Source organism: Myotis myotis, unplaced genomic scaffold (genome assembly GCF_014108235.1).
Source record: "Myotis myotis isolate mMyoMyo1 unplaced genomic scaffold, mMyoMyo1.p scaffold_m19_p_8, whole genome shotgun sequence".
NCBI classification, from domain to species: domain Eukaryota; kingdom Metazoa; phylum Chordata; class Mammalia; order Chiroptera; family Vespertilionidae; genus Myotis; species Myotis myotis.
This window is the reverse complement of record NW_023416390.1, coordinates 21,392,029-22,407,033: the sequence shown is the minus strand read 5'-3', so window position 1 is coordinate 22,407,033 and position 1,015,005 is coordinate 21,392,029. Positions and strand designations below refer to the sequence as shown.

The 1,015,005-nt window shown below is 48.3% G+C and overlaps 31 protein-coding genes, 2 long non-coding RNA genes, 1 other non-coding gene and 1 pseudogene across 118 annotated transcripts; 14 read left to right on the top strand and 21 right to left on the bottom strand.

The window, feature by feature from the left end:
* Positions 1–11,639: 11,639 nt before the first annotated feature.
* Positions 11,640–42,447, top strand: CFAP65 (cilia and flagella associated protein 65; the record flags this gene model as incomplete). The annotated part of the gene is made up of 33 exons (XM_036319587.1): positions 11,640–11,760; positions 12,189–12,340; positions 14,970–15,154; positions 15,554–15,656; positions 16,156–16,322; positions 16,495–16,694; positions 16,987–17,126; positions 17,648–17,870; positions 18,244–18,509; positions 18,807–19,007; positions 19,223–19,582; positions 21,224–21,361; positions 22,070–22,315; positions 22,821–23,045; positions 23,911–24,069; positions 24,272–24,422; positions 24,859–24,987; positions 26,079–26,292; positions 26,576–26,704; positions 30,904–31,080; positions 31,404–31,470; positions 31,617–31,727; positions 34,147–34,338; positions 34,440–34,598; positions 35,763–35,906; positions 36,097–36,210; positions 36,364–36,471; positions 37,938–37,982; positions 38,175–38,377; positions 38,806–38,934; positions 39,474–39,986; positions 40,652–40,783; positions 42,096–42,447. Coding segments are annotated over 33 exons (5,955 nt in total), but the record flags the coding sequence as incomplete, so codon positions are not given.
* Positions 42,448–42,757: 310 nt separating this feature from the next.
* On the top strand, positions 42,758–53,563 carry CRYBA2 (crystallin beta A2). The gene is given in 5 exon segments (XM_036319586.1): positions 42,758–42,793; positions 50,651–50,814; positions 51,568–51,712; positions 52,814–52,956; positions 53,416–53,563. Coding segments are annotated over 5 exon segments (636 nt in total).
* Positions 53,564–57,202: 3,639 nt separating this feature from the next.
* FEV (FEV transcription factor, ETS family member) lies at positions 57,203–61,170 on the top strand. The gene is given in 4 exon segments (XM_036319585.1): positions 57,203–57,274; positions 57,652–57,895; positions 58,620–58,694; positions 60,584–61,170. Coding segments are annotated over 4 exon segments (978 nt in total).
* Positions 61,171–75,804: 14,634 nt separating this feature from the next.
* CDK5R2 (cyclin dependent kinase 5 regulatory subunit 2) lies at positions 75,805–80,202 on the bottom strand. The gene has a single exon (XM_036320824.1). It carries the CDS (start codon positions 79,990–79,992, stop codon positions 78,883–78,885), a length of 1,110 nt encoding a protein of 369 aa, XP_036176717.1. The 5' UTR covers positions 79,993–80,202; the 3' UTR covers positions 75,805–78,882.
* Positions 80,203–91,496: 11,294 nt separating this feature from the next.
* Positions 91,497–101,517, bottom strand: LOC118662198. Its single transcript, XR_004969620.1, has 4 exons — positions 101,455–101,517; positions 99,591–99,699; positions 94,093–94,197; positions 91,497–91,671 (listed from the first exon to the last, which is right to left on the bottom strand). It is a non-coding gene; the product is annotated as an uncharacterized LOC118662198 (long non-coding RNA).
* Positions 101,518–115,628: 14,111 nt separating this feature from the next.
* Positions 115,629–128,384, bottom strand: WNT10A (Wnt family member 10A). 2 transcript variants are annotated; one of them, XM_036320516.1, is made up of 4 exons: positions 127,844–128,384; positions 126,623–126,885; positions 119,232–119,408; positions 115,629–116,685 (listed from the first exon to the last, which is right to left on the bottom strand). In XM_036320516.1, exons 1-4 carry the CDS (start codon positions 127,957–127,959, stop codon positions 116,228–116,230), a joined length of 1,014 nt encoding a protein of 337 aa, XP_036176409.1. In that variant the 5' UTR covers positions 127,960–128,384; the 3' UTR covers positions 115,629–116,227. The 2 variants fall into 2 exon arrangements, with proteins under 2 accessions (XP_036176409.1, XP_036176408.1); XM_036320515.1 differs by having other exon boundaries at positions 119,029–119,408; positions 127,844–128,382.
* A 4,959-nt stretch (positions 128,385–133,343) lies between these two features.
* Positions 133,344–148,045, bottom strand: WNT6 (Wnt family member 6). Its single transcript, XM_036320837.1, has 4 exons — positions 147,759–148,045; positions 137,811–138,031; positions 137,277–137,611; positions 133,344–135,833 (listed from the first exon to the last, which is right to left on the bottom strand). The coding sequence occupies exons 1-4, from the start codon at positions 147,836–147,838 to the stop codon at positions 135,372–135,374; spliced, it is 1,098 nt and encodes a 365-aa protein (XP_036176730.1). The 5' UTR covers positions 147,839–148,045; the 3' UTR covers positions 133,344–135,371.
* A 22,252-nt stretch (positions 148,046–170,297) lies between these two features.
* Positions 170,298–180,179, top strand: PRKAG3 (protein kinase AMP-activated non-catalytic subunit gamma 3). Of its 3 annotated transcripts, XM_036320552.1 has the most exons (14): positions 170,298–170,399; positions 170,799–170,838; positions 171,234–171,389; positions 171,753–172,105; positions 173,066–173,147; positions 173,579–173,637; positions 173,756–173,801; positions 174,012–174,066; positions 174,257–174,383; positions 174,480–174,645; positions 176,383–176,420; positions 176,603–176,749; positions 177,093–177,320; positions 178,148–180,179. In XM_036320552.1, exons 1-13 carry the CDS (start codon positions 170,367–170,369, stop codon positions 177,207–177,209), a joined length of 1,419 nt encoding a protein of 472 aa, XP_036176445.1. In that variant the 5' UTR covers positions 170,298–170,366; the 3' UTR covers positions 177,210–177,320; positions 178,148–180,179. The 3 variants fall into 3 exon arrangements, with proteins under 3 accessions (XP_036176445.1, XP_036176446.1, XP_036176444.1); XM_036320553.1 differs by lacking the exon at positions 170,799–170,838; XM_036320551.1 differs by lacking the exon at positions 170,298–170,399 and having other exon boundaries at positions 170,624–170,838.
* A 5,361-nt stretch (positions 180,180–185,540) lies between these two features.
* Positions 185,541–217,277, bottom strand: LOC118661548 (sterol 26-hydroxylase, mitochondrial). 4 transcript variants are annotated; one of them, XM_036319658.1, is made up of 10 exons: positions 216,736–216,858; positions 190,987–191,092; positions 189,057–189,418; positions 188,086–188,285; positions 187,761–187,958; positions 187,423–187,595; positions 186,664–186,830; positions 186,376–186,457; positions 186,083–186,295; positions 185,541–185,928 (listed from the first exon to the last, which is right to left on the bottom strand). In XM_036319658.1, exons 3-10 carry the CDS (start codon positions 189,218–189,220, stop codon positions 185,809–185,811), a joined length of 1,317 nt encoding a protein of 438 aa, XP_036175551.1. In that variant the 5' UTR covers positions 189,221–189,418; positions 190,987–191,092; positions 216,736–216,858; the 3' UTR covers positions 185,541–185,808. The 4 variants fall into 4 exon arrangements, with proteins under 4 accessions (XP_036175551.1, XP_036175553.1, XP_036175550.1 ...); XM_036319660.1 differs by having other exon boundaries at positions 189,057–189,247; XM_036319657.1 differs by lacking the exon at positions 190,987–191,092 and having other exon boundaries at positions 189,057–189,247; positions 216,736–217,277.
* Positions 217,278–225,030: 7,753 nt separating this feature from the next.
* TTLL4 (tubulin tyrosine ligase like 4) lies at positions 225,031–257,957 on the bottom strand. The gene is given in 21 exon segments (XM_036319805.1): positions 225,031–229,680; positions 230,364–230,449; positions 230,831–230,901; positions 231,049–231,259; positions 231,892–231,994; positions 233,554–233,685; positions 234,355–234,489; positions 234,782–234,880; positions 235,176–235,298; positions 236,782–236,910; positions 237,142–237,224; positions 237,325–237,516; positions 238,258–238,334; positions 238,664–238,774; positions 239,201–239,322; positions 242,870–242,933; positions 243,293–243,402; positions 244,285–245,642; positions 245,644–245,861; positions 255,454–255,522; positions 257,714–257,957. Coding segments are annotated over 19 exon segments (3,492 nt in total). The 5' UTR covers positions 245,767–245,861; positions 255,454–255,522; positions 257,714–257,957; the 3' UTR covers positions 225,031–229,517.
* Positions 257,958–260,027: 2,070 nt separating this feature from the next.
* Positions 260,028–261,725, top strand: LOC118661487 (annotated as a pseudogene).
* Positions 261,726–263,800: 2,075 nt separating this feature from the next.
* Positions 263,801–288,537, bottom strand: STK36 (serine/threonine kinase 36). 11 transcript variants are annotated; one of them, XM_036320259.1, is made up of 27 exons: positions 288,407–288,537; positions 287,958–288,130; positions 287,120–287,260; positions 286,933–287,010; positions 285,496–285,626; positions 285,007–285,256; positions 283,051–283,144; positions 282,580–282,776; positions 282,290–282,465; positions 281,769–281,874; positions 279,358–279,501; positions 276,000–276,179; positions 274,760–274,857; positions 273,979–274,084; positions 272,613–272,763; positions 272,297–272,424; positions 271,705–271,809; positions 271,066–271,164; positions 270,891–270,979; positions 270,568–270,631; positions 270,287–270,397; positions 268,208–268,282; positions 267,621–267,801; positions 267,252–267,399; positions 266,883–267,030; positions 265,602–266,348; positions 263,801–264,551 (listed from the first exon to the last, which is right to left on the bottom strand). In XM_036320259.1, exons 2-27 carry the CDS (start codon positions 288,039–288,041, stop codon positions 264,408–264,410), a joined length of 3,975 nt encoding a protein of 1,324 aa, XP_036176152.1. In that variant the 5' UTR covers positions 288,042–288,130; positions 288,407–288,537; the 3' UTR covers positions 263,801–264,407. The 11 variants fall into 11 exon arrangements, with proteins under 11 accessions (XP_036176152.1, XP_036176153.1, XP_036176147.1 ...); XM_036320260.1 differs by having other exon boundaries at positions 288,034–288,130; positions 288,407–288,531; XM_036320254.1 differs by lacking the exon at positions 288,407–288,537 and having other exon boundaries at positions 287,958–288,315.
* A 244-nt stretch (positions 288,538–288,781) lies between these two features.
* On the top strand, positions 288,782–294,909 carry RNF25 (ring finger protein 25). Of its 11 annotated transcripts, none has more exons than XM_036318994.1 (10): positions 288,782–288,919; positions 291,182–291,256; positions 291,505–291,607; positions 291,696–291,763; positions 291,861–291,930; positions 293,022–293,093; positions 293,190–293,333; positions 293,573–293,662; positions 293,940–294,074; positions 294,269–294,909. In XM_036318994.1, the coding sequence occupies exons 1-10, from the start codon at positions 288,879–288,881 to the stop codon at positions 294,845–294,847; spliced, it is 1,377 nt and encodes a 458-aa protein (XP_036174887.1). In that variant the 5' UTR covers positions 288,782–288,878; the 3' UTR covers positions 294,848–294,909. The 11 variants fall into 11 exon arrangements, with proteins under 11 accessions (XP_036174887.1, XP_036174886.1, XP_036174889.1 ...); XM_036318993.1 differs by having other exon boundaries at positions 288,783–288,919; positions 293,570–293,662; XM_036318992.1 differs by having other exon boundaries at positions 288,800–289,563.
* A 564-nt stretch (positions 294,910–295,473) lies between these two features.
* LOC118661226 (mitochondrial chaperone BCS1) lies at positions 295,474–299,614 on the bottom strand. 4 transcript variants are annotated; one of them, XM_036319004.1, is made up of 8 exons: positions 299,593–299,614; positions 297,850–298,218; positions 297,619–297,758; positions 297,233–297,427; positions 296,904–296,967; positions 296,508–296,677; positions 295,931–296,048; positions 295,474–295,781 (listed from the first exon to the last, which is right to left on the bottom strand). In XM_036319004.1, the coding sequence occupies exons 2-8, from the start codon at positions 298,167–298,169 to the stop codon at positions 295,532–295,534; spliced, it is 1,257 nt and encodes a 418-aa protein (XP_036174897.1). In that variant the 5' UTR covers positions 298,170–298,218; positions 299,593–299,614; the 3' UTR covers positions 295,474–295,531. The 4 variants fall into 4 exon arrangements, with proteins under 4 accessions (XP_036174897.1, XP_036174895.1, XP_036174896.1 ...); XM_036319002.1 differs by lacking the exon at positions 299,593–299,614 and adding an exon at positions 299,346–299,480; XM_036319003.1 differs by lacking the exon at positions 299,593–299,614 and adding an exon at positions 299,289–299,402.
* Positions 299,524–316,835, top strand: ZNF142 (zinc finger protein 142). 4 transcript variants are annotated; one of them, XM_036318987.1, is made up of 9 exons: positions 299,524–299,681; positions 301,090–301,403; positions 304,717–305,316; positions 306,346–306,477; positions 307,610–308,434; positions 310,154–310,331; positions 311,623–314,518; positions 315,139–315,244; positions 316,174–316,835. In XM_036318987.1, exons 2-9 carry the CDS (start codon positions 301,124–301,126, stop codon positions 316,641–316,643), a joined length of 5,487 nt encoding a protein of 1,828 aa, XP_036174880.1. In that variant the 5' UTR covers positions 299,524–299,681; positions 301,090–301,123; the 3' UTR covers positions 316,644–316,835. The 4 variants fall into 4 exon arrangements, with proteins under 4 accessions (XP_036174880.1, XP_036174883.1, XP_036174882.1 ...); XM_036318990.1 differs by lacking the exon at positions 304,717–305,316 and having other exon boundaries at positions 316,174–316,358; positions 316,460–316,655; XM_036318988.1 differs by lacking the exon at positions 299,524–299,681 and adding an exon at positions 299,692–300,344.
* Positions 316,836–316,957: 122 nt separating this feature from the next.
* Positions 316,958–348,152, bottom strand: PLCD4 (phospholipase C delta 4). The gene is made up of 16 exons (XM_036319006.1): positions 346,210–348,152; positions 340,381–340,436; positions 340,088–340,246; positions 338,684–338,912; positions 337,428–337,557; positions 336,636–336,867; positions 331,302–331,503; positions 330,119–330,263; positions 327,055–327,207; positions 322,767–322,943; positions 320,898–321,054; positions 320,520–320,636; positions 320,116–320,288; positions 319,193–319,328; positions 318,680–318,829; positions 316,958–318,602 (listed from the first exon to the last, which is right to left on the bottom strand). The coding sequence occupies exons 2-16, from the start codon at positions 340,400–340,402 to the stop codon at positions 318,496–318,498; spliced, it is 2,289 nt and encodes a 762-aa protein (XP_036174899.1). The 5' UTR covers positions 340,403–340,436; positions 346,210–348,152; the 3' UTR covers positions 316,958–318,495.
* A 5,578-nt stretch (positions 348,153–353,730) lies between these two features.
* Positions 353,731–377,957, bottom strand: CNOT9 (CCR4-NOT transcription complex subunit 9). Of its 3 annotated transcripts, none has more exons than XM_036320811.1 (8): positions 377,555–377,957; positions 366,472–366,651; positions 365,251–365,366; positions 363,755–363,864; positions 359,791–359,900; positions 357,862–357,960; positions 357,571–357,662; positions 353,731–356,022 (listed from the first exon to the last, which is right to left on the bottom strand). In XM_036320811.1, exons 1-8 carry the CDS (start codon positions 377,576–377,578, stop codon positions 355,848–355,850), a joined length of 906 nt encoding a protein of 301 aa, XP_036176704.1. In that variant the 5' UTR covers positions 377,579–377,957; the 3' UTR covers positions 353,731–355,847. The 3 variants fall into 3 exon arrangements, with proteins under 3 accessions (XP_036176704.1, XP_036176705.1, XP_036176706.1); XM_036320812.1 differs by having other exon boundaries at positions 353,731–356,016; positions 377,555–377,955; XM_036320813.1 differs by lacking the exon at positions 353,731–356,022 and adding an exon at positions 356,549–356,679 and having other exon boundaries at positions 377,555–377,954.
* Positions 372,076–372,210, top strand: LOC118662346. The gene has a single exon (XR_004969726.1). It is a non-coding gene; the product is annotated as a small nucleolar RNA SNORA79 (small nucleolar RNA).
* A 170-nt stretch (positions 377,958–378,127) lies between the features above and the next one.
* On the top strand, positions 378,128–458,415 carry USP37 (ubiquitin specific peptidase 37). Of its 8 annotated transcripts, none has more exons than XM_036320805.1 (25): positions 378,128–378,302; positions 382,213–382,374; positions 387,971–388,150; positions 393,160–393,331; positions 395,038–395,138; positions 399,416–399,594; positions 399,948–400,022; positions 408,310–408,407; positions 409,972–410,056; positions 418,088–418,246; positions 420,620–420,751; positions 420,914–421,037; positions 421,546–421,736; positions 427,568–427,685; positions 428,960–429,039; positions 432,140–432,304; positions 434,724–434,789; positions 437,517–437,658; positions 442,214–442,469; positions 443,340–443,506; positions 447,743–447,803; positions 451,068–451,183; positions 452,871–452,940; positions 453,254–453,392; positions 453,921–458,415. In XM_036320805.1, exons 3-25 carry the CDS (start codon positions 387,995–387,997, stop codon positions 454,006–454,008), a joined length of 2,940 nt encoding a protein of 979 aa, XP_036176698.1. In that variant the 5' UTR covers positions 378,128–378,302; positions 382,213–382,374; positions 387,971–387,994; the 3' UTR covers positions 454,009–458,415. The 8 variants fall into 8 exon arrangements, with proteins under 8 accessions (XP_036176698.1, XP_036176700.1, XP_036176696.1 ...); XM_036320803.1 differs by having other exon boundaries at positions 378,129–378,302; positions 382,234–382,329; positions 387,927–388,150; XM_036320802.1 differs by having other exon boundaries at positions 378,129–378,302; positions 382,234–382,374; positions 387,927–388,150.
* Positions 458,416–458,511: 96 nt separating this feature from the next.
* VIL1 (villin 1) lies at positions 458,512–487,520 on the bottom strand. Of its 2 annotated transcripts, none has more exons than XM_036320809.1 (20): positions 486,998–487,520; positions 478,438–478,522; positions 478,071–478,145; positions 476,822–477,018; positions 475,231–475,339; positions 474,957–475,067; positions 473,242–473,444; positions 473,057–473,135; positions 472,738–472,836; positions 471,953–472,106; positions 471,306–471,406; positions 471,080–471,217; positions 470,310–470,468; positions 469,057–469,236; positions 468,404–468,549; positions 467,589–467,733; positions 466,990–467,178; positions 465,652–465,720; positions 464,409–464,549; positions 458,512–460,130 (listed from the first exon to the last, which is right to left on the bottom strand). In XM_036320809.1, exons 2-20 carry the CDS (start codon positions 478,510–478,512, stop codon positions 460,017–460,019), a joined length of 2,484 nt encoding a protein of 827 aa, XP_036176702.1. In that variant the 5' UTR covers positions 478,513–478,522; positions 486,998–487,520; the 3' UTR covers positions 458,512–460,016. The 2 variants fall into 2 exon arrangements, with proteins under 2 accessions (XP_036176702.1, XP_036176703.1); XM_036320810.1 differs by lacking the exon at positions 486,998–487,520 and adding an exon at positions 482,250–482,762.
* Positions 487,521–491,311: 3,791 nt separating this feature from the next.
* Positions 491,312–496,675, bottom strand: CTDSP1 (CTD small phosphatase 1). 5 transcript variants are annotated; one of them, XM_036319649.1, is made up of 7 exons: positions 496,456–496,675; positions 495,062–495,225; positions 494,582–494,683; positions 494,411–494,467; positions 493,718–493,810; positions 493,420–493,605; positions 491,312–492,901 (listed from the first exon to the last, which is right to left on the bottom strand). In XM_036319649.1, exons 1-7 carry the CDS (start codon positions 496,520–496,522, stop codon positions 492,773–492,775), a joined length of 798 nt encoding a protein of 265 aa, XP_036175542.1. In that variant the 5' UTR covers positions 496,523–496,675; the 3' UTR covers positions 491,312–492,772. The 5 variants fall into 5 exon arrangements, with proteins under 5 accessions (XP_036175542.1, XP_036175541.1, XP_036175543.1 ...); XM_036319648.1 differs by having other exon boundaries at positions 494,582–494,686; positions 496,456–496,660; XM_036319650.1 differs by having other exon boundaries at positions 494,582–494,686; positions 495,077–495,225; positions 496,456–496,658.
* Positions 496,676–500,238: 3,563 nt separating this feature from the next.
* Positions 500,239–512,495, bottom strand: SLC11A1 (solute carrier family 11 member 1). Of its 6 annotated transcripts, none has more exons than XM_036320199.1 (15): positions 512,254–512,488; positions 511,592–511,725; positions 510,598–510,720; positions 510,148–510,267; positions 509,329–509,435; positions 508,833–508,903; positions 508,437–508,504; positions 508,139–508,294; positions 507,446–507,604; positions 502,890–502,979; positions 502,662–502,781; positions 502,136–502,285; positions 501,638–501,711; positions 501,087–501,240; positions 500,239–500,919 (listed from the first exon to the last, which is right to left on the bottom strand). In XM_036320199.1, exons 1-15 carry the CDS (start codon positions 512,258–512,260, stop codon positions 500,809–500,811), a joined length of 1,644 nt encoding a protein of 547 aa, XP_036176092.1. In that variant the 5' UTR covers positions 512,261–512,488; the 3' UTR covers positions 500,239–500,808. The 6 variants fall into 6 exon arrangements, 5 of the variants coding, with proteins under 5 accessions (XP_036176092.1, XP_036176095.1, XP_036176094.1 ...); XM_036320200.1 differs by having other exon boundaries at positions 500,782–500,919; positions 501,069–501,240; positions 512,254–512,494; XM_036320202.1 differs by lacking the exon at positions 501,087–501,240 and having other exon boundaries at positions 512,254–512,495.
* A 6,421-nt stretch (positions 512,496–518,916) lies between these two features.
* On the bottom strand, positions 518,917–524,417 carry LOC118662238 (ciliogenesis associated TTC17 interacting protein). Of its 3 annotated transcripts, XM_036320870.1 has the most exons (10): positions 524,215–524,417; positions 523,967–524,059; positions 523,387–523,587; positions 523,037–523,092; positions 522,268–522,354; positions 521,924–522,091; positions 520,762–520,886; positions 519,860–519,936; positions 519,469–519,557; positions 518,917–519,238 (listed from the first exon to the last, which is right to left on the bottom strand). In XM_036320870.1, exons 1-10 carry the CDS (start codon positions 524,288–524,290, stop codon positions 518,936–518,938), a joined length of 1,275 nt encoding a protein of 424 aa, XP_036176763.1. In that variant the 5' UTR covers positions 524,291–524,417; the 3' UTR covers positions 518,917–518,935. The 3 variants fall into 3 exon arrangements, with proteins under 3 accessions (XP_036176763.1, XP_036176764.1, XP_036176765.1); XM_036320871.1 differs by lacking the exon at positions 522,268–522,354; XM_036320872.1 differs by lacking the exon at positions 523,387–523,587.
* A 5,490-nt stretch (positions 524,418–529,907) lies between these two features.
* PNKD (PNKD metallo-beta-lactamase domain containing) lies at positions 529,908–600,352 on the bottom strand. Of its 3 annotated transcripts, XM_036320503.1 has the most exons (10): positions 600,122–600,352; positions 599,197–599,365; positions 536,060–536,175; positions 535,823–535,935; positions 535,145–535,203; positions 534,343–534,435; positions 533,842–534,005; positions 533,104–533,190; positions 531,995–532,110; positions 529,908–531,820 (listed from the first exon to the last, which is right to left on the bottom strand). In XM_036320503.1, the coding sequence occupies exons 1-10, from the start codon at positions 600,186–600,188 to the stop codon at positions 531,647–531,649; spliced, it is 1,158 nt and encodes a 385-aa protein (XP_036176396.1). In that variant the 5' UTR covers positions 600,189–600,352; the 3' UTR covers positions 529,908–531,646. The 3 variants fall into 3 exon arrangements, with proteins under 3 accessions (XP_036176396.1, XP_036176397.1, XP_036176398.1); XM_036320504.1 differs by lacking the exons at positions 599,197–599,365; positions 600,122–600,352 and adding an exon at positions 549,262–549,438; XM_036320505.1 differs by lacking the exons at positions 529,908–531,820; positions 531,995–532,110; positions 533,104–533,190; ... (3 more) ...; positions 535,823–535,935; positions 536,060–536,175 and adding an exon at positions 597,296–597,723 and having other exon boundaries at positions 600,122–600,254.
* TMBIM1 (transmembrane BAX inhibitor motif containing 1) lies at positions 576,738–596,120 on the top strand. 4 transcript variants are annotated; one of them, XM_036320509.1, is made up of 12 exons: positions 576,738–576,867; positions 587,255–587,490; positions 589,033–589,127; positions 589,859–589,923; positions 590,094–590,147; positions 590,600–590,650; positions 591,394–591,433; positions 591,634–591,671; positions 591,827–591,914; positions 592,449–592,544; positions 594,254–594,307; positions 594,696–594,842. In XM_036320509.1, the coding sequence occupies exons 2-12, from the start codon at positions 587,295–587,297 to the stop codon at positions 594,840–594,842; spliced, it is 924 nt and encodes a 307-aa protein (XP_036176402.1). In that variant the 5' UTR covers positions 576,738–576,867; positions 587,255–587,294. The 4 variants fall into 4 exon arrangements, with proteins under 4 accessions (XP_036176402.1, XP_036176405.1, XP_036176403.1 ...); XM_036320510.1 differs by lacking the exon at positions 576,738–576,867 and adding an exon at positions 577,189–577,325; XM_036320512.1 differs by lacking the exon at positions 587,255–587,490 and having other exon boundaries at positions 576,835–576,867.
* Positions 600,353–600,548: 196 nt separating the features above from the next.
* Positions 600,549–605,483, top strand: LOC118661950 (angio associated migratory cell protein). Its single transcript, XM_036320502.1, has 11 exons — positions 600,549–600,754; positions 601,182–601,337; positions 602,005–602,124; positions 602,606–602,745; positions 602,998–603,142; positions 603,423–603,506; positions 603,621–603,736; positions 603,889–603,992; positions 604,144–604,234; positions 604,394–604,548; positions 605,003–605,483. Exons 1-11 carry the CDS (start codon positions 600,634–600,636, stop codon positions 605,076–605,078), a joined length of 1,308 nt encoding a protein of 435 aa, XP_036176395.1. The 5' UTR covers positions 600,549–600,633; the 3' UTR covers positions 605,079–605,483.
* A 246-nt stretch (positions 605,484–605,729) lies between these two features.
* Positions 605,730–610,393, bottom strand: GPBAR1 (G protein-coupled bile acid receptor 1). Of its 3 annotated transcripts, none has more exons than XM_036320507.1 (2): positions 608,456–610,393; positions 605,730–607,993 (listed from the first exon to the last, which is right to left on the bottom strand). In XM_036320507.1, exon 2 carries the CDS (start codon positions 606,852–606,854, stop codon positions 605,862–605,864), a length of 993 nt encoding a protein of 330 aa, XP_036176400.1. In that variant the 5' UTR covers positions 606,855–607,993; positions 608,456–610,393; the 3' UTR covers positions 605,730–605,861. The 3 variants fall into 3 exon arrangements, with proteins under 3 accessions (XP_036176400.1, XP_036176399.1, XP_036176401.1); XM_036320506.1 differs by having other exon boundaries at positions 605,730–607,400; XM_036320508.1 differs by having other exon boundaries at positions 605,730–606,899.
* Positions 610,394–617,177: 6,784 nt separating this feature from the next.
* Positions 617,178–646,604, bottom strand: ARPC2 (actin related protein 2/3 complex subunit 2). Its single transcript, XM_036320908.1, has 11 exons — positions 646,462–646,604; positions 646,178–646,259; positions 639,110–639,144; positions 636,718–636,830; positions 633,096–633,141; positions 629,770–629,956; positions 629,022–629,115; positions 622,507–622,633; positions 620,626–620,726; positions 620,200–620,300; positions 617,178–617,629 (listed from the first exon to the last, which is right to left on the bottom strand). Exons 2-11 carry the CDS (start codon positions 646,249–646,251, stop codon positions 617,605–617,607), a joined length of 903 nt encoding a protein of 300 aa, XP_036176801.1. The 5' UTR covers positions 646,252–646,259; positions 646,462–646,604; the 3' UTR covers positions 617,178–617,604.
* Positions 646,605–652,607: 6,003 nt separating this feature from the next.
* On the bottom strand, positions 652,608–653,107 carry LOC118661486 (60S ribosomal protein L21-like; the record flags this gene model as incomplete). The annotated part of the gene is made up of 1 exon (XM_036319584.1): positions 652,608–653,107. A coding segment is annotated over one exon (492 nt), but the record flags the coding sequence as incomplete, so codon positions are not given.
* Positions 653,108–667,624: 14,517 nt separating this feature from the next.
* Positions 667,625–668,800, top strand: LOC118661794 (C-X-C chemokine receptor type 2-like). The gene is given in 1 exon segment (XM_036320204.1): positions 667,625–668,800. A coding segment is annotated over 1 exon segment (876 nt). The 5' UTR covers positions 667,625–667,912; the 3' UTR covers positions 668,789–668,800.
* A 12,001-nt stretch (positions 668,801–680,801) lies between these two features.
* LOC118662166 (putative E3 ubiquitin-protein ligase UBR7) lies at positions 680,802–682,179 on the top strand. The gene is given in 2 exon segments (XM_036320783.1): positions 680,802–681,398; positions 681,400–682,179. Coding segments are annotated over 2 exon segments (1,347 nt in total). The 5' UTR covers positions 680,802–680,816; the 3' UTR covers positions 682,165–682,179.
* An 11,839-nt stretch (positions 682,180–694,018) lies between these two features.
* Positions 694,019–705,245, bottom strand: CXCR2 (C-X-C motif chemokine receptor 2). The gene is made up of 3 exons (XM_036320155.1): positions 705,207–705,245; positions 704,923–705,005; positions 694,019–697,315 (listed from the first exon to the last, which is right to left on the bottom strand). The coding sequence occupies exon 3, from the start codon at positions 697,304–697,306 to the stop codon at positions 696,236–696,238; it is 1,071 nt and encodes a 356-aa protein (XP_036176048.1). The 5' UTR covers positions 697,307–697,315; positions 704,923–705,005; positions 705,207–705,245; the 3' UTR covers positions 694,019–696,235.
* Positions 705,246–711,511: 6,266 nt separating this feature from the next.
* Positions 711,512–737,497, bottom strand: RUFY4 (RUN and FYVE domain containing 4). Of its 6 annotated transcripts, XM_036320668.1 has the most exons (13): positions 737,082–737,497; positions 736,652–736,820; positions 735,131–735,281; positions 734,909–735,012; positions 733,534–733,659; positions 733,118–733,224; positions 732,652–732,795; positions 732,136–732,202; positions 730,306–730,950; positions 729,485–729,627; positions 719,105–719,251; positions 713,774–713,884; positions 711,512–713,228 (listed from the first exon to the last, which is right to left on the bottom strand). In XM_036320668.1, exons 3-13 carry the CDS (start codon positions 735,174–735,176, stop codon positions 713,126–713,128), a joined length of 1,743 nt encoding a protein of 580 aa, XP_036176561.1. In that variant the 5' UTR covers positions 735,177–735,281; positions 736,652–736,820; positions 737,082–737,497; the 3' UTR covers positions 711,512–713,125. The 6 variants fall into 6 exon arrangements, 5 of the variants coding, with proteins under 5 accessions (XP_036176561.1, XP_036176563.1, XP_036176562.1 ...); XM_036320670.1 differs by having other exon boundaries at positions 729,485–729,591; positions 736,652–737,497; XM_036320669.1 differs by lacking the exons at positions 736,652–736,820; positions 737,082–737,497 and adding an exon at positions 735,922–736,043.
* Positions 737,498–737,674: 177 nt separating this feature from the next.
* Positions 737,675–960,177, top strand: TNS1 (tensin 1). 20 transcript variants are annotated; one of them, XM_036319699.1, is made up of 38 exons: positions 737,675–738,011; positions 770,961–771,029; positions 783,184–783,298; positions 794,640–794,677; positions 853,219–853,260; positions 864,198–864,239; positions 864,874–864,924; positions 870,984–871,033; positions 873,071–873,251; positions 875,175–875,225; positions 876,341–876,463; positions 876,873–876,937; positions 878,416–878,499; positions 882,116–882,228; positions 882,614–882,674; positions 882,950–883,025; positions 883,629–883,758; positions 885,533–885,598; positions 886,718–886,834; positions 913,660–914,264; positions 914,604–915,237; positions 921,392–921,478; positions 926,384–926,580; positions 927,550–927,625; positions 930,971–931,063; positions 931,636–931,767; positions 932,179–932,217; positions 939,320–939,518; positions 942,322–943,463; positions 946,565–946,651; positions 947,415–947,546; positions 947,905–947,997; positions 948,867–948,944; positions 950,673–950,744; positions 950,965–951,133; positions 951,832–951,900; positions 952,343–952,375; positions 955,624–960,177. In XM_036319699.1, exons 1-38 carry the CDS (start codon positions 737,844–737,846, stop codon positions 955,766–955,768), a joined length of 5,724 nt encoding a protein of 1,907 aa, XP_036175592.1. In that variant the 5' UTR covers positions 737,675–737,843; the 3' UTR covers positions 955,769–960,177. The 20 variants fall into 20 exon arrangements, with proteins under 20 accessions (XP_036175592.1, XP_036175581.1, XP_036175599.1 ...); XM_036319706.1 differs by having other exon boundaries at positions 737,676–738,011; positions 915,000–915,237; XM_036319688.1 differs by lacking the exon at positions 770,961–771,029 and having other exon boundaries at positions 913,660–915,237.
* On the bottom strand, positions 855,751–857,836 carry LOC118661571. The gene is made up of 2 exons (XR_004969370.1): positions 857,694–857,836; positions 855,751–856,465 (listed from the first exon to the last, which is right to left on the bottom strand). It is a non-coding gene; the product is annotated as an uncharacterized LOC118661571 (long non-coding RNA).
* Positions 960,178–1,015,005: the final 54,828 nt, after the last annotated feature.

Below are 1,015,005 nucleotides of genomic sequence, written 5' to 3'. Positions count from 1 at the left end.
TCGGGGTGAAGGTGGGGCCCTGTGCTCACTACAGGTTAGCTGATTCCCAGGCTCAATAGTACAATTATTAGATTTTCAGGAACTTCATGAGCCAGTTGATATAGACCATGGTAGGACTATTTATACCATGGAAATTTGTGTATGCTACAAATTGGGTTCCTCACACTGTGGAGAGCTGGTTGTTAGAGCAAACCACTGCCAAGGTTCTAACCTCCTACAGAGATTACTGTGCTGGGGTGACTGCTCAGATTTTTATCTTACCAATCCCCATCTCCATGGAAGAAAACTCCAGAGAAAACTTCATTCCCCTGGGGAACTGTGTCATCTGGGGGAATAGGCCCCCACAAGGCTATAATGAATAAAAGCTGCTATCATTTAATGAAGATTCCCCATTGCCAGGCTTTGTTTTAAGTGCTTTACAGGAAGCACCCATTTAATTTTCATAACAGCCTACTGTGGTATATACTATAATATTACCATTTTTCCAAATGAGAACACAGAAGCACAGGGAGGTTAGTAACTTGCTCAAGATGTTACAACAAGTGATAAGCAGGATTTGAATCTATGCAACTTGGGGTGAAGGTGGAGACCTGCAGCTTTTCTGGGAATCCTGGACTCAGGTGTGAGGAAACTGCGTGAGCAGGGAGACCAGGAGAAACAACCTAAAAAGTCACCCTCCACCTCTGCAGTGTGATGGCCCCTAATCCCTCCCTCCAGAACCCAGCTTGCCCCAACCGCTGTACGATGCCAAGGCCCAGCAGAAGGTCAACCATAGAACCTAGGCCCAAGCAGCTTCTGATCCAAAACGTGGCTCATGCTCAGCCCTTGGTCAAGGCTGCTGCATCCACAGTTGTGACCTTCATTCAGAGTTGTAGCCTTTGGTCATTGTTTACTGGACACCATGTGTCAGGCACTGTGCCAGAGCGAGGGAAAGAGGCAGTCCCTGCGCTCAGTGAACTGGATGGCAGGGAGCAGCACAGGAAGAGGGATGCCCATGCCACGTGCTGAGTGCTGTGCCTGACATCCTCACAGGGGCCACTGAGTGCCACAGAGAGGCTGGAACTAGGAAAATGTCCTGGAGATGAGGACCATGCAGGAAGGGCAAGGTGTTTGCATGGCAGGTGAGTAAAGGAAGGGGTCCAGGCTGAGGACACAGTAAGTGCAAAGGCTTTCAGGCTTGAGTGAGGCTGGGGGGGGGTTGAAGGAATCACCACCAGGTCAGCATTGCAAAGCTGTTCAGTGCCAGTGGATTTGGCAAAGCTGCGGTAGACAGGTGGGCAACTGTTAGGGTATACCGAGCCTTGTGTTCCATGCCTTTGGACTTCATCCTGAGGGCTTGGTGAACGCCTGTAGGGGTTGAAGTTGGGAGAACTTGCAACTAGATGGTTTCAGAAAGCTCACCCGGTTGCAGTGTGGAGGACAGACCAGAGAAGGCAGCTATGGAAGCAGGAGTCTATACATTTGGTAAAGAAGTTCACTAACTTCTGGACTGAAGAGGTGGCTGTGGGGGTCAGAAAAAGGCAATGGATTGTAGACATTTTGGCAGGAAAATGGCCAGGACTTGAAACCCATTTGGATGAGCAGTAAGGGTGAGTAAAGGGCCCAAGTCAACTTCAGGTTTTTAAGCCTGAGATCCCACCTTGGCTATGAGGCCTCTGGAGCAGCCTGGGCAGACTACCTCCACGTAGAGGCCGCTGCACCCTGGCTCTTTGACTTGTCTGTGCAGAGGCCTCTCCTCAGATCCCCATCCCCACGTTGTCTTTACATGCTCCTCTCTTGTGTTTGGAAAGACCCAATCACCTTGGCCATGGCTCTCTGAAGCCACGTGGGCCTGCGCTCCCCTTTCTCCCCCAACATAGCCTGAAGGTGCTGCCTGCCCGAAGATGGCATCAGACAGGAAAGGCTGAGCCCAATGCACCAATCCTTTAGGCAACCGGGCCTGCTGCTAACACAGCAGCTCAGGTGTGGGAACTGGAAATAGGCACCTCTCCATTTAAAAACGTCCCCTGAGGAGATCTAACTAGAGAAGGCAACTCTTCTGGCCTGGCACCAGGAGACCCTTGCACATGGGGCATGCGAGGGTATGTAGCATGTCTGGATTTCCTGGTGGCAGCTCCCCCAACCCTGCTCTGCCTTCTGGGTGGGATGCACCTCCCGGGGCTTGGCCCCACATCCCATACCCCAGCTTGGTTCTCAAAGCCTCTTTGTTCTACTGGGACAAGCTGTGGCCAGCCCAGACCTGATAAGGCTGAGTCAGGCCGATAGTATCCCCAAACCACACCCAGGCTGCCTTGTATACACACGGAACTCCCCTCAGATTGGCATAAATGCAGGATGCTTCCTGCCCAGGTTTGGGTCTGGAAGCCTTAACCTCTGTGCTGACCCTCCCTTTGTTCATTTAAGACCTCTCATCTGGATGGGGAAGCAGGCTAAGGGGATTACCCCCATAAGTCTCCAAGAGGAAAAATGACTCACCCGTTGTTATTTATTCCACAATCAGGAGCATCAATTGTGCTAGGTCTGCTATTTACAGCATCTTTTAAAATCCTAACTGCCTGCAAAGTGAGATTGTTCCTAATTCCTACTTTGCAGAAAGGTAAAGTCCAGAAGCCCAGAGTGGTGAAGTCACGTTCCCATGACGGCACAGTAGTGGAAACCAGAACCCAAGTCCTCTGCAGCAGCAATGGAGGGAGGTAGGAACTGATGAGTCAGCATCCCACAAAGATGGGAGGACGTCACTCCCACCATTAGCCTAAAAGATCTGATGAAGCTGGGGGTGGCCAAGAACCTGTGAGGGAAAGCGGTCTTGGAAGAATAATGTTCTAGACACCATGAGAAAATCTCATTTTGGTGGGAGTGGCAATGGTTAAAATAAGTCCTCAGTTATTTGAGCCTCCTCTCCCCTTGAATCTGGGCTGAGGCTAGGAAAGGCCATGTAGCTTCTTCCTGGTTCTACCCTGAGATTGTCAAGCTGAAGCAACTATAGATTGGCGTTCCCATCCACAGCCTAGTGAGTGCCCAGCTGATGGCCGGCACAAACTCTCAGCCATGTGAGGGCACCATCTTGGATGACCAGCCCCATGGAGCTTTTGGATGGCTGCAGCCTTGCCAATATCTGAATGCAACTGTATGAGAGACTCCAAGTGAGAGCTGCCTGGCCACACCCTTCCTAAATTCCTGACCCACAAATGCATAAGCAAAATAATGATTGTTTGGAACCTTGAAGTTTGGAATCATTTCTTATACAGCAATAGTAAACAGAACAAAGGGCAAAGAAGGAATAGGAACTGATGAAGGCATCTTCTAAGGCTTTCCAGGGCCTTTAATACACTTTTACACAAAAGCTTTTTAAAACGGAGCCTGCATGAGGGTGGAGGAGGTGTAGTGCCTCTTCATCTTCTAAAGGGGAAGCATGAGAAGGCACACTGACTAAACTTGGCGCAGACAGAGATGGAGACAAAGGGAAGAGTTGATAAGCACATCTCTTCACACTCAACTTATTGAAAAATGTTGTTTATGTATCTGTTCTGGTGGCAGGATCTTTCATGATAGCAAACTCTTGAAGGAATGAAGAGCTTTCTGGAAGGAAGGAAGCTCATGTATTTGGGCCAGTGGCCAGCAAGAACTTATACATGGCCAAGTAGGAGAAAATGTTATTAGAGATTTTTTTTTTAAAACCCAGTGTTAGAAGCTGAAGAAAGGGCTCAGAGATCAGGGACATGGAAAAGAGCTGGATATTCCTGTGGACGGTTGCTGGCCACATTTTCCCAGAGTACCCCCTGTCAACAGAAACTTGCAGGACCTGGACAAAAATGTCCATGAAAACAAACTAGAAGCACCCTGCTGCCCTATTAAACTCCAGGTGTATCTGCATCTGGCTTCTGTGCACACCTCCAAATGCCCAACTTAAGTAAATTCAGAGGAAAGTGATCAGGCATATAATGGGACATGGGTGTGGCTCTGGGGAGTAATTGGGGAGTGTAAGGGTGGAATGAAAGATTTCTTGGTTTTGAACCCATAATCCCAAAGAATCACAAAATGGGAATGATCAAAATCTAATAAAGATGGGGGAAATGCACATTTACAGTAGAGAATCCTGGCAGACACCACTTTAGCCAAGTGATCAAAGTTAACATCACCAATAAAACATATTGACATCATGTACTCTCTAATACAATGTACTGAGAAGGGCATATCACCTCTCTGTTATGCTTCTCAATAATGGACACCTCACTCTATTATAAGAAACTAGAGGCCCGGTGCATGAAATTCGTGCATGGGTAGGGTACCTAGGCCTGGCCAGTGATCAGGGCCAATCTGTGGAGTGACCGGCAGGGAGATTGGGGGGGGGGGGAGCCCCCTGCTGTCACCTGCCTTGGCCGGCCTAGTGCCGCCCACTCACCAGCCATGCTGCCCACTGCTGCCGGTTGCCTCCCTCTGCCGGGTGGGGTGAAGGGGTGGGGGTGCTGGCACCCACCTTGGCTGGCTTGGGGCCTGCGGGCTGGGGGCAGCTCCTGCATTGAACATCTGCCCCCTGGTGGTCAGTGTGCATCATAGCAACCCGTCATTCTGCCGTTTGGTCAATTTGCATATTAGTCTTTTATTATATAGGATAAACCCAAATTGAGGAAAATTCTACCAATAATGCACAATACTCTTCAAAAAAGTCAAGGTCATGAAAGACTAGGAAAACTCAGGAAATGCACAGGTGGAATCCCTGATTAGATACCAAAACAGGAAAAGAACGTTAGTGGACAAACTTGTGAAATCTAATAAATTCTATACTTTCATTAACAGTATTTATTGTATCAAGGTTAACTTCTTAGTTTTGAGAAATAATCTATGATCATGTAAGATGTTAACCTCAGGGAAAGTTGGGTGAAGGGTTTATGAGACTCCCTGTACTATTTTTGTAACCCTTCTGTATATTTAAAATTAACTCACAATTTTTAAAGCATCTAAAAGATAGAATCTCATAGACCAGTCAAAGATGGTCTCCTTTAGCATACAGGAAGTTCAAGCCAACTTCCATACTCAAAGGAAGCCAGTGGTCATGACTCCTTTACTTGAGAGAAGACCCTGATCAGAAATGGATTAGAAAAGGGTTTGAGGAATTAGATAGAATGGAAAGTAACAAAATAATGGTGTTCTTCATTCATTCAGAGCCTGTCATGAGCCAGGCACTGTGCTAAGTTCTTTGGATATTTTATTCCACTTAAATTTCACAACCTTTTAGCTGTTAAAGTTTTCCCTGCTATGGAAAGAACAAGATCATAGCTGAAAGCTGGTGCAGTTGGGATTCAAATCCAATCTGCTTTACTCCAGAGTTTGTTCTCAGTCACTCCACTGTACTGTCTTCTCAGAGATGTCCCTCATTTAGTTCCTACCCCAAGGTTTCTGCACTGTGGGCGGGGAAAGAGGAGATAGAAGGCAGAGGAAGTGGATGGGCTGGTCATCAGGAGCTGTCCATGGTGCTGGTCAGAGAGACTTGGAGCTAGAGGGCCAGCAGGAGATGGTGTAGGGAAGACAGCTGGGAGGTCTCACACAGAGAAGGAGCACTGCTCAGAGTAGAAGGAAAGAGCGGTTAGATGTGGTAACGGGTCCTTCACCAATGCGGAGGAATTAGAGGGGGAAGAAGCCAGTGAGGCAGGATTTGTTTTTGGGTCTAAATTGCAACTAATAGTATTCCGTATAGCTCTACTGATTATTGAAATCTGGAAATACTTTGGTGCTATTTGGTAAATAGTCACTGACTGAGTCCTTCACTGCTGTGGTGGCTACTCTCTCAGTCCCTCCCTGTGCTCCCAGGTTCCCCCACGGCCCAGCAACTGAAGGGTTAAGGCCTGGCACAATGTGGGCTCCCAGAACTCTGCTCCAGTTCCAAGGCCCCTTCTCATAGGTCATGCCCACACCTTACCAATTGTTAAATATTTTACCCCTGTTTATCCCCATTTTACAGATGTGAAAAGTAAGGTTCTAGAATGTTGAACAATTTGCTTGAAATTGCTCAGCTACTAAATGCTAGAATCAGGACTTGAAATCAAGTCTTCTGGATCAAACCTGAGGTCCTTTTCCCTTCATCTCCCTACCATTGGCCTGCATGTCTATCTACTTTTTGTGGGGATAAAGAATAGTAGGAGAAGGTTATCTAGGGGGCTTAGGTTGGCACAGGAGACTCAGAACACCCTTTGGGGGCCCCAGGCAGAATAAAACTCTTTTCTTTGAATTCTCTTGCCATATGGCAGCCTACCCCAAACTCCTACTAATTTTGTGCCATGGTAACTTTTTCAGGCTGGAGGTGTCATCAGCCTCTTAATGCTCTCCCCACCCCCTGCTGCTCTAGGGGAACATGACACTCTAATGCAAACAGTGCTCCATGCCTGCTCCTTGATCAGTCCTGACCCAATCCCATGGCCCTTTTGGCTGCAGTCTTCTCTCACTCTCCACCCCTTGGGCTGAGCTTAGAAGATTTATCCCACTAATTTCACCTCTTTATCTCATTCCCGTAAATTAAATATGCCTTGGATGAAGACCTGATTTCCAAACTAACACTCCAAATGGAGTCAGTCACAGGGAGAGAGTTTTACAAGTGCTAGAGCTGGGTTGCCTTGCCATCTGGACTGCAGATTACTCTGGCATCTCCTTTTGTCTTTCTCCACCCTGGAGCAGCAAGGCAGCCTCCTTCTTGGAGAAACAAGAGGAGGATGTGGAGAGGAGAGAAACTTCTCACCTCTCCAGTGTGCAGCAGAGAGGCTGGGAGGTGGTAAGAGAGGAGGGTGCACAGGCCAAGTGGTTTATTTATAGGGACCTCCTATTCAATCAGTGACTGTGTGTGTGTGTGTGTGTGTGTGTGTGTGTGTGTGTGTGTGTCTAACTTTGTTGTCTAGCATGTGTCAAGTACTTTACACATTCATGATTACTCAGTCCTTACACCAGCCTTTTGATAATTATCACCAGCCTTTTGATAATTAACAGATGAGAAAAGTGAGGCTCAGAGAGGTCATGTGACTTGTCTAAAGCCACAGCCAGTAAAAGGCAGAGTCAGGATTAATATCAGAACTGCCTGATTTCTCAGACCAGAGTCTTCTCTGTTCCATAGTCATGGGAGTTGGAGGTAGCGAGTTATGGGTGGTGTGGATGTGTGTGGAAAAAATGCTTAGAAAAATACTTTTGTGTGTGTGCACTGGAGCCCAAATCACTGAGTGTGCTTTATCTATATTACCCCCACACCCAGCTTTTTACTGGAAGGATTTGAGTTCATCTCCTACTCATCCTCCTTCCTCCTGTTCTCCTACATCCTGGTCTTTGTCAATTTCCTGAATTATCACTCACCTTTGTTTGGAACTTTGAACCAAATAACACCACCCCCATTGTCTTTTTTAGATCCATGAAGGATATAGTCACTAGGACCCAGCACCCATTATCTCCTACTAGAGGCCCGGTGCATGGATTTGTGCATTGGTGAGGTCCCTCAGCCTGGCCTGCACCCTCTCACAATTCGGGACCCCTCGAGGGATGTAGGACTGCTGGTTTTGGCCCGATCCCTGCAGGCCAGGCTGAGGGACCCCGCCGGTGCACAAATCCATGCACCGTGCCTCTAGTATGCATATAAGATCTTTGGTTAATCTCTTCCCCACTCCCCACTTCTCTCTGCAATTCATCAGTCTGTTCCATGTTTCCATGCCTGTGCATTGAGCATCTGCCCCCTGGTGGTTAGTGCACGTCATAGCTACTGGCCAAATGGTCGAATGGTTGAACAATTGCTTAGGCTTTTATATATATATATTCTGGAATTCTGAAAAGGGGGGCTTCTAAAGAAAACCTCAATTAAAGTCATGACTGTGGGGACATCCTCTCCCACCCTCAGGCTCAACTCCTTGCCACGCTCTTTTCTATGCTGTTCACCTCCTGGGGCAAAGTCCAGATTGGGTCTCTTTTTGCATCTAAGATATACCTTAGAAATGTCAGAGTAATCTCCTTTCCCAGACCCCTCAAGGCACAATCCCCACACCAGAGCATGAGACCACAGAACCCCTCATTGTTATCTTGTTCCCTCAATACCATCTCTATGTGCTGTACATGTTAATTACTAGCTATGATGCACTCACCAATGTAAAAGAAGTATGCATCTCTCTGTTTTACTTTTTATTCCGTCCCAGAGATTTCCTTACCTTGCTTTCTCCTGCTCCCTTAATTTACCATCTACGGATTTTATGTAACCCTCCTCATGTCTCCTCCTTTTATTCTAATGTATAAACTAAGCTGCAAAGCTGCCACTCTGCAGAGCTTTTTCTCAGTCCGTTGAGAGTTTGCTTTCTGCCAGTTTGGCTCAGATAAATTCATAAAAAACATTTGGACGTTTCTTATGTCAGCACTACTAAGAATTCCCAAGTCCAGAATCCACCAAGGTTTGGGCAGGTCTCTGGAGGGACAGTCCCCCAGGGAAGAGGCACAAGGATGTGTGGCTCCTAGCATGACCTTTTCCTCCTACTTTTTAAGAAATTTGACTTCAGAGAGGAAGGGGAGTAAGAAAGAGTCAGAAACATCAATGATGAGAGAGAATCATCAATTGGCTGCCTCCTGCATGCCCCATACTGGAGATCAAGCCCACAACCCCAGCCCACAGCCCTGGGAATGTGCCCTTGACTGGAATCGAACCGGGGATCTTTCAGTCTGCAGGCTGACGCTCTATCCACTGAGCCAAACTGGCCAGGGCTCTGCTTGTGGTTTTGTCTCTGGGATTGCTGAGGCCACCACCAAGCCTTGCCCCAGAGTCACTTCTCCCTATTTCTTTTTGACCTAAAAATGAACAAACAGGTCTCATCATTCCAGCTGAGTCAGGCTGACCATTTCAAAAGAGCATAGGGGAAAACAAAAATGAAATCATTACAGAAACTATAAACAGCATAAAAGTTATCATGTCCAAACTTCAGGTCTCAGATTTGAGAATAACATTAAAACCAGTTCAAAGCTCACTGAGTTCTGCACTCCTTGATCCCAAGTAAACTCCTAACCTCACTGTGCTTGCATAACCAAATGGGCCCTTGGCCTGTTCCTTCCCTCCAGTCCAGCCAGCATCTGGCCATGTGATCTCCCAGGCCAACTCAGTCCACTTTGTCAACAAAATCTATCTTTAACCTTTCACGAGTAAACCCCAACTGTCCCAAAATGAGAATTTCTTTTCTGGATTCACCCCGAGACTCATTAAGGTTTCTCCCCTTAACACCAATCCCCATCACTGTCCTGGGGAGTGAAACATCTTTATTGTCCATGAATGAACTTTGAGACTTTTGGCTTCACCCATCAAAGGCATCTTCACCAAATGAGACCCTTCCCCACAATACATCCAGACGAATGAACAAAGGGTCCAGAAATCCATAGTATATATAACAATGCCTTCTTCATACATCAACCTTCAGATCCCTTCAGAGAGTTAACTTTGTGCTGGTCAGGAGATAAGGACACATCTTCTCCAACCAGCAAAAGGAAGCCATTTGCAAAGCAATGTGCAAATGAGAAATGCTACGGGCTGCTTTTCAATTAACAATTGCAATCACAGAATGAAGTTCCGCTTGAGATTCTGACCCTGTGTCACCAACTCGTTGGGAAAGAACAGGAACGACTCCCACTCAGGTGATGTGTCCACGGAATAGCTTCCTACGAATTTGGTCGTCAATTAAATCACGATTGCGGGGAGGTCACGACAAACAAGGGACTATACATACCATGTTGCAACTGGTAGAAGCCCAGTTACTATTTGCAAGGAAAGTCGTAAAATCAACAAACAGGGTAGGACTTAAAAGTTGGGCAGCGCTTTCGCCTTCTCTGAGCCATGACTCATTTGGGCTGCCGTAGTTGCCCTAGGATACCAGGAATCGACGCTTCCTGTATCTATGGAGACGACAACAAGGCGGCGGTGTGAGTTTTGAGCGTTGATCTCAGGGACTCAGGAGCTGCGCGAGTGGCCAGGAAGGTATCTGCCCCAGAGGTCGCCTCCTCCGGAAAGTGGCCCGGGGTCCCCTCCTTGCCCTTCAGAGAGTCCCGTGGAACTGAGACTTGGGCGAGATCAATCAGACTGGGATCCTGAAGAGAAAAGAGGCACAGCTATAAGTAAATTTTGTCCCTTCATTTTACCTATTTCTTCCTCCCCCAACTCTACACAACGACCTGCCACTTTTCTCACTGGTCATTTAGGAATTTTCAGGTTGGAAATTAGAAAATTAAGCAAACTGACAATATATTTTTAAAGTTCTTAGAATTAGAAAATTTGATTGAAAAACACCACCTCCTTGCATAATGATTGCAGATGTGTGTCTTTTGGAAGACCGGTGCAGGCCAATGTGGAGGTTATGGTTGTTAATTATAGTAACATAAGTTTCTCTAGGGCTTTTTCAAATCCTTTATTTCCTTTGAGCTTAGCATGAACTTTGTGAAATAGGTAGCATAACCCTCACTTTACAGGTGGGGAGACTGAGGCTCGGGGATTTGGAGAAACTTTCCCACCTCAAATGAATCTAAGCAGATACCAGAACCCAGTTTTCTTTTTTCCAGGATCAGCTCACTCTCCTAAGCCCTAAACTCTGACCTGGACCAGCTTTCTACCTCATCCTCTCTCATTTCCTCTACACTCACTGGGATGTTCCATGTGCTGACTGGAGACTTTTTCAGAGCCCTGAAGTCACAGGCATTAATGAATCAGGGTAGAACTACAAAGCCATCTAGTAGCAGCAAAGTAAGGGACCCTCTTCTCTGTTTCCTCAGCTTGCATTTCTTTGATTCCATTTGAACGTGCACTTCGCAATTGAAGGTAGGGGCTTACCTTTCTTGTCCAGCGCCTAACAGGCACCCAGTAAATGCTTTGTGAGGGAATGAATGAAGGGATGAATCTAATCAGAGGTTTTGGAGATGTTGCCAATTAGGAAACGAACAGATTCTGAATGAACAGAATCTTTTGCTGTGGGTGGGTGGTGGGTAGGGGATGGGAGAGTGTCTGATGGAAGTATGTAAATTTCTAAAGGGTGACCATAACATTGTCTACTAAAGCATAATATGTTATAATAAGGAGCTGACCCCCAAGCCTAAAAAGAGATAATTTTAGGCCAAATAAAAGACAAACCACATCTACTCATAAACTGTTTTAAGAATTAAAGTACATGCGAGGCCTTACAGCACTGCCTGGCAAGTTCTCAGTAAATGTCAGTAGAAGGTTTTATTAATTTTGTTATTGTTATTCAAAGAGGTGGGGAAGGATACTGAGTTGTCTGCAAAATATACATATGTTCAAAAAAGGAATTAGATTGATGCTGTCCAATATGATAGCCACACATGGGTGTGTGTGCTGAAGGGAGTCTGCTGAAGGAAGAGGGTATTTGAGGAGATGGAGCCACAGCCAGTTTGGGACCCTTGTCTGTTCCCCTAGAGGAGGGCCAAGCATCGTTTTGAGTATTTGGTGAAAGCTGTGGACGCTCTCTCTGGAAAAGGTCACATTCCCATACACATGATATTTTGCATATAATTTGCCTATATATTTGCATATAACTTATAGCTCTAGTCCACCCATAGATTCCTTTGCTTTAAAAGTTGATTCATTTATCCTTGGAAGGAGTCATTTCAGTGAGTGCTTACTTTAAACCTGGACTACAGGTTGCATACTGGTAGAGAAAACCCAGAAGACTGAGAGCCCTCCAGTCTCATTAGCCTCTTTGCTCCTTATTCTTCTCCTCACAGGATCAAGACACATTCAGAGGAAAGATACGGAGAGTAAAAGTCAGACAAAGGTAATGCATATGCTTCAGTAAGTCTCACTGGGGGCTTTCTAGGACATGCCAAGTATGGCTATGGAGAGCAGGGTTCCTCTTCCAGGTGCCTTTGCTGAATGCTGAGTCTTTAGGTTCCCAGACAAAGCCCTGGATCTCATTCATGCTCATTCCTCATGGTGCCAGCTCACATCTGTTGCCAGAGCTGGGAACCAGGCACTCTTCCGTGATAATGATGGCCATGGGGAGTCTACTCCATTGGCTTCTCTTTTTCATGTCCCTCCTGTCTCTCCTCTGGTCTCTTCCCAGCTCCAAACTGGCAGGAACATCCGGCTTAGCCAGGAGCTCTCTTTTCCTTCAGAAGGCTCTTCTTGTCATGACCCCTAGGACTTTGTGCTTTGTCAATATGTAGATGTTGATTACTTTTTGTAGCCCCAAGCCCCATCACAGGAACGAGAGACAGCAGGGATTATACCATGACTTCCACATCATACCTGAGTACCAGCACAACGGCCATTCCCACTGTCACTGGCAGCAGTATTGCCATGAGTGTCTGCAGCAGCAGTAGCAATATCAGTGCCCGTGTGAGCCCACATCCGGGGCAGGTGAGGCAGGGTACAACAGGGCTAGGGCTGACAGAGGGGTAGCAGGGGAGGGGAGGGGAGGAATCTGAAAGGACCTGACTCTCATGTCTAAACCCAGATCTAGACCCTGTACAGAGGGAGCACCAAGCTGGCTGGTATGATGGTAGCAGTGAGTGACCGTGGTGGGAGGGCTCTAGGACGATGTGAGTTGGAGACTGATAGAGTAGCCAGGAGCTCCCTTTTCCTTCAGAAGGCTCTTCTTGTCATGACCCCTAAGACTTTGTTTTTGACCAATACATAGATGTCGATTACTTTTTGCAGCTCATAGGGTTCTCTCTATGTGATAGCGCAGGAGTGGGGAGTGGTGGTCTAACGGTGGGACTACAGGGTATGGCTTTGTCTTTGAGGCAGTGTGTGCCTGTGTTTGTGAATCCTTAGATGTGGTGGTGGTTGCACTTGCCTCCCTGTGGACCAGGGGTCTTCTCACCCCTCCATCTTTGCCATTCCAGGCCTGTTTGCCCTAAGATTCACTTACTACCCTTCCTTGCTCTACTCTGAGCTGGCAGGAGATTGGAAGGTGGGAAGAGGGGAGAAGCCAGAGTATTTCTCTTCTGCCCTCTCCACCCTCTCCATCTCCAATAGCAGTTGCATCTCCCTGTGACTCCAATCCACTCCGGACAGGCCTGTGGTCTCAGAGAACCTCACCACCTCATCTAACATAGGTGTGGTTGCAAAATATATATATTTGTGGTTGCAAAATATATAAAGGCTAGCCATACACACACACACACACACACACACACACACACACACACACACACACACACTAGAGGCCTGGTGCACGAAATTTGTGCATGGGTACAGGCTATAGGCCTGGCCTGCGATCAGGGCCATCTTCCCCAGCTGCCCGCAGCTGGCCCTGCCCCCCGCCACCACCCAGGCCTGGTTCCTGGTTCACTATCGGGCGATCGGAGCCTGCCAGCCGGGGAAAAAGACCAAGAGGTGGTCAGTGCACCTCATAGTGACTGGTCCAGTGGTCATTCTGGTCATTCTGCCATTGGAGTCAATTTGCATATTACCCTTTTATTATATAGGGTTTTAAAAATTGATTTCAGAGAGGAAGGGAGAGGGAGAGAGAGATAGAAACATCAATGATGAGAGAGAATCATTGATTGGCTGCCTCCTGCATGCCCCCTACTGGGGATCGAGCCCACAACCCAGGTATGTGCCCTTGACCAGAATCATACCAGGGACCCTTCAGTCCCCAGACTGATGTTCTATCCACTGAGCCAAACCAGCTAGGGCTGGTTGCAGCTTCTTGATGATTCTAACTTTGGGTTACTTCATTATCTACTGGTTGTACATTCAATTCCTTATTTTAAATATCCAGAGTGGCTTCTGTTTTCCTGGTTGATTGATGCACCAACTGATATTTATAATAAATTACCCTTGCTCACCCATGTAACCTTTTCTCCATGGAAAAATTGGGAAAGAAAATACGATGTTGGCCAGCTGAACTCTGCAAATATTGACATTGAGAGTATAACCTCCAAGAGAGGAGGGATTTGCCAGTCATGTTCACTATTGCTGTCCTGGCACCTAGCTCAGTATCTGGCTCATAATAGGTAGTCAACAAATATTTGTTGAACAGATGAATATTCCTTAAGCTATATCCTATATAATAAAAGCATAGTATGCAAATTGCACCCTTGACTGGGAGTTGTCCGGGAGTTTGACCAGGGTGCGGGGCTGGCCAGGGGAAGGGAGGGAGGCCCTGGCTAGTGGCAGCAGCAGCAGCAGGCAGTTGGGGGAAGGGAGGAAGTTCCCGGCCAGCAGCCAGCAGCTGCTAGGGACCCTACCAGTGCTTGAATTTCATGCACTGGGCCTCTAGTAACAATATAAGAGTGATCCTTGGTCAAAGATAAAATGGCAATGCGTTGAGCCTTCATAGCAATGACTGTGGTAGGAAGAAGCACCTGGTTCATCCTCCTTCCACCTTGCCCCCCAGGGGGTTTCCCATCCCCCTCCCTCCTCAAATAGATAGGAATTGCAGATGGGAAGTATTGGCACATGGCACCTCTAGTGTCATCAGGAGTAGTGCTCGGAGTGGCCCCAAAGTTAGGGCATGGGGTTGCAGGCAAATTGGCTCCTTCCTCTACTCCACCAGCCAGTTGAGGGAGGAGGGGGAATGGAGGAGTATCACTGTGGTCTGGATAGTGCCTGTGATATACCACTCCAGCTGGCAGAGACTTCTGTAGTAAAGGGTAGGATGGGGAGGAAGGAGGAGGAGGCAGCATCTGAGAGGCGTGGTGTCTAAGGGTGCATTGAGGCACACAAAAGGCTAGCTAAGACCGCTAAGAGTGCCGATGCAAGGACCAGATGAGATGGCCTACAGGAGGCTTTATGGGCAGGATTGCCAGGAATCTAGTTGGAAAACCATTCTGGTTATCTCGGTAGAGATAATATCTGATTCCAGGGTCTGCCTGCCCCTCACCTTCTCTCTCCAGCCCATCCCTCAGGGCTGGAGTGTGATTCATTACTTTCTGGAGGTGGAGAGATCTTTGCCTGTACTCTGGATCTTGGATTCCTGCTCCAATAATTCGTCCTTCTGTCTCTGGCAACTGAACAGCCAACCAGCTCCAGGGACACTCAGGTGTGCTTCTCAAAGAAGAAGGACAAAGTGAAGAAGAAGGTCATCTGGGGCATTGAGGTGGCTGAGGAGCTGCTATGGAAAGGCTGGGAACTAGGGAAGGAGATCACCAAGAACCTGGCTCTGAGAAATCTATCCTTGAAAATCCAGAAGATGAAGTACAGGTACGAGTGTGAGTGGTCAGAGACCCAGCCCCTGATCCCTCAAACCCCCAAAGCAGGCACTCTTTAAAAAAAAACTTTTAAAATGTTACATGAATTCAGAAGAGTGTATAAAACATGTGCAGTTTGAAGAATTATCGAAAGTGGAACCCAAGTGACCAGATTAAGTAATGGAATAAGTGTCCAAAGTTCCTTCCATTACGTGTCCCTCCCTATTGGAACACTAACCCTACCTATAAAGTTCTGTAAGAAGAATAGTAAAATGAGGGAGACAGGTCCTCCTGTGACAGGGCCCTGGGTTTTCCCCTTTATGGTCTCAAGGACTCGAGCCTGCTTAGCTTTCCAGGGTCTTATCACTCTGCCCTGACCCTGAAGTGCGTGTCTTCTGGTTCTCTCCTGCAGGCCCCCCAAGACCAAGTTCTTCTTCACGGCCATGCCTCAGACCATCTTCCTGAGCCCGGGCATAACCTTCACACTCCCCATCATCTTCCGGCCTCTGGAGGAGGTAAGGCTCACCATGGTGAGCAGAGGGCAATGAGAGACACATGCACAATGACCTTGGAACTGACAGAGCAACACAGAGGCCCCTCCCCCACCACCACCATGCACACCCTTGCCAACTGCAGCAAAACTCCAGCTGGGAAAGCCCTGGAAAGCTTAGACCCTAACTTCATTAGAGCCTAAACTCATTCCAGTTGGATGCGGCTGTGTTACTATACTGGTCATTAGAAAGCCCCAGGTTCCTTGGCCTCTTCCTGCTCTCAGGATGTTCCCCCTAAATATGTTGTTCCCCACAAAAGGGGCCCCATATCTTTGAGACCAAGACAATCGTAGAGCACAGGTAACCAAACCTCTCCTCAGAGACTGAGATGGAAAGCCATAGCCTAGCCCACCCCTCAGTGGTTTGGGGGGATAGCCATGGGCTGGGGTGGAATGTAAGGTCCCTGAGTACTACCCAGGTATGACTGATCAGGGACCGCCTCTGCCCCACCCCCACACTGCAGAAGGAGTACACGGACCAGCTGTGGTTTGAGAAAGAAGAGGGGAAGTTCTTTGTGGACCTGAGGGCCACCCTGCCTTGCCACAGTCTGATCTGCCCACCGTCCCTGCAGTTGCCCATGTGTGCCATGGGGGACATGGCTGAGGCCTGGTTCTGCCTGGACAATGTAGGGTAAGGGGCTCAGAGGTGGGGAAGCAAGAGTGTACCTGGGAGAAGAGAGACTGGCCCATCTGGTGGGGAAAAGGTAGGGGGAGTAAAGAGTGCTGCCCAGTGCCTCTACCTGTCTAAAGCAGGGGCAGTGAGCATAAGGAGCCCAGTGGCTCTGACTTGCCCCACCCTCCAGGGACCTGCCTACCTTCTTCACCTGGGAGTTCTCAAGCCCATTCCAGATGCTGCCCAGCACGGGCCTGCTGCAGCCAGGTCAGGCTTGCCAGATCAAGGTGACCTTTCAGCCCCTTATGGCTATCATCTATGAAGTCCAGGCCACGTGCTGGTATGGGGAGGGCAGCAAGCAGAAGAGCAGCATCCAGCTGCAGGCTGCAGGTGAGGCTCAGCCTCTCACCTGTCCCCAGAGCCCACCTGCTGCACTGCCCTGGGTCTTAAAGCCTCCATGTGCCCCCCGACCCCACCTTCTGCCCTGGCCTGGCCCCCACGGGACCTCCACCAGCTTCTTGCCAACCCCCAGCCCTGCAAGCTTTGCTTTTTCTTTGCCTTCCTTGGTGTCATAGACCAGTGTTTCTCTGGGTTCACCTACCTTCTTTAGGGGGCTGTTCAGCTGGGGCCACAAAGGCCCTGGTCAGTTTTTCCCCAAGACTCTCCCCCAATTCTGCCTCAGGCAAATGCGCCCAGCTGCTAGTGAGCATAAAGGGACCAGAGGACCAGGATGTCGAGGGCTTCCAGAAAGTGCTGCACTTCGGCTCCGTGGCTGTGGGCTGCACCGCCGAGAGGCAAATCAAGCTGTATAATCCATCAGTGGTACATCCTGTGCAGGGGGGGGGGGGTGTGGGGGCAGGACTCAGGGCCACAGGGCTGGGTGCTCCTGACACCCACCCCTGTACAGAGTGTCCCCCTTTCTCTCCACACCTTTGGCTCCAAGCCTCACATAACCCATGTCTATTGATACATATACAGTATGTGTCCACATGTGTCCTCCTCTCTTCTCAGCTGGGGGACTGGGCTTCGGTATTCCCTGATCCTCCAGATCAGTCCCCAGATCAGCCCCAGGACTGTCCTGACCCCAGAGCCACAGCTAGCCTTTATGGTACCTTTGGCGGGGGAGGTACCCTTCTGGTCAGTCCCAGTACAGAGCAAGGAACCTGCCCCACCTTACTGCAGGGCCCCCTTCCTTGCTCCTGGTGGAAGTAGGGTCACCAAAGTTGACAAGTGAGGCACAGGCTGGATGCCAGCTGCCCTGACCCCCTTGGCTAGGCACCTTGGTAATGACAGACTGCCCCACCCTGTGACCTGACCCCTCCTGTCCTCACCTGGCCCCACAGGTGAGTGCCCCCTTCAGGATTGAAGTGGCTCAAGACATGCTGCCCAAAGACCAGGCCTTCTCATGCCCCACGGCCTGTGGCATCGTGCCTCCAGGAAAGAAGAAATATGTATCGGTGTTTTTCCACCCCAAGACCTTGGACGTCAAAACTATGGACTACGTGACTGTTATGCCCTCTGGCTGTGCCTCCCAAACCCTGGTCAAAGTCGTTGGTTTCTGTAGAGGTACTGGCAATCCCAGGACGCTGCAATTCTCTGGGGACAGGAGCAGCCCATGCTTAGGATTGGGAAATGCTGCTTGCCTGCTAAGAGCCGGCTGCCTCCTTGCCCTTCAGCCTCTGTGTCTGCTGCCCCCTGGTGGACTCAGTGAGGAATCAGTTGAGGACACCTGGAGATCATGTGCCTGCCCTCACTCCTGGGGACCTGGAGGTCTTCTCTGGCTGCTGGGCTCCCAGCCTTTCCAGCCTGGCCGCCTGTCTCCAGGCAGCACCGCCTCCCATCAGTGGGACCCTTTCTGAGACACCCTTGGGGAGGCTGATAGTTCAGCCCCACCCAGGCGGCAGGGCCCACTCACAGGGACCCCATCTCCTATGCCCAGGTCCTGATGTGTCCCTGCAGCACTACTGCATCAATTTCAGCTGGATCCACCTCGGAGAGCGCTCAGAGCAGTCCCTGTGGATTGAGAACAAATCGGACTGCACGGCCCACTTCCAGTTTGCCATTGACTGCCAGGAGAGTGTCTTCAGCATCAGGCCCACCTTCGGGACCCTGGTGGGCAAGGCTCGCATGACCCTGCTCTGTGCCTTCCAGCCCACTCACCCCATCATCTACTTTCGGCGGGTGGCCTGTCTCATCCACCACCAGGTGAGTGGGGAGGGAGGGGTCAAGGAGGGACTTCCCTGGGAGCTGGAGGGGCCAACTTGAGGCCCCATCATAAAGACAATGCTTGTTGCTCACCTCTGTTGTCTCGAACTTCTGAGGCTGTCTGCCTGGATCGTCTCCTCCAGAGCCCCAGCTTGGCTTTGGAGCCACAGTGTGGCCGGAGGCACCTGAAGTGAGCACCCCGACCCACACCCCTGGGCAAGCTCATTCAAACTGTGCCCTGACCAGCTGATGGTGAGTGGGGGCTGAAATCCAGCTTCACATGGACAAATGTCACAGGACCCACTGTTCCTGGACCTGATCGGGACCTGCCACTCAGACAGCACCAAGCCGGCCATTCTGAAGCCTCAGCACCTCGTTTGGTACCGCACACACCTGGCTCGGGGCCTGACGCTCTACCCCCCTGACATCCTGGGCCAGATGCTGAGCGAGAAGAAGCTGGAACAGGATAAGAATGGAGCCCTCATGATTCCCATGGAGGTTCGATGGACCCCACTGGGCCCTGGGGGCAGGCTACCCTCCCCCCCCCAGATTCATGCCCCCTCTTTAGCAATTCTTGGGCAGCCCTGTGCCTCCATAGCATGGTGGGGTGACTTGTGCAGAGTTCTGGCAGCTTTGTCCAGAAAGAATCATACAGGTGAGGGCCATGCTGGAGGAATGCAGCTGGGCCTCCACCGGCTTGTCTCTCCCACCAGGACCTGGAGGATGTGCCGGCGCCGCAGTATCCCATCATCCCCCCCATGACTGAGTACTTCTACGATGGCACCAAGGACTTGGCCATCTTCCCCCCGCCCGTCAGCCTGGAGCCTGTTGAGGTGGATTTTGGTGCCTGCACCGGACCTGAGGATCCCAACCCTGTCCCACTGTGCCTGGTGAACCACACCAAGGGCAGGATCATTGTGGTCTGGACACACAGGTCTAACTGCCCCTTCTGGGTGACCCCAGAAACCTGTGATGTGCCCCCGCTCAAGTCCACGGCCATGCGCCTACACTTCCACCCGCCTCACCCAAACTCTCTCTATGTGGTGGAGCTCGAAGCCTTCGCCATCTATAAGGTGTGTGCAGATACACAGGATGGGGAAGGCGGGTTCTCTGGCCCAGAGCCTGAATGGCAGGACGGGGTCTGAGGGGGTGACAGAGGGATCCTATAGGATCTATCCTCTTTTCTCCTTGCCAGGCTCTTCTCCTTGGCTTCTTGGCTGGGAAGTAGCCTTACTGGTTTGTGTTCTCCCAGGCTCAGGGCCTGCCTTGGCTGAGGGCCTTCTTGTCTTGTGTGATTATGTCTCAGTCACGTGTGGCTTCCCACCCCCTCAGAGGGAGATCTCAGCTGGGTCCAGCCCAGGGGGAATTCTGGTGTAGGAAGAGTTGCTCCTGGCTTCTCTTCTAGTCCTTGAAGTAGGAAGTAGTCCCTCTAAAGGAGCTGGGGACAGGAACCAGGGCCTGGGGACAAAGGCGCCAGGTAAGTAGGTGTGTGTGGGGGCGAGGGGGGTGGGCTTACAGCACAGCACAGCTTCCCTTGGCCAGGAAACTCCATGCACAGGCTGACCCCAGCCCAGCCTCAGTCCCAGGCGCATATGGCTCCCTCCTCATCTCCAGTTGGTCCTGCCCTTTCTCTCCCTTCCCCTCTCAGCTCTGCCCACCTCACTGTCTCCTCACTGTCTTTCCCGGTGGCCTGGGTGGTGGGGCCCAGAGAAGACCTGAGCAGTGCAGCAAGATTAGAGTCCTTTACCAGCCACGTGACCCTGGGCAAGTGCCTTGATGTCTCTGAGCCCTGGTCTTTTCATCTGTAAACGAGGTCACATCCAAACTTTTGAGAAATCTTTCTAAAACTGAGTCTTTAATTGTCTCCATTCTAATACCTTGGCAGTGGAATGTGGAAGTCTGTAGGAATGAGGCTGTGGACACCTGCCTTGGCCGAGGCTGAGCCTGTCAGATATTTTCCCCCCTTTATTGATTTTTAGAGAGAGAGGAAGGGAGAGGGAGAGAGAGAGAAACATCAATGATGAGAGGAAATCATTGACTGGTTGCCTCCTGCACACCCCCTACTGGGGATTGAACCTGCAAGCCAGGCATGTACCCTGACTGGGAATCAAACCAGTGACCTCTTGGTTCCCAGGTTGACACTCAACTGCTGAGCACACCAGCCAGGCAGCATGTCAGATTTTTAGGTTGCATGCCTAGCCCTGTGCTGCCCAATACAGCAGCCACCAGCCACAGGGAGCCACCAAGCACTTGAAATGTGGCCAGTCCAAGATGAGATGTGCTTTAAGGGTAGAAGACATTCTAGATTTCAAAGACTTAGCATGAAAAGAATGTAAAATACTTCACAAATCACATATACTGATTATATGTTGAAATAAGATTTTATTGGGTTAAATAAAACAATCGAAATTAATTTCATGTGTTTCACTTTATTAATGTGGTTCTTAGAACCTTTAAAATTATGTCTGTGGCTCACATTTGTGGCTCTCATATTTCTATTGGCCAGTGTCTCTCTAAGCACATTTCTCCAGGATGTCCTAGGGCTGGTGTGAGGACTGAAGGGCGGTTGCTGAGTGCTCAGTGTGGGGAGCCAGGCTTGCAGCGGGAGGGGCCTGATGAGGACTCCTGCAGTGCAGGGGGGCAAGCTGAGGTGCCACACAGGGTCGGACACAGGACTCTGAGCTTGTCTGTGGATCCGCCCCCACCCCTTGCAGGTCCTGCAGAGCTTCAATAATATTGAGGAGGACTGCACTGTGTGCCCCTCCTGGTGCCTGACACTTCGGGCACAAGGCCACAGCTACTGTGCTGGCTTGGAGCACCACATCCCCCAGTATTCCCTGGACGCCCCCCAGGTGAGCATGGCCCAGCAGCAGTGGGCAGTAGACAGAGAGCCTGGCTTCTGCCATGGCCTGCAAATCCCTCTCCCTTTTCTGATCGTCTGAGAAACTCGTCCCAGCACCCTCTCTGGCTGTCCCAACCTCCTCACCGTCAGTCCCTGGGGACTTTCTCCCGGGCCATGGCCCTGGAACTGAGGAGAGCCTGGGGCTTGGACAGCTGGTCCCTGCCTGCTCCATCTGAAATACAGCCCTGTCCTCTCACTTGGGTTTAAAATGCTCCAGCTCCTTCGTTTGTCTGTGCCCCATTTACTGAGCACCTGTCAGGGGTAGGACACCACAGAATGAGCCCTTGCTAGGATTTCTGGGACTTTCACTTTCTCAAAGTGGGGTTCCCCTCAGCTTCCTGCAGGAGAATCATCTAGAAGGAACTGCTCATCCCAGAGCTCCTGAATCAGGACCTCTGAAAGCGGGTTCTTCCAAAAGATGGTTTGAGGGTGCCCTAAAATGAAAGAACTCTTCCTTATCCTTGAGGAGAGGTCTTGGAGGCCTGTTTCCTGGGGCTAGTTCCTATGGTCACTCCATCTCCCTGTCTGGAGGTCTCTGGAGGACTGGAGCATTTTTTGGTGCCAAGCTGTGGCCTCTCTCCATTCCCTGAGTGTGTGTGTGTCAGGGGTGGGAGGGCCTGTAGATCTGAGCATGGGTCCCTCTTCTCTCGCAACCCAGCTGTTTCCTGCAGTGTCTCCCAGTGAGGCCTCCTACCGCAGCCTGCTTCTCACCAACAAAGGCTCCCTGCTGCTGACCTTCAACCTGGCCCCCAAGAGCAGCCCAGATATCTCCCTGCGACCCAGCTCGGGCCTCCTGGTCCCTGGGGCCCACCAGATCTTCCTCATCTGTACCTACCCCAAGGGCAACACCTGGAAACAGCACATTTTTTACTTCCAGTTCAATTTTTGCCCCCAGTATCTCAAGGTAGGAGTCAGGAGTAGGGGCCTGGGTCCTTGGGAGTGAGCCGTAGTCTGGAGTTGCTCCCTTTTCAAAGCCACATGCTGGGATTGGCCTCTAAAGCCACTTAAAGTAGCCAAGAGACTGCTACTCATTCAGGAAGTGCATGGCAGGGAGGTGAGCAGCTCTCTCACCGCTCCAGGCCCCTTATGGGGTCTGGGTCAAGAAAAGGGATTCAGAGTTTCAACAGGAAGGAGCAAGGCAACACAAGACTCCTATCTCCAGGTGGTAGAAAGGGCCAGGCCAGAGAAAGGGTCTGGGGTGGTGGAACCATCGGTCCCTGAGCTCTTTCCAAGAATCATCTGGGTCAGTCCCAATCTATTCTGCCTTCGACAGAAGCTGCACGGGCCCAGGGTGGTGGTGGGGCCTTTTTCGGCCCCTTGGAGCTACCTACCCATGGCTTCCTGGACATTCAGGGGATCCAGGGCTGCAGGGTGAAGTCAGGGCACTGACCTCCCTCCTCTGGCTCCAGGAGGTGAGCCTACAGAGCCGGGAGGAGCCATTGCAGCTGAAGCTGGACACCTCCAAAAGCATCTTCTTCAAGCCCACCCGGGTGGGCTGCTCCTCCACCAGCCTCTTCACCTTCCACAACCCCTCGCGTCTGCCCCTGGAGTTTGAGTGGAGGGTCTCCCAGCAGTACCGAAAGATGCTGACCGCCCAGCCCGCCAGGGGGCTTATCCAACCCAATGAGAGCCTCGTGAGTTCCCTGCCCCACTGCCCAAGGCCATCCTCACCTCAACCATCATCTCTTACTCATGCCTCTCAAGGGCCAGGCTTACTATGTGCACTTCCCACTGGATCCATAGTCACCTCCTATTCAATCCATAGTCACCTCCCCCAGTCTTACAAGTAGATGTGATTGTTACCATTATCATCACTCCCCATTTTGTAAAGAAGAATTAAGACTTAAAGAAGAAAATCCATTCACTAAGATGATAAATTAGGAGGTGCAGAGCTGGGACTTAAACCAGGGTTTCTGATGCCACTGCCCAGGGGTGAGTCCACCCTCCACCCATGGTCACCCCAAACTGTGAGATCACCGGGAGGTGGTTTGGAGCAGCTGGATTTGGGCCAGGAGTGAGGAAAGGGACTCCTAGAGGTCCCAGTGGCTGTCTGGAGGGGAGCACAGGCTGGGACCCAAGCTAGCATCCTAGTCTAGGGCCTTATAGACTAGTTGGGAGGCCAAAACAGGCCACAAACCACTAACACGTGGTAGGGGTAGTAATCGGCCAGGCAAGAGACAGACTCTGGAGTCAGCCTTGAGAGTTCACATCCAGCTCCCATCAAGCACCCTCACCACTGTGTGACTTTGGGCAAGTTACCCCAATTCTCTGAATCTCCAGCTTCTCATCAGAAAACGAGGCACTAAAATAATACCACTTCCCTGGTGGGGACAAAGGATTGAGAGGCTTTGGAAAGTAACACGATATATAGTGTGTGTGTAAGATAAACACTCAGGAAGGGTTACCATCGCTTGATTCCTGCAATGGGACTTCAGATAGCCTGCGTGGAGGGGGGGGGGTCCCGAAGACCCTACACAGGGAGAATCTCTGTGACAGCAGACGCTGACGTGGACCTTCAGTCCCCTGGAGGAGACCAAGTACCTGTTCCGAGTGGGGGTGTGGGTCTGGGAAGCCGGCCTGCCCTCAAACGCTAAGCCCCCCACCACCACCCACTACATTATCCGGCTGGTGGGCATGGGCATCACCAGCACCATCTCTGTGAGTGGGAGAATCCCGGTGGGTTGGGGTGGGTGCTGGGGGTCAGTGTACCCCAGGGGACCCAACACTGAGAGGGCAGGTGATGGGAGCCCTCTGGCCCCTGGCCCATACCCTTGGAACTGCCCTTCCTTGGGGAATCAGGGGGGGGGAAAGCCAGAGCTGGGGGAGCCCCCTACCCTGGCTGGCTGACTCTGGCCCTCAGGCAAAGGAGAAGGAGCTGGACTTTGGGAACGTGGTGGTGAACAACCAGCAGTCCAGGTTTCTGGTGCTCCAGAACGAAGGCACCTGCACCCTCGATTATCGCCTGTTCCTGGAGCAGCACAGCCCTGAGAGTATCAGCAACGACCCCCTTGGTACTGGCCTGGGCTAGGGCTGGGGCCAAGGCGGCGGGCACTGGCTAAGACTGGTTAATCAGACCACGGTTTGTGGGCAGGCAAAGCAGAGCTTAAACCTTGGTGCTTCTACTTTCTAGATGCATGGCATTGGGCTGGCCCTCTCTGAGCCTCAGCTTCCTCATCTGTAAAGCGGGGCTAATGGCAGCACCTACCTCATAGGCTGTTAGGTGGATCAAAGTGTTTAGCAAGATGCCAATGACACAAAGACAGATGCCCTCTGTCTTGGTCTGGGAGGAGGGACTCTGCTCCCCATTTTCTGGCTCAGAGCCTACTCTGCAGCCAGTGCTCTGCCAGCCCCGGGGGGATATCTGGAGTGGAGCAGGAGAGGCAGAGCCTCTCTGACCTGCACTGAGGGCCCTCTGCCCTTGACCTCACCTGGGTCATCCCTGAGCAGCTCTTCAGCTGGACCACACAGAGGGGAGCATGCCACCCTGGTCCCAAGACACCATCTGCCTGACTGCCTGTCCCAACCACCGGGCCCAGTTCTTCTGGACCATCAGTTACTCTCTCCTCTCGCACAGAGGTACCTGGGCCGCCTGACACGGATTCAGGGCTTGGAGGAAAGGGCGAGGGCCATGTGAGCAGGACTTGGGTGGGGAGATGCGGAGGGTCCGGGCAGAGCTAGCTGCCTAAGTGTGAGTGTCCTGGGGTGCACCTGAGGGTGTCTGGTGTGTGCCTCTCATACCAACTACCTCTGTGTGGGTGCCCGTGTATGCGACACCTGAGCCGTGGAGGTTCAGCGAGGAGGTTAGAGCTGTGCTGATTTACTGTGGGATCTCAGGCAAACCCTCAGCTGCCCTGGGCCTCAGCCACCTCCTTGGTGGAATGGAGTTGTTCCCAGCCTGCTCGGGGGCAAGGGACAGCATCCAGGGCAGCAAGAAGAGTGGCTCAGAGTGTGGAATTGAGCCAGACTGCCTGGGACTGGATCTGGCCCCTGCACTTATTAGCTACGTAATCTTAGCAGGTTGTTTAACCTCCCTGTGCCTCATTTTCCACATCCGTAAAATGGGGATAATAACAGTGCACAGGCAAGAAAAAGGAAATCAGTACTGACTCAGGTTACCACATGGAAGAACCTTGAAAACATGTCGAGTAAAAGAATTCACTCACAAAAAGCCACAGAGTATATGGTTCCATGTATGTGAAACACCCGGAATGGGCAAATCTATAGAAACAGAGCAGATTAGGGGTCATCAGAGGTGGAGGGAGGGGAGAATGGGAATGACAGCTACTGGGTTTCTTTTTGGGGTGATGGAAATGTTCTAAAATTAGATAGTGGGGGTGGTTGCACAGGTCTGAATATACGAGAGAACACTGAATTGTATGCGTTAAAGGGTTAATTTTATGGCATATAAATTATGTCCAATAAAACTGATAGTAAGAATTAGTTTGAACACAAATGCGCTGCACATTAAACACAGTGGTGTGTGTGAAGCACTTCGGACCGTGCCTGGTACGTGCAAGCATCAGACAAGGGCTGGCTGTCGTTGGAAACGTCCCATAGCCTGGGGGACATCTGCTGCTCCTAACCAGGGCCCCAGGGGTCCCACACGCCCCGCCCCAGGGGAGCCGGGAGGGGAGCCCACTCCTCTCATCCACATCCCTCTCCCCCAGATAACAACATTGGGGAGAAGCGGGAGCTGTGCCGCGTCTTCCTGACGGCCGTGTACCCCTTACTCTCTGTCCTGGATGTCTGCTCCTTGGGCAGTGCTGGGGGCATCACCCCCAGGCACCTGTGGTACCTCTTCTCCCTGGACTTGCTCAACAGTTACCTGGAGCGTGACCCCACCCCCGGGGAGCTCCTGTACAAGGTGCCCACCAGGCACAGGTGAGCCGAACCTGGGAGGGGGTCAGGGCCTGTTGGGGATATTCTTGGCGCTTTCTGTCCACACCTTCAACACCAGGCCCTGTCCAAGAAGTGGCTCCCTAACTCCCCCCAAATCCTTGCCCATCCCTCGCGGGGCCTGGAGAAGGCAGGGATCGGCTTGGCATCCTAAGTACTGCCCAAGTCCCAAGTCCCTAATTCCACCTGTAGGGCGATGAGTGCCAAGCCCCTGGGAGGTCCCCCTCTTCTTATTCCTGTCTCTGAGCCATTTCTCTGCTCCACGCAGCACAAGTCCAATCGCACCCGTCTACACCCCTCTGAAGCTTGACTTCAATTTTGGGGTAGCGACCATAGAGGCCCCACCCTCCGTGGTGCTCCTGGCCCTGAAGAACAGCGGAGTGGTGCCCCTGGACTGGTAGGGCTGGAGTAGGGGGTAGCTAGGTGCCTGGGGGCAGAGGGGGGTAGGTGCTGGAGGCCCTCACTTGCTGCTGGTAGACCTGGCTGCCTGGCATCTGTGAAAGCGGGCACCCCATCGATGGGCTGTGGCGGCCAGGGTGGGACTGTGGCTGCCCAGCAGGACGCAGGGCCTGTCACTGTCTGGGAAATGACCACGGGCTGGGAAGTAGTGGCATCACCTGCTGGAGACGGCACCATCATCTCAATATTTAATGAATGACAAGCGTCCACTGAGCATCTGCTTCATGCCAGGCTCTGCTTCACAAGCCTTTTTCCTCCAAGCCTCACGCCAGCCATGTGGGAAGTCCTCCTTTGCTGACTGGTTCACAGACGGGAGGCTAAGCACTCAGCACAGCCAGGTTTAACCTCAGATTTGTCCACTCTAGGGCCCCTGTCCGCACTCCTTAGTCAGCAATGCTTAGAACAGCTCTTGTGTACCAGGCACTGTGCTGGGCGCTGGGGCACCCCTGACAGAGCCCAGTCCAGTGAGGACAGGCCAGCATGGGGGTGAGTAGAGGGTCTCAGGTGGGGAGAGGGCCGGGGAGAGAAAGACAGGGATCTGCTGCTGCCAGGGGGTCAGGGAGGAAGTTGTGACTGAGTGAAGCCCCGTGGAGCTGCGGGAGGGTGGAGGCTGGCCCGGGCAGGCTGCACTTCTCTAGTCACCCGGGGCCCAGGCCGGAGACCCAAGCCACACGCTTGGCCCTTCCTGTGCTTGACTTTCCTCCCACTGGGGCCCGAGCTTGTGCCCAGTAAACATCCCGTTTCCACGCCAGGGCTTTTTCTTGTTCTTCCTCCCTGTCTCTGCCACGCGCCTTGATTTCCTAGTAAACTTCCTTTTGATGACTTCCAACTTTCCTTGGCTAAATGGAGGTGAGAGAGAAGTGTCCCATCTGGGTCAGGCCGGGGAGAGAGCCAGGAGTCCAGCCTGGGCGTGACAGTGGGTGGATGAGGTGGAAAATACGCAGGCAGGGCATCTGGGAGCTCAGGAACCTTCCTGCCTGAGCAGAGTCTTGGGGGTGCGATGCCCCTTATTCTGGCTTATCCTGCCCCTCCCTGTGGAGGTTTCTGGGGACACTGGCTCCCCAGGCGGCTCCTGCTGAGAAGGACTGGATTCTGAGTAGGGAGGGCTCTGGCCCTGAATGACTAAGGAAGCTTGGCAGGCAGGGCTGCTGGCCGATGGGGAAGGCCTAGGGCCCATTTTGAATGGATCTGCCATTCACTGGCTCTTTAGTGGCCAGGAGCCAGGTCCAACAGGGCTGAGGGGGGGAGGGGGGGAGGAGATGGGGGGGCAGGAAAAATGGCACTGGCCTGTGTCCTGGCATGGAGCAGGGTATTTTGGTGGATTGTGTGTGCATGTGTGTTTGTGTAGGAGCAAGCCAGCTCCCACTCTCTGTGGAGAGGGTCCAGGTTGCTGGAAACCGAGGCGAGAGGAAACCCAGGCAGAGTGCCCACGCGCGGGGCCCGTCCGTCGGGAGATCACTGGAGGTTCAGGAAGCAGTCTATGCTTCTTCCAGGAGCCCAGGCACGGGGAACCTTCCTTGGATGGCTGGACTCTCCTAGGTTTTTTGTGTGTTGTGCTTCCCTTCCCTTCCTTAAAAGGCTATTTTTGAAAATTCTAGCTGGTCTCGGCTGAGTTTATAAAGAACAAACCGAAGGTTTTATTCTTGCCAAGACCAGCAAGAAACGGGAGTGTGGACTTGGCCTGGGGCGGCAGCCGGCAGGACAGATGGAGTAAGAATCCCAAGGATGAGGAGAGCATGGGGGGCACAGGGAGCCACACCATTGCCCACTCCCTTTGAGCCTTCTCCCCTGACGCCTCTGCCCTGGGTGCAGCGAATACTAGGGGCCTAGTGTTTAAGGGGAGATTCCTTACAGGGGTCGGCTAACCTGCTAACCTCGTTTCTTTCCTGGTGCACTCGGTGGGTCATTGGCTAAATTTCCCTGGGGCTTCCTAGGCACAGGGTCCAGGCTGGCTCTCAGATAGAAATGCAGGAGAGCCCAGGCCCTGCAGCAAGGCTCTCTGGGCAGACAAGCCTGTGGTGCAGGGTGATATGTGCAGCACAGGAGGCCACCTCACTCCGTTTTGGACGTGAGAAAGGCTTTTCGGGGGAAGCTACAACTAAGCTAGGCCTGCAGCTTCCGGAGAAGCGCAGGGAGAGGCACAGAACCTTCCAACAGAGCACCTGGCTTGTACGTGGGTAAGAGGAAAGGGCCCAGCATGACTGGAGCATTGATGGGGAGGGAGGGGAGGGCCTCAGATGTGGTGGGGCGGGGGGGGGGGGGGGGGGGTTGTGCGGGGGATGGATCCAGCAGGGGCCAAGGTCTAGGCCAGGGGTGGGCAAACTTTTTGACTCGAGGGCCACAATGGGTTCTTAAACTGGACCGGAGGGCCGGAACAAAAGCATGGATGGAGTGTTTGTGTGAACTAATATAAATTCAAAGTAAACATCATTACATAAAAGGGTACGGTCTTTTTTTTTTTTAGTTTTATTCATTTCAAACGGGGCCGGATCCGGCCCGCGGGCCGTAGTTTGTTTGCCCACAGCTGGTCTAGGCCTTAGAATCCTTCTCCTTCCGAGAGTTTGGACTTCTTCCCAAGAGCATCCATGGGATGTAAACTGGGACGAAGGGCAAAGACATCATCTACTTACCAGGCCTGTCACTCTGGTCTGGGTTTAGGAGAGAGAAACGGATTAGCAGTTTGAGGCAGGGGGACAGGTGGGGAGGCTGCTGCAGCCCCCAGATGGGGGAGCCCACACTAGAGGGTCAGCAGGGAAAAGGGGCTTGGGATTATTTTGAGGGAGACTGGGTGAAGGCGGTGAGGGAAACGGAAGTATTGAAACTATTTAGATGACCCCAAAAATGACAAGATCTCCACTGGTCAATATCCCCCAGATAAAAATGACAAAAGCTGTTTATTCACCTGTAACAAGTCAACCGACACAAGGTGATGGGAGAAAAGTAAGAACTTCCCCTGCTCCCCTTCAAGTCCGCCCTGCTGAGGTGATGAGAGCTTCCTCCCTCAGCACTTGTACAACATACAGACCCAGCGAAAACTACAGGGTTATTCTGTTTCTCTCTCTCTCTCTCTCTCAGTAATAGCACATTTTACATACTACTTTCTGCTCAGCATTATATTAATAACATTCCCTTTAGATAAATACAGATCAATACATAGATCTAGCTCATTCTTTTTAGTAGTTGCATAATATCCCATTACATGGCCATAAATTATGAAACCACTCCTCTATTGGATGACATTAGTTGTTCTCAGTGCTTTATATTTTTCCACTACAAAGGAGGTTGAATAGATATCTTTGTGTGTGTGCACGTGGTTACTTTCCCAAAATATAATTTCTGTGTCAGAGCGCATATACATTTTTCATTCCAAATTCCTACCAAAAAAGGTGGCAGCAGCTTCTTCTCTCCCTACCTACTTTTGAGGGCATCTCTTCTCCCTAGACATAACAGCACTGGATGTAACTCTTCACACTTCTGATGTGAAAATATTTCAGATCAACTGGAGGAAGTTTTGATTTGCTTTTTCCAACTCCCATTGAGCCTTTTCAGATTTGTTGCCCATTTTCTTTTCCCCTCTGACTTCTCCCTGTTCATAGCCTCTGCCAGTTTAGGGCCATCTCTGTGCCAGACCTCAGGTTGTGGTCTTGGCCTCCTTTGTCACTTGTTTTGTCAGCAAGTGCAGTGTCTACTTTACTACAGCACCAGGCATTTCAGAGGCATTAATCTAGGCCCATCTTTCTTCAGATTCCAGAACGCAAGTCCTGCTGGGACCTCTGTTCTCTGCCCTGTGCCCAAGCTGGACACCGTCCCTCTCGGGGCCCGGGTTGGTACTGCTGGCATTCTCAGGAGCCTCAAATGGAGTTTTGTCACAGAAAACCCTCCAGGGTTAATGGGCAACCTCCTTGAGCCCCCAAACCCACAGTGGGAGCCCGCCCAGCCTTCAATGCCTGTTTAGTCCTTGTGCAATGACATTCTACAGCAGCCACATTTGCCCAGCCATGCATGGGGCAGCTTGCCAGGTGGGACGAAGCAGGGAGGCATGGAGGAGGCTGCCCCCCTCCCTCCTGGGGCTCAGAGCTCCCGCCTCTCTATTCTGACTAAGAGACGTCACCCCTCCTGCTTTGTACCCCCTCCCAGGGCCTTTCTCTTTCCAAGTGACCTGCAGATCGACCTGGAGCTATGGGCAGAGCAGACAGAGTTTGACAGCACCGAGCTGCACCACATGCGTGTGCAGGACAATTGCATATTCTCTATCAGCCCCAAGACTGGGAGCCTGAGTCCTGGGCAGGAGCAGGTGGTGGAGCTCAAATACAGGTGCTTCTCCCTGCCGCCCCCCTCCCTGCACTGCCCACCCTGCACTTCCAGTCCTGAAGATCCCTCCTTTCCCCTGGCTCCTGGAGAATCCTGGTCTTGCACTGTGTGATTCCAGGGTACCCTGAGCAGCCACCACCCTGGGAGGACTCTCCCTTCCCACCTACAGGGGAGGTTTAATTCCCCTCTTGTCCCTTCCCAACTCGGGGGCTTCCACATGCTCCCAGGGCAAGCCAACTCAAAGCCACTGGTGTGCTGTGATCGTTTGTTCTCCCACTGGTACCAAAGCTCCCTAACTCATCCTGGACTTGTGCCCTCCCTTCCAGCCACCTGTTCATCAGCACTGATCGCCTCCCAGTGCTCTTCAAGGTGTCCCATGGCCGAGAGATCCTGGTGAGGCCCCAGCCCTGATCCTGTCATTGGACAGCCAAGAGAGGAGGAGGGACTTATACCCCCAAGGAGCTGGGGTCTGGATCTCTCTGCTGGGAGCTTTACTTCCTCCCTGGGATGAATGCTACTCATGATCTGTCTATCTCCAGATAAATTTCATAGGTGTGACAGTGAACCTGGAGCAGAAGTACGTGCACTTCACCTCCACCGTCCACCAGTTCATCCCTGTCCGTATCGGTGACACACTGCCCCCGCGCCAGGTCAGTGGTCTACATTGTCCTGCTCACCAAGAGGCCTACTTGTTGATCTATGTGTATCTGCAAAAGTTCTTGACAGGGTGACAAAGACACTGCCTTCCAGAAGCCCTCACTCTAAGAGGTGGGCCTGCAGGTTGGGCCCCGAGAGACCCAAGGCAAGAGGCTTCAGCTTCCTGGTGCCCAGTGCCCAACCCTCTGCCAGGCCTCATTCCCATTCAAAAGAAAGGTTATTATATTTGTTCCTCTAGCACAGGATTCTTCAAACCACACTGATAACCCACCCCAGATCACAAATCAATACATACATGCAAAGTGCTCTGATGGTTTGTTTTATTATATTCTGTTACTTTTTTAAAAAATGCTGGACATAACCCACTAAATTGGTTTCATGACCTGTTCACTAATAGGTCTCAGCCACATTTAAAAATCACTGCTTTGAGAGGGATATCTTTCTGCATCGTGAATTCACCCGAAGCTATAAGGTTTTCTTTATTAATTGGAGGGAATCGGGTTCCTTTGCTGTGAAAACATACATTGAAAATCTCCAAGAGGGAGGCATAGTATTTTCCTAAGTATTTTATAGCTCTGAAATTTCCAACTGTTTAGAAGCCCTTGTGTTTCTGGGCAGGGGCCTCTGGCCATTTAGCCTAGAGTAGTGGTTCTCAACCTTCCTAATGCCTTTAATACAGTTCCTCATGTTGTGGTGACCCCCAATTTCATTGTTACAAATTGAACATAATTAAAGCATAGTGATTAATCACAAAAACAATATGTAATTATATATGTGTTTTCCAATGGTCTTAGGCGACCCCTGTAAAAGGGTCGTTTGACCCCCAAAGGGGTCGCGACCCACAGGTTGAGAACCCCTGGCCTAGAGGAAGAGAAATGACAACCTGAGATGGGGTCACCAGCAGCAAGCTCTGTTCACTTCCCTTCATCACCCTCTACTTCACTGGCTTCCCAGAAGCCCCACCTGAGGCTGGGCATGCCCAAGCTTGCAGAGGTCCAGAATCTCAAAAAGGAAGTCAAAGGCTCATGTGCCCCAGGAGAGCTTTCAGAGCGACCAGACCACTCTCCTGTGGCCTTGAATGCAAACAATGGAAAATGCCCTCAGACAAGGAGCCAGCAGACCCAGTTGTGCCTCCAACCAAACCCCACAACTATGGGCGAGCTTCCTCTTTCGTTCATGATGACAGATGATGGCCTGGACTTGCAAGAGGGCAGTGGAAAGAGAGAGAAGTGAACAGATTTAATTTACATTTTGGAGGTAGAATCATTGGGACTTGTTGGGGATTGGATCTGGGAAGTGAAAAAGGGAGGGAGCCTGGCTGGTGTGGCTCAGTGGCTGAGTATCAAACCTATGAACCAGGAGGTCACAGTTCAATTCCCAGTCAGGGACCAGGCCCAGGTTGCAGGCTCAATCCCCAGTGTGGGGTGGGCAGGAAGAGCTGATTAATAATTCTCTCTCATCATTGATGTTTCTCTCAATGATGAAAGTGAGTGTGGACACTCTCTCTCTCCCGACCTCTCTGAAATCAGTAAAAAAAAATTTTTTTTTTAAAGAGAGAGAGAGAAAGTGGGGGGAGGGTGCATTGGCCTCCTAGTTTGAGCTACTGGGAGTATGTAGTGCCATTTACTAAAAGGAGATACACTGCAGGGAGGAACAGGTTTTAGAGTGAAGAGGTTGGTTTTGGCCAAATTTGAGATGCTTGTGAGACAACCAAGAGGGGTTATCCAGTAGAAGTTGGTACAGGTCTGATGCTCAGAGGATGGTCCAGGCTAGAGAAATAAAGTCAGCATATTCAGGAGTGGGTGCTAAACAAGATGAGAGGACTGGGCCTCAGTCCAGATGAACACTTAATTCTCTCTGGCTTCTGTTTGCTCATCTCTAAAATGACTGATTGGACCAGAAGATCTCTGGTTTCTTCCAGGACGTTCTGTGATTCCCAAACTTTGAAGTTAGTCCTGGGGGACCGCATGCCTTCCTTCTGCTCTCCCTTGTCTGCCTTTAAGCAGGAAGGCCTCTGATAGCAGATGTGGAAAGTGGCAGTTGCACAGGTGACTAGAACCAGAGCCTGGAAAATGATGAAGAGTCAGGATGGTGCTTGCTTGGACAATTTCCCTAAATGCCAATACTAAGGATATGAGCTAGGTGTCCCCTTATACCTTGACAAAGGTAAGTTCAGAGCAAATAAAATGAAGATTACAGATTATCTTAAAATATCACAGCCTGCAAATACAGTTATATACTTCTTGGATGATGAAGCCAGAAGGGAAATCAGAGGTACTTAGGGGAGCTCTGGGACTGTAAGTGTGACTTATGGAGATCAACCTGCCCTCCCGCAGTGGACACAGAATCCCAGGCTCTCTGCATTGCAGCCCTGAGCCTGTATGGAGGCTTCCTTATCTCCACCCCCTGCAGATATATGAGCTGTACAACGGTGGCTCGGTGCCTGTGACATATGAGGTTCAGACCGACATCCTGTTGCACGTTCAGGCAAAAAATTTTGACCACCCCATCTTCTGCTGCCTCAACCCTGAAGGGGAGATCCAGCCAGGCACCACTGCTCAGATCTTGTGGATCTTCTCACCAATTGAGGCCAAGACCTACACAGTGCGTAGCAGCCTGGGCTAACATGGGACGGGGCTTGAAATTGGCCTCCTCAGCAGGCCTTGCTCTGACTAGTCCTTTCCCCCACCCTCCTAACTTCCCAGGTGGAGGTGCCCATCCACATCCTGGGATGGCACTCGGCCAAAATCCAATTCCAGGGAGTGGGCTATGACCCCCATGCCTTGGGGGATACAGCGCCTTTCCACAATATCTCCTCATGGGACAACAGCTCCACACATTCAAGGCTGATGGCTCCTGGACAGGTAGGGGGAAGGGAGCTGGGGAGGTCTGAGGGCTAGGAGGAGCCTGAGGGCCCAGGGTGGCAAGTGCATGGGAATAGGAAGGCTGGGAAGGAAATTGTATGATGTGGAGAATGGAGAGATACAGATGTGAAGTCTGGAACCAGACTTCCTCCAGATTTAGGAGGCAGCACCAGCTCCATGGGAGGCTTACCCTGCCACCTAGTGACCACAGGTGTTCCTGCTCAAGCCAGTCCACCCTCTTCTCTGGGCATTAGGGTGAGGTTACTAGAAGGCGTAGAAAGAAGGGGTAGATAATACCTAGGGCTCTAAGGTATTTTCAAACAGAACAGCCCACCCCTGGACCTAGATGGATTTGCTGAAAGATATCTAGAGCCACTAACACTACCTTTAGTTCACATACTCCTCACAGTTGGGAGGTCTGACCCATTCATCCATCTACCCATCTATCCATCTCCTCACTGACCTGTATGCCAGTTTACTCATCCATGTATCCATCCATCCATGCAGTTCTCCATCCATCCTTCCAGGCACCATCTAATCATTACCCGCTCTTATATCTATCTGCCTGTCCACCCTTCCACCACTACCCTTTTGGACTCTTACTGCAGGATAAGCACTTTGGAGGCCATGGGGACACAGAGAAGAGTCCGACAAAGTCCAAGCCCTGGAAGCACTCAGTCTGGACAGAGAAAGTGTTCCTTTCATGTGGCCTCAAGTCTTCCCAGACACCCCTATAACACAGCTCCTGTTCTGTGCCCAGTGACAATAACAACAGCTGGTCTCCCATTAATTTATAACCATCCTTCAGGGCCTCAAACAATTTCTTTATTTCTGTCTTCTTTAAGCAAATTCTGATTTCTCAGCCTTTCCAAGCCCATTTTAATGGTCAAAATCATAGGATTCAGAGTAAAGCTAGGTTTACCCAAGCTTCACCTGTGAGAGACCTTTGGAGAAAATATTTATGCTGTCTGAACCTTAGCAGCATATCTGTAAAATGGGAATAGCAGTAGAACCTGTATCATAGGGCTATTGGGAGGATCAAATGCATGTAAATTGCTTACCATGGTACCTGGACTGTTGAAAGCACTCAGTAATCGGTAGTGGTTGCTCTGATTATTATTTTTTCACATCCCAAAGTTGCTGTTGTGTTGTCTCCACCCATAGGATGTCTTCCTGTCCCAGTCTCACGTCTCCCTGGGAAATATTCCTGTGCAGAGCAAGTGCAGCCGCCTGCTGTTCCTTAACAACAGCTCCAAAAATGAGACAATTGTCTTTGCCTGGCAACTGAAGCCTCTAGACTTCGGGGAGGTGAGAGCCGCTTGTGTCCACAGATTCTGAACCTCCAGCAGAGTTCCAGACCTACCCCCTTGTCCCATCTCATCCCACCCTATCCTATTCCCTCCCATCCATACATCCCATCCCACTTCATCCCATACCATCTCATCTTGTCCCATTCCATCTCTGTGAAGCTCTAGAGACTCCTTCCCCAAACCAACAGGTGTCCGTGAGCCCCATGAAAGGGAAGGTGGCTCCGGAAGAAACGATCCCATTTGTGGTAACTCTGAAGGCCTCAGTGCATGCCAGTTTCTACAGCATGGACCTGGTATGCAAGGTAGGATCAGCCCCAGAAAGAAGCTGAGTTAGAGCACAGCTCCCAGCCCTATTAGATCCCAGATCCCCAGGGTGAACCAGCTCCTGGAAGGACAGGGGGCCCACAGCAAGCTGCCCAGACCTTAGTCTTCTCTTTCCTTGTCCTGTGCCACAGGTGTACCGGCAGGACCTCCTGAAGGAGTTCCAAAAGGAACTGCAGGAGTGGCAGGACGAGAAGGTGCGGCAGGAAGTGGAGTTCACTATCACAGATAGGAAAGTGAAGGTGAGGAGGGCAGAGTGGGCCTTGAACACCATAGATATTTCTGATTGGCCTTACCAGAGATGACAGAAGTAATGATCTGAGGGGGTCTTACATGCAAAACTGGCCAGCCTGCCTTAAGAGAGTAGATTTCTTTCATTAAACTAATCATAATATCTCCTCAAGAGACTCTTTGGATACAGAAGGCTGGCTGACCATCCTGCTTCATGTAGCTAGTACTTAACAGGTGCCTTTGAAGTGCTGGGTACTAGGGACCAGAGGAAACAAGGTAGAGCTCACCTTCTGATGGAGAACAGTGCAGCACGGTGGGTTCAGGTGTAGACTCTGGGAACAGGTTGCCCGGTTTGGATAATTTCTAGCTCTGTGATCTTGATCGAATTATTTAACCTCTCAGTTCCCTCAACTGTAAACTGGGGCTGGGGGGGGGGGGTGTAATATGGCATCTGGGATTGGCGTCAAGATAATTCAGAGGTGGGGTAGAGATGAGACAAGATTGGCTGTGAGTTGCTAATGATTGAAGCTGGGTGGTGGGTAATGGAAGATTCTTTGTATACAAATTTATATATGTCTGAAATTTCCCAAGGTTAAAAATGAAAGTTTTCAAAATATTTTAAGTGTGAGTAAAATATCTGCTTTGAGCGGTCTTTGGGGGATCAAATGAGTTAATACATATAAAGTGCCCCCCCCCCAGTAAGCATTCATTAAACATGCTATGAGCATTTGTCGGGGGAGACCAATGATAAACATAAGACAAAATGTATCTTGGTTCCTCCTCCAATCTCATAGCTTTCCCATGGTAGTATTCATGTTCCTTGATCGCCTTTGTGTCCACCACATAGATTCCAAGGAGGGACTGCTCCCCTCTAAAGCTCTGACCCGCCCTAATTGGTTTGGCTCAGTGGATAGAATGTCGGCCTGTGGACTCAAGGGTCCTGGGTTCGATTCCAGTCAAGGGCATATACCTTGGTTGCGGGCACATACCCAGTAGGGAGTGTTCAGGAGGCAGCTGATCGATGTTTCTCTCTCATCGATGTTTCTAACTCTCTATCCCTCTCCCTTCCTCTCTGTAAAAAATCAATAAAATATATTTTAAAAAAAATAAAGCTCTGATCCAACCGTGGAGGCAAATCATATCTTGAGGCCACAGAAGAAGGGATTTCTGCATTAAACCTTTTTTTCTGAATTAATTCTTAATAAGAGAGGCTGTTTCCTTATCACACCAAACCACAAAGCTCTAGGGCACAAAGACAAGCCTTTCGGGGCACCATACACATATTTGGTGGCACCTCCTCTTTACTTCAGTTGGATAACTAGATTTTCCTTGTCTTTAGGTTGCACTTTCCTAAGGAAGGTTCTGGAAGAAGGTGTTTCTAGAACTTGGGCAAGTTCAAGAGGGCAGCAGGTCCTGGCATTGGCTTCAGGCCTCTAGGCCTCTTGTATCCTAAGCAGGGGTCTCTTTGCTTTCACAGAAAAGGGCGTATTATGAAGCCTATGAGCCTGTGAGGAGGTACAAGGTAAAGCAATAAGCCCCAGGACCATCTCCTTGGATAACTTGAGAGGGTCTTTGCTCGCTCTCAAAGATACCTCCAACCCCTGGTCCAGCCTCCTAGAAGGGTAGAGTCAAACCCCTGCACGGCCCAAAAGACCATTGGTGATGGGATTACAGTCCTGAAGCCCCTGCCATCATTGCCTCCCTCTTCCCAAAGACGCTGCCCCCCATCAAGAAACAGCAGTCTTTCGACCCACCCACCAGCTGGAATCTTAGGATCCCAAAGGAGGAGACGTCCTGGCCATGTCCCCAGCCACCCTCGCCAGCCATGCTCTACTTGGGCCTCACTGCCCGCGCCCATGCCATCGACTACTTCCTGGACAACTTCTTCTCTGACTTTCCCCGACACTTCTTGTACCGGTGAACTCTCAGGGAGTGAGGGGTCTCCTTCCTCTACTTTCTACCCTTCTCCCTCTCCAGAACAGGGGCTGCCCAGACCCAACCCTTACTGAGGGCTGGAACAGGTGCAGTGGCGGGGGGGGGGGGGGAGACTGGGGCTAACATGGCATTGTTGGGCCCAAGATGCCCCCATTACTGCTAACGCCCACGTGCAGAGGAGGCAAAGAGCCAGAGGCCTCTAGGGACCCCACCTAGGCTTCCCCATCCCGCCTTCCTTCCTTTCCAACTGGGAGCCTCTCCAGGTCCTGCATCAACTCTGAGGGTTGGGTTTAGTTCCCCAAATGCAGTAGCACTATGTCCTCTTGACTGGGAGGCCACCACCACTGCTTGTGCCCCCAGTCCCTGCATGGTGGCTTGTCCAGGCCACTCAATGTCATGGCTCACCCCAGGATGCTGCCAAAGAGGACGTGTGTCAGGGAGGAGTCAGAGGCTTCTGAGAAAGAATCCACTGACACGTGGGCCCCTGTCTCCAAGCAGAAGAAGCAGCTTTTGGTTGACTGTCTCACCACCATCATCAGGTGACTGTCCACCCTGTGGACCCTAACCCTCATTTCTCCAGCCCATTCAGTCAATTCTGAGTCCACTCAACAGCCGCTGAAGTCCTAGCCCTTCCTTTCCTGAAAAATAAAATTTCCTCACAAGATCCTTCCATTGATGGCCCCAGGCTCTCTAGGATGGTACAGCTCCAGTAGAGCTGGATGGAGGGATCATCAAGGCTGGGTCCCAAGTTCTGCCCCTGTCCATGGCTGGTAGATGATGTCTAGAGCCAGTTCACATTCTCCTCAGGGTTCCTGTCCCTCATGTATGTAACTCAGACTTCCTGGCTCTGTCTCTACCATATAATGTTCACCTCTAAGACTCCATGGGGTCCAGAGATACCTTCCTCTAAAGAAGGATAGGGGTAGCAGCAATGGACCAAGGGCTTCCCTCCCCCACTTAGTTCCTGTTTGTGGACACAGTAGGCGAGAACCACTACTTGGGGAACACTGAAACCAAAGCCTCACAGGGGGCCACAAGGCCTCTCAATGAGAACCTTCTCTTCCTCCCTGCCATCCAGGGGCCTGCTGGAAGATAAGACCTTCTATGAAGCCATGGACCAAAGCCTAGTGGAGCAGATTCCTTACTTTTGCCAGTTCTGGAGTGAGCAGTCAGCCAGGTTCATGGCCCAGTCCAGCAGCCTGCACATAGGCCCAGGCCTGTTTCTGTCCTCCAGCAGCTTGGGCGACAAGGAAGGCAAGGAGCAGGAGGAGGACAAATGGGAGCTGGGGGAGGGAGATGGGGAAGAGGAGAAGGAAGAAGAGGAAGAGGAAGAGGAAGAGGAGGAAGAGGAAGAGGAAGAAGAGGAAGAAGAAGAGGAGAAAGAGAAGAAAGAGGAGGAAGAGAGCAGCAAAGAGAAGCCTGTGGAGGATGAAGAGATGATGAAGGAGAAGGAAGAGAAGTCGACCTGGACAGAGACCGAAACCACACAGCAGCCTTCGTCCCAGGAGTCCCTGAAATGGTGGTGGCAGCAGCAGCTGAAGATCATAATGAAGGAGGAGCGAGAGCAGGATGAGAAGATGGCCATCAGCAGGTGAGCAGCCAGACCCAGGTGAGGGTTTGGAGGAGGGCTGTGTGCAGAAGGATCCTTCCTGCAAGACAGTGGTATACTGGGGTGGCCTCCTGTGCACATGTCTTCCAACTGAGTGTTCAACGGTTGGAAGAATAAGGCCTGGGTGGGAGTATTTGCAGAACGGCAGTCTGAGCTTTAATTTTTTCTCCAAGACCTGCCTATTAACATTCACCATCATACCACTTCAAGGAGAGCAGTTATAGTCTTCAAGATCTCTTAAACGGGTTTCTAGAACCAGGAGAGAAGTTCCACCTCCTCTTGTACCACTTTCCCTGGGACTGCTCCGTGGTTGCTTTCTTTTGGGGTTGGGATTCCCTAGGCCCCATGTAGTCCCTTCTGTACATTCTCATTGTTGGATGCCTTTCCCCAAACGTGGCCGAGAGATGCGGACTACAATTGCCTGGGTTCGAATCACACTACTGTGCCAGCAACGTAACACTTGACAACTTGGGCTCTGTAAGTGTCCGGTAAACTTGGAACGAGGATGCCGCCTAGTGTTGGGAGGGTGGGGAGGTCAATGAGAATCCAGGTAGAGCACGTGGCACACGGTACAGCACCGAGGAGGCCAGCAGAGAATGTGATTGTGGTGGTGACAGCGCTGACACCTACTCTCTGGTTCCCCGCAGGCTCCCGGCTTTCGCCAGCCTGCAGGAGGCGCTGCTGGAGAACATAATCCAGAACATCCTAGTGGAGGCGAGCAGAGGGGAGGTGGTGCTCACCTCGCGGCCGCGCGTCATCGCTCTGCCGCCGCTCGGCAGGTGGGGGCACCCCGGCCAGCGCCGCGTGGACGGCAACGGAGGGGTGTAAAGGGTGGTAGGGACGGGCAGGTTTGGTCCCAAATCTCGCCCTCGCTCCTACCTGGGGCTTTCTGTCTTCCAGGATTCCGACTCTAGACCTGCAGGGGGCGCCCCAAACAGCGGTGCCTCGGCCGGTGCCGCCGCTCCCTGCCGACACTCTGCGGGCGCCAGCGCCCAGCCCCTTCGATTTGCTTCGATAGGTTCTAACCGGTCCCCTCTCCACCGCCCCACCAGTAAAGCATCTAGCTTTTTAATTTTTATTTGTTTCTTTCTACATCTGTTTTTATTTCCCCAACGCGGGAGCAACTCGCTCTGGGTTTGCTACGAGGCAGATGGTGGGAGCGGCTGTGGAGAGCCACAGCTCTTCGGAGACCTAGGGGCCGGCTGGGAGACTGCCCTCTCCACTCCACAGCGAGGCTCGGCGCTGGATCTGGTCAGCCAGGGGAGGGCGCTTTGGTTGGGGTCCGACCGGCCTTAAACACAGTGTAGCCAGGTGGACAGAAACTGAGCGCCAGGCCTGGTCAGTGCAGCAGGTGGCCTCGGGTCGAGGCGACCTCTCCGAGGCCTGGCCACTCCGCCCTTAGCCAGCTGCGGGGCTCCTGGGGCTCTGCTAATAGACTGAAAAGGGAAACCGAAGCGCTTCGAGGAGGACCAAGTTACTAGACACTGGGGCGCCGGTGTAGGCCTCTATTAGACAGAGGGCCACAGTCTCCACCAGCGACTCGCGTCATAACTCTGAGCCCCTGACCAGGGTCCCGCCTTCCCTGAGATGCCCACCTCCGCTCCCCACCTCCGCCGGGCAGCCTGTGTCCTTTGCTCTTCGGCTCTTCGGCTCCTCCCATCCTCTCTCCCCACCCCCCGCTAGAGGCAAGTGGGTGGAAAGTGACATCTGGTGTTGTTCCAGAGGCGCCCAGGTCCCCAACACTCCCCCCGCCCCCCGCCCCCCGCCGCCAAGGCCTGGAGGAGCTCTGGCCCTGGAGCCCAGCCGGGGCGGGGAGGGGGTTGGGGCGCTCCGCCTCCTCTGAGTCAATATTTGCCCCGAGCAAACGAGGCCCGGACAGGTGTGAGTGTGCGTGTGTGTATGTGTGTCTAGGGGCGGGGACTGAAGAGGCCGTATAAGAGGGCGCCGAGCCCGGGCTTTGGCACAAGCTCCGAGGTGTGCGCTGGGGACTTAGCCAAACGGCCCGAGAGGGTGGAGAGTGGCCAGGAAGGGAGGGGCAGGCCAGGTGCGCACCTGCGGTGGCCTCCCTGGCCGCCGACGTGTCAGCCGCAGATGCGCGCAGGCGAGGCGGCGGCTGGCGGAGTGCAGTGCGGCGCTGCGCTCGCTCGCGGAAGACCAGGACCGGATCACCAAGGGCCACAGCCAGGCCCCGGGCCCTCCGCTCCCGCCCCGCGACGAGCCCCTCGCACAAACCGGACCTGAGCGTTTTGTTCGTTCGGCTCGCGTGAGGCAGGGGCGGCCTGTCAGCATCCGCCCGGAGGCCCAGCCCCACCGCCACGCAGGCACCTGCCGCCGCCGCCGCTGCCACACGGGTCGGAGAGGCTGTGCGCCGCTCCAGGCGAGATCCGGCTCCCATCCGGCCCCACCCGCTTTGCCTTGTCCTGCCCTGGCCCGAAACCCCTAGGCTGCCGGGCTCTACTGGGGTAACCAGGCCACAGGGCAGGCTCCAACGGATGGCATAGAGGGCTGTGACCCAGAACAGGAGCCTTTCGGAGGTAGAAACCCAGTTTCTGGTCCGACTCTGTCCCAGCGACTTCTGTGGCCTTGGGCAAGTCGTTCTCGGCCTCTCGTGGGGATTTCACATTTGCAAAATGAGGATGATGGTCTGGCCTCCCGTGAGTCTTCATATCCTGGTTCCTGGGAAAGTTGGAGGCCCACAAAGGGATTGAAGCAGTAGTGGTGAGATGTGAAGCCGGATGGGGTGGGCTAGAACCATGATGGAGATCAAGTCTCTCCTCCAAATCCCTATGGTACTGCCAGCTTGAAGGTTCACTCACTGCCATCTCTCTGGCCTCTCTTTCAGTCTTCCCATGTCCGGTCCCAAGGCACAGCAGCTCACTACCTTCCCCAAACTTCATAGTTCCACAACCTCTTGTTTCAGGATGGGGGTGGGGTCTGTGTGGCCCCCAGCATAGCTGAGAGTCCATGAGTCATTAGCTATAATCCAAACCTGGGACAGACCATCTCCCTTTCCAGGGACTCAAAGTGCTAAGATCTGACCTAGAGGAGGGGAACAGAGATTGCTCAAGACCCTGGCCTCCTGCTAAGAGACCTTAGAACTGAGGGCTCCACACCAGGCCTTTGGTCAGTCTGAGCCCCTAGCTGAGTCTGTCCTTGACTCCAGGTGTCCTCCATTCCCCTTTCCAAAATTGATGGTGATGATGAGCCAGCCCTGATGGAGGGGCTAGTTGTAGATCAGAGGTGAAAGTAAGGCTCCTTGGACAGCAATATGGAGCCCCAGTTCCCCCTTAGGGTGAGGAAACCTCATGGGGAGGGAATGTATCGCCACACACCCAGGCCTAGGCAGCCCGCAGGGATATGAGAACAAGGGTCAGGAGTCACTGGTCCCTTCCAGCTCTAATCTGGCTGTTAATGGAGGTGCTTGCTGGCTTGTCCCCCTCTCTCACCGCCCCCCCCACTCCACTGCCACACTTCACACGACCACCCTCAGGCCCCATGGGGATCTGCTGTGTCCTTGTTGCAGAGAAAGAAAGAAGGAGTGGGGATGAGATGGCTCTGACAGATCCCAGGCAGGTCTGGGGAGAGGGGGGCATTAACAGATGGGATCTGTGGGCACAGCAGCCGTGTATGGGAAGGAGGGATGCATGGGTCCCAGGCTGGGGTGTGTGCGGTCCCCATTCTGACCTCACTGACCAGGCTTCTGTCCTGGGCTTAGCCCTCTGCTCCTTGCCTGGCACTGAATGATGTGCCTCTTAGGGATTAGGCCTGGTGCTGGCAAGTCCTCCCTGTGTCTTGGAGGGCTTCCTCTCCCCTCCCCCAATCACAGAGGGGGTGCTAGAGCTCCTCCCCTCTGGCTGGGACTCTAGATCCTGGGGCTGCACAACAAAGGTCTCCCTAGAATGATCCCTAAGACACACACAGAGCAGTCCTTTGAGGGGGGCGGGTGTTGTGAAAATGAGGCTACCAGTGGTCTGGGACATGCCCTTATTCCTCTTCCCCCCAGAGCCTAATTTCCCTGGGCCTCTACCCCCCACTCATCATGAAGACCTGCATATCCTGGCCCTGGCCAGGGATCTGTCTCCTCATCCAGGTCCCTCCTCCCCTGCCTGGTCAGGGGCGGAGTCTCTAGGCGCCAGGCAGGCCTGCAGGTGCCAGGCTGCCTGCATAAGGGGGGGTGCTCAGCAGCTGGTGTTTGAGGGGGCCCATCCCCCCTCGCCTGTCCAGCTCCCAGCCAGAGCCTGCTTCCTGTCTTCCCTGTCAGCACCCTGGGCAGGGGAGGGAGCAGGAAAAGGGACTGAGCTTGGAGTTCAGGCAGTGGTGGGACTGGGAAACTGCCGACTGGAAATGACATTGGGAAGAAGGATGAGATGAGGGCCAAGAACACAGCCAGAAGACAGACAGACAGACAGACAGAGGGTGCTGCCCAAAGGTGTGTGAGAACCATAAGGGAAATTTCAAGGCCCAAGAGACTGCAGACACCCCCCCCCACACACACACACACACATACACCCACAATGAAAGCAAAAGCTAGAGAGAGACCTGAGAGAGAGGCAGAGACCACCTGAGAGAACCCAAAGAGGGACAGAGACAATGTGAGATAACAGAAATGTACACTTAAAAGAGATGGAGGGATTTAGAGATGGTCAGAGGTCAGGTAACCAGAGGTGGAAGGCACAGTATATGTAGAAGGAGGGGGAGGTGATGTGGAAACAGCCTTCACCCCATCCCACATTGGTGAGGGGAAATTGCCTCAGAAGAGGAGAAAGTGTGGGCTGCAAATGGGACAGCCAGGGCTGGAGGTGGGAGTGACACCCTCTTTGGGGGGACCAGTCTCTCCCCATTACGAAGCAGAAGCCAAAGAGGGGCAAGACTCAGGCCATGAGTGGGGCATGATCTGACTCCATCTCTCCCCCTTTCTCTCTTGGCCACAGCTGGACTGAAAGACAGACAACTGGCAGCTGCCCTGCCTCCACTGTCCACCTGCTGATTCTGGCCCAGCCTTGGAGCCTCTGGGTGTGGAAGCTGCCCAGGGTCTATAAAGAGTGGGGGACCTGGGCTTGGAAGCAAGGGGGGGCGTTCATACCCAGGTACTAATCCCCATCAGGCCAAGGCAGAAGCGGAGGCTCAATGACCTTCTTAGAGATTAGTCCCCATGGTGACAGCAGGCAACTCGCCCCCTCACACTGGCTAGGTCTGAGGGGGGTGGGGGGAAGCTGGGTAGGAAGAGCGGGGAACCTTCCTGAGGCATCACGGGATCACAGAAATCATGGCTGGGAGGCCCCTCCGGGATCAGCAGTTAGCTTAGTTTACAGGTACAAAACTGAGGGCCCCAAGAGGGGAAGTGCCCTGCTTAAGACCACATATAGAGCCAGAAAAGGTGTGGGGACCAGAAGTCAGATCTCCAGTTTCACTCCCAAGCATTCTTTCCAGAATAGCAGAGGCCTGAACAAGAACAAAGGATTGGGATACTCCCCTCTGACCTTCCCAGTCCTCCCAAACAGGTCACAGCAGAGTGACAGGAATGGGGTGAGGCAGAAAGGCTCCTCATCCTGAGTGCTAGCCTGGCTTCCACAGGCAAGTGTGGGAAGGGGGATGCAGATCCCAGACTTATGCTTGCTGCCCTGGCTCCTCTCTTCTCCCCACCACAGCCCCAGGGGGTGGGCAGAACCATGCAGCAAAGCCAGTTATAAACACAACAGGAACAGCTAACATTTATTGGGTGCATACAGCAGGCTGTGTTTTACATGGATTTAAATCTTCACAGCAGTTTTTAAGACTATTATTCCCATTTTACAGAGGGGAAAGCTGAGAAATAGAGTACAAGTTCATCTAACTTATAAGCAGTGGAGCTTGGATTTGAACCCAGGCAGCAGTGTAACTCCAGAGCCCATCTTCAGTGTATGATGATGGGTGGGTGGCTGAGATGACCTTCTCTAGGTGACCATGAGAGGACATGTGCATGTGAAGGTACATACTCGGGCGTCACTCCAACACTCAGCACAGTGCCTAGCACATAGTACATCTTACTAAATATTTGAGAAATGAATGAGCAATGTCAGTGCATCAATGAGTGTGACTTTGAGGTGTTTATTAAATGCTAGGATGTTTACCTGTGGTGCATGTGGGACCCATCCATGTGCCTGTACTGTGTGAACATGTGTATGCGTGCACACACTTCCGGTTGCCCTGTGCCAGCCTGTGCCTTTGTGTCTGGGTGAGTGGGTAGTGGTAAAAGCTGCCTTCCATCTCCCTGGATGGTGGCCAGCTCTCTATCCCTACTGAGGGGCTCTGTTTATAGCAGGATAAGACAATGGGTCTGTGTGGGTGGGGCTCCCACCCCCTCAAGACCCACCTCTTTGAGGCCCAGCTGTTGGACCCCGCTGGGGCTGAGCTGGTCTCTCACTGTTATCTCTGTCTCCCAGGAGACCAGGCCTCACAGCCCCAGGGAAAGTGCTCATCTGCCTGTTCCTGGCTCCAGACCTGGGGTGGGGGCAGGGAGTGGAGGAGCAGAGCTGCAAAGGAGGGGCTGGTGATGGTACAAGGGTGCAAGAGGGCACCATTCACAGAATTTGCATCTTCAGTCACCAAAGCCCTGGCTGATTTCCCAGTGAAATGAGGGGTAAGGGTGAGAGCAGGCTGATTTGATAGGACAAGGGCCACCAGGCACTTCTCAGCTGCCCAACAGGACTGAGAAGTTGGGCCTTTTATGGGATGGGGCTCTATATGAAGGAGACATCACTTCTCTGGGGATTCTCAGGGCCTTTAACTGGGATGGGGACCTGGGTGAAAGGCCAGGATTGGGTCTGAGGGTTTCTTTGTTGGATCTACATGTCCCCATATAGGATGGGGGTATGAGTGGGATCTACAGGAAACAGAACTGGGTCTAAGGCTTTCTCTGTGAGATCTTAGGGTGCCTTATGAGATGGGTGTTTGGGTAGAATCATAAGTGGGGGAATGTCCTGAGGATTTCTCTGTGGAACTTTGGTCCCCATAAGAGATGAAGAGCCCTAACCGGTTTGGCTCAGTGGATAGAGCATCGGCCTGCTGACTAAACAGTCCCACGTTCGATTCCAGTCAAGGGCATATACCTTGGTTGCGGGCACATCTCCAGTAGGGGGTGTGCAGGAGGCAGCTGATCGATGTTTCTCTCTCATCGATGTTTCTAACTCTCTATCCCTCTCCCTTCCTCTCTGTAAAAAATCAATAAAATATATATATATATATATATATATATATATATATATATATATATATTTTAAAAATGAACTGGATGGGTTCTCTGAGGTGATGAGACCTCTATGAGATCTTGAGGTCTCTTGAAAGTGTGGATGTGGGGACACTTTTTTGTTTGTTTGTTTTGTCTTCCTAACTCTCCCTCTCCACACCTAAAGGCCAAGGCTGTGGCTGTGGAGGAGGCAGCAATGAGGGTGCTGAGCTGGCAAACAAAGCCACCTGTGCATCCACCCTCAGGAAGCTCTGGGCAAAACTGATCTGGGAAAACAAACAGGGCCAGCTGCTGGGGGGTTGGGAGGGGGGCTAGGAGGGGGTTGGATGAAGGGAGACTGGAGGACTGGAGCTGGACCAACCTAATGGACAAAGAAAGGAAGCTGGGAGGGGGTCCATAGTACAGGAAAGGGACAGAAACCCAGAGTCCCATTCTGGCACACCAGGTAGGGACCCCTGACAGCCCCTTTCTTGCTCCTTTCCCTCAGTGGTTCATTCTTTCCTTTCTCCCTCAACTTTGAGGCCCAGAGTCAGGGAGGGGACCCTGACTGGGGAGATCTTGAGAGAAGTCTAGAGGTCTTCTGGGCAACTAGCTATTGGCAGTGTTTGGTGGGTATGCAGACAGCTAGAATGAAAAGCTGTGGACTGTAGGGTGGGGCAGTGGTACCTATACACCATCTTCCTGATGAGGAAGCTGAGGTACAGGGGAGGGGAGAGGCTGGCTAGTGCCCCACAGCTTCATAGTGCAAGCCAAGATGGGAACTTAGGACTAGAAGAGGAGCCGTGGCCCTGCTCACCCCACACACAGGGTCCCCACCCCAAATCTCAGCCGGACTCCTAATTCTAATTGGATCTCAGCTGTACTACTACCACCACTTCCCCCACGTCTTTGAAACACACACACACACACACACACACACACACACACACACACACACACACTCCTGCGGAATACAGTCTTCTGATCTGACCAACACCTGGACTGGAAACAGCCTGCCCAGGTGGAGCCCCAACTTCAGGGGCATGCCCAGACCCTGGGCCCCAGCTCCTGTAAACACAGCGTCCAGTCTGACAGACACCCCGCAGCCTCGGATCTAACACCCGGGCTCGCGTCACCGACCGGGCGAAGACGCACAGCCTGACGCACTCGCAATGAGCGCCTGCCACCCCTCCCAACTTCAACCTCCTTCCAGCTGCCTCTTCCACCAGCCCGGCGGCTTCAGCTTCCCTCCCAAAGCGGCCCGTCCGCGCCTCCTGGTGGCTGAATCCAGAGTTCTACAATAGAGATAGGGGAGAAAGGCAGAAGGGAGGGAAAGAGAAATTGGGTTCCTCACCTCGCACTGCTGCCATAGTCCCGATTTGGGAAGCCAAGGCAAAAGGCCAGGACACCGAGTCCAGGATTGGTTCTTGCCTCCCTTGATAGTTTGTATTTCTCCCTTATGGTTTTGGGGAAATTATGGTCTCTTTGTGTCTCTCCAAACCTCCTCGAGGGCAGGGAGTCAGGGGACTGGCCATGGTCTGACCCATCCCCAATCAAACCTGGCCATGGTTCCCTGCTCTGACTTAAACCCTCCTAACTTGGACTTTATTCTCCATGTTGTAGGACATTCACCTTCACATACACTGTGATCCTCAAGCGCAATTCCTTGCCAGTAAGAGAGAGACACAGGGGAGGGGAGACTTTGGCTGCCCTCAGCACCTGTTGTTGGCACTCCAGAACTTCAGGGTGGGGAACTTGGTAGGATGGGCAAACCATTACTCCTGCACTCTCATTGTAGAATTTCCTCTACACCCCATCCCCGTTGGACATTTGACCCAACCTGACCACCTTATTCACTCATTCAAGATTTACTCAGCGCCTACTTTGTGTCCAGCATGGTGCTAAGGTTTGAAAATAACAAAACTGACACAGCCTGCTTAAAAGGAGCTTACATTTGGTCTAAAAGAAGACACTCAGCACACCCATAAACACTCATAAACAAAAAAAATGAAAAAGATTTACAGTGACAAATGATACAAAGAAAACAGGGTGATGTGATGGACATGTCAGAAACAGGGTCACCCATGCCAAGATCGTGTGCCTGGGACACTCGAGGGAATGAATGGGGAACAGCAGATGCAAGGGCACAGAGGTGGTTAGAAATCCTGCTGCAAGTTGTGAGGAAACGTCTTCCCTGGGGCCTCCCTTAGGGCCCCACCTTTCACCTCCTTCCCTCACCCCAGCTGGCCCAGGATTGGGGGCGAGGGCCTAGTTAAAACCGAAACCCAGGTTCACATCTCAGCTGGGACACCTCCTCCACCAGCTTCCGCAGGACCGTCCTAAGCTGCCGCTTCTTCTGTGAAGTGCAGGGCACGAACAGCTCCTACCTCTCGGATATGGTGTGAGAATTAGCTGAGCAGAGCGCCTGGCCTGAACTAGGCGATCAGTGATCAGCTGCTGGCTCTCAGGTAGGCGTGGGGACCCCAGCCCAGTCCCTGGAGCTGTCGGGCGGCTGGTAACTACTTTAGCCACTTCCTTAGTTACTATTATTCTAGGTGCTTTGTAAATCCGAGCCCTCCCTCGGGCGGTTCAAATTTCCTGCGCTCAGCACTGCCTTGCGTCCCTCCGCTCAAGAAAATCCAGGAATACAGCGCGGATCTGGGAACTCAATTTGGGAGGAAAGAGGCTGCAATGGAGCCATCTTACAGGGAAGAGAAGACTGAAGGGTGTGAGGAAAGTCGCTTTCGGGGAGCCTGTCTATCTCTACCCTAGAGTCGCCCAAAAGAGAGGCCTCGACCTAGGGCTGAAGAAAAGGTAGACTTTAGACATTGGGGAGAACTTTCGTGCCTCCAGTCGGAAATGCGCAGTTTCAGTGAGGCCTCTGGGTAGCCTGGTACCTCTAGTCCCGAGGGTCTGGGCCAGGGAGGGCGTGTTCTGCTCCAAGTCGCGTGCGCCTTGCCTGGCTATGGCCGCCCCAAAAGAAAAAGCTGAGTCACCCTTGGTTGCAGGGTGCGCGGGACATGTGTCTCAGCACTTTCTAGAGTAATCTCCGAGGACAGGGGCCAGATCCGCGGCTGCGGGAAAGGCCTCGGCTCCTCAGGGGACAGCAGAGCTGACCGCAGCCTGCCCGCTGACTCAGCTCCCCCCAGCCCAGCGGGAGAGGGCGTTCGGAGGGAGGCGAGGCCGATTATAAAGCCCCGCACGCCCGGCCCCTGCGCAGCCTCTCCATTTCCGTCAGTACCACGCTCACCCGCCTGGTGAATAGTCCGTGCTGGGGCAGGGTCTTTTCAGGGCGGGGGAGGGCGAGATGACGGAAAGCCGCTAGCAACCCGGGTCCAGGCCCCGGGGCCTTCTCCCTCAACCCGGGTTGGATGGGCCTGGGCCTGGCTCCGGAGGGGGTTCGCGAGATGCTGAGCACTTGGTCCTGTCCTTCTTGCCACAGTGGCATGAGCTGCGCCCTCCGCGCCGGCCGGCCAGAGTCTGCCTGCCTCACACTCCGAGAGAAAGAGGACTCCAGGGCCGCCGCGGTCGACTGTTGAGTGACTGCACGAACACCTGCGAGCGCGGAGGCCTGCGAAGGGTGCGCTCATCAAGGTGGAATGCAGTGTGTGAGTGATCGCCCAGGTGCGGCTGGGCTGCGCGGCTCTGGGCTCCCCTAGCCCAAGTTCCGAGCCTGAGACATCATCTCTCAGCCCTCCGTTCCCCAGTCTGTAAGCCCTGCCTGATAAAGACCCACCAACAGAGGAAACCCTCTGGCCTCCCCCAAATCCCCAGCTGCCTCAAGACCAGTCATACGATAGAGTGCGAGCTAAAAGCATAAAGGCGAAAAGGGAACCTTTGCTGCAGAGGCGGGGGAGCTGTGGGGCCAGCTTGAACAATGAAGAGGTTTCCAGTTTAATCTCCTCTCCAAAGTTAGATGGCTCTGCGCTTCATTTAACAAAAGAAGCCAAATCTCTTCCACTGGATCCACCTTGGTCTCCTAGAGCCTGGGCCCTCGGGAGAGCTGACTGTTGTATCATAGGCTGCTACGCAGGTTGGGGTGCAGTAGGGTTCCTACACCTACTTTTGCAGGCATCTAAATTCTTGATGTAGAAGCACTTGGTTGGGTGATCTTTGTAAGCTGGAAAATTCTTTCCACCCTAAGGGCACTGAGCTGGAAGTCTGGACCCCTCAAACCCTGTTCAGGGTGTTTAGCCCTAGAGGAGCTGGTCTGCCATGCAGTGGATGCGTCAGGGAAAGGGCCTGGGATTAGAGGAAAGGATCGGGTTTCTCAATCTTTTCAATCACAGCAACAAGGGGGAGGAGGAGGAAATAGTGCTGCTGGGCAGATGCTTCCCAGCTCCCCTTACCTTTCCCCAGCTGGATGGCCTATGAGTACCCCAATTTCCAGGGACAGCAAATCATTCTGGAGAAGGGTGACCATTCTTGCTGGAACACCTGGAATGACAGTGGTGGCCACCACAGCAGCAACCAGCTGCTCTCTTTCCGGCCTGTGTTCTGCCGGGTGAGCACAGCTCTCCCCCTCTTCTTCTCCCTCCTAACTCCTGGATCCAGGCCCTGGTCCCACCGTGCTGCCTCCAAAAGGACATCCACTGACTGGGGGTGCGTAAAAAAATCTTTCTTAGATGGGTGGTAGTGGCATTACTTCCCAGAACTAGAGGGCTGTCCATAAGATTGGATTGTGGGCCTAAGCCAGATGTTGAAGATCAGCACCACGGACAGCGCTGAGTTGGTCTTGAGAGGCATGGGATTTCTCACATCCAGTTGTGGGCAAGAGTGAGAGAGTGCCTCTGTCATCACACAGCCCTATGAGGTCTGGGTGGCTGCTATTAGCCCCATACACTAGTGTGGAAATGGGGATCAGATGAGACTTAGAACTCAATCCAGGAATCAAGGCTTAGAAAGGTCAGTGTGAGTGTGTGTGTGTGTGTGTGTGTGTGTGTGTGTGTGTGTGTGTTGTGGTGAAAGGGTTGGTAATAAATCAAATATACTAAAGGGGAGGATCTCACTTCCTGTTTGTGCTGACTTAGGTACCCTGCTGGTGAGGCCAGGAATTGGGAGGTGGAGGGCAGAGAGCGAACTTCTCCATTCCAGGAGACCAAGGAGCCTTTCAGGGGGAAGAACCTGGTCCTGTGGAAGCCCAGACCAAACCAACACTGATGTCCTGGCCTATCTGTTCTGACTCTGCCATCCAACCCATTAGTTGGGCTGCCCAGGGTTCTGGGCAGGGGACTGGGTTAGTCAATGAGGCCCTTAGGGAAACTGTCTTCATTAATGGACCAGATCTCTCAAGACTTCTAATTTTCCTCATGAAAAACAGGTCAATGTCACAAGATACTTTCCAGCCCTGACCTGGAAAGGTCTCTGGGACACCCCCTTCAGTCTAACCACCTGAATCCAAAGCCATAGAAGAGACCAGACTTGGAATCTCTGAGCACCCCAGCTTTTCAGGCTGCTAGGAAGCTAATGGAATAACTGCTAGGAGTGTTTGTGGAGCCTAATTATCTGCACGACCTGTGTTGGCAGTGAAGTGGGGGGAGTGATGCTGAGAATGTACCCATTAACACCTCTTTGGAGGGCTGACCCCTACCTTTCTGTGCCTCAGAACCACAGTGACAGCCCTGTGACACTATTTGAGGGGGACAACTTCCAGGGTTGCAGGTTTGAACACAGTGATGACTACCCATCCCTGCCCTCCATAGGTTGGGCCAGTAGGGATGTGGGTTCCCTTAAAGTCAGCTCTGAAGCGTGAGTCCTGGGACTGGAATAAGGGAGATGAGAAGAACAGAGAGGAGAGTGAGGAAAGGTAATGGGCATGCTAAAAGACATAGTAAGAGAGATGTTGGAGACTGGAGGACAGAGGGAAGAGAGGTGATGGGAGACTTGGAGGGAAGCAGAAGAAAGTGAAATGGTGGAGATTGTCTGGGAGGGAGGGGCAGGTCATAGGAGTCAGGGGAACAATATAGGGATGGGGAAAATATTAAAAACTTGGATGAGGAGGCAGTGGAGGGCAGGAATAGGGGACATGGTCAGGAAGGTGATAGGAAGATATGGACCAGTGAGCAGGGCAGGAAGAGATCTATGTAGGAAAGCAATGGTGTTGGAGCTGAGGGTTGGGAACTGTGAAAGGAGGACTACTACTAATGGAGGACATTGATGGGGCAGGGGCAGAGCCTACTTACCACCCTTTTGCCCTCGCTGGTCTAGGTGGGTGGCCTACCAATACCCAGGCTACCAGGGTTACCAGTATGTATAGGAGCAGGACTAGCATGGCAGGGAGCTCCATACCTACAGCGAATTTGGCACACAGGTCCATACTGGGCAGCTGCAGTCCATTCGAAGAGTACAGCAATAGGCCACAGGGCCCCAACACCTCTCCTGAGGACCCTCAATAAAGCCTCCTGAACCTGCCTGCCCTCTTGCCTCTTTTTTTGTGTCTTGCTTTCTGATTTCCATCCTCATCTTTCTGAGGGTCCTTCCCTGCCAACCTGACTCTCCCTTCAGGCTTCAGGACCTTTGATTATGGAGCATAACTGAATTAGAGTGTGGCTAGACTCATGGGGCTGAGAGGAAACTGCTGGGAAGAGTCTTGGCTATCCTGTTAACTACAACTAGTCCCACACCACTCCTCGGTAAAGGCCCATCAGCTTGGGATGGACACTGTGGCCACATGGCACTGTTGCCATCCCCTGGTTGGAGTGCACACAGCTCCACAGCAGGATTTAATGCTGCATTTCAGTCCTGGGACAGGCACCATCATGCAGGGCAGGGCCTCTGTGCAGGAGCTCTGTTGGGTTCAACTTTAACCCCAACGGCATTTCCAGTCTTTATTGTCACCTCCCTCCCTTTTTGGCTAGAGAAGCCTGCATCCTTTTCCCAGCCTTATAAAATCTCTGCCTTACAGAAAAGCAAGAGTGTGAGAGGAGGAATTAGTGGGAGGTTTCACTGTCTACCAGGACCTTCGAAGGGGGAGACTTCCTCTCTCTGAACAGAGCTTCCAGACCCTTTGTCTGAATAATAATGATCCCTCACATTGTTTGAACTCCAGCATTTCATACCCCTCCTCCCTACTGTTCCAAACAACTCACTCTTCATTCTTCCTCTTCCTTTCCACTCTTAGGAGAACTGGTGAGCTGGAGAGGCAACCCCTCAGCCACTGACTACAGTGAGCCTGGGTTATGGAGCAGGTAGCAGAAGCCCACAGACATGGCAGGACTGAGTGCGGCAGCAGCCACCAGAGCCCCTGCCACCAATGTAGTTTCTTCCTAGTTTCCTCTTTTGTCCAGGTAATAACACCCTCAGTCCCAGAGGCTCTGGGGACTCCTCTCATCATGTCCCTCCCTCAGGAATGCTTGTGTTTTCCAGACCCTAGTGGGCTTATCAATGCGGAGGGGTGGCTCAGATCATTGCCCCAACTGAGGGGAGGCAGGGTGATGTTGAAAACAGTCAGGCTTGGACCTGGCAGTCCCCGCGGGCCCAGCTGTGCAGTCGGGCATCTGCTCCCTGGGGGAAGAGCCCTGAACTAGAAGTCAGAACACCAGAAGTCAGACCCAATCACATACCACCCCTGAGCTTCGATTCCCTCTTTTGTAAACTGGGGCTAGTGATCCCTGCCTTATCTGTGTCACAGGGATGTTTGGAGGATTCATTGAGAACCCCCTGAAAATGCTTGTGGTGTTATGGAAAAGCACTGGGGCAGTCAATTAGGACCCTCCTTTCCTTCCCCTGTCTCCCCCCCCCCCCCCATGGATCCCAGAGTTAGGTCCAGAAACCAAGGGACAGCGTTCTAGGTGGGGTCTATTGCAGATGACTCTCCTAACACTCCATGCTTCGTCCATTTCACCAATAAAAAAAAAACTGGACCTCCTCTGAGAGGGAGAAGTCTCAGTGAGGCTACCCACTTAATTGGTGACTTGAACAAGGGCTCTTGACCCCAATCCATGCGAAGTGGAGGCTCACCTAAGCTGTGGCTTAAAGCCTCAGGCCTCAGAAAAGCTCCAAACTTTTCTGGGCCCCAAAGGAGCCTGGGATTCCTGCCTAGTCACAGGCTCCTAACTGTCTCTTTGGGGGATAGTAGCAGTAACAATAGCTAAATGCTTAGAGAGAGCCTTGTCTGAGCAGTCAGCCTGTGTTGTATAAGCCTTATAACCCTGTGTAATAGGTAGTATAATCCCCATTTTACAGATGAAGGTGGAGAGGTTATGTAACTTTTCCAAAAGTCACACTAGGAAATGAGACCCAGAGTTGAACCCAGACAAACTGGCCTCAGAGCCCAGCAGGCCATCTCCCCACTCTGTTTTGGGAAGCAGACAATGGGCAAAGGGAGATCTGGTCTCTACCATCAGCTGAGCTGTTCTCTCTCTGGGGGGGTCTGTGGCTGCTGGAAAGAGCAAGATGGTTTCAGAAACTGGCGGTGTGACCCTGAACAGGGCATTATCTGTCTCTAAGTATCAGTGTCCTCACCTGTACAGCAAGGGAGTTGGGGAAGCTAATATTTGTAACAACTTTTGTTTTCCCAGACCTGGGGGTCAGACTCTGCTCCCCACACTGACAACAAAGGTGTTGGGGCTGCAGAGGCCCATTCCAGGCAGACTGGTGGCTTGCAGAACCCTGTGGGACCTGTACCCTGCCTGGAACTTGCTCATTGGCTGCACTCAGCCAAAGGCCAAAGCGGGTAGAGGAAGACAATTCCTTACCGATTTAGCCAAGATCCAGATGGGGTTAATTAAAGGACAACTCTCATCTGCCACCCCCACATACCTGCCCATCCCCTACCCTCCCACTTACCCCCCATCCCACACCCGCACAAATTCTTCCTGGAGCCCACCTACCCCTTTAACACCTGAGTCCTCAGTGAGGCAGGGGCTCAGGACCTGAGATGCTGACCCATCACCAGTTGAGAGTGGGGATATCTGGATAGACTGCTCTCTCTGGGAAGCCTCTCCGATGAGAGCATTAAGTGACTGAACCATGGTGTCTCCAGGCTCTGGTCACCTGCTCCTTCCTTTCTGTCTGGGGAAGTGCTAAGAAAACACCCTCCACCAGTAAGACAAACACTGGCAGTGACAGCAAGAACCCACCACGTTAGACTTTCCAGCCATTCTCAGTCAGGCACCCCAAACCAGGATCCTACAGAAAACTTGCCCATTCTAATCCATGTGCCCTGGAGTTCCAGGCCTCATCACCTCCTGGGCTCAAGTAGTGGGAGAAAAAGGCCTGAAGAGTACCAATTCCAACAGTAGCCACCAGGCGCTTCATGGCTGCAGGTGGCTCCTGGCCCAGAGCCTTTAGCCAGCACCCCTCCTTGGCAGCCTATCCAGAGTTAGGAAGACCCACAAGTGCCCAGAGCCTCCAAGCCACCTAGGAAGCACATCAGCTTGGCTAATACACAATCAGCATCTTTGCCACTTTTTCAGAGTGGATTTCAGCCTCCACTCCCCCTGAGTTGGGGGCCTTGTACAGTACACAACCCTGTATTAGCCCCTTTACTCTTGTAAGAGTAAGGTGCCAATTCCCAAGTGATTTAGGTATAGCCAGGATGGCAGCAGTTGTGAGGGTGGATGTAGGCTGGGATGACATGGAATGGGAAGGCTGGGAGAGTGGTCATTGTGGTGGAAGGGGAAGGGGGCTCATGAGCTTACTGTATGCCACAAATTAATGGGGAACAAATGAATGAGAAAAGGAGGAGAGAGACAGGAGGGAGAGAAAGGGTGGAGGCAGGAGGAGAGACTAAACGGAAGAGACCCAGAAAGGGGGGAGGGGCAACCCACTGCAGTTGTGGGGAAGACGCCCACCGCTGGCCCAGAGGCCTGGGAGCCCTGGAAAGGCAGACAGGGAAGGAGATCGGGTCTCCAGGGAAGAGCAGAGAGTGGGAGAGGAGTTGGAGGGAGAAGGCTTGGGGAGGAGGGGTGCGGAGATAAAGGGAGCCACGGCTGCCCGGCCCGGGAGCGCAGCGACAGGAGAGAGGGAGGGAAGCGGAAATTTAAAAGTGAAGATGCAGATAACGCAGCCTGGAGACGGGAACCCGGGTGGGGGTGGGAGGAAGAAGGGGGAGGAGAGTGAAGCGGTGAGGGGGGCGGGAATGGTCGGGTAGCAGGAACTGTGGCCCCGAAGGTCCGAGGTGGGGCCGCGTACTCCACCCCACCAATGTTTGCTAAGACTCAGGGAGGCGGAAAAGAAACGCGCTCCTGACCCCTGTCAGAGCGCGAGGCCCAGGCCCATCCCCCGCGCGTCTCCCGGCTGCGGGGCGCGGGGGGCTGCCGGGTGCGCTTGGCTGCAGCACGGCGTGTTGGAGACTTTATTGCGATGGGGCGATAAGAGGGGCGGGGGCGGGGTCCCGGGGCCGAGGCGACAGCGCTTTAATTAAAACGGAAATTGCGGCCCCTGCCCGCGCCGGGGGCCGCAGGGTTCCAAGCTGCCTGGTAGCTGGGAGCGTGGCTCCAGGACCCCCTCCATCCCCGCTTCACCCGGCCAGCCCCCTCCCTCCAGGCCCTGCCGGACCTGGCGCTGTCTTCATCTCCCAAGTACCCGCGGTCGCATCGGGCGGGGATCAGTACCCCAGAGCGCAAAGCCTGACGCGTCCCCCCTCTTTCACCCCTCCCCCCCCAACCTCCCACCACCCAGCCTCGGGCGGCGATGAGACAGAGCGGCGCCTCCCAGCCCCTGCTGATCAACATGTACCTGCCAGGTACCAGGGACCAGCTGGGGGCTGGAGGCACCGGGACCCGGGGCTGGAAGTCTAACCTGGGGCGTGGGAAAGGGATTGTTGGGGTCCAAGGGAAGGGGTGCAGTCCAGAGATTCGGATCGTTGAAGGACTGAGCCATCTGGGGGCATTGGAGGACGGCAAAGACAGATGGAGAGCTGTGGGGCTTTCATGTGAGGTCTAGAAGGCTCGAAGTGAGCAGATTGGGAGACTGGGAGGCCGAGGGCGCCAGCTCAGGGGCTGAAAGAGCCTGAGGGGGAACAGCGGTCTTCGATGTGGTGGGGACTCGGTGCGCGTGCAGCGCTGGGAGGTTGTAGTCGGCCGGGCGCCGCCCCTGCACCCTCGTGGCTCCTCACCTCCGTGCTCCCAGTGTTCCCACCGGCCCAGCCTTCCAGGCGCCCTCCTCTTCTCTCCGATGGGCTCCCCGCGCTCCGGCTCGACAGACGCAGCCCCGGCTCGGCTTTATAAGGCTCCCGCCGGCCCGTTCGGAAAGCGGATTTCCTTTTTCCTGGACGCGTTTCCTGACTTGGGCGTTATGGAGGGGCTCAGCGCGGCGCGCGCCCGCCCGGGCCAGGCTCCGGGAGGAGGAGCCGGGTAGCTCGGGCCCCCAGCCTCACGCCCCTTCTGGAGCCTTGGCCCCAGGGCCCTTTGGGTCAAGCCCGCAACCTCCGCCTAGGTCCCTCTGACTGTTTTCTTCTGCTGCCACAGATCCGGTCGGAGAAGGTCTCTTCAAGGAGGGGAAGAGCCCGGGGTGGGGGCCGCTGAGCCCTGCGGTACAAAAAGGTGAGCTGGCTGGTGGACTGGGTAGTCGGGGGCGAAGATAGAGGACGGGAGCCAGGGCATCCACCCAAGGACAGGCGGCACCGCTACCAGAACAGAGGGTGGAAGGGGTGTGCACTGCAGGGCTTTAGGAATCGGAGGGTCCGGGAATAATTGTGGGAAGGAAGGGGGGGAGGGGGGGACGCATTCACTTGGCCTGAGCTCCTGCATCTTCCAAGTCTCAAGGCTGCGGGAGAGGATCATGGCCCCCACTCACTCTTTTGGGGACAGGGCTGAGGCACTTGGCATCCTTTCCTTGCTGGCAACAGGAGCACAAGGCCCTGGCACCACTGGGCAAAGAGACCAGAAGATTTACTCCCTGACCACTAGCACCACTGGCACCTACCTGACTCACTGACCCGCAGTGGCCAGGCTTTTCCCGCCAAGTCCCCTGGGTCATTGCTGTGGATTCTAATGTTCAAGGCCAGCTCTCCACGGGTGGCTGCATTACCTTCTGCTTTGCCTCGCTGGTGGGGCTTGACTGGCTTTGCAGGCAAAGCCTCCCTACAGCTCCCCATCCAGTCGGCACCTAAATTTCATGGTTGCAGTTAATCATAAAAACAAGGCTGGCAACAGTTTTATTCAAAAGGGAACAGGACTTCCATCAGGAATGCGTTTCCAGGCCTCCGATGGCACTCTGCATCTGTACCAGCTGCACATTTTTACCCAAACCCTCCTTTGCTTCTGACCTCAAACCCAACGCGCCCTACCTGGAGCCAGGCAGCTCCTCTCTGGGCTCTTGTGGAGGGATTGGGGTTGAAACTATGGGGGGCAGCATCTGAGTTCTGAGCGAGTCATTGAAAAAGAAAGAGAGGTTCCCCAGGCTCGACTGGATGAAATCAGACTTTGAGGAAAATCCATTTTATTCTAAAAGGGTGTGGGGGGTGGGTGTATATCAAGATTTGTCTCTGCTTGGCTCATTGAGGCTCCAATACAGGGGAGTGGGCATTTGACTCTCCTCACACTAATATCTGGGGAAACCTTCTTGTCACTTCCAACAACCCCAGAACAGGGAGAGGGCAGAAGAGCCTGGAGGTGAACCAAAGATGGGAGAAGACAGGGAGCTAAGTGTGTCGGTTTCCCAGTCTCAGCCCCTCTCCTCAGAGCTGTGCATCTTCCGGGGAAGTATGGCAACTTTGCAGGCCAGGAATCCCGCCTGTTCCGAAAAAGAAGCCCAACCAATTCAGCACCAGACCCTGGGAGGAGTGTGCAGGGTGGGGGGGCGGGGGGAGTGGAGGGGTATAAGAGGGTAGAGACCCTTCAGAAGCTGCCCTTCCTCTTATGCCTGGGGGTCCCTGTCCCCATTCCTGTCTGAGTTGTGTGGCAAAGAAACCAGCCGCCATCTCATCCCCAGCTTAGGTGGCCAGCGGACTGACTGTATGCCTTTAGGGGCTGGGCGTTGTCCAGTGGCCAGGGTGGTCCTGTTGCACGGTGGTCTCCTTTCTCTGGTTCTTGGAATGTGGTCCAGCTGGGATGTGGCAGTTTAAACACCTGGACAGGCTACCCCCATGGTTGTGCCGGCTCTGCTCCAATTAGGACTCAGGCCCAAGTGGCCGCAGGGGCTGATATCCTGTCCCTGCTCACCTTAGGGAGCCCAGTGTCTTGCTGCAAGGCTGCCTCCTTGCAGAGGAGGTGATGCTTCGCCCTTGCTCCCAGTTCTCACAAAGCCAGGCGCTGGCAGGCCTTGGTCCTCCTAACTGGAGGCTGTGTTTCTATTGTGGAAAAGCGTGGTCACGACTAGGACAGCTTTGCTGATCAGCCCCTCCAGCTGGGTCGGTCTCCCGTCTCCTCTCACCCCTTTCCCCACCTCCAGCCCCCCATCCCGCCCGTGGCTGACGACCTCCTCCCTACAGGCAGTGGGCAGATCCAGCTGTGGCAGTTTTTGCTGGAGCTGCTGGCGGACCGTGCCAACGCAGGCTGCATCGCGTGGGAGGGTGGCCACGGCGAGTTCAAGCTCACGGACCCCGATGAGGTGGCGCGGCGCTGGGGCGAGCGCAAGAGCAAGCCCAACATGAACTACGACAAGCTGAGCCGCGCGCTGCGCTACTACTACGACAAAAACATCATGAGCAAGGTGCACGGCAAGCGCTACGCTTACCGCTTCGATTTCCAGGGCTTAGCGCAGGCCTGCCAGCCGCCCCCGACGCACGCCCAGGCCGCCGCCGCCGCGGCTGCAGCGGCTGCCGCAGCCCAGGACGGCGCACTCTACAAGCTGCCGGCCGGCCTGGCCCCGCTGCCCTTCCCCGGCCTCTCCAAACTCAACCTCATGGCCGCCTCTGCCGGCGTCGCGCCCACCGGCTTCTCCTACTGGCCGGGTCCTGGCCCTGCCGCCACCGCCGCCGCCACCGCTGCGCTCTACCCCAGCCCGGGTTTGCAGCCCCCGCCCGGGCCCTTCGGCGCGGTAGCCGCCGCCTCGCACTTGGGGGGCCATTACCACTAGACCGGCGGCGAGGTGGTGCGAGGCCTCTCCCAGACGCCCAGGTCTGCGCTCAGTCCCATCTACGTCCTGGGGAGGAGTCCCCACGCCTCCCCACCGTTCCTTTGACTTCAGATTTGACTCCATTCGCCGCACCCAGCCCCGGGGGAAAGGATCTGAAACCGTCTCAATCTTCCTTTAACGGCTGATTCCCCTCACCCACCTCCCAACCCCTAGGGGAGGGTCACCGTGTCCCCCCACTTCCTCTAACTTCCATCTTCTTCTAGACCTCAGATCCCTGACGGGAGGTTTTCGGCTTTCCCTGTTGTTCCCTCTCATCCACCTGTGCTTAGGCCTGGCTCGGGCAAGCCCCCTCCGTTAAGACCCCTCTCTTGAATTCCAAGTCTTTTCTCATGTTTTCTCTTCCCCATGGAGCTGCCCCGACCCCAGTAGGGTGGAGGCCTCACAGTCCACCTTCTCCTCCTGGGCACTTCAGCAGGCTTGGTCAGGGCCACTGCCCCTATGACTTACCTACGTGCTTTGGGGCCCCTCCCTCCCACCTCTATTCTCTCGGCTGGACAGGCCTGGTGTGTTTCTATTCCCTCCCAGACCCATTAAAGCTCCCAAGTTCTCTGCTGCCTCCTCTCTCAATTCCTTGCTTCACCAGAACCTTGTTTCAGGGAGGAAAGAAGTGAGATGCCCAGCGTAGGCCTGAGCAGAAAGGCCTGCCAAAGAAGAGCTGGAGAGAGCGAGGGCAAAGAGGCTGGGGTGCTTGCTACTGGAGGGGAGGGAGGAGCCCATGACGATGGGCCCAGCCAAGAGGGAGGTGCCATGTTCCAGATACACCCCCCCCACACACACACACTCACCTTGCAGCCGACCTCAGTCTGCCTCACCCTGCCTTCCACCCACACCTTCACCCTACTTTATGCCAATCTCATCCCAACACACATGGTCATCTCACCGTTTCCCAACTCACCCATCCTTCACCTGCCCCTCATCTCATCCTAACCTCCATCCTACTTCGTCTCATCTCCACACAACACAAACTCAACCTTTCCTCAGTCTCCCATTTCATCCACATCTAACCCTCACTCAGACATTCTCTCACCCTCACTCACAAGCCGCCGCCCTGACCAAACATCTCCATCGTTCTCTCTGGATCTGCCGCCTCATTTTCAGGAGGGACCCCTCCGCCTTCCTCGCCTGGCCACTTCCAGCCAGGGCTTGTTGTGTACCCGCCTTCTCGCGAGTGGCGCGCGCCCTCTGCTGGTTGGAGGAGGGTAAGTCCGGGCTAGGTTTTGCAGCTAAACCTTGGAAGGCTATGCTGGGGCGAGGTGTGTTGGAGCCTCAGGTGTGTCGTGTCCCGCCCACCCCCCCACCCCACCCCACCCCCCGCACCGAGGGCTGGAGGACACCGAGACTTTAGAAAGGAGGGAGAAAAGAGGGAACCCCAGCCCTGCACTCCAGGTTCGACCTCAGGAATGTGGAAGCCTCAGAAGTGAGTCAAGTGTTTCCTTCTTCTGGCTGGGTCCTCTCCCTCACCATCTAGAGGCCCTTCTGAATGCTGCTCCCAAGGGGACCACGGCTCTTACGTTCTCTCGGCGCCTTTTACAAAACGTATTGGCAGGAAAACTGCCTTAAACATGTCCCCATATATGGAAACAACACCGGGGAAGGTACCTGAAGTGATAGCTGGGACCTCGAGCTGCACAACTAGGCAATCTCCTCGCTCCTCCTTCCTCTTTGGTTCTGGTGTTTCTTTCCCAGGGCGCATCTCTTCCTGGACCAAAGGCTCCTCGCTGGTTAGTGGGAGAATGCCTGGGCTCCCACAGGCAGTTAAGGAGATTTCCCTAAGGCCTGTGGGAAGGAAGGAGAAATGCAGGTGAAAGGCTGGACAGTTGGTGCAGCCAGAGCCTGAATGCCCCTTCCCAGAGGGCTGATGAAACCAGCCAGGTCCACTAGGGAGAGAGTCTTGCTTTCATTTCATTTTATTGTCCCGACTTTCCAAATAACACACACTCAGCATAGAAAAGTTGGAAAACACACACATAAGGCCCCCATTAAACATTAGTTGATGAGAGTGTAATGAAGAATGGGAAAAAGTCACCTACAGTCCCATCATACAGAGGCTATTATTCATATCTTTTTGTCATAATTTCCTGCCTTTTAGAATGTAATGGTAGCCTGCTCTAGTTGCCTAGCATTTGGGGTGGTATGTTCCACGTCATGTAGACATCATGGGTGGGAGGGTGGGCTCATGTATTCCAGGGAGCAGATGAGCCAGGAAGGAGTCCTTAGTGACTTGCTCTGATTGGTTTCTCCATAGTCCTCAGTGGCCCTTGGTAACCTTGCTTATAACGTCAAACCCTCTCCCAACCCCTAGGATTACACAAACCCGTGCCTCCTCCTGTAATGCGTGCTCCATTCAGCCAAGCTCCACTTGCCTCCATGTGCAGATGGAATCAAAAGCCTAACTGTCCTTAGCTGGTTTGGCTCAGTGGATAGAGAGTCAGCCTGCTGACTGAAGGGTCCCAGGTTTGATTCTGGTCAAGGGCATATGCCCGGGTTGCAGGCTCAATCCCTAGTAGGGGGTGTGCAGGAGGCAGCCAATCAATGATTTTCTCTCATCATTGATGTTTCTATCTCTCCCTCCCTCTCCCTTCCTCTCTGAAATCAATAAAAATATATATTTTAAAAAGCCCAAGTAGCACACAGTGTGTGGATGTCCATGCCCACACTGCCTGAGACCTGCACAATCACAGAGCAATGCTGCCACCTAGGGCAGTGAGGCTTGCAGAACACTTTCACATCCGTTAGCTCCTGTGGCCATAGGCAGACATAAAATGGCTGCTGTGATGGACTTTTCTTAGGGCCTTCTGCTTCTCTGGCCTTTATCTCTCCTTCAGTGTGTCTTTAAAATGCACTTGACTTCTGCTTGTTTCCCACCCTGTTTATAATTCATAACAAGTAGCGCCGCTAATAATAACACTGTGCCCTGCCACTTACTGACCCTGACTCGTGCCAGGCTCTGCCTGTGTTATTGCTTTCCAGTGGCATCTCCTTTATCTGGCCACAGCCTTGCCAGATGGAGGTGGCTACCTCTGTTTTCAGATGAGGAAACTGAGGCTTGGAGAAGTTAAGTGACTAGCCAAGCCTGTCACCCCGGAGCTCAAGTCCTCACCGCCACACCAGACCCCCTCCTGCTGGGCCTTCTTGGAGCACTTCTTTCGCATGTAAATGTGACCCGCTGCTTGGCTATTGCAGGTGTACTTGGTCTAACTGTCTAATCATAGCAGAAATGGTTGATTATAATGAATGAGGTGATGGCTTGTTTTATGAGGGTCCTTAGTTAGGGCCCTCAGCTGATGAAGAACAAAGCAGAGGCTGTTTTGTTGCCCATTGTCTTTTGCAAGCCTTCACTTTCCCAATTGTGTTCCTACAAGCTCAGAGTGGATCACTGGACTCTGGTGTGGAGCTGGGAATCTGAATGCACCTTGATTTTGGTGGCAATTCCTACCTAGTTTGGTCAGAGGGATTTCTCCCTGACTCTCCTCTGTCCTGGGATGGTGGGTCTCATGTCCACAGGAAAGGATGTCCTGAATATAGGAGGCAGAGCCATGCCATGGTGGCTATAACCAGTGAAGAGGGTGATTCTTGGTGAAGCTTGCCAGTTGGGCCCAGGACAAGGTCTGGATTGGCTAGGAAACATTCGTGTAACCACTCAAGTTTCTTCCCAGGGTACATACATGGTGAGCATCTGATTGGGACTAGTGGGGAAGAGGCAGGTGTTGCTTTGTTTGGGATTTTGTTTGTTTGTCTAATAATAGAAAACCAGGGATGGTGGGTCCCAATGTCCCATTGACTGTGACTTTTTCTGACAATTCTCTCCCACTGGATCCTGTTTGCTATTTCCTTCTTTACGTTCATTGTAAACAAAAGGCAACATAGCAAGGGCTCTGGGGCTGGATTTCCTGGATTTGAGCACTAGTTCTGTCACTTACTAGCTGTGTGACCTCAAGTTACTTATTTGAGCCACAATTAGCCCATCTGTAAAATGAATATGATACTAACAGAACCTACCTGATAGGGTTTAAATGATTATATAAATACTTTGGTTTTCTATTATTAGACAAACAAACAAACAAAATCCCAAACAAAGCAACACCTGCCTCTTCCCCACTAGTCCCAATCAGATGCTCACCATGTATGTACCCTGGGAAGAAACTTGAGTGGTTACATCAATGTTTCCTAGCCAATCCAGACCTTGTCCTGGGCCCAACTGGCAAGCTTCACCAAGAACCACCCTCTTCACTGGTTATAGCCACCATGGCATGGCTCTGCCTCCTATATTCAGGACATCCTTCATTTCTTTATGGAGTAACAAGAGAATGTACTGAATTTAGAATTTATAGGATTTCAGCCAATTACCAGATGTGTGAGTTTGGGAATATGTCTACATTGTTAGAGGACTTAGTTTTCTCCTACAAAATGTGGATAATAGTAGCACTTACATCCATGGTTATTGTATGGATTAAATAAAAATATTAGCAATAACACTTAACATAATTCTCACATTTAATAATACCCAAATAATATCCTAATATTATTTCTCTCAATGTGGCGGACACAGCTAGCTCTCCCCTTGAGTTGCATGCTCCTCATTTCATATGGTAGAGTTGCCACTGAGAAGTGATTGTCCACACAGAGTCTAACATCCCAGTCCTCCTTATTTTGTTTTGTTTTCAGAGAGGAAGGGAGAGTGAGAGAGAGAAACAATGATGAGAAAGAATCATTGGTCAGCTGCCTCCTGCGTGCCCCACACTTGGGATTAAGCCTGCAACTCGGGCATGTGCCCTGACTGGGAATTTGAACCGTGACCACCTGGTTCATAGGTCAATGCTCAACCACTGAGCTAGGCTGGCTGGGCCCAGCCCTCCTTGTTTTTGCTAATGGAATATGAATGAAACAGTAAGTGTTGCTCCCAGACCAAAGCATTTAGAATTGGATTTGCCTTCTCCATACTCATATTTCCTTTCTGCCACTTGGATTCAGAGGAAGACTAGTTCCTAAGAGATGACAGAGATACAATAAACTAGTAGAAGGATCCTGGTCCCTAGGACATCATATGGATAGAAGTCACCTATCAAAATGCATTGGATGATGACAGGAAATCTGGAGGATTTCTTGTTATAGCAACTAACATTGCGATAACTAACACCAACATCACATTTAATCTTTACAACAATCTTCTGAAGCAGACATTACGGTTTTCCCCATTTTATAGATGAGAAAACTGAGGCATGGAGGGCTTAAGTCTAAAGTCACATGTGAGAAAGGGCAGAGCAGAATCTAAGCCCCATCTGATTTCAGAGGCAGTGAGTTATCTTACCCAGTAAGGATGTGAAATAGCTTTTGAAGTAATATAATAAGTACTAATAATTATTGAACACATATGTGCCAGACACGATTTAAAGAACTTTACATTCATTTACTCCTGAAAACCCTCTAGAGTCGGTTCTGGTATTATTCCCATCCTATAGATCATCTCTCATGGAGGAATGAGCAGATTCTGGAGATTCTCAGATATGCAGGAAGTGGCAGGACTATCTTCCCATAACCTAGCTTAAACAGTGACCAGTTCCCAATTCCAACACTCACTATGGGTTCCAGACAAATAATAGAGCCAGAAATGCATTTTAGAAGACTTGTGGCCAACTGTGAGGCTTGCATTTATTCCAAATGACATGGTGGAGAAGAAGGAGCCCAGATGGACATGGATCCAAACCCAACCTCTGCCTACTCCCTATGGGACTGAGAAAGCTACTCTCTCTCTCTGAACCCCAGTGGCTTCATCTATAAAAAGGAGATGTCAGCCCTATCTGGTTTGGCTCAGTGGATAGAGTGTCAGCCTGTGGACTGAAGGGTCCCCGGTTTGATTCTGGTCAAGGGCATATGCCCTGGTTAACGGCTTGATCCCTAGTAGGGGTCATGCAGGAGTCAGCCAATCAATGATTCTCTCTCATTATTCATTTTTATCTCTCTCACCCTCTTCCTTCCTCTCTGAAATCAATAATAACAACAACAACAATAATAATAATAAACATGCTGATTATACCCACCTCATTTGGTTTGGTTTGCTGCAAGGGCACAGCATGTGCCTAAAGAATCCATCATGAAAGGCTGCTCCATAATTGTCATTCCCCCCAGCATCCACCAGCCCAGAACAGATACCTGCCCTGTGAGCGCAAACCATCTCCCATCAGTCTAATCCTCCAACTCTGCACCCCAGTTCTCCTTCCATGAGTCAGAGAAATTCCTTGAGTTTCTGTGATATTGGGGGAGAGGAAAGTAGGTAAAAGCTAAAAAGCCAGACCCTGAACATTGGATTCCTCTTTCTGGAAGAGAAGGCCAAGTTGCTTAGCAACACAGCAGGAATTTGTCAGGGAGGCTCTAGGCAGTTCTGTCCTTTTGCATCCTGCTGCAGGGAGAGATCTGGGGTGACACTAAGTGAGGAAATGAATGGGAAAAGTGGGGAAGGGTCACAGGCTCTGATGGTAACCTTTGGGTCTCATCCTCCATTCCTGTGATCACCTTCCCAACCCCCTCACTCTTTCACTTTGGTTTTCTACCCTTGACACACAGAAGCAGAGAGGCAAATTCTAGGGTCCGTCTTGCACACACATCTGTGCAATGGTCACACCTGTGACCAAGTACCTAAGGGCCAGACTCAGGACCACCTTATAATGTGTACTGTGCTTTAGAGTGGACAAAGCACATCCATATGATTTCACCTGATACTGACAACAGCCTCTTTAATTCTATGTGATAGTGAGGGGGAAAGCCTCAAGGTTCCACAGTGAGGGAATAGCAGGATCCAGATTTCTACAAAGCTCAGCATATTTCCATTACATGTTGTAGCATGGATCTTAGTCCAGGCATTAGTACACACATGTGTACACACTTTTTCATGTGCTCTCAGTTTGAAGTTATTTCATGCCTAGTGTCCCCAGATGCCCCAGGGTTCACCCCTCTATCCCTTCCCTCCCACCAGTCACAAAGCAGGTATGTTGTGATGGCAGAGATCAGCTGTTCTTCCCTGCTGGCCCCAACCAGCCTGGGGCAGGAGGATCCCTGGAATGGAGAGTCCCAAGAGGGATCTGGCCTTCTCAGGAATGTTGCTGTGCTAGGCCAGGCTGGCACAAATATCTACACACTAGCAGCTGAAGCAAGTCTCCTGGCTGGCATTCCAGAGAGAGGCATGTGGGTCCTACTGGGACCAAGTCCTGGCAGCAAGGAATAAACATAAGTCACCCAGTCACAGATAGCTCATGGGAGGCCCAAACCTCCATGGCTCTGAGCTGCCTCAGAGGCCAGCAGAGCTGGTCAGAGCAGCCCCAGGCTTCATTCTGGACTCTGTAGTGGTCCCTTAATCCTTCTGTCAATATTTATTAAAAGTGCTGACTATCATAGCAATGGTTGTTACCCTAGCAACAGTTATATTGTCATTCCTATCATAGCCATTTGATAGCCACAACAAATCTGATATCCTTGTTTCCATCTGATAGATGAGAAAATGAAATTCAGAGAGGTTGGATAACTGTCCTAGGTCAACAGTTAGTAAATGATAGAGTAAGGACTCAAACCTCTGACTCATAATCTTTTGTTCATCACATCACAATATCTTTACATGTCAGAGGGGAGGAAGGAGTCCCAGGGAGACATTCAGCCACCCTGTCCTCTATTCCTGAATTACACACACCAAGAGCATCTAGGTCAGCATAGCTCAGTTGGTGTTCTACACTGAACAGCCAATTTGAGTATTTTGATCAAAGTTTTATTGACATCCAAAAAATGGTCTTGTGTATATATAGCAAGATACACAAAACAGAATATTCCGTTTTAAAAGAAATAAAAAAGCAGCTGGTGAAATATGAGAAGCATTTTCATAAGTCATGAACAAGGCAAGGATGTCCTTTTTACCCCTTCTGACCTGTCATTATTGCTACTGCTAAACACTCTACTAGAGTAATAAGACAAGAAAAGATATATGCTGTATGCACATATTGGAAAGGAAGATATTAAAGTAGACTTCTTGCAGACAATATGATTGCCTACCTAGGCAATCCAAGAAATTCAACTGGAAAACAATTAAGAACGAATGAAATGAGTACATCCAGTAAGACATAAGATTAACGTAATTTAAACTTAAGGTTCTCCTATAACTCTGTAAAAATAATGGGAAAAATGGATTTACAACAACAATTAAAAATACACTCTCAGATGAACATAATGAAAAACATGGAAAACATTTAAATGAAAAAGCTATAAATCTTAACAATGGAATGTAAAAGAAGACCTGAATAAATGGAATAATTAGCATGTTCCTGGGTGGAATGATTAAGTATTGCAAAATGTCAAATCTGTTCAAATTGATCTATGAAAGTGATACAGTCCCAAAGAAATTTTATGGAAATTGACAGGCTTGGTTCTAAAGTTCTTCTGGGCTACATTTAAGAATAGCCAAGCCAATTTTAGCAAAAGAATAATGAGTACACTGCAAAACTACAGTTATTAAAGGTGTGGTTTGGCAGAAATAGTTAAGTAGACCAATGGCGCCAAGGAACAGATCCATGTATATGTGGGAATTTCATTAAAAAAATGAAGATGGCATTCACTGGGGGAACAGGAAAGCTGTTCAAAGGTTGGTAGTACTTATTATCCATTTCTTGCTGCATACAAAAATAAATTCCAAAATAGATTAAAGAATAAAATAAAGATACTATAAAAGTGGCAGAATAAAATTAAAAAACAAAAACAAAACCTAACCTCCAAATCCAGCAAAAAACAAAACAAAACAGAACATTCAAAAAGAGAAGAGAAATATCAAGCATCTAAGACAGGGGTGGGCAAACTTTTTGACTCGAGGGCCACAATGGGTTCTTAAACTGGACCGGAGGGCCGGAACAAAAGCATGGATGGAGTGTTTGTGTGAACTAATATAAATTCAAAGTAAACATCATTACATAAAAGGGTACGGTCTTTTTTTTTTTTAGTTTTATTCATTTCAAACGGGCCGGATCCAGCCCACAGGCCGTAGTTTGCCCACGGCTGATCTAGGATGAGTTAGTTATCACATTTGTGTCCAAAAGATATTTACACACATATTTGTTGTGTATTTATTGGCAACCAAAGATAAGCATAGAAACTGTTATCACTTACCGATTTCATATTTCTGAGACCCTACTACATTGCCAGGCAGTGTGCTCATTGTTTAAATAAAGAATGTGAGTAAGTTAATGTGAAGAGAAAAATTTATTATTTGAATAAGGAACAATGGGGCTTATATGGCAGTTACGTGTTCTTTGAATGGTCTTGTATGGATCCTTGTAAGTGTGTGTACATGTGTGTGTCCATTTTCTGTGTATGTGCATGCACCATACCTGTGCTGTGTGTGTACATACACATGCTTGCTGGGCTAAATAAGTGTCCAACTGCTCTTGTCCAGCAAGGGAAATTCATAAATCTGAGGAATTTGGTGACGGCTTGGGGTGGTGGTGGAAGGGAGTGAAGAGACTTTGGAAATGTGTGAGAGAGGAGTGGGGCAGGGCTCCTTTTTTTTTTTTTTTTTTTAAATCCTCACCCAAGGATATTTTTCCATTGATATTCAGAGAGAGTGGAAGAGAGAGGGAAAGACAGAGAGAAACATCAATGTGAGAGAGACACATTGATTGGTTGCCTCCTGCATGAGCCCAGACCAGAGCCTGGGCCGGGGAGGAGCTAACAACCAAGGTATGTGCCCTTGACTGGAATCGAACCCAGGACCCTTCGGTCCCCAGGCCGATGTTCTATCCATTGAGCCAAACCGGCTAGGGCTGTCTTTCTCCTTTTCCAGACACTGCTCAGCCTCTTATTTTTCTTCTTTCTTTCCTCCTTCCTTCCTCCCTCCCTCTCTCCCTTCCTTCCTTCCTTCTTTCTCCCTTCCTTCTTTCCTTCCTTCTTTCCTGTCTTTTTCTTTCTTTCATTCTTTTAAAAAATATTTTTATTGATTTCAGAGAGGAAAGGAGAGGGAGAGAGAGATAGAAACATCAATGAAGAGAGAGAATTATTGATCGGCTGCCTCATGCACACCTCCTACTGGGGATCGAGCCTACACCCCGGGCATGTGCCTTCAACTGGAATCGAACCTGGGACCCTTCAGCCCGCAGGCCGACACTCTATCCACTGAGCCAAACCAGCTAGGGCTCTTTTTCTTTCTTTATGATTTTTCTTTTCTTTTTTTTTTTTTTAGGTCATCATCATCATCTTCTTCTTCATCATCATTATCATCATTACCAACTAGAAAACTCAGGAAAGTCCTAAGGGAGTAAAACTGGTCATTTACAATCCCAACATATAGAAAGTTGGGGGAGGTAAAAGAGGATAAAGTGGGTCAAATATATGGTGACAGAAGCAGACTTAATTTTGGGTGGTGAACACACAATGCAATATACAGATGAAGTATTATAGAACTGTACACTCAAAACTTATATAAACTTATTAACCAATGTTACCTCAATACAATTAATTTAAAAATTTTAAGTTAAAATAAAATTCCACCACTTAGAGAGAACTATTAATATTTTAATCAACATCCTAAAAGTTCCCACCTGTGCACACATGCACACATACAATCTGTAATATATCTATTGACTGCCTACTGTGTGTCCAGCACTTTGCTAGGTACAAGGACTCTAGCAGTGAACAAGATAGAATTTTATCAGGTGGTGACAAATGCTATGAAGAAAAATCAGGGCCGAAACCGGTTTGGCTCAGTGGATAGAGCGTCGGCCTGCGGACTGAAGGGTCCCGGGTTCGATTCCGGTCAAGGGCATGTACCTGGGTTGCGGGCACATCCCCAGTAGGAGATGTGCAGGAGGCAGCTGATCGATGTTTCTCTCTCATCGATGTTTCTAACTCTCTATCTCTCTCCCTTCCTCTCTGTGGAAAATCAATAAAATATATTAAAAAAAAAAAAGAAAGAAAAATCAGGAGTATGTGATGGAGGGTGACTGTGGGGCAGGCTGAGATGAATTCATCAGGAAGAGGAACTATTAAGTAGAGATTTGAATGACAAGAAGAGGACAGCTATTTAAAGGTGTCTCTCTCATATTATTTTTAACCTGCTATTTTCACTTTGTCATGGTCATTTTTCATACCAATAAATATAGACTGATGCATAATTTTTAATGGTCCATAATATCCCAATGAATATTGATTTATCACAATTTACTTAATCTCCTATTGATGTATCCATTTTTTATCATTATAAATAATGTTATGGCCCTAGCTGGTTTAGCTCAGTGGATAGAGCATTGGCCCACAGACTGAAGGGTCCCAGGTTCCATTCTGGTCAAGGGCACGTACCTCAGTTGCAGGCTTAATCCCCTGCCCTGGTTGAGGTGTGAGTCGGAGGCAACCAATCGATCTCTCTCCCCAACATTGATGCTTCTCTTTCTGTCTCACCCCCTCCCTTCCACTTTCTCTATAATCAATGGAAAAATATCCTCGGGTGAGGATTAAAAATAAATAAATAAAGGAAGTTATGATAAGCATCCTTGTATCAGGTTTTTCCCTGCTTACCTTCTTAGGGTAAATTTCTGAAAATGTGGTAGCTGGGTCAAATAGCCAAGTTGCTCTCCAAAAAGACTAAACAAACATGTATGTCTACAAGCATGGTGAGGAAGTGTACATTTCCCTCAGTTTTTTCGTGGTTTCAAATGTTCCATTTTTATAACCTTTGTCAGTATAAGAGATTCAATACCCCATTACTGTTTTGATTTGAACTTCTTAGGATGGTCAATAATGAAGTTAAATATATTTTTATGTATTTATTGATTATTTACATTTTTGTGTGACTTACCTCTTTATGGTTTTAACTATACATTGAAAATATATTGTGTTGTAAATATGTACTCTCGGCTTGTCATTTGTCTTTCAATCTTGCTTTGGTTGTTATTTTTCTTTCTCTATTTCTCTTACTTACATTCAAAAGCTCAAATGGAGTCAGATGAATCAATCTTCTCCTTTAAGGTCTCTCTATCTAAAAAAGATGTTCTCCATCCAACCCAAGATGCAATAATAACAATACCATAAATAACTCATATTTTATCCAAGTATTTTTATTTAATATTTGACTATATAGTCATATATTAACTACTATTTTCTAATTATGAAAACAACATATTCATGCATTTTTATTTTTAAAAATTAAACTCCTCATAGTGCCCCCATGTCAGAGCAAACTGTGGCCTTGACCCATTGTCTGGTCTCTGCCCATAGGCTGCAGGCATTGAAGTGAGTTACACAGTGGGAAAAAAAATTAAACTCCACAGATAAGGTGAAAGTCCTCTAGACATTTATCCCAGTTCATTCCCAGAAGTCACTTTTTAAGAATGATGTACATCTTTCTCAAGCTTCTATTTTGAATACACACACACACACACACACACACACACACAGAAATTATAGTTTAGTTTGATTTGTTTGCTTTTGCATAAATGGTATTGTACTGTATGTATTGTCATGCAACTATTCATAATACAATATGCTTTGGAGATCTTTCACATCAGTACATACAGTGCAACCCACTCTTTTTAAATGAATACTACGGTCAGTAATTTGGATGTCTCAAAATTTATTTGACCCCTAACCTATGGGCAGATATTTAGGTTGATTCCAAGTTGTCTCCCTCCAAACAATAATGCAATGTTAAAAATATCTGTTATGTCTCCTTGTGCACATGTTTAAATATTTCTCTAGGGTCAATACTAGAAATTGGAATTCCTGAGTAAAAATGTATGTGCATTTGAATTTTAATAGATACTTTGAAATTTCTCCTCTTCTAAGGCTTTTATGGCTTTTTACTTAATTTTAAAAATCAATTTGAAATTTATTTTGGGGTAAAAAATGAGGAAGAACTGACCTTTTCCTTCATAAAAATGACTACTCAGTTGTAGCAAAACCATTTACTAACTAATTCATCTTTTTCCAATGGATTTGAAGTGGTGCCTTTATCATATATTAAATTACCACAATTGTTGAAGTTTAACTTTGGGTTATGCCTTCTGTTCTATGGATTTATCTATTCCTGTATAAGTGCCATATATTTTAGCTACTTAGGTCTATAATACATTTTAATAGCTGGTAGGACAAGTTCTCCATCATTATACTTCCTTTTTGGGCTTTTCTCCATAGTCTGTGTTTTTTCTGGGATAACATAAATTATTTTTTTAAAGGAGTAAAAATGTAAAAGATTGTAAAGAAGTACCTCTTTTCCTATTTATATTGTTTACTAGAGGCCCAATGCACGAAATTCGTGCAAGGGGCTCAGCCCTCGCAGCCCCAGCCAGCCCTCACAGCCCTGGCTTCATCCAGAAGGTCATCCGGAAGGACATCTGCAAGGTCTAATTAGCATATTAGCTCTTTATTATATAGGATTATTACCCTTCCTTCCTTCCTTCTAGGTTGTCACATACAAGAATGTACTCAGAGAGACTAATTGTATGATTTATGGGCTTAAAGCTAAACATTAATCACAGGAGACTATAACCAAGGGGTGGGCTATATCTCCAAGTAGATAGAGAATTTGGGAGCAGCTAATTGCTGAAGAAATAATGGGAAAAAAATCTAGGGGGAAAATCATGAAAGCCCAAACTGAATTGGGAGCATTTTAAGCCAGAAACTAAGAGGTTAAACCTGAATACTGAGAAAGGAGGGGGGGGGGGGGGTTGGCCACTGGAGTGAAAAGTCAGCTAGCTAGTCTGCAAGTGCATCAGAGAAATTGACTCTGAAAACCTCATCTATGTATTAATCTGCTCAAAGGAACTTGAATCCTAAGATTGTGCCCTGTGGTCTATTTTGTACCCAATCTTTTACCACACTGAACTAAAACCATTTTTTCTACATCTCATTTACATATCTAGCCTGTGTAGGTATAGTTGATCTTCTTGTAGGGTGTCTGGCAAGGTGCTGAGAGGCAAGGTAATGGTCTTAATAATGGTATTTAAATTGTTGAGCTCTGTGCTATCTTGAGGTCACTCTCGGCAAATACCATGTATGATGTATAAAGGGGTCAACAGTACCACTTAAAGTAGGGCACATGATGAAGGTCAGGCCCCACACCTAGCTGCCAAACCAGCCCTTATTGTAAAAATCTTCTGGAAATGCCTATTTGAATGCCTGAGGCAGCGTCCTCAGGTGGATAGAGGCCACAGGATGTCCCCTTGGATACTGCCAGATGCTCTGGTTGCTGGGCATCCTGCCTGGCAAGCAAGGCAGTTACCATGACAACACCCCCCCCCCCAACTCTGCAATTTTTTGTTTCTCCTTTCCCATTAAGTATCAAGGTATTCTAAGGGCAGGCAAGCATAACTCTCAGAACAGGATGTCCTCTGCTCCAGGAAGTGGGGCAGGGAAGGTGGGAGTGGAGATGTGTATGTTACAATTGAAAAAATCTTCATCAGTATAAATGCATATGTACCTACTTCTGGGTTAAAATGTGTGCCTTTTGTTGTATATCAATGCATGTATTATGCAAATGGTCGCCCATTTGCTGTCTTGCTCCCCTCCCCTCTCTCCTGCCCCTGTACTGGGAGAGTCCCCCTCTCCTCCCTCTCCCCTCCACCCCCCCAAAACCAGGAGAAGTGCTGAGTCATGGTTCCAGCTGGGTTTCTGTCTCCTACATCTCCATTTTTTCCTCAGTCCGCTCCTCACCCCCTGCTGGGCTCTCTCTAGAGCTCTGGGCCCTCTTCAAAACCTCCTTCCAGAGCCTGGACTCATTTTCCCAAGGGCCACTTCTTGGCAGTGAAAAGGAGGCACTTCGCTGTTTCTAAACTTACTTGCTTCTCACCTTGCCTTCTCAGAAGACAGTTCTGAGCTCTTCACCTTACAACTGCCTTCTCTCCCAGAAAACAGGAGTCTGATCAAGTTGACCCAGAAGGCTATTTCTTCCATGCATTCATGCTGATCCTCCTCCCGTCCTTCACCCCTAATCGGATTATGTCAAAGCCTCATGCCTTGGGGCACGGCAAAGAAAGTGAGATTTAATTTGACTCCACACACAGACTTTTACTCATTCTAGGTCTCCAAGTGCCAAACCACAGGTTCCTGGAGGTGTGTGTATGTGTGTGTGTGTGTGTGTGTGTGTGTGTGTGTGTGTGTGTAATACAGGGAGGGTGCTCCGTCAATGGGTTCAAGGGCAATACCTAACGCAGTAACTCCAATCAAGTAGTCTTGATAACTAGTTCCAAATAAGGAAGATTAGGGCTGTTTCCCCCGCTAGAAGACGAGAGGAGAGAGAGGGGGCCCCGCCCGGCCCGTCCGCTCAGTCTGGTTACTATGGCGACAGCCGCGGGGTGACCCAAGTGCTCCTCCCTCCCTCCTTCCAAACTGAGATGACGGCACCGCGCTGACTGCGCCAAATTCCAGCCAATGGGCGGCTGCTCCCGCCTTCCCTTCCGCCAGTTCTCTCCCCCTCCCCCCGGGAACTCGATTCACAAATCTGGACTGGGGATTTCCGGCTCCAGGCCGGTCCAAGGGTGCTTGGCAGAGCCTGGGGGAGAGTCGAAGTCTGTCCTCTTAGGAGGGCAAGTGGAAGCGGCATTCCTGTGTTTGGGGCCAGACTCCTGTAACTCGCCAACAGAATAGATCACACACCACTTCCAAAGACCTAGTTGAGACCCAATCCGCAACTCCTCTTGCCCCTACAGGTCCCTACCCGGCTCTTCCTGCCCCTGCGCGCCGGTCAGCACCACGGACAGCGAGCCTCGTTCTTGAGGATCTCGCCCAGTTGTCCCTCAGGATTCTCCCGGCGACTAGGGTCAGAGACGCCAGCGCTTTTACTAGAGACAGGCTTCCTTGGACCAATGAAACAGTGAATGGAGCGCTTAGCCATGTGGCTAAGAAGGCAAGGGAGACCAAACAGGGATCTCAGGCTAAATATGTTATTTCTCTTTCCAATCAATGGCTCCCGTCTCCCAGGTTGCCTGTGTCCTAGCCTCCCTGGAGATAAAGAGCCAGGTCTGAATCTCAAGCAGGGATGGTCCTCCCAAGTCTGCTCCGGGTAGGCGTGTGGCCGAAGCAGCCTTGAAGCAGTCCAGTGGGTGAAGGGAAGCGTGTGAGGCTGCGTGTGGAGTCAGGCCCCACCTGAGTGGTGAACACAGACTTAAATCAGGTCTGCCTGGACTCCTGACGGGATATATGGCGGGGAGAGATGAAGGCAGAGAAAAGTAGCCACAATAATTAGCTATTTCTGCCTCAATGGACCACTCTGTAAAAGGGGGACAACTTCTGCTGTCCTCATCATTTAATCCAGAAATGGGTCGGCCATTAATGAGGAGCTAGGTCAGACAAAATGGAGGTGGGGGTGGGGATAGCAGTACATGGGACCAAAGAGTAACAGTTCTCAGGGACCAGACCTTCCTCACTAGGCCCCTGGGGGCCTCCTGTCCTGCTTGTGGCAGCTCCACTCCTGCTCCTGCTCCTGCTCCCTCCCTCCCGGGGCCCAAAGAAAGGCCGGCTCAAAACCATCTGCAGGCGCTTCAAGCGCTTTATAATTATCTTCCGGACAGACGGACAGATAGACAGTGCGGCCCGCGCCGTCGGCCCGCATCATTGGCACCTTGGATCCGCACCAGGCTCAACCCAGTCAGTCCCTGGTACCCTCCCGAGAGGATTCCAGTCCGGCCTCAGATCAGCACCTCAGACAGCTCCCTGCCCAACCCTCCCTCCCCCCACCCTCCAGAAACAACCGAATAAATTAAAAGAGGGGGAAACAAAAACCACCTAAGGGTAAGGAAGAGGGTGCCCCTCCCCCTAAGTAAGAAGAGTTTCTGTCTCTTCCCATCCTTCCGCTGAGGCACCGCTGCCGCCGGGGTGGCCTCCTGGGTTGAGTTTGCTCCCAAAGGTCCGCCTCTTGTCGTCGGCATCCCTCTCCCCCCAACTCCCAGCATGCAACACGTTGAAAAGGTAGAGAGAGGCGGTGGGGGTGGGGTGAAGGACCATACTGGTGGTTGTCTGAACCTCTGGGAATGCAGTTTCTCGCCACACCTCAGTCCATCCAAATTAAGGACTAGTGTTCCTTTTGGTTTGGGGAGGGAGGAATCGGGGCTCCTTCGGGGGAATGAATGCAAGCTGACACAGGCAGGGTGGGGGAGGCAGACAGGAAGGAAGGTGGTGACACATGCCAAGAGCGAGGAAAAAGAGAACAAGATGGGCGGTGGGGACACAGGTGCAGAAAGAGAAATGGGGGCAAAGAGAAATAGGTATGGGGTGAGATGGAGACGGAAATACACACCCAAGGAACGTAAAATGGAAAGGCAGATAAGAGGAAAGATGAAGATACCGGAAGGAAGTGAGAAAACGGACAAAACCGAGGAAGATGGGCTTGTAGACGCGCACACACAGAGAAGGGGAAGGGGAGACCTGGGCAGAGTTGGAAAGATGAGGACGCAGACAGAAAGGTTGAGGTAGGGGGGTCCCCTTCCCGCGTTCATCCCTCAGCCCCACCCTACGCCCAGCAAATCCAGACGCCGCGGCCTCTGGCTTCCTGGCCTCCACCTTCCCCGGCGGGGCAGGGGCGGCTCCTCCTCCGGCCGGGGCGGGAACGGCGGTCACAGAGGCGGCAGCTTGACGGTTCCAGGGCTCCGAGTGTGTGTCAGGGGCTGGCGCGGGGGCAGGAGCGGCCGTCGGGTATCCCTAGCGGTCCAGGTTCATAGTCCAGTGCTTGGCTCCGGTCGCGCAGCTGTCCCTGGCGGCCGAGGAGGAGACGGGGGTCGCGGGCGCACCCCCACTGGGTGGACCCCCGGCGCCAGCGGCGGCCTCGCCCTCATTCTTGAGGTCTTGAAAGACCTGCGTGAAGAAGTGGGGGTCGGCGTTGAGCCGCAGCATCTGCGGGCTGAGCCGCTGGATGAGGCGCAGGCAGCGTTGCCAGAAGCGCTCCTTGTCGGGCTCCACGAGGAAGGGCTTGAGCGGATAGGAGATCTCGTTGCCCATGTAGGAGTAGGCGAGGTAGAGGCAAGTGAGGAAGGCAGCCTGCAGCTCGGCGGCCGACGCCAGCTCATCCCCGCGCAGCGACTCGCGGCACAGCAGGTACACGAACACCAGGTTGGCAGGCGTAATGAAGGCCTGGTCTTGCCAGCCCTGCAGCAACAGCGAGCGGTCCACTCCGCGGAACCAGCCCACCAGCTCGCCAGGGCTCAGCTCCTTGAGGCGGTAGCAGCGTCGGCACACGAAGTCGCCCAGGCAGCGCAGCAGCTCGCCGGTTGACGCCTGCACTATGACCCGCCGTGGCGAGCCGCCCGGCACCGGTGGCGCCGCCTGAGGGGCTGGGGGTGGCGGCGGCGGCTTTCCCCCGCCCGAGCCTGGCGGCGGGGCGGCCCCGCTGCCCCCCGACGGCGGCTCGCAGGTGGCGGCGGCCGCGGGCACTGTGGGCACAGGCACGGCCAGGGGCTTGGTGGCGCCGCCGCCGTCGGGGGGATCCCGGCCCTTGCGGAGTAGGTTCTCGCGGTTGCGTTGCTGGACCAAGGGGTCCGGGCCAGTGGACGCTGGCTTGGGCGTCACCTTCTTGCTGCCTTTCTTCTTCTTGGCAGACGCGGCCACCAGGCGCTTCCAGGTGAGCGCCGAAATGAGCACGGATGGCCGTTTGAGCCGGCTCTCGCCTTTGCCGCCCTTGCCTACTGGCGGCGCTCCGTAGCCCCCCAGCGTCTCGTCCCCCGCGGGCGGTGCCTTCTTCTTCTCCTCGGGCAGCCCGCCGGGCCTCCGGCCCTTGGCCGAGGAGGCGGGGGAAAGAGACAGCACCGTGCCCATCCTGCAGAGAGGGGCCGGCGCCCGGGCCCCAGCGGGAACCACGGGCGGCGCCGCTGCCGCCGCCGCTGCTGCCGCAGCCCCCGGGGACCCGGCGGCGGGGGGCCTAGCCCCGACCGGGGCGCGGGAACGGGCGGGGAAAGCCGGTTGCTTTGCTGCTCGGCGACTGCTGCTCGGAGTCTGAGCTGCGCCAGCTGCAGCGTCAGCCCCACCCCTAGGGCCTCTTCTTTCGCTGCGCCGCGCCCCGCTTCACGCTGCCAATCCTCGCCCGAGCTGCCCTCCTAATCGGCAGCTCTTTTGACCAATAGAATCTCACATGCCAATTACAAGTCCCGCCCACCGCCACCCTCTCTTGCTGGTCCTTTCCCTACACCAGCAAGGGGTATGGAGGAGGATGCGGCGGTCGTTTGAGGACCCCCGTAGGGTCTGAGCTGGGGAGGAAGAGTGGCCGCTCCCACCTCCCTATACAGGTCTTAGAGACATGGGTCAGCTTGTTTTGATGCACTGAATCGAGGTAGAAGAGAAGCCATGGGAACAGCCTCCCCTTTTGATGGTGTGTCGGTGGCAGCATAGGTAGCCAGTGCCGTCAACAGGGCGCTCTGGCTTTGGCGGGGTCTTACTGCACTGGCTCCTTCAATTGGGCTGTCTGACCTATTCCCTCTTAGATCTTCTCCCCTAACTTACCTCCTCACGAGGCCACCACAGAGAGCTGCAGTAGGCACATTTTTGCTCTGCCTGTGATGGGGTGCTGGCAGGGCCTGGATTTTCCTGAAGGTCACAATTCTCCTTGGGGGCCCTTGCTATAGGAACCACAAGACCCTCATATATGTCCCTGAGGCCGAGTTCTCTGGCCTGATTCTCTGTAGTTGAGTTCTGTGGGGAGAGGTCCTGGGGTTCTGGTCTCTGGATGGCTTTTCTTGTGCTCTTCATCCTCACCAACACACCCTGACCCCACACTTGGGTGGGTGACAGATGGTTGGTCCATGGGGCAATGCTGGAAATTGAATAGGTTGGTCTCTGCAGGTTTGGGCAGCAGACAGGGCCTTCTGAGTGGAGGGAGGCCCAAAAGGGTTGGCACAACCTCCAGCCCAGTCTCAGGTTCAGGTTGAGGTGGGTTTTCATTGTTAAATGCTTCCTGCCATTCTATCCCCATTCCCAGCTGCAAGCTATTAGGCTGAGTCCTGCCTCTTTCTTCCTTCCTTTCTCTTCCTTCCTTTCTCTTTCTTTCTTCTTTCTTTCTTTCTTTCTTTCTTTCTTTCTTTCTTTCTTTCTTCCTTTCTTCCTTTCTTCCTTTCTTCCTTTCTCTCCTTGGTGCCCACAAAGATTTTGTCCTGTATTTCAGACTCTCCAGGGCTTACTGCAGGTAATGATCCCAGCTGGTTCTGGGCTGTATGTACCTTGTACGATAGTGTCCATCCTTATCCAGGCCTGCTCACTGGCTCCCCAACACAGGAGTCTTCAGCTTCTTCTTTTTAAAAAACTTATTTTTATTGTTGAAAATATTACAGATGTCCCCCTGAGCCCCCCACCGATCTCCTCCACCCCTCAACACCCCCCCCCCCTTCCAGGCCTTCACCACACTATATTGGCTGTGTCCATGGGTTATGCATATATACATATAAGTTCTCTGGTTAATCTCTTCCTGCTCCCCATTCCCCCAAGTCTTCATCTTCTTTTTGTTTGTTTGTTTTTGTTTTTTGTTAATCCTCCCCCGAGGATATTTTTTCCATTGATTTTTTTAGGGAGAGTGGAAGAGAGAGGGAAAGACAGAGAGAAACATCGATGTGAAAGAAACACATCAATTGGTTGTCTCCCGCATGAGCCCCGACCAAGGCCTGGGCTGGGGAGGAGCCTGCAACCAAGGTACGTGCCCTTGACCTGAATCAAACCCTGGGACCCTTTGGTCTGCAGGCCGACGCTCTACCCACTGAGCCAAACTGGCTAGGGCCCAAGTCTTTAGCTTCTTCTTTTTTTTTTAAAGAATACATTCTTTTTTTTTAAAATATTTTATTGAGTTTTTACAGGGAGGAAAGGAGAGAGATAGAGAGTTAGAAACATCGATGAGAGAGAAACATCGATCAGCTGCCTCCTGCACACTACCCCCCACTGGGGATGTGCCCGCAACCAAGGTACATGCCCTTGACCGGAATCGAACCCGGGACCCTTCAGTCCGCAGGCCGATGCTCTATCCACTGAGCCAAACCGGTTTCGGCAAGTCTTTAGCTTCTTAAGTGGGTCTTGATGGTGGGTATGTTGGCAAGAGAAGCCCCTACCTATGAATTCAGCCAAATCTTCAGAATTGTCTCTGGAGTCACCTCCATGCTCCTCACAGACCACCAACACAGCTCCAAACATCCACTGGTGTCAGGGTTGGTATGTATGCACATGAGCGTGTGGTTCATTCCAGATAGGCTGTTCCAGAATCCCCTTAGGCTGCAGCTCCTGCCACCAGCTTTTCTCAGCTGTCTTACAATCCCGGCTTACTCACACCTGGAGGCCTGTGGTCTGCCTGTCTTGATTCCCTATCTGATTCCACTGTACACATGCAGACTTATACCCCTCCCTGGCTCAGCACCCATGAGCATGGTCTCATCAGGGTCTCTTTTGCTCCCTTAGATCTGATCTTTATTCTCTCACAGCCCAAGCTGACCTGCTCAATTTCCCCATTCTCCCTTTTTCAGCTCCTAGAACTGGTCCCACTTTTTCCTACAAAGCCTTCTGAGTCAGCCTTTATCAGGCCCCACAGAGACTGAGTTGCACTGGCAGAAACACCAGACATATGGATCTGAATGGCACGTGGGTCCTCCCAGCTCTGCTCCCCAGAGTCCTTCCTTGACGTAAACCTACTGCTGGTGTCGTTTAGGACAAGAGCTTCTATGCAGTACCCACAGATGTCACCACCATGGTACCCTCACTACAGGCCCAGCAGTGACCTCCTGTTGTCCTCTGGGTCAGAATCGAGTCTCTTCCTCTGCATCAGGGTCCCCAGATCAAGTATCTTAAAAGGTCACACTTCCCTTTCTCATTCTTCACCTTACCCTGCCTCATACCCACTCTCTGGCTCACCCACTTTCCACCTAGTGTGATTATCTCTATTGAATCTCAAATTCTGGGCCAGACACCCTCAAAAATAAACATTACTTTGCCTTCTCCAGTCAATCCCTTGAAATTCTACCTCCTCCAAGAAGCCTTTTTTCGACTAATTGGAAGGGACCTAAAGCTCTTTCCGACATCAGTCTTTTTAACCTCTTCTCCTGAGCAGCAGCTGCTACATAACAACGTGGTTAAGGGCTGGGCTCTGAGTCCCCAGTCCAAGATGTGCAGGATGGATATGGGTGACATTTTTTTTAAAAAAGCAGACAAAATAATCAAAACTAATCCTTAAAGAGCGACAGCATTTCTGTTATTAAAAAGTTAGAGATATTAAGGGAGGAGAGAGGGAGATTATGCCTCTATACAGGGTGGAGGCCTAGAGGGCTAAGCGTAGTGAAACCAGAAAGACTTGATGAGAAGGCAGGCTTTACAGAAGGACAATGACGTCCCCTCCACAACCATAAGTGTACTTTTCTTGTTGGGTTACATTTCAGGTCTATATTCTGTAACTGATGCATTTATCTGTATGTCGGTTCTGGTCTGTCCATTTCCCATGGACCTACACCAAACATGTCAAACTTGCGGCCCACAAGGAATATATTTGCGGCCCAGCCAATGTAACAGTATGTAAGAAACATTTTAATAAAAATTTTGTAACTTAATTTTTCAATATCCTGCTATATATAATTATTAATAATGAACTACAACATTCGCTAATGGCTGATTACTATAATTGTGTTGCATTTATTTCCCTTACGTGCCTTATGCACAGGTGCACCATTTCTTTCCACTAATACTAGCAGCGAATATTTTAGCAGCCTACTGCCATGTCATTAGTTTTGTACTGACTTGTTTGGTGTGCACAACAGGAAATATTTTGCTTTCAGAGAACAAGAAAAATAGGTTTATTTGCCTTATGCTTATTAATTTGTGGTTATTCAGTGGCCGGTAAGTTAATGTTCAAGAAAAAATATTATTATTAAAATGTTCTATTATTTTATGTTAACAATTACTCACTTATTTCAGCCCTTTGTATTCAGCATGTCTCTATTGAAATAAACCTACATTTCTATGAAAATTGAAGCTTTTGTTTTTTTTGCAGCCCACACAAACTTAAACCTTGTTTATTTGGTCTCTGTTAGCCTTTGAGTTTTGACATGCTTGACGTACACACTCCTCTGGGACAGTGCTGGCTGGATTAGACTCCTTTAGATGAGAAACCCCTTGTCTGTCTCCATCACTTTGGAGAACAATGCCCTGTCCAGATACGCAGTTATTCCTGAAGGCTCTTTAAGACCAGAATTGTAGGCCTAGATCAAGTAATGGAGGACCTAGGTCAAGGTTTTAGCCTGTGTAGGAACATGGCCTTATTGGAGAATTGCACTTTCACTGTAGAGATGAGTCTTTCACTGACTCCTCCCACCCCCATCTCTGGGAAGATGAACCCCACCTTTAAGGGAATATCTCCAGGCAATGCAGCTCAAACTCTTATGCCCTTTGGCTGTTTTCATCTCCCTCTCTGAGAGTCCACACATAGTCTAGGAGGCAGAAGTTCTAGTCCATGGCTTATAAACGGTATGACTTGGGGAAGTCATTTCAGCTCTCTGGCCTCCCTTTCTTCACATTAAAATGTAGAAACTATATATTTTACTTTTATTATCAGATAAAAATTAATACTGAAGGAATAAGATAACATCTTGGGAACTGAACTTAAAATGATACCTAAAGTCTCTTCTAATCCACGAATCTGTGCTGTGAGTCTGTTTCCCTCTCTAGCTCCAACCTGTCTGGTTCTCCCTGGTGTGTTTCTGCCTGATGGACTCAGTCTCTGTGTGCACAGCATCCGTGTGAGGCCTGCATTTCTGCAGTTCAGCCCAGGAGACAAACGGGAGGGGTACTCAGGCTCTCAGCAATGCTTCAGAGGGGCCCCTGAAAGATGGCGAGGCAAAGGACAGGATGCCAAGATGGCTGAGGTCCAGGGTCTCCCCAGTAAACATGAAGACCAGAGATCCCAGAACCCAAAGTCATTGCACCTCCATTTCTCCAATGGATCCCTCCAAAGAGGCTGATGACAATGCTAGAGTTCTTGAAGGTCCCAAGGGTCGCCCAGAGCAGAGTTTTCAGAATTCATTGGGGCTAGGCCACCGCAGAGGGTACCCCCTATGCCTGGGCATAGGGGTGAGAAAGCAGGACTCATGGAGGGTCTATGCTCACAGAGTGGAATTGAGACAGAGGAGGACATGGGGACAGGGAGAGGGACAAAGAACTAGAGGAAGACCCAGTCACAGCAGCAGCCTCCCTGCAGCCAACTGCCTGGTTGAGATGGAAACGCTGATTCCAGCTCCAGCCTCCAGACAGGCTAAGAATATCTCAGAAAAGCAACAGCCACCACCCCCACCCTTTTTGATCTCCTCCTACATCTGGAGTGCTATGTAGGGTGCCAGCAAGGGCGGGGAAGAGAAGGTGTACGTGTGTGTGTGTGTGTGTGTGTGTGTGTGTGTGTGTTGCTTGGGATGGGGGGGGGGGTGAAAGGGAGGAGGCAAAAAAGGGGCTTGGCGGGAGAAGAAGTTGAACTGAGAAATAAAGCTACTGGAGAGTGCTCGAAGAATTGGGCAGAAAAAACTGTTCTCAGGGGGCAACAAAGGGAGGTGAAGGCAGGAGCCAAGGGTTGGGAATAGAAGATCCAGGGGTGAGGATGAGGGAAGGCTGACCTGATGGGGAGACCAAGGCTTTATTAAGGAAGGAAGGAGAGCTTATGGCAAGGAAAAGGAGCCCCAGCTCACCCATACCCTCCCCTGATCCTTTATCCTGGGCCCTGCAGCATCTCAGGATTGGTCCCTTCTCTTCCTGCCCCAGAGAAACTTTTCCTCATCTATGCTTATCAACTCTATTCTCTGCTTTTAAAAACCTACATTTGGGCTCCTCAATTAAGTCCTTCTAGCAAGGGGCCTGCTGGAATGGGAAAGGCATTGAGAAGGTGGGGGTCTTTCTCCTGGCAGCCAGCAGCATCTCCTTGGTCAGATTCATCTCTTCTCTCTGTCCACCCCCTTCCCTCACTCCCCACTATTGCCTGGGGCAGGGTCCTGCTCCAGGGCCTTACTGCTCCCCACCCCAGCTCTCCTAGGGTAGAGTCCTCAGGAGAGGGGGGAGAGCTAGGCTGGTGCATATGCTCTCCCTTTGCACACCTAAGGAGCTGGATCCATACACAGCCTTCATCTCTGTGCCCCTAAGCTCACTTTCATCTGGCCCCCAAGAAACCCTCCATCATACCTGGTCCCTAGACACTAGCCATGACCATGAGAGCTTTCTTGTCTTGACTTTCAGGAATCATTCAGGGTCCCTGGAGTTCCAGGAGCCTACTCCTGAGAGAGGCTGAGCCCTGGGGTCCAGTTCTTCTTTGGGATTGAACAAGGAACTCATGGCCCAGATTTTTTGTTAATAAAGGGAGGGGCCAGAAAGAGATCTGACTCATTCACAAATAGCATAGAGAACATTTGTCTTTTTAAGAGAAAGACAGTATGGGAGTTCCTATGTGGATTCTGGAGTTGCAGGTCTGGGTTCAAATCCAACTCCTCCACTCATGAGCTGGGAGACTTGAGGCAAGTTTCTTAATTCTTCTGAGGTCTATCAAAGTGGACCATCGCAGGGCTATTATAAGATTTTATTTAATCTCTCAATGCTTATATATTATATGTTTATGGTGCTTGTGTTTAAAAAATGTGAGTTATTACAAATTATATGTCATCATTATTTTTACAGAGCAAGGAAGGTTTGCTTGATCTGTACCATTAACATGCTTTTTCATTTTTTTGTTTTTGTTCTTACTAGAATATTCTTCATTAATGAGCCAAGGTACTATTAAAATTTCTTTTGGTTTGGTTTTTGAGTCCGGAATTTATAGCTGTCTTTTCTTCTTGGCTGTTGTGCTGATGGCAATTGTTACTCAGACTGTTCCTAGGGGATTGCTGGATTTGATTCCTGAGGTCATAAAGACCTAACAGCGTGTCAGGCACCGTGCTCTTCTCTGGCCCACCACATGCCTCATTAATTTTATGAATCTCTGTGTACTTGCTACGTGCCAGGCACCATGCTGGCCACCCCACCCTCACCCCTTCTGACTGTGCTTTTCAGGGGGTGTGCTCTGGCTACTCATCACACACCTGCTATCTCTCCAATGCTCCAGAGGCTTCACGTAGGGTTAGCTCTATTTTTCAAGGGCTTTGAGAAATTGTTCTGCAAAATTTAAAAATCAATTTTAGCAAATACTACTCAAGAAACTGTGGCCTACAAGGTACTGGGCTAGACTCTGGGAACATGAAATGCTGTGAAGTAGGGCTCCCTGTACAAGGAAGGTATAGCAGAGATGACAGAGATATGAAAAATAACAATAAATAGTAGCAAATTGATCAGTGTCCTCTGATTAGGTATAGAGAATGCGATAGGATGATTTGGCTAATCCTGCCCATCCCCCTGCACCTTCCACCTTTGCAGCTAATCCATCTCCTTTGTCCTGAGTTCTCACTGGTAAGCAAACACTGACAGGAAGTTAAAATCAATTTTTAACTGAGGTCCAGTTCCTCTAGCTGGTATTATGTCCTCTCCAGTCCATAGCCTTCCCTGCCTGACTCCAAGCTGTGATGAAAACCACCTTTCCCAAGGCAGAGCCAGGCCTCAGCAACTCCTTGTTCACAGCGACAGATTCCTGCCCTGTGAGCATGAGGGTTAATGAGTAACTGTTTGTATGAAGAACCCCAGTGGGCCTGCTTACTGGCCCAGCATCTTAGTTGGATAGGAGCCTCTTCTGTTTATCTGCTGTTTGTCCAGGATTAGGGGCAAGTGGGGGATAGGCTTTGAAACAGTGCCATTAATTTAGACTTTCCTCTCCCTAATCTCAAAATATAAAGCTAATTCTTTTTCCCTCCTTTCAGTTAAAAAAAGGAAATTCTACTTATATAAGCTAGAGTCGCACATATACTCACTTTTGATGTTGAGTAGGGAGTAGAGAAGAATTAAGAAGGTTGTCTACTACATTAATTAGTAGTTCCTACACTACTCTGCCCAGCAGAACCACCTGGGGAAATTTAGTAAAAATGCCATTTCTGGGCTCTATCTCAGACCTATGGAGTTATCATTTCTTCAGGTGGGATCACTATCAGAAAATGTTAAGGGGGAGCCCTAGCAGATTTGGCTCAGTGGATAGAGCATCAGCCTGCAGACTGAAGTGTCCTGGGTTCAATTCTGATCAAGGGCACATACCTAGGTTGCAGGCTCAATCCCTGGCCTTAGTCAGGGCACGTGTGGGAGGCAACCAATTGACAGTCTCTCTCTTTCACTTCCACTCTCTAAAAATCAATGGAAAAATATCCTCAGGTGTGGATTAACCTCCCCCACCCCCCCTCAAAAAAAGGGAAAAGAAAATGTTAAGAGGGAGAAGAAAAATCTGGAAGGTGGCTAGATCCCATTTGTTCTTTCTGTTGCACACCATTGTCGTTGCTATAGCTGAGCATCCAGCCTCCCTGTGGTAAGAACCAAATTTGCCATTGGGAAATCACTTCTCCCACATTACAAATCCATGTGATATGCATGGGCCCAATCCCTCTCTAGATCCAAGGGGTGGGTATACGAACACGGGCCTGATCAGCTACCATCATAGTCACAATGGATCAGGGCTTGGCTGGTGACCCAAATCAATCCAATTAACACTCAATTCTTGGAGTTTTACTAGAACTAGAGAAAGATGCTTTCCTTCCTCTAAGGTTTGCTAAGCTGGTAGGATGAAAGTCTTAAGATCCTGGTGACTCTCTTGCTCCCACTTCTGTTTATCTGCTGTTTGTCCAGGATTAGGGGCAGGTGGGGGATAGGCTTTGAAACAGGGTCATTAATTTAGACCACATGGACAGAGGTCATCTGAACCAACACATGGGAAAACAGAATCAACAGTTGGAAAGAGAGATTCCTGATTTAATTTTAGCTCCTGGATCCAGCTGGGCCTGATGACGGTCCATGAGCCAATTAACATCCCTCCTCCCCACTTTTTTTTCTAATCATAAGGTAATTTGAGTTGCAACTCTAATATTTGCAAGCAAAAATTTCTAATAGAACTTCATGCCTAAAATTTTTTCTTCTGAAAATGGGTCCATAACTTTAAAGAAGTAAATGTTTGGTCTTAGTGACTAAGGAGGGTGGTCTCTTACATTCGATTGTCAGCTAAGGACTGATTCTGAAAGAGACACTATTGACCAATAACCTGGGTTCTGAACCCAAGGCCAGTTTCCTGTTGGATTCCTCAAACCTGTGTGTCCAAACCATAGCTAGTGATAAGAGTTTTTTTTCAGGTCCCATGACCCTTCCTCAGAGTAAAAAGCCTTGGGATAAAAAAGCCATTTCCCTACAGCCTGCACAATTCTCAAATCTTCTTTCTGGGTTGCTGCCAGGTTGCATTCCTTAGGTATCAGCTTCCTGCTCAAATAAGAAATTTGATGCTTCGCCCTCCATTATGCTTCTGAATCAAGTTTGCCCCCAACCAGTGTAAAAGGCAGCTGTGGCCACACAGACCATTTGTTATTATCAGGGCCATTAGCACAGTGTCTCTGGGGGCAGGGTTGGAGGTGGGTTTAAGCTTTAAGCTGCTCCAGAGTTCTTGTCCAGGACTCCAGAACTCCTAATCTAGCCTTCCTTTGGGGAGCTCTCTCAGGGGAGTGGCTGAAACTCCAATCAAACCAAAATTTACAACATGGTTCACATCTTTTTTTTTTTTAAATAAACTCCAAGACTGTTTACTTTCAAATAGTTTGTGGGTTATTCTACAATGGAACAATATTTTCCTTTCCCACTCTGTTGTCCAGATATACAATCTTTTTTTTTTAATATATATTTTATTGATTTTTTTACAGAGAAGAAGGAAGAGGGATAGAGTTAGAAACATCGATGAGAGAGATCGATCAGCTGCCTCCTGCACGCCCCCTACTGGGGATGTGCCCGCAACCAAGGTACATGCCCTTGACCGGAATCGAACCTGGGACCCTTCAGTCCGCAGGCCGACGCTCTATCCACTGAGCCAAACCGGTTTGGCCAGATATACAATCTTGATGATGATTCTATGGGTACTTGGGCATCCATTCATAATTCATCTTTCTAGTCATTCAGTCATTCATTTATTCACTCCACAAATTTGAGTATAAAGGAAATTTTCTTTCTTTCTTTTTGTTTGTTAAATTAAATCTGACTTCTAGCCCAATCCTATTGGAGTGGAAGGAAATTCCATCTTAGTTTTGTTGTTTTTTAAAAGATATATATTTTATTGATTATTTTACAGAGAGGAAGGGAGAGGGATAGAGAGTTAGAAACATCGATAAGAGAGAAGCATCAATTAGTTGCCTCCTGCACACCCCCTACTGGGGATGTGCCCGCAACCAAGGTACATGCCCTTGACTGGAATCGAACCTGGGACTCTTCAGTCCACAGGCCGACACTCTATCCACTGAGCGAAACCGGTTAGGGCCAATCTTAGTTTTTAATGGGAACTCTATCTTCCTTCCAAAGGTTATATTATATTTCCAGAAAGTGAAAAGTCTCTAGCACAGTCCTTTGGGGGGAACTCATTGTCCCCTCAAAGTCTGGCAGTTCTACTGTTTCTAGTCTGTGATTGAGGATCAAGAATCTTTTAAATTGTTGTGCAACATGTGAAACATAGAAAAAGGTATAAAAATAATATATCCACTACCTAGTTTAAATAATACTGCCTTACACACTTTAATCCTCTTATCTTCTCCTCCCTAATAGTCTCCTCTTCCTATCAACAACCGCCCCCCAACAGAATGACCAATATTCTAAATTTGGTATTTATCCTTGCTATATATTTATTCTTACTACACATGTAGATGCTGATTAAGCAAATATGTGTGTGCTTTACTGCTATCATAACAATTACCATAAATTTATGTTATGGCAGAAGTCAGGTCGGTGGGAAGCGACAAACCAAACACACTCGGAGGTTCAGGAAAGGACTGTTTATTTGCACCGGTGCTGGCCCAGTGGAGTCCCCTCCTGAGGCTGAGTGCCAAACGTGGCGGGGTTTTGCCTTATATACATCCCCAGGTTGTCTCCCATATATGGCATTCATACACATTCGAGACTTCTTTCTAAATTACATGCTAAACTTCCGGATATTCGTGGGCTTTCCACACCCGTTGCTGTTCACGCTAAAGGCAGTCCCCAGACTGCGGGCAGAGAGTGCCGCATGGACGCAAGCAGACCTCCCCTGCTTCTCACAATCAATCCGCCAAGAAGCGAGCAAGCGAGATTACAGAAGCCACGGATGTGGTTATGGTGGTGCAGACCAAGGGGGGAGGGGGGCCTTATATGCTTTTGACTTGCTTTCTCACACATTTAGAGGCTTAAACAGCATTCATTTATTAGCTCACCTCTATAGGTCATAAGTCCAGACAGCTTGGCTTGGTTCTCTTAGAATGTCACAGGCCAAAATCAAGGGCAGGGCTCTTATTTGGAAGATTTGAGGAAATATCTGCTTCCAGGCTCATTTAGGTTCTCCTTTCCTTGCAGACTGTCAGCAGGGGTTGCTCTCAGCTCCTAGAGACCACACATCAGTAATTGTGCATGAAATCCTTCACACACTAGGAATGTCTCTTATTTCCACTTCTGTGATCAACTGGAGAAAACTTCCTGCTTTTAAAGAGTTCATGTTAGTAGATTAGTTAGGCTCACCCAGATAATCTCCCCATTTTAAAGTAAACTGGTTAGTAACTTCAATTACATCTGCAAAAATCCCCTTTGCCACATAACATTACATAATCATGGGAGTAACACGGGAAAGAGGGACCAAGAAGGCTAGCTCAGAATTCCCTTCCTTCCTTCCTTCCTTCCTTCCTTCCTTCCTTCCTTCCTTCCTTCCTTTCCTTCATCTTCCTGTAGAAAGAAACTGTCCCTCTATTGAGAGACATTTGTTCATATTCTAACTTTATGTAAGTAAAGCTATACTATATTAATCTGAAACTTACTTATTGATGTTCTGGGGCCAGGCAAGAATGATAAAAAGAATAAAAATTATAAAAATCAATCAGAAAAAAGACAGACAACTCAATTTTTAAAACAGGTAAAATAGGCAAGTTTTTTAAATAAAGGGACATTCAACTTTTGAAAAGATGCTAACCTTCATTAGATACCACAAAAACATAAATTAAAATTACAATGAGATTTCACTACAAACCATCAAAATAGCTAAAATTAAAAAGACAGAAATATCAAATATTGGTAAGATTATAAGTAAATAGAACTTTTTTTTTAAAATATATTTTATTGATTTTTTACAGAGAGGAAGGGAAAGAGATAGAGAGTCAGAAACATCGATGAGAGAGAAACATAGACCAGCTGCCTCCTGCACACCTCCTACTGGGGATATGCCCGCAACCAAGGTACATGCCCTTGACCGGAATCGAACCTGGGACCTTTCAGTCCGCAGGCCGACGCTCTATCCACTGAGCCAAACCGGTTTCGGCATGTAACAAGAACTCTTACACACTGCTGGTTAGAGTGTAAATTGATATAAGCACTATGGAAAACACCAAATAACTTTTTAATACCTACTAATGCTGGATGTATGTGTATACTATGACCCAGCTTTTTCCCTTCTAGGTTCATACCCCACAGAAACGCATATATATTCACCATAAAACACACGTTAGGATGTACACAACAGAGTTATTTGAAATAGTCCCATACTCAAAGCTACCTTAATGCCCATTACATTAGTTACCTATTGCTGCATTAAAAAAATGACTCTAAAACTTAGTGGCTTAAAATAATAAACATTTATTATCTCACAGCCTCTGAGATCAGGAGTTTGCGAGTAGCTTGGCTGGATAGTTCTGGTTCAGGGTCTCCCATGCGGTCACAATGAAGGTAACAAAGAGAGGACTTCAGTCATTTGGAGATTTAACTGGGGCTAGAAGACCCACACAAGTGTTTTCTGTTGCTCTCACAAAAATACTTTATACGCCTCTTGGCTTTGACTTGCCAGGCTCCAACCTCACCCTTCGGCACAAACCCCTCAGTCTCTGCCCTCCAATTACATTCTCCTTCTTCCAGTTCCATGCTCCCTCCACCCCCTACCCCAGTGTTCCATGCTCCCTCCACCCCCCACCCCAGGGCCTTTGCAGGAACTATTTCTTTTGCATAGAATGCTCTTCTCCCACAATCATCCAGTTAACTCCCACTCATTCTTTAGATGTCAGCTCAAATATCATTTCCTCAGGCAGACTTTCCTGATTCCATTCAAAAATAGGTATTTTCTTAACTGCTCTTTTCCACCATGAGCCCTTCCTCTATAACCCTTAACTGGGTTATAATTGTACACCTATTTGATAATTATTCAACTAACTGCCATCTCCTCCTCTAGACTGTAAGTTAATATTACGGCAAGGCCGTTTCAGTTCTGCTCACTTGTATTCCTAACATGTCACAGAGTGCAGTGGATAAATTCACTTGTATTCCTAGCATGTCACAGAGTGCAGGGGACAAATATTTGTTTTTCTTTAATGAATGGACAAGTGAGTCATGAAAGTCCTTAAAATTGTCTGGATGATACCAACAGGACAATTTTAGTTATGTGGATGAGTTCTCAGACCACATGGCTTGATTTAGAGTTCTCAGCTTTGCAGTCACTATAGCAAGTGTGGATTCTTTCCGTCCTCCAGTGGGCAGAGTGGGTTGTTTGAATTCCATATTCTAAGGCTTGATTCTAGCATCTAGTGCATTGTCCTCTTTCCCGTATTTCAGAACTTAGACAGCATCTATAACCTGGTCATTCTACCCACAAATGACTAGATGTCTTTTCTATCCCTCTCCACCTGGCCATCTCCTAGTCCTCCCTCAGAACCACTTGAAATGTCTCCTCCTCCATCAAACATTATCTGACACCCCCAGTCAGAATTAGTCACTCTTCTCTGCTCTATAGGATATTGTTATTCACACCTTCATCATAGCACAAATCACCTGTAAAATAATTATCCACTTATCTGTCTATCTCCCATATTGTACTTCTCAAGGATAGAAACCTCCTCTTCTCCATCTTTGGGCCAGCATCTCCACATGTGGCACCTGGCACATAAAGGGTTCACAATGAAGACTTGCTGAAATGAAACTAGGCGAGGGCAGTTTCATAGTACCCGGTGGAAAATATAACAGTGCTTTTCTTTTTCCTTTTCTGATGGTGTTGATCAGAGGTTCAAAACTACAGACACTTCTGAATATTTCTTTTTAATAATTTTTTTTATTGATTTTTTTACAGAGAGGAAGGGAGAGATAGAGAGTTAGAAACATCGATGAGAGAGAAACATCGATCAGCTGCCTCCTGCCCATCTCCCACTGGGGATATGCCCGCAACCCAGGTACATGCCCCTGACCGGAATCGAACCCGGGACCCCTCAGTCTGCAGGCCGACACTCTATCCACTGAGCCAAACCGGTTTCGGCTTAATAATTTTTATTTCTTGAAGAATTACAAATAGTATTACATATGTCTCCTTTTTCCCCCCCTTGACACTCCCCCGACCCCCACCCCCCCAGTGTCTTGTATCCACCGGTTATTCCTATATGCATGCATATAAGTCCTTCGGTTGATCTCTTAACCCACCCCCCCAAACCCGCCCCCGGCTTCCCACTGTACTTTGACAGTCTGTTCAATGCTGCTCTGCCTCTGCATCTACCCCTGTTAATCAGTCTATACTGGTCCCCATTATCTGTCCCAACCTCACTGGAGCCGGCCCAACCTCACCAGGGCCCAACCTCACCAGGGCCGTCTCGACCTCACCAGGGCTGTTTCAACCTCACCAGGGCCGTCCCGTCCTCACTGGGGCCCTCTCGGCATCACTGGGGCTGTTTCAACCTCACCGGGGCCATTCCGACTTCACCGGGTCCGTCCCAGCCTCACCGGGGCCGTCCCGACCTCACTGGGGCTGTCCCAACCTCACTGGGGCCGTTTCAACCTCACCGGGCCATCCCGGCCTCACCGGGGCCGTTTCAACCTCACTGGGGCCATCCCGACCCTGGATATTTCTTTTTAATGTTTCTGGACTCTCTCCTTCTGCTTGAATCTGTTCTGTTCTCTGCTATATCCTAAATGCCTAGAACAGTGCCTGGGAGACAACAACCATTTCACAAATAAATTTTGAATGAATGGATATCTTTGATCAGAAGGAACATCTACAGTGCAGCTGGGATATTTTATTTTATTTTTTGCCTGTTTGCTGTGAAGATAAGCAACATTATTAACCAACTTGACCTATAGAACACTTCTCTCAACAACACCAAAATACACATTCTTTTCAGATGGACATGCAGGACTGCAGTTTAGGAGAGCCATCTATGTAGGAAACAGACTTGAAAGTCATTAGTTTTACAATGATAATTAAAGGCTTGGGAGTGAAGGCAAAGAGTGTGCAGGATGAGAAGAGAGGAGGGGCCTATGCCTGAAGTATGGTAAAGGAAGAGGAATCAGCAGAGCAGCCTGAGGAATAGAATGAGTGTGGGTGTTATCAAGACCCTGTGCTTGAAACACAGGGAATGGTCCATGGAGTCAAGCCTGCATTTATTCATGCGACAACTCGGAGCACCTTGTACATAGCAGGTACTATGCAGGAGGCTGGGGATACAATGGGAAAAGAAAAAGCAAATTTCTACTCTACTCTCCTGGAGTTTACAGTCTACAGGGAAAGACAATCAAATAAATTTGTAATTATAAAGATGGTTTGGTGAGAGCATATATCACAGGAAAGCTATCTTCCCTGAGGAAGTGACATTTGAGCTAAATCAAGACAGAAGGGCACCAGATAAAACACCAAAAGTACAAACAACAAAAGAAAAAAACAGATAAATTGGACTTCATCAAAATAAAAAACTTTTGTGCTTCAAAGGACACCATCAAGAAAGTGAAAAAAGACAACCTGAGCACAGAAAATATTTGCAAAACATATATCTAATAAGGGACTTCCACTTAGAATATATTAAGAACTCCTAAAACTCAATAATAAAAATACAAATAACCAAACTAAAAAATGAACAGAGGATCTGAATAGACACTTATCTAAATAAGATATTTAAATGGTTAATAAGTGTGTGAAAGTATGTTCAAAATCATTCGCATTAAGGAAATGCAAATAAAAAAAACAAAATGAGGTATCACTTGACACCCAAAATTATTGTTAAAATAATACTTTTAAAATGGAAAATAACAAGTGTTTGTGAGTGTATTTGTTTGCTAAAACTGCCATAGTAATGGTCTCACAGTTTTGGATGTGTTAAAAGATAAAATGAGGCATATTAAAAAAAATTTTTAATATATTTTTATTGATTTCAGAAAGGAAGGGAGAGGGAGATAGGGATAGAAACATCAATGATGAGAGAAAATCATTGATCAGCTGCTTCCTGCAAATCTCACACTGGGGATCAAGCCGGCAACCTGGGCATGTGCCCTGACTGGGAATCAAACCTGTGACCTGTTCATAGTCGATGCTCAACCACTGAGCCATGCCAGCAGGGTGCATATTAAAATTTTTTCAAGTTTCTTTGAGCAAACATTGATCTGAATTGGGCAGCATTCAATCTAGCAGATAGCGAGGAGTTGTATAAAATGAAACACCTTGCCTGGCTGGCTTGGCTTAGTGGTTGAGCGTCGACCTATGAACCAGGAGGTCATGGTTCAATATCTGGTCAGGGCACATGCCCTGGATGTGGGCTCGATCCCCAGTGTAGGGCATGCAGGAGGCAGCTGATAAATGATTCTCTGTCATCATTGATGTTTCTATCTCTCTCTCCCTCTCCCTTCCTCTCTGAAATAAATAAAAACATTTAAAATAATTAAAATGAAACACCTTTAGAGGCAGAAGGAAGCAGGAATGAGAATGTTATTCTAAGCAAAAAGGCAGGTTGGTTACTGCAAGGTTACTTTTCTTTAGGGATGCATGGCAGGAGTCTATCAGGCAGATTAACTAACTAGTGCTGATCAGTGATTCCTGATTGACTGGTTTAAGATTCCATTTCTGGGAGAGCCAAAACTAATTAAGTCTTCATTTGGTGACATGGGGCTTAGCATAAGTGACTCCATTTTGAGTCTGTTATATTGTTTTTAAAAGAGGCCAGAGTCTGAGATCAAAGTGTCAGTAGGGCCATGCTCCCTCCATAGGTGCTGGGATGTGAATCTGTTCCAGGCCTCTCTCCCAGGTTCTGGTAGTTCCTCGGCTTGTGACAGCATAACTCCAATTTCACATGGTATTCTCTCTGAGTGTGGGTCTCTGTGTCTAGATTTCCCCTTTTTATAAAGGACACCAGTCATACTAAATTAAGGGCCCGACCTACTCCAATATGACCTCATCTTAACTAATTCTATCTGCAATGACCTTAATTCCAAATAAGTTTACATTATGAGGCACTTGGGATTAGGACTTCAACATGAATTTTGGAGGGACACAACTCAACCCATAACAGCAAGGATGTGAAGAAATTGGGACCTTCATACAGTGCTGGTGGGAATGTAAAGTGGTACAGCCACTTTGAAAACACAGTCGGGCAGTTTCTCAAAATGTTAAACATGGATCTACCATGTGATCTGGCAATTCTACTCCTAGGTATATAACCAAGAAAAGAAAAACATTTATTCATACAAAAAATTATACACAACTATTCATAGCAGCATTATTTACAGTAGTCAAAAGGTGGAAATTGCCCTAACCGGTTTGGCTCAGTGGATAGAGCGTCGGCCTGCGGACTGAGGGGTCCCGGGTTCGATTCCGGCCGAGGGCATGCACCTTGGTTGCGGGCACATCCCCAGTGGGAGGCAGCTGATCGATGTTTCTCTCTCATCGATGTTTCTAACTCTCTATCCTTCTCCCTTCCTCTCTGTAAAAAAATCAATAAAATATATTTAAAAAAAAAAAAGGTGGAAATTACCCAGATGTCCTGCAATTTACATATAAACAAAATGTGATATAGAATACCATGGAATATTATTTCACAATAAAAAGAAATAAAGTACTTAAACTTATACAATGTTATATGCCAATTATATCTCAATTTAAAAAAAAGAAGGAAGTACTGATACATGCCTCAGCATGACAGCATGGAGGAATCTTGAAAATGTTATGCTAAGTGAGAGAAGCCAGTCACAAAAGATCACATAATGGCCAGGGCCGGTTTGGCTCAGCGGATAGAGCGTCGGCCTGTGGACTGAGGGGTCCCAGGTTCGATTCCGGTCAAGGGCATGTACCTGGGTTGCGGGCACTTCCCCAGTGGGGGATGTGCAGGAGGCAGCTGATCGATGTTTCTCTCTCATGGATGTTTCTGACTCTCTCTCTCTCTCCCTTCCTCTCTGTAAAAAATCAATAAAATATATTAAAAAAAAAAAAAAAAAAAAAAAGATCACATAATGTATGGTTCCATTTATAAGAAATGTCCAGAATTTTCCAATTTATAGAAATGGAAAGTAGATTGGTTACTCAGGGCTGGGGAGATTTGCAAGGGGGAAGGGGAGCGACTACTAATGAGTATAAAATTTATTTCTGTGGTGACAAAGATGTTCTAAAATTATTTCTTTCTGGGGTGATGAAAATGTTCTAAAATTGCTGCAATGGTTGCACAACTCTGCATATACTAAATTGAATTGTACACTTTAAATGGATAAATTTTATGATACATGAAAAAAATAAAAAGAGGGAAGGGGACGAGCATTCCAGCAAAAAACAATCACCAGAAGGTGAGTTCCAGAACAGCAACAATGTTTGCCTGCTTTGTTTGCTGTTGTATCCCAGCACCAAAACAATGCCTGGAAAATAATAGGTATAAGAAAAATAGTATACATATATGTAGGTACAAATAAAATAGTATACATGTGTACATACATACACACATACTGGTGCCAAAATACAAGCATATATACGTTAGTATAAATAAAATAGTATATACACACACACACACACACACACATATATTTCATATATATTTATATGCAATGGGTGAAGGAAGAGAATATGGCTCATTAGAGAAACGAAAGATCAGTGGTGTGTGACTGAGCCGACCTGGAGAAGGCTGGATCTGATCAGGCAGCTCAGATTTGGATCTCAATTCTAAAAGCAATGTGGAGCTATTGAGGGATTCAAAATGAAGATGGATCAGATTTACATTTAAAAAGAATACCTGTAGCAGGGAAGAGTCAGTTAAGATAAGGACTGAAAAGTTGGATTTAACAACTAAGTTTTGTGACCTTGGACAAAATCAGTCTAGATGAAGAGATGGGATGACTAATTTTGGGAACTGGAAAGGAAGCAGAGCTGGCAAAATTAAACTACACTTGGTAAGGCCTCTCCATATTCTCAAGTCTCCAGGGAAACCGACCAAAAATATACTTGGCTTGAAAAATAACAAAAGACATGTTTGCATGCATATTCACATATAGTCAGTTCACCAGTTGATTCTGTTTCTATTCCAGGATTCCACACTTACCCTGACACAGAGGGAGGACCTATGGCTGCAGTTCTTCGGCCATTCTCTCCACCAGATGCTGTCCTTCTTTCATCACTAGCAGGGAGGACACAGAGAAGGCTGCCATCATCTGAGATTTGGGGGCAGTTCAGAAACACAATTTGTTTCTTTTTAGCTTTACTGGGCCTCTCATCTGGACTATTTACAATACAAACCCCAGAGGCAGACCAAATAGATACACATTCAAGCCCCACTCACTAAAAGGTGAAAAGTTTTAGAATAGGGCACCTGCCCCTGGAGTGAGAATCAAAAGGGCTAGGTTCTAATTCTAGTTCTACCAGTCACAGTAGCAAAACCTTGGGAAAGTAACTTAACACCTCTGGGTTTCCATCACCTCATCTCAAAAATTAAAGGAATAAACACATGTCCTGCCCTGATCAGAGTGGTTAGGATGAACAAACAGCCATGTAAGGATATCTAGATTTTGTGGGGCCTGAAGTTTATATCATTTCATGGGACCCTTTTAAGAAAAATATACAATTATAAACACAATTACAAAAACAAAATTAGGTACAAATGTGAACATGTATTTATAATGAGAAATTACATCAAGCTAGAATTTTTTAAGTTAACAAATACCCCCCAAAATCACACAAAAATTAATATATTTGTTAAGTTAACTTCTTGGTCTATACACTTTTGCCCCCACTACTTTTGGCTGCATATTCTTTAATGGCCTCAAAGGTAACAATTTTGTAATGCTTTCTGTGGAGAGAACAGGAAGATAAATCAGTCTTTTCTCTCTTGTGGTTGATCAAGATTTATTCTTTATTATTGCTAGTTTAGAAAAGCTTCTTACAGCTTCCCAATTCATTATTTTAGGCTGATTGTCAACTTGGGCAAAAATCAAGATTTAGAGATTTCACGATTCTTTTCTTTGTGAGCTATAAGATTTCTAGGATTTTCACATTTCTTGTGCAGTGATATTTTATATCTCCTCATTCTTCTGCTGCTTGACCTCTGGCACCTTCAGGTCACCATGCTTGTAATTCAAGCATGGAGTATTCCTAGAAGCCACCCCTTCACCGGGAAGGCTGGCAATAAGGTATTCAGGAACCTTAGGTAGGTAGGTAGATAAGTAGGTAAATCCCACTTAAATTAAGAATATACCCTTGCCCTAACTGGTTTGGCTCAGTGGATAGAGCGTCAGCCTGCGGACTCAAGGGTCCCAGGTTCGATTCCGGTCAGGGGCATGTACCTTGGTTGCGGGAACATCCCCAGTAAGGTGTGTGCAGGAGGCAGCTGATCGATGTTTCTCTCTCATCGATGTTTCTAACTCTCTATCCCTCTCCCTTCCTCTCTGTAAAAAATAAATAAATAAATGAATAAATAAAATATATTTAAAAAAAAAAGAATATACCCTACTCCAAAATGCCTACAAGCAGCCACTTCAATGCCCCCGGATAGGGAAGTCTCAGGGGAAAGACAAAAGCTAAAATATTTCAGTTTGGCTAATTTTATAAAAAGATGATCGTAAGGCCTCTTTCCATGCCATAGAGGGGGCCGGGCAAGAGAGGGCCCTGAAGGTGAAGTTTCATTAGCGTCAGGCAAACCACCTCTGCGACCACAAGACTCATTCCAAGGCTCAACCAACGTGGGGAATGTTACTCATGTTGGGAGGAAGGCGCAGCGGCCCCGGCTGTGCGCTGGGGAAGCAGAGATGACCTCTCCGACCTGGTTCACAGCGCGTGGCCGGCCCGTGGGAGCTGCCCAGGGAATTAAGCTGTGGCCGCTGCAGCGCAACCTTCCGTAGAAGACTCCGCTGAGCCAACTTCTCCCGGCTGCGGCCTCCCCTCTAGTCCCTGAAGGTACAAAACACTCCAACCTGCCCTTCTCCTCTGCAGACCCGCGTCTCCGGTTTCAAAAGGGGCGCGCTCCCTCACTCCCGCCCCTCACTTCCGGCCCGGAAGCCCATTGGTCCCGCCAGGTCTCGCGACATCGCGACTTCTCGCCTGCCCGAGCCGCCCGTGGACCGCCCCCCCCCGCGGAGGTGCAGGGGCTGATTGCTCCCGGGGGTGATGGGGACGGAGCTCTTAGCCCAACCCGTTTCCTAGCAGCGTGGACGGGGCTATGCAGGCCCCCGGGGCCCTAAAGGTTCAGATCTGAAGCCGAAGGGCAGGGAACCGCCTTCCACGCCGTGTGCCGCCGGACCCCGGCCGGGTGGAGTTCTGCCGCGTATGGGGGGGTGGGGGGGTGATAGGCACTCAGATACGAATGACTGACTGCCTGTTCTAGGCGCTCACAGGGTGCCAGACACCCGGCTCTACCCCCGTCCATCGAATCGAATCCCCACAGTAACCCCGAGAGAAAGGTGTGTTTTTAGACTCTCATTATACAGAGCGGGGCACTGAGGCTCAAAAGGGAAGGAGCCTGAGGAGGACCACAGAAAGGAAGCAACCAACATTCAAACCTAGACAGCCCTGACCCCAGCTCTGAGGCCTCATTGCTGTGGTGGGGCAGTTTGTTAGCATATCCCGCCACACCCTATTCTTAGTGAAATGCGTCCCAGTTTTGGACTCACACAGAATAAGGTTGGAATGAAAATCCAGACACTTTTTATGTTGTGTGACCTTGAGCAACTTCCTTAACTTTTCTGAGACCCTTCAACAGACAGATGGGAATAATAATACTTCCTGGGATCATTGTGAGTGCTGGGTGTCTGTTCAGTACTCCAAAATAAACACCCAAATGAATGGAAGCGACTGCTAATCTTTTTATCCCCTTACATGTGGTACAGTGTTCGATGTGTAGGAGCTGCTGTTATAAACCATAAATGAATGAGTGAATGAATGAATGGAGGGAGAAATGAAATCCGACCTGGCAGAGTAGGGTATCATGATGCTGAGCCACAGGATGGTCATACTCAGCCTCACACCATTCCAGATAACACTCCTCTCTCTGCTCTGTGTTGTGTACCCCTTCCTCTTTCATGAAGAACTTTCTCACTCAGGGTGATGAACTCTTAGGGCCTCTGCTGTTCCTCCCTGCAGTTTGGCATCGACCACAGTCCCCTGGCCCACTAGACTTGTCTGTTCATGCCTGAACCCCAATTGTGGGCATGGTTTTCATTCTCTTCCAAAGGATTCCTGATGCCATGCAGGTTTAAGGGTTCTGGGCATTCTGCCTCGAGGGGGCAGTGTTACCTACAATCATGAGACAACCCAGCCCATAGCCCAGTTAAGAAGCCCCATTACAGCCAAAACCGGTTTGGCTCAGTGGATAGAGCCTCGGCCTGCAGACTGAAAGGTCCCAGGTTCGATTCTGGTCAAGGGCATGTACCTGGGTTGCGGGCACATCCCCAGTGGAAGATGTGCAGGAGGCAGCTGATCGATGTTTCTCTCTCATCAATGTTTCTGACTATCTCTCTCCCTTCCTCTCTGTAAAAAATCAATAAAATATATTTAAAAAAAAAAAGAAGCCCCATTACAAAGATAGCATCAAACTCATGCTACATATGAGGAGGGTAAGGCTCAGATGTTTAAGGGCTTTGTCCAAAAACAGATAGTTCATAAGTGTTAAGAATTAGACCTTGGAGTGCCATTTAATGCAGGTCTAGAAGGCTGGGTATATCTTAAAGAGACTGAAGTGGACCAGATGCATAGATATTTTACATATCGACTCCTCAAAACCACACCAGGAGATAAGTGTTTTATTTCCATATGGAAAATGCAGAAACTGAATTCTGGAGAAATTATGTTGCCCAAGGTTACAAGGATAGTGAGAGACTAAACTAGGATTCAACCTCTTCCATCCCACAGCCTGACCCCAAAGCCTTTCTCTTTCCTCTGCCCTGTGCCACCCTAAGCAGAGGGATCTTGACAAGTGCAAATATGAATGGGCATGTGGGTAGGATAGGACTGGGGGGAACATTTCAGAGAGAGCAAAACATGTACCACAAAGGGGCTGTATCGGTTTTCTGTGTAACAAACCACTCTAAATTTTAGTCACTTAAAATAACAATTTATTATTATCTCTCATACTCCTATGGTTGACTATACTCAGCTTGGCAGTTCTCACTTAGGATCATATGGAGCTGGAGTCATCTAAAGGCCAACTGGGCTGAATGTCCACGATGACTTTTAAAATCACATGTTTGGCACCTCATCTGAATGGGCTGGAACAGATGGGGATTGGCCAGGCATTTTTCTCTCCACACAATCTTTCCATGTGACTTGCTTAGGCTTCCTGATAGCATGAGACTACCTCGTGCTTAGGTGGTCTCAGAGTAGATAGACCTCATTCATGGTGTCTGCCTTCCCCCAAAGTAAACATTCTAAGAGGCTGAGGCAGAAGCTGCAAGACTTCTTCTTTTTTTTTTTTTTTTTTTCAATCCTCACCCGAAGATATTTTCCCATTAATCTTTTAGAGCGAGTGGAAGAGAGAGGGAAAGACAGAGAGAAACATCGATGTGAGAGAAACACATTGATTGGTTGCCTCCTGCACGCACCCGGACCAGAGTGTGGCCTGGGGAGGAGCCTGCAACCAAAGTATTTGCCCTTGACCAGAATCAAACACAGGACCCTTTGGTCCACAGGCCGACACTCTATCCACTGAGCCAACCCGGCTAGGGCTGCAAGACTTCTTATGACCTCTCTTTGGAAGTCATGCTGCACCACTTTCACAGCATAAGTGAAAATGAATCACAGGCCCAGCCAGATTCAAGGAGAATGGATGATACATGGGTATGAATACCAGGAAGTTTGGTTCAATGATCTTTGGAGATAAGCTGCTACAAGAGGCTGAGGCAAGAAGGATCAACTGAGGGGACTGCATATAGTCCTGTTTTAGTGCAGCATGGTGTGCAAGGGAAAAATCTGGAAGTGGTCATTTGTGGAAGATGGTGAAGGGCTTCAATGACATGCCCAGGAACCTGTATGTGGGTACATACTGGGGTCATCAGCTGCCCAGCATCTGAGTCTCCTTCCTTTGTTGGAGGGTCCTCTTTAATGGAAATCTTTAATGGGAAGTCAGATACTTGCTCCCTTGACCCCTGACAAGAAGGCCACAGAACTGTGCCTTCAAAAGTGTGCCAAATCATTGATCCCACTCAGGACTATGAATCTTCAGTAAGTGACCCAGGGAAACAGAGAATTGTTTGTAATTCATCCTAAAGGCAGCAACAGCCAGATCTCAGGGTGGTGATGGCTGTGTGAGAGACGGCCCCCAGAGCCCAGGGCAGCAGCCCCCTTATCAGGCTGCTCCTGGGGCAAGACCTTTCTGAGGTTCTGGCTGCTTAGCTTCTCTTGGTTCCTGTCTATTTCCTGATCCTGATTCTTGAGGCTACCCATCAATTCTGCAATTATCTGATATCATTCCAGTAAATTCCTCTTCTACTTAAGTGAAGCAGAGTCCATTTATGTTGTTTGCAATTAAGAACCCTGATTGGTACAAAGACCCACTGAATGCTTCAGCCAGAGGAAATAACATGATCAGAGCACTTTATGGGAGAGAAAAATAGAAAAAATCTGATAGAGGTGAATTAAAGAGGAAAAAACAGGAATGGCAGAAGTCAGTTAGGAGGCTGTTGTGACATTTGAGGTGTGTGATGAACTACAATATTGACAGTGCTGATGAAATAGGAAAATGGGCAGTTTTGGCCACTGATTGAATAGAAAGAAGAGAAGGGAAAGTCCAAGTTGGCAGGAGTTTTGAGCCTTAGAAACTAGGAAAATGATGGTATTACAAAGAGAAACAAGCAAGTCAGGGAGAACTAGTTTGGAGAAGGAAACCATTCATTTATTCAACAAATATTAAATGCCTGCTCTATGCCAGCAACTGTTCTAGGCAGCGAAAAGAAATAGTAACATAACAAAGTTTCAGTCCTTAAATTAACAAATACATACATGAGATAATGAAACTGCCTTATTAAAGCTTTAGTTTGTGGAGCCACAGACACACAGCAAAGCATGTCTAGCTGGCAGCCGGAACTTTAAGAAAGATCATAGGGCCCTAGCTGGTGTGGCTCAGTGGATAGAGCGCTGGCCTGCGGACTGAAGGGTCCAGGGTTGGATTCCAGTCAAGGGCACATGCCTGGGTGTGGGCTCGATCCCCAGTAGGGGGCGTGCAGGAGGCCGCCAATCAATGACTCTCATCATTGATGTTTCCATCTCTCTCTCCCTCTCCCTTCCTCTCTGAAATCAATAAAAATATATTTTAAAATAAAAATAAAAGAAAGATCATAGGAAGAAAGGCTGGTCCTAAGTACAGATTGGTAGTCATTCCCAAGGACATTCATTCACTCACTCACTTATATTTATTGAGTACTTACTTATGTAGGCAGTACCCTTCTTGCTATAGAAATACAGCAAAGAGAGAGAGAGAGAGAGAGAGAGAGAGAGAGAGAGAGAGAGAGAGAGAGAGAGAGAGGAGCTCCGCTTTCATGGAGTTGCCATTATAGAGTGTGTAGGAGATGGTAAACAAATACACAAATATATCAAAGATGTGATGTGTACTGTGAAGAAAAATAAAGCAAGTTAAGAGTAGGAGGTGGTTTGCTATTTTACATAGGACGAGCATGAAGGCCTCTCCTGTGAGGAGATATTTCAGTGAAGTCCTGAATGAAGAGAGACAACATCCATGTGGTTATCTGAGACAAACCTATTTCAAGCAGAGAGAATAATGAGTGCAAAGGCCCTGAGGCAGGATAATTTGGTTTGTTCAAAGAACTGCCAGGAGGCCAATGTGTTGAAGCAAAATGGATGAGGGCGAGAGTAGGAGGAGGCGAGGTGAATGTGGTCAAGGGAGCCAGATCTTGTAAAGCCTTGTGAGGCATTGTAAGTAATTTGGCTCTTGTTTTGAGTGAGAAAGGAAGGCTTTAGAGTTTTGAGCAGAGGAGGCACACTATATGACTAACACTTTAAAAGGATCACTCTGGCTGCTGTGTACAGAATAGATGACAATGGGGGTGGGGGGACAAGGGCAGAAGCAGAGACTTACTCAGAGACAACTGCTGTCATTCAAAACAAAGGAGGTATGGACCAGGATGGTAATGATGGAGGAGATGACATATGAGTAGACTCCAGATAGAAACTGAAGGAGGACCACCAGGATCTGCTGATGGTTTGGATATGAGGTGTCAGAAATATAAAGGAGTCCAGTGACTCCAAAGTTTTCAACAAGAATAGCTGAAAGAGCAGTTGCCATTTACTGAATAGAGAGGATGAGAATTATATCTAAAGTTTCAAGAGAGAGTAAAATTGTTGCTAACCTTCCTTCCTACCTGCCTTTCTGAATAATTTAGCTCAAAAGCCATGATGTGGACCAAGCAAAGCAACACATCTATGTGGGGGCAGAGGAAATATTGACTGACATAGGTTACCAAGGCCAAGATGGGAGAAGATGACATCTGCAAGGGAGTTGAAGGGGGTAGCAGCAGTGGTGGAGAATAGGTTAATTACAAAGGAATTAATCCAACCAGGAGGGAGAAAGAAGCTACACAAATAGGGAGAAAACTAGAATAAATCCTGTGGTACTGGATTGGAATTGAAGGTATGTGAACTCATGATTTTCTACATAGAAAAATTGATAAATGATAAATAGATATAAATGTGTGATCAATCATGCTTTTATTTCCTAGCACTGTCCACTGAGAGACAATGAGCACCCTTAGCACCCAGATCTTGACTTCTAACGATTATTCTCCATTAAAAGAAACAAAGGTCCCCTGGGAAAAAATGGCTGCTTGCAGGGCTGGAGCAGAGAAGGTAGAAGATGAGCCCGGAACATCTGGTGCCAGAAAGTAAGGAAGTGCTCAAAGAATTATGGTGACAGGCGCCAGCTTGGCAGCTGGCCAATTCTGGGAGATTTTGAGCATGAATATAAATAATGAGGCAATAAGTAAAATACTCACATCTGTAATATTGCTGCCAAAGATACATAACCCCAATCTAATCGTGAGGAAACAACAGATAAACCACAATTGAGGGACATTCTTCTTGCACTAGGTCTGTAGTCTTCTAAACTGTCCTAACCATAGAAGCAAAGGAAGCCTTAGAAATTGTCTCAGACTGAAGCAGTGAATAACTCGGGACTGGATCCTATCATCATAAGCCAACTGATGAAAGTCCAATAAGGTCTGGGGGTTAGAGAGTATTAATGTATCGATGTTAAGTTCCTGATTGTGAGCATTGTATTGGGTTATGTAAGAGAATGTTGTTATTTGTAAGAAATATACACTACAGTATTAGGGGTGATGGGGTATCCTGTAGGCAACCTACCATCAAGTGGCTTCAGGGAGGGGAAAGTTCTTTGTCCTATTTAACTTTCTGTTACAACAAAAGAAAAAAGACAAAGAAAGAGTGAATGGAACCCTTGAGGCAGTAGAGAATGAGAGGAGAGCCAGGCAGTATAACATCAAATACCTGGTATGTGCACTAAAAGGTTGAATATGTCAAAGCAGAGGACAGTTAAGAATGTGCAGTGTTGCAAAGACATCAAAGAGGATCAAGACTGGGGAAAGGTGCCCTGACCAGTTTCACTCAGTGGGCAGAGTGTAGGGCCTTGGACTGAGGGGTCCCAGGTTCGACTCCAGTTGCAGGAGGCAGCTGATCGATGTTTCTAACTCTCTTTCTCTCTCCCTTCCTCTCTATAAAAAGTAAAAAAAAAAAAAAAAAAGGACTGGGAAAAGGCATTAAAACGTAATTTTTTTATATTGGGAATTATGGCAGCATCTTTATACATTTGCAGTACAATGGAAAATAAATCAGCTAGTCCATTCACAGCAATACTGATGTATATATGGATTTGAGGACCCTTCTAACAATTTCTTGGGTTTTCTGAGCCCTGAGATTCAAAGGTTGGAAACCTGCTTTCATTGCAATCAGTATGATTTTAAGAAGAAAATCCCAGTGACATAATCATATTAGCTCTTTCCAGGCTGTCAGGTTTCTCTAACACCTAGTTTTAAAAATAGTCTTTCTTAAATTTGGTATATTATAATGATGTAATTTGATGCTCACAATTTGGGCAAAAATATCCTGGATGTGGAATTATTATTGTACCCAAGTAATATATGTTCATTATGGACAAATGAATAATGTAGATTAAAAGGAGACAATTTTATTTATTTATTTTTTATTTTTTTTATTAATAAAATCAATATATATATAATCCAACTCAGAACCTTTCTTCCCAAGCTGTTCATCCACCCTATTTCTGTTAAGAGAACCCCATATTCTCAGAATCTAAGGGCTGACTTTTTCACAAGGACATAATGTCACCTTCCTCTCCCTTTCAACATGATTTCCCTTCCCTACTGGCAGGTCTAAGCAGTCTTCTCCCTCCCACCCCACCGTCAGTGTTTCATAAAGTCTTAGTAGATGAGCATTTCAGAAGGGAAGCTCATTCTTACAGGTGAGAGAAGATCCCAGTCCCTTCTAATTCAACCAGTCACACTGGAGTTGCAAAAGGTGGGTCATTCCAAAAAGAGAAAGGGAAAAGAACAAGAGAAAGAACCATTCTTTTAAGGTTTTGTTTCTCCAATTGCTACCCATTCGCACTGAACCCTCTACCATCCATCTACCCTGTTGTTTGTCTTTGACCATCCCTAGAGACTCCATCTAGTAGGGGAGGGGGCATTGCACTCTTTATTTCTATTAGTTACACTGTGCTTTTAACACATGACAGTCCCTGTAGAGTGGGTGCAGTCCATGGTGAAGTAAAGGGGCAGGGAAAACTTCAGAGAAAAGCACAGCAAAATACTAGTGTTCTGGAAGAACTGCAATAATAAAATAGAGATTAGGATGAGATAAGAAGTAGTCAATATACCCATAACTCTCCCAATATTCTCTCTTGATGTTCTCACCATCTTTTAATCTAGATAAACATGTACACATGGTTATGCTAGGGTGAGGTAAGGGTAGTATACAGGTGTGAAAACTCATCCAAGAGGTTTTTGAGCCTGAGTCTGAGATACAACTGTTCAACTTGCTTTGCGGAGAAGAAATCTAAGAGGATGAGGTCAGAGGAATGGGATGGAAAACATACACATGGTGCAACTTCTTCACTAAGTTAGGCAACCTGCTCTCTGGAAAGGGACTATTAAGCCAAGACTTTCTTCCAGACCGAGGCTGACCAGAGATGCCTTTTAGTCCACAGGGAGTTATCCTGTGATTCTTTCAGAGTTTGAGAAGGCTTCTCAGGAGCTAGGCACACATAACCTTATTCCCTGTCTCTTCTTGCCAATTTTCTCAGGGGAATATTTCTGAATGTTAGAGACATGGAAAAAAATGACATAGTCTCCTTTTCTCTCTCCTCCTGTAGGGATTTCACAATTGAACTGCAGGGGCCCTATAGAATTCTTTCTCTGTCAGTGATCAACAAGAGGCAAATGTGAGTGCCTCAGCTCTCTCACCTCAACAAGTGGTCCTAGTTGAATCTACCAGAAAAAAGAAGGTGATTGAAACCCTCTACTTTAGGCCCTAAAAAAAAGAGAGGAGAAGAGTGGAGATTGGTTTGGCTCAGTGGAGATTGGTTTGGCTCAGTGGATAGAGCTTCGGCCCGGGGATTGAAGGGCCTGAGGTTTGAATGCAGCCAAGGACGAGAGAGAGAGAGAGAGAGAGAGAGAGAGAGAGAGAGAGAGAGAGAGAGAGAGAGAGAGAGAGAGCCGCTGGGGAGGAGGCGCTCCCCCCAAAGGAGACAATTTTAAACCACCTATAATCCTATCATCCAAAAATAATTTCTGTTAGCATTTTGCTGCCTATTTTAGACTGTGTTTCTCAATGCAAAAACACATCTACAATTTTTTGTTGCAATAAAGGAAGGATCCTGCCCTGTGCTATTTTATATCTTGCATCCACACCCCAAATAGAGCAAACATTGTCTCAGTCACTAAATATACTGCAACCACCTCATTTTTAAGGACGATGTGAGGAATTCCATTGAGCAGATAGGCGGTGATTTATGTAATCGTGTTCCTATTTGCAGACTTTTATCGTGGGCTCCTAGAGATCGCGCTGCAGCACGTGCCCTCGAAGCCAGGAGGACTAGAAAAGATGGGAGATTGGGGAATGGTTAAGTCACCGGGCAAGATTTTAAGCACGCAGAGAAGGGGGAAAGAAGGTCAGCGAGGGTGCGGCCGGCGGAATGCATAGGGCCTAAAGGAGTCGATTTGGGAACGGTGGGCGGCAGAGGGTGGGTGGTACCCAAGAGCTCGCGGCGCGGAAAGGTGGAGCCCCAACCCCACCCCAGGCAGGCTGCGACAGCGGGCGGTCCGGGCTCAAAAGCTGGTGCGCCGCCGTTCCTCACCAACAGAGGGCGCTGGGTCCGCAGTAGTTCTCAGTGGGCGGGTTCCAGCTGCCCGCCAGATGTGGACTGCTGGACCGCGGGAGAAATGAGCTCTACCCCAGCCGTTGCAGACCCGCAGGCGGGGCGAGAGCGAAGAAGGGATGGCAGGGGATAAGGGGAGTGGCAGAGTTCCCCACTGTCTGTGCTCTGCAGGCTCCCAGATTGCCTTCACTTGTGTATCAGAAGAGGGTAGCCTCCCGCCCAGAGGGGGCGCCGTTTTCTGATTCCCACAGAAGTGCGGTATGAACTGGCAGGGGACCTGGGGTTGGCTCAGCAAGACCGAGCCGGGTCCATCGAGTGGGCCCCGGGCCAAGAGAGATCCACGCGACCGTCTGCAGCGGGAAAGAGAACCGGCCTCGAGGGCTTTGAGCTTCTTGAATACCCAACCCTCGACTTCAGACGCTCCAACTCTCACACACACGCACACAGATCCTCCTGGCGCTTTCTGTCCTGGGTGCGGTGTGCATTCCAGGAGAGAGAAACTGAGGCACAGCAGGACGGAATCCTCTGCATATTGTCTGGTGCAGAGAAGTTGGGCTAAGAAGGCCTCAGCCCCAAGCTCCAATTAAGGACGCTGGGCAGGGGACAACCCCAGGGAACCGCCCTTTTGACCTGCCTGCTGTCCCCACCCCCGGCGGCTTCCCGGACTCGGGAGTAATCAGCTGCTGCGCGCTGTTGTAATTGGCGGTGCAGGCCCTACCTAGCGGAGGACCGGCGGGCAGCCGAGGGGCTAATTGCAGGGCTTTCGGGTCGGTAGTTGGGGATCCCTTCCCCGGAAACTCGGAGTTGGGGGCTTAAACCCCAGAGAGAATGCAAGAGGAGGAGCGGAACGCCCTGAGAGCTGGGGGGGGGGGGGGGGGGGAGGGGAGGGGACGGGGTGCGGGGAGCAGATTCCAAACTCCCCACTCCAACCCCAGAAGTCCTGGTTAGTCTTGTCCGAGTCTCCTCCCTCGTCCTGACCACCCCCCCTCCTCTTTCTGCCACCCCCGTCACCTCCCCCCCTTCTCGTATCCCTAGGGCGCTCCCACCCTGGGGAAGAATGTGCCCTACTAGCGCACCCTTGCCATGGTAACGGCACACCCCCACCCCCGCGCACCGCAGCAGCCCGGCCTGGCCCGAAGGGCGGCGAGAAGAGGCGGGGGGCGCCTCCCAGCCCTGCGGACACACCTCGACTGCCCTGGTTGCCACAGCAACCGGGGGCGTTTCGAAGTGCGCAGCCGCGAAGTGGCAAAGGGCTCTGCTCTGCTCACGATCCCTCACCCCTCTAATTCACCAGCAGAGGACCCTGGTTCCTCAGGAGACTGCCCTCCCCCAACTTCCAGGACAAAGTCCAGAGAGGGATCATGGGGTGTTACAGCTTCCACACACTGCAAGCCTAGGGAGCAAAAGCAGCTGGAGAGCCCCAGAGAGCCTGGAACCTAAAAAGGAATCCCCCCTGTCCCCACCCGTCCTCCTCTCCCAGCAGAGCCCGAAGGGGGCGCTGGCAGCAGGAAGCTGGGGTAGGGCCCGGAGGCGCGCAGGCCCAACAGCCGAGCAGTGATTACAGGGACCTGTCCCTCCCGCCCCCGGCTCCCACTCTCATTAAGTCATTTTTTCCCCTGTTGGAAAGTCCCCGCGCCTTGAGCGCAGGGGTTGGGGCGACCGCAGGCAGCTGCCGGCAACCACATAAGAAGTGGGAGTGGGAGGGGAGGAGGGGGACCGCGACTAGGGCCTGGCCAAACTCCAGTGTGGAAGGCCCCCTGCCGGGGGCTAGCTGGGGGCACCTTAATTCGGGGGAAGGAGGGGTATGGTGAGGATGCCCCTGACCTTGCTTCTCACCCACCAGGGCCCTCCGACAGCTACCAAAGTCTACCTTTGCCTCTCTCCTCTTCTTTTTTCCAACCCTGGGACCTTGGGCGACTGTAAAGCAAGATGATTGGGTTCTGATCCCCACACTAATCTGGCTGCTTCTCCCTGACCTTGAACCCACCACTGCCTGCTGATCTGTCCACCACCCTCATTCTCTATTCCTCCCCATCCTCCCGTTGGGACCTTCCAGGTTCCATTAGACCAGTGGTTCTCAACCTTGGCTGCACATTAGAATCACCTGGGAATCTTTTTTTAAAATCCTGATTTCTGGGCCTCATCCTCCGGAAATTCTGTTTCTTTGTTATGGGGTGAGGCCACAACATTAGTAACAAAGAAACAGAATTTCCGGAGGATGAGGCCCAGAAATCAGGATTTTAAAAAGATTCCCAGGTGATTCTAATGTGCAGCCAAGTTTGAGAACCACTGCACTAGACCAAACTATGTTTTCCTTCTGCAAGATGACTCAGCGTCCATCAAGGTGAAAGGTGTTGAGGGCGGAGATGGTCCCCTTCTCCTCTGAATGTTCTCTGGTCCCCCTTCTGTTCTCATTTCCAAATCTCAGCCCTGGTCCTCTCTGAGCTGTTGGAAAGTTCTTCCTCCCATCCTCCTCCACTGTCCCACTGTATTTCAGCCCCTTTCCCCTATTTGCAATCAGTACATTGATTCCTGCCTCGCCCTTCAGCCGGTATACATAAGCCCAGTGCCTCTTGGGCCCCATTTTCCCTGCCCTTCATCATCTCCACATCTCCCTTCAGGCCCTTACCAAATTCCACACACCCTTGCCTGTTCAGTTATGGGATCCAGCTTTGGTCTCAGGACTCTAGTCAGCTTCTGGCCCAGAGGGAGGATGGGGGTGGGCAACACCCTATTTGTTCCTTCCCCAACTTGTCCTGTCTTCCTTTACATGTCAGACTAGCATATGTTAGATCACCATGACTCAACTGGTCTGGTGTCCAGCCCCCTGCCACACCTCACCGCCCACCCTTCCTTCTAGAGGCAGCATGCTCTCCAGAGTTACACCTCCTGCCTCCAAATTCCAACCCTGATCCTATGTCCCCCATTTCCAGCCTCTCCTCCCCCAGGTGTCTTCCTTAAGCAAGGAAGGCAGAGGAGGAGGAGGACAAAGCTTATGCTGTAGTGGACACTGCTGGGGGGAGGAAGTGCCCACCCCCTATTCCTCCATTCCCCACGTGCCACCATTCCACCCCCCCCCTCCCTCCTCCTCCTCAGGATGGTATGGCAGGGAACCCAGCCCCCACAGCTCTCCTGGGTGAACAAGAGGAAAGGAATGAGGCAGGTGTGTCTGGCTGCTCCTGCTTACCCCTCCTCCCTGGGGACTCTTACCGGCCTGCCTGCCTGTGGGGCTGTCTTTTGGGGGATGGGGAGAGAAACCCTGTATTCCATAGAGGCAGGAAAGCTGAGCATGTGAAAGGAAGACCATGCTGCCGTAGGCATGTCTGGGAGCTGCTGGGATGCAGGCATTGGAGGGGAGGGAGCTGAAGACAAGCTAGTGAGGTCAAATCTCCCAGCTGGTGGGCCTACAGGGGTGTATCCTTTCCTTCTTACCCTTCCCCAGGGGTAGGGAGGCATGGGACAGGGCTAGGGAAATATGGGGGATTTTTGTAGGCTGGCAACTGGGGAGAGGAATAAGACTCTGTCCTTGTCCAGTTGATCATGAAGGGTGGCACTCTGGGGTGAACTGAGGCAAGCAGCAGGATCCCCAGCTGTGAGCAGCAGGAGGCCTGGATGAAGAGGTGAAGTGTTCTCTCCCTAAGATCCTGATCCCACCTTCCTCTCCACTCCCACCTCCTCTCTGAGGATCTGTTCCAGAAAACATCAGATCTGAGAGCCAAGGAGAGTGTGACACTGAACCAGCTCAGCAGTGTTTTCATGGGGGCATGAGGATGGGGATGTGCTTGCTGACCCAAGGGCACCCTGAGTTGGGGATCTGGGGGCACAAGAGGTCCAGGAAGGATGCCTCCTCCCCCACTCCAGCCTTATATACCCCACCTCCCCTGCCTGGACTCAGAGAGACCAGAATCCAGACAGTGAGTCTCCTGGCCCTCCCCCGCCACCCTTCTCCCAGCCGCACCTCCTAACCCCACCTGCTCCCTGGGGCACTGGGCTGGGTTGAGCTGGGTCTTGCCCAGGATTACTCTTCTCAGAGTGCCTCCTGTCTCTGCTGACGGGTGCTGCTGGGCACAGCCACTCGTCCTGGCTTGTGGCAGAAGGTTCAGATACAAGCTGGACTGCTAGAGCTCTGGCATCAAGGGCTCTTGAGCCAGCCCCTTGTCAACATCCCCTGCCTCCACTCCATCTAGTCTGGGCCCCATCTCTGGGTTGGAAGACAGCTATAGTCTCCTAACTGGCTCCCCTGCTGTCAACTTGTCCTCCTTCAGCCAGTTCCCCATGCAGTAATCAGGTGGGAATCAGACCATGACACTTGCCTGTGCCTGCTTAAGACCCTGTGAAGGTTTCCATTCCTCTTCAATAAAATCCCAACTCCTTACCTTGACCTAGGACGCATGATATGACCCTTCCCCTGCACTCAGCTCCTCTCTGCTAATCTATCCCTTGATTTCTTCACTCCAATCACACTGGCCTCTTCGCTATTCCTCATCAGAGCGTCTGCATTCACATGGCTTCTGCCTGGGAAGCCCTTACCCTCAATCTGGGCATGGCTCTCCTTCTCATGGGGCCCCCAGCAACAGTATCACAACTCCAGAGGCCTTCCTGGACCAATCAATGGCTTTATCTAAAGGAGCCCCACTCCCCCCAAATTACTCTACATCCAGCACTCTGTTTTATTTTCTTCATCGCACATAGCATTGCAATGTTTTGAAATGAGCATTGTCTGAAATGAACTTGTTTATGTATTTACTTGTTTATTGTCCATCTCCCCCAGCCAGAATGTAAACTCCAAGAGGGCAGGTGCTGTCTCTCTTATTCACATCTGTATTCCCAGCACCCCTCATCCCCTGAAGAGTACCAGGCCACAAAGAGTGCAAAATAAATATGTGTTAATTGAATGATGAGGGAGGGTGCTGGGAGGGTGTCTGGGCCTCTCTAGGATCTCTGCCGCTCCATTTCTTCTTTTCAATCCTCTTCCCGCTGCCCACCAGCTTCCATTCATTCCCTCCCACTCCAGGGGAAGGGAGGAAGGATGAAAGGAACCAGGCATGGGGTTGGTGGCACTTGCCCCAGGATGTGGGGCAATTCCCAGCCCAACTGAGCAGCTGGAGCTTGGAGCCCACAGAAGTGCGTACGGAGGTCTAGACTTTCCCGTGATTACAAACTTGAGGACCCTCAGAACTGGAAGGTTCCTATAAGATCATGTGATTCAACCTCCTCTCCCAGGAGCCAAGGCGACTCTGTCAAGGTCTCAAGCAGCAGGGAAAAGGCCAGTCTCAGGGAGGGGAGCCCTCTGCTACTTGCAGACGCTGACCCACTCGGTGATGCGGCACTCCTCACAGACCACGAAGCAGCACCAGTGGAAGCGGCAGTGGCAGCGCTCGCTGCGTGTCTGGCGCAGGATGTTGTGGCCCCGACCACAGCACATGCTGCCGCAGCCGTCGGGGCCCGCGCTGCTCTTGTTGCACAGGCGGCCCACGGTGCCCGCCGAGTCCAGGCGCGGCTCGCGCTCGCAGAAGTCGGGCGACTTCTCGAAATAGACCAGGTCTGCAGGGCTGGCCCGGCGGCGTGGTCCGGGAACGCCCGGGGCCGGAGAGGGAGCCCCGCCTGGGCCCAGCTCCAGCTGGCCGCTGTTGCGGTTGTGCGGCCTGATGAGTGTGGCGCGGTGGAAGCGGTTGCGCAGCAGCGCCCCCACAGCGCGGAACTCCGGTGTCACCTGCCAGCAGGTCTTGAGCTGGCAGCTGCCTGAGGTGCCGTGGCACTTGCACTTCCGCCGCATGTTCTCCATCACGGCCTGCAGAGGGAGGCACGGTGAGAAGTGACCCAGGCCACCCCACTGCCCTCCTGCCAACACAAGACACTGGTCTGAGAGAGTCAGAGGCTTTTGAAACCAACGCCCATTGAACTGAGGCCCGAAGTGGGGTTGGAGGGTGGGGGTAGCACAGCCCCTGAGCCAGGCTGTGCAGAAGAGAAATCTGCCTGCTCTTCTGCTGCTCTCGCACCCACCTCCCACCAGGCCAGGCCTTGGGGGAATTCCCTCTTTCCTGCTCCCCCCTCCCCCTGCCCGCCTTTCCCAGCACCTGCAGGGGGCCCTTGGGGCTGGAGGCTCTTGCTTCCTGAGGGGGGATCCCAGATCCTCAGGGAAATTCCCTCTCCTTCCATCCCTCAGGTGGGGGCCAGAAGCAGGGGTGTGCTGGCCCCACTACATCCCAGCCCCAAAGCCTCTGGCCTTGCTCCAGGCTGTGAGTGGGGGCTTTGGGGAGTCTGAAAAAGCCCCTTTCCTCCTCTGGGCCCTGAAGCCCTTTGCTGGGAACCTAGGCGGGGGAGGGGATGGAGAGACGGCCCTCCCCCCAGCAGACTGCCTGGGGCTTATTCTGCCCAATGCGGAGTACATAGTTCCTCCTAGGAAACAACACCAACAGGGCTCCAAGGCTTTACCTGAATGCAGAATGGGAACAGAGCCCAAAGAGCAGACCCGCCAACCCAATGAAAGTGGAGAGAGGTCGCAGACCTCCAAAGGAGGTGGTTAGGGAACAGAACCTACCCACGCCCTGCTCTTCTCTGGAGTCTCCTCCCAAAGAAGCCCTTGGCATTATCCTCACCAGAGGACCAAGAGGGAGTTGACCACATCCTCCCCCCCCCCCCCCCCCCCGCTCCCCGTTCCATGTCAAAAATACACCCTCAGACAGGGAGGGCAATGATCAGGGGCTCTCAACCTGGGCAAGAGGGCCATAGACAGACACCCCGCTCATCCATGTTTTAAAGGGCTCCTCAGCCTGTATGTGCAGCCTGTGGTGTCAGCACCACATGGGAACCAGCCCAAAGCCTTCCCTGGCCAACAGCTCCAGAACATCTGCTTCCCACAGGCAGCAGCCATTAATTAGCCAGTTTAACGATGAGGAGGAGGCACTGCTGGTATGGGCTGGGATAGTACTGAAGCTTGGGAAAAGAGCTGCATGGACAGGGCAGGACTGGGTGGGAGCTAGACTTGACCTGAGTGTGGATATGCCTCAGTTTACTTCACCCCTAAGGCAGAATGGGAAGAGCTAAATCAGCTTGGAGATTTTTTTGGAAGGAGAGGGTGAGCCAGCCTGACTGAGGGGCCAGGAGAAAGGGGAGTGAGATGGAGAAGGTGCCAGCCAGAGTGAAGGGAAGCCAGGACCAAGGCCTGAGTAGGCCTGGCAGGACAAGAGAAGGGGCAGGGTAGGGGTGGAATCGCCAGGAAAGAAGAGTGCGGAGTTACCATGAGGCTAAGGAGGCACCTTAGTGTAGGTGTGCACCTAGAGTAGACTATGCTGTAAGCAAAAGAGCAGGGCCCCAGAGCTCAACTGCCCAGAGATGAATCCTGCTTCTACCCCTTTCCCACTGGTTACATCACCTTCAGTCAGTTTAGTTTCTCTGTGCCTCAGTTTCCATATCTTAACCTGAGGTTCATAATAGTGCCCTCAATAGGTAGTTGTATGGATTAAGTAGGCTAATACGTAGTAAAGTGCTCCAAACAGTACCTAACATATAGTAAGCACTCAATAAATCCAGTTTATTATTACTTTCATCTCTCTCTCTCTCTGTCTCTCTCTTCAATTGAATGAGACATTTGAGGTAGCATGACCATTTGAGGGTAGGGGAGACTGGGACACAGTTCTATAGAGGTTCCTAGGAACCTCACTTTGAGGAATTCCCCATTCTTCACAGAAAGGTTGGGAGAGAAGAAGGTTGCAGCAGAGGATATCACAGAATCATGGAACACTAGAGCGATGGCCTTATAGATGATCCAGTTCAAATTTCCCACTTCATAGGGGAGGAGAGAGGGCGGCAGAGCCAGGCCTAGACCCCTGAAGTCTGACTACAACCCTGTCTCTCACCATTGTTCCCAGAGGAAATGGGCAGAGCAGGCTGCTCAGCAGAGGGTGAGTTAATTTGGGCAGGGGTTGTTTCTGCCCTCTATCCCCAGGCCTAATCAAGTGCCTGGCACACAGTAGATATTCAATCCATGCTTGTTGACTGAATTAGGAGGGGGCAATGAGAAAGTTGCTGAGTTAGGGGGAGCCATGTGGTTCCCAGAGGAGAGGCAAGCTGGGGAAGGGGAGAGGTTGTGGCAGAGGGAGTAGAGTGAGGGGTTGGGAAGGGTAGTTCTTACCTGCCTCCCAACTCGGTTGTTGTGGAGTCTCATGCGTGCGTGGATGTCTCTATGAGGCTCCCGGGAGTCCAGAAAGTCTTTAGAGAAGCGCTCCCCAAAGCCCACGTCAGGGCTACAGCCGCCCCACTCCCAGGAGTCCTGCAGGCCAGGGCTGGCAGGGGGCAGGGCTGGGTGCTCGGGAACCCCGTGGCTCAGGCCCTTACCCCGCTGCAGCGCATCCAGCTGTAGGCGGTGCAGCTTCCTAAGGAAGGCCTCCTCATCCCCACGCCGGGATGCATCACAGCCGCACGCCCTCAGTTTGCCCAGGGCACAGGCATTGGAAACCGCGTGCACTACGCCGGCTGCAGCAATGGCATACGCGAAGGCACTCTCTCGGAAACCTGCAGGTAGAGATCCAGGAAACGTAGGCTCTGAGCAGCCTTGACATCCCATTCCTCTGCCTTCTCTACCCAAGCTTCTCACCATACAGAGGGGAAACTGAAGCCCAGTGTTGGGAGAAGGCCTGTTATAGAGCACAGAGTCAAAGGGGGTGATAAATCACACCACAAGTTCTGCCCAGAGGATGCAGGTGGTGGGAGTCTCCCTCATAACCCTCCTTTTTGGCACTTATTTCTCTGTTTCATTAACATCACCCTTAACAAGCTCAGAATTTGTATCTACATCTCTCCTTTTGGACAGAAGGTATCTGGTAGTAAACATTCTTTTTAAAATCAGGGACTTGCCCTAGCTGGTTTGGCTCAGTGGATAGAGTGTCCACCTGCAAACTGAAGTGTCCCAGGTTTGATTCCTGGTCAGGGCACATGCCTGGGTTGTGGGCTCGATATATATTTAAAATAAAATAAAATCAGGGATTTGATCTACTACCTCTCTTATAATATTTGCATTGTAAAAATAAGCCTGCAGAAAGAAGGCAAATTAGGTAACCTAAACAGTAAATCACCAGTGATGGAATTCCAGGTTGCAGGAAATGTTAATGGGCAGATGGGTAAGTCAGAGGAGCTGGTATCCTCCTAAAGCTCCTGGCCCCAAGATTGCCTGCCTGGTGCCCCCCCCCCCCCCCCCCCCCCCCCGCCCTCCAGGTCCACCATAGAACCTCTCTGGGGCCAGAATTGAGAGGCAGGGAAATCAATTGGCAGAGTTTCCCCTTTTCCTCTCCACAGGACATTCCTGAACATCTGCTCAGAGAAGGGCTACCTGTGGTGAGTCTAGGTCAGCTGAAGGTTGTTTGAGGGATGCTAGAGGTGAGCCCTGTGCCTTGCATGGGGTCAAGCATAATAGTGTTGAAAACTGAGAGGGAAGCGCGATCTAACACAGACACTTTCCCTGAGATGCTGGTGTTGGTAGGTGAGGGTGGGGGGCACAAAGACTCCCTCATGAGCCACTCTCAGGGGCTCAGGGCTGGGCCAGCCTGGCCACTGACTTGTCTACACTGCTTTCCTCCTTGGTGTTCCCAGAGCTTTTCTCTGGGACATCCCTGGTAGGTCTGGGCCTGTGGCAGGGGAGGCCTACTTGCAGAAGAGTATCTGGCTCCCAGACCCACAGCTGCTTCTTGCTTATTCTGCATCTGAGAAAGGACCAGCTATGAGCAGGTTCTGGGACAAGTTTCTGACCAGTCTCTGAACCTGTGTGGGCAATGAAAGAAGCTAAAAGTAATAATAGTCCTCATACAAAGAGGAGAATCTACCTGTGCCATGGGCCTCTGCTGAGGAAGCCCAAAACTAGCCAGAGGCTGAAGGCCTTGGGGGAGGCCCGAGGTTCAGAGGAAAAACTGGGGCCTTCCATTCAGCATCAAAGAATGGAAGGGCATGCTCTCAGAGGACTTACAGCTCCAGAGAGCCAACCAAGACTGGACAGAGACCCTAGCCCAACCTCACCATGTGCACCACAGGCCCCTGTCCTTCTCTTCCTGCCCAACCAACTCAAACAAAAAACCCAAGATATATAGTAGTAGTTAAGATTATGAACTTAAAATCAGATTGCCTGGGTTCAAATCTAGGCTCTTCCACTTACTAGATGTCAATAGCTATATGACCTTGGCCAAGTGACTTGACTTCTCTGTGCCTCACTTTTCGCGTCTGTAAAACAGGGTTATTATTATCTGCCTCACTGTTGTTCCAAGGATTAAATGAGTTAGTAAATTTAAAGTACTTAGAATAATACCTTACTCATAGTAAGTACTATGTAAACATTAGCTATTAAGTTCTTCCTGCTGTCTGACCTCACTCACTATTTCTATAGTTTCAGGCCATTGCTTTTTGTTTCCCTGATCAGGGACAGAGCCCAGAAGCTCATCTACAATAAATTACTTAGGTCACCAGAAGCCCATACAGCAGACTGTCCCTCTCTATTTTCTCTTTCCAGCTTGTGGTATCTTTGGGACCTTTCATAAGAAGCCAGCTATGAACAGACAAGAAGAGATGGATATTAGACTGGAACCTTCAAAGGGTATACTGGGAATTGGTGGCAGCTGCAGAGGAGTAGGCACTGCTCTGGGAGGTGGGGACCAAGAGAAAGGAGGACAGATTCACGCTAAGGAGCACAGCCTGTGTTTATCCATTGCGTTTTGTCTATGGCGGTGGTCGGCAAACTCATTAGTCAACAGAGCCAAATAGCAACAGTACAACAATTGAAATTTCTTTTGAGAGCCAAATTTTTTAAACTTAAACTATGTAGGTAGGTACATTGTTATTAACTTAATTAGGGTACTCCTAAAGCTTAGGAAGAGCCACACTCAAGGGGCCAAAGAGCCACATGTGGCTCGCGAGCCGCAGTTTGCCGACCACTGGTCTATGGAACTCTGAAGCACTTTTCTTATTGCTGAGGGAGTCATCAGTCTGCTCTTTAGACAAATGGCAATATTCAGATCTCGAGAGAAAGCCCACACCTCAGAAATCTCCTCCCCAGAACACACACACACACACACACAGTGAAAGGGAGATGCCCAAAGTCATGGGGGTTATGGAGCTGGATCCAGCCCCAGCTCTCCCAGTTTCCAGGCCTGACAACTTTTTGCTAAAGATTTTGACAGGGAAGACTTGCTGCTGAGTAAGAAACCAGGTAGCCCAGTTCCCAGTTTCCATGGCACTGACTATGGATGGCACCAGGAAAGAGCAAGAGGCTGGTCCAGGGGGATGTGCTAAGCCAACCATCATATTCTAGGCTCTGTTACATTCAAGGATAGGCTGGAAGAAACTGGAGAAATGTAGTCCACAGCCTGCAATGACCACCCATACCTACCACAGGCAGCAAAAGAAACCATTCCATGGTTTCTAGTAGCTGTCACAGCCCCATGTAGGTGTGACCAGGCGGAGTTTCTGTGGCCACCCTCTGTTCTAAGTATCCAGGCCTCGAGAAGTCCAGCCCACTGGGTCTGCCTCCAGTTCCCATTCAGGGCCCCAGTTTCGGTCCTGGCCCCGACTGTCTGGAGCAGACGCAGGCACTGTGCCATCTGGCCAGCTGGAGGGGGAGAGGGGTGGGGCCATGGCCAGCTGGGCTGCCGGGAGCATTGGTTGGGGTGGGGGTGGGGGGCTCGTTAAGACACACAATTAGCCTCTCTGCCTTTGATCTGGGACAGGGACTGCCAGCATCTAAGTGGAGTCAGCTGCTGCTACAGGCTGAAGCCAACGGCCAGGAAAGGGCTGGGGGAGGAGATTCGGAGGGTAGGGGAGTGTGGAGGAGAGAGGATTCAGGAGCCAGTGGGAACCTGGAGAGGGTAAAGAAGCTTGAGCCCTGCCCATTTGAATCAGACAGAAAAGGGGAAAGGTCTGGTCCCCATTCTCTCTGTGCAAACAATCTGTGCGTGCTCATGTGCCTGGGCTGAGAGGGAGAGAGTTGTGTGCATATGGGAACACTTAGGGATGACACTGAATGTGGCTACATGCTTGCACAAACATGGGTAGGAGTGTGTGTGCATGTCAGTTTCATTTCTTGGACTACTCTTACATGGCACAGTTCACCTCTGGGCACAGAGATCATGGTGGCCTTTTAGCTTGGGAGGCAGTATGGCAGGAGTTGAGTGGAATCTCTAAAGTTAGCTGGCCTGCACTTGAGTCCTGGTTCTACAGCTCACTTACAAGCTGTGTGACTAAAGGCAAGTTACCTAACCTCTCTTAGCTTCATCTGTAAAATGAGGATAATAGTAGGACCTCCCGAATGGAGATTGTTTGAGGACCCTGAAGCACAGATAAAGTGCTTTAGAAGAGTGCTTGGCACACAGCAAGTACTTACTATGTGTTGTCTGACTTACTAGAGTAATGGGACCTTAAGTGACCTTGGCATATGATTGCCTGTGCCTGTGTCCCCATCTGAGTTCGGCCACATACCCCAAGCCTGGAGACCTAGGCATGAAACCAAGACTCTCTGAGGATGAATGTGAAAAGGAGGTGGGAGAAGAAAGAACCAAAACCTTGGAGAACAGAGGCTGGACTCTAACTTGCTGGCTTCTCCTGCACTAGGAGCCTGGCTTGCTGTGGGGCCTCCTGTGCCTTCTATCCAATCGGCCTGGGCCTTAGGGAGGGCAGTACCTACACTGTGTGGGAGCTCCAGGACCTGCTGTGTGAATCTATTGCAGTCTCCTCCATCAAGCTTCTCCCTGTCCTCTGAGCCCTGCTCACGCCAGGGTCCAAGTCCAGACTGAAGTAGCCCCTTCCTCAAATCTCCCTCTGGTCCCTGAGTGAGAGATGGGTTCTCTAGTTCTCACAAGGAAGAGCTCCCCTCTAGCTGGTCTTCTGCCAATACTCCACCCACCCAGGCACTAACCCTCTGGGTCCTAGAACTAAAAGCTGGGAATACCAGTGCCCTTGACACTTAGGTCACAGCTGCCCCTGGGCTGGGTAAAGCAGCCAGCATGGACTGGGAGCCCTCTCACAGCTTTTTTTTTTTCTTTTTTTTTTTTTTCTGACTCTAGCTTCCTAGAGACCCTTCTCCTTGGCTGGGTAACGCCCTGTTATATGCCCTGCCTTCCCAAGAACACCTCCTTTCCTTCTCTCTCCTACACTAGAACCCCATCCCTCAGCCCAACCCATCTCAGGAAAGGTGCCAGGACAATTAGATGACAGTAACAGCATTAAAATGGAAGGCCCAAGGGACCACCTCTTCCTAGCAGTTCCTGTATTTTAAACATGGCAGGATGCACCTTCAAGAAACCCCATTGGCAGCCTGGGTCAGGAGAGGGCTCAGCACCTTGATATTCCATGTGGCAGAACTAAGGTCACCTGGCCCCACAATGGACAGCCCAGAGCTTAAAATGAAGTGAAACTGTGGAAAGGGCTTATACCAGAGGCTGGCTGCCACCAAAAGTGGTCCCATGGGATTTAAACTCAGCTAGTCCTTCAGGTCCATGGGCCAGGGCAGACCAGGAAATGACCCCATGACTGTGAACTGAGAGGTGGAGATGAGAGAGGTCCTTTGAGGGGGGAGTGGCAATTCCTTTCCAGAAGCCCAGAGTCCCCTCCTCAAGGGAGAGGCACAAATGAGGTGTCGCAATGCCGCAATGCCGGGAGCAGAAGCCGCAGAGGTGTGCGACGGTGTTCTGAGGCCAAAGGAAGGAACCCAGCCTCCTTGCCAAGCCCAGGAGTCGCTGTCCCGCCCCCTCCCCGCTTTGGGCGCCGCCCCGCCCCGGCTAGCCCTGGCAAGTCTCCCCCTCCACCCCTAACCTCTCCCCCTACCGTCCCCCTAGCTCACCTCCCGCTTATTAAACTGCAGGTGAACCCGGGAGCGCCTGGCGCCGCGCCAAGCCCGCTCGGTAGGTTCTACCGCTCGGAACTCGCCCCCAGTGTCCAAGACCCTGCGTCCTCCCCTGGGCGCACGGGCCTCGCCAGGCGCAGCCACCGGGACGCCTGGCTCACTCTGTCTAGAAGGGACAGGAGGACCAGAAGGAAGAGGGGCGCCGAGGCCAGGAGGGGTAAAGAGCTAGCGTTGCCTCGCCCCTTCGGAAGCGGCGGGGCTGAGAAGCTCAGCGCCCGCCTGAGTCCCGGGGAGCGGAACCGAAGCAAAGTGCTACGGTGTCCTCACTGCGCGGCGCGAGCGCTGGAGGGAGATCGTGACTTCGGGGAACTCGGGTGACCCAGAGACCCACCCGGAGTGGGAGCGGGCGCGCGGCGGCGGCCAGCGCCGGCCTGGCCCGGCCGGGGCGTGACAGATGCGGAGGCCTGTCACTTCGCGTCGGCCGGCTCCCGGCGGGGCAGGGCGGGGCGGGCGCCGGTGGGCCGGCTAGCCGGGGTCCGGGCCCGCCGCCCTCCAGTGGCTGGAGAGGCTCGAGAGCAGCGGGGCGGGCGGGGCGGGAGCGCAGGGCCGGGCGGGGGGCGCCCTCTCCGAGCGGCGCGGCTGGGCCCGGGAGCCGTCTGCTGCGGCCCGCGGGGATTAGTTCGCGGCTGCATGCCGCCACACGCGTCGGGCTGGGCTCCGCCAGGGAGAAACAGCGCCCCGGGCTCGCGGGGGAGGCAGGAGGGAGAGCGCGCGGGGGCGGGGCGGGCGGCCTGGGGCTGGGCTGGGGGAGACTGGGAATGCTCCGAGGGGTCCTGGTGAAAAGGGGAAGACCCTGGCTTTCTAAGTTCTCTCTGAAGTTGGGGTCCATTGGAGCCTTATTCTTCCAGAAGCTTCAGGCTCCTAGGCCAAAGGGTATAGGAGTACCCCTCCTTCCTCCTTCACCGTCAACCGAGAATTGGACAAGTCCCCAGGAGCGAGGTCCTCGCACTGTCCCACACGGGTCCCCACATAGCCTCACCCAAGCAGCTGAGTAGGAGAGATAGGTATCCAGCCAGGCCCGCCCAGGAGGCAGGACCCCCATCTTCCCCACAGCGCCTGAGTCAAGGCCTAAGATACCAACCCAGGAGGTAGGTGTGAGCAGAAATGAGTGACAAACCCTTCCTAGATCTCCAGCCCAAGCCATTCTAGGGACTGCCCAGGTGAGACCTGGATGACCTAGCAGTGAGGAGGGAGGGCAGGAGTCTTAAGTTTCTCTGTGTTGTGAGGGAAAAAGAAATTGGCAGGGCCTCCAGGCTTACTAGGCTGGAGGCACACACACCCAGTGCCTCTGATTCAGAGAGAGCTTTCCAGAGAGGTGAGGATGACACAGAGGCTGGTGGCATACCCTGCTGGGAAGAGCTTCTTCGGAAGTACAGACCTTTTACCTGCCCAGGCTTCCCTCACCTACGCCATTTGGCAAACGTCCCCCATGCCTCTTCATGCTGATTCTGGGTACTTTATCACAGGCTCTCTGACCCCAATGCTGTTTGCTAGGTGGTGGGTAAGTGAGGCAGGCCACAGACATAGATAGTTCCTGGGCCTGAGATAATGCATTGCAATCACAGGGCAGGATAACCCAGGAGTCCCCTTCTCAGGCATGGAACCTGCCACCCTGGACCCACACAGCCCAGCCTCTAGCCAACTCTTCCCCATTTGTGTGCCCCTTCCCCCACTCACTGTGTGTGCGTGGGGGCATTTCTGAGACCAGATAAAGGTAGCATGGCTGGCAAATGGGCACCTGAGGCGGTTGCCGGCTTGAGGGAGTGGGTTGGGGATGGCTGGCAGATATAGGTTTTGAGGTGGAGGTACTGGATGGGGCAGGCAGAGGGGCAAGAAGAGGGGCAGCTACCTCTGCTGAAGATGGGACTCTCGTAGGGGATCTTATTTCGAGTCTCGAGACTAGAGCAGTTCCAGCGCTGGTCCCGGAACTGGTGCTGACATTCGTGGATGGCAATCTGGATGCCCTGGATGGCCGAGGCAGCCACATCAGGGTGGCGCACACACACCTCCATCTGCCGCTTACTCAGGCCGGGCAATGTCAGGCACACGGTGTTGGCGTCGAGCACGGGCTCCGGGGGAAGGCGGAGGCCCAGAATGTCGTTGGGTGCAGACCTGCAGAGTGGGATGGGGGTGGGTGAGTGTTTGGGGAACTAGGAGGACCCCATCTAACAGTACACAGTCTGTCCCAAAGGCTATAATCCCCTGGCCTTTGACTTTGGGCCCATCAGTGTACCCCTAAAGCATTCTCTTTTCCTTGACCTTCTCACCAGCATCAACTCCAACAAAACCCACCCAGCTACACACCCACACAGGTAAACATGTGCAAATGCACACATCTGGAATGCCTGAACACACAGTATTTTATAAGTGCATCTGCAGACATAGATGCTTACACACAGCATTCCCCAGAAGACCACTCTTTAAGACATGTTTCAGACAGTCATATTCCTGAAGACACACTTCTGCACATTGAGGTGAACACCCAGACCCACCAGACATAGTTACACACACAGACACACAAGTATACACATGTGTTCATCTTAACATCTAGGAGCTCTCACATTCACATACATGTGAATACAGACTGCTATTTACATAACACAGCTTGCTGGGCTCACACACACACACACACACACACACACACACACCCCTTCCATCTTCAGTACCTCACTGGCCCCACCTGGGCTACACCCTTCCAACCCCCAACCCTGTCCCTGCCTGTGAGCCATCTCCAAGGTGAAGCAAGGCAGTTTGAACTTACTCCTCAGGTGGGGGTGCATGGCCCCAGCACAGCACTGACTCCAACTTGGTACTTGCTACACACACACAAACACACACACACACCTCACCTTCCCTTCTAGTAGCCATCACTCTCCTGGGCACTGCCCTGTCTCCCTGGACTGCCCATATTCTGTCACCAGTTCTACACCCTCCTATGAGGACACTGTCTTTCATTGGGCAGCAGGACTTTCCTGCGACACTGTCCCTCCCTCCTTCCAGGGTCCCCAGAGGCCTCTGTGGCTGGGGGTCCCAGCTCTCTAGGAGGGCGGAGCATAAGGTGAGGGCTCACCTGGGCAGGGCGGCAGCCAGCAGCAGTAGGAAGAACAGGAGCGCGCAGAGCGCGGGCCGCGGCTGGGGCCCAGGTCGGAGAAGCCGCAGCCAGGGGCAAGGGTGGGTGCTGCCCATGGCGCGCGGGCCGTGATGGGCGGGGAGTAGGGGGCTCACAGTCCGGCAGGACCCGCGAGCCAGGGGCGACGGCGCATGATCCGCGGGGGTCGGGGTGGCTGCGACACAGAGCTCCGACCTGGGTCACGGCTCCGGGAGCAGACGGCGCCCGCCTCCCCGCTCCATGGGGCAGCGCCCCCGGGCACCGCCCCCGGGGGGGGGGTAGCGGGCGGGCGCACCGGGCACCTCCTGGCACAGGGGTCCAGGGAATTTCCCGAGCCCCCCCTGCGACAACTCCTGGTGCCTCTTGAGGGTAAGGGGGGCCCGGAGGTGCTGCGGGCTGGGGACGAGAGGCTGGGGTGCCGGGCAGCCCCCCAGCGCTGTCCCGCCGAGCCTTCGCTTCCGAGGGCGTGTGGGGCGAGCCGGGGTGGGGGGTGTGGGGGGGCGGCGCTGTCTGTGCTTGGCCTCGCCGCCCAGAGAGTGAGTGACTGTCCCAGCTCAGGGAGCGCCGCCGCCTCCCCACCCCCCCAGCGTGTCTCAGGGCTCTACCCCACGTGACGTCATGACGGGGTGGAGGAGTGGAGGCGTGTACGCCGTCCTGAGGCCACTGCGTCCGCTCAGGACTCTGGGTGGGAGCGGACACGCGGGGGGTAGGGGAGGAGGGGGCTGGGGTCTGTGCGCGTAGGCACGGGGAGGTGCCAGTATTCCGGACGTGCTGGTTTGTGTTGTAAGGTGTGTGTTACTGGGAGGTGTGGGTGCCTGGCTGAGACACAGCTGCTGGGGAGCGGTCCCCCCCAATACACACACCTGCAAGGGCTGGAAGGGGAAGGGCTGGCCCCTCTGCTGCCTCCCCCACTTCAGGGGGGACTTCCCAGGCTTGGCTGTCGAGGCAGGTGTAGGATTCTGCAAAGAGGGGTTTGGCAGCTTCTGGATCTTGCTCTCCTTCGCCGTGTGACCTTAAACAGGTGCCTGCTGCTAACTGAGGCACCCTTTGCTCCTTTGTGAAATGAGGTTAATGAGGCCCCCCTCATCTAGTCACCTCCTCCAGCCAATGAAGATAAAATTGCTGGGACTCCAGTAGTAAATGCTTGTCTGGGCGCAGAGCACCCAGGAGTGGCACACCCTGGGAGGGGTGGGGTTAGAGAGCCTTTTAATCCTAAAGGTGTGCTTCAAGGGCACCTTATTTCACCCTCTTTTATTCACAAGAAGATATTTAGGTTCAGAGAGTGTCGTGACTTACTCAAGGCCACACAGCAAGGAGGTGGAAGAGTTGGAACTAACACCAGTTTGCTTGATCCTGAGCACAGCAGCAACTGCCCCAACACTGAGTACTGCTTGCCCTGGCCCTGCACCTGTAGGTCCTCTGGGAGCTCCCCAACACCAGCTTCCTGCCTCAGGCCCACTCCTCTCTGGGGTCCCTTCCTGTCCTCTCTCTGTAGCTGAACACTGGGCTCACCTCAATATAGGCAAGCGCCAGAGAGCCAGAGGGTTGGGATAGAGGCTTCAGCGTCTGATTCTGGTTCTAATCCAGCCGTGGGCAAACTACGGCCCGCGGGCCAGATCCGGCCCATTTGAAATGAATAAAACTAAAAAAAAAAAAAAAAGACCATACCCTTTTATGTAATGATGTTTACTTTGAATTTATATTAGTTCACACAAACACTCCATCCATGCTTTTGTTCCAGCCCTCCGGTCCAGTTTAAGAACCCATTGTGGCCCTCGACTCAAAAAGTTTGCCCACCCCTGTCTAATCTGTGCCCTGATAGTGAATCCTACTCCCGCTGAGGCCTTAGCATCCTCCTTTCTAAAATGGGCACAAGCCTCCCACTCTATATACACACCTCCCTGCCAACCTCACTGCCCTCTCTCTCTGAAGAGAGCCCCTACTGGTTTAAGGACAAACTACCGAACCTCTGGCCTCAGAGACAAAAGGGGCCCTTTCCTGGAATTGGCCCACCCTGGGGAATTGGCTGAGAGGGGTGGGGCCTTCTCTGTCCCTATGCTGTCAGGTGGCTGAGGCAGCCTGAGCAACAGCAGGCTGATGGCCTACTCCCCCCTTCTTCCCCCCATCTCTGCCTGCAGCCACCGCAGCTGTCAGGAATTAAGGACTTGAGGCTGTGGGGGATGGGGGTGGCAAGGAGGAGGGGGAGAAGATTGGCTGGACAGCACAAAAACAGCTGGGGCGGGGCGGGGGGGGGGGGGAGAGGAAGCAGTCTGTGTCAGCCAGAGACTTGTTTGACCCCAGCTGCCCTCTGCCCCCCACCATGTTGCAGGCACCATGCTACAGGCACAGGAAATTTGGGACTAGACTTTGGGAAGGGTATAGAGAGGGACAAGGCAACACCAGGCTCAACACAGGAAGGAGGCATGAACCCAGGGTGAGGGCAGGGGCAAGCCAGGCTGGGAGGTCATGCTCCCATTGGCTGCTAGAGAAACTGAGGCCCAGAAAGGAACATGCTCAATTAGGAATGGGTTCCTAATCCTTACTCCCTGCCTAGTGCTCACACTAGCATTTCCCAGTACCCATGCATCATACGTATCCCCTGGGGTGGGCCATTGTGGGAAATACTGCTTCCAGTCCCAAGCAGCTGAACCATCCTTTCCAGGGGCAAGGCCTGGACATCTGCTTTTCTAACTGGCATCCCAAGTGATTTTTGTGAGGACCACATTTGGGAAACACCACTGATCTGCTTGAGTGGCTGATTTTTTCCTTCGGCCTCCATCTAATGAGGGAGGGTCTCTTTGCTCTCCCACCCTCTACTGTTCAAGAACCATAGACATGTAGAGGAGAGGGAGAATGCCTTTTCTTCGAAACCCCCAGGAGACAAATAATGTTGCCCAACCCTGCTTGCACTAGGGCGTGGTTCTGGCCCGATGTCAAGAGGGTTTAGAAGCACCAAGCCTGGGGCACCTCTCCACAGTTTGGGGAGGAGAGGGCATATGTAGGGTTTTGGTCTACGTGCAGATGAAGCCCAGAAAGAGTGCCCGCCCCAGCCTCATATGACCCACACCATGGGCAGCCCCTAGGCCCCACCCTGGCCCTGCCCTGGGCTCTGGCCCTTAGCCCAGCCCCAGCCCCCGCAGCAGCCTCAGTGCAGCCTGAGACCACAATTACAGGGGCCACTGGGGGTGGGGGAGCACCATGGCTGAAAGGCAGCTCTGAGAATGGTTCCAGCTGTGGCAGCTCTGGAGGAGGTTGCAGGGAAGGGAGTGCTGGGAAGGCACCAGGGTGAGAACAGGTGGGACCCTCAGTCCTGAAGCTCTGCCAGAGAAGTTTGTCTTGGTGAAGAAGAGAGGGAAGGAGTCCCGGACTGATACGGGAGCTTTCTGTCCACTTGTCTAGGTCTCAGGGGCCACTACCCCTCAGCAAGGTAAGGGAGCATAGCTTGCTGCTTCAGCCTCCCAAACACCTAATTTGTTTCGTCATTGAAGGGAAGGGGAAATGTTTCTTGAGCTCTCAGCCTCCAGCTGATCCTGGCCCTTCCTGACATGGTCACTCGCACATCTGGAGCATCTCAGGACTCTTCCCCCATCGCTTTGATTCCACATGTCCTCCATCCCTCAGCTTTGGTGGCTCAGATTGTGCCTGGGGCTGAGCAATTGGGTCAGCAACGGGAGGTGTGTGTGGGGGGCAGTGTATGATGGGATATTTTTGAGTTCTGCTTCCAGCCTCCTCCCCAGGCAGCAGTGCAAGAGCACAGAGCCCTCTCTCATCTTAAAGAGGACCAGGATAATGGTTAAAATGGTGCCTATCGGGCCATTACTCTCACCCTTCACAGATAGCTGTTCCCAGACTCCTGCTAGGCTCCGTCACAGAGGATGGACCCCTAACAAGTGACTAGCACTTTAAAGATTGCAGTGCACTTTTACATGTACTGATAAGCTACCAGGCACCACCCCCCCCCCCCGCCCCCATTTAATGATGGGAAAACTGAGGCTCAGAGAGATTAACTGATTTGATCAAGGTCGAGCTAGCAAACTAGGCCTTTCGTTCACTGTATCATGCTACTTCCTCTGAATTCCTTTTAACATGCTTGGGTTGGTATCAGTTCATGCCACTGCCTCAGTTTCCTTCTCTGGCATCATGGAGAAGAATGTCCACTATCACCCACCCCATACACTCTCTACTCCCCCACTCCCCTGGACCTGGAAGTAAAGATGGGGAGGCAGGCATCCCAGACAATCTGGAACCCTAGCAGCTTAACCTAAACTGTCTCTGGGTCTCCTTGCTTCCTTTCATCCTTTCTCCTGCCTACCATTCTGAGTTCCCTAAACGTCCTGCAGGTTCTGTTGTCCCTTTTAATAGGGAAACTGGGCTCTGTGCACCCTCTGGTGGTCTCTGAAAGAAGTTCAGGATATTATTTTTTAAAGTATTGTACCCATCAAAGAGCTCTGGGGAAGGCAGAGATGTGAATAAAAACCCTATCTGTAGGAAGCTTCATTTCACCTCCACATGGCCCACAACACCAGTTCCACTCTCTTCCCTTTGTAAGTTATTCAAGTCCGCTTGTACAAGAAGTTCTAAGTCCAAATTCTCCATGACACCTCCCTGAAGCCCAGGCATTTGACCCAAGGGAGCCAGGAGAAGCAGGAAGGAAAACCCAGATGCTCCTTCCTTCCCACAGCAGCCTATACCCCCTTTCCATACATGCCACATGCTGGGGCCCAACCTGATCCTTGAGGTCTGAACCAGGCTAGGTCATAGATGAGGATGGAGGGGCATTGAGGGGCAGAGGGGACAAATGCACTAGAAGCCATGGTTAGGGTCTGGCACGTCCAGGATAAGTTCCCTTTCCTTCTGTTTCATTGAAAGAACTCTGCCATCCTCCCTGTGCCCCTATTCCCTGTGGTCTTAGTGGGGCTGTCAATCCCAGTCAAAGTAGTTCATCTCCCTGGACATTGTTATTGCTTCAGGAATAGGCAAGGAACCCAAGCTGACCCAGTCAGGGTCTTCCTCAGGACTTCTGCTTAGAAGGCCATTCCTTTTCATATCACTAGCTCTAGGAATGTAGGCTGTCATTTAGAGAAAGTCAATCGGCAGTAGGCGAGAATGAGGATAGCATGAAAAGAGAGGCAGAGGTAAGCAGAAACAATAGATGTGGGGTGGAGGTGGGAAAAGAGACGTATGACCCTTTGGGCCCCTGGGTTCACTGTGCCTGAATTCACTTTTACCCCTGGACTTCCAAGGTATAAGACCCATTCATTAACTTTCTTTGGACCAAGCTCATTTAAAAAAAAATATGTCTTTATTGAGTTTTATAGAGAAAAGAGGGAGGGAGAGAGATAGAAACATCGATGAGATGAGAGAGAAGCATCATTGATCAGCTGCCTTCTGCATGACCCCTACTGGGGATCAAGCCCAAAACCCAGGCATGTGCCTTGACCAGGAATAGAACCTGTGGCCTCTTGGTTCCTGGGTCAAAGCTCAACCACTGAGCCACACGGGCCAGGCTGGACCAAGCTAGTTTGAGTTGGGTATCGTTATTTTTAATCAGGGTCTGCCTAATACCTACAAACAACAACAACAACAACAACCCAGCTGCTTTCTATTCCCATTCTTACAGTAACTACCATTTATTAAGCATACATTTCACATAAATTATTCTGTGCTGAGTGCTCTCCATAGTCCAAAGATGTCCTCCCCACAATTCTATGAGGATGTGGGATGGATTATAATGGTTGCAAATTCTTCGCCACGTTCCCATGGAGAGGTGGAGTCTATTTCTCCTCCCCTTGAATTTTGGCTGATTCTATGACTAGTGCCGACCAATAGAGAGATGCTGTGCAACTTCCAAAGCTGGAACTAAAAGAAGAGACCGGCAGCTTCTGCCTCCCAGTTTGGCACAGTCTATTTCAAACGTCAGCCTATGTAAGAAGTCCCACTACACCGAGGCCACCATGCTCTGAGGAAGCCCAAGCTAGACACATGGAGAGGAAGGCCACTGGAGAAGCTCTGAGGCACTAGACATATGAGTGAAACCTCTTTGAGTGTCCAGCCCAGCCCAGCCACCAGTGGAGTACAGCCAAGTGAATGACTACAGTCAATAAAGAGCAGAACAACCAAGCTGAGCTTTGACAAATTCCTGACCCAAAGGATCGTGAGAAGTAGTTTTGTTGGGGTTGTTTGTTATGCAGCAATGGATAACTGAAACAGGATAGTCCCATTATATAAGTAAAGAAACTGAGACTCACATGATCTGTACTGTAAACTTCTAAGCAGCAGCACCAGCTTCAGACCCAAAGCTCTTGCTTTGCCCTACATACCTTGAAGGGGGCATGTACAGTATTTGGACTATGACAATATTGGGAGCTTTGAATCCTAGCCTTTTGGCTATTCCCTCCCCCATTCTCTCTGGAGGACGATGGGGGCATGAAGTTCAGCTCTGGAGAGCCCAGATCTCCCAAACCTTTCCTCTCTTCCCTCCACACTAACCGTCAGCTTCCTGAGAAAGAGCTAGAAGGGAGGAAATGTAGTTGGGTGCCAGGAAAAACCTTGGAACAACTTTTCTTTGTCTCCCTCTAGGTGTAATTAGAAATGCTGTTCTGAGCAGTCTTTTCAGTGTTAATGGGGGTAAAGTTAGTTTCAAATGTTTAGTCTGATGTTAGTAATAACATATTTCATCACATTCTATAGTTCATAAAGTGCTTTAATCCTATGGGCTTGGGTGGTCCTAAAAGTCTACCCACAAATCCCCCAGGGATCACAGAAACAGAAGGGCAGATGAGGGTATCACACTCCCCTAGAATGTTGATGAGAGCTGAGTATACCAGTAGAGGCTTCCCGTCTGCTTTCCCCAAACCCTCTCAGAGTCTGTTCCTTTAAAGAGGGATTGCTACTTCTTCCCCGGCTTGTAGATCCAGGCCCTAGATGTGTGACAAGAGTGAACAAGAAGAATGCCAAGGGGAGATTTGGCACTCTTCACCATGGTTGCCAGGAGAGCCCAGACCCATGGGGGGGGGGGGGGGGAGAGGGACCCAGTTCTATCAAAACCATCTCCCTTTAGACACTCCTTCCAGAGCCTGGTCCCATGTCAACCCGCAGGAGACCAGCCCCCCTCCCAAACTGTGGTCCCAGTCCTATTGGTTTAAATATCTTTATTGATACTAAACTCACCCACCCAGCACATGGCCAGCAGTTCTGAGGACCCCGCATCCAGAGGCCCAGATAAGTTTCCATCTGGGACCAAAAGAGGGAAACCGCGGAGCTCCCTGCAGCGTACAGTCTCCCCAGAACCGTTAAAGCACCTCTGGGGATCCCTCCGCCGCACTGGGCCGTCCTGGGCACGCGAATATCTCCAACCTCAGTTTCCAGAGGCTTGAGAGATGGACTTTTGCCAGGGTAAACTGGGCCACGGCAGCGCCTCCTGCTGGAGCCCAGAGGTCACACAGGTAGAGAGGCAGCGCTGCGCGCCTTGGGAGAGGCCGGCGACAGGTCAGAGGCAGAGGCTGAGCTCCTTGCGCACGAGGCACTGGTGGCACTGCACTACGCAGCACCAGTGGAAGCGGCACAGGCAGTTCTCCTCGAGCTGCACGCTCTCCTCGCGGTGCCCGCGGCCGCAGCACAGCAGGTCGCAGCCGCTGAGGTCCAAGGCGCTGCTGTTGCAGGCGCGGCCGCGCGTGCCTGGAGAGCCTGTGCGCCGGTTGGGGGCGCAGAAGTCGGGCGAGTCGGCGACATACAGTAGGTCAGCGCGACTCGGCGGCTTGAGATTGCGGACCGCGGGCAGCAGAGCCTTGCCATCGTTGGTGCCCATGACACGCGAGGCGCCGTGGAAGCGCTCGAGCAGCTCCGCGCCCACCTCTCGGAACGGGGGCAGCTTCTGCCAGCAGGTGCGCAGAGCGCATGAGCCCGACAGCCCGTGGCACTTGCATTCAGTGCGCGTATGGCTCCTCACTGCCTGCAGGGAGCAGAGAGCAGGCGGATGGAGACAAATGTGGGGTGCGGGTCGCGGAAAGGGCCAGAGGACCCACAGACAGAAAATAAGCGGGGCGGGTGGGGTGGGAGGGGGGAATGGAAGAGAGGAAAGAGCAGACCAAACAAAAAAAAGAGTGCAAGGTGAGGAGGAGGAAATCAAGGGTGGAGGGTAAGATGACAATGATGGAGAGGTAGAAGTGGGGAGTGGGGGAAAGAATGCAGCGCAGGGATTCTGGGATCCAAAGCCAGAGGATGGGGAGAAAGTAGAATGGACTGCGCAGGTGAGAATCTCCCTGGAGCAGGGGAGGTGGTGGTGGTAGCTGTCGCACCTTCTCCCTCCTGCCAACCCTCAAGGCACCAGGCAGGGCTGAGCAGAGGCGCAGAGCCCGCCCCTTAGGCGTCTGTCTCCACCATCCCTCCCCATCCCTCTCTGACAGGTATGTGGGCCTGTCAGGACATACCTCTCTGGGCCCCTTCTTACCCCCTGCCCATGCCTCACTCAGCCCCAAACTCTAGAAAATACAGGATATGTGTGGGGATGCCCCTAGAGCACCCTAGAACTGAGGCAGGGGCCCACTGTGGACGCACTACTGAGAACTGGAACCTAGGCGTCCTGCCCTCTATTTGCTGTTTATGTCTAAGAGTCACAACCCCACTAGAGATTTATGGGGCCAAAAGCCCCAGGAAGATCATCTCTGGAATCTCAGAGTCTAGGGACCAATCTGATTATAGACATTTGTGTCCCTCCCCCTCCCAGGTTCTGTCCTTCCCCTTGGAGACATCTGGCCCAGATAGCTTTCTTGTCCCTAAACAAGCTCCTGGGCCTCCTCCTTGCAGAGGGAAGGGGAGAGGCTGCCCGAGTCTGGGCAGGGCCTGGTCTAGGGTTGCTGGGAGGCCAGCTGACAAGAGCCCAGATTCAGTCACAGCTTCCTGGCCTCTGCCTGACCCCCTCCTGCCTCCACCAGGATCCAGCCCATTGCCCCTTGGTCTAGCCCCTTTCCAGGCCTCCCTCACACCTCCTGGTTCCCCTACCTCAAGACCTTTGTCTCCATCCTCTTGTCCCTGCCCTGGCAGCCACATCTCTAACCACCCTAAGCTTTACCCCACCTGTCCTGTTTCAGAGGAATGCCCTCTCTACCTGGGGTCCCTAAAAGCCTCAATTTAGTCCTCTTCCCTGGGTGACAACCTGCCCCAGGCTCTCCCAGCCCCCCAACCAATCTTCCCAAGTGGCCCCCCACCACCACACTAGCTCCCACACATGTTAACACACTCCTGCACATACAAACCCTCTCTCACACCCTCACTTCTCACACACTTCCACAAATGCTCCTACACATTCACCACACTGTCCCACATCCACTGACACAAGCACACGTTCCCACATTTGTGCGCGCACACCCTCTCACACAGCCCTGCCCATACTCACCAGCCGGCCCGCCTCATTGTTGTGAAGTTGCACCAACGCTCGGATGTCTCCACTTCCCCGCTTATGCCTCGCGTCCATAAAGAGCCTGGACTTCTCGTCCCCGAAGTCCACATCGTCCCCACAGCCTCCCCACTCCCAGGCTGCACTGCCCTCTGGGGAGCCCACAAGGCCAGGGGGCCCAAGGGTGCCTGGCAGGCCAGGGGGCCGCGGTGGGGCCCGCCTGCGGGGTGCCTGGCAGCCACACTGCAGCAGCTCGCCCATGGAGCAGGCCTGCGTGACTGCATGGCTGGCGCCCGCCGCCGTGATGGCAAAGACGAAGGCGGTCTCCCGGATGTCTGTGGGGACAGGGAGGAGCAGTCAGCACAGCATCAAAGCTGAGTCCTAGGGGACTGCGGTGGGCGGGGCAGTGAGGTGGGGCTGGAAGACAGGGTCAGGGCAGGGTGCCCAAAGATTTGTGGGAGAGGTGGGGCTCCGGCAGCCTCCCCAAACTTCCACCCTCTCCTCTGAGCCCGGAGGTTCCCTCCTCACACTGACCCTGCTGCAGGATGCGCCCAAAGGCCTTGCTGTGGCTCGAGCAGTTCCAGCGGCGGAAACGGAACTGGAACTGGCACTCTCGAACCCCAAGCCGGGCACCCCGCGCCAGCTCAGCCACCACTTCCGGCTCCTCCTGGCACAACTCAGCCTGCCGCCCTGCCAGCCTCCGTGCTTTCCTGCAGATACTGGTGGGGTCCATGACCAAGGGGCTGCCCACTGCCCTGGGAAGCAAAACACAGCAAGTCAGGGGTGTAACTCCAAGGGTTGGGGGTGACAGAGATGGAGACCAACACCACCACCCCCCCCCCCCCCCCCCCCCCGCCCTCAGCCCACAGCCCAGGAGCCGGGATACGCCTCCCACCACCACCAACTAACATTGAGATTCTCCTATCTGGTTCCCCTGCCATTCCATCCATATCTGTGTTCCCTTTTAACTAGAGTAGACTGAAATCACTGTAGAGCAAGAATTCAATCTTGTCCTTCTATGCACATTTTTACTAATAAATCCTTATATAATTTGACTCAAGGTGAAGGCAGCTGGCAGCAGATAGGCCAAGACTAAAATTCAACAGGCCTTGCCCAAAGGGAGACAAGGAAGAAATTAACAGAAGGAAGATCAAGAAGGTTGTCAAAGAAAAGAAAAAGATTTTAGAAAAAGATCAGAAAAGAACTGGTCTTAGTGGACCACAAGCTGGCTATGTGTCAGCTGAACAGTCCTGATGCTAGAAAGGCATGGGCAATTCCAAGGACTATAGAAAGCCATCTGATGTTAGAATGGCTGGGGAATGGAGCCTCTGAGGGAAGTCACACTCCCTCTCCAGCCCAAGTTTCTCATTCTGTACAATGGGAAGGATGGGCTTTGGTCTCTAAGGTGGGCCCTCCCACCCTGAGATCCTCTGTTTCCCTGAATTGGAGAGCAGGAAGAAGGAGCTGGGGGCTGAGTCTCTGAAGCACTGAGAAGCAGGTGACAGCGACCCGTCTCCTACTCCAGGAACTGTGGCCTTTGCAGAGCAGCAGGGCAGCAAGCCAAGCCCTGTGCACTGGGGTGACATAACTGATTGGAGAAGGGGGACCCTGAGAGGTGGGGAAAGACCTCATGGGAAGCTCCACACACTTTCAGAAATCCCTCCATTCCCACCACCATGCTGGCTCCCACACACATTCCCAGCCTTCATTCTACCATGTGGTCTCCATACCAGGCCCGTGAAGGTTAACTTGGCTGGGTATTCACACCTGGGTGAAAGGGCTTTCATCAGATTGCTCTTATTTGAATGCTTAACTGGTATGCCTGTCTTGTAGGAATGAGTGAGTCGAGCACTTGGGAGCTGAGGGTAATTTGAGACCACTCAAAAACCCTTCACAGAGGGCAGAAAAAGGCTCTCTGGGCGGGGAGAGAAAGTGGCATCAGGAAATAGGAAATGTAGAGGAAAATGGTGGTAGATAGGTGCCAAAGGTCAAGGTGGCTTCTTTTCAGTTTAGCTTCAGTGTACTCCACCCCCCACTGTCCCCATTTGCTCCACAAGTACAGGCTTCCCAGGCATGTTCTGGCCCAACAACAATGAAATGTAATGGGCTTAAATAGCAGCAAGAGGAATTTAGGTCTTAAGATAGAACTTAACACTAAGGAGTGAGATGCTTGAAGAAGAGGTGGTTGCAGGAAGATGTGTAAGTCCTTTAAAGTCACACACACACACAAACACACACACACACACACACACACACACATACACACACCACCCGACAGATCATTGTTATCATCCTTTTCCAAGAAGTCCAGGAGCCAGCGTTCTCTCCTCAGTGGAGAGACTTATAGTCCAGACCAGCGATTTTTCAACCTGTGTGCCGTAAGAATTTTTAAAACATGCAATACCTGACTATTAGTAAAAATGTGCATAGCACTGACCTCTTTTCCCTTAGATTATTAAACAAAAAAAATGACAACAGCCAACACAACAATAGTTGTCTGGTGTGAATAAATCAAAATTATACCTAATTTTTGGGGTCAGATTGACACATTTTTGGTGTGCTGCAGAACTTTAGTAATCAGTTTCTGTGTGCCATGAGATGAAAAAGGTTGAAAATCGCTGGTCCAGACCTTCCCTCCTCCATGCTTAGGACCTGCCCATCACTGCATTCCAACTGTAGCCTGGGGAGGCCCCAACCCTTTCCCAACCCTAGAGAAGTGATGGATGGAGCAGGCCAAGGGTAGGGCAGCCAAGCGGGCTCCCAGTGGCTCAGTGACCTTCAAGAATTTTAGGTGCTTCAAGAATTGATTTCTACTGCCCAGTGTGGCTCAGTGGTTGAGTGTTGACCCATGAACCAGGAGGTCACAGTTTGATTCCTGATCAGGGCACATGCCTGGGTTGTAGGCTCGAATCCCCAGTGTGAGGCGTGTTTCTATCTCTCTCTTCCTTCATCTCTGAAATCCATAAAAACATTTTTTTTAATTTTAAAAAGAGTTGACCTCTATCTATTTATCTATCTATCCTCACCTCCAGCCACTTATTTCACCTCATTACAAAAAGAATTTGAGGCAGCTTCCAGTAAGGTCATATAGGGTCAGCAGATAAGACTATAAGCACCTTGAGAGCTAGAAGTGTCATTTTCTTTTGTCTCCTAGGCAGATTTTAAGGTGCTTAATTCATATTTCCCCTCGATTTTAATGAAAATTTTGCATATTATGAACAATTATTATAATAATATAATGAAAACCATTTAATACATGTTTTTGAATGAATAAATGAGCCATCTAAGGAGAAAAATCCTTACTTGAGCCCAGCCCCTGTCCACATGTCACTTTATGACTCCTAATTGCTTTCCGGAAACATTTTATTTCTCCCACTGGATTCAAAGGCAGGGAAGCAGGCCTTCCCAGGCTGTCCAGGTCCTCTCCTGCCACCACATGTCCAGGCCTCCACCTAGGAGTCTGGGGCTCTACACACTCAACACTCCCCCCTGCTACTAAGTTCTCCAGTTCTCCTCCCCAACCCTGTCCTCTAACTCCCTACTTTCCCAAGGTCGACTGGCCTTATCTTCCCAAGGTTACTCTGCCCCATCCCTCACTTCTCCCTCCTCCTGTCCCAGGGGATGGAGGGGGTATGCAGGGGAGAAAGGCAGAAATCTCTTGACCTTATCTGTTTCCCAGGGGCTAGAGATAGAAGACTCAGAAGGATTCCTGGCTGCCTGGGAACTAGACTTGTTTACAAGCTGGTCAGGAGAAGGGATGGGCAGTAGTAGCAGCCAGAATCCCAAGGGACCCATTTGCTCCCTGCCCTCCTGTTCTTGCTCCCATCCTAAAGTCACAGGAAAGGGAACTCCAGAAAATGAGTGGCAGGGCAGCATTGGGCAAAACACTGAGCCTGGCTTCAATACCCTGGTCTCTGTCAGCTCTGGGTGAGCTGAGCCACTCTGGGCAAGTCGGTTCCCTCTCTGGGTTTCAGAAACATGAGGAGCTAGCATGAAAGGCTCGCATACCCCCTCTAACTTTAACACTTGACTCCACATCAAAAAATAACTCCCCCATCTCTCCTCTTCCTTTACCCTCCTTCCTTCCCTTCTGCTTCCTTAGGGAATGAACTCTGTTATTCATGCTCTGAGTCAGCATTGTCCTGGGATCAGCCCACAGAAGCTGTGCCCGTTTGGGAACATCTGCATGTTTTGGGGGCTGGAACACAAGGTGGTAAGAAATATGTAATATAGAATATGTAGGGTCTGTGATCCTAATCAAGTAGACATTCCTGGGCATAGAAACAATGAGGCTAGTTTTAAAAGAAATCAGTATGCAGACAAGAAGGGACAAGCCTAGGGTTAGCCATTCTAACTGGCTTGGCCTGCGCCAAAATCTTCCTCCCAGGGCACAACATCTGTAGATCCCACTCTAGGGGCCCGGGGTCCTGGCCTGCTCTACCTTTCCTTTCCCAGATTCACAGGGCCTAAGAGAATGCCCAAGGCCATGCAGTCCAGCTCCACCAACCTGACCTCCATTATACAGATGCACAATCTGAGAAGGGAGGTGACCAACACTGACCACTCAGTGTGTGTGTGTGTGTGTGGGGGGGGGGGGTCTCATTGCAAGAAACTTAGGTAAATATTTTAAAAACCAAAGGGCCAGAGGGAAATGGCCACCAAAGGTATCAGAAGACATTAGGTAGCCTCACATGCCAGCCTCCATACAGCCCTTACTCCTAGCAGGATTGGGTAACTCTGCAGCCATCCCAGATTCTACTGCTAAATTTCTGGACTCAGAGCCAGCCCCTCCGTACCCCCTAAGTCATGAAAATCTTCCCCAACATCTCTCCAAGCTCACCTTAGATACCACTGGCCCTAAGGTGCCTCCTCTGAGCCCCATGCCTCCCTCTACATCATTCTGCCTGTCACTCATTTGGGGGAGAAGGGCAGGTGCTTGTAATCCTGCCAGTGGCATAATTATTTTGTCCTGTATTCTTGTCTATTTCTCCAATTAGATAGGAAACTCATTAAAGACAAAGATCTCATGAGGAAGCATAATATCAGTAGCAGAGTACATGCAGGGCTTTGGGGATCCAGCAGACATGGGGTTGGATCTGGGCTCTGCTGCTTGCTTATTCTGTGACGTGGAGCAAATCCCTAGCATGTGAAGTTGGCATTTAGTATTTGCTGAATGACTGCTGAGACTTAACCTTCTGAGCCGGTTTCTGCATCTGTGAAATGGAAGCAAATAGTAACACCTGCCCACTTCCCAGGTGACCTGTGAAAAGAGACTGTCCAGAGAGTGGGCTTCCACAAGTGATTTTTGTCTTGCCATTCACACCCTTATTTATCTCTTGGCCTGCTCAGTGCAGGGCAAACAGTAGGAGAGCAGGCGGTGTCTGTGGATTCCTGAGAACTCTCTCTTCTCCAACTTACACTTCTCAGCCTGTGTCTCCTCCCCTACCAGCCCTGCCCATGGACCAGAGGACCCTCCAGGACTCCCACCCCCCTTCCCTGATGAGCACTCCTGGGTGGATTTTTGAGGCCAAGGGGATCACAGACCCTTTTGATGCCCAGCCTCCTCTGAAAGGTCTCACAGCCAGCTCTCTATTTTCTCTACCCGCCCCCCGACCCCCCCCCCCCCCCCGGGGTCCCTCATCTGACCCTCACCTCCAGGAGCCAGCAGAGGGAGCCCTGAACCCTGGGGCTGTGGGTGGGGGTTGCACGGGGGTGGGGGAGGTGGGTGGTGGAGAAGGGGCAGAAAAATGTTGCCTGACGGCTGCGGAGGCGGCTGGGCCCGGGCCTGTGCCCGCCCGCCTGTCCTGTCCTGCTCTGTCTAACTCCCTAATTACTGCTCCCCCTCCCCCAGTCCCTACTCCCACCCCAACCACCACATCAAAGCCAGTGATGCCCCAGTTCCATTAACCCATGCCTCCCCACCACCCACCAGCCACCCTATTCCACCACCCCTCCCCACCCCACCCTACCCCAATTCGGTTCCCTGTGCCCTGTCCTGGACATTGCCCTTCCCACCTCCTCACACTTCTCTCCTTCCCATTCCTCTTGTATGGACTTCACCATACAAGAGAGCTTCCTATTGATCAGGGCTGTGGGAGGCCAAAGAGTAGACACATTGAACCTCCTACTGGATCCCCTGAGTTCAATCTGTGCCTTCTGCTCTCCCATATTTAGGTGGGGGCAGAGATGGGGGAAACTCAGTACCCCTTTCCTGACTCCCACCCCCAATGGCACCCAGGGTGAGATCCTCAGCAGGAGGTAGGCTCCTGGCTCCCACCCTCAGCAGCCTACATTCTGTGTGGCCTCTGGCCATCTCCTATCCCTGGACTTTGCTGGACTTCTTACTGTAAGTGACAAGATGGGGCCAGATGATCTCTAAGTCCTGTCTTGGTCTAATTTCTGAAGTAAATGGAGGGTTCAGAGCTGGAGGAACCAGCCTAAGAGGCCAGGTGGAAAACGGGAGAACCCTCCCAGCAACCTTTCCCTTCCTCAGGCAGTCCAGGCAGCACCTAAGGTCTCCTCCCATCCCATTGCAGGCAGGAAGGAGGGCGGCTAGAGGACTCTTACCCAGTCCCCAGGGACAGGCTTCTGTTCCCCGAGTGCCTCCTGCTCTGGCTGGCTGGGTGCCCTGCTGCCAGCCTGACCCAGGCCTGGCTGCCTGCCCCGCCCTGGCCTCATCCCCTCCACAGCTGCATTTCTTCATCAAAGTACACATTTGAATCCCCCTCGCTGAGCCCTGGTGATCAAGCCTCCCACTGACCTCCCCCCACCAACTCCTGGCTTCTGATGAGAGCTGGGCAGGAGAGGGCTGGCACCTCCCAGGAAGTGTCACAGTGCCAGGACTCTGGTGGGCTCAGGGCATGCTCTGGCCCAGATTGAGCCAGCCTCCTTTTGCCCCTGCCCTTTTCTGCTCACAGCACCATTGTCTTCCTCCAGGGAAGCTGCCAAGGCAGGAGGCCTGGAGGGTGGGACTGGATGACCACCCCACCCCCATCCCCACCGCGCCCTGAGCTTGGCAGGGACCAGCAACAGGACTGCCCACAAAGGGTGAGGGCCCCAGATAAAGATGGGATGGGAAAGGGTGGCCAGGCCCAGCTTGGGGTGGGGGTCACAGCTGGAAAACCCGGGTTTCAGGAAGGAGCCTTGTCTTTTCCCTGTCTCCCTGTGGGGCCAGATATGAGGCTATCTTAGGCCCATGGTTCCTGTTTCTATAAAGAAGGGGGTGGTGGTGAAAGGCAAGATGAGATGGGGGGACGGGGTGGGATTGGGTGGTGCTTTTCCCAGTGGAATAAGGGGAGGGTTAGTTTCTTTCATAGGAAATATAAAACAGAAAGAGGAAAGAGGAAGAGAGAAAAGGGGAGATTAATTTGGCTATTCTGTGAAAGTGAGCTATTTTCTACATCCACTAATTAAAGGATAAATATAGATGGGTCAGACTTAAGAAGAACTTTCAGGGTGGGACTGTCGGGGAACAGGTAGAAGGGAACTGGTGCCCTGGAAGCTATAGCCTCTCCCTCTCTCTGACTCATTCCCAAAATAGGACCTGTCAGGGTCAGCGCACTGGCTGGACAAGACAGCCTGGTCAGTGTCCTCGGATTCTGCAATGCACAAGGATATAGTTACAGATGTGAGAGAGGCAGGCAAAGAGGCTGGGGCAGAGTTTAGAAAGCATCAGTTCCATCAAGGGAACAAGGGGGAGAGGGACGGAAGTGAGAGAAACCTTTGGAACCAGGAGCCAGGTCCCTGAGCCTATTCCAGGGCCAGGGCCACTCCACTCCAGGAAGGACCCTCCTCTCCTATCCAGGACAGCCCTGTCATTCAGAGTTCCTGGGGTCTGCTCTGCTCCCAGTCTGGCCACTGCTGGAATGTCCGAGTGGACTGCAGTGGGCTGCTGCCGGTCACTGCTTCCTCCTCCACCACTGGAGCCCTAACCTGAGAAGTAGGGAGAAGAGGGCCAGCAAGTAGGTCCTAGGCCTCAGAGAACAGCCTGGAAGTTCCTGGCCTGGAAAAGCTCCTGGCCAAAGTGAAGCTGGAGGGTGAGGGTGAAAAAGAATGGCAGGAGCCTCAGGCCACTTGGGCTGCTGGGTCTGGCCATCAGCCCATGCCTGATCTTGGAGGGCAATGATGGGTGTGGTGGGAACAGGAGTGAAAGCAACTAGAGTCAAAGGTCCTGAGAAAGGGAATCTGGGCTCCGACCAAAAGAAAGAAGTATCAGAAACAGACAGAGGAGTGCGAAGGGCCAAGGCGGGCAGGAGAGGCAGGTTCTATCTGGGAAGCATCTGAGCGAGGCAGTCTCTGGACATCTTATCAGCCCAGCCCCTCACTCTGCACCCTGCTTGCCCTGCAGCTGTGGCCATGAAGGCCTCTGTGTTCTCCCACACCTGCCCTCCTCACCTCCTCCCCCACTCCTTGCTTCCCAGCTTCAGGGTCAGTCTCCAAAGGATCAGGTCTCCCTCCCTCTGGTTTGGCTCTTACCCAGCAACCCTTCCTGAACAAAGGTCCCCCCACAGATACAAATCCCAGAAGGAGAATCAACCAACCAGTAACACTCCGTAAAACTGTCCCCAGCGCTTTTAGCCTCCAGGACCCCAAAAGCCAAGGCTCTGGTTTCCAAGGCCAGGGGAGAGAGACACAAGAGGAGATGGTTGTCAAAATGCAGTAACTGGCGTAGTTGCTCAATGCATGGGATGGTGCATTGGGAGCACAGAGAAGGCAAAGGGAGAGAAGACAGAGGGACAGCTTCCTGGAGGAAGTGTCATTTTAATCGGAAGGATGAGGACAATTTGGACAAATGGAGAGGGAAGGGAGGTAAGGCAACAACTATCAGGGAGAAACCCCTGTCCCACCCTGAGAAAGGGCAAAGTTAAGAAAGGTTTTGGAGAGCACAAGAGAGACCCCTTTACGAAGTTTTGCTTGGGACCCTGGACTTTAAACTTAAACAAATATCCCTTTACACCCAGGAGGTCTCTGGCTAGGAGAACCTGGGGTGTGGAGGAGGGAACTACATTTAAGGAGTACCTCCCAATGTCAGATAACTTTGCAAATTATCCCACCTAATGCTCTGACTAAGCCTGCCAGGTAGAAGGATTGTTTCCCTGTTTTATGGTTGAGACGTTGCTGGGGGGGTGTGGGGGGGGCGGGGGGCGGGCAGCAAAAAAGTGACCTGCCCAAGGGTCGCAGATTTAACAAAAGGAGCAGGTTAGATCTCAGGTCTATTTCAAAGCTGCTACTGGATTATGCTAAGACAGGAGCAAAGGACACATGTTGCCTAGCCGGAACCTGGGTCGTCCTCAATTTGCCCCCTCGCTGACACCCCGAGGGATGCTCTCCCGCCAGCAACTCCCTGTGTGGGCATCCTCCTCTCCATCTCCCTAGAAGAGGCAGACCTGCCTGCTCCACCCCGCCTTCCAAATCCTGGGATGGGGGAGGAGTGGAGTGTAGAGCATCCAGCCAATGACGTGGCGATATGCAAATAGGCAAGACCCTGCCTCCTTAGGATTGGCTGATGCCTCAGCGATGTTGTCCAAGTCCCTCCTCTCTCAACACTAAAGCTATTCCGGGATGGTTTTTGCGGCTCTGGAGACTGGAAAGGAAAAAGTCCGCGGGACCCAGATATCCGAATGGTCCTGACTTGGCACCCACCTTCCCAGTCCTTACTCCAGCCCCAAGACTCAAAGTTGCTGCACCCTTCGCTGCCTAGGTGTCTGCTCTAGCTAAGGCCAGTTCCGGAAAGATGTCCTCATTTCTTGGTTGACCAAGCCTCCCTCCCTTCCACCGGACCTTCTCCGGTTCCTGAGCTGCACATTTACTTGATCCTTGATCCCATATCCGCAAGGTCCAGGCGCCTGGGTCCCTCTCCTGCCTTTCCTCCTCTGCTCGGGGAGGAGGACATAGAGAAAGCCAAGGTCCTGACTCAGTTTCCCCTTTCCGTCCTTTTCCTGCCACTCCCGCTCACACTGAAGGAGCTCAGAGAGAAGTAGGTAGATGTGTGGGCAAAGTGGGGCGGGGAAAAGGCAGCCGTTTGACCCTGCTTATGACTTCCTACCTTGTCCCTCTCTTTTTCCCAAATCCGGTCCAACTCCCCTAAATCCAGAGCCCTCCTCGCGTGTTCTTTTCTTCGGATCTCTAACTACAGATCTTCCCCCCTGTCTCCCCGGTAGCGTTTTCCTATCCACCCACCAGTTCCTTGGTGACCTGGATTGAGCGCATAACCTGGGAGGGAGCTGGAGTGCAGGACACGGGAGGAGGAAATGCAATAGAATGTGCGGGGGTTTGGAGTAGATTGGAGCCGCCTGAGCGGTGGTGGAGAAGTGCCTCGGGTGGAGGCCGGCAGGAGAGCGGTACGCACCTCCCCCGCACCGCCCCAGCGCGCAGGTAGAGCCGGGCGGCAGCAGGACCGCGGTTCGGAGCAATCCGTCACGAGGTCCCCACCCTCGAGCGAGCGTCGGGAGCCGCACCGGGACAGCGCGCTGCAGCACTCACCACCACAGTCCGCCGACGTGCGCGGGACACAGCAGCAGCAGCAGCAGCAGCCCGAGGCGGGAGGGCAAGGGCGGCAGCATCGTGACCGCTCTACCGCCCGCCGGTGCGGGCAGCGGGGCGAGGCTGCAGGGCCAGTCGGTGCACGCGGGGCCCGGGCTTCAGGGCGAGTGCGGCTCTGGCGGCGGCCGGGAGGCGACGGCTCCGGCGGCGGCGGGGGGGCCCATCCCGGGCGACCAGGGCGCGGCGGAGGCGGAGAGCGGACGGGGCAGCCAGCGCCTGAGTCTCCTGCCGAGCTCGCTCGGGAGAAGAAATCAGAGCCGGGGGCGGGGGTGGGAGGGGAGCGGGGCCCGGGCGGGGGCGGGGGCCGGGAGGCTGTTGGGGTGGCAGTTGCGACAGTCAGGCGGCGGGACTCTCGGGAGGGAGCGGGGAGCCCCGGGGCGGCAGGCGCAGCGCCGCGGAGGGCGGGAGCGAGGGTCCGGGGCGGGGCCGCGCGCTCGTGGCTGCCCGACCCGCCGGCCTCGCCCCCTCACCACGCCTCTCGCGGAATGGGAGCCCCCCGCCGTCGCGGGAGTCGGGGGCAAGGAGGGCGGGGAAACAGGGTGGAGCGGGGTGAGGGGGGGAGAAGAGGCGCTGAGGAATGGGGGACGGGCTGGAAGGGAGACGTTTGACAGGTTTGTTGACTGTAAAGAGAGAAAACTTCCCAGGAATGAGGGAGTTTGGGTGGGTGGGGGGGGAGGGCGGTGCGGAGGGCGCTGCTTGAGCGAGGGGGGGAGCAGAAGAGGAAGTCCGCCTGGGGCTCTGGGTGCTCCTGGGCGGGGTGTCTATCGAACTAGAGGGTAGGGACGGGCGGACTCAGGAGGGGGTCACCCCTTACCGGGGCCCGCCTCCGCGCCCCATGCCCCCTTCTCAGCCTTTCCTGGAGGAAAGGAGGAAGCCCTAGGCCTCCACTCTCGCTCCCCAGCCACCCCGCCTCTCCCAGCCCGCGTTCCGGGGAGGGCGGTGCGGAGGGGAGACTAGACAGCAAGGGGAACCTCTTGATGGTCTGCGCTCCAGCGCTCCGACTCGGACCGAGAGAGCCGAGGGTGCAGCCGAGCAGGAGACTGAGGGGTCAGAACTGCAGCCGGGCCTCGCGTATCCGCGGGTTCCTGCCTCACGTTGCTTCCCCAACTTAGCGAGGCCAGAAGGGGTAGGAGAGCCAGCTGCAGGTGAGATGGCATTTATTCGATTCTCTAATGCTACAAAAATGTCTTTGATGCCCCTGGCCCCCTCCCCACGCGGGGAGATCAAAGGCTCCGTGGGAAGGAGGGACAGCTCCATTCATCACGGCCTTCGGGCTCACAACGGCTGCAGCCCCTGCTCCTCCCCTCCGGCCCCACATGCCCCAGGGGTGCTGAGGGACAGGTGGTGCGGACATTCCACAGCAAGGGCCTGTCTCCAAACCACCATCCTCTATCTAGAGTGGCCATCAACCTTTAGGAAGGTATTGGGGTGGGGAGGGCAGGTCTCGGACTTCAAGCCCGAGGTGCAGACACCTCAGGCGCCCACAGCAAGACGCCTGGTGGTTTGAGTGGGGGGAGCCCCTGAACTTGGAGGGTTAAGCCACTTCCAAGAAAAACACCCGTGGTGAACAGAGAAGGCAAGATTCTGAGTTCCTCAGAGAGCAGAGACAAGTGGGTCAAGATGAGAGTGGGGGGCAAGGGGTGTGACAGAAGACCACAGGTGCCCACCCACAGGAGGAGGCAGATGTGGGCAAGGAAAGGATGGGTGAGAAGTGGGGAAAGGAAAAGGAGAAATGTTCACCGAGGCACATAGGGATGCCTCTGAGTTTGCTGGGAGCTCCACCCCAGGGCCCTGGTGTCTGGGCTGTGCTGGTCTAATTCCTGGGTACAGAGAGTTCTGGTGCGGGGCTGGGCTACTCCAGAGAAGGGGAGGGGGCCCTGCAGGAGGAGCTGTGGCTGAGGGAGTTAATGAGGAGGACATGGTCTAGTGCTGCCCTCTCCCATTTTAACCCCCGCCCCCCCCCCCCAGCATCCAGATGCCATGCATAGCCCTGCACCTATTAATCCTGCACACAGTTGCTGTTTCTGCAAGGCAATGCCAACTCTGGGCACTGCACACTCAAAGACATGCCCAGGTTAGGCACACATTCAGGCTAGATGGTGCTGAACAGACTGTTGGGGGCTCTGTGGGGGTCCCTGGAGGCTGCAGGTGGCCAATGATCAGCCCCCCCTCCCATCCACTGCCTGGGTTCTGAACCCCCTGCCCCCACCCTGCTACTGTTATTGCAGATTATGAAATGCTCTCCCTATCCTGCATTCTTCTTGGAGGCAAGAATTTTAATGTATTTGTCTTTGTCATCAGGGGACCAGGGCTCTGGGACCGCCCTGCCTCTGCCTAAGGAGGGAGCGCCCCAAATCTGGTCCCAGCTGCCTCCAGACCCCAGCCTCTCTCCATTACCACCCCCTCATGCCCTAGCCCTGCCCCTCGCCTCCCCCTTCTAAGACACAGTCTCTCTGTGGGGTGGATAAAAATGATGTTATTGAAACAACAGAATTGGGAGCAGTGGCAGGGAGCAGGGATCAGCTCAGAAAACTGGGGTGTTTGCCAAGAAGCCTTCTCCCCCGCAGGCGGCCTTTCTGCCCCCACCCCCCACCTTTCCTACAAACACACACAGATAGCCCCACCCCTCCTGCAGTACTCTGGTCAGATCTTGCAGAATAGTTGGCCATCCCTGGACTCCCCAATTCCTTGTCCTCTCCTCCCACCCCAGAGTCCCATTCCAGAACCAATTGGCTCAGTGGTGCTTGCACTGGGGCAGTGCAGGTGTGGGCTGTAGTCTGTGATGGACAGGCTCCCAAAGCCTCAATTACCAGGGCCTGGGTTTCAAGGGAAATCTTGCCTCTGTTCATTTCCTTTTACTTTCTCTGCATTCTCATCTAGGAGTTGGCTGGCACCTGGGCAGAGCCAGAGCAATGATTTCTGCCCTTACACCCTCCAAACCTTCATGTAGATGAATTCAGAAGTTACCAAGACTTCAAGCCATCACTATCACCCTGGAAGGCTTTCCATAGAGAAGGACCAGGAGTTAGAGACAGAGGCACACAAAGACAGATCAAGATGCATGCACATTTCTCTCTCTCTCTCTCTCTCTCTCTCTCTCTCTCTCTCTCTCTCTCTCTCTCTCTCTCACACACACACACACACACACACACACACACACATACCACCTCTGCACAGACATGCATGTAGAGAAAGGGTCACAAGAGATTGGAATGGGAACACAGCAGCCCAGACGTGGGCAGCATGAATGGAATGGTGCCCCTCTAATCCCCCGCTCTCTGTTCTTTGAGCACTGGGCACCCTCTCCTCACCCCCCCCCCCCCCACTGCTCTGCCTTAAGTCCCAAGAACCTGTTAATTCCAAGTCTAGGCCCTGATGCAAAAGAGAGATGGGAAGGAGAGACATGGGTGTCTGGCTGTGGGTTTGGAGAGGAAGGAGGGGGAGAGTTGGGGACTGTGGAGGGGAGAGAGGCACCTGGAGAAAGATAACATCAGAATCGCTGCAGGCACAAGCAGAGCCCTCTGTCTCTGTCGGATTCTCTCTCTCTTTCAGTGTCTTTTCACGTTTCATCTCCATGATTCAGTCTCTATTTGTGTCTGTCTCTAAATCACTTTCTCTGTTTCTTTGTTTCTCAAAAGAACTGAAGCTGCAGGAGCCCAGGAATTTGGGCCTGTGACCCTTCCCCTCCCAATAACCTCTCTCTCTTCCTCCCTCCCCACTGCCCTCCCTCCCTTCTTTCCCAGCAATGGGACCTAACTCTCATTCCTTTAGGATGGTGGCAGGGCTTCAGAATTCCTCAGGGCCCTGGGTCTCTGGGTCCCAGGAGAACAGAGGACAGGCCAACTCTCTAGAGAGATGGAGGGAAAGAAAAAGATAGAAAAAAGAGTCACTTTCCTCTCCCTTCTGTTCCCCAGATCCCTCCACTCCAGCTTTTCCCAGCCCACCTGAAGTCATCAGAATACACCTTCCCAGCTGAGAGGGTGGGAATTCAAATGTCCAAGCTTTAGCTAGGCTTGTCCCTGCCCCACAGGCCAAGTTTCCTCTGAGACTCCCTCTGGGCCTTTGTCCAAGGGAACCCCCACTCCAGGCCCCAGTTCCCCACAGAGCCCACCTGCCTCCCATCTTCCACATCTCGCAACCCTATCCATGTCCCCAACCTTCCTATCACCCCATCAGTCAAAGGGAGAAAGAAGGAGGGGGAGGGAGCAGGGGATAAGAGGGAGGGGCTGCTGGCCCACCAGGACTGGGCTAGGAAAAGCCAAGGAACATTTGTTTCCACTTAGCTGGGCCCCAGTGGCCCTGAGTGGGAGTGGTAGGACCCAGGAGCTTCTCCAGCCATCCCAGTCCAGGCCCAGCTCCTGCTTTATGGATAGTGGGGTGGGCAGGAGGACCCTGGGTATTCTGGGGGGAGCCCCTACCCTCTTCTCACTGCTCCATTCTTTTCCAGGTGACACCAGTTATCCCGGGCTGTGTCAGCTCTCACCTCTGAGGAAACCCAGGCTCCTCAATCAGTTCTTCAGACCGGGACTCTCTCCTAATTGTCTTGGTGTCTGCTGGCTATCATCTCTCCCTGGGCAGCGGGCAGCAAACTTTTAATTGAGCACCTACTATGTGCCAAACACCCAGCTAGATAGTGGAGAAACAATGGTGAGCAAAAGCAGACATAACCCCTACCCTCAGGGAGCTGACAGTCATTAATCAAGCATCTCACAAACAACTGGAAAGCCACAACCTTGACCTGTGAAGGAGAAAGGAGGGGGCTGTGAGAGTCTCTGGTTGGGGGACTGACCAAGTTGGGAAGGTGAAGAAGGCTTTTCTGAGAAGGGAATGCTCCAATTGAAATACAAAAATAAGTTGGGGTTAACTGGGAGACACAGGGAGGGGAGAACATTCCAGGCAGAGAGAACAGCCTCTGCAAAAGCCTTATAGGGCCCAGGCCAGTTTTGCTCAGTGGTTAGAATGTTGGCCCACAGACCAAAGGTCACGGGTTCGATTCCTGGTCAACGGCCGTACCTAGGTTTCAGGTTGAATCCCCCTGAACCCTCCTTTCCCTGCCAGTGAGCAGGAGGCAACCAATCGAAGTGTCTCTCTCACATCAATGTTTCTTTCTCTCCTCTCTCTCTTTTCCCCTCCCCCCTAAAAAAGTGACTCTTTTTTCTACTCTCCCTAAAAATTAATGAAAGAAATATCCTCACTCCTGGGGTGAAGATTTTTTTTAAAAAAAACACCCTGTGGGGATATGGAGAAGGTATGTGGGCACTGAATCAAGGTTGGCACTGAATCGTAGGGTGGGAAAGAGTGAAAGGCAGCTGGTGGGAGATGAGGCTGAAGGTATTTAGATGATCAGACCAAGTAAAGCCTTACAGGCATGGAAGGAATTTTTTTTTTTTTTTTAAATTTTGAAAGCAATGGGAATTCTACAAGACAAATATATTACAAGAGGGAAGAAAAATTGGTGGAAGGGCACCTCTAGTTTAAAGGAGAACTGCAGACATCCTATATAATAAAGAGCTAATAAGCTAATTAGACCAAACAGCAGAATGACTGTCCAGACGGTCTTCCAGATGAAGCCAGGGCTGCGAGGGCTGAGCCCCTTGCACAAATTTCGTGCATCGGGCCCCTAGTATAAATTAAAAAACAAAACAAAGGTGAACTATATAGTATTTAGAGACGCATGCTTGGCTGACAAAAATATGTTGTCATAAAAGTCAGGATAGTACTTGCTCTGGGGTTGAGGGAAGGAGGCAGTTCTATTTTGAGGGGCATGGCTGGCAAGACTCTGTCTCCTTTCATGGCAGTTGGTTTCAAAGCTCTTCAATTTAACATTTGATCTGCACTCTTTTCTGCATTATCTTAATCAAAGGGTTAAAGGTAAAAAGCAACAGGAAGCCCTGTGAAGATTTCACTGGGACAGTGATTGACAGGGCCAGTTCTACATTTTGAAAAGGTGGCTCTGGCCACAGTGTGAAGAGTGGAGTGGAGCCAGAGTGGAAGCAGGAAGACCAATTAGGAGGCTCTGTGTGGCCGAGGTGAAAAGCCCTTGTGACTTGGGCCCGGGTCGGTGGTGGAGGAGATGGGGAAAGCCAGCGTTCGGACTGGTGTTGGGGAAGTAGGGTTGAGGGAACTTGGGGAGGGCGTGGAAATGGGGGTGAGGAAGAGAGAGGTGGCAAGGATGCCTCTGAACATTTAACTGGCCTAACAGGATGAATGGTGATGTGTCTACTCAGCTAAGAACACTGGAAGAGGACCAGCATTAGGTGAGGTCCGGTGGGGGAGTTTGGGGCATGAATTAAAGATGCTTCCGAAACATTAGCAAGAGCTGTCGAGTAGGCAGTAGGATATATGGGTCTGCAGCTCAGAGGGGAGGCCTGGGCAAGTCATCTTGATGTAAGGTGTAATTAAGCCAGAGCAGAGCTGAGATCGCCCAGGGGAGAGTGAAGAGTGCGAGGAGCTGTGATGAAGTGCGGTGTTTAATGGCTGCGTGGAGAGGAAGAGGCTGCAAAGGGGGCGAAGGAGGGGCCTCAAAGGCAGGAGGGGAAAGAGCACGGTGGTTCACAGGAAAGACAGCACTTGGAGAAGAGAGTGTGGAAAACCATACCAACCACTTCTGAGATGGGGAGGAAAATGTATCTACAGAACACACGAGAAAAACCACTGAATCAGTTCAACCACAGCCTAATTTTGCCAAAGCACAAATATGACCCCACCGTTTTCTTGCTGGAAAACTTCCATCAGCATACCTTCACTTACAAAATCAAGTCCATGCTTCTTAGCTTGGCATTCAGACCTCACCACACAGTTTGTCTCTTGGTCATCCCAGCCTCATCTTCCTTTTAGTTTCTACCTGAGTTCCAGGCTCACAATGGCTCTGGGTCAGGCCTCCATATCCTGCCCCAACTCTCTCCCCTCCACACTCTGCTGGCCCAGCTCAACCCCCACATCCTCCAAGACCCCACAAACCTAAAGCTGGAGGCAATCACTCAGATTCCCAATAACTCATAGCACTTTGACCTTTATAGGAAGTACAGCCTTTAGACTTGATTTTGTTTGTACATTTTCTCCCACTTGTTTAGGAGTTTTTTGGAGGGTGAGAACTAGGTATGTCTGGCCTGCAGTGGACACTTCATAAACTTGGGTTCTGTCGAACTGCGGGAGAGTGAAAGATATGCTGTCTGGCAGGGCAAGGCCAACTCAGCAGGCGTGGTCTCAGCTCCTCACCAAAACCAAGTCTTCTGAACTCAGGTTGGAAACGGGGGCTTCAGAGGAGATCAGGAGATTTTTTAATATCCCCTCTCCTGCTGCATATACACAACCCATCCTGACCGCAGGGCTACTTCTCAGGGAGCCTAAGCACAGGGTCACAGCGCCATCTCCTGCCAAGATAGGGCACTGTTCCTTAAGAGAGGTGGTCTCCAAAGCAGAGAAATACAAATTAAAAATGAGAACCAGGAAGAACACCAACCTGTTAAATTACCAACAAAATTTTAGAAGGTGTAAAGCACAAAATTGGAAGAGGTGAGGCGGAACTTCCGTGTATCGCTGATGGCACTATAAATTCGACCATGCTTTCTGGGGGGCATGTTGGCAAAACTGCTAATATACTTTGCATGATTTTACTTCTGGGGTGATAACCAGTGTATGTTACTTAAGAGAAATAGCCCTGGCTGGTTTGGCTCTGTGGATAGAGCGTCAACCTGCAGACTGAAGGGTCCTGGGTTCCATTCTGGTCAAGGGCACGTACATTGGTTGCAGGCTCCTCCCTGGCCTGAGCCCTGGTTGGAGCTCTTGCAGCAACCAATTGATGTGTTTCTCTCACATCAATGTTTCTCTCTGTCTTTCCTTCTCTCTTTCATTCTCCCTAAAGATCAATGGGAAAATATCTTTGGGTGACATTTAACAGAAAGAGGGGGAGGGAGGGAGAGAGAGAGAGAGAGAGAGAGAGAGAGAGAGAGAGAGAGAGAGAGAAGAAGAAGAAGAAGAAGAAGAAGAAGAAGAAGAAGAAGAAGCAGCTACTCAATGCATGCAAATGTAATTATTTATATTTACTATATTAGTGAAGAGCTAGAAGCTTATGTAATGCCTAGCCAACAGCAGGGTAGAGCTAAAGCAGATATGATTTGAAACGAAGAACAATCTCTATAAAATAATTCCAAGTGACAAAAAGAGTACCCCAAATGTTATTTTTATAGTAAAGACTGTGAAATGGAAACAGTGCATGCAGCAATGGGGATCAGAAGAGGATTAAAAATCTTAGAAGTAGTTGATGTTCTTCAATACTGAAGAAGCATTTGAGTTGTTGTTGTTGTTTTTGCCTACTTATTTACTCTTCAGTTGAAGCTTGTTTTTATTATCCAGGCTTCAGCTATTCAGTGAAAAGAAATCAAATAAGGAGGGAACCGATTAGGAAAATGTCCGAAGCTCATGGGGCTGAGGAGTCTCCCTTCAGGGCAATCAGGGTCAGAGGCCTTCCCTGAGGCTTTTCTCCAAAACTGCCCACCTCCTAACACAAGGTTGTGCATATAGCATGTGCTCTATAAATGTCTGTGGAGCCACTGAATCGGGTGGGGAACCTTTTTCCTGCCAAGGACCATTTGGAAATTTAAAACATCATTCATGGGCCATACAAAGTTATCAAGTTAAAAGTTAGCCTGCTATAGAAAAAAAGAGGGGGGGGGATTAGCCTTCTATATTTAGTCAAACACTTAATTAACTTACCTCTAGTGCCTTGGCAGGGTCAGAGCAAATGATTTCTCTGGCCTCATACAGCCTGTGGGCCGGACGTTCCCCACCCCTGCTCTAAATGAAAACGATTAACTGCCTGAAATATTGACCATCTTCCTCCTTGCCCTTCTTCTCTCAACAGCTCTGGAGGGAGAGTTACCCACCAGAATGCCCCTGGCTGGACTGAAGTGGCTGGGCCTTTACACCCTCCCTCACTTGGTCACCAGATAGGTGGGCAGCCCCAAGAAAGACAGAGGGTGTTCTCTGACGCTGGCCCTGAAGAAGCTGGAGGCTGCTTGCTGTCCCCACTCCCTATAGCTGGGCAGCAAGTGCTCCCATGAAGGGGAGCCTGGGCGGTGCATCTCCGTGTTTACGATGGAACTTTTAATAAATGAGGAAACTGAAGCCTAGGTCAGAGTCATCGAGTAATAGAGCTAGGAGTCCAGCTGGTACTTCTGCCTTATCCCCATCCTCCTCGGTCTGTCCGCCAGTGGCCCAGCTCTACCCCAGGGGAAGGCCAAGGTGGAGCCACCCATTAGGCAGGCTCCCATGGACCCAATGTTACCGGCAGCATGTAAGTGATCAGAAGAGGCCACAGGGTACCCAGCAGTGCCAGTGACATTCCCCGGGGCATCAGAAAGGCAGGTCCTGGAATGCCCCTCGAATCCACCCATCTCCTCTCTCCTCTCTCTGTCCCTACTCCTGGGACGTATGGCCCACCTGTCTCTGATCTTCCTATATTCCCATAGGCCAGGACATCACGCCTCCTCATGCCTCTGTGACAACACTCACAGTGCACCGTCTGCCTTCCTCCTGCACAACAGATCCCTCCATAGCACAGATGCTTCCCCAGCCATTACCTCATAACTACAGCGTTGCATCGTTTTACTTTGTTTTTTTTTTAATCCTCACCCGAGGATATTTTTCCATTGATTTTTAGAGAGAAACATCGACGTAAGAGAAACACATCAATATGTTGCCTCCTACACGAGCCCTGATCAGGGCTGGGGATGAAGCCTGCAACCAAGGTACGTGCCCTTGACCGGAATTAAACCCGGGATCCTTCAGTCTGCAGGCGGACGCTCTATCCACTGAGCCAAACCGGCTAGGGCTGCATCATTTTACTTTTAATTTCAAAAGACAAGCAAGGTCACATCAGTTGGCTTTGGGAATAGAGTGGGATTTAATTCAGTCAATCACTTACCAACTGTGGGACCTTGATCAAGTAACTAGCCTGTCCATGCCTAGATTTCCCATCCAGATAAGAATACCCACCACCTGCAGCTGTAATGAGGATTGAACAATATGATGAAGACACACAACAAGATCAGTGCCTGGAAGATATCAGGTTCTCATTTGCTAGCAATGCTTGTTTTTTAAGTGAAGAACTCAGGGTGAGGACCAAGTCTTCTTGCACTAAAGATAGACAACAGGACTCCCAGACAATTCCTAGGCAAGCAGATGCATCTATATCAGCCGTGGGCAAACTACGGCCTGCGGGCCGGATTCGGCCCGTTTGAAATGAATAAAACAAACAAACAAAAAAGACCGTACCCTTTTATGTAATGATGTTTACTTTGAATTTATATTAGTTCACACAAACGCTCCATCCATGCTTTTGTTCCGGCCCTCCGGTCCAGTTTAAGAACCCATTGTGGCCCTCGAGTCAAAAAGTTTGCCCACCCCTGATTATTACCACCCAGGGAGAGGTGATGCATTTCTTTTCACTTTTAAGCTTAAAATGAGATAATTTAAGAAAAGTATTAGGCAAATGATAGTCTGGGTGGTACATGGATATGGCAAAATCCATGAAGGGGCCAGCAAATGATGGTGTTGGGGAAGCATGACCTGTGCCGAGGTCATTATTAAACCCATCCATGCTCTAAGGGCAGAAATGAGGAGTCCCAGAGAGAGCACAGCAGCATACATCCAACGTTTGTTCCTTTCAATCCAGGGGTCACCTGCTCCTGAGAGTTCCTGGGGGCATGTGTGGAAGGCGGATTCCCCCGCCTGGGAGCCCAGTCTGAAATGTCCTATGTTCGTCATTCCCTCCAACAAAGGTATGCTGGGAGTCGTGCTGGCAGAAGAGTCAGAAGGCCTATGTTTTGGTTCGAGGAGCTGATTTGCTTTGTTTTTAAGCAAGTCATGCCCCCACCTGCTGTCTGTCTCAGTTTCCCCATATGACAGTAGGGGTGGGGATGGATGAGTTTTAAGGTGAGTGCAGGTCAGGCAGTCCCGTAACGACTGTGGTGGATCCTTAAGGCCAGCAGAGGGCAGCAGAACCTAAGGAGCAGATTCAAAGCAACCTTCAGAGCGTCCAGAAAGAACCACAGTGAGACAGAGTGATGGGGTCATCTACTGACTGGTGGAGGGACAGGGCTGCTCAGGAGAAAGAGCCCTGTGTAGGGACAGGGCCAGAGGTGCCCCAGCCTGGCTGGGGGCAAGGCACTTTATCTCTCTGGGCCAATGGCAATTAGAGACCAACTGGATGGTATTCAAAGGCAACATTTCATTCCAGCACCACCTTCTCTTGAGGCCTCCACTATTGGATGGCAGTTGAAGATTAGATTCATGCATATTCTCTCTCTCTCCTTACAAAAAAAAATATTTTAAAATACTTGGGGAAAAGAAATGTAGCATCATGGGAAACTATCCGGTTCTGCAGAAGATGCAAATGCCTCATTTTTACCTCATCTAAGTTCAAAGTGAATTTGTCATTTTAAGATGTTTAAACAAGACAACTTGTTAGCACATTACTGATAACAGTAAAAACAACAAAAAAACCACAAAAAAAAACCCCCAACCTAAATACCATAAAATATAAACTCTCTACAGATACCAATGGGGTCAAGACATACTATTCGTGAAGAAAACAAGAACAATGCACCAGGATAAATCCTGAAAAGGGTAAATTTCTGGGAGGAAACACAAGTAATTTAGTGCCCTGTTAACAGGGGCACTACCTTCTGGGACAATGGGAAAGGGAGATTTACTTCTCAGTTTTGCTCTTCTGTATACTGCTTTGGAATTTTCTAACAATGTGCATGTATTATCATTTTAAAATGTCAACAGGGATTATCTGGTAGGAAGAGTATGCATTATTTCTGTTTTTATCTTTATACTTTACATTTAAAAATGTTTTGTTATTTTGAATGTGTTACACATTATAAAGTCCAAAAAATCAGGACAATATAATAAATCTTACTCCCACCTTGTTCACATCTACCTCACTCTCTTAACTTCCCATCCCCCAGCCCATCTTCTGCCATCTGTTACTGGTCCAAAGTCCATGTGTCCAATGCTTTGAAAAACAAACTCAAAACGTCAGTGTTTGGAGTAAGGAGGCGTTTATTGGTAGAAAAGGCACCAACTGAGAAGATGGGAGACTTCCTGGTGCCTCAAATAAATCTTAAGAAAGTATGGAGTTCAGGCTTCTTTTATGTCAAGGGAAAGGGAAATGGGAGGGACAAGATGTGATTGACGACTGCAGACATGGGTGTTAGCGGGGGTTCATGTTAGTCCTGTGAGCCCAGTGGCTAGCTTCCTGCACATATTTGATAAACAGTGTATATTTTCCTTGTCTCCCCAGGCTGCAGGCAGAATGCCTCTAATGATTAGCATGTCTTTATGCAAGACTAAGCAGAAGTTATTAGCATGAAGGTTATGGAAACAAAGCAGGCTTGAACAAAAGCAGTCAGAGAGGCCAAGCATTTCAATTGTTACAAATTCTCAAGGTAAGCACTTCTATTGTTTCATGTATCCTGCCAGGGTTTCTTTGTGTAAAATAGACATACAAATGTATATTTTAGTCCCCTTTTCTTATACAAAAGGTGGCATTCTATGTTCACGGCTCTGCCTCTTGCTTTTTCTATTTAACACTGTGTCCTGGATATCTTTCTATATCACTAAAAAATTCTCTCCCACCTTCCTCTTCCCCCCTTTTCTAAAGTAAGTATTTAGTGCTATAAATTTCCCTTTAGGCACTGTGTTAGCCATGTTAGGGATGTGGGAATCAAGGCTCAGAGAAAGCAAATGATTTGCTAAAAGTCACACAGCTAGTGAGGCAATGTCTCTTAGCTGAGCAGAGCAGGAGCTCTGTTGAGGCCCAGACTCTTCTCAAAGGCTCTCTGTGGCCACTAGGTAAACAAAGACTTCTTGGGACAGATGTCCCCTCAAGTTTGCATGCTACTGAGAGGCTCTGAAGGAGAAAACTTGGCCTGTTATTAGCATTTAAACATGTGCAACAGGTGGAATGGGATTTTTCTGAAGAAGGTAGGCTGAGAGAAGGGGAGAGAGAGGGAAGAAAGGTGAGAGAATGAGAGAGAGAGAGAGAGAGAGAGAGAGAGAGAGAGAGAGAGAGAGAGAGAGAGCTCTAATAGGGCCTGGAGGCAAAGTTACTGTTTGTGAAAGAAATCTGACAGAAAAGGCTGTGCTGGGAAGCGGGGCCAGGATATTGGAGAGAGCTGTGAGTCCAGGTGGGAAGTGAGTCTGTGCTAGACAGTAATCCAGTACTCACTCCGCACCCTGAGACTGGGAAGGAGAAGGCTTGGTACAAGGGAAAGTAGGGTACTACTAGGGGCTAGCAGCTTGACTGTGGAAAGGAGTTTTGAAATAGCTGATCTAAAGATCTAGATAGAATGTTTCTGTTGGCCAAAGAGGGAGACAGACGCCACAGAGGTCTGTGGCCAGAGGAGTAAGGAAATGCACAAGCAGTGGTGTGGGTAGGAGGGCAGTCTCAGCCGCCAGAGAGAAGGATGGCAAGAGCAGAGGGCAGCAAGGCAATGGGACTGCAGGCCAGCGTGATAGCTCTGACTGTGTGAAACATACTCAAACTCCTAGAAGGAATAGGGAGGAAGGGCTTAGTTCCAGAGGGAGCATAACAGGTCTTTTTGCTAATCAAAGGAGTATAATTTTGAGCTCCAGGATTTTGGCATATCATCTGCAAATGTGGCACATTTATTATGATAAGCAGATGAGATATGAATACACACAGCTCACATTGGTTTATTTTTGTCATTTATTTTATTTTAAATCAGTATCACCAGCTGCATAGAAGACATTATTATTATTATCATTGAATACATGAGGACACTGAAACTCAGAGTTTTCCAAGCTTACATAATAAGAAATAATCACTTCATTCCTCTGCCCAGTTTCTTTTAAATCCGGGTGTACATAACTGACGATGAAGGGGACTGCACATCTCCCAGAGGTCCTGGGTTTGCACCTGGATACAGACTTGGATAAAGTTCGGGTGGTACTTTTTCAGAAGGGCCCAAGTGCATTTTATTAGGCAGGGGAATTTCTGGAGTTGTGTGTAACATAGCATGGGGGTTACATATGAATATTGGGCTACTAAAGGGGAGGATTATAGTTATAGTTGTTCTTCAATGTCCACTCCATTTCTCCTTATTTTGTAGTAGTCATGCAATTGGGAGAACTGACCTTAGCCAAGGATGAGCCCTGAGGGGTCTAAGTCAAATGTTTTCTCTGGGTGATGATTCTGGAATGAGCATGTGGCCCACTTTGGGCTAATGAGATACAAAGAGAAATTTGCCGAGGGGTTTTGGAAGATGTTTCCTTCTCTTAGAAGAAAGTACAGGAAAAGGTGGTCTCTGGGTATTGTTGGACATCAATAAGGACCCAGAACTGTTGCTGCCACCTCAGTACTTGAAGTTGGCACTGGAGGAGATCCAAACTAAAAGACTCAAAGGAAAATATATCAGAGCCACTAGCTTAAATCAACTGGAAGCCCAGCCAGCCCTGGATGCCCTGTTAAGTGAACCAGTAAATCTCCATCTTGTTTAAACCAATTTGAATAGAGTTTTCTATTTCTTGTGCCTGAGATCATCCTGACTGGTACAGCCTGCCCTCTGAGAAATTTAACCTCAATGAATTCAGGATCTCCTCAACTCCTCTGGGGTTGTATCTAAGTTCCTGAGTACTAATATAGGCTAAGATTTGGGGACTGAGAGTAGATATTTGGTCCTGATGTCTCTTCTGCTGGCTCTTGCTCATGACTCCTAGTTTCTTTGTATATCTAGTTATTTTCAACTATGTGCTAGATATCGTTGGAATAGTTTGTGGCTTTGGAAGAGGTAACTTTGCCCAGAGAACATTTATGCTTGCTTCATCTGGGCAAACATAAGGACCACCTCAAGCCAAGTTACTCTTTGATACTCTCTGAACCATTCAGATGAAGAAAACCTTGACTGTAAATCAATCTAAGAACTAGTTTGCTTCTGAAGTGCACTTCCTCTGAGGATGTGGCCCTTTGAGAGCCCAGCTTTTTATAGGTTGGATTTTCTATCGTACTCCTAACTTGTATGGGTCCTGGGCCCCCATGACCCTATGTGATTATTGTTAGCATTGGCAGTAACTTCACTGTGTACCCATTTTTCTTTCAGTTGGCCCTAGTAAGTCATTACTATCATGTCTTTTCAGTGCTTTTAAGAAGATGCTCTTTATATTTTATTCAGCATTTTTGTTGTTTTTAGTGGAATATGTTTTCTAAATAACCTACCCCACCAAACCTTCCAAGTCACAGGTATTCCCTTTCCTCCAGAAGACCTCGCTTTTAAAACCCAAAAGCTAGAGGATGCCTTTTCTTTTTTTTTTAATTAAATTTTTATTGTTCAGATTATTACAGTTGTTCCTCTTTTTTCTCCCCATAGCTCCCTCCACCCAGTCCCTCCCCCCCCCCCCCCCGTCCTCATCCATAGGTGCATGATTTTTGTCCAAGGATGCCTTTTCTTCTTTGCAGGTATCCTTTCTTCCCTGAGGTATTAAACAAGGAAATGCCAAGTTGGAGTGAGAAAAGGGCTATATGGTAGAAGGAAGTACACTTCAATTTGGCTAGTATTTCAAAACATCCTTCCACCACATATGTAAGTTGCGTAACCCAGTGCCCAGCACATGTTTAGGGTTCAGTAAATAGTTGCTGCTGTTGTGATTATTATTCCTATATCCAAACTCGCCTTCTTTAGGAACCTCCCTTCGTTATCCTTGTCCCATTCCAATCCATCTTATACTGTATTTTCCAAAGTACCTTTTTGTCCCCATTGTCACCATGTTGCTTTACTCCAATTGCTTCTTCAGATGTGCACTTTTTCTTGGGAAAATGCAGTGACTGAACACAACCTCTAGAAGCCTTTGAAGGTGTCTAGGTCTTGTTTCTTTAACTCTGGTATCAGAACTTCAACTGCAGGTGATGGAAGATTCACTTCAAACTGCATTAAACAAAAAAGACTCTATTGCTGAATGTAACTGAAAAAACCCAGGGGTAGGTCTTCAGGTATAGTTTGATCTGGGGCTCATTCTCAGGCAGCTCCTGCATGGCGGTGGCAGGATCTCCACACTTACAGCTCCAAATCCAGTGGGAAAGAGTTCTCATTAGCTCCATCATAAGTCCCAGGATTCACCCCTTTGGGACTAAATTATATCAATGCCCCCTTCGCTGTGGCCAGGAGAGTATGATGAGCTGATTGGATAAGTCTGAATCAGAGGTATAGTTCCTGGAACCCATAGCTAAGCCTTTTGGAAAACCATGTGCTCTGAGATTGGAGGAACTGTGGTTCCCTGAAGGGCCTGTGGGTCCTTGGAGGGCTGCCATGAGAGGGTATAATAGATACTGAGTAGATAAAAGCACCATTTGTCCACTTCAATTTCCACAGCCCACAGAAAAGGGCTCAGTAATGTGGGGCAGACTAAACTCCATTAACAAGATTCTGAGTCCGTCTGGAACACGGGCATTGACGCTGCTTCGTTTCAGCCACGCACAGACAGGACAGGAGCGGGAGTGTCTGGGGACTGACATGATGGCTGCTCTCCCAGCCACTCTGGCACAGGGGCAACCATTTACAACATATCAGTAAGGGGTCTCATCCAGGTTACTCCTTGGCCTCCTCAAGCTGTTTTTTTTTCTCTAATATAAAAATAACACTTACAGAGGATCCCGACCCCATGTTCCAGACAAATAAGCTACCCAGAGATGGCAGCCAAATCCAGGCCAGGGCCAGGATGCAGTGCTCTTATCACATCTCCTTTTGAGAGCAAGCCAAGAAACAGGGTTTCAAGAAATAAGATACCACGACCAGAAACTAAAACCAAACACCCAAGGAGTATTTGATTCCCAACCAAAGCCAGTACCTTCTGCTGATTTGCCCTGTCTAAGAGGATGAGTGGGCTGGGATGGCAGCAGGAGCCGGTGTGGGAGCTCTGAGAGGTGAAGGGCTAGGGCAAGGCCGAGAGCTCCTTTCTGACACCCAGAAAATCGCTATGGTTTTAGTGTTGAGCAGTGCTGCGTCTGTCCCCACTAGAGCCCTCCTCTGTCCCACCCTTGATGCCACCCCAAGATGACTAGCGAAGAGCCGCTTCCTCGTGCCTGCCCGCCTTCAAAGCCTCATAGCTGGAGGTCTACGAGGACCAGAAGCAGACGGCAAGGCAATCCTTTCAGGAACCACTTATGAGCGTATACTACATGCCAGGTCTGCGCTTTATGTACATGAAGCTTAGTGGTTGAAAGTGTGATGCAAGAGCCCAGCAACACTGGGTTTGAGATTTTAATCAAGTTATTTAATCTCTTTGTGACCTGATTTTTCATTTGTAAAATTATAATAATGAAAGTATTTACCACATAGGATTGTGAGGGATTACGTGGGATAATGCACACAACCTTAAGCACTGCATAAATGGGAAGCATCCTTCTTTGCTCTTGTAATTTCTAATCCTACCCTGATCCTGCCGTGCAAGCGCATTGCTTAAAGAGAGGTTTGGCTGCTGTAGCAAAGGTTCCGATTGTCCGTGGCTTCAACAAAATAGAAGTTTATTTCTCCTTATAATACAGCAGTCCAGGGATAGGTAGGCAGGCCAGCACGAGGGTGGGGAGTTCTATCATGTTCAACTTGCATCTTCTACCATTAGGTTCAAATGGCTGCTTCAGCTCCCACCATCATATCTTAATTCTAGTCAGCAGGAAAAGGGAAATCAACCCCTTCCATCTAACAGCACCCTTAAAGGTTACTTATAACATTGCTGCTCAGATCCCATTGGCCAAACTTAGTCATATGGCCATCTTATCTGCAAAGGAAGCTGGGAAATATAATCTTGGTCTTAGTTAAAATTGTAAGGGTTTACTAATAGAGGAAGAAGGAGGAGGAAATAGATATTACTCTGCCAGAGTTCAACATCTGTCCACCCCTTACAAGCTCATTAAGCACCCCTCAGAGGGAGGAAAGGCAGGGTCCCAAGACACAGCACCAGCCCAGAGCCTCGGACCTCCAAGGGACCAGGTGCGGATGAGGTCTTCATGGTCTAGTGACTTGTAAACCAAAGGCAGGCAATCTGGCCCACCCATTCCTCATAAACAACTGTGGAGAAAGAACAAGATAAACTCAAAACACCCAAAAAGGGATAAAAAGACTGTAGGTCATATATACATATATACAATAGAATATTACTCAGCAATAAAAAAGAACAAAATCTTACCATTTGCGACACTTAAGTGAAATAAGTCAGAAAAAGACTAATATCATATGATTTCTCTTAATGTGGAATCTAAAGAACACTATAAATGAACAAACAAAACAGGAACAGACTCAGAGATACAGAAAAAAGGCTGATGGTTACCAGAAGGGAGGAAGGTTGGGGAACTGGGTGAAAAGGTGAAGAGATTGAGAAGTACAGATTGATAGCTACAAAATAATCATGGGGATATAAAGTACAGCATAGGAAATATAGTCAATAATCTATATATATAAAGGGCTAGATGACCATCTGACTGGCTGGCCATCTGACCAGTCAGTACATATAATGCACACTGACCACCAGGGGGCAGACGCTCGACACAGGAGCTGCCAAGCTGTGGTGACTTGGCAGCAGCGGTTCTTGGGTGACGCACCGCAGAACCGGAGAGGAAGGAATCTGATTCCTCATGAGGGCCATGTGTTCCACCTTCAGCTGTGGGTTATGTTGTTGCTGGGGCACTGTCGGTCCTGAATCTGGTTTACTGCTGAGCTGTGGTAATTAATTTCCTTTCAATGTGCACGAATCCATGCACTGGGCCACTAATAATGCAATAACTATGTATGGTGCCAGTTGGGTACTTGAAATATCAGGGGGGATACTTTGTAAATTATATGATTGTCTAACTACTTTGCTATACACATGAAACTAATACAAAGTAATACTGAATGTAAACTGTAATTGGAAAAAATTCTAATTATAATAACAAACAAATACATCCACTCAACAAGAAAGAACAGCAAATATCCAGCAGTCACTGGATCTTAACAGTTACTAAATCCAGTCGGGTAGGAACCGCAAAGCTGCCTCCTAGCCATGGAGTAAGTTGGGCAGTGCTTCTGGCTGTTCCACTTCTGCTGTCTGGGAGGAGTTCCCCTGTCTACTCTCCCCTGTGGCCTCTGGCATTACCTCCTGGGAAGTTTTCTTTACCCAAGATCCTCTGCAGCTGCATCAAAGAACATATCTGCCTTCTTGCAGACCTTATAACTTTCACAGTCCTCCTCCTGCTGGTGCAGATTTGGGGGAGTGGGAATAACTGGGGGTGGGGGTGTCAAACCAGGGTTTGCTGACCAGATTGTGGTTTCTTTGTGAAAACAATATCTTTAAAATCTTAGAAGTCTTCTGACTGATTTCATATTTGAGTAACCACAGCCAATGAGCTCATATAGAGATAACTTTTATGCTTGAATACGCTGGACTTGGTGTACTTCCTAATCTTTCTCTCACTGCTGGTGGCTATCTTGAGGCCAGCTGAAACAAGTATGCTTGGCTCTGAAGGGGACTTCCTTATTCTGCCCACTGAGCCGGCTTGCACTGTTTGCTGAACAGGGTGAGCTTGAGAAAGATTTGGGACCACAGGTACAGCCCTTGCCAGGCCTGCCTGCTCCAAACTACCTCTTAGAACTAGCCTGAGTGCATCTATCTTGTAGGACTTTGCTTGTAGCAGCAAGCAGCAGCCAACAACAATCTCAGTGTTTCCGCTCAGTTTCCATGAGTGTTTACATATGCTTTACCTTTCAAGGGATCATAGATGACAGACATGTCCTATGTTTTGCTGTAACATAACAATGGTCACCAGCTTACGTGCATACAATATTTTTCTTTGCTTTCTTCTGTCCATTCTTTAAACCAATGACACTTGTCTTAGGCTTTTAAAGCAGTGCTGCTTCCAGATACCAAATTTTGCATTAGTTAATGTACATGTTTGGTTGTTGTAACAAAGGTCCTTTTTATTTATTTATTTAAGTGTGGGGAACCCCTAGGACTGGGCCCCCGGGAGTTCTTTTTCATTTTAAAAAGATATATTTTATTGATTTTTTACAGAAAGGGAGAGGGATAGAGAGTTAGAAACATCGATGAGAGAGAAACATCAATCAGCTACCTCCTGCACATCTCCTTCTGGGGATGTGCCTGCAACCAAGGTACATGCCCTTGACTGGAATCAAACCAGGGACCTTTCAGTCCACAGGCTGACACTCTATCCACTGAGCCAAACCGGTTAGGGCTTCATTTTTATTTTAATTGATTTCAAAGAGGAAAGGAGAGGGAAAGAGAGATAGAAACATCAATGATGAGAGATAACCATTGATCGGTTGCCTCCTTCATGCCTCCTACTGGGGACTGAGCCTACAACCGGGCATGTGCCCTTGACCGGAATTAAACCCGGGACCCTTCAGTCCGCAGGCCGACACTCTATCCACTGAGCCAAACTGGCTAGGACTCAAAGACCCCAATTCAAATGACTTAAGAAAGTGTATATTTCTCTTTTATAAGAGTCTATAGACAATCCAAACCTGGTAGGGTGATTCTGAAACCCTTAATAAACATCTTTCATCATTGGTGTAAGATAGCTGTTCTAGCTCCTGCCATCACATTAGCATTCCAGTCGGCAGAGGGTGAAAAGGAGAACTCATGTTTCTTTCTTTTAAGGCCTGACTTGGAAGTTGTTCACACCACTTCCACTCATATATGTCATTGGCAAAAATTTAGCCACAAGGCCATATTTAGCTGCAAGATAGATGGGAACTTGTGTTTATAACAGCCAGCCATTCCCACTAAAATTCAAGTGATTCTATTACTAAAGGAAGAGGAGGAAAATAGATTTTGGGAGGCAACTGGTAGTCTCTGCCACCTAATGCTTTTATCTTTATTTTACATTCGTGGAAACAGGCGGGAAGAAAGTGAGCAATGCTTGCCAAGGTCATATGGCCAGCCAAGGGCAGAGCATATATTTTCATCAGGTCTGCCTGACCCCCAAACAGGCTTTGCATCACATCCAGCCAACAAATTTGATCATCAAGGTGCCCACTGTTTACTTAGAGATAAAAGATATTTGCATGTGATTCATTGTGTAAATGCCAGTCCAGTGAATGCTGAAATGCGTCCAAAGAACACTCACTGTCAGACCATTGCAGTGAGGGTGATGCAATCAGGGAAGACTGAAAAGGTGCCTACTGGCCCTGTAGGTAAACCATATCTGAGGTGGAGCGACCACAGAGTATTGCAAGAGAAGGTGATGGTGTGAGCTGATGTGTATCTGGTTTGTCTGTGAGGGTGGCCTGGGGAGCAAAAGGGGTGGGGGTTTTCCAAGTCTGATGCATCGGATACCTTCAGGGATGGTCCACTTGATCTTTCTACCATTTGAGGTGTCCCATTAGCTGTGCCTTAGAAGTTCCATCATCTGACAGGGATCTTGTGAAAGGAGAGTTGCACTCACCCCTGCACTATCCAAGACACATGGATGGGCACAGTCTCTTCCCTGCTGTGTTCTTCCCCACCCCCATCCTTAGGCAGGACAGGGGCTTTGAGGGAGGATGGAAAATATATTCAACGAATTCAGCAAGAAATCCAGTAATCCATTACCAAGTGTCCACTCCAGGGCCAGAGACTAAGATGGAAGAGGCTGGAAGAAAAAGAGGAAGGGGAGGGGCAGAGAGAGAGGAGCTAGCGCAGCTGGTCAGCATTCCTGATTTGGACATTGACTCAGGCCCCAGGAATGCCAAGGAAGGGGGGTGGGCAGCCACCAGAGCCAGGTTGGGATCCTGTTGGCACCAGAAGACGTAGAGACAGGAGACACAGCAGGATGAGGGGGTTGGGCTGCTGCACACCTGGACTTACCTTCAAACCACAGGCAGAAACAGGTGTCTCTCATCCTGTGCACAAGTGTAGGTCCCAAGCCTTCAAGCTCATGGCACACCTTCAAGAGGATCATCACAGGTTCCCACCTGCCTGAGGCTCCTGGGTCTCAAATGGGGACGTCCGGACACATATTGGTCACTCTCCCGGAACTACCCACAAACCCCGTATCCCCAGCCTCCCAGCTAGCTGGCTGCAACTGCCCTTTCTAACTCTAACACCACCCCGACTGAAGCTGGTACAAGGAAGAAAGGTAAGCTCAACCCGCCTCTATTTTCCTTCATTTGCCATCTGACAAAGATGAGAGAGGCCCTCAGAGGAGGAACCCACTTCCTAGCCCCAATGCCCCACATTGCTCCAAGCCCCCCCCATCCTCCCCCCCCCCTCCCCCCGACACACACACACACAACAGGGTCCTTCCTGTTTGTCCTCAGAGATCTAGAAGGCGGCCCAGGACCAGATATCAAGATTCCAGGTTGCCCCAGCCCTCCCCACCCTGCCCCCAGGCTGCTGGGCTGGAGCAGCTGAGCCGGTGGACCCCTCCCTCCCAGCTGCCTGACACCCAGAGAGAAACTGATATGGGAGGGCAGGGTGCCAGGAGCCAGGCCCAGAATAGTGCTGCCCAGCCACAGTGGCCAGCACTTGCTCTCCATAGGCCTGGCTGGCCCCATGGAGCCTGAGCTGGAGCACTCGCTGCGCACGGTACAGGGGTCCCAGGGAGGCCGTGAGGGGGAATACACCACACTGTGTGAATGTGTGCGCGCGCGCGTGTGTGTGTGTGTGTGTGTGTGTGTGTGTGTGTGTGTGTGTGGCCTGACCTGGATTTTCTCAGTATAGAGCATGTGGGTGTCTGTGTGTATATATTCTTTGTGTAAGTCAGTGTACCTGGGAGTGGTTGCATTTGTTTGTTTCTAGTGTGTATTAGTATTTGAGTATGGGTGTGTGGGTTTATGTGTGTTTGTGGGGTGAGTGTTTATATGTTTATATGTGTTTGTGAGGTGCATGTGTATGTGTGTTTACGTGTGCACCGTGGGAAGGGAAGGACCTGTGCTCCAGAACGTGGGGCATTTTCCCACCCTTCAGACATTCTTCTCCCCACAGACCCCATCCTGGAGCAGCCTGGTGGGTTCTCAGCGTCAAGGTGGGTGGAAGGTCCCCTCCTGCTGGCCCAGTCTCCTTTCTCTGGGCCCCCAACCTCACCCACTCCACTAGCCTGGCTTTGGTCTTCCTCCCCTTTTCTTTTTTTGTTCTTCTTTGTTTCTTCTTCCTTTTCCTCACCTGCTCCTTCCTCTTTCAAATGAAGAGAAGGTGGACCTATAGTCTGAAGACCCTGGTTCTGACTTTATCACTTACTAGCTGTGTGATTTGTGGCAAATTGTTTAACCTCTCTAATCTTGCTATGAGGTTTGGATGAGAAAATGTTGAAGAAAGGCCCTTTGAAAGCTTGCAAATATTAAACATTACTACTAATAACATTTTAATTGATTCTGTTATGTTATTCCCTATTAACCAAACAGGCCCCCTTCCCCCTTCCAGAGATGAGCCTCCTGGAGCAAGGAGAGAGCACTCCGTGGCCATCACCCGCCATGACCACCAGCTCAGAAAGAAGCCATCGGAAGCGGGGGGCCAAGGCCTCAGGATGGACAAGGCAGGAGGCTGTGGAGGAAGAGGACCTGCCAGGCCTGGGGGAAGGTGAGGCCAAGACTAGTTCTAGGGAGAATGGGAGGCGGGGTGCATGCAGTGTGAAGCCCCAGAGCCTGGGGCCTGGGTTTTGTCCTTGATTCTTCCAAAACACAGAGTTGGGCCCAACCCTCGTCTTGCAGCCTCAGTGTCCCCACATGATAGAGGAGTACCACATTGCAGAGCCAGGGACTCAACATGGGTTATTCGGGACAGCACCACTGTCTCATGTGACTCCCTGAGACTCAGCTTTCTCATCTGCAAAATGGGGCCCCCAACATCCAGGCTTCCCCAAGCTGCTCTGAGGATAAACTGAGACAGCACATAATAAGGTACTTTGGGTGATGGAATTACTGTCCTCTCCCTCTCAAACAGGTCCCCAATCCAGGCCAGCTGCTGAGTTCATCGGGCTGGAGTCCACATTCCCCAAGGCCACACCCTTGGCCCAGGCTGCTCCCTTGGACATCCTCCCCTCTGAGTGCGCAGTCTCAGCCACTGGCTCCAGCAAAGAGTTCCCAGCCACAGTAGCTTGCAGGTCTGAGCTCAGCCTGGTGGAAGAGAGGCCTGCCCCATGCCCATCCCCGCAGGCCCCGTTACCCAAGCAGGGCTTGGACGATGAACTGCAGAAGCCGGGAGCCCAGGTCTACATGCACTTCATGCAGAAGCACACCTGCTACGATGCCATGGCAACCAGCTCCAAGCTGGTCATCTTCGACACCACGCTGCAGGTGAAGCCGCAGCTCTGCTCACCTCCATCCTCACGGGGCTGCACCACCACTCACACACTCCAGGATACCTAGCCAGGCCAGGCCTCCCAGCAGGTCCCCTTCCAAGCTCCTTCTTAGCACCCTGGAGACCAGTGTGAGGAGGGCGGCTCCTCTCTGTGAGCAACCCCTAACTGTCATCACAGCTCTGCCACTTAGTATCTTGGGGTCTTGGGTCAGCCACGTTACCTCTCTCGTCTCTACAATGGGGTAGGAATGCAAAGGACTCCTATAACATCCCAGGATAGGTAGGAACACTTTGCAAACCCTGAACGGTGTGGAAGATATTCCAGAATGGCTTAGGGCACAGAGCAGGGGACTCTCATACCATATAAATAGGATGAGCTCTGGCCCCTGTTCTACCTCTGGCTGAGCTACAACATGCCTATAATTCCATTCGTATCATCACGTGTAGTAAAACAGTGTTTCCCAAAGCATGGCATATGTGTTGTCCACAGTACATGATTTGATTCTAGTGACTTGTGAATAAATACATTTATATTAGTAGCTTTTTATTTATTTTAATATGTATTAGAAATACAAGCAGCATGTTTAGATAGCATTGCTTAGGTAAGGCCAAAATGAGTCAATGTAAAATTTATTTAGATAAAAGTATTTTGTAAATCAACAAAATAATTATACCTCTAGTACTTATATTAGCAAAATTATACCGTGTGTGCCTACACACATATGACTTCTGAGTGGAAACACAGTTGTTTTCACACCCTGGTGCCTGGTGAGGGGATCACCCCAGTGCCTCTGGCCACCAGCAGCCTTATCTCTGTAGCAAACATCCCCAACAGGGATTATGAGAAAGACAGGCTAGCTGGTGTGGAGGAGGACCTGTGAGAAGGGAACTCTGGTCGGGACAGGGGACCACCGAGGGCAGTGAGAGACTCACCTCGGCTTCTCCCTGGCCCTCAGATCAAGAAGGCCTTCTTCGCCCTGGTGGCCAACGGTGTCCGGGCTGCACCTCTATGGGACAGCAAGAAGCAGAGCTTTGTGGGTGAGGAGGGCTGGGAGGCAGAGGGGTGGGGAAGGGTCCCTCAGAGGAGGGACCTTGTGTGGTGGTTCTGCATTTAATTTTCCCATCTGGGGAGGAGTGACCCCTCCAGCCCTACTATCCCACGGTCCCAGGTCATAGGTGCTAGGTAGAAAAAGGGAAAGGGAAGGGAAGAACTTAGGAGAATAGGAAAGGGTGTGGGGGGAGGAGAGAAATTGGAGGAGAAAGGGAGAACCCCATTCCTCGGGCACGGGGGGGTGGGGGTGGGGGTGGGGGGACTGCTCTACTCCCCTCCTCCCACAATTCCCATTGCTGTCTCAGTACTAGGACATTGGAGGGCCCAGAGGGGGGCGGGGGAGTCTGGCCCCTCACCCTGCCTTCCACCACAAGGCCCCAGGCTGATGCCCCAATACCCCACTCCCCCTACCCCACAGGGATGCTGACCATCACAGACTTCATCTTGGTGCTGCATCGCTATTACAGGTCCCCCCTGGTGAGGAATGGGCTGGGAGTCCAGCGAGCACCCATCTGGGTTGGGTGGTGGGGAGTTCAGGGAACCTGGTGCCCCAGGGCCTTGTGTCTGACTTCTGGAGGCCTGTCTATGTTTCTAGGTCCAGATCTATGAGATTGAAGAGCATAAGATTGAGACCTGGAGGGGTGAGTGGTCTGAGGGGACCCGGAAAGGGGCTGAGGGTGTGTGGGTGTGGGACCAAGGAGCATGGAGAGGACAGGCTGTGGGGATTTCCTGGACGAAGCAGAGGAAGGGTGACAGGGAGCCCAGGGGGCCTGAGGGAGGGGATGCACTGGTGGGCTATGTGGTAAGGCAGGTTAGCCAGTTCCCTTGGCCTGACTCGGCTTTTTCTTCAGAGATCTACCTTCAAGGCTGCATCAAGCCTCTGGTCTCCATCTCTCCCAATGACAGGTAAGCATCCCAATCACCCACCTGAGCCTTCTTGCTCTACACAGTCCCCTTCCCCACCCCTCAGTTCTGAACACACCTCTCATCCTGGGAAGGCCCACAAGGCAGCTTCAGCACCTGTCCTCCCGCCTAGGGACTGGGATGCAGGGTGTCTCTCCCAGGCTGCCTCAGGCTCACTGTTCCCACCCCTCAGCCTATTTGAAGCTGTCTACACCCTCATCAAGAACCGGATACACCGCCTGCCTGTCCTGGACCCGGTATCAGGCGACGTGCTCCACATCATCACACACAAGCGGCTACTCAAGTTCCTGCACATCTTTGTGAGCCTAGGGGTGACCTGATCATTGGGAAGGGGGCAGATGGGAGCCCTGGAGGCTCCTCACCCTGATGGCACCACCTGTCCCCAACCCAACCAGGGCGATCTGCTGCCCCGGCCCCCATTCCTCTACCGAACCATCCAAGATTTGGGCATCGGTACATTCCGAGACTTGGCTGTGGTGCTTGAGACGGCACCCATCCTGACCGCACTGGACATCTTTGTGGACCGGCCTGTGTCTGCACTGCCTGTGATCAACGAAGATGGTACCCACTCCAGGATAGGACTTAGGGGTGCAGGGGGGCTATGAGGGGCAGAGGTCTATGTGGCATCAGCTCAGGGCCCAGGGTGGAGTCTGCGTTAGAAGTCTCTGCCTGCTTTGAGCCTTGGACCAGTTACTTAGCCTCTCCGTGCCTCAGTTTCCTCATGTATAAAGTGGGCATCTTAACAACACCCACCTTCTGACTTTAAGGGATGATTTTATTATTTTTTAACATATTTTTATTGATTTCAGAGAGGAAGGGAGAGGGAAGAGAAAGAAACATCAATGATGAATCATTGATCGGCTGCCTTCTGCACGCCCCTACTGGGGATCAAGCCCACAACCTGGGAATGTGCCCTTGACCGGAATAGAACCTGGGACCCTTCAGTCCACAGGCCAATGCTCTATCCACTGAGCTAAACCGACTAGGGCCAAAGGATGATTTTATTTAATTTTATTTTTTATTAAATATATTTTATTGATTTTTTACAGAGAGGAAGGGAGAGGGATAGAGAGTTAGAAACATCGATGAGAGAAACATCGATCAGCTGCCTCCTGCACACTCCCTACTGGGGATGTGCCCACAACCAAGGTACATGCCCTTGACTGGAATCGAACCCGGGACCCTTGAGTCCGCAGGCTGACGCTATATCCACTGAGCCAAACCAGTTAGGGCAATAACCAAAGGATGATTTTAAAGGTTTATGTGCTATCAAATGAGCATAATGAGAGGAAATAGTAGATGAGGTTTTTCATTTTAATTCATCCTAAAATGGGCCATGGGACCTTGTCAGACCTCGATTTCTTACTCTGAAAAAGGGTCAGAGGAATTACAAGACCACTTCTTTGGTAAACCATGGTTATAAATGATTTAAAAGTTAAAATTGCCACAATGAAGCTACATATCAAGAAGTATTCTAATTTATTTTTTATCATGAAAAATTTCAAATGCATGAAAATGGCAGAAAACACTATATAATGAATCCCCCATGTCCATTGCCTGGATTGAAAGTTAACATATTGCCATAATCAGTTATTTTTCTTTTCTTTTGCTGAAGTAATTTAAAATAAAATTATAGACATCATGTCATTTCATGCCTAAACATTTCAGTTTGCATCTCTTAAAATATTTCCTCTATCACCTAATAAACTATAATTTATTAATGTTATCTAATATCCAATTCTAATTCCCATTTCCCTATTTTCCCCAAGAACAAATACATACAGTTGGTTTGTTCAAACCAGGATCAGTTAAGGCCTATATTTTGCTCCTTTTGTCCTTTAAATCTTTTAACTCAAAACTGTTCCCTCCCCCACTTAATTTTTATGATATTGGTGATGAAAAGCCTGGGACAGTTGTCCTATAGAATGTTCCATCCACCCCCAGCTCTGCCTGTTTGCTTCCTACAGGTGGCCTTTACCTGGTCCTCTATTCCTGTTTCCTGTAAACCAGAAATTAGATTTAAGACTCTATCAGACCCAGGCTAGAATATTTCATAGGTGACTCAATGTGCTCATATTGTGTCAGGAGGCATGATGGCAGGTTGTCTGTCTCTGTGATGCTGTGTGATTTGGGTTCAGATAGTGGCCACCTGATGCTTCATTATAAAGCTAGTAGTCTAAGGCTGGGCAGGGGTGGGTATCGAGGAGTTTATTCCAAAAGCCCAGCCCAAGCCCTTGCACAGCATCCTGGTTCTGATCCTCTTCCGTCTCTCTCTCTCCCCACCCACCACTCCTGCAGGTCAGGTCGTGGGCCTCTACTCCCGCTTCGATGTGATCGTAAGTGTCTGTGGGGAATGGAGGGGAGCTGGAGCTGAGGGTGCTGCAGGGAGGCTGTGGGTGTGAGAATCAGAGTCATCTGTGGAACAGGGGGACCTTTTTGAGTGTGTGGCCGATGATATCCACTGGGCTAGAGCCTGGTTGAAGGGGTGACTAAGAGCGATACTTCCCTCCCTGCCCAGCACCTGGCTGCCCAGCATACCTACAACCACCTAGACATGAGTGTGGGGGAAGCACTGAGGCAGAGGACGCTGTGTCTGGAGGGAGTCCTTTCCTGCCAGCCCAAAGAGAACTTGGGGGAAGTCATCGACCGGATTGTCCGGGAGCAGGTACCCCGTGCCCTTCATACACGTTCCTAACACATATGGTCCAATCCTTCTCATGAACTGCTCCAGCTCTTCCTACACATTGGGCACCTGCCCTGTCCTCCTATTTCATGGCCAAGCTCTTGGTGTCCACACTGGTCTGCAGCTGGTCCTGTCCATTGGCCCATGTGCCATGGGCCACAATCGTCTGATCACACAGAGAGGTCAGAACCTTAACGGATTTCTAAGAGGCACCCTCTTGCTCTCCCAGTTATGGCCAACTGTTGTCCCTGATTCTTGATGCCAACCTCACTGGTGCCAGAGCTGCATGGCCCTGCCCCCTTATCCAACCTCTGTGGACCCACAGGTACACCGGTTGGTGCTAGTGGATGAGAGCCAGCATCTCCTGGGCGTGGTGTCCCTATCCGACATCCTTCAGGCACTGGTGCTCAGCCCTGCTGGCATTGAGGCCCTCAGTGCCTGAGAATATGAGTCCTCATTCCCAGACTGCCTTCCAAAGCGGAGCCAATGAAGAGAGCCGGGCGTCGGCCTTCATCTTCCCCCACCCCCATTAGCTGGTTCGACTCTGGTTCAGGTAGGCTCTGCCCTGGGCTTTTGGCCTCAGCACCAGCCCCTTGGTCTTTCTGGTCTCCCAGATCTCAGATTGAGGTACCCTGAGGATGGGAGTGGCCCAGTTCATAGCTGAGCAGCCCTGTGAAAACTATGAGTGTCAGGACTCACCATGGGGCCACCACTTTGTTCCATTCTTCTTTTTTAAAAAATATATTTGTATTGATTTCAGAGAGGAAGAAAGAGGGAGAGAGAAATAGAAACATCAATGATAAGAGAATCATTGATTGGCTGCCTCCTGCATGCCCCCTACTGGGGATTGAGCACGCAATCGGACATATGCCTTGACTGGAAATTTAACTGTGATCTCCTGGTTCATAGGTCGATGCTCAACCACTGAGTCACATCAGCTGGGCCTTTTGTTCCATTCTTTAGTTGAAGTCCTAGAGCCCCTCATAAGAGGGATGCACAGGGGCCAAGGTAAAGACAAGGGCCGTGTGATGTGACTTCAGGCACTCTGGGGAGATTAACCTGCCCTCTCACAAATCAATTCCCACCTGTTTGGAATCCCACTACTGGAAGGAAGCAAGTTAAACATTTGTTGAATGAATGGAATTTCCCCACTCAGTAAAAACTAAGGCTAAAAGGAGGGAGTTTCTAAATACTCATCTCAGTAAATTCGACGTGATCTCCGACTTTTTCCTGGGAGTGTGTTTGCTAAGGGTTGGCATAAGGGTGGGGCGAAAATTTCACCTACTTGGCAGTGAGTGGCAAGACTGAGGTTCCCATATTGGAAAGGCAACCTCCTCTCAGAGGCCGTTTAGTCACCATCTTCTTCTCTTTTCCTCACAGGCTTCTCCAGCCCTCCCTAAATGCCCTTGCCCTGACTATTCTCCCAGAAGCCCTCGGGAATGCCCAGTGCACTATGGGATGATGACATTAAGGAGAACAGCTGAGTCAAGCCTAGAGATCCCTGAATCAGAGGCACTGGGATTGCCCTAAGGCCCACTGCTCCCTGTCCACCCACATCACCTTCCCCCACCTGGGTTGTGACTGGCCCCAGTGGGGCCACGAGCCCTCAGCACATGGGTATAGTCAGGGGCTCAGGATTTTTCGAAGCTCCTGAGAGTCCCAGCTGTTCTTTCCCCTGGAGAACCTCTGACCTCCTACTCCCCCTGCATTGTCGTTTCAGGGCTGCTGGGGGCACCATGGAGCAGCAGTTATTTGTAGAACTGCCTGTTAGAGTGGCCCTCCCTCCATTCTTTTCCTCAGCTCTCACTTGCAAACAGTGTTCTCGGTTCCCAGTGATGGCCCTGTATTCAGATGACTGATGATGGACATAGAGAAAACAAAAACAAAAAGAACAACACACAAATTTAGGTTTGATACGTTTCGCTCAGAAAATGCTACAGTCATTTAATCTTGTGGCAAGACCCCTCCACTTTCTGAATTCGAAGATACAGAAGGAAAATCTGTAATTAGCAAACATTGCAAGTGGCGTTACTTTTGTGCAGAGTGTTATTCCACCAAAATGTCTTTTTCATCTTTTATTTATAACAAAACCATAAAGAAAATATTACTTACATAGTAGCTACAACTCACACCATAAACTCTATTCTGCAAGAAACATAACTTTATTTTTCTAACACTGAATGTAATTTCTATTATGAAGCCTCATTTACCAGGTGGTAGAAATGAATCTCAGTCAGTTTGGGGTTCCCCTTCCAACTTTTCCTGGGGTTAAGTTCGGTGATGGGGGGAAGGCTTTCAATAGTATGAAAATTTGTTCCTCAGTCTTCATCAACCATCCCTGTCAGCTCCTGCTAAAATATCCCCATTCCATCTGGTTGTCACTTGGTTGGTCATTGGTGGGCATGGCCCCTGCTTAATGCCCCCTCACTCCCTACCATGAAGCCTCATTGGGCCTGCCTGCTCTTGGGGCATAAGAACATCCTAGCTCCTGGCCCTGCACCCTCTGGGCTTCAGGAAGCTCTGTGGGGCTGTCCCAAGCCCATCTGCTGAGATGGACAGCAAGTGGCCTGTTCTACTCTGAGCCATACAGTTTTCCCAGCCTTTACCCAGGAAATATGGGGCCCAGGGCTCTTCTACTCTTTCCCCTCCAAACTTCTCTGGGGTATTAGTCATTCTTCCCCCACCTTCAGAACAGCTCCTTCCAGGGAAAACGCAGACGGGTCAGTCTTTGGTGCCCTGGGTTGCTCAGCACGAGCAGACCTTCAGATGCCACAGCACAGGCCTTAGGTGATAAAGGGCAGCCCGAGGAAGGCAGTCTTCCCCCTTCAGAGCAGATAGGTCTGCCCTCCTGGGCCCACCATCCTGAGGGCCAGAAGTTCACCCGCCTGGGGAGAACATTCTTTCAGTCAAAGGTACATTTGCTGTGCTGAGTTCATGTTTACTCTTCCTCAGTTACCCTCAATCCTATTGTTCTTTCCTTACAGTCAGGTCGGGTGGGTTATCAGGGAGCCTCACTGTGATATCCTTCCCGGTGACTTTTGGGGGCAGTCCAGAGTCTCTGAGACCTCAGATGCTGGAAGTGTGCCTCATCACTGGCCACTGATGGACTCTGTGCCAAACTTCACACCAGAGCTGGTGTTTTTCACCCTCCAGAGAGAATAGTGCAAAGTAAAGAGTTCATGCTATTACATCACATCCATCCTGTCAAAGAAACATTAGACCAGTCTTGTCTGGGCATTGTGCTGGAATTTTAACTGGCAGAGGCCATTTTCAAGCCCCCAAGATAAGCAAAAGAACTTCATGTGCACATCTGGTGTAGGTGCATTGTTCTGCAGGTATATTTCAATAAAAATTTTATAAAAATAGCCTGGCCAGTGTGCTCAGTGGTTGAGCGTCCGCCCATGAATCAGGAGGTCATGGTTCGATTCTCAGTCAGGATACATGCCTGGGTTGCGGGCTCCATCCCCAGTTAGGGGCTTGCAGGAGGCAGCCAATTCTCATCATTGTTGTTTCTATCCCTCTCTCTCTCTCTCTTCCTCTCTCTGAAATCAATAAAAACATATTAAAAAAAAATTTTTAATCTTATACAAATTAAATTTAAAAAAAGAACCTCTAGTACAAAGGGAAAACTTCTTTGGCCATGTTGTATTTTGTTTTACTCTGTTCTGGGTAGAAGTTTTTGATTCTTTTCTTCCCAGAGATATGTCTGAGGACAAGGTTTTGTAGTTGTGCTAATAGCTCTTTGGTTCTTATGTCTTGTGGGACACGATGTTCACGTATCACTGATGGCAAGGCTTTTTGTGGGGAGCCTCTGAAGCTGTGCCTACTTCAGTAGCCTGCTTAGCTCTTGTTTCAGCTCTGCATTTCGATTTCCAATTGGAGGTTGGATTTTTAGGTCCTGTAGATCCTGCACAGCAGAACAGTGCCACCTCAGAATTTCCTGTGGTGCCTCCAGAGGTACTGCTTCCATCGGCAGCTATTTCTACCAACTCATTTCCACAGATTTCTTTCAATTGAGATACAATTCACATACCATTTAAATTCATTCTTTCAAAGTGTACAATTTAGTGGTATTTAATATATTCACAAAGTTGTGCAACCATCACCATTATCTAATTTCAGACCATATTCATCATCCAAAAGAAACTCTGTATTCATTAACAATCACCTCTCACTCTCCCTTCCCCTTGGCTTCTGGTAACTACTACACTAATCTACTTTTTGTCCCTCTGGATTTGCCTATTCTGGACATTTCATGTAAATAGAATCATACAAGATGTGGTCTTTTCCAAATATATGGTGACAGAAGATGATCTGACTTTGGGTGGTGGGCACACAAGGCAATATATAGACCATGTATTATAGCTATCTACACTTGAAACCTGTATGATCTTATTAACCAATGTCACCCCAATAAATTTAATAAAAATATGTGGTCTTTTGTGTCTGGTTTCCTTCATTGACATAATGTTTTCAAGGTTTGTCCATGATGTGGCATGAATCAGTATATCATTCCTTTTTTATGGCTGAATAATATTCTATTTATGGATATACAAGATCTTCATAGATTTTAATGGGAAATTAGCCTTTATGTTCATTAGCTGAGCTGTAGATCATGAATGTTGACCCACTTGGGTAAATGCTACCAAACCCCACTTCCAAGCCACATCACACCAATATTCCCCCACCCATGTGCCATCACTGAGGGGTTCACGTGGCTTGGACAGCTCACCTTTGGTGGTCTGAAGGAACAACACACTGGGAAAGGCAGAAGTTTGCTTTGATTAGCATTGTGACAGGGATCCTGGCACCCTCTGAGCCCAGCCCCAATCCTCTGCATTTATAAGGAGCTCTCACAGGTGAACCGCTACACAGGTAGGGTTGAGATCCACATCTTTATAATCTGGAATTCCTTCCAATTATCTCCAGGTTTCTCTTCTCAATATGGAAAATTCATATCCATCCCTGTCCTTCCATTTCCTTCCTCCAATTCCAGTCTCTGCTCATTAAATAAACATTTATTGAGACAACCAAGATGGCAGCATAGGTAAACACCTGAACTTGCTGCCGCGCACAACCACATTAAAACTATAACTAAAAGACAAAACGAATATCACCCAGAACCACAGGAAGGCTGGCTGAGTGGAAATTCTACAACTAGAAGGAAAGAGAAAAGCGCATTGAAGCGGGTAGGAGGTACAGAGGTGCAGAAGTGCAGAGGTACAGAGGCGTGTGTGAAAGGGGCTGGCAACTGGGTACTCTGTTGTCTTTTTCAATCGGGAGGGAGATACAAGCTCCCGACTGCTCTGAACTTTAGTTACGGGTGAGGCTCTGGGGACCCAAACTCATACGGAGAGAAACTGGACTGTCTGGCATTGGGCCAGAACGTGAGGGCAGCTTTCTCTCAGAGGTGCTTGCAGTGGTTATTGTTCCTGCATGGGCCATGGGACACAGAGACCCAGGGACCTATCAGGGCAGGGCTGATGGGCAACCATTGCTGTTTGCTCCACCCTGGTGATTCCCTGAGACCCCACCCCACCCAATTTACAACCCCATCCAAGCTGTGCGCATAGGTGTTTGCATATGAATGGCCTGGTCTTTCTCTGCCTAAAAACCTGTCAAACTGCATCTGGGTCAGAGAACCCCAGAGCTTCCAAAAGAAGGCCTAAGGCTTGTCAGCAGCCTGCATTGCTTCACATCTGCGCCTCATCTGGGCACCTCCAAACCCCAAACAAAGAGAAGGAATCTGAAGATCTCTCTGTAGATCCTGCTGGGTGGCCTCAGGCAGTGGCTGACTTTGCATCTCCTTGGAGATCCAAGAGCCAGTGCACCCAGTGGTCAGAGTGAGACCATCCAGATTACAACTCTTCACATTCATAAGAGACACACTCAGAGGGCAGACTCAGTGAGCACCAAAGCCCCACTGAAGCAAGTCCTGCCCCATAAGGGTGTCTCCAGCACAGAAGTTCTCCCATTGTAGACACAACATGTCCTCATAGCCAATTGGCCTGGAGGTCAATTCCTTCCAGTGATACCAACAGCAATCAAGGCTTAACTACAACAAGATTGTGCACACAGCACACAAAGGGGCGCACCAAGAGGGTACACCTCAGGTAATTAGGAAGGCTCAGCCACTGGGCCCTATAGGACACCTACCACACAAGGTCACTCTATCAACTCAAGGAGACTTAGCAGCTACCCAATATATAGAAACAAACACAGGGAAGCAGCCAAAATGCAGAGACAAAGAAACAGGTCACAAATGAAAGAAATGGAGGAAAGCAAACTACTGGATGTAGAGTTCAAAACTATGGTTATAGGCTACTCCAGAATCTTCTAGAAACCTCCGAGAAATATAGTGAGACCCTCAAGGATATGAAAAAGGACCAATTAGAAATTAAGCATACACTGACTGAAATAAAGAATAATATACAGAGATCCAACAGCAGAATAGAGGATCCCAAGAATCAAGTCAAAGATTTGAAATACGAAGAAGCAAAAAACACCCAACCAGAAAAGCAAAAGGAAAAAAGAATACAAAAATATGAAGATAGCGCAAGGAGCCTCTGGGACAACTTCAAGCATACCAACATCTGAATTATAGGGGCGCCAGAAGAGAGCAAGATATTGAAAACCTATTTGAAGAAATGACAGAAAACGTCCCCTACCTGGTAAAAGAAATAGACTTACAAGTCCAGGAATCGCAGAGAACCCCAAACAAAAGGAATCCAAAGAGGACCACACCAAGACACATCATAATTAAAATGCCAAGAGCAAAAGACAAAGAGAGAATCTTAAAAGCAGCAAGAGGAAAAAAGTCAGCTACCTACAAGGGAGTACCCATACGACTGTCAGCTGATTTCTCAATAGAAACTTTGCAGGCCAGAAGGGAGTGGCAAGAAATATTCAAAGTGATGAATAGCAAGAACCTACAACCTAGGTTACTTTACCCAGCAAAGCTATCATTTAGAATTGAAGGTCAGATAAAGAGCTTCACAGATAAGAAAAAGCTAAAGGAGTTCATCACCGCCAAACCCGTATTATATGAAATGCTGAAGGGTATTCTTTAAGAAGAGGAAGAAGAAGAAAAAGGTAAAGATTAAAAAAAAAATTATGAACAACAAAGTGACAACAAATACATATCTATCAACAAGTGAATCTAAAAATCAAGTGAATAAAAAATATGATGAACAGAATAAACTGGTGAATAGAATCGAATCAGGGGCATAGAAAGGAAGTGGACTGACAATTCTTGGGGGAAGGGGTTGTGGGGGGTGTGGGAAGAGAGACTGGAAAAAAATCGTACACCTATGGACAAGGACAGTAGGGGAGGTTAAGGGCAGGGGGTGCGGTGGAAACCAGGTGGAGGGGAGCTACAGGGGGGGAAAGAGGAGCAACTGTAATAATCTGAACAATAAAGATTTATTTTTAAAAAATAAAAATAAATAAAAAATAAACATTTATTTATCACCCAAGTGCTAGACACAGAGTTAGACACTGGGATCCAAACTGAAAGGAGTTTGATCTGTGCCCTCCACGGAGTTCACAGCTGGATGGGGAGACCGTCATGCCTACAATAAGGTGAACAAACTGAGGGCTCAGTTCTGTGCTCACACTCACCCAGAGAGGTCAGGGAAAGCTTTGCAGAGGCCGTGACATTTGAGGTGAGTCCTAAGGAAAATCAAGTTGTCTGGGATTACATGATAGTTGGTGAAGACATGGTTCCAAGGAGAGGGGATATTAAGTACAAAGTATTGAGACCTGAAAGAGCATAAGGTACTCAGGAAAATACAAAGAATTTGGGCTCAGCTGTGGCAAGAGTATCTGGGTTGGGAGGGAGAAGGGAGAGTATGGAGGGTAGGGTGCCAGGACATGAGTCTTTTAAACCCGCTAAGGAGCTTGAAATTTGCCTGAGTGCTAAGGGTGTGTGTATTGGTGGGGGGGACACTAAAGGATTTTAGTCAGGACAATTATGTGTTTTTTAATGAGTTAAAACTCAAATCCCCACAGACATAAGAAATTTGACTCTTATTCTCTATGACTCAGCAGACATTTACAACTGGGACTGGGACTCTATGAAGTTGCGACTCACTGACTCCTAGGGCTTGCGATATGGTACATTGGATGTCAATCCAAAACTGCTTTCCTTCTAGTTGACTTTCTATACTAAAGAGGCTTGAAAGCTAAAAACAATAATCCCCAGACTCCCTTGCAGCTAGAGTTCCAAGTGAGACTTAGGTTCCACCTCTCAGATGTATATGAGAGAGATTTGTAAGGTGGTTGTGAGGCAGAGGCCATGCTTCTGCTGCTTCTGATCTTTCTGGAGGCATTAGCAAAGGTGTAAGTCCTATTACCAACAATTGCAGTAAGAGCTTCCCATCTCTCATCCTCCTGAGTGTGGTCAATGTGGTGCTCCCCAGGCTGGTCAGTGCCCTGGTGATGTCCTAGAAGTCACTCCTATAGACCTAGCCTAAAGCTCTTCCCAAAATTTGTGTAGCACCTGTAGTGTCTATATCTAAGAACTTTCTGCTCAAAAGAAGGTGCTGTTCTCAGTGTGTAGGAGGATCTCTGCATCTCCTGCTCAGGTGGGGCCTCAACAAATTCCAGGTGAAACCAAGGCCTGCCTGGGAGGTCTGGGAAAGCATATGGTGTTCTCAGTTTCCATGGGAGGAGGTGGTTTTGCCTCCACCAAGATACCTAAGTGGAGAGAGAGCATTTCCTAAACACAGAAAGGGGTTCAGATGCTGAATCATCAAAAAGAATGACCAAGGTCTCCAATTATCAATAAAAGTCCCTTTATTCTGTATTTCCCCAAGGAAAGCAATGTAACAAGGGGATGGCCTTTTATCTAAGAGGGAGCTGAGCACAATGATAAAAGTAGCAAAATCTCAGGGTTCTATAGGAAGTGCACTGAGTTTCTCCAACCTTTGGTATCTGGCAGCCCCCTTTGCTCCTCCTCATCTGAGCCACAGCAATGGCCAGGAATCACTGTGACAGGGCGGGGGTCTCTAAGGCAAGCCCCAGGATGGCAGAGGCCCAGCTCAGCAAGGTCTCTGCAGGAAGCGCAGACCCACGTTCTTATTAGGAACCAGGACAATGCGGGCAACACTCTTCACCTCCCCTGTCTCAGGGGCCAGGACCACCTGGTACTGCTGCATCAGCTGGGAGGTAAAATGCAAAAGGGGTGGTTAAAATCTGTGACCTTCATCCGCTGCCCTCCTCTGCATGCTCCCACTCTGTGCCTCCCTTTCTCTCTTTCCCAAGGCCTTCTTTACCCCTCCCTGGCCCACACACCTCCTGCCTCTCCCCACTCACCCTTGCCAGCAGCAGCTGCATCTCCAGCTCTGCAATCCTGCGGCCCAGGCAAGCCCGGACCCCATAGCCGAAGGGCACAGAGCCAAATGGGTGTTGGACCCCGAGGGTATCAGGCTGACTCTTCTTCAGCCAGCGATGGGGCTGGAAGCTTTCTGGCTCAGGGAAGATGCTAGGGTCCCGGGACACCACATAGTGGCACAGCACAAACTGGGTCTTTAGAGGAAGAATGGGCAGCACATCAGCTTATGGTTGTGGGGCACCCCTGGGAACCCCAGATCTCTAGCCCCACTCACATTCTTGGGGAAGAGGAAACCACCAACTTCAATTTCTTTTTCCACGATTACCCGGGAATTTATGGGAACCACAGGGTAGAGACTGTAGGGAAAAGAAAATGCAGTAGGCCTGCTCTGGATCCAAGAAGGGGCAGGATGCTCACCCCTTCAATCCTACCTCTCTGGTCCCCCAGGCCCTTCCTCCCATCCCACCCCTGGCCCTACCCTCAGCCCACCAGGCCCCACTTCCCATTCTGTCTCTGAGTCATCCCACTCACAGACTCTGTGCTCCCAAAAACAGCAGCTTACCGCAGGGTCTCCTTCAGCACAGCTTTGAGCAAGGGCATGTGAGCAAAGTCCTTGTGCCGGGGCGCCTGCCCAGCTGGCACCACACCTACCACTTCTTCATGCAAGGCCTTCTGGATCTCTGGGCTCTTTGAAAGATGGTACAGGGCCCACGTCAGCGTGTTGGACGTCTAGGAAATAGAGTGAGAGAGGAAGTGAGGAGGGATTTCTAGAAAAGAAGCCAGTTAGGTAGTGGGAGGGTGTGTGAATGGGTGATGCAAAATACAGGAGAAAAATGAATTTCCCATGAGTATGACAGGATGAGACAGGGTTCATGGGACCCTCCACACTAAACGTGACTCCACAGTGGGATGAGGACCAATGAAGTAGGATCACACTCTAATAACACAGGAGGCTGTAATGTAGAGAAACCCGACATGACAAAAGGACCGAAAGGAGATCCTACAAAGAAGGATCTTTGTGGACATGCTTTCAACTCTCCATTAAATTACAGCACGAGAGAGTTGAGTTAGATGTGAGATGAAACTCCCAGCTGTCAGCAAAGCTCCGAGGGGATGGGATCCCACTACTAAAGGACAATTCCCTGCCCACCTCTCCTGGGCTGAATGACACCCCCCTCCCTATTTTCCTTCTAGTTCTACATCCATGTTACAGAAAGAGAAGCAGATACCTGGAGGGACGAAGGTCAGGTTCAGGTGGGGGATAATGGGGAATTGGATCAGGATGGGAGCCCCATTCTCCTTGCTGGCCCCCCTCACGCACCGTGTCTACTCCAGCCATGAGCAGCTCAGGGAGGCTGCCCATGGCCTCCTGAGGACTGAGCTGTCCACTGGTCAACAGGAAGTGCAGGTAGCCAGATATCTGGACCCCTTCTGGCCCTTCTGCCTGCAGTTGGGCCTCTATCTCTTTGAGTTTCTGATCAATCAATTTCTTCCCTACAGGGACAATGGACAACAGGGGAGGACAAGGTCAAAAGTCATGATCTTCATGGACCAAGCGCCACTCGGATAGCTGGCAGCATGAGGGAGAAGGTCCTGGGAGAGACTGCTAATTCCTAGTCCCTGGGACCCACCCCCAACTTCATTTCCTGGGTTCCTCACCAAAAGAGAAGATGGTGTTCCAGCCATCCAGGTATCGCTTCCAGAAGGGCAGCAGGGGACGGGTCCACTTGGGGAGGAAGGTGGCATAGAGCGAGTTCTGGAACATGAGCCCGACAGATCTGACGAAGGCCGCAGTGTCCTGGGGGATGGAGCGCTCCAGGCAGCCAATACGTTTCTCAAACAGGATGTAGCAAATAGCTGGCAGTGCACAAAGGCCAACACAGGAGGCGGTTCCATGGCACACAGAACCCAGGAGGCTTTGAGGAAGGCAAGCACAACCTCCCCCTGACCCATGCCCACCCAGCCCCTCTCCCAACAAAGGTACCTTCCAAGGCAAAGTAGTAGAAAAGGTGAGCCATGTCAGGCACCTGATCCCCAGAGGAACTCTCTGCCCGAATCTCATTCAGTCGAACCATGAAACTGTCAATCACTTCATTCAGAGCATCTGTGTAGAGTGCAGCCTCAGCTGGCTTCAGCATCCGCTGGTTCAGAACCTGGCGCAGCTGGTACCAGTGATGTCCTTGCCTGTAGGGAACAAGGGAGCAGCACCAATGTAAGTATCTAATGGGGTTTAGATTAGAAGGCATCTTCCCACCATGAGACCACTATGGAGTCTAGGAAAATCTCATTTTGAGGTTGAAAATGATAGAATCACCAAACTTTCAAATGATGGACTCTTTGAATCACAGAACTTTAGAATCTCACTACTGCCCCCGCCTGCCAGCCTGGTTGCCCTCTACTGTCTCCCTCTGCCGGCCTGGTCACCTCTAACTGCACCTTTCCTACCAGCCTGGTCACCCCTTACTGCCCTGCCCCCCCCCCCCCCCGCCGGCCTAGTCACCCCTTCTGCCCCCCCCCCCCCACCCCCGTCGCTGGCCTGGTCACCGCCAACTGCCCCCTCCCCACCCAGCCTGGTCGCCCCACACAGCCTACTGTTCAGTCATTTGGTCGTCCCTCACTAACCCCCCTGCTGGCCTGGTCGCCCCATGCAGCCAGCTGTTTAGTCGTCCATCTGGTTGTTTCGGTCGTGATGGCCCCTGGCTTTTTATATATTAGGATAAAACCAAGGAAGGGAAAATTATTCATTTGTCCAAAATCAAAATATACTAGTGGAAAAGTCAGTGAATGGTCCCCAGGGTTTAGTCCATCCCAGCCACTGCTTTCTAGACTGAGTATCAGGTTCAGAGGTTGCAGGGAGAGCCTACCCTGCCCATGATCTACTGGTTGCCCAGTGCCACTGTTCTTTGGGCCTGGCCCTCTGGGGCCCTGTTCCAGTCCCTTCAGGCCCCAGCTCACGTGGTAAAGGGCCCATATGCCAGGCCCTGCAGGTCCCGGTGCTCCTTCCATAGATCCATGTCATTCCGTACTGGGTACTTGCCCTCTTGCCGCATGACTTGCTCCAGGAGTGGGGCACTGGCCAGGTTCACATGGGTCTGAGGTCCTACATGGGTTACCCACATTGGACCATACTTGGCCTTGCTCAGCACCTGTAGGGTTCAACCAAAGCTGAATAACCATGCCCAACCAGGCAGGCACTTCATGGAGAGAAGGTGAGATGGGAGAGTGTCTGATGGCCACATCACAGCAAGTAGGCTGGGCAAAACCACATTATGTAGTAGGTAGGCACCAGGATGGCCTGCAGTTCCAAAAGGAGAACACTGAAAACAATGAGCACACAGGAGTTAGAATATTGAGAGAATGAGTACCTGGTGAAACTGGGGGAACTGAGGTCCTTGGAGGAATGAGATTGGGGAAAAATGGGATATGTTTGCAAACTGAGGTATAGATATTTGGGGTCCAGGGTTTTAGAGAAACTGAGCCCTTTGGTGAGATATAGTAGAATGCTTATGGCTCCTCTATAGAAGCATTTAAATCTACTGCAGCTTGCTGTCAATGAGATAAAGATAAATATCTCATGTAATCAACAATTAGAAACTCCAGAAAAAAACAAGAAGCTGATAAGAAGGAATACAAATATGAAGTAAACTATGCAATGTGCATTTTTTAAATAAAAAATTATTAAGCTGTGTTAATTAATGTAATTCTCAAATATTTATCTTAGAATTTCAAAAGCACTTGACAATACCCATAGCATCTATGAAATTGACATTTCTATGATGTCTTTATACCTGCTGAAAAATGAGGAAGACACTAGATATATTTTGGTTTTGGGGGGTAACATTTTAAAAGAATCCACAAATGTTGAGACTAAAATTTACTGATTAATTTACACTTGCAAACTGAAAGCAAATGAAACAGTAGTTTCCCAGGTACTTCGTCTTTCACAATCTGTTACTAAAGAGATTTCAAGAGAATCAGAATCTGTCCAGTATTAAAATTAGACCAATGGGTTCTGCAAAAGAGGCCTCAAAATTATAGAGGTCTGCCCTGCCGGTGTGGCTCAGTAGTTGAGCGTCAACCTATGAACCACAAGGTCAGGGCACTTGCCCACGTTTGGGCTCGATCCCCAGCAGGGAGTGTGCAGGAGGCAGCCAATCGATGATAGTCTCTTTTCATTGATGTTTTTATCTCTCTCTCCTTCTCCCTTCCTCTCTGAAAAAGAAAAGAAAATTATTATAGAGATATATCATTCAAACTATAGAAGGAACTTCACCTAACTCATAGTCTAGAAAAACACCAGTCTTACTGGGTCTTACTATTGGCATTACAAACTGGATCCTCTTAGAACCAATGCAACATGATTGCCTCAATATATATTATCCAATTCAGAATCCACCCTGAATAACAGTTCATTCTGCCAATTCCTAGGAAGGCAGCTTTGACAAGCCCCAACATCCATTTAGGCTGTTTCCACTTCTACCTCCCAGTAATGCCTGCCAGTGTGGTATGATTTTGAACAGTTGATTGTCTGTAAACTATATGATTCTTGGAGAGAAACAGGCATATTCTCTTGAAGAGAAACCAGTGGGAGCATAAAATGACACAACCCTATGTGGAGGACAATTTGTTAATATCTATAAAAATTACAAACACATTTATAAACAAAGTAGGGGACATCTACATAATTGACTACTATATCACCTTAAAAGAGAATAAAGCAACTCCCTGTGCACTAACATAGAAAGAGATAACCAAGATAGATTGTTAAATGGAAAAGTATGATATCTTTTGTCTAAGAAAGAGGAGCTAAATAAGAATACATAGCATTTGCATTTGCTTTTCTGGAGAAACACTGGATTGAGCAGAAGCTAGTTAAACTGATTACCTGTGGGAGGTGGAGGGGACAGCAGTGGGAGTAAGACTGTGCACTGTAGATCTTGTTTTATTGTTTTGAGTTTTGAACTATGAGAACGCATTCAAATTTTTTTAATCTAAAGGAGGAAAAAAAGAAAGTGTTTTCTGAAACAATAAGTCACCCATCAGGTAATTCAAGAAAACAGGAAAGGCTTACTGAATCTCTGAATTCATGTATACACTCCTGAGATTTAGACGTGGGCCCTACATATTCATTTCATTTATTTTTCTTAAAATTTCCATTAAAAATACTTTACTTACATATCTATTTTTGTCCACTAAATTCCATAGGAGAATTATCCTAAAAGTAAGCTTAATTTGTGTTTTCTATTTGGTTTATTTAAGATAAGAATAACAATAGTATTAGTAGTAATGATAATAGCAAATATTTCTACAGAGCTTAGTATAAACTAGATTCTGTTCCAAGCATTTTAATTATATTATGTCATTCAATCTTCGCTACAGCTGTATGATGTAGGTTTAACATGACCACAGTTTTGTAGATGAGAAAACTAAGGCCCAAAGAGATTACTAAGGCCACTTTATTGGTGAGTCAGGGTTCAAGCTCAGGCCACCTGCTAGAGCAGCGGTTCTCAACCTGTGGGTCGTGACCCCTTTGGCGGTCGAACGACCCTTTCACAGGGGTCGCCTAAGGCCATCCTGCATATCAGATATTTACATTACGATTCATAACAGCAGCAACATTACAGTTATGAAGTAGCAACGAAAATAGTTTTATGGTTGGGTCACAACATGAGGAACTGTATTTAAAGGGCCAGAAGTTTGAGAGCCACTGTGCTTCGAGGCTGTGCTCTCAACCATTTACTCCACTGGTCCCTGAGAAAACTGTCTTACTAACCAGAAACAAACTTGGGCCCTTTAAAACTGTGTGCTATTTAAAACAACTATGCAATAACCCATGGTTTCTCACAGCAATTGACACTCTGGGCTGGATAATCCTTTGCTGTGGAGTCTGCCCTGTGCATTGTAGGATGTTCAGCAGCATCCCAGGTCCCTCCCAAGTATAACAACCAAAAATGTCCCCAGAGGGGTAAAATCACCCCAACTTGAGAACCTCTGCAATAACCCCAACTTCCTAATATGTCTCTTAATTATTTAATTTTAGAGGACTCTTTTTGAGAAATAATATCTCATTTTGAAGAAATATTTATTTGAAGTTTGGTTTCTTTTCCTTCTGTTAAGTTCAAGTCAAATTACATGTCACATATTTATAAAAACACAAACACAGGTTATCTCTGAGTCAGCTTATAGTAGTTTCCTTTCTCCTTTATACCCTGATTTTTAAAATTTTTACCATGAACTTGAAATAAGGGGGGAAATGTCATGTTTTAAAAGACTAGACCAAAAGCTATTTATGTGGGTACCAGCTTCTTCCCTGGAATCCAAAGTCTCTGGCACCACGTCCCAGTTATCAGTTTGGAGGTTTCTGGGACATTTCCCCCTTGCCCAGGCCCTGCTTTCTTCCCTCCTCCTTCGTCGTCTTCTTCTCAGTAAGTTTACTCAGTGGAACTTAATGAGGGTCTATTTATGTAAGGACTTATTTTAGAAAGACACCAGAACACTTGCTGAGAGATGTGTGCTGTGTCTGTGTGCCAACCATTAGACTGTAACCCGAGCCAGTTAGAAAGCCCAAAGTTCTCAGATAGGTTCTAACTACCACTTAGCAGAACAGAACCTCCTAAGGGATTCTCTCCAGGATGAATGGCAGGGCTGGCCTTTGCCAGGTGACAGTCCAAAGAGCGAGGGTATTGAATTCATTCATTAAAACAAAAGTGTTTACTGATATAGAAAGATATTCATATTTCTTTTTTAGTAAGTGGCAAATAACGAAAGAGAATATGAGACTATATGGTATGCTTTCATTTTTAAAAACAGGTATTTGTAGATGACACATGGGGAGAGTGTGGAAGTCTATTCACCAAGGACAAGCAAGGAGGGACAATGCTTACTTATTCTCAGGATCATGTGTGTATTTATGGGTTCATTCACAAATGCTTACTAAGCACCTATGTGTACAAGACACTCTGACATATGCAGGGTGTTAGGGTTAGGAAAGATTTGATTTTCTTCTTTTTGTGTCTTTATATTTTCTGATTTCTCGATTTCTGGAAATAATTTCAACTAAATAAAAATGATACTCTCCTCTTAAATGTGGTATGAAATCACAAATAATTAGCATGTAACTCATATTTATGTGATTTTTTAAAAAATAAGGGTAATTTTTATAGGGAAAAATAACGCCTGTCTCATGGCCATGTGATTCGTCTGCGCTCAGTCATCCGTGGCTGGCAGCTGTTGAGGAGTCAGGGACTACTTGGCAGTAGATTTTGTTCTAGCTCCAGCCCCAACACTAACAGCCTTTGTCACTTTGTTGGGTAATAGCTCCGCCATGGCACCCTCCCAGCCTTGTGCCCATATACACAAAGGCTTGGACGCAGCCTTCTCTCATCTTCAGGCTGAATGCCCTGCGATCCTCCAGGAATGCCAGAGCCTGGATGCCTGCTCAGAGCTGCCTTGAGGCCACCTGGCACTGAACTCCCTAAGTCCCCTAGGAGGCTGTCATAAGACAGCTTCTCCTGCTCTGTGGGTTCTAATGGAGTGTGGACTTCCTGCCTTACCCCCTAGAGAAGAGGGGGGCCCCTTAACAACGGGGTACTCCATTACTTGCATTCCACTCATCTGGCCCCTTTTGTTTCAGGGTTGTCCTTTTCTGTCGGGGGACAATGATCTTGGCAAATTGGGACCGATTCTTCTTTTCACTCTCTAGGTAAGCAATAAACTGTCTAAATCTAAATATACCCCACTGTATCTTTCCCAGAAGAACCCTTAAGACTTGGCCTTGCCTTGTGTAGTGTGTGAACTCGACATGTTTGGTGTCCAACATGTGGCTGGTAAAGTTACAATGCTCTTTTAAGACCTGGCCAAGCAGGAGATAAATGGATTTCCCCGATCCTAGTGTACGTGGGAAGGGAAAGGGGTGGAGGGGTGGTGGAGAGGGAGTGGGAGGAGGGGGAGGCAGGGGAAGGTTATTCCCATTAGGGGATGTGCAGTTCAGGGTAGGACAAATAAGACTAACCAAATAAGACTAACGTGCAGAGTAGGGGTCTCCCCACAGTCCTAACTATCTGTCAATAAGTGGCCACTGAAAACTGAAAGTGAGCATAAAACTGCTTTCTGGTAAGCACCCCCCAATTCCCTCCTCCACCCAGATTTCCTGAGCTTCCAGCCACTGCATAATTCCGCAAGTGCCTGTGTTAAAACCTTTAGTCCGAGTTTCTGTAAAAAGTAACTAATAGTTTGGGGCAAGAATTGCCGTGAAGAGAGAACAAACGGGAAAGTGATTCTGTGAGTGAGAAGCTTGTGAGCCCATTGCCTCCTACACTTGCAAAAATGAGAGACCAGTAACAAATGTTTAATTGTGAGCGTTCCCAAAGTGTTAGGAAAATTCCTCTGATATCCAAAGTTTTCATTGTATAATGTCTTGTTGATTGGCAAGTTGAAAGTTCCCAACCACGGTCCATGTTGGGAGTGGTTTTCTGGAAACAATGTTGTGGAATGACAACACTGAATCCCTTGGCAATCAAAGAAAAACTGCTGTCTTTTACCAACTGAAATGCAGATGTTCCTGATATAAAAGTTGTACCTGGTGATCCTGAAGATCATCTCCAGGGGGTTTTATTTTTTTATTTTATTTTGTTTTTAAATATATTTTATTGATTTTTTTTTTTTACCTAGAGAAAGGGAGAGGGATAGGGAGTTAGAAACGTCGATGAGAGATAAACATCAATCAGCTGCCTCCTGCACACCCCCTACTGGGGATGTGCCCGCAAACAAGGTACATGCCCTTGACCGGAATCGAACCTGGGACCCTTCAGTCCACAGGCCAACACTCTATCCACTGAGCCAAACCAGTTGGGGCTCCAGGGGGTTTTAACCCCTTCCTCCTCAAAGCTGATAAGGTCACAACATATTTTTGGAAAACAGACAGAGACCCCGCAGGCTGACTACAAGGTATAGAACAGGATCCTGTCAGGTATTAGCAGACATGCTGTATTTAGTGACAAGGTGATGAGGGACTTTGATCATTGTTCCTGAGAGCCCTGGTGAGTTGGTTTTGTTGGTGTTTAGAACAAAAGAGGAGAAGGCCCCATGATATTTAAAAAGCATATCATGGTTGTTCCTTACCCTGAAAGTGAGATTGCTTTGCTTGGACAGGTAGCTGTGATTATAGATAAAATACTCCCTGGTCTTCAAGGGCAGTTAGTTCCTCAGAAATATACTGAGGTCCCTGCTTACAAAGAGCAGGAATGGAGAACTTAGAGACAAGTTTGGGCAAAAACCTAATGAAACACTAGATGTTTGGTTGCACTGGCTTGCAGAAGAGAAAGCCACACCAGTTCTGCTGAAGGAATGGAAATCAATTCATCACCTAATGACTACGCCCATGCTCCTAGTCACATTGGCCACAAACAGCTTAGCTGATGACATGAACATGGAGGATGAATAAGTAAAGACTGATCACAGCTGGTTGTGATGAGTCTTTACATCTATAATGAAACCATCGTCTGATAAGCACCATACATGATCACAGGGGAAAATATAACCCAGCCTAGACTTATAATGGAAAACAAGAGTGCCCAGATGATGAGATAGTCACTCAGGGTTAGATTCAGTGGTGTGTTTAATGGGCACCAACAGGTCTTTGGAGACAGTTAAATCTTCTCATGCACCCCAAAGACAGACTCTGGAAAATTAGCTTTGGGCAACAAACTTCCCAGAATGCAAGACTGGACACGGACCAAGATAAATGCCTTTCAGGCTAAGGGGGTGCTATGGGTTGAATTGTGTCTCTCCCCGCACCCGCCAATTCATATGTTTAAGTCCTAACTCCCAGTACCTCAAAATGTGGCCTTATTTTAAGATAGAATCTTTACAGAAGTGATACAGTTAAAGTGAGGTCAGTAGGGTGGGCGGAATTCAGTATGACTAATGCCCTCATAAAAGGAGGAGATTTGGATGCAGACGCACATGCATACAGGGAGAATGCCACATGAGTGTGAAGATAGTCATACACGGGCAACAAAAGAGGCTCCACTCACAGCCCTCAGAAGAAACCAACCCTACCAACACCTTAATCTGGGGCTTCTGACCTCCAGAACTGTGGCACAATATATTTCTGTTGCTTAAGCCACTCAGTTTGTGGTGCTTTGTTATGGCAGCCCTGGCAAACTAATACGGGGGCAGAAGGCAGGAATACAGGCATCCAGAATGGTGAAATGCCATAGGAACTGAACTCTTGTTTATATCAATTAGCCTAGGTAAAAGTGGTTGTTTTCCTTAAAGTTGCAGAACCTAGTGACATGTTAAGTGGGGACTTACTGAATATGTATATATAAAGAGATTTATTTTAAAGAACTGGTTCATGCAGTGGTGGAGGCTAGCAAGTCGGAAATTTGCAGGGTAGGCCAGAAGTCTGGAAATTCCAGCAGGAGCTGATGTTGTAGTCTTGAATCTGAAGACAGTGTAGGGGCAGAATTCCTTCCTGTTCTGGAGTCTTTTCACTGAAAGCCCTTCACTCACATTATGGAGGGTAAACTGTTTTACTCAAAGTCTACCTTGACAACATCATAGCCAAGCCAAGTTGACATATAAAAGGTTCACAGTGGATGAGACTTTTTGAACCAATACACACTCAAGTGGTGCTGAATGTATTGTGGGAATAGACATGTTCAATGCATGTAATTCTTCTCTTGATTGTAAAGCAAGTCCCTATTGAGAAACTGTCCCATTTAGAACAGTGGTAGTGGGTTGAGGGGACCATCAGGAGTCCACCTAGTTCTCCCAGCTCAGCCATGTGGTATCAATAAAGTAATGTAGGATTTCAGGGAAAGGGAAGGGGTAGAAGAACTAGACTGACATGCTTAAGGTACTCTTAAGCACAACCTCTTAAGTGTACTCTTGGGCATTGACTGTAGTAGACACCTTTTCAAGGTATGGCACTGCCATCTCCATCCATATAGCAGGTGGATGCCCATGGAAAAGGTCTCCTTGGATGGAACATCAATGGAATCAACAAGTTGATGAGATCTGTTAAGAAAACTACCCAACGGACTGTACAGATTGTCCTTCTACTTGGGCCAGTCAGAGCTCATGAGACTTTTGAACAACACATGCCAGTGACTAACAATTCTATAGACTGGAGCCTGTGGCAAGATATGTAGCATTTACATAATGGCTCCCTAGGGTTTTGGATGTGACATTTGCCTTATATCACCACCCAGAATTTCTCATTTGGGAGACAAATGAGTGTTTGTGGACACTGAAAGACTGCCAAACAAAGTGTTGCTATACCCAGATATTCCTATCATGAAATGGGGCAGAAATGAGAAGAGCAACAAAGTGGGTATTGCCTAACAAGTCATGTGTGGAAGTGATACTTCCAGGAAAAGAAGTACACTGAGCATTAAGTGGTTGGTTGCCCTCCAGATGTGCTGATTAAGATGCAGGGTCTATGCCAACATCTCAGGTTTCTTGGGAGCTTTGCCACACTGAGGCTCTTGACAAAGCTTGGGTACGCTGAGGACTTTAGTACACTGAGGATAACTATTTCATGGATGAATCAGCTAAATTGAAGGCCACTGGGGTATACTGAACTGCTACTGCTGTGCAATACCCCCCAAAATGATTAAAACTATGCATGGAAAAGAGAACTCTGTTCCTTAGGTACAACTGTAAGCTGGGTACTTGCCCTGGAAAAGACCTCCCAAATTTCACCTTGTTACATTTTCACTGGTTCATGGTGGTATAGGCTGGTGACTGGCAATAGAGTGCCTGGATGAGCAAGTCTTAGCCTCCTGGGGGATGAGCATTATGGCAGCAGATCACCCAAGATTCACACCTTTTGTTTAAGACCCAGGTGGATGCCTGTGGAAGAGATCTCCTTGGATGAAACATCAATGGAACCAACAAGATGAGATCTGTGGTGCCCATATAAAGACCACGTCCACCTGGATACACCACTTCATAAGTCATGATGATCCATCTACAGTTCAAGACAGGGACCCAAAACAATGACGCTAGCACATGAAATCAAGGAAGCATGGCAAGTATGCCCAGACTCCCAGCTACATAGTCCAGTGATAAAGGAAACTGAGCCACATAGTGAGAGGGACCAGACTTGACCTGTCCAGGCAAACAGACTGTATAGGTCCCCTCAAGGGTACTCTTGGGCATTGACTGCAGTAGACACCTTTTCAAGGTATGGCACTGCCATCATAACAGATGTGGGGGGGGGGCACACTATTCAAAGACCCTTCCCTAGATAACTGTGCTACATATTCAAATCCCCCAAGAGCATCCAATCAGACAATGGTGCCAACTTTGTAGTAAAAAGTACTCAGCAGTGGGCAGCTCCCTGGGACATTCACTGGACCTTTCATGCCCTGGATAATCCCCAGGCAACAGGGGACCTTGAAAGATGGAATGGACTTTTAAAGGGGAAACTGAAAAAGATAACTCGACAACTAAGACTCAGCTCCCAGTGGAGCACACACTTTAGAAAGTTTGGACTATAAACGTGGCAATTCACCAGAAGGGCACCTCCCATTTAAACAGGATTTTTCATTATGATTTGGGGAGGTGAAAAGAGGCCCAAATAGGCTATAAGAGACCCAAGCCACATAATTAACTTTTCTCCCTCTACTACTTTTCTTCCCACACCTACCCCTGGGAGATTAGGCTACTGGAATCTGCAAGTAGCAAGAAGTGTCAGAGAATGAACCAATTGTTGCTTCTTTTGCCACTGGCTATGCTTCATGCTCTTGGAAAATCATAGATATTGATGATAATGATCACGTAAGTGACATGACAAAATGCCAGGAGTGGGAGATATTCTAGAATGGTATGAGGTATACAAGGAAGAGAGGCTGAGGCACCTCAGGAGAAACCAGGGCTCACATGAGGGTAAGACACAAGTAGGACTGGGACATGGCATGAAGTAATTACTGGGGGGATTATTCACACTGATGACATGGCTGTCGAAAGGGTAACACCTCTGGCTTAGGGGATATCAGGGGTCAATCCTGATTGGTTAAGGGATAAAGAAGGGAATGTTAACCTCTCTTACTCAGCTCTTGTCTACAGGGCATATGGCCAATTTGACCCAGACTGCCACCATCTACCCTCAACTGACTGCTGGCCAAAGAGAATCTGAGCCTAAAAACTCTTAGAAACTTCCCAAGAGCCACTGGCTTCAGAAGGGATCTGTTTCCACTAAAGATGACAGAACAAGATTAATTTTCTGTTCTTTAGCCTCATTCTGTCATAGGTTGTTCTCAATTCTTCAGCCTGGGTAGTAAAAGGCAATTGTACTGACCAGGACTTCTGGGGTCAGCCGAGGCAGGTATCCATGCTTGCTGACACCTCTAGTGGCCCTCCCCATGGGGACACTGGCTGCAGCCTCTACTCCAATAGGCTTTGGGTTATGATAAAAATTCTCTCTTTAACTAAATTGAAGTCAGGATCCCCTCTGCCCTCTTCTCGACTAGGCCTCAACCTTGGCCTAGAACAGCCGTGGGCAAACTACGGCCCGCGGGCCGGATCCCGCCCGTTTGAAATGAATAAAACTAAAAAAAAAAAAAAAAAAAAAAGACCGTACCCTTTTATGTAATGATGTTTACTTTGAATTTATATTAGTTCACACAAACGCTCCATCCATGCTTTTGTTCCGGTCAAAAAGTTTGCCCACCCCTGGCCCTAGAAAAACATGAACACATTAACATAGTTTCCAACAACTCCAGATCCCATCCCTAGGATGAGCTTCACCCCTAGGATGAGCCCTCCCTTAAAATGCCTGCCTGAGGAACTCAAGGCTGCTAAAAGAATTTGCTACTTGTTCCAGGCAACACCTGAAGATAGTGTCCCTGTCTCCCAGTCCCAGTGGGATCATGGGAACCTGACTTCAATAAGATAAGCACTATTTAGCAAACCCAGATGAGTTTCATGTGAACCAAGCCTCCCTTCCTGCTTTTGTAATTTTTCACTTCCTTGACTCTACTCAAGCCCCTGCTGGTCCCCCTCCCTACTCCTTCACGCTCCCTTTAAACACCCTCTGTACGATTGGAATGGAGTTCATCTCTTTCCCCTGTTGTCAGTAGTTGCTGAATAAAAGGAATTTTCACCACTTTAAGTAATACCTTTGACAGTTGCATGTACCTTGAAAACTCAAAAAGTACTACATAAGCCAAAAAGTGGAAACAACCCAAATATCCATCAACAGATCAATGAACAAATTGCGGTAAACTCCTACAATGGAGTATTACCCAGCCATATAAAGGAATAAAGTAGTGATACTTGATATTGCTACCAATGGATGAACCTTGAAAACATCATGCTAAGCGAAAGAAGCCTTACACAACAGACCACATATTAAATGAGTCCATTCACGAGAAATGTTCATAATAAACAGAAAGTAGATTAGTCGCCAGGGGATGATGAGGGAGGTCAACAGCATAGGAAATGTAGTCATAAGGAGAAAAGGGGGAGTGACTGCTAAAGAGTACAAGGTTTCTTTCTGAGGTGATGAAAATATTCTAAAATTGATGTGATGGTGGAAAACTTTGTCAAATTTTATGGTATGTGACTATATCTCAATAAAGCTGTTACCAAAAGAAAAATAAGAAAATTAAAATCACCTAGCTGGCCAGCTTGGCTCAGTGGTTAAGCATCGACCTATGAACCAGGAGGTCACGGTTCAATTCTCAGTCAGGGCACATGCCTGGGTTACGGGCTCGATCCCCAGTGTGGGGCGTGCAGGAAGCAGCCAATCAATGATTCTCTCTTATCATTGATGTTTCTATCTCTCTCTCCCTTTCCCTTCCTCTCTGAAATCAATTAAAAAATATAGATTTTTAAACTCACCTAAAAATTTCCCCCTGAAAAAATTGATACTGCATTGCGATGTTCTATTCTACTTGGTGGCCTGTGTAGTGTACTGATAGTGGGCTTCTTAGGGAGACTGTCAGCACAACAAAACACTAACACAGCAAGTAAACAGCCTGAGGACAAAAGTGAGCTCACAAATACCAAGTACTGTTCTGCCAGTATCAACAAACCTGACCCTAAAAGCTGGCAGCCACCAGTTGGATAAACAGGCAGATGTAACTTTAGGCACAGGCCACTCTTTTGATGCCAGAAAAAAGGCCCACTCAGGGTCAAAGGTGAAAAGGACAGTGTTGTCAAAGTGTTGTCAGGGGTTTTGCCTAACCCCCTCACACAAGTGAAATTCACATTTCAAAGACACAAGAGGTGTTAGATAATTAACAGCATTCTCAGGTTCTCCTTGCTCCAAACTTTGCCTTGAATGATCTCCTCCAAGATCAGACCAAGTCAGTGGCACCATTTGGACTCATGATGAGCAAAATTACTTGTATTTTTTACTATGAATATTTTAATGTGGATAATTAAATAAAATAACATTATAACCACCCATGTACCCACCCTCTAGAATTAAGATTTGTCATATTTACTTCACATCTTTTTAAAAATGAAAACATCTCAGATACAAATTCCTCATCTTATCCTTCCCTCCACAAAGCAGTTACTATCCTGAATTTGAAGTGTAGTCTTTCTGTCAATGTTTATATAATTTTACTACATATATGTATCCAATGATGGCTTATAGTATTTTTGTATTTTATAGTATTTAGTTTGTATTTTAGAAACACTATTCTACTGTACATATCATTCTATACTCAACTTTGTTTGAGTTCTATATTGATACATAAAAATCTTGTGCATTCATTCTAATTGTTGTATAGTATTCCATTGTGTGAATGTTGCAATTTATTTATCCTATTGATGGGCATTTAACTTGTTTCTGAATTTTTTATTTTACAAACAAAGCTGCAAAAAGAATTTTGTGCATGTGTGCAGCTATTACTTCAATAACAGAAAAATGTGTTTTTGTGCAACAAGGCACAACCGTCATAAGTTACCAGGTAGTTGGACAGTAAGAATTTCCTTCTGATTTAGCACTCTAGAGAAACACTAGGTTGAGGGTAGAGGAAGATCCAAGAAAAGGCCATCAGGCAAAGAGAAGCACTGCCCACCCACCATCTGCAGCCCTGACACACCCAGAAGCAAACTTCAGTACACTGAGCACACTTTGCCTAAAGGCTGGGCTGGGCTGGAGTGAAGCAATGAGAATATTTCAATAACGAGGAGTAGATGATCAGCAACAGATGTAGAACTGAAAAGAGGATGTCAACACAGAAGTGGACATCAAAAGTAAGGACCCAAAACCAGACCTAAGTACAACAGAAAGGGCCATCAGAGGACCTCAAAATATTATGTTGGACCAGGAAGCACTTGGTTAGACATCTGTTTATCTGCTGCTCTCCATTCTTTTGCTGTTTATGCCTGGGCAGGGTAAAGCCAGAAGAAACTCCGGTGGTGGTCCATAGCAATCCTGCAATAAAAATTAAGTCTTTCTCCTAGTTCTCACCTCCAGACTCAAAGACCCCTACACAGAGGCAACCATCATTACCAATTTCTTGTGTGTCTTCCCAGAGATATTTTATGTGTATACAAACATATAAATGCATATATACCTCACACTCTTTTTTATCCACATAAGATGGCATATTATATACTTTTGCACCTTACTTTCTTTCCATCTCTTAGCAAGTGATTCATGTTAATACCCATAGATCTGCCACTATTCTTTTTAATGGTTGCATAAAATTTCATCATACAAATATATTATAACTTATTTAATTAGTCCCCTACTGGAACATGGAAGTCATTCTAATCTTTCCCAATCAGAAATATTGCTACCTTGAATATACTGGAATATTCCTTTATCTGTAAGATGAAAATTCTGGCAGTGCAGTTGATAAGTTGGTATGTTTCATATTTTTGGCCTTAACACCTAGTTTCAAATTATCCATCCCTGAGGCTTAAAGGCAGTACACCTAATTCTGCTATAGCCTCAACGGCACCTGTAAATGTCTGCCAGATGAGACTGAAAAACACTTAAGCCAAGTCAGGGTAACTGGAGGATAATCTCTGGAAGGCTTGATGGTAATGTGAGTTCTGAGGAAGAAAATCCATTAATCAATGGTATTAGCCAAACTGAAGAAAGAATGTGTTAACAAAATAGGAGTGGCCATTATAAAACCCAGAAGATGGGAGCCAAACAGCAAGAATTTGGCAGCATTTATTTCTCAAGAGAGAGATACTTTATGTAATAAACAGACACCAGAGCCCTAGCTGGTTTGGCTCAGTGGATACAGCATTGGCCTGCGGACCAAAGGATCCCGGATTTAGTTCTGGTTGCAGGCTCCTCCCTGGCCCGGGCCTGGTCAGGGCACGTGCAGGAGGCAACCAATGGATGTGTTTCTCTCACATTGATGTTCCTCTCTGTCTTTCCCTCTCTTCCACTCTCCCTAAAAATCAATGGAAAAATATCCTTGGGTGAGGATTAAATAAACAAACAAACAGACACCAGAGAAGTATATTCAACCACGTTTCCCCAAGGCCTAGATGAAATTTCCTTCACACATTTATATTCCTTTAGTTATGGGGTCCCCTGCACGCCAGCAGTCCACTAGGGTAGTTACTAATTCTTTCCCTAAGTACCTAAATCATAGGAAGAGGATGTGGTGGATTAAAGGTAGCCACAGGCTGGCTGATGTGGCTCGGTTGATTGAGTGTCATCCCATGAACAAGGAGGTCACTGGTTCAATTCCCAGTCAGGGCACATGCCCAGGTTGTGGGCTTGATCCCCAGTGGGTGGCATGCAGGAGGTAGCTGATGGATGTTTCCATCAATGTTTTTACCTCTCCCTCCCTCTCCCTTCCTCTCTCTCTCAAGTCAATAAAAACATATTTTATAAAAATAAAATATAGTCACAGCTTCTTTGACATCCCTCCCGTTAAGAGGTAAGGTCTACATCTTCACCTCCAGAGTTTGGATGGGCTCTGTAATAGATTTGATGGGTAGAATACAATGGAAATACTATTGTGGCAGTTTCCAGGCCCAGGCCTTAAGAAACTGGCAACTTCCACTTTCTGTCTTTTGGAACATTCACTTTGGAGACAGCTAGCACTCTGGAAGAAGTTTGACTCTCCAAAGACCACCATACTATGAGGAAGCCCAAGCTAGCTACATGGAAAGAAAGAAATACTCAGCTGTTCTAACTAAACCATCCCAGACGCCAAACATGAAATTTAAAAAGCCACCTTGGAAATTCCAATTCTGGCAGATGTGACAGGGAAAAAAAGTGAGGAAGCCAGCCAAAAGCCAGACCCTAGGTTCAGACATATGATCTCAATTAAGCCAGTCTAGTGATCAGCTATTTGAACTGAAGCCACACTTCATCATGAAGCAGAGATGAGTCATTTCTAATGTGCACAGCCCAAATTATCGACCCACAAAATCATACTAGTAAGTATAACAAAATGTTGTTTTAAGCCACTATGTCTTAGGATAGTTTGTGATGCAGCAATAGATAACTAGAATAGGGAGTTCATGGTTCGATTCCTAGTCAGGACACATGCCCGGGTTGTGGGCTCAATCCCCGTAGGGAGTGTGCAGGAGGCAGCCGATCAATGATTCTCTTTCTACCTCTCTCTCCTTCATTCTTCCTCTCTGAAATCAATAAAACATTTAAAAATAAATAAATAAACAAACAAATATAAAAAACATAGTCCTGATGTCAGGGAACTCTTAAAGCTAGGAGCAAAGCAAGTAGCTATCAAAACTCAAACTTATTTTTCCCCAGTGATCATCATGAGGATTATCATCATGGTTTGGGTCCTGGAGGACATAACAAAAGTTACTCTTTATTCTTTATCTCATATTAAGATACAGGCACCCTGACCTGCTGCTACCTCTACTGATGCTGTGATCTCTGCTTGTAAATGAGTACCTAGAATGCCCCCTCCAAAGCTCAAGGACCATCACAGAAGAAGTGGGTGCATGAGATTGTAAGAGGAGGGTAACACGGGCACAATGGGAAGACAAATATGACTCTATATTAAAGTAAATCCTCCCTCTTAATTGAACCTGGACCCAGTTGCCCTATTTCCCTCAAGTTTGAGGAATGAGCAACAAAAAGAGGCAATTTGTAACCACAGAATCAGCTCAACATGGTCCTATCCTGTTTAATGAGATACTGAGTTGCTTTTCAGAGACAATAAACCCAAACCACAAGTCATGCAGCCAAAGCATGTACAAAGGCGAGAACTTTGACCTGCCGGTTCCACACAATACACACATATGTGGAACCAAAGAACCTGGACATAACTAGAATTTAAATACTGGAATCTTTTCAGAAGAACACTTTCTTGTCCAGAAAAATCCAGTGTTGATGCCCATTTACCATAAATGGCCAAGTTCCTAGGTCCACCAGTTAAAACTTGCTCCATCAGCACTTCTGCATACCCATTCCCCTTAACCCCTTAGAAACCCTTAACCTAGTCTAGCAAGCAAGATGGATTTGAGGCACTATTAGGTCTCCCATCTTCTCAATTGATAATAAATCTTTCCTTAAAAAGAAAAAAAGCAACAGAATACACATTCCTCTCAAGCACACATGGAATATTTATTCTCCAGGACAGATCATAAATAAATTTTAAAAGATTCAAATAATATCAAGCATTTTTTTTCAATAACAAGAAGAAAACTGAAAAATTCACAAATATGTGGAGATTAAACAACATGCTACTGAACAACCACTGGGTCAAAGAAGAAATCAAAAGAGACATAAAAAGAGAACCAAGGCCTAACTGGTTTGGCTCAGTGGATAGAGTGTCGGCCTGTGGACTGAAGGGTCCCAGGTTCGATTCCAGTCAAGGGCATGTACCTTGGTTGTGGGCACATCCCCAGTAGGGGGTGTGCAGGAGGCAGCTGATTGATGTTTCTCTCTCATCAATGTTTCTAACTCTCTATCCCTCTCCCTTCCTCTTTGTAAAAAGTCAATAAAAATACATTAAAAAAAAAAAGAGAACCAAGATGGCAGCATAGGTAAACACCTATACTTGCTGCCTCTCAGAACCACATCAAAATTACAACTAAAAGGCAGAACACTATCATCCAGAACCGTGGGAAAGCTGGCTGAGTTGAAGTTCCACAACTAGAAAGGTGAAGAAAGCGCATTGAGACTGGTAGGAGGTGCAGAGGCGTGGAAAGTGCTGGCACCCAGGTGTGCTGCTTTTTTAATCAGGAGGGAGATACAAGCTCCAGCTTGCTATGGACTCCAGTTCTGGGTGAGACTCTGGGGGACCCAGACACATACAGGGAGAAACTGGACTGTCTGGCATCAGGACAGGAACGCGAGGGCAGCTTTCTTTCAGAGATGCTTGCAGCGATCATTGTTCCTGGTGGGGACACGGGAACACGGGGACCTCTCCGGTGCAGGGCTGACTGGCAGCCATTGCTATTTGCTCTGCCCTGGTGATTCCCTGAGACCCCGCCCCACCCAATTTATAATCCCACCCAAGTTGTGCACAGCAGCTTTTGCATATGAATGGCCTGTCCTTTCTCAGCCTAAAACGTGTTAAACAGGCAGCAGCAGCAGCAGTCTGCCTTGCTACACAGCTGGGCCTCATCTGGGCACTTCCAAACCTGATACAAACAGGAGGAATCTGCAGATCTCTCTGTAGCTCCTGCTAGGTGGCCCCAGGCAGTGGCTGACTTTGCACCTCCTTGGAGATCTAAGAGCCAGTGTACCCAGTGGTCAGTGTGAGACCATACTAGATTACAACTCTTCACATCCATAAGGGACACACTCAAAGAGCAGACTCAGTGAGCACTAAAGCCCCACTGAAGCAAGTCCTGCCCCATAAGGGTGTCTCCTACACAACAGGTCTCCCATTATAGACACAGCTGGTCCTCACAGCCAACTGGCCTGGAGGTCAGTTTCTCCCAGTGATACCAACAGCAATCAAGGCTGTGCACACAGCCCAACAAGACTGTGAAAACAGCCCACAAAGGGGTACACCAAGAGTGTCCACCTCAGGTGACTGGGGAGGCTGAGCCACTGGGCCCTATAGGACACCTACCACACAAGGCCACTCTATCAACTCAAGGAGTCTTAGCAGCTACCCAACACATAGAAATAAACACAGGGAAGCAGCCAAAATATGGAGACAAAGAAACATGTCACAAATGAAAGAAATGGATGAAAGCAAAATACTGGATATAAAGTTCAAAACCACGGTTATAAGGTTACTCAAGAATCTTCGAGAAACTTCTGAGAAACTTAGTGAGACCTTCAAGGATCTTGGTGAGAATGCCCCCCCCCAAAAAAATGGAAAAGAACCAGTCAGAAATTAAGCATACACTGACTGAAATAAAGAATAATATATAGAGATTCAACAGCAGACTAGAGGATCCCAAGAATCAAGTCAAAGGTTTGAAATACGAGGAAGCAAAAAACACCCAATCCAAAAAGCAAAAAGAAAAAAGAATCCAAAAATATGAAGATAGTGTAAGGAACCTCTGGAACAACTTCAAGCGTAGCAACATCAGAATTATGAGGGTGCCAGAAGAAGAAAGAGAGCAAGATATTGAAAATCTATTTGAAGAAATAATGACAGAAAACTTCCCCTACCTGGTGAGAAAATAGACTTACAAGTCCAGGAAGCACAGAGAACCCCAAACAAGAGGAATCCAAAGAGGACCACACCAAGACACATCATAATTAAAATGCAAGGGCAAAAAACAAAGAGAGAATCTTAAAAGCAGCAAGAAAAAAACAGTTAGTTACCTACAAGGGAGTACCCATAGGACTGTCAGCTGATTTCTCAACAGAAACTATGCAGGCCAGAAGGGAGTGGCAAAAAATATTCAAAGTGATGAATAGCAAGAACCTACAACCAACATTACTCTACCCAGCAAAACTATCATTTAGAATTGAAGGCCAGATAAAGAGCTTCACAGACAAGAAAAAAATAAAGGAGTTCATCACCACCAAACCAGTATTATATGAAATGCTGAAGGGTATTCTTTAAGAAGAGGAAGAAGAAGAAAAGGTAAAGATTAAAAAAAAATTATGAACAACAAAATGACAACAAATACATATCTACCAACAAGTGAATCTAAAAATCAAATGAATAAAAAATCTGATGAACAGAGCAAACTGGTGAATGTAATAGAATCAGGGGCATGGAAAGGGAGCAGACTGACAATTCTCAGGGGAAGGGGTTGTGGGGGGTGTGGGAAGAGATTGGACAAAGAGCTTACACCTATGGACTAGGACAGTGGGGCTAAGGCCTGGGGTGGGGTGGGAAGAGGGGGGAGGGGAGCTATGGGGGGTAAAAAGAGGAACATTTATAATAATCTGAACAATAAAAATTAAAAAATAAAATAAAATAAAATAAAATAAAAACAACTTGCAGAAAGATTAAACATTGCTCAGCAAACAATTTCCGATCATTTACAAGCAGTGGGAAAGATTTTAAAGGAAGGAAAATGGTGCCACAGCAAATGAATAAAAGACAAATGGAAAACCAAAAAGTCATCAGTAAAATGTTGCTTCAACGGCATGAAAGAAAGTCTTTTTTGCATCGAATTGTGACTGGTGATGAAAGTGGATTTATTTTGAGAATCCCAAACACACAAAATCATAGGTTGATCCAGGTCAACCATCAACATCAACTGCAAGGTCAAATCGCTTCGGAAAGAAGACAATGCTCTGCGTTTGGTGGGATCAGGAAGGTGTGGTGTATTATGAGCTTCTAAAACCAGGTAAAATTGTTAATACTGATCACTACAGACAACAAATAATCAATTTGAACCACGCTTTGATTGTGAACCGATCAGAAAGTGCCAGAAGACACAGCAAAGTAATTTTGCTTCATGATAATTTTGCTTCATCACACACTTCAAAACCAGTTAAAGACACGTTCAAAGATCTTGCCTGGGAAGTATTAACCTACCTGCGGTATTCACCAGGCCTTGCTCCTTCAGATTACCACTTGTTCCGATCGATGGCACACACACTTTCTAAGCAGCATTTCAAAATGTATGAAGAAGTGGAAAATTGGGTCTCTGAATGGTTTGTCTTAAAATAAGAAAAGTTCTACTGGGACGGTATCAACAAATTACCTAAAAGATGGGGGAAATGTGTAGCTAGCAATGGACATTACTTTGAATAAAGCACTTTTGATGTTTCTCTTGAAAAAAAAAAAAAGAGAGAGACATAAAAAAATACCTAAAGACAAATGAAAATGGAAATACAACATACCAAAACATAAAGGGAGGGGTGCTTGGGAAAGGAGGCTGGGGTCTCAAATGTCCATGTGAGGAGTTTAAAGCTGATTCCCCAAGCCTGTGGAGATTCCTGAGCAGGGGAGCAATATAATCAAACATGCTCTTTGGGGCACTGATGTGGTAGTGTGCCGGGGTCCAACCCCAGCGGGTCCAGGGGTTCCCAAAGGCGTAGACGGAGTCGGCGAAGAAGGAAGGACACGGAGACAGTGTTCAGTTGATCAGCAGCCTAGCCAGGATCTCCAGCCAGGATCTCCAGCCAAGTTCTGGTCTGGATCTCCAGAGAGGTTCTGCTTCGGATCTCCAGCCAGGTTCTGTGTCCATGTTCTCTTGCTAGGTTCTCCAGGTTCTCCAGCCAGGTTCTATAGCCATGTTCCCTCGCTAGGTTCTCCAGGTTCTCCAGCCAGGTTCTGTAGCCATGTTCCCTTGCTAGCTTCTCCAGCCAGGTTCTGTCCAGGTTCTCCAGCCAGGTTCAGTCACCAGGTTCTAGTCAGGTTCTCTTGCCAATTTCTGTAGTCAGGTTCAGTCCAGGATCTTTTGCCATGTTCTCTCCAGCGAAGTTCTTCTGTCTCTAGGTTCTGTGTAGGTTCTGTCTTCTCAGTTCTGTGTGTAGGTTCTGTCTTCTCCTGGTTCTGTCTTCTAAGTTCTGTGTTGTTACATCTGTATTTATACCAGTTGATTCCAATCCTATCAATCTCTATTACAAAGGTTAGGGCGTTTCTTATCTCCATTCCAGGGAGTAAAGATTATGTAGCTTAAGCATGATTGTTCGTAGTTAAAGTGATTAATTACCCGCCTGGCACTTAGTTAAGAGGTTTTATTCCCTCCCTAACTTCAGGGGAAAATCCCTACCTGGGGAAACAACCTTTCTCAGAGACTTTGGTTAAAACACATAGTGCCAAGAAGGTGAGCAAACATATTAAGAACAGTATGCCATATATGCCAGGTCCCTTGAAACAGCAAGCATGGACCGGCTCCCGGCAGTAGTGGTGCATGAGTAGACTGCAGAGGCAGATCAAGCAGCAAGGGAGATGAACCCCAGACACCATTTCTTTCCAGGGTCAAGATGGTGCTGTTCATGCTGTCAGCCGAGTCACAGATAAGCAAGGAAGGTGACCTAGTGGAGCTGCTGGAGCAGCTGGAGCTGGAAATAAAATCCTCTGTGGGGCAGAACAAAGCTTCCACGGTTCAGGAAGTCACAGATCATTTGGCCTTTGATGCTGATGTCCGATGGAGAGTGGGAATGGAGGCTTTAGGTCATGGGTGGGGAACATTTTTTCTGCCAAAGGCCATTTGGATATTTATAACATCATTCTAGGGCCACATAAAATTATCAACTTAAAAATTAGCCTGCTATATTTGGTCAAACATTTAATTAACTCACCCCTAATGCCTTGGCAGGGCTAGACCAAATGACTCTGCAGGCCTTTTAAGGCCCACAGGCCGGACATTCCCCACCCCTGCTCAGGTGAAGGATGCAAAAAGTGGTAAAAGCCAAACTTCATGGGATGCAGCAAAGCATCCTAAGAGGAATGCATAGCAATAAATGTGTACAATAAGAAATAAGAATGATCTCAAATAAACAACCCAACTCTAGACTTCAAGGAACTAGCAAAAAGGAGAACAAACTAATTCAAGAGCTAGTAGAAGGAAAGAAATAACAAAGATCACAGGGGAGACAATTGAAATTGAGACTAAAAAGATAATAGAAAAGATCAGTGAAACTAAGAGCTGTTCTTTCTTTTTTTTAATGCTAAACAAAATAGACAGGCCTTGGCTAGGTTCACCAAGACAAAAAGATAAAGAGGACTCGGACAATAAAATCAGAAATGAAAGAGGAGCTGTTACAACTGATACCACTAAAATACAAAGGATCATAGGAGACTACTATGAACAACAAACTGGACAACCTAAAAGAAATGGATAAATTCCTAGAAAAATATAAACTACCAGACTGAATCATGAATAAATAGAAAATTTGAACTGACCAATTACTAGTAAGAGTTAAGCAATAATCAGAAACCTCCCAACAAACAAAAGCTGAGGACCAGATGGCTTGACTGGTGAATTCTACCAAACATTTAAAGAAGAATTAATACCAATCCTCTCAAATTCTACCAAAAAGTAGAAGAGGAGGGAACACTTCCAAACTCATTTTGCAAAGCCAACATTTTCCTGATACTAAAACCAGACAAGGACACTACTAGAAAAAAAAAAATTGTAGGCCAATATCCCTGACAAACATAGATGCAAAAGTCCTCAACAAAATATTAGCAACCAGCCGAAACCGGTTTGGCTCAGTGGATAGAGCGTCAGCCTGTGGACTGAAGGGTCCCGGGTTTGATTCCGGTCAAGGGCATGTACCTGGGTTGTGGGCACATCCCCAGTGGATGTGCAGGAGGCAGCTGATCGATGTTTCTCTCTCATCGATGTTTCTAACTCTATCTCTCTCCCTTCCTCTCTGTAAAAAATCAATAAAATACATTTTAAAAAATATTAGCAACCAAATTCAACAATATATTAAAAGGATAATATACCATGATCAAGTGAAAGTGAGATTTATTCCATGGATGCCAGAAAAGCTGAACATTTGCCAATCAATCAATGTTACACACCAAATTAACAAAATGAAGGATAAAAATCATATGATCATCTAAATAGATGCTTAAAAAAGCATTTGACAAAGTTTGACATCCATTTATAATATTACTCTCATAAAAGTGGGTACAGAGGGAACCTACCTCAACATAATAAAGGCCATATATGACAACCTCCCCAGCTAACATCATAGTCTACAGCAGTGGTTCTCAACCTTCCTATTGCCGCGAACCTTTAATACAGTTCTGCATGTTGTGGTGACCCCCAGCCATAAAATTATTTTCGTTGCTACTTCATAACTGTAATTTTGCTACTGTAAACAATATGTAATTATATATGTGTTTTCCGATGGTCTTAGGCGACCCCTGTGAAAGGGTCGTTTGACCCCCTAAGGCAGGGGTGGGCAAACTTTTTGACTCGAGGGCCACAATGGGTTCTTAAACTGGACCGGAGGGCCGGAACACAAGCATGGATGGAGTGTTTGCGTGAACTAATATAAATTCAAAGTACACATCATTACACAAAAGGGTACGGTCTTTTTTTTAGTTTTAGTTTTATTCATTTCAAACGGGTGGGATCCGGCCCGCGGGCCATAGTTTGCCCACGGCTGCCCTAAGGGGTCCCGACCCACAGACTGAGAACTGCTGGTCTACAGTGAAAAGCTGAAAGCTTTTCCTCCAACATCAGGAATAAGACAAGGGTGCCAATTCTCACCACTGGTATTCAACATAGTATTGAAAGTCCTAGCCAGAGAAATTAGGCAATAAAAAGAATAAAAAGCATACAAATCAGAAAAGAAGTAGTAAAACTGTCACTATTTGCAGATGACATGATATTATATATAGAAAACCCTAAAGACTCCACCAAAAAACTGTTAGTGCTAATAAAAGAATTCAGTAAAGTTGCAGTATATAAAATCAATATACCAAAATCAGTTGTGCTTCTATACACTAATAATGAACTATCAGAAAACGAAATTAAGAAAACTATCACATTTACAATTGCATAAAATGATAAAATATCTAGAAAGAAAATTAAGGAAGTGAAAGACCTGTGCACTGAAAACTATGACATTGAAGAAAGAAATCGAAGAGATGCAAAAGGAGAGATATCCAATGTTCATGAACTGGAAGACTTAATATTGTTAAAATGTTCATACTACCCAAAGCAATCTACAGATTCAATGCAATCCCTATTAAAATTCTAATGCCATTTTTCACAGAAATAGAACAAACAATTCTAAAATTTATATGGAACTACAAAGACCCTGAATAGCCAACGCAATCTTGAAAAAAAAAAGAAAAAGAAAAAAGCTGGAGGCATCATGCCTCCTTATTTCAAACTATATTACAAAGTTATAGTAATCAAAACAGTATGGTATTGACATAAAAACAGACATGTAGATCAATGGGACAGACTAGAGAACCCAGAAATAAACCCATGCATATATGGTCAATTAATTTACAATAAAGGAGCCAAGGATAGACAATGGTGAAAGGACAGTCTCTTCAATGCATGGTGTTGGTAAAACTGGACAATCACATGCAAAAGAATAAAACTGAACCATTAGCATATCCCATATACAAAAATTAACTCAAAATGGATTAATGATCTGAACATCGGATCTGAAACCACAAAACTTCTACAAGAAAACATAAGTGGTAAGCTCTTTAATATCATTCTTGGCAATGGTTTTTTGGAATTTGACATCAAAAGCAAGGGCAACAAAAGCAACAATAAACAAGTAGGATTACATCAAACGAAAAGATTTCTGCACAGCAAAAGAAACCATCGACAAAATGAAAAAGCAACATATTGAATGGGGAAAATATTCCAAACATATATCTGATAAAGGTTAATATCCAAAAAATATGTAAAAGTACTTATACAACTCAATAGCAAAAAAACAAACAATCTACTTTTAAAATGAGGAGAGGATCTTAATAAATATTTTTCCAAAGAAAATATACAGATGACCAATGGATACATGAAAAGGTGCTCAACATCACTAATCATCAGGGAAATACAAATCAAAACCATGATGATATCACCTCACACCTGTTAGAATGGCTATCATCAAAAAGACAAGAAATAATAATTGTTGGTGAGGATGTCGAGAAAAAGGAACCCTGGTGCACTACTGGTGAGGCTGTAAATGGGTACAGACACTATGAAAACAAGATGGTGGTTCCTTAAATATATTAAAAATAGAACTACCATAGGATCTAGCAATTTCACTTCTAGGTATTTATCCAAAGTCAATGACAGCACTAACTTGAAAAGATACATGTACCGCTATGTTCAATGCAGCATTTTTATAAAAGCCAAGACATGCAAGCCACCTAAGTGTCCACTGATGCAAAAGAAAATGTGATATATATGTGTATATATATATATATTTATATATATATATGAATATTATTTAGCCATAAAAAGAAGGAAATCTTGCCATTTACAACATGGATGGACCTTGAGAACATTATGCTAACTGAAATAAGTCCCACAGAGAAAGACAAATACTGAATGATCTCACTTATATGTAGAATCTAAAACAAAACAGAATCAAACTCACAGATACAGAGAACAGATTGGTGGTTGCCAGAGGCAGGGGCTGGGAGGGTGGGCAAAAATGATTGAATGTGCTCAAAAGGTACAAACTCTCAATTATAAAATAAATAAGTCCTACGGATATAGTGTACAGCATGGTGACTATAATTAATAATACTGTATTATATTTGAAAGTTGCTAAGCAAGTACATCTTAACAGTTCTCATCACAAGAAAAATGTTGTAACCATAAAAAAAAAAGAAGCATGAAATGACAAGTATGAGCACGGAGCATTAGAGGGGTCACCAATCCAGGAAGCCCACCATAAAAGCTACAGAACAGATGACTGATCTCATCATTCCTAGGGTTGACATCTCTAAAAGAGATCAATTTACTATAAATATACATGTACATTTAACATCTATTCACATTTCATTTTTCCAACACTCTGGATGGACATTATTTTGGTTAGGAAAGAGAAAGAAGCTAGCGTTTATGGACTAGCCTGATTTACACATGTCTCAATTCTCACTCTACCACCTTAAGTCCTACAATGCTTCCTTAAGCTGATTTGATTATTTTTATGCATTCATGCAATTTTTGACAACTGAGGGTGCAGGAAGCATTGTGGTCAGGTGGCCCTATATTAATTCCAGTTCTCCCCCTTGTACAGTAGCCACCTGGTTTAGAGGGAAAGACCCAACCCCAGATGTAGGGATGAACCTGTTTGGGTCTAAGCTAATTAGAACATGTATGTGGCCACTGTGATGTGTTCAGGGATGGACAATTAACCCAAGCTAGTCAACTAATTTCTGCAAGACAGCTGGGCCAAGAGAACTGCAGAAAAAACAAAACTGTCGTTTTGATGATTTCATGAATTTCTAGAGCAAACTATACCTGAAGGGCACCCAACTATTAGACTTTTCAGTTATGTGAACCAATAAAGCTGCTTTATAGTTTAAGCCAGTGTGAGTAGAAACCAAATGAATTTGAACTGATACAAAGTGGGTCACTGGAATGCGTCCTATTCTTCAGTAGAGTTATTAACTGGGTTTTATAGATGTACAGGACTCTGCCCTTTATTAATTCACACAGGCCACGCGTAGTCAGTGGGCAGGGCTAATATATTTCCCATGGAACGTCCCAGGTTCACATGACTCCAGATCTTTGGGATATAAAGGCTAGAATTAGGGGACTCTCCTAAATCCTGGCCGTGGCCTCTCATTTAAAAGGACACACATTCCTGGCTTTCTTGTGCTTCTTCCTCCTCCTCCTAGGGTCATTTAAGATTTCTCTGGTAGTTACTGTTCTAGAGAAACTCCTGAGCAAAACCTCCTAGTAATCGTCCCCTGAGAAATGATGAGAAATTCTCAGGTGCCACCCTGGACCATTCACAGGGCCTCTCATATTTCCAGAGGTCAAATCAAGCAGAAAAAGTATACAGGATTCTGGTTTCTTGGCTTATTTAGTTCCTTGGGGCTGAGCTTAAAAGAATAATTTTTTAAGCATCTCTGAGTACCTTACGACCTGCCCACCAAGTCTCAGAAACAGGGAAGGTCCCAGAGTATATAAACCCCATGAGGGTGTTGGCTTTATCTCATTGAATTCTAACACTTGGAAAAATGCCTGGGACAGAGTGGGTGCATTAATTCAGCTCCTTTCCTAAAAAACTTCTCCAACTAAACCAATATTGAGTTTTTTAGCCTCTGTCCATTGACAGTAGGCTATCCATTCATTCCTGCCTCATATCAGTGTTCCATTGAATAAATCCTTCTTACTGAAAATTGACAAAAAAGGTGCCTTAATGTTTATGATTTCCTTCACGTCTAATGTCCCTAAGAAATGACATCTTTTTTCCCCTAAGGGTCGATTTACCAGGTTAAGTGCTAAGCCTCTGTAATCCTCCTGAAGCCATTTCCTTTGGAAGACATCTATGGTAGCCAATATAACCACAGAATTAAATAGTGGCTCTATAACATCTGGCAGCTTATATACTTGCATCTACCATTCTGTTACCAAGACAGTTCCCTCCTCTTTCAAGCTCTGTCCACTTTAAACCTAGCCTCTTTCTGGTGCCCTCCTGGTTCTTAACACTCTTAGACCTGTTCATTTCAGTTCCAAGGGCTGTTTGCCCTTTGCACATAACCCCTACAGGACCCCAGTCGGTGCCCAGCTAAGTTCCCATGTTCTTCACTTTTTGTCCAATGTCTCACCATCCCCAGCTTCTGTCCCAGGGCTCACTCACCTCCCATTCCCCAGTCCCGAGGCCCTGCTCACTTACCTGGAGCTGGTGCAGGTGCAGAACGTAGCCTTGCACCAACAGCTGGAATAAGAAGCGCAGCTGCCCAGGTCCTGAAAGCTCCTCCAGGCTACGCAGCCTCCGGTGGCCAGGCCCGCTTTCAGGAGCCTCGGCTGCGTCCGCCGCCGGGAGGGCGTTGGGGAGCGAGGCCTTGGCTCTGGCCCCGAGTGGACCAAGGCCAGGGCGGGCCACCCGCGTCCCCAGCAGCGCCCACCGCAGCCTCGTGCAGCTCACCGCAGCAATGCGATTCATAGCTCACGCAGCCGCGCCTGTGGGTTGCGAGTGCCGAGCGCCTGGAGCCCGCCCAGAGATAGATCAGGATGGGCGGGTTCAAGGGCAATGTTCACTTTACCTAGTTCAGTCCCTCCAACGGGAACACAGAAGCCGCCTTCCACAACTGCAAGCCTCCCGGCCCAGCCCGGGGGCGGGACCAGCTAACACTATGGCAGGAGACGCACAGGACCTAGGCTAGGGAGACCCGGAGAGCGCTGACCATGGCCGCCTCTTCCGTGACTCCCCACGTCGCACTTCCGAGAACTCTAAAGGAGAACTTGAAGTTCGCTTGGTCCGAACTCAGAGCAATAGTGCCTGAAGTTCTCGGAAATCCCCGTGGCTTCCAGAGGGCCCGGACGGGTGGGGGTTAGGGGGACGGGGCGGGGGGGGCCCTCGCCTGACTTGCGGGTTCATCACCCCCCTTGAACCCGCCGCTGAGATTTAACGAGCTGAGGGGCTTTTCCTAAGGCATCCCCTCCACCCCCACCCCCAATTGATCCCGCAGTCCTAGCGCTGAGAGACAAGAGAACACAAAACAAAACAAAAAGGCCCAGTGTCTGAGGGCATGGGATTCCTGGATGGGGAAGCCAAACAGACCAACAAACAAATGTAAAGAGGTTTTTAAAATACAATTCTACCCGTTCCAACTCTTGCCCCTCACCCCTCACCGGCCCTAAGTTTGCTAAGGCAGTTTTTCAAACTGCAGGTTGAGATCAGATTAGTGAGTGTAAGCAGAATTACTTTTCAGTAAGATGGGGGGGGGGGAAAATAATACAGAAAATATTGTAAGAAGAAAAAATATTGTTTCATGAATTCTTTGTTTCACATATATTCAAAAGTATACTTGTCAAGCCCTGACCGGTTTGGCTCAGTGGATAGAGCTTTGGTCTGCGGACTCAAAGGTCCCAGGTTCAATTCCTGTCAAGGGCATGTACCTTGGTTGCGGGCACATACCCAGTGGGGAGTGTGCAGGAGGCAGCTGGTTGATGTTTCTCTCTCATCGATGTTTCAAAGTTATTCACCCCATTAGTGACAGAACCAGCAAAACAGTAAAGTTTGTTCTATTAGCATTTGGAGAGTTGGTTATTTACAGGGAGCCAGAGGGGGAAAAGGGGCATGTTAAGTTCAAAGGGACAATTAGACTGACAGCTGATATGGCTAGGTATGGATTTCTTTATACTTCTCCTGCCTTAGGGGTCATAGAGTTTCTTGAATCTGTGACTTAATGTCTTCATCAGTTTGGGAAGTTTTTCAGGCATTAACTGTTTCAAACATTGTTTCTGTTGGAGATGGGGGTGGGGTGGGGGTAGGGGGGTTTGGGGGGTAGGGGGAGGTAATGGCACCAGGTCTTAGACCTGTGGGATCAGACCTGGGTTCAGCAACTTTGGTACTTGAGTTCTAGCTAAGAAAGAATTCAGAATCAAGACTCAAACTATAAGAGAACATTTCAACTGGCTGGTCCAAAAGTCATAAAACAGCCCTAGCTGGTTTGGCTCAGTGGATAGAGCATCGGCCTGTCGGCCACAATTCCAGTCAAGGGCACGTACCTTGGTTGCAGGCTCCTCAGGCCCTGGCTCTGGTCAGGGCTCATGCAGGAGGCTACCAATCGATGTTTCTCTCACATTGATATTTCTCTGTCTTTCCCCCTCTCTTCCACTCTCTCTAAAAATCAATGGGAAAACAAACAAACAAAAACACAAAAAAGTCACACATTTTCTTTTGAAATTTCTGAAAATTGCTTCCCAAAGTGATGTCTGATTGTCCATTATCTTGGTCACCAGACCCAAGAACTTCCGTGAAAACAATAATGTATTAAAATAATTCAATCCTTCCCTGCCCGGTATGGTTCAGTTGGTTGGGTGTCGTGCTGTGCAACAAAGGTCTCTGGTTCAATTCTTGGTCGGGATGCATACCAGGGGCAATGGATTGATGTTTCTCTCTCACATTGATGTTTCTCTCTTTCTCCCTCCCCCTTCCTCTTACTCTAAAATCAGTAAGAACATATTTTTAAAAGGATAATATATACCTATAGCACCTTAGTTTTCCTTTCTTTTCTTTTTTTTGGGGGGGGAGGGGAGGAATCGCCAAAAAGAAGTATGTTGTAGAAAATGTATAATTGAAGATATCTATGAATTCAGTACAAGGACAAATAGCGTGCATAAAAATTGGTGTGCAGACCGATGCTCTACCACTGAGTCAGGGCGGGGGTGTCTTTTATTTTGTTACTTTATATAAATTTTTCAAGTGGTGGAATAATGGGTGACTTTTACTTTGGGGCTGTTTTTCTGTATAGTTAAATTCTTTTTAAAGCAATTGTAAACATAAATTTTCCACTTTCAGGAGGTGTGGAACAGTTTTGTTTATTTTAATTTTCAAAGTCACAAAATGTATGTTAAAATAATCAGATCAGTTTTTATCTACTCTCACATCTCAAACCAATGGAAAAAATATCCTCAGGTGAGGATTTTTTTAAAAACACCCCTGCTCTGCTTCCCCAATTATACTCCCTCAAAATTAAGCACTATCCATAGTTTGGTATACATTCTTCCAGACCGTTGTTCTATATTTATAGAAACCGTTGTTTTTTTTACCTGTAGGTGAAAAATATCATGTTGATACCTTAATGCAGGGGTGGGGAATGTCCAGCCAATGAGCCGTATGAGGCCAGAGAAATCATTTGGTCTGGCCCTGCCAAGGCATTAGGGGTGAGTTAATTAAATGTTTGACCAAATATAGCAAGGTAATTTTTAAGTTGATAAGTTTATATCCCTCAAATGATGTTATAAATATCCAAATGGTCCTTGGCAGAAAAAAAGGTTCCCCACCTCTGCCTTAATGTGAATTCCTTTAAATATTATAAAGACTTAAGTTGTTTTTTAAAATATGCTTATTGACCATTTCTTTCTTCCCTGAAGTCCTTAGTTACATCCTTTGATTATTTTTTTATTGGATTATTTTTCTTTCCTTATTATTTTGTTGCTGATATATATATATATATATATATATATATATATATATATATATATACATATATATATATATATATATAATTTTAACTTTTTTTAAATTATTGATTTCAGAGAGAAAGGCAGAGGGAGAGATAGAAACATCAATGATGAGAGAGAATCATTGATCAGCTGCCTCCTGCATGCCTCCTACTGGGGATTGAGCCTGCAACCTGGGCATGTGCCCTTGACTGGAATCAAACCTGGACACTTCAGTCCACAGGCTGATGCTCTATACACTGAGCCAAACCAGCGAGGGCTACAAGTATTTTTATAAATATATATTACAAGTATTTTCTCCTGGTGGTGTGTGTTCCCTGTATCTTGACTGTATTTAGGGTATCTTTTCTTAATATCTGTGTGATTTAGTCTGACATTTCTTCCTTTTATAACATCTGGTTTTCATATCTTGCTTTGGAATGCCCCAAAATTATTGGGAGCGGGAGGGAGGGGACCTCCTATATTTTACCCTACATTTGATAGTTTCATTTTTACATGCTGTATTTTTTTAAAAGTTAACAATTCAATCCATGTGGACTTAATTTTTGGTTTTGGTGTGTCCTAGAATCTTAACATATTCTAATTATTCCAACATCATTTATTAAATAATAGCTCAGGAGATTTCTGGATGCCCTCATCTCCTATCTGGGAACAGCATTCTTTAAATTACAGAACACAGCAGAAGATTTGATCTTCCATTTCCCTCCAGGACATTCCTTTGGTGCCATGTAACTTTCAGGAGCTGGCTCTGTGTCATCCTCTTATACTGCAATAACCACCTGGAGCTCAGAGTCACAGTCTACACTAGGATGACTTCCATCTTCACTGGCGGCCAGGAGGAGGTGACAAGAACAGACACTTCCACTGCCACTCTGTCTCTTTAGTGTTCACACGACCAACATATCAGAAAGCACATGTTCCTTTAGCAAGAGATTAGGACATTTCCAGGGGGATTCACTACATAGGAGAATCAAACATGCTAAATCTCACCTACTCAAGTTCCACAAGGTAGGCAGCTGAACGCTTAGACCTTAATGACCTTGTACTTCAGAGGCTTTTCCATCAGCTTTCTAACTGGGTTCTCCAGCACGATAGTTTGTTCATTGTCCCTCTTGCATTCTCTTCTTCTAAGTCTTAAAGTGGGAAACTCCACTTTCCCTTCCTCAGGAAAGCTCCACTTCTTTCCCCCAAGGGCCCTGGATTCCTTTCTTCAGATAAGATTCTGAGTCCTAGTTTCTGAGTCCAAATCCTGGGTTTCAGCCAATGGTCCCATAGGTGCAGAGGGGGGTGGGGGTGAGAGTTCCTGGGAGACAATGAAGGAAGAACCTTCAGTTCCTGTTTTATTGACAATATTTGCACCCATGAGAATGGTGGCCAGGCAGCTGATTTGGTTCCTCTATTGGTTGACCTAAACATCTGCTCCTAGATAAATTATTATTTTCTTCCCTTTAAGACTGTACAACCCACAATGAATCAGTGAATGTTATTTTACTGCAGAGCAAAGCAGCTACTTTCTCTTCTGTTTTTCTTGGGTATGCATGAGATCTGCTGCATCACAGGTCTGCATTAGCTCTTAATGACTATACCCAGGGAAAGGTACCTGCCTTCATTAAAGTCTTTCAAGTCAACAATTATCCTCTGATTGGGATGAGAGGGTGTGGCCAACTCTTCCACACAATGCTTCCCCAGAGATTTGCAATACCATATATATCTTTTCTTCAATTCTAATACGTATTTGGATCTATTTCTGTATTCTTCATCCCAGCAGTAAAAAATTAAAATAGCCTGAAATGAAAAGTGGCAAGGTCAGTTGTAGAACTGCATGTGTGTTGAAAGAAACTGCTGCAGCCACCATTGGGAATAAACAGTCTCCCACACTAGCTATCAGGGAAATGCAATGTAAAACTACAAGATAACCCTATGCTTCCACCAGAATGAGTAAAATTACACATATAAGTGAATAAAATGAGAAACACTGAAATTACAAATACTCGTGTTGCCTCTTCAACTGGAACCTTTATACACTGCTAGTAAAGTGTAAGCTGCTAGCTGATCAATGATTCTCTCTCATCATCGATATTTCTATCTTTCTCCCTTCCTCTCTGAAATCAATAAAAATGTCTTTAAAAAAATATCTCATCAGATGAAAAATAAAGTGTAAGCTGCTATGAGTACTATGGAAATCTAGCCATATTTATGAAAGCTGTGCCCACCCAATGATGCTATAATTGCACTCCTAGATACAAGTCCAACAGAAATGTGTACATATACATGCTCACCAAAATGTGTCTAATAATGTTCTTAGTAATACTATTTGTGATAGTCCCTAACTAAAAAGCACTCAAATAACTCGTGACTTTAGAATAAATAGTAAATTGTAATATATTCATACAATGGAAGTGCATACAATGATGAGAATGAACTGCAACTACATACAAGTGAATTTCATTAGAAAAATACTGACTGATAATCGTGCAAAATATAACATATTGCATGATTTCACTTACATAAAGTTTAAAAACAGATGAAAGTAATGCGTGGTGCTGGAAGTGAAGATCATGGTTTCTCTTGAATGGGAAGGCAGTGATTAGCAATTGGAAGGGAGCACAAGGGGGCTTCTGGGTTCTGATTATAGCTGTTTATTGTTCTGAGCGCTGGTTTCATGGCTTTGCAGACATCATAAAAGTTCATCAAACAAACTGTACAATTATGATTTGTACACCTTTATATATGCTATATAACAATTAAAACTTTACATTGAAAAGACAGAGAGGCCCGGCTGGTGTGGCTCAGCAGTTGCACTTCCATTCAGGAACCAAGAGATCACTGGTTTGATCCCCAGTTAGGGTACATGCCCAGGTTGTGGGCTTGATCCCCGGGTGCGGGGGGGAGCATGCAGGAGGCGGCTGATCGATGTTTCTCTATCATCAATGTTTCTAACTCTCTATCCCTCTCCCTTCCTCTCTCTCTAAAAATCAATAAAAACATATATATATACATACACACACACACACACACACACACACACACACATGCTAATAAAAGAGAAACATACAAATTGACCGTCCCTCCACTACGCCAACCAGCCAATCAGAGAGTATGCAAATTAACCCAACAAATAGGGCGGTTAATTTGCATACACAGGCGTGGGGAGCGAAGACTGAAGACAGCGTAGAAAGAAGCAAAGCTGCGGAGAAGCAAGCGGGTGAGCGGAGACAGGAGGGAAGTAAGCAGGGTGGTGGAGATGGGAGGGAAGCAAGCAGGGCAGTGGAGTGAAGCTCTCTTCTCTGCTTCGCTCAGGCCACAGGAAGCCCTATTCTTGTAGGAATAGGCCCAAGGAAGCCCTAGTCTTGTAGAAATCTTCCTGCAATAAGCCTCTAGTATATATATATTTAAAAAGATAGGGGATGTCAGTAAAGTGGTGGAGTAGGCAGGTCCAAATGCCCATCCCCACACAGAAACATTGGGACTGTCAGAATCAACTTTGTCAAAAGGCTGAAAGTTAAGTTTACAGCAAATGCTCAATTTATTGGGACTTGTTTTGTGGTTTTGTGGCCTAATGTGCACTATCCTAAACAATGTTCTATGTGCACTTGAGAAAGATGTCCAGCTGTTTTGGGGCAGAATGTTCTCTATATATAATTCCATCAGGTCTGTGTCTTCAAGGCTTGATTTCTTAATGTGCCATTTCAATGTTTCCTTATTAATTTTCTGTCTGAATAATCTACCCATTGATCTAAGTGGGATTTTACTGTATTGCTGTCAATTTCTCCTTTTGGTGTCAATATTTACTATATATATATATCCCAAATTATATACACACTTTGAATAAAGGCAGTGTTTATTAAAATACATTTCATTTTCAAAATTGAGCTGTCAACTGTTAAAGTGTGTATACATTTTTGGGGGACACCCTGTATTTTGGTACTCCTATGTTGGGTGCATATATATTTATAAATGTTTTATCTTCTTGCTAGGTTGATCCCTTTGTCAAATATGGTTGCCAATTCAACACCAAAAGGAATCCCCAATTTGGGATTTGGTGAAGGAAACTTTATTCAGTGCAAACCAGCTCAACTGTGATACAGCACATCTGTGAAAACAGCATGGCTGTAGATCAGCTCTGGGGCCAGAGATATCTTTGGTGTTTCAGCTCAGCCAGGAAGACAGTCTTCCAAGGATCTGTGGGAAGGGAAGTGATGTGCTAACAGTCAAGGGGAGCTGCCTTACATGGACAGGGTCCTCACCCCTAGTCTCTGATTGGCCCATCCTCATGTAAATGAGGACTCCAAATCTTTGAAGTTTGTTTGGTCCACAAGGCACTGTCTGATTGGTCAGAATAGAGCCACTCTGCTTGGTCAGAGCTGCATAGCTCCAACTGGACAGGGAAAGCCTCAGTCCTATTGGTTGAAGTAGGATTCTAGGAACTCCTTTATAAGAGCTGGCTCAGATGGCAGAAACACAGCACAGGCAGAACAGTTCAGTGCAGAGGCAGGCAGTTCAGCACCAGCTTGTTTTCAGTTTAAAGAAGTCCCTTGAATATTCTTGTATGGCCAACATTTTTTGTAAGGCTAGAGTTTCTTTTTATTGCTGAGTAGCATTCCAAACTAGTTTATCTGTTGAGAGGCATTGAATTGTTTCCAATTTTTTTTATTATGAATAAAGCCACAATAAATGTTTTTGGTGAACATCTGATTTCATTTGCCAGGGAGTGGGGGTAGGATACCTAAAAATGGAATTGCTGAGTCATAGGTAAATATGTTAACTCATAATAAACTTCTAGTGTTCCATAGCAATTGCAACATTTTACTCTCAGCCACCAGCCATATGTAAAAGTCTCATTTACTGCACATCCTCTCCAACATTTGGTCTTGGCTGCCTTTTTAACTATTCTAGTGTTATCTCATTGTGGTTTTAATTTTCATGCATCATGAAATGATACTTTGTCCTTTTTTAAAAGTCAAATCTATTTACCTGCATATAATAAAACTCATCCATCTTAAGTGTACAATTTAATGAGTTTGGACAAATGCACAGTCAAGATATAGAATATTTCCAATGCACCCCTTTATAGCCAATTCCCTCCCTCATATAATCCCTGGCAACCACTGATGTGCTTTTGGTCAGTTTGCCTTTTCCAGAATGTTATATAAATGGAATTACAAAATATACAATCATGTTTCTGGATTCTTTCACTTAGCACCAGGTTCCCCAAGAAACATGCATTGCATGAGATGTGAGGGGGCAGCCCCCTTTTCTGCACAGCTGCTTTTCTGGAGGCTCTTTGCTCAGGACTCATGTCACTGCCCTATCATTCTGCCTTGGTGGATTCTGATTTAGAGATAATCCCACAGATGGTAGTACACCAAATATCCGAACCTGTGTCATTATAGTTTTAATTGCATTTCCCTGAAAACAAATGTTGGGGTTCCAACCTTTCAAAGCTAATTACCTTGATTAAATCTGCAAGTTCGATATCCCATGGACAGAATCAAAATATATTTTATCAAAGTTGTGTAATAGTAACATGCTGTTATTTCTTTATGAAGAAATGTTTTCGGTGGTACTAATTTTGTCTGTTTTAGAATATATTTTAAATCTGCAATATATATCAGGCACCTCTCCTAACTACCCTATAAAGTAGGCTTTGTTCTCCCCACTTTACTAATTGAAACTTAAATATCCTTTCAAAATTGTGTGGGCTTTTGCTATACAGTCTCTAGCATTCCATGTGTCTCAATCTATTATAATAAAGGTACAAATGGGTTTTAATAACTACCCTTTGCTGACACTTCTTGTATTGTTTCACTAATGAGAGATTTGCCAAGATCAACTTGCAGCTTTCATTGCTCCAACGCTGATGAAAGGTCAATTCAAATGACCCTTGGCATCAATAGGGTGCAAACTCTAGGGGGAGGGAAATCTAAGAGGCCAAGGGTTGTCTAAGGGCTGGATCAGAATCTCAAGTGAGATGAAATGGAGCATCCTTAGCCACATATCTGAAAATCGTCAATGTTTCTAAGCCTCAAAGAAGTTGGGGCATTGGAACAGTATACAGCTGAGCCTTAGTCTTAAAGGACAAATCCAGAGGAAGCCAGGAGGGGAGGTCTCCTAGCTGCCTAATTCAACTGATGAGGCAGTGGAATGTACCGTGTACCCAAATTGTCAACCTCCTTCACTGGCCCACTGCTGTATTGCCCCTGGGGCAATCAGGTATGTCCTTTGGCTCTGGTGACTAAATAGCTTGTAACCATAAGAATTAACCTGCAATGACAACTGTCCCTTGGCAGAGCTGTTGGGTAGGTGTGTCTCTTCTTTGGCGCCAGCTCCAGTTCAAGGTCTCTATTTTCTTTACTATGCTCCTCCCCGTCCCAGCCACCAGACATCCATTGCTCCCTTGCTCTCCTTCTTATCAAAGCTTATCTTGGGGTAAGATAATAATGTCATTTAATTCACTTATTTCTAATGCTTAATATGCTTCCTTACCCAGAGAATTTGCATTTTGTGTACCTCAGGTGAAGGTGGGGGTGATGTGGCATCTAAACCCCATCCTGGCCTCCTTCACCTCTAAACTGGCTCTACAGCTGCTTCACTTCCCTTGTGAAAGGGGTTTTACATTTCTTACCTGCCTTCCCTTCCCAAGACAGGGTTTGGATAGCAAATAGAAGGAGTGGCCATGAAGTAAGTACCCTCTAAGTCAGTGGTTCTCAACTTTCCGGCCCTTTAAATACAGTTCCTCATGTTGTGACCCAACCATAAAATTATTTTCGTTGTTACTTCATAACTGTAATGTTGCTACTGTTATGATCGTCATGTAAATATCTGATATGCAGGATGGTCTTAGGCGACCCCTATGAAAGGGTCGTTCGACTGCCAAAGGGGTCGCGACCCACAGGTTGAGAACCGCTACTCTAAGTCCTAAGTGCTTTTACTATATGTTACTTAGCTTTCACAACCCGGCAGTATAGGTATATTCATATTATAAAAAAACTGAGGCTTAAAAAAAGTGGTAGCTGAGGTCACACAGCAGAACTGAGATTTGAACCCAAGGTCAGTCACTAATGCCCATGCTCTTTTCCTATCACAATACCACCTCTTCGTTAGTATTTATTCTAAGTCACTTAGTTTTTTATTAATCCTGAGTGAATTTGAAGTAAACAGCAATAAGCAACCCTTGTCTTCTACCCTAAATCTTTACTCCAGTGCTCCAGAAATACTCTGTACTGCACTCCCCTTTCTCCAAACAGGGTCTGGGTAAGTTAGGAAAACAACTAACATGTCCTGACATTTATCCTACTATATCCCCAACTTTAAACTTTCTAAGAAATATCATTACTTCTCCAAAATTCCTTATTCAGCTGAACACCTTATACTGTGGGTATTCATTGCTAAGTATGTATGCTGAATGCTTAATAAGCAAGATTTAATTTTCTCCCAATGATAAAAGGGAAATACATAAACCCCATTCCTTCTCCCACCCAGCAAAACACACCTTTCCTATATTCAAATGTGGTGAAAATTAAAAACAATGCATGTATAAACATGTTTTAAACTACTAAGAACACTCTATTTTCATCATTTAATTTCCTAAGTCCTTTACTGCCTCCCCCTGCACCCCTCCATTACCATCATGCTGCAATGCTGGTTTCCTCTCCAGTTGCAGGGATGGAAATGGACTGGTTGTACTCTCAGAAGGTAGGCCAGAGAATTGAAGCTGGATTGCAAGGAGTAAGCCAGCTCAGGCAGGCCTCTACACCGAAGCCCTTGACCAGAGGACCAACCACAACGAAACTACTTACACAGGTGGCTAGTTTTCTTAGGAAGCCTGCTTACTGTCTTTGTCACAAGGCTCACTGTGATATTTTTGCATCCAGGTAGGACAAGAAGGAGCTGGCTTCAAAGACCTCTCCTGCTGGGCTACCCCAGAACTCTGCCAAGCTTTCTTCCCAACTTGTCAACATGGCCTTCACACTGGCCAGCCCAGCCACCTACTTGTGTGGCCTTGAACCTAGTCAGACCTCGTAGTGATTTTTCCATGGCTCCATTCCAGCTTGCCATAGAACTCCAGGAGCCATAAAGCAGAGTAGTCTCCATCTTCCCAAAGCTCAGAATGATGGCAGGGCCCAGGACAGGACTGTGAGCAGAGCTCCCTGCCTGATGTGCAAAGGGGAAAACTTGGGTATCCAGATGGGCCAGTGGCTTCTTGTTGGACCCCGCTGCTAGAACAACAAAGTAAAGGGATGACAGGGCAGGGGAGGGGGCAAGCAGTAACCAGGAAGTACCTTTGTATGGGTTAAGAAGGAGCACAGTTCAAGTGAAAACAACCTTTCTGATCCAAACTTCCCACCTTGGATTCCCTGGGTGCCACTTTTCCCCAGGGGAGAGATAAGTAGACCTTCTGGATCAGATACAAGTGTCTTTGGAGATCTCGGTCTGTACAGTTCATTCAAACATTTATTGAACAGTCACTGTTTTACTGAGTCTTAGGGAGGGAGGTAGATTCAGTTAAGAGTACAAGAGTTTAGGCAGCAGTGTGTGGAAGCCCATCCTTCAATGAATGACTGCTTCTGAAATCCACCTGCTATGCCACCAGACTCTGCTTGCCCTAGCGACCTGTGAGCTAGACCCCATTAATCAGAGACAGTGAAGGGAGTAAAGAGATCATGAGCCTTCCTAGGTTATGGGGAAATCACAGCTCCCTCTGCTCTCCCCCAGACTGTGTCCATTGACAGACAACAGCAAGTGGGATTATCCAGGCTCCTTCACTGAGGCCATAGGAAATTCACAATTTGGCTCTCACCCTCAGAAAGCCACGAGTTGAAGAGGAAACATCCATGACTGAGAAGGCTAGAAGGTTGACTGAGTAGTGTTATGAGGTCAGAATAGGAAGACCCAGGGCCACTGGCTGGGTGAACATATGTAAAGACAAATGGTCTACAGGTGGTGAAGCTCCCAAGACTAGCATGATAGGACACGGTTTCACCATGTCATCGCCTCTCCCTGTCTACTGAGGAAGTTTGAAGGTTTCTGAAAGTGGCTTCTCAGGATAAAAGGGAAGGGAGGGAGCGGACAGAAGACCTGAGGAAATGAGAACCTTCAGAGGAACCTCCTCAACTACAAAGGACTTCAGGCCCAAACAGGTTCACTAGGTTTTCTCCTCTTGAACTCGATTCAATCACTGCACCAAGGCCTAAAACAAACCACACACAGCTCTCTGAAGGTAGAAAGCAACCCTGCTTTATAAGGCTGAGTAGCTGTCATTGGCTTCTCTGCTGAGATATGAGGTACCAGCCAGTGAACCTTCTTCACCTTCTCCCTGTCCCCACCACCCCACCAACCCTTCAGATAACCATCTCTGTAATTTTACTGCTTCAAAAAAAATACTCTGAAGAGGGGGAAGGTGAGGGGGCAGGGGCTCAGGCTGGCCAGTTCCCATGAGGTAGCTACGCCAGTGCTCCTGGGCAGGGGCTAGTGGAAAGAGGCCAGTCAAGGGCTCACAGCAGCCAGGAGGGAGTCACCGGTTGACTGGGAGGTGGGGGGAGCAGAGAGTCTCAAAGTCCGCCCAGAGTATTTGTTCACAGGTAACATCTGCTTGGAGAGGCTGGGCTCTTTGCTGGTGTCTTCACTGTCTTTTGAGGAAATGGGTTTCCTGGAGAAAGAGGAAAAAACACAAGCATGAGTCTTCTTGGACTTGGGTATAGTCCCATCTTCAAAGAGTGGTACGATTTCCTCAGAGGAGCTGTTTTTTGTTGTTGTTGTTGTTTTTTTTTTTAGACAATAAATAGGACAAAGAAATAGCTGAGACACTGTGTAGTTTAGACTTCAACTTGTGACCTGCCTTCAGAGTCTGGACCGGGAATTCACAACATTATGGTATAATAAACCATAGTTATATAGAGGTATAAATAATTGTAAAATATACTTTATTTATTTGAAGGCTTGAGAACTTAAGTACAAGTATAAATGTGTGTGAGCATAGGAGAGCTAAAAGATTTCTTACAGCTAATGAGTATGGCTGAAAGTGGCCATTTCTGCAGATGGTTCTGTGCTCAGCTCGGCTCAGCATCCTGGGCATACCACTAGCCAATCAATTGAAAAATGCTGATTTCATAATAGTCTGGGCATATCAAAAACCACTAGGAAAAGGATATTATAGCTGAATATTCTGAATATCAACCAATTAAAAAATGCTGGTCTCATCATAATCTGGGAAGAGAGAAAGGAACAAAACTCTCTGAACTCATACTGTTAAGATATTGTGTATCAAATGTAAAAATAAATTTTAAAAAGTATCTGAAGTCACACCCAACACCTTTTCCTTGCAGCACTCACCCCAGCTTGCCAGTCTCCGATTTGGAGAAAGCACTGACCATCACATCAGCCTTTGGGACAGTCAGAAGTGATGTCGGGAGAGACCACTGAAAGCAAAGGAAACAATGAGGCTAAAATGTTCCAGGTCTTGGCACTCTCTCGAACCTCTGCCTCTGAGTGATGCCCATGGGCTTCTCCCCTTCCCTATCCTTCATACATGGGCCCACATGGGAAAAAGTCTTGGTTTTCTCCCTATTGAGACAAAAAGTTGAGGCTACAAAGCACTTTTTGATCCTTGAAAGATAGGCACCCAGGGAATCCTAGAAGCAATTATTCCTTTGAAAAGGAAGGGCCATGAGACAGAAAGGGAGGGCCTAGGGAGAAGTGGGAGGGTCTGGAGCTCCACCCAACCTACACTGCACTCTTCACGCAGAGGAAGGAGGACTCTGAGATGGAGCTGACCCCTCCCTCCCAATGGTATCACTTACCACTGGAGCAGACTCAGTGATGGCTCCTGTGTGGAACCCCTTGTAGCACCAACTCCGAAGCAGATCTACTCCTAGGACAAGATGAGTAGGGGTGGGATTTAAGAGGTGGAATCAATTGGCCAATCTTCTTGCCAGGGAGGCCCATTTCTTGGTCTACAGGGATTTAATCTCTCACTACTAGTAAACATGGCCTCCTATGGGCAGGGAGAACACATCACCTTTGAGCTTGTTGCCATGGTACTTCTGTTCCCACTGGGTGGTGAGAATGTTGAAATAACGTGGCTGCTCAAAAAAGCGGAGATAGCGAGAAGAAATTCGGGAAGGAAAAATTCGTTCAAATTGACCCCGGCGGGAAAACTCGTCTTCCATCTCGACCAAAACCCGAACGTCATCTGGTGTCAGGACATCCAGCACAGATGCATAGAAATCCTATGACCCAAGGAACAGGGAGGAGGAGAGTATGACAGAAAATAGAAACAGAGAATCAAGAAGCCAGGGGTCAGGGAGAACAACTCTGGGACCCCAGGACTCTCAGGGGACCACCAAGGCAGCCTGGTGAGCCAGCTCTGGAACTCATCTGTTCCAAAGTCTACTGAGCTTAGCTGGGAGATGAATATATTCTTGGTCAGGGTGAGGGGAACCACTGGGGCACAGAAGTTAAGTGATTTGTTGGGTGGGATCAATATCAGAATCCAGCAACTCAGATTTGGCAATAGCCTTATGTCTGGCACTCTTCCATCCAGCTCCCTCAACCTGCTCTGAGAAAGCCAAGCCTTCCAAGGGCTCACTGCACCTCAGGGAACGAAACCCAAAGGGTCTACAGCTCTGAGGACAAGGGTGGGCTAGGACAGAATACTGCCAAGGGCAGTGGTTTTTGAACACATGATAAAGGCCATCAACTCCCGAATGATGTACATGCCAACATATCTCTGCACACAAAGGAGGTTGTGGACCTAGACTAGGAAACCCTGCCCTAGACAGAATAAAACCTGGTTCCAAATGTTTGAGTAGGGAAGCATTCTGCTGGCACTGGGGTTGGGGGGTGGGAGGTAATCTCCTACCTGATCAGGAATTTTCTGGGTCAGGTAATAGGCTTTCTTCAACTTCTGTGCAGTGATTTGCTCTGGGGCCATTTGACATTTGTTCCTGGGGGAGGTGGGCAGGCTAAGGCAGGGGGCAGAAAAGGAGAAAGGGTAAGGTCAGCAGCTTCACATTCTGAGGACATGTGGAGAGAGGGTCCAGCCCAGGAAGGCACCCTTTTCAAGAAAAGACAAAGACGTACGGACAGATGTTAATTGAGTAGATTAGTCTGCAATGCACCCCATTCGAGCAGACTGTCTGAGAGTCAAAGAGCAAGTACCATGGAAAAATGTAAGTAGTATGGCCTGCTGGTGTGGCTCAGTGAGAGCATCGGTCCATGCACCGAAGGGTCTCGGGCTTGATTTCCAGTCAAGGACATGAGCCTGGGTTGCAGCCTGAGCTGCAGATTTGATCCCCAGCTCTGGTGGGGGCACATGGAGGAAACAACCAATTGATGTGTCTCTTGTGTCAATGTTTCTCTCTCTCTCATCCTCCCTACATTCCCTCCCTCCCACACTCTGTAAAATTTCCTCAGGTGAGGATTAACCAAAACAAAACAAAAAAAAGTAAGGAGTACAAAGTGTCCTTTCTAGTTGTATTTCAATAGTAAAAAAAGACCCTGGAATAATTACTGTATACTCAGTTTAGTTTAATTTAGTAAACACTTACTAAATACCCAGCTCAGCACTACTGGCTATGTGATCCTTGACAAATACTTGACCTCCCTGTACCTTGGTCTCATCACCCACATTACTACAATTACCACCGAGAGACACAAAGATGGCCTCCAAGGAGCTCACAGGATGGCAGATGTCAAATGACAACTACAGCACAGAGCCCAAGAAGAGTCTCTTAAGGTATGGTAAGGAAAGCAAGTTTTGTTACTGGCAATTTAGGAATTGAATTCCAGCTCTACCTCTTTGTAGCTGGATAACCTTAGATGGGCTACTTAATTCTGGTGATTTTCAACTTTCTCTTCTGTAAACTGAAGACACCAATACCAGCCTCATGGGGCTGCTGTGGGGATGAGTTATAGTTTCTTCCTTACATAAAGCAGGTCCTGGCTAAATACTGGCTCCCTTCCCGCGAGAGTGGTTCCAAGAGCAGGCTTCATGAAGATGTTGCCCTGAGTTAGGCTTTGATGGATGGGTGAAGTTGAAACAGGGAAGTCTAGCTGAGGGGAATTTTAAGAGGAAGAAACCCTATGAGCAAAGGAGGGGACACTATGGGGAAACAGTGAGAAGCAACAAATGTTGCAGAGAGGAGACTGGATTGATTAACTGATCTTTAAGGATCCTTCCAACCTTGAGGTTCTCTGAGTGGTCTGGTTTGTCAGAACATGGAAACCAGAAGAGGAGTAAAGGGAGGGGTGCCTGGGAAACGGAGGCTGGGGCCTTGACTGCCCATGTGAGGAGTTGAAAGCTGAGTCCCCAGGCCCTATGGAGATTCCTGAACAGGTGAGCAGTATAACTAAACTTGCTTTTAGGGGCACAGACATGGCAGAGGTGTGTGGATAACTGTAGGGGCAGATCAAGCAGCAAAGGAGACCCGGCAGGTTGAGCACCCTGACATTATTCCTTCTCAGATTCACAGTGGGGCTGTTCATGCTGCCAGCTGAGCCGCAGACAAGCAAGGAGGCTGACCTGGTGGAGCTGCTGGAGCAGCTGGAGCTGGAAATGTCCTCTGCGTTGGGCAGAACAAAGCCTGCCAGGTTCAGAAGGTCACGGATCATTTGGCCTTTGATGCTGATGTCCAATGGAGAGTTAGAGTGGAGGCTTAAAGGAAAGGTTGGAAAGAGTGGTAAAACTGTTTCCAATTGTATGTCCAGGTGAGTGCTAGCCCCATTTACTCCCTGGCTTCCCCAGGATAAAAGGGCTCTGACATTCAAACTCATAAGCACAATGATAGGGGTCTTCCTGCCCCACAGACAGTGAATAACCTTAGTCAGGGAGGTTCTTGCCCATGACCTTCATTTGTTAGGGAAAAGCAAGTGGCGGGAGCAAGTTCAAAAGAACAAATTTTAACAGCCCCTGTCCTAGCCAGTTTGGCTCAGTGAGAGCGTCGGATTGAAGGGAACTGGGTTCAATTCCAGTCAAGGGCACATGCCTGGATTCCGGGCTCAATCCCCAGTTTGGGGCATACAGGAGGCAGTCAATCAATGATTCTCTCTCATCATTGATGTTTCCAACTCTCTCTCCCTCTTCTTTTCTCTCTGAAATCAATAAAAATATATTAAAAAAAAATTTTAACAACCCCTCTCCATCCTCAAAGAACCCTGAAATAATGGCAAAGAATGAGTAATGAGCAAACAAACAGATGCCGAAGGGAAAACACAAATTCTAATGAAGGAAAGGTCTTCCCAAAGTCAGCAAGATTGGAGTGGAAATAGGATCATAAGCATAAAGAAAGGGTTCTGCTGTGAGTGCCCTGACAATACCACCTACCTTGGGGAAATGTTGACCTCCAGGACCCAGGGCTTAAGGTTCTCATCCAGCATGATGTCAAAACCAAAGAGCTCGTGGCAACTATAGGGCCGCCGCACATACATCTTCAGCAGGCTGGTCACGTAGGGTTCTGACCTGGTCATAGGGAGAAGGGAGGCCTTACCCAGAGCTGCCCTGCCAATGGAGTGGCCCAAAGACGGGAGAGCAGAAGTAAGCCAGAAAAAGCAGCTCTCAAGAGGCCTCTGATATGGGGCCAGCTTCTGGGGATGGATTTCATAGAAGAGCAGAATTTAATTCTATCCACTCCTTCCTACTCCCTTAGAAACTAAAACAGCACAGCACAAAGTCTGGGGCACGGCAGTGTAAAACCCATGAGAAAAGAGGGGCTTTGGTGGCAGGCCCCACACCAGATGATAGTGTGACTCACGAGATGATGGTTTTGACAACAACATCCTTTATCTTCTCCCATATGGCATCACTATTGACTCCTTTCTGGCTCAGGTAGTTCCACAAAGCTTTCAGTGCCCTGCAACATGGGGAAGGGAGTACAAGTATTAGGGATTATATTCTATGAACTGAATGATGAAGAGAAAGAAAAAGGAACAAGAAGCACAACGGTATTTTCTTCCTATCTCTTCTTTTGATGTTTTGAATTAAGACAGAGTTGAGCTTGGATGCAAAGAGACCAATTCTGAATTGCCAAGTGTTTTAATATCTTGGGTCTTACATTAATCTTCCATTCATCATCTCCTTGAACCTCCCCAAACCCCAGAACCCTGTGCTCCTCTAGGTTTCCATTGACAGAGACACTGCCTCGGTACCATTTGTGGCCCTGGCAGGCCGTTTCATCTGCATTGGCCTGGTACTCAGCATTCTTTTTATTGACACTGTAGTTGGTCAGGTGCATGAACTTGTTACCAAGGCTCTTCATGGAAGGGGAATACCTGAAAGGAGGAGAAAGGCAGAGGTAAGAAGAGGAGATAGCAATCAGACAATGGCTCAAATATTTACCATATCCTGAGGAGATAAAGGACAAGTGGACAGATCTTTTCAGATGCACAAGAGCCTCAGAAGTATGTCTGGTGGTAAGGTTTCTAGAACAGCAAACTAAAATCCTCTCCTTTATCCCACCTCAGTCCTGCAGGAAGACCTTCCCCAGATTCACTGAAGTAGAGAACCTCCTTATATGATATTGTGATTTATAATCTTTGCCCCCAATTTTCTGACACACAGTTCCTAAAACCCTTGTAAATCCTAAGTGATAAGAGCATTAAGCATCTTTTGTCCTAATATTGGTCTTTGGCCCAGTTCCTGACACAGGACTCCTGAAACCTTTGTGAACTCCTAGGTGATAAAAGTGAGTTTTATTCTAATGAAGAGCTTTGGGGTGGGCTCTTGGATAAAGCTGGTGACCAGAAAGAATAAGCCATGATTAGAAGCTTGGAATTTTCAGCCTGGCCTCCCCATTCTTTTAAGATGGGAGATAGGCTGAAAATGGATGAGTATGATCCATCATGCCTATGTGATAAAGTCTCCATAAAACCCCAAAAGTATAGGGTTCAGAGAGCTTCTGGGTAGGTGAACATATGGAGGAGTAGGGAGAATGGTGCCCCCAGAAGAGGAAAGAAAGCTCCTAGCCTACACATCTCTTCCACCTGGATGTTCATCTATATTTTTTATCCTATTCTTTCATAAGAAATCAGTGAACATAAGTAAACTGAGTTCTGTGAGCTGCTCGACCAAATTAACAGAACCCTAGGAGAGGTCATGGGAACCTGATTTATAGCCAATGGGTCAGAAGCACATGTGGCAATATGGAGTTGTGACTGGCATCTGAAGTGAGCAGTGGGAAGCCTTGTGAAGCTGAGCTCTTTTTTTTTTTAATATATTTTATTGATTTTTTTACAGAGAGGAAGGGAGAGAGATAGAGAGTTAGAAACATCAATGAGAGAGAAACATCGATCAGCTGCCTCCTGCACACTCCCCACTGGGGATATGCCCGCAACCCAGGTACATGCCCTTGACCGGAACCGAACCTGGGACCCTTCAGTCCGCAGGCCGACGCTCTATCCACTGAGCCAAACCGGTTTCGGCATGAAGCTGAGCTCTTAACCTGTGGGATCTGATGCTAACATCAGGAAGATGATGTCAGAATTGAGTTACATTGTGGGACACCTAGCTGGTATTGCAGAGATTTGCTTGGTGTGGGGAAAAGCCCCCATATATTTGGTGACCAGAAGTGTCCAAAGCAGATACAGAGGAAGAAAGGAAGACTAGGTTTTCCTAAATATACCTCACATTCTCCTTTGCTAACAAAAACTACCAAAACATTTGTTATTTTTCTGTTGGGTGTCCTCCAGTTTCCCTTCCTCTCAGGAAAGCAAATCCCCAGACCTGTTAAGGTGACACTTCACCACTAGCACATACTTGCAACTGGCAAAGCGGACGAGTCCATCTGAAAAGAGGTAAATCCGTAGAGGATCATAGCAGGTGACGTAAACATAGATTCGCAGATCAAATTTGCTGCCACTGATGAGGTAGGGTTTGTGTAGATACCTACGTATAGAAAGGCCAACTTCAGGAACATGATAGATGAAGTAGGGCTCAGTGGGTAATTGAGCCATGACAAAAGCCAGCCAACAGTCCCTGAGATAAAGACTAAAACAGTTGACTGAGGACAGTCTTTGGCTAGGAGGACAAAGGACAGAAGAACATGAAAAAAAGGGAACCTCCAAGCTGAGGAAATGAGAAAATGGGAAGGGGGATCTGAGCTGCAGGCAGACTCACCTCTGTACCAGAAGGGGCCTTCTCTTGGGGAGCTGACTCCATTTGTGAATGACCTGGATGCCAATGCCCCGAGCTGATGCTGGCTAGAAGTCAAGTGCATAGGAGATGAGATTTGCTCATGGCCAATACTCTGTTGTTCCTAATCTCAGGCCATGGCCTACTCCCCCACTGTGACCCACTCACTGGTTTAACAATCCACTTTTGGCGGCTGCTGCTCTCCCAGGCTTTGCGCAGGAGCTTGGCATCCTGGGGCAGGATGAAGGATTGGGGGAAGAAACTGAACTCCTTCTTGCCAAAGCAGTTTTGCATGCGGGATAGGTTCCGCCACAGCCGGTCCTTTCGCCCAATTTGGAATGATCCTGGGAAGTGGTTTAGCTATAGAAAGGACAAAGGGTGAGCGCCCAGGGAGAGGGCCCAGGTAAGATCACGAGGAAGATGGCAGGACTCACTCTCCCATTCCAACTTCCTTAGCAACTTTTTAAGCTCCTATTCTATCTTCTTTTCACCATCTCATGGTCCTCAAGAATTCAGCTGCCAAGCACTCACCAAAAAATGATTAAAAGACAAAACAACAAAATTTAGTGCCTTTCAGGAGTTGACAGTTCATGATATATAATAGCAATTAAGGCAGACATAATATCCACCTTAAGTGCAAAGAAAAAGTTATTAAGTCTTTTTCCATGACACCCTATATACAAAGATAAGAAAGTACCTAGCCTTCAATAAGGGTGGGGCAAGGGACTCATTCATTTCAATATGAGACCAGAGTCCTCTTTATACATATTCAGCTTGGAGGAAGGGAGGCAAAGTGGTTACATTGGAAACAATAAACTGAAAACAGTGGTTATAGGGGAAACATAATAAACTGAAAACAGATGTTGCATCTCTAGACACATTAGAGAATAATGTCTTTGAGAGGCTGTGACTGCCCAAGTCACTGCAGCTGAACTGCTAAATGTGTGTGATCTGCTAGGGTCACACTGCACCCTCTCCTGTACTTTCTCCACTCCTCTATAAGCCTTCCTGACTTCTCTGTGTCATCCAACTCTTCCCCCACTACCAATCTCCTCCTGCCCAGTCCAAACGCCTGCAGAGCACCTCAGAAAGGGCTCCTACCTTCTGGTGCCCCCGAAGAGATCGGAAACTAGAAGACTTCATGTGGTGACCCCAGCAGCCCAGCCAGTCATCATTTTCTATAGAAGACACATCAGGGAGTCAGTCCCTAGAGCAGAGAGATCCCCAGGGATGCCACTGGGGCTGGGAATATAGCTCCTAGACACTATTTTCTAAGAGTTACCATGGGGCTATCCTACATGAGGCCCTGGGGTCACAGGTAGAACAATCTCTGTCTTCCAGTTTTGAGGAATAGGTTCCAGCCCAGAAGGAGTTCAAAGCTATGTCCTATGAGACTGGCAACTTCAGGACAGAATCCCCACATAGGAGGAAGTACCCAGGGCTCCCTTCTTCCCAGAGCCCATCTGTTGGGGCCGAGGACAGATTCAGAATAAGGCAAGTGACTCACTCTTGCTGACTTTGAAGTGGGACCGTCCAATGGTCTGTCTGACAATGTTGGGGGTCACTGTGCTCATCTTCCACCGCAGCAGCTTCCTTTGTTCCCAGGGAAGTTTCTCCACTGGGAGAGAAGTGGGGGTGGGGGGATGGAGAAGAGCAGGAGAATCATGGTTAGAAGAGGAAAGACGGTATTATTGCTCAAACTTTTCTGGGTAGGTAAGTCACGAAATACAGTTTCTGATCAGAGTTTCAGTGGGGAAGAGGGGGGACTGCACAGGAATGAGAAGCACAGAAAGGAGGAGAGGTTGAAAGGGGAAAGAAACAGGTTAAAGGGCAAGAACAATGCATGAGATCATGGGGCTGAGGATCAGCTCAAGGACAGACAAGAAAAAGGTCTGCATATTGGACCGGTGAACCAGGTGGGGGACCAAGCACCATAAGAACCATTCTGGAAAGCCCCTCCAATTCTTTTGCCACCTCCTCCCAACTTTGTTAGCACCTTTCTCCTGGGGCTCTTCTGGGCTTACACACACTTGGCCAGGTTTACCTTTCTCTTCTCGAGTGCCAAAATAGATGGTAGGAGGCACATTGGGAAAGAGACTGTAGATAAGGGCTGGCCGGACAACTTTCTCATTGGAAAGAGGTTTGGTCAGAGCCTCATTGCAGCCCCTAAGAAGAGAAACAGACATGTGGTACAGAAAGGGAAAGCCACAGCCCTGAAGTATTGTTACTACTACATATAATTTCTTTGGGAGTGCTGTCTTTTAATTGTACTTCTATAAGTGCTCAATAGTTATTTTGCAAATATCAATAAGGTGCTAACCTATATATAGCCACACCTTTAAATGTCACCTGAAGACAAGGCTTTTGATACTTCATTCTGTGATACAGCTCTAAAATTTCCTGTGACAAGCTACAGGTTGGGGAAATCCCTGAAAAGTGTGGTTCTGGCCCTAGCTGGTTTGGCTCAGTGGATAGAGCGTTAGTCTGCGGGTTGAAGGACCTCGGGTTTGCGTCCGGCCAAGGGCACATGCCCAGGTTGCCAGCTTGATCCCAAGTAGGGGGCATGCAGGAGGCAGCCAATCAATGATTCTCTCTCATCATTGATGTTTCTATCTCTTTCTCCCTTTCTCTCTCTTCCTCTCTGAAATCAATAAAAATAAAATAAATAAAAAAGAGTGGTTCTGAGAGCAGGTAATGAGTTTGGGTGGCAGCTAGTAGAGGAATAAGCTACACTAAGACAAAGAGAAATAAATGAGATAAAAAGAATGATATGGATAATTTAAAAAGGGGAAAAGCAACAAAAAGGAAAGAAATAGTGATACTTCTAACTCATTTTATATTTAGGCTTCTCTGAAGATAAACATGGTTGATTAATGCTCTCCTCCACCTGGGAAATGATTTGACACCAAATTATGTAATAAGATAGCAATGCAGGTCTGGGAATCTGGGGCAGTGGGCCATGGGATCCCTATGTTTGTTCAACAATGGCTTGGCCAAGGCTATGTCAAGGGGTCTCAGAACAGTGAATATCTATCTCAACTATCTATTAGGTACAAAGTGACAGACTCAGTCCATTTCTTTAAACAGCACTGAAAATAGACAGAATAGATTACTCTCTATACTGAGCTCATAGAATCCACAAATATTACTATTTAAGATTAATTTTTAGTTTATAAACAGCCATTCTACCTGTTATTGTGCAGTATAACAGAAATAGGCACAATATGTAAAACATTAATCTTTTAAACCTTAGAAAATTTTAATGAGAGCCCAGAAATCGGCCCAAACCAATATGCTCAATTAATATTTGACAAAGGAGGCAAGAACATACAATGAAGTCAAGATAGTCTCGTCAATAAATGATGTTGGGAAAATTGGACAGATACATGCAAAAAAATGAAACTAGACCACCAACTTACACCATACACAAAAATAAACTCAAAATGGATAAAGGACTTAAATGTAAGACGGGAAACCATAAAAATACTAGAAGAATCCAAAGGCAACAAAATCTCAGACATATGCCGAAGCAATTTCTTCACCAATACAGCTCCTAGGGCATTGGAAACTAAAGAGAAAATAAACAAATGGGACTACATCAAAATAAAAAACTTCTGCACAGCAAAAGAAACCACCAGCAAAACAATAAGAAAGCTCACTGCATGGGAGAACATATTTGCCAATGTTATCACCGATAAGGGTTTAATCTCCAACATTTATAGGGAACTCATACAACTTAACAAAAGGAAGATAAACAATCCAATCAAAAAATGGGCAAAGGACCTAAATAGACACTTTTCAAAAGAGGACATTCAGAAAGCCAAGAGACATATGAAAACATGCTCAAAGTCACTAATCATCCGAGAGATGCAAATCAAAACAACAATGAGGTATCATCTCAGACCTGTCAGAATGGCTATCATCAACAAATCAACAAATGACAAGTGCTGGAGAGGATGTGTAGAAAAGGGAACACTAGTGCACTGCTGGTGGGAATGCAGACTGGTGCGGCCACTATGGAAGACAGTATGAGATCAACCGAAGGACTTGTATACATGTATATAAGCCAAACCAATGGACATGGACAACAGGGGGATGGGAGCATGAGTTTGTGTGTGGGGGGGAGGTTGGGGGTTAATGGGGGGGATGAGGACACATTTGTAATACCTTAACTAATAATAAAAAAAAAAAAAAAAAAAAAAAAAAGATGTAAGTCAACATCTATTCCAATGCTTTTCCTACCTAGGAATACCAAGGGCACTTAAAAAAAAAAAAAAAAAAGACAGTATGGAGTTTCCTCAAAAAGTTAAAAATGGAACTCCCATTTGACCCAGTGATCCCACTTCTAGGAATATATCCCAAGAAAACAGAAACACCAATCAGAAAGGACATATGCATTCCTATGTTCATAGCAGCACAATTTACCATAGCGAAGATCTGGAAACAACCTAAGTGCCCATTAGCAAATGAATGGATTAGAAAACTATGATACATCTACACGATGGAATACTATGCTGCTGTAAAAAAGAAGGAATTCTTACCATTTGCAACAGCATGGATGAAACTGGAGAGCATTATGCTAAGTGAAATAAGCCAGTCAATGAAAGAAAAATACCACATGATCTCACTCATTTATGGGTAATAAAGACCATTATAAACTGATGAACAAAAATAGATACAGAGGCAGAGCAGCATCGAACAGACTGTCAAACTACGGCGGGAAGGCTGGCGAGGGTTGGGGGGCGGGAGTGGGGGGTAAGAGATCAACCAAAGGACTTGTATGCATGCATATAAGCATAACCAGTGGACATAAGACATTGGGGGATAGGGGAGGCTAGGGGACTGTCTAGGGCGGGGGGATAAAATGGACACATATGTAATACCCTTTGTAATACTTTAAGCAATAAATTTAAAAAAAAATGTTAAAAAAAAAAAGATGTTTGAGACTCATTAAAAAATATATACATATATATGCATACATACACACACACACACACACACACACACACACACATATACATGCAATTACCAGATGACCCAGAATTGCACTACTGGGTATTTATCTCAGAGAGATAAAGACCTACATGCATGCAAAAACATATATGTGATGGTTTATTCGTAATAGCCCCAAACTGGAAACAACCCACATAGCCTTCAACAGGTAAGTCGTTAAACATACTATGGCACATGCATACCATGGATACTACTCAGTAATAAAAAAGAATGAACTATTGATATGTGTAACATCCAGGGTGAATGTGCAGAAAATATGCTGAGTAAAAAAAGCCAATCCCAAATAGCTACATCATTCCATTTGTATAACATTCTTGAAATGTCAATATTATAGAACAAATCAGTGGTTGCCAAGGGTTAAAGAGGGGTTGGGAGTAGGAGGGAAGGAGGTGTGGCTCTCGGAACAGTAACAGGGGTCCTTGCAGTGATGGGAATGTATCTTGACTAATGTTAGTATCTTGGTTATACAACAATATACCATATCTTTGCAAAATGTTACTATAGGGGGAAACTGAGTAATTTTGGGGATCTCTATATATTATATATTACAACTGCATGAGAATCTATAAAAGTTTTAAAAAGTTTAATAATAAAAAGACAGAAATTTTTTGTTAACTGCCTCTCAAGAGTACTGGACTTAGCCTCTCCTAAAGAGACAGAAAATGATCATCTATCAATGATCTATACACCCAACACTCACCGAGAGATCACTGCTATCGACTCGCTGGAAGAGACGGCACGGAATGAGGAGCACTCTGAGCCTCCTGGCGGGGGGAAGCAGAGAAGTTCTGAATGGGAAAGGCTGCTACACAAACTCACCAAGCCTAGACAGCTCTTCCTTAGACAGCCTGGCTCAGCCTTCTTGCAGAGTCACGAGCACCACTCTGCTGCCTTGTACTGCCTTCCTTGAGCTCAACAGCAGCAGGGAGAGGCAAGACTGGTGGGACAGGAGGACTAGAGAACAAAGTCCCTCAAAAGCCACTACCCACCACGCTTGGACCCCCAAGGCGAATGAGTAATGCAGGTGACAAAGTGGGTCAAAGACCTGGTACACAATTGTTAGCCTCCTTCCCTAGCGGTAATAACCAATTCCTAGTTGGAGGTGAGAGGGTCCCCTACTCACCCTCCTCCTCTTCATTCCCATCATTGCTGCAGCAGTCTTCCAAACCATCTACCAGCTCTTCTTCTAGATCGTCAGCCTCAACCTGGTCTGGCTGGAGGTCAGTAGCTGAACTATAAGAAAGAACCAAAGCCCCAGCCCAGCCAATTCCATAACAGAGGTCACAGTTAAGATGCTCATTCCTTCATCGTCTTCCAGTGTTTGTCTCTACCCTGATCACCAATCTGCTATCTCTTGCCCGAATCTCAGTTTATTTCTTGCTCTCAGAGCTTAGGTCTAGCCATAGTTCCTCAACCCTACACCCCCTATTCTGCAGAGAGGCACTGTCTTCCATCTTCTTTGAAGTCCCTCCAAGCATGTAAGTCCAAAATTCTGCATTCAAACCACCGCCAATGAATGTCTGGTCATTGACTTCAAAGTCCCTAGACCGCTCTCTGGAAACTTAGAACAAGGAAAATCTTGGTGAATCAAATTAGTAACAAGGAGCTAAGAGAAGAAACCAAGTACATGTATGCCCTAACTCTGAAATGGCTGTCATTCCAAGAATGATTGAGAACCTGATCTGGTTTGGAATTAAGTAGAAAAGTCACAGGCCCCAACTCATGTGTTTGGAATTTTTATTTCTCCCTGGTTATAACCTAAAGCAGGAGTCAGCAAACTCTTCCTCTAAAGGACCAGACAGTAAATATTTTCAGTTTTGTGAGCCTGTCAGTCTGTCACAACTACTCAACCCTACCATAGCAACAGGAAAGCAGCCATATACAGTAGTAAATGAATGATCGAGGCTGCATTTCAATAAAATTTTACAAAAGCAGACAGTGTGCAGGATTTGGCTTGCAAGCTGAAGCTTGCGGACCTTTGCCCTAAAGTGAAAACCATAACTCTAGGGCAGCTAAAAAATAAAACCAACCTTCAGAGACACAGGGCCAGTGTCAGCGAATTTGCATATATATATTCTACTGCTCTAAATGAACCAAAAACTTCCTCCAACTTACCCAATATCCTTAGCAGGTGAGTCCAGCTCCCTGACTTCTACAGGCTCCTCCTTCCCAAGCTGGTCCAAATGGATGGAAGAGAGGTGGGTGGCCACATCTGCTAGGTCACAGGGCTGAGTGGGAGAAGGCAGCACTGGCGTCTTGTCTTCTCCGGGTGGTGGGGAGTCGACCGCAGACCCACAGACAGGGCTATGGCTGAGCCCACTGGTGTGTGAGGCAATGAGGTGAATGCTGATGCGTTTGGTACAAAAGACTGTATTGTCCAACTCCAAGGTGTCTGAGGCTCCAGGGAGGATCCTATTGTCTGCTGGGGCACCCTCCTGGGGGAACTGCTGGCCTACCACAGGAGGTTTCCACTGCCTGTTCCTGTTGAGGAGATCCCATTGCAAACTCGGGTTCACAAAACAAGACTGTTCAAACTGGGAGCCTTGCCTCGGCTTCTCAAAGCCTCTTGCAGTCAACTGCCTCACAGCCTCAGTGAACCGAGCCTCCTTGGTCAGAGCCTGGGAAACAGGGTCGCCATTCAGGCCACAGGGATGTGGCTTTATCCTCATGACTAAGTTACTGTGGTTGTACTGGGGGGAGGCAACACTGGTGGTAGAAGTGTCTAAGGAGCTAGGAGTAGACAGGGTGCTATGGGCAAGGGCACCATGTACGACAATGCCATTGCTCTTGGGTACCTTGTGTTCAATAGGCTGGAATGCACAGTCTCCAGTGCCCCCTGAATGGTGCCAGGACACAAGTTGGATCTTGGGTGAGGATAATGGCTTCAGGCCCTCTGTGGCCACTGATAAAGGCACTTTAGTGCTACTTGGCCGCGTGGAGTTATTTAGCATGGGCTTATAGAAGGGTGAAGGGGAGGAGAGTGGAGATGGGATCTTCCCTGAGATGGCAGAAGCCAGCCTCTTCCCTGAAGGGTTTTCCCCAGCTGCTCCCAGTGTGAGGTATGGCTCTATGGATGAGGATGCCACAGGCTGGGCCATGGGGGAGACCGTGGAAGAAGTGGCCTGATTGGCAGTGAGTCTGACAAGGAGGCTCTTTTGAGGGACAGAAAAAGATCTTTTTTCTGACGGTCTTGAACGTAAGCAGAAAGACTCCAGCTGCTGATATGTTTTGTGCCTATGGTTGAAGCGGCGGTACAGCAGGGTACTGCTGAACAAGTCCGGGACAGAAGGCAGGTAACAGGCGTTGCTGTGGCCTGCAAGGGCAGCTGTGGTCCCAGAGCTACATGAAGTGCTGGGACAAAAGAAATACGCTGGCTCGTTTGGGAAACCCAAGAGGTGTAGGTCCAATCCTGCTGAAAGGGTGCCTACGTGCTTCTCCAGCTTCCAGACTGACTTCGCCTGCTGATGAAACTGAAGACCAGACTTTGCCCTCAGAGGGTTTCTCAGATGGTGGGGCAGATACTTTGCCAGAGGGACCCCTCTTCGTGAAGCTATTTCCCTGGCCAATACTGTAGTATTCAGTTCCTGCTGAGGCCATGAGGGGCCCACATCATGGCAACATGGCCTCATGGCCTGGCTCAGGTAAGGTGCCACACATCTCCAGTAATAGCTGCATCCTTGAAGTCTGTCAGCCTGAAGGGGAGAGAAACAATTGGGAATGTTACAGTCCCAGGAAGACAAGTACAATGCTACAGTGGTCCTTGGGTAAACAAGAGTCCCTCTTCAGTATTTCTTGGGTGGTCAGTCTTGCTTGTCATTTGGGGCCATGAGAGAAGAACACTAGATTCCTAATGTGTTTTCAGTGATCTTCCTGCTGCCCTCATGTGATCAAACCTGGCTACAGGTTTGGAACTGATGAAGTCCCAAGGGCTGGGACTCTAAGTCTCTGCCATTGAGAATCTGCTCACATGCTTACTCAGAGAGTGCTATCCTCTCTCTCCAAAAAAACATCTTTCTGTCTCAACATTCACAACTTTACCTGAGTGGTTTCCCCCGAGGGGTCCCAGATTGCGAGAGGGTGGTTTTCAGGTGATGCACCCCAGATTTGGGCTCCCTCCTCTCCGGTTCTGGGGTGCGCCACCCGAGAACCGCCGCTGCCAAGTGACCACACCTCGGCAGCTCCTGCATTGAGCGGCTTCCCCCTGGTGGTCAGTGTGCATCATACCTACCAGACGGTCAGAAGGTCGCTTAGCCTTTTATATATATAGACTAGAGGGCCAGTGCACAAATTTCTTGCATGGGGGGGAGGGGTCCCTCAGCCCGGCCTGTGCCCTCTCGCAGTCCAGTACCCCTAGCTCCTTACCACCCGCCTGCTTGCTGCTCCTTATTGCTTGGCTCACTGTTCCTTAGTGTTGCCACAGAGGCAGGAGAGGCTCCCGCCACCGCCACTGCGCTCCCCAGCCATGAGCCCAGCTTCTGGCTGAGCAGCACTCCCCCTGTGGGAGCGCACTAACCACCAAGGGGCAGCTCCTGCATTGAACATCTGTCCCCTGGTGGTCAGTGTGCACCATAGCGACCAGTTGTTCTGCTGGCCGTTCTGCCATTTAGCCAATTTGTATATTAGGGTTTTCTTATATAGGACTAGTAGCCCGGTGCACGAAATTTGTGCACATTAAAAGGGAATTAATTGCCCTAACTGGTTTGGCTCAGTGGATAGAGCATCGGCCTGCGGACTCAAGGGTCCCAGGTTTGATTCCAGTCAAGGGCATGTACCTTGGCTGCGGGCACATCCCCAGTAGGGAGTGTGCAGGAGGCAGCTGATCGATGTTTCTCTCTCATCGATGTTTCTAACTCTCTCTCTCTCTCTCTCTTCCTCTCTGTAAAAAATCAATAAAATATATTTTTTTTTAAAAAGGGAATTAATTAGTGGAGATATTTTAATATTTGCCCTTTCTCTATAATAGAAGTGTGAGAGATGAAAGGAAATTAGTAAAATTTATATGAAGATAATATATGTTTATTAATAAACAGTAACAAAAGGATATAACAACAGAGGCATGATATAAAAACGATAAAAACATAATATGAAAAACAACAGCGATGCAAACCAATGACTGATAAAGTGATTAAATTTATTCTATCTCCCTGTATACCACATTAAGAGTAAAAACACTTTCAGAGTGCTTGACTAATTTCCCTTGTGATGAAGTATTTAGAACTTTAACTGTAACGTCACATGCTCTTCAAACTCGAGAGAAAGCAAGATATAACTGACCATGTGCGAAAATGGGTTCAGGTAGGAATATGCCTACTCTGTCTAGAGTTTGTCTTTGTGATTTATTAATAGTCATCACAAATGCTGGCATCATGGAAACCGTAGTCAAATCAATTTAAATGGGGGGCCAGTGTCAGATGGGGACAAATTAATTCTTATAATCAGAACAACCTCTCCCTCTGCAGATCCTGTTAATACTTCAGCTTCGATAATGTTAGGTTGTAATCTCTTGATAATAAATCTGGTACCATTACAAAGACCCCATTTACTATTGAGATTTCTCAATAGCATGATGATTGCACCCACTTTCAATTTTAATTTATGACATGGCATTCATGAAGGAGTAATACTATTAAGAAATTCGATGGGAAAATTTTCCTTTTCAGCATCATCTGTGGAATTAATGGAATCATCACTCAAATATGTGTGAAAATCTCCATTGAGTATATCTAAAATTTCTTCATTTAATTTTTGAACATGCTCATTTTTTGGACAAAGAATTGCATGTTTAGATATATTTTAATATTATCTATAGATATAGTATATCCAAAGGTAACTTCAATAATAGACCCATTACAAATCATTTCACAGGGGATTTCAATAATATCCATTCCTAAATGAAAACTGATATCAAGTTTGCCATCTCCAAGTTTTACTAACCATCCACTATAAGCAGAATCCTCTGATCTCATATTTGTTGTAAGAGACAACTTTCTGAAACATCCCCAAACATTGCAGTACTTTAAACTCATTTGTACTAAGGCCGATCACATAGCATGCGGTACAATACTGAGACATGGTCGAAAATACAACATTCAGACTCATAATTTCTCTTAGTAATCTGTCTATGGCGTTTATAGCATAACTGGATGCCATGGTGCATTCATCAATAATGAGAAGTTGGGCCTTTTTAATAGTTTTAGCAACTTCACTGTTTATATGGAATCTAGAAATTGAAGTTTCATTTAATGGAATCGGTAATTTATATTGGGAATGAAAGGTGCTTCCACCGAGAAGTAAATTTGCAGCAATTCCTATAGACGCTGTGGGTAAAACAGTACCACCACGACCTCTAATATAATGTATTAAAACTTTATACAGATATGCAGGCGAATAGGATTCCTAGCTGGCAGGCCCCTGACAGCAAGCTGGCCACCTGTGGATTCCGTGAGGAATGGGACTCCCTCCTCCCTCCTCTCAAGGTCCGGGGTGCAGGTGAATGGGGTTCCTGGCTGGCAGGCCACTGGCAGCAAGCTATCCAACAGCAGATTCTGTAAGGAATGGGGCTGCCTCCTCCCTACTGTCAGGGTCTGGTTTGAAGGCTGGCCACGCCCCATTGGGCCAGACCCAGAGTTATACCACACTGTGGCCTCCGCCTCAGCAACCCAGGACTGACTGCTGCTGGGCGCTCCTGGAGCTCCGAGGGTGAGTTCTTCCCTCAGGCCTCGCGGGAAACAGCTCGGGGAGGGCGCAGCCCTTGGCAAGGCAACCCAAGACTCAGTACTTCCATGCTCCGCTCAGAGGGTGGGTTCCTGCCTGAAACCTCGCCCTGAGGGCGGGTTTCTGCCTGAAACCTTGCCCTCCGGCAAACAGCTGGGAGAGGGAGCAGCCATTTCCAAGATGACCCCTGCAGGACTGACTTCCTTCCGGTTGGTCGCACTTCTGGCTGTGATGTTACACCCAGGGTTTTTATATAAGTAGATGGTATTACACCGATGTTAATTTCCTGATTTTGGTCATCATACATACTGTGGCAATGTAAGAGAATATCATTGTTTTAGGAAATATTTAGGAACTGTCTAGGAAATTCTGATGTAAAGGGGCATCATGTCTGGAAATTACTCTCAAACATTAAAAAAAAAGTTCACAGTTCACATAAGAGTGAATAATAAAGTGAGTGTGGAAAATATTAACATTTGATAACTCTGGGTAAAAGTAAGGAGATTTTTTTGTACTATTTACAACTTTTTGCAGGTCTGAAATAATTTCAAAATAAAAGAAGTTAAAAAAGAAAAATCTACTTCAAATTTTCTTTGAAATTAGACTGGCAAGAATGGATTTTATCACTGAATGACTCAAGCCAATATAATAAAACTCACTCCTCGTCCTATTACCTGAAGCAGGCCTGCCTGGGCGATCCACCTGAACTGAGGTCATATGCCTGGTGAAAAGCTTCACCAAAACACAAGTCTTTTCAATGTAGTAGTCACTAGAGGCAGCCACCTTAGGATGAAGTAGCCATCCAGCACACTCCACTCTAATCTGCCAGTGAATTTGTAAACTATGGCTTAAGGGGAGTTTAAGGAAGAAGGCACACACTACACCTGGCAGATGAAGTTTAATAGCACTTTCTCTGGGGCCCATCAACACACAGTGTTGGGGGAGTCTCCGATTTTTAGAAAAGAAATGCTGTTTAAACCTGATTCTATGTGAAAACCTCACTACCCAATAAAACACAAGTCCTATCTTGCCCTCAACTGAGAGAGCAGCTGCTGTCAGCACCAACCTGAAAAACAGGAACCTAGATGCTAAAATAAGGACTTTAGGGCTAGAGTCAAGAAAACAAGGGGACAGTGTGGGAAGCTCAGAGTTCTCTATGACTGCTGTTATTCAAGAAGGAACACATTATCTTTTAATCTTCTTGAAATTAGATGGGAATGTCAAATTTTAGTAAAAAGTCATGTTAAGGGAAGTGGGTGGAGGACTTAAAAAAACAGGAATGATCAACCATATTCCACACGTAACCTTTTAGAGTCAATTAATCTTTTGGAGTCAGAGACAAGGAAATAAGCTGTAATTGCACAAAGAAGACTTCAATACAAAAAAAATATATCCAGGCAGAACGACTTAAGTCCCTAAGACAGGTGTTTATGCAACACAGAAACTCCCAACATGCCCTGTAGTAATGACTTCACCCTAATCTCAGGAGATCTTCACTTCCACTCATTCAATCAAGTCCTTCCAGCTTCAAATATATGTCCTTGAATCCATCTATTCTTCTTCATTTCCAGCTATTACTTTAGTCCAAATTACTATAATCTCTCATCTGCTGGTTTCCCTACTTCTATTCTTACCACTTCTTACAATCTACAAGAGGCCCAGTGCATGAAATTTGTGCACGGGTGCGGTCCCTAGGCCTGGCCAACGATTGAAGCACAAGCGTCTGGAGTAGAAGAGCAGGTCTCAGCTGACCTCTGGGCCCTGGGCAGCACCCAGGCCCCTACGCGCCCCCTCTGCCTGAGTCATCGGGCCCCTGCCTGGCTCCCTCAGCGCCTGGGAGCTGGGCAGCGGCCCCACCCCCTGCCACCGCCACTGGTTGCCATCTGCAGGGCGATCAGGGAGGCGATCGGGTCCCATTCACACCCGCCTTGGACTGGCGCTGCCTGTTCACCTGCTCCACCATCCCGCCGCAGTCCCACTCTCGTCGGGGCCCATCAGGGCTGGCAGTGCCTCCACTGCCACCCACTGCCAGTGCCATGCTCTGCATTGTACCCTGGTGGTCAGCACACGTCATAGCAAGTGGTCAAACTCCCAGTAGAGGGGACAATTTGCATACTAGGCTTTTATTATATAGGATAGGATTCTCCAGACAGTGGCCATGGTGCTCTTGATAAAAAGTAGCTTAAACCCATTGGATGGCTCCAAGGCCTATGTAATCTGACCCCCGACTCTTCCTCGGACCTCATCAGCCACTCTCCCCCTCACCAGGCAAGTTCCTAGGGTCTTTGTTGTTTCCTCTACAACACTGCTACACCCCTAATTATTCCCTATCACATGACCTTGTCCTCATGTTTCATTTTTCCATTATCTAAAACCTTATTAATTATATTTTAAAATGAAAACTTTATTTAAACATTCCTTTGCTATTTGTCTTCTTCTCTTTCACAATGAACGCTCTATGAGAACTGGGACCTTGTTCACACAGCATATGCCCAGCCCTGAAAATGTAATCAGGGTTCCTTAAATATTTGCTGAATAAAAAAATGTGTCTACAATAGGTATAACAAAGCCACAAGATGGAACTCTTCAGATTAAACAGGTATGTGGCTCCTCTCTTACCATATCTCCTTGTTGCTACTTTATTCACTGCTTAAAACTCTGCCACAGCCACCCCCAGCACCTTCAATAATACCTATTCCTCCTGCTGAGGCCTCCTCCAAAATTTTCCAGTGTCTCTCTTTTATCCTTTCACATCAAACCAATCTGCTCCCACAATTTTAACTATTATCTTCAGGAAAATAGTCACTTTTCATACCTGACCTCTCTTAAGCTTCATGTTCTCATCACCAGCTATCTGCTCTACCTTCTCCATGTCCATGTCCAACCATTTCAATCCAGCTTGTCAAATTAGCTCTGTACCCTTGACTTATCTAATTTCTTTCAGTGGAACCTTCTTTATCTCAGTCTCCTTAAAGGACAACTTAAGTCACTTCTGACTTCTTCCTTTGCCAAACCAGACACAAAACTTATGAGATTCTTTCTTCATAATATGCTTCCCCTTTCATTTCCACCACCACCCACGACCTGGACTATTACAACAGCATACAGACTGAACTGAAATCTGTATCTCTAGGGTCTGCCCTTTTAACTCCATCCTCTGCTGGTCTTAACACTCAACTCCTAGAATAAACCTTTCAAAGCTGTCTGCAAGCCTTTATAAGCCTCTTCCTTTTGAATCTTACCGTTTTTTACAGGCCCAGCTCAAGCCCCTCTCTCTCCATGAATACCTGTGTATTGATTCCTCTAATTTGACACTTTGCAAAGACTATCTTTCACCACTGTTCTCTTTTCATATATAAAGATATGCCTCGTAAACTCCATGAAGGTTTTTAAGGGAAGCCCTGTGTATCTCTAACAGACAAATGCAGAACTAATCTGCTAGAAGGGAAAGATCACTGCCTTAGATTGGCTTCCTCCTCAGCAATGCTGCCCAACTCTCCTCTCACAACTTCACGGAGTTACTAAGACTCCCTAAAACAAAGTTAAAAAAACAATTCACTTGAGAGTGATGGATATGCTCCATGTCAATTATACTTCCACAAAGCTGTTAAAAGTTTGAATAAAGGGACAAGAAAGGAGGGTAAAGAACTACAGAGCATTCTAAAGTGAATAAAATGGCCTCAAACATCTCTTTCTTTGTATTTGCATGGCTGGCTCAGCTCAATCCCTAACCTCTCAGCCCTTCACCAAGTGCAGGACTGTCACAGTAGAATCCTGACAGACTTCCTTGGCTTCAGCCTCTCCCCCTCTAAAGTATCCAGTCTCAGGAATCTCAACATCCTGCTTTGTCATCTTTATACAGCATTCAGAAACTGCCTATCTCTTTCTGCCTTCCACTCTTTGTGGGGTAATTCTGCCTCAAAGTTTCTCCTTAAGTAAGAGAGAATGATGAGCAGCCTAGGCTTGAAAATCTATGGTTGCTGTCTCACTCAAATCACCAAGTCTCCAGGGACCAGGTCCAGACCAACTTGGACAAGGTATCTATTTCTACAGAAAGCAATTATTCATTAGCCACTGATTGAATCACTCTCCTCTATTACAGGAGGGTGTGTGACTCTTGGGATCTGCAGTTTCCTTTTTCTCCTCCATCTAAGTGTTTCCTCGGTCAATAGGGGAACTCAGGACATTAGAAATGGTTCCGAGTCTACAATTCAAAAGATCTCTGATGAGATTACTTTAATTGCTCAGTAGTTGTGCTACAAGATAGAACTGACTTATGCAGAACCAGATAGAATGGGGAGGAGTACAAAAACCAGACTCATTTTATCTTATGAGATAAATCCCAAGCCTAAAGAAAGTTGGAGGAACAATGAAATTGTTATTATTATTATTATTATTTTTAGCAACGAACTTTTTAAAGGAAGGCGACCATCCCAGCCCTAATGAGAAGGGAAAATCAGTACCATAAGTTGAGATAGGTAGCTCTGCAGAACACAGTTGAGCACTGCAAAAGGAGTTGGCAAAACTGAGGGCAAGGCCCTGGCCAGGCAGCTCAGTTGGTTAGAGTGTTGTCCCGATATGCCAAGGCTGTGGGCTCAATCACCCGTCAGGGCACATACAAGAATCAACCAATGAGTTCATGAACGGGTGGAACAAATCTATGTTTCTATCTTTCTCTCTTTCTCAAAAACAAAACAAACAAAAAAACACCTGAGGGGAAAATACAGCTCACAGCAGCTAGAGCTAAAGGAGGTAAATCTACAAATTACTGAAAAGTAAAAAAACAAACAAAACAAAAACAGAAACAGTTGAATGAATAACATAATTAGAAGACATGCTCCCCTGAAGCCTTGACCTTTATCAGCTTCAGAAAGTACCCTCTTTTCCTCCTCCTGAGGTAAGCTCTAGAGCAGTGGTCCTCAAAGTATGGTCCATAGAATCTGAGGGAACCCCTAGATCCTCTCAGGTGTTCTGCTAAGTGGAACTATATTCATAACAAAACTTAGGTGTGGTTTGTCTTTTTTTACTGTGCTGGTCTTTCCACTGATGATGCAAAAGCAATGGTGGGTCAAAACACTGGTGTCTGAGCAGGAATTGAGACAATGGCATCAAGTTGGGTCCTTTACCACCACATACTTCATCACCACACTGTGAGTAACTGCCAGCTTTACCTAAAACTGTCCTTGATGACACAGTAAAAATTAAGTCTCAACCTCACGTATGCCTTTTTAATATTCTGTGTGACAAAATGAGAAGCACATATAAAACACTTATGTGCAGACAGGAGATGATGGTTGTCTCAGCAAACATCTGACTGCAAAAACCTCCCATGGAACCCTGTTTATTTGAAAGAATGAATGACACACACGTGATGGGTTAGTCAGACTTTGGTATTTGGCAGACATTTTCTGGGGGAGAGAACAAAACATAGTCTGTCATGTCAAGGAAAACAACTGACAGTATTTGTTGCCAATAATAAAATTTAAGCTTCCAAGAGAAAATTAGAATTTTGGCAAACTTGTACCTGCCACCATGAGCTTGACAGCTTCCCAATATGTAACCATTTTCCTAATGAGTATGGTGACCATGTGATATGACTTTTTAATGCTGTATAGTAAAATGTGACAACATTTGGAAGATCTGCATAACTCAATAAGTATTTTCCAAATACCTATGATACAATGTTACAGAATCGTGCCTGGGTAAAGATCTGGTCAAAGTGAAACAGACCAATGGATTTTGCTGTAACAAGGTATGAAAAGTTCACTAGTATCATTTCAGATTCTACATTGCAACTAACCTTCACAAACCACCCTTTCGTTAACTTTTGTGACATACCAAAGAATACCCACAATTATCTGAAAAGGCTATAGAAATACTCCTTTTTCCAACTAAACATCTGTGTGAGGATGGATTTTCTTCATAATTCAACCAAACAACACATCCCAACCAAATGAATGCAGAAAGATATGAAAATCCAATTGTCTTCTAAAAAGATATATGTAAAAACAATGCCATACTTCTCACTAATCTTTTGAAACAACAGCTTTTTTAATTTAAAAAATGCTATTTATATTAACCTGTAATTGACTTATTTCTAAAGAGTTAATATTTCTACTTCTAATATGGTAAATGTCAAGATATATATCCCACACTAAAATATATATATTTAAGATCTCAAAAAGCTTAAAGTGCATTAAGGAGTCCTGAGACCAAAAATCTGGGCACCTCTGGTCAAGAATACCACTATCTGCCCATGATATATCCAGGAGGGCACCTAAGGTCCTTTGTATTTCAGGGCCTAAAAGAAATTAGTACTCTCAGTATTTGTTTCAAAATGCCAAGTCTGGCTTCCCAGTTCTGCCAAAAGAGAATTTTTTTTCTCTATACTTCACTGACAGATTAAAGCATCTGATCCTATGCTAAAATCCAGGGAACCTTCAATCAGAACATTCCAAGGTCATAAAGGAATCTAGTGGGAAAGCTAAACTCAAGATCACAAGTATCAGATAGATCCTGAAGTTAAGGCTGCATCTAGATAGTTTTCAGCAAGTGACTTCATTTACATACTCATTTTTTAATTGGCTATAAATTCTCTGCTTCCTTGGTGTTCCTCTGAGCTCCGTCTTCTCACTTTGCCTGGAACACAGTAAGTGCACTTAATAAATGGCAGTTGCAATTATTATCACAAACATTCCCACAGCAACCAGTTCCATCCCATGACTACAACCACCTCTTCCATTCTTTTTTTTTTTTTTTTAATATATTTTATTGATTTTTTACAGAGAGGAAGGGAGAGAGATAGAGAGTTAGAAACATCGATGAGAGAGAAACATTGATCAGCTGCCTCCTGCACATCTCCTACTGGGGATATGCCCGCAACCCAGGTACATGCCCTTGACCGGAATCAAACCCGGGACCTTTCAGTCCGCAGGCCGACGCTCTATCCACTGAGCCAAACCGGTTCCGGTCACCTCTTCCATTCTTAACTTTCTACCATCACCCAGACCTCTGCCATGAGCTCCAAACCTACAGACTGGTCTCCTGGGCCTTTCTATGTGGATGTGCTGCAGGGACCTCAACTCAGCATGTCCAAAGTGTAACTCCTTTATCTTTCTTCTCAAAACTAAGTTAAATAAACTGGTTAAAACTCAAGTCATGACCTGTTTTTGCCAATTACAGTTAACCCTAAATTTAGTTCTTTTTATAAAACATTTATATTTTCTACTTCCTTTTAAAAAAAATAATGTAATTTTTTTGTTTTTTAATATAATTTTAAAAGTTATATTAAAATTATAATTTTAATTTTATTTCAGAGAGGAAGGAAGAGGGAGAAATAGAAACATCAATGATGAGAGAGAATCACTGATCAGCTGCCTCCTGCATGCCCCCTACTGGAGACCAAGCCAGAAACCAGGGCATGGGCCCTGACCAGGAATCAAACCATAACCTTCTCCTGCTTCATAGGTCAACACTCAACCACTGAGCCACACCAGCCGGGCTCTACTTCCTCTTAACAAAGAAGAAACTTGTTTAAACTTGTGATGAAAAATTTTTGAATTCCACTTTAAGATGTGCAAGAAATTACATGGTTTTTAAAATTCTTCTGGGAATATATGAATAAAACCATTTGAAGAGTGTGTTGCAGGAAAATCACAGATAATTAACAGGAAAATAGCATCAGATTTGTGTTTGGGAATACCATAGTGTCAGTGCATGGGTTGAATATGAAGAATTTTAGCAGGGAAGCAGGGAGCCAATGAGAAAACGTCTTTAACTTCTCTCTAAACCTTCTCCATTCCGACTGCAACCACGGTAAGTCCCTCATCTCTAGTCTGGTCTCCAGAGTGACAAAACCTGGTGGCCGAGTAGACATAGGGAGAATGAGACAAGGAGCAGCCTGGAATGATCCTAATTTTCTGATTTTAGTGACCAGGTGGGTGTCGATGAAGAAAAGTATTAGAAGGAGGGGCAGCTTGTCCATTAGCTAAATCAACAGGTGCTGTAAGAAAGATGGACCTCCGGCAGCGGTTGCCAACCGGTGGTCCGTGAGGTCCGAAAGGTTGGCGACCGCTGATTATCTGAGGGATGACTCCATAAAGGAAGGATGAAAACATTTCTTGAATCCAGAATAGGACTGTGAAGACCAGAGAATGGGAATAATGCTGTTCCAAATGAGTCTAATGCTCTACCGGAGCACACCCCACACAGTGTGGCAAATGCTTGTTTAATTGATTAAAACCTCCCTAGACTACAAACTCCGTGAACACACCTGTCTCGTAGACCACCGTATCCTCCCAGCGCTTTCCATGGAGCCCTGGCTCATTAAATAGTTACTGATTTTTCTTTTAAATTGTTGAATGATTAAATGAAGGGTTGGATAAATGAAGAGTTAGATTCCACAGGACCTCAGAATGTTTGAATCTCTACAGTTTAGGAGCGTCTTTTTCTATAGGCACTGAAGGTGGGGAAGTAAAAAGGTGGGATCCGTGTTAAATTCAGCCTTGAGGAGCGTGGGCTCACATCCAAGGGAGAATTCAAACCGCGGAGCGGCGGGAAGAGGCGGCCAGGGGCCTAGGCTGAGGGTCGCTGCGGGGTTCGGTACCCAGAGGCGGGGCCCGCTAAAGTCCCGGGCGCGGCGAAGGGGGAGGCCGGTTCCGGCAAGGCGCGAAGTCCTGGCCGGTGAAGGCCGAGGCCCCCGGCCGCCCAGGGGATGGAGAGGTGGCGGGCAGGAGCGGAAGCGGCCGGGGGGCCGGGGACCTGCGTGAAGGGACCGGGGCAGAGGAGGGCCGGCGGAGGGTCGTTCCTCCGGCTCCGCAGCCACACTCACCTAGTGGACCCGCTTCGCCCGACTCGGCGCCGGCTCCGCGCGGCTTCCTCCTTTGGCCTGCGGGACAGGCAGGAGGGCTCAGGCGCCCCTAGCAACCACGCTCCGCCGCACGACCCGCGTTCTCAGCCGCCAGCGCCGCTACCGCCTGCCACGCACTGCGCGCGCCCCCAGTGGACAGACCGAGGGCCTGGGTGGGGCGATCCCGGCCGCAGGGAGGCAAGCGCGCGAATCTCGGGGGTAGTGGGGCAGGCGAGGGCAGGGCTTCACCGGCCTCGCGCACGCGCAGTCGCTTCTGGGCGGTGGGACCCGGAGAGCGGGATTCTGGGAGGTGTAGTTCCGAGATTAAATCCCTGAAAGCCTTCCCCCCAGGATTCTCCCTGCCCTGATTTTACCTAACCTGTACGGACCCTTTCATTGGCTGTGCTTTAATTCGCCCTTCTAAAATAAAAGAGCGAAGGCCTTATTAAAGAATATTCTTAGTAGGTCTTTCAAGTAAACGTATTTGACTTTGACCCCAGGAAAGGAGAGACTGCCAGATCCACTGTTTTCCTCCAACCGAACTTCCCTTAACCGCAACCCACCCACAGTTACAACTACAGCCACCTGCTTTATGGGCTTCAAGTGTGAACTGTAGGAAACACTACCTTAATTCACCTCCTCAACAAGACAGATCATGCCCCCTCGGTCTCAAAGGTCCCTAGACCTCCGGGATTTGGAGATCTAAACAGAGCTGGACTGTGAAATCTTTTCTAAACAGTCTGCTCCAGGAAAAACAGGGGAGGACGATAAAAGATTAAACTAACTTAATGAAAACAATCTGAACCAGAGCAAGAATGCTTAATAAATAATTGATTTAAGCAACAGTCATTGATGGATGCTAAAATCATTAGAAAATTAATGGAACTTTACACTGGAAGATGTCTGCCATCACCTGTATATTTTAATCAATCTTAGATGCTGAAAGATGGGACAGCTATAAATTATGTCAACTGATGTGATGCAATTTGAACTACAGAGTAATATTTAGGTAGTGTATTTCTGTGAAGGAATTAAACAATGAATTTGAATCTAATCGAGCTTTTGGCTCCAATTTCCAGGTTATAGGAAATAAAGAGAAACAAACACAAGAGCCCTGGCCCAGTGGCTTCGTTGGTTAGACCATCACCCTGTATACCAAAAGGCTGTGGGTTTGATTTCCAGTCAGGGCACATACCTCGGTCTTAGGTTCCCCAGTCCAGGCGTGTATAGGAGGCAGCCAAGTGATGTTTCTCTTACATCAATGTTTCTGCTTCTTTCTCCCACTCTCTCTCACCCTCCCTCCCTTTTCCCTTCCACTCTCTAAAAATCAATGTAAAAATATCCTTGGGTGTGGTTTAACAACAACAAAAAAAGAGAAACTCCTGAGAAACTGATATAGACAGAGGAACCCAAGGAGACAACTGTAACTGGGACAGAAAAGGAATATTAGATAAAAACTAAAGAAATCTAAATACATATGGGTTTTAGTTAATGATATATAGATTTTGGTTCACTGTAACAAATGTATCATGATAATGTAAGATGTTAATATAGGGGAAATTGTGTATAGGATGAGTTTAATATGCGAACTCTGTCCTACTCCTATCTGCTCAATTTTTCTGTAACCTATTTTCTAAAATATAAAATATATTTTTAAAAAGCTATAGCAACAGAAATTTGCTTAGCCTACCATAGCCAAGTGAACAATGGAAAAAAGCAACATCATCAGCTTCCTGATTACATGTACTAAGGACACATCATCACTATGTAGTGTTTTCTGACAAAAATTTAAACCAGAATCAAATAAAAGACAAAGAAAGGATGAGGACTGGTTCTAGATTAGAGGCTAAAGACACACCACAACCAAACACAAATCATGATCTTTTCTGGACCAGGAAAAAAACATATAAAGAACATTATTGGAATGATTGGCAATATTCAAACATGAGCTATAGATTAGTGAATAGTAGTTTAACAATTTTACATTTCCTGATTTTGTTCATTATACCGTGGTTATATAAGTGAATATACTTGATCTTAAGAAATTCACACTTAAGTATTTAAAGGTAAAAGGGCATAATATTTACAACTTCTAAGTGGTTCAGAAAAATATAAAATTGTGGTAAAATGTTAATGAATCTGGTTGAAGGGGGTATGGGAGTTATTTGTACTATTCTTACAACTTTTCTTTAAATTTAAAATTATTTTAAATAGTTTTTTTAAACTATAGCAATGACAAACTTGAAAAAGGAATTGATAGAACCAGTGTGGCAAAACGCTGATAACAGCTGAATCTATGGGATCAAGGTATGGGGGTGTTTGCTATTCTCTGTACTTGTGTATGTTTGAAAACTTTAAGCTCCCTGTCCCCCCAAGAAAGGTAAAACACATATATATACATTCATAAACACGAAAAACCAAACACAGGCACAAATCCTCAAACCTCCCAGACATTCTCTGAATTCCAAGCACTACTCAGACCACTCACTCCAAATCCTCTCAGCACTTTGTGAAATGATTGCTAAATGCAAAATTGTTTTCATAATTCTAATCCTTTAGATTTTATGCTAATCCTTTAGGATAGGAACATATTTTCTTATTATGCCTCCTCATAAAGTGACTAAATAGTGTTTTATGCGATAGCCTAAAAAGTTTGGATATGTATATTTAATTTTTCTACATTATATTGTTTATGTACCAAATAAGCATATTTCAAGCTAGTATTTAATGAATACTTTGGGGGAAAAAACACCTACCCAGTTTGGCTCAGTGGATAGAGCATTGGCCTGAGGACCAAAGTGTCCTGGGTTCGATTCTGGTCAAAGGCACGTACCTTGGTTGCTTGGTTCCTGTCCTCATTTTTCTAGGCCCTGGTTGGGGCTCAGGCAGGAGGCAACCAATTGATGTGTTTCTCTCACATGGATGTTTCTGACTCTCCCTCTCTCTTCCACTCTCTCTAAAAATCAATGGGAAAATATTGGGTGAGGATTTAAAAAAATAATTCTTTCATAAGGTAATTCCTCCTGGATTATCTTTTAGGGGGAAAATTGAGACTTTAAAATACAATACTGGCCCTGGCTGGTGTGGCTCAGTTGGTCGAGCGTTGTCCTGTGCACCAAAAGGTTGCTGGTTCAATTCCCCATCAGGGCACATACCCAGGATGCAGGTTCGATCTCTGGTTGAGTGTATACAGGAGGCAACTGGTCGATGTTTCTTTCATATTGATGTTTCTCCTTTCCTCTATTTCTAAAAAAAATCAATAAAAATATATTTTTTAAAAATACAATGCTGGGCCGAACCGGTTTGGCTCAGTGGACGGAGCGTCGGCCTGCGGACTGAAGGGTCCCAGGTTTGATTCCGGTCAAGGGCATGTACCTTGGTTGCGGGCACATCCCCACTGGGGGGTGTGCAGGAGGCAATTGATTGATCTCTCTCATCGATGTTTCTAACTCTCTATCCCTCTCCCTTCTTCTCTGTAAAAAAAAAAAAATCAATATATATATAATAAAAAATACAATACTGGGACACCAGCAAAGGTGGGTGCTTCCCCCAGACTGATTCCCCTGCCACCTGCCTCAACGTGCAGGGGGCGCTAGAGGTACACTGCCTGCCACTATAGCAGGGAGGTGGACCAGTATGGATAATGTGTGGCCACCAAGCCCTGGCAGCGGGACTGTCACCACCTCAAGATGAGCATTGCTCAATGCACCTCCAACCACCCAGTTATCCATCAGATCTGCCAAGCCTGTGCGGAGCCCTTTGAGGCCTTCAAGGAGTGTCTGCCGCGGAATGAGGCAGCTACAGTGGAGCAGGTGCGCCACTTCCTGCAGTGCGCTGAGCAGGTGCAGCCCCAGAACCCACCCACAACTGTGCTGGCACAGCCACTTCCTGCCTCCTGATGACTCTGGGCCATATGAAAACTGGACAGGAGTGACTGGCCACTTAATGACCCCAGCCCTGAAGCTTGAATGACCAGCTGCTGTACTGAGGGTCCTGGATGTAGGCCTAGTTTCTGGATATCAGGACTCACAATAAAGACTGTGTACATTTAAAAAAAAAAAAATTTAAACCACAATATTGTATTTGTCTAAATCCAGGCAAGTCTTGTTGAAATACTGTGGTTTTGTTAAAAACAAAAACAGAAGTTCTGATCTGTTAGAGATATATGCCAAAGTACTCATAGGTAACATGTTGCCCAGCATTTGTTTTTAAATACCCGAGTGAAAAAAGAACAGATACAATATGATAGCTGTTGAAGCAGTGAGGGTGTTCACTGGACTAATCTCTCGACTTTTGTGTGTGTGTTTGCAAATTTCCAACTAATAGACTTAACATGCTCAAAATTGAACTTGAGTTTTCCCACCTACCACCACTCCACTAATAGCCTCCCCCATTTCAGTTAATGGCAATTCTATCTTTCCAATTGCTCAGACCAAAAACCTTGTAGACATCTTTGCCTGCTTTCCTTTGTTCACACCCCCACATCCAATCAGTCCAGAAATCATACTTGCTCCATGTTCAAAACAGATTCAAAATATGGCTCCTTTTCACCATTCCATTGGTACCACCCCAGTCCAGAATACCATTCTCTCACCTGGATTACTACAATAGCCTCTTAACTGCTTACCCTACTTCCCATCTTCCCGACTCCTCAGAGTCCATTTACAACACCAGAATAAAGAGCAATCCTTTTGAACATAAGGTAGATCACAGCCCTCCTCTGTTTTAAACTCTTCAATAGATCCCTACTCTATTCAAAGTACAAGATCTACAAGGCCTAGAACAGTGATGGCGAACCTATGACACGCTTGTCAGAGGTGAGACACGAACTCATTTTTTTGGTTGATTTTTCTTTCTTAAATGGCATTTAAATATATAAAATAAATATCAAAAATATAAATCTTTGTTTTACTATGGTTGCAAATATCAAAAAATTTCTATATGTGACACGGCACCAGAGTTAAGTTAGGGTTTTTCAAAATGCTGACACGCTGAGCTCAAAAGGTTCACCATCACTGGGAACATCTGGGCCCCGTTACCTTCCTGTCCTCATTTCTCACTATTTTCACCCTTTTTCACTTCTTCCATCTAAACTGGCTCCACAAGCAGGCCAAGCCTGCTTCTATCTCAGGGCCTTTGCGGTGATCACCCTCTCTGCTTACCCCTCAGAGAGCTGCACTGCTCATTCCCTCATGTCCTTCAAGTCTTTGCTGAAATGTCACCTTCTCAGTGAGGCCTACCCTGACCATTTCTAACTCAGCACTCATCCTTTTTCCTTGCTTTATTTTTCTCCCGTTTTTATTACTTTCCTACGGACTATATACAGGATAATGCACTCATTTGGATTAAGTTCTGTCTCCCCCACCGGAATGGTAAGTCTGTTTCAGACAGGCACTGCTTTATCTCCAGTAATTAGAAGCTTCTGGAATACGGGACTCAGGAAATATATGCTGAATTGGTTGAAATATATGCTGAATAGGAGGAAATTATGGGAAAATGTCAAAACATTTGCTAAAATAGAAACATAGACAATGAGTGGGCAATGAAGATAAGAACTAAATAAAATTCCTTGTAAAAATAAGGGAACATCTTTCATTTTTAAAACAACCGGAATTTAAGGAAGGACAAAAAGTACTCTCCCATTTTATGGATGGAGAAATGAGGGCCCTGGGAAGCTTGCTGTAGGCTATCCAATGAGTTGATGTTTAAACTTTCCAGAATGTTTCCAGCTGGTTTATGATTCTAACTAGTGAGTCTGCCAAATACTCCTTTCTGGCACACTGCACAGTCTCTATACAGCTACCCTACCAAAGCAGCGAGGCTTCCCTATCCCTAAAACGCCACCTGATAGTAACACTAGCCACTGAGCCTGAGATTTCAAAGCCATCCAATTTACCTCTCTGGTTCATCCTATCGTTTCCTATTTCAGCTTCACTGGCCTGGGCTTGGAATTAAGTAGGTGTCCACATGTAGGTCATTTGGGATGCTGAAGGCAGGAAAAGATATAAGCTCCCAAACCCAGGATCGTGTCTGAACAGGACACCAGTGCTTCCAGCACCACACAGAAGCTAAAGAGGAGCTGAACCTCCCAACCCCTTACTCTGACAGCTCAAAGTAGGGTGAGGCACACCTTTTATTACAAGAGTTTACAAATAGATTACAAAAAAAAAGGATACACTCCCCACCCCCTCCCACAGATGGGAATGTGGGCTACCCTCCACAACTGGTGACATTTATACCCAGAGCCTGGAGCTGAGACAGGCTGTCTTCATCAATCCTTGGGCCAGTGCGCCTAAATCCAGAACCTGCTGGGGAGATTATAGGAGCTCCAGAAAGGAAGAGATCTCTTAGGCAGGAGGTCCGGGAAGCATGCTCCTGGGGTTCAAGGCACAGTATTGGAGAAAAGACCCCTGGATGTAGAGAAGGAAGGGTCCTCCTCTGGCATCAACAGCAATGAAGTTTACTGGCTAAAATCATCCTGAATTGGGGGAGGAGGGCAGCTTTATACATAAATCCCTTCTAGTTTCTCATTCTCAAATCAGGTGAGTTGGCAGCTTATCTCTCTTTTTAAATCTCCTTAGCTTTCAGTTGAGTTGGTGGCTTGTATAGTAGAAAAAGGAAGAGTTGGCAATAGTAGGACAGCGAAGCTTGGAGGCTGGACCCCAGGAATCTGGGATCACGTGCTGTGGGCTGGTCTCAGGAGATGAATGAGTTTCATGCAGTGTTTGGCAGAGGCAGGCCTGGGACTGCTGTGCGGCAGTAACTGATTCCCCAGAGAGAGCAAGGCTAATTTCTCACTGGCACCCAGGGACACCAGCACCTGTGGGAGAAAGAGCAGATGACAGAACAGGACATGCAGAGGACTCTCATCTGGACTAGCAATTCCTACTCCAGAAAAGGAAAAAAAAAAAAAGAAAAAAAAGGGCTCTTGGGGACTCAAAATAAGCTGTGTGATAAAAGAGAAACCTTGGAAGCAGAAACTTCATCAGAGGTCTATTTCCATTCTCTTTGGTTACAGACCATGAAATCAAGGCACTAAGGGATCCAAGCACTTGTCCCCAGGAAGAGGAAATGAATGCAGCAGTGATAGTAAACCAGTGATTCCCAGCTGTGGATCTGGACCAGTGGTTTTTAACCTCATTACCACCAAGAATCCTTTTTATTATGTCCCCACTTGGATTGCCAGAAAATCCTATAACATGTATCACCACTATCCTGTCAAATTTCTGTTCTGCATGAACCACCCGATGCTACTATACTGAGCTATTATAACTTGGAGATTTAGCCTTTCATAGGTAGATGTGTGACTTCATTGGGCTATTTATATACTGAAAATTGAGCAAAAAGACAGAATAAAGCAGTGGTTAAGAGTATAGGTTCTGGACTCAGACTCTTGACTTCAAAAGTTTAACCCTATATACTAGCTTTTAACTTGGACAAGTTATTAAATTCTTTGTGCCTCAGTTTCATAGCCTGCAAAAGGAGGAATATAACAGCTTAAACCAGGTATTACAGGTAAAATGCTTAGCATGGTGCCTTTAACATGGCAAGTGTTAAAACCACCCTGCACCTCAACATTTCCAATCTTCCCTCACCTCCCTCTCAGGTAGCCTCTAGAAAAGAGAAACAGTGGTCCTGAGATCCCAGGCATTTCTCAGCCCAATGGAGCCCTCTTCCGGGTCCCTTCCCTTCTCTGTGGTGAGAGATGGTAGATGGAAAACTCATTTCCAAGACACTGCCCCTGAGTGTCCTACTCCCAAAGAGGGACAGAGTTGGATTTCTGGATGTTCCAATTCCTTAAAGACTACCTCAAGAAACTGTTGTGAAATACAACCCCATCGTTGTGGTTCCTAAGTCCCCTGGAGTGTACCTGATGGATACAGGGCTCCTGGCTGAGGCTCCGAAGGGCAATGAGGGCGGCCTCCTTCACATGTGGCTGGGGGTCTCCACACGCCATCTCTAGCAGCCGTTGGGGTACTTGACACTGTAACAGCTCTTCTCCCAACCCCTCAGATCCCAAGTTGCCCAGAGCTGACACAGCATGGCGCCGGATACCAGCCTGAGGATCTCCAAGCAGCTGGGTCATACAGGGTACCGCAGCTGCCAGGGCAGGTCCCAGGGGACCAGCTTGATAGGCTGCATTGCCCACAGCAAAGCTGGCACTGCGCCGCACAGCAGGGTCCTTGTCTCCAAGCCCCAGCAGCAGAAGGCTGAGCAGTCCAGCCTGGCTCTGCAGTGCCCCACGCAGGGCCATGCTGTGTTGGAGCAAATGTCCCAGGAGCCCATAAATGCGGGCCCGCACACAATTCTCTGGGTGACCCAAGAGGCTACGCAGGGGCCTATAGGATTCATCGGAGCCAGCAAGGAGTTCTTGGATAAAGGACAAGTGACTGGGAGGCAGAACCCGGGCTGTGTGGGCCAACAAAGAGAGAAGGTCAGAGGTCAGCAGCGGCTGGTCACCTAGAAGGGCAACTGAGAGGAATGAGATGATGGTTCCAGGGGAGGCAGCCACTGTGTTCACAAACTGGTTGAGAGAGGTGGGATCCCTGAGGGCCAGGTGTGTGAGGAGACTGATGGGCAGCTCCACTTGTGGCAACAGGAGATGATGACAGCAGACCTAGGAGAAGGTGGGGAGGGGAGCAGCAAGAATAGTTCAGAGAGAGGGAGAGTACACTGTAGCTTGATAGCTAGGAGCCCAAAATCTGGGAGAAAAGCCAAGCTATGGTGAGAAACACTACAGAGAGCTGAGAGCGATGACCCACGGTGCTCCATGGGAGACACAATGTGGACTCCAAGAGAATAAGTCCTCTCCTAGTTCAGTCCTTGCTCTGCTTGTCAAGGGCCCACTGTTTAATGCCAAGAACTGCCAGCAATTCCTGGCTCAGGAGCTGAGTCTCCAGCACCTAGTCTGGCATGTTCTCCCCACCAAGCTCCAACGGAATTCAGATAAGGGACTGATGCAGTTACCAGCCCCAGCTCCAACCACACACCTCTGTTCAGGCCTGAATGCTTTCTCCACTCCAACTCTTACATCAAACCAGATGCTCCACTCTTACAGGGGCCAAGGAGAGCCCTGGAGCTGTTAGAAGTGAATTAGAGTGTACAAGGTCGCTGGCCATCTTCCTCTCCCACCTTCATGCCTCCAAAGTACCTGCAGCAGGTGGGCCGTGACTGCTGAGTCTGTTAGGTTAGCCAAGATACCCCCAAGGAGGTCAGCATCCACATCCAGGGCAAAGGGGAAGCAGAGGAGCTGGCAGACAGAGAGCACCACGACGGGGAGAAACTCAGACCCGTGAGGCCTAAGGAGGTAAGTGTGGAAGGATTTACTCGGCCTTGCTCACTCACCCTTTATTATCTCCCCCTTCTCAAATTTCCTAGTCCAGCTCTCCTTCCCCAATCTCAGCATACCATTTCTTGCCTCATAGCTCAAGCTGTCAGCTATTTCTCTCTTGCCTTCCCCTCCTCACCCCCCACTGCAGATTCTGGCTCTTCGGGTCTCCCTCCTCTAGCTCAAACTCACGCCTGGCCCAGCTGCTGTAGGAAGCTGGGGGAAAGCAGATGCTTCAAGGTGGACATGAGGATACTTCCATGCTGAGACAGGTGGCTCAGGCATAACTGGGGCTCCTGGGTAAAGGTGGCCACAGCCAGGCTCAGCATGGCTGCCACACCTGGAAATACCAAGAATGAAGAACCAGTGGAGCAGACAAGAAGCCCAGATACTCCTGCTTCCCCATGTCTCCCAGAGCTACCATCTATTCAGTCCCTTCCCATCCCAGGCAGCAGCAGCAGCAGCAGCAATCTCCATGACTACTCTAGTTCTAGGCTACTCCTCTTGAAGAGGGATCAATACACTGGTCCCATAAAGGAGGCCATGCAGACGAAAAGCTACCTTGGGGTGAGATCAGTGTCCAGTCTGGCTCTGAGCTTGAGCTATGTGGACTGGACAGCGTTAGCTCCTCTTCCTGTGTAGATACCTCCTTGGAGAGCCTCAGAGCCATGGAGAAGCGGTGCCACAGAACGGTCCACATTTCTGAGCTAACCATGTCCCTTATCAGGTTAGCTTTCCCCTCCTGGAGACAAAATTGAAAATAGATGGGTGGGGAGGTCAAAATCAGGAGTCAAATGCCTTTTTTCCACTCCAGTCTTTGACCTACGAGGATAGGAAGTCCCAGAAACAATCCCTTTTGTTTTCCCAACTAGGATTTCCCTGTTATCTTAGTTCCCTTTCTTACCACATTTTAATCATGTGTACATCTGCTGGAAACCAGGAAATTACTCTTTTCTCCCCACTGAATCCTAAGGGATGCATTTGAGTAGTTCCCTTTAAAGGGTCCATACTGAAGGCAGGTGGGCCCCTTCTAAAGCCATCACAAGCATAGTAGTTTGTGGATTGCTTCATTCCTAATGTCCAGCTGCTCCCTAAAACACCCAGTTTCTCTCTCCTTCCTTTCCAATTGCCCTAAGCTGTAGCTGTACCTGGGTGAGGAGCTGCAACAGAAGGATGAGTAGGCCGTCGTAGAACCCACAGCCATCAGGTGGAGTCAACCGGACCTGCAGGAGAGAGGCAGGAAGAATGCAGATCTGAGAGGCATAAGGTGGCCTCACAGCCTGTGCACCAACTCCTGGTCAGGCAGAAAGAGCTCTTCCTCAGCCTGGTGTTCTGTGGAGAGCTCTTATGAACTTAGAGGAGTCTTGGTTCCTGCCTATTTGGTCAATGACTACCTCTGTCCTAAAGACACAGTCTGGCAGGGTAAGCAGACGTGGAAACAATTATAGTTTAGGAAGATACTTCCTAAACAAGAGGCTAGGGTGGAGGTGGAAGTTCACAGCTAAGAGTACCTAACTCTGCCCTGGCTGGTTTGGCTCAATGGATGGAGCATCGGCCTGTGGACTGAAGGGTCCCAGGTCTGATTCAGGTCAAGGGCACATGCCTGGGTTGCGGACTCGATCCCCAGTGGGGGACGTGCAGGAGGCAACGATCAATGATTCTCTCTCATCATTGATGCTTTTGTCTCTCTCCCTTCCTCTCTGAAATCAGTAAAAATATATATTAAAAAAAAAAAAGAGTACCTAACTCTGCCTCCAGGAGGTAGGAAACTGATGGGATTAAACATTTAAAAGACAGATAAAAGAAAGTGGAGGTAGGGAGAACATTCCAAGTGGAAGTCACAGCACATACAAAGGCAGTCACGGAAGACCAAAGTGAATTTTGGAAATGGTAACTCTTTTGGTCTAGCAGGATTACAGAACCTAGAGGTAACAGATGGGCTCTCAGTAGCCTGCTAAAGAATTTGGGCTTTATCCCAGAAGCAGTGGGAAGCCACTGAGGAATCACACAAGCTCCACATGGGCAAAACAGATTTTTGTCTCTTTTATTCACGGCCATATTCTCAGAACCTAGAATAGTGTCTGGTACTCAATACCTATTTATGTGTTAAGTAATTCTGGTTAAACAAATGACCAAATTTTCCTTTATTGAAAGCTCACTCTAGTGGCAGTGAAGAAAATGAACTGGAAAAGAGCCTAGAAGAGAACCTTTAGAGCAGCAGTTCTCAACCTGTGGGTCGCGACCCCTTTGGGGGTCGAACGACCCTTTCACAGGGGTCGCCTAAGACCATCGGAAAACACATATATAATTACATATTGTTTTTGTGATTAATCACTATGCTTTAATTATGTTCAATTTGTAACAATGAAAATACATCCTGCAATCAGATATTTACAATGCAATTCATAACAGTAGCAAAATTACAGTATGAAGTAGCAACGAAAATAATTTTATGGTTGGGGGTCACCACAACATGAGGAACTGTATTAAAGGGTCGCGGCATTAGGAAGGTTGAGAACCACTGCTTTAGAGGCAAGTGTCGAAGTCCCTCTTTAGAAGTCTAGAGCAGGGGTCCTCAAACTTTTTAAACAGGGGGCCAGTTCACTGTCCCTCAGACAGTTGGAGGGCCGGACTATAGTTTAAAAAAAAACAACTATGCCGAAACCGGTTTGGCTCAGTGGATAGAGCATCGGCTTGCGGACTGAAGGGTCCCAGGTTTGATTCCGGTCAAGGGCACGTACCTGGGTTGCGGGCATATCCCCAGTGGGAGATGTGCAGGAGGCAGCTGATGGATGTTTCTCTCTCATCCATGTTTCTAACTCTATCTCTCTCTCCCTTCCTCTCTGTAAAAAATCAATAAAATATATTTAAAAACAAAACAAAACAAAAAAAAACAACTATGAACAAATTCCTATGCACACTGCACATACCTTATTTTGAAGTAAAAAAGCAAAATGGGAACAAATACAATATTTGTATTTGCATGTGGCCCGCAGGCTGTAGTTTGAGGACCCCTGGTCTAGAGTGTTAACAGCAGGTCTAAAGCCCTGACCAGTCTGGGCTCAGAGGGGTTACTTATCTGGAGGCAGAGGGGAGGAAAGATTCCTTGATTCCTTTATCACTTTTTAGTTTACTCTAGACTGGCTGGCATTTCCGTCTTTTCTCCCTAATTCCAGTCCTTGTTGGACTCAGAGAAAACATGCCTATGCATTTCCAGCAGACCTCACCTCAGCAGGGGCACACAGGGCGTGAGTGGCTGCAGGGATCCACTCCACAGGCTGGAGGTCAAAGGTCACCCCTTGCTGTCCAAGCTGTCCCAGTAAACACGCCGCTGCACTCTGGAGAGTTAAAGGAGGAGAAGAAATGGTATTCAGCACACACAGAGAGGACTTAGGTCTCTGTCCTAGACCAGAAGAATACTGCATAAGCAGCTGCAAAGGGGACAATGACTCCCCTACTCCCCAAAAGGTTGGATGATAGGGGAAAAAGATAAAGGTTGAAAACTCACCACAAGAGAGACGACGTGTGAATGGGTGAAGAGAGTAGCAGTCTCACTGCCTAGCTTCTCCATCCTGGAATAAAGAGATATAGCAAGGGATGCAGCCGTGTGAAAGGAGGCTGGTGATTGGCCTTCCCTCTTTCTTGGAAGGCACTCTCCACCTAGGCTGCATGTCCAACTCCAAGTCACAAAGCTGGTGGGAATCCAGGTCTATTGTTTGTACAGAAACCTTCACTCTCTATCGCAATCTCTCCTAAGGATAGGCTGTTCTATGCCGGCGTCAGTTCTGTAGGTAGAAAATTTCAGTGGACAGATCCTACTTTATGACTCACCCAGAAGGCAGATCTTGGAGCCGAAGGACAAGAAGGGAGAGGAGGTAGAGTGTCACTTCAGTAGACTCTTCCCAATCCACTACCTTTATCTACAAAGGAAACTTAAGGTATCAGAGCAACCTCTGGTTGAGATGATGGGGCCACCATGAAATGCCCACCTGTGTTGCTGGCCTACCTTGCCCTGGACCAACATCAACAATGACTTCAAGGCCAGGGGCTCTTGCCCTAAACGACGGCACAGGCGTTCACTAACGTGGCAGCAGGAGTAGAGAACCTAAGGGAGTGTGGAGGAGTCTCTCAGTGAGCAGAGCAGCACCTGGGCTCCTAGGCTAGAAGGCTCAGCTAAAAGCAGGCTGGCCTCTCAACAGATCTGGCACCCACACCTGAGGAAATGAGAGAAACTTGGGCCACTCTGCCTCTTGATGTAAGACAGCGGTTCTCAACCTGTGGGTCGCGACCCCTTTGGCGGTCGAACGACCCTTTCACAGGGGTCACCTAAGACCATCCTGCATATCAGATATTTACATTACGATTCATAACAGTAGCAACATTACAGTTATGAAGTAGCAACGAAAATAATTTTATGGCTGGGTCACAACATGAGGAACTGTGTTTAAAGGGCCAGAAGGTTGAGAACCACTGCTGTAAGACAGTAGATAGGGATACTTCTCAGTTCTGGTGAGGACTGACTAACAGTGGGACCTTCTCAGTTGAAAAGACTTAAAAGCAAAAAGGGGTCCTGCAAGGGGTCTCTCCCTCAGTCCTGGGGGTTAAAAAGAGACCTGAAGTGCCCAGAGTTACAGGCAGGCAGTACCTTAAGAAGGTGTAGGCACAGGACGGGATGCTGCAGACCACAGATGAGAGATGGCCTCAGTTGGTTGTTGTCTTCAGTTAGCTGATTTGCCAAATGCCGAGAGATCTATAGGGACATTCCTGAAGACTCAATCCTATTCTCATTATTCCAATCCTGTATCCAACTAATCAGGACTCTCAAACCCTTGCTAGTCACTCTTCCCTAGGTTCACCAGGAACCTCAGACCCCATTCCATTCCAAGCCTTCATGGCCAATGGAGAACGGAAGGCAGGGTCTTGGTTAGCCCCAGGTACAGAGTAGTGTTGCCAGCCAAAAGGGAGCAGAAAACCTGAATCTTGAGCCCTGCGGAAGTATCACTGGCAGCTTCAGGTCAGCTACCCTACCACATGGGCAGTTTGTCACTGAGCTCTCTAATCAAGGCCTCTGGGATTTTAGCTACATCATGTTCTACAAGTGGTAGGATCATGTGTTTCTGGAACTACAGATTAAGAGGGGGCATAGAGGCTTATTTTTTCTGCCTTTCTAAGAAGCTGGAACCAGCCTTCCCCACTCTGGCAATAGGAGGGAGAGGAACAAAAACTGCAGCTCAAACCTGTTCCTTGGCTTCCCAGCAGCCAGGCAGCCCTAGAGGAACAACGCATATGGCCGCCAGCGCAGAGGAAATGGCTCCAGGCAGATCCTCACTCTGTTCCCTCAGAGGCTGGCTCACTTGAGGGGCTCCTATGGAGAAAGGCAAATAATGCAGGGTAGGTCTAGTTGTTTTTCTCAGTTGCCGCTTCATTCTTTCAGTTATTTCTTGGGCACTCACTAAATGCCAGGCACTGTGTCCAGTGATGGCAGTAGAAAGAGCAGAGTTGGACCTATTCAATGAATATGTCCAGAGAACCTCCCCTTCCCACACTGGTTACCTGGGGGTGTGTGGAAAGGGAGCTGTGGGACTGTCAAGCCATGAAGGAGCCCGTCCAACACGGCCCGCTGTGTAGTCAGCAGACTGGAGTAAAAGGCTTTGGAGATGGTACAGCTATTCCCATCCATGGCTTCACACAGAACAGTGAAGCACTAAGGGAGATAAAGGCTGGGTTACTATTAGGACATCAGAAAATTGACTAGGCTTAGAGTAGGGAGCGAGACTCCCCAGAGAACTTGAGAGAGGAGGAGGAAAACCCAGGGGGACTAGCTATCTAATTTTAAGTATTCTTCATACAGAAGATGCATTATAACTGTCTTCACATTTCAAGGACAGGAATATTAGGTGTCAGTTGTTCTTTTCTCGGATCAGCTGCTCCCTAGATGATGTTTCTCAAAGTATCAATGTGACCATGAGTATAAAAATTGCTGAGGATTCCTGGGTCCCTCCCAAACCAGCCCTCTCAGAATTTCAGGAGGTGGGGTATCTATTCCAAACTCTCCATGCTACTCACTGCACAATGACATATGAGAAGTGCTGAGAGTGAGTCACTGCTGGCCAAAATTTACATTAGATATTAAAAGCTTCCTGACTTGAAAGGGTGAGGAATGTTAAAATAGACTCTCAGACTACTAGAAATTGAATGGACTGCTAGCTAGAGGCAGGAAAGTAGCCCAAATGTGTTCCCAATTACCAGTTTGCACAACCAGGCAATTGTTTATTGCCTTGAAAATGTTCCTAATTATCTTCTCTGAGATTTTCTCATTCAATCTTCCATTCCCCTGTCCCTCACTCCTGAGTCCAGGGGAGAGAACCCATATCCATATAGTTTACTAGTCCATAAGACAAATAAGGTTGGGAATACTAACTGATGTGCAAGTCTCCTCAAGAACAAATATTTCAATCTGTGGTTCCCTGAAATAGGCACACTGCTTAGTGCCTCTGGGCCTTTACATACGTTGCTCTTTCTGCCTGGAATATCCTCTCTACTTTCCTGCCTCATCTACCTGGCAAACTTCTGTGTATTCTCCAAATCCCTGCAGAGGCTTTTTCCTCCTCCAGGATTTCTTCTATGACCCGCCAAGTAGCGTTAATCTTCTTCAGTGGTGCTTCTGTGTCTTACACAAAGTTCTAGTGTACTTTTCACACTATTGTCCTTTACAACTTGATATCTCCCCCACTAGACTACCCATGGTCCCTTGAGGACAGGAACTTTCTCTTACTCAAACTGTATATGGCACATAGTCAGCATTCAACAAATATTTGATGTATTGCTTGATCTAACCCTATCTAGTCATAAGAAAGGGGATGGAAGAAACACCGAGAAAGACAGAAGAGACAGAAATCTGGAAGTGGGAACAGATTACCATAAGGCTATCCCTCTGTAAAGTCTGCTTGGAGTCATCTGGTTGGGCCAGAAGTTTCCCCAACAGGTCCAGAAAGAGGTTGGCAGCTTCTTGAAATACCTGTAGGCTGGGGGAAAATGAGCCCATGGTTTCTTCTCATCTTTCTACTAAAAGCCTAGACATGGTGAATGGGTCAGTTCTGGGCAAGTAGGAGTAGCTCAGTAAAGGAACACATCATAATGCTCCCTTCTCTCCCCTGCTCAGCACACACACAGTCTCACATATACAACCTCTAAGCCTTTCTCTTTGCCATTGCTCTATCCGTGGTCGGCAAACTGTGGCTCGCGAGCCACATGCGGCTCTTTGGCCCCTTGAGTGTGGCTCTTCCTAAGCCTTAGGAGTACCCTAATTAAGTTAATAACAATGTACCTACCTATATAGTTTAAGTTTAAAAAATTTGGCTCTCAAAAGAAATTTCAACCGTTGTACTGTTGATATTTGGCTCTGTTGACTAATGAGTTTGCCGACCACTGCTCTAGGTTATTCACATCTTGATCCTTTCATTCAGTGTACAGTGACTGCTGACCCTTAAAACCCAAAAGTCTTGGGGCAAAGTTGGAGGTATCTCAGGGTCTGTAAGAGAATTAATTAGCTGGACTTTGAGGGGGCAGTCAGCTGATCCCTAAACCTGTCACAAATCACGGCTTCTTCCTTACTTAGCCTTTTCCTAAAGGAGAAATAAGAATAGGGATAGAAATTGAAACCAAACTGGCCAACAGAACAAAACTGTGTCTTATCCCACCTGTCACCTGTCTGGCTCCTCTCCAGGTTAAAGGTGCAGGCAAAGTAGGCCTGAATCACGGCCATCAGGTCCCGTAAGAAGGTCCCATACCAACATTGCTGCCAAGGAAGAAAACAGAGTAAGGCAATGTAGGGAATGGAGACAAATAGAAAAAGCAGTGAAGAAAGGTATCAGATATCCAGTCAGGTTAACCAGACAAAAAGGGGCAGGAGGAAGAGAGTGTTTGGACAGAGACAGGAGATCTAGAAGAAACCAGTGGCAGCTAATGGGCTGTAAATAGTCTGAAAATGTGCCTTGTTTGGCCTGAACAGCATTTTGGAGTTTAGAATGTTAAGTTTTTCAAAATAGCTCAAATTCTTTATTCAATTTCTTTAAAACACTCAAGATTAATACTCATCAGCAGAGTGCAGCTTTCCAGCTGCCTGAGCCCAAATCCCATTAAACATCTCTTTTTTCTGTTCTCTCAGCTTAGCTGTGGCAGGACACAGCATGAGAAGTAGAGGTTTGCCCCAAAAACATTGAGTCTCAATCCTAGCTCTTCCACTATCATCTCCAGGACCATTTAGAAGTTAGAGCCTGTATATAAGTCAGCTACTCTCCGAATTTCAGTACCCTGCTCTGTAAAATGGGGTTAAGAAAGCCAAGAATTTAACATCTTAAAGCACAGTGCTCTAAATATTGGGAAATTATGCATAAAAATCTGGATTTCTAGCTTCTCTTGGAAAACTAAAAGGTCTGGAAACACTGGGCTGGAGCTGAGGATAGGCTATATCATTAGACTGGACGTGAGATCTCCAGTTTATCTATTCCCCACTATTCGCATAGTCTGACACAGTCGACTTTACTGACTGATAATATTTGCTGGTCTCTGAAGGCATTAGAGTTTGCAATTCATGCTCTACTAACTTGAAAGAGAAGGAAAATAAAAACCAATTGGGCCAAATAGAGATGGCCGTTTGAAGAAGAGAAATCTAACAAGAAACTCCTGGAAGTCTTTAGAGCAGCGGTTCTCAACCTGTGGGTCGCAACCCCTTTGGTTGTCGAACGACCCTTTCACAGGGGTCGCCTAAGACCATCTGCATATCAGATATTTACATTACGATTCATAACAGTAGCAACATTACAGTTATGAAGTAGCAACGAAAATAATTTTATGGTTGGGTCACAACATGAGGAACTGTATTTAAAGGGCTAGAAGGTTGAGAACCACTGCTTTAGAGGCTCCCTGCATAGAGCTTACCTGCTGAATACTGTGGCTCTCCTGGCTGTGTCTGAGTAGCCTGAGCAGCAGCCCAGGGAGCCCTGCCTCGCGGCAGAAGACATACAAGGGAACAGAGTCACTGCAGCTGGTCAGAAGATAGCTCAGGACCCGGAGTGCAGGGAGGATACAGGACGCACCCTCCAGCATGTCTTTCAGGATCTGGGTGATGTGAGAGAAGAAGTAATCAATATTACCAGAGGTAAAAGAAGAACTGTATATAGCAAGTGTCCCTAAGGAGTTGGCAAATCATACCAGATGTTCTCATTCCTTTCTCTGTGAGTCTAAAGCCCAGAAAAGAGAGAAATAGGGAAACTGTACCAGGGAAGAGGAGTATAGATACTTGGTCATCTAACTTATAATAGCAGTGACCAAGGGGGAGGGGACTGTCCCTCAGAATCTCTGTGTCAGACCCAATGCAATTCCTATTTGTTCCCTCCCTTCTCCAGCCCTTCATTTTAAAGACAAAACAAAACACACACACACACACACTCAAATACACTTCAGAAAATTAAAAACAATGGTCACAAAACATATTCAACTCTAGACCAGGGGTTGACAAACTACAACCCACAGACTAAATAAACTTATTTTTATAAAGCCTGCAATCTAAGGACAATAATATATATATTATCATCACCCAAAGATATGTGTTTTTTTAATGTTTCCATTGATTTCAGAAACAGGAAAGGAGGAGAGAGAACATCAATGATGAGAATCATTGCTCAGCTGCTTCCTGCATGCCCCCTATTGGGGATCAAGCCAGCAATCCAGGCATGTGCCCCACCAGTAATCAAATCCTGACCTCCTGGTTCATAGGTTGATGCTCAACCACTGAGCCACACCCACCAGGGAAAGGATATGTTTTTATTGATTGAGAGAGAGGAACATCAATCAGTTGCCTCTCATACACTCCCTGACCAGAAATCAAACTTGCAATCCAGGTAGGTGCCCAGACCAGGAATTGAACCTACAACCCTTCAGTGCACAGGACAATGCTCCAACCTACTGAGCAACATTGGTCAGGGCAGTATTCTATTTTTAAATGGTTATTCTTTAAAGATTCTTCTTGAAAGAAGAATAACACATCAAGTGCTTTACAGTCTGCTATTCACTGCTCTAAGTCTTTTCACTTATTTGCTTACTTAATCTTTATAATAACCCTATGAAGTAAATACAAATGCAGTTATAGATAAGGAGATTGAAGCTTCTAGGTAGGTTAAGGAAGTAGTCAATAATCACACAGCTCAAGAGTTCAGGTGGAATTCCAACTTAGGAAGTCTTACTCTGGAGGCAGAGCTTTTAACCTGCTTCCCTACCAAAAAGTTATCCAGCACAACATGTAAGGGCCAAAAGAGAGATGCAAGGTGCCAAGGCAATTCACTAGAGAAAGAAGAGTCTTTTCAACAAATGGTGCTGGGACAATTGTATACCCACATCCAAAAAATAAACTTAGATCCCTCGCAATGTACACCTCACATCTCATACAAAATTTAACTCAAAATGGGTCAGAGATAAAATTAGAAAACTTTTGGAAAAAACAGAGAAGAAAAGTCTTCAAGATTTTGAGTTTGGAAAGTATTTCTTAGATTCAACACCAAAAGCATAATCTACAAAGGAAAAATATGGTAATTGGTCTTCCTCAAATTTAAAACTCCTGTGCTTTAAGTCACTCATAAGAATAAAAAGACAAAGCATAGACTGGGAGAAAATATTTGCAAATCACATATCTGAAAAAGGTCTTGTATTCAGAATATACAACGAACTCTTACAACTCAATAAGAAGACAAACAACCAAATTTAAGAATGAGCAAAAAAACCTGAAATTTCACAAATGGCTAATAAGCACATGAAAAGATGCTTAAAATCAGAAATTAGCAATGCTATACTATTTCATACAAGAATGGCTATAATCAAAAGACAGACAATAATACATGTTAGCAAGAATGTGAGAAAATGGAGACCCTCATTCATTGCTGTGAGAATGCAAAATGGTGTAGTCACTTCGGAAAATAATTCAGCAGTTTCTTAAAATGTTAAACATAAATTTACCATGTGATCCAGCAATTCCATTCATTCGTATCCACCCAGGAGAAATGATATGGCCACAAAGATTTCCATGTGACTGTTCATATCAGCATTATTTATAAAAGCCAAAAAGTGAAAACAACTTCAATGTCCATCAACTGGTGAGTGGATAAAATAGAATATATGTCCATGTAATGGAATACTAATCAGCAATGAAAAGGAATGAAGTATAGATACATGCTACAGCACGAATGAACCTCAAAAACATTATGCTAAAGAGCCAAACATAAACACTGTATATACCATATTATTCCATTTATATAAATTGTCCAGAAAAGGCAAATCTATGAGACAGAAAGTAAATTAATGGTTGCCTGAGACTGAGGGTAGGAATGATGATTAACTGTAAATGAGTATGAGGATCTTATTGGGGAGAGGAAAATGTTCTAAAACTAGATTATAGTAGGGAAAAAAAAAAGCCCTGGCCAGGTAGTTCAGTTGGTAAGAGCATCATCCCATACACCAAAAAGTTGTGGATTCAATTCCCTGTCAAGGTACATACCTAAGTTGAGGGTTCAATCCTATGTCGGGGTATATAAGGGAGGCAACAGATCGATGTTTTGCTCTCACATTAATGTTTCTCTCCCTCTCGCTCTAAAATTAATAAACATATCATCTCGGGGGAGGAAAAATAAATAAAATAAAACTGGATTATAGTGATGGTTTCACATCTTAGTACATTTACTGAAAATCATTTAAAGGCTTTAAAGAGAAAGCAGAAAAGATGAGTTCCCAGGAAGGAAGATCACTCACTGTGTTTCAGAGACGCAAGGAAAGGCTTTGTATGAAGGAACGCTAACTACGAAAACCAATTAAGCAAAATGTTACTCCCTAAAAAAGAATCTCATTCTTCTTGTTAGCATACCTGTATTAGAAAATATTGTATACGTAATTGTTATAGCTATATTTTTCATTTTGTCAATGAAAATTTTGTAAATGTGGTTTTGCTCATTGTAGAAGTCCTTACACAATGTCCTCCATTTTGCCTCAAGGCCTACAATGCCTAAAATCTTTACCATCAGAAAGTTTGCTGATTCCTGCTCTAGATGGATGCTTTTCTCTTCAGAAAGAGAAACCTGAGGCTTGCTCTTTTTGTGTTACTAAAGCAGGTTAGCAAATCTCCTTGAATTAAGCAGGTGGACTGAAAAAGAATTGGAAAGGGACAAACTTCCTAATGCCAGCCAATGTTTTTTAATGTCTCATCTGTGAAAACAGTCCCCAATCCCCTCCACAGTACCCTTCTGCCCATCACCTGCCCTCCAGCCTCATGTAGCTGACTCTGGATGCGCTGGCAAAAGTCTGGATTGCACAGCAGGGTGAGAGGGGTCTTCAGCTGGATGGGCACAGGCTCGGTGGTCTCTAGCAGGTGTTGCCACTCATCATCACTGTCTGGCTCCTGAGGCATAGGGGAGAGACAGAGGACAGGAGGAGTTGCAAGGCTGAGGGTAGTGGCTCCCAATCTGGGGGATCACAAGTAACTGCAAGAAGTCAGTAACTCCTTTAGCACAGACGTATTTTTCCAGCTACCAGTTTAAAAGGGTATAGCTGACCGTTTGTGAGGGGTCTTGAAAGTCTCAAGAACACTGACATGTGTGTATAGACATACCTAGAAAGATGTACATGGTCGCATGACTTATAATACAAAAAAAAATTGGAAATGTCACACAGCCAGTCAGTAAGGGAATACTAAAGAATGGCACATCCATATTAGGAAACATTAAGAAGTTATTAAGAAAACTGTTGCTTTGCCCTAACCGGTTTGGCTCAGTGGATAGGGCATCAGCCTGCGGACTCAAGGGTCCCAGGTTCGATTCCGATCAAGGGCATGTACCTTGGTTGCGGGCACATCCCAGTAGGGGGCGTGCAGGAGGCAGCTGATTGATGTTTCTCTCATTGATGTTTCTAACTCTCTATCCCTCTCCTTTCCTCTCTGTAAAAAATCAATAAAATATATTTAAAAAAAAAAAAGAAAGAAAGAAAACTGTTGCTTGGCAACATGGCTCAGTAGTTGAGCGTTGACCTATGAACCAGAAGGTCACGGTTTGATTTCTAAGCAAGGCACATGCCCGGGTTGCTGGCTCGATCCCCAGTGTGGGCATGCAAAAGGCAGCTGATCAATGATTCTCTCTCATCACTGATGTTTCTATCTCTCTCCCTTCCTTTCTGAAATCTATAAAAATATATTTAAAAAAAAGAAAACTGCTGTACTGAGGATGCATCACTTATGTAGTCTTCCTACCAACAACGCATAATTTGAATCTAATCAGTTTGAGGAATATTCTGTAAAATAAATGGCCTGTGTACCTCAAAGTTGCCAGTCATGAAAGGCAAAAAAATGACTAGGAACTGTTCCAGATTAAAGGAGACTAAAGAGACAATAGTTCGTAACAATGGATTGGATCATGCATCAGGAAAAAAATTTTTGCTATAAAGAACATTACTGGAGCCCTGGTCAAGGAACTCAGGTGGATGGAGCATCATCCTGTACACCAAAAGGTTGCGGGTTCAATTCCCAGTCAGGGCAACTTATCCTAAAATGATTCAGAAAGTTGATACGTTCATCTATGTGGAAAGAGAGAATCATAAAGCAAATTGGCAAAATTTTAACAATTAGTGAATCTGGGTAAAGAGCATATAGGAATTTGCCCTGGCCAGTGGCTCAGGTGTTTGGAGCATCATCTCATACACCAAAAAGGTTACGCATTTGATCCCCAGTCAGGGCATATATGGGAGGCAACAAGTTGATATTTCTCTCTCACATTGATGTTTCTCTCTCTCTCCCTTTCCCTTCCCCTCTCTCTAAAATCAATAAAAACATATCCTCAGGTGAGGATTAAAAAAATAAGAATATATAGTAATTCTTTGTGGTATTCTCAGAATTTTAAGTTTGAAATTATTTCAAAATAAAAAGCGAAAACCCTAAAAAAAAAGATTGAGTAGAACTACATGTTCAGATGTAGAATGATCTCTAAAACAGATCATATGGCATGATGCAAAGCAATATATATATATATATGGGATTAACTCAGCAATGTGAAAACAGCCAAACTATATATTTCTATACTAGCTCGGTGCATGAATTCATGCACAGGTGGGGTCCCTTGGCCTGGCCCGCAATTGGACTGATAGGGGCTGTCTCACCCAGTCTGGATCAGCAGGCCAGGGGCTGGGGGAGTGGGGGGGGGGGGGGGGGGGGCAGGGCGGGCAGAGGGACCAAAGGAAGTTGGCTGTGGGAGCACACTGACCACTAGGGGGCAGCTCCTGCGTTAAGCATCTTCCCCCTGGTGGTCAGTGTACGTCATAGTGACTGGGCGGTTGTCTGGTCATAAGGGGTTGCTTAGGCTTTTATATATATAGATGTGCATATATATAAATGTACAGAAAGTTTGGAAGGAGACAGATGAAACTGATAGCAGAAGATACCTCTGGGACCTAGATGAGGCTTAAGAGGGACTTACATTTTTACCTATGTATTCCAATTTTTTATAATTACACATTCAGATAACTGTGCAACTAAAACCTATTAAGTTAATAATAACAAAGCAGTTTTTAACACACGAGAGCTCATACTTGGAGCATTGGGAATCACTGTTCTAGAAAAACAAACCCCCAGACCCAACATCCCATGGCAGTGACAAGGCCAAGAAGAGCCCCCAGGCTCACCTCATTTTCTAGGTCTACTGCACCAGTGCTCTGCTGGCCGGCCTGTGACTGCTCTGGCCTCAGCTCTGGGAATGCTCGTTCACTATCCTCAGTGATCCAGTTTTCCCTGCCAGAGGAAGCAGAAGTAGAATGAATTACAGACCTTTGAGGCTTGAAGTTTCTTAACTTGCCCCTCCCTCTAAGCCCAGGATAGGAATTAAGGCCATGTAGGATTGAATAGAGGAGACCTTCTACAATATGGCCAGGACAGGATAAGTTGACCACTAATTACACACACATCCTTGACTGCCCTCCCACTTCCTTATACCTTGGCAGTTTTCACCTGTTGCTCCCAACTCAATCTTCCCTTTTGTACTGAGATAATTCTTGCCCTTACAGTTAATGTACAACTGAGCCATAGAGAAAGGAAAGTTCCTGTGTTTCCTGACAAATTAGGAATGTATCTGGAATTAGAATTCAAGAACCCGGGACTCACACTCCTAGGGCCCTATCCCTATAAATCCTGGCTCAACCCTCCTCACCGAGGTGCAGGGGGGGCTTCTCCAGCCCCCCACTCAGCCCAGCTGCTCTTCATTTCTGAGGCCATGATCCCAGCCAAGAGGCCTGGTTCCTGAGGAGGGGACACAGGGGTCGTGCCAGTAACCACCTTGATGGTCCTGTCTTCCTGTTCCAGGGTAGGTCCTGTATTCTGGTGTTTCTGTGGGAAGAGGGCAGGAGACACTGGGTGCCATTGGCCAGTAAAAATCCTATTTGTGGCCCTTTCCCAACCCTAGAAAGCCATTCTCCTTCTCCAGCAACCCCAGTCACTAACCTGCATATGTCCCACATTCCTACACACCTTCTGCTTGGCCTCCTCAGCCATGAGCTTACGGGCTTGACGCAAGATGCGAGATCGATTGCCCTTGGGGGCCAGTTGATGTGCCTGTTGGTCCTTGAGGACCTGAAGTTCTGGGGGTAGACGACTGGTTAATGGGGTGCCCAAATCTGGACCTGCTGGTTCAGTTATTACTGCAGGGAGGGAAGAGGAGGAAGACATGATCATACTAGACTCCGCCATGTCCACTTGGCCAGAGACAATTTCAGTGTCTCCGGACCATTTGATTAAGTGACAAAAATGGAAGAGGGTTATAAGGGAGGTGGCAAAGGCTAGGCAAAAGGCTAGGAAGAAGGTTCAAGGTGGTGGGGTAAGGAATATATTTTGGATCCAGATGCTGGGGGAAGGTGGGTAAATTGGGGAGAACACTAGGGAAGTACAATAGCCCTGGGAACCCTAATGACTCACTGGTGACACGGCCAGCAATAAAGGGGTGATGTAGAAGGTCTGGCCAGGACAGGCGCTGCCGGGGGTCTTTGGTGAGCAGTCCCTGCAGGAAGTTCTGTGGAGAGAAAGTCCCCCATCAGCCTTTCCTTCCATATAGGCTGCCCCTAACTAATCAGAGCCTGCAAACCAAGACTCCAGAGTCTAATCTTAGACCAGACCAGCTGCTCTTGATCACACCCTCTTTAGCCCTATCCTTAGGCCTCATTTCCCTGGATGAAATCATAGAACCCACTGCCTCGTCTCCTGGGGTACCCCAATCCCTGTCCATGGGCATTCTAGAACCCCAGAAAAACAGAAATCTCAATGTCACCAGCTTTGTGACGAAGTGAGAAAAAAACTAGAAGACAGAGATGTCACCTGCATGATTATCTTCAGAAAGCAAACATACAACAGAGTCCCAAACTGCTCACTTTGCCTTCCCTTTGACTGCAATTTGTCAGAAACAGATGCATTTATGGTTGAAAGCACACACATACATACACACACACACACACACACACACACACACACACACGAGTCATTGTGTAAAGATGTGTTTGGGAGCACTCAAAACCAGAAATCTCTTAGCAAGACTTCAGATGATGAGGGGTAGGAAGACTGTCTCTAAAAAGGGTACATCATTATGAGGTATCCTTGGGGAAATCCTCAATTGGGCCTGAAACAGGAATATAAAGTACTAGATTATGACCACTGTTCTAAAACAAGGTAATTAGTATGCCATGGCTCTGGCTGGAGATAACTGCATATCTGCCCCAAGGGAGAATAAATATATCCCATGTATATCACCCACTAGAGTTTCCTTTGTTTAGATTCTCTTTATATATATATTTTTTTATTTTAGAGAGAGGGATAGAGAGAAAGAAACATCAATGAGAGAGAAACATGGACTGGCTGCCTCCTATATGTCCCCCACTGGGGATTGAGCCTGCTACCTGTGCATGTGCCCTGACTGGGAATTGAACTGTGACCTCCTGGTTCATGGGCCGCTGCTCAAGCACTGAGCCACACTTGCCAGGCTAGATTCTTTTTGATAATTACTTGGGCCTCCCCAAACTGAGTAGTTTAGGGGAAAACCTGTCCCCTTTCATCTTAGATAAAATGAAGAAAACCTATATGAGATTTCACTCTGGGAAAAAGCTGCATTTAAATTCCACTGAAAGTCCAAATCTTACCCTAGCTCAGTGGTTAGCAAACTGCGGCTCGAGAGCCACATGCGGCTCTTTGGCCCCTTGAGTGTGGCTCTTCCTAAGCCTTAGGAGTACCCTAATTAAGTTAATAACAATGTACCTACCTATATAGTTTCAGTTTAAAAAATTTGGCTCTCAAAAGAAATTTCAATCATTGTACTGTTGATATTTGGCTCTGTTGACTAATGAGTTTGCCGAACACTGCCCTAGCTAGATAAGAAGTAAAAAGGGTCCACTCTTTTCCTCCCCCTCTCCATACCTCCTTCCTCCAGTCTACTGAGACTTAACTGCAAGGAGCAGGAACCACCTTTCTCGTTTTCCCCTAATCACCAAGATAGCCCCACTAGCTCTGGCCATTTGGACCGCTAAAGATTCCTTCTTTCAGAAGAGGACTGAAAACTGTTTGCAAAGCTAGATATCATCTGATAGAAAATAAGTGGAAAGAGGGTATGTAAAAGGACCAGTATCTATCTCTGGTTTCTTAAAAATCCCCTTTCCATTGTGACAAAAGATAGCCTGGCCCAAGGAGGGCTGCTATTCCCAAGTATGACATACCCTCCCAGAATAAGCCCCTACAGTACAAAAGCAAGACAGGTTGGCCCAGCTCCTGTATTAATTCAGTAACTGCAAAGTCCTTCCCAACTCTGGAAAAGGATTTTGAAAAAGGGAACAGAGGCAGGGGGAGATAGGTTTCTAATGCAAAAGTAATCTCCCTCTCTATATTCATTACCTTGAAGCAAGGACTAATGGTTGGGGGCCAGCGCACAGGGTCCTTGAGAATGAGGTTGACCAGTTGAAAGATGCTTGTGGTATAGAAGGGAGGGGTGCCTACAGCCAGCTCATAAAGTATGCAGCCCACAGACCAGAGGTCTGCGGTGTGGTCGTATGGTCGCTCTTCCACCAGTTCTGGGGACATATAGAGTGGTGTGCCTTTGATGGATGTTAGCACCATTGTGTTGGTGCTCATAGCCCGGGCAAATCTGCAGGTGATGGAATGGAAATGTAAAGAGAGAAGACAGTCAATAAAACTAGACCTAGTCACTACTCCCTCTCATTGTGTGAGATATCCCAAACCCAAACAGAGAGGGCACCTTCCAAAAGACCCAGCAGGAGTCCCAGTCTGCAGCTCAGGTTCTAAAACGAGGCCCATGTACGCCAAGCAAATGGCCTAGGACTCCCTGCAGAACTGGAAGTAGAGACGGAAGGTCAGGCTCCTCACCCAAAGTCACAGAGCTTGATGCCACCATCCTTGGCAAGGAGGATGTTCTGAGGCTTCATGTCTCGGTGAAGGATACGGTGGGAATGCAGATAATACAGGGCCGACACCAACTGGGCAGCAATGGCTTGAACCTAGGGATCAGCCAAGTGGGAGGAAGAAAGGATAGATAGGTCAGAGAAAGGAGCCTGATCAGGAGGCCAAACACTCCTCCCTGATACTACAGCTGATGTGACCATCTCTTCCCTTTCTTTGAGCTTCACACAATACCTTCTATAGTTCTTGCTCCCCTATTCATTCATTGACTTGTTCATTCATTCTTTCAAAGAAAATTTATTGAGTCTCACTAGCTGCACGACCATAGACAAATTATCTTATGCCTCTCAGATTTTTCATCATTAAGATGACAATAATCAAACCCTCTACCTCATAGGATTATTATGAGGATCAAATGAGTTAAAGCATGTAAAGTAATGTAATGCTCAGAATGGTGCCTGGCATTTAATAAGCATTCGATATGCATTAGTTGTTATTAAGGCAAAATCCCTCTTTAAAAAGAAGTAATCAAAGAAATAAGACAGACAAAAGGAATAAGATGATGAATTACCAATGATGATGAGTGCTCGTAAGAAAATACAATGCTGCAACAGAAAGTCCTGAGGAGGGCCTACTTGCTAGAGTACAGGAAAACCCCTAGAATAAGTGTAGCTGGAAAATGTGTTCAACCAAATCCCACTATGAACCACTATGACTTGGTGGTGAATCTTGCCTTAACCATAACCCTCATACCTTCCTGCCCTCTCTGGTACCACCCTACTAGCCCTTCTTCCCTAATGGCACCCAACACTAATAATAGCTAACTACAATGAATATTGTGTTTCAGGAACTCTTTAACCATTTTACATGAATTAACTCATTAATCCCCACAGTAGCTTTATGAGATAGACATTATTGTTTCCATTTTAAAAAGAAGAAACAGCCCTGGCTGGTGTGGCTCAGCTGGTTGAAACACTGTCCCATACACCGAAAGGCTGTAGGCACAAACCTATGTTGGGAGTTATATCCCCAGTTAGGGTGCGTGCAGGAGGCAACTGATCAATGTTTCTCTCTCTCTCTCTCCCCCTCTACCCTCCTCTTTCCTTCTAAAATCAATCAATCAATTAATTAAACAGAAAGAGGGAACTGAGCACAAAGAGGTTCAAATAACTTAGCCAAGAGGATCCAGCTAGGAAATAGCAGAGCCAACCTTTGTATTCAAAGATTTTTGGCTTCACGGTTGATATACTTCATTGTCATACCACATGTTCTCTACATACACTGATTCTTACATTTTTCTCAGGAATTTTCAAAATGCAGACTCCCAGTGCCCTCAGCTTTCCCTGCCAGTCCTTAACCTGAAGAGAGTCAGGGGTAGGGAGAAGTTTGAGCCTGGAAACATACCTGGTCTTCAGGAAGTTTTCCATCATCTTCCAGGATCTGAAAGAGCTCTCCCTCAGCATAGTCTGTCACTACCACTACCTGAAAGGCAAAGGCAAAAGACACTGATGGCTTCAGAATTATGCATTAAGGTTGGGAAGTTCCTGGGACGCTTCTTCTTGGGGAGAGGTGACCCCGAGCCAAAATACACCTCTTTATCAGTCTCAAAACTGTCGAGCATGTGCACAATGTTGGGATGCCGCAGGCCCCGCATGATTTCAATCTCTCGTTGCAGATTCCTCAGCTCTTTCTCTGAGCGTCCCAATTTTGGAATGAACTTCAGGGCCACCACCTATCAGAGGTAAGATGAAGAGTCAAGGCCTAAGCACACCACTGAAACTTTAGCCTGAGAACTCCAGAAGTGAGACTTTAGATTGAGCAATTGTCATGGTAGCTGCTGGTCTCCCACTCCACTCTCCCCATGGTACTGTGCCCTTACCCAGCCTTTCCTTCCCCCTGCCCTGGGAGGAAAGTGTCTCTGCCAGACAGAACCCTTTGGTGGATTCTGGGACAGGTGTTCTAGTCAAAGTAAAAAACTCAAGATTTAAAGAATTTAGAGGAAAAAAATGGAGAAGAAGAATAGAGTTCAGGTGGTTTATTTCTTCCTGCATAGGATGATCAGGATTAATAGTAGCGATAATACTTATTTATTTGTTGTCTATGAGGTGCCAGGCACTGTACTAAGTCATCCAATGTAACATTACATTTAATTCTCAAAACCCATCCATCAGATACTCTACTGTGTTCCTCCATGGATGAGGAAACAGAGACAGACAGCGGTTACGTCACTCGTCCAGTTCTAAGGCTAGAAAGTGCAGGGTGAGGATCTGAACCCAAGTACCCAATTTCAGAGCTCACACTCCCTAGGCACGAAGGAGTCAGTGTCCTAGGAATACAGGTTGGTATGAATGCTTCCCTTCTGGCCCCATTTTCCACTGGAGTTGGGGGTGTGGCATCCCAACCAAGAGATACCCCTCTCTTTTCACCACCTGAGCACTGTATTTCCTCCGACCCTTGTACACCCGCCCAAAAGAGCCTTCTCCAATCATCTCCAACACGTGGTACTTTTCCATGGCAGAGGCTTCGGGGTTCCTCAGAAGAGAGAAAGCAGAGATGGTAGCGAAGAGCTCCCGCTCCACACAGTTCCACACATCTGGGAAGCCTGGTTGGCACATGGAAGGAAGGTTCATGTTAGCCACCTCGCTTTTTCCTCTTTTTCATAATAATCCAGGCCTCAAACCCATGGTAGAGCGGAGTGATTGGAAAGATGAAATCTTAGAGCAAACAGAGCGCCTCTTGTAGTTCTCCCGCCTTTTCAGACTCCTCGGGTCCCCAGTCCAACCTCGCGCCCACCCATCCCGTCTCCTTTCCCCCTCCACCAGCCTCCTCCACCAGCCCCACCCCTTTCAGCCTCCCCCAAGTTCTTGCCACCGCCAACCTCCTCAGCGACCCCGGCCGCGCCCGCGCCCACAGCCCCTGCGCGAGCTCCGCACGCCTGAGCTCCGCTTCACCCCAGGCCAGGAGCTTCCAGCTCCCCAGGCCGAGGGACGCCGGCTCTGGCCTCAGCCCCGCCCCCTCAGGCTGCCTGCATACTGTGCCTGACTTAAAATTCTTCCCGACCCCCGCTGCCCGTCTTCTAGAAGATTCCTATTGTTACCAACCGTGTTTGCTACAACCAGCCAGAGTCCGGAGGACAAAGGCGTTCAGAGGTGTGGGGAAGACCGTGGACCGTCCTTAGGCACTTTTTAGGGCACTTCCGAACCGCCTCTTGGCTATCAGGACCCACTAAAGACCCAGAGTCTGCGGTTGCTTAGCAACCTCCGCTTAGCCACGCAGCCGCCATTCCCTTAACTTTCTGCCTCCGAGTAACCGGAGAGTATTTCCGGTTCCGGCTGTGGGCCGGAGAAGACATGGCGACATCTTCGTCGGCAGCTGCAGGGGAGGAGGACTGGTAACTTTGGGGCATGGGCTTTGGCTGACCGCCTGGATCCGGTCCGGGGGACTAGCGGCGCCGTGGACGGTCCGTATGGCGGGCATGTGGGGCGGAGCGAGGGATGGCAGAGACGCTGACATCTTTCCCTGAGAGCTTCTGGACTGGGAGTGGGTGGGTGGAGGGGCGCTGATCTAAGCGAGAGACGACGGGATCTGCGCTGACCAGGCCAGGGCGAGCCGCGCCTTATCTGGTTCGACCCTCTTTCCTCCGGCCTCATCCTATCCCCTTGTCTCTTCTTGAAGTGGATTTGCTCAGGGTCCGGGGGGATTCCTGCTCATCATATGGCCCCACGTCTCTTTAACCTCCCAAAACCTGTCCTCCGGCTCCCGTCCCCGCCCCGCTTGGTGAGCCTATTTCTGCCGAGGCTTTCCTCTCCCTTCTGCCTCCCTGACAGTACTGAGGACTGTTGTCTGAATAAAGCCTTACACTTCACAAAAAGCTCTCTTAGTCCTTCTCTCAAGCATTCTAAAAGAGACCAGAACCTGAAAGGACTCTGGGATTTGGGAAGAGGATCAAAGTGGGTCCACTCCACATTTTATTAGCTGTGTGATGCCGACCAGGCCTCCTATGTTCTATGAGTCAGTGTCCTCTGCTGTGGAAAGGTGGGTGTGGCATCTACCTCACAGAGTAGTGGAGAGGATCATGAGGGGTTTGTAACATACATCGGCCTCTTTTTCATGAATAATTCTGAGATGTAGGCATCTGAGGAGACTACATGAAGCCTGACAGGTAAATGATTTGCCAAAAGGGACATAGTCATGACTAGGAATCCAGGTTGCCTGATTCCAAATCCTATATCCTTAGTACTAGGATATTCTACAGTCCCCTCCCCCTTTTTTTGGTCACAACTTTACCGCCATCCCACCTCACACTTCACATCAAGGCTCAAGTCCCAGCTAGACTGAGTGAAATGTTGAAGGGCCTCTTGATGGAGGCTTCATTGATTCAGAAAGCTTAGACAGTGCTGGCCTTTATTGAAATCATTAGACTCATGGCTTTCAGCCTGTTCAGGGGAACATTATGATTCTGAGGAGACACTTTGATGCATGGGGAGAGCAGCAGTGATTGCACAGCTAGCCTGTGATGCTGTGAGACCAAAAAAAAAAAAAAAAAGTTTTGAGCCCTGGCTCGTGTGTTCAGTGGTTAGAGCATTGGGCATTGCATGGAAGGGTCTAGGGTTCAATTCCTGGTTAAGGGCATGAACCTGGGTTCCGTGTTCACTCCCCACCCCCAGTTGCAGGAGGAAACTATTGATGTGTCTCTCTCACATCAATCTTTCTCTCTCCCTCCCTTCCACTCTCTCTGAAAAAGCAATATAAATGAGGATTAACAAAAAACAAAAAAAAAAAGAAAGTTTTGAGAACCACTAATAAAAAATCATGCTAAGAGCAGCATTGCTCTTGGTGAAGAGGGAACAATATACCTGTAAGAAAGCAAGCCAATTATGCATCTTTTAATGTATTATCAGTGTCACCTTCAGGGTCATTACGACTGCTGTTTCTGTGATTAAAAATGTGTGTCCTCTGATTTACATCAGGACCACTGGATCCTGACCTGGACAGGTTGATACAACAGTGTCATAAATACCCTGAATACTAACTATATCCTTCTTCCCTTTTAAGGGAAAAGGTAATATACAAATATAGGCTAGGTACTATGGCCAAGATGTCCCTAGATATCTTACATAAACAAAGCCCTTTCATCCTCACAATAACCCTAGAGAGTAGGGTGAGGATTTGGCATTATTTTATATGTTAGACAGGGTAACTCAGGCTTACAGAGATAAGTAACTACTCAGATCACATGGGTAATATGTGATTGGTATCTATTGACTCTAAGGCTGATGGCTCTTCCACTACAACACAGCGACACAGCTTTTATATCACCTTGGTCTGTTCAGATGGTATCTCCTTTGAGAAGGTTTAGGGTAATTAATATTGGCAGAATATGTAAATACTGTGATTCCCATGAACAGTAGTGTAGAGAAAGCCAAGAGTGGTATTGGTAACCTTGATGTTAATCAATGGACATCATATTTCTGGGTCAGAGAAATGGCCACTAGGGAACAATCAACAAAACTTAAATAGGGAGTCAGGAAACCAGGTTCTCATCTGAGTTTTGCCTGTCGGGCCTTGAGATTTGGGCTAGTAATTTCACCTTACTGAGAACCTGTTTCCTCGTCTGTTGGCAGAAATGATCTCTAAAACTCTCTCTCTCTAGGGTCCTTCCCTCTGAAATCGAGGTGTTAGAATCTATCTATCTGGATGAACTACAAGTGATTAAAGGAAATGGCAGGTGCGTATTCCAGTAGAGGTAGACATGAGTCCCCTTAGAAATGAGATGTTTCCATGCAGAATCTGTGAGCCCTGATTCAAAAATGTTTCTCTCGTGTAAAGACTATTCCTTTCATTCCCCCACCACCACCTAAAACAGGGAGCCTGTTGCTTACTCCCTCTGCCCGCTTTACTACCTCACCCCCAACCTCCCCAGCCCTCCAGCCCTTGCCCAGTCACATCCCAGGTCTCCACTTCATCCACCTACAGATCTTCGCCGTGGGAGGTCTACATCACCCTGCACCCTGCCACTGCCGAAGACCAGGATTCACAGTATGTCTGCTTCACTCTGGTGCTTCAGGTCCCAGCACAGGTGAGGTCCCTACCTTATTGCAGCAAAGGGAGGAAGGGAGCAGGTCTAGGGTGGGGTGCTCTAGCAGTAATTTTTGGTTTTCTACTAGTATCCCAATGAGGTGCCACAGATCTCTATCCGTAACCCCCGAGGACTCTCAGATGAACAGATCCACAAGTAAGCAGGCTGGTCAGAGCAGGGGAAACTCAGAATACAGCTCAGTCTGGGGAGGGAAGGAAGCTGGCCTAATGTTTGGTTTGCCTTCTCCCTCCAGGATTTCACAGGCACTGGGCCATGTAGCCAAGGCTGGGCTGGGCACTGCCATGCTCTATGAGCTCATCGAGGTAAGAGGTCTAGCCTGGGGAGATGTCCTTTCTTTCAAGGGAAGCCATGGCCTAGAATCATGAATATGTCTGTGTTCATCCATTTAGTCCTTGTTTTGGTAAGGTCTAAATCCAGAAAGGCAAGACTTACTTCTGCTTCAAAAAAATCTCCCAACAGGACAGTTCTATAGCTTTCTCACGTTGCCTATTCCAGCATCTTGATAGAAAATTGCATTTCTTCTTTAACTTGCATTAGTCTTGCTTTAGTTTCAGTGCATTTCTTGTTTTCTTGGCACTGGCGACTGAAAGTAGCAAGAGACCGGGAGGGTCTCTGCCACAAATGAACATTTGAAGGCTAGTCTGCCATTAGAGTTGACTCCAGAGTCTTGGTTCTGTACAGAGTTTCTCTCCTAGTGAAGGAAACCCACAGGAAGCACCATCTAGAACTACAAGTTAACATACAAAGGTCACTTTTGCTGTTTGAGGTTAAAAAACACACAAGTATAGTCTCGTTTTCTCTACTTTGAGTTTTTTAGAGAAATGTTCAGAAAAGAATAAAGTTGGGTGGTCTGATGTCAGAGTGAGTGCATAGGTCATTGTAGCACTCCTGAGTCAGGCCTCCACAAAGCAGTGTTGAACTTTGTGGAATTCCAAAGTATTAACTATTGAAATAACAGTGCAAGTGCATATTTGATAGCTTAACTTGATGCCTTTGAGTTCTCTGTTCCTTGATTTTCTTTCTGAAAGCCTATTCCAGAACAAACTCACTGGGGCAATGATTTCAAAGGGGGCTAACCAAGAAAGGCCTCCTAGAAGATGTGTTTTCACTGAACACTTTTTCTCTCTAAGATACATTATTTTCATCCTCGAGCTATTAAAGGTGACTAAATGAGTGGGAAAACAAATTGGATTTTGAATCTGGCAGTTGGATGAGGGTCAGGGACTTAAAGCAGGATTGATTCCAAGCAGAGGGAGCATCACCAAGACAGAAATGTGTGCACACGAGGTAACAGGTGTGGTGGGAGACCAGTTACTCCTGGGAGTAGTGACAGGTTTTGCTCACAGTTCTTGCTGCCGCCTCCCTGTTTGAACAGTGTCTTCTTTCCTCTCAGAAAGGGAAGGAAATTCTCACAGATAACAACATCCCACATGGCCAGTGCGTCATCTGCCTCTATGGTTTCCAGGTGGGTCTCTCTTGTGACTTGGGGTCTGCTTGGGTAGGCAATGGAGGGCTCACGAGGGAGCTCTGATGTAGTGCCCTGTATCCATACTCCCTCCAGGAGAACGAGGCCTTTACAAAAACACCCTGTTACCACTATTTCCACTGCCACTGCCTTGCTCGGTACATCCAGCACATGGAGCATGAGCTGCAGGCTCAAGGACAGGAGCAGGAACAGGAACGGCATCATGCCGCAACCAAACAGGTCGGCCCGCCAGACCCTGCTTACATTTGACACCGATGACTAAACAACCTTTTCTCCCCGTCCAGTCGCTGTTAACCTTCTTATGGTCATGAGTGAACACTCACTTCTGTTTAGAAACAGGCATGCCTGTGCCTTCTGTCCCAGCCCTCAGCAGATTAGGCTGGCTGAGTGGTTGGGCAGTTGGTGATCATCCTGGGCCGTGAAGCAGGGGGTGTGGTTTTCTCCTCTCTTTTTAGAAGGCTGTTGGTGTGCAGTGTCCAGTGTGCAGAGAGCCCCTCGTGTATGATCTTGCCTCTCTAAAAGCAGCCCCTGAACCCCAACAGCCCATGGTAAGGAACTCCCTAATATGAGGCAGGAATAATGGCATTCTCCAAGGGGGGAGGAACGGCATCTTGTTTGCCTTGAATGGGCTCTGAAATTGGGCTCAATCTGAGACCTATAAAGCCACAGCCCCCACTGGAGCCCAAGGCTTCATTCAGGAGCCCAAATCTGAGGGATAAAACCAACAACTGCACAGATTTCCTGAGGCAGTCCTGGAAGAGCAGGGGCTCGGGTCTACCTTGTGTTTATTCTTCCCTCCCTGCCAATGTGCTCCCTTCCTACCAGGAGCTGTACAAGCCAAATGCAGAAAGCTTGCGCCAACAAGAAGAGCTCAGGCGGCTCTACCAGAGGCAACAGGAGAGGGGGGGCATCATTGACCTAGAGGCTGAACGTAACCGGTACTTTATCAGCCTCCAGCAGGTGAGGAAGCAATTTCCCACTCCTTCCCTAGTGACACCGAGTTTCCTATGAACACCCCTCTGCCATGCTCAGCTTTGTTCACACAGGGCGGCTACGGGCTGATGGCGGTCAATTCATTTAGTGGGCGAGAGGCCTGTAGTTCCCTGCTTTGAGAAGCTGAATCTCCTTATCTGCATCTGCTCACTTTTTTCTAGCCGCCTGCCCATGTGGAACCTGAGTCAGCTGTGGATGCCTCCAGAGGATCCCAACCACTCAGTGCCCTTGCTACAGAACTGTCCCCTTCATCAACTGCCCAGCCTACCCAGTCAGCTCCTCTGCCTGCGGCTTCCCAGTATATGTGCGAGAAGATTCCAGGGACTGGGCCAAATCAGCAAAGGTTGAGCGAGACGCAGAAAACTATCCTGGATACACCCCGGGCCAACCGAGGCCCCTGGAGACAGCCTGAACGGAGGCACCTAAAGGGAGGGGAATACAGTGCCCACAAAGGTACCAATGACACCCAGGAACTGCCACTTCCTGAGGGGCCCAAGGAGTCCATGGACGTAAAGCCAGAAGAACCCCATAACCAAGGGGTTGGAGGTCCTTCCCAAGAGAATGGGCCTGGCAACTGGCAGGGTCCCCCACCCCGCAGGACTCGGGACTATGCTCGCTGGGAGCGTTCTAAGAGTCGGACACCAGGTTCTTCCTATCCCCGCCTGCCTCGGGGTCGGGGAACCTACCCGCCTGGTACTCAAAGGGAGCCCTTGAGCCTGGAATCGGAGGATGGTTCCTAGCAGTACTGTGGTGGGACAGGGAAATGGGGGTAGGAGGGGGGCAATAAAGAGATTTGGCCTTGTTTGGCTTTCTTTGCTCAGTAGCGCCAAGCCTGGGACGTATGGCTGTCTTCCTAAATTCCTAGCAAGGCTGGAGTGTGCCAGAGTAGCCTCAGCTTTGCCCTGAGGTCTGTTATCCCATGAGATTCAGGTCTAGGTCAGAAGGGGTCCGACATCACAGCTAGTGTAGTGGGTTTCAGGGAAAACTAGTGGATGCCAGCATTTAAGCAATCTGCAGGAAGCACCCTGCCCTGTAACCCACTGTGTGTGTACCCACTATTTATGTGTATGGGTCCCTCAAAAAATACATACACACTTTAACAGGTAACTCAATGTTGATAATGAAATGTACTTTAATAAACAGTGCCTTTATAATTATTCAAAGTGTGTATATATTTTGGGGGGACACCATATATAGATGCTTTTAGGTGGAGGACTGCACTTTTTTATTTACTATAGTGTCTTGTCTTCCCCCTTTGTCCTTGGCTGTGCTGCTAACACTTGTATAGGTGGATGCTTAATGGCTCCTGTGATCGCAGCCCCTGATTTTTACTCAAGTACCAATACAGGGAAATCAGAGACCAGAGTAGTGTGGCAGGTGTTTATTGATCCCCTAGAGGAGAGGAGCTGAGCACAACCCAGTTGTCACCTCAGGGACTCAACATTTTGCATTGCCCCTGTAGGGTCATTTTTATACAGCATGAAGTAGCCCTGCACCTGGGCAGGACTAATCTGAGTTGTAGTTTGAAGGACACATTCTGCGAAGGCCTCCGCCAAAGAAGGTGCTTGGCCTGGATAGAACCTCTGGAACATCTGAGTCAGCTGCCAGTATGAGCAGTAGCCCACGTACTCCTTCATGTCTACTCGCCCCGGGCGTATCAGGGCAGGGTCCAGTCTAAGGAAAAGGCAGCAAAGCAGAGTCACGGGTAGTAGTACCACTGGTATCCCCAAAATGATGGTTCCCACTGAACTTCCTGATTCTCCCAAGGTACAGAGTTGGTGAAGTCTAGCCTCACAGCCTCGGAGTGTCTCACTCCTTCCTACCTGTCAACATGGTTGGTGGTCATGAACACAATGCGGGCCTCAGTGGAAGCCACACCATCCAAGGCATTGAGCAGTCCACTGAAGGTGAGACGACCTAGGCCTTGGTACTTTATTGGGTCTAGAGGAAGGGAGAGAGAGAGAAGCATAGCTGGTCAGTCATAGTCCTACTTAACACATTGTGGGCCAGTAGTTTTATTGCTAGCTTTACCCAGTGGCCAGATAAGTTTCTATTGAACAAGTACAAAAAACATTTCACATAAATGTTAAAGGCACGCTTTAAAATTAAATACCCATTGTATTTTGAAGTTATTACATGTTCTTATAAGCTAATGTCTTTTTAATATTGTGATTGGCCACAAGCCTTAGAACAGAAAACACGAGAATTCTTGTCATCAGTCTGCAATGTGTTAAAATTGGCTCTTTTATTCCCCCACCACATTCCCTACTTACCTGAGCTACTTCTGGGCTCTTGTTGCTAACCCAGCCATCCTCCATTCAGTCGTCTGGGTTTCTTTCTTCTACTGTTCCTCATTTAAACACCCCCCCCCCCCCCTTTTCCTCAACTCCTTTCACTTACTCTGCACAGCCAGGTCTCGACTGAGAAAAGCAGCATCCACATCCTCTAGGAGCACCAGGCTCTGCTGTGGGGCCGCACTCAGCAAGTGGTTGAGCCGGTCATCAGAGAGGCTGGAGTCTGTGAGACTCAGCAGGCAGATGCTGTGCTCCAGCTCCCCAGCCAGGGCTGTGCTATGGAGGATGGGAGGACAGGTGGTTGGCAATCTGGGAATCCATCGTTGGGCCCTCGTTCCTCACTATACTAGGTGTGTCAGGCCTAACCCTTCCACCACCCCACCCTAATGTTCCACATGTCTTACATTTATCCTGGTTTCTGTTCTCCAATTTATTTCTCTTTCCAATTCCATCAACCCAATTTTTCTCCAGATTGAGGGTTAAGAGAAATGACTCTACTCACATAAAACTGCTCTTTCCACAACCAGGGGGCCCATAAAGGAGGTAGCCACGTCTGTAGGGAATGCCTGGGAATACAGCCAGGATAATCATTAAGACTTCAAGTCAGTCATGTACTCTGCCCCAGATATCTGCATTCATTCTCAACCCTGTTTCCAAGGACCTTGGTATTAGAAGAAATCATCCCCGTCGGCAACTTTCTTTTCCCCTTCATTTCTGGGAATTGGGCTAGTGCTGTATGTCCACCCCCTCTGGCCACAGAGACTAACCTGTTTCCTCCTGCTCTACCACCACATCAAAAACAGCCTGGTCAAGACCCCAGCTGCTTCTCACCTCTGTCAATGTACCACTTGGGGTTATCGATAAATTCCCGGATGTCCTTGATAATTCGGTCAGCCAGACCCTGTTCTAGAACCACAGAATTCAGTGGCCGCCGCCGGCGTGGATATCCAAAGGGGCGCCATTCAGAGCCCACGGCTGTGTGCATCACTGTTTTCCCTTCTTCCTGTTCCAAGGCTAGTGCTCGAGCTGGGAGGGAGGAGATGAGACAAAGCCAGTATTCCTCTCTGCTGTGCAACTAAGGCAGAGCTATGCCAAAACAGCTTACCCCAGCCCTCTGATCCCATGGGCTCAGATCCTCCAAGCTTCCCTTCCTCTGATGTCAAATGCTCCCAACCCTGCAACTCCCCATAGAGCCTGCCTGTGTCATCATCACACACCCTCCTCCAAGATGTTGAAGAAAACCTTGCGGTCAGTGCCCAGAGCTGTGAAGGTGACAGATTCCCAAGGAGTGCCCGTCTGCAGGTCTATCATCTGCATCTCTCGGCTTCGTTCCACTCGGATCCATTTCCCCTGATACCTGAATAAGAATGGTCACATTGGGGTAAATTAATGGGTCAAATTCATTCTCCTTTGCTATTCTCAGAGCGCTCCCTGGCTCCCAACCTTACCAAATAAAGTGATTTCCAGGGCTGGGGACAAATTCAAACTTAGTAGAGATGCGACCACTCTCATGCTGCAGGTACGAGGTCTCGACACTGAGGTGCTGAGTACGGGCACTGTGGCGGGTGAGCCAGCTAAGCAACCAGGCATAGCTCCTGTCTCGAGCAGGGACTTCCAGTGTGATCATGTAATGGCGCCGGAATGCCACCAGGCCCAGCTGGGCACCCTTCCGGGCCAGGGCCAGGGCTGTGCCCACACCCACCAGCCCAAATCCAGCCCCAAAGTAGGGATTGTCCTTCAGGGTCAGAACAAAGTCTGAAAGGGGCATCTTGAAAGGGAAACACCAAACCTTATAGGCCCTGAGGCAATTTCAAAACCTGGAGATGCGGAGCAGTGGAAATGGGAAAAAAAACACAAGATTAGTTAAGCAACTGGACTCCTCAATCCCTCCCTCCTGCAGAAGCTGGGAACAGGAAAGGCAGGTCAGTCACTGTGCTGAGACTCCAGGCCCCTTTTCCCATTTCATTATCCTGTTCATACTTCAGTTTCCTACCAAAGGACTGTCTGGAGAATCCTAAGAGAACAATGTAACTGCCTTCACAACAGGATAATGGACAGAATTTTTGTGGTCCCTGGGACCAGTTGAGATAGAAAGGGACCCACTGGCCAGAATCAGCAGGGATGAAGCCATTCTCTTCCATTGACTTGTCTGTAACCACCATGCCTTGTTACAATGAGTAATGTCCTTCAAATATCCTCTCCTTTACATGCTCAATTCCCAATGTCCTGCTTAGCCCTTTAATATCTCCCACCTGAGGTATTAAAACATTTTAGTTCTTGAAATGGTATCTTGATGGGGAGTTCTCCATCTCTGCTTCACCAAACTGGTACACAGGGGTCCAGTTCTTTCTTCCTAAATATCGGCTTCAATCATATTTCTTTCCCTACTCCCAACATCTCTCAACAGGTCCCTGAATTAGGTAAAAACTCCTCTGCCTGGTACTCAAAGCCCTCCACTTACCCCTCATGGACTAGCTCCTAAAACTACCTGTTGAACAAATAAATAAACCACCTCCCACCTCCTGGCTCAGCGGTTCTGTCGACTCAGGAGCCCATTCTAATGTATTCTCTCCAATTGAAGTCCCGCCCATTTGCTACTTCCTCCATAGAGATTTTTCACAATTCTCCACCATCAAACGTGACCGGGTCTAATTCTAGACTGTAAGATCCCGAGGGGTAAGAAGCCAGTCGGTTTCTAGTACGTTTCCCCAGCCCCTTCCACTTTGCTCTGCGCCTGGCACGCGGGGCGAAGCACTGACAGCAGTGACCTCCGGGGAGGTTCAGAGTTGGATGCAGAATTCCAAAGCACCTACGCATGGAAGCCACAGACAAAGCCCTTCCCGCCCCGGGCCCCGGGCGGACGCCCCCGCCCGCACCCTCTCCGCACCCCAGCTCGCGCCTCCAGCTGCGAGGTTGGGGGTAACCCGTCACTCCATCGCCTTACCCGCATGACTCTCTGGCCCGCCCTCTCAATGGTTTCACCCCTTCGGGTTTGAGGGAAGCGCCGCTCGGCCCCACCCCCGAGCCTTCCATCTACTTCCCGCCACGCCCACCGGGAAGGCCCGGCCGCTCTGCTCCACCGCTCTCGATGGTGCCTCGGGCTTCCTGACGGGGGACGGGGGCGGGGACGCTAGAGAAAACCATAGAGTACTCCTCCCGCCGCCAAAGGGAAGAGAGAGTGGCCTCCGTACGCCCGAAGCCGTAGAGTTCCGCTGGGCGGGAGGCGACTCCAGCTTCTGGTCGACCATAGAGATGCGGCTCCCGCCGGCCCGGCCGGGAGGTGAGTGAGCGGCTGCGGGGCGGGAACGAGTAGTGAGTGCAGATGGAGCGGGCTGGACGCAGAAGTTCCTCGTGCTCCAGGGCGGGGGTGGGCCTGGGAGGTAAGAACCCTCGGGAGGAGGTGATGAGCACGGCGACTAGCGGGGCTCAGGAGCATCACATAGCCGCCCGGGTGCCTCACTCGCGTCACGGCCCTGAACCTCGCCCGCTTACCCGCTACCTCTCCTCAGGGCCATAATCATGACGATTCCACGTCCCTAGCCTTGCAGGTCACAAGTCGGCCTTCCCATTCTCTGGCTCTTGTGATTCCCGTTCCGGCCCAACGAGGTGGACACTGTCATTGCCTCCACTTCACAGATAAGAAAGCTGAGGCCCAGAGAAGCGAGGTCACTATATCTGCCCAAATCCACGCGGTGAATCAGAGCCCACAGGAAGGTGGAAACTGGGCGCTTTAGTACCTGGGCCAGGTTTCATTCATTCCCGAGGCCTGCTCTCTGCCTTAATCTGTCAGGAAGCCTTCATAATGGAAGTGATATGTGTGTGTATTATTAAAGAATAGTTAGGAGTAGGTTAGCCAGACAAGAAAGATGGGGAAGGTCCATGGAGGAGAAAGACAGAGACAGTCGCCTGCATGTGTGAGAGTTTGGAAGCAGAAGAGAATGTGGTGAGTCCGGGGAATGGCACATCATTGGAGTGATGGGTTCAGACATCTGTGGAGGGGAGGAGTGGAAGACGAGTCTGGAGAGGTCAGCAGGGGCCAGACCATGAAGGAAGGGCCATATACCCATGCTAAGGAATAGTAAGGTCATAAAATGTTAAAAGGGAAAGTTATCTCTGAGATCCCTTGACCCCACCCAATTTTGTTGCAGGTAGGAAAACAGACCCAAATCACTTAATGATTTGACCAAGGTCACTTAGCGCCCAAAAACAATCTGCAGTCTTTAGCATATTGGCCAAAATGTGCTTGTTGTCTCCTAATATTGGCCCCTATTATAATTTTTATACTTTTTGTTCCAGACATTGTTACAAAAAGAAGACTTCTAGCCCTAACCCGTTTGGCTCAGTGGATAGAGTCTGTGAACTGAAGGGTCCCGGGTTCAAATCCAGTCAAGTGCATGTGCCAGGTTTTGGGCTCAATCCCCAGTAGGGGACGTGCAGGAGGCAGCCGATCAATGCTTCTCTCTCATCATTGATGTTTGCATCTCCCTCTTCCTTCCTCTCTGAAATCAATAAAAATATATTTTATAAATAAATAAAAAGAAAACTTCTAGGTTAACTAGTTGTGGCATGCTGCCATGCAAGGAAATGACTGAGTAGGCAGGCAATAGGTTGTGCACCCACACTAACTGGGAAGAAAGTGAGAGATCTAACTATATTTTGTTTGGTTTCTTTTCTCGTTGGTTTATCAGCACTTAAGAGACCACGGCACACAAGTTGGTGGTGATGACAGACCCTATGTTGGACTCACAGCCAGCCAACAGCACTGCGGAGATGGATGGACTGTGCTCTGAGCTAATGCTGATCCCCCCACCGCTCTCTAACCCTGGAATCCTGGAGCCGGTCCAGAGCCCCTGTACATCTGGGAACCCCACACCTTTGCCTGCTGATCCAGGCTGCCTGCTGGTAGAGGCCACAACAACTGAAGAGGACACAGGGAACATGGAGATCATTGTAGAAGCAGTACCTGGTAACCTGTCCTCAGGTGCTCCTGGAGAGACCCCAGGTATGAACACAGTTGCTTAGCAGGCCAGTGGGACAAACAGCCCTGAGGTTTTGTCTGCTATTTTTGATCCTCATATATAGTAGTATAAGTAGGATGAGAACACAAGATAGCATGCTATTTTTATACTGAGAGATGTAATTTGATTTGGAGCTGGTAAATGTTGATTGTTGGCTGACAAGGTGGTGCACAACCTTGTACCAAGATCTTGGCAGCCTTTCACTGCAAGGGCATCGTGTATGCTAGGCAGTAATCCAGAAGGGAAGACCTTTCTGATACCTCTGCCCAATCCTCACTCCAATAGTCCTTGGGGACTATTTCCCAGGAACTGCAGCCAGGGATTAGGCAAAAGTCCCAGTCTCTCCACCACCCAAGCTTGGCAGGGCTTCTCAGAGGTAATATGGTATTTCCCACCCCCTGTTTCTTGTGTATAACATACTTAACTCATCGAAGGCGTGTGGTTGAGAGTTGAGCATTTACACTTATGCTGGAAGAAAGATTCTGCCTTTTATTCCTCCCGCAGCTACAACTTTTTTAAGTAACTTCACAGTTTTGTTTTTTAAAAATATATTTTTATTGATTTCAGAGAGGAAAGGAGAGGGAATGAGAGATAGAAATATCAATGATGAAAGAGAATTAATTGATTGGCTGCCTCCTGCACACTCCATACTGGGAATTGAGCCTGCAACCTGGGCACGTGTCCTTGGCCAGAATTGAACTCAGGACCCTTCAGTCCACAGGCCAATGCTCTATCCACTGAGCCAGATTGGCCAGGGCAACTTTCCTGTCTTTTTTTTTTTTTTTAAATATATTTTATTGATTTTCCACAGAGAGGAAGGGAGAGAGATAGAGAGTTAGAAACATCGATGAGAGAGAAACATCGATCAGCTGCCTCCTGCACATCTCCTACTGGGGTTGTGCCCGCAACCCAGGTACATGCCCTTGACCGGAATCAAACCTGGGACCTTTCAGTCCTCAGGCCAACGCTCTATCCACTGAGCCAAACCGGTTTCGGCAACTTTCCTGTCTTTTAACTGCCATCCTCATCTATAGTTGTCACAACTTCCTTTGATGGGTATAAAAAATTCTGGAAAAGATTAACTAATTTGGTCATGTAATATTTCTAAACTTCTTTGTGGTGAAAGAAATAATAAAAAACAAACCTGGGAGCCCTAACTGGTTTGGCTCAGGGGATAGAGCGTCGGCCTGTGGACTGAAGAGTCCCGGGTTCGATTCCAGTCAAGGGCATTACCTTGGTTGCAGGCGCATCCCCAGTAGGAGGTGTGCAGGAGGCAGCTGATGGATATTTCTCTCTCATTGATGTTTCTAACCCTCTATTCCTTTCCCTTCCTCTCTGTAAAAAATCAATAAAAAAATTTTTTTTTAAAAAAAAAACCTGGGAAAAACATTTGCAATGTATGAGAAAGAGTTAATATCTTTAAAATTTAAAGAGCTCCACTATAAGAAAAAGAAACAAAGGGAGAAAGAAATCTACATGAAATTCACTAAAGAAATAAAAATAGTCAATAACCATAAAGATGCTTAATCTCACTAATAGAAAAATAAATTCCAGTTAAAAATAACTATGAGATGCCATTTTTGTTTCTTGATTTTGGCAGAAGTTCAACATTTTTATAATACCTAGTGTTAGTGAGGCTGTGGGGAAGACAGACACTTTTATAGCTTATGGAAAGTATAAATTAGCTAATCTTTTGAAGGTCAGCTTATCTACATAACAAAATTTAAAATATGTGTACTCTGACGCCGTAATTCCACTTGTCAGGATCTGTCCTATAGAAAGACTCACACAGGCATACAAGGATATAGGGATAAGGATGTGTAAGCTAGCTTTATTTGTAATGGTTAGAAACAACCTAAATGTTCATCAGTGAGGGCAAAATCTCATTTTGATTTATCCATGCTCTGAAGCTTTATGAACTGGACAAAAAATATGAGGTAGATCTAAATGTACTCAGAGAGAAAAATATATTTGATATATAGCAAAGGAAAAAAAAGATCAAATTGCAGAAAAATGGCCCAGAAAGACCTGAAAGGATATAGACCAAACTGTGTGAGGTGGGTTTTAAAAAATATATATCTCTGTATCATTTGAACTGTTGCACTAACTTTTCATTTCAACAAAAATATAATAAAGAGAAAAATGATCACCAGAATAAATGTGAGGCAAACCTGGGCTTGAGTCATGGCTCCAACGTTAACAAACATGGTGGCATTAACCTTGCAGAATCCCAGGTCCCTCTGCTCATTGGGCAGTTGGAGGACCAAGAGAGTATTTCGTAAGCCTTTCTTTATCAAGGCCCTGCCCACTGCTTAAGAAATGGCAGTGATTATTATGAACATGATTTGGCTTTTTTCAATAGGATGTTTTCCACTTTATGAATTACCATGCTTAGGAAAATCTCTTTACAGAATATGGAAGTAATACTTTGTCATTTATATTGCAGACATTATCTCCATATTGTTGTTTTCTTGTTTTTGGAAGTTTCTAATTTTGTTGTTGTTAATCCTCACCAGAGGATATTCTTTTCATTGCAGTGGAAAGGAGGGAGGGAGAGGGAGAGAGAGAGAAACATCGATGTGGGAGAAACACATTGACTGGTTGTCTACTGCACACAGCCTGACTGGTGGTGGGGAGTGAACCTGCAAACCCAGGTACGCATCCTCTACCAGGAATCGAACCCGTGACCCTTCAGTGAGCAGGCCAGTGCTCTAACCACTGATCAACACTGGCCAGATCCTAATATTTTATTTGGGCAAAATATATTGATTTTTCTTAATGCTGTCTGTATTTGATAATGCTTGTTACATTCATTTAACAAATATTTATTAAGTGCCTACTTTGTGCCAAGTGTTGGCTAGATAATAGGAATCCAACCCATGTGCAAGATAGATTGTCCCTGCCCTCATAGAGCTTACAGTCCAGGTGCAAACCAGTCTTAAAGAACACCTCCATTCCATGAATATTAAAAGATTGACCGCCCTAACCTATTTGGCTCAGTGGATAGAGCAGTTGGCCTGCGGACTGAAGGATCCCAGGTTCGATTTCGGTCAAGAGCATGTATACCTTGGTTGTGTGCACATCCCCAGTGGGGGGTGTGCAGGAGGCAGCTGATTGACGTTTCTCTCTCATCGATGTTTCTAACTCTCTATCCCTCTCCCTTCCTCTCTGTAAGAAAAATCAATAAAATATATTTAAAAATAAAAAGATTCACCTATATTTTCTGCTGGTAACTAACTCCTATGAGGCTCATTCTATCTGATTCTGTGCCTTTCTCTGTTGGTCCTCTGCCTGCAGGTGTCCTGGTAAAGGTGGTGGAGTTGTACTTCTGTGAGCGCTGTGAGCAGAGCTTCGCAGAGCCCACTCTGCTGGCCCTGCACCAGTGCACTGAGACCCTTACGCAGCCTGTACAGGGCCTCTCTAGCCCCCCATGCTCTGTAGAGCTGTCTCCCAACAACCTCACTCTCCCTGGCCCTGTGCAGGGCCAGAGCACCCCCAGTAGCCCCCTGCCATGCCCTGTGTGTAGACAGGAGTTTGCCCAACCCCAGGCCCTGAAGAGCCACTTCAAGATTCACCGGGGCCCTCCCAACACCTTCTCCTGCCCAGAGTCTGGCTGTGTGTTCTCTGCTGAAGATCGTAAGGGTCTGCAGCACCACCTGAGGCAGACCCACAGAGTGGTTCCTGTGCCCTGTTCTTTCCGGGGCTGCCCCCTGCTCTTTGGGAGCCAGCAGGGCATGGAGCTGCACCGACAGGCCCATTACCCTTTCCACTGCAACCATTGCAGCTTCATGGGCTCCAACGTCAAACTCTTCCGGCAGCATCGACGCAGCCATGGGGCCAGGACACAGGGAGAACTGTCGGCCGTTAAGGATCTTTCATCCAAGGAGCTGCTGCCAGGTATGAGGCCAGGGACCCAGCAGTATGCCACCTGAAGAGGCAGGTGTATCTAGTGCCATGGATATATGTCTGATACAAGAGAATCCAGAGTAAGTGACTCAGAAAGACAGAACTGACTAACATGAGAAGGCATCCAGAAAGCTTGGACCAGTAAGAATATATGGAATACAGAGACAGTCTTTGTCTGTATCAGTGAGTGAAATTGGGCTTCAGCTATACTGTGGTCTTGAGGTTACTTAACCAACATTCTCTTCTGATCCATTTCAAAACTTTCAGAGAGCAAAAGCTAAAATGCCCATAGCCTCCGGTAGAATGCCTTTTGATGCCATTTTAGAGCAAGTGGGATTAGGTAGGAGAAATCTTCAAGGAGGGTGGTGCTTCACTGATTCAGACTCATCTTGGTGTCAAAAAAAAAAAGTGCATTGGTTGAGTAGAGGAGCATCAGGAAATAGAGAAATCAGGCCAGGAGAGGCCAAGATTCTGAGAGAATTTGGCTTGCTAAGACTTATTTGTGCTCTGCTCCCAAAGAGAAGACCTGTCCCCCCCCCCCCCCCCCCTGGAAAACAGTTGTAAGTCTTTGCCTTACCAAGGAAGCTGCCTCTATTGAGGAATGGAAGGGAGAGATTTGAGGGGACAGGGTGTGACCTGAATTGCTGAGTTGGGTTTATCAGTAGAACAGTTTAGAGAGGTCAGGGTATGTTCACCTGCACTGAGCCAGCAGCCATTAGCCCTGGGACCTGAGCCAGGGAAGTGCAGTCCACCCATTCTCTACCTCTCAGTCCCCTACCCCAACTCCAATGACCTCCTAGCTCTTACCTTCGAGGGATCTGAGGATGGTGTTACCTGAGGAGTGATTTACTTTGGGCTAGAGCATTACCGATGGCTTCACTCCTGGTCTTCCCATAGAAACCCAAGATTCCCTTATGCTAAATGGGGTAGAGGTGATTCTGTCAGCCAGTAAGAGGAGAAGTATAAGCAATCAGTGCTGTCATTGGCCTATAGATTTCATCAAATTTTATGTGTCTCCAGCTCCCCAACTGCCCCCAGGAGAGGGAGAGCCTTCAGAGGAAGCTGAAGAGGAAAACATAGAGGAAGAGAGTGGCACCCTGAAGGACTCCCAGAAAGCCCTGGAGAAAGGCCAGGGGGCTCAGCAATTGGAAGGTAAGGCTATGATTAGGTTTGACTTTCTTGGGGGTAGGGAGGAATGGATTGTGGGGAGCCTGGCATTGAAAGGTTCTAGGTTTGGTTTTCTGAGCTTTGGTTCAAATGCTTTCATTCTTAACAGTCCACTTTGGCATGTCTAGTGGGAAAGTGATAAATGTTAACTCTCGGGTATATAGGAATAAATTGATTATTACCAGCTCCCCATAAGCTAGACCTCACGAGCCCATGTTTGGAAGTTGGAATACTTTACCTTCTTCTGCTCATTCCATATGGAGTTATTTTCCTTCCAACCAACTCTGCTGATCCTTCTGTCTGCCCCCATGAACCTGGGCAGGAAGAACAAGAATGCTCCATCTAGATTGTTCTTTTGAGCAACTCTAAACAGAGGCTCAGGAATAGTGAATGGGTGGCCGGGAAAAGCACTTCAAACAGGCAACAGCAAGATCTGAATTCTTGTGATTTTGTTTATCTAAATACTTGCATTTCTTGTCTCTTCTTTGAGACCACAGTATTTGAGATGCTATTGTTAGTTTCCTAAAGAGGAAGGGAAGCCGAAACCGGTTTGGCTCAGTGGATAGAGCGTCAGCCTGTGGACTGAAGGGTCCCAGGTTCGATTCCGGTCAAGGGTATGTACCTGGGTTGTGGGCACATCCCCAGTAGGAGATGTGCAGGAGGCAGCTGATCGATGTTTCTCCCACATCGATGTTTCTAACTCTCTATCTCTCTCCCTTCCTCTCTGTAAAAAAATCAATACAAGCCGAAACCAGTTTGGCTCAGTGGATAGAGCGTCGGCCTGCGGACTGAAAGGTCCCAGGTTCGATTCCGGTCAAGGGCATGTACCTTGGTTGCGGGCACATCCCCAGTAGGAGATGTGCAGGAGGCAGCTGATCGATGTTTCTCTCTCATCGATGTTTCTAACTCTCTATCTCTCTCCCTTCCTCTCTGTAAAAAATCAATAAAAATATATTTAAAAGAAAAATCAATACAATATATTTTTTTAAAAAAAAGAGGAAGGGAAAAGCCATATACTATTTGTGTCTGGGCAAATTGTGGGTCTCCCATTATCTGGCCAGCCCCAGGCCTAGCGAAGAATCTAATTCTCAACCCTCTCTTCCTCTCCTTGTCACAGGGGATGTGGCTCCTGGCACCGAGTCCCTCTTCAAGACCCACATGTGTCCGGAATGCAAGCGCTGCTTTAAGAAGCGGACCCATCTGGTAGAGCACCTACATCTCCACTTCCCAGACCCCAGCCTCCAGTGCCCCAACTGCCAGAAGTTCTTCACCAGTAAGAGCAAGCTCAAGACCCATCTGCTGCGGGAGCTGGGCCAGAAGGCCCACTGCTGCCCACTGTGCAACTACAGTGCAGTGGAGAGGAACGCACTCAACCGCCATATGGCCAGCATGCACGAGGATATTTCCAACTTCTACTCAGACACCTACGCCTGTCCTGTCTGCCGGGAAGAATTCCGCCTTAGCCAGACCCTTAAGGAGCACCTCAAGAGCCACACAGCCGCAGCAGCAACAGAGCCACTGCCCCTTGGCTGCTTTCAGGAGGGCTGCAGCTATGCAGCGCCTGACCGCAAGGCCTTCATGAAGCACCTGAAGGAGACACATGGCATGCGAGCTGTGGAGTGCCGCCACCACTCGTGTCCCATGCTCTTCGCCACAGCTGAAGCCATGGAGGCCCACCACAAGAGCCACTATGCCTTCCACTGCCCCCACTGTGACTTCGCCTGCTCCAACAAGCACCTGTTCCGCAAACACAAGAAGCAGGGCCACCCTGGCAGTGAGGAGCTGCGCTGCTCCTTCTGTCCGTTCGCCACCTTCAACCCGGTGGCCTATCAGGATCATGTGGGCAAGATGCATGCTCATGAGAAGATCCACCAGTGCCCCGAATGCAGCTTTGCCACTGCCCACAAGAGGGTGCTCATCCGCCACATGCTGCTGCATACAGGTGAGGTGACTTCCTTCCTTACAGTTGTATAATGGTGGTGATGATGAGGGCACACCCACACATGAAGGGCTTTGCATTCGTTGTCTCGTTTGACCTAGTATTCCTAGAGATAAATCTGGTATTTGGAATTTATGAGCCTTAAGCTGAGTGTTACTCAGCTAGAAAAGTGGTCAGACTAGGATTTGAATTCAAGCAGCCTGATTCAGAGCCTGTGCTGTTGTGTTTTACCCATAAGGCCCTGCCCAGTTCTGCCCACCCCTAGTCAGCCTTGGGTGGGTCAACGCCCAGCCTCTTAAAATGAAGAAACTCAGATCAGGACAGATAACCTTCCTTTGCTGTTCAAGTTTTGAGATGTGCTATGAGATGGGGCAAGGGGTCTGAGCCGTCCATACACATTATAGCTTTGGCAGCTGTGACACTGAAACACAAGCCCATTTGGTGACTTGGAAGTTGCAGATATTTCAAGTCAGATTTTTAATTAGTTACCAGCATTACTGATGCTTTAAGTGACAACCAAACCAGGCTTCCTGCTATAGCGACATCGCTTTTGTGATCTCTGTGTAAGTATAGTGGGTTGATAAGACATTTAAAAATCTCATTGAAGATTGTTTAGTTTGAAAGGACAGTTGTTAGGCAGCTCGGGACAAAGCCATTGTTCCCATTGATACATGTTTTAGTCACAAAATCTCATTTTTATGAGGCCTTTTCTGAAACCTTATAAATACATAGTGCTTTATAGTGTACAGCGTTCTTTCATTCATATATATATATATTATCTCATTCAATCCATAGTAAGAATCCTGTAAAGAAGGCAGATAAAGAGGAGAAACTCTGAAAATTGAAATGGCCTGTTTCAGAATCATACAGCTAGTAACAGAGCCAGAGCACTGTGTGGCTTGCCTTTCACAGTAGGGAAAGGGGCTGAGCGTAGGCAGGGATAATAATAATGGGTCCTGAAGAAATATGGCCCCCAGCTTTTTAGTGCCATGTCCTGACCAACTCCAGGGACAGTTTGCCCTCTAGTTCCCACTAGATGCCACTGAAGACTTTGGGACATCTCATGTAATCTTCATATCAACCATGTGAGGTCAGTATTTTAGTTGCCCTCTTTTTGGAAACAAGAAAACTGAGACTTAGAGAGGTTAAATGGCCTGCCCACGGCCATGTAGTAGTAAGCTGGGATTTGAGCCACCACTTAATAGCTCTGTGATTTCTCTGTGCCTCAGCTTGTTCCTGTAAAATGGGATAGTCATAGCACCTGCCTCATAGGGCTGTTATGAGGATGAAGTGAGGGGAGGCATTTTTATAAAGTGCTCAGAAAGGTGTCTGGCACAGAGTGAGCACTAGATACATGTTGACTATTAATATCTTTGTTATTCCTTAACCACCATGGACTCCTTAACCACTAAGTTGTTTTGCCTAATTTTTTTCTCATTCTCTTCCACAAAACTGAAAGGAATTGGGCTAAGTGGAGCAGTTGGCTGTTAGTGCTAAGCTGTATAATCAGGAGGAACCTTAAAGCTAGTTTTGCAAAGCCCAGTCTTCATTTTCTTCCCATCTTCATTGGTGTTGGAGCCAAGGAGGAATTGTCTGAGAGGGCTGCGGAGCTTTTGCTCCCGCCTGGCATCAAGACAGACTTGCTGGGGAAAATGATCTGCCTGCTTACTTGATCTGTGCGTGACCTGTGTTCTCTCCCTTCTCACCCCACCCGTACATAAGGCGAGAAACCTCACAAGTGTGAGCTGTGCGACTTCACATGCCGAGATGTGAGCTACCTATCCAAGCACATGCTGACCCACTCTAACACCAAGGATTACATGTGCACTGAGTGTGGCTATGTCACCAAGTGGAAGCACTACCTCAGTGTGCACATGCGAAAACATTTAGGGGACCTCAGGTATGAGCGTACGCATCCCTATCCCAAGAACCGTAGGCTAAGTTAGCCTCCTCTTGAATTCAGCTGTGGCCCCATGCTCTTCTGGCCCCGGGTAGAATCCTCATAATGCCCCTCTGTGCTCCTATCATCTCAGCTCCGTTGCCTATAGCTCGCCTCTGTGCCTGTGGCCCAGTCTGCATGGTGAGAGGTCTCTGGACTCAGAAAAGGGAGTATAGACTCAGAGTATAGGTCTAGACACTAAGGTGTCACTTGAGTTCTCAGAGACCAGTCCTGGGAAAGCAGACTACACTGTGGCCCCAAACCTGATCACTTCCCCCTTTGATCTCTGGGCACAGCTGGCGGGGAGTTTCTCCTTAGCTTTCTTTTTTTCTTTTTCTTTTTCATTTTTTATTAGTTTTTTTTCTGGTAGACAGTACACTTGGGAATTATACTGCACCAGGCATAAGAAGTAAGATTTCTACCACAGGGACATTTTGTATTCAGAATCCAATGCAAATATTTCTAGTCAGACAATTCCATAGCTACAGATATTTGGTTGCTTGATTTATTTGCATAGAAAGAAATAGTTGTCATAACTGTAAAAAGCAGTAATTAATAATTAACAAGTACTTTTTTTTTTTAATATATTTTATTGATTTTTCACAGAGAGGAAGGGAGAGAGATAGAGAGCCAGAAACATCAATGAGAGAGAAACATCGATCAGCTGCCTCCTGCACACCCCCCACCGGGGACATGCCCGCAACCCAGGCACATGCCCTCGACCGGAACCGAACCCGGGACCCCCCAGTCCGCAGGCCGACGCTCTATCCACTGAGCCAAACCGGTTTCGGCAACAAGTACTTTTAAATGATTGGAACAGTTTTCCTTTAATATTACAGTACTGCTTATTGGATCTCCTTAACTTTCATGCCTCCATGGGAGAATGGGAACTAGACACAGAAGCCTGCCCTGTGGATCTGTGGGCATGTCAGCTCCGTAGAAGTCATGTCTTCCCTTTAGGGAGCGATATAGAGTAGGGGCTAGAACAAAAGCCCTGAAGCTAGATTGTCTCTGCCCTTCACTCTGTAACTTCAGGCAAGTTATAACTTCTATGCTTTAGTCTCCGCACTTATAAAATGGATCCCAGTTTCATAGGGTAGTGGGAAAGAACATTGGCTTATATGGTATATGTACAATACTGAGTGTAAAGCCTGCCCCATAGTAAGTAGTGACTTTTAGTTGTTATGATTAATTTATGGTTGTGATTTGCTTCTCCTCTCCCCCCAATGCCCTCTTCACCCCTCCTCATCAGATACCAGTGCAATCAGTGCTCCTATCGCTGCCACCGGGCTGATCAGCTGAGCAGCCACAAGCTGAGACACCAGGGCAAGTCCCTGATGTGTGAGGTGTGTGCCTTTGCTTGCAAGCGGAAGTATGAGCTGCAGAAGCACATGGCATCCCAGCACCATCCTGGCAAGCCAGCCCCACTCTACCCCTGTCGCTACTGCAGCTACCAGAGTCGCCACAAGCAGGCCCTGCTGAGCCATGAGAACTGCAAACACACCCGCCTCCGTGAGTTCTGTTGTGCCCTCTGTGACTACCGCACCTTCAGCAACACCACCCTCTTCTTCCACAAGCGCAAGGCCCATGGCTATGTGCCTGGGGACCAGGTCTGGCAGCTCCGCTATGCCAGCCAGGAGCCAGAGGAGGCCAGGCAATGCCTGACACCACCAGACTCAGAGTCCTCAGGCCAGCTGTCAGCCCAGACTGTGGAGCAGGACCACAACCCTGGGGGTGTGGCAGACCCCAGCTTGGACCATACGCTGCCAGAGGCCAGTGAGGAGGCCAGTGCTGAGAGACAGGATGGCAGTGAGCTTCCCCAAGGGGATGACCTGGTTGGCAGCCCCAGTTCAGCAGAGGTAGATGAAGGCAGCTGCACACTACACCTAGAGGCCCTGGGAGTAGAGCTGGAACCTGTGGTCGAGCCACCTCTAGAAGAGATCACTGAAACAGCCCCTGTGGAATTCGGGCCCCAGAGACTGGAAGGGCCAGATGGGACTTTGACAGAGCTGTCTACCTTTGAAGGTGCTGGCACTTCTGGCTTGAGTGCTGAAGAAGAGCCCATTCTGGAAAAGCCAGTCCCTGAGCCCCCCAAAAATCCTCCTCCCTCAGAGGAATCCCCTAACAGCTGGGTGGGAACCTTCAAGGCAACTCCACCCACTGAGACAGCACTCCTGCCCCAGTTGCCTGAGTCAGAGTCATTACTCAAGGCCCTAAGGAGACAGGACAAAGAACAGGCAGAGGCACTGGTACTGGAGGGGCGGGTTCAGATGGTAGTGATACAGGGAGAAGGGCAGGCCTTCCGCTGCCCACACTGCCCTTTTATTACCCGGCGGGAGAAGGCCCTGAGTCTGCATTCCAGGACTGGGTGCCAGGGCCGCCAAGAGCCCCTGCTGTGCCCTGAGTGTGGGGCTAATTTCAAACAACAGCGTGGCCTTAGCACCCACCTGTTGAAAAAGTGCCCTGTTTTGTTCAAAAAGAACAAGGGATTGGCCAGAACAGATTCACCTATCCCTCTGCATCCTCTGCCCACTGGTACCCACACCTCAGAGGCTGCAGAAGGTGGGAACCCCCCACCTGCACCATTAGAAGTAGAGGTGGTGCTCCCAAAAGATGCTCCTGAGCTTCCTAGGGAACCAGAAGAAATAAAGGAGTCTCTGGCCATACTCTCTGGCTCCGCAGTACTTCCTGCAGGAAACTCCTCATCCCCAGAGGCCCCTGAGAAGTTCCACTTTGAACAGGGCAAGTTTCACTGCAACTCATGCTTGTTCCTTTGTTCTCGGCTCTCCTCCATTACCTCCCACGTGGCTGACGGCTGCCGGGGGGTACGAAGCGGAGCAGGAAAGCGAGGGGCCTCCCAGACCCAACCTATTGTGTCCCCACTGAGCATTGGGGACTCTATTCCCCTAAACAGTGGGAGTACTAAGTGTAGCCCTGGTGATGGGGACCCAGCTCTGGTTCCAAAGCAGAAGGGGGCTCGCTTTTCCTGCCCCACATGTCCCTTTAGCTGCCAGCAGGAGCGGGCTCTGAGGACTCACCAGACCAGGGGCTGCCCCCTCGAGCAATCTGGAGAGTTGCACTGTGGCCTCTGTTCCTTCACCACTCCTGTTGCCGCTGCCCTGAAGCTCCACCAAAAGCGGAGGCACCCCACTGTGGCCCCAGCCCGTGGCCCCCGCCCCCCTCTTCAGTGTGGCGACTGTGGCTTTGTCTGTAAACAGAGCAGGTGCTTGCAGCAGCACCAGCGGCTCAAGCACGAAGGAGTGAAGCCACATCAGTGCCCTTTCTGTGACTTTTCCACCACTAGACGGTACCGATTGGAGGCTCACCAGTCCCGACACACAGGTGTTGGCCGCATCCCCTGCAGTTCCTGTCCTCAGACATTTGGTACTAACTCAAAACTGCGCTTGCACCGGCTGAGGGTACACGACAAAACACCCACTCACTTCTGCCAATTCTGTGACTATAGTGGCTACCTTCGCCACGACATCGCTCGCCATGTGAACAGCTGCCACCAGGGCACCCTAGCCTTTGCCTGTCCCCAGTGTGAGGCTCAGTTCAGCTCTGAGACAGCACTCAAGCAACATGCTCTGCGCCGGCATCCCGAGCCTACCCCCCCAGCCCTGGGCTCCCCTGTGGAGGCCACTGAGGGCCCTCTGCATTGCTCCCGCTGTGGGTTCCTATCCTCCAGTCCTGCCAGACTGCAAGGGCACACCTGTAAACAGCACCCGCGGCTTGAGTGTGGGGCCTGCCAGCAGGCCTTTCCTAGCCGGCCAGCACTGGATGAGCACCGGAGGCAGCAGCATTTCAGCCACCGCTGCCAGCTCTGTGACTTTGCTGCCCGGGAGCGGGTGGGCCTGGTGAAGCACTACTTGGAACAGCATGAGGAGACTTCAGCAGCAGCCTCAGATGGGGATGCTGGCCAGCCCCCTCTGCGCTGCCCCTTTTGTGACTTCACATGCCGCCATCAGCTGGTGTTAGATCACCATGTGAAAGGGCATGGGGGCACCCGGCTCTACAAGTGTACTGACTGTACTTACAGCACCAAGAACCGGCAGAAGATCACCTGGCACAGCCGCATTCATACTGGGGAAAAGCCCTACCACTGTCATCTCTGTCCCTATGCCTGTGCTGACCCCTCTCGCCTCAAGGTAAGGCCAAGGACAAAGGGGGCTAGGAGTACAGTCTGTGGAGTTAAGTTGCCTGGGTTCTCTAAATCTGACTCTACCAAATATTATTTTTGTGACCTTTGTCAATTCCCTTAATTTCTCCAAGCCTTAGATTCCTCATCTGTAAAAATGGGATAATACTTCATAGAGTTGTTATAAAATTCTATAATACATGCTAGTCATGTGATAAAGGCATATAATAGGTTGGGGATAACCTAGATAATAACAGGTAACATTTATTGAGCACTTACTGTATGCTGGTCAATGTAATTTTAATCCTTGAAAAAATATGAGATAATAGTTACTTTTCCTATTTCTTATTTTACAGATTATTAAGCTGACAATTAGGGATTAGGTCACCCAAAGATGCAGGAAATAAAGTGGCAGAGCTGAGAGTCTGGGCAGATCTAGGAGTAGGCCCAGTGGGTGAGGTTGGTGTGAAAGTGGCCAGACTGGGGAACCTGGTTGGTAACAGGAGTATAGATAGGATGGGAGCAGGGAACAGGGTTGTCTGCCAACAGTCTTTCTGCCTCCTTCCCCTATTTCCTTATCCTTGAGTACCCACGTTTCCTGGGCATATTCTTTGCTCTTTCCTCCTTCAGTACCATATGCGGATTCATAAAGAGGAACGGAAGTATCTGTGCCCTGACTGTGGCTACAAGTGCAAGTGGGTCAACCAGCTCAAGTACCACATGACCAAGCACACAGGTGAGTCTGCATGGTTTTGACAAGCCCAATGGGTTCCCCCATTCCCTGGCACACACAGCCTCCCTGATTGGGTTCTTACTGATTCAGGCTGCACATTAGTTTTCACCTTGGGGGTGGTGGGTGGGTCAGATGGCTAGAATAGCTTCCCAATCCACTGAAGACTTATCAGAATCAGGAGAGAGGTGAGCCTGAGAGCCTGGGTATGTATACTTTTCAAAGGCTCCCTGGGTGATTGTGGTACCAGGTCACACATCTCCTGTTGAGAACCCCCCAACTCAAACATGAGTGACTAAGGGAGGTCTACCTGGTTCCTATAGACCTGATGAACTATCATGAGTAAAGAGGAGAAAGTGGGAAGGTTTTAACTTATCCTTTTTTCTCTTGGTTATGGAGTCCACAAACTACAGGTTCTCTGAAAAGGGTTAATGGTGACATGCCAATGCTTATTGGGTATGATCTCCTCATGTAAAGGAATTGAGCAGATTCATTTCAAGGCCCTCTGCATCTATGAATGCTGCTTTTTTCGCTTCTATCCCCTTCCCTCTTAACCATTTTTTTCTACTTCTTGAATTGAACAAGGAGTTGTATTTAAATGCATCCCCAACTTCCATGAGTACCTACTCCATGACCAAAAGGTTAGAATTTCCTATTTGGAAACCCTATCATATCTGAGTATCCATTGCTATCAGGTGGCTATTTACAGGTCCAGTTAATTATCAGCACTTATTGAGCATCCATTGTGTACAAGGGACTGTGTTGGGAGAAGGGCACAGAAATGTCAGACAAGACTGGAATATTCCAATGATATGGTATTAGCTTGCTGCTTGAGTTTTTTATGTCCCAGGATCACAGTGACTCTTATGGTTCACTGAACCCTGTTTCATCCCCTTCAACGGTGATTTGTTACCTATCTTTGCCATGTCCTATAGGACTGAAGCCATATCAGTGTCCCGAATGTGAGTACTGCACCAACCGAGCCGATGCCCTGCGGGTGCACCAGGAGACCAGGCACCGGGAAGCTCGGGCCTTCATGTGTGAGCAGTGTGGCAAGGCCTTCAAGACACGCTTCCTGCTGCGCACCCACCTCCGCAAGCACAGCGAGGCCAAACCCTATGTGTGTAACGTGTGCCATCGTGCTTTCCGCTGGGCTGCTGGCCTGCGCCATCATGCCCTCACCCACACCGACCGCCACCCCTTCTTCTGCCGTCTCTGCAGCTACAAAGCCAAACAGAAGTTCCAGGTTGTCAAGCATGTGCGCAGACACCACCCTGACCAGGCTGACCCAAACCAAGGTGTGGGCAAAGACCCCACCACCCCCACGGTGCACCTGCATGATGTGCAGTTGGAGGATCCCAGTCCTCCTGCTCTTTCTGCTCCCCCAACTGGACCTGAGGGCTGAGAGCCCATCCCACCTCCCAGACAAGAAGAAAGTGTGGTCCAAGATGTGCAGACTGGAACCAGAGCTAGCCTGAGAAGCTCAGAGAGTAAGGAAGGACTGGCTTCAGGACGTCAGGTTGGCTGGAACCCTCCTGGGACTCCGGCTATAGTACTTCGATGTTGATGGCTACATAAAAGAGAGATATGAACTATAGATTGATTTTTGTGTTGAGAACCACTGTGTTTTTAACCTGTGAGGTCTTAGTTTCTTCACCATTACTCTACCAAAGTCTCTGACTATAAGATACTGATTTCACCCATTCCATCTTCTCTTTGCTTCTTTTAAAACAATTGTACTGAACTGCATGTGCTGTTGTGCCTAACGCTCTGTAAAGCATGTTAAATAGAATGCTTACTAGCTTATAGACTCGTCCATCTCCCTGTTTTAACATTTTCAGTCTGTCATCTCGATCTACCCCAACTCCTCTTAGACCTCTGCCTCCTTTTCTCCTTCCATCTTCACTGAGTGATTGATTCTCAAACAGGCCCAAGTCTGCCTTCTCTCTGTTCTTGAGTCTGTCTTGGCCCTTGCTCTTCTCCCTATTTCTGAACAACTTTAACTACCTGTAGAGCAAGGGTGGGAAACCTTTTTTCTGCCAAGGGCAATTTGGATTATTTATAACATTTACAGGCCATACAAAATTATCAACTTAAAACTAGCCTGCTATATTTGGTCAAACATTTAATTAACTGACCCCTAATGCCTTGGCAGAGCAAGACCAAATGATTTTGTGAGCCTTATACTGACCATGGGCCAGACGTTCCCCACCCTTGCTGTAGAGGGAGGACTGCCACTCACTAAGCTTCCTCATGGAAACATCATTCCTCAGACTACACTAGAATTCAAGCATAAAGATAGTATGAAAGGCAAATGATTGCAGGGTTGGAGGTAAATCTCTAATGCAGAATTCTATAAATGTCTTACAGTGACTAATTAATCATCTAAACTAGGGCACACTAGGGAAATTAAAGAAGGTACTATTAATAATTGTGCTGGGACAGCAGTCATAAACCAGGACTGTTGCAGGCAAACTTTTCAGGAGGATTTGGATCACATAACCCTTTTTCTGCTCCTTTTGCCCTGACCCCTAGAAGCTGTACTTCTGTACCATTCTTATGTAGCACATGCAGAGGGACTCCTGGAAACTTTTGTTTTTCTGTCTACCCAAATGTCCCCCAACCCTCATTCTTCCCCTTATTGCCCAATAATGACAGATCATACTCAAGCCAAATTAGGGAGAGCAGCTCTATTAACACTGGTGGGACCAGGAAGGAGCAGACCAGTGTGGACTCAGAGCTGTGCAGTGTTTTCTTGAGAGTCACAGTACAGTCTTAGGGTCAGTTCTCTCCCCAGCCTTTGCTTGGGGAGGCTTGAGGCTTGGCTTTTCCTTTCCTTGGCTCTGGCTTTTGAGGAAGTTGTTGGGGAGGGGATAATGCCTCTGGGTTTCTTTGCCCCAAACCCCTCTGGATTTGTAGTTGCAATCTGCCTTGGAGCCAGAGTTGATAAGAGAGATTAGTCCTAGGTCTGGGTAGGGACTAAACCTACAGCAAAGGAAGGAAGGAACTCCAGGATAGAGTACGCAAAAGGGAAGGGCAGGAAAGGTAACCAAAAGTTTGTGAAAATGAAGAAAGGGAAGAGAAAGCAGGTGAAAAATCAGGCCCTAGATTTGCTTGTTAGGAAGGGTGAGGTAACTTTATGCTTAGGAACGCACAACCATGCTTGGTTTTCACCACCTCTGCTTTCTGGAGCATCCTTCCAGGGTTATCTTACCATCTGAGGCAAGTACACCCACCCTTCCCATGAAGTGTCCACCTTAAGATTCAACCTCCCTCAGCCCTTCCAGCATGCAGATGTGCACGAAGAGGGATGCTGGGTGGAGGCTGGTGCCATCCTTGGAGAGGAGGTGTATATGGCGGTAACCTGGAAAGGCATAGGAGGACAGCATTAGGAAGGCAGCCAGAGTAAGGGTTTGGCCAGGGGTGGAAGGACACGCTCACCTTGTTGCATGCAGGTCCAAGGCAAGGTGTACTGACCGATAAAGTCATTTCGGGATGTCCAGTTGTAATCCTTTACCAAAAAACGCAGCATGGCCAGCTCAGGTACCAGCAACTGGAAGCATAGTGTCTGCCCCCAGTACGGATTAAAACCTGGGTGGAAGAGGGGTGAATGTGGGAGGGAATGAAGGAACAGACATTGTTGACTTTTGGGGGAGACCTGCATTCTGGGTTACTTTCTCTGTGTGCTTTCACTTAATTTTCATAGCAATCAGGTGAGGAAATTGAGGCTCTGAGTGGGTAAGCAATTTGCTCTGGTTACTAGACCTTATAATTGAGAGGCCAGGATTCAGACGGAAGATGTCCAAGCCCTGATTCTTTGTCCTGTTCCACACTGCCTCCCAAGGAGGTGGGAACAGGATGGTGGTGACATGGAGTATACTGAATGAAGGGCAGGAAGTTAGGAAAGTAACAGTCATGCTCCTCCCACCTCCCCCCAGCACTGCCCAGTCTCACCATTATTCTCCACATAGCTGGTCTCCTGCCGGGTTGTGTCTGGGCGAACACCAAAGATTTCCACTCTCACCAGTGGATCCACAATGGATCCCTCTTTGGTCTTGTCCACTTTGGGGAGTTGTTGACCACTGATCACCTGCAATAGTTTCTGCTCAACCAGCCCCATTCCAGCTCTCACCCCAGGGGAAGGGGGAAAACTAAGGGAAGAAAGAAATGCAGGACTTTGTGCTCTAGCTTTGGGTTTGCAAAGCCAATCCTCCATGGGTAATAGATTTTCTTCTAGTAATCTATGTGCAATTTAAAATGCATCCAAGTAGAAGTTGAACAAGGTTTGAAAGGTATGTTAGTGACAGCAACCCCTTCTATAGCATTTGCTGTGCACCAAGCATAGTTGTAAGCACTTCGTTTTAACTAATCACCACAACCCTGTGAGGTAGCTAGTAGTATTACCCCTATTTTGCAGGTGAGGAAACTAAGGTTAAGAAACTTGCCCAGGCCCTGACCAGTTTGGCTCAGTGGCTAGAGCATCGGCCTGTGGACTGAAGGGTCCCAGGTTCAATTCCAGTCAAGGGCATGTACCTTGGTTGCGGGCACATCCCCAGTAGGGGGTGTGCAGGAGGCAGCTGATGGATGTTTCTCTCTCATGGATGTTTCTAACTCTCTATCCCTCTCCCTTCCTCTGTAAAAAATCAATAAAATATATTTTTTTAAAAAAGAAAGAAACTTGCCCAACAGTTTCACAGCTAGTAGGGTTTGAACTAGGCAATTGGCTCCAAAGTCCATGCTGTTAACAATCAGGCTAGTCTGCATCTCACAAGGAACTTTCCACCCATTACACTCCTGTCAGGCCTAGCCACCTTTTCCCCCTGCTTCTATCCCAGCTATCCCAAATTTCTTCCCAGCATTTTCACTTCCCATTATACCTGGATTTGGAGGGTCTGGGCTTTGAAAGGGCTGATGGGCCTCTCCGGGTGGAAGGAGCTCTGGGTATCACGAAGGAAGTCTGGCTTCAGCACGTAGCCACAGCCACCATTCTGGCGGAAAAGGCCATCATAGATGTCCATCTCAAGCCCCGCAGTCTGCACATTCATAGCCACTGAGGGCCCCAGAAGAAAAGAAGGGAAGAATTCACCTTGGAGGCCATCTAGCCTCTCAGGGAGTTATAAAAGATATATTCAGTATAAAAGAGCCTGTTGGGAATACCTCCATAGATATCTTTCTCAGCCTAGCACTCTTGGAACATTCCCTGGACCTACAGCCACCCAGGATCTTGTTGCCAACTTGTTGCTCTCCCACTCCCCCTTCACTGGGCCTACTGCCCCCTCACCCATCTGGCAGCCTGCATTCCAGAATTCCTGGGGGTTGTAGTTAGATGAATCTGTCCTCAGACCACTAGGATACACACGGCTCAACTGCCAGGCGTTATGCTGCACAAACTGATTGCCTGTAAAAAGGGTGTAGGTAGAGAGTTGGAAGTGGAATGGATTCTCCCCCTCCCCTGGTCCCACCAACTTCAGTCTTCTCCCCAGCTTCTCCCTAGAGCTTTGAGTCCACTATAACTCCTGTCCCCATGCCTACTCTGAGAAGTTTCTTAGCTCCCTGATCCCTCCTCAGCTCCCTTGTCTTCTTGGAACTCATCTGCTTGCCCATCAGGCCTGACCTTACTCATCCCATTTCTTCCCTGTCCCTCCCTTTTGGTCCTGACCAGTCTCCTTGATGAGGTTCTTGGCCTTTGTTTCAGAGAAAGATGATAACTCATAGAAGCGGTAGTGCTCCCTCGAATGAGTGAAGTTATAGAATGAAACAGTCTTTGTATAGATAACCAGGGCAGAGAGGGATGGACACAAGATGGCCTTGGATTTCTGGAAAAGGAGAAAGAAAGGATGATGGAATCAAACCATTAGCAATCTGAGAGGGAAGAAGCCAATAACCAAGATCTGAACTTCCCCACCCAACCTAAGCCTCTGCCCACTACTTCCCCACTGCATTATCCCTCCTGCCTCACCTGCTTGAAAAAGAGAGGGAACCCAGGCTTGGGAAGAGGAGCCTGGACCGTAATCTGACAACAGATAGATGAACAAAGCAGCGGACACATCACAACCTGGGGATGGGAATGGGAATAAAAGCAGTCTACATATACTGATGGGATTAGTTTCCTCTGGACTTGAAGAATCTGTTCTATATTACTTTCTGGGTAACAGGTTTTAAATTTTATTATTATTCTTAAACAGGTATCATCCTCCCTGTCTTTTGTCTTTTAAAACAATTATTCTTGGTCAGAATGTACATGAACCCAGATAGATATGTCAAGGTGTGCAAATGGTCATGTAAGTCACATCTGGGAGGATGTGAGGGTACCAGAGTACTACCTTTAGATTTATCTCCTGAATTCCCATTTCCATCCCTGGGCATAGCAGCAGGTTAGACACCAGAGCCCCAGAGGGAATAGTATAAGCTAGGAGTCAGTCGCTGAGCCAAGCAAGTGCACAGAAGAAATGCAGACTTCAAACCAGGATTTTGACGGTCCCACAAATGATACTCCTCCCCCATAGGGAGCTGGGCCACTCAGGTACAGCCTTCTCACAGTCTTCACTGTCTCTACCTCTTCCTGCTCCTTCTCTTTGGCTATTTTTGGCCCTACCTCAGATTCACCTTTTCCAATAGCTTTCTCTAACTAAGCTCACTTTAGTTGAGGTCACAGCAGTCACTCCAAAAAGCCCTACTTACTCAATATTATAATGCTGCACACACACCCATCAGTCACTTTCAAACTTGCCTCTGAGGAGACTGAGAAGTACAACGATGTCTCAGGAGTTACCTGGGAGACCCAGGATAGAGCCAAATGGGCATATCAATTAGGATGGCTCTGCATTTATCTATTTTATGTACTAAGATTCCAGATAAGATTTCATTAAAAAAGATTTCATGGCCCTAGCTCAGTGGCGGCAAACTGCGGCTTGCGAGCCACATGTGGCTCTTTGGCCCCTTGAGTGTGGCTCTTCTACAAAGTACCACCTGCAGACACACACGTACAGTGTGATTGAAACTTCGTGGCCCATGCGCAGAAGTCAGTATTTTGTGGAAGAGCCACACTCAAGGGGCCAGAGAGCCACATGTGGCTCGCAAGCCGCAGTTTGCCGACCACTGCCTTAGCTGGTTTGGCTCAATGGATAGAGCATTGACCTGAAGACTGAAGGTCCAGGTTCTATTCCAGTCAAGGGCACATGCCCAGATTGTGAGCTCAATCCCCAGTAGGGGGCGTGCAGGAGGCAGCCAATCAATGATTCTCAACATTGATGTTTCTATCTATCTCCCTTTCTCTCTGAAATCAATAAAAATATATTTAAAAAAAAAAAAAGATTTCATGGCCCACAGAAGTTGGACAGCCATTGCAATATATCTACTAGTATATATGGCAATATATACTGATGCCAAGTATGCCTCTTTCATTGGGGGCAAGGGGCATTTTGCTCCTTGGCTCTCTACCCTCCTGACTCTAGTCTCTTCACACATGGACTCCCAGCTTGTGATAGTCAAACCAAATGCCAGAGCAAAGACCAATCCCCTGGCCTACCTTCTCATTTTTGTCCTTGCTGCGAGGGCTCAGCTCCTGGGTCTCAGACTCAAACTGGGATTCCAGCTCAGGCTCCTGCTCCCCTTCTAGTTCAGTCTCTAGCTCTTCCTCTTCTTCAAGATCCTCCTCAAGTGTACTTAACTTCTTCCCCTTCACCAGGATCTTCTTCTGAAGCTCCTAGGGGACAAAAATGAAGGGGCTTGGCTACCTGTCTGCTTTGGGACCCTTCTGGAGACTATGCAGATCCTATTATTCTCACAGGGCCACGTCAAAGGCAACAGAAGTGAGTGAGTGAGTAGTCAGAAGTTCCCACAGGAAGGCTGCTTGATACATACAGTAGGAATTTGTATTGGTTTTTTTTTTTTTAAATATATTGTATTGATTTTTCACAGAGAGGAAGGGAGAGGAATAGAGAGTCAGAAACATGGATGAGAGAGAAACATTGATCAGCTGCCTCCCACACACCCCCCACTGGGGATGTGCCCGAAACCAAGGTACATGCCCTTAACCAGAATCGAACCCAGGACCCCTCAGTCCACAGGCTGACGCTCTATCCACCGATCCAAACCGGCTAGGGCGGAATTTGTATTGTTAAAAGCAAACTGGTAACATCTCTATCCATGTGGAAAAAATAAATGGGGGCCCTATCTGGTTTGACTCAGTGGAGAGAGTGTTAGCCTGAAGACTGAAGGGTCCCAGGTTCAATTCTGGTCAAGGGCCTTGATTGGGGCTCATGTGGGAGACAACCAATCTCACATTGATGTTTCTCTCTCTCTGTCTCTTTCCCTCCCTTCCACTCTCTCTAAAAATCAATGGAGCCCTAGCCGGTTTGGCTCAGTAGATAGAGCGCTGGCTTGTGGACTGAAGGGTCCTGGGTTTGATTCCAGTCTAGGGCGTGTACTTCGGTTGCAGGCTCCTCCCTGGCCCAGGCCCTGGTCGGGGCATGTGCAGGAGGCAACCAATCATGTTTCTCTCAGAGCAATATTGCTCTCTGTCTTTCCCTCTCTCATTCTCTCTAAAAATCAATGGAAAAATATCCTCGGGTGAGGATTAACAATAAATAAATAAATAAAGAGATAAATATCCCTGCCTCACATTTGACACATAAAGATTCCTCATTGATTGAAGATTTACATGAAAATATAAAGAATATTACAAAAAAATATGGAATCTTTTTGAATAATCTTAAGGTGGGAAAGCCTTTACAATATGAGATGAAAACTCAGAAGACATAAAAATCATTGGCATCTTTGACTGCATAAAGCTTAAAAACCCCTGTGAGGCAGAAGGTAAGAAAAATAGATTGAAAAATATATTGTCCAGAGCATTAATATTTTTTCTTTCAAAATTATTTTATTTTTTTATTTATTGTCTAAAGTTTTACATGTCTCCTTTTTCCCTGATTGACCCCCCCCCAGCCATTCCCACACCAATATTTTTAACATTTAAAAATTTTTATCCTATATAATAAAAGGCTAATATGAAATTGGCCGAACAGTGAAACAACCGGTCACTATGATGCACACTGACCACCAGGGGGCAGATGCTCAATGCAGGAGTTGCCCCCTGGTGGTCAGTGTGCTCCCACAGGGGGAGCACCGCTCAGCCAGAGCACAGTGGCGGTGGCAGGAGCCTCTCCAGCCTCTGACGCAGTGTTAAGGATGTCCGACTGATGGCTTAGGCCTGCTTGTGGGGAGCGGGCCTAAGCCATCAGTCAGACATCCCCCCAGGGCTCCTGGACTACGGACTACGAAAGAGTGCAGGCTGGGCTGAGGGACGCCCCCCCAACACACACACCCACAGTGCACAAATTTCGTGCACTGGGCCTCTAGTATGTTAATAAAACTTATAAACCTTCAAAGTGGGTAAATAATATTAAGTCAAAAAAAAATAGACCTTTTTAAATTTTTATTCACACTTGCCTTTATGAATCATCTCACTACTGGAGTTATTTGTAGTCCCTCTCTTATATTGTTAGTGGGAATGCAATTTGGTATTTTTTCCAGAGGACTCCTTGGCAATAATAACCAAAATGTCAATATGCAAACTCTTCAACCCAGAAATTTTGCTTCTAGGAATTCATCTCAAGGAAAGAATAAGTGGGCAAAGCTGTACGTACAAGTGAAAAATTATAAACAGCCTAAATATTGATCACTTAGTGGTTACCTTTACTATCTACTAGTTGAATAAATTATGATCCATACATAAAATGGAATACCATAGAGCTGTTAAAAAGGAAAAACATTATATATGAAAAGACATCCATGATATATATTACTAGGTGTACCAGTTAATAATGTGGATTTTTTTCAATAGATAGAGTTACACATATGTTGATATATATGCAATATGATATGTATGCTATTTTGTTGTATTGACAACAAGCTTCAAAACTTCATATGTAAAATTTTCTGAAGGTGTTAACATCATAGATATTTTTATGCTTAAAAATGTTGAATTTTGTGCCCCAGAAAAGAGCATTTGCGGGAAGTTTTAATTCATTACTTTATTTTGAAAAGTGCTGTTGAAAGTTATCGTATACTTCGGGAAGCTTATGGTGAACATGCTCTATCTCAAGATACTTGTGAACACTGGTTTAAACGCTTTAAAAGTGATGATTTTGATGTGAAAGACAAAGAATATCCAGGTCAACCGAAAAAGTTTGAAGACCAACAATTACAAGTATTATTGGATGAAGATGCATGTCAAATGCAAAAACAACTTGCAGAAAGATTAAACGTTGCTCAGCAAACAATTGCCTATCATTTACAAGCAATGGGAAAGATTTTGAAGGAAGGAAAATTGGTGCCACATCAACTGAACGAAAGACAAATGGAAAACCAAAAAGTCATCAGTAAAATGTTGCTTCAATGGCACTCAAGAAAGTCTTTTTTGCATCGAACTGTGACTGGCAATGAAAAGTGGACTTATTTTGAGAATCCCAAACGCACAAAATCATGGGTTGATACAGGTCAACCATCAATCAACATCAACCGCGTGGCCAAATCGCTTTGGAAAGAAGACAATGCTCTGCGTTTGGTGGGATCAGGAAGGTGTGGTGTATTATGAGCTTCTAAAACCAGGGGAAACCGTTAATACTGATCACTACAGACAACAAATAATCAATTTGAACCACGCTTTGACAGTGAAACGACCAGAATATGCCAGAAAACACGGCAAAGTAATTTTGCTTCATGATAACGAACCATCACACACTTCAAAACCAGTTAAAAACATGTTAAAAGATCTTGCCTGGGAAGTATTAACCCACCCACCAGACCTCGCTCCTTCAGATTACCACTTGTTCTGATCGATGGCACCCGCACTTTCTGAGCAGCACTTCAAGTGGAAAATTGGGTCTCTGAATGGTTTGCCTCAGAACAAGAAAAGTTCTATTGGGACAGTATCCACAAATTACCTGAAAGATGGGGGAAATGGACAAAGCAATGGACATTACTTTGAATAAAGCACTTTAATATATATATATATTATTTATATATATATATTATTGATTTTTTTTTTACAGAGAGGGAGAGGGATAGAGAGTTAGAAACATCAATGAGAGAGAAACATCAATCAGCTGCCTCCCACACATCCCCAACCAAGGTACATGCCCACAACCAAGGTACATGCCCACAACCAAGGTACATGCCCTTGACCAGAATCAAACCTGGGACCCTTCAGTCTTCAGGCCAACACTCTATCCATTGAGCCAAACCAGTTAGGGCTGAATAAAGCACTTTTGATGTTTCTCCTGAAATTATCGTGTTTTCTTTGATTACAAAATCCACATTATTAATTGGTACACCTAGTATATGTGTATAAAGGAATATAGAGGATAATTCCCATTCACTTTTTTACAGGTGAAGTACAATATTATATTATTATTCACTTTTTAAAAATATGAATACACACACACATATATATATACACACACATATGTGTTTATAGAACTATTTAAAATCTATTAATAGCAGTTATTAGGAAAGTCATTATGGTGGGGGGATTTCCCTTTCTCTTTATTATTGGCATAGTCTACAACAATTATGAACTTGCAGGAAAAATTAAGATACTCTCAATGAAAAACTAAATATAAAGTAAAACTGATTTAAAATTTAGAGAACTCTGTGTTCAATTAGATTTTTTAAAAATTAAAGTTGTCTCCAAGGATATGAAGAGCAAAATGGTCCATCTGAGGGTGAGAAGGCACCAACATGGAGGAAGGAGCCAAAGCGGGGGGGACACGGAAGCCACAGAAGAGTTTGGGCTGGGGGAGCAGGGCCCCTACCTCAGGTGAGGGCAGCTGAGTGGGCAACTGCCCATCCAAGGTGGTGCTCAGCAGCTGATCCCCCAGGATCTCGGTCAGATGGTGTGCTATGATCTCCTGCTGTTCCCAGCTGCAGTGGTTCTCCAGAGACAAGATGACTGGATAGTCTGATGTCTGAAGGGAGGGAAGAGGACTCTGAAGCCAGAGTTCTAACACTTATAACCTCCTTGCTTCTCCAGACTCACCTAGTTGCTCACTCAACTGAGTACCCTGATTGCTAAACTCCTCCAACCCCATTCCAGGCCTCAAGGAGGTCTTGCTGGATCTGAAGCCCACCTCACATCTAAAAGTCACTCTTGGTGCAGCCATTGTGCAAAGCAGTATGGAGTTATCTCAAAAAATTAGAAGTGGAACTGCCTTACGACTCAGCAATTCCATTTATGGGACTATAACCAAAGAAACCCGAAACACTGATCAAAAGAATATATGCACCCCTTTGTTCATTGCAGCATTATTTACAATAGCCAAGATTTGGAAGCAGCTCAAGTATACATCAGTAGATGAGACCATAAAAAAGCTGTGGTACATTTACACAATGGAATAATACTTGGTTGTATAAAAGAAGAAAATCTTATCCTTTGCAATAGCATGGATAGGCTTGAAGAGCATTATGCTAAATGAAATAAGCCAGTCAGAGAAAGACAATACTATATTATTTCACTCACATATGGAATCCAATGAACAAAATAAAACTAACAAAATAGAAACAGGTTCATAGATAGAAAACAGACTGACAACTGTCAGAGGGGAGGGGGGTTGGGAAACTGGATGAAAAAGGTGAAGGTATTAAGCAAAAAAGAAAAAAACACCTCATAGACACAGACAACAGTATGATGATTACCAGAGAGAAAGGGGAGTTGGGGGAGGTAGAGGAGGGTATAGGGGGATAAATGGTGATGGAAGGAGACTTGACTTAGGGTGGTGAGTGCACAACACAATGTACTGTAGAACTGTACACCTGAAACCTATATAATTTTATTAACAAATGTCTCCCAATAAATTCAATTAAAAATTAAAAAATTAAGGGACAATTAAATGATGAGCATAATAAAAATTTTAAGTGTAAAAAATAATCCTATATAATAAAAGGATAATATGCAAATTGACCCTAATGGCAGAACAACCAGGACGACCACTCGACCAGTCACTATGAGGCACACTGACCACCTCTCAGTCCCTTTCCCTGGCCGGCAGGCTTCGATCACACAATGGTGAATGGGGAACCGGGGGTGGGTGTCAGGGGATGCAGGTGGCGCCAGGCCAAGGCCCTGTCCCCACCAATCATCTCACACACACAGAGGGTGACCCACGGTAGGGCGGGCCGGCAAGCAGGCGGAAACGGCCAACCTCTCGGTCCCTTCCCCCAGCTGTCGGGCTCTGATCACCCGATGGCAAACACGGAAATGGGGGTGGGTGGCAGTGGGGGGTGGGGCCAGCTGCAGGCAGCCAGGGAAGGTGGCCCTGATTGCAGGCCAGGCCTAGGGACCGTACCGGCACACGAATTTTGGGCGCTGGGCCTCTAGTAAATAAATAAAAGTCACTTTTGGGCCAGGCCTGCATGGCTCAGTGGTTGAGCATTGACTTATGAACCAGGAGGTCATGGTTCAATTCCCAGTCAGGGCACATGACCAGGTTGCAGGCTTGATTCCTAGTGTGGGGCATGCAGGAGGCAGCTGATCAATGATTCTCTCCCATCATTGATGTTTCTATTTCTCCCTCACCTTTCTTCTCTGAAATCAATATATATAGATAAGATCTTATATATCTTATCTTTTATATATATATTAAAAGATGGAAAAACCAATTTAAAAAAAAACACAAGTCATTCTTGGGACCCCAAATCTCAGACAAGTGCCAGATCCAACACATATTCCTTTGGGATATTAGGGTTTTCAGGCTCAGGGTGGGTAGGCCAGGCCACTCCCCTTGTTACATGCTCATGTTACACTCTCAGGCTTTAATCTCCAGGTTCCTATCATCCCCCAGTCCTACTCACTGCTTTGTCTATTTCCTTATCCACAGCCTCACTCAGATAGGTAATGAAGTTGTTAGAAATGATTAATCTCTAGTAATTACCTCTATGACAACTAAGTACTAGTAACACAGCTAACACTTACTCATAATAACCCCTTAATATTTGCCTGATGCTGCCCTGGCTGGGTAGCTCAGTTGGTTAGAGTGTCGTCCCAGTATACCAAAGTTGTGGGTCTGATCCCAGGTCAGGGCACATACAAGAATCAACCAATGGCCCTAACCGGTTTGGCTCAATGGATAGAGCGTTGGCCTGTGGACTCAAGAGTCCCAGGTTCGATTCCAGTCAAGGGCATGTACCTTGGTTGCGGGTACATACCCAGTAGGGAGTGTGCAGGAGGCAGCTGGTCAATGTTTCTAATTCTCTATCCCTCTCCCTTCCTCTCTGTAAAAACTCAATAAAATAAAATTAAAAAAAAGAATCAACCAATGAATGAATGGATAAATAAGTGAAACAAAAAATAGATGTCTCTCTTCTCTGGTAGTTGAATGCAAGGGGGATGGTAGAATAAATGTAATAGATGTATACTGGGTCCTGCACTGGGAATAGAAGGTTCTATTTCTTAACCCTGTGACATTCCTCTTCTATGTGGTTTTCTGAAATGACTAGAGGCCCGATGCACGAAATTCGTGCAAAAGTAGGCCTTCCTTCCCCCAGCTGCCGGTACCAGGGCTTCTCTCTGGCACCCGGGACCCGGGCTTTCCTTGCAGCCCCAGTTTCGTCCGGAAGGACGTCCAGTCTAGTTAGCATATTACACTTTTATTTTTATAGATTGTTTCAGGCCCCTTTCTTCTCTGAGCACCCACTCTCTAAAATCAATAAATTTTTAATATATGCCTGATCCTTCATGGTTAAAATCTCTTTTACCAAATGCCATTTGATCTAACCTCCCCTTGTCCCTTTACCCTCTCCAGCCCCAGCCCCAGACCCAGCCCCAGCCACTTTTTCCTCAGATCCTCTTGCCTCACAGTATTTCCATCCTGGGGCTCCTACCTGGAAGGCATACTGTGCTAGAGTGGCCACGACTTCTTTGAACAGGATACGGGAGGTCAGGGTATGTCCATGGTAAACAACAGGCTCCCCACTGGGTCCATCCCATACATCCACCTCCACACAGCGGCACCCCCGCTTCAGGGCCCTGCAAGAACCCCAAGCCCCCAGGTATAGGAGAGGTCAAGGTCTGGTCTTTCACCTAGGGACCTTCTTCCCACTATGGAGAGAACAGTGCACTTACCTCTTAAGATCCCTGTTCAAGTTACATCTCCACAGACCATTCCACTGGAACACTGCTGTAGCTCACACTGATCTCCAACACCTCCCCTCACTCCCAACCAACTCACAATCTTTCCTTAGTAAGTCATCATATACTGCCTCATGATGCTCTGATGTTCTGGTTGTATTTCATTATACAACACCTGAGTTATTTATTTTCTCTATTGGACTTCCTAGGACAGAAACTATATGTTCCGTTCATCTTTGTATCCCCTGAAGCTACTAGATCAGTAGTAAGTGCAAAGATATATTGACTTTCTATCTAATGCATGATTGGTCACAATAAAAGTAGTTACCATTTATTAGGTATTGACACAGATTATATCATTGAATCCTCACAACAACCTAGACAGAATAGACATTGTTATCATTTCTGTTTCACAAATGGGGAAAGTGAGGCATAGGGAGGTGAAATATTTAGCTCCAGAGTAACAGTGAGATAGTTAGGATTTGACTTCAAATGGTCTGACTCCAGAACCTATGTTTTTAGCTCCTATGCTCTACTGCAAGCATGTCAAACTCACGGCCAGAGGGCCGCATGTTCAATAAACGAGGTGTGCGGCCCACCAGCTGTGAGTATGACATGCTTGTACTGCCTTCCATTTAACATTTAGTTTACTTATTTATTTAAAATAAATCTGTCAGGGCCTGAGTTCAAAAAGAGTTTCATAGCTTATGAAAGAGACAAGCTCCATTTACCCATAGGTTTTAATGCCACTCTCCCACCAGTCTTCAGTATCTCCTCCAAGTCTCTCAGGTATTCAAGGATCCTCAGCCCCCAAACTCACCGCCCCCCCCCCAACAACATATTTTTGATTCCTGTTACCATTAACAGTGTCCTAAATTTCCCACAGATGTTCCCTTCTCATGAGCTTGATTCCTCCCCCCTTCCTCCCCACTGCACCGTATATATCCCTCGACGCTGCTCTGGCCACAAAGCTGGTCCCCCACCAGGTAGGTGTTGTGAGAGGAATTGATGTAGTAGTGGTTCAGGGGTTGAGTCATATCCTGGTAGATGGGGAGGCAGGAAGGATTGAAGATGTCTCCGTCCTTTGAGTAGAGGTAATTGAGGAAGCCATCCATGCTCAGCACATGCCGCAGCTTGCCTGAGATGTGGAGTAGGGGAACACTAGAATGACAGAACTCTGAATGGGAGCACCCCAGCACACCCACAGCCAGTCCACCCTACACCTCTCCAGGGTCCTGCCTGTCAGATGGTGTCCACTCCCAGCCTCCAGACCCCAAATTTGACCCCGTCCAGTTTCTGTCATTTCAATCATAACCACCCTCAGAGAATGTTAAAGCTACAAGGGGAATCATTACAAACATTCTAGTTCGATGCTGTCCAATAGAACTTTTTACAATGATGGAAACTGCACTGTTCAATATGATAGCCTAGACACATAAGGCTACTGAGCACTTAAAATGTAGCTGTGTAACTGAGGAACTGAATTTTTAAATATATGTTTTTATTTTTTGAGAGAGAGAAGGGGAGGGAGAGGAGGGGGGGAGAGAGAGGAAAAAAAAAGAGAGAGAAACATCGTTCATTTGCCTCCTGCATGCCCTTGCTGAGGATCAAGCCCTCAACCTGGGCATGTGCCCTGCCTGACTAGGAATCGAACCAGCAAACTTTTTAAAATTTATCCTCACCCAAGGATATTTTTTCCATTGAATTTTAGAGAGAGTGAAAGGGAGGGAGGAGGAAGAGAAGAGAGAGAGAGAAACATCAATGTGAGAGAGACACATAGACTGGATGTCTTCTGCATGCACCCCAACTAGGAATAGGGTGCAAACCCACAACGGAGATACATGCCCTTGACTGGGAATCAAACCCAAGACCCTTCAATCCTCAGCTGATGCTCTAACCAATGAGCAATCTGGCCAGGAAAGAACCAGCAACCTTTTGGTGCAAGGGAGGACACTCAACCAACTGAGCCATACCCGCCAGGACAGGAACTGAATTTAAAATTTTGATTTTAGTTCATTTAAATTTAAACAGTCATAAGGTGCTCATGGCTACCATAATGGGCAGCACAATATTCATTTTGAAGGGGTAATTTTATAGATAGGGAAACTGAGGCCCAGAGAAAATCAAAGTCAAAGGCTTGTTAGCAACACAACCAAGGTATCTTTGTTTTATTCCCTGGGCTGTGTAGCTGCTGCCAACTATGATCTAAGGTTTATTTTTTTCCCTATTGTCAATTCCCACATGGTGTTTTGCCTTGGACCACTCTTTCTTCAAGGGCCAGGTCCTGCCACCCTTTCATAGCCCTCACCCATTTCAGCATGGGCTTCTATATTTACAACAATGACTAACAGTTATTGAGCACTTGCTCTATACAAAGGATGTTACATTCAACATCCCTCTTAATGCTCTCACCAACATGATGAGGTAGATGTAATATAATCTGTCTTGAGAGGTTGGGTAACTCATCTCATGTACATAACCAGTAAGTGTAGGGACTTGAACCCAGACAGCCAGGTGTCAGAGCCATACCCTATACCACTGGGCTGTGCAGTTTCACTGAAGGAAACATTGCTGTAGGGGGGCTCCCTTGGAAGGCAGACTAATTAGATTCTTATGCCCAGCTTCTTGTTCCAGATTTGATAAGGCCTGAAGATGCTGGAGAATGGCAGCAACTTTCATTCTTTATAGTAATACATCAGATCAACAGGTTAAGTCCACACCTTCCAGGTACTTTCATATGCATTATTACATTTGATCACCAATTATTTTAAAAATGAGAAAATCGAGTCTCAGATTAAGCAACTTGACCAAGGTTACTCAGTAAGAAGCAGAGTGGAAACTTGAGCCCAGGTCTCTTGACTTATACTACCCGGCAGGCAGAGTATAGCATCTGATAGTTGAGTGCAAAGGGAGGGTAGAATAAATGTAATGGATGTAATAAATGTAATAGAAGATCCATTTCTTAACTCTGTGACATTCGTCTTCTATGTGGTTTTCTGAAATGATTGCTTTCAGTCCCCTTTCTTCTCTGAGTACCCACATGAATCAACACTTTCTATTTGACTCTAAGTTCCATGAATACATTGCCCTTGTCTTGACCTACTACTGTATCTCTGGTGCCTAGCACATAAGTCCTGCCACATTTAGGTATTCAATAAGCACTAGCAGAAGTATAGTGTGAGTGAATGAATGAATGGAAGGAAGGAAGGAAGGAAGGAAGGAAGGAAGGAAGGAAGGAAGGAAGGAAGGAAGGGGGAATTGAGACTTAGGAAACCTGGGTCACTTGTCCAGCTCTCATTCATCTCATCTCTAATCCTTATTCTCAAGAAAGGCACCAAGTAAGAATCAAATGACCTGGATTTGAATTCCAATTCCTCCTCTCATTAGCTGTTGGCTTTCAGCAAGTAATTTAATTGTTCTAAACCTCAGTTTTTCTCTCTTGCACAACTGACTCAATAATAAAAACTATTTCAACAGGTCATTGTAAGGATTAGAAGAGAAAAGGCATGTAGAGATATTGGCACATTATGGAATACTTGGCAAACCCCCAATCTTGATTTACAAGATCGTAGTAAGAACTAAATGAAGTAAGGCATGTGAAAGTGCCTTGTAAATAATTTCTACATATATAAAAGGCTAATATGCAGTGTCCCCTCGGGAGTTCACCTGGGAGACCAGGAGTTCGATCGCGCACTATGACGTGCGCTGACCACTAGGGGGTGGTGTGGAACATGGGGGGCAACCAGCAGCAGCTGGGGCGTTGAGGGAGCAAGGGAAGGAGGAGGTGGGGAGGTGAGGAACCTGATCAGTCCTGATTACCAGCCAGGACTAGGGAACCTACCCATCCATGAATTTTGTGCACCAGGCCTGTAGTCTAATCTAATAAAAGAGAAACATGCAAATTGACCGCACCTCCACCACGCCCACCAGCCATGCCCACCAGCCAATCAGGAGGGAATATGCAAATTAACTCAACTAAGATGGCAGCGGCCACAGAGCTGGAGTGAGCAGGAGGTTTGGGTTGCCCCCAGCAATGGAGGAAGCCAAGCTTCCCACCTGCCCTGCCGGCCCTGAGCTCCGCTCAAGGCTATAAAGTTTCAATTATAGAAGATAAATAAATCCCAGATACTTGCTTCCAGCCCGTGGCCATGGCCAGCCTGAAAACGGCCCTCAGCCCCTCATCCAGGCTGGCCACACCCCCATGGGGTGACGGTCCCCACTGGGGGGCTTGGCCAACCTGCAAACAGCCATCAGCCCCTCGTCCAGGCTGGCCAGGCACCTCAGCAGGACCCCCACACCCTGAAGGTGGTGTGGCCAGTCTGAAAACAGCCCTCAGCCCCTCACCCAGGCTGGCCAAACCCCCATGGGGTGAGGGTCCCCACTGGGGGCCTTGGCCAGCCTGCAAACAGCCATCAGCCCCTCACCCAGGCTGGCCAGGCACCCCAGTGGGACTCCTATCCTGATCCGGGACACCCTTCAGGGCAAACCAGCTGGCCACCACCCATGCACCAGGCCTCTATCCTATATAATAAAAAGGTAACATGTAAATTGACCCTAACAGCAGAACGACTGGGAATGACTGGTCACTATGACACACACTGACCACCAGGGGGAAGATGCTCAATGCAGGAGCTGCCCCCTGGTGGTCAGTGCACTCCCACAGGGGTTGCTCTGCCAAGCCACAAGCCAGGCTGACGGCTGCCAGCACAGCGGTGATGGCAGGAGCCTCTCCCGCCTCCTCAGCAGTGCTAAGAATGTCTGACTGCAGCTTAGGCCTGGTCCCCACTGGCAAGTTAACATCCTCTGAGGGCTCCCGGGCTGCCAGAGGGATGTCTGACTGCCAGCATAGGCCCGATACCCCAGGGAGCGGGCCTAAGCCAGCATGTGGACATCCCCCCCGGGATGTCAGACTGGGAGCGGACACAGTCTATGCCCCCAGACTGCGAGAGGGCACAGGCCGGGCTGAGGGACCACCCCTGAGTGCACAAATTTTTGTGCACCGGGCCTCTAGTATTATTAATAACTAGAGGCCCAGTGCACGAAATCCATGCAGGTGGGGGGGGGTGTCCCTCAACCCGGCCTGCACCCTCTCCAATCTGGGACCCCTCAGGGGATGTTCGACTGCCGGTTTAGGCCTGCAGGGATCAGGCCTAAACCGGCAGTCGGACATCCCTCTCACAATCCAGGACTGATGGCCCCTAACGACTTGCCTGCCTGCCTGCCTGGTTACCCATAACCGCTTCTGCCTGCTGACCTGATAACCCCCTAACCGCTCCCTTGCCAGCCTGATTGACACCTAACTGCTCCCTTGCCAGCCCAATCGTCCCCAACTGCCCTCCCCTGCCGCGACCTGCCTCCTCCGCAAGGACCTGCTTCCTCCACACAAGGTGGCAGAGACGCCGGGACCGGCCTCCTCCGTGCCATGCAGAGCCGTGGGACCCCCAGGCCTCACCACATGGAGCAGCCACCAGACCCCGCCTCCACTGTGCGCGTGGCCATCTTGTGGCGGCCATCTTGTGACAACATTGTGCGAGGGCGTGGCACGACGCCACCTAGGCTTTTATTATATAGGATGTACTGGTAAATTCCTCACATTCTGAAAGGAATGGAGAGCAGGAAGATATCTACTAAAAGGGCAAGGAGAAAAATTTGAGGGCATAGAAGGCATATTTTAGTTGTGTTTGATAATGCTGATCGATTGACCTTATCATCATCCCCCTCAGCCAGGGGCTGACTAGCTTCCTAGGACTTTAAGGGAGTCAGAGACTTCAAGAACCATCTGGTGAACTTGGAGAAAGCCAAGGAAAGGGCAGAGAGCCAGCACTTAAAGTGATAGCAAACAGGAACCATGAAGGGAACTAGAGGAAAATGAATCATATGCACTAGAGGAGAAGAGACCAAAGCAAGAGGACCAAGTATTTTATACTATATCTCCACTGAGGCCAAAAGCTGATATAAGGAAGAACTTTCAGCAAGTGAAGGATGTGCAACTTGAGCATGGTGGAGGAAAGGGGTCATGTGGAATGTTCTTCCTCTGAGAGATCTAGCATTGCAGAGGAGACTTCTCTCTTATCTGGGCAAGAAATGGAAATGGCTGCACTCCTTCGGGAAGTGGCTGAATGAGATGAAGATGATTGGGTAGGGGACTGAGGTAGGAGTGGACTCAGCCTTCCTTGAGTTAGACAGAAAGCTGCTGATCTCTGGACCTTTCTGGTCATTGTTCCCCTTCCCTGACCCCTGTCTGGTGCCTCTCTGCTCTGGTCCTCTTACCACTTTCTGAAGGCTCATGACGGTCAATGAGTTCCAGAGCAAGGTCAGAAGCATGGTCTCCTTCTTTCTGCTCCTCTTGGAGGAAATCCACAAATTCCAACAGGGTCAGCTTCTGCCCATCAGCCGAAAAGTTTCCAAACAGTTCCAGCACCTCAACACGCTTAGTCAATGCCTTATAGAACTCTATAAATTCTTGTCCCTCCAGAGTGTCAGATTGGGATGTGTCTGCTGCCTGAAAGAGGGTTTAGAGGAGATTGGACAAACCCTTTAACAGCAACTTTTATGGCCTTGGCTTGTCATATAAGGACAGTCTTACTGACAGATGGATCCAAGTATGCTTCCACAGAATACATGATACTTGGTGTTCATAGAAGAAGTCACTTCAGTAAGAAGCAAAATTTCAGCCATACCATTTGCTACTAAAAAATTTTTTTAACTAGAAAGAATTGAAATCCCTAAAGGTAAAAATATCCCTTCTTCTATTTATTCATATTCCAGTTGGAGTTTTCTATTGTTCTAAGCACCTGTGAAAGTCTGGCCATGGACAGAGAGGTTCTTGGGGTCTGATGTAATAACATATTATTAGTTACCTTTTATAAGATTATAAATCATCTTTCCAACAAGACTGGAGAGTGAGAAGCATGGCCTACACTTCCCATTGAGCCTGGCATAGTGCTAAGGGCACGTAATAGAGTCAATAAATGAATGTTGTTCGAAAGGATCAGAGTACTTACAGTCAAGTGAGAATGTGGCCTTGTTTGGTTTCTGCAAATACTTTCCTAAAAGACTCACCTGGAAAAGCTGAAAGGCATGTTCTTGTTCCATTTCCACATTCATCAGGCGTAGTAACCGCTGCACTTCGTGGAAACTCATCCGGCCATCCTGGTTTTTGTCTCCACGCTGGAACCAGTCACTCAGCCATCCAGGTCCGAGTCAAGGCAAAAGTACTGTGTGTGTTTGTATGTGCAGATGTGTGTGCATGTTCATCCACTGACGTCTCTCCCTATCTTTGCTGCCTGTCTATCTCCCACACCAATTAATTTTCCACTTAGCTTCTAGAATACCCGCTCCCCAAAGTACCTATCTATCTTATCCCTGCATGGCTCAGATGCCAGCAGGTACCTCTTTTTTGCAGAAAGTACAGATTCCTTAACATAGAAGTTAAGATCTCCTGTGCCCCCATAATCTGGCCCCAACCCAGTCTTCTCAACACATCTCTGTCCTTTCTTCATTTTAGCCAGAACCCCAAGTTCCCACTCTGTGAGGTCCCAGCTCTCCAGCCTTCAATTTCCTATCTCTGGACCTTTACTCATGCTGTTCCTTCAGGCAGGGGTGTTTTTACCTCCTCTCTTAATGTTCAAATTATACTAATATCCAAGGCTTCGCTAAAATACTACTTCCTCCCTAAAGCTTTCTCAGAATCTTCTCAGCTAGAATTAAATATTTCTCCTTTCTTTGAACAGCCTCAAATAATCTAAGTACCATAACAGTTCCATGGTCCTTAGATTATTTACATAATCCCATCCTCTCCACTGAGGAAAACAATATTTTTGTACTCCTAAACAATATTTTGTACTCCATATAGTGCCTGATACATTCTGCTTAATAGCTGGTGAACGAATGGATGAATGAATGAAAGAACTAGCACAGAAGGTGAATACAATCTAGGAAACTTGAAGTGAGTTGATACCACTAAGTCTTTGAAGGGATTGCTTCCCACTCCTGTGGTAGTTAATGCCACTAGGATCTTCTGTTCAGCTCTCAGGATCAGCATCTTGTTTGGCCCTTGACCTCTTGCTGTCCCTTCCCCCAAACCTAGGAGGCCTGATGCATGCCCAAACTCTGCCTGGCTATGCTTTTTCCATCTCAAACCCCGATACCTCCTTCAGCAATCTCAGCCTCACATCGGTCTAAACTGCCCCTACCCACCCCATCTGGACTCTTGGGACTCCCTAGCCCTATACCGCCCCCCTCACCTGTCTCTAGCCCTGCAGCATCTGCCCCTTCAGTGACTCTGGCCCCCATTCTGACTCCATCCTGCCCGATACTGGTCCAGCCTCTCCTGTTGATCCATGTTGGTGACAAAGTCCACCAATAGCTGGAGCCCCTTCATCCAGATCTGGGCCTCTTCCACACTGTTGGCCACCAGGTCCAAGTTGGAGCGGCGGCCATGGAAGACGATGGTAAAGCCCTGCTCCAGGGGGAACTCCTCTGCCAGGCTGCGCAACAACTCAGATTCATGGCCATTACGCACTGTCTCCACGTCAGAGATCGAGACTGCCAGAGAAGAAGCAAGTGAGGAGACTGAGGAAGACAGTTCACCAAATTGCAGGAGCTAATGATCAAGGACCATTAATTACTCCCTTCTTCTCTGTGAAGCCATAGAGAGGAGGAACCCCAGCCTTTTGGGGCTAAAACCCCAAAAGCTTTAGTATAGGGAGATGCAGAGTCCTGGGGTTCAGGATTCCACATGAATCACTGCTGTGTTCATAGGCAGCATGGCAAGGGGCCTGTGCTGGGAATGGCAGGACTGGCTCCCAGCTTTCAGCTGGCAGTATGACACAGACAAAAGACCTTAATCCTCAGTGTCCTCATCTTCAATAAGGGATGGTCCCTTACATGGCCAGTGTACATGGTGATCACAAAAGGACTGGTGGGGCTGACAAATGGAAGCAGAGTTACAGGGTAGAAGCAGTTACACCAAAGCATAATATGCCCAATTTCAGTTCTTCTATTTCAGGTTTGAGAGCTTCCTCTTTCCAGATAGGAGGGAGCCAGAGAAATGCTCCCACCCTCTTTCCTCAGCTGGGAGTGGTGTGGAACATGAGCTTTGATATGTCTCTAAAGCAGACTCCCTTAGATGCGTCCTGTGATCAAATTTTTAGAGGGATCATAAAGTGTTCAGCCAATAGAATGTATACTTATGATGCATTTATGACATTTTAAAATATTCACCATAATGGCTCATGTTTATTAAATGCATCTGGTTTCAGGTCCCATGCTTTAAACATTAATTTATTGAGTCCCTATAACCTACTAGGCAGGTACTGTTTAACATCCATTTTACAGATGAGGAAACTAAAGCTTAGTTTAAGTAACTTGTCCAAAGCCACTCAGCTAGAAAGTGTCAGGGCTTTAATCCAGCCAGTCAGATGCCTGAGATCATGCTCTTATTATAATAAAAATAACAAGATATATAATGTATGATTTATTGAGCCTTTTTATGTTCCAGGACTCTTCTAAGCCCTTTACATGCAATAATTGATTTTATCCTAATAACAGCCTTAAGAGGCAAATACTGTTATAATTTTCATTTTATAGGCTCAGACATAGATACAAGTGGGACAGCATAAGGCAACATCATAGGACCCTGGTCCCTCTCCTGCTATCAGATGCTGTTCTCAGGATTCTATCCACCCATATGCCCACCCCTAGCTATCCATGTCACTTACAGCTGGCCTTGGCTCTGGCTCCGACCTGCCGGGCATGCCAGACGGTCATGCCATCTTCCTGAAGTCTGAAGTATCTTAGCTTCTTCCAGTTTTTGGATCTCACCTTGCGCATCATTGTACCTTTCTGCATCAGCAGCACATCTTGACTGATGGGCAGCCCTGGGCCAGGAGAAGCAGGGGCTGGATAGCCAACCAGGGATGTGGAGGGCCCAGGAGGAGCTCTTGAATAGGGGTTCAGTATCCTCCCCGTCCCTGGGCTGTCTCCCCAAGCCCTCTTCTGCAGGGGTACTCACGGCCTTGCAGCAGGGATGCCATCACCCACTGCTCCACCAGCTGGCGCCAGAGTCACCTAAAGGAGTAAGGAGGAGCAAAAGACTGGTTAATCTTGGTGATTTTAGAATAACAGAACAGGGAGGAAGAGAAGGAAACCAATGTTTCCTGACTGCCCACTATGTGTCAGGCATTCCATCTATATAGTTTGTAGCTCTTTTTACTTCTAATTTGAATTTGGTAACTACAAGGCTTAGAAAGGCTAAGAAACCTGCCTCAAATCACATAGGGATTCAGAATTGAAGCCAAGTATGTCTGATTCTAGAACCTTTGCTGCTTCCCATAGTCATCTCCAGAGAGGGCTAAACCAGGTCTTTCTGCCAAATACTTCTCTCTTTCCCAATAACCCATATTCCACAAGATAACCTCATGTCACACTGCTCAGCTCCTCATTATTAAAAACCACTATCTTGCCCTGACCGGTTTGGCTCAGTGGATAGAGCATCGGCCTGCAGACTCAAGGGTCCCAGGTTCGATTCTGGTCAAGGGCATGTACCTTAGTTACGGGCACATCCCCAGTCGGGGGTACGCAGGGGGCAGCTGATCGATGTTTCTCTCTCATCAATGTTTCTAACTCTCTATCCCTCTCCCTTCCTCTCTGTAAAAAATCAATAAAATATATTAAAAAACAAAAAAAAACAAAAAACCACTATCTTGCTGGCAGCCCTTGCAGAATCTGGAATCTCTACATCCCAGTCTTCTCTTCTCCAGATAAAATCATCTTAATCATCCTAACTTCCCTTTCTGGAAGCCCTCTCCATGCTCCCATGTAGACCATCCAGCTTTGAAGTCTTTATTTTTAATTTATTTTATTTTTAAAAATTTTTTTGTTAATCCTCCCTGAGGATATCTTTCCATTGATTTTTAGAGAGAGTGGGAGGAAGAGAGAGAGAAGGAGAGAAACACTGGTTGCCTCCTGCATGGAGCCGTGGGGCCGGGGATTGAGCCTGCAACTGAGGTATGTGCCCTTGATCGGAATTGAACCTGGGACCCTTTGTTACACAGGCCCATACTCTACCCACTAAGCCAAACTGGCTAGGGCTTTTTCTTTTCTTTATTTTTTTAAAATTGATTTTTAGAGAGGGAGAGGAAAGGAGAGAGAGAGGTTTATTGTTCCAGTTATTTGTGCATTCATTGGTTGATTCTCTTTTAAAAAAAAATATTTTATTGATTTTTTACAGAGAGGAAGGGAGAGGGACAGAGGGTTAGAAACATCGATGAGAGAGAAACATCGATCAGCTGCCTCCCGCACACCTCCTACTGGGGATGTGCCTGTAACCAAGGTAGATGCTCTTGACTGGAATCGAACCTGGGACCTTTCAGTCTTCAGGCCAATGCTCTAACCACTGAGCAAAACCGGTTAGGGAGCATTGGTTGATTCTTTTATGTCCCCTGACCAGAGATTGAACCCAGAACCTTGGCATATCGGGACATTACTCTAATCAACTGGGCTATTTGGCCAGGGCTCCTGAAGTGTTTCCTTTGTCTCGTGTACAACACTTCATGTTGTACATAACTAAATAAGCCATCTTCTTCACTTCACATGGTAAAGCATATTTTATACTCCTTTTCATAACAGTTATTCTGAGAGTTTTAATGGACCATATAAATTACAAAGTCTCAGAATTGCATTTTTTTTAATTAAATATATTTTATTGATTTTTTACAGAGAGGAAGGGAGAGGGATAGAGAGTTAGAAACATTGATGAGAGAGGAACATTGATCAGCTGCCTCCTGCACACTCCCCACTGGGGATGTGCCTGCAACCAAGGTACATGCCCTTGACCAGAATCGAACCTGGGACCCTTGAGTCCGCAGGCCGACGCTCTATCCGTTGAGCCAAACTGGTCAGGGCAGAATTGCATTTTTAAGTTTTCTCTACCTACTAAAAAAAGAGTGCCTCCTTTATGATATATGCTAATTCAGGACCTGGTTCATTTGTCCTAGTAAGTAACAACAAACTTCCCTTGAAAAGGACTAGAAGATTTTATATATGGCCACTTGATTCTAGCTTTGCCCCTATAAGAAATGCTCAATTCTTTTTTTTTTTTTTAATATACTTTATTGATTTTACAGAGAGGAAGGGAGAGGGATAGAGAGTTAGAAACATCGATGGGAGCGAAACATTGATCAGCTGCCTCCTGCACACCTCCTACTGGGGATGTGCCCGCAACCAAGGTACATGCCCTTGACCGGAATCGAACCTGGGACCTTTCAGTCCGCAGGCCGATGCTCTATCCACTGAGCCAAACCGGTTAGGGCGGAAATGCTCAATTCTTGACCAAATCATTCTGAAACTGGCAAAGCCCATGAAACATAAACCTCTATGCTTTTGTATAAGAAAAGTATCTACACTTGAATAGAAATGTTGTGCTTTTTAATTAATAAGTTTAAAATGTTGACATTGGTGAACGTCTAAAAAACTAAAAGAATCTCTGAAACAATCATTTGATTAATGCTCTATGAAAACATCATGCAGCCCTGACCGGTGTGGCTCACTTAGTTGAGCATTGCTCCATGCACCGAAGGGTGGCCTATTGAATTCCCAGTCTGAGCATGTGCCCAGGTTGTGGGTTTGGTCTCTGGTCAGGGTGCATGCAGAAGGCAACTGATGTTTCTCTCTCACATCAATGTTTTTCTCTCTCTCTCCCTCTCTCTTCCTCTCTTTCTAAAAAAAAAAAAATCAATAAAAACATATTTTTAAAAAAACATCATGCAGCTCAACTCTCTATATCTTACAAACGAAAAAGCAGAAGTCTAGAAATGTGATGTGACTTGTCTGAGGCCACAAAGCTTATTAGTACCCTATGTCTCCAGTGGGAAGAGACTATAAAGTCACCTGGGGATAACTAAGTCTTTGGAAAGAAGGTAGAGGTGGCTGAAAATACAGCTTCCCTGACTGGAGCACCTAGAAAAGGCTTTCTAAGTGAGTAGCAATGTGTAGGTGTCAGAGGGAATAGAGAAAGTTGGTAATCAGTCTGTACCTAAGTGGGAAAGAGAACTCAAGGCTTCTCTCAAGAGAGAAAGATCCCTGCAATGGTTCCAAAAAAAGAAAAGGTTTTGCTGGCTGAGAATGAATAGGAGAGCCTGGGTGAGAAACCCCTGAACGGAAGAAGGGCTGCAGAGTGCTTCCTGGGAGAGAGAAGCGCATCTCTACTTTTCTGGGTGGAGATACACAGCTTGGAACCTGAGGCTTGCAAAAGCTATATTAAGACTGAAGTAGAAAGTAACAAACAGGTCCCTCTTAAATATCTCAGGTCCTCAGACTCTGGGGTGGGGTGGGGATGGGGGTCAGCCTGGAGCTGAAATTGAAACCCCCTTGCCAACATCCTATAACATCTTCTCTCAGAACTTCAGCTCCCACGTCTGGGGTATAGGGACTCTGGGATGGGGTGGACCTTGGCCCTGGGAGAAGGCAGAATTACCTGATCTTACGCCTGGGTCCAGGAGCCACAGAATAATGTCCTAAAACATGGGAAGCCTGAAAACAGAGCCCAAGTACCAGGATGCCCCTATTTTGGAGCTTCTCAGAGCAGCTTTAGAAAGTTCTTTTATCCTCTTTTGTCAAACACTTCCAACCCCAGATCTTGGCATGCTCTTCAAATCCTGCTCCCATTCCTGAATCACTATTTCAAATCTGTATCTAGGTGACATGTGGCCATGCATAAGATGGCCAGTTTCAACACAAGGAGCTACAGAATGTCAGAGCTGGACTTCATTTTATAGAGAAAAGGAGTTAGCACTAGAAAAATTAGCTCAACTGCCAGAGTCACCTAAAATTAAGTGGCAGAACTAGGATAACAACCAAGACCTCCACATGACCAGCTCAGAGATTTCACCAAGACTCTGCCCTTAGAAAGGGCTTTCACTAGGAAGCAGGTTAAAGCAGGGCTAAGAATCAATGAAGAATATCAAAAAGTTTTGTCTCTCCCTTCCATCATTTCTGTTTCCTCCATATCCCACAAAACAGCTTTTCTTTCTTATTTTCTCTCTTTTCCCCATCCTCTACCTGACCCATACCTTTTCTTTTCCCCCCAACTCACTCTTTTCTCTCCTGTCCTATCTACCTCTCTACTTGCTCACTTGTCAGCTTCTCTTTGTTCTCTTGTCATCCTTCTCCCCATCATTTCATCCTCTCTCTTTTCTGGTTCTCAACCCATGAGGATTTTGAAACTGTGGTCCAATAGTACATCCTTCCTCTACTCAACCTCACTTTCCCCGGTATCCCAGGAGACTAACTAAACAAACTGCCCAGAGAATGCAACTTAGAACCCAAGTGTTCTAGGTCTCGGTGTTTCCTCTGGTGTCTGAAGGTAAATTGGGAAGGATGCTCACAGCTGGTGCAAGTGTGGTTAGAAAAGACACAAAAGATTTGGGAGTAGGAACAAGAGGCTGGGAGCAGAGGATGAAGACTGTGAGTAAGAGAGACTGGTCTTAACTGTTCCCTCGTGGACACACATGTGGAGATCCTCAAGGGTACAAATAATTTCCTCTATAATACAGATGAGAAAACAGAGGGGAAAAAAATGAGGTGGGAAGTGGCCAGGTCTTCCAAGCAAGATTGGGTCTTCAACTTCCAGGTAACTTATGGGAGACATGGCAGAATTGTCAACGGCATTACAGTGGGATCCAGGGTGTCTCCGGTCTCCCTGAGGAACAGGAAGGAAGAGAACCATTCTGTCTACTCTTTTTTTCTAAGTTGTTACATTTTGTCTACTCTTTTGCTACTGAGCAGGATTATGTCTGGTTCATGTAGAGAGGACAGAATGCCCCTAGACATAGGTCCTAGCCCTCAGAATGTCAGAGTTTGAAGACTTTTTATAACATATAATCCAGAGGTTCTTGGCTACATCAATATTCCCTGGAGAGGGAATATTATAACAGAGATTCCTTAGCCCACAATCTACCAGATCAGAAATTCCAAGAATAGGGCTTAGGTAGATTTATTTTTATCAAGCACTTCTGACACACAGGCAAGTCTGGGAAACCCTAAACTCCCTCTTATCACAGATCAGGAAGTTGGGGACCAAAGTCACCTACCTGATTGATGGCAGTCAGGGCTAGAAGCAAGTTCTCTTCCCAGAACAGCACTTGGGCATGCCAACAAACGGTCTTGGTCCAGTGAGCAGGCGAAGAACGAGGTATAGAATTCAAACCCTGGCTCTTTCCAAGGAAGTCTCATAACTCTCTATTACCAGGGGTTCCTATACTCCACCTGGGCCATGGCCAACCCTCATTTGATAATCCTCAACAATCCATTAATGAATCCATGCTAAAGCACAGTTATTACAATTCTCTCTCTCCTTACTATGATGGGGCTACCTCTAAGTGGCAGCTCTGGGTGGCTAAGAAGTCCCATATAAAGAGGTGATTGACCCAAGCCAGCAGGAAAACTGTAAGTCAAAGAGGATAAGCTAGAGAGAACCAGAAGGCCAGAGCCTTGTTCTGGCAAAGGAGTCCAGGGTGATATATATATTATCCTCGCCTGAGGATATGTTTATTGATTTTAGAGAAAGAGGAAAGGGGAGAGAAACATCGATGTGAGAAACATCAGTCAGTTGCCTCCCGTATGCGCCCCGACTGGGGATCAAACCCACAACCGAGGCAGATGCCTGGACTGGGAATCGAACCCACACTTTTTGTGTACTTGTGTACGGGGTAATTCTCCAACCAACTGAGCCACCCGGCCAGGGTGAGACTGCAATTTAATAAAGGCATGTAGAAGGCAGACCTAGGGACTCAGGCAGGACAGAACATGGAAGAGAGGCTGGTCAGAGCCTCCAGGCCCTTACCGTGTGCAGGATAGCAGTCCTGTGTCTGTGAGCTCTGCAGTGCTTGCTCTCCACTGTGGGATGAGGAAACCCAGCCGGCACCTTTTCTCCTTTTCTCCTTTGCTCTTCTTGCACTCGCTGGCTTTCTCCCCTCCTCTACTGCAGTTTGCTGCTGTGACTGGCAGAGTTACAGCCAGAAGGAAGGAGTGGGGTGGGGGGAAGTGTGAGCTATCTTCAGTCCAGCCCACCCAACTCTTAAAGGCCCAGGACACTGGTCAGTGAGGGAGTCGTGGGGATAGAGTGGGTAGAAAAGGATTAAGGGGAGGGATTGGAGCACCACATCTCCAGGGAGGAGGAGCCTGACTGCCCTTCATCTTGGTGCCAGCCCTCGCTGACCCCAATCCAGACTCAGCTCTCAAAGTGAAATCCAAGGAGTGTCTGAGTTGCAGTGCTCCATGAATCACGGCTTTTCATTCTGGTTGGTTTCTCTGCATGTTATACAGCTGTCTTTGCCCTTATTTCCTCTGGCTTCTTTCCATGGTGTCTGTTTCCACCAGCCTGCCTGCTTCTGTATGTCTGCATGCTGCCTTGCAGGGCACTCAGTCTAGCTTCGCGGTGCAGTGAAAGAAAAAAAGGAGTAAGATGGAAAAGGAAGATGAGGAGAAAGGGAGGAGAGGAATGATCTTTAGAGTGTAGGGAGACAGGTTTGTATCTTTGTATATATAATAGGCACTCGCTAAATACTTAAGGAATGTATACAGGAATTCATTTGTTCTTCCTTTACATTCATTCATTCTATGAGCATTTTCTCAGCACCTCCAATGTGCAAGAACATACATGTATGTTTATAAAGATGTGTGTGAAGCACACTCACCGTGTGTAAGAATCAAGGGCAAAAAGAGAAGCACAAGACTGGAAAGACCCAGCTGGGAAAAGAAGATAATGAGCTTCTTATATAAGGGTGAATGAATAGGCAGCTGAAACAGACACCAAGATTGAGGAAAGAGGACTAAGTTAGGAGAGGAATGGGTGATTGTAAAGGGCTTTATTGTGGCCCCATACTTCACAGTGAGAAACTGAGGCCCAGGGAAGTTTAGGCAATGTCCTGGACTCATATATCATTAGCAAAGACAACTAGTCCCTTGCACTCTCCCAAGCACTGTGAGCTGGGACCTACTTTTGCTCTGCCTTGGAAAGACTGCAGTGTATGGCTCTTTCTGGACCAGTAGATGACAGTAAAATAGCTGAGGGCATAGGGCACAGCCTGGTACTTGCTTGGACTTCTGTGGGATCCTTTTCCAGTGAGGTCTGTCTTAATTATGGGCACAGAGTGAACTAACTGTATAAAATGATGTGATTTTAAGTGTGCTGAGATCTGGCTGTCTCTGATGGCTCCCCCACATACCTCTCAACCGCCTAATATTCTACTATTAGTGATTATTTATAGCTAAACTTTAGTCCCATTAAAATAAAATCCTTCTAAGTGATTACCATAAATGTCAGGATAGTGGTTACTTTTGGGAGGAGGTAGGAGTTGTGATGGAAAAGGCAGAGATATGGCTTCTGAAACAGCTGGCCAAGTTCTATTTCCAGTTCTGGGTGCTAAAAGGGGTCTTCACTTTATAATAAACGAGAGGCCCGGTGCACAAATATTTGTGCACTGGCAGGGGAGGGGGGGTGTCCCTCAGCCCCACTTGTGCCCTCTCACAGTCTGGGACCCCTTGGGAGATAACCACCTGCTGGCTTAGGCTTGCTCCCTGGGTGGCAGATGGCAGGCCCGATCCCTCGGTGCCTACTCCGCCTCCCCAGGTCGTGCACATGGCAGGGCTGATCCAGGGGTTGGGGTGCTACCCCGGGTTGGGTCGCACACGGGACACCCCGGGGGGGTCGCACACGGGATGCCTGGATGGAGGCCGGGCAGGCTGGCCAATTGCTGCTGCACCCCCCCGGCCCGGGGTCGGGTCGCACATGGACGCCTGCCGCCCTGGGTCGCAGATAGCAGGTCCGGATGGCGGCAGGGCAGGCAGGATGGCGCTGTCCCACCCTTATGCCCCGGGCCGCAAATAGCAGGCCCAGATGGCGGCAGGGCAGGTGGGGTGGCGCTGTCCCACCCTGCCTGCAGTATGCAAATTAGCCACCATCTTTGTTGGAGGCTAATTTGCATATTGCGCTGATTAGCCAATGGGAGGCGTAGTGAAGGTACGGTCAATTACCATGTTTGTCTATTATTAGATAGGATTATTAAGCTATATGTTTTCTTTATGTAGTTTGCTATATCTGTGTTATATTTTATAATAAGAAGGTTTCAAATTTTTGCACCTGATAATTTCTAAAGCCTTACTGGTTTTTCACAATTTATACCTAGGTTATGTTTACCATCCTTTAGTGAGAGCCGGTTTTGATAAAGGAAGAGGAGTGTACAGAGAGGGGAGACAGAATGAGGCCATTATTGGGAACAGGAAGATTATGGGAGTATCAATATTTAAACTGTGCTGATCTCAGATTTTAATTAATAGAGGCCATGTCCCGCATGCTTGTTGCACTCTCCCATTTCTACTTCCTCAACATCATCATGTCCTTATTTTTCTATGCTTCCCCTTCACATTCCCACTCCTCCAGGATTATATATGGTTTGCCTCTTCCTAAGTGATTATTGGCTTCACCTTATTTCTGCCCAACTTTCTTCTCTTCAGGGTGTTTTATGAGGAGTACTCTCATTCAATCTGGATTTTCTGGGAGAGTCCAGATCTCAAATATTCTCTTTCAGTGTCCTCATAAACAGTGCTCCCAGATCATATGTTCTGATTTTGGGGGCAGGCACTTGGAGACCTTCAAAGGTTAGAATAGCTTCAAAGAGTGGCTTAGAAAACATGCTCATTGCAGGATGCTCTTTAGATTAGGGAGCAGATAGATGGCTCCCGGCACAAGAACTGTCCACCTGGTTTGGTTATTCCTATTCCCATAATGATCCTGGCCCTTCCTCCACTGTTGGCTATTATTAACAGATCCAGAAACCTGATCACAGCAGTAGCAGCACAGAGACTTTCTGGGAACCATGCCCAGGAAAGGACCAGAAGCCCTAAATTGAAGTGAAGGTTCAGCTGGCAGAGGAAGACCTAAACTCTACACTCTCACACTGCCATCCAGACAAGCCTAGACCCTCCTCCTGACATGGAGTGACACCCTAAACATTTTTTCTTTTGGGAACAGTCAGGCTAGGGAGTCAGATACCAGTTTCCCAGCTCATCCAGCCAAACTACTCACACTTCTGAAGTAAAACCCATCTTCTTGATGGTCCAAAAAGTAACACAAAATATTAAATTTCACTTAAAAAAATCATCAGTGAGAGTACATGTAGAATTAAAAGAATATATAACTTCAAAAGGCCAGAGAATATATAGCCATCCCTTCATTCCAACAAAATTAAAAATAAACAAGAACACCCAGGGGAGGAGGAACAGGGAGGCATAAAATAAATGAGAGACTGAAATGATAGAAGCTAGAGTAAAAAAATACAAATAGTATATTCCATAAGAAACCTTTCAGAAAAGGTCATATAACAAAATACAAGTGTGTGCTATTAAGACTCGTATCTACAAAAAGGTATTACTAAAAAGTTGAAATTTAAAGGACCACATCTGGGGATGGGAGGACTCCAATTTTCTTACTCAAGATTGCTTGGCTGTTTTGGCACTCTGCATTTCCATACAAATTTTAGAATCAGCTTGTCAGTTTTCACAAAAATAAATCTGCTGGGAATTTAGTTAGAAGTGAGTTTAATCAGATCAATTTGAGAAAATTGGCTTTTTACACTATTGTTTTCCAATTCATGAAGATATATGTATCTCTCTATTAATGTAGGTTTCATTTAAGAACGTTCCATTGTTTTCAATGTAAAAGTTCTGCATGTCTTTTGATATATTTCTAGCACTTTGATTTCTTGTGCTATTATAAATGGTATTTTGAAACTTTATTTTCTATTGTATTTAGAAAGAGTTGATATTTTTGTATATTGACTTTGCTGCAAAATTCACTTAATTCTAATGGCTTGTAGCTTCTTTTAGATTTGTGTATATAATCATGTTGTCAGCATTTTTTCCTCCTTTGTGGTTTTATCACACTGGCCATAACCAGTATAACAAGTGGAGGTGTGTTATGAACATCTTTATCTTGTCCCTCATCTCATGGAGAATGATTTCAATACTTTATCAATAATGATTTCAATATGAGAGGTTTATGGTAGGGTTTTTGGGATACTTAAAACTATATATATATATATATATATATATTTTAATATATTTTATTGATTTTTTACAGAGAGGAAAGGAGAGAGATAGAAACTTCGATGAAAGAGAACCATCGATCAGTCGCCTCCTGCACATCCCCCACCGGGGATGTGCCCGCAACCCAGGTACATGCCCTTGACCGGAATCGAACCTGGGACCTTTCAGTCCGCAGGCCGACGCTCTATCCATTGAGCCAAACCAGTTTTGGCAAAACTATATATTTTTTTATTCATTTCAGAGAGGAAGAAAGATAGAAACATCAATGATGAGAATCATTGATTGGCTGCCTCCTGCATGCCCCCTACTGGGAATCAAGCCTGCAACTTGGGCATGTGCCCTCACCTGGAATATAACAGTGACCTCTTGGTTCATAGGCTGACACTCAACCACTGAGCCACACTGGCCAGGCTATCATCTTTATATAATGCTAGATTTGATTTGTCTAGAAATTTTGTCTATATTCATGGGATTTTGGCCCTTTTCTTAATATCCTTGATAGGTTTTGGTGGCTGAGTTAATACTACTTTAAAAGTGAATTGGATGTTCCCTTTTTTCTAGTCTCTGGCAGTTAATGAGATTGGTGACTGTAAAATATGAAAATGTCCCTTTTTCTATTTCTAACATTGTTGATGTTATTTTTTCCTGATTAGTCTACTAAGGGTTTATCAATTTTATTATTTTCAAGGGAATGATATTTGGCTTTGTTGATTTTCTTTATTGAACATTAGTTTTCTAATTTACTGATGTGCTTTTTTGGGTATCTTTCTGTTCTTTGAATTTGCTATTCCTTTCCAGTTTCTTGACATGAAAACCTAGACCACTGACTTCAGCCTTTCTCTTATAACGTGTGAATTTAAAGTCATGTATCTCTTTTAGCCAAACCGGTTTGGCTCAGTGGATAGAGCGTCAGCCTGTGGACTGAAGGGTCCCGGGTTCGATTCCGGTCAAGGGCATGTACCTTGGTTGCGGGCACATCCCCAGTGGGGAGCGTGCAGGAGGCAGCTGATCGATCTCTCTCATCGATGTTTCTGGCTCTCTATCCCTCTCCCTTCTTCTCTGTAAAAAAATCAATAAAATATTTTTTAAAAAGATTAAAAAAAAATAAAATAAAGTCATGTATCTCTTTTAAGTTCTGCTTTACCTGTATGCCACAAGTTTTGATATGGCATATCTTCATTATCATCTAATTACAATTTTTTCCTAATTTCCTTTTGTGATTTCTTCTCTGACCCAGGGGTTATTTAGAATTGTATTACTGGTTTTTAATTTATTATTTAAGTTTTCAAAAAAATATATTTTATTGATTTTTTACAGAGAGGGAGAGGGATAGTTAGAAACAGCCATGAGAGAGAAACATCCATCAGCTGCCTCCTGCACACACCTACTGGGGATGTGCCCACAACCAAGGTACATGCCCTTGACCGGAATTGAACCTGGGACTCTTCAGTCCACAGGCCGATACTCTAGCCACTGAGCCAAACTAGTCAGGACTATTATTTAAGTTTTTAACAATTGAATTTAATGGGGGTGACATTGGTTAATGAAGTTATATAGGTTTCAGGTGTATAATTCTGTAATACATCATCTGTATATTGTATTGTGTTCACCACCCAAATCTCTATCACCATTTATTCCCTGTATACCCTCTCCCCATCCGCCCTTCCCCTCTGGTATAAATTTTAATTTTTCAAATTATAGTTTATATTTAACACTAGGGGCCCCGTGCATGAAATTCATGCATGGGTCGGGTCCCTAGGCCTGGCTGGCGATCAGGGCTGATCTGTGGGGGACCAGTGGAGCAATTGGGGGCCCCCTGCCTTGGCTGGCCTGGGGCCTGTGGGCAGCTTTCGCTGAGCATCTGCCCCCTGGTGGTCAGTGCATGTCATAGTGACTGTTCTGCCATTTGGTCAATTTGCATATTAGGCTTTTATTATATAAGATTATTCTGTGCTAGTTCCAGATGTACAGCAAAGTGATTAGAAAAGCATGTAATTTATAGAGTGCTCCCCTGCTGCTTCAAGTACCTACCGGGCCCCATACCTATTTATCATATTACTGACTATATCTCCTATGCTGTAATCTACAACTCTGTGGCTATTCTGTAACTACCAATTTGTACTGCTTAATCCCCTTCACCTATTTCACCCAGGCCCCAAACCCACACCCCTGACAATTGTGTCTGTTCTCTGTATCTGAGTCTGTTTCTAGTTTATTTTGTTCATTAGATTCTACATACAAGTGAAACCATATGGTATTTGTCTTTCTCTGATTTATTTTGTACTACCCGATCTTAAACAGTTCAGTTTTCTTTTTCCTAGCTTAATCGCATGTATTCATTTCTGAGAACATTCTATTAATTAAAAATAATTTTTTTGAGACTTGCTTGATGGTCTAATTATGATCAATTTTGGTAAAATACTTCGTCTAATTAAAAACTATGCATACTGTTGGTTTGGAGGATAGCATTCTATTTGTCAGTTAAAGTAGGTTTCTTGTGTTGTTCAACTTATGCTATATTTGCTTTTGAAATATATTAAAATATTTTTTAAAATTAATCTACAACTCAGGAAAGAAATCTCATTTCATACTATGGTTTCCTATTCCACTTGTTTTTCTTACGTTTTTGATAGCAATAATTTTGTATATCTCCTCTTTCCCAGACACTGAGTAGCAGGAATAGTGAGCAGGAAATCATATATATGGATAGTAAGGAAGGCATGCTGTGAAGGCTACCAATGTCTCTCCTTGCCCTGTTGCACCACTGAAACAGTCAAAGGCTCTCTAAAACCTTGGGAGGCGGGGGGTGGAGAGAAAGCTGGAAGCACAGGTTGGCTCTATCCCACTGAGAGCCATGACCAGGCATGGAAACAACTCTGGAGATGAGCTCTCAGTCCTGAATCTCAAGAAGAAAATTAATATTAAAGTCAGTGATAAAATCTTTCAAGTGTTACCTCTTTACATATAGAAGTCTCTCTCATACCAGTACTAAGTACTGGGTACTACAGCCAGGAGTGAGGTTTTGTCCCAGTAAAGAGATACTTTATCAGATAAAGGGCACCACCCCTGTCTCCCAAACAGCTTTTATACATCAGCAAGACTCTCCCAAATGACTTATCCACAAAGGAACTATCAATGCCCTCTTGGCAGGTCAGTGTGTTTGTTCAGGTAGACACAGGGTAGACAGGGGTGACAAGGATCATCTGACTAAAGTGCCTAGATACCTCTATACTGACAAAATAGTTTAAAGGAAAAATTATTTTTATAAAAACAGAAGCATGTTTTTATTTCAATCCTGTTGAAGAAATGCAAGGGATGAAAAACACAGAATGAGGGGAGGGATCTTTTTATACACACGACATCAGGATCAACTACAAGGAATAATACCCATTTCCATCCCTCCCCTGCAACTCTTATATGGGGTCCAAGGACAGCTGAGAATAGATGGAAAAAGAATTAAGACACTATTGGCACAGTAATATGGCCAATGCACCGAAAGATGGAGAAACAATTTCTCAGGGAGCAAGGGCCTGAGCCTCAGCTGCTTCCCAGTGGAGGGGGATGAGAACACTTTGGCTCAGTAGAAAGATGTTTGGCAAAAATTAGGGTTACCCTAGCTGGACTCTTCAGATATAAACTATGGGCTGAGGGGGGTCAAGATGTCTATCCAGTCCATTCTTCTTCTCTGTTCCTCCAAGACCTCTTCTCTTCAGGCTTGAGATTATTGAGAGCTAGTTTGGTCCTCCTCTTCAGTTTGGAAGGCAGGGGATTAAGTGCTTATCCTACTCTTCCTACATCTAGGCCAGTCAATTACAACTTTCTTGGCTCTAAAGAGACAGAAGTCAACTAACAAGGCTGGCTCCCTTTGTGAAAGTCGGTTTGAAAGAGCCCTTGTGTTGGCAGAAGTGTCTCTGCAAAGATTTCTCTGAATTTGCCTCTTATGGACTAAACTTGTTCAGACACCTTCAATTGTGTGAGATGTGAACAGAATATACTTGGTCTCTTTCTAGAGTCGGATTAACAATCCCATCTTTCAATGGAGTGGGGATGAGAGAGCAAGAGCAGGTGTTGGTAGGAGGAAGGATTGGGATAAAGCAAGGCAGTTTACACTGGACTGTGAGTAGAGTTACCTAAAGCTCCACAGAAGGAAGTGGGGTTCTCTAACACAATATGAACAGTGAAAAAAATTTTAGTGGCAACCCTATAATTCCCATAGATCAAAAGGGAATGTGTAAAAAAGAAAGGACTGAATGGACTAAGATAGTGGACTCAGCCATCTATCTTAAATCTGAATAAAATGAACTCAATTTGGCTAATACTGTTTCAAGTACAATCATGAAGACAGATGGAGCTGCAGAAATTCACACTAAAACAAAGAAAGAAGGGGATCAAGTAGCCTATCATCTTAATTCCAGGCATCTCCCTTTAAAAAAGTCTTCCAGGAAAGATCTTTGAGGACTTGAATAGGTGAGAACCACTGCCTCCCTCAATATAATAACCTTCCAGGACAGCCTGATGAATTAAGATGTCTGTTTTAACTTTAATTGGAGGAAAATGAGATTTGATATAGTTAGCAGCTGAAGCCAAAAATGAGGTTAAGGTCCTGGTGGCATCCAGAACTGAGGGTAGAAGACTGGGAAAGGGAAGGGAAATAGATGGTTGGGTTCCTGCTGTCCTTTGGCATTATCTCTTTCCCCTGCCTCCCATTCTTCCCAATAGTTCATGCAGCTATTGGCCTGCTGGAGGGGATGTTATGCCCAGACCAACTTTTTATTGAGCTTATGCAGCTAACAGATTGTAAACACTGCCAATTGACAAAGTTTTGCTGAATATTACAGCTTGTGTCCACAAACACACCTCTCTCTCTCTGAGATTTAAACAAACAAATACCAAAGTAAACAAATACTGAGAGAGGGAATGAAGAGACACATCTTGAGTCTTCCAGGAAGACAAAATGAAAAAACAAAACAAAAAACGAACACCACATGGCTTGGTCCCAGGCGTTCCCATGCCTAGAGTTCCGCTGCTATCACCATCATCTCCTCTCCCTGCCAGTGGCTAGGTAGAGGTGGGGGAGAAGGATCTTGGGCATGCTGCAAATACAGCATTTGCTGGTGTTGACTCCCTCCTGGGGCTGTGGTGGCAGACTTCTGTCAGGAGCCCATTTTCTGGGAGTAGCAGAGGAAGCCCATGTCGTCAAAGCAGCCTGAGATGGCAGCTCATGTACCTCAGCTGGAGTACCTTGCCCTTTTTCTCCAGTGCAGTTCAGCATTGAGGTTGTCTATTCCCAGTCGGCAATAAAACCTGAGCTGTTTTCTTCGAAGGTTCTCCCTCCCTTCCCAACTTGTGGGAGTAGTGGGAGGGGACAGGAGAGGATTACTGAGGGGGGAGGGGAATACCCCGGGGATCGGTGACCTGGCCTTCTTGCAGGTTCTTCACCAGCTGTGCAAGCCAGCGTTTCGTGGTGGTGTCATCTTTTAGCACCTGGGCAAAGGTTGTGTCCTTCAGTTGGTCAGGGAGGCACTGCCTGAGTGCTTCACGTGCCCTACATCAGAAACAAACAAACCAACCAGGGAGACCAACAAATAAAGCCACATTTGAGGGACATGGAAGAGCCCCTTACTTAGACATAAATATACAGAATTCTGGAACCTATGGCTTTGTCAAGTTACTTTTTAGAAGCCATTAACATTCTTTAAAGCTTATATGAGGTATAAACTCAGAGACATCTTCAGAATCTGTAGCCTGCAGATTTTCACAATGATGCCCCCATATAGAACTTCATGACAAAGGAAAATGGAATGAAATGGTATAATAGTTTACTTCAATTCAAACTGCTTTCTGATTTATTACAGTAAATATTGCCAATATGCTCATATCAGAAATATATGGGTTATAATAAATGAAACATTTCCAAAATCAGTACGCTAACAAGGAATATGGCCCGACTCATAGTATTACAATAAACTTTAATTCTAAATTAATATAAATTTGTTTCTTTCCAAAAATTGCTTCAGTTTTATAGTTAAAATCCTTAGTAAGAGATGAGCAATAAAAACAAAACTATGGTAGCAAAATTATCAGATGAACTTTTACATGCTTTATTTTTTTTTTTAAAGTTGACCAGCAGAAAGTCAAATCTGAAAACCTCAAAAAGGTTTAACTACAGCGGTGGACAAAAGTAGGTTAAATTACCAGACATCATTACCTAAAAGATAAATCATAAGTCAGGATACAAAATAATAATAAGACGACAAATAATACAAATAAATAACAATACAAAGAATAAACTATTTTGCATATTCACAACTGTAAACCTATTTTTGCCCACCCCTGTATAAGGCAGTTTCGTTTTAAGCAAAGTTACAGCTCTGTACAAGGAGAATTTCAAATAAATATAGTCAAACTTTGGTGAAAATAGGAACCACTAAGGAGCAGGACAAAATGGTCAAATAAATAGTTAGGGCTTGAATAACCTCAGTGGCAAGAGTTCACATTAAATCAAGTAATTCCCATTCCTAGGAACACAGAAATCACTCCATTATGTGGTTTAGCAGAATCTGAGAAAGTGGCTTTCAGCATGAATTATGGATTTATAAAGCAAAAGGTCAAATATTTCTAAAATGCATTATACCTACAATATATGATTTCTGGCTGAAAGATTTTATAAACATAGGGAGATGAAATAATTAGCTAAAGAACTTTACAGGAATCAAGGAGAGAAATGAAAATACATCACGAGCCCTCTAAGTCCTGTTCCTTTCTTAAGATCTTTGAAAATATTATCTTTTTGACCACCTAGAGTAGCAATTGAAAGCTCAAATCACAGGAGTAATGTATTCTAAGGTTCCCAGGGAACTATTTGAACTCTTTGGAATTTTAGAGTAGGGTACAGTTATAATGGAGAAATAAAATTCTGATGGATTTTAAAAATTTATCACTTCAGATTTTAAAAGGAATTAATCAAGTTCTGTCTCAGATAAACTAAATATAGTTATATCCCTTCCCTGCCCTAAAGATATAGAAGCTATGCCATGAGATGAAGCAACCATTCACCAGAGTATTTCCCCTAAGTCCTATAAATTCTGTAAATGTTTACCTGGGATTATCTGAGAGTCGAAGGTAACATCTTACTACATGCTTCAGCAGACGGGCGGAAGGTTCTTTGGATAGCTGCAGGACCATCTTACCCTGTTTCTCCCCAAAATGGGGTGGGTAGGAAAAAAACCACAAAACACAAAATAATCAAAAGATGAGATATCGCAAGAATGATTATACAAGGTTCCAGGGTTATTTCTAGTTGGAATACTGAAGTTGTTCAGCATCAACTGCAAAGGAACTAAGCTGTGTGGTCAGAAGTAGTTGCAAAAGGGTGGATAAAGGAACTCACCAAGATCATGGCAACATGGGAGAAACGCTCATATGTCTGACATATATAAGCTAAACCAGTGTCATCTAAGAGGATCTTCTGAAGGATGAATGTGGCAACCTGGAGTAAAACAAAATGAAGGAGTCCAAAACATTACTCAGATTTGTCTTCCAACAGTCTATACAATCTCCCAGAAATAACTATGAATCAGAAAATGAAGCAGAGACCCTTGCATTACATACATCTTACTTGATGAGATATACATAGTAAAAAAACAAAAACAAACAACTTTTACAATACTGAACAGTTACTATCTGTCAGAATTTTTCCTAAAGATATAAAACATGCCTTATTTTATTTTCACAATATACCTATGAGGTAGGTACCATTGTTATTCTCATTTTACATACACAAAAAAATAGATTCTGGATAATTATCAGATTCTTAAAAAAGTCGAAACTTTCTGTTACTGAAAACCTACTATATATCAGGTATAGCTGATAATCAATAACTTGCCAGATTATGGTCCCAAGTGACAAAGCTATTAAGTTGCAGAACTGAGATTCAAAACTAGTTTGAATACAGAGCCTATTCTGTTTTCCATGGGACAAGATGATTTTAGAGATGCAGCTATGCCTCATCTTTTCCAAATGAAGGCTTTTCCTATTCTTAAAAGATCTTTAAAATAATAAGACTTTTAAGCCTCCCTTCGAATACCCCCAACTTAAGCTCATTAACTCTTACATAGAAAGAATTTAAAAAAATACTAGTTTAATTCAAGTCAGTTATTATAATGATTCTCTTCTTTGCCTGCTTATCAGAATCAACTGTGGGAATTAGTTAATTTTACTGGGATACAACATTGTGGTTAGCTCATAATGACTCCCAAAGATATCCAGGTCCTAATCAGCAAACCCTGTGAATGCTACATAATATGGCAAAAGGAACTTTATAGATGTGATTAAGGATCTTGGGGGAGGGCAGGGGAGATTACTCATCCTGGATTATCCAGGTATGTCCTAAATGTAATCACAAGTGTTTTGTTTTTTTTTGTTTGTTTGTTTTTGGTAGTTTTTTTTAAGGGAGAGGGGGAGAGAAAAAGAAACATCGATGTGAGAGCAACCCATAGATCAGCTGCCTCCTGCTTGCCCCTTACCAGGGATTGAGCCTGCAACTGGGACAATGTGTTGTGCCCTGACCAGGAATCAAACTGGCAACCTTTCAGTTCATGGGATGACACCCAACCAACTGAGCCACACTGGCCAGGGCATCACAGTGCTGTTACAAGAGGGAGGCAGAGGGAGATTCAACCACAGGGGAGAAGGCAGTGTGATAGAAGCAGAGAGAGATTTTAACATGCTACACTGCTGGCTTTGAAGATGGAGGAAGGGTGCATGAGTCAAGGCATGCAATTCTTGAAGATGGAAAAGGTAAAGAAAGGCACTCTCCCCTAAAGCTTCCAGAAAGAACGTTGCCCTGCTGACACCCTGACTTTCACTTGGTGAAACTGATTGACTATTTCTGGCTTCCAGACCTATAAGAGAATAAATTTCGTGTTATTTTAAGCCACCAAGCTTGTAGCAATTTGTTATGGCATCAATAGCAAAGTAATACAAACATATAAAATAAAAGTGTAAAGTGTACAAAGTGCACTAATCTTAAGTGCATGGGCCAGGGCTAATTACTATACCGTTTATTTTGTGACTATAATACAATTTATCCTTTATAAGTAAAACTGCTATAAACATTCTTGTACATGTGTTGATGTATATGAGAGCTCATTTCTTTTGTGTATATTCCTAAGAGTGGGACTGCTGGATCATGAAAAAGGCTTATGTTTATAGTGGATACTGCCACCAAATAGCTTTCCAAAATAGTTATCCTATACACCATAAAGAAGTAGCTCAAGAGCCAACACAATGTAGAATCCATTAAGTTAAAAGCACATACTGTTTTAGAAAGTTCACTTCCAGATTCCATAATGCGTAAACACAAAGGGATAATTTCTGTTGTCAATAAAAAATTGATTACTTCCTGCTCGTCTGTTTTCACCAGAGCCCCTAAAGAAAATATGGACAAACAAAAGTATTTCAGTTGTTAGGATTTCCAATTAAAATGAACTTTGTATTGTTCATCCAAGCTAGTTGTGGAACTGAAATAACACAGAACACAAACTGTAGTTTATATGTCAGAACATCAGCTGTACCCATGTTTTTTTTTAAAAAAAAGGGGGAGGAAGAGAAGCACAGATTGACTGCTATCAGTCAGCTCTAAAAGATCAGGAACCAAGTTTGGTCCATCACAGAGTTTGCAACAGTGTAGCCATCTAAATCATTTTTTTAATCACTTTTGGTAGACAATCATATAATATTACCATCTATTCTTCATTTATTTTAGGTAAGAGAGAATTCTACATCAGTATTAAAGCACATTCCCAGATAGCAAAAAGATGGTGTCAGTCTGAATCCTACTTCACAATGCACATAAATAAACATTACTTCCTGATTATTAATTGCCCCTCTTTCCTCAAAGAGCACAAACATTTGGATATCTAAACAAGAAACACACATACACCTAGATTCTAATCCTGGTTCTACAATAGTTTACTTAAGTTTGATAATGGTACCTTCCCTTTGTAGGCCTGTTTCTTTATCTAAAAATAATAGTTGAAACAAATGATTTCCAAAATACTATTATTCTGTTGGTCTCTAAACTAAGACCATTGACCAAGTGACTGACACAGTTCAGTGGTATTATCTCCGTTCTGTACACAGGGAAGCAGAACCCCATGAAACAACTGAGTTTTGTATACTTGGTTCACCAGCAGCATGATGTTCCTCTTTAGCTTCTACCGGTTGAAATTTCAAGCCTTTCCCCGACCCCGACTTATTTGTGGAGTTCCACTTCTTGCCTTTTGCATTTTCCATCTCAGAAAAGAAGACGAGGTTGATAAAGAGAAAATCTTACTCTCTTGCTCCTTTTTCTTGTTTCTTAAAGTGCTTGCTTAAGATATTTAATTAAAGACCTCTCTCCTTTTCTAGTATAAGAATTTAATGCTACAAATTTCCTTCTAAGCCCTGCTTCAGTTGCATTGTACAAATTTTGATATGTTTTAATTTTCATTCAGTTTCAAGTGTTTCCTAATTTCTTTTATGTATCATTTCATTTATATTCAAACTTGCCTAATGACTCTTGAACTACACTACAGTAAAACCTTGATTTTGCAGACCTCAATTTAACGAATTTGGGATTTAATGGACAAAATTTCCGGTACGTATGTCATATGTGAAAATTAACATCCTGTTAATTTTAAAATGCTTTTAACCAAAATTTGCTTATAATTAAATTAACAGGTTACTTTTTGTTATTAGTTCACTGTTATTTTGTTGTCGTCGTTGTTAATCCTCACCAGAGGATATTTTTCCCACTGGGGAGAGGGAGAGGGGGAGGGGGAGGGGGAGGGGGAAAGAGAGGGGAAGAGAGAGAGAGAGAGAGAGAGAGAGAGAGAGAGAGAGAGAGAGAGAGAGAGAGAGAGAAACATCGATGTGAGAGAGACATTTTGACTGGTTGCTTCCCATATACACCCTGACAGGGGGTGGGGAGCAAACCTGAAACCCAGGTACGTGCTCTTGACCAAGAATCAAACCCAAGACCTTTGGGAGGGCAGGCCAATGCTGTAACTACACACTGGCCAAGGCAATTCACCATTATTTATTTCCTTTTTGTTTTTATTGATTTCAGAGAGGAAGGGAGAGGGAGAGAAAGACATAGAAACATCAATGGTGAGAGAAAATCATTGATTGGCTGCCTCCTACACGACCCTCACTGGGGATCGAGCCCACAACCTGGGCATGTGCCCTGACCGGAAACAAATAGTGACCTCCTGGTTCATAGGTCAACATTCAACCACTGATCGATACCGGCTGGGCAATTCACTGTTATTTTTGACAAATTTTAGGGAATAGGCCATATGTTAGAAAAAACACTATAGTAATTTCGCCAACATAAATAAATACTACATCTACAATTATAGTCTACATATTTAAATCTAAGAGTTACCCCATGTAAACAATGTTCAATGAATGACTAGTATGTGATCATAATACATCATGCTTGGTAACTGGTTCTTTGTTGTGTGACATGACTTTCTGCAGCAGTTTTAACTCGTGTGGATGTGTGCTAAGCCATGCTCCAGCCATGTGCATTTGTTTACTTATAGTGACTGGTGAATGCATGCATTTACTAGACTAATTCAGTATAAATTTAAAATTACCATTATACATCTAGAAATGTTTTTTTGTAAAATTAAACTTCTCAAACATACTTAATTACATAAACATGTCTACATAAGTAAAAACAGGTAAACTATTTGTCAACTTTTTTTTTTTTTTTAAATATATTTTATTGATTTTTTATAGAGAGGAAGGGAGAGAGATAGAGAGTCAGAAACATCGATGAGAGAGAAACATCGATCAGCCGCCTCCTGCACATCTCCCACTGGGGATGTGCCCGCAACCCAGGTACATGCCCTTGACCGGAATCGAACCTGGGACCCTTCAGTCCGCAGGCTGACGCTCTATCCACTGAGCCAAACCGGTTTTGGCTATTTGTCAACTTTTTAACATACATTTGGAAAACCTACTTTATTATATAACAAACTTTCAGCTTTAATGGACACCACCTCACTCAAATTAGTCCGTTATATCAAGGTTTTACTGTATAAGCAAAAAATTTAGGTCCAAATGTTCACCTTCAATTGACTTGGAGAAACTGAGTTTCAGAAAAGATACGCAACCGTGAACAATTGGCTTAATGTTGTCCAAGTATTTTATTCATCCTCCACTGTTATCTTTATCTTACCATCTCATAAATATACCATCCAACATCAACAGTAAAAAAAGCACACAATAGAAATAGGATGATTTAAATCAGATTTAAAACATAAATGTTTTCTTTTGGCTGAAATCATGTTATCTTAAATCCTACATGACAAATTTATATAGCAATTTATATAGCTTTAAAGCAGAAAAGAATATATTGGAAAAAAAGTTACTAATTAGAGTGCCACCCAGAAGATGTAAAAAACAATAACATTCATCTGGAGTAAATGAAGTAATAGTTACTCCTTAAAAGCATAATAAAATGTCAGAAATATGTCTTAGAAATACCAAACTTTTAAATTATACTTCCTGATTTATGGTTTATAACCATAGGCATGTGAACACAGGTTGAACATAAAAATAACCTAATAAAACAAAATTTGAATAATCAATGTCCTTATGGTTTGATTGGTATGTAAGCAAAAACTATAAGAAGACACTAAAAACAGAAAGAGTAATTGAGAAAGAAACTTTCTTGAGTGTGTTTACATTTCCCAAACCCAAAAGTAGTTCTTTACTACCCAGGAAGCTGAGATCTGAAATAGCTATCTGAAATAGCTATATATTATAGGAGCTATATTATTTTCTTGAATAAAATGTATTTTAGATACATTTCCCGTAGTAAATGTATATGGAAGCATTATCTTGAGCATGCAAAAATTGAACTAGGTGAAATAGAAGGTAAACCCTTCGAGTTAAAGGAGAACAGGTTAGAAGTGAGAAAGACAAACAACAAACTCAGATTCTTATTCCTAGAATTATACTTTTTATTTGTTGACTGAAGTACTTTACTCTCCCAATTCTAGCAAATGTTTCTACATATACACTGAATTTAATCCCAAATGTTGGGCCTTATTAACACCCCGAATGGTACTTGAGAAGAGCCATCATGGTCGATACTCATTAGTAAAAACATTCTTAATCTCAAAGACAAAAACAATTAGTGAACTAGAAAACAGCAGACAAAGCACTCAAGTTAAGACCACTATTATAAATCAGGTCTTCAGGCTTGCAGAACAACCCTTATGACTCACCAATAACTCCAAGACTGGTTAGCCGAAGATATTCAAAGGGACGCGTTTTGCTGACAGTATGTAAAAAGGGGTACAAAAAAAGTGGAATGTGTGCTGCAAGAAATGCTGACCTGGAAGAAATAATCATAAGGAGCCCAGAATTAATTTCTAAGGATTCTAAACATTCAAATTTCCAGATGGTTAATTCTGTAAGGTCTTTAACATTGACTGACTGAGGTATCTTTAGGAAAGACTGTTATTAGACCAGTGGTTCTCAATGGGGTGATTTTGCACCCCCAGGGACATGTGGCAACGTCTGAAGATATTTTTGGTTGTCACAACTGAGGTAGTGCTGTTGGCATCCAGTAGACAGAGGCCAGGGATGCTGCTGAACATCCTACAATACACAGGACAACCCTCTCCCCTCCCCATCCCCTCTCCTCCCACCACAGACACTTATCCAGCTCAAAACATCAATGGTGTCAAGATTTAAAAACCCTAGTCTAGGCCAATGGTTAAGAGAATACATGATTTTCCCTCGTATCAGTACCAAGTACTTAAGAAATATCTAACTGCATATTTTAAAATACTAGACCATAAAATGCAATCAAGTGCCCAAGAGATTCTCCTAGATGCCTTCTCTCACCTAAGTTATGGCTGAATAACAATATTCACAGGTATAGTCAGACAAAACCTTATAAACGAAGACAACAAAGCAGCCATTTCAGGTTTATTTGCTATGCTTAAACTCATACTCTTTCTTCTCTTTTTATTAGAGAAATTCCAGATACACTAAATATTCTAAAAACATTTTAATTTGCAGCTTATGTCAGGCAACTAATATGGAACCAATCTATTACTGTGCAGTATTTATAGTTAAACCTTGTAGGAGAGCTAACACACAAAACTTTAAAAAAAATTTATTATAATTTATTTTTATTGATTTCAGACAGGGAGAGGGAGATAGAAACATCAATGGTGAGAGAAAATCATCAATTGGCTGCCTCCTGCATGCCCCCTACTGGGGATTGAGCCCGCAACCCAGGCATGTGCCCTGACCGGGAATCGAACCAGTGACTTATTGATGCATGGCTTGACCCTCAACAGCTGAGCCACACCAGCCAGGCTAGCGTTTTAGCTTTAAAAGATGAAGAATTATGGAGATGGATGGTAGTGATGGTTGAACATTATAAGTATATTTAATACTAATGAACTATACACTTAAAAGTGGCTAAAATGGTAAATTTTATGTATATTTTACCACACTAAAAAGAGGTTAAAAAAAGTTAATTATAAAAGAACATGTTAAATAATACTATAACTGTCATCACACTAAAATTTAGTGAATAAGATACCAGAAATTCTTCAGGATAAAATTAAAAAGTAAATGTGGATCCTGAATATCCATGCCCACGTACATGCACCCTACTGCATGCCCCTCCTTGTCATCATTCAGAAAAAGTTAAAGATCACATTCAGTACAAACCTTCCCAAATAGACTCATTCAAAGCATTTACCTGGTTTCTGGGTGTGATGCCACACACTGCAGTAATGCCAGAGCATTGCAAACTCTGTTAGATTGGTGTGCTGTTAAGGTGGGTGGGTTGATAGATGGATAAATATTTACGATTTCCTAAAAAATGGAAACCACCCGATGAACAAAGTATAACTTGTTATAAAATTAATTCCCATGATATTAAAGCAAAGAACTTAAATATGCTCCTATCCTTTCATCAGAAATATACTTGACTGAGACTACCTGATATTTCTACATGTCTCTAGGAAGACAGCTATGGAGGCAGCTGTGGTCACTGACATATTCTTTATATCCTGCATCTGTTGAAGCTTTCACTTGTGTGGAATTCTTACATTTATAATCTCTTTTTTGTCAACACCCTGCTTTAAGTTACAGTGATGAGGAACCTGGCCAGACAATGTTAGTAAATCAACCACAGTGACCCATAAAGGAGCTTGAGTTTGGCCAGACAGCAACTGCAAAAAGAGGAAGATAAGAACATGGGTATATGCAGTGAATATATGTACTCTCTCTCAAAAGATGATGATTTGTTGAATACAATTTCATTTATTTTAATTGTAAAACTTTTACATAAAAAATATTCCAATAAGAAAGATTAGATTCTTGGCTACATGCAATAGGGACAGAATGTGAACTGACTTAACAGATCTAAAAAATTAACATAAATATTAGGTATTTCATACAGTACTTTAAAGGATGATCATTCCTAGACTATAGCATATCAATTTATTCCCTACCAATGACCATTTTGGTCAGAAACAAATTTCAGTTATTTAATCTTTAATGTACAATTGTTCCCACCTTTAATCTTACAACTGTCATATCTTTAACATTTTCTTTCCCCAGTATATACCTTGCAGTCTTTACACCTGACTTTCCACCTTCTCGCCACTGTCATATAGAACTGTCCTGTGTTTCTCAAAGTGTAGTTGTTAGACCACCTGCATCAGAATCACCTGAGAGCAGGGGAGGTGCTTATTAAAAATACAGATTTTAATCTCAGACTAAATAAACCAAATATCTTGGGTAGGATCCAAAAATCTGCATTTTAACAAGCACCTTAAACTTTTCTACAAGATTCTTGCAAATGCCAACATTTAGAGACTCACCCTACTAATGTCTTCAAAATCATTTGGGCAAAGGGAGAGTTACAAGTGTAATAAACAGGGCTGAACTACAGCTCATGTATATATATACTCACCTGTAAAAGTGCTGCAATAGTACCAAACGAATGCCACAGCATGGGTGCAAGGTCAGGAACAGATTCTCGCTTCTTACTTAGCTCCAGCAAAGCATTTTCCCTTGTCTCAGGACTGGACAGCTCATTGATCCACTGATAGATTTTTTCTCTATCTACTTGAGCCAGTGCAGTAGGCACAGGCTTCAAGTGAAAACAAGAAAGTAAACAAGTGTGTTTCATTAGAATCAAACCAAATCTTACTCTGCAGTAGTGCTTTAGAGTGAATATACTTTTCATAAATATCCGGAGAGCTTTTCTAAATATACACACTTGATATAAACTAATTGAATTTGTAAAATTTAAATTGCACATACACTTTAATAATTCCATGTTTAGGAATTTATCCCATAGATATACTTGGGCTGTACTGAAGACATACCAAGATATTTACTGTTGCACTGTTTTAAAAGCAGAAAACTTAAAATAACAAATATCTATCCTTAAGGAACTGGTTTAAAATGTATGGGTACATTTTTATACAGAACTAGAGGCCCGATGCATGAAATTCATGCAAGGAGTGGCTCTTGCAGCCCTGGCTTCGTCCAGAAGGTCGTCTGGAAGGACATCCTGAAGTTCGTTCGGCTGTCCGGTCTAATTAGCATATTATGTTTTCATTATTATAGATACTACGTAGTCTTTTAAAAAAGAGACACTGTACCTCTGTATCTGTTGATACTAAATAAAAAGCCAAAAACAACAAAAAAGAGTGCAGAATGGCATATATGCTTCCATTAACATTCACATATATTCTTACATATTTACATGTAACATTTCTAAAAGAACACATAAGAAATTGTTAACAGTAGTTAGCTCTAACTTTGGAATCCATATGGGAGACTTACTTTTCATTGTATACAATAAAAGCTTTTACATAGTTTAAACTTTTTTTTATCATGTACCTATAATAGTTTTTTGTTTTTATTGATTTTTTTTTTTTTGAGAAAGAGGAAAGGAGAAGGATAGAGATAGAAATACTGATGAGAGATAAACATCATTGATTGGCTGCCTCCTGAATGCCCTCTATGGGGAATTGAGCCCACAACCTGGGCATGTGCCCTGACCTGTTGGTTCCTGAGTCGACGCTCAACCACTGAGCACACTGGCCCGGCTATAAGTTTTTGAAAGAAAAAAGTTACACCCATGCCATCTATTGCTGTTCTTCTCCAATAATTCCAGCATCCCTTTCTCTCTCTCTCTTTTTTTTTAAATTTTATTTTATCAGCATCCCCTTCTGTGAAGAAGAAAACGGATGTAATTTAGAAAAGCTCTTCCTTCTAATGATTCTCCCCTTTGAGAATCATGTTAGATACTCATGTAGGAATTATATAAAGACTTAATAGAACATGCTTTCATTATTGTGCTAAAGAACCACAATATTCCCCTCAAATTGAGGATATCTATAATTCTTCACACTTGTCAAATAGCCTTATGACCTAGTTAAGTCCCTTAATTGCTCTTATCTGGAAAATAAGATGGTAGACTAGAAAAATGATTACTGTTGCTGTTTTTATATATATATATATATATATATATATATATATATATATATATATATATTTTATTGATTTTTCACAGAGAGGAAAGGAGAGGGATAGAGAGTTAGAAATATCGATGAGAGAGAAACATCGATCAGCTGCCTCCTGCACACCTCCTACTGGGGATGTGCCCGCGACCAAGGTACATGCCCTTGGCCGGAATCGAACCTGGGACCTTTCAGTCTGCAGGCCGACACTCTATCCACTGAGCCAAACCGGTTAGGGCAACTGTTGCTGTTTTGAAAGTCCTATCAAATTTATGTTGATTTCTGTCCCTATGTCCAATATTTTCTCATTTAATTCCTCCCAAACCATGACAAAGAAAAAGTTGGGTAGCTAGAAAGAAGGGCTCTGCACTTGCAGATGAGATCATTATGCTCAAAGGAATAAACCTGCTCAATTTACCCAAGTATGAAGGTGCATATTCCAATGCTTTCTTGAATGGTATTATATGGCTTCTCATAGTATTTACTAGTACATGTTCCCACTGTACCTTAATGTGATAGAATGTTGATTCACCCATCATACAGATGGAAAGATGAGGAACAAAAAGGACAACCGTTTTTGTTGAAGAATAGACTGAAGTCTCAGATGAACTTTGAGGCGTATTCACTTTACTCTACCCAAGCTAAACAATCGCCTTCTATAAATGGAAGCTTGATTGTAAGTTTTTAGCTTAATGTTTATCATTTCACTTGCTTGACAGAATGTACCACAAGGTGTTCTGCTAAATGAAATGAAATACCATGCAGCTTAAGTCTTCCTTAAATGCCTTAGAGCAGTGATTTTCAACCTTTTTCATCTCATTGCACACATAAGTAATTACTAAAATTCTGTGGCACACCAAAAAATATATATATTTGTTGATCTGACAAAAAAAAGGTATAATTTTGATTCATTCACACCCGACGACTATTGTTGTGTTGGCTGTTGTCATTTTTTAAACTTAACAATCTAAGGGAAAAGAGGTTAGTGCCCTTAACTAAATAGTCAGGTATTGCATGTTTTAAAATTTCTTGCGGCATACCAGTTGAAAATTGTTGCCTTAGAGTAATCTGTTAAACGCTGTTTTTTGACTCCCAGCAGTGATACTCCTCAAGGAAACAAAGGCTCCTAAAGTAACAATATGATGTAGAAAGAATAGGATAGTTTCTCCCCTCTCTACAGCAAAAACAGAATTGTCCAAGCACTTGTCCTTTCTATTCTACTATAGACAGGCCCTCAACTTAAAAAGTTATTTTTGGAAATGCAATTCCCATCAGAAGATAAGATATGCTTAGAGTATTACATCACCTTAAAAGCTCAGTGGAAACAAGGGCTAAAATTTTAGCTTTGGGTTTCCTGCCCAGTCTCTTGAATTGAAATCCAGTAATTCAAGGGGGCTTCACAGATGCTGCTCTAGCAATATAGTATCTACCCTGATTAGTCATTGCTCATTCTGGTCAACTCTCCCCAAAGTCCTGTCACCCAGACACTACCGTCAATAAACTCCATTACCCCAACTAAACCCAGCCTGTGACTTATACCCAGCACCCCTGTACCCCAATCCACCCTGGGGCACCCTAGGTGAACAACACCAGTCAGCATATTATGGCTTCTGAACACCATGCCCTATCTCCACATATTAATTTATATTTCCAGAGCTGACTTGACTCCAATTAGATGAATGGTGCTGGCACTCTGGGAGGCCAATGCCTTGTGTCTGTCTGCTTGGGTCCCTAGGGCTATGACCACCCACTACCAGCAAAACTCCAACTTTTGAGACTATTCGTGGGAGCTGCAGCCTCCCTGAGAATTTGGTTCTAAGAGAGCTAGGGATGTCAGGATGGGATCTCAGACATTAATTTGGAGCTGTGGATTCTGTAGACCATTCTAGCAATGGGAAGGCAGTGAAGGCAGTTTGATACCAGGAAATATCTGGTGCAGGGACCCTCCTTTTCATCATGCCTATTGAATTTTGCCTCCAGCTTAATAGGAGGCATTAGTTTAAATCCCACAACCTATTTGTTATGGGATGAATATAATCATTTCTTAAAATATAAAGGGAGCTAACATATATAGTACTTACTCTGACAGGCACTGTCCTAAATAAATATGTATCATCACCACCTGCATTTTACAGATGAGAAATCTGAGGAGCACTGACTTAAAAGTTAAGTGACAAGCCAGGATTTGAATCCAAGTGGTCTGGCAACAGACTCTTAATTGCTTTGCTAATGCTGCTTCTCACCTGCCTGAAAGATTAGGTCTGATCTAAAGACAACTTTCTAAAAAACTATTTCCTGTGTCTATTTCCTAGACAATAGAGATAGGGAATATATAAAAATCTCAAACTAAAATTAAAAAGTTATTGCTATTAGTTCAGCAGAATCTGAAAACAATCAGAACCATGAACAGTGTCACTGATGTTAAGAGAAATTCTCTACTTGTTGAGATTACAAGGCACTTAATAACCATCATTTTAATGGCAGTCAGTGAAATCATTTGATATAGACCGTCGACCCTCAGACTGAAGGGTCCTGAGTTCATCGTACTTCAGTTGCAGACTCAATCCCTGGCCCAGGTCCAGGGGTGTGCAGGAGGCAACCATCAATGTTTCTCTCTCTGTCTCTTCCTCCTCCCCTCCACTCTCTCTAAAAATCAATGGAAAAATATCTTTGGGTGTGGATTAACAAAATAAAAAATAAAGATTAGCATTATAACAGGTACGATGTGATACCTCATTGTGGTTTTGATTTGCATTTCCCTAATATTAATGATTTTGAACATCTTTTCATGTGTCTGTTGGCCCTCTGTATGGCTTCCTTGAACAATGTCTATTCAGTTCATCTACCTATTTTTATTTATTTATGAGGATATTTTTCCATCGATTTTCAGAGAGAGTAGAAGGGAGAGGGAGAGACAGAGAGACGCATCGATTGGTTGCCTCCTGCACACACTCAGACCAGGGATGGGAACCTGCAACCAAGGTAAGTGCTCTTAACCTGAAATGAACCCAGGGCCCTTCAGTCCATGGGCTGACACTTTATCCTCTGAGCCAAAATGCCTAGGGCCATCTACCCATTTTTTAAATCAGTTGTTTCTGTTGTTGAGTTCTTTATGTATTTTAGATATTAACCCCTTATCATAAATACCATTTGCAAATAATATCTTCTCCCATTCAGTTGGTTGACTTTTTGTTCTGTTCATGGTTCCTTTGCTGTGCAGAGGCATTTTAGTTTTTTGTTTTGCTTCCCTTGCCTTTCTAGTCAAATTCACAAAAACTGATGTCCAAAAGCTTAATGCCTATGTTTTCGTCTATGTATTTTATTGTTTCAGATCTTACATTTAAATTTTTAATCCACTTTGAGTTAATTTTTTGAATGGTGTAAAATAGTGATCTAGTTTCATTCTTTGATCTTGATAGTAAAACCCAAAATGTATCTTACTCTCTTTCTGAATCCCAAAGATCATTTAGGCATACCTCTTACAAAATTTTTAAAATCTGAAAATTGATGTCTTCTTAAAAGGGAGTGGGAAGTGAAAGAGGGGGATGAGGGAAGAGAGGGAATTGTATTGTACTTTTTTAAAAACATAGTTTCACTTAGTAATCACAACAATGTGGTTATTATCCTCGTTTTACAACTATGAGTAAATGATGGTGGGCAGATTTCCTCCTCTTCCCATTCTCTATTTAAAGATCACCTCTAAAGATTCCTAATTCCATTGCTACAATCTTTTAATTTATAAGTTACTAATTATATTTCTGAGGCTGTGGCTGATATGGAATTCAGCCTAGTAGCACACACTGTCCAGCAGCAGATAAGCAAAATAATCTATGACTTACCTAACTTAAACACATTAAACAATGATAGGACATTACCACAAACACAGAGATGAACATTTCTTGAATCAACAGAAATCTACGGATCTTTACCTTAGAAAAAAACATAACTGCAAATTGTTTTGCACATAATTTGATTTTCACAAAATTTACACATAATTTCAGAGAACTCATGGATAGCACCCCAACCCATCCATTAACCCAGGATTAAGAACCTGTTTATCAAGTTAAAGAATAGACTTTAGTCCATCATATATCTAAGCTGACTATCTTTACTCAGAGCACCATGGGATGGGTTGGTTGTCCATTAGTGCCTTCTGATTTTTGCAGAGTCAAACAATTAAAAAAAAAAAAGAAGAAGAAGAATAGAAAAGACCTTGATTTGCAAGTAACTACACAAGTACAAAACTGGAATGCACACTGGACTAGAAGCCAGAACTGTCTTCAAAATACTTTTTTGCCATTTCTAGAATTGTGTCCTTTACTTTTCCAAGCTTCAGTTTTATCATTGGTAAAATGAGGAAACCATATTCAACTAGAGGCCTGGTGCACTGGGTGGAGTGGGAGGCCCTCGGGGATGTCCGACTGACGGACATCCTTAGTGCTGCCATGGAGGCGGGAGAGGCTCTCACCACCACCGTTGCACTCACCAGCCGTGAGCCTGGCTTCTGGTTGAGCTGCGCTCCCGCTGTGGGAACACACTGACTACCAGGAGGCAGCTCCTGCACTGAGTGTCTGCCCCCTGGTGGTCAGTGAGCATCATAGCAACCACTCATTCTGCAGTTCGGTTGATTTGCAAATTAGCCTTTTTATTACATAGGATTATTCCCAAAGTCTCAGTCAGTTATAAAATCTTAGAAATTATTTAGTATAGTTATAAGTGAGAACCTAATCTAAGTGGCCCTTTAAAAATAATAATTTTTAAGTTATAATTTGCACACAATAAAAAGTTTCAGTATTTGAGAAATCTATACACCAGTGTAACCATCACCACAATCAAGACATAGACCACTTCAATTACCACCCCTCAAAGTTTTCTAGTACTCCTTTTAATAAACCCCACCACATTCAGCCCTAGGTAACCAGAAAGCAGAAAGATATGCTTTCTGTTGCTATATATTAGGTCTGCCTTTTCTAGAAACTATTTATAGGAGGTAAATTTATTGAACATACTATGTGCCAGCCAGTCACTGTGGATCACCTCCCTTTATTCTCAAAATTCTAACAGGAAACGGTTTCAGGGAGGTTTAACATACTCAAAATTGCAAAGTGAGTGTATGGCAGAATTAGTCTACTTCTCTCAAAAATCAGTGAACCCTAACTGGTTTATAGAACTGAAATCACAAATATCCTTCCCAATTGAAGAAATAGTTTCTTAAGAACACAATATAGAACTTTAATATTCTATTATGTAAATACAGCTCACTAACAGCTGGATTTGGCTAAATAGTAAGTTCAATTACATATCTAGAAACAAAGTCATGAGAGTCTGATTTGGACTGTTATCTTCCTCAACAATGTCTGCTAAGATTAGAAACAGAATCTATTGGATATAACTGTGTCTTTAGTTATATACTCATTTAATGTCCGTGGTTCTTTCCTTTTAATATATGTGTGAAAAATATTTGTATTGTCAACATTTACGAGGGAATCACTCTCCTCTTTTCTGTTTAATGATTTGTATAAGGAAAAGTATTTCAAATAATTTTCTTTCTTTCAACAAAGCTTAACACAGGCAAGAGATTTACCAAAGTGAGTCACCAATGGTTAACGCCAAGTGTCACAAACACAGGTTATTGACAGTTGATTTTCTATGAAAATCTTAACACCTAATATGAAAAGGAAAAACATATCTAGAACCTAAATCAAAAGACTCTCATTTACCCATAAATAAAAATATGATTTAGCCCCTATGATTAAAATTAAAAACTGACATTGATGGCTTTCTTAAACAGAAAATAGACAAACCTATCAATACAATTTTATGTTTAAAGGCCAAAATAACTGCTGGTTTTCCTACCAATGAATATGTAACAGAATGGAATTGGACTGAAACAGGTATTTTCCCAATTCTGGAGATGACTCAACATGTGGTTTTGGATGTCTACATAATGACATTCAAAAAACCTACACTTCTTAAATAATGCCAAAGGGAAATAATGAATTAGCTTAATAATCCTATCTTTATAAAATAAGGGCCAGAATGTTCTTTAAAATACCTTTTTAAAAATGGAAGTGAATAAGCAAAGAGAAATTAGACAATCTGCTTAAATTTCAACAGGAGACATGGGAGGGAGGAGATAGTGTTTGAATTAGATCCTTCCGAGTGCACAATGTTCTTTTTATCTGACAAAGGGGAGAGTGTCTGGGAGTCTAGCACAGCTTCAACAAAAAGGTATAAAGTAACTAATGATGTTGCCACTTAGGTGGAAAGTGATGGAAAAAAAAGGTTTATGGATGTTAGAATTGCCAATGGACATCAGTGAGAAAAATTTTAAAAAATGCATACCCAATGCATCTCCTAAAGGCTTACCTTTGGCTGTTTTAAATCACTAGCATAACATTCATTACAGAAGACCCACAGTATGTGAAGTTTGTAGTTCTACTATTCTAAAGCAACCTGTGAGGTCCATAACAAAGTGATTTGTTACTCTGTGGAGGCAGGAATTAAGTCCCAAGGTTGAATCTGGGAGCAAGTCATTTCACCAGTGAGTGAACCTAGCCAACCACTGAGCACTTTGTTATTCTTATTTAATCTTTAGGTAATCCTGTGTGGTATGTGTGTCCTTATTTAATAGACTAGAGACCTGGTGCACGAAATCTACGCACAGGTAGGGTCCTTAGGCCTGGCCGGCAAACAGGGCTGATCTGCGGGGCGACCGGGGGTCCCCACTGGCACCTGCCTTGGCTGGCCTGGGGCCTGCGGGCTGGGGGCAGCTCCCGCGTTGAGCATCTGCCCCCTGGTGGTCAGTGCACATCATAGCAACCAGTCGTTCAGCCATTCGGTCAATTTTCATATTAGGCTTTTATATATAGGATGTGAGACAGAAATTACTTTCTATGGTGGCAATAATGAAGATGTTAGGATGTATTTTGTAAAGAATGACAAGTCTAGCCCTAGCTGGTTTGGCTCAGTGAATAGAGCATTGGCCTAAGGACTGAAGAGTTCCAGGTTTGATTCCAACCAAGGGCACATGCCTGGGTTGTGGGCTCGATCTCCTGTAGGGGGCATGCAGGAGGCAGTCGATCAATGATTCTGTCTCATCATTGATGTTTTTCTCTCTCTCTCTCTCTCTGAAATCAATAACAATATATTAAAAAAAAAGATAAGGTTCCAATTTCATTCTTTAAAAAAAAAAAAACAGTGACAAATCTACTACACCATACATTTTTAGCGTAATAAAATACCACTCAAGAGTGAAAATTTAAGATACTTCCAAAATTATCTCAAATTCTCTCTTTTGTGAATGACATTCTGCATTCATGTGACTACATTCTCCTTTGATAGTAATGTCTCCCCAACTGAGTGATGATTTACCTGTTATATTAAAAAGAGATAAAGGTTAACACAATGCAAATTTTCATCATTAGGCACAAAGCATTTTCTCAGGTGGCTTTAGATTATTGCAAGCACTATTGCACTATTACAGTAGCTAGTGACAAACACCATTACTGTTCCTTTACCCAGAGCAAAATAATCAGAATAACAAGCAGCTTGTCTAATGGAAGGCATAGAGAATTGGGAAAGAGGCCACTCAACTTTTCTATGCTTCCACCTCCTGACTAACCAAATATTCTAGTGAATGAGTGGTACAAAGGAACTTGTCAGCACTTTTGTGTGGTCTAAACAGCATAACAAGTGAAACTGTACCTAAAAGTTCAAATTTTTAAAAAATGCAAGGTATTGTAAATTTAATTGGAAAACCATTAATTCAGTACTTATTTTAAGTAATGAAACACAGCTTTAATGGCTGTTCAAAAGAAGCATTAGGGAGCAAATGAAAATAAAAGTGAATAGGTATAGAGTTTGGGGAGGGACAGGGAAAAGAGCAGCTTGGTATCAAAGTGTGGAGAAGACACAATCAGATTTTGAGAGATGGACAGACAAGCCAACCTTATTAGAATCCCTTAATTAACTTGCCCCTCCCCTACCAGCAGCAACCTCATCTTGACTTGCTTCTTCTAAATTATACATGCAATTTGGAAGAAGAAAAAAACTGGGAAACTGCAAATACCAGTTGAGACATATAAAAGGTACCCCTCCACTTTGAATAGTTACAAACACTTAGACACATGGTGTCTGGGGGCAGAGATGCCACTGGCTCTGGAAATGACAGTTTTCTACAGCCCAATCACACTGAAGCTCACTTTTTATATTTAAAGTCAAGGTGATTTTTTTAGTTCTCTATTTGGTACTTGTCATTTTGCCAAATAATGCAGTTTCCATATGTTACCCTCTCCTAAATCACTTCACCTTGGTGAAACAGAACAAGTGGGATGGGCATTTAGAAGAGCGTGCTCAGATCATATGGTCCTGTGTTCCCATCATGGCTAAGCGCTCTCAGTAGCCACCTCCCTCATTCAGGAAAGTACCTGAGCCCTTACTTTATGCCAGGAACAAGGGTAGCCATGTACGCAGGGCCCACACTACACCTGTCTCTGTCCTCAAGAGGGAGACCGACAAAACAAGGGAATGAATACAAAAATTACAAAGTGGAATCCATGCTGTAAAGGTACTTTAATAAAGTCGAGGGTTACAGAACTACTTTAAAAAGAATGGTAAGGGAAGGCCAGTTCTAGGGAGGTTTAGGCAGAGACCTGAGGGAAGAGGAGCCACGTTAGCCCACATGGTGTGTGTGTGTGCATAAGGCATGGGAGTAGGACGAGCGTTCCAAGAACAGAGATCAGAAAGCGCCCCTTCGATGGAAAAGCGCACTGGAAGGGAGGGTAGAAGGGATGCAACGGCGGCCAGTGGAGCCTACCGAGCAAGTGACATAAAAGGAGACTGCAAACGTGGTTGTAAAGACAAGGGAGGGCTTTGTATGTCATGGCAAGGAGTCTGGATTTTATCTTACTGCAATCGGCAGCCAAAGGATTACTTCAGACAGGTGAACTGCAGGCCCCGTTTTTGTCAAAAAACTGCACTGATAAAATGAGATGTGTGGGAAAAGGTTTTAAGCGCAGAGAACCGTAAGTCACACATGAGCCCGGGTCTGAGCGTTGCTTCGGTAAAGCCTGTTGTTTGGGTCAGAAGCCCTTTCCTTCCCGCTGCGATGTGCTTAGGCAGGGAGTCCCGAGGGCCCCGGGCCCTGCCTGTCAGGTTGCTCACGGAATTCTCATCCCCACCGGCGCCCAGCGCGCAAACGGCACCCCAAACTGTCGGTCAGCGCAATGAATGGCCGGCCCCGGCCGCGAGACCGGCGCTGCGGGCGCGGGACCAGGCCCCGAGGCCGGAGAAGAACGCGAAACGCCACGCAAGAGGCCACGAGAGCCGGCCGCCGAGCAAAAAGTGAGGGCGGGCTCCACCACGGCCAAGGCGCGGCGAGGAGGGGGGCCGGGGCCTCGGGAGGAGAGGGCAGTAGGAGCTGGACTCCGGGCTCGACACAGGGACCTAGGAGGAGGCCGAAACGCAGGGCTAGAGAGAGAGAAAGGTTGTGGGCCTAGGCCGGGCGCCCCAGTCACTTACCGCAGCCGTCGCCAGACTGTGCATGTTGGGAGTGGCAGCCGCTCTACGCCCACCGCCGAAAGCTCCCGACCCACGTCCCCACTTCAGCACTGAAGCCGCCAAAGATGATGAACCGCCGCGGCCGCCATCCGCCTTCGGCTCGCTCCGCCCCTTCGCAGTCCTATGACCTTTCACCCCTGACCCCTTCTGAACAACTTATTCCCACCTCCTAACTCTCAGCAAAGTATGTCCTTTGCCTCTTAAGATTCAGGACCTTAAGGACATCTGCCACCTACTTGTCCCCGCATCCCCTGGGAGGTACCCCGAGAGAGGGGCGTGAACTCCCACCCTACTCCGGAGGCCAGTGAAGGGCGGGAAAAAGTCCCGGGAGGACAAGTAGTGCGCATGCCCCACCAGGCCGACTAAGACGAAACGAGGGGCAGTCGAAAGTGAGTGAAGTGAAAATGCGCATGCGTGCTACTATGGGGCGGAGCTACCTCCGCGGACTCCGCTCGGTGCTGGGGCGGAACGAGGGCGTGGAGGGGCGGTGTTTTCAGGATTGCGCGCACGCGCCCTGTCCGGTCGCGTCGAGTGTGCGTGCGTGCGTTGCGTGTTTGCGTGTGGTCACAGTTCCCGCCATCAGCCACTCTCCCTGACTTGGGGGAGCGAGCTGTATACCTCAGTTTGGGTTCGGCGTCCCTTCCTTCCTTAACCTCCATTCTTCCCCCTCCGCGCGGACTCGGTGCGAGCCCCGGACTCACAGGCACAGGTAAGACGGGCCCAGCGAGCTTCTCCACTGAGCCGTTTTCCGAGACCCCCCTTGCCCGGTGCGGTCCGCCCACTCGGCGTTCACTCTTCTGGAGTTCGCCCTGCTGCTGCTCAGCCTGCCCCCAGCCCCTCGCAGCTCCCCGGGCCTCACACGTACTCCACTAGGGTCTATCCCTAAGCTTTCCTTCTTTGACCTGGTCCTAACTGTCACTCGCTTCCTCCGCAGCCCGAACCTGCCCCATTTCGCTGGGGGCTGTCGCCGTCCGCCACTCGCCCCTTAACGAGGCCTGCTGTCTCTAAAGGGAACTTAGGTTGCGGTAGCCGCACATCCGTCAGGCCTTGGACAGGGTACTCTTTCACTCTTGACAATTCTTCACCTTCCTCTCCTAATCATCTCTAACCAAAAGGCATGGATTGTATTTTTGTCAAGCATTTGGTTGCTCCCCAGCTCTAGACATCAGATCACGTTGTCAAGTTTACATATTTTAGGGCATGGTCCACTAAAGGAAATGATAATCGGTGACAAAATCCTGTGTTTCGGAAAGTTGGCCTGTACTGGTTTTGTGGTAGTTCTTTCAAAAATTTGGCTCTGCCTAGGGATAGGCCCTTTTTTGGGGGTGGCAGTATCTGAAAAGTATCTACCTGGAGATATCTAAGAGAGGATGTCAAGTAGACAGCTGTATATATTGGGTTGGTGCTCAGAGGAGAGTTCTGAGCTGGACATACAAGTAAGTGTATATATGTCATCTGCCACCATGATGGTAAAGCTATGGATGTGGATGGAATTGCCTGAGGAGCGTACAGTGCTAGAAAAGAAAGGGGCCTAGGATGGAGCACTGAGGGATTCTTGGCATTTAATAACTGAATTTATTTCTGTACATCTTCAGTATCACTTTTCTAGTTGAAGCCACAATCCTCATTCACCTGGACTTAATGTCACTGATACCCTGTTTTCTCATCTGTAAAATGGGAATAAACATCACCTTATTGGATTGTTATGAGGATTAAACGCAGTAACCATAGCATGCACATGGCCTTCCGTCAATAGCCAGTAAACATTAATTGTTATTGTAAGTGTTGTTATAAGTTGAATCACTCAATACTTTCCTGTCCGGTTGCCCAGTTTTCTTTCATTCTTGCTGCTTTCACTCTCCTCCTGAAACCCAAACAAAGCACATCACTTGTCCATTCAGCAGTAACATGTCATTTCTCCGCTTAAAACTCTTCAGTGGATTGCCCATCACTAAGTGTTTATTACATTTAGGGTAAAATTCGAAATCCTTACAGTGATCTACAAGATTCTTCATAATCTGATTCTTTCCTGCTTTACTAGCTTCATCTTGCACATCCTCCCTTCCCTCTCTGAACTCCAGACACACTGCTTTTCATTTCTCAGTCAAACCAAATTATTTTCTATCGCAGGGCTTTTACACATTTTGTTCTGTTTGCCTGGATTGACCCAGCATGACCATCCTTCACTTAACTCATTCTTCAGTTTTCAGCCTAAGTGGTACTTTCTAACCCCTGACTCCCAAGTCTTAAGTCAGGTACCGTATTAAAATCTCTCATCAAGCCCTGCATTTTATATCATTTTTCAGAACTTCTAATTATATCTTTATTTGTGTGATTATTTAAAGTCTGACCCTATTAGAATATAAGCTAGTAATTATTTTATGTCTCTTTCTCAAAAATTTGTTAAGTGAATAAGTAAACTGGAGCTTGCTGTAAGAACCATCATGTCTTTTGGAAGCACCAGCTTACTGATATTTTTGTCATTTGAATATTCACTCTGCAAACAAAGAACACAAAAGAAAAAAACAATGGGTTTTCCATGGCTTTGGATGATTTTTACATTCTTATGTCATAAAACCATTCAGATTTTAGACACTTTAAGTGGAGATAAAGTTTATCTAGGTCAACTTCTCTCTTTCAGCCATAACACTAATTTTATCTCTGTGCATTTGTTTTATGGATCTTTTTAAGAAAGAAAGCCCTTGCCGAAACCGGTTTGGCTCAGTGGATAGAGCGTCGGCCTGCGGACTGAAAGGTCCCAGGTTCGATTCCGGTTAAGGGCATGTACCTGGGTTGCGGGCACATCCCCAGTGGGGAATGTGCAGGAGGCAGCTGATCGATGTTTCTCTCTCATCGATGTTTCTAACTCTCTATCTCTCTCCCTTCCTCTCTGTAAAAAATCAATAAAATATATTTAAAAAAAAAAAAAAGAAAGAAAGCCCTTAAAATCAGAATAGTGGTTTATATATCTTACCAACAGGTTAAACTATGAGACCAGTGAGTATGATGTTTTCATAAACAGATAAAGGAAAATGTCATATTTAAGTTGTTGGTGGTGAATGTGAAAGAAAGTATTAAAATTCAGTAATTTGTTTGTATATAGAACAACATTTTTTGTTGAGAAGTTGAAAATAAAACATAGGAAATGTATGAATGTCAAACAAAGAGGCATTTGGATTTATTTTATAGGTAGTGAGTGATGAGCTGTTAAAAACGTTTAGGAGGAAGTTTCATTTAATCAAGTTGAGTAAGCTCTAGAGATATGCTGTGGAACATTGTACCTTAGTTAACAGTACTGTATTGTACAATTAAAAATGTGTTAAGAGAGCAGATCTTGTGTTAGGTATTCTTTGTGTGTGTGTGTGTGTGTGTGCGTGTGTGTGTTAAGTATTCTTAACACAGAATTTAAAAATGTTTGGGAGGGAATCGGCATCAATGGCAAGTATTTAGCACTTACAAAGTGCCTGTTATTTTGCAGGAGTACAAAAGAAGATAGGACAGGTCCTCCTTCCTCTCTCCCCCTCCTTCAGGGAGAAAGTTAAGAAGACAGTTAGTGCATATTGTACTTTCTTTGGTAGGCGATAATAAAAGTAGTTTTTTAGAAAGGGTAAAGGATTCATTGCTGGAATCACGTTCATTGATGAGGATGCATTATGGTAGTGGTTAAAAACGTAGATTCTGATGTTAGACTTATTTTTGTCACTTACTGACTATAATCATGGATAAATTACTTGATCTCTCTTAGCTTTAGTTTCCTCATCTATAAATATATATTAATATCTGTCCTTTAGGGTTATTGTGAAAATAAATGCATGTATGGTGCCTAGCACTGTGCTTAATAAATGTTGTGTAATAAATATTAGATTGGAGTGGTAGCAAAGTGATGTGTTTCTGAATTAAGGTAGTAGTTACAAAAAGATGGGGTTTTTGATAAATGAGAATGAGGTTAAAGCTGATACTAAGATTTTTTGCCTCAATGATGGTGGGAGGACAAGTATAGGGAAGCCTTCTGAGGGCATGGACTGTATAATTTTCACATTTGTATCCCTACCACAGTATATCAAATTAGAGTAGCTCAATAAATGATTTTTTTAGAAGTGAACAAATCAGTTTAAAGTTGTTTTAGTTTTCAAAAGGCAATGAGAGATTTAGAGATGCTTCAATTCGAGAAAGAAACCTGTAAAGCTAGTTTTGAAAAAAGTAAAAACTAAGTTTATCAGTTTTTTTAAATTTGTAACAGCACCTGGTGGAAGTGGTGTTTTAAGACATAAAACATCCTTATGTGACAATGTTTATAAAGTCAACAAAGGATGTATTCTTTTTCACTGCCTTCATAGTTTCAAAATGTAGCAGGGATAAACCAAGATACAAATGGATCAAGGTACAGCTCCTCCTGGAGTCCCTCAGTTTGCACACAGATCCCTAAAGTTCTGTTGTGTGTGCGTGTGTGTGTGTGTGTGTGTGTGTGTGTGTGTGTGTGTATCCTGAGCATTATGTTTTAAATTTTTTCAATAAGGTTAAATTTGTGGTTTTTAAATAATGAAAAGGTTAATCTTTGCTGTATAAATGATCACTTTTAACAATCATTTTAATTTTGTGAATTGGATTATTTTTAAAAGGCACACTTATATTTCCTGTAGCTGAGTTGATGGCTTCCGAAGAACTGGGATAGCTGCAGAATATGAGTAGTTCCCCAAGAAGATTGCATTGCCTTTGGCACAAGCATCAGAATAAAGGTGAATCGTTATTACATAGGGTTTTTCAGTAAAAGTCACTGAAAAGTAAGTAATGTTTTTATTTTAGATATGTTTCCAAGAGTATGCATAGTGGCAAGAATTGACCATTTTCTTTCTTCTGTTTTTAGTAACAGTTTTCATGCTTTAGCATGTTTTGTGTGTGTGTGTGTGTATTTTTTTAACCATAGAATGCCCTTCTAGATAAGGATATTTTCAAAGCAATATCTAAAATAAGAACATTTATTTAATTATTTATTTTTAAGCTGTAGGTTTTTATTTTTTGTTAATCCTCACCCAAGGATATTTTTCCCATTGCTTTTTAGAGTGAGTGGAAGGAACGGTTGAAGGGAGGGAGGGCGGGAGGGAGGGAGGGAGAAATATCGATGTGCAGAGAGACACATTGATTGGTTGCCTCCTACACACTGCCCGCATGAAGTCGGGGATTAAACCTGCAACTTAGATATGTGCCCTTGACTGGGAATGGAACCATGACCTTCAGTGTAGGGGCTGACACTCTGACCACTGAGCAATACTAGCCGGGGCTAAAATAGGAGTATTTAAATATCTGTCCAGGGTATAGAAACATTTTTGGCAATGTTATTGAGCTTTCATAGAATGCTCAAGGCTGAATGGTAGTTTTAATAATTGTGAAGAAATTTAGGGAAAGGGGAATCTGAATGGTGTACTTAAAGAATGAGTTTTTATTATATTTTGTCTTCCTAATATCACTTTGGTAGTGAATTAGCATTACAGAATTCAGAAATCTTATCTTGGTTCTAGGTTCATAGAAAGTTTAACAGTTACTGAATTATGCTGAATACTGAAAAAGAAAGTTATTTTCTCTTTAAGTAAGGTAAACCCTGAAAATATGATGATTATACAAAAATAGATATAGTTAATGCATTTAGTACAAGAGCAGGTGATGGACTAAATTGAGGCATTAGAAGTTTTATTTTATTGGTTCTGCCAGTTTTTTGTCCTGCACCTTTCAGGGTTTCTTCTTTCAAAGAAAGAGAGGTTGCTAGTAGAAAGGTTAAGAAAATACTAAATATCTGAAGTAAAATTTTATATGTGTAATCAAAACTGCATCAAATATTTGAAAATTATATAGAGAGAAACAGAAGTAACAAGTTTTTATTTTTTATTAACTTTAGTGAACATTGAAATCTTCATCTCAAATTTTTGTTAAATGCAATTTTTAAAAACAAGTTTTTGTTGGAGGAATTCAAGGTTAATAACCTTTATTTACTTTTGGTCTGTAAGGAAAACACTAAGATAATGTGGTTTTATTTTAATTCATTTTAATTTGGCACCATGACCCATAATGACATTTTTTTAAAGTGAAGTAATCTGACATACTCTTAAAATGAAGTTTCTTTATTGAGTCGTGTATAAAATGAATCCCAGTTTAGGCAAGTTTATTAATGTTTTTGTTTTAATGCATTCTGTAACTGCATATTAATTCTTTTTCTTCATAAATGATCTTTCTCTCATTGAATTTAAGATATGAGAACAGCTGTACATTTAGTGTAAAAGTTCAGGTCCACATAGAAAAAGCTTAAGTGTTCAAAAGATAAGTCATATGTAATACAGGGCATAGTGATACTCTTCTAAAGAACTTAGTAAATATAACCCTATATTGGTCACATAAAAGGAATTTATGGTTCCAGTATCTACTGTTGTATATATATATTTTTTAAATATATTTTATTCATTTTTTACAGAGAGAAAGGGAGAGGGATAGAGAGATAGAAACATCGATGAGAGAGAAACGTCGATCAGCTGCCTCCTGCACACTCCCTACTGGGAATGTGCGCGCAACGAAGGTATATGCCCTTGACCGGAATCGAACCTGAGACCCTTCAGTCCGCAGGCCGATGCTCTATCCACTGAGCCAAACCGGTTAGGGCTGTATATTTTAACAATAAATTGATAATACTGATTTGTTCATTATTTTGTTGTTATTTATTCTTAAGCTAGAGGCCTGGTGCATGAAATTTGTGCACAAGTAGGGTCCCTAGGCCTAGCTGGCGATCAGGGCTCTTCTGGGCATTCCAGCTGCTGGCCAGGACCTTCCTTTGTTCCACGCCATCGCCTGGTGGTCAGTGCACATCATAGCGAGCAATAGAACTCTCGGTTTCCTGGTTGAACCCCCATGGGGATATTTGCATATTAGCCTTTTATATATATAGATTGTTGTTTCATGTATGTCAGACACTGTTCTAATGGAGATGTAAAGATTAAAGGACATATTCCCTGTCTTTAAATAACAGAGTCTAGGTAGAGACAAAGAGGTAAACAGTTTATATAAAGTAAACAGTTTATATAATGTGATAAATGCTCTACTAACAGTGAGCACAGAGTATAATAGGAGAATAGAGAAACCTTAAACAATGTCAGTGTGGATATGGAGTGAGAGTAAAGTAAAAGGTAGCTAGGAAAAGCTTCTTAAAGAAGGTAATATCTGAGTTGAGCCTTGATTTTATAGACAGGAGAAGAAATTATGGAGGATGGGGAAAGTACATAAAAATCCTATAAACATTGACTACAATGTACACATGGCATGAAAGTATGTGGCTTTTTTAGGGAAATTATAAGTAGTTCAAATGGCTGGATTTGGAGAGCTTGTTGGGAATAGAGAGGTAAGGAGGTCCTGGATCATGAAGGGGGTTTATGTCATATTAATGAGTCTAGATTTTATTATGAGGGCAGTTGGGAGTCATTGGATAATATTAAGGAGGAAAATGATGTGATTTTATCTGCAGCTCATTATGGAAATGTCTGGAAGGTGTATGGAGGTAGAATTGACAGTACTCTACCTTGACCTTCCATCCCCAATCTAATATCAATAATCATTAAGAGAAAAGTCAAAGATAACTCCCATGTTTCTGGCATAGGCATCTGGGTTAGGAGGGGGCCACATATTATTGGCAGTGCTAAAGGACAGAGTAGGAAAAAAATCTCAAAGGACATATCCAAACAATGAAGCACCAAATTATTAATTGCCAAAGAAAAGTATTACAAACACACATTGCTGGCCCAAAATTCTGTAATTACTGGTTGAGCAAACTGTCTTATTAACAGACTGGGTAAAAACAGTAGTGGACTCGATTACTTTGATGGATTCATATACCCAGCCAATTATACTATCTAAATCTGACCACAGTAGGAACCAAAAAAAATTGATGAGGCCTAACCGGTTTGGCTCAGTGGATAGAGCGTCGGCCTGCAGACTCAAGGGTCCCATGGTCGATTCTGGTCAAGGGCATGTACCTTGGTTGCGGGCACATACCCAGTAGGGAGTGTGCAGGAGCAGCTGATCAAAGTTTCTCTCTCATCAAAGTTTCTAAATCTCTATCCTCTCCCTTTCTCTCTGTAAAAAATCAATAAAATATATTTTAAAAAAAATTTGATGAGATGAGTGAATAACAATAAAGGACTTACAATGCGCAACACCTTTTAACTATTCAAAGTGTTTTCATGTCTCTTTTTAAATTTCATTCCCACTTATTTGATGTATACTATCTAGAGACCTCAAACTAGTGGTCCCTAGGCTGTATCCTGCCTACAGGTGGGTTTTGTTTGATTTGTAGCTTTTATTTTATTTGTTTATTTTTAATATTTTTTATTGATTTCAGAGAGAAAGGGAGAGGAAGAGATAGAAACATCAATGATGAGAATCATTGATTAGCTACCTCCTGCACGCCCCCTACTGGAGACTGAGCCCGCAACCCAGGCATGTGTCCTTGACCGGAATCCAACCTGGGACCCTTCAGTCCACAGGCTGACGCTCTGTCCACTGAGCCAAACCTGCTAGGGCTGATTTGTAGCTTTTAAAAATAACTGAATTCACTGACCACAATTAAAAATGGGCAGGTTTACATGAAAATTGGGATGTCATTTTCTTGAAAAATTAGATGATCTGGCAATGCTAGGTTCACTTATTTTCACATGATAAAATTGACTAAATTTGAATAGCAGTTTTCTTTTGTTTAATCCTCACCTAAGGACATAGGTAGAGAAAGGAAGTTAGAGACAGACAGATCAATGTGAGTGAGAAATATCAATTGATTGTCTTCCTTACGCTCCCCGAGGGTCAAACCTGAAACTCAGGTGTGCTCCCTGACCAAGAACCTCACCTGCACTTTCAGGACACTGAACAGTGCTCAACCAACTCAACCACTCTGGGTGGGGTGATTAACGGTTTTCATATTTTGCCTGCCTAAGTTATCTATGTGATTTGCCAGGCCTTATAGGCAGTTGGATTGGTAATCCCTGTTAACTTATTTATCTGGTATCTTTGGAAGGGTATTATAGACCAGGAATAAATTCAGAAAGTGGACACTAATTTCATATTAAGAGCTGGGGTCTATTTAATGCCTAATGTGTGTTGTTTAACTGCAACACTATAACATTTGCTCTACCTATTTTACACTTGAGAAAACAAATGGTTAGAAAAGATAAGTTATAAATTATATCAGAGCTGGTTCCTGATATCTAGACCTAGTCTGTTTTGATGACTACTTTATTAAAGCTTTTCTAGGTTAGCTGTTTTTGCAGATGCAAAATTTAATGAATTTTTTAAAATTTATTAAATTGTAAGCAAGAATCTGTATTAGAGCAGTGTTTCTAAAGATTTGAAGTGTATAAATAAAATTTGTTTTAACATTGTGTGTGATGTAATTTGATCTGAAATTCATTGTAAAGATACCTGGAAGGTATATGGACGTAGAATTGTATAATACACACGCTATTTGATAGCATTCTGTGCTATTACTAGAATTGTATTCATGTATTGACATTTGGTAAACTAATTTGAAGAGTTTTAGAAATTCTATTGTAAGCCATTTTTAAGTTATTAGAAGTTTATTTGGGAAATTTGAATATTTGTCATGGATAAAATTGATAGTCTTTCTGGGATGATAATATTAAATATAAATGATAGGTGGTTCTTAGGAAGAGAGATTATATTGTTAGTTTGTTTTCCCTAGAAAATAAATGGTTTTCTCAAATAATTCTGGAGGTTAAACTAATTTGATTTTTCTTATAGTTTGTATTCATTTAATGTCTTCTAAACGTGGATATGCTTAGACTACTTGGTGATATGATTTGATATTTTGGAAGGAGCTCTATTCTAAGAAATGAAGTCAGTTGACTGAAAACATTTTTTTACGTATATTTGAAGTTCAAGATGCATTATTATTCATGAAGGAATGTAAAAATTGGTCACATTGAGAATGGAATTTTTAGTATTATCGATTGGCACGCCTTTAGAGGCAGCACTTTGACTTGTTAATGGTGCAAAATGCAAAATTTAGGCACTAATAGACACAGGTGCAAGACACATGACAAAGAAAAGAATGTGTATAGAAGAACTAAATGTTGGTTAGATTCAGACGCTTAACATGAGTGACTGCTTTAGTTGTTTTTCTTATCTGTGCCATCCAGCTAATCAAGGCCTTTAAGGATGCTTAATAAAATGTGGTTTATGGAAATGGAGAAAAAGACATATAAGATGGTTCACTAACTGTTCTCTTTCATACACTTATTTTAATCACTAGTAAATTGTAACTTTTAATTTTATTTTTCTTTCTTAGAATCTGTTGGGTGAAGTTATATTTTTGTTTTATAATTTTGCTAGAAGCAATTTATTTTTAAAGAAAGTATGTCTCCTCTGAAGATACATGGTCCTATCAGAATTCGAAGTATGCAAACTGGGATTACAAAATGGAAAGAAGGATCCTTTGAAATTGTGGAAAAGGATAATAAAGTCAGCCTAGTGGTTCACTACAATACTGGAGGAATTCCAAGGATATTTCAGGTATTACCAACTTTTGATTTGGAATAGATCTTCCATCACATCCTTTAGTGAATAGCTGTTCTGTGCCATATTGAGAATCATGGTAGCCCTTCTACTAGATTAATATTTCTTGTTTTTTATTTCCAGGACACTGATACTGTTATGTTCTTATTTTATAAACTAGAGGCCCGGTGCACGAAATTCGTGCATGGGGAGGGTCCCCTCAGCCCAGCCTGCACCCTCTCCAATCAGGGACCCCTCGGGGGACATCCCTCTCACAATCCTCCCGCCACCCCCACTGGCCTGGTCACCTCTTACTGCCCCCGCTGCCGGCCTGGTCACCCCTCACAGCCCTCCCGCCGGCCTGGTTGCCCCATGCAGCCTGCTGTTCAGTCGTTTGGTCGTCCCTCACTAATCCCCCTGCTGGCCTGGTTGCCCCATGCAGCCTGCTGTTCAGTCGTTTGGTCGTCCCTCACTAATCCCCCTGCTGGCCTGGTTGCCCCATGCAGCCTGCTGTTCAGTCGTTTGGTTGTCCCTCACTAACCCCCCCTGCCGGCCTGGTTGTAGGCAGCCATCTTGTGAGGGCATGAGGGTTAATTTGCATATTATATTATATCCTTTATTGTATAGTATTATTCAGCAGCATTATAGATAATCCTATCTAATAAAAGAGAAACATGGTAATTGGCGTACAACCGCTACCCTTCCCATTGGCTAATCAGGGCGATATGCAAATTAACTGCCAGCCAAGATGGCGGCCGACAGCCAGGCAGCATAAACTGAACATGAGGCTTGCTTGCTTCAGTGACGGAGGACTCCAACATTCCCCGCCTGCCTTGCTGGCCTCTGAGCCTGCAGTTTGAACATTGTAACAAATATAAAAGCTAAACAAAACCCCAGAAACTTGCTTTCAGCGAGCTAGGATCTCAGAGCTGGAGTTGATACAGAGTTTCGATTATAGAACCTAAACAAACCAGATACCTACTTTCAGCAGCTGAGGCCTCAGAGCTGGAGCCAAGCCTCAGAGCTAAAGCTGGCCCAGAATAAAAAAGAAAAAAAGAAAAAAGGAGCGGTTGGGAGCTTCAGTCCCAGCCTGAAAACAGCCCTCAGCCCCTCACCCAGACTGGCCAGGTACCCCAGTGAGGACCCCCACCCTGATCCAGGACACCCTTCAGGGCAAACCAGCCAGCCCCCACCCATGCACCAGGCCTCTACCCTATATAGTAAAAGGGTAATATGCCTCCCAGCACCGGGATCAGCGGAGCCGAGAGGCCTCCCTGCACCGGGATCAGCATGACAGGGGGCAGCACCCAAACCCCTGATCGCCCTGTGGCTCTGTGTGTGACAGGGGGCGGGGCCACAACCTCCCTATCCGCCCTGCTCTGTTCGTGACAGGGTATGGAGCCCCAACCTCCCTGATGGGCCCTGTTCTGTGCATGACAGGGTACGGAGCCCCAACCCCCCTGATGGGCCCTGCTCTGTGCGTGACGGGGGGCAGCGCCCCAACCCCCTGATTGGCCCTGCTCTGTGCGTGACGGGGTGGCGCCGCAATCTCCCTATCAACCCTGCCTTGAGTGTGACAGGGAGCGGTGCCCCAACCCCCCAATCGGCCCTACCCTGAGCGTGACTGAGTGTGGCATCGCAACCTCCCAATCCGCCCTGCTCTGTGCATGACAGGGGAAGGCGCCCCAACTCCCCAATCGGCCCTGCTCTGAGCCCGACCAGGGGCTGCACCTAGGTATTGGGCCTGCCCTCTACCACCCGGGAGCAGGCCTGAGCCAGCAGGTCGTTATCTCCCGAGGGGTCCCAGACTTCGAGAGGGCACTGGCCAAGCTGAGGGACCCCCCCTCCCCTCCGAGTGCACAAATTTTTGTGCAATGGGCCTCTAGTATATAATAAAGAGCAGGAAGTAGTCACTATTATTGAAAAGAAAGCTAGTGGAAGATGAAACTATTGAAGCTATTTTAAAAACCACATTAGAATAACTTTATTCTTTTTTTTTTTCTTAATGTATATGATAGAGTCATTATTTAGTGTTAGCTTTTAATGGGATTGATTAGTGTTATCTTAATGTTTACTTTCAAAATAATCCTGCCAGAATGGTGTATGCACTGTTCAAGGATGATAATTCAAGGTCATCCGTCCTTACAGCTATTTTCTTCTAATAGCAAACTTTAAAAAAAAATACTATGTTTTTATTAATTTTAGAGAGAGAGGGAGGGGAAGAAAGAGAGAGAGAAACATTGAGGTGAGAGAGAAACATGGATCATCTATCAGCTGCCTCCTTCCTGCCTCCTACCTGGGGGGATCAAGCCTGCAACCTAGGCATGTACCCTAATTACTGAGAATCAAACTGGTGATCTTTGGTGCATGAGATGACACTCAACCAACTGAGCCACACCAGCCAGGGCTATTTGCACACTTAAAGGGTCTCATTATTTTATCACTGCAAAAAATAATTAACTTTGTTTTCACTTCTATGCTATTTATCTTGTGCAGCGAAGAACTGCTCATTTTGAAATGAGTTGAAATTAAGAAAAAAATGTTTTACTTATATTTTCCTGTACTTTAAAGTTCTATTTGTTAATTAAATTATACAAAATATATTTATTCTAAATGTAAAGTACCCTATAGAAGAACAATTTATAAAACTTTATGCTTGAGAACCTGAGCTGAGGTAAAATTGCCACTTATCTTTGCTTTTCAACTATGAAAATAAATTGCTTATGATTTTGTGTATCAAAGATATACATAGTTTTTGTGGGGATCTACTGGTGAGCATTGGAAGACCTAGATAAATTTAAGAAGAACTTTTAGCTGGAAAGATATTCTTAAATAGATTAGAAGAAAGACATGGTGACATGGGTAATAGAAACAATAGTAATTTCTGCCATATATGTATACCAAAGTGCCCATTTCAATGAAAGATTGTTTTCCAAATAGAGATTTGATTTTTCAGTCCTCAGCCCAAATTAGCACTAAATATTTAAAGCTAACATAGATCTTCAGGAGCATATGATTCTATATGTGTTTCCACCCTCATCTCAGTTTTACATCAGGTTGCATTCAGCATTCATTAACCACCTAGAAATTGCTGTGGTAGGTACTGTAGTAAGGGCTTAGAATATAGAGCTGAATAATACACTATTCCTCTCGAACTTAGAATCAAATGCATTCGCAGCTTTAAAAATATTTCAAAGATATGTGGTATTAAAAAAAAAAAGATATGTGGTGTGTATATATATACAATGGAATATTACTCAGCCATTAAAAAGAATGAAATCTTCCTATTTGCAACTATATGGATGGGACCTAAAGGGTATTGTGCTAAGTAAAATAAGTTAAACAGAGAAAGACAATTTTTATTGTTTTATTGATTTTAAAGAGAGAGAGGAGGGGGAGAGAGAGAGAGAAACATCTGTGTGCTGTTCCATTTATTTATGCATTTATTGGTTGGTTCTTGTATGTGCCTTGTTTGTGGATCAAACCCGCAACCTTGATGTATCTGGACGATACTAACTAACTGAGCTACCCGGCCAAGGCTTAACTTTCATTTTTTAAAAGAGGTATATTGATTGATGTTATCTACTTTTCTATTGATATTAAAGTGTTCATTTATACTTCGGAGTTAAAGCATCTAAAACTAGTTACTGTGTTTTGTGAAAAAATTTCTACTCAAGGACATGGAACTTAAGACCTATCACTTAAAATTTAAATATAAATTAAGTCTGACTGGTAAAATTATTTTTTTCATTCTTATCTGAATATTGGTAAAGGTCAATTTTTCCTAATCAAGAAATGAAATTTGATTACTTCCTTTTTTATGCTGTTAAGAGAGTATGTCTTCATGAAAAGCTAGCTTTAGAAACTTTTGTATACGCCTGCTGGGGGAGAATGTTAAAGAACAAGTTTGCCCGATTGGCAGGAATTATTTAGGTAATAAACTACAAAATATATTAATTCTAGGAAAAATTTCAGCCAAGAGAATAGAAAAGTTATCACTTGAAAGCACATGTCCAGAGTCTGGAAGAGTATAAGACAAGTTACTGAACCAGTTCTAGGGAGTGGGAAAAGTAAGCTAAGGTAGTTCTAGGGTGCTCATGTTCTTTGTGATTGAATAAATGTTAAATGAGCCTGCTTAAACAATTAAAAAAGAAAAAAAAGATGTTCTTATACTGGTAATGTTTTGTTTCAATGTGTGAGAGTGGAATTCTTTTGAGGATTATAATTTGAATTAATATGTCCTATTTACATTACAGCTATTTACACCATTTGCCAGGTATTTTATAAGCTTTTGTTGAAAAGAAAAAGAAAGCCTCTAATCCACTATGGCAGCAGTCGTCAGCTGGTGGTCCTGGTCCGTGAGGTCCGAAAGGTTGGCAGCCGCTGGTTTAAGGAGACCTTTGGAGCAGTGGTCACCAACCAGTGCTCTGCGAGGTCCGAAGGTTGGCGACTGCTGCACTATGGGGTTTTCTAAACCGATGATGGTATAAAAACCATCCAAACTCTGAAAATTAACTCCCTCAGTTTTTTTGTTGTGCTGTTTTGTAAAAAATTAATTTATTTTTAAAGTTTTATTAAATTGATTAGGGTCACATTGGTCAACATGAACATACAGGTTTTATGTGTGGGTTTCTATGTTACAAGATCTGTTTATTGCACTGTTTGCCCACCTCCCAAAGTCAAATATCTTCTGTCACTTTATATTAAGATCCCCTTCTAACTCACTAGTTTTTATAACTTTGTAACTGTACCTGAAAATATGCAAGTTCCTGCCATAAAAACAAGACTGCTAGGATTACAATGTAAAATAAAATTTAATACTATGTGTTTGCCTCTTCTAAAAGTGAAATCTTTGATTTGAATGTGTCAAGAAGTGGGAACTATTTTTGGTTGGGGAAAAAAACCTAATGTGGGGAAGAGTAAGAAATGTAACTTAGAAAGTATAAAGTTTAGTATTCATTATACAACTTATATACTTCATTATCATGTTTTTAATGATAAGATCATTTCCCTTTTGTGTTAATCAGCTAAGTCATAACATTAAAAATGTGGTGCTTCGACCCAGTGGAGCAAAACAAAGCCGCCTAATGTTAACGCTACAGGATAACAGCTTCTTATCTATTGACAAAGTACCAAGTAAGGATGCAGAGGAAATGAGATTGTTTCTAGATGCAGTCCATCAAAACAGACTCAATGCAGGTGAGCACTAATTATCCCAAGGTCTGACATTAGTAGTTATAAAAGAATATTACTAGGCTGTAGACCAGTATCCCTGGTAAACATTTATGCAAAAATCCTCAACAAAATATTAGCAGACCAAATTCAACAGCACATTAAAAGGATTACACTATGACCAAGTGAGTTTTATTTCTGTAATGCAAGGATGGTTTAAGATATGAAAAAAATCAATCAATGTAATACACCAAATTAATAGAATAAAGGACAAAAACCAACGTGATCATCTCAATGCAAAAAAAATATTTGATAAAATTCAGCACCCTTTCATGATAAAAAATACTCAATAAACTCAATAAAATACTCAATAGGAGTAAAAGGAAACTACCTCAGCATAATAAAGGCTATATGTGAAAGCCCACAACTAAAATCACAATGATGAAGACTAAAAGATTTTCCTCTAGGATGAGGAGCAAGCCAAGGATGCCCTCTCACCACTTCTTTTTTTTTTTTTTTTTATCCTCACTCAAGGATATTTTTCCATTGGTTTTTAGAGAGAGTGGAAGAGAGAAATATTGATGTGAGAGAAATGCATCGATTGGTTGCCTCCTGCATGCACCCTGACCAGGGCCTAGGCTGCGGAAGAGCCTGCAACTGAAGGTACATGTCCTTGACGGGAATTGAACCCGGGACCCTTCGGGTCCGCAGGCCAACGCTTCTACCCACTGAGTCAAACCAGCTACGGCCCCTCTTTCACCACTTCTATTCAGCATAGTACTGGAAGTCCTAGTCAGAGCATCCTTTATTTTACCCCAGCAGTTAGTATTTTGAGTTTATCCTTTAAAAATCGTACCATTAGTGCAAGGGATCTGAAAGGATGTTCAGCATTGTTTTCAATTTTTAAAAATTAAAACATTCCAAATGATCATCAGTGGGAATTGACTAAGTATAAAATATTTTTTAAAGTATATACAGTACTTTGCGTGTTCTTTATTGTTGATTTCTTTGGAATACAAGCCATTTCACTTGCTGAACTTACAGAGAATATTTTGAAGTATACATTATTAGAAATATATCTGCCACTGGTTCTGACATGTCTTCTTGGCATTCATCCAATGTCAGTGTTCATGCCATAGACACATGGCGACTAACTTTTCTATAGTGTTAATTACCAAATATCGATATAGGAGAATTTCTAGCATTTAAAATTTTGTCCTAGCCCTAGCCAGTTTGGCTTAGTGGATAGAGCGTCGGACTGCAGACTGAAGGGTCCCAGATTCGATTCCGGTCAAGGGCAGATGCCCAGGTTGCAAGCTCGATCCCCAGTAGGGGGCGTGCAGGAGGCAGCCAATCAATGATTCTCTCTCATCATTGATGTTTCTATCTCTCTTTCCCTCTCTCTTCCTCTCTATAATAAATAAAAATACATTTTTAAAAAATATTTAATCCTTATATTATAAGGCTTATAACAACCCTATGAGATACTTTAAAAAATAAAATCTTGTCCTATTATATGTTTCCAAATTTTTGCCTGTTATTTCATTTTTTGCTTGAGACTAGCTCTAAATTTTAATTACAATTTATATCAGATGTGCTTTCTATTCAGAAAGAATTGATTAATAAGCACTTTAATTTATTTCTGCTTCTACTTCTGCAATGTTATATACTAATAATGGAAAATCTCGATATTAAAATGAGTGATTTGGGATTTTTTTTTTCTTTTGCACTAGCCATGAAACCTTCTCAGGGGTCTGGTAGTTTTGGAGCTATTCTGGGCAGTAGAACCTCACAGAAGGAAACCAACAGGCAGCTTTCTTACTCAGACAATCAGGTATGTACTTTTGAATCTAAAAGCTTTTTAAAAAAACGATAGACATTCTATATAAGGCAGGGGTCCTCAAACTACGGCCCGCGGGCCACATGCAAATACAAATATTGTTCCCGTTTTGTTTTTTTACTTCAAAATAAGATATGTGCAGTGTGCATAGGAATTTGTTCATAGTTTTTTTTAAAACTATAGTCCCGCTCTCCAACGGTCTGAGGGACAGTGAACTGGCCCCCTGTTTAAAAAGTTTGAGGACCCCTGCTATAAGGTAATTGCAAGAATTAGAATTTAGACTGTAATACCTAATAATTCTGGCTTTGTCCTAAGGGTCTTTTCAACATACCTGAAATTTACCATTTTGGCTATTTCAGTCTCCAACTATTTTTTATGAACGTCTTTCTAAAACTTATCACTTCCCTTCTTACATACAGTTTTACAGAATACAATTTAATCTTTGCTCAGTGTCTCATGTCTTATGAACTGCAGTAAAGTACAGTATGGTTTTTAAAAGCATAGCTTTGGAGTTGTATGTGAACTTGAGATTTGGTGCTGACACTTACTAGCTGTGAGTCATCAGAGGGATTCTTTAAGTATCCTAAGCCTTAGCACCCATCCGTAAAATTGAGACAGCAATGATATTTTAAGGGTTGCTGTGAGATAATGCATGTGAATACCATATACTAACAACCTGATCAGAGTCTGCTGCTACTATTTTTATGATGCCATTTGTGTCTGTTCTACATTATGAACTTTGCCCCCACACTATATGATACCAGACTCTTTTGTTAAAGTCTTCTGTTTGCTTTTTAAATAGTTTTTCTTTCATAAATATTCAGCCAGCCATGAGATTTGCTATGCACTGTTGCAATTAAACAGCCCTATATCTCTTCATTTTTTTTACAAAGTGAAACTGGGCACAAAGAGAAACTTTGGAACTGATTACTTTTATTTGGCTGTGCATCGAGGTGATTACTTAGTCCATTTACTGGGATAAGCAGTGAACAAAATTTCATTTTTGTTAGTTTGTTGTTGTATAGGATGGGTGGGATTTTTTTTACATTTTAGTTGAGGTATAATTGACATTCAATAAATTGCACATAATTTAAAGTACAGTTTGAAACGTTTTGACTTACATATACATATCTGTAAAATCATCACCACAGTCAACCAAGTGTACATAGCCATAACCCTTAAAAGTTTCCCCATTCTCCCCTTGTTGTCCTTCCTTCCCTCTCCCTCTCTGGTTCCTACACCTAAGCCACAGACGATTTGCTTTCTGTCACTATAGATTAATTTGCATAAGTGTATATGAATGGGATCAGTGTGTAATTTTTTTTCTTTTGGTCTGGCTTTTTAACTCACCATAACTACTTTGAGATCCACCCATTTACTAGTATAGGTAGAAATGTAAGCTGTTGAAATATTTAAATGTGTAAGTGTTATCATGTATAGCAGAAGCAAATATTTATACTCCATAAGTAATTCCTATTTCTAAGATTATAAAATTAATTTGTGGGCTGTGACTAGCATTAAATAAAAAAGGAAAGAATAGAATAGAATAGAATAGAATAGAATAGAATAGAATAGAATAGAATAGAATAGAATAGAATAGAATAGGTATTATACATAGTAAGGATAAGTATTGGTTTCTGAAACTTTTGTTTCATTTCTACTTTACATGTATGTGTAATAGGTTGCAATGTAAAGTGTCTTACTATGGGGCCAAATAAGGTTGAAGATAATGCAAAACAGTTTGCATATAGTATGCTACCATGTATATAACAAAAAGAATAAAATATTGATTTGCCTCTGCATAAAGGAACAATAAAAGAATACTTATAAGGAGTAGGAAAATGAGGAGTGGAAGAATGGGTGAATGGCATTGGGGTGATAATGAAATTTTTCAGCATGTGGTTTTTATAATAGTATTTTGATTTTTGCATGGGTTTTTTTGTTTTTATTTTTTTTATTCTGGACTTTTGAAAAAATTTTTATTGTTGAAAGTATTACGTAGGTCCTTCTTTTCCCCCCATTAATCTCTTCCAGTATCCCTTTGCTCCCCCTGTATTTTGATTATTGAATCTTTTTTTTTTTTTTTTTTTAAATATATTTTATTGATTTTTTACAGAGAGGAAAGGAGAGAGATAGAGAGTTAGAAACATCGATGAGAGAGAAACATCGATCAGCTGCCTCCTGTACATCTCCCACTGGGGATGTGCCCGCAACCCAGGTACATGCCCTTGACCGGAATCGAACCTGGGACCTTTCAGTCCGCAGGCCGACGCTCTATCCACTGAGCCAAACCGGTTTTGGCAATTATTGAATCTTGAGTATGTATCACCCATTTGAAAATAAGTGTAACTTTTTAAATTGTTCATGCAGAGAGCCTCACATTTTTTTCTTCCCTATCCTAAGATTGTAATTCACATAGCTCTTAATATAGTTATAAAATTTCAATCTGGCAGAATGCTAGTAGAAAGCACTGTTTCCCAAGGTGTGGCAAAAGTTGTCAGTACAGGAAACAGTTTATTCTTATATTATTATTTATTAATTATTGTATTATTTTCTATACAAACAGCTGTAAGTGTACTTTTGCCCCACCCTGTATTTTTTTATTACTGTTTTCTCTCCAAATTTTTTTGCTGTGTCTTGGGAGTAGTAGAGTATTTGACTTAGCTTCTGCAATGAGCTCTATGTCACTATCATTTTCTCCATCATTACATATATTTGTTTCATTTTTCCAAACTGGAACCCCTTCAAAAGTCATAATGATGTACATGTGACTTGGCATTTGAGTTGTGGCAACCAAATGTCATTATTGCTCCTTTTTGTCACATCTAAGTCATTTTAAGACAGTCATACTGGGAAAAATAGAAGGCAGCAAAAAAAGAGGAAGACAAAAACTAAGATGGATTGACACCATAAAAGAAGCCACAAGCATGTTTCCTCAGAAGCTGAGCAGGGCAGTTGAGGACAGGACATTGTGGACATCACTTATTCCTAGGGTTGCCAGGAGTTGGATACTACTCATCGGCACATCACACACACATCACTTTAATTTATCATAATTATAATTGGATTTTTCTCTAAAGATTTATTTTCATCCTGGTTACTAGAACCATGTCTTTATATGTGAACCCTCCCCCACCTTTTTTTAAAATAAATAATTCACAGTATTTTTCTTCTGCCTCTAGGTATGTTTTGGAATTTTTAAGTTTATAAGAATATTACAGGGGCTAGATGTCAAGGGAACAGGAGAGCAGGCAGTTCAGAAAAATTAATTCTGTCAAACTACTTGTAGTTAGGGGGCAGTACAATCCCCTAACTAATGAAGATGAGTCCATGATTTGGCTCATGTACATAAAACCAGTGGGGAATGAAGTATGGTAGCAGTCATCTCAGGTAGAAACTGTAGTTTAACTTTAACCATGCTGTTTGACTTCTGTACTTATTTGCTTTGTTTAACAATAGAAAAGTTATTTTGATTTTCTGAATTATATAAATCACCCCATTCGATTAATACCCTATTGATTGTAATGTGAAATCCCATTTGTAGTGGTCATACTGGTCTTAGAAAGCACATTTTCCTTTACCTGGGAAGGACAGTACAGTTATCCCAAGGTCAGAGGGCTCCAGTTAACGTGTCCCTGTTGACTCAGTGTTCCGGAGACCCAAAACTGTAATTTAGATCACATGCTTAAGTCTGACCAGGTTCCTCATTCCAGACCCGAGGGCTCTAGATAATGTGTTCCTGACAACTCAGTGGTCTCAAGACCCGAGGGCTCTAGATAATGTATGTGTTCCTGGCAACTCTGTGATCCAGAGACCCAAAACTATAATTAACAGGCTGCTTCTGCTTCTGTAAACTGCTTTTTTGCAAACCAGGTTCCTCATTCCAAACCTTGAGATGTAATCAATACCTTTGTGATCTTTGCCTATATAAGTCTGGTTTTGCCACCATCTTATCACTATGAGATTTAGGGAATGGCCCCTCATAGTCCCAGATTGCAATAAATGTGATTCTTTAATTCGAGAGAAGAAAAAAAAAAGAATACTACAGGGGGAAAAAATGTTGCTCAATTTATGACACTGATCATAATTAGAATCACCTAGGGTGCTTAAAAAATATACTGATGAATGAGCCTCATTCCCACACCAATTAGGTTAGACTCTCTGGTGATGGGTCTCTAGTTGTATGTATTTTTTCATACTTCTCACTTGAGAATCACTGGTCTAAAAGTTTGCAAATTGACAATTTACTATTTCAAACTTTATTCTTACAGGCCTCTTCAAAAAGAGGAAGTTTGGAAACTAAAGATGATACTCCATTTCGAAAAGTTCTTGGTAATCCAGGTAGAGGATCGATTAAGACTGCAGTAGGAAATGGAATAACTGTCACCCGAACGATTCCGTCTTTGACATCTACATCAACACCTCTTAGATCAGGTTTATTAGAAAATAGGTATGAAAGACATTTTTTCTTTCTTAGTCATTAGCTGTGCCTGTTTAGAAATGTCTTTTAAGCTTTATAGAAAGACCTGTAGTTTGAGAAAAAGAGTGAGATTTTCCATTTAGTCAAATGTGTTAGAAGAAAGTATAGAGTGCATCTTTGGTAGATAATTAGTATTTGTTTTATGTGGTTTATGTCAGTGACACATATCGAGTGTGCAGATATATGGTATGTTATTTTACATGTGGTATAGAGAATTAGATAGCAGTAGTCACAGTATCTGTCCTTGAGTGTGTTGTTTAATACTTTTTAATGGTATGAATTCTGACTTTTTCAAATAAGGTCCTTTTCTCTGTTCTCTATAGAACTGAAAAGAGGAAAAGAATGCTGTCTGGCTCAGAGTTGAATGAAGATTACCCTAAGGAAAATGATTCATCATCGTAAGTTGCTTTAAGAGCTTTTAAGGCCCTAGATCAGTATTTGTTATAGTGGTAATTACAACTGTGAGGGAAGATTATTCAATTTATGGGAATTTCAAAGATAGAAAAGCAGAATTTAAAGTATTTTAGTGATAGATTGACCATTACTATTGTTTTGATCATTTGATTGCACTTCTTCCATTATAGATTTTTTTAAAAAATCTGCAGTACTTAGAGCAGTGATGGCGAACTTTTTGAGCTCGGCATGTCAGCATTTTGAAAAACCCTAACTTAACTCTGGTGCCGTGTCACATATAGAAATTTTTTGATCTTTGCAACCGTAGTAAAACAAAGATTTATATTTTTGATATTTATTTTATATATTTAAATGCCATTTAACAAAGAAAAATCAACCAAAAAAATGAGTTCGCGTGTCACCTCTGACACGTGTGTCATAGGTTCGCCATCACTGACTTAGAGGAAGAGTAGAGTTGAAGAACTCTAATAAATGTTTCTTGCTGTCTGCTCTTTTAGAGTGGACTCCTTCTTTCCCTTTTCCCTTTACCTACAAAAATTTCTTTTTACCTTATTCATGTGAAAAGTTAGCTTAGGGGTAAAAAAAATGTAAACCATACATAGGTTCTAGGCATTGAGTGTCAACCTTTTAGAGTTATTTTCTGGGTTGAACAAAAAGGTATCCACCTATAACAAGACAGTCACCAACTCACATCCTCTTTTTCTTCATGGGAGGGTCTTTTTTGTCTTCTAGGGGGAGAAAACTTATTTGACACAGTTCTTAGTTAATACCTCAGTTAACACCTTAACAAAAATTGATAGTTAACTGGTATTTGAGGTTAAGAGATCACCATAAAAGAACTGGGAAAAAGGTGAAGGAACTTTAACTAGAAGCCCAGTGCATGAAATTTGTGCACTGCTGCAGGGCGGGGGAGGGGTGTCCCTCAGCCCAGCCTGCACCCTCTCCAATCGGGGACCCCTTGGGGGATGTCCGATTCACAATCTGGGACCGCTGGCTCCTAACTGCTCGCCTGCCTGCCTGATCACCCCTAACCACCTCTGCCTGCCTGCCTGATGCCCCTAACCACTCTCCCCTGCTGGCCTGATCACCCCTAAGCACTCTCTCCTGCCAGCCTGATCACCCCCAACCACTCTCCTCTTCCAGCCTTATCTCCCCTAACTGCTCTCCCCTGCTGGCCTGATCACTCCTAACTGCTCTGCCTGCCTGCCTGATTGCCCCTAACCACCTCTGCCTCGGCCCTGCCACCATGGCATTGTCTGGAATGATGTCCAGAAGGACGTCCGATCTACCTGGTCTAATTAGCATATTACCCTTTCATTAGTATAGATTAAGATCTTGGTTCTGCTGCTGTAATAAATGTAAAAATCTGGGTAGGTAATAGTGTGGTATCTGAAACCACAATCACCAAGGTCTCAGACTCCTTTTATCTTGTTTGTTCACTGTCCTTAATAAGCTTCCATTTTGCTTCAGTCTTCGCTCTCATGTCTGCATTCCTATCAGAGGGAAGAAAGAAAGAGGAGCAAAGGGAGGGCATACTGCTTTCCTTTAGGTTGGAAATTGTACACACAACTTTTATGTATGTCACATTGACCAGAACTTAGTCATATGGTTATATCAAGTTATAAGGAAGACCAGTAAATATGCCTAGCCCAAATTTTATAATGGCAGAAGGGTACAATGGTTATTTGGGGACAACTAACAGGCTGTTATAGTTTACCCCTGTATCCACAGAAATAGCCCTGTTTACTAACAGGCTGTTGTAGTTTACCCCTATATCCACAGAAATAGCCCTGTTTACTAACACTCTTTCCCTCAGCCTAATAGAGACAGCCTCCAACTCTCATTTAGTCCTTGTATCCAGCTCCAAGTCCAGGATTGCTTAGTGATGTGCAGTCCTCTCCATAAGGTCCAAGTGTGCTCTTTTGGACCAGGTGCCTTATGATCTGGTTCCTAAAAACTAAAAGGCAAGTTAGTCTGCATTCCCTATGCCCATCTCCATACACATATCATTATACAGGCATATCTCAGAGATATTGTGAGTTTGGTTTCAGATCACTGCAGTGAAGGAAATATTGCAATAAAATTACACAAGTTTTTTGGTTTCCCACTGCAGCCTGGTAAGTATACAATAGCATTATGTCTTTTAAAAAAAACAAACAGAATAGAGCAGGAGAGCAACTAAGATGGCGGCATAGGTAAACACCGGGAAATTATTGCCTCACACAACAATTGAAAATTACCCCAAAGGACTGAGCAAACATCATCCAGAACAACAGGAAGGCTGGCTGAGTGTAAATTCCACAACTAGAAGGAAAGAAAAGCACGCTGAGAGCCAGAGGCGCTGCGGAGGTGAAGTGCAGAGGTACGGCGGCGCGCGCACGCGCGCGCGCGCGAGGAAAGGGGGTGGCGCCTGAGGACGCGGCTGTCTTTTTGAATCACAAACTCCCGACGGCTCTGAACTCCGGTTCCGGGAAGTCTCTGGGGACCCAGGTCTCACACGGGGAGAAGCTGGTCTGTCCGGCAGCGAGCGAACTTGAGGGCGGCTTTCCCTCAGAGGTGCTTGCAGCCGTTACCGGAACACTGAGACGCGCGACTCCGGGCGGAGAATCGGCCATGGCCGCTTTCTCCGCCCTCTGACTCCCTGAGACCCCGCCCCACCCAGGCTGCCGCAGAGGCTTTTGCATGTGAATGTACCTAACTGCAGCCGAACCAGGCAGACCTGGAACTTCCAAGAGAAGGCCCAAGGCCCCGCAGCGGCTTGCATTGCTTCACAGCTGAGCCTCTTCGTGGCTCCTGCTGTGTGGCCTCAGGCAGAGGCTGAATTAGCACCTCCTTAGATCCAGGAGCCACTGTACCCAGTGGTCAGAGGGGGTCCATCCAGACTGCAACTCCTCAGATCCATAAGGGACGCACTCAGGGAGCAGACTCAGTGAGCACCAAAGCCCCACTGAAGCAAGTCTTGCCCCAGAAGGGTGTCTTCAGCACAGAAGTTCTCCCACTTTAGACACAGCTGATTCTCACAGCCAATTGGCCTGGAGGTCAATTCCTCCCAGTGATTCTACAACAACCAAGGCACCAAGAGTGCACCAAGAGTGTCCACCCCAGGTAACTGGGGAGGCTGAGCTACTGGGCCCTACAGGACACCTGGCGCGCAGGGCCACTCTATCAACACAGGGAAGCTGCCAAAATGCGGAGACAAAGAAACAGGTCACAAATGGCAGAAATGGAGGAAAGCAAACGATTGGATATAGAGTTTAAGGCCACGGTTATAAGGTTTTTCAAGAATTTTATGGAAACCGCCGATAAATTTAATGAATCCCTCAATAAGTATAGGGAGACCATGGAGGACATGAAAAAGGACCAACTAGAAATTAAGCATACACTGACTGAAATAAAGAATAATTTACAGAGATCCAGCAGCAGAAAAGAGGATCCCAAGAATCAAGTCAAAGATTTGAAATACAAAGAAACAAAAAATACCCAACCGAAAAAGAAAAAAGAAAAGAGATTCCAAAAATATGAAGATAGTGTAAGGAACCTCTGGGACAACTTCAAGCGTACCAACATCAGAATTATAGGGGTACCAGAAGGAGAGAGAGGGCAAGATATTGAAAACCTTTTTGAAGAAATAATGACAGAAAACTTCCCCTACCTGGTGAAAGAAATGGACTTACAAGTCCAGGAAGCGCAGAGAACCCCAAACAAAAGGAATCCAAGGAGGACCACACCAAGACACATCATAATTAAAATGCCAAGAGCAAAAGATAAAGAGAGAATCTTAAAAGCAGCAAGAGAAAGACAGTCAGTTACCTACAAGGGAGTACCCATACGACTGTCAGCTGATTTCTCAACAGAAACCATGCAGGCCAGAAGAGACTGGCAAGAAATATTCAAAGTGATGAATAGCAAGAACCTGCAACCAAGATTACTTTATCCAGCAAAGCTATCATTCAGAATAGAAGGTCAGATAAAGAGCTTCACGGATAAGAAAAAGCTAAAGGAGTTCATCACCACCAAACCAGCATTATATGAAATGCTGAAAGGTATTCTTTAAGAAGAGGAAGAAGAAAAAGGAACTCTTACCATTTGCCACAGCATGGATGGAACTTGAGAGCGGATAAATACCACAGGATCTCACTCATTTGTGGAATATAATGAACAACATAAGCTGATGAACAAGGACTGATCCAGAGACGGAGAGGCATTGATTGGACTGTCGGGACTTGGAGGGAAGGTAGGGGAGGGTGGGGGTAAGGGGGAAAGATCAACCAAAGGACTTATATGCAAGCATATAGGCCTAACCAATGGACATGGACAACGGAGGGGTGAGGGCATGAGCGGGGGTGGGGGGGGTGGGGGGTAGAGGGTAACGTGGGGACAAGGACACATATGTAATATCTTAATCAATAAAAAATATATTAAAAAAAAAAACAAAACAGCCGAACCAGTTTGGCTCAGTGGATAGAGCGTCGGACTCAAGGGTCCCAGGTTCGATTCTGGTCAAGGGCATATACCTTGGTTGTGAGCACATCCCCACTGGGGGGCGTGCAGGAGGCAGCTGGTCGATGTTTCTCTCTCATCGATGTTTCTAACTCTCTATCCCTCTCCCTTCTCTGTAGAAAATCAATAAAATATATTTTTAAAAAACAAACAAACAAACAAAAAAACAGTGTATACCTTAATTTTAAATACATTATTGCTAAAAAAAATTGCTAACCATTATCTGAACTTTTAGTGGTCATAATCTTTTTGCTGGTAGAGGATCTTGCCTTCAATTTGTAATAAACTGCTGTGTGAAGTGCAATAAAATGAGGTATGCCTGTACATTGCTGGAGTAGGCACAGAAGATTCACAATAAAAATTTACGTTTAGGCCGAAACCAGTTTGGCTCAGTGGATAGAGCGTCGGCCTGAGGACTGAAGGGTCCCAGGTTCGATTCCAGTCAAGGGCATGTGCCTGGGTTGCGGGCACATCCCCAGTGGGAGATGTGCGGGAGGCAGCTGATCGATGTTTCTCTCTCATCGATGTTTCTAACTCTCTATCTCTCTCCCTTCCTCTCTGTAAAAAATCAATAAAATAAAAAATAAAAATTTACGTTTAGAATAGACAGAATAGGAAACTGGAAGAGTCACTGGTCTGTGGCAGCAATAAAATCTTGCTAAGCAGAAATTGTGAAGGCAGGGGAGTAAGTTCTTTTTTTATTTTTTATTGATTTGAGAGAGAGGGAAGGAGAGAGAGAAAACATCAGTGATGGGAGAGAATCATTGATCGGCTGCCTCCTGCATGCCCCCCCATTGGGGATTGAACCTACAACCTGGAATCAAACTGGGGACCCTTCAGTCTGTAGGACACGCTCTATCCACTGAGCAAAACCAGCCAGGGCAGGGGAGTAAATTCTTGATTAGTACATGTAGCAATCTCTGTTCTTTCCTCTGAGAGAAATCCTTGTTCATTGTATTCCATATGACTCCTGGCTTTGTCCTTTGGTGGGTTTCCTTTGTTATCTTTCAAGGCTATAGCTGAAGGTTTTGAAAACTGTTCTTTGTAGCCTGTTTCATGCTGGTGCTGTTTTGGAAGAAGCGTCTATAGAAATCTAGAAGTTCCTTTAAAGGCACAACAAGTAGGCTTTTATAGGGTCCAGAAAGAATTAAATTTTGGAATAATTTTAGATTTACAGAAAAGTTACAGAGATGAAATGGAATGTTCCTATATATCCCTCACCCAGTTTCCCCTAATGCTAATATCCAAGTTTTCACAAACTACTTTTCCATTTACCTCTTATCATTGCCTCAGTTTGAGAGTTAGAAGCAATTGCATTTCTTGGGGTGGAGGTGTTGAATATTAGAAGGGGAATAATTTGGGACTTTCTTTTTTAATCCTTTTCTGAGGATATTTTTTCCATTAATTTTTAGAGAGAGTGAAAGGGAAGGAGAGAGAAAATATTAATGTAAGAGAGACACATAGACTGACTGCCTCCCCGTACAAGCGCCACTCCAGGGGTCGGGATTGAACTTGCAAAGGAGGTACATGCCCTTGACCGAGAATTGAACCAAACCAGTTAGGGCAATTTGGGACATTTTTAAACAACTTTATTGAGGTACATTTTATAGTCCATAAAATTCACCTGTTTTGAATCTGCAATTCAATAATTTTTTGGTAAATTTATTGAGTTGTGCAATCATTACCAAATTCAGTTTTTGAACATTTCTATAACTCCACCAAGATTCATTGTGCACTCTACCACATTTCCATGAATGCTAGAGATACTGCATGAGCCATATTTCTTTCACTTTATCCCATTCCAATTCAGTACAGATACACTGTGGATCACAGAGGTATTATCAGCAATGGGATTTCTCTTCCCATTGCCAAACAAGTGATCCAATTCCAGAATCCTGTCCTTAGAGTGTGCTTCTTAGTTCCAGCTGTTACAGATCAAGTTTCCCAGAAAGCAAACCCTGAAATGGAGATTAAGTGTGCAAGTAATTTATTAAGGAAGTATTCCCAGGGGTTACCAGGAAGGGAATCGGGTGGGCAAGACAGTGAAGTACAGAAAACAAATCCCTTAAGAAAACCAAAATAACAATAATAGAATATTATTAGGGATAGTCCTAAGTACTGCTATGGAAAACATACCTAAATTGATGTGGAAGAGAGGATACAAAAATGGGGTCAGAGGGAATTTGGGTGGAGCATCTAATTTGTTTAATACAGGCTTTATTCATAATGGTCCTCCTAAAGTAAACACTTTTAATTAAAGCATGAGCATTATCTGAATATCAGTTTAGGAATGATAGTGGGGGAAATGGGGCTTAAGAAACTTTACCTTTGTGTTCATGAAATTAAAATAATTTAGGATGGGGGTTAATGGGGGGATGAAGACACAGTTGTAATACCTTAACTCATAAAGAATTTAAAGATAAAAAAATAATTTACTATAAATGTTACTCGTAAGTGATGTTGACACAGTAAATAGTATTTCAAATCTATAGACTATAAGAACATTTTAGGGTTTTTTTTCTTTGCTTTACTTTTTTCTTTGCTTTACTTTTTTTCTTTGCTTTACAAATAAACTTCACAAGTTTATTTGGCAAACATTTGTTTTAAAAATCCATTTTTCATATTCATAAATATATGTATATATTTTGGCCAAACAATATTGCCACCATGTGATATTGCTTACATTGTTGTACATCTTCCTCTTGCTAATAATGTGTTCTATTTCTTGTGAGGTTTTTTTTTTAAATCCTCACCTAAGGATATGTTTATTGATTTTTATTTTTTTAATTTTTTTAGAGAAAATGGGAAAGAGAGAGAAACATCTATGTGAGAGAGAAACATTGGTTGCCTCCTGTATGCTCTCCAATTGGGGATTGAACTTAGAACCTAAATATGTGCCCTGATGGGTAATTGAACCCACAACTTTTTTGGTGTATGGGATGAGGTTCCAACCAATTGAGCCACCTGGCCAGGGCTGGATTTTTTTTTTCCTCCATAAGTAAACTATAAGCAATTTGAGGACAAGGTTAATATTCCCATATGGTCTAAAAATGTCTACAATATATTAGCTATATGACAACATTTTCTGATTTTATTTTAAGAATGTGAATATTCTTATATTAAACATGTCAAAAGTAAAAAAAAAAAAAAAGCATCAGTGAGCAATTATATTAACTGATACCTGTTGAGTACCAGTTATGTGCTTGGGGTTATTCAGTGATAAACAAACTGCCGAAAAACTGTGCCTTACTCTGAAATAGAATCACACTAAGATAAGATTATTAATCAATCCAATTCCTCTTCTGTACACAGGTCTTTGAATATTTGACACATCCTCACTCATTCATTCCTTCAACAAACCGTTATGTTTACTTTTTAAACCTATTTAGTATCAAGCTCGAATAGTTTACTTCTTGATTCTTTTGGTATTTTAGTAGCTAAATCATTTCATCTGCCCTTGCTTTTGACTAAGAAAACCTGTGTAATCTTGCTGTCTCTGGTTTGAGTTTTGTAAAAAATAAAATGCTCCTTCATTTTTGCTTAATCAATAGGGTTATGGATTGGTTGGTTTTTGACTTGGTAATGAAACCTTATTTTCATGATTCTCATTTGCTTAAGTCTCTGACCTTTTGAGGCTTTAACACTTTATAGCATAACTTCCATGCAAATCCATGAATTTAGCACTTGAAATGTAAATTTTTAATGACAGCTATTTAAAATTAAGAATTACACTTTACACACATATATATTGAATTAAATTATTGATTATAGGAACAACAAAGCTATGACAGATCCCTCAAGAAAGTATTTAACCAGCAGTAGAGAGAAGCAGCTGAGTTTGAAACAGTCGGAAGAGAATAGGACTTCAGGTAAGTATTTGGTCTTTATATAAGATAGTCATTTATTATATAACTAGAGGCCCGGTGCACAACATTCATGCACTGCAGGGGTGGAGTCCCTCAGCCTGGCCTGCGCCCTCTCGCAGTCCGGGACCTCTTGGGGGATGTCCAACTGCCGGCTTATCTAAGGGGTCCTTAGTGCTGCTGCGGAGGCAGGAGAGACTCCTGTCACCACCGCTGCACTCACCAGCTGTGAGCCCGGCTTCCCACAGGGGAGCACACTGACCTCCAGGGGGCAGCTCCTGTGTTGAGCGTCTGCCCTCTGGTGGTCAGTGTGTGTCATAGTGACTGGTTGTTCTGCCATTTGGTCAATTTGCATGTTAGCCTTTTATTATATAGGATATACTGTATAGACTAGAAATAAAACCCTAAATTGGGACATACCTCTCTGTTATTCAGGAATACTCCATAATTCAGTACTAGTTATTGGGCACCAATTTGTATCCAGTACTCTGCTAAAATACTTTTAAAGTATAGAAATATAAGGGACCTTTTATTCTATTTATAAAGAGTCTAGACTTTACCTTCTTCCCTATTTAACTGCCTAGAATTAAACTCTCATTATCAAGGTACCTTAAAGTGAATTCAAGGAGTTAAAGTGATTGAAATTAAAGTTCATCAGTGTTGCCATTTACTATAAGTTCTATAAGATCTTGAAGTTATTGCCTAAAGCAATTGCTTAATCTCACCTTGTACCCTGTTTTTACAAAATCTAAAAGTTAAATTGTCTATTAAGTTTCGTTAATATTTCCTACACTTAACCAATCTCTATGATCCTCTGAACTATGTAGATTTGAATATTATGTCAACTTGAAATTAAATTGAAGCAAACTAAAATATGGCATAATTTTGATAAATTGAGAGTTTAAGGGAATTAATTCGATTAAGACTCTAGAAATCATCTCCTTTTAGCCTTTCCGAGTTGTGATTTTAGACTCCTACAGAAAGAAGTATCTTGAATATACTTCTTATCTCTGAAATAATAATACATTATATAATCTCCATTTACTAGTTTTAAGCTTTTATAATCAACCTATAGTTAGAAAATACTTGAAGGTGTAATAAGCCTTAACAATGTTGAAGTTAAGATACACATTACAAAAGTTAAGGTGGAAGAGGAGAGAGAAGGAAGATAAGAAGGTTCGTGGAACAAAATGTAGAAGTTTTAAGTGTGTTAAAGTTACAAAGTTAATCAGTTGAACTAAAATAACACAACTAATAATTGGTCGGAAGGAAGTACATAAGAGTAGGGGTGATGTAAATGAGAAATTTCAAGTTTCTCCTAATAGGGAGTCAGTTGATACTGTTCAAAATGAATAAATTAAAAAGTTTTTGGAGCTTTAGGGCAGGAGAGTATTCTTAGCTATTATAACCTTTTACACAGTATAGATCTTTTAACATTTATCCAACTTTGATGAAAAGAAAGGGGGAAAAGAGTTAAATATAAATAGGCCCAATGCATAATTTTATTATTAATTGGACTTCAATGGTTGATTTAGGAATAAAATTGTTCCTGTGTTTCTTCGTTTTATAGGACTTTTACCTTTGCAGTCATCATCCTTTTATGGTAGCAGATCTGGATCCAAGGACTACTCTTCTGGCAATACTAATCTAGACAGGTATGCATTGGTTATATGCTCTGTAAAGAACTTAAAGAGCTCTCTTCTTCAGAATATTTTTAAAAAATATATTTTTATTCATTTTAGAGAGGAAGGGAGAGAGAGAAACATCAGTGATGAGAGAGAAAAATCATTGATTGGCTGCCTCCTGCACACCCCCTGCTGGGGATCAAACCCACAACCCGGACATGTGCTCTTGACCAAAATCGAACCTGGTACTCTCCAGTCCAGTGGTCGCCAACCTTTCGGACCTCACGGACCACCAGTGGTCTGCGGGCCACCATTTGGCAACTGCTGCTCCAGTCCGTAGGCTGATCCTCTATCCACTGAGTCAAACCAGCTAGGGCTTCTTCAGATATTGAATGAAGGGATAGATTATGCATGAATACCCTTTACCCCCTCTCTTTCACATCAACTTTGTAAGATGTACCTTAATTTCAACATTAAGGTTTATTACATCTTTAAGTATATTCTAAGTGAATACACTAATTTAAAATAACAAAATTGATGAAAATCATAGAATCCTGACATTTTAGTTAAAAAGTACCTACAAATATTTTCATTAAAACTCTTCTTTTTTATATTTTTTAGTAAATGAATAAACTAAATTCTAGGAAAATTTGTACTGAGGCCACAGGTTGTGACTGGCAATATGATCAGATTCTGGATCAGTGAATTCTCCATCATCCCAAATTATGAAAATATTAAGATCTCAACAGATTGCCTTTGTTGCCTGTGTATTTTTTAAGGTACCTATCAAAAGTTAAGGCATTTTCTTTTTTTTTTTTTTTTTTTTTTAATTTATTTTTATTTTTTTTCCACATTATCCTCTTTTTTTTTTTTTTAATTGCTTAAAGTATTACAAAGGGTATTACATATGTGTCCATTTTATCCCCCCGCCCTAGACAGTCCCTAGCCTCCCCTATCCCCCAATGTCTTATGTCCACTGGTTATGCTTATATGCATGCATACAAGTCCTTTAGTTGATCTCTTACCCCCCGACCACCTGCCCCGCAACCCATCCCGGCCTTCCTGCTGCAGTTTGACAATCTGTTTGAGGCAGCTCTGCCTCTGTATCTATTATTGTTCAAAAGTTTATAATGGTCTCTATTATCCATGAATGAGTGAGATCATGTGGTATTTTTCCTTCATTGACTGGCTTATTTCACTTAGCATAATGCTCTCCAGTTCCATCCATGACGTTGCAAATGGTAAGAGTTCCTTCCTTTTTAGAGCAGCATAGTATTCCATCGTGTAGATGTACCACAGTTTTCTGATCCATTCATCTACTGATGGGCACTTAGGCTGTTTCCAGATCTTAGCTATGGTGAATTGTGCTGCTATGAACATAGGGGTGCATATATCCTTTCTGATTGGTGTTTCTGGTTTCTTGGGATATATTCCTAGAAGTGGGATCACAGGGTCAAATGGGAGTTCCATTTTCAGTTTTTTAAGGAAACTCCATACTGTCTTCCATAGTGGCTGCACCAGTCTGCATTCCCACCAGCAGTGCACAAGTGTTCCTTTTTCTCCACATCCTCTCCAGCACTTGTCGTTTGTTGATTTGTTGATGATAGCCAGTCTGACAGGTGTGAGATGGTACCTCATTGTTGTTTTGATTTGCATCTCTCGGATGATTAGTGACTTTGAGCATGTTTTCATATGTCTCTTGGCTTTCTGAATGTCCTCTTTTGAAAGGTGTCTATTTAGGTCCTTTGCCCATTTTTTGATTGGATTGTTTATCTTCCTTTTGTTAAGTTGTATGAGTTCCCTATAAATTTTGGAGATTAGGCCCTTATCAGATATGACATTGGCAAATATGTTTTCCCACACAGTGGGTTTTCTCGTTGTTTTGTTGATGGTTTCTTTTGCTGTGCAGAAGCTTTTTATTTTGATGTAGTCCCATTTGTTCATTTTCTCTTTCGTTTCAAGTGCCCTAGGAGCTGTATCAATGAAGAAATTGCTTCGGCATATGTCTGAGATTTTGTTGCCTTTGGATTCTTCTAGAATTTTTATGGTTTCCTGTCGTACATTTAAGTCCTTTATCCATTTTGAGTTTATTTTTGTGTATGGTGTAAGTTGGTGGTCTAGTTTCATTTTCTTGCATATATCTGTCCAATTTTCCCAGCACCATTTATTGAAGAGACTATCTTGGCTCCATTGTATGTTCTTGCCTCCTTTGTCAAATATTAATTGAGCATATTGGTTCGGGCCGATTTCTGGGTTCTCTATTCTATTCCATTGATCTATAAGGGCATTTTCTTTTTAAAAAACAAGTTTCACATTATTGGAAAAGGCTAGTCAAAAATTTAATTGTGGTCTATAGCTGTAGATTACATTTTTTGAGATTTTTTAAATTTTTTTATTTTTTTTTATTGATTTTTTACAGAGAGGAATGGAGAGAGATAGAGAGCTAGAAACATCGATGAGAGAGAAACATCGATCAGCTGCCTCCTGCACACCTCCCACTGGGGAGGTGCCTGCAACCCAGGTACATGCCCCCGACCGGAATCGAACCCGGGACCCCCCAGTCCGCAAGCCGACGCTCTATCCACTGAGCCAAACCGGTTTCAGCCATTTTTTGAGATTTATTGGATATAAGTATATAAGACAACTGCTAAACACTTGTCAGGAAGGTGTGATTACAGATTGTAGCACAGAGGAGCAATGGTAAATGTAAAAAGTAATGGTAATGATGTTGTATAATAAATATGGTATATAATGAATGACCTATTAAGTCATATTTTGGTTTTTACTGGAAATTCAGAGTGGTAAAAAACATCTTGATTATTTATAGAAAATGATTAAGGTGAAGTAAAGAATTTGATAATGTATATTTAAGTATATAAGACTTTGGGTGGTATCTGTCAAGCACTTTATGAGTGCAGTGGTAACTATAGGTCATTTGAATTTTTTTTTTTTTTAAATATATTTTATTGATTTTTTACAGAGAGGAAGGTAGAGAGATAGAGAGCCAGAAACATCGATGAGAGAGAAACATCAATCAGCTGCCTCCTGCACATCTCCTACTGGGGATATGCCCGCAACCCAGGCACATGCCCTTGACCGGAATCGAACCTGGGACCCTTCAGTCCGCTGGCCGACGCTCTATCCACTGAGCCAAACCGGTCTCGGCAGGTCATTTGAATTTAAGAGAGAGGAAGCTTGGCTTATTTCTGTTTATTAGAGGGATCATAAAGAAATCTTAAGTTTTAAAAAAACGCATTTGGTTTATAAATGATTTATTAGTACAATACAGATTTTTTCTCAAAGTAATAGAATAATCATTTCATTGCACAAAGCAGTGATTGAGGGGAGTGATTTTTCAAAATGCAAAGCTACATTCAAAAAATAAGGTAAAAATTTTCAGATAAGTGAGAAAACTAATATTGAGTAAAGGCTGAGTCCATAAGACACATGGAAAACATAGACAGGAGTCAAGTATTTACGGTTGGGTCTTCAAAATTAACATGAGGTTGGAAACTGAACAAGACCCCAGACCAGAACCTGGTTTCTTATATGAAGCTACATGAAGGTGGGTATCTACAACTGCTCTCTCTATGCTAATAAGCTAAAACAAAACCATAAATGTGCTGCTTGCCTGATGCTCGTTGAGCAAGAAAAAATACAAAGAAATGGGAATTGCGGTGATTTGGTATCTGCTTTAGTGTTACCTTCATAGGGCAAGAATTCTGAACCCCTAACATAAAGTCCTATGCAGATTAGAGGTCCAGACTGAGGCAACTACTAAGTACGTCAGGCATGATCATGGAATGCACCAGAGAAGAGATGATGAATGTAAATGAAATTGAGAGACTTATGTTGGTCTCCATGGTCTATCTTCCATGTCTTAATAGCATTCTGGGGGGAAAGACTAAGAAGAATAAAAGTAAGGAATTTGTCAAAGACATGATAGATGAAAATGATGAAAGTCCACACATGGAAAAATTACCTCAACAAGTGCTAACAGCAAATATTAAAAAAATAAAAATTCACATTGTAGAATATGATGGATAAAGAAATTTTAAAAGCTACCAGAAGAAAATGTCATCTATGAAGGTAAAACAGACTGACATTAGCAACATAGGAACAGAAGACACTGAAGTAATAGCATCAAATAATTCTACCAGTATACCCAGCTAAATTCTAATTGAAGAATGCAGACAATGCTATTTTTAGATAATACAAGAAAGTATTCAAAAAGAAAACTGAACAGGAGTGAAAGTAAGAAATACTGTTGAGCAAAATAATTTTAAAGGTGAATTTTAACATCAAAATACTTTTAAAATTTATTCTTTTGTATAACTAATAAATACATATAGTAGAAACTTCAAAAGTTACAGAGTGGATACAGTGAAAAGTAAATAGTAAATCTCCCTTTGTTTCTTAACTTCTAGTTGTACATGTCCTCTTTCCAGAGGACAAGTTTAAGTTCCTTTTCTTATTTAAGAGGAGGCCACAGTTAAGTTAGACATATTAAACAGTTAAAGATGATTTCCTTTTCTGGCCAAGGTGGAGTAACAGGGACCAGACTGTCCTCCTTCATGAAACAATTATGAACCAGAGCAAATCATATGAAACAATGGATCTTAAGACATTGGAAATGAGGCAGTGAAGTATATTGATCCTAGAGAGATGGGAAACAAATAAAATTAGCCTTATGACTGCTCCAGCTTGCTTTCTAGAGAAAGTTCTCAGGCTGCCACACAGAGGGGGAATTAGGCAGAGCCCTGTGCTCTTCCTGAGTTCAGGAAATGGAGCTAAGAATCTAGAGAGGCCAAAGCACCTAGAATTCACAGGGCACCAGAGGGCAGAGCTGTACAGAGAAAGAATTGCAGAGATCTGCAGAGGGTCCACCTTGAGTATTCAGTTGGCTGCCAATCATCTTATGTAGGTGAGAAATCTAGGCAAGGCTAGAGAAAGAACTACTCAAGAGGATCTAAGGGAATAATACTAGGGAGTTCACATAAACCCAGGCATAGTTCCTATTCTGAATAGCAGTTTGAATACTAAGAAAGGTCTTACCTTATTAGTGATGAAAACTATCCCTAGACTAATTGCTGCTTTGGTCCCTCATAACAAACCTTAAAAGCAAGGCCCCAAAAGATCAAACTGTTTCCAGGTAACCTAACCACATTCCAGAACGAAATTCAAGAATGTTTATAGTCCTGGACACTGAAGTGTTGCTGGTTCAATTTCTGGTGAAGGACACATACCTGGGTTGCAGGTTCAATCCCCTGCACTGGTTGGGGTGCGTGCAGGAGGCAACCAATGTCTGTATCACATTGATGTTTTTCTTCCCCTCTCCCTCCCACTCTCCCTCCCCCTCCCTCTCCGTCTTCCTAAAAATCAATGGAAAAAATATCCTTTGATAAAGATTAACAACACCAACAAAAAGAATGTTTATAGAAGTCTAAAATATCCAGCACCCACCAAGGTAAAGTTCACAATGTCTGCCACCTGAGAAAACATTACTAGTCATACTAATAAGCAGGAAAACACAACTCATAAGGAAGAGAAAAATTAATAAGTACTGACTCAGATTATACAGATGATAGAATTAGTAGGCAAGGATATTAAAACAGTTATTAACCCAAATCATTAAGTATATTATATATAAATATACTAAATGCTTCAATTAAAGAGAAAGATAAACTGGATTTTTTTTTTAAATCCTCACCTAAGGATACTTTTTTCATTGACTTCTAGAGACGGGGGAAGGAGGGGGAGGGAGGGGGAGAAGAAGCATCAACTGGGAATCAAACCCAAGACACTGGTCCACGGGCCATTGTGCTAACCACTAAACACCAGCCAGGGCAATAAATTGTATTTTTTTTTTAATGTATCTTTATTGATTTCAGAAAAAAAGAGAGAAGGGGAGAGAGATAGATACATCAATGATGAGAGAGAATCACTGTTGACTGCCTCCTGCACGCCCCCACTGGGGATCAAGCCTGCAACTGGGGGCATATGCCCTTGACTGGAATCGAACCCGGGACCCTTCAGTCTGCAGGCTGACACTCATTCCACTGAGCCAAACCAGCGAGGGCTAAACTGGATTTTTAAGGAGGAATAATCTATTTGCTATTTTAAAAAGAAACAACTGCAATGAAAGATGCAGAAAGGTTGAGAGAGAAAGAATGGAAACAGATATACCTTGCATTGTCCAAACTACAGTATTTAGCAGTGCATTGAAAGGATAAACCTGAAATAGTTAGTGATAACTTTTAGGGTAGAGGAATAGGGTTGTGTTTGGGAGGAGGCATTTAGAGTTTTTTGACATGAATGATTGTTACATAGGTATTTACTTTATAAAGATTGCTAAGTTGCCCAGGGGCGTGGCTCAGTGGTTGAACGTTTACCTATGAACTAGAAGGTCATGGTTCGATTCCCTGTGAGGAGGGCTGCAGCGTTGTGGGGTGTATCCCAGTGTGGAGTGTGCATGAGGCAGCCTGTCAATGATTCTCTCTCATCATTGATGTTCCCATCTTCTTCCCCCTTTCCTTTCCTCTCTGAAATCAGTAAAATTTTAAAAGTTGTTGAGCTCTACATTTCACTTTTTTAAAAATTAATAAACCTTATTTTTTTAGAGTAGTTTTAGATTCATAATAAAATTGAGCAAAAAGTGCAGAGAGTTCTTATGAACCTCCTGTCCCCACACACATGCAGCTTCCCTCGCAATTGACACAGTGGTACACATTTCATTTTTACATACTTTTTTGTAAAGTATTCTACTTCACATTTTGTTTTTTAATCCTCACCCAAGGATATTTTTCCTTTGCTTTTTAGAAAGAGTGGAAGAAGGAGGGAACGACAGAGAAATATCGATGTGAGAGAAACACATCGATTGGTTGCCTCCTGCACATGCCCTGACCAGGGCCCTGGGCAGGGGTCAGCAGCCTGCAACTGAGGTACATGACTTTGATGGGAATCTAGCCCAGAACCTTTCGGTCCTCAGGCTCTATCCACTGAGCCAAACCGACTAAGGCACACATTTTTTTTTTTTTTTTTTTTACAATAAAACCAAACAGTGGCTAATAGATGGCCTAGCCAGACAATAAGTCATTTGGAGACAGTTTTTCCTTATAAAAAAAGCAAATCATATTCCTACTTCACAACATACAAGCAAATAAACATTCAAGCAGATTAAAGACCTAAATAGGAGGGAAAACAGGTGTTAAAACTTTTAAGGAAGACATTTCTATGACCTTATGCTACAGAATGAGTCTTAAACAAGACACATAATTTGAAACTATAAAAGAAAAATGATAAATTTGACTATGCAAAAACCTGAAACTTAGGATATCTAATAGACAAAGGACTAGAATATAGAATGTGTAAAAAACTACAAATCTTTAAGAATCCGATATAAAACCTAAGGGTGCACAAAAAGAAATTTAGAGAAGAGTAAACAATTATAAGAATATATTCGACTTCAGTAGTAATCAGGAAAATAAAATAACAATGAGGGATCATGTGTCACTCATTAAATTAGTAATACTGTAATGGAGACCATATGAAGAAATGGAAATCACTACTGTTGGAATCTGTAAATTGGTACAGTCTTTTTGGAAAAAATCACACTATCTAGGAAAATTAAAAGATACTAATATTTTCCCTTCTCAGCATATAAACTGAAAGTTGTTCTCAAGTAGGTTGGGTAAGAATATTGGTTGTGTCATTTAATAGTGGAAAAAGTTAACTGTCCAAATGTTTTCAAACTAGGCAAACTAATGTATGATATCCATTAAGTGGTAAAAGTGAATAAAAATGTAAAACTATATTTATACTGTTTCTTAAGCCATTGACTTAGATTATTTTGATTGTAGGTTAAGTATTATATGCTTCTTCAGCTCTCTATCAGACTTGGAATTTGTGGATTTTTTCCTCAAGTGATCATTATTACTGGTATTTCCCCAAATTTAGATTTTTTTTCTCTCAGATATGACTTCTCTGAATCTACTTATGGGGGTGAGAGGGGAGTATTTTAAAAACTGTTTTGCTTCTTTATATTTTTATTCTTTTTTATAGGACTAACATCTCAAGCCAAACTCCCTCTGCCAAAAGAAGTTTGGGATTTCTTCCTCAGCCAGCTCCTCTATCTGTTAAAAAATTGAGGTGTAATCAAGATTATACTGGTTGGAATAAACCAAGAGTGCCCCTTTCCTCTCACCAACAGCAACTGCAGGGGTAGGTAAATTCTTTCATTTTGCTTTCTTTCTATAAAGTGATTCAACTGAAGTATGTTTTTGTTCTTAGGAAATGCATCTTGAAGTATTTAGAGCTAAAGGGGTATGATTTCTGCAACTTTCAAATGGTTCAGGAAAATAAAACTCACAGAGGTATGAAATGATAGAGCATATAGTGCAAAAGATTAACAATTGGTGAATCTAGATAAAGAATATTCTTGTGCAACTTCCCTAAAAGTTTGAGAATATTTCTAAATAAAGGTTTTTTAAAAATAGGTACTTTGGGAAAGGGTTTGGTAGTAATCATTGAAGCTAAACACAACATATACAGAGTGGGGCAAAAGTAGGTTTACAGTTCATATGGAAAATAATGCAGTGATTAATAATACAATGATAAGCTTTTGTTTACTCACAACTGTAAACCTACTTTTGCCCTACTTTTGTATTCTATGACCCAGTGGTCCTACTAAGAACAAATAGCAATTTGCATAAGTCCCCAGCCTCTGTTAGCTTTTATTTGAAAGTATATGTTGTTATCCTATTTACTAAAAGACAAAAAGGGTAATTGACCGTACCTTTGCTACGCTTCCCATAGTCTAATCAGGGTGATATGCAAATTAACCGCCAACCAGGATGGCAGCTGGCAGCCACGCAGCTGAAGTGAGCAGGAGGCTTGCTTGCTCCAGTGATGGAGGAAGCCAAGGTTCTCCACCTGCCACAGCCCAGCTCTAAGCTTCGAAAGCAACAGAGTTTCAATTATAGAAGCTAAACAAACTCCAGATACCTGCTTTCAGCTGGTGGTGGCCACGGAGCTGGAGCCGGCTCTCAGCTCCAGTGACAGCAACAAAGTTTCAATTATAGAAGCTAAACAAACCCCAGATACCTGCTTTCAGCAGGCCATGGCCTCAGAGCTGGAGCTGGCTCTCAGCTCCAGTGACAGCAACGAAGTTTCAATTATAGAAGGTAAATAAATCCCAGAATTAAAAAAAAAAAATGAGAAAAAGGAGAGGCTGGGAACTTCAGTCGCCGGCCAGCCTGAAAACGGCCCTCAGCCCCTCACTCAGGCTGGCCAGGCACCCCAGTTGGGACCCCCACCCTGAAGGGGGTGTGGCCAGCCTGAAAACAGCCATTGGCCCCTCACCCAAGCTGGCCAGGCACCCCATTGGGGACCCCCACCCTGAAGGGGGTGTGACCGGCTGCAAACAGCCATCATCCCCTCACCCAGGCTGGCCAGGCACCCAAGCGGGACCCCCATCCTGATCCGGGACACCCTTCAGGGCAAACCAGCCAGCCCCCACCCATGCACCAGGCCTCTATCCTATATAGTAAAAGGGTAATATGCAAACTAACCCTAACAGCAGAAAGACTGGGAATGACTGCTCACTATGATACGCACTGACCACCAGGGGGCAGACGCTCAATGCAGGAGCTGCCCTCTGGTGGTCAGTGCACTCCCACATGGGTGAGCTCTGCTCAGCCACAAGTCAGGCTGATGGCTGCCAGCGGTGGTGGTGGGAGCCTCTCCTGTCTCCTCAGCAGCGCTAAGAATGTCTGACTGCAGCTTAGGTCTGCTCCCTGCTGGCAAGTGGACATCCCCCGAGGGCTTCCGGACTGCCAGAGGGATGTCTGATTGCCATCTTAGGCCCAATCCCTTGGGGAGGAGGCCTAAGCCAGCAGGTGGACATCCCCTGAGGGGTCCCAGACTGTGAGAGGGCACAGGCTGGGCTGAGGGACCCCCCCCCCCCCCCAGTGCACAAGTTTTTGTGCACCGGGCCTCTAGTCTTATAAAGTGTAATGTGCAAATTGACCGATGGCAGAACGACCGGTCGGCTATGATGCAAACTGACGACCAGTGGGCAGACAGCAGATGCTCAACGCAGAAGCTGCCCCCAGCCCGCAGGCCCCAATCGCCCAATGGCGAACTGGGAACCGGGGGTGAGTGGTGGCGGATGTGGGCAGTGCCAGGGCCCCAATCGCCCCATCGGTCGCCCCACACACAGAGGGCAACCGGTGGCAGTGGGGATGCGGCCAGCTGCCAGCAGCGAGGAAAGATCAGCCCTGATCGCGGGCCAGGCGTAGGGACCCTACCTGTGCACGATTTCGTGCGCTGGGCCTCTAGTAATGTTATAATGCAGTGGTTCTCATAGTGTGGTCCCAGACCAGCAGCATTACATCAGTTGATCCTATTAGAGATGCATATTTTTGCACCTTCTTTTTCCAGAATCAGAAACTATGGAGATGGGGCCCAGCAATATGTATTTTAATAAGCCCTCTAGGTGATTCTGATGCATGCTTTTCTGGAGAACCCATGCTCTAATGAACATACTTCAGGAACTACCAATGTCTTCAAAAGTATTTTTTCTTTACTTTTCAGCTTCTCCAACTTGGGAAATACTTGCTATATGAATGCTATTTTACAGTCCCTATTTTCACTCCAGTCATTTGCAAATGACCTGCTTAAGCAAGGTATCCCATGGAAGAAAATTCCACACAATGCACTTATCAGGTAACTGTTACGTACTTACTGAGTAAACTTTTACCTTATTGATTATAGAATAATGAAGTTTTAGACACTTAAAATTCTATGTGCTATGTTAATAGTCTTTAAAATATCATACCATTCAGTGTTTTGTAAAACATGCTAAACTATTCTCTTTTGTTTTACCAGACGCTTTGCACACTTGCTTGTAAAAAAAGATACCTGTAATTCAGAGACCAAAAAGGATTTACTCAAGAAGGTTAAAAATGCCATTTCTGCTACAGCAGAGAGATTCTCTGGTTATATGCAGAATGTGAGTACCAGTTGTTTTTAGCCACTTTAAAGGTAGTGGAAATTGAAATGATCTTAGTGTGTTACCTGATTTTTACTTTAAAGTGAGATTTATACATATATGTTGTGTTCATCACAGGTTGGAGAACCTAAGAACTTCTGGTAAGGTTCAATGTGACTCTTTTGTGGTTTATTATATTTTAATAATACAGATGTGTTCTGTCCGTGAAGGAACTTGGGGTATTTTACCTACAAAGGCTTTTTTTTTAAATTACCTTTTTTTATAAAAAATGAAGTAAGAAGTGATTCCATTATTCTTGCTAATCTCACTGATAGTAAAGAATATATAATTCATCATTTGTTCTTATTCAGAAAATATGTAGAGTAAATCATTAGAGTAAATCTCTATGTTACTTTTTAATATAGTGTTATTGACTCCCAAGTGCTTAGTTTTATAAATCATAATGTTGATAAGCTATTATTGTGATAAAAAATGTTTTGATCTGATTAAAGATGTTATACCTTCTTAGGATGCTCATGAATTTCTAAGTCAGTGCTTAGACCAGCTAAAAGAGGATATGGAAAAATTAAATAAAACTTGGAAGACTGAACCTGTTCCTGGAGAAGAAAATTCACCAGATATTTCAGCCACTAGAGTATACACTTGCCCTGTTATTACTAATTTGGAGTTTGAGGTTCAACACTCCATTATCTGTAAAGCGTAAGTAGTCTCCAAGAAATCTGTTTTTCCTTTTAATTCTTTTTTTTAAAATATGTTTTTATTGATTTCAGAGAAGAAGGGAGAGGGAGAGAGAGATAGAAACATCAATGATGGGAGAGAATCATTGATCAGCTGCCTCCTGCATGTCCCCTACTAAGGATCGAGCCTGCAAAACCCGGGCATGTGCCCTTGACCAGAATCAAACCTGGAATCCTTTAGTCCTCAAGCCAATGTTCTATCCATTGAGCAAAACTGGTTAGGGCTCCTTTTAATTTTAATGGCAAGTGATTGAAACTCTTCTGAAGGTTTTAATTCTTACCACATTTTCCTTCCCATGTCATGGGAAAAACAGAAATACAGACATCTTTTTTTAGTGTTACTATTTTCTGTAAAAATGCTTGTTGGGGTGAGAACTAAAAAGTACTTAAATATTTTGCCATATACTTTAGTGATAACAGTTCATTTTGATCTACTGTGTGTGTGCTTTTTTTGTTTGTTTTTCATATATATATATTTTTTTTAAATATATTTTATTGATTTTTTTACAGAGAGGAAGGGAGAGAGACAGAGAGTTAGAAACATCGATGAGAGAGAAACATCGATCAGCTGCCTCCTGCACATCTCCCACGGGGGATATGCCCGCAACCCAGGTACATGCCCTTGACCGGAATCGAACCTGGGACCCTCCAGTCCGCAGGCCGACACTCCATCCACTGAGCCAAACCGGTTTTGGCTGTTTTTCATATATTTTTATTGATTTCAGAGAGGAAGGGAGAGGGAAAGAGAGATAGAAACATCAGTGATGAGAGAAAAATCATTGATTGGCTGCCTCCTGCAAGTCCCCTGCTGGGGATCGAGCCCACAACCAGGGCATATGCCCTTGACTAGAATTGAATCTGGGGCCTTTCACTCTGCAGGCTGACACTCTATCCACTGAGCCAACCGGCTAGGGCTGTGTGGAATATCAAGTTATCTGGGAATACTTGTTCTTTTTATCCTGAAAAAACTTGCTATTGCTTATTTTATTGAACCAAATTGATTTTATTAAAAATGGGTTTTTATAAAATAGATCAAAATTTGAATTATTTTTAACTTCTGCAATGCTTTTTAACCATATTTACATTAGTTACTCAAATTTACTTTCTAAATTTAATTTCCATGTTCATTGTATCACATCAAAAGGTTCTGTTTTGATTAATTTTCCAGTTATTGGTAGCACATATCTGAATACAATTTTTCAGAGAGAGTAGAATTCTTCACAGCCCCTGTATTAGTGAGAATTAATTTTGTGACTTTAATACATGACTTAATACAGGATTATTCAGTCACATATAGCCTTATCCTTCAACATATTATGCAAACTGTTTCAGTGTATCTTTTTAAATTTTTTTAATTGATTTCAGAGAAGAAGGGAGAGGGTGAGATAAAAACGTCAATGATGGGAGCGAGTCATTGATTGGTTGCCTCCTGCACACATCCCCTACTTGGGATCGAGCCAGAAAATTAGGCATATGCCCTGACTGGAAATTGAACTGTGACCTCCTGGTTCATAGGTCGATGCTCAACCACTGAGCCATGTAGACTGGGCTGTTTCATTGTATCTTGTTACTAGATGTAACTTGGGAGAAACCTGATTTTCTGGATAATCTTTTTCTTCCTGAAAATCTTCCTTATTTATTGGAAATTAGCATTTTTCACTAGTTTACATCTAGATCTAGACACTTTTTGTTAATTTTGCTTTTAACATGATGGAGCTTTTTCATCTGAAGATTTGGAGTTTTCTTCAGTTCAAGGAAACTAGTCTCTAAATACTACTTTTCTTTTATTCTGGAATTTTTTTTTAGAAATACTCAATACCCATATATTGGCTCTCCATTCTTTGGCTTCCATATTTGTCTGTTTTTCTTGGTTTGCTCAAAATGTAGTGTTCACTGAGGTCTCTCAGCTAGAACATTCTAGTATTTTTTACTAGAATTTTGAATAACCATGTGAAACGTGGACACTAAAGATGGTAGTTTTGTATTACTAGTCTGTGACTTTTTTTAACTTTTAAAAATTTATTGTTGAAAATATTACAGATGTCCCCTTTTTTTCCCCCATTAACGCCCTCCACCCCACACCCCACACCCTAGGCCTTTACCACACTATTGTCTGTGTCCATTGATTATGCATATAAGTTCTTTGGTTAATCTCTCCCCATCAACTTCCCTACCCCGCCTTCCCTCTGAGATCCATCAGTCTGTTTTATGCTTCTATATCTCTGGATCTATTCTGTTCATCAGTCTGTTTTGTTCATTAGATTCCACATATGAGTGAGATCATGTGATATTTGTCTTTCTTTGACTGGCTTATTTTGCTTAGCATAACACTCTCCAGATCTCTTTATGCGGCCTCAAAGGGTAAGAGGTTCTTTTTTTTTTTTTTTTTTTTTTTTACTGCTGCACAGTATTCTATGGTGTAAATGTACCACAGCTTTTTTATCCATTCATCTGCTGATGGGCACCTGGGCTGTTTCCAGTTCTTAGCTATTGTAAATTGCGCTATGTCACCAGTCTGTGACATTTGTTGCCTTCATGCTTTCTTTAGCATTTTTTCCTCCAGTGGATAAATTATTTTTTAAAAGAAAAAGTCCAGGTCTTACAAATTCAGCTTATCTTCTTGTAAAAGCTGGAAAACCCATCAGCAGTTAATAATATGATAAACTGCCATCCTTCCCTTCTAATGCACTTTTTTTATTAATCCTCACCTGAAGATATTTATTTTAGAGAGCGATGGTTAGGGAGGAGAAACATTGATCTGAGAAACATCGATGTGAGAGAGAAACAGCAACTAGTTGCCTCCCATATGTGCCCCAACCAGGGGTCAAACCCGCAACCCGGGTATGTGCCTTGGCCAGGAATCGAACCTGCCACTTTTTGGTGTACAGAATGACACTTAACCAACTGAGCCATCCAGCCAGGACCCAGTGCACTTTCCAAACAAAATTTGTTCAAGTCAAAAAGAGAAACAAGGGTTTAAAAAATATTTTTTTATTGATTTTTTTAGAGAGAGGAAGAAAGAAAAAGAACCATGGATGTGGGAGAGGAACATTGATCAGCTGCCTTCTGCACGCCCCTCACTGGGATCGAGCCCACAATCTGGGCATGTGCCATGACTGAGAATCGAACCAGCAACCTCTTGGTGCATGTCTTTATTGGTTTGAAAGAGAGGAAGGGAGAGGGGGAAGAGAGGAACATCAATCTGTTTCCTCCCATATGTGCCCAACTGAGCATTGTATCCACAACTGGGTATGTGCCCTGACCGGGGATCAAACCAGTGACCTTTTGGTGCACAGGATAATGCTCAGCCAACTGAGCCATACTGGCTAGGGCAGCCGTGGGCAAACTACGGCCCGCGGGCCGGATCCGGCCCGTTTGAAATGAATAAAACTATTGAAAAAAAAGACCGTACCCTTTTATGTAATGATGTTTACTTTGAATTTATATTAGTTCACACAAACACTCCATCCATGCTTTTGTTCCGGCCCTCCGGTCCAGTTTAAGAACCCATTGTGGCCCTCGAGTCAAAAAGTTTGCCCATCCCTGGGCTAGGGCAACCAAATTTATTTTTATAGAAAAATTTCAGTTGCCTCTGATAGAAATGGCCACAGGCAGCACAGGAAGAAAGAAGATGATATCAAAGAGGTGGCTCCAGCGCTGTGCCAACAGCATCTGTCAGGCGCAGCGCCCAAATGTCAGGTGTTTAGTTGAGGTGTGTGCATCGGTGCATGAAACTACGTGACTTACAGAATGTAGGCACACCAGGCTGAACAGTGGCCCAGGAGTTTGCCAAGTCTGTAGGCAACAAGTTTCTGTGGGGCCACAGCCACTGTGGTACAACTATCTCCTCAAAGACCATGACTTAGTTGCTTTATTAATAATTTTCTTTAAGACAGTTCTTTAGCCCTAGCCTGTTTAGTTCAGTGGATAGAGCAGGGGTGGGCAAACTTTCTGACTCGAGGGCCACAATGGGTTCTTAAACTGGACCGGAGGGCCGGAACAAAAGCATGGATGGAGTGTTTGTGTGAACTAATATAAATTCAAAGTAAACATCATTACATAAAAAGGTACGGTCTTTTTTTTTTTAGTTTTATTCATTTCAAACGGGCGGGATCCGGCCTGCGGGCCGTAGTTTGCCCACAGCTGGGATAGAGTGTCAGATTGTGAACTGAAGGGTCCTGGGTTCGATTCCAGTCAAGGGCACATGCCCGGGTTGTGGGCAGATCCCCAGTAGAGGGCGTGCAGGAGAGAGCCAGTCACTGAATCTCTCTCATCATTGATGTTTCTCCTCCCTTCTCTGAATCAATAAAAATATATTTTTTAAAAAAGAAAAAAAAGACAGTTCTTTAACCACAAAGTAGTTTCTGGCTGAAGGAAGATATTATATACCTTATTCCTCATATTGTAATTTTTTATTTTTAGCTTCTGTCTCTTCTGACTATAAGTTAGTTTGGCCAGTTTGCCAAATATACCTATTTTTTAAAGTATTATAGTTTAAATCTACCGGTTTTCAATTATTACATGGCATTTCAATATGTTCATGTATTCTTGAATATGAAGAATTATGAATTCTTGCCCAAACCGGTTTGGCTTAGTGGATAGAGCGTCAGCCTGCAGACTCAAGGGTCCCAGGTTCAATTCCCGTCAAGGGCATGTACCTTGGTTGCGGGCACATCCCCAGTAGGGAGTGTGCAGGAGGCAGCTGATCTATGTTTCTCTCTCATCGATGTTTCTGGCTCTCTATCCCTCTCCCTTCCTCTCTGTAAAAAATCAATAAAATATATTTTTTTTAAAAAGAATTATGAATTTTTCATTTGAAGAACTTAAAATATCTAAAATTAAGTACTTAATATTCCTCATAAAACTTCCTTCTGCAGTCTATCTCAGTAATGACAGTTCCAGAAATGTGGTGTATATCTTAATTCTTTTCTTTCTCTTGCACCCCTACATCTAATTGTCAGCACATCCTTTCAATTCTTCACAGTACATCCAGAATCTGACCCCTTCTTACCACCTCTATTGCCACTACTTTGGACTAAGCTGCTATCATCTCTTGCCTGGATTGTTGCAGTTCCTTCTAAACTGGTGTCTTTCTGCTCTTGTCTCTCTGTGGTCTATTTTAAACACATTAGTCAAAGTGATAAATTTTTAATGGAAATTAGTTCATGTCAACCCTCTGCTTGTAACCCTTAAAATAAAAGCTGAAATCCTTACTATGATCTACAAAACTTCTTAGGATTTGTCTTTGATTAACCCCTCTCCCCCAGTTTACTCTCTAGCTTCATCTCCTATTACTCTTCCCCTTGTTCATTCTGTTCTAACCTTTTTTAAAAAAATGCCAGAATCTTGGTACCTCAGGGCCTTTTCACATTTCAAGAAAGTACTTAAATACTTGCCAGGATTACCCTTTGTGTTGATTTTTTTGGATATATATATTTTTTTGAATTTAGAAATAGAGGGAAAGGGAGAGAGCGAGAAACATCAACATCGATCGGCTGCCTCCTGCATGCCCCTTACTGGGTTTTGAGCCCACAGCCCTGGGCATGTGCCCTGACCAGGCATCAAACCAAGTGACCTCTTAGTGCATGGGTCAACGCTCAGCCACTGACCAACACCGGTCGGATACCTGTGATTTAATAAGGGTTAAAGTAACGTGTCTTAAATGTGTATATTTCTTATGCTTAATCATAGCCTGTTCATACACTGTGGGGGAGCAGTGTTCCTGAAGTATATTTGTATTTATTTTGTATTGCAGTTAGGTTTCTGAATGCTTAGATTTGTCTTCTTTTACAGATGTGGAGAGATTATTCCCAAAAGAGAACAGTTTAATGACCTCTCCATCGACCTTCCTCGAAGGAAAAAGCCACTCCCTCTGCGTTCAGTTCAAGATTCTCTTGATCTTTTCTTTAGGGTAAGTAATATATTTTGGTATTTTTCCATAACTAAATTTTATATATCATATATAATTATATTTGAAGTTGGTTTCTTTAAGGCAGAATTTGGACAAAATTACTTGAGGGAAAACAAATGAGAAATATTTATAAATATTTTTAAAAGCTTGATAAATCTAATTGTTAACTCATTGAAGAAGATTGATTGCTTAAATAGATTATACATTTGACTCAACAGGAAGTGTTTTAAACCTTAGAAGCAGTTATTTGTAAACAAATATTAATTTGAAGCCTAGGAAGTGACACATGCTAAAATTTGGTAATGTGGATTAAAATTGGAGACACTATATAAGTGAGTATACTAAGATCTGAGGAATAAAAAATGCTCTTTGCTTTTCTTAGGTTGTATGTACTCTATTAGAAACAACACAGAAGTCATGTTTACCTAATGCTGTAAATAAATATTTGTGTCTGTGAAATACTGTTACAGATAATCTGAGGCATAATTGGACCTGTTGTGTAGCAGTCCTTATAACTGAAGGAAATTTGCCAGGATTACCCTTTGTCTTTAAAATAGTGTTTCTTGTTTTGTTGTAGCAAATGGGCAGAATTGTCTTCCTAAGGTTAAAAAACTTCTTTTCTTTAAATGAGTAACATTTAGCTCCACCCAATGATAAATACTCTGCTTTTCTTTTTGCTTTAATCATTCCTTGCTATTCCTACTATTATCATAGAATTTGAAGCTTTTCCTGTGTATCTTTACCCCCATTTTTTAAGGATTTCTTGTTTCAGTTTTCTCTAGGTAATGCTATCCACCCCAAACTTTGGTCCTTTAGAGCAGTTGTTCTTAGTGGGCTGTTACCAGAAGATTGAGTTCCATTATAAGAAAGGGGTAGAGTTACACCTAACAGACCAGGAACTCCGCCTAACCTGAAGGTGATCTTATCTCTGCTATGGCCAAATGTTAGATATACTCTTGGCAGTGGTTCTTGTGTATGTATTCATGGGGAAAAGGTTGAGAATCTGCTACCGTAGAATCTATCATAAATTGAGTTACTATCATAAATTGAGATGTTTCCTTTGTAAAAAAGGAAATTAGGAATTCTGAAATAGGGCATGTTATTATAACTATATTTTGAGCATTAGGTCTTAATTTAGTTAGGTTTGTGGATACAAACTGGTCGGAGCTGTCAAGCCACTGAAGTAGTATGACTAAAGAAAATTAGTAGCATTTAATGGGATAATACTAATTCAACTTTATGCTTCTTTATTTTTCCTTCTTGTCTTTTTACAGGCAGAAGAAATTGAGTATTCCTGTGAGAAGTGTAGTGGGAAGTGTGCTCTTGTCAGGCACAAATTTAACAGGCTACCCAGGTAAAATTAATTGCTCTTTCATTTTTCTTTTTTAAAGTACTTACAAATATTACTGAATAAGTAAGGTTTACCAGAGTGGATTGGTAAATAAGGTCAGTAGAGCTGAGATATGAAGAGGGCAGAGGATAGAAAGCTAGAATGGAGAAGACAGGAGGAGGGTTTGGAATGTTGAAGGAACTTCAGAGTCCCAAGTGATGGCAACAAGAGGACTTGGCTGGTGAAACTTGGGAATAATGATAGTGAATACTAGTAGTTTTTTAATTAAATAATGTATAACATTCAATTATAATTTTTTTTCTTGTGTTGTGCTGTAGCCCCTCCCTCTCTTATCCCAAACTTTCAGTAAAAATCTGCTACAGACACATATATCTGTGTGTGAAAATAAAATAGGAAGAGTACTTTTCTGCAATTTGTGTATTTCTTTATTCAAAGGCTCTTATAAGTTGGTAAGTTTTCTGTAACAATAAGAATTAACTAAGTGCCCTAACCGGTTTGATTCAGTGAATAGAGCGTCGGCCTGCGGACTCAAGGGTTCCGGGTTCGATTCCGATCAAGGGCATGCACCTTAGTTGCGGGCACATCCCCAGTGGGGTGTGTGCAGGAGGCAGCTGATTGATGTTTCTCTCTCATCGATGTTTCTAACTCTCTGTCCCTCTCCCTTCCTCTCTGTAAAAAAATCAATAAAATATATTAAAAAAAAAAAAAAAAAAGAATTAAGTATGGAGTTTCTGGAACCTAGCCCCTAGAGCAGTGATGGCGAACCTTTTGAGCTCGGCATATCAGCATTTTGAAAAACCCTAACTTAACTCTGGTGCCGTGTCACATATAGAAATTTTTTGATATTTGCAACCATAGTAAAACAAAGACTTATATTTTTGGTATTTATTTATATATTTAAATGCCATTTAACAAAGAAAAATCAACCAAAATAATGAGTTCGCGTGTCATCTCTGACATGCATGCCATAGGTTCTCCATCACTGCTCTAGAGCCTAGTTCTTTTGTTCCTTTCTAGAAAATGAAATATTTTTTCAAGAAATGACTTTCTAAATCATAACAAAGAATTTGTTCTTTGCTATTTGTGAGTGTCTTAAGTCAGGAGGGTGGGAGGGGACAAATATTAAGGCAAAAGATTATTACCAGCTGTCATTAGTGAATGAAACCGGTGTACAATTAAAAATACTTGTTTGACCTGGCAAGCTGAATGTATTCCCTTTCTAGCTGTCTAGCTATATGGTCTTTCAATTGGTAGAAAAAAATACTGAGGGGAATTTATCGTCTTAGTTTTTTTTCTTTCTGGTAGGTCACATATGTTAAAGGTTAATTTATTCCAAACTTACATGAAATAGAAGCCTTTGTATCATAAGTCTTAATATTGTACTTTTTTTGTTTTTGTTCATTTTACTATTAAAGCCAATCAACTACTATTTTTGAAGGGTCTGGTGTCTTTATCAAATCTACCTGGCTGGTGTGGTTCAGTAGTTGAGCATTAACCTATGAACCAGGAGGTCACAGTTCGATCCCCAGTCAGGGCACATGCCCGGGTTGTAGGCTCAATCCTTGGTGGGTGGCATGCAGGAGGCAGCTGATCAGTGGTTCTCTCTCATCATTGATGTTTCTATCTCTCCCTCCCTTCCTCTCTGAAATCAATAAAAATATCTTTCTAATGTACTTAAAAATTTTTTTAAAAATCTGTTCATTTCTAGTCTACCTCATCTTTGTAAATCAGTGATTTTTAACTGTATCATCTGTCTTTCATATTGCCTTTTATTTTGGTATGATTATTTGAAGAGTTAGTCAAAATATTTGACATCTCATAATAGTTTTGTATTGCAGTTAGACTTCTGAATGCTTACATTTCTAATTGTCAGCAAATTAGACAATTTCTTCACATCAGTTGTATCCTTGTGTTTTCTCAAGTTGTGAATGTGAAGGTTAGGAATTCTAGCATACTTTTAAGAGAAAAATACAGTTGATAACTTTAATTTACAGATTTTTCAGTTCGTGGCTTCTGTGATGAAGGTATATGTATATGGTAAGAAATGAAACTGTTTTCCATAAATCAGACATTATTTTTGCAGAATTGAGGTTTATTCCCATAAAGTTCTGAAAAATTCACTTGTTAAAGTGTTCTTGTGCACTATGAACTATATCTAGTCCATCAAGCAAAGATTATGTTCTGTATTAGAGATGAAAGGTTGCCACAGTAGCAATTAAGAAGAAGTGTTTTTACAGATCTAAAAGCCTTTTCAGACCCACAAACCAGATGTGCCATGAAATTTTGTAGAACTTTTAAGTAGAGAAAATTTTTTCTGTTTGCCTTAGCTTTTTTCACAGAAAGTTCTAATGAAATAAGCCTACTTCTTGTCAAAAATTATCTTGTTACCCTAGCCGGTTGCACAATGGTTAGAGCATAAGCCTGTGGACTGAGGGTCCTGGACTCGATTCTGGTCAAGGGCACATATCTTAGTTGCAGGCTCGATCCCCCGCCCCTGTCAGGGTGTGTGTGGGAGGCAACCAGTCAGTGTGTCTCTCTCACATCAGTGTTTCTCTCTTTCTCTGTCTCTCATCTTCCTTTCCACTCTTTCTAAAAATCAATGGAAAAAATATCCTCAGGTAAGGATGAACAAGGAAAAAAAATCAGCTTGTCAAAAACCAGTGTTTACCATCCAACATAGGGCTGTTTAATGCTTTAATTAAAATTATCAGTGGTTATATAACACCTATTTTTTAAAACTATATGACATTGAATTTAAGAATTTAACCCAGTTATCAATATTAGCATTTAAAAATATAGCGTTCTTGCCTGATGTGGGGTTTTTTTGTGTGTATTTTGTTTTTCTAGGAACATTGTAAGTATTTTACCTAAATCCACCCAATGCCACTGTTTTATTTTTATTTCTATTCTTACTACTTAACACAGTGCCTAGCACATAGCAGATATGCAGTAAATGTTCTTTGGCCAAATCTTTAGTTTGATCAAATGTATTCTTTAAATCAAGAGCTATTTAACATGGCTAGTTGCTGTGATCTTTTTTCACGCATGACAGAGCTACCTTTATTATGTACAAACTAGTGACGTCATCGTCTCCTGTTTTTAGGATCCTCATTCTTCATTTGAAGCGATATAGCTTCAATATTACTCTCTCACTTAACAACAAGATTGGGCAGCAAGTCATCATTCCAAGATACCTGACCCTGTCATCTCATTGCACTGAAAGTACAAAACCACCCTTCACTCTCGGTTGGAGTGCGCATATGGCAATGTAAGTCCTTAAGAGAGAATTTCTTTGCCTTTGCTTTTAAAGTAGAAAGGCTTAATAATAATAATAATAATGTGGAAAGCCTGTAGTGTCTGATCAAAAGAATGACTAAGCTAGATAACACAGCTGCCAGGTAAAATCAGACGAAGAAGGAAATTTTAATTTTGCTTTATTTGGAGATTTTGTGTTAAATTACTGCCTGATTGAAGTAATTGTAATCAATTGAAGTAATAAAGTGCTTATTCAAAAATTTTCCAAGTACATTAGTTGCCTTTCATAAAAAGTTACCTCTTTAGGTAATAACTCTTAACGATTTTAGATCACTAGAACACAGTGTGATATATGTTAGGAATATAAACTTAATTTGCATGCTCATATGCATTATCTGAACATAAATACTGACTCCTGTGTTCCTTAGAAGTTCTGTTTCATTAGTTCTAAGATAGGACTTGGGAATCAATATTTTTACCAAAGCCTTTCTGGCTCTTTGGGATATGGAAATTTGGGAAACACTATATTGAATGTTATGCTGGGGCCCCAAAAATAGATTTTGTCTTCATAAATGTATTATTACCAGTGGGAGTAAAGAACTTCAGTGGCTCCTAGAAATTTTTACATGAGAAGAGAAGTAACCTTTAATTTTGCTTCATCATAAAATGCAAGAAAAACCTTAGGACTTTCTGAATACTGCTCTTTCTTCTGCATACTTGTATTACTTTGGAACCATATAATGTAGTTCCTTTTTATACTTGGACTCTAGTTTGAGAGAGTCATAAAGTTTAGGACTTTAGAGTTGAAAAGGACTTTAGAGATTTTGTCTAAACTCTTAATTTTACAGAGGAGACCCAAGGAGATTAAGTAATTTTCTTAAAGTCATATGGTTAGTACGCCGGAAAAGCCAGATTTCTTGGCTAAAGTGGAATAAAAGACATTTCAGAGAGTGGATGAACATTTGCTAACGTGAATTGATACTGTTTCGTAAAAATGTCTTTCTCCTTGGTTTAATAATTGAAATGTATACTACATCTTATAAGTATATATTAAAGACCTTAACGGATATACTAATAAAACCTGTTCCAGAGATTCTTAATGTTTCTGGATTTTGTCTTATGGCCTTTCTTTGGAGTAGATGTGGGTTTTGTGGGTGTGTTTTTTGTTTGTTTTTGTTCGTTTTTTTTACTTGGTACAACTGCCTTCTGCTGGTAGAGTTGTTACTCTTTCTGGCTGGCAGTAGTACTATATCAACCTATCAATGTAGGCTCTTTATGAATCATACCAGGCCTGAAAACAGGCTATCTGACTCTGTAATTTAATAGCTTTAAGACTTTGGACAAATTCCTTGACTTAGCTGTAGGGAAAATAATCGGGTGGTTGTGAACGTTAAATGCTGTGAAACGCACGCATTCTTACTCCAGTGGCTGACATCTAGTAAGTCCTCAAAAAATGAGAGCTATTACTATTTTATTGCTTAAAAGTAAAGAACTGGGACAAGATAATTTTTCCCAAGTTGTTCATATGCGTTACATTCGACTTCATTTACATTTGACTTTGTTTCCAATGCTGTTTATTTAGGTCATTAGATCAAGGAAAGGCCAGAGATAGTATTATATATATATATATATATATATATATATATATATATATATATATATATATATATATATATCTCCTATATAATAAAAGGCTAACATGCAAATCGACTGAATGGCGGAAAGACCAGTCACTATGACGCGCACTGACCAGATGCTCAATGCAGGAGCTGCCCCTTGGTGGTCAGTGTGCTCCCACAGGGGAAGCATCACTCAGCCAGAAGCTGGGCTCGCCAGCGGGCTCATGGCTGGTGAGCACAGTGGCTGCGGCAGGAGCCTGTCCCGCCTCCGCAAGGCTCCTGCTTCCCTAGCAGTGCTAAGGACCCCTCAGAGGATGTCCAACTACGAGAGGGTGCAGGCCTGGCTGAGAGACGCCCCACCCCACAAGTGCATGAATGTCATGCACCGGGCCTCTAATACATATGTGTGTGTGTGTGTGTGTGTGTATATATAATCTCCCCTCCCCCCCCCTCCCCCAGAGGAAGGGAGAGGGAGAGAGAGAAACATCAATAATGAGAATCATTGATCAGCTGCCTCCTGCACACCCCCTACTGTGGATCGAGCCTAAAACCTGGGCATGTACCCTGACTAGGAATCAAACAATGATCTCCTGATTCATAGGTTGATGCTCAAACCCTGAGCCACACCAGCTGGGCCAGATATAGTATTTTGTTTTCTCCTTTGGCCTCTATTGCTAGTAAAAGTAGTATAATTATTTGCTTTTCAAGAGGATAGATATGGGTCTATAGTTCAGAATAATTCATTTTGTAAATTAAATATATATTTTTAATAATATAATTGTATACATTATATATTTTCTAATTTTCTGATAGTTCTAGACCATTGAAAGCCTCTCAAATGGTGAATTCCTGCATCACCAGCCCTTCTACACCTTCAAAGTGAGTTATATGTCTTGTATACCCAAAATTTGTATTTTTAAGGATTTGGCTTACCCTAATTTCCAAAATTATTCCCTCCCCTTTTCTTTATTGTTTCTCTTTTTGCATGATAACTGCTCTGTATTACTATACTTTGGAATTTTCTTGATTCTGCTTTAAACTGTAATCTGGGGTAAAACAAGTTTTTAACAGTGAAGCAATTTGAGATGATCGTCTCAGGATTTTGTTCTAAAACATTTAAAATCATCTGTTAATATGTAATATTTTCATCCTACTTCTCTAGAAATTGACTGATGATGAGGAATGTTGAGGATTGAAGGGCTGAAATAACCCATGTTGGTGTAAAGCACCATCCCTCAAGGATAACATGGGAGATATCAAAAATATCTTTTTACTTGTTGCTAGCCAATCTGGGACTTCTTGTCTTAGACACTGAACTGAAGCTATTCTGAAAGGAGACAGAAAACAAACACACATTGGAATGTACCTGCTTTACAAATGTTTCATTTTTTTATTTTTTGCTTAAGTCCAAAAGTTTGTCCAAGATGAGACACAAATACTTTTTTTAAATATACCTCCTCTGTGATTAAACTAGAACCACAGTTTCTTGATTAGACAATTCTAAATGTCTAAATGCTTTGTCATTGGTCTTTAAAATGAGTTTTTCTAAAAATTTGATGTCCCAACATACTTTTAGAAAAGAGACATTTTTGTTGTTTACGGGCTTTGGGGGGGCTTATATAACCATAAAATGACATTTGGGAATTGCTATCTTCTTTTCCTCCTGTTAATTATTTTTCAGTGCAATTAAAACCAGATGACTAACATGACTAGAAATGGTACCGATATGAATACTCTTGCCCGTTCTCAAGATACAAATGAGCAATACCACTTGGCTGCTTAGAAAGTGAGCAAGTGATGCATTTACAGGATGAATATTTTTCATTACTACAGGCAAGCTGCCTTCTGTGAATATAGTAACTATTAATGGAATGCACTCTTTATGTACCAGATCACTGTAGTTTCAAGAAAGAGATGGTTTCATTGAGCATCATTATACTTGGCATGGTCATCTGTTCTCCAGGGTCTATTGGTATGAGAATTTGAGAATTGGTCAATAAAGGATGATTAGGCCCTAGAAGACCTGTCATGCCGATCAAACTTAAAAGAGGCTGAGTAATGAAGCAGAACACCATTGGATTGTCTACAGTGTCCTTTGTCATCACATTTGACCCTGGTATATTGATAGCCAGGTGTCAGCCTCATTCAGCCAAGTATTCATGTGGATAAACAAATTTAACATGTTCAGTTTTGCTTGGTGAGCATTAAATCAGAAATGAGAAGTAAAGATGGTTAATTGGCTATTTCTCAGTTATTTTTAAAAACTCTTTTGAAAACATAATGGGAGACTATTCAAGTGTTCCGGCTGAAATGCAGGGATATCCTGGCTGCTCTCAGCCAAAGACTATGTTTGGGATTATCACTGACCACTTGCCTCTTTTCTTTGATCTACATTGCTAAACAGTTCTCCTGGTTTCCACTGTGGCCTCTTATTTCTTGGTACCATCATTCTATATGTTTATGTACAGTTTTCACTTTAAATTAAATGCCTTTTTTCCAATTTCCATTTTACATATTTTACATAGTATAGCATATGAATTTATGTTAACCTCCATCAAAGAAAGTTTGTGCTCTTTGACCTTTACCACTTTTTCCTTTAATTCATTTTCAGCTCACTTGGAAGCCAACACAGTAACACCTTACTTATCTAGTATCATTGAAGAATATTTGATATTCCACATAAATGAATTTTTATATAACTAAAGTTTGTCTTTTTGAGCATTAATCTTAAAAAAAATTTTAACCATTTTAGGTGGTTATATAGTCTGTAACTTTACAGAATTCTTTATATTCTTAAGTAAAATATATTGAAGATAATTTAAATATATTGTAATGACTTAGAATCAACATTATGAGTATCAGTTATTGCACTGTGTTTTAATATAATAATGCCCTCAGATGGCATTATTCTACAAGACGGTTTACCTTTACATTAAATGACTTACAGGTCTTTATTGCCCTATTTGTGGTTATTCTCTCTCATTTCTTAGCTCTCATTTCTTGATGAACTTGCTACATTATTTTATATATCATTTCCTGGGAAAGAAGGGTCCCTGTCTAAAGAGTAAAGTACATGGGCTTTGAAATGCTGCCTTCCTCAGAAGCCTTTTTTCTTACTTTTGAATCCCTGTATTCTGGAAGGTAGAGGTTGCCAGATGTCTGACCTACATATAAGTGGATAAGTGGAATGTTACTGTTAATTTTAAAGTACATGGATCATAAATTAAAAGTTCAAAAATTAGTTCTCATACTCTATTGTCCAAAACATTTATTCATTGCTATCTTTGCATGCATTCAGTACTGTACTTGCTTTATAAAGACAATAACAAACTTCTTTGGGGCTGATCATTAAAAGAAAAAAGGCACAAAGTGATTGGTTTATTGACATATAGTAATATAAAAGCTGTCTAATTTTCAAAGCATGACTCTTTTGAAGTGGGGCAAAGGTAATAATGTTTAAGTATACTTTTTGATATATCTTTATTTCTGTTACATTATTTTCCATATAGGAAAAGCTTTTGTTTTATTTTGGACTTGTGTTTCAAACAAATAATGACAGTGTTTATCAGTCTTATATAGGTTTTTTTATTTTCCCTTGAATTACAGGAATTTCCCCTTCAAATCCAAGAGCTCATTGGCTTTGAGCCTTGATTCAGACAGTGAGGATGAACTAAAACGCTCTGTGGCCCTTAGCCAGAGATTCTGTGAAATAACAGGTTGTGAACAACAGCAGGAAGATGTGGAAAAGGTAAGTAATTTCTTATCAGAATATATGACAAAGATTTGTATAGCTCTTAATAGCCAAACAAATAATGCCTTTTATAACCAGCATCAGCAAACTTAATACACAAGATAGATCATAAACTTAATGGGTCTGTTCAAACACCAGTTGTTATGGTTTTTAATCATTTTCTTTATTTTTCAGTTACAGTTGATGTGCATTATTATATTAGTTTCAGGTGTACACCCCAGTGATTAGACATTACATAACTTACTACTAGTAAGCGATCATCCCAATAAATCTCGCACCCACCTGACCCCATACATAGTTATTAGAGTATTATTGACTATATTCTCTATGCTGTAGTTTATATCCCCATGACTGTTCTGTAACAACCAATTTGTATTTCTTAATCCCTTTACCTTTTTCACCCATCCTCTTAACCCTCCTCCCTTCTGGTAATCATCAAAATGTTCTGTGTATGTATGAATCTGTTTCTGTTCTGCTTGTTTATTTTTATTTTAGACTCAATTACTGATAGATATGTATTTATATCTACAGATATATATTCATAGTGCTGGTCCTAGATCCACTTAGTGAGAGATATAGGGCACGCTGAGACCAGATGTTGTATATTTGAGAGATTTTAGGAAAATCTGAAGCATGAGCCAAGACATGCCACTCATATAGAAAAGCCACTGGAAACAGGTTGGGTGGGCCTGCAAGTTGGTGGAGCAGGGTCTCAGGGAATAACCAGGGCAGGGCAAACTGTGTAAGCCAGGTTGATGGAGTCTCAGTTATGCTGCCTGCCTGCCTGCTCTGTGTGGGGAGGGCTCATTAAAGGAACAATGGACGCTGCCAGCATTTCTGTCTGGGAGAAAGCTTCCCTTTCCTTCCCCCCATCCCCTCCAGCTTTCACCTTGATGCTAGACAATTCAGTTCCTCCCTGTATGTCTCTGGTGTTTTTCAGGCTGCTACCAAGTGGGAGTGAATCTGAGTAAGTCTACATGTGGGCCCTTTAAGAGAAACTGCCTGGGACTCCAGCAGCCCTCCCTCTCCTTCAGCCTCAATCCCAGCTGATTTTTATAGCCAGAAGTCATGGCAACTTCTCTTCCTGGCACTGGAACCACTGAGTTGGGGGGCCTGGTGTGGGGCTAGGACCCCTCACTCCTCAGGGGGCACCTCTGCAGCTGAGATATCCCTCCCGATTTTTATCTGTCATATGTGGGTGTGGGACCAGCCCATGCCACATCTCCAATCCTATCAGTCTATGTGACTTGTTCTTTAATTCCCTAGTTGTAGCACTTCCATTCAGCCAGATTTCACGTGGTTCTGATGGTTGTTCTGTAGTTTAGTTGTTACTTCAGTGTGGTTGTGGAAGAATGCAAATACAGAGTTTACTTACACTGCCATCTTGACTGAAAGTCTCCAACACTAATTTTAGAATGTGCTTTCTATAGCTACAGAACCAGTCTGTTTAAAGTTGGATTGAGACTTTTTTAATTGAGATGTAATCCTCCTATCTAATAAAAGAGAAACATGGTAATTAGCCGTACCTCCGCTACCCTTCCCATTGGCTAATCAGGGTGATATGCAAATTAACTGCCAGCCAAGATGGCGGCCGACAGCCAGGCAACTTGAAGCGAACATGAGGCTTGCTTGCTTCAGTGACAGAGGACTCCAACATTCCCCGCCTGCCGCTGCCAGCCTCTGAGCTTGCAGTTTGAAACATTGTTACAAATATAGAAGCTAAACAAAACCCCAGAAACCTGCTTTCAGCCAGCTGGGATCTCAGAGCTAGAGTTGAAACAGTGTTTCGATTATAGAACCCAAACAAACCAGATACCTGCTTTCAGCAGCCGAAGCCTAAGAGCTGGAGCCAAGCCTCAGAGCTAAAGCTGGCCCAGAATAAAAAAAGAAAAAAAGGAGTGGTTGGGTCACACGCCAGCCTGAAAACAGCCCTCAGCCCCTCACCCAGACTGGCCAGGCACCCCAGTGGGGACCCCCACCCTGAAGGGTGTGTGACCAGCTGCAAACAGCCATCATCCCCTCAGCCAGGCACCCCAGTGGGGACCCCCACCCTGATCCAGGACACCCTTCAGGGCAAACCAGCCGGCCCCACCCGTGCACCAGGCCTCTATCCTATATAGTAAAAGGGTAATATGCCTCCCAGCACCGGGATCAGCATGACGGGGCAGCGCCCAAACCCCCTGGTCGCCCTGCGGCTCTGTGTGTGACAGGGGGCGGGGCCACAACCTCCCTATCCACCCTGCTCTGTTCGTGACAGGGGAAGGCACCCCAATCCCCTGATCAGCCCTGCTCTGTGCCTGATAGGGGGGAGCTCCCCAACCCCCTGATCGCCCTGCGGCTCTGTGTGTGACAGGGAGCGGCACCCCAAACCCCCTTCCCCCCCACAGGCCCTGCTCTGTGACGGGGTAGAGCCATAACCTCCCCATCGGCCCTGCCCTGAGTGTGACAGGGTGCGGCGCCCCAACCCCCTGATCCACCCTGCTCTGTGTGTGACAGGGGGCGGTGCCCCAACCCCCCAATCGGCCCTACTCTGAGTATGACTGAGGGTGGCATCGCAACCTCCCGATCCGCCCTGCTCTGTGCATGACAGGGGGCGGCGCCCCAACTCCCCAATCAGCCCTGCTCTGAGCCCAACCAGGGGCTGCACCTAGGTATTGGGCCTGCCCTCTGCCACCCAGGAGCAGGCCTAAGCCAGCAGGTCGTTATCTCCCGAGGGGTCCCAGGCTGCGAGAGGGCACAGGCTGGGCTGAGGGACACCCCCCCCCCCCCAGTGCACAAATTTTTGTGCACCGGGCCTCTAGTTACAAATAATATTGTATTACATTTCAGGTGTACAATATAAGGACTTGATATTTGTACATATTGTGAAATGATTACCACAATAAGTCTAGCTAACATTCATCACTATACATAATTACCAAAATAATTTTTTTATATATTTTTTATTGATTTCACAGAAGAGGGGAGAGGGAGTGAAAGATAGAAACATCAATGATGAGAAAGAATCACCGATTGGCTGCCTCCTGCATGCCCCCTCTGGGGAGAGAGCCTGCCACCCGGGCGTGTGTCCTTAACCGGAATTGAACCCGGGACCCTTCAGTCCTCAGGCTGACGCTCTATCCACCAAGCCAAACCAGCTAAGGCTCAAACGAATTTTTTTCTTGTGATGAGAACTTTTAACATTGACTGTCTTCACAACTTTCAAATATTCAATACAGCCCGTCTGGTATGGCTCAGTGGTTGATCGTCGAACAATGAACCAGGAGGTCATGGGTTTGATTCCTGGTCAGGACACATGCCCAGGTTGCAAGCTCAATCCCCAGCAGTGGGCATGAAGGAGGCAGCTGATCAATGATTCTGTCTCATCATTGATGTTTCTATATCTCTTTCCCTCTCCCTACCTCTCTGAAATCAATAAAAATATATATTTTTTTAAATATGCAATACAAGATTATTAACTGTAGTCACCATGCTGTACATTACATCCCAGGACATATTTATTTTATAACTGGAAGTTTGTACCTTTTGACCCCCTTCACCCATTTTATATATATCACACACACACATACACCACCCTCATCTAGCAATCACCAATCTTCTCTATATCTATGAGCTTGGGTTTTTTTGTTTATTTTTTTAGATTCCACATATATTAGTAAGTGAGACCCTGTGGTATTTGTCTTTCTCTGTCTGACTTGTTTCACTTAGCATAATGCCTTCAGGGTCCATCCATGTTGTTGAAAATGTCAAGATTTTCTTCTTTTCCATGGCTAAATAAGATATATGTATATTACATCTTCTTTACTCATTCATCCATTGATAGGCACTTTGGTTGTTTACAGGACTGAGACTTTTAAGAAATGAAGTTTTAGATAAAATACTTTCTCCTGTAAACCTTCAAAGCTACTTTTATTTTATTTTTAAATTTTTATTTATTGATTTTTTTTTTTTTTTTTTAGAGAGAGAGAGAGGAAGGGAGAGAAAAAACATCGATTTGTTGTTCCACTTATTTGTGCATTCACTGGTTGATTCCTGTATGTGCCCTGACCAGAGATTGACCCCGCAACTTTCGCATATTGGGACAATGCTCTAACTGAACTACCCGGGCAGGGCTTCCTTCAAAGCTTTTACATATTGGTCCTCAAATAATTACTTGCTTTATTTTGATACTAATCGCTAATATGATGAAACCAGAGTAAATGTTTTACAACAGACTAACCACAAAAACTAAAAGTTTAAATAATGTGTGTGAAAGCATAACTACATTATTTCCTATCTTGATACATAATGATAGTTAATACTTTGAAGATACAAGCTTTTCTAGGAGTTTGCATCATCTCATGCAACTGTTTAATTTTATATATGTGTGTGTATTTATTTTTTAATATACTTGTATTTTTATTTTATTCGTTTATTCAAAGAATAAGAACTGAACCCAAAGTATCAAAGAAAGGAAGCTTTTTAGAAATAAAATTAACTTCTCACTTTAAACTCTAAGATTGCTATATTTGTAGTCATTCAGGTTTTCTCTAAAAGTAACTCTCTACTTCAGGATTCAAAATCATGCAGAATAGAACCTGATAAGTCTGAATTAGAAAACTCAGGATTTGATGGAATGAGCGAAGAAGAGCTTCTAGCAGCTGTTTTAGAGATAAGTAAGAGAGAAGCTTCACCACCTCTGAGTCATGAAGATGATGATAAACCAACCAGCAGCCCAGATACTGGATTTGCAGAGGATGATATTCAAGAAATACCTGAAAATCCAGACTCTATGGAAATTGAGAAACCTAAAACAGTCACAGAACCAGGTAGGTTTAATGAAGATAGCTGTTAAGGCACAACTGTGTTCAAAATCATTATAGTGACAAATGGCTTCTAAATAATGGGAAGTGTGAGATGGATCTGTAAAATGTGTAAGAGTTATGTGGCCCGCAGGCCAGAATTTCCCCACCCCTGGTCTACATGAACAGAAAGAAATTGATGGTTAATTTTTTATCTCCCTGGTCAATGTTCTAAACATATATGTTGTCATATACTTGTGCAATACATGAGATGTTTATTACATATTTTATGGCACTCTTTTTTTAATGTGATTTTATTGATTTTTGAAGGGAGAAGAGGAGAGAGAGAGAAACATCCATCAGCTGTGCCTCCTGCACGCTCCCTACAAGGGATCGAGCTTACAACCTAAGCATGTGCCATGACGGAATCATACTGGCGACTTCTCAGTGCATGGGATAATGCTCAACCAACTGAGCCACACCGCCAGTACTATGGAACTCTTGATTCAGAATATGTATAAGGCTTATTTGATTATTAATTCTAAAACACTCATTTAACATACATTATAATAAATGGGGAAAGCTCATTATTAGCTATTTTTGGTTGTCACAACTAGAGAGAGGGGTGTTACTGGCATCTAGTAAGTGGATACCAGGGATGTATGCACAGGACAGCCACCCCCCCCCAACAACAACAAAATTGTCCCACCCAAAATGTCAATAGTTTTGAGATAGAGAAACGCTAGTGTACATGTAGTAAGATGAAATTGTATATCCCAAGCAAGCTATGTGTGAGGTTGAGGTAAATTACTCTCTGAACAGTAGATGTCACTCTGGTCCAGAGATTTCAGTTTATTAGAGAGGATTTCCCAGTTATGTTTTGTTCTGCTTCCTCAGATCCAGCCAGTTTTACTGAGATAACTAAAGACTGTGATGAGAATAAAGAAAACAAAACCCCAGAAGGACCTCAAGGAGAGGTTGATTGGCTTCAGCAGTATGATGTGGACCGCGAAAGGGAAGAGCAAGAGCTTCAGCAGGCCTTGGCTCAGAGCCTCCAGGAGCAAGTAAGATTTATATTGCTACTTTCTCCATCCTTTATCTTCCCCAAGAAATGGAATAGTAGTAGTAGTAGTAGTAGTAGTAGTAATCTACATATATAAAAGGCTAAGCGACTGTCTAACCAGTAGCTATGATGTGCAATGACCTCCAGGGGGAAGATGCTCAACATAGGAACTGCCAAGCTGCGGTGACTTTGGCAGCTGCAGTTCTCAGGTGACACACCCCGATTCCAGGGTGTATTAGCCAAGAACCGCCCTTTCACAATCCAGGACCCCTCAGGGGATGTCAGAGAGCTGGTTGCAGCCCAATCCCTGCAGGCCAGGCCAAGGGACCCCACCTGCTGGAGGTACCCCACTCACTCCACAGATGCCCTTCTTGCCACGGCACTGCCCCAGGTGCGGCCTGCCAGGGAGGGGAAGGGAGGGACCGCAGGAGGTTGGCTTCAGGGTGAGTCTCACCCAGTCCTGCCCCTCAGGCCACCTTCTAATTAATTTCCTTTCAATGTGCACGAATCTGTGCACTGGGGCACTAGTAATCTAATCAAATAATAGACAAACATGGTAATTGACCGTACTTTCACCACGCTTCCCATTGGCTAATCAAGGCGATATGCACATTAACTGCCAACAAAGATGGTGGTTAATTTGCATACATAGGCGCAATGCTGGGAGGCGAAAGGGGAAGGACAGAAGAAGCCACCTGCCACTGACGGTGATCTGAAACCCAGGCAGCAGGCAAGAGCCAGGTGTCAGGGCAAAAGTGGAGAATCCGGGCCGCCTTTGCCTGGCACGAACTATGCAGCTGGGAGAGGGGCGTCAGACCGCTGGGAGCAGGGCGAGAACTTCCCGGGGTGGGGGTTCAGGCAGCTGGGAGTGGGGCAGAAGTTCCCGCCCCGTAGCTGCTTGCTCATTCACTTATTTGCTCATTCATTCACTCATTCACTCACTCATTATTCACTCACTCACTCAGCAAACCCTCTCAGGTCACTGGCACCAGGCCAGGCACTGAAGTTGAAGCAGGATAAGACAGAGCTATGTCCTCAAGATGTTAGTAATTCAGTAGGGCGAAGCAGGCACATGAACGAGGCAGTTGTACGCACAGATGCAGTGTACTGGGTTCGGTGAGGGCTGTAACTAACGCCGACTTTGTTCTCTTGATAAATTGGGGCCTTGGGAGCCAGGCCACCCCAAGTCTGTAGGCCTGTGCCTAGGCCAGGAGCGGCTGGGGTCCCAGAACATGACAGAGGATGCAGGTCGGGCTGAGGGGTCTGACCCCACCCCTCACCCCCCCCACCCCCAAGTGCACAAAATTTTGTGCACCAGGCTACTAGTAATAATAATAATAACCAACATGTTTTAAGCATTTATGATGTGTCAGGCATTGTTCCAGGTGATTTGAATACAATGTCATTGATCCACCAAAACAAAATAAAAACTTTGGGGCTTTGCATTGGTTTTGAAACAGAAACTTTGGTAATTTTTCTGTTTTTGAAAATCCAAATGCAACAAAATATATTGTTGGTTACCTTCCATTACAATAATTCATTGCATGCTAAAGCAAGATGGGTTACTAGAGATTATCCCAATGCAACCTTATTTTGCAAGATGTGGAAACAGCCAGTATAACACTATGATTTTATCATTAATATTTTAAGGCAAAGTATTTGTTTTGGCCATTTTCTCACAATATGAGTCCTTTCCTATAAATTGTTTGACATAAAATTCTTAGGAATATTATCTGAAATTTAGATTTTAGTCATAGACTAACATTTATCTGCTCTTTATATATAGTAGAGGCCCGATACACAAAATTTGTGCAAGAGTAGGCCTTCCCCTGGCTGCCAGCACCAGCTTCCCTCTGGCACCCGGGACCCGGGCTTCCCTCACAGCCCCAGCTTCGTCTAGAAGGTCATCTGGTCTAATTAGCATATTATGCTTTTATTATTATAGATTCTGTTCTTTAATTTTTAGTTCTTTATATTTGCCAAAGCTGTCTGATTTGCACTGTGGCAGTAATCAAGGTATCTGACTAAAAAGTGTTGTTTTCATGCTTTTGTAACCCTATGCAATCCAAGTCAGGTGATTAATAAAAATTTACCAAGACTCCCTAGAATGAGTGAACAGTTTTAGTGTTTACAAACAGTAAGATTAAGAAATCTAATTTCGCCTGGCTGGTGTGACTCAGTGGTTGATTGTCAATCCATAAACCAAGAGGTCACCGGTTCGATTCTGGTCAGGGCACGTGCCCAGGTTGTGGACTCGATCTCCGATATAGGGCATACAGGAGGCAGTCAATACATGTTTTTTTCTTATTGATGTTTCTATCTATCCCTCTCTTTTCCTCTCTCTCTAAAATCAAAAACATATTTTAAGAAATTATTAAATAAGAAATCTAATTTCTCTAAAACAGTGGATCTTAAGCTTAACTGCACAGGTAATATTAACCTGGGAGTTTTAAAAAATACTGATGCCTAGCTTATTCTGCCTTTCAAATTCTGAAGTAATTGATCTGGGCTGTGGTCTGGGCATCTAGATTTCTTAGTTTTCTTTTTTTAAAAAAAGAATAAGAATTTTTTTCTTTCAGCTGCATCCCTTGATTCTACTGTGCAGCCAAGGTTGAGGACTGCTATTTTAAAACCCTTTCAAAACCAGCTGTTCTGTATTCTTTTATTTATAAATAGTTCCTCACTAGCTACCTTGTCATCAAGATGTATACATGTCAAACTATTTTACAAATAATATAGATCATTTGTTTTAGAAAACTTATTTTTAATGTACAAGACCAAGGCCTGATTTCTTTCTTTCTTTTCTTTATCTTCATCTAAGGATATGTTTATGGATTTTTTAGAGAGAGACAAACATAGATTGGTTGCCTCCCATACACACCCCAATGGTACAATACTCCAGCTGACTGAGCCTCCCAGCCAGGGCAAGGTCTGATTTCTTAATAGTAGTACCTTGTAGTATTTCTTATCAGCTGAGCTCATTAAAACTGACTTACAGGACGGGGCAAAAGAAGTTTATGGTTGTTCATATGAAAAATAATACAGTAACTAATAAATACTAGTACAAGAATAACTCTATTTCACGTACTCACAACTGTAAACCTACTTTTGCCCCACCCTGTGTTTTTTTCAGGTGTGAGGGTAGGATTATAAGATGAAGTTTCTTTAGTTTAGTCTACTTGCATTATTCTATTAAGAACTAAAAGATTCTCTTTCTGGTTTCAGCATAGACTTTATGTATTTGGATAATTTTAAGTAATCTTATTTTCTCTTAGGAAATATTTATTGCTTTCTTGAATACAGTATTTATTGCTACAAGTACTATAATGTAGAATAGTTCATTCTGAGCTTCTCATACTTTAGTAACTTTAAAAACAAGTTCAGATTTGAGGAAAGTATAAAATAATTCTGTTTAAATTATATTTTTTATTCATTCATTGTTTATAAATTATCTTTTCTCTAAAGATGAGAGGGAAATTTTTTTATAGTCAGCATTTCACTATTTCTTTTTATAATTAGTCCCCTAATTGAGACATTTTCAGAGGTACTAATTGTTCTCTAAGAGAACCTTAGATTTATTAGAAAAGTAACAGTCAACAGTATTCATTTAGTACTTACCAAGCGTCTATTATGTGTCTTGGTTTCTTCAGCAAGAACAAAAATAGAAATCTATGAATAATATCATGTGGAAATATTGTTTATCCTGCTGTCATAGATTTCTGGTCAGGGGTGTGCTATAGCCAACTCACTCTTAGCTCAGGAAAGCCAACTTGTACACACCTCTTTCCAACACTGCATTCAGTCTCATGTTGGTAGCTTAAAATTGGCCATTGTGGGAGCACTTATACCAGGAAATGAATAAACACTGTAAATCAGGGGAGAGTAAAGAGAGCAATTTGCTAAGTATCTGCTGTACGCCAGGTATCTCGTACATGTAAGAAGAAAGGGGATTATATCAAAATGTCACATTGAATGGCTTTTGGTTAGCAAACCAAATTTCACTGACTAGAAGAGATAGCATTTAAGCTTTTTTAATCCCCCAGGTTTTGTTTTAGGAGGATAGTGTAGGAAAAAGTAAAGAACTTTTCCACATCCTTCAATAGGTCATGTTCCAAACATCTATGAAATCATGTAATATATTATTAACAATATTTCTAGAGCAACTGATTTTTATCATCACTAAATAAGTTTAATCAGTACCTCTTTAAGTGCCTTAGTTTTATTCTTGTCTTTTTAGGAGGCTTGGGAACAGAAAGAAGATGATGACCTCAAAAGAGCCACAGAGTTAAGTCTTCAAGGTATGGAGATTATTTTAATTACTTTTTTTTAATGGTGAAATGAATCACACAGAGAAAAGCATGTAAAATTTATTTTTAATAACAATAACAAACTTGAACACCTCCCAGGTAAAGAAATAGAATCTTAGAAGATACCTGGATTCCCCTTCTTTCCTCCTCCCTCTAAAAGAAACCACGATTCTAACATTTGTATTCATTAGTAGTTTGCTTTTTTAAAAAAAAACAAACAAAAAACAGTATTTACTATATCCATATTCCTAAACAATATACATTTTTTAATTTTGAAAAAATTAAATAGCAGGGACAGTCTATCTGTAATCCATTTATTTTTTTTTTCATTAAAAAATAGTGCTCTTTATTATAAATTACTGAAATGTTTCTTTTCAAATATAAATATAAATATGTGCAAAGTTTGACTTGGATTGGTATTTTGTTGAGTTGTAATCCATTTATATGAAGAGCAGTACTCCCACTGTTAAGACTCCTGGGAGAAAATAAGGTGGCTTCAGTTTCCCCATGAATTTACAAGAGCTCACTCTGTGAAAATCATTGGGCAGTTATGAGCAAGTATTCAGAAGAGTAAGGTTCACCATAGTTATGACATTTGGCAGAACTAATATATGAACCACGTGCTGCAAGGCCACAGGGACATGTAACCACAGGAAGTGAGCTAAGTCTGTATTTTCTGTTTCTAAGATTATTGAGGTCTTCCTCCAACTCTCAGAAATAGATCAAAGCAAAACATTTTGATAGTATAAAATGAGAAAGACTGGTCTAGACACCATGACATGCAGGAAAGAGCAAGAATTTGGGACATGGTTGAGACTATTAAAATAAGAATTCAAGCTAAGCTCACCCAGGCATTCTACTCTCAAATTAAAAAGATGGTATTATGGTGATGGTGATGTCCGTGTCGAATCCTATTGCTCCAGTCTGGACTGGTTTCCCTCTACATCCATGCACAACCATCCTAAGATCACCCTAATCATTCTCCTCGGAGTTCTGTCTGATTCTTTCCTCTCTTTGAATCTCCCATTGCCTGTGTCTCACTCTTCCTCTTTCTTGACTTATTTGTACTTTGATAGAGAGCACCCCCAAGTAGTTTTCTTGAAATAGAGGGGATATGACTTAGGTTTTTTTTTGAAACCTTGCAAGTTTTATTCTACTGTAGTATTTTATTAGTAGTCTGGCTAAATATAGAATTCCAGGTCTGCAGTCATTGTGAAAACATTGTTTCCCGCCAACTTCATGCTGCTGGGCAATGGGAGAAGTCTTGTTTGCAGGTCGCTGTGTGAAAAATCTAAAGCTGTTCTTTCTTTATCCTGATGTGACCTCTTTTTCTCTGAAAGCTAGTAGTATATTCTCTTTGTTTTTGCTGTAATGAAGTTTCACAGTGATGTGCCTTGATGTGGGTCTGTTTCATCCGTTTTGCAAGGCACTTGATGAATCATTTTAATCTAGAAATGTATCCTTGAATTCTAAGAAATTTTCACTGATTTCCTCCCTTCCACTCTTTCTCTTCTCTTTTGAAACTCATATTATCCAGACTTTCTAGTATAGTCCTTTTAATTTTCTTATCTCTTGTTTTGATCTTGTCATTTTACTCTACCTCTAGAAAGTTTTTCCAACCTTATCTCCAACTCCAAAACTTCTTTTGAGTGTTTTATTTCTATATTTATTTTTTTAAAAACTGATTTGTTTTGTGAATGTTCCTTTTTTGTAATTTTTTGTTTGTTTTGGTTTGGAAACAATACCATCTCAATTCTCTGAGAATATTAAATGTAGTTCATTTGTTTGTTTATTTCAAGTTTACTATAGCTGAATAGATTCCATCTCTTCCAGATTGCTCTGTACTATGTTTATTATGGTTTTTATATTTCTTAGTAGAGGCTTTCCTCGGATATCTAGTAATACTTGATTATCAGCTTATGGTTAAGAATAGGGGACTAAATAAATGATTGGACACTCTGAACACATGAATCACTGGGCTAGTCAACTTTTGAATTTTACAGGATGGGACTGTATGGGGATGATGTTAATATTTTATCCTCTCTTTTGGCTGGTCAGATTCCTAAAGGGTTTTCTAAACTCTTTCCTTTGCCTAGAGATAAAAGATATGGCTGCCAGAGTTCTGAAAGGCAAGTATAAGAATAGGACTGAGGAGGAGGATATGCACATCCTTCAGTATGCAGGCTGTTACCTACTCCTATTTTCAGTGTGGTACTCATAGCCTCCCCTTTGCCTGGCACACTCTATCCAGAAACTATTTTACCCTCTTCACAGAATAAAGTTCCAGACTTTAGTTATTCTAGCAGCATCAAGTGGGGTAAAGTGGATCCTAGGAGTCTGTTTCTCAAATAGCTTTCATCTAATCATTATTTTTATCCCCTACTTAGCCTCTAGTTTCAGAGGTACCTGGTATTTCCAAGTTGTATGTCTTTTGAAATTTTGGTGATATAAATTGGATGGTTCTCAATTTTTCCATTATGGCTTAGGATTTGACTTTGGCTTTCTCAGGTCTGTCACCCATCTCCTTTCAAATTCCAGGATTTTGAGGCCATAGTCTTTCTTCCTATTCTTCCCATTCTTAGGTGTTCATGTCCTTTAAACCATCAGTCACCAACCGGTGGTCCGTGAGGTCCAAAAGGTTGGCGACCGCTGCTTTAAACAGCTCTATTCTGTGATTTTAGTGGAATTAAATATCAGAGCAAAGAGCCATTTATGCACAAATGCTCCTGTGATTATTTAAAGATAGACTTATTATTTAAAGAAAAAAAAATGGGTCTTGGATTTGTTTGTGTAATGTATTTAAGTTGAAATTTAAGAGTTAAAGGTTAAATTTCCTTTATTTTTGTTAAATTTCAAGAAAATGATTTAATATTAAAGAGAATGAAAGGATAGTGACCTTTTTATGGTCTCTTTTCTGTGAGGTAATTTATATTTGCTGGTGTTGCCTACAATATGCACCATGTACTTAAAAATTGTTTCTATAATATAGGATTTAATACACTTGGACTATCTTTAAAATTAAATTCTCCTCTTCAGTTTTATTCTTTGTGTGAGTTATATACCTTTCATATAGATATATTTAAAAGGAAACGGAGCATTTCTTTTACAGATATCAGCTACCTGAGTTGTTGGTCCCCAGAATTGGCTGGGTGAATTGGATGATAACATGTGTACCCAAGCTGTTCTTTTCTTCCTAATCATCTATTTGTGTCTATTCCAAGAAATTTTACAAGACTCTGTCTTTGTGTTCTTCAGAGTTTAACAACTCTTTTCTGGATTCATTGGGTTCTGATGAAGACTCTGGGAATGAGGATGTTTTAGATATGGAGTACACAGAAGCTGAAGCTGAGGAACTGAAGAGAAATGCTGAGGTAGGTGACTTTCCGTTCCCTGAGTAGCACTGGTCAGTCGGTCAGTATTGCTCCTGCTCTTCATCTTCATAGGCCCCACTGTCAGTTTCCATTGAGGTGCATTTCTGCCCCTTTGGTAGCCGTCAAGTTGTCTTCACTTTCTCTTATCCTTTGCTTCTCATTTCTTACAAGATTCAAAACAAAATGGAACAAAAACAGAAATATTTCCTGACTACCTTACGTGCAGTTAGGTAAAACCAAGTGACATGGCTCTCAAAGTCACATGTATATTAAATTTCTTTTAGTTCTACTGAAACTATAAAAATGGTTAAAAATAATAATGTTACTAGAACGCATTGGAATCTTTCATTTTTTTTTACTGTATTTTTAACATTGAGCATTTATGTTGTTTCTGTTTTTTCACTGTAAAAAATAATACATTAAGGAACTGTATTATTCTAACATTTTCTATATTTAGGATTTTTTCTCTAAATCCCTAGAAGTAAATTACTACATCAAAGTTTATGACTATTTTAATGATTTCTGGTTTCCATATAGCTGTATTTGTTCCCAAAATTATACCTAATAGTGCTGCCTCGGTGCAGAAATATCTTTTCAGTTTTTGTTTTATTTTTTTTACTAAGAATATTTTAATAGCATTTTTAGAAATATTTAAAATGTAAATGTTCACCCATAACCCCTACACCAACTCTCTCTCTCTATATATATATGTGTGTGTGTGTGTGTGTGTGTGTGTGTGTATATTTTTTAATTGATTTCAGAGAGGAAGGGAGAGGAAGAGAGAGAGAGAGAAACATCAATGATGAGAGGGAATCATTGATTGGCTGCCTCCGGCACGTTGGACTGAGTCCACAACCCAGGCATGTGCCCTTGACCGGAATAGAACCTGGGATCCTTTAGTCTGCAGGCTGATGCTCTATCCATTGAGCCAAACCAGCTAGGGCAACTCTTCATTTTTTTATTCTGTTATTGAGTACTTAACTATTGACATACTATTTTTATAGAACTATGGTTATTATGTGCGTTTTTGTAGGTTTAGAAAACAGAATATGTTGGTAACCCACGTGATTTTTTAAAATAGCTGAATAGTATGGCATTGAGTTGCTGTACCACTAATGGTTTAGCTATTATTGGGCCTATTGTTAGTTCCAACTTTTTTTATTAAAGATAATCTCTCCCTCTCCTTTCTACTCTGAAATCAATAAAAAAAATATATAAAAAAGAAAGATAATGCTACAATAAAATAATTTATACATGTACTCTTCTTTTGAATTATTTTTTAAAACACATTTTTATTGATTTCAGAGATAGAGAGAGAAACATCAATATTGAGAGAGAATCATCGATCAGCTTGCCTCCTGTATGCCTGACACTGGGGATTGAGCCCACAACCTGGGCATATACCCTGACCTGGAATCAAACTGTGACCCCCTGGTTCATAGTTGAACGCTCAGCCGTTGTGCCACACCAACTGGGCTTGAATTATTTTTTAGGATACATTCTTATTGAGAGTAGAATACTTGGATCAAAGAATATGAACAATACCAACCACTGGATATTTTATTGTATCTGACTTTACACACACACTAAAACTTAGCCATGTCACCTTTGATAATAAATTTAAAATTAGTGTTTTGCTTTTTATTCAAATGAGGAGTTTAAAGTCATGCCCACTTCTGTTTTCCAGACAGGATATCTTCCTCATTCCTATCGGCTCATCAGTGTTGTCAGTCACATTGGTAGCACTTCTTCTTCAGGTAAATGGACAAAATGATTTTAGCATTTTATAAATAAGCAGCCAACATTTACTCCTTATTAGGTTGTTTTGTGCCTTGCTTTGTGAGGTGTAAGTTGAATGCATCAAGAAAAACATTGAAGTCTTGTCAAAAAGTTGTCTGGTGTAGTATATTTCTATCTTAAATGTTTCTACTTGTATTTTGAGTGGTTTTTAGAAACTTCTGTAGGAGTAAGGTAGAGGGGGTGGCTGTTTTTCTTTCTGAAACTACCTATACCTGAGAGACATGCAAAAAAATTTTACAGACTTCAATTTTAAGATTTTCTTTATTTCAGGTCATTACATTAGTGATGTGTATGACATTAAGAAGCAAGCATGGTTTACTTATAATGACCTAGAGGTATCTAAAATCCAAGAGGCTTCCGTGCAGAGTGATCGGGATCGGAGTGGTTACATCTTCTTTTACATGCACAAGTAAGAAACTCCCAGATCTGAAGACATGGGCTAAAAATTACCCAACTCTTTTTTCTTCCTTAAGAATAAAATGTTCCCATTATTTAATTGGTTGATAATTTTTTGTTTTGTTATCTTTGCTTAGGGCTCATGTTTTATTTCCTTATAAGTCCAGAATATTTTCTCTCTTAATTCAGCATTAAGTACTCATCACACAGTAGCATCTAGGTATGGAACCTAAGATTTTTTTATGATAGAAGCTGTCTTATCATAAACCTTTTTGGTCTTCTAGTTGTATCAGCTAGAAGATCTGAGTTATATCTATGGAAACTACATAACATTTTTATGAAAGCTGGCTCTTGCCAGCCTCCTCCCTCCTAATGTTTTCAAAAATCAGCACTTGGGGTTAAGATGGTGATCAAATGAATGAGCTGCTTATGTAATAAAATTTAGGTACCAAATGGGTTTATGCAGGCTTTATCATTATCTATTTTCTGTATATTCTTTGGCTTTGCTCATTGAATGCTTATTTTTTTGTTTTATTTTAAGGGAGGTTTTTGATGAGCTGCTGGAAACAGAAAAGAACCCTCAGGCATTCAGCATGGAAGTGGGGAAGACCACTCGTCAGGCCTCGTGAAGAACAAACTGCTGGGTTGGCAGTGTGCACTGCATATTCTCCCTTACTGTCACCCACCTCACTTTCCTCCACCTGAGGAGAAGTTAGAACTCTGTTTGATGCGGGAGCAACAAACAGCTCAGGGCCAAACCAAAAGATGAAAATTGCAGTTATGTGGAATGCTCCATGCTAATTGTTTTATGGAAACTTTGGTCTCACCTCTATAGCTGATTATCTTCTTTTTCTCCTACAAGAGTAGCACTTCCTTTTGTCTTGGAAATACTTGTTGTAAATATATATATGTACATACAAACATATATGTGGAATGAATGGAGCCTTAAAGAGTTAGGATGAGCCACCAGAGTATACCTGCTCAAAATTAATAGCACAGCAGTTTGGAGAAGAAATTAAGTTGTCAAAGAATCCATTCACCTGAGAAATGTGTACAGATATACATATCAGTTGACATTTGGCTTTTATGTTCCTTGAGTAGTTTCACTCAAGTCTGTAATCTTTCATGTGTGTTTCTTATTAGTAAAGGTCACTGGAAAATAAGCTCTCCATGTTACACTAATGACAGTTTGTCCTCCTTGCAAAGGAGGGGCATTTCTGCCACCTGACTTGGGGGGCTATTTTTTAAAAATTCATGGATTCGTAATGCTTTTGCTGTTTACATGTAGTCCCAAGAAATGGATTGTTGTTGGTGCTTGGAATGTGTTTTGGTCCCACATTTGGTATTTATTATACACTTTGTATTTCCTTTAAAGAGATTTCCTTCACACAGTATATTCATTGTATATCATCTATATTACAGTGGTGAAGATAGAATAATTATTTTATGGAGCAGGCATTATCCTAACAGAGTTCAACCAGAACTTTAAAAGGTAGGGAAATAATATTGTCCCAATTGGGACTCCCCAGCAAGGATACTTAGGGATAAGGAGGAATACTAGAATCTCTGTCTCTCCAAGAGGTCAAGAGGAGTATTCTTGTGTTAAAAGTTAAAATTCTGGACCACTAAAGCTAAAAGCCCTACTATAGTGTGAAATAAGTGCATGAGCTGTAGGATAAAGCTTGAACATTTAACCTTCCACTGTCTGGCTTTGCCCTTAAAACAGAATGGGAATTAAAAGTGTGATTGGTTTAATAATCCCAAGAACTAATATATAAAGGTGCATAATGTATTTGTTCTACTTTTTAGGTGCTTCAAGTTGAGGTTAAATGGGGGTACAGCATTAATTGCTGCATTAGTCACTCAGCTGACATAATCAGCTTGGTTCAGCAGCTTGTGAAACTATATAAAGAATGAGTTTGAAAGTAGAATTCTGTCCAAAAAATAATTTTGTAAGCCCAGGGATCATTAGGATCATACAGAGTTAAGTATAGCAATATGAAACCTTCAATATTGTTTCTTTTTGCTTTTTTATTGTAAAGAAATTACTCTTCTGAGGTAGGGAAAAAACTGTTAGCAGGTTTTCAAGTGTAAAGTTCATTGTCACAGAAGATGCAACACCTTTCCTGGAAAATTGCCATAAGAGAGTTCCAGCCCCACTCTTAAAACTTGGATGTGTTCTGACATAGTAACCTCTTCTAAAATTTTGAATTTTTGGATTGTAAACAGCCCCAACACTCTTGCTTAACTACTGATAAAAGCTTTGCTTCCTACCACTTACTTAGATATTACTCCAGTAAACGTTCCAAATGGTATGGTGGTACAATACGCAAGAGTAGTATAGAGCAGAGGGAAATATTTGTTTTAAAAACTTGCTTTTTATGTTTTATTTCTACTGGGGAGCTCCTTTTTTTTTTTTTTCTTGAAAATAACTGGTTTTCTTATACAAATGAAGTGGTGATCAAATTCTCTAGCTATTTATTATTCCTCTTTCCTGTGTCTGTATTTGAGAGCCTTGAGAGGTATTGTTAAAAATGATTGGGAATGATTTGAAGTGAGGGGTACATTAGGGCATTAAAAAAAATTAGAAATAATGCGATAAGCCTAGATTGCCCATGAAATACCCTCGTTGACTTGCTTTTCATAGCTTGGTTGTGGTGTATGGTTTAGAAGTACTCTTGGCTCAGAAACCTAATTTGATTTGATCTTCATGTCTTGGGCAGGACTTACTTGTTGAATGAATACAGGTTACTGGGGTAGATGAGTTAAATTACTTTCTTGTTTTGATTTAGTGAAGGATTAATGACTGTAGATGGAGATTTTATCTGGACCATGTTGATGGGGTTTATTGTTTTGTTTTTGAGCTGACTATATATATTTAAAAATTATAAGTAGATTTTTTTTGTGCAGTCTGATCAGTTTGCTCAGAGTCAGGGGGTTGGGATGGCATTTGGCATATTGTGCCAGGAAGGGACAACTGAAATAGGGACAGAGTGCTTTAGTCCTAGGCAGCCTGCACAGTAAATTTCCTATTGAAAATACCACATGTGGTTACATTTTTCTAAATGGCATTGAATTGGAGCTTGGCAGCACTTAGTTCTGCACTCAACTGATCTTAATTGGAACTTTTTTGAAAGGGAAAAACAAATTCAAACTTAATTCTTATTGGCTATTATAATGGAGAATTGGAAGGTTGTATGTTGTCAAATGCTCTCTCTTGTCACTTCAGTAGCCATGGCTATAATTTAAGCCTGTGAGAAGATAGACTCTGTTCTGTGGGCAAAATATGTGTGTGTGTACACGCGCTCATAGGTTTTGTTTCAGCAAACTAGAAAAGAAGCAAATCCATGACTTGTTCTATTTATATTTTTTTATTCCAAACGCTATTTGTTTACTTGCCAATTTACTTTACTAATTTAATTGTTCAATAGCAAGTATAACAAATGTAAATGTGTTTACATTTTAAGAAGTAACTATCAGCTAACTCTGGGAGGCAAACAGACTACACAATTCTTTCTTTGTCTAGTGTAAAATTCTTCTGAAAGAAAAGCTTTAAGAATTAAAACCTCAGCAAGTGAATTCCTGGCTTTATCCTTCCATACTGCCGTTACCATTATGTAACTATATAAATATAGCTACAACTATTGATATAGTTGTATAATGAAAGTTGTTTGAAAACATCTAAATTAAAGAAATTCTTGGCAATGTCTCATATATATATATATTCTTGGCAATGTCAGTGCTTTGAGTGTAGAGAGAACATGTAGAGAGAGCATAGGGGGGCGGGGTGGAAACATACAGAAAGAAGGTAGTTTATAAACTCATTTGTGATCTGAAAAGAGATTATGTTAAAACTAATAAAAACATTACCCTTCTTGCTCACTCTTCTCTGTCCTCTGAAATGAAACAGTGGATGCTCTTAGTCGTCCAGCCATCTTTTGCCCTGTCTGATTTAATTGACGCTCTTAGGTAGTGTTAGAAGTCAGGGAAACAGCTAGATCTCCAAGTACATGTGGACCTTGTATATGTGTGGAGATCTTCAGAAAAACCACCAACAACCCAGTACCAGTTGCAAGTCACATAAAAATGTACCCCAAAAACAGATGTGTCCTTTTCCTCCTCCCATCTTGCTTTACACTGAGTAATGCTCTTTTTAAATGTGTACGAAAACCGATTTCTGACCGCTTAACGACTTTCTACTATATTACTTCAGAACCCTGATTTTGTCTCTATCGATGGGTCTTACTAACCTCTAAAAAAAATTTTTTTTTTAATTGGGAAACTATAGTTTGTTAGGCCTTGAGAGTTGTGTGACAGAATTCTTTTGCTGTGTCTCACCACAATCATTGACTCCTATGGCATGCTTTGATTACTAAGCTTCAGGCAGTCTCTTTGGTTGTATCATATTTATAAACAGTGAGTAAGTTTTCCTTTCCATGTGTGCTATGTGTCTGAGGTTTTGATATTTTAATACAAAGTGTGCCAGTATGAATATAAGCAATTGATTTTGGTAACATTGGACTTTTCTTAAAGTACAGAGATGAAGAATAGGTGTGTACACTGACGTAAAAATAGAGTGTATTGAGGGTCTGGATCAGAACCCAAGTTCATTAGGCCAAAACAATCGAATGGGCTGGCCTACTTCAAGAACGGGAGGGGGAGCGAAGAATGACTGCATGTGGTTGTACACACCTCGGGTCCCCAGGTTTCCTTCCCTCTGACTGCTCTGGCCTGTTAAGTGTTTATTTATGCTAAGAAAAGGAAAACAACTAAGCTTCTACACTTTGCCTAGTTGAGCCACTACCAGGTTTGCTGGCAGCTTTGGCCACATTATCTGTGAGGTGATTTTCTTTGTGTTCAGAGTGACTTCTGATTCTAAATCTTTATGTTTTGTTTTGTATGGAGCGGCACTTTATCTGTGTTTTAGCAGAACTGTTCCTCTGTATTCTTTACAGTTTTTCCTTGTTTTGGTTTCCTTTTTAAATTATGCATAGAGGTTTTTTGTGTGTGTGAAATTAAAGCCTTTATTAACCCTGTGTTGGTTTGACTTATTTCTGAAAAGGACATATTCTTGCAGACACTTAACAATAGTTGTTGAAGTTGTAGAAATCACCTTCTGTTGGCCTTCAGACTTGGGACTTCTGTGCAGCACTGTTAAACCCTAAAGAAAATGGGATGGCAAACCAACATATGCACCGATTTCCCGTTGTTTCCATCTGAGGAGCCAGGGAAGCTTTGCAGAGGTTCTGGATAACAGTTTATAAACCCAGCATTGGCCTTAGCATTTTTTACACCTTTCCCAGAGAAGGGTGAACTAGCATTTGCAGTTCATACTTGCCTTCAAACTCAAGCCTAAACCCAGTGGATATGTTGGCTTTCACTGGGGACTGGTTTAGTGAGTTTTGTGAAACCTCCTAGTAAGGCATCTCCTAAGCCCTTGGTCGGCAAACTGCGGCTCGCGAGCCACATGCGGCTCTTTGGCCCCTTGAGTGTGGCTCTTCCTAAGCCTTAGGAGTACCCTAATTAAGTTAATAACAATGTACCTACCTGTATAGTTTAAGTTTAAAAAATTTGGCTCTCAAAAGAAATTTCAATCGTACTGTTGATATTTCGTTCTGTTGACTAATGAGTTTGCCCGACCACTGTCCTAGGCCATTGAACTCCTTCAAAGAAGGGATCCCCTTTAACTTATCACCAGAGGAAGACGTATGTGAAAAGGAAAAACCGTTATCCTGGGAAAGGTAGACAAAAATGCTTCAGCCCACCTGCCATTGATAAACGCCTACGGAGGACTCCAGAACAAGTGTTCCCGGGAGTGTTGGCTGCTCTTCTAAGAAGGGGCAGCTCTAGAACAGTATGGTTAAAGTGGTGCAACACCTCAGGACAGAAATAATGCAACTACCTTTTTTTTTCCTTTTAAATAAAAGGTTGTAATGACTATGGGTGGTGCCAGGTGGGTACTAGACTTATCAGGGGATCACTTTGTAAATTATATAAATGTCTAACCACAATGATGTACACCTAAAACCAATATAATATTGAATGTGAACTAATTGAAAAAAACATTTACATGGTTAGAAAACGGAGTGATGGCACTCACTCCAGAGCCCATGATTATAACATTTGATTCAATTTCTTTAAAGCAAGGAGGGGAACTGAGAGCCGCTGATTTCTTAGTGCCCTCTGTGTGTGAACGCCCCAATTAGCATGTAGGTACAGATACCTTTATAATCTGAAATTGGGTTCATTTCTTCATTTTTTTAAATTAAGTTTATTGGGGTGATACTGGTTAATAAGATTATATAGGTTTCAAGTGCATCTTCCATCACATATATTTGGTTCTTTTTACCCCGTAGTACCCTCCACCCTTTCTCTCTGGTAACCCAAATAGTGTTGTCTGTGTCTAGGAGTTTCAGTTTTATTTCCCACGTATGAGTGAAATCATATGGCAACCACCTTCTTGAGAGCTGAAATTGGGACCACAGCCTCCTGGGAGCATCATCTTTGTGGAGGAGTAGGTTAGTAAACAGAAGCATTGCCACAGACTGCTGCTCACAGGTACAAGTAAAATTTCAATTAAGTAAAGGATTAATACCAGTAATAACAAAACGAAACTGCTTTGCAACCGCAGCTACTCTTAAAATAGTCCATTGGCTTTCTTAAGGTTTTGTTGCTTCCATCGAGGCAAGGCAGAGAAGGCAGCTGGAGTCATCCCCAAGACTTTGGTGAAATCCTCAACGGACAGGTGCTCCTAGAACAGGGACCAGAAGGCAAAGGTCACATTCTTCCCCAGGGTTTGCTTCCATGAGTCATATAGGTGTGGTATAGAAATCAAATGAAGAGCAAAACAGGCAATGTTAGGAGGACTGGGAAAGGATGAGGCGGGTAAGTCCAAGAAATTGGATCCCTGAATTGGGAGCGTAATAAAAAGGACGCTAACAAACATGAGATAGATGGAGCTCCTTTTCTTTTGACGGGTTCAAGTTCACACTAGCCCTGAAATAAGCAGGGCATTTCTTAGCTTGGTTAAAGAGTTGCTTCTCTTTCCAGGTCTTAGTTTTCCTCTCTGTAAAATGTGAGAAATTTCTCGCTGACTGGTGTGGCTCCTTTGGTTGAGCATCTTCCCATGATCCAAGAGTTCACTGGTTTGAATCCCTATGAGGGCACATGCTGGGATTTGGGGCTGGATTCCCAGTGGGGGGCACACAGGAGGCAGCCAATTGATGTTTCTCTCATAGATGTTTCTACCTCTTAAAAACATTTTCTTAATGGGGAAAATTTCTTACAGGCCAATTTTCACTTCTTTTTAATGCTTTTATGGAGATGAAAATATTACATGTGAAAGGGCATCTACCTCCTTATCAAACCGTGACCCTCCAGCTAGGATTCACTTTTCTAGGCCCTGGGTATCTTCAGCCATAAGATGAGGGGATTGCCTGACATGATCTTTGCTCCCAGCTGGTATGATAGTGATATTGTTTTGGGCCAGCTAAATATCCTCAAGGCACATTCAAGTAAGAACCCCAAATTAAAGCTAATATAAAACAGCACCCTCTAGTCTTCATCTCTGCTCCCTCAGGCACCAGGAGGAAACAGGGTGGAGTGAAAGCAATGGGTTTCTTTTCCATTATGGCGAGTTGCGTGGGGAACACTGCTGACTCCCAGGGAACACTGCTGACTCCCGCAGAGAACCCTCGTCTGAACAGCTTGGTAAACACCTGCAGCTGGATTTCAAGTTCAGGTGGTTCTGATGCCCCAGTTCTCTAGCCTGTCATTAGATTTGCCTCCAGCCACCAGGCTCCTGGAGCGCTCCCCAACCCCACCCCCACCCCCACAGTCAGGGCAGTGAAGTGCCTTGTTTTGGAAGACGATAGTAAATATGAGTGGTTTGGGCATCAGTGAATAATAGGGAAGAGCTGCCTACCCCAAGTCTATTTGTAGCTTCCCCTCCCCTGCCAGGTCCCTCACAGCTGTCTGCAATATCCTTGGCCTGTGAGTGGCTTCAGGTGCCCTCTCTGGCCCACCCAGGCCGGCTCTGCAGCTTAGTGGAGACTTTTGGACTTTGACCTTCGGGCTAGATAGCAGAGACTGCCCATCCCAGTGGACTTGTATCTTTCCACTGGTCCTGTTCTTGAACCCTGCTGTCCTGTCAGCTGATTGCCGGCCTCACCCATGCCCACATCCGCCTCTCTATGGCTTACTCACTGGTGTTCAAACACTTAGATTACACTCTTACTACTGCCTGCAGTCAGACCCACCATCCCATTGTTCACTGTCACTGGCTCCACTTTTGAATTTGGAGCAGCCAGAGGTTTGAAGACCTCTCCCACCCTCCCCACTTGGCATTAAACCCACAGCTCTCCCACAAGAATGTATGCTACTCCCATGATAAAAATCAGCAATAGACAACTGATTTCTTTAAAAGGCTCAAAGGCCCTAGCTGGTTTGGCTCAGTGGATAGAGCATCGGCCTGCAGACTGAAGGGTCCCAGGTTCTATTCTGGTCAAGGGCACATGCCCAGGTTTCGGGCTTGATCCCCTGTAGGGGATGTGCAGGAGGCAGCCAATCAATGATTCTCTCTCATCATTGATGTTTCTATCGCTCTTTCCCTCTCCCTTCCTCTCTGAAATCAATAAAGATATATTTTTAAAAAATAAATAGATGATAGATAGATAGATAGATAGATAGATAGATAGATAGATAGATAGATAAAAGGCTCAAAGACTTCTTAGACTGCTTCTACTCTGTTAGGGTTGTGTTGGTTCCATGTGCTTCATTCAAAATTAGCAATCCATATAGCCTCCTGTCAATCACTTGGTTCAGTAACACTGGCTGCCCTTCCCTTTAGAAATCCTTTCTTTATGCCACCTGATATGATGGTAACAGTGGGACTCAGAGGGCCTGGTTCTTGGTCTGTCTTTGCTACTAAGTAACTACATCACATTAGGCAAGTCACTTCCCTGCTCTGGACCTGAGTTTTTTCAGGAGTAGAAGAGCAATGATAATCACAGCTTACATTTATAGGGCACTTTCTATGCACTAGAGGCTGGGCAAATAATATTTATAATACTATTATTACGAATAATACATTGGGATCACCCCAGTATTATAGTGAAGACACAGATGGGCATATCTGAGAGAGAATGTATGAAAGTGGTCTCCAAGGTGAGGGGCAGGATGTAAATGCTCTGGAAACAATACACTTTCACATATATCAGGCCCAAGCTCCTAACAGACTTGGATATTCTTGGCGAAATCAGGTATCTCTTCAGTGGATGTCCTAATTCATTCGTAAGACTTCTTTATCGTTTGCTACACATAGAATAAATTTTTTTCACCTCAGCACCCCATCAAGCTAGATTTGAAATCCATTTTGGATCTTCATGAAGTGGGAATGAATATTAGAAATATGTTTTTAACAAGTTCTTGCCAAACTCTTCCCCCAGGGCTATGGTTGACAAACTGTGGCTCACGAGCCACATTCGGCTCTTTGGCCCCTTGAGTGTGGCTCTTCCTAAGCCTTAGGAGGACCCTAATTAAGTTAATAACAATGCACCTACCTATATAGTTTAAGTTTAAAAAATTTGGCTCTCAAAAGAAATTTCAATCGTTGTACTGTTGATATTTGGCTCTGTTGACTAATGAGTTTGCCGACCACTGCCCCGGGGGATCCATGCAGCTGCACCTACCAGCTGGGTCTGCCCCCGGGCACCGCCTCTGAATTGCCTGCCCACCGACACCCGGATGTCTCCCAGGTGTCTCAAACCACATGGCTTCCCTGAACTCACATCACCCTCAAAGGCAAGCTCTTTCTGACTCAAGGTTTTTTTGTTTTTATTCTTTATCTCAGAGAGTAATACAATTTCCCCCCTCTCTCTCACAGCCTTTATCCGGTACTTACCAAGTGTCATTTATTTTATCACCTATAATTTCTCTAAATCAGCGGTTCTCAGCCTGTGGGTTGCGACCCCTTTGGCGGTCAAACGACCCTTTCACAGGGGTCGCCTAAGACCATCCTGCATATCAGATATTTACATTATGATTCATAACAGTAGCAACATTACAGTTATGAAGTAGCAACGAAACTAATTTTATGGTTGGGTCACAACATGAGGAACTGTATTTAAAGGGCCAGAAGGTTGAGAACCACTGCTGTAAATCATCACCTTCCCCACCGCCACCTATTATGCTAAGCTACCATCTGCCTCTCAGCCTGACTTCCGGCTGCTGCTTTTGCCATTTCCCAATGCATTCTTCACTAAGCTGCCATCGTAGTCTTTTAAAAGTAAAAACCTGACTGCATCTGCCTGCTTCAACCATGATGTCTCCCTTCCACTATATATTTTTTTTATTTCATAGAGGAAGAGAGAGAGATAGAAACATCAACGCTGAGGGAATCATTGATCAGCTGCCTCCTGCATGCCCCACACTGGGGATCAAGCCCGCAATCTGGGCTTGTATCCTGACCAGGAATCTAACTGTGACCTCTTGGTTCATAGGTCAATGCTTAGTTGCTGAGCCATGCCGGCCGGGCAGCTCCCTTCCACTTTTAGGATGACACCACCATCGCTAAGTGGCATAGAAGGCACTGCTCAGTTCAACCCCTGACCCTCCGGCCAGCTGCCCCACCCCAGCACGCACCCTGTCACCACTCTGGCATTTGGCTCCACCCTGTGCTTATTCCCTGCCTCTGGGCTTCGTGCATGCTGTTCCCTTCTCCAGAAATAACCCATTCTGCCTGGACAATTCCTGTTCACCTTTCAGAAGGAAGTCTTCTCTGACTAACCCAGGTTCCTTTTATAATACCCTTCATGGCACTTATCTTCACAAATTAAATAATAGTGTACTCAGGCTCCTTCCTTTCCCCACACTGAGATGTAACTTCACATGAGGGCAGAGACCAGGTGTGTTTTGTTCACCAGGTTGTCCCCAGCATCTGGTCATCTGCAGGGTACAATCTGGGGGTCCATTAGTGCTATCCAACGAATGGACAGGCCTCAGCTCTTCCTCCTCCTCAAGTCTGACCCACCTCCTTCCTGCTGGGGTCCACACCCTTAGGGAGCTCCTCCACCGGCTTGTTCACCAACTGCTCCAGGGGAAAGACAGGGAGAGGCCCAGAATTGAGGTTGCTGTTCGCATTGAACACGTCCGGTTTAGGGTTTGTGATCTCCTAGAGGAGAAGAGGAAAACACTGTTAATTCAGCTGGTTTGTGGCTGCCTCCTAAGCTGCCTTTCTCTCTGAAGTCAACATTGATCCTAAGGCACCTCCTCCAAGATGCCTTCCATGACCCCACTTCCACCGGCCCACCCACATACACATACACATATACACACTTGTGAGCCAAAGCTTGGTGGTGTGTATCCAACCAAAGCCAGTGGTTAAAGATGACTCTTTCATTCTATGACATATGAGCGTCTCCATGGCTCTCCCCAGATGTCCGAGGTCTATCTTAGGCATTTATGACCCTCTCTCTTATCTGTTGTGAACTTGTCATCTGTAAAGTCACATAGCCTTGACCTATCCATACTTTCCTGCCTGTACCATCAATCTAGTAAGAAGGTTTATGAACGCCACCAGGTTATCAGACTGTGGTGGGGCTGAGGAGCCATATACGTTATCTGCTGATGATCCTGGTGAGCTTGGGAAATCACTCCCTTGTTCCGGACACATTTCTGCCAGTCTCATTGGCTTTGTTTCGCCTACAAGCCTGTGAACTTCCTAAAGGAAAGGCTTTGCTTTCACTTTTCCATGTCCCAGACCTCCAGGCTACATATATTTCTGTAACTAGCTGAAAGATGGACGGGGTTGCATTATTCTACCTGTAGAATTAAGATGGACGGGGTAGAATTATTCTACCTGGAGAGGGGATCCCAAGGGTGACAACAGAGAAATCATTTCTCCAAGTGTCATCTATGAGCTAGACCCCTGGACCCCTAATGAAAAACACACATATTCCTGGGTCTCAACCCAATTTTATAAACCAGAATCTTTGGGAGTGAGTGAGACCTTCGAATCTGTAGCTTAACATGCTCCCCTCACCCCCAGCTCCCCATCACCCAGCCTCTTGTGCATGACAAAATGTGAGAATCATTTCACTAGGGAATGGAGAAGACAAAACAGCTAGAGACAATGAACTTCCATAAGGCGTGGGAGGAGACGGTGGGAAGGAAAGCACAGGACACTGGCATCTTCTCTGGAGCTTTCTTAGCCCCCACAGGTTTGATCACGGTCAGATGCCCACTCAGGGCCCAGCCACCTGCCCCAGACTCACAGCAGTGATCCAGCCCCAGTCCCCAGAGCTGCCAAGCTCCGCCTTCAGGTCCTCGTAGGATTTGGCGTTCTGCACATAAAGAAAGCAACAAATTAGGCCTGGCTCTCAGCAGAGGAGACAGAAGACCGTTTTCCTTCAAGAGTTGAAAGAAGGCTGGACTACAGCCTGGGGCTGAGAAAGGGAAGAGGGAGCTAGGCGGGGGCTGGAGGGGCCCCTGAAAAAGGAGGTGGGGTGATGAGGATCGGCCCTGAAGGTCAGAAAAGGCCCAACTTGGGGACGGAGGTCCTGGAAAACTGGGAGGCTCTTCTGAGAGCCTGGAGGGAACCGTGCCACAAAGGAGTAGAGAATAGAAGGGACCAAGGAGCCCCATCTCCATATCCCCAGGACCTGCACCAACCGTGACACATGAGCTTCCGTTATGCTGAATGAATGAATGAATGAAGTCTGAGAGAGAAGCCAGCACAGACTTGAGGCGAGGAGAGACTGCCAGCGTTGTTGACTTGGGACACTGATGATGTGAATTTAAGTTCTGGCACCTGAATTTGCAACCTTGAGATTTGTCTGACTCCATCCTCAAAACTAAACTCAGCCCACTGAATTTTTTAAAATGTATTTGAGGAAATTAATCGAAGATCGTCTGCTGTGCCAACTTAGCACACTCAGAGCCACCAGGCCAGCACTCATTCTAACTGCCTTCCTCCTTCCTGCAGAAACCTTTGCTGGGGTTCCATCTGAGGACCTGCCTTCTGCTTCTCCCTGGGGCCAGTTTAGGAAAATCCGGTGGAAGTCTGAGTCACTGCCTCTCAGGAAGGACCCATGTGTGACCCATTTTGCTTAGAATTTAGTGCCACGAGGACAGCTGTCCGAACGTTAGAGCTGACATTTCCTTTCACTGGCACGAGGACCCACCAGCGCTGTCCCATAGCACATTCTGTGACGAAGGAAATGTTCCTCTTCCTGTGCTGTCCAGGGTAGTAGCCACTAAGCCACTGAGAGTGTGGCCAGTGAGAAACTGAATCTTTAATTTTGTTTCATTTTAGTTAATTTAAGTAGCCAGTACAGCTCTTACCAATAATGTATAACAGCTTTGAACTAAAACTAGTGTAAAAGCAATGGACTCTCATCAGCCTGAGTTTCCTTCCCTCACCCTCGCCCTCGCCCTCACCCTCACCCTCACCAGGGGGCTTCATAAGCTCACTGCAGCCTTACTTTTCGTTCTAAACTCTTCACGAATATATCACATGTCATCTATCACTCTGCTCTCAGGATGCACCATGAAGAGCCACCCGGAGAAGGGTGTGCTGGGCTGTAAGGACCAGGGTGGGCTGGGCCACTCACACTCCATTTGAAGGGATCCCATGCCAGGAACCAGCCCGTGAAGGTCGGGGGCTCGTGTCCCTGCTTCACCACAATGATGGGGGTATCAGGGTCCCGGCCACTGGGGTGGGTCTTGAGGTATTCCTGCACTGTGGTGGCAGCGGCTTTCTTCTCATCCTCGTTGGCATGCTTCCCGATCCAGAAGAAGACCTGTGAGAACCCGGAGCTCTGTCAGTCTGCCCTGTCCCCCTGGCCCGCAGGTTCTGCTTCGGTTCACCCAGGCTCCGCTGTCCAACCGAGGAGCCTGACCTTGAACAGGCACATCTGGCCTTAACTTTGCATCTGGGCAGTTGAGGAGGTTGGACAGATGCTCTCTCCTTGGATATTCTGCAAATATGTGACTTCAGAGCCTAAGCCCTCAAAAACACTGCTCTGCCACGTGAAATAAATTGGATTTGGGAAAAGACATCCCACCCAGGAGCCCCTCCAGGCCGCCTTCTTCTTTCTCAGGCTCCTGTGTTCCTAACACTGCTCCCAGGAAGAACATATATGGGAGCCAAGGAAACGCCAGACCTTCCCAAACCTAAAGCCACTGTTTCTTGGCCAGGCCTCAGTCCTACCTGGTCCCAGACATCGAGCAGAAACACATCATCCTCTTCCAAGTCATCCTGAGTGAAGTCGGGGATTTCTGTGGCCAGAAAGCGCCCAGTCTGGTTGGAACATTCAAAGAGCCGGGGGGTGAAGGCCATGCTTTGCTCCTGCAGTCTGCCGGATGGAGAGAGATTGTGTCGGCAAGAGGAAGGCGTGGGAGAGGAGAATCAAGGACACAGCACTCTGGGGAAGGGACTCCGACAGGGAAAGCCCATCTCCTAGGAAAATGCTCTCTCCTCTGGTCACACAAAAGGTCCCCCCTCTTCCCAAGAGTCTGAGACGGCTCCACGGGAGAAATTCCCACTGATTTTCCTGGACATGCATTCCAGTGGCTCTTCTCTAGTCCTGTTAGGAAGTTCTTTCTGATACCTTCCTTCTAGCCTTCCTGCTGCTACTCCAGTACATGACCTTATGCTTTTGAACTGGGTGTCATGGATCTTCTTAAGAAAAACTGTTTGAAAGAGGGTTTACAGCTGGTACTCCTCAGCATCCGGGTCCCTCCCGTGTCAACCCCAAGGGCAGGAACTGGGTGGGCTCTGACATCTTCCCAAAGGGCAAACCTATAGCCCTTTGGGCTGCCTCCTCTGGCTGTGACCTCTCTTTACCAGGGGAACACCCCACCAGGCCCCAGGCAGACCATGGTGCGAGCACAGCTATAGACCCTGTGTCTAAGAGGTTCTGAGAGTGTTGACTGCTCCTGACTCATCTTGTGGCCCTGGGGGCCTGGCACACGGGGTCCTCAATCCATGCCTGCTGGAGGCAGAGGAACCCCATAGTTACTTACCTCTTGGTGTTGGCGTAGGGTGCCTTCCCACCCAGGGCCACCCAGAAGTTGGCCGGCTCCTGCCCTTCCACCACCACTTGCTTCTCTGTCCTGGAGATGGTGTCAGCCACCATCTTGGCCATCTCCCGCTCATCTCCGCTGCAGCCCTGGGGAAAGGGGGGCTGGATGTACTGGGGAGACCATCTCTGGTGCCATGCTGACCCCCACCCTTGCACCACATTCACTGAGCTCCAGAGCTGTGAGGGCTCTCTTGGGTCAGGACCCTGAGCACATGGCCGATGCAGGGACAGTTCTCCCACCCTCTGTCCTCGACACTCCAAAGAATGACAGGGGAGGCAATAGAAGCTTCACTCACCTTACAAGGCAGGAGAAGGACTGTAAGAGGCTGAGAGTCCTCATTACAGAGATAGATGGAGAAGGAGTGACTGGCACAGGGATAGTGAGAGAGAGCCTAAGACATAAAGACAGACCAGTACTGGGAGAGACAGGGGTGGCCAGAGACACACAATGACTGACTCAGACGGAGGCAGAGACTCTGAGCAGGCCAGACCCAGAGCTGCGGAGGAGGGGCCAGGGCTAGGGGCAGCTGGGCCTGTTCAGCCAGAGGCTCCCACCCTGTGCCAGGTCTGCTCTGAGGCGGGGCCTGCACACACCTTCCCACACCACAGGTAGCAGCAGGACTGGGTCTTGAGGATGAAGACATCATTGGAGTTGAGGGAGGTGGCCCGGGCTTGGACCTCAAAAGCCTTAGTGTTATTGGTGCTGGTTCCTCGGACCTGGAACAGCCGTGTGGCGGGCTCCGGCTCCGGGTTCTTAGCCCGGGAGGTGCCTCCCTGTAGGGTGTGAGGAGAAAGCAGAAGTCACTTAGTAAAGATGAGGGGGCGTTAGAGGGACACAGAAAACCAGGAAGGAAGAGATATTGGGGTAGGGCCTGCCTGCCCCTCCGGGTCCGCTGATAACATCAAATTAATCCTCTGAAACATGTGGTCATGGCACGTCCCTGCTCAAAAACCTGCAGTGGCTCCGCACTGCTTATAGACTAGAACCTAGCCCTTCAGAGGGGCCTTTGAAGGCCCTGCCTGAATAGGGTGCAAACTGCCTTCACTCTGCTCTCTCCAAACCTTCCAGTTTACCCTGGCCAGGCTCCTCACTGTCCCCCACAGATCCCTTCCTCCAGGCCTCCTTCCTTGCTGTGCCCCCTGCACTGCATGCCCTCATCGCACCTCTGCTGAGCTCTTCAGCTGACCCCATGTCAAGACTCTTTTCAAACCCCCTTTCCACCAGGAACTCCATGCCTATTCCCAGATGACTGTATTCACATTCCCCTTTGAATTCAACGTATATTCCGGGCATTTAACCACATGGTGCCACAGGCTGCTAGCTCACTGCTCTCCCAACAAGATGGTAAATAGTATAAGCAGGCATTCTCCCCACCTGGCGCTTTGCAGAGGGCTATGTACTTAGTAGGTTCTCAGTAAACAGATTGTTGCTTAAATGAATGCAAAGCTGTCTGTTTCATTATGTTGGAAGGCACCCATGCATTTGAACAAGTCCATGGTTTAGGTAAATCTAGCCAAAATAACTTCCTTTTTCATATAAAGGATCTGAAGAGTTGGGGTGCAGAGAGAAACAGTGCGTGCACATGCTACGTGCTCATCGCATGGATTTTTAAAGCACTGAGTGGTGTTTCTATTACCAGTTCTACGTCAGTGGTGGAGCCTCAACAGTCCTCTCCTGTGGAGAACAGGCTTCACCCACAGCCCCGCCCCCATCACAGATCCCCGCCCCCATCACAGATCCCCGCCCCCATCACAGATCCCCGCCCCCATCACAGATCCCCGCCCCCATCACAGATCCCCGCCCCCATCTCCTGGCCGCCCACCCTGCCTCAGTCCAGCAGCCACACCTGGTAGACCACCATTTGTCCCTTGAAGATGGACATGAGATGAGGTGGCTCCTTGCCCATCGGGACTCGGATCTGGACCGGTTCGTTGTTGTACTTCTGATCCAGGATGACGGCTTGATAGGCCGAGGCTGTGATTTCATCCTGGCTGGCCTGGCTGCCCTGGGATGAGCAGAAGGGAAGGGGTGGGGTGAGGTCAAGTCCTGAATCTGACCCTACCCCTGACCTCAGCGACAACTCCATCACCAATTCTGGCCCCAAACCCAACTGTCTTCCCCACCTAACATCCTGTCACAGCCAACCCAACCTGACCCTGATTTCAGTTCTGATCCCAGCCCCATACCCAACCCTTTCCCTGCCCCCGCCCAGCCTGACCCACCTGAAACCCCAGCCTTAACCCCAAACTTCCCCTCCTCCTCGCTGTACCTTTCTCTGGGAAACATCATGGCTACCACATCACTCACCCCCAGCACCTCCCTGCTCTCACATCTGGACACAGAAACCCACAAAGCAGGTGGAGAGAAAATGCAAGAGGTCATGGAAATGAGAAGGGAGACTCAAAAGGGGGAAAAAAAACAAAATGAGAAAAGGGTTGTTGTGAATGGGGGTTCTCAGTGCCAGGGGATCGCACAGCCAAAGCAGTCCCAAAGTGGAAAAGAGGTGAGCTCCCTATCACCAGGAATATTCAACACAAAGGGGATGGCCACTTGGCAAGGGTATAGTGGGGTAGGAGCTGAGCTGGCCGTGTTCTGGAAGAGTGGGCGGGGCCTGACCTGCCAGATGTAGAGCAGGTAGTGCGGCTTCTCTCCGATGAGGTAGGTGTAGAGCAGCAGGTAGCAGTCGCCCCCATAGAAGTGGCCCAGCCACTTGGACTCCACAGGCACCGGCTCTAGGTCCTCAATGCGCCACACCTGAGGCCAGTACCAGGCAAGTGTGAGGTCTGGGACAGGCTCCACCAACCCCTCTCACCCAGGCAAGGCCTCCCTCCCCTCGCCATACCTGCACCTCTCCACTCCCGTCATCTACCATCCTCTGCTGGGCAGCCACCTGAGGCTGGACATGCATGGACATGGCATCGAACTTCACCTGCTCCACCTTGGCTGGAGTGAAGGGAATCACAGATGAGGTCCCCCAGGCCCTCACAACAGCCCTGAGGGGTAGCTATAATCCTTAGACCCGTTTTAGAGATAATGAAACCAAGACCAGAGAGATTCAGTAGCTTACCCAAGGTTACACATGGCAGAGTTATAATACAGAACCATACCTCCTTGTCCCTAAGACTCATGCTTCACCAGCGCACCCCAGGGGAGCCAGGAGAGGGATAACCCTTTTAGCCTCCCCCAGGTGCCTGGCACTGAGCCTGCCCTCAGCCAATATTATCTGGTGAGAGACTGAGCTACTTGGTTTCCAGGGAGACACAAGCCCATTCCAAATGAGAGGCAGGTCATTCTCAGCTCCCGTTTGTGACAACTCTTGAGTTTATCCATATGCCCTCATGTCCCCCCACCAGCTGGGGAGCACAGACCAGGGTAAAGTGCACACAGAGGAGGGGTAGCCGGGAAGGAGGGCAGGAGGCAGATCTGGGTGCTCTCCTGGCGCCACTCCTGGCTCCCAGCCTTCCCTGCCCTGCCTTGCCCGGCCCTTACCCACGGAGCCCACGGTGTGGGTTTTGCCCAGGCCTGAGGTCCTGCTGGGCACTGTCCACTTCTGGAAGAGCTGCTGGAAGACAGCGGACTCGGCCCCATCATTCTGCACCTCCACCTGCGTGCTTGGGGGGTACTTCTTGGCTTTGATGAAGTTCTGGGGAGAGATAGGGTGGCTGGGGCTGTGTCCCACCCCTATCCCCCAACTCCTGGTACAAGCCAAAGCCTGGTTCTTACCCCTGGTCCAAAGCCCACACCGGAAACCCAACCCTAGTCCCAATGCTGACCCTGCTCTGGCCCCACCTTCAGGTCCAAACCAGATCCTAAACTTGACACCAACCCAAATCTACCTCTGACCCCCGCCCCAAGGCCAACTCTGACACCAAATTTGACCCCACCTCAATTTTAACCCTGGCTGTCAGCCCCATTGTCAACTTGAACCCAATCCTCAACCGTACGCTGACCCCCAAGTCAGTTAGGGTTACTGATTCCAGCCCAACAATGACCCCAAACTCTGACTTGGCCCTGCCCCATGCTGACCCCATCCTCTCTGTGGGAAGGGTGGCCTCCATGTTTCTTCCTCCCTTTTCTGAACTCAGCTTGAGGTAGGAGCCCACCTCCTCAGGAGGCCCCCATGCTGCCTGGTGCTTGGCTCCCTGGTGTGCAGAGAACCCTCCAGATGGCTCTAGAGCAGACCCTCAGACCCCAGTGGGTCTACGCCTGGCCTCTACACCCCAGTCTGAGCTTCTGCCCTCTCCCTGCCATTCTCTTCCCGACCCCATGCCCACCAGGGCCTGGCTTAAGGCTCCCTTCCTCTCCTGGGCATTGGCCTTCTTCCCCTTCCACACGTAGATCTTCAGGCCCCCCTGGTCCAGGATGTAACAGTCCTAAAGGTGGGAGACAGAGACCCAGAATGAGGGCCTGATGGTGCGCAGTGCCGGGCTGGGGAACTGCTGTCACAGAAAGTCTCCCTCCCACACCCGCCTGGGTCCCCTACCCCCACCCCCCGCCCCCCAACCTACCCCACCCCCCACACTGCTTGGCTTGAGGAAGCTTGGGAGCCAGGGCGGGGGGAGGGGGTTAGGGAGGGGTGTCCAGCCCTCTCACCTCGTGATTGAGCAGATCTTGTGTGAGTGGCCGTGTGGCGACTTCTCTGACCACCAGCTTTCCCTCCGTGTCGGACACACTGCGGGACAAAGGTACAGCATAAACCAGGGGGCTCACGCCCTCAGCCGGCACTCTGCCCCCAGGAAGTCCCCCACCATCTGGGAAGAGCCCAGCAGGGCACTCACTGGTACAACTTGAGGGCAGCCTTGAGGGCGGGCTCCACCACTGTGTCAGGCACTGCCGCCTTCAGCTCCCTGCGCTTGCCCAGCACGTGGTTCATGACCTCCATCAGCTGCGGGGATGCCTTCTCGTTCTCCCCGTCCACCACGGCTACGTAGGTCCGCCCGCCCCTCTCCTGGTCCCGGATCTCCTTGGCCAAGGTCATGCCCTGCGGAGAAGCCCGGTGACCCATGGAGGCCGGCAGGGACAGGGCCGAGACCACAGCCTGCCTGCGGCAGCCCCGAGGAGCGAGGCACCCCCTGCTTTTCTCCTTGGAGGGGAAACCAGGTAAGAACCGCTGGGAGAGGGGTTTCAGGTGGACCTTGCTCGCCTCCACTTTTCACATTGTTTGAAATTTATGATTTTACTTCACAATTTTGGACAAAAGCTGAGCTCTCAAGATCACAGTACTCAGTCTCTTTGCCCCATAGCATGCTCAAACACTTGTGCACACACACACACAGTCATATACACACACAGCTTCACATGTGCACACACACATATGCACAAACCCACACACGCAGACAGCACAGTTTCTCCTGTCCTCACACATAGACACACACACACGAGGGTGAACAGGCCACATGTTCACACACACACACAGCCTCACACACACCCTGGCTCACCCTCCTCAGCCCAACATCTACTGTTCAGTTATGGGCATTGAGTCCCAGGCCCCTCTCTCTCCCTCCAAGGCGATCTCACCCCATCCCACATTTCTGTCTCCAGCCCAGCTCTCTGCTCCCACCTTATTAACCCAACTTCCATAAGAGTCCCGTTTTAAGATGTCCAAACTGAACTCTAGATTTTCTTCCCAAATCTGTTGCTTCCTGGTCTTTCCCATCTCAGGAAATGGGACTCCGTCCAGCCCTATAACTGCTCAAGCAGAGCGTGAGTTCTGCCTCACCCCTCTCTCTTCACCCCCATGCAACACACAAGTCTAGTGGATTCCACCTTCCCAGGCCAAGGAGCCAGGACACCTGCCCCCTCCTCACCTGATGGACAGAGGGCTCCCTGGGCCCCTAAGCCCCTCCATCCCTTTGTCACTCAGAAGTCAGGTGGCCTTCAACAGCCTTCCTGGCACTGAGAACAATCCCCAACCCTCTTACACAGCCTTTTGACCACATAACAGGCCCCTATGAGACAAGCTCGCCTCCTCTCCAAGCCCCCTGAACCCCCACTCACTCTCAGGCAGCCCCCCGACCCCAGCCATTTCTCTCCTGCCTAAGGGCCTTCTCCTCCCCACCCTCATCAACTCCCAGGAGCTTTCCCAGAATCCCCAGATGTACACCCCACCCCTCACTTCTGCATTATTCCATTCATGTCCCATCCTCCATTGGATGCTCAGCTGGAGGCCAGAGCCAGGGCAGGGCTCTGCCTCTTCATTCATCAGTGGATCCCAAACGGTTGGCACAGGATGTGCCACACAGCAGGTACCCATTAAATCTCAGGGGATTCGACACAGGTGCACACACGCCAACTCCAACATGCACACCTGTCCCCAAACACATGAAGACTCAGATCCACCTTCAAACACCGCCCCCCGGAGAGAAGGCCTGGGGAAATGGAGGCGGCTGGGCAGCAGAAGTCTGGGGGAGGCGGGGTGCTGGTGTGCAGGGCAGGTGGGGGCAGGTGGGGGCAGATCGGGCTTGGGGGAGGGGTGATGCATGGGTAGGTTTACCCTGAGTCTCTCCATGCGGTTACTCTCCGGCCCGTTCCACTGGATGATAAGCTTCCCGAGGTCCAGGAGGAAAACATCCCCGCGGTTGAAACTCTTCCAGGACATCTCCACCTGGAGAGCCACGGGGAGGCTCAGACGCCACTCAGACCCCTTCCGTCATCCGACATCTCTTCCCCATTGCCTTCCCGCCCCTCACCCTTCTTCGGCCTCTGCCCTTCACCCCAATTGGGAGGGGGACAGGAGGCCATGCCCTAGGGCTCTGGTTGATGCCCACCTCTCCAGCCACCACGTTCCTCTTGCCCTTCACATGCAGCAACCGCTGGACCTCGCTGGAGTTGGTCTCCACGTGCTTCATGCCGGAAGCCACGCCCCCTTTCCGGATCCTGAGAAGAGAGGTGAGCTGACCCCAGAGAGCGGGCTGGGAAGTGTGACAGGGTGTTTGGCTAAGCAGGGTCATCTGAGGGCTGGGGCTGGGGCTAGGATGAGTGCATGAGGCACCTCAGGTACAAACTTTAAGGAGACATTCCCTCTCAGGGTCATGCACGGGTAAGGTCCGTGCATTGCCTGTATTTGCATGACCCTGGCAGTGAATGCCTCCTGGAAGTTTGCTCCCTAGACCGCTCCATTCCACCTTAGTCTCTCCCCTGCTGGGAGTCCTTCAAAGGCAATGTGGAGGGCCAGCGCAGGACTCTGAGGGCAGGGGTTGAAGAGAAGGAAAAGAGGGTAGATTCTGTGGACTGAACTGTGTCCCCTCCCAACCTCATATGCCGAAGCCCTAACCCCCAGTGGGGTGGTACTGGGGATGGGACTGTTGGGAGGTAATCGATTTAGAGGAGGTTTAGATGACGTCAGGGGTCAGTGCCCTTATAAGAAGAGACATCAGAGAGTTTCGTTCTCTTCACCAGGTGAAGACACAGTGAGAAGGTGGCCATCTGCAAGCCAGCAGGAGAGCCCCCACCAGCAACCGAATCAGCTGGCACCTTGATCTTGAACTTGCCAACCTCCAGAACTGTGAGGAAATTAATTTACGTTGTTTAAGCCTTCCAGTCTATTTTTGTATTTTTTGTATTTTCTGTATTTTGCTATGTCAGCCTAAGCTGACTAAGACAGAAGAGATGCCAGCTCAGCCTTAGCCGGTTTGGCTCAGTAGATAGAGCGTCAGCCTGTGGACTGAAGGGTCCCAGGTTCGATTCCAGTCAAGGACACATGCCCAGGTTGTGGGCTCGAAATAGGGGTCGTGCAGGCAGCAGCTGATCAATGATTCTCTCTCATCATTGATGTTTCTATCTCCCTCTCCCTGAAATCAATTTTAAAAAATCTTTAAAAAAGAAGTGCCAGCTCAAATGCCCAAATGAGTGAATACTGCTGTAAGTGTGGGAAGAAGGGGAGCAGCAAGACAAAAGGGAGGGGTGGGGACTGTGGCTAACTGGAGAGCTCCTGGCCTATAACCACAGACCAGTAACAACTTGGTTCCTGACCATGTCTTTCTATGGGAAAAGTCTAGAGACTGGAATGTGAGCTTTTAGTGTAAAAGTCCTGTTTCAGAGAAAGGAGGAGTCATTTGCCAGTTGGTTAGAGGGGAGACTTGATGTAATACCCTGAAGGTTGATTTACAAACATTCGTGGTTCACAGAGTTACAGAATTTCAGAACAGCATTTGGGCAGCCAAAGACAGCACTTGGAAGGATGAAGACCAAGGACAAGGAAGCAGCAGAGGTGGGGCTGGGGGAGTGGAAAAAGAAATCACCCTCATGGGATCCCCCCAGCCTCAGGCTCCCTTCCCAGCTCCAGCTCTGCCCCCCAGCCTCAGGTGTGCCTCCCTTGCCCTGGTCCCACTCCCCAGCCTGCAGCGCGCCCCTCCATACACAAGGCCCTGCTTGAAGTAGCCACGGAAAGTCTCGCTCTCATTGCCCTGGACCTCTCGGTGCTGGACAGCCCGGCCCTTCAGGAAGTCGTCCATCTGCGTGGTGTAGATGGCAGCCGCCCCTTGCTCATCCTGGGACGAGGCCTGGCCAATCCAGTAGTGGATGTCATAGGAAAGGTTGCTGCCTGTCTTGTGGATCTAGGGAGAGGGAATGTCCAATGTGCCTGAGACCTTGGGCTCCCACAACGCTCTCCCGCCTCCCTGCTTGGCATGGTCTCCCATGCACATGCAGGCTGGGCCACAGATGAGCCCTGAGTTGTGGCACCAGCTCTTCCTCCAAGACAAGGGGCAAGCAGCTTCCCCACTGGGCCTTGCTCACCTCCTCTTTGGAAATAACTGAGCTGGACTATAGCAGCATTTCCCAAAGTCATGTGCATGGGCCAGCAGAGGTCCCTGGGTGATTAGGTGATAGACAAGCAAATGTATATATGAAATTACTATGTAAATATTTTATAGCTACTTTCTGTTTGGGACATGGGACATTGCTTTCCACTTCAGTGATGATATAGAGTTATATTCTTAAACAAATGTATTTAATTTTTAAAAGTGTGTTATATGCCCGGTTGGTGTGGCTCAGCAGTTGAGCATTGACCCAGGAACCAAGAGGTTGCTGGTTCGATTCCTGGTCAGGGCACATGCTCAGGTTTCGGGCTTGATCCCCAGTAGGGGATGTGCAGGAGGAGCTGATCAATGATGTTCTTCTCTTATCAATGTTTCTCTCTCTCTATCACTCTCCCTCTCTCTGAATACAAATATATATATTAAAAAAGTTTTATTATAAATATATATATATTTTAAAAAGTTTTGAGAAACAATACAAATGCATTAATAGTACAGGTAGTACCAGGATGTGGCCAAAACCAAAAAGGTGATATGAAGATGGCTGTGAGTTTGGGAAATGTGGACTCAAGTAGGGTGACATTCTACTAGTTCAGAAGGTCCCTGAGACTATGAATCCACAGAAGGTCATTTCAGCTTGGAGCTCAGTGGCCCAAAGGCAGGAAGAGCCTCTTACAGCTCCGAGCCTACAGAGCTGCCACTAAGCTGGGCACCTGCACACACCTGGTGAGAACAGTCTGGGGCTGAAGCCAGGCCAGCTCTTCCCACTGCCCCTGCCTCAAGTTTCCTCCCTGACCCCACAGAGGGCTTTGCTCTCTGTTCAGCCCCCTCTCCCACCTGCCCCTACTCACAGCGAGGACTACATAGCAGTCACCATCAAAGAAGCTACCAAAGGTGCTGGGAGGAACAGGCACCATCTGCATCGCCTGGGGAGAGAAGGGAGGTCAGAGGGGCTGCCCTGGACCACTCAGGACCCCGGCTTCCTCTACTCTTAAACACAGGAGTTGGGAGAGGCAGAGAGCTGGGAGGAGGAGGGCATGACAAAGCTGATGAGGAGAAGGGATATAAGGAGGGGAGGAGGTAAAGGAGCAGGGAAAGAGGCCATGCCTGAGGATAGGGAGGGGCACTTGGAGGGAAGGATTGGAGGACAGTAAGCATAATCCCCAGCCTTTTCTTCCCTCGGTCCTCTTTCCCACCCCACACCCAGGCAGACCTCACCTCAATCCTCCATATTTGCACCCCAGGGGTGGTGATGTTGAGGGAGCTTTTGACTTGGGCGCTCAGTTTGGTCATGGCGACGAGCCTAAGGGGGAAGAGGTGTGAGAGGAAGGACTGAGGAGCTGGGAGCGCTTGGAGTTCGGGTGCTGCTCTTCCAGTCCAGCCCTGAGAACTCCCAACGGTGCCAGAGGCCAGGGAGCTGGGGGGGGAGGAGTGGGGAGATGAGGTTTGGCTCCCTACTCTGGGCTCTGATTGGCTGAGGGCCCAGACCCATTTCTTTTTTTCCTGAGACTCATTTCTAATCTTGTCACTCTCTTCCTCAAACACCTGACTCCCTATCACTTTCTGAATAAAGCCCCCTCTCCTTAGCCTATCACTTAAGGCCCTTCTAGCCTCAAATAATTTTTCTTTTTGAAAATTTTCATCAAAGATTGATTTTAAAAAATCAGAGAGTTGTGTGTGTGTGTGTGTGTGTGTTTGTGTGTGTGTGGTGGTGTTTTTTTTTAAAGAAAGCAAAGAATAATAAGGGCTGGAAAGTGTATGCACCCAAAAGAATTGACAAAACAGGTGTTCAAACAAATGCTTGTAAATGAAGTTCATAGAAGTCTTATTCACAATAGCCCCAACGCAGAAACATCCCAAGTGTTCATCAGCAGGTGCATTGATAAACAAAAGGTTGCATATTCCCACAATGGAGTATTATTTAGCACAAAAAGTACGGTGCATGTTCTAATATAGATGAACCTTGAATACATTATGTTTAGAGAAAGAAGCCAGACACAAAAGGCTTGTGTGATATGACTCCATTTATATGAAATACTCAGACTAGGCAAATCCATAGAGATCGTATGGTTTTCAGGGGCTGTCGGGGGAGGAAAATTGGGAATCACTGCTATCGGTACAGAGTTTCCAGTTGGGATGTTGAAAAATACTGGAGTTAGATAGAGGGTGATGGCTGTGCAATGCTGTGAATGTGCTGAATGACACCAAATCGTAGGCTTTGAGGTAGTTAAAACGGCAAATCTTATGTTGTGTGTTTTACCACAATAAAAAAGTGTATGCAGCAGTTTCCTGTTCCTTCCCAGCTACCCCCAAACACCCCTCAATCACTGTTCTCCTGGCCCACAAGATGTAGACTCCAAAAGGGTGGGGTCAGGTTTATTTTTTCAGTACTGAATCCTCCCTCCCCATGTAGCACAGTGCAGCACTTAGCTGGCTGAGTGGGTGGGTGGATGGGTAGATAGATGGGTGGGTGGGTGGCTGAGCGGATGGATGAATGGATGAATAGATGGATGGATGGATGGATGGATGGATGGATGGATGGATGGATGGATGGGTGGATGGATGGATGAATGACAGAGTGAACTCCCCACTGTGAACCACCCTCCACCTGCTCGCTGGGAGAAACCTCCCCTTCCCAAGCTCTTTCATGGTAGCGTTTATGACACTTGGTTTTGACTTGTAACTGTGTTCTCCACTTCAGCTGCTCATCAGAATCACTCGGGGAGCTTTTAAATGATACTGACGCTCCAGTGGGCAAGCCACTTCCCAGGGATCCTGATTTAGCTAGGCTGGGGTAGGGCCTGGGCATGGGTGCTTTATTTTCTGCCTTTTGAGAGGCGAGGCATGGGTGCTTTCAAAACTCCCCGGTGATTCTGATACGAACCAGGGCGGAGGACCTGGTCCCCAGTTGTCCTTGTCCCTGGTTTGCTGCCCCTCCCCACCGAGCCTACCACGCAGCCTGGCACAGGGTTACCCTCCATGAGTGCTCCTTGAACTGATCCATAATGAATGAAAGATCAGGGTGCCCCACAGACCCAGCCTCGAAATGACAGCCTGGACTCTATCTAATCTCTGCACCTTGACTCTGAGTCACCTCTTGGGACAATGACCTGGCCTTTTACTGCTCAGAAACTCCTTCTTCTGAGTCCTGAGTGGTGACCCCCCGCCCTGGCACTCTGGAGTTTGGGGCAAGGTCTCCGGGCCCAGCCTCCCCTCCAGCAGATCAGAGCCACCTGCCAATGGCCAGCACAGAGCTTGTGCCTGGGTCCTGCCTGGTGTCCCTGCTGGCCCTGCTCCCCTCCATGAGTTCAACCCACAGGGACCCAAGGCTGCCAGGACTCCTGGCTCAGTACAACCAATTTGGGTGCAAAGGAAGAGAATGTTTTATTTCATTCACCACCTTTGTCGACATCCCCTTTTCTCTGAGGCAGATTCTTTGACACTGGCTGTATGAACATGGGCCCTGTTCTTCATCTAGGTTGGGGGTCAATTAGATGATCTCTGAAGTCCCACCAGGGACATGCTCTGATTCTAGGATGAACAGCAAGGGGAATAGAGGGTGGACACGAGGAGGTACTTCTTGCCCATCAGAGAGGCGATTCAGGTAAGCAGGACTTGAAAAAGCTCCTGAGAGAGAAATCAGGATTGGGGACCTCCAGCAGCCTGGACAGATAAAGGGGAGCCTCCTTGTGGCCAAGGGTGGGCAAGTGGTTATAGGGAGGCCCCCCATGCTGCTTCTCACCTTCCCCTCCCTGTCCTTGCTCCTGCCGTCCCCTTTGCTGATAGCCCTCCCGCCTTTCTTCACTTGGCTAATACTTAAATGTTCTTCTGGACTCAATTTAGGTCTCATTTCTCCCAGGAGACTGTCTCAGAATCCTCAGGCTAGTTTAGGGCCCCTCGTCTGGGGCCCCAAAGCATCTGGGCCGATGGCTGTCTTGTCCCCCGACCACATGGTGATGAAACGACCTGTTTGTAAGCCCGAGGTCCTCCAGGCCAAGGACCTAGGCATGTTTGTCTGTGCAGCCCCCAGCTCCTAGCACATAGTAGGTGCTCAGCGAATAGCTGGAAGACTGCACTGTGGGATGGAAGGGGACTGACATTCTGGGGGCCTTGGAGGGAGTTAGGGTTCCTATCCAGCCAGGTCCCATCTTCCCTTTCTTCTCTGCTGCCCTGTTGTCCTCAGAGTTCAGGTCCCAGAGAGCCTGGGACGCTGTCACAGCTCAGTCCTCAGTCATGCAGTCTGAGCTGGACAGAGATGTGACTGTCCCTGAAACAAGGACACCTTCTTGCTTCCCCGGGCCCATAATAACAGTGGGATGGACACGCCCCAGCCCCCCAGCCTACAGACTCTGCCCCCCCCCCCCCTCCCCGGCCCTGAGGGTGCCTGAGCAGGCTTCCTGGGAAGGGGGTGGTCAGTGTGTCCCAAGACCCTAGTCTGGACTCGTCTCTTGCCTTCGCTCCCATTTCAGCAGACTGGGGCCATAGTGGCTGGTGAGGCCAAGGGGACAATGGGTCCTGGTGGAAGGGAGATGGGCAGTTCGTGGAGCAGGGCCAAGCACCCAGTCCCCTGCCTCTGCTTTGCCCATTCAACCCCTGATGGCTATTGATCACACCCTAGGACCCAAGAGACAAGAGTCCTGAGATCCTAGGAGTGTCAGGGGGATGGTGACACCGAGAAAGAAACCGCTTCAGATGAAAAAGAAATGGGTGAAGAGGTGAGAGAGCGGAGGAGTGAGGTCAGTGAGTCCTGGCTAGCTCAGGACTGTCAGAATTTTAAGTCCCAAAGTCCCGCACCTCTGGATGCTCCTCAGGTCCGGCGTGGGCTAGCGGCAGGCAGGGTCCATGGCGGAGCCTGCACAAGTCTTTACTTGGAAGCCAAGGGAGCCACAGGCTCACGGCTCTTCCCAGACTCCAGGGCGCCCAGCCTCCCCCTCAGGAGGCCCCACGTTGCCAGAGAGAAGCGAGGGACCCTGTCCTCTCCCACCACCGATGGGCCCGATGGTCCCTGTGTCCCCGCAGGGTTGCCTTACCTGCTGGAGAAGGCAGCTGCCACCTGCGAGATCTCAGGGAGTTGTGGCGAGCTGGCTGCAGGAGAGCGACCTTTGTCCCCACCCCCCTCCTCTAGGAACTGCCCTCTCCATATAAGGAAAGGTAGGGCCCTTGAGAGAGAGAATGGCCGAGGGGGTAGGGAGGCAGGTGCCCAGCAGGTCCCTGGGAGCCAGGAGCCTAAGGACAGCTTGACAACCAGCCCCGAAGTCCCTCACCCCGGGCTCCCGCATTCTGCCAGGGATGGGGTGCATTGCTGCCCAGGGCCCAGGCCCTCACTGCGGTCGATGGCACCTGCCAGGGAACAGGCTCCACAGTCCTCCCTCCTCCCCTGGGGGAATGGTTCCTGGGGCAAGGGAGCCCCAGAGCCAGAGATGCAGGGCCAGGGGTTCACTCGCAGGGTCCCTCCAGGACAGATGGGACCCTGACACCCTAGAGGTCTCTTACACTTGGCATGACACTCGCTCAGTGGGGGCCATTGTTCTTCTTGCCCTCCCACCCTCTTCAGGCTCCACCTGGACTGTTTATGAGCTGCCATAAACCAGTGCCTTTGGACTCTGCCACCCTCTCCCAGCAGCCAGTCTCCATTCCCTCTTGAGCCCGGGGGCCTAGGATTCAGGATGGGAAAGGAGAGCGACCCTCTCAAGTGCAGAAGTTGGCTTTGCCCACAAATTCATCATCCTGGGCAGCTGCCCTCCAGCCTGCGTCCCTGCAGAAATTCTCCTGTCACCTCTGAACTCCGGTCTCCTGGAGGGTGAGATGCAGTGGGCTGGGCGAGGGCGGCCCTCCTCCTGACACCTCCCTGAGTTATGGAGACCGGATGTTCTATGTGTGCACATATGTGCAGGTGTGTGCAAGTGTGAGCGCTCTGACGTGCAGCCTGTTAAGCATAAACACACTGCAAGTGAGATTTTGTTTTTGAAAATAATACCCTTCCCCTAGCTGGCTTGGCTCAGTGGATAGAGCATCAGCCTGTGGACGGAAGGGTCCCAGGTTCGATTCCGATCAAGGGCACATGCCAGGGTTGTGGGCTCAATCCCCAGCAGGAGGCAGCCAATCAATGATTCTCTCTCATCATTTATGTTTTTTTCTCTCTCTCCCTCTTCCTTCCTCTCTGAAATCAATAAAAATATATTAAGAAAGAAAAAGAAAATAATACCTTTTTTATGAATAAAAAGAAGTATATGTTCATTCAATTGTACAAACAGGCAAAAAGGAAAGAAAAACTTATCTGTAATTCCACTATAAAGGTAATCTGCAGATAAGTCACTATTAGCATTTCTTTCAACAGCATATGTCTACTATATGTATATGATACCTATATACGGATCGATTGATCTATCTACATATATATACTTTTTTTTTCTGTAAGAGAACATTTGTTGGGTAAATTACAGAGGCAGAAAAAGTAATTCCTAGAAGACATGGGCTTAGCAAACAAGTTCTAGAGGTGAAAGAAGGGCCGTGGAGCTTGGGAATGAGGAAGCCAATGACCATACATACATATATCTTTTTCTGTGACATGATTGTTATTTTGCAACTTCATTTAAATTGTCCCATGGCAGTCCATTAGATAGCACAGTTTCTGTAACCAATAGCTCATTTTCAGACTTCTAAATTATATCCAATTATTCGATTCTACCAAGAATGCTGTGGTAATATTCTTACTATGAAATCTTTGCCATTAGACTGCATTCATTATTCTTTCTTTAGTAAAAGGCGAAAGATTTATACGATCTGCAGAGAAACCAGAGTATTAATTATTCTTTCTTTAGGATAAACTCCTACAAGTGGGGTTGCTGGGTCAAAGATGTGAGTAGGCCAGCTGCCTTCCAGAAAAGTTGCATTAATTGGTAGCCCCGTGTTCAGGTCAGGAGGATAGGCGATTGCCTGTTTCTCTATTCTTCCCCGCCCTGGGCTCCAGTTTTTAAGAAAATCTTTGTCTGAATGAGGTATCACCTCACACCTGTCAGAATGGCTACCATCAACAAATGACAAATGCTGGTGAGGATGTGGAGAAAAGGGAACCCTAGAACACTGCTGGTGGGAATGCAGACTGGTGCAGCCATTATGGAAACAGTATGGAGTTTCCTCAAAAAAATTAAATATGGATCTGCCATTTGACCCAGCGATCCCACTTCTAGGAATATATCCTAAAAAAAACCGAAACACCAATCAGAATGGATCCACTCCTATGCTCATAGAAGCACAATTTACAATAGCTAAGATCTGGAAACAGCCCAAGTGTCCATCAGTAGATGAGTGGGTAAAAAAGCTGTGGTACATCTACACCATGGAATACTATGCAGCAGTAAAAAAGGATCTCTTACCCTTTGGGACAGCATGGAGAGGCCTGGAGAGTGTCATGATAAGTGAAATAAGTCAGTCAGAGAAAGACAAGAATCACATGACTCTCACTCATATGTGGAATCTAAGTAACAAAATAAACTGATGAACAGAGTGGATCCAGAGACACAGAAGCATGGAACAGAGTGCGGAATCTCGGAGGGAAGGCCGGGGAGGGTGAATGGGTGGGAAGTAATCAACCAGGAACTTTGTATGCATATATGCATGGCCCATGGCCCCAGACAATGGGGTGGTGAGGGCCTGGGGGTGGGGGGGGGGGAGCTGGAGGAGATCAATGGGGGGAAAAAGAGGACATATATAATACTGTCAACAATAACGAATTATTATTACAAATAAAGTTTGGTTACTCTAAAAAACAAAAAAAAAAGAAAATGTCTGTCTGAATGTCAAAAAGAAAATCAGCATTGTGTTGATTTATATATATTTTTTATTACCAGTGCGATAGACCATTTTTAAATATATGTATTGCCTATGTCTTCTTTCATGAATTTTAAAGTAATTCGTTGATTGCTTATATAGCTAATGCATTGAGATTGGTAGCCTGCCTGTCATTTATGGGTTCTCTACTCCACTTTGGTGCTTCCCTTTTAATTTAGCCTCAGGATTTTGGAGGAGAACCTATGTTTTTAAAAATTATTTCCAATTTCTTTATTATGAAAATGTCAAAAACAGAAAAATATAAATGATAGTAAAATAGTATAACAATAAACACTGATGGGCTCAAAAATTCTCATTTGCTGTGTGTGTGTGTGTGTGTGTGTGTGTGTGTGTGTAAGTTGCAGATACCATGCTATTCAGCCCCAAATATTTAGTTTATCGCTCATCTCCTAAGAATAAGGACATTCTCCTTCATAACTGTAATACAAGGCCCTGGCCAGTAGCTCAGTTGGTTAGAGCATGGTCCTGATGGTCAAGGGCATGTACCTGGGTTGCAGGTTCGAACCCTGTTTGGCATGTGCGGGAGGCAATCCATATGTCTCTCTCACATTGATGTTTCTCTCTCTCTCTCTTTTCCTCTTCCTCTATCCCTCCTTCATTGCACTCTCTTTGAAAAAATATCCTCGGATAAGGATTAAAAAAAGAAAAGAAGCAACCAATGAATTCATTAATAAGCAGAACAACAAATCAATGTTTCTCTCATTCCCTTCCTCTTTCTCTCTAAAAACAATCAATAGCCCTGGCTGGTTTGGCTCAGTGGCTAGAGCGCCGGCCTCAGGACTGAAGGGTCCCAGGTTCGATTCCTAGTAAAGGGCGTATGCCCAGATTGTGGGCTCAATCCCCAGTGGGGGGCATGCAGGAGGCAGCTGATCAGTGATTTTCTCTCATCATTAATGTTTCTAGCTTTCTCTCCCTCTCCCTTCCTTTCTGAAATCAATAAAAGTATATTTTTTAAAAATAAAAATAAAAACAATCAATCAATAAAATAACCGGAATGCAATTTTCACATGAAAATGGTATCACAAATTATTTATAATATCATCTTCTATCCAGTTCAAATTTCTCCAATTGTCCTCACAAGGACTTTAACAGCTGTTTTTATTGATTCATGATCAAATTAAGATCCTGCATGTCCTTTTATTGTTATGTATCTTCAGTATTCTTTTTTTAATCCTTTATCTTCAGTATTATTTTTAATCCTCAACCAAGGATTTTTTAAAAAATATATTTTATTTATTTTAAAAAATATATATATTTTATTGATTTTTTACAGAGAGGAAGGGAGAGGGACAGAGAGTTAGAAACATCGATGAGAGAGAAACATCGACCAGCTATCTCCTGCACACCCACCACTGAGGATGTGCCCGCAACCAAGATACATGCCCTTGACGGGAATCGAACCTGGAACCCTTGAGTCCGCAGGCTGATGCTCTATCCACTGTGCCAAACCGGTTAGGGCAGGATTTTTTTTCCATTGATTTTTTTAGAGAGAGGAGGAGAGAGAGAAAGAGAAACATTGAGATGTGAGATACATTGATGGTTACCTCCCACAGGTGCCCCACAGAGGCCAGGATGAACCTGCAACCGAGAAGGTCCTCAGCCCATGCTCTAAACCAGTGGTTCTCAACCTTGGCTGCACATTAGAATCACCTGGGAATCTTTTTAAAATCCTGATTTCTGGGCCTCATCCTCCGGAAATTCTGTTTCTTTGTTATGGGGTGGGGCCACAACATTAGTAACAAAGAAACAGAATTTCCGGAGGATGAGGCCCAGAAATCAGGATTTTAAAAAGATTCCCAGGTGATTCTAATGTGCAGCCAAGGTTGAGAACCACTGCTCTGAACTTTGAGCCAAACCGGCCAGGGCTCTTCAGTGATTTTAAATCTAGAACAGTCTCCCAGCCTTTTTTTCTATGACATTGACTTACCTGAGTCAAGGACAGTTGTCTTGTAGAATGTTCACACTGTGGACTTGTCTAAATCTTTGTGTCTTATTTAATTTGTTCCTCTTCCTCCTATTTTCCCCACAAACTGAAAGTACCTCTAAAGGTTTGTCCTGGTTAAACAGGTTTTTTCAAGAATACTTGATGAAGGCCAGCGCTTCTCAAACTGTACTATCAAAGAATCACCTGGGAACCTTTTTAAAATGCAGAATCTGATTCAGTAGGTCTGGGTGGGGCCTGAGATCCTGCTTGTCTAACACGCTCCCGGGCGAAGCTGATGTGCCTGCTGGTTCTTGAACCGCACGTTGAGTAGCACGGGCAAAGGTGATGCTGTGTACTTCACATTGCATTGACTCGGCGATAGATGAAGTCAAGTTGACGCAGCATGAGTAATTCGAAGTTTGCTCCCTTGCTTACTGCCAGCATTCCACTGTAAAGGCACTTTCCCCCATTTACAATCATAAGTCATCTTGGGGTGATAATTTGGCACTGACAGTACAAAAGTGTTATTTTAATCCTCACCTGAGGACACGTTTTTATTGATTTTAGAGAGGAAGGGAGAGGGAGAGGGAGAGGGAGAGGGAGGGGGAGGGGGAGAGGGAGAGGAAGGGGGAGAGGAAAGGGGAGAAAGAGGGGGAGAAGGAGGGGGGAGGGGGAGGGGGAGAGGAGAGGGGGAGGGGGAGGGGGAGGGGGAGGAGGAAAGAGAAGAAAGAGAAACATTGATGTGAAAGTGAAACATGGGTCGATTGCCTTCTGCATGCACCTTGACCTGGGATCAAACCCAATGCCGCTTGACAACCTTCCAACCAACTTAGCCACGCTGGCCAGGGCAGTACGGAAGTTTATAATTCTTTATTTACCACCTTATTCTTCTTGTTTTGTAATTACTTTTTAACCCTGTTTTCCCCACAGTATCTGTTTTGCTCGCTGCTGTACCCTAGTGCCTGGAATTTGAAGGAAAGACATGGAATTTGAGTTCTGTTTTGATGTTATGTTTAGAAGATTGACTGTTGTTTTTGTTTTAAACTAATTTTTACCTTTAAAAAAATTAAAACCGGTTTGGCTCAGTGGATAAAGCGTCGGCCTGCAGACTGAAAGGTCCCAGGTTCGATTCCGGTCAAGGGCATGTACTTGGGTTGCGGGCACATCCCCGGTGGGAGATGTGCAGGAGGCAGCTGATCGATGTTTCTCTCTCATCGATGTTTCTAACTCTCTATCTCTCTCCCTTCCTCTCTGTAAAAAATCAATAAAATATATTTTTAAAAAAAAATAAAATAAATAAAAAAAATAAAAAAATTAAAAAATGTACCTGGTACATTTACTAAACACAAACAGGTGTTCGTAAAAATGTGTCCCTCCCATTTTAGATGAGTCCCACCCAGTCCTCCAGAACTACTTCCCAGGATTAGCCATAATTCCCACTTCTTGTTACCCTACTGGAGTAAACAAAAATATATATGTATATTTGTCTACCTTTATATTGCTCTTTAGTGGGAATACACCAACACTATTGTTATAAATCTTACTTTGTTTCATTTACTGGTCTATCTTGGAGGCCATTCTATATCTGCTTGGATAGTTCCACCTCACTGTTTCCCCCATGCATGGTATTCTCTGGTATAGATAGAGCAAGATTTACTTACAGTCCCTCACTGGTGGACACTTAGGTTATTTCAAGTGTTTTGCTATTATAAACAAGGATGCAATTAATATTGGATACGTACAAAGTTATGTGTATATGCATTCTTTCTACAGCATAAATTCCTAACAGTGGAATTGCTGGATCAAAGGATGTCTGCTAAAAAAATAAAAATAAAATATGGATAGGTTTTCTTTTTTAATTGATTTTAGAGAGAAAGAGGAAGGAAGAAACATCAATTTGTTGTTCCAGTTATTTATGCATTCATTGGTTGATTCTTGCATGTGCTCTCACTGGGGATCAAACCTACAACCGTGGTGTATCTGGACAATGCTCTAACCACCTGAGCTACCCAGCCAGGGCTAAAAATTACTTTTGAAAAATAGTATTGTCAAATCACTCTCCAAAGAGGTTGTACCAGTTTACACTCCTGCCAACAGGAGTGTATCAGGTGCCTGTTTCCTCTGCATGTGTATGTATGTGCGTGTGTATTTGCGTGTGTGACAGGCAAATAGTGAATGTCTGTTCCATACCAGGCTGTCATTTTCACTGCAGCTGACATCTCCAAAACCTCTACCCCAGTCCCTAGGGCCAACCAGCCACAGCTTCCTGTCAAGTTTATCTCCTAGCTCACATCCATCCTTCCTTCTTCTTTGCACTCTGCCTCTGTGCCCCCGTTCGTCTTCATTCTCCATTCTCCGCCCTCCACGGCTGTGGCCTCCCAGGAAGGTCCTCCGTCCCATACCCCTGACTTATCTTCCAACGTGAAGCTGTCAGGATGGAGCACACCTCTTTCCTGGTTAGTGTCCCTGTGTCCCTCAAAGACACCCACCGCCTGCAAGAGAGAAGGCCACTGCCTTGGCGGGCCTATAGATCTGCATTATCTGGCCCCTCCTGCCTTCTGCAGCGTCATTTCCCATCTCCCCTGGCTGTGTACAATTCCAAAATTGTCATTTTTCACACTCCCTGCTGGGGCGGCTCCTGGCTCTTGGGCTTCCTTTCTGGGGCCTCTCCTTGCTGAGGCCACCATCACCTGACTCACGCCTCCTTTCCAAACTCCTCTTAGCCTCACGTCCTCAGGATGCATTTTCCAAATCCTGCATCCCCACCCAGGCCGGGTGGTGTCCCCTGTGCTTCCATCCCGGCCTTCGATGTTCTTCCTCAACTCCATCTACAGCATTGAAGGTCTTAGATCACCTGTTCAGGCGTCCTTCTCCACACTAGAGTGTGGGTTCCTTGAGAGCAGAGGCAGGCCCTAGTCATGGTGTGTCCCCAGTCCTGGCACTGTGCCTGGCACACGGGAAGTGCAGGTATATGTGGTTACCTTGAACTCTGTGGGTGCAGGGTGGGTGGTAAAGGCTGACTGCGGTCTCAAAGTTGGGAGCCCTGGTGACTCCCTGGCCTCTGTGGGCTTGTGGGATGCAAATCTGGGGGACTAGTGTTTGCATGGAGAGCAGGAAACCCAGTGGCACCCCAAGGAGGACAAGGGCAGAAGCAGGCCACCTGGGCCTTAACTGGGCCAAAGGCTCCGAGGCTCCAGCTCACACGGGAGCTCATGGAACTGCGGGAACTGCACGTGCTCTTCCCAGGTCGGTGCTTCCCAGCACTTTCCTACCAGGAGCAGGGAGGGGGGCGAGGGAAGGAAAGGGGCAGCATCATACACGTGCAGGTCACCCTCAGAGACCTGGGGGGCAGATTAGCATCTGGGACACCAGGAGGGAGGCTTGAGGCTGGATTCACAAGGGGATGAGAGGTTGGGGGTGGGGGGCAGGGCCCAACCTTTGGAAGGGGCAGATCTCCCTTCTCCGCTGTGTGTGTTGGGTGGGGAGAGAAGGGGGAGGCGGGCAACCCCCGGGAGAGGAGTGAAGGAGAAATGTTCATCTTTCCAGGCCCCCAGGGTTGGGGTGGGGGCAGATCGCCGAGGGCCCGGCGCAGCGGAGCCCGGCGAGGCCGGAGAGGCCTCTAGTGGCCACCGTGGGAAGCAGGAGAGGGCGGGGCGGGAGGGCACTTCCTGCCAGGGCCCGGGGCTGCCCAGTTTTGCAAAGGAAGTGCTGCCAGGGCTGGAGGGGCGGGGGCAGGAAGTGGGCCAGAGGCTCGTGCAAGGGCGCGGCCAGCGGGAGGCCGGTGGGGGAAGGGGCGCCCGTCTCCCCCGAGTCCCCACGCCTCGGCCTGCCAGCCCTTCCCGCGAAGCAGCGGGAGGCCCACGGCAGCCTCGCTCAAAGGTCTTGGGTTTGGAGTTGAACTTGGCTCCCACTACCCCGCCCCGCTCCCCACCTACCCCCTCTGGGGCCTCACGAACTCCTCCCCTTCGCTCCGGGCAGAGACCCCACCCCTTCCGTCTCCAAATACCTTCCAGGGGCCTCGCCTAGGGACGCATTTCTGCGTAGCCTCTGAGCTAATCTTACTAAGGTCTCCAGGGGCAGCACCGAAGCGGCTCTGCAGGGAGCCGATCTCCATTTTGCAGACCAGATAACTGAGGCCGAGAGAAGCAGGGAAATTAGACAGTACTCGGTCATTCCTGCACGTTCGCACTTGGAGCCCGGGAGGGTAGGGTAGCCTCCAGGACCGCCCTCCTCCCTCCGCAGGGTCAGCTGAAGCGGAGCGAGGCTTCCTGGGACAGTCACGCCCCCACTTCACCGCCCAATAACCACAGAGGCAGGTGGGGGTCTGGCTTTCTCTTTAGTTCGCGTCACACTGAGGGGCTCTCTATCACAGAGAAGGCACTTAAATGGGAGGGTCATCAGATTCGGACCAGCCATGCCCTCCCTCCCGCCCCCAGCTGGGGGTTGGCGGAAAACAAGGACATCTCCATTTGACATCCCCCTTGGCACTGATATGTGGGTCCCCTAACTGTTAGGCCCTGGGAAGAGCCCAAGGCCTTGACCTCCAGACTCAGCATTTGGGGGAGGGATTCCAGGTAGAGGAGGCAGAGCTGGAAGGCAGATGTCCTGGGAGCAGCCCTCAGCCAGCTGGGGATGAGGCAGGGGGCTGCAGAGAGTGGGCTGGCATGGAGGGGTGTAGCTTGGCAAGTGTCCCACCTCCTACAGATCCCCTAAAGGCACGGGTGAAGTATGGGGTGGGTGGTGGAGAGAGATCCCCCTCGCCTCACACACACACTCAGCTGGTTGGCCTAGCACAGGCTGGGCACAGAGAAGGTGCTCAATAAATGTTTTAAATGAAGCAAAGAGGGTGTGGGTGACAGAGGACAGGGCCTGGGGCCTCTTGGCCCAGCTTGTTTCGTTCAGAAAATAGCAGTTTAAAAATGTAAAAATCCTTTTCCTCCCTCCCCCCAATTTATGGGCCCGGGAAAGGGGTGAGGAAGGGCTGTCTCTACTCCAACCATTCCCCCTCTCCTTCCCCTAAAAATCTATATACACATATACATATTTATATGGCACCATAAAGGGGTCCTGCCTATGCCCCCACACTTGGAGCTGGGGGAGCTGAGCTGCAGAGCCTTGGGTGGTATGGGGAGCAGCCCTCAGCTGAGGAGTCCAGAGAAGCAGGACTGGGTCCTGAAGGACAAACCCCTGCTGCTCTCACAAGTGGCAACAGATCTTCTCCCCTCCTGTGCCCCCCGAGGCAGAGGTGACGGGGTCTGCAGCAGCCCCCACGGAGGAGGCGTGAGGACTAGCTTCTCTCCGACCGACAGTCTGGAGACTGTTCCAGGCAAGAGCTGACCTGACCTGGCCCTGGGAAAGCCAGGTGGGGAAGAGGGCTCTATGCAAGGCACTTGGTGTCCACGTTCCCAGGTGGGGCCCAAGGCAGGGGGCAGCAGGAACCCTGCCCCTCCCCCAAGCAGAACCGAAAGGGCCGAGAGGCCCAACTTGGCAGCAGAGAAACATGGCAGCATAGAAAGAGAAAGGGGAGCAGCATGCAGGGCCCCGTAGGTCCCCCAAGAAGAGCGAGGAGGTTCTAAGGCACTGACACAGGGACCCAGGGTCTCACTGCCCTCTGTGCAGCCTGCTGCCCCCCTTCGCAGCCTAGCCAGGCTGGAGGGGGAGACGCCCACTTCCCCATGGCACTGAGGTGGCCCAGGCTGCTGGGCTTTCCTAAGGAAGAGTCCATGTGTGAAAGGTGTAGGTGTGGTCAGGGGCAGGTCCTGGCCCCAGGGCGCCTCACTAGCTGCCAGGCCGTGGCTGCCTGAGCACTGAGTACACGTCATCCACTCGGCTGAGCTGCTCGAAGAAGGGCAGAAGGTCATGGAGCTCTGTGTCACTCATGTTGTCAAACCACGAGGCCACCGGTACCTGGGCAGATGGGTGTAGGGTCACCACCCTGGACGCAGAATATGCAGGCCACCCCTGAGCACCCATGGCTGGGTGGGCTATCTCCTTGAAACCCCTTACCCACAGTGTTCAAATATTTTGACAGCAGCACCCAGTAAATCACATTTACATACATAACAAAGCAACAATTTTACGAAATGAAACTTAATCTAACTGTGTGCAAAGCACTCTGATATTTCCTATTTTATTTCATTTTTTCAAAACCCCAACTAGGAACTGTTAAATTATTTTTGTGACCCACTAACTGGTCACAACTGGCCGCTTAAAAAATTGCACCTGCTCCAATGCCCAGCAAGCAGAATGATCTGAACGATCCATAAAGTACGGGGCGAGTGGGCACAGGTCTATGAGAGGGAGGAATGGGAAGGCACCAGGCCTGGGAAACCACCCAGCTTGGGAGCAGAGGTGAGGGGAAGCCCAGATGGACGGACCCTTTTCTTGGATCCCAGCTCCCTATCCAGGTCCTGCATGGCACTCACGGCATTGTCCGGATGGAAGACGTAGGAGGCAGGCGAGTTGTCCAAGATAAGCACCCGCCGCAAGTCTCGGCCCAGCCTACTCAGGTCCTTGACGTAGTTCCCCCGGTGGAAGACACACGACTCACGAAACAGCCGTGCTCGGAAGGCCCCCCACTTGTCCAGCAGGTCAGCTACTGGGTCTGCATACTGTGGATGGGAGGTGAGTCATCTGGGGCCAAGGGTGATCCAAGGGCCGCTGCCCAGAGGCCACATGCTGGTGAGGAGGGGGGAGGGGTTGTGCCAGGAGCCCTTCACTCACCTTGGCCAGACTGGCAGTGAACAGCACGCACTCGAAGAGCTCGCCCATTCGCTGCAGGAACTCGTCCACATAGGGCCGCTTCAGCACGTAAACCTGGGGGGCAGGCCAGTGAGGGGACTGCTGGGCCTCAGGCTGGAAGTGGGGGGGTGGTAGGGGGCTGGGAGGGAGCCAGTGAAGGAGGCAGAGGAGCACAGGGGGCAGGCTGGTCCCAGGTCCTATGGGGGCCCCACTTGACCAGCCACCCCAACTGCTGCTAGGGAAACCACCCCCTCTCAGAAGGGGATCAAAATGAACCTGTGAGTTCCAGGCTTCTGGCCCTGCCTCAAGGGGCATCACTAATTCCAGGCCCTTCCCGCTCCACGGCCTCAGCCAAATGGAGGGGCCTGGGGCAGCCCCCTCACCCCCAGGCTGCAGGGCACCGACCCCCGAGCCAAGTAATGGAGAACAGGCTGGACAGCACACAACCTATCCTGAATTACTTGAACTGGGTCCCGGGCAAGATGGGGTAAGGGGGCGCCAAGAAGAACCCCATTCCCCGCAGGCCTCAGAGTCAAGTCCCTGAGGATCTGTGTGACCCTGGATAAGTCTCACACCCTCTCTGACATTCCACATCTACCAAAGGCTTATACGAGGCTCTCAGGATTGGTGGGAAAAGCCAAGCCCACCGCCTCCCCCCAGGAGCCGGCCCCTCACCTGGTGGACAACCCCATCGATCTCCACGGGGATGATGAAGTCAGCATTGTTCACTGGCTGTGGGGGAAAAGAGCAGCTGGAGCTGCGGCCAGGCCTGCCCAGACCAGACCGCCCTCCCAGGCCAGGGCAGGCCCCTCCGAACCAGGGCTGGGGGCTGCTGGGCAGGCCCACCTTAAAGGAGCTGTGCACCAGGGTCTCGTCCAGGTCGATGACCACGCAGATCTTGTCTGAGTCCTGGGCCTTGGCCTCGGGGAGCAGATACTGGACCGGGGTCTGCTGTGGGAACGAGCGGGGCTGGCTGGGGCCACCTCTCACACCCCCGTCATTTCTTCATACAAGTCTTCCCTCCTGCAGCCCTCTAGCTGGCAAGTCACAGGGACAGGGGAGAGGCCACCCTCTTCCCAGATTTGCCCCTGCCAACTCTGGAGCCAGGGTAGGCCGCCTGGCTCTCTGGGCCTTACTTCCCCACCTGGGAAATCCAGGCAGAGAACAGCGTCCACTACGACGGGGACATTTAAATTCCCTTGGAGGAGCTCTCGGAGCTGTCAGGTGACAAGCTGGGTAGACCTTCCAGGGCCTGCAGGCTGGTCAAGAAAAACCCTTTCCCGTAACCCCCGTCGAGGGCGAACCCAGGTGCCCTGCAGCCCTCACCTGGCCACCACGCACCTTGGGAACAGCTCCGTTTTCCTCCACAAGCAGGGGTGCCCCACTGTGGCTGGGCAGGGCCTCCCCATCATCCCGGCAGACGCAGCAGAAAAGTGAGTGGAAGATGCCCCGGCTTCGGGGCTTCTGAGAAGCGGATGACTTCTGGTCACCTGGAACAGGGAGGCCCAAGGTGGGGGCATGCCTGTGTGCCCCGGCGCCAGCCCTGGGCTCTGAGGGTCTGGCCATACCCGCTTCACTGAGGGAGACGCATTAGCATGGCTCCAGGCCACCCCTCTGCTCCCACACGTCATTCCAGTGTGGGGTACACGGTACCCCCATCAGGGAGTGGGCTGGCTGGAGGGGGCACCAAGGGTCCTTATCTTTTCCTCCCAGCCTCCACCTGCTGAGGTATCGGCCCCACTGGGGGCGCCTCCTGACCCCACCTTTACCTGAGCAGCCCCTGCTCAGTGGGGCCCAGGAGGGCCGGGGCCTGGGGTCCACTCCCGCCTCCTTCCATACTCTCGGCCCCTGTGAGTCCAAAGTCCTCAGACCCGAGGCTGGACGGGGAGGCAGGGGGTGGACCCGGGCCACCGCGACCCCGCTCCGCCCCTCCCCGCCCCTCCCCTCCCCTCGTTCCAACCTCGAGCCGCGCACCCACCGGCTGATTGACAGCCCGTCTCCCCCGGCCCCGGCCCCGGCCCCGGCGAGGAGGAGGCGCAGGCCAGGTGGGCAGAGCGGGAAGGACTCCCAGCCGCTGCAGCCCGTCCCCGGACGGGGCGGGGCGGGCCTCCAGCCCAGACACCCGCCTCCCCCGACCCCGCCAAGGCGGTCGGCCGGCTCCCTGGTCGGAACTTGTGTGCACAGGCCCGGGGCCCACGGGCTGCAGCCGGGCCGCCGCGGGCGCGCGCCTCTCCGGAGTGGCGGCTGCTCTCGGTGCCCGAGGGGCTGGGCGCCGCCACGCGAGACCCAAAGTTTGTGGGAATCGCGGCTGAGTGTTGGCGGGAGCCTCGCACCCTCCCGGCCCGCTGTCACCTCGCGCCCCTCCCGCCCCGGACCCGGGGGTGGTGGGCGGGGTCTCCGGCGGCCGCGGGCGCCCTCCACACCGACCTCCCGGCCCCGCCGGCGCTCAGGGCGGGGGAGCGGGGGGGGGGGGGCTCCCCCCGGGCGCTGCGCACCGCCGGCCGGAGACCCTGGCGGAGCCCCGGGTCCACTCCCGCCGCGGCTCCCCGGCCGAGCACACGGAGCGCCCAGGGCGCCGACCCCGCCCCGCTTCCCGGGCCCCAACTCTCCCCGCTCCTCCCGCTGCCAGGCGGGCTCCCGGGGCGGCGGCGGCCCAGGGAGGGTCCTGGCCCCCGCCCCCCGCGGCGCCTCCAGGTGGCCCCTCCGCGCCGCCCCAGTACCTTTGCCCCGCAGCGGGCCCCGCGCCTCCTCCTTGCTGATCTGAGTAATGACGGCCGAGCTGTCCATGGGGCCCGGCGCGCTGCGCTCCGGCCGGACTCTGGCCCCGACGCCGGCGCCCGGCCTCCCCCCCGGCTCGGGCCGGAATCGGGGCGCGGGGGGGAGGGGAGGGTGGGAGGGAGGGATCCCCGCGAGCTTCGGAGGGGAGGGGAGCCAGGTTCTTAGGGGGAGGGGGAGGGAGGGGGCGCGGAGGAAACTTTGTTACAACATGGAGTTTCCTCCCCGCGAGGCGGATGCAAACATGGAACCCGGGCGCCGTTTCAAGGCTCCCCCTTAAAAGGGCAACGGCTTCGGCGTGACCTGGCCGCGGCCGCGGCTTTCACCACTCCTGGGCCGGCGCGCTCCGCGGGTGGGGAGGCGGGTCCGGCCCGGTTCCGGCCGCGCTCCAGGGGGCGTCGCCTCCCTTCCTGGCGCCCGCCCGCCCGCGGGGAGCCTCTGCGGCTGCGTGGCAGGACCGACAGCTCCCGGCTGCGCCGCTCGGGGCCGGGCCCGCCCCGCCGGCGCGGTGCCTTCACCCCTGCGCATTCCAAGGCCCAGGGGCCCGCCGCTCCTTTTTCTCCTCTGGAAAATGGGGATGAACTCTCTGGTTTTATCTTTGATTGTTGCAGGGACCACTTCGCGGAAGTCGTGAGCGAACGGTGGCCCTTGGCTCCCTCCCAGCGACTAAGATTCACACAATTACGCCCCTGACCGGACTGTGCCCGTCTGCACCCATCGCAGCCGCGGGGCCCGGGAGTGTAGGGCGGGAAAATCCAACTTTTTGCCCTGGGACCCCCCGGCCCACCTCTTCCAGCTGCCCCGCCCGGCGCCCAGCAGAGCGGCCATCACCCGGCGTCCCCGCCAGGAGGCGCCCTCTCCGCGCCGTTCCCTCGGCCGGGGACGCGCTCCCACCCCTCCGCGCAGCCACGTCCCTCCGACCTGGAAGGAACGGCCCCTCCGCGCGGCCTTCCCAGCGCTCCCCACCCGACGCGGCCATCCGAGGCCGGGGCGGGGTGTCCGTGGCGCCCGCCCCGGGGACGCGCAGCCTGGGCCCGGCCCTCGGCGGGGCTGACATGTCTTAGGCTTTAAACGGCGCTTCCGCGCGGTCGGTGCAGGCACACCTGGCCGCGTCCGCGCGGGTTCTTCACGGCAAACTCCCGTGTTACTGGCCCTGGGTGTGGGTTTCTGTTTCCTGTTTATTATTCTCTCCTTTCGTCGTTATTATGTGTTCGTCATTTAAAAAATAATAACGCCAAGCCTGGACAAATAGGCCTCGGCGGCGGGGCGGGGCGAGCACGTCCGGTCCCGTCCAACCGCCGGTGCGAGGGCGGCCCCGGTCCCCCGGCCCCACGGAGCGGAGCCTGCGGAGGGCGGGCCCCGCCGAAGACGCGCAGCCGCGAAGCCGGACCCACCCTCCGGCCCCGGCGCCCCCCGCCGCCCTCGTGGCGTTGAGCGCTCCCCGCCGTCGGGTAGCGAGCGCTGGTCTGGCTGCGCCCCCTCCTCTGCCCTGGACGACCGGCCTGCGCGTTCCTGCGGGTCCCCCCACCCCGTTTGCACACGAGGTCCCTGGGCTCTGAGCACGAGGCGCCGGGCCCAGCTCCGCTGCGGGCAGAGGCGGATCCGGCCGCCGGGCCAAGGCCTCCGCTTCACCCGGAGGCCCGGCCGCCGACCCGACGCGAAATGTGCGGCGAGGCCGGAGTGAGGCCGCGGCTGCGCCCTGACCTGGGCAGGCGGCTCTCCTTCCTCTTCCCCTTCCTCCTGCCCCGGGAGGACGGACCGGCCTGCGGTCCCCGGAGGCCAGAGGAGCTGACGCAGGGCTGGTGCCCTGGCAGGTCCGCGGTGCGCCCGCCTCCCCGACCCCCCTCCCCAATCCCCCGCTGAGCCTCTGTCGGGCGGCCTCTGCCCCTGGGGACCTGCCCTGCGCCCAGGCACGAGGGCTGCCGCGAAGGGTCTGGCAGCTGTGGCACCGAGGAGCTGGGGGGGGGGGGGCGGTTTGGGGGGTGGGGGGTGGTCTGGGGGGGTGTCTTGGAGTTTGTTCACTGGGGGGCGGGCACACCCAGTGTCTCTCTCTACCACAGCGCGGGGTCGCCTTAGCACAGTTTATTTTTCAAACCAGGAGGAACCAAGTCCTGGGGGCTGTGACTTCTCCATCCAGCACGCAGGAACCCCATCTCCAAATGGGGGGCCGTGCAGGAAAGGCGGGTTCCAGGCAGCTCCGGGGAAAGTCCAGTTTAGCCCCGGAGCTGGGAGGACCGCAGGGGCCGCCCCGGACCTGGAATGACGCCCTCTCCTCGCTCACCTCTCGCCCGCGGTGACCCCTCGCTGGCCTTTGGTCCCCTCCCCCCCGCATTCCCCGTCCGCGGGTCCTTAGTCCCGGGCCTCCCTGCCCATCCGCTGCGGCCCCTCCCGGCGCCACGGGAGCGAAGAGTCCTCCGCTTGTCCGCGCTTTCGCCCCCCCATGCCCGTCGCCCCGTGGTTATTCAGCTTCCAAGTCTGTCCAAGGCCTTCTCGGGTCCTGACCCCCCTCTTTCCAGCTCCGCTCGCACGTGGATCGTTCCCACCCACTGAGTAGCGATTTGTTACTAACTCGGCCGCCTCCACCCGCACACCCGCCCGCGGGCGCTCCTGGCGGGATCCCCGGTCATTCGAACCCGCCTCCCTCCAGGCCCAGCGCGGGGCCGGAGCCCCTCTAACGCTCAGGGAACTGACCGGGGCGTCTGCGGGGGCACGGACGGCGGCGCCCCGGGGAGCTGGGGAAGGGCTGGGAGAGGCCTTTCTCCGCCGCCCCCCCCCCCCCCCAGCTCGCGCGGCCCCCGGTTCTCCAGGGCCAGGCCGGGAAGGGACTTGGCGGCTTTCTCGCTCAGGTCACCTCTTCCACAGTCGCTCTGGCAGAGCCCGACCCGTCCCATTCCGTGCCTCCTGGAGGGCCCCACTGGCATCGTTGCCCTTTTAAGAAAGAGGAAATTCTCATCAACAAGCACCCTATCCTGAGCGCAGAGCTGGCCCCGCCGAATCCCCGGGAAATTAGGGGAACAGCGCCCGCTTCAAGTTCAACACCCGGGGAAGCCTGGCGACCCCGTCTCCGCGCTGCCGCCTCCGCTCGGGGCCAGGGTCCGAGGAACAGGAAGAGGCCGGAGGAGGGGCTTGGGGGAGCCTAGAAACCGCCCAGGGAGCGTCTGTAAAGTGCTGTCCCGGCCAGGGGCGAAGGCGTGTCGGGCGGCTCCCAGCGGCGGCGGGGCTTCCCCGCCCACACAGCTCCCCGTGACCCCCTCCTGGCCTGGGCGGATTCTGAGGCCTCAGGGCGGGAGGCCCAAGTGCCCGCCTTTTCTTCCGCAGCCGGGAAGGGCGAGGCTGCGGCTGGGCATGCGGGCGCGCGGGACCGTCCCTGCCCCCAGGGGGAGCTGGGAGTCCGCGCCCTGGGAGTGTGAGGGCCGGCGTGGGAGTCGCGCCGCCGGTTTCCTGGGGAGGCGGCCGATGAATCGGGCCTCGGAGGCAGAGACTCGGGTTCCTATGACCCGGCGCCTGGAGGGGCGAGAACCGCGCCTCGGTTTTACTGCCTGGAAAATGGGATTGCTGGTGGGTCAGAAAGGCGGAGGCCACTCCAGCGAGAGGAACTAGACTGCGAGAGGAGGAGGCATTGGAGTAGGTGGCTCTTCTTTTTTTTTTTTTTAAATATTTTTATTGATTTCAGAGAGGAAGGGAGAGAGAGAAACATCAATGATGAGAGAGAACCATTGATCGGCTGCCTCCTGCACGCCCCCCCACTGGGGACCGAGCCCGCAACCCGGGCATGTGCCCTTGGCCGGAATCGAACCTGGGGCCCTTCAGTCCGCAGGCCGACGCCCTACCACTGAGCCAAACCGGCCAGGACAGGTGGCTCTTCTTGATGGGATTTTGTGCTTCCTTGGTTTCCGTTCCCCTCTTGAACGAGAATAGAACTGGCGTTGAGTTCGCATCCACCGGACTGTGTTTTAAGTGCCAGTTTGGAGCCTGCCCCACCCGGGACTGTCTGTCAGGTCACTCCTGTAAGTGCTCAGTAAATACTTTAGGATTTTTTTTAAGTCCCGTTGCCAAGCACTGTGTTCAAGTGCTTTACACCCATTGCAAGGTTGATGTCCCACTTTACCGATGAGGACACTAAGACCTGTAGGTTAATCACTTGTCCAAGCTGGGAAACAGCAGGTCCCTATGGAACCCAGGTTGGCCTGCCCCCCAAAACTCCCACTCCATCTTCTGCCTCCACTTCCCCCACTCCCCTGTCCAACAGGCCAGTCTGCCCCATTTATTGCCTCCCTTCAAGCAGGTCCAGGGGGAGTTCATCCAGAGGGCTCCCCAGTCTGCTCCTCTTCAGGAAGCCCATACAAGAAGTGTTGGTGGGAGCTGTGAGCCAGCCGGGTGGCTCCGTGGGCAATGAAACAGGTCCAGACCTGGGGAAGGGGTGATTATGAGAACCAGACCTCTGGGGAAGCCCCAGTCCATCCCCTCCCTCCCTCCCTCCTTCCCTCCCTCCCTCCTTCCTTTCCTCCTTCCCTCCATCTGTTGCCTCCTCTCCTTGCCCTCCCGATCCCCAAGGCACCTGCTGGCCCTACAGTACCAGGTAGGCGGTGAGGCCCAGGTAGGCTGCGCCCAGCAGGGCTACCAGGCCGAAGTAGGCGGGGTGGGGGAGGCTGGGCAGGTAGCTGACCACGAAGTAGAGGTTGATGGCACAGATCAGTGTCATGATTGAGGAGGTGATGGCCTTGCTTAGCCTGGAGGACAGGAGGGAGACTCAGGATTGCTGCACCTCCTCCTCCTCTCCAGTGCCCACGGCCAGTCTGGGGGGGGGGGGGGGGATGGCAAAGCCAGCTTCTCTGGGCTGTGGATCTGGAGCAGACCCCCTCCACTTCTGCCTCGTGGGCCCCGCAGGCTCCACCCTGGTGGGATTTTGCAAGAGCAGAGTCTGAGGTGAAGGTGAAGAGCTCAGGTTCTAGAAACAGCCCTCGCCCCCAGGTTTCAGTCCTGGCTCCCCCATTTGCTGGGAAACTTCCTTAACCTCTCTGAGCTCCTCTGGATAAGGGGGATGATAATGGTAATTCCTACCTCAGGGTGAATGTGAGGATCAAATCCGGTAATGCAAGTCCAGTGCCTGGGATGGGGAATACTCACCAGCCATTGGCAAACTCCTGCATGAGGGTGGGCATGCTGGTGAATGTGAGGATGGGCAGCACAGCGAAGGGAAGCTGGGGAGAACGGGGAGGATGGGGCTGAGGAACCCTGCCCTCGGAATTCAGCCAGGAGGAGAGGGTGGATCGGAGTGCCTTTCACCCTCTGCCTGGCTGTGTGCCCTTGGGCAAGTCTTGTAACCACTCTGTGTCTCCACCTCTGTGCCTTCCAAGTTTGTGGGGCTCCTGAGCAGGAGAGTTTGGGGGCTGTGGTCCCAGGCTGCCTGAGTTTGAACCCCAGTTCTGCCATTGGCCACTGAACTGCGTGCAACAGTTTTCCAAGCTGCAAAATGGGGACAATGGTGGTTCCTACCCCTGGGCTGGCTGTGGGATTATGTGAGGCTTGTTGGCAAGGTGTGTGAGGAGGGTGAACTCAATATAGGGAACTGTTGTGGTTCCTGTTTAGCTCTGCAAGGGGTCAGGGTGGTAGGGCTGCCCTCACCAGCAGGCTCTGCAGCACGTTGAGCAGGTCGTTGAGGCCTGAAAGGTCTCTCAGGTCCCTGAAGACGGCCACGAGCACGGTGGGCAGGATGGCGCAGGAGCGAGTGAGGACGACCCGGGCAAAGCGCGACCACCGCAGCTTCAGGAAGCCCTGGGGTGGGGGGTGGGGGGGCACCTTGATGGCTGGAGATTCCAGATGAAGGACCTCTGTCTCCCCTCACCCCATCTCATGCTGGGGGAACCCTCTGTTTTTGCATTTCTGAAATGGGGGGCAGCTCTGTCCCTAGTTGGCAATGGGTAGGAAGAAACTGGGGGAGTTCCCACAGCTGATGGCGGCAGACCGAAGAGTTTTAGGTAAAAGCCTCCTATCAGTCCTGGGTCTGCAGCCTTGGGCCAGTCGCTCACCTCTCTGAATCTCTAGTCTGCAAAGTGGGGTTTATAAAGGCTGCTTTAAGGATCAACGAAGCCCGTGTCCCCGTAATGTGTCAATTGACCGCGCGCCCCAGGCCCCAGGCCCCAGACCCCACCTCCATCACAAACTGTCCCGCGTAGGTGCCAGTCATGGTGGAGCTCTGCCCGGCCGCCAGGAGACCCACCGCCCAGATGTAGAGGGCGGCGGGGCCGAACAGGCAGCCCAAGATCACGCCCTGGGAGGAGGGGTGTGGTCAGACGCGTGGCCCCGCCCTTTCTCGCGAGGCCCCTCCCCTCGGTGGGCGTGGCCTCGCCCGAGCGGCTCGGGCCCTCCGCGCACTTACTCCCTGGTAGATGTCCACGTCCACCGTGCGGTTGTTCCTGGGGAAGATCTTGGCGTAGTCGCGGAGGCTGCTGTTGGCACAGACGCTGAACTGCGGGCGCCGGGGCAGTAGGAGGGAGACGGGAAGTGCACACTCAGTCTCCGAAGCTCAGACCCCCAGGCCTCCACCAGGGGCCGAGAACTGGTGGCCTGAGTCTGGCCAGACATGTTTTGTTTGGGTAACAAGTTGTTTTTTCTTTCATGTGAATTTACTGCCAACATTTAAAAGTGAGAACTCGCCCTAACCGGTTTGGCTCAGTGGCTAGAGCGTCGGCCTGCGGACTCAAGGGCCCCAGGTTTGATTCCGGTCAAGGTCATGTGCCTTGGTAGCGGGCACATTCCCAGTGGGGGGTGTGCAGGAGGCGGCTGATCAATGTTTCTCTCTCATCGATGTTTCTAGCTCTCTATCCCTCTCCCTTCCTCTCTGTAGAAAATCAATAAAATATATTTTTAAAAAAAAGTGAGAACTCACATGAGAACCGGGTTCCCAGGGGTCTGTTGGGCCTGTAGGAGCTGGCATTACCACAGAGGCAATGGGCTGGCAGTGCCTCAGCTGCCCCCCAGGCCTCTCTTCCTCACACTGAGCCCTCCTCCCCAGCTCTGTGACTGGCCAGGTCTGGAAGGCAAGGGTTTGCCGTCCCTGTTTAAACCTCTCTCCTTGTGTGGAGGAGCAGCATGAGGCCAGGGAGGGGTGTGACCGCGGGAGGCCACGGAGCCAGGCAGTAGCAGTGACCACGTGGTCAGCATTCGGTAAGCACCCCACACTGACCAGCTGTCATTTAGGGCCTCATCACAGACCCACTCGGAAAGGGAGACAGCCACAGGTCACAAACCCAGGAGGTCACAAATCCAAGAGAGTTGGCCAAATGTCACCTCCTCGGAGTCCTCTCCTGACCACCGGGCCTGACGTGGCCCTCCCTCCACCACATCCCCAGTGATGTTCCATTTCTTCCTTTATTTCCTTCACAAGTTGTCCATACTCTTCCCTTCTGTATTGATTTGATGATTTGTTTCCTGCCTGCTCACTCTCCACCCCCCAAATCTAAGCTGCATGAGGGCAGGGTCTTCATATCATTGACTCCCGTATCCCCAGGACCCAGGGCACTGCCTGACACATCACAACTGCTTGGTAAATATTTGCTGAACGGATGACCGTGTATCTGCTAACGAAGATTATGAGCAGAGAGGACTCGGAGGAGAACATGAGTGCTGTGCATTCCCGCTCCACACTCATGCTCTGACATCCTCTCCTCCCAGAACCCCCTCCCTGCAGTTTGCTGGGCAAATCCTGCCCAGCTTTCCAGGTGCAGCTGGAATGCTGGGTCTCCCAAGACTTAGCTCCTCCCTCCCAGGCCCTTCCCTTGGATGTCTGTGCCTTGCAGCCTCTTTGTGTGGCTCTGACCCTCAAGAGTCTGCCTGTCCCGGCTGGCATGGCTCAGTGGTTGAGCGTCAACCTATGAACCTGCAGATCACGGTTCAATTCCTGGTCAGGGCACGTGCCCGGGCTGTAAGCTCAATCTCCAGTTTGGGGTGTGCAGAAGGCAGCTGATCAATGATTCTCTCTCATCATTGATATTTCTATCTCTTTCTCCCTCTCCCTTCCTCTCTGAATTCAGTAAAAATATGAGAGAGAGAGAGAGAGAGAGAGAGAGAGAGAGAGAGAGAAAGAGAAATCTGGCCCTAGCTGGTTTGGCTCAGTGGATAGAGCGTCGGCCTACTGACCAAAGGGTACCGGGTTTGATTTGGGGGGTGGAGAGTGAGCAGGCAGGAAACAAATCATGTACCTCGGTTGCAGGCTCTTCCCGGCGCATGTGGAGGCAACCTATCAATGTGTTTCTCTCATATCCATATTTCTCTCTGTCTTTCCCTCTTTCTTCCACTCTCTCTAAGGATCAATGGAAAAATATCCTTGGTGAGGATTAAAAAAAAAAAAAAGTCTGCCTATGGGGGGCTGTGTCTCCCCAGTGGGTTGAGGATAGGGGTCCCAGCCAGAGGCCAGGATCACAGATTCCCTCTTGCTACCAATGCCTGGAGTCTAGAGCAGAGATTCAAAGAGCTTAGCTCATGGCCTGGGGCCCCCAGCAATGCTGAGGATGGGGAGCTATGGTGGATGGGAGGTGTGGATGGGGAGGTGTGGTGGATGGGGAGGTGTGGTGGATGGGAGGTGTGGTGGATGGGGAGGTGTGGTGGATGGGGAGGTGTGGTGGATGGGAGGTGTGGTGGATGGGAGGTGTGGTGGATGGGAGGTGTGGTGGATGGGAGGTGTGGTGGATGGGAGCTGTGGTGGATGGGAGGTGTGGTGGATGGGAGGTGTGGTGGATGGGAGGTGTGGTGGATGGAGAACTGTGGTGGATGGGAGGTGTGGTGGATGGGAGGTGTGGTGGATGGGAGGTGTGGTGGATGGGAGGTGTGGTGGATGGGAGGTGTGGTGGATGGGAGCTGTGGTGGATGGGGAGGTGTGGTGGATGGGAGGTGTGGTGGATGGGAGGTGTGGTGGATGGGAGGTGTGGTGGATGGGGAGGTGTGGTGAATGGGAGGTGTGGTGGATGGGGAGGTGTGGTGGATGGGAGGTGTGGTGGATGGGAGGTGTGGTGGATGGGGAGGTGTGGTGAATGGGAGGTGTGGTGGATGGGAGGTGTGGTGGATGGAGAACTGTGGTGGATGGGAGGTGTGGTGGATGGGAGGTGTGGTGGATGGGAGGTGTGGTGGATGGGAGGTGTGGTGGATGGGAGGTGTGGTGGATGGGAGCTGTGGTGGATGGGAGGTGTGGTGGATGGGAGGTGTGGTGGATGGGAGGTGTGGTGGATGGGAGGTGTGGTGGATGGGGAGGTGGTGAATGGGAGGTGTGGTGGATGGGAGGTGTGGTGGATGGGAGGTGTGGTGGATGGGAGGTGTGGTGGATGGGAGGTGTGGTGGATGGAGAACTGTGGTGGATGGGAGGTGTGGTGGATGGGAGGTGTGGTGGATGGGAGGTGTGGTGGATGGGAGGTGTGGTGGATGGGAGGTGTGGTGGATGGGAGCTGTGGTGGATGGGGAGGTGTGGTGGATGGGAGGTGTGGTGGATGGGAGGTGTGGTGGATGGGAGCTGTGGTGGATGGGGAGGTGTGGTGAATGGGAGGTGTGGTGGATGGGAGGTGTGGTGGATGGGAGGTGTGGTGGATGGGGAGGTGTGGTGGATGGGAGGTGTGGTGGATGGGGAGGTGTGGTGGATGGGAGGTGTGGTGGATGGGGAGGTGTGGTGAATGGGAGGTGTGGTGGATGGGAGGTGTGGTGGATGGGAGCTGTGGTGGATGGGGAGGTGTGGTGGATGGGAGGTGTGGTGGATGGGAGGTGTGGTGGATGGGGAGGTGTGGTGGATGGGAGGTGTGGTGGATGGGGAGGTGTGGTGAATGGGAGGTGTGGTGGATGGGAGGTGTGGTGGATGGGAGCTGTGGTGGATGGGGAGGTGTGGTGGATGGGAGGTGTGGTGGATGGGAGGTGTGGTGGATGGGGAGGTGTGGTGGATGGGAGGTGTGGTGGATGGGGAGGTGTGGTGAATGGGAGGTGTGGTGGATGGGAGGTGTGGTGGATGGGAGCTGTGGTGGATGGGGAGGTGTGGTGGATGGGAGGTGTGGTGGATGGGAGGTGTGGTGGATGGGGAGGTGTGGTGGATGGGGAGGTGTGGTGGATGGGAGCTGTGGTGGATGGGAGGTGTGGTGGATGGGAGGTGTGGTGGATGGGAGGTGTGGTGGATGGAGAACTGTGGTGGATGGGAGGTGTGGTGGATGGGAGGTGTGGTGGATGGGAGGTGTGGTGGATGGGAGGTGTGGTGGATGGGAGCTGTGGTGGATGGGGAGGTGTGGTGGATGGGAGGTGTGGTGGATGGGAGGTGTGGTGGATGGGAGCTGTGGTGGATGGGGAGGTGTGGTGAATGGGAGGTGTGGTGGATGGGGAGGTGTGGTGGATGGGAGGTGTGGTGGATGGGAGGTGTGGTGGATGGGAGGTGTGGTGGATGGAGAACTGTGGTGGATGGGAGGTGTGGTGGATGGGAGGTGTGGTGGATGGGAGGTGTGGTGGATGGGAGGTGTGGTGGATGGGAGGTGTGGTGGATGGGAGCTGTGGTGGATGGGGAGGTGTGGTGGATGGGAGGTGTGGTGGATGGGAGGTGTGGTGGATGGGAGCTGTGGTGGATGGGGAGGTGTGGTGAATGGGAGGTGTGGTGGATGGGAGGTGTGGTGGATGGGAGGTGTGGTGGATGGGGAGGTGTGGTGGATGGGAGGTGTGGTGGATGGGAGGTGTGGTGGATGGGAGGTGTGGTGGATGGGGAGGTGTGGTGGATGGGGAGGTGTGGTGGATGGGAGCTGTGGTGGATGGGAGGTGTGGTGGATGGGAGGTGTGGTGGATGGGAGCTGTGGTGGATGGGAGGTGTGGTGGATGGGGAGGTGTGGTGCATGGGAGGTGTGGTGGATGGGGAGGTGTGGTGCATGGGAGGTGTGGTGGATGGGAGGTGTGATGGATGGGAGGTGTGGTGCAGCTCACCGCGTCCTGGTTGGTCTGCTGGTAGAAGGCCTGCCCAAAGACGGCCACAACAAAGAGGTTGATGAAGAATGAGACAGACAGGGCGATGGTGGCCTCAATCAGGAAGTACATGTTGGCTTCTCGGATGTCAGCCCGTCGGGTCCGGTCTATCTCTCGAGACTATAAAGGTCAAAGGGGAGGGAACAGCCCAAGTCTCTCAGGGCCACCCCAACACCTTCCACTCGCACACCTCTATGTTCTCCCCAAACCCCAGGTCTCTCTAAAGCCCCCCACATGGAAGTCTGGGACAGGCCCTGGTCAGCGACCCCCTTCCTGCATGCCCGGTTTATTTCTCCTGCGGCCTTTGCCCTCACCATTCATTCCCTCTGCTTAGAATATCTTCTCCCCTGATCTTCCTTCCCATCCTTCATGTCTCAAAGGCAACTCCTTACAAAAGCCTTTCCCGACCACCTTTCCTAAAGTAGCCCCCGTCTCAGTCATTCTCTGTCACACTTCTCTGTTTCGTTTCCTTTAGGGCACCTTGTACAATCTAGAATTCTCTCTGACATTTGTTTACTTGCTCATGGTCTATCTTTCCCTCTTGTCTATCTTGCCATCGACCTCAGGAGCCAAAGGGGAGGGGCTCCAGGCTTGGAGAATGGGCCAGTGTGACGCCAAGGGACCAGGCACCTCCCTCCCTGCCCCTGTGCTCACCTTGACCAGGGCTGAGTGCAGGTAGATGTTGTGGGGCATGATGATGGCGCCAACGATGCCCACAGCCTGCAGCAGCTCTGGCTGGCCGCAGCCGGGGCACGAGGGCAGGAGCAGGCCTCGGAGAAGCGGTCCCTGAGCAGGATGCGCCACCACGTACTGTGGGGAGGAGCCTGGTCAGGACAAACCTTGCCCCTGCAAAGCCATTCGCACCCTCCACCCTGACCCTGGCCCCTCAGGCTCCGCAGGGGGCAGAGAGAGGGGTGGCCTTCCTGGGAGGGTAGCAGCTCTGGCTTCCCACCTCATAGCCAAAGGTCAAGGCCATGATGGTAATAAGGAATCCAAAAAAGGCTTCCAGCTTCCGCAACCCTAGGGAGAGAGCAAAGGGGCAGAACATTCAAAACAAAACAAAAAACCATAACATAAGTGCTTATTAATGGTGAGATCTTGAGCACTTTGTTCCAGGCACTGTGCCAAGTGCTTAACATATGTTCCCTCAGTGAATCCTCACCACAGCCCTGTGACGTCTGTGCTGTTATTTTCCCCATGTTCCAGACGGAGAAACAGAAGTCTGGGTAACTTGCTCAAGGCCACGCCGAGCGAGAAGCTGAGCCCTCCCCCAGAACCGCAGAGCACCCGCTGGCCTTGCATTCACACGCCCCAGCCCGCAGCCCCCTCAGAGGAAGGGCACACCCACCGTAGTTATCCAGGAAGAGAAAGAAGAAAGTGTCCACGATGGTGATGAGGACGCCACCCCAGAGAGGGATTCTGAAACCAGAGTGGCCTGGGTCAGCCCAGCCTGGTCCCAGGGTCCCAAACTCCCACTCTCAGGGCTGGAGACTGAAGTCTGATCTCCTGGGAGCAGGGACCCAAGTGGCCCCAGACAACTGCAGGAGAGGGGAGTGGGAGTGTGCTGGAGATGGCAAATGGCACAGGATGGAGAGGAAGGGCCAAATGGGTGGGGTCCAGTATGGCAGGCAACCCGGAAGCCTGCAAGGTCACTGACATTGTGTGACTAGATACAATCACTTTGCATTTCTGGGTCTCTGTTTCCCCACTTGTCCAATTGGGCAACAACTCTGGGTCAAAGGGGACTGCAAGAGGAAATGGACACAGGGAAGTAAAAGGCCTGAGGAAGAAGTAGCAGCTGATCCCAGCTCTGGACTGAAGAGCCGGAGCCCGTGGGGAAGTACCGTCCCGCCGAGAGCAGACTGAATGCAATAGCTGTGCCGATGACCTCTTGCATGTCCGAGCCCACGATGGCTAGCTCGATGGTCAGCCAGAGGAGGGTGCGGGGCACCTAGGGGAGAAGGTAACCTTCCTTAAGGCTGGACAGTTGTTTGTCTCAGTCCTACGTGCACCTTTCAATACTCAGCACTGCCCTGCTGGGCTAGAAGCCTACTAACTGCATTTGCAAGACGGCCTTGTCAGCCGGCTTCCAGTTGGGTTTGGCAGGAAACACTAATGGAAGATGAAAAGGCAGGGAGAGATGGTTTCCCTGCTTCTGGTGGCTGTTCCGGCAGAAGTGGCAATGCTCCCGGGCACTCGGCAGCAAATGATGGCTCTTGGGCTCCTGCCCAGAAGCTCTCTGACCTCTGGGTGACACCCTCCTTCCCCTGCATGTCCCAGCTCTTCCAACACCTCTGTGGTGACATCCCTGCATTAAATACCTTTGCGATGTGTAATGTTGAAATTTTTTTTTCCTGTCTGGACACTGACAACAGCCAAGCCCCCAGTGTCCATCTCAGCCAACGACCAAGCTGATGCCTCCCTATTTTTTTTGCCTTAAGCAAGTCACTTCTCGAGGTGTCCATTTCTCCTTCTATGAAATGGACAGGGTATATCCAGAGTCCCTTTCAGTCTATGTGCTGTTAGTGTGAGCCTCAGTGTTCTATCAAGTGGACTTGTAACACCCCACTTGAGAGTATGTATTTATTCGATTATGGAACCTGTAAGTGGCTGTTTCGGGCTTGGGACCTGGGGTGTTTCCTGTCCGGACCCACCAAGCTCACCTTAGGGTAGTAGAGATGGCAGATCTCACCCAAGTCCTTGCCTGTCACCACGCCCAGCCGGGCAGCAAGTCGCTGGCAGAGCAAGCCCAACACCGTGGCCCACAGCAGCACCCACAGCAGCTGCGGGAAGGCAGGGAGAGGCCTTCAGCCATAGGGGCGAATGGGCTAACCCCAGAATTGGTGGCACCCTCTAACCAAGGACACTCCTTGGGGACAGAGTAGGGGAGATAGAGAAAGAAGACCAACCTCCTCCCCCACCCCACCCCCACCCCATACATCCCACATTCTGGCAGGGATGCCCTGGGGACCTTTTCCGGCCCATTAGGACCTAGCATCTCCCATGAACAGCAGCCATGCAAGCCACTCTGGGGAAAAGGGGCAAGCTGGGGTCTCCACTTTCTTAACCGGGTCACCCCCCCCCCCCTCCCATTAGTGCCCCAACTCCATCACTTTGAATCCAGCCACAGCACCAGCCTGCAGGTCCGACTCGATGTTTCCTGGGTCCAGGAAAGCAATGCTCATGAGGAAGCCAGGCCCTGTGAAGGCCCACAGCTTCCTCAGGCTGAACGTGCCCTGTGGGTGGAAATGGGGTGAGGATGTCCTGGGTCTAGGGGCTGCAATAACTGGCCTTGGGCCACCACCAGCTGAATTCCAAGGGGCTCATCAGCCCAGCCTGGCCAGCCCGGCCCTCTATTCCCCATTCCTGGAGCCGCATCCCCCAGGGGTTAGTGGAGGACATGGGGTGGGAGGAACCAGCAAGATTTGCTAAGTAACAGCCCATCGGCTGCTATGGATCCAGCACATTCAGCAGCCTGCCTGCACCTGACCAGCTTACCTCCTGCAGACCCTGACTCTGCAGATCCTAGAGCCCCAATAGGGGATTTTCCTGGGGTCAGGCCTCCCTGGTCCAGTTCCTCCTTCCCCAGCCCCTTGTCAGACCATAGGTCTTCCTCTCTAGAGTCCACTGAGCCAAGGGCCCCCCCACCCCAAGCCAAGGGCCCCCCCACCCCAAGCCAAGGGCCCCCACCCCATTCCAGGGCTTGGTCTGGCAGCCTGGGCTCTGCTAAAGATTCTGGAAATGCAGGTGACAGCATCTAGAAGCCAGCCCACAACATCCTTTGCTCCTCCTGATGCCCTTGTCTAGGTCCCTTCCTTTAGCAACCAATCCTCGAGGCTCCAACCTGAATTCACCCCAAGTCCCTCTGCCTTCATAGGAAAGCTGGGATTCATCCAGAAAGCCATTGATGATTTTTAGATAAATGGTAAACTAAGTGATGGAGACAGAAGCAGGAAGGGGGCGGTTACACTGTCTATCACTGCGGCTCAGAGCTGGAAGGGACTTGCCATGGTCTTCAGGGGACTCCCTCACCCAGCCCGTGAGACCCCCCGCCCCATATTGTCCTGTCAATCCTGAAAGAGTCCAGGAAGTTTCCAGTATTCCCACCGCTTTCGTGTCCGGGATGGAGATCTTCTCACTCAGGTAGGTCTCTCCGGGAGGTGCTTGCTGTGGCCCTGCGCTGGGTGGGCTGGAGATGGAGCCATAGCTGGGACTGCTTAGCCTTCGGGGAACCCTGTCACCTGCAAAGGGCCCCATGGGGCACGGTGAGTGACCTGCTGTTTTCGGTGGCCCAGGGCTAAAGCCATGTGTCCTCCCCTGCCGCCTCCTGGCAAAGTGCAGAATCAAAGCCCAGCTGAATAGGGGCCCTTGACTTCCATGTAGGCTCCATGACCTTCACCCCTTGACCAAATGTTCCATACAATGTCAGAAGTGGAGCCTTCGGCATTACTCGCCTTCCATGTGAGTGCAAAGATCCCCACATCCAGATCTCTCTTGCCACAGAGGATGTGGGGAGGGACGCGGGACTCGGAGGAGGGCTGACTGACACTAACACTGGCACGTGTGCCCCTTGGCCTCACCCCTGCCTCCTCCAGCAGCCGAAGAAGTTCCAGGGGCTCCAAGGACACAGAGATCAGACAAAGGGGATGCCAAGAGCCCAACCCCAGGCTCGTGTCCGGAATTATGGCCCAGACCAGGACTCCCATGGGACCAGGTGTTCCTTTGCCGCCCTGACTCTCCCCACCCCATCCCTGGAGGGGGATACTCACTTGCCATGAGGACGACAGGTCAGTCACTCTCTGCGTGTGAGTGGCGTGCTGGCCGGCTCCTCAGCTGCGGGCTCTCTCTGGGTGCCAGTACATGTCAGTGTATGAGCCCACACCCTCTTGCCCATCCGTCGTGAGCCCGGCTGTCCTCACACACATGGGGCGTTGTGAAACACTTTCCAAGGCAGAAGTGGCCAGCTTTGGCGGAAAGGTCTGCTTGGACTTCTGTTCCCCTTCTGGCCTGAGCCCCACAATATCTGTGGCTCCCTTCCAGGCACCCCATGTTCTGCATCACCCAAGTTAGCCCTGATTTCCAGATAGTTTCTACCACTTGGGCATTCACATCCATATCACTTGACTTCCCCCTACCCCCCCCCCCCACCCACCCCACCCCCCACCTCCTACATAAGCAGTTCAGCTCTTCTCCTGGAGTCCCTTGACCACTGGTTGGGCTAATGGGAGGGAGGGAGTCCTGATGGCTCCCATTGAGTGCCTCAGAGGAAAACACTTTCCAGACACTGCCTCAGGGACATGCATTCAGTACTCTGGCCAAGGAGATCCTCATAAGACAGGGGCACTGGGTCCTGGTCCTGGTTCTGCCACTAGTTCACTTGAGATTGTCACCAGAGCATGTCTTCTCTCTGAGCTTGTTTCTTCGATTAAATAAAGGATTCAAACTACGTAAGAGGTTAAAATGTAGATGCCCATGGAGGCCAGGCTGGTAAGATGAACTCTAAGACAGGTTGGGAGTAAGAAAAACAGCACTAGCTCAGTGTTAAAAGACATATGATGCTGAGCCTTTGTGTGAGGAGACAGTAGGGAACAGTGGTGACTGTAGCAAAACAGAGGTCAGGTATTCTGTCTGAGGAGGGCAGTGTCTGTGGAGTTCCAGCCAATTGCCATGTGGGCCGATTGTCACAGTGCCTTCTGATTTGTCAAAGATGCTAGAATTTTATGCAAAATAGGCTTTTTGAATACTAGACCCCAAAACATTGAAAATATTGTATAATCTAAACAAAACATCCCTATAGGCTGGGTTCTACTTGAGAGGTATTATCCTGTAACCTCTGGATAAAAGGTGGGCAAGACTCCTCCAGCTCCCAGTCTCTTCCCCTTGGAAGCTTCTGTGCTCCCCACTTCCCTTCCTTAAGTTCTTCTCCCTCCCATACCCCTCATGCCTTCTATCTTGTGGCCATCTTTTTCTGTCAAGAAGATTCAAAACTGGAATTGTTATGGAGTGTCCAACTCCAAAGTCTGAGATCTCAAGACCCAGAGAGAACCCAGTCAGGTTCTCAGGGCCAGACCTGATCTGGGACGTGATGTATGCCGATGTTGAATCAAAAACTTTACCAAAGCTCGGAAACCCAGGGTCAGGGGAGGCAGTCAATACCCTGACTCCTAGTTGATGGAGGAGGCTGGAGGGACTGGAAAGTGGGGGAGTGGGGTGAATGATGAGTCAGACAGGAGAGAGCAGCATCATGATTTGTGCAACCCTATTGCTCAAGCTCCCATCACCGGCCCTGACCACTAGGTTTGTGCACATTTCCCAATCACTGCCTTGGGCTCATATGGGCATGGCTGGTGTAGTATGTCGTGAGGGTTAATTTTATGTGCCAACTTGATTGGACCAGGATGTGACTGGATATGTGGGTGTGCTGATGAGGGTGTTTTTGGAGGAGATCAGCTTTGAACTGGTAGACTGAGTGAAGTAGATTTCCATTGCTGTTGTGGATGGGCCTCATCTGGACAACTGAAGCCCTAAATAGAACGAAAGGCTGAGTAAGGGAGAACTCTCTCTCTGCCTGACTGCCTGTGAACTAGGATTGTTTTTTTCCTGCCTTCAGACTTAGATTCGACTGGAACTTACACCGTGGAACTTACCCTTCCTACTTCTCAGGCCTTCAGACTGGAATTATGTATGCCATTGGCTCTCCTGGGTCTCTAACTTGCACAGATCAGTGGGCTTCTCAACCTCCATACTCATGTGAGCCAATTCCCTGTGTATACTAGTCTATCTGTCTATTACAGGGGTCCTCAAACTACGGCCCGCGGGCCACATGCAAATACAAATATTGTATTTGTTCTCGTTTTGTTTTTTTACTTCAAAATAAGATATGTGCAGCGTGCATAGGAATTTGTTCATAGTTTTTTTTTAAACTATCATCCGGCCCTCCAGCGGTCTGAGGGACAGTGAACTGGCCCCCTGTTTAAAAAGTTAGAGCACCCCTGATCTATTATCTATCTATCAATCTATCTATTTATCTATCTATCATTTCTATCTCTCTATCTATTGGTTCTGTTTCTCTGAAGAGCCATGACTAAGACAGATGTCTTCTTTGTATCTTTTGTGGGGCCTTTCTTATAGTTAGGAACTCAATAAGTATAATTGATTAACAACTGATCAATACTCCGTACAACCTTTAACTTAACCATTATAGTGTAATGGTTAAGAGCAGAGGTTCTGACAGAGTAGCAGAGAGCAGGAGCTATGTGAGCTAGAGGATTAGAAACCTGCATATCAGTCCCCTTGCACCTGGAGCTGTTGCTGGATACTGAACCCTGCATGTGTGCAGTGAAATTTCATGAAACCCAATTCACTCAAAGTGAAGCACAAACCGATATGTAAATATAAAACTTTTAGAAAAAATAAGTAGGAGAAAATCTTTAGAATCCAAGACTAAACAAAGACTTGTTAGACTTGACACCAAAAAGCATGATCCATAAAAGGGAGAAACTGATCAATTGGATCTCATAAAACTTAAAAACTTTTTTTCTGTGAAGGACCCTGTAAAGAGATAAAAAGACAAGCTAAAGACTCAGAGAAAATATTTGCAAACCACATATCTGACAAAGGACCAGTATCTAGAGATAGAAAATTCTCTTAAAACTCAACTGTAGCCAGAACCTGTTTGGCTCAGTGGATAGAGCGTCGGCCTGTGGACTGAAAGATCCCAGGTTCGATTCCGGTCAAGGGCATGTACACTGGTTGTGGGCACATCACCAGTGGGGGGTGTGCAGGAGGCAGCTGGTCGATGTTTCTCTCTCATCGATGTTTCTAACTCTCTATCCCTCTCCCTTCCTCTCTGTAAAAAATCAATAAAATATATATATATTAAAAAAAACCTCAACAGTAAAAAAATCAGACAATCCTATATAATAAAGAGTGATATGCAAATTGACCATCACTCCAACACACAAGATGGACACCCCCATGTGGACACAAGATGGCCAGCAGGGGAGGGCAGTTGGGGGGGACCGGGCCAGCAGGAGAGAGCAGCTAGGGGTGACCAGGCTGACAAGGGAGGGAATTTAGGGGTGACCAGGCCAGCAGGGGAGCAGTTAGGCATTAATCAGGCCAGCAGGGGAGCAGTTAGGGGTGATCAGGCAGGCAGGCAGGTGAGTGGTTGGGAGCCAGCAGTCCTGGATTGTGAAAGGGATGTCCTACTGCCCGTTTAGGCCCAATCCCAGTGGGGGGTCCTAGATTGGAGAGTGTGCAGGCTGGGCTGAGGGACACCCCCTCACCCCCGCACGAATTTCATGCACTGGGCCTCTAGATCAATTATAAATGGCAAAAATCATGAACAGGCATTACCAAACAGAATGTGCAGATGGCAAGGAACCCCTGAAAAGATGTTTAGCATCCCTAGCCATTAAGGAGGTGCAAAGAGAACCATAATGAGATATCACTACACCCCTATCAGGATGGCTAAAATAAAAAACAGTCATAGCACCAAACGTTGGCAATGGTGTGGAGAAACCAGACCACTCATAAGATATGGGTGGGAATGCCGAAAGCATTCCTGGCACTTCAGAAGTACTCAAGATTTGTTTTCCCTTTGCTCAGAGAAGCATGTTTCTTAGTGTTATGGAGCAAGAAGAGAGGGGTCATAGAAGTTCCAGGAACAAGTGATACCATCTAAAAACAACCCAGTTTTGAAATGGATGTCACAGACCAGGCAGGAAGGTGGCTGGACTCCTTCCCAAGTCATCTGACGCATGACAGCAAGGCTCTCTGTGGGTCGGATGTTCCTGCCCAACCTCTTCCCCACGGTTGCAGATTATTGGGGTTCAAGGGGGTTATTGTATCTCTGCAGAAATATTCTGGGTGCACTAGGCTGAGTCAGAGCCTCGGTTTCAGTTCTCTACAGAGAACTGGCCAGGGCCCTGCCTTCCTCAGGGTGACTCATCCCCAGCCCCTCCCACCCTGTTGGGCTCAGCCTTCTGTTCCCAACATGCCAGGCTCAAACCCTTTGCACTTGCTGTTCCCTCTGCCTAGAATGCTTTTCCCACGGCTCTTCACAGGTCTGACTTCTTGTCATTTAGGTCCCAGCTCAACTGAGACCCCAGAAGCCCATGAAGTCCACCCTCACCTCTGCAACCCTGAGTCACTGTACTCACAACTTGGTTTTATCTGTTTTCATCAATGTCTGAAATTTCACATCTGAAATGAACGTTTGTGTTTATTGTCCATCTCTCCATGTTGCCTGGGGACAGGGACTTTGTCTCGTCACTGCTGATCTCCCAGCGCCACAAATAATCCTGGCACTTGGAAGGGGTCCAGTAGTTGTTCAACTACTTGCCTGATTGAATGAAAGGAGCTTACTCTCTACTATCTAATATGGCAGCCACTAGCCACATGTGGCTATTTAAATTGAAATGAATTTAAATTAAAGTAAAACCCCAGTTCCTAGTCATATTTACCACGTTTCTAGTTGTCAGTGGCCACATGTGATTAGTGGCTACCACACTGGACGCTGCAGGTACAGAGCATTCCTACCATTGCAGAAAGCGTTGTTGGATGTCCTGCTCTAGACCATGCACATACATTGCACTTTCTTACTTCTGCTTATGTCATTTTCTCTGCCTGGAATGCTTTATTGGACCTTTAATAAAAATGCTACACATGTAGAATTTGGCAACTTGTTAAAGCAAACAAACAAAAGCCTTAATATCAATGCAACAATTACACTCCTCAGAATGTATCCTTAAGAAAATTGTTGATATATGCAAAGATTTAGCTACAAGGATATTCAATGCAGCAGGGTTTATGATAGTAAAAAATAAAAAGGCGGGGGAGGGGAGAGATTGGTTACCTTATGGTAGAATCATCAAAAAATGTAAGCACACTTTGAATAATTATTAATTCCAATGGGTTAAGTCTGAAAAGAAAGAAACATCAATTGAGCTATCAGCTGTTAAAGTGTGTATACATTTGTGGGGATACCCTGTAGAAGACTGTAGTGACAGGGAAATATTTTCAAAATATATTGCTAAATGAAAGAACCCATTAAAACACATGAAGATTGGGGTGGGAATCTAGGGAGATTCCAGCTTTATCCGTATGAAACTTTCCAAGAATACAATTAAGTATGCAATTACCAGTTACTGAGAATCAACTACTGTATGATTTCACTTTTTGTTAAATGAAGTCCCTTAGAACTGCGAAGACCAGATCAAACATTCTATGTAAAAGTGTTGGACAGAGTAATTGCTGAACAAACACCACGTTTTGCTAGAAAAAAAGAGTAGAGAGAATATTTGCCAAAACCTGAAGAGTGGCTGCTTCTAGGTAGAAGAATTGAAGTGAATTCACTTCTTCTCTTGGTTTATCACCTTTTTCTAAAGTTTTTCTAATGAACATAGGGGAAGGGGACAATAAAATATATTATTAAAAATTCCTTAAGTTGCCCAGTCAGGATGGCTCAGAGTTGAGGTTAACCTATGAACCAGGAGGTGAGTGTTCAATTCCCAGTCAGCACATGCCCAGGCTGCAGGCTCAATCTCCGTGGGGGACGTGCAGGAGGCAGATGATCAATGATCCTCTCTCATCATTGATGTTTCTCTCTTTTCCTCTCTGAAATCAATAAAAAAATATTTTTAAAAATTCTTTCAGACTCAAGTGACAGTTCTCCATGAAGCCTTCCTTCCCTGATTCCTGGGCCATGAACTAGCCCCTACTCCCAGCCTTGGAGATATTGGCTGGTATTGCTCACCGGAATGCAGAACTTCTCCGAGTCCCTCCTCTCGCAGCAGGAAGTTGGATGAATGAATTGACCGAGGGCACCCCCATTGCCAGCTGCCTTCTGGGCGCTCGCCTAACATTTGTTACTGAGCAGCAGCTAGCACTGGGCAGAAACAAGCTCCTGAATAGCAAGGACCCTAACGGAGGAAGTGATCACCTGTCCATCTTTTTCCTCCGGGAGCCGATAAATAGGGACCATCACACGCAGTTTGTGGGGATCCGAAGGTCAGTGAGAATGGGGAGGGCAGCGGGTGCCAGGAGGCTTCGGAGGAGATGAGCGAGACCAGTGGTGGTCAGGGTCCCTTCCCCATCTCTCCCCCGACGTCACCTGCTCTTTTTCTTGGGGTGGGGGAGCGGGCAGTTACGTTACGTGGTACCCAGAGTGATCCCGAGTGACAAGAAGCCCCACCCCCGCTAACCGAGTGACTAAGAGCGTGGGTTTTGGAATGTAACCTCCGGATTTGAATCCAGCTCCCCATGTGCTCACTCTAAGAGCTATTTAACCTTTCTGTGCCTCTAGCTTCTTATCTGCAAAATGGGGATAATGACGGAAAGAGCATTTAGGAAGACAGGCTGAGATTCTCTCGATAAACGATGTCAAGGTATCCTATTCTTAGTTAAGACACAGGCTGGCCAGGGAAGGTTCCAGCTTGGTTTATTCCATCAAAACCGCAGCAGGGAAAGCAAGGCCTCCGGGTCTCTGCCGGGCCCCAGCCTCAGGGCTCGGGCCTGGTGCGTTTCCCGCTTAGTCCGGGGGTCCAGCGAGCGGAAGGGGCTCTGCGGGGCGGAGGAGCGCAGGGAGGGCGTGGGCGGGCGGCGCAGGGAGAAGGGCCCGAAGAACTCGGCGGCGAAGGTGACCACGTCCTCCGGCTGGCGCAGCAGCAGGAAGAGCAGGAAGTCGGAGACGATCGCCTCGCCATCGGGGTGCTGCTGCAGGTACCTGGTGTGGCTGAGGCGCAGCTCCTCCTGGCGGGGACCAGGTTGAGCCCGACCCGACCACCCGCCCCCCCCCCCAGGCCCCGCCCCGCCCCCCACGTCGCTAGGGCACTTAGGGGCGCTGGGGCCTCCCAGTCCCTTGGGGTGTGCATTGCAACCCGGCAGGAAGAGAGATCTTTAACGTTGGGATTTATGTGGGGGAAGGGGAGCCCTGGAGGAGGGGGTATGGGCACCCCAGGCTGGGGGCAGCCCCTCCTCACCTTCCGTTCCAGGAACCTCGAGTGCAGCTCTATGTCCTCCTCCCACGCCAGGGGCTTCTTCTCAAACACTGGGCGAGGCTCAATCTCATCTGGGAGCCAAGGGAGGAAGGTTGTGTATCCATCCCCAGAACCTCCCTCGGATACACAGGGGCGCCCAAGAGCATCCAGATTGCAGGCAGGTGAAACCCAGGGATCCGCCCACATGGGCACAGTTGCTGGCAGTGGGTCCCTGCAAAATGACCCTCCCCTAATGGCCTTGGGGTCAAGGGCTGGAGGGCAAAGCTTCTTTATCGGATCTCCGGCTCTGATGGCACCCATAGCACCCTCAATCCAGCCCCTGCAAGGTGGGGGAGGGGGGCTGGGTGTTCCACCAACTAGAGGCTTCACTCACCCTCCTCCCTCAAGACGGGCATCTTGGTGATGATGCAGCAGCCGGGGGAGCCCACCTGAACTCGCTTGGCCAGGTGCCTGGAGTGCCACACAGGAGAAGGTGTGCATTTTCCTAGACCAGCCCACTCCCTTGAAAGGCAGCTGTCCTGGGGGCTTCCCTTTACTGCTGTCCTCCCACTTATCTTTGAGTTCCCAGGTCAAGTTCATTTCCAATTCCCCCAGTAATGACCCTTGCTTTTCAAACTGGGCACTGTTCCTACCCCTGAAGATACACGCTGGTGTGCCAGGACTGGACCAAAACCTTTGGAGTCGTAATCACTAAAAAAATCATGAGCCTCTGATACCTGACGTGCAAAACAGCAACCACAGGCTAAGTGATGAACTAAGGAAGTCCAAGAATGCTCTGATTACCCTGTTTAGTGTAGTGAGTATGTCAATACCTCTTCAGAAATGTCAAGAAACAAATTCTTCTCCCCCTCCCACATTTCCTCACGGTGTGGTCGCCTGCATGTTGCTGAGGACAGCTTAGTCGTGTGCCAGAATGCTTCTCCCGGCATCTTACTGCGTGTTGAGTTGTTCAAACCTCGGTGTTTATCAATGTGAAACCCGGCACCTGTGACAGCTGCATTAACTATGCCTTAGGTCCTGGGGAATTGGTGTGAGCATCCTCTGCCATTTAGGGCTCTGTGGTGAGGTCTGGGAGGCATCATGAGGACCAGGAGAGTAAGTGAGTAAGTGAAGAAAGGGTGAAAGGTGTGGATAAAGCAGGGGCACTCAGATCTCAACAGCATCTCTTCCTAGTGGTGTCCCCAGAAACAGTGGTCTTCCTTCTCCCATCAGCCTCCAAGGCTGAGTGCCCAGGCTGTGCTCACACTGCCCCCTGGGCCTGCCCCAGTAGCTCACCCGTCAGACAGCAGGTAGAACTGGCAGGAGAAGGGGATGCCCTCCACCGAGTGCACGGTCTGCTCCACGATGAATGCGTCCGCCTGCTGACGGTCCACCTGGATGGTCTGGGAGCCCAGGGCTTTCTGGCAGCAGCCAAAAAGGAGAGAAGGAGGGGAGGTGGATGCCCACCAGGGTCTCTCTGACAGTCTTTCCCTGGCCCTTTTCTCCCTCTCACAGCTTCATTCCTTGTTCATCAGTGATGAGCAACAATTGGCTGTCCAGGCACCACAAGATTTGAGTTGTGCCCCCAAAGTTAAGTTGGGGGTCTCCTCATAGCCAGCACCAGCCTGTTCCTTCCCCAATACCTCCCCGTGCTTCTAGTTGGCAGATTCTGTTACAAGGATGAGGATCAACCAATTAGGTGTGAGGGTGTGTGTGTTGGGGTGGGGGACAGTGGAGCTCTGAGGGGTGGGACTCAGCTAGGACTTGTGGCCCCTCCTGCTGCAGGCAGGATGCCCTGCTGGAACTAAAACATAAACCCCTGGTAGGGCTGCAGCCATGGGGAGAAAAGTGCTAACGCAAAACACGTGTTTCCGAGAAAACAGGGGTAAATGGCACGTGCCTGCTTGTGTCCAACACATTGCTAGGGCTCCCTGCAATATGTGATAGAAAAGGCTAGAATGTCATTCACAAAGTTGGTCAAATCAGCCCCTAAGTGTGTGTCCAGAGGCACGGCTTTAAATCACGTATTGCAGGGAGTCCTAGGTATGTTGATTATGAAATTTTAGCCAAAACAAAAGAAAGGAAAAAAAAAAAAAAAAAGGAAGACCCTTCAGGGTTAAGACACAATAAAGAATATTTAAGTGTACGTGGAGATACTGCATTTCCTGATGTTAAAAAATACGTTTCTTTTTCCTGGACTGAGTGTTGTTTCCCTCAACTGCTCACCTTTTAGTCCCTCTCCTCACTCCACCTGCCCGCGCTTGATCTTCTCGCTAACAAATGAGCCTTACCTTCTCCTGCCTGTGGAAGCCCCTGTCCCTTGCCCTGGTTTCATCCCCATTCCACCCCCCTTCCACTCTGTAGTCCCCTACTTCAGCATTCTCCTGCCCCTTCTCGTTTTCCCCAGGCTAAGTCCACGCCCCCCCCCTCCCGCCCCGCCCTGCTGGAGATCCCTCACGTAGGTGGAATAGCAGAATTTTCCCTCCATGTCCAAGGCCAGGAAGCGGGCATTACTGGGCACCATCTGCCTCCAGGCCATCACCCTCAGCAGCAGCAGGTTGGCAGCCTGGGAGATGAAGCCCGCAGTTGAGTGCCAGGGGAAGAATGTCACTTCGTTCCTCACTTCCTGTTCAGGACAAACATGTGTTAGGAACATAGAGCCAGAAAGGGACAGGGCGGGCGGGCAAGCCAGGTGCTGGGCATACAGTCCTCACTGAGCCCCCACCCCAGGTTCTGACGCAGTTTGGCCTCCTGGTGTCCAGAGGATATGGAGGATGGTCCCCACCTGGCTCCCACCCTCACCTCACCCTCCCTGATACTTCTGGTCATGGCCAGCTGGTCCCCCTGCCTCAGCAAACTCGTCTTCTGCTCCATGGGGAGGATGTGGAACTGAGGGCCAGAGCATGGAGAGGAGAATCAGGGACTCCCAGGATTGTATACGAATGCCCTCCTCTCCCACCAAAGGTCACCTTATCCATTCTCCTTTATAAGTGAGAAAACCAAGGGGAGATTCGGATAGAAAACCTTCCATGTGCAGGAAAGCCCAAGAATAGAAGTCATGTGATGGTGCAGAATAAAGTTAAAAAGCAAATACACTTCAAATACAGGCTTTCAAAGATGGGAATGGTTTGTGTGGGAAGGTTCTTCAGCAAAAGGGGCTTCCACAGTGTAAGCAGGCCACGTTCCAGAAGTTAATGAAGTGGCTGGGGCGGTTGTGAGGGGCACAGCGCAGGAGAATTTGGAGGCAGGTGGTGACAGGCCCTTAGGAAAGGTCAGGTTCTGGGAAAGGTCAGCCAGCGTGGCCCTAGGAGATGCCCGGCTCTCAGGCTGGAGGGGTCCAGCTGGGCTGGACCCAGCGTTTGTGTATTAGAAGGTCCTCAGAAGCAACCTGCTGCTGGCCTCCTGTTCCCTGGATGGATTGTTTCCCAGGCTTTTGTAGGGATTACAGGGTAACTGAGGAGAGAGTTAGGGTGACGTTCTATTGAACCTCTTTCTTTCCTCTTCTCTTTCTCCCAGGGTCTCTATTCTCTCACCCTGGATTGGGGTCAAGGTTCGGGGCTCCAGAAGTTACCTTGACGAACTCCTGACTATGTTGTTCCACGGTCTCCAGGTTCCACGTGAGATAGCCTGGGGTGGAAGGAGGGGACAGTGCCATTGAGGGAGACAGCGTTGGAGACTGCAGGAGGGGAGGGTGATGGCCCAGGTTGGAAGGCCCAGGTATAATGTGGCCACAGCAAAAAACTAGACAAAATGGATGCTCTTGTCCTGAGCCTCCCCCACCTCCCTCACACTCTCTGTGCCTCATTCTGGTCCCACGGTGAAGTCCAAGGGCTGGTACTAAGCAAAGTCCTGGGGATGGAGGAGGGGAGGAGGGGGGTGCTGGGTGGGGGGAGGGAGGGTGTTCTGCAGCAGGGCCTCTACCCAGGAGAGAGTTTCCGCAGAGCATTTTGTCCACGAAGCCACGGCTAAAGGCGTGCACAAGGGCGCATGGCAACATGGTGCCCGTGTTGTCTTCGTGTTTCCCACTCTGCACCTCAATGGTCAGCTCTCCCTGAGGCTCCCCTGTTTTCGAGACCATGGCCAGAGTCTCAGAGAAGAACAGCATCTGCAGCTCCTCCTGGCCTGGGGAGGGGGTTCCATGGGGACAGTTAAAGCCCCAGCTCCAAGCCTCAATCTCTGATTCCCTGGCCACTAGTATCCCACAGTCCCTACCCACTCCCTCCTCATCCCCGCCTCCCAGGCAGCCCCTACAGCAGCCAGCAGGTGAAGACACCCCCAGCGACCCCCATGTCCCTGGTCTTCCCTTGAAAAATATCAACAAATATCAACCCTTTCCGAATCCCAGGAGAATCAAAGCTGAGAGAGACCAGGACAGGTCTGGGCCTTCCTTCTCTCTCCCCTCCTCTCCACACTTGTACCCCCGACCCCCGCCACACACACACACACACACACACACACACACACACACACACACACACACACACACACGGCCCAGGCTCACTGAGGGAGTCGAGGAAGTGAATGGCTTCAGCATTGGCCTCTGGGGGTGGCAGACTCTCTGGGGCTGGGGCCGGCTGGTCCTTGGCCTTGAGGCCTATGGAAGGAAAAGAAGCTGGGATGGCCGACCCCAGAGAGAAGGACAGGGGTGGGCAATGGTCCCAAGAGCAGACTCCTCCGAGGCTACCTCCCGGCAGGTTGTGAGGGAGAAGGTCGCCCTCCCCTCTCCAGCCCCAGCAGCCCTCTTCCCACCTTTGGACTGAACTTTAGAGGACATGCTGCCTGCTGCCTGCTGCCTGCCACCCGGTCTGTTTCCAGCTGTCTCCATGGCAACTAGGAGCTAGCTACTGCCTCTTAAAGGGCCATTTCCCACTTCACCAAACACCCAGATCTTAGAGCAGTGGTTCTCAACCTTCCTAATTCCGTGACCCTTTAATACAGTTCCTCATGTTGTGGTGACCCCCAACCATAAAATTATTTTCGTTGCTACTTCATAACTGTAATTTTGCTACTGTTATGAATCATAACGTAAATATCTGATATGCAGGATGTATTTTCATTGTTACAAATTGAACATAATTAAAGCATAGTGATTAATCACAAAAACAATATGTAATTATATATGTGTTTTCCGATGGTCTTAGGCGACCCCTGTGAAAGGGTCGCTCAACCCCCAAAGGGGTCACGACCCACAGGTTGAGAATGGAACTGGTTGGAATTGCACGTGGGTTCCGGGACTCAGCACAAGCCTGAGGTACTGTCCAGCAGAGGGAGCATGTGACATTCTTAAGAGGCAGGATGATGACATGGATGATTAGAATGACCTTAGATGTGGTGGCCCTGAGTCAGACTGCCCTCACACACAGAACCCAATTCAGAGCCCAATTCGATGGCCTGTGAATAGTGCTGCGGGTTGTGGTCCTAACACGTAACAGAGATGGTTGTACAGTGACAGTGCAGCAAACTCATAAACCATGCTGACTCTAGGCCAGGCACTGTCCATGGGGCTTCACGTACATGATCTCAAGCTGCAGGATAATCTTGTGAGCAGGCACTTCCCCCCTCCATTTGATGGCTGAGGAAACGGAGGCACCAAGAGATTAAATGTCTTCCCAGTCACACAGCTAGTAACAGGCAGAGCCAGGGCTCAACCCACGTCAGTCTGGCTCCAGAGTCAGAATTCAGAGAAATGAAGTGGTAAATACATTGAGCCTAAACAAATGGTGCCATTACGTGGGTAGTAATTAAAGACAAAGGCTTGAAAATTGAGTTATGATGTATTCAAACCCCAGGCTCTGGGCCATCTGATCCCCACTTGTAAGTGTTGGTCTGGGTGCGTGGCTATAAAAAGGGGCTCAACCTGATAGGGTCACACAGAAGAAAAACCTTGGGAGGAGGTGGGGAGATGGGTGGAAAAGGTAAAAGAAAGTATTAAGAAGTACAAACTGTCAGGTATAAAATAAGCCGCGGGGATGCAATGTGCAGCATAGGGAATAGAGTCCATAATATTGTAATTATTATGTACGGTAACAGATGGGTACCAGATGTATTGAGGTGATAACTTTGTAAGGTATATAAATACCTAATCACTATGTTGTACACATGAAACTAATATAATATTGTATGTTGACTATAATTTTAAAATAAATAAATAAGAGAAAAATCTTGACATAAAATCTTAGTCAGCTAAGGAGGCGTGCTCCTCACTCCCCATCCCCTCCCCCACACCACATCACTCGGGAAGGTAAACTTCAGATAGCTCTTTACTGGGCAATTATCTATCAACTTTAGGAAAATTTAGAATCATGTGTGGAACTGTTTAAGAGACTCAAACTAACAGTGTTAATGTGTGTGGGTTTTTTGTGTGTGTGTGTTGCATTGTGCATATTTGGTATTTTAAGTACTTGAAATGTTTAAAATAATTTGGCATAGTGGGGTGCTTAAAAGATGAGCCTGGAGATTCTAATTTAAATCAGACAGTTGAATCATTTATTTAGACTGTTCTTCGAAGTTAAATTCTTATTGGGATTGTAAAAACATTAAAACAAAAAAAATCTTCAAATTCACTGTATTTAAATGTTTACTTATTAGGATGCAATAAAAGTACTTGGGAGGTTAGTTTGTCAATCAATTGCTTTATTTAAAAAAAATTTTTTTTAAAAGTATATTTTATTGATTTTTTTTTTTTTTTTACAGAGAGGAAGGGAGAGGAACAGAGAGCCAGAAACATCGATGAGAGAGAAACATCCATCAGCTGCCTCCTGCACACTCCCCACTGGGGATGTGCCCGCAACCAAGGCACATGCCCCTGACCGGAACCGAACCTAGGACCCCTGAGTCCGCAGGCCGACGCCCTATCCACTGAGCCAAACAGGTTAGGGCTTTATTTAAAAAATTTTTGAGAGAACTGAGTTCTTTTCATTTTACTTTATTTTTTTTCCAGCTTTATTGCGATGTAATCATTATACAGCAATTACTTTAAAAAAGAAAATGTGGCCAGTGTGGCTCGGTTGATTGCGCTGGTCAGGGCACCTGGCGGGCTCAGTCCCCAGTAGGAGGCCTGTGGGAGGCAGCTGTGTGTGTTTCTCTTTCACATTGATGTCTCTCTCGCTCTAAAATAAATTTTAAAATATTTTTAAAAAAGAAAATATGGTAATCTACTTATATATAGGATAAATAAGTGTAATATAAACTGCCTAAAGCCATTTTAATTTTAAAAAGAAGACCATTTAGTAATCAAAGCCCCCTTAGAGGTTATTAATAGTCATTAGATATGTGATTAGAATGATATGACTGGTGATTAAACATAAGAATTTTTGAAATGCTTATGTTTTAAAATATGCATTTTAAGAAAGTGAGCATTCATTTTTAAAAGCCAAAGTGATTTATGAATAAGCCTCTCTCTGCACGTGAGCCATCAGTGGCAGTAGGAAAACTCACAGTTGCTTTGGAAAGCAGTTTATTAGTTCCTCAAAAAGTTAAACATGGAGTTACTGCATGACTTAGCAAGTCCACTCCTAGGTATATACCCAAGAGCACTGAAAACATGTCTATGCAAAAACTTGTACACAGATGTTCATAGCACCATTATTCATAATAGTCAAAAAGCGAAAGCAACCCAACTGTCCATCAGCTGATGAATGGATAAGCAAAATGTGGTAAATAAATGCAATGGGATATTACTTAGCCATGAAGGGATAAAGTGCTGATACATGCTAAATGGATGAACCTTGAAATCATATTGAGTAAAAGAAACCAGTCACAAAAGACCACATATTTATGATTCTATTTATATGGCATGTCCAGAATAGACAAATCTAGAGACAGAAAGTAGATCAGTGGTTGCCTGGTTGGGGTGAAGTGGAGGCATGGAGGCAGGGAGTGACATTAAATGGGCACAGGGTTTCTATCTGAGATCATGAAAATGTTCTAAAATTAGATGGCGGCCATGGCCAGAAAACCGTGCCTGTACTAAAAACTACTGAATCGTGCACTTTTTAAAAGAGTGAATTTTGTGTTATGTAAATTATATCTCAAAGTTGTTGACAAAAAAAAATAGAGGATTTAAATAAAATCTAAAAAAAGTAAACCCTATTGGTTTCATATGTAAATCACTAACGTTTTTTTTTCCTATATATTTTTTCAAACACCTTGGAGGCCATATGTCTACCTCCTTTTCTTCTTTATAATTAACTAGAGGCCTGCCTGGTGCATGAAAATTCATGCACTGGAGGGGGGGACCCTCAGCCCTGCCTGCTCCCTCTCACAGTCCAGGAGCCCTCAGGGGCAGGAGGCAACCCAGCAATCAGGGGAAGGAGATGCCCCATCACACCTCTGCTGCTGCCACTGCCAGCAGCGCAAGCCTCTGCTGGTGCTGGTTACCTGAGCCTCGGGCGGCCCTGGGCAGCTGGGGGGCTGAGGGAACTGGGGGACTCCGGAGGCAGGCAGGCAGAGCATGACTGCTGCCCTGGTGGGGCTGAGCACCACCATCTTGTGGCTGTGGGCATCGCCATCTTTAAGGGAGGGGCAGTCAATTAGCATATTCCCTCTTTATTAGATAGGATTATAGCATCAAAAATCTGATATAGAATTTTCCAAGGTGACTTCATATGCCTTTTCTCATCAGACTCTCCTAATAGTAAGTGGAATTGTTAGTGAAGAGGTATGATTTTGCTGCTTTGCATCATTTCTGGTATCAGACCTCCTGGTCCTTTGGGGGACTCTTTCCCTACTCTCAATGCACAGTGTTTCAGTTGGGTATGACACTGCTCTTCCAGGTATAGTCATGTGACCTATTTGGCCAGTCAGAGAGGTCCAGATACCTTATCCCTATGGTTGGTTCAGGGTTGGTCACATGACCCCAACTGGGCGTATGAAACTTGATCCCTGGGACTATGGGAGGTTCTGCTAAATGGTATGAACTAGTAGCCTGGAGACATCTTGCTGCTGCAGGGAGAAAGCCTGACAGAGAACCATACCAATACAGAAGAAAGCAGATCTGAATGGTGATGATACTGTTCATATTCATGCCTGAACTTACCATGACATAATCCTATTCTTCTCCATTTCATGAGCTGATAAATTTCCCTTTTGGTCTAAGCTCCTTTCTGTTAAGTATTTGTCACTTGTCCTTGAAAAGGTTCTGACTCACTCATGCTTGTCATCTCCATTGGAAACTGAGGTCAGGGAAGTGACTTATCCAAGGCCACTTGGATGTTGAGTGGCAGAGCTGGGATTAGAACTCAGGTCTCAAAGCCCAGTGACACCTGCTTCCTACAAGCAAGGAACAAGTGGCCTGGTTGCTACCAGTCAGTTCCAGCTCTGGGAGAAACATGTGTCATCATTCAGGACAGATGCATTTGTGGGAGGATGACCCAAGGCCCTGGGAAGATGTGTCACCAGCGTTAGAGAACCATCACCAAGGGCCCCTTGAAGCTGGGTACCCAGAGTGACCTGGCCCTGGGGCTGGCCCATTCAAGACAGCAGTGACACAGAGACACAGACAACTGCCTTTCTTCAGGAAGGTGAGGACCAGGTCCCTTTCCCCACCCCCACCCCAGGTGCAGCCCTGATCCAGGGCATCCTGGGCCAGTGCCACGCTCCCCAACTTGGGGTGAAGAGGAGCACCTCAGAGAGAAGGCAGAGGTATGGCCAGGGGTGGGAAAACTATGCCTTGAGCTGGCCCCAGGGAAATGTGGAGCTAAGCCAGTGCCAGCACCACCTTCGAGAATTTTGCCATAGCCCTAGCTAGTTTGTCTCAGTGGATAGAGCGTTAGCCTGAGGACTGAAGGGTCCTGGGTTCAATTCTGGTCAAGGGCACATGCCCGGGTTGTGGGCTCAATCCCCAGTAGGGGGTGTGCAGGAGGCAGCCAATCAATGATTCTCTCTCATCATTGATGTTTCTATTTCTCTCCTTCTCCCTTCCTCTCTGAAATCAATAAAAATATATTTTAAAAAAGAATTCTGCCATAGCCAAGTGTCACCTTTGCTTCTTATTTTCCTATTTCAATAAATATCTATAATTACTGTCCTGAATTGAAAAGTGGTGTCACTTGTCAAAAATATTAACCCCGAAGGTAAATACAATGAAAACAAAACTCTGTTGTTAAAATTTATCTCCAGATAGTGGCATCTGGCTCTTAGTTAGAGAGGCATTAGAGAGAGGCCAAGGCCTTGCCCTTGAAGTGTTTTCCACTGCTGTGCTGTGACCACGTAAAACCATCTCCCTGTGGCCAGGCACACCTGTGCATCTCAAGCTTCAGAAAACACAGAGGTAAATGAGTTGTAAGCCCTGAACAGATGCACACGAGCCATACATAGGAGGGTATATTCATGGCATTGTTTCTGGCCAAAGCTCTTGAAGTACAGTAACTCCAAGCTGGTGGACCTGTAACCCAGACAGAACAAAACCAGCAATAAAGACAAGCCCACTGCGTGATCAAGCGTCTCTTAAATCATTCATTCATTTAACATTTATTGGGCGCCTACTGTGTGCCAGGCACCGTGCTAGGCGCAGAATACAGAGATGCATAAGATACAGTCCATGCCCTGAAGGGTTCACAGTCTGGAAGGGGAGACAAACGTGTAAACAAGTAATACAGAGTGATAAGTGCCACAGAGAAGCATTTACAAAGAGCAGAGGTAGCCTGGGGGTGTGGGGTGGGGGACATGGGGTTGTCTTCCTGGAGGAGGGGGCCATTGAGGGGGATTGTGAAGGATGAACAGGTGTTGGCCAGGCAGACAAGGCAGGAGGAGCAGGGAAAGGCATTCCAGTCTGAAGAAACAGCATGAGCGAAGGCACAGAGGCAGGAAACTGCATATCTTGGGGTGCGGGGAACTCTATTCTGATTGTATTGCTAGAGTTGGTACTAGAGGCTGTGGCTAGAGAGGGAGGCAGAGGCCGGATGATGAGGAGAAACTGAGGGCAGGGGGCATCCTGGAGGCTCGCCAGAGGTGAGCAGAGCCTGAGGAAGGAAGACAAGGCCCCTGGCTGACCCAGGTACGCCTGCATGAGGACCATAGGGTTCCTCATGAGGCCCCAAAGGGACCTGGACCCAAGACCAAAGGAGACGCTGAGCTGAGGGAGGGCTGAGCAGAGGGCAGGGCCCAGGCCTGGGGTCCTGGAAGCTGCGCTCCCTTGAGAGGCCTCTGCTCCCAGGTTTCCATTTCTGAACTCTGCCTCACAGACCCCTCCCTAGCCAGGATGGGGCTAGGGACCAAATGAGCAATGTCACAGAATGTTCTTGGCAAACTGCAAGGGGCCAGATGAATGTCGTTAATAACGAAAAGAGGAAAGGGGCTGAGGATAAAGCAGAAGTTAGAGGAGGCAGAAGTTCCTAAGAATAAAAGCCATAATGAGAAAACTGCAGTGGCCATGGCGGACGATGGCTCTCTCTCCCCTGGAAGGGAGGGGCCTGTTGGCCCAGGGTAGGGGCAGAGGCCAGCGGGCAGGACCAGGCCAGCTGTGCAGGGAGCCCGTGTGACCTACAAGATTGTTGGGCTGCAATCCAGCACCCTCAGGTGTCTCCTGAGCCTGAAGTCAAGGTTTCCTTGGCAACCAGGACCCTCCCTCTTCCAGGCTGTAGGGAAGCCACTGAGGCTGAGACTGGACAGACAGCCAGACTTCCAGCCCTTTCATCTTTCTCAGAAATGGCTCAGTTGAAAAATGCCTTTGTGGGGTCAGGGTGGGATGGGGCAGGGCGGGGAGGCTGGGGGAGGAGGGGCGGTGTCTCAGTAAACCAGAGCCCGCTTGGGGAGACTGAGTTTCCCAACCCTGAATGGGGGAAGGGGGACAACGCACTCAACCTGTTCACGGCTCCTGCGGCCTGGGCTTAGTGGCTGCAGCGAGAGCGCTGCCTCCTGAGGGAGGGGCTCATCGCAGCCTCCAGGTGCTCACTGCCAGCGCAGGAACCCTTACAGTTAGGTCTGGAGACGCCCCAGGGCCCCTCCTTTCTTGTTAGGCTTGTCAGCCCAGCCTCACCCCATGGAGTCTCCAAGCCTTGGAGCAGTCCCTTCCCTGGGCCTCAAGGTCTCCCCGCCTTGTCCCTCCTCTCTCCATGACCAGGGTCGGGGAATGATGCCACCGTGGCACTGATGGAGGTGGTGTTGGTAGCAATGAGGGTGGTTTGTGTGGGCGATGGGCGGCCTCCCCACCATGCGGGTGGGCTGGGGGGTCTGGGGGACATCACTTGCTCTTGTGCAGGTCCTTCAGCCGGCGGAGCTTCTCCAGGAGCTGGGCCCGGGAGCAGCCATCGTTCTCAGCGGGGCCCGGCCCTGGCCCCACAGTCTCCTGCAGCACCAGGCAGTGGGTCCTCAGGAATGGGTTGTAGGAGCGCTCCTCTCCCAGGGTAGACGGGCACTGTGGGACCAGAGCAGCTGGCTTTGGTGGGGAGAATCTGGACACTGTACCCAACAAGGGAAGCCTCCCGCCCCCTGCCCCGTCCTGGGTCCAGGAGTTCTCACTGGAAGGCACCGGAAGCAAACGGGCTCAGCAGGAAGGGGTCCCTCCGGGGGTGCCCTCAGGGCCCCTCACCGTGCTCTTGCGCTCCATCCGCTGCCTCTGCACCCACTGCATCTTCCTCTCCCGGGCCAGGTTCTCAGGCTCCACCACACCAGCAAAGCCCAGGTTCTCCTCCGCGTACTCATGACCTAGGGATCCCCATGGGGCCAGACGCAGGGCAGAGAGAGATTGGTGTGTGATCAGGAAAAGTCCTCCCTGCCCCCAGGTCTATGGTACTGACACCCAGGAAGAGGGGCAGCACTGCCCAGGAAAGGTAGGCACAAGTGAGCACGTGTAAAGTGGCAGAAGCAATTCAGGGGAATCCACCAGATCTGCAGCCAGGAGACCGTGTTCTAGCACGAGTCTGCCTCTGCCCCTGCCCACCTTTGCAACCTCAGTCAAGTCATGGCACCTCTCTGGGCCACAGTTTTCTTTGGCAGGTGTAGAAAATAATGCCACTAGAAAAGGGTGTGTCTTCAGTGCCTAGAACAGAGCCTGGCACATGCTAGGTGCTCAAGATAGTATGAGTGAATGGATGAAATGAGATATTCTGAGGATTAACTGAGATATTGGTTAATGTGTTTTAGAAACTGTAGACTTGTGCAGGCAAGTGTGGCCCAGTGTTTGAGCTTTGACCCATGAACTAGGAGGTCATGGTTTGATTCCCGGTCAGGGCACATGCCCGGATTTCGGGCTCGGTCCCTGGTGGGGGCATGCGGGAAGTAGCTGATGGATGATTCTCTCTCAGCATTGATGTTTCTATCTCTCCCTCTCCCTTCCGCTCTGAAATCAATCAAAATATATTTTTAAAAAAAGAAACTGTACACACATATGTCTGTATAGACATGCAATGTACATGCATATACACAGATGGCTGGACATACAATGTGTGGATATGATGCAGACAATGGATACACGCAGACTGGATTTACTGACTCCTCCCTGATGAGCGGCGGCGACTTTTCATCCTCGGCTCTGGCTAAGCAGAGGCGTTACAGAGCCAGTGCTCCAATAAGAGGGGAACTGTGGCCCCGGCTACAGTGGACTCCCAGAGCCACCAGAGGTGGAGCTGTGTCAGCTCTGGGACAGGCACTGGGTCTGGGGGACTCTAGGAGGAGGGGCTGGGGAAGGGGGCACCTCACCAGGCCACAGCAGAGTGTCGTCTTCCAGCCCCAGCACAGTGTCCAGCGAGCTCAGCATGGTCTCGGCAGTGCCCTCAAAGGTCCGTCCTGGTGGGTCGGGGGTGTGTTATAAAACACAGGATAACACAGTATGATATAAGGAACGTGAAGTGGGGCAGGGACCAGCTTGTGCACCTCGAGCCACCAGCCCTCAACCACACACCAGGGAGCTGGGCCCATCTATTCACCCCCAGCCAAGCCCCCCTGAAGGCCTCCATTGCACATACTGACATGCAGGTGGAGAGGGGGTGCCAGGCTTCAGGCTGGGTCCTAACAACCCCAAGCATGGCCCTGTCAGGTTGCTCCTTTCCACGGAGCACTTCCTTCTTTGCTAGTGCTGCCTTTTGGGACTCTGTACAGCCTGGGCCTTGTGATCCCCATCGTCCTCTTGCTCAGGGGTTCTCAAGTTTTTGTAACTTAGTCCCCGAGTCACTGTATCAGAGAACCAGGCTCCACCCAGTGGAAACAAATGCCCTGTACTCAGTTACAGACATTGTCTCATTCTATCCAGTCCTTGTGGGAAGTCATGAGAATATAAAAGAAATTCAGGTAACATAGGTATCGGTTTCCCCAAATCAGAGTAACTGCCAAGGCAACATCTGTGCAAAGACAGTGCTTTACTGCATTGCATGGCATTGAGGCGGTCCTTGGGCCCCTGCCCTGGCCTCTTCCCTCCCTCTTCCCTTTGGGGGAACTCACCACAGCCAGAGAGGAAAAGCAGGTCCCCTGAAAAGAGGCAGGAAGGGCCCTTGTAGGGCTCCCCATCCAGCAGGTAGACCAGATGTCCTTGTGTATGGCCAGGGGTGGCTAGAGCCCGGATCTGAAGCCGTCCCACGCTCACCACATCTTGATGACACAGGGGACTGAGGAGCAAGGCAACAGGGGAGAGAAGGTACTAGAGCTTACGCCAACCTGGTCCTGCCCTAACTGAGGCTCAAGGGGCCAGGTGATTTGCAGGAGTCGGGGCTTCCACACCAGAAAGAGAAGGCACCCCCAGTGCCTAGAACTTCAGATCCAAACCCTCCCCGCTTCCTGCTTTGGGGATCATGGCTGGATCAGTTGTGGGGTGGGCAGTGCCAGTCTTCAAATGGGCTGTGATTGGCTCTCTAAAGGCCAGGAAAGGCATCAGCAAAATACTTGACTGAAAGTTGGGGGATGGGCCCATGGAAGTGCCACCCCACCCCTGGGTCAGGGACTTACTGGGTGAGGTAGGGGATGCCGTCCTGAGGGCTCCCGTACACCCGACAGTCCTGGTGCCGCCGGCTGAGGTCACGGTTCCCTCCACTGTGGTCCCTGTAGGACAGCAGGGACAGGGAGGGCTTTGAGGGACAACTGCACTAGGCCTCCTCGCCTCCTCTTCCCGTGGCATCTCCGGGCCTGTGAGCCCTGGATGTCCCTGGCTGCTGGACTGAGCCGAGCTGTCCATACCTCCGGGCCTTTGTTTAAGCTGTTTCCCTTCCCAGAATGTCACCCCACACACACCCTGCCAGCCCCCATCACCGGCCAATGTCAACTGATCTTTCTGGACTCTCTCAGCTCCTGGGTCACCAGCTTCTAATTCTTCCAAGTGGATCTGATTATGCCCCACCTGGTGCCCACCACCCTCTATACCCTGTGCCAACTGCCACTGTTGTCACTGTTGTACACTTTCATGCACGGCTGTCTCCCCTGTTGCACTATAATCTTCTTAAGAGATCACAAGGTCTGCCCATGCCCGGAGCACAGCAGGCATGTAAGAAGTGCCCATGGAACACGGAACGAGAGATAAGTGTCTGCCCTGCCCTCCTCTGGGGCTTCCGGAGCCTGATAAGTGGAGCAGTGGGAGGCCCACTGCCCTCCCTCTGTGCTAAGGCCCCGGTACTTCATGAGGTGTGGGCCCCCATCCTGACCTCCTGACCCCCAGCCCAGCCTGACCTTATGGAGCTCAGACCTAGCAAGATGAGTTGGGTAAGAGTCAGCTAGGGAAGAGCAAGTGTAGCTGGACCCCCACCCAGCTCCTTACCAGTGCTTGTGGGTGCAGAGAATGGCAACCAAGGTCACACCTTCCTTTTCAATGGAAGCCTGGAGGAGAGAGAAGTTACTGAGACTGAGGAACAGGGCACAGAGGGAGGCTCCAGGCAGAGAGAGATAGGGGCATGGGTGCTGGGTGGAAAGGAGAGGAAAAGAGAGGAGGGAGGGGTGAGAGAGAGGGAGGGATGAGAGAGAGGGTAGAGCTAAAGAAAGAGAAGGGGGTGGGAGGAAAGGGCTGGAGCAGAGAAGGTGGTAGCTGAGACCCAGCATGGGCACACAGGAGAGGTGAGGAAGGGGAGGGGAGGGGAGGAAAGACATAAGCACACACAGGAGTAAGAAACAGGAGGGGAAAATGGAGAGTCCTGGATACTGACAGACAGAGGTGAGGAGAGAAGAGGGCCAGAAAGAGCCACAGAGAATGAGGGACCCACAGTCCTGCGTCAGCATCGCTCTCTTGGGGTCTGGTTCCCTCGCTGTTGCCCTCCCCGCTTCCTCCAGTTAAGCCCTGGACACCCACCCACCCTGCCCCAGGCTGTGGCTGTGGGGGTTTCTGTGTGTGAGCGCATGAGGAGGGGGCACATCCCATTGGCAGAGGGACCAGGACCAGCCCTTCTCTAGTAAAGGGCAGCTGCTAGTCCCCAAGGTGACCCCAGGGACCCCTGCCCCTCACCTGCACGGCCTGAGGGTCTGAAGGGTCCACAGCCACAGCCAGCCGGGCCTGGGTGTCGATGATGAGGTAGCTGTAATTGTCCGAGAGGACGGGGATGGGAAGCACCTTCACTCCTGGGGACAGAAGTGGGTTGCGGGTGAGGTGACAAGCAGGGAGCCCAGGGTATGTGACAGGGAGTAGGCAGGGAGGGTAGTGGGCATAGCTGGGAGCGACTGGCCCAGGGCCACCAGAGCTCACCGTTGAAGAGGCGGGGCTGGGTTCTGGAGTGGCCTTTGGGGTAGCGATTCCGAGCCCTGCGCAGTTGCTGTCGGTAGAAGAGGTACCCAAGCCAGGTGCGGGTGTACAGGCTGTACCTGCAGGGCGGGATGTCTGTGCTCAGCCCCGCACTCCCGACCTTCCGTGAGGCCTGGGCCCCATGTCTCCCCTCCGCTGGCCACCCTTGAGTCAATGCAACGCCACCATCACTTATTGTGTGCCTACTGTTTGCCCTGCTCAGTACTCAGGACAAGATGGAGAGCAAGACAGACACACCCTGCTTGCAGCCCATCAGGGGGAGGTGAAAAATTGAGACAGACTCCTGGAGTGTGAGTTTTTTCAGTGAAAGGGGTGGAGGAGTTAGGAAGCTGAAATAGGTGAGAAATATATTTCAGGAAGAGCAGGATGCATCACAATGGTGCCAGGGAATGCTGAACCACCTGAAAAGGAGCCTGGGAATTGGCATTTCTCCAACAACCTCAGGTGATGGGAACGCTGCTGGCCCAGGGACCACAACTTGGAGAACCACTTGGGTAGAGGAAACTATACTAGCAGACAGCAGGGCTTGTTGAGGGAAACTAGAAAGTCCTGTTTGGCTGTTCGGTGGAGGAAGCAGCGAGAGGTGAGGTTGGATGGGCTGACCACACTTCCTCCCTCTTCTGGCCACCTGCCAGGCCATCCCAGGCAACACAGTGAAAAGGCTGCGAAAAGGACGCGGGACTTGTAAGTGACAGAGCCCTACAAACACCGAAGGCAGCACGCAGGGCCAGCCTCACAGGTGTGTGGCCCCTGCTGGGTTTGATGCTCTGCTGCTCCCATCTTGAAATCCATAATGATTTTACGTTTGACCTTGTGTGAAGTCTGATGGGACAACAGAACATGCACACAAGCATAGGTGATACACACAACACGGGTATGCTCTGTTCCTTGCTGCCCCATACACATACCGTGTTTGCAATGACCCATGAGCACAGAATTCTGGCAGACCTACTATGTGTGGGAATGCAACCAGACTCAAAGTGATACAAGGTGAGTTTCCACCTACAATTGAGTGAGGGGGGCACTGCCTGAGGGGCCACACCTTCAGTTCAGACCAGAATCTGCTTCAAAGGTATAAAGAAAGCAGTGGGGCTCTAAGAAACAAAAATGACCAAGGAACCCTACCACATCCTTCCTTACGCAAGTTACGTTCTGTATGATTCAACCAACTAAGCTGCAAATGATGCTACAGAAGGAAAGGGAAAGGGGGTCACCGATCTGTCCTCTTCTTCTCATCGGTCCTTCCTCGCTCATCCATGAGCTGAAGGTAGAGTGTGAGGGTAGGATGTGGTGTGTCAAGAGGAGAAATAAAAAGAGTTGAGTTCGTTTTGTGCAGCGTTCCAGTGGTCTGGTCAGAACGAAATACATATCCCTACACAAGCTGAGAAATGTGAATTATGTAGTTCCAGTGATTCCACATGGGAGTTACATGTCCTCACATATGCATTTAAAACTGGTGCTGTCCCATATAAAAATTAATGGAAAAATTCGTGCTAGTCTGATTGTGAGGGTGTGGGGAGGGGGTTGAGGTGCAGGCGTGACCACTCTCCAGGCCCTTCGTAAAGAGCTAGCTGATTTGTCTGCAAGCAATTTGTTCAAAACCAGGCAGGTTCCTGTGACAATCTGGCAGATGTGACTTAGCTAAAGTGAATCACTGCAGCCCCTGCCTGTGTGCTCATGCACCGGTATTGACTGGGAATTTCGACACACGATGGAGGGGTTTTGTCATTCTTTGTGACTTTATGTCCATTTTTCATAGGCTCTCTTTCTCTTTTATTTTTATTTTTTAATTGTTTTTTTTTCAGTTGTACAGTTTACATTCAATATTATTTTGTATTAGTTTCGGGTGTACCGCAGGTGGTTAGACAAATATGTACTAAGTGTCGCACCTGACACCACACATAGTTGGCACAATGTTATTGACTGTGTTCCCTATGCTGCTCTTTGCATCCCTGTGACTATTTTGTAACTACCAGTCTGTTCTTTTTATAAAATATGTTTTCATTGATTTTTTTAGAGAAAGAGGAAGGGAGAGGGAGAGAGAGAAACATCAACATGAGAGAGAAACATCTATGAGCTGTCTCCCGCATGCACCCCCCCAACCAGGGATTGAGCCTGCACCTGGGCATGTGCCCTGCCCGGGAATTGAACCGGTGACCTTTAGGTGCACTGGATGACACTCAACCAACGGAGCCATATTGGTCAGGACTGTTGTTGTTGTTGTTTTTTAATCAGCTTCAGCCACTTTGTACTTTCTCACTCAGTCACCAATATTTAGTGAGGCCTTGTGATTAGCCTGCTCTGGCACACAGTGAGTAGGCACAGTCAGCGTCCTCTTGCAGCTTATATTCTAGTGGGACAGACAGGACAACAAACATAGTGTCAAGGACAGAGGAGGAGCTATTTTATTTTTTTTTATTATTTTTTTTAATATATTTTATTGATTTTTTACAGAGAGGAAGGGAGAGAGATAGAGAGTCAGAAACATCGATGAGAGAGAAACATCGATCAGCTGCCTCCTGCACATCTCCCACTGGGGAAGTGCCCGCAACCCAGGTACATGCCCCTGACCAGAATCGAACCTGGGACCTTTCAGTCCGCAGGCCGACGCTCTATCCACTGAGCCAAACCGGTTTCGGCAGGAGGAGCTATTTTAGATACCAGAGTCAAGGAAGGCCTCTCTGGAGCTGACTTTCCAAGAAGAAGGGAGCAGGTCGAGTGAGAATCTGGGGAAAGCTCCCCAAGAACCGGACAGGAGGAAGTGCAGAAGCCCCGAGGAGGGAGGGAGGGAGGGAGCGAGCTGTGGGAGCTGCGGATTCTGGTGGGTGTATCAGTGATGACAAAGAGCTGGCACGGGAGATGCCCAACCTGAGGTGATTTGTGGAACAACCTAATTATCCTGGATGGGATTCTAGACCAGAAAAGGAACATTAGTGGGACAATAGGTGACATTTCAATAAGGTCTGGAGAGTAGTTCATAATTTATATTGATGTTAATTTCTTAGTTTTTGATAACAGTATTGTGGTTATGAAAGAAGTTAACATTCAAGGGAGGTGGGTGAGGGGCATGTGGGGATACTGTGTACTATTTTTGCAAGTATGAAATAATTTCAAAATGAAAAGTTAAAAATTAATCATCCTATATAATAAAAGCCTAATATGCTAAGTGTCTGGTCATCCTGTCATCCATTCAACCAATCAAAGTGTAATATACTAATGAATGCTAAGGCCACTCAACTGCTCACTATGACGTGCACTGACCAGCAGGGGGCAGACAGTCCACCAGTCAACCAGTCGCTATGACGTGCACTGACCACCAGGGGGCAGACACTCCAACTGGTAGGTGAGCTTGCTGCTGTGGTCCAGCCGATCAGGACTGAGTGAGATGGGCCAGATATGCCCTGGAGCCCTCCTGTGGTCCCTCCCCAGCTGGCCAACCTCTCGCATCCCACCCCAGGCCTGATCATGCACTGGTGGGGTCCCTCGGCCTGGCCTGCGCCCTCTTGCAATCCGGGCTGAAGGACCCCCCCTTCCCCCAAGTGCACGAATTTTGTGCACCGGGCCTCTAGAAAATAAATAATTTTTTAAAATCACCCTTTCCTCTGGGCCCTGACACCACCTCACATTGTGCTTGGAGTCCTGCTCCTGAGAGCTTGGGCAAGTCATTGCCCACAGGTCAGGCTCCTCATCCTTAGCATGCTACCAGGACTTACCCTGCAGTGCTGTGTGAGGACTAAGTGACATAAAACAAGGTAACAAATGGCAATAGTCAGGGCCCGGGAGTGGAAAGTGTTGCGCAACTGTTGTTTCCTACCCACATTCAGCTAGGCGCCCCTCACATCTGCTAGCAGAAGGCGTCCACAGCTGGGAGGGGCTGCTCATTGCCCCCTGCTTTCCTTTTCTGGATGCTCATATGTGCTTTGTCCCCCAACGAAGGTCAAGATCCACGAGGACAGGGGCTGTGCATTAAGAAGCTGCAGTAAACGAGGCCCCTCTCTTTCATTTGCTTTTTCAGCAAATATTCATGGCACATGCCAGACAGGGTACAGGCAGCAGAGAACCAGGCAGCTGGGTTGCTGCCAGAATAGTGAGTGGAGCGGCCAACAGACCAAACCGGAAAACCAACCAACAAACAAGCAGTTAACTATAGCTGGTGATGGAAGGGAAGAGGTCTGTCTTACTGTGGACAGGGTGGTCAGGGAAGGCCTCTTCTCCAAGGGCAATCTTTGAGGTGGGAATGGACAGATGAGAGGGAGACAGCAGTGCCGACAGCCTGGGTGGTGCGGCCCAAGGTCCTGGGCAGGCAGGGGTGGGGTGTGTCCTCGGAGTTTCCAGCAGGCCGAGGCAGGGCCAGCGGGGCAGAGAGAGGGTCAGAGCAGAGGTGTGCAGGGGCCAGGCCCAAGAGAAGGGGTGGAAAATTGCTGGTGGCTTTTAAAGTGGGGAAGCATGTGCTCTGACTTCCCTTTTTAAGGATTCATGTGGCTGCTATGTAGGGGTGCAGTGGAAGGTGGCAGGGGAAATGGAGTCGCTGAGTGGACTGGAGGGGGTGTTGGAGACGAGAAAGCTGGAGATGGGTGCCGGACCTGCTGGCCGTAGGGGAGGGAGGCGGGGGGGAGGGACAGGGTGGCCCTGAAGTCTGGATCACAGTGCAAAGCAGGGGAAGGGGGGGCCTGAGGACCTAGTAACACGTGGGACACTCGCCCCAAGCTCCCAGCCCAGTCCTCCCCTGACAATGACTTCCACGTGCCTCTCCAGTCTCTGAGGTCTGGCTCCTCTTCCATCTCTACATAATGGCTGTGTCACAATCACCAGCGTCCAAAACCATGCTTGTCAGCTCTTCCTCCTGCTGCCTCTCCTTCTGGGAAAGGCCCTGTCATCTGCCCAGTTTCACAGTGTGAGCCCTGATTTAACCCTCCCCTGACACATGCGACCAAAACAGACTTTCCCTCAAGTTTACCTTCTAAAAGAACTCCTACCATCGCAACAGCACGGATGGACCTGGAGAGCATTATGCTAAGCGAAATAAGCCAGTCAGAGAAAGATAAGTATCACACGATCTCACTCATTTGTGGAATATAATGAGCAACATAAACTGATGAGCAAAAATAGATCCAGCGACACAGAAGCATCGAACAAACCGTCAAACCTCAGAGGGAAGGCAGGGGAGGGTGGAAGGAGGGAGTTAAGAGATCAACCAAAAGACTTGTGTGCACGCATATCAGCATAACCAAGGGGGGTGAGGGCCTGTGCTGGGAGGCGGGAGCAGGCTGGGAGAGGTCAATGAGGGGAAAGGAGAAATATGTGATACTTTCAACAGCAAAGAATTAAAAAGAAAAAGTTTACCGTCTACCCCTCACCCATGGGCTCACCCAGGAGCGGGCCCTTGTACAAGCCTCCTTTACACAGCTCTCTACCTTCAATCCAAACTACAAACCACTGGCAAAAGAAGCACCGTTGCTGACGGAGTCCCGCTCCTGCTCAAAAGCCTTCAGTGGCTCCCCACTGCTGACAGGCGAGTGTCCGACGCCCAGTCAGGCCTGAACTGGGATGGGAACAAGTCTTTGCCTCCTCCCCTCTGTGGCCCAGGGAAGACCCTGTGCTCCCAAGAGTAAACAAGCAAAAAGCCCCAAATGTCCACCAACAGCGCAAGGGATAAACGAGTGGTGACATAATCAGACCATGGAGAACTGCACAGCCAGGAAAACAAAGGATGTAGCCTTGGCCCATGTGCCCAGTGGTTAGAGCATTGGACTGCAGACCAAAGGATTGTGGGTTTGATTCCCAGTCAAGGGCATGTGTCTTGGTTGCATGTTTGATCCTTGGGCCCTGGTTGGGATGCATTCGGGAAGCAACCAGTCAAGTGTCTCTCTCACATGGATGTTTCTCTCTCTTTCTCTCTCTCTCTCTCTCTCTCTCCCCCAACTCTCTTTTACTCTCTCTAAAAATCAATGGAAAAAATATCCTTGGGTGAGGATTAAAACAAAAACAATGCCAAAGTGCACAACCATCGCCTGTATTGGTGGGGATGTAGACGTACACAGTAAAGAATCACAGCAGCTAAGGGGAAGACCAGCGTGCAGGCTCCCTTGGAGGCAGCAGGAGGAGGGCACAGGCCTTCACAGGGTCTGCAATATCTCTTGAGCTGGGTAGTGGAGAGACTGTTATCTATTTTTTTGACTACCTGAAATAACTCATTAAAATTTCAAAACTACCATCCTCCTGCAGGTCTCTGGCCTGGAATACCCCCCATGCCTTTCTCTACTTACTGGAATCCTAAGCTTCCTTCAGGGACCAGCTCAAACCCTGCAGCTCCTGATTGCCCCAGCAGAAAGCCTCCTTCCCCGCCTCCATCTGGAGCACTCGGCCTCGCCCCTCCACGGGGAGGGAGCCCCTCAGAGGCAGGGCCTTACCACCTGGTAAGGACCATGAAGAGGGCAGGTGGACTCAGCTGGAGACCCAGCCTGCTCCTCCTGGCTCCTCTGCACCCCCTGCAGCCCCAGCCCCAGCACAGCACAGAACTGGTACTCAGAATGGTTAGTGACCAGGAAGGTGGGGAGGGCTGGGCAAGCAGGTATTAAAGCGACCAGGCACTTGAAATGGACTGTCCACTCGGCACCCCGTGCAGCTAGCCTCATGCCAGGTTGTGGACCCTGCAAAGCCCAGTGGGGGTATCTGGGGCCTAAGCTACAGCCACCTCTGCCCCTGCTCTCCCCTCCCCTTCTTACCCACCTGCTTCCAAGTCCCTCCCCTCCCCCTCCGGCACCCACACAACTGGCCAAACAGGCTGCTCTGCTAAGCAGGTCACCTAGACCCAAGAGCATGGATGGGACTGTGTCATTGGGGCACAGAATCCCAACTTCCCCAGCCCTGGGGTCTGGACCCAGGGTCTCTGAAGTGGAGGAGCTAGGAGTACTAGACAGTCCTGGCTCAGTCCACAGCCCTGGCTCTGCCCACCAGGTTAGGCTGCCTGTCTGGAGCTCACTGGCTCATCTTTAATAACAGTGACCTTTTCCACAGCTTTCCTTGTGAGCAGCCCTATCAATGATCTGCTATCATCCTCCAACTAACCCCGAGGCAGGTACTACTTTCCCTCCACTTCACAGATGGGGACAGTAAAGCCCGGAGAGGTAAGAGGGATTTGCTTGGGACCGCAGAGCAGTGGGTGGTGGGGCAGAGAATCACCCCACAGCCTGACCCTGGAGTCTGCATTCTTAACTGCTAAAATCCTCCCCAACCCAAGTAAGGGGCTCCGATGAGATGCGTGGGCGGAGCTATTTGGGGGCAGACCCAGCTCCTTGGAGGGCCTTTGCTGAGGAAAATGACCTATCACCCTGACCAGACACGCAGCCCAGGATCTGGTCCCTGGGACTCCTGGGACACTAGGTTGGGCCCTTTGAGATACAGACCCCAGGACACTGTGAATCATCTCCCAGGACCAACTCATTACACAGGCAGCATTTTGCCACAAGGACAGAGGGTCAGAGCCCGTGGGCCTCAGGGTAAGACGCCCTGAAGCGGAGAATCCCTTTCCAATCTGCCCTGTGCTTCTCAGTCTTGGACTTAGGACGGGGTTGATGGTTCTCGGGGGAGTGTCGTGAGTCAGATGCAGAAGACAATTTAGGAAAAAAGAACAAGACCCTAGATGGGAAAATGTGAAAGATGAAGGCCCCACTGGGAAGTGACTGGGACGTCACTGCCCCATGGAGTGGGCCCTACCACTTCCTTTCTTCTGCTGCCGAGGCAAGAAGCAGAGCCCAGCAAGCTCACTGTGACCGACAAGATGACCTGACACCCCAGGGCCAGATGTGGGATCAGACTCTGCCATGGGCCCCCAGGCATGGGCAGAAAGCTGGGCTCTAGAATGACCCAGGGCGCCGGCTAACAACGAAGATTCTGGTCTTTTCCTCCTTTGGCCCCCTACTTAAATTCTCACTTAACATTTCTGGGGCCCGGAACTACCCACAGTCACTCACCAAAAAGGAAAGAATATTTTCTAATTGGTCCTCTGGGACCCAGTGGGAGAGACAGAGAAACCACTCCGCAAGAGCAGGGCTGGGGGTGGGGGCCCCCGGCTGGGGTGAGCCCTGCAGCTGTCGGAGGGGCCCTCCCCTGGGGTTAGGGCTGCGGACACAGCACCAGCTGCCCCAGTGAGGGGTCACGGGCACACTGAACCAGAGCGTGGCTTCTCTGATATCTGAGTCTGAACCTCCAGCCCCCATGGGAGGCTGGTGGGACAGCTGGAGACAGTGAGACAGCCCGCCCCCTAACCTCCGCCCTCTGCACACAGTGGAGAGCACACAAAGAAGTTCTTCTTCTTCCCCTCCTCCCCAAGGGCAGTCTCCTTTGCTGGGCAGGCCTGAGGGCTTTTCAAGTGTCTGTCCCAGCCAGGCCCTGGGCTCAGCCTCAAGATGGCATGGGGGTGGGGCATGGGGGGGTGGGGGGGGGCGCTCTGCATTCAACAGAATGACCTGGAAAGCCCCTATTGAGGGTCACCTATTTTGACCCCTCCCTCCGGCACTCTCTAAATGACCCCCAATCCTGGTGGGGCCCCAGATTCCACCAGGACCCAACAGGCAAGCTAAGTTGGTGAGGCCTCTGGTCAGGGAGGATTTGGGAATTCTCCTCTCATGCCCCCCAGACCCCAGGCCCCTGGGTTGGGTTTGGTTTTGGTTTGGGTCTGTTTCTTCTAGCTTTTCCCTGCTCTCCCTCATTCTAATCCCAGTCCTGCTCCCTGGGCCAGGTCTGTGGGAGTCCAGGGAGGGGAACCAGACCTTTGAACAGCTAATACAGGAATAAGCAAGGACATGTGGTGAAGGCTTTGTGTCTGATTAGCCACAGTCGGCTTTCATTCTTTGTGAAAGCCGACCCAGGAATGGTTGAGGGCTGAGGCACTTGCACGGACACCAGGACACAGAGTTCTACCGCATCCAGGGCCTGCTCCCAGGCTCCTGAGGGACAAAGAGAGCAGCTCCATGTTTTGTGAGTTGTGAAAGCTGAGGAAACTGAAGAAGCGAAAGAGACAGCTAACTAAGCCCTACAGGGTGAATTTCCTGAAGCTCCAGCAAGCCTGGCAGGCAGAGGGTACTTCCCCATGCCCAGGAGAAGGGCAGTGCCTGCATGTGGTCCAAACATAGGCCTGCCCCGGAGTTCATGGGGCCTGTGTCTACCGTCTCCATGCCCATCCCGGGAATGGTCTTCTGAGGACTTCAAGGCCCTTTCCAGACGTCGCCCATCTTTCCCAGATGGAGGAGGAGCTGCTCCTGAGGACTCTCAGGGGGACCAGAGGCACAGGCATTGCTGGGCCCTCTCTGTGGTTTCTCAGTCCTGGCAGAGAGGCCTGAACTAGTTCTGTCTCCTTGCCCACCACCCCAGGCCAACTGCCCAGCCTAGGCCCCTGGGGTTTTGTTTGGTTTGATTTTGGTCTGTCTGTTTTGGCTCTATCCCCTGCCAATCTCAGGCCCTCTTGATCCAGTACTGCCCTTGGGCCAGGCCTGTGGGAGTCCAGAGGGGTATCAGACCTGTGAACACCTAATGCAAGAAAAGCAAGAACATGCGATGAAAACCCTAAGAGGGAAGACAAAGAGGGGTTCCTCGGAGGCAGAGATGAACTTGGACTGGGGAGGCTGGGCAGAGGAGATGGCACCTGGGCCAAGCTGTTCACTTATTCATTCATTAAAAGACATTTAACAATGTCAGGGCCTAAATTAAATCTAACGGTTTCATTCTGGTTAGAGGTACAAAGGCTGAAGGAGTGAGGCCAGGTGAGGGCTGACCGTGGGTTGGCCCAGGGTGGGAGCAGTGGAGGTGGGGATAAGTGTTCAGATTTTGGACATATTTTGATGAAGGTGAGCTTTGAGGTTGCAACAGTAGAAATGTAGAGAGGAAGGAAGATCTGACAGGTTCTCAGACAGAAGTATGGGAAAGCTCATGGCCTAGAGATGATGGAATTGGGCAGATTTGGAGGGGGTGTCGGAGGGCCCCAAAGGCCTGGGTGAAGGTGTGAACTCCATTTTGTAGACAGTGTGGCTTGGGGAAGGGGCCATCTGCTCAGAGCCAGGGTTTGTAGACTAACCCGTCAGCAGAGGGGAAGCTGGACAGGGGGAGAGCAGAGGGGCTGCTGTGATGCTAAGGCTGCTAAGGTCGATGTTTCTCTCTCACATCAATGTTTCTCTTTCTCTCTCTTTCCCTGCTTCTCTCTCTAAAATCAATAAAAACATTTTTTAAAAGAAAGATCCTCTGTGCCTAGAAATGGAGAGGGTGGTTTGGTCAGGGAGGTAGCATGGGCTGTGCAGCCCCAAAGGCTGGCTGCCATCCACTTAGCTCTGCAGACATTCCCAGGCCCAGCTTTGTTCCCCATTCAACCCCACTCTGCAGACAGATTTTCTGCTCTGGGCCAGGTTCTGCAGCCCGCCCTCCCTACCCAACAACACTGAGAAGGCAAAGGGGCAAAAGGGAAACTGAGACATGAAGCAGGGGACACAGCTGGGAGAGCCCACACTCTTGATCCCAGCCTCCTCATGCACACCCTGTCACTCACTCCTGGGGAACTTGTCATGCCCTGATTCCTGCCACGGTTTGGGTTCCTGTTCACATGCTCTTACCCCTGCTTCTTGAGAAGAGCCACTAGATTGTGCTCACATTGTGATCCCACAATCCTGACCCAGGCAGCGAGGGGTTCACTGTATGAGGGGCCATAGGATTGCCTGATGGGTGGCTTGGCAGAACAGGCTTGGAAGCCTGGAGTAGAAGCATGTAAAAAGTTCCAGAAGGAGCTTACCTAGCACCATGTACCTTCCACCTAGTCCCCATGCTACAGAATGAGCAATTGCTAACATTTCCTGAGCGCTTACGATGAGCCAGGCCCTGTGCACATATATGCACAATTTCATTTGATCCTCACAGAAGCCCCAGAAGGTAAACGCTATCACTATGCCCATTTTACAGATGCAAACCAGTGAGGCACATAGAGGCTAAGTTATTTGTTCAAGGTCACATGGTTACTAAGCAACAAGACTAGGATTCAAAAGCAGATTTGCCTGACCCCACATGCTATGTGCTTAACTACTATGCTCACTGTTCCTCAGACCCTGCAGAATCCCAAATGCGCACGTCTACCTCAGGTTTGCCCAAATCTACCCTCTACTGTGCCCAGTTATCCCATTCCAAGACAACTGTGGTTGTGTTTGAGAAAAGCCCTTTATAAAATTGTCAAACACCAGTGATGATTGTTACTAATGATAACATGAACCATCTCTCTTCTCCCAGGCATTACTTAGTATTTCCACTGCTGCTTTCCAGCCCCCAATAGACTCCTCTATTTGTGGTCCTCTCCGTCCGCCCCTCCCCATCATGTCCTGTTCCATCCACCCCTCCCTCTCCATCCTTCCTGGAGGCACCCCCACGGCATCAACACCTGCCTATTTCCCCAGCCTGTTTCCTGCTAACACCCGCTGCCCCTCCCAGCAGCCAGCAGCCTCTCCCTCCAGGGACTGGACCGATTGTTTCCCAGACCGTGGAGGGGCAGGACCTGGAACTCTGACTCCAGGCACGCCCTTCTGCTCTGCAAATTTGGGGAGTGGATTCCAAGGCAACCTTGAAATGCAGATACAGGAAACCCTTAGGAATACTGAATTCCAAATAAACTCTTTGAGAATTCCAAGTTTGGCAACCTGGTAACTCCCAGATCCAAAATTCTAGGAATACTCGAACTGTCAGGATTCGGAGAAGGCCAGTTTGGGAATTTTAATCTCAGGATTTCTAATTCCAGTTCCTTGTGGAAACTTCTATTTTCTACTTCCTCAGGGTTTGTATGATGACTTCAACATTACCCATTTTGAAAATCAGAAGTAGATTTAAAAATCCCTCCCCAAATAGAATTGTAAAATTTCCAAAATTTTTGTGGGGAGACAATTTTTTAAATCCCAAATATGAAAGTATCTAAATATTTATCTCATTATGTTAATCCTATTAGCAGAGCAATGGCGACTTGGTGGGTGCATTATCGAGAACGTGACCGATGTTTAGGCTATTAGAAATGTGAGCGCCCCAAAAGGCCCACACATAAGAACCCCCCCACCCCCGCCGTATTTTCCAGTTCTCTCCCACTACTAGGCCCTTACATCTCTATTTCTTAGACTGAATAGGAGGAGCACCCTAGGGCTGAAGCACCTGAGATATCTGTGGTGGTCTAAGGAGAAGTGAATTGTACAATGTCTTCTCTAAGCTCAGGAAATTCCCAAGTTTAGGTCCTTGCCTGAAACTGGCCTGTGGCAAGGGCTCCCACATTTCCCATCCCCAACATCACTGTCCTTAAACTGGGACTTGAGGTCCTGCCCCCTGGCCCTGCTAGTCGTGGGAAGCGGGTAGGGACCCTAGGAAATCTTTTTCTTCGGGCTCCTTCCCTTTCTCTCAGTGTCTCAGGGCAGAACAGAGCTGGTTAGCCACTCTTGCCTGCCTAGGAAGGGGCAGAAGTAGGGGGAATGGACGAGTGAGCACAGGGTAGGGAGTGAGGACAGGGTATGGAGGGGGTTAGACAGTAAAAAGTCATTGGAGGTCAGTGAACCTTAACAAGTCAAGCGTGTTAAGTAGGGTGGGATTTCACAGCCTGGGGCTTCCCACACAGGCCAGGATAGGGGGAAGGGGACAGACTGACCTACAGGGGTGGGACACTCGCTTGGGCCAGGGGAGCTGATGTGTGGTGGGGAGCTGGGTGACGGGGAGAGGGGCAGGGACACGTGGAAGGAGTTGGCCTATTCAAATGTCAGGTGGTACGTGGCATCCCATCTACCCTGCACCTGTCCACCGGGCCTCTGGGTCCGGGATACTGCACCTACCCTCCTTTTCCAGCTCCCTGTCTCCGCCCTCACCTGTCTCTTTTCTCCAGATGTCCCCTCACGCCTCATGTCTGGCCACCCTGGCCTGCCCCTCCAACCCTCCGTTACCAGCCAATACCAATGTCCAACCCACCGACTTCTTCTCTTCCCCCAGATCAGTGGTTTCTCCAGCCCGCCTCTCCCACCGCTCTTCTCTGGACCCGGACCCCCCAGCCCTCACCCGCACTGACCCCCAAGCCTCCCGCGGCCGCCGCCGGTCAGTCCCCCCAGCCCGCCTTCCCGAGCGCCGCATCCCGGGCGCCCCGCACTAACCCAATTCGGAAGAGCAGCTGCTTGCTGCGCGCCATGAACAGGCCGCGGAGGGGCCGCCGCGCTCGGCGGCTGCGGGAGCTCAGGAGCAGGACGAGGACAAGCAGCAGCCCGCAGCTGGCGACCCACAGGCACGGCGCCGGCCAGCCCAGCCAGGCCATGCTGGGGGGAGGCGCCCGCCGCCGCGGGGCGGGGGGCGGGGGGCGGGGCGGGGCGTTGCTAGGCAACCACAGGGCGCAGGCGCCGCCCCCTGCGCCAGCAGGCTGGGGGGGGCGATGGGGGCGTTCTGGCCCCGACTTGCCATTGACTAGCATTTTAACCCGCCTCTCGCCACCCGCGGTCTGGCGAACCCCTCGAATGCCACCCGGGCAAAGGCGGCCCGGCCCCGCCCCCGCTGGCCGGCCTGGAGGCGGGACTCGAGCACCCTCGGACCTGCACGGATTCCTGTCCACATTCGCCTGAATCCTTCGAAGGGACCTAGGCTTGCAGCCCACCCTCCACGCAACTCTCACCTTCCCCCCTGTAGAGGAACTCTGGGAAGGGTCCTGGAATGCTCCTCTTAGCGGGAAACCTTAGGCTCATGAAAATTTTCAGCTGGAAGGAACATGTGGGGCAGCGGCCATTCGTTCCTTTATTCATTCACTTAGTTACTTTTCTATCCCTCCTGTCTGCCAGGCACTGTGCTAGGCTCTGAAGATACAAGGATCAAAGACACCCAGTCTCTGCATTCCCGAAGCCTACAATCTTGAATCTAGTAGAGAAACAAACCAAATAAGCAGACAAACATAATTGTGTGTATATGTATTTATACTTATACATGTACATATATGTATATGCTATATATACATACATACATGTGTGTGATTGGGGGCCAGTGATATGGAGGACAGAAGACCAGTTTAAATGGCGGAGGGCCCCCTGAGCAGATGACATGTAAGCCATACCCTGAAGGATAAGAGGCCACAGAAGCTCAGAGGTAGTGACTGGACCAAGGTTATGCAGCAATGGGTGGCAGAGAGAGGACCAGGGCCAAAATATTCCGACTCCTAAGCCCTGAGGGAATTCCACATCTCTACCCACCACCCAACCCCCACTGTCATGGTCCCTGGGATGGAAGTAGATGTAAGGGCAGGCGTGGTAACACCTACAAATTTGGGCAAACCAGAGCTATGGCTGGGCTCCTGGCTCCAGTCTTGCCCTGACCCAGCACAGGAAGGGAAGGAAATGCTGCAAACAGTCAAGCTAGCTCTCTCACCCACTGGGAGGTGGTTGGAGGGAAGCAGGTGAGATGGTGCTAGATGACTCCCAAATCACACATTTTTCTCTCTCCCTCTTCTGTACTCTGATTAGGTAGTTGGATCTAAAGGCTGAGCTTCACCACCACCCCTCCCCCCACCCACCCACCACCTACCCTGCGTGGAGAGTATGGAAGTATAGGATCTTCATGCACAATGAACTGGAGCTCTCAATCCCCACCCCATCCCTAAAACCCAACAGATGGGCTAAATGATCCCCAAACTGAATTGTAATCCCAACACCTAGTCCTGGATTTCATTCAGAAACACCAGACATAAAGTTTCTCTTATGTGGATACATCTTGAGAGCAAGAGCCTATAGCCTGCTCCCTCCCTGTCTCCTTGCCTACAATTCAGCTCCTTCTCACTGCCTGACACATAAAGGGCTCTTAATAAACAAGATAGAATTGAAGTAAGCCCCTGCCCTTAGCTTCCTGTGTGCTACAGAGGAGGCAAAGGGGGGAGAAGACTGACAAGCTAATTTGCAGAAAGTTCTTCCAAGGGAGTTTGTGTCTATACATGCAAAGTAAAGAATTATGAAGCCTCATCAAAAGGCATTACGAACACACCTTTCTGAAGATAAGGCTGTGCCAGGCATTATATTGAGAAATTAACACACAGTCCATGTCATCTGAAACAGGAAATGCAGGCTCAGACATAAGCCAGCAGAGAATACAGAGATGACCAAATTCTAATCTCAAGCCACACACACATTAACAAGATTAAGGATAATAATCTAAACTGCATTTTATGAAATATTTGGAGCTAGGACAGGGCTAGGGATAAGGAGTGAGGGTGGGTGTTTTAGGGACACATGCAGACTCAGGAAGCCAACCTTCCCCTCCCCTGGACTGTTCTGGGAGACTTCCAACCTCTGCTCCAAATCTGCTTTTGTTTCACCTCTGCTCCGTGAGAATCTTCTGTGCCTGCCAGGCCGATGCTTCATTATTCGCCCCCTCTTGCACTGTGTTAATACCTAACAGCTTATATTTCGCCTGAGCCCATCATATTGCTTCATACCCTCATGACTTTGCACAGGCTGTGCCCTCTGCCTGGAGTGCCATTCATTCTTTGTTCCCCAAAGATTCAGATCAGGTGTGCTCTCTTCAGGAAAGCTTTTCTCCAGAATTCCCACCCCAGCATGGGCTTAAACATGCCTCCCACCCTTGTGCTAATTCTAGGTCTCGTACATACAGTATAGCATCATTCAATGCAATACTCCTATGCCATATATTTTGTTTACATGTTTATCTCAGAGTCTAGAGCCTTGAAGGCTTTATTATCTTTCTTAAGAGTAGGGACTATGATTTCACTTTTTTTTCATCTTCGAATCTCCAGTGCCAGACATATACTAAATACTCACAAGTGTTCTTTTGTTTTTTTATTATTTATTTATTTATTGGGGTGACATTGGTCAACATGAACATATAGGTTTCAGGTGTGGGTTTCTCTGTTACAAGATCTGTCTATTGCACTGTGTGCCCACCACCCATCACAAGTAATCTTTGAAATGTCGACTCCAAGGCCTCTGCTTGCTGGGGCCAAGCCCGTATCTCCCCCGTCATCAGATGCCATTCTTCCTCTTTTCACCACAAACCAGCCACACTATTTCTCAGATGTGCCAAGCTCATTCCCATCTCAGGCCTTTACTCATGCTCGCTCCACTTGAAACTTTCCCTCCAGCTCTTTGACTCAGTTGGGTGGCTTGTGAAGCGTGAGCCAGAACAAGCCTGATGGCTGCATTTTTCATAACATTAGGGAAGGCTGCAGGAAAGCCAAGTCTGGGGACCCTTACAATCTAGGTCTTTGCCCATGACCTCTTCCCCTGAGTAGCTTGGGGGATACTGCCAACACTAAGGTTTGCCTCTGACTCTCCTAAGGAGAGACCCATTGGTAACCTGGGTCAGGTGACTGGCAGTCATGCAGGTCTGGCCTGTGATGTGGTGGTCTTAGAGTTTAACTCACAAAGAGCAAGCCTCCTTCCAGGTTCCTGGGGTGGGGGTGGGGTTCTTAAGTCATCTCCTTATCCATTTGCCATCTTAGTCTGTCTATCTCTGGTGTCTGAATCCTGCCTTCCCAACTGGCCTGTTAGCTCCCCTTAGGATTGAAAGCCTGCCTTCATCTTTGCATCCTAGCTCAAGCTTGATGCCTGGTGTTTGGCTGGCATTCAGGAAACCGATGATGATGATGATGATGATGATGACGACGACGACGACAATGATGACCACGATGACACAATCATGAAGCTGAGATGATTGGAGCTGTTTGGATGTTAGAGACAAGAGACATCATGTTGGACCAGGGTGAAGAAGTTCAGTTTAGAAAAGTTAGCCAGTGCAGAAGTGGTGACTAGGATAATCTGGCTCCACTCAGCCCAGCCCCATTCACATGCAGCATTGGTTCATGCCCCCACCCCAAGCTCACCATCCCACTGTGAGCTTCCCTCCGAGCTGTTGTGCTGTACACCCCAGAACCCTGGTTTGCTTAGAAATAAATCCCCCTGACATCCTCTGCCTCCTACCTCTGTCACATGCCTTTCCAGGTCAACATCACTGCTCCTCCTGCCTCATTTAAAAACTCTCCACCCTCCTCATCAGTCCAGCCACAGACCAAGTCCAGACTCTGAGGAGTTCGACACTGTTTTTAGACTTCCTGCCTGATGCCTGCCACCAGGTAATTCCAACAAGTATGGCTCCTTCAACATTTTAGCTCAACTTTAGGGAATCTAGGAACCACACAGCTTGTTAAAATACAGAATCCTTGGCCCCTCTCCAAGAGATTCAGACTCAGTAGGTCTGGCTGGGCCCAGGAATCTTGCCTCAGTGATTCTGAACTCTGCCTTGGCCTCAGTTCCTGACCTCAATTCCAAGGCTTTCAAATGCAATTCCACAACCTACTCACATGGTCACACCCTGGATTTCCCTGAAACTTTCTACGTCTGAGAGCCTACGCTCCGGTGTCCTTCTGCCTGACTATCTCACTCCCACAACATGCACCCTTCCATCTCTAGCCCCTCAAAATATTTTTCTTCCAGCCCTTCAGCCCTTCAGCCCTCCAGCCTACATGGCTTCCCTCTCACTGAGAACTTGGGGTCATCTCTTAAACCACTCACCAGCTGTCAGCTTCCTCATACCCTGTCCCTCCAACCTCAGTCTACCAACCTCCAGACCTGCCTGTACCAACCTGACAATCCACTTTTTCTGCTCCAACCTCGTGGACAGGAGAAAACGACTGTCCCATGTGAATCAGGGCCTCCACAAATCGGACTTCCTGGGACATTACACCAAGGCTTGGCAGTGCTTTTACATGGCTGAGGTTGCCTCTCATTATCCTCAGGCCCTCCAATCTTTTGCTTTCAGCTAATAGCCTTCTTAGAGGCTTGCCCATCCCTCTACAAATTTTGTTACTTATATTTAAAATTTTTAGAGGAAGTACTATTAGCCCCTCTTGTTCATATCTTTAAGCAGTGTTTCTCCTGGCCACTATTTTTCCTTACCATATGCACAAACAGGGATTATCTCCCTGCCTTAAAAGCTTTCCTTAACCTTGGGTCATTTTATAGATTCTGTTCTGCCTTTATCGCAACACTAGAGGCCCAGTGCATGGATTCATGCACCAGTGGGGTGGCATGGCCTGCAGGGATCAGGCCGAAACCAGCAGCCCAATGCCGCCTGCCACTCCTGCCTGCCTCTCTCATTCATCCTGGTCCCGCTGTGTCCAGTCAGTCCAATCGATTGGGAGAGGCTCAAGCCTCCACAGTGGTGCTCACCAGCCATGAGCCCTGCGTCTGGCACCCATTGGTCAGGTGAGCGGTGCTCCCGCTGTGGGAGTGCACTGACCACCAGGGGCAGCACCTGCATTGAGTGTCTGCCCCCTGATGGTCAGTGCACATCATAGCGACTAGTCAACTGGTCAACCGGTCACTTAGGCCTATATATATATACACTAGAGGCCTGGTGCACGAATTCATGAACGGGTGGGGTCCCTCAGCCTGGCCAGCAATTGGGGCTGATTGGGGCCGGCCAACCGGGGGGAGAGACCGTGGGAGGTTGGTCGGCCATGGGAGGTTGGCTGTGGGAGCACACTGACCACCAGGGGGCAGCTCTTGCATTGAGCATCTGCCCTCTGGTGGTCAGTGCATGTCATAGCGACCAGTCAACTGGTCATTTGGTCGACTGGTTGTAACGGTTGCTTAGGCTTTTATATATATAGATAGGTAACCTAGGTTCCTGAAAGTCTGCCTCCCTAGGTGTGGTAGATTACATTTCAGTTCTCAGTTCTTAGTCTCTCCCTGTAAATACACCCATTACCATGTGTCCATGCATCATTTCCATGGAGGTGAAATATATTTCCCCACACCACTGAGGTTTGGCTTGGTTTCGTAACTTGCTTTGGCCAATGAAATCTTAACAGACATGATACATAGAGAAGTCTTAAATGTACTATTGTGGTTAACTTGGCCTCTGTTCCTGTGCCTTTCCTTTCACCTTGAGAACATCCCTCAGGAAGTTGCTGGCCTAAGGAGGATGTAAGGTACATGGAGTTGACTTGGCCCCACTCATGGCTTGGAAGCCAGTGCAACCCAACAGAGCCCAGCCTAGATCAGCTGAAACCCAGCCTGCCCACAGATGCACGAGAGAAAAAATACATGCTATTGCTGTATGCATCTCAGTTCTGGATTTGCTTGTTACACAGCATTATTGCAACCGCAGCTAACGAAGACAGTGGGAACAAAGAGGTTAGTTATTAATGGTGTTGGAAAGGCATGGTGCTTGGATAACTGACTAGCTATTTGGAAAAGAGCAATCTAGACCAGTGCCTCCCAGAGTACATCAAAATAAATTCCAGGTGAATTAAAGTTTAAGAAGATAAAAGTAAACCTTATATTGTTAGAAGGAAATTAAATATATTTCTGATCTCTGATAGTGGAAGACTTTCTCAGGCTAAAAGCAATAAAAGAGTTTTTCTAATTTTCTTTAATAGGCATATATTACTTTTAAACTCAGACAAAGGGAAACAGACCTAACAAGGGAAAGAATTGCTCTCTTGGCTGCTTAAAAAAATTAAACCTTCTATAGGTTTTTTAAAAATAACACCAACAGCCGAAACCGGTTTGGCTCAGTGGATAGAGCGTCGGCCTGCGGACTGAGAGGTCCCAGGTTCGATTCCGGTCAAGGGCATGTACCTGGGTTGTGGGCATATCCCCAGTAGGAGATGTGCAGGAGGCAGCTGATCGATGTTTCTCTCTCATCGATGTTTCTAGCTCTCTATCTCTCTCCCTTCCTCTCTGTAAAAAATCAATAAAATATATTAAAAAAAAAATAACACAAACAAAAGAAAAAGCAAAAAAAAAAAGTGGAAAATATTTGCCTCAGATTTGCAAAAGAGTTATTCTACTTAATATATAAAGACCTTAAATAAATGAGAAAACACAAAGACCCCAATTAATAAAGGGATAAATAAATGGCATATACATGAAAAAATGTTATAACTTATAATCAAGATAATGCAAGCTAAACAATGAGATATGATTTCTATCTATCAAAATAGCAAAGATTTAAAACTGTCCTGGCCGGGTAGCTCAGTTGGTTAGAGCATCATCCCAATATGCCAAGATTTTGGGTTCCATCCTAGGTCAGGGTAAATACAAGAATCAACCAATAAAAGCATAAATAAGTGAAATAACAAATCAATGTTTCTCTCTCACGCGTGCAATCTAAAAATCAATTAAAAAAAGAAAAACCTAATAAAATCCTGAAAATTTTTAAGTATATGGAAAGATGGGTGTTTATACATTGTGGTGGTGTCATTGGTACAATTTTCTTGATGCAATTCTCAATATGTATCAAGGCTTTAAAAATGTTCCTATCCTTTGACTCAGTAATTCTGTTTTAGAGGTTTCCCCAAAGGACCTGTCCTAAAATATACCATTTGAAATGTACACAATAGTGAGACTGTAAACAGCCTTTAGGTCCGGAAGGGAAGAGTTAGGTACCATGAACCTCTGTGCAGCTTTTACATAGTATTTATAATTAGAACCCAATGACATGTGTGATCTGGGAACAGAAAATGGACACTAGGGGGGCAACTGCCAAGATCTGAATAAAGACTGTAGAGAGGGTAGGGTCTAAGAATTGAATGCATGTTAACTTCCTGGTTTTGATGCTGATACTACAGATAAGCAAAATGTGAACTTGGGGAAGCTAAGTGACAGGTGTATGGAACCTCCTTGCACTTTTACTAGAAGCAAATATTTTGTAATTCTGAAATAACTTTAACATAAAAAGTTTTTAAAAAGCTAAAATACGCACAGCTTGGCCAATGTGGGTCAGTGGTTGATGTCAACCTTGGAACCAAGAAGTCACCAGTTTGATTCTCAGTCAGGGTACATGCCCAGGTTTTGGGCTCGATCCCCAGTGTGGGGTGTGCAGGAGGCAGCCAATCAATGATTCTCTCTCATCATTGATGTTTCAATCTCTCTCTCCCCACTTCTTCCCTGAAATGAATAAAAAAAAATTTTTTTTCAAAAGAATATCTCCTATTTAAAAAACACACACTAAAATACACACAAATAGAATTGTGTTCATATGTTCATAAAGTTGTTTATTTTAAAAAACCCCACACATTATGGCCCTGGGCGGTGTGGTCAAGTGGTTAGAGTGTTTGCCTGCAAAGTGAAGGTCAGTGGGTTCGACTCAAAACTATAAATTTTGTATAATTGATAATATTGCTAAAAATAAGGATGCATAAAAAAAATCTAAAATGCTACCAGTGACAATGTTTTATTGAAGGTCTCATTCAGTATCACTTCTTTCTTTCTTTCTTTCTTCCTCCCTTCCTTCCTTCCTTCCTTCTTTTCTTTTTAATATATTTTTATTAATTTCAGAGAGAAAGGGAGGGGAGAGAGATAGAAACATCAATGATGAGAGAGAATCATTGATGAACTGCCTCCTGCATGCCGCCTACTGGGGATCAAGCCAGCAACCCAGGCATCTGCTCTTGACCTGAATTGAACCTGGGACCCTTCAGTCCAAAGGCTGATGCTCTCTATCCACTGAGCCAAACCAGCTAGGGCACTTTCTTTTTTTCTCTTTTTGTTAATCCTCTCCTGAGGATATTTTTCCATTGATTGTTAGAGAGTAGAAGAGAGGGGGAGAGACAGAGAGAGAGAAAAACATCGATGTGAGAGAGACACATCCATTGGTTGCCTCCCGCACACACCCGGACCAGGGCTGAGGATTGATCCTGCAACCAATGTATGTGCCCTTGGCTAGAATCAAACCTGGGACCATTCATTCTGTGAGCTGACGCTCTATCCACTAAGCCAAACCAGCTAGGGCATTTGTTTTCTTTTTTTACACTTTAAAAATATTTTCTGACCTTTGATAATAAAGGTATGTTACTATATTAATAAAAACTATCATTTTATTAAAACAACAAAACTTCCCATCTAGCTCAGGCCACTCAACTGAGCTTCTGCCCCACCATTCCATCCTAATTTGGCTCTGACCCCTTGAACTTCAAACCTGTTTGTCACTGTTCAGTTTCTGTCACTTAACCTTTGGGCAGAGCTTTCTTTCTTCACCTTCCCTGTCACAGTCTCTTCTGGTTCTCCTCTCACGTCCCTTACAAGCTTCCCCGGCTGATGCTGTCACTCATGTGTCTGGTTTCCCCAGAGGTCAGTACTTGGCCTCTTCTTCTTCTCAGTTTCATTCACTGCTTCTCCTGACTTCAGCTATCACTTGAAATACAACTCATTACTCCCAGGGAGAAATGTCCATCCCAACTTCCCTTTTTAAAAAAATATGTTTTTATTGATTTTATAGAAAGAGGACAAGAGAGAGATAGAAACATCAGTGATGAGAGAGAATCATAAAATTTAGATAGGTTGCCTCCTTTATGCTCTCTACTGGGGATCGAGCCCAAAACCAGGAATTAAACCATCAACTCCTGGTTCATGGGTCAAAGCTCAATCACTGAGCCACACTGGCTGGGCCTAACTTCCTTCTTGAGTTCCAAATCTAAATGCCCATCTTCTTCCTGGTTGTCTCCGTGGTGGGGCAGGTAGGAGAGCCTCCGTCTCTCTGTAAAGGGACTGGTAATCTGCAGGAAGCTATTTTGACGATTAACTATGGTTACTCAAGTAAAGGATGCTGTGCCCAAATCATCACAGTTACTTATTAAATGTTCACTGATGTTATTGCATTTTGTATCATTTTTCTGGCCTTGTGGGTACTCTGATAGATATATTATGAGTGCATGCCAAGGGTGTGATCCTTCCCTTCCTAGTGCCATCACCCTAATTGGTTCATTGCAGGCACCTCCAGCTCCCATCCACCTTATTACATAATTGTCAAAGCCTCTGGAAGCCCAGGATTGAATCAAGTCTTCCCCTTGCTCAAAGCCAGTGTCTACACAATTAAATTCACATTGCTTGACTTTTAATAGGATCTCAGTCCAGTTTTCTAGTGTTTTATGCTCCCACTGCCATCACGTGCCCCACCCGCTTCAGTCAACCTGCACTGGTCAGAGTCCTAGGGTTTTTTGCCCCCCCTACACCTGCCCCACCACGCCTTGGGGAGTCCTTAAGGCACACTTCTCAAGGTACCTTTAGCCCCAGCACACCTGAGGCGCTCTAAATCACTCCCAGGAGTAACTGTAACTCATTAAGACTCTCAGTCTGGGGAGTTCTGCAGGCTCTTCCAGGGGAGGAAAGGGCAGGGAGTTCAGTCCCCAGGAAGACTGATATGCCCGACCTTTGGTACAGCTCCTTAACAACCCTTTTCCTTTTTTTAAGTTTAAAAAGCTTTATTGTTTTTAGAGAATGAGGAAGGGAGGGAGAGAGAGAGAGAGAGAAACATTGATCTGTTGTTCCACTTATTTATGCAGTCATTGGTTGATTATTGTATGTGCCCTGACCAGGAATCAAACCCCCAACCTTGGCATATTGGGACGACACTCTAAACCACTGAGCTACCTGGCCAGGGCTCAACCCCTTTCTGATTACCACAACTCTTTGCAATTCTGGTCACTACTCCATCTCCAGACCCTGGAAAAATGCCTACCACATAGTAGTCAAAAAGAAATAAGTGGCTTGAAAAGTAGCCCTCACTCCTTTCCACTTTGAATGATGGGGGAATCCTAGAGGTGGGGGTGGGGGGTTGTATCTCCTTTGCAGGACTGTGTCTTTCCTGTAGGCAGAAACAGTGCCCTGTGCTTCTGGGTCTCCCTACCCCAGTGCCTAGCACTCCGTTTGAGCCATGCAGGGTAATAAGTGTTTGCCCGTTGCAGGGAAGGAAGAACAACGGAACAAACATGTATGAAGGTTTACTGTGCCCTGAGCCTGCACCAAGCCCTTACAAGTAGTATTTCATCATCCTAACGACCCTATAAGGAAGGTAATAGTGTCCTCATGTTAGAGATGAACAATTGGAGCTCAAGGAGGCTGAATGACATGCCTCATCACAGGGCTAATGAGGGACAGAGCCAGAATTCAGTCCTGGTCTTATCTGACCCCACAGTACAGGCTCTTTCTGCTGATACTGTGTTGCCAACCAGGGTAGCGAGCCTGCCAGGAAACAGATAACACCCTCAAACTGGTAACTGGAAGACAGCTTTATGAAAGGACTACTCCCCAAGGCTATGGCAGTGCAGTTCCCAGGGCTGACAGCGGGGCTCTGTCTCCACCTCCAGGCATGACAGGTGAAGGGAGGAGCAGGTATGGAACCTGAGGGACAGAGCTGTATGGGCAGGGCCATCTGACTAGAGCTGTCCCCTTTGGTTGAGGGATGAGCCAGGCCTTGGTGACCCTTCAGAGAAGAAGACCAAATAACCTGACCTCAGGGACTCCTTGCCTCCTTCCTTCTTCTGTGAGGCTCTCCACCGACGAAGAGCCAGCCCATTGATGTGTCCGCACTGGCCAGCTCCACGCACAGTGAAGGGTGAAGATGGACATGGGGGCCAAATGGAAGAGAGCCCGCCAGGCGAGGCTAAAGACGACGTGTGGGCTGGGATGGCAGTGGGCAGGGGTGTACTGACTCTTCAGCCATCACCTTTCTCCTGATAACTGGGGCAGCTCTGAGATGACCTCCCTGCTCTCATGCTCTACTCCCCAACCCATCCGCCAGCCAGAGCTGGGGGATTTTCTTAAAACATGACCCAAATCATGACCTTCCCCTGCTCAAGCCCAGTCAATGGATTCCCTATAGGATAAAATCCAAAATCCTTATGACCCTAAAGTCCTACAGACCTGGCCTCCACCCACCTCCCCAGTCTCCTCTTAGGCCACACCCCAGTGCTCACCAGTTTCCAGCCACACTGGAAGTTTCCAGAACACCCCACGCTCTTTCACCTTCCGGGAAATAGTCACAGCATGCCTGCCACTACGCACACAGAGACACACACACACACCATACACAGGGTGGGCTTATAGTTGTTGCATACATGGAATGCAGAGTTTATTCTTGTATTATTATTATTTATTATTGTATCATTTTCCATATAGACAACTAAAACGAACTTTTACCCACCGTGTACACACATGCACACCCACACACACACACACACACACACACACACACACATAAATAAATAAATAAATAAATAAAATGGCATGGTGTTTGCATATAACTTACACAATCCTCCCATACACTTTAATCACCTCTAGTTTACTTGAAACCTAATACAATATAAATGCTATGTAAATAGCTATTATACTGTATCGCTTAGAGAATAATGACAGTACACATCAGCAACAACATTCACATTTTTCCCCCCTGAATATTTTTGATCAGCAGTTGGTTGAATTAGAGATGCAGAAACTGAGGATGGGGTGGGGGCTGGGGTTGACTGTAAGTGCTTGTATTTTTCTATTTTTGTAACAATTCTTATAAACCACTTAGTTGATTTTAGGAATGGGTCATGACCAGCAGTATAAAAAACACGGCACTGAAGGATCCTCCAGCTATCTAGAAAACTGTTAGCGTTCCCCTTTTTCTTGTCAAGTGATGCTAGCTAGCCAGATCCTGCTCCCTAGTGGTCATGTTTGGGAACTGATTGTCTTCATAGAAACAATTTTTAACTTGAAAATAAATTCATTTCAGTAAAAAGTACTGAGTGCAGGCCCCAGGGCAGGCATCTGGGGGGTGGATCTGAGGTAAATTATGACATACGCTCTCACTGCTATAGTCTTCCCCAGAATGATAACTGCAATGGGTCTGTACTGTCCAATATGGTAGTCAGTAGCCATATGTGGCTATTGAATAGGCTTGAAATATAGCTAGTACAGTACATCTGAGAAATTGAATTTTAAATTATTTAATTTTAATTAATTTATATCTACACTAATAAAAGAGAAAAATGGTAATTGGCTTACGGCGCTACCCTTTTCATTGGCTAATCAGGGCTATATGCAAATTAACTGTCAACTAAGATGGCAGTTAACTGCCAACAAAGATGGCGGCTAATTTGCATATGTAGGCACAATGCAGGAAGGCGAAAGGGAAAGCAGGAAGAAGCCCCCTGCCACTGACAGTGATCAGAAACCCAGGGGGGAGCTAAGAGGTGGGGGGCAGGGCAAAGGCGGCCTTTGCCCCAGGGCCGCCTTTGCCCTGCCCCCCAGCCACGATCGGAGAATCAGGCGCCTTTGCCAGCCTGGCCAGTGATAGCAGGAAGTAGGGGTGGAGCCAGCGATGGGAGCTGGGCACGGTCAAAGCTGGCAGTCCTGGGAGCTAGGGGTCCCTTGCCTGGGCCTAAAGCGGAGCCCACGATCGTGGGGCCGCTGCAGCTGCGGGTCCCTGCTGCCCGGGCCGGACGCCTCTGCCAGAGGCGCTAGGCCTGGGCAGGGGCGGAGCCTGTAACTGCGGGGAGCTGGGGGTCCCCTGCCCAGGCCTGACACCTCTGCCGGAGGCCTCAGGCCTGGTCAAGGGGCCGAACCGGTGATTGGTGATCGGAGGGTGATGAGGGTCAACTCCTCTGGCCGAGGCATCAGGCCTGGGTGGGGAGCGGAGCCGGGGATTGGGGGGATATGATGGTCCCCTTGCCCAGGCCTGAAGCCTGGGTCAGAGGCGTCAGGCTTGGGCGGGGGGTGGAGCAAGCGATCAGAGGGAGATGGGGGTCCCCTGCCCAGGCATGATTCCTGGGCCAGAGGCCTCAGGCCTGGGCAGGGGTCAGAGCCAGTGATGGGGGGGGGGGGAGATGGGGGTCCCCTGTCCAAGCCTGACACCTCTGGCGGAAGCGTCAGGCCTGGGCAAGGGCCCGATCAGGTGATCGGAGGGTGATGGGGGTCAACGCCTGAGGGCTCCAAGTATGTGAGAGGGGGCAGGCTGGGCTGAGGGACACTCCCCCACCACACACACCCAGTGCACGAATTTCGTGCACTAGGCCCCTAGTTTAAATATAAAAATGGAAAATTGTTTCAGTTACTGGAAAACACTCAAATATGTTTGTTTCTTTGTGTTTTTTTTAAGTGCCCCCCCCCCCCCCCAGGGGCTGTCGCTGCTGAGCTGAGGCCACCAGGCTGCGGAACATCACCATCCCGGGGCCAGGCCAGGACCAGCCCTCGCATCACGGCCGCAACCTCAAATATGTTTTTAATTCACATAAAGAACCTGGGTATATGAATCTACTTTTTCAACTGTGCATTTTATAATATCTAAATAAACATTCAATATTTCTGATGAAAACCCAACATCCAAATAGAGATGTGCTGTAAACGTAAACTACATACCACATTTTAAAGAGGCCTTGGTGGAGTAGCTCATTTGGTCAGAGTGTTGTCCTGATACCTGAAAGTTGCAGGTTCAATCTCCAGTCAGGGCACATGCAAGAATCAACCAGTGAATGCATAAATAAGTGGAGCAGCAAATAATACCTCTCTCTCACACACACACACACACACAAAATCAATAAACAATATTAAAAATAAAATAAAGACCTCCTGCCCTAGCTGGTTTGGCTCAGTGGATAGAGTGTGGGCCTGCGGACTGATGGGTCCTGGGTTCAGTTCTGGTCAAGGGCACATGCCCAGGATGAGGGCTCGGTCCCTGTGTGGGGCATGCAGGAGGTAGCCAATCCATGATTCTCTCTCATCATTGATGTTTCTATCTCTCTCTTCCTCTCCCTTCTCTGAAATCAATAAAAATATATTTTTTAAAAAGATTATAAAAAATAAAATAAAGACCTCGCATAAAAAAATCCCAGTAATAATTTTATACTGATTAAAATGTTGAAATAATATCTTGTTGGATTAAATAAATATATTAAAATTATTTTTACCTGCTTCTTTTTACTTTTTAAATGTGGCTACTGGAAAATTGAAATTATGTGGCTAACAGAATTTCTTGACAACTTTATCATGTATGATGAATCTTTTGGGGGTTTTCTTCCTTGTATTTTTAAAAATATTTTTCTTTTTTTTATAATTCTTTATTGTTGAACGTATTACATATGTCTCCTTTTCCCCCCATTGACCCCCTCCATTCCACTCTCACCCCTCTTTTGAATTTCTAATTAGAGAAAAAGAGGGGGGTGGAAAATGTGTCACATTGTTACCAGAAAGGAGACCTGGTCCTGAGCAGGCCTGCCTAGGGCCAGCCAGTATTGTGTGGGTTCTTGACTTTGTGCAGGAAAGATTTTACAGCATGAATCCAGGAGGACATTTATTAAAGGGGACAGTGAGCCCTGGCCAGTGTTTCTCAGTGTTAGAGTGTTGCCCTGCACACTGAAGGATCAAGGGTTCAATTCCTAGTCAAGGGGCAGTTACCTGGCTTCCAGGTTTGATCCCCGGCTCAGGTCCGGGGCAGGCAACCAATTGTTGTGTCTCTCACATCCATGTCTTTCTCTCTCTCCCTCCCTTTCTCTGTCTCTCCCTTCCACTCTCTCTAAAAATCAATGGAAAAAATATCCTCGGGTGAGAATTATAAAAAAAAATAAAAATGGGCAGGGGGTGGGGGGCAGGGACAGGAAGAGCCTAGGATAGAAGAATCAACAGGAGAGGGACTGGGTAGAGAAATGAGCCTAGGCTGGGTGGGCTGCTTTGGCTAAGAAGTCAGAGAAAAGGAGGCTTTGGGGACAGTGTCGGGGTTAGCCCAGGATGAACTGCCGCTGCCCCTTGCTCCCTGGTTGCAAGCCTTGTGGGCTCCCTTCCAGTTTAGAATACGCATGCCTGTGGGGGAAGAAGAGGAGGGAGGGAAAGAGGCCAGCACGCTCCTGTCGGAAGAACACATGCTGGGGCCTTGTGGGGCTTGGGGTGTGAGGAGTTTTAAAGGCTGGGAGTTTTAGGGGAGGCCTTAGGGGAGGATCAATAGAATATTCATGAGGTCTATTCCCTTACTTCACCTGTGCTTGGGTATGGTTGGCAAATGGCACTAATTGGATTTCTGTTATCTGTCTTCCTGAGTAGGGGGATTTAAGCTATATACGCTCTGGTTGGGGAGAAGTGTAAATGTACTCTTACGTATCCTTGATTACAGAAGATGAGGATTTTGCAATTTACTAGATGGCTGTAAACTGCTTGGCTGTTTAACTATCTGTCTCAGTTTCCCTATTCTTGTTTGTCCTGGCTTACTAGCCTGTCTCAACAACAGCACTCACAGACTGGAGATCCTTCTGAACCTGCACAGGAGGGCTCTCAGAGGGAGATGGAGGAAGCTGCTGGAATCCTCATTCAGACGAGGGTGGGGATAGTGAGGTGGACTAGAAGTGGTGAGATGCCTTGACCTTACCACTCAGAGTATAGTCCACACAGCAGCAGTAGCAGCATTACCTGGAGCTCCTAAGCAACGCAGACTCTGAGCTCCACCCCACCCTATGAAAGCAGAATCTGCCTTTAACAAGATCGCCATGTGATTTGTTTGCACATTACAGGTTGAGAAACAGTCACCTATTTGATAACCAAATGGAGATACAGGTGGCAGTTCTCTGATTGCTTTTCTTTGCTCAGTGACATAGGAAAGCAAGGTCAAGGTTGAGAGTGAGACTGCCAAGAAGGTGTTGGAGTTTTGAAGAGATTGGACAAAGGGCAGAGTAATTACCTAGGATGGGAATGTTAATGTGAACGAACCAGAAAAACCTAAGTCTTCGTGAGCTGGAGGTGAGATCAGTCAGCACCTGCATGTTTTTCTCCTCCCTTTCAGCTGTGTTGGTGCAGAACTGGGGTTTTGCCTGCTGAGTACCACAGGCAGAGAGAGGCAAAGGAGTGAGGAGTGATTGTAATAATGGATCTAAGCTGGTTAAGAAGGGACGTGAGGCTGGAAGGGACAAGGAACAGCAGATAAGATGCATAGATTGTCAATCTTTTTTTTAAAAAAAATTTATCTTTATTGTTGAAAGTACTACAGCGAGCCTGCAACCCTGGCTTGTGCCCTGACTGAGAATCGACCTTGACCTCCTGGTTCATTGGTTGATGCTCAACCACTGAGCCATGTGGACCAAGCTAGATTGTCAATCTTGATGTGGATCAACGTGGAGTTGTTGGAATCAGGGTCAGCGCTGGAGAGGGAGATGGTGGTCATAGTGAAGGGTGCTTGAAATTGAGATTATGGAGGGGGTGCAGTTGGTGGTAAGGAAAGGTTCTAGGGTAGCTACTATCTTGGGCTGAGAATAAAATAAAAGGAAATAAAATGGCTGCTGGGTTTTTTGGAGAGTGGAGTTGCTTAGACAAATGCAAGTGAAATATGATGAAGAGCTTCTTGTCCAGGAGGGGGCTGCAAATGCTGGGAATCCCCAGCAGGTCAGGATGACCTAGGAGGCCAAGGTCCATGGTGTAGCAGGCAGGGTGTGAGGGCACACAGCTGGAACCTGGGCCTCCTGAGCTATAGCAAATTCATCATCCAGGCCCTGTTTAGTCTTCCAAATGCAATCACACCACTGGCCAAACTCAGGTTGTGTTAAACACTGAATCACTAGGCCTCTATCTCACCAACAATAATAATAATTAACAGTGTTTGCTATGTCCCAAGCTCTTGAAAACTATTGTTTTTAATCCTTACCACCCTATATTGTTCCCTTTGGCAGATAAGGCTACCAGGGCTCAGAGAAGGTAGTAATAATCCCAAATGGCACACAGACACTAAAGCGATTTCAACAGAGCCCAGGTCTCTAGAGCACCAAAATTGGCTGATAATCAGATTCACCCAGGAGAATTTGTTTCAGCCTTCCGGGAAGATTCCAATACATAGATCTAAAAAAAGAATCCCTTAGCAAATACTTTCAAAAGCCCTCTGGGTGTTCTGATGGTCAGGGAAGATTGGAAAGCATCACCCTGAGTCCTGGTTGCAGCTCTGTGGCCCTCAGGCTGGTTCCTGGCCCAGCTTTCCGCAAATGGCAGCAGCACTTTCTCTCTCGGGTAGGAGGAGCTCTTGCCCAACCCACTTGTAGTTCTGTCTATTGGGTAGAGTCACTAATGTCCCTTCATTTTTCAAGGCTTTCATATAGGTGATTTCATCTGAGGTTTCAAAAGTCACAGAAGGTAAGAAAGAGCAGTATGCTTAGACACATATATAGTCAATTGCTGATTAACGCCAGGGATACGCTTTGAGAAATGTGTTGGGTGATTTTGTCATTGTGAGAATGTCACAGAGTGCACGTACACAAGTATAGATGGTATGGCCGGCTACACACCTAGCCTATATGGTATAGTCCATTGCTCCTGGGCTACAAACCTGTATGACACGTTATTGTACAAAACAACAGGAGATTAAATCAAGTACAAGAGAAAATGAGGCAATCAAGATACTTGGTAAGCAAGTAATGGAGGAAGCTGCTGCCAGTGTACAACCACATACTGTTTTACAGAACACTCTCAAATAATGATAAAAAGTATAGTATAGGCATTTATCATCATTATCAAGTATTACGTACTGTACAGAAGTGTATGTGCTACATGTTTATACAATTGGCAGCATAATACATTTGTTTACGCCAGCACCACCACAAACACATGAGTAATGCATTGCGCTACAATGTTAGAAAGCTACGCTATCATTAGGCAATAGGAAATTTTCAGCCTCATTATAATCGTATGGGACCACTGCATATGTGGTCTGTCCTTGACCGAAACATCATTATGAAGCACTGACTATATAGATAAAGAGATGGACCTCATGGTTATTCAGTGACAAAGCCTCCTGACTGGGACATCCAAACCCACCATTCTTTCCACTCTCTATCTATCCTATCTAATAAAAGAGAAACATGGTAAATAGCGTACGACCACTACCCTTCCCATTGGCTAATCAGGGCAATATGCAAATTAACTGCCAGCCAAGATGGCGGCCGGCAGCCAGGCAGCTTAAAGCGAACATGAGGCTTGCTTGCTTCAGTGACGGAGGACTCCAACATTCCCCGCCTGCCGCTGCCTGCCGGCCTCTGACCTGCAACTCTAAGCAACTATGTTACAAATATAGAAGCTAAACAAAACCCAAGAAACCTGCTTTAGTCCGCCAGGCTTCAGCCAGCAGGATCACAACATTGTTTCAAATACAGAAGGTAAACAAAGGCCAGAAACCTGCTTTCAGCAGTGGAGGCCTAAGAGCTGGCGCCAAGCCTCAAAGCTAAAGCTGTCTCAGAATAAAAAAAAAAGAAACAAAGGAGTGGTTGGGAGCTTCAGTCACCCACCAGCCTGAAAACAGCCCTCAGCCCCTCACCCAGACTGGCCAGGCACCCCAGTGGGGACTCCCACCCTGATCCAGGACACCCTTCAGGGCAATCCAGCCGGCCCCACCCATGCACCAGGCCTCTATCCTATATAGTAAAAGGGTAATATGCCTCCCAGCACCGGGATCAGTGGAGCCGAGAGGCCTCCTGGCACCAGGATCAGCGTGACAGGGGGCAGCGCCCAAACCCCCTGATTGCCCTGCGGCTCTGTGTGTGACAGGGGGCGGGGCCACAACCTCCCTATCTGCCCTGCTCTGTTCGTGACAGGGGAAGGCGCCCCAACCCCCTGATCAGCCCTGCTCTGTGCCTGATAGGGGAGCTCCCCAATCCCCTGATCACCCTGCGGCTCTGTGTGTGACAGGGTGCGGCGCCCCAACCCCCTGATTGGCCCTGCTCTGTGTGTGACAGGGGGCAGTGCCCCAACCCCCTGATCGGCCCTGCTCTGTGGGTGATAGAGGGCGGTGCCCCAACCCCCTGATCCGCCCTGCTCTGTGTGTGACAGGGGGCGGTGCCCCAACTCCCCTATCGGCCCTACTCTGTGAGTGACAGGGGAGAGCTCCTCAACCCCCTGATGGGCCCTGCTCTGTGGGTGACAGGGGGGAGCTCCCCAACCCCCTGATGGACCCTGCTCTGTGCGTGACAGGGTACGGAGCCCCAACCCCCCTGATGGGCCCTGCTCTGTGCGTGACAGGGGGTGGCGCCGCAACCTCCCAATCCGCCCTGCTCTGTGCATGACAGGGGGCGGCGCCCCAACTCCCTAATCGGCCCTGCTCTGAGCCCGACCAGGGGCTGCACCTAGGGATTGGGCCTGCCCTCTGCCACCCGGGAGCAGGCCTAAGCTAGCAGGTCGTTATCTCCCGAGGGGTCCCAGATTGCGAGAGGGCACAGGCCGGGCTGAGGGACCCCCTCTGCCCCCCGAGTGCACAAATTTTTGTGCACCGGGCCTCTAGTCTATATATATAAAAGCCTAATATGCAAAGTGTTCTCTTGGGAGTTCCACCGGGAGTTCAATTGCTCGCTATGACATGCACTGACCACCAGGGGGCAGTGCGGAACGAAGGGCGGCCCCAGCTGGCGGCAGCCAGAAGGCCCTGATCGCCAGCCAGGCCTAAGGACCCTACCTGTGCACAAATTTCGTGCACTGGGCCTCTAGTTTGTTTATGAAAGTGCTAACTAATGTTTACATATAGTAAGGCTAATTTTTAGGGGGAAAAGCTCTAACTGTCCTCCCCTCCTCCCCTAATGTATCTGTCATTCTGTCTGAGAGCCTTGTGCTGACCCTAATTTAGAGTATTTGAGTTCTCTCAATTCAACAGATGATGGGGCAGGGCTGTGCCGAGGCCTAGAGATGAATGAGACTTTGTCTTTGCCCTCCAGTGGGAGAAAGAGCCATATTTACCCCGGGCTGGGTTAAATGCCTCATTCAGTAAATACAAAGTACTCTGGAAAAGGCAACTTCTTTGAGGAAGTTAGGGCATTTGTCTAAGCAACTCCACCTCTGGGTGGAGTAACCGTAAGCTCTTGTATCAGGCACCTGCAGGAGGAGCGTGTAGGCCGATTAGTGGAGCCTGGAGGCTGGGCTGCAGGGGACCTGGCTGCCGAGAAAGTTCTTTGGATCCACCAATCCAGTTAGGGTTTCTCACCCACTCCCTGGAGTTCCGCCCGGGCTCTTGGGAACCACTCCAGGGGCCCACCCTTCCTCTCATCAATCACTAAACTTTGGCTACTCCTTCCCTAAAATAAACATCAGCTTGATCCCTTTCATTTCTCCAGCCCCTTTCCTGCTGCCACTGACTTGACTTTCCTCCTAGGGCAGGGTTGCCAGAAAAATACAAGATATCCAGTTAAATCTAAACTTCAGATAAGCAATGGATACGTCCCCAATGCTGTATGGGACAATGGAAGAATACTTATACAAAAAATTATTTGTTTGAGTTCAAATTTAATTGGTTGTGGATTAAAAAAAAAGGCAAATGGAAAGTAACCTCACAGGGTGAGCTAATTAAATTCCTAACTGGGCAGGTCATGGTTGGTGTCATGACACAGACCTAGAACTTCTTGAAGAGTTTTAAGCCAGCCTGGCCATTGGTTTGTGCAAAGGTTAACACACCTTTGAAATACCAGAAGTAATATTCCTCAAAGGGTGTATTAACGGGAACACATAATCGCGTTAACAATCCTGCAATCCAATCCCCAGTCCCTACCTGGTTTCTCCAATCTTCCCTTCCTTAATCTCAAATGCATAAAAGAAGCTACAAACTTACTCTCTGGAGCATCTGAGACCTTGTTTCCTGGCATATTAGTCAGTTTGGCTCAAATAAACTCCTATGAAAATTCTCTATAGAGCTGGCTGTTTCTTACATCGACATGCCTGTCCTCGTCCTTATTCTCAGAAGTTGGTGACTATGCCCCAGGGGCACTACCACACCTCTCCTACCCTTCCAACTTCCCTCCAAATAGCTATTGCCAGTTTCATGGCTCCCCATTGCTCTCTGGGTAAAAATCTCAATTCCTGGCCCCCTGCCTCTTGCCTAGTTCTGTTTCTCACCATTCCCACTTCACTCCACCTGCCCAGTCTTAGATTGCTGGGACAATGGGACCTAAGCCCTTCGCTTCAAGTGCTGCTCCCTTGTGGATGAAAAAGGGGCCACATACTAAACCTGACAAACTCAGAAGACGCCTGCATGGAGGACTCTACAAACTCAAGAGACCGGAAGTAACCACAGAGGTTGGTTTGAACATAAAAGTTCTGTTAACATAAAAAAAACCATCGAAACCTGTAAAGAATTTTTGTGAGTTTATTTGAGCCAAACTGTAGACATATGCCAGGAAGCAGAACCTCAACGGATTGAGATAATGCTCCAGAGAATGGCGGGGTTACTTCCGTATTTATACATTGCAATCAAAGGAGGAACATAGGTGGGTTACATGAAATTCATTGGTGATAGATTAAGGAGAGGGCTAAGCAAAGCAGGGAAACCCCTGGGATTGGATAAAAAGTAAAATGATGGACACATACTTAGGTGGGAGCAGGAACAATTAACATGATGATGAAGGAATTTGTGGTATCTGTCCTGGGACCCAGCACATTTGGTTGTGCCCCAGAGGCTCCAGATAAAGGGAAGTCACAAGTTACCCAGACATTTCAAGGGTATGTTATCATAGATGCAAAAAGACAGATAGGCTCAGTTAAGGTAAAGGTTGATCTTGTCAGTGAAGATACTGGCCTAGGACGTAACTGCCCACCATAACTGCTTTTAGTTAAAATTTAATTTCAGACCATCCTTTGTGGTTACTTTAGGTCTCCGAGTTTGCAAGACCGCCATGCAGGCCTCCCTTGAGCTTGTCAGGTCAGCATGTGGCCCCTTTCATCCATAGTTCCTAAATGGAAGTGAGTCATGGAGGGCCTGCCAGCATGGCTCAGTGGTTAAGCATTACCATGAGGTCAAGGCATATGCCTGGGTTGTGGTCTAGATTTAGAGTAGGGGGTGTACAGGAGGCGGCTGATCAATGATTCTCATCATTGATGTTTCTATCTTTCTCTCTCCCTTCTTCTCTGAAATCAATAAAAAAAATATTTTTAAAAAATAAAAGTGAGCCCTTGCTGGTTTGGCTTAGTGGATAGAGCGTTGGCCTGCGGACTGGGGGGTCCCGGGTTCAATTCCAGTCAAGGGCATGTACCTTGGTTGGGCACATCCCCAGTGGGGGGTGTGCAGGAGGCAGCTGATCAATGTTTCTCTTCGATGTTTCTGACTCTCTATCCCTCTCCCTTCCTCTCTGTAAAAAATCAATAAAATATATTTTAAAAATAAATAAATAAATAAATAAATAAATAAATAAATAAATAAATAAATAAATAAAAGTGAATCATGGAGGGATCTCTAGCCCCCAAATCTGATCTCTCACTGCCCTTGCTCTGAGGAAACTTCTGACTCTGAGTCATGGGTCTGTATTAAGTAAACAAATGTTTAGTTGAATACATGGATGCACAACAGCAGAAAAAGTGAGTCATGGAGGACTGTCGTGTCCTGGGTCTATAGTTTCTTTGACCAAAGATCAGTTTTTGCCTTAACTGAGCTGACTGTTGTCTTTTTGCATCTATGATAACACACCTTTGGATGGTCAGAGTAATCTTTTTCAGATCCCTCAGGGCACAGTCTCGCAGCAGAGTATGAGACCACAGAACCCCTCATGTTATCTTGTTCTCTGCACACCATCTCTATGTGCTGTAGGTGATCATTGTTAACTATCCTATACCCACTACTGTAAAAGAAGTACGTGTCTCTGTTTCACTTTTTATCCAGTCCCAGAGTTTTCCCCACTTTGCTTTCTCCTGCCCCCTTAATGTACCATCAACAGATTTCATGTAACCTCTCTACATCTCCTTTGATTCTAATGTATAAAATAAGCTGCAAAACTGCATTCTCTGGAGCATTTTCTCAATCCCTTGAGATTTTGCTTCCCAGCAATTGTCAGTTTGTCTCAAATCAACTCATAAAAATTCTCTACAGGTTTGGATGCTTCTTATCTTGACACAGGAGCTAAAAGGGGTCAGGAGAAGGAAATCACTTATTGAATGCTTATTGTAAACCCTCACTCTGGGCCTGGTGCCTCAGATGCTCTTTTAGGATTATAATCTTGACACCATGATCAGAAAATGGGTTCAGGAGAAAGAGCCCGCAGCAAGGCTTGTGTGGTTTGTCTGTTTGAGTCCCCACATTCCACTTTCCCACGGGGCAGATGTGATTGCTGCCTGGAAAACAATGTCCTTGGAGATGTCTCTACTTTGGAAGTTCTAGAAAGTGGAGTGTGCTTTCTGGAAAGGGTGCCAAAGTGTAGAGAGCATGCAGGGATATCAGAGGTCTGGCCAGATTCTACAAGGCCTTGCAGTACACCTAGGGCTCCACACTGTGATCCAGGGGGAGGATAAAATTGAGCAGAACTGTACTTGTTCCATGAACTCTTGCTGGTGACTTCCTAAAATGAGGCCTTCTGTCCCTACGAACTGAACTTAGATTGAAGGGTTTTATTATCAGAATAATTAGCTAGTTATTGATATTCATAATAGGAAGAGAGCAAAGAGAGAATCAGACACTGTAAGCATGGTCATCTGGCAGCTTCCCCAGGAAGCTACAGCTTCATGCTCCCCAGGGAACCACCGGTCCATTCCCTGCAGATCACTGGGGAAGGGACCAAACAAAGGGGGAGATGGGCACATGCACAGTGAAGTCAGTGACAAAGGGGAGGTGCTTGCCTGACAGTTTGGCCTGGGAAACAGTGGATTGGCTAACGGGTGAACCCCATCAGAAATACACAAAATCTTGGAAAATTGCCGAAACCGGTTTGGCTCAGTGGATAGAGCGTCGGCCTGCGGACTGAGGGGTCCCGGGTTCGATTCCGGTCAAGGGCATGTACCTGGGTTGCGGGCACATCCCCAGTGGGGGATGTGCAGGAGGCGGCTGATCGGTGTTTCTCTCTCATCGATGTTTCTGGCTCTCTATCTCTCTCCCTTCCTCTCTGTAAAAAATCAATAAAATATATTAAAAAAAAAAAAAAATCTTGGAAAATTAAAAATCCCCAAAGAGTTCCCTCCCCTTTTCTCTGTTGCTCCATGTATTTGAATGTTCTCTCTCCAGAGCCCTGTGGCCTGAAGCAGCTGCATGGTCCATGGCCATGTGGACCCCTCACGCAATGGACTGCAGCTGGAAGTATAAGCTAGTCAGATGCTGGACTAGACTTTAATATGGAACAGAAATTCTGGGCAGTGGCCTTAATTCTGGCCCTGCTGAAGACAAGATTGGACTTCCTCCATGGCAAGATGGACAGAGATGGGAGTTTGGAGGGGAACCTCCTTAATTTTACATCATTAATAAAGCTTTCCATGAAACCCCATCATCCCGTGGGGGGCCTCAGGAAATTATTTTCCTCATGGCACCCCAAGAACTCCACTTCCACTGATAATAGTTTGAGACAGACTAGTAAGTCAGGACAAATGGAATGGGGAAACAGACAAAGAGCTGAAAAAATTGGCTGAGCAATTTACAGCCAGATACATAACATCTAGGCCTTAGTTGTATTTCAGCTCCAGTCTCAGAAAAGCAGAAAAACCAGGTGGGCAATGCCAGGACCAGCAACAGCGACTAACGACTAACGACCCTGCCCTGGTACTGACCAATCAGTAGAGACCATGACCCTGGAAGAACACACCTGGAAAACTGATGAATATTCTGCTGAAACCCTCCCCCGAGGCCTCCCCTAACACGCCCACCTGCAAGAGATATAAAAGCCTCAAGATAAAGAACCCAGCTCGCTCTTGCTCTGGGGAGCACACCCACGTCATTACCTTCCCCTTCTTCCCCCACAGGCACCCATTTACTAAACTCTAAGGGACCTCAAGAGCCTTGCAACCAGGGGAGCATGGCAGTGGCAGCTCATCCCAGGCTAATCCCCTGAACCTGTCTTCGAGGCCCTCTTTTCTCTGACTCCCAGAGAGCTAAGGCAATCCAGCCTAGGCTCTCCTGTTGCTTCTTCTAACCTAACCTAAGCCCTTCCTGTTTTACTGTCCCCAGCTTTATTTTTTATATATTTTTTAAATATATTTTATTGATTTCAGAGAGGAAGGGAGAGGGAAAGAGAGATAGAAACATCAATGATGAGAAAGAGCTATTGATCGACTGCCTCCTGCACGCCCCCTGCTGGGGGTCGAGCCCACAAGCCAGGCATATGCCCTTGGCCGGAATCGAACTTGGGACCTTTCAGTCCACAGGCGGATGCTCTATCCACTGAGCCAAACCAGCTAGGTCTGTCCCCAGCTTTAATTAACATACCCTCATAGTCACCTGGGCTTGTGAAATTTTTTCTACACCAAGTCAATTCACACAGTACTGGCTGGCCCTAGCAAACCGCCCCGGGGGGCAGGTTCCTTGTTTGGTAACAGGTTAGAGTGGTTGGGGGTTTGCTTACCATGATGTCCACCTGTCAATCCCCTAAAGTAACTCCTAGTTAAGGTATATCTACCTATACAAATAAACATACAGCCTGTGTGTGGAGGGGGAAGGTAATTTAAGAAACATTTCTATTTTGATTAGCCTGAAACATACAATCTAAGTGGCAACTTTGCTTACTATGTTTAGTAGTAAACAGGTTGCTTTCACTTATGCTGAGAATGCATATGAGCTTCCAGTAAGTCCAGCCCAGGCCCTTCCTTCCCAAGCCTTGTTCTCTAAAGGAGCTGGACTGGCTACAGGGGATAATAATGTCAGGAAAAGTGCTTAGTGAGGGGGCTGGAAGCAGGAATTGCTCAGGTTGTCTTGGCTATCTAGCTGTATTCGTTCCTAGATGTGTTTTGTCAAGTCAACCCTCATGCATTCAAAAAGGAAAAGGGTCAGCAGCCCGTGAAGACGTTTTGTGGTAGTGTTGATCTGTAGCTATTAACACGAGATAAGCACCTTAAATAAAGCTGCAGCCACCAGCAGCGTCAGCCTTGGTGTAATGGAAAAAACAGAACTTGGGAACTGTGTAAACTCAGGCAGGGTTTCTAAACTTCCCAGAACCCATTCCTCATCTCTAAGGTCAAACTGATAGTGCCTCTTCCGTTTGTGGCTGTGAGGGTTGAGAGAGGGACGCAAATCCCTCAGCCCAAGGGTGTGCACTGACAGTAGTAATTTACATCTCAATTCAGGACTCTGACTCTTAGCAGCTGCTTTCCTGGTTGAATCAATTTCAAGCAGGAAATGTCTTGGCCCCATGGATTCTAAGTTTCACCTCTATAGTTGAATGTTTGAAGTTTTAAACCTAAAAAGTGCATTCGGCTTAAAAGCTTAGAATTGTCAAAGATGTTGATCACAAACTTATATCTAATAATGAAAAAATGGGCAACAATTTGAATATTGTTCAGTAGTTAATTGTAGAATAAGTCAGCATAGCTATGTGATAGAATACTTTGAAGCATTAAAAGTGTACTTAAAAATATATATATATATATATCTGTTTTTATTGATTTTAAAGAGCGAGGAAAGGAAAGGGAGAGAAAGAAACGTCCATGAGAGAGAAACCTTGATCGGCTGCCTCCTGCACGCCCCCTACTGGGGATGGAGCCCTGAAACCCATGCTTGTGCGCTGACTGGGAATGGAACCAGCGACCTCTGGGTGCCTGCGACACCGTTCAACCAACTGAGCAACACCGGCCAGGGTTAAAAGTTGCTTTTGAAAAATATTTAGTAACAAGAAGATGCTTGTGATAAAATATTAAAGAAAATCAATAAACAACACTTATCATGCAATATGACGTCACTCTAGAAAAACAAGTAAAATACGTAAAGGCAAAGAAGCACCAAGAGCAAGTACTTCCCGCTGGGAGTCGGGAGGGGGTGGGATGAAGTGCTTTCATCCTGTATTTGTGTGTTTTTAAGTTTCCATCAGTGATCACGTATTGCCTTTAAATTCGAAAATACAGGACTAGCGAATTCGTCACGGCCACAGGCCGGGCGTGGGCGGGACCGGGGCGGACCCCAGCGCCCCACTGGCGGCGCCCAGAGACCCCGCCCCAGGGGCCGACGCGACGGGGCGGGGCGCAGAGCCCAGCCCAGCCCAGGCCGGGGCGGGTGGTGCCAGACTTGCGACGCTTGGAGGCCGGGAACGCACCGTCAGGATCTGCCAGGCAAGTCAGGGGGCCGCGGCCCTCCGGAGTTGGGGACTGCGGGCCGGCGGGGACTGTCAGGGCTGGGGCGGTGCTAGGCCGGGGCCCCCAAACTTTCTCGGAGTGCGCGGCGGGCCGGGCCGCTCCCGCCCCGGCAGCCGGTGCCAGAACGCGGATCCGTCGCTCTCTGTTGGAGTTTCGCTTTTCCCCTTGCGCCTGGGGCAGGCGGGTGCCACCCGTTTATCTTTGGGAGCCGAGCGGCTGGTTGTGGGCACCGGCGGGCGGGCCAGGGTTTGAGGGTATCATGTGCCCCTCTTTCTGGCGCGTGTCTGTCACAGGGCGTGTCCACAGTGCCATCCCCAGAGTGGCCAGCTGTGCGCGGAGTGAGGGCTCTGATGGCCCTCAGCTGGTGGGAGCACGAGATGGCGCGGGACCCACCCGGCCGCAGGTTGCCCCTGCGCCAGCCCAGGTGTAGACAGGTAAAAGAGTCCTAGTGAGTGGGGGAAGCCACAGGGTGGAAATAGCGAGCAGCCCCTGTCCGTGGGTGGGGAAGTGGGCACCTCTGTCACCGTGGCTCTGTCTCACCTTGCCTGCTTCCGGCCACTTCCTCAGGCTGTTCAGAAAGCTACAGGGACAGTATTGTTCTCCTGTCCTCTTTGGGTCAGAGTAAAAAGCAAGCAGGAAAATGGAAAAGGGGTAAACAAGTGAGACTGGGGAAGGAGCCAGGGGACAGTGGGAGGGCAAGTAGAGGAAGAATGCTGGGAGGCTTGGCCCTGATCTTGTGATTTCTGCATCAGTTCTTGTCCCTGGGGGGTCTCTACCCCACTCAGCCCACTGGGGCCTCTAGCTGTGGGGTTCTGTCTGAGGGACCTGGACATGGGATAAGTGGGGGTAGGCCTGGGAACCAGGGTCAGAGCCACACACGTGTCATGGAAGGTCCCTCAGGTGTCCAGTTCTCTGGGGCTCTGAAATATTCATCTCATTGGTGAGCTTTGGTTTCAAAGCTGGCGCCTTTGGCCTGGCCAGTGGTGGCAGGGGGAGCGAGGTGCTTCCTTGGGGCCGCTTTGTCTGGGACTAAAAGGCAGCCATACTTCCTTCTCACATGCCTGCGCTCCCTGTCTCTCCAGTCATGAGGACCCAGAGACCCAGTTTGTAACTCAGAAGAAAGTGGTGGGACCTCATAGTGTCAAGGGCCCTGATATACTGTCTCCTTATGCCATGATCTCAGGGCCTCATTGTAAAAATGGGCACCTCAGAGAGGTAATGATGGGTTACACCTTAAGTGTGGGGAGAACCTCATGTCAGGCTGAGTAATAGCCACCTCAGCTTAGTCTCCTCCCATGGGAATGGGGGCCTTAGCTGCAAGCTGTCCACCTCAGAGCACTTCCATCCCCCCAACTTTTCACCCTGGGCCCTTAGAAAGAGCAGAGGCCCCAGAGAAGGGACACACACTTGTGTGTCCTCAGAGGGAGGGCCAGGGAGTGAAAGCTCAAGCTCATACAGCTCTCTGGGAAGGCCTCCGCTAGCAAAATGATGTGGGCTTTCTGGAGTATTCTGTTGGAAACGCCTGGGAGGGGATGGCCTTAACAGAATCTTCCAACCCTAGGACTCGGGGATTCTAAGCTAAACCCTGGTTGTGTTTGTTTGTGTGTGTGTGTGTGTGTGTGTGTGTGTGTGTGTGTGTTTGTTTGTTTTTTTGAAGTAGAAATGATATCCAGAAGTCCACAGGCCACAGTGCTGGGTACCTAGAGGGTACTCAATACAGTGGGCAGGGAGGAAGATAAGAATGAGTCCTTCTTGTGTGTAATGATTTGTATTTTTTCTTGTTACATTAAGGTGATGTCAGGGAATGCCAGCCTCCCGGTTCTATGCTAGTTGGAGATGTCACCCAGCCTTGGCAGTAAATCCTGCTGTGGAGATTATAATAGCAGCTTGGAGGGAGGGGGAGGGATGAGAGGAAGGACCCCCACAGAGGACCCATCCTGGCACTGAGCTAGCTGACTCTCTGAGAGGGGGCATGCCTGGTACTTAATGTGACTGCTCAGAGAGGCTGTATGTAAGGGCCGAGGTTTTAAGATATGAGGAGTTAGTCAGTAATATTGTGGTGCATGTTTGAAAGTTGCTGAGTAAATCTTAAAAGTTCTTGTCACAAAAAATAAAATTTTGTAAGTTTGTATGGTGATGGATGATAACGACTTATTGTGACCATTTTGCAGTATATATAAATATTGAATTATTATGTTGTATACCTGACACTTATATAATGTTATATGTCATTTATACTTCAATTTTTAAAAAAAGATATGAGAAGGTTTCAGGTTCGATCCCAATTCAGGGATCCTGAATTCATAAATAAGTGGAACAACAAATCCATGTTTCTCTCCCTCTTTCTCTCTCCCTTCTTTTCTCAAAAATCAATAAATAGCCCAGCCAGTGTGACTCGGTGGTTGAGTGTCAACCTATGAACCAGGAGGTCACAGTTCAATTCCAGGCCATGGCACATGCCCAGGGTATGGGCTCCATCCCCGGTGGGGGATTGTGCAGGAGGCAGCCAATCAATGATTCTCTCTCATCAATGATGTTTCTCCTTCTCCCTTCCTCTCTGAAATCAATAAAAAAATACTTTTAAAAAGTCAATAAATAAACATTAAGAAAAAAGTAAAGATATGAGGAGTTAGGGCATGAGTCATTCTCAAGGTTGGGTCTATCTGTAAAACAAAGGTGGCCTGCTCAGCACGCATAGAATATTATTCATTAGGTGTGCTTTGATAAAAATGTTTCGGGCTTGAGAAAGTTTGAAGGAACACTGGGTTAAACAAAAGTTGAACAGGTTTGCTCACTGCAGGACTTCTCAGCAGCCTGGTATGCCACTGTGCCTTGTGAATTTCCAAAAGGGGATATGGGTTGCTTTTCAGACTGATCTGTTTTCAGAGCTCATCCATTCCCATCTCCTGGGCTGTGTTCTTTAGAGCAGTCCAGGGAAGGCCTGGGTGATGATTCTAGCTCTCCACTCTCTGGTCCCCATAACAAGTCCCTCCTCCTCTCCCCCACCTGGGCTGATCTGGGTGAAAAGGAGGGTAGGGGAGGTCATTTGCTTGGATTCCCACAACTAGTTAGTGATAGTCAGAACTTAAACCCAGGTTTCTTGGCTTTCTGCCTCAGTCTTTCTTTTCTAGTGCTACCTTGTTTCGCTTCAGGTTCTGGGGTGAGTGAGGCCCTAGGAGATGCTGGCTGTAGGGTTCAGAGGCAGTTGGGGAGGAGAAGTTTTGGCCACCTTCATACCCAGAACATGCCACATGCCTTTGCCTCGGTAGATGGTCATCCAGAACAGTTAACATGAATAGTGACCTCAGCCTAGATTCTTCAGGAAGTAGGTCAATCTGCCCTGAAGTCTCCTGTTCTGGTTTGCTCGGGCAGTTCATTCAGAATCAGAAACTGTTAGACTTGGCATGGACTTCGATCTTTTGGTTCAGTGTGCTCATTCACTGATGAGAAAACTGAGCCCAGGGATGTGAAGTGGCCTACCCTGACTCACACAGTGGAGACAGGACCTGGGCCAGGACAAGAACTCAGCTCCCTGCCTCCTAACCCAGGGCCCTGGCCTGGATGGACTTTCTACAAGGGGGAGGGGACTGGTATCAACAGCAAAGATCTTTTCTACCTCAGCCGGCCTTGGGTGCTGACCTCATCACACAGGTGACTGGTGGGGTGTCTCAGAGGCATCTGCTCTAGGCAGGTGTAAAATCAGACATCAGATTTAGGCTCAAACCCATCTCTGCTGTCCACCTGCTATGGGACCTTAGATCTGTTTTTCTCTTAATTTCAGTTTTGTCATCTGTAGAGTGGGAATAAGAATATGCATCTCACCCAGCTGGTGTGGCTCAGTGCATAGACCTATGAACCAGGAGGTCATGGTTCAATTCCCAGACAGGGCACATGGCTGGGTTGCCGGCTCGAGCCCCAATAGGGGGTGTGCCTGAGGCAGCCGACAGTGATTCTCTCTCATCATTGATGCTTCTCTCTCTCTCTCTCTCTCCCTCTCTGAAATCAATAAAAAAAGAATATGCATCTCATAGGGGCCTTGTGGGTATCCCATGTGCCCAAGTGTTGCGTGGTAAGTACACAGCACTTACTGCTTACTGTAAGTGATTCTCTTCTTTCCCTGTTTAATGGCCTCCTCATTCCCTAAACTGCACTCCCAGGCCACTCTGACCACTGACTTGCCTGGGGTCTTTGAGATTACCACACTGATGACACAATTCTGCCCTCAGCGAAGGGTGATGGGGGAGCTGTGGATGCCTGTGTCCTCCCTGCTCTCCAGGGCAGCTTGGAGACTGGAGCCGCCCCTCTCACTCTCTGACTGGAGAGAGTGCCCTGGTTAGACCTGGACTGGGAAGGAAGTCATGGGCTGACAGTCTTATCTATTTCTGAGCAGGAGGCACAGAGAACTGGGGAAATGAGTGGACTGTTCTGGCTCTGCCTCAGGGTGTGTGTGCGGCCTTCTGTTTCTCTGAGTTCTCAGACAGTGGGCAGGGCTGAGAATGACGTTCCAAACCCATGACCCAGAGGGCTTGTCGTGGGCTGGGACAGGAACTTTCTTGGCTCTGGGATTTCCTAGTCTGTCAAATGACCAGATGATTTCTAAAGTCCAACCCAGTTCTGATGTTTCAGTTTTTAGATCCACTCAGCGTCATCCTATTAATCCCAGGGGCCAGGCAGACAGAGGATAAGTGGATTCTGGGCCCATTGGTCTGTGTGCGTCAGGCCTGGTGACATGCCCAGACACTCCTGGGTGTATCTTTTTACTCCTCCTCTGCCCTGGTGGCTATATGCTGGGGTAGGAGGGTGACGTGTTTTCTTGGGTGGGGGAGTTGGGTTAGGTAAAGGAAGAGGGAGGAAAAGAGACTGTAGTAAGAGTCCTGGTTGCAGTGGGCCGGGGCTGCCCTCCTAGGCCTGCTGGGCGGGGTTTCCTGAGATGTGCACTCTGAGCTATTCTTTCCACTCTGGCTCTGGGCATCCATTCCTGGCAGGGAGGAGGGCACGCTGCCTGGACCAGTCAGCTGCTCCTTTCCACCCCTCCTTCCAACACACACACACCCTCTTGCTGTAACCCCAGTAGCACCAGCCTCTCTGCAGATTCCAGAGCCTTAACCTTCGGATGCCCCCAGGGGAGTCTGGGCCTAGGCCTCAACTGGCTAGGAGTATGGTGGCCACACTCCAGGGGAAGGAGATGCTTTCCTGACGCTGCACCTGAAAACCTTGACAGCCAGCAAGTCCTGCATCTGAGCCCACCCACTTCTGCGGTTGTGCCGGCTGGGTCTGGGGGTCTTGCAGGAGAAAGGAGAGGTGCCGGCTCCTTTCTGATGAGGGATCGGGGTCATAAGAGAGGGGAGCGCACTTAGATCTGTAATATGGCAAGGACAGGACAGAGTCTGAATGTCTTGGTAATAGGCATTGTGACGAAGAATGTTCTAGTGATTCAAGCTGCCTGCAAGTAGAACAGTCTTGCTCCCTGTCACTGGAGTGTATCCAGTAGGAGTTGAATGCTCACTGTGTTTTAGGAAAATTCTGGCTTCCAATGGGGAACCTTAATAGTCCTTTTTAGCCCCTGGAGACTGTGAGCCCCTCCAGATGACCTGATTTCTGGCTCCTAGTCTTTGGGCATGAATCATCCTCACTCTCTAGATATTTCCCTTCCTTCCCTTTCAATTCTACATTCTTCTCCAGCTCCCACCTGTAGTCATAGCCATGAAAGTAAATACTGGCCACTTCCCCTTTCCCTGGGCCAGTGCCAGCCCCAAACCTCATCCCCAGCTGAGTTCAATGAGGAGGTGGCCAGGGTGTCATGAGAGTGGGGCAGCAGCCAGGGAGCAGGCTCAGAACTGCCGGTGCTGGCAGCCCTGGGCCGAGGCTGTGCAGTCTGGCATTGCTCAGAGGTGAGTGTGGCTGAGTTCAGCCTCTCCCTGATGGCCTGGACACTTTCCCTCTCCTGTCCCCAGGCCTCTACACCCAACCCCATCTCCAGCTTTGTGACAAAGAGCAGGTCACTCTGCCTCCCTGGCTATGGCTGTCTGGTTGGCAAAGTGAGGGGTGGGCTTACCCTAGCTGAGTGAGTTTCATTTCAGCTCTTACAAGTAAGAATCTCTGTCCCTGACTACCCTCTTTTCCTCCTGGTGGTTGCATAGGATTGGGGTCCTGGGGGATATGGAAGGGGCTGAATGGTCTGGAATCCACTTTCTCTGTAAGCCTTCCATTGTCATTAGGGGGTCTTGGATCAGAAGCTATGAGAAGTGATGAGAAGTTTGAACAGACAAGGTGTTTGAATGAGGGCTCTGAGCAGGGGCTCTAAGAGCATGGGCTCTGGAGTTGGTCTTGGAGCTCAAATCTTGACTTCCTCATACCCTAGCTAAGTAACCTTGGGCAAGTGACTTAATTCTTCTAAGCCTCTATTCCTTCATTTGTAAATAGGGAAAATAACATTATCTACCCTGTTGGCCTCTTGCGAGGATTTAATGAAATAATAACTAAAAATAATCAACATTTCTTGTTTATCAGAGGTCAGGCAATGTTCTGCGTGTTCTATGTGTATTTTCTCATTTGATTTTTACAGCTCTCTGGAGGGTTAATATTAAACTCAATATAATATTAAACTCATTTTCCAGCTGGAGAAACTGAGGCATGGTGAGGTGAAATGGTCAGTGCCAGTCTCTGGTGAGCATGGCTGGTGGCCGAGGCCCCAGAGAATTGGTCTGTGACCTCCTGTGTCCCCAGCAGGCAGAGCCACTAGTGAATTCCTCTGAAACCAGAAGAGTCAGAGGGAGTGCGGGAGTGCGGAGGGAGTCCTCATGAGTCAGCAGCCCTCTGCACTGGCTGGAACCCTGGATCCTCGTGGCCCATCTAGGGCCGGCCTTGCTCTCCCTGGTTCACCCTTTAGTCTGGACAGGGACCTGTTTGTCCGGCTCAGCTTTGAAGAAGGAGGGAGGAGTGGCTGGCTGGCCACGTACAGGGCAGGCACTGAATAGCCTGGCTTCTCAGGGGAATTTCAGGATTCCAGTCTGTTAGAGATGGAAATGAGTCAGGGACCGTCTGGTCCACTTAGCTCATTTCACAGAGGAGCACCCTGAGGAGGCTATAGAACTGGGTACTGGTGACACTGGTGACACTGTGGAGCTTCTGACCACAGTGCCCCCTGCTGTGTTCAGCCTGTTCACTTATATGCCACCATCTGGATGGTGGACATCAAATGGTCCCGGGTGCTGAGATGAGGGCAATAATGACAAGATAAGCCCATCCCTCTTCCTGCAAACAGGCCACTGTTCTCTTGGTGTAGTTAAAAGGGGATCTAAAATATATATATATATATATATTTGCCCTAGACATTTTGGCTCAGTGGATAGAGCATTGGCCTGTGGACTGAAAGGTCCCAGGTTTGATTCCGGTCAAGGGCACATGCCCAGATTGTGGGCTTGATCCCTAGTAGGGGGCATGCAGGAGGGAACTGATAAATTATTCTCTCTGATCACTGATGTTTCTATCTCTCCCTCTCCCTTCCTCTCTGAAGTCAATAAAATAATTTTTAATCTAATTTATTTTATATATTTTTATTGACTTCAGAGAGGAAGGGAGAGGGAGAGAGATAGAAACATCAATGATGAGAGAGAATCATTTATCAGCTGCCTCCTGCATGCCCCCTACGGGGGATTGAGCCCATAACCTGGGCATGTTCCCTTGACCGGAATTGAACCCGGGACCCTTCAGTCCATAGGCCGGCACTTTATCTACTGAGCCAAACCCCGGCTAGGGCTAAAAGGGGATTTTTGAAGGGGATGGATAGAGGGTTATAGGGTGAAGGAGCCTCTTGTCTCACAAAAGGGGACCCCAGTTTTTCTTTCTTCCTCTTTTAAAAGTCTATTAAGAAGAGACACATATAACAACTTAAGAGTATTTTCTCACTCTTACATAAACAAAACATTTTTGTTATTGTTGCTGTTAATCCTTACACGAGGAAATTTTTCCATTGATTTTTTAGAGAGAGAGAGAGAGAAACATCGATGTGAGAGAGACACATCTATTGGTTGCCTGCAACTGAGGTACAAGCCCTTGACTGGAATAGAACTCATGAACCTTCAATCCGCAGGCCGGCGCTCCATCCATGGAGCCAGACTGGCTAGGGCTAAACAAAACATTGTCAGAAACAGTGACTATCTCGGTTTCTTAAACTCAGCACACCCAGTTTTTAGTCCTCCCTTGTTCCTTTCATTCCACTCTCCTCAGGCCACTCTACGCTCAGGTGCAGGACCTGCACAAGACCCCACTTCCAATGCCCTGGTTTGCTGTGTCACACCCTTGCTGGCCGGGACATCTTTCTTATTTCTGACCTGACACATTCTTGCTGTGCTGGTCCATTTACTCTGGGAAGATGGAGAACAGCTTTCCTCAAAATAACCCATTTAGAGACCTGGCCTGTAATTCAATACTGCCTCCCCACCCTCCCTGCCACCTTCTTCTCTCTGGATTATCCCAATTGTCATAAGAGAGAAGAGATAAGACAGTCCTTTATCTGATCCCTGAACTGTGCAGGTGCCCTAAAAAGCCGGCTCTTCCTTCCAGCAGAGGCTCTGAGGCTGTCTGCTGACCTGAATCTGGGGGCGCTTCCTCTCTGTGGGATCCTAAAGGTCTGCCCCTTGGAGGATGCTAGGGGCAGGTGGTGGCCCTGTTAAGGGGCCCAGACTCTATCAGGGCTTGTTCCTAATCCAGGTCTTTCAGGGACCTCCTTCTTAGCTCTTCGCAAGCCCCAATCTCTGCCACTTAAGAGGGGAATACCAGTCCTGGGGGACATTTACTTGGCGTAAGAGGCATAAAGAACACAGCATATGCCCTGGCCAGCTAGCTCGGTTGGAGCATCATCCCCATATGGCAGGGTTGCAGGGTCGATCCCCGTCATGGCACATGCAGGAATCAACCAAGGAGAGAGAGAGAGAGACAGAGACAGAGACAGAGACAGACAGGCATAATATAGAAGACAAACATCTAGGACCCTGAAGGCCTCGGAGATTCTGGTGGCACCATTAACCTGCCAGTTCTGTGATCATGGGGAATCACTTCACTGTTCTGAGCCTTGGTTCCCTCATCTGAACCGAGCATTTGTGGCCTTGTCCTCAGCTTTCCCCTGGCTGTGGAGTTCTTCCTCCTGCAGAAGGTAGTGATTGGACCTTGTGGCATGAATCCTTAGGGCTCCCTCTTCCCTGCTAGCCACTGCCCCTGGGGGAGACAGGCAAGAATCACAGGGACACTAGAGACCCTGGGGTTCAAAACAAGTGTCTCCCCCTCCCCGGGGGCTTTGAGGCCCTGTAAGCACCATGGCAAGGCCATGAAGAGCGCAGTGGCAGCCATAGGCTGCTACACACCCATCTGACACGCCTAGGCTGTTATTTGAAAGAACCAGAAAGTTCTGTCTCAGGCCTGCCCTTTTGCGCCGCCTCCCAGCTCTGGTGGCCAGCCCTGTGCACCCATTCCCCCAGGCTTCTGGCGTCCCCTGACTCAGCCTGCCACTGTCCATAGCCCTCTGCCCTCCCACGCTGGGGCTGGTGGCTCCAGCACCAGGGCTAGCTTGTTGTCCTCGCCTCCTCCCCCACCATCGGCCTTGGCTCCTCCCCAGCTCTGCCTTTCAGGCCTGACTCTCCTGCCAGCTGCCTTGGGGGCTGGGTTGACCCTTCAATGGGTCCCAGCTGGCCCTGTGATTCACCAGGCTTTGCTGGGCCATCGGGCTTCTTCCCTAGTCACTAGAAAGCTTTTTTAAAAATTTTATTTTCTTTATTATTTTTTAAATTGATTCCAGAGAGAGGAAAAGGGGGGGGGGGCGGTGGTGGAGGGAGAGAAAACAAAAGGGAAAGAGAAAGAGAGAAACATGAATCTGAGAAACATCTATCTGTTGTCTCCCACACGCTCCCTGCCTGGGGATCAAACCCGCAACCTGGATATGTGCTCGGACTGGGAGTCGAACCTGACACGTATTGGTATACAGGACAGTGCTCCAACCAGCTGAGCCACACTGTCCAGGGCTAGAAGGCATTCTTAAGTGATCACAGGGGAGTTCCCAGGCCCCTGCTCCTCATCGCCTACCCCACTGATGCCCAGTGATCCTTCTGGACTCTTGTTCCCCACCCCCCATGGCAGGATGCTGCACAGGGAGGGCTGTGGGCAGAAAGCTGGTGTGAAGGTGAGGGGCAGGGGCTGAGCTGGTGGGCCAAGGGCACTATGGCGATGGGGAGGATGGCCTATGGTCAGAGGATGGCACCCCATGATTGAGAGAAACTATGAGAGTCTCCTTCCACAGAGACCACCTGGACTAGGGTGGGGTGAGCTGGACTCAGGCACTCATGACTGCTTTTCTTGTCTTCCATTTCAGGTCCCAGCCGCTGGGGTCTCCCCTCAGCCCTTGAGTGGCCATGTCCAACCCCAGCGCACCCCCTCCGTATGAGGACCGCAACCCCCTGTACCCTCCTCCCCAGGGGGGCTATGGGCAGCCTTCTGTCCTGCCCGGCGGGTACCCTGCCTACCCTGCCTACCCACAGCCTGGCTATGGTCACCCTGCTGGCTACCCACAGCCTATGCCCCCCGTGCACCCGATGCCCATGCACTACGGTGAGTGCCTGAGGGTGACTGGCGGTGGGTGGAAGGAGCACTGGCAGCACCGAGCCACCTCATTTCCTTCCTTTTCAACTTCCTGTTAACCGGGTTTTTCATCTCTCCATTTCCCATCTTTGTTTTCTCCCTACTCATACCTAGCTCCCCTGGACCACCTGTTAGCCCCGTTATTCAGCAGGGAGTCTGAGTCCATAAGACATACCGGAAGTTACACACCACAGAGAAAGTGGCTGGGTGAAGTAATTAATTACTAGGCGGCCGTTCCTAACTAGGGGTCACCACCCCACCCAGTTCCTCTCTCCCTTTGGAACCTGAGGTACTTTTTTTTTTTTTTAAATCCTTGTCCTTTAAGGTAACATGATTTTTGCAAACATCCAAAGGTCATTTGGATGTTTGGTAATCACCCTGGCAAGTAAATGCTGTTTGGTCTTTGAGATGAGATAAGATGAGAAGGCAGTGACTTTCCTGAGCAGCCCACACGCGGACTTTGAAAGTAGCCCCCAGGCATTCCAGGAATGCCATGTGGCCTGGAGCACAGCCCAGGCTCATCTGGCCACTCGTCTGCTCCATGCAAATATCAGTGGTCAGTCACGTTTCCAGTCCTGTCTTGTCCTGTGAACATATATCCCTGACATGTCTGTTTTCTCTGAGTCCTACTTGTTGACCCGAGGTAGATCATGGCCTACACCAGTGATGGCGAACCTATGACACACGCGAACTCATTTTTTTGGTTGATTTTTCTTTGTTAAATGGCATTTAAATATATAAAATAAATATCAAAAATATAAATCTTTGTTTTACTATGGTTGCAAATATCAAAAAATTTCTATATGTGACACGGCACCAGAGTTAAGTTAGGGTTTTTCAAAATGCTGACATGCCGAGCTCAAAAGGTTCGCCATCACTGGTCTACACACTCTTCACCCTGCACACACATGTGCTGTGTTTTCTACTGTTGTTTTTAATCCTTATCTGAGTATATTTTTTCCATTGATTTTTAAAGGGAGTGAGAGGAGGGGGAGAGACAGAGAGAGAGAGAAACATGGATAGGAGAGAGACACATCGACTGGTTACCTCCCGCACACGCCCTGACTGCGGCAGGGATCAAGCCTGCAACCCAACCAAGGTACATGCCTTTGACTGGAATCAGACTTGAGACCCTTCAGTCCGTGGGCTGACATTCTAACCAGTGGGCTAGGGCTGTGCAGTGTTTTTACCTTCCTTTTCCTCCTCCTATCAAGTCCCCTGCTCTGCCCCCACCCTCACAGCTCCTCTGGCTGACACTCTAGGCCACGTGCCTGCAACCACAGGTGTTTATACACCAGAGCACACAGGTGTGGGCTGGGCACCCTCACCCAGGAGACCTCAGTGCATGCTGATGGGTTACTCTGTGGGCATCTAGAGGACCTGGCTCGGGCAAGGAGTTTGTTATAACACTTGGTTTTTGACTGGAGATATCCGAGACTCTGAGATAATGTCACAGAGGCTTTGGGATTGAGGCCACATGTTCCTAGTTGGTCATATATGATCTGTCCCCAGGCCCAGGCTATGACGCCGAGGAGAGAGCAGTGAGTGACAGCTTCGGGGCCGGAGAGTGGGATGACATGAAAGTCCGACACACCTTCATTCGAAAGGTGAGATGTGGGCTGGGAGGCAGGTGTACCTGGGCCCCTTGGGCTGTGGGAATGGGGTGGTTGGCAGGGAGGCACTGTTAGCCCGGGGACTCATTCCCATGGAAATAACTGCTGCCTTCCAGGTTCTCTCTAGCCCTGTACTCTTCTCATCCCTGTTCCTAACCTTTCGCTCCTCTTTCCGTGACCTTGTTTTGGGGTCAGGGGCAGATTCAGTCTGGGAAAATCTCAGCAGACTCTGCAAAGTGTTCTGTCCTCCCCAGACTTCTTTCTCCTGTTTGGCTGTAAGCAACTGGAAGCCAGAAATGATGGTAGCTCACCCTCCCTTCCCCATCTCCTGTGTGCATAGCACCCTGCTCAGAGTAGACAGATACCTGGCAGTATCAGCCTGAACGGCTGCAACTGCAGGGCCACACTGGCTGTGCAGTGAGGCAGGGGAAGTAAGCAGTAAACTAAGGCTGGATGTCAGACAGGGATGGGGTGTCAGGTAGCAGCTGGAGGTGAGGATCAGCTCTGAGATGTGGATAATACTGGAGACAGCCTCTCCACCTGGCTGCAGTTAGGGCAGGCTCTCGAGTGGAAACAAAGAGTGGATCCTTCAAAATTAAGAAGGAGGCCCTCCTCACAGTTAATAGTCAGGGGAGGAGGAGAGTCTTCGGGCTCCTTGGTCTGGGGACTGGCTGCTTCCTGGGGAGAGGCCAGAGGTGTGGGATGCTGACATGTCTGTGTTGCAGGTTTACAGCATCATCTCCGTCCAGCTGCTCATCACAGTGGCCATCATCGCCATCTTCACCTTTGTGTGAGTCTCTAAGCCTCTCCGCCCCTCTTTGGAGCTCTGAGGTCCTGGGCCTGCTTGGGTACCTGCCAGGAGCTGGGGTGGGGGGCCCCTGACTCAGAGGGACGGAAGAAGGGCTGGATGTGGGCAATTTGAGGAAACAGCTGTGACTCGGGTCTTCTCTTGCTCCACAGGAAGCCAGTTGGCGAGTTTGTGAGAAGAAATGTGGCTGTCTATTACGTATCCTAGTGAGTCTATGTTCCTCTCTGCTCGGGACAAGGGGAGAGGAGGTGACAACTCTGGATTTCTCAGAGCAGGGGTCCAAATACTGTTTGTGCGGGGCCCTTCACGTTGCCACCTCTGTTGGGAAGTGTGGGTGCATGCCACCCAGTGAGGAGCAGCAGCAGCACAGACTGCTAAGAGCAGGGGTGGGGAACTGGTGGCAACACCTATAAAGTAAAATGGTCCCCACAGTCGGTTAGCTTGTCTACTCTGACCTCCTTCACCCTCTTCCTGGCCAGACCTCCCATAACAGTGCCCTTGGCTGGGGTAATCTTGTCCTACTAGGTAGCTTCCCCCAGACTTCCAAACAGCTCTGTGGGCTTCCAACCTGCTGGCCTGGTGAGTGCTGTCAGGTGGGGCCAAGAGGGACCTAGTGCTGACCAGGCCTGTGGACTACTTCCTGTCTCTTTCTCCCCAGTGCTGTCTTCCTGGCCACCTACCTGACCCTTGCCTGCTGCCAGGGACCCAGGTGAGTCCCATAGACTTAGACAAAGAGAAGGGATGGCAGGGGGCAGGAGTGGGGCCAAATATTTGGGGCAGAAAGGGGACTCCTTATAGCAGCTGAATGAAGACTTACAAGCAGTAATGAGGATGATAGCAGCTACATGCAGGTGTGTATAGTACCTTGCCTGGTGCCCCAGCCTTTCCCTCCTCCCTCCCCCCTCCCCTCTCCCCCTCCCCAGGCACATTATCTTTGCCTTTCTCTCCTAAGCTCCAAGGGCCCTTTTGCATCTATAACTAGTTTCCTGAGCCTATGCAGCCCAGCTGGCTCACTTCTACTACCTCTGTAACCTTCTAAATAAACTTTCTCTTACAGTTTGAAAAAACAACAAAGTACCTTGCCTGTGTGGGCTCTGTTTAGCTATGTAGCCATTATTCTTTCAGCAGCCCTGCAAGATATGTAACATTTTACCATTTAACAAATAGGAAGAATCCAAGGCTCAGAGAGGCTGAGTAACTTTCCCAGTCACACAGATAGTGTAAAAGCTCAAATGAATGCAGGTCTTTGTGGCCCCACAGTCCACATCTGTCCTATTGCCCTGTGTTGTCCCTGCATAGAACACCTGAGCAGGTACCAAAGGCTGAGCCAGCCTCCCCTCCCCCAGTCAAGGCCTAATTCTCCAGGCACCTGGGCCAAGACCTTCCTTCTGCTAAAGGACTCTGATAACTGGTTGGCCATGAGTCACTTAATTATGGTTTCTTTCCCTTCAGACGCCGTTTCCCATGGAACATCATCCTGCTGACCCTCTTTGTAAGTCTAGAAGCGTGGAGGGGAGGTGGAGATGGTGTGAGGGAGGGTTAGAGATGGGGATGCCATTGTGGAAGGTGTCTGGTTCTCTCCGCCACCTTATCCTTACGCCTGTCTCCTCAGTCACATTTACTCTCAGCCCTGACACTGCCATGGCCATGCCTCTCATAAGTGTTTCATTCTTGTCTCTCTCCTTCCCTCAGACTCTTGCCCTGGGCTTCATGACCGGCACCATTTCCAGGTACATTCGGGGACAAACCACCGTGCTCTGGGAAGTGTGTGTTATGGGGGAGCAGGCATCTCTGGGCTGGCAATCCTGTGCATGGGGGAAGTGGTGGTTTTGAAGTCCGTCACATATGGCTTATACCTCTGGCCTCTCCCTCTCCTTCCTCTCAGTATGTATCAAACCAAAGCTGTCATCATCGCAATGATCATCACTGCTGTGGTGACTATTTCAGTCACCATCTTCTGCTTCCAGACCAAGGTGAGGGTTTGGGGGGTCCCTCCCTGGCCTCTCCACCCCCCTTTCTTATACAGAGCTGGCCCTTAAGCCTTGGTGCTTAACCAGGCCTGGGAGAGCCCAGACCCCCTAGACTGGGGATTCCCTTAGAGACCCTAATCCCTTCCCTTCAGAGCTACTACACCTTCAAAACTGCTCCCTATGTCAGTCCTTAGTCCAGCCGTGGGCAAACTACGGCCCGCGGGCCGGATCCGGCCTGTTTGAAATGAATAAAACTAAAAAAAAAAGACCGTACCCTTTTATGTAATGATGTTAACTTTAAATTTATATTAGTTCACACAAACACTCCATCCATGCTTTTGTTCCGGCCCTCCGGTCCAGTTTAAGAACCCATTGTGGCCCTCGAGTCAAAAAGTTTGCCCACCCCTGCCTTAGACTGTCACTCCCATGCCCCCCAAAAGGCAGCACTGGGACTCCTGGGAGGTGGGGGGAGGCAGGGCCAGTCTGGCTGGCCTGCTGGTTGTGACACTCGTCTGACAGAAACTTCATTCCTGGCAGGTGGACTTCACCTCGTGCACAGGCCTCTTCTGTGTCCTGGGAATTGTGATGATGGTGACTGGGATTGTCACTGCCATCGTGCTGTCCTTCAAATACGTGAGTGTCTCGGGAGAGCTGGGGTCAGCGAGCCCAGTGGTCAGGGGAGACTTTCTGTAGAACGAGCGAAGCAGGCCCACAGGCCCCTGGGCAGGCGTTGGCTCCCAGGACCCTCGACTGGCCAGCAGAGGCACCAGTGCTGAGGCCCATCCTTTGAGTTAGGGTATAGTTATTCCTCTTCAGCAACAGGCGGCCCTGGGACCCATCACACCTGAGGCCTTGGACAGCATCACGGAATTCCCATGGGAAGTGGTGGATGAGATCTGGCAGCTGAGGCCAGGTTCTAGGAGGTGGTGGGAGAGGAGCCCCATGGCAGAGAGGGGAGCACAGAGCTGGAAGGGGAAGCATGTGAACAGAAGGGCTGCTTGCCCTTCAGTGGACAGGCACCTGGAAGGCTGCTAAGCAGGGCTGCCTGGGGTACTCTGACTTTGATGTTCATCGAAGTGGTTGGGGCTTCCCTCCGAACCCTCTTCTTTAGTCCGTCCCTTCCAGGATTGGCTGCAAGAAGCATTCCCTGAAGGTGGACTATGGCTGGGGAAAGGTGGTGGGGTGCCGGGAGCCGGTCCATGCTTGCTGTTTCAAGGGACCTGGCATATATGGCATACTGTTCTTAATATGTTTGCTCACCTTCTTGGCACTATGTGTTTTAACCAAGGTCTCTGAGAAAGGTTGTGTCTCCAGGTAGGGATTTTCCCCTGAAGTTAGGGAGGGAATAAAACCTCTTAACTAGTGCCAGGTGGGTAATTAATCACTTTAACTACGAACAATCATGCTTAAGCTACATAATCTTTACTCCCTGGAATGGAGATAAGAAACGCCCTAACCTTTGTAATAGAGATTGATAGGATTGAATCAACTGGTATAAATACAGATGTAATAAGACAGCAAGACACAGAACTTAGAATACGGAACCAAGAGAGACAGAACCTAGGCACAGAACCTACACAGAACGTTCTCTAGAGACAGAAGAACTTCACTGGAGAGAACATGACAAAAGATCCTGGACAGAAACTGGCCTCAGAACCTAGAGACAGAACCTAGGGAGAGAACATGGCAAAAGATCCTGGACTGAACCTGACTACAGAAATTGGCAAGAGAACCTGACTAGAACCTGGTGACTGAACCTGGCTGGAGAACCTGGACAGAACCTGGCTGGAGAACCTAGCAAGAGAACATGGACACAGAACCTGGCTGGAGATCCTAACCAGAACTTCGCTGGAGATCCAGACCAGAACTTGGATGGAGATCCTGGCTAGAGATCCTGGCGAGGCTGCTGATCAACTGAACGCTGTCTCCGTGTCATTCCTTCTTCTTCGCCGACTCCGTCCACACCTTTGGGGACCCCTGGACCTGCTGGGGTTGGACCCCGGCAGTGGGGCTCTTTGACCAGTGCTTGCCTGAGCCCGCCCCTCCCAGAGCTGCAATTCAACCACCTTCTCTTTCCCAGAAATATATGGACACCTCTGTACCTTACTCACTTTGGAGATTGGTTTTTATATGGCCACTGGAGGATGGCTGTTTTCTCTGCCAAATCTGTTACCATTCTCAATTTCTCCCAGGATCTGGAAGGCAGAGGTAGTCCTTTTGTGTAGGTAGCTTCCTGGATCTATCCGCTTGGATGCCAGAATCCCAGGGAAGCTGGTCCTGAGAGCTCACCTTGGTCGTGCTTTGCTAAGATTTCTAACACCATCCCTGTTCCCTCTCCCCAGATTTACTGGCTCCATATGGTCTATGCTGGTCTGGGGGCCATTTGCTTTACCTTGGTGAGTAAGGCCCTGCCCCTCTGGGAAGGGGAGCTGAGGGGAGGGAAGGGAGGAACTGAGTGGATGGAGCATGAATTTAGGCTACTTGGGAGGCAGAGAATGTGGCTACAACTACCCTTCCCTCTCTCCCCTGTCAAGAGGTTCGCTGATTTCTGGGCACCCCTGCCCTCTCGTGTCCACACTGCCTGCAGAACACTCAGCAGGCGGACCGTGTCTCTCTCCTTTTCTAGACTGGGAACTGCTTCAGAGTAGAGGCCATGTGTTGTGCCACTCATTAATGTGTCCCCTAAGCACACTGCGTGGCGCAGAGGCTCTGGGGACAGATCTGCTGACCAGAAACGAGTTCTGGCATTGTACCCGGGGATCTCACTCGTGCTTGTCCCTACAGTTCCTGGCTTACGACACCCAGTTGGTCCTGGGGAACCGGAAGCACACCATCAGCCCAGAGGACTATATCACTGGCGCCCTGCAGATCTACACCGACATCATCTACATCTTTACCTTTGTGTTGCAGCTGGTGGGGAGTCGTGATTAAAGAGCACCCCCAGTTCCGCTCCACTTTGGGCTCTCCCAACTCTAGAGGGCTGGGTCCTGTGACCAGGGTCTGGGCCACAGACGCCTTTCCTTCCCCTAAAGTAATACACCCAGTTTCCTTTCTGTCCTGGGTGAGTAGCCTCTGTGGCTGTGGATGTGTGGGTACCACCTGGTGGGGCTGGAGGAACTGGGGACTAACTCTTGCCCTTGATGGACTTGGCAGGAACTAGGCTGAAGATGTGCCTTTTCCCTCCACCCACTATGTGGCACCAAATTCTTCTAAACTGCTGGGGTCAGAGTGGGGAGGGATGAAAGAGCCTCTTCTAAAACTAAAAGGGAATATGGATGTAGACGTAACTCTTCAAGGTGATGAGGTTCCCCCTCCCACCTTTGCCATAGGCTTCTGGGCTAGGTAGCTGGAGCTGTTTCCTCCCTCAACCCCTAACAGAGCCAAAGAGGTTTGTCCCCAGCCTGCTGGACTCTTAGGCCATTATCCTGTATTCCTTTGGCAAACCCTGTGGCTCCCTGGCTCAGGGAGGTAGAAGCGATCTGTGCTGTGGGTGCCCCTGCTTCAGCTCCTCTCTTGATGCATGTACATACTGTTTATCTGGGCTGGGGGTGGGGAGGGAGAGGGAGAGACAGCAGCAAACTCAAGCACAGGGGCCAGTACAGAGCAGCGTCTACCCTGGGCTTCCTCGTGGCTGTGGTGGTGGCAGAGAGCAGGCCCATTTGCAGCCACTGGGTCCCCATTCTCCAAAGCTGCCTGGGGGGCCTCCCTGGTGCTTCTGAGCTCTGTCAGAGGGATCTCTGGCTTTCCATGCTCAGGCTGCTCAGGCAGAAAGTGAGGGGCAATGGTCAGGAGATGGGGTGGTTTATAGGATCGTGTGTGGCCAGGAAGTAACCAGGAAGAAGAGACTGGGTTGGGATGCTTTGGAGTACCCCATCCAGTCTGACAGATACTGTTCTTTCCTTCTGCTAACCTGGGGAGGGCCTGAGAGGAAGGAGACTTCCCCTCTGTTCTTAACTCCTACTGAGGGACTGTAGACTCAGACCCCGTCTCTCTAGCCAGCGCCTGCTTTCTTCGTGACACCAAGTGCCTCAAGCTGGAATGGGAAGGGGAACAAGGGTCACTCTAAGGTCACTCTATCAGGTGGGGTGGAAACCAAATCAGCTCAAGGGTATAAGTAGGACTTCTCTAAGTCCTTGGTCCCAAGTATATCACATAAAAAGACATAACTAGAAATGTAATAAAGTCTTACATTTAGAAGTTAAAACCCCATTTGGCTCTGGTTTTCTTCACTTCCGGTCTGGCCCTGCCCAAAGCATCCACTTCCAACCTTTGCATTCCGGCTTGCTATCTTCCACCTTTTCTAAGATAACCAAATACACTTTGCCCAGCACTTCCTGGTAATGGATGCAAAAGGCTGCTGGAAGCTCGACCTGCATTACTGGGTCTGGCAGGGACCACACGGAGAACATGACCTTTCTTGCATCATGGACCTTTTACAAAAGCTCATGAGAGCTATGAACTCTCCTCCCCACAAAGTTGTATGTGTACACACAATTTCACAGTTGGGTTGGGGTCGGGGGTGGACTGCAGGTTCAGGTTTAGGACCCCTGCCTTAGAAATCACTAGTTCAAAACCTCTTAAAGTAGCCCAGGTTCAGGGAGGTTGAGTCATTTGGACTCAGCCACAAGGAGTACTGCTTTATTTCTTTCACACCCTCTGCCGGAAGCCGGTCCATCCTTGCTGCTTGACACAGTCGCTGCAGGGAAGAAACATCTGCACAGCATATGTTTCAAGGGACCTGGCACATATGACATACTGTTCTTAATATATTTGCTCCCTTTCTTGGCGCTATGTGTTTTAACCAAGGTCACCTCTCCGAGAAAGATTGTTTCCCCAGGTAGGGATTTTTCCCTGAAGTTAAAGTGCCAGGCGAGTAGTTAATCATTTTAACTACGAACAATCACACTTAAGCTACATAATCTTTACTCCCTGGTATGGAGATAAGAAACGCCCTAACCTTTGGAATAGAAATTGATAGGATTAAAATCAACAGGTATAAATACAGATGTAATAAGACAATAACAAACAGAACTTGGCTGGAGATCCTGGCTAGAGAACCCAACTATGCTGATCAACTGAATGCCAACTCCGTCCACACCTTTGGGAACCCCTGGATCTGCTGGGGCTGGACCCCAGCAACCCTCAATGCCCTCTTTGATTGTTCTTTATTTATTTGTTCAAAGCTGAGAAAGACCCCACCCTCCTGGCCAGCAGCTCTGAGGACTTGGTCTCCAGGGCCTGCATCTAGACTTGTTGCTTAAGTCTCTGTGGTTTCCCCAACCATTAATCGGGAACACTGAATGCTTCAATGAGACAGCTCACATGAGTAGCCGTCCCCGCCCTCTGCCCCTCCCATCCCAAGGGACTCAAAAATCCAGTCCTGGTTCCTTTCCACTCACACACTCAATAACTTTATTTGCCTTTGGCTGGTTTCTCAGGGAGGGGAGGGAGAGCGGAGGAGGGAGGTGGGGTGGGGGGAGATGAGGGCTGGCAGCAGCCTGGGCTTCATACGCCCTCTGGTGGACCTTAGAGGCAAGGACTAGAATTGCAGCCAAACCCAAAGGATTTCGTGCTCTCGAGGCCAGTCAATACAATCTAGGGGGAGGGCTGCAGTGTTCCTCAGGTCTGCACCCCAGACCCAGCTTCAGGAGACTGGGCATGTTGGGAGGAGGCCCTGAATCTCTGGCTCTCATACTCGCCCGTGTTGGATGCCCGCATGTTCTGCCGAGCCTTCATCTGCTTCAAACGATTCTTGTCCACTTCCCGCTTGGTGAGGATGAAGAGGAGGATACCACAGGGGAAGCCGATGGCCCTAGGGGTGGGGAGATGTGCACGGGGTTTGGGGAGGGGCCACGCCTGAGTTAGAGAGGCTGGGGGAAATCTCATTCCAGCTTCATTGATCTCATGAACACTGCAATACCTCTTGTATCTATTTAGCCTCCTCGTTGGCTGCTGGAGGGCCCTACACAAATCAGCTCCTGCTGCTACTCTGCTTAAATCTCATAACAGCTCTCCATCACTTCCCTGCCAAGTCCAAACACCCAGGCATGGCACAAAAGGCCCAGTGTAGGTGGGTCTCTGCCCACTTCTACATTCCTTTCTCCTGTAGCCTGACACCTCTCAACATGAGCCCTGCAAGCCTGCAAGCCTACTATACAGTCTATGCATGATTCCCCAGATGGCCCATCCTCTTTCCCTTTTCAATTCTTGGCAAAGTTTCTCTCTGCCTGAACTGCCCAACAACCTCTCCCAGAGTACCCTTCTTAATCTGAGTAACTGCTACTTGGTGTGGGGAGAAAGGGCATGGAGTCAAAAGACCTGGTAAGAATCTCAGCTCTGAGCCTCAGTTCTCTCATCCGTGAAATGGGGATGTAATATTTATCAAAGACTAAAACCTTATACTGTAAAGTCCTGGAACACCCAAGGCGCTGGAAAAAAAAAAAAGTAATTTCCCACCCTGATGGGTGTGGCTCAGTTTGTTGGGTGTCATCCCATGCACCGAAAGGTTGCTGGTTCAATTCCCCACACATTGATATTTCTCTCTCCCTCAAAACAATCCTTTTTGGGGGCCTTATAGTTATTGACTTTAACTTATTTTTTTGGTTAATCCTCACCCAAGGATATTTTTCCATTGAATTTTAGGGAGAGTGGAAGGGAGGGGGAGAGACAGACAGAAGCATCAATGTGAGAGGTGTATCAATTGGTTGCCTCCCATACTGGGGTTGGGGTGCTGGGGATCGAGTCTGCAACCGAGGTATGTGACCTTGACCAGAACTGAACCAGGGACCCTTCAGTCCAGGGGTCGACACTCTATGCATGGAGCCAAACCAGCTAGGGCTCAAAAAATCTTAAATTTTTTAAAAAAAATTCTGCTAAGATCAGATCCCTTGGAAAAAATTGGTAATTTACTCCTCCTTTTCCTTTAATATTGATCAATGATGTATTTAGGTCAGAGTCAAATCTGAATAACGATGTGTTGAGCACCTTCGAGCTAAAACCCCAACTAGGTCTCACCCCAAGCTCCCCAAAACAGATGAGGCCAGGGAACCAAATTCATATCAGATTAGCTCAGCGTTCTCCACAGAAAACCCACTCTCTCTCCCATTTCACGTACTTTCCCCCCCTTCCCTGCCCCATTCCTCTGAGATTCCAGTCCTTGCAGCCAGCAATTCTGTCCCCACAGCCCCGGATTCAGCTTTCCACCTGAAATGTGGAGAAGTTTCTGGGTTCCGCCCTCCCCCGGTGCCACTCGCTATGGGTGGGCAAAGGGTTAGTTAAAACTCACCAGGCTACTCCCACAGCTTTCATGGGGTTCTTGGCCTTCTTTCTGGGAATGTATTCCAGCTCGGGAGGGAGGGGCTCGGGCTCTTCCTTGCACTCCGGGGAACTGTGGCTCTGCAGCGCCCGGGTCCTGCTCTGGGCCGCTTTGTTAGCGGCGGCTCCTGCGAGAATCCCTGTTGGGCAGAGAATGTGAAGGTCAGGCGGAGGAGCAGGTGGACGCCTGGGAAGGAGAGGCTGCGATCTGAGGAAGAGAAGTGACTGCAGTGTGGTGTCACAAGTGCCAGGGAGAATCCGACGGGAAATGGGAACATCGCCACGGAGGGGACACCTTTGGGAAGCCACCTCCACGTCACTGTGGGCGCTTCGCCCTGGTGCCGGGAGAGCGAGCTCCGCTCCTTGGGAGACGGGGCGGGAAGGACCGCAGTGGGACTCACAGGAGCCGTAGGGAGGAACTTCGCGGGAATGTTTTCAAACCGCAGAAACGGTAGCACGGAAAGGGAGCTTAGAGGTGGTCTGCTCCGTGCCCCCCGATTCATAGAAGAGGAAACGGAAGCCCAGAGAGAGACGGACGACTCGCCCAAGGTCACACGGCTAATTATCCGGGGCTAGAACCCGAGCCTCCAGCAGCTCAGGACTCGCCTCTGCACTGCGGTGAGTGTCCAACACCTGGAGCGCGGGAGCCTAGAAGGCTTCCTTGGGACGCCCTCTCGCAGCGAGGACACGGGGGCGTGTGTAAGCCGACGGCAGAGGGGCGGACTGGGTGACCTCGAGAGACCACCTTATAGCCCCTCAACTCTTTCACCCCGCAGAGGGGTGCGAGCAGGAATCGACAGCCCTGACCTCCTGCTATAGCCGGGCTGGATGTAAAAGGAAAAAAAAGGGAGGGGGATCCCCTGCAACCCTGCCCTCCCCGGGGTCCCTCTCCTTACCCCGGAGGACGCGGGCATTCCTCGCCCCCCGGCCCTTCAGCGCCGTAGCAGCCACCACCGCCGCCATGTTCAGATCCCACCCCCCTACACCGCGGTCCCCGCCGGGAATTGTAGTTTGCGTAAGGGGCCTCCCCCGCTCCTTCCGTCCCGCCTACAGACCAGAAACTACATCTCCCCAAAGCCCTCGGAACGGACCGGCCGAACTACTCCTCCCAGGAGACCCGGAGGCGCGCACGCTCGCTTGTTTCCCTTCTGCCAGGGGCGGAGTCAGGTCGGGCGGAGTTTGGGTTCCCTCTGCCACGCCCCGTCCCTTTCCCAACCCTGCTCTATGATTGGTGGTTAGGCTATCAGCCCTTTTTCTGATTGGCCAAACGGCTGTCGCTCTCCCTTTCCGGAGAGTTGCTTACGCCTATTTCCTCCCGGGGAGGAGGGGCCCGAGTTCCGCGTCGTCGCGCAGCGCTGACTCTGGGAGGCGTTTGGGCCCAGAGAAGTGGATCGGCTGCTTTCGCCGCATGGAATCCGAATCGGAAAGCGGGGCTGCCGCTGACACCCCCCCACTGGAGACCCTAAGCTTCCATGGTGATGAAGAGATTATCGAGGTGGTAGAACTGGATCCCGGTCCGCCGGACCCGGGTGAGAATGGCCGGTCCCGGCCGTGGGGCAGGAGGCGCTCACCCCTGGCCTATGACCCCAGCTTCCCCCCCTCCCCTCCACACCCTACCGGTCATTCCTACCGACTTTCTGCGCCCTTCCCCCTCCTCCCACCCCCACCCTTAGTGCTCGGGCCTGGCCGGGTGGGGGTTCCCCTGACGCCTCCTCCGGCCCTTCCCCTCGCACACCCCCTTCCCGTCATCCCCTCGGTCCTCCTCTCCAGTCCCTGGCCAACGCCAGGTACGCAGCCGGCTCCTGCCCTCGTCCCACACACCTTCTCGGCCTCGCTTCATCCCATTCGTCTGCCCTCACTCTCTTGCCACATGATGCACCCCAGCACTCCCCACACTTGTCACCATCCCTCTTCCCGCCTGCTGAGCCCCATTTTTTGACCCTCTGACCAATGCAGATGATCTAGCCCAGGAGATGGAAGATGTGGACTTTGAGGAAGAGGAGGAAGAGGAAGAGGGCAACGAGGAGGGCTGGGTTCTGGAACCCCAGGAAGGGGTGGTGGGCAGCATGGAGGGCCCAGACGACAGCGAGGTCACCTTTGCACTGCACTCAGGTAGGTCTCTGCGGAGATCCGTCCTACACTCAGGCCGGGCGGGCATCTGAGCATCGCATCCTGAGGGAACCGCTGGCCCCGGTCTGGAGGAACTCGCGGGCAGGGGGCAGTGTGGTGGCATGGCGGGGAGCCTGGCCCCTGGAGTCAGCCGAGAAACCTGTGTTCAAATCTTACCTCTGCTCCTTACCAATTTACCATCTGTATTAAGCTCCCTGGGTCTTAGTTTTCTTTTAAAACGTTACTTTGGTGTCAGTTACACTGAGCATATTTTATGTAACCCTCCAATGTGAGCTCTTAATGAGGAGCCAGTAGCATGATGTTCTCCTCCCTCTGTTTGTACCCAGCCTGGTGGCATCCCATGCGGAGAGCTGTAAGCCCTGCACGTACACTTTCCTGTTGTCCATGGCATCCGTGTGGGTGGTGAAGGGTGCAGCATCCTAAGGGGGCATCTGCTCTGGAGAAGGATTTGGAGCGTGGCGAGCTCGGGGAGGGGTTTCTCCAACCATCTGATGCTTGAAACTTAGAAGGAACTTGGATGCATCCTTCTTTTCCAGGAGGAAAGACGTGCTTCTTTGGGTGGGAGGGGGTGGGCTTCCTGCCGGTCCCGAAGGACAGAACCCTAGGTGGGAGCCCCCTCCCCTTACTTGTGAAATATCTCTTGGGACAGCATCTGTGTTTTGTGTGAGCCTGGACCCCAAGACCAACACATTGGCGGTGACGGGGGGTGAAGATGACAAAGCCTTCGTGTGGAGGCTCAGCGATGGGGAGCTGCTCTTTGAGTGTGCAGGTGAGGGGGCCCCGCTGAGGTCGTGTCCCTTTGGAAGTCCTCCGGGACTAGCCTGCAGAAGTTGTGCATCTCACAGCCATTTATTGACTCTGAAGAGGAATAGCATAGTCTGCTGTGGATATAGGGGAGGGAGGCACTAATTGGGCAAGGGAGTCTGGGAAAGGCTTGAGAGGAGGAGACACAGGCTGACGTAGGGGTATTTGGGAAGAGGGAAGGATGTGGGTATTCTAGGCAGAGGTGCAGAATGGACAAAAGGGTAAGACGTAGGCCTAGGCTACATGTGGTTGAGTGGAGGGCCAGCATTGTCTTCCGTGGGGAGACCTGGGTGTGTTGATTCCTGCAACTACAATGAATTCGGTCACCTATTCTGCTGGGACCCACTCTTGTTTTCTCTCAGCTGGTCCTTTCAGAGGCCAGATACCCAGGTCATGTGCCCCCAGCACTAGGTGCCCTGATGTTCTCTTTCTGGTTTTTTTTGAAGGCCATAAGGACTCTGTGACTTGTGCTGGTTTCAGCCATGACTCCACCCTAGTGGCCACAGGGGACATGAGTGGCCTCTTGAAAGTGTGGCAGGTGGACACCAAGGAGGAGGTCTGGTCCTTTGAAGCAGGAGACCTGGAGGTGATTAGGGTGGATTCAACTCAGGGGCCTTGGTTGGTAGTGGGTGAGAGCTTGGAGCTTCGCCTCCACCTTTACTAGACCAAGCCATCTCTAAGCCAGTGCACTCTGAAGGTACAGCAAGAATATCTGTGCCTGTTACCTAGACTGTCCCCCCTAACTCAGAAGCAGGGGCAGCTTGGTGGGGCTCAGAAGACAGGTTCCTAGGTGGGATGGGGTGATGGGCCTCCCTGCTGACTCTTTCTCCCTGTCCAGTGGATGGAGTGGCACCCTCGGGCACCTATCCTACTGGCGGGCACTGCTGATGGCAACACCTGGATGTGGAAGGTCCCCAGTGGTGACTGCAAGACCTTCCAGGGTCCCAACTGCCCAGCCACCTGTGGCCGAGTCCTCCCTGATGGTGAGATAAGCTCCCCTGAGTGTCCGTTCTTGAGTGCAGAGAGGTTGGGCACAAGGCTCAGAGTGCGGGCTCAGCAGCACTGACCTCATAGGCCCCAGAGCAGTCAGCTCCCTCTTGTCCATCCTGAACTGAGTCTCCTCTGCTGGGTCCTGGGTGTGTTTGTCCCCTCCCTTTCTTGTCTCCCTCTCTTGGCTCCCACCCATACCCACAATTCCCTTGTTGGGTATGTCTGAGTGTGTGGTCTGTCCTTCTGTCTTCATCTGTACTTTTGGCCCTTTAGGGAAGAGAGCTGTGGTCGGCTATGAAGATGGCACCATCAGGATTTGGGACCTGAAGCAGGGAAACCCTATCCATGTACTAAAAGGTATCAGAATTGGGGGACGTGTTACCCTCGGCCTTTGTGGGGCGGGTGGTTAAGACCTGGGACAGGACTCAGGGGACAGGGTGAAGTCTAACTTATCCCTTTGCTCCATCCTAGGGACTGAGGGTCACCAGGGCCCTCTGACCTGTGTTGCCACCAATCAGGATGGCAGCCTGATCCTAACTGGCTCTGTGGATTGCCAGGCCAAGTTGGTCAGTGCCACCACCGGCAAGGTGAGTGGGACCTGAAGCCTTGCTGTGAAGCCTTCCGTTCTTCTCCCCTCCCTTTCTTATCCTTCACTCAACCTCCCTGCCTCTCCACCTTCCTTCTCTATTAGAGGACCATGTTTCTAGGACCTTCTCTGATGCTTTCCTCTGGCTCATAGGTGGTGGGTGTTTTCAGGCCTGAGTCTGTGGCCTCCCAGCCCAACCTGGGAGAAGGGGAGGAGAGCGAGTCCAACTCAGTGGAATCCTTGGGCTTCTGCAGTGTGTGAGTGTGAGCTAAGGCTTAGGCCTGGAGGCCGCCTGGAGATGAGAGGGACTGCGCTTGGGGAGGGGCCTGGGCGGGGAGACCAGGAAGGGACGAAGGGCATGTGGGCCCAGGTCCCTCTGTGAGCTTTGTGGTGCTCCCCTCTACCCAGGATGCCTCTGGCAGCTGTTGGCTACCTGGATGGGACCTTGGCCATCTATGACCTGTCTACGCAGACCCTCAGGCACCAATGTCAGCACCAGGTACAGGCACCCGTGGGGAGGCCCAGGCCTCTGTCAGCATCCACCCCAGACCTGGCTCCTGCTTGGTCCTGTCTATGGTCCACGTTCCCACCCTCCCTCCCTGAGGTGCCTCCTAGCTCTCCTCCTCTCACCTCCACCTTGCCTTTTGTACCCGTGCAGTCGGGCATCGTGCAGTTGCTGTGGGAGGCGGGCACCGCCGTGGTTTACACTTGTAGCCTGGATGGCATCGTGCGCCTCTGGGATGCTCGGACTGGCCGCCTGCTGACTGACTACCGAGGCCACACGGCTGAGATCCTGGACTTTGCCCTCAGCAAGTAAGTGAAATGGGCAAGGGCTGGAGTCTCTGTATTTGGAAGGTGGGGGTAGCATGTGGAGGGCCACACGGAACTGGGGGTGTGGGGGGGCTTCCTGAGAGAAGCTGGGACCCAAGGCCTGGTTGTGGCTTTGGAGGCAGGAGTGCTGGGAAGCCTGAGAGAGTTGCCCTTCTGGTTGACAGTCACTTGCTAGGTCTCATGTCAGTCCCGGGGCTGAGGGGCTGGGACTGCTTCCCCCATATTGTGGTTCCTCTCATTCCCTCGCTGACTGCTGGCTTCACATGTGTTCATTCGACATGGGTGTGTCAGCCTGGTGCTAGGCACCTAGGGCATAGAATTGATGTGCTCCAGAGGACTACTGGGGGTGGGGGTGGGGGGTTGGGGGGCCCTGGGTCATGGGCTTGGGCCAGCCCCAAGGCTCCCATCCCTTCGAGCCTATTCTTTCTGTCCACAGAGATGCCTCCCTGGTGGTGACCACATCAGGAGACCACAAAGCAAAAGTATTTTGTGTCCAGAGACCTGACCGCTAGTGGCTGCAGCCTCTGCTTTGGGTCTGGTGTTGAGGTGAAGGGAGACCCCTCACCAGCAGAGGCAGGAGGGTATGAAGGAAGAGGATGGGAGGGGCCTTGGACTACTTTCCAACCCCTTCACACTGACTTGCCCCTCTGTCCCTTTCTTCTCATAAGAGACCCACCCCTCACCCCTCAGGCCCCTCCTCCTCCCCCAGACCTGGGGGATCTCTCAGAGGGAGGTTCAGACCTCTTTCTCTTTCACTTTCATTTGTGGGTGTGAGTTATGGGGTGCCTATTTGTATGTGGGGAGTAGGTGTTTGAGATGCCTGTTCTTTCCCTTCCCAAGTCTCTGGGGGTGGAAAGGAGGAAGAGAGAGATTAGTTACAGATTTTAAAAATGTAAATAAAATATACTTCCCAGAGACTATGTCTGTGGATTTTGTGGTGGCTGGACCTGAGGAAGAACTGGTGAGGGGCATATCAGGGCGAGGCCCCCACATGTGCTGGACTTCAGCACTCAGCCCGCCCTCCCTGCCGGTGGTGCAGCCTCACCTACAATTGCTGCTCTATCCAGAGTTGGAATCTCCCTTGATTCCCTTATTTTAGGTTCTTTCCACAGCTGTTCTACCTGCCTCTCCCCTTCTGCGATATGGAATGAGATAGCAATAAACTCGGCCAGAGGAGCTTTATTCCACCAATAAAAAAGGGCAGGGTCTCTGATCCTGGGGTGTGCGGACAAGTGGAGACAGGCGTGGCTGAGATGGATGGATGCTTCTAGTAGGAGTAAGTGGAGGCCCTTCCCCTAGTTCAAGTCCAGGTCCATGCTGCTTTGGCTGCTGGTGCAGTAGGCAGTGCCGGGGCCAGGACTGCTCCGGGAGGCTCTTCCCCGCAGCACCCGGCGCCATCTTCGGGCAGCTGCCCTCCAGGGAGCTGTGTAGCGCTGATCACTCAGCCCCATGGCCACAGGCACTGCCGCTGCACTGGCACTGCCCAGTGAAACAAGGGACAACAGAGTTCCAGGCCCCAGCGGTGGGCGCTGCTCATAGGCCAGCACTGAGAGGAGCAAGGTGGCCACGTAGGGTCCCCAGCACAGCCCAAAGAGCAGTGTGGCTCCAGCCTGTGCCCTTGCTTGCCTCCAGGTAAGGGCCCGGGCCAGGGCCGAGGGCACCCCGCGGCACACTGCCCGTTCCTGCCGGCGGATGTCCTGTAGCTGGCGATGGGCAGTGATCAACACACGGGCAGAGAGAAGGGCCGCAGCACCCACGGCAGGCAGCAGCAGCCCATAGACTTCGAGGTAGAGGTAGGGGGCTGGGAAGACAGCCTGGGAGCTGCAGTTGGCACCAGGGGCCCAGTGGTTCCACCCCAGCGCGGGCAGGCTGGTGAAGAGCAGGGGGCCAGCCCAGGTGAGGAGCAGGGCCAGGCGAGTGCTCCCAGGGGCCCGGAGAGGCCGCAGCACTGCCATGTAGCGCTCCCCGTGCACCAGCAGCAGGTTGGCGAGCAGGGAGAGGAAGGAGAAGTTGGGAGCTAAGTAGAGGAAGAGACAGGACCAGTAGCCTCGGCGGCTCTGGCTCCACAGGCCTGGCAGTGTGGGAAGTGCCAGCCCTGTGAGCAGCCCAGCGAGCAGCAGGCTCAGGAAGAAGCAGCCAGCAGGGAGGCTACGCAGGCGGCGGTCCCCGGCAATGCCCACGGCCAGGAGCAGGTTGGCCACGACGATGAGGCTTGCCAGGACCAGGGAGAGCCCAAAGGCTCCCATGGGAACAGCACCGGGCACCTCCCTGGTGCTGTTGGGTGTCATCTTGGGTCTGGGGACAGGGAAAATCTGGAGCAACGGCCGACATGCCTGGACAGGAGATGGGGTGGCTAGAGTTAGGGTGGGGCTGCGGGTCACTGTCCTCTTGGGAATACTTATTAATCTAGAGGTTGCAGCCAAATGGATTAAGCTGTATACACATTTTTTTTTCAATTAATGGCCAATTAAAATTTCTATTTCTGGCTTCTCTTAAGAAATCAGTTGTGGCAATACCTATGTCCTATATGGTAGTGACCAGCTGGAGTGAGGACCTCCCCACAGGCCACTTCACCCATTTCTGTTACCCGCTTGGCCCCCTTGGGCAGCTGTGCTTATGCCTGTTTAAACTGAAAGAATGACCCATCCAGCCCCAAAGCATCTTGCCCACCCCTGCCTCTACTGGCAAGGCCTCTAAACTAGCCAAAAGGGAAGACGGGGTGTGGCTGGTGTAGTGGTCAGCCAAAGCTGACAGCCTCCTCTGGGCTAGGGCCAGGTGCTAGAAGTGGGTGCTCAGGTGCAGGAGAGGGGTCTCTGTCTTCAGATGCTCGAAGCCTGGTGGGAAACCAGAGCATTAGGATTGGGGTGGGGCAGGAGTGAGGCAGAGAGAGGGATCACTAAGCATCAGAGTTAGTGGCGAGGTCAGGGCAATGGTGGCAGCAAGTGGGATGCCCTGTCCCTTGCTCCACCATCCCCATCTGCCCTGTGGCCAGTTGGTTACAGATGAGTGAGCAGCCTCTGGATAGGACTTCCAGCCCATAAACTTGACTCATCTGCACCACTAGCAACAGGTCCCTTCCAGGGAATTGGAGGAGAGAGAGGAGTTGCTGGGGGTAGAAGTGAGTGGGTGGTGGGGCGGGGGGTGCGTGGGGAGGTTGGAGGAGGATTGGCAGTGAATGCGGAGATGCCAGCAGCAAGGAGGACACCTCCCACACCCTGAGGCTGAAGCTGACCCCCAGGAAAGGGGAGAGGAGCTGCTGGACAGGGCTGGCCTCTTTGCAGCTCTGCTCTGTCCCTGTCCTTTCCTTCACTTGGCTCCTTGTTTTCAGCCCGCCAGCACCCCGGCCCCACGGCTACATCGGGAAACAGGGAGGGGTCCTGGATCCTGTGGGAACGCCTGCTTCTGTCCATGGGAGCAGCTGCTGTTGCTAGGATTAAAGTCAATAAGGAAAGGATTCCTACTGCCCCCTCCGACAGCCGCCCTGACTCAGGAGAAGCTGAGGCCCCCACGCCGGGCCTCCAAGCTGCTGCACCCTTCCCCCCCCTCCCGTTTTCTCTTCCTCAATCTTCCCTTTGCCCCCAACTCAGGACATCTTTTCTTTTCAGCAGCCCTCCAGTTTCTGTTCCCCTTTGTCCCTGCATGTCAACTTGATTAAACCCCACAAGACCTCAGGGTACCTTACTTCCAACCTAGCCTCTGGCTCCTGGGCTGGAGCTCCAGCCCTCCTGAGTGAGTCCCCTACCCCACCAGAGCAGCAAGAAGGGAAGGGCCAGCCCCAGGAGCGACTTCCCAGTGGTGTGTGGGTAGTGTGACCCTGCTGGCTCTGGTGGCAATGGCTTCTTCAGGGTTGGGGCTGAGGTCTGGGGTGGGGAGGGGCATAGCGACTCACATGGCAGTTGGAGACAGGCGCTCCTCAGCCTGGCCTGGCCTGTTTCAGGGAACTGCTGCAGCTGACCTTGCAGGGCCTCTGGAGATGTCTGATGTCCCGGCCGCGGAGAGCATGGTGCCTCCACTCTGGGATAGCAGGGCCCCAGGCTCGTAGCTGCCCCGGCTCTGCTCCTGCCTGGGTTCTGGGAGGATGGAACTGTGGCCACGGGGCTTAGCCTGGCCCCGCCTCTGAGGGTGGGACCTGGCACACCCCGGCTTTAGCAAATGGGAGGCCTTCCTCCTCTCCTGCTGGACCCGAGCTTCCCCTTTCCAGCTACTGGCTATAGCTTCACTTAGGGGGCAGATCCTCTCTCAGGTCACTCAGTTTGGAGACCCCTCTCCTGATACTGCCTAGCTCAGCGGTTCTCAACCTGTGGGTCGCGACCCCTTTGGCGGTCGAACGACCCTTTCACAGGGGTCACCTAAGACCATCCTGCATATCAGGTATTTACATTACGATTCATAACAGTAGCAACATTACAGTTAGGAAGTAGCAACAAAAATAATTTTATGGTTGGGTCACAACATGAGGAACTGTATTTAAAGGGCCAGAAGGTTGAGAACCACTGGCCTAGCTGATCTGAGAAATGCATTCCCTAGTGAATGATTTCCTTCTACCCCTCCCCACTTTCTGCCCCAGCTAATACATTTACATTTTATGAGCTTTATACTGGAGTGGCCAGCCAGCTGACAGCATATTGAGCTCCATAATCCTACCTGTCTGCCAAAGGGGAGTGTGTGTGTAATGGTGGCAGTAGGGGGTAGGGGTTGAGTATCTTCACTGCCCCCCATCGTATTGCCTGGTGGACCTTTCAGATTATAAAGCCAGCCTTGCCTTCTAGAATCTGGAGTCATTCCGCATTTTCCTCAGCTACTTTGTGAGTCAAGTTGTGGGCTACAAGCTCAAATAGCTCTGGGGTGTGATATTGGGCAAGCTACCTCTGGGCTCCAATTTTCCCACCTGTAAAATGGGGAAGAAAGAAAGCTACTCTTAGGGTTGTTGTGGAAAATGTTATGGGCCTGTACAATGAATGTATTTATAAGTGGAACAACAAATCAATGTTTTTCTCTCACTCTCCCCCTCCTTCGATGAATAAGAGGCACAAGCCAGTGTTGGAATCAGAAAGCCTGGCTTTGGATCTCAGAATCCTGGCTGAGATCCTATTTTTTTAGCTGTATAAATTTGGGCAAGTTAACAAAGTTCTCTTGCCTTAGTTTCCTTATCTGCAAAATGGGGCTCACATTGTACTCACCCATTGAGACTAAATGAAATATGTGATAAAAACTTAGATCAGTGCTTGGCACATAAGCACTCAATGAAAGGTAGCAGTTAATAACATTATTAGGATTTCTGCCCTTCTCTGCATGTCCCTTCCCTCCAGCCAATCCTCCCCTCTAAGAAAGAACTTCCCTGAGAAAAGCAGATTACCTATGAAAAGCAAGAGGGCAGTGACGCTTTTGCTCCACAGGGAAACTAAGTACAATCACGTGTCACTTAACAACAGGGATACATTCTGAAAAATGGGTTGTTAGCCGATCTCGTCGTTACGGAAATACCATAGAATTTAGTTACACAAACCTATATGGTATAGCCTACCACTCACCTAGGGTTAGTATAGCTTATAGCTCTGTAGGGAAGGAAAAATAATTTTCCCTCTACCTTCTGGACTCTTGGCTGAGACATTCCTTTACTAAGAGACACATTAACAAGAGAAAACATTTGATAACATGCGTACTTGGGAGCTAGGAGTTACCCAGGGAAACTGAGTAACTCACCAGAATGCCTGAAACCATCACCTTAAATACCATCTTTAGCTTAAGACAAAGGATGTTGGGCAGTGGTTCTCAACCTTGGCTGCACATTAGAATCACCTGGGAATCTTTTTAAAATCCTGATTTCTGGGGGGGAAAAATTAAAAAAAAATCCTGATTTCTGGGCCTCATCCTTCGGAAATTGTTTCTTTGTTACTAATGTTGTGGCCCCACCCCATAACAAAGAAACAGAATTTCCGGAGGATGAGGCCCAGAAATCAGGATTTTAAAAAGATTCCCAGGTGATTCTAATGTGCAGCCAAGGTTGAGAACCACTGATGCTGGGGCTGGGGGAAAGGGCCGTAAACAAGGGGTAAGGTTATTATGCAAATTTCAGTCAAGGTCTTCTACACTGATAAGACTTTCTAGAGATAAGGTCCTTCCCCTTCTTCCTGGTACACTGAGGAAGACACACTTGCAAATGGAGAGGTCCCTACAAGCACAAATATCTTTTACAAAGAGTAACTTCTACTTGGTTTTCAGAGCTTCTTCCAAGTCAGAGGGTTTCTTAAAATTAACCAGCCTAAAATAATCCTTATGCTAAAGAGACATATTTGCGGGTGACAAATTCTGTTCCCTTACAGCTCCCAGGCTACAAACCAGAACAGCATGTCACTGTTCTGGATACTGTAGGCACTTGTAACATAATGGTATTTGTGTAATGCATTTTGCTACATCACTAAATGATAGGAATTTTACAACTGCATAATCTTTTTTTAAAATGTATTTTTATTGATTTCAGAGAGGAAGGAAGAAGGAGAGAGAGATAGAAACATCCATGATGAGAGAGAATCATGGATCGGCTGCCTCCTGCAAGTCCCCCACTGCGGATTGAGCCCACAACCCGGGCATGTGCCCTTTACTGAAATTGAACCTGGGACCTTTCAGTTCGCAGGCTGACACTCTATCCACTGAGCCAAATCAACTAGGCTGCATAATCTTTTTTAAAAAATATTTTTAGCCCTAGCCGGTTTGGCTCAGTGGATAGAGCCTTGGCCTGCGGACTGAAGGGCACCTGGTTTGATTCCAGTCAAGGGCACACGCCTCAGTTTCGGGCTTGTGCATCTAAGAAGCATTCTTTTTTTTTTCTTTTTTTCGAATTAAAGAGTCACATTTATTGCAATCCGGGACTATGAGGGGCCATTCCCCAAATCTCATAGTCCTAAGAAGCATTCTAAAAATGTGTGCACAATGAAGGAAACTGGTGCTGTTTTGTTTATATGTTATATTAGGCTTTTCAAAACTAAGCTAAATGCACCCAAAATATGTCCCAGATGGCAGTGCTCTACATGGGTCCCTTTTTTTCTGGCATTCTATGCCTTTTGGTCTGTTGTGCAGGAGGCAGCCGATCAGTGATTTGCTCTCATCAATGATATTTCTATCTCTCCCTTCCTCTCTGAAATCAATTAAAAATATTTTTAAATATATATATTTTTATTGATTTCAGAGAGGAAGGGAGAGATAGAAACATCAATGATGAGTGTCTGTCTTCTCCTCTACATGTCATTGGCCCCCAATTGTGTGTGTGTGTTTGGGGGGGCAGTACTGAGGGGTTGCGCAGAAAGCTTTGGTTTATGGTTTGAATTCCTTGGTCAAGTAAATTAGGCAATGCCAGCCGCTGTGGGTTTGTCCTTGGAGAAAATGTGGGCCTGACAAGATGGAGAGGACATTCTGGAAGGCTTTGCTGGAGAAATAAAAGCTACCTTTTCTGTCTTCTCTGGAGCCCTTCATTCTCATAACTTTGTTTCTGTTGGTATAATTAAATTCGGAAAGGTAAGATGTTGCATCCACCTGCTTAGAGCAGACCCAGGTCCTGGCCCTTTTCAAATTCATCCCACATTTAACTTAAGGATTTGGAACATGCAGTGATAGGTTACATAGTTCAGTTTTATATCCTATTGTATTAATGTATTTTCCTGTTTGAAAACAGTTATGATAGTCCTTTGGGGGAGAATCCAGTATTGGCAAAGTTAAATGTATTTTTTAAAAAATATATTTTATTGAGTTTTTAGAGAGGAAAGGAATGGGGTAGAGAGAAACATCAATGATGAGAATCATTGATTGGCTGCCTCCTGCATGCCTCCCACTGGGGATCAAGCACACAACCCAGGCATGTGCCCTTGGCTGGAATCGAACCCGGGACCCCTCAGTCCACAGGCTGACGCTCTATCCATTGAGTCAAACCAGCTAGGGCTAAATGTATTTTAAACGGAAAGTTTTTAGAATGTTGAAAAGTAATTGAAAAAAGTGACGAGTAAATGTCTAGGCCAAGATATTCCAATAAACCTTTCAGAAGCCTTAGAAAAAAAAGAAAAAGAAACATCAATGATGAAAGAATCATTGATTGGCTGCCTCCTGCATGCCCCACACAGGGGATTGAGCCCGCAACCTGGGCAAGTGAACGCTGCCAGTCAGGCTACATTTGCATAATCTTATGGGACCACTGTCCCATGTGCAGTCCTTTAAAGACCAACATGTCTTTTTAAGAAAAGTATGTTTTTATTGATTTCAGAGAGGGAGAGATACCCTGACTAGGGATTGAACACCAGCAACCCTTCAGTGCATGCGGTGCATGGGATGACACTCAACCAACAGCCACACCAGCCAGGGTCAAATGTCTTTAAGTAGTGCATGACTGCATAGTGAGAGGAAGGGCAAGTTCAGGGTTAGAAAGCCCAGAGGTGCCCCCATTTCTACATCATATCCAGTGTGGCTTTCGGGTGAGGGAGAGAAGCCAGTTACACGCCCTGAAATGGAAGGGAACAGGCTAAAACTGCAGCAAGAAAGCTGGAGGTGAGACATTAGGAAACACTTCCTCGCTCAAGAGCACAGGTGGATGGACAAGGGGACTTTGGAGTTCTCTGGGGGAAACCAGGGTTGAAGGACTGGAGGCACAGCTGTCAGGGGTCCTAGAGAGGCAGGACTTATGTTGGGACAAAGTGGGTAGGGGAAAGCATCTAGCCTCAAACCCATCCTCGAGGAAGCCGGTGGGCGAGGGACACTGGGTTCCAACAGATTGTCCTCAGCCCCACACTATCTATTGGACAGAAGTCAGAGGCTCTGGGAGAGTTCATCCTGGAGTCTGGACAGGAGTGGGTGTGGGGCCCCTCGGATATTGGACTGCCAGGAATAAACAGACCTCCGTCTGTTCCCAGCTCTGGCCTCCTCCCTGAGGGATCCAGGATGTCTGTGTTTCTTCTTACTGCTCTGTCTAAACACTGTGTGTGGGATGACGTGTGAAGGGGGAACAGCTTAGGCGGTGGGAATTGGGAAGCCTGGGTTCTATCCCCTGCTCCCTCAGCCATTTCTTCCTTACTGGATCATCCAGTTCCTCTCTGCTCCCCCACAATCCCTGCAACTGACTCATCTGCCATTTCTCCTTTACCCAAAGGAGTCCTAATGCAGGCAGCTTGCAAATGCTCCATTGAGCTGACTCTGCAGGCTCTACCACCCAGCCCCACCCAGTTCTCCTTTCCTCAGGTAAAGTCTGCATCATGGTGCCCAATCCAGACTCTGGCAGGGAACGTTCTGGGCCTCCTTTGCCCATTCCATTCTCTTGGATATATGATATTTGCGGATCCTCCTTGAGCCGCTGTTCAACCCTTCACTAGCTCTTGGGAGTCTCTGAAAGGTTCGGGGCACAATCGTGTGACTGAAATGGCCAGGATCCTGGCTTCAGGAAGCCCTAAGTCAGCTATATGGCAGAAGAACCCCTGGCCCTGTTAAGGTTAAACAGCCAGATTCTCCACCTCTCCCCAGGAGCCAAAGGAAATTGCACTGCTTTTATCAATTTCCAAAGGGAGAAGTATTGCTTGAACTCAGATAGCACCCACTCCCTCCAGTAGACCCAGGCTTGGGTCTTAGGCCTCTACAGAGCTTTTGGGAGGAGTGCCTATCACTCCAACTTTGAATGACACCAAAGGGGACTGAAATGGCAACTGCAAATACCACCTCTGATGTAGCAGCTGGCACTGCTTTCTTTTCCGGATTGCAACTTCCTGTCCTTTCATCCCCACCCCTCTACTTCCTATTAGTCTTATTGCCTTTTCTGCCAAGCTCCTAGATCTTAAATATATTTTTATTGATTTCAGAGGGGGTGAGGGAGAGATAGAAACATCAGTGATGAGAATCATTGATCAGCTACCTCCTGCACGCCCCACATTGGGGATTGAGCATGCAATCTGTGAATGTGCCCTCACCCGGAATCTGTGACCTCCTGATTTATATATAGGTCAACACTCAACCACTGAGCCACACTAGTTCTTAGCATACACAGGTCCCACTTTACCCAGGCACAGAGGGTCCCACCAACACCCTCCTCATCTCCCACTGCACCCAAGCAGAGAAAAATACCACCTCTCTTGGAAGGACCTTGGCTTATGTTGGACTTTGCTTCCTTAGCAGTCCTGCCACTTCTGATCCCCTTGAGTGTATAAGAATGGAACTTAAGATTTCTTAGATGGCATTATCAAGGATAATTATAGGCACTGTAATTGCCTATGTGATACCCAGTTATCTTCAAAAGCTGACCCTCATTATCTTGAGGCCTCCTTCCTCCCACAGTCCACAGGAACTTGGCTGAAGTTAGTGGGCCTTTGTCCACAAAGGGAGGGTCTTTCTACACCAATACCAAGTGTGTCTTGACACAGGTGAAGAAAAAGGAGCAAGTCTGGAGAGTCTTCACCCGCATGGACTTTTATAGGATACTGCCTTGGGCTCTACTGCTGTAAAAAATATGTAATGCCTTGTTTTTCCCCCTCTGTATTTTCTAAGCAATCTTGGCTTTATCATCTATAGATTGTATAGGCTTCAGATTTTCAGAAATCTGATTTCTACTATTGGCTGAGAGTACAAGTGAATTCCAACTTATTAAGGAGCTGTGCTCTAAACCCAGCAGGAAAGCAAAAACTGCTCCTAGTCAAAATTACCCTTGAAAACCCCTACTAGCTATTAACGGGTGCTATTTGAGTTCAAGCAATACTTTTCCCTTTGGAAATTGATAAAAGCACTGCAGTTGGCTCCTGGGGAGACGTGGAGAATCCGGTTGGTTAACCCTAACAGGACCAGGGGTACAGAATACATACATACATGTCACCATCACCCAATATATCTAATTTAGCCAGGTTTTCCAGCTAACAGGAGTAGGTGACAAGGGGCTATGTCCCAGGAAAATGCTGGGCAGATTTCATGTGGTGTACTCTTCCCACTGGAGGCCACAGGGTCAGCACAAGCCAGGGGATAGGATAGCACTCTCCAGGGGACATGTTTGTTGGGACCAGCACATAACTCCCTGACTGCATCCCGAGCTAAGGGCCCATTTAAAGGAAGTCAAATGAAGTGTAGGTGACTAAATGACCTTGTGTGGCTTTCAAACTTTTTGACTATGACCTAAAGCATTTTACAATCCAGTCAAGATATGCATATATACCTTAAAACACATTTCAAAATTGGTACTTACCCTTCCTTAACAGATGTGATGAACTGATTGATCTAGTCTGTACTATTCTGTTTTTTAAAAATGCTGGTGACAAAGCTACACATGTGATAAAAATGCATAGAAATAACAAAAATGAGTGCATGTAAAACTGGTACAATCTGAGTGATGCCAGGACTATAACCACATCAGTTCCCTGGCTATGATACTAGCTATACAAGATGTTACCAGGGGTGAAAGGTACACAGGATCTCTGTATTACTTCTTACAACTGTATGTGAGATATAATTATCTCAAGATAGTACAGGAAATGAAAATGCTGGTTGTGATTCAGTCAAGAAATTTCACGATTCATTAACGAGCCTCAACCCAGCTTGAGCATTAGATGGAGACAAATTAAAAGGGAAAGGAGCCTGGATGGCATGGCTCAGTGGCTGAGCGTTGACCTATCAACCAGGAGGTCACGGTTTGATTCCAGGTCAGGGCACATGTCCCAGTTGCAGGCTTGATCCCCAGTGTGGGGCCTACAGGAGGCAACTAATCAATGATGATTCTCTCTCATCATTAATGTTTCTTTCTCTCCTTCTCCCTTCCTCTCTAAAATCAATAAAAATGTATTTTCTAAAAACAGGGAAAGGAGATAGAAACCATAAGGATGGCCCTCAGACCACTTTAGGTGCTCCTAAAATCCTCCTGGTAGTTCTTTACCAAACAAACTTTCTGAACCAAGTTTATTTTAGGGATCAGTGTCCTACTAAGGGACAGCATACTTTGCTAGGCTCTGTACTATTTGCTAGGTAAGAATCTCCCAAAGTGAGTTTTTTTGGAGTGCCAGTTTCTTGGGCTATTTATATGAGAAAGAAAAATGTGGCCACTTCGTTTGCATCAGATCCACACCTAAATACCTACCTGCAGAATCACACACTTCCTGGAACACACTGGGGAAATGCTATACATTATTCATGATAAAAGAATAAGCCAGAACACACTTTAATGTGCCTATCACTGTCCTGGGAGTTTCTTGGCTATAGCCAGACAGACTTAGTAACAGAGCTTTAGAGCAAACTTATTCAAGTTTAGTTAGAAATACCAACCAAGAGCTCACTAGCTAGCCATTCTCTCTAAGCAGCGGTTCTCAACCTGTGGGTCGCGAACAATGAAAATACATCCTGCATATCAGATATTTACATTACGATTCATAACAGTAGCAAAATTATAGTTATGAAGTAGCAACGAAAATAATTTTATGGTTGGGGGTCACCACAAAATGAGGAACTGTATTAAAGGGTCACGGCATTAGGAAGGTTGAGAACCACTCTAAAGGAAGGCTTGAGGGGCTCTGGAGCCTGAGGTTTTCCAGTTCAGGTCTGCAGATTCCTCATCCTCCATCTCTCCTCTCTTTTGGACTCACAGTCTAGAAACCCAGCAAATTCTCATGTAAGATAGAAAGATTTTCTTTATTAATGACCCCAACCGTATTTCTTTAGATACAGGAGTTTTGAACTCAAATACTCAAGAGAAAACAAGTTAAGATTGCATTATCCTGCAACTCATTACCAGTAACATATTGCAAAGCAAAAGAGCTTGGTAGGAGGGTGGAAGGGAAGGGGAGTGAGGAGGGGAAGATAAAGAAAAGGAATTAAGTTGATCAAGTGGATTTTTTTTTTTTTTTAATTCTTGGGAACTATCAAGTCCTTGCAAGCACAGCTCGTTTCTGCAGATTATTTTCCAACGTGTACAAAATGGAACCTAAATGGAGAATCCCTTGAGAACCTGAAGAGGCGCAACATTAAAAGCTACGATTATCCAGTAGCAAGTGTTCCATCCTTCAGTTGCCAGCCGCTTCCTCTTCCTGTTCCCAAGAGTTAGCGGGATGAAAACGTCTTCCCCCTTTAAAAGCAGAGAATAAGTGTAAAGGCTAGTTTCGGGTTCACCTTACCTTCTACCCACACTCCTGAACTAGGGATGGGGTCCCAAAGAGACACTAAGCATGAGGTGGAAAGGTTCCACCAGCTCTTTCATTCTATTGAATACTTTCAGGTACCAGGAAAAACCTGCGTTAAGTCCATGAGGACATTCAACCTCCCCAGTAGAAAGGAGAATCATTTGTCCAGTTTCTGGATGGCCTAGATCTACTTGTGTAACAGTGGGCTCAAGCCTTTTCCTTGTAGAGATCAGGCTCCTTCTACACAGCTTATAGCTTTTTGGGCAGCAGATGGCAATCCCATTTTAAATCTTTCACCATGGAGGCAGAATGATCAAAGAAGTAACCCTCAACTACACTGTGGGTTACAGAACACCTGCCTGGCTAGGCTTCTGGGTTGTGTTCTACCCACTAGTCCCCCACAAGGGCAGCTTTGAGAACAGGTAGGTTCTCAATGACAGAGTAGTATTTGCTAAAGCAGCCTGGAAGCAAGAGCTGAGAACTATGGGAAATTTTTCCTGCCCTGAATGTCCCACCACCCCGAAATGAAACCATCCCACCTTTAATAAAAAGCTCATGAGCATTTGATTCTGGCAGAGCACTGTGGGTGCTGATGGTTGGCTTCTGATCCAGGCCATTTCTTGCAGCCGGCCTGCCACCCTATTACATGCTGTTCATGGTTCTGCAGACCCCTTCTGCTCCGTTGTACCAGGGAGTGAGTGTGTGTGTGTGTGCGTGTGTCCTGGCTTCTCCTGCCCACCCTTAGTAACAATCTGGTTTTGGGGATGGCTGCAGTTGTCTGCCTCCCCCTTCCTTCTGCGGCCCACCTCTGCCAAAGAGAGGCTATGGGACAGAAAAAGGCAAAGCTGCTCTTTGTAAGTCCCAGGGAGGATGTTTATGGGCAATTTATTCATTTCAATGACTCATCCTTTCCAAGTTCCCCCATCAGGATAGAGTTGTTCTATCCTGCCCCTCAGACAACTGCACTCACTTTGCAGCGACCCTCAGGAGCACCTGTTGGCGTGTAGCAGGGTGCAGGAGGCATGGGGGAAACACTGGGCAGTGGCTGCCTAGTGGGCTCATCTCCTGAATGGACAAGCAGGCAGCCCTGTGACTCCCCGTGATGCCCAATGTTTGGTGTGTGACAGGCTGGCCAGGTCAGGCTTCCTTCTGCTGTCCCTAGCTGCTTGTTTACCTCCTGGGCTCTACCAAACTGCCTTCTCTCCCCTGAGTTCTGAAAGTGGCACAAAATGGGTTGCCTCACACTCAAGGTCACCAAAGTGGTGCCTGATGAGAAAAGTACTCCTGTGGAAAGTGAGCAAAGAAGGGAGGTTGTAAACTCCAGGATGGAGGCAAGGTTCTGGAGGGGCAGAAAGAACATGTGTGTCTCAGCACTTACACCTGCTTCTGCCTCCCCCGCATTCGCCACCCCATTTTAGGATAGGCCAGAAGCTGCAGAAGGAATCATGCTGCCATTTTGTTGCCAGAGTACCTGGACATCTCTCTAAGCAGAGGATCTAGTTACAGGCTGAACAGCACTTGGCTCTGGGCAGGAGGCAGAGAGCTACTCCAGAGAAAGGCCTTTGGTACTAATTTCCTAAAGAGACCAGAAGTCTCCAAAGCCTTTGCCTGAAGAAGTCAGGGGTGACTTTAACTGCTGTCTGGTGTTTCAGCGGTTGAAAGCCCTCTACTCAGGCACATTAAGAGCAGATACTCCTTTCATCCAGTTAAGTGGCAGCAGAAACTACCTTGCCAGACGAGAGAGCTTGAAGCTTTATGCATACCACACCTACCAAAGTTACCTGCAAGAGTGCTAGGTGTTGGCAAATACACTGGGTGTGAGGGGCATGGGGGGTGGGGGGCTGCAGGGGAATGTGGGAGGGAGGCTTAGGTCCCCTCAATACTGTAATTCAATGGGCACAAAAGACAGCAAATAAGCACCTATTACCTTATTTTAAGAAAGGGATTGCCTAAACGTCACCAGAAAGGGAACCAAGGCCTGGCACCTTGCACAAAGACCTAAATCTCCAGGCTCTATATCAAGAGGCCTCTTCGGCACACACCCACCATTTCCATCCCTGATAAAGACAACCTCTTCTCCATGCAAAATGCCTGCTGAGGAGCAGACCAGGAAAAAGAACACTGGTGTGTGTTTCCAGGCCTATTTACTCAAGTAAATGTTGTTAAAGTTAATTGCTCCTTCTTCAGGAAGACCTTGGGAAGGGTAACACTGACCTCAACACAGGCCCAAAGAGAACACAGCCTATCTGGGTAAAAAGGTCCCGTTGTGTTCTAGCTGCCATTCTTCTAGCTCACAAGCATGTGGGAATAAGGAAACACAGCCCCGCCTACTCAGAAAAGAAAACCTGTTCACCCCACCTTTAGTCTGTCTGGTAGCTGAGACCTAACCCTGCCACCTCACATATGGATAGCTCCTGCCCAGATCCCTGAAGGGCCAGGCTACCAACACCCACTATTTCCTGCTTAGTGAGCTCAGGAGAGGAAGGTGGTCTTGCTGTGGGCTCGCCCTACTCACGTGATTGTTTTCATTTCTTTCTTCTCGGCATCTGGGCGTGCACGGTTCAGCACCTTGAGGAAGTCGGATGTTTTTGCCCGCATACGTGTGTGAATATAGGCCTGGAGGCAAACACATTGAGTACTGAAGCAGAGTCCTGTACTAGAAAGACAGCTTTGCTTTCACTAGAAGTTATCAGGAAGGATTGGAAACATACCCTGGACTGACACAGGGCCTTGCAGGGAAGCAGGAGGCATACATTCATCTCTCTGCTAGGGGGAGTGGTGGTAGGGGGAGAGATGAACAAGACTATGATTTCCTAACCTCTAGAACCATCTACTTAGAGTTCACAGCAACAGCCTGGACTACTGGATGACTTTTTGTTATCAGCTCTGGTGGAGAGAATGACCGAGAGCACAGGAGCCGAGATGTTGTGGCTCCTCTCACCTTAGAGCACTTGATGTGGTAGTGCAGGTAGTCCCGGAACGTGTGGATCAGGTTGATGGTATTGTCTCGAGCGCTGGCATTGGTGTGGCGAGGGAACAGCACTGGGGGGCACAAACAAGGAGTCAGCATGTAACACCAATGCCAAAGGCAGGAAGACCAGTAACCCACAGTCAGTTCCCATCTCCTGCTTAAGTACCATCCACTCGTTTCATGCCCAGGCTGTCAGATTTTCCTCCTTGAGACCAGGAAGGGATAAATACCTTAACTAGGGCACATGCCAGTGAGTGCAGGTGGGGGACACTGAGAAAAAGGAGGAGATCATGGCAGAAAACAGAGTTCCCCAAGGAATGGGTGTGGCCCTGGCATTCATCCCAGGTCCGGATTCTGTGGCTTTGCACTCCCAACATAATAAAACCTTGCCTGCCACATGCCCACTAGCTCCTGCCTCTGCAGCTCAGCAATCTCTTTGAAAGGTGATACTAGTATCTACTAACTTTGGAGAAAACACTTTAACTTAAGAAATCAGGATTAGGCCCCAGTTGGTTTGGCTCAGTGGTAGAGCAACAGCCTTCGGACTGAAGGGTCCCAGGTTCGATTCCAGCCAGGGGCACATGCCCAGGTTGCAGGCTCGATCCCCAGTAGGGGGTGTGCAGGAGGCAACTCATCAATGATTCTATCTCATCATTGATGTTTCTCTCTCTCTCTCCCTCTCCCTTCCTCTCTGAAATCAATTAAAAAATATGTTAAAAAAAAGAAAAAAGAAATCAGGATTAGGAAACCTATGCCTGTCCTATGTCCTTGGTACTGAAGTAGAGTAAAACTTTGGAGAAACTAGATGCAGACAAGACCCTGTATTCCTGTGGTGAAAACCAAGCATTACGGTATAAACAATAAGGACCTGAACTTTCTTGATGAGGACAGGCAGGAGGGACTGTCTTGGATGGAGGCTGAGAAAAGCAGCTCCCATGGCACTGACCACCTAAAGACCTGTGCAGGCACTCAGCCCTCTGCACCTGCACCCCCGCCCCTGCCTGCTTTGGCTTCTTGAATCCTATTTCCTGCACCTACTCTACTCAGTGGTTTCACCATCAGCAAAATCCTAAGTATGAAGTTTTGCTGAAATGAAAAGGAATGTTCCCACGAAAAGAAGTGACCACCAGGGATAGGATAACTGCACTGTACAGAACCTAAGATGCTCATGGCTGGAAGTTTACCATCAGTTTATGTACCATAGAGACATGTACTGCCAATTAAACTGCCATATGCTATGAAATGTAGCTGCATCCTGACCTCATGAAAAGAAAAAATGTGTAGCTTAGATGTAAGGAAACAGGGTAAATCCACTCGCTCCTTTTAGCACTGAGGTGAATTAATGAAAACTTCACGAAAGGGGTCATTTTAGGGCATGAGGTACAGTGTGTGTACACAACGTTATTCCAAACTGTCAGCTCTAACAATGAGCCAAGCCAGCTCACTTAGGCAGAAACAGCTGTAAGATGGGAAGACCTGAATTCCTTCAGTGGAAAAAGTGGAATAAGTGAATCATGGTTGGAGCTTCAGCCTAACTCCAAAAAAACCCCAAGATATGCCAAATGACAGAGAACTCCCACCAGCTGCTCAGCAATGCTTACCTCCCAACACTTGACATCAGAGGCTACCCTGCCCCCCTTAGGTTTTAAAACAGGAAAAAGGAGAGATGACTACTGTACATGACCTGTAATTAGTGTCTTGTGACACCCCCCCTTACAGTCATGGCAATAGGAACAATTTGGTATGCTTGCTTTTGCCCCCTCCCCCTTTAACGAAGGTCTGTCCAGGGCAGGCAGTCTGTAGTCTGAACGCATCAAAGGCACACCAACATGGTGACCTCACCCTGCTTACCGAAGGTAATGTAGCCAATGTTGTCACCCACAGCAGCATCGGTGTCTTTCAGCTCCAGAGGAGGTTCCCTGTGGCTAAAGAGGACCTGTGGGGCCGTGTGGCTGGCTCTGCGTCCTTCTTTGAACTCCTGCCAGGACAAGCAAAGGTAATCTGGTGTAAGATGAATAGAACTTATGTTACGGGGTTTGCCCTATGGGGTGTGACCTTTTAGCTCCCTGGACCAGTAGATGACTAAAACTCAACTATACCTAATGTGAAATATTCCAAGTGCTGGCTGCTAACAACGCACTTCAGATTAAAAAACGCAGAAGTCACAATTTACTTAAGTTCAATATTCAAAATGCGATGAAAATCATTGTTAATCTTCCCTTTCTCTTGTTTTAGAATATCATAGGTGATAGAATCGTATCTGAGATTAAACAGATGACAAATTGCAATACACTGCGAGAACCAGATTACGTTTAAGATAAGGGCTACTACTTAATAGTTTTGTCGATTCAATGTGAAGGAGGTAATATTTTTCAAGAAATCTTTAAAATTTCTGGATGAATGGAACCCAAGCTTAAACTTGGTTAAGACTTCAAGAGCAAGTCTCAATTCCTTTTATCTTTGCATATACGCCCTGATGAGCAGACCAATTTTTTTTATCACTCCCCTCACCCGCATCTCCACTTTTTTCAGTCTCATGAATACCACATTTTCTCTGGCTCTGGGTGTTAACACAAGTCTTGTTTCACTGAAATATCTTAGATCCTGTTACTATTTAGAATTCATCAATGAGACTTTAGACGAAATTTAAGCTGTTCATGGGGCAGAAGACAACGCAGTTAAAGAAGCTGAGTTGTCCTAGTGTTCACTGAGACAAGGAGACCGTGTCACATGAGAAATGAAAACCTAATGTTTAATTCTGGCTCTTGAATGGCCCTGCACTAAATAAACAGCCACCATGCTGCATAAGAGCTCATCACCTTTAACAAAACGAGCCCACCCATCCTTAACAAACTACAGCAAAATGACTGAGGATAAGACAATCAGCCACTCCATCCTTGTTCAAATCTCCAAGTCTCAAGCTTTTCCAATCCACACATTCCTGTGTAAATAGAAAAGTGATACAAGGCATCCCTGTCTCAACCCAGATCTGTAAGAACTGAACTAGATTTTCTAGCAATGCCAGTAAGACCAGATGATCCAAAGTCACTGAGAGATGGCAGAAGGATGGAACCAAGGGCTTAACCAAGACCTGAGTTTTATGAGCACTAAAAGCATGTTTAAACAGCCGCTCTTCACTACGCTCAACTATGACCTCTTTAATAATGCCATCCCCAGCAGCCTGGGGCAGCTGGCTTCTCTCTCCTTTGGTTTCCCATGTCTTTTCTACAAACCTCTACTATGACACTGCACTATTTATTAATGCAGCTGGCTTCCCTACCAGGTTGTGAGTTCCTCAAGCCAAGGATTCTGCTTTATTCCTCTAGCTTTTCCTTTGTCCTTCAAAGAGGCTGCCTAGCACATGGATTGCTGAATAAAAAAAAGCATTTCTACCCTAGCTGACTTAGTGTCATACATTCTACAGGAAGGAACAGAAACTATATTTCCTTTTGGAGGTAGGAATAATACACATTGATCAGGAAGCCCCCAGCAAATTAATGGCAAAGGAAGGATAACACTTGAGGAGTTCTAAAGTCTACTCTGGGATCTCAGTTGGTGGAAAATAAATCAACATAGCTAGGTTAGGTTACTCCCTTTTGAATTTTGTTCTCCAAAAGAAAATTATTTGGAGAAGCTGAAAAGGAGTTAAGATCATTCAAAATGGAAATTCCTAAAGCAAAACTCTAGAGATTGCCCATCTCTAGAAAACACCTTTCATTATGCAAAGTGGCTGGGAGGTTTTCTAACTTCTATCGGTTTTACTCTTCAGCCTCAGGGGAGAAAACAAAACAGATAATAACCATCTGCCAGCATTTTTTTGTGTTTAGTAAGTTTATCGAAGGCTCCGATTCACTTATAAAAGGCATTCATATCCAGACGCGGTATTTATAAATCTGAGGTGAAACTACTATTTCATTAGTTCTGCAGACAGAAAATAATACATTTAAGACTTAACAAATATACAGTACTTCTCATTTGGGACTATCCTTCAGAAATGTCATGTCTTTCTCTTTGGTTCTCTCTCTAAACACTTAAAAATCAACCCACCAACCCACCCAAATAGTTTCTTTCCTTAGTGTCTTTGTTACATATGTATCAGCAATACTATCTCTTTTTTCTCCCTCCAGGTAGGATGTTTTGAGCATCACAATACTATTTTTCTTTTCTGCAACAGCACAATTTATTATAGAAGTTCAGAATAAATCCAAGTATCTACAGAAGTTTAGTATATGATACAGGTAGCATCTTGAATCAGTAGTATAAACATGGGCTTTCAAATTATTGCTATTGGGACCAGTGGGTAGTCATGGCTGGCTGGCTGGGTCCATCTTTTATGTTACAGTCCAGGAGAAACTCCAAACAGATAATAAAAAAAATTTATGTGTAAAATGAAACTAAAAATTCTAGAAAAATAATACAGGTCAATTTCTTTTTTTCTTTAAATATATTTTTATTAATTTCAGAGAGGAAGGGAGAGGGAGAGGTAGAAACATCAACGACGGGAGAGAATCATCAATCAGTTGCCTCCTGCACGCTTCCTACTGGAGAGCAAACTTGCAACCCAGGCATGTGCCCCAACCCGGAATTGAACCGTGACCTCCTGGCTCACAGGCCCAACCACTGGGCTATGCCGGCCGGGCTAGGTCAATTTCTTTATAATCTTGAAGTAGGAAAGGAGTGTCTATGACTCAAAATCAAGAAAGCCATAAAGGACCAGATTGATCAATGTAATTATGTGTAAATAAGCACTTCTGCATGGGGGAATAAAAAGACCACAAAATCTAATGACAAACTGGGGGGAAAAATTGCAACTCTTATCACAGACAAATGGCTAATCTCCCTACTATATAAAGAAATAGAGAAGCCGAAACCGGTTTGGCTCAGTGGATAGAGCGTCGGCCTGCGGACTGAAGGGTCCCGGGTTAGATTCCGGTCAAGGGCATGTACCTGGGTTGCGGGCACTTCCCCATTGGGGGATGTGCAGGAGGCAGCTGATCGAAGTTTCTCTCTCATCGATGTTTCTGACTCTCTATCCCTCTCCCTTCCTCTCTGTAAAAAATCAATAAAATATATTAAAAAAAAAAAAAGAAATAGAGAAGATCAATAACCCAACTGAAAAATGGGTAAAGAACATAAAAAGACACCTCACAAGAAGAGAAAAACAAAAACCTTCAACATATAATAAAATATGTTTTGACCTTGCTCATAATGGAACATAGATACCATTTAAAATCCATTAGATTGAAAGAAATCCAAAAGTCTGACAACACTTTCTGAGGAAATGGGCATGCTAAAACGGGTGGAAGGGAAAATGGTACACCTTCTGTGGAAGAGGGCTTGGCAATATCTATCAAAATTACTGACTTTGGCCCTACCCAGTTTGGCTCAGTGGATAGAGCATTGGCCCAAGGACTGAAGGGTCCCAGATTCGATTCTGGTCAAGGGCATGTACCTCAGTTGCATGCTTGATCCCTATCCTTGTTCAGGGTGTGTGTGGGAGGCAACCAATCAATGTTTTTCTCTTTCCATCTCTTCCTCTCCCTTCTACTCTCTAAAAATCAATGGAAAAAGTATCCTTGGGTGAGGATTAACAAAACAAACAAAAAAATTACTGACTTTGACTCTGTTCCCAGGTCAGGAAAATATCTTATATCTATATATAAAAGCCTAAGTGACCGAATGACCGAACAACCAAACAACCAGTTCCTATGATGCGCACTGATCATCACAGGGCAGACACTCAATGCAGGAGCTGCCCCCTGGTGGTCAGTGCACTCCCATAGCCAACCTCCCTCAGCCCCTCCCCTGCGCAGCCAACCTCCTGTGGCCCTTCCCCCTGGCCAACCTCCTGCCACCCTGATCAGCCCTGATCGCCGGCCAGACCAAGGGACCCCACCTGTACACAAATTTGTGCACCAGGCCTCTAGTATTATTATATAATAAAAGCCTAATATGCAAATTGTCCCCTCAACCAGGAGTTCGACCACTCGCTATGACGTGCACTCACCACCAGGGGGTGGTGCCAAACATGGTGGGTGTCGGCAACATGGCGCTAGCAGTGGGCCACAATGGAGGCGCTGCCGGTCATGATGGGCCCTGTTGAGAGCAGGACCGTGATGGGATGGTGGAGCAGGTGAGTGGGTGGCGCCAAGCCAAGGCAGGTGCGAGTGGGGCTCCCAGGTGCAGAGTGAGCTGGGCAGGGGCCCGATGACTCAGACAGAGGGGGCACAGGGGGGCCCAGGGGCCCAGAGATCAGCTGGGACCTGCCCATCCACACCAGACACTCGCGCTTCGATTGCTAGCCAGGCCTAGAGGTCGCACCCATGCACAAAATTTCATGCACCAGGCCTGTAGTACATTATATATAATCACACATATATACAGATAGCGAGGGTCCTCAAAATATTATCTTCACAACTATCTAAAGAGGCAGAATGCTTGTGTCTTGTCCCTCAACATACAGAACCCAGTGGTTTCCATTGAACTTTTCTTAGTTACTGACTTTAAGATCTAATATGGAAAAATTCTAGTTTACCATACTCCAATCTCCAAGAGTCATTAATTGCTTCTCACAGAATAAGCATTGAAATGATGACATCTACCAGCCTTTCTCTTTGTGGGCATACATCAGCTTATAGATAGGCCTACAAAGATATGCACCAAATCCAGGCACTAGATCATTTATGTGAATGGGGACTGGAAACTCCCTGTCTTTTTTCTACAGGCAGTAGCATCCCTCAGAGTGTGTCTGCCAAATGACAAAAGCAGGAATTGTGTTCTGATCAGGCTGAAAGTGCATGTTGGCATGGGAAAACCCACAAAGGCCCACAGCAAGCAGACTAGTGACCATGAGGGACTCCAAACAGTGTCCCAGGTCACAACATTCTGTGCCAGGCATCCATTGTTCTTTCTCCTAGAAATTTAGAATCACTAGGTCCAAGAAAATGCACAGATTATTTATTTTGGGGGAAAAACTGGCAAAGTCAGTCTAGGTTTCTATAGTCATTTCAAATAAGTGACCCCAGACTTTAAATTTGGAGAGGGAGGCAGGCAGATGGCTTCCTGAACACAGCCATTTCACATTCCCAGACACCATATGAGTCTGCACAATGCCAGGCCAGTCACTAACTGGAGATACTGTCAGTACAAAAATGCAGAGACTTTGTTTTCTCTTTTAGACAAGTCCTCTATCACATGTACTGTGAGGGACGAGTTTACATTCATACACAAAAAAAGAATACACAAAATTCTCCTGGGAAACAAATCTCCAGTACACTCTCCAAGATAAGATCTGTTTAGAGTATAAAAAGAACTAAGATGTCGCCTGGAATAAAATGGAACAAGATTGGTAAAAACCAGCCAAATCTAAATATATACTTCATAGCTTTTAAAATTAGTTCGCTGGTCTGGATTTACCCCAATTTCTGAGCTACTGCATTTAATTCCCGTCAATTCTGCACAAAAATATATGAAGCTCATGTCTGGAGGCTTACATTTTGGACCCAATATATATATATATATATATATATATATATATATATATCTATATATCTATGTACACACACACACACACACACACACACACACACACACACACACACTTTCTCTCTAACATACACACAAAATTTATTACTCTCAAAGGCTGGAAGTATTCATATTCTAATTCTTCTGCATAGGGGCTACAAAATTAGAGTTTCTGATTCATTAGTTTACACACAAAAAGCCATGACAGATGGATCAAATTGAGATCACTTTTGAAGATTTCCCTAGCCACGTTGTAATAAGGTACCCTCACTATATAAAGCACAACTATCTTTCAACTCAAGAGACTGTCCCAGAATTCTTAAATCTCATCACCCTGCTAAGGAACAGAACGAACATAAAGTTTTTTGAAAATTTAACCACTATACTAGGTTTTGAATGCTAAGCCATTTCAGGAGAAATCAGCCTGGATACCACTTCATCATGAGCTCTCATGTCCCAGAGCCAGCAACTGATTAGCAGGTATCAGACTCAGAAATCTAGTGACACAAGTCAATAGACCTTGCCAGAAATCTGATGAATACAAGAGGATAGGAAGTGTGACCAAGCTTTAAATCAAAGACCCCCATGGCAGGAAGGATGCTTAATATTTTAGTCATATTGTTAGTATGTTAAATATTCAAATCACCCTCTAGTCCAGTCCTACAAAGGCTAAAACCACGAAGATACATTCAGTGAGTTTGGTGGGGGCTGTTTAATTAAATCTTCAACAAGGTCCAACATCAACAGAACTGACAGTTCTCTTTCCTGTGCCTATGGTGGGTTTTGGTGCCAGGTTATAAACCACCACGCTATGGTTTTGCCCCAAGATGTTCGCTCCATACCTGCATGAACACCTTTCCAATGACCACATCGTCGTCATCCTTAAACACTGTGCTGAAGACTACCGTGACTCTGTCCTTTTTAGACTCAACATACCTGAAGGGAACAAAACCCATGAGTAAGTACAGAATCAGAATGGGGTTTTGTTAAGAACTTGATCTATAAGTAAATTAGGAGGGTAAAGTCATAAATCTCTTAATTTATAAAACAAGGTATGCCCAGTGAGACTAAGTAGTTATGGCCAACAAAGTCCGTATAATAAATGCATGACCTGAGAGCGGCAGGAGATGAAAATCACCAAAGTAGATGTTATTAACTTTGTCTATATGATATGAAATGGAATCTCGAGTTAGTGATTCCCTGAACACCACTTTAAAAGTTTTACTTATTTACATACAATGAGACTCACAGCATGTAGATGACCCAAAAGTTACAATAACACAGAACCTATGGGCACCCTCTACCTCCTGATTATCTGGCTATATTACTGAAAGGGACTCAGAACTATGGTACCTTTAAGGAAAGCACTGGATTCTCTTTTTATCTTTTGCCAACGTTCAATACTGGAGACTAGGGAAGTAGCCTCCCCTCTGACCTCAAATCATACATCCTGGCTTGAAGAATTTATGAGAAAGACACTTCAGAGGAGGAGGGTTCACACAACAGTCTAAGGTTTGACTTGGCTGTATGCCTTTTGATAAGCGTGTGCGACAGCCACACCCAAGCTTCAGGACCATATTCTATACTCACATGGTCTCATCATCCCTATAATGGATAACTGCCCTGTTCTCTCCTTCCTTGCCCTCTTCTTGGAACTGGAAGTATTTCTCAAAGACAGAGGCAAAACAATTTCGTTTCAACATGCCAGCCTGATGCACAATGGAATCCTTGGATGCAGGCAGATTTTCAAGGTCGTATAGCAAAGAGACATTGTATCCTGGAGGGAAAAAAACACCCAGTATGATATTATTAAAAAAACAAAAACTTTCCAAGTTCTTATGACATTTTATTTTGTCTCCATGATCATACTTTTAACCCCGGTAGAATGCTGTCCATCCCCACCTACCTCATAGGACAAATGAGGTGAAATAAAATCTCAATTCTTGTAACATCACTGTAAATATATACAGCTAATTAACAAATGCTATGCAAAATTTGAATCAATATTGAAGATGACTGATTACAAATAAATGGATGACACACTCTGGAAAATTTGATTAAAAATTTAGTGTTCTATGCACAGTTGTGAAGGGGACTGAGTAAAATTTTTGAGATTTAATGTACCAAGTGCCAACAAACTGGGCATCTTTTTTTTTTTTTTAATATGCTTTTGAGTTTAGAGAGAGAGAAAGGGAGAAGTATAGAGAGACACCGATCGGCTGTCTCCTGCACACCCCCTACTGGGGATTGAACCTGAAACCCAGGATTGTGCCCTGACTGGAAATTGAACTCTTGGTTCATGGGTCTATGCTCAACCACTGAGCCACACTGGCAGGGCATTGGGTATCTTTTTGATAATAAAAATACCTCCTATGTAACATTCCAAGTCCTTTGTGGAAGGAGGCAGAAAATGGAAAAATCTAGAAAAAAAATATCTCCAGTAGTTTTTATTTGTATACACTAAATTTTTCAAAATGTTTGAAAATATTTTATTTCATTTGGTCTCCATAGGAATTCTTTGAAACAAGCAGGTCAGATGTTTATTCTCATTCAGAGGGAAAAAGAGCTTCAAACAGGCAAAGTGCCATGACAAATGCAGCATGACGGAGAGGCAGAGGCACCTCTATTTGGAGCTAAACACAACTGGAGCCAAATCCTGGCCTTGCCACTTTTGTGACCTTGGACAGATTGCCTAACCCCTCTAACTCTTGCATCTGTTAAAAAAGCGGGTGGTGAGATGGGGGAGACTTAAGAGAAAAGTACAATATTTAAAGTGTCTGGAACACAGCGAGTCATCAATAAATGAGGCAGAACAGAACTGAAATCCAAGGCTGCTGACCACTGCACTATCCTGGCTCCTTACAGCATACCGAGTACAAATGCCAGCACACAAGGCTGGCACACTTGACTATATAATGATATGATTACTATGTGCCCAAATTGCCTATAGATAAATATCTGTACATCACTGAGGATCATTTCATATTCTAGGCAACTGATGGGAATACTTTTATCAGAACTGCAAAGGATTTCATATTGCTGAACAACATCTTGAACCTTTAATTTAGTTTTTTCCCAAGAACATTCCTCAGTCTGTGTTTTTTGTTGAGTCTATCCTCATTGAGAGCATGAGCTATGTAAATCTCTATTCTAGATAGTGCTTAGCACATTTTTGGCCCTCCAATATTAAATAATATCAAGCATTATTCCTTTTTAGGGACCCAAAAACCAGTAAGCAAAAGACTACAAGATTAGATAAAAAAGGAAAATATTTAAAGTTGAGGTTTGCTAGCTTTAAGAAGCCAAATAAAACAAAATAAACAAAACCATTGCTGAAGTCAGACTTTAAGGCTTCTGATATGATGAAAAGAACATACTGAGGATGAAGAAAATAAAAAATCTAGTATGCCCTGCTGCATTTTCCAAACTTGCCCAGATAAACCCATAGAAAAAGAGGAGAGACACTATTTTCACATGTTTTGCACTTGTGTGAACACAGGTCTGTAATCTGACAATGTCTGTGCTTTAGCAGGGAGTGGAAAAAAGGCAGGTACAAAGCATAAGCTCTCTGTGTTTACTCCGGTTATACTGATAGATTTTAGGATCTGAGCTGTGACAAGCATGCCCAAGAGTTCCTACGTGATTTTTCTGTTTTAGCTCTGATTCTTCCTTCCCTTCTCTTCTCTTCTCTCCTCTCCTCTCCTCTCCTCTCCTCTCCCCTCCCCTCCCCTCCCCTCCCCTCCCCTCCCCTCCCCTCCCCTCCCCTCCCCTCCCCTCCCCTCCCCTCCCCTCCCCTCCCCTCCCCTCCCCTCCCCTCCCCTCCCCTCCCCTCCCCTCCCCTCCCCTCCCCTCCCCTCCCCTCCCCTCTTCTCTTCTCTTCTCTTCTTTCTCTTCCTCTCTCTCCTTCTCTCCTTCCATCCTCCCTCCAACTCCTTGATTCCTCTTAAAGTCTACAGTGTTATTTACCTTTGTTTTTTATTTCTGCAATATATTGGTACCATCAATTTGGAGATTAACACATTTCAGCATTCCTTATGGATGGCAGTTAAAACTCCCATCCACAAATACTCCTAGTAACAAGTTACATTCCAAAGGTACCTTTCTGTATTTGATATTTTGCTTCTAAGCAGCATATAGGAGACAGCAAGTATTGTAAGGGGAGTGGTGAGTCAGGGCCATGTCAGAAAAAAGAAGTCAATATGCTAGCAAAAGTAATTGCTATTAAAAGAAAGTGACAGACACATCTTCCTTCTTAAAACAATGTATTAATCAAGGTACCACAGCAATAATATTTGAGTAAAAAACAATACCCTCAAATGGTCTTACTACCTGGTCCAACTATGGGGCCCAGTTAAATGCCTCAAAATTTGAGATGATCACTTAATCATTCAGGGATGAAAATATTGCTTTTCTACTTTAAACTTCCTTTAAAGCAGTATAACATAGCTATTCTAATCAAGGATGGCAATGGAACTTTTTAATTCCTGTGGCTATTTTTGTTATTTAAAAATGTGAGAACAATTGTGAATATTCCTTTTCCTTCTCCAAAATGTGCTGTGTACAAAAAAAGGTATTACTAGGGATTGGGGTGGGAATCAATATTTGCTTAGTCTTTTCAAAAGGCATCTTAATCACCACAAAGGGGGCTCTCTGGCTGAAAGAATAATAAGAAAGTCAACTGGCCCCTTTAAATAAATGTGAAAAAACATACACCAATACTGTACACCACTCTGTGTACCATTATTGAACAATGCAAAGCCCCTTAAAAACTATTTTTATGGAGAGTTGAAGTGGGAACTGGGGTCATACAGAAATATTTGCAAGATAATAAACAAAATCCACTGGCTAAAAAAAGCATAGTACAAACAGGGCAGGTCTCTTTTTGTGTCTGTCCAGTCATATACATTGCCACGTACCTGATTCTGGATTTACCAAGAAGCTCCCATACACTCTCTTTAGTAACTAGAAAATACAAAAACAAATATGTTAATCCAAAGGTCATGATAATTTCATTATTTTTAAAGCACTGTGTTTGCCAAGCTTCTCCTAAGCCAGCATTTTTCATTTCGTTCGGTAGATGGGAAACGATAGAGGGAAGCAGATTTATCTGAGATACCAAGCAAGTCACTCACAGAACTATTAAATCCAAAAGGTTAGCCTAGGACCTGATTTTCAATCAAGTGTCATCCTTTACTCTTTTAGGACTTGGTCACAACCTCCAGATCATACACTGCACGTAAACATCTTTTTTTCAATAGAGCAGAAGGATGCATGCTAAGTGAGTATAGATAATGTTAGTTATCAAGTAAGTATAGCCAAACCATTAACCCAGGTGAATAAAGAGATAAAATCACAATTTTTGGGAACTGATTCTAATTAGCCTGCTCATTTTGAATGCTTTAAAATTATTTTGCTCATCACCAGCTTTTTAAAGGCAAGACAATGGATAACTGAATCTTAGCCAGTTATTTATACTGATGGGTCCACATAAGACTGTACTCTCTAAAGGCATTTTCCCCTAAACCAATACTTACTGCTGGCTACTTTCCAGCTTTTTGAAGTAAATGATAAAACCTTTTCACACCTCCCATTTTTTCTGTGCTAGTGTGACTGCTTCACCTGGTGGAAATTGCTCTTAGGCTGCCATGGGTTAAGAAACAAACTTTTTATTTTGGAAGGAATTGTTCTGACTTAATGTTACATTGGACACATTAAGCACTAAAAAGATAGCTATTTGCCCAGCTGACGTGGCTCAGTGGTTTAGTGTTGACTTATGAACCAGGAGGTTACGATTTAATTTCCGGTCAGGGCACATGCCCGGGATGCAGGATCAATCCCTAGTGTGGGGTGTGCAGGAGGCGGCCGATTAATGATTCTCTCTATCACTGATGTTTCTCTCTCTCTCTCCTTCCCTCTTCCTCTCTGAAATCAATAAAGCACAAACTTTTGTTTTAATTATAGAAGTCATACCTGCATGTTTTAAAAAACTGCATTCGCCAAAGAAAAGCACTGTAGACACAGGCAGCAACAGAGTGGAGCTCCATGGGGGCAGGCACTCTGTCCTGTTCACTGCTGTGGTCTCAGTTACATATACCCGCATATCAGGACAAGCAATAAATAGATGTGACTGAATATCAATGTTTTTCTTCTAATCTTATTTTCAAGGTGCTCTCTAGGTATTTTTTAAAAAGCAGCAGACCATATATTTTATGTCCCATTTGAGAAAATTATAACATGGTGAGGTTCTCCGTGCTCCCATTCTTAGGTATTCTTTAATATTTCACATATTATTTAACCATTTTCCTTTAGCTGGAAGAAATTCTCAAACTGCAAAATTCGGACAATGGGGTGGACCTCAAAGCATGAACCAGTGATCAGATCAGTTTGTATAAAGGCAAAAAATAAATAATGCCACATATAGTTCCTATTTGGTGACCATATAGCCACTGTGAGGTATCTCTTTCACAGAAGAGGAACTGAAGGGGAAAGGTTCAAGGTCTTGGAGTTTCTTGGTGGCAGAGAGTTCTGATCTTCAGGTGTCTTATATGCTTCTTATAAAGAATTTCTGGGGGAAAAAATAACATGCACATCTTACAAGAATCTTAACTGGCACACTGCTCCTGAGCTACACTTCTGTACTATGTGCACTGTTAGTATTTGGAGGAAGCGGAAATCAGATATGCAGAAACCACAGCCCCTAAGATTAGGTTTACTTCTAGGCTTACTAAGGTCTAAGATCTAAAAGGTTTTTAGAGCCAAATTTATAACACATTCAACTCCTCTGTTCCCTCCCCTTGATCAAACCAGCCAACGCACCTGGTTTACTTCACTTGCACTTTTAACTATGATTCACTTTTCAATTTGTGCCCACTCTTCCAACCTAACACCAGGAGATGGTATAGATAACCTATCAATCACCCCATCAAACCTTCCCACCATAGAGGTGGAGGCCTTATGCCTTGAAAAAGGGCCTGTGACAAAGTAACAAGCTTCCTGTGGTTATTGCAGGCTGGTCACTGTTTAACCAACCCAGGGAGCCACTTACTGTGCACTCTGCTCCAACACCGTGAATGTTACTCACTCCACCCACTTGAGTGGGTGGGGTTGGTTCTTTGACCCTTGTGGTAGCTCTAAGAATAGCAATGTGTTCTGGCGTTCCATTGGAAGGAAAGCACAGACTGGAAGGAGATTTAAGAAACCTAGCTTAAGTAACACTTTCCCTTCTAAAGATTATTATTATTATTGCATCTAGATCTTTACAGAGAGAGGACTGTGTAGGGAAAATCATTACACAATTTGGTTGGCTATTCAACTGTTTAACAATTATTTTCAGGTCGCTATTTTACAGATAATTTAAGCAGGGCCACTTTAAGAGTCACTTATTTCTTCTTGCTCTCTATCTGGTAAAGAGAAGAATCACCTACTATCTTTAATATTATCCTTTATATGATTAGATCTTCTTCCTGAAGCTTTTCTTTCCCAGGTAAAATAACTATGAATACAAACTCTTTAAACATTTCTTCTTCCTTTGAACTTAAGAGGCAAATCAGAAAAGGTTTTGACTCTTCCCTTGAATTTATGGGGCAAATCAACTGCATATGAATAACTAAGGTAAGTGACTACCAATGGCTTTTGGCATTGTTTGGTTAACATATAATTTTAGTTTTTAAACTAAAAAATTATTGAGATTTCTATCATATTCTTTTGCAAACAGTCTTTTCATTACATAAATTTTAAATAATCAAAAGCTACTACTCTTAATCGGAAAGAAAATAGAAATGGCTGTATCTTCATTCACCAGATTAAGAAGAACCTAGCTTGTTAAAACTAAAAGATATTTGAAAACTGATTCAGGAACTGAGTCATACTTCCTGCTTTGAGACCCAACCACAATGTGCGCACACTGGTGTAATAGCAGTTTCTTTCTTCCATAAATGGCTCTCCTCAGAGCAAATATAGTTCAACAGGAACCAAACCTGCTACTTTAACTATTGAAAGAAACCAGTGAATAAGGCATGGCCACCAAGGGTTTCACAACGCATGGACATCCTTTCATAGTTCCCCTAAGGCAGTCATAGAGAAGAGGAGGTACTTTAAGAGGCCAGCTCTAAAGAATGTTAAATGTAAAAATTTAAATGGAAGATTTGTGCCTACATTTTCAGAATGAAAAATTATGATTATAAACTTTAAACAGGCCAGAATTAATATACCTGCTTGACCTGTTATAGAAATAGAAAGGAACCCATCTCATTCTCATGGTAGCCATTTTTCTATCAGTCAACGAAGAGTATTCTTTGCTCTATTTTTTTAGAACTAAAGCTGTTTTTGTTTTCAATGGTTAGGGAACATCTTTATTTCTCTAGAGTAAAAAGCAAACAAAAAACCAAAACTCTGGTTAGGTGAGCAAGCTATCCAGAGTGGCCAGTGCCAGTGGGGGAAATTCAGTGCCATGGATCTTTTCTCTGGGAGGCAAGTTGTCAACAAAGGGAGCGGAGAAAAACAAAGGGTGAGTCCCAAGGAAAATGATGTGGAACTTACCTCATCAGCACCATGTGCCTGAAGTTCCTTGTAGAATTTCAAAGAAATACTGACCATCACTTTTGTTTTGTCTCCATTAGGATTTGAAATATGATAGAGGACCCCATCAAAATCTGTAAGTAAAGTAAGATTGCTTAACTTGGGAATGGGGAATAATATCTCAAAGTACCTATCTGTTGCAGGCCATAAGAAAGTCCCTCTTTTTAGAAGGCATATAAGTAAATTGACATTTATTTTATTTTATTTATTTATTTATTTTTTAATATATTTTATTGATTTTTTACAGAGAAGAAGGGAGAGGGATAGAGAGTTAGAAACATCGATGAGAGAGATCGATCTGCTGCCTCCTGCACGTCCCCCACTGGGGATGTGCCCACAACCAAGGTACATGCCCCTGACCGGAATCGAACCTGGGGCCCTTGAGTCTGCAGGCCCACGCTCTATCCACTGAGCCAAACCAGTTCAGCGACATTTATTTTAAATCCACGTGGGCAGTCAGCAGAAACACTGGGATAGAACTGTTAAGTACCCATTTCTTTGCTCTTTTCTAAAATTACAAAGCTATCCTTACCTTAATCACAGCTTGGTATTGGAAAATTTTTTAATAAAACTTTTATTCTGACCTACTTTAAATGTATAAAAGTTATAAGAACAGTGTAAAAGTTAAAAGAACAGTATAATGAACCCCTATTCCTATTATGACTTCAACAATTATCAATACATGGCCAATCTTGTTTTATTTATCCACCCCCCCCCCCAATGGATTTGATTTTAATCCAAATCCCAGACATCACACCATAAATATTTTAGAATGTTTTAGAATTTCTAGAAAATAAATAGACTTTAAAAAAAACCATAACTACAACACCACTATCATGCCTAAGATTTTTTTTTTTTAAATATATTTTTATTGATTTCAGAGAGGAAGGGAGAAAGGGAGAGAGGTAGAAACATTAATGATGAGAGAGAATCATGGATCGGCTGCCTCCCGCACGCCCCATGCACCAGGGATCAAGCCCGCAACCCGTGGGCATGTGCCCCCGACCAGAATTGAACCCGGGACCCTTCAGTCCGCAGGCTGACGCTCCGTCCGTTGAGCCAAACCAGTTAGGGCCATGCCTAAGATTTTAAAATAATTTCTTAATATCGAATATCTAGTCAAATGTCCAAATGCTGTCTCAAAAAAGTTTTCTTAATACTGTTTTCTTATTTGAATTCAGATCCAAACAAGGCCCACATACTGCATTTGGTTATCCCTTAAGTTTCTTCTAATCTATAGGCCTCCTTTCTCTTTGGCTTCTACCTTCCTGTAGTACACAGAGAACTTGCCCTAGATAGTTCCTGAAATTAGGTGATGACTGCCATTTCTTTAGGGAGATCTAGCATTCCTAGCTAGGAGGGTATGGGGACTGTGCCTACCTACCGCCAAAATCACAGCACTTCAGACTTCAGCTTCCAAGATCATCTAGTCAAGTATTCTCATTTTACAGAGGGTGGCTGTATAACTCAAAGTTCACAGAGCAAGAAAGTAGTATTATCGCTTAATTCTTTGCAGGGAATAGAAAACAGTAACATCTCTAACTTTTTGAATAGGTCTCTGCATTTTTGTGTTTCCACACTACTCTAGTTCTAGGCAAACTGAGATGGCTACTTGAAGATAACATCTTAATATTTCAAAATTAAAAAAAACCTTATTTTGTACCACAAAATTAAACCCAAACTTCCAAGATAACAGCAGGCAATTTTGTACAGTTCATAAATTCATAAAATAATTATCTATAGCCTGGCTGGTGTGGCTCAGTGGTTGAGTGTCAACCTATGAACCAGGAGGTCACAGTTCGGTTCCTGATCAGGGCACATGCCTGGATTATGGGTTTGATCCCCAGTAGGGGGTGGTATGCAGGAGGCAGCCAATGAATGATTTTCTCTCATCACTGATGTTACTATCTCTCTCTCCCTCTCCCTCCCTCTCTCTCTGAAACAAATAAAAATATTTTTTAAAATCATCTATAATAAAGACCTCATAACGATTTGACAATTAAGGGATTTGACAATTTAAGGGATAGTGCTCCAAATGTCAAGGCTTGTTTGAGGAACAAATTTGTTTTCTATTTTTTAAAAAAAAATATATTTTATTGATTTTTTACAGAGAGGAAGGGAGAGGGATAGAGAGTTAGAAACATCGATGAGAGAGAAACATCGACCAGCTGCCTCCTGCACACCCCCCACTGGAGATGTGCCTGCAACCAAGGTACATGCCCTTGACCGGAATTGAACCCGGGACCTTTCAGTCCGCAGGCTGACGCTCTATCTACTGAGCCAAACCGGTTAGGGCTGTTTTCTGTTTTTTCATTGTGTCTTCTCTTTATAGAATTGAGATAAAGACACTTACCTGCAAATGTTACTTCTACTGCTTCTGGTTTGTTTCTGCAAAACAAAAATTCTTTAGTTAAGATAACTGTATTGCTGCTTGCCTTCAAGGGGACTTGCAAAGGCTCCTGAGTTTTATTTAAGATCAGACCACTCTGATGCAATCTTATGCTTACTGCTGATCTGAATACACAATTCATTTTTTCATGCACCTGAACCTTTGGATTTACTTAAGGTGGAGGATAAAAAAAGGGAAGCAGGACAGATGCAGCTTTTGTTTCCCAGCCGATGTGGAATCTCTGTTGTGGCTGGTGCTCAGAGCTATTGTGGTTCAGCTCTGAATTCCTTAAGATCCTGATATACATATTTATATTTATGAACCACAAGATGCCATCTTTTGGTCAGTGCCTCCCCTCAGGACAGTAGTGATGGAGGTAGTACATTCAGCAGGAAAACTGCTAAAAAAATATAGAATGCTTTTAATTTATTTAAAGTAAAAGGATGATTTCAGGCCATAAAGCAAAACAGAAAGTTCTATTCCATTTCAAAGCCAATATATAAGTCTTCCTGCACATCTCCCTCTCCCTTTGTATCACCAAAGTACTCACCGCTCTCCTTTATGAAGCCACCTTTGACTGGTTCTACCCTAGTTTTGTTTTGTAATTGCAATGCTATACTTCCATAGAAAGTGTAGCACAAAACAACATTGTGAAACCGCTGAGAACAGTCAAGACACTTGTTTTCCAACTGCAGCTTTTTCACCAGGACCATATTTTCAGACAGATTATTATCCATAGTGTGTATTTTCTGATCTACCCATCTATAAAATGAAAGAACACAAGTGATCCTACCTACCTCATAGAACTGCTAAAGATAAAACAAGAGAACAGACACGAAAGAACCTGTCACGGAAGGCAGGCAGCCTCATAAGCCTAATACTCTCTGTGCACTTTCCAGCTTAGTCTGGTACATGCACTTCTATTTGATAAATGCTATTGAGCTATTACCTAGAAAGCATGACATATATCCTGGCTATAAACAATAATAGTCAATTAACCCCCAGTGAAAAGCTACTCTACATGCTTCTCAAAGCCCGATGGTAGGAAACAAATGAAAACTGTTTACCAGCTGGCTACCACTAACTCAAATGATTCTACTTTGTTTTATGGGCCAGTAGATAAGATAGACACATTTTCACATTTATTCTTGCCTAACTTGCTCAGGATTTCATGCTCCCTCACCTGTAAAAGGAACCAAGACTGAGTTGCCCTCCAGGGTTGCTGGGAAATAACGGGATATATAATGTGGTTTATGGCTCGACTATTTAAAAAAGCTGCTGCAGAGGCTCAACAATACCTTTCAAGGAAACTGGCTTCTATTGAGTATATGTTAGCTCTGTTGAAAAATCAAAGCCATCCATATTGGAAAAACATGTTGGTATCTCTAAGAATGGAAGCATCAAGTGGGTTTATGAAAAAGCAATGAGTTCAGAATATGATGAAAAGAATGAGATGAACATTTAAATTGCTTCTGATCTTTCATTTGAAACTGGAGCCAAGAACAGAAGCAAGGAATGGCCAACAACCATTCCTTATCTCTAGAAAAGAAGAGCAAAGAAGAAAGAAGTGCATTTTAATCTGTGGTCCATTTGAATGAGATGTTAAGAGGCTGCACAAACAGGAGGAAGCACTGAAGCATATTTTCCTGGAGAAGGCTGGCTGTGCCAGAAAGGGTGGAGGGTTTATAAAAGTCGACATTGCATCATGTAGTAAGTAGGTGGTGGTGGTGTTCTTTTTTAACCTTTAAGCTTTAACTCAGCCAATGAAATACTGAGTTCCTCACTCTCCCACTTCATTAACAGACTGAGAAGAATCAACTAGAAATAAATCACCTTAGGGTTCCAAAGAAACATTTTGACTCTGAAATTTTACATTTCTCTAGTCTGTAGAGTTCCCTGAACACAGATCCCTAGGAGAGAAGTCGCTAAGATCTGTTCTAAGTGGTTTCTGCCTGACTTGAGAATATTTGTCAAATCACTGCCATTAATATTTTAGTTTACTATTTATGGCTGCACAAAAGGTTGCAGAGGAGAGACAGGCTGCAGAGAGCACTAGGCCAAAGGAGTCTGCCAGAGAAGTCATCTGGGAGTTAGAGGTCCGAGAACTGTCCAACAAGGAGACCGTACTGAGTATGAAATATCCCATAATAAGATCTATCTCAATTCCAAGACCGGGTGTTTGTTGTTTACTCCTGTGGCTTAAAAATATCATGGAGCAGAGGGGTGTAATATTGGTCTGCATCTTGGTCCACTTAACCTTAATAGGCCAAATAGATAAATGGTTATTTTCGGTTCTACCATCTGCTAAAGTTTCATATAGTGAGGGTGAGTTTAATCACAGAAAAACCAAGTTCTTCAGAGCTGACGGTTCAATGCAAGTTCTATCACCTACTGGCTATGTAACCACAAGCAGTGTTACTCTAATATTGCTGAGTCTCAAGTTCCTTTTCTAGAAAATGGAGATTAAAACACCCACCTCACAAGGCTGTTGTGAAGACTAATCGAGGTGATCCGGCACAGCAAAGTTTTGTAATCAGTGTCTTATGACTAAGTTAAAGCTATGCTGAGATAATGATCCCCACAGCCCTTAGGGCAGTCCAGTGGCAGGACCTTGAGGCTAGGCCATTTACCCAAATGTACCAATCTATGTGTGACATATCATAAATAAGGTCAGGAATCACCAGTGCTGGGTGCACCTGCACAATGCTTAGAATATATGTCTACTCCCCATAACTCTCAAAAGCAGTTTTCCCCACTGTAAATGGGAACTTCTGTCAAAGTGCACATTTGAAATCAAATGAAGCCATATTACAGCTTATAGCAAAGTGCCTGGTTCACAGAAGGTCACCAATAAACTAGTTTTTCTTCTAGGTGATGTCGAGACCAGACTTTGAAGCCACAATTGGGAAAGGTTTTGGAATTGTAATTCCAAGAATCAGCAATGGATCAGCAGTACAAGCCAGCTGAAGAAGTCCTCAGGGTTACTGACTGGACAGCACAAGACACTAAAACATAGTATATTCATTCAAGAACTGTATGGATTTCAAGAACTGTATTATCCAATCCTCTTTTTCCATTAAGAATTTTGGAGTTTTTTACTCCCAAATATATCCAATTCCCTTTGGGCACTTAAGTCTCTCTTCTAGTTATCCCTTTCCATAAATTGAAGGAATTATTGAATTCTGCTCACTATCTTACTATAAAGATAGTAAAGATCTGCTAAAGCCATATCTCAAAATACGGAGAAGAGGATCTAAAAGCCAATTCACACCATGTCAGAAAAGCAATAAACTCTTAGAAAACATTTACCAAACTGACAATATGTATGTGAGGAAGCCCGGTGGGGGTGGGGAAAGATGACTAAAACGACAGACCCTGCCCTGAAGGAGTCATCAGTTGGTGGAGTGTAGCTCTGGGGCTTCATGCCCAAAGCAGTCCCAAGGAGGCCAGAGGACAGGCAACAACAGTGTGTAACTATAATGACCTGTAAAAAGACCAACCAGATCTTTTTAGCAAATCAGCCACTATATACAATGTCCTAATTCCAAGTCATTTCAAACCAGTTTATCTCTGAGGACATATGCAGTATAGCTGGGAATGAGAACAAGGTATCAGTAAGATTTAATTTATTCCTTTCTTTTTCAAATACCTCTTCCCACAGTTCTCACCCACACCAATTGGCAATGCTTGCTTACTGAACTTCACTCCCCCTCACAGAACCACAGCTCCCCACAATATGCACAGCTGTGGCAAGGAGCCAGAATGCACTTAAAATCAACAGCAATTTGCATCAGACAGCATTTTCTCAATCTTGGACTCCAGACTCTAGCTAAGTTGACAGCTTAGCTTTTGAGGCTGAAAAAGTTCTTGGTGTGTACAGAGTAACAAAAGAATTTAATTAACTTGACAGGTTACTTCTATTTCAATTGGGGGGTCTGGGTAAGAATTCCTAACTGAAAAGGCAATGCTGTTGACAAGACCTTGCACATGAGGTTATTTGCAATGTTGAGTATAGCTTTTTAATCAGTCACTTTCTCTTAGTTTGTAGGCTATTGGGAAGACAACTTACCAATAATCATCATTTTGTGAGGATATATGAATCATTCCAATAAGCCATTCTCCCAGGAGTGTGGTAGGGAAAAATAAAAAGCAATTTGTTTGGAATGCATCTTAGGCTTTGTCGGAACTGCCTCCAAATTAAAATGTTATCATGACCAAATGTATTCTTAAACAGCATAGATGATAGGACTGCTTTACCCAATGAGTGACTACCAAAGGAAATTTAGCTTTTTAGTAGGATGTCACAGGCAAGAAGACCCAATAGGATGATCTGAGGTGCATCATGTAAAAAAAGGCCAACCTCAAAAGGAAAGTTACTGCCAGTGTTGTGAATTATATGCCACAGAACTGTTTCAAGGCTATCTCATGCTTACATTTTCAGTAGCTGGAAGAGTGCTTGCTGTCCATGAGAATATTCTGCGGGAATGGAAATGTTACACATCTGTGCTGTTCAAACACCACAGCTTCTAGCCACATGGGCAAACTGAGCACTAGAACTGTGACTAGTGTGAGGAACTTAACTTTATTTCACTTTAACTAGCCACACACAGCTACTGGCTGCCATATAGGATTATGACAGAGTTGGAAGATTCACTCTGGACAGGGTTGATCTGAACTATAATCTCCCAAATGGTTTCTTCTGAGAAGAGTAAAGGAGGGTGGAGCTGACCTCTCTAGCAGGTTTCCGCACGGGCAAAGCCTTTCAAAACTCCAGGGTTTCTCCTCCAAGCTACTCCTTTTCCTTAATTTAGTTCTCTGATCTTCAACCCAACACATTTCACCCCTTAGCTGCCTCTGCCATTAGGCTCTCTCAGAAAGGCCCCCTTTTCTGTCCTGCTGGTGCTGAGCACTAGTAGGATCCCATACATGTTTATGATGATCACACTAGTTAACCTCTGCTGGAAGTTCTACCCTAGGCATGTGCCTTAATAAATACTCAACCTTCTCTGTTGCCTCACCTTACCTGTATGCCTGGAAATTCACACCAGGGTGTTACATGTGCAATCCCAGGAAAGTCCTACTTCCTAAACTGGCTATCATGGTCTCGTTTCAAAGATTTTCAAAGTGCTTTTCAGCAGAATGTTTTGAGCCCACTTATTTAAAGTCACGTCTCTAAGGGAAGATGGGCCAGAATAAAAGCCAAACCTTACTGCCCTGCCCCAATATCCAACACTGCTACAACATGTACTTTGTAAGAAATGCCCTAGAAGTTATAACTTATGCCTTCCAGACTTGAGTGACTACTTTTAAGTCCTCTAAAATGGTTAGTTGGTCCTTTTAAGAGTAATTTTCTAAAAAGAATAGAGCTGAAGTTCTGAATAATGGGCTATATTTTGGAACCACAAGTTATTAGTACACAAATAGATATGAACAGACTCCCACAGTACAAGGCATGCTCCTACTTGAAAATGCACCAGCTTATAACCACCTAGGTCTCATTTCTTTACTAGTCTGGACTTGAGAATGCACTTAGGATCAGCTGTGAAAATGCAGAAGTTAATTAACTTCCTCTTGTGTGCTACACTGCTCTAAAAGTAGAGAGCAATCACCCAAAGTAAGTCTGAGCTGATTCGCTTCAACATTTAAAATGTAAAGGATCTGGTAAGTGGAGGCTTAAGACAAGAAGCAAGTTAGCCTAAAATATAAGCAACTGCAGCCCCTGGCAGGAAACAAAGCTGCCCTTCACAGTATGCATTATTTCAAGGAAAGCTGTTCTTGGTTTTACAGATCAAAATCGGTGGCCTTATAAAAGATATAGGAGACACAGTATGTTCAATTTCAGCAGTGGGTTAGAAGTATCTGTCTTTTAATGCCTCCAAGCCACAGGTTCCTATGACTACTTACAATTTCCCTTCCGCCAATCCTCTCCCATCTATGGATCGCCAAGCACCAAGTTTCCTTATTACCAGTTCTGTGCTCACCAGAAACAGTTTGCACTTATTTCCTCAACTGTGCAACCAAAATGTGAAGCCCCGTCCTCACAGATGGGGAAATGGGCAACGGGACTAACCACAGGGCACTACAAATTAGAAGCTAAAATCCCCTGCCTCATGTTTTAAAAGCAAAGCAGCTTTGGGGGAGGAGGCTGTCTTCCACTGAGTCTTACGTTTGACGGCGAAGGCTGCCTTGGCAATGTGTCCCAAGCCCACGTTTAAAAAGGCCGATGGTAGAAAAGGTTACCTAGGACCTTCACACACCGGACGCTTTCAAGTGTGTACCTGGGCCAGAATTACCACAGAAGAAATCACAGATCAGGGAGCTGGAATAAGAACGTAAGAGATAACCAGATAAAGCCTCATGGGTGGGGGAAAAGAGAATGAGAGCCTAAGGAGAGAGATAAGGAAGGGGTGTGGATGGGGAGACTATTAGCTTTGCTTGAGAAATATAAAACAGAATGGCCAGTGTCTCTCACAGTAGGGTTCTGGGAAGGGGAACTAGAGAGGTGGCGTGTGTTTTTTCTGGCAGCGAGACTGGGTCTGCTTTCAGGCTCCCTCCTGCTCCTTTAGACGAGGAGCTGGGGTGGGGTGCGAGAAGGCTGAACGACCTGGGCCTGCATCTCCTGCCCTCCTCCAGCTCTGGGAATTCCTGCAAACTCCTGGAACCCAATGCGTAGGGGCTGTCTTAGGTTCCTAACAATGACGGGGAATACGCTTGCCACAGAGGGCAGTGGCATCCTCCGGTGAGAGTTCCGGCCCCGGCTGCCCTCACGTCCCACAGGTCGCCTGCCCTTTAGCACGCGCACTCCTGTCCACTCACCGCTTCCGCATCCTCCCCGGAGCCGCTCCCCACGCACCTCTGCCCCTCACCCCTCCGCACCCAATCGCCTCCCACGTCTGCTCCGCCGGGCCAGTGCCCACACCCGGCCAGGTCCCCCATCTCTCTCCTCCCCACGTCTCGGGGGCTGAACGCTGGGGATCAGCAGGGGTCAACTCTGCCTCCCCCGCCACCCTCCGTCCCCGGGCGCGCGCTCACCCGGCGGCCGCGTTCTCGAACTTGAGCGCGAGCGTCTCCTCGATGATGCGGTTGTTCACCTCCAGCAGGATCATGGCGGCGGCTGCCCCGGGCAGGGGAAGGAGAAACAAGGGCGGGTGAGGATGGGTAAGGGAAGGAAGGACAGAGGGAGCGGCCCTGCTGCCCCCTGAGGAGGGGTCTGGGTGGGGTAGGAGGTGAGGGAAGAAGGGGAGAGGGATCGGGGTAGGGGAAGGGGAAGATGCACGCACTGACGGTGGAGACACCCACCCACCCACCGGACCGACCTGGCCCCAGATGCCTGAACCCGCCTGCCGAGCCGCCGCCACCGCTGCTGCCGCCTCACCCACAAGACCGGTCCCCGCCCAGCCCCCGGCTCTAGCCGGCCACTTCCGCTCTCACACCCACTTCCGCTCGCCGCCCGGACGCGCGGCCCCGCGGCGCCATTTCCGCTTCGTGCGCGCGCGCGCAGGCGCGCGGGGGCGGGCGGCCGGAGGGCTGTGCTCGCGGTGCCGCCGCCCCACCTCCAGTTTCCTACCGCCGGCTCACGCCCCGCCCCTGTCGAGCTCCGGTCTCGCTGTGGTCCCCAGGCTGGCCTCACTGTCCAGCCCCTCCCTCCCGCCCGCTCGTTCCAGAGGTCCAGCTCCATCTTTCCGCTCCTGTCACTTCAGAGAACTCGCAAGTAGCGCGCCCTTGTCATCTGCCAACCGGCTTCTTTGCTCTCGGCATGTTTTTTGTCGACGTGTTCCTTCCTCATGCCACACGAATGACTGTCCAGTGGCACACATTTCTCCAACACTGCTTAGTGGGCCCCTGCTCTGGGCTGGGGGTGCAGTGGTGAATGAGATAGGCAAGGTCCTGCCCTAGTGGAGCTATAGTCTGGTAGAGCGAACAGACAGTAAACGTCCAATTATATAACTAGAAGTTGCTTAAAGGGCAAGGAAGGACAGGAATGCGAAGTCATCTAGGTGAAAAGGCACCTGGGATGGGCCTCCTTGGGTTCCTGAGCCTGGGGAGCTGCCTCCGGTCCGCCAGCGGGGTTATCTTTGCCGCCCCTCACCCCCCAGGACCTCGCCCACACGTACCTTCTCATCCACGCGCGCGGAATCTGAACTCATACAGGCAGTCCTCCGGTTAAATTGACTCCACTAGGTCGTTTCGTGGTTACGTGGCCATCTCCCATTTATTTATAAAAAAAAAAAAAAAAAAAGTTCCGTCATTTCAACATATGTACATATGTGCTTTATGTTTTTTATTATTTACCACAAGTAAAGGTCAGGAATTGTTGTCTTTCTTTTAATTTTTTTTTTTTTTTACTGTTTCACTTGATTACTGTTGTGTATGTGCTCCATGTGAGTGCCGTAGGTGCTTATGTAGGTGGGAGAATCGCGCTATGTCGCGCCATGGGAACGGCTCTCCGAAGTAACCCTAGGACCTACTTTATTTGTGCTTCATCTGCACCTCCTGCCTGAGTGTCTCCTCCAGGGAGAATTTAACAAACTTAGTTGATTTATTCTCTGCTAAGTGCTCTTGGGCAGAAGGGGGGATTAGGATCCAAAAAATGAACAATAACAACAACAAAACACAACCCTAGCACCTGTCCTCAAGGCCCATACAGCCTTTTAAAACAGATTTCCTTACTTACCAGCCATGGGTAAAGTTCAAGACATTGTCGGTCCCCCCAAATTATGTGTTAATGTTTTGACATTAATGTTTTTAAATAATGTATATTTAATTTCCAAGATCTTTTTCCCCCCACAACTGGCCCCTCCCTGTATTATTTGATCCTTGTTTTATGGACAGGAATATCTTCTATCTTTCTGAGCATAGTATATGTTTGATGGATAGTAATATCTTCTCTTTGAGGACATTATAATATACTAGGGGCCTAGTGCCTGGATTCGTGCACCTTGAAAGGAACTGTGGACTGTGAGGCTGCAGGGGGCACAGGGGTGGGTGTTGGCCCATCCTCCACACCCCCGCTGACCCCTCCTGCCACGGCACCCAGCCCTTGTCTGCTGGCAGCCCCACTCCTGCCGCTGCTGCTCCCACACGCTGATGGCACCAGCCCCACTTGCACCTGCTGACAGTGCAGAGCCATTGGGGCCAGCGCCATCAGTGGGTATGAGCAATGGCTGCTGCCCTGATCACCCCTCAGGAGGTGGAGAAGCCCTGAGGGGCAATTGGAGCCAGAAGCCGCTGCTCACACCCACTGATGGCACTGAGTGATTGGGGCCAGCACCAGGCGGCTGCAGCAGGTGCGAGCAGGGCTGGTGCCAGCAGCAGGTGTGAGCACCTGCAGGACCGCAATGTGCAGGAGCAAAGAATTTTTGGTAACCACCAGAGGCTCGCCCCGATGACAGTGACTGGCACCCTGCCTTGGTCTGGCACCACCCCCCCACCCCCCCACCTGCTCCACTATCCGGCCGTGGCCGACGCCCACCATGTTCCGTGCACGCCCCCTAGTGGTCAGTGCATGCCATAGCGACTGGTTGTTCCGCCATTTGGTCTATTTGCATATTAGCCTTTTATTATACAGGATATGTTTTTAGTTATTCTTCTCCTTTCTGCTTTGATCTGTTTCTTTGGGTCCATCTTTATGCTAATTTGTTATGTTATTAGCCATCCTCAAAAGACTGGCAACACTAGCAATCTGTTCATATTTAAGGACAGGGAGGCTGTAAAACAATTGGATGGAGGCTGAGTGTTACTCAAAAGGGACTAGCATTGGCTTCATTGGGAGCTTTTTGGAAATGCAGAATCTCAGGTCCCATTATAAACTACAGCTTTTGGAATCTGCATCTCAATAAGATCACAATGCACATTATGTTGTGAGAAGCACTGAATTGATGGGCTTCACTATAAGATGCACCAATGATGTGCCAGATTTCATTAGGAGCCCACAAATATCAACATTGGGATATCTTTTCTCCAAAGGAGAATCATCCAGTTGTATTTAGGGTTTACAAGCTTGGCTGTGAGTATTCCCAGAGTGTATGAGAACAGGGAAGAATGTTTTGAGTCCCAGCTGACTTCCACTTAATGCCATTATCAGCCCTGTGCCTATCCACTGCTTTCCACTGAGCTAGAGTCTATAGCAAATGGACCTCTGGTGGAGGAGATGAAGGAAGATGTGTAAGTGAGATAGGCTGGGTGGGAAAAGGGATAGTTTACTTGACTGCTTGGGCATCTCGAACACATTTTCAATCATTGTCTTCATTTCGCTTTTGGTTTATTTAAACTAATGACAAATAGAACAAATAAATATCTTTGTACTCACTACCCAGCTTCTTTGTACAGGTGTGAAGTTTCTTTAGAGTATGGTCTTAGGAATGTAACTGTGGGCTACAGACATCTTCAACTTTGCTAGATGATGCCAAAATGCTCTCCAAAGTAGTTGTACCAATTTATGCTTCCATGAGCAATGTATGAAGGGTATTATTACTTCCTGCCCTTGCTAGCACTTGGTATTGTTAGCCTTTGAAAAGAATGGAAGAATGGATATGAAAAATATATTTGATTGTTCTTTCTTTTTTTTTTTTTAGAGAAGTTATTTGAGTTTATTTGAGCCAAACTGATGACAGAGCAAGATCTCAAATGTTCCCTGATTGTTATTAAAATAAGAATTATCCCAGCAGATAGAGAGGAATGAATGAAGACTCAGGGCCCAGATAGCATGACATCTTGCAGAAAGTGAAAGATCAGTAAATTGTGGCGTGCACCTGGAAGGGGGAAGTGCCAAGAGATGGATGGCTGGAAACAATAATGGCTAACATTTATTGAGGTTGATGATTTATTCTGGGCTAGATGGTACATATAGTAGCCTTACATGTACCATCTCACCAAATCCCTGTGACAACTCTTAGAACAGTGCTTCTCAACCTTCCTAATGCCGCGACCCTTTAATAGAGTTCTTCATGTTGTGGTGACCCCCAATTTCATTGTTACAAATTGAACATAATTAAAGCATAGTGATTAATCACAAAAACAATGTGTAATTATATATGTGTTTTCCGATGGTCTTAGGCTACCCCTGTGAAAGGGTCGTTTGACCCCCAAAGGGGTCGCGACCCACAGGTTGAGAACCGCTGTCTTAGACGAAGGTACTACTACTACTTCATTTTGTAGATGAGGAAACTGACACTCTATTTAAAAATAACGAGAACAGATTCTTGATTAAACTTTCATTTTGCTGAACCCTGTTGACCAAAGTAGAAAAACCTGTTCTAAAATAGCCAGAAATGTGCTGTTTTTAGTCTTAAAGATAGAGGCTGGAGGTCATCTTGGGGGTGGGAGGGGCTATCTGGCTATCTTCCATTTAGTCCTCTGGATCTACTCTTCCCTCTTCTCCACCCCCACATCAACTGGGTCCCCTGGCACTTGGGCTTTGGTGGGCAATAGGAAGCCCCAGAAAGAGGGAGGGAGGGAGTGAAGGGAGAAGCGGGGAGTGAGCTGTTCGGGGGTGGAGAGAGAGAAAAAGAGAGAGAGAGAGAGAGAGGAATCAGAGTATTCAGTCCTCTTTTTCATCTTCCTTGTGAGGTTGTTGCCTCAGGCTGACCAAATGCCACTGCTTCTCTCAAGGTGGCTACCTCAGCAAAGCTCTTTCCTTCATTCCAGGTCCTGATAACCATCCCCTCTCCTCAACCCTTAGGGCCTAGGTGTGGTATCAACTTAGCTGCATCCACATTTTCGTAACACACAACTTAACAATGGGGGTATGTTCTGAGAAATGCATTGTTAGATGATTAAGTCATTTTGCAAACACCATAGAGCATAGTTACACAAACCTAGATGGTATAGCCTGCTACACACCTAGGTTATATGGTATAGCCCAGAGGTCCTCAAACTTTTTAAACAGGGGGCCAGTTCACTGTCCCTCAGACATTCCACACATGCACACTGCGGGCCCAGGATGAGTCGGCTGCTAAGCAGGACAGGGAGCGTCGCAAAAACACCCGGCGGGCGGGATAAATGTTTTCGGTGGGCCGCATGTGGCCCGCGGGCCGTAGTTTGAGGACCCCTGGTATAGCCTATTGCTCCTAGCATGTTACTGTATAAGACAATATGAGCTTAAATCAAGCACAGGAGAAAATTTAAAAAAATTTTTAAAAATATATTTCTTTATTGATTTCAGAGAGGAAGGGAGAAGGAGAGAGAGATAGAAACACCAATGATGAGAGAGAACCATCAATTGGCTGCCTCCTGCACACCCCGCACTGGGGATCAAGCCTGCAACCCAGGCATGTGCCCTGGCTGGAATCGAACCTGGGACCCTTCAGTCCACAGGCTGATGCTCTATCCACTGAGCCAAGCTGGCTAGGGCAGGAGAAAATTATTTAATTGGGATACTTGGTAAGCATGAGATATATGGGGCCACTACTGGCATAACAATGCATACTGTTTATTTTCTTAAAAATTAATATATTTTTATTGATTTCAGAGAGGAAGAGAGAGGGAGAGAAAAATAAAACATCAATGATGAGAGAAAATCATTGATTGGCTGCCTCTTGCATGCCGCCCACTGGGGATCAAGCCCGCAACCTGGGCATGTGCCCTGACCAGAATCAAACCAGCAACCGTTCAGTGCACCGGATGACGCTCATCCAACTGAGCAACACTGGCCAGGGCTATCAGTAATTACTTTAAGTGTAAATGTATTAAACTCACTTTATTAAAATTAAGAAATCTGCAGGATGCATTAAAAAAATGCATGATTGAACTATATGTTGCTCATAAGAGTCTCACTTTATATCCAAAGACACAAATAGGTTGAAAGTGAAAGGGTGAAAAAAGATATTCCATGCAAATAGTAATCACAAGAGAGATGGGGTTGCTATACTATTATTAAAAACAACAAAAAAGATTTTAAGTTAAAAGTTTTTATAAAAGACAAAAAAGGACATTATCTACTGATTAAAGGGCCAATTTATCAAGAAGATGTAATAATTATAAACATAACAACAGAGCCCCCAGACTATATGGAGCAAATATTGATAGAATTGAAGGGATAAATAGCCAGTTCTATAATAAGATAGTTGGAGTTGTATTTTGATATCCCACTTTCAATAATGGATTAAACATCTAGACAGAAGATTGATGAGGAAAAAGAAGACTTGAAGAACACAAGACCAATCAAACCTAACATACATATGTAAAACACCACTTCCAATAACAGCAGGATATACATTCTTCTCAAGGGTACATGGAACATTCTCCAGGATAGACCAGGTGTTAGGTCATAAAAAAATCTAAATAAATTTTAAAAAGACTGAAATCATAAAATATTTTCTTCAACCATTAGAGAATGAAGCTGGAAATCAATAACAGAAGGAAAACTGGGAAACTTACAAGTGCATGGATATTGAACAACACACTTTTATTTTATTTTATTTTACTTTATTTTTTATCAGCACAGAAGTCTTTTTTATTTTTCCCCACTTATCATGCCATGAATTCATAGGGAATGGGTTCCAGCAGCTCAGGCTCCTTTCCATTTGTTCTCACAAGATGTGCTTCTCTGGGTGGAGCAGGCTGACGCTTCAGTTGAACCCAGGTACCTTTCTCTTTGGCTTCCTTCTTTTTCTGATCATTTTCCTTCACACGTTTCAGGAAGCTGTCTCGGCTCTTAGAGTGCTTAATATGCTCAATACGTACATAAATTCTCTGGGCAAGAATCTTGCCCTTAACTTGCTTATTCACAATTATGCCCACTGCATGCTGGGTGACATTGCAGACTCTTCCAATTTTGCCATGGTAACATTTGTGGGGCATTCCTTTTTGAACAGTGCCCATTCCCTTGATGTCCACAATATCACCTTTCTTGTAGATTCGCATGTATGTGGCCAAAGGAACAACTCCATGTTTTCTAAAAGGCTTAGAGAACATAGAGTGGGTGCCTCTCCTCTTTCCCTTTGTGTTAGTTATTTTGGCGAATTACTGGAAGATAGCGGTTCCGGCCGAAAGGTGAACAACACACTTTTAAACAAACAATACATTAAAAAAGAAATTGCCAGATAAATTAGAAAGTACTCTGAGATAAATAAAAATGAAAATACAATATACCAAAACTTATGGGAAGTAATGAAAGCAGTGCTCAGAGGAAAATTTATTGTTTGAAATGTTAAAAAAGAAGAAAGATACCCTAACTACCCTCTGAAAAGATTAACAAAATTGACAAGATTTTGGCTTGATTGAGACAAAAAAGAGAGAAGATGCAAAAAACTAAAATGAGAAATGAAAATACACACCTTACATAAATTAAAATAATTAAGAGAATATTATGAACGACGGTATACCAAAAAATTAAATAATGTAGATGAAATGAACAAATTCTAGAAACACACAAATTACCAAAACTCAAGTGTAGAAAATATCTACAGACCTATAACAAGATATTGAATCAATAATCAAAAACTTCCCAAGAAAGAAAAGTTTAGGACCATATGGCTTCACTGGTAAATTCTGCCAAAAGTTTAAAGAAGTAGTACCAACTCTACTCAAATTCTTCCAAGAAACAGAAAAGGAAGGAGAACTTCCTAACACATTCTATGAAGCCAGTGTTACCCTGATATCAAAGCCAGACAAAGATACCATAAGAAAAGCAAACTATAGATCACTATCTTTTATGAATATAGATTCAAAAATCCCCAACAAGCCCTAGCCGGTTTGGCTCAGAGGATAGAGCATCGGCCTGCAGATTGAAGGGTTCTGGGTTCGATTCTGGTCAAGGGCATATGCCCGGGATTCGGGCTCAATCCCTAGTAGGGGGCGTGCAGGAGGCAGCTAACCAGTGATTCTCATCACTGATATTTCTGTCTCTCTCTTCTTCCTCTCTGAAATCAATAGAAATATATATTTTTAAAAATCCCCAACAAATTACTAGCAAACCAAACTCAACAGCACATTAAAAAGATTATAGCCCTAACTGGTTTGGCTCAGTGGATAGAGCATTGGCCTGTGGACTCAAGGGTCCCAGGTTCGATTCTGGTCAAGGGCATGTACCTTGGTTGCGGGCACATCCCCAGTGGGGAGTGTGCAGGAGGCAGCTGGTCGATGTTTCTCTCTCATCAATGTTTCTAACTCTCTATCCCTCTCCCTTCCTCTCTGTAAAAAATCAATAAAATATGTATTTTTTAAAAAATTAAAAGAATAAAAAGATTATATACCATGATCAAGTAAAATTTATCTCAGGAATGCATAAGAATTCCTGCAACCAAGGTACATGCCCTTGACCAGAATCGAACCTGGGACCCTTGAGTCCGCAGGCTGATGCTCTATCCACTGAGCCAAACCAGTTAGGGCTATAATCTTTTTTTTTTTTTTTTTAAATATATTTTTATTGATTTTTTACAGGGAGGAAGGGAGAGGGATAGAGAGTCAGAAACATGGATGAGAGAGAAGCATCGATCAGCTGCCTCCTGCACACCTCCCACTGGGGATGTGCCCACAACCAAGGTACATGCCCTTGACTGGAATCGAACCTGGGACCCCTCAGTCCACAGGCCGACGCTCCATCCACTGAGCCAAACCGGTTAGGGCAGGGCTATAATCTTTTTAATGTGCTGTTGAGTTTGGTTTGCTAGTAATTTGTTGGGGATTTTAAAAAATATATATTTCTATTGATTTCAGAGAGGAAGAAGAGAGAGACAGAAATATCAGTGATGAGAATCACTGGTTAGCTGCCTTGGTTCAACATAAGAATATCAATGAATGTAATGCATCCCATTAATGGAATGAAGGAAAAGAAAAAAGAACTCAGTAGATGCACGAAAGACATTTGACAAAATTCAGCACCCTTTCATGATAAAAATACTCAGAAAATTAGGAATAAAGGGAATTTTTAAAACATGATAGTGGAATTTATGAGAAAAACATCAAAACTACTATCATACTCAATGGGGAAAGACTGAAAGCTTTCCTCCTCAGATGAGAAAGAAGATAAAGGTGTTTGTTTTCACCAGTGCCATTTGTCATTGTACTGGAAGTACAATGGAAAACAAGAACTCAACTATCTCTATTTGCACATGACATAATTCTGTATAAAGAAAATTTCATAGCTCTAGCTGCTTTGGCTCAGTGGATGGAGCTTTGGCCTGTGGACTGAAGGGTCCTGGGTTTGATTCCAGTCAAGGGCACATGCCTGGGTTGCAGGCTCTATCCCCAGTAGGGGGCATGTAGGAGGCAGCCAGTCAATGATTATCTCTCATCGTTGATTGATGTTTCTATCTCTCTCTCCCTCTTCCTTCCTCTCTGAAATAATTAAAAAAGTATATTAAAAAAAAAAATCCCATAGAATCCACAAAAACTGCTAGAGCTAATAAATGAATTCAGTAAACTTTTAGTGTTCAAGATCATCAATACACAAAAATCAGTTGTGTTTCTATACTCTAGCAAGAAACAATCTGAAAAGGAATGAAGAAATCAATTTCATCTAAAAGAATAAATTACCTAGGAATAAGTATAACCAAGAGGAGAAAGGTCTGTACACTAAAAACCACAAAACAGCCCTAACTTGTTTGGCTTAGTGGATAGAGCATCGGCCTGCGGACTGAAGGATCCCAGGTTCGATTCCAGTCAAGGGCATGTACCTTGGTTGCGGGCACATCCTCAGTAGGGGATGTGCAGGAAGCAGCTGACCAATGTTTCTCTCTCATCTATGTTTCTAACTCTCTATCCCTCTCCCTTCCTCTCTGTAAAAAATTAATAAAATATATTAAAAAACAAAACAAAACAAAAACAAAAAACAAACCACAAAACATTGCTAAAAGAAATTAAAGACCTAAATCAATGGAAAGACATTCCATGGTCATGAATTGGGAGACTACTGTTAAGATGGCAATACTCCCCTAAAGCATCTACAGATTCAGTGCACCCTTTATCAGAATTCCAGTGGCCTTAAGCTGTGGTTCCTTTACACAATGGAAATACTCTCTATTCAGCCATAAAAAAGAAGGAAATCTTACCATTTGCGACAGCATGGGTGGACCTAGAGAGTACTATAGTAAGTGAAATTAGCCAGTCAGAGAAAGGCAAGTACCATATGATTTCACTCCTATGTGAAATCTAATGAACAAAATAAATTAACAAACAAAATAGAAACAGGTTCATAATGGCTGAACCAATTTGCATTCCACTGTGGGGCTCAGCGGCCAACAGTGCATGAGGATTCCCTTTTCTCTACATCCTCACCAACACTTGTTTGTTGATTTATTGATGACAGTCATTCTGACAGGTTTGTAGTTCTTCATTTCTTTTATCCAGTACCTGTTGCTCCTGACACATTTAGGTGATGAATAGAATGAATGAATGAGATCTATGAGATATGAATGAGTGAGAATGAATGAATGAGATCTATAAGACATGTGGCCATAGCGATGAAGCAAATGTCTCCTGGAGGACATTGGTGTTTGTACAGTGATTAACACACTGTCCTGGATGAGACTGCCTAGGAAAGAGGGTACAGGAAGAAGAGCAAGGGTCTTAGGACTGTGTGCTGGGAGCCCCAACAGTGAGAGGTCAGGCAGGAAAGGAAACAGTGGTGGAGGATACCATGAAAGGATAGATACAAGAGTGTGATGCTAAATGCTATTGGGAAATTGAGATAGGACTGAGAGGTGTCCAAGGGGAGAACTGGTTTTGGTGGAGGGGTGGGGCTCAGTGGCCAACTTGATGGGCTGAGAATTAGGAGAAAAAGGATGGAAAACACACAGTTCTCTATAGAAATCTAGCTGTAGGGGAGGAGGGATTGAGTGGTAACTGGAGAGAGAGGATTCATCCACCATTGACATCATACAGGTTCTAACATCAAGAGAGATACCCTAGCTGGTTTGGTTCAGTGGATAGAGCATCAGCCTGTGGACTGAGGGGTCCCGGGTTCAATTCCAGTCAAGGGCACATACCCGGGTTGCGGGCTCGATCCTCAGTGGGGGGTGTGCAGGGGCAGCCAATCAATGATTCCCTCTCATCATTGATGTTTCTAACTCTCCCTCTCCTTTCCTCTCTAAATCAATAAAAACAAACAAAAAACCAAACAACAACAACAACAAAGAGAGAGCCATCCAAGGCAGGTGCTGTGGCCCACAGGACTGGGTCAGCCTTTTTGGTCACGGGGAGAGAGCACCTTCTCTGCCTATCTCATGATATTGCTTCTACACTGCTGTCTGTATTATTTTAAAAAATACATTTTTATTGATATCAGAGAGGAAGGGAAAGAGAAAGAGAGAGAAACATCAGTGATAAGGGAGAATCATTGATTGGCTGCCTTCTGCACACCCCGCAATAGGGATTGAGCCTGCAACTTGGGCATGTGCCTTGACCAGGAATTGAACCATGACCTGGTTCATAGGTCGATGCCAAACCACTGAGCCACACCAATCGGGCTGTATTATGTTTTTATTGCAGTCAAGCTACCATGCTTCTTCAAAAATGTTAAGAATGTCCCTAACTGGTTTGGCTTAGCGGATAGAGCGTCGGCCTGCGGACTGAAAGGTCCCAGGTTCAATTCCGGTCAAGGGCATGTACCTTGGTTGCGGGCACATCCCTAGTAGAAGGTGTGCAGGAGGCAGCTGATAGATGTTTCTCTCTCATCGATGTTTCCAACTCTCTATCCCTCTCTCTTCCTCTCTATAAAAAAATCAATAAAATATATTAAAAAAAGAGAACAAATCATCTTAAAAAACCCGTTAAGAATGGAGCCCTAGTCCTAACTGGTTTGGCTCAGTGGATAGAGCGTCGGCCTTTGGACTGAAGGGTTCCAGGTTCGATTCTAGTCAAGGGCATGTATCTTGGTTGCGGGCACATCCCCAGTAGGGAGTGTGCAGGAGGCAACTGATTGATGTTTCTCTCTCATCGATGTTTCTAAGTGTCTATCCCTCTCCCTTCCTCTCTGTAAAAAATCAATAAAAAATATTTTTTAAAAAATGGAGCCCTAGCTGGTTTAGCTCAGTGAAGGGTCCTGGGTTCCATTCCGGTCAAGGGCACATGCCAGGGTTACAGGCTTGATCCCTAGTGGGGGGCATGCAGGAGGCAGCCGATCAGTGATTCTCTCTCATCCTTGATGTTTCTATCTCTCTATACCTCTTCCTTCCTCTCTGAAATTAATAAACATATATTTTTTAAATAGTTAAGAATGGAGAATATACTCTAGAGGCCTCTTTCCTCCCCCATTCTCTCCTCCTGTTCCCTTCCTTCTCCCTCCTCCCAGGTAATTCTGTCTTAGTACTTATTTTCTTCCTCCCTCCCATTAGTATGGAAGAGAGTTGAGCAGTTTTCTTTGTCCACAAATAAGCGGCAAGAGACAAGAAATGGAAGATAAAGCAAAGACAATAATGAATAGTGTGAGGCTTCTGAGAAACTGGGAGATGGAATCTAAGGGTGGCCAAGGGACAGCAGCTCCACTGTGGCAGGAGCAAAGGAGGAAGGTGTGGACAGTGGGTCCAGCAGTGGGACCCATTGGGTGTCAGGAAGTAGAGAGAGGTTCTCATAGCTCAGCTCTGATTGTCTTTTGTGTCTACCCCAATCCCTGAGACACCATCTTTCACATAATCAACTATTAATATTTGTCAAATGAAAGGATACATGCAGAAATCCTTTAAAGCACAGCATAGATAACATATTTCTTAGTTTTTCAAAATGAAATACTTATTAACTTTAGTTATCATACAAGTAACGTATGTCCCTAGAGTGGGTGGGGTTCTATTCTTTTTAAAAAAAATATATTTTATTGATTTTTTACAGAGAGGAAGGGAGAGGGATAGAGAGTTAGAAACATCCATGGGAGAGAAACATCGATCAGCTGCCTCCTGCACACCCCCCACTGGGGATGTGCCCACAACCAAGGTACATGCCCTTGACTAGAATCGAACCTGGGACCCCTCAGTCCGCAGGCCGATGCTCAATCCACTGAGCCAAACCGGTTAGGGCTGGGGTTCTTTTCTTTATAACCCTGAGCCAAGTTTTGGACACACTTTATTTTTGTTTTAAAATATATCTTTATTTCAGAGAGGAAGGAAGAGGGAGAGAGAGAAAGAAACATCAATGATGAGAGAGAATTGATTGGCTGCCTCCTGCATACCTCCTATTGGGGATCGAGCCCGCAAACCTGGGCATGTGCCCTTGACTGGAATTGAACCCAGGACCCTTCAGTCCGCAGGCTGACTCTCTATCCACTGAGCCAAACCGGCTAGGGCTGGACACATTTTAAAGTGTGTTTTCTCCTTTGTTCTTTAGCAGTTATTATCCTTAGTTTACACAAGAGGAAAAGGAGGCACTGAGTGGTTAAGTTGCCCAACTTAATGTAATTCTAAACCAGGTTTTCTGACAACTAGTATGTTCTTTATGCCATCTCTGTACTCTTAGGAGGACCATCTTTAAGGGGAAATGTTTATTCCTTAAATAGCATCAAGAGGACAAAAGGAATAAATAGACGAGAGATGGGTTTCCTCTGGGGCCTGTCAATGTCACCCATCAGCTCTGTTTCTGGGTTGTGTCTAAAGGCAGGGGGCAGCTTGACTCTGTCGTGCATCTGGGTTTCAGAGGCCTAGGGAATGTTTAGTTTCCTGCTTGTCTATTTCCAAACTTTAGGCATGTAATTTATTGTCTTGATTACAATTTAATGTGGCTGGAAGCTGTGAGACATTCGAGTTACAGATTTGTGTGAGAGGCACAAGGACAATCAGTGCATTTGGGAGCTATGGCTCTCCTCCCTTCTCACGCCATGGTCTCTGTTGGGGAGACCTCAGCCAGCCATGGCTTCTTACCACCACCGAGTCAGTGCTGGCTCCCAGGCAGCGGCTTGTCTATTTCTGTTTTTTTTTTTTTTAAATATATTTTATTGATTTTTCACAGAGAAGAAGGGAGAGAGATAGAGAGAGTTAGAAACATCGATGAGAGAGAAACATCGATCAGCTGCCTCTTGCACATCCCCCACCGGGGATGTGCCCGCAACCCAGGTACATGCCCTTGACCGGAATCGAACCCGGGACCTCTCAGTCCGCAGGCTGACGCTCTATCCACTGAGCCAAACCGGTTTCGGCTATTTCTGTTTTAAATGTTGTTTTTTTGATGAGTAGAAATTTCTGATTATGATGAAGTCTAATTTATCAAAAAATTTAAAAAATGGTTGTTGCATTCTTTTATTTGTATAAGAAGTCTTTAGCTTACCCCTAAGTTATGAAGATACTCATTCATGTTTTTCTCTAAAGGCTTTACAGTTTTAGCTTTTACATTTAGCCTATGAGTCATCTAGGAATAATGTTTGTGTACTATATAGGGGTCAAAGTTTGTGTTTTTCCCATATTTAGTTATTCCAGCACCATTTTGTTGCTAAAACTTTCCTTTCCCCATTTGATTGCTTTGGGGTTTTTGTTTAAAATCAGATGGTGTTTTTAGGATCTCTTCTCTGTACCAACTTAGCAGGTTTCCCCCCTCCCCCATGGCTCAGTATTGCCAGATCTTCTAAATTTTAGAAGAGGACATAGAAACCCAGATTTTTTTAAATATGAAAAAGTTTAAATTTTTAAGAGTTGGGAACCAATTTTAATTTAAATGAACAAAGGAATCAATTCTGTGCAGCCAAAGAAACTCACCTGCAGTCTGATTGCATCCGTGGCTTTAGGACTACTAGTATGAGAGGTAATTTCAGTGGAAGCTGGATCTATGTACAGTCAAGTATAAATCAAGAGCCTTATTTTAAATGAAAGAAAATGGGGATGTTGCTAGGGCACATAAGAGGGTTTCAATAGTCAATGCAAGTCAGTGGGAGTTCACTGCCAGGGCTAGATTAAAACCCAGGGTGTGATGTCACCTTGGTGCCTAGGAGACTGTAGGAGCACATTCATGGAGCTATCTGGAATCACATCTGGAAACAACGCAGGCAGAGAGGGCCAAGAGGTTGATGAGGAGATGCCAGGATGCCCTGGCTTGCAGTGGAGGGACTGACGAGAAGCTAGACAGACCAGTGATGGGAGGAGACAAGGACCAAGAGAGTCCAGGGTGAGCTGATTTGGAGTCAGGGGTCTGCAGTGGAGGGAATGAAGAGAAGCAACGGGTCTCTAACCTGGGGCCCAGCCAGGTGCTTCCTGGAATTGGCCGAAGGCCTCCTTGGCTCCCTGGGTGAAAGTGGAGACAGAGCAGCCAGAAGACATACAGCTGCAGACACCAGCGCTTAAAGGAGATGCTTAGCAGCACGGCATTTCCCCACTCCATGTTTAAGTTCGTTTTTAACATTTTAGGTTTATATTTTACACTTAATATTTAAATAGGAACCAGCTCACACGTTTCAAAAATTAAAAACTATTAATGAGCCAAATCGGTTTGGCTCAGTGGATAGAGCGTCGGCCTGCAGACTGAAAGGTCCCAGGTTTGATTCCGGTCAAGGGCATGTGCCTTGGTTGCGGGCAGATCCCCAGTAGGAGGTGTGCAGGAGGCAGCTGGTCGATGTTTCTCTCTCATCGATGTTTCTAACTCTCTATCCCTCTCCCTTCCTCTCTGTAAAAAAATCAATAAAATATATTAAAAAAAACCCCAAAACTACTAATGAAAACTATTCTTCCGACCTGTTCCCTCTCTCCCCACCCAGTTTTCATCTCCAACCCCTCCACTCCCAGGTAACTATTTGTATAGTTTGTTTTTACTGCAACCAAGGATAATACGTTGGCAGCCACGCCTGTCAGACAGACTGTTGCTTATGCTGGTTGGGTCACATAGGGTAGAGCTCTGAGTAGTTTCCTCTATGTAAGAGAAAACAAGCAAGCCTGCACTAAAGACAGACAGAAGTTTGTTGGAACTTGCTAGAACCTTGCCTCATGAATATGTAAGAGAGTGCTACAGGAGAAGGAAATCATCCTACTCAAATTGTGATGCTGTGCTTGTTATGGCTGAATGTCTGTGTCTCCTCAGAATTCTGAGGTTGAAGCGCCAACCCCCAATGTCATGGTTGTTGGCTGGGGGGCCTTTGGGAGGGAATTAGGTTTAGATGGACTGATGAGGGTGGGGCCCCACGATGATATTAGTGTCTTTATAAGAAGAGGAAGAGACCAGAGCTCCTTCTCTCTCTGCACCATGCAAGCAAACGGCTGCATGGAAGATAGCTGCCTGCAAGCCAGATGGAGAGCCCTCACCACAACACAGGCTTGCTGGCACCCTGATCTCAGACTTCCAGCCTTCAGACTGTGAGAAATAAATAGCTGTTGTTTAAGCCACTGAGTCCACGGGATTTTGTGATGGCAGGCCGAGCTAAGTGCTGGAGGACCAAAAAGTGAGCTAGAAGAAAATGGAAAAATTTTTAGTTCTCTGAACTATACCTTTTCATTGCTTTGCCTAGAGTATCCAAAGGTGCTGTTTGAAAGTAAGGGTTCACACTGCTCTGGAGGAAGGGCCAGTGGACTGGAAAAGGGGATGACCATAGGGATAAGACTATTAAATTCTTGAAGCCAGTGATTAGTTGAGTGACATATGTGGGTGACAAACCTCAATCGTTCATCTCAAACTGCATTCATACTCTGGCACTTGCTAAAGTCTAACCTGGAAGGAATTTAAGGGGAGAATGGAAAAGGTTTGCAAACTTTCAAGGGTGGTGTTAGGTGCAAGATGTTCGCTGTCTAATCCAACTTCTAGGGAGTACAAGGTATTTTCACCTGGATTATTTCACCACCCCCACTGAAGATAATGCTGCCCTCTACTGGATTGTTCTTGCAACTACAGACCCTGGCAACCAGGCCTAGATTCTTTTTAAAATCTCCTTTGCTTTTTTTTTTTTTTTTCAGACGAAAGCAACATACAAATTTTATTATTTTATTGCAGGAGTATAATAAAATATGAAACAAATGAGCTGCCGTTGATGTTCTTTAGAACTTGGCTTATTCCTGTGTGGTTCTTAATCAGCTGTGTATTTTAGAATCACCTGGGAGAATTTCAAAACCCCTGAGGAAAAATCTCCTTTGCTTTATCTAAGTTGGTTTTCCAGTATAGCTAGAGATCTTATGTTCTGCTAAATCATTTCTTTACGGCCATGGTGGAGTCAGCTTTCCCTCCAGCGTTATTTCCCAGAGGCTGGAGGTGAAATAAACAGAAGGCAAGTCACTGTGGGTCTTCCAGTCTCTAGAAATATAATCCATCTTTCTTCCCTTTGTTTTTCTTTCTTCAAAAACTTTTTATTGAACCCTAATTACTAAGATGCCTCCTAGGCCCTTGAGATACAGTGATCAAAATAGAAGCATAGTGTTCCACTTTATAGCTCTACTATACTTTGTATAAAAGTATTTTGAAAGACATTGAAATGATTACCCAATTTTATTATGAACAATCCTGTGATAAACTTGTCCTTCCACTCTTCCTTCCCTCCTGCGTTCCTTCCTTCTCTTATATTAGGTGGGATTGTAGCGTCAGGGTCTGTATTGTTTAGTGCGTTTGGTATCTATTTCCCCAATAGGACCATAAGAATTTTGTATAAAGACAGATAAAAGTGATTAAACATTTATTATCAGTGAGATGCTGTGCTAAGCACTTTCCATGTATTCACTCATTGATCTTCATATCAATCCTATAAGCTAGGTGCTACTTTCATTCTCATTTTACAGATGAGAAAATTGAGGCCCAAGGCAAGTATCTACTCTTCCCGTGGACATACAGGCCACGGGACAGAGCTGGGATTTGCATGGAAGTGGATGGTTTGGCTCTGGATCAGTGGTTCTCAACCTTTCTAATGCCGCGACCCTTTAATACAGTTCCTCATGTTGTGGTGACCCCCAATTTCATTGTTACAAATTGAACATAATTAAAGCATAGTGACTAATCACAAAACAATATGTAATTATATATGTGTTTTCCTATGGTGTTAGGAAACCATCACGATGACCCCTGTGAAAGGGTCGTTCGACCCCAAAGGGGTCGCGACCCACAGGTTGAGAACCGCTGCTTTAGATCCTGCACTCTTATCTCATTCATCATCACAATAGAACCATGCGACAAGTTTTATCCCCATGTCTATGGATAAGAATACTTTGATACATGTTAACAAACTTGTCCAAGATCACAAACTAATAAAGTGGGGGAGGGGGGGAGGCAGTGTTTGAATTACATTCTGACTTCAAAGCAGGGATTTCTGGATCCTTCATGTGCATTTCTGAATTCACGCAGGAGAGTGCCCTGAGATGGGTTCTCAAGTATTCAACTTTCAAAGTTCTTCTCTGGCTTCCACCAGAACTTGGCAATTGGGGGCAGGAGGTCTGCACCCAGGAGGTCATATCTCTGTTAAGTCCTGCCATTATCCTGACAGTCACAACCAAGACCCCGTGATGCACTGACATTCCTCTTCTCTCCTCTCATTCCAGATCACCTTTTGTTTCTAGAACTCTCTCAGTTGGGCACAGTTTTGGTTGTGGGTAACAGAAAGCTTTACTTGAATAGGTCTTGAATAAAGAGAATTTATTGCCTCCTGTAACTGAAAAGTACAGAGAGAAGATGACCTCTGTGCATGGTTTGTTCAGGACTCTGGCTCCTGTTTTGCTGGTTCTCTGAGCTCTGCCTTCCTCTGTATGTTAGTTTTTGTCCTTGGACTGGTTTGCTATTTATGGTAGCAAAATGATGTCCAGCAGCAACAAGACTACATACTTGTTGTTTCCACTGTTGTTAAACAACCAACCTGAACTTGGCTCTGAGTGGATCATCTTAGGCTACATGCTTGTCCTTGAACCTGTCATTTGGCAACGGGGGTAATCCCCGGGGAGGGGGGTGAATCCTCTCCTCCTCCTCCTTTGCCTCCAATTTGGTCCCCAGGTTTAAGTGGATTCTCCTGCAGGAATGTGAAGAAATGCCGATGCGGACATCAAAGCTGACACGTGGCAACATCGATATACTCACAGCCATACTGTGCTGTTCCCGTGGTCTTGCACAGAAGCTGCCATTTAAAAAGCAGGGTGACAAGAAGAGGTCTCCGCATTTTGCCATCAGAGTGGCATTCAGGCTTCACATATCACGACACATGACCTCCATGTGTCTTTGTGGCATTGGATGCTATGCACAGAAAGGAAAAATGTTTTCCCATTAGGAACATTACAGATCCGTTTGTGATGGAGCGGTTAGAAGTGGGAAGTGAGGTTGGAAGATAGTTGGGTGGGTAGACTTGCTGGAACATTTTCAAGTGGGTAAAACATTATCTCATGCCCAGTACGTGTGCCCTTCCCCCTCCTCAATAAAATGCTCTTTCTTGCCATGAAGGCAAAGATTCTTTTTGACTCTTGACCCCCAGATCATGTTCCCACTGGAGACCTAAGCTACCACTGCTGCTCCTCCAGGCTTGAGGGTGGACCAGACTCTTTTCTAATTCTCAGACATTAGTTTAAATAGACTGGAATGTTGAAACGGCTTGACTGAGAGCTTAGGAAAAGCAGAAAGAAATTAAACACAAGGGGCTTAAAATAGATACTAAGATATGGATGCTCAAAAAAAGATATGGCTGCTTGTTCTTGTCTTTCTCAGTGGGTCCCTTGCTGCCCTCTGGTGGCAAACACTCTCTTTTACTGTAGCTGCAGCTTGACCTGCAGGCATTTTGTAGTCCACGCCCCAGTCTCTTTTCTCTGTATCCAGTCACTACTTTCTGCTTCATGAGCTACCTTTTCTCTAGATCAGTGGTTCTCAACCTGTGGGTCGCGACCCCTTTGGGGGTCGAATGACCCTTTCACAGGGGTCACCTAAGACCATCGGAAAACACATATATAATTACATATTGTTTTTGTGAGTAATCACTATGCTTTAATTATGTTCAATTTGTAACAATGAAATTGGGGGTCACCACAACATGAGGAACTGTATTAAAGGGTCGCGGCATTAGCAAGGTTGAGAACCACTGCTCTAGATGATTAATAGGGGGAATGTCCACTCCCTTCAGGGAGTTTCCCATCCTCAGGTCCTTTTTAGTCTAGGCATTAGATCACAATAGTCTCAGGGCAGTAAAAGCAAAGCATGGGTAGCCCTAGGCAATGGTCTCCTACACTTCCTGCTACTAGTTATAAATGATAAGAGAACCAGGTGGAGAGCATGACTTAGCCTTAAAAAAAATGCTTGCTCGGGGCAAAATGGTAGGCACCAGTGGCATGATAAATTTGGCATTTATGGGTAGGTGCATAATTTGCACTCAAACAGATGGACACTAACTTTAAACAATAGAGGATGGTTGGGAAAGAACAATGCCAGACAGAGCAGCCTGGCTGTGTGCAAGTGAAGCTTTCAGGCACACCTTAGGCATGACCATGTGCCCGCAGTAACAGACACTCTGAATCCTAGTGATGATCCATGATCCATAAATCATAGGAGGTATGTCTAGTGTCATTGCACTTGTTCCCTGGCGGAGGATCCAAAGATGACTCAGAGAGGGTCCCTGGTCTAGTGGGGAGGGCTGACTGGTAAAGTGGTAAACACAGCATCGCAGCACAGTAGGGTTCATGTGATAATGGAGAAGTGATTAAAGAGGTGTAAAGCCAGGGGACGACATTAGCTGCTGGGGCAGCTGAGGCAGGTTCCCAGCTCAGAACAGAGAGAGGAGCAAAATGACATGACCCCCACCTCCTCCATTCACTAGTTGCCCCAATGATCCCTCTGTTGTCCAGCCAGACCCCAGGTGGCCTATGCCCCCAGCCCCAGGGCCATTCTAATCAACCAATTGTTGGTAGTGGTTGTGCTAAAGAAGTGCTGGTGGCTGGTATGGAGGGGGTTCAATTTTTCCTCCATATCTCCATCAACATCTCCACCAGCCCCCAGGCCACCCCAAAGGAGCTTACAATATAAGTAAAAATTGTGTGCTTTTTCTGCAAACACTGTTTAAGTACACAGTCCTTCCCACCAGATTACTCCCAAATTCCTCCTAAGTGGAATACTTCTGTGCGCCTTCCTCCGGTGGACTCCTTCTGAAATCTACTGTAAAAAGTCAAATCCTTTCCCCTTTTTGTGTGTCAGGCAAGTTGGAAGCTTTTAAAGGCAGTCTGCTAGGGAATGTAAGGAATAAACAAGTGGAAATAAATATTAGAAAAGGAAGAGAATAAGCATTGTCATCCTTAGAGTGGAAAACTCAGATAACTTTATTTATTTTTAGAGAGAATGGAAAGGAGAGGGAGAGAGTGAAATATGGATATAAGAGCAAAGCTTCAATCAGCTGCTTCCTGCACACCCTCCACTGGGGATCGAGCCCGCAACCCAGGCATGTGCCCTTGACCAGAATGGAACCTGGGACCCTTCAGTCTGCAGGCCAATGCTCTATCCACAGCAGGGGTCCTCAAACTTTTTAAACAGGGGGCCAGTTCACTGTCCCTCAGACCGTTGGAGGGCCGGACTATAGTTTAAAAAAAACTGTGAACAAATTCCTATTCACACTGCACATATCTTATTTTGAAGTAAAAAACCAAAACGGGAACAAATACAATATTTGTATTTGCATGTGGCCCGCGGGCCGTAGTTTGAGGACCCCTGATCCACAGAGCCAAACCAGCTAGTGCTGTTCTCACATTCTTGATGAGAGTGACTTGAATCTGAGTTATAAGTCACAATTCTTTCCTAATTTTTCAATTAGATCAAATCTAGGCTTCCTTCATGTAATATGAATGGGATTACTTTGAAAACGTTACCCGCACACCATCCACAGAAAAATATGATAGCCTCTTCTCATGGACACAGACACTCAGCAGGTATGCTGTGGTTGTCATCTATGCCCTGGTCTTTCTTCTGAGCCTGCTGGGAAACTCCCTGGTGATGCTGGTCATTTTATACAGCTGGGCCAGCTGCTCTGTCACTAATGTATACCTCCTGAAACTGGCCATGGCCCACTTGCTCTTCGCCATGACCTTGCCTATCTGGGCTGCCGCTAAGGCAAAGGGCTGAATCTTTGGCACACCCCTGTGCAAGGTGGTCTCACTCCTGAAGGAAGTTAACTTCTACAGTGGAATTCTACTACTGGCCTGCATTAGCGTGGACTGCTACCTAGCTGTTGTTCATGCTGCACGCACTCTGACTCAGAAGCGGTACTGGGTCAAGTTCATATGCTTAGGCAGGTGGGCTCTATCTCTGATCCTGTCACTGCCCGTCTTCGTTTTCCGTAAGGCCTATCAACCATCTTTATCCAGCCCAGTCTGCTATGAAGACCTGAGTGACAGTTCAACTAAATGGCACAAGGTGATGCGGGCCCTGCCCCAGACCATTGGCTTCCTCCTGCCGCTGCTGGTCATGCTGTTCTGCTATGGGCTCACCCTGCGCACACTGTTTCAGGCCCACATGGGGCAGAAGCACCGGGCCATGCGGGTCATCTTTGCTGTCGTGCTAGTCTTCCTGCTCTGCTGGCTGCCCTACAACCTGGTCCTGTCGTCAGACACCCTTCTGAGGATGAGGATGATCAAGGATAGCTGTGGTCGCCGAAACGACATTGGTCGGGCCCTGGATGCCACCGAGATTCTGGGCTTCCTCCACAGCTGCCTCAGTCCCCTCATCTACGCCTTCATTGGTCAGAAGTTTCGCCATGGACTCCTCAAGATCATGGCCATCCATGGCCTGATCAGCAAGGAGTTCTTGGCCAAGGAGAGCAGGCCTTCCTTTGTTGGCTCTTCTTCAGGGAACACTTCTACTACCCTCTAAGACCCCTGCTGCTGTTGTAGTTGGGGATGGAGTAAGGTTCAGGAATGGGATTTAGATCAAGGTTGGGATTAGGGTCAGGGTTGAGGTTAGAGTCAAAGGCGGGAGCCAGGCATGGTGTGGCAACTTGGGATAAGGTGGAGGGTCAGAGTATAGGGAGAGACTCAGAAATAGGGAAAGGCTGGCAATAATGTGAGTGAGATTTAGGGAGGTTCAAGATGGCATTGGGAGAGATATGGAAGGAGGGTTAGGAATGGGATGAATGTGGGGGTTGGTGAGTCTCAGGGAGAAGTGTCAGAAATAGAGTGAATGGCTAGAGTGGGTTAGTGACTACAACAGTAGCCACTGCAATTTAGTCCAGTTAGTGGCTGGAACAGAAAGCCATCAACATCTCTAGACTATTGTCTAAGATGCTCTTCCAGGACCAGGATTGAGGTGCTTCTGCCTGCCTTAGCTTAAGATTCTCCAAATAGGATGGTGAGGAAGGAGTTAGGGGCTCAATCCCTAAGAGCTGGATTTGACGAAGGAGAGATGATAGAAGAATGCAGAAAGAATCCAGGAAGGAAGGCTGGGAACTGGCCCTGGGAACCTCCCTTTCTTCTCCTTCCATCCCTGAATCCTCTTCCCACCTTCCCTACTGTATCCCCCAATGCTCAACTTCCTCCATCCCAAAGACAACTTCATCAGGGGCTTCAGTAAGTTAATATCGGGCCTGGGGAAATACAAATACACATTTGAAAAGATGCTTGGCCTCATTAGTAATTGAGAAGAGGGAATCAAATAGCAATAAGGAGAGGGGTGGTGTCAGAATTGTCTTCAAACAACTACACCATTGTTCAGTTAGATTTGTTAATGCAATGTGTAATTCTCTGGGTATAGCTCAAGACATAAAAGGTTTTGATTTTGAATCTGTAAAAATGCCAGGATATTGGTACTGAAATAACATAGCATATCCTATATAATAAAAGGCTAATATGCAAATAGACCGAACAGCGGAACAACCCAACAACTGGTCACTATAACGTGTGCTGACCACCAGGGGGCGTGTGCAGAACATAGCAGGCATAGGCTGTAGTGGGATGGTGGAGCAGGTGAGCAGGGGCGCCAGTCGCTGTCATCGGCGCGAGCCTCTGGTAGTCACTGAAAATTCTTTGCTCCTGCATGCCACGGTCCCACCTGGTGCTCACACCTGCTGCTGGCACTGGCCCTGCTTGCACCCTCTGCTGGTGCTGGAGCCACCACTTACACCCACTGCCAGTGCCCAGCGCCAGCCCCAATCGCTTGGTGCCATCAGTGGTGCGAGCGGTGGCTGCTGGCCCTGATCGCCCCTCAGGGCTTCTCCACCTCCCCCTGCTCCTGAGGGGTGATTGGGACTGGAAGCCTCTGCTCGCACCTGCTGACTGCGCTGGCCCCTCTTGCACCCGCTGCTGGCTCCAGCCCCAATTGCTCCGTGCCTTCAGTGGGTGTGAGCTGGGCTGGCACCATCAGCATGTGGGAAGGGCAGTGGTGGGAGTGGGGCTGTCAGCAGACAGGAGACGGGGGGTGGGGGTTTGTGTGTGGGGAGGGCTGTGGTGGGAGGGGCCAGGTGGGGGCACAGAGGATGGGCCGAGACCCGCCCCTGTGCCTACTCAGCCTTGTGCCCACAGTTCCTTTCAAGGTGCACGAATTCGTGCACTGGGCCCCCAGTTAAAATATAAAAGACTGGTATTTCGATCACTAGATAGGATAAGGATTAGATACCTAGTGAAGGTCAGGCAGAGAGTTCACCTCAGGGAGGAGCTCAATGTTCAGGATGGTGCTGAGATCAGGGATGGGGTGCATCTTAGGAGAGGAGTCAGGGGGAGGGGTCAGAGATGGCAGAGAGTTAGGGACAGTGTATAAATGTGGATGTGAACAAAACTAACTCCATCTCTGTATCCCGGATTTCTTTCATCTCTAAGTTTTCATGTTGTGATCTCTAACCAATGTTATTGCCATTAGCAAGCATGATTATCTGTGTTCCTTAAACTTACACAATGTAACCTTAAATATTTTTGTTAGTAAGAGTGGGAATGGCACAACAACTGAGATAAATATAAATGTCAAAATGGTGATAGTATTTGTGATGAACAATCATCTATCATAAGACCACGAGGAGGTATGACTCTTAGCATGCACTGCATTCTTTGTCCTTTTGTCTTGTCAATCATTAGTACCTGAGTTACACTATAAAACAAGTACTGTAACAGGAGCCTGTTAGTGGAGAATAATCTATGCAGATTGCTGGGTTGTTGTCCCTCTGACCCTACATCACTTAAGTAAATGACCCTATAATCAATTGTGTTATATTCTGTGAAGTTGCCTGCATCATTTTTCAGTCTTAAGATACCTTCTTGATCCCTGACTGGTGTAGTTCAGTTGGCTGGGCATCCTCCCATGCACCAGAGGGTTGCTGGTTCAACTCCTGTTTGGGGCTCATGCTTGGGTTGCAGGCTCAGTCCTGGTTGCGGGGTGGAAGGGGGTGTGGGAGGAAGCTGATCGATTTTTCACTCTCACATGGATGTTTCTCTCTCTATCCCTCTCCCTTCCTCACTCTCTAAAAATCAATAAAAAAAAAATATTTAAAAAAGAGTACCTTCTCATTACAGTGGCCATTACACCACCTACCCCACCATCAAACAGATAAGATTGGGGTTAAGGACAGGGGAATATCAGATGATAGGGTTTGTTGGGGATAGGGGTTGGGATGTGAATGGATGTTTTGCACAATGCTTGCTAATTTTGAAAAACTGAAAATTGGCTTTGAAGACTTGGTTAAAATGTTCCAGCCCCAGACCTAGTTGGTTTGGCTCAGTGGATAGAATGACGGCTTGCAGACTGAAGGGTTCGGAGTTTGATTCTGGTCAAGAGAAATGCCTGGGTTGTGAGCTCGATCCCCAGTAGGGGGGCATGCAGGAGGCAGCTGATCAATGATTCTTATCATTGACTAGAGGCCTGGTGCATGAAATTTGTGCACGGGGTGGTGGGATGCGAGGTCCCTCAGCCTGGCCTTCACCCTCTCCAATCCAGGACCCCTCAGGGGATGTCCAGCTGCCGGTTTAGGCCCGATACCGGGGATCAGGCCTAAACCGGCAGTTGGACATCCCTCTCACAGTCCAGGACCACTGGCTCCTAACTGCTCACTTGCCTGCCTGCCTGGTCGCCCCTAACCACTCTCCCCTGCCAGCCTGGTCGCCCCTAACTGCTCTCCCCTGCCGGCCTGGTCGCCCCTAACCGCCTCTGCCTTGGCCGCCGCCACAGTGGCTTTGTCTGGAAGGACGTCCGGAAGATGTCTGGTCTAATTAGCATATTACCCTTTTATTAGTAAAGATTTTTTTTCTCTCTCTCCCCCCTCCCTTTCTTTCTGAAATCAATAAAAATATATTACAATTTTTTTCCAACCTCTAAGTAATTTTGTTGAAATATACTGCTTTTCTGTATACTAGATTCCCTTCTGACTAACCACAGCCCCCTCACCATCCCTTGCCCCCCTATCTGAGGACCATTCTTACTAGTTCCAGCAAAAATAATGATAATCTGGATTTTATTCCTCTCTTCGTAATAGTCCTGTTGCAATCTGGACAGATTACTGTTTTGGCTTGCTCCTTTTTTTCTAAATTGCTTTAACTACATCTCCAGATAATTTAAAATTGCTTGTCAATTTCTACAAAATGTCCTACTGGGATTTTGTTTGGGGTTATGTTGATTCTATAGATCAATTGGATAAAATTGATATCTCAACAATATTGAGTCTCCCTATTCATGAGCATAGTATCTTTCTTCAATTATTTAGATACTAGAGTCCCAGTGCACGATATTTGTGCATGGGGGTGGGAGGTCCCTCAGCCCGGCCTGTGCACTCTTGCAGTCCAGGACCCCAAGGGGTCCTTAGTGCTGCTGCAGAGGCAGGAGAGGCTCCCACCATTGCCGCTACACTCGCCAGCCATGAGCCCGGTTTCTGGCTGAACAGCGCTCCCCCTGTGGTAGCGCACTGACCACCAGGGGGCAGCTCCTGCATTGAACATTTGCCCCCTGGTGGTCAGCATGTGTCATAGCGACTAGTCGTTCTGCAGTTTGGTCGACTTGCATATTAGGGTTTTGTTATATAAGATTTTCTAGGAGAAAAACTAAGATGGCGGCATAGGTAAACACCGGGAAATTGTCGCCTCCCACAACAATTGAAAATTACCGCAAAGGACTGAGCAAACATCATCCAGATCAACAGAAAGGCTGGCTGAGTGTAAATTCTACAACTAGAAGGAAAGAAAAGCACGCTGAGAGCCAGAGGCGCTGCGGAGGTGAAGTGCAGAGGTACGGCGGCTCGCGCGCGCGAGGAAAGGGGGTGGCACCTGAGGACGCGGCTGTCTTTTTGAATCACAAACTCCCGACTGCTCTGAACTCCGGTTCCGGGAAGTCTCTGGGGACCCAGGTCTCATACGGGGAGAAGCTGGTCTGTCCGGCAGTGGACGAACTTGAAGGCGGCTTTCCCTCAGAGGTGCTTGCAGCAATTAGCGGGTCACTGAGACCCGCGACTCCGGGCGGAGAATCAGCCATAGCCCCCTGATCCGCCCTCTGACTCCCTGAGACCCCGCCCCACCCAGGCTGCGGCAGAGGCTTTTGCATGTGAATGTACCTAACTGCAGCCGAGCCAGGCAGACCCGGAACTTCCAAGAGAAGGCCCAAGGCCCCGCAGCGGCTTGCATTGCTTCACAGCTGAGCCTCTTCGTGGCTCCTGCTGTGTGGCCTCAGGCAGAGGCTGAATTAGCACCTCCTTAGATCCAGGAGCCACTGTACCCAGTGGTCAGAGGGGGACCATCCAGACTGCAACTCCTCAGATCCATAAGGGACACACTCAGGGAGCAGACTCAGTGAGCACCAAAGCCCCACTGAAGCAAGTCTTGCCCCAGAAGGGTGTCTTCAGCACAGAAGTTCTCCCACTTTAGACACAGCTGATTCTCACAGCCAATTGGCCTGGAGGTCAATTCCTCCCAGTGATTCTACAACAACCAAGGCACCAAGAGTGCACCAAGAGTGTCCACCCCAGGTAATTGGGGAGGCTGAGCTACTGGGCCCTACAGGACACCTGGCGCGCAGGGCCACTCTATCAACACAGGGAAGCTGCCAAAATGCGGAGACAAAGAAACAGGTCACAAATGGCAGAAATGGAGGAAAGCAAACGATTGGATATAGAGTTCAAGGCCACGTTTATAAGGTTTTTCAAGAATTTTATGGAAACCGCCGATAAATTTAATGAATCCCTCAATAAGTATAGTGAGACCATGGAGGACATGAAAAAGGACCAACTAGAAATTAAGCATACACTGACTGAAATAAAGAATAATTTACAGAGATCCAGCAGCAGACAAGAGGATCCCAAGAATCAAGTCAAAGATTTGAAATACAAAGAAACAAAAAATACCCAACCGAAAAAGAAAAAAGAAAAGAGATTCCAAAAATATGAAGATAGTGTAAGGAACCTCTGGGACAACTTCAAGCGTACCAACATCAGAATTATAGGGGTACCAGAAGGAGAGAGAGGGCAAGATATTGAAAACCTTTTTGAAGAAATAATGACAGAAAACTTCCCCTACCTGGTGAAAGAAATGGACTTACAAGTCCAGGAAGCGCAGAGAACCCCAAACAAAAGGAATCCAAAGAGGACCACACCAAGACACATCATAATTAAAATGCCAAGAGCAAAAGATAAAGAGAGAATCTTAAAAGCAGCAAGAGAAAGACAGTCAGTTACCTACAAGGGAGTACCCATACGACTGTCAGCTGATTTCTCAACAGAAACCATGCAGGCCAGAAGAGAGTGGCAAGAAATATTCAAAGTGATGAATAGCAAGAACCTGCAACCAAGATTACTTTATCCAGCAAAGCTATCATTCAGAATAGAAGGTCAGATAAAGAGCTTCACGGATAAGAAAAAGCTAAAGGAGTTCATCACCACCAAACCAGCATTATATGAAATGCTGAAAGGTATTCTTTAAGAAGAGGAAGAAGAAAAAGGAACTCTTACCATTTGCCACAGCATGGATGGAACTGGAGAGCGGATAAATACCACATGATCTCACTCATTTGTGGAATATAATGAACAACATAAGCTGATGAACAAGGACTGATCCAGAGACGGAGAGGCATTGATTGGACTGTCGGGACTTGGAGGGAAGGTAGGGGAGGGTGGGGGTAAGGGGGAAAGATCAACCAAAGGACTTATATGCAAGCATATAGGCCTAATCAATGGACATGGACAACGGGGGGGAGAGGGCATGAGCGGGGGGGGGGGGGGTAGAGGGTAACGTGGGGACAAGGACACATATGTAATATCTTAATCAATAAAAAATATATTAAAAAAAAAAGATTTTCTAATTTATCTATTTTCTAATTTTAGAGTTTTGAGTACATAGCTTTTGGATCTGTTTTGTTAAATTTATTCCTAAGTATTTATTTTATGGTTATTTGGATGCTGTTATAAATGGTATTTTAGAAAATATTATTTTTTTGTGTGATCTTTTTCTCCAGTTTTTTTCTTACTGGTATATAGACATATAATTGAGTTGTATATATATTCTGGGACCTTAATAAATTCAGTTATTAGTTCTAGTAGTTTTATTTTTAGAGATTCTTTTGGATTTTATATTTAAAACAATCATGACATCTGAGAACAAAGCAGTTTATTTCTTCCTTTTCTTTATGCCTCATTTCTTTTTCTTGCCTTATTTCACTGGCTAGGATCTCTACTACCATGCTGAACAGAAGTTGTGAGAGTGGGCATTCTTACCCTATTCTGATTTTTAGGGATAAAGCATTTAACCTTTCTCTATAAAGATGATGTAAGCCAAGCATGTTAAACTTGCAGCCCACGGGCCACATGCCTCATTTATTTGGCCCGTGTTAGCCTTTGAGTTTGACATACTTGATGTAAGCTAAAGATTTTTCATAGAGCTGCTTTTTTTTTAAATCTTTATTGTTCAGATTATTACAGTTTTTCCTCTTTTTCCCCCCATAGCTCCTCTCCACCCAGTTCCCACCCCACCCTCTGCCCTTTACCGCCCCCCCCCCGCCCTCCCCCCCGCCCCCAATGTCCTCATCCATCGTGTGTGTACGATTTTTGTCAGTCTCATAGAGCTGCTTTATCAGGTCCAGGAAGTTCCTTTTATGAATGGGTGTTAAATCTTCCCCGTTATTTAAAGGTATGGGCTCTGGAGCCGAACTGCTGCTTACAGGCTTTATGACAAAGGGCAGATTACTCAACCTTCCTTTACCACTTTGTAAAATGTGGATAATAATAATAATGTTCTGCTAATTCCTATGAGGATTTAATTAAATGAGTACACACATATACACACACAGACATAAAAGAAGCCTAGATACAATAGGTACTATATAAATGTTAGCGAGCATTCTTTTAGTTTAGCCCCTTATTTTGCTGTATTACTGGATTTGTTGAGGGAAGTATATATAGGAGATAACATTTTAGAGAACTTAAATTTCCAAAAAGCCTTCATTCTACTCTCATACTGCATTGGTATTTGGCTGAGTTCTGAATTCTAGGTTGGAATTTATTTTCCTTCAGAATTTTGGAGGCTCTTCTTAGTTTCTTCTATTTTTTACAGTTGCTGGATTTCTGATGTGTTACTAATTCTTGATCTATTGTAAATGGCTGAATTTCCTCTTAGAAGCTTTTAGGATATTCTCTTTATCTTTCTAGTCTTATAATGCATATTAATGTGTCTTAGTGGTTTTTTTCTTTTCTCATTCATTTTGCTGGGCACCTGGTGAATCCTTTTAATTTGGAAACTCAGGTTCTCTGAAATTTTCTTGTATTATTTACTACTTTTCCACCCTTCGTTTTCACTATTCATTTTTTCTCTAGGATTTCTTTTATCTGGGTGTTGAGTCCCCAAATTGATTCTCTAATATTCTTATCACTTCCTGCCTATTTTTCAATACCTTCATCTTTCTACTTTCCATGAAGTTACCCTTAATTTTACTGGAATTTAAAATTTCTGCTGTCCAATTTTAAATTTCTAATGGGCTTTTTTTTTCTGTTCCTTAATGTTTCTTTTCATAGCACCTTTTTCTTGCCTCATGGATTTGATCTGGTAGCATTTCCTCTGATCTTTCTGAAGATATGATGTTGTTGTTGTTGTTTTTTTAAGATTTTTTCCAGCTTTTTTCATTGTCTCAGTGTCTTTTCTTCTGGTCTGATAACTCAGTTACCACTTTACATCTACTTTTTGACTTCCATTAAAACATCACTTTTTATTTTCTCTTCTATTTCTTTGTTTTTGTATATTGTGGATGATGCCTTAAAATAACACATTGTAATTTTCAGAGGAATCCAAGGCAAAAACATTCTTCCAATCCTCTTTTTTTTTGATACAAAATTCCCCTAGATTTAAAGACATACTTATTTTAAAGTTACATTCAGATTACTCTATTATTTTTGGTTCTTAAAGTGTGAATTGTTCCATTTGTTATGTCAGCTGACTATTGATTGTAGTGGTTGTTAGTGCTCTGTAAAAATTGATTGTGAACTCATCTATTGGAAAGTTTTGTTTTCATGGGAGCCTTGCATATGTCCTGGATTATGAAGGGGCGGTGTCCTGATGGTCTCGCTGGGCCCTATTGAGTCACAAGGTTCAGAGCATTTTTTGTTTTAGTTGTTATTTATTGGTCCTAGGTTTCCATATCATTCTAAAGGGCAGATTTGGGTCCTCACCATTTGCTACTTGGGCTTGGAATTTTGAACAGATGCTAAAGTGGCCTTCTTTCTCCTCTTTCCTCTATGGTCTAGGACACTTTGGGGTCATGTCTCAAAGGTTAAAGGTGTTTTTCTACCCCCCAATCAAGGGTGGGCCAGCTCTTTCCTGTTTCCTGACTTTTTGCAGGAAATCTAATTCCAGTTCTCTGCTGTGCAAGGGATCTGTGAACCCATTTCCATTCTAGACCAGCTCTAGTGTCTTTCTGAGTTTCTGGGGCTTCAACAACTACTCCCTGATAAGTCAATACATTTTTTTTCTTTTAAAAAATATTTATTATTGTTTCTTTTAATTGGTCAACTTGTTTTTATCTTATCTCTCTTTTTTTTTTTTTAAATATTTTATTGATTTTGTACAGAGAGGAAGGGAGAGGGATAGAGAGTTAGAAACATCAATGAGAGAGAAACATCGATCAGCTGCCTCTTGCACACTCCCTACTGGATATGTGCCCGCAACCAAGGTACATGCCCTTGACCGGAATTGAACCTGGGACCCTTGAGTCCACAGGTCGACGCTCTATCCATTGAGCCAAACCGGTTAAGGCTCGCTCTTTCTTTCTTTCTTTCTTTCTTTTTTTTATATATTTTTTATTGATTAAGATATTACATATGTGTCCTTGTCCCCACGTTACCCTCTACCCCCCCCCCCCCCCCCCCCCCCCGCTCATGCCCTCTCCCCCCCGTTGTCCATGTCCATTGATTAGGCCTATATGCTTGCATATAAGTCCTTTGGTTGATCTTTCCCCCTTACCCCCACCCTCCCCTACCTTCCCTCCAAGTCCCGACAGTCCAATCAATGCCTCTCCGTCTCTGGATCAGTCCTTGTTCATCAGCTTATGTTGTTCATTATATTCCACAAATGAGTGAGATCATGTGGTATTTATCCGCTCTCCAGTTCCATCCATGCTGTGGCAAATGGTAAGAGTTCCTTTTTCTTCTTCCTCTTCTTAAAGAATACCTTTCAGCATTTCATATAATGCTGGTTTGGTGGTGATGAACTCCTTTAGCTTTTTCTTATCCGTGAAGCTCTTTATCTGACCTTCTATTCTGAATGATAGCTTTGCTGGATAAAGTAATCTTGGTTGCAGGTTCTTGCTATTCATCACTTTGAATATTTCTTGCCACTCTCTTCTGGCCTGCATGGTTTCTGTTGAGAAATCAGCTGACAGTCGTATGGGTACTCCCTTGTAGGTAACTGACTGTCTTTCTCTTGCTGCTTTTAAGATTCTCTCTTTATCTTTTGCTCTTGGCATTTTAATTATGATGTGTCTTGGTGTGGTCCTCTTTGGATTCCTTTTGTTTGGGGTTCTCTGCGCTTCCTGGACTTGTAAGTCCATTTCTTTCACCAGGTAGGGGAAGTTTTCTGTCATTATTTCTTCAAAAAGGTTTTCAATATCTTGCCCTCTCTCTCCTTCTGGTACCCCTATAATTCTGATGTTGGTACGCTTGAAGTTGTCCCAGAGGTTCCTTACACTATCTTCATATTTTTGGAATCTCTTTTCTTTTTTCTTTTTCGGTTGGGTATTTTTTGTTTCTTTGTATTTCAAATCTTTGACTTGATTCTTGGGATCCTCTTGTCTGCTGCTGGATCTCTGTAAATTATTCTTTATTTCAGTCAGTGTATGCTTAATTTCTAGTTGGTCCTTTTTCATGTCCTCCATGGTCTCACTATACTTATTGAGGGATTCATTAAATTTATTGGCGGTTTCCATAAAATTCTTGAAAAACCTTATAAACATGGCCTTGAACTCTATATCCAATCGTTTGCTTTCCTCCATTTCTGCCATTTGTGACCTGTTTCTTTGTCTCCGCATTTTGGCAGCTTCCCTGTGTTGATAGAGTGGCCCTGCGCGCCAGGTGTCCTGTAGGGCCCAGTAGCTCAGCCTCCCCAATTACCTGGGGTGGACACTCTTGATGCACTCTTGGTGCCTTGGTTGTTGTAGAATCACTGGGAGGAATTGACCTCCAGGCCAATTGGCTGTGAGAATCAGCTGTGTCTAAAGTGGGAGAACTTCTGTGCTGAAGACACCCTTCTGGGGCAAGACTTGCTTCAGTGGGGCTTTGGTGCTCACTGAGTCTGCTCCCTGAGTGTGTCCCTTATGGATCTGAGGAGTTGCAGTCTGGATGGTCCCCCTCTGACCACTGGGTACAGTGGCTCCTGGATCTAAGGAGGTGCTAATTCAGCCTCTGCCTGAGGCCACACAGCAGGAGCCACGAAGAGGCTCAGCTGTGAAGCAATGCAAGCCGCTGCGGGGCCTTGGGCCTTCTCTTGGAAGTTCCGGGTCTGCCTGGCTCGGCTGCAGTTAGGTACATTCACATGCAAAAGCCTCTGCCGCAGCCTGGGTGGGGCGGGGTCTCAGGGAGTCAGAGGGCGGATCAGGGGGCTATGGCTGATTCTCCGCCCGGAGTCGCGGGTCTCAGTGACCCGCTAATTGCTGCAAGCACCTCTGAGGGAAAGCCGCCTTCAAGTTCGCCCACTGCCGGACAGACCAGCTTCTCCCCGTATGAGACCTGGGTCCCCAGAGACTTCCCGGAACCGGAGTTCAGAGCAGTCGGGAGTTTGTGATTCAAAAAGACAGCCGCGTCCTCAGGTGCCACCCCCTTTCCTCGCGCGCGCGAGCCGCCGTACCTCTGCACTTCACCTCTGCAGCGCCTCTGGCTCTCAGCGTGCTTTTCTTTCCTTCTAGTTGTAGAATTTACACTCAGCCAGCCTTTCTGTTGATCTGGATGATGTTTGCTCAGTCCTTTGCGGTAATTTTCAATTGTTGTGGGAGGCGACAATTTCCCGGTGTTTACCTATGCCGCCATCTTAGTTTCTCTCTCTTTCTTTCTTTCTTTCTTTCTTTCTTTCTTTCTTTCTTTCTTTCTTTCTTTCTTTCTTTCTTTCTTTCTTATCTAAAATGTTACATGTCTCCTTTCCTCCCATCCCCCATTTGACCTCCCCACCACAAGCCACTCCCACCCCGGGGCAAGCCCCCACTGCCCCAGTGTCTGTGTCCATTGGTTATGCTAATATGCACGCATACAAGTCCTTTGGTTTCTCTCTAAACAGCCCTCCCCAGACATTTATCTCTGGATCTGTTCTTGTTCATCAAATTATGTTGATCATTACTGGAAGGTGGGAGTCCTGCCATGGCCTTTTAGATCCTACCATAGAAGTCAGGCCTTGGCTCCTCCAACCACACCTCCCGCGGCCGCTTTTCCCGCCTCCCCCAGCGCAGAGCTGCGGCGGGGTGACAGTTGAGGATGGCCGGAGCGGAGGGTCCCTCCAGGCGGCAGTCGGAGCTGGAGCCCGTGGTATGGCTGGTCGATGTCCTGGAGGAGGACGAGGAGTTGGAGAAGGAGGCATGCGCCGTCCTGGGTGGCAGTGACTCCGAGAAGTGCTCCTACTCGCAGGGCTCCATAAAGAGACAAGCACTATATGCCTGTGGTACCTGCACCCCCAAGGGAGAAGAACCAGCAGGAATTTGCCTAGCTTGCAGTTATGAGTGTCATGGAAGTCATAAACTATTTGAGCTATATACAAAAAGAAATTTTCATTGTGATTGTGGAAACAGCAAGTTTAAAAATTTGGAATGCAAATTATTTCCTGACAAAGCAAAGATAAATTCTGGCAATAAGTATAATGACAACTTTTTTGGATTGTATTGCATTTGTAAGAGACCTTATCCTGATCCTGATGATGAGATTCCAGATGAGATGATCCAGTGCGTAGTCTGTGAAGACTGGTTCCATGGAAGGCATCTTGGTGCCATGACCCCCGAGAGTGGGGATTTCCAGGAGATGGTGTGCCAGGCCTGTATGAAGCGCTGCTCTTTCTTGTGTGTAGGCTTACACTGCACAATTGGCAGTAACAAAAGTATCTGCTGAGGATGATGGGTTGGTGCTGAATGTCGATGGAATAGGTGATGAGGAAGTTACCAAACCTGAAAATGGAGATCATCATGATAGTCCCCTCAAAGAGGATGTTCTAGAACATGCAAACGATGCTGTCAAGGCAGTTAAAGCAGAGCAGACTGATGAACCATGTGCCAGCTCTAGTTCTGAGTCTGATCTCCAGACAGTGTTTAAGAATCAACATCTCAATACAGAATCACAGACTGGCTGCAAACTTCAGGAGCTTAAAGCCAAGCATTTTATAAAGAAAGACACTGCCACCTTTTGGCCCCTGAACTGGCGTAGCAAGTTATGTACCTGCAAAGACTGTATGAAAATGTATGGCGATCTAGATGTCCTGTTCCTGACAGATGAATATGACACAGTTCTGGCTTATGAAAACAGGGGCAAGGTTGACCAGGTGGCTGGCAGGACAGATCCTTTAATGGACACCCTTAGCAGCATGAACAGAGTCCAGCAAGTGGAACTCATTTGTGAATATAATGACTTGAAGACTGAACTTAAAGACTATCTGAAGAGATTTGCTGATGAAGGCACGGTTGTAAAGAGAGAGGACGTCCAACAGTTCTTTGAAGAGTTTCAGTCCAAAAAGAGAAGAAGGGTGGATGGGATGAAGTATTATTGCAGCGAGACTGGAGTACGGCACCTTCTCAGCCAGGCGCCTTGTCAGCCAGGTGCCGGAAATGCCACTTACTGATCCACGAATAAAAGAGGCATATTTCACATTTGTTCCTCTTCCATCCTCTCTTTGAAGAGGCCTCCTCTGACCTTGAGCTTCCTTCACTCTCCTTAACTGCAGTAGCCACAGTATTTATGCTGATTTCACAACCAGCATTCTTTCTGACTCAGTTAAAAGCAACTCATTCCACAGAGTTCAGCCCCCACCACACCCCCAGTCTATCCAGGGTTATTTGCTTATAAGTTTTAAGAAGTTTGATTTGGTTTTGAGAGAGTAAACTAGTTTCTTTTCTAATTTTTTTGGTCTTTAACTCTCAAATGTGTTTACTCTGCCACAGAGCTGTTGTCTTCCAGGACCTGCTTTGGGGGCATCTTCCTGCAGCTAGAACCTCTCTAGGTCCCCCTCACCCCTGTGATCATGGTGCCTTGGGTCAGAGCTTCCTCAAGCCTGGTCTGCTCCTTCTCCCACATCCCTGTTTTCTGAGGTTGGGTCACGGCTTACAAGGGATCTCACAACTTGTTTCCTCTGGGCTCAACCTCTGGAGTGGCCAGGTTGATGGTTTTGTGGCCTGTTATAGGCAGGGAGATTGGCTGATGGCAGGATTGAGGAAGCCAACCTTTGATAGGAATTTTACTAATACATTTAAAGTGAAAATGTCATTCACAATTCTGCTGGCACTAGCATGTTAGAATTTCAGAACTGTGGTGCGCACAGGGCATCCTGGAGAAAACATGCCATACAGTAGTCCCTTTCCTGCTGCCTAGAAACCAGGCCGGGCGCTACCCTGTGACATCTCGGTGGTTTACAAAGTCCTCTGGATTTCTTTATATTATCAGGGGTATTCGTAAGCATATATTAAAAACAAACCTATTTTGATATTGTTCTGTTATGAAAATGTTATTAGAGCCCTAATAAATTATTTCCCCCTTAACTTGTGCTGAAGGAAACGATACTGGCTTAAGCTTACTTGTGAGCAGGGCAGAGAGAGCCCTTTTGTGGGAGAGGCAGACTCCCTAGGTTGCGTGAATGATGAGCTTTATGTATTAATGTGTTTATGTATTAATTTAAGTGTTAATGCCCACAACTGGTTCCCTAATGATTAAGATCTTTTGAAGAACCTCAAGGAATGCTGTATAAAAGCCCGTATTGGAAGGGAGGTCCTTTCAGTTGGTTTGAAATCTCTTTAAAGCCCTTCAGTCTATGGGGAAAACACCCTTTGATAAATGGAGTTGCTCCCCCTGGAGCAGGGCTGGGCAATGTCTGGCCCGGGTCATATAAGGCCCATGGAAATCATTGGGTCTGGCCCTGCCAAGGCATTAGGGGTAAGCTAATTAAATGTTTGACTGACTACACCAGGCTAATTTTTAAGTTGATAATTTTGTATGGCCTGTGAATAATGTTATAAATACCCAAATGGCCCTTGGCAGAAAAAAGGTTCCCCACCCCTGCTCTGGAGGAACCAAGTCTGTCCTGACAATAGATGACAAACTTTGAGTTATGTGACTACAAGCATTTGAGGCTTTGGGGCCACAAGTGTTTATTAATATCCCTTTGTGTGTTCAGCAGCCATGTAGACGAGTGCCCACTGATCCCTGGATGCGGTGAATGAGAACTACAGAAAGTCAAGGCCTCAAAGAAATGATCCATCCCATGTTTCTCTGCATCATACCCAATTACAGATCCTCATGAAGAGTGGTGTGGAGCTGGAGGTCTTATGGCCACAGGAGATGCTGTGTGCCCGGGGCTGGCCTTATAGAAAAGGGTGAAAGGCTAGGTTGGAAAGCTCAGAGTGTCCTTGAGTTTGTTTACAACCCCAGCTAGGGAACTCTTCCAAGTCAGGATTTCTGCGCCCCCTCTGCACGGTTGCACAAGTAGTGGACCATTGTGGCCTGCAAGTTTATATCTTCTCAAATGTGTAACTACCAGAATGTTCCTCCTTCTGACAGGTCAAGACCAGGTCTGAGGTGACGCATTACGTTGCAACACAGTACAAATCCCCCAGTGCTGAAGGGCTTGTGAGCCCTTTACGACAAAGGGCAGATAGTACCTATGTCTGAAAGGTACTGTTCCTCCTTTTACACTAACCAGAACACCTCCTTTTGTACCTGTTGTTCATAGCTAGTTTTCTTGACTGCATTGGACCGTCTCTTCTCGGGGAGAAGGATTTTGGCCAACATGTGGCAGTTAATGCATGTTTTATGCAAAAGACTATGATATTGTTGCTTTGAAGGAATTCCGGCATTGTATGTCCATTTTTGTAGAATTGTTACTGGATTTATAACTATATATCAAACTCCAATCAGGTTTCTGTAAGATTAAATGAAACCAATTCAAAAAACAAAAACAAAAACAAAACAAAGTCAGGCCTTGGAGGGAGTTCCGAGTCCCACTGTGGAAATAGGGGTCCTGCCATGAAGGTCTGGGCCCCGAATTAAGGTCTGATCCTGGGATGGAGGTCTGTGCCTCAGGATCAGGGCCTGGATTCTGGGATAAAAGTGTAGGCCCCAACATGGAGGTCTGGGCCACGGGATAGATGTCCCGGGCCCAGGTTTGAGGTCAGGGCCCCGGATGTAGGTGAAGTCCCCTGATGGAGGTCTGAGTTCCGCCATGGAAATAGGGATCCTGCTATGAAGGTCAGGGCCCCAAAGTAAGGTCTGATCCTGGGATTGGTTTCTGGTGTCCGGGATGGGGGTCTGTGTACTGGGATGGAGGTCAGAGCCCCATGACAGGGATCCAGGCCCCAGGATTGAGGTCAGGGAACCAGATGGAGATCAAGGTCCCGGATGTAGGTCAAGGCCCTGGATGGAGGTCTGAGTCCTGCCATGAAAATAGGGGTCCTCCCATGAAGGTCTGGTCCTGGGATTGTTGTCTGGCCCCAGAATGGGAGTCAGGGCTCTGTGATAGAGATTTGAGCCCCAGGATTGAGGTCAGGGTCCCGAATGTGGTCAAGGTCCCGGATGGAGGTCCTAATCCCGCCATGGAAATAGGGTTCCTGCCATGAAGTTCTCGGCCCCGAATTAAGGTCTGATCCTGGGATGGAGGTCTGGGCCCCAGGATCGGGGCCTGGATCCCGGGTAGGGGTGTAGGCCCCAACATGGAGGTCTGGGCCACGGGATAGATGTCCCGGGCCCAGGTTTGAGGTCAGGGCCCCGGATGTAGGTGAAGTCCCCAGATGGAGGTCTGAGTCCCGCCATGGAAATAGGGGTCTTTCCATGAATATCTGGGCCCTGAAGTAAGGTCTGATTCTGGAATTGTTGTCTGGCCCTGGGATGGGGGTCTGTGCCCCGGCATAGAGGTCTGGGCCCCATGATAGAGATCCAGGCCCCAGGATTGAGGTCAGGGAACCGGATGGAGGTCAAGGCCCCAGATGGACATCAGGGCCCCAATGGAGGTCAGAGTCCCACCATGGAAAAGGGTCCTGCCATGAAATTCTGGGCCCCGAATTAAGGTTTGATCCTGGGATGGAGGTTAGGGCCCCAGGATCGGGGTCTGGATCCTGGGTATGGGTGTAGGCCCCAGCATGGAGGTCTGGGCCCCGTGATAGATTTTCAAGCCCCAGGGTTGAGGTTTGGCCCCGGATGTTGGTCAAGGCCCCGGATCGAGGTCCGAGTCCTGCCATGGAAATAGTGGTTCTACCAGGAAGGTCTGGCCCCGAAATAAGGTCTGATCATGGGGTGGAGGTCTGGGCTCCGGCATGGTGGTCTGGGCCCCAGGATGGTCATTTGGGCCCTGGGATACAGGTCCGTGCCCTGGGATTGACATTGGGGTCCTGGGATGGGTGTGTGCGTCCCGGATGTAGGTCTGGATTCAGAATGGTGTCTGGAACCCGATGTACCAGGTATATCCCATATGTGAGTGAGATCATGTGATATTTATATTTCTCTGAGTGGCTTATTTCGCTTAGCATAATGCTCTCCATTTCCATCTATGCTGTTGCAAATGGTAAAAGGTCCTACATTTTTTATCGTGGGATAGCATTCCGTTGTGGAGATGTACCACAGTTTTTTAACCCAACCATCTGCTGATGGGCACTTACGTTGTTTCCAAATCTTAGCTATTGTAAAATGTGCTCCTATGAACATAGGGGTACATATATTCTTTCTGATTAGCGTTTCTGGTTTCTTGGGATATAGTCCTTGAAGTGGGATTACTGGGTCAAATTTGAGTGCCATTGTTAACTTTTTGAGGAAACTCCACACTGTTTTCCACAGTGGTTGCACCAGTCTGCATTCCACCAGCAGTGCACGAGGGTTCCTTTTTCTCCACATTCTCGCCAGCACTTGTTTGTTGATTTGTTGATGATAGCCATTCTGGCAGGTGTGAGATGGTATCTCATTGTTGTTTTGATTTGCATCTCTCAGATGATTAGTGTAAGTCAATACATTTCTAAGTTTACTTTTCGTTTCTGGCCCTTAGAAATCTCGCTCTCTCTTTCTCTTTCTTTGCTTTTTGTGTCAGATATTTAAATATTAAAAATATAGGTTATCTAGCATTTCTGTGTGGAGTGTGTGTATGTGTGTGTGTGTGTGTGTGTTGTTGCTTCCCATGCTTCCTGAGTCCACCATCATGACATGATGTCAGTAAAAATTCAAATAGCACATAAAATCAAAACAATTTCCCTTCCTGTTCTTTATATTTCCTTTTCTTAAAGATAAGCACTGTTAAAACTTTCTGCCAGTGAGTTTTATTTATTTATTTTTTAAAAAATATTTTTATTGATTTTCAAAGAGAAAGGGAAAGGGAGGGAAAGAGAGATAGGCACATCAGTGATGAGAGAGAATCATTGATTGGCTGCCTTCTGCACGCCCCTTACTAGGGATCAAGCCCGCAAACCCAGGCATGTGAGCTTGATCGGAATTGAACCCAGGACTCTTCAGTCTGCAGGCCAACACTTTATCCACTGAGCCAAATCAGCTAGGGCTGCCAGTGAATTTTAAATGTCAGTCTGGAAGGCACATTGACCAGATTTCTAGTTAACTCACAGTGTGTATGTCTATGTGTATGTCTAGCATACACATCTGTGCATATACGTGTGTGTTGGAAGTGAGTGACCTCACGTTATCTCAGAATTAGCACCCCTGTATTCTTTTAAATTAAATTTACAGGGGCAAAAACATTCTACACGTTTTAGTGTACAATTCTATAATACATCATTTATATATTGCACAGTGTGCTCACCACCCAAAGTCTAGTCTTCCTGTGTCACCATCTATTTGACTCCCTTTACTCTCTTCATTTCCTGCAAGCCCATTTCCCTCTGGTAACCTTTATACTTTTAGAATCTCCTTGTTTTAACCAGGTCCACATCAGTGGGTTGGGAGAAGCAAGATAAAGAAGGTGAGTGGGAAGGTGCTTCTGAAGAAATCCAGTCACTTCCGACATGGGAAGAAATCATATTGCCCAACAGAAACCTATGAGGCCACATCCGTACCTCTCTTGGTTCCTAAATTGTAAACAACAGTGCTGTCTTCCTGAAAAAGCTGGCTTTGCTCCAACTTTGAAAATAAGTGTTACGGATGGAGGGGAACTAAGCAAGTAAGGCCTAAGGGCCATGCAGTGCCCCGCTGCTCACTCTGCCAGCATTCTTGTACACTCCATTAGCTGGGATCCTGATGATACTTAGTGGGTATTGTGTCCTGTCCACATTCCCCAAGGCATTGTAGAAAACACTAGAGGCCTGGTGCATGAAATTCATGCACGGGTAGGGTCCCTAAGCCTGGCTGGCGATCAGGGATGATCTGTGGGGTGACCAGTGGGACAATCGGGGGGGGGCCCGCTGGCACCTGCCTTGGGTGGCCTGGCACTGCCCACTTGCTGGCCCTGCCAACTGGTGGGGCGATTGGGGTGGGGGGGCAGTGCCGGCCCGCTCGCCAGCTGGCCCCACCCCTGATTGTCCTGCCGCTGCCAGTAGTCTCCCTTTGCGGGGCAAAGCCCCCTGATCGCCCTGCTGCTGCCGGTTGCCTCCCTCTGTGGGGCAACTGGCGGGGCAATTGGTGGGGGGGGGGTGGGGGGAGCCCTCTGGCACCTGCCTTGGCTGGCCTGGGGGGCCTGCGGGCTGGGGGCAACTCCTGCGTTAAGCGTCTGCTCCCTGGTGGTCAGTGCATGTCACAGTGACCAGTTGTTCCACCGATTGTTCCGCTGTTTGGCCAATTTGCATATTAGGCTTTTATTATGTAGGATATATTAATAAGAATCAAATAACTAGTTAACTGATTATGTATCAAATGCCTGCTATGTATCCAACTTGTGCTAGTCCCTTAAAACAAGAACAGGTATTATAGAAACAAAATTTAGGAGACAAAGGAAATTTGTGAATGGTTGATATGTGAGGAGTTCATGAAATTTCCTGTAGCATCAGGGTGACTGGTACAAAGAGATCTATCTGGGGGTCCTAGTGCACCACAAGCTGAATCTGAAGATTTGGAAAAATGATTCTAATTAAGTAAAAGAGAAAGAAAAGAAAGACTTAGTAGCTATGTGACCTTAAATATTCACTTCAACTTTTTGAACCTCAGTTTCCTCTTCCATAAAATGAAGTTTCATTAGGTAAGCTCCAGTTCTAAAAAGAGAAGCTCTAAATCCAAGAATCTACTGAGATGTACAGAGAGGGCTATGGCTCTGTATGAATTTAATATGAAATTCTATTTTTGCTCAGATCATGATTATTAGTAATTAGGTGCTCCAAAGAAGGCCACTTCTTAGTGTGTGCCTTCCAGATGGCTACTGACTGCATCTAACATGAGGAGTTCCTGAGAGGTATCTCAAAGATGAATAAGCTCTAGAGATCTGCTTAACAATATAGTACCTGTAATTAAGAACACGGCATTGTGCACTTAGAAATTTGTGAAGAGGGTAGATCTCATGTTAAGTGTTCTTATGACAAAAAGCAAAACCCAAAAACCCCACAAAAACACAAGGGGCACAAGGAAATGTTTGGAGGTGATAGATACAGTTATTATATTGATTACTGTGATGGTATCATGGGTGCATTCATATGTCCAAACTCATCAAATTTGATACATTAAACACCTGCAGTTACATCTCAATAAATCTGTTAAAAATGTAAAATAAACACACAAACAAAACCTCTGTATGATTTTATGGCTTCTTGGCATTAAAATCTCTTGCATGAAGCTGTCCTCATGCCAATGTTCACCACTAAACCAGCTCCAAATGTGTACCTGCTTCGTGTGATGTATGGGAATGCACGAATAAATGAAGGAGTAGAAATTTTTTTGTTAATCCTCACCTGAGGATATTTTTCCCATTGATTTTTAGAGAGAGTGGAAGGGAGAGACAGAGAGAAACATCGATGTGAGAGAGACACATCGATTGGTTGCCTCCTGCAGGCACCCTGACCAGGGCCAGGGAACCTGCAACCAAGGTATATGCCCTTGACCGGAATCAAACCAGGGACTCTTCAGTCCACAGGCCAACACTCTATCCACTGAGCCAAACCAGCTAGGGCTGAAAGGAGTAACTTTAAGACTGTCCTCTGAGTTATTGTTTTTGTGCTTTCTTTCCCTCTGAATCTTTATCTACAGGTACTGGAAGGAAATGATCATGGGCACAATCTTACGGGTCCTGCCGTCAGTCCTATGGGTCAGTCCCCAGTGACTTGAGAGGAGGTTTCCTGGTATAGTGAAGAGGGCAATGGATGTGGAAACCTGGAGACCAGGGGCCAGTGCTGCTGTCACTTGTAGTTCAAGACTTTTTGGCAAGTGTTCACCTGCTCTGGGCCTCAAGTTGCTCACCTGTCAGTTTAGAAGTAGATCTTTTAAGCTCTCTTCTACCCAGAATAGTATAGATTTAGGAAAAGTAGTTCAGGGATACCACTCAGAGGTGGCAGGCTGAACACTGTATAGCCCAAGGGCGTGCCATTTGCACAGAGCAAGATATGACTAACACACATTATCTGTGTATGCCCTAAGCTGAATTAGCAGAATCTTTCCTTAAACATAGTGTTTCTGTGCAACCTTGAACCTGATCCCCAGGAGCTGCCATGACATGGAGACCCCTGAGCCCTTCAGAAGTTCCCTAGAAGTCCTCCTCATGCATTTTTGGCGACTGAGTTGGACCCTTGAGCAAGGTGTTGTTAGGCAGTGGACAGCAGAGGCATCCAAAGTGCCATAGTTGGCTGTGTAGTCTTAGTGTGTTAAACCCCTTAGCATAATGCTGAACGTCCTGGAAAGTCCTCTAGAAATACTAGTTGGTATTATTACTGTAGTGGAATCGAGAAAAAGCATGGGCTATCCAGCGGTCGCCAGCCTTTCGGACCTCACAGACCGCTAGTGGTCCATGGACCACTGGTTGGCGACCGCTGGATACTACCTCATGGGAATCAGGAGTTTGACCTAACCTCTGGGTCCGGCTTGGCACGGAGCCAGTTTTGATAAGAATCGGAGCCTGTTGTTTATGGCTAGGGGAACATGTCTGACACCAGACTTTGCAAGGCTCTGTTGGGAAATCCGTGGTGTGTCTGTCTTCTCCGGGAAGGTGCCTTTTGCCTGTCTGTGAAGCTGCTGGGGGAGGGGCCTTGAGTTGAGGCAGTGATCTCAGGTCCTTCCCACATCCCCTTCCCACCCCCCACTTCTTCTTTTTGAAAAATTTTATTGTTGTGTTTTTTTGTTACGAGTGAGTGGAAGGGAGAAAGGGAGAGAGAAGAGAGAGAGAGGAGAGAGAAAAAGAGGGGGGGAGAGAGAGACAGAGAGAGGGAGAGAGAGAGAGAGAGAGAGAGAGAGAGAGAGAGAGAGAGAGAGAGACATTGATGTGAGAGAGAAACATCATCAAACCCACAGTCTGGGTATGTGCTCTGACTGGGAATCTAATCTGCCAGCTTTTGTTGTGTGGGATGACGCTTCAACCAACTGAGCCACCATGGCCAAGGCTAGTTTTGCCTTTGAACTTTGGGTTGGGCTTGGTTGTCCCTTTAACTGTCCGGCCTGCTAGTCAGGAATAGGATGACCCCATCTGAGCCTGCTCCACATCTGTGCCCCTAACCTTATCTGGCCCTTTTGTCAAATGATTGAGACCCTAGCAACCTCAGCACTGGGCCCAGAGGATTTTTTAAAAAAATATATATTTTTATTGATTTCAGAGAGGAAAGGAGAGGGAGAGAGAGATAGAAACATCAATGATGAGAGAGAATCATTGATTGTCTGTCTCCTGCACACCCCCTACTGGGGATTGAGCCTACAACCTGGGCATGTGCCCTGACTGGGAATCAAACCATGACCTCTTGGTTCATAAGTTGATGCTTAATGCTCAACCACTGAACCACTCCAGCCAGGCCACAGGAGTCTTGGCACTGAAGAAATTGGCTGTGCCTACCTGTGTGAGTGGAATGCTCTACGAAGTTCATGTAGTATATATTTTCCCATATGTTTGTCAGGTGCCTGAAATGTCACCATTAGAAAAGCAAAATATCTAAACAATGAACTGAACTAGGAATTTTTATTCCAGCTCTGCTACTATCCAGCCAGGAGATTTTGGTCAGGTTGCTTTGCTCGGGCCCCAGTTTCCTCATTTATATATTGAAAGGGGTGACCCAGGGGAGCTCTAGGTCTCTCTGGCTCTGCTATTGCATGTGATGTTGTTCTCCACGTGGCTCTACATGAAATGAGTTTGATATGACATGCAAACTGGAGTACTTCTTCATGTTGCCCGAGAGACTGGAGGGTGTTGCTATTTCATGAACAAAGGGAGCACATCCTGCAGATTCTGGGGAAGGGATTTTGATGGAGGAAGACGTCATAAACTCAGGGGACAGAGAAGAAAGACAGATGATCTTAGTTTAAGTAGAGAAACATGTTTCTGGAAGCAAGACTGAGCAGGCAGCTCTAGGCAGGATGGTGCTGGGCCCTGACACAGGGACTCAGGCCTGGAAACATGGGGGGTGGGGTAGGGGTGTGTGGAGAAATCAATGACTCAAAGGCAGGCCCTGGGTTTGTCCTGTCCTAGAACTGGCTTGGTTGGTAGATATTTGTGCCAAGACTCTGTGTGTGTGTGTGTGTGTGTGTGTGTGTGTGTGAGAGAGAGAGAGAGAGAGAGAGAGAGAGAGAGAGAGAGAGAGAGAGGGATTGAAAGAGAAAAATATGGAAAGAGAGAAACAGGGAGGCAGACAGAGAAAGAGGAATATTAACAGAGCTCACATAAGTGCAACACTGTCTCTGCCTCATTGTTTCTGAGCTTATTTTATCTTTTTATTGGCCATGGGGAGCCAGGTTTCCTCTAGCCCTTGTTGGAGGAGGAAAGAGCAGAGTCCCAGAACCAGAGTGAAACTCGGTTTGGCCTCCTCCCACTGACAGTCATCTCAGGTAGCTGTCTGGTCGGTCTACCTTGCCCAGTCAGAACACCACTGGTCCCTCCAGCAACCAAGGTGTTTGGTAAATACTCATTACCCTGCCTTCCCTCCCGTTGAGTCAGAACTGTTCTGAAGGCTTGGCCAGAGCAGCACAGCTACACTTGATCCTGAGCTTAGCACAGTGCCTTGAGTAGCATGAGCTTGGAACAAGGGATTATTGTTGCTGAATTAATCCTGTTTGCTGAATGCAAAAGGAAAAGCACTTTGATGATGCACTAGCTGGTTTGACTCACTGGATAGAGCCTTGGCCTGCGGACTAAAGGGCCCCAGATTTGATTCTGGTCAAGGGCACGTGCCCAGATTGCAGCTCCATCCCCAGTGGGGGTTGTGCAGGAGGCAGCCAATCAATGATTCTCTCATCATTGATGTTTCTATCTCTCTTTCCCTCTCTGAAATCAATATATATATAAAAGTTACCTGCCCGCCGTGTGCTCCAGTTCAGAATTTTGCTCTGCTTTCCCCATAGGCCTCTTTTCATAGCCATGGCTGCTATCCCCTTGCTAGTTGTTACCATGAAGAGAGTGGAACCTGGTAAAAGCTTGGTGACTATGAAGTTTGGGTCCTCTTGCTTTCTTACTTCCTTAGCAGGCTGCTCAGAGCTAGAGGCCCTTCGGAGATAAGGCCTATGACTGGGAGCTCTGCCTGGGTTTTGAGATAGAGCAACAGGCACTCATTACACACTGTAAGGAATGAGTCAAGTCCTTTGTTTGTCTGGGTGACATCTTCTCAATCATTTCTCCATCTGGGGTTCCCTTTTGTCAAAGCCTGAATGGTGTGTGTGTGTGTGTGTGTGTGTGTGTGAAGGGTGGGAGACAGAGTGAAGTGAAACTCAAAGTTGGGAGTTGCTGGTTGAGCTCAAGAAAGCGCCCTGGCTTCCTGCTATCCAATCAGCTGATTGGGTGGACTTAAGACCAAGCACATCAAAGTCAAACTCGCAGCAGATGGGCTGCATGCCTCGTTTAAAGGATACAAAATTCAGTTTGGGGTGACGAAAATGTTCTGGAGATGGAGAGTGGTGGTAGTTGTGCCCTTCTGAGTCCCAGCATTGACGCACCTGACTACTGTTTCACCCAAGGATAGGAGAAGCACCAGACAATCCTGGGGCACATTTCTTTCCATGATATGTGGCAGTAGCAGAAGACTTGGGCTGAGAAAGGCTAGTTTCAGTCCTTCTCTCCATGCACCTAATACACAGCAAAGGGATTTTATTTATTATAAAGACCCCCCCAAGAGGGACCTCTGCTCACCCTGGCCCGGCTTCTATATAGCAGTTTATATGCTTTTTGTTGCAAGTAATGAAATACCCAATTAAAAGTGATTTGTACATGCCTGACTGGTGTTGCTCAGTGGTTGAGCGTCGACCCATGAACTAGGAGGTCATGGTTTGGGTGTGCAGGAGGCAGCCGATCAATGATTCTCTCTCATCATTGATGTTTCTCTCCCTCTCTCCCTCTTCCTTCCTCTCTCTGAAATCAATACAACAACAATAACAACAAAATATAAAAGTGATTTGTGCAAAAAAACATTTATTTCACTTAACAGGAAGTTATAGGTAGGTGGTTCCAGGGTTTATCTTTTTGAAGTAGGTTTTTTTTTAAAAAAATTGTGGTTAAATATGCATAACGAAGCTTAGCATTTTAACTGTACAGTTTAATGGCATTAAGTATATTCACATTGTTGTATAACTATAACTACTATCCATCTCCAGAACCTTTTCATCATCCCCAACTGAATTCTGTATCCTTTAAACAATAACTACCCATTTCCCCCTCCCCCAATCCTCTGGTAACCACTATTTGACTTTCTGTCTCTATCAGTTTAACTATTCTAGGTACCACCTATACATGGAATCATACAGTATTTGTGTCTGGCTTATTTCACTTAGCATAATATTTTCAAGGTTTATTCATGTTATAGCATAGATCAGAATTTCATTCCTTTTTAAGACTGAAAAATATTCCATTGGATATACACCACATTTTATCCAGTCATCCATTGATGGACATTTGGATTGTTTCCACCTTTTGGCTATTGCTGGAACAATGATGCTATGAACATTAGTGTACAAATACCTATTTGAGTTTTTGCTTTCAGTTCTTTTGGCCATAACTCAGAAATGGAATTGCTGGATCATACAATAATTCTATGTTTAATTTTTGAGGAACTACCATACTGTTTTCCACAGTGGCTGCACCATCTTACATTCTCACTAGCATTGCACAAGGGTTCCAGTGTGTCTCCATCTCCTCGCCAACACTTCTTTCGTTTGTTTTAACAAAGGTCATCCTAATGGGTGTGAAGTGGTGCCTCATTGTGGTTTTGATATCCATTTCTATAATTATTAGTATATACATTTCCATAGCTATTTGTATGTGTTCTTTGGAGAAATTTATGTTCTCTAACTCCTTTGCCCATTTTAAAATGTCTTTTTTGTTTTGTTTTTGCTGTTGAGTTGTAGCAATTCTTTATATATTCTGGATATTAATCCCTCATAAGGTATATGATTTGCAAATATTTTCTCCCATTCTGTGGTTTGCTTTTTTACTCTCTTGAGAGTATCCTTGGATGCACAAAAGTTTTTAACTTTGATAAAGACCAACTTAACTGTTTTCTCTTTTGTTGCCTATGTTTTTGGTGTCATATCCAAGAAATTATTGCCCAAATCCAATGTCATAAAGCTTTTACCCCTTTGTTTTCTTATGAGATTTATAGAGTTTTAGTTCTATGTTTAGGACTTCAATCTATTTTGAGTTAATTTTTGTATCTGGTATAAGGTAAGGGACCAGTTGTATTATTATGCTTGCTTAGGTTTATTTGTGGGCTCTTGATTTTCAGGTTCTTTTATCCTTTGGCTCCATCAGCCTATGTATGTTAGGCTTTTTGCCTCATTGTCACACACTTGGGACCTCAGTGCCACATATCATATCCTATAACCATATTACAAGGCAAGATTCAAAGATGTGTAAGTGTGCGCATCTCTCTTTTTTTAATCAGGAATATCAGGAATATTTCCCGAGAGTCCCCAGCAGATTCCCTTAACAATGTTTTTGCTGAAGCCAGTTTGTACCTGCTTGTGGAAACAGATTATTACATTTTCTAGAATTCTGTGAGCTGGTTGTTGAATACCACCACCCTTGAAATTGCCATGGTGGGAACATTTATAACATGAGACTTGGCAAACACTACAAATCAGGACTCCCCCACCCCAGGAGACTGGTTTATTAGCACACTCTTGCCTGTAAGTCTTTCTACCCATAACTGGATGATGTGGCCACTCCTAGCTTAGGGAAATCATAGAAGTGAGTATTTGTCAATTTTGGCCTCTCTTAAGGGAAACAGACTTTGCTAGCAAACGAGGAGAGTGGGAGTTAGGGAAGCAACTACGGTGTTTGTCACTAATGGCTCCCAAGGGTGGTAACTTTTGGAACTCACTTAAAAGGATGTCTTTGAAATGTCTCAGAGGACAGAGTGCTATGGGCTCAGTGGTAGGATGGACAGAGCTCTAGCAGTTGACATAGTAATTACAGTAAGGGGTGGGGAGCCAGGGCAGGCTTTCTGAACCAGATCAGGGCACCTGGTAAAGTCAGAGCCTCAGCAACTTTCTGTGACCACAGTGTGAGGCTGTCCTGACACAGAGACTGTGAATAGCCAGTGGACTATAGTCATGAGGCTTGGGTACTGATGGGAGGGGAGGAGCCCAGTGGGGCTACAACAGCAGCAGGGGTCTTAGAGGGTAGTAGAAGTGTTCCCTGAAGAAGAGCCAACAAAGGAAGGCCTGCTCTCCTTGGCCAAGAACTCCTTGCTGATCAGGCCATGGATGGCCATGATCTTGAGGAGTCCATGGCGAAACTTCTGACCAATGAAGGCGTAGATGAGGGGATTGAGGCAGCTGTGAAGGAAGCCCAGAATCTCGGTGGCATCCAGGGCCCGACCAATGTTGTTTCGGCGATCACAGCTATCCTCGATCGCCCCGATCCTCAGAAGGGTGTCTGACAACAGGACCAGGTTGTAGGGCAGCCAGCAGAGCAGGAAGACTAGCACGACAGCAAAGATGACCCGCATGGCCCGGTGCTTCTGCCCCATGTGGGCCTGAAACAGTGTGCGCAGGGTGAGCCCATAGCAGAACAGCATGACCAGCAGCGGCAGGAGGAAGCCAATGGTCTGGGGCAGGGCCCGCATCACTGTGCGCCATTTAGTTGTATTGGCACCCAGATCCTCGTAGCAGACTGGGCCAGTATTAGGCGGGTAGACGGCCCTGCGGAAGACAAAGACGGGCAGGGACAGGATCAGAGATAGAGCCCAGATGCCTAAGCATATGAACTTGACCCAGTGCCTCTTCAGAGTCAGAGTGCGTGTGGCATGAACAATGGCCAGGTAGCGGTCCACGCTAATGCAGGCCAGTAGTAGAATTCCACTGTAGAAGTTAACTTCCTTCAGGAGTGAGACCATCTTGCACAGGGGTGTGCCAAAGATCCAGCCTGTTGCCTTGGCGGCAGCCCAGATAGGCAAGGTCAGGGCGAAGAGCAGGTCGGCAATAGCCAGGTTCAGCAGGTAGACATCAGTGACAGAACGGTTGACACGACTGTATAAGACAACTAGCATCACCAGGGAGTTTCCCAGAAGGCTTAGCAAGAAGACCAGGGCATAGATGGCCACCAGAGCATACTTGTTGATATCCAGAGATTCTGGCTGACATGGGACAGAGTTTGGCGAAATGGGTATGTCAGAGTAACTGTAATTTTCGAAATCTTCCCAGGTGTAATTATCCGGAAGTTCTTTTATAATCATGTATGCCATATTTGTAGCCTAGAGAAGAGAGATGAGTGTTAATGCATAATAAAGTCTTTCCAGATTCTAGCCTTTCTGCTCATGAAGCTTGGATAGGATTTTTTGCATTGACTTGTATATTACATGAAAGTAAATTTCACTTCAGGAAATAGTAGGGGCACTAACTCTAACATTCTGAGGCACATTTAGTTATAAGCAGTACATTTCATGAAAGAGTATAGTTCCCTTCAAAGTCAGAGAGAGGTTCTTAAGTGGAGTGGTCACTTTTCATGACCTTGCCATCACTCAAATCACTATGGAAACTTTTCTTTTGATAATATCTACCAAGCCTATTTTCTTGGTTAACTTCAGTGGTGAGCATCCCTGATTGTGGAGACTGAGTTTAATGTCAGAAACATGAGGCGCCATTCAGTTCTCAATGTGGGGAATTAAGTAGGCAATCCAACTGAGTTTAACTGTAAACTTTGAGAATAATCCCTTTGTCCAACTTTCTGTAAGTTATTTTAAAAGGAGTGTTCTAGAAAAACTGAGTGGTAGCAGCATGTTTCGGGATCCTTGAGCTAGAAGCAAGTTTACTCATTTAGCATGTTCCAGCATTGTTCTTTTGGGAGGCAGGAGGTCTTCTCTGAGCATATTTGTATAGTTTGTAAAAACATATTAAAAGTCATAAGCAGGTGGTTGACTGACTGATTCTCCAAGTAGGTGGGAATGTAACAGATTATCGTGGGAGCTCTGGACAGTCCTATTCTGCCATGCAGGGGGCCAGAGAAAGCCAGGATGCTCCCAGAATAAGGAGAAGGGGCGGCAAGAGGCAGAGAAGGCAGGTAGAGACATACTATCCTTGTTTTGGTGGCTTCCCAGTCCTGGTGGGGACCCTTCTTGTCCTGCCAGTGCATGCCTTCATCCATTCCTAACTCCCCAGCACACTCAAATAAACCCATCTATTGATTCTGCCCTTGTTACAGGATCAGTGGAGAGCTTGCTTCTGGGGGAAGCTTCAGCCTCTCTAAAATATTATCCCAGTTTTCAAAGAGGAAATGAACTAAAGTAAACCAGCTACTAAATTGACTTTCTTTTGAACCACAAACTACATCACCATTGTGCCATTTTTTTATTATAAGCTATGAGCATCCTGTGACCATATGCAAGTCTCTAACCCACCTCCAAATGGAACCCAGTGTTAAAGAGAAAGACATAAAATTACAGTGTTGTTCACTCTAAATGGGTGACTTTAATGGTATGTTAATTATATCTCAATTTTAAAAAGATTAACCAAAGACGTATAGCCTTACAAAGCAAATACAAATCAACATCATCAACATCATCAACAACAAAACTAGGAAGTTTTTTGCTTTAGCAGAAGAAAGCCTGTTATTGTCAATCATTTGTAGCAAAGAAGAAAGCTTAGTGATGTTAAGAGAAATTGGAAAAATAATGCCCCTTTCTCCTAGAGTGATGGAATTCTTAGTCTTCACCTTTCTGAGAAGGTATTACTTTCTCCCCTAACTGATGGGGGCCAGATAAATTGCCTTCTCAGCACATGGAGACCACAGATAGAGCAGATTCAACCAGCCCATGAATGTAGAAAGATGTGATGATAAGGATGAAGTGAGTGGGGTGGTAGGGGGAAGAGGCAGATAATAAGAGCTGGTTTGGCCAGTGTTGCCAGCAAGACTTGAGAGAAATTACTGGTTCTGTAGTCCCTTGAACAAAAGCAAGTTTGCTCAGAGCCCCAGGGTTAAGTCCAGTTTACTTATGAGATCAAGGGTGACTCACCTCTGTGAGCTGATGATCAGAGATGTGCTTAAGGGAACAAATGACCTAGGAGAAGACCCACTTTTGAGAGAGACTGATCATTGGTGGGTGCAGAGAGCTTGTGCCTGCAGAGAGAAGAACCCCACATCTATGCACACCAGTTGTGAGAAGGCAGGTCTGGGGCAGCTGCAGAAACTTCCCTATGAGAAGAGGCAGTAGCAGGCAAACATGCTTCATTGATTGTTAGGGGCAGAAATAGAATATTGGGGACCAGCTACAATTATAAGAAATATTAATCATGCTCTGTTAACCATGGGGGTTCTATTATGATTAGAGAAAGCAGATTCTAAAATACCAACAGCGTATTTCACAGACCTAGAACAAACTCTCCAAAAATTTATATGGAATAAAAAAAAAAAGACCCTGAAATAGCCATAGCAATCCTGAGAAAGAACAAAGTTGGAGGGATCACAATACCAGATATCAAGCTATCTTACAAAGCCACTGTTCTCAAAACTGCCTGGTACTGGCACAAGAACAGACATATAGACCAATGGAACAGAACAGAGAACCCAGAAATCGACCCAAGCCATTATGCTCAATTAATATCTGACAAAGGAGGCAAGAGCATACAATGGAGTTAAGACAGTCTCTTCAATAAATGGTGTTGGGAAAATTGGACAGATACATGCAAAAAAATGAAACTAGACCACAAACTTACACCATACACAAAAATAAACTCAAAATGAATAAAAGACTTAAACATAAGAACATAAAAATCTTAGAAGAATCCATAGGCAGCAAAACATCAGAGAAAGCACGTTCTAACCTCGCTGAGAGTTGTACACCTTGGGACATGAGAGCTAACATCGGAATACAGTCCATCCTCCTTTCCCAAGAACTGCCTATCATTATTGAAAAATTTACAGCCTCCAGGCCGAAATACTCTAATCCAGGAGGTGCCTGTTCTTTACAACCCCCACCCCTATTACCTGTAACCTGGTCCTGGGATGTCCGGAGGCACCCACCCTCCTGCAATCCCTGCCCCAGCCTGCATGACTTGTAACCTGTAATGATTATTCTGTGCCTACTTTCCATGCCTGTAATTCCTACTTCCCCACGTAATCTCTGTCCCCTTACCCACTATAAGCAGCTAATTTATGATCGAGTGCAGAGCAGATTTTTTTGGATGACCTGCTGCTCTCCTATTCTGGAATAGGTTTATTGGAATAAACACTCATATATGATTCAACCCTGTCTCTGCTTAATTCGATGAAGTAGTGGCAGGCAGTCAGGACTCCTTGGTTGTCCTGTTATAAGATGAGCCCTCATTCTAGAGAATCTGGTGCTCGGCTGTGCTGAGGCCAGGCTGCAGGTATATGGGTGAGCTCCACTCCCATGCAAGTCAGGACAGAAGCAGAGATTTCAGAAAGGAGAACCAGGCCACCTGGCCAGGGCCATGACCTCCAGCCACTGGCCAGGTGTGGGGGTGGGGATGAGTGGAGGGGGGTGGAGAGAATGTTTTGTTGTTTGTTTGTTTTGTAACCAATCCCTAGAGGTGATGTTTTGGCTGTTAAAGGGAGAAACTAAGGAAAGGAAGATAGGAAGATGACACTTGAGATCTACTTTGTGTCTCACATGTACATGATCTCCCTGGATTGTTACAAATAGATATGATTAAGCCCCTATTTAACCGTAAGAAGACAGACACAGTGAGGCTCAGAGACCAGTCTTAGGTCCCAGAGCCTAGAAGTTCTGCAGCCAAAATTCCAACTAGGTGCAAATGGCCCCCTCCACATTTTCAGTCTGCAGACCTGCTTCTTAAAAAAAAAAATCACACCTCTGAGCTTTAGGATCAGAGGAGGCCAAATGCAACTTTCTTCATTCATCCCAAATTCAGGTTCTTCCGATACCAGCCCCCCTCCACCATGTCCCCTAAGTTCTACCTCAATGAGATCACAGTTCTGTATCTGAGAGTGGGTGCCATATCTGCCCTCCACCTCAAGGTCAGTCCCTTGGATGTGTCTCCCAAAAAGATTGGTGATGACATTGCCAAGGCAACAGGTGATTGGAAGGGCTTGAGGATAACATTGTAACTGACCATTCAGAACAGACAGACCCAGCTTTAAGTGGTAGCTCTGCCTCTGCCCTGACCACCAAAGCCCTCTAGGAACCTCCAAGAGACAGAAACAGAAAAACATCAACCCAGTGGAAATATCACTTTGGATGAGATTGTCAATATTGCCTGACAGATATGGCACCAATCTTTAGCTAGAGAACTCTCTGGAACCATTAAAGAGATCCGGGGACTGCCTAGTCTGTGGGCTGCCATGTCAATGGCCATTACCCTTATACAGAATAGATGACATCAACTGTAGTATGTCTGATAGAATACCCAGCAAGTTAAGAACTACACAGGATCATTTGACAACAACAACAACAAAGTCATAGGTCACATATTAAATATATTTGTAAGTTAAATTCTTGAGATACCATTAGCCAACCTGTGTATAGTACACTCCCATTGTTTGATGTCTGTACATTGCTTTCTTTGCTATTCCTTAAGCCCAGAGTGAAAGAAACAGCCCTTTTAGGAATGATAAACCAAACTCCCTGGAACTGGCTGGCCCCTCCTGATCTTGCAGTCATATTCTTGGTGACCCAGCAGGAGATTCTCTTTCAGCAAAATTGCCAGCTCCTTAATGACTCACGGTAGTTCAGAAAAAACATGGATGGGATGATTCTAGTTTATTTCATGAGAATGCTATAGAATGAGGACTTTGTAAGATTCCAAACATTTATAGCAATCTTTTTAACAACAGCAACAAAAGTCTGTCATTTTAATACAATTCCAGTATTTTTTATCTCTATAAATATCATTCACATATATTTGCATTTAATATATGGGAGGAGGGACTACAGTGTCTGGTCCTTTCTCACACCACTTTTGGCCAAAGCAAAGAGAGAGAGCTGGCTGACTTGGGAAGGGAAGGGGGTGGGAATTGAGTTGCCCTAAGTGGTTGTTGGAGAGAGGTGTAGGGGAGAGGGGCAGAAGCCCTCTTTTTGAAGACAGGGTAGCCTAAAGAGAGAGAATAAAGAGACCTAGGGGTGTGGGTGAGACCCACCAAGAGTAGGGAAAGATGCCTGGAATAAATGGGAAGCTGGTGTCCAGGGAGACAGATAACGGAGACATTCTGAATGGCGGGAGGGGTGAGTGTCCCAAGACTTACCAGGATTCTGGGCTTTTCACCTGTAGGACACCTCTGAAGAGCAGATGTGCCTGACTGCAAGGGTGGCGTTAGTGAGAACCCAGTGGAGGAAGTGAGTGGTGGATGAGATTGCTCAATTGTGGGGTGGAGTCCTGGAGGGTGAAGGATACTCTTGATGACGTGCATATTTAAATCCCAGGTCAGATCTTTGATCACTAGACATTTTATGGACTGGTAGGGTTCATACTGAGAAAGGACCTGTGGAATTTCCTAGACAATCTTTCCTTTTCACAGATAAAGAGACAGATCCACACAAAGGAAGTGGTTTGCCCAGGACTGCACAGATTTCTCTCATCTTTGCTCCCACCCTTCTTTTTGTTACTCTTCACCCGAGGATATTTTCCATTGATTTTTAGAGATAGTGGAAGGAAGGGGGAGAGACACAGAGGCAGAGAGAGAAACATCAATGTGAGAAAGACATATCCATTGGTTGCCTCCTGCATGCGCTCTGACCAGGGCCAGGGATGGAGCTTGCAACTGAGGTATGTCCCCTTGACCAGAATTGAACCTGGGACCCTTCAGTCCACAGGCAGGCTGATGCTTTATCCACTGACCAAACTGGCTAGGGCAGATTTCTCTCATCTGTGCCCTGATCTCAGCAGCCTCTGTTCTGTCTGACTCTCTCCACACTCTAGCTGCCTCAGGCTTCCCTGGGCTTACTATCTAGCAGCACTACCTTTCTTAAACATCTTTCATACCTGAAAGAACAGCTCATTAAGACAAAGGAGATGGAACAAGTTTCTGGAGAGTCAGGTAGCTTTTTTCCTTGGACCTAATGCCCCCTGTCTCCATCCCATTTACCCCAGGAATCTTTAAAGCCTCACAGATTCCTTCTCTATGCCACATCCCTTTGAGAACCCCTAGCCCCAAACACCTCTCCTTGTCTTTCACCTCACTCCCCAAACATCTGCTTTGACCATGAGCCCCTCTTAGGTCATTGCTCTTCGTTCTTGGCTTGTATACTTGGGATTGGGTCTGCAGCAGCTATCAGCTTTGGAGCCAAGACCATCTAATTTGGAAAAGGAAGCTTTTTGGTAAAAGTTAAAATTCCATCCAAGTCCTAACACATTTTTGAAAACAGTGTTGAGTGACACTAAGAATATGTTTTGTCACAGTTGCTATTGATTGCAATTGAAAGGATAAATACAGGCAGAGTAGTGAACATAAATTCACCACTCCTTCCTAAGCTCACACCTAGCAACCTCAATCCCTCCACCACTCCTTACGCCAGTCTCTCGCCCAGTGCATGCTCAGAGCCTGTGGCCAACTCACCCAAGCTGCCTACCCCAAGGAAAGAACCTTTGAGTCCCACTGTTTAGCAAACATTCTTTGTCACATCTTTCTTTCCCATGTTAGAGAAGAATGCAATGACTCCTGGTCAGGTGATGCTAACTAACATCAGGCAGAAGCTTGTTACACACAGAGAGAAGAGAGTGGGAGTGGTGGTTAAGAACTCTGCTAGCTGAGCAACTCCTGCGTGTGACCTTTCCTTTCCGAGTCCCAGTTTACTCCTCTGTAAAATGAGGCTGAGGCTGGAATGAGAGATTACTGGAAAAGCACTTAAGACAGATATAAAACATGGTATTTGCCTTTATTGTTGTGATCATTATTACTGAAATAGTTTGTCAAGTAACAGCATGTTGTCTCTCCCGCTACATCCCCAAGCAAGGGAAAGCAGCTAGTCCACTGTCCAGGCTGACTTCAAGGCACATCTCACTCGGATAACAGTCGTCACACTAGCTATACTGTTTAGTGCCTCTGAGGGTCTAGTTTCTGAAAAAAGTGCTTTTCAGAATCTGTATCATTTAATCCTCATGACAACATGCGCTTCCTGAATGAGGAAACTAAGACTCTAGGACTTAGGCAACTCACCTAGAATGACACAGATGAACTGGTTGTTAAGCAGTTTTAAAGATTTTTTTTTTAACCTGACCCCAAATTGTATATTCTGTCCACTATCACAAGGGGCTATATCTCAGCCTGAGGTTTCTGAACTCCATTAGGTACCTCCCTGTCCCAGACAACTGAGTATGAAAGGCATAGAAAAAAGAGTCCAGATTTGACATTTCCCAACCCGCCCACTTCTTGATTTTCATTCGGTTGATTTCATTTCCACTGAGCCCACCACATGCATGTTGATGGTGGGTGAATAAAGAGCCAGCTTCCAATCCTGGTTCTGCTGTGCATGGTCAGCGTGAGCTTGGACAAGTCATTTGTCTCTGAGCCTTGATGTGGTTCATTGGAAAATGAGGATATTGTTCTAGATCTGCATGGATCAAAATGATGGCTACTAGCCACAGGTGGTTACTTAAATTAATTAAAAAAAATTAGTTCCTCAGTCACATGAGCCACATTTAAGTGCTCAGGAGCCACATGTGACCAGTGGCTATCATACTGGATAGTGCAGATGGAGAATATTTCTGTTTTTCTCTATAAGCAGAAAGTTCTTTTGTACTGTGCTGTCTGGCAAAGACAGTTACCTTTAGCTCTAAGGGTCTGCAGTTCATCACCTCAGTTCTCAGGGGACCCAGACTGAAGTTTCCAAGTCCCTTCCATCAGAAATATGTCCCCAGCAGTTCTAAGACTGAACAGCCCACTTACCTGCTGTTGCTGCTATGGCTGCTGTTGTTACTGAAGTGATTTCGGTACTTCTGCTGTGACTCAGGGCTCGGTAGCGGTCAGGGCTGTTGGGCAGGAAAAAAGTGAATCAGAATTTATGGGGACACTTCTGAGGCAAGGCTGCCAAGGGGGAAATCTGAGAGGCCCACCAGGGGAGGTGTTCCCACAGAGAACCAATAGGTCTGTCCTAGGACTCTGGCTCCAGGCCAAGGCTCCACCAGGAGATTCTGGGGATGTGAGCGCTGGGGATGTTCACACCTTCCTACCTAATGGCTTCTGGAGGGAACTGCCAGTCTGAAGGTGTAGGTTTGCCCTAGTCCAGCTCTGACTCTGTGCCTTTTAAATCTTCACCTCCTTCTATAAAAGGAAGGGGCAGGCAATCCCAGACTCCAGCTGACAGACTTGCCTGAACTCGCCAGGAACTTTGTTCCTTTCTTCTAGGGTCAGCATGAGAAGTGTCTCTCCTCTCTTTCTGGTGAATTCCTGCACCTGGCTGTGGGACCCACTGCCTCTCACATCCTGGAGGATCCTGCCTCCCGGCGCTTTTCCCTTCAACCACCTTCTTTATGTCTTTCTCTCCTTTCCTCTGTACGAGGCTCCCTTTAGGTTCTGCTCCCCTATGCCCTCCTTTTCACAAGTAAATTTCTTGACAAAGCAGCTGTGTGCACTTGGCCGCCTCTTGTTCCCTGCTCAACCCACTGAAACTAGCTTCCTTCCCACCGCTCTGCTGAAACAGCTTTTGCCAGGGTTACCAATGACCTCTGGGTTACCGAACCCAACAGCCCCTTTCTTAAATAAGACTGCTTTAATGTTATAAAAATGAAGCATGCATATTGTCAAGAATATAGGTGATACAAAAGCCTATAAAGTAAAACTTGAAAGATTCCCTTCCCTCCCTCTGTTCACTCATATTTGCCTTTCCCCAGACTTCCCCATGCAGATACAAACATGTTTTCTTTTTTTCCTTCCTTAATCAAAATATAACGTATTTAACTATTTATATTTTCTGCAGCTTAAGAATGTATCATGTCCTGGCCGGCATGACTCAGTGGTTGAGCGTTGACCTATGAACCAGGAGGTCCCGGTTCGATTCCCGATTCCTGGTGTGGGCACATGCCCGGGTTGTGGGCTCGATTCCCAGTGTGGGGCGCTGCAGAAGGCAGCGGCTCAATGATTCTCTTTCATCATTTATGTTTCTATCTTTCTCTCCCTCTCCCTTCCTTTCTGAAATCAATAAAAATATATTAAAGAAAAAAGAATGTATCATGGACCTATTCCTCATCATTACATAGAGATCCATCTCACTCTTTTTAATGATGACATAGTGGTTCATGGTATGTATGTATCATGATTTATATAATGATTATCTTATAGATGGATACTTAGCTTCTTCCTATGAGCATCTTTGGGAATGTTTCTGTAGCTTAAGTATAATTTTGCTGGCTCATATCTAGGGATGTGTAAATTCTTTAAACTATTTTTTTTGAATTCTCACATGAAGGTATGTTCTGTTTTATTTATTTGGTGAAATGGTTACTGTTCAAGTGCTATCTTATTTGATCTCTGCATCACTTAATCCCACTGACCCCATTCTCTTCTTTCTCCTGAACCTCTCTTAGTTTCATTTGTTACTTTATTCTCAATTCGTTCCTGAAATCAGATGTTCCTCTTCTCTACCTGCTCTCCCTAGGCCAGCCCACCTCCTTCCTTGGCTTTGGCGACCACCCAATTCGTCAGTGTCTCTCATACCTATAATTCCCAACCTCTCTTCGAAGCTCTCTCCTCAGCTCAAACTCTTACATGCACTTACTTCATAAAATCTTCCCTAAGGTTCCACAGATGCAAACTCACACGTGCTTCTCCTCCAGAGCTCCCTCTCATCCATGCCTGTCCCCACGTCTCACACTCCCCTCCCTCTTTCTCTCCTTAACATCTCTTAGTTATCTTCTCCTCACCATCTTCTCTGGCAGGGTTAGGCAACACTTCATTCTCCCTGAAGCTACTGCTATAGTCAGGTGATAGTCCAGGTTGCATGGCTCAGCAGTTGAGTGTTGACCGATGAACCAGGAGGTCATGGTTCGACTCCCGGTCAGGGCACATATATGCCTGGGTTGTGGGCTTGATCCCCAGTGTGGGATGTGCAGGAGGCAGCCGATCAATAATTCTCTCATCATTGATGTTTCTATCTCTCTCTCCCTTTCTCTTCCTCTCTCTGAAATCAATAAAAATATATTAAAAAATAGTCAGGCAATAACTGTGGATTCCACAGCCGGGCTGTTTGAGTTAGGATACCAGCCATGTCACTTACTGGTTGTAGACCTTGGGCAAATATTTAATCTCATGAGGTCTCAGTTTCATCATCTGTACTAGGGGGATAATGAGGGCACCTACTGTCCTGTGGATTCAATGAGTCTACATGTGTGAAGCACTTAAAATGGTGCTTGGTAGTATTGGCTGTTGCTGCTGCTGCTACTGTTACTACCACTATTCTCCTAAGTGCTCTCTGCCTCAAGTCTTCCCCCTCAATTCACCCTCCACTCTGCTACCAGAATGATCTCTCTAAATTAAGGACCCCCCCATTACCCTCAGCGTAAAAATCCTGTCTTGTGTACCTGGTGCTCCTGCATCTGATCCCTGGGTTGCTTCTCCAGTCTCATTTCAGGCCACACCTCCATGAACCCTTAACTTCAGCCACAGGGAACTAGTTGTACTTCCCCTAGGAACTATTTTGGTTCCTCCTCAGGGACCGGAATGCATTTTCCTCCCCTGGCATGCTCTTCCCACGCTCTAGGTCTAGCCAACTCCCCCTTTCCTTTCAAATCCAGCCCAGTAGTCGCCTCCATAGACAGCACACCTGGGTTTCCTCTATCATGTCTTCAATTACAAGGCTTTGTAATCATCTCTTTGGCTGCTTTCGACTCCCCACTGTGAGGTTTGTGAAAGTAGGTATAATCCTATATAATAAAAGGCTGACGGAGAACCAAGATGGCGGCATAGGTTAATGCCGGAGTTTGCTGCCTTGAACAACTACTTCAAAAGTGAAACTGGACATCACCCAGAACCACAGGAACACTGGCTGAGTGGAAGTCCTACAACTAGGAGGAAAGAGAAACGCATACGGACACTCAGAGGAGGCGCAGTGCTGAAGTCAAATTCTGAGGTGCAGAGTGCGCGGAGCGGGCTGGCGGCGGAAGGCGCGGTTGGCGTTTTCAATCGGGAGGGAGTCGCAGACTCTGAGCTCCAGATACAGGCGAGTCTTTAGGGACCCAGACTCAAACGGGAGAAGCGGGACTGTCTGGCTTCGGTCAGAGCGAGTTCAGCTTTCTCTCCGAGGTTTGCAGCGGGTGCTGGGACTCAGAGAGGCAGAGCCCCTGGGGACAGGACTGAGAGCCACCATAACTACTCTCTCTGGCCCACCCTGTTGATCCTGTGCGACCCGCCCCGCCCAAGCCCTGCACAGAGGCATTTGCCGGATAGCCTCAGGCAAAGGCTAGATTAGCACCTCCCTAGAGGACAGAAGTTCTCTCACTGCAGACACAGCTGATTCTCACAGCCACTTGGCCTGGAGGTCAAACCCTCCCTGTTATTAGCTACAACAATCAAGGCTTAACTACAAGACTGCGCACAAAGACCACTAGGGGGTGCACCAAGAAAGCATAACAAAATGTGGAGACAAAGAAACAGGACAAAATTGTCAATGGAAGATATAGAGTTCAGAACCACACTTTTAAGGTCTCTCAAGAACTGTTTAGAAGCCGCCGATAAACTTAATGAGATCTACAAGAAAACTAATGAGACCCTCGATGTTATGATGGGGAACCAACTAGAAATTAAGCATACACCAACTGAAATAAAGAATACTATACAGACTCCCAACAGCAGACCAGAGGAGCGCAAGAATCAAGTCAATGATTTGAATTGCGAGGAAGCAAAAAACACCCAACCGGAGGGGCGGAATGAAAAAAGAATCCAAAAATGCGAGGATAGTGTAAGGAGCCTCTGGGACAGCTTCAAGCGTACCAACATCAGAATTATAGGGGTGCCAGAAGATGAGAGAGAGCAAGATATTGAAAACCTATTTGAAGAAATAATGACAGAAAACTTCCCCCACCTGGTGAAAGAAATGGACTTACAGGTCCAAGAAGCGCGGAGAACCCCAAACAAAAGGAATCCAAAGAGGACCACACCAAGACACATCATAATTAAAATGCCAAGAGCAAAAGACAAAGAGAGAATCTTAAAAGCAGCAAGAGAAAGAAACTCAGTTACCTACAAGGGAATACCCATACGACTGTCAGCTGATTTCTCAACAGAAACTTTGCAGGCCAGAAGGGAGTGGCAAGAAATATTCAAAGTGATGAATACCAAGAACCTACAACCAAGATTACTTTATCCAGCAAAACTATCATTCAGAATTGAAGGTCAGATAAAGAGCTTCACAGATAAGGAAAAGCTAAAGGAGTTCATCACCACCAAACCAGGATTATATGAAATGCTGAAAGGTATCCTTTAAGAAGAGGAAGAGGAAGAAAAAGGTAAAAATACAAATTATGAACAACAAATATGCATCTATCAACAAGTGAATCTAAGAATCAAGTGAATAAATAATCTGATGAACAGAATGAACTGGTGATTATAATAGAATCAGGGACATAGAAAGGGAATGGACTGACTATTCTTGGGGGGAAAGGGGTGTGGGAGATGCGGGAAGAGACTGGACAAAAATCGTGCACCTATGGATGAGGACAGTGGGTGGGGAGTGAGGGTGGAGGGTGGGGCGGGAACTGGGAGGAGGGGAGTTATGGGGGAAAAAAAGAGGAACAAATGTAATAATCTGAACAATAAAGATTTAATTAAAAAAAAAAAGGCTAATATGCAAATAGACCGAATGGTGGAACAACTGAACAACCGAACAACTGGTGACTGTGATGTGTGCTGACCACCAGGGGGTGCGTGTGGAACATGGTGGAGCAGGTGAGCAGGGGCACCAGACCATGGCGGGGTGCTGGTTGCTGTCATTGGGGCAAGCCTCTGGTGGTTACTGAAAATTCTTTGCTCCCACGCACCACGGTCCCACCCAGTGCTTGCATCTGCTGCTGGCGCCTGGCACTGGCCACGATCGCTCGGCACCATCAGTGGGTGTGAGCAGCGGCTGCCGGCCCCAGTCACCTCTCAGGGCTTCTCCACCTCCCCCTGCTCCTGAGGGGCGATCGGGGCAGCAGCTGCCGCTTGCACCTGCTGACAGCACTGGCCCTGCCTGCACTGGCTGCTGGCGCTGGCCCTAATTGCTCTGTGCTGTCAGTGGGTGCAAGTGGGGCTGGCACTGTCAGCATGTGGAAATGGTGGCAGCGGGAGCGGGGCTGCCGGCAGACAGGGGACTGGGGGCTGTGATGGGAGGGGCCGGATGGGGGTGCAGAAAATGGGCTGAGACCTGCCCCTATGCCCACTGCAGCCTCGTGGCCCACAGTTTCTTTCAAGGTGCATGAATTCGTGCAGTGGGCCCCTAGTGTGTGTGTGTGTGTGTGTGTGTGTGTGTGTGTGTGTGTATAATCTCTGTATCCCCAAACCAATCAGTGTTTGGCATATCCTAGGTGTAAAATACAATCTTGAGCACTGAATGGATTGACAAAGTGGGGAAACTGATGTATGTTGGAACTTCTGAGTGACATCCAATCCTATATAATAAAAGGCTAATATGCAAATCGACCAAATGGCAGAACGACTGGTCACTATGACACACACTGACCACCAGGGGGAAGACACTCAATGGAGGAGCTGCCCCCTGGTTTTCAGCGCACTCCCACAGGGGGAGTGCTGCTCAACCAAAAGCCAGGCTCACAGGGAGTGGGCCTAAGCCAGGGGTGGGCAAACTTTTTGACTTGAGGGCCACAATGGGTTCTTAAACTGGACCGGATGGAGTGTTTGTGTGAACTAATATAAATTCAAAGTAAACATCATTACATAAAAGGGTACGGTCTTTTTTTTTTTTTTTTTAATTTTATTCATTTCAAACGGGCCGGATCCGGCCCGCGGGCCGTAGTTTGCCCATGGCTGGCCTAAGCCATCAGTTGGACATTTCCTGAGGGCTCCCAGAATATGAGAGGGCGCAGGTTGGGCTGAGGGATGCCCCTCTCCCCGAGTGCACAAATTTCTTGCACTGCACCTCTAGTTAAAGAAATAATTGTCGCCTGGGGCACCCCCAGCCTGTGAGCACAGGGGACCCTCTGGGGAGTAGTGTTAAGCTAGAGGCTGGTTCCCAGCATTGCCCTCCATCACTCCCAACCAGGGGGACTTTTCTCCCATTCTTGGCCCCTGATTTCCTCCTGTTGAGTTCTCATCCAGGAGCATCTTGCTTCTGCTTTGAATTTAGGCTTTTCTGCTAGGTCTTCTCTACCCCATTAGTTCACCAGGCGGGTCTGAACTCCATGCTCTAATAGAAGTATCTGAGCAAGTGTGACCTCTAGGAAGGCATGCTGATTCTTTTGACCTAATTGCGCTGGGAGTCCCAGCTCTGCCCGCCTCAACCCTTCCCTCCCTCCATTCCCTGACCCTCCCCCGCCCACCTTGTTGCTGACCCTGCTAAGGAGAAGTTCTCATCAGCTCTCCAGGGCAGGAACTGCTGTTGCAAAACTGTTGCTCCACAAGATGGTAATGGGATGCAACTCTAGGTGGCCCTGACCCCAAGAGGCGGTCCACAGGCTCTGGTCAGAGCCACAGAGTTGCCCAACTGCTGCAGAGGCTGTGGCAGTCCTGTGAGGCAGGGGACAGCCTGCATGCCTGCTCGGGGCAAGAGAGTCTGCCCTGTTACAGAGTGGGGTCCATGCTTCTTCAGAAACAGTATTTTCGGAAACACCACAAATGGGTGCCCAGTGAATGAAACGAGTTGTGTAAGACTTCTTGGACAGTCAGAGGATATAACTTGTACCACAGAGCTACACGAATCCTTAACTGTCTTTATTAAAATCTAGTGAGTGAGCACTGCAGAGTCACCTAGACTTAGCCCCTCCCTCTAGCCTCACAACTTGGGACTGTTTACTTCACCACAGTGGTTGGAAGGGAAGAACAGAGAGGCCCAAGTTCCATGTCTATGTCTCTTCTCCTGCCCCCCAAACCAAATGCCCTGGGGAGCAGCTGGGACGCCCACACCCTGCTGGTGGGATGGTACAACATATAATCTTTATGGGAAATAACTCAGCAGTTTCTTAAACATATACCTGCCATATGACCTGACCATTTCATTCTTAGGTATTAACCCATGAGAAATACAGGCATATGTCTACACAAAGATTCGATGATTATAGGAAGCTGATCTGTAATAGCTTCAAATTAGAAACAACCCAAATGTCTGGCAACAGGTAAATGTGTGAACAGATGGTGCTATATCCAGGCAGTGGAATACTACTCAACAGTAAATAAAGGAACTGTGGGTATGAACAACAATGTGAATGAATATTAAAATAATTATGCTGAGTGAAAGAAGGCAGACCATATGATTCCATTTATATAAAATTCTAGGAAATGCAAACTTGTCTTTAGTGAAGGCAGGTAAGTAGTTATTTAGGGGTGGGGCAAAGGGAGGGGGATGGAGAGATTCCAAAGGGCAGGAGAAAACTTTGGCACTAATGGATGTATTCATTATTTTGAATATGGTGGTGACTTCATGGGTATAAATTAAAGTAAAAACTCATCAAATTGTACAATTTATGTGAATTGTGTTGTATGTTAGTAGTGCCTCAGGAAAGATGTTAAAAACAAAGTGGGACAAAAACAGAGCCCGAAGCAGACTCCAGACAGGAAGCTCCTGAGGACCGGAGACAGTGCAGTGTGGTGAAGGGCAGTCTGGGTGAGCAGGGAGTGTGGAGGAGAAAGTCAAGGCCATTGGGTCTTATTCTTAGTCAAGGATTATCTGAAGCCAAAGGGACTTTAGAGTGGATGACGCCCGACTTCCTCACGTTACAGAAGAGCTTGCAGAGCTGAGTCGCCCTGCTCATCAGTGGGAGATGCAGGGCTTGAGCCGTCTCCTGACTGCCAGCCTGGCCTTTTCCACTCTCCACACCACAGTCTGGCTCCTCAAGTGCCGTCTGCCTAAATCACCAAGTTCTGGAAGGTAGTATTGGTCAGATCATAGGTCCTGAAAGTGCTGAGGGGTGGGTGGAATGGATGGCCAGTCCTGAGTGGGTCTTGGTTAGACAACCTGGGCTTCTCCTTTCTGGGCACAGGGTGGGCAGCGGCGCTCTTGCTTCTTATAATCCAGAGAGCAGGCATGGCAAACCAGGCCTCCACATAGCCTGGGAGCAAAGACGGAAAGAGTGGGGAGCACATGGGTGTGTATAGGGAAGGGGGTCATGGGGTTTGAGCATCTTTAAGTCCAACTGTCTGTCTCTCATTTCCTAGCAGAACTGCCCTGGCTCTGTCCCAGGAGGCCTCCCCTTTCCCAAAGGGTGACCCAATGCTCCACTCCTTTAGGGTCCTCTAATTCCAAATGGCAGGTTCTCTCGATGGCTCACTTCCCCTCTCTCCTGCTGCTTGTCCTGGGACTGTGTTCCCAGAGGGAGGCCAGGGGAGCAGCTTCCACTGTACATGAAATCTTTTCCCAGATGAGAAGCCCATTAATCAGTCTATTCTCAGAAAGATTGCACCATTCCATCTTCCAGATGCCCATCCTGTTTGACCTTTCTCTGTTGTTCTCGTTCATGTCTCTGCTAAGTTCTGGGTAATATGAGTGGCCAGCTTTAAGTAGCCTTTCATAGACGCCCAGTTCCTGTGTCCCTCCCTTCCCCAGAGTGGGCAGGGGACTGTGGGCTGGTGGAAACTGGGCTGTCCCACCCATTACCTGCATGGATACCGCCGAGACAGCCGGCCAAAGAGCTTGCTACAGCTGACACAGCATCCAGGGGCCACGGAAGAGAGTTGCTGCACCTTCTGCCACAGGTTGTCCTTCTCTCTGATGGGTAGATGGGGGGGCGGGGGGGAGAGGAGGGGGAGAGAGAGAGAGAGAGAGAGAGAGAGAGAGAGAGAGAGAGAGAGAGAAAGAAAGAGAAAGATAGAGAGTTGGAAATGGCACAGATCGAGAGACAGAGACAAAAAGAGATGGAGAAACAGTGGGGCGAAAAGACAAACACAGAAATAGGGAGGGAGACAAAGAGGGACAGAGGGAGACAGTCACTCAGAGAGAAAGGGAGTCAGGGTGTCGGAGAGGGAGACAGAGACACATGGAGAAGTAGAGAGACAAATGCAGTGGGAGAAAGACACAGGGAGAAAGATGCAGAGACAGACAGGGACCAAGACACAGACAAAGAGGGAGAGACAAATATAGAGAAAGATGGAGAGAAAGAGACATAGTGATGGCAAGAGAGAGAGAGAGAGAAAGAGAGAGAGAGAGAGAGGAGAGAGATGAAGACAGTGAGAGACTCACACACCTAAGAGTGAGACTCCAGTCTTTCGAAGACTAGATGGATGGTGATAGGTCCCCGTGGCCCATCATAACCTTAACCCACTATTGAAGAACCTGTTCACAGCCTGCCTCCTTGGAGGAGTGCTCCCTGGTAGTAGAGGGCCCCGGGCTTTCTTGCTCCAGACTCCTATAGCATATAATGCCTATGATCTTTTATTTGGCACTTGGTACAAACTGCTTTGGAGTTATAGATGTTTATGCCCTCCCCCCCCCCAAAAAAAAAAACAACAACCAAAAAACACAAAACCTATCTTCATTGTTTTTTTTTTTTTTTTTTTTTAAAGGATGTGTTAAGAAGATGGGTGGTTTTGCCTGGTTGGTGTAGCTTGGTGGTTGAGTGTTAACCTATGAACCAGGAGGTCACGGTTTGATTAAAAGTCAGGGCGCATGCCCGAGTTGCAACTTGATCCCCGGGGTTGGTGTGTGTATGTGTGTGTGTGTGTGTGTGTGTGTGTGTGTGTGTGTGTGTATGTGTGTGTGTGTGTGTGTAGGAGGCAGCTGATCAATGATTCTCTCTCATCATTTATGTTTTTATCTCTTCCTCTCCCTTCCTCTCTGAAACCAATAAAAATCAAAAGAAAGAAAGAGGGTTGTTTTAAATTTTTATCAGAATGATACATGCCCATGATGTAAAAATTGAACAGCACAGACAATAGACACTTTCCCATTCTCTGTGGCAAACCACTTACATCTTTTAGCTCTTTCTCCTGATAGTACTTTCATATTTAATTAACATGCTCATATCCCTCCTTCTTGCTCTTTCAAGAGAGAACGTCTTCTATAGAGCTCCTTACCTTGATGTCAGAGGACAGCTTATGATCATTTTCATTAAATCCTCATCCTTCTTCCCCATGTAGTTATATCCCTGTTTTTGGTTCCTCTATTGGTTACTACTGGACTTCTACTGAATAGTCTCACACATTTATTTCTCACTCATTCTATTAACTATAGGTAGTATCTTAGGATTGCCATTCTGTAATACAGTGATGCCAGCATCCCTTTTTCCTCCCACCTCCTAACTTGTCATCTATTCCTGCAATGTCCAGTAGGATAGCCATCAGCCACCTGTGGTTTTGTAAATTTATATGTAAGTTAATTAAACTAGAATAAAATGAAAACTTTAGTTCCTCAGTCACACCAGTCACATTTGAAGTACTCAATCACTATATGCGATTAGTAGCTACCATATTGGGCAGGACAAATATAGAACACTTCCATCTATATAGAAAGTTCTATTGAATTCTGTTCTATAATATTGTTTAGGTGGTAACATTTATATTTGTTGTATAATTATAATCATTTTTTGGGCTTTGGTGAAAAAATCAGTGACTAGTATTTATATTATTAGACAATATGTAAGCATATTGCTTCAAGCAGAGTTTTGTTCTATGATATTTCCCTTCTTGGGAATTTGTTGTTTTTCTAGGACTTTCTAATTGCCTTTCTTTTACAGAGTTTTATTTTATTTTTCAAAATTACATTTATTAAGGTGATATTGGTTAATACAATTATATAAGCTTCTAGTGAACAATTCTATGAGACATCATCTGTATATTGCACTGTGTCTAATTGCCTTTCTTTTTTCCTTGCATAATTTGCCTTAACATAGCCTAATTATTATTACTATTTTTTAAAATATATTTTTATTGATTTCAGAGAGCAAGGGATAGGGAGAGAGATATAGAAACATCAATGATAGAGAATCATTAACTGTCTGCCTCCTGCATGACCCACACTGGGGATCTAGCCTGCAACTGGGGATCTAGTCTTCCTATCTTTGTTTTACTGAAATTTCACAATGATATATCTAGATGTGCCCACCACCTTTTTCATTCATTGTGCTGATCACTCAATGAAATCTTTAATGTGCCCTGACCGGGAATCGAACCATGCTCTCCTGGCTTCATAGGTCGATGCTCAACCACTGAACCACACTGGACAGACTAGCCTAATTATTCTTGCCCACCCCAATTCTTCATATCAGGTATTTTGCTGATTCTCTTTTTCCCCTGAGACCTTCCTCCTGGGCCTGCAATAATTCTGCTTCAGCCTGGACTGACTGCTTCCCGGCCTTGCTGCCCACTAGTCATGTTGGGAATTCCCTTTTGTTCTCTCCTGGCCTAGAGCTACTGTCTCCTGAATTCCACATCTTCTCCTTTCTTGGCTTGCTTCCTTGTTTTTCTGGGACACATCCTGAATTATCTTCTTAAGAAAGGCTGTGTGGGAGGTGACTTTTCTGTGATCTGTCTGTCTGAGAATGTCTTTTCCTCTATCACCTTCCCCACTTGCTCCATAGTTTAGCTGGACATAGAATTCTAGGGCAAAACTCAGCTTTTTTTCAGAACTTAAAAGTATTACACCATTGATTCTTAAAATTTGTTGTGTTCTATTTCTTTCATAAGTGGCCTGTCTTTTAGGATAGTCTTCCTATCTTTGTTTTACTGAAATTTCACAATGATATATCTAGATGTGCCCACCACCTTTTTCATTCATTGTGCTGATCACTCAATGAAATCTTTAAGATCTATGTCCATTAGAACTGGGAAAGTCTCTCACATTTTTATCTGATAGTCTTCTCTATTTTCTTCTCTCTTCCTTTCCCTCTCCCTCTCTCCCTCTCCCTCTCCCTCTCCCTCTCCCTCTCCCACTCCCTCTCTCTCGAATTCCTTTCAGTTGGAGAAGATATTAGAACTCCTGGATTGATTCTTTATGTCTCTAAATATTTCTCTCATATGTCCCATCTCTCTATGCTTTTTATTCTACTTTCTGAGAGATTGACTCATCTTTCTCTTCCAATCCTAGTGAATTGAGAAAAATTTCAGTGATATTTTAATTTCCAAGAATGTTTCTCATCTTTGGGTGGTCGCTTTTCACAGCCTCTTGTTTCATGGGAGATGGAACTTTCTTTGTTTATCTTTGTCTCTCCCTTCTTACTCAAATGCTTACGAAAGGTTGGTTGCCATTTCACATTTAAGAAGAGGCAGTAAGGCTGCTGGAGCTCCAAGTAATGGGTTGGGGTGGTTGACTCGGGCTTCCCTTTAGGATGCACTGGGCTGGGAGGTACCTGCCACATGGGTCTCTCAAAAGCCAGAACACACTGCTCTTTTATTTGGGGCATCTACCTTTCTCCAGATAAGGACCTTTGAATTATTTGCTTGGCAGATAAGCCCGTCAACTGTTGGGTGTTGTGCAGTTGGGGAGACAGGCAGAAAGCAGGAGGTGTACATTGGTCTTTCTATCCACTTCTTCAGTTAATTTCCCTGATTTCTGCACCTCATCTCACTTCTGCCGTATGTGTTCCTGGTGTCTCTGGGCCCTGAAGTTCTAACTGGGCTTCTCCATCCATTTTTTGGCTTCTGGAAGTCAGCTGGAATCTCTCATCTCTGGTTGGCTCCTCCACCTTTCTCTCTGTTGGTAGTTTTATTCTTTCACAATCATTTTAGTGAGATCTGAGGATGGAGAGAATAGATGATGTGTGGTCGGTCTAGCATCTTGAGGCACAAGTCAACCTCCTTGGCTCCTCTTCCCTCCCCCCACTTTTTACTTAGGGCCATATCTCCCAAAATGCTTATGCAAGGGACATTGTCCTATATAATAAAAGACTAATATGCAAATTGTCCCCTAGACTGGGAGTTTGACCAGGAGTTTAACTAGGGGGTGGGGCTGACTGGCCAACGGCCCACGGTCCCTCCCACTGGCCAGCCCCCAGTGAATTTTAGGCAATTTTCTGTGTTTCCCTTTTTTATTCTGCTGTCAAGATGCTCAGAACTAAGTTTTAATCCTACTCTGAACACTTTGGGAGTATATATTTTTCTTCTACCATGAAATCTTCTATTTTCCTTTAATAATCATATATCTTGCTCTATATGTACCTTTTATTGTTAGAGAACTTAAATTCTTTTGTGAGATATATAGCTAAATTTTTATATACCCCTTCCACCCAGTTGACAGTTCCTTGGAGGGGATCACTCCTTAAATTTTTTGTTTGTTCCTTTCAGGTTCATCTCTCCTTTTTTCACCTTTATTATCACTTGGATTTTGTGCAAGAGGATTTAGTCTTAGATGATCTTGCAGAGTTCCAATTCTAATGGAACCTGAGCGTAGTGGTCTGAACTGGGTAAAGGATGACACACCTTTGAATTATCTCCCCACTAGACCGAAGAGCAGAGACCAGGCTTTACACATCTCCATCCCTCAGTGAGCTTAGCAGCTTGGAATTGATTCTGGTGAGCTCAGCCTTTGGAACGTAGGACAGCTGACCTGGACAGGCCCACAGGCCCAGTGATCTGAGGAAGTCCAGTGGGCAGGCTGATGTAGGACATGCGATTACCTCTTGGTTAACCTGCCCCTTCTCCCAATTCCTTCTCAGCCCATGGGTTCCTTTGCTTCTCCTAACTTTAGTAGGTATGTGTATATGTGGGCTGGGTTGGGGTGGAGGGCATGCCTTAGAGTCAGAGGACTCTATGCAGTTTATATGCTATGTGTCCTTGGTGGCCAAGTGAACCTCTCTGACCCTCAGTTTGTAAAATGGTAAAAATAGCAGGTCGTTGCTTAAAAAAAAAAAAAAAAAAAAAAAAGGAAATGAATTAGTATATACAAAAGGCCCAGAATCCTGCTTGGTAGTTGTTAGTGGAGCAGAATTTTCATTTCCCAGCCTCTATATCCCATACCATTTCCCATCTGCACTCCTGCCCACTGTCCCCCACTTACTGAATCAGTTCCAGCACCCGCCTCTTCATGGCATGGATCAGGTCCCGCTGCCCTGCAAGCTCCTCCTCATACATGGCATCCCTCCTTTCAGCCTCCTGCTGCCTCTGCTCCAGCGCTGCCTGCAGCCCGGCCCGCTCTTCCTGACACCTGGGTACAAAGGGAAGACTGAGTTCTGAGGAGAAAAGCTCAGCTTTGACTGAGCTAGGCTGGGCCTCTGTCTGCCAGAGAGCCCTAGAGGAACTGGTGGTGCCCCCTGAAGTTGAAGTCCACCTCCCCCCCCCGACACTACACATGATACATACACACACCATACAATATACACACACTCACACTATACAAACACATACCACACACCACACTATACATACACACCCACACTATTCATACACATATCACCCTACAATACACCCCCCCACAAAACAAACACCCCACACCCACACTATACATACACACGCCACACACTATAGACATACATACCACCCTATACATACACCCCTCTACATTATATACACACAGACCACACTACACATACACATACCCCACATTATACATATACACACTACACTATACATATACATTACATTATACATACACACTTCACATTGTACATACACACATCACCCTACACACACATACCACATCTACCAACCCCCCCACTATACATACAAAAACACATCACATTGCACATATATACACACCATATGTCAAATATATTTACAACACAGCACATAACAACACACACATTGATAGCACAGCACACATACCACATGGCGCACACACACACACCACACCACACACATCACATGTATTCACCACACATACTAGTACCACATACACTTATAAAACACCATGCACATTCTCAACATAACACATACCACACTCCACAAACGCCACACCACACACCAAACTGAGCACTGTGTGGACTGACACATAGGCTGACTCCTCACCAACTTCAGAGAAATGAAAACAGGGTCCAGTCTTGTGTCTTCCTTTAGAGGAGTCAAGCCAACATTTCTATTTGTTCTCTTTTAAAAAATATTTCCATTTTATTAATATTTTTTTAAAAATTAAATCTTTATTGTTGAAAGTATTACATATGTCTCCCTTTCCCCCCATTGACCCCTTTTAGCCGCGCCCACTACCTGCCCCAGGCTTTCACCACCCTATTGTCTGTGTCCATGGTTTATGCATAAATGTGCACAAGTTGCTTGATCTCTTCCCATCCACCCACCCACCCTCCCCTGACTTCCCTCTGAGGCTCTGCAGTCTGTTCTATGCTTCTATGTCTCTGGATCTGTTTTGTTCATCAGTTTATTTTGTTCACTGGATTCCACATATGAGTGAGATCATGTAATACTTGTCTTTCTCTGTCTGGCTTATTTCACTTAGCATAATACTCTCCAGGTCCCTCCATGCTGTCCCAAAGGGTAAGAGATCCTTCTATTTTTATTGCCACATAGTATTCCATGATGTAAATGTACCACAGCTTTTTTATCCACTTGTCTACTGATGGGCCCTTGGGCTGTTTCCAGACCTTAACTATTGTAAATTGTGCTGTTATGAACATAGAGGTGCACATGTTCTTTCTGATTGGTGTTTCTGGTTTCTTAGGATATAATCCACTAGAAGTGGAATCACTGGGTCAAATGGCATTTCCGTATTTAATTTTTTAAAATCACAAAATTGTTTTAATCTGGTACATATAAAACATACCTCAGGATCTGTAATTCATGAGCATATGAGGAAGTTAATTAGGGCAGCTGCTATTAAGAACCTTAGGCAAAGCTGCTAGAACTAAGACACTGGAATTTTCCCCTTAGACTCTGGACAATGTTTGCTGATTGGGAGATGGGCCTCTCCAAAGATAGTCATTCAGTTTGTCAGAATCATCCTACGGTGTCAGATAGGGTGAAACCCCAAGTTTGCCGCTCACTGGCTTTTTGGGAGTGCATGGACTATCCAAAGAGTAAGACGTGTTGTTGCTGCTGACATTATCAGAAAAGCCCGCATCCACAATCTTTGGGTCAGATTCCTTTCTACGATTGTGAGATAGCTCTAACTCTGACTCATCTTCTGACTTTATTTCCACATAGTCATCTTCGTCTCCTTTAGTCTCTTTGAAATTGGAAAAATAGTTCTGTGTAGCTATTTGGGCATTTAAGGGCAAATTTCTATTTACTACCAGAACTTTCTGTGAGTCTTGGAGAGTGAGATCTGAGCGTTTTCCAATACCCTGTTGACATGAGTCACCTATACCTGGCAGCAAATCCTGGTGACTCTCACACCTTGAACTGCTGTGTAAAGACAACAGCTGTTTCCTTCCCATTTCATTAGGGTAGTTGATGGAGTCCACTGACTTGTTTACTAAGATGGAGGAAGATGAGGACCTGTTATAAGGCTGAGATTTAGCGCTGATTCCTTTCTGACTCAAAGAGTTATAAAGATGGTCTTGACATGAGTTCCCCTTGTTGGGCTGACTGACCACCACACTGTGTCTCTGCATGGAGCCCAGCAGATGGTTGGAGGTTTGCAGAGAAGGCACGGAGCAAGCTGTGGACAACTGTCTTGGAACATTTTTTTTGTGTTTATCTCTAAAATGGGATATTTTGGCTTCAAGTCTTGCCCTGGCAGATAACAGAATTCTGCTAATTCTCCATTACTATAGGTAGAATGCAAAGGATTTTAGCATCTATGTTTATCAGGATATTGTCCTATAATTCTCTTTCTTTGTAGTGTCTTTGTCTGGTTTTGGAATTAGGATAATGCTGGCCTCATAAAAAGAGCTTGGAAGTGTTTCTTCTTCTTGGATTTTTTTTTTTTTTTTAATAGTTTGAGGAGTATAGGTGTTAGTTCTTTGAATGTTTGGTAAAACTCCCCTGTGAAGTTTGAACCAGGGCTTTTGTTTGCTGGGAGTTTTATGATTACTGCTTCTATTTCATCAGTTGTTATTGGCCTATTCAGGTTTTCAAATACTTCCTGATTCAGTTTTGGGAGATTGTATTTTTCTAGGAATATGTTCATTTCCTCCACATTGTCCAGCTTGTTGGCATATAGTTGTTCATAGTATTTTCTTACAACCCTTTGTATTTCTGTGGTGTTTGTTGTTATTTCTTTTTTTTTTGTTTTTCTGTTAATCCTAACCTGAGGATATTTTTTCATTGATTTTTTTTTTTTTTTTTTTTTTTTTTTTTAGGGAGAATGAAAGAGAGAGGGAAAGACAGAGAGAAACATCGATGTGAGAGAAACATATTGATTGGTTGCCTCCTATATGAGCCTCTACCAGGGTCTGGGCTGGGGAGGAGCCTTCAACCAAGGTAAGAGCCCTTGACCAGAATCAAACCTGGGACCTTTTCATCCACAGGCCAACACTCTACCCACTGAGCCAAACCTAGGACTTAGTTGTTATTTCTCCGCTTTCATTTCTGATTTTATTTACTTGGGTCCCCTCTTTTTGTTTCTTGATGAATCTGGCTAATGTTTCATCAATCTTATTTACCTTTTCAAAGAACCAGCTCTTGGTTTCATTGATCTGGAAGATCTATCCAGTGAAGTCAGCAGGGTGTTAAAGTCCCCCACTATGACTGTATTGCTATTGATCTTTCCCTTAAAGCATCGGTTCTCAACCTGTGGGTCGCGACCCCTTCACAGGGGTCGCCTAAGACCATCGAAAATCACATATTGTTTTTGTAATTAATCACTGTGCTTTAATTATGTTCAATTTGTAACAATGAAAATACATCCTGCATACCAGATATTTACATTATGACTCATAACAGTAGCAAAATTATAGTTATGAAGTAGCAACGAAAATAATTTTATGGTTAGGGGTCACCACAACATGAGGAACTGTATTAAAGGGTCGTGACATTAGGAAGGTTGAGAACCACTGCCTTAAAGTCTCTAGAAGTCTTTAAAATATATTTAGGTGCTCCTATATTGGGTGCATATATGTTTACCAGGGTTATAGCCTCTTGTGGGATCGATCCCTTTAGTATTATGTAATGACCTTTGTTGTCTCGTGTGTTGCCTTCATTTTGAAGTCTATTTTGTCAGATATGAGTATTGCTACCCTAGGTATTTTTTAATTTCCATTTGTCTAGAAAATTTTTTTCCCATTCCTTCACTCTTATTCTGTGTGAGTCTTTTGTTCTGAGATGGGTCTCTTGTAGACAGCATATAATTGGGTTATGTTTTTGTATCCATTCAGCTACCTTATATCTTTTGATTGGGGCATTTAATCCATTTATATTTAAGGTTATTGTTGATAGGTACTTATTGCCATTTTAATTCTGTGTGCCTATGTTTCTCTCTCTATTTCTTCTCATTACAGCAGTCCCTTTAACAGTTGCAATGCTGGTTTAGTAGTAAAAAACCCTTTAGCCTTTTTGTTTTTGTCTAGGAAGCTCTTTATTTCACTGTCTATTTTGAATGAAAGCCTTGCTGCATATAGTAATCTTGGTTTCAGACCTTTGCTTTTCATTACCTTGAATACTTCATGCCATTCCCTCTGGCCTGTAGAGTTTCTGATGAAAAATCAGCTGACAGCCTTAGGTGAGTTCCTTTGTAGGTAACAAATTGCTTTTCTCTTGCTGCCTTTAAGATTCTCTCTTTTTCTTTAATTTTTGGCATTTTATATGATGTGTCTGTGCATGGGCCTGTTTGGGTTCTTCTTGCTTGGGACTCTCTGTGCTTCCTGAATTTGTATGACTTTTTCCTTCACCAGATTAGGGAAGTTTTCTGCCATTATTCCTTCAAACATGTTCTTGATCCTTGCTCCCTTTCTTCCCCTCTGGCACACCTAGTATGTGAATATCATTATATTTCATGTTGCCCCACAGCTCTCTTACGCTCTTTTCCTGTTTTTTAATTGGTTTTTTTTTTCTTTTCGGTTCTTTTATTGAGTGATTTTTTTCCCTACCCTGTCTTCTAATTCACTGATCCAATCCTCACCTTTCCCTAATCTGCTGTGTATTCACTCCAATGTGTTCTTTATTAGTGCTATGTCATCCTTTATTTCTGACTGTTCTTTTTTTCATAGTTATTATATCTTTTCTCATGCTGCTGAGCATCTTTACCATCATTATTCTGAACTCTATATCAGATAAATTTCTTATCTCTATTTCATTTATCTCTTCTTCTGGAGAATTTTCTTGTTTTTTCAATTGGGGTTTTTTTTTTGTCTCTCCATTTTGGCTACCTGTTTGGGTTTGTGTCTATGTATTAGGTAGATCTGTTATGACTCCTAATCTCTAATGCAGAACAATGTCAGATGCTATTTCTGATTGGCCCCCAGTGCCCTATTTGGGGCTACCAGCAATCCACAGCTTGTGGCTCCCTCTGCTGGGGCTGGATGTGCACTTCGTCCTTCCAAGATGTACACCAGGGTCTGTTTTTCTTAGCCCCAGGCCCAGAAGGAGTCAGGTAAAGACTCAAAGCCTCCAGAGATCTGTAGTCTGATTGTTTTCAGCCTTGATTGGCCTTGGGCTATGGACCACAAGGTAGGGCCAGAGTTTTCCCAACAGTGTGTGGCAACTATTTTTCCCCTAGGCCAAAACCACCTGGAGAGCAAAGGTCTGTAGGAGAAAGATGTCTTCAGCAGCATGAGGGAATGACTCAGCACAGGAAACCAGGGTGGCTGCCCTCCAAGCTCCAACCCCAGAGCCCCCAACCCTGGACTCTCCTCACACAGCTCCAGTCCACTCTGCCTTCCCTCTAACAGAGCCCAAGGTGAGTGGCTACACACAAAATTTTGTGTGTTGGCTCTTTTAAGAGTGTGCCTGCATTTCCAGCTGTCTCTGGCTGGCAGATAGTAACCCTGCTGCTTTTCACAGCTTTCTCAGTTCTGGTGGTCTGGGCTGGGGAGCCCAGTTCTAGGTTTAGATCCCAGAGTTCTCAGTGGGAACCCCCCCACAGCTGAGATATCCCTACTGAACCTTCAACTGCTGCCTGTGGGAGCCCAGCCACCCCTTTCACATCTTTGCCCTTCCTACCAGTCTCTACTTTCTGTCCTTGGTTATCAGGGTTCTCTCCAGCAAGTCTTCAGTTGATTTTTCATGGTGTTTTTTCTGTATTTGAGTTGTAGTTCCAGTTTCATCTTTGGAGTGTCAGTGTAGCTTTCACTTACTCTGGTGCTGTTTTTAATAGAAATATTTCCATTTTAAAATATCCACAATCATGGCAGCTCTCTTGGGGAGGCGAGCATCTGGGAACCCAGGCTGGGCAGGCTGTGTCCAGCTGAAAATAATTTTGGTGCTTGGAGAAGGCAGGAAAGTGGTATAGAATATGGAGTGATTTTTTGGTTTTAAAATATTTTGAAAAATTATGTTACATTGTCTTTTAAATTATAAAATGTAATATTAAGCATATGACTTCCTTAAATTTATGTTTCAGTTTCGGGCTTGGAACCGCCTCAGTTTTATTCTTGCCTCTTTTTGTCTTTAGTGTTTTCCTGGAAGGTTCCAAGAAATCTACTGAACTGGCAATATAAAGGTCCCACCCCTTACTCCATCACTCTGGTGGTACATGTCCCATGACCGCTGATGTATGTGCCCACGACCCTGGGCCTGAGTGTGTTTGGGGGAAGAAGCTTGACAAAGAATTGAATTATTAATTTTTAAAATGCTGTCATGTAGCCTGCTCCAGGGAAAAAACCTGGGTGGGCGATGACATCAAGCTGACAACAGCGAGCCACTGGAACTCCAAAAAGCCCATCCCTGCAGCCTTAAGAAAGAGTGTTTTTGTGCTTGGGTATTGGATCAGGGCCATGTTTTTACTTTTCATGAATATTCTAGTCTTCGGCTTCCTCATTTCTTAGCTGCTTATTTCATTTTTCTGAGATAGTTTACTTGCCCAGTGACCCCAGGGCAGTCCCATATCTCAGTTCCAAGTGTATTTTCTTTCTTTTTTGTTAATCCTCACCCAAGGATATTTTTTCCATTGTTTTCTAAAGAGAGTGAAAGGGAGAGAGGTCAGAAAGGAGAGCAGAGGGAGGGGATGAGAAAGAGACAGACAGACATTGATGTGAGAGAGACACATTGATTAGTTGCTTTCTGCATGTGCTTGGACCAGGGGCAGGAATTAAACCTGCAACTCAGGTACCTGCTCTTGACTGGGAATCAAACCTGTGACCCTTTGGTGCATAGGCTGACACTCTAACCACTGAGCCATATCAGTCAGGGCCCAAGTGTGTTTTCATAGGAACTATACCAGGGGTCCTCAAACTTTTTAAACAGGGGGCCAGTTCACTGTCCCTCAGACCGTTGGAGGGCCGGACTATAGCTTAAAAAAAAACTATGAACAAATTCCTATGCACACTGCACATATCTTATTTTGAAGTAAAAAACCAAAACGGGAACAAATACAATATTTGTATTTGCATGTGGCCCGCGGGCCGTAGTTTGAGGACCCCTGAACTATAGGATGTTCTGCTCTGGGGCCTGCTGCTGGGATGGTCTGCTGTCCTCCCTATACATCTAGCCTGGGCTCTGCACCCCGCCAACTCTCAGTCTATTCCCCACAGTATAGCTAGAGCAGTGGTTTTCAACCTTCCTAATGCCGCGACCCTTTAATACAGTTCCTCATGTTGTGGTGACCCCCAACCATAAAACAATTTTCGTTGCTACCTCATAACTGTAATTTTGCTACTGTTATGAATTGTAATGTAAATATCTGATATGCAGGATGTATTTTCATTGTTACAAATTGAACATAATTAAAGCATAGTGATTAATCACAAAACAATATGTAATTATATATGTGTTTTCCGATGGTCTTAGGCAACCCCTGTGAAAGGGTCGTTCAATCCCCAAAGGGGTTGTGACCCACAGGTTGAGAACCGCTGAGCTAGAGCCATCCTTTAAAAACCTAGGTCAGCCCATGAGAGCCCCTGCTAAAGACTCCTAGGCACCTCCTCTGCTCCAGCCACACAGCCAGCTTGTTCCCAAGCACACTTCTCCTGGCCTTCACTTTTGCTGGTCCCCAGCCTGGAGGATTCCTCCCCAGATATCTGCCTGGTCTAGTTTTCCCATGGTTGGGGTTTCTCCTTAAATGTCAGAAGGGTTTTCTTGATCCTAAATCTAGAAGGCTGTCCTACCTCTCTCTCCCCTTTCCTCCTTTCCTGGGTTGATTTTTTCTCCACAGCGCCTGACACTGTATTTCTACTTGTTGATCTACTGTCTGTCTCCCCAGGTCTGTGAGAACAGACATTGCCTGTTCTGTTCACTGCTATCTCCCCACCCTTGCTCATGGTGTAGTAGAGGCACAATAAATATTGTTGACTGACCAAATTGACCCCATATCACTTGTGTTCTTTGGTGCTGAGATAACCTGTTACCACTTTGATGCCTCCGGAGCTTCTGTCACTCACCACCCCGTTTCAATGACTCCCAATAGACCCTGAGCCCATGCCTCTTTCCTGAATGGCACACTTAATTGCCTCCTCAAAGGCTCCGCTTGGGTGTCTAACAGGTGTCTCAAACTTAACATGCTCCAAATTAAACTTTTGGATGTTCCCCACTAACTTACTCTGCACAGCAGATGGTCAGTGGTGATTCTAGCTTTCCTGGCCAGAAAACTCGGGGTAATTCCTGATTTCTGTCTTCCTCTCAGACCTCACATGCAATCCCTCAGGAAGCCTGACCTTACACTGGGTCCAGAATCCAGCAGATTTTCCACACCCGCACTGCGACCAGAGCAGTCCCAGGCACCATCGCCCTCCCCTGCACGGCGGGGCAGCTTCCTCATTGGTCTCCCTGCTTTCACCCTTGCTTCCCCACAGACTAGCTTCACAGAGCCCTTGAAAACACAGGTCAGTCCAGAAGAGGCACATCTATAGACAGAAGGCAGATTAGTGTTGCCTAGAGCTGGGAGGTTAGGTGGAAGTGGGAGTGACTGCTAATGGGTACAGGGTTTTCCTTGGGGGATAAAATGCTCTAAAATTGATTGTGGTGATCCATGCACAACTTTGAATACACTAAAACCATTGAGTTGTTTTAAAAAACAAATAAGCATGATTTTTTAAACATTAAAATAGTCATGTCTTGTCCCTTCCCTGATCAGAACTCTCAGTGGCTCTCATTTCACTCTGAATTAAAGTCAAGGCCTTTTTGATGCCTACTAGGGTCTCCCTAACTTGGTCCCCATTACCTGCCTGACCTTTCCCTACATCCCCTTCTTTCTTCATTCAACTGGGGCCATGATGGCCCCCTGATGTTCCTAGAACCTGCTATGCTCATTCCCACCTCAGGGCCTTTGTTCTTGCTGTTCCCTCTGCCTGGAACGTTCTTCTACCACACATCCAAAGGGCTCACGCCTCACTTCCTTCAGGCTTTTACTCAAACCTCACCTTTCCAGGGAGGCCTTCCCTGACCATGCTACCTTATTTAATATCACCCCAATACTTCCTATTCCCCTCCCCTGACTTATTCCTTCCCCCTTTAGAACCTATTGTCATCTGACATTCCATGAATTTTATTTGCTTATCCTATTACTGACTGCCTCGCCACTAGAATGTAAGCTCCTTGAGGGTGGAAATTTTGTCTGTTTTGCCCCCAAGAGGATTTCAGGCACATAGAACAGGCCTGACACAAGCACTTTGAGTGTTTGTGGAATGACAATGATGGATGGGATGACCGGTGGCAGGACAGCAATCTGCAGGGAGCAGCCTGGGGCTGGAGCCTTCCAGCTTAATCCCCAGAGAAAACCCTTGGGTGGGCAAAGCCCTGCATTCACTTTGGGCCTGAATCATGGGAATCTTTAGCACCAGGAGCAGCTGCTAAAAAAGCAGGAGAGTGAATTGTATAGTATTTTCGAGCTTTAGTTCCTCATCTATAAAATGGGGGTTTTAGAGAACCTATCTCATAAGGCTGTTATGAGGAAGCAGCTAGAACAGTGCCAAGGACACAGTGCCAGGTCGTTCTGATTATGACTACCCAGGGTGTGAAAGAGAGGTTGTACAACGAGGAATAGGAAAAGGAGAGACAGAGGAACACAAGGAGTGTGTGGGGCAGGGAGGCAGAGTGGATTGCAAAGAGAGAGGAATCGCCCAGAAGAAGCAGCAGAAAGAGGCCAAGATGAGTATGGAAGGGAAGGGAGGGACCGGAGGTATAGATCTATCTTGGGGGCTACACAGGGAAGCCAGTGAAGGAGGAGGCAGGCAAGGGGGAGGGGAGGGGTAGGAGGGGAAGGTGGGAGTCCTTGAGAGCAGGAACAATGCCCTGTATGCCTCAGAATTCAAAGTTGTGCCCTCACAGGGCTTGGTGCACAGGAGGAGCTCAGAAGATGCTTACTGACCGTGAATGCCAGTAGGAGCCATGAAGCAATGCCTGTCCCCCCAGCCTCCTGGCTCTCACTCCCATGTGTGCTAGTGGTTGCCAAGGTTACCTGCTGAGCTGCTCCTGCAGTGCCTTCAGCTCCTTCTCCTGCTCCTTCAGCAGCTGCTCCTGGTGCCAGGCTTGCTCCTTGGTCTTCTGCAGCCTATGTCTGAGGGTCTGGAGGAGGAGAGGAAAGAAGAAAGGGAAAGGGAGCTGAAAAAGAGGGTCAGAGACCCCAGTCCCAAAATGACTTGACAGAGGACCCCATGAGACTTCAGACCATGTGAGACCACCCTTGGGTGGAAGGCAGGACTGGGGATAACACTGGGAGCTGTGATGCCTGGCTCTGCCCCTGGGTGAGCATGGAGCCACCATGTCTTCCTTCATTGAGGGGTGGAAGTTACAAAGCTTAAGGACCCAGAAGACTCTGGCCTTAGGAGGAGGCTGAAGGAAGGCTTATAAACAGTCTTGGGTGACCTCCAGAAGACCCAACTACAACAAGAGCAACTAGTTGAGGTCTGCAACAGTAGGATTTACATATTGGCAGGAAACCTGCTGAGAATGAGAGCTTTGAAACCTGAGAAAAACAACTGCCCTGGAGAGCTGTTGGAAAGGTATCTCAAATGCAAATGTCTTTAGGGGCAAGGTAGCAGTATTGATGAATAAAATGAGCCTGGCATGAGGCAATGGGTAGAGGTGGGGACTATGGTGAATTAAAGAATGCATAGCTTTCAAAAGACATCCTCAAATAACAATAATCCTAATCCTGTATGGGCTAATAAATATTGATCTGTGGGCTGGAATGATCCCCAGGCTACCATTGAAGACCTCTGTCTATGGGCCACTTTAGATTGGGGAGAACAGACAGGTACAGAGCTCAACTGCTCTCACCTTGACCACATCCTGCAAGGCCACCTCTGCTTGCTCCTCCTTCCTGGTCACACTGGTCACTCCTGTTTGCTCTTGTGGCTTCTCTGTGGTGGAGCCTTCCTTTGTTCCCAGGCCCTGAAGGACGCTGGGCTCCCCGAGAATGCTAGGCTCCTTGTTCTTCTGCCGGTTTGGTGACATGGAGCCCTCATTCATCCCTCTGGGGCTAGAGACCAACAGCCCCTGGTTGTGACCCCACTCTGCTTCTCTTTCATGAGTCCCCTCTGTTCTTTGACCCTCTGTACTCAGCAGGACCCCTCGGCCCTCACCCTCTATCCCTACCACCTCCTTCAGAGCCTGATTGGCCCTCTCCCTCGGCCCCTGGATGCTGGGTGTTGAGAGTTCCTGGCAGATCTCTGTCCGTGGGGCTCCCATCTCCTGGTCTTGCTGTAGCCCCTCCCCCTCTGGTTTCCACATGCTGTGGAGGGCCCTGAGGCTCCTGGGATCTTCTTTCTTATTTTCCAAAAAGGGAGAAAGATGCCTATGTTGCTGGGACATAGGGAGTCCAGCCAACCGGTCTTCCCCTGGTGCATCTTGCAGACAGCTGGCTTGGCTGGTGTGTGCCTCCTCTGGCTGGACTCCTTTGGGGCCTCCATTTACAGCTGAGATCTGCAGAGAAGCCCCAAACCCATCATCATCCTTCTCAGCACCAATTCACCAAGCTGGTGCATGGAAAAGGCCACAGCCCTGATGCAACAAGCTTGCTAAATATATGGATTCCCAGGCCCTCCCAACTGGAAATGCTATCCAACAGATTTGGGGGAGGGTCAGGAATCTGAATTGTTAACATCCGGTGATCTGATCTGAGGCCCCAGCTTTGACCTGATCAGGGAGCAGCAGCTCTTCTCTTCTCGATTTCCTTTCCTCCCTCACCGATAGCTCACACCCTTCTCCCTCCTTCATTTCTATCTTCTGCATGAATCTGGTTTCCCCTACGTTCTTCCCACCCCTCTCCTCTGATCTTTCCCTCCGAACTTGACTTCTTTATATTTTCTTGTCTGCAAAATGGGAATAATCATACCTGCCTTGTAGGGTTGTGATGAAAACTTAGATTGACCAATAGTCTGTTAAGAGTCACCTCTGCCAAGAAGCCTTCTCTGGACCCCACGTTCCCCTGTGCACACCCCTACGCTTCACATGTTATGTTGCAGCGTGTTCCTTTAGGGTCTGCCTCCCTGAACAGACCTGGAAATCCTTCAGGTCAGAGACTGAGTCCTCATAGTTTCTGGACCTGGTGCCTGGAAGCTGGTGGGGGTGCAAAGCGAGCTCGTGGAATGATAACTGCAAACTACTACTTACTGAGCATGTGGCAGGAGCCTTGCTCTGTGCTACACATGGTCTGTCTCAAGGCATCCTCACAATCGCCCTGCGAGCATGGCAACTAATTTGCTGGAGGACCGTGGTTAGTTAGGGCTGGAGCTGGGATTTGAACCAGGTGATCTGGCTCTTCTTCAACCGCTCCCTGAACTGAACTGAGACATTTGCAAATTTTCCAGAAGAGGTTGTTTCCCTGGACTGTTTCCTATAAGCTTCTGGTCACCCTCTCTAGCACCTCCCCCTCCCCTGGGCCCCACTGGCTTCTGCAGATGATGTCAGCCATTCCTTTCTCTCCCCGATATCCCCACCACTTAGGAATATGAGCCTTTGCTTCTGTGGGTCCCCAGTCCCCAGGTCCACACGTTGGCCTCTCTGTCTGTCTGTCCAGTTGGTACAGGGCTCAGTTACTGCTCAACCCGAGGGGTCCCAGCAGAGATGGAGAAGAGGCAGCTCAGAGTGAAGGTCAGGCAGAAGCACCTCCTTTGGGGAGTCTTTGGTTTTTCTGGGTCTTCCCTGGGTCCGGCTGGAATTAGAGCAGCGGGACCTGAAAGTAAAAGGGGCAGGGAGACCCTGGTCCTCTCTCCAGAAGTGGTCTTGGCTCTTGGATGCAGGATATTCTATCTTTCCCACCACCCATTCATCCCACCCCCCTTTCCACCTTCCTCCCCTCCCACCCTCGTGCACGCATTCCCCTCTTCATCCATCCCTGTGTCCCCACCCTCCACTTATCCACCATCCCACCACCCATTCATCCTTCTAACACTCTATCCCAGCCACCCAACAACTCTTTAGAGAGTATATTCTATGCAACATCATGGGGCATCATTAGGTTATCCTGAAGGCTAGGGAGGTGGAGATTCAGGGGCTCAGAAAGCAAGAAGGGAGGGAGAAATGGATGGTGCTAGAGGCTGAGGGCTTGGGGCTCGCTTGGGGTGGGTGGTAGCTGTGGCAGCAGGCATGAAAAGAAGCTTCCCTCCACGTGTACCCACTCACTCTGAGAACATGGGCCAGGCCCCATCCAGGTCCGACCTCTGCAGATCCAAGTCGAAGGCCACCCCGTTGAGAGCATAGAGGGAGTCCAGGATGTCCTCCTGGAGTTCAGGGCACAGCAGAGGGCTCCGGGGGCCATACCACTCCCTGTGTTCACAGTGATCAGCATCCTTGGCCTTTGGCCCTGGTACTATTGCCACCCCCAACCTCAGAGAATCCACCTCTGCTCTGTTGCATACCATAATGGCACAATTCCCCAGGCAGGGCTGTGGCCCTTGGGGAGTGAGGGGCCTAAGTATCATGATGAAGTGTCATTCATGACTGGGCTTCTAACCTCCCATCCGCTCTTTTTTCCTTGACTTTCCCCTCATCTCTCTCATTTGATATTAAACCATCCTTGTGGGGATGAAGGGGGAAGTTTCGTGAAGGAGGGACAGTGGGCTCAGGTACGAGCAGGAGCATGCCCCACCTGGTGAGCTCTGGGTTCAGGAGGCAGAGCTGCAGGCACTCGGCCAGCTGTCCGTGGGCAAGGCAGAAGCGGATGAAGGCACGGCCTTTTCCCAGAGGGGTCTTCAACTGCAGAGTACACAGGGGGCAAAGTGGGGTGGTGTTAGGCCAGGGGAACTCAGCCAGCACAGAGAGGGCATGGGTGGTTGATGAGAAAGGGTGTCATGGGAGGAAAGGGCAGCTGGAGGGGTGCTGAGAATAGCACTAATGAGAGTTGAGGACCAGCAAGGGGGTCTATGGCCAGTAGAGCTGGGATGGATAAGAGAAGGGCCTCTGGCAGGCCTATGTCCCCTGGCCCCCAAGTGATCCCCATCAAGGGCCTGGTGGCAGGACCCCATCATCCTGGGGCCAGCATGCCTGCCACTTGGCCCTGGGTACCTTGTCCTGTGAGTGAACAAAGAGGGCCAGCTCTGTGTTCCCCCGCTGCTGCCTTAGGGCAGTGCAGAGAAAATCCCAGTAATCCTTCTGAGGTCTCAGGAAGCTCTTCTGCTGTTTCTGGTCAAACTGGGAGCAAGAGGAGGGAAAGGAGTCATAGAAATGCTTTCTCCTAGAACCTACCCTGTGTCCCAGCATGCTGAGCGGTCACATGGCAGAGGGGCAAGGGCTTGTGAGACAGACCCAGCTCAGTGACTCTGCCCGTACTGGCTGTGTGGCCAGGAGTAAGCTGATGGACCTCTCTGAGACCTCAGTGTTTCCATTCACTCATTCCAGAAATGCTGAGGACTCACTATGTGCCAGACTTGTTCTAAGTCCAGGGGAGACCGCAATGAACAAACTGACCTCATGGGCTTATATCTTGGAAGGGGAGACAGAAAATGAACAAACTGAAAAAGTAAAAATATATACTGTTAGATAGTACTGACTGCTAAGGAGAAAAAATAAAGCAGAAAAAGTGAATAGGAATTGGGTGGTGTGTGCACGCATGTGTGTATGTGATGGTATGTATGTGTGGTGCATGTGGTATGTGTGTATTAAAAATTTAGATTAGGTGGTTAGAGAAAGCCTTTCTGAGGAGATACTATTCAAGTTGAAATCAGAAGGAAATAAAAAAAGTGTACCATCTAAAGTTGTGGGGGAAGAGCATTCCAGGCAGGTGAAATTGTACGTGCAAAGGCCCTGTGGTGCGTGCATTCCTGGTGTGCTTTAGAAGATCAAGGAGGCCAGTGTGACTAGAGGGCAGCAGATAGAGGGCAGGCTGGCAGGAGACTCACACATACCCATATCACATATACACAAACCTCACGCACTCACACCCATACCCGCCCCCACGCCACACACATACACACACACATAATCAGATAAGTAGGAAGAGTGTACATGTAATGTGGGAGATGGGCAGATCATGAATCACTTCAGGGGGTTAGAATGAGAAGTGCATAAGGTGGGCACGTAAAGGCTTAGCCTGGCACATAGTACATGCTCAGTAAAAGCTAGTGATAGTGATGACTGGGGCTCTAACCAGCAGCAAGGAGGGCCAGCTCTAGGACATCTGTGCCTCTGACACTGTAGTCTTCAGAGCAGGGTGGATGCCCCCAGCCCCTCCCTGCCCCAGCCCTGCCTCCCCACCCCTCCCAGGCTACATGAGTGAGGTTAGATGTCAGGAAGGTCTTGCTAACTGAGGGGGACAAGGTGGTGCATGGTAGCAAAGGAAGGGTGTCTCTTCCCTCAGTATCTGGGAAAGCCCTCCTGGTTATCTGAGCCTGGAGAGAGGGGAAGGGAGGAGACCCGAGGGGAGGACAGGGCAGGGCCCCACCTGCAGCAGCCGCTCCAGGCAGCCACAGAGTCCATGCAGCTCAGCGCTGGCGTCTGTCACCCGATGCCCACCCCCGTAGCCCTGGAGGATGGCAGAGACAGCAGCTGTGAGGAGGATGGTGGACATCAGGCATCAGGGAGTGAGGTCTCTGAGGGAGAGGCTCCCAAGACCCCTCACTTCTCTTTCAGTTCAGTCCCGGAAAATCTCTCGGGACTCACTTACCTTTCAGGTCCCTGGTGACCTTAAGGGCAGCCCCCTCTTCTGCCATGAATATTTGAAAATGATATGATTCCTGTGGCTCTGGAAGTTCACCCCGGAAGGAGCCTCTGGGTTCGGCTGTTTGATCCTCTCCTTACACGAAGGAAGAATCAGCCTAGAGAAGGAATTGGATGGCTCTAGGGCATTGATGGCGAACCTATGACACGCGTGTCAGAGGTGACACGCGAACTCATTTTTTTTGGTTGATTTTTCTTTGTTAAATGGTATTTAAATATATAAAATAAATATCAAAAATATAAATCTTTGTTTTACTATGGTTGCAAATATAAAAAAATTTCTATATGTGACACAGCACCAGAGTTAAGTTAGGGTTTTTCAAAATGCTGACACGTCAAGCTCAAAAGGTTTGCCATCACTGCTCTAGGGTCACAGTGAGTTAACTGGCAGAATAAAACCCCAGCTCTTTCTTGTAGGCCCATGTGGGAAGGTGATGGCATGGCCCTCACTTACAGAGCAGTTCCTAGTGCCTGACATCTTTGTCTCACTCAGTCCCCACAATAATCCTAGCAGGTTATCAACTCCATTTTAGATAAGGTGAAAAGGGGGCTCAGAGAGGGTCTTTCACCCAATGCCACAAAGCGCTAAGTTGTGAAAATAGAATTTGAACTCAGGCCTGTGTGCCCCCAGGGCCCGTGCTCCCAGCCCTGACTTGATGTGAGTGAGCCTGTTAGTGCTCATGCCATGTGGATGCTGGGCTGAGGGACCGTCACCCCTCTTCCCATGGGGAGCCTTACCAGAGAGTCATCATCCTTGAGACACATTCTCATCCTTTCCTGAGCCCCAGCTGAGCGGAAAATATGCGTTCTTTGAGGAGAGGGAGGCAGAAGTAAGGCAAGGCCTGAGGGCTGGGGCTGGGGTGTGGGGAGCAGGACACCTGGCTTTAATCCTGCTGCTCTCTCCCAGTTAAATATCAGCTTGCCCCCCTACCCCCAGTGGGTCCTGGAGCTCAGGGAGGAATATTGTGGCCCCTGAGGGCCAGTGGGCTTATTCTGAGAGCCTGGAGCAAAGACTGGGCATGGGGTAGGAATCCCAGGGGTCTTGCCTCCCAAGCTGTGGTTGGTTGCTGGAATTTGGGGGTGGCTGAGAGTGAAGAAGCAGTGAGGCACAGTGGAGAGGATAGGACGGGGAAAAGGAGAGTAAGGAGGGAGGGTGGGTGGGGGATGGCATTCAGGGAACACTGAGCTGGGAGTCAAGGGACATGGGTCTCCATCCTGGCCCTGGAATTCACTGTGACCTTGGGCACATCACACACCTTTCTTGGGCCTCAGTTTCCCCATATGTAGACCAGAGGTTTGGATTTAGGGTCTCTGAAGTCCCTTCCAGACCAGACTGATTATAAATCCATGAACACTTATATGCATCTTGTCCTGTCCCTCATACCCATCAAGATTCCTCAGCTTCTCCCTCCTGGCATCATTTCCCTCCTCCAGCCTCCCCCAGACCCCGGAGGCTATCTGTACTCACCTGGGAAGGCCTGGCTGGTGGAGGCACGGAGAGCGGGCGCTGCAGCCTGAGCCTGCCACTTGTGACTCTAGTTCCTCTACAGCTCTCAGAGTTTGCTGCTTGGGAGGGTGACTCAGGCCCACGCCAGCACTCGAGGGGAAACCCTGCTCCGAGGGGGAGGAGCAGAAGACTACGGGGAGAAGTGGAAATGGGGATGATTAGCTGGCCAAACACGGACTCATCCAGGGGTGGGGAGCAGCAACTGCCTTCCCTTCTCATCACGGCCACTTGCTTTGTCTTTCTTCCTCATCACCACCAGGTGGCGCAAAGAGGCTGGGATGCCGACCCCGCTGATCCTCTGCCAGTTTTTTACGGCCACTTGGTTGGAGTGTGATGCAGGTGGGGAGGGGAAGGCAAGAGCCCCACCACCTGTCTCTCTCCTCCTCCCTACCTCAGTCTCCCGACGGGTCCCCATCCTTCCAGTCCTGGTACTTAGCCCTAAAAGGAGGGAAGTGACCCCTGGTGAGGTGCTGTCTCCAGGAAAGGGCCAGGTGCGCTGCCCAGGTGGGCTGTGGCCCTTCCACCCTGGATGTGCTCTGCCTCCTTGAGTTCAGGTCTTCCCACCGCCTGGTCCTCGCTTTTCTAGGCTGGGGTGACCCAAGGGCTAGTGCTGGGGCCAGAGAACAGGGGAGCAGGCACCCGGGAGGATATTGTTCACAAACCCCAGGAAGCTCTCGTGAGCCCTGGGGCGCGCCTGGCCTGCTCTCGTGCGCCACTCCCGCCTGTCTCCCCCTCCTGGACCTGGTCGCCCGGTGTAGAAGCTCTGTCCCCCTCTTCCTGTCCCCCGCGTCCCTGTCTCCCCCTCATTATCTCTCCTTATCTGCTTCCCGCCTCTTCCCTCGCTATCTTTCTCGCCTTCCAGTACTCAGCGCGCCCGCGCCCCAGCCCCCGGGACCCGGCCACCGCCCCTCCCCGCGTCCCCGCCCTCGGGTCTCCCTCTGTCACTGGCTGCTCCCGGCGCCCGTGTCACCGCCCCTCGTCCGCCCCGGACTCCCCCGCTTCCAGGCGGTGCCGCCGAGAAGGCTCCGGGAGGGGACGGCTGGGGGCGTCGCCGCCCCCCTCCCACGTCGGAGGCGCCCTGGGCTGGGGGGTGGGCCAGCTCCCGGGGCGCCCGCGTCCCCGCTCGGCACAGGCCCGCGGGGCGCCCGGCCGGATGGGCTGCACTGTGAGCTTGGTGTGCTGCGAGGCGCTGGAGCCCGGGCCCCCCTGCGGCCCCCAACCCCCGGGGAGCCCCCCGGGAAGCCCCCCGGGACCGGCGCTGGGCCAATGCTGGGAGCCCGGGGGTTTGGTCCGCGCCGAGAGCAGGCGGCTCCTGCCTCAGGTAGGCACTGTGGCTATGAGTGGGGGGAGTGGGTGATGGGCAGAGCCTAGCTCACCTGAGACAGGTAAGGAGCCAAGCCAGGAAAGAGCCCGTCAGCTGTTGGGAGGTGGGCAGTAAGGGCAGGCTGCCCCAGGGGGGCGGGTTGGATTAGGACCAGGTGAAGGCACAGAGTTAGGTGAGGTCTCACCTGGATTGCTAGTGCCCTTGGGAGGAGGGTGAGGCAGCACCTGACCCTTAAAAGGGCAAATAGTTCAGGTGGGGCTTAGGAGCCCTCCGAGGGGGCAGGGCTGGGAGGCCTGGGGAAAGGCACTGAACCTGCTCATTTCCCCTGAGCTGGTCTGGGAGTCGCCTGGGTATCCTACCTGGGAGCTGTGGCTGCTGTCCCTGACTGGGGCTCTCTAGCCAGGAGGGAGGGGCCAACTGAGGCAGGGAGGACCCCACCGGAGCAAGACTGCCCTGAGGATGGTGGGGGCAGCTGGACCCTCACTCCTGCATTCTCTGTCTGGGTAAGTCCTGGAGCCTTGCGAGTGGGGAACTGACCCCGGGGGTGGTGACAGGCTGGTGTTTGTCCTGAAGGAGGCATCTGTCTGGGAAGCAGCAGGTGTGGTACAGGTGTGGGCACTAGGTTTCTCCCAGGAGGAGGAGAGGGAGATATTTGGGGTCACTAGGGACTGTATAACTTGCTCTAGGTTCCCGGCATGATCCTAGCCTACCTCCCTGTTTGGGGCTGTGAGAGCTGCAGTCTTCTAAGATTTGTTTGCTGTGCGGGGTTTGGATTATGGTGCTGCCTTGTATCTCTCCACTTGGGTACACAGCGTGTGGGGGACTCAAAATGTACCTGTGGCTACATCCCAGCTCCCTTCTCCCCCTTCACCGGGGCAGCCAGTGAAGCCAGGTGTGTGTGTGTGTGTGTGTGTGTGTGTGTACTTGTGTATGTGTGTGTGCTTGCATACACATGTCTCAAAGTGATCCCTCTGCCCCGCTTGCCTGGATGCCCCTCAGGGCACGAATTATGGCATATTCATGGTTGTACTCCGCAGTGCCAGGCATAAGGCTGTACTTATAAACAGAACTCTCTGTCCTTCCTAAGCGTTGGCCGGGTCATCGCCACGGTGACAGACCACGGTGAGGGACACGCCTGGGATGTAGCTGTTGCCTGAGCCCTTGCAGTGGCTGGAGGCCTGAGCCTAGCTTGGGGCCCAGGGGCAGGATGAGGCCGGGGGGGGCTGGCTGGGGGGCGTTGGCTGCTCCTCCCAGACTGCTGCTTCTCAGTCCTGGCAAAGGCGGAGGGTCCAGCCAGGGAAGGTGGCGTGGCAGAATCCCTGGCTTTCGGGTCCCTCCAGAGGTCATCCAGGCTCCTCTTCTTCCTTAGAGCCTCAAGTTTTCAGGGGGAAGGGATTTCACAGCCCCTCTTCCTTATCTGTCTCTGTCTTAGACCATTCTTTTTTAAAAATATATTTTTATTGATTTCAGAGAGGATGAGAGAGGGAGAGAGAGGGAGAGAGAGATGGAAACATCAATGATGAGGGAGAATCATTGATCAGCTGCCTCCTACACGCCCCACAGTGGGGATCGAGTCCACAACCGGGACATGTGCCCTTGACTGGAATCGAATCCGGGACCCTTACGGTCAGCAGGCTGAAACTCTATCCACTGAGCCAAACCAGCTAGAGCCCCAGACCTTTCTTGACTTTACTTTCTCTGTTGGTGGGTCTCCTAGATTCCCTGTCTCCCTACCTCTTCCACTCCCATGCAGCCAGCTGTGGGGGAGGTGCCAGGTGGGCTGAAGGACAGGCTGTCTGCTGAGATGGAGGAAGGAGCAGGGGGCACTGGAGGTGGGTAATCAAGGAGAGGGGAGATGGAGGGGGAGGGGAGTGTGTGTGGGTGTGTGACAGCCATAGGGACAAGGATGGGGACGAGTGTCTGTCTGCATTCAGATGAGCTGGTTTCTGAGCTGCCTCTTAAGAGAGCCTGGCTCTCACCCATGACTCATTCCCTTCTTTATCTGCAGGATTACACCCTCCATCCAGCCCCAGCCTGTGCCCACTGCCCCCTGGCTCTGGCTCCAGAGGTGGGGGCTGTTGCTGGCTGCTCTCTTCCTTGCCAGCCCCCCTTCACCTCCCATTCATCTTACAACTCTCAGGACACTTCAGTGACCTAGGAAAGAGGAACCAGGCGACCACCTCACTAGAGGAGGTGTTTTACCAAGTTCTTGTGGACTGTGGAGGATAAACATCTCTTGGGCGCTCAGCCCCCCTGGGAGTCAGGGCTTAGAAGCTACTCCGGCATCTGGGCTCCCAGCCAGGGCACGCCCACTGCCATCCTGCCATCAACATGCCACCATTCCTGCCACAGACCATTCCCCTCCTCCCATCCCCATTCCCCAGGCCAAGCTCCTCTCCTGGGGTCACAGGCTGTGCTCAAATCACCTGTCCCTACCCCCAGCCTTTCCCGTCTTCTCTCCCCTCTGGGCAGCCCCCCCCCCCCTGCCAGGCCCTACTGCCCTCTCCTCCTGCATGCTGCCCCCAGTCTTCCCCCTAAGCAGACTGTCCTGTGCACAGACCACACTGCCCTCTCTCTGCTTTCAGGCCCCATTGCCCACACCACTCCTGCCTGTCCTGAATCTGTGACCTGCTCCTCCTCTTTGCTCCCAAGCCCCTGAGCCCCTGCTCTGGATGATTGGAGCCTGGAGGTGTGGTTCTGCATCCCTCCGGTGGCCTCCTCTGGGTCCTATGATTGCCATACACACTGAGCCCTCCTCTGGCAACATATACCAGCCTGCCAGCCTCAGGAGAAGGGAAGGTGGGGCTTGGCATTCCTCCTAAGCATTCCCGCCAAACCTTCTCTGACCTGGGCGCCAAGGGGCCTGGAGGGCATCTCCAGGTGCCAGCCTCGCCTCCTCACTCTCTGCCGTGTCCCAATACAAGTGGGTGCTTGTTGGATGGTGGTGGGAGCAGAGGGCGGGAGACTCTAGGCTGCTTCTACCTTTTCTCTCCGAAAGCCAGTCCCTGGGGTCAGTTCATCTGGCCTCTGTCCAGTATCCCAGAGACCGGTTGAGTTAGGAGATCCCCAGGAGGCAGGTGCTGCAGCCTCCCCTGCCTGCTTGTTGTGGGGTCCTACACCCCTGATGGAAGTGCTGGGTCTAATCTAACGCCCTCTTCTTTGGTTGCATTCCTTCCTCTCTATAGCTCTATAAATCATAGACTCCCCAGCGCTGAAAAAGGATCTTGGTGAATCCTGTGAGGTCACAGATCTATTTGAGAATCTGATGAAAGCTATGGCTGTTCTTGCTCAGGAAATGCTCATGGACATGTTCACACATACACAGCCACTGTACAAACACACACACACACACACACACACACACACACACAATGTCATACATCCCCTTAAGCCTACCCATGGTCCAGATCCCTCCAACCCCTGCATGTCACAGTTGAGCACACTGAGGCCCAGAGGAGGGAAATGACTGGCCTGAGGTGACAGAATAAGTAACAGACCAGGACCACAACCTGACCCTGGACATGTGGGAGTTCTGTTTCCAGTGGCAACTTTTCCCTTCTCCAAATGCTACCTGTAAGACTGGACCTGCCATGCATTTATTCAACAAGCATTTATGTTTTGAGTTTTTGGGTATTTATTACCTTAGTTTTGAACTGACTTTATTTCATTGTAAGTTTATGTATTTTTAAAATGTTAATTTTATTGAGAGATAATTGACATGTAACATTGTATAAGTTTAAAGTGTAGGGCAAGTTGATTTGACACAGTTATATATTGCAATATGATTACCACAGTAGTATTAGCTAATAATTTTATCACGCCACATTATTCTTTCTTTTTTGTGGTGGGAACAAGTAAGATCTAGTCTCTGAGTCAACAAGCATTTTTGAGCGGCTGCTCTAAGCCAGGCACTGAGCTAGGAGCTGAGGATAGAGCAGGAAAGCAGACAGCCCTGTGCTTGCCTTCAGAGGGGGTGTTAATCCAGTGGGAGAGAGAGAACAAACTGTCAACAAGTGATTGCACAAAGACCGACATTATTGGAAACAGTCCTAGGGGGGGGAAGTAAAGGATGTCAAAGGAGATGCCAGCGGATCGGAATTAGATTGGGAGCTGCGGGAAGCGGCATTTCAGCAAGGAGCCCAAGTGCAAGTAGCAGTTAGTGAGGACAAGCATCCTCAGTAGTGGGGACAGCACGCTTGGAGGTCCTGAGGTGGAGAAGAGTTGGGAGCTCTTATGGCATCTGACAAAGGCTTCCTCTGGCAGTTCCCGGTTCCTCCTAAGCCCTGACATCCATGCGGTATGTGTACGGATTGGAAGGGGTGAGAGGCAAAGCAGGGCGACCCGGGGGAGGTGGTCACAGTCATGTGGTGAGCGATGATGATGGTTCAAGTTAGCGAGGTGGTGCACCATCAGGAGGGCTCGGTGTGGGGTGAGGCCAAGACTGATTTAGGGGGAGAAGGGACAGGACTTGGAGGTGGGGTGGGAGGGAGAGGTAAAAAGGATTCCCCTCATCTTACAAAGATGGTAGCTGATAAGGCTTCATCAGGCATCCCTCCATATGAGTTTACTGAAGTGTTTCATAACACAGGAAGTACATAAACTGAGTACAGCCATGTACCCAATGTACCCAGAGCTCTGTCAAGAAATAGAGCATTACCTACACCCAGAAGCCCCCTTCCTGTCCTCTTCCAGTCACTAATTCCCCTCTGACTTCTACCAGCAAAGATCTGCCTGTTGTATAGAACTTCCTATAAGTGGAGCACATTGTATGTATTATTTTGTGCCTGATTTCCTTTGCTCTACATTATGGTTGTGAATGCCGTCCATATACTTGTGTGGTGGTAGATCATCCCTTCTTATTGCTGGATAGTGGTCCATCATGTAATGATATACAATTCACTTGTCAATTCTGCCACTGACAGGCATTTGGGTTCTTTCTAGTCTGAGGCTTTTGCGGTAGCACTGCTATGAACCTCTTCGTGCATGTCTTTGGTGGCCCTGAGTTCTCATTTCTGTTGAGTAGATTCACCTCAAACATCTCAAGAATCAGAGGCATCATTTTCTCCAGGGGGTACCCCAGGCATCTTGGGCTGAGAGACAACCTGGAGAAGGAAAGGGAGAGGATCTCTAACACCCTAATAAGTCCTTTTGTAGTGACTCTCCTCATCTTGCTCGCCCCCCTAATGTGGAGCTCAAGTGTAGGAGGCGAAGGAGGAAGAAGCTCTAGAGGCCATGTTGGAGTGGGGGTGAGTGGGGTCAGCTGACCACCTCTCTCAGCTGTACCCACTCTCTGGGGGCAGGACTGGGTCCTTGGTTGATTGGAGGGTGTGAGGCTGGGGCTAGGGCCATGCCCTCTAGTCTTTCTTTCCTAAAAGGCAAGAAGCCAGGCACTGCCTCCTTGTTTGATGTATGAACTTGCCACGGGCCCCTGGCACAAGGGCAAAGTGTGGTGCCAAGGGCAGGCAAGCTAAGGCAGCCCCTGGAGGGGCAGCAGCCTGTGAGTGGGAAGCAGAGGCTGCCATCTGCTGAGAAGCTGAGTGTTGGGGAGCAAAGGGGACCCAGGTGATGCTGAGGTTCCAGGTCCCCTTGCAGACTGATCCCTAAGTTGACTCCTTTCCCCTCAGACACCCGAACCCTGGTGCTTCTGGCCAGCTCCTCCGTCTCCCAGCCTGAATAGCTCTAGAGTCCAGAACAGGAAGCTGGCTCTCCAGCCCACCCTAGGGAGAGGGGATGGAGAGGTCACAGCTTTAGACTTCCTTTCTGGCCAAGGAGAAGGGAGTATTAGGGTGCCTCCGGTGCTATCTGTTCACAAGTCTGTCTTCCTAGTAAGACTTTGAGCCAGTGATTTCAGGACTGAGCCAAATTTTAGTGAACTTTGTATCCCAGGAACTTAGTTAGCAATGGGCATGCAGCATTTAGATCAGTGGTTCTCAACCTTCCTAATGCCACGACCCTTTAATACAGTTCCTCATGTTGTGGTGACCCCCAACCATAAAATTATTTTCGTTGCTACTTCATAACTGTAATTTTGCTACTGTTATGAATCATAATATCTGATATGCAGGATGTATTTTCATTGTTACAAATTGAACATAATTAAAGCATAGTGACTAATCACAAAAACACTACGTGATTATATATGTGTTTTCCGATGGTCTTAGGCGACCCCTGTGAAAGGGTCGTTCGACTCCCAAAGGGGTCGTGACCCACAGGTTGAGAACCGCTGACCTAGATGCTCAGTCAGGGTTGCCCAATGGATGAATGGATGGATGGTGAGAGTGGGGCAGGAAGAGACCTCAGAGCAGGAGAGAGATCACAGGTGGAGGCCAGGCAAGAGATGAGGATCATCTCTTGGCCTTGGACCTCCACCTGGGCCTGAGCTCCTTGGGGCATCCAGTGGGGAGGCAGGGATGTAGGGATGGGCTACAATGAGACCCCTGGGTCAAACTCAGACATGGTTGGAGGTCAAATAGGAATGTCTGCAGGGTTAGAGGAGGTAAACTGACAGAAGACCTTTTTCAGGGTTTGAAGAGAGTGGGAAGGGAGATAAGACCCTGGTGACCAGCTGGGGCTGGCAGTGTGTGGCAGTCACAAGGAGGCCCGTGGGGGTGTCTTCTGGCCTCAGCACAAGCTTTTGCCTCTCTTCAGCTCTTCTTGGCATTTTCTGCCAGCACCTCCTTTCCGGAAACTCCTGGGTGTCCCAACCAAACCACAGTTCACCACACTCCTGCCACAGCTGAAACCACAGTTGTCAAGAATGGCCAGGTGGGCCCTTAGACCCAATCCTCAGAGCCTCTGGCAACCAGAGCCCAGATGTCCTGTGGGCCCTGGTGTGACATGTTGGTTCTGCATCCAGTAGAAGCTTCTCAATTCTCATTTGTCTGCTTACCTCTCAGCCTATCTATCTTTCTACCCACCTGTTCATCCATCCACCATCTTCTTTTACCCATCCGCCCTTCATCCTCGTATCTATCACCTTTCCTCTCACCTACCTATCCTCTCCATGTACTGTGCACACACACTTGGTTTGTCCAGTAAGCCCTCACCCTCTGTGTGACACCCAAACACACCAACCTGAGACAAAGGCCTGCACACGCTGTCATTTGGTTTTAGAGCAGGGAGTGGATTGTTCTGCCTGGAGCAATCTGGGAAGCCCTCCTGGAGGAGCTGACATTTTGAACTGCGTCCTTCAAGGTGAGTAGGAGTTCACTGACACCGAGGGGAGGCAAGGCCATTTTAGTCAGGTTCAGAGGAGTCAAAGTGTGTGGTGTCCTAAGGGAGATGCATAAGGTGGGAGGGCATAGGCCTGGTCAGAAGCTGGGAATGGGAAAGGCCTTGAATGCCAAGCTAAAGAGTTTGCACTTTAGACTTATGTGGTCCATAGAGAGCCCCTGGGAGGGTCAACCAATGGGGGGAGTCTGCATTTTATTTTATTGATTTTTTACAGAGAGGAAGGGAGAGAGAGAGAGAAAGAGAGAGAGAGAGAGAGAGAGAGAGAGAGAGAGAGAGAGAGAGAGAGAGAAAATCAGAAACATTGATGAGAGAGAAACATCGATCAGTCTCCTCCTGCACATCCCCCACCGGGGATGTGCCCGCAACCCAGGTACATGCCCTTGACCGGAATCGAACCTGGGACCTTTCAGTCCGCAGGCCGACGCTCTATCCACTGAGCCAAACTGGTTTCGGCAGAGTCTGCATTTTAAACTATCCCTGACACAAGATGGAGGGTGGACAATGGGGAGAGTGGAGTGACTTGAGCTTGCTAATGCAGTGGTTCTCAACCTGTGGGTCGCGGCCCCTTTGGTGGTTGAATGACCCTTTCGCAGGGGTCGCCTAAGACCATCCTGCATATCAGATATTTACATTACGATTCATCACAGTAGCAACAGTACAGTTATGAAGTAGCAACAAAAATAATTTTATGGTTGGGTCACAACATGAGGAACTGTATTTAAAGGGCCAGAAGGTTGAGAACCACTGTGCTAATGGGTCTTTCTCACGTGGCCAGACCAGATGGGTGTGTGTGTGTGTGTGTGTGTGTGTGTGTGTGTAGGGGTGCCCCCGGGCTGCTGGTTCCCCTTCCGTGTCCCTGACTTTATGTCCACTAACCCTTTCGTCCCCTAAACAGCATCCCTAAGAACTGGGGTCTGGCAGGCCAGGAGTTAAGCCGAGAGCTCACCTGGAGGAGGTGCAGCTGGCTCTCTGCCATGTCCCTTTGGCTCAGTTTCACCTGCTGCCCAGCCCAGACGTCACTTCCATGGAGGTTGGGCAGGAGACAGGCCTGGCTTTGTTGGGACCCTGAGACCAGGCTAGGTCTGTTGCCCTGCCCTGGAAGGGTTGGAGGATGGGGAATGGAGGGGGTGGGTAGGGATCAAGATTCCTGGGCCCTGGTGCTGCGAGAAGCCTGGCTGCAGAGCTCCTTGGCTGGCACCTCTGGCACACCCTAGTCACATGCCTGAGGGGGCGAGTTGGGGGTGGTTGGCCAAGGATGGCAAGAAGTGGGTGGGGTCAGAAAGTGCTTTAGGGCCACATTGCCCTTCTCCTTCTGCTTCTTTTGGTCCAATAGCTCAGCCTGTCCTGCCCTGGGGAAGGGAGGCACTCAAGCTTGTAGGATCAGGATCCTTTGGGGGCCAGGAGGGACTCTCCTCTGTGTCTCATTTCCTCTTCTTTCTTTCTTTAAATCTCTCTCACACTCTATCTCTGTTTCTTTCTGGGAGTCTGTGTTGCTTACTCCTCAGGAGTTTCAAGTCCCTTTTCCACCCTCATTCTTCCCTCCCAAAAGCAGGAGGCAGGGATGATGGCATCTCTCTTGCAGAGGAGGCAGTGTGGAGCAGTAGTTATACTAGTAGCCTTTGGGGTTAAACTAAGTTCAATTCAGGCGTTGCCACTTCAGGGCTGTGCATTGCTGAGCATATTACATAACTTATCTGTTCTTTGGTATCCTTCACTTCCCTAAAAAGCACTCAAAGCAGTGTGGGCACATTAATAGCATTTAGTAAGGGGTAAGTGTTGTTGCCGTTGTTATGGTTATTGAGTGATTGTATTAGCCTGCATCCTCTGAGAAACAGGATGGGATTAAATGTGTAGAGATTTTATTAGGGAAAATGCCCGAGTGGAAGGAAGGAGCCAGGAAAGGCTGGGAGAGCCTTGAGACTTACCCAAAGTGAAGGAGAGATGGAGGGAATGAGCACTAGACAGAAGTGTCCTAGACGTCCATGCACTCTAAGGAGAGTTCAGCAAAGGGAATCCATGAGCCAAAAACTGGCCGAGAAGTCTGGTGTCTCTCAGGACTGGGCTGCCTTAGAATCCCCCGTGCACTTCGCTGAGTGGGGAGCAGCCCGGGAGGCATGGCCCCAGCAAGCACAGCAATGACTTTGAAAGTGCACAGCTGGGGCCTTTGTCAGTCCTGCTCCCTTCAGCAGGGTGTCTCTGAGGTGCGTGCTTGCGGCTGCTACAGGGCTTTGGGATATGGAAGAGAACAGGGCCTTCTATCTTGGGGGCCCGAGGGGCGTTGAAGGGTGCAGGGGGGATGATCCAAGTATCTGGAAAGAGGCCACAGCCTGGGTCTCAGGCTGTTGTGCTCCCTTCCAGGCCTGGGCCTGCTTGGCCTGGCTACCAGGTCTCTCCCCTTAGGGCCTGGCTTTAGCCTGGGTCATGGCTGTTGAGTTCATATCCTTTGCCTTAGACCTGATGGATGGAGTGGTTGTGCTTGGGGCAGAGGGCTGACTCCAACTGGCCTCTGACACTACTGTCTATCCCTGTCCCCCCCATCTTTCCTTCCTGCTGGGGGTGCTTCAGCGCTGTGGGGCAAATGGAGGCAAAGGTGCACTGGGCCAGTGAGAGTCCAGTGTAGGGCATTCAGGGGACTGCATTGTGCTGCTCTCCACTACCCCCTGGACAGAGGCATCCACCTCAAAGTGCACTGGGTGGTGGGCGGGGGGGAGGAGGGGGAGGAGAGGGAGAGAGGATGGGCAGCCTGACACTATCCCTGACAGTGACCTTGGAGTTTTCTGGGGCTGGCCAGAGTGTGGCACAGGGGGTGAGAGCAGATGCCAAGCTGCAGCACCATTAGGGAAATGAAGTTGGAGTAGGAGCAAGTGTTTCTGGACACTGAGCTGAGGCCAACTGTGGGAGGTCAGACCAGGCCCAGCCTGGCCAGGGTCCCCCCGCCACTGCCGCCACCAGCTCCTGGCTACTGCAGGGCAGGCAGACTGCATTGAGCTGTGTGAGCCATCCAGACGGCCTCTTGAACCCCAGCCACTCAATATGCTAAGCAGGGCTAATTTATTCCCTTGTTTCTTAATGGAATTGCAGCGAAGCAGCAGGGGGTGAGTGTGTTAGAGGTAGCACTGGAGGGGGAGAGATTCTCTGTGGGTCACCCACATTCTGCTGCTGGACCCCTGGGCTGCCTGTATGACTTGACATGGCCCTTCCCAGGGCTTTAGCTCAGAGAGGAAGCCATGCAGTGGAGGGAGCAGTGATTTGGAGACAGGCAGCTGGATGAGTCCTTGCTTACTGTTTCCTGGCTGGGTGCCCTGGACAAACTAGTATCTCTGAGCCTCAGTTTCCTCATCTGTGAAATGGAGAGAATAGAGCCCAGGCTGTTGGGAAGAGCCAGCTTCACAGTGTCTACCAGGCTCTGGGACACAGTGGGCAGGCGGCACAGTTTGAGCTGTCTACACTCTGTTCGCATTGGCACCTCCTTTCCCTCTTTTGCCACCATCTGCAGTTTGGCATCCTGAATCCTGAGGTCACCTGGAGATGGGGGAGGAGGGAGGAGGCCATTCTGAGAGCTCTGCTCTGGGGTTCGGGGACTGGGGGTGAGGATGGGGACAGAGGAGCTTAGAGCACCATAGCAACAGAATAAGGGAGGACTTGTGGTGGAAAAGCGTGGGCCCAGGGGTTGGGGTCATCTGGTCACAAATCTGGGCTAGCTTTGTGGGCCTCAGCTTCCTCATCTGGAAATGGGAACGAGAGCACCTACCTTGCAAGGTTAGTGCGGGGATTCAGTTGGCTAACATGTAAAGTTCCTAGCACATAGTAGGCCCCCAGGAAACACCAGTGTCCTTCCCCTGGAAGGGGCCTTGAAGGTCATTTGGTTAACCCCTTCACTTGCTGTCTTGGCCAGGGCTTTACCACTGAGTGCCTCTCAGAAAGCAGGGGTAGGAATGAGGGAGAACCCTGACTTGGCAGACAGGCCAGGGGTCACTTGGCAATAATGAGAATAAACTCCCTAAAAAGAGCCTCACATGCTGCTCACATCAGGGCTGTTGTGAGCAGGCATTGTCACCCTATTTCACAGGTGGGAAGGTCGAGGCCAGGGAGGTGACTTGTCTGCAGTCTCACCACTTAGTGCAGAGTGGAACGTGAGCCAGGTCTTAGGATTCCTTGATCACTTGACCTTTCAAGCTCAGTGCACTTGACCTTTCTCCTGCATCTTGCCTGTCCTCCTTCCACTGAGCAGGACCACTAAAGGGGGGGCTTCTCTTGTTATCAGAGGTCCCTTGGAAGCAAGAAGGCATTGCCTTGCTTGACTAGTCAGTCCTCTGGAGACTACCCTCCTCCACCCTGGCCTGTCCTTGAGCCCTGAAGGCACCCACCCGTCTTCTAGCTAGACCCTAGGCAGTGTGGGGAATGGTGAGGGGTCCGCTGTGGCAGCCACACTCTTTGGGGATGGGGTAGGGTTAGGCCTGTTGCCTCCTTGTTCAGGCTGGGCACAGTAGCCCAGCTACCTCTCTCTAAATGACCTCCAGCAGGTTGGCACCCTGACTGCCTACTCCAGGAAGCCGGCCTGGCTCTGCCTTTCTCCCTGCCCCCTGAGCACGAGTCCCATCCCCCACTGGCCTCTGTGGCTGTGAGAACAGCCCTCATATTGCTTCCCAGACCACATTGACTGGGCATTCCAGCTCTGGGGGTCTCCCTTCTCCCCCCTCCTTCCCCCATTTATCTCCTCCTCTGGGAGCCAGAGGCCCTTTGTGAAGGTCTTTGTGTGGAGTTGAGCTCCCAAGGCCAGGCAGGGGGACAAAGGGACACCCCTCGCCCTTCCCCATTGTCCCATCTCTTCCCAGGAGGCCGTGTGTGTGTGTGTGTGTGTGTGTGTGTGTGTGTGTGTGTATGTGTGTGTGTGTGTGCACGCCAGGTCCCAACTTGGCATATTTGCTATGTAACTTGGGGGCAGGGAGGAATCTTGAAGGGACTCAGGGATGCAGAGCAGTCTTGGGGCCCCCACCCCAAGGCTGAGAGGCCCTGAGGGAGAAAGGAGACCGGGTGCCTTTGAGGAGGGGAAATAGGGCCTGGGAGTGCATATGGGAGAAGGGCAAGTCATGGACCTCTGGCCCCAAAGTGGGTGCTGTCACCCCTCACCACCTCCACTTCTCTATTCTCTCCCTCCTTCCATCTCCCTATCTGTTTTCCTCTCTCCTCTCCCTCCTTTGACCCTTCCCTACTTTCCCAGTTTGCTTTCTTCATGCCCATTCCTTGTCCTCATCATGGCATCTGCCTTCCTTGGCATTGCCCCTTCCACTGAGGAGAGACTAGAGAGGCCCCATTACCCACTGCCAACCCAGTAATTGAGCCTTTTCTTGACTTCTGCTCTCAACTCAGCCCCCCTGGGCCCTGACTGTGTGCCCTGGGCCCCACTGTTCTTGCCCCTCCCTCTGTGTGGGGCCCCTCATCCCAGAGGCGCTATTTCCTAAGCCTCAGCCATGCTCCCCTTTACTTCGGCCAGCTTGATGACCCCACAGTCTAGAATAACACTGAGTGGCTGGCTGCCCACTGGGCCTGGCTAAAAATAGACTTGTGCATGGTGTGCTTTCAGGATAGTCTGGGGCAGAGGCAGGGTCCAGCCCTCGGGCCCCTCATGGTCTGTTTGGGGGACATGTTCTGCAGGGGCCCTGGGGCCTCCCACCACCACGCTGCAGCCAGAGGCTTGGTTGGAGGGTCTGGGAGGGACTCTCTGGGCAGAGAGAGGTGTGCTGAGTGCCGGGATCAACCTGGGATTCCTAGCTGGTAAGAGTAGATAGTCTGTACTGGAACCCAAGTCCGCTCTCGGACTGGAAGCACTGACACTCCAGACTGAGATGGTTTGGTTGCATGCAGGTTAAGACAGAAGTTCTCTTCCCCAGCTCTGCACTTCCTCTGCGTTAGACCCTGAGCAATGACTCAACCTTTTTGAGCATCAGCTTTCCTACTTGTAAGGGGCTTTCTGTCTCTTGGGGCTACTGGGAGTCAGTGGCTGACAGGGATCCAGGGCCCCATCCATAAGCTCACCAAGCTGGCAATCTTCGTCCCTTTTCCACCCAAACCCCTGGACCCTCTGTCTCTTTCTGGCCCCGTGGATCTGTCCCTGTGTCCGTGTCTCCGTTTCCTCTCTGGTCTCTGTATTGCTCCCATCATGGACTCTGGGGCCCTAAGGGGAGGGGAGGAGAGCCTGGCCTCTGCCAGGGAGTGCAGAGGGCGAAGGGGCAGATGTGGGCTGGGTGCCTAGCGTGGGCCTCAGGCTGGGCTCAGTGTTAAAAATTCCCAAGAGCTTCTTTGTGTGTGTTCTCTGAATATTTTCTCTTTAATTGCCTCCTGGTCTTGTTTCACGAGTGCACTTGATTCTCTGAGCTCTCTGAGAAGATCAGTACCTGTTTATCTCAAAGTTTTCTTCTCCTTCCATTCCACCTGCTGTCTCCCGTCGCTCTTTGCCTCTATTGCTTCTCTGCTAGGCTTTCCTAAATGCCGGTGTTGGCTTATATTTCAAGTGGACACGAAAGGGCGGATTGTTTGCCCTGAGGGTGGAAATGGACCCGGGAGGCCTGGCTTTAGAGCTGTTGCTCTGAGAAAACTGCTGTCAGTATTTTTGAGTCTCTCCTCTTGCGCCTGTCAGATCCCAGGGAAACTTCCACCCTCCTGCCTGGGGGCAGGCACTGACCTGGCTGCTTCATACTCAACAAACGCTCACTTACCCGCCTCTTTTCTATCAATACTCACTCCCTCAACTGCGCCCAATGGTCTGTATCGGGGCCGTTGTTTACCCTCTCTGGAAAATAAATCTTTGCCTCCTGCTGGGCATCGGGACAGGATTTGGAAACATAACCACTTCTTTATTGCTCTACCGGATTTAGGTTCACATTCCTCCGCACCCCAAAGGCATCTGATCCTTTGGAAGGGTCTGTGTTGAAGAATCTGGCCGCTTCTTGGCTGTTCCTGCAGCCAGTTCAGCTTTCTCAGGCTTACGGTTCCCATTCAGACATCTGCTCTCCAGCTCCCAGAATTTTGACACTGTTGTCAGGGGTGATAATCAAAATATTTAACAAGAGCTCCTAGGGACTGAGCTGGGAGGCTGGAGAATTGTACCTTTCAGGTCCAGGGGAGGTGCTAAAGTGTTGGGAGGGTGGGTGTGCAGTAGCTACTGCCCCACTGGACCAGCAGTACTTCAGCAGTGGTTGTGCTGTGCCAAACATCGCTCCTACCTTCAACAACAAAATCTTTACTGTTGTTTTAGTGGGGTTTCAAGAGGGAGCAAAAGTCAATGTGTGTGTTCAATGGGCTCGCATTACCTGTAGTGTCTACTTCGCTTCTTAGGGCTGAGACCTCTCTCACCTGCAGAAGAGCAAGATGGGCAGCAGGAAGGCTGTACCCGGTGAGGAGGGCGGAGGAGGCAGCCTTTTCTGGTGCCCTCATGCAGGGGCTGCTCTATGCTTTTGATTCTAGAGCAGGGGTGGGCAACCTTTTTGTGAGTGTGTGCCAAAACCAGCAAAATCTCTGACTCAAAATCCTTCTGCGTGCCAACCCTAAGTTTTTGAGAACATGTTACGCCTACTTGATATCTCTTAAGGTGTATGTATGTGAAGAACCTTGAAGAAATAATAAAATTCATTTGAGTGACAAAAACACAGTATATGATGATGAAAAATACATTTATTTTTTAATGTATACATGTACACTGATAGTCCGACAGAAAACTTTATGACTCCGTTTGATATTATCAGTGGGACTTTTGCTGCTGCATCACTGATGACAGAGATTTTACATCAGGTTTATATTTCGTGACCTTCAGAGTAATGCACGAGCTACTACTTTCATCCGTCAGGCTACTCCTATTACGAAACTTGACAAAATTCATCACTGAGAACAAAGATTCACAAGCGTATGTGGATGAAACCAAAACACTGGTCGGGTCTAGGAAGGCAGGGAGAGTTAAGGCAGAGGCATAGAAATTGCTCTTCCCCTCTCTTGTCAATCCATGTCTATGGTCTTTAAGATAACTTGTTATGTAAAATTATTTATTTATCTAAGATGCACCTACACTGAATTTATCTGAAAAATAAAAAAGTCGATATTAAGAAAAAAATTGTAAATGGAAGATTATAAGAGAAGGTTTCGCGTGCCAGCAAAAGTTACTGGTGTGCCATGTTTGGCACGCGTGCCAGGGGTTGCCCACCCCTGTCCTAGAGCAACTGTCTTAGCTATGGCTTGGGGCCATTGATGGGTTGGTGAGGTGTGAAGTAGGCTTGCAGACAGCAGGAAGTCAGACATTAGGAAGCACTTCCCAGCCAGCCAGGGCTGTGAGGCCAGAGAATAGAATGATCTGGGAGGCTGGTGGTCTCCCTTCCAGAAAAACTTTAAGGCCTGGTGGGACCCTGGGTGACCTGGACAGAGGGCGCCTGCCCTGCCCCATGATTGTTGTTTAATTGATTTCCCTGTACCGCCTCCCTTCCTCTTTCATTAACAGAAAGCTGCTCTCCACGGGAGGCAGGTTCCCCTTCTGTGAGGCTAAGGGACAACCCCTTGCAGAAGAGGAACTTAGGGGTGTGAGAGGCAGAGATATGAGGAGCTCTGAGGACCTAGAAAGAGACCCAAAGGTGGGGAGAGGCCCCATGAGGCAACCCTCCCTGGGGCCCAAGGCTGCAGGGAGAGAAGTGTCCTCCAGGGAGATGGGAGACTTGAGGAGGAGGACTGGGGGTGGTTCATACCTCTAGGACAGCTCCCATTCTGACATCTTTTTACGGTATAGTCAAGCATGGCATAGACAAGAATTTCCTGTCAACACTCATCTGCATATTCTTTTGCATCCAATTTGCATGTCATTTGGGGTCCAAAATGGCCAGAAACTTCCTTTAGCACCAGCTTTCCTCTTTCTGAGGGGGCTCAGCTCTACACCCTTCCATTCTTTCTTGCACTGGGCTGTGTCCTCCCAGACACTCGCCTTGTCCTTTGGGGCATATATATCATGTATGCATGTGTATGCTGTATGCAATTCCTCTTTTCTGGGCCCATTTTTGCTTCCTTCCTTGGGCCCCTTAAACAAAATGTGCCACTCTTCTAACCAATTTCCAGTCCTTTCTTACAAACTTTCTGGAACAGTAGTGGTGTTCCATCAGCCTTTTTTTTTTTTTTTTTTAAATATATTTTTATTGTTTTCAGAGAGGCAAGGAGAAGGAGAGAGAGATAGGAACATCAGTGATGAGAGAGAATCATTGATCGGCTGCCTCCTGCATGCCCCCTACTGGGGATTGAGCTCGTAATCCAGGCATGTGCCCTTGACAAGAATTGAACCTGGGACCCTTCAGTCTGCAGGCCAACGCTCTAGCCACTGAGAAAACCAGCTAGGGCTCTTTTTTTTTTTTTAAAAGAGGGCTCCATCCTGTCCTCCAAATTGCTTCACAGCTCCCCCCATCTCCACCCCATCCTCTGCCTGTGCACCCTTCGCTCTAGTCCCTGCCCCCTCTACCCCCCCCCCGCCCCCTCCCTTTTCCCGGGCAGGAAGCTTAAGGGAAGGGGACAGGCTGATGCTGGACAGTAGCAGGTCTGGGTGAGGAAGAGGAGGGATTCCTGAGGGATAAGGAGCAGGTGTCTGGACCGGAAGTGGTTCCCGACCCCTGGGATATAAGATGACCACAGATGGTGGGAATAGATTTTGGTTTTTATAAGAGAAACCATACAGAGGGTGCCGAGTTAAGTGAGCCTGGAGATTTGGGGACCAGGGGAGTAGGACAGCCTATTTTCCTGCTAGAGTGAGCAGGGGCTTCTAATACTGAGGTTCTTATGTTGAGTCATGGAAAGTTCAAATCTCAAACCTCATTTGGGGTTCAGAGGAGAATGGGGAATAGCAGGGAGGAAACGGGGCTTCTCTGGCAGTGTGGTGCCTCACTGGAAGTTCTGCCTGTTGTCTAACATGAAGATCTCCTGCTTCAGGCATGACTCATTTCCTCATGTTTATCTTCAGTGTGGGGTGGGAGCTCAGTAACTCACTGACTTGCTTCCTCTTCTGTCTTCTCTGCTGGAGAAGCATCCTTCAAGTCCTTTCTTCTTGCGTTCCAGCCTCTTCTGGGCTTCTATCTCCGCCCCCCCACCCCACCTCTCCTCTGGTCTGTTTCCATCTCCTAACAATGCTATTTTGGCTTCATCCTGCTGGACTCCTGGCTCCTCTTCCTAGTGTCCATTCCCCGGATGTTGGGGTGAACTGTGTGTTCCAGACAGGGTGCTCTTGCTGAGGGTTTTGGCGGGCAGCATCTGTCTAGTGGGGGTGGGACAGGCAGTGTGTGCAGCCACCAGACCCAGGGGGACAGGTGAATTTGCTTTTCAAGTCACTCTGGGGTGCCCCTCCTGGCCTGAGGTTTGGAGGTATTTGCCCAGCAGCTCCTGAGGGTGCCTTGATGAGTCAGGTCTGGTGCCAGGCGTTTTCACATTTAATTTAATCTGCGCAACTACCCCACAAGGTTAGGATCCTTGTCTCTATTTCACAGAAGAGGAAACAGGCTCAGAAATAATGTCTTCAGGGAACAGGGAAAATAATTTCTTCAAGGTCACTCAGTTGGAAAGGGTCAGGGCCAGGATTCGGACCCTGGTCTCTGCTGGCTTTGTTCCTGGCTTCTTCTCTGTGGGAGGGCACAAAGGAGGTGACATGTCGTGCATTTTATCCTGGGGTGCTCTCAACTGCGCTGGGAGGGAAGAAAGGCAAAAACAGAACTGATTCCCCAGACGGCTGGGAGCCTAGTCAGAGGTGTCACCTCCGGTCCCGGATCCGACTCCTCACCCCTCATGGATTCGTGATGGGGTTGGGCTGGGGCTGGGCTGCCCAAGGGGGCTGCATCAGGAACCTCCTATCCCTGATCTGCCTTGGGCAGGGCCTGCCTTGCTCTGCCCCGAAGCTACCAGACAGTGAGAATAGAAAGTGCCGAAAGCCAGGCTCAGGTGTGTCTGGGACTCTTTGCCGAGGGGGAACAAGAAGCCACAATGTACCATTTAGATCAAAGGCATGAGCGGAGGTCTGCAGGCCCCCGGAGAGCCCCCAGCCTTGATTTGAGGGGCTGTGGGAATATTATGGACGTCTGACATAAGGTCCGACCAGGGCACACTGAGGTGCCAGCTCTCCTGGCTTCTGGGAGTGGTGAGAGATTCACTTCCCAGGGGACTTGAGGTCTCCCAGGAGCTTGTTCTAGGCCCCTGGACCAGCCCTGGCCTCCTGGTTGGGAATGAAGTTCCCCGAGAGCCTGGGTGCAGATCTGGCTCCTGACCACAGGGCTGCCACTGGGCCCCGGAGGGAGTCCCTGGGAGCCACAGGCCCTGCCTGCTTCTGAAGCCTGGGTTGCAGCCACGTCACCTTGTTTCCTGCCTCGGTTTCCAAGGCTGGTTGGTGGCAACCTATGCTTTCTCTCTGTCACTCATTTTCCTCTCCCCACCCCCTCACCTCTGCTGGCCTTCATTGCCTTTTTCTGAGTGATTGGAAGAGCCCTCCTCATCCCCTGGCTCCTTACCCCCCATCACCCACTGCCTTTCTGTTTTGTTCCTCTTCTCTCCTCTCACACCTGCTTTCTCTTACTTCCCAGTCTCTGGAGGGTCCTGGGCTGAGTGGGGAGCTGGAGAGTGCCGGGTCCCATTTCTTGAACTTCCTCCCATTTTCCTAGGATGACTTGGCTGGAGAGGGGTGAGGGGTGCCAGTGAGTGTGATGGGGGAAGTTATCTGGCAGAGAATGGGGGGTCGGGGCACATCTGCTTATTTGTGTGTATCTGCCTCCACTCGCCTCTGTCTCCTGATGTCTCTAGCTGTCTGCCAGTCCCTGTCACTATCTATGCCTTTTTGTGCCCTAGTTCCTAGGACTTGGGGGGGGGGGCATTAATACAGCTCTCCTTCTGAGCTGCCCACACCCAGCTGCCCTCCCTATCCAGTTCAGGGGAAGACCAGTCAGTGGGCTGGTTTCCCAGGGAGGGGAGGGGCTGTATGGAAATGGGTAGGGGCAGGGGATTGTGATTGCATTAGCTAGTTATGATGCAATTGGGCTTCCCAGACTTGGCCCTCCTCTGTCCCTTGTCCCCTGCCCTGCCCCCTCCTTTCTCCCTCTCCTCCCGCACTCTCCATTCATCTCACTCCCTCTCCCAGCTCCATCAGAATCAATTAGACAGTCCCTGCTTTAATCTCATTGCAGGAGCCTGGGCTCAGACCCAGCGGCCCAGCTCCTGGGTCTGCAGTCTCCATGCTGGGCCCTGCAATGAACACCCCAGAGGCAGGGGGTGACCAGGATGACATCAGGAACCTTGTTCTTATTTCTCCACCCCCAGATGCTCTGCCTGCCCTGGGAGGGAGTCCAGGCTAGGGCTCTCCAATGGATCAATAACCACCATCATTCCAGGTCTTTCCCCACCCACCTCTCATCCGCCAGCTGCTGGGTGGTGATGGAAGTCCTTTGGAAAGGGGCCCAGAGGACCCAGGATTTTCAGCTTGCAGAACAGATAGGAGTGGGGGTGGGGGTGGGGTGGGGGAGGGGATGGGATGAGGATTTGGATAATGAGCTGCCAGTGTCTGAAGGCATTTATTGTACAGAAGAGAGGGACCAAGGTCTCCTTCCCAGGAAAGGCAGGCTAAGAAGAAATGGTCTGGAATTTGAGAGGGGGGCTAGAGGTTCGGTATCAGGAGGAACTTTCTGCCTGTCAGGGGTCAGAGACCTGGGTTAGTGGTGGTGAAGGAGAACTTACGGAATCACCTCCTTGAGAGAAACATTTCCTGTCCTTCCTCTCCCCTCCTCTTCTTATCTTCCTCCTCTGCTCCTCCCTCTATAAGGTTGTGGGGTGGGAAAGCAATGAACCAGGAATGAGGGCTTTGATCCAGTTCTGGCACTGCTACTTTCTAGCTACGTGACCCCTTTCTAGCCAGTCACTTTGCCTCAGCATCCTCATGTGTCAATCATGTGTGTGTTGTGGCGGGGAGCAGGGGAAGGTCCTGGGTCTTTTTCAAGTTTAACTGGGATCAGTATTGGATATTGAGGAGCTATTGCAGAACATGGAGATGGGATCCCTCGTCAGGGGTGGGTCGAGTAGTGATGTATAAAAAATTCAAGGACCTTGAAAATGACATTCCCTACTGTCCCCTAATACAGGGCTGTAGAGGGATCCAATGGATTTGGAAGCAGGATTGGCCTCCCTCCCTCCATTCATTCATTCATTCATTCACGCACTCAACGAGCCAATCTACCAAGTAACCCATGCAAATGTGAACAACTGACAAGGTCCTCTGGGAACTGGCATTCGGTAGGGAAGGAGGTGAGAGAATCTATCAAGAAGAGATAGTGAAGTGCTATGAAGAAATGCACCTGCTGTTGTTACACAGAGTCTGGGGACCGGAAGACAAGGAAGGACTTTAGTGGGGTGGTCAGAGGATGTGGGAACTAGGAGGACATTGGCACATATCTGAGATGGGAGCCCAGCTCTGCAGGGACCCTATTCTGTTGCAAGGAGGGAAAACTCGGGGGCAGTATGACATGTGAGTTCTGGACTTTGTATAGGGTTGGGCAGTTTAACCCCCAGTGAACTGATGAATTTCATCCCTCATGGATGTGCTGGGCTCCTGGGGAACCCAGCCTGGGAGGTGAGACCCAAGTAAGAGCCCCCTGGGGGCCACAGGTGGAATCACTGTGGCTGGAGGTGGTGAAACTCTTAAATCCGGTTGTGAGAAAGTGCCTGGAGAGCAGGCAGGCCTCCGGAGCTGGCCCCATCTGATGGGGGAGAAAGGCTTGGAGTCCCCGGGGAGTGGCCTCTGTGCATCTCTCTTTGGGTGTGAAAACGAGACCGGAGCCTCCGATCAGATGCCCAAGCCATTCTCCCCTAACAGGAGCCTCCTTTGTCCCCCCTCAGACAAAACCAGCCGGGGGCACAGTGGCCCTGGGGGCCCAGGACAGAGGAAGCTCTGTGCCTACCCTGAGCCAGGTGGGCCCTCCTCCCGGGGCCTGTCCCCAGGGGGCCTGTGGCTCTGACCTGCTCTCTGTTTTCCCTGACACCTCCGCTGCCTGCCTCTGGGAAGTTTCCTCTTCTTCTCCAGTTTCTCCAGGGAAAAGAGTGCCCTCCAGTCCTGACCCAGGGAAATCTTGGGGGGAAAGGCCCAGAGCAGCCCCCTCTCTGCCAGCATGGCCTCCATCCTACCTGGCTCTAGACCAGTGATGGCGAACCTTTTGAGCTCGGCGTGTCAGCATTTTGAAAAACCCTAACTTAACTCTGGTGCCGTGCCACATAGAAATTTTTTGATATTTGCAACCATAGTAAAACAAAGACATATTTTTGATATTTATTTTATATATTTAAATGCCATTTAACAAAGAAAAATCAACCAAAAAAACCGCGTGGAGTGACACGCGGTCATAGGTTCGCCATCACTGCTCTAGACCAGCCGTGGGCAAACTATGGCCCGCTGGCCGGATCCGGCCCGTTTGAAATGAATAAAACGAAAAAAAAAAAAAAAAAAAGACCGTACCCTTTTATGTAATGATGTTTACTTTGAATTTATATTAGTTCACACAAACACTCCATCCATGCTTTTGTTCCGGCCTTCCGATCCAGTTTAAGAACCCATTGTGGCCCTCGAGTCAGAAAGTTTGCCCACCCCTGGCTCTAGACTCTGATATCTCCTCCCTGGCCTGCACTCAGCATCTGGGTCCCCAGGCTACGTGAACAAGAGTGGGTGTGGAAAAGAAATTCTTCTTCCTTCAAGCCCTGGCCAGGCCCATAGCACAACCTGCCTCCAGCCTGGACTCTAGCCAAGGAGAAGAGGCAAAGGAAGAAAGAGCTGGGCCCCAGGGGGCGAAGCAGAGCTGGGATACAGTCCTGGGGTCTGAGGGAGCCTGGGCAGGGCAGGGAGTTCCCAGAGAATCCTTTAACCTTCTAAAGATGGTGGCCACCTTTGTAAAAGCTCCACTGGGAGGGAGAGGTGAGGAGCTGGGGGCTATTATCAGGCACCCACATGGGGGCTGAAGAGCAGTTTGTGTCTGACATGAGGCCCATTTGATGGAGCAGGCCCTGCCCAGGTTCATCCTGATTCCTCACTTACTCCACGCTTTGACATCTAATACATGGTCCCCTGTGTCTGAGTATCCGAATCTGGTCTGTTCCATGGAGCCTTGTATCTCTGTCCCTGGTGCTCAGGGAACCTAGAAGGAGAGACGGGAGGGAGGGGAGAGTTCTCGAGCATCCTATCGGGTGTCAGGTGCAGTTTCTGGTGCCTTGAGTCCTCTGAGGGAGAAAGGGATTGAGAGGCAACCTTTTGGGATTGGACTCCTCCCCACCCCTACAAAACATACAAGTTTAGGTAAAAGAGGAAGCAAAGGGGGTCCTTGCTGAAACCTTCCAGGAGGTTCTGGGAATCCTCTAATGATAAAAAAAGAACAGAGGACTTGTGATTTTTCCATGAGGCACCAAACTCCCAAGATGTACTTCTGTGTCCTGTTAAGGTTGTGCACATGGAGGACAGGATTACATTGACCTTTAGGAGTTGAGACACCTGGCGTGAAGCTATGTGGGGTGTGGTGGGCCAGAGGCTGGGAGGGGAACCTGGGGAGAAGATCCAGGCAGTGACAGGCCTGACTTCATGTCCCCATCAGCTGCTGACTCTTTGCTTCCTCTCTGGAGCCACTGGTTAAGGACACCTCCTGCTGGGCATTGGATGGAAATGAAGGACTCTCTGCCCTTCTGAGCCCTTTTGACAGGATCTGCTTGTTGGAAGGGCTGGATTTAGCCATCTTTTCCTTCTCTTCCCACCCCCCATCTTTTCCTTCCTATGTTTGATGAGGGCCTTTATGCCCTAAGTCAGCGGTTCTCAACCTGTGGGTCGCAACCCCTTTGGGGGTCGAATGACCCTTTCACAGGGGTTGCCTAAGACCATTGGAAAACACATATATAATTACATGTTGTTTTTGTGATTAATCACTATGCTTTAATTATATTCAATTTGTAACAATGAAAATACATCCTGCATATCAGATATTTACATTACGATTCACAACAGTAGCAAAATTACAGTTATGAAGTAGCAACAAAAATAATTTTATGGTTGGGGGTCACCACAACATGAGGAACTGTGTTAAAGGGTCGTGGCATTAGGAAGGTTGAGAACCACTGCCCTAAGTGCTGAGAAGACTTTAATAATTCTCTTAAGAACGTCATCTTGTCCTGCTCTCTAGTCTAGGCAGGGCCACACTTCCACCGATCTATCTGAAGAACTTCTATTTAAAAAAGTCAACAAGTGATTCCTTTCCATTAAACTTCATTCCACTTGCTATGGATTAAAACCCATTTTCTGAGTCTCACATCATAATCCATTTCCTCTCATGCCTGGGTGGGGAGACTGTAGAGATGATAGCCCCCCTTCAAAAACAAAAACCAAAAACCGGAAGAAGGCCACCTCTTCAGGCCTGGAACCAACTTCAGCAGCACCAGGCACTTTGCTGGAGATCATGGGCCTGAACAAGGCAGGGCCTGCTAGGGATGGGCTCACTTTGGTGATCCACAAACCACAATTTAAGTAATAAGGGTAATAAGGGTCTAGATTCGACTCTACCCCACTTACCTGATGCCTCCTCCCTCCCCTCACCAGTTTTCATACAGAGCCTTCGTGTGTGTGTGTGTGTGTGTGTGTGTGTGTGTGTGTGTGAGAGAGAGAGAGAGAGAGAGAGAGAGAGGGTCCCCCTTATTGAAGGACTGTTAGGGACTGAGGAACCTGTCTGTCTTTCTCCTCTCTCTAGCTATACACTGGCAGGCTCCTCTTCCTTTTCCCTCTCTGTGTTTCTGCCCAATATCTCCCAAAGCGCTGTGCCCACTGCCCTGTCTTGGGGTGGGGGCTGAGTGGACTAGGGTAAAGCGGGCTTGGGTCAGGGTCAGCTGGCTGAGAAACCTCAGCTCCTCAGGAAGGAGCCCCTGGTTACAGCCCCACGAGGCTGTCTTTATGTCTCCATCCTCCCTGAGGAAGGGGTCAGGAAGACAACATTTCTAGGAAAAATGGCCCTGAGATGGTGCCCAGGGAGGCCCAGGCCCAGGAGTGCAGACCACAGAGGGTGGGAGTGTGGGGGAGGGGACCCGGCTGGTGCTCCAGTGGCCTGTTGCTGCAGAAGAGGCCCTGGCAGCTCCCCCACCCCTCCTTTCCTCTCTGGGCTTGGCTGGCTGGCTGCCCTCCCAGTTTCTCTGCAGCAACAGAACCAGGGACAAAGCTCATGGCTGCCTCTCCACCTCTCCGTGGTATGTCTGTGGGTCTCCTGCCTGTCTCTCTCTCTGTCTTTGTCTCTCTCTGTGTCTATTTCTTTCTCCCTCCAGTCAGAGCCCAGCACCTCTTTCCCACCTCTGTCTTCTTCCCTCTCCTTAGTTCCAGGGTGACAAAACGGTCACCCCAAACAATATTCCGAGAGGCCTCTGTTCACATCATCTGAGCACAGCAGAGGAGGAGAAGGATGGTGGACACAGGCAGCACAGAAAGTGAACAGGGCAGTGAAGCCCATGCCCCTTAGCAGGAGACTGTCCAGCTGGAAGTGACCTGTCCAGCTCTCATTCATCTGAGCTGGTCCAGCCTCTGAGGCAGGGTCCCTTCCAACCTGTGGGGTGTTTGGGATCTCAGAGCTCCCTCTCTCCTGGAGTCGGCTGGAGAGAGATCCAGGCAGAGGAGTGGGGTGTGGGCAGGGTCAGAGGTTGGCAGCGAGTTGGGACAGCTGGCCCAGTGGTGTTCAGCCTCCCCATGTGCACCCCTGGGTCCATGGATATTTTGGCTTCGGTCGTGGAAGCCAGTGGCTTCCATTTCAGTTAATCACATTATGCTCTGGGGAGCAATATGGGAATTGGAGGGCGGTCTGGAGGGAATCCACTCACGCACACACGCACGCTCACTGCAGCGGGAGCACAATGCTGCCACCGCTGCCCAGGCTCGCGCCGCCGTTGCGCCTTCCCCGCAGGTGGACGCCTGGCGCCGCCCCCGCCCCGTCCCGACCAGCTTCTGCGCCGCTCCCTGCGCCTCCGAAGTTCCAGGGGTGCCTGTGCCCGCCCCCCAGCCCGCCCGAGAAGCAGGCCGGCCGGAGGCCATCACGCTCACGAGGGCAGGAGAGAGGGAGCAGCGGAGGAAGTCCCGGAGGGTGGAAGCTCCTCCCGCAGGGGTTTCCGGGGAGATGGAGGCGCGTCGGGGTCGCACCGCCGGGCCCCCACCTCGCTCCTCCTCCTCCGGGTAGAGGGGTCCAGACACTGGGGCTGCTCCTGCCGGGCCGAGGATCCAGGACGCCCCGGGGCAGGGCTCTTGTCTACCTCCTCGCCCACCCCCCTCGCACCCCCAAATCCGCTCCCGCAGCAGCCAGTCCTCTTCCCCTGACCCTCGCGCCCCAGGCACCCACCCTCGTCAACATGACTCGACTGAGCTGGTGCTTCTCCTGCGTGATCGGATGGGGCAAGTATTTCTTCTCCTGCCTCCTGCCCCTGCGCTTCTGCTTCTGCCTCCGCAGCCAGGTAAGCTCTCTCCGCCTCACCTAGCACCTGCCCCACCCACCCCAACGGGCATTCCCCTCCCTCTGCCTCCTGGGCTTCCATTGATCATCCTCCCACCTCCCGCGGAGAGCCCGTCTTGACCCTTGTTAGCCTGCCTGTCAACAGAGTTTGGGGACTCCGGAGAGCTCCCACCGCCGCAGGGATCCACAAGGGGGAGTGGCCGCCTTTCCCCAGCGCACGGCCCTCCCTCTCCCGGGTTTGAAGTCTGAAGGATGGTACAGGGTCTGTGGGAGGGTGATGGAGATTTGGGGACAGGGGTCCTGGGGGCCTTAAGCATCCTTCCCATTTCTATGAAAGGGAGGGTGAGTTCCTGGGTCCCCACTGAGGACCCAGCATGAAAGCTGGGCACCAACAGAGTGAGATGGAAACGGGGCTTGAAGGGCTGTGGGTGTCAGGAGGGATTCCCATCTATTCAGGAGCATAGAGGGACCCGGGAACTGGACGGGAAGAAGATGGGGGCTGGGGCACCAGGTTGGGGCAGTAGCTGGGGTAGTGGTTGAGGGGTCTGGTGGGACCTGCAGTGCCGGGTGGGGTGTCCTGGTTGACCACCTTTCTCCCTGGGATCCTCGCAGAGGAGATCATAGAGACAGTGCCTTCCGGGTGCATGCATGTGTGTGTGTGGAGGGGGGGGGGGAGGGGGGAGGGGGCAGAGGTGGGGGCATAGCTGGCTCAAAGAGTAAGGAACTGGAAAAAACAACACATAACCTCAAATTCTCCCCTGAGGGGCAGAGAGAACCCCAAGAGCATGACCTTGAGCTCCAGGAGGCCTTCAGTGAGGGACTGGGGTCCTGTAATGGGCCTGGCCTTCTGATCCCGTCCTCTCCTTCAGGGACCCAGAGGGGCCTTGTCCTGGGAGAGGGGGCTAAATGCACCTCTCCGGTTAGGAGTGCCAGCTGCAGCACGAGTCTGCGGGTCTGCCCGGCTCTACCATTTCCTAGCTGTGGACCTTGACAAGCTACTGCGTCTGCCTGTACCCTAGTTTTCTCTGGTATAGAATGGGTTGTTATGAGGATTAGATGCTTTTAAAGCATTTACCAAAGTGCCTACTCCATGGTAGGTGTTCAGTAGAATCGAGGATATCTTTATTATGATGATGTCTTTTCAATGCGGATCACCTCCTGTAGACCTCAGGCAGGCCTGATCTGGGGTAATGGGGAGGGAAGGATTTCTCCCAGTACCCATTTCTCCCATCATCTGGATGGGAAACATCCTTCCACTCCATGAGAAACTGCCCCTGGGTCTCAGTTTCCCTCTTTGCCACTCCGCAGTGGGGAAAGGTGCCAGCACCCACAGTGTGCTTTGAAATCTTCTAGCACAATGCATCGTCCCCCAGGATTGGCTGGGAGGCAGGCGCTGCAGCTGTGGGCCGCAGGGATGGAGCCCCATCCACATTCCAGTGGGCTCTGAGTTCAGATGCTGCGCTCTCCGGGTTTTCAGATTTGAGAAAAGGCAGCGGGAAATGGCCACGCAGGACCAGGTCAGTGGTACCCCAGGCCACTTAGCAATCTGTTCCCCTCTCATTTGCAGAGGTAGAGGACGACCTAACCTTCTGGGCCAGGATTTGAGCTTCGGGCTGGCGGTGAGGGCCTGGATGAGAAGCTGCAGCGGCCTTCCGCCTGCCTTTGAGGGCCCGAGTCAGGCAGGAAATTAGAGCTGGGGAAGAGATCAAGATCACTGAATCGGACTCTGGGAAGGATTTTATTAAAAATTTTTGGAATTAGACCCAGACACTCCCCTGACCCAGGATGCTGCATCCTCTGTGCAGGACACTCCCCCCCCCCCCCCCCCACACACACACACAGGCCCACCAGTGTGGGGAGGAAGGGGAACGGGATGTGAATGATATTCCTTCCTGTGTCAACTGGGGGAACTGAGGCTCAGACAGGGTCTGGTTGGAACCTCGCCTTACCTGCCAGGGAACATCCAGACTGAGGAACAATGACCTCAGTCTTGCACCAGTAATGGGCATGGGGGCCAGGGGCAGGACCTCCTCTACCCATAGGGTGCCTTGGTGGGCTTTCGGGCAAGTGCCCTTGCTTTGGTCTGATGCTTCTTGTGCCAGGCTTGATGAGAGGAGCATGGATGGGACTTCAGTCTCCACTCACATCCTGGCTGTACTCTTGTGCAGTGAGCGTCCTGTGCAGCGGTACATGAGGCTCTGCTGGGCTCTGAGTATCCAGAGCTTGGAGGCTGAGTGTGTATGGGGAGCAGATGAAGTAACTTGGCTTACCTGTGGGCAGCAGGTGCCAGACCCTGTCCTCACTTAATCCTGGGCCCCAGGTCTTGCCAGGACTACGGTTTTTCTCTTCTTGTTGGCTTTTCTAGAGTCACTGGAGAGTCAGTTGGTTTCATCTTGATCCATGTGGCAGCACTGTCCTTTGTGTCCCGCTGGTCCCCCCCCCCCCCCCCCCCTGGAATCACCCCCTGATCCAAGCCAGACCGGGGCCTGAGTAGCTGATTTCTTTCTGAGGCTGCAGCACCAGCCCTTGGATGAGGAATGGGGAGCTGGCTAACGCATCACTACAACACGGGACCAGAACTCCTAGGCCCTGGGTGACTGTGTTGCTACAGGAGCAATAGGAAATTCTTGGTCCCTGCAGAATGTGGAGCCAGATGCCCTGGACTCCATTCTCACACCTATTAGCTGTGTGTCTCTGAGCAAGTTGCTGTACCTCTCTGCGCCTCAGTTGCTGCATTTGTGAATTGGGGACCGGTAGGAGGCTTACGTGCAGTACCACATTAAATGCCTGGCTAGTTTCCCCGCCCCCCTCCCCACAACCCCCCCCTCCCTCCCAGGGCAGAGGACAGAGTGGCAGAGTCTGAGGGGACAAAAGCGTATAGATACAGTTGCCGAGTGCTTTGGTGTCAGATTCCTGTGTCCCGTGCTTTTGATATCTGCAGTTGGACATTGGAGAGGAACCCCAGTGCCAGCTCTGCACCCCCTTATTTGATGGGTGGCACCTGGGGCTGGCTGGGAGGAAGGTTTTGGTGCATGCAGCCCAGTGTGGAAGGCAGTGGGCTGCAGGGTTGGCAGGAGAAAGCTGAGGGCATGACAGTGACTGGACAGCAGGTGCTTAGGAAAAACATCTAGAGTCACTAGGGAGCCAGTTGGTCTCATCCTGACCCCTGCGGCAGCCCTGTCCTTGTTGGACCTCTGTGTGTTCCCTCCTACCCTCATCCTCCGCCCCAAGCTAGACCTGGCCCGGGCAGCTGGACGCTTCCTGGGAATCCCTGCCCACCCGTCTCTCCCCTGCAGTGTTGTCATCTGTGAGACAAGGGGGCTGGATTGGGTGAGTGGTGCCCCAAAGGCAACCCCCTCCCCCGCGCCGCGGCAGACGTGTTTAATTTGGCAGGCAGAATGGTTTAAAAAAAGAAAACGCCAACATTTAAAAATTTGCATTTTTCTCTCATATTTTATAGAAAAGATTTCATATGATGATATAGATTTGAGGCTTCTCTTGATAGATCAAAAGATCTGACGGGGTGCGCTTCTGTAGCTGATGGCACGGTGGCTCTCCCTGAGGAGTGTGCATCCCCTTTAGCTGGGCCTGCCCTTTCTAGGTCCCTAAAGACCCCTTGCCTGCTCCTCTCATGTAACTTCTTCCGGGCCCCGGAAGGCTCTGAACTTTACTAGTTACCCTGACCATGACCACTATCTGAGCCTGAGGTCTTTCTATCTCTGATGTTCTGTGACACTCAGATTCTGTGACCAGTGGTGACAGAGGAAAGGCTCGATGCCACAATAAGAGATGGCTAGACAACAGGAAGAACTTTTTGATGGACAAGTGTCAAATGGTAGGCAGAATGAATAGGAGGGAGCTGGACCTTGGCCTTGGATAGTTGTGGCATCACAAATGGTGGAGCTGGAAGGGACCTTAGTGACCAGCAGCTTGGTCATTTTGTAGGTGAGGAAACTGAGGCCAGGAGGGAGAAGTGCCAGGCTAAGGCTGACAAGGCCGTCACCTTCATTCCTGCCCTCAGTCACCCTTCCCGCTGCCTCAGCGCAGCCGGCCTCTGGGCCCAGGGCCAGCCCCAGAGTCTGCAGTCCTGACTGTTTCTTCAGCTGGCTGCTGACCCAGGGGCTGGAGGGCAGTAGGTGGTGAGCGGGGAGGGCTCTGTGTGCAGAGGGGAGAGTGGAATTATGCACAAACCTGCTGCAGAAATGGCCAGGGCAGTGGGTGGTGTGGCACAGGGTAATGGTGGGTTCTGAGGCCTTAGGGATTTCAGCCCAGAAAACCCAGCCAGCCCACCAGCAGGTACCTGATGTTTGCTGTGTGTGAAGCTCTGGTCCAGGCAGGGGTGTGTACCCCAGGATGAGCCTCTGGAGAGTTTGCAGCTTGAGAGAGCTCGGGGTAGGGGTGGTGGTGGGAGATGGTGCTGAAGATGAGTGGGTGTTACAGGCCGTGCAAAGGTGTGCAGGCTAAGTAGGCCCAAGAGCCTTTGAAGGGGGCCAGAGGGGAAGAGAAGAAAGGTTTGGGGAGGGGATGGTAGATGGTCAGAGTAGAAAAATTCCTTAGGACCCATTGATTGATAGATTGATTCATTCCTTTTTCAATGACGTATGTCAACCTGCTGTATGGCAGGCTCTGGGGATGCAAAACATGGGACATGTCCTTGCCCAAGACACTTTCTCTGTGTGTGGGTGGGGGAGGGGACCCCAGACTGTGAAGGATAAATAATAGATAACAAGCTTGAAACAGCGCCATTATATATGGTTAGAGACACCTCAGGTGGCAGAGTTGAACATTCAGCAGGGAAGATGGTAGTTAGGTAGCAGGAGCAACTTCCAACAATGATTGGCTAAGATACAGGAGAGACCTCCATAGTCTTGGAAAAGAGGGGTGGAGGCATTCTGGGGTCAGGATTCCTTCAAGGGGACCCCTAACCCAGGGTCTTGCACTCCCATTCTCACTTCCAGTTGAGAGGACTGGGGAGGGAGCTGGCCTGGGGGCCGTAGGGCCCCCTTGGGCTGTGTGGGAGGCCAGACAAGTTGGTGTTACTGTGATTTGGTCTTTGCTCTCATTTTCTAGCATTTCTGGGAAGCTGCAAGGTGATTTCTCAGAACTCCCAAGACAGCTGCAGGGAGGAGGGTGGCAGGGCTGGGGATGGTGGCTTAGGGGTGGGCTCAGCGCTCTCAGAGAGGCCACTAGAGGCCGCTCCTCCCTGCTTGCCCTCTGTTCTAGCCAGCAGAGAGGGAGAGTTTGTGAGAGTGTCTCTGTGTGGACATTCCCAGAGGTGGCTGTGGGGCCAGCTACACTGGTCCATTTCAGTGTTGGCTAAACTGCCAGCTGAGCCCCAGCAGGCTTAGGTGGGGGTCTCAAGGGGCACTGCGATTCTGGCAAGGGAAGCGGGGCAGAACCATTGGCAGCTCCATACCTCTACAGAAAGACTTGGAGAGATGTGAGAAGGGACCCTGATCCGGCGCCCTTTATCAGATCAAAGACTCTTAACTCTGGCCAGGAAGGACCAGATGAGAGACTTGCTTCAGTGTCTCCCGACTTCTCAGCATCACCAGGCAATAGAGTGCCAGTCCCTTGAGCAGGGCACCACCTGCATGACCACATCACAGCCTTTTCCCAGACCAAGTGTGAATGCTTCCCTCTCATTCTCGGGGATTTCCTCTCATCCCAGGTAGAATTCTTGGCTGGACTGTGGGCTGGGAGCCAGCACACCTGGCTGGGCAGGTCCCCCTGAGGGGAGAAGCCGGCCGTAGAGACTGAACCCTGGGGTTGCACTGTGTGTGGTGCTGACAGACAGGGACAGAGCCTCTCCTGGGCGAGTGGGGGAGAGAGGCAGGGGATATGTAACTGTTGTACGTGTGGCCTGGGGCACGTACAGCACTCTCCTGTGTCTGCATAGGAGCACAAACAAGAGCGCTTTCTTGCCAGCTTACTCCATCCAAGAAAATGGTCTCAGAGTGCCTACTCTGGGTGTGGCCCTGTCTTTGGCCTTTTGTGTGTTTATGTGAGTTGGACCGTGTGTCCTGGTGTGTGTGTGTCTACAGAAGGGGGTGGGGCTGAGCCTTCTTGTCCTCCCCTGGAAAGCTCCAAAAAGCAGAACTGGTGATTCACCAGCTCCACCCACCCTCTCTTGGTCCAGCTAGGCCAGAACGCCGGCAGGAAAGTTTTTTGAGATGTGTATATGTGGATCGAGACAGTAAGGGCTGGGGCAGATTTTGTTGACTTTCTCTGCAGAGCTCCCTGAGAAGACATTTGGATCCTGTGCCCCTTTTCTTCCCACCCTCTAGACCCCAACCATTGTCCCTGGGCTAAGGGGAGGGTACAGGGGAGGGGAGGGCTGGTGGGTGATGCATGGGACACTGGGGAGAAGTAGGCAGTGGAGTGGTGGGAGGTGAAAACTGGGCCCTGGGAGGGGGAAGAGGGAGGTGGAGGAGGAAGTGGGGAAATGCAAACCAAATGTTGGCCCAGGGTACAGTCAAGAAAAACAGACTCTCGCGGGAGCCTGGAGCGGGGCTCCCTTTAGGAAGGGCAGGAAGGGCTGGGACAGATGTTTGGAGAAAAGAAAGAAGGAAAAAAAGAAGTAGGGAAAAAAAATTGGAATGAAATGCACAGCCTGGGGGCGGGGCCATTCTCCGGCAGCCTCAGGCTCCGTTTCTCTTGTGTTAAGACCTGTAGCTGAGTGTGTGCAAATGAGTGTGTGTTTCAAAGGCAGGCCTGCGTGTGTCCTTTGAGATGGGACAGTGCCAAGCAACCCCGGGGTGTGCAGACTGTGCTGTCCTATGTCTGTCTGTCCATTCATCAGTGGTTGGGGTGGAGGGCTCTGCAGTGAGGAGAACAGACTCCAGCCCTGCCAGCAGCAGATCAGAAGGCAGGAGAAGCTTCGTGGCTCACAGGACTTGTGTGTCTGAGGGTGGGGGTGCGGATCGGGGGGGGGGGGGGTGGTGGTGGTGGCTGTTTCTAGTAGTTTTCCCTTGGCTCTATCTCCTTCACACCCCCTGCAAAACAAGGCTTTTGCCTCCCACCGCCACCAGTGGAGCCTAGAGGAGGGAGGAGACAGGAGGCTGGGACAAGGGGGTGGAGTGGGGGGAGGAGGAGGGACGGGGAGCTGGAGGCAGGCAGGGCCAGAGGCCCACAGATGCTGGCTACGCGGAGCAGCAGCCTGGGACTTAGAGCTTTCTTCTGCCTGTTCGAGGGTCTGTGAGCTCAAGAGTGTCGTTTGCAGGCCCTGGACGTGGCCCGAATCCAGGGCCCCCCGAAGATGACGTGGATCTGTCTGTCCTGCATGCTCTGGGTAGGTCTGGCTGCTTTAGCTGGGGTGTTGACCCCCACCCCCTTATCCTTCGTCTGAGAGCCCATTGTGGCGGCGGGGGGGGCTGTTGTAGGGGGTGGTGGGGCCTCTCTGCCCCTATGGGCAGAAGGACAGACATACTCGAGCAGTCCCTCAGCCTGTGTCCTTCCCCATCAACAGGCCCAGGCTCTGGTTCTACAGCTCAGTACACCCCCACCCCACTGCTCTCACCCCCAGTTGAGACAGGAGCTATAAGAAGAAGGAAGCCACCAGGAAGTGTGTTTCTTTTTGGAGCCTCTCCTGCCCCTCCTGCTACCCTTTAGTTGCTCAGCCTGAGTTTGAGGAGGGGCACTGGTAGGAGCCTGGGGAATAGGGAGATACTGACTTTGACAATGAAAAAAGCCATGCTGGGGAGAGTTCTGCCTGATTCCATCACTTTTATCCCTTCTAGACCCAATTTCAGCTTCTACCTGTTGCCATCCCTTCCTCCATAGGCCCTAACCATCCCCCCCAGCCTCCCCCCCTCACTCACCCTCCCCCCCCCCCCACCCCAGAGGCAGCCATGGCGTTCTCTTCCTCTCTCCTTGTTCCTAGGTTCAGGAAGGCATGTGTTGGGGTGAGGATGCTGAGCGGTGGGCAGGCAGCGTCTGGGGCCACATGGTGAGGGTTAAAAGTCTTGAGGCCAGTTAGGGGCAGAGTGGGGTTGGGAGGGTTTACTGCTGCAGGAGGGGTGGGGGCAGGGGCTGGAGACCCCTTAGAGGGGCTCCGGGGCTGTCTTGGCGAAGGCATGCACAGGGGTCAGGAGGGCGAGGAAGTCATCCCTGGCCGAGGTTAATGTTAGTTTCTGAGGGAGTGATGGCTGGCTTGGGGGAGGGGGCTTCGGGCCAGGAATCCAGATGTGGCCTTTCCTGCCCCATTCCCTGTTCCCACCAGTCCTCAGCAGGGCCCTCTGTGGGCCAGGGGAGCTCAGGCTGAGGACAGTGTGGGCAAAGGGACTTGGGCAACCAGGTGTACTTGGGCAGAGAAGGGAGGGGGGGGGAGGAGCTCGTGAAGGGGTCTGGGTGGAGTTGGGGCTCAGGTATGGGGAGGGGTCTGACTAGTAGCTTGGAGGTGCCTGGAGCCTGGAGTGTCCTGCACAGAGGATGCAGCAGTGCTTTGCTGGGCTGGTGTTGACATCTGTAAAAGGGATCTTCGACCAAGTTCACTCTCCAGGCCCGCTAGTCTCCCCTCCATGAGGTGGTCTGTGAGGGAGCCCTGTGTGTGGAGGGTAGCCGTTCCACTTCCCGGGGTGATGTGCTACTGTGGATGGAGGAAAGGCCACGGGAGCAGTGCTTCGCCCTTGTGAGCCTCAGTGTTGCCATGGGCAAAATGAAGACAAGGGGAGGAAGTTGCTGAGAGGCAGTCATGAGTGCTCTACTGATGCTACGAACCTCCCCTCCCCCCCGCCCCAAGAGCTGGGAGAGGCACCGGGAACTCAGGGCGGTGTGGATGCTGCCACTGGGCTTCTCTAAGCCCCTCCACTTGCTACTTTTCCTACCCTCTCTCCTAGTGCCATCCCAGCCTCTGTCCCTCCCCAGCTCTGTGGTGCAGCCTAGTGGGCACTTTTCTTACAGGAATGGGAAGAGGCTGAGGTAGTGCGCTGGCAGAGGGGTTGTGCCTGGATGCCCCATGTCAGGGAGAGCCAGAGTTTGGGGGTGTGTGGACTGGACAGATCCGGGCACAGTCCTGGCAATGTCAAGGTTCTTGTCCTCTCCTCCAGTTGCCCAAGGCAGTGTACCAGCTACCTCCCTCCCTCCTGGGTGGGCCTCAGTGGGTGTATATTTGTGGCAGGCCGTATATAGATGGCACCAATTGTGGAAAGGGGGCGTGGAGGTCCTGGAGACTTTTCCCAGGGGCTGTTTCTGTCCTGAGAAGCACCTAGTGGTGGGAAGTGAGAGGACTTTGACACCAGGCAGGGCTAGGCTCAAATCCCAGCTCCATCATTTACCAGATGGGCAGCCTTGGGTAAAACATTTCCTTTCTTGAGCCTCAGTTTCCTGATCTGTAATGTGGGGAGAATAATACACATCTTAAATGGCTGGGGTAGGGAGAGTGGTAATGTATGTCAAAAGACCAGGTGCCCAGGCGCGTAGTAAGTGCTCAGTAAATGCTGGTCCCTGCCCTACTCTGAAACCTGCTGTTTGGCTCGTGGGATCCCCCATATCCTAGATCTCATGTGAGGGGAGGGTGTCCCTGGGATGGCTGTTGCGGGACAGGGCCCCACCTCTGAGGCACCTGACTTCCCAGAGACTCTGCCCAGCTGTTCTGGGGCCAAGAACTGAGTGGGTCTGTGGCTTCCAGGAGGTAAGTTGAGGCATGGCCTGGAAGAGATAGGCCTTGTGCCCCAGTATGAATGCATGTCTGTCTATGTGTGCACATGTCCCTGAATGGGGACAGCTGCAAACCTTTCATCCAAGTGATGTATCTGTAGTGCATAGTGTTAACAAGCTCTAGGAATAAAAAGCACTTTATTAGCCGAGGAGCATAGGGATATATTATGCATAACTTGATTTTCTAGCAATTGCTCCCATTTGCCATTACATATTCAAGTATGGCTTATTTAGAAAATAATTACATGCCTATTAATTGAGGTTTTTGGTGCGCTGATGGCGTTAAGACTGCAGGCTCTTCCTTTCAGAGGGGCTCGCTCAGCTCTTAGGAACCGGGAAGGGGCATATTAGGGCGGGGCTGAAAGAGCCATGAGGCAGTTCTGGGCTAAGTGCAGCTCTGGCCCTGCCCTGAGCAAGCCGTGTAGCCTCGGGCTGGACACTGGACTTTCCTGGACCTCACAAAACTTGGACGTTATTCCCTGCGGCCACTTGCAGCTGCAGACAATGAAGTGTTCTCTCTCCTGGAGTTGGTGTCCTGCCCAGGAGTAAGCACACACTTTTGTCAGAAGGGTCCTCGTGAGCCCCCGGATTCTTGGGGTGCAGTTCCTGTCATGTCGACCCCAGTCTGGCCCTAATCTCACTCTCTCTGGAGTGTCATTTGCCTGAGAGGGCCATGTCCATCCGGGGCCTCCTGACTGTAGTGTTGGGAGCCAGGCAGGCTGCATGTCACTCACTAGGGTCTAACATAAACCCTCTTTTTGCAAAGTTTTTTAAAATGACATTTGAGGCACAAAGGCAGGGAGAAATGCTGCACTGGTTTTCGGCAGCATTTGGAGGAAGTGTGCTGGCCCAGAGTGTGGCGCCTGGGTTTCATCCTGGCCTTGCCATTTGGTAGCTGTGTGAGCTTAGGCAAGTAGTTGACATCTCTGTGCCTCAGTTTCCCCATCTACGTATAGGGATGCTGGCTTTTTAAAAAAAAATATATTTTATTGATTTTTAACAGAGAGGAAGGGAGAGGGATAGAGAGTTAGAAACATCGATGAGAGAGAAACATCAATCAGCCGCCTCCTGCACATTCCCTACTGGGGATGTGCCCGCAGCTAAGGTACATGCCCTTGACCAGAATCGAAGCTGGGACCCTTCAGTCTGCAGGCCGAGGCTCTATCCACTGAGCCAAACCGGTTAGGGCGGGATGCTGGGTGTTAAGTGAGCTAATGCACACATGCACTTAGAAAAGTGTCTCTCACAGTAAGAGCTTGAGATATGACAGCTCTTATTATACATACATGGTGCACGGCTATGCAGTAAAGTAGAGTTAGAACTAGCATCTGGTCTGCTGCCCCCCATCTACAGATGTCCATCCTGGGATACTCCAGGGCAGGGCATGTGGGACCAGAGTGGATGGGGTCGTAAGAGCGATGTGAAAGCCCAGGAAAGGCAGGCATGTGCAGGCAGCGTGCACGGTGGGCAGAGCTCAGATGCTGAAGCGAGCCTGCCCAGGCCCAAATACTGGCTCTGCCACTTAGGAATGGTGCGTGTGTGTGTGTGTGTGTGTGTGTGTGTGTGTGTGTGTGTGTGAAGTTATTTAACCTCTCTGTGCCTTACTGTGTACAGTTTCATTTGACCCTCACTGCAGTTCTGTGACTGGTGAGGGCAACTCGTTCCAGTTTCCAGCTGTGGTGAAAGGGATTCCTGCCCAAGCCACATGGCTGATGGGTTCCTGAAAAGAGGAAGGACGTGGGGTGGGGGCATTGGAGCGCTGGGTGAAGGGGACTGCTAGGGAGCAGCCAGGGCTAGGGAATGGTACTGGGGAAGGACTGTGATGAAGAAGCCGCCCAGCCATTCAGCCATCTAAGCACCCAGCCCTGGACCAGTCCATCCATCTCACAATGGGCCATGGAGCGCCAACTTCCTTCGAGAAGCTTGCAGGTGTTGTGCTGAGGCTGGTGGTTAAGATAAGATGGGTGTTACCAAGAGGGGCCTAACCTGGCCGGGAGGGAGCAGAGGAATCAGGAGAGAACTCTTGGAGATGAGCTTTAAACTAGATCCAAAGATGAAGCTGAGAACTTGGTGATGCGAGAGGAGGAAGTGAGAATGGCTGAGGATGGCTAAGCCGGCCGAGCCGGCCAATCGCTGGCCTTTGGGCAGAAGATGTAACTGCCAGGTCTTCTCCAGAAGGCCCCCGACAGGCCGCTGTTGACAGACTGTGGGAAATGGTGGTTGTCGTGGTTAGGGACTTGGGACCCTGCCTCCGACAGGCCTGGATTTGAATCTTTGCTCCCCCCTGCCTTCCCGTGTGCCTTGTGTCCCAGAGCAACTCCTCAGCCTCGTGGCAGGACGTCGTGAGGAGTCAGCGAGGAGCAGCGCCAGCCTCTCCCGGCACCAGCCCGTTAATGAGGCTCAGACTGTGCCCCCACTGAGCCCTCCCCCTCCAGGGGATGATTTCATTTTTGGGCACAAAAAGGGACTCAGGACTTGAGGCTCAGAAATATTGGGACGTAGTTTATGAAGGAGCCAAGGGGGAGACAGAGAGCGAGAGCAAGATGCTGGGGAGAGACCATCCAGTCCAGGAACTGGTCACCAGATGGGATCCTGGGCTGCCAACTCTCCACGTGCTCCTCTGTCCCGTGGGAGGGGCTCAGTGCCGCTCTCCACCCTCTGCCCTCCTGTGGAGAGCCAGGCCTGCTCAGAGTCAAAGAGCTTTCCTGCAGTCAGCAATGCCAACACCTGTGTCTGCAGCTGGTGAAAGGCTGACCCCAGGCTCTCTCCTGGGAGGGCAGGTCAGTGGGAGCAGGGTGTAATTACCCAGGGGGACACGTGGCAACAACTCCATTGGATCCGCTCCTTCAGACTTGTCCTGGGACACAGGGGACATGGAGCAGAAGTATTGCAGACATGGGCCACCCCAGGGCCGGTCCAGTGCGCACACAACAATGACAATATGAAACACAGGCCATGCTTACTATGTGTCAGGTGCTGTTCCAACTGCTTTTCAGGCACTGACTCCTTTGATCCTCACAGCAACTGATGGGTGTTACTATTATTAGCCATTTAATAGATTAGTAAAGTGAGGCAGACAGGGGTTAAGCAACTTGCCCGGGGTCACCAGCTATGTGGGGGAGCAGAGGTGAGTCAGATTGCCTGGAGGGCTTTGATGGGGCACCAAGGTGCCACTGAGGACAGGAAAGGATGCCTGGGGATGCTAAGCCTGAATCATGAGGAAGTGAGCAGACGAATGCAAACTGAGGGACATTCTGCAACACAGTTAGTGGGGACTCTTCAAAACATCAATGTCATAAAAGAGAAATCAAAGGGGGGGGGATAGTGGGCCTGGATTAAGGCATATGAAAGAAACCCAGCGACTAAATGTAATACAGGATCTTGATTGGGTCCCGAGTCCAAAATAAACACCAAAACAAAGACCCAGCTAGAATGAGTCCTGTTGGGGCGAAAGGAGAAATTAGAGTAAGAATCGAATGTTGGATAGTATGGTGCTGTTGTTGAATTTCCCCGAGTGTGACGATTATACTGGGGCAGGGGACAGACACAGAGAAAGAGAGACCAGGCACAAGTGGCAAAATGTTAACAACGGGTGAATCCAGGTGAAGGGCATATACGAGTTTATCTTTTCAGGAGCTTTTAGCTTTTGAAACAAAAAACGAAGACAGCGGTGGGGAGGTTGATTCTGACAGTGGTGGTGGGGAGGGGGTACCTGGGAAGATCTTCCTGCGGGGATGAAGTGGGACTGAGGCCTTCGAGGATGCCTAGAAGCTAAAAGCCGAGGAGGGAGGAAGGACATCCTGGGAAGAGGGAAAGCAGAGCAGAGGCTCAGAGGTGGCTGCCTGGCAGGGAGTTGGAGAGTAGGTGCGGGGGATTGAGATGGCAAAGTGGGCTGGGTGTGGGCCAGCTGCTTCCCCTCTTGGCTCCACAGAGTGCAGGTTGTATCCTGGGTGTATGGGAGCATTTTGGGGTGAATGGTGGTGTCAGTAACTTCAGAGAGCTGTGTTCCTTGGAGGCTGCGTAGAGGATGTGTGGGGGCACCGTATTGCGGGTCCTGGTGGCTGTTGCAACAGCTCTGGGCAAAAAGGACAAGGCTTCCAGGAGGGCAAAGGCAGTGGAATTAACAAGCACAGGAGGGAAGAGAGAATGTTTAGGAAGCAAATTTCACAGAGTCTGGCAACTGGTTTGATTGGAGGGTGGAGGGCAGGGAGGAGTTGAGAGTGATTCAGAGTTTTCCACCCGGGGTGACCAAGAACACCCCGGTCAGAACATTAGCTGGCTAGGGGATTGTGTGTGGTGGGTGGGCGGGTAAGGAACATTGGTGTGTATGTGAAGGTGAGGTGGGATTGGGGGTAGCTTGCTTTTGAGGTGCTCAGGGGACTCCCAGATGCAGGCCCACCTCTCCATTGTGAGTCCAAGTCTCCGCCCTAGAAATGATGGCTGATGCCAGCCAGGCCCTGGCCTCTCAACCTGAGGTGATGAGACATGGAGGGCTGGGGGCCAGGAGGCAGGGAGAGGGGAGATGACCCTCCAGGGCTGTCCTCGGCCTGAGTTTTGGGGACTCTTTTTCATGAGGCTCACTGGCTCCCAGACTTCTGCCCTCCTGCCACGTCATCCAGGGGTCCTAGTGCTGGGCACAGAGGGCTGGGGGGTGGGGGAGTGCAGGGCTGGGGAAGGTCCTTGGTGAGGAAGCAGGAGCCCCTGAGCTGAAGGACCCCTAGGTTATCATCCCCTCCACCCACCCCCATCCAGCTCCCCTCCCAGTGGGCAGGGAGGAACCAACAAACAGCCTTTCCCATCCCGGGGCCAAGGCCTCCTGCCAAGGCTGTCCAAGCCAGATGTGCCACACCCCTCTGGCTGGGACGTGCCTCTGGCAGGCCAGCTTGGCTGAGTGGAGGCTGGGAGGGAGAGGACCCCCTGAGGGCCAGGAAAGCCCTCTGATGCTGAGTGGGCTTGTCACAGGGCCAGGGCTCTGGGCTTAGAGGATGGGGCAGGAGGACTTCTGGGCTGGGACCACTTTCCTTGTCTGGGCTCTGGCTCTGGAGGGAGGTGTGGCAGTGCCTCCTCTGCCCCTGCCTTTCCTCAGGCCCCTTAGGGGTTAATCCAGCAAGAAGCGGCTGGGAGGGCTTTGCGAGGCTGTCTGCCACTTGTCAGGAAAACGGTGGTCATCGCCATGACAAGCCATGGAGCTCTGCACTTGCGGGGCTCACTCACACCCTCTGCCTGTACCTGCAGAGTAGCCCTGGGCCAGGGCAGGATAGGTACCAGACCCCTGTTTTTCTTTTTGTCAGGATTTCAACATGTGATTGTTGGGACGTTCTCCCCAGCCCGTGTCTCATCATGCCTCCTTCCGGCTTCTGCCCGCTGGGCTTTGTTTTGCCTTCAGTAACTTCACAGGTCACGGAGGTGCCGCCTTATAATGACGGCCCCTTCAGGTATTTGCAGATAAGAGGCTTACCCAGCCTAGACGTTCTCCTCCATCATCCTGGAGCCCTTCAGACCTGTGTGGCTGACTCACTAAGGTCACCAGACACCGCTTCTGTGCCCAGGGAAGCCAGCGCTGGCAGAGTCCTTACAGTCCAGGGGTGGCCCTGCCCCCGGGGTACTCCAGCCCCGCATGGAAGGGGCATCTCATTAGACATCTCACTCTCTGTACACGTCAGCATGTCCTGCCCTCCATTGCAAACTGGCCCACTATTTCCCCTACTCTGCCCACCCCCCATTTCCATTTGGGACCACAAGGCCCAGAGAAGGCCACTGATCTTCTCAAGGCTGTTGGCCTAGAGCACAGGTCTCTAGACTCCCATCCTAGGATCCCATCAGCCGGAGAACAGGACAGGGTGGGGCTGGGGCAGCAGTGTGCTGGGCCATTGTCGGGGCTGCAGGGAGGGGTGTGAGGGAGGCGGGGGAGTGTATCTGCAACCCTGTTTCTGCTTTCTGAGCCTGTGAAGGGAGAGATGTTGTAAACTCAGATTTTATGGGGTTGGGCAGGCAAACCCAGGGCCCAGGAGAGAAGACGGAGTTTGCTTGTCAGCATGGAAGGTTCCGCCTGCTCCCCATCTGTTCACGGGGCGGCCAGGACCCTCTTTCATGAGATTCCACTGGCCCAGCTAGGCTTTGGGAGGAGGCCTCTTTCCCCGGGCTTTGGGGGAAGGCCTGGATTTGGGGTGTAGGCAGAGAAGTCTGGATGTAAGCTGGGAACAGGGAGTTCTGCCTGACTTAGTGGGGTGGGAAGGGTGGGCTTGGAGGTGCCAGAGTAGGGCTGAGCTGATTGACCTGTAGCTGAAAGCCTGCCTCTTCACACAGGCCTTAAATGGAACCCCAAGTCCCCTCCCTGCCCCTCCTCTCACCCCAGGCCTGGGCTGCTGCAGTTGACATTGGGCTGGGCCCCCTCCCTGGAATGTCTGCGACAGAGATCTCCTGGAGGCTCCCAGCCAGGAGCTGAGATGGGAAAATGGGCTGGTGAGACCTCAGAATGCAGGGACTTCCTGCCCTTCCTGGTGGCATGGGGACACTGAGTGAGGCCAGGGCTGAGCAGTGCTCTGCCCTCACGCTCACCCACCCCAGAGGAAGCTGGAAGCTCTGCTCCTAAAACCCAGCTCTCTGGCATCTCAGACCCAGGCCTTGCTGCCTGGCCCAGCCACCAGAGGACACTGCTGGGCTCCTGGCACCCATGCCTGTCCCTTCCACTCTCTGCTCCCCACCTCTCCCCGGGCTTTGCCTCTGCTCCTGTCTGTCTCTCACCATCTGCCTGTCTCTTTAAATTTTGAGACAATATCAAACTTCAGAAAAGTTGCAAATGCAATGCAAAGACCCTTTTAAAAAAATTCTCATCTGAGGATATGTTTATTTTTATAATCCTCACCCGGGGACATGCTTAGAGAGAGAGAGAGAGAGCGAGCGAGAGAGAGATGAGAAGAAACATTGATCGGTTGCTCTACCGGGGATCAAACCCACAACCTTTTTGGGGCACAGGACGACATTCCAACCGACTGAGCCGCCTGGCATGTGGCCGGGGCGACCTTCTTTTTCCTTGAGCTATTTGAGAGTAAGTTGCTGACACGATGCCTACCACCCCTAAATGCTTCCCTGATTTTCCTACAAGGACTTTCCCCTGCCTAACCCAACACAGCCATCAAAGTCAGGAAACTGACATTGATATGTGACTACCATCTCGTCCTCTGATAAGATGGCCAATGATGTCCTTCCTGGCATGGAAGGAATCCAGTTCAGAAGCAGCCATTGCATTTGGCTGTCGCACCTCTTCAGTCTCCTTCAGTCTGGACATCCACCCCGTCTTTCCTCCGCTTTCACGACCTTGTCACTTTTGAGTAGTCCAAGCCGTGGATTGGTAGACTGTCCCTCAGTTTGGGCTGGGCTGATGTTCCCTCGTGATTAGCTTGGGCTTGTGTTTCTTTGGCAGGAATGTGGCAGAAGCGATGCTCATTCTCTGTATGTCCCCCTGTGGCACACAACCACTGGTGCCGGTACCTTTGATCACTTGATTGAAGTGGAGTCTGCCAGGAAAAGTTACATTTCCCCCTGGTAATTTACAAGTATGATGTGGGGAGGTGCTTTGAGTCTTATAAATACCCTGTTCCTCATCTTTCCATTTATCCAATTATTTCACATATCAGAATGGGTTCATCTAAGCCATTCCTGTCTTATGTATTTTGATGCTCAGATCTTCCCCGATTTAGTCTTTGGGGGCCCCTTCAAGCTGGCTCCTGTGTCCTTTTGTCTGTCTGTGCCCCTTTGATTCTCCGGTTCCCTTTATAGTCTCTGTGTGTGTCTATCTAATCTACCACGTTCTCTGTGTGGGCTTGTTGGTCTTTTTCTTTGTCTCTGCCTTTATCTTGGTCTTTTTTCTCCTCTCGGTCTGACTCCCTGTGGCTTTTCTCTGTCTTCTCTCTGCCTGTCTCTTTGTCTCTGTCTCTGTTCACTCTGTCTTTGTCTTGTCTTCTCTCTCTCTCTCTCTCTCTCTCTCTCTCTCTCTCTCTCTCTCCCCCTCCCCCCTCCACAGTCTCTCTCTATCTTTGTTACTCTGGCTTTCTGTCTCGCTCTCATTTTGTCTGTTTTTCTCTGTGTCTCTCATGGCTCAGTCTCTTCCCCAGGACTCACCACTACAGCGTCTTCAGATAGGAGTCCTGGACATGCTGGGTGTGTGAGACTGTCACCGTTCCTGCTCTGGACAGGTTGCCCCCTCCAGCCCTGTCCTGGAGCTGGGAGGCCCTGAGGCAGGGTTCGAGAGGGGACTTGGAAGAGCAGAACCCCCTCCCTGGAGCTGCAGGGTCTGTGACTGCGTCTCTGTGTGTGTCCACGTGCGTGCGGACGGTGTTGGAAGCTCTGTGCCTGGGAGAGGGAAGGAGGGAAGTGCAGTGTCTGTGTTCTGTGGCCCCTGCTGCTGGAGCAAGGGAGTGGACCAGGTTAGACACCACAGTGAGGCGCCTTGGAGAGGAATGGAGCCTGCAGGCAGGGATGACTTCTTTGGGGAGTCCTCTGAACGGGGGACCTCAAGCGGGAGGAGGGTGGTTCTTAGCAGCGTGGGTGCAGGGCTTGCTCCCAGGGTGTGTGCCTATATGTTGTTACAAAGGACAGACTGTCAGAGCTCGAGGGGTGTGGTGCCCCACCTTATGATGCCCCCGGTTTTGGTGGGAGGGTGATTGACTGGTCCAGGAGCTCACGGTAGGTCAGATATAGAGAAGGCTTGGACTGCTAGCCTGCCTCTCATATGATGTGTGTGGTGGTATAGCTTTAAATAGAATATTTAACATACTGAGATCTTCCTAATATAAAGAATCGAAAATAAAAATAAAGGTGGAAGAAGACTTCTGGGCTGGGGCAGGGGATGGTAGTGAGGGTGAGAGAGAACTGAGGGGCATGGCATTCTGTGCACACGGGTAAAAGTTAAGGACTATTGCTGTGACCGGTTTGGCTCAGTGGGTAGAGCGTCAGCCTGCGGACTGAAGGGTCCCAGGTTCGATTCCAGTCAAGGGCATGTACCTTGGTTGTGAACACACCCCCAGTAGGGGGTGTGCAGGAGGCAGCTGATTGATGTTTCTCTCCCATCGATGTTTCTAACTCTCTGTCCCTCTCCCTTCCTCTCTGTAAAAAATCAATAAAATATATATATATATATATATATAAAAAGTTAAGGACTATCAACAGTAGATGGATAAAGGAATAAGCTCTAGTCAATGGAGTGCTACACAGCAATGAAAAGGAGGAGCTACTGCTCTGTGTAACCAACCACACGGGTGAGCCTCACAGAATAGGACTGCGCGAAAGAGGCCAGGCATACGAGTACATATGTATAATTCCGTTCATGTGAAGTTTAAAAGTCTGTCAAAGTGAATCTTTGGTCTTTACCTGGGGAGGATAGTGAACGGGATGGCCATGAGGGAACCTTCTGGGGTATGGTCCATGGGGCATACATGTGTAAAATTGGTATCGAGCAATACATTTAAATGAGTGTACTTTGTTAATAAGGCAAATTAAAAAAAGTGATTAGGAAACCATGGAGGGGCCTGTGGTCCCCAGCTGCTGGGGTCTGCAGTTGTCTTCTAGGTCTCAGTACACTGACCCCACCTGGGAGTCTGGGTCCCACCCACAGCTTTCTCCTTCCCTGGGCACCTCCTCTCAGAAACAGGCTCAGGCCTATGACACCCGAAAGGGCTCTTGCCTCTCCCTTTCCCTAGTCCTTGCCTATGTCTTCCCCACCCCCCTCACTCCTCTCCTGGGACCCCAGCCTGCCGCCAGGGCTGATCACTGTGCCTTTTCTCCCACAGCCAGAGGATCTGGAGGCCCCCAAGACTCACCACTTCAAGGTGAAGACCTTCAAGAAGGTGAAGCCCTGTGGAATCTGCCGGCAAGTCATCACCCGGGAGGGTTGCACCTGCAAAGGTGAGCAGCTAATGGGGCAGGGGGGTGGGGGCATGTCTTCCTGGGAATGAGATGGCCTGGGAATGAGAAAGCCAAGACCCAGTCAGGCTGGGACTTGGCTTTGCGGATTTCTTTGGGGTCTCCACCTGGTGCCTGGTTCTCATTTGGGGGGTGATGCAGAGCACACAGGATGGCAAGCATGTGGATGTGTGTGGCTGGTATGTGGCATGTAGCCTGTGCATGGATGACTGGTGTAACATGAGCGAATGGCATGTGGAAGCTGTGTGGGGGGCACGTGGAGTTGGCACATGGATGGTGTGTGGAAGGTGTGTGAGTGTTGTGTGCCTGGCACCGGCAGTCCTACAAAGACACCAAGCCACAGTCCTTCCCTTGTGGCAGCTCAGGGGTGAGTTTAAGAGGCCCCAATCAGACTTAGGGGTGGTGGTGGTGGGGGAGGCTGCTGGCTGACAGGCTTTTCAATCATTGTTCTCATGATTTCCTAGAATAGCCTGGTGTTTGGCTGTCACTGATGCCAGAAGTCAGTGTCTTGGCCCACATCACACAGTGAAATCAGCAGGAGACCCCTGTACCCAATCTCGGCGACTGACACCATGACCCACCCAGTTTCCCCCCCTCCCCCACATGCCTCCTTCTCCTTCACCCCCATCTCCCATCAGTCAACTGAGTCACTGAGCTTCTCTGCAGCCCTATAGGCTGCCGGCATTTCTCGCCTGGACGACTGACTGTGGCCCCTTTGCCTCCTGTTTCCTGACCCACCTCTCTAATCCACCCTCCCTGGCAGCTTGCAGGGGGACTCAATATAGACCTAGTTATGTCAGTTCCCTGGTAAAGCCTTGGGCCCCCACTACCCTCTAGACCAGCGGTTCTCAACCTGTGGGTCGCGACCCCTTTGGGGGTTGAACGACCCTTTCACAGGGGTCGCCTAAGACCATCGAAAAACACATATATAATTACGTATTGTTTTTGTGATTAATCACTATGCTTTAATTATGTTCAATTTGTAACAATGAAAATACATCCTGCATATCAGATATTCACACTGCAATTCATGACAGTAACAAAATTATAGTTATGAAGTAGCAACAAAAATAATTTTATGGTTGGGGGTCACCACAACATGAGGAACTGTATTAAAGGGTCGCAGCATTAGGAAGGTTGCGAACCACTGCTCTAGACAAAGGACAAACCCCTTCCCATGGCTGCGAGCCTGGCAGGACCCACCCCTTGCCAGCTCTCCGACCCATCTCTCCTCATCCCCCAAGTCCATACTTAAACCAGCTGCACCTTGCAGAGTTCCTGAAATGCCAAGTATGCCAGGTATGCCAAAGGGGCTGGGTTCCTGCCTGCCCTGGCACCTTTACTCCACCTGGACTCTCCTTTCTTCCCTTCATATCAGCGTCCTAGTGGAGCTGGGAGGCTGGGCAGCAGAGCCTAGTGAACAATTGTTGAAGCACTTAAAATTAGATGGCTTGCATGCATGCTCCCATATATTGCTCATGGCATCTGTTTTACAGATGAAACCAAGGCTCAGAGTAAGTAAATCTCTTGGCAAGGCACACAGCTGCTAGGCCAGTGTGGGGTTTTCAGGGTGTATGCTCTTTGGAGGAGGGAAGGCTTCTGACCAGGAGTTTCAGCTGATGTCGGAGGGTGAAGTGGGTGTATCGAAGTGTGTGAGTGTGTGTGTGTGTGTGTGTGTGTGATTGTGCATGTGGAGGGCATTCCATAGGCAAAGGGCTATAAAGCCTTTAATGGAAGGGGTTGAGTGTAGGGGCCAATGGGAACTTTTGCAATACCAAAATCAGCCACATGGTGTCACCCTCCTCCTAAGAGTTCTGGCTGGTCAGGCGGTGGTTTAGGGTGGGAGTTGGGTGAAGTCTGGAAGGAATTGCTGAGGGTGGGTTCTTGTATTTTGCTTGTATCACCACCCCACCCGAGAACCTGCTTAAGTTAGCCCTTGACCCTCCCCCCAGTTCCTTCCTTCCTTCCTTCCCCAGTGTGCCTTCCCTTCACCCCAGTGACTCCCACAGCTGTGCTGAAAGGAGGCAGCAAGGGGTGGGGTAGAAGGAAGTCCCAGCACACTCACTGTGAGACCGGCACATTTCTGGCCTTATGTTCTGTGATAGTCTGTAGTCCTACGCTTCCCAGTTGACCTGGCTCGAGGGTCCAGGTTGAGGAGGGAATTTGACCCAGGTGAATGGAAGGCTCCCAAGGTGAGCAGGGATGCCCCCAGTTTCACCTGGTTCTGCCGGGTGTTAACCTGGTGTGGAGGTGAGGTGGCCAGTGAGCTGCCAGGCTGGTTTGGCAGCTCTGGGTGAGTTAGTGAGAAGTGGGAAGAAAGCCAGGGCCACACTCCAGAGGCACCACCAGGTGTCAGGACTGGGCCACATAAGGGCCAGGGGTGAGCCCAGCAAGGGAGGGTCGTCAGTAAGAGGGCCGGGGTCACCAGGCCTGGGGGCAGGGTTGGGACCACTTGGGCTTACTGGTAGGAGCTGAACGAGCGGGCCCACTCTCTGTGCTTTGGAACCATGAGGTTGTGGTGGTATGAGATGGATAGGCCCCTTATCCATCCACCTCTTCCTCCTTCCTTCCCTCCCTCTGTCGGTCCATTCATCCAGGGCTACCAGGTAAGAGTGGTTCCCTGGTTGAGGGGGCAGCCGTGGACTAAAATCCAAGCCACATTTTATTTACCAAGCCCAACCCAAAGGGTTTGTTGGTTCCTCTTCCAGTCTTCATTTCAAGTCTCGGGCTCTCACGTGGTAACCCTCTGGATTAGCAGCCAGGGGCGATGGGTGGGTGGGGTGTATAGAACGTCTAGGCTCTGGATTTATAGTCTTCCCAAAGCTTGCGCTGCTGAGGGGAATGTGGCTGCAGGCGGGGGCAGCGAGAACACTTTGCTAGAACTTGAGAGGCTGGGGCATTCGTCCAGTCCCCTCTGGCCACCCTGCTCCATAACCTCGATGGTTCTTCCACTTCTCACCCTCCTGCACTTCACTGTTTAATGCAATATGGCTGAGGGGGTGAGGTGAGAGACCAGGCAGGGAAGGGAGAGGACTCAAGGACCAACGAGGCAGATGAAGAACGAAGGTGGTGAGACATGTGGGTGTAAGTATGACAGATATATATAGGCGATGAGGTCACTGTGAGTCCTCAGCCAGTCTTCTACCTCACTGAGCCTGTTTCCTCCCATGCACCACGGGGTTAATAATAAACCCTGTCCTTGCCCCGTAGGGGGTTATGGTGGGGAACACCAAGGCTCTGTGTGTGGCTGTAAATGAGTACTAGTGTGAGTGGGGCAGAGGTGGATGGGACAATGGCCCAGGGCCTTTGTCAGTGCCCGGGCTCTATTTCTGGCCTTGTCACTCACACAGCTGTTGTGACTTCAGAAGTCACTTCCCTGTTCAGGCCTCAGTTTCCTCATCTACAGACAAGGGTCTGGGCCAGACAGTGGGAGGGCCTGAAAACTCCCTGCTGGAGTCTGCATAGGCTGGACAAGTCTCCCAGTGCAGGTGCTGATTCACTTGCAGGCACAGTGATGAACTGAGCGCCCTCTAGGCTGGATGCTGTGTCAGGTACGGGTGCCAAGACCCAGCCCCTGACCTGGGAAGACAGACATGCCACCAGCCGATCTCAGAACACGGTGGCAAAGCTGACACAGAGGTATGCAAGAAAGGTTGTCTCTGACTTAACAGAGATGTTCCTGTCAGGCTTTAGCAGGGTGGGCATATGTAGGCTGGGTCTTGAGGGATGTGTAGGAGTTCCTTACTTCAAACAGTGGGTTTCCCACAGGTCCTGGGGGCAGTGCATTAAGGGGTCTAGGGCCTTGCTCAAGGGCACTAGCCTCCCACTAGGCTGAAACTCAATGGAAGAGACCAGAATACCAGCTCAAGGGCCCAAGAGCTGCCATCTGGACCTGGTCTGGGACCCAGACGTAGACTACTTCCTTTCTCAATGCCTCTAGTCAGCCTGGAAGATGGAGGAAGCTTCCTCAGAGTGGGATGTACCTGGGGAGGACAATCCAGCCCTTAATGGGACAAGTCTACCCAGAAGCCCTCACTGGTTGGATTTGGAGAAACCTTGGTTCAGGAGCTCTTCCTTCTTCCTCTTACTTCACCGGGGGTTCCAGATTCTCCCCTGTGTCTGAGGACCTCCTTGGAGTCATCAGAGGCAGCCTTGCTGTGTGACTGTGGTGAGACACTTAACCTCTCTGGGACTGGCTTTTCCATTTCTCTAAAGGAGGAGCTGGACTAGATCAGAGGTTCCAAATGGGTTTGAAAGGAGTTGTGTTCTTTGGAGCTACTTTAGAGGCCTGACAGGAAAGGGAAAAGGGGAAACCCAAGGAAAAGCTTCAGGGGCTGAGGCCTTGAAACACCTGCACACTTCAACCAAAGCAGCTCAGGTTTTAGGAGTTAAATATATTCAAAGGTAGGATGGTGTGGTGGTCTTGCACTTGGCTCAGACGTCCTGGATTTAAATCCCAGCTTTAAATCCCCTTACCAGTAAGAGCTTGGGCAGATTGCTCCACCTCTCTGAGCCTTGGTTACCTGCCCTTTAAAATGGGACACGCAGCAGGACTCCTTCCTCCGGCAACTGCAGGGATTAAATGAGATAACAAAGTGCTCGGAACAGGGCCTGGCATATAACAAGTATTAAATAAATATGAACGAATATCATTGAGATTCCTCATTGAGCTCATCTGAAAGAGAGATAGGCTGCAAAAATAAAAGTTTGAAAACCACTGGATGGGACGATCTACAGGTTTCTTCTTGCTCCAACTTCAGAACCACACCATGCCCACTGCCCTGAGACACCTTGTAAGAGTCAGGGTTCTCCAGAGAAACAACTCACAGGATGTGTGGGTGGGCGGATGGATGGATGGGCAGGTATTTATTATACAGAACTGGCTCATGCCATGGTGGAGGCTTGGCAAGCCCAACATCTGCAGGGTAGGCCATTAGGCTAGGGACCCAGGGAAGAGTTGCCATTTGAGTTCAAAACCAGTCTGCTGACAGAACTCCCTCTTGCTTGGAGAGATCAGCCATTTGTTGTATATAGGCCTTCAACTGATTGGATGAGGCCCACCTACATTCTGGAAGGTAATGGCTTTACTTAGTGTCTGCTGATTTAAATGTTAATCTTATCCTCCCCCCCCCCCCCCCCCGAAATACCCTTTCACAGAAACATCTAGGATAATGTTGAACCAATACCAGGTACCATGGCCTAGCCAAGTTGATACATGATATAAACTATTACACACCTCCAGGACAGCGTGAAGATGAGTAGGGAAGGGCAGGGCTGTGAGGCCCTGTGGGCAGGTGGGCAGCTGGGGAAGGAGCTGAGGTGGGCTCAGAGTGTGGGCCTTCAGCTCTGGGCTCAGGTGCACATCGAGGCTCTGTGCTCATTTTCTGACCCGAGGCCAGGAGGAAAAGGCCATTTAGATCCCAACAATGTCGGCTTCCTGTGTTCCCGAGAGGCAGGAAGCCACTCCAGGGCAGAGTATACGAAGTCTAGTGAGGCAGAAGCTGGCCAAGGGCTGGGACTGGGGGTGGAGTTCTGTGCCCATCAGGTAACTCTCCCCACAATGGGGTTTCCAGTGCCCTCTCAGGCCAGCTGCTGTGCGCTGCACGGGGGCAGTGTTGACACCCATGGGTGGAGATGGGGCTCCCACGGCTCCACGAGCTTTGGTTTGACAGGGTCGCTCCCTAGGGGGCTTCATCTTGCAGGGCCACTGTCTTGAGAGGCCACCACCTTCCTTCGGAACTGGGGGAGGCCACCGTCCACTCAGGTGAGGTTGATCCTGAGATGTGTTAAGGGACGCCAGGAGGGGGAGGCTGGGCTCACAGCTGGAAGAGTGCGTGGAGACCATCTGTTCCAGGGGCGGGAACACAAGAGCCTTCAGGGGTAGTGCTGGCAAAGGAGTGTGAGACAGCAGGGCGTGGTGGGGACCCTGTGCTGCTCTGTCAAAGGCATTCCAACTAAGAAAAAGTCTTTGTGTTTTAAACATTGAGCCAGCCGATGAAGACAAGGATGCAGGTGGAGGTGCCAGTTGAGTGCCTTATTTTCTGAGCTGGAGTCTGAGGCCCAGAGACAGGGAGTGACTTGCTTCAGGTCACACAGCCTGTGTAGCAGTCAGGCCTGGAACCCAGGTCTCCTGACTCAGAGGGGGGAGCAGAAGAGCCGGCAACGAACACAATGAAGATGCTGCTGCTAACAGCATCTTATAGAAAGCAGGCTCTGGGCCAACCACACATATTAACTCATTTAATTCTCACAACAACCCTGTGAGGTGGATGCTGTTAGGACCCCCATTGTCTAGATGTGGAAATGAAGGCTCAGAGTGGTTGAGTAACTTGCCCCAGATCACAGAGCTAGGGTGTGATCTTCTGAGCTGAGAGCCAGTCTACACGCAGCCAGCAGGACCAGTGATGAATGGATGAAGGATTAATGCAGTCCCTTAGTCTCCCCACCCCCCCCTTACCAGGCTTGAGCATAAGCGGTGTTTGTACTAAAACACTCGGGGAGCACTGACCATGGGCCTTACTGGCCCTCTCCCAGCAGGGGCTGGAGCTGAATGAAGAGGGGGGCTCTCCCACCCTCCTTCATATCTATCCCATTACCCCACAATGTCAGCTCTGGTCTCAGGGGATTAGCCTGGAGAGAATCCTTCCAGTTTGAAATTTACTGCATATTTATTGAGTCTCACCTGTACATCAGACCCTCAGCTGGGGGGGGGGGGGCGGTGGGGGGCAGGATTCCAAGCGGTAGAGTTGAACAGGATCTCCCTTCCTTAGAGCAGCAGTTGGATGTGAGAGAGAACAAATCATAAAGGATTACTTAGTCCTCGAGGTGTCAAGAGCTTTCCAAGGGGTGTGAGCTGAGGGATATGGGAGCACAGAGGAGGGAGGGACCATCTTTGAATGCCTGACTACCCAGAGAGGAGTCTTTTGAATTGGGCCTTGAAGGATGTTTATGAGTCTGCTTTTTGCAGACTTGAACATTCTTCTGGGGAACTTGGTATGGCAGGAACAGATCTCTTTGGGGCAGCAGCTGGAGATGGAGGCAAGACCAGGCCACACAAGTCTAGGTAAATATGCTGAGGAGCTGGACAGAGGCTTCTAAGCTGGTGACATGATCAGTTTGCACTTGAGAATGGTCTGTAAGTCTGTGGATTAAAGAGAGACAGGCTGGAGGAAAGACAATTGGTCTGAACTGGTACAGTGGTGGGCTGGGGAGGATGTTTGAGATTCAACAGCCTCTTTGGAGTTACTTTCTGAGCCATGATGACAGATTTCTTGGCAGGGTGAGGACAGGGAAGAAGGAGTTACAGAAAGGGGCATGTGGGTACCCAGGGTGCAAGGAAGGACTCAGGAAATGGCATCTGTTCTCAGTTCCCAGCATCACCTTTTGTCTGCTTGCTTTCTGAGGGAACCTGTCCTCTGGTTTCTGCATTAGTTATCTTTAGCTGTGTAACAAATTACCCCAAAGCTTAGCAGTTTAAAATTAACACAAAATTATGACCTCACAAGTTTCTCGGAGTCAGGGATTCATGAGTGACCTAGCTGGGTGGTTTGGACCCTGGGTGTCGCATAAAGTTGCAGTCAAGACGTCAGCTGGGGTGCAGACACCTGAGGGCCTGACTGGGGCTGGGGAATTCACTTCTACGGGACGCTGTCATATGCCAGCCAAGTTGGCCCCGGCTGGTGGCAGGAGGCCTTCGCTGTCCACCACATGGCCCTCTCCATGTGGCTGCTTGAGTGTCCTCATGACATAACTGGCTTCCTCCAGAGTGAGTGATCCAGGAGACCACGGCTGAAGCCACAGTGACAACCTCTGATGACAACCTCAGAAGTCACAAATCATCATTTCTCCAATATCCGAGTGGGTACACAAACCAGCCCTATTCATCATGGGAGCGGACTACAGATGGGTGTGCATACCAGGAGGCGAGAAACACCGGGGCCACCCTGGAGGCTGGCTGCCATAGTTTCCCTTTCTGTAACACATGTGCAGAATGGCAGGGCCAAGTTTCAAACTGTAGCAGGAGGATGCACATTGGAGCAGGAAATGCTGCCCTTGGGAGAAGCCCTGAGAAAGGTGACTAAGATGTAAAGATACCTTCCCTAGAGGGGCCCAGGGCAAGAGAGTCTCCTGGGGGACTGAGGGCAGGTGCTTCTTCTTCTTCTTTTTTAATATATATACTTATTATTTTCAGAGAGGGAGAGATAACATTGATTGGCTGCCTCCTGCATGCCCCACACTGGGGATTGAGCCTGCAACCCAGGCATGTGCCCTGACTGGGAATCAAACCGTGACCTTCTGATTCATAGGTCAACGCTCAATCACTGAGCCACGCCAGCCAGGCCTGAAGGTGTAAAACTCTGTCCTCCAGGGCTTGGCCACACCTGCCACTTGAGTTCAGTTTGCTGAGCTTCTGTCTTCTGGGCGGGGGCCAGGGGGAGGTCTTTCCTCACTCCTCACTTTCCAGGACAAGTTCTGCATTCCAGCACACAGGGAGCATTCAGCCCATTGCACTGCAATTGCCCAATGATTTCTCCATCTGCCCTCCATTCAAGGGCGCTTGTTGAGTGTCTGCCCACTGTGTGACAAGCAGGGCTCCCTGTATGGTCACGTAGGCCATTAGTGCCAAAGGCTCCAAAGAGAGCTCTTGGAATCAGCCCATGCTCACCAAGCCATGGACCCAGGTACAAGGCTGGGCCCCAATGGAGAATAAACACCTTCTTGCTGTTCCCACAAGGACACTGTACTTAGCTGTGTATCCATACAGCTGGTCAACCCAGAGGGGGGACTTTTTCTCATTTGCACAAAGATGCTGTGTGGTGCTGTGGGCCTAGAGCAAACACTGTTCTAGGTAGTGGGATATGGTGTGAGTGAGACAGGCATACTCCTGCCCTCACAAGTCTAGTGTGGGGAGATCCACTATACATACATGAAACGGACATTACCCAAATGACTTCAGATTGTGAGCCATGCCAAGAAACAAATGATCAGGGTGCTGCTGATAAAGAATAATGGGGAAGCCTACTGTAATTTGGGTGGTCTGGGAAAGCCTCTTTGAGAAGATGGCTTTCAGGGGCTTCCAGAATAAAAGAAGGATTTGGCTTGGTGAACAATGGAGAGCTGGACTGAGGGAGAGCATTCAGGCAGCTAGAACAGCAAGTGTGAAGGCACTGAGGTAGGCAAGAGCTTAGTGCACTGGAACTGTCAGAAGGACACTGGAGGGAGACGGAGGCCTGGCTTCCCTTGTGTGTGGCTAAACTGGGGTTGGGAGGCCCAGAGTGGACACTTAGGGATGCCTCTTGGTTGAATATAAGATGTTCGGGGGAGGGTTGTGGCTCAGGAAAAAAGTGTGGTGGTGGGCATGATTCAGTGGGGGTGCACATAAACTCAGGGAGCTCTTCAGTCAGGTCCAACTCAGCCAACATCTAAGCCTCTACTGAGTGCCAGGCTCTGTGTAGTGTGCACGTGCATTAGAGAGAGACCCTTCCCTTGAAGGCCCACACCCTAGGAAGCAAGGTAGTGGCGGGAGGTGTGTCCTCTCTGATAATACCTAGTAGAAGGTGGGGGATAGTGAGCGAGGCCTCCAGAGGAGGGCCCAGGACTTATTCTGGAAGGCCTGGGGTTTGATTAGAGGAGGATGGGGAAAGGTCCCTCTGGCTGGAGGCAGTGCTGGGTGGGGGACTAGCCTGGCTGGGAGAGCCAAGTCGAAGCTCAGGCCACAAGGCCTGAGGCTGTCAATTCCACATTCCAGGGCCAGAAAAGAAGGCATAGGGGATGGGACCGCTGCTGTCAAAATGGAAACACCTTCTGGAGGGGTGCTGCCACCTGGGCCAGTGGGGGTGGTGGGCGGGGGGGAGAGAAGCTGAAAAGCTGGCCAGATGGGCATGACTTGACTTGGGTGGCCAGGGCGGCTATGTCCTGACGTGGCCGGGGCGGAGGCGTCTCTGAGCTGGGCTGGCTGGTGGGGTCAGGAAAGCCTTGCTCAGCACTGGCTGAGTCATATGCCTGAGCTGGGGCCAGGACTAGGCTCTGGGAGAACATGGTCCCAGGGTAGGGCCCCGGGCCAAGGCCACATCCCAGTCTCCATCCACTGTGCCTCCCAGCTCTTCCCCAAACCCCACACTCACAGACAAATCAGAAGCCTTAGTTTGGGGAGCCCCAGAACCTCTTTGGGAAGCTCTGGGCCTTCATCTGTGCCTCCGTGTCTCCTTCTGCGTACTGTTGAGAATCAGGTTGGGGCGGCCTGGACAGCTGGCTGTAGCCAGGGGCTGTGGCTGTCCAGGATTTGGAGTCAGGGCAGCTCTCCAGCCTCCCCCTTTCCAGTGTCCCCAACCCACCTGCCTCAGCAGGTACTGGGCAGCCAAGAAGGCCAAGTCAGTACAGAAGCTCAGCTCAGGACTCCGCACCCAATCTGTGGGACCTGGTGGGAGGGGCCCACCAAGCCCTTGGGTGGAGGGCCTTGGGGGTGGAGCAGGCAGGGCTGGGACATTCCAGGCTGAGGGAACCCCTTAGGAAATTTGATTCCAGCTTCTGGTGGTAGGAAGGGGGAGCAAATTCTGTGTGTGTGTGTGTGTTTCAAGTCATGCTGTGTGAGCATCTGTCCACATGTCTGTCCGACTGCTGCACTCTGAGGGTCTGCTATGAAATTGCGTGTGTGTTGGTCACCCCCCCCCCCCCCCGCCGCCCCCCGCCACCCCAGTCAGAGGTTTCTCCTGGGTACTGGGTGTGCATGTGTGAGGCTATATGTATGTATGTGTATGGCTATGTGTGCCTGTATGGCTGAGTGCGTGGGTTGCATGGGTGTATGTGGTTATGAGTGAGTGTGTATGGCTGTGAATGTGTGTGTATATGTGCACGGGCCCTCTTCCGCACCATGAATTGGGTCTGTGTGACTCTCTGGGGGTGAGTGAGTGTGAGGGTGGTTCCGGGTGCCGGCTGCCTGCTGGGTGTGTGTAAGGGGAGAAGGCCCCTCTTACTCCTTGGCGCGGGTCCGCCTGGGTCCTGGCCACCTCTGGACCTAGCCAGGATCCAGCAGGGATTAGGTCCCCTCCCCTCCCCCTGCTCCTCCGATCTTCCCACGCCCGCCGGAGGGGCCCTGGCCCTGGGGTAGGCTCTGCCCAGCCCTCGGTCCGCAGTCACGGCGTTCCCGCCCCGCAGGCCCTGGGGGAGCTGCGGCCGCCGCCCCCGCCGCCCCCTCCTCCCTGAGCCCCTCCTCCCCTCCTTCCCTTCCGAGCGCGATTGCAGGCGGGGTGGGAGGAGATTGCGCCGGAGTTTCCATTTCATACCTCGCGGCTAAACTTTCTTTCTGTGTCTCGCTCTCTTGCAGTCTGCAGCTTCTCCTGTCATCGGAAATGCCAGGCCAAGGTAAGGGGCCGCGGGCCCTCACGGGGGCTCAGCGACTGACGGGCTCGGGTCCCTGGACTGGAGAGGGGGCTCCGGTGGGGCGGGCGGTGCTGGGGTCGTCCCTTCCTCCTCTCTTTGTTTATGCAAAGCTTAGGGCAGGAGCCGGCTCAGGTCAAGGTGAAGGCGACGGCCTGGGGGAGGGGGCGGGGGGGGGGGAGGGGGGAGCGAGTTGAATCTGGGTGGAGGGTGCGGCTCCCATTCTCTCGCTCCTGGAGGTTGCTGGTGGAGACTGAGCTCCGAGAGAGGGGCCTTTGTAGGTATTTCTCCTAGTTCTCTGGGAGGGTGGGGGCGTCGAGGGGGAGGGGATGCATTTCAGTTCTGCGTGTGGCGCAGAGCCCTGGTTGGTCTGATTTGGGCAGCTTAGAAAAACTCGGGAGGGGTCGCAATCACCAGACCTGGAGTGCAAAAGGCAGAGGTAGGGGAAGTGAGGATGAGGTGGGAAAGGGGTGGAGGTCAAGGTCGCAGTGGTCCTGGAACCTCCTGAAGGACCATCCTACTCTCTTTATGACCAGGTCCCACTTTGGTCCTCAGTTCCCCCATCAGTGTTTCCTGGCTGATCTTGGTGGGAGAGGAAAACTAAGACAAGAAGACCAGAGGAATTGGTGGCCTGGGTGGCCGGGCTGGCTGGACCCCTGCTGCAACCTCTCAGGCCAGGACAGAGGGGTGATGGAGCAGCTGGTGGTGGCTTCTTGGAGTAATTTCCTTCCCAAATAATCCATCCCAACCCATCAGCTCTCTGGAGGTGGAGATGTTTGGCCTTACCCTTTCAGACGCAGTCAATCTTTGCACTCTCCCTATTATTGCTTTTCTCTCCCTTCTTATTAGCTGGGTGACTTTGGCTGAGTCATGTAACCTCTCTGAGCCTCTGTTTCATCCTCAAGGATGCAGGAATAAGAAAAAGCTATTATGAGGATGAGACGGGATAATGTGTGTGAAGTGTCCAGCACAGTGCCTGACACAGGGTAGGCCCTCAGAAGCATAGCAGTGGATTAGTATCAATTGGTAGCTCAAGTGTTACCATGGAGAAGGGTGCTGATGGAGCAGGGAGTCTGAGAGGGAACCCACTTCCTCCTGCGGGACCTTGCTCAAGCAAAGCACACAGCCTTGCTGGGGCATCTCCCACCTGTACACTCCAGGTTGGAGTGTTCTCCTAGCAGAGGTGCAGAGGGCCTGGCTCTCAGGGGGCACATCTGTACAGTGTCTGCCCCTTCCTTGTCTTCCGCCTTTCTGCCTCCCTCAGCTTTTGCTTCCTACGGTGGGGATTGAGTTACTGCCTCTCCCTCCATACCCCTCCTTGTTCTCTTTATCCAGAGCTGAGATTTTCCACCCTTCATCCCAGAACCTTCTGATTTCTCCCAGTCGACCTCCTCCCTGCGGCCCTTCCTGCACTTGTTTCTCTTCATTATTATTATTTGTTATTTTTTACTAAGAGAGGAAGGGGGAGGGATAGAGAGATGGAAATATCGATTAGAGAGAGACATTGATTGGCTACCTCCCTCACACCCCCTACTGGGGATTGAGCCCGTAACCTGGGCATGTGCTCTGACTGGGGATCGAACCGGAGATGTCCTAGTTCATGGGTCGATGCTCAACCACTGAGCCACACCAGCTGGGCAACACTTGTTTCTCTAACTAACATCTTGTACAGTGCCTTGACCTTAGAAAGCACTTCAATGCATTATCGGATTTCATTATTTTAATTCCATCAGAGCATAAAACAGGCCAAAAGATCCATAGGAAACCGAGGCACCCAAAGGTTGAATGACTTTCCCAAGGCATCGGAGTGTAATTCCTCAGTCATATCTGTCCCGGGGCCTTGCACTTTCTTCTAATTACCCCTTCTTGCCTACCAGCAGACATTTCTTTTTGATCCTCACCTGCCTTCCCTCTTAGCTTCCCATCTCTTGCAGCAGTGGATACAGTTAGAGAGGATAAGGGGATGATTGTACTGCCAGTGAAGGGTCTGAATAGGGCCAATGGGGGGCTCAGAGACCCGGAGAGGCGTGACAGAGTTAGCCTCCTGTTGCACAGTCACCTCCTGTTGGAGACAGAGGGGTGCTAAAGGTGACTTCTGGGTGGGGGTGTGGCCTGCCTAGCAATTCTGACACATGCTGGGGGCTCAGGATACACCAGGCTCAGCAACACTGCTCTGCCCAGCCAGGGCCAACCAGAGGAGCGAGGTGGACTGGCAGGGCAGTGGCTGGACAGACAGATGGGGTTTGTTATAGGATTTTCCTCTGCAGCAAAGGGGACCCACTGGTGCTGTGAGCCCCACCCAGCTGGCAAGTCTCCCCATAAACCACAGCGCTTACTACTGGCCTGCCTTTTCCTCTTGCGGAGAAGGGTGATGTGAGCCTCAGAGCACACAGCAGAGCTCTGTCCTCTGGGTTTTACAACCATTTGGGGGTCCTCTCATCCATTCCTCTACCCAAGACGGGACTCGGTAAGCAAATGTGTACGGAGCTCTTTTTGTGCACCAGACACTGCAGTAGGTGAACAAGACAGATAAGGCCTTTGCACTTGTGGGACTGTCATTCTAGGCAGTAAATAGGCAAACAGATCCCATAAGGAGATGAGTTAGAGCAGTGGGTTAGAGAGGGCTTAGGCTTAGGTGGCCCAGGAAAACTTCTCAGAGGAAGTATTGTGCAAGATGGGACCCAATTGATGTTACAGGATGATCCTAGAGATGAAAAGAGCAAGTGCAAAGGCCTGAGGTGCGATGAGCTTGTCAGGCTTGAAAGATGTGATGGAGATTAGTGAGCCCTGGAGGGGTTTGAGCGTGAGCGACATGATCTGAAGATCTCCACTTTAAGGAGGCCACTCTGGCCTTGAGCAGTCACTGGGAGATGGGCCAAGAGGCCACTGATGTTGCCCAGTGAGAGAAGCTGGTGGCTTAGTCGTGGTGCTCATAGGAAAGACTGTGAGAAGGGACAGGTCTGGGGTGCATTCTGGGGTAGAGCCCAGAGCCTGGCTGATGGATAGGATGTTGGGTGTGAGAAAGAGAATGGGCTCAAGGATCTCTCTCAGGTTTTTGGCCAGAATAACTGGGTGCACGTGGTTCCATTTACTGTACTATGATAGATGAAGTGTGCGAGAAATTTCTAGGAAGAAGGCGCCAGGATTTCTGCTTTGCTTGGTCTCTTATTTCACAGTTCTTCTCCAGCACACTGGGGATTTGTTGCTGAGGTTGGTCCTCCCTTGTCCTCTCAAGTTCAGCCTGCTCTGGCCACCACTCCAGTAAATGGCTTGTTCTGGATGCCTTCATATGCCACCTTGTAGGCCGGGGGCGGGGAACCTTTCGGATATTTATAACATCATTCTTGGACGAAGGGCCATTTGGATATTTATAACATCATTCTTGGACCATACAGAATTATCAACTTAAAAATTAGCCTGCTATATTTGGTCAAGCATTTAATTAACTCACCCCTAATGCCTTGGCAGGGCCAGACCAAATGATTTTGTGGGCCTTATATAGCCCCCGGGCCGGACGCTCCCCACCCATTTTAGACTATTCCTACAGCATGAACCCATGCCTCAGAGAGGGGCTGAATTAATTATATGTAGCAATACAATGTAACAGAGTATCCCCAAATTAGTAACCTAAAGCAGCAACTAATGTTTATTATCTCATACAGTTTCTGTGGGGCAGAAATTGGAAGCAGCTTAGCTGGAGGTTTTGGCCTGGAGTCTCATGCAGTAGCAGTCAAGATGCCAGCTGGCCTGTAGTCATTTGAAGGCCTGACAGGGGCTGGAGAATCCACTTTCAAGGTGATTTATTCATGTGGCTAGTGAGTCGGGGCTGGCTCTTGGCAGGAGGTCTCAGTTACTTGCCACACAGACCTCTCCACAGGCCTGCTTGAGCGTCTTCACAACATGGCGCTGGCTTCTTTGGAGTGAGTGATTCAAGAAAGAGCAAGGTGGAAGCCAGATATCTTATTTCCTAGCCTTGGAAAAAAACACTGTAATTTCTACAATATCTGATTGGTTATACAGGCCATGCCCATTGACGTGTTTATATAAGGACATAAATACCTGGAAGCAAGAGTCCATGGTGCCATCTTAGAAGCTGTCAGCTACAGATGCCCAGAGAGAGGGCTGACCTGGCTCCTGGGAGACCATGGGAGTGGGGTGGGGATCAGACATACCTGGGGTTTGAACTCTACCTCCTGCTGCCTTCCAGTTATGTGAGCTAGGTTGTAGAGGATTAAATGCACATCTGCACATAGTAGGTACCATTCTCCTTTTTTTGGAACCACAGGTGAAGACTAGGAAGGAGGCTGGATAGTCTGTGCCCAGTTTCTCGCCACTTGGACCTGCTTGAGAGAAAATGCTCAGTGGTGGTAGAGGAGGGCCTCAGTGCTCAGCTCAGAGTGGGTGTTAAATACGTGTTCATTGCACCAATAAGGGTAGAAGATATGTTGCATCCTCAGTTTCTAGAATAGTGCCTGGTCCATAGTAGGGGTTCCAGTGAAGGAGTAAAAGAGGGTAGAATAAAGGAATGTTGAGAAATGAGAGGTTCCACTTAGGGAGAGGGTGGGGAGAGGGACAGATGAGAACAGGAAAGAAAAGGAACAGCAAAACCACTTTTTAATTCCCTTCCACAAAGCCCTCCCATCTCCTCACACAGAGATGCTCCAAACAGTAATTCTAGTCATTTACCTTTTCTAGTTGGGCTATAACTCACATACTGTCAAGTACACGAATTCATCAGTTGGTACATATACATGAACCAGATCAGGATCTAGAACATTCCCAGCATCCCAGAAGCAGCCCATATGCTCCCCTCCAAGTCAATATCCCCCCCAAAGGTAATTGTTGGTTTTACTTGTAACATCCGAGATTAGTTTTGCCTCTTTTTAAATTTCATATAAATTGAATCATACAGTATGTTTACTCTTGTGTCTGGCTTATTTCAGTCAACATTATGTCTGGGAGGCTCATCTGTGTTCTTGTGGTTCATTCTTTTTTATTGCTCTGTTATATTCCCTGTGTTGAGTCAACCACATGTATTTATCCATTCTACTGTTGATTGTCGTTTGGGTTATTTCCAGTTTTGGGCTGTTATGAACAGACCTGTTCTGAATATTGAATCACCTGTGTCTACAACAGAACTTCATAGCACACACATTTTCACTCCCCTTCTCAGTTCTGTGAGGTGGGCAGGGCTCATGGTAACCCCGTTTAGCAGATCCCAGTTGAGATCCAGGGAGGGTCTCCACCTTGGCTAAGGACCTCTGTGCACAATGGCCTTCCACATGATTCTGGCACTGCCCTGGGGTAAATGGATGGAGAGCAGGTGAGAAAGGAAGAGAAAATGAGAGGCAGTGAGAGAAACAGAGGATGTATATATAGAGAAGGGGCTGGGTCAGGCCCTTGAAATGCACCACAGTTCGTGGTAGCCCCTCTCCCCAGCGCTCCTCTGAAATCTCTTGAAAGAAGCAAGTTGTAAGCCTCCCTTAGTCCTCACCCTTATGTCCCAGAGTGTTCTTATTTGTCCCCAATTGTTTCTCTTCTGTTGGGGATTTAAAATGAATGGCCCGGGATTTGTCTTCTACTTTATTTAGCGTGTGCAGTGTGTATACACATAGCAGATTTCCTTCTGTTTGGCTTTTCTCCTCACTGCTACATGATTCTGCCATCTCCAGGTACTATGCATTTACTTGTTATTTTTAAGGAGACTTAATTTGAGTTGTTTTAGAATTATGAAAAAGTTGCAAAGATAACAGAGAGTACCTGCATAGCCCACACCATTTCCTCCAATCCCAAGATACATTTTGAGAAACATTTTTTAAACTCCTGATTTGTCCCTTGTTTTGAAATCGCTGACAGTAACAACTCCTTCCAGCAAAATGCTCATTGTGCTTTCCAGGTCAGATAAGAGTTCAGTGAAAGGACCAGGCAGCTGCTGGGCAGGTAAATGACCCATCCCTTTGGTTCTCTCCTCCCCTCCTCCCAGGGCCGGCACCTCCCTATCCCAAGTACCAGGTGGGGGGAAGGAGGAGGCTGTAGCAATGACTTGGTCTCCTCCTCTGTACTATAGGGGTTTAAATCCCATTCTTTAAGCTTGAAAGAAGAGGAAATCCCATAATGAATCCTCACCTTTCAGTCACATAACACATCACCTTTCCTGCTCTCTCATAAACACACCTGCAGTCTTCTTTCAGTTGTGTTGGAGGCTTGCTGTGTTTTCCTACTACCTGGAATAGCTGGGTTGGGGGAGGTTCATGGCCCCAGGCCCCATCGAATGCTCTGAGCTCAGCTTGAAGCTCTTTGGCCTTGGAGACAGAATGTTGAGTTTAAATCCTGACTACATCAGTAACTGACTGTGTGACCTTGGGCAAGTTGCTTCACCTCTCTGAGCCCCAGTTTCCTCATTTGTAAACAGGGATTACAGTAGAACCTATTTTGTAGTGCTCTTGTGAGCACTGTGAATAATAACCCAACTAAAATGTCAAGCTCAAAAGTAAGTTGTCAGAAAGTGAGAAATATTTATTATTTTGTATTCCTCCTGCCTTTTCCTAACTCATTGTAGGTGAGGAGAATCTGCGAGACCAACAAAACTCGCTGAGGGCACTGGTGTCAAGAACTGGATACTTTGGCGGGTGTGTGTGTGTGTGTGTGTGTGTGTGTCAATGGGGGATGGGGAAGAGACATATGTAGTACTTTAAACAAACAAACAAACAAACAAACAAACAAACAAACAAACAAACAAACAAAAGAACTGGATACTTGCATATGTTTTGCTCCTCTTCTCTCTCCCCATCATCAAGGAAGAGTGAGGAACACGATGCAGGCGAATATAATGTGTCTTTTGCTTGTTTGCTTGCCTCAGGGTACCTGAGATCTGTGACTTCATTTGAGACCTGGTCTGCACATTAGAATCACCTTAGTGTACTTTAAATACTATACTGATGTCTGGGTCCTACTCCCCAGAGATTCTGATTTAATTGGTTTGGGGCATGACCTGTGCATTTGGGATTTTTAAAAGTGACAACCACTGGTAGAAGTGTCAAATTGTAGAAGCTTTCTGGAAAACAGTTTGACCATTCTGTAAGGTTCAGCATACACTTGCCATGTGACCCAGCAATTCCACTCCAACGTGTTCACCCAGGAGAAATGGAAATGAGGCCACAAAAAGACTTGTACATAAATAGTCAGCAGCTTTATTCACAATAGCCCCAAACTGGAGAAAGCCAAATATTCCATAACAGGTGGATAGACATGCAAATTGTGATATAATGGTCCCAGCTCTCCTCCAAAATCTCTTGAAAGAAGCAAGTTCTAAGCCTCCCTTAGTCCCCACCCTTATGTCACAGAGGGTTCTTTCTGTCCTCAATTGTTTATCTTCTGTTGGGGATTTAAAAGGAATGGCTCAGGATTTGTATTCCACGTTATTTAATTGTTGAGTGGGATACTAGTCGACAATTCAAAGGAATGAACTAGTGTTACAACATCGTGGATGAATCTCAAAAGCTCTGTGCTGAGCGAAAGAAGCCATATACACAAGAGGATGGACTGGATGATTCCATTCTTACGACATTCTCCATAAGGCAAAATGCCCATGACAAAAAGGAGATTAGGAATTTCCTGGAACCGGGGTGGTGGGAAGATTGAAGGCAAAAGGATGGAAGGGAACTATTTTTGGATGATAGAAATGTTCTTTGTTTTGATTGTGGTGGTGGTTATTCAGATTTATACATTGGTCAAACTCACTGAACTACACACTTAAAAGGCATGCATTATTGTATGCAAACTGTATCTTCCAGGTAGGTCGTCTTTGCAGCCACATTTGAGAACTGCTGGCCTGCTGCTTCCGGCGACCCATGTCTGTCCTTGCTGTGTTGGTCAGCACCAAGCACAGTGCCAAGTGCGTAATAACTCTTTCTGGGGTCAAGGGCCTTCTTTCTTACTTTTTTTTTTTTTGACGTATAATTCACATACAATTCACCCATTTAAAGTTTACAATTCAATGTTTTTTTATGTATTCAGTGTTATGTGACCATCATCAGTCAATATTAGAACATTTTCATCACCTGGAAAGGAAACCCTGTCCACTATAGCTATCACTCCTCAATCCCTCCATCCCTCCCCCACCCCTGTCCCAGCCCTGAGCAGTCATCTACTTTCTGTCTCTGCATATTTCTCTATGCTGGAGATCTCATATAAATGGGCTAATAGAATGTGTGATCTTCATGACTGGCTTCTTTCACTTAGCATAATGTTTTCAAGGCATATCCTTTTTTATTGCCGAATAATATTCCATTGCACAAGTATACCACCAGTTGATGGACTCTGGGTTGTTTCCATCTTTTGGTTAATAGGAATAATGCTGTCATGGATATTCATGTACAAGTTTTTGTGTGGACATACATTTTCATTTCTCTTGGGTATATGTCTATGAGTGCAATTGCTGGGTCACATGGTAATTCTACGTTTAACTTTTTGAGGAAATGCCAAACTGTTTTCCAAAGTAGCTTGTATTAGTTTTCTAGGTGTGCTGTAATAAAGTACCCTAATCTGTATGACTTAAAATAACATGTATTTGTTCTCTCACAATTCTGGAGGCTAGAAGCCCATAATCCTGGTGTGGGCAGGGCCATGTTCCTCTGAAAACTATAGGGGAGTCCTTCTTTGTTTCTTCCTAGCTTCTGGTGGCGTGCTGGCAATCCTCAGTGTTTCTTGGGTTATAGATATATCACTCCAGTCCTCTGTCTTCAAATGGTATTTTCCCTGTGTGTCCTCACTCATCTTCTCTGTGTGTCTGTCTGTCTCTGAGCCCACATTTTTATAAGGACACCACACATATTGGATTATGGCCCACCATAATGACCTCATTTAATTTACCTCTTGATTAACTTGAAGACCCTATTTCCAAATAGGGTTGCATTATGAGGTACTAGGGATTAGAACCTACCTTTTTTGGGAGGGACACAATTCAGCCTATAACATAGCTGTACCATTTTACATCCCCACTCATTGTGGTTTTTTTTGTTTGATTTCCCTGATGAATGATGCTCTTGAGCATCTTTTCACGTGCTTATTGATTATTTGTATATTAGGGGCCCAGTGCACAAATTTGTGCACCTTGAAAGGAACTGTGGGCCACCAGGCTGCGGTAAGCACGGGGCGGGTCTTGGCCCACCCTCCGCGCCCCTGTCCGGCTCCTCCCACCACACCCCCCCCCGTACCCCCCTCCCCCCCCCCCCCGTCTGCTGGCAGCCCCTCTTCTGCTGCTGCCACACCCATGCGCTGACGCTGACGGCGCCGGCCCCCCTCACAACTGCTGACAGCGCGGACTGATTGGGGCTGGTGTCATTAGTGGGTGTGAGTGGCAGCTGCTGCCCCGATCACCCCTCAGGAGTGGGGGAGGTGGGGAAGCCTCAAGAGCAATCAGGGCCAGCAGCACTGCTCACAACTGCTGATGGCGCCGAGTGACTGGGACCAGCGCCAGGCAGGGCACTGGCAGTGGGTGCGAGTGGAGGCTCCGGCGCCAGCTGCAGGTGTGAGTGCCGGACAAGACTGCGGTGTGCAGGAGCAAAGAATTTTCAGTAACCACCAGAGGCTCGCCCTGATGACAGTGACTGGCAGCCCACCTTGGTCTGGTGCCCCCACTCACCTGCTCCACCATCCCACCACGGCCAACGCCTGCCATGTTCCACACACGCCCCCTGGTGGTCAGCGCACGTCATAACAACTGGTTGTTCAGTTGTTCTGGTTTTCCACCGTTTAGTCTATTTGCATATTAGCCTTTTATTATACACGATGTTTTATGGAGAAATATCTATTCAGACTCTTTTGCCCATTTTAAAAATTAGATTGTCGTTTTTATTGAGTTGTGTGAGTTCTTTACATGTTTAGGATACAAGTCTCATCAGATATATGATTTGAGATATATGTTTTTCCATTTTATGGGTTACTTTTTCATTTTGTAGCACAAGTTTTAAATTTTGATAATGAAATTTATCCATTTTTTTCTTTTATGACTTTTGCTGTTGGTGCCATATCTAAGAATCCATTGCCAAATTCAAGGTCATGAAGATTTATCTCTATGTTTTCTTCTAAGAGTTTTATGGTTTTGGTTCTTACAATTAGGTCTTTCATCCAATTTGAGTTAATTTTTATATATGGTATGAGGTAAAGACCCAACTGCATTCTTTTGCATGTGCCTATCCAATTGTCCTAGAATAATTTGTTGAAAAGCCTATTCTTTACCCCACAGTATGATTGATCTTGGCAACCTTGTCAAAAATCAGTTAATGTAGATGTGAGAGTTTATTTCTGGACTCTTCATTCTATTCCATTGATCTATATGTCTATCCTTACACGAGCACCACACTATTTTAATTACTGTTGCTTTGTAGTAAGTTTTGAAATTGGAAAATGTGAAGCTTCCAACGTTATTTTTCTTTTTAAAGATTTTTTGGCTTTTCTGCATCCCCTTTTAATATCTGCTTATCAATTTCTACAAAGTAGTCAGCTGAGAATCTAATGGGGATTAATTGATTTGAAGATCAATTTGGGGAGTGTTGCCATTTTAACACTATCAAGTCTTCTGATTTATGAGCATGGGATGTCTTTCCATTTGTTTTGTAGCTTCCAGAGTAATGTAAGTTTTGAACTTTTTTGGTTAAATTTATTCCTAACTATTTTATTCTTCTGATGCTATATTAAATGAAACTGTTTTTGTAATTTCATTTTCAGGTTGTTCATTGCTAGAGTATAGAAATACAATTGATTTTTGTATTTGATGATTTATCCTATAACTTTGATAAACTCATTTATTAGATTCCTTAGGATTTTCTATATATGAGATCCTGTCATCTGTGAAGAGAGACAGTTTTACTTCTTCCTTTCCAATTTGGATGCCATTTGTTTGTTTGTTTGTTTGTTTATTTATTTATTTATGACCTAATTGTCTTGGCTAGTACCACCATTACATTATTGACTAGAAGTGGCAAGAGCAGAAATCCTTATCTTATTCTTGATATTTATTTATTGACATACATTGATTTTCAGCTGTTAAAACAACCTTGCCTTCCTGGGATAAATTCCATTTGGTTATGGTATTACTTCTTATTATTATACTAGAGGCCTGGTGCACAAAATTTGTGCCCGGGGTAGGGGGGGTCCCTCGGGCTGGCCACAGCCGCAGGAGCCGGAGACCACGGGCAGGCAGCTTCAACTTCTCTTCTCCCAGGCCACAGCCACAGGTACTGGCGCCTGTGACCGTGGGCAGATGGCTTCGCCCGGGCCGGCTTTGTCATGAAGAACATATGGAAGGTCGTCTGGAAGACGTCTGGTCTAATTAGAATATTGCCCTTTTATTAGTATAGACTAGAGGCCCGGTGCACGGATTCATGCACTGGTGGGGTCCCTCGGCCTGGCCTGCAGGGATTGGGCCGAAACTGGCTCTCTGACATCCCCCCAGGGGTCCTGGATTGCGAGAGGGTGCAGGTCAGGCCAAGGGACCCCGCCAGTGCATGAATCCATGCACCGGGCCTCTAGTATACATATAAGATCTTTGGTTAATCTCTTCCTGTTCTCCCCCTTCCCTGCTTCACTCTGAGATTCATCAGTTTGTTCCATGTTTCCATGCCTGTGGTTTCTGCTCCTGCGTTGAGCATCTGCCCCCTGGTGGTCAGTGTGCATCATAGCTACTGGTTGGCTGGTGGCTGGTTGCTTAGGCTTTTATTTATATAGATGTTGCTGGGTTCTGTTTCTTGTACATTTATTTTGTTGAGGGTCTTTGCATCTCTCTTCACTAGGTACATTGGTCTTTGGTTTTCTTGTAATATCTTAATTTGGTTTGGTATCAAGGTAATACTGGCTTCATAGAATGCGCTGGGAAGTGTCTGCTCCTCTCCCACTTTTTGGAAGAATTTGTGAAGAATTGCTATTGATTCTTAAAATGTTTTGTAGAATTCACAGGTGAAGCCATCCGGGCCTGGACTTTTCTTTGTGGATAGTTATTTGATTCTAATTCAATGTCTGTATTTGTTACAGGTCTATTAAGATTTTCTATTTCTTCTTGAGTCAGTTTTGGTAGTTTGTATCTTTTTAGGAATTTGTCTTTCACCTTAGTTCTCTATTTTTTTGACATACAATTATTCATAGCATTCGTTCAAAATTCTCTTGATTTCTGTAAAGTCGGTAGTAATGTCCAACTTTCATTTCTGAGTCTAGTAATTTGAATTTTCTCTCTTTCTTTTCTTGGTCAATCTAGCTAAAGATTTGTCACTTTGTTCACTTTTTCAAAAAACCTACTTTTTCTCTTACTCTTACAGGGTTTTTCATTGTAAGCGCTTTGTTTATAGCCACTGTTTATTGAGTGTCCTCTGCATGGTGGCTACTTGATCCTCATCTCATTGAGTCCTTGAAAAACCACACATAAAACAGATGTAATAGAAACCATTATAAACTTTTGAACAATAATAGATACAGAGGCAGAGCTGCCTCAAACAGATTGTCAAACTGCAGCGGGAAGGCCGGGGAGGGTTGGGGGACAGGAGGTAGGGGGGTAAGAGATCAACCAAAGGACTTGTATGCATGCATATAAGCATAACCAATGGACATAAGACACTGGGGATAGGGGAGGCTAGGGGACTGTCTAGGGCGGGGGGGGGGGGGGAAATGGACACATATGTAATACCCTTTGTATTACTTTAAGCAATAAAAAAAAAAAGAGATGTAACTGGCCGTAACAGATGTAAGAAGCCAGAGGTGAAACACTTGGCACCAGCCTTGCAGCCAGTGACCTGGGGTTCCAGCTCAGGTCTGAGTGTCTGGTTCCAAGCCTGTGGCTTCTCACTGCAGCAGGAGACCTCCCCTGTTCCACTCTAGGCTTCACTTTCTGCTGCTGTGGCTTGTTTTCTGATTTATAAGGGTAAGAGCTGTGGGTCACCATTCCTTCTCATCACCTGTCAGTGCATTTCAGCCTTACCTGGTGGGCCCGTTAAGCATATCCCTGCCGCTTCGGTTTAGTGGATCTGGGCTTTGGCCCACTCATTTGCATTATTATCTAGCATCCCAATGATTCTGATGCTAGGGTCCCCTGACAACACCTGAGTAACCTGTGTTGGTTCTTGGAAACTCCTCGCCTCCACTGGGTACTGCCCCTGGGAAGTAGCTGGTTCCTATGGCCTCTGTTTGCCTGGCTTCTGCTTCCCTAGTGCTTCCCCTGGGGTGGGGTGGGGGTGGGGGGCAAGGATGAAGTAGGCCTTGGGTGGGAAGCCATTTCCTCTCTGTTTTATAAACATTTGCAAGAAGTTGTAACAACCACTCCCCCACCTCAGTCTGCCTAAAGTTCTCTCTGAGGTAATAGAGTGTAGGACCTTCAGGGGTTAATTAGTAGGCTTGGAGTGTATCATAGGCAGTACACCCAACACACACACACACACACACACACACACACACACACACACACACACACCCTGCCCCCCATGGAGGTGAGGGAGCCAGTTGGGGGCGGGGGGGGGGGGGTGGCGGAGAAAGTGACACTGAGCTGTGACAGGCTTCTCATTTTCCTGGAATGTGGCTCCCAAAAGGTCTTGTATTTTTCAGCATTTCTGACTCTGGGGCTGTGTAAACATCACGTGGGGGGTTTGCTGCATCTGAGAGACCAAAGGAGTTGGTAAGGGGGAGGGTGAGGACGTCCATCAGGGAGAGAAGGGCAAATGGGAAATGGAGAGTTAGAGCCAGAGAGGGAGAAAGGAGAGGGAAATCCGGGGTCCTGTGAAAACAGGCTGCGTGGTGAACTGTGCGGGGCGGGGGGGGGGGGGGGGGGGGGGGGGGGGGAACAAAGGCCCGCAGGCTCCCGCTGGCAGTGTGAAGATCTGGTGAGGCCCGGCACCTGTGCAACAAAAGAGGGCTGAGGGGCCGGCTTGGATCAGGAGCCCTGTCAGTGGCGTGGGAGGGGAAGGAGTGACTCCTGGACCCCTGGCCTGTGCCAGCTTCCCTGGCTGCTTTTAGCTTGTAGTTGGGGGGCCTGCAGCGCCTGCTGGAGCCTGGCTAAGCAGGGGGAGTGAGGGAGAGGTGGGCTTTCCTCTTGTGGGGCCTGGTGAACCTGCAGTGAAGATTGCAGGCCCCTGTCTCTGGGCCACCTGCCTGTGCCTGAGAGAAGCTGCTGGTCCTGAGGGAGGCCCTGAGATGCCACCTGAAAACCCAGCATCGCTCCTGCTTGGCTCTCCCTGGCGGCTGAAACTCAGTCTTACCCTGAGCCTCCAAGCCGTTGACTTGGAATCATTTCCAGAGCCTGATGTCCTGAGCGGGGGCCTGGGGCACCGCTGGATCTTGACTCTGTCATTTACCTGCTGTGTTATATCAGCCAAGTCCCTCACCCTCCAGATATGGTCTCCTCATTGGTATAAAAATGGCAACATTGATGTCTACCAATCTTGCAGGATTTTTAGAGAAAATCCTGGCATGTGATAGGCTCTTTCTCAATAGATGGGAACTCTTACACTGTTATCTGAGACCCAAGGTTAACTAACAGCTGAGCGTCCCAGAAATCCACCAGCCGGCAGGCCTGGCCAGCCCCATAAGAATGACCGAGGCCCACACTCCCTGCCCCTCTCCCCTCATTGACTCTTCCACCTGCAGTCACCTGCTGGCCCCTTTGGTCACTTGCTGGCCCCTTCATTCTCCTCTCTGCCCAGGATCGATGAGGTCCCATGCCCTCTCTCTGAGGGTTCTGGCTCCTGGCTGATGAATGATTTGGCCAATTGTCGCCCCGCTCTGATGGGGGTGTGGGGCAGGACACATTAGGAACAGAGGGGTGTGTGTGTTCTGAGGCACAGCGAAGCACAGAGCAAGTCACAGATTAACCCCCTGGCCTGTTTCCGCCTGCTGGGCCAGGGCACCCAAGCGAGGGTGTCCAGAGGTGCCTGGGTTCAAACCGGGTTCTGTTCAAGGAAGCAGGGGAGGAAGGTCACTCGTGGGTCATACGTGATTGGAGGAACAGCAGAAAAGCTCCAGTGCCCCCTCCTGCACTTGGAAAATCACTCGGGCTTGAATTCCACCGTTAATGCCCGGTTTACAAAGATCCTCTATCCTGGCACAGACAGGATCTGTTTAATCTAATTCTTACAACAACAATAAAAGGTAGGCATTAATATAATCCCTCAGGGCAGGGGAGGAAACGGGCTGAGATGGTTGAGCAATGTGCTCACACAGGAAAGTGATGGAAGCAGGACCCAGAAAGTGAACCCCAACTCTGGGAGAGCCTCAAGGGGAGAGTGTGGCCTGGAGGTGGTGGGGCAAGAAACCCGACCCAGTGCTCACTATCTGCGTAGAGGCAAGTCATTTTGTCTCTTTGTGACTTGGCTTTCTAATCTGTGAGAGTCATAGAAACAGTCCCTACACCCTCTAACATTATTTTGAGAGTTAAATGAGTGAATGCATATAAAGTGCTTAGATCAATGAATAAATATTTAGCAATTGTTATCGCTCTTCTGTCCTGGGGTTCCAGGACAGAAGCTGCAGTTGGGTTGGGTGGAGGAAGTTCTGCATTACTAAGCCTGCCTGAACCTCTGGGAAAAACAATTAGAATAGTCCCCACTGTCCTGGGCTGTCTTGTGAGGTGGTAAGCTCTCAGCAGCTGTCTTGTGCTATGGGAAGGAGGTTGGACTGGCGCAGTCAAGGTCTTCTTTGTTCTAAGATTTTTGAGCACTTGAGGCAGAACTGGATTTGTTTCCTGCCTCCCCTGCTTATAGCTGAAGGATCTCCGACTGTTTTCCAAAGTGCCCTGATTCTCAATTTCCTCATCTACAAACCTGGGTCATAACAGACCTCCCTGCAGGGTTGTGGTGAGAATTAAATTGTCTAGATTTGAAATTGTTTCCAACTCCTGGTGCACAGTAGCCAGTGATTTGTGACAGCTGTGGTTGTGGTGGTGGCATCGTGGCTATTATCATTAGACGCTGAGTCTGCCTGTGTCCAGGTGATGCTCCCAGAGCTGGAATCCCCGTGTGTTCCACCTGTGTTGCCTTCTCCCTGGGCCATGTCTATTTGCTGGGCTCCCCGAGCAGACTGCAGTCTTCCTCTGCTGCCCTTTCAGTCTGAGCAGCCCTGGTTCGATTCCCTGGTGCATCTGCGGACTTTCCCCACCTGAATCTCTTCCCTTCCAAGGACTTAATTCTTTTTTTTTTTTTTAATATATTTTTATTGATTTCAGAGAGGAAGGGAGAAGGAGAGAAAGAAATATCTTTGACAAGAGAGAATCATTGATTGACTGCCTCCTGCATGCCCCCTGCTGGGGATCGAGCCCGCAACCCTGGGATGTGCCCTTGACCAGAATTGAACCTGGGACCCTTCAGTCCGCAGGCCGACGCTCTATCCACTGAGCCAAACCAGCTAGGGCCAAGGACTTAATTCTTTACCTGTCCTCTGGCTCTCATTCCGACCCTTATCCTGTGTCTTCTTTAGGACGGACTTAAATATTTTTATTTACTTACTTTGAAATGATTTTAGACTTACAGGAAGTATGCAAAAATGGCACGAAGAGTTCCCATGTACCCTTTGCTCAATTTCCCCTAATGTTGACCTCTTACAGAATCATTGCACAATTACTGAAACCAGGAAATTAATATTAATATGATGCTATTAACTAATCTACAGACCTTAATAGAGTTTGGCCAGTGTTTCCATTACCACCCCTTTTCGGATCAGGATCCAATTCCGGACCTCACGTTGCTTTAGTCCAATGTCTCCTTAGCCTGCTCCAGGCTGGGACAGTCCTTAGTCTTGCTTTGTTCCTGTGGCTTTGGCACTTCTGAAGAGCACCGGTCAGCTCTTTTGTAGAATGTCCCTGAGTTTGGGTTTATTTGATTTTCTATTTCCTTCATTCCTTTGACATTTAATAATTGGAATTCTGCTGTATAGAATTATCCCTTATTCCCTGTTGGTTTATTTATTCAATTCTTTTTTTAAAAATGGGTTTTTATTGATTTTAGAGAGAGAGAGAGGAAGGGAGAGGGATAGAGAGTTAGAAACACCCATGAGAGAGAAACATCACTGATCAGCTGCCTCCTGCACACCCCCTATTGGAGATTGAGCCCACAACCCGAGCATGTGCCCTGACCAGGAATCTTGGTTCATGGGTTGATGATCAACCATTGAGCAACACTGGCTGGGCTATTCAATTCTTTATTTATGTCAGTATGGAGCTTGGATATGCACTTGATGTTATAGTGTAACCATTATTTTTCTTGGATCAGATTGACCCAGTTATTGCCACTGGAATTTCTTTAAGTTCTTGACCTCTTTTATTTACTTCCTACTAGGGGTTTCCAGAGAAACAGAACCATAGGGGACAGGCAAGTTTGAAATCTATAGGGCAGGATGCAGGCTGGACACTCAGGTAGGAGTTGATGTTGCAGACTTGAGGCAAAATTTCAAATCCAGGAAAGTTTTGTTTTTTTTTTTCTCTTTAACTGATTGGATGAGGCCCACCAATAGTATTGAGAGTAATCTTTTTAATTTAAGGTCAGCTGATTATAGATATTACTCGCATCTCAAAATACCTTTACAGCTGGTTTGGTTCAGTGGATAGAGCATTGGCCTGCAGACTGGAGAGTCCTGGGTTCAACTCCAGTCGGGGTCACATGCTTGGGTTGCGGGCTCGGTCCAAAGTGCAGGAGGCAGCCAATCAGTGATTCCCTCTCATCACTGATGTTTCTATCTCTTTCTTCCTCTCCCTTCCTCTCTGAAATCAATAAAAATATATTTAAAAAAAGAAAAAAATACCTTTATGCATTACCTAGATTAGTGTTTGATGAAATACTGGGTACTAAAGTCTAGCCAACTTGACACAGAAAACTAACCATCACACCCACCCATTCCATGGGAAGCATGCAAGTCATTGACCTTTTCACATGTCAACATGGGTGTGCGGATGGAGAAAACAGGGGTCCCATCAGGCTGCATAGGGATGAAAGTACGCCATTCTGGTCCAGGCCCCTTAGTGTCCAGATCTGACCTTTGATTCGTGTCCTCTGTGAGAGTTTGGGCAAATCCCTCCTTTCACCTGTAAGGTGGGAGGATCATTACTGTCCTGGGCGGATGGGGGAATCAGAAGGATTTTAAATGTCTGCTTTGGAAGCCTGAGTGGGAACACCCCCTCCACAGGGCTCGGCTTCAGGTACCTCCCAGGACTTGCAGGTGTATCTGGGGATACACCTGGGGCACCTCTCTGCTCCATGAGAGGCGAAGGTGCTGTAGGCGGCAGTTCCTCTCTGATCTGATCAGTTTGGAAGAGGATAATCAGAGAGACCAAAGTGGGTTAACCACAGAGCCCAGGCAGGAATTGTGGCTGTGGGCGCGCGTGCCTCTGTGTGTGTGTGTGTGTGTGTGTGTGTGTGTGTGTGTGTGTGTGTGTGAGAGAGAGAGAGAGAGAGATTGAGAGAGAGAGAGAAATATCCTGAGGTCACATGGGGAATAATTGGAGATGCAGGGAGACCTCTGGGACTGATTTTATTCTTTTAATTCCACAAAACAGGCCAAAAGATCTCATTGTTGTACTCACCATCATTATTCTGCATCCCAGCTAGCCACCACCACAGCCCCACAAGGGGGTCCCAGCTGCCGAGCAGGGCTCCTGAAGTTCTTTAGGCTGCAGGAGGGTGGGGTGGGGGTGGGGAAGAGAGGCCTGGCTTTCCCAGAATTGGAGAAGGAGATGTGGAAATTAGGGAGTAAGGGAAAACCCCAAAGACCTCCCCTGCTGAGAGGGCCTTGGCATTCCTCCCACCTTCCTGTGTGCCAACTGTCCTCCTTTCCATAAGGGGAAACTGAGGCCCAGGTAGTTCCCACTTTAGTAGAGGAGTAGGTACTAGATGCAACCACCGAGGGCAACCAGATTATTTTCTTAGTCTCACGGAGGACAATCGAGGAGGAAGCAGGTTGAAACCACAGCCGGAGGAGTTGGGTTAGTTCTGAGGAGGTGCCCTCTGGTGGTGGGGAGCCAGGGGAGGGGCCCCAGGGCACTGAGGAGCAGCTGGGAGCCCTGGACTGGGATCTGGAGGAAAGTGGTGTGTGTGGCAGGGGTAGGGCCCAGCCTTCCTGCACTGGTGGGTATGTGTCTGTAGCGGGCAGGAGGATGTGCTGAGCTGCAAGGACATGGAGAGTCCTATCCTGCCTGGCACTGACTTGGGGAAAAACAGTGCAGGCCCACTGTGCCCCCCTAAGACATCTGTTCTCATGCACCCCGAGTCCCCCTCTGTGAGCCGGCCTCTGGGTGGTGGGATGATGGTGCCCAGCTCCAGGAGATGGGACTGGTGGCAGCGAGCATCCTTGGGCAGTGAGCTCGCTCGCCCAGCCTCAGTTTCCTCATCTGTGAGATGGAGATGATGAAAACAGCCTCTAGCTTGCTGGGTTGCTGTGAAGAGCTTTGGAAATGGTGCACTTTGAAGGGTGAATGCTCTGTTCTTGGCTGGGATGTGAGGGGGGGTCTCCTTTGTGTGAAGTTGGCACTCCTCTTGCTCCCCCCCATGCACTGGTGAGTCAGTGAAGGTTGGTGGGGTCTCCCAGGACCCCTGCACAGGAGTGGGTCCCTCCCCCACAGGGAGTCCTGCCACTGTTCTCTGCAGCTGCTTCTCCCCTTCCCTCTCCCTCCTCCCTCCACCCTCCTCCCCCACCTCCCCGCGTGTAAGGATGATAAACTCTCCGCCAGCTCTGAATAGGGCCTGACCTCAGCGGCGAGGCATCTCCCCTCGCCCCCCACCCCAGCCGCCAGCCCTGCATTCCTGGGGAGGATGAGGTTGGGCTGCCGCCACTCACCCCTCTCAGCCTCCTTTGTCCTGGCTGCTGCCCACCTAGTCCAGCCTCATTGGAGCCTTGAGTACCAAAGGGTCCAACTATGGATCTCAGATAGGATAGTTAATAATAATAGCAATAAATAATAATAATAACAACAACAACAACAGTGGCTACCATTTAGTAAGCAGTTGTAGCAGGTTATATGGGTCATATCAACGAATTCTGAAAACAGCCCTGTGAGGAAGTTGCTATTCTTCTTCCAGTTTTAGCTTGGACAAGGAGGGCAGGCGGGGGACCTGAGGCTCAGAGAGGTCTAGCTACTTGCCCAGCCTCACACAGTTAATGAATGGGTGCATCCAGAATCCTGGTGCAACTGAAGTGACAACACCCCCTCTCTCCATCCCCCCCCCCCTCAACCCCTCCCAGCAGCTTTAGGCTCCCATAACCCTGGTTCTCAACACAGGATCATGGTTCTGAGAGAAGATGCAAGAATGGGAGGCAAGACTTGCTCTAGGAGCTGGGCCTCCCTGGGATGTCTCAGCTGCCAGGAAAGATGGATGGGGACCTCCTGGGTGCTGAGAGCTTTGCAGAGGAAGGTTTATCATTAACACCCCCTCCCCACTTCCTAAATGTGCCAAGTTAGAAACCCAGGCAAGCTGGCAGCCCTCTCCAGGGCACTGCCCTAACCCCTTGTCTTCTTTTATTAATATTTACCCCGTGAACCTCACATTTTGAGAATATACTCATTCTTCCATTTTTATTAATCAAACACATTTGACTACCAGCTAGAACTTCCAGGAGGCATGAAATAACCTATATTTCCACATTAATTGGTGTATTCCAGCCCAAAGCTCAGAAGTGTGATGTTTTGAGGTGCTGACCAAGGCCCATAGCCTTCCATTTCTACCTTCCACATCCCCTAGTGGTCTAACCTCCATTCAGCTTGCTGTAGTCTTTCCCTTTCTGCTACTTCTGTGGAACAACTGTGCAGGCACCCAAACCTATTGCACAGCCACGACCCTCCCTGCCTTCCCTCCAATACACACATATTCTTGTCTTCCTTTCCAACTCTCATTGTTTTATGCTCCTGCTCAGCTTGTGACCTGCCTGCCTTTGAGGCTCAACTAGCAACTAGCAACTAGGCTTGACGGGATTCAAATCCCAGCTCTGCCATCCACTGGCCTTGAAGCCTTGAGAAGTCATATATCCTCTTTGAGTCAGTTTCCTCATCTGTAAAATGGGCACGATGATGTCCACCTTGGAGGGCTGCGGGAGGATTGGAGATAATGGAAGCACGGAGCCCTGGATAAGCGCTGTTGTACCTCACCACCATCACTGTCCATGCCAGCTCTCTGCCTGCTACAGCCCTGGTAGCTGGTGTCTCAGGGTGGATGCACACCCGCATATGCAGGATGCAGACGAGAGTTTGAGCAGAGGACGGGTGACTCCCATGTGGGACTGTGTGTCAGCTTCCCTGCAGGGAGAATCTGGTGAGCTTGCTGCTTTCCCAACTGCTGTCAGGCGTATTCATTCTCCCTCTACCATATCAGTCATCACCATCCTACGCTATTACTTCATTAAAAAAAAAAAGATTTGCTTTTTTAACCTTTTACTCATTCTAATGATTGCGTTTATGGGCTTAATCTACAATTATACATTCTTAATTCCTTCCTAAGTACAAAAATAATAAAATAAAATTGTTGAGGCATGCTTCCAATTGAAGTCATCTTGTATACCACACTTTAGGAAACACGGGTAAGAAGAACCCCACCCCCTTCTATTTTTTTGTAGTAAATGCTTTCTTTATTTTTAAAATATATTTTTATTGATTTCAGAGAGGAAAGGAGAGAGAGATAGAAACATCAATGATGAGAGAGAATCATTGTTCGGTTGCTTCCTGCATGCCCCACACAGGGGATGGAGCCCACAACCTAGGCATGTGCCCTGACAGGGAATGGAACTGTGACCAGATTCTTAGGTCAATGCTCAACCACTGAGCCATGCTGGCTGGGCTGTAAATTCTTCATTATGGGAGGTTTAAAACGTACAGAAATAGCAAGAATAGTATACTGAACTCTTTTATACCCACCTCCCCTGCTTCAACAGCTATCAACTTTTTGCTGTTTTTCATTCATCTGTGCTCCACACTCTCCCCCCTTATTTTGCTGGAGTGTTTTTAAAGCCACTCCCAGACATTATATCATTTCACTGTAAATACTTCAGTATGTATCATTAATAGATAAGGGCTTTTAACTTTAACATTACCATACTACCATTTTCACTCTCAACATAATTAATAATAATTTCTTTATATCAGCTAATACCTAGTCTGTGTTCCATTTTCTCTGATTATCTCAAAAATGTCTTGTTTCAGTTGGGTGGTATTGATCAAGCAGATGAACTTGGAAACTATGCTCTAGCCCAGGGGTGGGCAAACTTTTTGACTCGAGGGCCACAATGGGTTCTTAAACTGGACCGGAGGGCCGAACAAAAGCATGGATGGAGTGTTTGTGTGAACTAATATAAATTCAAAGTAAACATCATTACATAAAAGGGTACGGTCTTTTTTTTTTTTAGTTTTATTCATTTCAAACGGGCCGGATCCGGCCCGCGGGCCGTAGTTTGCCCACGGCTGCTCTAGCCTCTCTATTTCTACAATAGCCATGCATCTACATATGTCATTGCCTGTCTTTTCACCGATCAACTGATGACATGGGATCTCTCTTTCCTTAGTTCCTGCCCCTCTCCTCTTCTCTTCCTTCATCGTGCCCTGTCCAGCCAGCTGTCAGATCCAGAGCCCAGCGCCCTCTCCCTCCCAGCTTCTCCTCTCTGGCCTTGGCCTGCCCTTCTCATCGCCTTGTCCCCAGGAAGGAATGGGGCTTTGGAAGGAGAGACTGGCACCTGGGGGTGAAGTTGGCAGGGGAAGGGGAAGCTCATGTGCCTGTCTCCCTCGATGCCTCATCTGATAAATACCAGGTCCCTCAGATGTCCATGTAAGGCTGCCTGGCTTGCTCAGAGCAGGGACCAGCAGGCAGTGCCGGAGGAGCTGGCCAAAGGGGCTGGCCACGGGGTCACGTGGCTCTGGGGAGCACTGCTGCCCTGCAGGGTAGCTGGCTGGGGGTGGCCAACGCTTCGTGGGACACAACCCCTCTTTTAGCTGCATTCCCTACGGTGGCCCCACCCCTTGTGCCCCTGTGCCCTCTGCTTTCATTGCCAGCCAAGGTCCTGCCCTCTCTGAGCTGGATCCGATGGACTCAAGCTTGGGATGCTTTTCTCATCCTCCTTAATCCCATCTTCTTGGGGCTGGGAAAGTTGTGCTCCAGAGTTCCTGTGGCCTGTGGCCTTCCTCCCCTTCCCTCCCCTCCCCTCCACTCTTTCCGAGGCCTCATGCTCAGGTCTGCCCGCTGTGGGGTTGTCTCCTGGGCAATTGAGGGGAAGGGAGTACTTGGGTCCTCTCCCAGCGTTCTCCCTGAGATCCTGGGCACCTTTGGGGAAGCTACAGCCCTTCTCAGGGCCTCCTGTTCTGTGAGAAATGCCCACAGTAGCTCTCCACCTCACTGACTGAGTTGCTGAGGGGGACCCTTGAGAGTTAGGCGTGAGTGTGTGTGTATGTGCATGTGTGTGTGTGTGCTTGAGTGTGTGTGCGCACAGACTTTAGAACTGTGGCCCTAGAACATGGATTGGGTTACAAGGGGGGAAAGAGACTGATGTGAGGGCTGCCTGGGGTCACCAAGGTCCTACAGGACTTTCATTTCCAGCTCCTTGACTCTGTGTACGACCACATCTCTCCCTGCTGCCTCTTGCCTTTTGGGATCTCAGGGCCCACCATCGTGTCTCCCTTCCCTTCCCTTCCCTTCCCTTCCCTTCCCTTCCCTTCCCTTCCCTTCCCTTCCCTTCCCTTCCCTTCCCTTCCCTTCCCTCCCCTCCCCTCCCCTCCCTCCCCTCCCCTCCCCTCCCCTCCCCTCCCCTCCCCCCCCTTCCCTTCCCTTCCCTTCTTCTTTCTCTCCTTCTCTTTCTCTCTCTCCCTTTCTCTCTCCCTTTCTTTCTTTCTTTCTTTCTTTCTTTCTTTCTTTCTTTCTTTCTTTCTTTCTTTCTTTCTTTTTCTTTCTTTCTTTCTTTCTTTCTTTCTTCTTCTTACCTGAGGATTTTCCCTTATTGATTTTTAGAGAGAGTGGAAGGGAGGAAGGAAGGGAAGGAGAGAGAGAGAGGGAAACATCATGTGAGAGAGACACATTGATTAGTTGCCTCTTGCACGTGCCCTGACTGGGGCTGGGGATTGAACCTGCAGTCCAGGTACATGCCCTTGACTGAGAATCAAACCCGTGATCCTTCAGTGTGTGGGCCAATGCTCTAACCACTTAGCACACCAGCCAGGGCCACCATCATGTCTTTCTATCTTTGCTTTCTCTCTTCTGACTTTTCTTTCCATGTCTGTGTAACTCCCCCCCGTTCCCCACTTTCTTCTATGCCCCTCAGGACTCTGTATGTTCATCTCATTTTCAGGGTCCTGCCTTATTTCCCAAGTCTCAGCCCTTCGTCCAGCCCCCTTGCCCCCCTCCCCCGACCCTTGCCCTAACAACAACGTGATTGGGTGATTGGGTTGTGGAGAGGACTGGTGAGAGGAGTTGCCTGAACTCCCCCTAGCAGGAGGGCTCCTTTAGCTCCCCCCAGGTCTGTCCCCACCGACTGTGTTTACTACCAGAGGCCATGGAGGGTGTGTGTTTGCCCAGCCTGGAGGGACTGGAATGCAGGAAGGACAAGTTGTACTTTCGCCCACTTCTCAGCATGAACACAGACCTTTCCTGTGTAGATGTTTCTGATGGGAAACTGAGGCCCACAGTGGGCCTGGGGCCCCTGGAGAGGGAGATGCAGAATGGAGGGAAGCAAGCAGGCCCCTGGCCAAGGTGTCTGAACTGGCGGCGCCGGCGTCCGGGGCTCCTCCTGGATGGCGCTGCGGGTGGGTGGAATCCACAGGGGTGAGACACTGAGGCCAGAACGTGCCGAGGATGCTTGGGGCCGCTTATCTCGGCCAGGAATGCACTGCGGTGTTATTAGCCGGCAGCCTCTCGCCTTTGGACTAACCATCCCGGTAGCATGGTAGACACCTGTCCATCTCTGTCTGCCCAGACCACCCGCGGGTGTCTGCGTAAATCTCCTGTGGCTGGAGTTCACGCGTATGCCTGTGTGTGAGTTTGTGTGCATGCATGGGAGTGTGCATGTGTGAGTGTGCATGGATCCATGTGTAAATGTGTGTGTGGGCATGTGCCTGTGCGGGTACAAGTGTGTGCATGTCAGTGTAGATCTTTAGGGGGCCTTTAAGCATGGGAGTCTGTGTGCAAAGACTGTGCATGTGCATCTGTACAGAAGCAAGTGTGTGTGTGTGTGTGTGTGTGTGTGTGTGTGTGTGTGTGTAAGTGCATTTGCTTGTGTGGAGTGTGTGGGTATCTGCATGCATGTGTGCACGAGTGTGTATGAGTCAGTGTGAGTGTGCATGATTGTGTGTCTGTGTCTGTGTGTGCCCCTACCTGGGGAAGCAGGAAGCCCAGGGGGCCTAGGGAGTGGGAGGGAAGTAAGGGACTGAGGGACGGCTGATGACACTGCTAGGGCATGATGAGAGCCTGGGAGGCTGGATGGGGGGACGGGGACAGCAGGCGGATGTGCAGAGCATGCAAGAGGGGCTCTGGGGCTCTTGGCACTTGGGGCCACTCTCCTTGATTGCAGTCTCCAAGTCTGCATGGTAAAAAGCCCTAAGACCTACCCCTATCATTCACTAGCCTTGTGATCTTGGGCACGTTACTTAACCTCTATGAGCCTCAGTCTCCTCTGTATGATGGTGATAATCATAGTACCTGCCTGCCAGTCATTGGGGGAAAAACCCTGTGCCTAGAACATACTAAGAACTGGATGAATGGTAACACCTGGCCACCATCAGCATGATTACGGACCCCTCTGTCTATCTTGCATCTGGCCTTGGCAATTCCTCTCTGGCTGGGAACCCCAGGCAGGATGGGAGACCCCCCAGCTGCTTCTTCTCATGGTGATGAGATAGAAGCCCAGAGAGGGCACAAGATGGGCCCAGGGTCACCAGGGAGCCAGGCGGAGCCCTTAGGATCCAGGCCCCTGGCCCCTGGCAGCTCTGGCCACTATGTTGCACTGCCTTGTTCTTATTCCTGGCAGTGCCAGGCTGGGAGGTAAGGAGACTCTCAGGCTTTCTCCCGCGGGCCCACCCGGACAGCTCAGGACTATCTGTTCACCATGAAGCTTCTTCCAGGACTGAGTTCCCACGTCTTGTCTTAATGGCCCTCCTATGAGACTTGCGCTGTTGAGCTCCTCGATCCCAGCATGAATCCTGACTGTCCCACAGAGAGAAGCAGGGCCCAAGGAGCCCCAGGATCCTCGCTTCCTCCCCCAGTTCTGCCCAAGAGAGCTGGCCATCTGGTTCTTGACTTGGGTCCTTGCCTCTGCGTGGGCCACCCCAGCTCCACCTCTCTCCCGACGCCAGCCAGACAGGAAGGGAATTCCTAGGAAACATTGGGCCCATTTAGAGCTGGGCCCCCACCTGCCCTCCCTCTGCCCCTGCCAGCACATCCTGCATCCTTCTAGGCCTCCCTGGAACTTCCAGGTGCCAGGATGGCTGCCCCCCTGGGGTAGCAGACCCGGGGCATGGCCAGGAGTGTGGAGGTGGGAGTGGGCACTTTGGCGCCTGGGCAGAGGCAGGTGGGGTCTGCCAGGATCCCTTATCCTGGGCAAGCTGAGATTGCCCTAGATGCCTGCCAGACAAGACTTGTTTTTTAATAACAACCATCGACTACCCAGAAGAAGAAGGAAAAAAACACCCAACAACAAAACAACCACCAAACTTTTTTTGTTGGAATCTGCTGTTCATGGCCGATTGGCTGTACATTACTAAACAGGCAGCTGGAGCTCTGTCGGGAGGGTGCTTGAGCCAATACTCACAGCCTGAACACAGTGTGCCTGCGGCAACAGTCTCCGTCCATGGAGTCCCTGGGGAGGAGCACCCAGAGGAAGGGGCTGCCGCTGTGGCCCTTCGCCGCTGTGACACTTCCCACCCCAGCCTCTGTTCTGTCATCTCCCCGAGAGCAGGACCGTGCTCCTTTACCTGGGCCCTGTGGTCCCTCACCACCCAGAGCCGCTCCTTCTCTCCTTGGGTTGCGTGGACAGGCTCCTGCTTTCCTCCCTGTGCGGGTGAGGCCCATGCCGGTTCCCCGGGGGCGAGTGTGATGCAGGGGCCTGGGCAGTGGGTGGGAGCTGGACACCTGGTTCTAGGGTTGACCCTGCTGAGCTCCTCCTTAGGGTGTCATTGGGCCTCCCTAATTGGCCTCCCTAGTCCTCAGTGTCCACATCACTCCCAGGAGAGGAGTGGGCTGGGCTGCGCTAAATTCTTGTCAGCATTTTGTGAGCCTTGATTGAGTGGCCTGAGTAGAGCCTGGGGTAGTTGTTTCCCAGAGTTCGGAGCCCTTCTTGCCCCCTCACATCATGGAGCAAGTCTCAAGCAAGCCCTGTGGGAGGGACGGGCCACTGGCCCTATTCACGCTGTTGACAGTCCCTCGGCCACTTGAAGCTGGCCAGGGTAAAGGCCAAAGGTCTGAAGGTGACATCAGTGAGAAAAGAAATGGGGGGTTCTGGAGTTGAGGTGACTGCCATCTTGGTGAAGCCGACACGACACTGGGGTGCACAGATAAAAGCACAGTATTAGGATCCCGGTCATGCCAGGGTGGGCCGTGGCCTTCCACTGGGTCGGGCTGCTGCCGGCATGCGTGTGGGTCATTAGTTTGGGAACCGAGCCTTAAGGATCTCTCTCTGAACCTCTTAGAGATAAGATGGCCTAGCGGTTGAAAGTACAAACTGGGATTCAGTCCTGGCACTGCCACTGCTTCTTTGCTGTCTTATTATTATTGACTTTGGGTCATGTTGGAGCCTCTTCAGTGAACAAGAGCAGGGTTAGGATAACATGTACTCCCAGGGCTGTGTGAGGGGGGGAGTGAGTGCAGTTTTATCACAGGGCCTGGCACACAAGTGCTCATTGGCTCTTAGGCTTTAAGTCTCCCCCCCTCCCTCCCTCCCTCCAGCACTCGGTTCTTTCCCTTCACATGGCTCAGCCGTCCTCGTCCTCATGTGTTTGTGTTGTTGGTTCGGCGTCTCTTTCCTCCTCTGGACCAAGTGCTCCTTGAGGGCAGGCGCCCTGCTCTGTCCGGCTTTGCTCATGTTCCACCCACCTCCCAGCACATGGCCTGGCCCACTGCAGGCGCTTATACTGCATTTGTTGAGTGAATGGGTGAGGAGTGAGGAGTGAGGGCCAACTGGAAATGGACCAGCCCCAGAGGAACACCTGGAATGTGGAAAGATCCAGAAACTGTGAAAGAGCTGGGACTGTCCAGCCTGTACAGCAACTACTCTGGGAGCTTGTGAGCATGAGTGTGTGTGTGTGAGAGAGAGAGTCAGAGAGAGAGAGAGAGAGAGGGAGAGAGAGAGAGAGATTTGAATGCACTTTGAAGGGATCTGCTTGCTGAAGCAGAACCAGGAGCCACCAGGAGCAGGTTTTCACTCCGGCGGGAGCTCTTGGGTGTGGGCTGGAGTGAGCAGAGCTGGTTGAGCTTCTGCCAGGCCCAAGGAGAGCCCTGCATTGGACAGGGTGCGGACTAGCCAGGCCCCGAGGTCCCACGTACTTCGTTGCTGCTGCTTCAGTTAGAAGAGTCATAGCAATTGGCTGATGTCTCTGAACTTCAGTTTTCTCATCTAGAAAATGGGATTAATTATGGTCACTACCCATAGGGTTGTCAGGAGGGTAAAAATGAGTGAATATCCACAAAGCTGCAAGAACAGTGCCTGGCACACGGAAAACACTCAGTAAATCTGAGTGTTTATTAAACAGGGCCAAAGAGATATAGCGGAAGGAGAGATGAGCTGTGACTGTGGGATGGGGAGGGGGTGATGGCTTCTTTGAAGGAACAGGATGTGGGGGGAGTATGGAGGGAGCATGGAGGGCTGCTCTGTGCTAGACTCTGCGCTCAGAGTGGTTAAGTCACTTCCCTGAGGTCACACCGGCAGCGGGTGGGGTGGCCAGGGTTCAGACGTGGTGGGCAATTCCAGAGCCTGGACTCTCTCTCCTCCACTCCTGGGCTCTGGTAGGATGGGGCCAGGTCTCTGTGAGTCTCAAATCCGGGAGGGATAGCACCTCATTTCAAGGTGGAGCAAAGTGATTACCGTTACTATCTGTGGGGTGAAATCTAAGTCCTCAGGAGGGAAGTCTTCCGCTCTCTCCAACACTGAAAGTGCTCTAGAATTAAAAAAAAAAAAAAAAAAAAAAAGTATGGAGAGAGGGTGAGTGATGAAATTTTGGCAGTTCATTGCCACAGAGCAAAGGGCAAGGAGAAACTGTCCTAAGAGGAACATGGGAGGAATGAGGTTAGATGTTAAGGAAAAGGAAGGGTGAGATGAGCAGTAGATGGAAGGGTGCTGGAAAGGGAAGCAGATACACTAAAGAGTGAGGAGGTGGGAGAAGACCATGCAGGTGATGAGAGGATAGAGAGGAACTCAAGGTTTGGTGGGAGTTGGGCCAGTGGGCAGCTCCAAACTTTGGGCAAGGGGCCTGGTGGAGCCAGTCTCCACAGGGCTACTGGGCAGTGGCAAGGGATGTTTTGACAAGCACACAAGCCAGCCTGGGACAGCATGTGGTGAGCCAAAAGTTCAGCCACTGGCCCTGCTCCTTGCTTCCTCCAGCCTGGTACCCGGCTTAGCTAAAGGGCAGCTCTCTTGCTGGGTCCAGCATGCTCCCCACTGACCCGCACCACAGGCCTGGCCTTGTCAGGTTGCTGTCCTGTCCTTAGCAGCTGCTCAGCTCCGGGCTGTTTCTGCTTCTTGGACATTGAGAGATAAATGGAAATGGTCCCAGGCTTCAAGGAATTCGCAAATGAAGGGGCAGAGAGACAATGGAGGTGTATTTGCCCTGGCTCACTTTCCCAAAGTTTATCATGTATTTGATGATGCCTGCTGTGTCCTCTCTTTATCATCTGAAATAAAATCGGGCCCAATTTCTTGAACCTTCCTTGTGTTTTTATTCCACAAATATTTACTGAGTGTTTACTGCTGTGCTCCTCTGGATGCCCTTTGATTTATATAGTACAGAAGATAACGCATTTCTGATGATGTCTGAGCAGCATGGAGTAAAGTGCACCTCCTTTGGTCTGGGTTCTATACTTTTATTAATGTAACCTAAAGGACATTTACCTTTTGGGGGAAGGTGTATGCTATTGCAGGATATGGAAAACAGAACTAAATTTCTGTATTCACGAAATCTTAGAGCTTCCCCTACATGAACTATTATTTATTCTGTTTTTTAAAAAATGACTTTTGAACCTTAGTTCAGGACTTTAAAATGTTCCCTTATTAACTGTAGCCTTTTTATAAAGTCAGTTTTTCATTTCAACTCATTTCAGCATCTTAGCTCTTCTTTCTGCCTCCGTTCCCCCCCAACCCCCCTCCACACACCTTTGTGTACTTGGTAAACCTCCATTCTTCACCTAAGTTACTGATAAGTATGTTGGACAAGCCAGGGCAGAGGACGGAGCCCTTTGGCAAGTCAGGAAGCTGACACTGATCTATTAATCAACACCTCTAGGAATCCACTTGGCTTTCTACCTCGTCTTCAAGCATGTCATCACTGTTCCTGCCAACACCATCCTGAAATCCAGATAGTCTAGGTCTGGGGGATTCCTTGACTGTCCAGTCCAGGAACCTTATAATATTGGGGTTAGGGTGGTGGACGTAGCTCTGTGAGGGAGGACTATGGGCTCTCTGAAGAGATCCAGGCTGAAGCCAGTGATCATCACTGGGGTTGGCCTGAGAAGAATCCTGCCTGGAAACTGAGGCAGGCTCAGAGGAGGGAGGGGCTGCCAGCAGGTGTCTTAGGAACAAGCTGTCCGCAGGCTGTTTTTCCCCTTGCTTTCCTGTCTTCTGATCCTCTGCCCTCAGACTAGGGTGCAGATCTGAGAGTAGGAAGCTGGAATATAGGAGGCCTGGCCCTTCTCCCTCCCTGGGGGAGTGTGTGACAAAGGGCTGAAGACTATGCCTCTTTCTGCACTTCGGGAGATAATGGAAATGTGTGCAAATGAGATGTAAGTAGGGGACGCTGGTGGTAAGAAGGAGGTGCCCCTGCTGCAGCCTCAGTCCAGCTTCGACTATGACGACCATAATGAATAGAAAGGGAAGTAACCAGTACCTGGGCTGTGGAGTCCAGTCTTAGGAAGGAAGGGGGGCGGGAGAGGGGCTCTGGGGCAGCAGGGTGGGGCATGGCTTTTGGAGTCTGCTATGGGGGAGCCCTGATAAGGAGGGTCCCAGGGTGTGACCTGAGATGAAAGCATCCTGGGGAACAGCCCCAATCATCTCTGGCTGTGGAGGTGTGGGAGGGCAGTGGACAGAAGGGGGAGGATGCAACCCAGATGCATAGACATTGACCAAATGACTTAGGTGACACCCCCCCCCCCCCCCGGGTCTGGCTCCCTCCTATCTGTGTTGTGTTCAGCAGGATTCTGAGGCCCAGGGTCTCTCTCCTGGGGACCTGGGCACGTGGCCCTGCTTTCTCTGTGGTAGAGAGGGAGGAAGAGAGTGGAGGCCAAGGGCACTAGAGTGGGAGGCCCCTGCAACTCCCCTGGAGGCCACCCCTCCACCATCCTAGGAAGGTGAGTGTTTCTGGTCAATTCTTAGTCCAGCTCAGAGGAACTTCCCCTTAGTTGTGTAAAAACCTGGGAATCTGTCCCCTTGAGAGTATAGGTCACATGACACGATGCCCTCCAGAGGGAGCCTCGAGGCCCGGAATTCCCAGTTGTGTCATGTGGTGACACAGCCTTGAGTTGGAAGATGTGAATTCAGATTCTGTCCTTCCATCAGCTGCTGTAATTTGGGGTGAATCACTGAAGTGCTCAGAACCCACCTCTAAGGCTGGGAAAGAATCGGGGCTACTTCCCAAGTTCTCATGGGGGCCTGCGAGGAAAAGCATGTGGGAAAGGTTCGGTGCAGGGCAGGCACTTCAGTGACAATGAAAATAAATGAAGGGGCCCTAACTGGTTTGGCTCAGTGGATAGAGCATCGGCCTGCAGCTGAAAGGTCCCTGGTTTGATTCTCGGTCAGGGCACAGGCCGGGTTGCTGGCTCCATCTCCAGTAGGGGGCGTGCAAGAAGTAGCCGATCAATGATTGTCTCTCATCATTGATGTTTCTCTCTCTCTCTCCCTCTCCCCTTCTCTCAGAAATCAATTTTTAAAAAAATGAAGGAAGAAAGGAGAGCAGCTCCAGGTCGATCCCCAACCTCTACTGTGAGGGCTGAGCGGCCAGAGAAATCTGGATTCAACACTCTTGGGCCATCTTTCTCTTGACTATCTTTGTCCTTCTCTGTCTCTCTGTGTCCCTCTGTCTTCCTTTCTGTTATGTCCCCTCATTCCCCAACGAAGGGCTTAACTCAGCACCTGGCCCCAAGACACACAATTCATTTTGCCTGCTTTTCTCAATGGTCTCTCTGTGGCTCCAGAGCCACCCCCACCCCCAGTTCTGTCTCTTTCCTCCTTCTGGGTCCCTGTTTCTGACCCCCTCTTTGTCCCACTCTCTCTCCTCCTGGTGCTCCTGCCCTCTGTCTCTCCAGCTTCTATCTCCTGTGAACAGGCATCCATTGACTGCTCACTAGATGCCAGGCACTGCCCTGCTCCTGTTGGGTCCTGTGTGTCTCCGTGCCTCCTGCTGCCGTCTTCTCTCCTTCTGCCCCATAGGCCTCCTGCCCTCCCATCCCCCAGCTCCATTGGGCTCCAACACTGGTGTTATTCAGTTTTATGAGAAACCCCCAGGCCTACCCCTGAATGGACCAACCACAACTGGAACCAGATGTGCAGTGCTGCACATGGGTTTGGGAGGGAAGGAGAGAGGGAGGGAGGAGGGAAAGGGGTCTGGGCTGGCTCGAGGGGACTGGGGGATGGGAGATGGGAAACCCTGGGAATTCTGAGCCTTCATTGGCCAGGAGGAGGAGGAGTGGGGAGTGGAGAGAAAAGGGGCTGAGCAGGCTTCTGCACAAAGCAGTTCTCACTCCGTGTGTTTGTGTAAATGATGGTACAGACACTGGGGAAAGCGGGGGTGGATGATCATTTGTGGGACAGCTCTTGGAAATAAAGGGGAAGGCTGCTCCTCTTCTTTGAAACCTTTTAGCTCCTTGACTTCCTGTCTGTGTGGTTTCTAGAGACTTGCTGAATTCATGGTTCTGTGCCCAGGTGCTGGGAAAGAGGGGGTGATATTGGGATCGGGGGGAGGGCGTGGAGCGTTTCACCACCCAAGCCTTCCTGAGAGCAGCTGGAGAAGGGTGTCTCTCAGAGTCCCCTGGATCTGCTGCAGACCTGGGTGGGTGGGATGTACCTGGGGCATCGTATATCTAATGGTCCCATGTCTTAGTATGAGCAGTTTTTCTGTCTGTGATTATATAGCTTTGAAGATAAAAGTCTGCCAACAATGATCTTGGTACAACCTTGTGCAGAATTAAGCATTAAAAGTGCCCCTTTATTCAATTTTTTACCAATCACCCATCTGTCCATCTCTTCACCGTTTACTTATTTCATTTCACCTTTATTGAGAGCCTGTTATGAGTCAACCTTGTGCTAGGCACTGGACAAATTAGGGAAGGGGAAGGAAAGCTAAACAAATCTTTGCTCAACTAATGGGAGATACAGAAGTGCACCCAACAAGTGTATATCTTGGCATTAGTAGACGAGCAAGAGCCTTGGGTGCTCAGAGGGATGGTGCCTACCAACTGGTGTGGCTGGAGAAGGATCCATGAAGGGTGTGGCTTTTGAATTGAGCTCTGAGCACTGATGAGTAGACTCAAGAGGCAGTGCCATCACAGGGGGCTCTGGATGCCCCGCTGTAGAGCTGGGACTGGATGGTCGGGAGCAGGGGTGTCATGGGGGAGGAGGGGAGCAGGGACTATTTGATGTCAATCAGGATGACAGTGGGTGAGGGTCGGGAAGAGATGGGGAGGATGACACTTCTGCTGTGCTGTGACCCAAAAGGGGCACCTTTTATTTTCATAACAGACTCGCTACCCACCTCTAGGGGAGCCTAGATTGCCGACATGAAGTCCTCACTTCCCTCCCCTGACTAGGACTGATCCAGCCCCAGAGCAGCCCTTGGTCTGCAGGGGGTGTGGGGTCAGGCAGGATAAGGCTATTAGCGGTCACCTTTGCCCCAGAATTGGGGCTGGAGAGGGCTGGAGAGGGCAGGGGTCCGGGAGGCCTGGGCCAGGTTTCCCTACTTAGTCCAACAGTCTCAGAGGGGAGTTCTGTGGGGCCTCGTCCCTTTCAGCTCTGGCAGTACCCACCACTCACAGACTGAGGCTGCTGTCAGGGCTGGTAGGTTCTGTGATGCCAGAATTTGGCACTCTGGGAACCCAGACTTCCCACCTGGGAGGGGATGAGGTCATGGCACTGGACAAATTAGGGAAGGGGAAGGAAAGCTAAACAAATCTTTGCTCAACTAATGGGAGATACAGAAGTGCACCCAACAAGTGTATATCTTGGCATTAGTAGACGAGCAAGAGCCTTGGGTGCTCAGAGGGATGGTGCCTACCAACTGGTGTGGCTGGAGAAGGATCCATGAAGGGTGTGGCTTTTGAATTGAGCTCTGAGCACTGATGAGTAGACTCAAGAGGCAGTGCCATCACAGGGGGCTCTGGATGCCCCGCTGTAGAGCTGGGACTGGATGGTCGGGAGCAGGGGTGGGTATAATGATACCTCTAGTTTCACCTTCGCCATGCACAGTGCTGAGAAGTGCCCCTCTCCCAGCCAGCCTCAAGGTTTCCCTGTTCCTGATGGGGTTTGGGAGCAGCTCTCTAATATGATGACCATCTCCCCTGTGATGCTGGCCCCCCAAATGCTTGTCCCTCTGGACCCCTTCCCTGTCACTTTATTCTTTGGAAAATTGAAGCCTGGGGAATGGTTTGGTTGAATTAATAAAATGGGTGAGTGTTAGAAGTGAAAAAAGAGCTTGAATAACTTTGGCTCCAATCTCATTGTACAATAGGGGAAACTGAGGCCCATAGGTCGGGTCCCTGGCCCAGGACCTCACAAGAAGCTGAGCCAGATGGGGAAAAGAAGGGCCTTTCAATCTCTGAAGGGCTCCCACTCTATACCAGTGTGTGTTGTCTTGGACAAGTCCCCTAACTGCTCCAAGGTCACCGTCTTCAGCTAACATAGCAGAGTGACTCCCAGATTCAGTGAGAGAGAAATTGTTTAAGAGCCTGGCATACATTAGGTGTGCAGCAAATGACTTTTCCCTTCCCCTCCAAGTAATCCTATCTGCTTCTTCACTCTTGTCATTTATATGGCACTCCAAACTTTTCAAATCGCATTTCCCCCAATCTTTTAAATTATAAAACCATTTGTACATATAAAAATGTTGAAAGGATTTATGGTAAACACCGTGGATTCTATAATGAACACTTTGGCATATTTGCTTTCTCCCATTTCTATCTCTCTATCCATCAACTCATCTTATTTTTTTGATGGGTTTAAAGGGAATTGAAGCATGCATTTTATTAATTAGAGTTCAATTCAAATCACTTTTGCATTTACAGTCACAAGTGTCCATAAGGAAAAAACAGATTCAGAAGTGAGATTCTAGCCCAGCCGGAGTAGCTCAGTTGGTTGGAGCATTATCCTGTTCATCAAAGGGTTGCCAGTTTGATTCCTGGTCAGGGCACATACCTGGGCTGCGGGTTCGATCCCCAGTTGGGGCGCTTACGAAAGGAAACCGATCAATGAGATTCTAGGTCATCAGTCACAAGATGAGTGCTCTACAGAAGTTGAGGATTGCTGTCTGTCATCATCATCATTATTATCATCATCTCACCAAATATCCTTGCCCACCCAGCAGCCCTTTGGCCATTTCTGTGCAGCTGTGTCTCTTCCATGGGGTCCTGCCCCCTTTCCCTACTTTGGCCCCACAAGCCCTTTGGCCCCTCCCTGCTGGTCCCCAGGGAGGCTGCTGGGCATGCCCTGTCCCAGGTGCCTGTGCCCTGCCACTGCCAGCCTGGCCCAAGCTGGGTGTGAGTGCTGCAGGGGTTAAAGGAGGCGGCCGCAGGGCGGGCTGCTGGCCAGCTCCGGGAAGGAGGCGGTGCATGCTTGCCCGCCAGCCACCACCAGGGGAGGGATCTGGGCGAGCAGCGCCCTCGCTCAGTTGCTCCCAGCAGTGGCCCTGGGGCCAGCTCTGCTCCCTGTGCCTGCTCCCCACCTGGACACAAGGCTCACTCGCGCCCTCCTCTTGGCAACCAGCTTCTTGCCAGCCACAGCCGCTGCCCCATCACTGCCCACCGCCCTGTCCCGTGAGCCTAGACCCACCCCACCCTGGGGCTCCTCTGCCGGAAAGGTGAGTGTGGCTGAGTGTGGCGGTGCGTGTGCTGCTGGGCTGTTCTTACAGATGCTGTCAGGACCGCTGATCTGGGTGTAAACTAGGGGAGGAGGAGGTCAGCCCTCCTGGTCACATGTCTGTGAGCGAGTCTAGCCCCTCAGGCCAACCTGTCAGTCCTCCTGCAGCTGTGTCTGAGATTTTTGCAGGCATGTCTGGGGTGCGGTTGTCCATGCTCGAAGGGGGAGAGGCCAGTTAGAAGGAGTTTTGTTTGCTGGGGAAGTTACTGGTGTCGGTGGCGGCTGGACCCATGGCAGCAGAGGTGAGTGGGCAGGGACACATCTGCCGAGGAAAGGGGGGTGTGGGGAGGATTTCGTCTCCAGTCCTCTCTTCCCCAGCTGCCTGCCCATCACTGGGATGCCTGGGGGAGAGAACCCTGAGGAGAGCAGGCATTTTTCCTCTTGGTTTCTCTCCCTGCCACCACAGGAGCTGTTACTGGGCCCCTTTCTCCTCCTTGGGGTTCTTCTTGCTCCCATCTCTCATCTCCCGAGGGCTGGCCACGGCTGCTAGGGAGGGCCTGGCAGGCCCGGGAAGGTTGGAGTTAAAAAGCACTCCTCTTCGCTTGGGTCCATGCTCCCTTGCCCATGGGCTCAGCCTGGCATGAGTGCCCCCTGCGCCCTCCTCCAATCAGCATCTTACTCCTTCCTCACCCCTCTGGGCAGAAATGGCTAATCCAGGTGGTTAATGAACAGACACACACAGCTGCCTTTCACTCCCTCTCCTTCCTTTCCCCCACCCCTGACCCCCCGATGCCCTGCCTGCCACCCCCTCCCAAGCTGGAGAATCCATATAGAGCTAATCTCTGTTTGTCCCTCACCCCCCCACTTCAGGACCAGGGCCAGGACTGCCTGCCCAGATGTGTCCTACAAGAGGAAACTGGGAGGGGAGTGGCCGAGGGTGACCAGGAGAGGCCTGCTGTGCTCCCAAGCTGGGCTCCCTGCAGGGGGTGCACCGGGGTTAGAGGACAGGATGGGTGCCGGGTAGGGGAGGGCAGGAGGGCGGTGGTGGGTGAGGCCAGGAGGGGAATTGGAGCTAGGGTTTAGAGTCTCTGGGGACAGGGGCGTCTTCTGGAAACCCCAGCGCCTGTTCCTTGTGGCAAAGCCAAGCCAGGGGGGTCAGGAGGGTGTGGAGGGAGCACTCTCTCCCATTGAGTCTCTGCCTGGCCCCTTCCTGAAGCTGCCTGGGTGGGGTGGGGACCATTGTGGCTCTGACTTGGCCTTAAGTTGCTCTTACCCCTGCCAGCTGGCAGCTACTTCTGTCTCCCCCACCCTCACTGTCCCCCAGGACCTCAGCACTTGCTACAGCTGAGCCACCTCTGCCCGATCCCCCGGCCCAGGGTGTGGAAAGGAGGACCTGGACCTAGCCCTGGTTGGGAAGCTGGGTGGGAGGACTCTGAGTGGGCCCAGTGCTGGGTTCCTGTGTGGGGTTGGCCTTGACTCTGCTGCCCATGGAGGGCCGGGGCCTGGGAGGGTCTCGGAAAGTCTAATAGGACTGCCAGTGCTGACAGCCAGGACTGATCGGTGGTGGAGGAGGCAACTGCAGCACCTCTTCTTCCAAATCCCTGGCCTTGAACCCTCTGGCTACCCTTCCCCCCACACCCCATCCCATACTTTTTCATGCTCCACTTTCCTCAGAGCCCCAATTTGGAGTCTTTGCCGGGCTGTGGTGCCCAGCATGATAAACGCAGGATGCTGGTGGCCAGGTGGAGGGGAGCTGGGCTGGGGCGCAGCTGAGTTCAGAGATGAGGTTACCCTCTTCTCGTCAACCTTGGGGTTTGGGAACTCTCAGTTCCGTTTCTTCTGAGGTGGGAACAGAAAGCCGAGGGGCGGAATGGATTTGTGTTGGTGAAGGAAGCTCACCCGGCTCAAGTTTAACGAAGGGGCTTTCTAACAAGCCTGGCAGGTCCTCGAGAGAACGGCTGCCATGTAAGGTAGTGAGCTTCCCGTCTCGGGGGGAGTTCAGACAGAGACTGGACAACAGCTCAGAAGGATTCCTGAGTTGGGATGTGGTTAGAAGGGATGACCTTGAAGGTCTCTTGGGATGCTGAGGTCCTGGGATTCTTGGAGTTGGGAAATTCTCTGACACGCGGATTGGGGAGCAGAAGGAGGGTAGCCTCTGGCCTGGGTGGGCATGGATGGGGACCTTGCAGAGCAGGGCCTTCAGGGTTTGGGGAACAGAGAACCTGCTCTCTGCCCTCACACCCATTGCTCAACCACCCACTGCTCTGCCCCAGCTGCTTCCTGCAAAGATCCTGAGTTTCTTCCGATTCCTCTTGTCCCGCTCCAAGCCTTGCCCTGCTGGTTAACCCCACAGTCTCTGGACAGACCTGTGGGCTGCGTGACACTCTGGGGTCGGAAGCAACACAGACCTCTACCCCTGCCTCCCCGAAGTCACAGCCCATGTCCCCCCTAAGGGGCTAACTCAGAGCCAGTGTGCCAGGAGGGGGAGAGGGAGGGTTGCTTCCAGGTTGGGCAGCTGAACCCTTGCCCAGTTTGCACACCCCCCAGAAAGGGGTCTCCCCAGCCTGCCTGGAGAGGGTAGGCAGAGGAGCGGTGCCAAGATCCAAGGTGCAGAAAAACCCAGGGGCAACTCTTCTTTAAGCCTCAGTTTCCAAATTTGTAAATAATACAGTGTTGTTGGGGCAGCTTGAAGTGGTTTGTGTAACTAGCAGCGGGGGGTAGGAGCCAAGAGTGCGTTCTCCAAGGCCTCTCAGGGGGAGCAGGGGAGGTGCAGGCCACCTCACCCCCCTGCTCTCCAGACCTGTTTTCCTAGGTGAGCGTGTGTGTGTGTGTGTGTGTGTGTGTGTGTGTGTGTGTGTGTTGTTGGCATTAAAGATCCCTGTACACCTAACCTCCGGTGGCTTGGATTTCCCATGATGGGAGTGTCAAGGTGGGCCTTTGGGTGGGTTCCCTCCAGTCGATGCCCCGTGACCCCTTTTCTCCTTAGTGGAGGGAGTGAAGGACTAGGGTCTGAGGTCATCCCAGTCAACCCCTGCCTCCAGTCAGGATGAAGTCCTTTCCAGTGTCTAACTTCAGTCCCCTGTCTTGAGCCAGGGACTAGGTGGGGCTGCTGAATTAGAACTTCTTCACGCTGGTTCCACAGAGACTCAGAGAGCGATGGGGTGGCCTGGTGTGTGGGGCAGGACAAGGAGAAGCTGAATATGCCCTGGAGCTCAGAGAAGTCAAGGGGGGTGGGGGGAGCAGGGGGGAGGCAGCAAAGGCTCTCAGCTGCAGGCAGTTCTGGCTCTTGGCTTACTTCTGGGCCCTAAGTCTCTTTCACCCCAGAAAGGGCACGGGGCCCAGCTGAGGGATGTGTACTGAGGAATGGCAGAGGAGTCAGGCAGGAAAGCCCTCCCTCCCAGTTGCTGGACTCTGAAGAAAGCAGATCAGAAATGGGTGTGGTGTGCGGAGAGGGAGAGCGGTTTGGGATACTGGAGCCAGGACTTTGTCCCCAGCACTGTACCCCCAAGGCCCTGGCTCCTAGCTTTCAAAGCTATTAGGCATGCAGAGGTGTGGGCACCACTGAGCTGGAACGAGGGCAGTGGGGGCGGCAGCGCTGCCAGCCTGGTGGGCCATGCCCACCTCCCTGAGTGCCCCTCCATTATGCATGGTCACACTGGCCCAGCTCCTTCCTCCTTGCAAACAGCCTGAGGCACTTTCCCATCACAGCAGGCACAGCTGGGGCCCTGGTTGACTCTACCCAGTTTGGTGCTTTGGCCTTCTTCCTACTTGTCCGCACCTTGGTTTTCCTCGGGGAGGGTGGCTGGTCTCCACGGAGCTGGAGCTTGTGTGGGGTGGGAGTGGTGTGCCCAAGCCAGGGCTAGGCTGGGCTCTGTAATCCCTGCCTTTTTAGGGCTAGAAGCCTGTAGCTCAGGCTGGGTGTTCTGGGAGGCAGGAGGGACTGGTCCAGAAGGGCGGGGTATTGGAGAGTTGATGGGGACAGAGGGGTTCCAGGAGTGCCTGAATGGAATCCTATTCTTCTTCCATATGGGAGGGTCCCAGTCCTACATCCGGGTCCCCTTCCCAGGCTTTCTGCAGCAGAGACTATGGGACCCCTCCGTTTTCCTGGGCCTTGAAAGATTCCTGTGTTTAGCTGGATTACAGACTCCTCGAGGGCAGGCCTGTCCCTTTTGCAGTGCCTGGCAGAATGCTGCTCAGCTGGAATTGACTGCCTAAGGAGGGTAGAGAGGTGAGGGGTTTAGACAGGGCCTGGGGAGGATTGGCTAGAACTGGAATCAGGGCTATTCACTGAGCGATCGAGAGTGAGTCAGGAAGTGTGACTCTGGAGCCAAGCCGCGGGGCTCAACTCAGGATGACCCTGTCGCCTAGCTGTGTGGCCTTGGCAAATGCCTGAACCTCTCTGAGCCTCTGTTTCCTCAGCTGTAAACTGGGATAATAATAGTACCTGCTTCATGGTGTGGTTGAGAGGTTCAGTGAGTTAGTTTATTTAAAATACTTTGAACAGTGCCTGGCACATAGTAAGTGCTCAATAAATGATAGCAGTTGTTATTACTATGGGTGATGGTGGTGGTGGTGGTGGTGTGTTCTTCCAGGCGCCCACTGCTGGGATGACCCTGTTCTCTCTTATCATGGTTGCTCCACTCATAAAATGGGAGGATTATGGGATCAGAGAGTGGAGGAGATGGTGGGATTATGTTTCCTCAAGGGGTCATAGCATCAGAGCCCAGAGAACAGACTTCCCTCCTCTCTCTCTCTCTCTCTCTCTCTCTGACTGGGGGTGGGGTGGGGGGAAGCAGGGAGCTAAGGGGACCTCAAGAGGCCTTGACTGCCCAGGGAGCCGATGCAAATCCGTGTTTATGGAGGACTCTGAGAAAGTTGCATCTCTGTAAACAAGATGCATGATTACAAACTAGTCCAAGCTCCCCTTCTTGGATTCTGTCCCATCCCTTGATGAGAGTCACTGGATTGGAGACTCCCAGGCCTGGCAAGGACCTGCCCTGGCCTCCAGGCAGGCTGTTCTTGACCATGGACTGTACTCCTACGGGTGGAATCTATATTTTAAAGTGGGATTCCCAAAAGTCTGCTGCAAGTACCCTTCAGGTCTCTCTGAAGTCTAATTTCATCTCCTTGCTGCAACTTTAGTTCCATCACCTGTTGGTAGGAGGTGGGGGAGAACGGTGGCCAGCCCGTCCTGCATGCTGTATTGGTAAGCTTTGAACCCATGGTAGGGGCCTGCTCCTGGCCACACCCCCTCTCCATCTCAGGCCCCTGCTCTCTCTGAAGTCCTCTGCTTTCCAGAGCCCCTGACGTTCCTCATTAGCAGGGGTCAGCCCTCAAGGCTTGCTTAAGCTGCACTCTCCACCTAGGCCTGGTTCCCACCCAAGGAGGCTGGACTTGCTTGGGGTCAGGTTAGGGTAAGCGCCACTTCCGGACCCCTGGCCCACCCAGTTGCAGCTGCAAAAGGCATTAGCTTTTTCTTGGAGAAAGAATGGGCTTGGGTTGATGATGATGACAGCTGGGAAGGGTTCCTGAGCTCAGCCCAGCCCCATGTTGCTTCCCCTTCTCAGCCCCCTGCTCACCTCTGCTCCATTTCTAGGCCATTGCTCATGTAGAGGAGGAGCTCACCTTTAATCCTTCACCTTGACCAGACCTGAGCAATCCCCTGATCTATCATAACCCTTTATAGGGAGCACTATGGGGTCAGCACTATGGGGCTTGGTGCTGGGGTGGGGTGGAGGGGTGGGCAGAGGGCTTCAAGGGAGTGTAAGATAGGATGTGTCCATATGGCCCAGAACAGGGGGGTGCAGTGCTCTTGCTATGTCCCTGGACTCTGGATGAGCCCCTTTTCTCACTGTGCCTCAGTGTTCTTACCTATAAGACAAAGGGCTGGAGAGACTCTAGGCTGGAAGTCTGTGAGTTCATCCATCTCCCTGCAGGAGCCTCCCCTGGTCCTGGCTTCAAACTTCACCTTGGATTGACCTTGCTTCCCTCCCGGCCCTGCCCCCACCTCTGGCAGTGGCTGGCAGGAAGTCCTGCTGATTAGGGCCCTAATCACCGGCTGAGACTCGAGACTCCCAGAAACAGTCAAGCTGGTTGAGCAGAGAGGAGCTATCAGGAAGGGGGGTGGGCACAGGGAGAAGCCCCTTCCCAGGGGCTGGGGGGTTGTGGGCACATGAGGCCCCTGATTGTTTACTTAAAAGCCTTTTTGGCATTGACACTATAGGGACATAGTGGGGGCTGGGGGCATAGGCGTGGGGCCTGGACTCCCAGCTCCTAAGGAAGGCTGGGAAATGTGGTCTAGTGGGAGAGAAAGGGGAGTAGAGAGAGGGTTTCTGCAAAGTGCAGAGGAGGTGTCAAGCAGAAAGCAGTGTGCATGAACTGGTGGAGTGGAGAAAGCTTCAGAGAGGAGTTGCCATTTGAGATGGGGTTCGAAGGTTGTGAAGGAGTTCTGCAGGAAGGAAAAGGGACAAAGACCTCTTTGGGCACAGGGGAAAGCATGCACAAAGGCACGGTGGCACACATGTGAATATGGATCAAATAATGGCCCCAGCCCTGTCTCATAGTCAGACAGGCCTGAGGTTCACTCCCAAGCTTGCTAGCTGAGTGACCTTGGACTGAGCCTTGGTGTCTGCATCTGTACAACGCGGTTAATATTCCACCTCATGGAGCGTCGATGGGGATGAGGTGAGACCCTGCTTGTGAAGTGCTTAGCTCAGTGCCTGGCACAGGAAGTGATGTGTATGGGAAGGGTGGCTTTGGGGAGAGCCTGGAGGTGCAGCTTGGGGTTCAGCCTTGAGGATTCTCTGGGCCATGTGAAAGAGGGCAGCAGCAGGGAGCGTTCACTTAGGAGAAACTTGATGAGCTTGTTGTTGGGTGAGATTTTTAGGGCAGTGGTGAAGATGAACTGGCCCAGGAAGACCTGGGACAGGCCATAAGCCAAGGCCCCTGGAGTCCCATGTTCAAATTCCTCAGCCTCTAGGGATGGGACATCCTCTCGGAGTCTTTACTTCTCTGGATCAGGAGGCTGAGGAAGCACTGAAATCTCCCTGGGAGATCTTTCAGGCCAGACAGAGGCCTCCTTGGCAAGGGTTCCCACAGGCTGAGACGGGCATGGACAGACTGCAGCAGGTGGGAGTGAGGGCAGACTGCAGGCAGCTCCAATTTCTAAGGAACCGAAAGGCTCCTTTTGGAAGCATCCTTCGCCATCCACCTGGCACTCACTATTGTTCAATGAATGAATGAATGAACAGGAGCGTCCCCTAGCCAGGGCGGAGGAGCCTGCCTGCTCAGAGGCAGCGGGAACCCCACCTGACTGTGAGTGTCTGCATGGGGCTGCCTGTCCAGAGGCAAAAGGGATGTCAGGTATTGCAAAATCCAGGTGCCTGGCCTGTTGCAGGGGCTCAATGGCTGCGTGGATGAGGGAGTGGGGATTTTAGGAGCTTTAACTTCCTGGATCAAGGACCAGTCACGAGGTGGTGTGGCATGGGGATCAAGATCACAGACTCTGCAGCCACACTGTCTGCGTTTGAATCCTGACTCCACTTCTCACAGGCTGTGTGACTGTGGACAACTTACCTAGTCTGCCTGTGCTTCATTTTACTCATTGGTGAAATGTGGGAAACGAATAAAACTGAGTCCTGCATGCAGGCCGTGCTGTGTGCCCTTGGTTATTATTACTGTTATTGCTCTTACTATGGTTGGTGCAGGGGGAGGGATGGGGCAGGGGCAGGGATAAGGGCAGCTGCCAGAGGAGGACGGGGGAGCACAAGAGGTAGATGAGGCTCCTTCTGAGCTGCCTGGGACAGCATATAGTACTGAGCGGCTTCTGCTGTGGCCAGCTGAGCTGCACTGAGCTGAGCTGAGCGTGGGAGCGGAGGCAGCGGCCAGGCCTGGATTCCAGGCTGGAGCCCTGGGAGAGCAGGGGCCAGCAGAGGGGAGGAGAGGTGAGCAGAGAGGAGGCCAGGACTCTCCCAAGTCCCCAGCTGGGACCTCAGGAATACCTCCCATCATCTCTTGCCAGAGAGCCTGGCCTTTTAGCTCCAAGGCCTCCAGAAGGCCTGTGGTCCATCTCCCTGCCTCCGGGGCAGATTGCTCCCCAATGCCCGATGCCCCTTCCCTGTTAGAAGGTGATTGCTCTGCACTAATCGCTGTCTGGCTGCAACTCTTTCCCTCTCCTTTCATCTCACCTTTAGACCTCCCATCTCCAGTGTTGTGGGATTAGTAGCTGCTTTGCAACAGGAGGGTGTGAGGGTAGACTTCTGGGGCCTGCCCTGACTCAGGGCAGGAGGAAGGGGCAGTGGAGAGCCTGGTGGCAGGTGGCCCATTTCTAGTCCTCCTTTGGCACGGTGTGACCTTGAGCAAATCACGTCCCCTCTCTGGGCTTTAGTTTTCTCATTGGCAAGATGAGTTACGAGAGTCCTCCCTTTCTGACCAGTGCTCAGTTTCTGCAAGTCCATGGGTATTTCTCAACAGAGAGGCGCTGCTCTTGGGCCGTTGAGCGTGGAGGTGGGGGCCCTGGTGGGCCTTTGGGCATCTGCCGGGAAGACAGCTGGATGCTGGGAGGGCCCTTCCAGCTCTGGGATTGGAAGGTTCTTTGCCTAGTGGCCATCACCCCAGGGCAGCCGTTTCTTGGAAGAGAGTTTGGGGGAACAGCTGTCAGGGTTAGTGGGCCAGTCTCTGGGTCTCTGTCCCAGTGACTCAGGTGGGGATGGGCTGGCAGGATTGGGGCTAGTGGAACGAGGGAGGGAGCCGGGCAGATCTGCTGGCTCCCCTTGGTCGCTCTCAGGGAACAGAGTGGGAATAAGTGATGTGCTGAGGGGCGGGGTACAGAGAAGAGTGAGTAACAGTTATGAGTAACAGCTCTGTGTCTCTGCTGGGCAGGTGGCTCCTACACTGTGCAGAGCTGTCTGGGGCTCCGGAAATGCTGCTCAGAGGCCCAGCCACTGAGTCATGGCAGCGTGAGATCCACTGTCCTTGCTTTCCTTAGGAACTGGGGGTCCAGGCGCCACGTCCACGCCCCCACCCCCATGGAGAGTGCCTCCCTGAATCAGCCCCTCCCACCATCTGTACCTCCACACCCCATAGGTCCCATAGCTGCCAGATGTTGTATTCTGAGCACCCAGGTGCCTTGGCTTGCCTAAGGGCGTATAGATCTTACAGCCTGGCTGTCCTGGGTTTGAGTCCCAGTTCAGCTGCTCAGAGCTCTATGACCCTGAACAACTTACTTTTCTCTCTGAGTTTCAGTGGCCTCATGTGGAACAAGGGAGTATTGCCTGTTGGACATGTTGTTGAAAGGTTTACATGTGAGACTGTGTCTCAAGTACACAGTACGTTGTAGTTCTTAAAAGAATATGGTTGCCCTGGCCAGTGTGGCTAAATGATTAGAGTGTCGGTCCGCATACCAAGGGGTTGCGAGTTTGATTTCTGATCAAGGGCACGTACCTTCATTGCAGGTTCAATCCCTGGCCCCGGTTGGGGTGCGTGTGGGAGGCAACCAATTGGTGTGTCTCTCTCACTCTGATGCCTCTCTCTCTCTCTCTCTCTCTCTCTCTCTCCCCACCCCCACTCTCCTTCCACTCTCTCTAAAAATCAATAGAAAAAAATATCCTCTGGTGAGGATTAACAAAGTAATAATGATAGAGATGATGATATGGCTGTCCCACAGCACTAAACTCTGTTTTGCCCCTCCTCACCCCCTCCACTCCTAGAATTCCTGCTGCATGTCTGCATTCCATAATTTTCAGGATGTTTATCCATTATCATATCAGATCCACCCTGTGGTTTATACACTTGCCGTCCTCTGTCTGACACCTGCTACCCAGCTTCCATGAATGTGCCCTTGCCCTGACCTGCTCTTCCGGAAGGATGGGCAGGGCTTAGGTGAGTTGGGTGAGTCCAAGGGGAGTTTGTCCCTTGCCCAGCCAAAGAGGGTGGGTGGGTTCCTGTGGGCAATCGGGATGAGCTTCCAGACTCGCACCCCCGCCTCTGCTGGCTCATATTCTCTCCTCCCTGAGGCTGCCCTTGTGGGTCGCTTTGTCACTTCCTCCTAGAGCTTCCTGAAATCCACTGTGTCAGGGCCACGCAGAAGGCCCCTCCAGTGGGTGTGTTGGTGGGGCTGCCGTGTTCCTGTCTGTGTGGCTCTGCGGAGGGTGTGGCCGGGAGCGCTGGGCAGTGACTGCATCTGGACCTGGCAGTGGTCCCACTGCCGCCTCCATGTGTGCCTCGGGGCGCCTGAGCGGTGTGGACCCACCTTGGCAGGATCCCTGGGTCACGGTCTCCAGCTGATGTATCCTCTCTCCTGTCCATTCCATATGTGCTTTCAGAGCCAGACGGAGCCAGGTCTTCCGCTGCCCCTCCCTCCACCCCCCTTTCCTCCAGACCTGGTTTCAGATGCATGCATCTCGGAGGTCCTCCCAGGGAACAAGGAAACATTACAGGGGGGTGGATATGCGTCAGATGGAGACGAACAATGCTGGTGACGGCCAGGCCTCCGCGGGCCCTCAGTGCTGGCTTCGCTTCAAGTCTCTGCTGCCCGCTAATTGGGAGTGAGAGGGGGCTTCCTGCGACGGGGCCATAGATGAATTTAAAGGAGCCACATGACGCTGGGCTGCCCTGCCCTGGGGACCTCCTGCTCCCCGGGCTCCTGGTGCAGTCCAGCAGAGCAGATGGGGATCCAGAACACGGGCCCTTGACTGGAGCTAATTGCGCGGAACGATCACACTCGCTCCTGCCGCTGGCATCTGGGGCCCAGGCGTTTTCTACACGAGTGAATTTCCAGACACTGACGCTTAGGCCATGTCAGGAGCTCAGAAAGAAGGGTGGTTTTCCCCTCGATGGGAATCTTTGGTTTTGTATTACACTGTTCCAAGCTCTGACTTACGGTAGAGGGGGCCTTAGAAATCAATGACGTCTTCTTATTCTGTTATTGTTCCTCAGTTTCTTCTTCTGTAAAGTGGGCATAAGAACAGGACCTACCTCACAGGATTGAAGTGGGGAGTAGATGAGTTGAGACGCATGAAATGTTTAGATTGGAGCCTGGTACCTAGTATGTGCCATACAATTTACTGCTCTGTGAGGATGCTGAGGGCCAGAGAAGGGCAAGGATATCATCCGGCCCAAATAGAAGGGAACGAAGGTTTACTAAGCGTGTGTGCTATGTTCCGGGCATTTTGACTCGTGTCATCTCAGTCAACTTTATTTAGTCCTCCAGCCACTCCGCGCAGTAGGTCTCTATCCCCATTTTATAGGTGAGGAAACGGAGACTCAGGAAGGTTCAGGTCTTGATAGCCGGCCTGTGGCAAAGTGGTATTTGAGCCCATGCCTGACCCCCAGTCCAGGGCGTTTTCTATCACGCCTCTCACCCTTTGCTTGGGAACTCATGGCCTCTCTGTGAGTTTAGGAATTTGGAAACGAGGACCCACAAACAGAAGGTGTTCCAGGCTTTTAGAACTGGACTTGCTCCCAGCTGCCCCGATTTTGGTTAGATTCAGAGAGGTATGGAGTTGCGACAAGTGGCTTTAGGGGTTCAGGGAACATAAAGGCTACAGATGGGCCTTGAGGATGTGGAATTTTCTCCTGGTCACATGGGATTGGGTTTGCTTTTCATTCTACTCTTTTCTAAAAAAAAAAAAGGAAATTATTTATTGATTTTTAGAGAGAGAGGAAGGGAAGAGAGATAAAGAGAAACATCGATTTGTTGTTCCACTTATTTATGCATTCATTGGTTGATTCTTGTATATGCCCTGGCTGGGCATCAAACCCTCAACCTTGGCATATGGAGATGATGCTCTAACCAACTGAGCTACCTGGCCAGGGCTCACCCTGCTCTTTCTTTTGGCCAACCTTAAATCTCTTACAAAAGGAGGTAGGCAGACATTGAGAAGTACTTCCTAATGGTCAAGAGCCTAGGGCAGTGATGTGGGCATCACAGGGAGCCTGAAGAACTAACAAAAATTTTAAGGTGGCTCTTCAAGTCCCAGATGTCTTTCTTTACATGTTAATGTTTCTGCAATTGGAATGCATCTTTAAACTGAAGAGTACATTTTGGGTAGCATTTCCCTCCCCTCAAAAGCTGTTAGCCACCAGGGGAAGGTCAATGGGGAAAAAAAGGAGACATATGTACTACTATTTGTAATACTTTAAACAATAAAGTAATTTTTTTTTTTTAAAAAAAGCTCTTAGCCAGAAAAAAGAAAAAAGAAAAAAAAAATGCTGTTAGCCAGTTGATGGTGCCCCCGACAAGCCATGGCATCTTTGAGATCTGGAAGCAGGGCCATGAACACCTGCAGTTTGCGAGGCACCAGCATGTGTGGAAGGGAGAGGCCCGTAGGCCATTGCTCTGCTGCCTGGGGAGCAGATGCTGGTCAGCTTTAAGAAGGCAAGGGGACCCTCTGCTGTCCCCGTGCCGTGCTGTTGAGAGTGGCCCCAGCCCTGGAATTCTCCCTCGGGGGCCTGGCTCAGCCCCTCCTCTCCTTCACCCCCCACTCCCTCCTCAGCAGCTCCTGAGCCCTTTGCCTTGTTGGGTTTCCCCGGCGCTTAGATTTTTTTCCCATGCATCCTTCCTGCCTTACTGTCACAGCACAGCTTAGGGTCAAAGACTTTTGTCCCTTAAAGTTCTCATCTAAAGACAGAAACCCTCAGTGGGGAGTGAGGGGGTGGGGTGGCAGTCTCCCTCTGGGTGTAATTTCTGGAAAAACAGATGAACTTGAATCCCAGGGCAACAGCAGCCTTCCTCAGACCTCCATTACAGCAGTTACTGGCACTTTCATCCTTCTCTGTTTGCATGCCTGCCTCCTCCATGGGGCTACGGTGCCCCTCCAGGGCCAGGCACTCTTCTCCATCTGCCTCCCTAGCTGGGAGCCTGGCACCAAGGCCCTCCTTTGGTATTGCTGAATGAAGGCCTGGTCCCCTCTCCCACCCTCTGGCCACTGGAACCGTGACCATAGGCCACAGCCCTTTCCTCGCTCAGATCCTTTCAGGAACTTCCTAGAAGCTGTATCGTCTGTACTGAAGGCCGTGGCACCCACCTCCCTGCTTCAGAACCAGTGTCCCCTCCCCAGGCGGGAGGAAGGGCCAAGCTTTCCCTGGCTCTTTGGGTTTCAGGAGAAGCAGCTCTGAAGTCTGCACAGCACGCTGCCTGTTCTTCACCTCCGCTGTGAAACAGGCCCTGCTTCCTCTGAATCTTGCAGGCTGGGCCCCTCAGTGCTGTCCGGCTTCTCCTGCAGCTTACAGCCCCTGGAGCTCTCGCCACTGCAGCCAGCCCCAGCCCAGAGCCTTTCCATGGCTCAATTTGGAGGCAGCTACCTATTCCAGGCTGGTCTCCTGGCCTCCAGCCCTGCCACTGTCTCTGTCTCTGGGGACATCAGGCTCTTCCAGGGCCCTGGACATTTGCCTCAGCCCGGCCCTCAAGGCCATGCACAGTGTGCCCTCCATGAAACTCTTCCTGTGGCCCCCAGCTGGGCAAACTGGTGTGGCCCTGGGCAGAGCTGAGGCTGGGCGTGCCACCAGAGTGGAACTCTGTTCCATTACTTACTGGTTGTGTGACCTTGGGCTAAGCATGTGGCCTCTTGCAGCCTCATTTCCTTATCTGTGAAATGTGCTGATCGCCCCTACCTCAGAGTGAACTTGACAGTGGGCTTCTCTGGCTGGAGCAAGGGCTCTGAGGTAGAGAGGTGAGGAATGGAACTGAAAGGAGAGTCACCCCAGGTCCCTCAGGGCCAGGAGGACCATATTAGGGCATCTGGATTGTATCCCATGATGCTGGGAGCCACGGAAGGACTCAGGCACAGGAGAGACACGACTGGATGTGCATTTTAGAAATAGCTCCTTGGCAGCTGAGTGCAGACTAGATTAGAGCGGCAGGACTGAGGCTGAGGAGACGTGTCATAGGAGGCTGTTGCAGTAATCTCTGTGATTAAGGGGACTGGGGCTGGCGGGGCTGGGAGAGATATTTGGGCAGAGAAATTGTCCAGGCTTAGAGGGAGGGGGGACGGAGGACTCAAGGCCAACATTCTGGTTTCTGGCTTGACAACCTTGGGCCGTCAGAACTGGGGGAGCAGGGTGGTGTCGGTGCTGAGCTGGGGTGCCCAAGAGGAGGCAGGATGGGGGCAGAGCCATGTCTCCAGGATTTGGACAAGCCAAGCCCTGGGCCCAGCTGTGCTTTCTTATCTTGCTGGTGCTTCCCAGTGGCCCCACAAGTCCCACCCTTATCTCGTGACTATTGCCTGGTCCCTTTCAGACCCCTGGATTACTCTCTTGTGCTCAGGGCCTGGCACACAGTAGGTGCTCAGTATGGGTTTGCTGAACTTCTGAATCTCCTGCTCGCTAGGAGTCCATCCTAAAAAGTCTGGCCAAGCTCAGCCCTCCTGGAGTCACTGATTCTGGGTATGGGTGAGTGTGGCCCCTGAGCTAGACCACTGGGGTCTTACCTTGGGTTTGAGGGGAGACAAATCTTCAGAGAAGATGTTATGCAAACAGGTCTCCAGCATGGGCCGATCTGGGTGCTGTCTTATGCCATCTGCCAGCAGGGCTCTGAAGGGGAGCATCTTCAGTGAGTAGAGCCTGCTGGTCCCCCAGCCTGCTCTGCTCGGCCTCCTCTGCTGCTGCCAGGACCTTCTGGCTGCAGCCCGGAAATGCCTCATTCCTTCAAACTCAAGGGGCTAGGCACACCTGGCTCTCCCCTTGTGGAGGGTTAGGCTGATGGGCTAAGGGCTGGTGTGTGTATGTGTGTGTGAGAGAGTATGTAAGTGTGTGAGTGTGTGAGTGTATGAGTGTGTGTGAATGTGAGTGTGAGAGTGAATGTGTATGTGTGTGAGTGTGTGTATGAGTGTGAGTATGAGTGTGTGTGTCTGCGTGCATGTGTGTGTATGAGTATGAGTGTGTATGTATGTGTGTGTATGAGGTGAGTGTGTGTGTGAGTGTATGAGTGTGTGAGTGTGTATGTATGTGTGTGTATGAGGTGAGTGTGTGTGAGTGTATGAGTGTGTGAGTGTGTATGTGTGTGTATGCATGAGTATGAGTGTGTATGTGAGTATGTGTGTGTGAATGTGTATGAGTATGAGTGTGTGTGTGAGTGTGAGTGTGTGTGTGTCTAGAGGTCTGGAGGTGTTTGCCTGTAGAGGATCTCCCTGTCCGGAAAGCCTGGGTGTGAGTGTGTTGGAGGACCTGGGGGCTGGCAGTGGGCTGGGGCGGCCAGTGAGGGCAGTCTGAGAGGAGGGTCCCCAGACAAGAGGGAGGATGAAGGAAGAAGGGGCTGCTGGAGCTTGGGAAACAGGTTGACTAGGTCAGTGGTCCAAGAGGCATGAGGCTCAGGAGGATTTCAGGGAGGGGGGAGGGGCTGGGACAGTGGGTGCAGTGCCCAGGTTGGCCCTCTTGGACTCCCCTGTGTCTTGTCTGCCTCCAGTTCTGAGTTGGAACCTGTGCTGGGTTTGGGGAAAGGGCCAGGCCCCCTCCTGCCACTGCTGGCCCCCTGGCTCTGGAGGGCACTTTGGGCTGGGACATGCCTCCCCACTCAGCTCGAGGTGTCCCTGGGAACAGGCCCCTTCTTGCCTCCAGGAACTCCATGCACTTCCTTTCCTGATCCCGAACAGAACTATATAAGGGAAGGAAACAGCCAAGTAGGCCGGGAGCAGCTCTGTGAGGACAGGCTGCCTGGAGGGGCGGGCACAGTCCTGGGGAGGAAATGGAGCCAGGGCAGTGGCCACTTCCCCAGGACCCCCTGCCCAGGGCCTGCTGCCCAGCCTGGGAGGGCAGTGTCTTTGAGCCAGGCTGGGGCTCTTCCCCTTGGGCCCCTGGCCTTGTCCTTGCCCCTGTCCTTCCATTCCCCAAGGCTGAGGGCACTTTATAGCTGCCTGACTGTTGAGCACCCTCAGGTCCTGAAGGGGTGCACACTCACCTCTCACTTGGTTCTCGAGCCAACCCCTGGTCCCCTTGGCTGGGCCTCCCACCCTGCCCTTGCCCAGCTCACAGGGGCCACAGGGGCCTTCCTCATAGAGCCCAGTGGACTTGTACTGTGACTCTGAGGTGCTGGACTGGCCACAGACGAGGGGTGGCTGAGTCCCTCTGGGATCATTTGTCTGTATTATTCTTTTAAAAAATATTTTTATTGATTTCAGAGAGGAAGGGAGAAGGAGAGAGAGATAGAAACATCAATGATGAGAGAGAATCATCCTTTGGTTGCCTCCTACATGCCCCCTACTGGGGATTGAGTCTGTAACCCAGGCATGTGCCCTGACCGGGAATTGGACTGTGACCTCCTAGTTCATAGGCCGATGCTCAAACACTGAGCCATGCCAGCAGGGCTATCTGCATTATTCTTGATCACCCTGGTGTAGCCTCAGTGACCAGGACTCAGAATGGCCATGTCCTGGTCACAGGTTCCCTGAGTATGGTCCAGAGGGTGAGCAGGCAAAGCTGTGGGCAGGATCGATTGCTCTGCGAAGGGCAGGAGGCAGTCGGGAACCACCTACCCCGGGAGTGGGGGAGAGGTACCTCCATGCTCTGGGTGCGGGGAGAAAAGTAGAGGCTGGAGGGGGTCTGCCCAAATGTGTGTTTTGTTGGGGTGGGGATGAAGGCCTCTAGGTTTTAGGGTCCCTGATGGACCCTTGTCGCTGAGCTTTGGGGCTCCTCCTCCCCACTTTCTTCTTCCCCGTTTGTTATTAGAGTTCCTGCCCATGTCCTGCTCACCTTAAGCTCCCACCCTTCACCTCACTTCATTGCTGGGCATGCAGAGCTGCCCATGGTCCAACTTGGAAAGAGAGTTTGTGGCCAGGTTTCTTTCTTCATCTCCTACAATATGCCCTTTGGTGCCCTCTCTTCCTCCTTGTCCCCCACTCTGTGTCCCAGCCAAAGGGGGTTCTCTGACACGTGAAGCGCTCCCACCTCCATGCCTTGTGCATGTAGGAGAGCCCAGGACTCATGATGGGAACTCCCAGGTGCTGGACTGTTCCCAGACCAGGGTGGCTCTCTCCCAGTCACCGGCCAGTGCAGGCTGAGTCAAGATGCCCTTCCCTATCTCCACCTTTCAAAGCCTTAGCCACATCCCAGGCTCTGAACAAGGCACCCGGGCTTCGTGATGACAGTGACCGATGGGCCTCCCGCCCTCACAGGACTTACAAGGCAAGCGGATGAGACATCAGCAGACAAATGAAAGCGCTGCATCCTGGAGGCCTGCCTCAGGGGCCCCACTTCCGTGGAGCCTGCCCAGGACCCCCGAGTGCTCTCTGGGCTCTCGCAGCCCCTGGCACCTCTGCACAGTGTGTGCCTCTCTGGCCGTGGAGGCAGGTGGCATGCTGAGAAAGAGGGTTTGGAGTCGGGCTGACCCAGGTGGCAATCCTGGCACTGCCACTGCCACTTGGTAGCTGTGCTCTGTTGGAGCTCACAGGACGTTGCGGGCACTGCTGAGCTCCTGTAAGATGAGGAGACAACAGCCTACCTCAGGGCTCAGGAGTGAAGGGTAACACATGAGTGCCGGCACAGGGAGTGTGCAAACAGTTTAGCAACTGCCACCTTCTACTCCGGCCAAGACTGCTTTCCACGTAATCACCCCCATAAAGGCCCTATCTCTAAATATAGTCATAGTCAGAGGCACGGGGGGGGCGGGGAGTAGGAGTTTTTTGGGGGGCACATAATCAGTCCTTAACACTAAGTGAAATAAGCCAGAAACCAAAAGGCAGATATCGTCTGATTCCTCTTACCTGTGATACCTAGAATAAGCAACTTCCTAGGGACAGAAAGTAGAGTAGGGGTTCCAGAGGGGGTGAGGAGGATGGGGCGTTATTGTTTAATGGATGTGGGCGTCTGTTTGACATGATGGAAACATTCTGAGCTGGGTAGTGATGATGGTTGTATAGCACTGCGCCACTGAATTGCACACTTAGAAATGGTTAAAATGGTAAATTTTATGTTATGTACATCTTACCACAATTAAAAAAAAGACTAACAAGAGTGAGGGGGGTGGGGAGAACGTTTCCATTCAGGACTGTAAAAAGTGCTGGATTCAGAGACTCAGCTGGATTCTAGTTTTGTCTGGGGACAAGGCTGCCTTGTCTAGTCCAGGGACTTGAGGTGGGTGCGGTGGGCATAGGTGTGGGAGTCCCTCTGTAGGGCATGGCAAGTTTAGAAGTCTGGGGTTTGAGGTGGAGTGTCAGCCAATTGGAGACCAGGTCCTGCCACTTACCTAGTAGTGAGGTTATAGGAGCAGTGCTAGGCGGTGCCTGGGTTTTCTCTTACTCTGCAAGGAGCAATGCGTGGAGCCCACAGACCAAGGTTTCACCTGCAGCTCCCCTCTTCCCAGCTGACTGACCAGGGGCAACTGCCATGACCTTTGAGCCTCCTTTTTTTCATCTGTATAATGGGAGCAAAATGACTGGGACTGAGGATCTCAGCGAGATCAGACATATGGCAGGATTAGGCTTCCTGCCCTGTGCGTACTAGTAGTAGGTGCTTACAAATGGCAGTGAATTTGAGTACCAGTGGTTAAGTTGCCTTTCTTCCTCAGGCCTTGAGTCTCTTTCATCTTTCCACAGATGTTTAGTGTGCACCTACTATGTGTTGGGACTAGTGTGATGAACAAGACATGTTCTCTGCCTCATGGCACTTGTTTTCTATGCGGGGAAACAGATTATAGACAAGGAAACAAACACATCTGTAATTGCGAATTGTAATTACCTCTGTAAAGGGAGAGATGTGTGTGTGTGTGTGTGTGTGTGTGTGTGTGTGTAACTTAAGGGAGTCAGGGAGGGCCTCTCTGGGGTGGTGACATCGAAGCCAAAGCCAGAAGGACGGGAAGGACCCAGCTATGCTCACAGCTGGGCTAAGAGCATCTCAGGCAGAGGGAACAGCATGTGCGGAGGCCCGGAGGAAGAACAGAGCTAGGTGTCCAAGGCACTGAGAGGAGATCACCGTTATGTGTGGCTTTGGGTCCTGGACAAGGAGGGTGGGTACAGAATGACAGTGGAGAGGAGAGCAGGGCCGGGTCATGCAGGCAGCTCCCCGCCTGGGCTGGCTGCTGGCTGGCGCTTTAGACCCTCATGTCCTGGGGTGGGGGAGGTGGGGCTCCAAGGACGCATCCTTGTTGTTGGCCTTGTGCCCAGGGACTTTGGAAGTTCAGAAAATACTGGTGGGGGCTGACGAATGCCAGGCCTCGGCCCTGGCCTGGGCCTGGTAACACTCACCTCCTGGCTGCAGCCCAGTTCTCCCTCACAGGCTCTGGAGCCAGACTGCCCTGCTGCACTGACCTGGGGCACATCGTTCCCTTTTCTGTGTCGTAGTTTCTTCATCTGTGAAATGGGGGTAATAGCAGTATCTACCCCATACATTCTTCATTAGGATCAAGTGAGTCCAAGGAAAGGGCTCAGGACAGTAGCTGTTGCATAGCTGCGCTCCTTAAGCTGTCACTGCTGTCATTGTGAATGGCTCCGTGGAAAGTAGTGTTTACCGAAGAGTCAGCACAGGGGGCAGAGAGGGTAGGGCATGCCTCTCCCTGGAGCCAGACCGCTGGCTTGGCAGCCGGGCTCCTCTGTGGGACAGCTTGTTCACCTCTCTGTGCCGCAGTCTCCTCATCCACAGGATGGGATGCTCAGGGCTGCTGTGAGAATTGGAGGGTTAAGTTATGCAAAGTGTGAAGAACAGGGCTGGCCTGTAACAAGTGTGATGGGAATAGTGGCTGTGCTGCTGTTTTATTATTAGATTCTTCAGAGTTGAAAGACTGAGCCTCAGGCCCGCTCAGCCCGCAGTGTGTAGGTGGGTAGTTGGAGGAGGCTCACCTGAGGCTGACTTCCTGGGTCCGAGCCCTGCAACGCTATGCTGCCAGCCCTGGGACTGGGCGGGTGGCAGGGCTGGCATCGAGAGTCCCTGCAGACCCCCTGGAGTCACCCCCTTTGCAGAGGGAGGACCCTTGCTTGGGTCCCCACGGGACAGGGGGAGTGGTCACTGCTGACACCAGGAGTGTGGGGCCACAGGGCACAGGCCTCCGAGTGGCAGGGGGCCTTGGCTCTCCCTGGCACATTCCAGGTTCCTGAGAGGGTGGCCAGGGGCCAGGGTGCCGGAGGGAAGGAGAGAGCCTTTTAAGGAAACATTTCTCTGCTTAGAAAATGAGAGAGAGAGAGAGAGAATATCAGGGAAACACACAACAAAGTTAGTGGTCTGGCCGCAGGCTGGCTGGCATGCACAGCTATGGGCACGGGTGGAGGAGGTCTTGGGGGCACCCAGGCATCAGGCCCTCTAGCTGGGGCCCACTGCTGCACCCCAGATCCAAGTCCTTAAGGGGTGACTCTGCTTAGGGCTGTCTCTGCCTCTGGGGGATGGAAAGAGACGTGGGGTCCCTTCTTTGCACTGCCTTTGGGTGGTGCTGGGAGAGAGACCCTCCCACTTTTTTCTGAGGATGTCTGCCCGTTCTGCCCCTGCCCAAAATGTATTTGTAACCCCCTCACTTCCCCAACCCCAGTCCCAAATGGAGAGTGTGTAAGGAAGAAAGGACCGGAGGGCACTGTCCAAGGGTGACTGCTGGAATGGCGAGAGAAGACCTGGGGGCCTGGCCTCATCAGGTGAAACCTACAAGCTCCCGACTGGGGTTGGGGCAGCAGGTGGGAGGAGAGAGGGAGGAAGCCACTGCTAGATGCAGACTCCTGCCCTGACCCTGGCAGGCAGGGCCGTGTCCCCCTGGCCGAGACCTTGTCTGGTGGGCAAGGCGGGCAGGGAGCCCTGCAGGCCACAGTCACCTCTGGGACCTTCCCTTCCTCCCGGTCTGTTCTCCTGGCACCCTCCACCCCACCCCTTCCACTGATCAGCTGTGTGACTTTGGGCAAGTGTTTAACTTCCCTGCGCCCCCTGCACCTCAACCAGAGGTATAACAGTAGCTTTACGTGGGCAAAGCACTGATATTAATGCCTGTCATATAGTACATATTCTGTAAGTGTTAGATGCTGTCTCTATTTTTGGCTTTGTATGTGATTTTCCCACCAGTCCTAGGATAAAGTTGTGTACAGGGTGATGGACACTTTGCTGGAGAATGGGTGGGGAGGCGGGGAGCAGGTGGGGGGACAGGGAGCCTGTAGCATGGCTGAGTTAAGAAGCAGAGATGCTGTCAGCCTCTCCAGCCTCCCAGGGTTCAGGGCACACTGTTACGTGGGTGTTGTCCCCTTCTGAGCTGGTGTGTCAAGCCGGGGTATCCCTTAGGCTGGTCAGACGACAGAACGGGTTAGATGGAGGGAGGGCCTGGCTAAGGGTGGCCTCTATGAACCGCCAGCCCCAGCCAGGGCTGTGGGCTGTCTCCGTCACTGCTCCACTGGGTAGTGGCGGGGGTGGGGGTGGGGGGTCTCCCACTCTCCGAGGAGGCAGCCACCCCCTTTGGCCATCCACAGCTTGTGACCAGACATCCTCATGCCCCAGGGAGAGCCTCCCCCTTCGTTCCCTCTGTGGGCCCCCTGCCTGGTGCTCGGGTCAGGAATGGAGCCAAGATTGAGGTATGAGCTCCAAGAAAAACGTGTCCCAGCTAGAAAAAAGGAACACATTGAGTCTCTGATAAAGGCCCCTGCTAATTGTCAGGGTAGAGGTTTGGCTGCCTGGCCTGGCTGAGGGATGTTATCTTAGGGTAGGAGCAATCCAGCCCTCCCTCTACCCCCCCTCCCTCTGTCTGGAGGCCCAAGTTGCCACCTGCCCCCCCCCCCCCCAGGTCATCAGAGAGAAAGATGAGGATGATGATAAAATAATAGCTCACCCATAGAGGGTGCTTTCAGCTCTCCAGACCTCTGTGTTTATTAGTGACGGGGTGGCTTTCTTTGGGAGAGCTGGCAGGGGCCTGTCACCCACCTGTTTCCCACGTGCTTTGGGAAATTGCCAGCTGCCTGCACTCTGACCTACGGGTGAAACACCTTGGCATTGGGGAGAACGAACAGGCAACTCTTCCCTTTCTAGAGACCTTAAATACGTTTTACAAAAATTCCAAACACATCTTACCATATTGCAGAAAATTCAGAAAATAGAAGAACAAAGACAATAAACCCTTATTTTTCTTACCATTTAATCCCGTTATGAAAATTCTGGTGCATTGACCTTCAGTCTTTCAGTGTCTGCATATTTCTACAGAATTTAAAAATAGCGATGTGCATTTCATTTTTGCCTTTCGCAGCCCCCCTCCCCACTAGCGGTGTTGCCTAAGTATTTTTCCATGTTGCCACATAATCTTCCAATGAACTCTCAGCCTGCAGAGTGTCCATGTGTGTGAGTTGAGGGAAGGGGTGTCTCGCATGGAGGTGGCGGCTGTGGAATGATCTCAGGAGGCCCTGGTTTTCTGTAGGAATGAAAGATGCTAACCTTGCCTTTCTCTGTTCCTCCCACAGGTGGCTGCCCCCTGCATTCCTCCATCCAACCATGAATTGGTGGTGAGTGACAGTCCGTTCCCTACCCTGCCAGCCCCTCCTCCCCTCTGTCCTCTGCTCCCAGCTGCAGCTTACTTCAGATCCAAGCATGCTGGCAGCCCCCAAGGGTGCCGGGTAATTGGGTAAGGGAAAGGAGGGGGCCTTGTTCCGAGAGGCTGAAGCTGGACTGGGAGGAAATGAGTCATGAGGTCCCTTCTGATGGGATGCAGGGCCTCCTATTTCAATCTGGAGACTAAAGTCCTTGGAAAAAACCATAAAAGGGCATCTTGCCTGTCTGCAGGCCTGGCCAGGTGCCTGTTGTCCTGGAGCTTACAGAACTAGGGGATAGCATCTCCTCCCACCCACTTGGTCCTGGGTCAGGTACCCTTCAGCTGGAGGCAGGGGGATGGACAGCATGATCCACAGAATTCATCTGCCTGGGCAGCTGCTCTCATTCAGGTGGCCTCTTCCACCTCCATGCTGTTTGCTGATTCTGCTTTTCTGCTCTTGGGTGTCCTCCACTCCTCCCTCCCTTCCCCAGTGGGACTTCAGAAAAGCATGGACAGGACAGGGCTCCTGTGAGTTGTGGACTGATCCCAGCTGGGCTGATTGGAAATGTTGGGAGCTTTTCCCTCCTGCCCTCTCACTGCATTCTTACCCTTCAGAGGCCCCTCCTGCACCTCACCCACAGCTGGAGGTGGGCAGGGCCTGGAGGCTGGAAGAGAGGAGCCTGCAGGCCTGCAGGTGTGCGCTTGTGTGTGTGTGTGTGTATGTGTGTGTGTGCAGAGGAGAGTCATGGAGGGGCCCTATGGTCACAATTTGACCCACTGTGCAAAGGGGCAAGTGATGACACGGATGTGGGTGGGGACCTGGGGGAGGGACAAGGGTGTCATGGGGTCTGGCAGTTACAGGTGTCTGCACACCTGTGCAGTGACCTGCCTGCCTGGATACTGGAATCTCAGCCAGGCCACCTGGTCTTTTGCCAGGTGGCAATGGTCCTGTCCCGCCCTCTTTCTGGACTTCAGTTTCCCTTTCCGTCACAGAGATGGCTGAACTAGATGCTCGAGAGGCCTTCTCAGTGCTGATTAAGTATTCCCTCCATTCAGGGTTGTTAATGGAATGAATTAAAGTATGTAAAAGTGCTGGTGGCTCTTAGACGCCTCCTGGGCCCAGCACAGCGCCACCTCTCTCTGCACATGGGCTCAGGCCCTGCCAAGTGTGTCCCTTGTTTGCAGCGGCCCCTCCTCCCTTCTGAGCCTCAGCTCTGCCCAGCTGTGCCGCTCCAGATGTGGAACCCAACTGTGCGGAGCCCAGTTGAAGGTCATCTGACAACAGCAGTGGGTGTAGGTGGGGGGCGAGCTGGGTGCTGCAGGGATGAGGCCAGAGTGTAGGCCTGGTTTGGAGCTGCCAGTAAGAAATCTCTCTGGGATTTCAGAGAGACACTGTGGAGGGCGGGCAGGAAGGGTGAGGTGGGGTGAGCAGACCTCTCATCATTCCAACCCAACTGCCACTCTGCCCCTGAGAACAGAATGTCCTTGGCTGGTCTAGGACGGCTGGGGGTCTGGGGTTTAGGGCTCTCCAGGCAGAAGCCAGATGCCTGGCCACCAGGAGTGAGCTTTGTTTATGTGAGGAAGGGTCAGGGGTTGGGACAAGAGGGAATGGTTGGCATTCCAGCTGGAGAGGTTGTGGTTAGAACCAGGAGGAGGGAGGCCGGGGAATCTTCTCATCTCTGTGATGCGCCCAACCTGTGCCCAGGCTCTGCCCTTCACGGAGGTTGGTCAACCACCTGGTGGTGAAGTGGCTGTGACATCAGATTGTGCTTTCAGAGGCCCCCCCACCTGAGTCAGAACCGATCCCCAACAGTGGTCAAGAGCAGGGGCGTTCGACCACCTCCCTGTGGATCCCAGTTCCCTGTGACCTTGGACACATTGCTTAACCTCTCTTGACCTTAGTTTGCCTGCTGCAGATTGGGAGTTGGAAATATTACTTACCTTGTAAGGTTAAGAGAAGAAAAGGAGTAATTAACCCGTTGAATTAGCATGTATTCAGGATCCTCCAATGGCTGCCCACTTTATTGGGAGTGAAAGTCCAAGGTTCTTCCATGGGCTTGTACAGCCTCCAGGAGAGTTTCCTCTCTGACCTCATCTCCCCCTTGCTCACTCTGCTAGCCCTTCCTGCTGGTCTTTGAATAAACCAGTCAGGATGCTGCCCCAGGGCCTTTGCATTTGCTATTCCTTCTGCCTGGAATGCTCCTCCCTCCCTGTCCCCCCCACAGATACCTCAGGGCTCTTTCCTTCCCTCAAGTGTCAGCATTTTCCTTCCCCCAACAACCTTATCTCCCTTCCCTGCTTTCTTTGCCTCCCAGCATGCATTGCCATCTGATAAGCCCTGAGTCTTATTTGCTTGTCTTGTTTAAGAGGCTCCCCCTACCCCCACCAGCATGTAAATTCCATGACTAGGGATTTTTCTGTGCTGTGTTCAGTGCTGTAACCCTATGGTCTGGCACACAGTAGGTACTCAGTACGTGTTTATTGAGTGACAGGGAGACAGGCGTTCAGTCAATGCCTGGTAGATTAGGTTCTCAGTAAACAGGACTGCTGCTGGGTGGGAGGCCTGCCTCCAGCTGGAAGCTCAGTGCTGTCCTCAGGGAGTGAGAAAGTGGCCCAGGCGAAATGGGAGAAAGTTTGGCTCCCCCCAGAGAGCACTTAGCACCTGTTTCCTCACTGAGGGCGAGGCAAGTGCTCTGAGCCGGTTCAAAGAGGGAGGAAAGGGCGGGCTGTATTTTTCCTTCCTTTTCCATTCTCTGCCTGCCCTTCAGCCTCTGCAGGGCTGGACTCAGGCCTCCCTGCCCCCTCCCTCTTGCCTCACACCGTGTGTCTGTCTGCCTGTCATATTTTCTCTATGTCCCCAGCTCACCCACTTTGCTTGAATCCTACTCCCCTGGGATCAGGACCATCATCCCTGGACATAGGATTTCAGCCCAGCCTCAGGGCCCCGCGAGCCAAACACATTTTCCAGCCTGTGCCAGGCCAGCCAGGGCAAAGTGGCTTAATCTTCAACCAGTGTTTTCGTCTTACTCAACAGATGTTGCTAAGGCCTTTGGTAGAAGGGTCCTATGGTCACGTCCCTCCTGGACTCCATGGGTCGGGGCAGGATGGAGAGGGAGAGCCCTTGTTTGCCGTGGACACTCCTGATCCTTGGAAAGAGCTGAAGCAGCTTTTCTCAACTTCTGAAAAATAAGAGTCAGAAGGAATTTCCCGAGGATGATAGCCAAACGAGTGGCCACCAAAGTCGGCCGGATGCTGAGCCCTCTGCACATGCAGCCTGGCACCCGGGGGACCTGGACTGGGGGAGCCGGGCCAGCCCCACAAAGGGGGCTTGAGATGTCCTTGTGAACCGGAGCGTGGGGTGGGGGTGGGGGGATGTGTGTCTGACGGGGGAGTGATCACTTATGTTAGTTTGAACTTCAGGCCCTAATGAATTTCATCTAAGGACACTGAGGGTCCTGGGTGGCCATTTTTGGGGGATTCTTAAAAATGGAGCAAGGCCAGGAGAGATGAGTCTGAGAAAGCCTTCAAAGAAGAGAGTGATTCTGGGCATTGCCTTCCAAAGAGGGTTTCCAGAGTGGTGAGGCGGGTGGACATCCTAGTTTGTGCAACAGCTAGAGTGGCTTAGTCTGGAGAGGGAAAATATGGGGGGTGGGGGTGCAGAATGGGAGTGAGAACGTGCTGAAAGGGCAAATTTGCTTATTTTCTGTTGCTCTCCAAAGTGGATCCTAGTAGGTAGAGCTTCTATAGAGAGGAGGAGATTTGGGTTAAAGAAACAGCAAAGCTCTCTACCACCTACAATGGCACAGCGGGACCAATCACATCACGGGAGTCGCTGTCACTGGGACACATGCTCACTGACACCTATTAGGGGTAAGGCAGCTGCTGATGGGAGGTTGTCTTCCTGGGCAGTCTTGGGTGGAAATCCTCAGGGCCCACTGAGGTCCTGCTCTCAGGTTGGGCTGTGAAGGAACATGGTCCCTGGAGGTCAAGGCATCCATGAATGTGCTGACCACCTGCCCTAGGATCCCCACTGGGAGAGGCCCCAGTCCGATGAAGCATCCTGCCCTTGGGGGACCATGCTCAGGGGGAAAGAGAGAGAGAGAACTATATTATGGAAACAATTAGTGCTCGGCTAGGGGGTTCTGACCAGAGAGGTAGCCTTTGGGGTCCAGGGTAGGAAGCGATCAGTTTGTGCTGCAGTGGTTGAGGAAGTCCTATTCTGAGTCCAATTTAAGATTTCAGCAATGGAAGAGAGGAGAGAAGAAGGAGAGAGGGCCTTTCACAAGGTGGCAGAGCTGAAGTAGAGAAGGGGCAGGGCCTTGGTACAAATTACCAAGACCGATGGGGCCCAGGGCAAATCCAATGTCCTTGCTGGGGAGACGAGAGGGCCAGGCCATGTTGCCTTACCTTGGTGGCTGTGGCTGGGGTGCTGGCGGGAACAGCCTGAGTGGGAACAAGCATGGCATTCATGGTGAGCAGAGAGGAGGTGTGAGCGGATAGAGAGGAGAGAGGGGAAGGCAGTGGAATCCACCCAAGGAGGAAGGGGCCGCTTAAGGGAGGAGTCCAGAAGTCATATTGGGGAACTTGAACTTGATGAGCTAAGCACTAAGAGCCATTATGGGTCCTTGAGTGGGGAAATGTCCCTAAGCAGGGTTTGAGAGCTGGGAGTCAGCTGCCAGCTGCGGGGTGTGGCCTGGCGGCGGTGAGGGGGCTGCCAGGGGGAGGGCTGGGGACACCAGATGAGGCTGGTACAGGTGCTCAGCGTGGGCAAAGGCGACCAGAGGGGCCTGGAGGAAGGGCCTACGGAAGCACAGACTCCCAGTTCCCTGGCTGACAGGTAGAACAGCATCCAGGGGGGAGGCTGGCAGGAGGAGGTGAAAAATATTCCAGTCTGGCGAGCATGTGTGAGCGGGTGGGATGGGAGTGCCCACAGGTGCCCAGCCTCAGCTGGGAGCTGGGTGCTGGTCCTTCCGGGTGAGTTGAGAAGGGCCTGAGGACAGGAGTGGGCTTGCCCAGGCCCCTCCCTGGGAGGTGTAGGAAAATCAGGCATCACGTTTCATTGATCATAACCAGCCTGTTCTTTTTCCCTGGTGGCCCTGGCCTGCCTGGGAGAGGATGTGGCCCCTGGAGCAACTTCACCCACTCAGGGGACCCCGGCGGCTGGCCTCCCTCCCGCCCTAGCGGGGTCCAGCCCTGCCTCTCTGTGCCCTCCCTCCAGCCCCTCACCCACCTGCCCCCGTCAGCTCCCTCTCCTGGGATGGTAGGAAGTAATATTCCCTGAGGGGTGAATACAGGCTTTGAGGGGCAGACCTGAGCTCCTATGGAGCTGGCCAATCTCCCCGGTGACTCAGTTTCCTCATTTGCCAAAAGGGGTTCAAAGTGCTCCGTCCGTCTGTCGGCTGCTGTAGCCACCGCTGTAGTTGTTTTTGTTATTATCTGTTGATGCCCCCCCCCCCCCTCCGGCTGTGGGGTGTATAATGTGCCATCCTTGCCACGCCCCCTCTAAGTGCCCAGTAAATGGTGCTGCCCTGCCCTTCTCTCTTGCTTTCAGCCCCCTCCCTTCATCTGCTTAGGGTTCTATTTTTAGAACAAGTGAGCCTGGAATAACCTCCTCTGGGTCCTGGGGCTGAGGACATTCCAGCCCCCATGGCCCCACCCGCCAGCTCCCTTTCCCTCCTAAATGGTTGTGCTGCCGTGACCTCACAGTTCGTCGCCATGGCAGCAGATGTGATGTCACAAGGTCTTTTGACCTGAAAAATTGTCCAGATTCCACGCCTCCCAGGGGGCAAGAGTAGAAAGAGCTGGAGGGGGGAAGGGGAGAGGGTGTGAGGAATTTCTGGACGGAATGTTCCTCTGGAGGCTGAGTCCGCATTCTGCGCCAGCCCCCTCCCCCCAGCTCCAGGCTTGGGCACCTCCCCCACCCGCTATGGCCCTCTGTCTTTTCCTTCCTCCAAAACAGCAGCCCACAGATACATTTTTCCCAGCCCACCCTCCCTGAGGCCGCCAGCATGTCCTGCTGCATGAACTCCATGCTGTCATCTCAGCCACCCCAGCCTCTGCAGAAAGGCCCTTCCTGGGGCCCATACAGTTGGCAGTGGGTAAATGCAGGCATGGAGAGGGCATGCATGTCTTTTATTTTTTTGGGGGCTTTTTTTTTTCTTTATTGATTAAGGTATTACATATGTGTCCTTTCCCCCCCATTTTTCCCCCCCCCCCCCCAAGACCCCGCGGCATGCATGTCTTTTTTGGGGAAAAACTTGAGGAAAGGATGTGCAGCTTCCTTTAGCCGCCCTGTGGTTCTCAGCCCCTCACATTCAGGAAGTTCTCTCTGTTGTCTGACCTCAGTCTCTCCTGCTGCAGCCCATTTCCTCCTCTTCCTATGCAAGTGTATTGCAGACGTCTTCCTCTGGAGGACCGGAGACAATTAGTCTTTAAGTCGCAGAAAGCTTGTTCCCAGCAGGAGGGCAGTTGATTTAAGGGTAAGAGGAACTGAATAGAGATCATCTCCAGGAGAGACAGAGCGGAAAGGATGGGTGTAAGGAGCAGGGTTCAAATACCAGCCCTCTTAGCTACCTATTAGCTAACCTTGGGCAAGTTATTTAATATGGCGGACTCTCAGTCTCCTCAACTGTAAAATGGGTTAATGCTTATCTTGTGCACTTTGGTTATGCGGATGGCTATGAGGATTGATGTCCATGAAAGCCAAGAATCTAATACTATGTATGCCCAACGATGCATTAACTCGTAATGAGTCATTGTTGTTATTGTGTTAACATTATGAAAGGCATCTCCAGCCCAGGGCCAGGCAGAGGAAGGCCAGTGAGGCCTCCAGGGTGCAAAATTCAAGGAGGCCTCACTCTCAGGGCTGTGCGGTGCACTTGGAGCAGCCTGAGAATGGGTGCCTCCTTAAACATTCTGCTCCTCGCCTCACCCGAGCCCCTGCCTTGCTCCAGACTCCCGGGTTTGGGATCCTAGAGTAGAGTGGTCCTCCAAGAGCAAGACTTGGTCATCAAGTGGCACCAGATCCATACCCTGCCACCTGCTCCTGAGCTGAGCTCAAGTTGTCCAGCCTGGAGGCCAGGGGCATTCTGAAGACCCCTGGTGGGGCTGTGGTCAGCTGCCCAGAAAGTCTGGGTCCTTGAGATCTAGGTTTTTTTTCTGGGACTGGGCAGTGGGTAGGGACAGATGGGGACAGCCCCCATCTGGGCTCCATCTGCTCGGCCCTTCTGCAGCTGAACCTCAGGAGGAAGGAAGAGAAGAGCCCACAGGGAGGCGGGGGACAGGGTGGAGGGGCTGCGAGGTGAGCTCAGCAGTGGGCTTTACAAAACTCGTGCCAACTCTGATCCTGCCATTAACGTTACCCTGAGAAGCTGGGCCAGTCAGACCTCTCTGCACCTCAGGAGAGAGGAGATGGGGTCTGAAGTCCCTTTCAGAGCTGTTCTGAGGAGTGGTGTGGGAGGATGGAGGTGTGGGTGTACACGTGTGTGTGCACGTGTGGGAGTGGGTGGGGTGTCTGTGTTGCTGAAGGGGCTCTGCCAGCCATTGGAACTCTGGGGCGGCCACTTCAGAAGTCCGCAGCTGGGGTGGTCTGGTAGCTTCCCTATAGCATGCCCAGGGCCTGGGGCAGGCTTGGCTTCAGGGGAGGCCACCCTCATGTTACCAGTCCCTTGCCTTTTTCATTCCCAGTCGGCCCAGAACTGGCAGTTCCTGGGAAACAGAAGCAGGACTTCAGTCCCGGAGGACTGGGAAGGGGAGGGTGGGAGCACGGCATGCATGCTGGGCCGTGTTTGCAAACACTGCAGGAAAACGCTGGGTGTTCAGGTCAGGAGGGGTTTTTGGAAATTTTTAGCTCTTCAGAAAGTATCTCAACCAGTAAGTTGAAGGCATTTGATGGCTGGCAAGCGTCTTTCTGTGGCCGGCTTCCAGCTGGCCCGGGGAAAGGGGTGGGGGCCAAGGTTACGGTGCTCAGATGATTGTTGGCAGGGAGAGAAGTTTCTCTTGCACTGCTGAGGCCTGTGGTTTCTAATATTGACTCCGACTCCCTGGTCTGCTTTGTGCCAGACCTGGGAGGGGTTGGGCAGGAGGGTCAAGGTGGGGCAGGGTGGGCCACAGGAGGAGGGCCTGGGGTGTGTGGGGTGGAGAGGATAAATAACTGCTAGCATTTACTGAGCGCGTTCTAAGTGCCAGGCCCTGTTCTAAGTGCTTTATGTGCTTCTTCTCATTTGATTCTTTCAACATAGAGCCAGTCTGTCCCATTGAGGAGCAGCACGGATGGAGCGACCCGCTTGAGGTCACACAGTTAGCAGTAGAGACAGTCTGTTTAGACCAGCGCTTCTCAAAGGGCCATCCCCAGACCTGGAAACCTGTTAGAAATGCACATTCTCGGGCCCCACCCGAATTCTGCTGGATCAACCCTCTGGGGAGGGCGCAGCCCCTGTGTGTCCACAGCCCTCTAGGTGTTTCTGAGTCACACTCAAGTTCCAGGCGCCCTGGCTCACACTCTCCTCTTCAGGAGAGTCGTGGCCTCCGGGAGGTTTCCCCCAACGCTGGATGAGGGCTCTCGAGGGCCTGCAGTATCCTGGGGCAGGCACTTCCTCTGCAGCTTCTCCATCTCACCCCATTGCTGTCCTTTCTGAACAGTCTGTCTGGAGAGGCTGGCTCAGCAGAGTGAAGGGTGAGGGCTTTGGAGTGGGGAGAGCTGGGTTCAGATCTCTGCTCTGCAGACTCTGCATATAGAAGGTCTCTGTGATCTGCCCTCCAGGTGTGTTCCTCCTCCCCGCAGGGGGCCAGAGAGGAGGTGCTCCCGCCCAGCCCACGGTCTCCACGGGAGCATCACAGAGCCCTGGATCAAAGGGACAAGTGGGGTCAGAGGGCCAGGATTTCCCAGTGGGCTCATTTGCTCCCGGCCCAGTGGCCTGTGGCTCAGCAGCGGGGGCTCTGGGAGGTGGCTGGGCGAGGATTAGGCTGGGCTGGGACGGGATGGGATGTGTCATCTTTACTCCTCCAGAGCCATCCTCAAACTCCATGCGGGTCGGCCTGAGGGCTAGAGGGGCTTCCTGATGTGCCTCCCCGCCTCCTGCTCCATTCCTGGACCCTGTCCTCTCTCATCCATCCTAAGCTGCCTTGGCCCTGAAGTACGCTCAGGAGGTTTCATCCCCTGGAAGGAAGTTTTGGCCTCAGCCACCCGTCTTCTTTCCAGACAGGAGGGGTAAAGTCTGGGCCATTTCCAGAAAGAGCACGGCTGCCTTCAGCTTAGCCGGCCTTCTTCCTCCATGTCCGCTCGGCCAGTTCTCCCTGGCGCCAGACCCTCTCAGTGGTCATTCTGTCCATTCCTCTGTCTTCAGACACAGACAGCTTGTCCCTCAGGTCCCGGGCTGAGACAGCCTGTCCTAACTGGGCCCACACTCATCTCGGCAGAGGCCTGTTTCATGACCTTGGCAGTCATGCTCACGTCCTTCTGTATGGTTCAGGGGCCCCCGAACCACTTTGCTAAGTTGGAAATGGAGCCCTAGAAACTGGTCAGGAGGTGGCCTTGGAATGGGAAGTTTCTCTCCTGTTTTGGGGGAGTCCTAGGAACCTGTTTTTCAGGTTGCCTTTAGCAGGAAGCACTTCTATTGGTCTGGGCAGGGGAAGGGTGGCCCTGGGGCGAGCGGCAGGACCAGTCCACAGGTGTTTATTGATGGCCTGCTATCCATAACCAGAGGCCCTGGCATGAGGGATATGGCATATGAGTTGGTAAAAATGCTGCTTTGAATATGTTTTGGAGGCAGGTGGGATAGAATCACAAATAAAACAAAACATATTCCTATGATATGATTATTCATGTGTCAATGACCAGATGAATGGCACTGACAGAGAGACGTACTGGAGTTGAAAGGTGGGAGAGAGTTCTCCTTGCTGAGGTATTCAGGGAGGGCTTCCTTGCTGAGGTATTCAGGGAGGGCTTCATGGAGGAGGAGAGCTTTTAGGAAAAGAGGGGAAGCAGTTCCACCAGGAAAGGCCTGGATGTGAGAACAAGTAAAGGGATATAGGGGGCAGGTCTGGGTGGAGCAGAGCTTTTGGGCATGAAAACTGAGGTCTGTGAAGGGGCAGGGCCAATGCAGAGGGGAGGCCTTGAAGAGTTAGGACCCACAGGCCTCTCATCCCAGGCTGCTGCCACTTCACACAAAGAGCAAGAAGTGCAGAGCCCAAGGTGGGATTCAAATCCTGTTGTCCCCATTAGTAGTTGATGACTTGGGCCACTCATTTAACTTCTGCATATCTGTAAAGTGGGCCTCAAAAGTAATAATGGGCTCTGGCTGGTGTGGTCAGTGGTCGGAGTGTTGGCCTGCACACTGAAGGGTCTCAGGCTTGATTCTGGGTCAAGGGCACATATTTGGGTTGCAGGTTTACTCCCCATTCCCGGATAGGCTGTGTGCAGGAGGTAACCAGTCAATGTGTCTCTCTCACATGATGTTTCTCTCTCTCTCTCTCTCTACCGCCCTCCTTCCCTTCCACTCTCTCTGAGAAGCAATGGAAAAAATATCCTCAGGTGAGGATTTAAAAAAAAAAGGTAATAATGGTGCCTACATCACAGGTGCTTGTGGTGGAGGAGACGGTATTGATGAAAACGCCTGGCGCGTTGGCACAGTGACGGTGACTCTCTCCTTGTTCCTTTTTGAACCGTCAGCGACTGCCCGAGCCAGAGGCCTGGCTGATGTTTGTCCAGGTGGATGTTTGCAGTACCAATAGGAAGTTTTTTATTTTCCAAACTGTGCCTCCCAACGTGGGGACAGCCAGGTTCCATCTTGGGTTGGAGTCATGTCCTGCCTCTGGAGGCATTCTGTCCCCATGGCCATCGGCCTTGGAGAGAGAGCCAATCTGGGGGTGTTTGTCCTGAGGACTCACGCTGCCTTTCCCCTTTGTCCACAGCCTGTCAACACGGAGAGTGCACCAAAGAATGTAGTGGACACGGTGAGTGACAGCAGGCTCCGGGGTGGGGTGGCGGGGAGCCGCCTGGGAGACAGGAAAGCGGAAGATGGATTTGGGGAAAGTGAACAGATGTGTTTGGGGATATCCTTCTGGAGTAGATATGGGGAAGTTGGGGGAAGTGGTGGGGCCATGGGTGACGTTGGGGGCTGGTGCATTTGGAAATGGATTCCTGGGGAACTAGGCAGGCCGAGCAGGAGAGGCAGGAGAGGCAGGGGTGGGAGCGGAGAGAGAGAGGCCAGTGGTTAAATGTGGGTTTCTTTATTAAATATGTAGGAATTGGGAAAGCCAGGCAGATCTTTCCGAATAGATCTTTCTGACTTAGCAGAGAGACAGACAATCTCAAGGCTGCAAGGAGGAGGAAGAGGAAAAAGTCAGTGGGCCCTGAAGTGGGAACTGAGGTTAGCAGCTGTGAGGTGTCTCGGGCAATGGCCGGTGTTGAATGGCTTGGAGCGGGAGACTCGGGTTTAAATCCTAACCCCCACCCCACTCCACCCCGGGCCCTTCTGCAAATCCTCTGACCCCCCACCCCTGCCAAACCCAGCAGGTAAAAGACCTAGTGCTTTTTGATTACTTTCTTTGATTCCCCTTTCTTACTGTCTTGTCCCTCTCTCTCCAGGGAGAAGGAACCTTCCGGGGTGGGAACACTCGGAAAAGCCTTGAGGAAGACGTAAGTATGGGGGGGACGGGTAGAGAAGCATGTGGCTGGGCTCCTGGTGCTCAGAGGGGCTGGGGATGGCTGGGTGATATCTCACACCTCTCTTGTTTGGTGGGGCGTCCCTTCCTCCTCTCCAGAGGGCAGGCAGGGTTGCCCAGCTTGGTTGCTGAGCAAGGGAGGAGGGGCTGGGTGAGCAGACCCCATCTACTTATACACTGGGCCTCAGTCTTGGCCTTGGCCTCCAGCTCAGCTGGGTCCAGAGCACTTTTGCCCATCACTTTGTCAGGGTGGGAGTGGGGAGGAGGGTGGGCTTTGTGAGGCCTGGTTGGGTGGTGGGTGAGCAGTCACCAAGGTGAGGGCAAGTAGAATAGTCAACACTGTAGGGAACCAAGGGCAGAGATGAAGAGGGACTCTTGAGTCCTTAGAGCAGTAGTTCTCAACCTTCCTAATTCCGTGACCCTTTAATACAGTTCCTCATGTTGTGTTGACCCCCAACCATGAAATTATTTTCGTTGCTACTTCATAACTGTAATTTTGCTACTGTTATGAATCGTAATGTAAATATCTGATATGCAGGATGTATTTTCATTGTTACAAATTGAACATAATTAAAGCATAGTGATTAATCACAAAACAATATGTAAGTATATATGTGTTTTCTGATGGTCTTAGGCGACCCCCGAGAAAGGGTCGTTCGACCCCCAAAGGGGTCGCGACCCACAGGTTTGAGAACTGCTGCCTTAGAGGGTCATCAGATCTTGGGGAATTGCTCTGCTTCTTTGGAGAGAAAAAATGCAGAATCCTTTGTGTGGCTCAAATGCCATTGATTCAGGAAGAACCTGGAAGGTGGGCCGACTGGTCCATGATGCTATACTGCCATGCATTTTTGCTGGAAGTCAGTGAGCACATTTCTTAAGTGGAAGGACCCAGAGGAGGGTAGCGGGGGCTCTTGTCCTCACACCCCAGGAGCCGACGCCCGACCGAGTTGGACCTTTTTCTTCCTTCCTTTCTCTGACAATTTGCCCCTGTGCTGGCCTCTCCATCCTTGCCCGCCTTGATCTGCAGAGGAACAGGGAGTGGTTTTGGCGGTTGGCACAGGGGGAGCTGTTGATGGCATGAGGCCCTATCATCTGACAGCTGCCTGACCCATGGTGGGGAGGGCCCAGAGGGAGGTGCTGGGGCAGCAGGAGGCAGCTTCTGCAGGCGGCAGCACTTCTGCGGTGAGCCCACCGCCACTGCCTCATTGCCAGGGGCAGCCTGCACAGCGAGGGGAGGCGTCCTCGTCCTCCTGAAGAGCGGGAGCATGCCTCTCAAATTAGTGGGGAAGGCTCTGCTCAAGGTAGGAGGGGTCCTGTGAGCATAGGTACACATGCTGGAGAGGGGCCCTTGTCCGAGTTTGTGATGTTTCTGGGGCGGGAGTGCAGGGGAGAAATTCATTTTTTGTGTACCTGCTATTGAGGATTAACTAGCGTAATGCACGCAAAGCACATGATACGTGCTCAATAAATGGTGGCTGTCTTATGACTGCTATTTTGACTGAGGGCCAGGAGCTGGGCTGGGTATTTTTTGATCCCCATGACAGCCCCTATGGCAGATGCTGTGACCCCATTTTGTAGATAAGCAAACAGAGGCTTGGAGGGGCTCGATGCCTCAATTCTTCTCCATTTCTTCCCGGGACCATTGCTTGGATCTGGTGTTGCCAGGACTCCCAACCTTGGTCGGGGGGACAGGGTGATGGTGTGTGAACCAAGACGTTTAGCCAATGGTCTACAAACTCTTGTAAGTCAAGTCCTAGAGCTGCCGCTCCCACACCCCAGCCTGGGTCTGACGGACCCTGGAAGGTAAGGCTGCAGTAGGAGAGAGTGAAGTTAGACATCAGGAAGAACTTTTTGACACGTGGGTGTGTATGACTTTAGTCCTGGGGAAGAAAGAGGTGGCTGTTTAATTGGGACTGGAGGTTTTATTTAGGAGAAAGTTGTGTTGTTCTGGGATGAATGTGTGTGTCAGGGGTGGGTAAGGGTGGTGTCCTGTCTGGATGTGGGAGGAGAGACCAGCGGTGTTTTGGTTGTTAGTCTAGTTTAAGGAGTGCATGAAAGGCAAAGCAGGCTCCAGAATGGCCTGCGTACTGCAAAGAAGGAGAGGAAACCCAAGTTTAAGGTCCCAGACATCTGTTGTGGGTTGGATGACCTCAGGGTGATTGAGTCAGTCCCCTGCCCAGCGGTGGGCTCCCTGCAGTCTGCCGCAGGTGAAGGGACCCGCTTTCCAGGTGACATGGCTGAAGTCCTCGGCCTGCCGCTGGGACAATACGCCTGTTTTTTTGAGCTGTTTTCCTGTCTCTGGCCTGTGGCCCAGGATTCAGGGCAGGAATGGCTGTTTTCCTCTGACTGCTGGTGTGCAGTGGAGTTCGTGGATGGTGTGCTGTGTCGCACTTTGTTTTGGAAAAATCCAGGCTGGTGGGCAGGAAGGAGAGAGGAAGGGGTGTGGCTGGAGGGGCTGGTGTCGGGGGAGGGGCGGCCATTGCTCTCAGAGGAGACCTAGGAATGGGGATGGGCTCCTGACGTAGGCTGGTCACCAATTTCTGGCTGCCTGACATGGCCCCTGATATTGCTTACACACCCTCCTCCCAACTGTGCCCCCTGGGGACTGGGGCTCAGGAAACAGCTTTTCTTTTGGTCCAGGGCTGTTGTGTTTGGTCTGTGGACCTCAAAGGAAGGCAGGACTCTTCCCACACAGTGGTTGCTCTAACCAACCCCACCCAGGTCCCAGGGTTCCTGCTCCTTGCTGTATGGCGGGGAGAAGGTTGATAACAGAGCATAGGGTCAGAGTCTTTGAGCGCTCGGGAACGGCTCAGCGGTGATCAGCAGCGAGGACCAAGTCCAGCCAAGAGTTGGCTGGACCTGTGGTAGGAAGGGTGAGGGTTAGACATCAGGAAGAACTTACCGGTAGTAAGAAAAGTAGGACCCTGTTTTGGTGACGCTGTGGAATTTCCGTTAGTGGTGTCCTTTCAACAAAGGACAGACTATTTTGGTGACAACAATAGGGGAGAGTTCTGCTTGGTGCACAGGGAATTGGATCAAAAGTCCTATTATTGATCTATGTCCTGGTAGGGGCTGGGAGGAAGTTCGAAGCCCTGTGGAGAGAGAGAGCTTTGAGAGCCTCAGTGAGGAAAAGAATGGGATGACAGGCAGACAGAGAGCTTAATTTTCTTTTCAAAATAAAATCTTTGTAGTACTCTTTGTAGAGCCATCTGATAGTTGTCCCTAAGGGCTCTAAGTGGAACAGGTCAATGATGTAGAATCACATGAAACTGTGCTGGACCCATTTTACAGATGACTCAGTGAGACCGAGGGGCTGCCGCCGCCAGGGCTCCGGTGATGAGTACCTTTCTTCATAGAATAGAAGCTCTCTGAGGTCAGGGCTCCTCCTTCCCTGGGCCCCTGGTGCCTAGAACATTGCCAGGCACACAGCCTGCAGCACTCAGTGAAAGTTTACTGAAAAAGGGAGTGAGCACGGAGCTGGGTGGCAGAGATGACCACATCTCTCCCCCGTCCCCCAGCCCTCTTGAAAAGGGCCTGCATGCTGAGGCACGCTGGAGAACGCCCGTTTCCAGCCGTGTGTGTGAGGTCACCTGTGTTTTCTTGAGCGTTAGGTTGTGTTTGCTCACAGCCCGCCCCTGCTCCCCCACCCCCCGCCCATTCGTGGTTCTCTGGTTCTCCCTGTGGCTCTGTGTCCACCGACACTCGGACGTGTCACCCGTGCACGTCTGCTTTCTGCCAGCGAGTGTCACATGCCCCCAAACTTTGCAGAAAACAGGAAGCCCCATCAGTTAGAGGGCAGCCCAGTGATTCATCAGCGGATGACCATCCAGCTGTTCGTCCCCATCCTCTGGTGGGGTCACTGTCCAGGGCAGCTTCGCCCCCGCCCCCCGTTCCCTGGCCGGCCTGCTGGAGAGAGCAGGCTTGGACTTTGCCTTATCACCTCTGGAAGCGGCATGGCCAGACTCGGTTGGGGCCAAGTTTTTATTTATCCTCCCTGGCTTTTTTTGGGGTGGGGAGGCTAAGGAATGTGGAGTGTTGTAACGTTGGGAAGGGGGGGGTGGGGTGGGGGAACGGGAGCCAGTTCTCCTGCCCTGCTCATCCTTCTCACCCTTGTGCCGTGGAAGCTCCAGGCCCCCTCAGCCCCCCAGCCACCTGCCAGGCCCGTCTCAGTATCCCCTTGTCTCCCTGTGCTCCCTGTGCCTGGACCTGTGGTCCTGGCCACACCTCAAGCCTTGGCTCCAGTTGTGGCTTCCAGTTGTTTGAAGCAGCTGTGGTGGCCTCCTCCAAACGTGGCTGTGGATCCGTAACAGATGAAACCCGAGGGGCTATTTATAGCGGGGTGGCCCTGGGCCTGGAGCAGGGCCCACGCCTGGGGAGGCTCAGCGACTCCTCGTCAGGGCCCAGCGCAGTGGAGAGAGATGAAGTGTTGGGTTTCTGCGTTCCGCTGGGTGGGTAGTTTTGGAACAGCCTGGTTTGGGCCTTGAAAACCAAACACAACCCTCCTCACTGCCCCCCCCCCCCCCCAAATGCCTGACTCATGCAAGCCCAAGTCCTCAGGGCCAGGAGAGCTGCGGAGACAGAAGCTTTCTGCCCTGACAGACAGCCCCACTTGGCGTTTCCTCCTGCTGCCCGCCAAGGCCGAGCTGCTCTCGGCTGGGTGGGAGCCCAGGCAGAGGGGACTCGGGGTGCAGCTTGCTCCCTGCCGATGGATGGGGAGTCCTCTTAGCGGGGCTGCCCAGTCCTCTCAGCTGGGAGCTGGGCCTCCAGGCCCACCCCGTCCCGCCTCGGAGGCTCTGTGGGGCCTGGAGAGCGCTGAACGGGGTCAAGCCTGAAGTTTGAGGGCGAATCCTGCCAGTCGCCAGGACTTGGGGGTAAGTCACTGTTGCCTCAGTTTCCCCACTCATTGGCAGATTGTGGTCCTGTCTCCTCCAAGAAGTGGTTGCAACTTGGTGGTTGGGAAAGGCTGGCTCCTGGGAGGCCCATGAATGCTTGGACAGTGCCAATACGCTCAGAGGGCTTGGCTGGGCCTGGGATTCTGGGTGCTGGGTATCCGATTCTGCATCGTGTGAGGTGGCTGAAAGGATGGGCGGTTGGTGGTAGAAGTGAATCAGGGGTTTGATTTGGAGGTGAAGGTTTGATTGTATCCCTCATTGCCCTTATAATTGTACTTGATGTAATAACAGTGACCACAGATATGTCACTGTTATATGTGTAATTCCTTTTCATTTTCGGACAACCTATACTCCCACTTTACATGTGACATTCCAGAGGCTCAGAGCGTTAAGTAGGAAGGCTGCCCAGCGGGGTGCTGAGGGACAGCCTGGGCTTCCTCACTGTGTCGTTGGTGCCCTGGCATGTTTTGGACACCAACTTGGGTCCCTTCGCCTGGTTTTGTATAAGTTGACAGCCCTGGAAATGGGAGGGGGTGAAGGGGTAGCATACGATGGGCGGTGGGTCCTCGGGGGCACGATTTGCTGCCTGAGCTGCTCTCCGTAGGTGCACGTTGTGCTGGCCGCTCTGTTTCTAAACCTCTGATGGAATGACTCGTGTTGTGTTGCTGCTTTAAAGAAGAGGAGTGTGGCATGGCGATGGTCGGAGGAGGAAGGTTTAGAGCTGGAGAGAGGGTGCCATCGCCCACCTTTCCTTCTCTCGTGCTTGCAGTCTGTATCCTCCCCTCGGGGTTCCTATTACGATGGCCAGTGAATCGAGATGAGATGAGTTTCCAAAGTCAGTAACTGTTTTATTGAGTGTGTGCTCAGTACAGATGGCACCAGCCCAGGCGTGGCACGTTTCTCAACATTGGGATTCCTTCCTCGCCGGGGGCTCACAGGCTCGCAAGCACACTCACGTGGAATTGGCATAGCCTGCTCTTGGCTCTGGGTTGCTTTGTTGCTGTGGTGTCAGGGTGCCTGGGCTGGAATGTTGGCAGAGAAAGGAGAAGTGGATCTGCGTTTGCCCGTGACCCTGCCTGCGCCGGTGGACAGCTCTCAGCCTGCCTCCTCCACAATGCTGCTTCTCTTTTCTCTTTTCCAGGGCTCCATCAGAGTCACCCCGAGTGTCCAGCCCCCTCCCCAGCCCGTCAGGTATGCCTGGCCTGTGGGGGGCACAGGGTGGGGGTCCTGGCAGTGAGGTCACTGTGGGAGTTCCTGGCAAGTCATGCCTTTGGGTCTCCGAGACCGAAGTCATAAAGCCAGTGGTAGGAAGCCTGGGCAGCCGTGGCACCCTCCCTGGAGGGTGTGGGTGGATGCCGCTTGGAAAGGGTCATGCTCTGGGTTCTAGCTGGAAGCCAGCCTTGAGCCGAATTCTTTACGTACCTGTATGATTCATCTAGTCCTTGCAACAGCCCTGCAAGGTAAGTGTTTTATTCCCATTTGGCAGATGAAGAAACAGTTTCAGAGGTGGCTTGTTAGAGGTCGCACAGGGGCCTTGGTGGCTCGCGGACACAGCCTCTTTTCCCTGCGCCCAGCTTCTCTCTGTCTCACCTTCAGCCCTGAGGCTCCAGAGATGAGTGAGAATCTGGCCCCAGGAAGATGGGGTCCCAGGGAGAGGGGACCTGGTGTGTGACTGAAACCCTTAGCAGGTTGTGGTCCAGCCACCCGCTGCCCTTTGTCCCGATCTGCTCTTTAGAAGATCCCCTTCTCTCCCCACAGCTGAGAAGCACCTTGGGTGGGCGGGTGTGGAGTGCGGTGCTGAGGAGGTCAGGCGGTGGCGCTGTTTTTGCCTGGCGCAGGCAGTGACCTGAGGTAGGAGCCCGCCTCAAAGAAGCTCATCTTGAGGATGAGGGATGGCCGGGGCTCGGAGCTCAAATCACACTGGACCTTACTGCAGCCACTGGCCCTTCCAACACTTGGTCCCTGTCATTGCCACCATGGAGAAGCCTCACATCACCCCGGCTCCCCCATCTCCAGACCCCATCTACAGAGTTGGGCTCAGAGTTAACCTGGTGGAGACGGGATTCTGCCCTACTTCTTGGGGATCCTCCCCAGTGCTACCCCATCACTTTGAAATACCCTGGTGGTATTCCTCCTGCTGCCCTCCAGTCTCAACTTTACCCCGCTGTAGTGACAGGTTATCAAAATGAAATGTGAGTGTTGTCCACCTCGGACAGAGAGTGGAAGCCAGACACTAGGAGACTGCTGATGGGTAAGAAGGTGTCGGGGTGGGGAGCGTGTGTGGTGCCCCCAGAAGCTACAGGGCTTCAGAAGGTAATTCCAGCATCTCAAGATCCATCCCCCACTTCCCATCAGCACCCCAGTGGGCCCTTGGACCCTCCCTCTGGAAGAGAAGCTGGGTGAGGTGTCAAAATGTGAGCCTCTACCTCCCCTCATCCAGTGCCCAGTTCAGGTGGCTCTCTACTTTCCACGGAGCTCAGATGGTGCTGGGATGTCGGGGGCTCTGCACCCTCTGCTTCCTGGGCCCTTAGCAATCAGGGAGGCCACTGCCACACAGCGCCTGAGTGTGGGAGCTGCCAGAGGTGGGGATCGAGCCAGGGAACAAAGGGCAGGAGGTGGCCTGCCTCCGGGGAGGGCTGGAATGTGTGCTGTGGTCTGGCTCACCTGGAGCCCAGGTGAGCGTGTCACCTGAGCTGCCCCTTCCCCCGAGAGGCCTCCCGCCCACTCCACAGCTCCGAAGCCAAGGAGGGCAGCAGAAGACTCAGCCAGGGAGCTGGGGAGCACTCACTCAGCCTCTCTTTCCCCTTCCACAGCTGTCCCAGGAACTTTGGAGACACTCCGCCAGACCAGGCTGCAGTGTGTCAGGGGGCAGAGCTGGGCTCCTGGGTTCCTGGCCAGCTCTGGCCCTGGCTCTGACCGCTAGGATCTGGGTGAAGGCAGTGCTGAAAGAATTGATGGGCACCTGGGATTGGTGTCATCACCATTTGGTTCTGACACAGCCTGAGATCCTTGCCAGCCCCTGCCCAGCTCTTTCTCTCCGGCACCCCAAGCTGGCCTTGCTGGCTGCACTGGCCTTGCCAGGGGAAGCCTCTGACCTTGGCTCTGGGTCTGGGAGCAGCCAAACCCCCTGGGTTGGATGTGGGGGCCATGCACAGTGTGTTGGGGGTGCAGACATCTGGTCTTTGCCCTGGGGAACTAGATTCTGATCTACAACCCTCTCTCTGCTAGTCTTCCCAGAAACATGAGTGTGAGCCAGACCATGGAGGACAGCTGTGAGCTGGACCTGGTGTACGTCACAGAGAGGATCATCGCCGTCTCCTTCCCCAGCACAGCCAACGAGGAGAATTTCCGGAGCAACCTCCGTGAGGTGGCCCAGATGCTCAAGTCCAAGCATGGGGGCAACTACCTGGTGAGGATGGGCCTCTTGCCCCTTTGCCAGCGCCCCTCTGCCCTTTCTGCTTGCCCCTCACTGCTGTGTGTGCGTGCATGTGTATGTGTAGAGTGCATGCATGCACGTGCATGTGTGTGTGTTGACCAGGAGGAGAGAATAACAATAAGAGCTCATGTTATGGAGCGCGTACTATAAGCCAGGCCTTGTTCCAACTGCTTTCCGCATATTTAACCTTCAGGACAGCCTAGAAAGCAGGTTTTGTTAGAGCTCAGAGAGATGGGGTATTTGCTTAAGTTCACAGTATCAGGAAGTGGTGGAGCTGGCACCTTGCTGGCACCTCGCTGGCACCTCTGAGAAGTCTTAAGGCAGAGTTGTGGCAGAGGCGTCGTAAGGGACCTTGTGTTGCTGACATGGGGACTGTACCTGGCCCAGAAGAGTCACCTAACAAATGTAGGCCACTTTACTGGGAGGTACACACGACTGGACCAATAGACCAGACTGTGCAACCTTCAGGGGCTGCCCTTGGCTGTGTGAGCAGAGGTGGCTATAGGAGGCTGTATTAGGTCCCTGGGGCTGCTGTAACAAATTACCACAAACTCGGTGGCTTAAAACAACAGAATTTAACTTTTCACAGATCTGGGGGCTACAAGTCCAAATTGAGGTATTGGCAGGGCCATGTTCCTCTGAATTGTGTAGGGGAGCACCCTGTCTTGCCTCTTCCTGGCTGCTGGTTGCTCCGGCATCCGTGGTGGCCCCCGGCTTGTAGCCTCATCACTTCAATCTCTGCCTCCGTCGTCACAGGACCTTCCTTCTTTCCTGTGACTCTGTGTGTCCTTTCCTCCTCTTATAAGGACACCAGCCATTGGATTAGGGTCCACCCTAAATTCGGGATGATCTCATCTCCAGATCCTTAACTACTTACATCAGCAAAGGCCCTATTTCCAAATAAGGTCACATTCTGAAGTTCAGGGGGATGTGAATTTTTGTGGGACACCATTCAACCCACTACAGACACCCATCCATCAGCTGTGTCAGACATTGTTAAGAGCTTGGTTTGAAACATCAGGAAGTCCTGGGTTCGAATGCAGGCTCTGCTCTTATTAAGTAGCTGATCTCGGCCACTTAGCCTCTCACTAAGCCTTAAGTTCCCCATCTATAAAGTGAGTCTAATAATACTACCCATGTCTTATGGTGGTTGAAAGAATGAAGCCAACTGGTAGATATAAAGTTCTTAGCATGGGTATGGCAGGCTGTGGATACTCAAGTGGTAGCTGTTGTTCACATAATAAACGTGTTCCATTATGGGGCTCAAGAGTGGACTAGAAGCCATCTACGGTCCTTCTTCACTTTGGGAGTCCAGGATTTCATGGGACTCTGTGCTATGCCACCCTCCCCCCATCCTGCCTATACCAGACTGTAGGGTCGTCTTTTCTCCCCAGGAGGCAACACAGTGGTCTTTGAGTTTCCTAGGCAGTGAGGTAGAGGTGGAGACAGGAATTCCAGAGATTGGAGGATTCTCATGGGCTGTGGTTAGGTGCTGGAGAATGTCTTCTGGGAGAGGATGTCAAGGGTCTGAGAAGGCTCACCCAGGACAGTTTGTATCCTCTGATGGGGGGTGTCTGACCGCAGAGCCATTGCATCTTCATGGGGTGAGTTTCTAAAGTCCACCTGTGTAATGGAAACTAGAGAAGGCCAATGCTGAACATGGGACCCGAGACCGGTTCCATCCCCTTCTCATCTTTAGTTCTGGACGTCCGCTCACAGAGGGGAGTGGCTGAGAGTCTGTACTTCTCTTCCCCGCCGCCCCCCCCCCCCCCCCCAATTCCTGAGAACCTATAGTTGGGTTCCTGTTGATCCCAGCTCATGTGTGGGTGGGATCTCCAGCAGGGGCGAGAGCAGCATGTGAACCCCTCCACCATTTCTTCCTTTTCTTCCTTCTAGCTTTTCAACCTCTCTGAGCGGAGACCTGACATCACGAAGCTCCACGCCAAGGTGAGCCCATGCTGAGTAGGGTGGGAGCGTCTACCCGCCTGGGAGGGGAGATAACAGACAGTCCCCCTCGCCCCTCAGAGGCGTCAGAGTCTTAGGGAAAGTGCTGTGACAGATTGCAAAGCCTATTACAGTGCCATCTTCTCCTTGGATAATGGGAAAGAATCTATTCATTGTTTCCTTAATACGAACTACAGAAAGCAAAGCTCGATGCAGTGATTTCTACCCAGCTCTGCCTCCCTGGGGAGCCCTTAGGATCTCTGGGTGAGGCTGGAGCTGTGAGATTGTTAGCTTCTTTGAAAGGTATCTTGGCTTTAGACTGGCTAGGAATGGCCGACGTGGACCTTCCCACTGCCAGCTCTCACTTGCTTACCCTGTGGGCCGTGGGCCGGGCTCTGCGTGGTGCCTGCTCCCGGCTCCTGGATTCTGGTGCCTGTTGCTGTGTGACCCTGGGAAGGTGACACACTTCTCTGGGCTTCAGTTTGCACCTCTGAGAGTAGACGGGCTGGGTTAGGTATATTCTCTGGGCCCTTCCAAGCAGAAGTTCTCTTTTACTGTAAAGTTCTGTGAGTTTAGAAAAGTTTTGAGGAGCTGGAGACTGGGGTTCAGATCTGCCCTCTGTCTCCTTCAGCTTCTCTGGGCTGGCCTGAAAAATCAATGGTGTGTGTGGCCAGGGCCTGGAAAAGAGCCACGAACAGCCAGGAACCCTTTGCTCTGCCCTCGCCCTGAGCCAGGCCTTGGGGTTGTCTGTGGGAGCTAAGCTTGGGGGCAGTGCTGGGGGCACCATCACATTTTGAGGTCAGAGTCATGTGGAAGGGACCTTGCCTTTGTTTTACTCACACATGAGAAGTTGAGGCTAGGAGAAGGGCCGTGACTGGCTGGGGCCCCACAGCAAGCCAGTGTCAGAGCTGAGATTCAGGCACAGGGTCCCTGGTCCTGGCCATTGTCCTATCCCTCCACACCCCCACCTCCCAGCTGGGCTGATGGGCAGGGCAGGAACCAAGGCCCAGCTGCTGGTGGCCACTGCCTGGTACTAGCATGTGGAGTGTGTGCTGCCCCCACTGCCCTGGCTGACCGTCTGGGCTTCTGCCACATATCACTCCTGGCTTGGGCCGCAGGTACTGGAATTTGGCTGGCCTGACCTCCACACCCCAGCCCTGGAGAAGATCTGCAGTGTCTGCAAGGCTATGGACACTTGGCTCAACGCAGACCCCCACAATGTCGTCGTTCTACACAACAAGGTCAGAGTCGGCTGCAGGGTGTGTGAGTGTGTGTGTGTTTGTGTGTGCGTGTGCATGCCCATGTGTGAATGTATCCTTGGATGAGGGTATCTCCTGGCCTGTATCATTGGATTGTGTGAGTGTGGAAGTCTGTGTATTCTCCTTTCTAGGGATGGTAGATCCTGCCCCGGGGCCCCCACAGGAAGTGTGGGGCCCTCAAGTGTAGTGGGTGATTATCTGTGTTTCTTCTCTTTGAGACTCAGTTGCCCACCCTCGTCCCTCCCACATATCCTCTTCCTCCTCCTGGTCTCCCTTAGAGCCACACCCTTCTCTCCAGCCCCTGCCCCCTTCCCTCCAAGGCTCTGGATGGGCACTGGAGCAGTAGGCCGGCCTTAGAAATAAAGGCTTTTGTGTTTGGGGGCTCTTTCAGGGAAACCGAGGCAGGATAGGAGTGGTCATCGCTGCTTACATGCACTACAGCAACATTTCGGCCAGGTAAGAGGGCCCCCGAGCCTCCTGTTCTCTGCATATTGACCCACCACGATTTCTCCCTTCCTTGGGGCGGGAGGATAAAGACAGAGGGCGTCAGAGGTTCTTAGGATGAGGAAGGAAGGTGCCTGTCACACCCCAGGAGCCTGTGTGTGGAGGGCAGGAGAGAGGAGAGTCCATTCTCCCATTGTCTAGCCTTGGGAAATGGGCCCATCTGTGATTACCCCATCCAGCCAGATTCTTGGGGCCACTTTTTCTTGCCAAACTGCCTTCTGTTTTCCTGGGTGAGCAGGGAGGGTGTCCGAAGGAAATACTGGATCAGATCTGGGTCCAGCAGAACCGTCTGGGAGTTATCTCATCCATCCCCCTGTCCCTGGCCAGCAGGGCCTGTTCCCACTTAGGGGTTTGGGGCAAGACTAGTAAACCAGCAGTGCTTGTTTTGATTCCATTTTGCAGAGAGGCAGAGGGATCCATCCACTCATTGGTTTATTCTCTCGACAGTAGTTACTGAACAGCCACACACTGTTCTAGGTGCTGGGATACAGCAGTGGGCAGAGCCAGGCCACTGTCCCACGGACTCTAAGTATATAAGCAAGTGTATCCATAATAGCAGGTGATAAGATCTGTGAAAGAATGGAGACCAGAGCATGACAGGGGTCAGAGGAGGCCTCTGGAGAAGGCGATAGTTGAGTAGAGACCCGAATTAGGTGGAGGAGAGCGGGACCGGCTGAGTCACATAAAGTCTGGGAGGGAACTTCCCAGGCAGAAAGAGGAGGAAGGGACAAGGCCTGTGGCGGGAATGCCATGCAAGGGGCTGGCATGTTTTGAGCTGAGTGAGTGAGGGCATGAGGAGCAGGAAGTGAAGCTGGACGGGGGCAAGCCTTGTAGGACTCGATAAGAACTTTGGGTTTTTTCTAAGAGTGATGGGAAGTCGTTGGGAGAGTCAAGAAGGGGCAAGCTAGGTGATCGGTCACTACATTTTAAAATGATCTCTCTGAGTGCTCTGAGGATGGGTAGAGGGTTCTGTGGAGGGCTTGCCTGTAGGATGGCAATTTTACAGCTTTAAGAAATCCGTCTTAGCCTATTCTTTGCTTACTGGTGCGTACTCGCTGTGCACTTACTATGTGCCTACAGGGGCCAAGCTCTTTAGAGATTTTAGCCCATTTGATCGCCATAACAAACTTTGAGGAAGGCAACTATCCCTCTCATTTGACATGAAATAAAAAAGAATCAGTTTCAGGAAGATTAAATAACCTGTCCTAAGGATAGTGCTGAAGTGGTGGGCTAGTGATGGGCTCCCAGCTGTCTAGCTCCAAAGCCCCTGCACAGCACACAGGATCGTGAGCTGCCAGGGTGCTCTTTTCCTGAAAGCACCTCAGCACAGGGTGGCTGCAGGACTCTGCAGGTCTGGGGAGCGGGGAGGGGGCCGGAGGGGCTCTTGCACTTGGATGTTGGCTCCTCTCACCACCTGTCTTTTCTCCCAGCGCCGACCAGGCACTGGACCGGTTTGCAATGAAGCGGTTCTATGAGGATAAGATTGTACCCATTGGCCAGCCGTCCCAGAGAAGGTGGGTCACAGCCCAGTGCACATGTGTGTGCTCACTATGTGTGGGGACTAGCCTCATCGACCCACGGGGGATGGAACAGCATGCCTCTGTGAGGGTGTACTAAATATGCATGTTCAGGGGCCAGTCTGGAGGGGTCTGAGATCAGGGACATGGGTGAGCCCATGAGCAGCTGTGTATGTGCCCATAGGTGGGCAGGGCAGTTGGCTCCTGAGGCTGGTACTGGAGAGCAGCGGGGGGCATCGGTGGGGGACACATTGGTTTGGGTATAAGAAGGCGGATTGTATGAGGAGGCAGTGCCATTCTTGGTCCTAGAAGCAGGATCGCTTCAGTGTTTGGATGAATCTACAGGAAGCTGAGGTCCCTGCCACCTGCCCAGGGAGGTCACATACACTCTTGATAACAGTCACTTTTTACTGGGTGTGCTTTAAAAACTTTATCGAGGGCACTCAACTACGTGGTCTCATTGGAGTGCACAACAGCCCAGGCAGGAAGCAGGGCAAGGACTGAGTCAGTCATTCATTTGGCAAATTTCAGGCAGTCTGCTATGCTCCAAACACTAGAGATATCTAGTTGAATGGGACAAAATCCATTGCCCCTAGTGAGGTGATACTCTACTGAGAAGGATGGACATTATACAGAAAATACACAGACAAGACAATTTCAGATCGTGATTAGTCCTAGGAAAGAAAGAGGATAGAGTGCTGCAGAAATGAGAGCTGAAGGGAGGGGAATGGGGCTATTTTAATGACCATGGTCAGGGAATACCTCTCAGAGCAGGGGAATTTGAGCCCAAAGCTGAATAATGCCGACCTACCACATGACGATCCAGGGCATCCCCATTTTACAGGAGGGAAGCCTGAGCCCAGAGGGAAGGGATGTGACGTGGCCAGGGTCCACAGAGAGCAGTGGCAGAGCCAGAATGTCCTTGGGACCTCCCCCTGGCTGTGCCATCCACCATTCTGAGGGCTCCCCCTGGATTCAGCTCTGTGGGTTGCATGCTGTTTAGTGATGTCTGATTCACAGGAAGGCACAGGTAGTGTCAGGATCAAGTGGATCTTGGGGGGCTGCATGTGAGTGGGAGCCAGAATGGTGGAGTCCCAGGCCCAGAGTGGAGAACTGGAGAGTTGGACTCCGGCCTTCCCCCTGTGTGGCCAGAGCTGTGGGCCCATCACACCTGTCTGTGATGTGTCACATTGGGCTACACGCTAAGGCTATAGTGCTGAATCTCTCAGGCAAGGTCTCTTGGGGCTTACCTTCTGGTGGATGACACCCATGGAAATTAGCCATCACCGTCATTTCAGAGAGTGAGAAGTGCTTTGAAGGGGGTAAACCAAAACAGACCATGATGGGCGAGAGAGTGATGGGAGTGGGCACAAGGGGCTGACTCAGAGGGACCGACCTTTCTGAGAAGGTGACGTGTGAGGTGAGGTTTGAGAAGGGAGAAGGAAGCATCTAAGTGAAGGGCTGGGGTACAGGGTCTAGGCTGGGAGGTCACAGTGTCCCATTGCTTTCCTAGCCCTTAGGAACACTTGGCCAGCAGGACCCCCTTGCTGCATGTCCTGGGGCTTCCCAGACTCTCCGGGTTGGGTGTCCCCGACTCACATCACTCGTATCTTGCTTGCCTTTCTAGCAGTGTGCTGGCACTGCTGGGGACGGTTTCCGCCATTGGAGCGGGAAGCCCTAGCAGAAATGAGTGAGTCCTCAGGCAACGCAGCGTCTTACAATTCGCACAAGACAGCCGGTAGGCAGCCTCAGGTCAGCTGGATCAGAAACCGGACACCTGTATGTGCAGAAAATTCTGGCTAGGCTGCCAGACACAGCAGCTGTGGGTCCATGAGAGTGTTCCCAGGGAAGAAGTCTCAGGGAGGGAAGAGCTGTCATTCAAGTACGCTCTCCTCAGTCCCTGGCTTGACACTTATGGCTGTCAGCCTTGGTTATGAGACTGGCCTTGCCCTTGAAGGATAAGGGGTACAAATAGAGGAGCATGATGTTACCGTGGCACAACGTGGCTTGGAGAGAGCAGGCCGAGTAGTCACATCTCTGAAGCTGAAAACTGGAGAATGGGGATCAGTGTTACCTCTCAGGAATAGGATTATGCAGGGATTCCACAGTGCTTGGTGTGTGTGTGTGTGTGAGTATACATTATCTGTGTCTGCCTTGCAGCTCATATCTGCACCCACATCTGCTTATGGGTGTGTAATTCTGTTTGTTCCCAAATGTGAAAGTGCAACCGTTGGGTTTACCATGCAATCATTGCCACTTTCCCGCCTTCTTGTCAGTGTCACTGGTAAGGAATGAGGCCCTTGAGGAGAAGAGGGCAGGCAGAGAAAGAGGGAGGAGCTTGGCCTGCAGCTCCCTCATTCATTGTCACCCCACCCCCGGACTCATTGTCCCCAGCACACAGACACATCCTGTTGGCACGATCAGAAGTTCTGATAGGAACCCGCCATTCCAGGTTTCCGCTTTGAGTAATGGGGCTGGGGGCTGGGCAGGGGCCTGAATAGGAGCTGGTGCTGCCCATCAGATTATCTTCCTAGGGTTGTCCTAAGTGGCCCCACCCTGGCCCAGGGACAGAGGCCCACGGGCCTGGAGATGGGCCAGGGAGTCAAGATATAGGAGGGGACTATTATCATGGTCATGCGGGTTCTGGTCTCACCCACTTCAAAAGCCCATGTTGGCTCCCTCGGAGTCTCAGATGCATTCTGATTGGTTCAGCTTGGCATCCACTGGCCAGTCAGAGAAGGAGGAAGTGCTGGCCAGTGGTGGAAGGATTAGCCTCTGTTCTGGCAGATGCATTGGAGTCAGACTTTTTTCCTTCTCTCCCCATTCACTCTCAGCTTTGTGTGTTCTTGCTGTGTGTCTCTGGGAGGCTAATGAGCCTTTATGAACCTAATTTTTTCTTTCTGTTTAGAAGGAGTGGGATAGGTTAATCCTTCCATTCTTCTAACAAGATCTTTGTTAAAAAAATTAGGAGATGTTGACCCTAGAGATAGAAATACTTAGTGGAAGTTAGATATCTTCCAACACCAAATGAAATGCTCTAGATGGATTTTCATACACTTAGCATGATCTTAAAAAGTGGAATACTATAATTATTATGCTCTTACTGTTTGCTGGAGTGTCATCTGGCTGGTGGGACTATGTGGAGCTGACCCAGGGTCTGTGCGTATAAATGTCAGCTTGGTTTGGGCTCAGTATAGGGGTGTCAGAGTTATTTGATAGTGGATCAGCCTGCCTTGTGTAGTAGTGAGCAGTTGAAGGATGCCTGTCAGGGATGTGTGGGAGGAATTTTGGTCCAGCAGGAGATTCCTGGGCTGGGAGTGAAGCAGGAAAGAGATGCTCACGTTGACCACCAGAGGGCACTGGAGAACCCCAAGTAGGGGGTTTGGCTTGACCCAGCTCCAGGTCTTATAGAACCTGCTTTTTCTCCCTACCTGGAGCTCCAGACAACAAGGGAGGACTGTGCTGGGCTGAGACCTCAGCTACCTGGAGGCCTGGGGGCATTGGTGGGGGCTAGGCAGGCAACCTAGGGCAGTGTTATGGTGGAAAAGAATATGGGATGTCTCGGCCCCGGTTCAGACCTCCTTGGCTGAAGCTGCCCCTGTCCCTGCTCCAGGTACGTGCATTACTTCAGCGGCCTGCTCTCTGGCACCATCAAAATGAACAACAAGCCCTTGTTTCTGCACCATGTGATCATGCATGGCATCCCCAACTTCGAGTCTAAAGGAGGTACTGACCCCAGCCTCTGGCTTCCCAGCCCCTCCTGTCTTCCTTCACCTTCTCTGAAGAGGCAGCCATGGTAAAAATATAGGCTTGGATTGGAGTCTCAATGGCACCACTTCCCGAGCTTTCTTTAGCCCCAGTCTGTCATTTGCAGAATGGGTTTGATACTTGCAACACCTGCTGGCAGATAGTGGATGGGAAATGTTTTTGTCAACTTAAAGTGCCTTTCACATGAAAAGCTAGTATTCCTTCCTCCGTCTCTTTCCATTTCTCCTTCATCTTTTCTCCTTCCCCTTTCTCTCCCCCTCCTTTCTTTCTCCCCCACCTCCTTCACTCCTCTCCCTCTTCCCACAATTCCTACTGTTGTAGCTAACACCACCCTTCCTTGCAGGGTGTCGGCCATTTCTCCGGATCTACCAGGCCATGCAACCTGTTTACACATCTGGCATCTAGTAAGTATTCCACGGGAATGAGAGTCCCGGATGCCAAAGCTCCGAGGCTGAGGACCAGGAGCAGGGGCGTGTGTGTGTGTGTGTGTGTGTGTGTGTGTGTGTGTGTGTGTGGTGGTGGTGGTGGTGGCTGCTGCCCTGAATCTCTTCCAGGAGAGGGCAAAGGGATGAAGTCGGCAAGGTTTCCTAGTAGCCTGGTGGCAGAGGGGCAGCAGGGAAAAAAGCACTGCCTGCCCCCCTCCAGCTGTCCCTCTCCTCTGCCTGCCTCTTCCTCACAGCAACGTCCAAGGAGACAGCCAGACCAGCATCTGCATCACCATCGAGCCTGGGCTGCTCTTGAAGGGAGACATCTTGGTGAGTGCTGCCCCTCTGGCTCTAGCCCCTCCTCCTAGTTTATTTTTCTCCCATCTCCTCTCTTCCTGCGCTCCTCCTGCCTCTCCAGACAAGACTTCACTCCTGGTGGGCCACCAGCCTTAGTGTTGTAGGCTCTCAGGGTTCCTGCAAGGCCTTGCAGCCTCTGACAATGCTTGTGCATTCTCCGGCCTCGGAGTTGGATGCCCGCTGGGCTTACCTCTAATTCTGGAACAGCTCCAGGGAAATGTCTCCCAGTGGGAGCTCTTACCTCCTGGCTTCTTACTGGTGACAAGGACTCCCTCAATTCTAGCTTCAGCCCTTCCCCATCAATTTAAATCCACTCCTATTTTTTCCATTCTGATCTGTGTGCAGGAAATTCTTGAGAGGCAGTTTTATCCCCATGGGATAAGACTGGCCTCCAACTCTCTGCTCTTCTAGAAGTTTCCCCAGAGGCTCTGAGATCCTGTTTGTGTTGGTGACCTCTCCCTCACTGGGTTTGGGGTGAGCCTGGGGGGCCCAGCCTTGGAGCTGATAAAGAAGCTCCCTGGGACCCGGTTTCCCACCCGTGGGCACCTGATGGGCTCTGCTCTCTTTCTCGCCCAGCTGAAGTGCTACCACAAGAAGTTCCGGAGCCCAGCCCGCGATGTCATCTTCCGTGTGCAGTTCCACACCTGCGCCATCCATGACCTGGGGGTTGTGTTTGGGAAGGAGGACCTTGATGAAGCCTTCAAAGGTGGGCTCATTGAGTGGAGAAGTAGACCTAGCAAGGGATAATTCTATCACAGGGTAGAAGAGCAATTATGGGGGGGGGGGCATGGCAGCAGTGAGGGGGAACTGTTTCTGAGGGAAGGGAGGTGGTCAGGGGGATGTCTCCCTTTGTTTCTTTTCTCCATTCTTTTGAGGTTTGGTCTACATCACATTCAGGACTGGAACATATCCACATCTATCTATCCATTCATCCATCTATTCACTTGTCCGTGCATCTACCCACCTACCCATCTAAAGTTATCCATCTATGCACTCATTAATCCAAATCCATCTATCCATCCATTTACTTATCTGCTGATCCATCCATCTGTCAATCCATCCGCTTACCTCCCATATACCTACCCGTCCATCTACCCACCCATCTAAATCTATCCATCTACTCATCCACCTACCCACTTGTTCATGTTTTTATGCATTTATCTATCCATCAATCTATCCATCCACCCACCTATTCAAATCCATCCACCCATTCATCTGTCCGTCCATCTATCCATCCATCCATCCATCCATCCATCCACCAAGCATCACTTGTGTGTCTATATGTGCCAGGCGTGTGCTAGATCTTAGGGATGCAATGAGAAAGAGGTGAGTCCATAACCCCAGTCTTATGGAAGGATGAGACACACAAACATGACACTACAAAGTGATGCCTGCAGTGATAGAGACATGCACAGGCATGATGGGTGCCCCAGGGAGTGGACACCATCCTTGATAACTTCACAGTGTATGATGGTCTGTGTCCAGATTGGGCTCAGGGAGGGAGTGGAGAGCGGGGCTGGGACTTGGAGGAGGAGGGGAATGATCCCTTGTATAGTCTGGCTGGTGTAGGAGAAGGATGTGCCCTGTGATGTGTTTCCCTGCACTGGAGGCAGGAAGGTAAAAGCAGAAGATGCTGTTATAATTATAGAACAGAATGAATGTTATCAATCTTAACTAGGAACAATAAAGGAATAGTTGACACAATAAAGATGGGGTTGGTGAAAGATGGAAGAAAGGGAGGGGCACAAATTCCTTCTCCTACATAGAGGGAGTCAAGACACCATAAAAAATGGACAGATCAAGCCCAGCTGGTGTGGCTCAGTGGTTGAGCATTGGCCTATGAACCAGGAGGTGATGGTTCAATTCCCAGTCAGGACACATGCCCAGGTTGCGGGCTCGATCCCCAGTGGGAGGCATACAGGAGGCAGCCGAGTAATGATTCTCTCTCATCATTGATGTTTCTATCCCTCTCTCCTCCCTTCTGCTCTCTGAAATCAATAAAAATATATTAAAAAGGGACAGATCAAGAAATAGAGGCTTAACTATAGTATTTAAAGTTTCAAATGTAATCAGTAGAATAAATGATGATGATGATGATAATAATACCAGACTTTAGAAGAAGGGAGGTAGGAGTAGTAAAGTGAGCCAAATTATTCATTTTCATAGTGGTGAATCAATGGGGATTATTTAAAACTGATGTACCTAAAAATAGTGACATAAAAACTGGCTAATATTTAGAGTCTTAGAGGTAACCACTAGTAGAACAAGAAATATAAATGGTTAGAAATGTTACCTCAGGTAAGTAGGACTGGGTCAAGGGAGGGCAAGAGACTTAATTTTATATATATTTATATTTCATATACATATATAGCTTAATATATTATCAATGTGTATGTGTATTTTAATCTTTTCTAGAAGAAAACCTTTTATGGAGTCCTTTTTAGAAATTGGGTGCCCATTTTGTTTTTCTCCTTTTTCAGATGATCGATTTCCAGAATACGGCAAGGTGGAATTTGTATTTTCTTATGGGCCAGAGAAAATTCAAGGTATAATTCAAATTAGAATTCATTCATCATTCACTTCTTCCCCTCTATCCTGGCCTGTTCCCACCCCTCCTTCACCATCCTCCCACTGATCTTCTCTATAATTGTCAAGTTACCTAGGTGATTGAAAAGCAGGCCAACAGTAAAAGATCTGGGTATCATAGTGGACCCCCAGCTAAACATGAACCAGTGACTTAATCTCTGGGTAATAAAAATAAAAAAGCAGACAGAGAGGCGCTGGGTTGGATAAACTGTTCTAGTCCATTAGGTCATCATGCTATTATATTTAGAGACTGTGGGCCATGGAGGATGGAGGGTGTGGCTGAGGGGACACTCCAAGGTGCTGGCTAAACGATAGGCATTTCTGAGAACTGAGGTGATTCAACCTGAAGAGGAGAAGACCAATTTAATAATAGCCTTTCAGTCTTTAGACTGGTTATATGTGGAGACCAGTTGTTCTCCATCTTATCTGAGGACAGGATGGGAGGATATGAAGTTAGGTTATAGACAGGGGGACTCTGGATAGATTAAAGAAAGGCCTGCTAGCTCAGGGAGGCGACTCACCCAGAACGTCTGCCTGGCAGCTTGTGCTGTCTTCATTCTGGGCTTTCTCTGGATGTGTAGGAGGGATTCTGTCTCTCCCCTCAGATCTCTACCTAGAGTGGGGAGCTTCTTAAGTTGGGGGCAGGAAGATGGCCTGGGTGACCTTGTGTCTTCTCAAGGTCAAGGCTGTGAGCCCTGCTTCTCCCACATTCCCGCTGACCTCAGGGGCAGACTCTGGTCTCTCTGCACTGCTCCTAGGACACAGAAAAGAAAGAAGCAAAACTCAGCAGAGGGTCCCCCAGCTTTCTCTTGGGGGAGGGGGTCTTCATTCCTTAGTGCTCTGTCCTGATTTACCCCCATGACCTGGTATGAGCCTTTTCAAGAATGCAAGAAACCAGACCCCTGGGTTCTCCGTCCAACTGAAGCCACTGGTCCCGCCCCGCCCCGCCGGGGTCAAGAAAATGAGAAGTCCCGTAGGGAGCATCCTTGGGGGATCTTGCTGGCTTCCTCTGTTTTTCCAGCTGCGGATCTCTTTTCCTTTTCTCCTCACTGTCTTCTTGCCCTTCCCCATCCTTGTAGGCATGGAACACCTGGAGAACGGGCCGAGCGTGTCAGTGGACTACAACACCTCTGACCCCCTCATCCGCTGGGATTCCTACGACAACTTTAATGGGCATCGCGATGACGGCATGGAGGGTAGGTGGGACCAGTGGACCCCTGTCCCTCTCCAAACTGCACCCCCCCGCACACAGGGCCTGGGCTCTCTTGTTTGATGGGACACCATACTGGGCTCAGAGGGGAGGCAGAGGAGAGGTCTGAGGCACCTTGGAGAGCTCACAGTTCAGTGGGAGAAGATAAGGCAAACATGAGTGTGCTAAATAATGAAGACAGAAATAAAAAATGAAGCTAAACAGCCACCTTGAGGGTGTGCCATTGGTGCCAAATGAGTCCCTGGATGGCGAGTACTCTGAGATTGGGAGGGGAGGTATTTTGATTAGCTAGAGTGACCTGGGAAGGCTCCTCAGAGGAGGTGGCCTTGAGTGGACCTCGAGGTACCCCCTGTGAAGCCGACACAGCATTTGTTAGATTTCTTTTAAGTCCTGCTGCTGCAGTTCTGCAGCCTCGCTGCCTGAACTCTCTGGGGTCAGAGCACTGGGAATGTAGACACAGCATCTAGGGCCTACAGGCTTTCATCAACAGCCAACGAAAATGTTTGAGAGCTGGAAACAAACAGATAGGCTCCACAATTTGCAAAGAAAATGACAGAATTGAAATTAATACATGTTTAGCTACGGAACCTAACATTATGTCAGATGGTCAACTGCAACTCAGTTCAACTCTTGAGAGCTATGTGTGGGTTATATTTTTTTATGTGGTTCATTTGAATATGCGATGAGATGCAGGGCGGGGCCTCCAAAAGTGAGCATCCGGGAGCTCTTGAGATGCCCTGCCTGGGGTTTGGCCACAGGATTGTTTCCCTGACTTGATCCCAGGACCATGGAATGTGGGAGCTGGGAGGACCCTCAGGGCCACAGGCCCACCCCTCTATCAGTTATCTGTCGGGGTAACAGAGACCTCCTTGAAGGAAGGGTCTCCTGATTTACCCCCATGATCTGGATGTGTCCTTCCACCAGCGCCCAGCCTATGGGCTTCTCCTTCCAGCTGGAGCTGGTTCTGGGGGTGCTGCCCTGAGCAGGGGACCTTGGGCCACGTGGCAGAGCTGGGTTAGGGAGAACCAGGCACCCGCACCCTGCCTCCCTCCTCTCTCCCAGGTTCTGGATTTGTGGACTCCACCCTCAAAGCCTTTTAAGCCTTTTCTTGCATAAAGATTTTCGTTGTGACCTTGGAGACACCAGCATGAGTGATGTGGGAGGAGGGCGGTGGTTCGGTTAGAATTTAGGGCTTGGTGAGGGCCTGTTGTTTATGCGCAGCATTGCAAAGCTGAAGGCTTGTCCTCAGACCCACCCTACTTCCCTGTCCTTCCTCCCCCCAGGGATGCAGACACCACACCAGGGCCTTCCCCACCTTGCGGAGGCAGCCCCCCAAAGGCACTACTTCTCCCCCTGCCCCCGCCCCAGCCCCATCCACTTGTGCTAAGTGGCTGAGGATGAGGCAGAGGATGAAATAAATTAGTCTGAGGTACCAGTGGCTGCCAGCCTAATTGTTCATCTTCTGGGGATGTTTGCATTTTTAACAAGAACACTTGGCAATTTGAAGGAATTTTCAATGTCTCCCCATCTCTCCCTGGTGTGGATTCAATGCGATGATAAATGTAAAAACATTTGGTAAACTCTAAAGTGCCAGGCAAATAAAAGGTAACATAATTAAGGGGGAAGAGGAGCGACTGTGGACGGTCAGGGCTTGGGACACTGGGCTATGAGGGAAGGAAGAGGGAAGGCGGAACAGTGAGAGGCAAGGAAGAGGAGGGAGAGGCTGAGAGGAGGCCCTGGACTCCTCCTGGCCCCTGGCCTGCCTTCTTCCCTTCTGCAAACCCGCTCCCCTAGGCAGGGGTGGAACCAGAGGGACCTTTTGGCCAGTTAAAGGTCAGCTGTCCTGTAGGGACAGAGGGGCTCCTGTCTGGAGGCTGAGAATTGGCTCTATGCCTAAAGGGTGGGCAGGGGAGGCAGCTCACGCCCTGGCATCCTCTCCCCTGGCCTGGCCTGGAAGGGGAGCTGTGAGCTGGAGTGGTCACCAGGGCAGGCCCCACCTGTCCCATGGTGTGCTCCCTGCTGCTGCTGGGCCGCAGCGCCCACAGGGACAGGAAAGCAAGCTGTGAGCGGCCCTGGGGCGGGAGCAGGAGCCTTATCCCCATCCTGCCTGGGGTACTTCTGGCAGGCTCTAGATCCTGGGGCCCAGAGATAAAAGCATTTTCCTTTGGCCAATTCTCCAGGCAAGAGAGGGAAAGCAGGAGGCCTGTGTCTGTCTCCCTAGCTGTGGACAAGTCCCTGTGCCCCAGTTTCCCCATGTGCCAGCTGGGGTAGGGGCCCCTAATCCCCAAGATTCTGGGGTGCTCAGGAGATGCTTAAGCGGGAGCGTGGGAGGGGGCCTGGCCGTTCCCTGGAGTGATGGGGCTGGGGGTGGCCTGGGGTGATGAGGCACCTCAGGCGGTTCTGCCTGTTCTCTGGGACGTGCTGGACCAGGACGGCCGGCTGCCCCAGGCACTGCAGTGCAGTGGGTGAGCAGGTGTGCTTCCCAGGTCGCCTGCCTGGGTCCAAATCCCAACTCTCCTCTGCGCTGCATGTCTGGGGTCCGATTACTTAGCCTTCCCGTGGTCCTAGTGTCCTCATCTGCAAACTTGGGGCCGTAATAGTATCCATGTCGTTGGGTATAACAACTTCCAGGAGAGGCAGGTTAGTGTATGGGTTAAGAATGTGGCCTCTGGAGTTAAACCACCGGGTTCAAATCCTTTGATAAGATGCAATCCTCTTGGGGCCTCAGTTTCCTCTGCTGTAAGATGGGGATTCAGTGAACAATTTTCTGGGTCAGCAGTTGTGGAGGGGCTGCCTGCTGAGTTTTCTCATGAGTCTCTGGCATATCAGTAGTTGCTGTGGCAGCATCTCAAGGGTCTGCAGGCAGGGCTGAGGGAGAAGGCCTCTTGGCCTTGGAAGACAGCTCTGGTTTGGCCACATGCCAGCTGTGGTGCCAGTGCTTGGTAGTCACCATCTCTTCTAACACAGGCACCTGGGAAGTGGGCACTATTTTTTTAAAAAAATATATTTCTTTATTGATTTCAGAGAGGAAGGGAGAAGGAGAGAGATAGAAACATCAATGATGAGAGAGAATCATTGATTGGCTGCCTCCTGCACACCCCTTACTGGGGAATGAGCCCACAGCCCAGGCATGTGCCCTTGGCTAGAATCGAACCTGGGACCCTTCAGTCCGCAGGCTGACGTTCTATCCACAGCCAAGCCAGCTAGGGCAGGAAGTGGGCACTGTTATACGGCTAGATGGGGGAACTGGGGCACAGAAGGCTTAAGTGCCCTGCCCAGGATGGCCTAGCTAGTTAAGAGAGGGTCTGAGTGTGAAAGCCAGCGCTAACCACTGAGTAGTCCCGGGTTGACTGGCATCTCCAGGGGCCTGTTCTGGGTACCTGTCCTGTGGTCATAGCTGGGTCCCTGCTGAGCTTGGGTGAGTGTCTGCCTTCTTTACCCTCCTCCCCCACTTCTCACCCCTGGGTGGACCAGATCACCCTGGTCCTGCCTCTCACAATGAGGGAGGGCTTGGAGGTGGTGGTGCGTGCAGCGAAGGACCTTGGAGGCCGCCGGGCTGGCCCCGGGGCAGATGCTCGCAGGTCTCCAGAGCAGGGAACAACTGAGACACATCCCTTCATGTCTCTCCCCCACCTCCCAGGATGTGAGGGGCTGCTCACTCAGGAATGCCTCTGGTGAGGGGCTGGCGTCTCAAAATAGGTGGAGAGTAATGTGTCCAAGGTGAGATGAGGCCATTGTGGAAGCAGCCTGCCTCTGCTATTTCAGGCCAGCCAGGGAGTGGACAGGAGCGGCCGGGCCAGGCCAGGACCTCTGGAGCCCACTGGGTGACTCAGGGGAGGGTGGGGGCACTGAGCCAGGCACTCTGGAACGAAATCGTCGCTGGCCTGGGCCTGACTTACCTTGTCCCCTCCCTGGAATAAGGGGCGGCCAACACTGGGGTCAGAGCTCCTGTTTCTCTGGGCAGCCCTCCAGGTGACCTTGACCGTTCTGTGTTTAACTCCTCCCTCGCTGCCTGTATCCCCACCCTCCATCCTCCCAATTCCGGACTCAGGTGGGTGGCATTGTGACGCGTAGTGCATTCCTCCACTCGCTAGGACAGCCCTGATTCATCTCAGCCGCAAAATGAAGGAAGAAAGCGCCACCTGGGGACTTCGTTCTCCCAGGCTGGCGTGGCCCTTGCCAACCATAGAGCCCATCTAATGCCATCCTGCCACAGTGGGGAAACCGAGGCTCGGGAGGGGAAGGGACCTGCCAAATTGGGAGGCAGTCCCCACGTGCGGAACCCACCTTTGCATGATCATAGCTTCTGCTGTACCGGCAACCACACTGGTGTGGCAGGTTGGGCGATGTTGCCAGAAGTCATGACATAAGAAGTGGAGCTGGTACTTGAATCTAGGGCTTCAACTCCACATCCCTTTCCACCTGCTTTAGAACTCAGCTTGTTCGGCTCCTACACACCCCTATGTCAGGTGGCTCCCCAACTTCTCAAACCCTTAGGTGACAGGGAGCTTGCTGCCACGCAGCGTGGCCCATTTCACAGCATGGATAAGCCCAGGAGATTGAACCAGAAAAGAGAGGGAGAAGGAAGGGTGTGCTTCCCCATGGGGGATCGAGGCTGGGGTGACCATGGGTTCTTGGGGACCATTGTGACTCACCTGCATTTAAACTAAAAGGAGGGGGAAGCGAAGAAAGGGGAAGAATCAATGGAAGCTCAATGTCAAGAACTTTCTGACCCTAGACGTGTCCAGGCCTTGGGAGAGGTGACTGGGAGGCAGGGGGCCGCCTGCTCTCTCAGGGACCCCTTTGTTTGGGAGCAGTGCCCTCTGCTGAGCCCAATGGCCCGGTGTCTTAGATTGGGCTGCCACCACAAAGCAACACGGAGTGAGAGGCTTAGAAAATAGACATGAATTTTCTGACAGCTCTGGAGGCCGAAAGTCTGAGATCAAGCTGTCAAAAGGGTTGGTTCCTTCTGCGGCCTCTCTCCTGGACTTGTAGTCAGCCATCTTCTCCCTGTGTCTTACCATGGTGCGCCTGGGTCCTAATCTTCTCTTATAAGGACACCAGTCAGATTGGATTAGGGCCCACCTAATTAGGGCCCACCTTTTTAAGTTTATTTACCCCTTTAAAGTTTCTATCTCTAAATATAGTCACATTCTGAGGTACTGAGGTTAGGACTTCAATATATGAATTTTTTTGGGTGGAGGGAATTCAGCCCATAACACCTAGGAAGGAGTTTTCTGGGTTGCCCATGGTGGGGAGGAAGAGAGGTCCAGGGTGGGTGGAGGGGAGGGCAGCCTGGTCCTCCTTCTCCTGGGCTGTCTTTGTAGTTCTCCAGTTTGGTCTGGAGCCTGCCAGCTCAGCGCTCTGGCTGACACCACGTTTCGCAGCCTCCAGAAGCCCCATTAGCTGTTTGGCCTGAGTTCTGAAGCCCCATGCCCAGATCTCTGCTCCCGTGGGTGGGAGTGGGGCTGTGTTTTTGCCTATGCTGCACAGAGCCGTCTCCAGATGCCTCCAGAGTGTTTGAGGGCAAGCCTTCTCGGAAGCACCTCCCATACCAAGGGATGTGGGCTGCCTTCCGCCTCCGAGCAGCCCAAAGGTTGACCAGGCCCGAGTTGCCTCGCTCTCCCTCCCCAGGATCACTCCCACCCTTCCCTGACCTCCTTGGACACCAGGTTGTTTCGAGGGTCTCACAATTTACAGAAAGGACCCGGGAGGAGGGGCTAGTGCTGAGTAAAGCAGTGGATGGCTCAAGGCCAAAGAAAAGAGTGAAGGGAGAACAGGACAAGCTTGTGAAGGTGGCAGGGGGGCTGGTCACCACCCCTCTTCTGGATTTCTCCTCCTGCATGATGCCCGGCAGCCTTTCGTTGTTTCTGGGGCAGTCCCACCAGAGCCAGGGGCTGTGACCAGGGGGCTTGGTTTTGTGCCCAAGCTTTTCAGCCCCCAGGATCCCTTCCTCAGGGGAGAGCGTCCTGCTCTGTAGCCACTGCCCCCTCACATTCTGTGCCTGCGCTGGGAAGAGCCTTCCTCACAGCAGCCAGGGGTCTCAGTCTGTGGTGTCTTCTCATGAGCTGGACTCGTTCAAGGATTCTGATTTTTTTGAGAGAGAGGAAAGGAGGGAGAGATGCACAGTAAACAGGCAGAGACTGAGAAAGGAGAGAAACAGGAGAGAGACATGGAGACAGAGACAGACAGACCCAGACAGACATTGGCCTGGAAGGCAGGTGATTTGGGTTCTGGGTGTCCTTGATAACTCCTTTTCTTTAGATCTTCTTCATTTCCTGTAAAATGAGGGGGTTGGAATAGTGATTCTTCCTTCTTTTTTTTTTTTTTTTTTTTTAACAGAATCACTTTCTTTTTATGACTTGTGAGGAACTAAAATGGACCTGCCAAGCTTCCCTCTCAGACCTTCCAAACTCCTGTGCGTGGAGTGGGAAGCAGCATAGCTCTGGTTTTATCAGCCAGGAGAGGTTTGATTATGCTGGGTAACAAACAGCCCCAAATTCTCAGTGGTTTAACCCAACAAAAACATATTTCTTGCCCCTGCTGCCTGTCCAGTGTGAGTTGGCAGGGGTCTCTGTGCATCTTAGTTACTCTAGGCTGGTGGTGGCTTCATCTCAGAGATGCTTCCATCATTACTGCATCAGTGGGTAGAGGACATTATGATTTGCGTACTGTTTCTGCCTGGATGTGACATGCTTTTTTTTCTGCTCACATTTCATTGGCCAAAGCAAGTCACACATCCATGCCTTACTTCAAGTGCAGGTAAGTTGTGCATGGAAGATGGAAAGCTGAAATAATGTCGAACAGACTAACCTCTGCTATAGGGAGTAAGACTGTGGGATTGAGAATCAGAAGGTTCTGGCGCCAAGTTCTGTTGTTTATAACTGTGTTCCTTGGTAAGTCATTGTGCCTCTCTGAGATCCAAGTGCTTTATCTGTAAAATGGGTACAACAACAGTACCTTCTGTGTAGAATTGTTAAGATTCAATGAGGTAATATATGTGAAATGTGAAAAGTAGAGTGCCTCGTATGCACTATGCGGGCAATAATTTATGTCTGTTATTATTATTATTAAAGTGCTAGTGGAGAGAAGTCAGAAATGTGATTTTGGATGTATACCAGCCCACCCTTCTTAGGAAGAAGCCCACACCCCGTTGGCCCATTCCTCAGATGGCTCTGGTCTAGGTGTCCCACTCTTGGGAGTCAGGAGACTGGCCTCTGACACCAACTTGCTGTGTGACCTCGGAAAAGTTACTCTCCCTGTCTGGCTCCCAGCTGTCTTACCGGTGAATTGGGGAGAATGGATGCCAAAGGGGACTTCCAGCTCTAGAACCCTAACCCTGACAATAATGACGACAGAGACAGCGATTAGGTGACAGCCAGCCTGAGTGCCTGTCCTGTGCCAGGCTCCAGTGACTATATGTTTTCTTGGTTACTCTGCCCCAAACACCTACAGGAAGCTGCTGTTTTGTAACTATTAGACTGAACAGGCAGAACTGGAAGGATGTGACTATAAAACCACTTTATTTTATCTGCCCCTGCCCTTAAATCTGTCCTTTGCTTCCCCTGCCCTGAACGACATTGCAGCAAGTCTCAGGGCCTCTCTGTTTGCTCTCAGGTAATAAAAGGTCCTCTGTCAGTCATGAATATGCCCAGTGCCGTGACGTTGGTACTTCATCCCTACTTTGTTCTTCCCCCTTGTTGCTCCTACCTGGCCGCCAGCTGTGTGTGTGTGTGTTTCAGTAGGTTTTCTCCACTTTCCTGGCTTATGGGAAGACAGGAGGGGAGGGAAGGGATCAGACTATTCTTGCCTGCCTGGCACCCATGTGAGGTTGCAGAGGCCTGCTCTGTGTGGATCTGACTTCTGAGCTTTCTTTCTTCTTCTTCTTTTTTTTTTTTTTTAAATATATTTTATTGATTTTTTACAGAGAGGAAGGGAGAGAGATAGAGAGTTAGAAACATCGATGAGAGAGAAACATCGATCAGCTGCTTCCTGCACATCTCCCTACTGGGGATGTGCCTGCAACCAAGGTACATGCCCTTGACCGGAATCGAACCTGGGACCCTTCAGTCCGCAGGCCGACGCTCTATCCACTGAGCCAAACCGGTTTCGGCAGACTTCTGAGCTTTCTTGCCAGTGGAAGGCTCTGGAGGCGTCACATGCTGATTGTTTCTATCTTGCAGCACTTCTGTGGGTGTTTTGGAGATGCCCCCCACCTCCCCATCAGTCTCTCACTCACTGTTTCCTTCAGGTTGGGGACCGCAGCTCTGCCAGATGTTCCCGACCCTGCCTCAGCCCAGGCATCCCTGGCTCCCTGCAGCCTCCTCCTGCTGACGTCCTTTCAGCCCTCCAGGTGGCCCTCTCGGACAGGCTCTGAGGCAGCCCCAGGCTGCTCTCTCCCCTTGGTCCAGCGGAGCCCTTAGGCGCTTGCTCGTGGCCTCAGCAAAGCCTGGGATTGAGGTGGCCAGGGCAACCCCTCTCTCTATTTCCCTGACTTCCAGGCCTGAGCACACATTCTCCGTGCTCCAGCCAACTCAGGTTGAGCTGAGCAGACTCCCTGAGATGAGGGAAGAGCCCCTAGCAGGTGGCACTGATAGCACAATAACTCTCTCCGCCCAGATTCCTCTTAGAGACTCCCACTTCCTGAAATGGATGTGCATGAGGTGGTAGTTTAGAGCCACAAAACAGTTCCCAGCCATCTCCCTCTTTTAAAAAATTTAACAGCTGATAATATACTATATTCTTAGTTTTATATAATACAATCATATTATCCTGATATAATTGAATACTATATTTTACCCATTTAAAGTGTCCCTTTCAGTGGGTTTTAGTATATTTAGGGTTGTGCAACCATAACTTAATCTGAGAACATTTTCATCACCCCCAAAGAAACCTCCTACATATTAGCACTCACTCCCCATTTCTGTCCCCATCCCCACCCTCGCCCTAATCTATGTTCTGTAGATCTGTCTATTATGGATATTTCACATAAGCAGAATGATACAGTATGTGGCTTTCCCTTGGAGTAATGTTTTCAGGGTTCATCCATGTTGTAGCATGCATCAGTACTTCATTTTTATTGTTGAATAGTGTCCCATTGCATGGACATGCCACATTTTGTTTATATGTACATCAGGTGATGAATATTTGCATTGTGTCCATTTTTGGGATGTTTTAAAGAACGCTGGGATGGATATTCATGTACAACTTTTTGCATGGACTTATGTTTTCATTTTTTTTCTTGGGTAGATACTTAGGAATAGAATTGCAGGGTCATATGGTAATTCTATGTTTAATAATTTATTTTCCAAAGTGGCTGCACCATTTTATATCCCTTCCTGCCAGCATGTGAAAAATTTGTCTGCATCCTCACCAACACTTACATTTTTCTTTGGTATTCTGGCCATCCCAGTGGGTGTAAAGTGGTATTTCATTGTGGTTTTGATTTGCATCTCTCTGAGAATTAATGATGTTGGACATCTTTGTTAACTGGCCATTGTATGTCTTCTTTAGAGAAACATCTATTCACATCCTTTCCATATTTTAAAAAATTGGGGCTTTGTCTTTTGGTTACTGAGTTACAAAGGTTCTTTATACGTTCCGGAAATAAGTCCCTTATCAGCTACATGATTTGCAAGTATTTTCTACCATTCTGAGGGTTGTTTTTCATTTTCCTCGTCAGTCATTTCTTTCTGTAGGGTTTACATTAGAGTTCCTGCTTTCGGAATGTGTCATCATTCATTTTCCTGTCACAACTGAGACCCAAATGCTTCCATATTAACTTCAGATTATATGTTCCCATTTATAGGTAAGGAAGCGGAGGCAAGGGCAGAGAGGCTAGGGGCCTTATCCAAGATAATATCCTTTCTCTCATTTTAAATCTTGATCTCAAAGCTTATTCATCTACCACCTGAAATGCTTTAGGCTGCGTGGTCTGACCTCTTTCCAGCCCCGGAACTGGGGGAAAACCTGCCTCAGTGCACAGAGAGGGAGGCCAGGTTTCAGCTCCCCAGAAACCCGGGAGTTCTGCTCCAGCTGCCTTAGCCACCTGCATGGCCCCGTGTCCCTTCATGTCCCCAGGGCCAGACAGGATGAGGGAGAGCAGCAGATGGCCCCTTTGCAGTGGGAGTGAGGCAGTTAGGCTGTGGGGGTAATGGCCCCGTGTCATACATTCATAGGGGTGACATTCTTGCCTTCTGAACTTTTGGGTAGATATGGGAGGAACCAGTAAAAGAGGGGAGCACAAGACTGCAGGTGGGCTCAGATAATTCATGCAGAGGGCCCAGGGATTCCGGAGAGATAATCTGCCCCTTGTCTCTGAGCAGAGGGTGATTTTCTAAGTACCGTTACCGAGAGCCTGGAGTTCGGCGCCAAACTGATCTTTGCTGGGAAATCTTAACTTAAAATTTTTCTGGGAAAGGCAGGCCCTTCTGGTCTGTGACTTCAGGGTGGGTGGGGGGAAGGGCAGAGGCATTCAAAGCTGCTACTGGAAGCTCTGTCCTTGTTCTAGCAGGTCATATTGGACAGAGGGCTTAGACTGCAGCAGGAGGGGTGTGAGTTAGCCACCTGATAGGACTTCCCGGCTGTGAGAGGGTGGATCAGCCATGGCAAGGAGGTTGGGTCCTTGTCTTCTTTGCCCCATTGGGCAGATATGTCAGGTGTGCTGAGAAACAAGGGAGCTGGGTCTCAGTTGGGGTGGTCTGCGCAGAGATAGCGACAGAGGCAGGGATCACATGCCTTCTTGAGGAGGATCTGGGCACCTTCTCCTCCCCCGAGAGGGGACTCCTCTCCTGACCTCCTGGAACAGAATGCTGAGAATTCAAATGCAAGGTCGGCTTGACCTTGTGGGTAAAGAAGATGACACTGGTGACCCAGCATCTGCTGGACAACTGCTTAGTGCTGTTCCTTGTCGGGCAGGGCGGGGTTTGTCCTGATGCCCTCGAACCCTCAGCTGGCCTTGCGGTGCGAGGCAGCTGGCAGGCTTGGGGAGCAGTGTCTGCCGGTGGAACATTTGGTAAACCGATACCCTCCTGAGTGAATGTGCCTTTGGTCCTTTGTAATCTCTGCCATCAGGTGGAGGGTAGCAGGCCGGAGCCACACTCAGAGCGGACGCAGAGCTCTTGGCCAGTGGCCTGAGCGACACCGTCTGCTCTCGCCTGGTGCTCAGATATCAAGCTCGAGGCAGGGGAAGAGGAGACCGTGCTCTCTCCCCCTCCATCACCTCCCTCCTTCCTCCCCTGCGAAACCTATAGGCATGCGCAAATTAGCTGGACCCGGCAAGACCCTAAGATACCGACTGTAACCATGTCCAAGAAAAGAAATTCAAGCCTCCATTAATCAAATATGTTTTCTTACCCAAGGAGAGCTGTCTTTCATCCACCATTCCCTCCTCCCTCCATTCCTTTTCTCAGAGCATCTACGAGGTGGCGGGCACTGTGCTAGTCCCGTGCAATGGAAAATTGTGCCCTGGAGTTGCCTGCAGACAAGGGTGGGCAGGGGTGCAGTGAGACCAGGCAGGCGCCCCGTCCACTCCGACCCACAGTCAAACGGAGAAGGATCTTGGCTAAGGGCCAGGGCTTCTCAGGGGAGAAGAAGGGGTGGATGGCTCTGCAGAGGGGCTACGCTTGTCCTGGGCCTTGGAGGTAGATGACCTTGAGGACAGAATTGTTTTTCAAATCTGAATGTGGTGTAGTAACATTGTTCAAAGTCTAGGAAGCAGAGGGAAAGAAAAGCAATCAGATGTGCCTGGCCTCCCTTGCTGGACTGCCCTCTACATGCCTGGGGCCCGAGAGGGGAGAACGAACCAGATGAAGAGAAAAGACAAAATCCTGCAGAAGACCAGTGCCCGGAGCCGGGATGTGTTGCTCCATGGACATGGCTGAGTGATGGCTGCTCAGGGAGCACGTGTGCTCGGCCTGTTGCTTTTCCTCACCTCGCCTGTACGGACCCTACCCTGCGATTTGGCTCCCAGCCCCAGGTGGGGCAGGTGACGCTGCCTCAGCCCCGGGCGTGGTGTGGTTCGCAGTATCCTGCCCGCAGTGGTGAGGGTTGTCTTTCTGGGTAGTTCTGGATTATTCCTTGCTGGACCCAGCCAGGCCCTGAGTGTTTCTCACTGCCCTCTTTCTCTCGCCCAGGATAGCGGTCCCAGAGCTGGCCCCTAGGTGCTCGCTGAGGCAGACTTCAACCCCTTCATTGCTTGTCCTGGCTTTCCAGGCCCATTTCTCCATCAGCCTTCAAGAGGCAGCCTTGTCCCTGGAGCTTGTCTCTGACTTGCTCACTCCCGCCTGCTGGCTGGTATGCTTCTCTTCAGGCCACAGAGCCCCTTCCTCGTGGTCCACTCTCCCAGGCCCTGCTTTCTGGGGCCATTTATGGGAAGAGGTTTCCATGGATCTGGGATCTGGGTGTTCCCTGCATGCCCAGGCTCCATGCCCCTGTGTGAGCTCTCCCTCTGCTCAGTTTTGGGGCATTTGCAGAGGTCACGCAGAAGTTGGGGGCAGAGCCAGGCCAGCTCCCAGGGTCTGTCAGGGTCTTCACCTCCGTGGCTCCTGCCTCCCTGGCTGCAGCCATCAGCGACTGCCAGGCTGTGTCCCGGTGACTCCTGGAGCAGCGGTAACGCTGCTTCTTTCTCTTCCGTTTGAGAAAATGTATCAGAACGCAGGAGGGTGACCATGACCTGATGATAGGATAACCTTGAATCCTCTCTGTTGAAGAAGAAAAGCCAAATCATCCGTGTACTTTGGTACGTGGGCTGTCCTCAGGAATAGTCACTCACCTATTCCACAAACATCGACTGAGTGCCTACTACGCGTGCAGTCACTATTCTAGGTGCCGAGGATGTAACAAGGAACAGAATAAAGACCCTTGTCCTTGTCATGATTGTATTCTAGAGCAAGATGGCAGGCAAAAAATTAAAATGACCTAATAAGTAAATGACAGAGCATGTTAGGAAGGGACAGATACTCTGGGAAAAATAGAGCAGAGTAAGGGCGATTGGGAGCGGGGAGTCGAAACTGTTTAAAAAGCTGGCCAGCTTAGGCCTCACCGCGGTGAAGGGGCCAGCTGAGCAAGCATCTGAGGAGGAGCATCCCAGGCAGAGGGGACAGCAAGCACAAAGGTCCTGACTCAGGGGCCCGCCTGAGATGTTTGGAAGCAGCAAAGGGGCCAGTGTGATTGCAATGGATGTTATAATAGGAGCTGAGGTCAGCGGTAATGGGGACCAGATCACCTGGGGTCTGGAAGTCACTATAAGGATTCGGCTGGTATCCTGAGCTTTTTCATCTAATGGCATATCATAAAGAGCCTTCTCCGTTTTCTCAGCTGCGTAGTGTCCCACTGCACGTATGTGCTGTGCTTTATTTAACTTGTACTTTAATTTACTATATTTAAATAACATGGACTTGTAGGCTCTTTCCAATCTTTTGCTGTTTTCAGAGATGCTGCATATCCTATTTTCATTTGCACAAGTCTACCTGTAGGACACATTTCTAGCAGTGGATTTGCTGGGTGGAAGAATATATGCGTATATAATGTTGATAGTGCCAAAAGGGCCTCCATGGGGTTGTATTAATTGACACTCCCCGCCAGCAATTTGGTTAGGGACCAGGAGGAAAGTCTACCTCCCCCTTCTAGGTACACCCTCCAGATGTGAGATACTGAGGTGCCCATTCTTTCCTTTACTCCTTGTGACTCCTGTGAGCTGAGTGTTCTCTTTCCTAGTTCTCAGATGAGGAAATAGGCACAGAGAGGTTAAGTAACCTGTCAATGTTTACACAGCCAGGTAGATGTAGAGCTGGGATGTTGATGCCACCATGTCTGACATGGCTTCATAAGGGCAGAAATCTGAGGGGCCCTGCCCCACAAAAGTGGGCATATATATGGACTGGAGGCTTGCAGTTTAAGCCTCCTGAGAATAAGGGGCTGAGTTAAAATGGAAAGCCTGGCTGCCTTGCTCTGCCCACTGCGGTGCTTGCATCCCAGAGACCCTGGCAGGCCAGCGGCAGGGTGGGGAGAGGCCAGCCCAGGGACCTGGAGCCACGTCACCCCAGCTGGCCAGCCTTGGCCCCCACTTTTGTCCCTTCTCATCACCTGCCCCAGCGGTGAGACTGGGAGGCTGTGATCTAGCTAATTCTGCTCTGGGTGATGAGCTTTTCGCCGCCGTCTGCTAGGTCAGCTCGCTCTAGGGATTGGGTTTCAGCATTTCACTGATGAAAATAAATCAGCCTCTTTATTGCCCCTCATGGCCCTCGGAACCTCTGCAGCCTGGCATGTATTTCCAGACTTCCTGTAAATCACCGGTTCTGTCCTAGCCCCCCAGGGGCTCTGTGGCTGCCACAGAAATAGTCTCCGACGAGTTGGGAGCCTGGAGCCACCCAGGCAGGACCAAGCAGGAGAGGAGAAATGGGCCCACAGGGTCCAGGGCCTCTGAGATCCAGACAGTGCCTCGTTGAGCATCTTCTCTGAGTTGATCCTTGGGCATCTAGAATTGGCCAGGAAGTTAGGGATCATTCAGTTGTGCTTGCCCATTACACAGAGGAGTAAACTGAGGCCCGTCCAAGATCACTTCTTAGTATTCTGGTCCCTTGACTCCCAGTCTCCTGCTGTGGCTGCCAGATGACACTTTCTCTAGGTCTGTTCACTGTGCAGCAGCCGATTAGGGAAATGAACCCAGGGTTGGAGAGGGTTTCAGCTGCTGAGGGAGCGGGGGACGTCTGCCATCCAGGAGAACTGTCTCACCTTTGAGGGATAAGAGAAAGGAACCGGTATCAGGACTGGGTTTTCTTGAGGTTGAGGAGGGCCCTTCTACGCACACGTCTGTCTGGATGGGGCGAGTGAGCATGGTGCATGGACATGGGAGAACAGGCACTTCCGGAGGCTCTGACAGGGCCCTGGCAGGTTCTGTGTATGTAGGAGACTCAGGAGTCTGGCCCCAAACTCCCGCTCCTCCTCCCTCCCTTTCTCTGCTCAAGCATTATTTGCACCCACAGACTCCCCTGCAGGGACATGGGTCATCCTGCCCCAGGTGGCAGACCTGCTGGACTGCTCTCCGACCCTGGGAGGTTGATCCAGGCCACAGGCGGCCTCTTTTGTTCTGGGAAGCGGCCGCAGAGCTGTCAGACTGCCTTTCTCATCCCCAACCCAATCTTTACATCATCGTCACAGCGAGTCAATGCCCTGATGCTTCGTGGAGATTTTCGCCTCCTGTTGCCTTGATTGCTTAAAAAAAAAAAAAAAAAAAAAAAAAAAAAACAACCACACTGTTAGTAGCAAAGTGTTCTTTGATGTTTGTTCTTCTCCTTCTCCAGGGGCAGTGAGATCAGATTTTGGTATGAAAGCTCAGAGCCTCTCAGATCTCTCCTCCTTCCTTCCTGCCTCCCTGCCCCCCTATGTCTATACACTGCCTGAGAACCTTCGAGAACCAGGCAGGCGCCCTTCAGGTAACACAGGGCTAGAAAGAAGCCCGGGGTTAGAAAGTGCCCTGGCTCCTGTCCAGGCTTGGACCCAGGCTTGTCCATGGTATGTGGCTTCTGTGGGTCAGGAGAGTCACTCCCCGCTTGTCCTTCTGCGGCAGTGACTTCCTGCTCCGGCCCACACTGCTCAAGTGTGTGAGCTCGCCTGAGGTGGTCCGGCGACACCCCCCCCCCCGCCCCCCCCGGAGATGCCTACAGGGCCCTCCTTGAACTCATGCGCAGGGATGGACCCATTTGGGAAAGGAAGCAGAGACCTATCCAGATGTGCTACCCGGACCGGCACACGCGTCCACGCATGGGTAGAGCCACACAGACCCCCACCCCACAGCAGTGACGGGAGCTGTAATTATAAAACCGCATGGCCAGTTGGTACCCAGTACTTATGTGTGGTACTTAATGGGGCTGTTTTGGGTTAAGAATGGGGATCGACCTAAATGCAGAGGCGGCTTCATGGTGTGAATTGTGAACCAGTTCTGAACCAGTTCCCTACGAGTTTCCAGAAATGCTGTGAGCCCTGCAAGTGTCGTTAGGATAAATGCAAGCAGTTCCCAGGGGACCCCGTAGATGGGGACGGGGCTCACTTGGATGGCAGGGCTAGTTGTCCTAAACCAGCGTTGTGATTTTATCACCCTTCTCCACTCCCTTCTTCCTGTCGGATCCTGCAGACTCTCACCCTTTGCCCATCCATCGCCCTTTTGGTTTCTCCTTGCTCCCTGGGAAGCAGAAAGAACTTGAGTGTCAGAGTCAGACTGGCAGTGTGATCCTGAGCAAGCTGCAACCTCTAAGCCTCGGTTGTGGAAGCGAATGAGAGAATGTGCATTCAGGTTAACTTGCCGGCCCCATTCTGGTGCTCTCCTTCTTCCTGGCTCCCCAAGCCATCTTGGGTCCGCTCTCCATTCTCCCTTCATCCTTCCCAAATGAGGATGGCTAGAGATGATGTCCATGCCCCACGAGGCAATAAGAGCAGGGAGAGGCAGGGGGAGGTGAGTAGATATACCTGAGACCCTCGTCCAAATCGCACATCTGCTGGGAGTTGACAGTTCTCTTCCAGAGTCATCCTTTGGATCTCTGTTTCTGCCCTACCCTTAGGGAACACAATTCCAAGCCTGGCCCTGCCACTGCCTTAGGGGGCAGTGGTGGTGGTGGTGGTGGGGCGCATGCGGAAACCCTGGAAAGTTGGGGCCATGTGAGGAGTACCCAGTACCTCCCTGCCCCTGCAGCCCTGAACTTCCAGTCCACCTCCTTCCCTCTCCCCTGGGCTGGAAGGCAGAGAGGGGGTCCTGCAGGGGTCTGTGGGCATTTCCATCAGGGCATTCCCTGAGCTCCTCCCTTTCCTTATTGACACCTTGACAGTGGGACACCCAGGCCTTCCTCCTCCTTGTGGTTCTACTTGGGATGATTGGATGGTGGAGGGCTGGATGATTGGAATAGTTTATCCACATTGTGTTCTTACAACAGTCCTGCCCTGGGAAAGTGGGAAGTCCTCCTGCGCCCATTTTGGAGCCTGAGCATGGAACCCCTCTCTTCGCTACCCATGTTTATGGTTTCTGTGAGGTCTTTGACATTGGGCTGGGGGCCTCCTCATCTCATCAGTGAAGATGCAGTTGAGATAGCATAGGGACCAGCCTACAGGGCACCGGGTACTATTTTTGTTATTATTTTCCTTCTTTACTCCCCAAAAGAAACATCCAGAGAGTGGTGCTGGCATGTGGAGGGGGGCTGGGATGAGGTGTCTGCTCAGAAGAGGGATGAGCAGGTGGCCTCTCTTTGGCAACCTCTCTTTGCGGAGCCTGCAGTGCCAGCAGACCTGGTTTTGAAAGCTGGGCTCCGGGTGGGGTGGTCACACAAGCACTTTAACTGGGGAGGAGACACCAGGTACTAAAGCTGCAAACCCCAGGCCATCTCTACCAACTCTGGGAGTTGGGTTGGGACATTCAATTGATGTGCAAATAAGTTGCCAAAATATGCAGGTAAGAGTTGGCATTTGGTGTCCTGCTGTCGGGAACTTCTGGCACTTTTTAGGGCCCACCAGGATGATGAGAGGATTTGGGGCAGATTGTGGGGTGTTTGGCTGAGTGGACTGCTTCAGACCTGAGTGGTTGGGGGTGAAAGTGGACATGGTTTAACACTCTGAAAAAAGTTATTCTCTCTGCCATTCATGATTTTGAGATGGGAACAAACTGAATACCAATAGCCAGTCAATTGGAAGCATGTCAGGTGCCCTGGTGAATCAATATCCCGGGCCAGGTGCCCACTGGCCTTCCCAAAGTCAGGCCTCAAAAATTGTCCAGGTTGATGGGCCAGAATCCAAAGCTTTGCACTGAGAATCTCACTTTGGAGCTCCTGTCCCCCCTCCCTGAGGCCTGCCCAGGTGACACTCCAGCCCCTCTATTTAGGCCCCATGGTCACCTCTGGGAAGTACAGGGCCTTTGTGTCGCCCCCCCCCCCCCGCCCCACCCCCTGAATTTTTATAAGCCAAGGAAGTGTCCTGGCTCCTAGACTCTGCCCCGTGGAGGGGAAGGAGGGGGAGAGAGGGGAAAAAAAATTTCCACCTTATTGTTCAGCAGCTGGAAAATTGTTGTCATCCGTTCTGCCTTTCATTTGCCGAGTGGAAAAAAAATGTGGAAAAATTTGGGGAAATAAATCTCAACACCCGCCTAGGAACTTTCACCTTCCCTCTCTGTCCCTTGCACCCCTGCACTTTGCTCCCAGGGTTTCTCTTCCCACTTCTCCTCTGGGTACTGGGGCTGCGATGGGCTTGGACTGGGGCTGGGCTGGGGTTGGGATGGGGCTGTTCTGGGACCGGGACTGGTCTGAGGCTGTCATGGGCTGAGGCTGTTGCTGGGCTCGGATTGATCTGGGCCTGAAACTGGGCTGGGACCGGGGCTGGGACTAGGTTGAGCTGGGGCTGAACGGGGTCTGGGTCTGGGCCTCGCACTCCATGTGGAGGGTTTGGGAAGCCGCTGTGATGTCATTCAAGAGCCGCATAGCTACAGGATGATAAGTGAAGCCCTGGGGACCCAGCTGGCTGAAATTACAGACAGAGTTTTATCCCACTGGCTTCCTACAAGCCAGAGTGAGGCAGAGCCAGGAGGAGGAGAGCGAGAGAGAGAGAGAGAGAGAATGCGAGCGAGCGAGGGAGGGAGTGCTGTGTGTACACGGGCGGGCAGGCTCCTCCCACCCTGACAGTCCCAGCGAGCTGAGTAGGAGGACACAGGCTGAGCTGGGAGCTGCAGCCATGTAGGAATTATTTGAAACTTGAGGCACAAGGAGCAGAGATCAAATCAGAGCGGTTCTTTCCCCTCCCCTTTCTCCCTCTCCATCCAGAGGGTAAGTGCCTGTTGGGCGGCTGTTTTGCCTGTGTGTCCTTGTGTGGCTCTGCTGGACCTGGGAGAGGGCGGTGGGGGCTTCTGTGCCCTCCGTCCTGGATTTGCCACGGACTGGACCGGGGAGGGGCGTGAGGCTGTGCAGCGCTGTGACCCTCTGCACTCCCTTTGGAGGTGTGGACCCGGCTGCCCTCTTCCAGGATTTGCTGCCCTTGGGCTTGTAAGAGCTGCCAACTCAGGTCTGAGGGTCGTTGAGTTGGTGGGGGCAGTGTGTCTGAGTTGGCCTCCTCCTTTTGGGGTAATGGCTCATGGTGGATGAGAATGGGGTGGGCAGAGGGAACACAGGGGAGGCATGGATGCCCCTGAAACGCTCCCAGAGGGATATTTATTCAGGACAACTACCCCTCCTTCTGCAGGCTGAGCTCAGTGGCACCTCGTGCCGACCATTCCCCTGGTGGCCTCCTGCGGGCTCCCATTCATGGCTTTCTCCCAACTTTGGCACAGCTCTTGGCAGCTCGGCCATCCCCTGGCCAGGGATTTCTGAGTGTCCAGGCAGGCGCCCTGGCCTGGCAGAGAAGGACTTCGGTTGTTGTGGGCTTGGAGCTATTTTTACCGTCCTGTGTCTGTGATATCTGGTGCCCGGATAGGCCGAGGCGGGGAGTGGGGGTGTCAGGCTCTAGTTATAGTGCCCGGGGTGGGAGCTGAGGGCCAGGAGGCTGGCCCTGCAAGGTCGTGGGCTGCCGTGTGACCTGGGCAGGTCACTCACTCTCCAGGCCCTGGTCCCTCGGGTCTGAAATAAAGGTCACAATCAGGTTTTGTGCTCCTACTCCCTTTCTCTGGAGAATTTCCAGTAAGATGGTATCTGTGTGTCCTTCCTGAGGAGGGCCTGGGGACACATCCGTCATCGTCACTTGACTGAAACCCCGTATATTATACTGTGAGGATTAGAGAGTCTCCCCCTACTCCCCACCCCCGGCTCCTCCAGCCACTTCACCTTGAAGGCCATTAGGGGGAGAGCACTGAACTTGTAGACAGGAAGACAAGTCCTTTTGCACCTTTGTGCTGGGTGACTTTTGGGGGGCCCTGAACTTCACTGTCCCCCTGTAACATGAGGGATGGGCAGTGGATGAACGGAGCCCTTCAGACCCCTCGGCTATAAAAATCCCACAGATTTTACAAAGCTCTCTTGGCTCAGCCGACTTTCCGGTCCCTCTCAGATCTCACTTCTGTTGCCCTGAGGGCCTGGAGGTGCCAGTGGGAGGGGTTCTAGTTTCCATTTGGATTTCAGTGCTGAGTTTCTCCATGTTCAAGGCCCACAGGCTGACATTCAGATTGGGCTCCATTTGGCCATTGGGCCTCATGCCTCCTCCTTTCTTTATCGGCAGAATGGCCAGGGGTGGGGCACTTGCCACCCACCCTCCCTGGGCCCACGGAGGCAGGTTTGTGGGTAAACTGGCGAGGCCATTTTTACAGGGGACTTGATAGCAGCCCCGAGGAGAATCTTGTTCTCTGTCTGCTCTCTGAAAGCGCAGTGGGCTCCCTCTGAGCGCTGGTAGACAGCGAGAAAGACAGGTGTCTGTGCCAAGCCTGGACCCATCTGTCCCCGCCCACAGGGCCCGAGGCCCATGCTTGTCAGTGTGGCATCAGTTGACACCTCCCCACGTGAACCAAGTTCTTTGAGCTGCACCTGTCCGCTGCCTCTTTGCTTGGCAGAGGCTGTGACTCCTCTGTGGGTCCCCTGCAGAGGCTTCTCTTCAACCCTGATGCTGCTGGTCTTCAGAAGCTCTGGGAAGCCTGTTCCCACTTCGAGACGTTCCAGACCCCTCTGCAAGCTGCGATGACCTAAGGGCCGCCTTAGTCCCCAGCTGGCTATGGGGTAGGGAGGTCGGCATGGGTGGAGGCCAAGACTGGGCCATAGGAGGTCCCTGCTGCCGTTGCCAGGGTGTCTCAGGAGGACCCCAGGTCAAACTTGAGCCATGGGCTGAGGTTCCGCACTGACTCTCCACCCTCACCCCCTCTTCACATGTACCCTCCTGGGCCAGTGAAGACCCAGGGGGTCACTTTGGACTGGACCCTCTCATGAGCTCCTCCAGCTTGAAGGGTTTCCTTTCTGTGTGTTCTCCCATTCCTCTCAGATCGAGTCTGACATTCTTCACAGAAGTCCCGGGTGACAGAGAGGGGGTCCCCAGAAGCAGCACCCTCTCTGTTAAATGTGCTCATCTTAATGTAAGGTTCATAGATGGACTTTGGGGTATCCATCAACCCCCTGAAATTATGTGTAAGAACTGTGTTTTTGTGCATTTTTTTTAGGAAATTGGTCTAGGCTTTCATGAACTATTCCAAGGGGTCCTTGGCATAAGAGAGTTAATGTCTCCTAGAGTGGCATTTGGCTGGGGAATTCTGTGGGTGATGCCAGGGGGCAAGCTCTGGCTCAGCCAGTTTATGGGGACCTCCACTGTGCCCAGCCTGTGCTACCACCAACTCTGTAGAATGCCTCTCTTTTCTCTTCCTTTTGGGAAAAGCTTGTGGTCCACCTTGAACCCCTGATTTTTCACTTTTCTGGGTGGCAGTGGAAGAAGAGTGTCTCAGTGACTGACAGGATTCTAGAAATCTTTCTGGGCTATTTAATGTAGTGCATGAAGCACTTATGGAACACCTAGTGTGTGCCAGGCACTGAGCTCTGTAGGGCCATCCTGTATAGCCATGGTGGTTATGCACTGAGCTCCAAGAGGTGCTGTTCACATAGACCACCACATTGTGAACGGTACCGTCTGGAAACTAGCTACTGGGGGCAGAGAGAGAAAAGACTTTTCCTCAAGGAGCTCTCAGCTTAGTGGGGAAGACAAACTTGGATGTCAACAATGACTGTCCAGTATGTGATCGGTGTTCCCAGTAGACATCTACAAGGGCCAGTGGGAACGTGGTTTATCCGACTCTGGAGTGTGACAGGAGAGAGGCTAAGCTCAAACTGAGCCTGAAGGAGGAGGAAGAGGTTTGCCAGGGAGGTTGGGAGTTGCGGAGGCAGGGTGAGGAAGGGCCTTCGGGAGAGGGAACAGCATGTGGCACAGAGTAGGAAAGAGTATATAAGCAGTAAGAGTAGAGAGGGGGAGTGTTTAAGGTATTGAGGACAGCAAAGGTTAGGCTTCAAAAGGCAGGCAAGAGTCGGATGAAAAAAAGGTCTGATGTGTTCCGCAGGGGGTGTGGTGTGTAGGGATTTATCCGGTGGGTGATGAGAGCTGTTGAAATGGAAAGAGGAGGATGTTCCAGGCCTACCTCAAGGTACTTAAGCTCCTGAATCCTGTCGCTCAGCAAACCTGCAAGTTGGCTTTTTAGTCTGTGTGGTCAGGCTCTGTGAGTTTAAGTGGTTGACACAAGCTGAGTTGGCCATTTAGATGGAGACCATCCTTCTGAATGATGGGTGTGTCTAGCTTAGGGGGGTCAGGAGGGGGTGCCTCCCCTCTGTCTCCTCTCCAGAAGCACATCCCTGTGGCCTCCCTGGGACTCAGCCTCATCCTCTGGCTCCCATGTTGCCTCTCAGCAGCCCTAGCCCTAACCCCAGCCTGGCACCCTCCAGAGTTGGGGGAGTCTGTGACTAAAGGGTTAACATGTCTAGAACTTACTCCCCTGGCTGCCTCTTGGCCAAGCCTCAGTCCTTGTCAAAGTTCACTACCTCCCAGACACATATGGCCTTTGATGCCGCATTCCCATGTTTAAGGAGCCAGATTCCCTCCCAACCTGCCAGGGCCCCTGTCTGCCTCCAAACCGCCTGTGTCCGGGGTGGGCACGGTACCTCTGCTATTGGACGGCATTGATTTTCCTCCATGACGGTCAGTCATCACTGCTTCGGGTAATGTATTTTAATGAATTGTTATCCTGCTGGACGTGGACTCAAAGGACTTTTTATCATGAAGGGTCCCATCCTGAAAACCTTAATAAATCAGCCACAGTTCAAATCAGGCCTGGTGCTGGACAGGGAGGAGTCTCTCCTCACCGAGTCATCGCTAAGGAGCCTTTCTCTTGCTGTCTAGCAGGCTGCCGCCCTTTAGCCTTCATGGTTGGGCCTCCTATCCTGACATCTACCTAGTGAGACCTCCCCACTTGACACTGGTGAGGGAAGCAGGGTCCTTAACCTCAGCGCTGGGTCAGGGCTTCTTAAGATGTGACCCACCATGTGCGCCGGGACCCCACAGAGCTAGTTAACATGCCACTTCCTGGCCTCGCCCCAGACCTATGAGTAAAAACCTTTGGGGGTCAGGCCCCAGACTCTACATTTTCTAACAAACCCCAGAGGAGATTCTCATGAACAGCAGAATTAGAAAACACCTGCCCTAAATCCATATCTCAGCATCCCATGTTTCTTTCTTTCGTTCTTTTTGAAGCGGATGGGCTGGAAGCGGCTTTCCTGCGTTCTGGCCTGTACTGTGCTTCTGGCCCTGTGCGCTCTCCAGCAGCTCACTGGAGGGAGCCTGGGGAGCAGGTCGGCATCCAAGTCAGCTGGGGATTTTCCTCAGAGCTCTCCAAAAGCATGACTCGCACAGCTGGATCACGGCCGCCCTGGAATAAGGGCTCCTTGGTGCAGTGGAACTCGGCATTGAGGGTGGGGTCCCGGGCTTGGAGTAGCTGCTGGGAAGCACTGGGAGACATATTCAGGAAAAACAAGTGGAGCCGATGGTGGACGTCTCAGCTTCCCTGGAGAAGTGGGCAGGGAGACGGCCATGTGACGGGCTGGCCAGGCTGGCACGGCTTGGGGCCTGGGGGCTTGCTACCCGGGCCTGTCTAACTGGTGTTTCCCCTGCAGTGTATTCCCCTATTCCATTGTCATCCATGCCGGTACCCACGGCCCCAGCCAGGCAGGTTCCTCCCTCTACCCGCTTTTACTGTTGTCTTGACTTCTTCTCATCTGACACAATTTTTACCTGAACTGGCCATTCCTGGAATCTGCTGGGATTGGAGATGGATCTGGTGGCCCTCAGCTTTAGAGCCCTCACCCCCCTCGAAGCTCCCTCTCTTCCTTCCCCAGTCTTTCTCACTCCTTCTCCTTGCTCTACTGGCCCCTCTCTTTTGCCCTTCCTGCCGTAATAGATTGAAACCAACCTTGTGTTCCGGCTTCTTGTGGTCCTGGTAAATAGCTCTTAGCGTGGCCGCGGTGGATGGGGAGAAGGTGTGGGGAGCAGGGGCACTTGCCTTCCTCTCTGATGGGAGGAGCAGGGGTAGGTGCCCCACAGGCCCTGCCCCATGCGCTGTGTTAACAGCAGAGCCCTCTCAGGGCCTGGGCAGACCCGGGACTGGTCTGCCCTTAGTTTCTCCCCTTGGTATGCAAAGGAAGATGACCAGTGAAGGCTACAGAACAGCCTGGAGCATTTGGCCAGCACTGGGCGATCAGGAGCTGCAGGCCCTACTTTGAGGGCAGAAATCGACCTTTTCATGTGTATTAAGCAAACAGGAGTTAATTACACTATTTACACATCTTCGATTTTCTTCCTAAGCCTGAGTGGCCTGGCAGTTATCATTCCTGACCTTGTTGCTGCACACAGGAGCCCATATGGGGATAAATTACACGGCGGAATCCGTTTAATATTGACATTTTCAAAATCAATGAAGAGTGGGGCCTGGCCAGCAGGGCCAGGATATCAGGTGATGGCAGTCAGTGTGAATTCTGCCTCCCAGCCTCAGGGATGCTTTCTTAGCTCTTCTGCCCAAACTTCTTCTTTTGTGCTCCCAAGGAAGTGCTGGGTTGGGTCTGCTTTCTCCCGGAAGGAGAGAGGACTCTCAGATTTGCACCCAGTGCCTCTCTTTGCCTTCTGTGTAAGTGTAAATGGGAAGGCATGGGACACCCCATCTTTTGCTTTGTTGCTTTCCCCACTTCCCAGACCAGGCAAGTAGGGACCTGGGAGTCTGGGGGTGTAGGGTATGGAGGGTACCCCTGGCTCAGGAGGAAACACTCTGGCATCTCATGGTGTGGGCTGCCGAGTGGGGCCCAGGCCTGGGAATGGGCCTGCTTCTGTGGGGTCAGCAGCTTTCCAGGTATGGAGAGAAGAGACAGCCCTTCAGACTTCCACTAACTGGTATGCGGGGCCCATCCTCATGGGAACCACCCCCAGAAATCTGAGTGGATGCGAGGCTCCTGTCTTTAGTATTTTTCTCCTCTAGAAAAGCTTGCTGGAGGCTCTGCTTTTTTGTGTAGCAAGACACCCAGTTCTTTGGAGAGACATGCATGAGGGTCAGGCTCTCTCATCTGCCAGTGTCAACCCCTTAGGGGTGTGGACAGACAAGTGGGAGAGGCAGCTATGCTTGCAGTGGCCTCTTAGCAGCCTGCAAGGGGTCCCAGCACAAGGCACAGGTTGCTGGACTTTCAGACCTATCTCAGCCCAAACCCCTCTCCCACTCAGACCAGCCCCGTCCCGTGAGCCCTGTGGCAACACTCTGGCCAGTGTCACTTGGGTTCTGCTGCTGGCCTGGGTGTGTGTGTGCGTGTGCGTGTGTGTGTGTGTGTGTGTGTGTGTGTGTGTGTGTGTGTACGATGCTTGCCGGGCATCTCTGCGCTCCCGCTCGATCGGTGACATCATTTGGTTGGCCTGTGGTTTGTGTGTGTGTGTGCCGATCAGGATGTTCCTGTTTTGTGGTTGTCTGACCGCTTGTTTTTGGCCATGGGTTTCTGTATGAGTATTTATTTTTAGAGGTTGCCACTTCTGGCCCCAGGGCTGATCTGGGGGGCATGGGAGGAGCTTGTGTTTTCTGAAGTGTTTGTGGCTTTAAATTTAAGTATTTATTTTGAGGTGTTGCTGCCTATCGTGTGTTCATTCTATTGTGTGTGTGTGCATGTGTGCGATATGAGAGCCAGTGAGTGTAGAATAATAAAAATTGTGTGCTTTTTGAAGTTCTGTTTTTAATTTAGTTTTGCCTTAACTTAGTTTTATGTTTATTGTCTTAAATTAGTTCTGATATTAAGCTCCAGCTTTACCAGGTGCTATGTGTCTGCAAATAAATAGTTTCACCTCTCAGAACCTCAGTTTCTCCATCTTTAAAATGGGCCGAACACTCCCTAACACACAGGATTAGAAACAGTGTTTGTGTAAAGTATGTAGCAAAGTGTTTGGCTGCATGATACCGATTATTATTATTTGTATTTGCATATATGTACCCACAGTGTGCTTTCTGACTGGGCACCTGGGCATTTGATGTGGGTGAACACGGGGTGCTTGATTTGGGTGATTACTGGCTGGCATGTAAGTCTTTGGACATCTTTGTGCCAAGTTGTGTGTGTGTGTGACTGTTTGGGTCTGAGTTGGGGTTTGTGCAGTATTTGGGAGAAACTTTTTTTTGCCAAGTGGGGGCCTGCCTTGGAGTGAGGGAAGGGGTGTGTGTGTGTGTGTGTGTGTGTGCGTGTGTGTGTGTATCTTGGGCTGGGAGTTGGGCTGCTGATTGTACAGGGTGTGAAATCACTGAGTTCCTCTGGGCGGGGGAAGTTCTTCGTTCCTGAGTCAGCCCTTTGGCCTTGAGCCACCCAGCGCTCACTTTTTCCTTTCAGAGAAAGTATTACTCAGGGGGGCCCTGGAGCTGTCTGTAGACAAAATGACACAGGGGGCACCTCTCCCCAATGAAAACCTCTGCCTTTTGTTCTCGATCTCTAAGATGCTTCCCTGCCCCCGCCCCAATCCCTTTCCAGAACCTTCCTGGGCCCCAGCATGCAGAGTGAATGTGCCTCATTTGACATGGGGCCTGTTGGCTTTGGTCCAGAACTTCCAGGTCCTTGGTAAGCTAGCAAGATGCCAGAGGCAAATTTTGGACTGGGCGACTTAACCTCCAAGGCCTCCTGCCCAATCTTACGATCTGCTGCCTGGCCCTGAAGCAGGGTATTGGGATGGGTCCTTTAGTCCTTTTGCCTATCCGTCACCTTGCTCTATCGCAGGGCACTGAGAGGAGGCTTTAGGATCCAGGGAATGGAAGCCTTTACTCCTCTCCTCGGGAGAATAGATGATGTCCCTGCTTCCCACTGACATCTGCTCTTTCTCTTGCAGAGGTTGTGGGACACACGCAGGGGCCACTGGATGGGAGCCTGTATGCCAAGGTGAAGAAGAAGGACTCCCTGAATGGCAGCACTGGGGCTGTCAATGCCACACGTCCTGCTCTGTCGGCCACTCCCAACCACGTGGAACACACCCTGTCCGTGAGCAGTGACTCCGGCAACTCCACAGCCTCCACCAAGACAGACAAGACTGATGAGCCTGCCCCCGGCCCCTCCAGTGCCCCTGTTGCCCTGAGTCCTGAGGAGAAGCGCGAGCTGGACCGCCTGCTCAGTGGCTTCGGCTTAGAACGAGAGAAGCCAGGCAATATGTACCACACCCAACACCTCCGGTCCCGCCTGGCGGGGGGCCCTGCTGTGCCCTCTGCCAGCCGTCATGTTGTCCCAGCCCAGGTTCACGTCAACGGTGGGGCCTTGGCATCTGAGCGGGAGACAGACATTCTGGACGATGAACTGCCCAACCAGGACGGGCACAGCGTGGGCAGCATGGGCACATTGTCTTCCCTGGACGGGATCACCAACACCAGTGAGGGGGGCTACCCAGAGGCGCTGTCCCCCTTGACCAATGGCCTGGACAAGCCCTACGCCGTGGAACCTATGGTGAATGGTGGGGGCTACCCCTATGAGTCTGCCAGCCGGGCAGTGCCTGCCCATGCGGGCCACCTGGCCCCCATGCGACCCTCCTACTCTGCACAGGAGGGTTTAGCTGGCTACCAGCGGGAGGGCCCCCACCCCGCCTGGTCACAGCAAGTGAGCACCTCCCACTATGATCATGACCCCAGCAGTATGTTCCGCTCTCAGTCCTTCCCGGACACTGAGCCCCAGCTGCCCCCAGCTCCAGCCCGGGGGGGAAGCAGTCGGGAGGCTGTGCAGAGGGGCCTCAATTCCTGGCAGCAACAGCAGCAGCAGCAGCAGCCTCACCCGCCTCCTCGTCAGCAGGAAAGAGCCCACTTGGAGAGTGTCCGGCCCAGCAGGCCCGGCCCCCAGCCATTGGCAGAGACACCCACGCCTGGCCTCCCTGAGTTCCCGAGGGCAGCCTCCCAGCAGGAGATCGAGCAGTCCATTGAAGCCCTCAACATGCTGATGCTGGACCTAGAGCCATCCTCGGCTGCCGCTCCGCTGCACAAATCCCAGAGTGTCCCTGGGGCCTGGCCTGGGGCCTCCCCACTCTCCTCTCAGCCTCTTTCCGGCTCCTCCTATCAGACCCATCCACTGACCCAGTCCAGATCTGGCTACATCCCCAGTGGGCATTCCTTGGGAACCCCTGAGCCAGCCCCACGAACCTCCCTGGAGTCCATCCCTCAGGGCAGGTCTTACTCACCTTATGATTATCAGGCATGCCCGGCTGGGCCCAACCAGAGTTACCGTCCAAAGAGCCCAGCTTCCTCCTCTTCCTTGCCTGCTTTCCTTCCAACCAACCACAGCCCTCCAGGGCCTCAGCAGCCCCCCACCTCTCTCCCTGGCCTCGCCGCTCAGCCTCAGCTCCCACCAAAGGAGGTGACTTCAGACCCATCCCGGACTCCGGAGGAGGAGCCCTTGAACCTGGAGGGGCTGGTGGCCCACCGGGTTGCAGGTAAGAGCCTCAGGGACCATCTGTGCTGGGTATCCCCTCTTTATTCCCTCCATATCTTCCCTCTTTGGTCTTGGTTGGTCTAGCTGGGGGAAGGTACAGGCAGAGCCATCACACCTCAGCAGACACTGGTTTAGCTTGGAGAAGAGGCTGGCAGGAGCCCACACTAGTCATCCCTTCCTGCATTCATTGTCTGTTAGGCTCCAAAGCAGGCATTGAGATGGAAAGATCAATGCCTTTCAGTTCCTGTCTTCAAGGAACTTACAGTCTAGTGAGGGACTGGTAATTCTAACAGAGTGCAATGTGTGCTACAACAGAGGTGGAGACCAAAGCCCTAGAGCCTGGAGAAAGCAAGGCTTATCGGCTAGGACAATCAGGGGAGCTTCCTGGAGGTAGCGATTTTGGGGCTGGAGTACATATCTTCCAAGGAGAGAGGAAATGCCCTCTGTAACTGTTTGTAGTGCTCTCTGTACTCAGACTTCAGTTTCTTAGGGAAGGCATAGAGAATGCTAGAGGGAGGTCTCTATAGACCAGTGATGGCGAACCTATGACACGCGAATTCAGTTTTGGGGTTGATTTTTCTTTGTTAAATGGCATTTAAATATATAAAATAAATATCAAAAATATAAATCTTTGTTTTACTATGGTTGCAAATATCAAAAATTTCTATATGTGACACAGCACCAGAGTTAAGTTAGGGTTTTTCAAAATGCTGACATGCCGAGCTCAAAAGGTTCACCATCACTGCTATAGACCCAAATTCCCTCTTGAGCATAACAAAACCTGAGAGGTTATCCTGACACTCTTGCGCTCTGAGTGTCCAACCCTGGTGGGTCCTTTCAGGATATTTCTCTGTTTTGGGGGAGGCCCATGTCCCCCTTCTGGTCCAGTTGTCCTGTTGGTCCTTGCTTTAGGACCAGCTTTGTATGGGAAGCAGACGCTGAGAAACAAAGCTTCATTTTCTATCATAACGTGAATGGGCTTATCTTTCTGAAGAGAGGAGAGAGGGTGGAGCAATAGAAAGAGCTTATTGGGGAGATAAAGGCAAGAAATGGCAGTCTGTTCAGGCCATATTGGGGGGCGGCAGGAAGGGTCCCCTTCCTTTCCACTGGCCTAAGCTTATGACCATTCCAGGGGGCATTCAAACCGGGTGGGGAATCCTATGGCTTGATTTTGTTATGTAGCTAAAGCTCAGGCAGGTGTGAACCAGAGACTGGGGCTGGGGGGCAGGGGGCTTGTGCCAAGTTCCTCAGCTGATAGAGTGGTGGAAGCTCAGGGAGGAGAAGAGCAATCTGGGCAGCTGACTCTGCCCTGCACCCCTGTTTCCTAAATTTATGGGAAGCTGAGTCACCATGCCAGCTGCAAGGAGAGGGAGACACCCTTGCTGGGGATGGATGGTGGGTTTGGGGAAGTAGGCCAGCTGGCTATTGGGCTGGGCCCAGGACCTGGGTGTCGGGGCATGGACACCCAGAGCAGAGCACAGTCCCCAGCTCAACTGTCCATGACTTGAAATTGGCCATAATGGAAGAAGTGACACCATTGAAACTGGCAATTAGGGCTCTCCCCTGGAGAGCTAGTCTAGCAGCACATCATTGCTTTTACCCAAGAGTCAAAACACAGGATAAGTAGCTCTGTAACCCTAGCAGTGAAAGAAAGACTCCATGGGCGTGGTCCAGACTTTTCCTCCTGGCTTTCTGAAGGGAGGGGAATGGAGCCCTCTCAATATTTTACAGAATTGGGGTAGTGGCCTGAGGAATAGTGGCACTCTAGCCTAATGGAGGGTAGGATCCAGGGGACTTTTCTCTGGGGAACAAGATGAATTACCTCCCCCTAACACAACCCTTCTGTATAGCTCTCCTGGAGCTAGCTCAAGAGGAAGGCATACCTAAATGTTTCAGGAAGGATGCCCATCTTGTAGTGCATCCTCCCTCAGCCTTTTCTCTCCTACTAGTTTCTGAGGTCTTGGCGTTCAACCTCTCTATCTTGTAGCTGCTCTGTCTTTGGCTGCTAAGAAGTCATAGGAAAGGGGCGATATTATTGGCACATCTCTGCTCCCATTTCTTCCACTAACTGTGTATGACTCAGGAGAAGGGATGAGATGCATAGAGGAGCAGTTATACCTGGTTTCTAGGCCTGTAAAGGGGTCTCTCTGGTCCATGCCCATCATGAACAGTGTTTTTTATGTCAGCAGATCCTTAGTAACCCTTCAGGATGTCTGCCATGCAAGTGTAGATAAAGGCACATAAACAGGATCAATGTGCAGAATAGTCTAGAAGCTAGGGAGGATAAATTTCCACCACCTCTTTCTGCTCATTCTAATTCCACAAGAAGCTGGAACATAAGCTTTAACATGAGTAACCCAGGAAGCTCAGATCTAAGGGAGAATGTCTTCATGGCCATGAACTTGATCTGGTTTCTCCTGGCTTTTCTCCCTCAGGTCCTCATTTTCCTACTTGGCTATCCTCCATGCTCTGTATCATGTCCCTGGTTCTTTCCACTTTGATTCAACAACTCCTTATGCTTTATTTCAGCTTAGATCTCAGAGAATAATGACGTAGTTTTTTTTTTTAACTTATTAAGGGGTAGGTACCAGAAACCTGTAGCACACACTACACTTTCTTGCAAAACATTAGAAATATTATCACAGCCAGGGACAAAGTAAGCATACCCATTATCACCACTATCATTTAACATTGTATTGGATGTCCTAGCCAGTGCAATAAGACAAGAAAAAGAAATAAGAGTCAGAGTTGGTGAGTCCAATCAAGTTATCTTATGATCCCAGTTCTGTGACTAGACTGATCTCAAATGTCTCTAGAGATAGAGATTTCAATGCATGTTGAGAGCAAGATGTGGATCTTATCCTTAAGGAGTCTAGAGTTTAGTAAGAGGAAAAAAGAGCTGGAACTTTAAAGTCATTGTTAATAAGGGAAGTATGGAGAAAGTTCTGTGGGATTGAGGATAAAGGAGATATCACTATCAGCAAGAGAGACTGGAGTGACTCTGGGTTGAGTGTGGGTTTTAAACAGAACCTTGGACAATTGGTAGGATTTTGGAAAGTGAATAGGGTCATTGGAGAAAGAGGTTGCACAGTGAAGACAGAAAAACATAGGAGTCAAGAAAGGTAGCCTAGGTCCTGCCTCTGGTTGGTCTTAAAAGCCAGACTAAAGAGCTTGAAACTTACTTAGTGGCAGTGTAGGAAACTATTTTAATCGGGAGAGTATGCCGTGGTCTGAGATGTAGTTTAGGAAGCTGTAGTTTAGGAGACACTTTGAGTTGGGAGCATATTAGATAGCTTGGGTATGGGAACTGGATCAGGGTGCTGACCATGGAAATGAAAAAGAAGAGATGAATGCCAAGGATGCTGTGCAAGAAGTGGGTGTTTACAAATTGATTGGATGTAGTGCGTGAGGGAAAGGGAGACATCAAAGATGATTCTGCAGTTCCATGAATAGAAATAGAAAGATAGTTCCATTAACTATCTAGTTCCAATCCAGGAGTTAGGAGAAAGAGCAAGTTTAGTGTAAGATGAAGACTTCAGGGTTAGACATGCTGAATTTGAGGTGATGGTGGAGCCTGTAGGTAGAGATGTATGAAAGGCAATTGAATATACAGAATTGGAGTCTGAAAGAGCTATAGATTTGGAGCCATCCTCACAAAGGTGAAATGTAAATCTTTGGGCATGGATGATGTCTCTATGTCACTGGGCATGCAGAGAAAAGAACGTAGGGTAAAACAACCATGATGGAAATGGAGGCCATACAGTGGACTGAGAATGAATGTTCATGCTGGTGAGAAGAGATGCAGACTGTGGGTCATCACAGAAGTCAGGATAGTAAAGGGTTTCCAGGAGGAGGAGCTGGGGGAAGGGCAGTAATGTCACTGTAGAGAGGTCATGAGAAGGAGGACTGAGAAAAATGCACTGGGCTTGCCAATTAGGTGGCCTCAGTGATTTTCAAAGGCATATTTTCAGTAGGGTGATGGTGATAGAAGCCAGACTGAGGGACTGAGTGAGTGGGGAGGGAGTGTAGACAGCATGTTAACTACTCTTCTGAGTGGTTTTGTGATAAAAGGAGAGAAGATGGTAGCTAAAGAGGGTAGCAAGATATTCAGAACTTTTTGTACATATAGAAGAGAGAATATGGAGGTTAGAGGGAGAAAAAAAACAGATGAGAGAGAAAGAAATTGATTGAATAAGGTCTCTAAGAAAGTAAAAGGAGATAGGCTTAGGAGTCTAGGTGGATAATTTAGGCTCATCTAGGAGGTGAGGCACCTCTTTATGAAATAATGAGGGATAGATACAGACATAGGGAGCTCTGGGAGCTTGAATTGAGAACCCTCCATTCGATTATTCATCCAATATGAACCCCTAATCTGTGCTACATGCTATTCTAGGCTCTGGAAAAATGGTGGTAAACAAAGAAAAATCTTTGCCTTCATGGTGGAGTTGGACAATAAACAAATAAGCAAAGACATATACAACATATCAGATGGGTGATAAATGCTGTGGAGATAAAGCAGCAAAGTGCCAGTGAGGGGTTGAGGGTGCGTGGGTGGTTGCACTTTTTATAGGATGGTTAGGGATGGCTTTTCTGGGTGGTGAGGGAACGTGCCAGGTGAACACCAAGTGCAAAGGAGTGTACCTGCTATGGGGAGTGTAGTGGGACACGAAGTCAGAGAGGTCATGGGAATGAGGGCCAGCTTACATGGGCCTTGTAGGTGATCATATAAACTTTGGCTTTTGCTCATTTTGTTGTGAGGAGCCTTAGGAAGGATTTGGGCAGAAGAGTGATTTCATCTGACTTGTTCTAAAAGGAACAGTGTGGCCTGCATGGAAGGAAGAAGACCAGTTAGGAGGCTGCTGATTTGGATCAAGATGGTAGGCATATTTTTGAGGTGGAGTCATTAAAACTTATAGGTAAACCGGCAATGGGATGTAAGAGCAAGAAATCAGGAGGTGAGATGCCTCTTCATGAAATAATAAAGGATAGATATAGATATAGATATAGATATAGATATAGATATAGGAAAGTCAAGGTTTTTGATCTTAGCAACTAGAGGATGGAGTTGTTCTTTATTGAGATGGGTACCGATATAGGAAGAGCTGGCTTAGAGGGGATATCGTAAGTGTGACTTTTGCCATGTTAGATTTGAGATGCCCACAAAACATCCAAGATGGTGGGACATATAAGTTAGGAGTCTCAGGGGGAGGATCGAGCTTAGAAATGTGAGGGTAACATTGTGTGGCTATCATGTAAAGCATGCCGCTGCATGCCGTCACCTAGGGCGCGAGCACAGGTAGAGGAGAGGTCCCAGGAGTGCGTCTGGCGTCTCACACATTCAGCAGTTAGGGACGTAGGAGGAACCAGCAGAGAAACTGCTGTGGAGCAGCTTGTGACGTGTGGAGGAAAGCTGAAAGGGTGTGGGTCCCTGGAAGCCAGTGATAGTGGTCACTGGGAGGCCATGAGTGTAAAGGTGGCTTGGGAGTCAGCTAGGGTGAATGAAGGGATGACATAGCAGATCCTCATAGTGCATCCAGGCAGGCTCACTTTAAGGACTTTGCAGCGACGCCCAGCAGCTTTGGGCAGGAGTAGAAAATCCCAGAGAGCAGGATTTCTGTGGTAGGTGTGATGGAAGAACAAAGAGCTGAGGGAAGCTGGGATGCCAGGGAGTAGGACCCTTGGACTCAGCCTGGCATGGTCACAGCTGAATCCAGGAAGAGTCAGGTGCCCATGAGAGGAGAGAGGACCCAAGGTGGGGCCATGCTGACTGTGAGAGGCAGGTGGCATGTGGGGCAACAGGACTGAAATCTTCTGGGCCCAGGCTGGGGTTAGAAATTAGAGGGACATGGTGACCTGCCGAATAGCAGGAGGTCTGTCTGCTCTTTGGAGAAGTAAGATCCTAGATCCATCCTCTCTTCTTATCTGACCTCTTCCCCCCTTCCCTCCAGAGTGTGACCAGAATACCAACTAATTTGATTTTCTCTTTGTTTTTGTTTTGTTTTGTCTTGTTTAATGCCTCGTTCCTTGCGTTCTTCGTTGTCCCATGTCCATCTGTCCCCTGTGCCATGGGTGTGGTGCCTTCCTTGCCTGGTGTCATCCCTTCCCTTCCTGCTTGCCTCCCATCCCTGCCGGCTCCCCCGGGGTGGTGTGGGCAGCGTATAACGCCAGATTGCAGGGTCTTGGGCTAAGTGTCAGCTACCGGCACCCTCCTCTCCACCGGCTCCGATCCTCCTCCCTCTCTGGTTGGTTCCTCTCCTCTCCCCTTTATAACTCCATGGCCCTCATCTAGCTCTCAGTTTCTCTCTTCCCCTCCTCCTTCATGGACTATTTCTTCCATACTTTTGCCTCTTTCTTCCTCCTTATTTTTCCATTTCCTCTTCACTTTTCTTCTTCTCCTTCTTCTGTTCTCTTCTTTCCATCTGTTTCCTATTCTCTTTGACCCTCTCTCCTTTGCTCACTGCCCCCTTCTTGCTCCTTTGCTCACTGCCCCCTTCTCTCTCCTTTTCTCACTGCCCCCTTCTCTCTCTTTGCCCACCTGTCCCTCCTCCCTCCTCCCTCCTTCTGCATGAGTGAGTGCTCCCACTTCTGCATGGACACAGGCCTGATGCTTCCAGCCTTGGCCTTACCTGCTAGGAACAGGGTCTGGGCTAAGGAGACTAACTCTCAGGCTCCCTGTGGACACGCAGGCCTTTGCAGTGAGGGAGCTCAGCGCCAGGTCTGGGGCCTCAGCAGGAGACAAAGAGTGGTGCCCAGCTCCTGCTGCTCTGTCCACTCCTGAGTATAGCACTCCCTGGGGACAGAGCACCGCTGTGACCTCATTCCAAATCTCTGATACCCACGGCCAAGTCAAAAGCCCTGGGTGTGGCCCTGGGTATGACGTGACCACCTCTGTGACCCTGGGCAAGTCTCTTCATTGCTCAGAGCTCAGTTTCCCCATGTGAAAAATGGAGGGATCACTGCCCTGCTGTGGTACTTCCCAGCATGGGGGCCCTTCATCAAGGGCCAGATTGCTCTGTTTGAGAGTTCACTGTGTATACCTTGGTCTCTTGACTAATGGACCTATAGCCTTTTAGACCTGGGGACCGAGTCACCTTATTCTTTCCCTGCTCCTTGGAGCTGCAGGCCTGAGCCCAGGAGAAGATGCCATGACTTTGACTAGTTCCGGGAAAAGGCTTATTAGGGGGAGGTGGGCACAGTTGACTCCCAATGGCAATATCTGGTATTTCCTGGACCTGCCTTCTCCCAGTCCATGGAAAATGGGGAGATGGCTCTAGCAGAATGCCCCTGTCTGCCTCCTCTTCTCTCCCTCCTCCTTTTTCTCGGCCCAGTGGTGGGGAGTGCAGGGTTCAGCTGGGCCTGGGGTTTGGGGCCGTTCTGGGGTGGTGGGCCTGTCCTGGGGGGAGCTGGCATGGCTTGCCCTGGGGCTGCTAGTGTGATCGCCGTGTGGCTTTCTGGTGCCCTGGCCCAGCAGGTGGCCTCCCGGATCCCCTCACTTCCGGAGCCCCGGCATGCCATCGGACACCTGTCCCGCCACCTGGAGCTGAGGAATCCAGTCTTCTGGAAATCGGAAGGCTGGAAGGAAGAGCTGGGTCTGTGGGGTGGAAGCGGCCAGGATGGGCTTGAAGGGAAGGCCTGTGGTGAAGCCTGACACTGGGGATATTTGTCTGTGGGACCAGGGGTGGTCAGGACTGGACCCTACCAGAGGGTGTGTATTGATGGTTTTAGAACTACAGCCCCAGAATTGCAGTGCATGTTTGTGTGTGCGTGTGTGTATGAGTGTGTGAGTGTGTGTGTGTGAGTGTGTGTATGTGTGTGTATGTGTGTGTGTATGAGAGAGTGTGTGTGTGAGTGTGTGTATGAGTGTGAGTGTGTGAGTGTGTTTGTGTGTGTGTATGAGTGTGTGTGAGAGTATGATTGTGTGTGTGCTAGATGAGGCGGATTTAGTGTCACAGGTCTAGCCCGCTTTAGGGGGGAGCCTTGCAGCCAGCTGCTCCCAAGCTCAACACCATCTGGGGAGCGGAGTGAGGACCCCTGGGAAATGGGGCTGTTCCGGCGCCCTGCTCTTCAGGTCTGGTGGCTCGTGTGGAGGCCCTGGGCTGAAGGGACCCCTGTCCTGCAGGCGGTGGGGAAGGCCCAGTGCCCACGGTGTGTGAGCCCTGAGAGGGCTACAAAGGGCTCTGAGTGTGGCCCATCATTATCCTAAAGAACACTTGATTACTGTAGGAAGGGGCTGACGAGAGGTTCTGAGGGTGACCCTGACCTCCTGCTGTTCCTGTTGGGCGAAGGCTATGTGTGCACACATGTGTGTGTATACGTGTATGTGTGTGGTGCCTGTGTGCATGTAGAGAGTGGAGCACATAGGCATGGTGGCCCTGAGAGAGAGAGGGCCCTAGAGACAGAAAGGCCTGGGGTTGAGGGTGGGGGAGCAGGCCTATTATTATTATCGGTCAGTCTCCAGGACGTGAGGGAGGGCTGTTCTCTCTCTGACACTGGCTGTCAGCCTGTGGCCAGACGGCCCAGCTTGGCTGGGGAACAATGGGGCTCTCTTCTCTCCCCTCCGCCCAGCTTCATCTCCCCTCCCATAGGGAAAGACAAGAGAGAGGGAACATGGCTCTCCGGGCACTGAGGGGCAGATCTGGGCCTGCCAAGGGGGACAACAGTGAGACACTGTGTTCAAAGAATGTGAGAGGCCCTGGCTGGGCACTGGTGCTGTGGGGCGCTCTGCGGGGGAGGGGCTGTCCCGTGGGAGTGGAATGCGGGGTCTTCCCCTCCTGTAGAGGGAGGCTCCCCTGCAGCGCCCTCGCTCTTTGGAGGTCATTCTGGTTGTCCCTCTGCCTCTGGACAGACCACGCTCCCATGTGCTGCTCTGGGGGCACTGGAGAGGGGCCGGGAAGAGGGGAGATGGCTCTCAGGTGTCCAATAGCCTTCTGTGAGGGTCTCTGCCCTCCACAGTTGGTAAGCCCCTCCAGCAGCCCAGCCTCCCTCCAGGCATTGCAACCACCTGAACATGGAGGTTGTCGCGGGCACACCGGGGCGAAGGTTCTTTGTTCTTCTGGGAAATTCAGTGCCTCCAACAGACCCACTTTCAAGGGCAGACATCAGATCCTACACAGGGAAACGGGCCACTCCTCACCAAGGCACAGGGATCTGCCAGGAAGAGGCTGCGGGGCTGGGCCAGCCGGAACTGAAACCAGCCCTAATGCATTTCTGTTAACCTTGGGGCTGAACTTAGTTCCAAACCCCAAGAGCCTTTTCCAAATGGGCCTCCTTTGTCACAATTATTATTAGAAAATCAATGGCTATGTCTGTTTCTCTCTAATGTTTTTGCCAGGAATGAAACCAGCAGTAGTACTGAACCAAGCGCCCAGGAAGGCTGAGGGGAAGGGGGCTCTGAGGGAGAGAGAGAAGTGCAGCCGAGGGTAGGGGCGCCCGCAGGCATGGTGGGGGGTGCAGGTGGCTGCTCTGAGGGCTGAGGGCCTAACACCCCATCTTTCATCTGGACCCTGGTTAGGATGATGTGATCCCCAAGTTTCTATTCTGAAAGTCAGGGCACTTCAAGGCGAGGAGCTTGTTTTCTTTAAATAAAACAGTTTGTGAGTCCAGATTACAGTCCCCATTTGGGCTCTTTTCTCTTAGTTGAGATGGCAGGTAGGCTGCCCCCTAACGATAAATAGCTCCATGTGGAGACTCAAAACACCACCGGGTACCTTCTGCATTTGTAAGTGTGTGTGCCAGTCCGGCGGCTCTCCAGACGTGGCCCCTAACTATGGGCAAGTATGAGTGTGTGTGTCGGAGTGTGTGTGTGTGTGTGTGTGTGTGTGTGTGTGTGTGTGTGTATGTGCTCCTGTCCCTGGAGTTGGGAGCAGGCAGCCTGCTATTCATGGCAAGTAGGAAGGCTTCCCAGCATGTGCTTCTCATGGCAGCCTCAGCGGCAGTGCCAGACGGGAGCTGGGAGGCTGCCCGTGGTGTGCAGACCCCACTCTGGGTGGTAGATGATCCGATTGCTGCTTGGCTGCACCAGCACATTCCTAGGGGCCAGCAGTGTATGCATGTGTGTGGTGCGTGTACATGTATGTGTGCGTACGTGTATGTGTGAGTGCATGTGTGCCATGGGACAGGGTTCCCAGGTGTGCTGGCATGGGGTTGGTGTGGCCAGGGTCTCAGTCCCATGTGACCTTTGGTAAGTCCCAGCACCTCCCTGCTCTTGGGTGGGGGTGAGGGCAGGGCTGAGAGCTGGCACAAGCTGATCAGGACTAGGAGCCTGGGTCTTGCTCTCTGGGACCCGGGGGGGAGGGGGTGCGTGGTGGGGGTAAGTTTTCTAGGATTCTGAAGCCAGCTCGGTGAGGCAATGTGTTCCGTGCCACAGCCCAACTGTGGGAAGAGAGAGTGGGAAGGAAGGAGGGTGGGGTTAACAACATCCCCAGGCCCGAGGAATGGAAGGAAGAACAGAAAAGCAGATGGAGCTCATGACTCCAGCTCTGCAGGCTGTTCTGCTGGGAGGGGCAGGGTAGGACCCTGGACCATTTTGGGGGCAAGAAAGGGGTGGGTAGCCAAGGACGGGCATAAGGGAAGTTGGTAAGAGGTTTCAGAAGTGCACTGGATGAAGTTGGGGAACCCCGGAGAAGGTCAGCAATATTCCAGGGGCCAGTTTGGGCTGGAGACTTTATAACAAGACTTAGTCATTTCTTTGTTCCTTCTTGGGAGCACCATTTGCAAGATGATGCATTATGCACTCTTTCCAAAAGTTCTTCCCCATGGGCCTGATGTTGCTTGTTGGTTGATCAGTCGCCTTGGAGACTGTCTCTCCTCCCTCCACCTTCCCTCATTTGCCTGGAAGCTCTGGCCCTCTGCCTCCAGGCCTTGGAAGGAGTTGACATCTGTTTCTTGTATCAGTCTTTTGTGTTCTGGGCCCCAACCCTGTGCGGAGTAGATTCCTGGTGAAGGCCAGCCCAACTTAAGCAGGTCTCCCGCCCTGCAGAAAAACCCAGGGTGTGGGCAGAGGGAGGCAGGGGGAGGTGCAGAGGGAGGCAGGCCCAGCTCCAGCATGGCCCCTGAGTGTGCACTGTCTCCTCTGGGGGAATCAGGCCCCATCGATCCTTTCTTGTACAATATGCTCATGGCCCTCTCTGCCCTGCCGTTCCTCCCAGGGGTGCAGGCTCGGGAGAAGCAGCCTGCAGAGCCCCCAGCCCCTCTCCGGAGGCGGGCAGCCAGCGATGGACAGTATGAAAACCAGTCTCCAGAACCCTCATCCCCCCGGAGTCCTGGGGTGCGCTCCCCAGTCCAGTGTGTATCCCCGGAGCTGGCTCTCACAATTGCTCTCAATCCTGGAGGGCGGCCCAAAGAGGTGAGTCCTTAGACCACATGCTAGGGCCACAGAAGGTAGCAGAGCCCATCTGAATGCCCCAGCAACATGATGGTCCACTGGGCAGCACGGACCTGTCAATAACCTAGTAATTGTTTTCCTTTCCGCATCCTCACCCAAGGCTTCAGCATGTGGAACCTGGAGCTCATTTCCTTCCCTAAATAGCTTTTATGTCCTCGCGTCTTCCATTAACATTGAGATTGAGTTCCCTTCTTGACTCCTAAAGAGTTCCCTGAGCAGTTGGTAAGAATGGGGGTGTGACACAGCGACCACAGTCTGTAAACTTCAAAGCAGATCATAGAGTCTGACAAAGTGTTTTTGAGCCCTTTCTAGGTATAGGATTTTCCCTGGAGATCTAACTTCAATGCCCAAACCTTTGCATTGCTGAGACATTTCAGTGGTTTGAGGCATTGGGTCTTAAACTTCAATGTGCATAATGATCACCAGGAGTTAGTTAAAATGTAGATTCCCGAATCCACCTCCAGAGGTTCCGGCGTGTTAACTCTGGGATGGGGAACCTGCATTCTAAACGTGCACTCTGGAAGGTTCTGATGCGAGTAGTCCGTGTCCGATAGAATCCAGGCTGAGTCATTCTGGACATGAATGGCTTTTGGACATCTTTTCTCTCCTGCCTTCTGCTAGGACCCGTGTCCCCTGCCCCCAGCCCTTCACTTCGGCCCTGTTTGAAATATTACCAAAGCAGGTGCTCCTGAAGTCCGCCTGTGCCTTACAAACGGCCTGGCAAAATAACCACTTTCTGTTCTCTTGGCTACAAGGAGTTGTAGGGGCCATGAATTTGGGCAGCATCTGCCTTTGATCTCTGTTCACCTGGTAGGGGTGGAGGGTCAGGTTGGCGAGGGGCTTTATGGCCTGGTTAACTGGGAAATACCTCCTTCTCAAGGTTATGGCCACTAATGTACCCCCTTTCCTCCCCTTGTTTTTCTCCTGCAGCCCCACTTGCACAGCTACAAAGAGGCCTTCGAGGAGATGGAGGGAACCGCTCCATCCAGTCCACCGCCCAGTGGGGGTAAGAGCTCCCCACTAAGCCTGTCTTCCTTGGGTCCCCTCAGGCCCCTCTCAGCCCCTGCTTGTGTAAGCACCCCAGGTTTGGGGTGGGGGGTGCTGGCAAAGTTGAGCAGAGGCACAGTCTGTCCTTAATCACCCTGTGGCTCATTTCACTTCACCTTCCACCCCCATTTCCCTTCTTTTCTGTGGTCCACACCCCCACATCTACAGAGACAGCAGCGACGTAATTAGGGTCCCACTGACTGACATCGGGGCCCCTGGGCTCCTGGGTGTGGAGTTTTTCTAGACGTTGAGACTTTGCGTCCTCCATACAAAACATCCTGTACTCTAAAGTGACTCTTTGTGACAAGCAAGATAACCCTTAACCTTCTTGCTTCTAATGCACATTTCTGTGTGCGTCATTCAGTGTCTGTCAAGGAAAGAAAGGCCCCGCATGCTCAGGCTTACTGAGTCCCATCTCTCCCATCCTTGGCCTTAAGGCGGGAACATTTAGTCTGCACCCCCCGATGCACTCACCAAAGAGGCAAATCCCCAAAGGTCAGAGGGGTTTCCACCCGAAGAGAAGGCTGGATGCGCACAGGAGTGGGACAGTGCTCCTTTTTACGGGGGAAGAGACCGTGCAGAGGAGCTTGGAGAAGCGCTTTGTGGGGAAGCAGAGAAGGAACAACACTGGGCTGTGAAGGCTCCAGGGTTCCCGGGAGAGGCCTGGGTTGGCAGAGGAGGGGGGACTGGTGTTGCTCTGGGATCGGGTTGGCTAGGCTGGGCCCAAGCTATCTATGCATTTGCCCCATGAGAGGGGAGGGGTGTGAGGAGGAGAGCTGGGTGGGCCCTGTGTTCTCCTGGTGGCTGACACCAGAACCAGGCCCTTGCTCCAGTAGAACTTGTGTCGCCTGCTATCTGGGGCATGCGGGAGGCTGACGTCATGACTGGAGGCCATGGCTCTCCCTAGAGCAATGCTGTCCAAAGGAAATATAACACGAGCCACATTTGTTATTTAAACATTTCAAGTAGCCACATTTAAAAAACATACCGAGAAACTGGAGAAATTAAATTTAATGATCTTTTTATTTAACCCCAAATATCCAAAATATTATCATCTCAACAGATAAATCACTATAAAAATAGTAATGAGGTATTTTTCAATCTCTAAAAAATATAAAAAGAAACCAGTGAAATGAATTTTAATAATAGATTTTATTTAACCCCAGTGATCTAAAATATTATCATTTCAACATGGAATGGTAAATATTGAGATATTTTGTGCTCCTGTTTCACACCAAATCTATGAAATCTGTGTGTTACAGCTCTCGGTTCAGACTGGTCACATTGCAAGTTCTCCGTAGCCCCATGTGGCTCATGGCAACCCTATTGGACAGTACAAGCCCTGGGCAATCTACTCAAGAGGCAGCTCTGTGGCCTTTTATGATTCCGTGGAGTCTCTCCCTGGCCTTACCCTTCACCTTCACACCTACTCTAATTCCCTATCGGTCCGAATAGCCAAGATCTTGGCCATCCTCCTGTTTGGGACGGAAGCCCTGTGGGCTGAGCTTGGGTTGGGTTTTACACTTGTTCACGCTCCCAGTTTTTCTCTTTCTCCCCTTGGTCAGTCCTGGGTGCCCTGGAGGGGTAGGGGAGAGTAAGTTAGAGGTTTCATCCATGCACAGGGCTGGGAGAGAGGGCAGAGGCGGAGAAATGCAAGGAATTTTCCCTGAAGCAAAAGCTTTGCCTGGCTTTAGGGCCACCCACTTGTCCGCCTCAGAGAAGGGCCAGGTCCTGCAGACTGGGGACATGAACAAGTAGGGAGCTGGAGATGCTGAGGGGAAACGAGAGAAACCTCCTATACTATGGGCCTGGAGAGCCTTCATGGTTCTTCGTGGCCTCTGAAGCTGGGCATTGAAATCCATTGTGTGACAAACATTAATATGTGCTGATAAGGGTCTATGGCAAGACACTTCTGTGTATGTGTGTAAAGGGAGAGGGCGGGACCAACAGTCACCACACCTAGACCTTCCCAATGCCCGGCTGTGTGTTTGTACACAGCTGTCCCCTCTGCTGTATTTATCTTTTTGGCATCTGAGGACAAAGTGAGGTGGAGGGCAGGAGTGGGCTGCCCACTGGAGCCCTGTGGTGTCTCGTTATTTTCACAGACACGTACCTACACACCTGCCAACACACAGAAGTTATGTAGGTTACTTGCCCAGAGATTGTATTTTTTGTTGATTTCCTGTAGGTCTCACTGTCTTTTGGGGAAGGTAGATGGGGCCAGAGAGAGTCCCAGAGCTGCTTTGAGGGACAGCTGAGGGCCACAGCTAGTCTGTTGAGGCTGTGGGTGCAGGGTAGGCCGCCTCGGCTGGCGGATCTGTGTGGCTGCGTGTCCTCAGAGCTCATGTTTTCTGCAGGCTCCTGATGACCGGGATAGCAGAAACAGAGCTCTTTTTTTTTTTGCTTCTCTTTGGAGATGTGTTAGGATACATGGCAGCCACCATTGAAAAATCTCGTGACTGGGTGTAACAATCTCTCTGTAGATCAGCTTAGAGTCTGGCCTCTTCCTTGGCTGGTGGGACAAAGCCTGGCAGCCCTTTCTGACCTTGTGTGTTATGTGACACTTCTGACCTGGACATGTGGCTTGGGAGGGACCTGAGGTTAGTGCAGGGAGTTGGTGCTCTGGCCCGAGGATTGTGGAGATTGGGCTTCTCCCTCTTCTACAACACTGAGGTTTTGGGGAATAGAGGGCCCCATGCTGAGAAATTCTGCCTGGAGTGTGCAAAGGACATGCTTGGTTGCGAGTCAAAGACCTTTGACTGCCACTGGCCTGGGCTCTCAGGGTTGGCATGGTTCCACTGACCCCTTCTCCTCCATCTGTCCATGACAGGATGTGCCCTCTGGATGCTCCATTTTCTTTTGTTCTCTAAATCCATCTAAGTGCCTGGCTTAGAAAGACTATTTGTGGGGGAAGAGGAGGAGGAAGAGGGAATAACATATGGGAAAAATCAGAGATAGCCAAAGAAACCTGCATGTATGTTAAACCATGGCATGTAAAGGGACTATAGTGAAGAAACTAAGGGCCTAGGGAAAGGAAGGATTTTCTCAAGGTAGAGAGGCAAGGCCAGGACAAGGACACCATATCCCGACTCAGTTCACCTTCAAACTGCAGAGAAACACCCAGACAGGGAAGGTCAGTGGAGCCGCAGCAGTGCGCTCCTGGGCTGGGACTGGTTCCTCTGTTCCCGCTCCTGTGGCCCATTCCTCCCCAATAAGCCCTCACCAATGGGTACCCTCCCTCCCGCCCCCTCCCCTACACCTCCCGACTCACTCCCCATGCCTCCCCTCTTCTTTCCCCGCACAGTGCGCTCCCCTCCAGGTCTGGCCAAGACACCCCTGTCTGCTCTGGGCCTGAAACCCCACAACCCAGCAGATATCCTGTTGCATCCCAAGGGCGGTGAGTGGCTGTGGCTGGAAGGGAGATGGTGGGGAGGCCAGAAGGAGGAGTGGGGACTCGGAGGGCCCCTGTGGTCCTGGGCAGGGCCCAGAGGTGGTGGGTTATCCAGACCTTCCTGGAAACAAGTTGGCAGCTTGGGTTGTGCCCATGCTGAGGCCATGATTGAGGGGGGGGGATCCCTTTGCAGCCTTCCTGCCCATTGACTTGTGGGGTCAGCACCACTCCCAACGCCCTCTGACTTGGGGATTTGAGGCCTGGCCTCGGTTTCCTTGGAGTTGGTCAGCTCTCTGCCAGAAGCCAGGCTGACCCGTGCCCCGGTGTTCAGACACTCGTGTACACATACACATGTGCACACACATGCAGACATGCCCACACACACTCATACCAGGCTCACACCTCCCACTTCCTCGTCACATCTCCCTGCTCCTCTCCTTCCTGTGGGGGAAGGAGAAAGTGGGGGCCCTGGGCCCTCAGTGGCCATTTCCAGCACGCTGAGTCCAGAACTTGCTCTCTAGACTCGGGTGTTAGGGCTGGGCTGGGACTCTGGGGCCAACGTGGCTTCTTTTCTTTAGTCACCAGAAGACTGATCCTGCCAGGTAGGAGCGCAATGGCATGTGTGTGTGACCCACAGATACACAGCCTGGCACAGCCTCCCACTCAGGAGGTTCTGCATGGCCAGGGACACAGTCACAGGAGAAGAGGAGGTGGGGCGGCCTCTCACCAGGCCAGGACACCCTTGCTTGAGACCCAGCCTGAGAGAGCCCTGGGCAGCGGCTGTGACAGGGGTGGCTTGGACTTAGAGCCATGGGGGCCGGGCCTGCAGCTCCTGGGAGCCAGGCCCTCTTTACACTGTGTGCCCCGAGCACCTTGCCACCATGCCCAGGTACCCTGGAACCCGGGTCCTGTCAGGGTGGACCTCACCCCTCCCCTCGGGGCACTTCTGTGGAGAGCCACCGCTGCCCTAGCCTCACCTCTGCTTTCCCACCTCCCTTTTCTCAGCTAATTCTCTCTCAAGAAGTAAGCTCTGTTAATTGATCTTTCTCTCCCTTTTGCTCTCCCTCTCCTCTTCATCGCCTGCCTCTCTTTCCTCCCACCTCTCTTCTCATCTTCCCCAGAGGAGGATGGGGGGCAGGAGGTGATGGAGCCGTCAGGAGGTAAGTGCTGGCTTGCTGTGTGCTGCTTCCCGCTGTCCGGGTCTGGGAATGGCTTTTCACACAGAGCTGGCTGGCTGGTTGGGGGCAGCCCTTTGCTGACCACGTCTCAAGGGACCAGGCAAATAGCCTCCTGGTCCCTACTCCCTGGTGATGAGCTGTCCCCCCGAAACTGCCTGAGCCCTGACTGAGGAGCTCGTGGCTCAGGTTCAGGCGCGGCCAGTGCCCAGGTGCCTTGCTGACAAAACACTCCCTGTCACTGCCACCCCAGTGGCATTTCTGCCAGCCTCCTGGGATACAGCAAGCCCCTTTGGAGGGCGAGGAGACTCACACAGGGCAGGGGCTCATTATTCCATTTCCTGGGTGTACTCCGCATGCAGAGCTTGGAACAGGGGTTTCAACCTTCGCACTACTGACATTGGGGGCCGGATGATTCTCAGTTGTGGGGCTGCCCTGTGCATTGTGGGATGTTTAGAATCATCCCTGCCTCTGCCTGGTGCCAGTAGCACCCACCTACTCATGATAATTAAAATGTCTCCAACATTGCAAGTGTCCCCTAAGGGGACAGTCACCCCTTGGAACCACTGTCTTAGAGCCATGAGTTGACCTCTTGAAGCTCTTGCCTGGTTTCTTATCAATACAAATTGTAGGAGGTCTATTTCTCTGGGATTTTGATGCCTTTGGGGATTTCAGAAAAGCTATGGACCCACCCCTGTGCATCTGGATACCGTACGCATAATGTTGGCGGTTTCAAGGCGTTAGCGTGTCTGTGTTTCCACCTAACCCTAATTTAGATGAACTCCACATTGTACATGGGGAAGCAGAAAGGGGATGCAGTCTGGTTGAAAGCCTTTACGTTATTAGGAACAGAGTTCAAATGATGACTCAGCAGCAGGTGAAACACAGGGGGGTCCTAGCCTGGGTGGCCTGGGTATGGTTTGGTGGCACCTGGTATGGTCAGGCCATCTCCACCAGGGGGGCTTATATGAGTGTAGAAGCACCTTCCAGGTTGACATGTTAGATGTTCTGACTTACCACTGGGACCCTAGGTCCCTGTGGCCTAGTTTTCTTGAACCCACTTCTGCTTTCCTTTGCACTTACCGCCTTGATACTCTACCCCCAAAGCGGGCATGCGCTGTGCTGCTCTGAATCTGTCATCCCCCAGGCAAGATGGCTGGAGATTCCATAAAGTTTTGCCCACTTTCAGCCGGAGTTTGGGCAGCCACGCCAGGCTGCCTGGAGGTTTCAGAACAAGGCACCCCAGCAACCGATCCCAGAGTGGGGTGAGCTGCAGCTTGCTCCTGGCTGCTGGTTCCCGACAGGCAGGGAAGCCGGGACAGGAGTGTAGAGTAAGCTTGGCCCCGGAGCCAGCGGCCGTGCCTTTCAGATGCCCACCCACGCTCTCCTCGTGGTTGCTGACTCCAACAGACTGGTGGGCCCTCAAGCCCTCTCCCGTGGGAAGGTTTGAGGGGGACTATCCCGCAGGCTGACAGGCCCTGGCTCTTTTCCACTTTGGGATGACATTTCAGAGGAGTGAGTATCTAAAATACCGAGCTGAGACCTGCCCATTGTCTACATGCATGACTCTCACCTACAAGGCCTCCAGTCCCCCCTCCCCTGCTTCCATCTGTCCTTAAGCCACAGAGTTAGGAGGGGAAGGTTCTTAGGGATCAGCTCTGCCACACCCATCATTTCACAGCTGTGGAGCTGAGGTGTTGCTTGTGGGGACGGTGGGGGCATCTACCCCAGGCCACAGTTAGGAGGCAGTGGGGCTGAGAGTGGAAATATCTCCTGTCTCCTAGTCAAGTGGCCATTTCAAAGCCCTCCTCCTGCATCCAGGCACGGCGCCCTGGGAGTGCAGCGTGGGGGTTGGAATTGCTGCCATGGCCTGAGGAGTCGGGTGGGTCGGGCAGGGAGCTAGGCTGTGGGCAGCCAGTTTCATTTTTCCTGACTCATGTACTGCCTCCCGGTCAGACGAAAGCACATTCCTTGCTGACCCTCTGAAACTCTGCTTTCCCTGCTGACACTTTGATGGGAAAAAAAAAATGCCTGTGAGAAAAGTGGTCAGAGGCAGAATTACTCAGCCAGGGGAAAGAAAGACTTCAGGGGACTCTGCTCCATTCAAGGCACCATGCTAAATGCTCCTATTAATTTATCCTGCCATTCATTGATTCAGTTAGTCAATACATATTTTGTGTGCTTACTGTGGGACAGGCCCTGTGCCAGGCTTCGGGGATATAGTGGTTCCTAATCCTCATGGAGCATATGCATGAACAGGAGCCAGAATGAAATGATCACTCAGAATTACATATCGAGGTCAGTGCTCTGAAAGGGAAGGGATGAAGTTTTATGTGACCTTACAGCAAAGACCCTGATCTTGGCTGAAGAAGTGAGATGTGAGAGTGAGTGACATTAACTTGGTGGAACTGGGCTGGAAGGAGAGCATTCCACGTAGAGGCAAAGGGCATGTGCAAAGGCCCTGGGGTGGGAGTCAACAGCATGTTTTTTGTAGGAACTACAAAGTCAGTGAGGCTGAGAGCAAGGGGGAGCTGCAGGCTGGAATTAGGGGATACCAGGGGGACTGGTGTAGAGTGGGGTTCAGCAGGCAGGGACAAGGCTGTGTAGGGTCACTTCACATCTTGTTTGATAATCACAGAAACACTGAGGAGAAGGTGCTAGGAACCCCATTTTACAGGTGAGGAGATGACATTTGGGGATGTTAGATGACTTGTCTAGGCCCACACATCAGTCAGGTACAGCTGGGATCCTACATTGGATCAGCATGTGGATGATGTCCCTTTCCATGTGGTTGCCATGGGCACAACCTCTGAACATAAACAGTGACTTTACTGGGCATGGGGACTGGGTACTCTTTCATGAAGAAAGGAGAGGAAGAAAGCCTTTAGCAATGAAGACATGAGGCCAACATCCAGAGTATATACTCAATGACACAGGGAGGAAATATATTCTCAGTGACACAGGGAGGAAAGGAAAGGGGGCGTTCAGGTTAGGTTCGGCTCCTCCAGAGGATTAGAGGGCACTGGTTTTGCATAAAGGAAGACACATGGGTCTAGAAATGTCCCCTCCTGGGATTCTTCCTGCTCTGAGATCCTTGGTGCTGGGTGTTCTGTGGCACCTGGGATTTTGGGGCAGGGCTGTGGGATGCAGACTTATTGAGCACTTACTATGTGCCAGGTCCTGTCCGAGGCACTGAGGGTATAAAGACAGGTGAGATTTCAGCATCAGGTGGGATGCTGAGTGGGGTAGGGCTGGGGTGTAATGGGAGCTCAGAGGAGTAGCATGTGGCCCAATCAAAAAGGTCTGAAATTCTGACTTTTGAGCTTCTGGATTGGGACTTGGGGGTCTCTTTACTTCCTCCCTCTCCCCCACCCACAAGTCTTCATTTACTTGGAGTGGACAGGCGCCTCCTGTCCAGGCAAAGAGCCTCTCCTGGGAGGCAGAGAATGCACTTTAGGGTGTGGGCAAAGAGGCGACAGTCCCTCAGCCTGGTAGGGCCAAGTCCCTCTTGGGTCTCCAGCTGCTCTCAGCCGCCAACAGCCACTTGGAATGGGTTTGGTCTCCTGGAATGTTCTACATGAAGCACCCTCCCTGGCCCCACCTCTCCCCCCTGCTGCCCAACCCTGTTGCCTCTGGGTGCAGCTGCCCCAGGATTGGAGGAGAGAAGGGAAGCAGCAGGAGAGAGGGTGGAGGGATGCAGGCGCAGGCCCAGTTGGGGCTTCAGGCCCGGCAGGGGCACAGGCTAGCAATGGTGGTTCAGAGTGTAAACAGCTAATTGGAGTCACCAAGAAAGAATTAGAAGGAACTCCTATCACTTGATCCTGGCTGGGCAGGTGCGTATTCTCATTCCCATGTTACAGATGAGGAAACGGAGACCCAGAAAGGTTCAGCAGCCTCTCCCAGGTCACCCATACAACAAGTGAGCCCATGCAGTAGTCATGGCTGAGTGGTTAAGGCAGTGGACTAGAAAAATGGGAGCCCACAAGTTGTACATGGTACTGAGGTGGGGTGGGGCAGGAATAGACAGGAAAAGGAGGAATTTTCAGTATAGAAATCTGCGTCTGAAAACTTGGAAAAACTGAGTTTTTGGCCTAAAAGGTTGGTTTTGAATAGTTCTTGAGATGGACTCAGAAAATCAAATAACTTCCTCAAATCCCACTTGCTCTGGGTTCCTGAGGAGCGGAGATTGAGCAAAGGGACTTCACCGAGGTCTACATGGACCCGGGGGGCATTGCTGGCGGGAGAAGAGCACACGCTTCAGAGGTCATGTGGGTTTTAGCTTGAGCTTTGCGGTCAACAAGACTTCCAGGGAATGAGAAAAATGAATGTGTGCCTCTTAGATCTTAGTTATGACGCACTTTCGTCTGGGTAGGGCTGGAAGGTAGAGACCATGCATCTGCTAGTTTGTGGGACAGAGACGTATCTAGGGCCTACTAGGTGTCAGGCACTGCACAAGGGGGCGGATGGGTCCTCCGGCCGTCTCTGGGTGGGAGAGAAGTGTGCCGAGTGCTGTGGGGACCCTGGTGAGGCTGGGAGCCTGGAAGGGTTCAGGAGGAATTTTCAGAAAGAGTGACCTCAGGCAGTGAGGAATGGTGGGGAGGGTGTGAGCCCCCCTTCTGCCAAGCTGGGTTACCCCAGGACACAGAGCCAGCCTCCAAGGCTAAAGATACACTGAAATTATCAACTCCCCAATTTTCAGCTGGCCATATGTGCAGTGGGCCAGAGAGCAGGCTCTGGGCCAGACCACCTGGTTCCCCAGACCACCTGGTTCCCACTTGCCTCTGTATGACTTGGGCAAGATACTTACATTCCCCAAATCCTACTTTCTTCATATATTGTTTGCTATTATTATTATTATTATTATTATTATTATTTTGTTAATCCTCTCTGGAGGATATTTCTTCAATAATTTTTAGAGAGAGTGGAAGGGACGAAGGGAGGAGGGGGAGAGAGAGAGAGAGAGAGAGAGAGAAACATCAATGTAAGAGAGACACATTGATTGGTTGCCTCGTGCATGTGCCCCAGTGGGGATTGAACATGCAACCCAGGTACATGCTGTTGACCCAAAATCGAACCCGTGACCCTTCAGTGTGTGGGCCAGTGCTCTAACCACTGAGAAACACCAGCCAGGACTATTTTTATCATTATTAATAGCCCTGTGGCGTTGACCCTTCTCTGGGTAATGGGTTGGAGTTCTGGGTAGCAGCCAGTTCTGGGTGCCCCCATGAGACTGTGGCCCCTCTCTAGGCCACCCTGAGCCACCAATGAGATCAGGAGGCCATGGTGCTAGTATCCACAACCACTAATTGGCTGTGTTCTGGGACAAATCGCTACACCTCTCTGGGCTGAGGAGATGGGTTAGACCAGAGGTAAGCAAACTTGGTCAAATCTGGTCTACCATCTATTTTTGTAAGACAGTTTTATTGCAACTCAAACACGCTCATTGGTTTATGTGCTGTTGCCACAGCTGCTCTCACTCTGCAATAGTGAATTGAGTAGTTGTGTCAGAGGCTGTCCGACCACCAAGCCTAACATATTTACTACCAGGTCCTTTATAAGAAAGTGCGCCTGCCCTGGGGTCAGAAGATCTCAGTGGCATCTCCTGGTTCCAGTAGGGCCTTGGGCACAGATGGCACAGCACCAATGCCTTGGGAATGGATGTGGCCTGGGGCTTCTGTGAAGTGGGCGGGTGGCCTGGGCTGGTTGAGTGGGGTCTTGAGGATGCCTTGCTGACTCCTGCCCAGATGGACTTTAGCTGTGAGTGCCGAGGTGGCTGGGGCTACATCACCCTGCACCCCGTACCTGGAATAGATTGCTCCGAGCTGTCCCTTTGCAGACATCCTGCCCCACCCCCATCCACTGCCCCTGCTGTTGGTTGGAGGGAACTCTGTGAAAACTAGGACCTGCTGGCAGCCTCTGGCTGGAGTTGCCCACAGAGCTCCCAGACCCTGGGCCTGGATGCAATGTCAGATCTTGAGGTCACTTCAGAAGCCACGCCCAGGAGCCCCTAACGCCGTGGTCATTAGGCTCCTTCCAAAGTAGTGTTTTCTTTGGGCCAAGGGAAGGGCTGTTCTGACTCAGTGATCAGCACAGTCCTGGCCACAAAGGCACCGGGGCCTGGCCGGCCGGGATGCACAGGGCTAGTTTCAGCAGATGCCAGCACTGTGGGCAGAGGGTGGGTCTGTGCTCAGTCACATCCCTCCTGAGGGAGATGGGACCCCGTGCCAGGTTTGGAGGTGGAGGATGTCATCCATCCTTCATCAGGTCCCTGGAGAAGCCCAGGGCGTCCTGCTGCTTCTCCCTGCTTAATATCGAGTTAGTTTGGGGCTGGCCTCAGAGGGAGGAGTTGGATGAGCCCTGGCCAGGCCTCCCGACATTTCACTCTCCAGGCCTCAGGGTCCTCATCTGTGAGATGACCTTTCTGGGCCTTGTCCCTCCACCCCCTTCCTCTTAGGATATTCTGAACACCACGCGGGGATGATGGTGTCAGCCTCGGGAGGAATGTGAAGTGTGTCAGGCAGGAGGCTGGGTGTGCTTGGCATGAAGGGGCTGGGCGTGACTCACCGGCGCAGGCCTGCTGCTAGGACAGCAAGCCCGTCTCGGGATCCTGGGTGTGGGGTGAAGCCCATGTAAGCCCTGGTGCTGTCCGATAGGGGCAAGGCCGGCTGGAGCTCTAGGTCCACAGAGAGCCCAGACTCCAATGGTGCCTGGAGTACCTAGAAGGGCCTGGGGGCTGGGGACAGAGTCGTGAAAGAAAAGAAGCAGCTGAGAGGGATGCCAGCTGTGGATGGACATGCTGGCTCTGGGAGGGAAGAGTCTGAAGTGGCCGCATTGGGAGGCAGAGCTGGGGTCCCTTTCCTGGGAGGTCTGAGCGAGGCCATGGAAAGGTTCTGTGGGGCTCCCACAGCTTCTCCAAGATGCGGAAGAGGGCTGGGCATGGGCTGGCAGGAGCCCCAGAAGTGCCCTTTGTGTGCTTGGCTATCCCCAAGGCTGGACTCTGGAGAGGTGGGCGCCCTGGCAGTTTGGATGGGGTCCACATGGCACCCTATGGATCTGTGCTCAGTCTGTGTCTCCTTGCTGCTTCCAGAGCCCCGGAGCTACGTCGAGTCGGTGGTGCGGACGGCAGTGGCTGGGCCCCGATCTCAGGACCCTGAGCCCAAGAGCTTTAGCGCCCCAGCTGCCCAGGCCTATGGCCACGACACACCCCTGAGGAACGGGACCCTGGGCGGCTCCTTTGTCTCCCCTAGCCCCCTCTCCACCAGCAGCCCCATCCTCAGCGCTGACAGGTAAGTGGGGAGGAGGAGCATGGGGGGGGGGGTGAGAATCCAGGCCTGGACCAGCATGGGTGAGGCCTCTCGTATCTGCTCAGGGTGTGGACAGGCAGAAATAACATCCAGATGCTGTCCCTGGGAAACCAGCTCCTCAGGGCACCTTGAGAGAGCATCCCCCAAGTGCCACATCCGTGGGCAGCTATAATCCCCAGGCTGAGCTCAAGCCCACCACCCAGAACTGTGCTGGAAGGGATGGGGGTATGGAGGTGAACCAGGCGGGGTCGCTCCCCCAAGGTTAAAACCCAGCAGCAGCAATCGCTAGGTAGAGCATGCTTCCTATGGCCAGGCACTTGGCTAAATGTGTCCTGTGGCTATTTTATTTAATCTTCACAGCAATCCTATGAGGTAAGTACTATTATCGCTCCCACTTTCCAGAAGAGGAAACTGAGGCACAGAGCGGTGGAGTAGCTTGCTCACAGTCCTGCAGCTCAGCAGTAGCAGAAATAGGACTCAGACCCAAGGCCTCTGGTTGGGAGCCCACATCCCTGCCTCCTGACCAGACCTGGGTACGGTGCCCATCAGTCAGAGGTGCCCAAAGCAGGCGCATAAGTAAAGTTCTCAGAGCCCAGAGCAGGGGTCCGTGACTTCTGACTAGGGGTGCAGGGAGGATTTCTGGGGCTGGATGAGCATGGTGTTAAAAGGTGAGGCGGGAGGGAGAGGGCTTTTCTAGAAGGACGGCACAGCCAGAATTCTTAGAATTCTAAGAATTCTAAACCCTCGAGCCCAGCATGCCCCACCCTCAGTCCACCTTGCCCCTCCTGTCTCCTGCTGGGGCAGACGGCTCCATTTCTCAGACGGTCTGCCTTGGGCAGAGGTATATGGTCTTCTTTGAAAGGAAGCGGGGGCCAGGGGGTGGGGGGCACGTCTTCCTCACCTCAGCCACTGTTGCTGGCGTTCGGAAAGCCCTGCCGTTAAGAAGTTTCCACTCACATGCCTCCGGCTGTGATCTTGGCTCTTTTCGGGGCTCAGGAAGCTAGCGTTTTCCCTCCGGGACTGATCTTCCAAAACTCCTGTCCCACTCAGCCTGACACATCCTCCCCGCCTCAGAATACAGATTATTCCTTCCAGAAGTTGGGAGGGAAGATCCTGAGGTGGCCGCATTGGGAGGCAGAGCTTGGGTCTCTGCTTCTTTCTTCCAATCTGGCCCCTTCTGCAATGGGAGGTAGACGTTGTCCTGGTCTAACCCCTGACTTCACCTGGCCCTTGGCTCTTGCCTGGCCCCCCACCTCACATCACCCAGGAGACCTGAGTTTATCCGACCGGTTCACAGTGGGCTGGCCGCCTGGAGAATCCTCCCAGTCGCCAGCTCCAGGCTTTGGCCCATCGTCTTCCTAAGGGGTTCCTCCTCCCCCTGGGCCTCCTGGTGCAGAGCCTGCCTGCCACCACCCTGCAGCTGCTGCTCAGGCGAAGTCCCTGCCAACCTTCGTCTCTCCTGCCATGTCATCGAGGGATGGAAGTTTGTATCTGGAAAGAATCAGGGTCATCTCACCCAACCCCCTTATTTTTTTCATATGGGAAAACTTGAACAGCAGAATCCAAGTTTCCCAACTCAGAGGCCATTGCGTTATATTTCCCTTTGGTCTAGTACTTAACTTCAGAGGAGAACCTTTGATTGTGGCCGTTCCCCCAGGCACACTCTCCTCCGAACGGAATTTTATCAGTCTTAGAATTGGGTTCGACCTCTGAGCTCTCCTAATCTAACCTTCCAATGGAAGATATTCCGTTCACAACAGTCATGTCAAGAGGTTAGTTAGCCTTTGCTTAAATGCTCCTAGTGATGGGAGTCTCATTACTGTGCAAGGCAGCTCGCTCTGTTACTGGCCAGATCCAATGGCTGGAGAGCAGACCTTATAATGAGCTGAAATCTCCCTCGATAAGACTTCCTTATTTTTGGTTTTTGGAGCTACCCAGGAATGAAAGCACAATTCTGACACCCACAACATTTGCAGGTAATGATGGCGCGCACCTGGGGAAACCGAATCAGGGTGGGACATTTTCAGTGGGAACGGGATCCCGGTGGTTTGGCCCCCTCTCCAGTGTTCAGTTTCTGTGATATGGAGTTGACAAGGAGTCACCTACAGTTCTTTTATTTTAATGTCATTGTATTTATTGGGGTGACATTGGTTAATAAAATTATATAGGTTTCAGGTGTACAATTCTATAATTCATCATCTGTATGTTGTATTGTGTCCTTCCTTCACCATGCATTCCTTTACCCTCTTCTACTCCTCCCATCCCCCTTTCCCTCTGGTAATCCCCAAACTGTAGTCTGTGTCTATGAGTTTTTCCTCCTTGGTTTAATCCCTTCACCTTTTTCACCCAGCCCTCCTTCACCCCCCCCCCCCCAACAGCTGTCAGTCTGTTCTCTATCTAGAAGCCTGTTTCTATTTTGTTAGTTTATTTTGTTCATTAGACCCAGTCACCTTCAGTTTCGATGGAAGAGAGCTCCTCGCTTTGACTTTGGTTCAGGAGCCAGAGTAGTACAGCGGGGAAAACATGTGCTTTGGAATCAGACACAGCTGACTCGAAACCCTGGTCTTTTATGAGCCGTGTGATCCTGAGCCAATTGCTTAACCTATCTGAGCCTCAGTTTCTTCCGATGGTGCCACAGGGTGATGTAAAAGCCTTGACATTCCCATGCGTGCAAGTGGAACCCACTGCTGTTGCTAGTGGTGGGAGGGAAGTCTGAGTGCTCACTGAAACCTGTTCTTCATTAAGTACATTTGCTGACATCTCAATCCGCTCTTTCTCTCTCTAGCACTTCGGTGGGGAGTTTCCCATCGGGGGAGAGCAGTGACCAGGGCCCCCGGACACCCACCCAGCCTCTGCTGGATTCTGGCTTCCGCTCTGGCAGCCTGGGCCAGCCCAGCCCTTCGGCTCAGAGAAGCTACCAGAGTTCTTCTCCTCTTCCAACCGTGGGCAGCAGCTACAGCAGCCCCGACTACTCACTTCAGCAGTTCAGCTCCCCAGAAAGCCAGGCCCGGCCTCAGTTCAATGCGGCTGGTGTCCACGCGGTCCCTGGGAGCCCTCAAGCACGCCACAGGACAGTGGGCACCAACACTCCCTCCAGTCCCGGCTTTGGCCGCCGAGCTGTCAACCCTGGCATGGCTGCCCCCAGCAGCCCCAGTTTGAGCCATCGCCAGGTGATGGGCCCGCCAGCAACTGGTTTCCATGGCAATGTGGTTTCCAGCCCCCAGAGCAGTGCAGTGACCACTCCAGGAAGCCCCAGCCTGGGCCGGCACCCTGGGGCCCACCAGGCCTCAGGCCTCCATGGCAGTGTGGCTGTCACTCCAGGGAGCCCCAGCCGCGGCCAGCAGCCGGGGGCCCTCCAGGCCTCAGGCCTCCCTGGTAATGTGGCCACCACTCCAGGGAGCCCCAGCCTGGGCCGGCATCCTGGAGCCCACCAGGGCAACTTGGCCTCCAATCTCCATGGCAACACAATATCCAGCCCCGGAAGCCCCATCCTGGGCCGTCATCTCGGAGCATCTGGATCCGTGGTTCCTGGCAGCCCCAGCTTAGATCGGCACGTGGCCTATGGCGGCTACTCCACCCCTGAGGACCGGAGACCCACGCTGTCCCGGCAGAGCAGTGCCTCTGGTTACCAGGCTCCTTCCACGCCCTCCTTCCCCGTGTCTCCTGCCTACTACCCGGGCCTGAGCAGCCCCGCCACCTCCCCTTCGCCAGATTCAGCAGCCTTCCGGCAAGGGAGTCCAACACCGGCCTTGCCAGAGAAGTGGAGGATGTCCATGGGAGACCGAGTGGGCAGCCTCCCCAACTATGCCACCATCAATGGGAAGGTGTCGTCCTCACCTGTCGCCAGTGGCATGTCCAGTCCCAGTGGAGGCAGCACTGTCTCCTTCTCGCACACTCTGCCTGACTTCTCCAAGTACTCCATGCCAGGTGGGCCTCTCCTTCACCTCTGCGTCTCCTGCTGACAGGTTAAGTCCATCAGCTGGGATATCTGAACTGCTCTCTGTTCTGGCATCCTCCTGGCAGACAGCCGTGGGTGGATCACTGGCCGTGGGCCTCAGTTGCCTTATCTGTTTAATGGGATTTGGAGGTGTCCTCAAAAGAATTGTGCTATGGTTGTGGTGACTGTGGGGGCAGGGATGAAGCTGCTGATGATGATGAGGATGGTGAAAATAATAATAATGACAGTGTTATTGTTCCGATTACCAGAGCCACTCCCACTTGTTGAGCACATGCTGTGCGCCAGGCTCTGAGCTAAGCAGTCTCTTTCATCCTCACAGCCACACATGAGGAAACGGGCTTGGAGAGCTCAGTCATTTGTCCAGAGTCAGACAGTTAAGAAATGGCAGGGCCAGGCTGCCAATCCAGTCCCATACTACCCAAACTAGTGCTTCTAAAACATTGGAGTTGTTGGATCATGCTTCCCTATCTTGAGGGTTATGGTGATTTAGCATAACCTTGACACTCTGCCTTCCAAACCTGGACCCCAAACCTTTTGCCAGCCCTTTGTTCTCATCTTTGGGTCCCCACTGTGCACACATAACTAATAATAGATCTGGCAGCCAGATGTGATATGGGCCAAGGCCAGGGCATTTCACTGGAGTCTAGTTTCTGCCAGCTTCACTGAAGCCTGTGCAGGTTTGCACACTGAATTCTTCACTCGTCACCAGAACTCGGCCTCTTGGCTTCCACTGAGAGGGCTCATTATCCAGACACAGAGGTCAAAGCCTCAGCTAATACGTAGCTTCTCATCCAGACCTGGAACGTGCCTGTATGCAGAGGACCCCAGGGCCCTGAGGCATTCAAGGAAGATCGGGAATGTTTTGGGCAGCCTGGAATGGGCCCCAGCTGCCTGGATTCTCAACGTGTCACTCCTGGGTCCTGCCCTGAGCCTGCCAAGCCAGGACTCTGCAGCGACCCTGCACGCCCCTACTTCCTGCTGCCCACAAGAGACATCTGGTTCCCAGCTCCTCTCCTTGGAGGATGCAAAACTTCTAGTAGTTGGGACATTTCCTGTTTCCCACCATCTTCCCTGCTTAAAATAGCCATTGGAGTCAACACAGGAAGGCACATGGGGCTGCAGCCGCCTCTGACAGCTCATTAGACAGGCCCAGCACCAGCGGCTGGGGCTTCAGAGCAGAGAAAGGCAGCTTGCAACAGTTGCACGGCCCAGCTGGCTAGCCTAGAGGCCTCCTCCAGGGCACAGCTCAGGAGAGGGAGCTGATCTAGCCCCTCACTGTCCTCCAGAGACAGGTCCCAGGAGCCTACCAGAGTGTAAGTGACAGGTTGAAATTGACTAAGCACTGGACACATAACCCACCCCTGTCCCTGGTCTGGATGCTCTGAGCTTTACCGCATCACTAACACAGCCTCCCTCTGCTCTGCCTCTCTCTCAAGAAAGGAGAGGAAACATGTACAATTGGAATATTCCTTTCCCCTCCTCACCCATCCCCCTTTTGGTTTCCTTTTGTTCCCAAAGATAAAGGAAGAGGTTGGGGAGCGCGGGGCACACAAGCTAATACCTAGCAGAAAACTATGGTGTAGCCGGCACTGAACTGGCTGCTGGGTCTTCTCACCCGGGAAGGTCTAACAGGAGAAGGTCTATTACCATGGAAAGGCTCACATATGGGGTTGGGAAGCTCACTCACCTTCTCTGAAACTCACTTTCCTCATTTTAGAGTTAGGAGGTTGGACTAGGTGCTCTCAGAGGGCCTTCTAGAACCTATTGTTCTGTGAAATCATCCCGGGTCTGCAGAGGGTCTGGGAGTGGGAGCATCTGCCAGAGAAGTGGGGTATGTAACACACGAGATGGCTTCCAAATTCTAGGCCAGCCCCTCCCCTGTTTGTTCTAGAGCAGGAGTGATGCCTTTGCCCTCTATGATACAGAACTCAGGCTTTCCACATGGGAATGAGGAGGAGGTTGGGGAGAAGTGGAACGAAATGGTCTTTCTGACCAGTTCTCAAGGTTGTTACGATAAAGTTGGGACGTTGAGCCTGTGGAGAAAGGGACTAGAGCTGGATGTCTTATACTGTGGGGAAGAAGCTGCAAGAAGGGTCTAGTCTGAATCTTCTAGAGAAAGGAGATGGGGTGGAGTAGGGCTTCATTGGCTCAGGGAGAATGCTTTACCAGCCCTTCAGCAGGAGGGCAGCTCTGTGGCACGTGGTAGTTGGCGGTAGACGGACAGCAGGAGGGCAGCTCTGTGGCACACGGTGGTTGGCGGTAGGTAGACAACAGGAGAGCAGCTCTGTGGCACACGGTGGTTGGCGGTAGGTGGACAGCAGGAGGTCAGCTCTGTGGCACACGGTGGTTGGCGGTAGACGGACAGCAGGAGAACAGCTCTGTGGCACACGGTGGTTGGCGGTAGGTAGACAGCAGGAGAACAGCTCTGTGGCACACGGTGGTTGGCGGTAGGTAGACAACAGGAGGGCAGCTCTGTGGCACACGGTGGTTGGCGGTAGGTAGACAACAGGAGGGCAGCTCTGTGGCACACGGTGGTTGGTGGTGGACGGAGAGGATGCCAAAGCTGCTCAGGGCCCTTGAGCAATACTCTGCTGATGTTTGAGGTGACTGACTTTCTTAGGGCAGCATAACGAAGTGCCACAGACTTTATGCTGAAGACACAGAATTTTTTCTTTCACAGTAGTGGAGGCCAAAAGTCCAAAATCAAGGTGTTGGCAGGGTTGGCTCCTTCTGGAGGCTCTGAGGGAGGAGTGTCTGCTCCAGGCCTTTCTCCTGGCTTCTCGTTGCCGGCAGTGCTTGGTGTCCCTCGGCTGTAGATGCATCTCTCCAATCTGCCCCCATGTTCACATGGTGCTCTCCTCTTGTGTCTCCGTCTCTTTTCTTCTTATGAGGACACCAGTCATATTGGATTGGGGACCCTTCTAATCCTGTACGACCTCATTTTAATTTGATTACATATGCAAAGACCTTATTTCCAAATAAGGTCACGTTCACAGGTATCGTGGTTAGGACCCGCACACATCTTTGGGGGGGCACAATTTAACCCATATCCCTTTTCTTTTTCCTTTAGACAACAGCCCAGAGACCAGGGCTAAAGTAAAATTTGTCCAGGACACTTCCAAGTATTGGTACAAACCTGAGATCTCCAGAGAACAGGGTGAGTGCTGGGGGTTCTGGGGTCCATCCAAGGTCATAGCTGGCTGCTGCTCCCCGGGATTCCCCTGGGCAAGAAATTTAAGTAGACTCCTTCCTCTTTGCAGTAGGTGGTAGTCATAGAGAGGGGGCTGGGATCAAGGTCAGACAGGAAGAGCAGTCGCTGTGGTAAAGTATGGGGGAGCAGAGCAGTGATTGTAAGCACCTCTTTGAAGGATCCTTAAAATGAGCAAAGTCTTGGTTTCTGGGCAAAGTAAAAGGCTGGCCAAGATAGTAGGAAATGTTAGCTCTCCATCTGCATGATATGGGAGATTTTTGTATATTTTACAGAAAAATAAAGTTGGGACTATAGGGGTGGAGATGAGGCCCACCTCAGGCCCCAAGGGAAAGTCTGTGTGGACATAGGACATGGTGTTGGTGACGCGGCCCCCGGGTCAAATCCGGACTGCTGTCTGCTTGGTAACTATAGTATTATTGAACACAACCACATCCATTCATTTATATCCTGTCTGTGGCTGCTTTTGTGTGGCAGTGGCAGAGTCGAGCAGTTGCAGTAGAGACTGCATGGCCTGCAAAGCCTGAAATATTTACAGAAAAAGTTTGCCAACTCCAGTATAGAAAGATCCTTAAGAGTGTTTGAATTCTCACTTTAAAGAATCTCCTCTCACTTAAGAGAGAATGAGGTTCCAGAGGCCTGATGAGACTTAAGGAAAGCCAGTGCCATCAATTTCTTATTTCCTCTTCTCTCCTATCCCTTCCCGACCCAGCCATCGCTCTGCTGAAGGACCAGGAGCCCGGGGCCTTCATCATCCGTGACAGCCACTCTTTCCGAGGAGCCTATGGGCTGGCCATGAAGGTGTCTTCTCCCCCACCGACCATCATGCAGCAGAATAAGAAAGGTAACACTGTCTTCTCTAACTGGGCCTCAGGAATAGGTGATCCATATGGTCTCTTCAAAGCCAGAGGGACCTGGGGGCTGGGCAGGCTTCTAATTCTCATGGGAGCTGGTCCCTGCTAAACCCTCTTCAGCAGAGTGAGTCTTGGGCTTGGTGATTGGGGTCAGAGAACAGGGAAGCCAGATTTTTGGGTCTCTGTGGTTGCGTTTCTTTGAGGTGGAGGAAAGGAGAGGCAGTCCCTCCATTCCAGGGTTCTCTCGTCAAAGCCCTGCACAGTGGAGAAGTCAGAAATCGGTGGTGGGAGGTGGTGGGAGGGCACCATGAGAAGTGACTGGTCCTCATTTCTTCCTTTTCATCCCAGGGGACATGACCCATGAGCTGGTGAGACATTTCCTGATAGAGACCGGCCCCCGAGGAGTCAAGCTTAAGGGCTGCCCCAACGAGCCAAACTTTGGTGAGATTTCCCCCACTTCTGTCTCCCCAGTTGGCTTGCAGAGAGCCTCAGGCCTGCCCCAGCCCCCCGCCCCCCACCTTGGTTCTGTCTGCCCCCCTTGTCCTAGACACAGCAGAGAAATGGACAGTGGTTTCCCTTCCTCTGTCCTCCAGTCCCTTCACTCTGCCAGATTCCTCTTGATAGATGTTCTACCCCACCGAGACTTGTTATCATGGTAATTTGAATAATAGCTATAACAACAGTTTCCTTTATTGACCACCTACTATGTGAAAGTCACTGTCTAGGTCCCTTCTGTTACTTCTAGTCTCGTGACAATCCTGCATGGTAGGTGCCATTGTCCCATCTATAATAATAAAAGTGTAATATGCAAATTAGACCGGACATCCTTTCGGACGACCTTTCAGATGAAGCTGGGGCTGTGAGGGCCACGGCTGCGAGGGCTGAGCCCCTTGCATGAAATTTATGCATCAGGCCTCTAGTTTTACATATGAGGACATGGAAGTTCATAGAAGTTAGGCTTATGCATGAACACAGCTAGTAAGTGACTGAGCTGGGATTTGATCCCACGATTCTCTGAGTCCTCTGCTGCACTGTCCTGAGAGGGGCCCCGGCAGATGGAGGGGCTTGGGAGAGTTGTTGGGAGTAACTTTCTCTAAAGGAAAGCTGTTAAGTAACCTATGACTGCTAGGGTGAGCCGTTGGAATGTTCTCCCTTGGGTCTCGCTAACTAAGAGGGAGTGGATTTTCAGTTTCGTTGGTGGGATGTGGGAGGGTAATGAAGAAGCTGATCATGGCGGCGTGGTGGGCTCCCTCGGTGCTCCGGCCCACTTCCAGCAAAGCTGCTCTGACATGCCATCTCCCTCCCCGCAGGATCTCTCTCTGCCCTGGTCTACCAGCACTCCATCATCCCGCTGGCCCTGCCCTGTAAGCTGGTCATTCCAAACCGAGGTAGGAACCTGACACTCCTCCGTCTCCCAGCCCACCCTTGAACTGGCCTCCTTCGTTTCTCGCCCCTGCCAGAACGCCAGAGCTTGGGCCAGGCTTAGAGGACATGGGTCATTTTGCCATCTGGGGAAACTTGAAACCACCTCTTTTTTTCTATTTAAAAAAAAAGGAAACATTTATTAAAAAGCTTAACTTCAGGAATGTACATAATTGACTTGCCAGATTGTTCTAAAAAATTCTCTAGAGGCTTAAAGAAATTCAAATGAATTATCAGAATAAGCCTCATCCCAGGAGGCAGTCGTGGGGAGGACCTTGTCCAGAGGGTGAGATGCGCGTCGGCGGGGAGGGGGGAGGCAGATTTAGGTCATGGGGCACCCGGGGTGGGAGGTTGGCCTGAACGGACAGGAGACAGCACTCTGGAGGGACCTTTGGAGGAGAGGTGGCTGGGCTCTGCATGGGAAGGAAAGGGGACGGTCAGATATCCCTAGAGTTTTCTAGTCTGTGTGGCTGACAGGATGTCCCCTGACTGAGGCACACTGAGCTGATAGGAAAGAGCGAGCCCACTTTTGATTGTGGGACGTCTGATTGGAACCCGATAGCCTCAGGACACAGAGGATGAGACTCTGAGTGAGACCCGGGGCCAGCAAAGGAGATTTCAGCTTCTCTCAGAGGGGTGTCCCACCCGTGGAGGATGGCAGGTGGACCCCAAGCTCTTCAAATTGAAGCTTCTATTATAGCACAGGCTTCTATTCCCAGCGCCCACAGGAGGGGAATGTGCTTGGCCCTGAACTTGAGGGCTGCAAACTGGGAGCCGAGGTGCCTTCTCCCTCTGTCCAATGATAGGACATTCAGAAGTGCCCCTGGGACTTGCTCCTCTCCTGAGGAGCTCCTGAGGTTTTGCCCACACAGAAAACCTCCAATATTGTCTGATAGTCTCTATGTATCCAATTCGATTCATTGAATTATTAATGATAATTGACCAGCATTATTAGCTTAAAAGTTCAAATGCAACTTAAATAGCATTATTAACCATGACAGTTAGACACTAATTAAATGATATTTCTACAGAATTTACCAAAGTAATTCAGTGATGATCAAACTAATACTGACATTGTATAAACTAGCAGTTCTCCAAGCCTGATCCCCTGGCCAGCAGCCTCAGCACCCCCGGGACCTTGTTTAAAATGCAACTATTCTCAAGTCCCTCCTAATCAGGTTCTCTGGTTTTAACAAGTCTGCACAGCAAAGTCTGAAAAACACTGGCGTAAATGGTACTTGATGCTTTTTAATATTAAAATTATAATTGTGCTATTTAAGTGTTTAATGAGTGAGGGCATTTATCGATCTACACAGACATCAATACAAAAGAACAACACCACCAACTGCCACTTGAAGTCATGCTTTATGCCTAGCACTGGGCTAACACTGTACATGGAGCATTTAAAAAACCCACTGAAGCACTTCTATCACCATCATTTCCACTTTATAGATACTTAGCAGGTCCTGGGCTGAGAGCCTCAACCCAGCTCTGTTGGAATCTAGAGCTCTCAACCGGCGAGCAGTTATTGACCATTCCAACTGGACACGCACGTACCTGCTGCCAGTGTCTGATATGAAAAGCAGTATCCATTGCGCAAAGCATTTGTAGAGCTCACCGTAGGCCCATCCAGACTGGGGAGCCTTTCCAGGTCTAGAATTTTAATTACTGGCTGAATGAAATCTTTGTCTCAGATCCCACAGATGACTCGAAAGATAGCTCGGGCCCTGCCAACTCAACCACCGACCTGCTAAAGCAAGGAGCAGGTGAGTGGCCAGACCCTGCCCAGGCCTTTCCTCCTTTCTGCCCTGTCCCCTCCTGCAGGTGCAGGCTAGACATCACTCCCAGACCCAAATGTCTCTGGGTGGGCACAGCACATTTCTGGGCTCAGGTGCTTTGGCTTGAGATTGGCCTGAAGAGAGGACCTGGGGGTCATCCCCACCCACTCCAGCCCCCATGACGTCTCCTTGGGTGGGTTTCTTCCAGCCTGCAACGTGCTCTTCGTCAACTCCGTGGACATGGAGTCGCTCACTGGGCCACAGGCCATCTCCAAAGCCACTTCCGAGACACTGGCTGCTGACCCCACGCCAGCTGCCACCATCGTTCACTTCAAAGTGTCTGCCCAGGGAATTACACTGACTGACAACCAGAGAAAGTAAGACTCTTCTGCCCACTTCTGTGTTAGGCTCTCCTCCTGTGACCCATCTATCCTTCCATTTACCCACCTACTTACCAATTGACTCATGCCTTATACCCATCTATCTCCCATCCATCCTCTGTCTATCCGGCCACCCGTCCATCCATCCATCCATCCATCCATCCATCCATCCATCCATCCATCCCCTTGCTTACCCACTCACCAGTTGATCCATCCATCTCTGCATCCATTCATTCCCCATCTATACTCCTCCATTTATTCCTTCACTCATTTATGCCTCCATCTATCTTCCTATCTATCCACCCATTTTCCATCTTTCTACAAATATGCCTGCATTGGGTATACAGCTGCAAATGCAACTGACAAAAATACCTGCTTTCTAGAACAGAGCACTTCCTCTCATGCTTTCTCTAACATGTCCCCCCACCCCATCCTTCTCCTCCAAGGTACCCCCATTTCTCATCCCTCAGTGCCAGTTTCTTTCTCCTTTTCCTAACCTGTAGCATTTGAGAGATGTTTCTCTGACATATCTGTCTGTCTCCATGCATTGCTTATGTCCCCAGTGTGAGCGGCCCAGGTTATCTTGGTCATACGGGAGAGGCTGTGTTGACCTACAGCAGCCACAGATGATGGGAAGGTGGCCTGACCTGTCACTTCAACACTCACTCTTTGTCTATCTGATGTCTGTACCACAGGCTCTTCTTCAGACGACACTACCCTCTCAACACCGTCACCTTCTGTGATCTGGATCCACAGGAGAGAAAGTGAGTCTCATGTAGACACCTTCTCCCCCAGCCAGCTCTAGAACACTGAAGTCTCTGTGTGAGCACATGTGTGTGCAGGTGAACATATGTGTGCGTGTGTGCATTTTTGGTTCAGCTTGAAGATCGGCCTGTGTCTGTGAGAGTGAAAGTAATTGTGCTGGGCATCTTTTTGAGTTTTTCCCATGACAAATTTGGAGACCCTGGAAGGTCTCCAAATACCTACTTCTGCCCCCTCTGTCTTGTCCCTGACCCTGAATCTGCTTCTCCTCTCCACACCGGGGAGAGAACCCTTGAGAGACAGGCCACAGTTCTCTTTATCTGAATGACCCCCAACCCATAGCAGGGCTCCTCTGCCTTCCCCCAGAAGGTCTGGGCATGCATGGGGTTGAGCTCCGGGGAGAAGGTGTAGTGGATTACGGCTGTACCATCTTTCTCTCCACAGGTGGATGAAGACGGAGGGAGGTGCCCCTGCTAAGTAAGTGTGACTTCTCCCCCATCCTGGCTGGCTGGTCTCTTTGGGGGTGGAGAGAGCAGGGGCAGGTTGAGAATCCAGGACTAGTTGGAGGCAAAGGGCAGCGAGGGTCACTCAGCTTTGGACCAGGCAGCCAGGTCTTTTGCCTTCTGCCTCGAGTCTTGTCACCTTCCCTCTCCCAGGACTAGGCCAGTAGGGATCTGAGGAATTGGACAGGAAGCCGAGAGTTTAATGAGGCGATGACAGTAGGGCAGGGTTGTTTAAATGATCGTTTCTTCCCCAATCCTGGCCTCCTTAATTCCCATTCCACTCTTTGGGTGGACTTCTGTTTGGCTGGGCTAGACTTCATCAGAACATGGGAGCCCAGAAGGTCTGAATTCTGGGATGACCCTGGAACTTTTTGGTTGATGCCTCCATCCATTCAGCATTTCCTAAGTGCCTCAGAGGAACTTGGCCCTGGGAGGATTCAGACTGACCAGAAGGCTAACTCTGACTCCAGGAGGCCCGCCATTGGCACAGTGGTTAGGACCCATGTACAAATGTTAACATGCTGTAGTGGTTTTCAAACTGTGTTCCATGGAACCCTACAATCCTCAGGTTGTAACTGAGCTCTTAAGAGGGGAGGAAAAACCTTGTTATAATGTGCAGTCATATATCAGTATGAGTCAGTGTTTTCTCTATATCACAAAACCCAGGCAAAGTGTGGGAATAACCTGGCTACTGAAGCTGACACAGATTGCCATTGTGGTCTGTAATTCCACACTTTACTCTGCTGGGCTCATGCAAACATGAGCTCATGTTTCTACTGATTGAGTTTGTAATGGTGTGCTGTTGGATTGATACATTTATAGCCATAAACACTGCTGTCACTTTTCTATATTGGGACTTCATATAAGATTGTTTTAGAAAAAGAAAAGTTTCTCTGTTAAAAAATTAAAACCACTGCTGTATGCAACATGCCAACAGGGTGCAGCTCATCGTGTCTGTGGATGTCACCGAGGAGAGTGCATGGGATAGATTCTAGGCAGGGGGAGATTCAGGGTGGTTTGGGGGAAGAACTTACATTAAAAAAAAAATGGTCTTAAAAGACAGGCACAATTGGAATAGGTAGTAATGGGTGTAGGGGTGGGACAGAGACCATTTTGAGGGGACAGGGAGGCATGGCCACCAGAGTGCAAGCTTCCTGAGGGCAGGGTTGTCTGTCGCATGGGAAGGGCTGGTGAATATTTGTCTAATGAAGAAATGAGAGGACGGATGAGGCAGCAGGAGGAGAGTGAGGAGGAGTCGCAGTGAGGCCACCTCGGTCAAGAAAGAATGGAACTGACCTGCAGTTAGCATGATCAGCAGCGGGGCTGTGTGGGATGAAGGGGACCTAAGTGTGCCCCAGGTCACAGAAAGAATTAGCAGCCCGGTGGAAGGAGGACCCAGGGGTCCAGCCATCTCAAAGCTTGCCCCACACTTGCCTCAGCCTTCTCCTGGGCTCACAGGGGTCATTCAGGTCTCCATGTCCCTGCCACCAAACAGGAAGCCAGAGCTTTGTATTTGAGGAAGCTCCTGCTCACTGACCACTGGGCTCTGTGTGGGGAGACGGGTCAGGGACAGGAGTGGGCAGGTCCCAGGCCTGTAACTCATTCTCCTCATTCAGAAACTGGTTTTGCACTGAGCTTTCTGCTGGCCTGGCTTTGCTGGCCGGCCACTGGCTCAGGGAGCCGACTGGGGATGGGACTAGGGCAGTGGTCGGCAAACTGCGGCTCGCGAGCCACATGCGGCTCTTTGGCCCCTTGAATGTGGCTCTTCCACAAAATACCACATGCAGGCGCACATGTACAGTGTGATTGAAACTTTGTGGCCCATGTGTAGAAGTTGGTATTTTGTGGAAGAGCCACACTCAAGGGGCCAAAAAGCCGCATGTGGCTCGTGAGCCGCAGTTTGCCGACCACTGGACTAGGGTGAGGCACACGGATGCCTGAGGCCCTGAAGTAAGGAAGGTCTTACTCTCAGGTCCTAAGTGCTCCTCCATGCCCTTGGGGTTGAGGTTTCTTGTCTGGACCCACTTCCCTAAGCAGAGAAAGGAATTGGCTATTGTTGAGCTGGCCCTGGGAGCTGTGGAGCTGACGTAAACATCAAGGGAGGGAGGCAGGTGGTGTTTAGGCTATGAGGTTGGCAGACTCTCCACCATGGCAGAACCTGGCCGCCAGAGTTGGTGTGCCTTCATGCCCACAGCTCAGAGCCTCTCCCCCTGGTGCCCTGAGTGCCCTCCACTGCACCAAGGAGCCCAGCAAGCCTGGAAAGGGGATTCAGGGGTTGGTCGTGGCCCCAGGCTTTTCCACTACTTAGACCATTGCCCCAGACCTCTGGCTCAGTGATTCCCAGGCCCTGAAACAGCTGTAGGAAGCCCAGGGTGTGTACACACATGCATGTGCACGGCTGCAAGCCCGACCTAACTTTTCTAATTTTGGCTGTTGTGGTCCAGTCCCAGGGAGAGGGGTTTCCATCGGAATCCCCAGCTGTCCTGATTGCCCCATCTCACTCTAATTAGCAACACGCTGGCTAGGAGGGGACCTGAGCTCACATTCTGTTCTCTGCTCTCATATTTTTAACTCTGTTTTGCAGAGAGAATGCCAGCTCACTCCAGTCTTGGTGCAGGGAGTGGGGGTTGGGGGAACAGGTGTGGGGTCTCTCTCCCCCTCCTCCCATTCTCCTGAGCCCAAGAGAAATGTGTGTGTGGTGGTGGGGGGAGGGTCGTGACCCTTTTCCTTTTGTCTCCCTGACTGTCCCCAGGTGTCTGAGGAGACCCAGCCCTTTGAGGGGCAGGCGGCATTTTATTCATTTGCATTTGTGTGGTGTGTAAGAACAGTTGGGTAGGGGCGGGGCTGAGATGGACTGAGAGAAGCTCAGCTAGGAATGTCCCCATTTTATTTTTGGTCTCGTTTCCACCTCTCTGTCGAGTCTTGTCACTTGCCTGCAGCTCCTCCTCCCTCCTCCTCCTCCACCCCACCGCAAAAGGGGAATTTCTGTGCCTCCCCTGAAACCAGTGCCACTGTCATTTCTTGTCACTTGACTGTCTTGTCAGTGGAAGAGAGAGAGGGTTCTCTTTTGGTCTCCCCCACCCCAATCCCTGTGCTCAGGAGATGTGGACAGATGCGGGGAGAGGTCAGCCTGAAGATAAGCTTTCTCACTTGGGCACCTCTCCAAGGCCTGGCCCCTCCTGCCCTCCCCACACACTTGTCACCCCTCTCCTGCCCCTGCAGGCTCTTCGGCTTTGTGGCCCGGAAGCAGGGCAGCACCACGGACAACGCCTGCCACCTCTTCGCTGAGCTTGATCCCAACCAGCCTGCCTCCGCCATTGTCAACTTCGTCTCCAAGGTCATGCTGAGTGCCGGCCAGAAGAGATGAACTCTCCCCATGCCCCGGGCCAGGGCAGTGGGGATGGGGCATGTGGGGAGGGGACCCATGAATCCTGACCATCTCTGAATCCAGAAGGAGGACTTTGGGCCAATTTTGGAGAAAGAGAGAAGAAAGTGTGACATGGGGAGAGGGAAGTGAATTGCGGAGGGGCGGGGGAGAGAGGGAGAGAAAGAAAGAAAAGGATGGAGGAGGATAACTCGGATTCCCTTGGGTAGATGGCTACTGCGCAACCCCCAAAGTCTCCAAAACAAAGCAGGTCCACCTAACTCCCTCTCACCCTCACAGGAGGCAAAGCTGGCCTCCTTGGGGACTCATATTTTGGGGGGAAATGGGAAAGTGTCTCCATAGCCCAACTGCTTTGCAAGGAGAAGTCAAGTCAAGAGAATCTTTTTCTGGCCCCCACTAGGGTACATTGTCAAACCAAAAGGAGCCAGCATGGGACATCACGTGGAAGAACTTTTGCTTTGAAAGTATCTCAGACCCGAGATACCTAAGGCCTCTCTGCTCTGCCTCTGATGTACAGTTTGTGTGGGAATGTATGTGGGGTTGTGTATATATCTGCTCCCACATCCTCACACTCAGATTTATATTCGACTCTCGGCTAGAATTGTAAACAGGTGTACTTGTCCATGTTCCACATTTGCACACATGTGCATACTGTCCAGAGGTCAGAGTTGGGGCGACCCAGCATCAGGGAGGGGATGCCAGCCTTCTTCCCCAGGAGCACCCAGAAATATGGGTAACAGGGTCTGACTTGGTCCCCCCCGCACCTGCGCTCTAGTGGCCCAGCGTGCCGCCGGCGCCTTCTCCTTGGCAAAGACCCCGGCAGGAGTGGTGGGACCATTGGTTGGAGGAGATGGAGACGTGCATTTCCATAGCCTCGGGGAAGAGACCCATCAGCCACAGTGGCTTTGACCTCCAGGCATCTTCCCAGAGTTGTGTGGCAAGGTGGGCAGGCCACTCCCCCCAGCTCTCAGCCCTCAGCCCATTCTTGGCTGCCAAGACCACACCAGCCTTATCTCAGACCGGCTTATCTGCATGATGTCTTCTTGGGTGCTGGGGATTGAGCCTTCTGATCTGCCCAGCTCTGTTCTGTCCTGCAGGTCCCCCTGTTGGGCTCATCCTGGGGAACCTGCTTGCAAGAGCCCTGCTCAGCAAGGCCCAGGGGATGCCTGGGGTCCTGTCCTCCCCTCTGCCGGGGTTTGGGGCCTGACTTCTGCTGGGCTGTCCAGGTGACTCAGCAGTGCTCTGGGCTGCTGCCTATATACCACATGGCCTATGTACAATACCAAAGCCTTGCTGTTCCCACTTCTGCCTTGGTTTCCCCAGCAGAAACAAGCTGCCGGGAGCAGAGGGCCTAGAATCTGCCTGGGCAATTGGGAACCCCCTGACCTCCACCCAAGTACTCTCAGCTGGAATGGAAAAGTCACCAGGACTCCATTCTCGAGGGGCTTCTTAAGCCTCTGGGGGTCCCTTGGAGAGAGGCATTGTACTGATATATAAATATATATAATATATATGTGAGACATACTGACAGAATCTGTAAGCTAATAAAATATAAGAAAAGGTTAAAAAAAGAATAGGTAAATTGACAAGAGGTATTTATTGTTTTCCCATATTGCTTTATTGCCTCCCTGGGCAAAAACCAATTCCCATCCCTCTTTCTATATATAAGAGAAGCCTGAAATGTAGGGGCCTTTATCCTTGGAGCAATCAGGGGTCTCCTTGCCCTGGCCTTGGCCTTCCCTAGACTTCGTCGGGGGCTCAGCAGGGAGGGGTGCACGTGTTCCATCTCCTTTGGCCCCCTCTTTTCTGGCAAGCCTAGGCCTTGGCCATCAGGCCCCGAGAGGAGCCCCCTCACCAGGGCTGGAGCGGGTGTGTGAGCCAGCGGGGGACATGGGTGAGTGTGGTGGGCATGGGGAGTGTGTGCGTCTTTTGTATTTTTTCTCCTCCAAGAAGCTGTATCTGTGTGGACATACTGTTTCAGGGAGTTAGAAAGGAGAGTGTCTAATGAAGACGGGGAGCAGTCCCCCGCTTCCCAAAGATTGAAACCTTGTGCTTGGTGACTAAGGTTCTTCCAAAGTGCTCTTCCTTCTGAGGCATTCAAGCCAGATCCTGGGGTTCCTTCTCCCCCTTCCCCACCTCCCCCTCTCTCTTCCAGAGGAGAGATTCCACCCCTTCCTTTGTCAATATCTAACCTCCCACTGGACAGCCCGGGACTCTCCTCCTGGTCTGGACGTCCTCTCCACCTTGAGGCCAGCGGAGGGTTAGACCATCAGGCAGATCCGGGCCCAGGGTCAGCCTTCTCACATGCTTGCCCACCGCCCACCGCAGCCCACCTCCCGGGCCTGAGCTGAGGGTGACCCCACAAGCAGGACCTAGGGGTGCTGGGGAGCTGATTTTCTCCCTCTCTGGGTCACTCTGGAGGGAGCTGGTTTCCTAGAGTTTGGCTTTTCCAGAGGAATGGGGAAGGCACCTCAGACTCCACGAGGTCCCCCCTTTGGGTCAGACACTGGCTGGGAAGACACTGTAGTCCTCCCATCTCACAGGTTGGGCCCGTGCACCCATGCGCACAAGTGCACACACACACACACACACACACACACACACACACACCCCGCAGCACTGCAGTATATTCTTGCCAAAGATGTCCTTTAAAAGAAAGCACTTTTAATAATTATTGTTATTATCGTGTAAATGTTTATCCTTTTCTCTCCTCCCCCTCCCTCGACATATTTGCTGTTGTTTAGTGTTGAACCCGTTTGTCAGCCAGGAGAGTGCTGTCTGGTCTTGAAAGTAGGCTGGGGCGTGGGGTGGGGCGGGTCCGGGAGAGGCATGGTCAGCGTGTGACTCAGCCACACAGCCCCAGGCGGGCTCAGCCGGGCCCCAGGCCCCCCCTGCTTCTGGCTGTTGTCCAGCCAGGCCTCTGAGGGAGGCAGGGAGGCAGGCCCAGTGCCTCCACGTGGCTCTTCCCAGGTGGAAGGAGAGGGGAGGACCGGGAATGGGAACAATGGAGAGCAGACCTCAGAGGGGAAATAGAGAGGAAGTGAGCTGTTTGATCAGCCTCCAAGGTGACTGGCATCCCCTCCCCTGAGGTCATGTGTTCTGGCTCCCTTGTCTAGCCAGTGTTTATCCTGGGTTTGGGAAAGGCCTTGACCTGGTCCTCATGGCAGCCTTTCCTGCAGCCGCTCCGAGCTCGTGGACGGCCAGGATCACTCCTGCACTGGGAGTCCCTGGGTGTGTCAGAAGCTGGCAGGACAGGGTGATGGGCTTGGTGGCTGTGCCACCAGAAGAGGAGGAAGCTGGCTGAATGAGTGTGGCCCTTCCATGAAGGGGCTCCCAGGAGGGAGATGAGTGGGGCGTTCTCCCTCAGATGGGCATGAGCAGAGATGGGCAGACTCCTCACAGGTGGGACAACACCTATGCTCTGAAGTGCACTGCCACCCTGCCCCGGGGTCTCCTCCCTTTGTTCCCAGCTTCAGAAGCTGGGGAGATCAAGGGGGCCAATGCCCAAGTCCAAGGGCAGCCTCTGCCCCTGCGTCTCCCCACACTCGGGGTCCTTGGAGAGGTCAGAGGCCGGGCCCTGGAGCCACTCTTCACTCAGGGCCAGGCCCCGGAATCTCGAGACCAGAGTCCCCTGGCAGTGGTAACACAGGATGTGTGTGCGCGTGCGTGCAAGTGCGGGTGTATGTGTGTGCATAGTTTGCGCATCTCTCTAGGGATCTTCAGGGTTGGGTTGGAGGAGGTGGGCAATAGGAGGATGTCAAGTTCAGTATCATCGGGCGGAAGGAATCAGGAGGCGAGGCCTGTAGGGCCCTGACGGGTGGAATCTCAGTGTTGGTGATGGGGTGGGCTCTGCGGCCCTCAGATGACCCAAATGTTGGAGGACCTGTGCTTATTTCCCACGCCTGGCTCTTCCCAGCGGTGAGGCGGTTGTAGAGGGATGTCCCAAATTGGGTTTCTAATCAGTGTTAAGCAGTTGAGACTCTCCTGTGTCCGTGTTGGGTTTGTGTGTGTGTGTGCGGAGCACATCAGTGTCTGCATGCGTCTCCCTGTTTCTCCCCTCCCTCTGATGTGTCATTCAAAACAAATGTAAGGAGTTCCTCACCCCCACCCCCTACCCCACCTCCCCTGCCTTCCAGGCCTTCCCTCTGCAGGAAAACCAGAATAACCCGCCCTCCTCCCGTGCCCTGACTGTGTATTTATATAGATGGAAATATACTTTCTATTTTGTATCATTGTGCCTATAGCCTCGGCTGCCTTGTATAAACCCTGATATGCTACTTACCCTGGACATGAATGTGTTGTACACCGAGGCTGCCTGCTCCTGTCGGCGGCTTTGTTTCCTTGCGATCCATTGTATGGCTTTATAAATGATAAAGTGAAAGAAAACCTGGGCTGTTGTCTAGCTGTGTTGTTTGGAAAGGGGTCTGCCAGGTCTCTGGTGGGCAAAACACGGCTTCCCCCACGCTCTGGCTGTGGCTCCAGGGCTGCCTCCCCCGGACCACTCCCCTGGTCCTCCCAGTGCTCCCCACCTCCAGGCCTTGCTTCTGATGACTGTGAGTTTTCATCTGGACCCTTTCTGCTGGAAGAGAAACTCAACTCAAATTGGCTTACGAAAATAAAAAAGGAATGTACTGGCCCCTGTGACCAAGAAGCAAGCATGGCTGGACCCAGGGGCTCAAACAGTGGCACCAGGAATGTGTCTCCATCCCTCGGCTCTGACTCGGCTCAGTTCGTAGGCAAGTTCCATCCCGGTGGTCCTGGGTGAATTTTTTGCCATTCAGCAAGTTAGGGGTGGTACCTACCGAGGCATGCCCAGCGCAGGGCAGGGTGCCCTGGGAGATCGCACATGCTCACGTGGCAGCTCCAGCTCCCATCGAGCTGACAGTGCAGCTGGGAGGTGGCTCAGGGCTGATTCGAGCACATGGGTGCTGAGACCCCTGTGGGCCAGCACAGTGAGCACAGGGCAGCTTCTCCCACTGCTTGGTCTCAGTTTTACACTAAAAAGTCATTGAGGACCCCAAAGAGCTTTTGTCCATATGGGTCCTACCTTTTCATACTTACCATGCTCTAAATGAAAACTGAGAACATTTAAAAAATGTCTACCAATTCGCTTCCATAGCAATATTCAACTGACTACATCTGAACATAAATAGAAATTTTATGAAAAGTGATGTTATCTAAAACAAAAAAGATTGGGGTAAAGAGTAACACTGTTTTTCGTTTTCCAAAGCTCTCTCACGCCTGGCTTCTCAGAAGGCAGTGGGTTCTTCTACTGGCTCCTGGGCTCCCTTTGTTGTGATACCACACACGTGCCTCTCGGAGTGAAAAAGACGAGAGCTTAGTATTACTAAGGAAATAGTTTTGACCTCACACAACCCCTAAAAGCATCCCTGGGCCCCCTGGGCCCTCAGACTGTCCTCAGAGAACTCCTGTGAGGGATACAAAGACAAAGAAGCCTGGGCGCTGCCTGTGGTGGAGGAGGACTGTGTATTTCAGACCTACTATGTGCTAGCCATTGTCAGGTCTCATCTTCCCAATGCACCCGTGAGGCAGGTGGCATTAGACCCAAGTGACAGATAAGGAAACCGAGGCTGTGAGAGGTCACACTGCTTCTAATGGGCACAGCTGGTGCTTGTCACGACTGGCGACAGCTTGCATTGGCAGACCTCGCTGAGCATGTGTGTTTTCTCATGCACACAAACCCGGAGAGATAAGGGCTGTCCTTGTCCTCATTTTACAGAGAGAGAAAGGGGGTTCAAAGAGGCTCAGAGATTGCTCAGTACCACAAAGCTGGTGAGTGAGCGGCAGAGCCAGGCTGTGACCCCAGGCAAGCTGGCTAGCCCTCGCCTCCTCCTGGGCTTTCAGGGTTCGCTTCGGAAGGGAAGGAAAGACTGATGATGCGTGAGGGGCGGGCAGGAGACTAAACCCAGACAGGGTGATCAGGGCGCAGGGCAGTGGGGCTGCCTTCCGGGGAGTGGACGGCTCCTGGTGTGCGATGGGGAGGTCACCCTCTGATGCTCCCCAGCTGTGGAGTGATGAGGATCCTGTGGCTGGGCCTGGTGCAGGGCCTGAGAGAGAGATGAGACAGACAGGCTATGGCCTGGGAGCTCGGCTGATCTAGCCTGGCTTTGAGGGGACTAAGCAGTGAGGCAGGGTGGGGCTCTGAGGAGGGGAGATGTCTGGGGCCGCAGCAGAGGGCTTGAGGTTAGGGAGGGGAGCGGTCCTGACACCCCATATTGCAAGGGAGACCCAAGGGACCTTTCCATTTGTCTGTGTGGCATCACCAGGGAGCTTATTAGAAAGGCAGAGCCTCTGCCCTGCCCTCCCCCCAGACCTGCCAATCAGGTGAGGGCTGCAGGGAGGTCAGAGCAAGAGGAGCTGCTGGTAACAGAAAGGGATGCTTTGAGAAGGGTGAGCTCCCCGTCCCTGCAGGTGTCCGGGAGAAGGCCTGCGGAATACCCTCCCTAGCCTCCATCCTGGGTGTGGCCGCAGGCACAGCCTCAGAGAGCCCCCTGTTCCCAGCCAAGCCCAGAGTGCAGGTGTGGCTGGGTCCTGCCTGGGAGAGCATTGGTCTCAGAACCAGGCAGGGCTGGGTTTGGTTCTGACTCGGCTGGAACCTCGGGAAAGCTTTCTCTCTCTCTGGGCCCCAGTGTTCTCATCTGTAAAATGGGATAACGCCTCCCCCGGAGGGCTGGTGTGAGGATGGAGAACACGCAGCATGGCCCTGGGTCTACTGCTGGGCTGCAGGCCCTCAAGGAATACACACTTCCTTTCCTTTCCTTTGCCTCCTGCCTCCTCCGCACCATTTCCTTGGGCCTCTGGGCCTCTGGGGAGACTTGGCAGCAGAAAGAACTTGGAGCTGAAAGCCTCCCGAATGATATTGATCTCGCTGGCTCCTGAGTCCAGACCACAGCGCGTGGGGATGATGGTACTGCCGCCTCCACGGCTCCAGCTTTTATGGGGTTTAGAGATCATCTCTGGCCATCGAGACAGGATGTCCGGGGTCTGGGCCCTCCTCCGAGCCTCTGCTCCACTCCCTGACTCCCGGGCCAGACTTGGGAAATCTCTCATTCCTGGATCAGGTCCTGGGAAACTAGGGGGCGTCTGTGAGGTCGCCAGCCCCCTGCCCTCCCCCAGGCCCATATCCTGCATTGACCTGGCAGCACCACGGCCCCTCCTTCTGGGGACTTGGGCTGGTTGGGGACATTAGGAGCAGGGGCCACATGGGGCAGAGGTCCTTGAGGAAGGCAGGAGACCACCCGGCAGACACGGAGAAAGCCTCACAGCCATAGAGCTTTCGAGCTGGTGGAGACCTCAGGGCTACCTTGAGGTAAGTCAACCAGTCAGTCAGTTAATTCACCAGATATACTATATTGAGCACCCACTATGTGCACTGAGCAATAGTGGGGTGTTCGTGTCCCTCACAGCACCCAGGTCTAATGGCAGTGAGGAAAGGAGAGTGGGGAAGACATATAATCATCAAGTACAGAACTATGATGGGATAAGTGCCCAGGGGAAAAGCCATGCAGCAAGAATTTGTTAATGGATCTAGGGGGCTTTGTGGGGGAGGAGGAAGGTGTCCCTTAGGAAGTGACACTTCCCAAACGCCAGGGTTCAAAGGGTGGACAGAAGTGAATTAGGCAGAGGAGGGAGAAGAGGCGTTTCAGGCTGAGGAAACAGCATGTGTCAAGGTCCAGGGGCAGGAGGAGCAGGGTGTGTCTGACCCTATGTGCCTCCCCTGGGTGGCAGGTGTGACAGTTGTAACTTGACCTTCGTTTGAAGGCCAGGTGGAGTAGTGGTTAAGTGCACAGGCTGAGGTGTCAGGTCGCCTGGGTTGAGGTTTTGGCTCCATCTTACTAGCTGTGTGACCTTGGGCACGTTGCTTGACGGCTCTGCTTCTGTTTCTACATCTTGTAAATGTGGATGGTAACCGTGGCACCTAACTTGGGTTCTTGTAGGAAGCGAGAGTCTGTACCTGTAGAAATGGCTTGGGGCAGCACCTGGCAAACAGTAAGTGTTAGCTACATGTCTTGTTTATTTGATCGTTTTCCCCTCCCTCACTAGACGATAGTCCCTGACAGCAAGGACCCAGGTCTGCATCTAGAGCCCAGCACAGTGTCTGGTATGTGGGAGGCCGCCCCATCAATGTTTGTGGAAGGAGCGAGGTAACAAGGTCAGTGTAGCCAAAGGACGCGAGGGTGGGGGAGGTTGGGGCAGAGAGGGTGGATGGGAGAGAGGGCTTCCTGGGTCATGCGAGAGGGTTGGTGTTTGTTGTGAGGGAAGGGGAAGTTTTTGAAGGTTCTTAATCGAGGGGCCATGGGATCATGCTGGCATTTGGCAAAGGTGTCTGGGCTGTCTGTTTCAGTACCCATTGAACTCCAAGTATATGTTAGCTGTTGTATTAAGTGTTTTATTGTGATCTCATTTATCTATTTCTAAAATGACCCTGAGAAATAGATATACAACTAACTAAGGAAACGAAAGCTTAGAAAGATTAATTTCCCCAAGATCTCAAAGCTGGAAAATGCTACAGAAATGGGCTCAAGATCGCTTTAGCTCTCTATTGTTTAGGATACTTGTTCATCTTCCATAACAGAGATCCCAAATTATCAAACATTTAAATGTGATAGAAGTTTCCTTCTCTGTCGAGTAAAGGCTTCAGCTTGTATTACAGCTCTTCCCATAGAGTTGTTCAGGAACCCTGGGCGCCTTAGTTTTGATGCTCTACCATCACCAATATGTGGTTCATTATGGTTGCACTAGCTCCTGCCATCATGACTGCATTCCAGTCCACGGAAAGCCAGAAAGAGGAAGGGAAGGCAAGCTCTTCTCTTTCAGGACACAGTACGTGGTTTGCATTGTGGTATGCATTATATCTGCCCAGATTGCAATGGCCAAAACCATCACATGGCCTCAACTGGCTGCCGGAAAACGTTACTTCTGTGCTCTTCAGCCATGAGTTCCACCATACTTCTGGGGACTTGTTGCTAGAAGAAGCAGAGGAGAGTGGGCATGGTGAGTAACTTTCTGATTCACACTCCAACGCCAGCAGGACGGAGAACCCCTCTGTGGCTCCAGAAGCAGGAGGTGAGGCCTGCATGTGCTGCTTTCTGGGGTTACACCCAGAGGATGCTCAGCAGTAGGTCTGGAAAAGCTCAGTCATCGATTAGGCACAGGGGTGATGGGAGGAGAAGAGTTGGGGAGGACTGTTTGCACATGGGCAACACGCTGAGCTGAGAAACCTTGGGTTGAGCAACACGTCGGAGTTGGACATGTTGAGGGAAGCAGATGTGGGACTTCTGGATGGAAATGTTCACCTGGCTATTAGAAGCGAAGGGTCAGAGCTGGGGATGAGGTTCAGGAGCTATAATAGTTGCACAGCCCAGTGGTTGCCATTTTTCATGGGAAGGACCTGACCTACAGGCATGGTCCCCAGTGGCTGTGTCTGTGTGTTAAGGTACCTGACCACTTCCTCCCCATTATATGGCAGGCTGGTCCAGGGGCAAGTAGCCGATTCAAGTCAGGACCATCCAAGGTCCTCCCTGGACTGGAGAAAGGAGGAGAGAAAGGGTCTGTGTCCAAGGTGGCTGGCTGCATGGGCTTCTCAACATTATCTCCATAGAGGTGATGAGACACAGGAGAGGGTGGGCCTGTGTCTCAGCACAGAGGACAGGGAGGGGGCAAGGCAGAGGTCCCTGTGTTCCACGTGTGGCCCAGAAACTGCAGAGAGAATAGCCTGATCACAGGGCCACGCAGACCAGATGATGGACATGTCAGGGGTGATCTCTGGGGACAGAAGACTTGAGGTCCAGATGGGCCTGCCTCAATGCCTTGGCACCACTGAAGCTCCAAGTATTGGGCACAACTTCAGGTTTCTCACTACTTCAGTGGAGAGGCTTATGTGATGCAGAACGTAAGTGGAGTCAGAAAAATTGTGTTTTTGTGGATTCAGATTCATCGTGGCCTGAAGGCTTCGTGGAGTGAGGAGGGTCAAGGGACCAGGGGCACATCCATGTGTGGGGAGGAGGGGAGGAGAGAAGGAGAGGAAGAGGGTGCTGGAAGGAGACAGAGTTCTCAGAAAGGAAGGAGAATCTGGAAGGATTGCTGTCTTAGCAGGCAACTGAGCGACATCTTCCAGAAGGAGGAAAAGGCTGGTCAACAGTCCAGCCACCCCCTTAGAATCCAGTCGAATGAGCTCTGGGAGAAACTCATGGGATTTGACCAAGAGGAAGTCATCCTGGTGTTTTCCTTTGGGGAAAGAATGATAGTGAGGTGGGAGTGGGGGGTGAGGAAGTGGCTCAGCACAGTGTCTGGCTGAAATGTTTGTAGAGTTGGCGACTTGATGCGTGAGCAGGAAGTGCAGGCACAGCATGTGTGGACAGCTCTTTAAAACCCTGACTGCTGCCCACCCCAACTTCTTTCCCTGAGTTCTGCCCTCTGTTGTCAGGGGGTCACATTGGCCTAGGTTTTCCCATGTGAAACAGGGATGGGGAAGGCAGAGACCAGGAAAATAGATTTGTCCTGGAAACCGGAAGCCCCCTTGGGGTGGCCTCTCAGATGGAGCTGTGTGACACGGAACCCTGATCGTCCCTGCGGGGTATCGGCAGGTGTCAGCTGCGAGGGATAAGCCGCCTCTGAATGACACTCCTTCAGAGGACTAAAGCCAGGGAACTCTACCCCACTGAGATAAGGAGGTGAAATCCAGGTGAGACGCAGCCTGAGCCTTTGTGTGCCGGGTGTTACATTACCGCCTCTCACCCACTTCCTCCCTCCACTTCCTGCTCCAGAGCTCATGCCCAGCCTCTGATAACCCAAATCTGGGATTGGCTGGCGGGTACACAGGCAGGCAGGGAGTGGGCACCTGGAGAGGGTGTCTGTCCCTCATCAGACAGGTGGGTGTTTGGGACCTGCAGGGGGAAGCCAAGGAGGCAGTTCCCCTCTCACCTGTGTAGCGCCTCCACCTTCCCTAACCAGCTGCTCTTTCCCCCTTCCTTTCCCATTTGTTGTGCCCTCACTTCCCATCACTGCTCTTTTTCTGTCTCCCCGGCAGCTTCTCAGTCCCCACCCACCAGAGTCACCTGTTGACAGGCTGTTGATGACAGTGGTCCTTCGTGGAGGATGGATGGAGACCCGGGAACCTCCCTTCCCAGGGACCTTGGAGAACAGGAGAGGCCTAGGCGTGGGGTGGTGGGTGGCGGGAGAGCTCTGGGAGGATTTTGGAAATCCAGACAGAGGGATTCTGTGATCTGTGGTTTTCCACTCCAGCCTTAGGGCAGGAGGATGGCTTCCCAGTGCAGGCACGGGCCTATGGCTCCCTCCAGCGGCCATCAGGGGTACTGCAGTCACTCCTGTGCCTCCTGGAAGAGGTCATAGTGGCAGCTGGCTGAGAGACACGGTTAATAGTGAGCTGGAAAAAAAAAAAAAAAGGAACTCTTGCCTTTTGCAACAGCATGGATGGAACTGGAGAGCATTATGCTAAGTGAAATAAGTCAGTCAGAGAAAGATAAATACCACATGATCTCACTCATTTGTGGATTATAGAGAACAACATAGACTGATGAAAAGGGACAGACCCAAAGACTGAGAAACAGCAATCAGGCTATCAATCCCCAGAAGGAAAGTAGGGGAGGGCGGGGGTAAGGGGAAGAGATCAACCGAAGGACTTGTATACATGTATATAAGCCAAACCAATGGACATGGACAACAGGGGGATGGGAGCATGAGTTTGTGTGTGTGGGGGAGGTTGGGGGTTAATGGGGGGGATGAGGACACATTTGTAATACCTTAACTAATAATAAAAATAAATAAATAAATAAATAAATAAGATGTCTCTAAATAAATCGAAAAAAAAAATAGTGAGCTGGAATCAGAGAGTAACTGGCACTTAGAGGCAGACTGTTTATTATGAGCTCCAGGGGACCTGGAGGCCTCTGTTCCCATCATCAATCACCCCTCCTATGGATTGGAGCTGGTCCAGAGCCTCACTGACCTGCAGGTAGCCAGTGGTGGCAGGAGCCAAGGAGGCCCTGGGCCCAAGGTGTGGCTCAGTGGAAGGGTCACTGGACAAGCAGCCAGGATACTTGGGCACAGTGGCGGCTGGCTAAGAAAACCCCCCTCTCAACCCCTCCGTGTCCCCTTCTTTAGCACAGGCCCCTCGGACAGATGATGTCTCTGGGTGCCTTTTCGCAGCCCCATATGACCTATTCCATGTTCTTACTCCCTGGTCGGCAAGGCCAACCTGCCCACCCCCTGCAGCGGGCCTGCTGTCCACCCTCTCTGCCCAGTTGGCAGGGCAGGCAAGTGTCTCTCCTACAGTCCCAACTGCCCTTTGGAAAGGCCCAGCCCCCTGGAAGTTCTGTTCTGCTCACCCTTCCATTTGAGCACATGCTCGGACATTCCCGCTCCCACTGAGATGGGAAGCAGCTGCTTCCCGTCCCGGGGATCTGGGTCTGAGAACCAGGCATGCCGGCATCTGTCCTCCCCGGGCCTGGTTAGTTTACTGCCCTCTTCTTGTAAGTCAGCGTCCCCCAGGAAGTGAGTGAGAATGGACATCCATGTTTCTCTTGAGGACTCTCATTCCTCTGATGTTACCAAACTGCTCCCTGGTCTTTACGAAAGAGCATCTGATTGGAAACAAAAATAAACAAGTGAATAGGCCTCTTTTCCCTGAAGAGCAGCAATGGTGGGTGACTCTGAAGGGGCAGGACCAAAGCACTGGTAAACCAGCTGGAAAACAAAGACGGGAAAACATTCTCCTTTCACCTGCACAGAAAGCATGAGCACATGATGGGGGAGGAGTAGCCTTCAAGGCCTTCCAATCTGGTCTTCATGACCCCAGGCCAGTTATCTGACCTCTTGATGCCTCAGTTTCCTTGTCTGTAAAATGGGATAGTAATGACTTCCTGACAAAGTTATGTGAATATTAGTGATTATGTAGAATGTCTAGTCCGCTGCTTGTGTGGGTTATCAGGAGGGAAGGAACATTTATTGACTGACTATGATGTGCCAGGCCTGTGTCAGATGCATAGGATTTTATTTACAATAAACTCAATGACCTGGTCATTATCATCCTCATTTCACAGATAAGCAAACCAAGGCTCAGAGAAGGTGACAATTCAGCTCATAAGACTGGCAAAAGGGTTTGATCCCCCCCCCCCCCATCTCTCTGCTTTTAAGACTGTGCTTATTTAGAAAGGTGTGGATGGGGTGGAGGCATGAGCCTGCTGAGGGTAGGTCCTAAGAAAGAGAAGTCCTGTGAGACCAGAGGAGAGAAGATGAGAGGTTGCAGGCACAGGACTCAGAGAGGAGAGTCAGGGCTCTTGAGCTCTGGGACCACCTCATCTCACCAGGCCCTTAGAGAGCAAGGCGGCTGAGCTCAGAGAAGGGAAGGGGCGTTCCCAGGTCACTTGACCTCTTTGAGCCTGGCTGGTCCAAAGATCCAGTGATAGGACATTCTAGAACAGGCATCAAAGGCTGACAAGGTTTGGCACAGTCTCCATGATGCTTTGGGGAAGAATCCAGGGCCTGGACACAGGTGACCCAGGACGCAGGCCCACAGAGGGCAGCGGCGACTCCCTTGAAGAGGGGGTGGTGGTGGGAAGCATGAGGGTCAATATGGGGGGCCTCCTGCCCAGAGGGGAGCTGGGAGAGCTCCGAGGCAGCACTTCAGGGAGGGGTTACTTCCCCTGAATTGGGGGTGGGAGGGTAGGGCTGGGATGCTCCTGGGCTCAACAGGAGAGAACCAATCTCAAGGGAATGTTGGGAAGAGGGAAGAAGCCACAGAGAGGCTCGGTTTAGAGTCTGTGTCAGTCAAACATCCAGCTGTGGCCAGGGAGGCCAGTCACCTGGTCCAGAATCCCCTCCCTCCTTTAAAAGACAGCGGAAGGAGAGTCCTGCCACCTTCCTACCTCTGTCCAGGTCCTGGGACAGGGGCTGGTTTTCAGGATGGAGGCTGTAAGGCATCGGAAAGAGGATGTCGCCCTCTTGTGGCCATGGCGGTCCTGCAAAGCCGAGGCCGGAAGATCAGAGGAAGCGCCCCAAAGAGCCACAAGTCCCAGTTGATGAAACACTTTGGAGCTCCTCCCAGGTGTCAGGCTCCCTCCTGAGTGAGGAGCAGGAGCAGGGTGCAGGGAGACAGCAGCAGCTTCAGGATGCAGTGCTGAGAGTGTGGTTTGCTCCGAGGTACTCTGCGGCTCTAAGGCTCCCAGGCACACACTACAGTAGCCGCAGTGGCGGGGACTAGAACAAAAGGACGTGCCCTGAGCTCCTAGCATGAGCCAGGCTCCGGGCTACCCACTGAGGATGCAGAGACGGGTCGGAGCTGGCCCATACCCTCCACGGTCTATGCTGGACACAGTCGAGAGACCAGGTGGCAACCACGCATTCATCTCCAGGGCGGAGGAAGAGGGTTAGGGGCACAGCCATTTCTCCCTGGAAGGGCTGCTGAGCAATACCCGGGCCGCTCTCCTCCTCACCCTCAGTCTTTTTCAGGCCAGGGGGAGAGTCTCATGGGGTGGGAGTCTGGGAGGAGGAACGGACTTAGCAGTCCAGCGCCCCGTGCTTGCTCTCTGCCCCCGGGGAGCCAGCAGGCTCTCAGGATGTTTGCATTCCAGTCTGCTCCCTGCCAGGTGGCCAGGGGCCCGTCCTGTCCTGTGCAGGGGCCTGTGGCTGCTCAGCACTGCTCCTCTCTGCAGCGATACAGGAGCAGGTTCCTGTGGCCACAGATCTAACATCGCATTCTCTAACCGGCATTATCACTAATGTTTTGATGTTCATCTTCTGACTTTTGATCAATATCTCAATTGTTTCTGAACTCAGGAGTGGAGAGATAATGTTATTTATTGATCCTCCAAAGCCCTAGAGCAGTGGTTCTCAACCTTCCTAATGCCGCGACCCTTTAATACAGTTCCTCATGTTGTGGTGATCCCCAATTTCATTGTTACAAATTGAACATAATTAAAGCATAGTGATTAATCACAAAAACAATATGTAATTATATATGTGTTTTCCGATGGTCTTAGGCGACCCCTGTGAAAGGGTCGTTCGACCCGCAAAGGGGTCGAGACCCACAGGTTGAGAACCGCTGCCCTAGAGAGTGGTGGCTCTCCCCCATGGTGGGGGAGGGGTGGTTCTGCTTGCGCAGGTGACATTTGTCACAACTGAGGGGAAGATGCTCCTGGCATCTAGTGGGTCTAGGGCTACATCTAGGCCAGGAATGCTAAGAACATCCCAGAACACACACAGCAGTTCCTCACAACAAGAATTATCCGGCTCAAAGTGTCGACAGTGCTGAGTTGATAAAACCTGACCTAGAGCATAGGGTGTTATGAGAAGTTAAAACAGAAGGTAAGCCTTGGTGGGGAAAGGTTTGTGAACTGAGAATTCAAAGAAGGCTTTTGGGAGGAAGTAATCTTTGACTTGGGTTCTAAAGTGCAAGGTGGAGATTTCCATGCAGATATGGAGTATAAAGTGAGACGTGTGAAAGAGTATCCTGGCAGTGGAACAGCGTGTGCAAAGGCATGGAGGGTGAGAGGCCATGGTCCAGCTGGATGAGTACGTCCGCGGCAGGGGCTGTAAGCCAGAGATTAGGCTGTGGAAGTGGGCGGGGCCAAGCATAAAGGGCCTTGCATACTGTGCTAGGGAGTATGTTTTCATAAAGGATAGAAAAGCATAAAATACATTCAGCTAAGTACACAAAACACCAATGTATACATGTGCCGAGTTAAATGAATTATCACTTATATGTCTCCATTTTGTTTCCAGTGTTGCCAGTTTGTGGCTGTTGTGAATAAAGCTCCACAAACATTTTTGTACATGTCTCTTGGTGTTCATTCTTATAACTCTTTTGGGGGTGAGGGGTTGGGGGGTGTATGGACCTAGTAGTGGAATGACTGGGGCATGGAGTATGCTTATGTTCAACTGTGGTTGGCATTGTCAAATGATTTTCCAATATTCTTATAGAAATCTACACTTTTACCAATTACGTAAAAGAATTCCCTCTGCTCTCCATCTTCACTTAATACTGGCAGTTTCTTAAATTTTAGCTTTTTTGGAATATGTGTAATGGCAGGCATTTCATTATGTCTTTTTAGAAAATAAGGTTTGTCGGTATATAATTTACATGTAGTAAAACTCACCATTTCAGATCTACAGGTCTATGAATTTTCAAGTATAAAAATATATAATATTTTCCATCATCCCCAAAGTTCTCTTTTATAGTCAGCCCTCTTCTGTCACCTCTGGTACCTGTCACCTCTGGCACTCTGGCTTTCTGTCTTTTTAGTTTTGCCTTTTCCAGAGTGTCATGTAAATGGAATCATAAAGTAAGTTGCCTTTTGAGTTTGGCTACTTTCACTTAGCCATATGTTTTTTTAAAAAAATATTTTATTGATTTTTTTTTTTTTTTTTTTTTTTTTTTTTTTTTTTTTTTTTTACAGAGAGGAAAGGAGAGGGATAGAGAGTTAGAAACATTGATGAGAGAGAAACATTGATCAGCTGCCTCCTGCACACCCTTTACTGGGAATGTGCCCGCAACCATGGTACATGCCCTTGACCTGAATCGAACCTGGGACCCTTCAGTCCACAGGCTGATGCTCTATCGACTGAGCCAAACCAGTCAGGGTAGCCATATGTTTTTGAGATTCATCCGAATGGTTGCATGGATGAGAGAGATGGGTAACTTCAAGATCAAGATGGAAACCATAGGAAAAATCAAAAGGAAAGACTAAAAATAAAAATACAGTAATAGAAATAATGAATGCTTTTGAGGGGCTCATCTCTCATCTTTCTCTTTTCTTCTATGTCATCATTTTCAGCGTAAATGGTTGGCTAATTCAGGAGAGTAACACGGATAGGAAAGAATGTGATAGGTTCCTTGGTCGTATGTGTTTCTTAGAACACCATCATCTTTTTCTCAGTTTAAAGCAAGTTCTGTACCAATGGGAAGCATGGCTCTCCGCCTGTCACTGCCCCACCCCAGTCACAGATGTAACATGGCTTACCTTCTTATGATTATGCATTTATATCTTTCCCCATTACTTTAATTTCAGTTTATCCCTGTAGTTATATTTCAAGTGTGCTAGGTCATGCTTTTTGTTGTTGTTTTTAAATCCATTCTTATAACCTCTGCCTTTCTTTTTAAATGTTTAGGCCTCGTCTTGGTCTGTTTGGGTTGCTATAGCAAAACACCACAGACCGAGCAGCATAGAAATGACAAAATTTATTTCTCACAGTTCTGGAGGCTGGGAAGTTCCGGATCAAGGCGCCAGCGTGGCTGTGTTCTAGTGCGGGCCCTCTTCCTGGTCCACAGCCGGTGCAGGCTTGCTGTGCCCTCACCTGGTGGAAGGGACAGGGAGCTCTGTGGGGTCTCTCCTATAGGAAGGGGCGTTAGTCCCATTCACAGGGGGTCCATCCTCATGATCTGATTGCCTCCCAAAGGCCCCACCTTCTAATACCATTACATTGAACACTGGGATTTCAACATATGAATTTGGGGGAGCGGGGGCACAAACATTCAGACCATAGAAGGCCATTCATATTTAATGTAATTATTGATATGTGTGGACTTAGGCCTACCATCTTAAAATTTGTTTTATGTTTATCTCTCCCTTTGTGTTTTTGGTGCCTCTGTTCCTCCTGTTCTGCTTTCTTCTGGATTGCTTGAGCTTTTTCTGAATTCAGTTTAATTTATCTATCTATTTATTTATCCATCTATCTATCTATTTATTTATGTATTTATTTTTTATCTATACCTCTTTGGTTCTTTTGTCATTGCTCTGAGGATACATCCTTAACTTTTCTCTGTATTTAACATTACCATTGTACCACCTCAAATACACAGAGGAACTTGCAACTGTATAGATCAATTTCCAACCTCACCCTCCTGTATGTTATAGTTGCTGTATATATTATATCCACGTTCATTGAAAGCCCCACAAGACAATTGTATAATTCTTCAGACACATTGGAAATACACAAATAGAAAAAAATTGGCCTTTATATTTACTCAGATAGTCACAGTTTCTGATGCTCTTCATTTGTTCCTAGACATGCATTTTCCTCCGGTGTCCCTTTGCCAGGAGAACTGACTTGAGCACCTCTTGTAGTGCAGGTCCTTTGTCAATGAAGTCTGCTGCTTTCATATGACAGTGTGTTGTGCCTTCAGTTGTGAAATTTCTTTTCACTGGATATAGAATTCTGGTTGATAGTATTTTATTTTCGTACTTTACTGATGTTGTTTCCTAGTTTCTGACCTCCATGACCGCTGGGATTCTGTGATCACACTGTTGTCCAAAAGTAAATGCAATGTTTCACTTTTCTCTAGCTCCTTTCAAGGTTTTCTCTTTTTCTGAGGTTCAGCACGTTGATCACAGTGTAGCCAAGAATAGTTTTATCTGAATTTACCTTGTTTGGTGTTTGCTGTACTTCTTGAATCTACATACTATTTATGCCTTTCACCAAATTTGGAGATTAAAAAAAACATTTTTCTTGCCCTAACTGGTTTGGCTCAGCGGATAGAGCGTTGGCCTGCGGACTCAAGGGTCCCAGGTTCGATTCCGGTCAAGGGCATGTATTTTGGTTGTCTCTCTTATCGATGTTTCTAACTCTCTATCCCTCTCCCTTCCTCTCTGTAAAAAATCAATTATAAAAACAAAAACCAAAAAACATTTTTCTTTAAATAGTTTTTCTGTTCCATTCTTTCTCTCCTTCCCTTTGGGAATCCTAGTACCTTTTGAAATTGTTCTCCATGGCACTACTCTCCTTTCCTATTCCCCTTCCTTTCTTCTTCAGGTTGGTTGATTTCCTCAAGCTCCCTGATCCTTTCCTCTGTCATCTCCATTCCACAATTAAGCCCAGCAAGTGAATTTTCTGTTTCAGTAATGAATTTTTCAGATACAATTTCCTTTTGGTTTAATTTTTATTTCTCTGCTGAAATTGCTGTGTCTCTCCGCCACCCCCCCCCGCCCCCATTTATTTTGAGTAGATTTTCATGTACCCAGTTGAGCAAAGTTATAATAACGGCTTTAAAGTCCTGGTCGGATAACGTCAACATCTGGTCGTTCTCAGGCTTGACCTCCAGTGGGTTGTCTTTTCCCTTGAGAATGGGTCACATTTTTCTGGATCTATGTACGTCACTGATTTTGACAGCTTGTAGCTGTGCCATGCAGCTGTTCATTTGAGAAGGGTCTTTGAAATGGACGCCTCAGCAATCAAAAGCTTAATGTCAGGCACTTATGCTACAGTTGGATGTTCTCACCTGTCACTCAGCGGTGGACGTTACTCTCCCTGCTGTGCTCCTAGAAGTGGCCATTTCTGTAAGGAGCTCGGGTTTCTTTTAGTGCACAACGGTATTTAGAAACCGAGGTACGTGCTCATTGTCATTGGGGTGTTTCTATTCCCCAGCCTTCTCAGTGGAGGTGGGGGGTACGTGGATACACATAGAGTAAATGAAAGAAGAGGCCATAACATAGGGAGCTGTATTGCCTTAGTAAACTACTTAAGCAAGCCAAAGCCTAAGCCAGGGTCAATGCACTGAAATCTGAGACAATGAAACTTAAGAACAACCAATCACAAACAGCCAGCTAGGCTTTCTCAAACAAGGCAACTATAGCCAATCAAACAGTTTCTTTGCTTTGTGTCTGCATCTGCTCTGCGAAACAAAATAGTACCACAGACATGGAAGCATGGAAACAGACGGACAGATCTCAGAAAAAAGGGAGGAAAGGTGGTGGGAAGAGATTTACCAAAGAACTTATATGCACGGACACAGACAATAGTGAGGTGAGGGCCTGGGGTGGGACAGGAGCCGAGTGGAGCGGGGCAAAGAGGAGGAAATGGGGGACATTTGTAATACACTCAACAAAAAAAATATATATATTTTTAAAAATGGGGAGTTCCCTCACAAGATAAAAAACAAACAAAACAAAGGAAAACACACCTCTCCCAGCTCCTCTCTGTGGGGTGCTCCTGACTACTTTCAGTTTAGTGCTGCCCAATTTAAAGTGCTCAGCCTAAACTCTTGCAATTTTTAACGTGACTCAGTTGATCTTTTAACAATATTCAAACAAGCAAACAAAAATATGTGTACATGTGTATGCATTTATACATTCAAACATGTATCTCTAGTCAAACACATGCACACACATTTACATCTATATTTTAATATTTCTATATATTGAAAGCTGAGTTCACATCATTACCTTATTAATCCCAGAAGGTTTATTCTTGTTTTCTCCCTGCCTGTAGTTCCTACTCCCATCTCCAATAGTGAAAACCTGGGCTCCCATTGTCCTTGTATATTTCCTATTTGTTCCATCTCTCTCTCTTTCCCTGCTGCCACCCAACTCCCACCTGTCTGGTCCAGACACCCTCCTCATCTTGCATGGGACATACTTACACTAAAAAGTTACTGTTTATTTGAAATTCCAACTGGGCATCCTGTGCTTTTACTTGCTTGATCTGGTAGCCCTTCTGAAAAGCTATCTCAGCGTCAGTGTTCCTGCAGGCTCAGCTGGTCAGAGGCCCTCAGGTGACTGTGCTGGGCCCAGTCCTTCCCCTGCACGGGTGTTGATCCCTAGAACCCTCCACAATAAACTTCCTGTTTGCTCATCTCCACCTTGAGTCAGCCTCCTGGGAACCTGACCAGCAACACCAAGTCGCTATTTTATTTTTTCCCCTTAGTCCTGAGACCCCTGACCCACACTGATGGAAGTCCGGAGTAGCTGGCCCCAGGGCCCCGGCTTATTTTAGGAGGGCCTAGTAAGAGCTCAGGATGCCAGGCAGACCTACAGGTCTTGTGATGGCTCTAATGCCCACTAGGGGGCAGTCGTTACCCACACGTAAACAGAATGAGCGGCCCAGGGAGGACGAGGGGTGGGCTCAAGAAGAGGGAGAAGTGGTGTGTACGTGCGGGAGGGCACGTGTGGGCTGTGCAGGCAGGAGCGAGAGCCTGCATGACCTGTCTGTGTGCACATTTGCGCGAGCCCAGGTGTGTCCTCAGTAACCGACCCTTGGCAAGTTGCTCCTCACCTCAGTTTTCCTATCTGTCCAATGAAGGGGTCTTTCCATGCTGACAGTCTGTGTTCCTTTGTGGCTCAGAACCTCTGGGTCATCTCTTTAGAAATCCCTCTGCTTGTTTCAAAGAATGAAGGACTCCAGGCCATTGATTTGAGGCAGGGACCCAGGTGGGGAGGAGAGAAAGAGGGATGGAGAGGTTTTGTTTTCTGTTTCTCAAAACATTGCTTTAATTGGTTTTTTAAAAAATTTGTATTTCATTTCAATAAAAATTTTATTTCAAAATAATCTGAGTTTGTAAGTCCCATACAAAGGCACTAGTGCCCTGGGATGATGCCTCTACTCACTTGCAGGAATTTGGTCCGTCCACTAATTCTCAGAACTGTTGGACTTTCCAACCAAGAGCCCCTCAAGCGGGGAGACAGATGGAAGGCTGAAGCCCAGGCGCCAGGTCAACCTTCCTGAGCCTTGCTGCTCGCGGAGTTGCTGGGCCTCAGAGTCCCATCTGTAAAATGGGAATAGCTACAGTGATGTAAGTCATGGTGTTGTTACTATTGTTCTGAGCACTGTTGAGTGTTCTGGTCTCCGTTCTGTCATACTACGCCTCTGTGACCCTGACCCTTCTCCGGGCCAAGACCCTTCGTTTGCTCATCAGCAGCAGGGAGTAACAGTGCTCATTTCGTGCTGTTGTGCTGAACAGGGGGATGTTTGTGAAACCACCCGGTACATAGTAGGTCCTAAAATTATTCCAAGTTCCTTTTCTGACCAGCACGTCTTCCCTATCAAAGGTTCTCTGCTGTCACCCTGACCTCCTGGAGGTCACAGTATAAGTCACCCATCCCTTTCCAGGTCATCTGTGCTTAGGGCACAGCGAGAGCTTCGGCAGTCAGGAAGGCTCTGGGCCAGACTGACCAGCTTCTGGGGGATTTTCTGTCACCCTGGAAATATTACCATGTGACTTGCTGCTCCTCTGCCCCTGGGGTGAGGGGGTGGGTGGGTGGAGGGTGGTGGTGTGGGTAGGAGGGGTGGAAGTGCCATGTCCCTAGAAGTTGTCTCTTTGGAGGTGAGGCCATGTCACCTACCTCTGTGAGAAGGGAGATTCATGTTTGTTCTCCCTGTATTCCCCCCTACACTGCCCCTGCCTCCCATGTGGACAGCCTGCTCCTTGGGGAGCTTCTGGGGCTGGGGCTGCAGGGTGCAGAGCAGGGATTGCTTACAAAGACCAGTCTTTCTGGCCCTTTTTTTTCTCTTCCTGGAAGCTTGAGTTCTTTAAGAGGCGAGCCCTTTGGGGGAAGCGTCCCTGCGGCCCTTTCCTCTGGCAGTGCCCACGGCGGGCAGGACCTCCGAGTGGACTGCCCCATGTGTCTGGGACAGGCGTTCTCTGGTGCCAGTTGGCCCAGAGGCAGCAGAGGCCCTGGCATCCTGGGGACCATGTGGCTTTGGACCAGGAGTCACAGAAGTAACCAGTGGGGACAAATGGCCAGTGACCGCTTGTGCTCCCCTTCCCATGATGCTGGTGAGAGAGGTTGGGCGGGCGTCTCATTAAGGACTGAGTCTGAATTTCCTGCCTCCAGGTGGGATGGGGGTTCCGTGACAGATTTAACTGGATTCAAAGACATTTTTAGAAATGACATTGCTCACACAACTGAAATTGTGCAGCCAATTTAGAGATGCTGTTTCTGAATTTCCCATAGCTCCCCACAGAGCCTCAACCACAGGAAATGCCATTGGGCCCTTCTCTGCTGGGAGTCAATCACAGTCTTGCCACTGCTCAAGGCGCAACGCAAGGGGTGCGGCAAAGAGTCCCGGGCTTGGTCCCAGACGGCAGGTACCTTGAGATCATTGGTTTTCTTGGCAAAGATTTTCTGGAATGAGTGACAAGAATAACCGTCACCATTTATTGAGTGCTTACCCTCTGCTGGGTGTGCTTCCAAGGTCTTTGTGTAGATCATCACCCCATTAGGCCTTGCAGCAGCCCCTCCAGGTTGGTACTACCTTGTTCCCATCTTCCCGGTGGGAAACCTGAGGCTTGGAGAGGTGGTCCACTCTCCAAAGTAAGGAAGCAAGCGAGTAACAGAGCCAGGCCGGTCACCAGGCGGCCAGACTCCAGAGCTCTCTTAAAGAGCTTATAGCAAGTAAGTAGTTGACGTACTGAGCAACGTAACTAAACACCAAAATAACAATTAGTCTGATGAGGGAATGGCCAGCCAGGCTGAGCTCATTTTCTGTCTCAGACACTTCTCTTCAGCGACCCTGTCTCTCCTTTAGGACCCCCTCAGTCTGTGGGGGAAGCGAGGCCACTTGTCCATCTGCGGACCCTCTGGGGGCCTCTGGTCCTGACTCTGGGCCGGGAGTCAGGAGCGCTGGTGCCTTTTCTACCCAGAATGGACAGAAACGTTCTTTTTTCTTTTTCTTTCTCCAATGCCATGTTGTGAAGGCAGAAAATCCTTGAGGAGTGAAGTCACATTTTCCATGCCCCGGAAAGCTCTGAAGAGCAGTGGAGTACTCTTGTAACCAGAGGAGGCTGGGGACAAAGGAAGCTTATAATTTTGTAAACAGGGGCTTCGGAGAGGCCTGCCTGCCATGGCTTCCCAGGGGGAGGGAGAAGGGGAGAGGCAGAATTCGGAAAAACTCGAAGAGGGCAATTGTGGGACTGGTCAGCGCCGAGGCCTGGCAGCCAGGCCCAGACCCCCTGGAGGGCGGGTCATGGAGGAGGGTGTTCCGAATCCCCCCTGTCTCCTTCTCTAGTGCTGCTCCCACACCCACTGTGGTTTCTGCTAAACTGCAGGCTGACTTGCTGAAGAACCAAGACCACTGGGTTTGGAGTTAAGAGCCTGGGGTCTCTGCCACCGGCCTCGGGGGACAGGCTTGGGGACTCAGAGGCTGGATCTGGAGGAGGGAAGGGAGCGCATGCTGCTCACTGAGGGCCCACACTGACCCTCATGTGCTCACTCTCCTCCACCCGCCTGACCACTCCCGTGACCCGTGACCCACTCAGCCCAGACCACCTGCTGCAGCTCTGGGCAGACTGATGGGAGCCCTGAGGGGGAACTTTTCTTTGGATTTGCACCCCCACCCCTTTGTCTTCAAAGAAACTTTCTCTCTCTCTCTCTCTCTCTCTCTCTCTCTCTCTCTCTCTCTCTCTCTCTCTCTCGTCTTTTCTCCATATCTGTGCAGCCTTCATGAGAGCCACCTGCTCGGATCTAACATGAAAAGTGCTGAAATGGCCACCTGTCCTCAAACTTCCATCCCACACAGGCCGGCCCAGAGCCTGACCACTAGGATAAGATCAGAGAATGTTCCGATTGGAGGGTTGTAAGAGCCTAACCTTCACCGGAAGCCCAGTCCCCCCAGTTTAGGGAAAGGAGTGCTGACCCCAGTGGCACTCTGCTGGCCACATGTATCCCACGGCACAGTTTGGCCACCTGTGAACTTATGCACTGTGGCGTCAGGGTTAGTTCCCTCGAGGAGCCAGTCTGCCTGGATTTAAAGCCTAGCTCTGCCACTGGATATCTGAAAAAACCCTGCCTCAGTTTCCTGGTCTGTAAAATAGGGTTAATGATAGTGCCTTCCCCAAAGACTTTGAGATAAAGCATTAGAACAGGACCCTGCATGGAAGCCAACACAAAACGTCACCTGAAGCTAAGCTGCCTGTTCACCCCTTTGCACAGTAGGGTCGTCAAAGCCTTTGATATGCTACGGGCAACCAGAAGCTCCGAGAGGGTTGGTACAGCGGCAGCATTTCTCAGGATTATTTGTTCAGACAAACCTCTTTCCATGGAGTATCTAAACGGGTTAAAGTTCCTCCGATCCTATTCTGGGAAACACTGCGGATCCAAACCGCTCATTTTTACAGCCGAAGAGAAGTGGAGGCCCCTTTGCCCAGTCACTGGGGACCGGCTGGGGGTCGTGGTCAGGGTGTGTCCGAGTCAGCTAGGAGGGCAGGTTCAACTCGGCCCCAGGACTGTGCCAACGGCATTCTGGAGATATCACCATGTGACTTGCTCCCCTTCTATCAATGATGCAGGTATGGGGGCCCTGCATCAACACTCAAAGCTGGGTTGATGGCAGTTGGTGGAAGTGGTTGTAGGGCAGGGCTGGCTGGCTCAGAATAGAAGGAGGTGGCCTTGGAGGAGCTTAGCTGGTCAGCTCTTACTTCCAGGACCAGGAGAGGGGGCAGCAAAGGTGAGATGACACATATCAGAGAAGGAAGAGTCTTGGGCATCATTTGGTCTAGAGATGTGCATTAGCTGTGTAACTTTTCTTTAAAAGAAAGCAAAAATGGAGCCCCACTAGATGAACAAAGAAGATGAAAGGAAGTGTTCTGGTTGAAATATGTGTGGGGAGGCTGCTTCTATCCCACCCCTCCCTGTCACAGACAAAGGAGGTCATTCCATGGCCCAGATCCCTTCCACTTGCCTACAGTCTTGTGTAATGGCTCCTATTCTGGGACGTAGCACTGGGCCTGTCTGCTAGGGGCTGGGGGCAGCTGAGGCTCAAGACCCAAGCTGTATGGGCAAAAACAGAGGGCTTGCCAGGCCCTCTCTCCTCCTGAACTGGTCTCACTCCTTCCTAGCATTTCCCTGGTAGAACCTTCCTGCTAAGGGGGGAACTGACTCTGACACTGTCCCCCCCGTCCCCAATCTAGAAGCTGGATGCTGGGTCTCTCGCTCCTCTGTCTGGATGGTCATCTCTTTGTCATTGACTATAGGAAAGATGATGCTCTAGGAGTCTCTCAGCTACCCTGGGCATCAGGGGTGCCAAAGCCCACACTTCGGCCCAGGTTGAGTATGCACCAAGTCTACATGGGGGCTGGAAGGAGAGTGAATGTGTAGGCCCATTCCTCAGAAAGGCCAGGCTTTTGGCCCGAGGAGCCTGCAGATTGTGGGACATGCTCAGTCCTATTTACCATCCCATATGTCCTTTCCAGAGTCCGTGCCAGCAGCTTGCGGAGGCTGTGGGCTTTGCACTGGAAAGCCAGAGGCTGGGTCCAGGAAAGTTGATTTTCTTCTCCTGAGATGCTTGCACAGGCCCCAGGCCAAGTCTGCTGAGGGCTGGCGAAGGGCTGGGAAACGTTGGGCTGCCCTGTCATTGTGGACTCCAGCAGCACCTCCAGGGAGGAGGAAATCTTCCCCGAGGGCAGCACAGGCTAGTGTGCTGATGAGACAAAAGGAAAGGGGGACCGGCTGCCAGAGAGGAGACAGGCAGATGTTCCTGGCGTAAAAGCACTGACTAGTGAGTGAATTTGACCTAGAAGAGGAGGAGGTACAGGAAGGGGAAGGACAAGCAGTAGAGACACTGGAAAAACCCAAGGGGCACTGTTGCCCGCCACCCCCCCGCCCGCCCCCCCCCCCACCTGGCCAAGGGAAACCAATAGCTAGAACAGGAGCTGAGCTTGAAAGGAGACAATAATGGGCTAGATTCTTTGGAATTCTCAGTGGCGGCCTAGAAAGGTTGACTCCACTTGGTATGCGGAGAGGCCTTGGGGTCAGGCAGAAGGAACTCTCTGTTTGGGCTTGGGTCCATCTCTGCTGAGCTTTCACTAGAATGCAAACCCCATGAGGTCAGGGCTTCCTGGCTGTTTTGTTCATTGCTTCAAGCCCATTGCTTCAAGGCTGCATAAAATAAAGGCAGGCACAGATTATGTCCTCAATAAAAAACGTTATTAAATGAGTAATTAATGTGAGTACAGGGATATAAAGAAAGGAACATTGTATAATAGGGCAAGAGCTAAAAGTCCCAAGTTTACTCTGGGATCCTAGGGATGCTTGAAGAGGGCTAGTTTGGGCCACACATTTGTATGGAACAAATGGAGGGAGGCCTGTAAATGGGGAAGAAAGCAGAGGGAAAACTGAAGGTAGACTGTTCTGGCTGGTGGTTCAGGCTGGAAGACAAATGATAGAAGGTTATGGTCCAGGTGAGTGGATAGAGGACCAGGGTAGGGAGTCAGGTGTCACAGCAGGGATGTCTGCCAGGTGACAGCAGGGCCTGGAGCAAGAGCAGGAATGAGAGTGAGACAAGGTCTGGGTTTCTAGGGCTGGTTTCAAAGCAGGATGCCAAGACAGGGGCTCAGGATGGGCCCGAGGGAGGAGGGAGGCCAGTGGGCAGACCTGGGAATGGGACACAGGGACGATGACTGCAAGGGCACAGGAAGCTGTGTCCAGGGTAGGAGGAGGGGGCTCAAACTCCTTCTCTCTCTTGGCTTCCTGTTAATAGGATTTGGGACAAGGTGAGTTGCAAGTGTGGTCATGTGACTCTAGTGGTGGGAACAGGAGAGCCTCAGACATTAGAAACCAGACAGGGTCCTAACAGGAGGTACACCGGCAGCAGGCATGGGGGCAGAGAGACCCAACATAAGGAAGTTAGCTGTGTGGACGAGAAAGGCTGAAGTGGGCCATTGTGGAGGTCATGGACAAAACTGAGGGTCTTTGTGAGAACATCACGTGAGAAGCGGGCTCTCCTCTCTCTGTGGGCCAGACTCAGAGTTTTGTGCCCAGCCCAGAACCATGGTACAATTTTCCAGGGAGGAACAGATCTTTCTGTGTGACAGGGTGTCACCAGCATCAGAGGGCAGCTGGGGAAAGTTAGGGAAGAAGTAACTTGGAGATCATTGCATAAGGGGAGTATTGGGCAATTGCAGGAGGAATCACTGAATATGACCTAGGGGAGGAAGCAGGCAGGAGTCAGAGTATTTTCTCAGACTAAAAGAAGGGATTTTTCCCAAAGCCAAAACCAGGCTGGTCAGAAACCTAAGAGACAGTCTCTTTCTGACACCATATTCTGCCTCTCAAGGTGCCTGGGTGGGAGAGTTGGGGGAGAAAGCATCCCTGAGATGTGGCTGGAGTTGAGCAAGGAAGGAAACCAGATGGAGAGTGAATGGGATTCCTCAACCCAGTTCCAGGGAGGGCAGTTGAGGAGGAGGCCAGGGGTTTGGACTTCTAGGAACTCTAGCCTCGAGGAAGCCAGGAAAATCCAAGGAAGCCATGAGGAAACCCATCTATCACTTTCTCAGAGGTGTGGAGAGCCCAAGCCAGTCCTAGAGTGAAGGCAGGTTGCTCCCAGAAGGGGTCCAGTATCTGTTAGTATTTATCCAGGCTGCAGGGTATGAGGGGTGGTCCAGCTAAGAGTCAGCACCATCAGACTGAGTGAGGAAGGATGAGGCAAGCTGTGGGTGGGTGGTGGTGGTGGTGGTGGGGGGGGCGGTTCCTTTTCTGTCGGCCAGTCCCTGGGTCTTGGAACCCTTGCTACAAGTACCTGAGAGAACATTCCAGTTATTTGTTTCATAAACAGTGTCTGAAAACCAGTCCTGTGCTAGGCACTGGCTTAGGAGCTGTGTAAACAGTGGTGGGTAAAGGCAGGTGTAGTCTCTACAAGGAGCTTAGTGTCAAGCAGGAGACAGAGGGACTGATCAAGTGATCACTGACTGATGTGTGGGTTCTAAGGAAATCCAGAGGTCTGAGAGGGTTTCCTTGGAAAATAGGAGTGGAGTTGAGACTGGAAGGTGGGTGAAGGTAGTGTGAGGGAGGACGCATTTTCTTGTGGGGGGATAGCATGGCAGAGACCCTGTGGTGAGCAGAATGGTGTGTTCAAGGACTTCCTGAAAAGCAGAGAGAGGGGATCTTGCCTGAGAGGAGACTGGAGGATGCAGGGCCATGCTGGCTAGAGTAAGGCTTTTTCTTTATCCTGAAAGCAACAGGGAGCTGTTTTACTAGTAAGCAGTGGTGGTGGAGGGTGGGTGTTGAACATGATCAAAAGTACATTATGCAAAGCTCGTTTTGGCTTCTCTGTGGAAGCCAGATGTTAGGAGGTGAGCATGAGAAGACTTGGTGTAGGATTAGATCTGAAGGGGTGTTAGCATAGAAGAGGAGGGGTCCCAGGCTCCCGGTGTGCTTAGTGGGTACTAGTAGCTCTAATAGGTACCAGATGGATGGGACTGAGTTTGGAGAAGCTGTTCATGAGTCTGGTCTTGGGCAGTGCAGTGATTTTAAAATAGGTCCACAAATTCTCTGATGCTCTTTTTCCCCCGCAAGAGATGGAGTTCGATGCCCCTCCCCTTCCTTTATTAGTAAGTTGCTTCTAATAAATTGAATACGTGACAATGAATGTGTATGACTTTCAAGACTAAGTCATAAGGAGCATTGTGGCTTCCACCTTGTTCCTTTCCCTTGTGTCACTCACTCTGGGGGAAGTCACTGCCATGTGGCGAGATGTCTATGTGGCCAACAGCCATGTGAGTGCACCATCTTGGGTCCTGCAACTCCACTACCGCCTTCAGATGACCACAGCCCCAGCTGACATCTGATTCTTACCACGTGAGAGACTTTGAGCCAGAACCACCAGCTATGCTGCTCCTGGATTCCTGACTCTCAGAAACTGTGTGATAATGTTTGTTGTTTTTAAGCCACTAAATATTGAGGTGATTTGTTATGCAGCAAAATATATCTAATACAGATAACCAAGGGCAGGTGTTGGGTAGGCATTTTTTGTGGCTTGGCATTAAAATTTGGGAGTTGACAGCATTTTGTGGTGGTTGAGCATTTAGGGAGACTTAAGAAGAGAGAAGAGGCCCAGGTCAGGCTTCAAGAAGAGAAGTTCTACCCCTTAGAGGCCCTGTGGAGCAGCATGAAGCGGGTTTCAGACTGTTTTCGGCATGGTCTCTGGTCTTCCGGAGGGGCCTCAGGGGATGCATGGAGGTTTGATGAGCTTGTAGCTCTGCAGGTCCCTGGGCTGGTTCATTTAGAAGGGGCCAGGTTTCTCTGGTTTTAGGTTAGGGTTTAAAATAAGATTTATTTGGGGAAAAGCAAGGATCCGATTTTAACATATCACAAACTACTAATCTGGTGCAATCCCTAATTTTATAGATAAAGAAAAGAAGGCTCAGGGAAGCCTAGTGTTCTTGTCATTGAGTTTTCTTGCCTCCAGCACCTTCCACTAGGACCTGGGAAGAGTTGGGTGGTATGCAGAGGTCACAATTGGATCCCTGTCCTTGGCATTCTTCCCCCTAACCTGTCACACATAGGGGATAATGATACCCATCCAATGGCCTGTGGGGTCTTTTCTCTGGGCAGGAGGCAAGAGACATGGGATCATCACTGGTTGTACGAGGCATGTGTTTGGTCTGTGCCTCAATTTCCTCATCTGTAAAGTGCGAACGAGGATTCATCCCTCCTCCCCAGGCTGCTGTGAGGGTCGCATGAAGCAGGAGAGGCCAGAGGGCTTGTCACCATTGATGTGCTGTATAGATGGAGCAGGTAGGTCACTACTGGCTGGGGAGATGCAAACTCTCAGGTTGCATGGGGTCCTTAGGGACCTGGCTATCTGTAAACCCCACATGATATAGATCTTTTGCTGAGAGCAAATCCAGGCCAGCGGGTTGAATGCTGGAGCTGCCAAACTTTCAACAACCCGGGACCCCTGCCAGTCAGGATGTTCCCCCTGCGGCTGATCTGCAGTGCAAATGGAGCCTTAGCTGTTCCAAGTTCTCTTGGCTCTCAATTCCCATGATCCAGGCCCCCACCCATTTGCCCCCAATTCTACAAATCTTCCCCCCTAACTGTCTCTGCCTGATGTGGAATTGTATGGAAGGGATGTTAGTAATCAATGCGTGTACCTATTGTTTTACAGGGGGGACCGGGCCAGCCCAGAAAAGTGAATCTATATGCCCACCACCACACTCTTCTCTACGCACCCATTTCCTCTTTCATGGTTTCTTTGGAACGAAGCTTGTGATCTGCCACCCCCACACCACCCCTTGTAACTGTCCTCCCTTGGCCCTTGTGCAGTCCCCAGTCTGTTCTATCCAGTCTATGGCCACATGACCCCTGCTCTCACCTGTATCCCACTGCACAACCCTGGGTGGCTAACTCCCACAGTGCACTTGGACCCGGTTGGAGCTTATGGCACATGTTGTCCCCCTCTAGCTGGCAAACCCCCTCTGTGTGTGTGAGATGCGACTCCTCAGTCCTCTGAGGGTGGGCAAAGAGTTCTTAGAGGAGGAGCCAGCAGGCCCCTGCAATTGGGTGCCCCACCCCCATGCCTGGCTCTCCCACACCCATCCCTCCCCACACCTCCCCATCCCTCTAGCCTCCTCAAGCCTCCAGGCTGTTTCTGAGGTTTGGAAGCAGGAGAGAGTTTCCCCTGACCCTATATTTTCTTCTCCCACTTCTCTTTGCTTGAAACCATTTGTAAGCGAAAAACCATTTGGGGTGTTGTGTTTATTTTTTCCCAGTTCCACGGGAAATTACTCAGAATGTATAAGTATGTGTTTTCCTTAGAAAACAGATTCCTTTACATTTTGGCTTTGTGGTTCCTGAGACAAGTGGGACCCACAGAAACCTAGGCTGCCAAGAGGGCTCCCCCTCCAGTAGTCCTCTCGGCTTTAGAATTATAGCCTGTCTCCTCTGGGATCCAGCCAGCCACCCACCCCCTTTTGGACCCCTCAGCTTCTCAAGCCCCACAAGACTTCAGCCCTGGTGGGCCAGACATCTCTCCACCAGATTTCCCCTGCTTCCTGGACTGCAATTATAAAAGGCTTCTTGCCTGAAAGACTTTGGTCATGGCTGTCTGGGGCCAGTGAGAGACCCTGTAGACCTTTTGGAATCTTCTCCTCTACATTAGGTCAGGGCTGGTGGGCCTCTGAGGAAGCCCAGCTAGAGCCCTCATGATACATCTGAAGGAAAGGGTACAGGGTGGTGATGAGCTGACTGGATACACAGGACAAAGGCTAGAGACCCTGTTACCCAGGCCCTAGGGGAAGAAGGCCAGTGCTGACCTGCCAGGGCACCTATACATGCCTGTGACTCAGTAGCTGGATGCCCTACTTGGGGGGAAGCGCAAGTTGGACCAGGCATGGTGCCGGATCTTGCTGGCCGGATGTGTGGAAGCCGTGATGCCCCTCTCATTACCTCCTAATTCCGCCCTTCTGTTTCCACTTGCTCTGCTTCCTGCTAAATTCCCTTCCCAGGCTAAAAGTTTCCATCTCTGGGCTTGGCCCCAAAGTGAAATTCTTTGGAAACTTTCAGCGGAGTTCATTTAGCTGTTGTTGAGAGGGGGAAGGTGGGAGAGGGACACAATCTGGGTTCTGCTTATTTTTGATGCTTCAAATGCAAGCACGGTTGAGACCCCTTGGCTGCTTGGGGTCTCAGCTGGAGTGATGGAGGACAGTGATGCAATGGAAACAGCGTGGGGTGTGTGAGTGTGTGTGTGTGTGTGGGGGGGCGGTGGGCGACAGCTGTTGGATTCTAGGCCTGGCCAGGATGGGTCCTGCCCTTCTGCCTGTTGGTCAAGGTGCTTTATTTCTCCAAATCTATGTGCTGATTTCTAAAGCTAGATTTTTTGAACCAACTGTCTGTAAGATTCTTTCCACACAGCCCTTATGCTGGCTGATCGATGTTTTAATCTCATAATACGATTTTTTTGAAATGAGTTCTGCCTCCCACCGTGTGGGCAGCCTTCAGGAGGTTCTAGCTTCTGCAAATGCCTGTGCAACCCCGTCAGCCTCCAAATCATAATCAACCATGTGGCTGGACCACAGACGTCTCAGGCTTGGCCTGATGGAAATCAGGCAGCTGGCCCGGAAGGAATGAGCCTTGCTCTGCCCGCCCTTCCTCTCTGGTTTGTTTGGTTTTCCTTGTGTTTCGTGTCAGGGATACGCTGGTTGGGAGAAGGGTACAAAGCTGAGAGCCTGGATCCACACATGCTGTTTGATTTGGGAAATTTAAAACAAAACATTTGGTTGATTTTAGAACAATAAAGAAATATTTTAGAAAGATAGGTTTTTGGTCTGGAATTAGCTGAAAAAAATTTATTTTTACCCTAACATAAAAAGTTAAAAGAAAATCAACCATTATTTAAAAATAAAAGAGTTTGGAAAATGGTCTCTGTGAATGAAATTCCTGCTCAGAGGGTCTTCTGTAGGTGGGAGCGCCAAGGTGCAAGTCAGATGAGTGGGGAGTTGCAGGAAAAAAAGAGGCCAATGTGGGATGTTCAGATCTCCAGAAAGTTCTGTGGCTTTGACATCATTTCTGAGACATTTTTAAAGTGTCTAAAATGTGCAGGGAGAGAGAAGGGGCTGAGACCTTAAAAATATGTAGGGCCCAGCCGGTGGGGCTCAGTGGTTGAGCGTTGACCTATGAACCAGGAAGTCATGGTTCGATTCCCAGTCAGGGCACATGCTCGGGCTGTGGGCTTGGCCCCCTACAAGGGATTGTGCAGGAGGCAATTGATCAATGATTCTCTCATCACTGATGTTTCAATTTCTCTCTCCTTTTCCCTTCCTCTCTGAAGTAATCTCTCTATATAAAACCCTAATATGCAAATAGACCAAAGGGTGGAACAACCAAACAACCATCAACAGAACAACCAGTCACTATGATGTGCGCTGACCACCAGGGGTGTGCGTGGAACATGGCGGGTGTCGGCCGTGGTGGGATGGTGGAGTAGGTGAGCGTGGGTGCCAGATCAAGGTGGGGTACCTGTCACTGTCACCCACTCCTGGTGCTGGAGCCAGCTGCTGGCCCCGATTGGTCCTAGGGCTTCTCCATCTCCCCCTGCTCCTGAGGGGTGATTGGGGCTGCAGCTGCTGCTCTCACCCACGGCCAGCACCAGAGCCGCCGCTCATACCCACTGACGATGTTGGCCCCACTCTCACCCACTGCTGGTGCTGGCCCCAATCGCTCTGCGCCATCAGTGGGTGTGAGCGGGGCTGGCACCATCAGTGTGTGGGAGCAGTGGTGGCAGGAGTGGAGCTGCCAGCAGAGAGGAGACCAGGGGCCCTGGCAGGAGGGGCCGGGCAGGGGCACAGAGGATGGGCTGAGACCTGCCCCTGTGCCCACCACAGCCTCGTGGCCCACAGTTCCTTTCAAGGTGCACGAATTCATGCACTGGGCCCTTAGTATATATATATAAAAGTATGTAGGTCCCCTGGTGTCTCAGAGGTTCTTAGTAGTTTTGTCTGGAGGCAGAGGGATGAATGAAGTGACCTCTGAAGGGCACACAGACACAGAAGGAGATGAACCAACCTGTTTGGCTGAGTACACAGAATTAGAACCCCAACTTGCGGGAGTGGAGGCCTTCACAAGTTGTCTTTCCCTGGGCTGTGGTGGTGGTTCCTTAGCATTTCCTTCTCTTCTGTTTTCTCTCCAGTCCTGGGCTAGACATCTGTTCAGATTATTCCAGAGACCCTCACTCAGTGCTTTTTATGCCTTTGGATGCTGAGCTGATGGGCACAGTGAGGCTGTGTCATTGCTGTTCTCACATCCCTTCCCCCTAAACTCACCGTCTTACTCTGCCCTTTAGATTCTTGTCTACCTTTCACAAGAGTGTGCATGGCAGTTTTAAAGATATGAAGGAGAGATCAGGGAGGGGGCATATTTTGGGATGGGAGGTGCCTCTCTTTTACCCAGTGGGCACTTGCCTCTTATCTGGCTCTGAAGTGGTCAGCGTTCATTGTCACCATGAACTGAGCAGTGAGTATGTATGGGTTTCTGTGCTGCCCTCTGAGAACATCACCCACATTTGACAGCTCGGGAAACCGAGGTTCTTGCTCAAAGTCATGTCTTTGGTGAGATGCAAAGCAGCGATTGGAACCTAGATTTGTCTGATTCTAAGCCTATGATCCTAACCGCATGCTCAGCCACCTTCTGGGGCCAGTGGACACACACAGTTACCAGTACTCTCCAGTGGCCCCTCATCCTGGCGGTGCTCCTGACCGCTGCCCCATGCCTCATATGCCTCATTCAGTCCACTGCTCTGCTCCCGGCTTTGGTGGAGGTGGCCTGCTCTGAGAAGGTCCTCAGATCTGAGCAGTCTCTCCCCATGGGGCGCTGCCGCCGCCCCCCTCCCCCCCAGCCCCCCCGTTACCGCCCAGGCCTCTTGCAGGATCTGTGCAGGCCTAAAGCACTATGCCCTAGTGACCCCCTTCCTCCATAGAGAAATATTAAAATTTTTATTTTATGACTACACTGGTATAAAGACAAATATATTTCAGGCTGAATTCATTACTGTGTATTCATTTCTATTATATTGATTTGTATCTTATGGTTCTAATGAAACTAAAATAGACACATTTTTGAGGGCCTCCTGAATAGCGTGGGCCCCAGGCACGGAGCCCAGTGGAGAAGGGGGCCTGGTGCTGTAAGCCACGGTGGCCCCAACAGCCTTGTCTGCGGGTCCAGAGCTCTGAGCACTCCCCTGGGCCCCACTGCCCCTGCTGCCATCTGATGTAGAGCCAAACCCCACTCCTTCAACCCCTGGATCCAAGGTTCCTGAAAATCAGGGCCGCCTCTGCCCTCTACCCTCACCCTCTCCCTTGTCTCTCTAAAGTCTTGAAGAGAACCATTTGTCAAAGACAGTGACCTCTCTAGGACCTTCTGAAACCCCTTTAGTCCTTCTCCCCTCTCCCAGCACAAGTTCCTTGATTTCCTCTCCTTCTCTCCCGCTTTGGGAATGGCCGACCTCCCTGCAGTGACCTTGGGTAATTCACCGCACTCCCCAGGAGTCTCCTTTCCCTCCTGTCAGAGGACAGTGGAAGATCACATTCAGGACAGCCTCTCTGGGAGCGAGTCCTGAGGAAGTAGGGTTGCTGCTCTGGGATTTGGGCCACCCCTCAAGCCTCGGTGTGTGCCTACTAGTGGAGTGGTTCCATCCAGTCCTGGGAGCAACCCTAGGCAGAAGCTGCACAGGTACCCAGAAAGCATTCAGAAGGAAGTACTGAGGCTGGCTTATTCCCTTTGGCCCCCAAAACCTTACCCTGTAGAGAACGTTGAGGCCAGAGGAAGACCAGATTAGGGCTTTTAAGAATGACCCAGGGCATAGGCCCCTCTTGCCTGGCTCTGCCCTCAGCTTCCACTGGGATACTCACCATCTGGATTATTTTTATAGATTTGCTGACTGAGCTTCTAAAGGGTTTGTTCCTGCCTTAAAAGAAGTGAGCTGCTATTAGGGCGAGAGGCCGTGGTGGCCCTTTCTGACACCTGACTGACTCCCTCATGTTGGAAACATGCAGAACTGTTTATTAAAACCATTGATGAGTAAACTGAAGTCCTAAAAAGCAAGTCAATAAAGAGGCAAATTCCTCAGTATGACAAGGTAACTTTTCCCTGATACTGATGGGCAGTTGGAAAATGTTGATAATCTCATAATTGGCTCTAGTAGGCCATTTCGTGGGACATACTCATGGAAGTCTGACCCTACAGGTTACGAACAACTCCCAAGTTCTACACCAACTCATCTTACTCTCTAAATCGAGAAAAACATCTGAGTACTGAGGGGTGAAGGCTGGTGCTTTTTAATCCATAACTGAATTATTTGAATCAGGGACATCCTTTGGCTTGTCTTTCTAACACTCCCAATGCCAGTCTGAAATTTAAACCTCCCACAGCTTCCCTCCATATGAATGCAAAGTGGAGAGAATATCAAATGCTGTGTTCGGCTCTTTTCCTGCAAAGGAATTACATTCCCATCTCCTAAACCAATTAAGTCAACCATAATTACTGAGTACCAACCATTTGCCAGGCACCTGGCTGCCACTTGCAATGCAATGGTGAATCAGACAAGTGTGGTCTTGACCCTTGTGATGTTTACAAAACCTATTTTTTTAAAATTTATTTATTTTTTAATTTCTTTATTGGTTAAGGCATTACAAATGTGTCTAATTATGAGATTATCAACATTTTCCAACTGCCCATCAGTATCAGGGAAAAGTTACCTTGTCATACTGAGGAATTTGCCTCTTTATTGACTTGCTTTTTAGGACTTCAGTTTACTCATCAATGGTTTTAATAAACAGTTCTGCATGTTTCCAACATGAGGGAGTCGGTCAGGTGTCAGAAAGGGCCACCACGGCCTCTCGCCCTAATAGCAGCTCGCTTCTTTTAAGGCAGAATTAATTTTACAAATTTCCCATTAAAAAACCTATTTTTTTTTTAAAGAGTAAGAAAACCCTCAATCTCCTGAAAAATCACACCATTGCTTTTGACATAAATACAATAAAGCTTCTTTTTTGTAGCCAAATTTCCTCTTAGCTTGGGGAAACTTGGTGTGAAAGTTTCTCAGAAACATCTGTCTGAAAGGAGAGTTGTCCCTGGGACCAAAGCCTTTAAGCAGCTGAGAGACTGGGAATGTCTAAAAATCTGTACAATGGGTTGGCCACCAACTCACTGTCTCAATTGGAAAAAAGTCATTTACTTTCTCTGAGACCCAGTTCTCCACCATGTACTATAGGTGATTCTCAGTCTACCTTTTGACACTGACATTCTACAGAAAGCACTTTAAAAATAGACAATAAACAGTGTTTTATGCATGGGTCCTAAATGACTTCACCTTGATGCTCATCTTGAATTGTCTTGCACCAGGGGTAGTCTGGCATCTCTCTGTCAGTCGTCTTTGTCTGATCTTTGTCTTCTATCCTCCTTGCACTGCTTTGGAAACTGCAAGAGAGATGGATCCCAGTTGCTTATGGCCCCTGGGACTTCCCAGATCCTCTGGCTGAAGAATCTAACCCGAGGCTTTCATGATGATAATCACTTTTCTTACATCTGTTTTAGCACTTATGCCTCAGTGATCAATGTCTCCCACCAGATTGATCCATCTATGACATAAATATTTATTGAGAGCCTGGTAATGCTGACATTATTTTAGCCACAGTAGGGAATCTAATAAGCTCCTGAGTGAATGGAACTGACACTCCAAAGGGGAAGGAGAAGGGGAAGAAATACACACACACACACACACACACACACACACACCCCGTGATGTCTGAGTGATAAGTGTGTGAGGAGTAGGAAAGCAGACTGAAAGGTTAGAGTGTGAAGCAGAAGTGGTAGTTGGCTCAGGTTATCAGAGAGGCCTTTTAAAGGAGGTGACTTCCAGCAGAGATCTGAAAGAAGTGACAGCAGGAGCCAAGGTGATGTCTGGCGGATGAGTGGTTCATGGAGAGGGAACAGCAAGAGCAAAGGCCCCGTGGTGGGGCATGCTGGCTTGGCTTTAGGGACAGCAAAATGGCCAGTGCGACTGAGACAGGGGAGAGTGAAGGGAAGAATGGTAGGTAGGAGGCTCGAGGCCTAGAGGTCAGATCTTGTAGGGGCTTTTGTTTGGAGTGTGATGGGAAGCCTTTGGGGGGGCTTGAAGAAGGGGACAAAGCAAATATGATCTGCTTTGGGTTTTAAAAGGACCACCTGGCTGCTGTGTATAGAGGAGATTGAAGCAAAGCACACAGAAAGGCACAGTGATGAGTATGGGAGACCAGTGGGGAGATGATGATGGCTCAGTGAGGGTGGTGGAGGATAGAAGTGCTTGCATTCAGGATGCATCAGCGTGGGCACAGACCATGTACCATCATCCACCTGCAATGGCATCTGGCACAGAGCTGGTGCTCAGAAAAAGGGAAGCATGACAGAGAACACCTGCACAGCTCCAGAGACCTCACCTCTTTGCTTCTCTCTGCACTTCCCATGCCTCATTTATTTGCCCCTGATGTGTATGGAATAGACACAGTGTCCGTTCATCCTCTTGTTCAATCTGGCAGCTCCTATCCCCAAGCCTGTTGCTTGTTGCTTTGTCTCTGTAAGACCCTTTCCTTCTTGGGTCAGGGCTTCCTTCTTTTGGGATTTGTCCCCTCACCCCATCACCTTAATGTCTGCATCACCTCAGATTGCCTGGCCTTTCCTCTCTCTTAGGCCTCACTGCTTGCTCATGGAGATGCTCACCTACCTCACCCAGATTTGGAACTACTGCTAGCGGTTCCCTCCCTGGATGATTTCTAAGCTCCTCCATGGCCTCCATTGCTCCTGCAACGGTGACCTGACCTGACCCACAGAGGCCCTCTTTCCCCATTCTGGGGAGAACAGGAGAGAAGAGGGGTCCAGCAGACCTAGTTTTCTCTCTTCCTCCCTCTGATGGCATGCTCTCAGGCACAGTGATTATGCCCATGTCATGTTAGACCATTCTATGCCAACAATAAACTTTCATGAAGCTGTGGAAAACTTGGAAATACACTTCCTTTTCTTCCCTGTCTTACTTTTCCTCTCCTGCACTCTCATTGCCTTGAGATTGTGCCTCCCAATAAGCCTGACCACTTAAGGGGTGCCTCGGGGCTCATTTTCTCAGGTGCCCCCCAAACATGTGGTTCTAGTGAACTCTGTCAACTGGCTCCCGACCCTTGGTCATGGAGGTGGGCATGTCCCCAGCTAGGCCAATAACAGTCCTTACCTGGTGTCTGTTTAATTGGGACTGAAGGAATAGCAGTCGTTGCCTCTGGCATTGAACTTGATGATGTGAGTCTGAGAGCCGTTGGGGGGCTTTCCCCAGGCACATGGAGGAAACCTACGTGGGGGAGGGAAGCTGGCCTTCAGAGAGAAGCAGAGATGAGCAATGAGAGAATTCTGGATCCAATTGTTCCTGAGGTCCAGCTGCGTCCCAGCCCGTAGTTGAGTTTCCTTCTGTGAGGCAATGCATTCCTCCTCTTTCAAGGCCGGTTTGAATTGGATATCTGTCATTTGCTGTATCAGCCAGGGTACAGACAGAACACAGAAACCTTTCTGAGTATTTCATATGGAGAGAGTTGAACACAGGGAACTGGTTACACAGAGACAGGAGAGGAAGTTCCTAACACCCTGGAGCTGGAGGAAAAAAGGGGAGGGGGCATTACTGGCAACCAGCTCAGGGCCACCTGGCAGAAGCTGAAACCACAGGCACCCCTTGGTGGCAGCTAGAGCCACAGGATAGAAGCTGCCACTGCTGGGGATGCTGCCCAAAGTGCCTAAAGCAGCGAGAGAGGGCAGAGATAGCATGATCCCCCCCCCCGCTTTTCCTACCTCAGTCTTCTCTCCTGACTCCCAGGCCAGGGGCAAAGGAGGCTGGGAACTGTAATTTTTTACAACGTAGCACAGAGAGGAAACAGGGGTTGTGGTGGTGGTGGTGGGGAGAAACAGGCAAATGACCAACACACTAGGTCAATGAGTTTATTCCACTGTGTCTGCTTTTGACTGTGAAGCCCAGAGGGCCAAGAATCCGTGGAGCACTGTGCCATACCTCAAATTTCCTCACAAAAGACTGGTAATGAAAGCAATTCCGTTGGCTGTCCCTGAGAACTCCTCCTCCCTGGGAGGAATGAATTGATTCTCTTCAAATGTGTCTCAATGCCTTTATGCTCACATGGGGAAACCACCGGCAGCTGAGTTTATTATGTAGGGACTCAGCTGAGCCACAGAGAGAACCAGGTATAACCTCAGCATTTCCACAGTCAGTAATTTCCTTCCAGGGCAGCTACGGCGGGAGCCTCCTGAGTTCCAGCTCGAGGCCGGCCAGAGCTGCCTGAGCAATGCTGGGCACATGGGGGAGTTCTTAGGGTTCAATCTAAGTTCCTTTCCTGGAACATCAGATCACTGTTGGGAGATCTGGGATGTGATTGCCCTCTGTCATCTAGAAGATAATTCAGAATCTTGAAAAAAGGAAAACATATTTTCTAATATGAACTGAGTGTGGGCTTAATGAATTCTGATGATGTGGCAAAGGAGGGGCAGGGACAGGGGTCATGTGAGGGATTTTCAGACTCCAGAGTGACCGGAATGACTAACTGGAGGCTGTCCAGACAGTGGGGTTTGAGGTCCGCTTGTGCTCAGCAAAGAGGTTCCTGGGAACCTAATGGGGACAATTTGGGGTTTTGCAGATCATCTGAGCCGAGACTGTTTCACATATGTTGGAGGGCATGCAACTCGCTATACGTCTATATTTTAAAGTAAATAAAGGCTCTCTGAGCAAACCACATGATATTGGATGCACTCAGTTTCCAGTTCTGAAGCCTCTGCTTTCTGGCTTCGCAGGAGCCTGTGGTGACCACTCCGGGTTGGGAGTCCGGGTTGCTGAGTCAGCTTCTGGCTCCTGCCAGAGTCACTGTAGCTCCAGTGGACAGTCAGCCTGCCCTGCCTGGGCCTCAGTTTTGCCTTTCTGTGAAACAGGCAGAGGAGCTGGGTCATTGAGTGTTGTGAGAAGAGATGAGATTTTAGCTCAGTGTTATGGGTTGAATTGTGTGCCCCCAATTTAATATGTTGAAGGCCTAATCCCCAATATCTCAGAATGTGACCTTATTTGGAAATAGGGCCTTTACAGAGGTAATGCAGTTAAAGTGAGGTCATTAGAGTGGGCCCTTATGCAATATGACTGGTATCCTATAAACAGAGGAAATTTGACACAGAGACACATGTAGAGAGATGATGTGGCCCTCAGAAGGAACCAACCCTACCAACACCTTGAGGTTAGACTTCTAGCCTCCAGCCCAAGCAAACTAATATACTTGGTCTCCCATCTCTTCTCACTGTGAAGGTGTCAGGAGAACCCCTGTCCCCCCCCCACATCTTTTCCCCTCATATCCACTCCTGTATCACCCTAAAAAGCTCAGTTCAAAGTTCTGTATTATTTTTATAAAAAAATATATTGTCACTAGTATGTCAACTCAGCAAGTTTCTATGCCCCTGGAGTACATAAGGAAAAGAGCTCTTTGTTGGTGGCCAGGATCAGTTAACAATAGGGAAGCAAGGGCAATAGATGGGATGGAGGTGAGCCATTGGGAGGGGTCACTGTCGGGAGGGAAGTCAGACAATGGGGACCAATGGGAGAGGGAGGCCATAACCACTTCCTCCCCAGAGATCTGGATGAGAAGTGGGTCACAGTCTCTAAGGTCTGAGTAAAGGGCAGTTGTACTTGAAGATAGAGCTGACTGATGAAATGACTCCCAGGGGCCTTGAAGATTAGTTCCCAAATCTAGATACTTCAAATTACCTGGAGAGCTTTGCAAATTTTTACCCCCTTTCATGTTATTGAAAATGCAAAACACCGCAGGAGACACCTTTTTACTTACAGGCATTGCTTAGATTAAATGGCATAGGTAGGATTAGAAGCACCTGTACTCCTTTCATTTTCATTTTGGGAACTTTAAAAATCATAGATATTTCCCAGCCCTACCACAGACTACTAAACCAGCCTCCCCAGAGGTGGGACCTGAGATTGTATTTCACAAGTTTTCCAGGTGGTGCAGAGCAGGGAGGAAGAGGGAACACCTATGGATGAAGCCCACTAACCTACTGGGATTATGTTCTAAGAGCCTCCAGCCTCTTCATCCAGGACCCAGCTCTCTACACCACGTTGGCAGGCACACTGGTGCTGGTCTGTGGCGAGGAGGTGGGAATGGGGACTGAGGAGCACTCTGCAATCAGGGGCTCTGGTGAGAATTTGTGGAGAAGAGAGAAGCCAGAGGGGGAGAGAGATAAGAGGCAGTGGGAAGAAAATGGAGGATACCCTTTTATTAGGGGAAATGAGAATCAGCCTATCTTACAGATTTCTAAGAAGAATTTCTCTTCTTGTTAGACAGTAACGAATGTCTAACCTTCTTTCCCACCCATTCTATTTTCAGCCCCTTCCTACTTCCCTGGTTATATATTCATGGACAAGTCACCTAATTTTCACCCATCAAAAGATAGCTAATGCTACCTTTCTTATTCTCTGTGATAGTGTGGTTATAAGAATCCAGTTAACTGACATTCATGCAAGTGGTTTAAAACCCTGAAAGGTCTCACCCGTCCTTCACTGTCAAAATTGAGTATCACCTCTTCTGTCACACCACCCTGGACCCCACCCATCCCTGCTAGGCCAGATATAATCACATTACATTTCTTCTTTCTCTCAAGGATCACATCACAGACTCCTTTAAATTGTAATTATTTGCTTTCACATCTGTTTTGCTCACCAGACTGTGTGAGCCTGTCAGGACAGGATAAATGTTTCATTCAGGATTGCATCTCCAATGCCTGTCACATGCTAGGCGATTGACGGATGTGTTTTGCATTAATAAATGAAGACTGTGGGCAGAGAAGAGCACTGATCAGTCTCCAGTGGCCAGAGCAGTAGAGCCATACCTTGGGTGGGTCCAGGTGTGGGTGGAGAAAGGACAAATGCAGACTTCTGCATTGAAGCGGAACCCACAGGAGGCCCTGCTTCTAGTTGGGCTTCACCCAGCACCATGGCTTCTCGTGCTTCAGCCAGCTCCCTGCCAGTACCTCCTGCATTCCAGTCCACTGTGACTCCAGGGCAGTGGGCTTGACTTGTGTGTCCATTTCGAAAGGCAAACATGTAATTTCAGGTCATGCACGGTGCCATTTGGAAGGAAGCTCAGGTTTCCCTAAGTGGAAACAGCGTGCTCTGAAAGTAATTATGGGCTGGGAGGCATGTTCTGGAGTGAGACCCAGCATTTAGAAGGAAAGGTTACCCTTCATGCCTGATGATAGGACAACCTGAGGAAGGGACAATCAGTTCCAGTTAACTCCTATAGTATCCCAGGAGAGCCTCCATTGTGCCTGACACAGGGATATTGGCCAGGATTCTGGCCCGGGGTTTTCAGTGGATTCTCCAAGATCACTCTTTTCCATGTTAGGATCTTGGGAAGGGATTATGACATGCCTATCATTAGGAGTGGTGGGGCCTTGGACAGTCATGTCCCCCTTGTTTTTGTATCATGAGGAGGTTGAGCTAGATGGCCTCTTACCAATTGTGTACTGATAAAAGTTTAACACTAGCTCTCTGAAAAAAAAAAAAAAAAAAGGCTTGATCTGTAGCATCTGCTCATTTCTATGGTGTAAATACTCTCATCATGGCAGATTTTAAGCTATGATATTACATTGTTGGATGCATACTTGGGAAGAAATGCCATACCAATTGTTGAGAGCTGGTATGATCTGTAAGAGCCAGCCCAGAACACCACTTCTCTAACTCTGGAACCCAGAAAGTTCTATTATCCAGTTGAATGTTATACAACATTTACCTGCTATTGTAACCGGAACCAAGGCTCAGCTGTCTGCTGCCACAAAAATCAAACTCATGAGACAGATTCTGGTGAAAAAGGAAAGTGGTTTATTCAAGTGCTGGTCGCCTGAGGAGATGGGAGACACTTGTTGCAAAGCCCATCTCAACATCTTAGTACAGGCAGAGGATGTTATAAGGAGGGAGAGGGGAATCAGAACAAAGAAATCAAGGGGAGAGGGTTGAAAAGTTCTCTACATGCAGGCCAGCACAGTCCATTCTGATAAGGATCTTGAAACTGGTCAAGTGATGGTCTGGTGTGAATCATCTTGGTTCTACTGTTGAAGGTCAGCAAATCATCTGGAACTGGGATGACTGAAGGTTGGAATCTGTATCTACTGAAGTTAGTTTCTAGGATTCTTTTTTTAAAAAATATATTTTATTGTTTTTTTACAGAGAGGAAGGGAGAGGGATAGAGAGTTAGAAACATCGATGAGAGAGAAACATTGATCAGTTGCCTCCTGCATACTCCCTAATGGGATGTGCCCACATCCAAGGTATATGCCCTGGACTGGAACCGAACCTGGGACCCTTGAGTCCGCAGGCCGACGCTCTATCCACTGAGCCAAACTGGTTAGGGCAGTTTCTAGGATTCTTATACAAATATGCTGTTTATCTACAAGCTGCATATTAGTCAGAGCCAGCATTTGCAGAAACAATGTCAAAAGAATGGTGGGGTGAGTTACAATTCCCACCATTACACTATGCACCTGTACAAGTGCACTCAGGGCTGGCTACATAATTTGCAGGCTCCAATGAAAAATGAAAATGCAGGCCCCTTGTTCATACAGCAGGAAAAAAGTGCTATTAAAGCTACTAAAACATAAAGCTTTTTCTTTTCCTTTATCATTTTTTCAAGTTTTTTTTTCCACCCTCAACTGAGGACATTTTTCCATTGATTTTTAGAGAGAGTGGAAGAGAGACGGAAAGACAGGGAGAAAAACCGATGTGAGAGAAATACATCGATTGATTGCCTCCTGCACGTGCCTGACCAAGGCCTGGGCTGGGGAGGACACTGCATCTGAGGTACATGCCCTTGACTAGAATCGAACCTGGGACCCTTCAGTCTACAGGTCAATGCTCTATCCACTGAGCCAAACCGGCTAGGGCTTCAAGGTGTTTTTAATTTACTATTTAATATAGTTTAAAGCAATTGAAATTAAAAATTAAATTGTTAGAGTGAATTTTACTGTTATATTGTACAATGCCAGTTTTGGATAAAAATGCATTTAATGAGTGCAACCACTGAAATAACACAATCGTATTTCATAGCTAACCCTAACCCTAACCCTAACCCTAACCTTAGTGGGAATTCTCACAAAATTAATTCTTTTTTTTTTTTTAAAATATATTTTATTGATTTTTTACAGAGAGGAAGGGAGAGAGATAGAGAGTTAGAAACATCGATGAGAGAGAATCATCGATCAGCTGCCTCCTGCACATCTCCTACTGGGGATATGCCCGCAACCCAGGTACATGCCCTTGACCGGAATCGAACCTGGGACCTCTCAGTCCGCAGGCCGACGCTCTATCCACTGAGCCAAACCGGTTTCGGCACAAAATTAATTCTGTTTTTATTTTACATCTTGATGTATGTACATTATACCAGCTGTCTCTACCTTCACCTTACTGATGAGGAGAAAAGATTAAAAGGAAAGAGATCTGTGAATCGCTACCTTCCCCTTGCCTTGCCTTGGTTGCTCATATTTCCTAGAAGCCATTTCTTTCTCTTCATGTTCAAGGCAAGTTCTGGTTCTAGCTTGTTGAGGCTGTTAGCTCCCAAATTACTTAGTTATAGACGTAATGCACTTATCTTATATTTGCTTTGAGTCTTGCTCAATTGCCATGTGCCAGGAATCCACTGGAATTCTGTGCTCATAAGGATGACAAATGCTGTATTCAAATGGGGAGGCAGAGAATGGTGGACAAGTGTAATGTCCATCTATGCTGTGCTCACATGCACACCCAGTGTCCCATTGGGCTTCACTTACAAAACAGAAACATACAATTATTAAGAATTTTAAGACTGACAGTAGAACTTCAAGCCCAACATGGGGCCCTTTGGAGCTCAGACCCCATGTGCTTGCATAAGTCACATGCACAGGAGTGGGCCTTGTGTTTACCAGTGCTTATGTCTTGGGTCACAGATTTACTGTGCTATTCTGAGGCATGTGGAGTGGGACTGAGAGCAGCCAAACCACCTCATGTTTTTGCTGCAGTGGGTCAACTCACCTCAATTTGAGAAGCACAGCTGCAGACAATAAACTTTGAAAGGAGGGAGAGACTGTAGGCCTAGCCTTACATATTTGTTAAGTAAGTGAAAGCATAAATGCATTAAAGAAAGAAGATTCGAGAAGCCTGGAGTCATTCAAGAGAGATTTTAGGGAGAGATGAAGAGTGAACTTCCAACCCAGTCCTATATGTTAGGCACATTCTTGCACTCTATTACGCCCTGGTGGGGGCTGTTGCCCCTCCCAGCAGTTTTCCTGTTATTCTCATTGTAGGTTTCATGATTGACGGCCTTTGGCTTGCAGTAAACTGCCTCATCCAGTTTCCAGTGACTGCCTACACCTGGCCCCCACCTGCATCTGGTCCCACTGGTTACTCTGACTGACCTTTATAAGAAACATAGATATCCCACTCTCCCTACTCTGCCCTTCTCATGCCGTTTTGGCCTCAGCCCTTCTGCCAGCAGATGTAACAATAAATTTATAAGTCTTTACCCCTTTTGGCCTCATGCGTTCTTCCTTTGGCGACCTTAACACTGTATACCCCACCCCTTCCTACCTTTTAAATGAATTCTCAGCACTTGTCTCAGGGCTGGAAGAAGAGGGGTGCAGTTGAATGACTGAGGCATCAGAGAAGTACCACGCCCCCCACCCCGGCCCAAGGACTCATGGTAAGTTGAGAGCAGAGGTGGGTGAAATCTCAGAAGTCTCTCTTAGTCAAGTGGTTTCCAAGTCACTCTCAGGTCCTGAGTGAGACCCTTTCAGCATGCAAATCCAGCCAGGCTCTATTTGGGAACTCTATTTGGGAGGAGAGATGTGGGGGAGGGCAGCATGGGAGGCCTCAGTGAGTGAGGATGGAGCAGGGTTTGAGGAGGGGGGCCCATATTTCAGCTCTGCCTCCTCTTCAAGGTCTTCAGAGAAGTGCTCCCAGCTGCCTCCATCACCTGTTCCGGTGCCTCATCAGGGAAAGTCAGGAGCTAAATCCCCAAGGATTTGGCTGTCTGGGGCACAGAAATGCCACCTGGGTCAAATGCCCGCGGCCTTCCCTCTAGTTGGAAGGCTCCACTCCCTTCTTGGAACTCCCAAAGCCTTTGGGCTGTCCCTCCGCCTCTCAGCCAATCTTGTGACTTGGGCAGTGTTTGTGCTGGTAAGTAGGACCTGAATGATTTATCTCCCTGAACCTTTCTACACTCCTACCCCAAGTGATTATTTGGCACTGAGCTGCTGGTCTGGCTTGCTAAGCACGTTGGTAGAATGAAGGCTGGTAGGTCTGGGTCCTTTGTTTGTAATGCAAGGCGTGTGTTCTGCTGGGCTCATGGGGCTCTCCCTACGGCAGGGTGGCTGGCATTCATCAAAGTCTCAAAGCAGCACCAACGCACACGTCCACAGGTGACGTGGCGTGGCGGCCAGACGCCATCCTCAGCAAGTCAGCTGTTTTCTGAGCTGTGCTGCAAGAGGCTTGTAAAAGGGCACATCTTGTACCCAGTGGCTGTCTAGATGGGAAGGAACCCAGCCTCCACAGAGAGTGGAGGAGCCATGGCCAGGTGGCTCGATTGGCTGGAGTGTCATCCTGTACACCAAAAGGTTGTGGGTTTGAGTCCCAGTCGGAATGCGTACCGGAGGTGGCCTATCAATGTTTCTTTCTCACATCAGTGTTCCTCTCTTTCTCTCTTTCTCTTGGGTAAATACCCAAGAATGGAATGGCTGGATTGTATTATCGGTATGTTTACTTTGTAAAAAAACTGCTATTAGCAGCTCTGGAAGTTCCAGTTTCTCCACCTCCTCACCAACACTTGCAACGGTTAATCGTCTTAATTTTAGCCATTCTAATAGTTGTTCAGTGAGGCATATTAAAAAATTTAAGAGTTTTTTTGAACAAAAATTTATTTGAATTGGGTAGTACCAAAGTGGAAATGGTTAGGAGCGCTATTGATAGGAGCTTGGGGAGAGACTTTTATAGAGAAAGGTGGAAGCAAAGTAAGGAAATTATTGTTAGCTGTAACTTAAAGGCTAGTTTGGTTTATGATTTTCCTTGGGTTTCAATTTTGTAACCTTGAGGCATTTACAGGCTTAAGTTTTGGTTTGTTTACATAGGCTGCCATGTATTAGAGCCACCTCATTCTAATGGCCTCCTTGTAATTAATTTAACAAGTGATATGTTATTGTGGTTTTAATTTGTACTTCTCTATGAATAATGATGTTGAACTTTGTGTGTGTATTTGTTTGTCATCCATGTATCTTCTTTGGAGGAAGTATCTGTTCAGATTTTTTGTTCATTTTTTATTGGATTGTTCATTTTCTTATTGAGTTTTGAGAGTTCTCCATAGAAATCTGTATCAAAGTCATTTTATCAGCTATATGACTTGCAAATATTTTCTCTACATGCGTGGCTTATCTTTTTCTTCTGATTTGGAAGAGCAGGTGTTTTTAATTTTGAAGTTCAGTTTATCAATTTGTTCTTTTACCACTTGTACTTTTGAAATTGCCTTTAGGAAATCATAAAATATTTTTCAGTATTTTCTGTATATATGTGGTTTTATAGTTTTACATTTAGGTTTATAATTCATTTTGAGTTAAATTTTTATATGGTGCAAGGTGCTATTTCTGGTGTTCTTCATTCCTTTGTGAGATTCATTTTCCATCTGGCTTCATTTCCCTTCTACCTGAATAGATTTCCCTTAACATCTCTTGTTGTGTGAACCTGCTGGTAATGAGTGTTTCCAGTTTTTTATGCCTGAAAACATCTTTAATTCACCTTTTTAAAGAAAGATTTTTCTAAGGTATAGAATTCCAGTATTTTTCTTTCTTTCAGTAATTTAAAGATATTGTTCTACTGTCTTCTCACTTGAGCTGTTTTGGATTAAACACCTGCTCATATTTTGACCTATGTTCCTTGGTTTATAATGTGTCTTTTTCTCTGACTGCTTTTTTAAAAAATTTTGTTTTATTGCTTAAAGTATTAGAAAGAGTATTACATATATCTCTGACTGCTTTTAAGATCATCTTTTTATTACTGGTTTTGAGCAATTTAAATATGTGGTGTGATTTTCTTCATATTTCTTTTGTTGTCATTCATTGAGCTTCCTGGAACTGTGGGTATATAGTTTTTATTAAATTTGGAACAGTTTTTGCTAGTGTTTCTTCAAACATTTTTGCTCTACCTCTTACCCTCAATTTATGACTCCAATTATACATATATTAGGCTGCTTGAAGTTGACCATAGCTCACAGATGTTCTGTTCATTTTTCTAAAATTTTCTTTTCTTTCTTTGTGTCCTTTTGGATTATTTCATAGTTCCTATTGCTCTGTCTTCAAGTTTATTAATCTTTTCTTCTGCAAGACCTGATTTACCATTTATTCTGATGGGTGTATTTTTCATCTCAGACATTTTACTTTTTATCTTTAGAAGTTTGATTTAGTCTTTTTCAAATATTTTGCATGTTTCCACTGAATTTTTGAACATATAGAAAACAGCTATAATAACAATTTTAATTTCCTTGTCTGCTAATTCTAACATCTGTGTCAGTTCCAGATTGTTTTTTTTTTATAGATTGATTGATCTTTTCAATATGGGTAGTATTTTCCTACAATTTTGAATGTGTGGTGACTTTTGATTGGATGCCATCTTAATCAGATGTAGAAGTTACCTCCAATCATTATTTCACTGGAGTGTTTGAATCAACAAGTCATATATTGAAATCTAGTAGTCAGAGTGTTAAATCCAGTCTTTGGATGTATTTTGTTTGTGCATAGTGTTTAAAAAATGATCTCAGATGTTTCTTACACTTGCAATGAAGAGATCTTGTGCAAAAGCATGGATTCCTTTAATTTTTTTTAAAGCAGGATATCTTGCAGTGTGGCTGCCATTCCCACTGGGACAAGCAGCTGGAAAATGGCTGCCTTATTGAGATGGGTGGGGAATTTTTTATAACCGCATTAACTACATCCCCCAATTGTAGGCATTTTAGTTTGAATATCTGTCATCGTCTGAGATCAGTTTTCTAGAAGCAGTACCTGAGAAAACTATCTGTGTATGAGTGATGCATTAATGAAGGGCTCCCAGGAGAACCCTGAGTGGGAGAAGCATGCAGAACAGAGGAGGGGCAGGAGTCAAGCAAGTTTGGAACTTTAGGCAAAGACACATGAAGGAGAACTTCAGCTGGATCCTGCCAGGGAATGAGGGAATAAGAATTGTGCCTCAGAGTTTGTACCAACTAGTAGAGGTCAGGGACTCAAAGTTTCCTACTTCCTCACCAGTTAGATATTGACCCCCATACCTGGCAAGGTGGGATAAACAGGAAGGGCAGTAGGGCTGGCATCAGCATTGCCAGTTCCATGGTCTTTCAGTTTTGCCAATGAGAGGATGCTGTGTCCATGGAATTAAACATGAAAGAGTCTGAAACTCCTGCATCCTGATGATGCTACATCTTCCTCATCTCTAAGGCTTTATTGGTGGGAAGATCAATAGAGATTATTAGTAAAGGCTTATTTTATAGACAAGGAAATGTGGGTGCAATGTGGAGAAGGGACTTACCCAAGAACTGCTATCTCTTCCTGTTGGCAAGTCTTGCTGATGTTACCTCACACATTCTCTTACTTTGAGGAGAGATCATTCAGATTTAATATCATATAGTCTCCAGGATTCTCCAGGGAGGGAACTAGTGGCCTCCCATTCATTTATTCACTCATTCATCATGTACTCACTCACTCATACACATTGAGACAAGCAACCTGTTTACAAGAACTGTTTGAATGACTGAAATCCATTCTTAGTTGGAAATCAGGCAGTGTGCTGTTGTCCCAAATTCCTTCAAATGTTGCAACTGGAGGATTCAAACCCTATGTCCTCCAACCTGTGCCAGGGTGGAACACTTTTGTGCTTCAGACACTTGCAGCTTTTCCTCTGGCTTACTGGTGGTCTGTGCATACTCTCTCTGTCTCTGGATCTTCATTTTCCTTCATGTGAGCCAAAGGCACAAAGGTAGAAAACAAGGGGCTGGGCACTGGCTGTCACAGGTGCATCACATGATGTAAGCAGAGAAAAATAAAGAAGCAAGGCAGCCTTTTGCTTGGCCACCCCAACTTCACCAAAGCCTTGCAGACAATAGAAAATATCAGTCTCCACTTTGGGACCCTGAGCTCTGATGAATGGGCTGGATGGGGACCACAGGGAGAGACTGGAGGTGGAGGACAGGTGGGAGTAAGGGAAATGCAGCTGGGGTGGCTGATGCTCTCATCATTATCCAGCTTTAAGCCTGCTGCTATGAGCTAAGAACTGGAGGAGAGGCAAAGAGAGAGGAGAGAAAGGGAGAAGAGAGAAGGGAGAAAGGAAGAAAGAGAGAAAGGGGAGGAGAAGAAGAGAAATAGGAGGGAAAGAGAGAATGGGAGAGACACGGGGGAAAGAAATCAGGAGATGAAACAGAGACAAGGGGCAAGGGAGATAAAGAGAAAGAGAAAGCATGTGTATGAGGGTGGGGGAAAATGCTACGGAAGGGGTGCCCTGGTTTGGAAATTCTGGGTCTGCTGCAATTCTGGAGTGTGGTGAAATCATCTCAGGGTCTCAAGAAGCTAACAGTAGGCCTGTGCCAGGCCATAATAACAGCCTCTTGGTGGTTCTAACCCTTTCTAGCCTCCCAACTCCCAGGAACACTAAATTCACACAGGCACAAAATGTAGCCCTGCTTCAGATTGCACAGCCTAATAGCTACCATTGTGTTTGCACTGCACCCGCAAGCATCATGGACAATTAAGAAATTCATCTGTTGCAATCATGGGCTGCCATTTATGGGTTGGAACCTGGAGCCCTCTGATGAGACACAAATGAGGAGAGGGAGGAGTGTTGTTTCCCAGGAGAGGGGCTCCTGCCCTTAACTGGCAGATCCCAAAGGGAAGCAAACAAATAACACTGTTAGCTCATGGAAAGGGAGGAGGAGATGGGGCCGACAAGGGGCCTTGCTTTGTAAAGGGCACATGCATGTACAGAGGCACACCTTCTCACAGGTGGTGTGTTCTTTCATGTACATGGATGCAACCCCACCTCAAACACAGACCTATAGATATATTGGGGTGAAATATGTGTAGAACATGCAAACACTTGTATGCAAATGCACACATGTACAGCAACTTTAGTCATATGCTGGCCAACAAGTGCACACATTGTGGGCTCACACAGGCATTTGTACTAAATTAATGTGTTACTAGGTGTACTTATTTATAATATATATAAATAAACACATTATATACTAGGTATATTTAATTATGCACACTACGCATTTCAGGCAGTCTCACAAACACAAATGTATGTCCATATGCGCATGGATAGAAGCATGGATAAACTCAGGCTCATATACATGTGCATGTTCATATGTGTGTGTGCATACTCACTCACACATATGCACATTCTAACCTTTATTCCAAAATTCAAAAGCAAGACAGCTCTGAAGACCTTTAAAATAAACATACTGTAGACTTCAAACTTGTTTCATGGCCAAAAGTAAGAAAAGATTTGGGGACTGGGACGGAGAATTTTGTCCAGGGAAAGAAAAGAGTTGGAAGAGAGTTGTCCTTTCTTTGTTCTGCTTTGAGTCATGGCCAATGTTATAGGTGGTTGAAATACAATTGTTGGTGGAGGGCATCTTTCCAGGACCCACTCGACCCTGTTGTCACTGATGCAATGCTGATGACTTTTAGGCTCTCAGGGTAGGAAGTTTCAAAATATTCTTTTTTAAAAAAAGATATTTTATTGACTTCAGAGAGTAAGGGAGAGGGAGAGATAGATAGAAACATAAACGATAAGAGATAATCACTGATTGGCTGTCTCCTGCATGCCCCCTACTAGGGATTGAGCCCATAACCAGGGTAGGTACTCTGACCGGGAATCGAACCTTGACCTTCTGGTTCATAGGTTGATGCTCAACCACTAAGCCACACCGACCAGGCTCAAAATTTTCTTGATGCTCTGAAAGCAGAGCTCACACTCCTTGCTTCCCCGAAGGTCTCTGTTTCCCCAGCCTGCCCAGAGCAGGGGACCAGATTAAATGAGTAGAGGGTTGTGCACTGTGACTTGGCGATTTTGATTTTCTCATTTTTGAAACAGGGTTTAGAAGTGTTTTCAGCTTTTTCTGAGGTTTGGTTTTTTCTCTCTCTGCCTCCCTTACCCCTATTTCCCGCACTGTTATTAGGGAAAGAAAATTGGAGACCGTGTCCATTTTGAGAAGGTCTCCCAGAATAATTGTGCCATGACACATGGGGAGCACAAATGAAAAACAGGAAGCTGAGCTGCAAGGGTTCGTTTGAAACTGGCAAATTTGTAGCAAAGAAATTTTTCAGCCAGAAAATCCACGGAGGGCAAACATTGCCCACAACATCACTTCCCTCTGTGTCTGGTTAAGAACAGGGGCAGCGATTGGCCCAATCTGTCGCCTGTGGTGGGAATGATGATCTTCTGTGTCAGACTCTAAGACCAAGTTCAGTGCATTTGTTGTTCACTCCACGTGGCAAATTCTGGAAGCCAGCAGCTTCTGACCACCCTCCCACTGCTGTGGCCCATGGAGCGAGGGCTCCGCTGGAAACAAACCAAGGACATTTGTTTTGGAGGCTTTTGGCAATTTTGATTTGGGTTAGAAGTGGCTTCAAGAAGCCTAATTAACTTAAGGATTTTCATTGTACTTTTAGCACCATCCTCACCTCAGTCTTTAATTTTTCTCTTAACTAGCAATAAAATGTGCTAGAAAGACAGGAATATTGGAGTGCTGGGGCTGTTGGAGGTGAAGTGATGTGATGCTACTGAAGGATGCTGACATGAACTGCAAAAGAGCTTCTGCAGCTCCAGTGGCTGGCACTGTATGGGAAAGAAATGGCAATGAATGCCTTGGGTGTGCAGACTTTCCCCTTCCTACACTGAACCTTAGGAACAAAGGTTTTCCTCTAAGGAGGGACTAGTTTGTGTGACTTCCCAAGAGCCATTCTGGTACTTAGAGGTGATGATAATTAGCTATTTCAATATTTCAAAAGCTGTCCCCTGAATTAGGGGTCAGGATTATTCTATATAGCTCTAGTAGGTGGTTATGGGGTATATCATCTTACTTTTTCTGCAAAACAATACATCCCAAAACTTAGTGACTTAAAAAACAACCACTTATTTAAGCTCATAATTATGAGGGCATTCAGTTTGGATGGGGCTCAGCAGGGCAGTTCTGCTGATCTGAGCCAGCTGTGCTGATCTCGCCTGGGGCTCACTGTGGCATCTATGGTCAGCCAACCTGGTTGGCCCTGGTCTGGATGGTCTAAGATGTCCCACGCTGGGATGACACAGGTCTTCTCTATGTGTTTGCTCAACTTCAGCAGGCTACCCTCATTTTGTTCTCATGGAAGTGACAGGGTTCCATGAGGCCTAGGCTCTTTGAAGACATGGTATCAATTTTGCGGCATTCTATTGGTTAAAGCATGTCACTAAATTAGTCCAGCAAAGGGACATGCAAAGGACGTGGGAACGAAGAGGAGTGGAGAATGCTGGCCATTTTACAGTCTACCACATTGGGGACAGATTTTGACTGGATATTCAGAAGTACGTTCTAATGAGTTGGACAGACAGAATTGCCTGCCATGGTCCTGCTCTGGAGGAAGGTACACCTTCCAGATGATCAGAATGGGATCACTTAGCTTACGAAAGCCCTTCCAATTCGAAGTGTTTATTTACTAGGAACTTATTTGCAACAACCCAGAGTAGATTTTCATATTTGAGATTCAGAAGAATGGGAATAATTTCCCCAATCCCTGACAGCCTCAATCTTGACCATGTCCCCTAACCTCCACCCTACCCCACCCACCCCCTTAATGCTGATCAGATTCCTCTCTTTCCCTTTCACCCATCACTACACCCTCTAGTCCCATCTGTCTGCCTGGCTTTGTTTGGTTGGGGGTAAGAAGCAGAAGAGAATGAATAAAACATCCCCCGCTAAACAAGGGTTGCTGGGCTCCGAATTTATATTATGGTCTCTAAAGAATGACGTGTGTCGGAGAGGAAAAAAGAAACAGCATATGCATATTTTTCAAAGACATGCACACGTGCAGAGAGTGGAAAATAAAAGAAGCCAACAATCCAACCCGAAGTCAGTTTTAAAGGAGGAGGATGTAAACTTGAGCTCCAGAGCTGGAGCCAGGACAGGAAGTGGCTTGGCCTGCATGAGGCACATATGCTGCATGGAAAACCACCCTGTGCCTGGGCTCCCTGTCTTCCTAATTCACTTCAGCCTCCAGCCCTTCCTGACCCTGGGAACAATGCAGCTCTGTGCTGAAGGGTTTCTAGCCTGAGCTGCTGAGACTGTGCCTTTTGTGATGGCCTGGGAGAGGGAGAATGGAGAAGCTGGTTTGAGTGTCTGTGTGTATGAATCACTCAAGTCACATGGCTGGGCCGGCTGCAGCAGCTCTCCAGGTCCATACAAGGGCACCCTGGGAGCGTGGCCTGAGCCCATGCCTGGAGGCTGGTCAGCCAGCTGCAGAGTGCCCTGCTCTGAACCATATAGGCAGGGAAAGGCCAGAGAATGGGGTGCGGAGGGGGAAGGACTGCACAGCAAGGGCTGTTGATTGTACTCTCATGGTGCCACAATGCAGGCTTGGGTGTCTTCCTCCTAATTCCAGGTCAGTTGTGAAGTCTGTGTCTGATGTTCCCAGGAGTCTCAGAATTTCTGGTTCATCCCTGAAACCTGCAGGGCTCCTCACTTCAACGGGCTTTTCCTAAAGACTGGAATATGCCAAGTGTGGAGAAGCCACCCTATTTTGGAGGAACACAGTGAGTTGGCAGGAGTTGGGGGCTGCTCTGTTTTCTAGACCAGTTAAATCCTGGCCTCAGAGTGAGAGACTAAGGACTGCTTGTAGACTCCTCATAGGGCAGAGTGGAGAATGTCGGGCAGCAGAACAGGAGGAAGATTTAGGCTGGACAGAAGAGATTGCTGAGGGTGAGGGCTGTCCCCTGTCTCTGTTTCAACTTGGAGAGGGCTTGTACTGTGTGGAGACAGGGGAATAGATCCCGAGACACTGGGCCCTCTGAATTCAATTTGTCTGACTTAGCTGAGCCTAGGTGTCTTCTCCCCGATGCCCAGCAGAGGGCAGTGTGGTACTGTGGGCATAACTCTGCTGCGTCATCAACTTTTCTTTGTACTCCACCTCCTTCTTAGTCTTTTCAAATCAAAGCTGCTTAGACTCAACCTGAGCCCTGTGTGAATGACATGGCTTTAGCCTAGTGCTCTGGGCCCCTTTGCTGAGAGAAGCCCCGGCCTTAGATCTGCTTAGAAAACATGCATAACTCTCCCCTCTACCTGTTTCCTGGTTCCTATACTGAGCCTTAGGAACAAAAGTGAAAAGGTGGCAGTGCTGATGGGCAGAATTTGGTGGCACACATGTAGAGCCTTATGGTTTTCAAAATAAGTTCTCATATATTCCTTACAACAGTTCTGAGAGGTGAGTGGACGCTCCATTTTGTGAAAGAGAACTGAGTCCTAAGAGAGGTGAAGTGATGGGGCAGGGTGGTCCAGCTGGTCAAAGGCTAAACTGGGGGACTCTGGTTTTCTGACTCTGGGTCAATGCTCATCCACCCTCTGTGATACACCTGAAATTCAACCAACACCCCTTATCCCACAATGGACCTCCCCCTTTTTTGTGGTCATGTTTCCTCCCAAGTAAGAAGTGGGAAGATGCCCCTATCATCTCCTAGATTCTTGTGCTGCTCTCTGCCCAACTTATAAACTTGGGTAAGTAACTTTTCTGGGATTTGCTTTCTCCATCAGGAAAACGAGTAGATCAGATGGTTTCTAAGGTGGCATAGACCCTTGACGTTTGGTGCTTCCAGATTTGGGCTGTATCCCCAATTACAAGTTAGCCAATAGAACTGAGGAATAGAAGCTTGAAGTGTGGCAGGGCAGAGACGCTATGTGAATTTGAATTGCAGGTCTGACCAAACACTTTACATTTCAACTGGTTGCTTTCATGCAGTGAATGCAACCTCTGCTCCCAAGGCTTAGGAGTGTCAGATAAAACCACATGGGGCATCCCTCATGCTGATGAATGGTGTAGACAGTGATGTTGATGAACATAGATGACAGTCAATAACTGTGTCCAATGGAGTTTCACTGTCAGATTCTCACTGTCAGATGCTGGGGGAGGTAGCACACTTCTCCAAGAGTCTCACTCTTTCTGCTTAGTTTCCCCATCAGCCATTGATACCCCCAGCAGTTTGGAGGTTGTTCAAACTCTGTTTCTATGGCTACCTCAGGAGATCTGCTTTTTGCCAGGAGGTGGACATGGGACAAAGGAAGAGACAAACTATCCAAGGAAAACCCAGGGTCACACTTATGAGATATACCTGGGATGTATGGTATGGGGAGGAGTGGAAGGACAGAACCACAGAGCTAGAGTCTGGAAGGCGGAATTATTTTTTATAATGCCAGCATTCACTATTACTTGGGGACTAAGTCAATCAGGTGATACTATCAATATTCCCATTTTACAGATGAAGAAATTAAGGTCAACAGAGGCTGAATAACTTGTCCAAGGTTACACAACTCATAAGAGGTAGAGTTAGGATTGCAAAACACACATCCTTAATCACTCACTCTGTTAGGTTAGGTTGTGAGTATTTCTGTGGGATTGGGTTATTTTCCTATTCTCTGGACTAGAAATTAGGACATACTATCTTGAAAGTATGAATGTGTTTGTGAGGATCTGAGGAAGAATATCTATCTATCTATCTATCTATCTATCTATCTATCTATCTATCTATCTATCTATCATCTCTCAGCCTCTCATCAAGCAAGCAGTATAAAAGGACTTGGGAGTTGGTTATGATTTCCCCATCTATATTCTCACTTGTTCTTCCAATAGCCCTGCAGAGTAGGGAGGGCTGATATCCTTGAGGTAAGAGAGCTGAGACCTGGTGAAGGTAAAGTGACTTGTTCAAGGCTCCATAGCTGGTTGGTGACTGGCCTGGGATAAAAACTCAGGTCTCCTGACTCCTGGTTATAGTGTCCTCTTAACCACCACTAGTCCCCTGGGAAGACGGTGCTGGCTTGGCCAATGGGATGTGTGTGTGTGTGTGTGTGTGTGTGTGTGTGTGTGTGTGTGTGTGCATGTGTGCTAGCTTCCCAGCTATTGGAGTCTTGGCATCTGGGTACTTTGAGTTCCTGGGAGTTCTGTGCACATCTGTGACCAGAGACTCAGCTCTGCCTTCTGCCAGGAACAGCCCAGGGGCTCATGCACAGGATTTTGATCCTAATGCAGTTTCGGGTAGGAGGTTTAGTGGGATTTATCCTGCACTTAGGTCTGGTGTGGGAAGGCATAGGCTTTCCCACAAAAACCACACCATGACTCAAGTGGGAGTGCTGAGCTTTGTGCTTCAAATCAGAGCTGCCTACCAAGCCATTGCTGCAGTGTGGCTGTCCTGGGGCAGCTTGAGACAGGGGAGCCCATGAGCCCATGGGAGGAAGACTCGGGTGAGGGTTTATGGCATTTACATTGTGTTTCTTCCCACATAAACATGGAGCAGCTTGGATTTCTGAGAAATGATTCCACCTGATCTAAGTGGCTTAAGCTAAGTCTTTTCTGGAGGCAAGAGCCTAGACCTAATGATTTTAGAGAGTATTTTGTACTGACATTTTCTTTTCCTCTGCCTAATTTTGCTTTTCTGCTTAAAAACTGTCATCATTAAATGCCTATAATGTAAAACTTCAACTATTTCCCCCAACAGTAAAGCTACCTTTTTAGCTTATTGCTGCTATTCCCTCCCTCAGGATTTGATCTTCCTCTTGTTCCTATTTTTTAAACCCCAATGAACAACTGTGTGATCTTGGGTAAATCTGTATGAACCTGCACAAAGCACTCAGTATTTTTGAACCTCAATTTATTCCCCTATAAGGTGGGAATAATGATATCTAACCCACTTCATTGTTATGGAGATCTAAGGAAGACTGTAAGTCCTTGGAACACAGAGGACCTCAGAATTTGCTAAAATGAGGCAGTTTGGTGAGTGAAGAAGAGAGAATCTACTAATGTGGAGAAGACAAGATTTCTGAGCTTGATTTTAGTCATAAAATAATTGAGCTCCTGCAATGTGATGTGTGAATCTGTGGGTTAGCAGAC

Bases quoted from the DNA above. Each gene is read 5' to 3' on its own strand.
- WNT6 (XM_036320837.1), bottom strand. From the start codon at position 147,838: ATGCTGCCGCCCTTGCCCTCCCGCCTCGGGCTGCTGCTGCTGCTGCTG. The intron at 138,032-147,758 runs GTGAGTGCTGCA...TTTGCTTCCCAG, and splicing joins CACGTCGGCGGACTGTGGTG to GGCAGTGGGCAGCCCCTTGG. The intron at 137,612-137,810 runs GTCAGTGTGAGG...CTGTCCCCACAG, and splicing joins TGGGCGCATCCTGCAGCAGG to ACATCCGGGAGACCGCCTTC.
- TNS1 (XM_036319688.1), top strand. From the start codon at position 737,844: ATGGGCTGCACTGTGAGCTTGGTGTGCTGCGAGGCGCTGGAGCCCGGG. The intron at 882,675-882,949 runs GTAAGTATTCCA...TCTTCCTCACAG, and splicing joins GTTTACACATCTGGCATCTA to CAACGTCCAAGGAGACAGCC. The intron at 886,835-913,659 runs GTAGGTGGGACC...TTTCTCTTGCAG, and splicing joins TCGCGATGACGGCATGGAGG to AGGTTGTGGGACACACGCAG.
- LOC118661548 (XM_036319657.1), bottom strand. From the start codon at position 217,005: ATGAATCGCATTGCTGCGGTGAGCTGCACGAGGCTGCGGTGGGCGCTG. The intron at 189,248-216,735 runs GTAAGTGAGCAG...TGAACCCTACAG, and splicing joins TGCACCTGCACCAGCTCCAG to GTGCTGAGCAAGGCCAAGTA. The intron at 186,458-186,663 runs GTAAGCTGCTGT...TTTTCCCTACAG, and splicing joins GTGCTGAAGGAGACCCTGCG to TCTCTACCCTGTGGTTCCCA.
- RUFY4 (XM_036320668.1), bottom strand. From the start codon at position 735,176: ATGGCAGAAGAGGGGGCTGCCCTTAAGGTCACCAGGGACCTGAAAG. The intron at 735,013-735,130 runs GTAAGTGAGTCC...TCCTCCTCACAG, and splicing joins GGTCACCAGGGACCTGAAAG to CTGCTGTCTCTGCCATCCTC. The intron at 733,660-734,908 runs GTGGGGCCCTGC...TCTTGCTCCCAG, and splicing joins GCCTGGAGCGGCTGCTGCAG to TTTGACCAGAAACAGCAGAA.
- WNT10A (XM_036320515.1), bottom strand. From the start codon at position 127,959: ATGGGCAGCACCCACCCTTGCCCCTGGCTGCGGCTTCTCCGACCTGGG. The intron at 119,409-126,622 runs GTAGCTGCCCCT...CTCTACCTGCAG, and splicing joins GAGTCCCATCTTCAGCAGAG to GTTTCCGAGAGAGTGCCTTC. The intron at 116,686-119,028 runs GTAAGAACTACC...CTCCCTCTGCAG, and splicing joins ACAACCGAGTTGGGAGGCAG to GCCGTGATGGAGAACATGCG.
- SLC11A1 (XM_036320199.1), bottom strand. The intron at 508,904-509,328 runs GTACTTCCCCAC...CTCTGGTTTCAG, and splicing joins AGTCTGCTCTCGGCGGGACG to AATCCCTCTCTGGGGTGGCG. The intron at 507,605-508,138 runs GTGAGCACAGGG...TGACCTTTATAG, and splicing joins TGCACTCAGCCCTGGTCAAG to TCTCGAGAGATAGACCGGAC.
- RNF25 (XM_036318991.1), top strand. From the start codon at position 289,511: ATGCCGACCAGGCCTCCTATGTTCTATGAGTCAGTGTCCTCTGCTGTG. The intron at 291,764-291,860 runs GTAAGCAGGCTG...TTCTCCCTCCAG, and splicing joins TCAGATGAACAGATCCACAA to GATTTCACAGGCACTGGGCC. The intron at 293,094-293,189 runs GTGGGTCTCTCT...TACTCCCTCCAG, and splicing joins TCTGCCTCTATGGTTTCCAG to GAGAACGAGGCCTTTACAAA.
- GPBAR1 (XM_036320507.1), bottom strand. From the start codon at position 606,854: ATGACACCCAACAGCACCAGGGAGGTGCCCGGTGCTGTTCCCATGGGA.
- TMBIM1 (XM_036320511.1), top strand. From the start codon at position 587,295: ATGTCCAACCCCAGCGCACCCCCTCCGTATGAGGACCGCAACCCCCTG. The intron at 591,434-591,633 runs GTAAGTCTAGAA...TCCTTCCCTCAG, and splicing joins TCATCCTGCTGACCCTCTTT to ACTCTTGCCCTGGGCTTCAT. The intron at 592,545-594,253 runs GTGAGTGTCTCG...CCCTCTCCCCAG, and splicing joins TCGTGCTGTCCTTCAAATAC to ATTTACTGGCTCCATATGGT.
- CXCR2 (XM_036320155.1), bottom strand. From the start codon at position 697,306: ATGGCATACATGATTATAAAAGAACTTCCGGATAATTACACCTGGGAA.
- CNOT9 (XM_036320811.1), bottom strand. From the start codon at position 377,578: ATGCACAGTCTGGCGACGGCTGCG. The intron at 357,663-357,861 runs GTGAGTTCCTTT...GGGGAGAAACAG, and splicing joins CCCATGTTGCCATGATCTTG to GGTAAGATGGTCCTGCAGCT. The intron at 356,023-357,570 runs GTAAACATTTAC...TGTTTGTTTCTG, and splicing joins CGACTCTCAGATAATCCCAG to ATGTAGGGCACGTGAAGCAC.
- STK36 (XM_036320254.1), bottom strand. From the start codon at position 288,158: ATGAACCTTCCTTCCATGTGCCAACCAGGCTTCCCAGATGTGTGGAAC. The intron at 271,810-272,296 runs GTTTGAGCTGCA...ATGTCCCTATAG, and splicing joins GCTGGGAAGCCAAGGAACAG to ATCTCTCGGCATTTGGCAAA. The intron at 267,400-267,620 runs GTAGCTTTTCGT...TGGTATTTCCAG, and splicing joins GACACTGATCTCACCCCAAG to GTGTGGCAGCCATGCTGAGC.
- LOC118662238 (XM_036320870.1), bottom strand. From the start codon at position 524,290: ATGGAGACAGCTGGAAACAGACCGGGTGGCAGGCAGCAGGCAGCAGGC. The intron at 524,060-524,214 runs GTGGGAAGAGGG...TTCCTTCCATAG, and splicing joins CTCTAAAGTTCAGTCCAAAG to GCCTCAAGGCCAAGGACCAG. The intron at 520,887-521,923 runs GTGAGGGATCTC...GGCTGCTGCCAG, and splicing joins AATTCTGCTATTCCACCTAC to AAAGCCCTGGGCTCCCAGAC.
- USP37 (XM_036320805.1), top strand. From the start codon at position 387,995: ATGTCTCCTCTGAAGATACATGGTCCTATCAGAATTCGAAGTATGCAA. The intron at 437,659-442,213 runs GTAAGTAATTTC...TCTCTACTTCAG, and splicing joins AGCAGGAAGATGTGGAAAAG to GATTCAAAATCATGCAGAAT. The intron at 443,507-447,742 runs GTAAGATTTATA...TTGTCTTTTTAG, and splicing joins CTCAGAGCCTCCAGGAGCAA to GAGGCTTGGGAACAGAAAGA.
- ZNF142 (XM_036318987.1), top strand. From the start codon at position 301,124: ATGACAGACCCTATGTTGGACTCACAGCCAGCCAACAGCACTGCGGAG. The intron at 301,404-304,716 runs GTATGAACACAG...CTCTGCCTGCAG, and splicing joins TGCTCCTGGAGAGACCCCAG to GTGTCCTGGTAAAGGTGGTG. The intron at 306,478-307,609 runs GTAAGGCTATGA...TCCTTGTCACAG, and splicing joins GGGGGCTCAGCAATTGGAAG to GGGATGTGGCTCCTGGCACC.
- LOC118661226 (XM_036319004.1), bottom strand. From the start codon at position 298,169: ATGCCCCTTTCAGACTTTGTTCTGACCCTGAAGGACAATCCCTACTTT. The intron at 296,968-297,232 runs GTGAGAAGCAGC...CTGTATTCCCAG, and splicing joins CAAGTGGTACATTGACAGAG to GCATTCCCTACAGACGTGGC. The intron at 296,049-296,507 runs GTAAGTGAAAGG...CCCTTCCTCTAG, and splicing joins TCGAGACCTGGCTGTGCAGA to ACCCAATAAAGTACCAAGGC.
- LOC118661950 (XM_036320502.1), top strand. From the start codon at position 600,634: ATGGAATCCGAATCGGAAAGCGGGGCTGCCGCTGACACCCCCCCACTG. The intron at 601,338-602,004 runs GTAGGTCTCTGC...CTCTTGGGACAG, and splicing joins CACCTTTGCACTGCACTCAG to CATCTGTGTTTTGTGTGAGC. The intron at 604,235-604,393 runs GTACAGGCACCC...GTACCCGTGCAG, and splicing joins GGCACCAATGTCAGCACCAG to TCGGGCATCGTGCAGTTGCT.
- ARPC2 (XM_036320908.1), bottom strand. From the start codon at position 646,251: ATGATCCTGCTGGAGGTGAACAACCGCATCATCGAGGAGACGCTCGCG. The intron at 639,145-646,177 runs GTGAGCGCGCGC...TTTGTTTTGCAG, and splicing joins TTCGAGAACGCGGCCGCCGG to AAACAAACCAGAAGCAGTAG. The intron at 629,957-633,095 runs GTACGTGGCAAT...TTTTCCCTCCAG, and splicing joins CTTGGTAAATCCAGAATCAG to GATACAATGTCTCTTTGCTA.
- VIL1 (XM_036320809.1), bottom strand. From the start codon at position 478,512: ATGACCAAACTGAGCGCCCAAGTCAAAAGCTCCCTCAACATCACCACC. The intron at 468,550-469,056 runs GTGTGTGCAGGC...CCCTTTCCCCAG, and splicing joins GCTACCTGTGGTGTGGGAAG to GGCTGCAGCGGAGATGAGCG. The intron at 467,179-467,588 runs GTAGGACTGAGG...GGGTTCTCACAG, and splicing joins TGCTCGATGTCTGGGACCAG to GTCTTCTTCTGGATCGGGAA.
- CDK5R2 (XM_036320824.1), bottom strand. From the start codon at position 79,992: ATGGGCACGGTGCTGTCTCTTTCCCCCGCCTCCTCGGCCAAGGGCCGG.
- PNKD (XM_036320503.1), bottom strand. From the start codon at position 600,188: ATGGCGGCGGTGGTGGCTGCTACGGCGCTGAAGGGCCGGGGGGCGAGG. The intron at 599,366-600,121 runs GTAAGGAGAGGG...TCTGCCCAACAG, and splicing joins GAATGCCCGCGTCCTCCGGG to GGATTCTCGCAGGAGCCGCC. The intron at 532,111-533,103 runs GTGAGGTGCCCC...GGGGATCCCTAG, and splicing joins CGACACTCTGCTGTGGCCTG to GTCATGAGTACGCGGAGGAG.
- PRKAG3 (XM_036320551.1), top strand. From the start codon at position 170,700: ATGTGTATGTGTGTTTACGTGTGCACCGTGGGAAGGGAAGGACCTGTG. The intron at 172,106-173,065 runs GTGAAGCCGCAG...CCTGGCCCTCAG, and splicing joins TCTTCGACACCACGCTGCAG to ATCAAGAAGGCCTTCTTCGC. The intron at 174,384-174,479 runs GTGAGCCTAGGG...CAACCCAACCAG, and splicing joins TCAAGTTCCTGCACATCTTT to GGCGATCTGCTGCCCCGGCC.
- PLCD4 (XM_036319006.1), bottom strand. From the start codon at position 340,402: ATGGCATCCCTGCTGCAAGGCC. The intron at 327,208-330,118 runs GTAGGAGCCCCA...CCCTCCCTTCAG, and splicing joins TAGCACAGTATGCCTTCCAG to ACATCAGACTATCCAGTCAT. The intron at 319,329-320,115 runs GTATAATGGGAA...AAACTATTGCAG, and splicing joins CCCAGACCCTCCAAATCCAG to GTGATCAGTGGTCAACAACT.
- CTDSP1 (XM_036319647.1), bottom strand. From the start codon at position 495,301: ATGGCCAGACCCTCAGAGCCCAGGGCTGGCGCCGGGGCACACAGGCAT. The intron at 493,606-493,717 runs GTGAGTGAAGGG...TCCCATCCACAG, and splicing joins TCACTGCCAGTCTGGCCAAG to TATGCAGACCCAGTAGCTGA. The intron at 492,902-493,419 runs GTGAGTGCCATG...CCATCTGCCCAG, and splicing joins TCTTCCATCCGGACAATGCC to GTACCGGTGGCCTCGTGGTT.